Source organism: Sorex fumeus, unplaced genomic scaffold (genome assembly GCF_029834395.1).
Source record: "Sorex fumeus unplaced genomic scaffold, SorFum_2.1 ptg000061l, whole genome shotgun sequence".
NCBI lineage: Eukaryota > Metazoa > Chordata > Mammalia > Eulipotyphla > Soricidae > Sorex > Sorex fumeus.
The window spans coordinates 19980395-21127820 of record NW_026606118.1 but is presented as its reverse complement, the minus strand read 5'-3'; the positions used below and the strand labels follow the sequence as shown (position 1 = coordinate 21127820).

The 1147426-nt window shown below is 40.4% G+C and overlaps 5 protein-coding genes, 1 long non-coding RNA gene, 3 other non-coding genes and 6 pseudogenes across 14 annotated transcripts; 10 read left to right on the top strand and 5 right to left on the bottom strand.

The window, feature by feature from the left end:
- Window positions 1-11953: 11953 nt before the first annotated feature.
- ZC2HC1B (zinc finger C2HC-type containing 1B) lies at window positions 11954-39603 on the top strand. The gene is given in 8 exon segments (XM_056126355.1): window positions 11954-12041; window positions 13079-13140; window positions 15552-15577; window positions 15579-15669; window positions 28388-28412; window positions 32022-32161; window positions 39308-39416; window positions 39530-39603. Coding segments are annotated over 8 exon segments (615 nt in total).
- On the top strand, window positions 26947-27052 carry LOC130034810 (U6 spliceosomal RNA). Its single transcript, XR_008794159.1, has one exon. It is a non-coding gene; the product is annotated as a U6 spliceosomal RNA (small nuclear RNA).
- Window positions 39604-47970: 8367 nt separating the features above from the next.
- Window positions 47971-48386, top strand: LOC130034731 (cytochrome b-c1 complex subunit 7-like; annotated as a pseudogene).
- A 7793-nt stretch (window positions 48387-56179) lies between these two features.
- PLAGL1 (PLAG1 like zinc finger 1) lies at window positions 56180-61568 on the bottom strand. The gene is made up of 2 exons (XM_056126013.1): window positions 61118-61568; window positions 56180-57561 (listed from the first exon to the last, which is right to left on the bottom strand). Exons 1-2 carry the CDS (start codon window positions 61267-61269, stop codon window positions 56331-56333), a joined length of 1383 nt encoding a protein of 460 aa, XP_055981988.1. The 5' UTR covers window positions 61270-61568; the 3' UTR covers window positions 56180-56330.
- Window positions 61569-73584: 12016 nt separating this feature from the next.
- On the bottom strand, window positions 73585-99067 carry LOC130034637 (uncharacterized). 2 transcript variants are annotated; one of them, XR_008794142.1, is made up of 5 exons: window positions 99005-99067; window positions 87389-87430; window positions 78701-78771; window positions 78114-78145; window positions 73585-73646 (listed from the first exon to the last, which is right to left on the bottom strand). It is a non-coding gene; the product is annotated as an uncharacterized LOC130034637 (long non-coding RNA). The 2 variants fall into 2 exon arrangements; XR_008794141.1 differs by having other exon boundaries at window positions 73585-73623.
- Window positions 99068-177210: 78143 nt separating this feature from the next.
- On the bottom strand, window positions 177211-177914 carry SF3B5 (splicing factor 3b subunit 5). Its single transcript, XM_056126249.1, has one exon. The coding sequence runs from the start codon at window positions 177824-177826 to the stop codon at window positions 177566-177568; it is 261 nt and encodes an 86-aa protein (XP_055982224.1). The 5' UTR covers window positions 177827-177914; the 3' UTR covers window positions 177211-177565.
- Window positions 177915-196549: 18635 nt separating this feature from the next.
- Window positions 196550-196707, bottom strand: LOC130034890 (uncharacterized; annotated as a pseudogene).
- A 34247-nt stretch (window positions 196708-230954) lies between these two features.
- LOC130034858 (uncharacterized) lies at window positions 230955-231095 on the top strand (annotated as a pseudogene).
- An 18374-nt stretch (window positions 231096-249469) lies between these two features.
- On the top strand, window positions 249470-284290 carry STX11 (syntaxin 11). Its single transcript, XM_056126234.1, has 2 exons — window positions 249470-249608; window positions 283394-284290. The coding sequence occupies exon 2, from the start codon at window positions 283399-283401 to the stop codon at window positions 284260-284262; it is 864 nt and encodes a 287-aa protein (XP_055982209.1). The 5' UTR covers window positions 249470-249608; window positions 283394-283398; the 3' UTR covers window positions 284263-284290.
- A 19193-nt stretch (window positions 284291-303483) lies between these two features.
- On the top strand, window positions 303484-303566 carry TRNAL-UAA (transfer RNA leucine (anticodon UAA)). Its single transcript has one exon. It is a non-coding gene; the product is annotated as a tRNA-Leu (tRNA).
- Window positions 303567-321064: 17498 nt separating this feature from the next.
- LOC130034730 (ubiquitin-conjugating enzyme E2 L3-like) lies at window positions 321065-327066 on the bottom strand (annotated as a pseudogene).
- Window positions 327067-338532: 11466 nt separating this feature from the next.
- Window positions 338533-339580, top strand: LOC130034644 (ribosome biogenesis protein NSA2 homolog; annotated as a pseudogene).
- A 33952-nt stretch (window positions 339581-373532) lies between these two features.
- UTRN (utrophin) lies at window positions 373533-983854 on the top strand. 5 transcript variants are annotated; one of them, XM_056126431.1, is made up of 74 exons: window positions 373533-373663; window positions 495426-495487; window positions 517427-517519; window positions 520015-520092; window positions 520452-520544; window positions 524111-524283; window positions 527407-527522; window positions 528201-528361; window positions 534021-534221; window positions 539145-539326; window positions 540556-540706; window positions 542049-542168; window positions 544533-544634; window positions 549866-549973; window positions 550236-550415; window positions 551402-551574; window positions 556664-556787; window positions 560462-560549; window positions 564391-564632; window positions 564982-565162; window positions 568054-568199; window positions 569785-569994; window positions 583042-583152; window positions 583816-583971; window positions 590131-590301; window positions 592647-592826; window positions 596911-597045; window positions 599518-599667; window positions 600780-600941; window positions 602120-602248; window positions 603123-603296; window positions 606057-606212; window positions 613074-613244; window positions 619340-619519; window positions 621045-621173; window positions 621463-621633; window positions 625675-625836; window positions 626434-626571; window positions 629344-629535; window positions 630515-630687; window positions 634189-634339; window positions 635527-635702; window positions 642847-642982; window positions 653345-653494; window positions 656956-657031; window positions 659809-660023; window positions 665216-665333; window positions 671868-672073; window positions 673886-674040; window positions 693809-693998; window positions 789478-789650; window positions 801267-801423; window positions 837972-838101; window positions 855323-855591; window positions 862404-862550; window positions 868355-868433; window positions 872363-872423; window positions 895285-895346; window positions 897821-897895; window positions 906503-906704; window positions 911601-911686; window positions 917311-917468; window positions 920604-920770; window positions 924972-925083; window positions 945000-945136; window positions 951915-951953; window positions 952179-952244; window positions 953566-953631; window positions 964820-964978; window positions 965334-965574; window positions 969391-969499; window positions 970666-970764; window positions 976657-976679; window positions 981821-983854. In XM_056126431.1, the coding sequence occupies exons 1-74, from the start codon at window positions 373585-373587 to the stop codon at window positions 981827-981829; spliced, it is 10302 nt and encodes a 3433-aa protein (XP_055982406.1). In that variant the 5' UTR covers window positions 373533-373584; the 3' UTR covers window positions 981830-983854. The 5 variants fall into 5 exon arrangements, with proteins under 5 accessions (XP_055982406.1, XP_055982404.1, XP_055982408.1 ...); XM_056126429.1 differs by lacking the exon at window positions 373533-373663 and adding an exon at window positions 441196-441304; XM_056126433.1 differs by lacking the exons at window positions 373533-373663; window positions 495426-495487; window positions 517427-517519; ... (45 more) ...; window positions 673886-674040; window positions 693809-693998 and adding an exon at window positions 699725-699740.
- LOC130034899 (U6 spliceosomal RNA) lies at window positions 405306-405412 on the top strand. The gene has a single exon (XR_008794195.1). It is a non-coding gene; the product is annotated as a U6 spliceosomal RNA (small nuclear RNA).
- Window positions 983855-1025906: 42052 nt separating the features above from the next.
- LOC130034729 (U1 small nuclear ribonucleoprotein C-like) lies at window positions 1025907-1026454 on the top strand (annotated as a pseudogene).
- The last annotated feature ends 120972 nt before the right edge of the window (window positions 1026455-1147426 follow it).

The window sequence follows — 1147426 nt, the reverse complement described above, 5'->3', positions numbered from 1 at the left end:
TGTCACTAGTGTATGGGGAATGTGCTGAATTCTAAACGATCGCCCCCATTTATTTTCGTAGCTATCTCAATTGGAGGTTCTCAAAATCAGCAAGAATCTTAAAGATGTGGGAACTTCCTTGTTTGTGCTATAGGAATTTCATCTTAAGCCCTTTGGTTTTTTGCACTTGACCCAAAGTGCAACATGATATGATATAGGCTGTTTATCCTGAAATTTAAAGCTCTTGAGTTTATCTGGAGAAAAATTTTTCATGTTTTGCATTATTTTGTGTTATTTTGGAATAGATAAGATTTTTCTAGCTTATGAATTTAACATAAGTTCCATGCTGAATGTTGGGAGTCCAGAGTGATAAAAGTGGTTGGCGTTGCCTACCAAGGCTGTGTCATCTGAGGAGGTTGGATACGTGTGGCCAGTGCTAAATGACTAGGATTAGGACCATCGGAACTGATGATGTCAGTTCTGGCTGATGCCCTGAAGCGCACTGACTGCAAATGAGCCTTCCTCAAGGTTGGTGTGCAGTTGTTGCCTCCCCTAGAAAGCTTTTCCCTCACCATGGATTTAAAAATAGTTCACAATTCCCTCTCCTGGATTCGCTATACCTTCCTCCACTTCATTCTCTGATACCAATTAGCGCATTGATGCTCTGGCAGTATATCTTGTCTAGATAGACTAGAACAAGCAGGGCCTTTGGATTTACTCCCCCACCCTCCCTTCAACCCCTCATTTCTAGAACAGTGCCTGACATTTGGTAATTTTCACTAAAGTAATATGTAAATGAAAGAATAGCTGGAAAAGACATCTCGGGGTGGGGCGGGTGGGGGGGGAATGCTTACATTTGAAGGGAACACTCTAAACCAGTGTTCATCAGCCACCTTCTAACCTTGACTCCCTTTCAACGGTTTCTTTCCCATGAGCACCCCCATCTCATTGGTTGTCTTCCTCATCTCATGCTGTGCACCCTCGTATATGCAGTTTTCACCTGTGATCTCCTTGGAATATCCTGGAGAGCCATATACGCCTCTCCCCCAGTTGAGAAATACTGCTCCAGACCTTGTGTAAGTAGTAAGAAAGGGCTAAGGGATCCTAGCTAGGGGGCACAGTTATCAATACTTTTTTCTGACTCACTTGTTTTCAGATATTAGGTAGTTGAGATAGTGCCTGTCATAAATCAGGAGCTATTATCACTCGTGTCTGTTACCTGTGAGGTGTTGCAGCCACACTACTGTGATGTCATCAAGTCGCTTCAGGTGACAGACAACTAGCCCATGCTCTAACTGCTGTTCCTTCAGCTACCTTTGGATGTGGTTTCTGTCTCTGTATCTTGATGAATCTGATTTAGCCTGTTGTAGGAGAAGGTAAATATTCTAGTGACCTTTCATTTTATTTGTAAAACAACAGATACCTTTAAAAGTTTGTACCCACTGTCCAAATTCAGAAATAGAACATAGGAACCACCAGTGTGGGTCCAGTTTCAGTGCTGTGTGACCCTTCCCCTCTTCTATCCAGCACTGCTGAGTGTTCCCCTAGAAGTCCCCAGCACCACCTGAATAGCACTGAACCAAGCATTGAACCACCCAACCCTGCTGGTCTCTGGGCCCCTGAGCACTGCTTACGATACCCTAGCCCCAAAAGAATCAGCATGGCTCCGAACAGTGTTGGGTTGCCACGCAGTATTGCGAAGTGTGAGAGTGCTGTGATGTGCCGGACGAGGAAATGACATCTGTGCGATAAACTTCATTCAGATGTGAATTATTGATGTGATGAGGAGCTCAGTGTTTACTGAATCAACAACATACATTAAATAAGTTGTGTTTAATCCAACCCCATCCAAAAATGGGGCAATGAAATGAACAGAAACTTTCTCAAAGAAGAAATCCGAATGGCAAAAAAGCACATGAGAAAATGCTCTACATCATTAATCATCAGGGAGATGCAGATCAAAACCACAATGAGATACCATCTCACACCTCAGAGACTGGCCCACATTCAAAAGAACAAAAGTAACCGATGCTGGCGTGGATGTGGCGAGAAAGGGACACTCCTTCACTGTTGGTGGGAATGTCGACTGGTTCAGCCCTTCTGGACAACAGTATGGACGATTCTCAAAAAATTAGAAATTGAGCTCCCATTTGACCCAGCAATACCACTCCTGGGAATATATCCCAGAGAGGCAAAAATGTATAGTCGAAGTGACATCTGCACTTGTTTGTTCATTGCAGCACTCTACAATAGCCAGAAACTGGAAGAAACTTGAATGCCCAAGAACAGATGACTGGTTAAAGAAACTTTGGTACATCTACACAATGGAGTACTATGTAGCTCTTAGAAAAGATGAAGTCATGAAATTTACATACAAGTGGTACAATATGGAAAGTATCATGCTAAGCGAAATGAGTCAGAAAGAGAGGGATAGACATAGAAAGATTGCATTCATCTGGGGGATATAAAGTAACAAAGTATGAGATTAATACCCAAGAATAGCTGAGATCAGCACCAGGAGGATTACTCCATAACTTAGAGGCCAGCCGGGTATCCTAGAGGAAAGGGCAGTTCAGATAGAGAAGGGAGCACCAAATAAAGGATGTTTGGAGGATCCTCCCAGGAGGGGAGATGCATGTTGAAAGTTGACTATGGACTGAATATGTTTGCCACTCAATGCCTCTTTTGCAGACCACAACACCCAAAAGGAGAGAGAGAACACAGGGGATTGCCCTGCCACAGAGACAGGGGGGATGAGGGGATGGGGGTGGGAGGAATATTATCCATGGTGGTGGAAAATGGGCACTGGTGGAGGGATGGGTATCTGATCATTGTATAATTGAAACCAAAGCACAAAAAATTGTAAATTTACAACTGTAAAAAAAAAATAAAATAAAATAAAGGGAAAAAAAAAGTTGTGTTTAAACAGAAGGACATAAAATAAGGTTTTATATACCGAGAGGTGGACAGAATAGGCCAGAGTCCCAACAGGAAATCTGGGGTCCTAACCCCATGTCTCTCCATGGGGCAGTAGTTTGATATTAGCTAATTCAAAACTTATAGCAAGCTCATCACTGTCCTCTGTTCATTGATTTGCTCAAGCGGGCCCAGTAATGTCTCCGGGCTCTCTGGGAGGGGCAGAGGAATCGAACCCTGCTCAGCCGGACTGACTGCAAGGCAAACGCCCTACCACTGTGCTGTAGCAAGCTTATGGAACATGATTACAACAGTGTAACTCAGCTATACTGTGTGTGTGCCTGTGTTTACGCATACCTACAGAGCTCTGTTACCATTTGTGGAGAGGAGAGGTCTGATACAATTGATGAAGAGCTGCAGTCAATCAACTGGGGGAGTAGGTGGAGTCAGGGAAGGGAAATTTTAGCTCGTTTTCACACATTTTTTTTTATTTCTTTACTCCATGCCTTCATCGTTGACTAGTCTTTCTCCTCACCACGTCCAAGTTCCAGAGATGTATGCTGCTCCGGGAGTTTCTAGGCCTTTGAAGAGGTCGGTGCAAATCTGAGTGATTCTCCATTCTCTCTTTGTCAGTTTGGAGAGTGGATTATCTGTGACTTGTGAAAGGTCACAGAACGAGGTCTGTGGCCTTTCCAGATTCCTATGTGTTTATTGCTATCGTCATTCTCTGACCTGTGGGTCTCTGTATCTCTTGTTTACTGGTACCTGGTGAGAAAGCAAGACTACATGGGGTCCTTACTCTGCCTTCCTAAAGTGTTAGCCTTTATTCTTTTTTCTTGTTTTATATAATTCATGATCCTGAGGGAAAATAAAATTAAGGTCAGTATGCTAACTCTGTTGTCATAGCGCCATGGAATATGTTTTTATCACTAATGTTTGCATGTTCTTAACTGCAAAGGACTTAAGAGGTTTTTGACTCTGAGCAATAAATGAGAAAACATCTTCCTTTTCCCTTCTTGACCATGCCCTTATAAGGATTGGTAGGTGTCTTCACAAAGCATGTCTAGCTTCTAGCTCAGAAAGAGAATGTTCAGTCAAAAGTAGATTTTTTTCCAATTCATTTTAGCCTAAATTCTCTCTGGACTGCTTATAAAAATTTTAAATCTAGATCTTTAAAATAACTTTTCATTGTCAATAGGCTAAGCAAAACTGTTGATCTCTTCCAGATCAGTTTTCTCATTTTGAAAATTGCCTAGGATTGTAAAAAAAGTAGAAAGAAAATAGCCACTTTAATAGTCTAGTAAAATTCCAATTAGAATAAGGATAGAAATAGCTGATATGTTGTCTTTAGGATCTATCATGCCGTGTATTTTTTTTTAATGTCACTCTAACTTTTAAAATAGGAAAGCTTAATCTTTGTAGAAAATTGAAAATGCAGAAGACTAAAGAAATAATGATCCTAGTTCTTTGCACTCAAGCAATCACTGTATATGTGTGTATGATTGTGTATGTGATATGTATCCTTTCAGTCTTTACTTGAAAATGTATAAATCATTTTCCATATTCTCCTGCAAATAATCTTTAATTACTCTGGCTTCATTCACTGGTTGGCAGCCTATTTGTATAAAGGCTTGATGGCATTTTTTACAGGCTCAATGGTTTCTGTTAACTACTCAATTCTACTGTTGTTGTATAAGAACAATAATAGATGACCATATGAATTGACATAACTACCGAAAACTGCCTTAGAAAACTGTAGTTCTCAGGCCAGAGAGATAGTATGGTGGATAAGGCTTGAACATGTTGGCCTGAGTTTGATCCTGGTATCCCAGTTGGTCACTAAGTCCTGCCACGAATGATACTCAAGTGCAGAGTCAGCACTGCTAGATGTGGCCTTAAAACCAAAATCAAAACAGAAATTAAACTCTATTGGTCAATAATCTGCTGACCCCTATAAACCTTCCTTTATTTTTGTTTTAGTTTTGGGTTTGGGGGATCATATCCAGCAGTAGTGAGTGAGGGGTTCTACACTTGACTGCTCAGGGAGCCATTTGTGGTGCTTGGGATTAATTGGATTAATTGGAGCCAATTACATGCAAGGGCTGGAGTGATAGCACAGCGGTAGGGCGTTTGCCTTGCGCGCAGCCAGCCCGGCCAAGCAAGGTTCGATTCCTCCACCCCTCTCGGACAGCCTGGCAAGCTACCGAGAGTATTCAATATGCTAAACACAGTAACAAGAAGTCTCATAATGGAGACGTTACTGGGCTGCTCGAGCAAATCGATGGAACAACGGGAGGACAGTGTACATGCAAGGCAAACACATTACCATCTGTATTATTTCTCCAGCCATGGGTAGCTTTTATGCAACTTTAAATTTTTACATAATTATAGTTCACAGAAAGTCACAAATGGTACAGAGATTTACTACACCAGTAAATATCCATTGATGTCATGGGTATTCTGTATGATTTTTTTACACATGTAACCATCACCACAATAAAGATGCACAAGTGTGTCATCACCCAAAGCTTATCTCCATCATTCTGCCCAGTGTAATCCCAACCAACCAGCTTCCTGATCATCTCTCTTCTTGGCATCTGTGTTTTCCATCTCTGCAATTTTCTTATTTTGAGAATGACAGTTGGAATCATAGTTGCCTTCCCTTCACATCCCTTTTCTCCCCTCCCCTTTTTTCCCGTATCTTGTCCCCTCCGCCCCCTTCAGTCAGTTCCTATCTCCTCCCCTCCCTCCCTATTCCCATCTATTCCCTCCCTTACTCTCCCCTCCATGAGTTGATGCTGAGATGACTGGGGGTTGCACACGTGCTTGGCTGGGGTGCTCGTTGGTCAGGTGTGAATATATGCGCTTTCAGGTATGGTTCTCACTTAACTTTTTTAGCTGTGCTGTTCATCAAAAGTCTCACCCTTGTGGTGTGCCAGAAATTGCTCCAATCACCAAAGATTGCTCCAATCTCCTACAGCAGAGTTTTCTGATTGTGCTCAGCACATGTATGAGATCTGGGACTCAGACCCATGGCCTCATATTTGCAAGGCAGCCACTTTCACCTCTTGAGTCATCTCCCAGTCCCAATCTGTGACTTTTTATTTTCTGTTTTTGGTTCAGACCTAATGGTGCTAGAGGCTGTTGCTGGCTATGTTCAAGGGTCTAAGCAGTGCTTGGGATCAAACCCAAGGATCTCGCATGCAAAGCATGTGCTCTAGTTCTTTGAGTCTTGTCCTGAAGTAAATCCTTCTGTGACTTGTTTTTGTTTTGGGGTCACACCTGACTCTGTTCTCAGGGACCCTGGGGAGGCTCATGGGATGTATGGGGTGCTGGAAATTGGAGCTGGATTGGCTGCATGCGGCGCAAGTTCCCTACCCACTGAACTATCTCCCCAGTCCCTCTGTGACCTTTTGACAATGAATTTTCAGGAAACATTGAGATGGATCTAAGGTATTGTGTGTTTCAATAGGTATTCCTTTTCCTTGTTTTTATTTTCACTTTATAGTATTCCAGGCTGTGGCTATAATTCACCTACTGAGGGGCATTCGGATTGTTTTGACAAACACTTTCAAGGTCTGATGGGCTTATGGTCCATGTGATTTGGCATACTGTAACAAACAGGGACTGCTTCATGGTCTGCTCCATGTTTTTTTGGTTGTTGTTTTTATATGTATATTTTAATGAATCACCGTGAGATAGTTATAAACTCACAAACTTTCATGATTACATTTCAGTCACACAGTGATTGAGGGTCCATCCCTCTACCAGTGCCCCATTCTCCACCACCAATGTTCGAAGCATTCCTCCCGCTACTCCCACCCCTTTGGGCCTCCTCCTCTTCCCCCTCCCCCTGCCTCTGTGGCAGGCACATCCCCTTTTACTCTCTCCTTTTGGGTGTTATGGTTTGCAATACAGCATCATGTTTGGTCCATAGTCTACTTTCAGCACGCATCTCCCATCCGAAGCGAGCCCTCCATCTGCTCCATATTTGATTCAAGTAAGTAGGCAGGCCACAGCGAGATAATGGCTGGAGCGATAGCACAGCGGTAGCACATTTGCTTTGCACGAGGCTGGCCCGGCCGACCCAGGTTCAATTCCCCCGCCCCTCTCGAAGAGCCTCGAAGAGAGTACCTCACCCGCACGGCAAAGCCTGGCAAGCTACCCATGACATATTCGATATGCCAAACACAGTAACAACAAAGTCTCACAATGGAGACATTACTGGGCCCGCTCGAGCAAATCAATGAACAGTGGGAGGACAGTGCTACAGGTAGGGAGGCATTCTCTCTCTACATTATATGCAAACTTCCACATTCAATGTGTTTCCGAATGTGTTGATGTAGCTGTTTTCAGCTGTTCGATTGGATCCTGTTGTGTCTTTTACAGGGGAAAGGAAGGATGCCCAGCAGCTGCCCAAATGCTCCTTCCCAACTCAGTGCTTGGGTGGCACTCCCGGCAGCATGTGTCAGAGAGGAATCCTGGCCTCCTGCTTACAGAGCATGCTTTGCAGCCACTCAGTCCATTGAGCTCCCTCTCTGACCTCCTGTATTATTTTAAACTTCGTTGTTTTAAAATGTACTGATTTGAACCCAAAGCCATTCATTTCTCTAGCGATTTCCATTTGCTTTGCAGGTCAGTACAGATGCATCTATTTCTAGTGATTGATGACCCACCCATATTTTTTGTCATAACTGGAAGTTGCAACACAATTGGTCACAGTGCTCACACTCGTGGTTGCAAGTGCTTGCACATAACCCTCGTCCCCATGTGCAACCAAGCATGCCTTCACCAGTGGGTTGTGCCTTGGTTGAAGAGAGCACAGAGACTTGGTTGTCATGCACCAGAGATTGCAGTCTCTTACAACTTCAGGGATCCTCTATGACAGTGCTGCATGACTGGGATTGCCCTGCGCAAGTGTGGTACCAGGAATCAAACTTGTGGCCTTACACATGATGAACTGCAGGTGCACAACCATTGTGCTGTCCTTGGGTGGTCTTTACATTTACAGAGATAGAGATTTGGGTTCCATTCTCCTTGCTACTATTTGTACCTCTGGTCTTCAAGAAGTCACCCAGCCTTTTCCATTTTTACAGATTTCCAGGAAAAAGAACCAACCCTTCCTTACAGGATTGCTGTTAAGAGTAAAAAGATTACAGAACAAGAAGGATTCTGAGGACAGAAAAACACTGTACAAATGTCACAGGAATATTCATTGAAAACAATGCTTCACAGGTCACTAGGAGAAGCAGAAGTTTTAGAATTAGGATTAGTTTTTATTAACAGAGAAGTCAAAGGGTGGGGTATTCTTGCTGAGAAAGGACTTTTAAGATCCAGAGTTGTTCAGAGTTGGGAGAAGAGAGGACAGTGGTGTTTCTGGACGCTGTAATGGATGACCTATGTTGCAAATACAATACCATCTGGCAGATGTGAGCTGAAATTGAAATCAACAGTGTCTGTAATGAGCTACCATCTGATTTGTGTTAATCAAACCTTTTTTCCACACTGTCTTCTCTTGGTTTCCATGACCCTGTTTTGTGTCTCCTGCTTCTCGTTCTGGCTTATCACCATCATCATCTTGGCCCTTTGAATATGGAGTTCTCCAGGGATCATCCCTGTACTTCTCTTTCCATGACCTCTTCCCTGGCAATATCATGCCTTTACATCACTCTCCAAACAAAGCCTACATCTGTGTCTCTTGCCTTGACCTCCCTCATTTCCATCCCGCTGGCTGAATTACTCGATCTCAAGCTCAATATTTCCAAAGCTGAGGTCATTTCTCTTACTAAGATGGCCTTCTTTGCAAACTCTCTTTCCCGTCCATACCACTTTCTCCATCCTTCCACCATTCTCTTCACCACCTCTCAGCTCCTCTCAAACTCAGTCATATTAATTCTAACAGTGCTTATTTCTTCTTTACCTTTCATTTCAGCCTTACACTTTAATTATTTTATTCAATCACCATGGATTACAAAGTTATTCATGACCAGGCTTCAGGCATGCAATATTCCAGCACCAATCCCTTCACCTGTGCCCACTTTCCTCCACCAGTGACCCCTTGTCCCTCCTACCCACCCACCTTCCTCTATGACAAGCACTTTATATAACTTTTGGCACTAGGTTTGCAATCCTTTTATCGATAGGAGTTTCATGCATAACTTGATTACCTCCTCCTTCCAATTGACCATTTCCCTCCACCATTTTTGAAGTGTTCTCTTTCCTGTCTTAGCTACCTACCATCCCCACCCCAACCCCTAATCCCGATACCACCAGGGCATGCTTCCTACTGAAGACCAGTTTTCACTACACTTCAGTTTTTAACTAAAATCCCATCTTTCTCCCCTCTGCCATCTATTCATCTCTCACCTCTGCCATTTTAATCTTCCACAGCTCTATTTAGGGTTTTCTGACTCTGTGTCCAATTGCTCTCCTTCTTTATAGTCGAATGCCCAGCTAGTTTTGTATAGAATCTCTATAATCAGTTAAGTTGCTTTTAAAAAGCTTAATATACTCAACTCCAGATGCACTGAAAGGAAGGAAGAGGAAGTGGAGCTTTTTCAGAACTCCATAATCTTTTTTTTTCCATCATTCAAAGTAACTTATGTGTGTACTCTCTCTCTGTTTTATGCTAAATCCCAGGTATGGTTTCTCTTAATTTTCTTACAGAGCTGCATGTAACAGAGACCTAGTTCTTTATTGAATGAATGATTAGACCAATGATGGAAGCACAATTCTTATTTGGTCCATATTACAATTTATTGAGCAGTTTTCTATGGGTCAGTTTTAGTTTTGCATAATTTTGGCATTTATTTTATGTTTGAGTTTATTCTTGACTTTTTTTTTTTTTTTTTTTTTGCTGAGGGAGGAGTGGGGTAGGTGGTGGTGTTGGGCCACACCTGTGAGTGCTCAGGTCTTCTCTAGCTCTTTGCTCAGGGATCATTCCTGGCTGGAGACCAAACTGGGGTTGGCCACATGCAAGTGTCTCTGTACTCTCTCTCCAGCTCTTCCTTTAACTTTTAATTTTTACTTGGGGAGCGGGGTTGGTTTTTTGGTTATTTTGGTTTTTGTTTCATTTTGAGTCCATGCCCAGTCATGCTCAGGGCTTGTTCCTAGCTCTTCCTCCAGTATCACTCCTGGCAGAACTTGGGGGGGACCATATAGGGTACCAGGGATCGAACCTAGGTCAGATGCATGCAAAACAAGCTTCTTATCTGCTGTACTATCTCTCTGGCACCTCCATTTAGCTTTTAAAACACTGTTGTAACTAAATATTAAAACCAATAGCAGAATTCCTGAGTATATTAAGATTCTAGTCCTGGATCAGAGGTTAAGGCACTTGCATCTGGCAACCCCCTGTTCACTCCCAGACACCAAATATGATCTCCCCAAGCACTTCTAGGAATGATCCCTAAGCACAGAGCCAGGAAGTCCTGAGCACTACTTGGTGTGGCCAAGCTCCATCCCCAGCAAATAACAGTATTGTAGTCCTTCACTCACAAATGCCAGCAATGCTGTTTTTTCAGTCCCCTTAAGAGTTCTGATATTGATACATGTGTCTCTTGACCATTTGTATTTCTTCTTTGAGGGTGTTTCTATTCATTTCTTCTCCCCATTTTTTGATGGAGTTGGATAATTTTTTTCTTGTAAAATTCTACCAGTGCCCTATATATCTTGAATACTAACTCCTTTTCAGGTAATTAATGGGTAAATAATTTTTCCCAATCTGTGGGATATCTTTGTATCTTGGTCACTGTTTCTTTTGAGGTACAGAAGCTTCATCGTTTAATGTAGTTCTATTTGTTTATCTTTGTTTCTATTTGCTTAGTCAGTGATATGTCATCTTGAAGATGCCTTTAACTTCAGTGGTGGGCTCTGCCTATGTTTTTCTCCATGTACCTTATAGATTCAGTTCTGATTTTGAGGTATTTAATCTATTTTGATCTTACTATTGTGCATCACATTAGAAAAGAGGTTTGAGTTCTTTTTTTTTTTTTTGCTTGTAGCTGCCCAATTTTTCAAGCACCACTTGTTGAAGAGGCTTACCTTGCTCCATTTCATATTCCTTGCTCCTTTATCCAAGATTAAGTGATCATATATTTGAGGATTAATATTAGGATATTCAACTCCATTCCATTCCGATGGAACAAAATTCCAACACCATGTTGTTTTAATTACTATCATTTTGTAATACAGTTTGAAGTTGGGGAAGATGATACCTCTTTTCTTCTTTTCCCAAGGATTGCTTTAGCTATTCATGGAGGGGGCGGTATTGTTTCATATGAATTTCAGGATGTTTGATCTATTTCTTTGAAAAATGTCATAGTATCCTTATAGGAACTGCATTGAATCTGTATAATGCTCTGAGGAACATTGCCAAGTGCTAATCATCAGAGAGATGAAAAACAATAATGAGATACCATCTCACATCACAAAGACTGGCACACATCAAAAAGAACAACAGCAACCAGTGCTGGAGTGGATGCGGGGAGAAAGAGACTGCACTTCGCTGTTGGTGGGAATGCCGGCTGGACTAGCCTTTTTTGAAAACAACATGAATATTCTTCAAAAAGCTAGATATTGAGCTCCCAGCAATACCACTTCTGGGAATATACCCCAGGGGCCCAAAAGCATAGCAGAAATGCTATCTGCACTTCTATATTTATGACAGTACTAGTCACAGTAGCTAGAATCTGAAAACAACTTGAATGCCTGAAACAGGTGACTGGTTAAAGAAACTGGTGCATCCAAAGAGTGGAATAGTACTGGAATACTATGCAGCTGTTAGGGAAAATGAAGTAATAAAATTCACTTATAACAGATGTACATGGAGAGTATTATGCTGAGGAAATGAGTCAGAAGGATATATATATTATTTATTATATATGTATGAGTGCAATCATTCTATGTTTATTCATGTGTATATAAAATATGAGACTAATACCCAAGGGCAGTAGAAACAAGGTCAGGAGGATTTGGTCCATGGTTGGGAGCTTGCTTCAAGTGATGGGGGAGAAGGCAATTGGGAGAGAGGGGACCATTATGGCTAAGATAGTTGGAAATGATCACTCTGGCTAAGAACTGTGTCCTGAAAGTAGATAAAGGAACAAACATATCAGCCTCTCAGTATAGAGACAGGCTGTGGGCGTGTAGGTGGCAGGAGGGAAGCTGGGGACACTGATGACAGGAAATGTATACTGGTGGAGAAATGGGTGTTGGAACGTTGTATGACTGAAACCGATCATGAACAGCTTTGTAACTGTGTTTCTCATGGTGATTCAATTAAAAAAAAAAGAGAGTTTTGACATTGAGCACCACCCTAGGATGATGGTCATCATCCTCCTAAGTTCCTTCCTTCTAGTGACACCATCTTACCTGATTTGGATTGATCCAAATCCAACAGTTCTGCTCAGTCCATTATAGCGATCACTTTGATTTAGTAGGAGTTACTCCAGTAAAAAGAATTTATCAGGAGTGGGAAAGCCATTGTGAATATTGACCCTAAATTAAAACTTAAAGTCCTTTTTAAAAAATATATCAGAATACCATCATTTAGCTCACATGTAGACGTAAAGGCCTAAGGTATAAGTCTTAAAGATGTTATTACTGAATTATTTAAGACCTTGCTTTTAGGTGATAACTTTATACTTATATCTAAATAAAAGCTAGTAGACAGTTTAAGACTATTAAGTAGGGTCAGGGAGATAGTACAGGCATGAAGGCACGTGCCTACCATGCACCCTACCCAGTTGTATTCCTGGCAATACACATGGTCTCTCAAGCATTTCCAGGTCTGTCCCTAGGGGACCCCATGAGGATGATGTGGTCAGGACAAGGGGCTTAAACAATGTCATATCTGCAGGCCCTTGCAATGACCCACCAGCACATTTGGCCAAGAACGGCTGGTAGGGCCCCTGGTCCTTCTGAGTATCACTTAGAAGCCCCCTCCCCATTCCAAAGAAGACAATAATTATACTCTGTTTGCCTGAAGCATATAGAATTCAGTGTGAAGTGAAAAGTTAGAAAAACGTGGGTGAGTTTACAAAGGATCTTCCTAAGAAGTAGTTGATGGGGAGGGAAAAAGAGGGTGAACATATCAAGCTAGTGAGGTCTCCTGCAGTTAGTCATTTCTTTCAGGCAGGCAATTCCACGAAACTAACATAATGTGCTCTTGGATCTCATACAGATGGCAATCAGGAATTATTTCCCTGTGAAGTCTGTGGAAGACGCTTTGCAGCAGATGTTCTGGTAAACATAGACATTTTGTAGATGTGTTTCATTGGAGTTAAATGAACTGTCAAGTTAGTGAGGAGGGCTCAGTGGCAAAGATTAAAGACAGATGTGGAGGGGAAGCAAGGGAAGAGAAGTATGTAACCTATGGCTGCTGTGTCCGAGGACCAGAAGTAGATCAATACCGTCCCATTCCAAAGGAAGCTTATTAAAAAACTGTCTTCTTACTCCAAGGATGCCAGATGAAAGGGTCTTGGCACAGCTGATTGTCTCATGAGAGATCTTGGCTCCTTTGCCTTTTCTATAAGCTTCAAAAATTCAGATTTTAAGGCCAAAGCACCAGGGAAATTAGCTAGTAGAGAGGAATGAACATTGAATTCAGAGCATCTGGAAGCTTGGCATTTAGCCGTGTATTTGTCACTAATTCTGACAAGTCCTTTAACCTCCTCTTGCTTCCTGCTTTGCCGTGTAGAAGGATGGAACCCTCCAGTTTCAGTGGGGTTTAGGTACTTGAATAGGTTTACATTCATTACAAAATGAATGTAAGATCTAATTATCAACCAACTTCAAGTTGATTGCATGTCAAGTCTCCTGATGGATGGCTATAAAGGTGCACAAAAGCTTTTTTTCTTTTTTAATTAGGGAACCAAAAGGGGTATTAGGTCCTATTAACAAAAAAGGGATTTCCAGGTAAAGGGGGGTGGTTTTTGTTTTGTTTTGTGTTTAAGATGAAAATGCAATTATTAGTTGGGTCTTTTTAGATCAAGGATTCATGTCAAGCTTAAAGGATTTGGATGATAAGCCTAACTACATCTCAGGCAAATGACTATAAAATCACGCTGGAGATTTTTAGTTCTCTGGGGGAATTTAAAAACTAAAATCTCTGTTCTTCTAATTTGAGATAGTGAGAACTTGGTGAAATTAGAAGGGGAGCTCACAGGTTCTCCCATGACTTAGGAATGGATTTGCAGCCCTTAAGAATAGGTTTAAAACATAGGAAGTTCTGCTGAAGAAGGATCATTAAATGCCAAGTATGTCTTGGGGGCCCCGATGTCACTCCAAGTGATAAGCAGTGCACCAGCCGGAGACTGAGTGCTAGTTAAGGCCTGACCATGTGATGCTGCTTAGACCTTTCAGTGCTAGTGCCCACCAGGCCACCCCAGGGGTGCTCAGGAGTCTCCCTGGTAACACCCTGCAATGCTCAGAGGACCATATGATACCAGGAATCAAACCTGGTGTATGTACATACACCCTAACCTCTGTACTATCTCCTTGGCACTATCTTGGCCCTTTTGAGTTTTACTTCTTAGGCCTATCTCTAGGCTACAGAGAGTAGTTTTCAAGTCATCTGGTCTCTCTGTTTAGAGCAGAGACAGGCCTGTTCAGAGTCTAGCATGCTGCATCTGGATAAGACCTTTGTAAGCGATTGTAATTTGAAGTTCCAAAGGCAAGGCAAAAGACAATGATATAATGCCATAGTGATGAAATAGACTTTAGAAGGATGTACACAAGCAAAGATCTGTGTTAGTTTCCTGAACATTTTATCAGGAAGGTTGAACACATAAAAGACTACACAGACAAAGAACATTTTTTCTATTGTCAATATTGTAATGTTTTTAGATGTAATATTATAAGTTTAGATTTCCTTTGAATGGACTTCATGAATGTGAAATGTTTAGTCAAAAGAATCTTTCTTAAATGGAATTTATATGGTCTTTATTTACTTATTTATTCTAGCTGTTTTCTGCAGATATTCTCAAATTTCTCTCCACTCATTGTCAAGGGTAAAGTAATTTAATATGCTGCAAGTATAAAAGTAGCATAATTAGACTCCACTTTGAGGTTCTGAGGAGTAAGAAGAGATTTCCTGTGGAGGTTTCACTAGTACGAAACTTTCTCCTTGATGTACACAAAGGGTTATTTCAAGAGAATGGTAAAGATGAATATTAAGAATGTTGAAACTCCAATTTCCTGTTACACTGCTGGATGACTTGCTTTTGGGATTTAGGAGCAGAGAAGGCAGGAAACGAGAACAGAAGAAATGATCAAGAAAATTTCACTGGCTTCACTCAGTACCTAACTCAATATCAAAAATATGTATTTCAATTTAAACTAGAAACTTTGTATTTTCAATATTATTTCATTCTTGGAACCGTTCACACAGCCCAAGTGGTGGAGTTCAATATGTAAATCTCTCCTGCCGCAGAGGCCTTTCATTGTCTGTGCCCAAACTCAGTATCTCACTGTGTGTAATCCGGGTGAAGAGGGCCAGATGAATTGGGTCAACTGTGATTTGAGAATTGATGGGAATGAACTTGGCTCTGAAGTTACAAGTCAGTCCCCACACTGGGAGTTGACTATACACCAAGGCATTGCAACTTTTGTGAGAATACATTAAAATATTGTAATCCCCACTCCTTCTTTTCTAGGCTAGGCATGGAAAAATATGTAGAAAACTTCAACAAAAAGCGTAAACCTTTCAATTCTTTAAAACAAAGATTACAAGGCACTGATATCCCCACTGTGAGGAAGACTGATCAGTCCAAGGTACTTTCTCTGTCTTTCTTTAATGTTCTTCATTACATTCTGAAAGTCCATCAAATCCCATTTCTGGCTCTTGGTTTCATTTTTTGCTTGATAGCACAGTGTAATGTCATATAAGCGTAATCCACCTTTACTGTCTTCTTTTTAATCATGCTCTCTAAGATTTCCAAATGTATTTTAGATACTTTCCAGATGTGACCAAAATAAAGAATCTTAGGTTTATATTTTCATTAGAGCAGCATTAAATCTAGCGATTAACTTGGAAGATTAACTTGGAAGAAAGTCACTTTTAATGTTATATTTAAGTTTTCCCTTTGAGTTCTGTAATGGCTTTGCTTTTCTCATTTTGGGGTGTGTTTTCCCCTCACTGTTGTGAGTTGCCAATTTTATTATTGTCTGTTCCAAATCTCACTCGATTCTTTTGAAAAACAAAATGTCTTTAATCTACATTTCATAGTCTTGTAAATTCATATACCATCTTTACATATATATATAAATGTGAGATTTATTATGTATACACACATGTATATACATACATATGTTTATATATGTGGATATATATATATATATATATATATATATATATATATATAGTCCAGCATGTGCTGGTTTTATTATTTATTTAATTTTTAGTAGGGCCTGGCCTAGCCCTGGAGCTACTGGGATGGAAGAGAACATGAGAAGCTAGACCATTTGAGTCATCCTCCCCAGTAATTTGTTGGTTTTATTATCAATCTCATTATCTTTATTATTATTATTTTGGTTTTGAAGTCACATCCAGCAGTGCTCAGGGCTTACTCCTGACTGCATATTTAGGAATCTCTCCTGATGGACTCAGGGGACTTTTTTTTTTCTTTTTGGGTTACACCCGGCGATGCACAGGGGTTACTTCTGGCTCTGCAGTCAGGAATTACCCCTAGTGGTGCTCAGGGTACCATAAGGTATGCTGGGAATTAAACCTGCGTCATCAAGGCAAATGCCCTACCCACTGTGCTCTCTCTCCAGCCGCTCACCCCGAACTTTTTACTTTAAAAAAATTCAAATCTGTAGAAAAGGAGTTGTACAATGATTTTTTATTATCAAAATGTCTGTAATTTGGGGGCCAGAAAGATAGTACAGTGGGTAGAGTCCTTGCTTTGCACGTGTCTGAGTGCCCTACCCAGATTCGATCTCTGGCATCCCATATGATCCCCCTGAACACTGCTGGGAGTAATTCCTGAGTGCAGAGCTACGAATAACCCCTGAGCAGAGCCAGATGTGATCCCACCCCCAAAAAGAATGTCTACAATGTTACAGTAATCATGACAATGTAATATTAGTGTTATCAGTTCAGTAGAAAAGAAACCCCAGATATAGATAGTCTCTCTGCCCACTTGACCCTCATCTGTATCTATTGACTTTTGACAAAAATAAGGCAATGAGATTCCCCTGGAGGAGCAGGATAGTGAGACAAAGGAAGAGATGAGAAAGGGAGGTAATAGGGAAATAGGAATTTGGGGGCCTTGACATTGGTAAATGGGAAAGTGATATAACAATATATCGAAACCATGGGGTCAACAATACCAAAAACACAGAGCTCCAAACTACAACCATAGAACTTTAAATGTGCCAATCAAGATGGCAAGCTGGTTGGGTGGGAGGGAACTTGGGAACACTAGTAGAGGGAAGTTGACACTGGTGATGGGATTGGTGCTACAACATTTTATGTCTAAAACTCAACTTTGTAAATCACTGTTCTTTGAATTGAAAAGTTTTAAAAAATACAAAAGTCAATATGGAAAGGATAGCCTTGCTGAGACAGCTAAATAACAGTATGGGGAAATGAGCCTTGATTCATAACAGATACAAAAATTAGTGTTAATGAATTAATGACCGGGCTGGAGCGATAACACAGTGGGTAGGGCATTTGCCTTGCATGCAGACAACATGGTTGACCTTAGTTCGATTCCTCTGCCCCTCTTGCAGAGCCCAGCAAGCTACCGAGAGTATCTTGCCCGCACAGCAAAGCCTGGCAAATTACCCATGACGTATTCGATATGCCAAACACAGTAACAATTGTCACAATGGAGACGTTACTGGGCCCACTCGAGCAAATCGATGAACAATGGGAGGACAGTGACAGTTACAGTGAATTAATGACCTAACATATGTATCAAAACTGTAAAACTTTTTTTTTTAAAAAGTGAAATATATGCCTGCTTCAGTCAGCTTTATCAGTGACTGAATAAATAGCAGTATTCTTACATTAAAAAAGTACAATCTTTGATCTAGGGGTAAAGAAAGATTTTTAGGACACAAAATAAATTAACAGTTTGGGGTTGAGCAGCCATACAGTGGATAATGTGCTTGCCTTTCATGCAGCCAACCCAGGTTCAATTCATGGTGTCCCATATGGTCCCCCAAGTCCAGCACAGAGCCAGAAGTGATACCTAAGTGCAGAGCCAGGAGTACATCCTGAGCAGTGCTGGGTGTGACATATATATATATATATATATATATATATATATATATATATATACACACACACACATACACATATACCTATATATCTATATCTATAGATATAGATATATAGGTACACACATATGTTTGTATTTGAATAGTTTAAAATGAGGAACTTGGTAGATTTGCCTTCACCAAAACAAAAACATTTCAGTTTTGAGAAATACCACAAAGTACACAAAGACAAAAAAAAAAGACAAATCACAGGTTGGAAGAAATTGCATCTAATTCATATATGTGGCAAAGGACATATTGTGTATATGTATATACATATGCATATGTATATGTATATGTATAACCAGCCACCACCATGCTGAGACCACACTCCACACGCATGAAGGTACCGGCAGAGGAACAAAGGCATGCAGGTCCCAGGCCTGAGATCTCCAAGCCTGCTCAGATCGGGGCTGAGCATCCTCCACCCAGATCCTCCATCGTCAATAGGCAGGGGTCACACCCACCTACTGGCCCCCTGGTGCAGTGTAATCCCATCAACGGCCAAGACCCAGAGACTATAAAACCCAGCTCCCGGAAGCAATGCGGCCGCATTTGTGGCCACGTGACATCTTATTATCTCATTCTTACTTTGGGCAAACTGGCAGGCTACCGAATGTAACCTGCTCAAATGGCAGAGTCTGGCAAACTCCTTGTGGCGTACCCAATATGTCAAATACCAATAACAATGATGGGTCTCATTCTCCTAACCCTGAAAGAGCCTTGAATATGGCACTTTTTTTAAAAATCTCAGGACTAGGATGAAGGAGACGTTACTGGGGCCTGCTCGAGGCAATTGACGAACAACAGGATTGTTGTGATCGTGATCGTGATATGTAAAGGACCTTTAGTTTCAGCAAAAAGACAAACAGTGCAGTAAGAAAAAGGCAAGAGATACATTTGAACAAATATATTGCATAATAATTGCCAATAATGGCAGGAAGAAACACTCAACATTTTCATGAAGGGAATGCAAATGAAAATCACAATATTACTTGATGCCCACATGAGTGACTAAAATTAAAGAAGGACAATACAGCCATTGACTGGGATGTGGGACAAGATTAGAAGTCTTATGTTGATAGAAGTGTAAAATATAGCCACTTTGTACTGTTACTTTATTATTGAATTTGAACATAAAGTTGTTTATGTAACAATTCTGACTGGACCAATAGTACATTTGGCAAGACACTTGCATTGCATATGACTCACCCAGATTTGATTCCCAGGACCCAATATGGTTCCCAAGCAACACCAGGAATGATCCCTGAGCACAGAGCCAAGAGTAAGCCTTGAGCACAACTGGGTGTGCTCCCCCAAAACAAATAAAATATCAAATCTATTTCTAGATATTTATGTGAAAAAAGCAGGGCTGGAGCGATAGCACAGCGGGTAGGGCGTTTGCCTTGCATGCAGCCAACATGGCCGACCCGAGTTCGATTCCTCCGCCCCTCTCGGAGAGCCCGGCAACTACCGAGAGTATTTGATATGCCAGACACAGTAACAACAAAGTCTCCAATGGAGACGTTACTGGGCCCACTCGAGCAAATCGATGATCAATGGGAGGGCCTTTACCTTTACCTTTATGTGAAAAAAGCATGTTCTGACAAATGACATAAGTTAATGTTCATAGAAACTTTATTCTTGGAGCATTAACTGGAAATAATTGAAGGTGTCCATCAAGTGACCAGAGGGGCTGAAGACAAAAGACAGATGTTAATATGTTTACCTTGCATGTCCCCAACTCCAGTTCAATCCTCAAGCACCTCATATGGTCACCTTCAGGAGAGGCCCCTGAGCACAGAACAGAACCTAGAGTAGCCCAGAAGCATTGCCAGATTTAGTTCCAAAACAAAGTTGAAAACAGGCAATAGATAAACAAATTGTGGAGTATTTACAACTTAACAATAAGAAGAATGTGCTGCTACAGATGGAACAGCGTGGCTGTTCTATGAAATTATAGAACAAGTTGAGACAGAAAACCACATTTAAAAAAAAATTTTATTAGTGAAATACCATGAGGTACAGTTGTAGACTTATACATTTTTGTGCTTGGGTTTCAATTATACAATGATTGAGTACCCATCCCTCCACCAGTGCCCATTTCCCACCACCACGGATCCCAGTATTCCTCCCACACCCCACCACCCCCATCCCACCCTGCCTCTGTGGCAGGGCATTCCCTTTTGTTCTCCCTCTCCTTTTGGGTGCTGTAGAAAACCACATTTTAAAAAGTTTTATTGAGTCACCATGAATTATGGGGCTGGAGAAATAGCACAGCAGACAGGGCGTTTGCCGTGCACAAGTCCCACCTGGTCGACCCAAGTTCAATTCCTCCACCCCTCTCAGAGAGCCCGGCAAGCTACTGAGAGTATTTAGCCTGAACGGCAAAGCCTGGCAACCTACCTGTGATGTATTCGATATGCCAAACACAGTAACAACAAGTTTCACAATGTTACTGGGCCCACTCGAGCAAATTGATGAACAACAGGAGGACAATGACAGTGACAATAACCATGAATTTTAAAGTTGTTCATGATTGAGTTTCAGAAATACAATGTTCCAACACCAACCCCTTCATCAGTGCCTGCTTCCCTCCATAGATGCCTCCATTTTTCCTCCTATGCCTTACCTACCTCTGTGGCAGGCACCTTTTTTTTTCCTTTTAGGCTCTGAATAATGTTACTGATACTGATAGGTATCTTGTATAGCAATTTGAAATTGGGTTTCTTTTAGATCAGCCTGAACCTGAATTTGGGACATAGTGATTAAGAGCGACCTGCATTTGGGAGCTTATGACTAAAAAGGATAAGGTAAAGGCCCTCCTGTAGTTCGTCGATTTGCTCGAGTGGGCCCAGTAACGTCTCCATTGGAGACTTTGTTGTTACTGTGTCTGGCATATCGAATACGTCACGGGGAGCTTGCCAGGCTCTGCCGTGCGGGCGAGATACTCTCGGTAGCTTGCCGGGCTCTCCGAGAGGGGCGGAGGAATTGAACTCGGGTTGGCCATGTTGGCTGCATGCAAGGCAAATGCCCTACCTCTGTGCTATCGCTCCTAAAAAGGATATCTGGGAATTTTGGGGGATAATGAAATTATTTTATATTTTTAATTGTAGTGGTTATTTATTACACATATTGGTATATTTGTCAAAATTCATTGAGCTATTCATTTTTGGAGTGTGTGTGTTGCAGGGGGGAGGGGGCACACCTAGCAGTACTCAGGGTTTACTCCTGGATCTGCACCCAGGAATTACTCTTGATAATGGTTGGGGGACCAAATGGGATGCTGGGGATCAAACCTGAGCCAGCCACATGCAAGATAAGCATCCTACATGCTGTACTCTCTTTCAGGCTCTTGTTCAATTGCTTTAAAAGGATGTATTTAATTTCCTCAATGCTAAGTACAATCGCAAAAATAGGGGAACAACCCAAATATCCAACAACAGATGAATGATTAAAGAATTTGTAATATGTATTCAATGGAATTCAGCACAGCTACAAGGAAAGCTGAGAGGCTATATACCAGTGGTATCTTATATATGCTTTGCATGTACAAGTCTAGTTTTTGATCCTTAGAACCCCAGAACTAAAAAGTGACTCTGAGTATACTCTAAGTTCTGCCAGGAGTCACACACACACATACACAAGAGAAGATGGAATGTTTCCTTTTTCTACAATATGGATGAAACTAGAGGATATCATGTTGAGTAAAATAAGTCAAGGAGACAACAATATCATGTGATATCACTCATGTATAAAGAAATAAAGCAATGCAATATACAGTACCTAATGACAACAAACCCCAGGACTTTGTCTGCAGTTTGAAGTTACCAAGAATTGGTGGAGTTTCAGCGTTCAAGAAAAGAAAAAGTGGACTACAAGTGACAAAAGGACAATGGTGTAAAGTCTTTGGAACTTTGGTTGTGGGTGAATGTGCAGAGCCAATGTTATCCTAGGGCAGTATATTTTTACACTAAAAACATAAATATTCACACTATTATAACCATGTCTATTCACTACAATTTAAGAAGAAAAAAAATTCATTAAAATTACATAAAAAATCATAGTAAGAAAAATAAAACAATAAACTCCCACCTGTTAATCTCAGTAGTAGCTTTATAAGTTGCTTTGGAAACTAAATTTAAGTGAGACGACTTTGATTTTTACAGAAGCAAGGTAGTTGTCTTCTAAAAAGATAACTTTTTTAAGTCATTAGTTTAGTTGCAAAACCAATCCCACCACCTTCCCACCACTTTTTCCAATTTTCCCAACCACTCTTGAGCCTGCTCCCATTGCAGACCCTAAATAGTTTATGTTACCTTGCTTTTTACAAATAATTTGCTAAAAAGATGATCAAAGAATGGTTTCTTAGAAGAAAGTTAGTGAAGATTGTTGTATTTCACCATGGAGCCGTTAAGGCTGTGTGTAAGAGATTACTAAAATGTTACAGTTTTTTTATTTATTTATTTTTTATTTTTAGTGAAACACCATGGGGTACAGTTGTAGATTTACAATTTTTTGTGCTTGGGTTTCGATTATACAATGATCAAATACCCATCCCTCCACCAGTGCCCATTTTCCACCACCATGGGTAATATCCCTCCCACCCCCATCCCTCCCATCTCACCCTGCCTCTGTGTCAGGGCAATCCCTTGTGTTTTCTCTCTCCTTTTGAGTGTTGTGGTCTGCAAAAGAGGCTTTGAGTGGCAAACATGTTCAGTCCATAGTCAACTTTCAACATGCATCTCCCCTCCTGGAAGGATCCTCCAAACACCCTTTATTTGGTGCTCCCTTCTCTAACTGAGCTGTCCTTTCCCCTAGAATGCCTGGCTGGCCTCTAAGCTATGGAGTAATCCTCCTGGTGTTGATCTCAGCTATTCTTGGGTATTAATCTCATATTTTGTTTCTTTATATCCCCCAGATGAATGCAATCTTTCTATGTCTATCCCTCTCTTTCTGACTCATTTCGCTTAGCATGATACTTTCCATGTTGTACCACTTGTATATAAATTTCATGACTTCATCTTTTCTAACAGCTACATAGTACTCCATTGTGTAGATGTACCAAAGTTTTTTTAACCAGTCATCTGTTCTTGGGCATTCAGGTTTCTTCCAGGTTCTGGCTATTGTAAAGAGTGCTGCAATGATAAAATGTTACAGTTTTAAGCCTTCAGTGTTTACATCTTCTTAATCAAAATTGGCTGCCTCTTCTACATTGCACTCCATCCAATCTGGTGTACTACACCTGGTTTATCAGTGTTTTAGAGTTTGAAATGTCACGAGGCTGAAATTGCAGCCATGCACTTGAGGGCATCCAAAATTTCTAACAGTGATGCAGTTGTAGCTAAGTTCTTAACTGACTGGTGGCTTTGGGGCATGGGTGAGACTGCTGGGCTTCTGGAAGGACAGGGAGATGTGGGGAGGTAGCCCAACCCCAAACCCATGAAAGCTGGAGATTTCCATCACAAAATCTGTAACCTGAATTTTTCAACAAATTAATTTCTGGGTGAGGCTCATCTGAGCAGTGGTGTCTGGCTGGGAGCATGGCATAAATTGAGGAATGTGGAGGTTTTTGGCTGCTGGGGCTCACCCATCCGATGACCCCCATCCCCACCTCTGGGTTGCCTGTGGGATAACTCAGACTTATACAGGATATAGGGGAAGTTCTGTCACTTACAGACTTCTTTTGAGATTTATTTCTGAGTCTCTGGATCATGGCTGGTGAAAGGGCTCACATGTGCCAAAGGTGGGTTATGGACATTAGTGCCAAGCTTCCAAAGTACAGAAAGAAGGAGGAGGTAGCCCATCCCCTATTCCTAGAACAAGGTATTTTTTTACTGAACAAAGTTTACTTAGAAAAACATGAGGAGATAGAAAATGAGATATAAGTGCTTAAGAGAGAACCGAAGGGAGGGGGCAGAGTGATAGATAGTACATCAGGTGGGCATTTGTCTTGCACAAGGCTGACTTGAGTTCAGTCTCTGGCATCCCATATGGTCCCCCGAGCACTGCCGGAAGTAATTCCTGAGTGTGGAGCTGGAAATATCCCCTGAGCATTGCCAGGTGTGACTCCAAAAGCCAAAATAAAAACAGCATTGTAATTTATAGTACCTAAAATAAATTATAATAATTTTTGAGAGAGAACGAGAGAGAGAGAGAGAAAGAGAGAGAGAAAACACAGCTTCTCCAGAGTGGGGGGGGGGGAGGAAGAACAGGGGCTTGAAAGAACAAGCCAGCAGAGACATAAAGAGACATGTGTTTAAGTCAGAACATGGGCTTGAGAGGGCTAGTCTGAAATGAAATTTTGTAAAGAAACATTAAAAAAGTCACCTTCATTATTAAACACAGTAAACGGAAAAGCACATAAACAAGAGAACATCAGCTACCTAAGAATCAGCTTAACTAAGGAAGAAAAGGACATGTACAAAGAAAATTACAAAACGCTACTTCAGGAAATTGGCTGGAGCGATAGCACAGCGGTAGGGCGTTTGCCTTACAAGCGGCCAACATGGCCGACCCGAGTTCGATTCCTCCGCCCCTCTCAGAGAGCCCGGCAAGCTACCGAGAGTATCTCGCCTGCACGGCAGAGCGTGGTAAGCTACCCGTGCTGTATTCGATATGCCAAACACAGTAACAACAAGTTTCATGATGGAGACGTTACTGGGCCCGCTCGAGCAAATTGATGAACAACGGGAGGACCGTGACCGTGGACCATGACTTCAGGAAATAAAAGAGGATATGAGAAAATGGAAAGATATCCCCTGCTCATGGATTGGGAGAATTAACATGGTCAAAATGGCAATACTTCCCAAAGCATTGTACAAATTCAATGAGATCCCTATAACAATACCCATGACATTCTTCAAAGAAATGGAGCAAACACTTCTGAAATTCATATGGAACAATAAGCCCCCATGAATAGCTAACGCAATTCTTGGGAAAAAGAAAATGGTAGGAATCAACCTCCCTAACTTTAAACTCTCTACAAAGCAGTAATAATTAAAACAGCATGGTTCTGGAACAAAGGCAGAGCTGCAGACCAATGGAACAGGGTTGAATATACTGGCATCTACCCCCAAACATATGATCATCTAATCTTTGATAAGGGAGCAAGAAATGTGAAGTGGAGCAAAGAAAACCTCTTTAACAAATTGTGCAGGCAAAAATGGACAGCTACATGCAAAAAAAAAAAAAATGGGCCCAGATCTCTGCCTAACACCATGTACGAAAGTAAGATCAAAGTGGATTAAAGACCTCAACATCAGACCGGAATCCATAAGGTACATTGAAGATAAAGTTGGCAAAACCCTCCATGACATTGAAGCTAATGGTATCTTCGTAGATGTCACACCATTGGCCAAGCAAGTGAAAACAGAGATAGACAAATGGGACTATCTTAAACTAAGAAACTTCTGCACCTCAAAAGAAACAGTGACGAAAATACAAAGACAATCTACAGAATGGGGAAGGGTATTCGCCCAATAGACATCCGACAAGGGGTTGATATCAAGGATATACAAAGGATATACAAAGTACTGGTTGAACTCCACAAGAAGAAAACACACAACCCCATCAAAAAAACGGGGCGAGGAAATGAACAGAAACTTTCTCAAAGAAGAAATCCAAATGGCATAAAGGCATAAAGGCACATGAGAAAATGCTCTACATCATTAATCATCAGGGAGATGCAGATCAAAACAACAATGAGATATCATTTCACACCACAGAGACTGGCCCACATCCAAAAGAACAAAAGCAACCGGTGGGCGCGGATGTGGCAAGAAAGGGACTCTCCTTCACTACTGGTGGGAATGCCGACTGGTCCAACCCTTTTGGAAAACAGTATGGACGATTCTCAAAAAATTAGAAATTGAGCTCCCATTTGACCTAGCAATACCACTCCTGGGAATATATCCCAGAGAGGCAAAAAAGTATAGTCGAAGTGACATCTGCACTTGTTTGTTCATTGCAGCACTGTTTGCAATAGCCAAACTCTGGAAAAAACCTGAGTGCCCAAGAACAGATGACTGGTTACAGAAACTTTGGTATATCTACACAACGGAGTACTATATAGCTGTTAGAAAAGATGAAGTCATGAAATTTACTACAAGTGGTACTACATGGAAAGTATTATGCTAAGTGAAATGAGTCAGAAAGGGAGGCACAGACATTGAAAGATTGCATTCATCTGGGGAATATAAAGTAACAAAATAGGAGACTAACACCCAAGAATAGCCGAGATAAGTACTAGGAGGTTTACTCCATGGCTTGGAGGCCAGCCACACACACTAGGGGAAAAGGCAGCTCAGATAGAGAAGAGAGAACCAAATAAAGGGTGTCGGGAGGAGCCACCTAAGATGGGAGATGCATGCTGAAAGCAAACTATAGATTGAACATGATTGCCACTCAATTCCTCTTTTGCAAACCACAGCACACAAAAGGAGAGAGAGAACAAAAGGGAATGCCCTGTCATAGAGACAGGGTGGGATTGGGGGGTTGGGGGTGGTAGGGATACTGGGATCAGTGGTGGTGGAGAATGGGCACTGGTGGAGGGATGGGTACTCGATCATTTTATAACTGAAACCCTACCACAAAAATTTGTAAGTCTACATCTGTACCTCATGGTGCTTCACTAATAAATTTTTTTAAAAAAAACAAGAGAACAAGGTAATCAATACTATAAAAATTATTTTTTAAAAAATCAACTGAAGATCTATGCTAGAAAATAATCTTAAAATTGCTTTTCTTTTGGTGAATGCTAATGAGAAGGTAGCTTTGAATAATAGGTTTTCTTAAATTGTTCAGTAAAATATTGGAACAATCCAGAGAAGATTAGCAGGGTCCCTGTGTAAGGATGACACACAAATTTGCAAACACATTCCATAATTTTTTTTCTGTAAATAAAACCTTAACATTAAAAAAGAAAAAGATTTTCAGTAAAAACATGAATGTCTCTAATTTTGATATTTTGGCACTGAAATTCATACAGCAAAATTATCTTTATTAGAAATTACTATTCTCATTTATAAATATCTTCATTAGTAGAAAAATCTACAGGACTGGTGGTGATTTTCTAGTTCTTTCATTAACTAGGTTGAGTACAAAAAACCATATACAATGCCTGGCTGCATGAATTTCTTTCATTTCTATCTTAGATTTGAACTGTGGGGGTTGTTTCTTTAAAATAAATAATCCCACGCATTAGCATTTGTCAAATGTACAACTTTTTTTCCCTTCTATATTTTTATGTTAAAATATGCTTTTGTAATTTAATTCTTTCCGGGCCCTTATTATAACTTTATGAACCAAATAAAATGATTATATACAATAGCACATTCTCATCACTATTCAATTATGTTGATTCTGCAGGGATTTTATATTAGCCCATATATTTTCAGGCTTAAATGCTAGAAGATATTTATACAGATATAAATAGAGTTACATACAAAGGTATGCATGAGTTTGCAAGTAATTTCCTTTTTTCTCCCCTCAGCATAATTTCCTCCTTTATGATTCAGCTTTTGTGACATGCATATATTTATTTTAATTCTTATTGACTTAAGTTCAAGTCTACCAATTCTTCCAGTTTCCAGGATGCTGTGACAGTTGGCGGGGACAGAGATATCAAATATTTACAGCTGGGATTTTCTGTGGGGATTGGAGCTTGTGGTCACTATTTTACAGGCCCTTGTACCCATGGAGACTCAAAAAAGTGCTTGTGTTTGAAAGTGACGCATATTTTCTACTTTAATGTTTTAGGAATCCTGGTTACCTCCTCCATAGTCTAAGGTCATTATCAAAACCAGCAGTGACAAATGCTCTTTGATGTCAATTTTGGAAATGGAAGAGGTGACTTAGATTAAGAGGGGGATAGAGCATGCATTCACCCTGGTTTTGGATTAATATTAAAAAATTTAAAAATAAAATCTGTGACGTTCTCAGAGTAGCTGCAGTTCCCTACTCTCTCCCAGGAAGTCTGGGCCTCATGCATCTCCCCTCTGCATGGTCTGCCCCACCAGAGTGGTGCACAGTTGTCTGTCTACCCCCTTGCCTAGTCCTCTCCTCATCTCTGCAGTTTTATCGGCAGAGACATCCTTCTACACTTCGTTGTCCTTATTATGACCCTTAGGGACCAACACAATGATGTGTGGCAATGAATGCAGGAACACGTAGGATGATGGACGCAGCGCATTCATTGCATGTAAGCATTGTGTTTCCTGATCAGAGTAGATTTAGGGAACACTTTGAAGGTAAGACTTGATTTTTCAGCTGAAGAACAGTCCTCCAAACCCAGGGCCAAGTCCTGGCTGGTTTTCTAAAGAGTTCTATGCCACAATGGCACATTTGAGTTTACCTTTCTAAGCAATTCTCCATTCCTTTTTGGTCACTAGAAAAATACAACCTTGCCTGGCCTGTTTCCTTAGAATGATAGTACATCCTACCCTCCCCACGGGCCAAACCCTCATGTGGATTATCTCTAGTAAACTTTCACAACAGCCCGATGAAATGGGTGATATGTGGGTACTCTGGAAACTGAAGCTTACAGAGGTTGAGAAACTTGCCCAAGTTCACACACATAGAGCTTGGGCTCAAAACCAGTCAGGCAGGCTGTAGAGCCTTCATTGTTTCCCAACACTGTCCTACATTTTTTTTTCCAAGGAATTCATCACCATGGGAAACTTTTGTTTCTATATTAGAATACTCAGTTCTTGACTGCGGAGGCATTATCTAAAATAGTGCCTGGCACAAAGCTGGGGGATCATCAAGTGTTGACAATGTTTAAATTCTGCTTTCTAGGGGATGAATAAAAGAGTGGCCTTATTGTTATTGCTAAGGGTCACAATAACCTCTAAACCTTTCTTCATTCTAATTTCTTATATATTCCAGTTCTTATTTTGTTCAAAAATTTAAAAAAATAACCCAGACTGCTTACAACAATGACCTCCTGGATCCGCATTAGCAAAGGACTAGTGTGTATTCTTTACATGCTGGAGGCCGGGTGTCATCTCTGGCACATGGTCCCCCAAGAACCTCTGAATATGACCTATGAGTCAGATAGCCTCCAAAATTGCTAGGTGCGGTCCCCCCCTCCCAAACCCAATCCTACCCAACTGAATAGAACAATAACAACAACAACAACAAAAAAACCCAAAACACAATTGTTGGAGTACACGGAGCTTAGGTATATCAGATTGTACCCATCACAGTGCTCCCGAGTCACTCCCATTACTTTGTCAGTCTGTAACCACTTCTATGCTCTCTTCCCCAACCAATTTGTAAGGTCTCATCCTTCTTAGACACTGAAGCTGTACTGTAAGTTAATATTGCCTTTCTCCTCTCCTTATGTCTTTTGAGCAGTTTACTTTAAAGCAATGTCCTTTTGTATAGATACAGGAAGACAATTAATTAACATTATGCTTTATAACTTAGGAATTAATTGGCTTTGGACAAATTGGTTGGGGAAGAGAGCATAGAAGTGGTTACAGACTGACAAAGTAATGGGAGTGACTCGGGAGCACTGTGATGGGTACAATCTGATATACCTAAGCTCCGTGTACTCCAACACACAATGACATTGCTGCCATAAATATCCTTATTGAGGGAGGAAGATATCACAATCTTAAATGGACGAGTTAATGTGATTCATGCACCCATGGAGGATTTTATGACTCGGCACTAGCCCGAAATTGCCAGGCATATTGTAAAGTGGGTGCTGTCTGTGGGGGCAAGTTATTGCTCATCTCCATTTGCATCCCTTAAGCAGAATGGTGAGCATCTAGCTACAGCTTTTGAAATCAGGTGATGTGTCCCTGGCGGCAGAATCTCCTTCCCCCGCAGCAGGCTGTCTTCACCGGGGCACCTCAGAAGGGGGCGGGTTGAGTTTCCCTCCCCAACCCAAGCAGAGCCCCAGAAGCCAAAAACCTCCAGAACCCAGACAGCCATGCTCAAGCCCACTCTACATAAGCTCGGATAAGCCTCACGCATGAAGGACAGGAACCCAGGTATGCGGGACCCGTGGCTTAGATCTCTAAACCTGCTTGGATTAGGACTGGGCCTCCTCCACCCAGGTCCCCAGTTTTCCAGTAGCTTGGCAGCTACACCCCCAGTGCCATGTAATCTCATCAATGGTCAAGATCCAGAGACTATAAAACAAAGCTCCTGGAAGAGAGTGATGCAGTATTTCCTGGAGCAATCCCCAACAGAGAGCTTGGCAAGCTACTGAGGGCATCTCACCACATGGCAGAGCTGGCAAGCTACCTGTGGCGTATTTGATATGCCAAAAACAGTAACAATAACAGATGCTCTTCATGTTCCTGGAGTGAGCAGACACCATTGGGCTACACTAGCACACAAAAGGATGAATGGAGGTGTTACTGGTGCCAGGATGAACAACAGGACAAGTGATACAAGTGAAGTGTCTCTGGCAGAGGATGACAGGACAGACACATCTGCTACTCGCCAGCTGTTTGTTTTGTACAAGCAGTGATGCTGTGATCGATATCTAAACAGGTCAGAAAGATAGTATAGGGGTGAAGGTGCTTGCCTTGCATGAGACTGACCCTAGTTCAATCCCTGACATATGATCCCCTAAGCATTACCCAAAGTGACTCCTGAGCAAAAGAGCCAGGAGGAGCCCCTGGACATCACTGGATATGCTTCCACCCCCACCCCCCACATCAACACCAAAGTTCTTTTTTTTATTTAATTTTATTTTTATAAAGTTGTTCACAATAATTCATTACATTTAATATTTAAACACCAATCCCACCACTGTGCACCACCATAAGAGGAAAGTGTGTGAAGATTGTTGTATTTCGTCCTGGAACCATTTAAGCCCTCCAACACCACAGTTCTGAACTCTAAAAGAGAGCAAATAAATATCCAAATGGACCTCAGCATTTAATTTAGATGCCTTTAAGGCTGTAAAGAATACCTGGCATGAAATTTCACAGCACAAAAACACAACTCCACATTCCTGTCAGCTTGAGGAGGTCTCGCTTTGCTGTAAGCATCTCCAGAATTCACAGATCTTGGATCTTGGATCTTTCTCACTTTCTACTTTCATTGTCCAATAACTGCAAGTGAGAACCAGACTGTATCAAATGCATCCTCCATGGAGCCGGAAGTGACTTCATGCCCTGGAAGTGGAAGCTTCTCTCTCTTACTTCCTTCCCCTTTTCTCTTTTTATATTGTTAGAATGTTACCTCCTACCCCACCCAAACCTTGATCCTTTTACTACCTTCTGCCTAAAATACAAGAATGAAACTATTTGGGCACCATATTGGTGACAATCCTGAATTGACCTCTGTTGAAAGAAATGATGCTATTTGAGGACCAGCTTTCATTTGACATCATTTTTTAAAGTAACAGTTACCAAGAACTTATGCCATTCAGTGAGGTGTAACTATTTGTTATGGTGTTCAGTACAAACAATCTAGCTGCAACTGTATTTCTGCCAGTACAATTGGCTTCAGAGCCTATAGTCAAGCCCCTATTTTGAAATTTCCTTTCTCGCTTCATAATCTCCTCACTGCTTTCTAACCCTTTCAGTACCATAATCCAGCATTTGAGTCTTCTGTAGTCTTCAGTATCATGAACACTAATGTTCTATGATGCCAAGCTATATTCTTTATATAAATATGTATTCAATAATGAAATCTACCTTCACCCTCTGAGTCATAGCCTTTATTTGGGGCTTTATGATGACTTTCCCCTCTAGATGAATCTGCCTCTGATCAGAATTTGGGATCATGTTTTTTCATGATGGCGCCAAGTTTATATCCTATTTATTTTATTTCATGTACTCTATTCCAGCATTGTTTTCCAACTGTTTATTGCTTTCTCTTGTTGCATTCAGATTACATTCAATGCCCATATTGTATGAGGAGGTTCAATGAAACTGCAGCCAGTCGACATATCAGTTTCTGCAAGGATCAGTCTTTACGCCGAGTCTTTGATCCAGCCCAGACCGCAGCCAAATTGACATCCAAAACACAGGTACATCTCTTCACCCAGGTATTGCTGCTTGTACTTTTTTGCATGCCTGGGAGTATCCAGTGAAATTTTCCAGACTGATGAAACTTCCAGTGCTTCCTCATCCTTATGGGAATTGGCTTCTTTTAAGTAATGATTTTCAGCAAAAAAAAAAAAAAAACCTATATTAGGTGCTGTACAAAAAATTTTCTAGTGTCTGAAGCTTCTTAGGAGGAAGACCAAAATATATGTCATATTTCTGTAGTACTATAGAAATAGTATAGTAATAGTATATACTTAGTATCATGCTAAGTGAAATGAGTCAGAAAGAGAGGGACAAACATAGAATGACTGCACTCATTTGTGGAATATAAAATAACATAATATGAGCCTGACTCCCAAGGACAGTAGACACAAAGGCCAGGAATATTGTCCCATAGATGGAAGCTTGTCTCATGAGCTGAGAGAGAAGGCAGCTGGAATAGAGAAGGGATCACTAAGACAATGATGGTTGGAGGAATTTTTCGAGATGGGAGATGTGTGCTGAAAGTAGATAAAGGACCAAACATGATAATTTCTCACTATCTGTACTGCAAGCCATAATGCCCCAAAGTAGAGACAGAATATGGGGGAAATTGTCTTCCATGAAAGCAGGGGAAGGTTTGGAAAGGTGGGATATACTGGGGACATTAGTTGTGGAGAATGTGCACTGGTGGAGGGATGGGTGTTTGATCATTGTATGATTGAAACTCAAACATGAAAGCTTGTAACTGTATCTCATGGTGATTCAATAAAAAAATAATAATTTAAATTAAAAAAAGAAATAGAATAGTTCTGCAAACTATACTATTATGGTAAAAATTCTAAAAACTAATACTGTGGTAAAATTAGCGTTTACCCAATGGTGATTAACAGCATGGATGAATGGGTAGGATTAAGCCACCCAGAAAAGCATTGTGAACTGGAAGTGGCCAGCTTGTGGGGGAGGGGAAGTGGTATCAAGGAAGAGGTCCTGAAATTCCTGTGCTTTGCTTTGGAGAAGGTCTTCAACATTTTATTAAAAATCATAAAATCAGCAAATCAAGAGGATGACTGAAAGCAGCTATCACAAATAGGTACAAATGAGTAGCATGACAACCTGACCAAGGAAAAATAAATTTATAAATACAAATGGAATTAGATCCAACAAGGAATTCCTTACACATCAAAGGTTCTAGGATCATGCCTTAGAATCTAGCATAAAAACTGTTTACTTCATAAACATGGCTTAAACGCCAAGAAAAGACTGTATTAGCCTAAACACTAAAGAGCATGTAACACGTTTAGGATGAGTTCCACATTATCAAGAAAGTCATGGGGTGAAATCTCCTCAGTAACAGTGTTTGTAGCACTTCCCCACATCTCTCTGTCTCTCTATCTTTCTCTCTGTCTCTGTCTCTGTCTCTGTCTCTGTCTCTCTCTCTCTCTCTCTCTCACACACACACACACACTCTCTCTTTTCCCCTCCCCCGAGCAACAGAGAAGAAAAATCAAGGGGCTTGACTTGTGTGCAGACAATCCACTGGGGTCTAATCCCCAGCACTTCATATGGTGCTCGAGTCCACCACCAAGAGTCATCCCTGAGTGCAGAGCCAGGAATAAGCCTTGAGCACCACTACGGTAGCTCAACGTCCCCTCCCTCCCTCCCCCTCCTCCACCCGGATAAAAGATCTCTATCTTTGAGAATCGTCCATACTGTTTTCCAGAAGGGCTGAACCAGTCGGCATTCCCACCAACAGTGAAGGAGTGTCCCTTTCTCGCCACAACCCCGCCAGCATCGGTTGCTTTTGTTCTTTTGAATGTGGGCCAGTCTCTGAGGTGTGAGATGGTATCTCATTGTGGTTTTGATCTGCATCTCCCTGATGATTAATGATGTAGAGCATTTTCTCATGTGCTTTTTTGCCATTCGGATTTCTTCTTTGAGAAAGTTTCTGTTCATTTCATTGCCCCATTTTTGGATGGGGTTGGATGTTTTCTTCTTGTGGAGTTTAACCAGTATTTTGTATATCCTGGATATCAACCCCTTGTCAGATGTGTATTCGGTGAATATCCTTTCCCATTCTGTAGACTGTCTTTGTATTTTGGTCACTGTTTCTTTGGAGGTGCAGAAGCTTCTTAGTTTAAGATAGTCCCATTTGTCTATCTCTGTTTTCACTTGCTTGGCCAGTGGCGTGGCATCTTTGAAGATACCATTAGCTTCAATGTCATGGAGGGTTTTGCCAACTTTATCTTCAATGTACCTTATGGTTTCTGGTCTGATGTTGAGGTCTTTAATCCATTTTGATCTTACTTTTGTACATGGTGTTAGACAGAGTTCTGAGCCTATTTTTTTGCATGTAGCCGTCCAGTGATGCCAACACAATTTATTAAAGAGGCTTTCCTTACTCCACTTCACATTACTTGCACCTTTATCAAAGATTAGATGAGCATATGATTGAGGAGAGATGTCAGTGTATTCAACCCTGTTCCATTGGTCTGCAGTTCTGCCTTTGTTCCAGTACCATGCTGTTTTAATTATTACTGCTTTGTAGTACAGTTTGAAGTTCGGGAGGTTGATTCCTCCCATTTTCTTTTTCCCAAGAATTGCTTTAGCTATTCGTGGGGGCTTATTGTTCCATATAAATTTCAAGAGTGTTTGCTCCATTTCTTTGAAGAATGTCATGGGTATCCTTATAGGGATTGCATTGAATTTATACAATGCTTTCGGTAGTATTGCCATTTTGACAATGTTAAGTCTCCCGACCCATGAGCAGGGGATATCTTTCCATTTCCTCATGTCCTCTTTTATTTCCTGAAGTAGCGTTTTGTAGTTTTCTTTGTACAGGTCCTTTACTTCCTTAGTTAAGCTGATTCCTAGGTACTTGATTTTCTGGGGCACAATTGTGAATGGGATTGTTTTTTTCATGTTGCTTTCTTCTCTCTCACTGTTTGCGTATAGGAAAGCCATGGACTTTTGGGCAGCCCTTCTGGAAAACAGTATGGACGATTCTCAAAAAATTAGAAATTGAGCTCCCATTTGACCCAGCAATACCACTCCTGGGAATATATCCCAGAGAGGCAAAAATGTATAGTCGAAGTGACATCTGCACTTGTTTGTGCATTGCAGCCCTCTTTACAATTGCCAGAAACTGGAAGAAACCTGAATGCCCAAGAACAGATGACTGGTTAAAGAAACTTTGGTACATCTACACAATGGAGTACTATGTAGCTGTTAGAAAAGATGAAGTCATGAAATTTACATACAAGTGGTACAATATGGAAAATATCATGCTAAGCGAAATGAGTCAGAAAGAGAGGGATAGACATAGAAAGATTGCATTCATCTGGGGGATATAAAGTAACAAAGTAGGAGATTAATACCCAAGAATAGCTGAGATCAGCACCAGGAGGATTACTCCATAACTTAGAGGCCAGCCGGGTATCCTAGAGGAAAGGGCTATTCAGATAGAGAAGGGAGCACCAAATAAAGGATGTTTGGAGGATCCTCCCAGGAGGGGAGATGCATGTCGAAAGTAGACTATGGACTGAACATGTTTGCCACTCAATGCCTCTTTTGCAGACCACAACACCCAAAAGGAGAGAGAGAACACAGGGGATTGCCCTGCCACAGAGACGGGGGGATGGGGGGATGGGGGTGGGAGTGATATTATCCATGGTGGTGGAAAATGGGCACTGGTGGAGGGATGGGTATCTGATCATTGTATAATTGAAACCAAAGCACAAAAAATTGTAAATCTACAACTTTAAAAAAAATAAAATAAAATAAAGGGAAAAAAAAAAAATAAAATAAAATAATTCAAAAAAAAAAAAAAAAAAAAAAAAAAAAAAAAGATCTCTATCATAACTGGGCTAGGTGCTGATTGAGAGGAGGAAGTGGCACAGTATGAAGTCAGGGTAGTTGACGACATCTGTACAGTGATTCCTGAACAAACGTTTGCCCCAAATAATCAAATGAATTCACTAGCTCAGGCACAAAATGTCCGGCTAAGGAACCCAAACCCAGGGCTGGAACTTCAAGTGTCTGGGGGAGAGTGATTGGGAATGAGGCAGGGAAGAATCTGTCAAATTTGGGCTTGAATTCAACTTACATTTGAAAAGGTTTTCTATATATGACCCTTCCAGTCCTATCTGGAGGGGTTCTAACTTAAGTCTGTTAAGAGGCAAAGAGGAGATAAGTGAGGGGACAGTTGTTCTATACCCAGGGCACAAGAGAATCTGGGTATATTCTTCCTGTTTTCCATCTCTATTTGTCTTTTTTTTTTTCTTTTTGGGTCACACTCGGCGATGCACAGAGGTTCCTCCTGGCTCATGCACTCAGGAAGTACTCCTAGCGGTGCTTGGGGGGACCATATGGGATGCTGGGAATCGAACTCGCTTTGGCCGCGTGCAAGGCAAACATCCTACCCCCTATGCTATCACTCCAGCCCCTTCTCGTCTTTCTACTCTGCACCTGATTTCTCTTCTCTCTGCAGACTGTGCTTTCCTGGCCTTCCTATTGTCTTATCTGTCATCTACTCTTGACTGTGTGTGCTGCTCCATAGGCAGTGTGGACAGCTTGAGCAGTATAGGTGGGCTTAGCATGGAATCAGCCTTTTGGAAAGATCACCCTGACGGTTGGTGGTCGAGACGAATTGGCAGGAAGCTGCTTCAGAGACACAGCAGTAGGTGGAGAAGGGGAGAGCCTGCAAGACAAGGTTCCTGTGGGCTGCTGAGTCTGAATGGGAGGGAGTTGAGAAAGAATGGATAGGACCACCAAGCTGATTGTAGATAATGTGCTCAAAGGCCATGGGGGTGGAGAGCTACCCATACCATACATCTCTGTCAAGGAAGGCAAGAGGGGAAGAGAAGGCTGTGTTGGGGTGGGCAAGAGTGCTGGTGATAAAAATACACATGGAGATAGAACCTCCTTACCTGGAATATTGTTGGAAGCAGCACCATGTGGAAACAACCTGGGTTCTCCAACCCAGTCTGGGGTTGATTATAAATTAAAACTTTGTGAAAAATGATGTAAAATGCAGTATTTTTTTTTCTCTTCTTGTTGATATGGAGCGATAGCACAGTGGTTGGGTATTTGCCTTGTGTGCTGCCGGCCCAGCCGAGCCAGGTTCGATTCCTCCACCCTTCTCAGAGAGCATGGCAAGCTACAGAGAGTATCTCACCCGCACAGCAAAGCCTGGCAAACTACCCGTGATGTATTCAATATACCAAACACAGTAACAACAAGTCTCACAATGGAGACTTTACTGGGCCTGCTTGACCAAATCGATGAATAACGGGAGGACAGTGCTGCAGTTGATATGTAAACTTAGACAAGGGCTTAAGTCTTCTTTGAGGCGGGTAACGTAGCTTGCCAAACGCGAGGGCATCTGGGGAGAAACCATCAAAGATACAAAATCCTGAGCTCAGTGCTTCGCACAGGGCTCGGTCCTTCTGCCTTTCCTCCTTTCGTGGCTCCCCCCTTTTCCTTCCCCTTCCCTCCTTTTCTGTCAGCAAGGCCAGGCAGCACAGTGGGGGTTGGGAGTGGGAGTGGGGGAGAGTCTGTCAACCTGGGGCTGGAATTCAACTTAAACGTGGAAAGGTTCTCTATAGACGACCCTTCCTATGCTTTTAAAGCAGTTGAGGGCGTATTTCATTTCTTCCTGTGGTGGTTCTAAGTGTTCCATGAAGTTAGTTGGCGTGAGCTGGGGCCAGAGGGAGTTAGAGAAGCAGCAAGAGGAAGCGCTTTTTAGTTCTCAAGTCAGCCAGCTGGCTGTCTTGAGTGTAACCGATGACTTGGCCTCATTCCCCCCTGCCTTGTTTTCCAGAGCTAAGTGGTGATTGGGGACACAGAAGAAAAATGGCTTGCTCTCTGAATTACTTGCTTTCTGAGGAAATTCACTGGCGGGTGGAAGTGAAAGGGCAGTTCTTGTTCTGGTTGCGCCTGCATCACCCGGCTGCGGCCTTGCCTCCTAGTGAAGCTTGTTCAAAAATGGGACAAAAAGATTGGGGGGGGGCAGAGCAGGGCCTCCATTTGGGGAGGGCTGTGAACAGCACAGCTGAAATGTGTTTCTATTTTCAACATAATAAATTTTAAAAAACGTGCTATCCCCTTACCCAGAAGAGACCGCTGAGATGGGCCTCTAAAAATAGCCTTGTTCATTGATTGTATAACTGAAATCCAAGCACAAAAATTTGTAAGTCTACAACTGTACTTCATGGTGTTTCACTAATAATTTTTTATTTATTTATTTATTTTTGCTTTTTGGGTCACACCAGCGATGCTCAGGGGTTGTTCCTGGCTCTGCACTCAGGAATTATTCCTGGCGTTGCTTGGGGGACCATATGGGATGCCGGGGATTGAACCCAGGTTGGCTGCATGCAAGGCAAATGCCCTACCTGCTGTGCTATCACTCCGGCCCCATCACTAATAAAAATTTAAAAAAGAAAAAAAAATAGCCTTGTTTGGCTGTGGATGAGCCATCTTGTAATGGCTTGTTACAAGAAAGTCCTCAGAATTGCAGCTTAGCTCTCTGACATAGTTTCTATGGAAGCCGAGGTGGCCAGGTGAAAATAAACTCCTCAGGCATATTTTGGTCCTGATTCTGAATTCATGGAGTCCTTCTGCTACTGCCCCTCGGCAGGAAAGGGTGAGGTGTGGGGATGTTGGGATTCCATGTTTAAAACATATGCTGCCTTGCCAGTGTGTTTTCCTTCTCCGTTTGCATATTTGAAGACAAAAGCATCTTCAAGTGTCATGAAAACCCCAAACATTCCACAACTACCCATCCATGAAGTGGTTTCTTATGTCTCTATAAAACTCAGTTTATGGGGATGAGTACAGCACCCCTCCCAGAAGGGCCTGAATATGGTACAAAAGCTCCAAAACTTAGACATGGCAGAGACCACAGGAACTAGGCTCCCTTAGATACAAAGCATGCTTGTCCCCTTCCCCTGGTCCCCAGCGGGCTGGGGGACAATTTCAGCCTGCTACCATTCAGTGGAAACACTGTTAACTGCTGCCAGGCTCTGTGCTCAGGGGTGCTCCAAGCATTTATATCCTCCTCTTCTCTCTGTCTCTCTCTCTGTCTCTCTCTGTCTCTGTCTCTGTCTCTGTCTCTCTCTCTCTCTCTCTCTCTCTCTCTCTCTCTGTAGGGTAGACCTAAGACGAGTTCCCCCAAAGAGCCAACGGTAACCAGTGCTGTGGGAGCTCTGCTACAGAACAAGGCACTAGAGTCCGAGAATAGGGCCCCGTCCAAACCAGGTGAGTTTCAGTGAGCAGTGCAGCTCTCAGATTAGGGGATGCCGGGATGCTGTTGACTTTGGAAGAGGCCAGCATCTGGAATAACCTCTAACACCCATGCTGCTTGTGAATAGGTTGGGCTTGTTTGAAGTTGGAGCTAACATGCCGAGAGGGAATGTTTCCTAATTTATCAGCCTTACATAACTGACCATCTATAAAGTTATACCTGAGTATGAAAACAGACTCTACAGCCAATAATCTTGTGAGCTTGAATGAGATTAAGAATAGGAGACTATTATATGTCAGGTGTTGTGTGGAAAATAAGAAAATAAAATCTGTCTGCTCAGATATCTTTGAGATATCTGTAATCTTCTATTCCTTCAAGCATTTTTCACAATAACTAAGATATGAAACAAGTTGAGTGTCTCCTGATGGGTGAATGGATAAAGATGTGCATATATACATAATAAAATGTATCATCAATAAAAAGGCACTCCTACCATCTGTGACAATAGGGTTCAACACTGAGGACATTATGTTTACTGAAATAAATTAGAGAAGGGCAAATATCCTATATCTTATATCAGAAAAAGTCAGGCTTATTAAAAAAATGTAGGATATTTGTTGTCAGATTTGGAGATGATGGATAATTAATAAATATGGTGGTCAAAGGGCCCAAACTAGCAATTACAAACAGTAAATCCCGGGAGATGTAATATATAATGTGGTGATTAGAGTTAACAATACTGGATTATATTCAGTTACCAAGAGATGAGATCTCAACACACACACACACACACACACACACACACACACACACACCTCTAACTATGTGAGGTAATTGTATTAATTTTATTATGATTATCATTTTTATATATACATGTATCAAATCATTGCAATATATACCTTAAAGTCACACAATATTTTTTTAAATTTTTTTTTATTAGTGAAACACCATGAGGTACAGTTGTAGATTTACAATTTTTTGTGCTTGGGTTTCGAATATACAATGATCAGATACCATCTCTCCACCAGTGCCCATTTTCCACCACCATGGATAAGATCCCCCCACCCCCTTCCCCCCATCCCCCCCTGCCTCTGTGGCAGGGCAATCCCCTGTGTTCTCTCTCTCCTTTTGGGTGTTGTGGTCTGCAAAAGAGGCTTTGAGTGGCAAACATGTTCAGTCCATAGTCTACTTTCGACATGCATCTCCCCTCCTGGGAGGATCCTCCAAACACCTTTATTTGGTGCTCCCTTCTCTATCTGAGCTGCCCTTTCCTCTAGAATGCCCGGCTGGCCACTAAGCTATGGAGTAATTCTCCTGGTGCTTATCTCAGCTATTCTTGGGTATTAATCTCATATTTTCTTACTTTATATCCCCCAGATGAATGCAATCTTTCTATGTCTATCCCTCTCTTTCTGACTCATTTCGCTTAGCATGATACTCTCCATGTTGTACCACTTGTATGTAAATTTCATGACTTCATCTTTTCTAACAGCTACATAGTACTCCATTGTGTAGATGTACCAAAGTTTCTTTAACCAGTCATCTGTTCTTGGGCATTCAGGTTTCTTCCAGTTTCTGGCTATTGTAAAGAGTGCTGCAATGAACAAACACGTGCAGATGTCACTTCGACTATACATTTTTGCCTCTCTGGGATATATTCCCAGGAGTGGTATTGCTGGGTCAAATGGGAGCTCAATTTCTAATTTTTTGAGAATCGTCCATACTGTTTTCCAGAAGGGCTGAACCAGTCGACATTCCCACCAACAGTGAAGGAGTGTCCCCTTCTCACCACATCCGCGCCAGCATCGGTTGCTTTTATTCTTTTGAATGTGGGCCAGTCTCTGAGGTGTGAGATGGTATCTCATTGTGGTTTTGATCTGCATCTCCCTGATAATTAATGATGTAGAGCATTTTCTCATGAAAGTCACACAATTTTTAAGGTCAACTATAGCTCAATAAATCTAGGGAACGTGCAGTGAGAAGAGAGTTTCCTTCCTATAATGACATAATTGCTTCGAAGTAGCAGAAATCATTATAGATTACTAGATGCCTGAGCCCTTTTATTTAATTGTCTTGATCATCTCACATTATTTTATTTTAATTATATTTATTTATTGGTTCATTGATTTGGAGTCACACCCAGTCGTGCTCAGAACTTACTCTTGGCTTTGTGCTCAGGGATTTCTCCTGGTATTGCTTGGGGGACGTAAGTGGTGCTGCAGATCAAATTGGAGTCAGCTGCATGCAAAGCATATGCCTCACCCCCTGTACTGTCTCTCCAGCCCATCACAACATTTTATTTTTTTAAATTACTTCCCTTATCACTTAATCACTTAACTTCCCGTTAGTCGTCGATTTGCTCGAGCGGGCGCCAGTAACATCTCCATTTGTCCCTGTCGCGTGCTAGTGTAGCCCAATGGCATCTGTTCGCTCCGGGAACATGAAGGGCCTCAAACCAATCGTTCATGATCTTGACGAAGAAGTCTGACCATCTGGTAGGTGGGCGGCCACAGTCTGTTGACATCCCGTGGAATCCAGTCGGTAACAGCTCTAGTCCAGCGGTCGTCTTTAAATCTCATTACGTGACCAGCCCATCTGATTTTCGACACCTTGGCAAATGAGACACCATCCCTGATTCTTGATCGTCGACGGATGTCAGAACTCTGGATTCTTTCTCTCATTTGAGTGAAACGTGATATTCCAAGCATAGCTCTTTCTATTCTTCTTTGGGAGACCTGAATAGCGTTCTCATCTTGTTTGCGTAGGGCCCAGGTCTCTGAGGCATATGTTAATGCAGGAAGAACAGTGGAATCAAAGAGATGTGCCTGGAGCCGGAGGTTCTTCGTCCTCTTAGCTATTTCTTCGACGTTCTTGAAGGCGTTCCAAGCCGCTCTCTTCCTCCTGCGCAGCTCAGGTGCCAGGTCATTTGTCATGTTGACTTCTCGACCTAGGTACACATAGCTGTTGCATTCGGAGATGGTCGTTCCGTTGAGAGCGAATGGGGCATCAGGAACGAGGCTGTTTCTCATAAACATTGTCTTCGTAAGATTCAGCTGTAATCCTACCTTTCCACACTCACGGTCAAAGTCGGCCAGCATTTGTAATTCTACAAAATTACTTAATGAATTAATTTTTCTTTTGGGGTCCCCACTCAGTGATGCTCAGGGGGTTATTCCTGGCTTTGCACTCAGGAATTACTCCTGGCAGTGCTCTGGGGACCATACGGAATGCCGAGAATCAAACCCGGGATGGCTGCATGCAAAGCAAATATTCTACCCACTCTACTATCACTCCAGCGCTTTCTCCCCACCCCTCATCACAACATTTTAAACTAGAGAAAGGGACACAGGCTAAGAGAGGCTGTGATTTGCTTTAGGCACAGCTCCGGCAAACAGCATATGTAAAGATAGTGCTCTTTGCTGAACTGCATTGCAAACATGGCATTTTTCAGTAGAAAGAGCAACATGCAGTAGGAAGTCAGTATGAGTTAGGTACTGACCATACAGGCACTGGATCCATATGGAAGTCTAATTTTCAATGTATTATCATGGCACTGGTTCCAGCAGGAATATAGCACAGCGGGTAGGGCGTTCGCCTTACAAGCGGCCAACATGGCCGACCCGAGTTCGATTCCTCCGCCCCTCTCGGAGAGCCCGGCAAGCTACCGAGAGTATTCGATATGCCAGACACAGTAACAACAAAGTCTCCAATGGAGACGTTACTGGGCCCGCTCGAGCAAATCGACGATCAACGGGAGGGCCTTTTCTTATTTTTTAATATAAATGTATTTATTTATTTTTAAGTTTTTATTAGTGAAACACCATGAGATACAGTTACAGACTTACAAATATTTGTGCTTGGGTTTCAGTTATACAATGATCAAGTATCCATCCCTCCACCAGTGCCCATTTTCCACCACCACTAATCCCAGTATCCCTCCTACCCCCATTCCCGCCCCCCCATCCCACCCTGCCTCTGTGACAGGGCATTCCCTTTTGTTCTCTCTCTCCTTTTGGGTGCTGTGGTTTGCAAAAGAGGCATTGAGTGGCAATCATGTTCGGTCCGTAGTCTACTTTCAGCAGAGCATAATTTTTAATGTGTTATAGGAACTAGAGGAGGAGCTTACAGTTTCAAGGTCCATAAAGTCATATGTGACCTAAAGTCACATAAAGTCAAAGCAGTACCAAAGGTTATTCATTAAAGTTTCTCAGAAGTTGCAAAAAGCCTCTAAGAAACAGCTGGTCACAGGGCCACTCTCAGTAATATCCAGCCTACTCATGAGCCACTGGTGTCACCTCAGTGGGGCTGTAAGATGGGCCGCATATAGCACCAGAGATGCAACTTGAGGCCGAGGAGGTCCATGGCATGAGCTCTGGCCCTTTAAACTTTGAATTGGTACTTTAGAATTTTCTCCGTTGCCTTATAAACCCAAGTCGATTTTTTTTCCTGATTTGTTAAAAGTGCACAATGGGGTAGATTTGAATGTTCACTTAGAAAGCTTAATTAACTTAAATTCTATATTCATTTGTTTCATAAAACTATCAAAACTAGTATGTTTTTTCCTAAAGTATAGTGCTTAGTGGGGCTGGAGTGATAGCACAGCAGATAGGGTGTTTGCCTTGCACGTGGCTAACCCGGGTTCGATTCCCAGCATCCCATGTGGTCCCCCGAGTACTGCCAGGAGTAATTCCTGAGTACATGAGCCAGGAGTAACCCCTGGCTCATTGCCAGGTTACATTGCTGGGTATGACCCAAAAAGAAAAAAGATTAAATAAATAAAAATAAATAAAGTGTCCTCCAGAAGAGATAACCTCTTCCCTTTCTGCTTTCTTTTCTAAGTTTTAAAAATATGCATGTGTCTATATACATCTATAACATTGTACACACACACACACACACACACACACACACACACACACACAAACCATGAAAAGCTCTGTATCTCCTTCCAGTAAAAATCTCCCCTGTTGAATTGTATATGCTGAGATATTTGTATCTCCTTCCAGTAAAAATCTCTATTGAATTGTATTTGCTGGGAGAGACTGTATTAATTCTTGAAGATTACACAAGTTTGACCATGTGAAGTCACATCAAGTACAACAGTGGAGTAGGAGACCTTTGTGCCCTGGACTAGCAAATTTGTAAAGTGCTGGGGATAGGAGAATTCTGCTCCCCAGGTGTACATTAAAATAAAGCAAGAGTTTGCTTTCTTAAACTAAATTATACTCTGCAGTAATGGCAAAGCTTAAAAGAAAGTTCCTGGATTTCAGGATTTGGACGTTCTGTGTCCTATTCTGTGACATTAAAGGGAACATAAAAAAGACCAGTTTGGGGCTGGAGTGATAGTATAGCGTGTAGCTCTCCATGCAGTTGACCCGAATTTAATACCTGGCATCCCATATAGTCCTCCGAGTCTATATGTGATCCCTGAATGCAGAGCCATGAGTTACCCCTGAGCATCTCTGAATGTGATCACTCCAAAAAACAAAACAGACAAGACCAATTTGCTGCCTTAGGGCTTAGATAGGTGTATGGGTCAGCAGAGCTAAGCACAATGGTTTCTATTTGCTCTTGCTTCATGAGGGTCAGTAACCCCATGATATTGCTAAATCTAAGGCGAAGGCAGAAAAAGGCCAAGACAAAACAAGGCTAAGACACACAAAGCTGATGCTGGCTTATCTACCACCTCCTGACCTCACCGGCCCCTTTCCTCCCAATCCAGCTCTCCCTCCAGTGGCCTCTGTGTGAGTTCTGGAACATGACTGTCCTGCACTCTCCTGGCCCAGGGCCTCTGCATCGCTAATCCCTCTGCTGAACACCAAGACACGTCCCCTTTCCTCTGCACTGTCACCCCATGCTCCCCTCAGTTCTCTGTTCTTAGGCTTCTCTGTTTAGAATGAGTCAAGACTTAGAGCAGAGAGAGCACCATGTGGCCTAGAGTGTGTGCTTTGCGTTGCAGGAGGCCAGGTGTGATCCCCAGCACCATATGGTCCCCCACGCACTGCCAGGAGCCACCCCTGAGCTGAACCAGGAGTATCCCACACAATCATTAGGTGTGATACCAAGAACACAAACCATAAGAAGAAGAAAAAAAATGAAAAGAGATCTCCACAATTCCCTTTACAGGTTTTTAAAAATAACATTTATAACCTTATAATTAAAAAAAAATCTCATCTCCACCAAAAGAAATTCAAGTTTCAAGAAAGCAGGGATGGGCCTCCTTTATAGAGATAATAGCTGATGTTGCTTGCACATTGAATCACTTACTGGGCATGTGCTTCATCACATAAGGTATCTCCCTAGCCCCTACATAAATTTTATTGTATTGCCTTTAACCTACTTTTAGAATTGTTCGTGGAATATATGAGATATGCAATTAATACTTATTTGAATAAAATATATGGAGGAGATAGATATCTCAAATCTATAGTTTTTCATTTTTGTCATTAACTTATACATTTTCCTTTAGGAAATAGTTTATTTTAAACCAGAGAAATATCCCAGGAGTTAAGATGCTTACTTTGAATGTAGCCAGTTCTAGCTTGATCTGTGTGCCACCACACGTGGTCCTCCCCAAGCCCCCTCAGGAGTGATCCCTGAGCACCATTGGGTATGGCCCTAGAACAAAGGAAGGAAAGAAAGAAAGAAAGAAAGAAAGAAAGAAAGAAAGAAAGAGAAGAAAGAAAAGAAAAAATTAAAAGAAAAGGAAGATACAGAAATAAAAAAGGAAGGAAAATAAAAAAGGAAAGAAAGAAAGGAAAGAAAAGAGAGGAAGATACAAAAAGGAAGAGAGAAAAAAGAAAGAAAAAAAGAAAGAAAGAAAGAAAGAAAGAAAGAAAGAAAGACAGGAAGAAAGGAAGGAAGGAAGGAAAGAAAAAGAAGAGGAATTTGCTTATTTTATTTCTGGTTTAAGATTTTAAAAAATTATATATATGCACATATATATATATATATCATGATCACGATCATCCTGTTGTTTGTCGATTGCCTCGAGCAAGCCTCAGTAACGTCTCCTTCATCCTAGCCCTGAGATTTTAAAAAGTGCCATATTCAAGGCTCTTTCAGGGTTAGGAGAATGAGACCCAACATTGTTACTGGTATTTGGCATATTGGTATGCCACGGGTAGTTTGCCAGACTCTGCCGTGAGAGCAGGATACATTTGGTAGCCTGCCAGGATGTCCAAAGCAAGAATGAGATAAGATGTCATGTGGCCGCAAATGCGGCCATGCACTTCCAGGAGCTGGGTTTTATAGTCTCTGAGTCTTGGTCGTTGATGGGATTACACAGTGGGGGGCAGTTGGTGGGTGTGACTCCTGCCTACTGGAAGATGGAGGATCTGGGTGGAGGATGCTCAGCCCCCATCTGAACAGGCTTGGAGATCTCAGCCCCGGGACCCGCATGCCTTTGTTCTTCTGCCGGTACCTTCATGTGTGTAGATAGTGGTCTCAGCATGATTGTGGCTGGTTCTGGAGGTCTTTGGAATATTAAATATTAGATAATTTATTGAATATATTTCCCCCTAGACTGTTGAGAATTCACAGCATAAGCTGTGGGCATGCATGGCAGTTTATTATTATATATAATATATATAATATAATATATAATATATACACACATATATATTGCTATTGTGATGAACACACCTGGTGCTTTTGGGGGTGTTGTTGAGGGGTGTGACATGCATCGTGAAAGATAAAACTTAGGCCCTCACACATTCAAGGTCTGTGTGCTACCACTTATACCATATCACTGCCCCTAAAATTTAATTTCTTTTCTTTCTGGTGATCTTGCCTGTTCATATTTAAAAAGGAAACCTTAAGGGTAAGAGTATGCTTTTAAATCAGTCACAGTTCCCCAGAGCCACTCTGGGTAGGAAACAAGAAGCAGAACTGCAGGCCGAGGGGAGTGGAGTTCCTCAAAACATTTAAGTCTCAGGGAAAAGCACTTAGGAGAGTGGAGTGAGAGAATCAGACTCGAATCTGCGTCCGCTATTTTTGTTCTGTTCCATATAAATGGAATTGTGATCAAAGATCTTTCAAAGTCAGTGTTGCTGATGAGTTCAGCTACTTCTAGAGGATCAGCAGTCATGTAGGTCACTGGGTGTTGTGACCTTCCTCATAAATCCCCCGATAGTTCTTCATCAGACGGCAAGCCAATCTAAAGCTCTGGCTTTCATTTTTCAGCTCTTTTGAATAGAATGCGCAGCATCTCTCTTGTTCTACATGCGACTCTGGAGAAATGTGTAAGTCACAATCTTCATCCATGTCAGGACCTTATGAAAAGATATGTCACTCATAGCGGCAGTGTCTCATACAAGAGAGCATGTGGGTGCATAGTATATGAAGCTGACACACGTAGTCACTCTTTGTGAACACTGTGGGTTCATTTATTCAACGGCCAACTGCCATGCATGCCCACAGCTTATGCTGTGAATTCTTAACAGTCTAGGGGGAAAGATATTTAATAAATTATCTAATATTTAATGGTTATTACCAATAATTTCTAACCCTTCATGCGGTTTAAATTCCTAAGGCATATGAGAAAGATGGGGTGGGGGTGGTGTCAACATGGTGGGCAGGAAGATAGTTGTAGCCTAGAGCCAGTGACTGGAGGGTTTTGGGAAATGATATTACAATGCCATGGGGTTCAATAAACTGGGGTTAATGCATGAAGATATGATCTATGAGGATGAAGACTTGAAGGACACCATCAGGAGACTCCCAGAGAACCTTGTAGAATGACATGATGTTTTGTATCAAGAGGGACCTGAACTGGACCATGAGGGTGCAGATCTTGCCCAAGGAACAGTGAGTGGACAATACATGAAGAGGATAAATCCTACCTTGAGCCATAACTGAAAGAGGTTTTTCAGGAAAGAAAAATAAGAGAGAAGAATGAGCAAAGAAACAGTCACACAATCTGGATCAGCTGCGCTCAAAGATATTTTTTCTCAAGTTGGTTAAAGCTAAAAATTTCCAATTGAACTTATTTGAGCTGAAAATGAATACATTAGTTTAAATAAGTATCTATTGTGATTATTGCTTTTTTTTTAAAAAAGGAAAAATGTAAAACATCATCTTCGTCTCCTTGTGAGAAAAGATAATTATCTGAGATCTATGAAGTTTAAAGGAGGTGGAGTCATTTGGGATGAGGTCAATTTTGACCAGGGTAGAAAAGTTGTAAAAGAAAATGTTGTACCAAAAACTAAAAGTGGAATTAGTATGCTTGGAAACAGATGACACACTTGGCCAAAGCATACAGAAAACTTGGAGAGAACAGAAAGTGTAGGCGAGAGAAATAGTATAGGGGTTAGAACAGAGGTGAGAATGGGAGCCTGAAGGCACAGCTCGGAAGGCTGGAAGTGTTCACTGAGGTGCCACAGACCACCTGTGATCAGTGCCAATACTGGGCCACTATCCACAGGCACCTGTGTTTGTGTAAATTAGGCAACTATGATGGTATGGGGGGAGTTTCACTGTTACCCACTTCAATTTATCTTGCAAGAATTTATTTTGCAAAAGCATTAAAAATGTTGTGACAACTCATGTTTACTATAGATGATGCTGGAAAAATGACAAATATAAAGGAAAAAAACTCATAATTTTACACAGTGACCTGGTCACTGATAAAGTTGATGCATTCTCTTAGTATTTTCCTGTTCCTATTGTTTTCCTTTTCCTTTTTATTAAAGTTGGATCACAGTCCCTGAACAGACTCTGATTTTTCTGCTAAATACACTTTGGATATTTTCCTATGGAAAAGAAGTTCTTCAAAAGCACAGTATCATCTCACAAAAATCCAACTTCAGCAGTGTTCCTAATGATGAGCTGGTAGACTATTTCTACTTTGGCTGTTCATGAAAAACTCCTTTCTTCATGAATAATAGTCCAAATGTACATTATACACCCTTCTAAATACCTCCTACATTAGATATTAACTCATTTAGTTTTCCCAGTAACACAAGGGAGTAAACTTAATCATTCACAGCTCTGGTTTACAAATGAGGAAGCACATAGGTCAGCATCTTGACAGTAATTGAATAGGAAAAGAGGGTCAAACAAGCTTTAGGAACACTAGGTAAAAAGCACAAATGTGAGTTAGTTCCATCTAGATAGTTGAACAAGGTGAGGACTGACAAAGGGTCTTCACTTCCCTTCAAGCTGAAAATCTGGGATAATTGATAATTTGCTCTCCCATATCCATGGGTTATACACTGCAGATTCAGCTAACAACAGTGGCTGGTTGGGTTTAAATGAGAAATAGTGTATCAAAACCAATTGTCCCCCCCGCCCCAAAACCCACACGAAACAAAATAAAACTTCGTTCATGTCAATCTGTGCTATTCATATCCATGTTGTTCAAGGGTGAGTTGTATATTGTACATGGGTGTTTAAGAAAATACCTAATAATTACTGTAATGTTTTCTAATTTTTAATTATGAAATTGATTTAGAAAAATATGATTCTTTTCACATTATTACAGAGATTTTAATGTTCAAATGGAAAGTAAGCTTACATCGTAGGCTGAAGACATCTACTAATGTCTAGTTTACTTCTGGATTTTAAGAGAAGTAGCTGATTTACAGGGAGGGAATCACTGGGCATCAGTGTCTTTCAGACTTACTAGAGCATTTTAAATGAAATTTAGTTTCTAGGGCTATGTTGCTTCATAAATTTACTGAGTTGCTTTGCACAACTTTGTTTATGAGAGCTCTGCTTTTTTGTTTTTTCCTGGAACCTATTGATTTAACCAAGGGTTAAAATTCTTACTATCGCTCCAGCCCCCAGCGGTAGGGCGTTCGCCTTACAAGCGACCAACATGGCCGACCCGAGTTCGATTCCTCCGCCCCTCTCGGAGAGCCCGGCAAGCTACCGAGAGTATTTGATATGCCAAACACAGTAACAACAAAGTCTCCAATGGAGACGTTACTGGGCCCACTGGAGCAAATCGACGATCAACGGGAGGGCCTTTAAAATTCTTACCTGCGGTAGTATACCCTTCTTTCCCAATTTAATTGTGTACCAAATAGAATGAGTAGCAAAGGGTCAGTTGTTGATTATTTGGGAGAAATAAAGCTTATAGATCTGGGGGGGAAAAAAACCCTGAAAATCCTTTCCACTCCTGTGTCCTGTGATAGTTTAAGTCACAATTTTCCCGTGTTACTTGATAACCCTTGTCCTTTAATGAAGGAGGGGGTGGGTCAGCAGAGGCCTTATAAAACTCTGGTGAAGACTAATGTCCGCAGGATGTCCTTTTATTCTTTTCTTAAAAAAATAAAATTTTTGTTAGAGAGCTAGTAAAGTCACGTGGACAGCCAGGATTCAGTTCTCAGCATTCCATATGAGTCCCCCCACCAGGACTGATCCCTGAGTGCAGAGCAAGGAGTAATCCCTGAGCCCCGCCGGGTTATGACCAAAAACAATTCTCTGAGCATCCTGCCTGTACCTTGTGGGCCTAGATAAAACATGGAATGGATGCTTGTATTTGTAAACTCCTATACATTTTTATTGCTAACAACAGTGCTGCTGGCATGAAGGAAAAGAAATAATGTCTATGCAATGAGTTCCTTGCTATGAAAATAACCCCTAGATGAAATGACATCTCAGGCTTCCTTGGGCTTAACCTTTGTAGCCTGAGAGCCGGTGGAGTGGTGAAGATGTAAAACATTCAGGATCAGTCTGGAAAGTCGGCACAGCCATGGGGAAAGGAGCAGAGATGCATCTGTGGTGAGCTACTCGATGAGGTGGTTCAAGCATGCATCTTGGGGTCCGTGAGTGAAGGGGAGCAGGAGAGGAAAGAAGACCCCTGGGACAGTCCTGATGTCCTTATTATTGAACCCGGAGAGAGACTGCATATGTGTCTCTAGCTCCAAAACCAGACACAAAGGATGACTAGAAATGTTCAAATCCAGTGTGACGCTTTCGTAATCTTTTCTTCCCCCATTATGTTAATGTTTGCTTTCACATAACAAGTCTGTTTATGTCTGCAAATGATTAGCTGAAGACCCTGCTTCTGGAGCAAAGCTTAAACAAGGATCTACTAAAACTTCAAAAAAGGATTAACTCCTAGAGGCCAGGTAAGGGAACAACAGTTACAACATAGCTAGGCCTGGATAATCCACCAAGGTGCGGAGCTGCCTAGTGAAGTTCTGGCTGGGTGAACTCAAGCAGGAAAGCAGAGAGGCGTGGGGGTGGGGTTGTGGGTGCAACCCTGGGTTGGGGAAATGAAACGCCTGCTCTGGTAGTTTGATTTTAGGCTGAACATGTAGTTTGCAAGTGACATCAGTTTCTGATCTGTAGCTTTACCGGGAACAGAGCAATCTGTTCTTATTTGATCTATTTCTTTTCTCAAATATGTTGTACCAAAGAAGATCAGTTTCTCGAGATTGGAGTTGAATTGGATTGCTGTGATGTTAGAGGCTTTTTGATTCACAATGCTTTGTTAAAAACAATTTAAAATGAAACAGGCACTGGTGGAGGGATGGGTAAACTTGAACATTGTATGACTTGAAACATAATCACAGAAGTTTGTAAGTCTGTAACGGTATCTCACGGTGATGCATTAAAATGCAATTTTTAGAATTTTTTTAAATGAATCAATTAATCAATCAATCCTTTGTAGAGGGGACTGGTGTCTAAAACTAACAGGTTCTGGGTCCCTCCCGTAAGTTCTCAGTCAACGAGTCTGGAGGTTCAATATGAGAATCTGGGACCCTATGGTGCTGCCTACTTCCTGCAGTGTGCAGGGGCCTTTACGGCTGCACCCAGGGATACTCAGGGTTCGTGTAGGGCTAGGAATTGACTCAGGGTCAGCCACGTTCAAGTCACAAGTCTTAAACCCTGTATTATGTCTCTAGCCCACAATTTCAAATCTGAAGAGGACTATGTTATTTAATGCTCTCGCTATAGAAACAACAGTGCTCTAAAATAAATATCTCTTACTTCTACTTTCAGACTGGCTCCCTGAAATTTATCAACCTGGATGGCTGTATACCAGAAATACCATCTAAGAAGAAATGCTAGATTCTGCTTACAATTCTATAGTCCCACTCATCATGACATCATGTACCTTCAAATTTTATTTACCCTCTTCAGAATTCCCCAAAGAAAATCAGTAAAGAACAACTCAACCTATATGACTGTAGCACTGTAGTACTGTCCTTCCATTGTTCGTCGATTTGCTCTAGCAGGCCCAGTGAGACTTGTTGTTACTGTGTTTGGCATATCGAATATGTCATGGGTAGCTTGCCAGGCTTTGCCGTGTGGGTGAGATAATCTTGGTAGCTTGCTGGGCTCTCCGAGAGGGATGGAGGAATCGAACCCGGGTCGGCCAGTCCGGCCGCGTGCAAGGCAAACACCTTACCACTGTGCTATCGCTCCCCATTTCTTTTACCAGTTGGACATTTATTCGATTTTTAAAGAAAATGTCACTTTGATAGTAAACATTTTGAGTGAAAAATCTTTGAAGCATTATTTACTTACTAGGAGCACTCATTTTTTTGAAAATTAGGTTCATTCTACATAAGTTGTGAAATCTCAATTTTTATATCTGTGTCTAATAAATATTAAACTGTAATTAGTAACTACTATTATTTTTAAGTAGGGTAACATTGGTTTCCCACTGTGCAAATGTTAGTAAGTTTTATAGGGATGCGGTGTTATCACATCAAACCTACAACCAGAGTTTCGTTATTCCTCCCCACTATCCATAGGGCCCTTCCATACCCCATCCTTGTCCTTGATAACTTTGGTGCTTGCTCAGGTCTAAGTGTTTTAACTGCACGTAGTCTGTTCCCTTGATTGATCCTCCCCGCCACCCCCACAACCAGTGATGCTCAGGGCTTACTCCTGACTCTGCACTCACGGATCACTCCTTGACGGGATTTGGAGGATCGCATGTGGTATAGGGGATCAAACCTGGGTCCGTCACAAGCAAGGCAAGTGCTCTGCCACTGTACTATAACTTGACTCATTTCTTTATATACCACATAGGAGTGAGATTTTTTACTATTTGTCCTTCTCTTTCTGACATTGTGGTTCACATGACTTTGTCTTCATATTGTTGTAAGACTTCATTTTTGCTTAATGTTGACTACTTCAAATTTATTTATTTTCTCATGGTGTACAGAATTTTTTGACATTTAATTTTATTAAAAACACGTGCTTTATAAAGTTGTTCATTATTTATGAGTTGTTTCAAGTATGTAGTATTCCAACACCACCAGTGTGATGTTCCCTCCACTAATATTTTCATTTTACTCCTATTTTAAATGTTAAAGCATTTGTGTACCATGCAGAATTTCCTCACATAGAATTTTGGAACAGGTTACAATGACTGCACTTTGGGGAGAATTCTTCAAGTGACCTTAGGCCACTTATCATGGTCAAATTGAAACCAACTTTTTATTTCAATGTTGATTGGTTCTTATGACTCTGTTAAGAAGTAGTGTCTCAACATAACTTTGTTTTATAATCTTAATGGCAAATTTTTAGGGTTTTTTTTTTTGCCACACCTGATGGTGCTCAGGGGTTATTCCTGAATCTGCGCTCAGAGACCACTCCTAGCAGGGCTTGAGAGACCATACAGGGATGCCAGGAATTGGACCCACATCAGCAACATGCAAGGTAAGCACCCTACCCACTGTATTATCTCTCTGACTGTGGTTAATAACCTTTTTTTTGTGATGTGGGGTCTCCTGCTTTTCTTAGTCTAAGAAGTTTTGTGTTTTCTTAGAAAACTCGGGGAATTTCAATTCTCAATTAACAAAACCATTCTTTTCCCATCTGAACTAAAGTAGGAAACTCCCAAATTTTTCCCGTGTATAGTGTAGAAGACATAACAGAAACTCTCATGACCTATGTTATGGGACCACACGCTGTGTTTTGTGCACCAGTAAATCAGGTATGTGTTCCGGATCTGACCGTATCCAAGCACCTGTAGAAGTACACCTAAGTGAGACCTGGGAGAACTTTGAGACAAACCCACTAGACCCTCCTTGCTCCCTTTCTGCTTGCTTGGGGAGATGCCTTCCCTGAAGAGGTTGGTTGGAGAGGCATGGGAATTGATTTAGACCTTCCGGAACAGTGAGTTACCTAGTGAGGGGACTCGTCTTTGTAGTTCTACAGGGTAAGGATCCAGCATCTTTGTCTCACCTCAAGAAATCCAGCCCCAGAGTAGCTTGTCTGCAGGACCAGCATCAAGGCCCCCTGCTACTGCAAATGGTCTCCAGCTTCCCAGGGTAGAGCTGTGAGTCAGAGTTTCTACAACTTGCCCAGCAGCGAGATGGACAAAGGAGCTCTAAGCTTTCCTTTCTCAACCCACCACAATTTCCTCAGAGGCAAATCTAAAATAAAAAGGCTCTTGAGATTTGGGGGGAAGAACCACACTTTTGGAAGAATTACCAGTAAGCAACCGGTATATTTCTAATTTTACTAGAAGTCAGTGGTCAAGTGGAATCATAGCTCAGGGGAGAATGAACTTTGGCACTTGGCATTCTGATCTAAGATACCATTCATGCAATGTTAGGCAATCGGTTTTATGTATATCATAAAGTTCTTAATATTGAGAATTAACTGTTTCATGTGTCTACTTTAAATATTATTTTGACTCAAAAACAGAATCTAATAGAACCCCCAGAGGTCAGAAATGTTATTTCTGTGGAGATGAGATGGCCAGGAGGGGGCATAAGGGAGCCAGTTAAGGAGCTGGCAATATTCGATGTCTTGATGTGAAATTCACCGGTGTCGCTGAAATAAAAACATGAATCAAGCCAAATGGAGATTTTGTATTTTATTGTATGTAAGATATATATTGATATTGAAGGCCTCTAAACACAAATGACTAAGAAGCTTAAAAAATGGTTACATTTCATTTTTTCTTACAGCTAACTTACTAGAAACCCACTTCAAAAGAAATTACAGTAATATTGCAAAAAGTTAACATTTTCAAAAAAAAACTAACACTGAAATAAATGATGAATTTTTAAATGCATTTACTTATTGGTGATTAAAAATAATACTCAGCACTTAAGCAGTTTAAGTAATTTAAGCCAGCGCAAAGAAAATTCTTGTTTAAGATATATATTTTTTCAAATTCTAGTAATATTCTTCTAATTCCTACTAAAAATATAATCAGTATTAAAGTCAGCAAAATGCTTTTCGTGGCGAATGCCTGGATTATTTTGCCACTCAATCAGGTTACAGAGGTGTTTTTTTTTTTTCTTTTGTCTTTTTCTTTTTTTTTTTTCTGGTTAACTGACAATCAGTTTAGTCTTTAAGATAAATGAAGTAAATGATAACTCACATTATAGCATCCCGTGGAAAATATTCAAACTACATTTAAGTATTTTTTAAAAGTATTGATGTCAATTATTCCACAAGAAATTGTTTCTTTAACACTAAAGGTTGGCTACGACAAAAGTAACTAAACTACATCCAACACTAAAGGTAGAAAAATCCCTGAAAAGAAATACACAGACTAGTAATAATATGCGATATAAAGGTTACGTTCTTATCTTAAAAATTCCTAAAACTTTGGAGAAGTCCAAAACTTTCTATATTCCCCTTACTGTAGGCATTGCCCACGTAAAGTTAGTCAACGTATAATAATGATGGCTTGTGATTAAATGCAACTTGACGAATACCTAGATATAGCAGCCTGGGTTTGGGGGTTTGGGTGTCGGTTATGACAATACGTATATGTAGTTCCACTAAAGAATACTTGCGTAGTAAAATTTGGTACAAAGCATGAACACTCAAGACAGATTGGCACAAAAACATGCAATTCAAGAAACTCAAACTATCTCAAAGCTAGTCATCACAGAGTAAGCCATTATTTCCGGTCCAGTTTTCCTTTCCGTGTATCCTAAAGGATGTTTTAAGAAAGCATCTTAAAACACCTTCCCGAATCAGTGTGCCTTAAAAGCCATTCATCTGAATGCATGATGGAAATGAGGCAGAATGGCCTGGCCGGTTGCGGCCGAGAACACATGAGGCAGAGGCGGCAGGGCGAGCTGGCCCAGGCTCATGGTGTTCATGGCAAGGGATGGATCTTGCTGCTGCTGCCCCAGACAGCTTAAGCGATGGGGCAGAGCCTCCCCAGGCCCCAGGCCAAGAGTGCCATTCCCAAAAGCATTTTGGGGAGGCGGGGGCAGCTGCCAAAAACCCAGCAGTGGGGAGAGATCAAGAGAGGCAGGCATGGCTAAATTCACAGCATCGGGGGCGAGCTCTTTGGGTAGGTTTATTTTGCCAGCGCTCCCCTTGCCCAGATCAAAACCTGGGTTGAGCTTGTGAGGTGACTGAGGCTCCTGCAGAGACAAATCCTCCAGCAAATTCATGTTGCAGTAGGGTTTTGTCTCGGTTTTGAGGGGCATATTTGCCAACGGAGCATAGGAGGTAGCACCCGTGTTGTATTTGTGATTCTGCAGGGGTGGCGAGTTGGGAGACGCCACCGGGTGCAGAGGCACCAAGGGCTCTGGCAGCGGTATGATAGGCTGCGGGTGCTGCTCTGCAAGATTGTGGGGGTGACCGTGGACCTCACCCTGCAAGCTACCTGCGAGCCCATTCTGGACAGGACCCCCCAAAGGGAAAGGAGCCAAGGCAGCCGCCTTGAGCTGAAACTGGGGGGAGAGAGCATGCAGGGTGCTCAGCAGATCTCCCGGCTGCAGACTCTCCTTCAGCAGCTCCTGCGAATGGGTCTTCTTGGTGTGGCGGGTGAGGTGATCCTTGCGCCCGAATCTCTGGGCACAGAACTGGCACAGGAAGTCCTTGCATCCTGTGTGGACCACCAGGTGGCGCCGAACATCTTTGCGGGTGTAGAAGCATCTCTCGCAGTGGTCGCACTGGTGCTTCTTCTCCTTGGTTCCACCGTGGGGCTTCTCATCAGCGTGGGCTTTGAGGTGGTCGAGCAGCACAGCCGTGCTGGCGAGCTCTAGGGCACAGACCCCGCAGGTGAGGTCGCCGTTGTTGGCCGCGTGGAGGGCCATGTGCCTCTTGTAGCCCAGCATGGTGTGGTACTTCTTGCCACACTGCTCACACACGAAGGACATTTTGTTGGGGTCGTGGGTTTGCAGGTGGTTCTTCAGGTGGTCTTTGCGGTTGAAGGTCTTCTCACAGTGGGCGCACTGGTGAGATTTCTGGGGCGAATGGGTCGCCATGTGCCTAGGGGCAGAGGGAAGACAAATTCAAAGTAGATTTAGTTTGGTTTTTGTCTTTTTTTTTTAAGAGTGGAAGAAAGGTGTCGAAAGCAAATTACAATGTGAGATGTTTCTCTGAGTGTACCAGGGCTTTTGAATTTTCAAAAACGCTTTTATTTTCCATCATCTACAAAGACCTACAGTGTTGGAATCATTAAAAAGACACTCATCAGAGAATAATGTAATTTTTTCTAACCTTTAAGGAATATTGAGCTATCAGCTCTCATCCTAATGTATGTGAGAACCATCTCTCTTTTCTATATCTTAGGCCCGCTTTCTAAAGTCCTTGGTAATATCTTCAGCAAAATTCAGAAAGACCTTTTGTAGAAAGAGGAATAAGCTACAATCCCTAACAAGAGTTTTTAGTATTTTTTTTTCTGTAACTGAGGCTTTAGGGACAATCCTTAGTCATCTTTATATACCTGGAATCTAAGAATAATTATTTTACATTTGTATTTGAGCAACATGAGATGATTTGGAAAAACTATCCCAATTCCATTTCTAGCATAATCCCACTGAGTACCTAAAATCTTAACTGTGGTTTTATAAGAAAAAATACACGGGAACTCAGGGTAGTCATCTTAAAAAGCTTTGTTTTAGTAACTAAGTATATCATGTAAACAACACTAAGTACTATAAACTAGGATATCTTTAAAAAGAGCATTCTTAATCACAACTTGTGACTTAAAGATACAATCCAAGTTGCTTCATGTCCCGTTTAACACAAACTCTTTGAGGTGCTTTGTTAAAACTTGCTCTACTGACAAATATCTTTTGAACTTGTGACTCTGATAGGAAAGTATTTGTAACAACATGGTTAAATCAAAAGTATATTAACTAGACTAGGGATGAAGCTAAGGCAGAACCTTGTATTCAACCCCTAGTACCACACATACACACAATGAGTATCAATTGTTCCTTTCAGCATCCTGTCCTATATTGTCCATTGGGATCCTTTTCTAAATTTAGACCCAGGAAGAGGTGGCATAATAGGGCAACTCCTATTAGGAGCCAGGCAGAAGTCATTTTAATAATATAAATATCTTTTTCAGTTCTTCCCTTAAAAACATAGCTCTCTGTTAAATAGGGAAGGCCCCCACCACTCCCCCAAGACAACAGAGCCTGGCATTGCAAAGGGACACTTAGAGTGTGGTAGGTTCTGGAAGGCAGAAACCAAGTGACAGGTGAGGGCAGGAACCAAACAATAATTATGTTGGAGGTCTAAAATTAATCTTTAAGTTCCAGATGTATTTTTACATCCCTAAGAGGCAGAAAGGGGTTTTAGAGCCCATTAGAGGGAAAATAACCACACTCCTACCCCATCAGCCACAAAGAGAGTATCACCAGGAAGAGATGGGGAGATGCGTTTCAGAGTAGGCCTTTAAATCATTGCCTCTCTGTCCATTCAGTAGTGGTAAACAGGATTCCAATATTGTACTAAATTCTCTCTTCTTCCCTCCCTCTCCTTTTTGCTGCATGGAGAATTCTTAATGGATCAGATTCCCTTTTTTTACCCATGGTTAGAGCAATAATGCTACATGAACGGGTCTAGATCTAGCTCTTCCTACCTCTACTTTCCTATGAAGAAGAAGGGTATAGGTAGGCACCATCAGTAACCTGAGCCATTTCAGACCCTTAATTGAACCAGTTCTTTCCCTCACTCAGCACTATAACCTCCCAAGTATTGCTCAAGACATCTTTGGTGCAGTTTACCCACAATAATCCCACCTAATTCCCATCCCTCCAATAATCTGTTGGCTCTACTGCCCTTTCCAAATATGTATCTCCTTTACGTGTTCTGGGCTCTGCGCAAGTCATTACTATCCTCGTTGTGGCTTAACTGCTGCAAATAGGGCTTTCAAGGCTTGATTGGGATCATTACTATGGACACAGTCACAGCCTGTTGCAAAAGCCTCTGCAACAAAATCGGTACACAAGGTACACAGTAGGTGCTCAATGTTTACACTTACCATAGTCAGAAACTTTCCAGTGTACAGAACACATCTGAACTGGGATACAGCTGAGCATTCATTAGGCTTCATTTTAAAAACTGAGCTAATTATACTGCACCAGAGAAAACAGTGGGATCTGATGATAGCATGGTCTATGTTGACACCACTTGGAGGGAAATTCTCTCATGTGCTTTTGACTCTCACCTATGCTTCTACATGTGAGCAGTCTTGTAGTTGAAACTGTAAAGGCCCTTGTAGTATCCATTAGAGGCAAAACCAGCATGTTTTCCTAAACCAGATATTAAAGTGGTTCACATCAGTGAGAATTGTGTCTGTGTGGTTCTCAAAGAACCAGCGCACCTGGCTTTCGCTGTTAGACTACTGTGCGACTTAACAGCTTTGGGATATGTTGTCTTCTCTATATCACACAGATTCTTTGCTGGCAGAAATTATATCATATATTTTTCCACCGCTCGTGAAAATAAGTGCCTAACACACCCTCAAAAAATAATTTGGGGGGCAGAGATAGTACAAAGGGTAGCGTGCTTGCCTTGCACATGGCCAACCTGGGTTTGATCCCCCATGGAACCATATGGTCCCCCAACCCCAAGCCCTGCTGGGAGGGATCCCTGAGCGCAGAGCCAGGAGTAAGTCCTGAGCACCAGCAGGTGAGGCCCAAAAGTGGGGGCGGGGGGAGTAAATCAAATAATTTAGATAAAGCATACCATTTAGTTTGTTTAAAATAATCTTCTCTCTGAAAATAGAGGTTTTATTTTATCTATCCTTTCGTGTACCATGAATGCCTCTGAAAATCTGATTAAATGCACAGAGACAACATCTGTGTACCCAACTGATTCCACTTGTGAGGGTGGCTACTTAGCCTTACACATCTCAGATGGTCTATCTGCCTCTTCCCTCCTCCAAATGACAACCCGAGTCATTTCCCCAAATCACAAGTTTCATTCACTACTGATACTTGTTTGAGTAAAGCAAAATCTCCGAAGCCTAGGAGCTGCCTCCTACTGGCCTATGTCCTGGGACTCAGGCCTGAGCCTGCGACACTCTGCCGTCTCCTGCAAGGAGAGGCTTTCTGAGGCTTCCCGCTGACCTGGTACTTCCTTCTCATCCTTCTCCAGCTCTCAACTGAAGAGCAGAGCCTCTGAGAAGCCTTCCTTAGCCTCATCTCAAGGGGCTCCAACCTCCTCCCCACACCGGCTCTACTAAAGCATAAAGGGTGTATTTTTCTTGTGTCATAGGATTCTCAGCAGTGTGTGTGTGTGTGTGTGTGTGTGTGTGTGTGTGTGTGTGTAAATATATATATTTAAATCTCTCTGTTCTCAGGCCTGGTGTGTGATAGCAATGTAGGAATATCTGCTACAAGAGCGAACTGGCATGGCCCAGCAAGACTGTCCCCACCCCCTGCTATAATCACTGCGGATGCAGTTTTAGAGGCTAAGATGCATGCACATTTAGCATGCATCTTATATTCCCCTGTAATTCTAGTTCTGAGGGCTTGCCAAGCCATCTGAAGGTACATGCCCACGTACATACCTTTCTAAAGCCTCTCACCTCATTAATTTATATTTGGAGACGAAGGCTTTGCCACATTCTGGGTGCAAGCACTTGAAAGGTCGCTCCCTGGAGTGGGAATAACTGTGGATAGTGAACTTCTCCAGGGTGAGGAACGTCTTGCCACATATCTGGCAGGGGTAGGTAGCCATGGGTTCTGCTTCTGATACCTTCCTTTTCAGATGCGCTGAGCAAGGGCTGTGCCATTTAAGCACAAACGGAAGGACGGCTGGCTGAACGCATGGGCAGAGCCATGGCAGCGGAACCCCAGTGATGCGGCGTGGTCTACCGAAGGTAGGGGTGGGCCTACCCACGCATGGGCCTCTCAGTAATCACTAGCTCGATCTCCTGATTTCCCACATCCCACTTTATATGCAGTCTGAAGTTGGAAGAAGAAAAGCTGAGGCAGAGATGAGATTCCAGGAGCAGAAAGGTAATCTGCATCACTAGAGCGGTCCCAGACTGTCTGTGGAGAGAAGAGGAACAGTGGTCTTGCATTAGCCATTGGAAACTGGTGCTCATCCTCCCCCACCAGTGCAGAAGCAGTTCATGCCAGCCAGCAGTGCTAAAGGCAGTGCCAACCTGACTCCTCCGGCATGTTTCCGGAAGTCCTTCTGCTCGGAAGGAAACACGCCCATCTGTGGACTTTCAAGAGCGGGTGGAAACTTTGGACAAAGACAGCTCGTTCTATAGACCCGGCTCTAACCTGCCATCACAGTGTTGGGGGAGGCACAGTCCAACAGGGTAAAGGCTGAAGGACAAACCACCCTCCTGGCTTCCCCAAGGACATTTGACAGTTTGGCTGCTTCCAAACTAAAATCACACAGACACAGACACACCCAGACACATACCCACACACCAGCTTATTCAAACCCTGGGCTATTCTGCTCGCTCACTGTTAACAGAACTTGTTTACCACACCTGTTTAAATTTCCAGGGGATGAGGCCGAGTCATTTGCATATCTGAATTTGTCTGAGGCCACGGAGGACAGAGGCAAACAGTGAGGAAAGCGCTTCTAGGCACTCGGGATTGGGCAGGGCCACTGGGGACCTGGAGACAAAAACGTTCCCAGGGAAACAAAACTGAGGGTGCACGTGGAGAAAGCTGGGGTGCAGAGCGGGAGGTCATCCTCCAGGAACTTCTGTTCATCTCTTCCCCTTTCATGGCGGGCACCTTAACGCACCCCCCAACTCCACCCTGGAAGACCAACCCAACTCCCTGCTGGCATATCACTGCTAGGATGTGGGCTCACTCTCCCTCACAACCCAACAGTACCTCACACCAGTCTCTCCTGCCCCCGGGCTCTGTTTGAGGGCCTGGGTAAAAGATCTGAGGCCACACCTGGGAACCCTGAGGTAGTTCTAATCATTCTAGAGAATCACTGTCCGTGTGGGTGGGTGCTAATGTGTCAAGTGCCAGTGTTGTTTTTCCAAACTCAAGCACGACCTGCTTTTAGTACCAACCAACCACATACTTCCTGGCAGTCACTCCCTCTCACCCAGCCCCCGAGAGGTACCCATCGTGACCCTTTGGGTTCCTTGAAGATGACAAGGCTGGCGTGTATCTCCGTGAACTTTTATTCTCCTGGCTTTCCAAGCACTGGCCCGGAGCACATGTCCAGGAACCTCCGTTCCTTTCTCATGGACAAAGAGGGCAGCAAACTTTCCGTGTTCCTCATCCAGTAGCTCAGATGTCTGGAATGCTCGGTCATAATTCACGAGGCTCTCCTGCCAGCAGGCAGCCGCGAGCTGCCCTGCCCCACCTGCCAGGGTGTCCTCAAAGCTGACAGGCACACTTTGGCCCTGAAACCTTAGCACTGATCCCAGATGGGCCTTCTCTGCCAGCAGCCTGGCTTCAGCTGCCTTTCTGAGGTGCAGCGTGCACAAGACTTTCTTCCTCCATGGCCACAGGGGTCACCTCTCTCCTGGCTTTGACTATACCCGTTTCCCCGAATCCTTTGTTGCCTACTTCAAGCTCAAGGCCCATCCCAAAGACATCCCTGACAAACCTCACCACAAACAAAATAACTCCTTCGAGGAATTCTACCCAGTGTGGCCGAGTTTTTGCTGCCAGGTCTCATGATGTGCCCTACTTCTCATCCAGCCTGAGTCTGGCGCTAATACCAGTCCAGCTTTTTTTTTCTTAAAAACAAAACCAAAAAAAAAAGGGAGGGGGTTGCCTTAGAATCTATTCCCATCATTAAATATAGCCATTCATTTGCAATTCCCAAGTTCTTTCTAGGTCTGTTAAAATGTAGAGATTTAGATGTACACACAATCTGCAGCCTGGAAAGTATATTTTCCTTGTTCCCGGTATAGCTGAACTCAAAATAGTACTAGTCACATGGGTGGAGGAGCTGTTTGGGAGGTGAGGGTTCTAATTTTTCACTTACTCACACCCATTCTGCATCTATACTGTGGTCAACGTTTCTCCAATCCATTCACCCCAGTCTGCCCAACAGAACTTTCCGTGATGACGGAAATGTCACGTGTGGGTTGGCTCCTGATTGCTTGGAATTGAGAAACTGAATCTATGGAGCTTAAACCCAAACAGCCACGCATGTGGCTCAGGGCTGCTGGAGGAGGCGGTGTAGACTCTAAGGCTGGTCTGCTTCTGCCTCCCTGCAGGCACCACTGTGCAGCTCGCCCACTGGGTTTTCCTGAAGCCTGGGAGGACCCGATGAGCCAGTCGCTGGCTCTAGGAAGGTGGTGGGGAGATTCCCAAGTTCAAACACTGCCTGACTGATTCAGGGGCAAATATCCATCTTCCTATTTCTATTTATGAACTGAGTTTGTTTTCTCATTTGGGATACTTATGCGATGCTGGTAAATGAACAACTCATCAAAATGAGAGATGTGAAAGCATGTTGTCATAAAACACACACACACACACACACACACACACACACACACACACACCACATACACCTGGACAAATAGCCTTGATGAGACACTGAGACTGTAGGGAGAAACCATCAGCTGCACATTAGCATGGGGTTCTAGCCACTCAGCTGTGGATGTAATGGGGAGAAGGCACAGGTTCTCTCCCTGTGGGTTATCCACGATCCATTATTCATATTGGATGGACCCAGTAGTCTGGATATTGCACATACTCTGAGATAGAGGATCCAAGATTGCAAGTAAAAAGCCGGTATTCTCTGTTGCTTGAAAATATTAACCTTGATGGCTGGCTTACTAGCATGCACAGAATGCAATGGAAAAGTTAAGCTTTTTAAATTATTTAAAAAAATGACTGCTCTTTAAGCACTTAGTAAAGTTCTCTCACATTCACTTTCTAATCACTTCTCCAGATATAGTGGTCCAGCCATGGTTATGATTAACCCATATTTCCCTGGATCCCCCAAAGATGGTGGATATAAATGTATGAGACTTAAATGTAGCCATATACATATATATTTTTTTCCAAATGTGAAAGACATTTTCTCCAGCTCTTTGTATATCATCAAACTTTCAAAGACCAAAAAAGTTGTTTTGAACATTTTTCTACTTCAGAAGTAGCCTCTGACTCTGAGCTCTCTGGGTATCTAGTCCAACCCTGAGTGCAAAGTGAGTTCTTCGATGCTGAACTGATTGTGAACATTCTTTAACTTCTTCAGAAGTCTTGTCATAAACTCAACTTCACAGAGAATACTGCATTCATCCTATGAGTCTGTCATTAATATAGACCTCCAAATATAAATATCAGCACTTTCCATGATATAGTTATGAAAGTCATCTTCTCCAACCGGCTATAAATTCATCGTGGCCAAGGATCAAAGCTTAGCTATTTTTAAAAAATCAACCATGTGGAGGACACAACATCTCCCATCACCATGTATGTGACCAGCCCTGGCTGGCTACTGCTGATTCCAATCTTTGGTTGAAACCTGATGCACTTTCTGGCCATATCCTTAAAACAGACTGTGATTAACTTTCTATTATCTGGCCAACTACCAACAACCCTCACATAGAACTGACAAAAGGGTCCTGATGATGAGTTGGTTCTGTGACCTTACATACACTTAAATACGGTAATATTTCAACACCTGTTACCAATGGAAAGATAGTAAGTCTTCCCCCCAAACATCTCAGGACATAATTTCCAATCCCCTTGGTTCTAAAAATACTGAGTGAGTGATACAAATCTGCCAGTATGCCAAAGAAGGCTGTGCCATCTGCTTCATTTTGATCATGCTGATTATTTTGGGGATGAGAGGATCAGATTGGAATAAGAACATATATATATATGGCAACAGCCAGGAAGGACTGTGTTCCCTGAGGGATGGTGTGTACGGTAAAGGGGGAGGTCAGAGCACAAGTGGAGTTCCAGGACGTCCCCACTGCTGTGTAACACAATCATCTAATGAGGGACAAATGTCTTGCAGCATTCTCAAAATAAACCAGGGCTTTTGCCTTCCATTTAATTTGTCTCCAATTATACAGTGTAGGGCCTGTTCCATGTAGCAAATTGAACTCCCAGTTTTAGTCTTCTAACATGAGTGTTCCATGTTCCTTCTTTTGACTCCATCCATTGCCCTTCTCCCACAAATAAGAAGGTTCAGCTGCAAATCTTTCTTTTACATTCTCCCAAAATATGGGTGAGGTTTTTAGTATATATCTATAACTGAGTGGAGGATAATTTTAAAAGGGTGTCTAGTGAGGTTCTGTTATTTATACTTATAAAATGGGGGACAGCCCATCATGGCCAAGGTAAATGGTAATTGATGGCTTATTTAGTTCTCAGAGACTTCTAGAGTTCTTCCCCTGATATTTGTTCTTCAAAGGACTTCGGAAGCAAGTTTTTATCATCAATTTAAAAATTAATCAATTAGAAAAAATATTCCAGAACCTTCAGGCAGCTGCTACTGCTTATTACTATTATTATTTATTATTATTATTATTTACTTTACACAAGTGTTATACAATGTGCTAGGCATCATATAGGAGCACGTGTGAAGTGAAAAGATTTGGAACTCATGTCTCATACATGAAAAGGAGCTTTGGGGATTGGAATGACCTCAACTGATGCGAGAGTTCTTGATGAGCATCAGATTGGTTTTTCCCTTTGAGTCAGGGGTTCATGAGTAGGGCCCCCATTGGATTTTAAAGCCCCTGTGAATTCTATAAAATTTTGTGTGACAACCAGGAGGCATGTGTACTGGAGAGAGGGGGGATAGCAGTTTCCTTCAGCTGTTCCTAAGGGTCTTAATCTCAACCAAGTTGAAGGACACTGACGAATATTCCTTTTTGCGCTATCATCTGACTCTTCATAAAGTCACTGATACTGCACAATCCAGGGGCAATCTACTTTCTGCCTCTATCATTGCATTTTATCAGATTCAAGTTAGATGTTAAAAGTTAGAGGGGCCTGCAACAACAGTACAGCAGGTAGGGCTCTTGCCTTGCATGCAGCTGACCCAGGTTCAATCCCAGCACCTCATATGGTCCCCACTCCCTTGCCCCCAAGCTCAGGACTAAGTCCTGATCACTGCTGGGTGTGGCCAAAACAACAACAACAACTACAAAGCTTTTTCATAACATTGTTGTGAATTTCAAGTAGTAAACCACCAAAACACATTTCAAGAATTGGTACCGATGACAATTATTAAAAAAATCCTGTCCTGAAGGACATGGACATTTGAGAGAAACATTAGAAGTCACAAAACCTGGGCCAACTCCTCACCTGGAAGACGAAATCTAGCTTGAGATAAATGCGTAAGCCACACTGACAAGGCACAGGGGCAGGACCGCACTGCCTGTAGAACAAGACAGAGATCAATTCACTTGCTCTTTTCTTGATGTGCCATGTTCTCTCCTGTGTCTATCCTTCCCACATGACACTCCTTCCCAAGTTGACCTGCAAGTCCTAGTGTTCCCACTAACTCCTACTTGTCCTTATCACTCCCAGGCAGAGGGATGGGTTTTTCACAGGGATAGATGGTGTAATGGGGTCCACAACGGGGTCTATGCTAGTCAACCAAGAGACTCCTCCCCCAGTAGTCTGGACAAAGATGTCCAATGGTGGACAAGGCAACATAACTACAAACCATAGATGATTTGGAAGAAGATAATGGGTTTGGTGAGAACCCATTTTCACAACAGGTTCTCTGGGATTCTCTCTAGAACCCACTCAGCAACTCAATAGATATCACCATCTTCATAAGTTTGAAATGGTATTGTTCCCTTCTGTCCTGGGAGGTAGGACGTACAGACTGGCCCAACTCCTCTCCCCTGCTCAGAGGAAGCCTCTCTCCTCTTTCCCCATAGTCTGGGGAGCATTCAGGTTTGCTACCCATAAAGTATAAAACTCTCACCTTGAGAGACTCGGTTTTGTTTACCCAAATAACTAAGCTCCCATTTTCTTAAAAATGAGACCTAAAATAAGCAGAAAGCCGATGCAATTATCTAATATTCAGATCAATGAGAAACTTACCCAGTTGATCATACCTCATATTTACACATCAAATCTATTCACTTGACTTAAAAAAAGTGAAAAGGACAGAGGACTAACTATGAGTAATGTCTCCGTAAAGGGGACAAACTGAATAAATGTACCTCCAACTCGCTCCTGAAACTCTACCAAAATGGGATTAATGAGATTTTTCATTAGTTAGAGCCTAAGATAAGAAGACAAGGAAAAATGTCACAATTTTGAAAGCTAGAAATTAGTCAAACAAGCAGTAATTGACTTAGCAATCTTCAGAAAATTCAGTTCTAAGCAAGGAGTTGATTTACTCCATACAACCCTCAAACCTCCCACAAATGTGGGGGACAAAGTATTACTGGAAGTGGGATCAGATCAGGCATATAAATAAGAGGGTCTGAAATTGTCAATATAGCTTTTGGACCCCCACACTGGTTAGAGAGTTTGAGAGGGTGTACGGTGCTTAAATGAAGTAGAATAAGTGAAAATTAGCCTACCACCGCTGTTTAGCTATCAGAATATGGAATGCCAGGAGACTGAGCAGTCTTCCCAGGAATTTTTTTCCCAGGAATTTTTTTCCCTGTTGACCAGCTCAACAGGGAAAAAATACAACCAAGGACAAAAATTAAACCCCCATGTTTAATTTTCTACAAAAAAAAATTCTAAGAAAAATCAAGATCTTCCTCATTTTACATGATAATCTCATCAAGAAGATCTTATTTCTTTAGTTACAGTGGAGGGGGATGTAGGTACAGGATTAGAGAGGAAGACAAATGTACATGGGTGAATAGCTGAGAAGGAGTCCCCTGCCCTCCCTGGCTAGAAATGTAAGATGTAAGGCAAGGGCTGACAGTGCAATCATGGCAGAGACAGACTATCTATCCACTGGCTCTCCACATGGGAAATTGGAAATAGGATTCCTGCCATGCTTCCTTCATCAAATCAACTCTATACAGAATTCTAATGTTTAGAAACAAGCTTTAGAACTTCAGGCAAGAACAAAAAAATTAGAAGGCAATTCACAGAAAAGGGACACTCAATAGCCAGTGTGTGTGTGTGTGTGGGGGGGGGGGGGATGAAAACATGTACAGTTTTAGTCAGGTTAGATTTCCTGCTCTATCATTTAAAAAATAAGCACAAGCATCTGTGCCTCAAGGAGGCACAGAAGTCAGACTTCAGGGGCAAGGCCACCAGGATGGGGCACTAGGAACTGAGTAGAAGCCATGCCACTTATCAGGTCACACCTCTGATAATAATCAAGCACATGTATGTCAGAGACATGGATGAAGGGTGGGCACAGGGTAAAGAGCCCCTTTCCCCCACTCAGTTTCTGCCATATCTCTTAAGAGATCATGGTGGCCCAGAGGAGAAGAGAAGAAGGTAAGAGTGACATCCTAAAAGCAGGATACGATGGAGGAAAAAGGATAATGGCGAAAAGGAAGAGTAGAGCAAAGAAGGGATGATGATGGCCGAGGAAAAAGGAAGAATGAGTCCCAGAAGGAAAACCCAGAGGAAAACAGGAGCTGGGAGTTGAGTTTCAGTGTTCAGTCTGTGGACTGGGGGGTGGAGGGAAGTCGGGGGGGGGGGGGGGGGTACAGCAGCAGAGGCAAGCCAGCCACTGAAACCTGAGCCAACAAGACCCTGGGCTTGGGGCAGCAGATGCACTCTGAAGTCAGCTTCTGCAAGGGATGAGATAAATCACTCCTCGCTTTCCACAGGGGCAGCCCTGGGCCCCCGTCAGTCAGCAAGCCTGACACCCCTTGCCCCCCTGAGGAGGCCTGGTGCAGCCGGCTGGCCAGGGGGCTGAGGAGGAATTTGTTTTCTTCATGGCAGGCTGCTTCTAGACTGATCTTCCCTGAGGATATGTGCATGGCCCCCGTGGAACAGGATGGGAGTTGGCGTGTGGGGACCTGCCATTCTCCGATGCCTCAAGGACAGACCTGCCTCTTGGGTCCCCTGCTTCCCTCCCCCCTCCCCTGTGACCTGGTGGAGTCGCAAGTTTAGGGGGACAAAACTGAGCAAAATGATGGACTGGGGGGAATGGTTTGATGCGCAGAAAGCCTGGGCTTGATCTCTGGCATCACCTGGAATGAATCCCGAGCACTGGAGCTGGGGCCATGGCCGGAACATTGCTGGGTGTGGCCCCCAAAGAAGTCTAACATTTTGCTAAGGAGTTCCAAAAGAGGGGGGTGGGGGACAGGAGAGAGAGAGAGAGAGAGAGAGAGAGAGAGAGAGAGAGAGAGAGAGAAAACAGTGAAGAGGGGCACTTTATCTTAATATGGCTAACACAGGTTCGATCCCTGGCACCGCATAGGGTCCTCTGAGCCTTACCTGGTGCGATCCCCATGCACAGAGCCAGGAGCAAGCCCCAAGCACAACTGGGTATGTGCCCCCACCCCAATTAAATGGTGACAGTGCAAAGAAAAGCCCCTTCTTTGCTAGCCGAGAGCCTCTCTCTGCTCTCGGCCACTCGGTGCGTGGAAGAGAACACGCCGAGGTCAAGGCCAGCTACCCTGGCTCTCCACCGAGGCCAAGGGAGGGCAGGGGGAAGAGAAGAGAAGAGACAGGCAGGCAGGAAACCCCAACAAAACTGGCATCTCTGCTGGCAGGAGAGGGAGCCTTGGGGAACCAGGAAGAGGGAGAAAGAAATCCAGGAAAATGAGCCTCCAATAGATGGAGGACCCCCACCCGGCAGGAAAGGCTGACCCCGGCCCAGGAGCTCAACAAATAGAGCGGAAGCGGGGCTGTGTAGCGCTGGGTGGGCGCCCCCCAAGCGGGACCCCTGGCCTTCGCGCTAGCCCCCCCCAGGCAGCAACAGCTCACAAACACTGACCTTTCTACCAGCTCCCCCATCCCACCCCTAACCTGCATTTTAAAATATAAACATTTAGAAAAAGCAAAGGCCCGTGTCTTATTTCCACAAAGCAAGCACAGAGCCCAGGGCTGTTGTTTCTCCTGCAGAAAGTTGGGGGTGGGTGGGATGGGGTTGGTTTTTTTTTTTTAAAGACAATTAATGAACTCTGGGTATCAAGCAGGGCCGAGGGGCTGAGGGGGCTCTGGGGAGGGAGGTGCTGGGGGGAGGGGGGTGGGAAGAGAGGCCCTGAGATCCAAACAAGAGCCTTTGGGTATTAGGAGAAGATTTGCTAGTCATTAGAGTCCGTGCTGGGATGATTCCTTTGTGACAGCTGAAAATATCTCTCCCCCCCTCCCCCCAGATCCGCCACAACTCGCCTTTAGTCTTATTTTTTAGGGGCTGTGTCTATAGCTGTCAGCCTGATGGCTTTTCCTGGGATGCAAAGAGTCCAGGCACAGAGGGAGCAAAACTTAGCTAATTAGCAGCGGGGCCCATTGTCCCCACACAGATACGATTGGAGGGAGAAGAAAAGCAGGTCTTTTCCCTGGAAGTCTGTGAGGCTAAAGGCTGCAAGTGAGAAAAGAAAGCAGCAAATCAGGGCCCCAGTGGCAGGTTTGTAAGTGGAAGTCTCTCGAAGGGACCCCAACTACTGCCCCCAAGACTCGGGTGGGCTAGACGCGCCCAAGACTCTGGGAAGGCCACAAGCTGCCCCCACTCGGCGCTGTAGTCTGCTTAAGGCTCTGGGGGGGTGGCTGGAGAGATGCCTTTTCTTTGTTCTCCCTGTCTGGATCGTGAAATACACATTTCAGTGACAACGCCTGAGATGGAATCTAGGTGTGTAGCAGGCAAGCAAAAAGGAGGGAGACGTTATTGGGGCGGGGGGGGGGGGGGCAGGGGGAGAGGCAGGTGAGAATCCATCCAAACACAGAGGCCTGCCAGAGCCCCGGGGGCAGACTGGGAGCTTGGGCTCAAGTAGATGGACAAATAGAAACTCAGGGGATGCTAAGTAGCCGGATGACCTGGAAGCCTGGAGACACAAACCCCAAGGCACCAGAAAGATCTGGAGACAAAATGTGTATGTGTGTGTGTGTTTTGGGGGGGGTTATTCTAGAGAAAACTAGAAGCCAGAGAAAGTGAGTTCTTTTTTATGAACATTGAATTCATCGAGGCCAAAAGCGACAAGTAATTGCAGTTCCTTCTTGCCCAGGAATATATTTCCTTGCCCTGGGGGAGCGACAGGTTTGCAAGTGTTGCTGAAACTCAAAATGGTTCTGATCCCATAGCTGTGTCCGAGACCCAATCTGTTGACCACCCAAATGGATCACAAAAGTGACAGCGGTTTTAAGTGAAAACACATACTACTCATCCCTCCCCCCCACTCCTTGCTCCTTGGGCCCCCAGGGAAGAGAATTCAGAATTTGAGCAAATGGTATGTGCAATTCCGAGCGGAAAGTAAAATCTTAGCCCTCCCCGAACTTTGCAGAAGCGCATCTGCCCAGGCCGCAGGCTGTAATTTATTAGACAAAACCACTTGTATGAGACTTGAGAAAAAAAAAAAAAGGCACTCTTTACCTTTCTTTGTTACTGTCAACAAATTCAGAAGACCGAAGTCAGTGGTTCACCACAAATCCTGAGATTGAAATGAAAAAAAAAAAATGTGTGTCACTAGGGCTGTCAAAGGACCCTGGGTTTTGTCTTCTTTAAACTGATAACCCCCCCCCCCTTTTTTTTATCGGCTTTCCATTTTGAAAGGAAATGGCCCCAGAGAGACCAGACCACTTCTCCTAGTTACTGCCCTGGCCCCTCTGAATGGAGAAAGGAATGTCAGGGAATGCGGAGAAAGCTTTATAAAAAAAGATTCGGGGGGCACTAGTGGTCGGCCTCTTCTCCTTTTCACCTCCCGTCTTTTCTCTTCCCCATTCACAGCCTCGGCCCCTTTGTTTGTTTAACAAACCATTACAATCTCGCCCCCTTCAATGGGAGGAATGTGAACTCTCTAAGGAGCGGGGCCCTGCAATCCTCATGTGTGGTCTGCCCGGGAGGCCAGCACGTCGCTCACAAAGAGCCCGTTTCCCACAGCCGCATGCCTGCTGCCCCTTCCCAGTAGCCTAGAGCGATGGCTCCATCCTTTCCCACTTGCCCGGTGACCGAGCTGTCCCCTCTGCACGGACTTGTCCGGTGTGGCTCTCCACCCTCACCCACTGCATCCTGGGCACAGCATTCCAGGACCTTGCTTGGGATCCCAGCGCACCCTAAAGTGCAGATATTAAGAGCAAGCTCCTCACCACCCCTCCCACCCCCCATCCAACGCTGTCACATCCTTGCTAGATTCTATCATCCCCCTCCCCACCCGACTTCCAGGGTTTGTGTGAATTTTTTATTTTGGCCAAAAGATGGAGCATGAGTGTTGGAGTTCGAAGGGGACCAAAGTCAGAGAATATATCAGCTCAATTCTTCACAGTCTGGGAAGAAGCCCCAAAGCACTGACAAGCCCATGGAACCGAGGGCTCTGCCCAGGGTCCAGTAATGGAATACCACAGGCCCCAGTGCAGTGTGAAGCCAAATCCCGCACACCCAGTGAGGGCCTCCAAAGCGATTGCTCCCATGAGTCTAAATTACTGATAACAGGAGGGGTGAACACAAGTCAGACACAGGTCTTCTTCTGAGTGAAGGTGAGTGCTGTGTTCACGAATACCAAGGCCATCGGTCCACCTAGCCCAGCCATCTGCACAGGTTGTGGGCATTGGCAATGGCTATGTCTCTAAGCCTTCGCAAAGAATAGCTCTGACCCTGCAGCCGGGCACCCCAGTGCCCCGTCTTAATATCTCCCAAAAAGGGGAACTCAGCAGCAAATTCAACGCATAGGTGGGGCTAAGCATAGGTGGGGTGGGTCACTGGCAGCACCCTGGGATTCTCTGAGGTGCAGAATATGCCTGTCAACCAGCCAATACTCAGAGATGGCTCCCTTCTAAGGTATTGGGCAGTGTTGAAAAGGAAGTGTGTCTATCTTCTACTAGAACCCTTTCAAAGATTCTAGAATTTTCCATATATGTTTGAGTAATTCCCCAGACATCTTTGACTGCTTTTACATGTTTTTTTTTCCTGCACAAGCTGCAATTATTAATAAACATGACAGAAATAAATTGTAGAAGTTATGTCACTTACCTGCTCAGGAGAGAGCGGTAGCAAGATGGACAAGGGGTCTTTCTGGATCTGAAGGACCACAGCCTGCAAGAAAAGAACTTGCATATCTTCAGTGAAAGAAGATAGAAAATGTTACCCCCCAACCTTGCCCCCCAATCAACACCACCACCACTGTATTACAATTTGAATTTTGTGTGTCTGTGTCAAGGGCACACATACTCATGCACACACATACAACTAATGTGTTGAATGTTCCTACCACTTTTTCATGCACCATAATAAATCTGTTTTAGATTTTAAATCCTTAGTCTGTGACCTCAGTAGACCCACTACCTAGATTTTAAAATGCCTTAGATATACCAAGTGTATGATACCAAAGTATTAAGCATTTATAACATCTGGTATATTTTAAGGGTGTGACATAGGTCAAGAGGTTGTAATTGAAAAGATTTTCCAACTCTCAGACAATGTTGCTCAAGAATATCTTTAAATATAACGTATCCTTTTGTCCTACTTGCAAGTGGGTTAGAAAAAAATAAACCTGAAGTTTTCCCCTGTTTCTGCAAGTAGAAAAACAAAAAACACATGTGAAATTGCTTATATGAAATATTCAAAATAGCCTGTAGAGGAAATATCTTTTTACACAGTGTTAGAGTACTATTTAAAAAAAAAAACAGATATGCACAGCTATAAGGTAATAGACCTGAAGCAAAGTACGAATGGAAACAAGTCAGCAATCACTAGGGACATCTGTCTCTAACAAAAGCACTATAGAAACATACAGGTGTTTTTTTTTTAAATCAAAGTTGCAGAATGAGAAAGAGTTGAGATCTTCCATTTGAAGACACAATTTGATGGCCACCAAATCTGTATATGCTTTAGAATGACCAGGGACATCTTCCCGCAGGAGAGTTCCTAGACCACAGCACTGAGACAACTGGGCAACATCACTGCCTCCCCCCCATTTAAAAGCCACCCAGAGTCTTTTGATTTTCACCACCTGCTCCCAGATTTACACCACTGATCCCTAGTTAGCACCTGGCGACCTGTATCTCAGTTCGCCAATCAGTTCTAAAACTTGGCTTCTTCCTCCTAAGACTATTTGGATGGCTAGTCCTCTAACAGGGGCAGGGGAGGGGATTTTTGAGGACTTTCTTAACCAGTACAGAGGTAAATCTATTATGAAACAAAGCCAATTACGCCTCACCTAATCCATGCAATCATTCTGCTGCCTACTTTCTTTTTAAATTTGCTCCCTTCTCCGTCCCCACAAAAGGGGCTATAGCAATTTATTGTGTATAAGAAGATCCTTTTAAGTTAAAAAAAATGGAAAAGAGTAAGGCCATTTTTAGATAAAGTTTAAGAGGGAAAGCAGCAATCATACTTCAGGGGGGAATCCCCCCACACACACAATAGGGTTGTTTTTTTTTTAATCATTCAGAGAATTGGTTTTAAAGGTATCCCACACTTTGCACGTATCAACCCTTTACAAACCATCTTCACGGTCCATCTCTCGTCTCAAACAAAGTACTCTATCTAGGTGGTTAAAAAGGGCCACCTCCAAAGGCCCGCGTTCATTTCTGAAAACAGCTTTCAAAGAAACACTAAAGCAAGAATGTAAAATTCTTCTGGATGATTCTTTTTCTGTTTTGCTCCTACCCATCTCGCTGGAGAACAAAACCAATGTATGAATTCAGAGAGCGGAGGAGGAGGAGGGGGTGGGGGCTGGGGGGGCTCCCTTCAGCTTCCCGAGAAAGGGGGCGCCTGACATGAAGTACGCAAACCCAGCTGTGGAGTAGCTTAGCTTCATTGTCACAATATTCAAATCATCACTAAAAGAAAGCGATTCCTTTCTGAATTCCACAATCCTTCTGGGCCTCCGAGGGCTCACACAGGCGCTTATTCTTAAGCTGTTCAATGTAAGCAGGGCTGGTTGAAAGAGGGGAGCAAGTCCCGCCCTTCCCCACCTGCCATCCCAGCTCCAGCCTCATTCTTAAATAGCGAACAATGCTTGGGAACCTGAAAGCATGCATCCCCCCCCCCACCCCCGCCCCTGGTGGGGTGGTGGTGGTGGTGGTGGTGGTGGCGGTGAGGGAACCCAGTGCAGCACAGGACAATTTAATAAAGCAGAGAAGAGGCAATTAGAAAAAGAACTCATCTAACTTTGACAGGATGCTCCTTGCAGGCGCTATTCAGAATTTCACTTTCAAAATCAGAGAGAAGGGTTTGAATATGTCAATTACCAGGGGCAAAATATATGAAGGATGGGGGGATGGGGGGAGGGGGAAGGGGGGGGGAGAGAGAGAGAGAGAGAGAGAGAGAGAGAGAGAGTCCTGTTAAACATTCCAAAACAGAGAGATATCAGAGCACCAGAGTAGCAAAAAAAAAAAAAAATCACATTTTTCTAGGAACAGAGATTGGCCCCTGGTAAAGAATTTACCGTAACGAATTTTATTAACTTTTTATGTTTGGTTTTGGGCCACACTTGGCAATGCTCAGGATTTACTCCTGGCTCTGCACTCAGGAATCATATGGGATGCTGGGGACTGAACCCTGGTCAGTCGCACGCAAGGCAAATGCCCTACCCACTGCACTATATCTCCAGCTTCTGTTCAGTAAATGGGAAGGTTTTAATAAATGGGAAATTTTCACTGAGGACAAAACCAAAAGTTTGATGCATCTACAGCGTATGGCTTCTTTGCTGTAACTTTGCTGTCACAATCTGTTTTCTGGGCACTTGCTTCTGAGAGGAGAGTTTCGGAACACACGTCTTTTTCTCCATTAATGAACAGGGTTAGCTGCCTGCTGAGCATTCAGAGACCCCGTGGAACAAAGGGATTTCCTTCCAGTTTCAGTTCATTCATTTGGAGCTCCTCCTGATTTTTGCTTAAGTAAATTCTGCAGACTGACTTTTCAAATGCTTTGAGTGGGAAAGAAGTGGGCAAGCTCCCAACCCCTGCACGTCTGCCTTGGTTTTCTGCGAAGGACTCTTCTAGATAGGAGATGACGGGAAATTGGTTTTCTGAAAAAGCCTCTCAAGTCAGTGTTTTTAAGTTTTCTTTTCTAAAGCCTGGAATTCTGTACAGCAAGGAGTCCGCCTAATCTGACAGATTACAGACCACTAATCTCATTTCAGTGATCACAGTCCACACTGAGATTATACGTCTGAAAGTGGACACTCTAAATAGGGTAGTCATATTCATCTCCAACAATGAAGTGGCTTTAAAAATGGCACAGTGGTGGTGGGGAGGGCAGAGAAATAGTACAGCTGGTAGGGTGCTTGTCTTGCACACGGCCGACCCTAGTTCGATCCCCAGCCCCCCTGCGCACTGCCAGGAGTAATTCCTATAATTCCTGAGTGCAGATCCTGGAGTAAGCCCTGAGCATCACCACCAGGTGTTGCCCCCAAACAAGAAAACAAAAAAAGGCACAGTGGGCATGTTGCTAGGAGTTGACTGACATTTGACTAGATGGGGGGTTAGGAGAAAGAGAGGGGGTTGGCAACTTCTGGAATGATCTCTGGAGGAACTCAGGTTTCAACCAGTTGAGGTTAGACAATCTCCAACCATGCCCTTTCAAATTCCAGATGAATTCCTGCCCCTCTCAGTAAGGACATCTGTAGGTGTCCCCAATGGTCACCAGTTAAAAGTCGAGGTTCATGAAGCTGACCTTTCACACATGCTCTTTCTCTACCTCTGTGGTGATTATTTTTGAGCTTTTGGGATCACCATATAACAGCAACAGTATTTACTGAATACCTCCTGTACTCTTCAGGAAGAGTCCCATGGCATGTAGCAGGTGAAGGATGTGTTAATCACTTCACTTAAAGCTTCCAAATAATCAGATGAGTAGTACTAACCCTGTTTTACTTAGGGGTATTATGCTATTAGCTTGGAAGTTATGCTGATTGGGCCACGGTCAGATACTTAACTAGCAGCTGAGCTAGGATTTGCATCCAGAGTCTATCTGAAAGCGATCTGAAACTCCACATTACCAAGAGAGTGGGCTCTTCACTGCCTCATTTCCAGCCTCTCCAAAGTCAGAAATCAGAGTCCTACTAGATACTTCCCACGGACTGGGCCCCAAAGAGCCCAGGCTCACTGTCTCTCACGGTTCCCTCGGTTCAGCTTGGTTTCCATAGCTACCACTGTTTGGGTGCTGTTTTGCCTCCAGATCAGCATGGCAGGGACAGAGGACTCTGGAATTCCACTCTTGTCCCCCCTTTCCTTTCTAGCTCATTCAAAAGCTGTGTCAGACTTTGTGATTCTTTGTATCCCAGAAGACTGCCAAGATCAGCCATTCTCTGCTTCGAGCTAAGCCCGGTGCAGGGACCAGGGAAATCTCTAGGTTCTAGGATGTGTCTGGCAGCAATGGTGCTGGGAATACCTAAGATGACTATAATGGGAGTTCCTTCTAGACTGAAGGGACAGGAGCTGCGTTTCAATTAAGATCATGACAGGGAATAAAGAACTCCAGGGGCAGGGAGGGAAGAGAGGAAGGAAGGAAGAAAGGGAGGAAGGAGGGAGGGAGGGAGGGAGGGAGGGAGGGAGGGCAGAGACTAAGTGTTTACTCACAAGATTAGCTCCTCTGATTCCTATGCAAATGCCTAGAAAGAGAGAGGGAAAGTTATCTTATGGCTTTTATCCAAGTCCTGAATTGCTTAAAAAACAGTGGAGAAAATGGAGATCCCTCAGGTAGAGGAGAGTGTGAGAGAGGGCAGAGCTGCCAGCTCTAAGGCATGGGATCTCCTAAGGAGGAATCAAGTGTGAGACAAATTATACAGCAATTTTTACAATCTGGAATAAAGAAAATGATGGCACATTTTACTAAAGGTCATTTTGCAGAAAAAAAATGCAGAGTACAGTGCGGAATTGTGGAGAAATAGCACTGCTAGCATGACACAGTAACAGGGGAAGGGGTATCTCAGGTACTGGCGGTGACAGATTTCAGCAGAGAACCAGGACATGCTGCATGGGAAACAAACTGTGGGATGCGGAATGCCCGTTTGAGAGGCGTGGAGAAGGTGGTCAACAGGCATCATCTCTGAAGGTCTGGGGGAGGAGGGCTGCAGGCAGCAGGGGGCGCTCTAACAGAGACGTCAGGACATGCATCACTGCCCAAGCAGCGGCTCCAAAGGCAGTTGGAACAGGGACTGACTTACCTTAGTCTGCAAGACAGAGGAATTTTAGATGTGACCAGAAACAGGGGTCACCATCAGAGGTGTAAGCAATCCTAGAAAGAAGGGGAAACAAGCAAACGTTTAAAGAAAAAAAAAAAGGCATGGAGAGAAAGCACAGTGGAACTGTGTAAATGGACATTTATAGACAGAACACACGTTCAGGAATGCTGGGATCGAAACTTCCTCTCCATCGACATGCCAGAGCTCCATAGTCTGACATTTCCACGTCACTTTGAAGATCTTAAAAGGATTTTTCATTTTAAAGGCACAATATGATGGTACGAGCAAGGTGTGGGCTGCCATGTAGAAATACCAAGATAGGCCTCCAGGTCCCTCCATGAGCCATGTGGAAACTCATACATTTGAATCTCTCTCCTCTTCCTTTCCCTGTTAAGCAGACATACCTACAACAGTAGGTTCAGTTACATTAAACATTGTATTAATTCTGTGCTTAAGGCTGTGCTCAGGAAGCAAGGAGCATTTGTGTATTTAAAATTACTTTCCAGAGATGCTAATTCAAGTAAAATAACCTGTAAGCCTGTAAAACAACAAAAAGGTGACGACCAGGATATCTTGATAGCATCAACCCAAAACTCTATCCTTAGGGAAAAGGAAATATATACTTGAGCAAGAATGAGTGAAGTGGAGGGTGGTGGGATTCTAAAGAACAAAGACAGCCACTAGCAGAGAAAGGACCTGAACACCCCTTCACCTCACCCACCACCCCCCAAAAAATTCCAGACAGAAAACGTTACACACTTGGAGGGCAAGTTCTCCAACTGTCATTTAAAATCATTCTGTATTTCAGAATTGTCTTTCCTGTAGCTCATCAAATGGTCAAGGAGGATGTGTCTAGCTCAATGCCTAGATAAGCAAGTTTCTTTAAGGGTTGTTTTATCTGGTCAGTCTGATGACTGGGAAGCCATCTAAGAAGGAAGTATCTGGTATCTTTCTACTAGGAAATTTGCTTATGTAGATAAACAACACCCACAGACCTAATTTATGTCAATCACCAAACCTACTTTGAGGGTTTGACTCTTAAATTATTAGAGACAATCTTGCGATTTTGCTTGGATTTTACAGCTGTCTCCAATCCAGCAGAAATGACTCTTCAAGTAAAGGATCATGAAGGAGCATTATCTGATTCTAAGAACACAACCAGCACAGTTTTGAACGTCAGTCCCTTCTTTGAAAGCTGTTCTATCACAAGATATGCCTCAGTGTGAAAAGCTGAGACATCCCATGGAAAAAAGCATGGCTTAAGTTCCTACTCTTCCTCTTAGCCTCTATTCCTCCCTACTTTCAATGATGTTACACAAAATTACTTACAGAAACGGAGGGAATTAGCAACCCAAGTTATAAAACTAAATGCTGTGTTGACCTCTTTCTTATCTCTAGTTTACTACTGCAGGATAATGGGGGGTGAGGGGATTAGCAGAGAGAGTCCATCAAGAATCAAGGCCCTGGTACTTTTCCTGTTTGGCAAGCAATCTAAAAATCTTAACAGAAGCACAACCTGTTGAATCCACTGTCTCTGTATGACCCTTGCAAACACCCTACATAATTTTCTACCTCAGCTCATCAAGGTGCAAACCTATATTTGAAACTTCACTCATACCGTTCAAGACAGAAGTCCCAATAGAGTTCTTGAACAATAATCTTGGTGAAGATTTTAGACACAACATTTTCCCTTTTACGCTACTCTTTCTCTTTACTCCTCATCTTCCTTGGAGAATAGACTCATAATAGGACATGGTGAAGGGTTTGGTTAGAGAAATTGTCAAGAGATTATTTTGTTTTTTTATTATTTAACATGACTCCATAGAATTCAGCCATGTGAAATGGAGACATTCTCCATCTCAATCTTTACACCTGGAGTAGGAGAAGCCCATACAATTCCAAACAAAAACGTTGTTGAAACTTACAATGTAGGAACTTTTATTAGAGAAGAGCGTTTGGATTTGTGAAAGGCAATGCCACACTTTTTTTTTTTAAATATCTCCAGTTTTGAGGCTGATGGACTGCACAACAAACTTGTCAAATTGACAAAAAAAAAAAGTTTTATAATTCTCCATAAAGGAAAGGTTTTAAAAAGCAGAAGAGCCAATCAGGTGACAATAGACCAGTGAGGTTTCCCTAAAATGTAGTATTTGCAGTTGGAGCCTGGATAAGTAATTACATTCAAAGTAACGTTTGGGGAGCTATCAATACCCATTCATTTAGCAAGCATTCACTGAGCCAAGGGCTTTGCTAGGTTTGGAGATATAAAAATGAATAAGACACAGCTGCTTTACTTCCAACTAAGAGAATACTCGGAAACAAAGAGCTACGGGCAATGTGTAAAGTGCTATAATAGAGGTGTGCACAAAGAGCTGGAGGCCAAGGAAGAGGCCATAAATTCTTCCTGGGAAATGAAGCAAGGGAATGGAGCTGTGAAAGAAGGTATGGAGATGTTTCTTGGGATAAATTCAAGACTTTTTCCTTACTGTGCCCTAAAAGAAAATTAGTGGCAATTTCAGGATTTATGAGTCACTTTGATTGCAAAGGATCTGTTGGCCTATTAGCCAGCTTCATTTCTGTTTGATACACCTCCAGGTACGGATTCTACAAATATGTTTTAAAAAATAAATGTGTTATCCTAAAATTCCCATGCAACACACACACACACACACACACACACACACACACACACACACACACAGGAATAACTAGTCCAAGTGAAGTTTATACACAAAGTTCAAAGATTTTTTTTTTTGAAACATGGGTGAAAAACACATTCTTGAAACTCAGTAATACAATCATGCTGTCAGTTTCAAAATTTTTTCATCTTAAAGATAAAACGATCACCTGATTATATTATGCTTCATTTTTGCCTTGACTTTTGTGTTTTTAAAAAAAGGGATGTTGAATCAATTTCTACGTAATGCCATTTATTATGCATACCATATTCCTACTTATTACATAGTTATGACAGAGCCGCCATTGTTCATTGCACACCAGTCCCCCTGACTAGGGTAATTCTAATGTAAGCATGAGAAATCCCGACTCCTTTGGGGTGAATTTCGAAATTCCTCTGTGTTAAATTGAGGTCTAATTTTCCCTGTGCCTGGTTTTCACAAGAAGGTCCAGTCCAGCCCATGTGCTCCTTTTCAGCTGTCAATAAACAGAGGCAGTGAATTCCCCCACAGCCTCACAAAGCTAGTTAGGCAGGGCCATTCATTCCTTCAGGAAAACAGGGCATTGATTTCAGCAGTTCCCAGGGAGCAGCTGCAACAAAGAGATCAAAGGCCCACCTCTCTTTCCCTCCATTGCTTTCATTAGACCAGGCCCAGACAAACAGCGACAGGTTTCCTTGAGACAAGGAGAGGGCCCCGCAGACCACCTCATGGTTCAATTCAAATTCATCCGTTTCCTACATTCCAGTGACAGTCCAGAATGCTAACCATGACAAACCAGCACAATCACCGGGCATAATATACTGCTCTCTAGTTCATCCAAGGTCAGAAGGGGAGAATGGGCCCCCGAGGGCAGTTCTGAGCCCCAATGGGTCCCTGACATTCCATAAATAAACTTCTCCCGCGCTGTGCTCACTGCTCACTCTCCCTTTCTTTTTCCATTCTGCAACCCCACAAGCCATGGCCTCAGTTAATCTGCAATTTCGCTGGTGTCACAGTGCCCAAACTACTTGGGCACTTTATTCTCAATCTGATCGCTCTGATGACAGTTAGGACTCTGGCTTTGTGTGCACACCCCATAAACTTCCCAAGGGGACGAAGGGAGTGCTGGCTTCCCTCGAGGTGGATCTCCACCTAAGGAAGGCCACACTGAGAGCTGATGTGTGTAAATTCAGTTTGCAAAACAAAACATGAACAGTTAGCTTTTTTTATTTGAGCCAGGCAATCACTGAAACTGGTAATCCAAGCTCCTGAATGAAAGTCTGTGGGTGAAAGAACCGTGTGTGTGTGTGTGTGTGTGTGTGTGTGTGTGTGTGTGTGTGTGTAGCGGGTGAGGAGGCAGGGGTCACCTAAAAGGGACTAGGAAATAAAATGGATAATCCCCACTGGTTATCTGGTTATCTACACTGCACTGAACAGATAGAATAAAATCATTTCCACATCCTCCTTCAAATTCAGAACTGCTTCTTTGATGCCACCATCACAGAAACCTTGTCACCAGATGTGTTGCTATTTCACCCTGAAACCCAAGCAAACCTGAGAATAGATGGCTTAAGTTGCAACATTCCTAAACCCACAAAGAAAACAAACAATATTGGAATGAAAGGAATGGCGAACTCTATCCTGAATGCAGGACACAATCTTCCCACCGTCCATCATCTGCACTTTAGTTCTGAGCTGGGGATCACCCCAGAACTCCAGATCTGGACTTGCAAGTGATTATACCTCTGATTGCCAATGAAGCCATTTTGTATAGACCACTGAGTATGCCCTCAAGGAAGAGGCTTCCACTGATTTTCAAGGTGGGACAGAAATGAACTTGGAAAATACAGAACCTGAAATTGTACTGGCAAGGTAGTTATGGTGTGACAGTTGTGTCAGAAATGTTGAAACAAACAAGCAGTACAGACCCATTTGGGTTTCTGGGTCTTCCCACTCTCTGGGTCACACAAATATGCATCAAGAAGTCCTTTACAAGGCATTGAAAAATGCCTGTTCTCAAAAAATGATGCATCTCATCAAGTCAACTAGGTAATACCTGTATGCTAGATCATGCTCAATAGAGCTATTCTATAAACTCACTGAGTTTCCTGAAATCAAATTATTTTTTATGAAGAGCACTCAAAACATTTTCTACCTTTAAACAGGCTATGGCAAACGATGGATGTACTCATCAATTCATTTTTAAATCTTTTTTAAGCCTTTACAAAGCACTTAGAAACATCCATTTGATCATTACTATAGCCATCTGAGATGAGCAACTTTATTAATTTCTCTTTTGATCAAGGAAAATAGACTCAAGAGAGGGAATAAACCGATTTGCCATCACCACAGAATTAATAAACAGCAGTTGCAAGTTTTTAAGTATTCTAATTCCTGTCCTGATTTCATTGAATCTCGCTACCATGCAAGCATATAATTATTCACTCATGTTCTCTCATAAAAACTATATTAAATAAGACATCATAATGTATTTCAAAGCCCAATGCATTATATACCACTTTCATTCTACAAGTTAGTACATTGGAGTATGGACTCTGAGGTAAGATAGACACATGTTCAATTTTTGTATCACTTTAAAACATTTTTATAAATTAATCAATTAACACTATCTTGAGAACATCCATGTTCTCATCTGTAAAAAAAGTGCTGATTTAAGAAATACCTTTTCTTAGAGCATTTGTAAAATATTTAATTATATAACTTATATTGAGTGTTAAGACAAATGAGAGCATACAATTGAATCTCCTTATGGTAGCCATTATCATTGATGTTGAAAAATGAAGTGATAGCTCAGTGGTAGGGCGTTCGCCTTACACGCGGCCAACATGGCCGACCCAAGTTCGATTCCTCCGCCCCTCTCGGAGAGCCCGGCAAGCTACCGAGAGTATTCGATATGCCAGACACACTAACATATAAAACTTATCAGAAGAGAAAAATGATTCCTTTTAAATAAAGATATATAATTGAACATCAATCTCTGGATGACATGACCCTAACACTAAAAAATTTTTTTTGAGTTTTTCTTCTTTTTTTTTAATGTATCTTGTTTTTATAAAGAAGTTCACAATATTTGATTACATTTAATATTTGAACACCCATCCCACCGCCATGATCTTTTCTACCACCACATTCTGGGTGTCCGAGAGAAGGGTGGGAGAGAGGGGCATGTGCCGGGGGAGGGGCGCTGTCCCCTGTCCCCACCCAGCTGTGCCTGAGTCCTGTCTCTGTCTGGCCTGGACCTCACCCACCTCTCCCGGCCTCTGTGCCCCCAGCCAGGAGCCTGCCCACATGGGGCTCAGAGGAGTTAGATGATAGTCAGGAACCATCACTTAGACGGAGTGTCCTCCCAGATTACTGAAGCAGCCAGAAGTTTAACACTAAAAATTTAACACATTTGAGTCTAGGTTTTGGTAGAAACCAACTAACAAGCCACAACCGGCCAAATTGTCATTAAAAGGAAGTTACAAAAACAAAAACCAAAAAACTAAATAGACTGTCTTTTAAAATAAGTGAGACAAATCCGTGCTACAAAATAGCAATGTGACTTTTCTGTACTATCAGCTTTACTTCTTGCCATTTAAACATTTGAAGTAAAACTGTATTCATGCAAAGCAGAAATTTAGGCTATTGCCCCATAAAGAGGGTGAAAAAAAAAACCAAGCAAAAACACTGGAGATACTTTTGCATGGCATTTAAGAGTTTTCAAAGATCAAACACTTATCTTCCTATATTTGATCTTCATACTACTCACTAGGAGAAAACAAATTAACTTCCTAGCACAAGAAGAGACTTTCAGTAGTAAAGAGAAAATCTTATTTAACAAAAACTATCAATATATTTTTATTATAGTTTAACTGGTAGGGTTACAATAATGTTCAAGTTTTTGTTATTGATACTGGCCATAACCACTTGAAGTGCCCATGATCCACCATCCCATCACTGTGTCCACTCTGGTTCAGTGTTCCTTCCCTACTACTCCTCTTAGGGGGTACAGGGGGAGAGGAATAAAAATAGGCTGGCAACATGAGAAAACAAGTAAATAGGGGAAAATGAGTGGAAGGTTTTGAATATATATGGTGGTGTTATGGGAAGTGTGCACCAAATCTTATTTTGAACTCCCTGTCTCATTTTTCATAACATCCTATCAATAGACACTGGTATGTAGATGCTTCTGTACAGAGGAATACCGTGGGAAGGCAAATACAAGGCTGCTATGTCAGGAAGAGCAAGAAAAAACTTTGGATGTTGGTGACATTTATCCAACCTTTCCCCTAGGTTCTAGGTAGTTCTTAGTGTCTAGAGACTATAGTTTCTATAAGGTAGACACAGGTTATTGAGTTAAAAGTTTTTTCTATGTAATATTCATTAAAAATTTTAAATTTTAGCATACAGCAACTTTTGTAAGTAGTCTAAAGGGACCAATAATTTAGTGTATTCTCTATTTTGAGATTGGAATTTGAATACTGATAGTCTTATTCTATATAACATAGTGTATGCCAGTCTTTCCTTGTGTCATTATAGTATACAGATATATTGGTCTTTTGGCTAGTTAACATCTAATAGATAAGAGGATCTGTGACAAGACATAAATTATATCTTTATTTCCATCCACAGATCAAAACAATAAAAATCCAGGAAAAAAGTTCAGTTGGTTTGGCTTAGATCACACATGCCCCAATGAGACACAGGATGCAAAGACTGGTCTCAGTTTAAGCCACTTACCTGTCTCTTAAATCAGAGTAGAAAGGATGTAGATTATGCAAAGGCAGTAACTTCTAGCAGTTCTGCATTCTGCTTCTCATCTTGGTGAATAAAACACACAATTCCTACCTTTGTGCAGTTTATCTGAATGGAGGGAACATTTATCAGGTGTTCATTAATATAACAAAACAGAGCAGAAGAGCTGGAAAGTTAATGTGGGAGCAACAGTAGCCATCTGAAATAGGCTGGTTAGAAAGACATGGGTGAGCATATGCCAATTTAGTAAATATTTGAAGGCGGTAACGAAGCAATGTGTCACAAGGATATTCATGAAAACAGCAAAACCCCAATTAAGAACATGAACACAAGAATATCAGTACAGCAAAAAATAGTGTTTTTAGAGGAACATGGTATTGGAAATTTTCCCGTTAAGCACTTCTATCATTCCATCCTCTTTATTTAGAAATAAATAAATATTTGTGTGGAGAGTGGGTCAGGGTAGATAAAGCATGAGAATTAAGGAGACCCATATGACAGAGCTGTTAAAATCTCTGTAAAGAGAGGTGGTTGAATTATTAGGAAAAAAAAAGTTCCCTTGATCAAGAATTAGATTTTTAATTTATGTGACTATTGGGAGAATGGCACATCAAGCAGGAAATATAGGGGCAGGTAGAACAGTTCGAAGACAATTTCATGAAGAAAGAAAGAAAGGAAAGAAGGAAGAAAAATGAAGGAAGGAGGAAAGGAAGGAAGAGAGAAAAAAGTAAGAAAGAAAAAAGAAAGAATTAAAGACTTGGCCCAGTGTAGTGCATAAAAAATTCAAGTACCCAAAATCTTGGCTCCATGGGTGGTACTCTGTTTCTGCTAAACATAATCCTTGTACCAAAGAAACAGGTGCACCTACCCCAACAAGTGCAATTAAAATGTAATCAAAATATGTCTGGAGAGATAGTTCAGGAGGTAAGGCATTGCCTTACATTTGTCCAACCCCAATTTAAGTCCCCAACACCATATATGGTCACCCAAGCACTGCCAGGGCTCACTCATAAACACCAAGACAGGAATAGTCCTTGATCACTGCCAAGGTATGGCACCAACCCCTCCCAAATGAATTCAAAATGTTTTATCACTTAAAGACATGCATAAAAAGAGAAGAAGACCACGAGAGTATCAAGTAATTAAAGGTTCTGCTCAAAGTTTTGTTTTAGATTTTCGAGGAAGATGTTTTAATATAAATAGAAAAGACCATTTATGGAGAATGGAGAATAAAATAATTAAAATATCAACTTACAAAAGTCAGGGAGGACAATTCTGTCAATCAGGTAGCAAGGATCTAAAAACAAAAACAAAAATTATCAAGATTTTTATAATGGCCTCACATATATTTTTTCAGTTGTGATTTTGAGATAATTGCAGATTCACATGGGGTTTAAAAAGAAATCTTGAATATCTTTACTCAGTTTCTTCCAACCTGAGGGTTCTATGAAATAATACTGCACAGTACATATATAAATACAGCACCTTGGGGGCTTCAGCTAAGTATCAATGAATGCATGCAAATAACAGAATTATCCAAGGCTGAGGTAAAGAGTCATCTTTTCAAAGTTAAACCGTCTCTTTCTCTAATCAAGATCAACACAAATCTCTATATAAAATTTTCTCTCAGTATCATTTTATTACGGATTCTGCTCCTCAGTGTACAAACATGTTATGGTATTTCCCAATAAAATTTATGAAAATAAAAAAGCTTCATTCACCACAAATCACCCTCCTCCCACTTTATTTCCAGACTAGCTTCTGGTGGAGGGGTGAGTGGGGGGGAATGAAGGGGAGTTATTTCTAGTATTTGCTTTCTGACTTATATCTTGGCTCTTATCTTCTATTCTATCAAAGGACCTTTTTAAACCAATGTCATTATCCTCATTTAAAAAAAATCAGTACATAATAGTTACACTTTCACTTGGAGATAAGCAAGAGTCCAGGGCTGCCCCAAAGCAGCCTCTGTGGCTATACACCCTTGTAGCTGTGTACTTTCTGGAACACTTGGTCTTGATTGCCATGTAGGCAGTGATAATAAAACAAGAGAATAGACATTAATCTGGTACCAGCAACAGATTAAGACACTTGCGAGGCTCTGGAGACTGTTAAAAAGAATCAGCCAGTCAAATTCTTAAAAGGACCCTGTAGTCCCTAACTTGTATATGAAAGAAGCAGCTACAAAAAGGTGCTCAGTTGTCAGGAAAGAGCGAAATCTCTACTCTTCACCTTCATATAGTGCTAAGGAAGTCACAAAGAAAGAACCTCCAGAGGGAAGAGCCAGACCTTTGGGGGGGAAAAAAAAGAAGACAGAACCAGGACCTTTAAAAAAATTTTCTCCCAACAATATCTTTCATGAGAGATTTCGAAGCACAATTCATCTTTAAACATACTTCCTTTCAAGAGTTGAGAATTTGGGAAGAGTGAACAAGTTAGGTAACCCCCAAATGGCAGGACAGATCTCCAAATGGCTGGTGTCCTCATAAAACAATGAAGAGACACAGAGACCCTTTCTGCTACCCTTGCACAGGGTAGCAGAAGAACAATGTGGGGACTGGAAAGAAAACAGTCACAGGCAAATTGAGAAGAGAAACTTCATCTGAAACTGAATTTTCTAGTACCTCTATCTTGGATAAGTTTCTGCTGTGAATCCAGGCAATTTGTAGTATTCTGTTAGGGTAGCTTGAACCAACTAAAACAAATTAGGTATCAAGCAGTGGAAGTTAGACTACAACAGATACCTAAATTTTTTTGAGGTGGAAATGTAACTCACTATAGGTGGAGTTCTGATAGTTATGTCAGCGAAAAGCTTAGATTTCCTTGAATGGCTGGTAAAAATGCTAAAGATGATGTTGGCAAGGAGTCAGGCGTAAATGAAGAACATGTTATTGAAAATTGTGCAAAGTTGATGCTTGTGATAAAATGGCAAAGGGCTCAATGGTGGTCTAGTGTTTGGTGGCAGGTTCTATAAAACCTGCAAGTGATAAAATTGGATATTTAGCCGAACTGACTGCTAATCAAAGTGTTGAAGGTGGGATCTGGCTTCTCCTTTCTGTGTATAGTAAAACTAAGAAGGTGAAAGATATACTTAAAGGTCATTAAGCAAAAGGAATGAGAGCTTAAGATTTAGAAAAAGTCTCAGCCTATGCTGCAAAAACTGAGAAAGCATGTCCTGGAAAGAATACCCAGGGTGTGGCTGGACAACTACTCCATAAAAAAAAAAGATTACCCTTGGAGTTTAAAATAAACCAAGTCAGCAGAAGTCAGGAATAGAGATGACACCAGCTGAGACTCTGCCAGTTGGGACCCAAGTGAGCACAGATGGAATGAAATAAAGGAAGGCTTTAGGATTACTGAGATTCTCTGCGTGATTTGACTATAAGCGTGCAGTACTTCTCAAAAGAAACAAAGAATGGGCCCAAAAGTCATTCCATTTCCACTACAGGCTTGTTTTGACTTAATTTTAAAGGTTGCGGTCCTTAGTTCCAGTGGGCCAGCCTTGTCTATGCCCAGTGCTCTCAGGAGCAAGGCTGCCAAAAAGATCTGGTGCTTTGGGCACTGCCTCGAGTAGTGAGGCCAGAAGGCAGTAATAAATTCAAGAGCATTCGTCTCAGGGCTAAAAATCAAATGGAATTTGCCTTGCTAGAACCTGTACTCGCTGGGGAGTCATTCAATCCCTCTATACTTCGCCAGTCTCCGTGCCATTTGGGGATCTGTCCTGCCATTCGGGGGTCACCAAAAAAAATAGTGGTGAAGATTTTATTTGACATTCAAGTAAGTGAAGATTTTATTTGACATTTAAGTAAGTCAAATTCAGACTATTTAAACAATATAGATTAGTATCAATGAAAATTTGAAAGGAAAATCCAAATAACATAAGAGCATGTCATGGACTAATGTCCATGGTGAGTACTCTGGTCACAGAAGTTAATACTCCAAGTAACACAAGGCAATGAAAGTGAAGCCATTTCAGCACATTTTACTATGAATACAGTTTAATAATTGTACTTGGCTATTTATTTTTAGCACCAAGGCAATATGGAGTAGAATAGCAAGAGCTTTTGCTTGAGACAAACCAGTTTTGCCACTTACTAACTATATGGTGTTGGGCAAGTTTCTTAATCTCTTTGATACTGAGTTTCTTCACAATTTAAAAAAAAACAGAGACAATAATTTTTACTTTGCAAAACTGTAGCACAATTATAGTAGATACTTAAGCATAGTAGTTATTTAGCAAAAGCTCTTTGTATGCAAAGTATCAGGGTAGGTACTGGAACCCTATCTCTAAGAACCTGACCAACTAGAAGTGATAGATATAAAGATTGGTGATGAAAGGTACAAATTTAACAAGAGCTATATAGATTACAAATTATAGGGTTTCTAGCTAGCTAGCAGAATTGTGGAGTGAGAAACCTCTGGACAGGATCTGAAAAAAATTTTAATCCACTTAGGGTAGAGGAAATGGCATGAATAAAAACAATCCTCAGAAAAAGCACAGACTTCATGTTCTGATGAATAGTTAAGACCATTTTTACAATTGGGGTAATTCTGAGCAGTAACACTAAAGACAAGACAGAGAAAAAAAACCAATGCCAGGAAAACCCTCTTTTCTCAAGTCCGGGTGTCACTTAAGAATTATTTTCAGGAAACTGACTACATGAGATCTCTCAGTACAGGGAGATATGGCATTGATTGCTATGGGTGCTTGGAGGAGGTTTTTTTTTTTTTTTTTTTTAAAAAAAAGGTTAACAGAGTTCCATTTTATCAACTGAAACAAATATATAGACACTCTGTTTCTGGGAATGACTCAAATACTCTTGCCTTCAACATGGGGAATAATACAGAGTCTCTAAAGAGCAAAGTATCATCCCCAATCAGCAAAACAAAATAGTACCTGAGCTTGGCACATGAAAAATGGAAAGTGTTTAACTGTTGGTATGGGATCATTTAAAAACATGCCAAATGATAAAATCTCTACAATACAATGTTGAAGGTGAAAAATATAGAGAAGCTGAAAACATGTTTTTGCTCTGCTGAGAGGCCATTTCATCACAGTATACGGCAAGTTCTGAATTTACTTAACTCAATATTTAAAAAGATTCATTTGCAAGAGCTACCTCTAGCTCTATCTCTGTCAAAGCCTCAGATATAAATCGCCCTAGAAAGTTGGGAATGTTGCCACCTCAGCTGCTAAGCTCTTGTGTAATATTTTTTGTTTTGTTTTGTTTAGGAATCTATCATTTATTATGTCCTTCACTGTGAATAGCAACTGAACAATACATGAATAGTACACACACAAAAATAATTGAACAGTAAGGGAAATCCAGGTCATATACATATATAATGCTTACCTCAAAATAAGATATTATTTAATCATTAATTTATAAAATTATCAAACAAATTTGAATTAGGATAATTCAGATTTAGAAAAAAATACCAGTACTTCCAAAGGTTAAAGACAACTTTCATCTCTTTCTTAGTCTTACCTCATTTTATCCTCTGAACAACTTTCTATGGTAGACCCTTGTTATCTATATTTTATAGATGAAAAAACGTCAATATAGAGAATTCCATAATTGGCCAATATTACACTACATGGCAAAGAGGGGGGCAGTTAGGAATTTTAACCCAGGTGGTCTAGCTCCACAATCAAAATTTAATTATTGTATATCACCGCATAATCATTACCATTATAGACATTGCACTCTGAAGTAGTACCAGCAAAATTTTTTTTAAAGCTTCACAAATGGTCACATTACGTATTTTTGCAAGCTTTTCTTTCCATAAAATTTTTGACAATTATGGCAAAATGCAGTAAGAGAAGGAAATGAAAAATAGCTATTAAAATATAATAATTTCTGTAGGTAAGATGGGCTGCATGCTAAAATCAGTGGGCAAAACTTTAATGAGAAATATATTTGTACGATCTCAAAATATCTCCCTCAGAATATTTATTAGTGTGGTAGTTTTCACATGTATCCACAAGTTACTTGATACTTTTCACTGTCTCCTTTGAAAGTAAACTTTCTTCTAACCGACTACAAAATTTAAAAATAATTATTTCAATGGAGAAGCCTGAAAGTTACTATCTAAACTATGCTATTAATGTTAACATATTGATGTGGGTTATTATGTGCCCCCAGATACAATACAGAAACAAGTGCAAGTGTCTGGGGTACTCTTCCCACAAACTCTATTTGTCAAATTATGAAACATATCCATATTGAGTGACACAAGGCAAAATACTAGACCTGTAATCTTCAAAAGTGGCAAAACCACACAAAGCAAGATTTAAAAACGGTCACAGATTAAACCAGGGAGACAATGCCTAGATGCATGAAATTGAGCCAGAAAGGACGAAAAAAGCTTTGTTGGGAAAACTGGGAAATTTGTATAAAGGCTACCATTATTGTACAAATGTTAATTTCTAAACGTTTGGTTTAGAAATAATAAGATTTACTGTTCTTGGGACATTGGTGGGCAGAAAGGGTCACCCTGATGGTCAGTGTGGTATTGTAACAATATAACAATGTATGCATTAAAAGTATAATTGACACTATTGTAAATGAGAGTGCCTCAATAAAAATTGTAAGAGAAAATATTTGCTATAAACTATAATAATTATGAAAATAAGGTACAAATGGAAGAATTAATAGTTCAGCTGGACTCTAAACTTTATAGTCTACAAAAAGATCCCAAGGTATGATCATTTCAACAGAGGCAACTACAAATAAAGGGGAGAGAGGCCATTTTAATAAATGGGTAAGCCATGAAGCTCATTCCCAATTCAATCAGCTTAATCAATGGCTGAATAAATAGCAGTACTCTTACATTTTAAAAAAATAAATGTGTAAGCCAACTGGATGTTCATATAGAAAATAAATCTTGATCCCCCACCTTAATACCACACCTCAAAATTAACTGAAGATAAGTCAAATACCCAACGTAAGGACTTAGGTGATAAAAATTGCTGTAGAAATTCAAAGAAATTTATTGGTATACAAAAACAAAGAGGGGAGAAAATTTTCTGGGCAAGGTGCGAAAAAGTCTAAATTTTGCCCACACTTGTAAAATAATGATAAACAGGACTTTATAAAAACACATCTGTTCATTCAATAAGACCAATAAGCACAGACAGACTTCAGACATGCAGGAAATAATTGCACGTATGTCTAAAAGTTTCTGGTCCAGGTATATAAAGTAACTAAAAATTTATTGTTTTTCCTTTTTTTTTTCTCATAGCAACCATACACAGTGGTGCTGGTGGTACCAGGAGTTCAAACTCAGGGGTCTCACACATGCCAGTCAAAGTGTGCTATCTTTTGAGCTACGTTCTTGGTCCAAATGAAAAAATTATTAACAAAAGGATAACTTAATCAAAAGAAATGGGCAAAAGATTTAGAGGCATTTTTAAATATAAATGGTCAACAAGTAATAAAAACATCTTTAACATTATTCATATCATGTAAACAGATCAAACTTACTCAAAGGCAATCATTTCAGTTTCTAGATAAATAATCAAGAGATATGAGCATAGGTGCAATTTCAAGAGGATTTGTAGAAATTTTATTTACAGTGATCAAAGCCTAAAAACAACTTGAATGGATAAATTAATAAATTTGGTATAACTATCTAATGTAATACTCCAAAAAGCAGTATCACCATTTTCTGTAAAAGATAAAAGTGTATATTTTGTGTTTCACTGATGTCTACTTTAACTACAAATTATCCTGAATGGGTACAGTGAAAGTTTTTAAAAGTTGTGAGTTACAATTGGCCCATAAACTCTAGTTTGCCACACTTTGTGTTAAAGTGGTAACAAGACCAATTTATACAGTATAGATGATTCTTAAAAATACCCTATGGGAAAAAACCAATAAAGAATAAACAATTTCATTTATATGAAGTTTGAGACCACTTAAAAATGATCCATGGTGATAGAAGTTAGGAGGAAGCTGACTATGATTGGGAGTAGCTGTATTGACAGGCATGGATAGGGAACTTTGGTAGAGATTAAATTATCTTATTCATTTGTCTTGCTGGTTATTCCACACGCATATACATTTAAAATTTTCATCAAAGCATACATTTCTTTTTGTGTATTTATCATATGCAAATTATCACTCAATTTGGAGAGAAAAATTAGACAAAGGTCAGCACACAGATCTGAAGAAATCTAGAATTCAACATGGACCAAATGAATAAAATATATAAATACTTGATTAAGAGGTGTGGCTAGAATGGAAAAGACTAAAGAAAATCAATTTGAGTTCTTGAATAGAAAAGGTGAAAGAAAAGCAATATTGAAAGAGGTAAAGGAAAAACCTTTTAAGAATTGATGAAAGACAAACCTTAAGAGACAAGAAACATTAAATGCAGGATAAATTAGAGGTCCACACCCAGATAAACTCTGTTGTATAACTGTAGAAGACAAGAAAATAGTAAAGACCTTAAAAGCAAGCAAAACAAAAAAGACAGATTAGCAACAATCAACTGTAATCTTAACCAAGTATAATACTGAAAGTATTAGTCAATGGAATAACTCTAAAGAGCTAAGAAAATGTCAATATGGAATTATATACAGAGCAAAACTGTCAAGAATAAGAGCAAAATAAGTTCATTTTCAGACAGTCTGCCATCAATAGTCCTTTATTAAATAAGTTTCTAAATGTGCATTTCAGGAAGCGGAGAAGGAAGATAGACAAGTCAAGGATCTACATGAAAAAAAAAATTAGTGTTAAATTTACTGGGGTGAGGGGATATCAAGATAGAATTAAAACTCTGGCTGATAAGTAAATAACTTTCAGAGTAAGTCAGAAAGTTAACTGGTATCAAAGTAACCTTCAAATATTGAGAAAATGTAAAATTCAATAAACTTTAGCTTAATTTTATATGTTAATTTTTAAATAAAGTACTAAAAGTAACTAATAAATTAAATTTTCACATTAGTCAGAAGGGGAAAAAATGGAATAATAAAAACACTACCACCCCAAACATCAAAAGGTGGCAATGAGAAAAGAAATTACAAGATAGGATGAAAACAACTATAAATAGGATGGTAACTTAAGTCTGAAATAAATCTGCAATTATATTAAACTTAATTGAATTGAGAGTTCCAGCTAAAGGTTAAAGACTCTCCTGGTGGATTAGATAGGACAATTAGGTCTTACCTATTTGAAAGGGATATTATAAGCAAATGTGAACTAAAGAAAGGTGTGCCCATAACATTACAAAAAAATGATCTTAAGATTTTGGGCATTTGTGGGTGGATGTACAAACCATCCCTAGAATGTGAGAAACAATGCAAATTCATAGAGAAGACAGAGCAATTGCCAACTTGTATTTACTTTCACCTCTTAATAAAAAGTTGACAGAATTACAGGGAGAAGTGCAGAAGAGTTGCTCTTTTATTGTGATATTTTTATTAGACCAATTTCAGCAGTTGGTAGAGCAAGCAATCCCAAAAGTTTGTAAGATCTGGAAAGATCCAAATGCCATAATTCTTATGTTTGATCAAAGACATACGTGTATGGATATAAGCTCATGCACATTTACACTTATAATGACCTTGTGATTGCATATTCTGCGCAATCATTCGAGGAGCAGTGGAAAAGCTAACCAAGGGGCCACAAAGCAATTCTCAAATTTCAAAGAATTGTTGGTAGAGTGCCCCCATTTTCTGGCTGCAGTGTGAGCTAGCAATCAGTAACCAAAGATTAACTTACAGAAACTTCTGTGTTTCAAACTAGAAAATATTCCAAAAATCTCATAGGTAAAGAAAAGAATTATCATTAAAAAAATTAACTTTTAGCACAAAAAAACTACTACTACAAATAAAGCAAGAATAAATAAAAATCTGTTGTATTTGGAAAGAGAGATGAAGAGCTCTAAAATAAATTTAGGCATAGATGAGAGTATGTCTTATAAACAATATAAGTCAGGGTCTTTTATACATTATCTCTGGTCCTGAGATAATGAGCTTTCCACATGGGAAAATGAAGATGAATTTAAAAAACATAAAAAATATAAATACATATATTCATACATATCAGGCAAATAAAATATCTACACTTGTGTAGATCTATATTCATAGATCTGTCAAATTAAACAATCATATGTGTACAAAATACAAATGTGAAAACTTTTATTAAAAAATTGCCAAGTGCATTTCCTTAATGGTTGAGAAAAGTTATCTCAGACCTCTCCCCACAAATCCCAACACAAAGAAAGATTGGCTGTTGTTTCCAACAAAGGATTTGTATCTTGCACAATGTTTTCCAACAAAAATTTCTGCAGTGATGGAAACATTTAGGGCTATTATATGTCATATTAAAAAATTTACCATAATAAAAAATAATAGCCCATGCCACAGGTGGCTATTATGCAGCGGGAATACAGCCATAGAGTCAAGAACTCAAATTGCTTAATAGGATATGTTAGCATTTAAAAATTCTTGGTGATGATCCAGGCAGTTGTTGCTCTTTAAAATATACTTCTTCAGAATTTAATTTTTTCATCTAAAGTTTTATTTACCTTTAATTATGATAAATCTAATTCTGATTATGTTGGAATAAAATTAACTTTTGTGAAAGTTAATGATTTTATCTAAATGACTTAAATTTTCCTTTAAATATTTTAAGTAGTACAATTAAGAGTCAAAAAAACTTAATGAATACTGATGTGTTCACCATAGAATCTGTGAAATAAGACATTTTTGATATTGATTCAATTCCTAGGTGACTAATCCTATGCACAAATTTTCTTTTTTTATTTTTCTTCTTAAAGAGCTGTTGGAAAAATCTGATCAACAGATAAGAGTACTTGGCTCTTTGGGTCAGAACATCATTTAGCGATGTCTGTATCTTCATCTAGCATACATATACGTGCATCTATTTAAATTTAACACACAAACTTTGTATCATTTAACAAATTTGTAAAGCAAATACCCAATAACTTGATCAGGAGAAAAAGTATCCTCAGCACCTCAAAACCCTTAGGGTAACCCTTAACAACCAGCACAAAGGTCATCACTGAAGAATTTAATGGCTTTTAAGGCCATTTTACAAATTTTCTTTACTACTTATAGCGCCTATGTTATGCACTCTTGTATCAGATTGGCTTTATTTCATCAGGTTCTAAATTTCACATAGAAGATATTTTCTGGAATTCTTTGGCAATTCGCCTTCCCTCCCCCCAAGATAAGAAATAAATTTGCATGAGCCCCCCGTGCCCCGCTGCAAACCACTCTCTTTACCAGCGTTCAAGGTGGGTTCCGTTTTCTGAGTGGTGCATCTAGAGCGGGACGCGAGGAAGGCGCACAGCTTTGGACGCTTACAAACCCCACTTACCGCACAGCGCCGTGGCCACGTCTGCGCGCGCCTTTCTGCACACTGATCTAGGGCAGCGCTTTCAAACTTTTTGGACCAATGACTCATACCGAGGAATGACGTTTTACATCATGACACACATCTGTGTGCGTGTGTTTGTGTGTGCATAAAATCGAGGAGTGGGGGGTGGGTGGGCTTGGGTGGGGGGGAAGAAAAGACATTTCATGAAGCACCCCTTGGTCCCTGAGAACCCATTCTGATGTTTCCTTAGTCTCCGAGTGCGTGTTTTACAAGTTGTGTTCCTTCTCCACTCTGCAGGCTCCCACCGCCCACGGAAACGGGCTTTGGACTTAGAAAACATCACTCAAGAGGATTCAGAGTGAGGAGGAGGAGGAGGACCGGGAGCTGCCAGCGCGCGCGCAACACTGGCCTCCGACGGTGGCAACTCCCACGGTCTCAACTTCCCAATCAGTGTCAATACCTCGGATGGGACTGTACCACGCCACACTTTGCAGAGCCAAACACCAGGCGCCGGCACAGCGCTTTATCTTTTCCTTCGGTCGTTAACCTGTGTTAATCACTTACCGTGCGCCGCCAGCGGGTCCGCGGGGCTCAGAGTGAGACCGTTGAGCAGGGGTACGGGGTAGGAATGGGATGGGAGGGGTCAGGGCGACAGGGATAGGGACCTGGTGAAACCCCAGGGAGCATTCAGCCTCAGCCTGGGGAGGGAGGGGTTAGGGAAGGATTCCTGGAAGAAGGACCTAAGCTGCAGGTGGCTATTTTTAAATTTTATTGGTTTCCTAAAACATAAAAGTCACACACAGGTCGAGAATAAAAAGTCAGGATTACGGGCGTAGATGATTTATTGAGCAGAGTCCCCGCCGCCGTCCGTCCGTTCCTGCAACTTCGCTGCCACGGAGCCTCAAAACCAAAGTTGCATTATCAGTTATCCTAATCGAGGACATTTTTCGGTGCCCGCATCCTAAAACAGTTTTTTTTTAATTATTATTATTATTTCGCAGTCGAGCTAGCAGAGTCCCTAATAGTACAGTGTAAAATAGACCACATTTTCCAGAATAAGGACAATTGCAAAGAAAAAAAACCAACACATATACACACACACAGCATGTCACGATTAACAACAGCATTACTTTCAAGACTTTTTTCTTTCTTTCTTTCTTTTTTTTCGGCGAGATCCCAACAGTGCTAGGTTCCCAACGGCCCGAATTCGTGGACCGCATACCAAAATCGCCACTAACGCTTCTCCCCCCCACCACCCCCAAGTGGCGTTCCCGAGTGACCCGTGCCCGAAAGCGAGGTGGGATGATAGGGGTTTGGTGCTACCCCGGCTGATGGTGCGACGCTGTGTTGGACTTTCCCCCCGGCCCCGCTCGGACCCGGGCCACCCAGCACGTATACCCCGCGCGCCCGCAGCGGCGCATCCTCCCCACGGCTCGGAGCGGGCACGGCGCGCCCACGCCGCGCAGCAGCCCGCCACCCTCACCGCATCCCCGGCCGGCTGCCCGATGCCCACCACCACCTACCCTGCGGGCGCGGAAGACCCCCGGAATCAGGCGCGGCGGCTGGGGTGGGGGGGTGGCGCCGCGTCCGAGGCCAGGCCGGCAACCCGGGGAAGCGCCCGGTGCTCCGGTGCTCGGAGGCCCGCGGTCCACTGGGCAGCCAGGAGAGCCGCCCCGTCTGTCCAGCGGCGCGTCCTCCTGCAGAGTGAGGCCGGAGTCTGCCCCAGACGTGCTTAAATGAGGGCTCGGGGCGGTGCCGACGGGCTGAATGACAAATGGCAGATGCCGTGGGCTTTGCGCGGGGATGGCTGCGCCAAGGAGGCCGCGCGCGGGCGGGGCCCAGGAGCTGGAACGGCGCGTCCGAGAGGAGGGCGCGGGGCCCCTGGCGGGGGCGTCACGTGGCAGAAGGAGGCCCCGCTGGGGAGCCGAGGGGCGGTGAGGGGGGGGTCGACCCCGGGCGGAGGAAGAAGACAGACGCCTGGCCGATTGAGTCATCCGTGGGGGGCTCAGCCAAGGTCGCCCAGGTGCAGAGCTGGCACAGGTAGCCCCGACCCTCACTCTACCCCCCCCACCACCCACCCTTGCAGCCCCCCTCAATCCCCCCACCGAGAGCTGGTTGGAGCCTGAAGTCACCAGCAGATGCACCGCCCCAAGCTCCAGCTTAACTGAGAGAAACACGAGAAACACACAACCGATGCTAGGAGACTGACATAGGCCAAACTTCTTTATCTACGCTCAGCTCAGCGCAGGGGAGAAATCCATCCAGGCAGCCCGAATTGGAGACCATTCAGGGCGAGCCGACCCTGCAGCTTGGGACCCTCGCCTCCCACCCCCAACCCACCCCCACCCGGGCTTGAGAATAAGTACGTGTGTCCTGCAGCTGACAAGACCAAGGCACAGATTTGGTGGAAGTCATCTTGTTGGAAATCATCATACAGTTATAGAATCCTACACATTGTATGCTTCAAGTAATGTATTTTTTTTAAGCGGGGGTGGGGGTGGGGAGGAATATAAACATTATCTGGATTTAAGAAAAAAAATACTGAAGCCCATCACTAATGATTATGGTTTTGTTTCCCCGCTCCCTTCCCCCCCTCCCCCCCCAAGATACACATTCCTGAAAGAGGTCTATATACATTAAGAAAGGAAGGAAAAAGACTAAGGGACTTGTAAGGAATTGACTGCGTATATCTCAGCCTTGGAGCTCTGAAAGACGAAGTTGTTAGCGTTTTTACACTCCCACCCACTTCACGGAAAACTCCCAATTTCCATTGCTTATGTTACTTTTGGCTTACTAGCGCTCAGAACATTTACAATTGCTCTTCACTCCTATTCTCCCAGATGTTCAGTCTTAATTCTCGATTGAAATGAATTCGAAGTTCATCATAGTGTATCCTTCCCCAACTTCTTTATTTTTTGTTAGTTTCCTGGTATACTGCTGGGTCTTCATGCTCTCCCCTGCCTTACCCCCCTCCCACACCCCTCAGTTTTCTGAAGAAGGACTTATAGAAAAGCTTAATGTTTTCTTGGCTTTTCAGTCTATACATATTTTATTTTCCTTACTGGGCAGGGTAAATATTTTGAATTCACACCTTCCTTCAAAAACTAATAGAACAAGAAGCCGTTGATTCTGGACCTCACTGATTTCTTTGGAGAGGACTGAACTCTGTGTGTGTGTGTGTGTGTGTGTGCGCGCGCGCGCGCTTCCCCTGGGAGGCGATTTGCCTTTTCTGTCTGGACATTTGAAGACACTGAAGCACTCTGTATATGCTTATCTGAGCTGTGCCATAGAGAGAGTCATTCTGTATGAGACCCCACCCTCCAGGCACTAGATAGTGATGGTATTTCAAAGTATAGATTCATAATCTTGTTTTCTTGGCATAATGCCCCCATTCATATATTTCTGAGTAACTTTGCCTTACCTTGGTTGAATTTTTTATTTCATACTCATCAGTCCTTAGATTTTTTTTTCATCTTTGCCTTGCACATACATCTTTTGCTTTGTACTCACTCCAAGTCTTTTGAAATAGTTTATTCATTGCTTTTTCTACTTTATTGGATTTTTCAATCATGTTCAGACTCAGTTTTCTTAGGTACAAGGTTTTCCTTTCCTTCATGTCCTCCTCTTTTACTGTCTTTGCACTGTTTTGAGGAATCTCTAGTCTTAATTTTTTTTCCATAGCCTAAAGCATATGCAAGGAATGTAAATATCTGTTTCTTGGTTGTATTTTCTTCCAAACTTAGTTCTTTGGCTATCTTCCACATGCAATTTCCTTGTTTCTCACTCCTTTCTTCCATGCAATAGTATGAGTATAGTTGCCTAATAAAAAAATGTCCTATCTTGCTTATCCTTAAAAGTCAGAAACACGGAATGCTGGATGTGAATTACTGTTTCCTCTTCACATGAGGAGAATCTGTCTTCCCTATTCCAAGCTTTAGTTTTAGAGTTGAGTTTTGTTCCTTTCTCTTTCCTTGTGTGTATGCTGGAGAGGAAGGGGGGCATTTGACACACTTGGCAATGCCTAGTAGCTATTACTGCAGTTCTCAGACAGACAGAAGGTGGGTCAGGTATCAAACCCAGGGCTCCTACATTCGAAGCACATTCCCCAGCCGTTAAGCCATTAAGTCCAGAATGTAGTTTCTATTTTTCTGTGACTTGAGGGTTTTGGCATGAAGAGGGGTTTGTAGAACTCAATTTGAGATTGAGTTGAGTAATCTCACTTCTGTCTCCTTTTGAGTCCTTCGCACATTACCTTCAAGCCAGCCAAGAGAGTATCTCATGGCCTCTGCTTTTCAGGGAATTCCCTAAAAGATGGCACACTTTTTGACTTCTGGTAAGATCCAATAGAGGGATATGAAGCTTCCTTGAATTGTCTTAAGGATACAGCTCACTTCTTTCCCAACTTTTGAGAAATCTCTGAATTAGACTGACTGTGATTTGTCTCAGTATGCCATGTCTTCTGCCAGAGTGGGATGAAATGCGGTTAGGGACCACACCAACATCAGCAGAATCTCTGCTATCTTTGCTTTGTCTCCTACCTTGTCTTCCATTTTACATAAAATGGTTAGGTTTCTTTCTTTGGCTACAACAGTTTTTGTTTGTTTATTCCTTTTCTTCCTTCCTTCCTTCCTTCCTTCCTTCCTTCCTTCCTTCCTTCCTTCCTTCCCTTTCCTTTCCTTTCCTTTCCTTTCTTTTTGGTTCTGCACGCTCATGGATCAGTAAGGGTAGGAGCCTAGGGGACCTTATGTAAAGCCAAGGATTTGGACCTGGGTTGGTTGCCTGCAAAGCAAGTGCCCTATCCATTTTACTATCTCCTTGCCACTTAAAGAATCCTTTGTTCATTTTTTGGGGGGAGTGGCTTAGAGGGGCTCCAGGATGACTCCTGATAATGCCCAAGGAGCCACCTGCTGTGCTGGAGATCAAACCAGGGTCTGTCAAGTGCAAGGGTCTTAACCCATGTACCATCTCTTCAGCTCCTTGTGCCCTTTGTTGTTGGGTTTGAAGCCATACCCTGCACAAGGGGGATTCCTGACTCAGAAATGCTCTCTCCTAGTGTTGATGGACTATAGACAGTGCTTGGGATTCAAACTGGTCCCCTTTGGGCAACTTGGTAACAAGACACCCTTTCTTACCCTAAGAAAACTTCAGGACAGACTTCAAGGACAAACTTCAGGACAAACTGAAGAAAACTTCAGTTCCCTCAGGACATACACTTTAGCATTACAATATGCCATTATAATAGGCTCTAGAGTGGGGAGGGATTAGGGGTGGGGGAAGATTTGGGCCACACCCAGTGGTGTTTAAGGATTACTCCTGGCTCAGAGCTCAGGTATCACTCCTGTTGGCCTAGGGGACCACAAGGAGTGCTAGGCTTGAACCTAGGTCAACCATTAGCAAAGCAAGTGCTTTAGCCTCTCATTAGCACCGGAGCTGCAATTTTTGGAGAAATTTAGAGCTTTAAGAAGTGAGGAATAGGATGTGGCAATGTGGAAAGAACATTCTTTGCATGAGGGACATATGTGGCACAGCTCAGGCTGTCATATTCGTGCTGGCACTCAGGGCAACGTGGCTGGATACATATAGGTTTCAGTACACGTGTGATATCTGTTGTTTCGATCAAACTTTCCTAATTTTGGTACCAGAATGGAAGCCACGTGAAGTATTTCCCCAGGACCAACCCTGTTGTGTAGCCCTTGTTGTAGAAAAACACTCAGAATCAATTCTGTTTTTTCTTTTTTTCTTTTCTTAACATCCTAAAATGCAACTCTGTTCTACACTGCACTCTTCAAAGCCTTCTTAAAACTTCCTGAGCAAAGGTAAAACAATAAATCAGTAAATGAATAAACAAAAGACTCATGCAGACACAGTTATCATTTGTAATATGTCAGGATGGAAAATTTCATAAAAAGGTGTTACTAAAGGTAACAGCTAGATAGGAGCTAAAACTAAATAACATGGGAGCAATCTATATACACAGTGGTCACATTGATAAAATAGTAGGGGAAAAAAGGTCTGAATTGATGCAGAAAAGGCATTTTATAAAATTTAACACCTAATGTGTGTGGGGTGATGGTGACAAGAACTGGAGAAAGAAGGGAACTTTTCCAACCTGGTAATGGGTGTACTTGTGGTCTACTATCGCTGTAACAAATTCTCACAAAGTTGAGGTTAAAACAAGAAATGTTTTCTCTGCTGTCCAAGAGGCCAAAAGTCTGAAATTGAGGCATTTAGAAGGACTTCACTCCCTCTAGTGGCCCCACGGAGAACTCTTCCTGACCTTCTGCTGTTTTCAGTGGCTGTTGGTTTTCTTCGACTTCCTCGGATTCCTTGGCTTCTGGCCACATCCCTTCAATCTCTGCCTCTATTCATTTTCACCCTACCTTCTCCTCTGTGTGATTTCCCCCCCGCCCCGTGTCTATCTCATAAGGATGCTTGTCTTTGAATATAAGACACACCTGAATAACTCGGGAGATTCCTGTATCAAGATTATTAATAATTACTCCTTTGTCGGGAAGAGAAGGAAAGGACAACTGAGTGAAGGGGAGAAGAGATAGAGGAGAAGCAGAAAGGGTAAGAATCAAGGGTGTTCAGGTTTGTCGGGTATGATAAAGAATGACAGAACAAAATATATAAACCACAAAGTCAACAACACTGAAATCGCGAGATCTAGATTTTAATAAATGAATTTAAAAGATGCCTGTCAAGATGGCATGCTGGACATGGATAGGAGGGGTAGGAGAGGGAATCTGGTAATTCTGGTGGAGGAAATTTGACATTGGTGGCAGAATGGTGATGGAACATTGTATGTCAAAATCCCAACTATAAATAACTTTATAATTCACACTGCTTTAATAAAATAATATTTTTTGGGAAAAAATTAAAAATTATTTCTATCTCAAAGTTCTCTTCCCAAATAAGGCAACAGTTACAGTTTCAGATCAGCCTATAAATGTCCTGTGGGTGTGTGGGGGGGATACTTTTCTGACTTCTACAATGGGTAAAATCATTGTGGAAACTGAAATGACCATCCTACTTTTTTTTTAAATATAGAAATGAAAAGAATCTCAAAGAGAAAAATAACAAGCTATCAACATGGAGAAAGCAAGTAAAACTTGTTGTTTTTTACACCATGTACAAAACTTAAATTAGATGAGAAATCTAAATAAAAGCACAATCAAACAGAATCTCCAGAACTGCCTTGCCTAAATATGGTCACCATTCACCTTGGTTTTTAGTACTTAAAATATGAATAGTTCAAACCAAAACATCTGAAATGTTGAAAGTTAGATTTCCAGAAGGGACACTGATGAATTTTTTTTTTTCAGATCGAAAAGAGGGCTGTAGGCCTAAGAAGTTTGTAAGCTTCTAAAACAGTTTGTTACTTTTTAACTTTTGTGGAGAACGACAAGCTGCCCTTAAATTTATAGAGCAATGAAAAGAACCCATTTCTACAAAAATTCTAGGAGCTGCTAGTAAACTGAATGTTCCTTCTAGAAATCCCATAATGTACCTGTTTGATAGAACTGTTCTAGAATAAAACTTAGGAAGTGGTGTTGGTTGCTTGAGTAGGATATAGAAAATAAGGACCAGAACTGGGGAGATAGCTCAAGTGGTAGGGTACGAGCCGAGCATGTGCAAGGCCCTGAGTTTGATCCCTGATATTAAATTTGATCTGATCCTACCCCACTGCTGAGCATCACCACTACAGTCCTCATGGTCCCCAGTACTGCTGAGGTGGCCCCTATATTTTACCAAAAAAAGCCATGACCATAAAAGAATATATTAGTTACCGGGTTTTTCTTTTCCAAACTCTCTTATTTAAAGGCAAATACTAAGAAATTAAAAAGCTGGGCTAAAGTGACAGTTGTGCAGGGAGTTTGCTTTGCACATGGCCAACCCAGGTTCAATCCCCAGCATCCCATATAGTACCCACTGAGCACCACCAGGAGTAAATCCTAAGTGCAGAAGCCAAACCACGTCTTGTGAGAAAACATTCACAGTACATGTATCTAATGCAGTTTTATTTCCAGATACTTCAAAGAACTCCATAAACTCAATCATATGTCAAAGCATACAATAGAAGTGAGCAGTGCTGAAAGAAGCTTCTCTGAAGAAAATATGTAAGTGGTAAACAAGCACACCAACCACATTCAACAATTCCCCAAGACTAACGCAAATTGAAATCACACATCCAATTCCATCATATTCCCAATGAAATGACTAAAGGTCATTGTCTAGAAGGATGACAATACCAAGTGTTACCAATAATGTGGAAAAGCTGGAACTTTTACACATTGTGGGAACCAAAAGTAGCACAGCCATCTTGGAAAACAATTGGAAGTTTCTTTTCTTTCTTTCGGTTTTTGGGGGCATACCTGGCAGTGCTTAGGGGCTACTCAACTCTGGGGACCGTGCAAAATGGGGTTTCTGGGAGTATAAAACCCAGGTCTATGTGTGCAAAACATATGCTCCAGCCCATTGTGCTATTCCTCTAGCTCTGGAAATTTCTTATATGTCAAATAAACCATTATTATATGGATGAACAATCCCACTCCTAGGAAATTATCAGAGAGAAATTATAACTTGAACTAAAAGACTTAAACACAATATTATCATTAACTCCCAACGGAAGAGAACCCAAATAACAGTAATAAATTGTATCGACTGCAGTCATCTTATAGAGATAGCTAAAGACCAGTGGGCTGATGGAAAAAAAGCTACACAAAACACATACTTCATAATAGATTTATGTGATTTTTTAAAAAGGTAAATCTAATCTATAGCATAAAAGCAGCCTAGTGATTTCCTGGGGTGGGTGAAGTGGGAGCAAGTGGGAAATTTGTAGGGAAGTGAAAATGTTCTGTAGCTTCTGCAGTGAGACAATTATGTGAATCCATTTCTTTAGCATAGTTCTCCATGGGAAGTACTTAAAATAGACGCATATTTTGTTACATGTAAATTAACCTCAATGAAGTTTCTTATAATTTTTCTATTCTTCCTTAATTGAATGAGGAGAAACAAATAATATGAGATTGATCTTACATTTTAGAATGGTATAATTATGATTTACTTTTTGCTTTTTAATTGCTGACTTTTTTGTTTGCCTTCCCTCTATATTATCAGTCCATTTTCTTTCTTGTGAGAATTTAGGTGATAGGGAAGAATATCAAACCCAAGTCCTTTCTCTGACTCCTAATCTAGTTTTCTTCCCAATGACAAACAGCCATAAAGAGCAATTGCATTACATTGTGTACCTTCTGCTTAACAAATTTAAACCCAAACAGCTTTTCATCCATTCCACCTAACCAATATCCAGTAAGTGCTTAGATTTAATTTTCTCTAACAAAAATATTAGCAACCCATTTAAGAACAATACACATAGGATGTTTTTGTGGTTTACCGCCACTGGCCAAATCACCTCTCACTGGCCTTAGTTTGGCCTCTTTCAATCTCGAAGTTTTCTCGTTTGGCAGGAACTGTAATTCTCTGCTCACAGGACTCCTGCTTCCATCCCTCCTTTTGTCACTGTTTGCAATGACTTCTCCATTCAGATATCACTTCCTTAAGTCAGCTTTCCACAAGAACAACTTTTAATTTTCCCCAAAGCAAAAGCAGTGTCCATTTCAATCTTCAATTAGCTGTCAGCCAGGACACCCCTTACCACAAATGGAGTTGGTGGAATTTGGTGTTCATAGTTGCTCTGAATTTTTTTTTAATAAGGTAAACATTTTTTGTTTTGCATGACACATTTTACAAATTGGTAATATTGCTCTGTTACATGTATGCCAGCAAGGTCAATAGAGAAATGATCACGTGGCTTAGACATACACCAAGGATCAAGATAGAATATGAGATGGGAAGAGGCAGCTTGTGGCTCCCTGAGGAGTCAGTGTAGATGGTGCATTGATTCAATCAGCTCCATGTTTTCTATGTTATAATAAAGTACTGACGTGACTCAAATGCTACAACATGCCGATATGAATTTTAAATGTGTACGTGGGCAAATTCTGTGTCTAGCTGGAAAAAAATACTCCATTAAATATGAAAAAGAAACTTATTAATAAGCAGTCAGGACTTATTAATAAGCAGTTAAAAGGGACAAAATGTCAAGGGGATCAATTTTCACTTGTGTTTCTTGTGACATTGAAGGAAAAAAAAAACTTGACTGGCCCAGGGCTGGATTTGGGATGGAAAAAAATAATAATAAAAGGTTGTATACATATGCCAAATATTGTTACTAGTTTTATTTTTCTATCAGAAATTTGACAGCAACAGGCAAGAAGAAACAAACAGTCAACTTTTTATAATTTAGAATTATGGGATGCTCATTTTAAAGCAAAAAATATTTGAGTGGGGCTGGAGATATAGCACAGCAGGTAGGCCGTTTGCCTTGCACGCAGCCAACCCAGGTTCGATTCCCAGCATCCCATATGGTCCCCTGAGCACTGCGAGGAGTAATTCCTGAGTGCATGAGCCAGGAGTAACCCCTGTGCATTGCTGGGTGTGACCCCAAAAAGCAAGCAAAAAGAAAAAAATATTTGAGGGCAGGCAGGGGTCTAACTGTGATTATGTGTCTTCTCTCCTCCTAAGCCTCCGTTGGAGCAAGGACATCAGAGGAATGACATGTCGCAATTGAGCGAGTTCACTAGATTTTGACAGATGCAAAGCTGAGGCAGGAGTGGTAACTGACGTAGGTGACTCCATGGGGCTGGACATTGGGTGCTTCTAAAGGGCAGGAAGTCAGGCGTGGGACTGGCAGCAAAGAGTCCATTTAAAGTCTTCTGCAGACAGAGGAGCTAGGCAAGTCGGTTTCCTCTGAGACCCAAGTCAGGCCACAGTGCCACCCTTCCCAGGAGGAAAACAGAGGCTTTTTATCTGACCAAACTGAATAGAGAAACAAAAGACTCCGACGTCCACACAGTAGGAACAATCCAACAGAATTACTGAACCTCTAGACACAGAACAAGTGAACCATATACTATTAAATCTCTCTCATACATTTCTTATTAAGCATACTTAAAACATGTCAGAAATAAAGATAAAGAGGGGTTGAGATGGCTCAAAATAAAGCATCAAAATAGCTTAAAGGGCCAACGTAGATATGTTGTGCGAGTGTGCAGGTGCTCTGGGTTTGATTGCAAAGCACCGTGTGTCCCTGAGCAGTGCTGGGGGTGATACTCCACTCCCAAACAAACAAGAAACAAGTGAAAGTAAAAATAAACCTCCTTGGCTCATTGCATTATTGATTCAGATACTTTCTTGATCTCACTTAAATTTTTCTGATTTCCAGAGTAATCTGATAGTCTTATTTTCCCACCAATTATCAGAAGATCACTATTTTATTTCCAGCTCCCAATGTCTCTTATTCTTACCTTTCTATCACATATGACACCAAGTGAGGGGCTGAGCAAACTCTGGCTTAGGGATCATACTGGCCTTACTCCTTGTCTACAGCCTGCAGGCTATGAATTCGTTTTACATTTCTTAGATGACTGGGGGAGGAAGAAAATCAAGGATATTTGGTGATGAGGGCATTCTCTTCAGTTAACTTTCAGGGCCTGGAAAAAAAAGGTTTGATCAGAAGGGAACCACTGAGTTCCCTCACGTATTGTACGGTTGCTTTCAGGCTACAATAGTGGGAATCTGTACTGCACACAAAGGCGAAAAGATTTACTATCCAGTCTTTTATTAGAAGAAGAGCTGCCCTGGAGGGTCAGGCACAATTGTGACACCGAAGTGAGCCGCCCTGTCTTTTGCTTCTTTTCAGATTTGGCCTGCGATTATCCTACAGAGAATTCTTTTCCCAGGATTACCCACCCTGACCTTCCCCTCACTCCACTTTCCATTCCTACAGCTGTGCCTGGCCTGCTATCCTTTTTCCCCCCTGTGTCCCTGATCCTCTCCACAGTGACAAGACTCTGCTCTTCCCTTTGTTCAGATGCTCTCTCTGTTCCCGCCTTTTCTACAAAGCCGGGCTCTTCTTAGCATCTGAAATCCTGGTTCAACAGGTGCAATCACCAATATCCAGTCAACATATATTTGCCTGATACCACCCTAAGTCCCCTTCCTGTTTGTTAGGACAATCCAGAAAAGTTGCATCATGTGATTATCATTATAATTGATACATGTCAGACTCATCAATGAATGCGATGGATACCATAAGTGGAGGGGGTACGTGGTTGAGGCCCGGATAGTTAAATACTTTACATGATTTCCAAGTCATATAAATTAGTTATTAAATGGAAAGATCAAGTTGGTGAGGCCTGGAACGCCCAGTTTTCAGAGCACCTATCTGCTCCCCATCACCATCTCACCAGCCAAGTGTGATCCTGGCCCTACTGCTCCCTGGTGCCACAACAAAGTGTGTGATCTCCAGCGCACTATAATGATAAATATGGTAAGCACCACAACTAAAGTGTGCACAAAAACGAACTGTGCAAACAACAAAACCAAGTGTGAGATTCCCCCCGCCCCCCCCCCCCCCATCTCTCTCTGCCTCCTGCCCTCAACACAAAAACAAAAAGGGAAGGAAAGTGAGGGTAGAAGGTGAAAATGGTAGCTTTGCTATGAGGCAGCCTGGCAGAGACAACCTCTTCCACGTACACAAAGTGAGTATCATCAAGTAGGATGAGTTAGGGGCCAGGGGGATAGCTAAGGGGGGTGAGGCACATGCTCTGCCTGTCGAGGCCCTAAATTCAATTCCTGATCCAAGTGACCACCAGAGCACCACCAGACCTGAGCAGCATCACAATATCGGGAGAAGCAGCGAACCACCAAACTGTCAGGCCCACATAGTCAGGAGTGACTCTGGGATGACTATCTGTAACTTAAAGGAATGGAAACAAAATGATAATGGGACAAAATGACATGTGCCTCTTGATGTGATACTCTGATAAAGATACATCTCCTTTTGTAGTCTACTGGAACCGAGTTTTGCAATAAGTATATGACCAGCTAGAATTTATGGACATTCAAAGAAAAAAAAAAAGAAAGAAAAAGAAAAAAAAAGAAGACCAGATTGTATGCTTCAAAGCCAACAATGTTATGAAAGATAAAGAAATGCTGAAAATGTCTTCCAGGTTAAATAACATTAAAGGCACTATCTTGGGGCTCTGGGATGGTTTGGAGATGTAGCACTTTCCTTGTAAGCATAAGATTGCCTCTTGGATCCCAGGCAGTATCCCGCATGCCTGAATGCTTTCCCTTGACTCTGTTTTTTGGGATTCCCCAGTACCACAGCTAAGTTACTCCATCGTATCACTGTATTATTGTATCACTGTAGTTCATCGACTTACTCAAGCGGGCTCCAGTAACATCTCTATTCATTCCAGCCCTGAGATTTTAGTCGTCTTTCCCAATGATTGGAGGTTCTTTCAGGGTCAGGGGAATGAGACCTGTTACAGTTACTGTTTTTGGCACATCGAACATGCCACGGGGAGCTTGCCAGGTATACCAAAAAATAATGGGTAAGAGCCCCCCACACTCATTGCAACCAAATGTGTGACCCTAGTCATTACAGAAACAGCAAACAAAAATGGAAGGGACGAGGGGAACAAAGCAGAATACAATACCTGTTACTAGAAGTTCTGGATTTATTTTAAAGCTCTGCAGGTATTGACTGAGACAATTGGATAATTTGAATTTGGACTATGCATTCAATAACAGTTCTTGCTGATGTTAAATTTTTTGAGAAAATTGGGTTGTATTCTGAACATGCAGAACAATGCCATTGTTCCCAGGAGATAACTACTGGACTATTGAAACTAAACAATCAAAACACCTAAAATTAAATGGCCATAAAGATTAACTTACTCTCAAATATTTCAACACAAATACTATCTGTGTGTGTGTGTGTGTGTGAAATTGGTAATTTAAACATGGCCAAATTTCTACAACTGGTGAATCTGCATGAAAGGTAAAGGGAGTTCATTTCCTCAGTTTTAAGATTTAAAAAGTTTTTCAACGAAAAGCAATGATTTGCTCCAGGCTCTCATGGAGTTGGGGATGGGTGGCCTCCCCACCTCCCTCTGTTATTCCAGGAAGCTGGCAGTCATGTCCACGAACTGCCTCTGGCTCCTCATTAACCGGCCATGATCCAGAGACTCACAAATAAATCTCAGATGAGATCAATAAGCTGCAGAGATGACTCAGTCCCCAAACCTACCATCCTGTTAGAAATTTAACTCCAGCCATATCATCTTATTAAAAACTTTAGAAATCCTGGAGTGACATCTCACACTCCACACCACTGATGAACCAGGAGTAGCACACATTGAATAGGATGTACGGTAGAAGTCAACCGATCTCAATTAACAAAAATATTGGCACACAAGGCTCAACCTGTAACAACATGTTAATAATCTCTTACACAAGGGCTCAATTGCTCCAGGGTAAGATACAACAATCTTCACACACTTGCTTCTAAGGAAGCCTTTTTTGATTATTTTTAGAGAATTATTCATAATAAACAATACAAAACTATTTAGGGCCTTTTATTGGGGCAGGTTTGGGTGGTGGCTGGGAAAATTGAAATAATGGTGGTGGGTAAGGTGTAATGGTGGTGTGATTGATGTTGAAATATTAAATGCAATAAATTATTGTAAATAAACTTATAAAAATAAAATAAAATCTTAAAAAAGAAAAGCTGGGATTTGAAAATGCCAGCTCAAATCCGTTTATCATATCATGAAACTTCCATATTCAGACTGTTGAGGACTTCTGGAAAAATATCCCACAAATGAAGACCAATGTTGCTTAATCAACCCCTGTTCTATTTGTTGGGTAGCTTCTCAAAACTTTTAGCCTTCTCCTCAAACTATCTCCAACACCCTCACCGTCATCCTACTTCCTGGAAAGCTGAAATCATCCAGAACAAACTCTTAACTTCCTCCTCTGACTACCTACAAGCTTATCTGTATCACCCAGACTGCCCCTCCTTGGGTTCAGTGCTAATTCTCACGCCCTCCCAACTCTTCAAATGTGCCCCTTCAATCAACACCCCTGCACCTCCTCCAACATCCATCTGGTAACTCGCCACTGGCTCTTTCCCCTAAAGCACCCACGTGCAGACACACATTCAAGTTTCTCCCATCTTAAAACAAGAATAAAACACCAAACTCCAGAAGTACTCTAGTTACATTTAATAATTTTGCTTCTTAAGCACTGTTTCCAGTGGAGACCTACTTCTTCACTTTTGGGCCTCCTAATACCTGCTCTCCCACACAGTTCCATCCATGTCCATCCTTCCACCTGAAACCCATGGGAAGTCTTTTGTCGAGTATCTCTCCACAGCATGTGGTGCTTTGTCCCTACTCCTTCCTGCTTCATGTGACCCTCTCTTTCAGTCTCAATGGTATTGTCTCTGGGCTTTCCCTTCAGTACACTGATGGTTCATTTTAAGCTTTCTGGAAAGGTAATAAGTCCTTACAATGACTTTTTTTTTCCATTTTTGGAATATACCTGGTGGTATTCAGGACTTACTCCTGGCTCTGCACTCAGGGTGCTCAGGGATTAATCCCGCAGGGCTGGGGGGACCATATGTGGTGCTGGAGATTGAACCATGGAGGGTCACTTGCAAGACAAGCACCCTACCCACTGTACTGTCACCCCAGCTCCTGCAAGGACAATTTTGCTGGGGGGATTTCAACTGCATTCTCTAATGGGGTTTCTGAAATATTCTTGGTCTTCTGGTATTCTCCCTGACAATTCCTTGGTGAACTCATGTACAATAGTAGGAGAGGAGTCACAGTCACTGTCACTGTCCTTCCATTGTTCATGGATTTGCTCGAGTGGGCCCAGTAACACTGTGAGACTTGTTACTGTATTTGGCGTATCAACTACATCATGGGTAGCTTGCCAGGCTTTGCTGTGTGGGCGAGAAACTCTCAGTAGCTCCGCGGGCTCTCCGAGAGGGGTGGAGGAATTGAACTCGGGTTGGCCATGTTGACTGCGTGCAAGGCTAACACCCTATGGTAGTATCAACATATATTTGCCTGACACCATCCTAAGTCCCCTTCACAATTATTAATTTGACCCAGTTATCTAGAGAGGTAGGATTATCTACATTATCTACAGACTGCACTCAAAGAGAGTAAGTTGAAGTTAAAGAAACTTCCCAGAAATCTCACAAGTAGTATGTAATGAAGTTCAAAACCCTCTCTCAGATTGCAGAGCCTGTGCTATGCAACTGCCATAAAATCATTAAGTAAGACAACAGAAGGATAATGTGTAGGGGTAGAAACACACTAACGGGCAACAGGATATGCTGAGTATTAGGTCTGAGGGAGTCAGGAGTGTGTTACACTGAAGTTGAAGAACAGGCGTTTTGCAATCTGCATGTATTGAAGGATATTATGGGATGGTGGGAGAACTCACAAGTTCTGTGTTGGAAAATTTTAGCAACTATTATTGAAGGTTTTTATGTGTTATGTTTCTAAGGTTTCTCAATATTATTTTATCTCTGGGCTGGAGTGATAGCACAGCGGATATGGCGTTCGCCTTACACGCGGCCAACATGGCCGACCCGAGTTCGATTCCTCCGCCCCTCTCGGAGAGCCCGGCAAGCTACCGAGAGTATTCGATATGCCAGACACAGTAACAACAAAGTCTCCAATGGAGACGTTACTGGGCCCGCTCGAGCAAATCGACGATCAACGGGAGGGCCTTTACCTTTTACCTTTTATTTTATCTCTAGATAAACTTCAAGATACTTTGCTCTTAGTCTTGCTAAGTTCAATATCTTCTACTAGTTTTTCTATTCTTTTCTTCAGAGTACTTTATTTTTGTTTTGGGGGCCACACTTGGCAGTAGTTGGGGGTTACTTCAAGCACTGTGCTTGGGGATCAATGAGCCCTGTGGTATGGGTGATCAAACCTGGGTCTCCTGCATGCAAAACAGTGTTCAGTCCATCTAGTTATCTTTCCATCCCCATTAGGGAAATACTTACAGGGAAAGAACTGCTATAGAAAATGGGGACTGTTTTTATAATGATAGAATAACTACACAGAGAAGGTTATGAAGACCATCTAAAACTGTAAAATGGTTTTCTCACCTGCTGACACATGTACAAAGTTTGTAACACCTGGTAAACATGGAGGTCATCTCTGAACAAGGCCTAAGAGAGAGACATCATCTGGTAGATTTTTGTCTGATGGTAATTTTAAAGTTGCTGACAAATCTTTCACTAAGACATACCATCATAACAGTGGAGGTTTTAAGCAGTGGGAGTCATACAGTTCAACAAAGAAAGAAGGTCCAGTTCATGCAATTCTTTTCCCCTGTAGAAGCAAATAGGAAGGTAAGGTACTCTAACTGTCCTGGGAGCATTCCAGCAGGATATCAAAAGGTCAGGTGGTCATGAGATCATAGACCTGAATATTGAAAGATGCCTGCTGGCTGGAAGGTAACTTAATATTCCTCAGTCTACAGATGAGCCCATAGGGACCTGGCGAGATTGCCAGTGAGGAGTGGGAAAAAAGAGGAGAAATTAGTTGGAGCACTTGTGATGCAACTCCCTGACCTGACTCAGATCTAGGGCATTGAACCAGTGATTCAGAATCACCCAAAGAACTATTTAAAAAAAACACATGCCAATAAGTCTGAGATTTAGAGGAAACATTTGCAAATCACATATCTGGCACAAGACTTCAATTCAGATATCCTGAGTACTTGGGCTGGAGCAATAGCACAGTGGGTAAGGCATTTATTTGCCTTGCACATGGCCGACCAAGATTCAATTCCTCTGCCCCTCTCGGAGAGCCCGGCAAGCTACCGAGAGTATCTTGTCCGCACGGCAAAGCCTGGCAAGCTCCCCGTGACATATTCTACATGCCAAAAACAGTATCAAGTCTCACAGTTTGTTGTGAGATGTTACTGATGCCCACTCGAGCAAATCGATGAACAACGGGAGGACAGTGCTACATAGTGCTGACTGAGTACTTGAGACCAAACACCAAGGCAACACATATCCTACTTTAAAAAACACCCCAGGATATAGATCAGTGATAGATCACATGTGTGATAGGTGTAAGGTCCTGAGTTCGATTCCTAGCACCGAAATAAAATTAAAATGGGCAACAGATATACATGGATTACTCATAAGCAAAGACATGCAGATGCCGTATATGAAAACATGCAAAGAAGGAGATGGCCTCTACATATTATTAGAATGGCTAACTGCCTGCCCTCAAATCTGGCAAGGATGCAGAAAGGCAGCTTCTCATTGTGAGAGTAACACAAAGGGGGACAGTCCCTTGTGTGATAGTTTGGCAGCTTCTTAAGAGCTGGCACAGACATGCCAGAGTGCTCACCTTGACAGTTGTCCTGCTGACTGAAAATCTTATTTCTTCATAAAACCTGCATATCAATATTTATGGGGGCTTTACTCATCATCACCTCCAAACTTGGAGCAAATACAATGTTTTTCAATAGAAAAATGGATAAGCAAACTCTAATGTATCCATATAGTGAAATATCATTTAGTGCAAAGGAATGGAGCGCTAGCTCAAGCAAGAACACTGAAGAATCTCTTTGCAGTTAATATTATTTGGGGGGCATCCCCAGTCATACTCAGAAGGCTTAGCTGCCAATCCTAAAAGACTCTTGGCCAACAAGACTGGTCAGATTAATGCTGAAATGTTCATACCTTGAAGGCTTGGGGAGCCTCCAGTTCTATACCTGATGATGCTCCAATGACTATCATGTTGGGGACTGAAACCCAGCTGCTTTTCTCCAGTCCTAACATGAAAGAATCTTTTGTTCTGGTGTGTGTGTGTGTGTGTGTGTGTGTGTGTGTGTGGTGGATGGGTAGGGGGGTTGAAGCGGGTGGGACCAAACCCATGCTCAGGGCTTACTCCTGGCTCTGCACTTAGGGACCACTCCTGGAGTTTGGGGGACCATATGAGGTGAATATTGTGAAGTATGGTGGCTAGTTTTTAAAAACTACTTACTGCATGATTATAATCCTACAATATTTTGGGTAAAGGAAAAACTGTTGAGACAAAAGTCACATTAAACTCAGCAGGAATTTCAGGAGTGAAGAGTTCAAACAAGTGGAAGCACAAAGAGCAAAGTGATTCCGTATGGTAGTGTGGTCATGGAGATATCACACAATGTGTGCCACTTCGAAAGTAAACCGGAATGGATGCAAACTTACCCAAATCCACCGGGCACTTAGAAGATCACAGGATGGACTGAGAAGAAGAATCTAATAGCATCCCTTCAGTATAACATAAACTCATGGAGGGGGAAGGTCAGAGGAAAAGGGTATTGACCGAAGCCATTCTAGAAATGATTAATAGCAAAATGAACTCATAAGCTAGTGAAGCTGAGCTAGTGAAGTTGCTCCCTATGGCAGTTAACAACTCTGAGACTGCTGTACATAGACTAGCAGTGAGAAGTTTGTAAATTTAGAGTAGGAACCAGGTTTTTCTCACTGTTTGTGGGGGGTGGGGGTGGTTACAGATAAGGAAGAAGGAAAAGCTAGAATAAGTGGCACTGGATTGGAGTTGCACATGTCATTATAAATTCATGTATAGTTACATGCAGAAGCAGATGAAAAAAGAAATGTTTACAGATGCATCTGATACACGGGTTCTTATCTGTTGAGAAGACTTAGATGCAATGACAAAACATACCTGATACTCAGAAGTTTGTTTCTAATACCATCTTCCAATAAAAGGAAGCAGCCCCAGTGGAAGGATAGTTGGTTCTAGGATGGGGCATGGAATAGATAAGAAGAACCTGGGATAATTAGGCAGGCAGGCAGGGAGTCCTTAGAAACAAAAAGAGAATGACCATTTGTCAAAGGGATATCACACTCCACCAGAAAAAATTCCCAGTGACCAACACATGAACAATTTGAACAACAAAATTATTCATGTAGTATTGATTTACAATCTGAGCTGTCAAGTAAATGCCCTGTGTATCAGTCTGAGTCTATTCTGACATGAACGACTGAGGGAACAAAGAAATAAATGATGTCGAAGATACAACTAGCATGCAGGCGAGTTCTGAATAATTTGTATAGACAACTCCAACTAACTCCTGGGTCCCTTGGTGTGGGTGCCAAACAGTGATTTGCTTCCAAAAGTAAGGTGAAAAAGTCAGGGGAGGGGGATATCAACTCTGAAGTGGAGACCTTGACTACAGTAGCCTCCATCGGGTCATCAAGGACACAACAGTGAGAAGTCATATTCCTAACATGAACACTTTTTCTTGGCCACCAATAAATCTCTCAAGCCTCAGTTGACCATGAAAATGACGTCAAACAGATCCAAATTGAGGGATTTTACACATACTACCTGACTAGTTCTTCTGAAAACCATTGAGGTCACACACACACATACACACACACACACACACACACACACACACACACACACACATCACTGTTACCTCAAGGGATTCCTAAAGTGATATAAGGACTACCTGCATAGCACGATCTTGAATGGGGGATAAGACATCAGAACAAATTCAAATTAAACAAAATTTGAATCCAGTATGGAGTTTAATTAGTAATCATCTGTTATTAGTGCTTGATTAGCTGTAACAAGTACCATAATCAGATATTAACAATGTCGGGGACAAGTTCCTGGGGAACTGAGAACTCTCTTCACCACCTCTGCAATTTTTTTCAATTATAAGTCTACTGTCGAAATGAAAAATTAATTAAAAAGAAATATACTACTTGTCTAATATCTACATGGAAAGGTCTGGATTCAGTGAGTTGGGGAATACTGCAATAGAAATGAATTTTAAAGAAAGGGCTAAGTCATGGACAAGAAATAAGGGACAAAATCTACCACTAAAGAATTTCTCTAGCTTACCTTAGGTTCTTATTACTCACCCAACTCAATCATTCATGTGTTCAACAAACATTTACAAAAGGTCTAGTATGTGTCAGGAACTCTGCAAGTGTTCTGGTGAGTCAACACTTAATAAGCTGCAGTTTTCTAAATACTGGGTCACAAACCCTTAGTGGGTCATAAAAATCAATCGAAAGCGTCACTACCTGCCATTTTTTCCTAACAAAAGAAAAGGATAATAAAAATACATACATCAGAGTGAATTCCCATACTGAGAGTTTTCTTTGTGAAATTATTTTAATATATGTTTTGCCCTTATCAATAACATAAAATGCATTTCTCAATGCAAATTACAGATACAAGAACTTTAAAGCTGCTGCAATAAAATAAATAATAAAACAAAATAAATAATAAAATAAGATAAAATCCCTGGTCACAAGGAGGTTCGATTTCTTAGGGAAAAGGGAGAACTAAAGCTGGGGGAGAACAATTTTAGATGACAGCATATTTTGAAACTGTTTTCTATGATTCATAACCCCCCCCCCAATAGGACAGTGTTAACTTGGTTTAGCAGCATTATCCCTGTATTCATAATTTTTTAGATATAATTTCTTCTATCTGACGTGTCTGAATTGTATGGCTACCATCACCAAAGTCACTACCAGACCTTACCCTAAGTGTAACGATATTTGGAGGGAGGACTTTTAGGTAGTCAATCAAGACAAAACAAGGTCATAAGGACAGGACCTTAATCACAGTCTGCTGGAACAGTTCAGGATGAGCTCTTGTGAGGACACAGTGAAGTGATTGTCTCTGAGCTACAAGAGAGACCTCATGAGACACCAGCTCTATTGGCACCTTGAGTTGACTTCCAGCAACAAAAACTGTGAGAAAATAAGTTTAGGTATGTGTGTGTATATGTGTTTGTGTATGTGTGTGTTTGTATGTGTATGTGCGTTGTAGTGGAGACTGAACCCAGGGTCTCATACATGTAAGGCAAGTACTCAACCATTGAACTACATCATTCCTAGTCCCAGTTCAGTCATTTAAACCATAAAGTTTTTTTTTTCCTGAGGACCAGCCTGGTCTGTAGACTGGCAGTTGAAAAATCACTAGTTTAAATCAACCAATTTGATGAATTTTATTAGTATTTTATTATCACATTCATAAGTAGCCCTTTGAAAGAAATTTAAAACAGCCAATTAGCAAGGAAAATAATCTGGGTAATGGAATTTAGAACCCTAGCATTCAATTGCTGTATGAATTTTTCTCAAGTATCTTAAAAATTCCCAGTAGCATATTTTTATAGAAATTCCCATCTCATGAGCTTCTAATATTTGTTATACCTGATTTTTTTACTGAACCCTGATTTTTTTACTGAGTTCATTTAGTTGTTGGTTAGAGTTAGCATGAACACATATTTCTAACTTCTAAATCATGTCCATATACAACAGCTACCCTTAAGATCAATTAGTATGGATACCTGTAAACATTTCATTTTCTGTTTGTTTGATAAATGTATTTTACATATATACATACTATATATGTAAAATATACATTTATTATATATAAAATATATATATAACTGAATAAAATTTCACAAGTGGAATCACCTATAATCAATAATAAACTCAGCTCAAGAAATAGAACATAAAGACCTGAGAATCTCTCTGAATCAATGACAAACATCCACTCCCCAAAGTTAAACATTATCTTGACTTCTTAGACAAAAATCCATTGGGTTGTTTGTAGAACTTCCTACACTCTACATTCTCAGAGTGCCTAGAAAAATATTTAATCTGGATAACTACATGTTGAATAGAACCACTTACGATAATCAGAATAATTTAGCCATATTGCCAGTTGCATTGACTTCCTGTATATTTTTTAAACTACTAGCAAGCAGGGGAGAAAAATTTCTATCTTAAAAGTAAAAGAGTAACTTTCCAGTTGAGTATTTTCAAGCTGGATCAAGTCCCCTTAGGCTTCTCAAGTGCAAATTAGAAATCTTACTAAAATTTAAGTACTAGCATCATTTTATCTGAACTTCAACCTTGTAAGAAGCTTTAATCTAAGATTTCAGAAGTAAAAGGAAAATTGCAAGTGAAAGCCTTCATTTGTTATTCCCCTCACAATCTCAAGAAAGAAAAGAAGAAGAAAAAACAGAATCAAAGAATAGTAGGAAGAAAACAGGGATGGGTGGTGGGCGGGTGACAGTTAATGGAAGGGGGAGATTAAGACAGTCTCTTTCCTGGGAAGCACTTTGCTCTGCTGGGGAAAGTTGACAAGTATTTGTCCACACTGCGGACATGCATCTATTCTAATATTTCTCCTGTCTTGTTAACATGAACATATATGTGTATGTACATATTTAGTATCAGATCCTAACGAAAGAACCATGTTGATACTTGTCACCTCGTCTCCATGATCCACTCCTATGGATATGAGAATAATACCCTACCATGTGACATTTTAAGAAAGATAGAGGGTGAGGGAAGTATAGAAATCAAAACCGCAAAACTACATAAGACTGCTCCTTTGAAGTCTCCGCACCTCAAAGATTTCATCTGGTGGCTCGTATGGCTTTTTGTCACGTTTACTTATTACAATATTATGCTATAACCAAAGCTGGGTTCCTTTGTGAAGTTAATTATTTAACTATATACAGTTACTGCATAAGCCATTAACTTTGCAAACATTTATACCTCTTTGAATACCATCTAAAGTTAACTCTTGCGCTTATGAGTATTCTCCAGTAGGATATTATATTTTAAAGTATATATCTTAAAAGTTAGGTCCTCTTGTAGACCACTGATACAAATGTTCTATTTAAACCGCAGTGGCAGTTCCAAGGATAAACACATCATTTAACAAACTGAAAGCTATACATTGAGATTAGTTTCACTTGTTTATAAATAATAATTCAAAGAATTAGGCGATGGGGGGTGGGGAGGGGGAAGGACTCTATCAAATGCTATGAGAAAGCAGAGAGCACAAACAAAACCAAACCCAAAAGCTTTCTTTAGAAAGAAAGTGATACCTTTATTAGGAGGAAGACTTTAAAAGAGAAATAAAAATTCACCCGTATGTGCTGAATTTAGGGTATCATTGTAATTTGAGCTGTACTTTCTCCACAGCGAACCCATAAAGGAGAACAGTCCCTGTGATCCTGATATCCCACAATAGAAGAAAAGAAGAAAATCTGGCCCAACAAGCTTTATTCTGTACAAACAACCATCAGTTTTCTTTGCCCCACTTCTGGGCTGCTGAGGGCGTGGAGAATGTCAAGTAGCTGCAGCCGGTGAATCCTACAAAGTACCTACTACATGATAGGCTCGCAGAACCACAGACCATCCACATTGTACTTTGTCCTTAATGTTCAAAGAGAAATGTTCTGGGCTGGAGGGATAGTACAGCAGATGGGGCATTTACCTTGCATGTGGGCAACCTTAGTTTGTTCCCTGGCACTGCATATGGTCCCCTGAACCCTGCCAGAAGTGATCCTCCAGAATAGAACCAGTACAATGCCCTAAACACTGCCAGATGTGACACAAAAACAAACAAAACAATAACAACAAAGACATGCTTATTTCAGAGACTTAAAAGAACTAGACGACATTTAAAATTATTAAAAAAATAATAATTTCATCACCCAATTATTACTATGCCTTCCAATTTTGTCCTCTATTTTTATCCACTTCATACTTTGTTTATCGAGATGAGCTAGAATAGATACGATGTCAATTTTGGTTCTCAATCTGGACCGAAACATCTTCCTGTGATATTCACTTGTAAATGTCTGAATAACTGCCTGTAAATATTATTTGTATGGGTTGCTGAATAATCCATCATCTAGCTGTAGTATAAATCAGAGCAGTCACTTTCTAATTATTAAACTTGTATTTTCTATCTAATTTTTAAATCTGCAAAGCATGCAATGAACAGTTTCCCAATAAGGCTTTCATCATACTTAAGATTACTTCTTGAAGTAAGAGACCTCCTTAATTTGATACAAGTCCAAATGCCATGAGAGAAAAATGGAAAAATTCAACTCTGTAACCCCCAAAATGTTTTGCATGACAAAACATATAATAAGCACAGTTAAAAAGCAACAAGCTTGAGGGGAGGGATACTTAGACTCATGACAAACATCTAATTTCCTTAATAAAGAGAGAGCTCCTATGGATTAGTAAGGAAAAGAACAATTCAGTAGTAAAATGAGCAAAGGATATGAACAGACACAGTTCATTTAGTGAAGAAAATAGATAGCTCTCAAATCGATTAAAAGATGCTCTTCATCCTAACGCAAATGCAAATTAAAACTATGCTGAGTTTTTTTTCCTTTATGAGATTGGCAAATATTACAATATTTTAACACACACTGTACTGCCAAGGAATTAGGAAAGTCCCTCTCATTCCTTCAGTGCAATGCTGGTGGGAGAATAAATTGGTACAGCACCATGGAAGGCACACAGAGGCCAAAGCTATTTTTCATACAGATGTGGTGTGTGTCTGTACTCTTTGATTTCACAATTGCGCTTTTTTGTTTGTTTTAGGACCACACCTGGCAGTGCTCAAAGCTTACTCCTAGCACCGTGCATAGGTATCATTCATGATAAGACTCAGAGGATTGTATGTGCCTCCAGGGATTGAAGCCCAGGTTGGCTGTGTGCAAAACAAGAGTCCTACCCACTGTGTTATTTCTCCAGTCTCCTCACAAACCTATTTTAAGGATATGTTCAATCACCAAACAAGCATGTTCTATAATTTATTAAGGATGTTAGGTAAAAAAAAGCTTTACTGATAATAGCAAAGTCTAATAATGTAAGATCTAAATTATCATACAACTCTACAGTGACATAGGAGTTTTAATAAATGCATGTCCTGATATGTAACAGTCTATAAGCAATCTGCATATTTGAAAAAAGCAAAATGCTTTTGCATGACATGTCATTGGTGTCAAATTAAAATATAGAGAAAGGCATAGTATAATTTATAGAGCAAGACACACAAGTACATACATATACATGAATGTCAATGTATAAAACTCAATAGTTTCTGAAAAGGAAAAGAATTTTTGTCAGTACTTTGGTGGGGGGGTATGTGTATTAAATGTTTAAAACATCTAAACATTTGCACTCTTCTAAATATGTTACCTCAGTTAAAAAAGTAAACTGAAAGAAATAATAAAGGATAGACCTGAGAGATTGTACAGCAGGTAAGACCCCTGTCTTGCACACAAATGACCCAGGCTTGATCCATGGCATCCCATGTGGTCCCCCAAACCTTTCAGGAGTGACCCGTGAGTATAGAACCAGGGGTAAGCCTTGAGCATAAGCAGGTATAGCCCCAAAACAACAACATACATTTTAAAAAGAAAATGTAAATTATTTCTTTAGGCCAGTCACCCAGAAGCATGATCACCCACAGTATGAATATTATAAGACTTTTGATGGTGGAATTTTTTTCCCAAAGCATTTATCAAATTCTATTTCTGATAGCAATGTGTGAATATCTTTCACAGATTATAGGCAGCACATACAGTCCCTCATGGTAGGGGGTATGCTCTGAAAAAGGTGTCGTTAGGCGGTGTCATGCTGTGCAAACATCATGGAGGGTAATTACACAAATCTCCGTGGCACAGCTTCCCACACACGTGGGGATGCGGACCACCTCTGAACATGCAGGCCATCACTGAAATGTCATTAAGTGACACCTGCCTGCTGAGTAAACTGATTAGGAAAAAAAGGCTTCGTTTTGGTTTGCATGGATTTGGACATTTTTTTACAGGTTTTAAGTATTTTCACTTTTGTGGCTGACTCAGCCATCGCTGTTTCTCCATTATTAAGGGCAATATGCATCTTAAATTTTATTTTATAGTCTATATATCAACCTTCTCCCTGTCATCGACGTCAACTTTAAAGAAAAATAAGTTTTTATCTGCCTTTTGATTTTTATTTTTTAGATGTTTGACAAAAGTTTTAGCTTCTTATGTGACAACTATAGCAATGTCCAGTTCAAGTCACAGCATTGGTTGCTGTGGACCAGGCGATTCCCAAGCCCTGGGACCACTAGAAGCAAGTGATGATTCACCAGGGATGACTAGCAGGTGATAGTCATTCTAGTTGTATGGCTTGAGGGACCACATACTATTAAAGACACACAGGGTTGATCCACAGAGTGCCAAGTTGCTAGAAGAGACTTTTCTACACACTAATTCTAGAAGATAAAGATATCAACCAGTAAACAAAGTAGTAAGAATATGCTTGCTGATACCAAAGGTTTGATCCCCCTCACAATTTGTTTTTGATGTTCTAATCACTAATAGGTGGTACTTGGAGGCAGGGCCTTTGCAAAGGAGGCAATAGGTCTTGTGGGCAGCTGCCATATCAGTTTTCTGCTCTTGGGAGACAATGGTGGGAACAGCATTCTCTCTGCACCTACACACCAAAAAAGACTTGTTGAGGTAGTGGGTTCCAGACTAAGACTCCAGGCCACATGGCAGTGGCAGAGGAGTCAGGCTGTCCCTCCCCAGCTCCCTGCCTGCTCTTGACCCTAGCTTGACAATCTGCCTCCAGGCGCCATCTTAGCGCATCAATGACCCTGGTCCAGGGATTCTCAATTGAATCCCAAAATGGACTATTGCCCCCCCCCCCCCCCCCGGTGGAGGGATGGGTACTTAATCATTGTATAACTGAAACCCAAGCACAAAAATTTGTAAGTCTACAACTGTACCTCATGATGTTTCACTAATAAAAATTTTTTTAAAAATGGACTATTGCCCTAACATATATGTCTCTGGACCCCAACCATCTACAATCTTAGAATTCCAGAAACACAGCGACAATTTTGCGTCCACGTGACCTCTCATCATATTCAAAGTGAGCAATAGAAAACAAATTATCTAGAGTCTGCCTCCGATTGGCAGGCTTGAATGGTGGTGGGAAAATTCAAGCAAACTATAATGCCCAGAAGTGGAGAGAGTGTATTGGGGAAATTGTCTGCCATAGAGGCAGGGTGAGGACTGGGATGCGGGAGCAGTTGGGGGCGGGGGATACTGGGGACATTGGTGGTGGAAAATGTGCACCAGTGGAGGGATGTGTGTTTGATCGTTGTATGACTGAAGCTCAAACATGAAAGCTTTGTAACTGCATCTCATGGTGATGAGAGAGAGAGAGAGAGAGAGAGAGAGAGAGAGAGAGAGAGAGAGAGAGAGAGAGAAATGAGGTAACACACACATAAAGGGAAGGAAGGAAGGAAGGAAGGAAGGAAGGAAGGAAGGAAGGAAGGAAGGAAGGAAGGAAGGAAGGAAGGAAGAAAAAACTTGAGAACACAGTCAGGAAGATCAGGACCTCACCTTGCCCTTGACTACACTGGCACCCCAATCTCCAGTCTCTAAAACTATAAACAAATCAACATCTGTTGTTTAAACCAGAGTTTCTGAGCTGGGGGCCCCTCTGAGGGCCCCCAGGATACTGCAAGGGAACCACGGGGAGAACTGTGTAAATAGGGGGCTATGACTTGAGACTAGGGAGCCACCTGGTAGGGAAAAGACCATAGGTGGGGAAAAGGTTAGAAACAGTGGTTTAAATCACCCAGTCTCTGATATTCTATCTTAGCACTTTGGGTTGAACAATACAGAAACTGATACCAAGATGCAGGGTGGTGCTACAATAGCTAAAAATATGGAAGGAGCTTTGGAACTGCGTAACAGGAGAGGCAGGGAGCATTTGAGATGCATATTAGGAAAGGTAGATATTGTTAAGAAGAGAAACTCTCAGACTTTTTTTTTTAATGTTTGGGCCACACTCAGCAGCTTTTAGGGGTAATTTCTGGCTCTGCACCCATAAATCACTCTTTTTTTTTTACTTTTTAGGTCACACCCAGCGATGCACAGGGGTTACTCCTGGCTCATGCACTCAGGAATTACTCCTGGCAGTGCTCAGGGGACCATATGAGATGCTGGGAATCAAACCTGGGTTGGCCACATGTAAGGCAAAAATGCCCTACCTGCTGTGCTATTGCTCCACTCCCCAGAAAGCACTCTTGGCAGTGTTCTGGGGTTCATATGGGATACTGGGGATAGAACCTACATATGCTGCAAACCAGGCAAGTGCCCTACCAACTGTACTATAGTTCCAGCCCTAGGGACTTTCAGACTTTTAAAGCAGATTCTGGCAAGAGCTCAGGGAGAAAGGAGGAAAGCTATAGGGAAAACAAGTGTCTGGCTTCTTAAAGAATACACCAATAATCCCATACAGAGTTCTCTTAGAAATTTGGACAGCAAAGAAATTCTGTTAAGACGTCAGAGATGAAGAACATGGTACTAGGCCATAGACAAAGGTCATCATTATGAAAAAAGTGACAAAGAACTTGGCCGACATGTTTATGTTCTATGTTCTAGTAATTTGTGGAAGAATGAACTCACAAGCAATGACATTATATATTTAACCAGAGAAATTTTTCAAGCAAAGTTTTGAAGGAGCCACTTGCTTCCCCAAAGGTTTTTAATATCATTGGAAAAGAGTAGAGATAAAATGAAAGAAGGAATATTTGAGCGCGCGCACGCGCACACACACACACACACACACACATGCACACAAGAAACAAGAACTTTAAGATTTAGAAAATTCTCAGCTTACCCATTGCAAAGACATGAGGAAATATGTTCAAAAGAGCATATCAAGGGTGGGGCTAATTGACCATTTGATAAGGAGATTAGGTGGAATTGAACAACGGATCTGATCAGCCACCCCAGCAACAAAGCTGTCAGTTTGTACCATAGAGCATGGAGAAGGGACAAAATTAAAGTCATGGGACTTCTCAGATTCTACAGCATCCAATGATGGAGTTATTCCATTGGAAACATAAGCTCTCTTTAAAGACAGGGTCAGAATGACACTGTGAGATCCAGCGATTTGTCAGGGCTGCCATTCCCATCACAGGCTCCGGATGCATGGACCATCTTTCCCTTGGGAATGGTCTGGCTTATGAATGCGCCACCATTGTTCTCTGGAAGCACATACAGAACTTGTTTAGTTCCATAGGCTCACAGCTGGAGAAGAATTTTGCCTCCAGATGAATCATGCTACAAGTCTTACCCATGGCTGATTTTGATGGCATTTAGAGGAGACTTCGGGGCATTACAGTTGCTGCTCGAATGAGTTAAGACACTTGCAGCTGTTGGGATGGAATGAATGTAATCGACATGTGAGAAGGCCATGCATTTTTCTGGCTTAGGGACAGAGCAGAATGCATACTCCTAAATCCATACTTACAAAGCCTAGACTCCCAATGCGGTGATATTTGATGGTATGGCCTTTGGGAGATCATTACATTTAGCTGAGGCAAACAGGGTGGAGTTTCACAAGGTGATTGTTGCCTTTTCAGAAAGAGGATGATGAGACCAAATCATGCTCTCTTTCTCTCTCCCTCCCAAGCTCTAAGGAAAGGCTCTGTTTTGAAAACAAAACAAAAAATGGGGTCCTCATCCTGTTGGCTCTTTTGAAATTGCAGTCTTCAGAACTATGAAAAATGAACATCATTTCACACTTCTCCCCCCCAACCCCACTCCCACCCCCACCTTCAGTCTAGGGTATTCTGTTAGAACAGCCTGAACTAGGACATGAGGAAAAGCGAACACCAGTGCACAAGTATGTGAGTGGCATGACATCCGATATGTATAGCAAACTACCAGCTGCTTGTAATTAGTCGAACCTCTGGTATACGAAGAATGGTGGGAATAATTCCAAAGAGGGATGAAAGGGCTCAGTCAGCTTTGTGAGTTAGAGAACTGTGAGATAAATAAGTGTCCTAAAGCCACTAAATATACTTCAATTTGTTGGGAAATAATAGAAAACTAATAGAGACATTAGGCCTGAAAGTGGCATACTCTTAAAACAAATACCTAACCATATAGAAAAGCCTTAGAATCAGGCCGTGGGTGGAAGCTGAGGATAATGGTGAGAAAGAGAAAAGAAAAAGCTTAGATTGTCTTAAACAGGTTCTGTAGAAATATGTTCAAAGTGATGCTTATGAACACTCTGATTGAAATGAGGAAAGTATTTACTAGAATTAAAAACAAAAGAGGCATGCCCTCTGGGAATGGGACAGGACTCCCCCCATTTTCTCCCCCACCAGCAGCCCTGGCCCCCAACCACCATTTTGCTGGCTGAGGAAAGGCCCAGTCCCATGAATAATTGTGAAAGAACATGATACCGCCGAATCTTCCCAGGTCAGGTAGACTGGTCTGGACGAACAGCTCTGATGCCTTCTGGGAATGGAAACGGGTGGGTTCATCTATCAATCTATCCATCCATCTGTCCTCCCTTCCTCCCTTCCTCCCTCCCTCCCTCTCTTCCTTCCTTCCTTCCTTCCTTCCTTCCTTCCTTCCTTCCTTCCTTCCTTCCTTCCTTCCTTCCTTCCCTCCCTCCTTCCCTCCTTTGTTCCCTGCTTCCTCCCTCCCTCCCTCCTTTCCTTCTTCCTTCCTTCATCCCTTCCTTTCTCCTTCATCCCTTCCTTCCTCCCTCCCTCCTTCCTTCCCTCCCTCCCTTCTTCCATCCCCTCCCTCCCCCTCCTTTTCTCCCTCCCTCCCTCTCTCCCTCATTCCCTTCTTCCCTCCCTCCCTCCTTCCCTCTCTCCCTCCCTCCCTCCCTCCATCCATCCTTCGCTCCTTTTTTTCCTCCCTCCCTCCCTCCCTCCTTCCCTCCCACCTTCCTTACTTATAACGTTATTGATTGCTGAGTTTTAGGCATATAATATTTCAACACTAATCCCACAACCAGTGTCAACTTCCCTCCACCACTCACCATATTCTGTCCTCACCTGCAACTCTGCCAGTCACCTTGAGAGGCACATTCTGCCTGAAGGCACAGCAGCCAGAAGCCCAGAGAAACACAGCTCCATAAGTGAACCTCACCAAACTGCCAAGTCACCAAAACATTTTGTCTTATGCAACTGCACATCACCTCTAAATTTTAGTACTGTCAGCCTAGGAGGATCACAGAAAATCCAATGGGGAAGTTGCATAGAAGTCCACCAAGCTCAGTGAGCCGAAACAATAACACAGAAGGCTCAACTAGTACTAATCAGCCCAGTAAATCCTCAATGACTTTAGTAACACCATTGTGAGATAGAACAGTAATCACAGATTGACTTTTATGGATATGAATTTTGATAATTCCATTTGCCCTTGTGCTGTAATAAACAACATGAAGCAAATTTGTTTGTGCCTACAAGGGGGCAGGCTGGGTGATAGGTGGGAAATGGGGAAATTTGTGGAGGAAAGATCAAACTGGTGGTCGGATTGGTGTTGGAAAATTGAGTGCTTGAAACAACTATATTATGAACAACCTTGTAAATCATGGTGTTATAATACTAATTTAAAAGTCACACCCGAAATTAATCTATTAGAGCAACATGGTCTCTATCAAAAGTCCATTCAAGTTCTTTGCAGAAATTAAGAAGCCGAAATTCATATAATTCACATATAACTTGTAAAAATTCAAGGAAACCAGAAAATGACATCCAAGTCTAAGTGCTTATCCTTTTCTATTTCAAAATTTACTTGAAAGCTACAGTAACCCAAACACATATCATGTGGTACTGCCACAGACTTAACATAGATCAATGAAAATAACTGAAAATTTAGGGGAAAAGACCAAATCCTTATACACTTATTATTGATTTTCCCCCCACAGAGTGCCTTGTTATGAGAAGAAATCAAAGTCTTTTCAGTAAATAACTAAGATATTACGTATTCATGCAAATAAATAGTACTGGCCATAAAAATAAAGTACTAAAACATACCACTACAACATGAATTAGGAGTGATTCCTGAATGCAAAACCAGGAGTAACCCCTGACCACTGCTGGGTGTGGTTCCCAAACAAAGCAAGCAAACATGAATAATGTTTGAAAACATTGTGTGAAAGAAGTCAGTCGCAAAAAATTCACACAGTGTATGGCTCCATTCATATGAAATGCCCAGAATAGGCAAAAGAGACAGAAAATAAAATTACAGATGCCTGGGAATAGGAAAATAAAGTAGTAATAGGACGAAGTAACAGGGAATTTTCAGTTTTAGGTAATGAAAGTGTTCTAGTGTTATGTTGATAGACATAAAAATATAAAATAACTTAAATCCATAGAACTGTACAATTTAATAATGCATTGAATAGGAGTTATTTCTCAGCAAATTGTTGGTATTGTTGTTTGTTTGTGGGCCTTATCCAGTGCTGGTGATGTTCTCATCAATATGTGGTATCAGGGATTCAAAAACCAGGTAAACTGCATCAAGGCACCCTATACTATCTCTCTGCTCCCAGCAAATTGTTGTATTTTTTTTAAGTAATAAAAGTAAAACACATCAGGGTACATCACAAATTGTTGGAAATATTTGAAAAAAAAAATCAAAGGAGGTGTCATTAATCATCAGGGAGATGCAAATCAAAACCACAATGAGATACCATTTCACACCTCAGAGACTGGCCCACATTCAAAAGAACAAAAGCAACCGATGCTGGCGCGGATGTGCGAGAAAGGGACACTCCTTCACTGTTGGTGGGAATGTCGACTGGTTCAGCCCTTCTGGAAAACAGTGTGGACGATTCTCAAAAAATTAGAAATTGAGCTCCCATTTGACCCAGCAATACCACTCCTGGGAATATATCCCAGAGAGGCAAAAATGTATAGTCGAAGTGACATCTGCACTTGTTTGTTCATTGCAGCACTCTTTACAATAGCCAGAAACTGGAAGAAACCTGAATGCCCAAGAACAGATGACTGGTTAAAGAAACTTTGGTACATGTACACAATGGAGTACTATGTAGCTGTTAGAAAGATGAAGTCATGAAATTTACATACAAGTGGTACAACATGGAAAGTATCATACTAAGCGAAATGAGTCAGAAAGAGAGGGATAGACATAGAAAGATTGCATTCATCTGGGGGATATAAAGTAACAAAATATGAGATTAATACCCAAGAATAGCTGAGATCAGCACCAGGAGGATTACTCCATAGCTTAGTGGCCAGTCGGGCATTCTAGAGGAAAGGGCAGCTCAGACAGAGAAGGGAACACCAAATAAAGGGTGTTTGGAGGACCCTCCCAGGAGGGGAGATGCATGTCGAAAGTGGACTATGGACTGAACATGTTTGCCACTCAATGCCTCTTTTGCAGACCACAACACCCAAAAGGAGAGAGAGAACACAGGGGATTGCCCTGCCACAGAGGCGGGGGGGATGGGGGGGATGGGGGTGGGGGGAATATTATCCATGGTGGTGGAAAATGGGCACTGGTGGAGGGATGGGTATCTGATCATTGTATAATCAAACCCAAGCACAAAAAATAGTAAATCTACAACTGTACCTCATGGTGTTTCACTAATAAAAAAAAATTAAAAAAAAAATAACAATAACCCTGAAAAAAAAATCAAAGGAGGTGTAAGATGTGGAGAGGAAAAAATAAAGGGAAAAGACAAAAACACAAAATTGAAGATAGTCTATTATGTCAAAATAAAGAACTACTGTAAGTAACAGGCAAGAGAGAGAAACAACCCAAAATGAAAATGGACAAGATACACGAACTCATTAAAGAATAAATAAGTATAGTGAAAAATAATTAAACGATGGCTAACCATTAGTAAAAAGGAAGCATCAGTTGAAAATATCATATTGTCAGGAAGAAGGGGTTAAAAGAGAACTCAGTGACCTAAAAAAGCATCCACTGGGGCCAGAGAGATACAGCGGCTTGAACAACTCTTGGATAAGAAAGGAGAAAGAGAACAAAGAATTTGGAAGGAGATTAGGGACAAGAGAAAATTTGGCTTTCTTCTTTTCCAGAATAGGAAGTGGTTCAGCGAAATTATGGGGCAAAGGATAGGAAAACAATAGAAAATCAGGGACTACTGGGAGGTTAATAAGCCAAGTAGCAGGAATGGTAGCAACTCCCACTGAGAGGCTGCACCGAGACTGTTCCTGCCCCAATTCATGGCATACTCAAAGCACTCTGTGGAAAGCTATATCACTTGTCCTGTTTCTAGATGGAAACCCAAGTCCTCCACCCTTAAGAGTCTGAGTCTACAACGGAACCTGGTAATCTCCAGAGTCAGGGTTTTCTCCTTTGTACGTGGCAGTCCCAGCCAACCCGGGTTCAATTCCTCCGTGTCTCTCAGAGAGCCCAGCAAGCTACCGAGAGTATCCCGCCCACATGGCAAAGCCTGGCAAGCTAGTCGTGACGTATTCGATATGCCGAACACAGTAACAAGTCTCACAATGGAGACATTACTGTACCTGCTCGAGCAAATCGATGAACAACAGGAGGATAGTACTACAGTGCTACCAAGAGCCTCTGAGGAGATAAGAGTTATAGCCAAGGAGGCAAAGTGTGGAAGAAAGGATGGATCCTGATCAAGAAAAATCCCACTTGGGCTAGAGAAGAGGAGGTTAAGTAGAAGAGAGTGAGATGCTAAACGGAAAATAAGTCATTCAACCATATATAACTTTGATAGATTTGAAGGAGGCAGAAGACCAGGTTGTTCACTGCAAGTGAGGTGCAAGTTAGATAGTATTAAGAGTACTTGTGAATTAGTGTGAGTTGGGTAGAACTGAGACCAACTAGGAGATCAAGATTCACATTCTTCATAGCATTCTAATTCAAGGACACACACCACATACTGATGAAATGCTAGACATAATCTCCACTGATTTTTCATTTCTCTTGACCTTGACTGGTTGAAATAAAGCAAATGGAATGTGCCCATATGCAATTCAACTTACCATAAGGCCTTTTAATCCCCACCATCAGAACTCACACAGTTTACCTGGCCAGAACCCTTCCTGAGGGCAATTTTATCTTTTGTATATTGTTCTGTCCCCTGAAAGGAAAACATTTCTCTACCGTTTTAAGGCTAGCCTTTCATCTTTGTTCTATCTGGATAATTAGACTATAAACTGACTCTAAAGAATGTAAGTACATGCCTTTCAAAGAAAGAAATATAATATTTGAATGTAACCCAAGTATTGTCATTTCAATAATTGGGACATAACATTTCTGAAATTAAAAAATACCTTTTCTATGTCAGACCTTAACTCAAGGACTTCAAAACTTTATATTACATGGATTTAAAAGTCAAAATCCTTTCACCTGATTCATTTTCTTAGCAATTAGCCTTTTCTTTCCAAGGGATCAGTCTAATCCCTACTCAGATGATCAAAATTGAAAACTAATGATGTTTTCCTATTGTCTATCAAAAATTCCAATTTAGAGCACAGTTTCTGATTACCTTTTAGTACAAATAATATCCTCAGATGAAATCCACTAATACTTAGAGATTCAATTTTTAAAAATCTTAAATAACTTTTAAAGTAGGGTGGTATATAATATTTAACAACTTACATTAGAATCCAAGCAGGTTTAGACATTATTGTAATTAGCTAATGTATGAAGCATTGCCTCAATTAGTAACATTATCTCCCTACATTTTTCTACACACCATGAAATTAAATTACAAAATAAATATATTTTAAAAAAATAACAGGACTACTTAGTTTAGGAACCTGCAATAAGCAAAAGTGTAGAATACAGGGAAACAGAAGATGTAAGTCATGTGCATTTAATTAAAAAAATCTGCCCAGGGTCCTGGAGATGTACATTAGTGATAGAACAGCTGTCTTGCATGCGTGGCGTGAGGCCATTGCTCAATCTCCATCCATGACATTGCAGGTGTGATCCCCAGCAGCACAAAAAAAGGCACCACAATCAAGAGTGTGTGATAAACACAACAAAGTGTGATATCCTAACAACAGCAACAAGTTGGGAGTGGAAGAGGGAGAATTAAATTCAAAAGGAAACTGTTCGAGCACATGTTCTGATGCCAAATGACTTCCCCTAGTATTTTCATCTCAATATTTCTTATTCTTGCTTTATTGCTGTTTTTTTGGGCTACTCAGGCTTTGTGCTTTTTATTCCTGGCTTTGTGCTCAGATCACTCCTGGTGGTTCTTGGGGCAACCATGTGTGGGAACAGAAGACCTTACTCTCTGTTCTCTCTCTCTCTCTCTCTCTCTCTCTCTCTCTCTCTCTCTCTCTCTCTCTCTCTCTTTCTCTCTCTCTCTCTCTGGCCCATAGACAAGATACTTTGTAGAGATTTAATTTTCTTCAATTTTTTGCATGTCATACATATGACGATGGATTGATTTTCAAAAATATAAATAAATCACATAAATCAACAACAAAAAACAAGCAATCAAATCAAGGATGGCAAAATAGATGAATAAATACTTCCCCAAAGGAGACTTACAGATGATACATAGACAATTGAAAAAATATTCAAAATCTCTTATTATTAGGAAAATGCAGAAATTTAATTCTCATATCTGTAATGGATAACTTGGAGCAGGGGCTCGATTTTTTTTGTCCATTGTTCCTTTCTCAGAGCCAACATGCTTGGCTCATAGTAGGCATTCATCAGGTCTTACTAAAAAGGTGAGCTGATGATTAAGTACTAGTTTATTATGGTTACAAGGAGGATACCATCCATAAGTGTGGTTTTGTTTTTAAACTCAGTTTGAAATAATTGGAGGTCTAATATTGCTCACAGTCTCACGACACCTTGTGAATGACTGCTTTCCTCTTTATTAATTTTTTTTTTGTGTGTGTATGGCTTTGGGATCACACCTGGCTCTGTTCAGGCCTTACTCCTGGCTCTGCTTTCAGGCATCACTCCTGGTGGGCTCAGGGGACTTATATAGGATGTCAGGGATCGAACCTAGGTCAGTCTCATTCAAAGCAATAATACTATTCACTGTACTATTGCTCCGCCCCCCCATTCTTTTTTATTTCAGAGGGGGAGAAAAGAAGATTGGGGACCTTTTTGTATTTTTCCTTTTCCAAGAGCTAGTCCAGATCTCTTCTTCTCCAACATATATGCCACCTGGTGTCCTTTTCAGTCGCAAATGTAAGAGCTGAGTGATAGCATCATGCATATAAGCCATTTAACTCTTTCTTGGTACTACAGAAAGCTGTTTGAAGAGGGTTTTAAAAAAAGTACTACATATTTCAGATTACCATCATTACTAATAAATATTTGATAAACAAGGATAAAATTATTTATCTTAATGCTCAATTGTGTTGGATACTCCTTATTATCTGTAATCACATTTCCAAAGTAAATGAGCTAGACAGCCATTTATTCCATGAGTCATTAATTCTTGATTGTTTTGTTCTGGCACATCATCATTCCAGCTTCCATGAGGGATACAAAGCTTCTGATACTTGCAATATTTTTTGTTTGTTTGGGGGCCACACCTGGCGATGATGGGGAGGGGAGTGGGGGATATTTCCATCTATTCACTGGAGGGGGTGGTATTCCCAGCTATTCACTCAGAAATTACTCCTTACAATGCTCAGGGGATCATAAAAGGTCTTGGGGATTTATCCCAGGCCAACCTTGTGCAAGGCAAGCATCCTACCCATTGTATTATTTCTCTAGCTCCAGTACATACAATCTCATCATGATTTATCATGAAACTTTATAGCACTCATTTAAGATGACACCTAATCAAGTATAATATAGAGTTCAGACATTAAGTTCTTAAGATATTTGGATAAAATATTTACCTTGATTTTAATAAAAGACTATCATCTGAAATTCTAGATCCCAACGATGTTAAATAGATATCAAGTAATGATTATTTTCCTTGTCTTTTAGTAACCGTACCAGGCCAGTTATGAGTCACGGAATTCTTTTCTGTTTTGTTTTGTTTTGTTTTTTGGGGGGGCACATCTCATAGTGCTCAAGGCTTCTCCTGATGAGGTTGGAAGACCATATGTGGTGCTGGGGGCTGGAACCCATGTCAGCCACACTCAAGGCAAGCACCCTACCTGCATACTATCTCTCCAGTTCCAAATCATGGAATTTTTTTTTTCGCTTTTTTGGATCACACCTGGCAATGCACAGGGGTTACTTTGGTTCTGCGCTCAGGAATTACCCCTAGCGGTGCTCAGGGGACCATATGGGATGCTGGGAATCGAACCTGTGTTGGCCACATCCAAGGCAAACACCCTTCCTGCTGTGCTATTGCTCCAGCCCCCAAATCATGGAATTCTTGTCCCATGAATGTAGACAGAATCTCATCTTATTCTCTGAGGCATCTACACATTAATGTGCTGAAACTTACTTGCCATCTTTGGGTTCAAGTCTCTTTAGGTGGCTCGAGAAAACTCATCACTTACATCAACTTCCACATGAATTCTGACCAAGTACACAGCAAACAGCTTAATTTAAAAACAGTAAGATAAGGGGGCTGGAGCGATAGCACAGTGGGTAGGGCGTTTGCCTTGCACGCAGTCAACCCGGGTTCAATTTCCAGCATCCCATATGGTCCCCTGAGCACCGCCAGAAGTAATTTCTGAGTGCAGAGCCAGGAGTAACCCCTGTGTATTGCCAAGTGTGACCCAAAAAGCAAAAAAAAAAAAAAAAACAAAAAACAAAAAAAAAACCCAGTAAGATAATAAGTTAAAAACAAACTTTTAAAAATTCAATCAAGAAAGAATTTCCATATGTAGTCTAATAAAACGATACTATTTGCTATTAGGTCTTAAATTACTTGTCAAGGGGCTGGTAGCACAGTGGATAGGGCATTTGCCTTGCATTTAGCCAACCCAGAGTTGGATTCCTAGCGTCCCATATGGTCCCCCGAGCACCACGAGGAATAATTTCTAAATGTAGAGCCAGAAGTTACCCCTGTGCATCGCCATGTGTGACCCCAAAAGCAAATAAATAAATAAATAAATAAATAAATAAATTGTCAAGTGTTGATTGTATGTGCAAATCCAAAAAAGCAAGGTACTTTATGATTATGAAGAAGACTCATTCTGTAACAAATGATACACATTGAACTATGAAAATGCATGTGTTCATCCTATTAAATACAAAAGTATCTAAACTCAGCATTTTACCACCCTTCTAATGTTTCATTCCCCAGAGATAGGCAAAATGAAGTTTAGTATGCTACCTCCCAAACCTTGTTTTTTTTATTTAAGTGTGTAAATATATTTATGGGTTACATCAGAGCTACCATCTTTAAAATTTTTTTCAGACAAAACTTAAATTCATAAGTGATAGGCAGTATTTTTTAAAAATAGGTAAATGACCATGTGAAGTATAACACCATTTGGTATTGAACAGGGCTCAGTGTTTAAAAATAAAACTTGAGGAAATTGTTTTTTCAACATTACTTGTTACTATTAAAAGATTTCACTCAAATTTGGTTGAAGCTCCTCTCCCTGAAAATGAAGCTTTCCATTAGAAAATATACTTTCCCTAAAGTAGCACAGCATCAATTGGAGAAGAAATATCAGATGACTTTTTCTAGATGAGAAAAACGAAATGAGAAATTGGCACTTAGCCGAGTAGCATAGTGACAGGTATTCTTGAAACAGAGAAGGAAGCTCGCCCAGCAGACTGACACTTTGAATTTACATATAAGGAAACCAACGAAGGTCACAAGGTCGGGGCTGCAGCGATAGCACAGTGGGTAGTGTGTTTGCCTATCACATTGCTGACCCGGGTTCGATTCCCAGCGTCCCATATGGTCCCCTGAGCAACACCAGGAGTAATTCCTGAGTGCAGAGCCAGGAGTAAGCCCTGTGCATTGCCAGGTGTTACCCAAAAAGAAAAAAAAAAGGGTCATGAGGCCACAAACAGAGACAGCACCAGAACTACAACCCATAGTCCCTTGCTGTCCCTTGCTGTGCTTGCTACACAAAACTACACCACCTCGGCATTCTTTAACACAGGAAATTGGACCCTACAGATGAAGTTTTAGATGGTTTTAACACACTGGTCTTTGTCCTAGATTTCTTCCTGCCCAAACTGTCACTACTCCAGGTTCCCCGAAACTCCCCAGTTTTCCCTTTCTTCAGCTCCAAGACCCTTTTCCAATTCTTTCTCCTCGTCTACGCTACATTCTCCTGTCTCTCCCATCAGCATGACCATTTTTCTATCCATGCCTCTTGCACTTCCCAGAAACCAGCCCTGGCAATCATTCTTAATCAGGTCCAGGGTATAAGAGCAAACTAGTCCCCTCTGACCAGGAGACACCCACAGTTGTCAGAGAAGGAAACTGGAAGCCCAGTGCCAGAAGTACATTCCAATTATCAATGAGAGAGACTTGGATTCCCCCATAATACAGAATCACATACTCAATGCATTGTTTTGGATGCTCTATTCAGAGTCTTAGATTCAATTTCCAAATACATACATTACCATGTGACATTTGGAGCTAAAATTTAATCTTTGTTTTTTATTTGTTTCCTCCCAAGTGATCCTGAGAGGGCCTGTTGATTCCTCCTGGAAATTCTCAGACAACTAGAGCATGGTTTAGTGTCTTGCTGCATGGGTGCCTCGGGACTAGGGATGACCTGAGGCATCCCAATATTCCAGGGTTCGACCTTCTGCCTAGGGAACCACACAGTGCAGAGACTCAAACCAAGGTTGTCTACAGGCAACTCATGCACCTTAACCCCTGCAATATCTCTTCAGATCAGCCTGAGGGATTGCCCGGCAGGCTGAATGCATGCTATACATACAGGAGATCAGGGTTCAATCCCTGGCACCACAGGTTCTCTTAAGCATTTCCTGGAGTCACCCCAGAGCACAAAGCCAGGAGTAATTCCTGAGCAATAACCAAGTGTGACCACAAAACACAAGAAGAAAGCCCAATAAGCCCTGGTCCAATAAAGTGAGTCAATAATTTGTACCTGGATAAGAGCTATTAAGAGCACTAACATCAACTTTCCCAGATCTTTTGGATATATTTAGTAAATGTATTTGACTACTTAATATAGTCACTCTAAATTCTCTATCATACCTTGCAAATGTCATGGAGTAATGGGCAAAGACGTTGTACTCTTGCCACTAACAGTCTCTCGTTCCCTGCAGGTTGCCAATCATCAAACCTACCTTAGCCTTCCCCCTCCCATTGCCTTTGCTATTGTGCTGACTAGGGGTGTCACACACAAGATTTTGCTTATGATGCTAATTGGGGGAAGCCACATTTGGTTTCAGTGCTCATACACTCTGCCATGGTGCTCACATGGCATCTGTCTTACACCTTTATTGATGGCAGTGATGCTAAAAGGCTTGTACACTTCAGTTGTGGTTCTTCGATACCTTGGCTGTGTACTGAACTTCACACTTAGTGGAGGCACTAGGAGTCCCAAACAGAGCCACTGTGATAGCATTTGACACATATAGATGGTACTTCAGTGACCCTGGCAACCCATAGCACCACTGGGTCCAAACACTGAATTGTCAGACCTACACAGCCCATGGAGTATCACTGAGAATGGTCCCACTGAAGCCCTGAGCTCTGCTTGAGTGCCCTACCCCCAGAGCTAACCTGAGATAGATGAACTTGGGGGCCTTCCGACTCAGAAAGTTGAAAGATGATCTGTGAAGATCAAAGCTGCTCCTTTGGAAGAAAAAAAAATACAAGCATTTCGTGTGTTTCTCTTGATAACATTTTTCCTCTGTGCTCTGTGTCCTTCTTTCACAATGAGGAGGTTCTTGGTCATACTCTCCCATTGCAAATTCCCAATTAATGTTCTAATTAAAATCTGACCCACATCCTTGAGCACTCTGTACAAAGGCACGGTCCCCTCCCCTCTCTCTGGGGACCAGACACATGTGAAAGGGGCTATATGAGGAAATACTATTTCTGCCTCAGTCCCACCAGCTGCAGATGAAAGCAATTAAGTTGCTGAGCAATAAAGCTGACTCTTTGTCCGGTGACATTACAACACATTACTGGGAGTTGAAGAGAGGGGTTCCCTCTTTGGAAACTCTTAAAATCATATATGATTCTTTATGATTTTTCTTCTGCCTCTTCCGACCCTCTAAAGCAGGAACCAACTCCCATCCAAAAGCCTCTGAGAGGAAACTGTAATTTTCAAAGAAGTCCACAATGAGAACTGGAGAATCACTGGCTGATGGTGTGAGAAATAGACACACAGGATTTCAGCCTTTGTTCCTTTCAACTCCAGGATGTCATCCTCAGCTATAAGAGACAGCCACAGCAGAGACTAAGGAGTCGTTTCCCAGAGATAGAGCTATTTCCCAAAGGCAGAGTTTCTCACTTGCGTTTAGCTGCCCAATGCCTCTCAGCAAGTCAATCTAGCCCCCAATGCAAGTTTCTCCAGTTGGAAAAGGAGTGCTATGCCATCTGCCCAAATTCCTAGGACTTCTGTAAGATCAAGGGAACTGAGATGGAACTAGAGTAGAGTTCACTCTCCATGGGGGCCTCCTAACTCTCCCAGCTGCTAATCGTCAGAAGTTTCTAACGATTATACTATTAGCTGCATTTTAAAAATGTGCAGATACATTGAGTCAGGGTCCTTGCTTAAGGTCATCAGCCAGGAATGTTTGTTTTGTTTTAAATACAGACAGGGCAGTGGAAGCTTTAACTCTTTCATGTTCAGAAATAACTCTGACACATTTCATCAAAACGTGTAAGACAATCAAGAGTCAGTGAGATGGCATCCAAGCTTGGGTTACCATCCTTGTTTTTCTGTGTCTTCCTGAACGAGCTTATTTTGCTTTTTTCTACCATCACTTTGAGCAAACTCCTCTTGGTTCCTAATTTCCATCTTCTTATTCTTCTCAGGTTTACTGTTTGTGCTCCTAAGGGTTAAAATGTAACATTAAGGCATGTACATTGCCTTCACAATGGGAACCCTCCCCCCAACCCCCCATCAACCAAACACAATTGTTTTGGGAGGAGGGTTTCATTGACAGTTCATTTCATTGTTTGAGCTCCTCAGACATCCTCAACAATTTTTCTCGAAATTTCTATCAGAGAGTTACATAACTTATTACTAGTTGAGTCTTCTGGGCTACCACCTTCATTCAGCCTGATGGGGTTCTGTGTTGCTTTCCCATTTTTGACTTTTGCAGTCTGGAGTTGTTCCTTGTGTGTTTTTGTTTGTCTAGGTGACTACAGTTAGAATGTCTTTGTATGCTCATGGTGAGTTATTGAGAAGGGAAGAAATGTGCAGTTGCATAGCCCTCTCCCTCCTCTTCCACTTCCGGGTCAGGGGGAATCTTAACCTGGGGTACAAGATTGGTGATTCTAAGTAATGAGCTGACCTTGAGTTTCCTGGGACCTGGACTGGGCCAAAAGGAGAGCTTCAAAGTAGTGCTCAGGAGGCCTGGGATCCTCTCCTTGCAATTCTTGGCCAATTAGGTTATGTCAGAGGATAGGTTGCTGGCTGCCTGGGCCCTTGCAGGGCTGGGAATTACCCTGGTCAAACTGCTGGTGCTCCAGGGCCTCCAGGTCTGTACCTGCTAATACTTGGGGGACATGTTGTGCCAGGGATTGAACCGGAGTCTGTTACATCTGCCTTAATCCTTATAATCTCTCTGCCCCTCACCTGCAAACAATTTTTAAGAAGTGCAAAAAATTAAAAACTTCATCTGAATATTATTTGTATTGTTTTGGTGTTTGGGGCCACATGTGGCTGGGCTCAAGGTTTACTCCTGGCAGTGCTTGGGGGACCATATATGGTGCCTACAATTGAGCCTAGGCAATTGCACACAGGTAAGGGCCTTACCCGCTATGCTATGTCTCTGGCCCTGAATATTATTTTGGGGGGGGGAGGGGTGGTAAATAAGCCACACCCAGTTGTGCTCAGGGCTCACTCCTGGCTCTGTGCTCAGAGATCATTCCTGGGACTCAGAGAACCATATGTGATGCTGGGAATCAAACCCAGGTCAACTGTGTGCAAGGCAATAGCCTTGTCCACTATACTATCTTTCCAGGCCTTTCGATATTTTTTTTCCAGGAATGTTTATTGAGACTCTGTTATTTAAAAAGTTGTTCATAATAGAGTTGCTTTTAGACATACAACATCACAACATCAATCCCACCACCAATTCCCCTTTCTCTCCACCAATATCCCCAGGTTCTAAGCATCTCCCAGCCTACCCCCTTGTCAGGGATATAACAAATTAATTTCCTATTACTTGGTCCAACAAAATTTAAGGGAATGGCAAATAAAATTATTAAATCAATAAAAGTCAATTTGTGATGATAATTCACTATCTGTTTTAAACTTTCTTCTTAATCTAGTGGATAGTAGATGGATATTATTTTTAAACAGAACAAAATATGAAGTAAAAACACACTTAAATTGTGTTTGTGTGCTTACTAAGGTTTATTTTGGATTTGCATTATTACACAGCTGGGATGAAAACAAGACTGGTTATCATTTGACAAAGATACAATAACAAAAAGTCTAGTAAATTTTTGGCAAAGCCATCATAACACCAAAAGTTGTTTTCTACTTTAGATTGCCAACATTTGACTATTGATGTTTAGCAGATTAAAATATAACAACACAGATTTCACTGTGTACAGAATTCTAAGTTCTCAAAGCATTTCCACAGGAATTAGGTGCCCCTGTGAAAAACCTTTGAGAATACATGGTGAGGGGAGAAGAGGAGGAGAGATTTGGACCATGACCAGCGGTGATGGGAATGGAACCAGGGTCAGTCTCATGCAAGGCAAGTGCCTTAGTGCCATCCTATCTCTCCAGTCATGAAGATAAACTTTGCCCAGTTCCACTCTCACTTCTGAGGCATACACTTCCCCTGAGGACTCTCTCCTCTGGACCACAGGATACTTTCTTCAGCCTCCACCTTAGTCACCATTGTAACCAGGTTGTGCTGTGGTCTATTTTTATAACCATTGTCTCCCTCTAGATAGAGCTAGGCAAAACCAAAATGAAACAGCTCAAAACAAAATGCCCAGCGCTTTATTCATCTTTATATTTCAAGAACACCCCATCCATCCATAGCCTCAACAGAAAAAAAGCATGTTCAATAATGGAACAGAAATTCTCCATGAGCAAAAAAGCAAGCAGACAGAGTTTGTGAAGGGGCGCCACAGCTGAATCTTGACTTTTGATTTGCTTAAATGGAAATCATCCACAGCCTTTGGTCTTGGAGAAAATGAGCGGCATCTGATGCATATTGCACACGGTCACCTTGGTTACTTTTCACCAGGGCGAGAGTGAAGTCCTAAGATACAATTTGCATGAGCACTGCTACAGACTGAACCACCTGGAAATAAATCAGCGTTCTCCTTTCCAGGGGACACTGAAACATCAGCAGCTCTCACTTCATCCACACCTCCCTGCTGAACCGAGGAGGTCCTCCTTTGGTTGCCAGGCACCAGACATTTCTATCAACATTCTGACGTCTCCCACACAACATTTCCACGTATCCTATGCTTTCTTATCTCTGCAACAACTTCTCAGGGGCCACTTTAGAAATGAGGAAACACTTGTGCTTCATATGTGTTCAACAATCCCATCAAGTTCAAAACACACACACACACACACACACACACACAATCCTTCTACCTCTGCATTCCTAACCTGGACACTCCAGCAAATTCCAGGAGGACACTTTACAAACATTCCTGCCAATAGGGACCCTTAGATGGCCTCCAGAGGCCAACAGGGAACCAACGCCCACTCCTGGTGCTTTTGGCAGGTGCCATGAGTGAAAAAGGCCAGGCCCAGACCACACACTGGGAGCAGTGCCAGCCTTTCCCAGAACACTTGGGGATTTTTCATTCAAAGTGACCAAACAGACATTCAATACTGCGACTCTCAGTTGTAAGAGTTGTCACTTCACTTTCACGCCACAGAATGGGGGCACCTGAAATTGCAGTCTATAGTGAGGTAGAAGCCAGGCCACAGGACTAGAGCCTGGGTGGCTCTTAGTTAAGGGTGTGGGAAGCGACCAATGCTGGGTTCCACCCCAAGCCCCCAGTTCCTCCGGGTGGGGTCAGCTAAGGTTCTGGGACAGCCATGCCCCCCTCCCATTGCTCCCCAGGTCCCTGGGGACCCGCCACCAGGTGGCCCTTCCTGCCCATTGAGGGTTTCCCAGCAGATGGGTTACACTAGAACTTCCGATGTGGGGTTCAGCCATACTCCAAACTCTTGGGCCACCCCAGTCTCTTTGCACAGGAATCTCGCACGGTGGGCGGTAGGTGGTAGCTCCCCAACTCTAGCATCAAGGTCATCTGCCCCCCCCCCCCCCATCTCCCAGCCGTGCAGAAGAGGAGGGGAATGAGCCTGGAGCTTCCCATAGGCAATACAGGGCGCACTCAGCTGCCCCACCCGAGGGCACCTGCCACGTCCACGCCCCCCCCCCCACCGCCCCAAACCCCCCACAGATCCCAAGTCCCCAGTCCCCTCACCCAGCCTGGCCCCCACTCGTCAGTGCAGGGGTGAGGTGGGGGGAGGGGAATCCAGCAGCTGTCCGCCCCACCCCCCACCTCCTGACCTTTTGGCCCTTGCAACTCACCGCTGAGTTTCTTTTCCTGGGAGAGTTCTCCACCGCCCAGCGTCTGCAGTTGGGGGACATCGGCCTGTCTGTGTGGCCTCAATCCACTTGGCCCAGCAGCCTGGCTGAGATTTGGTGGCAGCAAAAAAAAGGAGACGGGGAAGGGGAGAAAGAGGAGTTCCTGACAGGGAGGGCCCGACCCCTGACTGCTGGCCGTATCTGTATGTGTGTGTGTGTGTGTGTGTGTGTGTGTGTGTGTGTGTGTATTGGTCACTGTTCCCTGGGGACACCATGTTAGCACATCCAGAGGCTGAGTGTGGCATCAGACCGCAGGAGCTGAGTACTTGAAGGTGACTTGCTTTACCTGCGGTAAAGGGCTGAAAGGAATAGGGTTCTTCCTGGGCAAATCATAGGGGCTTGTAGAAGGTTGTTCTCAAAGGAAAATGCACAGTGAGGAGCAGGATTTGAAAGGAGTGGGGACGAAGCAGGAGCTTCCAGGGTTCCGCTGGATTCCGGCATTCTTAATGAGATTATAGCTGGGAGTTCAGAGAATTGAAGGCCATCAGCTTTCAGACCTGGGTCAGGCCCACTTCACAGGTGTCTGGGCTTGGTTTCCCTCCAAACTGCCAGGGGTAACCTGAAAGGGAGGAAATAGCCCCAAGGGTCAGTTGTGTGCCAGGTGTTTTAAATATAGATTTTCTTCATTCAAGCATAGGTGTTGATGCTAATTTAACAGTTGGAAAACCCAAGGCCAAGATAACATTTTCCTGGTGACACATAACCCAATTCTGATACATTGCAAGTTTTTTTTGGGGGGCGTGGGGGGTAGTGTCCCCACAATCTACTTCTCAAATATTAATCCACACCTATATTACTCTAACTAGTTGGAGCTGGAGCAATAGCACAGTGGTAGGGCGTTTGCCTTGCACGCAGCCAGCCCGGCCGACCTTGGTTCGATTCCTCCGCCCCTCTCGGAGAGCCCGGGAAGATACCGAGAGTATCTCGCCCGCCCGGGAAAGCCTGGCAAGTTACCTGTGACGTATTCAATATGCCAAACACAGAAACAACAAGTCTCAAAATGGAGACGTTACTGGACACGCTCGAGCAAATCGGTGAACAGTGGTAGGACAGTGACAGTGACAGTTGGAGCAAAAACAACAAAGAAAAAAATACACCCCCCCCACCCACCCACCCATAGGGGGGAAAAGGTGCCTCAGAACCTGGTTTCTGAATTTTCACTGTGAAATTTTGCAGTTGAGTAAAACTGTAATGATTGCTCTGTAAATGCCACCCCTAGCATGAGAAGTTCGGTGGTAGCATATCAGTAAATGCAGTTTAGATTGTTCTGTTCTGCTAGCACTGTTTACTTTCTCTAACGCTACTGCAGTTCAGATGAATGGGGTTAGAATCAATCCCCCAGGGACTTATAAATGAAGACAAACACTAACCATGAAGGGAGCTCGCCCTGCAGAGACACATTACATACTTTTTCATTGAATTTCTTCTTTTGGCTGTCAGTCTTGTTATCCTTCATCTGCCGATGAAGGCGTATATTCTGTTGTCTCAATGGTTGGCCACAAGTTGAACTCAGTTGCACTTGGAACCTAAACACGGACACTTTCTTCTGCAGCTATGGGAGAAGAGAACTCACAAAAAATTCAGACAGTCATTTATGTTTTGCAAAGTGAGAGGAAAGAAGAGGTCAGATTTGGGGGGCCCTGAGCAATAGTCCGGTGGGTAGGGTACTTCCTTGCGTGTAGCTGGCAAACAGAGGTTCAATCCCCAGCATCCCACATGGTCCCCCAGGTCCCACCAAATGTAATCCCTAAGCACAAAGCCAGAAGGAAGTCCTGAACACCACTTGGTGTGGCCTTTGGGTGTGTTCTTTTGAGAACAGTTCTTTGGTGGCTTCTTTTGAGAACAGATTTTGGTAGCACTGTAGCCCTGTCCTCCCATTATTCATTGATTTGCTCGAGTGGGCCCAGTAAATGTCTCTATCGTGAGGCTTGTTGTTACTGTGTTTGGCATATTGAATACATCACGGTTAGCTTGCCAGGTTTTGGTAGCTTTTTTGTTTTTTTGGTAGTTTTTTTTTTTTTAAATATGATTCCTGTCATTCCCATAGCAGGAGAAATGAGCCTACAACCTGACTTACTGGGGTAAGGAAGAAAGGGTTCCTATTACAGTGGCAGTTCATGATCATATTTTGTGGAATTATTACATTCATTTTTTAAATAATTAGTAAAATGAGTGCTGGTTATGCTTACTCAGATACAAATTTTCAGTAGTCTTGTAAAGTGAGTCTAGCAAAGAGGGTTTCTTCTCTTTGGGTAGCTGTCAAGGGAGTTCAACAGGCTAAAATGCTTGTTTCTTAGGCGGGCAGGCTGGGGTCCATGCCAAGCACTGCATGGTACTCAAAGCACTATAGGGAGTAGCCCCTAAGCACCGCCATTGTGTTCCAGCCCCCCACAAAACTCCCAACAAAATCAGAAACATAAAAATCAAAACATTTTGATATCAGAGATAAAACTGAAAATCATACACTGATTCCACTACATTGTGAAATTGAAGTTATCTGTTTGATAGCAATATTCTGGAACCAAAACGATATTACAGTGGGTAGGACATTTGCCTTGCATGTGACTTACCTGAGTTTGATCGCTGGCACCCCCCAAGCCCCCCAAAAGTGATCCCTGAACAGAGCAAAGAGTAAGCTCTGAACAATGCCAGGTGTGGCCCCCAAACAAAACAAAGCAGTGATACTTGTTCAGACAGAAAATAAAATCTTCCCTTCAGCAATCTGTACCCTCCAATCCTCTCCAGGCCCTCCACATGCTGGTGGGGGAAAGGAGATAACTTAGGTGGGGGTTGGGGAGAGGGAGTTCCAAGTTTAGCTGAAGAAAGCAACTTCCCTACCTTTCTCTCAGACAGGGAAGCCTTCCTACCAGAAGGACTTTCAAAAACCAGTTCAATCAAGGAAGTGAGAGAAAAGGACAGACAAGCAGTTTTCAAGAAACGGGGGATTTTTCAGACGTTCCTTGCAAGAGATAACGTGGTAGTGCTCCTAAAAGGATTGCCTGTGAAGACTTAATGTTTACCCAGGCCAGCTGACTCCAGAGTCCACGCTGTTAGCCCATGCTGTCCAGGGCTTTAGCGGACTATGGCCTATCACCTGATCAACCATGTGGTAAACTGAAGCCTAAGTCGGTGAGGAGAAAAAGCTCTCCAGGTGCCTTCATCTCCAGATGCTTCAAGATTTTGTGGGATTGGGGGTTGCAGGGGAGGTTTGGGGTCACGCCTCTGCCCAAGGCTTACTCCTGGCTCTGTACTTGGGGATCATCCCTGGTGGTGCACAGGGATCATTTGGGATGTCGGGGATCAAACCTGGGTCAGCTGCACTGCCTAGCACTGCCTGCTATGCTAATCTCTCCAGCCCAATCTGTGGAATCTTGATCCAGAAATAAGAAGGCGATTGATCTCCTGGTTTTAGAAGGATGTTACAACTCCCCTGCGTGACTTGCCTGGTCAAGGCAACCCTTGTCTCTACATTTTACTGGTGTCCTGATCTCCTCAACCTGTGGATGTGGAATCTTGGTTGGGACTAGTCTGTAGAGGTGCACTCTACAGTAAGGCCTTGCTCTATTCTATTCTCTTAACTCTGTTTTGGCCATCATCAGCCGGGTGAGGATTCCACCAACGCAGTGTTGACGTGAGCCGTCAGTTGCTCAGCAAAGGTCAGGTTCCTGTGGAATCCTGCGTAGTGCTGGAAGCTTTGAACCCAATATTTACTGCCCCATCCTGAAGTGCTAGTACTTCTCCCTCAAGGGGCACCTGGAAGGAGGCTGACCATGTCCCAGAGGCTGTACCGGGCTCCATCCAGTGGACAATACAGTAATTCCCAGTGGTTTTGGTAAACAGCACCCAGGCTGTTCCCTACTCTTTTCCAACTACACAGGCTGGGGTAACTCTGGGAACCACGTTTAATCTCCCTCCACCGCTTGACCCAGGTCACCTGATGTAGCCACTGTGCCAGGTGGCTTGAATCCTGCTAGAGTTTACAGGGTGTGGGTAAAGGCAGAAACTCTCCCTTGTCTCTGCTCTTCTCCCCCTTCCTCTGCCCAAGCTGCTCAAGCCTGAAGAAGCCAGGGCTTACAGAAACCACAATGAGGAATTTGGCGTCATTTCTTTGTTCTGGTAATGAGAACCATTTTAGAACACCCCCCTCTTTTCTTTCTTTTTTTTTTTTTGCTTTCCTTTGTTGTACATTGCCTTTTGAGCACATTTCCACAAACTCATCAATTTCCAATGTAGGGAGACTGTCTTTGCAAGCATATTGCATCAAGGACATATTACTCCCTCCCCACACCACAACAGTCCTGCCTTGCCCTGCCATGTTTCTATTTTTATTTCTTCATAGCCTTTAGTTCCTAGAGTCCCTTCCAGATTCCTTAGTTCATTACATCCACTAGACTACCCTTATCTCCTTCCCCAGAAGAGATAGGTCAGTGTATGTGTGTATTCTTTTGCCACAATGAAATATCTTCATTATCTTCATTCCTTTGAATTCTCTCCTCCTGGTCAGGTCTCCCTCCCTCCCCCCTTTACTTTCAATATTATTTTCCTGAATTGTTACATGTGATGAAGCATTAGAGCAATGTGTTGTTGTATCCACTGTGAACTTATGTAAGCTCAGAAGAGTTTTTTTTTGTTTGTTTGTTTTTGATTCATACCTGGCATTGCACAGGGGTTACTCCTGGATCATGCACTCAGGAATTACTCCTGGCAGTGCTCGGGGGACCATATGGGATGCTGAGTATTGACCCCAGGTCGGCTGCATGAAAGGCAAACGCCCTACCCACTGTGCTATCTCTCCAGCCCCAGAAAAGCATTTAGATCATTTTAATATCCTTTTCATCTCTCCTTTCTCCACTGTATGTTCAAATAAAATTTTAAACCTTGAAGATTCCTGTCCCAGATCATAATATAGGCAGCAAACCTCTCTATATTCTCAGCAGATAAAACTGCTTTTTCCTTGAGAAACATACACATATACATACACATTTCTGTAGCTTTTCGTCATTTATCTTTCTTCTTTATTTACTCTGAGAAATGATTTCTTCTTATAAAAATTATTACTTATAAAAGTGTGACTTTTAGACACACACACACACACACACACACACACTCCAAGATTGCACTTTATCAGTTGTTAACTGTTTACAGGCATTTTCAAAGTCCCTCACTCTTGTATCTCTATTTTTCACATGAGCTTCCCATTACTTTTTATATGATGATTTTAATAGTAATATAAAAATTTCAGTAAATCTACTACAGACTAGTCTTCAATATCCCCTTAATCACATCCTAATTGCCAAACCACTTCTATATCCTCGATTTTTTTCTAACTATTCACAGGGTTGACCTGTCTGTCCTCCTTTTACACTTCTCTTCCTAAAGGCTATTTTTCACAAAGATTAAAGTAAAAAACGATTTTCTTTCTCACTGCATGGCATCTACACTTATTTAGAAATCTTGATTCTTTCAGAAATCCATCAGTTTAAACACTCCAGTGCAAATTTAATTCCTGGGCATCCCATATCCTACATAATAATTTACAATTATGTAGATTTTAAATATACTCTTTCAATATTTTCAATTTATATACTTTCTGGGAAGGAGAAAAGGGATGCATATAGTCTCTAGGACATATCTAACATTTCTGAGCAGAAACAATTCATTTTCAAGAAACTAAAGGAAATCCTACATGAAACTATCTGCCTGTTCAAAGCTATCATCTTTGAATTGAGAAAATAATACCAGTCTTTTGCATAAAACCAGAAAACAAGCCCTCCCTTTGCTTCTGTTTTTTTTTTTTTTATCTCCTGCTTCTCCAAATACTTTTTATTTTGTTTTCTGTTTTACTTAGTCACACCCAGTGATGCTCAGGAACTACTCCTGGTGGTGCTTGGGATGGGGTGGGGCGTAACCATAAGGGATGCTGGTGATCAAACCTGGGTCCGCTGTACACAAGGCAAGCACCCTATCCACAGTGCTATCTCTCCAGTCCCAGCAAACATTCTTTTAACTCCATCCTTTCCTTTTCCTCTTTCTCAATGACAGTGTCATTCTGGTGTTCTAGCTCCAGAAGCTTTCCTTTCTAAGCCGTTCCTAGCTTTTACTTAATATTCAAGTCCCCTATGAGCTCATTATAAATAAATTCCAGCTCTCTAGCCCAGGTGTTCCCACCAACACTTCTAACTTAATAATAAAAATTTAACAGGACATATCACTCTTAGTAGTATCATACTTCAATTTAAAAATATTTACAGCATCATCATTCTAGATAACCAACTTTGAAATCTGAGTGCCTTTTAGGCTTTATGTCTGTCCCTTCCTTCCTTCCTTCCTTCCTTCCTTCCTTCCTTCCTTCCTTCCTCCCTCCCTCCCTCCCTCCCTCCCTCCCTCCCTCCCTCCCTTCCTTCCTTCCTTCCTTCCTTCCTTCCTTCCTTCCTTCCTTCCTTTCTTCCTATAGCATTCTCTTCCATCAAAAGTGCCAATACCTCAACATCAGACCAGAAACCATAAGGTACATTGAAGACAAAGTTGGCAAAACCCTCCATGACATTGAAGCTAATGGTATCTTCAAAGATGCCACGCCACTGACCGAGCAAGTGAAAACAGAGATAGATAAATGGGATTATCTTAAACTAAGAAGCTTCTGCACCTCCAAAGAAACAGTGACCAAAATACAAAGACAGTCTACAGAATGGGAAAGGATATTCGCCGAATACACATCTGACAAGGGGTTGATATCCAGGATATACAAAATACTGGTTAAAATCCACAAGAAGAAAACATCCAACCCCATCCAAAAATGGGGCAATGAAATGAACAGAAACTTTCTCAAAGAAGAAATCCGAATGGCAAAAAAGCACATGAGAAAATGCTCTAATCATTAATCATCAAGGAGATGCAGATCAAAACCACAATGAGATACCATCTCACACCTCAGAGACTGGCCCACATTCAAAAGAACAAAAGCAACCGATGCTGGCGCAAACGTGGCGAGAAAGGGACACTCCTTCACTGTTGGTGGGAATGTCGACTGGTTCAGCCCTTCTGGAAAACAGTATGGACGATTCTCAAAAAATTAGAAATTGAGCTCCCATTTGACCCAGCAATACCACTCCTGGGAATATATCCCAGAGAGGCAAAAAAGTATAGACGAAGTGACATCTGCACTTGTTTGTTCATTGCAGCACTCTTTACAATAGCCAGAAACTGGAAGAAACCTGAATGCCCAAGAACAGATGACTGGTTAAAGAAACTTTGGTACATCTACACAATGGAGTACTATGTAGCTGTTAGAAAAGATGAAGTCATGAAATTTACATACAAGTGGTACAACATGGAAAGTATCATGCTAAGCAAAATGAGTCAGAAAGAGAGGGATAGACATAGAAAGATTGCATTCATTTGGGGGATATAAAGTAACAAAATATGAGATTAATACCCAAGAATAGCTGAGATCAGCACCAGGAGGATTACTCCATAACTTAGAGGCCAGCCGGGTATTCTAGGGGAAAGGGCAGCTCAGATAGAGAAGGGAGCACCAAATAAAGGGTGTTAGGAGGATCCTCCCAGGAGGGGAGATGCATGTCGAAAGTAGACTATGGACTGAACATGTTTGCCACTCAATGCCTCTTTTGCAGACCACAACACCCAAAAGGAGAGAGAGAACACAGGGGATTGCCCTGTCACAGAGGCAGGGGGGGATGGGAGGATGGGGGTGGGGGGCTGGGGGGCTGGGAGTGGGGGGGATATTATCCATGGTGGTGGAAAATGGGCACTGGTGGAGGGATGGGTATCTGATCATTGTATAATCGAAACCAAAGCACAAAAAATAGTAAATCTACAACTGTACCTCATGGTGTTTCACTAATAAAAAAAAAATTTAAAAAAAAGTGCCAATAAATTAAGTTTAGCTTATATATTCCAGCACTACATATTTTACTTCATCGTAAGTTACAGTGTGTGACAATTGCACATATGCAATTGTTATGATTCATGTAAGATATGTCAAATAAAATTTATGGAGTTTTATTTTGTAATTTACATATTTGGAATAATATTAATATTTCTTCACTCTGAAAAAAAAATAACGCTTTTTAAGGACAGTCCGAGATGTGAAATTCAAGGCAGTGTGGTTCTCCTGGCAGTTCAACCTGTACCCGCAGGGTGAATGCATAGCAGCCTGATGGTAACTTCAGGCTTCCTGATACCCCCAGATTGCTGCTGTGTCTTTGGCCAGACTCGGAAACTGGGGACCAAGTTTCCCAAGAAATTAAACAGCCAAAAGTTAGGTATGTGGAATCCATGCTCACAAACCACCTCCAGCTCAGCTATACAAGTTTATTTATCAGCATTGCTTCAGAGAACCATAAATAAACCTCGAAGAAGATCAAAAGCTGCAGTTAATCTCAGACCTGCATAAGGCTGAACAGACCAGGGTTAATCAGAGGGGGCCAGGTCAGCCGAGCGCCCAACCAAGCAGAGCCCCTGGCAGCCACTTGCTTCCACAATCCAAAATTGCTGCCATGGCCCTGGTCCCAGATTATATATCTATAAAATACATATTATTTATAGTATATATAATTATATAATATATTATACAATTTATTATTATATGCACTGTAGCACTGTCCTCCCATTGTTCATCAATTTGCTTGAGCGGGCACCAGTAAGGTCTCCATTGTGAGACTTGTTACTGTTTTTGGCATATGGAATATGCCACAGGGAGCTTATCAGGCTCTGCCATGGAGACAGGATACTCTCGGTAGCTTGCCGGGCTCTCCGAGAGGGATGGAGGAATCGAACCCAGGTCAGCCGCATGCAAGGCAAACACCTTACCTGCTGTGCTATTGCTCCAGTCCTTATTATTATATATTATTTTATATCATATATGCATATAATCGGCTCAAAATTCAGGTATTCAGATTTTGTGACTGAAATCTCAGGCTTTTTTGGGGTTGGGATGGGCTACCTCCCTGTAATTTCCAGAAGCCTCGGTAGTCACATCCCCACCCCCAAAGCTGCCACCCAGTTAAAAAAGCTGCTCCAGCCTTACCTTCCTGAAAACATTCTGAACATCCTGACAAACATGATGACCTCTTAGTACCTGTATTAAAATCCATAATAAATAAAAGGAGAGAGGAAAAGAAGAAAAGCGCTTGCCATAGAGGTAGGACGTGGGATTTTTTCATTTCTTTTTTTTAAATTTTGTTTTTGGGGCTACTCCTGACTCTGCACTCAGACATCACTCATGGAGGGTTCAAGGGACTGTATGTTGTGCCAGGGATTAAACCCAGGTTGGCCATGTGCAAGACAAGCACCCAAACTACTGTACTATCTCTCCTGACCCAGATATGGTGTTTTCCCAAGAAGCAAAAAACACTGTATCCTATTTAATAGGCGCCCTTCTATCAAACTCATAATCGATGTATTTTCCAACTGAAGCCAGTCCAACTGTGCCCGCAATTGAACAGGAATTGTTGCAAACTCATAGCAGACCGAGTGCAAGCAAAGAAGGAAAGATTCAAAATCAGAAATGAAAGATGAGAAATTACAACTGATGCCACAGACATACGAAAGAATGAGATTACTGTGAATAATTACGTGCTAACAAACTTCACAAGCTTGAATAAATGCACCGATTCCTAGAAACTTAGCAGGAATAAATCATAAAACAATAGAAAATCTTAACGACCAATAATGATAAATGAGATTGAGTCAGTTAAAAAAAATCTTCTGACACATTAGTTACAGCCCAGGACCAGATGATTTCAATTATTTCCCAAAATTAAAAAAAGGGAACCCCTCCCAGTTCATTTATGAGCTCTGCATCAGTCTTATATCAACACCAGATATATATATATATTTATATATATAAATACTGTAAACCAAGAGAATCACAAAAATAGCATACCTGATAATAAAAATCCTCAACAAAATACAAGCAAACCAAATTCGACAGTATGTTAAAATAATAATCCACCATAACCAAGTAGGATTTGTCCCGGAAAAGCAGAAATGATTCAACTTCTGCAAATCAATTAAATATGCCACATTAATAAAATGAATGAGAAATATCATATGATGATCTCAGTATATATATATATATAGCATTAGATAAAATACAACATTTTATTATGATTAAAATATTTGACAAATTAGGTATAAAAGAAATGTTTCTCAGCTAATAAAGGTCATATGTGACATGAATTCTGCTAAATCTTACTCAGTGGTAAAGAACTAAAATTCTTTCCTCTAAGATAAGAATCAGGACAAGGATGCCAATCCTCCTTACTTTCAGTTCTAGCCAAAACAATTAAGCAAGAAAAAGAAGTAAACAAGAAAACAATAGAAAATCTTAACGACCAATAATGATGAATGAGATTGAGTCAGTTAAAAAAAAAGAAGTAGAAGGGAAAATAAAATTTTGTTTGCAGATGAATTTACCCTATATATAGAAACTCTTAAATACAACACTAAAAAACCCAAGTGTTAAAATGAGTAGATGAATTCATTAAGGCTGCAGAATATAAAAATCAATATGCAGGAATAAATTTCATTTCTATGCAGTAACAAAAAATATCTAAAGGAGATCTTAAGGAAGAAATCACATGCATAAGAACATTGAAAACAATAAAATATTTAAAATAAATTTAATGTATACAGGAAAAGATGACATTGGCAAAAGAGAATGAAGAAGACTCAAATCAATTGAAAGCTCCGTCGTGATCTTAAAGTGAAAAAAAAATTAGTACTATGAAAATGCTTATACTTCCCTAAGTGATCTAAAGATTCAATATTATCCTCACCCAAATACCAATAACAATTTTTACAGAAATAGAAAATATTGGAACCACAAAAAACCCTAGTCACAATGGTATTTAGATGGGAAAAAAGCATTCCAATACTTGATTTCAAGCTGTATGACAAAGTTTACAGTAATCAAATTAACACTGAACTTGCGCAGAAATATCACAAAGTGATCAGTAGAACAGAAAAGAAAGGCACAGAAATATGTCAGAGAGAACTCACACAATATGTGGACTAATTTTTGACAAAGGTGCCATGGATGCATAATGGTGAAGCAAAGTTCTCTATAAATGGTTCTGGGAAAACTAGACAGCCAAATTCGAAAGAATGAAATTTGATTCCAACCTAAACTACTAATAGAAATAAACTCAAACTAGATAAAAGATTTAAATGCAAGACTCGAATGCATAAAACTCTTAGAAGAAACCAACTGTTTTTGGATTGTTTTGTTTTACCAAGACCCACATAGTCTACCCCTTGCATTGGGTTGTGATATCTCCTACACCCTTTTTAAAAAATTTTTTATTAGTGAAACACCATGAGGTACAGTTGTAGACTTACAAATTTTTGTGCTTGGGTTTCAATTGTACAATGATCAAATACCCATCCCTCCACCAGTGCCCATTTTCTACTACCACGGATCCCAGTATCCTTCCCACCCTCCATTCCCCCCCATCCCACCCTGCCTCTGTGACAGGGTGTTCCCTTTTGTTCTCTCTCTCCTTTTAGGTGTTGTGGTTCACAAAAGAGGCATTGAGTGGCAATCATGTTTGGTCTATAGTCTACTTTCAGCATGCTTCTCCCATCCTGGGAGGATCCTCCCAACACCCTTTATTTGGTGTTTTTTTCTCTATCTGAGCTTTCTTTTCTCCTAGAATGTGTGGCTGGACTCCAAGCCATGGAGCAAAACTGGTACTAATCTCCGCCACTCTTGGGTGTTAGTCTCCTATTTTGTTACTTTATGTTCCCCAGATGAATGCAATCTTTCTATGTTTATCCCTTTCTGACTCATTTCGCTTAACATGATACTTTTCATGTAGTACCACTTGTATGTAAATTTCATGACTTCATCTTTTCTAACAGCTACATAGTACTCCATTGTGTAGATGTACCAAAGTTTCTTTAACCAGTCAGCTGTTCTCGAGCACTCAGTTTTTTTCCAGATTCTGGCTATTGTAAAGAGTGCTGCAATGAACAAACAAGTGCAGATGTCACTTCGACTATACTTTTTTTGCCTCTCTGGGATATATTCCCAGTAGTGGTATTGCTGGGTCAAATGGAAGCTTGATTTCTAATTTTTTGAGAATCGTCCATACTGTTTTCCAGAAGGGATGAACCAGTCGGCATTCCCACCAGCAGTGAAGGAGGGTCCCTTTCTCGCCACATCCGCACCAGCACCAATTGCTTTTGTTCTTTTGGATGTGGGCCAGTCTCTGTGGTGTGAAATGATATCTCATTGTTGTTTTGATCTGCATCTCCCTGATGATTAATGACCTACACTGTTTTTAAGTCTTTCTTTTCCAAACCATAGATTTGTATCCATGATGTTCCAATACCTGTGGCCAGCATTTCTCTGCCTATTTTTGTGGGAGAATTCAGCTACTCTTTTCGCTACTCAATAATTGTTTTCTTTTCTTTATTTATTTTGAACCACACCTGGCTGTGCTTAGTTAGGTCTTACTCCTAGCTTTGCACTCAGTGATCACTCCTAGCTGGGCTCAATGGACTGTATAGGGTGCCAGGGATGGAACCCAGGTTGGCTGCATACAAGGAAAGTACCTTATCCTCTGTACTATCTTTCTGGATCTATTCATTTACTTTTTAATAAATGTATACATTTTGGTTTACTTTTAACATCTTGAACTTTTTCTCCTAACATATGATTACCCAGGAAACATATATCTTTGAGGAATGCCTTTTTTATTCCTGGATTTCTCTCTTCTGATGATTGGTCTTCCCATAGTTGCCAACTGAGATGAATTAGTCATGGTCCATAAGAGTACTCATAATGTCTTTATGAAGATTTACTTATGGGGTCTCTAAGAGTGGACTGATGTCATAACATGGCCTATAAAGAGATGCAGTTTGATTTTAAAAATGAGGAAAAATGTTTGAGAAGAATTCCAGGAAATGAATACTAGATTTGATGTACTCCTTTGCTAAAATATTCGCTTCTTAAACACTTACCCACTGTAGCACTGTCCTCCCATTGTTCATCCATTTGCTCCAGCGGGCCCAGTAATGTCTCCATTGTGAGACTTGTTGTTACTGTGTTTGGCATATCGGATATGTACGCCACGGGGAGCTTGCCAGGCTTTGCCTTGCGGGCGAGATACCCTCGGTAGCTTGCCAGGCTCTCCGAGAGGGGTGGAGCAATCGAACCTGACTCGGCCAGGCCGGCCTCACTCAAGCAAACACCCTACCGCTGTGCTATCACTTCAGCCCTTAACACTTACCAATTTTAAGAGAAATAAGGAGGGGTTGGAAAGATAGTGCAGTGGGTAATGTGCTTGCCTTGCATGTGGGTTCAATCCCTGACACCCCATATGATCCCCGAAGCCCTTCCAGGACTGATCTCTGAGCACAGAGCCAGGAGTAAGCTGTGAGCACTCCTGGATATGCTCCCAAAACAAAATAAATAAATAAATTGCCTACGCTTAAAAAAAACAAACAGAAAAATAAATAAGGTACTCCTATGTACCAATTAACTTTTTTTGATTGTTCTTGAAGTTTTGGAATATATAGAAACAATTATTTTCTGATAAACAAAGAGATTTATTTAACTTAAGTGCATTCTAAGTAGTATGAGTGCATAATCCCTTATTTTATAGATTAAGAAAAGCCTAAATAAAGTCTATTCTGAGTAATATATGTTTATCATAGATTGTCTATGAACACATATATAAAATTTTAAAATTAAGATAGCATTTCTATATTTTCTCTAGACTTAATGATTTTAATGTTATGGAAATTTTATAATGTGACAAAATTATTATAATTATCTACATTTATTGGGTACCTACATCATAACAAGGCTGTAAAAACGTACTCTAGAATTATTCCCTTTTAATGAATGAGAGGAACAGACTGATTAGGTTTCTTTTCCAAGTTTTTTTCTCACAGCTGGTAAGCAACAGAGCCAGGATTTGAATCTAGGCAGCTTAGCCCCTGGTCCCAGAGACCTGATTCTAAACCTTAGATCCTTCAGCCCCATGCTGTGCAAAGCTAGTATTAAAGTGCTCTTGACTGGGAGGCAAAAGTCACTCATTGTTCTGTCTGTTCAGTCCAGTGGCCTTGTGACAGGGGCATTGTCTCATTTCAGAGGAGTTCCAGGGAATCCCCATCCAAATACAGCAGTGTGAGATGGATCTGAGAACACTGCTGAGCAGTGGAAATTCCCCGCCATTGAGGTAGCAATTTCCCTTCCTGTCTCTTTGTAGAGGACCAAAGGTAATTCACTGCAATTGTAGCAGATCAAAAAGGAGTGCATAGCATGAGTGAAGTTCCATGGAACCCAGGTAATGCGGAACTTTGTGACCTTGGACTCTGGGCTCAACGGAACCTGGAAGCAGAGATCCTCTGCCTGTTTCCCCCAGTCTCTGGTGACCCACGGGTCACTCCCATAAGCCACCTCCTGCTGGCAACAGACAATCTCGTCTTTGGCCACCCTCCAGATCACACGGCTGCTTCTCCCGGAAGGGAGCATAAAATGAGGCCCCCATAACCATGCCACTGGACTCTGCACCAGGCTGTTTTCACTTGGGGCACCCCAGAAGGGGACGGGTGAGAGGCCTTCCCGCCCCAAGAGACCCAGCCCTGGCAGCCAACCTCCACAACCCTAATGTCACCATGCTCCCGGCCACTTCCCACCAACTCAGGGCAAGCCTCACATATGAGTGAACATATTCCTGGACCAGACGGCCACTTTTGCGACACATCATGAGATATTCCCTATTCATTCTCCATAATTACCACACCATATTTGATGGGGTTCAGACAGTAGGCAATAAATCATGCAGGGAAATATATATATATATGCATATTTTCAGATACATATACCAAAGGGCTGGAGCAATAGCACAGTGGGTAGGGCGTTTGCCTTGCATGTGGGCAAGGTTCGATTCCTCTGTCCCTCTCGAAGAGCCCGGCAAGATACCGAGAGTATCCCGCCCACACAGCAGAGTCTGGCAAGCTCCCCATGGTGTATTCAATATGCCAAAAACAGTAGTCCAAAAACAGTCTCTCTCGGAGAGCCCGGCAAGCTTCCTGGAGTATCCTGCCCACACAGCAGAGCTCAGCAAGCTCCCCGTGGTGTATTCAATATGCCAAAAACAGTAACAACAACTCTTACAATGGAGACATTACTGGTGCTCACTCAAGCAAATCGATGAACAACGGGAGGACAGTGCTACAGTGCTATATAGACCAAAGCTCACATCACCCAAACTCTAACAACATGTTAGTGATATCCTATAGAATGTGTTAATGGCTCTTGCCAAAATAGAACAGTCTTCATACTGTTTCCTATATGAACACTTTTTTGTAAGCATGTTCAGCAGTTCTTCACCACAGATATACAAAATACATTCTTTCTGTTGTCTTTTGGGACATGGATTGGGGTTTGGGATGGAAACATCCCAAAATTGGTGGTGGGAAGGTGTAATGGTAATGGGATTGGTGTTTGAATATTAAATGTAATCAAATATTTTGAACTAACTTATAAAATTTAAAAAATTTTAAAAAATGGAGTGCACATAAGGAGAGGAGTTGGGGGACCATGTCTGTTTGGAGATATGTTCTGAGATAATAGACGGGTGAGATGTTCTGCAGGCTACAAAAATGTATACGGTGCTGAAGGGTTGTGCTGAAGAATACGGTTCTGAGGTCTGAGAGACAATCTCTCCCTCTTCATCTCTTTCCCTCCCCCACCCCTCTCTGATTTCCTCTACTTTTCTCCCTTTTATCTCTGTCTTATTATCTCCTTCCTCTCTATCAACTTCTCTCTCTCTCTCTCTCTCTCTCTCTCTCTCTCTCTCTCTCTTTCTCTCTCCTTTTTTCTCCCTCAGCTTCCTGTGGTTTTCAGGTAGTCTTTATTCCATACCTTCATCTTGATTTCTACACTTTAATTTCTGCCTTCATGTTCACAGGGTGTTCTTGCTATGCTGATTTGTATACCAAACATTCACCTTCAAAATTTTTTTAATCAATTTATTTGTTTTGGATTTGGGGCTTACTCCCAGTTCTGAGCTCAGGGGTCACTCCTGGCAGTGCTTTGAGACCATCTGTGGTACTGGGATTATTTCTTATTCCTTATTTATTAATTATTATTTTTAATTATTATGAATTAATCCTCAGGGCAGAACAATAGCACAGTGGGTAGGGCATTTGCCTTGCACATGGCCGACCTGGGTCCAAATCTTCTGTCCCTCTCGGAAACCCAGGCAAGCTACCAAGAGTATCCCGCCTGCACAGCAGAGCCTGGCAAGCTCCCCGTGGTGTATTTGATGTGCCAGAAACAGTAACAACAAGTCTCACAATGGAGATGTTACTGGTGCCCGCTCAAGCAAATCGATGAACAACAGGAGGACAGTGCTACAGTGCTATAGTTTAGGTAACCTGGTTACTAGATTGTTAATATTTATGGTTTTGATGTATAAAGTTACTCCACCTTCACAACCACCAAAGTGCCCATGACTCCTCTCTCTCTCTGTACTTACTGCCGTTCTATGCCCATCTATGTACCACACATGTGTGAAATCATTTGGTATTTCTTTTTCCTCTTACTTATTTCACTCAACATGATACTTTATAGCTTAATCAAGTTTCAGTCAACTGTAAGACCTCATCTTTTCTCATAGTATAGAGAACAGTATTTCTCATTTAGAAGCCATATGATCCTTGGTGGGTCCCCAAGATATTCCACGGAGATCATTGGTGAAAATCATATCAGTGGGGGACTACCAGTAGGACAGGGGCCACAAAAATAAATGTTGTAAAACAGCTGACATTGTTACAGAATATTGCTCTCTTCTTCCTTTTAGCTTATCTGAGTCATATCCTTATTTAAATGCAATGTTAAAGACCATTTCTATCAAAGAAAAGGCCACATTTCTATGAAATTTCAGAGATGTAAAAATTTGAAAAATTATACATCTAAAAATGAATGAAAAAAATAAATGAAAAAAATGCAATATGTAGAATATAGTTGACTGGATGATTAACAGGTTGCATAACTACCTAAAGAATAAATATGACTTAATTCCCCACCCCGAGAAGGGCCCTGGAAGCTGAAGACCTCCGGTTCCAGCCACAGCCATGCTTAAGATCACTCTCCACACGTTTGGACAAGCCTCACACATGAAGGAACTGGCAGAGGAACCAAGGTGTGCGGGACCCAGGGCATAGATCTTCAAGCCTGCTTGGATTGGGACTGGGCCTCCTCCACCCAGATCCCCCATCTTTCAGTATGTAGGCATTAAACCCACCAACTGCACCCGGTGCCGTGTAATCCCATCAAGATCCAGAGACTATAAAACCCATCACCCAGAAGCGTGCAGCTGCATTTGCGGCCGTGTGACATCTTATTATCTAGTTCTTACTCTGGAGAATCTGGCAGGCTACCAAAAGTATCCTGCCCACACGGCAGAGTCTGGCAAACTCCCCGTGGCATATTCAATATGACAAAACCCAGTAACAATGATGGGTCTCATTCTCCTGACCCTGAAAGAGCCTCAAATGTGGCACTTTCTAAAATCTCAGGGCTAGGACGAAGGAGACATTACTGGTGCCTGCTCGAGGAAATCAATGAACAATAGGATGACAGTGATACAGTGATTTTGTTCAGCATTCATTAATTCAGTTGTCTTCTGATAACTGCTCCCTCTTTTCTCTCATTGGGTCCTTCCCTTTATCTATTATAAGCTCAACACTTACTCCAGTATTACACTTTTACTTTACCTGTAGTGAAGTGGGGAGAGTAGAATACATATCCAACCCATATATTGTTGCCCTGGCCAAAATGCTTGGTTAGGTGAAATTCTGGGATTTGAGTCTGGAAGCGCACACAGCCACTACAGTATTTCAGCTTTCTTGAAATGAAGGCAGCTAGTGAAGGATCAGAAATAAGAAATTAATAGATAGAAAAAGAAAGTTCTGGATACATAACTGATTCTTATTTCCGGATGTACTATGACAGAATACTGATCTGGTTAGTAACACAAATCCTTCAATTCCCTTTTGGCTATCACCAATGTGGATCTCTGCATTCTCTTTTGAAACTGAAATAACCTTGGTCATAAAAAAGAATACCAATCCCTTGGCATAGAGAGACGCCAGCAAATATTTATCACAAGTCTGCCGTACACCAACTCTTGAGTATGTATTCCAAGGCATTCCCAGGAAGTCACAGGTGAAGATCTCATAAATTACGGTCCACGGTGTGAGGCTAGGGAGTAAAGTTGTAGAAAATCTCTTCATTCAATCTCCTCTGATAGAGGGGGAAACCCTCCATCTGTCTTGAGCCTCACAGTTTGTCACTCTGCCGGGGACTTTTGGACACCCTACCTAGGATAAATACAAATTTCATGTACATGACCTTGTCATGAGGAATATAGATTTTATAGTGGATAACATTGTTTTTTTTAAAAAACTAACAGCACTGTTTCAAGGAAAATGTTACTAAATATAACCATACAAAATGAGAGGATAGTTTGAGTTACTTTTTATGTGCTATCACTACTGATATTCAAGGTTCAGTTACTAAATGGTACTCTGGAACAGAAAATATTTAGCAGATTAGGTTGAAGATCAAACAAAACTGTGGCACAAGTGAATGTTTGCTTCAATGTCTAACATGGCAGAGATAAACCAATTTACAGGAATTGCTAACAGTGGACATATAAATTTACATTTAAACCTCCCATGAATAGTCTGGTGCCAAAATATATCAGAATTCAGAATGAGTTTGAAGAAATTATAATAATTATTTCAAGCAAATATCAGTTATCATATGCTTGCTTGAAAAAAATGAGCTAATTATTATTGTTAATTGAGATATTTTTAAAGGTTATGTATGTTACATATGTTATAAACTAATAAAAACGTGTTGATAACAAATGGAAGAATAAGTGGAAAACCAGAGCCTGGATAGAAATCCATATGTATATTATGTTATTTGAAACTTTATAATAGATAAGTGCATGCAGTGGGAATCGATTTTTATCTTGGCAATTGCCTTGATCTTGTGTCTAAGGCAAATACAAGTATTAATACAAGAAACCTTATGCTCAAAGAGGAAGGATCACACGGTTGCCTCAAAACAGAACTTCAAAGAAGGCAAGAGGCCAACCTGTTCTGACAAAGAACAGATCTAATGCATCTTTACAGGTGCTACTGAGCAAGAAAATGCCTTTATGAGGATATATACACACATCTTTATATACATACTTATACTTTTGGAAATGCGTACCTTTAAAGTAATTATCCCAGAAATACAAAAACTAGCACCATCAGCCCCCACCTTGGACTCCATTTGGAATACTCCTAAAATGGCACATTGACCTTTCCCTTGCACTGCAATGACACTGGAAAGACGTGCCCTTTTCGGAGCTCACCAGAAACAGAACCCAGACACTTCCACCTACTTCTCATTAGGAACGTTTCCAAGAGCCTGGGGAGGCTTGTAGTCTGTAACTCATAATAGAACTTGTAGTGAGCAACATGACTGACTTTAATAGGGATTATTTAATAGGGATTACCCACAAATTATGGGCTCATTTCAAAACAAAACTTTCATTAGATAAATCTATTAAAAGTTCTTCCAATTATTTGACCTGAAGCATGAATAACCAGATCAAATACCATGAGGAAATTAAAGATATTCAAGTGCCCCTCACACGCACACATACAAATCATCCCTACAAGATTCTGGTATTATATAACACATAAAAGTATATAAATAGTATTTAGGGCTCAGGTTTCTATGAGCAGTATTTATTTGGTCAAAATTAATATATGCTTCAATCAAATATCCTACTTATTTCCTCAATACTTTTTGTATCTCTCTGACACCAACTTCAAGTGTGTGAAGTTTAATTAGCACTACATGTCTTAGTATGTAAATCCTAAAGAAGATCTAGGGCTTAGAGAAAGGTTAAAGGTGTATTGGTTTAACTATACTAATTATCTGTTAAGTTTCTTATCAAAGAACAGCAGGAATCAAGAGGAGATAAATGAAAAGGGAGATAGAACTAAAGCCAGAGAGAATAACAGAGAGAGAAGAAAAGTGAATGTCAAATCAGCTTTCAACCTTATAAATGTAAATATATTGACCTTTCACAATTCACACTTTAATAATTATAGGTCTATTTAAATTAACTGGAAAATGAAGTGCATATTTAGTACTTGCTACCACCTTATAGTCATCTCCAAAGTGTGTTCTTTCTGAGATGAACTTTTATAAGTTTTTATTTTACATTTTTTGATATTTTCCACTGTATAAGTGAGTTTTGTTTTTAGCTAAATATCCTTTTCCCAAGAAATTTAAAGTGAGAATTCCCATGTGACCCTATAACAATGGATATTGTGAAGTTGTTTATTCAAGAACAATGTGAGTGTTTTTTTGAAGGGGGTTTCATTTGGGTGGTCCCATGACAGCAGAGGTTAGGGCTTACCACTCAGAGATCATTCCTGGTGAGCTTGGAGACCATATAGGGTGCTTGGGATCAAACCCAGGTCAGCTGCATGCAAGACAGACTCTTTACGACTATACTAACTTTCTGGCCCCCCCCAAATATGCTTTATACTTACTTACTTTGCTTTTGTTTTGGGTGAAATTGTAAAGTTATTTGGGTATTTGACATTTTTCACATTGCTTAGTCATCTACCAACTGATGGTAAAGTGTGCATTAAAAAAAAGACACACGTATCAGAGCAATAGGACAGCAGGTAGGGCATTTGTCTTCCACACGGTCGACCAGAGTTCAATCCCCGATATCTCATATGGTCTCCCAAGCACCACCAGGTGTAATTCTTGAGTGCAGAGCCAGGAGTAATCCCTGAACATCGCCAAGTGTGACCCCAAAAGCCAAAACAAAAATTTTTAAAGGGCATAAATTGTAATAAACATTGTTTAAAGTTAAGGAAATAATTAATTTAAAATGCACAGAAACTAAATAAAAGTAAAGTCTATTCTCCTTAAGATACTTGATAAGACATGAATGAGGATATTCACTGTAGTACTATTTGAAATAATAGTACTATTCGCTGGGAATAAGAAAGTGCCACTAATTAGGGATGGGCATATAAACATAGTGAATTCCCTTTATGCAGCATTAACAAAAAAAAATTATACCTATACTCATGATAGATGTCAAAACACACATAGAATTATATGTACACTATAGTACTATGTTTATAATATACTATAAATTACATAACATGCATACAATATACTCATTTAAAATGCACAATTCAACGACTGTTATACTATGTGACTAATTTTTAAAGAGTGTGGAAAGGAGCCAGAATGATAGTACAGCAGGTAGGGTGCTCGCCTTGCATGTGGCCAACCCAGATTCAATCTTCACTATGGTCCCCTGAGCCCTGCCAGGTGTGAACCCTGAGCACATATCTAGGAGTAAGTCCTGAAAACTTCTGGGTATGCCTCCCAAATCCAAAAATATGTGTGATAAGATTCACAATTTTAAGGAGTGCTTTTTGGGGGTGGGGGAACATCTAGTATTACTCAAGGCTTACTCCTGGCTCTGTGTTTAGGGATCACTCCTGGGAGACTCAGGGGAGCATATGAGGCATGAAAGACAAGTGCCCTGCCTGCTGTACGATCCCTCTGGCTGCCAATTTTAAGTGTTTCTGTTGTGCATTTCATGGCCTTAATTACATTCACTAACCAGGCCCGACCCTGCATAGCTTCAGAGATCAGGAGCGTTCAGCATGGTTTGGCCATAGGCGGGGCTAGAGCGATAGCACAAGCGGTAGGGCGTTTGCCTTGCACGCAGTCAAAATGGCTGACCCGAGTTCGATTCCTCTGCCCCTCTCGGAGAGCCCGGCAAGCTACTGAGAGTATCTCGCCCGCACGGCAGAGCCTGGCAAGCTCCCCGTGACGTATTCGATATGCCAGACACAGTAACAACAAAGTCTCCAATGGAGACATTACTGGGCCCGCTTGAGCAAATCGATGAACAACGGGAGGGCCTTTACCTTTACCTTAATTACATTCACATATTGCAGCCAATGCCACTATTTTTTCCAAACAAACAACAAACACTGTCCTCCTGTTGTTCATTGATTTTACTGGAGCGGGCCCAGTAACATTTCCATTTTGAGACTTGTTACTGTGTTTGGCATATTGAATAAGTCATGGGTAGCTTGCCAGCTTTGCCGTGCGCGTGAGATACTCTCGATAGCTTGCCGGGCTCTCCGAGAGGGATGGAGGAATCGAACCTGGCTCCGCATGCAAGGCAAACGCCCTACCACTGTGCTATAGCTCCATCCCAAAATGTTTTTATTATCCTAAAGAAAATATTTTAACTATTAAGCATTAATTTTCTGTGTGCGTCCTCAGAACCTCTAGGAAATACTAATCAATTTTTGTCTATAGGGCTGGAGCAGTAGCACAGTGGGTAGGGCATTTGCCTTGCACACGGCCGACCTGGCTGACCCGGCCAAGCCAGGTTCAATTCCTCCTCCCCTCTCAAAGAGCCCGGCTAGCTACCAAGAGTATCTTGCCTACACGGCAAAGCCTGGCAAGCTACCTGTGACATATTTGATATGACAAACACAGTAACAAGTGTCACAATGGAGACATTACTGGGCCCCCTTGAGCAAATCAATGAACAACGAGAGGACAGTGACAGGAGTTTATCTATTCACAGGATTTCATATAAATGGAATTAAACATGCTCAGTCTCTTCTGGGTTTTGCTAATTTTATTTTTGTGCATTGCTTAAACAGTGTCTCCAAGATTCCATGTTGTAGTTTGTATCATGCGACAACTGGAATGGGAAGGAATGGGAGTGAAGATAGATGGTCGGCAACTACACCACCTCCGCTTTGCTGATGACATTGTTTTAATAACCCTAAACATTAGCCAAGCGGCACAAATGCTGGCTGACTTCGACTATGAGTGTGGAAAGGTCGGTCTACAGCTGAATCTTATGAAGACAATGTTTATGAGAAACAGCCTCGTTCCTGACGCCCCATTCGCTCTCAACAGAACCACCATCTCTGAATGCAACAGCTATGTGTACCTAGGTCGAGAAGTCAACATGACAAATGACCTGGCACCTGAGCTGCACAGGAGGAAGAGAGCGGCTTGGAACGCCTTCAAGAGTGTCGAAGAAATAGCTAAGAGGATGAAGAGCCTCCGGCTCCGGGCACATCTCTTTGATTCCACTGTTCTTCCTGCATTAACATATGCCTCAGAGACCTGGGCCCTACGCAAACAGGATGAGAACACTATTCAGGTTTCCCAAAGAGGAATTGAAAGAGCTATGCTTGGAATATCACGTTTCACTCAAATGAGAGAAAGAATCCGGAGTTCTGACATCCGTGGACGATCAAGAATCAGGGACGCTGTCTCATTTGCCAAGGTGTCAAAAAATCAGATGGGCTGGTCACGTAATGAGATTTAAAGACGACCGCTGGACTAGGGCCATTACCGACTGGATTCCATGGGATGTCAAAAGACCGCGTGGCCGCCCACCTACCAGACGGTCAGACTTCTTCATCAAGATCATGAACGATCGGTTTGAGGCTCTTCATGTTCCTAGAGCGAACAGACGCCATTGGGCTACACTAGCACGCGACAGGGACAAATGGAGACGCCTGGCGCCCGCTAGAGCAAATCGATGATTAACAGGAAATCAAGTGATCAAGTGATCAAGTTTGAATCAGAACCTCATTCTGTAGGGTTGGCCCAGCACAGGACACTTTGAAGCCTGTGTTTGCTGTTTATGAGACCTTTCTGCTCCACTAAAATCCCTGGAATCACCACAAAAGACAACCTACCTGACCTTGGTGCTAGCCAGCCAACCCCACCCAGGCCTCCTTTATTTCAGTATAAATCTACCCTGAAACAGGCTGGGGAGATCTTCACTAGCTTGAGAGATTCACTCAGAAATACTCTCTTTCCAATAAACCCCATTTCAGCCTGATGCTTCTCTTGGACCCTTTCTTCCTTTCAGAAACCCTGTTCACAAACTTTTCACATTTCTCTTTCAGGTTCAATAATAGTTAACTGTGTGTGTGTGTGTGTGTGTGTGTGTGTGTGTGTGTGTGCTGGTTGTACGACTTTCTCTCTATACACAAACACATATACACATATGCCATATTTTAAATTTGTTTATGCACTTGGGTAGATTACATTCTGTAGCTATTTTGAAAACATTGAAATTGTGTACAAACATCTGTTTGTACAAACATCTTTTTTTAAAAAAATTCTCTTGGGCCTATACATGCTAATGGAATTACTAGATCATATTAGGTAGAGACAAATGGGAACAGGTTGGGTGAGGTTAGGAACAGACCTTAAAAACAGAATGTCCTGAGGATGTCCTAGGTGGTGCCTAACCACCTGGATAACCTAGATCCAGAAGCTAATCTTCTTAGCACCTGGAAATGCACAAGGGTTACTCCTGGCTCATACACTCAGGAATTACTCCTGACGGTGCTTAGGGGACCATGTGGGATGCTGAGGATCAAATGTGGGAAGAGTGTGTGCAAGGCAAATGAACCTGCTGTACTTTTAGCTCCAGCCCAGGCCCCAATTTTAACATGATAAAGTCATGCTCACTGGCCCACCTTTGTTAAGAAGGTGTTAAGGGAGAAGGGCTTCTGCCTTTCCTGGTGTCCTTCTTTAGGAGAACCCTCCCAAACTCTGGGAACTTCCCTACTTCCTTTTCTGTCCTCTCCCTTCCTTTCCCTTTAATAAAGTCTCTAGATTTGGCCACTGGAGCACCAGTCCCTTTGATGTCCGTGGGCCCCACGGGTGTCTTATGTGAAGCGGGTAGGAGAAAGACAATCACTTTCTCCCCACCTGCCTCTGCCACTCGGGACCCAGGGTTGCTGGGTTCTTGTCTCACCTCGCAGAAAGGAATTTCAGGAGTAGACAAGCTGTGAAGTAAATAGATTTTATTTGGAGGATTTTTAGGTATGGAGGGAGGGAGAGAGAGTGAGAGAGTAAAGTTAGACACAAAAGCATGAAAGTACACATCTCAAGAGGGGAGATGCGGGCGACACATGTGCTCAGGAACCACATGTGCTCGGCCACGTGGGTGCAAGGAGCACATGGGCTCGGGCAGCAAATGCGCACCCTTCCTTTGTTCAAGGTGGCCTTTATAGGGTTTCTCCAACCTGCCCCCATGTGGGGCTTCTTCCCAGGTAAAAGTCCGTTGCTAAGGAGTTTACCAGGGAGGATGGGAGTGGTGATGGTCTTCTTTGAAATTCCTTTCCTGGCCTTTTGTTCCTGCAGGAGCTTCTTTGGGTCTGTTGCTGTGAGGGTCTTATCAAGCCTTAGTTCCTGTTTTGCTATTTTCTGCAGGGCTGACTTTTGTTGGGCCCTCCCTGTCTACCTGTCTACATCACCTTGAGTTAAGTCTCACGACCACTTGAGGACAAGAACTCCAGCATCAGCGCCTGCTATAACATTATGGTAATGACTTGTCTTTGAGAAACTTGAGTTTCATTAAATATATTTTAAAAACACAAAACATAGATACATACACAGATAAACTTGGCTTGATGAAAGAATATTCATAGATGAGACTTGAGGAAAAAAAAAACTAAGACTATACGTGACAAAAAAAAAGTAAGACTATATGTGATCAAAAGAAATATTTTCAGTTTCAGTTTCAGAAGGGCCATTCTTAGCAAAATTAACTTAAAAATAGAAATGAAGCAAATTTGACAAAATAAAGACAATGATTAATTTAAAATAGAGGGAAATTCCACGTTATTTTATTGTTTGTACATGTATATTTTTAATTAGAAATATTTTCTAAACACATATGTCACATATGTCTTGATATTCTTATCAAAATTGATGAGGTGATAAGATGCCTATAGGGTACAATAGGGTGTCAAGATAGGGCACAATTCTGAGATAGTGTCTCAACAGAGATTAGGACTCTGGTGGGCTAGTTGAGACCACTTAGAGAAGGCTGAGGAATGAAAACCCTTTAACTCTTCAATGCTGTATCACAATCCCTAAAATTACCTACTTCATTTGACCTGATTTTTAATAGTATATTTCTGTTTGCAAAGTCACTGCTTCTGTGAGGAGACACGGTGGAAGTTGTATACATTTCAATAAAACCGGAAGAAGAGTGATAAGAGGGAAGGCTGGGGGACAAGATAACAACTCAAGATAACAAGAACAGTGAATAGGAAATGAGGGAAGTGAAACATAGATCAACAAGATAAAGGTTCAAAGGGCCATTTGTAGCAGACCATTTGTGCTCTGGGAGAGATTTGATGGTTTCTAAGTCTTGATTTCCTTCTAGCACACCCTGGCCCTTCCCAGTTTTTGCTATTTACATGCTAAGTAACTGAGAAAGAAAAGTGTGATTGTGTATTGCAGGTAAGGAAAAATGAAAGACTTTGGCATCCTGGAAAGAGTGTGATATGTGAGATTAAAAACTAATTAATTTGAGTGGGATACTGGGATCCCTGGTGGTGGAAAATGGGCTCTGGTGGGGGGATGGGTACTTGATCATTGTATAATCGAAACCCAAGCACAAAAATTTGTAAATCTACAACTGTACCTCATGGTGTTTCTCTAATAAATAAAAAAATAAAGTAAAATAAAATAAAAAGCTAATTAATTTGAGTGTCAATTGTCATCACTCTGAAGCAGACCTATTATTGGCTGTAAAATAATCCTCTACTTTGTTGACATCTATTCTCCAGACACTATTAAAATTAGTGATCAAAACTACGGGAGGACAGTGACAGTGACAGTGATAAAAAAATATCCATATTCTGGTGTTTGCCTTGCACGTGGCCGACCCAGATTTGATTTCCAGCATCCCATATAGTCCCCCAAGCACTGCCAGGAATAATTCCTGAGTGCATGAGTCAGGAGTAACCCCTGTGCATTGCCGGTTGTGACCCAAAAGGAAAAAAAAATCATATTCCTAAATCAGGTAAGATTCCTAAATTAGGTAAGTTTACTTACCTAAGAATGAAACTTAGGTAAGTGACTTATGCAATATGATGACATCCCTTTTCTTTTTATTATCATCAGATGCTAATATCAGAAATAGAAGACCCAGAGCAGAGAACAAAGACCTCCACTCATAAAGATCTTCATTTCCGTTGTTGGAATTAGAATCTAAGGAGGTGCGTATGAATCCCACCTTCCCAGATCTATCAAATCTGTCTTTCTAGCCTCATTTCTCTATTTAAATTCTTTCATTGTCAAGGGTAGTTGCCCCATCCCTTAACTTGCCAAATATTTCTCAAAAATCTCTTAGCATCTATTTCTTGAGAAAAAGAATTCCAAGTGAAAAAAGTTTAGGCAATGGTGAATCAAACAACATATCTTCTGAGATCAAAACTAAACCAAATCTGATGCATGAATCTCCACGGTGTTTGGGGGAGTGGGAGCATTTCTGAATCGGATTTGAGAATCTCCCTTTCCTGTATCTCTGCCCTTCAAAAAGAAAACACAATCTCCTATTCATGTAGCTAGAATTATGGGAAGAACTGTTGGAAACCTTAACCTACCTAAGAAGAACCTGGATACTACACAGACCTTAATGTAAGTAGCTGCTACTTAGGAAAGAACAACGTATTTTCCTCTGTCTTCTGCTTATGGGTAACCTGTAGCCATACTCTACCAAGGATGTTGTGAAGAATGAGATCATTAATGTAGGTTTTTGATGCAGAGCTGTCACTTAACTAATAGCTATATGTGTCTGTTGCTCTATGATTTGGACTTAAACTGGCAGCTCTATGCAGAAAGCAGGAGGTAGAGAGAGGAGGATCATGTTCACCCTAAGAAGTTAAGGGAAGTAGTGAAAGGATTTTTAATAAGGGTGAGGGATCTCCTTTCTCCAGCTCTTTTTAGGTAACATCCCAGAGGCTGCTAATACCCTGCTTTTGTCTGAACAAGTATAAATCCTACTTATGCCTCAAGACCTGCTCAAAAGTCTCTTTCTCACTGGAAGTCACAACAGTCTTTTCTTATAAACTCCTAGTGCCTTTTAGCACTCACCATGTATTACTAAAAAAAAAATTTTTTTTTCTGTACTGCTGTATTTTCCCCAACTGGTATGATTCTAAGGGCAGGGCCCACATCTTGTTAATTCTTGTGACCTGTAATATTCACTATGTGTTTGTCAAATGAAAAAGCATATGGCTTACAGAGTGGCTTTCTACTTACATCACTGTAAATAACTATACAAACAGGTGATTTTCTCCCAAGTTAGCAGGGATGTACAAGTTATAACTTTTTTCAAAGTAATCTCTACCAGAATATCATTTGCTGCCCTCCTATGTTTGATTAAAAATATTATTTATACCCAGATATAGAATGAAATACAGTATATATACAATAATACATTATGTTGTCACAGAATTTCAAAAAGAACTACACTGCACTATCCTCCCGTTGTTTATCAATTTGCTCAAGCGGCCCAGTAACATCTCCATTGTGAGATTTGTTGTTACTGTGTTTGGCATATCTCCATTGTGAGATTTGTTGTTACTGTGTTTGACATATCGAATATGTGACAGGGAGCTTGCCAGGCTTTGCCGTGCAGGCGAGATACATCATGGGTAGCTTGCCAGCTCTCCAAAAGGGGTGGAGGAATTGAACTCAGGTCAGTCTTGTCGACCATGTGCAAGGCAAACGCCATACTGCTGTGCTATCGCTCCAGCCAGCTCAATTAAATTTATTTGGATTGCACTGTCTGAATTATTAAAGTATTTTAACTACTTCCAGATCCTTGAGTGGAAATTTTTTTTCCCACAGAAGAACACACACACAAAAAAATCTCTCCCCACACAAAAATTGCACAGATGTATATGTATTCAATTAACCTGCTGATGGATATCGAGGATCTTTTACCTTTACAAATGATACAGCAATAAACAATCCTATATATGTACAGGAATATTTAACACACACAAACACTATACACACATATGTATATAAAGGTGCATATACGTAAAACGCAACTGCTATCTATGGAGTAATATATGAATATAGCATTCACGATCACAATCATCCTGTTGTTCGTTGATTGCCTCGAGCAGGCACCAGTAACGTCTCCTTCGTCCTAGCCCTGAGATTTTAAAAAGTGCTGTATTCAAGGCTCTTTCAGGGTTAGGAGAACGGTACTTGGCATATTGGGTACACCACGGGGAGTTTGCCCGACTCTGCCGTGTGGGCAGGTTACATTCAGGAGCCTGCCAGGTTGTCATTCTAAAGTAAGAATGATATAATAAGATGTCGCACGGCCCCAATTGTGGCCGCATGCTTCTGGGAACTGTGTTTTATAGTCTCTGGGTCTTGAACGTTGGTGGGATTACACGGCGCTGGGGGTCAGTTGGTGGGTGTGACCCCTGCCTACTGGACAATGGAGGATCTGGGTGGAGGATGCTCAGCCCCGATCTGAGCAGGCTTGGAGATCTCAGCCCCGGGACCAGCATGCCTTTTTCCTCGGCCAGTACCTTCATGCATGTAGAGAGTGGTCTCAGCATGGTTGTGGCTGGTTCTGGAGGTCTTCAACTGCCGAAGCTCTGCTCAGGGCAGGGAGGGAAATTCAATTCGTCCCCTTCCAAGGGCCCCCGGCGAGGACAGCCAGGCGCAGGGGCAGGAGACTCTGTGCTGTTTTCTTCCGGGAGCTGGGTTTTATAGTCTCTGGATCTTGGTTGTTGATGGGAGTTCCCTAACTTGTATGAGCTAACCAGGATTCGATCTTCCGCACATCACATGGTCCTGGAGCCTCTACCAGGAGCGATTCCTGAAAGTATAGCATTATGGAATATGAACTAAATTCCATGAATAAAAAAACTAAATCATAAAAAATGATCTAGAATTACTATACTTCAAATTTTGTTTTGACCCCTTAGCACAATGCCAGTACAATGGTTTTCTACAGAAACTAATTTTTGCTTGAAAGAATAACAGTTATTCAAACCATGGTATTTGCCCGACATTTTCTTGAAAATGAGCCAAGTAGTAGTGTACTGTTGGTAAATAAATAAAACTTAATAAGAGAATGTCCAATCCTGAAGTAGTTCAAAGACATAAAGACCACATCCGTTCGAAGGGGGTGGGAGGTATACTGGGATCATTGGTGGTGGAGAATGGGTACTGGTGGAGGGATGGGTATTCGATCATTGTATAACTGAAACCCAGGCACAAAAAATTGTAAATCTACAACTGTACCTCATGGTAATAAAATCTTAAATAAATAAATAAATAATAAAATTAAAAAAACCTCTTTCCCCTCCAATAAATAAATAAATAAATGACAGACCAATCTGTTCAAGATGTAAATCCTGAGCTCTGCGGAGATGGAGAAACTGAGGCACCATCCAGATGTCTAAATCCAAGGTGCAATACAGAGAAGGGTGGACCCCTTTGAAAAGGAGAAAGTACAGAAGGAACTTAAAGTGACCAGATTATGAAAATCAATAGTGCAAGGCTTTCCCTATGATAATGCTCAGATTCCCATCTTCCTAGGCAGAGAATTCCAGGGGGGAAAAAAAACTGTTATTGAAATTGCAACTTCCTTCGATAGCCATTCTGACTTTCTCTTTCAAGGGCTATTCCTGGCTCTGCTTTGGGGATCATGTGGTGCACGGGATTGAACCCTGGCCTCCTGCAGGTTCAAGCATGTTCTTCAGCCTCTTGGTTGTATTATCTGGCCCCATTCCATCTTTCTAAGTATTATATATTTTCCTATTTTAAACACTCTGGTTTACAAAATTGTTCATGATGCATTTGTTAATGGCATTCAATATTCTAATATTAATCCCTCCAGTGTGACCTACCCGTCATTCTCTCCATTTCCCCAAACCTCCAAGCCTGCCCCTTTGCAGGTGCCAAATAATTTATTTCATACTGCTAATAAAATTATCAAAAAACATTTTTCAGTAAAAAAAAACTTGTGAAAATTGTTACGTCTGACCATGGGGACATTAAGTCTTGTCCAGTGTTTACGAAGCTGCAGTGTAGCTAGTTGAGCTTCTGTGTTAATGTTTTTGCTTATTGAGCTTAGTTGGCTTCTATGCTACTTTCTCATCTAATTTGGTGTGCTCCTACTGGGCTGTATTGTAGTTTGGAGCAAAGTCATGTGGACACAACAAATGTGGCTGTGCACTCCAGAAACTCCTGAATATTTAATTGGGCAGTGAAGCTATCAGAGAGTGGTTGGAGGATGTGGGTGTGCCTTCCAGAAGTATAAGAGTGCTGGGGAGGCCTTGTCTGCCTCCACTCCTAGAAGACCCCTGGCTCTCAGCGAAAAGACTGTTGTACCTTGCTGTTCTGAGTCACTTTCCCGCAGTGAGCTGGGTTCCCTGATGCATTTGGGGACCAACACTGGCTTGTCTACAGAGTTTGTGGCTTCCTTCTACCTCCCCCAGTGTAACAACCCCCCCCCCCCCACCAAAGTCTTATGGGGGAAATTGCGCATAAAACCCAACCTACATCACTGCTGTTCATGGGATTACACGGCACACTGGGGCAGTTGGTGGGTGTAACACCTACATACTGGCTGTCCTCTCCAGGGCCCCTTGGAGGAGGATGGGTTGTGTTTCCCTCCCCACCCCAAGCAGAGCCCCAGCAGCTGAAGATCTCCTGTTCCAGCCACACCCATGCTTAAGACCACTCTCCACACTCATGCATAAAGGAACAGTCAGAGGAACCCAGATGTGCGGGACCCAGGGCTTAGATCTCCAAGCCTGCTTGGACCGGACCGGGCCTCCTCTACCCAGATTCCCCATCTTCCAGTATGTAGGCGTTACACCCACCAACTGCTCCCACCCTGTAATCCCATCAACAGCCAAGACCCAGAGGCTATAAAATGCAGCTCCTGGAAGCATGCAGTCACATTTGCAGCTCCGGCAACATCTTTTACTCTGGAGAACCCTACAGGCTACCAAAAGTATCCTGCCCGCACGGCAGAGTCTGGCAAACTCCCCGTGGCGTATTCAATATGCGAAAACCCAGTAACAATGATGGGTCTCATTCTCCTGACCCTGAAAGAGCCTCGAATGTGGCACTTTCCAAAATCTCAGGGCTAGGATGAAGGAGATGAAGGAGACGTTACTAGTGCCTGCTCGAAGAAATCAATGAACAACAGAATGACAGTGATACAGTGATATATCACTGCTGAAGATAAGACAATCCCAAGAGTGTGAAATTTACAAAGACGATAGCAGATGATTTGAATCAGAAAAGAGACTGAGATGCCATAACCCCAAACCTTAATTCTGAAGGCACCGTGAGTCTGAATAAAAGCTCTGGGGAAGTTAAATGTGGGAAAATTTGTCATAGTTGTGTGGTGGGGTGGGGCAAGGGAGGGCAAAACTGCCCAGACATGAAGGCTGGCCCTAAGCTTCTGCTCCCAGCATGCCCAGCCCAGTTGCCCTTCCCAGAACCGTCTCTGGGATCTCTTTTCCCTTATACAAATAGTGGACACCGAGACATTGCCTTGAAACTTCTGAACTTTATGGAAAAAAGCAACAACAATCAACTTGACCCCCAGGAGTCCCCTGCGCCCCCAGTCCTGTTTCACACCAGCACATCTTTCTAAAGGTTCTCCGAGGTTACAGTTCTCGACAGTCCTGCCGCCTTCCCAGGGCGTTTTCGAAGGGTCCACGGGAAAGCAGGTCAGGCAGGACTCTCCCAGTTTAGCAATGCTGAACTCGGACTGCCTGAGGCAGAAATCATCGAGAATCGGTCCCTGGTGGTGGTGGTGGGGTGGGCAGAACCCCTCGAAGAAGATGCCAAAGCGAAGGTAGGGAGGAAGAGGGGCGCCGGCTGGGTGGCCCCGTGGGCGGCCGGGCTGCTCTCAGTTCTCCTCGGGCTTGTCGGCGGGCGGGCCGCAGGGCTGCAGCATCTTCTCCATGAGGTTGAAGCGAACTCGCGCTTTGCTCTCGTTCTCCGCAATGGCAAAGTAGTTGAGGAGGTCGAAGTGGCCCATGTAGGAGCAGTAGGAGTCGCGGTGCTGGTTCACCAGCCATTCCCACTTGGTCGTGTCGGCGTGGCCCGTGCCGATGTACTTGGACTGCAGGTGCTCCAGCTGGCTGTGGATGGTGTAGCGGTCAGTCATCTTGCCGCTTTCCTCTAGGTGCCCAGGTCAGAAGCCGGGAGACTAGCAGGAAGCGCACTCGAGGCTTTCACGCCGGGGAGCGGACGCCGCGCCAGAGATTCGGAGCCGCGCCGTCGCAAGCGAATGACGTCAGGGCGACGAAGCCCTTAGGATTCGCGGGCCTGGGGACTCCGTGGCGGAAGCGGAAGTGGAGTCGATCCCGGCATTGGGGTTGCCTAGGCGACGCAACAGAAAGCCCGCCCCTCGTCGCCTGCTGGTTCTATTTAGAGCCGTCCTTTTCCCCCTCCCCCTGCCCAGCATGGAGCTTTGCATGCTGGGATTTGTAGTCTTTGAGGGGTCAGAGCCGGTGGGTTCCCCCTTGGAGGATGCTAGTTTAAGAGACCAGGGGGATTCCTGAATCCTGGGGGTGGGGCCGGTGCTGGGAGCACATGAGAAACTCAGGTTGGCCAGGATGATCAGAAACTGTGAAAATAAATTCTTCGGCTTTCCAGGACAGTGTGCAGGCACGGTAGACCCTTCCCAACCAGGGCTGCATCACCCTGAAGTTAAGGGGTGCGGGTTCTGCCCCCAATTAGGTGCCTTATAAATTGTGTGTGAGGGTGAAAGTCGTTTCAAAGCTGGAAAAAACCCTCTGTTTCCCGCCTAGGGAGCATAGTAGGTGCCAGTTCCAGCACGTTCCGCATCCATCTGGAGCTGCTCCCTCCTCTCTCCGACACCAGGCCCAGCCCTGGCCCCAGCATGCTGTACAAGCTGTTCCCTTCATGTGGAATGTCTTTGTTCCCTTGGCAAACACTTCTCCCTATAGGTCACCCCCAAAGCATCTCCTTGAAATCGATTGTGGCTACGCCAGACAGATGTAAACCGTCTTCCCTTTCTTCATTTTGCACATCTCTTTGTGATTATGGCTTTCGACCTCCATTTTTGGCCTAAGAGCCTCCTTAGCAAATAAAACTTGACTAAAATAGTTTAGTTTGGGGGTATCTTTTTTAATCACATGCTTCTTATATGATAGCATATCTTCCTGGCCTGGCAGAGATTGTATTCTCAAAAACATTTGATTAGTCAATAAAGTGTATTAGGGGAAAAAGGGAAATTTTTAAGTAGTTTTAATCTGGCACCAGGCTGCAGTTATTTAGGATGATTAAATCTAGAAATCTGATTTATTTATCTAAATAAATCTAGACATTTGGCAATTTGGTGTCTATTAAGATGAAGTTCATTATGTTTGCCACTCAATGCCTCTTTTGCAGACCACAACACCCAAAAGGAGAGAGAGAACAAAAGGGAATGCCCTGCCACAGAGGCAGGGTGGGATGGGGGGATAGGGGGGTATATTATCCATGGTGGTGGAAAATGGGCACTGGTTGAGGGATGGGTATTTGATCATTGTATGACCGAAACCCAAGCACAAAGATTTATAAATCTACAACTGTACCTCATGGTGCTTCACTAATAAAAAAAAATGAAGTTCATTCTGAACCTGTCAACTGTATCAGCCTTTATGGTTTGTGCCTTTTATTTTGCATTTGTTAAAATTGTCAAACAAAACTTTTCTACATCAAGCAAAGCCTTTACTCAGCCTGCATAGAATGATTAGTTCCTTTCATTTTCTTCTAAAAGTTTTGAAATTTTGCTTTCTCACATTTAGAACCTTAAGTCACCTGGAATTTTTTGTTTTGTTTTAAGGATCTAATTTTTAAATACATTCCTACAATGGTTAACTAATTCCTTGTAATAATTAATTATTCATCAAATAAAACAGACTTCCCAGGCTTGTGTTTTTGTCGTTATGTGCATGGTTCTGTGTCATGGCTTTGTGTGTTCCAAGAATCATGTCTATACCTTCATCACTACCTCAAGCTCTTCATTTTGTATCTTTATAGTACATTTTGATATCTAATAAGGGGTAAAAGCTTGCACAATTTTCTTCTCATGAAAATTTGTAAGTACAGGTTGGAGAGGTAATACAGTTAAACCCTTAACTATTCTGAAAAAAAGTCAGCTTTTCTTGATCCTTTGATCTTCCATATGAATTTAGTAAAATTGTCATAGAAATTGTGATTAAATGGTGAAAACAACAAAGTAGGATTTTTTAAATATAATCATATTTCTGTGTAATTAAGGATGACTCTAAGAATACAGTAGAATTCCTGAAAGACAAAGATATTTGGAATAAGATGAGAAAAAATGTACATGCATTAAGATCCCAGATGTTAGTTTGCTAGTGTTACCCACTGTACTACTGTTACAGACAGTCACTACTGTTCTCAAGAAGTCAACAGGGAAAACAAAGGACCAGAGATGGAATGGTCAAATTCAAAGATTTTATTCAAGAGAAGAGAAAGAAAGGGAAAAGTCAACAGAGAAGCTCTCAGATTATTGATGGGGTCTCCTTAAGCAGAATTCCACCAAAAGGCAGAAATGTTTCCTCTTTTATACTTTTTTAATAAAGTGAGGTGGGTGAGCCTTTTTTATTGAAGTGGGCTGGTAAAACAGGGGTTAACATGTCGAGGTGATTATCTTCTGATGTCCAGTTATCTAAGTAATTCACCTATCAGGCACATCCTGGGCACACTTGTGACATTCCACATTAGTAACTCCATTTCTTAGGGCCTTATTCTCATATCACCCTTCCTACTCCTCTTTGTCCTGATCACTACTATCACAGATTGGGTAACTAAATTATTAAAATGTGGGATTTTATATGCATTTATCTAAAATTCATTTTATACACATATAAAAATTTATATAAATCATATATTTTATGATTCATTCATACAAAAATTTATAATTTTCTACTTTGCCTGGTTTAACTATATTTATTAAACATATTAAATATTAAAATATTAAATAATTGATTTAATATTAACATAAAATGTTGTAATTTATGCATTCATAATATATTATGAATGATCAAGTACGAATCATTGGTCTGACCGAGACAAGAAGACACGAATCTCACCATGCCGTTTTCGACACTGGAGAAGAATTGTTCCTCGGAACATGCGATAAAAGAGGTGTTGGAGGCGTCGGTGTCCTTGTCAACACAAACTTGGCCAAGAGCATTGATTCATTCGAATGCCTAACAACCCGAATCGGACGTTTACATTTGAATAGATGTGGCTCACTGCCTGCAGTTTCTATCTTCGTTGTCTACGCACCAACATCTCATTATGATGAAAGAGAAATCGAGAAGTTCTACATGGAGCTAGAGAAGTTCTATAAAGAAGACCACACCTTCTACAAGATCATTGTGGGTGATTTTAATGCCAAGATAGGACCGAGAAGATCAGCTGAAGAACTTCACATCGGGACCCATGGCCTAGAATGGAACGAACAGGGTGAGAGACTGTCTGAGTTCATCATGTCGACCAAGACCATTCATGGTAACTCACAGTTCCAGAAGGCAGAATCTAAACGATGGACATGGGAGTCTCCCGGTGGACGATTCCACAACGAAATAGACCACATCATATTCAATCGACGGTTTTGCCTGACTGATGTCGCTGTTGTCCCAAAATTTCGAACGGGATCGGACCACCGTCTCCTTCGTGCAAAATTCTACTTCACAGAGCGGGGAGAAAGGGCTGCAAAGTTCAAAAAGAGAACTCCCAGAACGACCACCAACTGGGAACTCTTTGGTACTATTGCGGCAACATGGGAAGATGCCATTGTTGACAACATTGACGAGGAATACGATCGACTGGTTCAGCACCTCCATGAATGTGCGAGGAACGCCAAGAGAGAGATAGCCACAAAAAGTCGCCTATCTTCGAAAACTCTTGAGCTAATTCGCCAGCGTGGTTTGGCGCATGCCTCAGGCAACCGCAAGCTAACGTCCGAGCTTGCAAAGCAGTGCAGAGATGCGATCAAGGAAGACCTCAAAGAGAGAAGAGCAGAAGTACTGGTAGATGCGGCAGAAGCCGGGAAAAGTATTCGTAACGCCCGCCTGTCCTTCGCCAACTATAAGACCAAGATGACTGCCCTCCGACGTCCTGATGGATCCATCACATCCTCCAGAATGGCAATGGAGAAGATTATCCATGACTTCTACTCAAATCTCTTCGATAGCCATGTCCACTTGCCGACATACCAAATTCCACAGGATGGGTATGTCGTTCCCAACGTTCTCCCTTCCGAAATCCGACACGCCATTTCGTCAGTAAAGAAGCAAACAGCACCCGGCCCAGACAAGGTCAGACCTGAACACCTGAAGAACCTGCCGTCAGTACTCATCAATACACTGGCTCGGCTCTTCACTCGCTACCTGTCTGAATGCAAGGTTCCATCTCAATGGAAAACCAGCAGGACCGTACTACTGTTCAAGAAGGGAGACATCCATGACATTGGCAACTATCGCCCGATCTGCCTATTGTCTGTCATCTACAAGTTGTTCACTCGAGTCATCCTGAATAGGATTGGCAGAACACTAGATGAAGGACAACCATGTGAGCAAGCAGGGTTCCGCAAAGGATTCAGCACCATCGACCATATCCACACGATAACCAAACTCATTGAGGTTTCTCGGGAGTTCAAGATGCCGCTCTGCTTAACGTTCATTGATTTAAAGAAGGCCTTTGATTCTGTTGAGACGGAAGCGGTCATTGAAGCCCTAGCCAATCAGGGCATTCAAGCCCAATACATCAGGATCCTCCGTGAGCTGTATTGCGGATTCACTACCAGGATCTCACCATTCTACAAAGAAGTGATCGTTGATGTCAAGAGAGGGGTGCGGCAGGGTGATACCATTTCACCAAAACTCTTCAGTGCCACCCTCGAGAACATCATGCGACGACTGGAATGGGAAGGAATGGGAGTGAAGATAGATGGTCGGCAACTACACCACCTCCGCTTTGCTGATGACATTGTTTTAATAACACCAAACATCAGCCAAGCGGCACAAATGCTGGCCGACTTTGACCGTGAGTGTGGAAAGGTAGGACTACAGCTGAATCTTACGAAGACAATGTTTATGAGAAACAGCCTTGTTCCTGACGCCCCATTCGCTCTCAATGGAACGACCATCTCCGAATGCAACAGCTATGTGTACCTAGGTCGAGAGGTCAACATGACAAATGACCTGGCACCCGAGCTGCGCAGGAGGAAGAGAGCGGCTTGGAACGCCTTCAAGAACGTCGAAGAAATAGCTAAGAGGACGAAGAACCTCCGGCTCCGGGCACATCTCTTTGATTCCACTGTTCTTCCTGCATTAACATATGCCTCAGAGACCTGGGCCCTACGCAAACAAGATGAGAACGCCATTCAGGTCTCCCAAAGAAGAATAGAAAGAGCTATGCTTGGAATATCACGTTTCACTCAAATGAGAGAACGAATCCGGAGTTCTGACATCCGTCGACGATCAAGGATCAGGGACGCTGTCTCATTTGCCAAGGTGTCGAAAACCAGATGGGCTGGTCACGTAATGAGATTTAAAGACGACCGTTGGACTAGAGCTGTTACTGATTGGATTCCACGGGATGTCAAGAGACCGCGTGGCCGCCCACCTACCAGATGGTCAGACTTCTTTGTCAAGGTCATGAACGATCGGTTTGAGGCCCTCCATGTTCCCGGAGCGAAAAGATGCCATTGGGCTACACTAGCACGCGACAGGGACAAATGGAGACGTTACTGGCGCCCGCTCGAGCAAATCGACGACTAACGGGAAGTTAAGTGATTAAGTTAAGTGTGATTCAAATAGTTAATTTAACTATTTAGATTTAATATATTGATTTAAACTAAATTAAATATTGCATTTAAATATTTGACATTACAAATAAATTCATATTTATTTCGAATACATATAATTTTACAAATCCTCTTAGTCTGGAAGCTAGAAACCCAAGGTGAAGGCCACGGGAGGGTTGGTGTCATTCTGAGAACTTTCTTTTTGACTTGTCCTCTTGTCTCTGTGTCTTCATGTGGCTTTTCCGTTGTGTAAGTCCTGCCTTAATCTTGTCTTGTAAATAACAGTCATATTGGACCTGGGTTTGTTCACATGACTTGACTTCACCTGTTCTCTCTTTAAAGATACATTGTCCAAAATGCCATCACATTAGGATTAGGATTTCTGTGCATGAATTGGGGAATAGGGAATCCAATTTCACTGTGACAACTTTATCTAGTGATGTGTTAAAGATATGAGAACTCATTTGTCTTTACATAGTTGTATGTTTTATTATACTGCAAAACAATTTATGTTAGAAGATTTAAACCAGGCAATTACAATGCTTTCAATGAAAGTAAAGTCTATTGCGAAGCATGCTTTAAATGTTTTAAGAGTTAAAATTTGAAATGAAACTAAATTTTATCCAGAGTTCTCTTTAAAATGATCGTGAAAATTTACTAAATTTAGGACTAGTTTGGGAGCTTAGTAGTACTTAAAAGTTTAAGGAGGCCAGAGAAAGAGAGTTCAGTGGGTGAGTAAAAATGGTCCCGTGAGCATTGCAAGGAGAGATTCCAGGGCACAGAGCCAGGAGTAAGCACCAAATAGGTCTCCCAAACTTTAAAAACATAGATAGTTTTATAATTTATTGACCTTAATGCTTTAAACATCAAATTTAAAAACACAAATCTTTATATTTTCTATATTCCCCCAACAACTCTCAAAGGCACCAGCAAAATCAAACAAACCAAAATCCTTTAATGAAATCAGTTTACAAAACCATAAAAATCTTGTTTCATTTAAATTCTTATTATATTTAATCTATAATTTATTTGGGTCAAAATTATTATTGTAACAATATTCTCTTATTTCTGCATAGTGTATGTTTTCATTTACTTAGATCAACGTTTTATTTTAACTTTAAAGCCTGTCTAATTTTCTCCATATGAATCATTGACATCTTCTGTTAGATTTATTCTTAGGCATCTGCAATGCATAAAGGCTGTATTTCTGAGTCTTAAATAATGAGGATCATAATTTTTCACACTTAATGTAGATACAAATTTTGGTTTGGAATCAATAGTAGAAGTTCCCCTAACATGTCTTGCCAATATGGTAAAGACACGTTAGGGGAAATTCGACTATTCCATGCCACAAAGTAGGATTTCAAACAAATCCTTTTAGTTTAATTCTATGTAAGTATTATTAAATAAATGAAACACAATAGCACCCAATTCAGGGAACTGAAGCTAAAGTACAGAGGATAGGACATTTGCCTTGCATGCAGCCCACCCGGGTTTGATCCCCAGCATCCCCTGTGGTTCCCCGAGCACTGCCAGGAATAATTCCTGAGTGCAGAGCCAGGAGTAACACCCGTGCATGGCTGGATGTGACCCCAAAACAGAAAAGAAATAGCACCCAATAAAGCACATTTCTAGATATTGCAAGGACTTACACAACAGCAAGTTTTAATAATAAGAGGGTTTCTTTCTTTCTTGTTTTTAATTTTCTTTTTTATTGAGATGCACAGTTATGAGTTGTTCATGATTGGGTTTCAATTATATAATGTCCCAACATCTGTCCCTTCACCAGTGGCTGGTAGTTTTCTTCTTGCTCTGTCTGTCTGTCTCTGTCTCTGTCTCTGTCTCTGTCTCTCTCTCTCTCTCTCTCTCTCTTTCTCTCTCTCTCTCTCTCGCTCTCTCTCTCTCTCTCTCTCTCAGGTTTCTAGTAAGAGGATTTTATAGAAAGACCAGTCTGACACCCTAGGCAGGCTGACACTCTTATATTAGGTATTAACTGGATAGAGTCCAGCATGGAAGACTCAAATTTTGACTTGTTTTTATTTTGGGTGGGTATTTTTTTCTTTTTTCTGAGGTAGGTGGGGAGGGAACTATATCTGGTAGTTCTTAGGCCTTACTCCTAGCTCTATGCACTGAGCTCTCCTGGCAGTGCTCAGGGGACCATCCAGGGAGTTGGGGATCAAACTGGGTCAGCCATATCCAAGGCAGCTTCTTACCCACAGTACTATCTTTCTGGTCTGTTTTTTTTTGTTTTGAACATTACAAAATATTGTCTTAACACTTGGCATTTGAATAAGATAAAATCTTGAAGAAATGATTCTATTTAAAAATATACAGAATTTAAAATGTATATATGAAAAAGAAAATGTATTTTGGGGAATATATTGTCCGGTTTATCACTGGCAGCTCTTATATTTCTCTTGGTCTTGTGTTTCTGCTTCAATTTTTATTTTATTTTATTTTTGTTTTTATGGAAGAGCCACACCTAGCAACATCTTCTTCAATTTTTTTAAAAAAGTAAGTTAGTATTTTGAATAAAAGTAAAGTAAAGTAAAGGCCCTCCCGTTGATCATCAATTTGCTTGAGCGGGCCCAGTAACGTCTCCATTAGAGACTTTGTTGTTACTGTGTCTGGCATATCGAATACGTCACGGGGAGCTTGCCAGGCTCTGCCGTGGGGGCGAAATACTCTCCGTAGCTTGCCGGGCTCTCCGAGAGGTATTTTGAATAGGTTTGAGTATCTTGAATAGGTTAAGTCATTCAAAAGCAAAAATGTTACAAAGAACTGCAGTTTCAAACATCCCCATTAGTTATCTACATCCTCTCTAAGTCAAGACTCATAGATCTACAAGACAATGGCTGGGGAGAGAGCTCAAAAGACTGGAGTACATTCTTGACTGTGGAAGAGTAATCCCAACCACTGAGTCCCCAAATACTAATATATGTGACCCTCAAACTATAAATAACTATTACTCTGAGTATTTTGTATAACCTTCCAGAGATTCTAAAGGTATACATAGAAGCAAATATGGACAGATAATATTTTAGCGCTTTAAAACACTTAGATGTAATAAAATACATATTACAGTTCTCCTTTGAATTTTTGCTTTACTTTTGATAGTTTACGAAGATTATCCTATGTAATTCCAGAGGTATTTCACTAATTCTTTTCACATCTTGTTTTACAGCTGTATAATATTCCATTTTGGTGGAAATATTATAATTTAAATAAACAGACTCTTATTGTCAAAGGTAGAATAAAAATTATTAAAAATTTTTTACTATTAGAAAAATATAAATTTGAAATTTATTGAACTTACATTTAATTTGGGAAAAAAAATTAGATATTATTTTTATAAGCATGCTTTAAAATATTCGGATTTTCAATGTGTACATATGTTGATACCATAGTTCACACTAGGGGTCGCCAAAACAGTATTAAATACCAATAAAGAGTGATTTTTAAAAAATTGGGTTGTTTGGGTGTTTTGTCACACCTGGCTTACTTCTGTCTCAGTGCTCACCACCACACTCCCAGTGGCGCTTGAGAAATCACATGCAGTGCTGGGGATCAACTAGAGTTGGCCACATACAAGGCAAGCACCTAAACCCCTGTACTATATCTCTGACCCAAACACCAAGTAGTGGTTGAGAACATTTCCTAATTAGACACCTTACATTTCTAAATCGCAATGTACAGGAAAGGTATCTTGTGAATGAGGGGATAAAACAATACTTATGCCCCTTTCCCTTAACATTTTTTCCATTGATTTACAATATTTCAGAATCTCATGAAAATAGCTTGACATCCTTAAAGGTGGGAGTCATTACACCTACGACGGAGTTCCAGGGCCATTCTACCACTAAAAATATCCCACAGCATAGATCTCTACGCCCAACCTTTCCTTTTCTTTCGGACAACAATCATAACTTTCACCATGTCTAGGTTTCCTGCCCCCTGCCCCAAGTTTCTTTGGTTTAGTTATTTATATTACACGATCATGATCACGATCATCCTGTTGTTCGTTGATTGCCTCGAGCAGGCACCAGTAACATCTCCTTCGTCCTAGCCCTGAGATTTTAAAAAGTGCCATATTCAAGGCTCAGGGTTAGGAGAATGAGACCCAACATTGTTACTGGTGTTTGGCATATTGGGTACGCCACGGGGAGTTTGCCAGACTCTACCATGTGGCCAGGTTACATTTGGTAGCCTTCCAGGTTGTCTAAAGTAAGAATGAGATAATAAGATGTTGTGAGGCCGCAAATGCGGCCGCCTGCTTCTGGGACCTGGGTTTTATAGTCTCTGGGTCTTGGCTGTTGATGGGATTACATGGCGCTGGGGGCCAGTTGGTGGGTGTGACCCCTGCCTACTGGAAGATGGAGGATCTGGGTGGAGGATGCTCATCCCCAATTGGAGCAGGTTTGGAGATCTCAGCCCCGGGACTCGCATGCCTTTGTTCCTCTGCCGGTACCTTCATGCCTGTGGAGGGTGGTCTCAGCATGGTTGTGGCTGGTTCTGGAGGTCTTCAGCTGCTGGAGCTCTACTCTGGGCGGGGAGGGAAACTCAACTCACCCCCCTCCAAGGGGCCCTGGCAAGGACAGCCAGGCGCGGGGGCAGGAGACTCTGCACTGTTTTCTTCCAGGAGTGGGCTTTATAGTCTCTGGGTCTTATTACATGTTTTACATTACCTTACTCATATTACACAAATGAGTAAAACATCTATCTTCCATGTCTTTCCATCTATTTTTGTGCTGAAAGGAATGATTTCATCTTCTTTTTAATGACAGATCAATATTCCACTGAATACATATATCACAGTTTCTTTATCCAGATGGACGGTTGATGGACATTTATATTGATTCCATGTTCAGGTTATTATAAATAATGTGCCTATAAACGTGAATGCAAATATTTTTTTCAAATTAGTAGTTTCATATTCTTTCACTAAACGCCTAGGAATGGTATCACTGGATCATATGGCTTTGCCATTTTAATTTTTTAGAAAAGAAGCATCATCCCATTTGGCAAAGGAGCAGCACTAACTTAGATTACCACAAAAGTGTACTTGGGCCCACCTGCCACAGCTGCCACCATGTAGACTCACCCACCTGCCCTGCTCTATGATTCCCAACTAAAACTCCCCAGAGATGAGTGCCAAGCAGTTAAAGTTCTGGAGTCACAATTCCCCATGCTGAAAACTCTGGGGTGCTCTTGGGATAGATCCTCGGGAGGCAGGCGGGTAAAAGGCTCAACTCAACCAGACATGCCAAACTGTGAATAATTTAAGGTACCTGGGTACCCAGGTCGAGAACTCCAGGGTCTTCTCAGAGTCAAGGTGGGCAGCCTCCCCCTTCCCCAACCCCCATTCTTCTAGAAGCCTCAGCAATCATGTCAACTCTCTCACAGCTGCTTGCACGTCAACTCATTGGTCTGTACCTTAGATTCTGAAGTCTCTGTACACCTCCTAATTTCTCAATACTGAAATTTTAGTAGCAAAACACCAAAGTAGGTGGGAAAGTAACCTAGAAGCCAACTAAACTCAAGCACCAAGGACAGTAATAACACAGATGGCTCAACTAGCAACAAACAGCTTAATAAATTCTCAGAGAAGGACTTAACAACAACATCTAACAATTTTCATGTTAAAATTTGATTTTTATATACTTACTGATTTTAATATTGAATTGTTACCTAATCCATTTCAACTCTCGTACTGTATCAACAGTTGCAGCTTTTATCTATAAAGGTAAAGGTAAAGGTAAAGGCCCTCCCGTTGATCGTCGATTTGCTCGAGCGGGCCCAGTAACGTCTCCATTGGAGACTTTGTTGTTACTGTGTCTGGCATATCGAATACTCTCAGTAGCTTGCCGGGCTCTCCGAGAGGGGCAGAGGAATCGAACTCGGGTCGGCCATGTTGGCCGCTTGTAAGGCGAACACCCTACCCGCTGTGCTATCGCTCCAGCCCAAGGTAAAGGCCCTCCCGTTGATTGTCGATGTGCTCGAGCGGGCCCAGTAACGTCTCCATTGGAGACTTTGTTGTTACTGTGTCTGGCATATCGAATACTCTCGGTAGCTTGCCGGGCACAGCGGGTAGGGCGTTCGCCTTACAAGCGGCCAACTATGGCCGACCCGAGTTCAATTCCTCCGCCCCTCTCGGAGAGCCCGGCAAGCTACCGAGAGTATTCGATATGCCAGACACAGTAACAACAAGGTCTCCAATGGAGACGTTACTGGGCCCGCTCGAGCAAATCGACGATCAACGGGAGGGCCTTTACCTTACCTTTATCTATAAAATAAAGAAAATAAACAGTATACCAAAAATACTTTTTTCTCTATTTCCACACCAACATTTGTTGTTTCCAAGCTTTTTAGACAGACCATTTTCACCAATGTGAGGTGGCATCTCATTGTCGTTTTGATTGGCATTTCCCTATAGTAAGCACTGTTCAGCATTCTATTATGTTTCTGGGGCCATTTGTCTATGTACTATTTGGTGAAGTGTTTATGTGGGTATTTTGTCCAAATACCTGCATAAATACTTTTTTTAATGGGTTGCTTGCTTTTTTTTTTTGTTAAGTTGCTTTAGTTCATTAGATATTTTAGAAATCAGTTCATTAGCAGATGTATGATATGCAAATGTCTTGTTTTATTTGTTAGGTTGACTTTTTTTATTTGAACATTTGGGGGTTTTTCTGTTTTGTTTTAGCTTTAGCAGGTTTTTTCCACTTTAAATTTGATATAGTCTCATTTGTTTATTTTTTTCTTTTGTTTCCCTCACGAATGGATTTGACTCTCCAAATACACCTTAGCTACTGAGATCCTGGAGTTTATCACAGATGTTTTCTTCTATATGTTTTTAAGTTTCAGACAATTTTAAGTTAATTTTGAGTTAATTTGTGTGAAGTGTTAAGAAGTGACCTAGTTTCATTTTTCTCCATATGACTGTGAGGACAATACTGTGGTTTGCTATGTTTTCTTTCTTTGCTACTATAGTAACTATGGTTACAATAATGTGTTATAGCTTTAATAGGCAAGTAAGGTGAAGAATCTAGGAAAAAAAGGAAACCACCTTTTGCTCATTATCAAACAAATTTTACTTGGGGTTTTACATTTAGTCACATTAGTGATGTGGTATTGGATGGTATGGAATTCGGGGAATTTTTTAAATGGCTTGTGAGACATAAGCTTACATTTTGTGTGGTTAAAATATCTTTAGCTCCAATTTTTCTTTTCTCAGTCATTATGAAATTTGTATTTTGAGCGGATCTAGAGATACACTTTTGAGAAATTTTGTCCCTAATTTGGCATATACATAAAAAATTAAATATTTTTTGTACTTTTAAAGTAATCTTTTCTAGGGTCCATGTGATTTCCGTGGGCAGACATTTATAATTCTTCCTTTGAGATTTAATTGGCTTGTCCCTCCTGATTATATTTTTAAAATTAAAGCACCATGATTTATAAAATTATTCAGTTACGTTTTTAGACATACAATATTGCAGCACTGGGTCCCTCTCTATTCTTTAATAATAACTTTCGATCACAATTTGGTGTAATTCTTGAACAAAATCACAAGTTGGTATAATTCTTGAACAAAATCTCTCATAGGAGAACTTTCACAAAAGAACTTTGAAACATTACATAGATGTTTTCAATCATTGCAGTGGTATGAAATTTTGCTCCAATAAATTAGGGCATAGGCACTAAATTTCTTTCTTAAGTTAAAGAAAATGACTGGAAGTGAGGCTGGAGCAACAGTACAGCAGGTAGGGTACTTGAGGTGCCTATAGCCCACGTGGGTTTGATGTTTTTTTGGCACTCCATGTGGTTCCCTGAGCCCCTCCAGGAGTGATCCCTCGGTGCAAAGCCAGGAATAAGCCCTGAACACAGACAGTTGTGACCCAAAATCCAAAACCAACACCCCTCCCCCAAAATAGAAAGTAAAAAGTAACAGAAAGAAAAATGGTCTGATACGACCTTATGAAAATATAAAAACACTGCATCTTAGTGCTTTAAAGGTGCTTCAATGAGTTAGTGAAGGACTTTTCCCTTGAAAATTCAGTTCTGCTGATCAGCAATCACATATCAGACATGAAAGCTAAAAAGAAAAAAGAAAAAAAAAACAGAACGATTGGCAGTGACCTGTGCACAGAATTTCAACTACTCAATTAAGCGTGTGATTCAATGTGATCTACCTAAATTAAAAGTCAAGATGAAGCTGTAGGAAAGGAGTTGAGTTTTATTTTAATTTGATCTGCATTTGAGTAAGCAGATTTGTCTAGTTTCTAGAAAATGTTTAAGTCTGTCCAATTTAAATCAGTGCAGGGAAGCTGTTCCATTGTGACTTTTTTATTAAAGAACATTTAAATGTACAGAAGAGAAGTATCAGTCTGATTTTCATTTAACAAGATCAGATTTCAAAGTCTACATGACATTTTAGGATTTGTGTTAGATGTCCCTCCACCCATCCCCAGTATTCCTAAGTTAGAAGTTGCCAAGGATCCATACTAATGTGTTCTGCACCGTGGCTCCCAAAGAAATGACATAGAAGGAAGTCTAATATTTTTTAATGCTCTTAATGTTGTTTGCGGTAGCTAAGGCCAAAAAGGAATTTGGGAGTGGAACAGATTGGCACACACAGCCGTGGCTAAGTACCAACCATTTCCCCACCTGTTCTTTTCACATTTTCTTCAGCTTATGTAAACTACCCCACAAGTGCAGTTTCAAGTCTCCCCACTGCCAACAAGTAGCAGCCTTCAAATCTCTCTTAGAAAGAGATTCTAGTGTTAGGGTGGCTGCCGACCTACGGAATAACCAGTGTCAGCAAGTTAACTCCTTTAGTTTCTTGAGAGACAGGTTTTTATACCGGTTTTATACAGATATAAAAATAATGATAGTTTAATCTGTTTTTTTTGTGGGATCCTCAAGACAACCAAATTCTATATCAGAAGATTTTCTTCCCTTCCCTTCCCTTCCCTTCCCTTCCCTTCCCTTCCCTTCCCTTCCCTTCCCTTTCTCCTTCCCTATTTTAGGGTCATACATGACTGTGCTTAGGATTTACTCCTGTTTTGTGCTCAGGGATCACTCCTGGCAGTGCTCAGGAACCATATATGGTTCCAACACCATTGACTGCAAGCAAGGAGAGCACCTTACCTGCCATATTATCTTTCTGGCCCATGAAAACCTTTTTCACCTTTAATTTTGTGCCCCTTGCTTTTGAAAGAAGGGAAGTTGAACTATGAAGACCTTCTATTTGCCTTCATAGCTTTACTTACAAAGCTACAAATGCACTTGCAGTTCTGTTGGTATCTTACTATAGTTTCTCCCCTTCAAAAAGACAGAGTGGGCTTTGCGCTTGACCCTTCGCTTTATAAATATCTGCTAAGTGCTCAGGAGGTTTGGGGCCCCACCATTGTCTTAGCTCAAGGGCCAGAGGATGCAGCGCTGCTTGGGTCCTGCAGTTCTGTGGATACCTGAGCCACCCCGACAGAGCTGGAGGCATTCAAGGCTGCACCGTGTGGTGTGCGGAGGCGAACTGAGATTACAGTTGCACTAGCTCCAGCCTCCGGGACTCCCATGAAGCTAGACCTTCCTTGGGTTAGAAGGATGCAGCCCTCCTTCAATTCTCCAGTCCCTGGTTCAAGCACACAGAATTGCAGAGCACAAGTCCCAGGAACAAATGGCCTTGCACATGGCCTCAGGGAGGGCCTGACAGGCTGTGTCTTAGGTCGTCCTCAAGGGCAGGTCTGGGATCTGTGTAGGGGCAGCTGTGAAGGGCAGGAACGGAATGGCCAATGCCTGGGAATGCCAACGAGTCAGTAGAAAAATCCCATCCCAAGAGTTTGGGCTTGAAGCCTAATCTTAACTTCCAGAGGACATTTAAAAGGACTCAGGAACGCAGCTTGTGTTTCAGAAAACCCTGTACCTGAACTCACCATAGGTCCACACTATCCCCAGATTTTTTTGTTTGTTTGTTTGCTTTTTTTTTTGATAACCACTGTTCTTCATACCCCATCCCCGCTATATATTTTGAATTGAATCACAATGATATATACATTTTGCAAAGTTGTTCATGATTTGATTTGTCATATAATGTTCCAGCACCCATCCCTTCACCAGTGTACTTTTTTTTTGCTTTTTGGGCGACAACCAGAGATGCTCAAGGGTTACTTCTGGCTCTGCATTCAGGAATTACTCCTGGCGATGCTCAGGGGACCATATGGGATGCTGGGAATTGAACCCGGGTCGGCCACGTGCAAGGCAAATGCCATACCCGCTGTGCTATCACTCCAGCCCCCCACCAGTGTACTTTTCCCACCACCAGTGGTCCCAGTTTTCCTCCCACCCATCCCTCCCATAGCCTGCCACTATGGTACACACTTTTCTTCTCTGTCTCTCTCTATCTCTCTCACCCTCACTCTCTTTCCTTCTCTGTCTCTGTCTCTCTCTGTCTCTGTCTCTGTCTCTGTCTCTCTCTCTCTCTCTTTCCTTTCGGGCTTTGTGGTTAGCCTCAGATTTCTTGCTGGTACGTAGATTTAGGGTACGTAGATTTAGGGTACGTAGATTTATTATCTAGGCATCAGTGACTCCTTTCAGGTGAAAATCTCAGTTTCTCCAAGAGGTAAATGCTCCTTCATGTAGTCAATGAGAGACTTTTCAATCAGAGGAAAATTTACAATTATATATTAAAAATATATATATATTAAATAACACCATTCATATTACTGCTTTCAGGTTAGGTTAAAAGCAATCTGTTCCATGTTTATTTAAAATGCTTCCGATATTTAAAAGATTTTACAAACTAAAATGATTAGTGTGATTCAATTGAAAAGTGTGATTGACTTAAACTTTCAAATGAAATATGAGAAAATTTATAAGTAGCATCCCAATATTTGAGAAATATATTTATCAGTCACTACTGCTGTAAACCAATTTGAAAAAAGTAATGGTATAATTTGGGGGAATTTTTCCTAGGAATGTGCCCCACCACCTGACTTCTCTTCGACCTTTCTTCTATATCTCTACCTGATACATCCTGATCATCTCTTGCCAGAGCTGTCAATGAAAACCAAAAAATTGTTCTTAGGCTTTATGGTAACATTTTGCAATCATGATCCTCTAAAGCACCCCATTTTTTGCCTGCCTTCTAAAATCTTGATGAGATCTTAGAAATGTTTTCCTTTCAAAGGGCTGGTTTTGTTCTCCATACTACTTGATTTTGCTTGTGAATTGCAAAGCTACTTGCAAAACATGTTTGGAACTCTCGGTTGAAGAGATCCTTGCCACATATGAGGAATGTTTCTTAGATGTGTTTTTTTTGCTTTTTTTTTTTCTGTTCCTGAAAATAGTCTTTAAAGCTGTTTTCAATAATTGGTCTGGGAACCAGTTTGGGTATGCAGAAATAAGAGTTTGAGATTCACTGAGCTACCTACCACAGTGTTTTAAAATTTATTTTATTAAAAAAAAATTAAGCAGCATGATTAACAATATTGCTAATGATAGGGTTTTCAACAATGTTTCAACACCACATTCTCTATAAATGTGACCCCCTCCAATTAACCCCAGCCCCCATTCCCCTTTTCTTCCCACTTGCCAAAACCTACATCACAGTGGTGTTTCTCAGAGTACGGATCATAGATCAGCAACATTAACATCACCTGGGAAGTTTTTAAAATACAAATTCTGGACTACAGCAGATCTACTGAACTAGAAATTTTAGAAATGGAGTCCTGGGGCCAGAACCATGACACAGCAGGTAAGGCACTGGTCTTGTACACAGCCAACCCAGGTTCAATTCCCGGCATCCCATACGGTTCCCAGAGCAGCACCCAAGGGTAATTGCTGAGTGTAGAGCCAGGACTAATGGAATAACCCCTGAGCATCACTGGGTATGACCAAAAAAACTGAAAGAGAGAGAGAGAGAGAGAGAGAGAGAGAGAGAGAGAGAGAGAGAGAGAGAGAGAGCAATAGCGAGCAAGTGAGCGAGAGAGAGAGAGAGAGGGAGAGAGAAAGAGAAGGTGCTGGGTATTAGACCCTATCCCCTCTCTGCCTTTCCTTTGTTGCATGATTATGGGTCACTCATGCTTTCTTGTGATGCTCCTGAAAGATCATACGTGTCTTTTTTTCAATTAAAAATGTAGTCACCATGAAATTACAAAATCATTCATGATTGGGTTTCAGACATTCAGTGTTTCAACGCTAATCTCTTCACCAGTGTCCATTTCCCTCCACCAATACTCTCTCACCTCAATTTGCTCACACACCACCAGTCTGCTTCTATGAGAGGTGCTTTTCAAAATAATAGCAATAAAGTTTTGCACTGGGGGCTGGAGCAATAGCACAGCAGGTAGGGTGTTTGCCTTGCACCCAGCCGACCTAGGTTCAATTCCCACCATCCCATATGGTCCCCCGAGCACCGCCAGGAGTAATTCCTGAGTGTATGAACCAGGAGTAACTCCTGTGCATCGCAGGGTGTGACCCAAAAAGCAAAGAAAAGTTTTGCACTGTGGTTGATGGCACTGTTGCTGATAGGATTTCCCACATAACTGTACTGACTTGCACTCCCCGCCTCCTCCCAGTTTAAGGCTTCACTCCACCATAGTCATTGTCCCCTTTTAGTCCCATCACCCAACTCCTCAAGGGGCATGTTTCTTATTGAACACCAGTTCTCATCATCTTTATTTTCATTCCCTTGGGGTATTTGTTATCCCACCACTTATGTTTCTTTATATCCTCGATATGAGAGAGGTCATTTTGTATTAGTCTTTCTCCCTCTGAGTAATTCCACTCAGACTGATAGCATAATACGCTCCAGGTTACTCCATGTAGCAGCAAATTTCACGAGCTTATCTTTTTTGATTGTTTTGGGGACCCACCTGCCAATACTCAGGGGTTACTCCTGACTTTTTGCTCAGGAATTACTCCTGGGGTGCTTGGAGGACCATATGGGATGCCAGGATGGAACCTGGGTCAGCTGCATGCAAGGCAAATGTCCTACCCACTGTACTATCACTTTGGCATTATCTTAAAAAAACAATTCAGTCTCCATAGAGACTGTCAAAAATTGCCAATGGGAAAAAATTGCCAATGCTAACTATATTTCAAGTCGTCAAGGCAGAATATAGAGAAAAGTTTTCAATTAGCAATAATTGCACCTTCAGGAAATTTTACTGGCGACGATACTGCCACTGCACAAGCTACTTATCTTATGGCTGAGTAATATTCCATTTGGGATCACACTTGCTCTGTTGTGCTTTGGTGTTTGTCTCACACTAAGGCTGTGGAGCATGACCAGAGATCAATCTGTGGTCTTGTTCCTGTGGCGCTGGGACTCTACAACTCAGCCAAGCCTGGTCCCTCTTCTCTTGATACTAATGTATTCCTTCTCTTCTCTGTTATTGAGGACCTGCTCAGCAGGTTGTTTCGGGGGAGGGAATTTTCCACATGCAGGTGCAGATTTGATTTGTCGTAGGGAGGGGTGAATCCAAGATCTCTCTTGGTTGCTGTTGTGCCTCAGAGTAGAGTTTTCATTTTTTATAAGTTAGGAACCAGGGTGAGAAGCATGGTAGGTGACTTGAAGAATTAAGAAAATTTGAATGTTTCTGGGGTAGACTGGGTTAAGACGCTGAAGAAGCATGCAAAAGTGTTGAGCAAACTAATTCTAACTATGCATCTGAAACCCATTACAGTGGTCTAGGAATAACAAAATGGCATAATTGGAGTTACTGTTTTAGAAAGAAAGAAAGAAAGAAAGAAAGAAAGAAAGAAAGAAAGAAAGATAGAAAATGAAGAAAATGGCATGGGAGGGCCTTATGAGTGAATTGTTCATGGTACCCTGGTACTTCCTCCTACTCTTCTTTCAATCTTTGTAGACTAGTTATTTCAAACAGTTATCTTCATTGAGGAAGGTAGTCATATCCCAAAAACCCTTAGTATGGTATGACATGCCGTAACTGCAGCTCCATAAAACAATAACGATAGCAGCAACCACTCACCAGTGGTGGAGGATCAGCAAAGGGTGTTGGCCAGCACACCAGAAATTCTTTCAGGCTTTCATTGATTCTTGCTGGGCCTGAGTGTGAATTCAAAGAAGAGGAAAGACTTTCTAGACAGACTTTTAAAAGACAGTAACAGCTGGTCTTCAACTCAATGTTATTTAACCCCAAGAAAAGTGCAGTTCTCAGTTCCGAGTCGAGATGCTAAGGCTGAGATGGGGGTTGTCTCACAAGTGATTTCTCATGGGACGAATTTTAGGAGAAGAAGAAGCAGGTAAAGGCAGATGCATTAAGTCCAGCTTCAGCTGAATTCTCAAGCAGTCTGAAGCAGACACACGATACAGGGTCCCTCACCTTGAGGAAGATTCAGTAACTCCTGTCAGTGAGCTGTTGCAACAAGTGATCTGTCCTTAAGACATGCATGGGATTTCTGTGTGCCCAAGTACAATTCTCCAGGAAAGGAGGTAGCTGTGGGCCTCTAGCTGTCAAAATTCCCAGCGGCTGGGAGCGGGAGCTTACTCAGTACGTCAGGAAAACAGCAACACCCTACAATGCACTACTTGCTCACGTGCAATCTAACTTCTTCCTCACCACGCTTTTTTTAAATTGTATTTTATTTATTTATTTATTTTTTAATTAGTGAAACACCATGAGGTACAGTTATAGACTTACAAATTTTTGTGCTTGGGCCACTCAATGCCTCTCCTACAAACCACAGAACCCAAAAGGAGAGAGAGAGAACAAAAAGGAATGCCCTGCCACAGAGGCAGGGTGGGATGGGGGAGATGGGGGGTGGGAGGGATGCTGGGACTCACCAGGCTTTTGATTGGCTATGAGTTCTTAGTCCTCTTTTGCCCAGTTTAACAATTCTGATTTCTCTACTTGACAATTGTGAGTTATAGCATTCCAGTATTTTCAAAATCCATCTTATTTATGTTTATTTATTTATTAGAATGGGGGGCCAATGCTGAAATTGAATTATGTGCTATGAGAGAAGGCCCACATGTTGCTAAGCAATCCCCTGATGAAGCTGATGTTCTGTCCTCCCTAATGCAGCAACCTCTGATTCCCTTCAGATGGGCCCTAACTGCTCTGGCCGGTACACCCTAGTAGACTCTGCAGTAACTGGTGCATAGGTGCTCTCCATTTTGAGTAGGATCTAGACCTTTTAAAGTCAGGACACGCTCTAGGTTGGTCTTTGGCATCAGTTCGTTGAACTGGAAGCTACTGGGTACACCCTCAAATCTTCTTGGATTTAGTGAAGGCACGTCTGTTAAAATTTGGAATTTTCACTAAATTCTAAATGGCAACCTTTTGTTCAGTGTGGGTGAGAAGTCAATAACTTAGAAAACTAGTGTTCTTGGGAAGAGAATACTGTTTTCTGTTTGTTTATTATGCTTTGTGTGAATGGTCCTTGAGTCACTGCCTGAATGGTTTGTCCTTTCTTTTGTTTTCTCCTGCCCTAGGAAGTGAGCCGACTTTCCTTGTAATACCAAAAACAAACAGAAAAAGACTCGAGGTTATGTATAGGATTGGAAGCTAATAATGTTAGCCCTATAGTTTATTGACATTCTACCCACTTGTTTCCTTCCAGAAACCTTCTTGTAGCTTAAGATTCAGTTGAGCAATAAGCCATCCTGAGCTGTGACTGCCACCCAGCTCTTCCCACACAACCAGGGTTAATTAAAAGTACACAAGATCATCCCAGACTCAAGAACAAATACAAAACCAAATGAAATCAGAAACAAAAACAGAGAGAGGGACAAATGACAAAAAAATTAGAAAATGAAAGCCAATTTTTCAAAATAAGCGTTCCTTAAAAAATCATTGTGAGGTTTATTTTCAAGTACGTTAAATACCTTAATTGGGAATTTATTGTCTACTACAAATTCAAAAGCCACAATTTTCCTGCTTTAATATAATGAAGAGCTAATAAAATGGGTAATCTTGGCAAAAGATTAATATGAAATAGAACGTGTGGACATATTTGAGTACAAAGATAAATCAATATTGAAATTAGTTTCATTTCTACCTTTTTTCATGAGAAAATTAGCATCAATCAAAACTACAGTTGTTTTTCTGGTTTGTGAATCATCTTGACAGGTTAAAATAGAGAATTAAAGTAAAATAAGGGATTATAAATGACTTAGCAAGTGTTCAACTGAGATAAATTATAGTTCTTCTGCCAAAAATCGGAAAACTGTCACTTCCTCGTTAGAGCTGAAAATAGCTCTTAACGAGTTGCTCTGCTTGATGCAAATCCATATTAAACTTCGCATGCTAAGACAAATCACTCAAAACAATTCTAATTGAGAGCATAGAGACATAAAATCATGTAACAAATAATAGTAGATCGTTGATACAGCATTTAAACTGGTTCAAATGAGAGCTTTTATCAAAGAGAGCTAATGATGTGATCATTTTTCCTTCTATAAATTCAGTGTTTATGCACCAATTCTATTTCATAAATATGTGCTGCACAGCTGTTTGGTAAAAACTCAGAGACTAAGTGTTCCCAGGACTACAGAAGTGAATAAAATGTAGTAAATATTAAAATTTTTCAAAGTAATCATGATTATGAAAATGAAAATTTGCAATTTATTGAAATGGGATGCAGAAAATGAACCACAAAAGGACAAAATCAATACAAAACCCTGAATGTTCAGCATACAGGTAAGTGATTTTTAATAGAAATGATGAAAATGAATGAGTTAAAAAAAGAATTATTATTTGTGATAGGTTCAAAAGTCTATGACACATCTTGAAACGTGGTGATGGATGTTTGGGAAAAACTATTTAGAAGGAGGGTCTGTGAGGACAGGAAACTCACGGTATATTCTTTTTTTTTTATTATTAGTGAAACACCATGAGGTACAGTTGTAGATTTACAATTTTTGTGCTTGGGTTTCGATTATACAATGATCAGATACCCATCCCTCCACCAGTGCCCATTTTCCACCACCATGGATAATATCCCCGCCACCCCCATCCCCCCATCCCCCCCTGCCTCTGTGGCAGGGCAATCCCCTGTGTTCTCTCTCTCCTTTTGGGTGTACTCACAGTATATTCTGAGAACTGCCAGGTAACTATGACATTTATCACTGAGCATAACTCTTACTGCATCAAGAGTTCATTTCTTTTCATTACTATGTACTAGTCCATCATATGCATGTGCAGTTTTGTCTATTTATCCATCACAGAGCATATGGGTTGTTTTCACTATATAGATATTATAAATAAAGTTTCTGTGAACATTCATGTATAATTTTCAGTGTAAATATAAGTTTTTACTTCTCTGTAATATATGCCTAAGACTGTAACTCCTAGGTTATAAGATTATATAGTGTTTGCCGTATAACTTAAGTTATTTTTGCTTCATAAAACATTCTGAATAGAGGCTGGAGCAATAGCACAGCGGGTAGGACATTTGCCTTGCATGCGGCCGACCCAGGTTCGATTCGCAGCATCCCATATGGTCCCCCAAGCACCGCCAGGAGTGATTCCTGAGTGCAGAGCCAGGAGTAAACCCTGAGCGTCTGCTGGGTGTGACCCAAAAAAGCAAAAAAAAAAAAAAAAATCAAAATAATTTGGTATTCTACCTTTTCTCATTTCTATAGCTTTTCTCATTCCCACAGCAATGGAAGATCATGTATCCTTGCCAGTATTTAGTATTATTATTATTATATTTTTTTGGTTTTGGGTCACAACCAAAGATGCTCAGGGGTTACTCCTGGCTCTGCACTCAGGAATTACTCCTGGTGGTGCTCAGGGGACCATATGGGATGCAGTGGATCAAACCCAGGTCAGCAGGATGTAAAGCAAGTGCCTTACCCATTGTACTGTCAACTGATCCTTTTTTTTTCTCTCTTTTTTTAAAAATTAAAAAAAAATTTTTTTTTTTTAGATTTTTATTAGTGAAACACCATGAGGTACAGTTGTAGATTTACAAATTTTGTGCTTGGGTTTCAGTTATACAATGATCGAATACCCATCCCTCCACCAGTGCCCATTCTCCACCACCCAGTATCCCTCCCACCCCGGTCTCCCCTATCCCACGCTGCCTCTGTGGCACGGCATTCCCCTTTGTTCTCTCTCTCCTTTTGGGTGCTGTGGTTTGAAAAAGAGGTATGGAGTGGCAAACATGTTCAGTCTAAAGTCTACTCTCAACACTCATCTCCCATCCTGGGAGGATCCTCCCAACACCCTTTATTTGGTCCTCCCTTCTCTATCTGCGCTGCCTTTTCCCCTAGCGTGTGCAGCTGGCCTCCAAACCATGGAGTAAACCTCCTAATCCTTTAGAATTATCTGGTTCTTTCGTATAATTCACATCATAAAACTCATTCTTTTAAATCATCTATTCAATATCTTTAAATATATGCACAATGTCACTACATAATTCCAGAACTCTTTGTAGTTGTTGGCGGTGTTACGCAGTATCCAGAAATACTCAGGACTTTCTCCTGCTCTGTGCTCTGATCACTCAAAGCTTGTTCCTGCTCTTTTCTGATCACTCCTGGCAGTACTCATGAACTGGGACCGGCGACCTGAAATCCAAGCACTTTGATAACTCTGCAATTGTCAGGGAGTTGGATGAAGAATGGGGTAATGGAGAATTACTGCTAATGGATACAGAGGATTCTTTGGGGGTGGGTAAGAAAAAGTACTGGAAGCTGGGACGATTGCACAATTAACTTTTAGTTTAATAGATCAGCCTATTACACAACTTTATAGAAATGGAATCATAATGTCTTCACTGTTCACATTGCTTTTGAAGCCTCCTAAGCAGTGTTTAGTAGATGCCTTCTGACGACTCTGTCAGCTAGACTGGTGGTTCAAAGCTAGGGTCTGATGCTGTTTGTCCCCTGTGATCACATCTAGCATCAAGGACCACCCCGATGATCACATCTAGCATGTGATGCTGGGAATCAAACTGGTTCCCATACATGGAAAGCATGCATCCCTGTCCTCTGTGCAATCTCCCCAGTCCCTTAAAACTATTTTTAGTATTAGTTGTTGTACAGAAGTATAGTGATATCTCATTGTGGTTTTCCTTTGTATTTCTTTCATTTTAAATGAAGCTGAATATTGTTCATGTCTTTATTGGCCATTCCTTTGGCACTTTGGATGAAATATTCATGTATGCTATATGCCCATTTCATAACTGGTTAGCTTACTATTGAGTTTTTAGAGTTCTTTAGATATTCCAAGTAGGAGACCTTTGTTAAAGACATGACTTGAATATATTTACTCCCTGAAGTTTGTCTTTTATCTCTTTTAAATATATTTCATAGCTCAGAAGTTGGAAAATTTATTAATTTCTCCTTTTCTGGGTCATGAATTTGGTGGCATGACTTTGCCTAGTCTTGTCCCAAAGAAAATTTGAGAGAATCTGAAAGAAAAGAGTGTCCATTAAATACAGATATTAAAATGTTCTAAGGAATGATATAAAAGAAATGATAAATATTTAATAGGGATACAGGCACAAATATATGAATTAATGTGCATACAGAAATTGACCTTACACAAAACAGATAGTACTGGTTAAACTGGCTGTGTGTAAGAGGTTCAAGACATTAGAGCTTGAAGTCCAGAAAACAAGCAGACAGAAAGAGGACAGGCACTAATCACATTCGATTTATTGTCTTCATCTTGAAGAATCTGAGAAGTCTCATGATGGAACTCAACATACACACCTGGCTGAAAAAGTGAAGGAGGATATGGGAGCAGGAAGGATGGTGGAGGCCTAGCTAATGCCTGACACCAAGCTCGCACACAGTTTCCTGAACTGTGGGTTCAACTGCGGGGCACATAACTGAACGTGGCGGTAATTTTAAAATAAATTGATGATTTTATCAGCAGAAGATTTGTATGCCTATTTTTATTAATTGGCGGGGGGGCGGGGGTTCAAAGTCCCTGCTGACAATTATTGGCCAACTGGATTGGTGGTTCAACACGAAGTCCTGAGGATATGATACTGCAGGGGCCCTGTGTTGCTGGGAATACTCAGGCCATCCTGGTGGTACTGTGGGCCTCTAGGGTCATACCCAGAAGAGATTAGGGGATCATGTGTTTCTGGAAATAGAACTGGGTCTGGTGCATGCTAAGCATGCGTACTAACTACAGTGCTAACTTCTGGTCTCCATATCCTTCTTTTATTACTAGGGATCATGTAAAAAAATTTTAGGCAAAAAAGGTTATCAATGGAAAAAAGTTTAAGATGCTCTAAACTAACAGACAAATAACAATATGAGTGAGCTATAAAATTTTCCTTTCCTTTAAATATAGCGGTTGGAGAGATAGCAGACAATAGAACACTTGTCTTGAATACAGCCAACCTGGGTTCAATTCCTGGCACTCCAGGGGGTCCTCTTAACCCTCCTAGGAGTGATCTTGGAAGACAGAGCCAGGAGCAATCCCTAGTACAGCCAGCTGTGGCCCTGAGACCAAACAAAAAAGCAAACAGAAAAATCAAATGTCCAACAAACTCTTCTCTGTGGTGCTGCCTCATCAGTTATACACTGGAAAAAGAAATCTGGAAAAAAAGTCCTTTAACTTTGCTATATGTGATCATTTTAGTTTATTTAAGCAAAGATTTAATGAAAAGGAACTGTTGATAAAGATCTGATAGAGATACCTATCCTGAAAAGAGAAATTTGTTTGACAAAAGTAGCAAAACTATTTGTTAGATTGAGGAAATAGCTTAATGTGGGGTCACCTGGAAGGAGCAGAGAAGAAATCCTCTAATCTAGGCTCAGTCAACCGTCAGGTCTTCTGCTGGGGTTCTAAACCTTCTGAGGCTCTGAGCAGCAAATCAAATGGATTCCGGGGGATATAGAGCTAGCCCAGTGAGCCATATTTCATTCAGTCAAACTTCCGGAGATTTCACCCAAAGAGCTCAAAATAGTTGTGGCAATAAATATTCGAGCAGGTCTTACATTCTCTGTGAAACTCTCTCTTCTATGAGTGTGGAAGAAGATTTATAAAGTTTTTTGACAAGTACCACTATTTTTAATTTTTTCTTCAAATGGAGCATTACCCTATGAATTATTCCCATAGGAAAGTGTTAGTCAAAAAAAAAAGTGACTTAGGGAAATCTCCCACATTCTCATGCCACTCCTCGTAAATTACATGTAAGTGTTCTGAATCACACTAACTCATGGTCAGAAACTGAAGTGCAGTCACTTTTATAAAAGTGAAAGTATATCATGAGTTAACACACCACTGAGACAGTAATGTAACAAAGTCAAAGTTCTTAAGGCACTAATTTCAGAAAGTGGTCTTCAACGCATGGCAAAGCACTCCTCAGCAGAACTCTTACCATTGAGTTTACACATTCAGATATAAATCTTTGGCTCTCTGGAATCTATTTGAGGCCTTTCTTTTTATTTTTCTCTTTTTTTTTCTTTTTGGTTCACACCTGGAGATACACAGGGGTTACTCCTCACTTTGCACTCAGGAATTACTCTTGGCGGTGCTCGGGGGACCTTATGGGATTCTGGGAATTAAACCTGTTGGCCGTGTGCAAGGCAAAAGCCCTACCCACTGTGCTATATCGCTCTAGTCCCTTGAGGCCTTTCTTCTCTCTTTCCACTATCCTTCCTTCCTTTACCCCTTCTTTCCATCCTTTCTTTTCACTTTTCATCATTCCTCAAGTTTTTTTATGCACACCATCTAATTTTATCCTCAATAAAGATATGAACCCCACAATGCAGATAAAGTTCCAAGCCACACATTACAAACAACCTGACTTCACACACTTTTTACTGTGATGAAATATTTTATATTCTTGCAAGTCAGTTAGAATATGGACTTTTGGCCTAATCATTCCTGCTTATTAACTCTATAATCTATACTTTCTGTGACCTATTATACTAAAAATTAGTCTTCAGACTAATTTATTCATAGGTATAATGATAATTATACCTTTTATTCATAGGTATAATGATAATGTTTACTGAGTTTATATCACTAGCCAAGCACTCATATCTTTTTTATTTATTTACTTTTATTACATCACCATGAGATAGTTACAAAACTTTCACAATTGAGTTTCAGTCATAAAATGATCCAACATCCATCCCTCCACCAGTGTAGCTTTCCCACCATCAATATCCCCAGTATCCCTCCCATCACTCTCCACCTGACCCCACCACACCTGCCTCTGTGGCAGACAATTTTCCTTAATCTCTACTTTGGGGCACTATGGTTTACAATACAGATCCTGAGAGGCCATCATGTTTGGTCCTTTGTCTACTTTCAGCACACATCTCCCATCCCGAGTGATCCCTCTAACCATCATTGACTTAGTGACCCCTTCTCTATCCCAAATGCCTTCTCCCCCAGCACATGAGGCAGGCTTCCAATTATCCTGGCCCTTGTCTCTAATGTCCTCGGGTGTTAGTCTCATGTTATGCTATTTTATATTCCACAAATGAAGCACTCAAATCATTTCTTTAGTAATCTCACTTAATCCCCACACAAACTCTGTGAGGTTGGTGTCTCTATTATCTTGACTTTGCAAAGGGAAAAAACAAGTAGGGGGAGGTGAAGTAACTTGACTCAACTAATTTGGCAGAACCCAACTCTGAACTCAGGTAGTTTCTTCAATCTTAAGCCCAGGTCTCATCAGATCCCACTTTGATTCCACTTAGATATACTTTCTGTGTCTTCGATCATATTCCAGAGTAGCAGCTGTGAGTGCCAGTAAAGTAATTAATACTGTCAATACTCAACAAAGTTTATTGAATGTTTGAAAGAAGGAGAAAAGAATGGAAGAGTGAGAGAATGAATATATTAACAGGTCTTCTGAGAGGTGAGAAAAAGGACAGATTCTTTGAGTGGAGTAATGAGAAAAAGTTATGTTAAAGAAACTTGGATATTGAAAGAGTTTTAATAAGCAGAGAAAAAAAGGAAATTTCATACGGAAAAATGATATTAAGTGAGAGAAATTGGAAATCCTAGAGGATACAGTCTGAGATGAACAGCCAGCATTGTTTGGTAGGGAGTAGATTCATGTGGTGATACAAGTAGGGAATATAAGAAGAGAAATTTGATCAGAGAAGAGGGGTTAGTTTGATGAATAGTTGGAAGGGCAGGTGGCAGGAAAGGCACAGGGAAAAAAGCTCTCCATCACTAATCATCAGGGAGATGCGAATCCCAACAACAATGAGATATCATCTTACACCAGAGAAACTGGCAAACATCCAAAAGAATAAAAACAGCCAGTGCTGGTGTGGACGTGAGGCATAACAAAATAGAAGATTGGAAGCCACAGGAGGACTTTGAAAGGATGAGTTCCTTATGCCCATGAATGAGCTTTAAAGAGTCAGTGAATCGCTGAAATATACACAAAATTCTATTTGCATTGGTGTTTGGACATATATCTACTGTTACTCTGCATGTTCTCTCAGTGATTTTTCCAATATGTAGACACCCTAAACAGGGCTGCCCAGGGTAGGAGTCCAGAAGAGAAGTTATTTGCAATACAGGTAGTGAGAGGTCATCATGTTTGGTCCTTTGCATATTTTTAGCACACAGTTCTTATTCAGAGTGATAGTTTCTAACTATATTTGTCACAACGATTCCTTCTCTATCCCAAATGCCTTCTTTCCCAGCACTTGAGGCAGGCTTTCATATTTCTTTTTTTTATGTACTTTTTAAATTGAATCACCATGAGGTACAGTTACAAAGCTTTCATGTTTGAGTTTCAGTCATACAATGATCGAACACCCATCCCTCTACTAGTGCACATTTCCCACCACCAATGTCCCCAGTATCCCCCCCACATCCCAATTCTCCTTCTGCCTCTGTGGCAGACAATTTCCCCCATACTCTATCTCTACTTTTGGCCATTATGGTTGAGACAAGTTTTCAACCATAGACCAATCCTCCTGGTCATTGTTTCTACTGTCCTTGTGTATTAGTCTCATATTATGGATATATATATATATCTCCCACAAATGAGTGCAATCATTCTATGCCTGTATCTCTTTTGACTCATTTCACCTAGCATGTTCTCTGCATGTCAATCCAATTATAAGCAAAAAAGGGTGGGGAGACAGACAGACAGACAGACACACACACACACACACACACAGAGAAGGAAAGTACCCACCAAAAAGACATGCTATGAGGGGGTGGTGGGAGGGAAACTGGGGATATTTGTGGTGGGAAATGTGCACTGGTGGAAAGATGGGTGTTGGAACATTATATGACTGATACCCAATCATAGACAGCTTTGTAATTTTATCTCACTTTATCTCACAGTGATTTAATAAAAGAAATATCAGGAAAATATATTTTAAGCATCTATTTAGTTATTGTGCTAATATGGGGAATATACTGGGAAAAAAAGAGAGAAGCTGTTGACATTACATATAGCTTAAGTATTTTCAAATTATAAAGTGAAACACTTAAACAAAGTGGTCTTCAATCTACCTTGGTAGCTATGAACACAAAACTAGAAAATATGACCTAAAGTCAGCAAAGAGATTGAAGAGATAGTACAGAGGGCAGGGAGTTTGCCTTACACATGGCTAACCCAGGTTCAGTCCCGAGCACCCTATATGGTCCCTTGAGGCCCGTGAGGAGTGATCCCTGAGTTCAGAGTGAGGAGTAAACTTGAGCATGCTGGGTGTGATCCAAAAGACAAAGTATAAATAAATGAAAGTCAAATATCACTAAATGACTAAACTTACTATTGACCATATTTGAGTATTGTTACATCATCTATTTTTGATAATCCATATTATTTATAGAGTATTGCACATTTGTTCTATTTAATTTTTGCCTTTATTTTGGTAGTTAACATGTATCATTAGATAATCCACTAACTTAAATTATTTAAAATGCATAGTAATGATATTTTTTTATCTAATTTTTTTGCTCGAGCGGGCCCAGTAACGTCTCCATTGGAGACTTTGTTGTTACTGTGTCTGGCATATCGAATACTCTCGGTAGCTTGCCGGGCTCTCCGTTTAGCTTTTTTTTTTGTTTTTGGGTCACACCCAGCAATGCTTAGGACTTATTGCTGCCTCTCTAACTCAGGAATTATTCCTGGTGGTGCTTGAGGGACCATATGGGTGCTGGATAGATTAGCTGTGTTAAGGCAAAAGCCCTACCTTCTTACTAAGATATTAGCTGTGTTAAGGCAAAAGCCCTACCTTCTTACTCTGAATCCCTAAAATTTAATTTCAATCAATCTAGGTTAAAATGTAAATTAATAAAACTTTAAAAAATTAAATCGTGTATTACATATATTAAAAATCAATTAATATAACAAAAATTTATATCTATTATAATGGCTGAAATTCTGAACACTGACAACACCAAATGTTGACAATGATGTGGAAGAAGAGGAACCCTCATTTATTGTTGCTTATAGGAGTATGAAATCAAACAACCATTTGGACATCAATTTAGTGGTTTCTCACAAATTAAACATACTTTTACAAAATGATCTGGCAGTCATTCCCTTGAATAGGTAAATGTATAAAAAAAAAACTCTGGACATCCATATAGTGGAATATTACTCCTGTCACTGTCACTGTCCTCCCGTTGTTCATCATTTGCTCGAGCAAGCCCAGTAACATCTCCATTTTTGAGACTTGTTGTTATAGTGTTTGGCATATTGAATATGTCACGGGGAGCTTGCCAGGCTTTGCTGTGCAGACAAAATACTCTCGGCAGCTTGCCGGGCTCTCCAAGAGGGGTGGTGGAATCGAACCCGGCTCAGCCGGGTTGGCTGCGCACAAGGCAAACACCCTACCGCTGTGCTATTGCTCTCCAAAGCAACAAAAAGAAATGATCTAGTAAGCCACACAAGATGTATCAATTTTTTTCTGAGTATCAAAATAAAACATGGCAATTTCAAAATCAAAAGGCAAAATATCTTTAATGAGTACATAAACTTTAAGATAAATAAATAAAAAAAGATAAGCACAATGTATTAAATTCATTAAACCATGCACATAACTTTTGAATATTCTTATCTACTTCTGGTTAATTTATCATTATAAAATTATTTTCCTTTATCTTTAATAAAATATTTCTGGGGAATATATTTTGAATGATAATAATATAATTAATCTGGTACTCTTTGGTTGTGTGTTTGCATTTTATGTAATCATTAAATCATTTTGATTAGACCTCTTATATTTAATGTTATTACAAACCATGTGTTAGGTTCAAGTTTATCATTTTGGTATTTGTCTTTATTTATTACGTCTGTTCTTTGTTTCTCCTTTCTCTGCTTTCTTTTTGGACCTGTTTATAATTTAATGATTACATTTCCCCCATTTTCTGGAAACTTATCACTCTGTTATTTTAATTGTTTGGGGTTTTATAGTAATCCTTATTAACTTACCACAATCTAAACTCAAGGCATAAAAGCATATTATACCACTTTACATATCCTATAAGACTTTTATAATAATAATACAGTTTGATTTATCCCCTCTTAGATTTTGTGCTACATTGTCATTATTTTACATAGTATTTTAAATAAAATTCACCCAAGTGATTATTTTGATTTGAATAGAGCTAAGACACTCACCTTGCATGCGTCACCTCAGTCAAACCCTCATTTGATCGTTTGTCCTGAACATAGAACTGGGAATTGCTCCTGAAAATGAAGGGTGTGGTCCCAATCACATACATCCCCACTCTGACAAATAAAAGACTAATGGGGGGGGACGGGGAATACTTGTGTTTTTATATTAGCTTCTAGGTCATACTCTTTACCCTGCACTCAGGAATTACTCATGGCAGTGCTCGGATTAGCCATAGGCAAGTCAATCTCTCCAGCCTTCTTTGTATTGTTACTATTACTTATATACTTTACTGTCACTGTCCTCCTGTTGTTCATCGATTTGCTTGAGCGGGCCCAGTAACTCTCCATTGGAGACTTTGTTGTTACTGTGTTTGGCATATTGAATACGTCACGGGGAGCTTGCCAGGCTCTGCCGTGCTGGCGAGATACTCTCGGTAGCTTGCCGGGCTCTCCGAGAGGGGCGGAGGAATCGAACTCGGGTCGGCCATGTTGGCTGCGTGCAAAGCAAACGCCCTACCGCTGTGCTATTGCTCCAGCCCATATACTTTACTATATATATATATATATTAGCCACACTTCGTATATATACATAATATATATATACACTTCACATAAGTTGGAGCTATAGCACAGCGGTAGAGCTTTTGCCTTGCGCACGGCCGGCCTGGCCAAGCCAGATATGATTCCTCGGCCCCTCTCTGAGAGCCCGGCAAGCTACCAAGAGTATCTCGCCCACACAGCAAAGCCTGACAAGCTACCCATGAAGTATTGGATATGCCAAACACAGTAACAATGAGGCTCACAGTGGAGACATTACTGGGCCCACTCGAGCAAATCGAAGAACAATGGGAGGACAGTGATAGTGATACACTTCACACATAATAGGTAAAGGTAAAGGCCCTCCCGTTGATCGTCGATTTGCTCGAGCGGGCCCAGTAACGTCTCCATTGGAGACTTTGTTGTTACTGTGTCTGGCATATCGAATACTCTCGGTAGCTTGCCGGGCTCTCCGAGAGGGGCGGAGGAATCAAACTCGGGTCGGCCATGTTGGCCGCTTGTAAGGCGAACGCCCTACCCGCTGTGCTATCGCTCCAGCCCACATAATATATAATCACATATAATATATATAATACACATCTGTATATATTAGCCTCACTTCACAACATATACATGTTAGCCACATCCTGTGAGTATGCATATTTATATTAGCATCTAGTATTTTTCTTTTGACTAAAGAACTTTTTTTTTTACATATAGTGTGAGTTCTGCCAGAGCAATATTTTTTAGTACTATTATGTTTGGTTTTTTGTGTGTGTGTGAGGTAGGTCACGGCTTGCTGTGCTCAGGGCTTTACTCCTAGCTCTGCACTCAAGGATCACTCCTAGAGGTGCTCAGGGGACCATGTGGGGTGCTGGGGATCAAACCTATGTTGGCTGCATCCAAGACAAATGCCCTACCCACTATACTGCTTTGGCCCTCTTTGTATATGTGTGTGTGTGTGTGGGCGGGGGGGTGTTATGTTGGAGGAAGTGTTTTACTTATGTTTGTGAAAGATATATTCACAGCTTTTGTTTTTAGAATTCTTTTCATTTCTCCACATTTCTCTGGTGCATTTTTCTCAGTCTGAATTTACTGTCATCCTTATCCCTTTATTTCTTCCCCAAATAAGTTCTCTTTATTTTCTGGCTACTTTTAAGGTGCTCCCCTTATCACTGGTTTTGAGTAATTTTTTGTAATTGTCTTGTACTTCATGTTTCAGATGCATGGGGACAGTGAACTTTTTGGATCTGTGAATTTATAAGTTACATCAATTCTGGAAAAGATATATAGGTAAGGTCATTCAAGGTTTTGTTGAAGCCTATGGACACACTGCTAAGTTCAAATAATTTCTCTTTGAGATTCATTCTGGGCAGTTTAATATTCTGTCATCACATTTACTAATCTTTCTTTTTGAAAGACCTAACTTTGCTTTTTTCCACTAATTTCTTCTAATGTGTTTTTAATCTTAGGTATTACATATTTTTTCTGTGGAAGTTTATTTGAATTTTTAATATTTTCTATGTTTCAATGTCTTAAACTTATGGAATAGATTTATAATTGCTTTGATATCTTTGCTAGGCCTAAATATTTTGCAGTGAGTATTATTTTCTTATAAACGTGGGTTCAGTATTCCTTTCTAAAACTCCTGGCAATTTTTTAGTGAATGATAAATTATGCTTTTATATCTTTTTAGGGTACTATATATATCTTTGTTTTGGGGGAACACCCAGTGGTGCTCAGGACTTATTCCTGGCTCTACGCTCTATGATTAGTCCTGGTAGAGTTTGGGTTTGGGGGACCATAAGGGGTGACCAGAATTGAACCTGGGTTAGTCAAGTGCAAGGCAAGTATCTTTTCCATTGTACTATTTTCCTGGCCCCCAATATATATATCTTTTTCCCCAAAACTATTCTTTAACCTTTTTGTTGTTGTTAAATTACATGGGAAAAGTTTTACTTTACTGAGACAAAACTTTACTGACTACTGCACCAATGAATTATGAGTTTCTATTGTTCTTGATGAAAAAGTCAGTCTCTATTTCTGCCCCTGCCTTAAGCAAAGTTGTTGCCTCCAAACATTTTGGGAATTTTCACCCCCAGCCATAAGTAGTTTTCTCATATACATACACTAACAAACCCTCTGCTGAATACTCCAGGAGAACACTGTGCAGACATTTTTACTTTTTCTCCTAATTTGGCTTTTAGCAAATGGTCACGTTTTTTACACACAAAGATCCATTTGAGGAGTAGGTTTTGTGTTTATTAAATGTCCACAGAAGAAAGATAAATTACTACAGTCCTCATTTTGGATATCAAAGCAAGTTTTATTCATATTAATAGTCATTTGGAAAAGAAAAAATAAATACATTTATTGCAATCACAGCATGAAGCTCCATTTTGAATAAAAAAAAAGTTTTGAGGCTGGAAACATAGTTCAAAGAGCTAAAGCTCATGCTTTGTATGCAGTAGTTCTGGATTTGATCCTTGAATTGGCATCAACCACCAACCAGTACTCTTAGAAGCCAACTCCCAAATGCTGATCTTCGAGGCGACCATGAGTACCACCAGATGTGCCCGCCAAACCAAAAAATGCTTCAACATAGTTCTATCTGAAGGCTAGTGAGGGATACAATATAAGGGTTAATGCTCATAATTTACCCAAGAAAGGTTTGGTCACTGGCACTGTGTGACTCCTGAGCATTGCCAGGTGTAGCTCTAGACACCCCCAAGCATTCCCAGGGATATCCCTGGAGGTGCTGAACATTGCTGGGTATGGCCCTGGGTGCTGTTTGGCCCAAACACCAACATATCCGCAGGCCATAGTGCTGCGCCCTGTGGGCCAGTATCACTGGGAGTGATACTCCTCTGAACTCAGCTTTGGAGACTTTCTAAGAAAGTTTTATTTGAGACTACTCACTTTACTGATGCTATTACTTTAATGAACCTGCTAGCCTCGTGACTCTAGTAATCTAGTTAATGCTACAACCTAGGTGGATCTCTATTAATTTTGTTTTCCTTTAGAGTCTATCCTATACACTTAGTCATCATGGTACCTTGGATATCCAGCTTCCTCCATTCAATTCAGGATATCTTTATAAGTTCTTCCCCGAACTCTGTGCTAGAAACTCTCTCAAAACCTGTCAAAGGGGTCAAGTAGGGCCTATCTTGCTTATGTTCCATATTTTGAGGATAATAATTTTTCATTATCTGATGGCTAATATATTGAAAACTTTGGTTATATGATCCTTGTTTCTGTTGCTGTTGTTAGCTTGTTGTGAAAATAAATATGATGATAAATTTTGCTTGACCCCTGGTGAATGAAGGCAAGCATAAACTACAGGTGTTAGCTAAACAGTAAGCATAAAGGCTCATATTTCTCATTTGGGGAAATAAAAATGACTGTTAAAAGCATACTTAAAACTTGCATGCAGCCAACCTGGGTTCAATCCCTGGCACCACATAAGGTGCCCTGAGCACCACCAGGATCCCTGAAAACACAGCCAGGAGTAATTCTCAAGCAATAAGGATACAATTTCACAAAACAACAACAAAGGCAGGCTAGACGTGGATTTTCTAGTATTTGGGAGATTAAAAGTATATAAAAACTACCAAAATGATATTTTGGAAGAGTCCAGAGTAAGTGGAGTAGTAGCAGGAATATCTTGGCTATATATTAAACCTGTATATTAACCATTTTAGCTTCATGATAAACTAGTCTAAAGACCCTTGCATAGCCTTGACATTTACCATGACTAAGTTCAAAAAATTATCTGGTTCAATGCTTTTATCTGACACATACGAAGAGTTGTTACAAGAGTGTATATGGTTTGGGGCTGGAGCAATAGCACAGAGGGTAGGGCGTTTGCCTTGCATGTGGTCAACCCTGGTTCGATTCCCAGCATCCCATATGGTTCCCTGAGCACCACCAGGGGTAATTCCTTAGTACAGAGCTAGGAGTAACCACTGTGCCCTGTTCATTGCCAGGTGTGACCCAAAAAGCAAACAAACAAACAAGCAAAAAGAGTGTATGTGGTTCTCAGGATGAGTTTAATGCGAAACATAAAAAAATAATTTTCATCATTATTATACTCAGCAAGTTACTGTCTCTTTTCCTTTTTTACAAAGCAAAAAATAATGTATGTTAGGGAGAGGTCAGTAGATATCATTTGTTAATGCATTATGAATACTTGTGTTTACTTGAAATTGCTGAAAAGTGATGAAGATTATGAGGGCAATTATAATAGCTTATTACTTTCGAGGCATCTTTCTAAGCAGTTTGTGTGAGTTATTACCTCAGTGAATTCTCAGAGCTTCCCTGTATGGGATTGCCTGCAATTCACTCTTTCCCCACATTTTGACATTTCTGAAACATTTACATAGTAAAAATCACAATCAATCTAGATAGTCGCTTAGTATTTTCAGAGACTGCCTTTGCTTCCTCCTGTCTCCTGGCTGCACAATCAACCCAAGTACACTGTAAATTTAATTATCTCCTGGAGACTGTCTGAAACAAGTAATTTGAATTTTTTTGCAGCTACCAATTTTATGAATTCTCAAGAGAGAGATTTTCTTCCCCTTAACCCAGAGTTAAGATTGAGACATCCACATTGAGATAAATTGCCAGACTTGTGAGACCAGTTTTCAGGAGATGAAAACAGGTGTCTCTAGAGGTATATTTTAAAGCACATTCTTTCCTTTCTTAAATCTATTATGTGTGTGGAACTTTAGGGTCGTGTGCTGCCTGGAATCAAATCCAGGGCCTTGCACAGGCAAGGCAAATAATCTACCCCTGAGCCCTGGACTCCATACATTTTTCTTTAATTTGTCTTGTACCACTTTATTAGGTAAACAGAGCAGCATCGGTGTAATAGCATCACTGGTTTAGTAAATTCATTGGGTTATTAGACTCACTTAGGTAGCAAAATATGTGACATTAATTGGAGCATTTTTATTCTTGCTACACCTACTAGTGCTCAGGGCTTCATTGTGATTCAGTACATAGGGATCATTCCTGCTGGTGCTCAGAGGACCATATGTGATGCTAGTGATCACACTGTGAACAGCCATGTGCAAAACAAGGGCCTACCAGCTGACTAACTCTCCAGCCCTAGAACTACCTTTATAAAATATTTCTTTTTCATTCACAATAGAGCTCTAAATTATATTCATAAATTCATAAATCTCAATGTTCTACATGTTCTGTTCCAGAGAACTATTAATGTGAAGTAAAGCTTGTTTTGGCAGTTGCGGGACAATTATATAATAGCACCTTTCTGTGAAAATAAAATGTTTAGTAATGAAGAAACACATGACCACGTGCTAAAATTAAGATTACAATAAAAAGGAAACCTCTAGAATAAAAACTCATGAGAAAAAAAACGAAAAAAAATAATTTTTTTATCTCCTATGTAAGTGGACAGTATCAATCATAATTAGCTGATCTTCCAAAGACAGATGATTTTCTGATTTTTCTCACTTTTCATTTGAGAAATGCAATTTGGTGTATTTACTGATATATTACAAATTAAAACGGTTAATACTCTATTAAGTTAAAGATTAAGGCAAAATTCTCTTTTATTTTTAATTGCCCTTGTCTGTAAGGTGGATTTATTTCTTTTTTCACACTCGTATGAGGTTTTTAATGAAGGTCCTCTATTAGACACCCTTCATGTACACTTTATCTTTATTTCACTTAATCACAAACATCTTTGGTAGCCCTTCTATTTCATATGTTATTAAGCAATTTTAAAAAAGGGAGAGAGATATAGTACAGATGGTAGGATGCTTGTTTTTTTTTTTCTTCTTATATTTATTTATTGAATCACTTTGGGAAAAGTTTCAGGTTTAAGTCTCGGTCATACAATGATCAAACACCCTTCCCTTCACTAGTACTCATTTTTCACCACTAAGAACCCCAATATACCCCTTCCCACTCCTCCCAATGCCTGTGAGGCAGATGATTTCTACTTAGCTCTTCTCGACATTGATTATATTAATTGCCTCGACAAAAGATGCACCATTATTGTTTAGAATTTCCCCCCCCCAACAATCAGAATTGCTGAAAAGGCATTGTGAAATACTTTGTTTTCTATAGCTGGTTATGAGAATCATATCATGTCGCGCGGCCACTATAGCCAATTTTGGATTTCTGCAAAAAGCCAGATAATTACAAGATTGGTTTCTGTGTGTCTGGTGTTATGGCTGTGCTGGAGAGCCGCTCCTGGGAGGCAACTCATGACCTCAGTAGGGCTTGAAGGATGAGCTAGTACCGTCCCCCTTCCCATGAGTCTGCAGTTGCCCCGACACCGCTGGCTCATACCTGGCTTTCCAATAAGGTCTGAGGTGGCGGCCACCTTGCTGCTGGGGGCGGGGGGAGGGAAGGCGGAAGAGGATGCTTGTTTTTAAATAAAGATATTTAGCTTCTGTCTGCTGCTCCAGCATTCCAGGTGAGATCAGCTTCTGGTTGATATCACTGGGATTAATCCAGGATGGAAAGCAGACCCCCTCCATTATGGATAGCTCCCAACAGCCTCTACACCTGACCCATGTCATCTAAACAGACCCACACCACAGTTTCTGAAGCATATGTCTCAGAGTTATTCTTCTTGTCATTTGGTGAACACAAGCAGATAATACAGAGACCAAATCTCAACTTAATCCCAGCATCTTTCAGAGAGCCTAATTACAAAGTTTCATCCCTCGGTACAAGATCACTAGGAATACAATAGGGAAAACACATAGAATCCCACCAAGTTCAATGACGAGAAACAATATTACCAAAGACATAAACAGTACCAGTAAATTCTTAGAATATATCTATGATAAGGATGTTCAACAAGTTCAAAGAAATGATGGCACAGGCCAGCAAAGCCCAAGAAAGCATAAGCATCAAAATGAGAAAAAAACTACAATAAAATATAAAAAGATGAAGAACATGGTAGGTGATATTAAAAAGCTGTTATTGAAGCTCTGAATAGCAAATAACAGAAGCTGATTGAAAGATCAATGTGTTCCAAGATGAGAAGAAAGCTACTAGGAAACAGCAGGTGATGGAAAAGTCAGAAAAGAAATGAATATCACACCAGGGAACTTTAAGATGTGTTCAAGAGGAACACTATACGAAGCATCAGAGTCCCCAAAGAACAGGAAGGCAAATGTGATGAAGAAACAATAGTTAAATAAATCATTAATAAGAATTTCAGAGTTGATGATTACAGGCACTAAGATCCAAGAGGCTTAAAGGGTCCCAGTGAAAACAGACTCAAATAGGAAAATTCCAGGACACACTGTACTCAAAATGACATAATACAACTATAGATGCAGAATACTGAGAGTAGCAAGATCAGAAAAGGAACCTGCATACACAGGAAAGCCCATAAGACGTACAGTAGATCTATAAAATGAAACTGCAAGCCTTAAGAGTATGAAGGGATACAGTACGAATACTCACTCACCAAGAATACTCTATCAGTTAGATTGTCATTCAGGTTTGAAGGAATGATATGAAGCTTTATGGACAGGCAACAGTTTAGGAAATTCATAGCCTTGAAACTAATCTTGCAAGATGTGTTAAAAGAGTTTCTCTGAAGGACAAGACAAATTTTCCAACATGTGACATTGAGTATGGCTCTCACTAACGGTGTATATGGTTGTCCTCTACAAGATTAAGAACAAACCAATAGTTTTTTTGCTGCCCACAAGAGACTCACTTTGACTTTGGTTGATGCTATCTGGTTATTCACCTCAGTCAAGATGAAAAGCAGACGACCAAAGGGGAGATTACCAAATTCAGTAGAAACTTTATTTTAAAAAAGGAAAGGCAATAGCCCGGAAGTTGGGATATAAGGTTTGGATAAGGATGCCTGGAAAAGGTGAAAAAAATCTTCTTTTATATCTTCTTAACTAGGGGAATGGAGAAATGAATGAACATCTTTACATTGGGTTAAAGATGTCATCCTAGAAAAAATCACAGAAAAAAATGAAAGGGGGGGGGTGGTTATTGGCAATGAAACAACTGAAGTTGGAAGGATGTCCACCAGCACAGGCTGGTGAACTGTTTCAAAGAGAGGGAGCAGGGAATCTGCTTCTTTGCCCAGCGGAGGTAGAGTGATGTTAGAACTTATACATATTCTAGTAGGTTTTCAAGAAAATCATACATATTTATAAGGGATAAGAGTAAGCACACACAACTGAGGAATAGATAAAGAACATATGTCACATGTACAGAAACATCATCGCAGGGGGTTAGTTCAGCACAAGAAGATTAGCAGTTGAAATGGGTTCTATTGCACAGTCTCCACCGGCAAGCACCGTCTGGCCAGAGGCCTGGCATCCCTATCAGCACAAAGTGTTCTTAAAGTTCCACTTTGGCCCCATCAGAGCCAAACAGAGCCGAAGAATGCAAGGGGGAAGCTTTTCCCAAGAGATATTGTCACACCAAACCACAAGCCTCAGACTAGTCTGTTTTAGCTTTACTAACTCAAAATAGTCTTCCAATTTTGGTGGGGAGAGATAAAGGACAAAGTTGCACAGAAGATTTGAAAAAAATATATAAAAAGTGGTAAAAGGGGTTGGGGAAGAGCAAGATGCTTGACAGACTGAAAGAAAAGATGAAATCATGAAACTTGCTGCTTACATGGATGGATCTGCAGGTTTTGTGCTGAGTTAAGTTAGGAGAGGAACAGACATACACTGATACCTCTCCCATGCAGGAATATTAAAAACATACACTGGTGAAGGGACAGGTGTTGGAACACTGTATGACTAAAATATACAATCGAGAACATTATAATGATTTAATTAAAATTTTTTAAAAAAATCTCCAAATACCTAAAGGCAACAGAAATTGAAAACAGAATGTCTAAAAAAAATCAAATAAATTTACATAGTGTTAGTGTGAATGTGGATTTTCCTGTGTTAGTGGTTCTTGAGAATTTGATGAAAAATTTGCATACAAAACTCAGAAGGTTAATAAACAAGAGTTTATTGTACAGTTCAAATAGAAGGGTTTGAGTCCCACTCCAATGTCCAAGCCTCTTCTTTTACCCATGTACGATGTCACTCATCTGTTTCATGGTGCCCAGTCCCATGTACAGCTCCTGTTCTTGTCCCTTGCCATCTGCTTACCTCCATTGTATGATGATCTTGTCCCTATTCGGTTCTCTGTACAGTGTTCGCTTTTCTAGTGTTTGGCCACAGCCACTGTGCATGTGATCCCTGTGTTCAGTTCATGCCACCGGGCCTCTCTCAAACTGTACCCCAGTGGTTCCTATTGTTCTGGCTTTCCTAGCTTCTGGCTATGATCACAGACGGCTGAGACTCACATGCTCATCACATTGTCACCATCCGGGCATCTAAGCCCTGCCTGATCCCAATGCCTGCCTGGGTGCCCAAGCCCTGCTTGTCATCTGCCTTCTCTCTGGGCACACAAGCCCTCCCTGATCCTGCAGTCCAGAGATTCTGGCTAGAGGCTGCCTTTTCTCTGCTCCTATTTCCCAGCCATCCCATTATTATTTTGATTAGATACTTTTTCAGCGGTGAGATTTAAACTGACCAACTAAATTCACCCATCATTCTACCCTCCACTCCAACTATATCAGTGTTAGCGTGAAAGTAGATTTTTTTCCTTCTGCTCGTGGGTTCTTGAGAATTATATGAAAGATATGCATACCAAACTCAGATGCATCATATGGTCAAGTTTATTATACAGTTCAAATTGATGGGTCCGGGTTCCTTGTATGAACTTACTTGTCTTGTGTGTGTGTGTGTCTCTCTGCTCTGGATTAGCATGTCTCAGTTGCCTACAGTGTATAAGGATCTGGTCTTGTCCTATGTGGTCTTTTCTTTCTTTTTCAATTTTTGGGGGGGGATGGGGCCGCATCACACCTGGCAATGCTCAGGGGTTATGCCTTGGAATTACTCCTGGCAGTACTTGGGAGACCATATGGGATGCCAAGATTTGAACCCCGGTCAGCAGTGTGCAAGGCAAATGCCCTACCAGCTGTACTATCGCTCCAGCCCATATTCTATGTGTTCCTGATCTGGCATCTGGCTAGTTGAGCAGAACCCTGCCTGCTAGCAGGGTCTCTGGGTCTCTCTAGGACTGTTCCTTCACTGTTTGCTATTGTCCCGACTTTCCTGAGTCTATGACCAAGGTCATGTGCATATAGATGAGGTTCCTGTGGCTTTGTACCTTGCCACTGTCTGGGCCTGTTTTGACTCCACTGCATATCTGGGTGTATGAGCCCTATCTGGTTGGCCCTGCCATCTGGTGAGGTGTGGGTGAGTGGGCGAGGAGAGAGAGCTTTTTCTTCCTGTTATTTCTGTGTCTGTGTGCCCTGTTCCTGAATTCCCTTTCCTAGCTAGAACTTTCTTTCTTTCTTTTTTTTAATGAAGTTACTTGTAGTTGAATTTTACTTTTTTCATGATCACGATCACCCTGTTGTTCATCGATTGTCTGGAACAGGCACCAGTAACGTCTCCTTCTTCCTAGCTCTGAGATTTTAAAAGAGCCATATTCAGTGCTCTTTCAGGGCTAGGAGAATGAGACCTATCATTGTCACTGGTATTTGGCATATTGAGTACAAAACGAGAAGTTTGCCAGACTGTGCCATGCGGGCAGGATACTTTCGGTAGCCTGCCGGGTTCTCCAAAGTAAAAATGAGATAATAAGATGTCGCTTCCGGGAGCTGGGTTTTATAGTCTATGGGTCTTGGCCGTTGATGGGAACCACCTGGCACTGACAGCAGCTGGTGGGTGTAATGCCTACCTACTGGAAGATGGACAATCTGGGTGGAGGATGCTCAGCCCCGATCCGAGCAGGCTTGGAGATTTCAGCCCCGGGACCCGCATACCTGGGTTCCTCTGTCGATTCCTTCATACATGAAGCTTGTCCGGATGTGTGGAGAGTTGTCTCAGCATGGCTGTGGCTGGTTCTGGAGGTCCTCGGCTGCTGGGGCTCTGCTCGGGACATGGAGGGAAACTCAACCCACCCCCCTCCAAGGGGTCCGGGTGAGGACAGCCAGGCACAGGGGCAGGAGACTCTTTAATTTTTTACTTTTTAAAAATATGTTTTAATTGAATCACAGTGAGGCACACAGATAAAAAGTGGCGCATGATTGGGTTTTAGTCATACAATGCTCCAACATCATCCCTTCACCAACGTACATTTCTCACCACCAATGTCCCCAGTTTCCCTCCCACCTCAGCACCTCACACCCCACCCCCATGATATACAGATACTGAAAGGTTCTCAGGTATATCCCTTTACCTACTTTCAACACTCAGTTCCTGTCCATAATGCTCACTTCCCATTATTATTTTCATACTGGTCCTTTCACTATCCTAACTGCCCTTTGTCCCCCACACACTCTTGTGAATATTCATTCTTTTATCTGCTGTTTTTTCCCCCACACTCTAGTCACCCTATCGTCTATTCTTGCTGAAATACCTTTTTGGATAGTGAGATTAAAATGACTGGTTTGAGGGGCTGGAGTGATAGCACAGCAGGCAGGGCGTTTGCCTTGCACGCGGCCGACGTGGGTTCAATTCCCAGCATCCCATGTGGTCCCCTGAGCACCGCCAGGAGTAATTCCTGAGTGCATGAGCCAGGAGTAACTCCTGTGCATCGCTGGGTGTGACCCAAAAAGCAAAAATAAAATAAGATAAAATTACTGGCTTGATAGGCTAACTAGATAGAGTAATTAGCTTATCTGGAGCTCCACCCCTTCACCCCCACTGTATCAATAGTAAAGGGAGCTACAAATGGCCAAAGCTAGCAGAACTGGAAAGTTGATCTGCGGAACTGAGCTTGGGGGTGGGGGCAGAGGGAAGGGAGCAAGTCTTGGGGACATTGGTGGAGGGAAATGGATGCTGTGTTGGTGGTTGTGGTATTGGGACAATGTGTGCAGGAAACTATTAATAGCAGTGTTTTAAATCCTAGATATATATATATATATATATATATATATATATATATATGTTGAGTGTTGGTGTTATTTTTAAAGATGTTTGAGAAAATTGTGTTCTGCATGTCCTGAGTCCATTATTCTGACATTTCAGACAGGGAATTTCTTTCATTAGGGCCCTCTGTTTCTACTCTTGCCTACGGATCTTTCTCTGTTCCTGTATCTCTCTATCACTATCAACTAGGAATATCTATGGGCACTCACTTGGGCCTGCACTACTTGTGATTTTCTGACTAGGCCTAATGTGGTGGGCAAGCCTTTGAGGGCTTTTGGGGATGGGGGAGATCAGGGAGATGCTCCCAAGCAGTGCTAGTGGGACTAGTGATACTTAGGTTTACTGGATGGGCCAGATGGTTAAATTCTCATGCCTGGCAATGTATTACTGTTTGTGCTTCACAGTGTGGGGCACAAGTGTCACCCTGGAGATGTTTGGGAGACACCAAGGCCACATGTGGAAATACTCTGGGCATCCTGTGGTGCTGGAGACTAAACTTTAGGCCTTGGCATGCCAGGCATGCACTCCCGGACTTTGAACTGCCTCTTGGCCCCTTATGGTTACTATTATTATAGTAAGGAGCATCTCAGCAACGGCAACAACCATCGTGCAAGCGAGACTGAGAGAAAACACCTAAGGTCCTGCCTTCATTGGTGCAGAGTGTCTAGAGTTTCAAAGATTCTACTTTTATTGGTGATTTTAAAACCTAGGAGTGAGAAATGAAGTGCGGAATGGGAGAAGCAGAGTTCCTGAGTTACTTATCTGGGTGAATGGGGCGGTCTTTCTAAAAGAGGAACTCCACGGGTGGGGCAGCCTGGCTCTTTTATCTAGTCCTGTAGCTGGCAAAGTGTTTATGTCTTTGAAATGGATAGCTTAGAAATCAAAGGCTTAACATCAGGCACTTACATTGCAATAAGAAAAAAATATATAGCTGCCAGGGACTTAAAGCACAGACATAAGGGAATGAAACTAGAAAAATATACTCCATGCGAACGAGGGGGGAGGGTGGGGGAGGAAGTAGGAATAGCTATGTGTAATTAGATTAAATCCAAAGATTGTTACAAGAGAAAAGGAAGGTCATTATGCCACAATCAAGATGTAAACCCACTATTGGATATACCATTTATAAATATTTATGCACACAACATAAGCACATAGAAATACATAAAGCTGCTATTAACAGACCTGAAAGAAAAAATAGAAAGCATTACAATAATAAAAGGGAACTTCAATATCCCACTTTCAACAATGAATAGATCACCCAGACAGAAAATCAATACATAAAAATTAGAGTTGAGCTACATGCTGTATCAGAAAGACTTAACAGATATTCATAGAACATTCTACCCAGCAATAGCAGAATACAGATTCCTCTTAAGTGCATAAAACACTCTTTGTGATATACCACATGCTAAGTCACAAAGCAGTCTTGATAAAGTTAAGAACATTAAAGCATACTATCTTTTCCAGCCACAATATTATAAAACTAGGTGTAAACTACAAGAGAAAAATTGGAAAGCATGACATGCATATGAATATTAAACAACATTAAGCTGAACATTCAATGGATCAAAGAAGAAATCAAAAGAGAAACTAAATATATATGTGGATATAGATATAGATATAGATAGATATAGAACTGTCCTCCCATTGTTCATCAATTTGCTCGAGTGGGCACCAGTAACGTCAAGATATATATATACATATATATAGCTATATATATATATGTATGTATATATATATATATATATCTTGAGACAGGTAAAAATGGAAATAAAGCACACCAAAACTGCAGCAAAAGTATATTTAGTGGGTAAGTTTAAAATGTAAATGCTTACATCAAGAAACAAGAAAATTCTCAGGTCAGAGTGATAGTGCAGAGGGTAAAGCACTTATCTTTCATGTGGCCAATCCCAGTTCAATTCCCAGTATGTATATGGTCCCCTGAGCACAAAGCCAGAAATAGACCCTGAGAACTGCCACTGCCAGGTTTGGACACCCTCCCCAAAGCCCCCCCGCCCCCCAAAAAACAAGAAAAATCCCCAAAAAACAGTAAAACTTTCTACAGCAAGGAATGAGAAGAAAAATTAGCAGAAGGAAAGAAAGCACAGAGATCAGAATAGAAATAAACAAAATATAAACTAAAGGGACAATGATACTGAAGAACTTTTTATTTCATTTCATTTTTACTTTATTTCAACATCATGGTTTACAAAGTTGCTCTGACAGGGTATTTTGGAATTCAATGTTCCATCACTGATCCCACCACAGTGGGACCTTCCCTCCACCACGGTCCCGTTTCCCTCCTCCCCCTCCCCCTAGACCTGCCCCCTTGTCAGGAACAAAGTAATTTATTGCATATTGTTTGCTACATGAAAATAATAAGTGGAATTACCAAAAACTAGTTCAGTAAAAGAAAATTTGTGGAAATTGTTATAGCTCACAATGGTGTTATTAAAGTCATTGTCTGAAGATTTATTGAGCTGTTTGTTGCTAGTTGAGCCTTCTGAGTTATTGTTTTCACATATTGAGTTTAATGGGATTCTATGCCCATTCCCATCTAATTCGATGTTCTCCTACTGGGCTGTCAGTAGTGTGGAATTTTGAGGTGTCATGTGGCTGCATATGGGTTTCAGGAGCTCCAGGAACCATAGAACTGAGATGATTGTTGGCCTGCTCCCCTCCCTAGGGGGATCCAGAGTTTTCAACTCCAAAACAGGGTACCCACGCATTTCATCAGTTTGGCATTTTCCCCAAGATTATTGGTGAAGCTGAGAAGCTTCACTATTTATTTATTATAAATGTATTTGTTGAATCACTGTGAGAACAGTTACAAAGCTTTCGGGGATAAGCCTCTGTCATACAATGATGAAACGCCCATCCCTTTACCAGTGCACATTTTCCACCACCAAAAAGTCCCAGTATACCCCCCATCCCACACCCTCCCGCTACATGTGTGTGGCAGATGATTTCCACTTTACTCTCTCTCTACTTTGACTACATTCAACATTTCGTCATCAGACCCACCGTTATTATTTGGGATTTTCCCCCAACACTCAGACCTGCCTAAAAGGCAACATTGGACAATTTATTTTCTATTGCTGATTATGAATACCATGTGATGTCACGCAGCCGCAAGAGCAGCCGCATGGTTTTGGAATTCTGAAATTTTAATAATTAAATCTGGAGGGATTTAAGCCAAAAGCTGCTGGATTCGAGATTCGTTCGTGTGTTTCTGGGATCATTGCCATTAAGCAGCTTAATCAGTAGCCAGAGAGGTGGCAACTGGGGGTCTTATTGGGGTGGGGGAGGACAAGGGCTCACTCCACCCCCATCCCGTGGGGCCCCACGTGTCTTGTCACTGCTGGCCCATACCTGACTATCCAATGGTCTCTGGAAGATGGCAGCCACTGAGCCGCCAGGTGGAATAGGCAGAGGGATGACATCTTTTCCCACTGGGGTGGCCTGGCGCTGGTAACCTAATGTGAAGTCCAGACACATTTCTGCCAAAAGTTGCTGGGTTCCAAGATTTGTTCCTGTCTCTGGGATTGTGGCCATTGAGCAGCTTAATCAGTAGCCCGAACTTGACCATTTACATAGCAGCAGCTGATTGATGTGGTTGTGACTGCCCAGGCATTGGTAGCTGGCCTCCTCCAAAGTCCCCACTCCCACCCCCACTCCCTGGAGTATTTATCTATTGATTAATTTTTGGGTCACACCCCGCGATGCTCAGGGATACCCCTGGCTCAACACTCAGAAATTACTCCTGTTGGTGCTCAGGGGATCATATGGGATGCTGGGGGTCGAACCCAGGTCGGACGCATGCAATGCAAACACCCAACCTGCTGTACTATGACTCTAGCCCCAGAAGTTTTTATTTTAAAGATAAAAAATCAGATAAACCTTCAGACTATCAAGGAAAAGATGGAGATAACTCAAATAAAATCAGAAACAAAAGAAATGTTCCGAAAGATACCAAAGACAAAGGCTTATTGGTGATTACTACAAACAATTATTCACCAAAATTTAACAAACTAGAATAAAACAGGAGGGGTCTGGGTGCATGTCGGTGTTAGAGATCATAGCTTGCATATATGAGACCCTAGGTTTGATCCCTGGTACTTCTTCCTGCCCCCTCCAAAATGAGTAATTTCTAGAAACATACAACTTACCAAAACTGAATCATGAAGAACTAGACAAGCTGAACAGTAAATTATAACTAAGTTGATTAAATCAAATCAAAACACTCCCAATAAACAAAATTCTAGGACCAGATGGCTTAATGCTGAATTCTACCAAACATTTAAAGAATTAATACCAATTTTTCCTAAATTTGTGCAAACAATAAAAAGGGGATATTCTAAACTGATTTTGTGAGGCTAGCATTACTCTAATACAAATAATAAAAAGGAGTCAATAAAATTATAAATATTTTTGAAGGTTGTAGATGTAATATCTCTGAACAAACTATTAGCAGGTTAAAAACAACAATCTAGTTAAAGGATCATACTGTGAGTAAGTGGATTTTATTTCAAGAATACAAGGATGGTCCAATAGCTGCAGATAAGTTTACATAGTATAAATGATATATTAGACCACATTAACAAAATAAAGCATAAAATCATATAATCAGCTCAACAGAAGAAGAAAAAAAGCATTTAGTAATATTTACCTAATCTCAATAGAAATTGGTATATGTTACAAAAAGAATATAGAGTGGATGTACCTTAAAATAATGGAGGCCACATAGGACAAGGCCTAACATCAAACACTTAACTACCATGACCCTTAACAGTGAAAACTGATTTTCCCCCCTAAGATTAGAGCAAGACAGGGATGCTTAATTTTATCAGTTTTACTCAACATTGTACCGGAAGCCCTTGAGAGAGCAAAAAGGCAATACAAAGAAATAAAAGAGGAAGAAATTAAGAGGAAGAAATCAGCTTAACTCTCTATTTCTCTCTCTCTGTGTCCCTCTCTCTATCTATCTATATAAAACTCCACAGTTTTACCAAAACAACTATTAGTACTAATTAACCAAATTCAGTAAGCTATAGTATACAAATATCAGCATACAAATATCAGTTACATTTCCATAAATTATTAACTATTTAAAAATAATTAAGAAAACAGCTCCACTTACAATTATATTTTTCAAGTATAAAATAGGAATAAATTTAACTAGAAGGTGAGCAATCTGTACACTGAAAATAAAACATTTTTAAAAAAACTGAATGTATAAGTAAATAGAAAGTCTCTGCTCATGGACCAAAACTTTTTTCTTTATGTTAAAATTTCCACACTGTGAACTTAGTCCTATATTGAGTTCCTTCCAGAATGTGGAATTTCTTTTTCTTTACCTTCTTCTTGTCAATAAACCTTTCTCTTTAAAGAATTTTTCCAGTACTACATAATGCATTTGATCAAGGCTTACTCCTAAAAACTGTGTTCAGGGGTTCACTCAGGAGAGGCTTGGGGAAGCATGTGGGGTGCTGAGGATCGAATCCAGGTCAGGCTTTGAGGATCAAACCCAGGTTGGCTACATGCAAGGCAAACATTCTACCTGATGTAATATCATTCTGATGCCCCTCCCCCCAACAATCAGAATTATAATCATAGCAAACAAAATAGTACAGAATTGAAATAAAAACATACCCATAGAACAATGGGGAAAAATGCGTTGGGCCAGTCTCCTTGATATTACTCTCAAAAGGAGTTTTTGTTTTGATTTTAACACCAAATGCAAAAGCAATAAAAACATAAATAAGCAAAGAAAATGGGATAGCTATTTCTCCAAAGAGGACATACAAATGGTCAACTGCTTTAATGGGTGATCTTTAATCAAGCACACTGAGACAGTCTATGGTGGAAGAACAAGGAGGTCTTTATTTACACCAGTTGATCAAGCCGGTGGGTCTAGGCTAGGAAAGTACCTACAACCTTTGACAAAGATCGAGGTCTGAGCTCTGATAAAAACATAAGAACTGCAAATATTTATCAGAAGTAAGTTTTATGTGTTATTGTGATTGTTTCATGAATTACCAATAGAGGAAGAGAGAAAGCAATCTTTTGGTAATTTGCCCTTTTGTGTAAATTAGAGCCTTCAGGAACAGTTAAACAAATGTGTCCTAGTAGGTTGATTTCAAGGATACCCAGTGGGTTCCCCACTCTGGAGTTGCTTATTTCCGAGGATCAACCAGAGTGAGCCACAACACCAAATCCAAAATGAATAGACCTTAGGATAGCCAGATGCCAGAGAGGTTCTGGTCCTACTCCGGTCACATTCTGGGAGCTTTCCAGCCCTCAGTGTACAAGCTTGAGGAACAAGCCACGAAAGTGGCGCTCATCTCTGCAGCGCGCTGCCGCTGACTTCTGCTGTTACATTAGCCCTGCTGCTAGCTCACAGGACTGGTGGCCCATGCCCCTGAGAATTGGGACTGGGTAGAAAAGACTTCTTCATGGCCTCATGTCATTAGCCCCCCAATTTCAATTGATGTGGACTGGACGAGCAAGCCCATTAGTTCTTTGACTGCTCGGCTTTCTGGTTAGACCCTATGCCGTCTGTTAAACTGATGTTTATACAGAATCACTACAGCTCCGTTTTGCTGATCAAATATATTGAGGAATCCATGATTTGATATCTACCTGAAAAGAAGGGAATGTTATGATGATATCTTTGGTTTTCATAATTGATTTATAGCGTGTACTCTAAAGACATGGCTTTGCTTGTGGGTGGAGAGTTTTAAAAGATGCCCACCCTGTCTGCACTTGGGATGAACTTCCTGATTTCAAGATTTTAAAAAATGCTGATTGGAGGAAATTCCTGCAACCATATTATAAGGTGCCACGATGTGTGTATGCTCCCAGGATGCTTGAGCAAGAAGCAAAATAATTTTGAATTTGCAGTCACACCCTATAAACACAGCCTCTTGGAACCCTGAACTTTGGCTGAGGTTTCAGGAGCTTGCCTAGCCTAGACCCACTGGTCTGATCAGCTGGTGTAAATAAAGACTTCCTCATTGTTCTCTCGCCAGTAATTGTCTTGGTGTGCTTGATTAAGCAAACATTCATTAAAACACAAGAGATATCTAAAAGGTGTTCAACATCACAACTCATCAGGAAAATTCAAGTCAAAATTACAATGCTTCACATCAGTTAGATTGTTTGTCATACTGTCACACTGTCCTCCTGAGTGAGCCCAGTAACGTCTCCATTTTCTTGAGACTTGCTGTTACTCTGTTTGGCATATCGAATACATCATGGGTAGCTTGCCAGGCTTTGCTGTGCTGGCGAGATACTCTCGGTAGCTTGCCGGGCTCTCCGAGAGGGGCGGAGGAATCGAATGCGGCTTGGCCAGGTTGGCTGCGCACAAGGCAAATGCCCTACCGCTGTGCTATCGCTCCAGTCCTGTTTGTCATAAAACAGCAAAAAAAGTAATTGCAGAAAAGTAATTAGGCTATGACCAAAGATGTGAAGAAAAGAGAAATCTTTTACATTGGGATTGCATTATTTATATAGGCACTATGGAAAACAATATACAGTCCTTCAATAAATAAAAATAGAACAAACACACTATACAGTAATGGTACTTATGGATATTAGCCAAAGGAAATGAAAACAGAATATAGAAGTATTTATAGTCTCATATTCACTGCAGTCTTATTCACCTAGCTAATATACAGAACCAACCTAAATATCCACCAACAGATAAATGAATAAAGAAGATATATATATATATGTGTGTATGTGTGTATATCCAATGATTGTTATTCAGTGATGAGGGAATAGACATTCATACTTGTGGCAACAACAGTGATAGACATAAAGGCATTATGCTAAGTGAGATAAACTACAGAAAAATGCTATGTGGTATCACTAATGTGTGTGTGCACACATTTATATATATATGTATATATATATTCTCATAGGAATAAAGAACTGAAAAGTAACTTTCAGGGGCTGGAGAGTTGGGAAAATAGCTAGAGGTTGGTAAATATGTGAATGTATAGCTATAAGATGAACGTGACCTAAGTGTCTAATGTGGAACTGTTGTAGCATTGTTCTCCCATTGTTCATCGATTTGCTCGAGCGGGCACCAGTAACATCTCCATTGTGAGACTTACCATTACTGTTTTTGGCATATAGAATACGCCACAGGGAACTTGCCAGGCTCTGCCGTGCAGGCGGGATACCCTCGGTAGCTTACCAGGCTCTCTGAGACCGAGGGACGGAGAAATCAAACCCGGGCCGGCTGTGTGCAAGGCAAATGCCCTACCCACTCCAGCCCAATTGTCTAATGTAAATGTGGTAACTCTAGTTACAACATTATATTATAATTGAAATTTTCTATGAGAGTAGAGCTTAAATATTTTCACACAAACACACACACACAAAAAAAACAGTACCCCTGGCAATGGGCAAGGAGACACCTCACTGGTGTTGTTGCTGTTATATCAGTCAGGAGCAAAGCAATCAGTCCTTTGTTCATCCTAGCTTGATGCCCAGGTTGGTAGCTAGAGCTGTTTCATGCTTAGGGCATATAAATAAAAAATTTAAAAAATAAATAAAAATCAGGAAAAATAATAACAAAGAAACAAGCAAACAAAAGAAACAAAAATAAATACGCATTAACTAGGTGAAAGAAAATTCAGAATGTATACATTTATAAAACTGCCACAAAGGGACAGAGAGATGGCTCAATGATTTAATCTGTTTTGCAAAGGAGAGGCCCAGGTTTGGTCCCCAGAAACACATTGTCCCGTTGCACACTGCCAAGACCAACCTTTCCTGTCCACCAGCACAAAGCTAGGAGTGGACCCTGAATACCATAAGGTAAGGCCCCAAACAAAATCAAACAAAAAAATGCCCCCAAATTATATAGTTTTAATAGCTCAATATTTTTACATATCAATTATATCCCAGTAAGTTTAAAAAATAATCATGGATTGATAATTCATGATGAATGAGCAGGTTCAGAAAAAAAATAGAAACATTGACAATGAAGATTATTCCAATGAATGCCACTGGTCGTCAAAGTGAAGAGAATCATAAAGATAACGAATAATTAAAAAGCAATCTCAGCAAAGCTTTCCATTTTTCAAATGAAGATCGGTGGCTTTGTTTCATCAAAATAACATTAAGGCAGTGCTATAACTTTTATCATTTTATTCCTTTAATGTGTAGATTGTAGCACGGCAGTAGGGCTTTTGCCTTGTGCGTGGCCAGCCCAACCAAGCTGGGTTCGATTTCTCCACCCCTCTCGGAGAGCCCGGCAAGCTACTGAGAGTGTCTCACCTGCCCTACAAACCTGGCAAGCTACCCGTGACGTATTTGATATGCCAAAATCAGTAACAAATGTCACAATGGAGACGTTACTGGTGCCGACTTGAGAAAATCGATGAACAACGGGAGGACAGTGCTACAGTGCTACCACCTTCATAAAATTTACCATATTTTGTTGGGAGGATCCTCCCAGGATGGGAGATGCATGCTGAAAGTAGACTATAGACCCAACATGATTGCCACTCAATGCCTCTTTTGCAAACCACAGCACCCAAAAGGAGAGAGAGAACAAAAGGGAATACCCTGCCACAGAGGCAGGGTGGGATGGGGGGCTGGAGGGTGGGAGGGATACTGGGATCCGTGGTGGTGGAGAATGGGCACTGGTGGAGGGATGGATATTTGATCATTGTATAACTGAAACCCAAACACAAAAATCTGTAAGTCTACAACTGTACCTCATGGTGTTTTACTAACAAAAATTAAAAAATAAAAAAAATAAAATCATGATGAAAATTTTTCCACAAAAAATTTTAAAAATAAAATAAATTTACCATATTTAATATGTATGTGTATGTATAAACGGGCTGGAACTATAGCATAGCAGTAGGGCATTTGCCTTGCACGCAGCCAATATGTCCAACCCGAGTTCGATTTCTCCGCCCTTCTTGGAGAGCCTGGCAAGCTCCCGAGAGTATCTCGCCCCCACAGCAGAGCCTGGCAAGCTACCTGTGATGTATTCAATATGCCAAACACAGTAACAACAAGTCTCACGATGGAGATGTTACTGGGCCCGCTCGAGCAAATTGATGAACAATGGGAGGACTGTGTATGTATACATATATATATATATATATATATATATATATATATATATATATATGGGGGTGGTTGGGCCACACCTGGCTGTGCTTGGGGCTTATTCCTGGCTCTGTGCTCAGAGATCACTCCTTGTGCTGCTCAGGGGACATATATGAAGCTAGGGATTGAATCCAAGTTGGCTACATGCAAAAGTGCCTTAACCCCTATACTATCTCTCTAGCCCAAACATAAATCAGGAAACATTATATTTTCCTTATATTCAGATAACCTGTTAGCACTGGTGCCTTTTATTCTTTTTCCTTAAAGATAAGTCCACTCATTTCTTAAATTGGTAAGATATTGTGCTAGGACAATGAAATAAATATCTGCATCTGTGTTTCGCACTGTAATCCATTATAAATTTCAATTTGCATGAGAGCATTTGGATTGTAAATAGTTGTGACTAGGGATGTAGGATTGTGGCAAAAGTTCCTGTTTCATAATTCACCTTCACCCATTACCAATTTGTAGAAAATAAGGTTTAAAGAAGTCAGGTGGAGTGGCCTGCTTTCCACACAGAGAGCTAGTGAGGCAAGGTCATACGAGCTTCAACAAGAGATTCCTCCTCACTCTGGAGCAATCAAGGCCAGGAGCTACGGACCGAGAGCAACATCTGTCAGCTTGGACAAGGTCTCCTCAACAGTAAGATCGTCTTTCCCAGAAACGACTGGGTCCCCTGGCTCTCTGACATCCTGGCCCAGACTTCAATGTTTTCACTGTAAGTTCATGAAAAAAAAGATTTCATCATTTAAGAGGCATCTGTCTTTTGAGGTATCAACACGGTACTTACCAATTGTTATTATTATTATTATTTTTAGAATCACAGAAACATGCTGGCCATGATCTCAAAGACGTTTTGAAGCATCTATAGGAAAGCCATCAGCCTGTGTGAAGAGTACGTGAAGGGAAAGTGAGACCAACACAGGAAACTGGAGCAAAGGCAATAACATGGATGAAGAGGAGGAAAAGGAGAATATTCAAATCAGCTCTCAACTCCAAAGTAAGGAAACATTTTGGATGTGAAATGTGATCATGCATGGTTTCTAAATAGATGACACAAAAATGAACAAACTATGGATGTAAAACAATTTAGTTCATGACTAAACTATTGTCTGTCTTTGTTACAATCTGCTTGTGTTTTTCTGCTTCACTTTGATCAGTTCCTCAGAACAGATAATGGTGCAAAAGTCCTTAACCAGAAGTGACTATGGAGTAATTGTATTTATTTTAAAATACTTTTGCAACTTGTTATGTGAAATCACAGTTGCATAAAAGTTGCATAAAAGTCCATTGAAAGCTATTAAAGAGATCAAGTATACTATCTTTAGATTGGAGTTTTTTAGACCCTTTTACTCTTGCAGAGAATATTCTGTTTATATGCCTTAGAGTGACCAGTACATGATAAACTCCAGGTCTCTTAACAGCAATTATGCCAATATGTCAGAGAAAAGTTTCCACTTAATTAAAATGTGGGCTTAAATAAAAATGCAACTGAGTCATCTCATGAATTGGACAGAGGGGAAATTTTAGCTAATACAAAACAGTACAATTTTCACAACTCATTTTCTATACCTGTGAAGTGTACATGGAAAAAATCAGCTTATAAGAAACCTACTATACTCTGAGTTATTTGTTACATTCTTCTGTTATTTTTTTCTTTTTATTTATTTATTTTTCATTTTACTTTTTTATTGAATCACTGTGAGATAGACATTACAAAGTTGTTCATGATTAGATTTCAGTCATACAGTCTTCCAACACCCATCCCTCCACCAGTGTCCCCAGGTTCCCTCCCATCAACTCTACCCCTACCCCAGTGTGCCTCCATGGCAGGTACTTTTCTTCTGTCTCTCTGTCTCTATCTCTCTCTCTTTCTGTCTCTCTCTCTCTCTCTCCTTTTGGGCATTGTGGTTTGCAAATTGATACTGAAAAGTTATCAAGAATATTCCTTTACCTACTTTTAACATCCAGTTCTTGTCCAGCGTGATCATTCCCAGCTATTATTGTCTCTTCTCTATCTTACTTACCCTCTGTGCCATACACAATTGTGGTTGATTCCAACCATTGACCAGTCCTCCTATCTCCTGTTTTCTCTGGTCATGGATCTTAGTTTTTTACTATGTATTTTTTCATATGCCAAATGAATGCAGTCATTCTACAGCTGTCCTTTTCCTCCTGACTCATTTCACTCAGCCTGATACTCTTTGTATCCATCCATTTATAGGAAAACTTCATTGATTTCAGTTTTCCAAACAGCTGTATAGTATTCCATTGTGTAGATGTGCCATAATTATTTATTTATTTATTTATTTATCTATTCTTGGGCACTCAGGTTGTTTTCAGATTCTGGCTATTGTGAATAGTGCTGCAATAAACATAGGAGTGCAGATGGTGTTTCTGCTGTGTGCTTTTGGGCCCCCAGGGTATATTTCCAGAAGTGGTATTGCTGGGTCACATGGGAGCTTAATTTCTAGTTTTTTGAGGAATATCCATATTGTTTTCCAAAAAGGCTGGATCAGTCTGCATTCCATCAACAATGAAAGAGAATTCTTTTCTCCCCCACATCCCATTAGCCTTGGTTGCTCTTGTTCTTTCGAATGTGTGCTAGTCTCTGTGGTGTGAGATGATAGCTCATTGTTGTTTTGATCTGCATCTCCTTGATTATCAGTGATGGAGAGCATTTTTTCATGCACCTTTTGGCCATTCAAATTTATTCTCTGGTCATGGATCTTAGTCTTTTACTATGTATTTTTTCATATATCAAAAGAATGCAGTCATTCTACAGCTGTCCTTTTCCTCCTGACTCATTTCACAGAATGTTTCTGTTCATCACCCCATTTTCTGATGGGATTGGATGTTTTTTCTTGTAGAGTTCTACCAGTACCTTGTCTATCTTTGATATTAACCCCTTATCAGAAGGGTATTGTGTGAATAATCTTTCCCATTCTGTAGGCTGTTTTTGTATCTTGGTCACTGCTTTTTTTGAAGTGCAGAAGCTTTTTAGTTTAAGGTAGTCCCATTTGTTTATCTTTGCTTCCAGTTGCTTGGTCAGTGGTGTTTCATCTTTAAAGATATCTCAAGCTTCAATATCATGGAGGGTTTTGCCTACCTGTTCTTTAATGTACCTTATGTATTCTGGTCTGCTGTTGAGGTCTTTCATCCATTTTGTTTTGACTTTTACACATGGTGTTAGATAGAGGTCTGAGCCATTATTTTTTTGCATGTAGCTGTCCAGTTTTGCCAACACCACTAGTTAAAGAGGCTTTCCTTGCTCCACTTTATATTTCTTGTTCCCTTATCAAAGACTAAATGATCATATATTTGAGTGTGTGTGTCAGGATATTCAAACCTATTCCATTGGTCTGCAGATCTGTCCTTATTCCAAATACATACTGTTTTAATTATTACTGCTTTGTAGTATAGTTTGAAATTGGGGAAGGTGATGTCTTCCATGTATTTTCTGTCAAGAATTTCTTTAGCTATTCATGGGAACTTAATGTTCCATTGCATTCCTTTTATTAATTTATTTTGAGTATATCTTTCGAATCAATTCCCAAGGCCTACACTTTCTAATACCACCAAATAAAGGAATTTTAACATAACTTTCGTGGAACACAAACTTTTGGTCTATTGCAAAGGGTTAGAAACTGAATTCACTGGTAATCTCTATGGAGTAATCATAAAGAAGTTGCATTATCTTTTAAATTTTACTTTATTTAAATACCATTGTTGACCAAGTTGTTCATAACACAGTTGTTACAGGCATTCAAAATTCCAGCACTAATCCCACCACCACTGTGACCTTCCTTCTACCATTGTTGCCATTTTCCCAACCATTCCGCCAAGTCCACCCTTTTAACAGGCACAAAACAATTTATTTTATATTGCTTATTACAACTAAATGGCTAATGGAGTTATCAAAAGGAAATTTTGCTTCAGTAAAAGAAACTTTGTAAAAATTGTTATACCTCACTCTTAGGTCATTAAGTCTTGCCAAGGGTTTACAAAGCTGTTTCTTGCTTGTTGAAAATTTCATGCTACTCTTTGTGTTTACTGAGCTTAGTTGGTTTCTATGTTACTTCTAATCTGAGGTGGTTCCTACTGGGATAAGAATTTGCATTACTGAAGCACATATTTTCTACCTGAAGTAATTTAAATATTACTATATTAAAATATTAAAAACTTTAAATTAATATATTTTACTTTGAAAAGTCATACACCTCCATAAATTATATATACATACATATATTTGGTTTTGGGGCCACATCCATCTGTGTTCAGGGATCACCCCTGGTTCTGTGCTCAGTGGACACATTTGTGTGCTAGGCAACCAAAGACAGTATCAGGGAATAAGCCTGGATAAGCTGTATGCAAGAGAAATACCTTCACCCAAATACTCTCTCTCCAGACCTATAACTTATATTTTATGCAGAGAAGTCTTTTGCAAAAGTGTTTGCTTATCATCCTGAAAATATTTTTCTCCTTTATAAACTGGTTAATCCGTTTATAACATTATAGAATTTCAGCGGTATAATTTAAGGTTTCTGTATGTATATAACATGTACCACACCTATTACCAAAATTCTATCGGGCACCTCACCAAAAAGACCCCTCTCAGTTTCTTTCTCCCACACTCCTTTCTGGCTGTTAACCAACCACCACAGAGGAGTTAGAAGTTAGTTTACAAGTTAGTTTTGTTGTTTCTCACAAACTTGGCTTGCTTTGGTCCTTTATATTCTACATATGAGTAAAACCTTCCTGTAAGTTGTCTTTTACCTTATTATCTAACTTGGGATAATTTCTTCAGGTTCTATCTATTTTGTCCCAGATGTCACAATTTTATCTTTCTTTGTAGCAGAATAATAATCCACTGAGTACCTTATTCAATAAGGGATCTGATACAGCCCCCTTACTGAGTTGATAAATATTTAGGTTAATTTATTTTGGGGTTATTTTGAACAATGCTGCGAGAAGCAACAGAATGACATGACTTCTGCAAGTCCTGATATAATATTGAAACAGAAGAGAGCTTCCAAGAGAGAACATTTATGTATTAAAGAGTTACATGCTTTTTAAGAAAACATTTTATTCCTTTGTAAAGGAATCTTTATCTTAAATTTTAAGTTCTCCAGTTCTGTGAAAGCTTATCCCAACAATTTAATAGATAAAGCAGAGTCTAGAATATGGAAAATTATATACACTATAATAATCAAAGAATTATTTGCAAAGATGGAAGAGTTCTATTTTGCACACTGTCCAATATACTGCAGACCAAGAAATATCAGTTGCAGTAGCTAACAGGCATTTGAGATGAACTCATAAAATCAAGGAACAGAATTTTAAAATTTTATCTAATTAACTAATATTTTGCTTTGGGAGACACAAAAATCCTGCTCAAGGCTTACTTCTGGCTCTGCAACTGAAAATCACTGCTGGAGATCGAATGTGGGTCAGTTGTGTGCAAGGCAAATGTTCTACGCATTGTGCTATATCTTGCATGAGAAACTGTATTTAAATTTTTGTTTAGCTTAAAGTAATTTTAGTTTAACTAGCTATATGTGCTACCATGATTGACAGTGCAGATCTAGATGATGTGTCAGGTGTGGTGTGCTGAGCACCATTCACTTAACCCCATTTCTCTTTCAACAGGGTTAATAACAGCTATTCCTTAATTTATGCAACATCATTTACCCAGCAGCATTTCAGATAGCTACAAATAATGATTACATATTGTAAAATCTTAGCATGCTGAAGGTTGTGTGTTCGCGGGCTCTCTGGACGGCTCTATCTCACCGCTCGCATTCGGTGCTCTTGAGCTGCTGTGTGTGGCCTGGATCAGGATGGCTGTTGGCCAAGGGCATATGAAGGAAGAAACAAAGGCTAGACTGGTTGATATCAGTTGTAGTTTATTCCAATCCTCTTCACTCCTGTTTCTCCTCCGCCTCCTTCTCTCCTGGGCCCCAATCTGGAACCCTTTCTCCTTCTGGCTCTGACTCGATCTCTGGAGCCCGATCCCTCTCACTTCTGACTCTCTCCTCCAAGCTTACAGTCTTAATTTATATAGCAATCACACAAGGCTGTGACACAAAGGTGGGTTGAACATTAACAAATCAACAAAGAGAGGTCAGATCACTCCTCCAGGAGATTAACTCAAGGATAAAATATCATCTAAAGAGATTACTCCAGATTACTAGGAGATCCCAACAAGGGTATGTTCTTTCCTCATCTAGTGATCTACTTAAATAGTTGTAGTAAATCTACTTCTAATTTTTCTAGCAATGTCATTCTGTGTGAGCACAGTGAGAGATATAAACAACTCACTATACATTCCGCAGTCCTCAGGCCAGGTTAGTCTTCCTAGACCCAGTAGGGTCCTAGTCCCGTCGTTACTTGCTTTTGGATCATGACAGCATTTGTCCATGATCATGCCCTCAACTTATAGTTTAGAATATGGTTCTTTGACCTGGCCCATTTTAATGCCAGGGTATCTCACAACTTTCCCTGGGTCCATTCAGTTTCTCATTGGGACCCTGCTTTTGGGGTGCTAGGAACTAAGGGCAACTGAGTCAAGAAAGCAGATGCCCAGGAGTAAATACTATTCAGAGTCAATCAACTCCCAAGTAACAAAGCATATTATTAACTGTCTTCCTGTGTCCATATAGAAAGGACATTGCTTACAATACAAGTTCAGTGTCCTTAGAAGGATCTGATCTTAGAAGCTAACAGAATCTGATTAGGGAGAAAAGGTGATTAACTAGCTGGGGAGGAGAGCACAGAGAAGAGTTTATAGATAAACAGAGAAGTGGGAGTGACTTGGGAGCACTGGGGTGGGTGTGACCGATAAACCTAAGCTACCTGAGGAAGGCCGAGACAGTGTTAGCTTACAACATATAACTATCCTATCCATAAAACTATGCTTTTAACATTTCTACTTTGAATATGCAACTCCCCCAACCAGGCACACAAAAAGAAAGATGAAAAGAGGAATACTATTTAGTCTTTACAAAAAAAAAAAAGGAATTTTGACATATGGGTACACATGATAATAAACCTTTGAGCCATTTGACTAAGTGAAATGAGCCAATCACTAAAGCAAAAATCCCATTTTACTACTTATATGAGGCATATAGAATAGACAAATTCACATAAATAGAAGGATCTTGATGGCTCCCCTGGGTTACAGGGAAAGAAAATGAGAAGCTAATGTTTAATGGGTTCACAGGTTTTCCCTACTGTATAAAGGTAAAAGGTAAAGGCCCTCCCGTTGATCGTCGATTTGCTCGAGCGGGCCCAGTAACGTCTCCACTGGAGACTTTGTTGTTACTGTGTCTGGCATATCGAATACTCTCGGTAGCTTGCCGGGCTCTCCGAGAGGGGCGGAGGAATCGAACTCGGGTCGGCTTGTAAGGCCGCTTGTAAGGCGAACGCCCTACCGCTGTGCTATCGCTCCAGCCCTTCTCGAGCAGGCCCAGTAACGTCTCCATTGGAGACTTTGTTGTTACTGTGTTTGGCATATCGAATACTCTCGGTAGCTTGCCGGGCTCTCCGAGAGGGGCGGAGGAATCGAACTCGGGTAGGCCATGTTGGCCGCTTGTAAGGCGAACGCCCTACCCGCTGTGCTATCGCTCCGGCCCTCCCTACTGTATGGAAATGAAAATTTGGTATCACTTGGTATCACTTGGTATTATTACAATTGATTGATAGGGATATTTTAGCATTCCCAGAGCCACAAATTAACCTTATCAAAAAAGATTGTTCTATTTTTAGATAATGAGGAAAATATAATTTTAGTTGGGTAAAATGAAACAGCTCTGGAGATACTGATAATTGCATAACAATATGAATAATAAGGTGACTCATTATTTGCATTAAACTTTACACTCTAATTTACACTTCAAGATGTGTATTTGTTTTATTTATTTATTTATTTATTTATTTATTTGGGGGGCACCACACCTGGAGCTGCTCAGAGGTTACTCTTGGTTTTGCACTCAGGAATTACTCTTGATGGTGCTCAGAGGCCATTTGGGATGCTGGGGATTGGACCCAGACCAGCCGCATGCAAGGCAAATGCCCTACCCTCTGTACTATTCATACACTTCAAGATGTTTAAAGTGGCAAAAATTTTCAGGGGGAATTGGTTTGGATAACACTCTGCTATGCTCAATGCTTATTCCTGACTCTTTACTCAGGGATCATTCCTGGCTGGTGTTCAGTGGATCAAACGCAGAACCAGGGATCAAATTGGTGTCTACTACATGCAAGACAAGCTCCTTAAACTCTGTACTATCTCTCCAAAACCACCATACGTATTTTATCATATTACAAAGAGATAGCTTCAAAACAAGTCAAGCAAGGGGTCCATGAACCAAGCATTGACAAGAAATAGCTCTAGGTGATTAACACTTGGAAGAAACATATAAAAAGATGATTTAGAGAGGAAAATGACTACGAAGGAATTTCCCCCGAAGGAGTGGCTGTGTTTAGACAGCCTTCCAGTCCTGAGAGTTGATACAAACCACAGATTAGGTAGGGGAGACAAGATGATTCATACAAGGGACAAGCCCTTACAAGGCAGTCATGCCCCTCTGCAGGGGCTTAAGTAACTAATTCATTTGGGCTTTTCTATAGCCTAAGATCCTCATTGGTTCTCTGCTAAAAATTCCAAACTGAAGTCAAGTGCCAATCCCTCCGGAAAAAAACTACAGAAACAAAATGAAGATATATCTGATATTCTAGTTGGTGTTGTTCAGATCAAAAAATCTCAGGTCGATCAACACCAGGAGGATTACTCCATAGCGTAGAGGCCAGCCAGGCATTCTAGGGGAAAGGGCAGCTCAGATAGAGAAGGGAGCACCAAATAAAGGGTGTTTGGAGGATCCTCCCAGGAGGGGAGATGCATGTTGAAAGTAGACTATGGACTGAACATGACAGCCACTCAAAGCCTCTTTTGCAGACCACAACACCCAAAAGGAGAGAGAGAACACAAGAGATTGCCCTGCCACAGAGGCAGGGTGAGATGGGAGGGATGGGGGTGGGAGGGATATTACCCATGGTGGTGGAAAATGGGCACTGGTGGAGGTATGGGTATTTGATCATTGTATAATCGAAACCCAAGCACAAAAAATTGTAAATCTACAACTGTACCTCATGGTGTTTCACTAAAAAAAAAAATAATAAAATTAAAAAAATAAAAAAAGAAATCTCAGGTCAAGTCTGGGGCTGGTGTGATAGTACAAGAGTAGGGCATTTGCCTTGCTCAAAGCTGACCAGGTAACCTGGCACCTCACATGGTCCCCCAAGTTTGCCAGTAGTAATTCCTGTGCACTAGGTGCGCAGAGCCAGGAATAATCCCTGAACACTGCAGGGTGTGTCCCAAAAACCAAAGGGGGGAAAAAAAAACCCTCAGGTCAGGGCTGGCACAATAGTACAGAGGGTGGGTGTTTGTCTTATACTTTGACCCAGATTTGATCCCCTTTGACCCTCTTGATGAGTAACATGAGTTCCAAACAAAACAAAACAAAACAAAACAAATCTAAGCCTGAATTATCTTACTCTCTTATAACTGACATATATATTACAGACAATTGAATGTCTGTAACCCTAAAACTGCAACAATTTCTTGATGTTCAATTTACTAAAATAATGCTTGTAAACTGCTTCAAAACCGTCATTCATATTCTCTTTCCTCTGCTTTCTCTTTTTAGATGCCAGGGCCCGTCACTATGTTTCTTTTGCATAGATCCTCAAACCTCTTGTCTGTTCTCCTCTGTTATATTTACCTGGGAACTCAAAACACTGGTTATATCTGAACTTTTCTCTAGTTCTTGAATGTTTCCTAAAATATTAATTGAGTTTTTTGTTTGGGCTTGGGGACCACACCTAGCGGTGCCCAGAGCTTATTTTTGGCTCTGCACTCAGGCATGACTCCAAATGGTACTGGGGACCGAACCCAGGACCTGCATGTAAAGCATATGTCTTACTTGCTGTATTATTATCTGTCTGACTCTTTAATATGAATAAACTCCATAGTCAATATCATAAACAAAATAAGTCAGTAACCAAAAGGTATAGATTATACAATTTCATTTATGTGAGGGATCTGGAAAAGTCAAATTGGAAGAGACAGAAAGTAGACCCGTGGTTGCCAGTTCTAGGGGGCAGAGGGGATGGGAAATTAGTGTATTTCATGGGTCTTCCAGGCACACAAGTGGGTAAGTGAAATTGGTGTGAACACACCACTATTCTGACTTCCCTTTATAACCATGATCCTAGTCTTTAAATTCTACCCAACATTTCGACCATATATTATTTTTCATTTTATTAGTGAAACACCATGAGTTACAGTTGTAGACTTACAAATTTTTGTGCTTCGGTTTCAGTTATACAATGATCCAGTACCCATCCCTCCACCAGTGCCCATTCTCCATCATTTACATTTTTTTAAAAATTTTTGTTAGTGAAACACAAAGAGGTACAGTTGTAGATTTACAAATTTTTGTGCTTGGGTTTCAATTGTACAATGATCAAACACCCATCCCTCCACCAGTGCCCATTTTCCACCACCACGGGTCCCAGTATCCCTCCCACCCCCCCATCCCCCCATCCCACCCTGCCTCTGTGGCAGGGCATTCCCTTTTGTTCTCTCTCTCCTTTTGGGTCCTGTGGTTTGCAAAAGAAGCATTGAGTGACAATCATGTTTGGTCTGTAGTCTACTTTCAGCATGCTTCTCCCATCCTGGGACGACCATATTTTTAAGGTCCATTTATTCTCTCCCTAAGTTACTTCAAAATGTTTCCTCTTTCCCACAAATCTTTTCAGCGAGGCCTTTGTTTCTTTGCTGCTTAAACATATTCCCGCCTCCATACTCAGCAACATCTGTGCTCAGACACGCTCCTAGCCTCCTGTTTGTTCTCAGGAAAAAAAAAATCTACCTCCTACCTAATCCCATACCCACTTGTTTACTGAGGACCAGAAATTTTCCCTTTTCTCTCTTGCATTAACACTTCATTTATTTTGTTTTTTTTTTTTTTGGCCACACCCAGCTCTGTGCAGGGATTATCCCTGGCTCTGAGTTCAGGGAACACTCTTTGCTGGCATAAGGGACCATGCGGGATACAGGAATGGAACTCAGGTCCGCTGTGTGCAAGGGAAGTCCCCAACCCACTGTACCATCTCTCCAGCCTCAACACTATTTTTAATTTTCCTTCTGGTTCATGCCCCTGAATATACAAATAAAGATATCCTCAGATTAAAGAAAAAAATCAATAACTGTTCATTAACCATTACCCCGTTTCTTTGTCTCCATTATCTTTTAACATTTTCTTTGGGCCTAGTGCAAATAGGTTTCAATCGCTGTACACTAACCAAACCCTCCTTATTTTTTTTCCTTTTATTTTTGTATTTATTTTTTATTGAATCACCATGAGATACATAGTTGCAAAGCTGTTCATGATCAGGTTTCAGTCATATAATGTTCCAAACCCCATCCCTCCACCAGTGTACATTTTTCACCACCAATGTCCCCAGATTCCCTTCCTCTCTCCCCCTCCCCCAGGCAGGCAATTTTCTTCTTTCTCTCTCTCTCTCTATCCCTCTGGGCATGAGAGTTTGCAACACAGATACTAAGATGTTATCATGTTTGTACCCTTAACCTACTTTCAGCAGTTCTTATCCAGAATGATCATTTCCAACTATCATTGTCATAGTGGTTCTTTCTCTATTCCAACTGCCTTCTCCCCCAGCACCTGAGGCAGGTGTCCAACCGTGGACCAATCCTCCTGGCTTCTACAGTCCGTGGGTGTTAGTCTCATTCTACCAAACTCTCCTTATCAAGTTTGCTTTTGACCATCATCTGGTCAAGGCCATTGCTCAGTTTCCAGTCCTAATTCTACCCACATTCACAGTATTTGATAGAGTGGATCCTGAAACTTTTTTTTTTTCATTTGGCTTTGGCACCACTATTGTTACTTTTCTTTCTCCTTATTGTACTCTAACAAATTTTCACCATCTTGATGTCTGAATTTTAGAGTAACTGTCCTGAATTCAAACTTTACACATCAAAAATTTTAATTCCAGGCAGGAGAGCTAGTATAGGGCTTATGGCATTTGTCTTGCCTGAGACCCACTCGGGCTGGAACGATAGCACAGCGGGTAAGGCATTTGCCTTGCACGCAGCCAACAGTTTGGCTGACCCGAATTCGATTCCTCCGCCCCTCTCAGAGAGCCTGGCAAACTACCTAGAGTATCTCGCCTGCACGGCAAAGCCTGGCAAGCTACCCGTGATGTATTCAATATGCCAAACACAGTAACAATTAAGTCTCACAATGGAGACGTTACTGGGCCCGCTCGAGCAAATCGATGAACAACGGGAGAACCATGACCGTGACCATGAGACCCACTCAAGTTACATCCCATCTCCATATGGTCCCCTCAGCATCACCAGCTGCAGTGTTGAAGGCTCCTAAGTATCACTGAAGTGGTTTTAGCAATCCCTGTATCCTCAGGATCCTGCACTGAACCCCCAGATCACTAGGTCACTGGGAGGGACCCCCAGGTTTCCTAAGCATCACTTGAGAGTTACTGAACAAAACAACCCCCACAAAATTCCATCTGACTAGCAATTATAGACAGAGGACTTCCAACTTGAGGTGCTTATCCTAGATTCACCTAGCCAACCACTTCCTGACAGTGACCAAAATAGAACCCTTAATCCACAATAATCCTTTTGTTCCTTTCCTCACCCCCTACAAATTGCTTCTCAGTCCAGATTCCGAATCTCAGAAGAAGCCACTTTTCTTCTCAGTTGCTCTAAGTAAAACATGTTCATCCTTAACTCTTTTTGCTTTCCCAAGCCCTGACCACAATTCATTTGCCAAGTCCTGTTAGGCCCTCTCTTCCTGCGGACGTATCCAGAACCTGCCTAGTTCTTTGCAGTTCTGTGGCTTAGCTTCCAGCAGTCAGAGCTCTCCAGAAAACAAAACATTTTCTCTTGCATGTATAATATGATGTGTATATTTCATTACGGAGCGGGATTATACAGGATTGACTCACGAGATTGTGAAGAAGTCCCCAAACCTGGAGTTGGTGAGTTGGCAAATTGAAGAAAGCTGGTAAGAGAACTCCTGTCTGAGTTTCAGGACCTGAGATTCAGGAGAACAAGTGGTGTCCATCCAGTTTGATAGCAAGTGCAAAGACAAGAGGCAAGTGAGGTCCCAGCTTGAAGACAGGGAGAAAAATTCTCCCCTACTCTGGCTTTCGCTCTGTCTAGGTTTTCAACATCTTGGGTGAGACTCACCCATAGAAAGAGAGCAACAGCCTCTACTCATTCTCCAGCTTTAAATGTTTGTTAATCTCCTCCACAGACACACCCAGAAGAATGTTTAACCAAATACCTGGGCACCAGTGGCCCAGTCAAGCTCACACCTAATATTAACCACCATAATAGCTTCCTAACTGGTTGGTCTGCTCCCATCCTCATCACTTAATCCACCCCCAATATGACAATGCATTGCAAACAACAACTTAAGAAAAGAAGCAGCTCACTTTATCACCCTCTGCTAAAAATTCTCCAGTGCCTTCCTTTCTCGATCAAAGAAAAATGTAAAAAACCCTCGTGACCACAGAGCATGATGTCTTCTGTGCTCAGGAGCCTCAGTCCCCACCACACTTCTCCCCTCATTCTGTTCCACCCACAGCAAGGCGACAGCAAGCAGCCAGGCCTGCTCTTGTCTCGAAAGATCTCTCAGCCTGAAATAGGCTTACTACAAAATCCACATTGGTTTCTCCCTCATCTACTTAAAAAAAAAATTAATAATCTTTGTAACTCTCCCCTCTTTTTTTTTTTTAGAAAAAAGAAGAGTTTATTATCTAGCATCTTTTACTTTGTTTTACCTCTAAAATTAGCTTTTTGAAAAGGATTTACAGAAAAACAAAAGTGAAGATCATAGAGAGCATTCCCATAAAACCTGTTTCTACTTCCCCTGTCATGACTGCTTTATAATTGCATTGTCCACCATCACAGCTCATCCAACAGTCTTGACACTCTGCTAGCAGCGAGTCCATCCTTGGTTCAGCAGTCATTAGGGACTTGACTCAGCAGTCCTTAGCAATCTCTTTGGGTTTGTTTGCTCGTTTCATTATTATTTTTTTTTTTGCCACACCCAGCTGAGCTCAGGGATCACTATTTTGTTTTGTCTTGTTTTGCTTTTTGGGTCACACTCGGGGATGCTCAGGGGTTACTCTTGGCTTTGCACTCAGGAATTACTCCTGGCGGTGCTCAGGGGACGATACGGGACGCTGGGAATCAAACCGGGGTCGGCTGCATGTAAGGCAAATGCTCTACCCGCTGTACTATCGCTCTAGCCCCTCAGGGATCACGCTTGGTGGTACTCTGGGATCTTATATGGTACTAGGAATTGAACAGGGTCAGTCAACTGGACGACAGGTGCCTTACCCTTTGTACGATTTTGCCAGCCTTGCATTCGTAGTTTTAACTGAACACTTCTCTGTCCCAGGAATCCCATACCAGACACCCCATTACGTTTTTTTTAGTAGTAGTTCTCCTTAGATCATTCATGGATGTAACACTTTTTCAGATTCTGATTGGTTTGAATATTTTATTGACAAGTCAGAAGAATATTGGTTAGAAATTTTGTAGGATGTCCCACCACTGGTGTTTGTTTTCTTAGAATACTGCAGCTTTGGGGGTTAGAGAGATAATAGCTCCTAGGGCATTTTCCTTATACAAGGCTGACTAGAACTTGATCCCAGGCACCCCATATGGTCCTCCAGGTGCCACCTGCACTGATTCCTGAGGTCCCAGCCAGGAGTAAACCCTAAGCACCACTGGGTGTGGACCCAAAACAAACAAACAAAAGACAGGAACTATGACTGTCCTTGGGGAACACCACAGAGGTAAAGGGCCATTTTCATGTCAGGAGCTCATACCATTTTTATGATTTATGACTGTTAATGTAAACCTCGGTCATCTGGTCCGGCAAGTGTTCATTAAGTGTCCCCAGTGAAAAGGCACGCCTGCACGTTCGGAGAGAAAATCAATTTGAGCTGCGTATACTTTTTTCGACCTGCTCCGTTTCCGACCGTTTTTTGGGGGCTGGGGCGATAGCACAGCGGTAGGGTGTTTGCCTTGCACGCAGCCAACATGGCTGACCCGAGTTCGATTCCTCCACCCCTCTCAGAGAGCCCGGCAAGCTACCGAGAGTATCTCACCCACACGGCAGAGCCTGTCAAGCTCCCTGTGACGTATTCGATATGCCAAACACAGTAACAACAAAGTCTCCAATGGAGACGTTACTGGGCCCGCTCGAGCAAATCGATGATCAACGGGAGGGCCTTTACCTTTTTTACCTTACCTTTATACTTTTTTTAAAAAGTTTTTTGAGCCATACTCTGCTTGCTGAGGGGTGCGTGGCTCTGCACTCAGAAATCACTCCTGGCGGTGCTCAGGGGACCACATGATCAAACCGGGTCTGCCGAGAGCAAGGCAGATGCTTCCCTCTGTGCTACACCTGGCCCAGAGCAGCACATACTTAAGGAGTGGGAAGTTAAGGGTTCTCCTTGAGAGAGTATCCTCATAAAGATTTGAATTTCTACACTGGAGGCCTAGCTCTTCGCCACCATTTATTCAATTATTTATTTATATTGTTGAGAATTTAGCGAACCCTCCCCTGCCCCACACACACTCCCTACAGTTTGTAATTTAATCCTATTTTATTTTGTTCCTTCAAATTGTTCATCGTTGAGATTGGGAAGATTTTTTACTTATCTCCCTTGAGTCTTGGGCAATAAATATCCCCGCCTTTTTTTGGGGGGGTGAGGCACACCTAAATGTACTCAGGGATTACTCCTGGCTCTGCACTCAAGAATCACTCCTGGCGGTGCCCGGGAACCATATGCGATGGGAGTGCAGAAAAATCCAAGTGGTCAGCCGGCAAGTTTCTACCCTCTATACTATCACACGGGCCCCTAGTTACCCCACCTCTCCCACCTTCTTTTTTGGGGTGGAGGGTGGTGGGTTGGAGGTGCCATACTTGGTGATGCTGAAGGTAATGCCAAGCTTGGAACTTTCCCTGGGGGTGGGGGGAAGGGGATTTCATGGTTCTCACCTGCAAAGCTTTGTCAGATCTCTAAGCTCTCTCTCCTGCCCTTTTGGGGGGATCATTTTCTTATTTTTAAGCTCAGCCTTATTTTCCCAGGTAGCATACAATTCACAGAGTAGACTGTTTCCCTTCTAATCTCGCTTCTTTAGAATGCCAGCAGGCCTTGGAGGGGAAGTGCTGGGGGTTTTGGTGGGGGGTGAAGTTACTTTTGACCACCAGAGTGGTCTTGGCTCTTGACCACACACTCAACAGGTGTTGTTACCAGAATGATTGAATAAATAATGAATGAATGAATGACGCGCAGGTGTGGATGCCCAGGAGCGCGGTGCATCTGTTCCCGTCGTCGTCGGTGCTCAGCCTCGTGGAGCCGCTTTGTCCATCCAGGGCCGCCTGCCTCACCCGTGCAAGACCACGTTCACGCAGCCCCACGACGTCATCAGCGCCGCGGGGATTCCCAGGGAAAGTCCCACGCCGCGGTGGAGGGGGTGGAGGGGGGACGTCGACGACGGTGCTGCGCCCGCGTGGGAAGGCCCCGGAGGCGGCGGGCGCAGGTCCGGGGCGCTCGGCGGGCCGGCCGGCCGGCGGGGCGGGGACGGGTGCGGCCGTCCCGGGGCGGGGCCTGTCCCAGCTGCGGGCGCTTCCGACGCGGAGGCCGGGGGTGGCCCGGCGCGTCCAGATGCGGCGGCGGCGGCGCGGAGCTCGGGCGGGCGGCGGCGGCGGCGGGAGGCGCCGGGAGACGCGCGACAGGTGTCCCACCCCTCCCGGCGCCGGAGCGGGGACTCGCCGGCTCTCACGGTTGGTCTGGGGATGGGGGGCGTTTCTCTCCCTGTAGCGCCCGGGGGGGGGGGGGGGGGGAAGAGGTGCGGGGATAGGGGGTGGGGAGCGCGTTGGGTAGGTGTGGGAGGGGGAGACACTGCAGGTGTGCGGGGAGCGAGCACGTCGGGGATGAGCGCATCGTCGGCCTCACACCTCCGCCTGGCATCCCCGGGAGCACATGCTGGATGGCTCAGAGCAGAGTGATTTTTTTTTTGTTTGTTTCTCTCTCTTCCTTTCCCACCTAGTGGGCGAGATGCTAAGGGGCCTCCTAGGAATTATTTCATAGAAACTTCGTGGACAGGCGTCTGGTACCAAGTACCTTCCTTGCATTTCAAGTCGAAAAGCTGGAGAATTTAGAATTTATCTTTTTTTCTTAAATTAGTGTGAACACTTCTCGCGCTTGATCACCCCTTCACTTCCTATGAGGTTGCACTTTTCAAAAAAAAATAAACCACCCAAATTTACCCCTTTTGATTCGAACTTGTCATTATGACTCAGGAGTCAGGAAATACAGAGCACTTGATAGCGCCTGCAACAACGGTTCCTCACCAACCCACATAAGAAAGTTTCTTCGCTCTTTTTTCTGCTCTTCTTAGAAGAGCGGAGACTAGAGGTGATGGCAAGTGTCTCTGAGAACCTCACCGGGGCCTGCTAGGGAATTCTTGCCTCCTTCGCTCTCGCTGAGGACAGACTGACTTCCTGTGGTGCTCAGGCCCTTGTCTAAGCTGTTTCTCAGCAAAGGGAGGAGTTGTTATTTCCACACCGGTCTCCAGAAGTGAGTCACAGGGTTCCACTCTTAATTGAGTGATTCGGTTAATGAACTTTCTGAAAGGTGAGGTTGGCGTTTTTGTCTGTAAGGCGGTGGGAAAGTGATGGGAAAGGCGTGTCTGCCAAGCTGAGGTGTGCGGAAGTAACACTTCAACTTTTTCAGTTTCCACAGCGCCTGATGGTTCCACATACCAGCAGGGTCACTAGGCTGATGGACGATAACCAATGCAATCACGTGCTTTGCCACAAAGGCCCAGAAAAATCAACTTCATGAGTCAATAACCAGTTCTTTATTACTTGCACTGGTATGGTAGAAAGATGTCATTTTACTTCACAGTTGCCGCTTTATAAGCAGATGTTCAGTTGGAGCTTATCTTTAGTAAATTAGTGCTAAAAAAAGACTTAAAATTTTTTTTGAAAAGGTGGATACCAGTTGAAACTGGAAAGTGAAAATGTTTAAGGGGCGTGCATTGGTGCTCTACAGAAGCTCTTAGGAAATGATGACTGTTAGCTCAACCCCCAGAGGACTCACAGCGAGCCTGTTGGAGCTAAGGTGAACTGAGTTCATCCCAACAGACATTTGTCTGGCACCGTCTCTTAACTCTCCAGTGAATTCTGGGTAAATAATAGTGAATAAATCAGGATCCTGCCAACCTGGGTCCATACACCTTTGTGATTGATTGCCCATTGGAAAATTCAATAGAAGAGAGAGCATTTCTGTCTGGAGGGGCCCTCTAGCTCAGTTGAACAGATGTTTCTGCAGATCTAGATGGTTTTTAATTATTTTTCTCTTCCTTATTATCACTAGTTTATGATATTAAAGAATTTCCAGGAAAAGTAGGCTTAACACCATTCTGGGTAGAGGATTGATGACTCACCACCAAGTTGAGGGTCATCTTATCCCTCAAAAATCCCCTCTCCTCAATGCTCCACCACATCTATGCCTACTGCTAATCACTGTAATTTTCATTCAGTCTAGGAGGAAAATTTGTTGGGTTTTTCTGGGTCAGTTGCTCTATTTATTCATATTCCATATGTGAATGAAGCCAGTAGTAATTGTCTTGTTAGGTTTTTACTTATTTCACTTAGCATCATCAAGTATATACTGAAATATACACTCATCATCCTAAATTTTGTTTTTAAAAGGCACAATCTCATCTTTTGACTTATTCATTTTGTGGTGCTGGGACTCAAACCTGGAGCCTCATATAAGATGTGTGGTCTGCCACTAAGCCACATCCCCAGCCCGTTAAATGGGAAAGGAGTATTACACTGATTATGTATGCCTCACCTTGTCTATAGGCACTTATGTGAATTCCATGTTTTGGCTATTGTGAACAATGCCTCTATGAATGGAGGCATGCAACTGCCAGGGAAGTATGATTTTTAATTTGATTTTGGGCCACACCCAACCATGCTAAGTTTTAATTCCTGACTCTGCACTCAGGAAACACTCCTGTTGGGTTTGGGGGAACTTATGGGATACTGGAGACCATATGGGATGCCAGGGATAGAACCCAGGTTGGCCATGTACAAGACAAAGGCCCTACCCTTTGTACTATATCTCCAGTCCCAAAAGAAGTATGATTTTTATAGCACATTTTATACTGTGTAACAGTCATAAAATAAGATAAAGCCAGCCGGTTATTACCCTGAGACAATTACAGACACTTTTAGTGGTGCCCTTTAAAACTGGTGGGTAATAGGTGGCTTATAGCTTTATGCTTTCATATTGAACAAACACCTTTCTTATTGTTCTTATAGTTCAGATCAATATTTTCTTCATTCTAGCATATGAATCAAAACAATACGACCATAGTGTCACAGTGAACTGTTGGGATGGAAATCTGTTGAATTGCTTTTGAATTACATTCTCCAGTAGGTTTAATTTCTCTGATTCTATTGGCAACTCGTATGGAAACCATCCCCAACCTTGAGATTTCATCTCCATTCCATTTTGTTTTCTCCCTCAATAGTGTCAAGTTTTCTGTGAGAAAGAAAGCTTCGAGTGTGTTCTTTCTTCTTGAACACCCAGAACTTGGCACCAGCATTTCTCTCAAGTGTGAGGAAATATTTTGATAAAATAACGCGCCTTAGAGGAAGAGGTGGAGTTGTCAGGCAGCTGGAGGGTGAGGCAGACTCCAACAAGGCTTGCCCATATGATTGGGTCAGAGATCTAGTCTAGTAAGTGTGAGCACAGGAAAAATGCTGGAGTGAGGCTGGGAGGCATGATCACCGGGACCCAGTGCCTTCGAGGTTTACCCCCCCCCCCCCCCCCAGCACACACACCAGCTCTGTCCCAGGACTTGAAGCAAATGGATGATATTGTTAGATACATGTTTTTTAAAAATCATTTGTTTGTTTTTGGGTTACACCCTGCGATGCTCAAGGCTTCCTCTTGGGTCTCTACTCAGGGATCACTCTTGTGGGGTGCCAGAGATGGAACCCAGTGTGCAAAGAAAGTACCCTACTATCACTCTGTGACCCCAGATGCATGTTTGTAAAAGACAACTTAGGATCATCCCTCAGGATGGGAGATGTGTGCTGGAAGTAGATAAAGGACCAAACATGATGCCTCTCAGTATCTGTATTACAAAACTATAGTATAGACAGAGTAAGAAGGAAATTGTCATAGATGCAGGGCATGGGGTGGAGTGGGGGTGGTGGGAAAGATACTGGGTATATTGGTGGTGTAAAATGTACACTGGTGAAGGGATGGGTGTTCAGTCATTGTATGACTGAAACTCAATCATGAAAGTTTTGTAACTATACTTCACAGTGATTCATTTTTAAAAAATAAAATAATAATAACTTTTAAAAAGACAACTTAGGATCCAGATGGAAAATAGAGTGAAAGGTAATGCCACAGGTCCTAGGGAGGAATGGAGAATATTGTTGTCACATTGGAGCTGAGAAATTAAGACTTGAGTCTGGTAATGACAATGAGTGATATGAAAAGAGGAAGGGAGCTGGCCAGTGTTTAATAGGTGGAACTAGGTAACATCTTTAGAGATGGGTATTAAGGGAGAGGGAGGGATTTAATATGATTTACACATTCCTCTTTAATGATAGGATAGAAGAGTAATTGGAAGGGTGGGTTTGGGTCAAAGGATGATGTGTTTTTGCAGTATTTGACACACAGTCAGTGTTCAATAAAGGCTAAATTAAAAATTTTTTTTTTGTTTTTTTTGGGGGGGATCACTAAGGAATTACTCCTGGTGGTGCTCAGGGAACCATATGGGCTGCTGGGAATTGAACCTGAGTCAGCTGCGTGCAAGGCAAATGCCCTACCTGCTGTACTATCGCTCCAGCCATTGATTGTTTATTATATGATTTAATTTTTTAAATTATTTTATTTTTCTTGGTGCAATGTTTGAAGCCATGCCTGGTGGTGCTCAGGGGCTACTACTGACTCCCTCTCAGGGGACCATCTGTCAGAGGACCCCATGTGGTGCTGGGATTCAAAGCAGAGTTGTTCTCCTGCATTAAATGCACCTTATCCTTTGTACTATTTTTCTGGCCCCTCCAGGCTCTGTTATTCACTTCACTATGTGAATTGTCTTTTATTTCCCATTGCAACCCTATGAGAGAAGTGCTAGCATCAAGACTTTGGCCAGGTGAAGAAAATTCAGGGTTCGTACTGGACAGGGTCTGAAATTGACCCCAAGCAACTGGTTGCAGGGTTCGCATTCTGAATTATTCATCTCCAATATGATGGATGGATGGATGGATGGATGGATGGATGGAAGGATGGATGAATGGAAGGAAGGAAGGAAGGAAGGAAGGAAGGAAGGAAGGAAGGAAAGAAGGAAGGAAGGAAGGAAGGATGATGTCTTAGGCATTGTCTAAAATTTACATTGGAGTCACTCTCTTATCATCTACTCTCTCATCTAAGAATAGCCCAGTACAGTTACCATGCCCCACCCTTATGGCTCTATATGTTCCCTGTACTCCTCTCTCCTCCTCCACCCTTAGAACTACGTAGGGTTTTGTTTTATTTTAATTTTTTAATTGAATCACTTTGGACAAACTTGCAGGCTGTCGAATGTAGCCTGCCCACAGGGCAGAGTCTGACAAACTCCCCGTGGCCTACCAAATATGCCAAATACCAGTAACAATGATGGGTCTCATTCTCCTAAAGAGCCTTGAATATAATCTCAGGGCTAGGATGAAAGAGACGTTACTGGGGCCTGCTCGAGGCAATCGACGATTAACAGGATGATGAAATGAAAAAAATGAAAAATTGAATCACAGTGAAATAGACAATTATTCATGTTTGAGTTTCAGTCATACAGTGTTTCAACACCCATCCCTTCACTGGTGTACATTTCCCACCACCAAAGTTTTCAATTTCCCTCCCACCCCACCCCTGCCTGGCCCTCCTGTCTCTATCCCACCTCACCCCTGCCCCACCTGCCTCTATGACAAGCGCTTTTCTTCTCTCTCTCTCTCTCTCTCTCTCTCTCTCTCTCTCTCTCTCTCTCTCTCTCTCTCTCTCTCTCCTTTTGCACCTTATGATTTGCAATGCAGATACTGAAAGATTATCAGGTATATCCCTTTACCTTCTTTACTACTTAGTTAATCTAGAAACAAACCTCAGCTAATAAGAACATTTCTCTTGGAAATTTAAAAAAAAAATTTTTTTTGGGGTCACACCCAGCAATGCTCAGGGGTTACTCCTGGCTCTGCACTGAGGAATTACTCCTGGCAGTGCTCATAGGACCAGATGAGATACTGGGGATTGCACCCAGGTCAACCGCATGCAAGGCAAATGCCCTACCCCTTGTACTATTGCTGCAGCCCCAAATGTCAGCCACATACATGTTTTTGCTTTTGTTTATGAGCCATGGCTGCCTCTGCACTCAGAAACCACTCCTGGAAGGCTCAGGGGACTATATGGGATGCCAGGGATAGAACTTTGGTTGGCTGCATCAAGGCAAATGCCCTACCCACTGTACTGTCTCTCTGGACCCTGGAAATTTAAAACTTTTCAATAGTGATGAAGGTACCAGGAGCTACATTAACTATGTCCTTAGCTTGGTACCACCCTTTCCAACTACTACCTGTACCATCTTTGATTCTAAAATGCACACAGTACTTTATTGGCAGGATCTAGAGCCACCCACTGAAGGGAAGAAGAAAAACTGGCTGGGGAGAGAAGGTGAAAGAATCAATTTTTTAAAACGTACTGCAGGTATATAGCAACTCCAAGCCCGGTCTTCATGGTTTATGATCTGTAAACTGAGATCAGCTTTGGTCTGGTTTCCCCAGAACCAGGTCCCTCAGATCTTGAACTTCCAGAAGCAGAGTGTACTGTGTCATTTTTTGGTTTTTGATTTGAGCTGAATGAAATGATTGAGGTTTCCTGGGTTCAGAGCCTCCTTTCTGTTTGTGGCTTGCAGGTAGATTCCCTTGTTCTGATAAATATTTTTCAATGAAAAAGAATTTTTTTGCACTCTTCCCTCTATTGCTGTAGTGATGTCCGGTGCCCACATGCCTGCTTGGTTGTGGTGCTCTCTGGGGCTTGCACCCCTTTATTTGTGCTTCTTCTTCCCCCCCCCATCCACCCACTCACCAGGGATCTCATTGTTCCACTTTGGTGCTCACATACATGGTCACTGGAGTTTGGACTCATTTGTTTATATACACTTGGATGTGCTGTGGCCAGAATCACTTGATTCACACACATACAAGTGATTCTGGCATGAGTTGGGCAGCACCGGATTTCAAACTCACAGCCTGACAGTTTTAAGTTAGTGCCATAGCCACTGAATTATCTATTTTTTTGTGTTTTGCTTAGTTTATTAATTACCCCCACTCCCAACCCCGCTCCTCCATATGACCTCAAATTTTCACTGTTTTCAGTGTTTCTCTGTTCAGCCTGCTCTGATCAGGTTAATAAACTGATTTTTTCCCCCCAGCAAGTCAAGCTTTGTCTTTTTTCTTGGAATCATCTAAAGTTTAGACACACCAAATTAATGTCATAACTAAATTAAATCAGCAAGCCTCACTTGAAGTTTTAAAATGTTGAAACAGTCCCAGGGAGTTTTAGAATGTCTTCTCAACTCATGAAGGAAGTGTCCTATTCAGCCTTTCTTCAGATTTACCAAGAGATCAAGATATTTATAGTTGCCCATTATATGAAACACACACACACACAGTCTTCTGGGATTATATGCCAACCTGTATTTCTCCCTTGGTATGTATTCCTAAATTTCTGCCTGTCGTATATTCACTGCTCAAGGAACAAGAAGAGAAAGGGTTTTGGGTTAATATTTCACATGGGTTTGCCTCGTCTTTTCATTTGACTGCGGTTTGCAGTAAATTGATAGATTGGGGCCTCTCACCCCCTTCCTGGTTTTAACTAGTTGAATTCTGCTGCTAATGGAAGCAGCTGTTAGGGTGAGTTATTCGCCTGGCCTCTCCTTATGAGGCTGTGAATACCACGCATTATTTGTGAATCCGCACTCAAGTTTTTTGTAAGACTCACTAATTGGCCACTTCTTAGTGGAAAGCAGCTTTAGAATTGGTAATTTCCATTTATCCTTTTTGACCTAATTGGATGTTTTTGATTCAATGAATGCATATTTGGCTGTTGTTACCAAAAGCTGGAGGTGGGGGTTAGGGGACGCAGGAGGAATGTGGAATTAGTGCTTTTGTTGTGTGGCGCCAGGGAGGGAACCCTGAGCATCGTTCCCTGCCCCTGCTTTGTGGCCTTGGTTCCCAGTCGCTGCCATATCAAGACTATAATTAGCTGCGTAGAAAAACAACAACAACAAAAAAAATACCGCCCGTTTTGTCTACCCACTTGTTTCTGTTTGAGTATGTAAAATGACATTCCATTACTCATTGCATGACCTGGTGGGTAATAATGTGAATTCTGACTTTCCGGAGCAGTAGAAGTTGCTCCACTTCATCTTCCTATGGAAACAAAGCAAACAGACCCGGCTCTGTCTTCTGTTTCAGTTTCAGGATTGCGGCCGAGCACGTCGCACCTCACGAGGCTTTTCTAACTTCCTACTATTGTATTGGGCGTATTGTTTAGTGACACTAGTCTGTGGGTTTGAGATAAAGTACGACATAGTGTCTAAGCTGAATTGTATAATATTAATAGATCTCCGACTTCCTCCTCTCCTCTTCCCTGCTTTATGATAAACTGTGCAGTGTGGAAAAGGACATAAATCATAGGCATTGGGACCTCAACAGTATGTAAACCTTAGGAACTGAGAAGCAAGAGAGCTAGACATAGCACCTCTCGCATCCAGCAGCCCTTGACTGTAGGCTGATGGGTTGGATCCGGGTGAAGGGTGTCGCTTGGGGTGAGGCAGTGCCCTTCAGTCAAAGGTAGTTATGGAGCTGTGAGCCCAGGGTGGCCAGAGTAACTGGCAGTGGGGGGTCGCGGGCTTTGGTCTTAGAAGCCCAGCAGGCAGGCAGTTTGTATGAAGGAGAGCCTGCTCTTCTGTAACAACTTTGCATCTGTCCCAGACCAACCCTAATGAGCAACCCTCAATCCAAAAAATCTGAAGGATGTAAAATAGCTGATGGTCAGCAAGAACACACAGTAATCTTCCTCTTGGGAAAGCTGAGAGCAGAAGGCGGCCTGGGCCAGGAAGGATGGGCTGTCAGGGACACGATGGAGGTGCTGAGCCAAGTCTATCACCACCCACACTCAGAATGGAACTATAACACTTGCTGGTCTTAGCTATGATTCCAAATTTTAACATTGTCAAAATGATCAATAAATAAGCTACTTTTTCTCCCCTCTTTTTGTTGTTGTTGTTGTTGCTGTTGTCTGTAACCCCTTGAAAGTTAATCTCACTGTGTAACTGGTAGACTATAATCAATCGGAGTTACCATTTAAAGATTTTTCCTCTCCACCCCAGCAACCCAAACAACAACAACAAAGAAAACAGAGACAAAAGTCTAGGGCCATGCTGGGAATCTCCTGGAGCAGAATCTTTAGGGGTTGAGAAACCCTGGACTGACATCTTCAGTCAGTTTTCCCGGAGTGATCATGATAGATGCTAAATTGGACAGCTGTTGCCCCATCAGGCCCGGGATGGTAACTGAGCCTGCAGAGATTTCTCACATTCTCAAGAGGTCATGGGAACAGGAGATGAAAGAAGAGTGTCCAAGTCTTAGTCCTAGAAAACTTGATATCATATCATCCATCCTTCATCCTTCATAGCAGATTCCTCCTGTGACCAACATAGAACCTGGCCCAGATTCCTTAACTGTCTTCAGACCAAGTTTGGTGAAGAGAGACACACGGGTATCTCTGACTTGGTGTTTTACTAGTTGGGTGGGAGATGTCAAACTCCTTGAAGCCATCATAGATGGAAGTGGAGGGTGTAGAGAGTTAATGATCATATAGAAAATCATCAACTTTTTTTTTGCTCTGGTGGTATTAGGGGGATATTCCTGGCTCTGTGCTCAGGGTTCATTCCTGGCCATGCTTGAGGGATTATATGTGGTGCCAGGAATCAAATCAGACTTGGTCACATGCAAGGCACGCACCTTAATCCCTATACTATCTCTCTGAAAACTAGCCAAGTCTTTAGGAGAATAAGACAGTTCCAGGAAATCTCATACCACCAGATATAGCTTGGAAGTGCTACCATAAAACTGGAACAAACAAAAAGATGAGAGAAAAATATGGAAGGAAAAAAATCAACATTCATAAATGTACGAAAATACATACTCCAATGAGATAGGAAATAATTCTTTTTTCCACTCCCCCACAAAGGAAAGGAACTTTTCAGCCTACTGTTTTTTTAGTTTGGTCCTTGAGAAACATTGAGGAAGCCTGAAGACTAATCTGATAAATTTCTATGGTGTTTTGTTCTGTTTACTCGTGCAGCAACACATTGCTATAGTTGTTTACTTTCAGTGTTTCCTCCCTTCATTCAGGTTCTCTCTGCTTTCATGACCTTCTCCTTGCCCACAAACTCCTATGAAGCCATTTAGAATCAGCTCAGACACATTTGAGGAGGCAATCTCTTTTCTAGAGCTGCGCCAAGTTTGGTATCTTCCCTGAAACTCAGAAAGTACTTCCACATATCTCTGTTATTGTCTGTGGTAGCATCTTTATCCCCACTAGCCTACGGGCAGTCTGCATGCAAGGACTATCTTATCTTTGAGCATAAGAGATCTAGTTTCATCAAAAATGAGCCCAAGAAATAACCATTCTCATGAGCTGAGATAGTCAAAAAATCCTGATTGAGAAGCTTCTCCAGAGTTGGACGCCCTGGAGTGCATGGCAAACACACCAGTGTGGCAGAGTTTATGGCAGGCAAAGAAGTGAGGTAATAAAACACTTAATGCCTGTTAGGAGAGAGGAAGAGCCAGCTTGAGCTCATGGAGCTCGCAGCCAGTTTAGTCAAAGGTCAGAGAATGTTCCCCATTGTCATGAAGCAAAATTGATATAAAAGTGGAAGTGATAAGACTGACTTTGGTTCTAAGAAAAGGGTCTTTTATTATTATTATTTATAATATTACAGGGGGAAAGGGTTAGGCCACAGATGGTGGTTCTTAAGGCTTACTTTTGGTTCTGTGCTCAGGCATCACACCTACTGATACTCAGAGCACCATACTTAGTACCAGGGAAATATGAGATTTCCTGGAACTGTCTTATTCTCCTAAAAGCCAACTGGGGTGGCTGTTTACAATGAAAGCACTTTAACTAATATACTAGTTCTTAGCTTTAACAGAGAAAGATCTTTTGGTCTTTTCAGTTACAAAAATGACCGATTTCCATTGATCCAGCACTTCCACTTTTGGAATATACCCCAAGGACCCAAAGACATAATGCTGAAAAAACATCTTCACTCCTATGTTCATTGCAGCACTATTCACAATAGTCAACCTGAAAACAATCCAAGTGCCCAAGAATAGATGACTGGATAAAGAAACTATGGTACATATACATAATGGAATACTACCCAGCCATAAGAAAAGATGAAGTCCTGTAATTAGCTAATAATGGAGAGGTCTGGAGAGTATCACGCTGAGTGAATGAGTCATAGGGAGAGGGATAGACACAGAATGATCTTACTCACATGTGGAATATAAAGAAACATAGGAAAGGGAACACTGGGACAGTGAGAGAAGGAAGTGGTCACTCTGGACAATGACTGGTTGCTGAAAGGAAGTAAAGGGATTATGCATGATACCTTATCAGTGACAGGATTGTAAACCACAGTGCCTAAAATTTTTTCAAAGTGGCGGGAAAGAAAGAAAGAAAAAAAACACCTGCCTCTGACAGGTTGGGAAGGTGGGAGGGGAAAATGGGGACATTGGTGGACATTGGTGAAGGGATATGTGTTGGAACATTGTATGTCTAAAACTCAATCATGAATAGTTTTGTAACTTTATAATTCATAATGATTCCATTTTTTTAAGAAAAAGACCAATTTTCTGTATGTGTAGATATAGCACATGAATATGTATGTTCAAAGAACAAAGTCCTCCCGTTGTTTATTGATTTGCTCGAGCAGGCCCAGTAACGTCTCCATCATGAGACTTCATGTTACTGTGTTTGGCATATCGAATACATCACGGGGAGCTTGCCAGGCTCTGTCATGCAGGCGAGATACTCTCAGTAGCTTGCCGGGCTCTCTGAGAGGGCCGGATGAATCGAACTTGGGTCGGCCATGTTGGCTGTGTGCAAGGCAAACGCCCTACCACTGTGCTATCGCTCCAATATGCATGTTGACAAAGAGAAAGAAAGAAAAGGACTCTTTCATTTAGATTATTTAAAGGGGAGGATTAACAACTAGTGATACTCTGGGGCTACTCCTGCTCTGTGCTTGGGGCAGGGCATCACTCCTGGTGGTGCTAGGGGACCAGAAGGTAGCAGGAATGGAACCTGAAACTTCCTATGCAAAGCACACATGTCAGTCCTTTGAGCCATCCATCTCCTTCTACTGTGACTTCTTCATTTAAGAAATAAAATAGAGACAAAGAACAGAGAAGAACATTTTTCATCCATGGCTTGGAGTTCACTTGTTAATTTCATGTCAGGTACGGTTAAAGAAATTAGCTTAAAGCTCTGAAAATCATTCTTAAGATCACAACTTTGTTTAAAATCTAAGTTGAGGAATCTGAGGATATTGGCACAGGAGAATGCTGGCTGGACTTGTGTTTTGAGATTTTTATTAGAGGCCTGTGTCTTTCTGCTTTCTTGACATTTACTCCAGCTCATTTCTTTTTGCCACAGATAATGGATGCATTTCTGATATCATAAGCTATTGCATCTTCTTGGCTGAGCAGGTCCCACCAGGTTCTTTTTCTCCTTTTCTGGGCAAGTTCTGACATTATTACCATACTCCATATTCCTGCAAATGGTAAATGTTTAGCTGAGGACAGAGATTGTGAACCTGTGATTTGTGAATCTAATTCTCATGGGGCTTTTTTTAAAAACTGCATTTTATGCTCATTTCTTATCTCCATTAATTAATAATTTAAAAACTGGTATCTGAATTGAGAAACAATTCTCGAGCTGAGAAAGTAACCAGGTTGGTTCTTTATTAAGGATTTGTTTCTGGAGCCAGAGAATTGATACATATATAGTATGCGGGTGACCTCTGTTCAACCTCTGGCACCATTATGACTCACCAGCATCTCTGAGTAAGGGCCGTAGGATCTCCTGAGCACTTTCTGGGAGATGTCCCCCTTCCCCCCAAAAAGAAAAAAAAAGGATCTATTTCTTGTTTAGCTTGACATTACACAGCAAATATACCCTAAGGGGAATACTTAACTGATGAATGTCAAATAATCAAGAAATACCACCCATTGGGTTGATGGTTGGAAAGGAAAGATTGATCAAGTCTTCAAGGAGAAACATTTGTTGGAAGTAGATAGAGGTGTTGAACAGAGTTCGTCAACCTTTTTATCCCTGTAGACCTGCACTTGTCCTGCACAGCAGTCCACAGATCAACAGTTATAACCAAGGGGTTAGACCAGTAGTTTTCAAGTTTTCTAGACCTATAGACAGCCCAATCCATAGACCAGTGGTTGAAGAACACTGGTGTAAAAGCCTTTGTGGTGCTTCATTTAGGTCATTAAGTGGCATCCAGCATCTTAGAACAACTTTGATTCAAAAACGCAGAATTAAAAACTACTGTGCAAGTAGAAATGGCATCTGTACCTATATGTTCATTGCAGCACTGTTCACAATAGCCAAAAGCTGGAAACAACCCAAGCTCGAGAACAGATGACTGGTTAAAGAAACTTTGGTGCATCTACACAATGGAATACTACGCAGCTATTAGGAGAGATGAAGTCATGAAATTTGCTTATAAGTGGATATACATGGAGAGTAACATGCTAAATGAAATGAGTCAGAAAGAGAGGGACAGATATAGAAGGATTGCACTCATTTTTAGAGGATAAAATAACATGAGACTGACACCCAAGGACAGTAGATACAAGAGCCAGGAAGATTGCTCCATAGTTGGAAGCCTGCCCCGTGAGGTGGTGGGGTGGGAGGGGAGAAGGCAGCTGGAATTGAGAAGGGATCACTAAGAAAACATGGGTTGGAGGAATCGATCGGGATAGTAGATGTGTGCTGAAAGTAGATAAAAGAGCAAGCATGAAGCATGATAACCTCTCATTATCTGCATTACAAACCATAATTCCCAAAAGTAGAGAGAGTATGGGGAATGTTGTCTGCCATGGAAGAAGTGGGAAGGTGGGAAAGTTGGGGTATACTGGGGATATTGGTGGTGGGGAATGTATACTGGTGGAGGGATGGGTGTTTGATCATTGTGTGATTGTAACTCAAACATGAAAGCTTGTAACTATAAAGAAAAACTACTGTGCAAATGAAAATGTGACTCGGGCTTAAGTGGATGGAGATAAAATGTCTTGTGATGAGTCTTTGCCATGTTCTTGCATAACTTTCTTCTTAGGTTTTGAGTAATAGAATAGTCTTTGATACATTTCAAATATAACTTCATTTGTGTGCTTATTTTTGTCTATAAGCATTGTATAAGAAATAAATGAAGGGTGAGGAAATAAATTAGACATTTGTTTTTGTTTTTTGTTTGTTTGCTTATTTATTTATTTTGCTTTTTGGGTCACACCTGGTGATGCAAAGGGGATACTCCTGGCTCTGCACTCAGGAATTACTTCTGGTAGTGCTTGGGGGACCATATGGTGTAGGATAACACTGTCTTGTCCTTTCTCAGGTAGCTTAGATTTATCGGTCACACCCATTCCAGTGCTCCCGAGTCACTCCCATTCCTCTGTTTATCTGTAAACTCTTCTCTGTGCTCTCCTCCCCAGCCAGTTAATCACCTTTTCTCCCTAATCAGATTCCGTTAGCTTGCAAAATCAGATCCTTCTAAGGACACTGAACTTGCATTGTCATAACTTGCATAAGTTATGTCTTTTGCATAGTTTACCTTAAAGCAATGTCCTTTCTGTATGGACACAGGAAGACTGTTAATATTATGCTTTGTAACTTGCAAGTTGATTGACTCTGAATAGTATTTACTCCTGGTCATCTGCTTTCTTGACTCAGTTGCCCTTGATTCCTAGCACCCCAAAAGCAGGGTCTCAATGAGGGACTGAATGGACCCAGGGCAAACTGTGAGCTACCCTGGCATCGAAATGGGCCAGGCCAAAGCGCCACGATACTCAACTATAAGTTGAGAGCATGATCTTGGACAAATGCTGTCATGATCCAAAAGTAAGTAACGACGAGACTAGGACCCTGCTAGGGCTAGGATGCTGGGAATCGAACCTGGGTTGGCTCCATGCAAGGCAGACACCCTACCTGCTATAGCTCCAGCCCCATCTTTTTGGCATAATTGGAACTTTGTTGCTCAAGTGTAACTAATAACTTCAGCCAGGATCTGTCTAGTTGGATACCTTGGTACTTATACCAAGCTCTCAGCTGTGCTTGGGACCTATTCCTGGCTTGGTGCTCAAGGGTCTTACCCAGCCATGCTCAGGGGAACATGCAGCACTGGGACTTGAACCCAGGGCCTTTCACATGCATGGCAAGTGTTCTACCATGGAGCCTCATCCTCAGCCCCTAATTCTTGTATTTTAATTAAGAATTAGAATTTTAAATTTTTTTCTGTGAGCTCAAGAAGGTCAGCCAACTGAGCACATGCTTTGTAGACAGGAGGCATGGGTTCAAATTCTGCACTCTATGGTTCCCCCAGCACTACCAGGAACATCCTCTGAGCATGGAAATAGAAGTAGCCCCTGAGCACTTCAGGGTGTTGCCCAAAATTAAACACACAAAAATAGTGTGTAGTAAATATTAACATGGTAATGATTTTCCTCTCTTTTTAAAATAAAAATCTTATTGTTTGACCACTGGTTTTCAATAATGCTTAGATTTTAGGAGTAGAGCTTTAACACCTCTACATATGTATAATACCCTACTCACTATACAATACTGTGTGGCTAAAAAAACATGACTATCAATAACTTTGTAAGCCACAGTGCTTTAATTAATTTTTTTTTTTTTTTTTTTTTTTTTTTTTGCTTTTTGGATCACACCCAGCGATGCTCAGGGGATATTCCTCACTCATGCACTTAGGAATTACTCCTGGCGGTGCTCGGGGGACCATATGGGTTGCTGGGAATAGACCCCAGGTCGGCCATATGCAAGGCAAACACCCTACCTGTTGTGCTATCACTCCAGCCCCTTAAAATTTTTTTTAAATAAAAAGTTTCTAGTGTTATTTTTGTTTAAAAGAAATAATTAAAAATAAAAGGTTTTGATGGTTAAATGAAATGATTCCTCCATTTGGAAATTCTCTTTAGAGAATCAAGAATGTTCCTTAAAGAATCAAAATTATAGTAGTGTAGTACCATTAACTTATCTAAAGATGAATAGTTGCTAGAGGAAAATCCCATTTAGTCAGCATACACTTGTCACCATTTAATTGGAAAATATGTCATTATTCTTTGCCCTTTGCTGAAATTGGGAAGGCGATGGATATTTTTGTCTTTTCTGATATCTGGATAGTATACCTCCTGTTCAGCAGTATAAAGACGAATATTTCATCCTTTTCATCTAGTCCTAGTAACTAAGACAGAAATAAATCTTAAATACAGATTTCCCCCTCACTTTTGGTTAAATGAATGAGTGCAAATGAGAAACTTATTTTATATTTGTATATTTTTTTCTGAATAGCTGTAATTAATATGATTTTATTTGAGACTATCTCCTGTGGTATTTTTATGTATATTTTGCTCAATATTTTATCACAGGACCTTGAGAGGGAGTACGGCGGATAGGGCACTTGCCTTGCACACAGCTGAACTAGGGTAGATTCCTGGAACCCAGTAGAGTTTCCCTGAGTCCCACCAAGAGGGCTCTTTGAGCTCAGAGCCAGGAGATAGCCCTGAGCACCACTGGGATGTGGCCACTATGGTAAACCAAAACAAACAAAACAAAGCACCACATTTTACCATCATATTATTTTCTTATAACTTGGCATTTTCTCTTCACGCAGTATTGAGTAATTCTAGGCTGTTTATTATGTTTATGCAACTATTTTTTTCCGGTTCTAATTCTTCAATTTTTTGTTGTTATTGTTGTTGTGCAGATTTCAAATTTGATTACATTTTACTTTGAAATTCTCCCACAGTCTCCAATTTCACATTAAGTTATTTTAGAGTACCATAAATATTAGGCTTTCCTTCTTTTGGGCTCCTATTACTGTTTTTGCATCTTTAATTCTTTGAGGTCCCTGAGATGTTGCTATCAAGGGGTCCGCAGTCATAGTCTTACAAGTCATTTTACCGGCCCGGTTGCTTACATTTTTTTCCTCCAGGATCATTTTTGCTATTTTTATTTCTCATCGTTCCCATCATTGTGGTCTCTGTGGTGCTCTCACACTTGGTTTTCAGGGCTCACTGGGGCTCATGCAGTGCTCTCCAGGGTTTGCGGTGTGTTAATTGTGGTGGTCACACACCGCTGGCTGTGGTGAGCCCGGCAGTCACTACAACACCAGGGATCACAGAACCATGCTGTCAGCATCAAGGTCAGTGAACGTGGCTGAACTGTTCTAATTCATCAGAATATACTGCGCTCCCCTCCTTATTTTTTTGATGACTTAAACATAAATTACCATTATTTATATAATCTGTCTATTCTCAACGTCCATGTCCATTTACCTAGAATTTATCTTTGTACAAGTAGCATGCTTTTAATTATTATGATATTCAGCAGAGCCTGTTCTTTTCAAATTATAAACAATTTTTATAATTGATTATTTGAATTTAATTTTAGGCTTATTTTCCTCTTTCAGATTTTTCTGAAGCCCCAGTGGGAATTTTGCTTTTCAGTTCAGATAAAAATTAATTTCAGTTGGGAATAATCTCAGATCCTGTGTGTCAGTCTATATAGAAGTGTTAATTCTGTAGTGGAATTTGAAAAGGGTGTTTGGTGTGTGTGAGAGTGGTTGGGACAGTAGATTGTCATATAGACAGATAGACAAATAAGATGGAGAGTTTCTGGTTATCTCCAAACCAAAACTCACACCATGTTATTTGGTCAGTGTTTGGGACTTCTAGAAAGTGTGTGTGTGTGTGTGTGTGTGTGTGTTGTGTGTGTGTATGTGCGTGCATGTGCATTGCACACATGCACATACATACGTGCATGTGGCTGTTTTCTTCCCTTTTTTAATTTTCAGATTTGTTAAAATTGTGCATATGTGATTAAAGAAAACTAGTTCGCCAAGAAATTTAATGAAAAATTAAAATTAATTTTTAAAAAAGCCTTCTTCTATTCCATTTGCTTCATTCCCAAGACCACTTCCAATAATTTTAGCCCGTGTTTTTGTATTTACAGTCTTACTTCTAAATACCATGCTTCTAGTTACCTTTCCTTCTTTCTTTCTTTCTTTTCTTCCTTTCTTCCTTTCTTTCTTTTTTAAATTTTAGAATTACCTGTTTACTTCTCTGAGAAGTTTGATGATTTGGCTCATTCCACCCTCTTCTCCACAGTCATTTATCTACCCTTCCTGCCCTACCACCTTTTTTCTGCTTCCAACGTAGTGATATCTTAACTTGAATTAAGTATTCAGTGACTCTGTATTTATGGTTACGAATATACCAATCACATCTGAGTCATGTATTATATCATGATTACTTTCCCATAATATCCCATAGTATTTGTTTGTTTCCTTGAAATTGGTTGTTTTTTTTTATTTGTTTGATTCATTTCATTTGTATTTATGATCTCCAGTTGACTGAATCTTTCCTTAGGAAATACCAGTCTATCAGGAATTCCACCATTTTCATCTTTCGGAAGAAATCTCTTTTGTAACCTTATCACCTAACCAAGACAGATGGTCTTTACAGTCAAGTTCGCAGCTGCCCCTCCTATGAATCTCCTGTTGGGATTCTTTATTCTGTGCCTCTTTTTTTTCTTCATTTCCTTGTTTTGTTGGCATGTATTCCCAGTCTCTTCGTTAGGAAGTGGTCATAGGAAATAAAAGCCCTAGGGACTTTGTATATCTGGAAATGTGTTCATTCTGTCTTCAAATTTTGATTGAGGATTGGGCTAAGTATAGAAGTCAGCGTTGAAAATACATTTTCCTCAAAAGTTGAAAGGCATTGTTCTATTATGTTTAAGTTTCCAGTATTGCTGTTTAGATATCCAAGTGTTTTGACTTTTGACTTTATTGTGTAAAATAAATATACACAGTATTCATTTTAGCTAAAGGAATTGATATATTTTTGTTGTAGTTTTAAAGCATAACTAATGAATGGATACTGAACAATAAGTAAAGATAAAACTTCATTTCAGCTTAAGGAATTAATATATTTTTGTTGTAGTTTCAAAACATGACTAATGAATGTACACTGAACAATAAGTAAAGATAAAACTTCAGGTATTTAAAAATGTTTGATTCATGTTTGCTGGGAATTATTTTATAAAGGGCATTAGTAGTTAGGTCACAGAAAATATTTTGTCATTAGTTATTGAATTTTCAATTTTGGATGGGTTGAAAGTTATCTTTTAAATATTAACAATACCACTGCAATAACACAGCATCCCTGTTATCTAAAACAGAAGCTGCTGGGGCTAGAGCGATAGCACAGCAAGTAGGGCATTTGCCTTGAACATGGCAGACCCAGGTTCGATTCCCAGCATCCCATATGATCCCCTGAGCAACGCCAGGCGTAATTCCTGAGTGCAGAGCCAGGAGTAACCTCTATGCATGGCCAGGTGTGACCCAAACAGAAAAAAAATTAGAAGATGCTGTATAAAGGGAATTTAAATTTCAGTTAATATTAACATGTTTATAAGATTTTTTTTGCTACTCATACATTCATACATATCAGTTCTACATAAAGCCCCAAACAATACATCTACTATGTGGAATATATAGGAGGTAGAGTAAATGTATAAAAACGTGGTCAGCTTCTGCTCTTCAGTTTGTTGACTTGAAGGAGTTGGGTTGTGGTTTTGGGGGGTATTAAATCTATTATAGTTTATTTGCCTGAAAATTCACCACTGAACTTCTATTCCTCAAACATTGATATTACCTTATTTTTCTACTTTCAATCTGTTCTGTTATGATAAAATGATAACCCAATTAGCCAATATCCTCAACTAAGCTTTCGAGATATTTTCATTTTTTGAAGGAACAAAACTAGAAGAAAACAGGTTCATTTGAAGGATCCTGAAGATGTGATTCCAAGTTACATCCTGTAGTTAGAATATCATTTACCCATTTAAAAATGGTTAAAGTTACATGAAGAGCATTGAGCATGGAAAGATGCTCTGAGTAATAGCCCTCAGACCTGTAATAGCCCCATTCTTCCAAGATAAAATGAAGTACATTATATTGCATTTAGTAATATAGAATTAATGACTAATACAATTTAGAAAGATTTGTCACTAAAAGATACTTTCTCCCTTTGTCAATCTTGATGAGAAAAAAAATTCAGTTAGAATACTCACATGCTCCTGAGTGGTCTATTTAATTGAAACTTTAGGGTACTTTACTTGAAATACAGAAATTTATTTTTCATTTCTTGCTATTAAACATTGCTTTTTTCATGTTACCATCAAGGCCATAGAGGAATTAATTATATTAAAGGCCTACTTCCTGCTTTTTTTCCTTCAGTCCATCATAGGTCATAACTGTTTTTAAATATAATATATTTTGTCATAATAAAGTATATATACAGTTTATCTATACCTATATTTGACTAATAATTTAGCAGCATAAAAAGCTGTGTTCAATTTCTAGTCCTTTCCAGTAGCAATTGATGTTGAATTTATTACATATATATTGCCAGAGCTTTTAACTTTTAGCTAAAAAATTTGTGTTATGTAACTATTTTAATTAATAAAAAATTATTATAGTTGAGATAACATCGCAATAGTGTGTTTATTTGTCTTTTTCATAGATATGTGACATTTGATATAAAATTTATTACTATGAGTGATTTTGGTCTTTTGACTCATTCTCACTCAGTGAATGGAAGGCATCTGATTCATACTTTCCTGAGGTTCTGATTGACTATTGGGCATTTACATCTTGTCTTTGGAGCTACTGGAATAGTAGAGAAACTGATTAGAAGATAATTGGTTTTATCGGATCATTTTAGAAACATGTGGTCTGCACATCCTGACAGCACTGCAAAGCCTGGCAAGCTACCCCGATATGCCAAACACAGTAACAACAAGTCTCACAATGGAGACGTTACTGGGCCCACTCGAGCACATCGATGAACAATGGATGGACAGTGACAGTAGTCTGCACATGTTTCTTTTTCTTTTTTTTAAAAATTTTATTAGTGAAAAACCATGAGGTACAGTTGTAGACTTACAAATTTTTGTGCTTGGGTTTGAGTTATACAATGATCGAATACCCGTCCCTCTACCAGTGCCCATTCTCCACCACCAGTAATCCCAGTGTCTCTCCCACTCCCCCCATCCCCCCCTCCTACCTTGCCTCTGTGTCAGGGCATTCCCATTTGTTCTCTCTCTCCATTTGGGTGTTGTGGTTTGCAAAGGAGGCATTGAGTGGCAGTCATGTTCGGTCTATAGTCTACTCTCAGCACGCATCTTCCATCCTGGGAGGATCCTCCCAACACCCTTTATTTGGTGCTCCCTTTTCTATCTGAGCTGCCTTTTCCCCTAGCGTGTGCGCCTCCAAGCCATGGAGTAAACCTCCTGGTATTTATCTCGCCTATTCTTGAGTGTTAGTCTCCTATTTTGTTACTTTAAGCACATGTTTCTTAAGAGGAGATCAGGCGTGTTCTGGGTAGTAGGGTCGTAGACTGCAAATGTTTTTTATGGAGTGGCACTTGTTTCCTTTGAATAAAATTCTTGGTAAAATTTTCTCATTATGGATGGCAGTTGTACAAAATATTGATTCCTAAAATTAGGCTTGTAAGTATATGTAAGATTTTCAGTGTGCTTTTATATCCCTTATATTATTTAATGATTAAAGCAGACAAACCACCCAAACTTTATGAGATAAGTAGTGTCATTACCATTTTACAGATGAGGAAATGTCTTGTTCTCCTATACACAGCCCAAGAATGAAATAGCAAAAATACCAATGACATTTGCTTTCTGGACATAGGTCAGATGAAGATCAAGACTTCTTCCCTCCAGTCTCCTGAATCCAACTGGCAAACAAAACTCACTGGCACCAACCTCTAGGTCTTACAACTGGGGTCGGATGCAGCACGGGGCTGACCTTGCCAGGACTTCTGAGGGGATTTCAGAGGATGTTTACCGAATTAAAATGGTGATATTTGTTTCTTTAGACCCTCCCCTTCACTTCCCCCTTTTGCTGCGGTTGTTTTTGTGATGACCAGGGGTCATTTGGTCTTGCTGCTCACCACAAAGAGCACAGGTTGCTTTAAAACTCATAAAAGTGACCTTTTTTCACAATGAGAATGGGGGGAGGGGAGGGAATTATTTCAACACTACGCCCATTGGTAACATTGGGTAACCCACTGAAATTAATGTTCACTTAGGATTCTGGATGGAATGGGACACAAACTGTTAGTGGTATATTAGCAGGGATGCCACTTATATATTATTATTGCTACTGAATACATTAATTGCTAGTTTTTTGAGTCAATGAAAATTACAGAGTGGACAGGAACAGGTAACGTATAGAGTGGTGTCCACCAGGCTCGATTTTAAGAGCACTGCATGTACTATCTCCTTTGATTTTCCCCTCCAACCTATGTGTAAGGGAAAGGAAGGTACAGGCTTGGCAGGGTAAGGTAGAGGGAGTTACTCTAAGGACACATGACAGTTGCTGAGTTGAAACACTCTCCATTGTTATGAACTGACCTCTCTCTCTCTCCTGCGACCAGTAGGGTCAGCCAGGTTGATTCTAGTGCTGGCTGAGTGGGATTTGGATATGGTTCCACAGGCCTCCACAGCCCAGATAGTCTTACCTTCCTTGGTAGATGTAGAATCCTAAGAGTCTATAATCTGAAAAAGGAGTATCCTAATTGTCTCTAACACTATGAAAGATTACTAGGACCATCATTATCCTCCGATGTTCTCTAGAAAATGTATTCTCACTCCACTAATATTTAAAAAATTGTTTTTTGCTTTCATAGCGAGAAGCATTCTTGATCCAGTCTTTGGTGATGAACAGTTTGGAATATGGCTCATAGAATCATGCTGGGAAGTTGCAGTCTGTCTCTCCACTGTTCTTTATTTAGGTCACCTGAAGGATCAACATAAGATGCAGTGAAAACTGTTTACCTCTGGGGCTGGGGATGTAGCTCAGTGGTAGAGCACATGCTTTGCATATATGAGGTTTAGTCCCCTGAACCAAAAACAAAACACAGAAGCCTAAGTACCTGCATTTTAAAACTGGCTCTTCAGGTTCTCAAAAACACTTGTCAAACCGAAACTCAGCCAAGGTTCAAACTGCACAGTATCTCTCCTTTCTGTCCTGCCCCTACTCACTGTGCAAGAAGTCCCAGTTAGCACCCAGCCTAACCAGCTGCTCTCACCCAGCCCATCTTGGGGATGCTGATTGTGTTCGAGGTATTCTTATTTTAGTGTCAGTTCTTTTTTTTCCTCACCATGATTATAACCACAATCCTCAAAAGGAAAAGAAGACCGACCTCAGCCACATGTGCATGTTATATCAGTGTTTGCATACAATCTGAATAGCACAGTAGAACTTTATGTTACATTAGCATCAAAGTGGATATAATTCAGCCACAATCCCCAACTACATTGCATAAATTATTGGGCCAATGAATTGCAATACACGCTGCTTCTGTGTATGGTTTTAAATTGTAGCAGTACGCTTTTGTTTTACATGCGTGAGGATTTCCATTCCTCCCCCAAATTTGATGTATCAGTTATTCCCATCATTCCCCTAAGATATTCTTTAAAGAAAAGAATACAGTAGGGGGTAGAGGGTGTCCTGAGGCATACTGGTTTGCAATACAGACGCTGAGAGGTTATCATGTTTGGTTCTTCATCTACTTTCTGCACACATCTCCCATCCTGACTGATTCCTCCAGCAAACTTTTTCTTCATGATCCCTTCTCTATTCCAGCTGCCTTCTCCCCTTTGCTCATGAGGTAGGCTTCCTGCTATGGAGCAATCTATCTGTCCTGTGTATCTACAGTCCTTAGGTGTCAGCCTCAGGTTAAGTTGTTTTATATTCCACAAATGAGTGCAGTCTTTCTATGTCTGTCCCTCTCTTTCTGACTCATTTCACTTAGCATGATACTCTCCATGTCTATCCATTTATAAGCAAAGTTCATGACTTCATCTCTCCTGACAGCTGCATAGTATTCCATTGTGTAGATGTACCAAAGTTTCTTTAACCAATTCTGGGGCACTTGGGTTGTTTCCAGATTTTGGCAATTGTGAACAGTGCTGCAATGAACATATAGGTACAGATGTCGTTTCTACTGTGCTTTTTTGCATCCTCGGGATATTTTTTTATGGTTGTGAGGATTAACTGAAATAATCCCTATAAGGTTTTTAGTAACAGTTTCTGGCAGAAAGTGAGCAGGGGGGTGGATCTCCCTCTCCAATCACCTGGACTCAGCCATACACATGCAGGGCTGAGTCACCTGGGCCTGACTTCTCTCTTCCTCTGTAGTCTTCCTGCAGGACCCTAACCTGAGTTCCTCAGGGAGTGGCTGCAGTGTTCACATTAGTAACAGAAAGCAAAACCCCATGTGCTGATGTTATTTAAACCTCTGCCTGCAAACTTTCAGGCTCTCATGCGTCACCAACAACAATTTTGTCAGTTGTTTTGCTATTCCACAATATGGGTTGCCTTTATCCCGGGTTCTTCTATGACTATTTGCTGTCATTTTCCTGGTTTGTTCTTATTGCTTCCTCACAGCTTTTCACTAACTGCCTGCTCCTAGAGGAATGCTGAATGTTTTTGATGATTTTTTTTTTCTGGTAGCAGACTATTCCTAGGTTTATCGCATGCATGTACACACACACACACATACACACACACACACACAAACACACACGCTTTTTTTTTTTAATTGAAACTCACAAATTTCAGTGGCATGAACAACAGTGATTTGTTGTTCCCATGATTCTCTTGATTGAACACTTTCTGTTGGTGTTTCTCCAGCCTATAGACCTGGCTGCTTCCTGCTGGTAGATTAACTGGGGGCTGGTTCTGCAGGGCTCACTGATCTGACCCGGCCTCAACCCCATAGCTGCTGGCCTAGGCTTCTTCATGTATATTGTACTGGGGTTCTTAGCAGGAAGTTCCTTTGCACAAAGGGCTTTTAAAGGATAGTGCTTTAAAAAACTTTGTTTGCATTGTATTTACTAATAACCTGTGGCCAAAGTCGGTCCCAAGATGTAGCTAATCCTCTAATTCAGGGAGTTGAGAGATAGTCTTTATTTTTCAGTTGTAGGAGCATGTATCATAAATATTTTCTCCTTTTTTAAGGATTTTAGACAAAATTGAGGGCAAAGCATAGGGCATTTGTGTTCATGATCAGAATAGATATAAATTAATGATTATCACATCATAGACATAGTTGATCTGATGTTTGCACTGTTCAGATAATTTTCAATACTGTAGTAGTAAAATTGGTAGCTCTGTTGATTGAGGTTCCAGTAGGAAAGTGCCCGCATATATTAGAATTTCATATGCTTTATTTACATGTGTTAGGAACATCTCATTTATTCTGTGAGGTTTCTTTTTTCCTTCTTACAAATAATCTTTCTTCCCTCATTTGTACATCTCATTTATTCCGTGAGGTTTCTTTTTTCCTTCTTACAAATAATCTTTCTTCCCTCATTTGTAGACTGCTTAAACACAACAAACTTCTCTCTTCTTGCCTTTAAGGCAGTATGCAAGGTAATCATTAGAGTCTTTTTCCACTCTCACCTTCTTTGCTTTTACTTAGTATGGTTTGGGGATTCATTACGGAGTCACAGAGAGTAACTTCCCTTTGCCTGCCTGGTTTCCACACCAGTTGAAGAAGAAGAAAGAATAAAAAATTGGCAGCCAAAGTATCATCTTTGTTACTGATGATGGTAAGGTTGGAAGTTGGTATTTCTTCTGTGGGGAATTGTGCTTTATATTCCCAACAATCACCATGAGATGAGCTTCCCAGCTTCTGATCTCTCCCATGCCCACCCAGCCACAGAGCAGAGCATGTAAACCTCTCAGGGTCTAACCACTTTCAAAAAAGAGAGAACCCCCAAAAGGGCACCAGCCTACTATGCTCAGTTTCTCCTTCTCCCACCCAAACCACCAACTAGGTAAGCGCTGGTAAGCCCCTCGGCAGAAAGAGGTCCAGAAAAGGTGCCTGCTGGAAGGAAATTTCAAGAGGTGGGGTGGGAGGTGTGAGTGTTTCTTCCTCACAGTGGTGGCCCTATGTACGTCCATTCTGCACACTCCACTTCACTGCTGGACTTTGTGAAGAGACTGAACCATGGATTTGCATCTGTGTGGGCTTCAATCATAACCATCCCACTCACTAACAGAATGAACTGGATGAAGAGCCTCACTTTCTGGGCTCTAATGGTCGGTCACTGGAAAATGGTTTCCCTCCTCACAGAATTATTGTGAAGATTATTGCAGAAGCAACACAAAAATCGCCACAGAGTATATACTGTATTCCCCTCACCTGACTTTTTCCTTGCTTTACAAAGTAGGCTGCTGACCTTGTAATACATGTGGGGGTTTTAATCTCTTTTCTTAGGGATTGAGAGAACTCTGAGCCCTGTACATAGAGTTCGTTGATGTAAGGCTTGGTGTTTTAACCCAGAGGGAAGAAGATCATTTTAAAGCAAACAAAACTGCGTCAGAATAGCAGTTGGAACTGCATCACATAATGACAATCTGAGTCATCAGCCAATTATGTCCAGCAGCCTCAAGGAAGCAATGAAGCCGATCATTGATTTCCGAAGAGAATTTCCAACAAAACTGAATGAAGGCTCATTTTCACATGTGAGGGGAGAGATTTCAGTTACGTAAAAGTCACTTCCGTGAAACAATTCATGCTTCAGTGATACTGGGTAATTGACATTTTTCTGCCCTCATGAAAAAAAAAATATCAGTCCCAAATAATCATGAGTTTCTTTGAGAATGGGAAAGCATAACTGGTCAACAAGATTAGAATCAGTGACTCAACGAACATTGTTGAAAGAGAGAAAGATAAAGAAATTTAAGCATTTAAACAATATCTGTGACTGGCATTATGAGTTGGAAAAGAAAAGGCCACTGATTCTTCTGGAAGTTCTATTGATTTCTCTTTTTATTTATTGTTTTGTATTTGCAGTGCAAGGGATGTAACAGAGCCTTGCCGCTGCAAGCAAAGCACGTACTCTATACTGAGTACACTGGCCCTAGTTTTTTTTTTTTTTTTAAACTATTCCAGGGCTTGACATGTGGCTCAATGGTAGCACATGTCTTGAATGTGTGAGACCCTGGCATGAGATCCCTGGCACTACACACACACACACACACACACACACACACACACACACACACAGGCCCTATGGATTATCTATAAAAATAGAACTTTTAATCACAGGTGTTCACCTTTTCAAATTTGGATCTAAAAGTCAAATCAGATGCGTGTTGGGATAGTTGGTATCCAACAAGACTGTTTTGGTTGGAAAACTCATGCAGGTGAACCTTGACCCTGTTAACTAGCATATTTAACTCTCTTCCCTTCTCACTTAGCAATGATTCAGCTGGAATTTCCTCACTTCTCTGTCCCTGAGTCTAAAGCTTGTATCAGCACTTTGTTATCCCATAGGTTATACTGTAATCCTACCTACAATGAATCTTGTAAGACAATTATTTGTGAATGGTTTTTGTGGGGTTTTGGAAATGGGGGAGGAACTATTGGGACTGATTAAATGCTCCAACAATGAAAACTTGGTGATGTTGGGAAAACCCAAGTGTGGAGAAATTATCATGGGAAAAAAGACTTTAGTAATGCTAAAAATATTTTTTGTGTGTTCATCCAGATCTAGGTTTAAAGGAAATTAAAAAATTTTAAAAAGCTGGGGCTGGAGCAATAGCACAGCAGTGTTTGCCTTGCACACGGCCTACCAGGGTTCGACTCCCAGCATCCCTTATGGTCCCCTGAGCACCGCCAGGGGTAATTCCTGAGTGCAGAGCCAGGAGTAACCCCTGTGCATCACCAAGTGCAACCCAAAAAGCAAAAAATAAAAAAAAATTTTGTAAAAGCTTCTATCTATAAAAGCTTTAGGAGGGAAAGCAGTGGTCTGAATGTTTGTGTGCACTTCAGTTCTTACATTGAGATAATAACCCTGAGTAATGGTGCCAGGAGGTGAGCTACTTGAGGAGGTATTTTTGGTACTTGATCCGCATCTCCTGCTGGCCCAACTTTATAAAACCTGAAAGTTGAAAGAAACATAAAAGCTAAGTTTTTCTTTTAGCTGCCTTGTTTTCAAAGTCAAGAGTTGGAATAGAATGCTGAGTATTACTCAGCTAAGCGAAAGTATGATTTATGGTTGTGAATCCACCTGAGAAAACGTACGCATTGCCCTTTAAGGTTGAATTACCCAGTGTGTCCTAGTAAGCCACTGCTAGATTCTGTGACACTACCCCTGGGGGACTCTCTGGCTCCTGCCAGATGTTTGTGTTGGTGGTTGGGCAGGGAAGAAATGGTGATAAAGGTGAGTTTGGGGTGACCACATGGAGCGGTGCCAACGACAAGACTGCCTGACCACCAGGATGGAAGGGGCTAGATTCCACCCATGCTCAGTTCATCAGTCACAGTGCCTGGTTGTGGGGCTGCCACCACCCAGAAAAAGGCGCTTTCTGATCTTCACAAAGATGCTGTATGTTCCCTACATAAAGGCTCATTCACACACTGTGTGCACCCGTGGCAAACATAGGTATAAAGTCCCACTGTGATTTGTAACCGTCATTTTCTTTTAGCCATCTTTAAACGTTGTTATAACATCTGAAGTTAGCATATAATATATTGAAAAATCGGGACATGGATACTTTGTGATTTAAGATAAGGGAGTCACTGTTTGAAAATTTTTATTTGGAAGATATACCATTTTGATTGCACCGGTCTCTGAATATCTATGCATAGTGTGTATGTGTATGTGTGTGTGTGTGTGTGTGTGTGTGTGTGTGTGATTCCTTGTAAAAAAAATGCCTTCAGATAATTTAGTTTCTTCTGAAGCAAGAATACTAAACTTGCCGAACCCACAATTTTAGAGGAATAGTCTCTAGAATATTTCTATGCTATGAATGCTGAAAATCAGGTTCTCCCATGGTCTGGCTATGTGTTCTCCTGTAATCTACACACTGATCTCCATAAGAGACTCAGTTGCTTATACACCTGTCCATCGTATAGCCCATGACTGAACCTTTTCACTCCTTGTAAAAATGCCTGAGCATACATAGGTGAGACAGGAAAGTGTTTATTTCCTGGTGGAAGACAAAATTGAGTTTAAAGTTTAATCACATAGGTATTCTATAAAGACCCTCTTTGATTTAGTTGTCTGGAAAAAAAACTGATCCCCAAATATAATTATGTTCTGAGATACTGAGTTAACAATTATGAACCTTTTTTTTTCATGTTTCCCTTCGAGCAAATAGGTACAAAGTCTCTTTAGTGATCAGAGATATGACTGCATTGTGTTGATAACTAGTTCCCTTAGGATCAAGGAGTGAACAGCGCCTCTAACGGAGGCTCTTTGTAGTACTCACTGAATGGATTATTTCTCTCATTCATCTTATGCAGTAGGTTCAGACTTGTTTCCTGAATCTTTCTTTTCTGATCTGACAGAAAATGTCAAGTTTTCAGGTGCCAAATATATGAGGTTCTTGACAGCAGGATCCAGTTCTGTTACAGCATATCTAATTACTAGAGTATCTCCAGCCTTAATTTTTCAAATTAATTCAGGTACCAGAAGATGTCTCAGAATAATTAATCTAATCCATTTTCCTCATATTTCCCTTTGGTAAAAGCCTGCAACAATTTCTCATATCCACCCTAAATCGAAGCAGCTGGACTAAATTCTGTCTAAAATTCTTAGTTACCCTGCCTTCTAGATTTCATTATTTTTATGCCTCATTAGACTGAGAATGAGGTCTCTGCGGATCTTGATTATTTTTTTTTGGCTTTTTGGGGTCACACCCAGCAATGCTCAGGGGTTATTCCTGACTCTGAATCCAGTAATTACTCCTGGTGGTGCTCAGGGAACCATATGGGATGCTGGGAATCGAACCCGGGTTGGCCACATGCAAGGCAAACACGGCTTACCCACCGTGCTATCGGTTCATCCCCGGATCTTGATTTCTTATCCAGGCTCCATGCCAACCTGTCCAGAGGTGGTAGTCTTAGAGACCAGTAGTGCTCCATGCTGGTAGCTATAATTTTCTTCTATCAAACATGACTTATCAAAGTTGGGTCCATCCTGAGGAATACTATCAGTTGTCCAGAATTGCAGGATATTTATGAGTAAAAATCTACTACATGGAATGAGCAACAATATGTGTGTACTAGAACAACCTGACGATCATCCCAGACCTCCTGAATCAGAATACCAAGCATCCATAATGTTTGCAGCTCTCCAGAAGATTCTCAAGTTGGGGAGCCACTGAACTGCCCAGTATCTCTTTGCTTTTGTCTTTTGTGTAAAATATTATTGCCCAACAAAAGAAGCGTTATATAAATTCCTCTTCCTTCTGTGTGAGTTCTCAGTGGAGATGGTTTATATACCTAAAGAGAAAACTAAAAAGCAGAAATTTCTGGTAGTTGGTTGTACAACATTTTTGGGTTTTTGTCCACACCCAGTGGTACTCAGGTCTAACTCCTGCCTCTGTGCTCAGGCATCACTCCTGATGGGGTTGAGGGGACTATATAGGGTACTGGGGATTGAACCTGGGTCAACTGCATGCAAATCACCCTAACTGCTGTACTATCACTCCAGCCTTTATGTACAATTTTTTAAATGCTTTATGTTCCTATGAATCAAGTCAGAATTTAGACCACTTTATGAATATAATTTACTAAGGAAAATATATTTATTGAAGTTTTTATTACATTTTAAATCACAATATGTCAAAAAGGCCAATAGATTTATTTGATTTTTATTACACATTTACTACAGTGTCTTCTTTAGCATATCATAATGCAAGTTATTTTGAGTTCTTCCAGTACTTATACTTTGATATAAATACAGCAGGAAGGGTGCTTACCTTGCATGTGGCTGACCTGGGTTCCATCCTCACCATCCCATATGGTCCCATGAGCCTACCAGGAGTGATCCCAGAGCACTGAGCCAGGAATCAGTTCTAGCACCACCTGGTGTGATCCAAAAAAACAAACAAAATAGAAAAAAATTAACTACTACAAATGATTTACATAAATTGTCATGGTAAATTACCAGTATTGTAGAATTTCAGAGATATAATTTGGTGCCTGTTTATGTGTATGGGTTTCATAGCACCACCAGAATTCCAGTGCCATTGTACTATACCAGAGATAGAACAGTGGCTAGGGCACTTGCCTTGAATGCAGATCCCCAGCCGATTTGATCCCCTGCACCCCACCTGATCCACTAAGCCCTGCCAAGAGTGATCCCTGAGCACAGAGCCAGGAGTAAGCCCTGAGCACAGCTGGGCATGGCCCCCAAATAAAAACCAAAAGACCCCTCTCCTCATCCTTTCTTTCACCCCCCTGCTTTCTGTCTGTTAGCTTTAGTTTTCTTCTGATCTAGCTTTCAGTTTGCTTGCGTTACTCTTTCATATTCTATGTATCAGAGAACTATCCAGCAATTACCTTTCACTTCCTTTTTTTATTTCACATAGAACACTTCAGGTTTTATTATTTTGTCCCAAAAGCAACAATTTCATCTTTCCTGGCAGTCATATTCCATTTAGTATATACACCTCAGATTCCTTATCTATTGATTAGCATTCAGGTTGATTTCATGGTTTTGCTATTGTGAATAATTCAGTTTGAACAAAGAGATTGAATATCTGTTCAAATTAGTTTTTCCCCATATGCGTTGGATAAATATCTAGTTCTCATACTGTTGGATTATCTGGAATTTCTAGAGGATTTTTTTTCTTTTGTTTGTTTGGTTTTCTTTCTTTTCTTTTCCTTTAGGGCTCTCCATAGTGGTTGTGCCCAATTTTCATTCACACCAACAATGTACCCAGATTCTAGGATTTATAAATATTCTTCACAAAATTGTACCTTAGTCACTGTGATTTATGTACCGCTAATAATAGGGCTTCATGCATACAACGTTCCAACATCATATCTTCCACCTGTGTTGGCTGATTTTCTCCACCACCATCTTAGGGTCCCCTTCAAACTCCTTCACTAGCATTTATAAAACTTTTGGAGGGGATAGCTTGGGCCAGACCTGCCAGTGACCAGGGCTTACTGCTGGTTCTGTGCTTAATTCCTGACAGGACTTGATGAATATATGTGGTGATCCAGGTCAAATCTAGGTCTGCTGTGCCAATGCAATGCAAGCCCCCTACCCTCTGTTCCCTCTCTGGCCTCTGTAAATCTCACGTGACTTACCTTGTCATTGTCTCTGCTTCAGCAAATTTGGTGGGGCAGAGGCTGGGGGGACATCCGATCTTACTATTTTAAGCATGCTAATCCCTTACCTGCCCTACATTGTTGTTTTCCTCTAAGTTTTGTTTTTAAATTTTGAATGAAAGTGAAGATATGATGGGATAGTAGGGAATTCAGGCCAGGGAAGGCTTAGTTTTTGTACAGACAAGGTACTTTTTTCCTACCTCTTGATCCTGCGTTTAGGAAAATCACCTTCCTCGATGTGTACAAAACCTAGTATTGATTTTTGTTACCAGATAGCAGAAATGGCATTTTAAGCAGGATAACTTGTATTAAAAATCTCCATAATGGAAGAAAACTTTTGCTTAATTTATGCAAATAATGATCAGGGAGATGAAAGGCCATAGTTAATATTTCACTGTTTTCCATTTATCACTAAATTCAGCTTGTCAGTATTCCATTAGTGGTTGCTATAAAATTAATTACTTCAACATGAGAAAAGCTTTTAATTTGAGATTAAGATCCCTGATAGATGGAGTAGCCATTAAGTGCCTCTGTTTTCCTCTGCTTTTCTGAAAATTATATAGCAGAAAGAAAACCTTTCTAGCTCAACAGCTTGTGTATAAAGAGCAAAATGTACATTAGTTTCACATATATACATGCCAATAAAAATGAAAGTTTTTCATTTCATTGGAAAAAAATATGACAGAGAGAACATTAATTTGCCTTGCTGAGGAGAGACAGGATCAGAACCACCCTTATAAAAACATGGAATTTCTGTTGGAGCTGCCAGTGTGTTTCAAAAAGCCATTAAAAATAGGCAAATAGTGCTGCTGTGTGAGGGATAAATAGGAGAGTGTTATATTTTTTGTGTGTCTATACTAGCCTTGTGTAGGGTTGAAATTTTCCATGTTAAATTATTTTTTTAAAGCAGCTTTACTAACGTTCCAGACCTTGAGAAAAACTATAAATCTTTAATTCCAATTTTCCATCTGCCTACAATTCCTACCTAGATGCATGATCTTTTTATGCTTGTTTCCCTTATTTATTCAAAGCACATTAAATATGCAACTTATTGCATACTTAATTTCCATATAACTGTCACTTTTAATATCTCTCACATAAAAATATTATATATTGTCCCCACACACACACACACACTCAAAAAGAAAAGAAAAAAAAGTTTTAAGCCCTGAGAATTCAATTCAAATTAAAGGATCAAATTCTGCATTAGTGAGATGAATCAGACAGGCTAGGAAATTTCCACTTTCAAATTTCATACTTCTTTAACTTAGATTTTGGCCTTTATCTTGTTGTTGTGCTTCAAGCACAGTTTGCTTTTTTATAATATTTTAAGAAAAAGCTTTTAAACCATGATGTATCTGGAAGCGATTTGAAGACCCGTTATGCTGTACTAGGTGAGGAAGCTCCCGGTGCTGTAACAGACACAAAACAGCTAATGCACAGTTAGCGCCGGAGCCTTGTAAATTTGTAAATTTCCTTATTTTTACGATCTTTATCATTGTCTTTTCTTTCTTTACATTCCTCCTCCCGCCCCTCTCCTCCCCCCCCCCCCCCCCCACACACACATCACCACCACCACCACCACCACCACAACCACCGTGTCTTTTGATTTGTGGTTACTGGAAAACACAAAGGCAGGGGGGAAAAAAAGGAGACTGGTTCCTAATGCGCTCAAAAAACATAAAATTGCTGGTTGCGTTTTGACGTCTGAAAAATTGAACTGCAGAATCCGGCAGGCTATAAAAATACGGCTGCAGCCGTGACTGTCATTCACCTTAGCCCAGCATGCCCTAAACTTGAGGCGCATTCGCTAAGGATTCCTTCCCTGCAGGAATAAAGAATTGCAGCGGGGTGGGGGTGGGGGTGGGGGGTCTGTATTGTAGGCAAAAGTTTGAAGCCTTGAGGTTAAGCCTGACCCTCCCCGGAGGAATTTCATTAACTCGAGTCCCCCTCTGTCCCGGCAGGCAAAATGAAGGACCGGCTGCCCGAGCTCCTGGAGCTGAGCCGGCACTATGACCTGCAGTATCCAGACGAGGACGATGCTTTCGACTCGGCCCACGAGGACATCGTGTTCGAGACCGACCACCTCCTGGAGTCCCTGTACCGCGACATCCAGGAACTGCAGGTGGAAAACCAGCAGCTGCTGGCCGACGTGAAGCGCCTGGGCAAGCAGAACGTCCGCTTCCTCACGTCCATGCGGCGCCTGAGCAGCATCAAGCGGGACACCAACTCCATCGCCAAGGACATCAAGGCCCGCGGCGAGGGCATCCACCGCAAGCTGCGGGCCATGAAGGCGCTGAGCGAGACGGCCGAGGCCCAGCACGGCGCGCACTCGGCGGTGGCGCGCATCGCCAGCGCGCAGTACAGCGCGCTCACCCGCGCCTTCCAGCGCGCTATGCACGAGTACAACCAGGCCGAGATGAAGCAGCGCCACAATTGCAAGCTCCGCATCCAGCGCCAGCTGGAGATCATGGGCCGGGACGTGTCCGGGGAGCAGATCGAGGACATGTTCGAGCAGGGCAAGTGGGACGTGTTCTCCGAGAACCTGCTGGCCGACGTCAAGGGCGCACGCGCGGCGCTCAGCGAGCTCGAGAGCCGCCACCGGGAGCTCGTGCGCCTGGAGAGTCGCATCCGCGACGTGCACGAGCTCTTCCTGCAGATGGCCGTGCTCGTGGAGGAGCAGGCCGACACCCTCAACGTCATCGAGCTCAACGTGGAGAAGACCCTGGACTACACGGGCCAGGCCAAGGCGCACGTGCGCAAGGCCGTGCAGTACAAGAAGAAGAACCCTTGCCGGACCATCTGTTGCTTCTGCTGCCCCTGTGTCAACTAGCTGGAGGCGTCGGGGGTCTACCCGCGCATCCCCCAAACAGGAAAGGGATAGATAGGGGCATGTTAGGAAAGATGGGAGGTAGGGATGGGGGGGTGCTGTTTCTGTACGGGGTACCATGAATGTGTCTTAAGCCCTGATGGAACTCGGCCTCCAAGAAGCGTTGTGGTCGAGAATCGCAGCCCTCCTCGCTGAGGTCCAAGAATTCTAACCCTCCTCATCCTAAAAGTTTCTTCCAACTGAGAGCCACTGAAATTTTGGAGGAATTCTGGTGTCGCACGTGGCCCACCATCCGCCAATGCCAAATTAAATAGCGGCCTTGGTTGCTAGCCGTCAGGTCAAAAGGGTCAAAGCAGATTTCCTAAAGAAAATTCTACTAGGAGCCAGTCATTTCTGCGTGAGCGAATGAAATGAACTCACAGTGAAAGCCTCATTTCCTCTTATCACCGACGTGCCTTAGTTCTGTGTAAGGTCGAATGAAACTGACCTTGGGCAAGAGCCGTTTTTTGGTCTCTGAGTCTTCATCTCATTTGGGTTGCACCTGTCCGCTCACCTCCCTGACTTACTCGAATCACAGCCAGCACTTTTCCTTATTTCTTTCAATTTTCATATCTCCCGTCAAAATTTATTTTGGCTTTCCCCTCCCTGATATTTTAAAGCACTGAGTATTGAACAAGCACTCAAATGGAAGTTTCAGTCACATTCCATGAATTGTTATTAAAATAATTTAAAATTCATCTTCTACTTGATAATTATAGATACCTATATAAATATAAAATACTAATTTTTACTAACATATACATAATGACCAACTGGTTTAACTTCTGTAAATATGGTATAGAAGAGTCAAGGGAAATACTTTTACTGGTGTTTTGAGTTTTTCAGTCCAATCTGCCTCTCCATAATGCAGCTCAAATTGAAATTTTTTTTTGAACAACTATTTATTGGTTGTGGTGACAAAGACAGATGTCAAAGGAAGCTGAAAATTCAAACAGAATTGCATAATAAAATAACATTCTTGCAATATTTTGTTGTACAGCAGATCATCTTTTAATGCACTGAAATGGAACCATTTCAATTAGTCCTATTTTCCAAGTTTGTTTAATAAATGCATCATAAACATCTTCATTTATTTCTTTGTGCCCTTTTGTTTTGTTTTGGGGCCAATAGTCAGTGGTGCTCAGGGATTACTCCTGGTTCTGTGCTCAGGGATCACTCTAGATGATGCTCAGAGGGTCATATATGGTACCTGGAAATCCAACCTGGGTCAGCTGTGCGAAGGGGAACACCTTCCCCACTATCCCTCCGGACCTCTCTTTGTGTCTTGACTGTATCTTAGTCGACCTTTTCAACTGTTGTTTTAAAGCTTTCTACTTGTTGCTTGAGACTGCAGCATCTGGGTCAAACTCTGCATTGAGGAAGAAAATGAAAATTCAGAGAGTAGTTGGGAGTGTCTTGCTTTTGATTTTAAGTTACAATAGTTCAGTAAAATCACCAGATTTTAGAGATTTGTTTTCATCTGTGAACTTTGTGATGCCCTTACCTATATTCACCATGTTTCCTGTCTTTCTTCGGAGTCATTTTTTTTTACCCTTTTATATTTTTTATTTAATAACAGGTTAAGTTTACTCAGCGGTCATAACTCTCAGGTCCTTCAGACAGTGAAATTTTTAAAGGAATACAAAGACAAGTATGTGCACTCCTTGGAATTCCCTGACTAACCTGTTTATGACCATGAAAATCTAGCTGTGCACCTAATTTTAATTTCATGGTTAAATATGAGAATTGTGGAAACCAAGGCCCATCACCCTCTTCTCAGATTTCTCCCCATGCCTTTCTCAGCTAACTCTAGGGATTTCTCACTTTTGAACTAATGCCTTTTTTCTGAAAAAAAAAAAAAAAAGTCTTCAAACAAGTCCACTGCTATAGCTTTTATACAGAAGAGACATTATAAATATGGATCACAAAGGGTCAGGAATTCGACTAGTTTTAACCCAGGAAGCATTTTCTGTGCTTGGAACTATTTCTAAAAGTAAACAAAATCTCAGTTGGTGTAATCTTTAATTCTGCGTACACGGGAGAATTAGTTAAAAATTGTGGTTTGATATACCAAGAGATGAGAAAACTGTGAAAAGGCAAGCATTTTTCTCCATGTTTTTCAGTGAGTATTATGTGGCAGAGTGACTTTTGGCACAATTCAGGAATCATTTACTCTGGTTGTGCCACCCACCAACTTTAGAACTAGGACACAGGATTAACCTTGCTGTGACTCAGTTTCTTCGTGTGAGGGGCCAGAGTGATAGTACAGTGGGTAGGGTGCCTGCCTGTCATGTAGTCAACCCAGGTACGATCCCTGACATCCCATATGGTTGCCCCTAGCACTTCTAAGAGTGATTCCTGGGTGCAGAGCTAGGAATAACTCTTGAGTACTGCTGGGTGTGGCCCCCAAACCATTTTTCTTATGAGTAAATTAGAAATAATAGAATCTACCTCCTAGAGTTGTGAAAGTGAAAGACTAACAATACTAAAGCACTTAGTGCCAGTGTATGTTAAATGCTTTGTTTATTATTTTTATTATATAACTTTCTCCTGGACTGTTACTGACAAGTTGGCTAAGTTTGGAAAGGGAAAAGCACTGCTTTTTCTGGTGTGAACAACCTTTAACACAAATGAAAGAAATCCAGATACCCTGTTGTTAGGATATTTTTTCCCCCATACAATAATAATAAAAAAAAACTGTTGTCACAATGGTTTATTTCTATGCCTTCTTATATCCAAACACATTCTGAAAAATAAATGAGCTCTTCCATCAGAAAACAGTTAGGCAGGAAGCAGCTGTTCTGCTCAATTTGGCAAGGGTTTTCCCCTGATTCTTCCCAAGCTCTGAGTCAGAAAGTCCTAGAAAGAGTCCAGTTGTGGAGCCAGATTACAATAGATTAAAGGCAAGGATCATTTGGCTTTCTCCACATCCTGCCTTATTTCCCTAAAGCCCTTGCCGGTGCTGACTGCCAAGTAATGGGTGAGAGGAGAGCTTTTTCCCAGGAAAGGTGCGCCAGTGCCACCCAGAGGTGCTGTAGAGTTGCTTCTGCAGGATGCTTACTTGCCAAGGGGCAAAGGATGATGTTGGGCAGAAGGAAGATTTTGAGGGGCAAAGCAGCAAATTCATACAACCAGACGCCAAGAACAATGGATGAGGGTAGAAATGTTTTAGCTTATGCGGTGCTTTCTTTCAATTAGCATCATGCCAGGCCTTCGGATCCCAAGAATAGCAGAAATTGGAAAGGTACGTGTCAGCCAGTTACCCAGCATAATAAGAGAAGCTTTAAAAAAGCTAACCAATAATTTTAAAATGTTGGAGTTGTGCCATCACAGGAGGAAGTTTACTGCTCTTAAAGATAAAAAAAAAAAAAAGGAAAAGAGAACAGTGTTCTTTTTGTACTGGTGCTTTATATTTATTGAAAAACAGTTTCGATGCTTTATCGTTAAACATGAATTAAATGTTGCATGCAAATGTTTCTCAGGCCATCTTGATAGGAAACCTCTAAAGATAATATATAGCTAAAAATCTTTGTTTTGCTTGGGTTTTGTTTTAAAAAAAAAAAAACCAACTCCCCCCTAGCCCCCCAGAGGCCATTCAGATCACAGGCCATTCAGGTTACCTGTGATCTTGGAGATTATGGAAATTTTCTGCCATCTTAGATTCTACCCCACTTACATTTTTAAACTTTTATTCAGAGCCAGAGTGATATTCCAGTGGACAGGGTTCTTGCCTTGCACATGGCTGACCCGGGCTTGATCCCTGACACCTCATATGGTCCTCTTGAGCATGGTCAAGTGTGATTCCTGAGTGCAGAGCTAGAAGTAAGCCCTGAGCATTGTCAGTTGTGGCTTAAAAATAAAATAAAAAATAAATAAACTCCCCTTCCAAATATGCAAGGATTGGAGAAGTAATACAGAAAGGGAGATATTCTCTCTCACACACACCCCAACAATAAAATTAAATATACAATAAAGTTATCTCCAACTGCATCTAACATTCCACTAATTTGTAACCAAGAAGATGGTTTAAAAGATTCAGCGTATTAAGAGTAACAGTGTACTTGCTTTTGATGGAATTAGAAAGCATTGTAATTCATTGAAATGGTACTGTGGGAAATAGAAAATAGTTTCTAGGAGGAAATTCCACATCAATTAATAAAAAAAAAAGATTTTTTTCAAATAGAAAATATTTCAACTCTTGTGTTTCTGTGTTCATGTCTTACCTAAAGAAACGGTCTTAAGTAATCTTCCCCTTTTATCTGCTTGCAGATCCTGGGGTATCCACACTTGAGGATGTAGCTCAAAAAGGGGAAAAAAAGAGAAAGAGAAAAGGAAAAAAGAGAAAGAGAAAAGGAAACACCCCTCACCCAAGATACATGACGAGAATGTGCATTTTGACTTGATTATTAGTGAACATGATTAAAACATTGATATGACTTGCTGCTTCATTTTTTTTCTTCCTGCCTTTGACTCCTTCTCATTCTCTTCTGCAAACTCTCCTTCTTCCCAGCCTTCATGGCTGACATTGCAAATAAGACCCTTTCTCTTCTCTGTCTAATCTCTTTCAGCTATTTCTTTCACTCTCGGAATTTCAAATACCTTTCAAATAAACCTTTCTCCATCCAATCAATTCTAGATCTGCCTCTCCAGACTGATATTGATTCTCCACTCTTTGTATCGGTGCTGGGAATGGGACCCCGGTGTGGATAAGTATCCTGGATAAGCCATGTGTTGGGTTTAGGGGAAAGAGCTGGAATTAGCATTAGACAACTTCTTGGGGAGAAGCAAATCATGTGAAAGGATGATCAATCTGAAAAATCTGGAAGTTTGAGTCACAGAAATTGAAGCGTTGGGTCAGAGCATGTCCAGAGAAAGAGCCTTTGTGTCTTATTTTAAAAGTAGGTGCAAGTTGGAAATGAAATCGTAAAATTTACTGTTATCTATAAGGCATCCCCTCCTTTTATTTCTCTAGCCATATAAAAAGAGGACTAAAATAATATTTTTGAATAACGTGTCTGCTTATATTTCAGTTCTATATATTTATTCCTCTCTAACACATCATCTATGGGATGATTTTTACACAGTATTTTTATGAGTAGATTCCTTTCCCCTATGCATAAAAGAAGATTTCCAGTTGTAGCTTTGACCTTGAACTCTAAAAGGTCCTCACTCAATGCAATTATGCTGCATGAGGATATCTTAGCATACCTCATTCCATTCCTCCAAGTATGTTGCTAACCTTCTGCCCCCAGATACCTACTCCACTCCTTAGGGATCCAGAATGTTTATTCAAAACAAAAACACACTCACTTATGTGTGTCCCATGCAAAGAAATAACTGCAAAGCTCTTCTTCACCTATAAGATTTGCAGTCCAAGGGGAGATTGGAGGTTCCCAAACTAACCTTTTTCTGAGGTGTGTGCTTTGCTGGAAGGTACCAGCTCCCCGGAGGCTGAAAGCCATCTGGCAGAATTACCCTCCCTTGGCCCTGAGCCGAGTACCTCCCAGCTGCCAGCAGCTGGTGCTGAAATTCTTTCAATACATACTTTGGACCCAGTCGAGAAGAGAATCCCCAGAAGTGGGTGGAGTTGGGGGGGGATATACAAGGAATGTCACCCCTGGATAAAAAGAAATTATTCAGCTTCCGCGTGACAAAGACAGGAATTTCTCTAGTGCTAGGAATGTTGAGAACTAGTCCATTCTTTGGCCCTGTCCTCTGCTTTACCCTGAACTAGTGCACCCTTAAAAGGGCAAAATGAAGTAATATGGTTTCTCTTCATAATCCTCATCCTTACTTTGTCATCCGGTGCATGGAAGAAACCTGTCAAACAAGAAATATTACCAACTGGCAAGATGTGAAAGCCTGCACTTACCCAGGAGAAAGTAAAACAGAGAAATGAAAGAAACTGCATCTTCTTTTAATGCTGCAACTCAGCAGTGGAGCAGTTTGTACCCAGCACCCTGGTCAGGCCATTATCAATTCTCATGTCCAAAGGGAATCCACCATTTTATTAGCAAAAATTGCATTATATCTCACTGATGAGGTCAGATGAAGATGGTGAAGATCAATTCTTTCCTTCTTGATAGGAGACAAGAACTTCAAAATAGCTGTTCGTTGGGAAGGAATGACCTGGTGGTGTGAATGAATGTGAGGTTTGAAATAGAAAAGAAGAAAGAAGAAAAAAATAGTCATCTGGAGATAGAGTGGGATTGTGGCACATGACTGAAGTTGACTAAAATTAGAAAAGCGAAGCTGAGAAATCCCAAAAAGGAGACTTTCCTATGAACTAACACAATTCAATTTCCCCCCTGTCATAACAGAGTTTGGGAGCAAACACTTGACTGATAGATAATGTCAGTTGTAACATTGGTTACAGCTAGAAACTGGGAGTTTCCTCTTCTCTACCTCTGGGTATCCCAGCATATACAGTTTGTTGAAGTCACATACTATCGCCTGTGTTATAATTTTGTTTGGGCTTGAATTCGATGTGGTAAGAGGAATGGAAAGTTTGGAAACTTCTCATACCTGGTAGTCTTTAGAGATTTCTTATACCTTCAATCCTTCATAAGCAAGGGCATATGAATGAAACTTTCTTTTACATTAAAAATAATTTTATTCATTTGCCATGGGTTTATGATATTTAAAGTATTAGAAATATATCACCACACCTTTTGTTTGTTTATTTTTTGGACCACACCCAGCAATGCTCTGGAAGGGCACAGGGGACCAAATGAAGTTCTAGGGATCAAACCCGTGTCATCTGCATGCAAGACAAGTGTCCTACCTACTGTACTATTGCTCTGGTCCCATAGCCCTGCACCTTGACATATGCATGAGTTCTACTGTATCCACCATCCAGTTTCCAATGTCATCACACTATCATCTGAATGAACCTTCTATACCTTCTTCCCAGCTTGACTACGTTTTCACAGTAGAAGGGTTATTTTTGTTGTGTTTTGACAGCTTGTTTGCTTTTGGTTATTTATGTACTGCATATAAGAGAAAAAAAAATCCAGTAGTTGTCTTACACTTCCTAATTTTGCTTCACACGATCACTTCAAATTCTGATCATGCCCTGTTGAAAAGCACAACTTCATCTTTTGAAGTGTTGAGTACTATTCCATTTCATAGATGTATACATGAGTTCAGGGAGTAGGATGAACTCCATCTAGAAGTGCTTGATGTTATTCATGCACTCCATCTAGAAGTGCTTGAGTTACTCATGGTTGAATGCTCAGAGGTTGTTCCTGGTGGTGCTCCAGGGATTATATAGCGCCAGGGATTGAACCTGGTCCTCTTGTATGCAAAGTATGCCCCCATCTCATTGAGTTGTCTCCGTGGTTCCTATACCATGAGCTCTTTAGACAATATAGCAGCTCCTGCCTTTTTATGTTACTGACTTGAAAATCTTTACTCCAGTCTTTTACTAAGAACCTATGTTTGTCTTTTGATCTGATATAAATTTCTTATATCTATGATATAAATGGATCCTGCTTTTTTGAAATAGAGGCCACAATCAGTGATGCTCAGCCTATAGTAGACTTGATGATTCAATGCTTGGACCCGAGGTGTGGTGCTTGGGCCTATTGGTTCTTAGGGACCAACCAGGTCCCCTGAGTGTGCTTTAGGTAAGGTGGTTTAGAGGGCCATCTGGTGTTAGGGACCAATCGTAAGGTATTTTCTGTACAAAACATTGTATTTACCACTTATTTCCTTGGCCCAGATCCTGCATTTTAAAAACAAATAAAGTCACTCTGTGTCTTTTTGATTGGTGAGTTAAACTCATTATAGTGATTATTGACACATGGAACTTAAAAATTGTTACCCTAGTTTTTGTTTTCTGTTGTTTTTGTGTTATTAGTGCTTTTTTTCCCCATGAGTTTACATCTGTATTTTCTTTGGCTGGTGATTTTTCTCATTTCCTTCCATTTTTCTTCTAAGATTCTTGTTTTGCAATCATCATGAGATTTGAGTTAATCTATCTGTTAGTCTTTTTTGGTACTAGAATCAACCCATCATCATTTTTTGGCAGGGGCAGAGGGGCTACACCCAGTAGTGCTCAAGGTTATACCTGAAGCTGCTTCAGAGATCTCTCCTGTCAGGCTAAGGGCCTAGGACTTGATCCTGGGTCCGCCACATGCAAGGCAAACATCTGACCTGCTATACTATTGCTCTGGCCCCTCAACTCATTGTCTTTAGGATACATAAATTCTGTCCTTTTTTCTTTCCCTTTGATGTCCTGTTGTCTCAACGTTTCTGATTTCCATATTACTAAGTATTGCTACTTATCACTGCACTCAGTGTTTTATGTTCTATTGTTTGTTTACCATAAAAGATGACTTCTCAACATTTCTTGATGTGACAGTCTGGTGGATTCCATTAGCTCTGCTTTATCTCTGAGAGTGTTTCTTTCTCCTTTTATTTAAATAATTAATAGTGATTTTGATGAGAATTTTTTATCTTTTAGAATTGTGAATATACCACTCCTAATTTTCAGAGCATTTACTGAGAAATTTGATAATATTCACCACAATCTAGTGCCTTTTTATTTGTACTTTTTTCCTGGAAGCTTTTAATATTTTCTTTAATCACTAACTTTTGACAATTTACCAATGATGTGTCTTGGTGCATTTTTTTGCATTTCAGAAGTAAGATATTTTAAGCACTTTCTGAATTCCTATATTTCCTTAGATTTGGGAAAGTTTAGCAATTATTTCTTCAAATAGATACTTTGTCCCCTCTCTTTTTTTTTTTTTTCACATTTTGGGATACTCATTCTCCTTTGGCAACTTCATTAATACCGTTTGATAGTTCTCAAAGGGTTTCTTAATTCTTCCTAAATTTTTGTTTTTAGTTTCATTTGAATCACTATTAGAATTTTAGCATCAATTTCACTTTTAGTTTTCTTTTTTAGTTTATTTATTGATTGAATCACAGTGAGATACATAGTTACAAAGCTGTTCATGATTGGGTTTCAGTCATAAATGTTCCAACATCCATCCCTTCACCAGTGTATATTTTCCACCACCAATGTCCCCAATTTCCCTCTTGTGCCATCCTGCTCTATGGCAGGTACTCTCTCTCTGTCTCTGTCTGTCTGTCTGTCTGTCTGTCTGTCTCTGTCTCTGTCTCTGTCTCTGTCTCTGTCTCTGTCTCTCTCTCTCTCTCTCACACACACACACACACACACACACACACACACACACACACACCTTTGCTTTCTGGTTTGCAATAGAGATGAACGGTTATTAGGTATATCCCTTTACCTACTCTCCGCTTTCAGTTTTCTCCAAAAGTTTGATTCTGTTTCTTTTACTTTATACAGAGGTTTTTATTTCACTCATGATTTTTACATCTAGTTTCTCTGTTTGGAATTTTTTGTTTTATTTGGTGGCCACAATGGGTGGGCTTAGGGCTTACTCCTGACTCTGTGCGCAGGAATGACTCCTGACAGAGTTCAGTGGGCCATATGGGGTGCCAAACTTCGTTGTCTCATAGTCCTGAGCATGGAAGAACAGTCTGATTATGAAATTCTTCACTGTTTCTTATCTTCTGACCAGACCTATTCCCTAAATTTACTGAGCCATTCTCTAAGCAGCTGAGCATTTACTGGTTGATAGTTTATTCTTGTGACAGTTTTGCCTGGATTTCCATGGATACGGGAGGGCTTAGCCTTCTGCACTATGCTGGTTCTCCCTCTGCTGACAGATTCAGGGCAGGAGTTTGTGGCCTGGAGCTCTAGCAGCTGTGGAACCTTGGTACTGATGGCATCAGTGGAATATAGCAGCTCTGCCTAGCGTGCAATGTCTGCTGAAAGCAATGAAATTTTTGACGAATCATAGCCCTTCACTTTGAGCGGAGCTGTGGGTCTTTTTCCCTATAAAGGAGCTTGCTGGCTCTCAGAGACTTACACGTTCTCAGTTCAGGCAATTTCTCTGCTTGTATCTCAGCCTATGGAACTGTGACCACCCCTACACACACACACACACACACACACACACACACACACACACACACACACACATACCCCTGTACTGGGAGAGTTTCACAGCCCATGTTTCTGGCAGCTGGGATGGCTTCATGTTGTAGGTTTAGTTAGCTATCAGGCTCTGTTCAGAGGGCTCAGTACTGTGGACTTAGCTCTGTATAGGGAAGAGGACTCATCCTATCACTTTGTCTGCAAAATTAGCCAGAGTTCAGTGTCCATTTGCCTCACCCCATTTCTGGGAACCAAATCTTCGGCTCTTTCCTCCCACAGTAGAGGAACAGGATGGAGATCTGGAGAACCGAGTATTCCAAAAAGCACAGTTTGGTTAATAATTTGTGCTGCACAGCTCTGTAGTTCTGTATTTCACCTGGGCAGAAGCTGGAGTGATAAGAGCCTTCTCCACATTTCAAAAAGGCAAACACCAGACTGGAGAGTTAATCCAGGGATTAAGGTGTTTTCGTAACTTGTGAGTGACTCATGGCTGACCCCAGCACTGATCTGATCCATGAGCACCATCAGTAGTAAGAACTTGAATACCACTGGGGTGGCCCCAATAATATACCTTTTGCCCCCAAATGCAGAGGCTTGACTGATAAGAGTCCTCTGATAAAAAGTTTTCCAGCTTGATGAGAGAAATAGTAAGTTTCCAGTTGTATTTTAAGGGACTCTTTCACCACTATGGTTTATTTCTCCCTGTTTTATGACCCATGTCTTTCTTTTACCTGTTTGTACAAAAAAAAATGAAAAGGATTTTCCCCTTCTCACAGCTTGATTAAAGTATAATGGCTACGTCTTTCTTTACCCTCGTATTGCATTATTTTTCATAAGAAATAAAACTGGGGAGAGTGATAATATTCACTCACATTAGGCTGGTGTTTCTTTACCTGGTATCTTGGTTTATTCAGAATAAAGTTTTTAATATCTATATCCAGTTTCAGGCTTTCCACAAAGTCTTTTTTAGAAAAAAACGAGATACTGCAATTTACACTTCAAATAAAAATCCAATGAATTAAAGGCATGCCATGGAGCACCTAGCAGTTGAATTACCTTAAACTATTTTGCAAAAACAAAACAAAAGAAAACCCTCAGGCATTCAGAGTTATATTATGAGTTCCTCTGACTTATTTGACAGGAGAAAAAGGCTATAATTTGTCACAGGCCACATGGAGGCTTGGTTGACAACATTTGCCTTTTTCCAGAGCTGTATCTGCACACCGCATTGCTACCATGAATTATCAGATGTGCTTGAGACAACTAAGAAAAGAGGAGGTGGGAGATTAGTGCTCAGTGGGGTCTGGTAGCACAAAAAATACTACTTAACTCATGTTTTACCACCTATCAGGTAAGGAGTTAGCTCACACAGTGACATGTGGAAAAACAAACAATCTGCCCTTAATTTTTCCCTCTCTCTCAATTCCTTTTAAATGGTCTCCTCCATTTCATGCCTTTACTACCTAGAGGCCGTATCGCCAAACTTTTCTGGAAGACTGACTGCAGAAGAACCCAGAAACTCTTTTTTTTCCTTTTTTTTTATAATTTTATTTATTGAATCACCATAAGGGCTGTTACAAACCTGTTGGGGTTAAGTCTCGATCATACAATGAAACACCCGTACCTTCACCAGTGCCCATTCTCCACCACCAAAAACCCCAGTATACCCCCATCCCAGACCCTCTCCCTACCTGTGAGGCAGGTGATTTCCACATTACTCTCTCTCTACTTTAATTGCATTCAATATTTTGACACCAGACCCACTATTATTATTTGTGGGCTTCTCTGTGGTTAATATAACTCAGAAGGCACCAGAGCTGTGAGGGTAGCTATAATTTTTGGTTGGAACTGTTCTGATTGACCCAATAAGCAAGTGGATTCACACATTAGAAATCATGTTTAGATTTACCTTTAAATTTATATAATCTCTTGTATTTATGTGGGTATTTATTCAATAAATGGCTATGAGGCACATAACTAATCATTCATTGGGGTCCAAACTTGCTGACATATTTTTTTAAAATATATTTACTCTGGTTGGGATTAATTTTTTTTAATAGCATAATTTTTAATAAGTCCCATTTTCACTTTCAAAAGTGCTTGGGTATTTGATTATAAATTTTCCGGTCACCCAGCTTTTAGATGCTAGATCATCTGCTGGTTCTTGTTGATATCTTCTAAGTTTGCAGTGCCCTTTAGTATCTAGCCTGTTTATTCTGAACCGCCATCCTGAGCAATTGCAGGAAGACCAGCCTTTGATAAATTGCCTCTTTCCTTGTGAAGCTCATGGGATTGGGAGGATGTGGCCTTCCTTTCTTCATTGCCACTTCCCGAAATATGTTTCTCAAGAGCCCAAAGCATGAAGTAAAATGAACATTCCTAAGGGGGTGGGGGGGGTGAAAAAAATGTAAAGTAAAATAACACAGGCAAGAGAGAAAAGGAAAATGTAAAACTACTGAGAATGAAATGCAAGGAATAATAAAAACAGGTAAGGAAAAGTAACTCATGATGAGGAGAGAAAAAGTCTTGACTAAATTAGGAGGTAAAAAAAACACAATATATAAAGACTGACCATATTATTAGGAAAAAGGTCTAGGCCAATCTCAAATCAAATATAGTGTCAAAAGGAAGTTCTGGGGGCTGAAGCAATAGCACAGCAGGTAGGGCATTTTCCTTGCACGTGGCTGACCCCGGGGTTCGATTCCCAGCATTCCCTATGGTCCCCCGAGCACCGCCAGGAGTAATTCCAGAGTGCAGAGCCAGGAGTAACCCCTGAGCATCACCGGGTGTGATCCAAAAAGCAAAAAAAAAAAAAAAAAAAAAAAATAGATAAATAAATTTCTATGCTCAGGAATCACTTGGGCAGGGCTGGAAGCTAAGTCAGCCACATGCAAGCAAGTGTTCTCCCTCTGGACTATCTCTACATTCCCAAAAGTCCTAATATTTTTCATGGAAACACAAATAACGACAAAGTTAGGAAAGCCAGATGGAAGCCGTATACTTAAAGAAAAATAAAACTGAAATTGAACTGGGGAAATTAGAGCAAATGAACTAAATGAAATAAAACCTGGATAAAGAACTAAAAATGAGACAGTGTTCCATAGAAACAAAGTCGCTTAATAAAGTGGAAAAACCAAAGATGAGGTTGGAAAGAAGAGATAAAACAGAGAACAGCTGTGCTGAAAGCAGAGAGTTTGGCAACACTTTTCACTTATCCTTTAACAACGTCCTGGATAGCTGAGTGACAGAGAGGAGACACTGGACAATAGAAACCTCCCACCCCACTGCCCCTTGTCCTGTGTTCTCGGTAAACTGGTGCCTCTTTATGGTACTCCATGACTCAGAGCTATCTGTAAAAGTCTTACCACAAACAATTTTGACAGAAAGTCCGGGGCGGTTGACCTTATGTGCGCTCAACCACCAGCCCTGTTCTTTGAAATCCAGAAGCAGAGCAGTCAAAGATAACTCAGAGTTCCTTGACAGCATTTGGTATTCTCTGTGTCAAATACAAGCAAACAGACATATTCCCACACTCCTCTTGAGTTGAGAAACTTTGTGCTACATTTGATGGGGTTGGGTGATAAACTCTGAAAATCTGTATTTCTTGATAATATAACTGAGATCAAGAGTGTATTTAAAAACAAGCTGGAGGTTGAAAGATTTAAAGTTGAAATAAGACGGTGTTAGGTCAAGGCAAGGAAGTGAGAGATTTCTGGGAGAATGCAAAGTGGAGATTCTATCAAGAGTAAGACACACTTCAAAAAAGGTAGCTTAGGATTCCAGACAACAAATGATTAATTACCTACAGTTAGGTAAAAAAAAAAAAAAAAAAAAAAAAAAGAATTGCATCTAGGTCTACTGACTCTCCAGTTTAAAAATTATCTGTGCTTTGAGACTCACCTGGCTGCTCCTTAAATTTGATTTAGAAAGAAGAATCATTTTAACAACCTTGAATTATGAACAAAAGGCTAATTTTCATTCTGCTTGCTATCTAGAATATGTGCATGTACCCTTTTTATAATTGGAAAAAAATGTTGAATTTTTAAGCTCTTTTAAAGAATTTCTGTCACCAAGAATGTATTCCAAACGATATATTCTTTTATAGAATTTATTCTTTTAGATGTTATACCTTTTGAAACCATAAATAAGACCAGGCAGAGGATGAAGACACTTCTGAAATCTAATTTGGAATTTCCCAAGTTTTGTGCGCGCACATTTTCAGGTTATTTATTTGTTTCACTTTACAGTGATATCTGTGGTGGGAAGGTAAGGTTTATACTGCTCCCTAGAGGAGAGTTAGGTAGTGAAGGGCAGCATGGATAGAGAAAGAAAAATAGCTAAAAATCTTCTAGGAACATAGGCTCCCACTTTAGTATGAGGAAGTCAGGGGCTGTGGATAAGAGATTTTTCCATTCTACTTCTCCTCAATATTTGAAATATGCGCCCTTTAAGAACTAATCTGCTTGAGTAATGGAATTATATTTTTGAAAGAATAAAAAGAAAAAATAAAAACAAAAGATAGAAACTTTACTTCAGAGCATCCTGGGGTGGAAACTGCAAGTACATGGGTAGACTCAGAAAGCACAAGAAATTCTCTTGCGAATTTGGAAACAAATGGAAGGAAATTTGGAAGAAGGAGAGGGTGAAAAGATTTTTTTAAAAAATTAATGTGTGTGATCAAAAGAGTTGTCTGAGTACATCATTGAAGTTAGGGAAGAGAACTTTAGCTCATTTGAGGTTTTACTAACTATGGCTACATTGAAAATAATATAAACTCAGAGATTCAAGGCAACATATACTTAAGATCTTCAGCACTTTCTGAAGTGGGCAGGAAATCAGGTCTTAGCTTGTGTGGTTCTGGTTCCGGCTCTCTGGGGGCTACAACCAAGATATTGGCAGGAGCATCGTCTTCCGAAGACTTGACTGGGTTAGGAGAAGTGTTTTCAAGCTCTTTTACCAGAGACTCAAATCTCTTTTGATTGTTCTTGGCTCCAAAGCTCTCTCCAAGGATTGCTTATGACATACCCCTAGTTTCCTTCTGAGTGAATGATCCCAGAGCCAGGTCCCCACCCCCTCAACCCTCCTACCAAAAAAAAAAAACTGGGTGAGGCATTAAGGATCGGGTCTGACACCTCTCTCTTTCAGTTTACTCCATTCATTAGAAATGAGTCTCTGCATTTAAGCCCCACTCAAGGAGAAGAGAACTGGGTTCCCTCTCTTGAACTACAGCATTTCAAAGATTTATGGCCGTATTTTCTAAACCACCACAGAACTCAAAAAAACACATGATGGCTTAAATACACACACATATGCGAGCGCACGCGCGGCACACACACACACACACACACACACACACACACACACACACACCCCATTAAAATAGAGAAAGCTTTCCCTGTTCAAAGTTTGCCAAAGGTAAATTTCCAAATGGCAAGTCATTTTGATATTACAAAACCTGTCTTAATAACGTCATTTGCTCTCTCATACTGTCAGTTTGAACAAAAATCATGGCATGATACTTTTTACATCTTGTTGGATACACTCAAGTGGGACCTGGAATGCCTTGCTCTTACTAGCATCTTGTGAACACCAGCTCTAAGTCGGGGCAATCTTCATTTTCTTAAGAAGCAGAACTTGACTTCTTAACCTCCTGGGCCACTAGGCCCTAGGGCAGGGACTTGTCTTCCTCCACCTCCACAGTCCCAGTTCAATACCATTTGTGGCTGCAAATTCAGTAAGAATGGAGGGAAGATTTACAAATTTTTGTGCTTGGGTTTCAATTATACAATGATCAAACACCAATCCCTCCACCAGTGCCCATTTTCCAGAATGGGCACTGGTGGAGGGATGGGTACTGGATCATTGTATAACTGAAAACCAGGCACAAAAATTTTAAGTCTACAACTGTACCCCATGGTGTTTCACTAATAAAAATTAAAAAAAAAAAAAGAATGGAGGGAAGGACTCGAGTGTCCGGAGCAGATTCTTTCTCTCTGCCTTTCCTCCCGTGGAACCCCAATGAAGAATCTGTTTCCCTAACCCTAGATTTTGATCTAAGCGCTTTTTCATTAAGGACAGATGCCAGTAGATGGCACTTCTCTGTGGAGTGTAGAGATAAAACAAGAGAACAATGACCAACACTTGGCCTGGGATTACAAAACCAATTGCCAAATGGTGCGGGGAAGTGAAGGGGAAGAAGAAGCCCCAAGTAGAGGTGACAGGAGGACTGAGACAGAAAGTCATGGGCACTTTGGTGGTGGTTGGGTGCGAAATCCTCCAGGGTGGGTCCTGGCATGGAACTGCCATCTCGTTTTGGCTGAGAATCGCTGAGAACTTCCTCCCCAGTCACCCTAACCCTCTGCCTCCTGAGCACTGTTTGTGAGGTTCCCCATCCCTTCCATTAAAATAAATGAGATACTATGTGAAGAATTTAAGAGGATTGTCACAGTGTTTCTATCACACAGGCTACGATGACTTGAAATTGGAATCTTCTGGATGGAGGCCCCTGAAACTGGGTGCAGTAAGATGGAGTTGGGGGTAACCCTGTGTAGGAAACTCATGCAGTCTCCAGAGGTTGTTAGAGTCCAGCCGCCCTTCTTCTCTCAGCAAGGCGGGCAGAACAAAGCCCTGGGTTCTGTGGGCCTCAGGGGCGCGAGTGATGCAAGAAGAGGCCACCGACACTTCAGTGTCAGGAGATTCCCAGGTAAGGGTGATGTCGGTCGACCCCATGGGTGACTCACGCGAGTCAGGAGGAGAGAAAGACGGTCACTCTCTCTTACTCCACCTCTGCCACCCAAGAGTCCCTGGGTAGGCTAGGACCGGTAAAGTCTACAGTGAGCACCTGCTCGGCACAGGCCTAAGCCCCGCCAGCCCCACAAGGTGGCCATCAAGCCACACCTGATGTCCATTTGGTCTTCTCAGCACGGGAGTTAATCCCCACCATCCGATTTCTCGGGGAGCCACGGACTCAAGTTGGGGCAAGAATTTGCTCTTTGCAGGAAAGGGGAGACCAGTCCCAAGCTTTACCCAGGGCTTCTAGGGTTCTTGTCTCGCTCGCAGAAAAGAATTTCAGGAGTAGACAAGCAATGAAGTAACAGATTTTATTTGGAGGCTTTTGGAGAGGGAAAGAAAGGGATAAGCAGATAAGCAGGGGGGAATGGAGAGAAAGAGAGAGAGTAACACATCCAGAGAGAACGCGGGCTTCTCCGAGGGTGGAGAGAGCCCCAAATGGGCTCTTGAGCTGGCTCCTATAGATCCTTCTGACTCAGAATGTTCTGGAGTCTCCTTGGGGCTGGGTCGCTGGAGTTAACCGGATTGAAAGGGAGGTTCGAAGATTTTCGAAAAAGAGGAATTTCATGGGGAGGAGGCCCATATCTTCAGGGTCTGGGGATGGTTTTATCAGGTCTTTGTTTTCTGTATCCACAAGGTGGATCAGTCCTAGAATTCTTCTTCCATGAAACTTTGTTAATTCAAGTTTCATCACCAAGGGCCTTTCCCTATCTACCTGCCTACATCAAGGGGACATCACAGCAGTCATTATCCCGAGAGCCCTCACTGGCCCTGGGGCTCTGAGAGGACTCGAGGCCCTAAGGCAACACAACAAGAAACCTGGACTCCTGCCTTGTAAGGATAACCATGCACCACACAACACCACGGGAAACCAATGAAAACCAGGTACAATCACCGGGGTGTGTAACGCATCACAGAAAACATTAAAATGGGCAGAAACCCCATCAGGGGAAAAAAAAGTTGGGGGCTATTTTCTAGGCCAATTGAAAGTTAAAGTGAAAGTTAATCACAATGCAAATGAGATGAAAGTGTGGCTAAACCGAACTTGGCAAAAGAACATTTGAAAGTATTCAACCCAGAGGCTCCATCGCCTGGGATTCAGCTTATAGCTATTCTCCACCCAAATAAGACACCGAAAAAAGAAACATCATGGGAGGGCGGATAAAAAATACCCAGAGTCCATGCAAAGAGCAGGAGAATTGGATCCAGTAGGAGACATGCCACTTGAGGGGGGCTGCGGATAGGACAAGAACTGTAGTGGAGGGAAGGGGGTCAACTGAAAGGAGGAAGGGGGTGCTGAAAGGTGCTAAAGTGTTAAGTATGGAACCCTATCAGCAATAGTACTGTAAAATACACACACACACACACACACACACACACACATAAGAATCAGGCTGATAAGAAACAAATGTGGTGGTGGTTGGGGGGGGGGGGCTATTGGTGAACAACAGAAGTGGACACACTGGTGAAAATATTGCTATGCCTGAAACCCAATCATGAATAATTTTGTAATATCACGGTGACTAAATAAAAATCGCTAATTTTTTAAGACACAGAAGCAGAAGGGAAACTGAACTTAGTTCTTCAACCCGTCAAGCCCACCCCGTGAAAAAGCCAAGGCCAGCATCCGCAGGCCGCGACCACCTTCCCGGGTACCAAGGATGCGGCAGGATGCCGCGCACGCGTGGATCTTATAGGACGTGGGGGGCGAGGGCCCGACCACCCCCGAATAGTCACTGGAGCGGTCAGGCGTCTGGGGGCCTGGACTAGGAGGGTGGAGCTGCAGCGTGTCCCCCTGTAATCTGGGGGAGGGGGCAAGAACCGGGGGGGGGGGGGGGGGGGGGGGCCGGAGGCAAGTTGGGTGCAGACAAAGAGGGTGCCCAGAAGGGGGCGCCCGGTGCACCCCGAGTGTCCAGACAGCGGCGCGGCGCCGGTTCCTCCCCCAAATGGAAATGCTCCCCTCGCAGGTCTGAGGTCGAGTTAGCAATTCATTCCTCCACGTCTAGGTTTCAGGCAAACCCAAACATCACGCTCGAGCCCGCAGCGCCCCTTCCCCGCGCCCGCCGCCGAGGCGCCCACCCGAAAGCGACGGAGATGTTTGTTTCTCGCGCCCGCGCACCTCAAAACTGAAACACCGAACCCGCCCGCCCGAGCGCAGCCGCCGCCGCCGCGACACAGAGGCTCAACTGCAATTGCCTCCGCAGCCGCCCGAGGCTGGGGGGCAACAGCGAGCCGCGGCCGCGGGAGGGAGACGCGGGCGGCGGCGGCGGCGGCGGCGGCGGGGAAGGCGGCCCGGCCGGGCTGCGAGCTGGGAGCGAGCCGCGGCCGAGGCTGCTCGGCGTTCCTGGGGGCGGGAGCGCGGGGCCGGCCGCTCACGACGACTTGTAGGAAGAGCGGAGGAAACAACGTGCGCCTGCACCAGGATGGCCGAGTGGTTAAGGCGTTGGACTTAAGATCCAATGGACATATGTCCGCGTGGGTTCGAACCCCACTCCTGGTAATTGCCTTTTGCTTTTGGTTTTTTCAACGAATCCCCGGATTTGTTTCTTTTTAAGCACTAAGGACACCGAGAGCACATCCCTAGGTGCACTGGAGAAAATTCTGGGGCTATAGTTAGGGAGAAGTGAACCCCCTCCAGCAACGCTGTGCTCCCCGCACTCCCGCCCGGTGGGCTTCTCTCTCTCCCCCCTCGCCAGTCCCGACCGCGCCGAGTCCCGGCTCCTGGGACCCTGCGGGACCCCCGTCAGCTCCCGGCAGCCGGGCTCGGGTGGCGCTCGGACCCAAAGGCGCAGGTACGAAACCGCGTCCGCAGCAAAGGCAGAAACACTCACCCACCGATTCCCCCGTTTTCTTTTCTTTTCTTTTTTTTTTCACCCCTAAATTCGTATAAACACAATTCTTCCTTGAAGACGGAGATATTTACATAATAGTTTTAAAAATAAACTCTAGCTTGTGTTGGGCTCATAATTTTAGAGTAGTACTAGCACGGCCTAGTGGTTGTGTGTGTATATATAATATTTTAGTTATATATATTTTTAATATTTTTTTTAAATGAAAGTAATCTAGGAGGATGTGGGTTGAGATGAAGGTTTGGGGGACTCAAGCAATTTCCGTTATTTCTTAACTTGGGTGGTGATTGCAAAGTATTAATATGTATCCGAGTTTCATGCCCCTTTATATACGTGTGTGTGTGTAACCTTGCTTGCAATAAACGCAGGTTCGGGAAAAAGAACGAAGTGGTTAAAACCTAGAGGAAGGAAAGGTGCAAGTTGAGTGCCAGGAACCTTTTACAAAGTAAGAGAGAGGCAAAGTGTTTGAGTGCAAACACCTAGGTCAGGAAATTAACAATTAACATGGATAATTGACTACCTTTTAATCCCCAGACTCCAATTAAGCGCTAAATGTTCTTCATGACAGAAGAATAATCAGAGCATTTATTTGTCACATTTCCTTGGGCCTCTGGATGAGGAATGATTCTTACTCCCTCCTGACTTCCAGTTCTTGATCCTTCCGAATCTTACAGGCCAGTCATTTTATCCAATGTCAGTTTGGGTTCATCTGCTGTTTCTTCTGGTGTCATTCGGGGTACACATCTTTCACAGGATTATGTGTCCAGTTACTGATATTAATTCACTAAATTTAGCGTCTCTACCAGGTTTCTTTATAATGTTACTTTTTGTGTGTGATTAATAAGTATTTTGAGATGAAGTGCTTTGAAGTGTACAAATATCTCGTAGCTCATCGAACTTTCCATTTAAGTTTATTATTCATGAAATCAAGAGTTATCCAAGTATGTGCTCATGGTATTCTGTTTTAATTAATGGGGACAATCCAGTCTATAGTTTTGTTGATGCTTAAGGCGGCCCAGATTTGGGTGACAAGTGTCCATTCAAGGACATTTTTAACTTGCCTCTGTCATTCTTAGGTCCTTCCTTACTTTCAAGTCCAAGATACATCACATTCACCTCCTATTTTCCCTGATCCACCCATGATAAGCGCCACCACCACCCCTGCTCCCTTTCCAGTTTCTTTTAGCTGGAAACCCACCTTTCTGTATGATTGTGTGTTCATTAATTTTGATGTGTTACTATACCCATGACCTCACAATAGACAGAAATACTGTGTGTGTAAGTACACCTATTTTTATTTAGATGTCTCCATTTGTATCCAGAAGTTTATACCAATAATATTTCCATTTCTGATCCAGCCCTATAGATCCAGCACGTAAAAATCTGGGGTCCATCTGTCTATGCTTGGGAGAGGGAAGTCTGTTGAACTGGCAGAAAATGTTGGCGGGGAGGAATTATTTAATTCAGTCAATACCAGTTTGACTAAGCTCAGTCTATTTCTTTCTCCTGATTTGAAACCCTTCCTTCCAGTTTGAACACAAGGCACTTGTCCATTTGAACACGAAGGCTCACAAACATTTGTGTGGCTATAGCCTAGGGCAGATCACTTGATCACTTGATCACTTGACAACCCTTATTCATCGATTTGCTTGAGTGAGCACCAGTAACATCTCCATTCTTCCCTGTCTCGTGCTGCTAGTGCAGATATGGAGTAATAATGCCAAGAACAGGCCCAGAGTCCTTTGAACTTTTTACTCTGTTTTAAAACCATTTTGTAGATCAAGCTTCATGTCAAAGCAAACGTCTAATATTCTTGAGATTGCTGAAGTTCAACAAAAAGATCACTAAAATCTCTCTCTCTCTCTCTCTCTCTCTCTCTCTCTCTCTCTCTCTCTCTCTCTCACACACACACACACACACACACACACACGTTGAAATAATATCTAGAAGTAAGTTGCTGGAATAGAAACAAGAAAATCTATTAGAAGGATCCTAGTTTACTGAACCCATGTTTTCTATGGATCAGTATGTTTGATCCCTTGAATGACACTTGTTACCAAGCCAACTTTGATGGAAACGTTCGCTTTCTTTATGCTCTTTGCCACTGTTTTATTACCAGTTTCCTCTATCAGCAGCATTTTAATTTAATGTAAATAGGTATTAAAATATAATTCAGTAAATTAAAAGTTAAAATCATAAGCTTACTTAGTAATGAAGAACCCAGTGTTGGGATCAGACACTCTCCATCTCTCCCACACTGCATTCATTGCCTTTTGCTTCTTCTTTGCAAAAAGGAAAATAATATTTAATCACCACGAGGGAGTTGTGAGGAAGAATGATCTCCAACATTCTTCTTTTAACTTTAGGTGTTTTGTAACTCAAGTCAAGTTTCCTCCCTTTTCTGGAATCATCATTTATGGGAACTATAGTTGAATTTCATATATACTGTGCAATTAGACCAAAAAAAAAACCCCTCACTATCAATATTTAGAAAATTTTTCATTTTTAAAATTCACTGTTAATAATCTCCTCTTGTGACAATATCATACACCCTTACCCGTACAAAGACACAGAATCTGTCTTAATGAATTTTAAAATGATGCTTTTTATAAAACATAAAGACAAAATATAAATGGTTCTTAAAAATTGAAGCATTTTTCTAAAAGGTATGAGAGTCTTTATATTTACATGAAAAGCAGACTTGATATTTAGTAATTTTTAATTTTTTAAATACTTCTAGTTTAATCACTTGTTGGTTTACCACCACTTAGAACAGTTTTCCAGTAATTATTTTAACAGCAGTAAGCTAAGTTGCTACCTTGAATTACAAGTTAAAAGTGTGGATTTATTAGCATTCTTTTTCTGTCTTTGAACTAGTTTAAAAGCATTCAGAACTGACTTTTTAACTGGGTTTCTTTACAAAGAACTGCAGGAAGAGTTGCCAACGCATCTAAATACTGACACCTACTGGCAACTTTGAGGCAAATTTCTTTGTGAAATTCTGTCTGCTTTTTCATACTATGCATCCTGATAAATTGATATGGTACAGTTCTACTCTGCTCAGGAGCACATGAAGGTATGTCTATCCCAGCCTATACATCTGACTTTTTTTTCCTCTTTCAGTCATTAGTGATAAATGTGCCACTGTATTAAGAATCATTGATATATTTGTACAAGTTATCACTTTAATGCAGTATTTCTCAACCTTTTTCAGACTAGAATCTTCTTCCGACCTAGTTTCCTTCCTGGGGTCCCTATCTTAGAAATAGGCCCTAAAGTCCTGCACCAAGGTCCCTCATTTATGCTATTTTCACCTTGGCCTTTATGGAATATCCTGAGTCACCCACAGGGGGCAATATGAACCCCAGTTGAAAAATGCTGTTTTAGTGAATGAACAAGATCATTATCTCATCGTTTATGTTTGTTCAATAAGAAATCTATTTTCCAGGGCTGGAGAGATAGCACAGCAGGTAGGACGTTTGCCTTGCACGCGGCCAACCCGGGTTCGATTCCCAGCATCCCATATCCCTGAGCACTGCCAGGAGTAACTCCTGAGTGCAGAGCCAGGAGTAACCCCTCTGCATCGCCAGCTGTGACCCAAAAAGCAAAAAAAAAAAAAGAAATCTATTTTCCAAATCCAAAACTGACTGAAGTCAAAAAAGAATAGAGATTTGGGCAAGCTACCGACTTTAAAACCCAGAAACCGTGCCCAAATTGAGAAATCCCAAACAAGAAGCTGTCTTTGTCTTTAGTAGCAAGTTGCAGTTTAGAAATCTTACTTATTTCCTTTGTTTTAAATTTTATTTTTAGATATGATTGAAGTTAAGCCATGAACCTCTTGAATGCATGTCACACCTTTGTTAATTGTTCCAAAGAGATGAGAAGGTAATAGCAATACTTCAAGTTCTAATGAGTCTACACTGTTTCAAAGATGTCATGTGAAAGCCAGGAATCATAGTTCCCGGTGCCTACATATTTTCATTAGTTTGTGGTGGGAAATTGCCCCCTAATAAAAACCCAACCCCAAAGCTGGACAGTCCCTTGGGCAAAAACAGCATAGGTCTTACAACATAAATGGGCAGCAAAAATGCACCCAGGAGAGAATAGATTACAGAGCAAGCTAAAAAAGTTCCAGGAAAGGAGGAATGGGAGGGAGGGAGAGGAGGAAGTGTTTGTGTGTGTGTGTGTGTGTGTGTGTGAGAGAGAGAGAGAGAGAGAGAGAGAGAGAGAGAGAGAGAGAGAGACAGAGACAGAGAGAGACAGAGAGAGACAGAGAGAGACAGAGAGAGAGAGAGACAGAGAGAGACAGAGACACAGAGACAGAGACAGAGACACAGACACAGACAGACAGGCAGGCAGGCAGACAGACAGACGGACAGACAGAAAAAAGTGTCTACCATAGAATAAGGCTGGGGTGGGGGAAGAGTTGGGGGTAGTGGGAAGGAAACTGGGGACATTAGTGTTGAGAAATGTACACTGGTGGAGGGATGGGTGTTGGAACATTGTGTGACTGAAACCCAATCATGAACAGCTTTGTAATGGTCTATCTCAGAGTTATTCAATTAAAAAAATTTTTTTAAAAAAGATTTTTAAAAAATCCAGAAAGGAATAAAATTAAACAATTTAGGATCTTCTATATGTAAAGGGCAACACAAGAAAAATAGAATAGGAGGCGTCATGACTTTATATTTTAAGGGTACCTGCTTAGACCATGTGAAATATCCCAGAATATTCCTGTCTCTGCTTTTAACGTACTCATTGAATTCTGGTACGTTTATTAACTGTTTCTAGGGTCTTTGTCAACTTAATAACACCCATATCAAAAACCAGAGAGGCACAGCAATGTTATATTGAATAAATGGCCAGTCTGGGAGCTCAATGAGTATTGTCCAGGGAATTCTAAAGCTTGGACAGTCCATGTGTGTTTATCTCCATATGTGGGTTTTTTTAAATTGAATTACGGTGAATTACAGAGGTACAAAGTGATTTGATATTAAATTTCAGGAGTACAATGTTCCAACACCAATCCTATCACCAGTGGCTATTTCCCTCTACCAATGTCCTCAGTTTCCCTCTTACCCCAGCGTCCTCTTTTTATATCTCATTTACTGTGACTGACTCCACTGAACAGCGGTTGAAGGTTCCAAGCCCTTGGCTTTGAGAGCCAGCTGTTGGAGAGAGGGCCATTGGCCTAAAAGGACATTCTCACACTTCTTTTTTGGGAGATGGGGGGTGCTCACACGCAGCGATGCTCAGAGGTTGTTCCTGACTCTGCACTCAGGAATTACTCCTAGCGGTGCTTGGGGGGACCATATGAGATGCCAGGGATCGGACCCGGGTCAGCCACATGCACGACAAACACCCTACCCACTGTACTATTGCTCCTGGCCTCTCCTCACAATTCTTATTCTTCTCCTTTTTCAGTTAAGATAGACCTTACATTATTTGAAGAATCAAGGTTCAAATATCCAAAGAGGAAAACTTAAATAATTTTGAGTCTTGTTGCTGTTGTTTGTTTACTTGGGGGTCACACCTGACGGTGCTCAGGGCTTATTCTGTGCTCAGGAATCTTTCCTGGCGGACTCAGAAAACCGTATGGAGTGCTGGATATCAAACCCTGGTCAGCCACATGCAAAGTAAGCACCTTCCCCACTTTGCTATCTCTCCAGCCCCAAGTTTGAGTAATATTTAAATATAATGTGTTTGTAAAATTCAAGTTTATAAGTTTTTTTTAATTTTGGTTGTGTTTTTAGCTATTTTGTTCATTATTAATATTGTATACTGGGCTAGTAGTTACTAAATAAAATGTATTTTTAAAACTTGCATTGGGAAAATGGATTACTAGAAACAGTGCCGAATTTTTGTCTCAGTTCCATGAACTTTATATGTCACGGGAGTATACATCTTTGTGAGACACATAGCCTAGGTCCTCGGACACAATCCAGAATTGTGATTTCAAGACTACCAGACCAAGTGTTAGTCCTAGCTCCCATTTCATAGTAGGTATCTGGCTTTGAGCTGCTTAGTTGGTTTTTCTAAGTTTTTTTTTCCTGCTGTCAAATGAGTGACCATATAAGTGCCTTTCAGGCAATCGATTGTGAGAATTAAGTATGATGCCAAGAAAGTGCTTAGACTGTGCCTGGAATATAGCATGCTCAATTGATTGATCTAGTATCATACTTAGTGAATTTTTATGGATTAACTCTGAGACCAAAGACAGAAGTTGTTCATGAAATTGATTCTGCTCTTAGAGATACATTGTACTTGCCAGAGCAATTGCAAGTGTGTGGTGCTGGGGATTAAACCAAGGGCCTCACTCATGCAAAATATACACTTCACCACTGAACCATACCTCCAGTAAGGTAAAAATTTTTTTTGTTGTGGGGAGACCACAACCAACTGTGCTCAAGTTTACTCCTGACTCTGCATCCAGGGACCACACCTGACAGTGCTCAAGGATGACATGAGTTTCTGGGGATCAAACCCAGGTTGGCCACATGCAAGGCAAGCACCCTACTTGCTGTTCTATCTATTTGGCCCCATAAGGTATAATTTTTTATTTTAAAGTTTTATTAGTGGGACACCATGAGGTACAGTTGTAGACTTACAAATTTTGTGCTTGGGTTTCAATTATACAATGATCAATACCCATCCCTCCACCAGTGCCCATTTCTCACCACCATGGATCCCAGTATCCCTCCCACCTCCCTTCCCCCCCATCCCACCCTGCTTCATGGCAGGGCATTCCCCTTTGTTCTCTCTCTCCTTTTGGGTATTGTGGTTTGCAAAAGAGTCAAGCCTGATTTTCAGGGAGAAAGGTTGGATGATTTACTTTCCATTGATCACTTTTCATCTAAGAAAATGTCGTGTGGCCGCGTAAGTGGCTGAGTGGTTTGGAAAAAATATCCTGGTACCCGTATGCCAGAGCCATGCTTATAGAAGCTCATGGCCACTGGGATTCCATCGGGAGAAGGCGGGATGGCAGCACCTACCCCATCTGGGACCTCCCCGTGATATTGGCTCTGTTTGGGGCCCGGAGCATTCTCTGGGAGCTTTGGGGGCCTCCAGCCAGTTTTCTTCTTTGTTCCCATAAGGTACAATTTTAAAAGACATGAAATTTGGAAGAGAGATATAGACTACATTCTGATTTCTTTATTAAGGTGTGTGTGTTTTTTTTTAATTTACAAGTCTTCAAGTGAAATGTTTCCCATCATTAGCCTTCTCTTCTTAAACAAAACTCTGGATATTTCCTTGAGTACTTTTTATGTTAAAAATAATGGTGCACCATTCTAAATTCAAACTTTTAAAATAAGAGAGCTTATTGTTTTCCCCTGGGTATCACGCCCACTGAGTTAGTCACAAATAGCTATATTAAGGATGTTGTTCACATTTTTTAAACACTAGCAATCCTGACCCACCCAGTTCAGCTTCAGTTTTAAATGTGACTTGACTTAATTGTTTTTTATTCCACAATTTTTTTTAAAAAAGAACCCTCCATCATTTGGAATATGTATGCAATAATATAGAAAGTTGAACTTTCAAATGTGGCAAAGAGCTTTCCACAGAGCAAATGGGCAGTGACATCTGTAATTATGCAGAAACGCTCTCTTTGTGTGACTTAGTGGTATGCCCAATTCTATTAATGCATTGCAAAAAAATAACATGTAAAATGCACATGGAATTGATGCACATTTTTCTCATTACTAGCCTAATGATTTGAATTGACCCATATTCTAAGAGTCCTGTGAGTAATCCTGAGACCAAGTAGAATAGGAATGGTCTTGGATAATTCGGAGTTGAGAAGTACCCTGGATAGATCTGGAGTGCCACATTTTCAAAACATTTGTCAAGATGTACTAGCATCCCAAACTAGGCAACTTCTAGTTCCATGTGAACGAGTCATTCTTTCATTTGTTGTTTTTGTTTGTTTGCTTTTTGCCACACCTGGCAATGCTTAGGGGTTATTCCCGGCTATGCATTCATAATTACTCCTGGCAGTGCTCTGGGGAACATATGGTATGTCAGGGACCGAACCCAGGTTGGTCTTTTGTGAGCCATTCCGTATTTTTTACATGACTAGAAAAGACAATGATTTGCTGGTTGCTGGGATATAGCAATGAGTAAGAGACACAAGTTTGTCTTCTTTTGGGTTTGGGACTACTCCTGATGATGCTCTCAGCTTATTCCTGGCTCTGCACTCAGGGATCACTCCTGTCAGTACTCAGGACATCAGATAGGGGACTGTATGGGGTTCTGAGGATGGAATCCAGGTCGGCAGTTACAGAGAAGCACCCTGCTTACTGTACTGTCTCTTGGGCAGAGTCTTGGCCAGCTGGCCCAGCAGTTCAATTCAAAGCCTGAAGCAATGACACTCCAGTCCTGTGGTGCAGAATTAGCCAGGTCACCCTGGCAGTGCTGGGGGCCTCTAGGCGACCACATGGTGCAGGGGATCAAACAGGATCAGTTCCATAACTTTTGTACTAACTTCCACTCCCTTCTCCACACATTTAACTCATTAACTTTTCTATCAACCCAGTCTTATGGATTCTTATTATATTCAATAAGTTTAAACATAGTATTACAGTCATGAACTGAAATTGGGCTTTCAGTGATTCCCAAATTTGGCTAATAGGAACGAGCTAATGTCTGAGTCGAGGGCATGGTGGTGGGTGCTGATGACTGAACTCAGGGCCTCATATAGGTATGCATACAGGTGTTCTACCGTCAACATACAAAGCAATCCCCAGGCCTTAATTCCTGATTCCTTTTGATAGTTTTTAATCATTCCTCAAACATTTTTTGGTTTCTTGATATAAGTTATTCTGTGTTAATTTATGATTCTTCTCTAGTTGATCTCGAATTTAAGGAGATAATTGTTCTTTCAGTTGAAAGTAGACTGGACTGAACATGTTCGCCACTCAATGCCTCTTTGGCTGATCACAGCGCCCAGGAGGAGAGAGAGAACAGGGGGGAATGCCCTGCCACAGTGGCAGGGGGGGATGGGGGGATGGGAGGATGGGGGGGAGGGATATTATCCTGGTGGTGGAAAATGGGCACTGGTGGAGGGATGGGTATTTGATCGGGGTATGACCGAGATCCAAGCACAAAAATTTGTAAATCTACAACTGTACCTCATGTCGTTTCACTAATAAAGGTAAAGGTAAAGGTAAAGGCCCTCCTGTTGATCGTCGATTTGCTCGAGCGGGCCCAGTAACGTCTCCATTGGAGACTTTGTTGTTACTGTGTCTGGCATATCGAATACTCTCGGTAGCTTGCCGGGCTCTCCGAGAGGGGCGGAGGAATCGAACTCGGGTCGGCCATGTTGGCCGCGTGTAAGGCGAACGCCCTACCTGCTGTGCTATCGCTCCAGCCCCGTTTCACTAATAAAAAAGAAAAAAAAAAAAGTAAAATTTTCCAATCAAGATTTGGGCATAAGGGATGTACATTATTACTGCAGTGTCATGGCATCTAGGCTCTTCAGCAGATAAGCTATGAAATCAATGGTTGTGTGTGTGTGTGTATGTACATATATAATGTGTGTATATATGCACATTATGCCGTTTTCAACACTGGAGAAGAATTGATCCTCGGAAATGCGATAAAAGAGGTGTCGGTGGCGTCGGTGTCCTTGTCAACACAAACTTGGCCATGAGCATTGATTCATTCGAATGCCTAACAACCCAAATCGGACATTTACATTTGAATAGATGTGGATCACTGCCAGCAGTTTCTATCTTCGTTGTCTACGCACCAACATCTCATTATGATGGAGGAGAAATTGAGAAGTTCTACATGGAGCTAGAGAAGTTCTATAAAGAAGACCACACCTTCTACAAGATCATTGTGGGTGATTCTAATGCCAAGATAGGACCGAGAAGATCAGCTGAAGAACTTCACATCAGGACCCCATGGCCTAGAATGGAACAAACAGGGTGAGAGACTGTCTGAGTTCCTCATGTCGACCAAGACCATCCATGGTAACTCACAGTTCCAGAAGGCAGAATCTAAACGTTGGACATGAGAGTCTCCCGGTGGACGATTCCACAACGAAATAGACCACATCCTATTCAATCGACAGTTTTGCCTGACCGATGTCGCTGTTGTCCCAAAATTCCAAACGGGATCGAACCACCGTCTCCTTAGTGCAAAATTCTATTTCACAGAGCGGGGAGAAAGGGCTGCAAAGTTTAAAAAGAGAACTCCCAGAACGACCACCAACTGGGAGCTCTTTGGCACTATTGCAGCAACATGGGAAGATGCCATTGTTGACAACATTGACGAGGAATATGATTGGCTGGTTCAGCACTTCCATGATTGTGTGAGGAACGCAAAGAGAGAGATAGCCACAAAAAAAAACGCCTGTCTTTGAAAACTCTTGAGCTTATTCGCCAACGTGGTTTGGCACATGCCTCAGGCATCCGCAAGCGAACGTCCGAGCTCGCAAAGCAGTGCAGAGATGCGATCAAGGAAGACCTCAAAGAGAGAAGAGCAGAAGTGCTGGTAGATGCGGCAGAAGCTGGGAAAAGTATTCGTAACGCCCGCCTGTCCTTTGCCAACTACAAGACCAAGATGACTGCCCTCCGATGTCCTGATGAATCTATCACATCCTCCAGAACAGCAGTGGAGAAGATTATCCATGACTTCTACTCAAATCTCTTCTATAGCCATATCCACTTGCCGACATACCAAATTCTACAGGATGGATATGTCGTTCCCAATGTTCTCCCTTCCGAAATCCGACACGCCATTTCGTCAGTAAAGAAATGAACAGCACCCGGCCCTGACAAGGTCAGACCTGAACACCTGAAGAACCTGCCGTCAGTACTCATCAATACGCTGGCTTGTCTCTTCCCACGCTACCTGTCTAAATGCAAGGTTCCACCCCAATGGAAAATCAGCAGGACCGTACTACTGTTCAAGAAGGGAGACATCCATGACATTGGCAACTATCGCCCAATCTGCCTATTGCCTGTCATCTACAAGTTGTTCACTCGAGTAATCCTAAATAGGATTGGCAGAACACTAGATGAAGGACAACCATGTGAGCAAGCCGGGTTCCGCAAAGGATTCAGCACCATCGACCATATCCACACAATAACCAAGCTCATTGAGGTTTCTCGGGAGTTCAAGATGCTGCTCTGTTTAACGTTCATTGATTTAAAGCAGGCCTTTGTTTCTGTTGAGACAGAAGCAGTCATTGAAGCCCTAGCCAATCAGGGCATTCAAGCCCAATACATCAAGATCCTCCGTGAGCTGTATTGCGGATTCACTACCAGGATCTCACCATTCTACAAAGAAGTGATTGTTGATGTCAAGAGAGGGGTCCGGCAGGGTGATACCATTTCACCGAAACTCTTCAGTGCCACCCTCGAGAACATCATGCGACGGTTGGAATGGGAAGGAATGGGAGTGAAGATAGATGGTCGGCAACTACACCACCTCCGCTTTGCTGAGGACATTGTTTTAATAACACCAAACATCAGCCAAACGGCACAAATGCTGACCGACTTTGACCGTGAGTGTGGAAAGGTAGGACTACAGCTGAATCTTACGAAGACAATGTTTATGAGAAACAGCCTTGTTCCTGACGCCCCATTTGCTCTCAACAGAACGACCATCTCCGAATGCAACAGCTATGTGTACCTAGGTCGAGAAGTCAACATGACAAATGACCTGGCACCCGAGCTGAGCAGGAGGAAGAGAGCAGCTTGGAACGCCTTCAAGAGTGTCGAAGAAATAGCTAAGAGGACGAAGAACCTCCAGCTCCAGGACACATCTCTTTGATTCCACTGTTCTTCCTGCATTAACTTATGCCTCAGAGACCTGGGCCCTACACAAACAGGATGAGAACATTATTCCGGTCTCCCAAAGAGGAATTTAAAGAGCTATGCTTGGAATATCACGTTTCACTCAAATGAGAGAAAGAATCCGGAGTTCCGACATCTGTAGATGATCAAGAATCAGGAACGCTGTCTCATTTGCCAAGGTGTCAAAAATCAGATGGGCTGGTCACGTAATGAGATTTAAAGACGACCACTGGACTAGAGCTGTTACTGACAGGATTCCACGAGATGTCAAAAGACCGCGTGGCCGCCCACCTACCAGATGGTCAGACTTCTTCATCAAGATCATGAACGATTGGTTTGAGGCTCTTCATGTTCCTAGAGCAAACAGACGCCATTGGGCTACACTAGCACGTGACAGGGACAAATGGAGACGTTACTGGTGCCTGTTCGAGCAAATCGACAATTAACGGGAAATCAAGTGATCAAGTGATCAAGAGCGATAGCACAGAGGTAGGGCGTTTGCCTTACAAGCGGCCAACATGGCCGACCCGAGTTCGATTCCTCCGTCCCTCGGTAGCCCGGCAAGCTACCGAGAGTATTCAATATGCCAAACACAGTAACAACAAAGTCTCCAATGGAGACGTTACTGGGCCTGCTCGAGCAAATCGACGATCAACGGGAGGGCCCTTACCTTTACCTTTTACCTTTACCTTATTTATTTATAAATGTGTATTTATAAATGTGTATACATATTTATAGTGCCTGCTCGAGCAAATCGATGAACAATGGGAGGATAGTGCTACAGTGCTACCATATTATTTATTTATTTGGGCTGGAGCAATAGCAGTGGGTAGAACGTTTGCCTTGCATGCTCTCTGTCCCTCTCAGAGAGCCCGGCAGGCTACTGAGAGTATCTCAAGCCTGGCAAAGTTACCCGTGATGAATTTGATATGCCAAAAAGAGTAACAACAAGTCTCACAATGGTGACATTACTGGTGCCCACTCGAGCAAATCAACGAACAACAGGAGGACAGTGCTACAGTGCTATTTATTTATTTATAAATAAATTTATTTATTTATAAATTAATGCATGACATGTTATAAGACACTTCCTACCCATTTTCCACAATTACTACACCATATCTGATGGGGTTCAGACAATAGGCAGCAAATTATAGAGAAAAATATATAAATATATGCCTCTTGGAGAGCCCAGCAAGCTACCGAGAGTGTCCCGCCCGCACAGGCAGAGCCTGGAAAGCTCCTGAAAGTGTATTCGATATGCCAAATACAGTAACTACAACAGGTCTCATCCCCTGACCCTGAAAGAGCCTTCAATCGTTGGGAAAAGACTAGTTAGAAGAGGCTGCTAAAATCTCAGGGCTGGGAGGAATAGAGATGTCACTGGCGCCTGCTCGAGTAAATTGACCATCAATGGGATGACAGTGATGACGGTGATGATGATTCATTTATAAATATATATATTTATAAATGTGTATATAAATATATAAATAAATGTGTATATATAAATGTGTATATAGATGTATATCTATATACACATTAGTACAAGTTTCATTCTTTATTTTGGTTTGGTTTGGTTTTGGGGTCACAGTAAGCAGTTCCCAGGACTTACTCCTGACTCTGCACTCAGTAATTGTTCCTGGCAGGGCTCAAGGGACCATATAGGATGCCCAGGCTCAAACTTGGGTCAGCCACGTGCAAGGCAAGCACCTTACCCCTGGACTATTGCTCCTGCCCCCACAAGGTTCACTCTTACTCATCTATGATAGCTCCATTTATCACGTACTCTGTATCTATAAATAAGATGCTTCTAGTTCCATAAAAAACCCACAGGGTTAATTCTAACTTTCTCCTTTTCCAAATTATATCAGCATTCTTCAACAAGAAGAAAATTGCTTTCTATTTTTCAGCCTATTCACTTATTTTCAGAGCTCCCAATATATAACCAATTTCTGATCACATAGGCCATCTCTTTTCCTGAATTCCCTCCACATATGCCAATTAACTGGGTCCAATCCACTTAATTTGGTTGTACTAATCTGACACTGTTCGTGACTCTGACCCACGTTCATATTCTAGTTGCTGAGCAGCTCTTTTTAGTGGGGAGGCGGGGGAGGCCTGAGCTGCACCCAGCGGTGTTCGGAGGCTACTCGCAGCTCTTGCTTGAGGTCACTCCCATTATCATCCAGGAACCACGTGGTGTCAAGAATTAAACTGAGATCAGCCGCCAAGGCCCTTAGCTCCTGTGCTATTCACCAACAAACAAGTTTTCCCTAATTTTTTTTTTTTAAGTACGGGTCATACCAATGGTTCTAATAAGCTTCTCCTGTCTCACCTGTCTCAGTGCTTGGGATTGGTTCTTTTTTTTTTTTTGATTCACCATGAGGTACAGTAACAAAACTTTCGTGTTTGAGTTTTGATTCTACAGTCATCAAACATCCATCCCTTCACCAGTGCACGTTTTCCACCGCCAAAATCCTCAGTATCCCTCCCACCCATTCCACATCTCCCCCTGCCTGTGTGGTAGACAATTTGCATAATACTCTCTTTCTCTACTTTAGTTACCTTCGATATTTTGAGACCAGTCCCACCACCATTCATCGCACTGTCTGCACTGTCTTCCTGACAACAAGTTGCTCGAGCAGGCACCAGTAACATCTCCATTTGTGAGACTTGTTGTTATTGTTTCTGGCATATCAAATACGCCATGGGGAGCTTGCCAGGCTCTGCTGTGTGGGTAGGGTACTCTCGGTAGCTTGCTGGGCTTTCTGAGAGGGACGGAGGAATCGAACCCGCGTCTGCCACATGCAAGACAAATGCCCTACCCGCTGTGCTATCACTCCGAAAATGCAATGCTAGACAATGTGTTTTGTATTGCTTGTTATGGATACAATATAATGTCGTACGGCTGTGAGAGCAGATACCCGCTCTAGGAATTATAAAATTTTAATAATTAGGGTCTGAAAAGATCGCTGCAGCAAGTTGCTTGGGTCCGAAATTCATTTGTGTGTCTCTGGATCATGGCCATATGGGAGCTTAAGTACACGGTGGCCAGATGCGGTGTCATCTTGGAATCCCATCAAGCAGGGGGAAGGAGAAGGGCCCACTCCTTCCCTGTCCCATGAGACTTGGCATTTGCTGCCACCACCACTTGTACCTGAAGCTTGTTACTGACTTCTAGAAAATGGCAACTTCTGGGGCTCCCAGAGGGCAGATGGAGGGATGGCACCTGCCCCCGTCTGGAGCAGCCCAGTGGAAACAGCATATTGCAAAGTCCGGAGCCAGCTCTGAAGCAAGTTTCTTGGGTCTGAGATTCGTTTTTGTGTCTTGGGATTGGTTCTGTGGAGCTAGGGGACCAAGCTTGGGCCTCTGTCATGCAAAGCATGTGCTCTGTCCATCAATCTCTCTAGCACTGAACAGTTTTTTTTTTTAAATTTTCAATCCTATCTCTACAGTTACCTAGATCACTTTTGATTAAGAAACTGTAGATGGGGGTATGGTGCCACCAAAAGGTCAATCTGTACCTGTGAGGCAAGTGCATCAGTAGCCTGATACACTAAAATTGTTACTGTGCCTTTGGCCAGACCCCAAAAGCTTGGGCAAAGTTTATCAAGAAAGTAAATGCCAGAAATTAGGTATGTGGGAGACACACCTACAAACCACCTCTGGCTCAGCTATATAATTGGAGCCATGGCCTCTCTGGTTCCTGATCGAACTACTTAATGGCCATGATCCCAGAGACTCGGAAACAAATCTCAAAACCCAAAGGCTTTTGGCAGAAATGCGTCTGGTCTCCGCAGTAGGTTACTGTCACCAGGACACCCCAGGAGGAAAAGGGTGCTGTCCCTCCGCCTGCTCCCCCTAGGTGGCTCGGTGGCCGCCATCCTCCAGAGGCCATTGGACAGTCCAGGCCTGCAGTGATGAGACACACGGGGCCTCACAGGATGGGGGTGGAGTCGGCCCTTTCCTCCCTGTCTGAAAGAGACCCCGAGTTGCCACCCACAAATGGCCTCTCTGGCTCCTGATCAAGCTGCTTAATGGCCATGATCCCAGAGACTCAGAAACAAATCTCGAAACCCAGCGGCTTTTGGCAGAAATGCATCCGGACCCCACAGTAGGTTATTGTCGCCGGGCCACCCCAGGGGGGAAAGGGTGTTGTCCCTCCGCCTACTCCCCCTTGGTGGCTCAGTGGCCGTCATCCGTCAAAGGCCATTGGATTGTCAGGTTTGGGCCCACAGTGATGAGACACGTGGGGCCTCACAGGATGGGGGTAGAGCCGGCCCTTTCCTCTCCACCCCAACGAGACCACGAGTCGACACCCACGAACAGCCTCTCTGACTCCTGATCAAGCTGCTTAACAGCCATGATCCCAGAAACTCAGAAACAAATCTCAGAACCTAGTGGCTTTTGGCAGAAATGTGTCCAGACCCCGTGGTAGGTTACTGTCACAGGGCCATTCCAGGGGGAAAGGGTGCTGTCCCTCCACCGGCTTCCCCTAGGTGCCTCAGCGGCCGCCATTCTCTAGGGGCCATTGGACAGTCAGGTTTGGGCCCTCAGTGAAGAGACACGCGGGGCCTCACAGCGTGGGGTTGGAGCCGGTCCTTTCCTCCCCGTCCCAACGAGACCCTGAGTCGCCATCCACAAATGGCCTTTCTGGCTCCTGATAAAGCTGCTTAACGGCCATGATCCAAGAGATTCAGAAACAAATCTCGGAACCCAGCAGGTTTTGGCAGAAATTCCTCCAGATATAATTGTTAAAATTTTGGAATTTCAAAATCACGCAGCCACTACTGCAGTCATGTGACATCATATATTATTCATAACCAGCAATAGAAAACAAATCGTCTAGTGTTGCCTTTTCAGCAGATCTGAGTGTTGGGGTAAAATCCTAAATAATAATGGTGGGTCTGGTGTGAAAATATTGAATGTGATCAAAGTAGAGAGAGAGTAATGTGGAAATCATCTGCCCCCACAGGTAGGGGGAGGGTGTGGGATGGGGGTATACTGGGGTTTTTGGTGGTGGAGAATAGGCACTGGTGAAGGTACAGGTGTTTCATTGTATGACCAAGACTTAAACCCGAAAACTTTGTAACTGCTCTCATGGTGATTCTATAAATAAAATTATAAAAAATGAAAAAAAATTAAGGTGGAGTTCATGTCCAATTCAATCAGCAAATCAGTGGCTGAATAAATAGCAGTACTCCTACATAAAAAAAGAAACTGTAGACAGTAACTACCACTAGTGAAGAATAGGGCACAAGTCAATTTTTCACATTTTGTGGGTGTTTGAATGTACTGCTCCAGGTCTCTGTTCACACTTGCTGGAATCAGTTATGACAGATTTAGTCCACAGGTTGCTTTCCCCCATATTTCTTTGTAAACTCTGCAGCATTTTTAGAAAGTTTTTTATGGTCCTTAGAATCCTTTTCAGTTAGGTCAGCCAAAAGTGGGTCCTCAGACTGGGGGGTCATTCACCAGTGCAATGAGGAACTTGGTTACTGGGTCAATTTTTGGTTGCTGGCTTCCAGTTTTCAGCACTATTTTTTGGCAGACTTACTTGCTCCCTTTCATCAATGTTTGGATGACAGACCTTTGTCTTAAATGTGTTCTTCTGTGGTTTGATTGGTACCCTGCTGGAAAGTTTATTTCAATTCTGAAGACCCCTTTTCATATGGAGAATTGTCAAAAACAATAAGCCTATCCAAGTCAATAGATTAGCTTCATCAACCTGGATGTTGCAGAATCTTTTCATTCTACATTTGCAGATTTCTTCAGCCTCCTGCTGGCCACCATCTTGGATCTGGTGCTCCTGATCTTTTAATAGATTTTATTGAAGAAATTATTTTAGGTTCTTGAGATGATTTTTTAATATTAATTCACCATTCAGTGCATAGTTGTTCTTCCTAGTTTGGGGCCACTAAAGTATTTAATGCATTTCTATTCATGTTGTTGAGAAAACGTTGACCACAGAAGGGATAAAACTTTCCTGCTGTTAGAGATATGTGCCCCACATTGAAAGGAGACATGAATGCAGTATCTCCAAACATATTTTAATTATCATTGTTTCATTTATTCATCGTAGTTACAAGAAAATCTTGAGATATGTTTCTAAGAGTGTGCCAGAATTAAAAGCTGTTCTACCTGTACATGTAATGATTTTATCAAAATAAAAAAAATCAGTTTGGCCTAAGATGTTATTATCGAACCCAGGCTGACCTCCACCATTCACTGGTTTCTCATCAAAGGTCTTGTACAAGAATTGAAGATCTAGAATATGAACCCAGACTGGCAGATCTCTAACACCTTGCACATTCCATAATGCATCCATCAGTTTACATGGGAACTTTGGGAAAGGAATTCCTGTTTCTATTTTATTGTTTATTTGTTTGGTGCCACACCCAACAATGCTCAGGACTTACTCCTGTCTTTGTGCTCAAAGATCATTCCTGGCATGGTTTTGGGATCGTTAATGGTACTGTGGGTCAAACCTGGGTCAAGTGCTTGTAAGATAAACACTTTAACCACTGTACTATCTTTCTAACCCCTTCCTTCAAGTTTTAATAGCAGGTTTATAGTTCAAATTTTGGCCCACAGGAATGTACAAGGGGAAGACAGGGTTAATTGAGTAAGGTCTAAGAATTACCACTGCTTCAGATTCTCCTGTAAACAGGCAGTCATAGTGTGTAGATTGAAACACAACTTAGAAAAATAGGTATCACTGTATCACTGTCATTCTATTGTTCATCGATTTACTCAAGCAGGCACCAGTAATGTCCCTATTCCTTCCAACCCTGAGATCTTAGCAGCCTCTCCTTACTCATCTTTCCCAATGATTGGAGGCTCTTTCAGGGTCAGAGGAATAAGACTTGTTGTTACTGTATTTAGCATATCGAATACGCCATGGGGAGCTTGCCAGGCTCTGCCTATGGGGGGAGATACTCTCAGTAGCCTGCCAGGCTCTCCGAGAGGCATATATTTCTATATTTCTCTCTATGGTTTGTTGCCTGCTGTCTGAACCCCATCAAATATGGTGTGGTAATTATGGAAAATGGGTAGGAAGTGTCTTATGATGAGTCCAGAAAGCAGCCTGGAGCGTAGCGGTGTTTGGGTAGTGGAGGTGGGCTTCTGGGGCTGGGTTCCTTGGGGCAGGGAGGGCTCCCACCCACCCCACTCTGGGGCTCCCCGAGTGAAAATAGCCTGGCACGTAGTCTGGTGGCATGGTTATGGGGGTCTCATTTTATACTCCCGTCTGGGAAGAGCAGCCCTGAGTTCTGGAGGGTAGCCAATGAGGAGATTATCTGATGCTGGTAAGGTGTGGCTTATGGGCATGATCCCTGGGTCTCCAGAGACTGGGGAAAGCAGGCAGAGAATCTCTGCTCCCAGGTTCTGTTGAGTCCAGACCCCAAGGTCACAAAGTTCCGCATTATCTGGGTTCCTTAGGACTTCATTCATGCAAGTGGTTTGTCCCGAGTGTCCGGATGGCGGTCTGGAGCATGGCACCTGCTGGGTACTAGAGGTCGGCTTCCAGGGCTGGGTCTCTTGGGGTGGGGAGGGTTCTTACGCACCCCACTCTGGGGCACCCTGAGTGAAAACAGCCTGGCATGGAGTCAGAAAAATAGGTACGAGTCTTTATTTTACACACACGTATACACACAGAGCTATCTAAGATCAAAATTATAAAATATAATGATTTATTTTGTGAAATATTGTATTCTTTTCCAAAACATAAATACTGCAAATGTTAGGATTTTATTTGTAGTTTTCTCTCACCTAAGGCTCTTTGTAGCTTAGAAAGGCAGAAAAAGTCACTACCAAAAAAGTAAGTCAATTAATTACTAGATAAAGAAGGTTTTGCTAGATGACACACACACGGAAGGAGGGAGAGAGAGAGAGAGAGAGAGAGAGAGAGAGATTGAGAGAGAGAGAGAGAGAGAGGAAGAAGAAAGAAAACCTCTCTCCTAAAAGTTGCTTTATTGGACTTGATAGAACGGAGGGTGCAAAGAGCACATTCTTGAGTTTGTGGTTATGTGCAGAATAGAGAAAGAGGCGAGATTGTGAACAAAGGAGGATTTAAATTGATTCGCAGGGAGAAAAATCCCCACAGAGAAGCCTGTAAGCTCCGTAGCAGAGCGGGAGCCCACACTGGAATAGTTGGAGAGGAAGCGAGGCCCGTCTGTGGGAGGGGAGCAATCCCAGGCTGGCCACCGCGCAGACTATTCCGCCCACAAGACGCGGCCACTGCAGACGCCGGGGCGCACTGGGCTTCTGGGGAGAAGCCTCTGCCTCTTGTCTCTCAGATCCTCCATCTTCGTGGTCCTGGGATGCTCATCCTACTCAGGTCACAAGGCAGAGCGGCGCTCGACCTTGGGAAGAAGACTGAGCTTGCGGATGCCCTCCCTACTGCACCTTTATTCTCTACAAAATACTTAGGCGAAGGTAACAGTTTCACTCCACCTCGGACTGCGGTCAAAGAATCTAGGTATCTTCTCACTGTTCAAATTACAGTGTTGCAGAGACAGCAGGTGCCTCCTCCTCTCTCCCACCCGCCTTGCCTTGTTTTTTCTATTCCATTCACAGTAACTAAAGTGCACTGTTGAAAGGATACAGGATGCTCACAGTAAGGACAACCACTAGTCCAGATTTTCTCTTGAAGAACTTTCTCTTTGGGACAGGGAATGGAGGAGGGGAGCCTCCCAGCCATTCTCAGCCTCCAGGCTGGCAGTTCAAGGCAAGGGCCCAGTTGCTCTGCCCTCAGTGGCAGGGATCACCCTGGGACCATGAGGTGATGGACACTGTCCCATCTCTCCAGCCCCCAGAAGTTCTGCTCTTGGCTATGAGCAGCCGTGTAAGTAGGATTTGGCCTGTGATTTCTAAGTCGGTGTTATCAGACGGCTTCTCAGAGAACTGTGCCTCTTGCTTGCTCCTGGGAAGATGGATATGGTGAATGTGTTTTCCAGTGATCATACTGGATTGGGAGGATGGCGTTCACCACCCAGAGTTGGAAGAGAAGTGAGCTAGAAAGAACTCTGTTTCTAAGAACAAGGTCGGAGAAAAGCAACGCCACCACCCGAACTCTGAACTACCAACCTCAAATTTCCATGAAGATGGGCCTGAACATTAGAAAGACTTTCTTTTTATCTACAGTCAACAGATAAAAAGAACAGATACTGTTACTTTACTTTTTTTATGTAGGAGTACTGCTATTTATTCAGCCACTGATTAGGCTGATTGAATTGTGCATGAACTCCACAACTTGACTTTTTTTTAAGTGAAAGTATCAGTATTGGTAGGAACAATATGGGAACGAGGTTATTGATTATTATACCATACTAAGACTTTTTAGCTTTATCTTTTATCCCATCTCCTCTCAATTCTTCCCTGAAATACAGACATACCATTTAAAGAAAATGTCAGCTCTTTAAACTGTCTGTTCTACTTACAGGTTGACCTAGAAAAAAATGCTTGCATGCTTAATCTTTTTTTTTTTTTTCCTAAAAAACATCTCAGTCAGTAAAACTAGTATTAAGGTCCAGGCAGAGAATCACCTGTACATTTTTATAAATAATTTTTTTAGGGCACTAAAGCAGTGATTCTAAAATCTAAGCCCACCCTCTGGACCCTTGAATAGTTCATCTTCTCTAAGTCCCCTATTCTCTGCTTCCCTGTGGGTTCTCGGATAGACAGGATGAAAATCTAGGAGAAAGCCTGGAACTCTAGACAGGAGTCATCTAGCTAGAGGTGACAAGTATGCAAAGACTGACCCAGGCATGAGGAGATGAGAGAGAACGAGATCCCTGCAGAAAGATCCCTCACATAGCTAAGTGACCGGGGGAGAAGAGAAAGAACCCTGTCATGAAAAAAGTGAAGAGGGCTCAGAGATACTGAAGGCAAAAAGTGAAATGTAAACAATGTCTTTCTGACAAAAGTGGCAAACTGTCAACTTCTTTCTTGTGCTCTGGGATATAAAACCTGAATGGATAAACGGCGAGTTGGATCTAGCAACTAGAAGGCCGTCCATGAGGACCAATGCAAGAGTGGTTTCCCGTGGCAGGAGTGGGGAGTGGTGAACATCAAAATTCACAGTAGCCTTGAAAGGCATTAAAAAATCTAAGCAACTGCTCTACTGCATCTAAACCTGAGCACTTACCACTCAGAGGGAGACTGAAAGCTTGGAGAGAAGAAACCCAGGCAAAGAGCTTGAGAAACTATTCTGTCCATTAGGAGGCTAAAATTAGCATAGAGCTTTGGTAGGGCTCTGACTCCCCCCATCCCCCCCCACTAATTCTATTTTCTGCAATTATTTCCTTTTTTGCAAAAGCTTGGTATTTTGTAAAGTTCTCTGTTCATGTAAAGATAATTTCTTCTTTTCACTCGTTCCCCCATCTTGCATTATCATTTGCTAAATATATTTCCCCATTTTATTTACTTTGGGCTGATGCTCTGACACCATTATGTGACTTCTCCACATCCAACTGCAAGCTGCACATTTCAAAGATAAATCACTGTAATTATTTATTCTCTTGAAAAGGAGCAGGAGGTATACAAGTCAAACTAATATGCACCTTTAGCCCACCCAAATGACACTTTGGAAACTGATTGCTCTGAATCTTTAACTTTGGCTTCGATTTTCAGATCCCCTAATAGTTTGAGATCATTGAGGTTTGCAGAATGTGTTGAAAAATTTTACTTGTTATTCCAAGACTACAAACTTAAGAGATTATAAAAATTGTTTTAATTTAGGCACTGTGATTAAGAATAAAAACCTGAGGACTTTTGACATCTTTTAATGTCAGTACTTAGATGGGTTAACCAACAATAAGCTCAAAAATAAACTGAAAGATAGAAGTTTGGAATTCAGAGTGAATTTTTCAAAGCCAGGGCTTAATAAGTTTTTATTCCTCAGCTTGATTTATTTTTAGAAGGCAATATTTTTCTCAATAGATATTTTCTTAGATAACAAAATGCAATCACAATCACAAATTCAAATATTTTCCACTTCATAATGGTAGGACAAGAAGTTTGCTAAAACCATTTACTATTCTAGATTGAAGGAGTCTTCTGACAAAATTTCCCCCTCAAGTGGGGGAAATATGACAAAAAATGAACCCAAAGAAAACTCACCTAAGTACCTTAAACTGATTCTGTATGGATAATATGCATAAAGGGATTTCTGTTCTCATTCAGAAATTCTACTAGCATCAGAGCCTTCATGCAAAATATAACTTTTCACCTTAACATAAATCAAGTTCAATAAAAAAAATTGTTTTTACTTATTTGAGTCATCCTCATCTATCAGGTCCTCCTCTAGCAGGGTCTCTAGGGCTCCAGTGAAGCCTTCAGGCATCCTGGCATGGGCCATTAGGGCTGTGCGGTCACCAGCTGCACTTTCCAGAGCCAGTTCTCGGGAAGTAGCTGCACACTATAACCTCGACTTGGGTCAGGGCTGGAGCGATAGCACAGTGGGTAGGGCGTTTGCCTTGCACATGGCCGGCTCCAGCCGATTGGGGTTTGATTCCTCTGCCCCTCTCGGAGAGCCCGGCAAGCTACCTAGAGTATCTCGCCCGCATGGCAAGGCCTGGCAAGCTACCCATGATGTATTCGATATGCCAACCACAGTAACAACAAGTCTCACATTGGAGAGACGTTACTGGGGCCGCTCGAGCAAATTGATTAACAACGGGAGGACAGTGCTACAGTGCTATTTAGATCACACCTGAAAATGCTCAGGGGTTACTCCTGGTTCTGTGCTCAGGAATCACTCCTGGCAAGTTCTGGGAACCACATGGGATGCCAGGGATTAGATCCAGGTTGGCCATGTGCAAGGCAAATTACCTACCCACTGTACTATTGCTCCAGCCCCAGGTGAAAAAATATTTATTTGCTACAAAAGTGTCTTAGTTCATCTTTAGAGAGTATCTCTTGGCCCTTGGAAAAGCCTCCACCGGTCAGAGCTTCCTTCTTTCCTCTTCATTGCTCTTTTTATTTTTATTTTTTTGTCTTATTATTTTTAAACACTTGCAAAATACCATCTTCTAGTAGTATTTTCACATTAGCAAAGATAACATAAGCACAAGGCAAAACAAATAATTTGCAGAATTCAGATTCTTTGAAGCCCATTTTTCAAAAAACTATTTTATAGAATTATCTGATATATCCAATTTATATGAACATACAAAATCCAAATTTTCCTTTTCAAAATGTTCGATTTCTCAAAAAATGCTAGTGTTTTATATGGGTATTTTTCAGTAAGGTCTTCTTTTTTTTCTTACTATTTAAACAGATGGTTTCAGCTAAGTTTTGAAATCTTTTAGATAATTTTTCATTTGAAATCAAATTCTTATGTTTCTGGGATGTGAAAATAAATATTCCTGTTAAGCCTTATAAATATGTTAGTAAAGATCAATTAAGCTAGGTTGCTCATTTGCAAAATGTGCTTAATATACATTGATGTGATGACTAGATTAAGTCAATGGCCACCCTGTACTATATAGAGCACACTGCAAAAACCCAAGAGTGTCATTCACGGGGGAATTCTTGGATTTGGACAACATAGAAATCCTAGACTGGACCTGGGTTTTAGGTTATCTGTCCAGTATCATGATCCATAACTCTATTAACTAGGCTAGCAATTGCAGTCTAGAAATTACAGTCTGGAGGAGCACAAAAGTCCTAGAAGTTTACAAGAAGGGCATAAAATTGGTCAACAGCACAGCTTGCAGGGTGTGTCAGAATCATCTGGAAGAGATTATTAAAATTCTTATACTCAGACTCCACCCTAAACCATCTGAATGAGCATCTCTTTGTGGAGTCCATGCACAAATATTCATTTCTAAAGCTCCCTAGATGATTGTAATGATTGTAATATGCACCTGTTGTATAACAAGGAATTTGGCTAGCAATCCTAGTTCTTGCAGAGACTTCAAATTCTTGGGATTACTCAGGTGACAGGAGTGTCTTTTTTGCTCACAGTGAATCCTTGAATCACACTTGTATTATATTACATATTCTGCTGTTCAGAACATGAAAAGATCATACTTAACTGACCTTATACATGACCAGACTTGGGATTGTGAGAACCAGTGATATCAGTATAATTTCTCTATATCCAGGAGGGAATGGGAGCTTGATACTAAACTCAATTCCATGGCTAATGAATTGCCTATAAAAATAAATCACATTAAAAACTGTTATCCGCTATGGAGAAGTTTATGTTCTCTCTTGAACCTCCATTCCTTTCTTTCCCTACAATCACATCTCTCCAAATTTCTTTCAACAAAGACTTTTTTGCTTAAAGGTAACCCAACAACTCTGGATTCTGAAATTTGGCGAAAGAGGTTTCCTGGGTGTTGAACATCAATTGATCTTCTTAAAAATATGCTGAATATGCAATCATGTCCATGTATCTTTGTGTCTAAACTGTCTTGATATTAACGATTAAATGGAAAACGCTTGTCAGGGTTGGATTGTCACTGAGAAAGGTTCATTCCAAGAGGCCTCACAAGGTCTCACGAGGTAGAACTTATCCTGATCAATTTGCCAAACATCAACTTTGAGCTTTCCAGTTGTGCAGTCTCCATCTCGACGTGTTTTAGGATTAATTCTATGTGCACAAGCAGACTCACAGGGTAAATCTCAGGAGTCACAAATTTGGAAACCAGAATAGGAGTTAATTTATAATAGATACACCGCATGACTAGATTTTCTCAGCATACCAGGTAATTTGGGAATTCGTAAAAAACTAAAGCCTGTTATATGGTGAACATACAGTTGAATCAAACAAGGCCATGCTCTTACACCACGCTAAGCATACAGAACACTGAAAGGTCTAGAAAATGCTTGCATCCTTCTCTGCTTTTGGACCCAGGGTGCCTGCTCTGTGACCGGCATTGATTAGGCACTGCAGTGACTGCTTATGCAACTGTCCCTTTTTTGTGCTTTCTTTATTGATCAACGTTGCCTGCTGACGGATTCTTCTTTCTTTAGATGGGTTATTAACTTTCATCAGCTTCCTGCCAAGTCTTGTGGGCCTGAGAGCTATTCTGTCTCTTTGTCAAGGTGACTTCACAGAGCGCTCACCTCTGGCCCTTCATGAAAGGATTTCATGTTTGACTCTTAGATGATAATTTTTGGTAACTTCTTTGTTGCTTCCTTTTGACTTAAAAATTACAATTTTAAGGGCTAGGATTCCTCCCATTAGTAGCACATGTCTGGCCTGTGTGAGACCCTGAATTTGATTTCACCATGCACAAACAGTGGGGTTTTAATCGGAAAATACAAACAAATGTAGGAACCATTCATAAATCTATAACCATCTTGGAGTGTGATTGATCATATTTTTTTAAACTTTTGTTTCTGGGTTACTATATTTTAAAAGTTTTATTGAGATATACTAAACATATAAAATAAACACCTTAAAATGTATAATTCAGGGATTATTGGTGAACGTATGGCATTATCCAATTTCAGAACATTCAAGTCAGTTCAAGTTGATTCCTCATAAACATTTTCTCTCAGTCTTCATTTTTGCCTCCAGCTCTAAAAACCACCAATCACCTTTCTTTCTCTAAAGATTAATATATCTGCACATTTCATAGAAATGTAATCAGACAGTATTCGGCCGTTTTCTTCCTGGCTTCTTTCATTTATTATAATGTTTTAAAGTTCATCCATGTTGAAGCATGGATTAGTAATTTATTATTTATTAAAAATAGTCTTCCATTTATGTGTGTACCACATTTAATTTATTCATTCACTGCTTGATAGTGCTTTGGACGGTTTCAAATTGGGGCTGCTATGAATAATCCTGTGGACATTTATGTCTTGAGTAGATAACTAAAAGTGAAGTTATTGTACTATATAGTAAATTTATGTTTGAGATATCAACAAACTTCTCTCCTAAAGTGGTTAGGTTCCTACTAACAGTGTGTAAGGGTTCTAGTTTGTTCCACATCACTGCAACATTTGGCATAGACTATAATTTTATCCAAATCAATGACTTCTTTTGATCTAGTCAGAAGGAATAAAAGAGAATTTTAATAGGAATTATTTTCTTCCCAAGCAATTTAATGTTTCAAGTACTGTACCTATTTTACAGCTAAAATCATCAATCTTGTCACGCATTTGGAAAACCTACAATATGAACATAATCAACGCCAGTGCTTCACGAGCTTTTTACAACTTGTTTCACTCAGAGAATGATATTGTGGGGCACATTGGGGTAAACAAAGGCAGAAGCTCATCACTGATACAAAGAAGTTAATTTAGAACCCCAGCCCTCAGCTCAACCTGGGCCAAAGAAGAGGAATATATACTAGCACACAAGCAACTAATCTAGTTAGCACTCTATTAGGAGTTGTTTCTATGAGGGCCTGCACCAGTAGCACAGCAGGTAAGATGTTTGCCTTGCATGCTCAATCCCCAGCATCCCATATGGCCCCTGAGTCTGCCAGAAATAATTCCTAAGTGCAGAGCCAGGAGTCAGCTCTGAGCACTGCTGAGTGTGCCATCCTCCAAAAGAGTTATTTCTGTTTATTTATAATTTTATTATTTTTTACGGGTCCTTAATATAAACGTCCTGATAAGTAATTACACACTTTTTGTATGTATGTATGGGTGCACATAGTTGGATAAGAACCATCTCTGCACCTACTAGAAAATTCCCCATATTTGACATCTTCCTCTACACATATCATAAAAGAACAGCACAGAAATCTAGTTGTTATGCTACAATGTGAAAGCAAATGCCCTCACTACATGACCACTGAAAGAAATCAATGTCAGCTTCTCTTATTTGTCTCAGGATACCCTCTTCTGTGGTGGTTCCACTGGAAATTCTAACTCAGTAAACTTTGGGGAAGAGGATGTGGGTGACATGGACATGTGTGTGCTTAAAGAAACATTCACAAATCCTTCAAATTTTACTTGAATAAATGCACTTTAGTTCTGAAAACATCCAGTTCCTTCTAAGTCAGAAGACGTTATCAGGTAACAGGAATTTGTCTTCCAGAGTGGTTATTTTGCTGTATTTTGAAGAATATGAAGTGTTGCCAGGGGTCTCTGTGACCCAAATATCGGATACCAGTTTAGAGATTACATGGTTCATGAAAGGATTTTGGTCTGTTCCTACTCCTTTACTGCTATATCTTTAGTCTAAAGGTTTCTCCACAAACCAGTGTCTTCCAAACTAGACAGTGAGTTCTTTTGTTCTTCTTTTTTATTTTTTCTAATAGTGGTGATTTGCTGTCCCTGGTGTTGGTCTTTTGAGTTCCTTTCTTGGGTGGGAGATCATTTTTGGCTTCGAATTGGAATGTCCCAGAATAACTGCTGTCTTAAAGACTCTTGTGTGTTGCAATTTTAAGGAACTCCCATGGTTGAAGCCGAGATCTATCTATAGGCACCAAACAGAGTTGGAATATTTATATCTCTGATTTCTACTCAAGGACTCTCTTTACTTCAAAGTGCATTAAGCTGAATTTTCCACTCATGGCTGAGAGAAGCAAAATAGTAGGTGGACATCTAAGGCGGGCGGTAGAGTGAATGCTTGTGTCTTCCCCAAGTTAGTGGAAATCGAATCTCCAACCTGACGGTATTTGAAAGTGGGGGTGTTGGGAGGTAATTAGACCATAAGGTAAGAGACTGCATGAATGGAATTAGTGTTCTTATTAAAGATAAGTCCCAGAGAGCTTCCTCCTGCTTGTGTCTTTGAGGATACAGTGAGAAAACAGCTGCCTAAGGGACTCAGAAGTCTCTCACTAAGCTTTGAAACTGCTAGCATGCATACTTAAGTTTCCTGACTATAAGAACGGGTAAATGTTTGTCATCTAATCACATAGCTTATGGTATTTTTGCTATAACTACCCTAATCAATTCCATCAGGATGCTATAGTAAGAAGCAGGATCTTGCTTCTAAGCGCTTTTTGGGCATCTGGGGACCTTGTCAAGATGTATATTCTGGATCCATAGTTCTAGAACAGGGCCTGAGAGGTTTCTTTCTAACAAATTTCTGAATATGCAGCTGATCCAGATGTTCTGATCCCAAGGTTTCCACTGACAGTGTTAGCTTGGCATTTCGTGCTCTAGTCCCAGACTATCTTCTCCCGGCTTACTGGCACTAGTCTACTACCCCATTTATTGAGCTGCCTCCTCTCACCACCACACCTTTCTCTCTTCCTGCCTCACTTCCAACTGAGAGATATTTATCGAATATCTCCTTGGGATAATGATATGAATAAGGAAAATAGGTCCTGCCTCTATAAATAATAGACAAGTAAATAGGTAAGTAAACAGGAGAATTTCCTCTTAACTGCACTCAGGGATCGCTCTTAACAGTGCTCCTAATAGCACAGAACCATATGTGGTGCTGGGGATCCAACCTACATCAGTCACATGCAGAGCAAGAACCTTACCCGCTGTTCTATCTCTCCACCCAGGAATCACAATGACATTAAAGGAACAAATATGCTGATGGGATGCAGAATGCTGAAGCAGAGGTGGGAAAGTGTTTGAATAAGATTAGTAGGGTTACTCACTAAAAAAGTTAATGAAACTAAAATTTCTATTCAATGGCCCAATTTAAGCCACATTCCACAAATAACATGATGTTGTTTGGGGACTAATTGTCTTTGTTCATCCTACTCAATTGTCAGGGCCTTCTCATCAACCCCATCTACCAATCTAAAGACTGATCTACAAACTACGGCCATCTTTCTAGTTGCCCAGCCATATGTGGGGCTTCATTCCTTTGAGGCCTGCTCAGAAAAATACCTGCTAGACCTCTGGTTTTGTGTAGTTCTTTCTGCCTTAAACTGTAGTGATTTTGTACTAGTAATAATATCTATATTTTGTGAACCTGCACTACCAGTTTTCATGCCTTATCACAAATAATTCCTCAACATAGGCAATACTATCTCTGTATTATAAAGAAACAAAGTGAAATTTGGGAAAGTTAAGTAACTTGCCCCAATCACAACACAAACAAGTGAAAATCTTCCTAATTTGATCTGTTAAGCAGATATTAAGCAACACAAGGAAAAGATATTTATCCTTGTATTTATTGTTACATTTTTTTCTTCTCTTAGGAGGAACCTCCCAAGTAGTGCGTAGGGGGCCAAGGGCCAATACTGTGATTCCCAGCCAACAGGACCAAATGGGTCAAAGGTAAGTTTTAGGATGATAGCTTTTAAATCACAAAAAAAAAACCAGGTTGTAGAAAAGTCCTGGAATTCAGAAAACATTAAGCATAAAACAAAATGAAAACAGAATTCTCTCCCTATGTTGTATTAATTTGCTAGGTTTGCTGTAGCAACATACCACAAATTGAGTGGCTTGAATACTAGATTTTTTTTTAAGTGCTGGAGGGTGGAAGGCTGAGAATAGTTTATCTCTGCACCTTCTAGAGATGTCAGCAAAATATCTGTTCTGCGTCTGCCTACTAATTTCTGGGAATATCCTTGATAAATTGCCATCTGACTCCCATTTTCACATAGTGTCCTTTCCCAGGTGTCAATCTGTATGCGCAAGTCCCTCTTTTTATAAGGATACCAAACATATGAGGTATTTATGACCTCAGCATCACTAATTATTTGTGCAATGATTCTCTTTCCAAGTAAGGTCACATTCTGACTTCAGCAAATGAATGGAAAGACATTAAGAGTTTAGCCTAAGAATTTAGGGGACGTGATTGGTCCTCCAACATATTCCTCCTATGTGGCTTCTGTCACCATGATCCTGAACCACAGGGAGCAGAGGTGGCTTTCCTATTTGCTATTTTCTAAAATAAGCTCTGGAGAAGGGTCACAAGTTCTTGTTTGCCAAAACAAAGCCTCAATTTTGCTTCAATGTTCAGTAGATTCTGTCAGTTTGTTATGAGTTAGTTAGGTTTTTATATAACCAGATGAAGTTCCCTACACAGCAACATACTTTAAGTTGCTACTAATGGTGATTCAATTTACTTTTCCATACAGAAGAAAGTGGCCACCATTTAAGATTCTAATACCTGGCTGGAGTGATAGTGCAGCGGGTAAGTTAGGACACTTGTCTTGCATGTGACTGATGCAAGTTTAATTCCTGTCACCTCATATGGTCCCTGAAGCCCCACCAGGAGTGATCCATGAACACAGAAAGAATAAACCCTGAGCACAGGTGTGACCACAAAACAAACCAAATGAACAAACAAGACTATACTACCTAGACATTGCATTTAATGATACTTGAAATACTTAATTTAATTTTATCTTAAGGTGGATTTCCTTAGTAAGTTTTCCTTTAGTAGTTTTAAAACTTTTTTGCCAGGAGGGGATGTTTAATAAGACACTGTGATTTAAAAAGTTGTTCGTAATAGTGTTGTTTCATCATACAATGTTCCAACATCAATCCTACCAACAATGTCCCCTTTCTTCCACCAGTGTCTCTAGATCCCTTCCAACCGCCCCGCCACCCCACCCCCAGCCTACCTCCTTGGCAGGCATATACTAATTTTTCCCATATTACTTTGTCCAAAAAAAGTTAAAGAAATGGCAAATAAAATTATCAGAAAATAAATTCAATAAAAATTTGTGGTGATTAACTGCTATATTGCTTTAACATTTTTTAATCTAGTAGTAGAGGGCAAACGTATGTACCATTAGTGGTTACCATGCTCAATGTCACATGATGTGAAGTTTCTCCTGTTCTTTTTTTTCTTCCTTTCTTTTTTTTCCTTAAATTTTTATTAGTGAAACACCATGAGGTACAGTTGTAGACTTACAAATTTTTGTGCTTGGGTTTCAGTTATACAATGATCGAATACCCATCCCTCCACCAGTGCCCATTCTCCACCATCACCCGTCCCAGTATCCCTCTCACCTCCCTTCCCCCCATCCCCCATCCCATCCTACCACTGTGGCAGGGCATTCCCTTTTGTTATCTCTCTCCTTTTGAGTGTTGTGGTTTGCAAAAGAGATATTGAGTGGCAATCTTGTTCGGACTATAGTCTACTCTCATCACGCATTTCCCATCCTGAGAGGAACCTCCCAACACCCTTTATTTGGTGCTCCCTTCTCTGTCTGAGCTACCTTTTCCCCTAGCGTGTGCGGTTGTCCTTAAAGCCATGGAGTAATCCTCCTGGTACTTATCTCAGCTATTCTTGGGTGTTAGTCTCCTATTTTGTTACTTTATGTTTCCCAGATGAATGCAATCTTTCTATGTCTGTCCCTCTCTTTCTGACTCATTTCACTTAGCATGATACTTTCCATGTAGTACCACTTGTATGTAAATTTCATGACTTCATCCTTTCTGACAGCTACATAGTATTCCATTGTGTAGATGTATCAAAGCTTCTTTAACCAGTCATCTGTTCTTGGGCACTCAGGTTTTTTCCAGATTCTAGCTATTGTAAACAGTGCTGCAATGAACAGACAACTGCAGATGTCGCTTTGACTATGCTTTTTTGCCTCTCCGGGGTAGATTCCCAGAGTGGAATTGCTGGGTCAAATGGGAGCTCAATTTCTAGTTTTTTGAGAATCATCCATAGTGTTTTCCAGAAGGGCTGGACCAGTCGGCATTCCCACCAGCAGTGAAGGAGGGTCCCTTTCTCACCACATCCACGCCAGCACTGGTTGCTTTTGTTCCTTTGGATGTGGGCCAGTCTCTGTGGTGTATGTAATGGTATCTCATTGCTGTTTTGATCTGCATCTCCCTGATGATTAATGATGTAGAGCATTTTCTCATGTGTCTTTTAGCCATTCGAATTTCATCTTTGATGAAGTTTCTGTTCATTTCGTCGCCCCATTTTCTGATAGGGTTGGATGTTTTCTTCTTGTGGAGTTCAACCAGTACTTTGTATATCCTTGATATCAGCCCCTTGTCAGATGTGTATTTGGCGAATATTCTTTCCCATTCTGTGGGCTGTCTTTGTATTTTGGTCACTGTTTCTTTTGAGGTGCAGAAGCTTCTTAGTTTAATATATCCCATTTTCTATCTCTGTTTTCACTTGCTTAGCCAGTGGCGTGACATCTTTGAAGACACCATTAGCTTCTCCTGTTCTTTTAATGCTTCTTGCAGAACTGGTTTCAAGGCTAAATATTCCCTAAGCTACCTGTCCATGAAAATTTGTATAGTCCTTCAAATATAAATAATAATAATTTAGCTGGATAGAGGATTTTTGGTAAGTTGTTAATTTCATTGAGTTTTTATAGTGTATGCTTCCTTATTATTACTACTACTACTGCTGCTTCTACTACTACTAATTTTAGGGTCACACCTAGCAATGCTCAGGGGTTACCCCTGACTCTCTACTCAGGAATTACTCATAGTGTTGATCAGGGGACTATATGGGATGCCCAGGATCAAACCAAGGTCAGATGCATGCAAGGCAAGTACTCTATCTGCTGTATATTCTTCTGACGTATAGAGTCTAATTTGATAGAGAGGCTTTATATATTATGGACTTCCCTTCATATGTAAGTTCTTTTTTTAAATTTTACTGTTTTCAATATTCTATATCTATCCTTGGATTTTTGTCATTTTGAGTTTGGTGTCTTGAAGTTTTCATAATTGAGTTTATATTCACTGGGGCCCTTCAGGGATCTTGGTGCCTATAATCCTCAACTCTGAGAAGTTTTTGTCGGTGATTTTATTAACTATTGTTTCTTCATCACATTTGCCTTCCTATTCTTCAGGGTCTTTGATGATACTTTTATTCTTCTTCTTGAACTCATTCCATAGTTCTCTGGTATGCTGTTCATTTATTTTCAGATTATATTTTTTTGCCTTCTGTTTCCTTGTGGCTTCTTCCTCATCTTGAAGTTCCTCAATCTTTTTCTCTGCTTCTGTTATTCTACTATTCAAAGCTCCTACTGACTTTTTAATATTGCCTACCATGATCTTCATTTCCGTCATTTCTGACTGTATTAGTTTTTTTTTTATTGCAACTCTCATACTTCCTTGTGCTTTGCTGACTACCTATCATTTCTTTGAACTCATTGAATATTCTCACCATAGTGTCACTAACGACACTGTCTGAGGATTTACTGGTGTTGTTTACATCTTTAGAGATATTGTTTTGCTCATTGAGCTTGGTGGGCTTCTGTGTGTTTCCCCAGTAGTTGTCTAGTGTTCTTGCTTGTGCTGTGGATGAGATTTTGTAGTTAACACTGCTGGAAGATGCTGGAGAATTAAACTTGGAGGTTACTTTCCATTTTCTTTGCCCATCTTCTTGGAATGACAGAAAAAAAATAACTGTAGCTGCATGTGATGTGTTGATCTGTAGCTTTAGGAGCTGTGGTGTGGGTCCTTAATATAGCACAGGTGTGGAAGTGGTGCGTGGAAGCTGCTGAGACCCACCTGGTAGGGAGGGGCTCTGCCTCCAGCTGGAGCTCTGCCTCCAATTCAGAATAGGTATGGTGATGTCAGCCAAAGGCAAACCTCAACTGGAATGGTGAAGTAGCAAGCAAATGGTCAGAGTAAATGTTATTTTTTCAATGGATTTCCTTTACTAAGTTTTACTAATTTTCAGCGGTAAAAAGATATTATTATGATGATGATTATTTATCAAGTCAATATCTGGCAGTATTCTGGATCTACTCTTGGCTACATGCTCAGGGAATGCTTCAAATGATGCATGGGAACCATGCGGTGACAAGAATGAACCCCTGGCCTCCTGCATGCAATGCCTGTGTTCCAGCCTATGGAGCTATTTCTCCAGTCCAAAGATACAAAGTGTTATTATCAAGAAATATTTCTCGCTTTTCCTGCAGGCCTCTGTGTACATGTTGTTGGTGAGTCTCCTGAGAGCCAACAAGTCCCAAGCTTCTTGACTTCTGGGTGACTGTGCGAGGCGGCCCTGATGCCGCCACCATGCCACAGAATGAATATATTGAGTTACACTATAAGCGCTATGGATATCGTTTGGATTACCATGAGAAGAAGAGAAAGAAAGAAGGTCGAGAGGCTCACGAACGTTCAAAGGAAGCAAAAGAGATGATTGGTTTGAAGGCTAAGCTCTACCATAAACAGCGCCATGCTGAGAAAATACAAATGAAAAAGACAGCGGTAGGGTGTTTGCCTTGCACGCAGCCAACATGGCCAGCCTGAGTTCGATTCCTCCGCCCCTCTCGGAGAGCCCGGCAAGCTACCAAGAGTATCTCACCTGCACAGCAGAGCCTGGCAAGCTCCCCATGATGTATTCGATATGCCAGACACAGTAACAACAAAGTCTCCAATGGAGCCATTACTGGGCCCGCTCGAGCAAATTGATGATCAACGGGAGGGCCTTTATATTTATATATTTTATGTAAGATGCATGAAAAGAGAAACACCGAGCAAAAGAATGATGAAAAGACTCCACAAGGAGCAATGCCTGAGTATCTGCTGGACAGAGAGAGACAATCTCGAGCTAAAGTACTTTCCAATATGATTAAACAGAAACAAAAAGAGAAAGCAGGAAAATTGGAAGTTCCTCTGCCCAAAGTTCATGCCCAGGAAGAAACAGAAGTACTAAAAGTTATTAGAACAGGAAAGAGAAAGAAGAAAGCATGGAAGAGGATGGTTACTAAAGTCTGCTTTGTTGGAGATGGCTTTACACGAAAACCACCTAAAGATGAAAGATTCATTAGACCAATGGGTTTATGTTTCAAAAAAGCCCATGTAACACATCCTGACCTGAAAGCCAGTTTTTACTTGTCAATACTTGGTGTAAAGAAGAATCCCTCATCTCCACTCTACTACTCTGGGTGTTATCACCAAAGGCACTGTCATCAAGGTGAACATCAGTGAGTTGGGCCTTGTCACACAGAGAGGCAAAGTTATTTAGGGGAAAATATGCCCAGGTTACCAATAATCCTGAAAATGATGGATGCACCAATGCAGTCTTACTGGTTTGACAGCTGCTTATACAAGTAACTCCTTATACTCATGGAGACTATATCTCAGTCAGGGAATCCACCGGTGACTACGGCCAAGCTGATATCTTCAGTCATCAAGGAAAAAAAAGCATATGATAACTGCACAAAACATTAAAGTGGCCTAGGCCTATTTGTCTTTAAAAAAAAGAAATATTTATCTTGAAAAAGAATATGGAGCAACAATTTCTGAAGTCTTAAATAGGAAATGGCCTATATACAATAGAATGCAAAATTGACTAAGATACTGCAAGATGAAAATTCTAAATATTGGGGCCAGAGAGATTTGCTTTGCATGTGGCTAGCTTGGGTTCAATTCTGATACCACATGTGGTCCCCCAATCTCCTCAGGAGTGATCTCTAAGTACAAAGCCAGGAGCAAGGCCTGCCACAGTTGGGTGTGGCCCCACACAAACAGAAAAATCAAAATATTAAGCTCAACATCACAAAACACAGGGCTTGTAAATATTAGGATCATTGAACAGGCTAAGTATAGATTTTGCTGAATAGATTGCAGAATTCCCAAGGAGAGAGGTTCTTTCATCTGACCCAGCTTTGATGACAAGAATGTCTAACCCAGGGCTTTGCACAGAATAGACCTGAATACGTTAAACTGAAGAAAGTTTTCACAAAGTAGCTTATGTCTCTTAACAGAGACAGGAAGAATTAAAAGATAAATTTAAGAAGGTGAGTAAAGAGAGTGTTGTACTATATGCCAGGAACTGTTCTAACTACAATTAGGGAATGAGGTAAATTCTATTATCTCCATCTTAAAGATAAAGAAACCAAGAGATCAAATAGCTCACTCAACCAGCAAATGGTACCCATGGGGTTTTACACTTAGGCTACTAACATTTACAGTCCACATTCACAACTTCTGTGCTTTGATGTCAAAGTCTCCTTTGCCAGTGAATGCTTACCTTTTAAAAGAAGTTTCCTATTGAGATGCCTATTATCAGCCTATCAGTGTGTTGCTCCTATTGGTTTAAGAAACAGCACAGTGGTTAAGCATTCATCTTTAGCATTATTGTCAACTTAAATTTAAGTCCTGGCTTTGCCATAGTTTGGTTGCACAACCTTGTATGTGTTACTCAATTTCTCTAAAACTCAGTTCCATCATCTATAAAATAAGGATAATTATTCTCCCTCATAAAGTTGTTGTTACATGTCTAAAGCATTTGGCACAGTGCTTGATACATAATAAAAAATAACAAAAGATATATAAAAGGTACACGTTTTATAAGTGATATTTTATTGTATGAGTATATATAATTTGTTTTTTCTTTATTGAAGCATGTTTTAGCTATTAATTTTTGTGAATTATAAGTTCAGTCAGTGCACATGAACACCTGTATTCTTTGTAGAGATTTCCACTTTGATTTCTCTTGAGTAAATACCTAATGTTTGTGTGTATGTATATATATATGTATATGTCCTTTTATATTTTAAGAAACAGTATTTTCCAAAGTGTTTGTACCACTTAACATTTCCACTAGCAATGTATACACTTTCCATTTCCTGCATATCCATGTCAACACTTGGTTTGGTGAGCTTTTTACTTTTTACTTGTGTAAAAATAAATCAAGTTCACTATTATAACTATTTTTAAGTTGTTGTTCAGTAGCTTTTATGAATATTTATATTGTTGTGAAATAAATTTGAGAAGCATTTTCATCTTCAGGACTTAAACACAATTTCCATTAAAAGAACAATTTCCACTTGCTCCTGAAGTTCCTCTTTTCCCTTGAACACATATCTCACTTGCTTAACTCTCTCTTTGCTTGCTTCTGGAGAAGCCTTTGTTCTCTCTCGAATATGTACTTCTCCCTTTCTCTCCCTTCACATGTTTATTTCTAAATGAGTTTCAATAAAAACCTCATTGCTTCAAAAAAAAAAAAAAGGACAATTTCCTTTCCTCTATCTCTCCCTGCCTCTGGCAACACCCAGAGAATACTTCCTATCTTTCTGAACTCGACTACTTTATATGTAAGCACAGTATTTGTCCATTTGTGACTGGATAATTTTACATAACACGATATCTCCTAGATTCACTTATGTTGCAGCAGCATATGATAAAATTTCTTTCCCTTTTAAGACAGAATAGTGCTCCATATTTGTGTCTAACATATTTTGTTTATCTGTTCATCTCTTGGTGAACATTCGTTTTGCTTCCATCTCTTATCAATTGTGAATAGTATTGCTATGAGCATGGCAAATATTTCTTTGAAATGTTTGTTTTAATTCCTTTAGATATGTCCAAAAATGACTTGACAAAATTCAATCAGCCTAATCAGTGGCTGAATAAATAGCAGTACTCCTACATTAAAAAAATGACTTGACAGATCATCTGTACTATTCTTATTTTTTGAGAAACTGTTTTACTATTTATGAAGTAGTATCATAATTTTTCAATCCCACCTTAGTGGGAAAGGGTTTCAAATTTTCCATCTTTGCCAATAGTTATTTTCCCTTTTTGATTGTTATTCATTCTTGTTGATAATAGATATTCTGATTGTGAAGTAATATATCCCTGTGGTTTTATCTTCTCTGATGAGCACCTTTTGATATGTGTATTGGTCATTTGTATATCATTTTCAAGGAAGTATCTGTTGAAAAATTTTTTTTCAATTTTTATTAGTGAAACACCATGAGGTACAGTTGTAGACTTACAGATTTTTGTGCTTGGGTTTCAGTTATACAATGATCGAGTACCCATCCCTCCACCAGTGCTCATTCTCCACCACCACTGATCCCAGTATCACTCCCATCCCCCAGCCCCCATTCCACCCTGCCACTGTGGCAGGGAATTCCCTTTTGTGCTCTCTTTCCTTTTGGGTGCTGTGGCTTGCAAAAGAGGCATTGAGTGGTAATCATGACCTATCTATAGTCTACTTTCTGCATGCATCTCCCATCCTTGGAGGATCTTCTCAACACCCTTTGTTTGGTGCTCCATTCTCTATCTGAGCTGCCTTTTCCCAGCCGCACATGCTAGGGGAAAAGGCAGCTCAGTTAGAGAATGAAGTTTTTTTTTTAATCTAACTTTCAGTTGAGCTTAATCTTCTAATTTTGGCTGTTGTTGATGTTAAATTGTAGAACTTTATATATTCTGTATTGTTCTTGCTAGTTTAAATATTTGCAAATATCTCCTTTTATTCCATAGGTCATTTTTAAAATTTGCTCACTGCCTTTTGATTAATGAATATCTTCAGGTGATAGTCTCATGAAGTCCTTTTATTCTATTTTTGTTTGACATGAAAAAATACTCAGCATCACTTATCATTAGGAAAATTCAGATCAAGATGACAACGAGATATCATCACACCAATGAAAATAGCACATATCAAAAATAGTAGGAAAAAAAATCTGTGCTGGTGAGGATGTGGTGAAAAATGAATTTCAATCCATTGCTGGTGAAAATGTTGCCTGGCTCATTTTCTTTGGAAAACAGTATGAGAGTCCTCAGTAAACTTAGAATTGAGCTGTCATATGACCCAGCAATTCCACTTTGGGGCATCTACACTCAGGACATAAAATCATTCATTCAAAAGGATATATGCACATCATTATTCACTGATGCACTAAGTACAATAGCTAAGATATGGAATCAACCTAGGTGTTCAATGACAGATGAATGGATTATGAATATGTGTCATATATACACAATGGAATATTATGCAATTGCAAGGAAAGATGAAGTCATGTAATTTGTTGTAACTTGGTTGTAACGGAAAGATATCATGTTGAGTGAAGTAAGACAGAAGAAAAAAGGCAAATCCAGGATGATCTCACTTATCTCTGGCAGGTACAATAACTGGATGAGAAAATATAACAAAATAAGGGGGAATGCCTAGATCACCCTTGACTCCAGAGTTTAGGGAAAAGTAGGACAGAGAAGGAAAGAAGGCAAGTTGGGGAAGGAAAATGAGAAAGGGAAGTAATGGGAGGAACGAGGGTCAGGGCTGTGTGATGTGGGAGAGTGGTATAGTCATATATCCAAAGCACAGACTCAACGCCACTGAAAATATGAGATCTAAGTTGCAACCACTGAACTTTGTAATCTGCCACAAAGTAATGGTGGTGGGGGGTGGGGGAGGTGGGGCGGGCAAGGGAGAATGGAAACACTTGGTGGACACTGGTGGTGAGAATGGTGTAGAAATAGTATATGCCAAAAACTCAACTATCAACAAAACTCACATTCTTTAACTATATACAATTATTTTTAAATCAATTTTTGCTGTACAAGATCTACTTTTACAAGAAATCATTGCCAAATTTAAGTCATGAAGCGTTCCTCCTGGACAACTTCATGAGCTATTATTTCAGATCTTTTGTTTAGAACTTTTTTCATTCATATTAAAAGCCTTTATTGTACATAGCATAAGAGAAGGGCATAATTTCATTATTTAGCATGCTTATATCCATTTTCCTATCTTCATTTATTTAATAAACTGTCCTTTCTCCATTGAGTGGTCTTGGTGTTCCTGTTAAGTATCAAGTCAATTATGTGCAAGAGCTTACTTATGGAGTCTTTATTCCCTTTTTTTTTTCCATGTCTGTTGACAAGCAAATATTAGTTTTGGTCACTATAGCTTTATAATGCGTTTTTAAGTTATAAGGGTGAATACTCCATATTTTTTATTTTGAATTATTTTGCCCATTCAGGGTGTTTTGTGATTTCATATTAGTTTCAGTTAAATGTCTTCCCAAGAAATTCCATTGAAGTGTTTTGTTTTATTTTATTCTTGGTGAGCAGTTCACACCCAAGCAATGCTCAGGGCTCTATGTTCAGAGGTCACTACTCCTGGTGCTTGGGGGAACCATATGCAGTGCCAAGGATTGAAGTTTGCCCCTGCATGTATGAACTGGAAGGTACCATTCTGAGTAAAGTCAGAAAGAAGGAGAGGGGCATATACTGAATTATCTCTCTCATATATGGTAACAAAAGCTGAAGAACTTAACATCGGGACCCATGGCCTAGAATGGAACGAACAGGGTGAGAGACTGTCTGAGTTCATCATGTTGACCAAGACCATTCATGGTAACTCACAGTTCCAGAAGGCCAAATCTAGACGTTGGACATGGGAGTCTCCCGGAGGACGATTCCACAACGAAATAGACCACATCATATTCAATCAATGGTTTTGCCTGACCGATGTCGCTGTTGTCCCAAAATTCCAAACAGGATCGGACCACGGTCTCCTTCGTGCAAAATTCTACTTCACAGAGCGGGGAGAAAGGGCTGCAAAGTTTAAAAAGAGAACTCCCAGAACGACCACCAACTGGGAGCTCTTTGGCACTATTGCGGCAACATGGGAAGATGCCATTGTTGACAACATTGAAGAGGAATATGATTGACTGGTTCAGCACCTCCATGATTGTGCGAGGAACGCCAAGAGGGAGATAGCCACAAAAAAACGTCTGTTTTCGAAAACTCTTGAGCTTATTCGCCAACGTGGTTTGGCTCATGCCTCAGGCAACCGCAAGCAAACGTCCGAGCTCGCAAAGCAGTGCAGAGATGCGATCAAGGAAGACCTCAAAGAGAGAAGAGCAGAAGTGCTGGTAGATGTGGCAGAAGCCGGGAAAAGTATTCGTAACGCACACCTGTCCTTTGCCAACTGCAAGACCAAGATGACTGCCCTCTGACGTCCTGATGGATCCATCACATCCTCCAGAACGGCAATGGAGAAGATTATCCAAGACTTCTACTCAAATGTCTTCGATAGCCATGATAGCCATATCCACTTGCCTACATACCAAATTCCACAGGATGGATATGTCGTTCCCAATGTTCTCCCTTCTGAAATCCGACACGCCATTTCGTCAGTAAAGAAACAACAGCACCCGGCCCAGACAAGGTCAGACCTGAACACCTGAAGAACGTGCCGTCAGTACTCATCAATACACTGGCTCAGCTCTTCACATGCTACCTGTCTGAATGCAAGGTTCCGTCCCAGTGGAAAACCAGCAGGACTGTACTACTGTTCAAGAAGGGAGACATCAATGACATTGGCAACTATCGCCCAATCTGCCTATTGTCTGTCATCTACAAGTTGTTCACTCGAGTCATCCTAAATAGGATTGGCAGAACACTAGATGAAGGACAACCATGCAAGCAAGCCGGGTTCCGCAAAGGATTCAGCACCATCGACCATATCCATACGATAACCAAGCTCATTGAGGTTTCTCGGGAGTTCAAGATGCTGCTCTGTTTAACGTTCATTGATTTAAAGAAGGCCTTTGATTCTGTTGAGAGGGAAGCGGTCATTGAAGCCCTAGCCAATCAGGGCATTCAAGCCCAATACATCAGGATCCTCCGTGAGCTGTATTGCGGATTCACTACCAGGATCTCACCATTCTACAAAGAAGTGATCGTTGATGTCAAGAGAGGGGTGCGGCAGGGTGATACCATTTCACCGAAACTCTTCAGTGCCACCCTCGAGAACATCATGCGACGACTGGAATGGGAAGGAATGGGAGTGAAGATAGATGGTCGGCAACTACATCACCTCCGCTTTGCTGATGACATTGTTTTAATAACACCAAACATAAGCCAAGTGGCACAAATGCTGACCGACTTTGACCGTGAGTGTGGAAAGGTAGGACTACAGCTGAATCTTACGAAGACAATGTTTATGAGAAACAGCCTCATTCCTGATGCCCCATTCGCTCTCAACAGAACGACCATCTCCGAATGCAACAGCTATGTGTACCTAGGTCGAGAAGTCAACATGACAAATGACCTGGCACCCGAGCTGCTCAGGAGGAAGAGAGCAGCTTGGAACGCCTTCAAGAGTGTCGAAGAAATAGCTAAGAGGACGAAGAACCTCCAGCTCCGGGCACATCTCTTTGATTCCACTGTTCTTCCTGCATTAACATATGCCTCAGAGACCTGGGCCCTACATAAACAGGATGAGAATGCTATTCGGGTCTCCCAAAGAGGAACTGGAAGAGCTATACTTGGAATATCACGTTTCACTCAAATGAGAGAAAGAATCCGGAGTTCCGACATCCGTCAACTATCAAGAATCAGGGACACTGTCTCGTTTGCCAAGGTGTCAAAAATCAGATGGGCTGGTCACGTAATGAGATTTAAAGACGACTGCTGGACTAGCGCTGTTACTGACTGGATCCCACGGGATGTCAAAGACCACGTGGCTGCCCACCTACCAGATGGTCAGACTTCTTCATCAAGATCATGAACGATCAGTTTGAGGCTCTTCATGTTCTCAGAGCGAACAGATGCCATTGGGCTGCACTGGCACGCGACAGGGACGAATGGAGACGTTACTGGCGCCCGCTGGAGCAACTTGACGACTAATGGGAAGTTAAGTGATTAAGTGATATATGGGTTATGAAGAAGCACACTAAGAGAATAACAAATGGCCAAGGGCAACAGAGCCTGAGAATTGGTCTATAGAACTGAGTTTCCCAAGAGTGGGGGATGATGTGGGGGAACCCTGCATTAATTGAGGGAAGCAGACACTCTAGTGGAGGGGGTGGTGTTGGAGTATTGTATGCCTGGAGCTGTATCATTAGCAATTTGTAGATCATTATATAAATATATATGTCCATGTATATAGTCATTTATATATAAATCACTGGTGAATCTGCTAAACTGTGAGCAAATGAGGGAATGAATGATTGGGTTATCTTCTAAAGGAGTGTGGATTCAACCTCAACTCTAGTGTTGCAGCCAAAACAATAGAAAGAAAGGGTTACATCTGGTTAAAAATACAAAAAAGAGATAAGAGACTTTTGAAAAGATTAATCTAGGATTATCTCACAGCCAGGGCTAAACCAAACAGAAGATGGAATTCATGTTTACATGCAGAATCCTATAGTATTTAGGAATCCAAATCCTCTTAACTGAGTAATTTTTTTCCCTCCATGTTTGTCAGCTTAAATCACAGAAGAGGGCCAAAGATCTTTATGAATCTACTATTCAAGATTTCTCCCAAACTTCAACTTCTATCATCCCTGGAACATGTGGATTAAATTCTTGAGATCATTTCAGCTTTTCTGCTGCCTGTAATTCTTTAGGCTGGCAAGGACGCAACACTGTCAAGACAATGAGAGTTTGGGGGTGATGAGGCAGCTCTTCAACATGAGAGGAAAAGGCAAAGCTCATCTCCAGCTCTTGTATTTTTCTTGTAAAATGGACTGTATTGGAAGGCTGCCCTCTGAAGCACTTAGGACATTTCTGCCCTCCTCCTGCATATATCGAACAGTGGTCTGGAATGAGGATGAGAGTGGAGGAGGGGAGAGTTGTCTTGGGATGGGGATGTGGTTGTGATGTTTTCTTGAAGTTCTGTGGTGCTCCTGCTCTCAAACTCTGCACTGAAAGTCTAGCAATGATTTTAAGAAATCACAAAATTAACATTCCATGAGCCATACACAAGTATTGTTAGAATGCACTCTGCGTGTATATCGTGCATATCTGTCTGTACTGAAAATATAATATCTGTTGCTCTTTCTTTTCATGTCCTAAAGACAACTCTGGGCTGAACCCAATATAGTAATAGTGGTAGTAGTAGCAATAGTAGTAGTAGTAGTAGAAGAAGAAGAAGAAGAAGAAGAAGAAGAAGAAGAAGAAGAAGAAGAAGAAGAAGAAGAAGAAGAAGCAGCAGCAATATAATAAATCAAACACTGTCCTCCCGTTGTTCATTGATTTGCTCAAGCAGGCCCAGTAACGGCTCCATTTTGAGACTTGTTGTTACTGTGTTTGGCACAGTGAATATGTCACGGGTAGCTTGCCAGGCTTTGCCATGCGGGCAAGATACTCTCAGTAGCTTGCCGGGCTCTCTGAGAGGGGCGGAGGAATCGAACCCGGCTCGGCCGGGCTGGCTGCACGCAAGGCAAATGTCCTACCACTGTGCTATCGCTCCAGTCCAATAATACAAATATTTCTTTCAGTCGGCATTGTTCTAAATACTTTATACATTCTTTCACAATTCCTTCCACAAGCCTGTGAGATAAAGCGATACTCTTTCCCCATTTCACAGGGGAGGAACCCAGGCAGAGAGAAGTCAAATAACTTACATATGGTATCACAGGCAGCAGTGTGTTAACAAGCCTGATTCAGGCTTGTTCAATGAAACTTTCTATCTGGAAAACCCAAAGCAACCTCTCTTTCTTATTTAGTGTCAGTGTGGTTTCATAGTAAAAAAAATGACCTTTCTCACCAAATACTCAAATTCTGGCACATGTACTGTGTGATTTTAGGTGACCTTACTTGGTCTTTCTGAGTCATAGTCAGGCTGGACTGTGATTACAAAATCCATACACTTGGTAAGGTCAATGACAAATTTATTTCTCTCAGAGGAGAAGTATAAAAGTCTGAGAGTCTGAGATCAAGGAGGTGACACAAATCGCTTCCTGGGGAGAGTTCTGGTTGGTGGTTGGGTGCCATCTTCTTTCTATGCCCTCATTATGTCAGTGAAAGTCACCAGAGACTCCTTTTGGGTTTTGCCCCCCCTCATCTCTCTCTCTCTCTCTCTCTCTCTCCCTCTCTCTCTCTCTTTTCAGTTTTTCGGCCACATTCAGCAGTTACTCCTTGCTCAGCACTGAGGAATAATTCCTGGTGATGCTGGAGGGTTGAACCGGAAATATCCCTACCCACTGTACTAACATTCCGACCTCTTACTTCCCACTGTACTATGCTATAACTCTGACTCTTGTTTCTTTATCTTTGGTGGGAGGATGGGGGGCAGGCAGCATTATACCTGGCAATGTTCAGGGTGTTCAGGGGCTACTCCTGGTTCTGCACTCAGGAATTACTTCGTAGGAACTCGGGAGACCTTATGGGATGCCAGAAATAGAATCCAGATCAGCTGCATACAAGGAGGGTAGAAGAGAAGATGGGTTTACTGGCGTCCTTGATAACCATCTTGCCTGCATGGTCACAAGAAGCAGCTCACATAGGAAACAAGAACCAGGGGTCTATTTTTAGCAAGAGCCAACTGGTGGATTCTAAATTGCTCAGTAAATTCTCTCCTGGGTTGGTCCTCTGAGGCTTAAGTGTCCAGCCTACAGGTTATCTTCTTGGGAGCTTTGGGGGAAAGGGCAAGATAAGGGAAATCTTCAGTACATCTTCAAAAGCCCCTGGAGAGCATGTTGGTTTTATTTTTGAATTTAGCTCTTAATTTTTTCGAGATGGTCCATTGTGAATGCCTCCTCTATTTAGACGAGTGTACCTAAAATTCATGATTTGAAATTTCTACAAAACCACTGCAAGAGAAGTGTATTTTCACCTAAAAGCTCTGAGGTTACAGGAAATATTTCCTAAGATCCTCAGAAGGAGATACTTTAGCTCTTTTATCTTTATGCTGACATTTGTTGATGAAAAGTTGGCATTCAAGGGCAAGGGAAGTAAGGAAATATAGATCAAAGTATACAACATTTCAGTTCCACAAAATGATAGTGGTGCTAAGCTCCACTGTAGAAGATAGTTCCTGTGAAGAAATGTACTGTATTTCTAAACACTTATGAATAGGCTAGAGCTCATGTACAATATTCTTATAAAAGGGAAAAATTAGAGGGAAGGACGGAAGTTTCGGAGGCCATAGTACTGTTTATGTTCACAGTTATGGATGCACAGCAGTCTATTTTATCTCCAAATTTGTATCACTGTCACTGTTCTTCCGTTGTTCATCGATTTGCTACATCACAGGATTTGCTCAAGCGGGCACCAGTAATGTCTCACAGCAAACTGTGAGACTTGTTATTAGTGTTTTTGGCATATTGAATACATCATGGGTAGCTTGCCAGGCTTTGCCGTGCGGGCGAGATACTCTTGGTAGCTTGCTGGACTCTCCGAGAGGGGCAGAGGAATCAAACCCTGGTCGGCCATGTGCAAGGCAGACGCCCTATACTTTTTATTTGTGCATTTCTCTTTAATCTGTATTTAAATATGAATAGTTTCAGTGTGTCTGCTTGTGCTGGGGATCAAAGTCAGGAGCTCACACATGCTAGGCACTTGGTCCAGCACAGAGCTACATGTGAGGGATGTATGGTATTATTGTCAATCACTCCTTCCCCTCCAAATGAACATACATAATCTATCAATGGGGCAAAATGGCCAATAGAAAACCTAAGAGCCATATGTTTTTTGGTTTTTGTTTCTCTCTCCCTGCCTCCATTTTGCTTTTGTTTTTGTTTTCATGCTCAGGGACAGTCACATCTATCGCCCAAGGCCAACTTCGAAGGAAGAAATATAGCTCTGAAATCATTAGCCTGAGGGTGACATTCTTTCCCAGTTCTAGAATTCTTCAGTGTATGAGCTGTTGCCCCACCCCTCATTTTCTGTCTCTGATTCATCAAAGGGGAGTAGGAACATTTGCACTCTCCCCTCTGGAAGATTTTTTTCTGTGACCTTTTCTACTTCCAGTTCAGCCTGTGGGCTGAACATTTCGGCAAAGAGAGGAAAATTCAGTATTTGGGGGAACTTAATCAACAAACTGGGATCAAGCTTTGTTTTTAGGAAAATTTTCTGGATGAAAAAAAGTATCACTGTTAATTTTTAAAAACTGTTGTATATGAGATTCTTGGCAACAAAATATGAAGCAGTATTGAAATTTTCTGAAGAAGTTGGTAACCACTTAGAAAGTGGTAATTACTAGACCACATAATCACAAAACCACCCACCTGGTGTTAGAAGCAAAAGCAATGACAGAAGTCTCTTTTCTAAAGCAACCAGAAAGATAAATGTCATCGCTGAATCTGTATTTGGCAGGATCCAAATACTTGGCTACTCAAGGTAACCACCAGGGATGGTGGAGGTCAGGTCTGGAGATGTGCCACAGAGAAACCAGAGGATTCATCCAGCCAACTCCAGGCAGTTAATCAATCACAAAGACAGGAAAGTGAACAATGAGACTTCAACGTTTTACAATTTTTTTCTTTCTCCCTTTTAAAAAAATTTTATTTTGGAGTGGGTGGCAATCCAGGTATGCTCAGGACTTAGTCCTTGCTCTGTGTTCAGGGATCACTCCTGGCAAACTTGGGAGACCATATCAGACATTAGGGATCTAACCTAGGTTGGCTGCATGCAAGGCAAGCTCCCTACCCGCTGTACTATTGTACCAGCCCCCAAGATTCCAAGATTGTAAAGATATTACCCTGGGGGCTAGAGTGATAGTACAGCAGGTAGGGCATTTGCCTTGAACGCGGTCGACCGGAGTTCGATTCCCAGCATCCCATGTGGTCCCCTGAGCACCACCAGGAGTAATTTCTAAGTGCAAAGCCAGGAGTAGCCCCTGTGCATCACCAGGTGTGACCCCAAAGAGCCAAAAACAAAACAAAACAAAAAAGTTTACCTGGCAATTAAGCTCTGCTCCCCCTGCAGCTCCTCAAGTTAATATTGGACAAACCACACCCTTAGCAGTAGGAAGGTAAGATGGGGATTATGGCTCAGCTGTATTCATGAGCTAGCTCTTGGAGAAGTTTTTGCCAGCAATAGACCGGCAACAAATAATCACTTGATCACTTGACATCTCGTTACTCATCCATTTGCTCAAGTGGGCACCAGTAACATCTCCATTCATCCTTGTCACATGCTAGTGTAGCCCAATGGCTTCTGCTCGTTCTAGGAATACGAAGAGCCTCAAACCGATCGTTCAGGGTCTTGACGAAGTAGTCTGACCATCGCGTAGGTGGGCAGCCTTGCAATCTTTTGACATCCCGTGCAATCCAGTCGGTAACAGCTCTAGTCCAGCGGTCATCTTCAAATCTCATTACGTGTCCAGCCCGTCTGATTTTCGATGCCTTGGCATCGTATAGTGGCAACAAATAATATTTTGTGATAATTAAATGAGAATTGCTGTCCACAATACCAATGGCACCATACGAAGTAGTGCCCAAAATTCATTCTTTTTGTGTGTCTAAGCCTTCTTACGGAGCTCACCTTGTCTTGCAGTGTTAAATTGGTTGAGATTTCCCTTATCCACTTAGTTTCAATTTTATTTACCAGCTTTATAAATAATCTTAAATTCCATAGAGAAATCAGCCAGTCACTAAATAATTAAACACTTTGTAAAGCCATGAGGCAAGCAATTCTCCCTCTTTCTCTCTCTCCCCCTCACCCTCCTTTTTAAACAAAGATTGGTTGACAGTCGGTGATCTCAGGCCTAAAGTATTTGGTAGCTTTTACCCTTTGTTCAGAACTCCTAATAAGCCTTGATGGGCAAGAGATCTACAATTAAGATGACAATCCCCTTCCTTCCTTCCTTGTTTTCCCCAAGCTCTGAATATATAAATTGAGCCTTTGGAGTTTTACATGTTAGCACTCTTTAAAGATTATTAACATTATTACCATTTTGATAGATGGATTTCTAGTTACTGTAACTAATCTAAACCAAAAGATGAAGCCAAGATTTTGTCAAATTCAAACAAAACTTACTGTTAGTGTGAAAAGCAACTCCCCCCCCATAAAAAAATCCTCAGCTTCCATAATGAATGCCAAAGGACAATCATCAGAGCAGTATTCTTTCCTCCAAAGTGGAGGTTTGAAAAATGTATATAGAGTTTAAAAGATTTTGTAGCTGCAAAACAGACAAAAGTTCTCTCATTATAAATCTGGTTAATACATTGTTCAAAATTGGTAAACTAATGAACCAGGCCACTTTCCCAAACAATCCCAAGGAAATGTTAAAAGGTCCTGGAATAAAAGGCTCCTTCCCTCCCCCGCTCCCACACACACCCAGTCAAGTAGGAAAAACTGGAGCCAGAGGCTTGGTTAGAACTGCAATCCAAGGGATTTATCCCGTGCCAGCTAGCAGGCGGGGTTCAGTGAGTGCAGCTCCTGGTCCGACAAAGAAACACAACAGCATGGGGTGACTGCACCTCACTCCACATTCACAGCTGCTCCCACTTTCCCAGGCTGTTGTTAGAATCTGCGGGCTGGCAATGGCATAGAGGATGTGCACTTGCTTTTCAAATCTGTTCTATAGAATTTTGGAGAAAATGTATGTTTTCCAGAAGGATGTGCAGTTACATAGAAGGATGTGAAGTTACATTCTGTGCCTTGAAGATTCCCTAGTGAACTGAAACCAATCACTCGTTTTACAGACCAGGTAATGGAGGTTCAAAATTTAAGTAACTTGGGACAAAGCTACAGAGTTGGTGTCTAATAGACCTAGGATCTGAACTGAGTATATTTTTCCAACTCACTCATAGGTAATAAAAAAAAGCTGTCAGTGCACTAAAATTTTCAGGTATAAAATTGAAGATATATAAAACATACACATATATACATATATGTTTGATTGTAGGAATACATATAGCAAAAATCTACATCTTGTTTAATATATAGTTTAATTTAGGCAATTAAACTACATTGAATACATTTTTATTACAGTCAGTCCAAAATATCGTTTTCCCCTCAACTGTCAATTATTAAGTAGATACACGCTGTGCAACCAATACCATGATAGGATCAGACAGTTGGTAAATCCTCAAGAAGCTTATAATTCATTCAGGTTATGAGTCATGCAAATAAAAAGCTTTAATAAGCAATGTAGCACTGTAGTACTGTCCTCTGGTTGTTCATCAATTTGCTTGAGTGGGCACCAGTGACAGCTCTACTGTGAGACTTGTAACTGTGTTTGGCATATCAAATACGCCACCGGGAGCTTGCCAGGCTCTACCATGGGGGTGGCATACTCTCGGTAGGTAGCTTGCCGGGCTCTCCGAGAGGGAAATAAATAATCTCAGGTGGTATATAATGTTTTAAATGCATGATACTGACAGTAGATGTTAGAATGTAAAAAATAGTAATTGTGGAACAAGTGTGAGTACTTAGAAAAAACTTTTAAAAGAAAGTAGGTTTGAGACACATTACCAAAAGGGGAAAAGTCAGGAAAGACATTAAAGAATAAAATACAATGTGCAAGGAAATGGGGGGAGTGGGCCCTGATTTTTTAATTTTAATTAAGTGAATAGAAAAGTTTGAGAGATACAGAAATGTAGTTTCTAGACTCAAATGACTATTGTTATAGGCAATTGGAAGTTATTAACAACTCTTAGGAGAGAGGAAAAGCTAAAGGAGACCCTGGGCCAGATAGAACAGCCGACAGGATGCTTGCCTTGCACTCTCCTGACCGGGGTTCAGTCCCCAGCCTCTCTTACCAAGCCATCAGGAGTAATTCCTAGTGCAGAGCCAAGAGTAGCCTCTGAGCATTGCCAGGTGTGGACCAAACCACAAAACAAAACAAAAAAGGGAGTAAGGCCAATTAGGATGTCAAGAGGAAAAAAAATCAGTGAAGATTATTGGCTAGCTAGCTACTGAGGGTGGGGAGGAAAGGCAAGAATCTTCTATTCAATCTATTGTGACCAGAATTGCGATCTCAATGAAATGTTAAGGAAAGTGAGGAGAAAGCTTTAAAGAAAGGATAAAAAAGGAAGTACAGTTTTAGATACTCTGAAGTGGAAATAATAGGAAGACGGCCCAGTAGAAATAGAAGGTGCTCAGAAAAGTGAGCTAAAATTGCACATGCAAGGTATTATTATTTTTAAAATTAAAAAAATTACTTTCAGTTCTCCTCTGTGTCTGTAGGCATAGTTTCAATCTCACAGCTGACCCAGTTGAAATGGGAATAATTAGACTGATGACAATATGTGGCAAATTCTTCACACAGATGCATGTAAGACTAACTCAAAGGCAAAATGTCAGGTTCACTTTATTTAGGAGGAACTGGGGTCATAAAAGCGTTTTAATATTATCTTCAGTTCAGAACCATCCTATAGAAAGCTAAAAATACATCCAAAGTTTAACATTGCTGTACATTAAGCTGCAAGAGTCAAGCCTTTTAACATATGTTATATGTTAAATTCAAAATAACAAAAAGGAACCATTGTGTAACATGTTTTACACTAAGAAAGTTGGGGCCCGAGCAAATAAAACTTTATTGTGCATAAACTCACTAACTTCCCCATCATCTTGAACTCGAAATGTTGAATCCCAGCAAAGAGAGCTTTCTTAACTATAAAATGAATAGGAAAGGGCTGGAGAGATAGTGCAGTGGGTAGGGTGCTTACCTCACATGCAGCTGGCCCGGGTTCAATGCACAGCTCGCTACATGGTGTCCAGAACCCCATTGTGTGTGATCTCTGAGTGCAGAACCAGGAGTAAACCTGGAGCACCACCAGTGTGGACCCTAAAAGAAAAACAATAAAATGAACAGAAATAGTTATGTCTCTTCCTAGCTTTGTCCTGTAGGGGGAACTGTCTTGCAGTACAGCATTCTAATAACAAACTGAGTGAGAACTTTCCATGCGTAGGGACTTCCTTCTTCTTCTGTGATTTGACTGACCTGTGTCAGTTGCTTGTCTTGGAACCTTGGTGTCTAATCTTGAGTGTTCCTTATTGGGTCGAACAGACTGCCCATAGAATCGCTTTCCCGCGTCCCACGTGACAATGATGTGGCTGCTTGTATTCTGGGAGTCATACTGGGAAAGGAAACTGGAGATGTCAGCTTTCAGGACGATCCCCCTTATTATAAATATATATTTTTCCTTCTCTTTGATGTGGTTTTTTTCATGCAGAGTCGCTGGTATCTCTAATCCGGAGAATACTTTTCTGAGCTTCTGTTGGGATGAAGTACAGGAATTTTCAGCTGACTAGGGGAAGTCAAGGAATTGAGGGAGCTAATAACAGCTTCCAATTGTTATTTTTATTTGTGGAAAATTATCTCCCTAACAAGAACCCCAAGGTTTGGAGAGTTCCTGGGCAAAAGGTTAGGTCTTTTAAAAATATAATTGGGCAAACAAAACTGTGGCCAGGAATGAATGGAATATATTACAAGGGAAACAAAAAAGCACCTAGGAATGAAGATAATAAAATAGTTTACAGGGTCTTTTAGATGTAGAGGGAAATATAGGCAAGAATAGAACACAAAATTGTCAGGACTTTATGTTTTAAAGCTGCCTGCTGTTTGGCTATGTGAACTAGCCCGGCTTTTGCTCTCAATGTACTTATTGAATTTTGATGTGCTTACTAGCTGTCTCTGTCAACCTAAACAATGGCTCACATTTTGGGGGCTAGGGTGGCAAAGTCATATTTTATTGAATAAATAGCCAATCTGGAGTTCCTATGGGGCTGTCCAGGTGACCCTAAAGCTTGGACAGTCCTTGTATGTTTGTCTTTCATGTGTTTGTTCGGCTTATTCTTGGCTACTGACCCCAGTTGGACAGAGGTCGAAGGTGCCAATCAGATTGGCGTTAGACAATTGTTTTGTTTTGTGGCCACACTCAGGCTCAGTTCTTGGGGGTCACTCCCAGCAGTACTAGGAGACCACACAGTACTGGGACTTGAGTCGGACCCTCCCACATGCTAAACACACACTCAGCCCTTTGAACTTTCTCTCCAGTTCTGTGACCAATCTCTCTTATCTTCTCTCCCTCACCCTCCTCTTTCAGGTCTCTGGTGTGATTAAATTCCCGGGGTGGGGTTGATAGGTAGGACTCTTGAGTGGAAATTAGATGTATTCTCAGCTTTTCCTGCTAATAATTTAGGGTTAAAACTTATCTGACCTTCCTTCTATCCTTCCTTCCTTCCTTCCTTTCTGCCTTCCTGCCTTCCTGCCTGCCTGCCTGCCTGCCTGCCTGCCTTCCTTCCTTCCTTCCTTCCTTCCTTCCTTCCTTCCTTCCTTCCTTCCTTCCTTCCCTCCTTCATTCCTTCCCTCCCTCCCTCCCTCCCTTCCTCCCTCCCTCCCTCCCTCCCTCCCTCCCTCCCTCCCTCCCTCCTCCCTTCCCCTCCCTCCCTCCCTCCCTCCTTTCCCCTTCCTCACTCTCCTTCCTTCCTTCCTTCCTTCCTTCCTTCCTTCCTTCCTTCCTTCCTTCCTTTCTCTCTTTCTCTCTTTTTTTCTCTTTCTCTTTGCTCTTGGGTGATAGCAGTTGCGTTCAGGATCACTCCTAATGGAAAGTCTATTTTTATTTAAACATCTGTTCTCCTATAAGTATGATCATGGTCATCCTTTCCTCAGAGACATATGCCTTAACAGAAATCCTTGGGTACAGTTTCAGTAGGATTTTGGAAGAAGAAAAATTAGGTGGCCTATACAACATCTGTCTATCAGGACGGAACTGTAATAGTATTGTTTGTTTGGGGCCACACCCAGCGGTGCTCAGGGGTTACTCCTGGCTCTGTCCTCGGGGATCAAGTTTCACTCCTGGTGGTGCTCAGGGAACCATATGTAGATTCATGCCAGGAATCAAACTCAGACTGGCCACTTGCAAGGCAAACACTCTAGTTCTGTGTACTAGCTCTGTGACCCCTGATGTAGTGTTTTTGACTCTATGGAGTTTTGAAGCATTTAGCTTTGTTTTTTTTTATTTTAGTTTTCTATTTACTTATTTTGGGGAGGTCACACTGTGCCCAGGGCCTACTCCTGACTCTCTGCTCAGAGACCACTCCTGGCAGTACTTGGGGAGTGATATGTGATAGTGGGAATCAGTGCCGGGTCAACCATATGCAATTCAAGTACTTTACCTGCTGTGCTTTCTCTGACTCTCTATACAAATATCTGCCTTTTATGCAAATAAAGTGACATGGAACATTTGAATTTCTGATAATAAATTTAGGCTTGGGGGACTATCTCAGGCTTGGGGGACTATCTGGGGAGCTGGAACTCAAACCCAGTTGTTTGTATGCAAGGCACCCTACCCAATGTACTAGTGCTTTGGCCCCATTGATAATGTCTTAAAAAAAAGAACTATGAACCATGATTGTACTAACCAGTCTTAACCCATTTGCGTTAAGCCAGTATTTTACAAACTTGAATAGTATTTCCAATTTATGTAAGGAGAGCTAAAATCTCTGGACTCGGACACTTGTATTATTACATCACAACATTTCTTAAATGCGTGTGAATGTGGACATAGTCCATATTTATCATGTTAGTGAATTTATGTAAGCAAAGTCAAGAAAAGACCTTAATATAACAGAATAACTTACTTCATTCCTAAATGTAGGGTGACGGTTCTTAAATGGGATTAAGTTGCTACACTAAATATATATATACAATACTTACTGCTGTGTCATGGGTTCTTTTAAGTCTGCCATCCATCTGTTACCATGTGTGGCATAAGAAGCAAACTCACTCATCTCTGAAATAGAAGAAGAGGGAAGCCTCTCACATGGCAAGATTAGTTATCGTAGGGGCATCCTTTAGCTAAAACATAGGCATCTTCAATCAACTCATACTGCCTGAATCTCTTCTTTTTATATTAGTCTTTAGCTAACTAAAATAAATAGCAGTTCACAATGCCAAAGAGATCCTAAATGCAAACAGCCGTTGATCCTTACTGAAAGTTTTTATTTCCAGGGCTGAGGAAAGCTCTGAACTGATGAAAGACCCCTTAAGTCCTTTCGTCCCTGGAGGACCCTTCCTTGTCTGAGGAGCTCCTGTGTCAAAGCAGGAGCCAAGGGTGTACCTGTGTGTTACGGGAGAAACGAAAGCCCCGAAAGCCCCATTTCCTTGTTTTTCTTTGCAAGAAGTTGATGAATAAAGTTGCTTTCTGGAGGAAAGGTGCACTTGATGTGGTGATAAGATTTCAGTCTAGTTCAGGCAGTGGCATTGTAACCCCCACTGATAGGCAGTTTGCTCCTAATTTTATAAGATACAATAACTGAGCAACTGGAAAGATAGTACAATGAGCAAGATGCTTGCCTTGTATGTGATTGCCCCAGGTTCAATCCTTAGCATCCCAAATTGTCCCTTGAACTCATCCAGAAGTGAACCCTGAGTGAAGAACCAAGAGTAAGTCCTGAGCATTACCTGGTATTGATGTAGGCAGGTAGATAGGGAAAGGCTCTCTGCAATGAAACAAAGTCTCATAGAAGAAGAATTCTAGGACCAACCCACCCTGTGGAGACAGAGAATAAGGACTTGATAAGACCATCCCCAGACCCTGAAGATATGGGCCTCCTCCCCATGAAATTCCTCCTTTCCGAGAACCCCCCTTTCAATCCGGTTGACTCCAGCGACCCAGCCCCAAGGAGATTCCAGGACATTCCAAGTCAGATGATTCTCGAACCCCTTTTCAATCCGGTTAACTCCAGCGACCCAGCCCCAAGGAGATTCCAGAACATTCCGATTCAGAAGGATCTATAAGAACCAGCTCGAGAGCCCACTTGGCGCTCTCTCCACCCTCGGAGAAGCCCGCGTTCCCTCTGGATGCGTTACTCTCTCTCTCTTACTCTCCATTCCCCCGCTTATCTGCTTATCCCTTCCTCTCCCTCTCCAAAAGCCTCCAAATAAAACCTGTTACTTCACTGCTCGTCTACTCCTGAAATTCTTTTCTGCGAGCGAGACAAGAACCCCAGAGACCTCGGGTAAGGCTTGGGACTGGTCTCTCCTTTCCTGCAAAGAGCAAATTCTCGCCCCAGCTTGAGTCCGTGGCTCCCCGAGCAATCGGGTGGCGGGGATTAACTCCCGTGCCGAGAAGATCAAGCGGACTTCAGGTGTGGCTTGACGGCCACCTTGTGGGGCTGGCGGGGCTTAGGCCTGTGCCGAGCAGGTGCTCACTGCAGACTTTACCGGTCCTAGCCTACCCAGGGTCCCGGGAGACAGAGGCAGGTGGGGAGAAAGTGACTGTCTTTCTCCTCCCCACTTCACATAAGTCACCCATGGGGCCCACCGATATCAGTATGGCCCTATTTCAAACAAACAAAATAAGATACAATAGATGAATTTGTTTAAATATCCAAGTTCAAATTTGGGTATATAATACCGGCAAACTGCCCCAATATTTTACCCTTTTACAGTGATTAGACCCTTTGGCTATTTCTATTTTCCATGTGTCTGGAAATGCCCAGCAAGGGCCAATGAGGCACTGATCATTGTCAACAACTAAACCTCTTACACCCACAGCAACCGTCCAGAACTGGAAAAAATCCAGGACCCTGCAGTACATGGAATATGGGACAGAGAAACTGAGGCAAAGAACCATCTATGTGCTGATTGTTCTCATTTGTCCAGTTTTTTGAAGACATCCATAGTTTGGACGCCCAATTGCTCAGTGAGGCATGAATTTCGGGAATGTCTTCAATGAAGTAAGAAATGGAAATGACGCAAAAATGGATATAAACTGTCCTTTATTAAGAGAAAGGGGAAAGGGGGTAAGAAACATAGAAGAGCAGGTGGGGTGCTTGCCCTACACACAACTGATCTGGGTTTGATCCCTGGCAGAACCCCAGGAGTAAGCCTTGAATACCGCTACAGAGAGAGAGAGAGAGAGAGAGAGAGAACATAATACTAATGTTAAAAAGGATGAGTTGCTGTGATAAATGGTTTGTTTTCAATTTACTTTTCATGCATTTTTTTATTGATTAAGATTCTGTGGTTTACAACACCGCGGGGCCCTCAGGGGGAGGGATATGGCTACAGTGGTGATGGGTGTGGTGTTGAAATTATGTGCATGATAAATTGTTCATTTTAACTGCCCCATTTGACTCTGACAACACTTGAGAGAGGCATCCTTTTTATTCCACAGACAGGAAGCTGAAGGTTAAATAGATTCCAAGGGCTCTTCTAGCTAATGACTGTCAATATAATAATTAGCATCTGTGGAACTTAAATGCAACCGTCTAAACTATTTTCTGTCCTCTCCTTCCACCTTTTTCAAGTTACCAATAAAGTTTTAGAACATGGAATGTTGCTCCCCTTTCAGTTGGTTTTCTACTGAAAGATTTTCCCCAAGACATTATGATAATTGGTGGTGGTGGGGGGCCCAACCTGGCTATGCTCAGGTGTTAACTCCTATATCCAGCCTCAGGGAATCACTCCTGGCTGACTCATGTGCCTGGGATGGAGCCCAGTTCAGCTGTGTGCAAGTCAAATGCCTACACTGGACTATCTCTTCGGCCCCTGGATATTGTTTTACCTAAGAGCACCCCTTAGCCTAATTTGTTTCTTTCATTCTTTTTCTTCGGGCTGGAGTGATAGCACAGGCAGAGCCTGGCAAGATACCCGTGATGTATTCGATATGCCAAACACAGTAACAACGAAGTCTCCAATGGAGATGTTACTGGGCCCGCTCGAGCAAATCGATGAACAACAGGAGGACAGTGACAGTGACAGTGATTCTTTTTCTTTATTCACCCAAGTAGAGGTTGAAGGACAGACTGCACAATCCCTCCCAGTCCCAACATGAACAAGTTACACAAGGTCAAAGAAGCCAAGTAAAGGCAAAAAGCAAGATAGACCTTACAGGAAGCTTACATTCCATGCCAGGCTTACTGTTTTCAGTGGGCAGAGATGGTCTCGGTTTACAGCTCCCCTTCCCTGTATCTGCGCCATCCTTCCTCATCATCTCTTCCTTTTCTTTTGGAGACTTTATTCTCTCCTTCCTGTGCTCCCAGTTGTTGTTATTTTCTTCCCAACATCTTAGTCTTTTAATTTTGTCTTTGGCGTCTTGAATCCTGCATTTTAGTTCTCATATCTGTTTTCTTGCCAGAGAACTTCCCTTCAGAGTGTCGGATCAGAATGCAGACATGTGTTGTAGCATCATTATAGCAATATTGCTAGTGAAATTGTGGGGAGTGAATTGTTAAGGAGACTCAGAGACCTCATCATTACACGTGAGTCAAAGAAATGAGGATAACTATGGGTCGTTCAGAAGTGTGATCCATCCAGAAAGGGCTTTTATTTCTCGTTAATTTCTAGACCCTTCTCATAATTCCAAGTGGCGGATTGAGACTAGTGTGCAAATTTCCATCCATTCTGATCCAATTTTATGGGTTGTTTGCCAAAATTGCTGCTCCCTGGGTACCACTAGACCTAATAGACCTGAGTTTTGGTGGGTGGGCAGGTATTGGAATCTAAAATATGCTCCCCAGTAATTTATTTTATTACTTTTTTTATTTTTGGCCACCCTTAACACACCAGAATGCTCAGGGGTGATTCCTAGGGACCCTATGAATATTGAATGCAGGCCACCTGCATGCAAAGCATGCACTCTGTCCTGGGGAGCTATTTCTTTGGCATCCTCAGTGATTCTTAAATTCATTAAATTGTGTGAGACTCTGCCTTTGAGTTAATTCTCTGAAAGTTTTCTGCACCATTATCATCACCACTCATCATTATTATTACTTCCTTAATTATACCACAAGAATTTTACTTATATCTGTCTTTAACTTGCACATTATTAGATGCTTGAAGAATTCAGTAATAACATTCAGGAAATATTCCATTATCTATTATATGCCACCCACATATCTATACTTTCTTTCTTTTTCTTTTCTTTTTTTTGGGGGGTCATTCTCTAGTGGTGCTCAGAACCTTGTCCTAGCTGTGTGCTCCAAGGTTGCTCTGGCCACTGCTCTTGGAACCATGTGGTCCAAGGGGCCCAACCAGGCCCTTTGAGGCATCTTCCCTGCCCAAGATCTTTACTTTCTTGATCAGAAAACTGAAAAGAAAAATAAAATTAGTTATCATTTTCTTAAATGCTTCCACATAGGCCCTTTACTCAGAGTTTTTTTAAATCAAGTGTTAAGCTGAAAGAATGACTTGCACTTATAGTGCATGGTATATTTCCCTGCATTTTTCTGTTTTCATTCAAACTACATTTATAATTTCTCTCATACACAATTTTGTTGTTGCTTTTGTTTGGTTTTGGGGCCCTATCTGACTATGCTGAAGGATCACTCCTGGGGCTGCTCAGGGAACTGTATATTATTTCCAGGAACAAACCCGGATTGGCCTCAATGCAAGGCAAGCATCTTACCCCTAGATTATCCATCAGCCTCCCTTATAAATATATATATATATTATTGTAGCATCATTATAGCAATATTGTGGGGAATGAATTGTTTAAGGAGACTCAGAGACCTCAACAGAACACGTGAGTCAAAGAAATGAGGATAACTGTGAGTAGTTCAGAAGTGTGATCCATCCAGAAAGGACTTTTATTTCTTGTCAACAACGCAGAGTCTCCTGCCCCCACTCCTGGCTTTCTTCACTGGGGCCCTTTGGAGGAGGGCGGGTTGAGTTTCCCTCTCCGCCCTGAGCAGAACCCTGATAGCTGAAGATCTCTGGGACCCAGCCACAGCCATGCTGAGACCACCCTCCACACACTCGGACTAGCCTCATGTATGAAGCAACCAGCAGAGGAACCCAGGTGTGCGGGACCCGGGGCTAAGATCTCCAAGCGTGCTCGGTTCGGGAATGAGCCTCCTCCACACAGATCCCCCATCTTCCAGTAGCTAGACAGTTACACCCACCAATTGCCACGTAACCCCATCAACGGCCAAGATCCAGATACTATAAAACCAAACTCCTGGGGTGCTCGGTGATCATATCTGGTATTGGTGATTGAACCGAGGTTGGCTATGTGCTACCCACTGTACAGTCTCTCGGGTCCCAGTCTTCTTAAATGTACAGTCTGTGGTGACTATGAGGGCAAACTAGTTTATGTTAATGGTAGACCAAGACCACAGTCCTTTTGTCAGTGTAAAAGTGGATTTATTCCTGAGGGAATGGACTGTTGAGGATTGTATGGAAGATTTGCAGACAAAACGCAGGAAGTTAAAGTTTATTGTACAGTTTTAGGCGGTGGGTCCCTGGTTCCTCCACATAGTCCAGGTCTCCCCTTTCACCTGGGGAGGACATCACTCTTGTCCTCGATGCTCCTCGTCCCATCTCACAGTTTGCACACCACAGTGTATGATGGCCTGATTCTGTCTCTATGCCCTTGCCTGTCCAATGTTTGTGATCCTATGATGTATGCGATCCTATTTGCAATGTTTGAAATCTGCAGCTGGAACCTGTCACTTGTGTCCCCTTGAGGAGACCTTAGGCCTTTCCAGGTGGTACCTCAGACAGACACTGTCCCCTTGGCTTTCTGAGTCTTCAGTCACTTGCCAGGGGGTGAAAATCTCTGCTGTCTTGCTGCCTGGGCAGAGGTGAGGGGCCAGAGAGAGAACTCAAAGCATTCCCCAAACAGGTGGCTTCTTTTTAAAAAAAAATCTCCTACTATTTCCTATTCTTACCCATCCCATTACCTAATTTGACTGAATGCCTTCAAGGTGGGAGAGATTTTAAAGAGCAGCTCAATTATAGGACGCCCCTCACTTCCACTCCCATAATGGCTCTTGTCTGAATTCTCTAATCTTTCTGGTGGGCAGAGAGATTTGAAATTCTCTACGGCCAGATCTCCATCAGATTTATTTTGTATTATTCACAGTGCCAGGACACTTGACAGATCCCAATTAGACTCTGTTAAATCAAGGAATCAATGGAAGTGAATGAAGTAATTATCGCCATGTCAAGTGAATCTTCGAGGAGATTTCAATGGACTTATCTGTGAAATATGTCCTACAGGTAGGAAGTTGAAGTGGAGGCTGTGGAATGATACCACCTTTCAAGACCCCTGTATCCTCTACCCCCAAGCGCAGAGGAAACAAGGGACTTTCATGTCACAAGTAGAGGCTAGTGAGTTCTTTCTGGAAATTTTGCTTAAGTCCCTAGTGGTTTATTTTTACTACTTTGGACACTGTCACCCCCCCCCCCCCCAAATAAAACTATTAATAAGCCAGGTAGCCATTAGCCATCATTCCTGCCTCTTGGTTGAACCGAACCAGGCATTTTTGGCTTGCCTTTTCCTTTCGATCCTGTAAAAGAATCCCAGGGGCATCAAACAGGGAACTCTGGACAGGCACTCAACGGCAGCGAGCGCCAACTCACTTCTTCTCCCTCCCATGGGTCTGCCCCACCCCTTAGCTTGGAAACTGGCTCGGTCAAAAGCAATGCCTCTGCGTGCCGGGAAAACCCACCCCAAAGACTAGCGCCGGTGCCGCACGAAAGGTGACACGCGATTGCCAGTTTTTCTAAATATTCAGAAACGCCAGGGATGAAAGTCTAATAAAAAAAAAAAAACAGAAAAAAAAACCAAAAAAAAAAAACCCCAAAAAACTAAAACCACATCTTCTCGGGACGAGGACCACTATTTCTGCAAAACGAGCACCCGGAGAGGGGACGGAGCGGGGCGGGCGGGGTCCAGTCGGGACGCGCGGGGCGGCGGGCGCGGCCCCGACGGTCAGGTGACCCGGGGCCGCCACGTTCCCCGGGCCGGGCCGGACCCGCGCCGAGCGGGCTGAGCTCCCGGAACAAAGTTGCCGCGCCGGTCGCGGCGGGCGGGGCGGGGTGCGCGGGGCGGTCCCGGGGCCTCCCCTGCGGCCCGAGCGTGCAGCTTGGGGGGCGCCGCCGCAGGCCCGCTCGGCAACAAAGGGAGGACCGGGAGGAGCACCGGCGGCGGCTGGAGGAGGAGAAGGGGGAGGGGGAAGGGGAAGAAGAGGAGGAGGAGGGGGAGGAGCCTGGGGCGGCCGGCGAGTGGCTGGAGCACAAAGTTGTGGAGTGGCCGTTTCCTCGGCGGAGGGCAGCGCGCATCGCCCCGGGTGACCATCCCGGGGAGCGCCGACCCTCCAGCTCTGGGGGGGCCCATTTCTGCGCCAGGAAAACTCTTTTAGGGTTGGGCCCACTTTGGTGCCCGGCGGCACCCCCCCGCCTCCCCCCGATCGATCCATCCAGTTTTTGGACGTTCCTTTCTTTCTTTCTTTTTCTTTCTTTTTTTTTTTTTTGGTTGTTGTTGTTGGCGGCGGAACTACCAGGCAGCAGGAAGATTTCACAAGTTAGGGGTGTCTCCCCCCTCTCCCCTATATTTTCCCTCCCTTCGCCTAGGATCTGGTCTGGTTCGGCACATTTCATTAAAAAAAAAAGCTCCCAACGAAGCAAGCGCCCTCCGTCCCACCCCTGATCACCCCCACCCCGACAAAGCAACGCCTCCCCAAAACTCACGCTCGCCGACCCCGCGGCGACTGCCACCCACCCGGGCCGGAGGAGTGTTTGCAGAGCGCGCTGGGACGCGGCGCGCCGGGCAGGTAAGCCCCGTGCATTATTAAAGCCCCTGCTGGGTAACGTGACCCGGCGCCCCCGGGACGTGGTTCTGCGGGGAGGCTGGGCGGGGTGGCTCCCGGGCTCCGAGGCACCCAACTTTAGCTTGCACTTTCCCTCCGAGCCTCTAGTTCCGCTCCCCGCCTCCCCGCGGGAGGAGACGCTCGGACCCGCGCTACCGGCTGGCAGCCTCACCTCCTCCCATTGGCTGCTGCCCGCACGCCCCCCCCCCCCCCCTTGAGCCCCCATCATCGTCCTGGCCGGGGTGTGGAGGGGGGGCGCTGAGCGGGTCGCGGGTGGGTGCTCGGCGTGGCGAGGGGCGCAGTGCCAGCCAGCGCTCTCGGAGAGGGGACGTGGCCACACACACACACACACACACACACACACACACACACACGCATACACGCATACATACACACTCGCACACATACACACGCACGCACGCACCCCAGCCCTGGGGGAGGCGGGGCCCGGGAGTGTCCCCTGGGAGAGGCGGCGAGGGCGACGGTGTGGCCGGCTGGCCGGCCAGCGCGTCCCAGGCGTGTGGCGGGCAGGAAATGTGCTGGATCTCCAGGCGGCTGCTGCTCCCGAAGGTGGGACTCCGGAAAGCGGGCCGAGGGGCACCCAGTGGGTGCGTGATCCCACGGGGGCTCGCCTCTTGCTCTCCGTTCGCTTGGCATCCCGGGGTCCAAAGGATAAGGTAAATGCGTGTCCCGGCAGCCCCCACTTGGGCCTCGGATCAGAGGATCTGGTTGCCCAAGACCGAATCCAAAACTTACATAGTCCTTTGGCTGGACCAGGGAGTGAGGTGAGGCGGGTGGTGGTGGTGGTGGTGGAATGGGGTGGGGTGGGAGCAGGGTGCAGGAGGAGGGGGAGCCGTGTGCAACTTTCACGGCCCGGGCCCGGGTTACGAAAGGGAAATTGCTCCGGGGTTGTTTCCAGGCTGTGCAGAAAACGTGCTCAGGCCCCGGGGTGGGGGTGGGGGTGGGGTCTTGCCCAGTGATTTTGCTTAAACGAGACCGTCCCCGGGTCTGACTTGGGACTGTTGGCCCCAGTCTCGCGGATCTCCGGGGGAGATCTTTCCCTTTCCCGGTCTCCAGGTCACCTGGACCTCGGGGGTCAGTTCCTGGTGCGCGCTCGGCTCGGGCGCGCCAGTGCTCGGGTTGGCAGTGGTGCGAGTAAGCCAAATCTGGGAGAACCCGGATCCCCAGGTGCGGACGGAACTTGGGGCTTCTGCAGACCCATCCATTCCTTTGCAAAGTGCAGGACCCTCGGCAAGGACTGGGTGGGTTGACCCACCCCCCCTCCCGGCTGGTGGTGGCGAGGCGGGGGGGGGGCGGGCAGTGGGGAACTGGAGGAATGCAAAGCTCGTGGGTGCCGAGTACCAGGTGGCGAGGGCCCGGGGCTGCCCGGAATCCTCCTGCTCCTCCTTGACCCTCCTGTAAGACACCGGAGGACGCAGCTCTTTAAATCCCCTCTAGGTGCTTTTTCCTAACCTTTATTGCCCTGTTGAACAGTCTTCATCACAGAAGAATTAATCTTGCCTCGGAGCGCTTCTGGGAGTGAGTGGCAGTTCTTGGCACTTGGAGCGGTTTCTTGTACTGTGTCTCACTCAGAGCGGGAAAGTTTTTTTTTTTTTTTTTTTGCCCTTTGCCTTCCCTTTCCACGATCCCCAGCATTTCAAGGTTGGGGCTGTCAGTGTAAAGGAGAGTTGCTTTTTTTGCTCTAGAATCTTCACGGAGTTTCCATCCCAACTGTGTATCTGTGTATTGCAGAACGTGGTTGGACACCGCCCCCCCCTCCGGCCCCCGTGCAATTTCCCCCAATGAAAAACACTGACAACTTCGAAGTTTTTGCCTTTCAGGTAATTCCCCAGCCTTTTTACCATGGGGTTATTGCCACACACTCATGGTTTCTGCTTCCTACCGAAACAGAAATGTTCTGAAGAAGGAGTAGACGAGTAGAGTATTGGTTTCAGTGACGCTTCTGGCTAAACTTGGCAGAACCCACTTGGAGCAGGGAGCAATAGCGTTGAGTGGTAAAGGACTTATAAAGCAACCCCTCATTTGCCTACCCCCCCCCCCCCCCCCCCACACACACACACACACACACACCCTTCCCATCTAGTGCTATGGGGAAGCTTGCCTTTTTGCGCTTTCCTAGGTGTGAAAGAGGAAGTTCTTTCAGGGGCATGTTGTTGTTGTTAGGTTGTTAGTGATGAAACTTTGATTCTGCCCCTGACAACCAATGGCATATTTCTGCAGCCTTGAGTGAGTTAGGAGGAGGAGGCATCTTTTGACATATGTTACTCAGCTTGGAGTCCCCTGTTCGTTCCTTCCTCCAAGTCATAGTTAACGTGAGTCTGTTAAATGTGATTCCCGTTTCTGTTGCGTCCTTGTCCTTTGTACCCCTGTTCTGCTGTATCTTTGTAGAAGGCATGTGATTTGGGTTCTCAAGATGAGAACATTTAAGAAGTGATTTTATAGAGCATGGCAAAACAGAATGTTAGAATGAAGAAACCATTTGTGGACAGATGAATTAAAGGCCGGTGTAAGCAGCTGGATTTTTTGTTTCATGGGGTGGAATGTTTGGGAAGGGCTGAGATGAGATCCTTGGCTGACAACAGTTGTAAAGGAGAATTGCAGACACGTCTCTTAAAGGGAATATGCTAGTTTCTGTCCAGAAAGTGCATTTCTGTCAGGCAAATTTGACTTTCCATAATAAAATTTTATATGCATTCTTCTGAACAAAGTTTTTGATTCTTTAATAAAATGCACTTAAAAGAATTTGGCGTGGCTATTTTATTATCTGCTATTGGTGGACCTTAATATGTATTTTAATATTCATTTATTGAATATTTAAGCTGGTGATTTACGGTATTTTGGTCCATATCTGTGATACTATATGACGCATCCCTTACCAGTGCCTGATTAAATTGTATCAAATGATATGCTAATTATGTGTAGGATTTATTATAAAATAAATAGTAACAAATAAAAAAAATTTGGCATGGGGTTGGAGAAATAGTGCAGAAGGCAGGGAACTTGCCTTGCATGTGGTCCACTCAGGTGTGACTTTTAGCAGTCCCTTATGGTCCCCTGAACACTGACTGGAGTGGTCCCTGAGTACAGGTCAGGAGTTAGCCCTGAGCACCTATGGGTGTGGCCCCCAAATATTATAAAACAAAGTATAGTTCAGCAAGTTTTTTATAGGTCTGTATCTCTTGCCTTCCTCACCAAAGGAACTTAATTATCTTTAAAGTATTAACAAGAATTGACCAATATAAAACATGAAAGTGTTTTACATTTCTTAAATTCTGTGGAGAGTTGATGTAGTTGTCATATTCCACGGTCTGGAGAGGAAAGTGTTTCTAAAGCTTAGGCAATCTACTGCAGTTTTCATCAGCCTCAGTTTCTGTGGTACAAAACTTTTTTCGAAGGCAATTTTATTTTATTCATTTTTGTTTTTTGTCTTTTGGGGCCACACCTAGCAATGCTCAGGGATGCCTCACTCTAACTCTGCACTCAGGAATTACTCCTGGCGGTGCTTGGGAGATCATATAGGATGCTGGGGACCAACCTGGGTTGGCCCTGTGTACAGATGCTCTACCCACTGTACTATCCTTCCAGCCCTCTAAAATAGGCAATTTTAACCTGTTATTCAAATATGTCCTTTTTCTAACTGGCAAGGAAAAAATGATCATATGGTGCACATATTTACATCTCCCTTTGAATATAATCCAGGGCTGGGGTGATAGCACAGTGGTAGGGCGTTTGCCTTGCGCGCAGCCAGCCGAACCGAGCCAGGTTCGATTCCTCTGCCCCCCTCGGACAGCCTGGCAAGCTACCGAGAGTATTCAATATGCCAAACACAGTAACAAGAAGTCTCATAATGGAGACGTTACTGGGCCTGCAAATCGATGAACATATGAACTATTAAATATCACATGATATGTAAAATAAAATGTATTATGAAATGAAAAGACCACATGGCATGTCCTTATATCAAGGAATTGGATTTTTTTAAAAATTTTTATTCATGAGACATCATGAGGTACAGTTGTAGACTTACAAATTTTTGTGCTTGGGTTTCAATTATACAATGATCAAATACCCATCCCTCCACCAGTGCCCATTTCCCATCACTACGGATCGGATCCCAGTATCCCTCCCACCTCCCATCCCCCCCATCCCACCCTGCCTCTGTGGCAGGGCAAGGAATCGGATTTTTAATTTTTAATTTTTAGTAATAAACTCTGGTTCTACTTCCTGTTCTAACCTATGGATGACTTATTAGTCACAATAATGTCCATTATTAAATCTGTTGTTTTGGAAATGTATAATGTGTATTGAATATCAAATATTTATTTAATTAGCATTTAAGGTGCTTGTAAACACTGTTAGTATAGAGCTGCACTGTCAAAACAAGACTTGAATTTGGGTTCTGTTGGGGTCGGAGCAGTGTGCCCCTACAAATATGAAGGCAGTGTGACTCTAATTACTGGCAATCCTGAAATAATGTGGCGCTGCAGGATAGATTGTTGTTGTCTTTTTAAATTATAAAGATGATTTTTAGCTTGACTAATTGGTTAAGAATCAAATCGTTGCTTTTGATAGCAATCCTCAGAATTTATACGATGTCCTTCCCAGACATTCCAGACATCTGTACATAAAACATAAAATTATCCAGGCTTATGTTTAACATAAGACTATCCAGGTTTGCATATAATCCAGATCATCCCTGAAACTGGACTTTTTGAAATATCTTCGTATGTATCTGGGATGCACCTTGATCTCTGCGGTCCAAACCGCTTTCTTATTTCTTTCTCTAACAGCTTTTCCTCTGGTGTTTGCTGGCTCAGTGAATGACTCACTCAGCCTCGACTCAATTGCCCAAGCCAAAATTGGGCAGTCATTTTGCTCTTCAGATTCCTAAACCTTTCATATTCAATCAGCTCTCAAATCCTATTGACCTTCTTTAGCATCTACTATCCCACACATCCACCCACTTCTTTCTACCCTTATTTAGCTCACAGTCATTTCCTGCCTATAATATCACCCTAGAAAAAAATAGAATCGAGGTCGACCAGTATGTTCTTTACCTTGATTCCCCACTGTCATTTTCCAAAGTGTGCTTCATCGTTGTCATTAAACCTTTGTCTTGTATCTGCTGGGGTATGTGTGTGTGAATATGGTATACATACCTACATTTATAGACATACACACTTCCATCTATACATAACTGTTTAAATTTACATGTGTTAATTTTAACCAAAGTTGAAAATAGCATCATAGTTCTTTTGCTACTCACCGTTAACTTTAATCCTTAACAAGTCATTAAAGAACTTTATTATGATTATGATCATCAAATATTTGATATGCCAAAAATAGTAGCAGCAAGTCTCACAATGGAAATGTTACTGGTGCCCGCTCGAGCAAATTGATGAACAACAGGAGGACAGTGCTACAGTGCTACAGTAGATTTTCGGGCTACATCTTGTATGTTCAGGGTCTGCGTTCAGAAGTCATACCTGTTGGGGTCTGAGGACCGTATGGGATGATGGGGATTGAATCTGGGCCTGTGTCAGTCTAGGTAACCACCCTATCTGCTGTATTATCACTGTGATGATGGCCTTTATTTTTCTTTTAAACCCTGGCAGTGCTCAGGGCTTAAGCCCCTCATGAAAGAACTTTCATGCAGATAGAGTAATATTGTCTATTACCCCACAGTTTATTGTGAATTATGGAGTCAGTCAAAGCTCACGCTTGATTGTCATGTCTATTTAGGCTCCCCTTAATCCGGAAAGCTCTCCTGCCCTCAGGTGTTTTTGTTTTCCGTGACATCGACAAGTTTGAAGAGTTCAGCTCATTTCTTTTGATGACTTTTCCACGGTCTGAAATGTGTCTGTTCACGATCAGTTTCATAGTGAACACTCTGGCAAGGATACTGCATAGCTGATGTAATATATTTTCCATTGTATCATACGACACTTCATTATTGCTGAGGTGATAATTTGGTTAAGATTAGGAATTCCTCCCTTACCACACTGTATTATAATAAAAACTTTTCAAACATAACTGGAGGACTGAATGATGTGTTCATTCAACATCACTCCTGGCTTTTAGGATCTTCAATGAACATTTGCTGTATTGAGCCTGGTCTTTCTGACTCCTCACTCTGCACCATCTTCCAGCTAGTAGAATCTTTAAAAAAAAATCAGGCCCATCATGTTATTTTCTGGTTTCTGAACTGTTGGATTTTCATTGCTTTTGAGAGGAAGATCAAAAGGCTACTGGTGGCATTCAGGTCCCTGCTACCCCTTCCAGGTCCTGTCTACCTCACCTCTCCTCATTGATCTCATCTCTCTCCTGTTGAATTCCTTTTCTCCAAAATTACTCAGCTGATTGGAGACCCATGATTTTTGCTGCTGCCTCCCATGGGAGGACTCTTAGCTGCTTCTCTTTCCACCTCTCTTTGTTTAGAAGTTAAGTTCTTCTCTTCTTTGACGTCTTGATTCAGATTTCAGCTGTCAAGACAACCATCTCATTGTCCAAGACAGGTCGAACTTCTCTGCTGTATGTTCCTATTACATTCTGTTTCTGTTTTGTACACTTATAACATATCATGATTATTATGATGCACAGCGGGTAGGGCGTCTGCCTTGCACGCAGCCAACATGGCCGACCCGAGTTCGATTCCTCCGCCCCTCTCGGAGAGCCCGGCAAGCTACCGAGAGTATTCGATATGCCAGACACAGTAACAACAAAGTCTCCAATGGAGACGTTACTGGGCCCGCTCGAGCAAATTATATAACTAAATGTTTAGTGCTTCCAAGCTCCATAATGGAACAGGCTGTCTCTCTTTTTTCTAGCCATATCCCCTTCGCCTTACAACGTATTGACCATTGAATAAATATTTGCTGAATGGTTGATATTTAATTATATGTAACTTCATATGACTGTATATATATTTACATATTTTTATATTTCAAGTTACCACCTTCTCTTGTTTCAGGTATTGATGCTGGCCATTGCAGAAGACTGAAAAAATTTTAAAAGAAGACTTAGAAAAGTCTTTGGATTGTATTGAAACTCCACAGAAATGGCCAAGTATGGAGACCAGGAGACCAGGCCTGATGATGGGCAGAACGAATTCAGCGACATCATTAAGTCCAGATCGGGTAGGCAATAAGACATGAAAATGATTTTTATGCATAAATTAACTACCAGAGTTGTTTTGTTTTGCTTTGTTCTTGGGAGATAAGCTTTCAAGAAGCATAATTCTGACTGTTTTATGGTAAAAGGCAATGTAACATAGTTAAGACTCATAATTTCTCGGTCCACTTTGGTCTCATTTTATGTTGACTGGTTTTGCTCAGTGAAAACCTCTTACTGAAGGCTGTTCATTTCCAAGACTACCTCTTTAAGACAAGAATACAGCAGAGTGTGTTTTCCCTTGGAACTTGGGTTCCGAAGGTTAGAAGCGAGTGTACTTATGGAAGGAATGCAATGTTTCTGGCTGGAGGACTCTTCTGAAGTCTTGTGTCTGTTACTGTACAGCTTTACCCACCGCCCTGTTGGTAGCCATTTAATGTCCTATCTTTGCTTCTTGTTTTTGAAACTTCTTATGCACTTTCTCAAGGTGCAGGTTTGACCTAAGTAATCTAATCAAATAGACAAAGATGAATGATTCTCATGTAAGCGTTTTTTTAAGTTAAAAAATGTATTGAATCATTCTGAAATACAGTGTTACTAGGTTGTTCATGACTGAGTTTCGGTCCTACAAAGTTCTAATACCCATCCCTGCACCAGGGTCCTGCTCTCCTCCAATTCACATAAGCTTTTTATTTTTTTAATTTTTATTTATTTATTTTTTTGCTTTTTTGGGTCACACCCGGCATTGCACCGGGGTTTCTCCTGGCTCATGCACCCAGGAATTACTACTGGCAGTGCTCAGGGGACCATATGGGATGTTGGGCATCGAACCCGGTTGGCCGCGTGCAAGTCAAATGCCCCACCCGCTGTGCTATCGCTCCAGCCCCTATATAAGTGTTTTAAAAGATAACTTAGGGAGATCACTTGCTTTTTTGACTTACCCTGAGCAAATTACCTGGGGGAGTTAAAAATTGCAATACATCAAGTCCACTCAAGGCTAGTTGTGGGGCTGGAGAGATAGTACAGAGGATAAGGCACTTGCTTTGTATGCAGAACCACATGTGGTCCCCCGAGCACCTCCAAGAGTGACCCTCGAGCACAGAGCCAGGAGTAAGCCCTGAGCACAACCTAGTGTGGCCCAACTCCTCTACTCCCTCCTCCGCCCAAAGACTAGTTGAATAAAAATATATTTTAACAAAGGTTTTAGCTAGAAATATAGTATAGAGATTCAGGCACTGGCCTTGCATGCAGGCCCACCTAGCTTTAATACTTAGTACCATGTATTGTCCCTTCAGTGTAGCCAGGAGTAACCCCTGAGCACTGCTGGTTTACTTCCCCTGCAAAAGTTTGAAATGGCTGCATAGGCTTCATCAGAATGTTTTTTGAACTTGCAGGGCATTTCTGAGCTTTGAAAAGTACACAGCGCTCCACCCTGGGTGTGAACACTGTAGTTAAGTAGCATTGAGAGTGACATTGAATATAAAATTACATCCAGGGTTATTTTAAAAACAAAAAGGAACCCAGAATATATGTGTGTGTGTGTGTGTGTGTGTGTGTGTGTGTGTGTGCTATGAGAACTGTCTTTATATTATGTTAGGAAACTGTTTCTTATTATTTGAAACTACAGAAATATACACTGAAAGTAAGATCTCATTTAATACATAAATCAAATTCCTCCCCAATACTGGTGTTGGTTAATGGATAAGATTTTGGTTGGTTAATTAAGTAGATTTGGCAAACTACTGCTGTGAAGCTGGAAAGATCTATACATGGTGCAACTTATTATACATTTTAAAAGGATGTTTTGAGGATATTCATTCCTCCAAACTACTTTTTCTTTTCAATGTTTTAATAGAGTAAAGTACTACATAGATGCAAGCTATTTATGGTTTTGTAGGAGTATGGTATAAATAGACATAAATTTAATGCCAAAAACAAAGACATTACATCATAAACAAATGTCATCATGAACAAATAGGCATCATAAACAAATGTCAAAGCCAGACATAAACAAAGAGGGAAATGAGAGACCATTTAATATAGCCGTGCTTGCCATGTTTTGGAAATGTGAGGAGGTATATTCTTAGATAGTTTTGAGTGTATGTCCATTATAGTATGGTCTTTGATATTTATAACTATGTACGTTAGCCACATCTTTAAAAAATTATTGGGTATAGATGAGGAATACAAAGAACTTTTTAAGAATTCTTTACATAAAAAATTGTCTTGTAAGTGCAGTCAGAAGTAAGCCCTAATCACCGCAGGGTGTGGCCCCCAAATTAAGAAACAAACAAACCACAGCAATAACAAATATAATAACCGAATGCAAAATGCACCAATGTTTTTATATGCCAGGCATGTAGACTATCCAAACTCAAGAATTTGGAGGGGGAAAGAAGTATCTTCATACATGAAGAAATTAAGTGTATCAATATGCTTTTGAGGTTGCATTTTTATAATCCCAAACTCTGGCCCCACCCTCATATCCTATCTGTCCAGAAGGAAGCAGATTCAAATAAAAATTCTCCTGGAGAAAAAAAAAACTTAAGAAAATTAAAAAGGAAGGTCTAGAAAGATAATTTAGGGGTTAAAATGGTTTGCATGCAGCCAAGTCTGGTTCAATTCCTGGCACTATAGAGAGTCCCCCAAACATGGATGGCCGGGAATGACCTTTGAACACAGAGCCAGGAGTTGTCCGTTAGCACTGCCAAGTGTGCCTCTCTGAAAAATGAAACAAAATTTTAAAAGCAACAAATTTTGTGTGAATATATATTCAAGAATAATGATGATGGTGATGATTATGCATTATATGTAGATGATTTTCTTGACTTACTCTGGGCTAAAAATCCTCCTTCAACTTTTATTTATTTATTTTATTATTTTTTTAGATTTTTATTAGTGAAACATCATGAGGTACAGTTGTAGATTTACAAATTTTTGTGTTTGGATGGAGTACTATGCAGCTCTTAGAAAAGTCATGAAATTCATATATAAATGGTACTACACGGAAAGTATCATGCTAAGCGAAATGAGTCAGAAAGAAAGAGACAGACATAGAAAGATTGCATTCATCTGGGGAACATAATGTAACAAAATAGGAGACTACACCCAAGAATAGCCGAGGTAAGTACCAGGAGGATTACTCCATGGCTTTGAGGACAGCCGCACACGCTAGGGGAAAAGGCAGCTCAGATAGAGAAGGGAGCATCAAATAAAGGGTGTTGGGAGGATCCTCTCAGGATGGGAAATTCGTGATGAGAGTAGACTATAGACCAAACAAGATTGCCACTCATTGTCTCTTTTGCAAACCACAGCACTCAAAAGGAGAGAGATAACAAAAGGGAATGCCCTGCCACAGAGGTAGGGTGGGATGGGGGGATGGAGGGTGGGAGGGATACTGGGACTGGTGGTGGTGGAGAATGGGCACTGGTGGAGGTATGGGTATTTGATCCTTTTATAACTGAAACCCAAACACAAAAATTTGTTTTTTCTTTCTTAAATTTTTATTAGTGAAACACCATGAGGTACAGTTGTAGACTTACAAATTTTTGTGTTTGGGTTTCAGTTATACAATGATCGAACACCCATCCCTCCACCAGTGCCCATTCTCCACCACCACTGATCCCAGTATCCCTCCCACCCCCTCCTTCAACTTTTAAATTATGGTTTTAATTAAACCATAAAATGGTTAATTAACCATTTAAACATTATTACTGAATATTAATAGTGATAGTGAAAAAGAGTAAAATATGCGCTATTCAGAAAAAAAGACTGGGACGAAAAGGCCCATTCAGATCCAAGTTTATCTGCTGGTTTTTGCAACATAATCTACCCAAAAAAATGTGATTCATAGCTCAAGTATGCAGCAACTAGCTTTCGATATGTTTTGAAGTAGGTGCCATAAAAAAATGAAGTAACAGTCATAACCTTGGCATTATAACACTTTTAGTAATTTAATTTGAGGGTCTTCAAAAGTACAAGAGCTTAGTAATACATGCTTGTTGAAGAATTAAAAATATGTATGAATAAAAAGGGAAAACAATAAACTCAAAATGCCAAGATGACCACTATTAACATTTTGTCTACACCCTGACAATTTCAGGTTTTTTTTCACGTGGCTTCCAATTGCACATTTCTGAGCTTATGCACACAAACATTTGTAACATTTTTATGAACGCATAATCGTCTAGGGATATACTCCAATTGACTTAGCTCCACAGAGAGTCTGTATGATCTGTTCAGATGCCCAACACTAAAGAAATATAGTAAATTTAAACCACTATCTTCTAAAATTACTTGTCCACAGCATCCTTTAAAAATAAATAAAAAAGATTTTAAAATTTATTTTCATTAGATCTTGTGCTCCTTTCAAAATATTTGGAAAATAATGGCTTAACCATTTTTCAACATTGAATCTATATGGTGTTTCCAGTATTTTTTTTCTGTTGCAAAAATGCTGTTGTCAACTTCTTGCATAAGCATTTCTGTATATTCTCGAGGAGAGGAAAAAAAGCCTAAAAATAGAGTTACCAGGCCAGATGGAATATAGAAGGTAAAGATGTGACCATTTTCACCCAACTCTTCCTAAATGTTTGAATTGTTAGTCTTTTTAAAGTACAACTTTTTGGGGATTTGGGGGTAGGGGAGAACATTCATCCGTGCTCAGGGCTTACTTCCAGCTCTGCACTTAGGGATCACTCGTGACGGTCTTGGGGACCATATGGGGTGCTGGGTATGGAAACTGGGTTGACAATGTGCAATGCAAGTACCCGACCAGCTGGACTTATAGCTCCAGCCCAGGTTTGTAGATCTTACTCTCATTAACTATTAGTTTGCTTCATGCTGTACGAGGATTTTAACACTTTAGAAAGTTATTTTAAAGGTCTCAGCAGAAAACTAAAATTATCAGTTAGGTGATGAAATTATTTATGACTATGAAAGTCATGCATTTCTACCTGGCTTATACAATGACTTCAAATGACTGAACTTTAAGGAAAAAAACTTGGAAGAGTTTGACCTGTAATGGTTAAGGGCCTGGGATTAGCTAAAAGTAGCACATCCTTTCCCTTACTTAAGGACATGTAAATAGTTTGCCATCAATCTCTGCATCTTTGACAGATGGAATTAATGAGCTGCAGAAAGCTTAACAAGTTAGTAAATATTTTGAAAAAGTAGGCCAAGATTGAAAAAAAAATAAAAGTGTAAGATGTTGCTAATCTGGCCTTGTAAAAAGGATAAGTTTCTGTTTGTAACATTTTAAACAGGAAAGAACAAAATGGTTTGAGATCCATGTAATAGCCAAGAATATCCTCACAGTGATTTCATGCTGTCCTTAACTAACACACTTTAAAGCCAGGAAGGTGGAGGAAGCCCCCCTTTTTTTTTTTCTGTTCTCAGCGCTCATGAGGTTAAGTTCCAGCCCAGCGCCTTCTCCAGAGGCTAGACCTGAGGCCTGATCCAGAGAACAGGGACCTGTGTGGAAGTTATGACGATTCAGGGACAGGAATCAGACTCACAGAAGGGAAAGGGCATTGCTAAATGTTAGGTGAAACACATTGTCATATGATTCCAGGCGTTCTTTGAAAGAGGGAAGGAAGGAAGCCCGAGAGCCCTGGTTTCAGTTCACCTTTTCTTTCTTTTTGGGCCATACCTGGCAGTGCTCGGGGCTTACTCCTGACTCTGTGCTCAGGAATTACTTGTGGCAGAGGTCCGGGGATCCTATGGGGTGCCAGACAAGGAAACTGGGTTGGTTGGATGCGAGGCAGTCACCTCACCTGCTGTATTATCTTTCCAGCCCAATCATCATTTTACCATTTTTTTTTCTTTTTGGGTCACACCCGGCGATGCACAGGGGTTACTCCTGGCTTTGCACTCAGGAATCACTCCTGGTGGTGCTTGGGGGACCGTATGGGATGCTGGGAATCGAACCCGGGTCGGCTGTGTGCAAGGTAAACGCCCTACCCTTTGTGCTATTGCTCCAGTCCCTCATTTCACCTTTTCATTTCTACTCCTGGGGTCTCTATTAAAGAAAATGTCACGGCCCTATTATGGACCATACCTGAAAGGTGAAATATGCTTGCATACAGTAAGCCATGGAATCTAACACGTGGTTATGAGAATTCTTTTAGCTGCCTACATTTCCTGAACACAGACTTGTTAGAAAGAGTTTGCTAAGAATTTTAAACTCCGAATTGCGGTTTCACCTCTGACATGGAAGTAATCAGCCACCTGGTCTTCAAACACTTTCAAACACCAAGTTGCGTCTACTCCAGGATCCTTGCCCGCCTCTCTTCTGTCTTGGCGTGACAGTCCCTTCCTTGTGGTCTCTGTTGAGGTTAAAATTTCATCCTCTTCACTGGTTTCAGAAAAGTGTCACCCCAGAATGCCCTCAACTGCATCATTATATTTAAGTCCCCGTCTTTTCTTTCCTTGACCTCATGCTGCTCTTCTTGTTTGCTTGTTTTTCTATGGGAGCAGGGAGCCCGTGTGTCCGTCCTTGGCACCTGGTCCAGAGGCTACTTCACCTCCTAGGTGAACAGTGAGTGCTTATTTAATGGGAAAGGCTGCAGAATTAGAAAGTGCCAGAACTGGGATTATAACTCAGGTCATCTGCTCCCGAAGCATCTGATCTGACCTGTAATCGGCATGCCCAGGTTCCTAATTGGCCAGGCAGCTAATTCTGCAGCTTTTCTGTGAGGAATCTTCGTTGTATGCTGTTGCTTCTGAGTTTCCCCGGGAAATGACATTGATGAGGTCTTCGGGAATGACATTGATGAGGTCTTCAATTTCTACCTTCATAGTTGTGCAGTGAGGAATCAGCTTCTCCGGCCCCCTATCAAGAGTCACCGATGGTGACACTCCCCCCTCCCCCCCCCCCCAACCCTGCTGCTAGGCTGGCATTAGCCATCCCTGGCTCCAGCTTCTGTCGTTCTCTGTAGAGAGTAAAGAAAGGCAGCCATTTGGGTGGAAGGTAGAGGAATTGATCATCTGTTTCTGACATGAATTCCCTTGTTGCCTTTCCTGCAACTGCTGCTCAAGGCTTTTGACTGACTGGTCTAAAAAAGGGAGTGGATTTCAGAGGCGCTGCGATTTGGCACGGTTTAAGAACTGGTCTGATGCCCAGATGGGTATCTGTGTGACTGAAAAACTTGGTGGGGGAGGGGAGGGAAGAAAATCGGAGGCCAAAGACAAAAAATATAACAAATGATTTCACATGGAATTCGATACCTGGCCACATTCAGCGCAAACCTCCTCAGAGGTACCCCGGGATAAAGGAAACTTCCTGCATCAGGTTTGGTATTGTGCACAGTCTGAAGAAGATTCTTTGTCTGACTTCTGGAGACTTTTCTTCAGGGAAGACTGGTTAAATTGTACAGAGCGGGTCACCGGCCTGCTTGCTTCTTTGTCATTTTAAAGAAATATTCTCAGGAAATTTTCTTAAGCACTTAAGGGACTGTGGGAAGGAGTCCCCTCGCACCCCCTCACACCACACCCAAGCTTTCCTTGACTGGAATACCTGTGCTCTGAAGGCAGGTGTTTGAGCAGGTTTTGGTTTTTTTCCATGAGCCCTGGGGATTTGTGAGGAGGGACAGAAACCCTGAAGGAAATTCAACTCTGGCAGTAGAGAGCAGCCATTCTTGTAAGGCAGGTTAAAATATTCTCCCCGTTATTTCCTCATTATCCTGTAGAGTAGTGCAATCATTAGTTCATTCTCAACTAATATGATGCCCATAGTCTCTTAGTATGGCTGCGAAAACTTTGCCAGTCATCTGTTTGCCACGGAAAAGCAAGAACGGTTGCATGTGTTCTAGAGACTATATAGATAAATAGGAAAACCTGGTTTTTATTGAACCTTGTCCGAGCCCAGAGATAGACGCTGATATGATGGTTTTCTGGGAACATGCACTATCATTGAAGCCGTTGTAAATATTAGTTAAAATTTAATTGGGAAAGCATACTTGGGGACTTTAGACGTATTGGCTAGATATTTGCACTCAGCAGTGTTTGGAGGCTAAAAGTTTTCTGTATTCGTGTTATTTTGTATGCCTTAACTGCTTAATAATAATAATGATAATGACACTTCTATCTGAAATGTGAGTCTGTGAGTTTTTTAAATATGTTTTTACAGGAATCATGGCTTGTGCTCAGAGAGATCCAAGCTACAGCTTGTTACACCCCCCCGCTTTTTTTTTGGCATCTTCTGCTCCAGAACTTGCTCTTATAGATTCCAGTAGCTTTCTGCTTTCTGTAGTTTTTATATTTTATAGCCTTGGTCCTGGTGCCTTTGAGCTACTTATACCTGTGAAGCTTTTCTCTTCTATGCTTGTTCTCTAGCAGAGTTAGGGAAATTGTGTGCATGCGCCTGTGTGTGTGCACACACACATACACTCATTTGGCAACTATTACCCAGTCGCTCAGGGCTTACTCATGGCTCTGTACTCAGGGATCCTGCCTCAGGGTGCTCAGAGGACCAACCACAGGTGGTGTTGGGGTCTGAACTAGGTTGGCTTGTATGCAAGGCAAGCATCTTACCCCTTAGGCGATCTCTCTTGCTCCAAAAAATGCAGCTTCTTTAAAAATAAAAGTTTTCACCATAGCTGTTGAGTTCAAAATGTAAAAATAGGAGAATGAGATTTCATAAGTGAATATTTTCAAATGAGGTTTGTTGGGGTTGGTGGCAGCATGACTACTAATTACGAGTCCAGTTACATAGTTTTTATGTTTAATTATGTAACTACTTTTTAAAAAGGAGGAGAAACAATGCTGTTTCTGACGGAGCAGAGACACCTAACAAAAATGACTGTGTGTTTCCCAAGTTGTATATGTCTCTCAATGAAATAAATATATCTACTATGGCTTAACAAGTATTAAGGGGCCAGAGAGATAGTATACAGAGGGTTGGGCACTTGCCTTACAGTGACATATTTGGATTTGATCTCCAGCTCCACACAGAGCACAGAGTCATGAGTAAGCAGCCCTGAGCATAGCTGGCTGTGGCCCAAACAAACAAATGAACAAATGTTGTATCAAGATATTACATAGCTTTAATTTTAATATTTAGAAGATTTTAGTCCAGTGTTCTGAGCTGAATGTGAATTTTTGGTTCAGTGTTCTGATGAAGATTTACCTGTGGGGGTAGAGGGCAGTATGATTGAAGGGTTGATACTAATTGGATATATATATATATATATGTTTATATATTATTAAAGAAACCTGTGGACAGTTATATATATATATGTGTATATATATATATATATATATATATCACTGTAGCACTGTCCCATTGTTCATCGATTTGCTCGAGCGGGCACCACTAACATCTCCATTGTGAGACTTGTTACTGATTTGGCATGTTGAATATGCCACAGGAAGCTTGCCAAGCTTTTCCATGTGGGCCGGATCTTCTCGGTAGCTTGCCGGGCTCTCGGGTGGGGCAGAGCCGCCAATAATACAGATGGGAAAAAAAATGAACAGGGGTCAGAAAGATAGTGTAGTGGGTAGGGTGTTTGCCTTTTTTTGTGGCCAACCAGGGTTTGATCCCTGGCACCACATCTGGTTCCCCCCAGCACCACCATGCAGAGTCAGGAGTGTGCCCTGAGTACTGCTGGGTGTGGCCCCTAAATAAACAAGCACACAAAAGGAATTGGGGTTGAGGTGCTTGCCTTGCACGTGGCTGATCCCTGGCATTGCATCTGATCCTTGAACAGTGCCAGGAGCCCCGAGTGCAGGATCAGGAGGGAGCACTGAACTTCAACAGGCATATGCAAAAGAGTAAATACGGGGGCTAGAGCCATAGCACAGCGGGCAGGGCGCTTGCCGTGCACGCGGCTGACCCAGGCTTGATTCCCACATGGTCCCCGAGCACCTCTAGGAGTACTTCCTGAGCTCATGAGCCAGGAGTAATTTCTGTGCATCACAGGGTGAGACGCAAAAAAAAAAAAAAAAAAGTAAATACTTCGGGGGGAGGGGGGGCGAGGCACAGGAGAGCTATACCCAGCAATGTTCTAGGGCTCAGTGCTCATTCCTCCTTGTGCCAGGGGTATGTAATCCTGCGATATTTCAGAGTGAACTTGGGGCCCCCCACATTCTAACCATGCACACCAGCCTTGTGAGATCTTTCTCTGTTCTCTACCCTGAATGCTTCCTCAGTTGCTGCTGAGCTGTAATAAGAATCATTGCAGTTTGGGGCCGGAGAGATAGCACAGTGGGGAGGGCATTCGCCTTGTATGCGGCCGATCCAGGTTTGATCCCTCTAGTATCTCAGAGGGTCCCCTGAGCACCGCCAAGAGTGATTCATGGGTGCAGAGCCAGGAGTTACCCCTGAGCATTGCCGGGTGTGACCCCAAAAGCCAAAAAGCTAAAAATGTTGCAACCTGTCTATGGTGAAGAATGGGCCAAGTCTGAAGGACCTGAATCTGTCAACTCATGTAGTGAACCCCATGATATTAACACTCAGTACATGCGCAACAGCACCTGGGCCACCAGGATGCCCATGACAGTACCCAGCTGGTTGAGGGTGCTGAAGGCCCCCCCACTGGGCAATCGAATATATATATATATACATATATATATATAATTCATGTGTACATGTACCTCATTTGGTATGGGAATCCGAACTTGGACTGCAAGCCAGAGACACTTTTGGATGGCTGATTGATCAGTCATAAGCCTGATTCTAGGGATCCAGCAGGTGCAGAATTTTTGGTTTCTTTTGCTTTTTGGGTCACACCCAGTGATGCTCAGGAGTTACTCTTGGCTCTGCTCTCAGGAATTACTCCTGGTGGTGCTTGGTGGACCATATGGGATGCCAGGGATCGAACCTGGGTCGGCTGTGTGCCAGGCAAATGCCTTACCCTCTGTACTATCGCTCCAGCCTGAGCAGGTGGAAATTTTAATAAGCTCTTGGGTGCCATTGATTGATGGACTTCTTCCACTTCCGGATCTAAGGTGAAATGTTCTGTGATTATGAGGGGAGAGTTGTAGCCAAATGTTAAAGATAATTTCTGCTTAAGAACTATCTTTTCTAAAATGACCTTTTCATCGCTTTTGTGATTCAAAGAGGGAATGGACTTCTGGGTCTCGGAAAAGTTTTTCTTTTTCTTTGTGTCAGTGAATAGTTTGGATCATGTTGAGCAAAGGTAACACCATGAATCTGAGGCAGGAGAGAGATGAAACTGATAGGTGCAATTCTTACTGTGGCCCCACTGAACCTGAAGTCATGCTCAAGGAGTACCAGGGAACATCTGCAGTGACTTTCTTGATATTAAGGCTCAGAGTTTTTCATCTCTTCTGTTTGGAGCCGAGTATCAGATGCTCTTTCATGAGCTCTGACCAGTTCACCTTAAAAGTCATTATGGATATTTTCCAAGTAATTATATCTAAGACAGATGTGTCAGTAACTTACGGAGAGGAAAAATAATCCTACATCCATTCTCTATGTTGATTATTTCTTTTATTAAGTCATGGTACATTCATATGAATGGAGTGATTTTTTATTTTTCTAAATTTTTATTTATTTATTTATTTTTGCTTTTTTGGTCATACCTGGCGATGCACAGGGGTTACTCCTGGCTTATGCACTCAGGAATAACACCTGGCGGTGCTCAGGGAACCATATGGGATGCTGGGAATTGAATCCGGGTCGGCCGCATGCAAGGCGAATGCCTTACCCACTGTGCTATTGCTCCAGACCCATGGAGTGATTTTTTAAAAATAAATAGGAGTGATTTATGAGATGTGAAAATGTAAAGCACAAAAACCTAGTTTTTAAAAAAACTTTTTTGATATTTTTAGATACTTGAAGTTACAAATGACTGGGTTACAAATGAAGTTAAAAATGACTGGGTTTCAGGCATACAATGTTTTACCACCATGCCCTTTGCTGGTGTCCACTTTGCTGGTGTCCTCTTCCTTCCACAAATTCCCCCTCCCCCACCATTTGCCCCCCACAAGCAGAGAACAGTTAGTCCTTGTACACTGCAGTTTTACTTTACATTTATTTAAAATCATTTGGCTATTTCTTTGAAAATGAATGGGTTTTAACATGTAAATAGTAATTTTTATGTCAAAGCTGAATTCGGAGTGAAGTGAGTTGACATACCAACCACTCTAGGAAGTTTCACAGGGATCTATTAATACCCCCCCCCCCCCCCATAGGTTTGGGGATCTCCTTGGATTCATTTGGCTAATTCAAGCTGAGCACCAAGCCTCCTCTCTCTCTCTCTCGAAGCCTTAGTGTTATTTGCAGTGATGTCTTTGAGCTCTAATCTTTGGCGGCTTTGGAGTTCTGTGAAGAGATCTTCATTTCTTCATTGACTAAACCACCTTCAGGATGGGTTAAGTGATGTCATTGCTTCTCTACATGTCATTGTGTGGAATTGAAGATCATGCCTCAGCATTTGATGGGAACCTGAGGTAGGTTTGAAGATTCGAGGCTTAAAAAGGGAGCAGCTGTAAGGCCTGAGAGGGTGGTAATTTCTGCTTGAACAGATTTTTAATGCAGAGGTTGGCCATGTGACAGTATGGGGTAGGTTTTAACGAACCGCTCAGGAGGAAGCCTTTTCAGATTTATTTGAAACAAATAGACCACAAAATAATACCAGAAAAATCTGCCCCACGGCAGATTCAGAAATTTAAAGCCAAAAATCGGGTTCTGAGTGGTGAATCATCTGTTTTTCAGAGAATTGTTATATCATCAGTCTTAAAGTGGTATTATAACTTTAGCTTGATAAATGCTAGTATGAATTCAGAGCTGGAGAAAGGAAGTGGAATCTTATTTGGTGTTAAATGCTCCTGGCCTTCACCAAAAGCTACCTTTTGGGGGAATGCATCTATACAATTTCATATGTGTCTGAATTCCTCTTACTCTCATTACGGTGTTAAGAAAAGGTCAGGGTGCAGAATGTATTTTGTCTTTTATTTTGTATATGGTAGCTGTGATTTGCCATTTTTTCGCTTTTTTTTTTTGCTTTTAGGGTCACACCCGGCATTGCACAGGGGTTACTTCTGGCTCATGCACTCAGGAATTACTCCTGGCAGTGCTTGGGAGACCTTATGGGATGCTGGGTCGGCCATGTGCAAGGCAAACGCCCTACCTGCTGTGCTATCGCTCCAGCCCCTGTGATCTGTTCTAGAACACATAGCTTAGCCTTCCCTAACCAGTAGGCCGAATCTCATCTTTGTACAACTTGGGTAGGAAACCCAGAGTTGACTTGAATTATTTTAACCTCCACGTGCTCTTTCAAGAGCAGTGGCCTGCTGTAGGTGAAAGGCGGAGTGGCATTTGGAGAATGTGGGCATATTCTTGCTTTCTGTCTGTCTGGGGCTGCCTTGCTGAGCACTGGGGATTTTGTTCTGAAGGGAAGAGCATCTGCATGGAGCTTTAAAGGAAAGCTTTAGGGGAGTCTGGTATGTTTACCTTTCCTGCAGTGCTGTCCACCCCACCCCCAGTTGCTTGCAAATGAGGCGAATGGTCCTCCTCTTCCCCTCTCCCCCCCCCCCCCCCCCCGACTGACTTTCTCTGTCCTTTTCTTGCTCAGTGGAAATATGATTTGCTTTGTTTTCTGTGCTGGATTGTGTGTGTGTGTGTGTGTGTGTGTGTGTGTGTGTGTGTGCACGCGTGTGTGTCTAATTGTCTCTGTGTCTCCCCCCTGTCACTCCCCAACTCCATCCCATCCCCAGTTTGGAAACCCCACTTCAAATCTCAGCATTTATTTCTGCATAAACAAAACATTCTTCTCTCTGACCACCCAGTTAGGCAGCCTCTCCCTCTTATTCAATCCTTATTTCTATTTTTGGCCTTTCTTTTTGTGTCTGCTTGTATGCCTCCATCATTTGATTGTCTTCTTCTTCTTCTTCTTCTTCTTCTTATTATTATTATTATTATTACCACTCCCAATTATGCTAAGGCCCAGAGGTGATCTTAAGTGCTCATCTGGCTTGGCGATGGTCAAGGACCACCTGCACTTTGTGACAGGAGACACGATGGCAGGGAGAAGACTGCTTGCAGGGATCCAACTCAGGGCCTTTCATGTGCTAGACATGGGCGCTAACACTGAAGCAGTCTCCCTGGCTTCCTGATTTGATTTGCTACACTGTGTACCTCAGTGGTTTCAAATGATTGTGGTTCAGTCAGTGTGGTCCGGTGATGGACACATTGCTGAGCAAGACACACTCTGTTCTTGCAGTGGTCTCAGGCTAGAAATGACAGGTGTGGGGATATGGAAGGAAGAGGGACCCGCTCTGGACTTGGAAATGAAGAGTGAGCAGGAGAGAACCTTAAGAGGGGATATTTGAGGCGGGTGTGTCTTGCAGGATGCGTAAGAGGCAGCCAAATGGACACCAGAGGAAGCACATTCTGGTACGGGGACAAAAACAAACACTGGCAGTTTGTAGCTGGTCGTTGTGTCTGGAGCTGGTCATTGAGTGGTTGGCATATTGTGGGTAATGGGAGAGGTTGGGGTCTCATTTACAAAGCTCTTTTGGAGCAGACTAATGGGTTGATCTTTTTTTCCTGTAGGCAACCACTACCGGATTTTAAGTGGGTTAATGACTGGCTCAGAACTGCCACTCAGAAAGATAACATGGTCCTCAGTCTAAAAGATAAATTTAGAAGGGAGCAGAATTGGAGGGAGGTAGAGAACAAGTTGGAATTACAAAAATAATTGAGGTTAGAGATTATGGGACTTGGACCGAAGTGGTACGGGGTGGAGATAGAGAAGGGGAATTTAACCCCCTCACATGCCATAATATTTTGAACCAGTGATAAATCAGTGAAAACAGAAAAGCAGTTTTACTAAAAAAAAAAAGCCTTGAAAGATGAAAGATGGTTAGCAGGCATGCGTAAAGCTGTACTGTAATTTTTACTATCATGGTACTTGCTCTATATTTCTGAATTGAATCTGTAGTTTTTCGAATACTGTTTTAGTGCAAATTTGCAGCACGTGGGTCAAATAGCCTTCTCTAGGACCACCCCACCCCTATTAATTATATTTATTTTTAGCAAGAAAATGAGTTGGAGTGATAGCACAGTGGGTAGGGCATTTGCCTTGCATGAGGCTGACCCGGGTTCGATTCCTCTGCCCCTCTTGGAGAGCCTGGCAAGCTACCGAGAGTATCCCGCCCGCATGGCAGAGCTTGGCAAGCTCCCTGTGGCGTATTCAATATGCCAAAAACAGTAACAACGAGTCTTACAATGGAGATGTTACTGGTGCTCGTTCGAGCAAATCGATGAACAACGGGAGGACAGTGCTACAGTGCTACAGCATGAAAATGAAGTGACGTGGATGGGAGGGGTCCATGGGCCATTGGTGGAGGGATGTGGATAGTGTGGAGGAGGGTGGGGGATGGAATGCTGTACCCATCTCTAACAGGATGATAATGTCACTTCTGCCATTAACAGTATTGTAAATGGTGGTGCCTCAGTAACAATGGGGGGATAAAGAGAATATAAGCTTCAGTTCTCTTTGTTTTTTATTTTTAGTGAAGGAAAATAGTCTTTAGTGAATGAAACTTAGAAAGACGTGAGGGGTGAGAAGGAAAGAAATAGAACATGAACTTGAAAGAGCAAGCAAAGAGAGAAAAATACATTTTCAAGTAAGCCTCGTCCTCTTGATATTTCAACACAGTTGTCGCCATAATTAATTTTTTAAGGCTCAATTCATTTCTTAATTTATTCATTTATTTATGCCCTTAAGTTAGGCTGACTACTATTAGCTCTTGGTCAGTTTATTGAGATAACTAAGTTATATCAGGTTCCTGCAGCATTTGAGCAAATACAGCTCTATCTTGAACAAAAGGTCATGTTTCAGACAAGTTACACTAATTAAAATGATAAAGGTTCATGTTTATTCAGTCAGTATAAACGTTCTTTGAACACGTAGCAAGGAAAGGTAAATTAATTTCATTAAAAAAATAGACACAGAAAAAGAAAATCTATGTGTAATAAGGGCCCAGAAAACTATTTCTGAGGAACTTTATTAAGGAATAAATTGTTTCAGTGAGATTCTGTGATGATAATGTCATTTTATATTACTTATGTCAACTTCAACAGATAAGGTATAGTCATTGCAAATTAAATATAAATTAAGTGCAGATGCTGAGAAATGTCTTTCGCTTAGGGGATATGTGGTAGAAAGGTCATTGGAGTTTAGTCAGAGATAAGGGGCTCAGAAATCATTACTCGGGTAACAGATGCTGTTCTTAATGTGATGCTGGGCAGGTTTTTAGAAGTAGAAGAAAGGAGTGGCTGTTATCACATTGGCTTCTTCTGAGTCCCACCGTGTATTCCTTTATTTAGAAGGCTAGCTTCAAATTCAGGACGTGAAGTCAGTATTTCAGAAAAGTGACTCTCTTGGAGTCTGGGCAGCACAAAAGCTCTCATTCAGAAACTGCATTGTTGGATTGTGTGCTGGTGGTGCCCAAGTTTTTTATTTGGCTGGTTTAATTGACTCTCTTGATAATTAATTCAGCTTTCTTTCCTATTTTTTTCCATCGGGTGGGGGGATTGAGGAGAGGTGTGCATATCTGGCAATGCTCAGGGCTTACTCCTGGCTCTGTCCTCAGGGATCACTCCTTCAGTCCTGGCAGTGCTCGGGGGACCCTGTGGGTACTGGGGATTAAACTGGGTCAGATGCATGTGAGGCAAGTCCCTTCCCTGTTGTATTATCACACCAGCACCTCAGCTCTCTCTCTCTCTCTCTCTCTCTCTCTCTCTTTGATTTTTATTAGTGAAACACCATGAAGTACAGTTGTAGACTTACAAATTTCTGTGCTTGGGTTTCAGTTATACAATAGTCAAGTACCCATCCCTCCACCAGTGCCCATTCTCCTCCACCACCAATGATCCCAGTATCCCTCCCCCCCGCCAATCCCATCCTGCCTCTGTGGCAGGCATTCTCTTTTGTTCTCTCTCTTCTTTTGGGTGCTGAGGTTTGCAAAAGAGGCACTGAGTGGTAATCGTGTTCAGTCTATAGTCTACTTTCAGCATGTATTTCCCATCCTGGGAGGATCTTCCCAACACCCTGTACTTGATGTTCCCGTCTCTATCTGAGCTGCCTTTTCCCCTAGCATATGCGACTGACCTTCAAGCCATGGGGTGAACCTCCCGGTACAAAGATGACATGCCACTGGCCAAGCAAGTGAAAACAGGGATAGACAAATGGGACTATCTTAAACTAAGAAGCTTCTGCACCTCAAAAGAAACAGTGACCAAAATACAAAGACAGTCTACAGAATGGGAAAGCATATTCGCCCAATCCCCATCCCATGGAGGGTTGATATTAAGGATATACCAAGCACTGCGTGAACTCCACAAGGAGAAAACATCCAACCCCATCAAAAAATGGAGCGATGAAATGAACAGAAACTTTCTCAAAGAATAAATCCGAATGGCAAAAAGTCACATGAAAAAATGCTCTCCATCACTAATCATCAGGGAGATGCAGATCAAAACAACAATGAAATACCATCTCACACCACAGAGACTGGCCCACATACAAAAGAACAAAAGCAACTGGTGTTGGCACGGATGTGGCAAGAAAGGGAGCCTCGGCTCTCTTTAAGCTTTAGCTTTATCTGATGTGATGGTGGTTCATGCCAGAGCTCTGTTGCCTACATCTCTGTCCAGTTCTGGCACTCTGTCTGACCTCTCAGCTTGTCTGCCAGCCTGCTTCATCGATCATCCATAGGATCTGTGTATCAGTTAATCTCTCATCTATCTGATTGATCATTTTACCTAGCTATCAGGTATCGAGCATGTATCTGGTCTATCACCTGTCTGTCAGTTATTTGATCAGTCTGTCTGTTTCTTTGCTTCATAGGTGCTTGGACGACAGTGTGAGTGATTGAGTCGCAGTTGTCCAGAGTTTTTCACCCCAAGGGCCATTGCACAGGGCTATCAGGAAACAGGCTGAAAGGTCACTTCTGCTGCTGTGCTTTCTGAGCTCAGGGCATGGGTACATCATGTCTTGTGGCCTTCTGAAGGGTCCCTTGGAATAAGTTTCCAAACTGAGAGTTGCAAAGGGAATACAAGTTAGTGCAAATGTTGTGAGGATGGGGGTGACCCCTCCCCCGCAAACCCCAACTTAGTGGGAGGGAATCATGGTGCATCACCAATTGGAGGTGAGAACTGGGAATCTGAGAGTAAAGTACAATGGTTGGATGGAAACTATGCTGAGAACACTTAGCGAGTAGGGTTGTGACTCGTGTTTGGATTGCATTCTAAGGGAAACACAGAAAAGATGGACTTCTTAAACAAATGGTGGGGGGATGGTTCAGCCACACCTGACTATGCTCAAGGCCTAATCCTGGCTCTGTGACCAGGGATCACTCCTGGCAATGTTCAGGATTTAGTTCTGGCTCTGTGCTCAGGGATCACTCCTGAGCTCAGGGGAGTGGTGCTCAGGGGACCATATGTGGTGACAGGGATCAAACTGGGGTTGGCATCATGCAAGGCAAGCACCAGAACCCCTGTATTATCTCTCTGACCCCTTTTAAATTTTTTTTTTTTTTGCTTTTTGGGTCACACTTGGCGATGCTCAGGGATTATTCCTGGCTCATGCACTCAGGAATTACTCCTGGTGGTGCTCGGGGGACCATATGGGATGCTGGGAATCGAACCTGGCTCGGCCATTTTGGCTGCGTGCTACCTAATAACGCCCTACCCGCTGTGCTATCGCTCCAGCCCCCCCTCTTTAAATTTTTAGAATTTCTTCATTTATTACTTTCTGTATCACAGAGTTGTTCAATGTAAATTTACATTTTGGAAATACATCCAACGTGTCTGTGCTTTCATTAGAAATATATCAGTGATTTGGTATTTTCATATTTTAAAGAACTAATTCATATTTTAAAGAGCTAATCATATCCTCACATGTAAATCTTAAAAACAATTTTGAGTATGAACAAAAAGCTGTGAATGTATTGAATACACCTTATATAAGGTCCAGGTTTCTATGAGAAATGCTATGTAAAATGTATGTACTCAGAAATATATACTACAAAACAAAAGTATTTATTAAAATTACAAAACCTGAATTAAGGTTTATAGATTTCTTCAGAGATAATGAGACAGTTAGGTTTTGAATTGTGTCCAAAATTCTTCTATAAAAATAAAAACAACACCCGAGAAAAACATGTAGTAATTCTGATTTTGTAAAACTGGGGATCTTTTTATTAAGATTTTGGGATGGGGAATACTGGAATGGTTAGGGCACTGGGTTGGACACTTGCCTTGCACATAGCGGACCCAAGTTCAATCCCAGGCATCACATCTGATCCTTTCTGATCCATATGAACTGTAAAACTTAGTTCTAGTACCTTGGAAATAGAATTGGAAAAAGAGATTGTGAGCCCTTGAGAAAAATCTGTAGAGAGGGGAAAAAAGGACTGGATAGAAGGAAAAGACAAGGGTGATTTAGCTTCAGCGGGGGGCATCTCATTCCAAAGCCCTTCGATCTTGGTAACAAGACAATGACGTTCAGTTTTGGGAGCCGGGTGGTGGCCCTGCCTTTAGGCTGACCCAGGAAGGAGTTTCGGGGACCCTGTGTGGCTGTGCACTTCAGCCAGGGACTATTCCTGTAGCCCCGTGCCGCTCTGAGCCCTCAGCTGCTCACAGCCTCTGTCTTGCTGGTCAGGATTGTGTGGTGACCGCCACCACCCACGGCGTGTTGGGAGCATTTTATATTTTTTCAAATCCCAGCCTTCCAGAAAAGAACCTGCCAATTTCTAGGAAAAGGTTTTTTCCCCAAGGACTCTCCTTCGACACTCTCATACACACGTAACTGCCACCTAAAATAGGAATTCTGGTATTAGGTCACTTCCCACTTCCTGTCGGTGTTTCTCTAGCAACCCAGGGTGCCTTCCTTTGCTTCTGAAGGATCTGAAGCCAAGTGCTGATCCACAGTGACCCAGGCAGGAAGATGGACCATGAGTGGTTTGCTCAGGACAGGGGAGTAGACGGGGAAACGGGTTGGTGGTGACTGCAGAAGGGGAAGCTGTGTGGCTGGTTTGACTAAGGCCCAGGGGTTGGCAAAGAGGAGAGGGGAGAGCCGTGAGGAGATGGAGCTGGGGGAGATTGTGCTGGAGATGGAATCGCTCTACTTTTTGCTAAAAAAAAAAAAAAGGGCTTCTCTTTACCTGCCCATTCCCGTGGTTATGAGCTGAGATTGAGTCCCACACTTGGGTTGTGCTCGGGTGCGTTGTAGTTGCTGTGGTCTGTGGGGGTGGGCGGGCGCATGGATCACACACTCTGAGTGCATGGCTCCTACACACTGGAGATTGCAGACTGCGGTGAACCAGACAGCAGTTTTGCCTGGCTTGTACTTGACCTTGGAGGATGTGTGGGGGATTGAATCCGGGGGGTGGCCAGCTGGGGGCCTGACTCCTGGCCTGTAACTGTGACTCCGGATTCTGCTTTCTGGTGCCAATTGCTGAACAGGTGGGACGTTATTTATCATTAAGATTTTGGGACAGGGGCCCTGGAATGGGTAGGGCTATGAGTTGGGCGATTGCCTTGCATGCAGTGGACCCAGGTTCAATCCTCTGCATCCCAGATGATCCCCCGAGGACCACGAGGAGTCGTTCCTGAGTACGGAACCAGGAGAAACCCCTGAGCATCGCAGGTGTGGAGCATTATATGACTGAAACCGAATCATGAACAACTTTGTAACTGTGTATTTCACTAAGATTCAAAAAAAAAAAGACAAAAGAAAGATCATCTTAAGCTGTAGCACTGTAGCACTGTAGCACTGTAGCACTGTCCTCCCGTTGTTCATCGATTTGCTGGAGCGGGCACCAGTAACGTCTCCATTGTGAGACTTGTTACTGTTTTTGGCATATTGAATATGGCACGGGGAGCTTCCCAGGCTCTGCCGTGCGGGTGGGATACTCTCGGTAGCTTGACGGGCTCTCTGAGAGGAGTGGAGGAATTGAACCCCGGTTGACCTTGTGCAAGGCAAACGCCCTACCCACTGTGCTATCACTCCAGCCCATCTTAAGGTATAAAAATATAAAAAGATTTTGGGAGGTAGTGGGCTAAGATCTCTCTCTCTCTCTCTCTCTCTCTCTCTCTCTCTCTCTCTCTCTCTCTCTCTCTCCCCCTTCCTTTTTCTCATTTTACCTTTGAAAGTAGAAACTGGACTTTGACCATTTTCCTCACTCATCTCTCTGTACAGCTTCTTTAAAATACATTCTCAAATTTACAAAATTTCCTCAAGAACTGTTTTACTTCCTTTCATATTTTCTGAGATTTTTGACTGAGCAGCTGGAGAAAGCGGCTTGGAAAAATGTTAGAGTACGGTGGTAGATGAAAAATTCAAAAGACGGTCTTTAAAAAATCATTTATTTTAATGTACACAAACCACAACTGTTGGTACAGTTCTGGAATTAAAATTGATTAGATAACAAAGCTCCAATATTAAAATCAATAAGTACATAATAATCAAATCTTATGTGAAAATTGTATCTTTTTTTGGGAAAACAGTCTATATTTTTAGAAGGGTTTACAAAATTCAATCACATTAAATTTAATTAATCAAAATTTAATTTAATTAATACATACAAATCTGTTCATGGTTGGATTTCAGTCACACAGTGTTCCAACATCCATCCCTCCACCAGTGTCATTTCCCACCACCAATGTTCCCAGTTTTCCCTCCCATCACCCACCTTCTACCCCTAGTCTGCCTCTATGGCAGACACTTTTCTTCTTTCTCTCTCGCTCTCTCTCTCTCTTTCTCTCTCTCTCTCTCTCTCTCTTTCTCTCTCTCCTTTTGGGCTTTATGGTTTGCATTACAGGTACTATGAAGTTATCATATTTGTTCCTTTCCATACTTATAGCATGCAGTTCTTATCCAGAGAAAAATTGTTATTTCTGATCACCGGGTTATTAAGTCCTTGTCTAAGAATTTACTAAGCAGTTTGTTGCTAGTTGAGCCATCTGTGTTACTGTGCTTTTTGTTGGTTGAGTTTAGTTGGCTTCGATGTTACTTTCCCATCTAATTTTGTGTGCTCCCACTTGGAATTTCAGTCCTGAGGAATCAAGAGGTGTCCAGAGACTTCGGATTGAAGGTCTGGGCCAATGAGTTGACATGGTGGTGACTGTGGGAGAAAAAAACAGAGTTTGGCGAGAGCGATACAGGAGGTACAAGAGGTAGGGCATTTATCTTGCACGTGGCCAACCTAGGTTCGATCCCTGGCATCCCATCTGTTCCCCTGAGCACTGCCAGGAGTAACCCCTGAGCATAGTCGGGTGTGAACGCCCCCCAAACCTTCCAAATTTTATGAATTTTAGCCGCTTGGCTTGCATTTCCTCAGAGGTTTAGTCAGAATTAGTAGAGCAGGGCTGATGGGTGAGTCTTAACAGCATGAGACAGCTGTTAAGACAGTCTTGATTTCCATATTTCCTGCAGCTATTGTTTGTATTGTATATATCCCTGCACATTTTCTAGAAAGAATGAAAAGAAGTGTCTACAGTTTTCAATATATCGTTATTAATATTTTTCCTTTGGGTGCGCCATACCTGACTGTGCTCAAGGTTTTCTCCTGGCTCTGTGCTCTGTGCCTCTGGGTGAGGCTTGGAGGAATATATGGGCTGCTGGGAATCGAACTTGGTGACCCACATGCAAGGCAAACTCCCTACCTGCTGGACTCTATCTCCCACCCTGCATTATATTCTCAAAGGAGGCCTAAAATGCAGCAGACAGTGATACCTTATTAATAAGGTTGTTCCTCTCATGGCATTCCTGCCTTTCCAGATGGAAATCTGGTTGGCAGCAGCTACCTTCGCGTGCATAAGGGGCCCCACCCCTCAGCTCAAGCTCCTGTTTGGGGCCTTGTTGGGCGTCTGTTGGCACAGAACCCTTCAGACCAGGGGCCTGATTGCTCGAGTTAGGGTGAGCAAAGTTTGAAGGGCAAAATTTCTGATAATGTTTGACCCAGTTTTGCATATAATGAATTTTTATTTGTTGATGAATCTTTCCCTTTTGTTGCTAAAAGTGGCAAATAATCAGACATAAATTACTAATTAACAGTCTGGTTCAGACCTTTTTTTAATAAACTAATGGATCGCGTGCTTCATCAAGTTCATGTGGGGTGCGTCTCGCAAGGCTGGTTTCTAGCACCAGAGGCGATTTCATCATTAAAATATGGGTGTGGCGTTTTTATAGTCAGTTTTTCCCTTGAAAAGTGTTCTAAAATCTCTTCACTCTTACTGAATTTTACATTCGTAGGGTTTACTTATTTCTTTTGTATGTTAGTTCCACTTTTGAGCTTGCTGCTTTGAATATTCTGTTTCTGTCTTTAGTTTTTGTCATTCTGAGTCCAACGTGTCTCGGAGTTTCCCTGATTGAGTTTGTTTTTTGCTGGGATGCTTTGGGCCTCTTGATCTGGGTGCCAGTATTCTTCAGCTGTGGGAAATTCTCTTAAAAAATTTTGTTTATTTTTATTTTGGAACACACCCAGCAGTGCTCAGGACTTACTCCTGGCTCTGTCCTTAGGGATCACTCCTAGCAGGCTTGTAGTCGGGATGTCGGGTTGAACTCGGATTGGCTTCATGCAAGGCAAGCACCCTACCTGCTATATTGCTATACTATTGCTTCGACCCCTATGGGAAGTTCTTGTCAGTTATTTTTTTAACTATTGGTTCTTCATCAAATTTGTCTTTCTGTTCTCCAAAGACTCTGATGATTCTTATATTCTTCCTCTTGATCTTATTCCATAATTCCCTGGTACGTTGTTTATCTTTTCACACTTATTTTCATCACCTGTTGTTTTCTAGAGGCTTCTTCCACCTCACCTTGAAGGACCTTAATCCTTTCTTCAGCTACTGGTACTTGCCTGCTCAGATCTGCTTTTCATCTGCAGCTCATGCTTTTCATTTCTGGGATTTACTTCATGTAAATTTTAAAACGTATTAGCACAGAATTAGCCAACTGGTCATTTTCAAAATTTATATACCTCTAAAAAAAAAGTTTTGAAAAAAATTTCTTTGACCAACCTACCATTGATTTACAATTTTGTGGAATTTTAAGGATTTAGTTCTGTGTAGATGTCACCTCCCTGTGTAGATGTCATCATCTCCGTATAGATGTCACACACACACACACACACACACACACACACACACACACACACACACCCTCTCTTTAATATAGAATAGAAAGGAAACATAGGGAACAACAAATGGTTAAAGTCATCAGAACTGAAGATTTTTGTCTATAGAACTGAGACGTGGGGTGACAGGCTTTTGGGAGGGACCCTGGGGACACTGTGGAGGGAAGCGGGCTCTCTAGTGATGAGTATGGTGTTGACACAATGTTATCCATGAAAAGTGGGATTCAGTGTATTGTACATAAGTAGCACTGCACTGTAGCGCTGTCCTCCTGTTGTTCATCGATTTGCTCGAGCGGGCACCAGTAACATCTCACAGCAAATTGTGAGATCTGTTGTTACTGTTTTTGGCATATTGAATACATCATGGGTAGCTTGCCAGGCTGTGCTGTGCAGGTGAGATACTCTTGGTAGCTTGCTGGGCTCTCCTAGAGGGGCGGAGGAATCAAACCTGGGTCGGCCACGTGGAAGACAAATGCTCTACCCGCTGTGCTATCGCTCCAGTCCCTGTACATAAGTAAAAATGGCTTTTCAAAAGGTGGTGAATTTGACCTTTGGACATCATCTACCTTTCACACCTGTGGAGTCACTGGGAACTCTGCTCTCTCAAGACCTGAAAGTTCTATGGCTTTTTTTCCCCCTCCTGTCTTTTCTTTCCTTTGGGAGGCAGAATAGTGACCTATGTGGCTCTTAATTTCACATCTGGACCCAGCTTAAAACTCGGGTTGCTCATTTACATCACCCACTAAACCCTGTTGCTGAGATGTCCCTTTGTGTCCCTTTATCCCTGTCTCTCCCTCTCATTTCCAGGTGATTTCAGCTGCTGACTGTCACTCAGAATGTCACTCCTGTTTTAGTGTCACATATGTTCTTTCCAACACCCCCCCCACCCCCCAGCTTCCCCCACACACCCTGCTTTCTTTTTTTCATTCCATAACATCCTATAAAATAGGATTTGGGTGGCAGAGTGTCCTGTGAAACAAAGTTTATGCTACTGAGAGTCTCACGATTTGGGGGTTGTCATTTAAAATCACTGCTTTAGCTAGTGCATTTGAGAACACTCAGGTGCCCGATGAAAATGAAAACGCATCCTTTAGTCTCAGAGCGGAGCTCAGTTTTCATTTTGACTCTCAGTAAACTGAAATTGATTGGTTTGCAAGGTAAGGAGAAGAGATACCCTGACACGGACCGCTTCCTCCGCTCCAGAGAGCTAAGTTGTTCATGCTTAATTGTCAAAGTTCTGCCCGTGAAAGGTTGTGTTCTGTGACCTTCTTTCTCATTGCTCTAAGTTTAGATTTGTCTGCATTGATCTTGTGACCTTCCCAAACATCTACTACACTTGGATGCTTGCAAGCAATATTGTTGTTGGGATTATGGAAGGATTAGATGATGGTATTTGGGATAGGCATTTTATCTGTAAATTGGGATAGGTGTCAAGTATTTCATGATAATATTATTTTAGACAGTATTTGAAAAGAAGAATAAGAAGGTCCTGCAGGAATAATTTTTTTTTTTAGCACTTTCTAGCTTTACTGAACTGGATCAGCTGATGTGGTTTGGAGCCTAAAATGATTACCTGTTGGCTGAGTGAACCTGGGAGAATTGCTAAACTGCTCTGTATCTCAGTTTCCTTATCTATAGAGTGGGAAGAGAAAGCAGTGCCTATTTTCTCACATTAAAAGTAATATACGAATGTGCTTGGTACATAGAAGTACTCAATAAATGTTAGTCACAACTACCACACAAATACTTCATATAATTCTGGTTGTAGTCTTTACATTTTTATAAATGTTGGGCCATACCCAGAATTGCTCAGGGCTCACACCTGGCATGGCTCAGGTGATGTTTTGGGGTTCCTGGGAGCCAACCAGGGTTGGCTGCCTGCAAGGTAAGTGCCTTAACCCTGGTGCTGTTTCTCTGGCCCCTCTGGTGGTATTCTTTGCAGTCTCTTCCTTTGTGTGGTGCAAGGGTTTGGATTTAGGACTTTATATGTGCATGGTATGTGCTCTTCTCTTCTACCTCCTGACTCTTTTAAAACCAGCATGTAAAATACAGTGTTGGGTCTTCCCTGAGGCCAATACTATTTGAATTTCCAGCACCACATCTGGACCCCTGAGCATCACCAGGGAGCTGGGAGGAAACCCTGAACACTTCCAGGTGTCGCCCAACATTCCCAACCCTCCTTGAGCCCTCCCCCCCAACACACCTTTTAGAGTTCTGGTCATAACACACCAGCAAACTTTGTATTTTGTCCCCCCGAGTATATTCACACTTTGGCTTTTTAATTTTCACATCGACTAGCAAGTTCTTTTAGGATTGACCGAGCATTTTCAGGTCCTTTTGTGGGAACTCTGTATTCTGTGATTAAGTCTCATATGGGATTCTTACTTAAATTTTGATGGTGTGCTCAACTATATGTTACATTTCGGGGATAGGACTTTTGGAAAAAAATGTCTACCATCTATACAACCCCCCATACCTTTTCCATTTTTGCCCCCACTGGATTCCTTTGACTGCAATTGCCATTGGTGACACATTTTACTATATACAGTAGAGGTCATCCTTTCAAATCTAATTTACAGCCAGTTAATTTAGCTCGTTTGTCTAGAGTTAGTTAAAGGCTAAACAGGTGAGCTAACTGGAAGTCCAAATTCAGTGGTTGAGACAAAGTTAAAGTTTGCTGCTCCCATTTTAGCATACAGAATCAGTGAGTGCATTGGTGGTTCAGTTCCACATGCTCTCTTGGAAGTGACTGGTGACTTCTTTCTCTTGGGAAGAATCCTGCAGGGCATCTTATCTTTATGGTTCAGGTGCATCTCAAAACCGTGTTCCAAGTTCTAGCTCCAGCAAAGGGAGGAGAGAAACAGCAAGCAATTCCCTTTGTCAAGGGTAGAACCCCGAGTTGTATTCATAATTTCTTTTCCTATTTTGGGCTGGAGCAATAGCACAGCGGGTAGGGCATTTGCCTTGCATGCGGCCAACCCGGGTTTGATTCCTCCACCCCTCTTGGAGAGCGTGGCGAGCTATTGAGAGTATCCAGCCCGCACGGCAAAGCCTGGCAAGGTCTCCGTGGCATATTCAAGATGCCAAAAACAGAAACAACAAGTCTCACATTGGAGATGTTACTGGTGCTTGCTCCAGCAAATCGATGAACAATGGGAGGACAGTGTTACATTGCGACAGTGCTATTTTTTATTTTTGACATTCATTGGCTGCACCTTATCCATCCAGGACTCCATTTATTTGCAAAGTTTTGCAGGTTGTTTATCGTGAGGTGGCCAGGCATGAAGCTAAGAAGCGACAGATAAGGAGTGGAATGGGGAAGGGCTTAAGAATACTGATACCAGAGAGGAGAGAATGGATCGTGATAACTCTGCTTTTGAACAATGGGACGGGCCAGGTTTGAGTGGAGCATTCCCTAACCAGGATTTGGTAGCCAGGGAAGAGCTGGCTGAGACTCTCCCCATGGTTTTCTCTTTGCCAGCCCTCCCACTCTGAGGGCTGGGTGCAGAAGTCAAAGGAGGTCATCTTGGCCAAACATCCTGCTTCCCGCCCCATCCCATTTGCACAAATGTATGATACACCCTTGCAGAGGGCGCTCAGGGCTCATTGAAGCAGGGATTACTGGCATCCTGTGTCCCTAGGCTGTGCCTCTCCAGAGTGCTTATGGGCTCTAGAGACACATGTCACCTTGGCCTGATGGTTACGCTGTCCCTTGGGGAGGGCAAGGCTGAATGAAGAGAGTTTAGTTCATTTTAAAGCAGGGTCCTTCTTGATTAGGTCCAAAAGAGTGCTCTAAAGAGAAATATTCATTTGATTCATTTCTTAAGGTTTTCTCCTTTTTCCATGTGATGGCTGGATTAATACTCATTTATTCTTAGAGTATACACGTTATTTAATTAATCTACTCGAAGTCGGCTATCTGTAGAATGAATGGAGTGTCATTTTAATGGAAGGCACGGCTGGGAAGGGCACAGACAGGGAAGCTGGAGAATATTCACTTATTTAGTTTAAGGTTTTTAACAGCTTTTTTTTTTTTAAAGAAACTCTTTGAGTGGCCCTTGTGATTCCATGGCACTTTGCCCAGTCTGGAGGGAACCAGTGTTGGGAATGAAAACTAGATGCACTTTGAAAATCTAGGAAAAAATGAATCAACCTGTTCTAAGAATGAGCTTGGTGGCTCGGATCGTCCGTGAGCTCGCGAAATAGTGCGGGAGGCTTGGTTTTTCCCTTCTGGGGCTGCTCAGTCTTTCAGCCTTTCTTCTATTCCTGCACCTGGCCAGTTTATGCCCAGGGAGACTGGTTCCACCCCTGCCAGGGTGGAGCCTGGCTCTGCTGAGACATGACCACAGCTAGCCTACGAGAAATGGCATTGACGGCAAGAATGTCAAATGTTTTGGGGTTGGTCCAGCAAACCACCACCACCTCTTTCACTTTAGGGGTTATTACTCTCTCTCTCTCTCTCTCTCTCTCTCTCTCTCAATTCCTTATCCCAGGCCCGTGGCACTGTCTTTGTTTAGAATTTATAGATTTTTGCTTTCTTTTGGCTTCAGGATGTTTGGTTCATATGCTCTACATTATTGTAGTATCGCTCAGACAGTTTGGCATGGTACCCTGTCATTAAACATACTAATATTTCTGCAGAAAAATGGATCAATCTTCACACTACATGGGATACAAACAAGGCTATAAATATTCTCAGATCAGTTCAGGTCAATTTTGTTGCCAAATGGGTTATAAAAAAACCCTAAAATCTTTTGTTTTTCAAAACTTTCCAGATGTTGAAGTTGTGCTTGAGGGAGTTGTGCACCTGTATTAGTGAACATTTATTATTATTATTATTATTATTAATTATTATTAACATGTATTAGTGAACATGAGTTGTGCACCTGTATTAGTGAACATTTTCTCAGTATTTACACTGTGCCAGATAGAACTGGGAGCAGTACACCATTCCTGGAAATAGAGACTCCTTCCTTCCTTCCTTCCTTCCTTCCTTCCTTCCTTCCTTCCTTCCTTCCTCCTTCCTCCTTCCTCCCTTCCTTCCTTCTTTCCTTCTATTTTTCTTTATCCCCTCTCTCCATCCTTTTCTATGTCCTTTAACTTTTTCCCTCTCCTCTCCTCCCCATCCTTCTGTTTCACCCCCTTTTTCTCTTTCTTCTTTACACTTAAAATTTTATTTATTTATTATTGAATCACAGCGAGATAGAGCATTACAATATTGTTTATGATTGCATTTCAGTCATACAGTGTTCCAACACCCATCCCTACACCAGTATAATTTCCCAGCACCAGTGTCCTCAGTTTCCCTTCCACCCCTTCAAGCCAACCTCCATCCCAGCATGCCTCTATGGCAGGCACCTCTCTCTTCTCTCTGTCTCTCTCATTTTATGCATTATGATTTCTGATGCAGATGCTGAAATGTTATCATGTATATCCCTTTACCTGCTTTCAATACTTATTCTTGCCCAGAGTGATCATTTCCAACTAATATTGTCATAATGGACCCTCTATCTTAACTACCATCCATATCCCACACCATTGACCAGTCCTCCTGATCTGTTCTCCCTTTCAATTGATATTAGTGTCATACCAGGTTTTTTGTATCCCACACAAAAATGCAGTCATTCTATACCTGTCCCTCTCCTTCTGACTCATTTCACCTAGCATGATAGTCTCCAAATCAATAAATATCCATTTATTGGCAAATTTCATTACCTCATTCTTCCTAACAGCTATGTAGTATTCCATTGTGTAGATGTACCATAGTGTCTTTATCCATTCATCTGTTCTTAGGCACTTAGGTTGTTTCCAGATTCTGGCTAGTGCTGCAATGAATATAGAAGTGCAGTTGGTATTTCTGCTGTGTATCTTTGGGCCCTCAGGGTTTATTCCCAGAAGTGGTATTGCTGGGTCAAATGGGAGCTCAATTTCAGTTTTTTTGAGGAGTGTCCATTTTGTTTTTGGGCCACTCGGCATTCTTACCAGCAATGAATGAGGGTTCCTTTCTCCCCACGCCCATGCCAACACTAGTGGTTCTTGTTCATTTTTATGTGTGCCATTCTCTGCATCATGAGATGAGATCTCATTGTTGTTTTGATTTGTATCTTCCTGATGATTAGTGATGTAAAGCATTTTTTCATGTGTGTTTTGGCCATTCGAATTTCTTCTCTGAGGAAGTTTCTGTTCATTTCTTCTCCCCATTTTTTTGATGGAGTTGGTATCTTTTTCTTGTGGAGTTCTACTAGTGCCTTGTATATATTTGATATTAACCCCTTAGCAGATGAATATTGGGTAAATTTTTTTTCAATTCCATGTGCTGTCTTTGTATCTTGGTCAGTGTTTCTTTTGAGGTACAGAAGCTTTCTAACATAAGTTTTAACATAGTTATGTTAAAAGTTTAATGTAGTCCCACTTGTTAATCTTTGCTTCCACTTGCTTGGCCATCGGTGCTTCATCTCTGAAGATGCCTTGAGCTCCAGTGTTGTGGAGGGTCTTGTGTATGCTTTCTTTCATGTATCTTATGGATTCAGGTCTGACATTGCCTCTCTTTCTTTCTTGATAAGGAAACTGAGGTTTAATGAGATGAGTGACTTGCTTGAGATCAAGAGAAGGAAGCCAGGATCCCAGCCTGTATTCACTGTACTCTAAAGTGTGTCTCTTTGCTTGTCGGAGTGCTCAGAACCTACACTGTGTAGAATGCTATTTCACATTTCATGGTAGTTGAAGGAACACACCACAGTGGAGGTAATCATCCTTACAACATTGTTTCTTGAGAAAATGCTTCTATAGTGCATCTAAGACAGTGGTAAACTTGCCCTATGTATAGATTATTCTTTCTGCTGCTTTATGGCTCCTTCTTCACAGGTCTGCCAGGTGCAGTGAGTCAGAGTACTGTTTAAGACCCATGGCAGGATATAGGATTGAGAAGGCAAGGTTTGGTCTTTGTGATGGAGGGACCTGACGAAGAGGAAACTGAGGTTCTGATATGTCAGGAGGGCCCAGTTCCAGACTCCTGTGCATATTCTTGTGCTGGTTGTTCCAGAAGACACAGACTAGAGGAAGATGGTGAGTTGAGAATATTCAATGGAGCCACTACTGCTATTGCTTTTTTGAGTACTGGGCCAAAGCACCCTTTCTGGATGGACAGTTGGCCATTGCCTTCGGAGTCACTGGACAGGCTGGACAGAAGCCCTCTTGGCTGTGGTGGCCCAGAGTTTTTACTGACAGACTTCATACCCGAATGTGGCAACTTGACCCTGCAGAGAGGTGTTGCAAAGCACTTTATCCTCTTTTGAATCCTTGGAATTTTGGATGACTCTGTGGAATAGTTGTGATTAGTGTCTGGTGGATGAATTGGTCCCCTGCCCCTGGCCCGTGGGAACTGCTGCAACTCACATCCCAACTCCCTTAGTGTCCTGGGTCAGGACTGTTCTCTGTTCTCTGTTACCCCCTGCTCAACGCAAGAGTCACTTGAGGGGTTTCAGAATCTGTTTTACCCAAAGTGTTTTATTCTCCACTCCCTTCTCTTTTCATGGTTATATTTAAAAAATAAATGAAGTGCTCACTTCGGCAGCACATATACTAAAATTGGAACGATACAGAGAAGATTAGCATGGCCCCTGCGCAAGGATGACACGCAAATTCGTGAAGCGTTCCATATTTTTTTCATGGTAAAAAATAAGTTTTGGTAAAGGGAAATGTGTTTGATATTTGCATGACTGAGACCTAAACCTGAAAACTCTGTAACCTTTCCCACGGTGATTCAATAAATAAATAAATTAAAAAAAAATAAATGAAATAGAACATATGGACTGATGTTCACACATATTTGGTCCTAAGTGGCATTTGGTAATTCTGCATTACCCCTTTGTGACTGTCATTCCTTGAGTTGTGTCACTGTGGGCACCCTTGACTTGGGAAATTTAGTTATGTTAAAAGAAATCCTGGAAATGAGACCTGTAAAAATGTTAGAACATCAGACCATTTGTTAGCAGTATCTTCCATTACATGACTCGCTCTTAAAATTCAACATAATTTGTTAAACTTTTACTCCATGTAATGTGTGGGTCCAGGAGTCTTAGACAAAGCCAGTGTTTTTCATGGGAGGTATCTGGATATACATTAACCTTTAAAAATTGTAACAAGTTAGTTATATCTTAAAAGTTAGCAGTGTGTGAACTAATTGATTGCTTGCTAAATCCAGAGTACAAGAGGGAAATTAATTTTAGGTTGAGTAGAGAGAAGGAAGCAAAGAGTGAAGTTTATGTGCTGGACGTTGCAAATACTTTTTTATATTTTCTCTAGAAAGTATTTTTTAATTCACTCCCTACAGTAATTCTATAGGGAAGAGACAATTATTTCTGTTTTGTAGAGGATGAAATGTGAAGTCAGATCTTTGAGTACACATTTTGTATTATTGTAAAGACACACACCTCACTTTATTTTAGATTCTTTAGAAAACCACAACGTCAGGATTTGAAAAAAAAATCAACAAGAGTGTGCAGTGAGAGTAAAGAAATGAGATGATCCATAGAATAGGACAAGAGAAGTTAGTACACAGAAATTTTGCTGACTTTTTTTGAAGTACCTAACTGGTTGTTAAACCGCGGATACATATTTGTCTGAGTATTGTATTCATTTAGACAATGCAGAAAAGAAGGGGACTTGGTAGTTATGAGATTAATACTGATCTAAATTTTCAAACATATTTTCTAATTTTAAAAACTTCTTTTCCCTCTCCTCTCCTGGACCCTGAGACCCTCTCAAGACCCTTCACCTCATGTCTCACAGAGGAACAGTGACTGGAGGGATATCTTTTGAAATCTGTATGTTACCTAGAATTTTCCATGTCACACTATTGTAAGCTGGGGGCAATGGTGTAATACTGGAATTATATGCATGCGAAACTTATAGTATTGTCAACCATAGAATTGCAATAAAAACTGTAGAACAGAAACCACTTTTTTTTTCAGTGACATGGGGGCAAGTTCTTTGGTGATTTGCCTTAAATCAGCGACAATCTTAAGTAATTCTGCTATCTTGGAAAGTTATCAATTATTGTAACATGAAGCTACTGCCTATTCTTACCTTTCTTGTCATGTTTTTTTAAAATGTATTCCTGAGACTTTCCTGTCAGGAAGCTCTTTGATATTTGATCATATCTCACGGTACTTTTTCCATCATGGCATATAAATTTCTTCTCTCATAGGTAGTAATTTTTTATTTTTTGCTTTTTGGTTCGCACCCGGCAATGCACAGGGGTCACTCCTGGCTCTGCGCTCAGGAATTACTCCTGGCGGTGCTCAGGGGACCATATGGGATGCTGGGAATCGAACCCGGGTCAACCGCGTGCAAGGCAAACGCCCTACCCGCTGTGCTATCGCTCCAGCCCCCAGGCAGTAATTTTTAACATGAGCTCTTTTTCTTGGTTTTGTTCTTTTTCTCTTTTCTCTTTTTGGAAATCACTTCCAGATGGGGGTCGTTTACTTTTGATGAACTTCAAGTTTATGTTTTGCCACTTTTTGGACCCATTATCTCTTTCCTGAGTTTTGTTTCTGACTTGACTTTCAATGCTTTTCTCTTATTTATATGTATGTGTGTATGTGTGTGTGTGTGTGTATGTACATATACATACACACACACACACACACACACATATATATATTGAGGGGGTATCAGGTAACACTTAGGCTTGACAGTGATTCTGGTAAAGATGCAAACTCTGGAATTCTCTTGTCAGTTCCAGCTCTTTATGGAAAAATATTCTTTCAGTATATTACTTCTTTCTTTCTCCTGTAGAGTTATTTAGAGAGCAAGAAATATGATCGTGTTCAGTTAAATTCCTTTACTCGGTCTGGAAAATGGAAGAAAAAGACAAACTTGGAGCAAACATTTTTTAAATTACCTTATAGTATTTAGTTAGCTCTTCCCCCTGCATTCATCTTTTATACTTTTCTAACTTAAGCCAAATGCCATTTGCCCTTACAATATTGTGCCAAGGTAGCATCTCAACAGATACTCAGTTGAACTGATTTCAGCCACCTATCTTTATGTAATAGGTCTTATGTAGTAGGTATTGGAAATGAAAGACATGAATTCAGAAATGCTTTCTTTGTAGGATGACATTAAATGAGACTGATGTCTCCGTGGGCAGACTGTTGGAGACGTGAAAGGATTTCACGGGCCATTTTCTGTCATAAATGCTTATTTCAGGCTCGTTTTCCTGGGGGGCGCTGTTTGGCTGCCAGTATTTCTGTACATGCGTGCTCTTTTGCAGGAGACTGTTGCTCTGAGGATTTGCTGATAAAATACTTTAAATTCCTTGTTTTGTGAGACAAATAATTTTGTGTTATGATCCTCAGTAGTACCTTGGCTTGCTGATAGCTTTTGGAGTATTTTCTTGTCATTATTTCTGTCCATAAGAGTTCCTGTCCAATTTTATATGAGACATTCCTTGAGATGTTGTGTCTATCTTTATTTCAAACTTTGGTCTCAAGTTTCTTAAAGTAAGTTAAAAAATAAACTTAGGGAACTGAGTAGAAGGAAGAGAATGATTTGATTGCTTTTTATTGCATCTGTGGTGTTGCAGTGAAGTTGCTTTGGCTAAATGGATTGAGTGTTCCCTAATATTGCGAGAGGACCTTGGCTTGGTGGTTGCCATCATTACTGTTATTTCCTGCCTCTTCCCCTTGCACATTCTGTTATTTATATTTAGCAGGCTGTGTTGGGAGAGCAAGGGCACGTTTCTTGGCCCAACTGATGAACTTTGTCTGAATAGCCTCCAACCGATGTTTCATGAACCCATATTCATGACTCTCAGCTAGTTGGCATAAGTCTGACATTGGCCATTCTGGTTGGCCATTCAACCTCAGCTGTGAGGGAAGCCATAGGACAGTGAGGGAGTGGACAGTCTCCAAGGGCATTGGGGAACAAATGTTTCTCGTGCATACAGGTAAAAACATTCATCAGATTAAAGTAGTGTAAAGGCAGTGACACTCTCTCTGTCTTTCATGCCTTCATTTCAGTCATGGTGGGAAAACTTAGGCCTTTGGGTGGATGAGAGACTTACAGGAGCCTCATTTAACACAGGCAACATGAACGCAGCTTTTGGAAGTCTGTTACCACTCTGAGATTCGGGCTTGGGCTATATTTATCAGATTTTCTGTTGGCCCTTTTTTGGCTTGTAAGGATGGAGAGGGCTGGGTGAAAAGCACCCAGATATGTGGACAGGGCCCCAAGAGGACAGATGTTTAGAATCAGCTGATCACTAACAATCATATCTGTCTCCTCACTGCAACACATCTGCAGATGGTTAGTGTTTGCTTGACTTTAGCCCCAAGCTCTGCATGCCACGAGGTCGTGTCGAAGAAGTGTGGTAGCAGCAAGAAGAGTAGATTCATGACTTCCGCTTGCTCCTGAAGCTGTCCACTGTTCTGTCTTCTTCTGCTTTCCTTATAGCCTTCATCTTTTTTTGTATTAGTGTCTGTACACATGTATCTGCACACATGTATATTACACATTCATCAAAACACTCCAATGTATGCCTTTCTCACATTAACCCTAGACAAGAGGCATTTCTGTGATCACTTCCTTTTTGATAACGTGGAAGCTGAGGCCTGGAGCGGCTGAGGACCAACACAGCCGGGAGCCTCAGAGTTCACTCTGCGCTCAGACCACTGCTCCCCACTCACAATCACTGGCCCGCAGTGTCTCTCAGTCTTTAGGCCCCACTGTGAAGCATATGATAGTGACAGTCAATTCAAGTGTCATATATATATGTATTATATATATATATGTAAAACCAAATATTATTTTATATATATATATAATCTTCTGTCCCTGCGCCAGGCCATCTTCACTGGGGTGACTTGGAGGGAGGTGGGTTGAGTTTCCCTCCCTGCCCTGAGCATAGCCCCAGCAGCCGAAAGCCTCCAGAACCCAGCCACAGCCATGCTCAAGGTCACTCTCCACATGCTTGAATAAGCCTCAGGCATGAAGGAACCGACAGAGGAACCCAGGTATGCAGGATCCTGGCTGAGATCTCCAAGCCTGCTCAGATTGGGACTGGGCCTCCTCCACCCAATTCCCGTTTTTCAGTAGCTTGGCAGTCACACCCACAAACTGCCCTCAGCACCGTGTAATCTCATCAACGGCCAAGACCAGAGACTATAAAACAAAGCTCCCAGAAGAGAGCGATGCAGTTTTTCCTGGAGCTTTCAATCCCCTCGGAGAGCCCAGCAAGCTACTGAGGGTATTGTGCCCACACTGCAGAGCCTGGCAGGCTACCCGTGGCATATTCGATATGCCAAAAACAGTAACAATAACGGGTTTAATGCCCCTGCCCCTGAAAGAGCCTCTAATATGGCAGCATTGGGAAGGACGAGTAAGGAGAGGCTGCTAAAATCTCAGGGCTGGGACAAATGAAGACGTTACTGGCACCCACTTGAGCAAATCGATGAACAAAGGGACGACAGTGATACAGTGATATAAGGTCTGAGAAACTGGGTAGTTTTTAGTTTTCATTTATTTATTTTTTGGGGGCGGTCACACCCAGCAGTGCACAGGGGTTACTCCTGGCACTGTACTTAGGAATTACTCTTGGCGGTGCTTGGGGGACCATATGGGATGCTGGGAATCGAACCTGAGTCAGCTGTGTGCAAGGTGCAACGCCCTGTTACACGCTGTGCCATTGCTTCAGCCCCCAAGCTGGACTGCTTTAAAAATGGAAGCTCATTTCTGTTTCCCTGCCTATCTGGGTCTTGGGGATGAGGCTGTTTGTGTTTGTTCTCTAAAGGGCTTTCTCTGTCTGGAGTTTGTGTGATCGATGATCCTCGGGGCTGGCTGCCGTGTGCCCTGCATTAGTGGGCGCCCACTGAGAGACTCCACTGGGAATCTGTGTCAGCTAATCCAGACAGCCTCTATGTGTCCTGGAGGTGACCTTGTGGGGCTGGAATGTGTTTCAGTCTCATACTCGGAGGTGAGTCATCACCTGGGCTCCTGTCTTTCCTTCCTGGCTATTGGAAACAAAAGAAACTGACTCAGCAATATTGTCCACACAGGAGCTCATTAAGTGAGACTTGGTGGGCAGAGTGTTGGAAAACGCCAAATGGTTCCGTGCACCGTTTGACGTCAGAAGCACAGTTTGACACATTGGGATATATGGATGCAGGATACTTGTGGCTTAAGAAGTAGGAGAATAGATAAGATGCATTATATATATATATTTAGAATATAAGTTGTGTTTAAATCTAGAGTGCCTCACTTAGTCTAGCCTAGCAATTCAAAATCTGTTTCCTATATTTAAGTGACAAAGATGTCTTAATTAAGAAGGAATTGTGGTAATTGTTAATTTTGGTAATTGGATAGATATATTTCCTTCAGTAGGTTAACCATTAAGTTAGGTAAATTCTGGATTAAGTTCTATAGTTATCACCTCTGTAAATATTTTAATATGACTTAGCTCCATTCTACTTACCCAAGTCCAGTGGATCATTGATCAAATTTTTCATTAAATGTAAAGAGTAATCCTCCCACTCAATGATGTGATGGAAAAGAGTGGGGAAATAAAAACTTGAGATTACACTGTTTTGAATGTTAGGAGGTATTAAATATTCTTAGATCAGAATTCAAGGAATGAAGTCTTAATACTTATGTTGCTTTAAAGTTTGAAGTTTCTTGGTAGCAACCACCTTTATCACTTCAGCTGTGTCTCAGAAACAGGGCTTAAAGAAAGTGAAGGAAAGATACATGATTGAATGTCTTATTTTATTTGCATTGGTTAGGATTTCTTTTTTTTTTTTGTGATGTACTAGAGGTATATCACCATGTGGCCAATAAGCTTTGAACAAGTTTCTATGACTTAATCAGACTGACTCTATGTGAACTTCTCAATCAAGAAATTTGGACCAAGGTTGGCCATCTTATAAATATTCTGGAAAGCCATACCTTTATTCACTTGAGACATTTCAACCCTTCCTAATAGCCAGTCAATTCCACCAGGACTTGATGAGTACTAACCTTTAGCACTGCTGTTCTTCTGGTCCAAAAGAAGGTCCTGGGAAATTATTTTCCTTTTTAGCACTCTATTGTCAGAAAAATACATGTTCCCTTTCCACCAAGATGGGTATTGCTGTCTGTGCTTTGAAATTGTATCAGCAGTCTTTTCTATGGCTGATGAGATACTGGGCATTTGAATCAGAGGAACATTTGCGTTAGATTTTAAAAATCTTTCCTTGTTAATACACTTGGTTAAGTTGGAAATGTTCTCTTTAGTAAATATGGACAACTTTGGAATTCTTTGTTTATTTTAGCATCTATTTTTCAGAGATTTTTTTTGATCAAAAGATAAAAGCAAAAGAACCAAGAGGGCAATAAACGGGGTGAAGGAGTGAGGCTGAGCAGAGCATCATGTGGGAGGATGATGCAGAGGGGTGGTTATAGAGAGGCTGTTGGCCAGTGACATCTGAGGCGGTTCCCAAACTATGCAGTGCCCACCCCTCCCCTCACCACATCCCATCACCAGTACTGCCTGAGGCTGAATCATGAGCGAGTTGGGAGAAGTTCGGCTTGAAAACCTGAGAGTTTGGTGGAGATTGGTAAACAGTGCCCCTTCAACCTTTCAAATCCTTCCCACCTGCACAGGAGACCCTGGATTTATATAGTCTCTGGAAAAACTAAACTCTGCATTGGGATCCCAGAGATGATGGGAGGCTCTGGTTTGGCATCAGGAAGATTAAGGAATGCCAGGGCAGTGAATCCTTCAACTTTTCTGAAATTTCTCTAGCAGCCATCAGTGGGAGAAGTTGGGACCACACCCACCAGAGCTCACAGGCTTCTTCTGGCTCTGCTCAGGGATCACTCCTGGCATTGGTCAAGGGAGGCCAGTGATCCATGGGATAGAACTGGAGTGGACTATGTTCAGTTCTCCTCAGGACTGTTCCCCTGGTCCCGAGTACTTGGTTTTTTTTTTTTTTTTTTTTTTTTTTTTTTTGCATTTTAAAGATTGTGTGGTTAACAGTTTGGAATTGGATCCCCAGAGATGTCACACAGATTCCCTCCATTGAGCCCAGGGTGATGGACAGCGGATTCCCAAACTCATTGAACTTGTGTTCATCTCATTTTGAAATGTGGGTGTCTTCTTGGGGTCAGATGTTTGAGGAAACCTCAATCGTGAAAGTCCTATCCAAACAACAGGAAAAATGAAGCGAAAGAAACAGGAAAATAATGTATAATATCAGAGGTAGCCTGGAGAGGTAGGAAAATGCTTTGAAGCAGAATAGAATGCTATTTTTTTAAAAATTGTTGAAACAAGAGCTGAATACTATTAACAACAACAACAAAGTCAGACTCAAGCCCTGGAGATGTGACTCAGGAGACGGAGCACGTGCCTTGCATATGTGAGGCCTGAGGTTTGATCCCAGCTACTGAATGGCCACCTGAGCACCCCAGGAGCACACCCCTGGGCATGACCCCCACTATGAACAACTAAATCAGAGTAACAGGGTCAAAGAAAAAGAGATGGTGGAGGGACTGGAGAGATAGTACAACATGTAGAGTGCTTGCCTTAAGCATGACTGACCCAGGTTTAATCTTTGGCATTTCATATAGTTTTCCAAGCACTGCTATGAGTAAGTATTGCTGGGTGTGGAACCTCCCCACCAAAAAGAAATGTTGGAAATTAAAAGTATGGCATCAGAAAAACAAAAAGATACTGAAAGAGTACATATGAAAGAGGCATGTAATTATTCTATCCAAATTTGCTAAGATATGTCAGACTTATCGAGATAGTATAAAGCAGTATGAAAAAAATATGCATTTAGAAATGCATAAATGAATGTCAGAACAAATGTAAAGGGATAATCTTTGAAATAAGTTGGGGCAGGACCATACTATATTATCGTCTTATTTATTATATAAAAAAGCTGTGCAGTCGTTATTTTGAGAAACATTGAGGAATATGCAATTAGAGCTTTATTTTGAAAATCAATTTGTTGAAAAGTTTTATTAATAGTCTAAAATATATAGCTGCATGCATTTATTTGGAAGTTGGGTTAATTTCTATGAGTGATACAGTTTTTAATTTTGTTTTTAATAGCTATCTTTTTCAGCATGGATTTCTTTTCATTTTATAAAAATTTTTGGTTTTGGGGCCACTTTTGATAGTGCTCAGGACTTACTAGCTCTGCACAAATGGTCTCCTGAACTCTTCATTTGAGGTGCTGGGGATTGAATGTGAGTCAGCTGTATGCAAGTGCTCTACCCACTATACTGTCTCTCCAGCCTCTCATTATTTCTTCCAACATTTTCATTTTCCCATTTAAATCAAGACTGGGGGCATGGGGGTTGGGAGGAATACTGGGATCGGTGGTGGAGGAGAAAGAGCACTGGTGGAGGGATGGGTACTTAATCATTGTATAACTGAAACCCAAGCACAAAAATTTGTAAGAATACAACTGCACCTCATGGTGCTTCACTAATAAAAATTAAAAAAGAAATAAAAAAGACTGCTATTTAATAAAAGAACTAACTCATGAGATGCAAAGTACTTGAAATTCACTGGTTTTTACATACACTCTTAAAAAAGTTTTTGGCATATAGATCTATAAAATTTGATTACAAGTGTAGAATCAAGCAATCACCATCCCATCCAGGATACAGAACTGTTAATCGGGCATTTTATTCATTTTTTAAAATTTTATATTTTTAAATTTTATTTGAAGCACGGTGATTTACAATACTGTTTATTTAATAGGCTTTCACGCTTACAACATTCCAACACCACACCCTTCCTCTGAGCATCGGGCTTCCCTCCACCGACATCGGCTCACCATCCCACCCCCCATTTCCCTGCTGTGTTACATGAGCTCAGTTTTATAGACCAGATCTTATCTTCTAACATTTCCAGCACATTCTACGAGGTCAGGTAAGCTTTGTAGTGTAGAAATCATTTTTGTGCAGGTGGATTATAAATCCCTAAATTATAGCGACAAATTATTATGAGCTATCACTACCGCATGCCTTTCATATTGCTCATGAACACACGAAGATTCTGTTAGATATTTTATATCTTGTGGTATCTTTAGTTCCCTAGTAATGAAACTCAAATGAAGCACAGTTGTAATTAAGCTGATTATTCGGGATGAGCACTGGTAGTGAGCACCCTACCTAGCTGCCATGGTCTCTAGCATTTCCTGATGTGGAATGTGGCTTCAGGCCAAGAGGTCTCTTTCCGTCCTTCCCTCTCTTACAGCCATAGGTGACTGTGCTGTGCTTGTGTAGACTTGCAAAGAATTTCGGGGCCAGGCGATCTTTAAGGAGGCCATCTAGCCCATTTCCTCTGTCTTAGTGTTGCTCTAACTCAGTCATGAGGGGAGGAAATGGCTTTCCCAGGAATTATCACTGGCCCCAAACTTGAGTCTTTCAACCTCCCTGTGCAGGATGCATTTGAAATCTCATTGACTTGTTGCTGGTTGCTGCTGATTTAGTACCTGAGAAGTCACGTTCTCACCAATCACCAGGGAACTTTCTGGTGGGATTGTTGGACTGTGTGCACTTCTTGAGGAGTTTTGGTTTTATGTTTGCGTTGTAAGTTGAAGGGTTTTTGTTAATGTGGGTTGCCCTCTTAACGTTAAATATGGGTAGAGCCTTCCTAGGAAAGCTTTGGTAAGCTGGAAATGGTATAAGATAAAGAAAGCTGTATGCTATTGTCAGTTTTCACTGTGAAAATGAAAATCTTCCTCTGACTTCTGTTTTGGTAGTAAAAACAGGGACTCATGTCTACCTTTCACAAAGATGAAGTCATGCAAATTTTGAAAACTGGGGGAGAACTGTCATCCGAGTCATGTAACATGGGCTTGTGGATCATGTCTGTCTGACCTTGGGCTTGAAATCTTAGGTTTTAGAGTAAACAGAGTGAGGGAACAGGAGAGAGAAAAGTGGGGAAGGAAGAGAGAAGTGGGCAAGGACCATTGCTTTCCTGTTATTTTCCTTTGAGTGGGAGAGTGAGAAAGCTCCTGAATATAATTGCAGCTGCCAAACTGAGTTGCCAGAAATCATTTACATTTGTGTGTGAGAAGAGCTGTGGTATTTAGCTTTCTAGAAAATTCCTAACCCAGTGGGGGGTCCACTAGCTACCATTGCACTTCTGTGTAAATCTGATTTCTGAGCTTTAGAACTTTTTCCTGTGAACACAGACCCTGAAGGATTGTCTCTGGCTTCTCCCTGTTTGGTCTGAGCGCCTGTTCTATTGGAGTGTTCAGTTAGTTACAAATGGTTGGCTGATCAAAGTATGGACACAGATATGCAGAGGTTTTGCAGAAATAGATGGGGTGCATCTTTACTTAGCAGATGTTATCTTGAAAATAACTGTAGAAATTGGATGGCCATAGAATGTAATTTTACCTGCCTTATATCCTCGCTTGGCAAAACCCAGGGGCTTAGTGGTCCAAGGTCTAGTGGATAAATTTTTTTGTTCAAAGAAAACGTGGGAGAAGTATCATCATCATTATCATCATCATTGAGAAAGTAGTCATCAGATTGTACGGTTATCATTCAACTTGTGAATGTCCCTTGAGAATTTCTCTCTCTGAAAGTTGTTTTGTGTTAAGGTGAATGAAATAGATATTTGTAATGTATTGCAAGCATAGGTTAAATTTATCATTGTGGTTATTCTGAATGTGCTTTCTTTAATAAATTTTCTTTCTTTCCCAGTCAAGTAAACATGTTTAAATCAGGAGACTGGAGTGATAGCACAGTGGAGAGGGCATTTGCCTTGCACACAGCCAACCTGGGTTCGATTCCCAGCATCCCATATGGTGCACCACCAGGAGTCATTCCTGAGTGCAGAGCCAGGAGTAACCCCTGAGAATTGCTGGGTGTTACTGAAAAAGCAAAAAAAAGTTTAAATCATAGAAAATGATATATCTTATCTGTCAGATGTTTATAGCTCATGAAATGATACAAACTGTTTTTTTTTATGTTCTATCCTTATCACCCCCTTCTTTTTGAAAAACCCAGGGACTCCTCAAACAGATTGATTAATCCAAATACTCAGACATACACACATACACACAAACACACACACAGCCATGGTGCTCACATCCTGGATTGTAGTGCTCCTATGTGCTGCACATTTCCCTTATGGTGGATGTTGGGAGTTGCCTGTTCTTTCACTGTGGTTGCTTCTGCACATTCTGACAATTGTGCTCAGCAGGGGGCACTGTGGGACTCACTGCTGAGGGCGGGGAGTGGGTCACACTCCCTGCCGAGTGCTCACACATCTTTAGCGGCAGTGCATGCACTGTGTGCTGCAGATCCCATGCTCTGGGGTGGGTCCTGTGACAGCGGAGCCCCCTAGGACTGTGCTCAGTGCACATGAGCAGCAATGGGTAGTCCACTCAGGGCCTTTGCTTCTGCTAACCACATGCCACTCCCGGATTGCCAGACAGACTTTCAGTGCTCAAAATAAAATCGATGGCAAGGCAAAGGAAAACCAAATCATGCTTGTTTTTCATGTACTGGAAGATAAGACTATTAATATAACTTTTCAACAAATTGATTTTTAAAGTAAAGCTCTAGTTGCATATTTCTCAGTGTTTCTCAAAATAACGAGTGAACACAGCTTTTTTATATATCAAAACAAACAAACACTGTCCTCCCTTTGTTCATCGATTTTGCTCGAGCGGGCCCAGTAACGTTTCCATTTTGAGACTTGTTACTGTGTTTGGCATATCGAATATGTCACGGGTAGCTTGCCAGGCTTTTCTGCATAGGTGAAATACTCTCGGTAGCTTGCTGGGCTCTCTGAGAGGGGTGGAGGAATCGAACCTGGCTCGGCTGGGCTGGCTGTGTGCAAGGCAAACACCCTACCTCTGTGGCTATTGCTCCAGCCCTATACATCAAATAAGACATTAATATAGTATGGTCCTGCCCCAACCTATTCCAAGGGGTATGCCTTTCTCTTACATTTGTTCTGACATTCATTTATGCATTTCTAAATGTGATTTTTTCATACTGTTTTATACTATCTCCGATAAGTCTGACCTATCTTAGAAAATGTGGTTCGAATAATTACATGCCTCTTTCATATATGCTTTTTCAGGATCTGTCATTTTGTTTCTGATACCATACTTTTAATTTCCAACATCCCTTTGGAGGGGGTAGTCGGTCCCACACCCAGCAATACTCATAGCCAGGAGCCAGCCCCTAAATTGGCAGACAGACTTTTTAGTGCTTAAAATAAAATAGATGGCAATACAAAAGAAAACCAAATCATGTTTTTCATACACTGAGAGATAAGACCCACTAGTGAATAGAAGAATGACTGTTATTTTTGCTTCTTTGGGTTTGAACCACACCGGGTTTACTTAGGGCTTACTTTGGGCTCTTCGCTTTACTTTGGGGATGTCTCCTGGCAGGGCTCAAGGGAACTTATATGTTGCCAGGGTTTGAACCCAGGTCAGCCACAGGCAAGAAAAGCCTCCTATCCGCTGTACTGTCTCTCCGGATCAACCCTACTTTGAAAGTGAGGGGGAATCAAAAAAAATTTTTTTTATCTGTAATGTGATGTGATGGGCTGGAGCGATAGCACAGAGGTAGGGCATTTGCCTTGCACGCAGCCAGCCTGACAGAGCTGGATTTGATTCCTTCGCCCCTCTCGGAGAGCCCAGCCAGCTACGGAGAGTATCTCACCCACACAGCAAAGCCTGGCAAGCTACCCATGATGTATTTGATAATGCCAAACACAGTAACAGTAAGTCTCACAATGGAGATGTTACTGGGCCTGCTAGAGCAAATTGAAGAACAATGGGAGGACAGTGACAGTGACAGTGAATGTGATGTGATATGGGTATGAGTTTCATTGGCGATACGGTTGAAGGTACTACCAATAGTCTGTTTTGTGTGTTTTGTGATCTATCTTTGTAGTATCACTGTATCACTATCATCACTGTTATCCTGTTGATGGTCAAATTACTTGAGTGGGCACCAGTAACGTCTCTATTCCTCCCAGCATTGAGACTTTAGAAGCCTCTTATAACTCGTCTTTTCCCAATGATTGGAGGCTCTTTCAGGGCCAGGGGAATGAGACCGGTTGTCATTACTGTATTTGGCATATCGAATATGCCACGCGGAGCTTGCCAGGCTCTGCCCATGTGGGCCGGATACTCTCGGTAGCTTGCCGGGCTCTCTGAGAGGCATATATTTATATATTTCTCTCTTATGATTTGTTGCCTACTGTATGAACCCCATAAGATATGGTGTAGTAATTGTGGAAAATGGGCAGGAAGCTCCACTGGAGAGTATACAAAAAGTAATATAGTTTCCTAGACCAGTGGTCTTCTATGGTTAGTCCATTCAGTGATTCTGGTCAACAAGTGTAGATCAGGTTGAAAATAACTGGTCTGCCACCTTGGTTTTAACAGCTGGTCTGTGTATGGTGTGCAGACTGAAGAACACTGGCCAAGTCACCATGGACATGATTGCTAGGCTCTGAGAATATATCTTGAGGGGGCTTCATCAGCAGTCTGTCTTCTTTTGCAAAAAATATGTTGTTTATGTTTTTAATTTTATTTGAGGAACTATGATTTACAGTGTTTTTAATGGTAGGTTTTCAGACATACAAGCATACAGCATTCCAACATCCAACATCCCTTTTCCATTGTTTGCCTCTGTTTACCATTATTGTCTCAATGAGCCCCTACCCCCAACTCCACTTCTCCCCCCATGGTAAGCTCAGTTCTGTAGATCAGTTCACCTTTTGCCTTTAGCCATTTGTAATAAACCATTTGTTATCTCCTTACTTTGTTTCTTGATATCCCAGATGGGAGAGAGATCACTCTTTAAATTTTTTTTTTCAAATTGGATCAGTCACCCTAAGATAGACCATTACAAAGTTGTTCCTCATTGGGTTTCAGTTAAATGGTGTTCCAATATTCTAATACCCATCCCTCCACCAGTGTACTTTTCCCTTCACCAGTATTCCCAGTTTCCCTCCCACCACCCTCAACTCCACCCCTCCCATGCCCCAGCCTGCCTCTATGACAGGCAGTTTTCTTCTTGCTCTCTCTCTCCCTCCCTCCCCCCCTTTCTCTTTCTCTCTCTCTCCCTCTCTCCCTCTCTCCCTCTGTTACCCCCCTCCCCATTCTTGATGGTTTTTTTGAGCTGGAATTAGTGGTCGTGCTGAGGGAAGGTACATTGAGGTCAACACTCAGGAAAGCAGAGAACCGGGGATGAGGGCAGAAGTTGGCCCCGTGGGAAACCAGAGTGAGGATAACTGGTGGGAATGAAGTGAGCAGAGGACTGTGCTGAGACTGGCCGGAAGATGCAGTGTGCCTTTCCCTCCACACGGTGTCTGATCTCTGTGGAGAAGGCATGGTGTACCTCAGCCTGACAGTCATTTTATTTTTATTTATTTATTTATTTATTTATTGGGTCACACCCGGCGATGCACAGGGGTCACTGCTGGCTTTGCACGCAGGAACTACCCCTGACGGGGCTCAGGGGACCATATGGGATGCTGGGAATCGAACCTGGGTCGACCGCGTGCAAGGCAAATGCCCTACCCGCTGTGCTATCGCTCCAGCCCCAGCCCATTTTATTTAATACATTAATTAATAGATCCTGAAGAGCTTTAGAGATTAGCCTGGCGTATGTAGCTTGAACACAGATTGTTGAGAATGTGTGAGAACAAGCTCTCGCACAAGAGAAACTTAAGAATGTTTTAAAAATATTCAATGCCTGAACTCCCCCCCTCCCCCAACTCAATATTTATTTTTTTCATTGGACTTGAATGTAAGGATAAAAGCAACAAGTGATGACACACTCAGCTTCTGTGTTCTAAGCCATTGGAAGTGGTGCTGGTAGAAATGCATACCTTCCTTTGCCTTCCTGAGCAGATAAGAGTTGTCACATGTCCAGATTTTTAAGGCGACAGGCTCAGCACCTGGCAGAGGCTCCAGGCCTGGGCTGTGCACAGAGGCAGGAATGTAGATATTCTGGTCAGGGCGGTTGGAGGGCCTCTTCCCTCCACCTTTCCCATACCACTGAGCCCTGTTGTTTCAATCTGACTCCATCCAAGCACGTTCTCCGGCCGAGGGGTGCACATGTCTTTGTGACCAGGAAACATGCGTGGCTGGTTTGGGACTCTTAACTACCACCGTCAGAGAAGAGGCTAAGCTCATGAGAAATGGAAATGATTTTCGATTCCACCCCTGGAGATGGCCCTGCGCCCCAGACAGGTAAAGAAGACTGGCTTAGATGTGGTGGGAACTTGCTTGTGTGTGTGTGTGTGTGTGTGTGTGTGTGTGTGTGTGTGTAGTGTGAGTGTGTGTGTGTGTGTGTGTGTGTGTGTGTGTCTGTCGGTTGTAAAAAGAAAACCCCGGCTTGACCCAGAAAGCCAAGACTTAATGTGGTGATGACCAAGGCTTGGATTTGAACTAACTTCGTCCTTTCAGTAACTTGGGACATAAAAAGACCCCTCCCCCCATTTATTTAAATAATAAGGAAGACTTCTTTACAGGAAAGAAACGGGATGAGAGAAATCACTCACATTAGTTTCGCATTCCGATTTACTCTGTCTTCTAGGAGAGAGCCCGTAGGGTCTGAGGAGAGCCCAGTGGCTGGCCTGGCTTGTCCACTGTAAGTGAGTGACAAAGGCTAATGAGCCTATGTGAAAACTGTCACGCTCTGTGGTGTGCAAGGGTTTGCCCGAATATAGAGGTTATGTAAAACCAGACGGGGTTGGCTATCATCGCTCACTCTCCCCAACCCAGAATGACAAAAGCCTATAAATGGGCTATTGAGCAGTAACCAGAGTGTAAGTCGACATCTCCAACTGCTGAGTAATGGACACACATTGGTGGCACTCCAAATCCATGTAAGTGGTCCCATCTTCCTAGGGGTTTGCTCACTCATTCCCTTGTCATTTATTTTCTATGTACTGCTTGCCAAGTCTCATGATAAACGGCTGGAAAACAAAGACATATAAGGCAAGATCCCTGCCTAGAGGCTTTGGAGCTCAGCGGTTTGGTGTAGTGTTGAAGGATGGTTCAAGACACGCGGGCTTGGCACGGCAGTAGAGAATAGGAGGGAATCTAGACTCCAGGAGCTTTGTTCTTCCGTGGATGCACAGGGAACATTTCCCGGATGAGGGACTCAGGAATGGCAGAGGAGGGGCTGGAAAGGAAAGGTTCTAAGCTGATGGCAGTGTGTGTGAGAAGGCAGAGCACAGTGAATGGATCATTCCTTTGGGAGACGCCCCATTCACCTCTACTAGGTGCCGGCCTTCTCTTGCTCGGCCTTTTCCAGGGCCTTCTTGCAGCCCTGAAGGAACCTTCATAGGCTCTTGCTTCTGCCTGGAACACCAACTTTCAATGCTTGGCCACTGCCTTCTGCTCTTTTTGCGACTGGGCGTCAGATTAACTGCACCTCTTCTGAGATGTCTGAGCTGACTACCCAGCGGAAGTCAGTCTGTTCTGTTATCTCCTACCTCTGGTGCAGTGGCACGCTTTTGCATGCTGTCACAATGCTAATTGCTCCATTTACTTTGTTGTTGTTAGGTTTAGTATCTGATCTCTTTAAGGGTAGGGGGTGAACCAGTCTCCCTCTCTCCCTTCCTTCCTTGACCACTAGGCCAGGGGTTTAGTGTGAAGGCCTGAGGACTCTGTGGTACCCAGCATTACCTGGGCCACCCTGATGGTAATTGGGGAATGTTGGGGTGGGGGTGGGTTCTCCAGAACCACACCTGGTGGTCCTGAGGTGGAGGGGGGTTGCCTCAGTATTATGGTGATGCTTGAGGAATCGTGTGGTTCTAGGGATTGAACTGGGATTAAGCCAACACCTCAACTGTGCCCCAGAGTTTTCTCTCTTTTATTTTATCGAAGTGGTCTTGATTTGTACTATTATGTAGTTGTCCTGCATGCAGCTATTAAAAATGACATCTGTATGTTATGTTATGGTTAACTCCAAAAGTCTGCATCCAATCTAATACTGCACAGTGCGACCCTTTTGACTGATTTGCCAACAATCCTTCTTCTTCCCTTCTGGTAACCACTGTTTTCTTCTTAGATTCGAAGAGTTTCGTTTTGTTTTTTTTTCATCAATTTTTTTCATTATCTTCCTCCTATGGGCTCGAGCGATAACACAGCGGGTAGGGCGTTTGCCTTGCACAAGGCCAACATGGCCTACCAGAGTTCGATTCCTTCGCCCCTCTCGGAGAGCCCGGCAAGCTACCGAGAGTATCTCACCTGCACGGCAAAACCTGGCAAGCTACCCACGTTGTATTCGATATGCCAAACACAGTGACAAGTCTCACATTGTTACTGGGCCCACTCAAACAAATCAGTGAACAACAGGAGGACAGTGATATGGTTCCTCCTATGAGTAAAATCATAGAGCATTTGTCTTTCTCTAACTTATTTTACAAAGCACAGTGCCCATTAAATTCACACATATTCTTGTAAATAACAGGATATCATCTTGTTTTTTTTCCTTCTCAGTAACTGGTAAGAATTTCATGGTACACATCTTAATCTATGAAACAACTTGTTAGGTCATTTCTAACTCTTGGCTTCTGTTGGTGAACATGGGATGCATACGTTATCTCTTTGAATCAGTGATTCCTTAGTCTTTGGATAAATTCCCTGTGGTGGGCTAACTATCTCATGTGGTGGTTTGTGTATTCTCCGTGCGATTAGGAAATCCTGCGCCAACCCATGGGCGGATGAAGGAGGAAACAAGGGCCAGGCTAGTTGTTGATCAGTTGCTGTTTATTCCATTGTTCCCACACTCCTGTTCCAGTCTCTCTAAGGTCCCCATTCCAGTCTCCTCCTGTTCCCCTCACTAGTCTCTTCGTGCTCCAACTCTGTGCTGACTTTTCTCCTTCATCTGCCCATGGCATTGGCGCAGGATTTCATAGTCGCTTGGGGAATACACAAAGTACCACGTGAGATAGTTAACCCACCACAGGGAACTTATCCAAAGACTAACAACTAGGGTCCTAACTTATTAATCTAGTTGTTACTTTTTGGATCATTACAGAATTTGTCCATGACCATGCTCTTAACTTGAGTGTTATGGCGCTTTGGCCTGGCCCATTTCGATGCCAGGGTGGCTCACAACTTGCCCTGGGTCCATCCAGTCCCTTGTCAGGACCCTGATTTTGGGGTGCTTAGGAAGTAAGGGTAACTGAGGCTTAATTTGAAAGAACAGATGCCCAGGAGTGAATATCATTTGGAGTCAATTAACACTCAAGTTACAAAAGCATAGCATTAACTGTCTTCTTGTGTCTATACAAAGAGGACATTGCTCTGAATTAACTATGCAAAGGATATTAAGGATAAGAGAAGAGCGATATTTACAAGTTAACAGAATTCTGATTAGGAGATAAAGGTGATTGATTGGTTGGAGAAGCAGAGCACAAAGAAAGAGGTTAAAAGTAAACACAGAGGAATGGGAGCACTGTGATGGGAGTAACCCAGTAAACCCAAGCTCCCAGTGGCAAGGCAGAAAGGACAAACCAATGTTATCCTACAGTAGTTGTTTATAATTGTTTTTGTTTTGGGGCCACACCTGGTGGTACTTGGGGCTTATTTCTGGCCCTATGCTCAGGGCCTCAGGGGACCATATTGGGGTGCCAGGGACTGAACCCGGGTTTGCCACAGTCAAGGCAAGTGCACTACCTTGCACTACTATACTATTGCTCCTCTACTTCCAATTTTTGAGGACTCTCTATGCCATTTTCCCTAAAACTCTCTTTCCTGGTGGTCTACTATGAGGATCACTAGCAATGTCTAAGGGTTCCCTTCATTACCAGAGTCTCCTACACTTATTATTTCTTTCCTTCTGGATAAAAGTCATTCTTATAGGTTGAGACGATACATTATTGTGTTTAGGATGGGGTTTGGACTACATCTGGTGTTGCTCAGGGCTTATTCCAGACTCTCTGCTCAGAGCAGTGGTTGGGGTTGGGTCCAAAATTACAAAGTATAAAAATAATTGTAACTACATAAATGTAAAAATATAATTATAAATAATAAATAAAGACCTGGCTGGCCTTGTGCTCAGGAATGACTCCTGGTGGAGTTCAGGGCCACTGCTGGATGTGTCCCTGGTGGCCCCCAGCTGCCACTGGGCCTGAATAGCACCAGATCAGTAGGCCATTGAACTGGCTGGCCTGCTGGGCCAAGTGTCTCTGGGATTGAACCTAAGGCCCTCTGAGTAGTATGCTTGGGACCCTCCCTCCGCACTTATCTTTCGACCCTGCCCACCCCCAAACAAACAAAATCCAAAGATACTCTTAATCACACTTCACTTAAGAGCGGGCGCCAGTAACGTCTCCATTTGTCCCTGTTGCTTGCTAGTGTAGCCCAATGGCATCTGTTCGCTCCGGGAACATGAAGGGCCTCAAACCGATCGTTCATGATCTTGACGAAGAAGTCTGACTATCTGGCAGGTGGGCGGCCACGCGGTCTTTTGACATCCCTTGGAATCCAGTCGGTAATAGCTCTAGTCCAGGGGTCGTCTTTAAATCTCATTATGTGACCAGCCCATCTGATTTTCGACACCTTGGCAAATGAGACAGCGTCCCTGATCCTTGATCGTCGATGGATGTCAGAACTCCGGATTCTTTCTCTCATTTGAGTGAAACGTGATATTCCAAGCATAGCTCTTTCTATTCTTCTTTGGGAGACCTGAATAGCGTTCTCATCTTGTTTGCGTAGGGCCCAGGTCTCTGAGGCATATGTTAATGCAAGAAGAACAGTGGAATCAAAGAGATGTGCCCGGAGCCGGAGATTCTTCGTCCTCTTAGCTATTTCTTCGACGTTCTTGAAGGCGTTCCAAGCCGCTCTCTTCCTCCTGCGCAGCTCAGGTGCCAGGTCATTTGTCATGTTGACCTCTCGACCTAGGTACACATAGCTGTTGCATTCGGAGATGGTCTCTTAATAGATTTGTTATTTCATGAAGTGAGGAAATTTTTAACTAGAAACTTAGGATCTCAGCTAAGAATTTTGTCCAAGATATTTGTAGCATTACCTTGAGGTAAAAGAAAGTAGAAGTAAGTTATGGTGACTTTGTTTTGGCCACATGCAGTGGTGCTCCTGTCTTACTTTTGCCTGGCTTTGTGCTCAGGGATCACTCCTGGAGGAGTTCAGCGGACCATATGTGTTGCCTGAATGGGACCCAGGTTGGCCGCATGCAAGACACACTCCTTCCCCACTGTACTCTCTCTGGCCCTGTCTTTGACTCTTAAAGGAATTACACAAAAAGATGATAGGAATTATTTATAGGATTGTGAAAAATCCTACTTGAAATTCTTAAGGAAAAAGATGTCATAGTATAAACTAAATGATAAACTGGAGAGAAATGGATAAATTGAAAGAAAATGGAATTAAGAGTATTGTAGTGTAGTATTCTTGATAATGACTTTTTGAAAATTATTACATTTTGCTTGCACGATTCAGGTCTCTGACATCTACTGATAGGTATTTTTAGTTTTGCTTTGTTTTATTTGGTCTTCCCAGACCTGGCCATTTTTCATGATTTCAGGCTAACTGGAAGGCTGAATGCCACAGGCCAGGCCTTCAGTGAAGCCTTCAGGATTCAGTATTGGTCCAGCTCTGCAGTGTTTGGGATTCCAGGGGCCACGCTGGTGATGCTCAGGGCTGTTCACAGCCTCATTCGATGATGCTTGGGGGACCACCTAGTGCTGAGGATCAAACCAAGATCTGGCCCACCTCAGCACTATCGCCTTGGCCCCTCTGGAGATGCGTTTGATGATTTATACTTATCTGTGATCTTAAGTGTTACTTGTGTAATTAATATAATTATTTAAGCCTTTATCTCATATAAAGGAGTGATGTTCTCACACTGATATTATTCTTTTTGTTTAATACAGTACTTCTGTAACAGACACTCTCTATGGGCTCAACTTTAGTGATATTTTCCTCCACTCCTGTCACTTTTTATAGCTTCAAAAATAGTATCATTTCTCCTCCATCCTTTCCACATTCATATTTCCTTCTACTTGACATTTTCCCATAACATATCATCAGCGCATTATTTTGATCATGTCAGAAAGATCATCCAGCGAAATTTATTTTGAACATTCTATAGTAATGGTGGGTAGAAAATGTTCTGTGGGTAGAAAATGGCATATTGAAAGAAAACCTAAAATGGATTTCCTTGGAAAGAAATCTAAAGGTGGATGACTTCAGTAATTGTGATTGCTTTCCCCTTTGCCTTCTCCAAATGGAATTCTCACGTTTTTTTCTTCATTTCAGGGGGATTCAGCTAGGGTATGGGCTTCTGGTAGCTCCTACTTGTTCATTAGTATTAACTCTTGTTCTTGGCTTCTGTTCAAACTCTTTGTTCTCTTCTTGGAATAAAGGAGAAAAATACACTTATGTTACTATGAAGCGGAGATTTTGGTTACCTTTGAAAGGACATATTTTTACTTACCTAATTTTTGTTTAATTCATTCATTTAGTCTTATAGTCATTCATTTAGTATATATATCGTACTGTGTGTCAGGCACTGTGTTGTTGATAATGAAAATGTGTTCTTATGACTGGCATGTAAATTACTGTCATGTAAACTGTTTTGAGGTGAGGACTTTGTGAGAGGAGTCAAACTCGCAGAGAATGATTTGTGTTTAACTTGAAAAAAAAATTTCCCCCCACAAAATTGCTTCTGGTGGGAAAATGACGAGGATTTGTATTTCTGACATCATTGCCAATGTCAGGTCTCTGTACTTGGGCACTTGTGCTGTGGAGGCGAGAGGCGTTTTGAGAGTCTTAGCTCACCGGATGCTGCACCTGTTGCTGGCTATTTTTTGCAGAGGAAATCCAGAACCTAGAGTTACTTGCTTTCATTTCTGCTTCCTCCCCGTTCCATCCGTTGTGGGCGGGGATCTGGTTAGTAAATCCTGTCAAAGGGTCTTCATCTTTCAGGGCTGTGCCTTCCTTCAGGGTTTTCACGCACGCATGAATCAAAAGCAGTGAATTTGCTTACCCTTCTGTTGCTGAAAGACACACTGAAGTGGCCCAAAGTTTCTGGAAGATTGTGTTTTTGCCAGAGTTTGAGACGAAGGTGGAAGAGGGACCGACTTTCAACAGCTGCTATAGCGACCTGGTACCTGAAGGCATATTGCTGTTGAGGAACATACATTTCCTCTTGATTTCATATGCGTTCTGGCAATGAAGCAAGCATTGTATCTTATTTTCAGCAAAAAACCCCCCAAAAAACCAAAAAAACAAAACAACAACAACAAAAAAAACTTGGAAGCCTTGGGCTTCATATTCAAGAATTGCTGTCAAAAATTAGGCAAATATTATGATGACCATGTAAGTATAAATATTTAAAAAAATAAAGCTTGTATGCGGTTTTAAAAGGAGAGACTATTGGGAGGGTGGCTGGGAGCATCTAGAGCATAAATTTGGTCTGTGGTATAAGATATGTTACACGATTTTCCAGATGAGAGTTGAGCTACCGACACCGCTTACTTAACTCGTAAGCATTTTGCGGGCACTGGCGAAAGTAGATGGGAAAGAATTTTGAAGTTCATAGATACCTCATGTTGGTCAGTTTTCATCACCCAAATTACATACCAATGTTCCAGTAGGAAGTGGATAGTTCCAGCACTCCACTGGATGGTCAGCCTCCAGGAAGTTATTTCCACCACCAAGCTTGTTATATATTGGTATTATTTGCATTTTTAAAGAGAGATTTATTCATGGGCCTTTATCTGGAGAAATGGAATTTGGAGCCTCATGTGAAAGTGGTACCTATAGCGGGTAGGGTGTTTGCCTTGCACGCGGCCGACCAGGGTTTGATTCCTCCGCCCCTCTCAGAGAGCCTGGCAAGCTACTGAGAGTATCCCACACGCACGGCAGAGCCTGGCAAGCTCCCCATGGTGTATTCGATATGCCAAAAACAGTAACAACAAGTCTCACACTGGAGATGTTACTGGTGCCCGCTTGAGCAAATTGATGAACAACGGGAGGATCGTGCTACAGTGCTACTTGGTCACAACTTGCAAGCTTACCATTGGGGACCACCTCGTAACTGAGGGCCTGACTTTTTTTTTGCCTTTTTTATGGGACACTATTTTATCTTCTGTACCTTCTGGTACCGTTTCCAAGTCCCACCCTCTCATCTGCCTCTCTGTTCTTTGTGACTTCTTAGAATACTTTCATGATGGGCCATTTGTGCATTTCTTGTCCTCTGTCCTGTTTACTTCTACATTGGTCCCCCTCCTTATTTTTTATTTTATTTTATTTTTTTTTTGCCAAACTCAGTGGTACTCAGGGCTTTCTCTGGCTGAGCACACAGGAATTACTCCTGGTGAGGCTCAGGGGATCATACGGGATGTTGGGGACCAAACTCAGTCAGCCACGTGCAAGGCTAATGGCCTACTCACTCTCCTATCTCCCCAGCTCCAACATCTGTCACCCTTTTATAGGCTCTGGCCTATGTCAGTGCTCCAGCCTGGCTCTCCAGACAGTGCTCGCCAGTGCCACAACACTTATCCAGCATTTAGCATCACATCCCTTTGCCTGGGCTGGGAACCAGAAGTCTTTACTTTCTGGTGTAGAGTCGGTGCTCGGTAAGCAAATCAGGGAGCTGAATGGTTGCTAGGCCCAAGCATGGCTCATGGGCGCTTGGATAGCAATCATATTTACTCTCTCTGCTCCTTAACAGGTTCTCACTGGCATCTCTTTCTATCATCACAAACCCCCCCGGGGCTGATTTATAATGTCCCCAGTCAGTACCTCGATATCAATGCTGCCTGTTTACTTCTCGGCTCCCTCATGTTGCTTCTCCCCACTTAAGCCCTGAGTTGTTAACGAGAATTTGACGAGGTCTCATTCCCAAATTGAGAGATATCACACACGGGAGCTTGGGTGTTGTGTGCCGGTGATTAGACAGGCCTCCTTCTGTGTGGTATCAGCTGCAGGCTAAATATACAGATGACTCACACAGGCGGATGGCCCCGTCTTCTGAGTAGCCAGCATCCTTGGATTTGCCTCAGGGCCCTTGTGCTTCAGAGGAAAGAATCCAAATGGAAACAGTCACTGCAGGTGACCACAGGAGAAAGTGTTAGAAGTGACTGCATCTGAATGCATAGGCTGGAGTGCCCTGTGAGATGTGAGGATCTCCATGCATCTCTGTCATACTGCCCTTGAAGCTGGAGGGATCTGGAACCATCTAGCATGAAGATTTCCTTCCAGTGCTGACAGATAAATCTGTAGCACTGTAGCACTGTCATCCCCTTGTTCATCGATTTGCTCGAGCGGGCACCAGTCATGTCTCCATTGTGAGACTTGTTGTTACTGTTTTTGGGCATATCGAATACACCACGGGGAGCTTGCCAGGCTCTGCCCTGCAGGCGGGATACTCTTGGTAGCTTGCTAGGCTCTCCAAGAGGGATGGCGGAATAGAACCTGGGTTGGCCGCATGCAAAGCAAATGCCCTACGCGCTGTGCAGATAAATCTACCCAGAGAAAACTCACTGCCATTCATCTCAGCAGGTTGCCAATTTCTCTATATCGACTGTATTTTTCTTTACAAATGAGTCCTTTCCGAGACCTGAAAGGACCCCACTCACAGGGCCATAGCTATCTAGTGCCCCATGGTGTCCCTTTCTGCAGCGTCAGGGCTGCTGCTTTTGATCCTGCTTCTCTTGGGCTTCAGTACCCGGGCCTCGGGGCTTTGCCGTTGTGTTTGCTCTGTACGTGCTTTGTGCTGTGCGCATGCCCGAGGGCCTGCGGGCCTCGTCACTCCTGTTCTGCTGTGCACTTCTGCTTGATGTCACCCACATCATCTCTCTCTTTCCAGAAAATGTTCATTTATTGAGTCCTGGGCTCTGTGTTGTGTGGGATGTCAGTCCTAATAAAAAATGAGGAAGGGCAAATGTTTCTTTTTCACTTGGTTTAGAAAAAAAGGACGTGTAGAAGAGTCGGAAATGTCACGCCTCATGTCTTTTAAGTAACATTCGAAAAAAATCCTTCTTTTGGCTCAGGGATGCTGACAAGTAGTCAAGCAGGTCTGGGGCTGAGAATTCCATCTGCTCCACGTACTCATCCCTCTCCCAGTTATGCCGTTGTTGGGATCCCTGGTGTCACAAATATGCTGTCTCAAATCCACTGCAGCCAAGGGTGTGGGCAATGCAACAAAATTGAGTAAGCATAGGAACTGAAAATGCTACCCTGGGGAGTCTTTTTTTTTTTTTTGGTTGTTTTCAATTTTTTTTAGTTTATAAAGTAGTTTTCTATCTTTGATTACATTTAATATTCAGACACCAATCCCACCACCATGAGACCTTCCCACCACCATATTTCAGGTGTTTCTATTCAGAAACCCAAAACCCTGCCCCAAAGCAGAACTGAAATAATACAATATTTCCCTCTAAGGTTGGTTGCCTCTTACTTTGAATCCCATCAGATGTGGTGCGGTACTCTTAGACTATGGGTAGCTTGTGTCCTATGACGCGTCACTCAGAAAGTTCACTCGTAGGTGAGGCTCAGCCTGAGCAGGTAGAGAGTGGCCTTGAGCAGAGTGGTGGTTGGGTTCTAGAGGTTTTCGGCTTCTGGGGCTGAGTCCCTTGGGGGGTGGACTGAGTCTCAACTGCCCACCTTGGGAGTCTTATAGCCAGAGTGCATGTGCCCCGTTGAGCGCCTGAACCATGGCCAAGGGTGAGATGTGAGGTAACTCTCACAAAGATCACAAAGGGAAGAGGCAACACACTTTTCTATTATTTATTTACATATTTGGTTTTTGAGACTTAGTCCTGGCTCTGAGCTCAGGGATCACTTCCGGAAGTGCCCTAGGGGACCGTGTGGGCTGATGTGGTTGAAACCGGTTTGGCCGCGTGTAAGGCAAACTCCATCTCTCCCCCATAACACTCCCATCTCTCGGTGCCTCCTGGAGTAACTGTTCTTGTGCGGAAGCCTGGCTGTGACCGTCATCCTTGCAGACGAGAGTGCGATGTTTACATCTGGTGTGACTGACTTCAGACTTGCCTTCTGTACCCAGCTCTCCCACACTTTGGCAGGCCGGATCCTGGCATCTCCATGGTGGCAGCATCACCTGGCAGCCTTGCCCTGTTCCTGCATGGAGAGCTGGCAGCTCCCTTGGCAACGGGCTCTCAGCCTGCACTTGCTTGTGTATACTACTGCTGGGTCACGCGCACACCTGTGCACACACATACTCTTCTGTGGGAGCACAATGCGGGAGGGGCTACAATTCCCTGCTCAGAATCCTTGTCATTTTCCTTTGTGTTGGGAGAGAACCAACTCACTCCACCCGCTCTTTAAGGGATTTGATGGGTTTATTCTTTGCCTTTTATTATTTTTATTTTATTTTATTTTTTAATTTTTTTTGCTTTTTGGGCCATACCCAGCAATGCACAGGGCTTACTCCTGGCTCTGCGCTCAGGAATAACCCCTGGTGGTGCTCAGGGGACCATATGGGATGCTGGGAATTGAACCCGGGTCAGCCGCGTGCAAGGCAAATGTGAAACCGGCTGTGCTATTGCTCCAGCCAGCCCCTATTCTTTGCCTTTTAATTTCGCCACTTTTCTGCACCATTTCTGATTGAGATACTTTTAAGAAAGGTTATGATTCTATCCTGAAATACAACTTCTAGGAATTTCTAAAATTTTATTTATCATCACAGGTAGGTGTCCAAGAACCTTTGCCCATTGGAAAGTAAAAACTTTATGATAGTTAAAATCTGACTTCTTTCTTCTCTCTTGAGCCCCTCTTTTCCAGAAAGTCATCATCTGAGTTTAGCCTCTGTGTTTTGGTAAGTCAATTTTAAAGTCTTTGATGATCAGGATTTTTGTTCAACTCTCCCTAATGTAAGTTTGTGGATGGTAATGCCATTTGAATCCATTTGTTCCCATAATAGGATGGAAACAAAGAAATGGTTTCAGTCTTTATTTATATCTTTGTGATTTGGACAAACAGTCTCATGAGAAGTCACTCAGGCCATTAAGTGCTGTCCTCAATGTTACTTTTTTGGGTTTACTTGTTTCCTGAAATGTTTTCTTGACTTTTGCTTTTGGTAATTGTCTTAACCATGTCAACAGTAGTGTAGTATTTTTAGATATGCGTTGTTCAGGTCACGTGAAGAATTTTCTCATGTAAACATGGGATTTTATTTGTGATATTCAGTGTGATTCAAGAAGTAAGGTGGAATTTCCCAGGTGGAAAAAAGTAGAGTAAACTCTCAACATACTCTTTGATGGCAAAAGTTGTATTCTAAATCAGGCCTTCTTAAACTTTTCCCACTCACAATCTCTGAGAAATGTATCATGGGGTAAATGATGCCAGAATCATCTCCGATTCATTCTATTTTATGTTGCCTCAAGTCCTGGTCTTTGTACATTCAGAAACATTTTACAGTTGCAAATTTTTCATGATGTGCACATTCAATTATGCTACCCCATTTTATTCAGTTTGTGTAGTTAGGCTGTAAACAGCAGCTGAGGTGAAAATATTACAGGGATTCAGTTAGATTGTATGAATCTTGAGAATAAACTCTATTCTCGTGGTTCCTTTGTTCTATTTGGGTCTAATGCTAGGTGATGGTCTCTGTACCTCAGACAGGTGGCTTTGATGGGCAAAGGCTTTGTGAAGCTCACGAAAACTAGACTCCATATTTGCCATAGGAAGCCTTTAGGAAATTTTAAACTAGGATTTGCAGGTATTTTAGAGAATGTAAACAGGGGTTCTGTTGGAGGGAACCTAGAGGCAATCGGAGAAACAATGTGGTCAGTTTTTCCCAAAGACTCCACGTGACCAAAGTGAGCTGGATAAGGAGAGGCTCGGGATTTCAGGCACATGTTCATGGCTCCCCACTTGTCATAAAATATGCCAGAAAGAACATGGAAAACTATGAGATATGTTCTTTGTAATTCAATTGATGTGAGCATCATCCGAATACATTTGTGGTAAAAATCTAACCTGAACTGTTGGGATGTTAAAATATTTCTCTTTCACGTAGACATTCATTAAGTACACATATTTGTTAAAGAAATTAATATGCTTGTGTAGGGAAAAATTGTTTTAGTTCTTGCTATGTTTTTTTTTAAAGTTAAATATGTGACCAGTGATTGATTTATGTGCTGTATAACTTTTCTGAAATGGGAGAAGTTCTGATTTGGCAACCCAACTGACCCAAGGGATTTGGAAAAGGATTATGAAAGTCTGTTTTAAGTGCGGTTATAGGACAAGATTGGTAAGATGGACAGGTTAGATACGGATTTCTAGCTTGGAAGCTTGAGTAGTTAATGCTGTGTGAGGTGGCTAGGGCGGACACACCAGACAGGTTTCATAGATAGTGCACGACTTCACTGAAAAGGATGTTTCTTAGATTTTTTTTTTGGGTCACACCCAGCGATGCTCAGGGATTACTCCTGGCTCTGCACTCAGGAATTACTCCTGGCAGTGCTTGGGGGACCATATGGGATGCCGGAGATCGAACCCAGGTCGGCTGCGTGCAAGGCAAACACCCTACCCGCTGAGCTATCACTCCAGCCCTGTTTCTTAGATTTTTGAAATACTTCATGCATATATAATCTTGGGTAGAAATACGAAACAAAAACTAGAAACAACTAGATTAATTTGAATGGGCTTTGTAGAGTACTGCACAGTATTACATCGGTGACAGGGCTCTGTTTTCTATCATTGCATGATACTTATGTAAGATCGTAACCTTTGGAGGAGTCTGGGTTAAATTACTATGAGAACTCTGTGTACTATTTTTACAACATTTTTGGGGCGGGCAAATCTAAAATTATTTTGAATTAAAAAAAAAAGAGAAATATTTTTTCCATACCAGAAAATGACATCATCCACGCTGCCTTTGGTAGAGAATATTTGATAGCAAGTATGTGATTTTCTTGGAGAAGTCTAAAATTGCAAGTCAAGTAAAATTTCAAAGTCAGGTCTTTAACCCCCTTCCCAGTCTGTTTGTCTGCCTTTCTTTCTTTCTTTCTTTCTTTCTTTCTTTCTTTCTTTCTTTCTTTCCTTCTGTCTGTCTTTCTTTCTTTCTTTCTTTCTTTCTTTCTTTCTTTCTTTCTTTCTTTCTTAAGCTAATCTTGTTTTTCTCATAAGATTATTTTAACATTTATTTTCTTTTCATGAGAGAAAAAAAAGATTTGTTTCTAACTTACGGGCATACATCAGAGTTACAAAATGAAGCCAGTACTTTGGTAGAGTTCTGGAGAGGTGAACTGAAAGTCCAATGTCCATGTGAGGAGTCTTGATTTATTATTTATTTATTTTGGCTTTTTGGGACACACCTGGCGATGCACAAGGGTTACTCCTGGCTTTGCACTCAGGAATTACTCCTGGCGGTGCTCAGAGGACCATATGGGATGCTGGGAGCCGAACCCGGGTCAGCCGCGTGCAAGGAAAATGCCCTACCTGCTGTACTATTGCATCAGCCCCAAGAGTGTTGATTTTTCTCTAATTTTTTTGTCTTCCTGGTTTTAGTTAGGGCTGACAGTTGCACAAGTTGTTCAAAACCAGGAGGGTCAGTATATCCCAGAAAGAATGAAGAAAATGTGTGCCTTCAGTGGGGGAGATTGTCTGCTGTTGGACCTAGACCCTGTCTTCTAAATCGAGAGAAGATGCAGTTCCAGTGCCTTTGCTTCCCTCTCATTTGCGTGCCACCTCCTGTAATTTCAGTGGATTTGTTCTGTAAATCTTTCTCCAGCCCAATCCTTGCTTTCCTTTTGACAAGAGACCTAGGCTGGCAGCCAGTCGCAGTAGAGCTCTAATGGAGTGAGTGGTATGTACAAAATTTGATTACTGCTGTCAACACCAGATTGAATAAGAAAGTGCAGAGCCTAGACTGAGACGTGCGGTATAAATGGTCTATTGATTTCAAGTGAACCCGAAATGAGGCCACTGTGTAATTTAGAAGGGGGCTGTGGAGAGAGAGTGGGATTTGACGGGATAGCGCAGTTTTGAGGAATCCGCTCCTAGTCGCTCTTTTTAGAAGGACCTTCAGATAACTTTTGATAAACTGGTAGTTGTTCCTCGTTTTCTTCACTGTCAAATATTTATAGAAACTCCAAAGAAGTCTTTGCACTTGTGTGTTTGTTCAAGGGTTTCTCTTTCCTGCCTCAAATCTAATTTAGAATTTGTACTGGTTGATACAGACCGTATTTGCTCCTGAGCTATGCTGACATTTCCACTTAGCTGAATATGAATGTGTTAGAAATTTCTCACAATGGAAAGTTCTGTTTGACATAGGAAAGTTCAGCGGTCAGTTTGATAATCAGCTGCCTGCCAAAAAAATAACTAAAACAATGGATTACATAGTATGGCCTTGGGACTTGGAAATTTTATTATAAGATGGCTGAATCAAATTATTACTACATTGCAGGGCCTGAGGCCTTTTGTTAGAAAAGAAACACTTGAAAACAAGTTTATTGCCTGTTTGTTTTTTTTTTGTCAAGTTTTATGTAGGTTTTATTTTGTTTAGTGTTTCTTGAGGGATTGAAAAATTAAAACTCTAAAATGTTTTGGGGAAGAAAATAGCAACATTGTATGTGTATTTCATTGAAGACCATAAGGTCTGAAAAAATAATGATGTCTCTGAATTGGATTAAATAATCCTTTTGAAATATAAAAACTGGTCACTGTCACTGGCCTCCCGTTGTTCATTGATTTGCTCGAGCAGGCCCAGTAACGTCTCCATCGTGAGACTTTGTTGTTAATGTGTTTGGCATATCGAATACACCACGGGTAGCTTGTCAGGCTCTGCCGTGCGGGCGAGATACTCTCAGTAGCTTGCCGGGCTCTCCGAGAGGGGCGGAGGACTCGAATTCAGGTCGGCCATGTTGGCTGCATGCAAGGCAAACGCCCTACTGCTGTGCTATTGCCCTAGCCCATAAAAACTGGTGATCCTTTGAATTAGATTAGATTTTCGAACTAGATAAACCCTTAGAATTATATTAGGTAATCCCTTTGTATTGGAACAGTAATCCCTCCAATATCACATCTTTTGGGGGCAGGCAAAATCATTACTAGTATCTAGCTCCAGACATGCTGTCTCCCTTGACTCATTTCAGATTTGAGATTCTCAATTGAGAATTGAGAATTGAGATTCTTAATCTTAAAATCACATTTGGTCTAGTTACTATAAGGAATTAAGTAATTATAAAAGGTGTTTTTTATTGAACCTGTTTCTATTTAAGAGGAAGACACATAGAGACAGGTGGAAAGAACTGACCTGTAAATGATTGAAACGTCATATTGACATCCAAGATTTTATCTTCTTGCTAGTTTTCTTAGTAACTCTTTGATAAAGGGAGAAGGACCAGTTATTCTTACAGATATATCAGCCACCAATATGTGATCATTAGAGACCTGTAAAACATACTGAATTCTTTATACCTGTTGTAGAATAGATACTGTTACAGCCTGAAAGAGTCTATTTCTTTATTATCATAATCATGTAATTATATATCATGTAATATAATCTGTTTCCATGATATTCGGTCTTAGTGGTGGTTTTGAATTTTGATATTAATCATACTTATAAAATTGAGGAACATTGTTGGGGAAATGTTTTTGAAGCTGAGGATGTAGCTTAGTAATAGAGCATTTGGCTTGCATGTGTGACATCCTGAGTTTGGTCCAGTGCCCCCACACATACACCAAGAAATAAATTCCTGACTACCGATACACCAAATATCACCAAGTACTGATGATACACCAAGTATCACCAAATACTGGTGACACACCAAGTATCACCAAGTACTGATATTGATACTAATTACTGACTTCACATACACCAAGAAATAAATTACTGGCTACTGAATTTTGCATCGACAAGCATTAGGAAAATGCGAATTATACCACAGTGACATATCTTTTCATATCTACTAGGAGAGGTTCAACCTAATAAAAAATATAACAATCTCTAAGTGAGTTTTGGTGAGAATGTGGATAAATTGGAGTTCTCATTTTCTACTAGAAGGAATGTGGTGAAGCGACTTTGGAAAAAAGTTTTACCAAGTTCTTCCAAAGTTGAACCGGAGAATTAACCATATAACCTAGCAATTCTAATGTGGGTATAGATGCTCAGAGATATGAAAATATGTTAACATGAAAATGTGTACACCAGTGCTCATAAGTGCTCATGTTATCCAGAGGTAGAAGTTTTCCAAATGTCCGTTCAAATTGATAGATGAATACCTGTAAGTAAAAAGTGTGTTGTCAGGGTAAAAGAGATAGAACAGCAGGTAGCGCTTTAGCCTTGCTTGAGGACAAACCAAATTATTTTTTAAACATTTTTTTTATTGAATCACTGTGAGATACATTTACAGAGCTTTCATGTTTGAGTTTTAGTCTTACAATGATCGAACACCCCTCCCTCCACCAGTGTACATTCTCCACCATCAATGTCCCCAGTATACCTCCCCCGTCCATACCAACCTTCCCCCTGCCTCTATGAGAGACAATTTTCCCCCATACTCTCTCTCTACTTTTGGGCATTATAGTTTGCAATGTAGGTACTGAGAGGCTATCACGTTTGGTCCCTTATCTACATTCAGCACACATCTCCCATCCCGAATGATCCCTCCAACCATCATTAACTTAATGATCCCGTCTCTATTATAGCTGCCTTCTCCCCCAGTTTATGAGGCAGGCTTCCAACTAAGGAGCAATATTCCTGGCCTTGTGTCTACTGTCCTTTGGTGTCACTCTCATATTATGTTATTTTATATTCCACAAATGAGTGCAGTCATTCTATGTCTGTCCCTGTCTTTCTGACTCATTTCACTTAGCATGATATTCTCCATGACCATCCACTTATAAACAAATTTTATGACTTTATCTTTCATAACAGCTACATGGTATTCCATTGTGTACATGTACCAAAGTTTCTTTAGCCAGTCGTCTGTTCTTGGGCACTTGGGTTGTTTCCAGATTCTGGCTATTGTGAACATGCTGCAGTGACCAATATGAATTGAATCCCTGGCACCACCTTGAGCCTGCCAGGAGTAATCCCTAAGTGCATAGCCAGGAGTAAATCCTGAGCATATCCATGTGTGGCCCCAACACCACCAATCCCATCCCATTCCCTCCAAAGAAAATATAGTACCATATTATTTAGCTCAAAAAAGGAATAGACATTCAAAAAATATCGAAACTTCTAATAACATGGATGAACCTTCATCATTTTATGCTAAGTGAAAGAACTTAGTCACCAACAACCACACAATTTATATTTTACTTGTGTCAGAAACTAGAGGATTTAAATCTATAGAGACAAGTGTTTTCTGGTTGCCTTGACCCGGAGTTTGGGGAACGAAAATGACTTCCTTTGGTGGGGATGGAAATATTCGAAAACTTGTTGTGAAGATGGAGGCCCAGTTCTCTGAATGTATTGAGCGTCATTGAATCATGCATCTACTTTAAATAGATTTGTTTGCGTACTAAGGGAATTATAGCTCAACCAAACTTTTCAAATAGAGGGGCTATAATGATAGTATGCTGGGTGGGCCACTAGCCTTGCCCATGGTTGACTTGGGTTCAGTCCCTCCCCCACCCCCCAAGCACTGCCTGGAGTGATTCCTGAGTGCAGAGCCAGGAGTGATCTCTGAGTGGTAGCGGAAGATGTGGTTTAAGTGGCAGAGTGCTTTCCTTGTAGGCATACAGCCCCAGATTTAGTACCTGGCACTGCATGGCCTCAGTATGCCCAACTCTGCAAGTAAACAGCAAGGTCGACTCAGTGGCAGAATCTGTGTAGCTGCCCTCTTCACTTCACTCCCGACAATCTGGGAAGAGAAATGAAATTACTGCTCCCATTCCACTGACCTGGAGATAGAAACTTGAATAGCATGTTCAGTCTTTTGCCTTCTCATTTAGGAAAAAGGCTAAGAAAGGAGGAAAATGGAGCAAATATTGGCAGTTTTTTTTCTAACCCTATAGGGCTGGAGCGATAGCACAGCGGTAGGGCGTTTGCCTTACACGCAGCCAACATGGCCGACCTGAGTTCGATTCCTCCGCCCCTCTCGGAGAGCCCGGCAAGCTACCGAGAGTATCTCGCCCGCACGGCAGAGCCTGGCAAGCTCCCCGTGACGTATTCGATATGCCAGACACAGTAACAACAAAGTCTCCAATGGAGACGTTACTGGGCCCGCTCGAGCAAATCGATGATCAACGGGAAGGCCTTTACCTTTACCTATTTACCTATAGGGAAGATGAGGGATTTTCATTTATTCCCCTATGTATCTTGATTAAGAGTATATTGTGTATGGAAGTTTTTAAGAAATAAATTTATGATTACTATTGTCATCATGAAATCACAAAGTTATTCATGATTAGGTTCCAGGCATACAATGGTACCATCCCTTCACCAGTGTCCACTTGTATCTTCCAACACCCCCCACCACCCCATTTGCCTCCCTCCCACACGTCTGCTTCTATGGAAATTCTTTTTTTCCATATATAAGTTTTTATACTATGGCTTACAGTACTGTTACTGATAGGGTTTCGTGCATAACATCAGAAAAGAAGTTTTTTCAGATACATCGAATATTTCTGTTTCAAAAACAGGCAGAAAAGAATAGGAAACGCAAAGCAGGGTAGGTAATTAATATGGGTACTGAGGTGTGAATAGCATACGCATCAGTGGTAGTAGCAAGAGAACAGGGCGAATGGGACTTGGGAGGTAGTACGACAGGTAGGGTGCTTTTCTTGCAGGTGGTTGACCCAGGTTCCATAACTAGCACCCCCTAGGGTCCCCTGATTGCCTCCAAGAGTGATCCCTGAGTGTAGAACTAGGAATAAGCCTTGAGTACAGCACAATGTCCTCTCCATCCTCACTCCCCCGCCAAAATAAATAAAAGAACAGGGAAAATACAGAAAAAGGAGTAGACTGGAAATAGGAGTTAGAACCATTACTTTTAATTTTGTGTAGCTCTTTTTTCCCTCAATCACAGCGATTTATAAGGAATTCAGAAGAAATCTTTTTGAATTTTAACTCCCCAGGGTATGTATAGACATAACAGAGAAATAACCAGTCCGATGTGTTCTTTTGAAACCTCTCTTACGTGACCAACCCCTTCAGGCCAGCTGTATAGCAAATGCCTCTCTCATACACCTAGTGGGCCTGGATGTGGGTGGAAGTGACCTTTGCCAGCTGACGCTGTGAAAACAGGAAGCACAGTGTAATCTCTTTGTAGGAGATCAGAGACAAGTGAAGGCCCTTGGTTGTAACAATGAAAAACAAAACAAAAAGGACCCAAGGAGTTTTCACTAACTGCAAAGTGTAACTTCCGGTCTGCTTTTCAGAAGAGATTGGGTTAGATTTAGTCAGCTCGTCTCATGGGAAAAAGAACAGGCGCTCCAAACAGGACATCCCAGTGTGCAGTTCGGAGGTGGCTTTTGTTGTCTGCTTCCTCTGCATCTTGTCGCTGTCGCCTTAGCCAGCTTAGGTGATGAGTGGCCGGGGAGCCACCCCACTGCGTTGGACAAAGTGCCGGTTTGATCCACGCGGGCAAGTAGCTCTCCGGTCTGGCAAGCAGTTACCTGGTAAGTGTATCAGCCCACGGGACTCCTGGCCGTGAGGTTCTGAAGAGGGTGTCAGCTGAGACAGGGGTGTCTCTCTCTATCTCTCTCTCTGTCTCTATCTTTGTCTGTCTCTCTGTCTCTCTGTCTCTCTCTGTGTGTGTGGTCTCTGTCTCTGTAACTATTTGTGTATGTGTGAGTGTGTGTCTTGTCTGTCTCTGTTTCTCTGTGTATCTTTGTCTCTGTCTCTTGGTTGCTGTCGCTCTGTGTGTGTATGTGTGTGTGTGTGTGTGTGTGTGTGTGTGTGTGTGTCTGTCTGTCTCTGTCTCTCCCTGTATTTGTCTCTGTCTCTGTTGCGGTCGCTGTGTGTGTGTTTGTCTGCCTCTCTTTCTCTCTCTGTATCTTTGTCTCTGTCTCTCTGACTTTCTGTTGCTGTCGCTGTGTGTGTGTGTGTGTGTGTCTGTCTGTCCCTGTCTCTGTCTCTGTCTCTGTCTTTCTCTGTGTCTTTGTTTCAGTCTCTCTTTGTCTCTCTGTCTCTGTTACTGTTTTTCTGTCTCTCTGAGGCTGAACTTGGTGCACCCTGTCCGCTGCCGCCGCCTTCCTTGGGTGAGACTTGGCTGGAGTGAGCGAGAGAGGAAGCTTTGCTCACTTTGCTGTGGGGCCTCAGGTCTTCACTTTCTCTTGCTGTGTTTCAGAATAGCTGGGTTTCAGAGTAGCAAGCGTTTCTTCCGTGCTGTGAAATGGGGAGAGCGCGTCCTATATGGGATCGAATCACTTCTTGTTGGTAAAAGGTGAAAGCACATAGATCATGGGACTGGAGTGATAGTGCAGTAGGTAGGGTGTTTGTCTTGCATGAAGCCAACCCGGGTTTGATCCCCGGCATCCCATATGGTCGTCTGAGAGCCTCCAGGAGTAATGCTTGTGCACAGAGCCAAGAGCCTGAGCCCTGTTGGGTGTGTCCCTCCCCAAACAATAAAACCAAAAGCACATAGGTCTGTAGCTGACCGAACAGCAAGTAGGATATTTGTGTTGTCTGGGGGACTGAGGTGAGCAGGGGGATGAAGTACTATCTTGGCTGGGTGGAATATAGATGCCAAACAGGACAAAGAATGTCAACCTGCTCTTGTTGTTCCTGGAGCAAAGTTCCAAGGAGATCTTGTGTTTCTGTTCGTTCTGACGTTTGCATCTTGGGTGGTATGCACGTTTATTGATGATGACTGGCCAGGCAAGCCTTCTGCGAAAAAGAAAACAAACCCAGGCCATGGGTTTCAGCTCATCTTACACAGCACGCAGGGATCTCGGTGCCGTGGAGAAACTCAGCGGCTGCTTAGAACTTTTCTGAAACCCTTTTGATTTTCTTTGGAATGACTTTGTTTCAGTGACTGTGTTCGTAGCTTCATGGGAAGGTCTGTGTGTGCAGGCTTGGTCCCCTGGAAACACACTTAAAGCCCACGGTTGGAGCAGACCATGCTTTCTTGGTCATTTTGGGTTTTCTGGTTTCATAGACCCGAGCACTGGAATTCTCTGGGGATGAATTTTCTCTCTTAAAGAATCTTTTGTTTAGCACCAATGAAAACCCCTTTCAGGAGTTTGCGTGGGTCCCCGTGGTAGCGGCAGTGCTGGCAGTCCCTGCGCTGCAGGGGTCTCTATCACACAGCCTTCTGTTTTCTTTCCCGGTCACCCTGCCTGTCTGCACCCTCCTTTCTTGTCATACATGGTCTTCAGGTGGAAATCAGAAGATAATTCAGAAGAAAAATAGGAAGTTTCATATAGTCACCAGAGTTGGCTGGGAAGCGTGTTCCGCAGAAAAGGATTTCTGGGGGGGCAGAAGATCGCTGAATGGACTGGGTGGATGCAGTGCATGCAGGAAGCCAGGGTTGGAACCCCGAGCACTGTGGTGAGTTCCCCCCTCCCGAGCACCTAATTGGAAGTAGCTTTTGAGCACTGTAGATCTGGCTCCCAAATTAAAAAAAAAAAGTAATTAAAAGCAGTTCTGGTCCATTTGGATAGCATTCTTTCCTGTCCTCTGAGCTGTCTCAAGACTTTAGGGAAATAGAAAGCATTTTTAAACCCAACAGACATTTTGGGGCATGTTATTTTAATAAAAATAGAAAGCCACTGTGTACATGATTTCAAATTCCACAAGATCCTCGACTCTCTTCTCATTGCTTGTTATTGAATGGAAACTTTCCTCATATCCGCTGGCTGGTGTCTTTCGTGACCATGCTAGAAATAAAGATACAGGGGAGAAAAAAAACGTTTTTATGGATGGGCTATTCCTAGCAACAGTTGACCTGTTTCTGTCTTTCAAAGGAGTCCTGATAATAGATTAAACTTTAGGGATGAATCCTTTATTTACAGACCTCAAGGAAGGTGGAAAGAAGGAAATCTTAAGTGGTTTGCATTAAACTTTTGAGAAGTTCCTATTTCAGAGGACTGGGCAGAAGGGAACGGCAATAAGAAATCCAGTAACGAAATGGAGTTAGATAGTACATACCTATAGGCTCGAAATCGGTCTTCCAGGCTTCAGTTTTGGAATTGCTGGTCTGTGCTCTGTGTTCTCACTAGAGTGTGGCACTCTGTTTTAGTGGCTTTTCTTCTCAGCTATTTTTTGAGATAAAACAGGAAAAATGGAGTCTCATGATGCTATCTGGATGTGGAGGTCTTGGATAGAAAATTTTTGTTTGTTTATTTTTGGACTTTCCCAGCAGTGATCAGAGGTCTGGGCCCCACCAGCAAATCTCACTCCGCCAGGCTGATGGTTGAGCACTAGGACCTGAGCGTGTGACGCTGCTTGCTTGGTGTGTAGTGCTGGGGACTTCCAGGGTCATGCCTTTTGTTTGCTGGAAAGGCTCCAGGGCTGCATACCCTGGGGTACTCAGGTCAGTGCATGGTGTCGGGAATTGAACTTGAACTTAGACATGGCCCCTCGCCATTGTACCTTGTGATAATAGACTTTCTAAATCTTAAAATATTTATCTGGTGCTGGAGAGATATAGGGCAGCAGATAGGGTGCTTGCTTTGCATATGGCCATCCTGGGTTCGAGTCCCGGAATCCCATATGGCCCCCTAATCCCTTCCAGGAGTAATTCCTGAGTGCTGGGCCAGGAGAAAGCCCTGAATAGTGCTGGATATGGCCTTCAAAACAAAAACAAACAACTAAACTATTCTTAACATAGTGCTAAATATTTTCTTTCCTTTTTCAAATCTTGGATGTCTGAGTATACTAATGAACGAATGTTAAAAGTAATGCATTTGGGGCTGGAGAGATAATCCTTGCATGCAGCTGATCCAGGTTTAATCCCCTTTGTAGTGCCAGAAGTAATTCCTGAGTGCAGTCAGGAGTAACCCCTGAGCACTGCTGGGTGTGACCCCAAAAAGCCAAACAAAAAAGTAATGTATTTGAGGGACACCAAAGTTTGAGCGCACAAAAGCTCGAGAACATGAAATAAAAGAATATTTTGGAGGAATCATAGGAGTCGGAGGTATCCGGTGATGCACAGATGATTTATGTCTAGAAAGGGCCTCACTCAGGAAGCCACGTCCGGAAGGCCTTGCTTTTCTTGTCATTCTTCCTGCTTTGTCAGTTGGCAGGACTTGATGTTTAAGAGATTTCCTTTTTTTCTGAAGCCAGAGTTTAAATACCCTCCACCCTGACTTCACAGTAGAATTTCTACACTCCTGGGGTGCCACACCCCAAGACCTGATTTAAAGGGACCGAGGTTTTGGTAGCTTATAAAAAAAAATAACTCTCTTAAGTGCTTGTCATGTCTATTTGACATGAGAAAGACAGAGGAATGTCCCTGTCCGTGGGTCTGAACTCTTCCTGAGCAGGACAAAAAGGAAGCTCTGTCACCTTTGCACCCAGCACTCACTGTGCCTGGCATGCAGGATGACTCAGTATCTGCTTGTGGAATGAATGAATCCATTCCTGTGGGCAACAGGAAGGCTGGGCAAGGGTTGGCTCTCGTAGTTTCCGGCCCGTACTGACACATTAGACTGGAGCATTCTGAAGACCAGCTGTCATCTGGCAGGACGATCACAGGGACAATCTCAGGTACCCTGAGAGGCCCTCTCACGAGAGACTTGGCTCCTGTTGGCAAGCTTTCATGAAGCCAGGCAAGTCAAGAGCTTGGGAATACAAATTTTATTTGGGGGTGGTGTGCGTGTGTGTGTGTGTGTGTGTGTGTGTGTGTGTGTGTTTGTGTGTGTGTGTGTGTCTGCGTGTGTGTTTGTGTCTGTGTGAAGTTTAGGATTGACTGGTGACACTGCCAGGAGCTTCTCCTGATGGATGAGTCTGTGAGTTGGAAAGGAAAGAGTGTAGTTATTTTTGCCAGATCATAGAAGCTGCCTGATCCACCTGTTGATTACATTAAAATAACGGAACAGAAAATTTAGAGTGATAGAGTACTGTGAGACATGGCTGGGAAAAAGTTATTACCATTGGTGGCTTTTGATCCTGCTCATGAGGTGTAGAAAGAAAACGAGTTAGTGAATCACAGGACGAGGCGGAATAGAATTTGCAGAGGCTTGAGGGAGAATGTTGTCTTGATGGTAGAAGGGTAGAGACTGTTTGAGACAAAAACATTTGGAGGGCAGGGGACATGGGAGGGATCCTGGGTCCAGCGTCTTTGCCATGCACTGTATAAACCACTGAACCCTAACCTGGGACTTGTGGTCAGAATTCACATTTTTTTTCATATTTTTAATGCCTGGGGAGTGATATTGACATTTCCAGGTAAATACAAGGAATTACTTGTTTGTTACAAAATAAAAATCTAGTTAATTAATAAAGGAGCTCAGCCTGCAGCGTTCTAGTCTAGGAATAGGAAGTCAAATGTCATGCTTGTTATTCGAAATAGGTTGAAGTAGGAAGTGTGCCACCTCTTGTCTTTCTTCCTTGGAGGTGTACTGAGGATGTGGATTCTGAACATAATTCATGTTTCCTTGGTTCCCCGATTGCTTACGTCCAGGGCACCTAAGGTGCTTGCTGTCCTAACCCTTTCCAAATACAAGATTTGGTTGGAGGGCCATGGAAAATCCTGGAGCAAGAATCAGATAGCATCTGGCCTCGGCCATTCCCCTCTCCTGTCCTAGTGTTTTGACCCTGAATGGAGGAGTTCAGTGTACTGGCAACTCAAGTAGCTTTTTCCCAGGGAGCTAGAACTTTCATTGTTTTGCAGAGGAAGATGAGTCATAGCCCAGTTCACCCTGTGCCAAAGTGAAATTTTAGTCTGGGATTAAAGGCATACAGGTTAAACTTTCTGTCTCCACTAATGGGGTTGAGCACTGGGATAGAGACTCAGGAGGCAGGAGTTGAGTATGACCCCTTTCATGGGGTTTGCTCTTGTATTAAAAAAAATATTATTGAAATACATTTTCAGTCGCCCAATTGTTAGCGGTGTATTTTAAATATCTTGTTAAAATGCCGTAAGAAATCAGGTATCTTCTTAAAAAAAAACACTCAATGCAGGGGTGCAGAGAGATAGTACAGGGTTAAGGTGCTTGCCTTGCACACGGTAGATTCAGGTTCAGAACCAGCACTGTCTCTGCTTATAGGCTCCATCGAACTGGGTCAAGAGTGGTCCGAGAGCACCTGACTGACGTAAGCTCCGAGCAGAGCCAGTATGACCCCAAGAACTATAAATAAGTAAATAAATAAAAAACCCTCAATGCAGAATTAAAATGATACAAGTGGAACATTGTTATTTCCTCTCATTCTCCATAACCATAGTGAATGGTTTTATGTGTCCTGTCCTACAGTTTCCTGTGAGTGAACAAATGTACAATTTCCTAATTCCTCAAGCCCTCTTTGTATTAAGAACCAAAGTTGAAACAGTTCTACACAGTATGGAATCCCACTTAAAATCACTAAAAAGAATGTGGACACAACATAGTTCATTTGGGGTAATTGTTAGGGGAAATATATTTGACTGTTAAATTGCTATTAAGGGTGGAGAGGGCAAAGGCAGCTCATAGATATTTAAACTTTATATGAAATTGAACCTCTCTTTCTCTCCAATCATCTTTGGACACATTTTCCAAAGAAATCCCTTTTTAAAAAAATATCGCACGCACCCCCCCACTCCTCCATACCCCATCTCTTTCTCTGGTTGTTCGAGTCTCTAACTTTTGAGCTCAGGGATTTTAAAGGACCTTCCTACAAAATGACAGCTTTTGTGTAACTTTTTTTGGTTTCTTCTGAATTTTAAGCAGGCTCATTTCAAACTTAAAAGACAGACATGGTTTCCGGATCTCTGGGTTTGCGTCTTTGGATAGAGAGTCCGTGTTTCTCTTTCCTCCCAGCTTGCGTCATAGTTGCCAGCGGTGCTGAGCCCGATAATTGCTTAAGTGTCCTCACTATTTTATTAGATTTCCTGTACTGATCGATGATTTTCAGACGAGAGATGAATCCCAGAGTTACTGACAGAAAAACTTGTTTCCCATGTGATTGGTGAAACGTGGGCAAGTCAGCAGAAAGCAGGCTCCGAGTTAGATTTGCCACCGATTTCCAGCTCAGCCCAGGCTTCTGTGTGTTTCCCCACTTGCAAATAGAGATAATGGGACTATTCAGAGACTTTAAAGGGAGAAATCTCTTGCACACCCTTTGGCAGATTTCAGGAAGGATTATAATAAATTGTGGCCATTTCAGGTAGGGGAATCTTTCAAGTTACAACAGAGGGGGACAAAAAGAGCATTTAGATGTTCATTCAAGATAAGACATTGGTTTCAAATGAGGTGTTAGGTGTGCCATCACACTGAAAGCTTGTCCATATCCTTCCATCTGCATCTGTTAGCAATTTTCACATCAAAGCATGAAGGCTTTCATTCTAGCAGGGACCCAGTTAACCACAGATCTTGTACAGGGCCACAAACCTATGGTTGCTGGAAGGCTAGCTGGGTGGCAAGGTACCCGAAACATGTTGCTGATTTCAAAGCTCACTTTCATTTGTTCTGAGAGATTTTTTTCTTTTATTAATTATTGTTTGCAAGCGAGCAAGGTAAGTGCAGGCAAGGAGCACACAGCCTCCCTATAATTACTGCTGTCCGATCTATGTGTCTTTTTTTTTGTTTTGTTTTTTGGGTCACACCCGGCGATACACAGGGGTTACTCCTGGTTCTTCACTCAGGAATCACTCCTGGCAGTGCTTGGGGGACCATATGGGATGCTCGGAATCGAACCCGCGTCAGCCGCATGCAAGGCAAACACCCTGCCTGCAGTGCTATCACTATTTGTCTTTGGGTGCCATATAGAAACTCTTTATTTGGTCAGCAGAGAGGATGATTTCTCCAAAAACTCCTAAAAGTTGGGGAACATAGTAGGTTTTGTCTCAACGCCACTCATCCAGATGCCCCGAGAAGTTACGCTGCATAGTAGTTGTAAGGTTGACATCTGCACAAATTCTTTCAGGTCACTCCCTTGGCATCAGCGGAAATGTGTCTTCAGAGAGCGCCCTCTTGGCCCTCTGAGAAAGTGTTTCATCTGCTGTTGCAGTTCCCGCCCTCTTCTCTAGCCCCTTGCCAGGAAGTTGCTGCCTGATGTCCTGGCTTTTGACCTGGCCCACTTTCTTGCTGGCCTCCTGCAATCTAAGCCGTTAGCTGTTGCTTTGCCTCCCAAGCGACAGTTCCTACCTGATGTTTTAGTAGCTCTTGGTTTGTGTTTGGCAGGAGAAATTTATTTCCCCAGCACATTCACTTTCTCCCTAGATAACTGTAGCCTTCCTGTGCAATCTGGTATTTGACAGTACTCTGAGAACTATTTAGTTAGTGGTTAATAAATATTTATTGCCTAACTCTGGGCAGTCAGAGTTACAGCAGAAAGGGGAAACAAACAGTCTAGCGCATGTGTATGTGTGTGTGTGTGTGTGTGTGTGTGTGTGTGTGTGTGCGTGCGCGCCTGCGTGTAAGCACTGTGTGACTGTTCTGGCACAGTGTGTCTGGCAGTGATGTATGGTGTGCAGTTCTGAACAGAGGAGAGAAGAGATCCTGAAGTGAAAATACTTCCTGTGTTTCATTTCTGCCTGTGTGAATCCTTTAAAAATAATTAATAGATCCTATCTTTGCTCACATGCACTTAAAAATCACGACACATTTCGTAGGGGGAATAGGGATCATTTGCAAAGAGATGGAGGACACAGTTTCCTTTCTTCCCCACCCTCCAGGTTCCTGGGCCCTTCTAATCTATCCACCTCCTTACTGCCCATTTCATTTGCTATTACAAGAAGAATATTATATTTTACGATGATAATTCATCTTGTGGCTAAATGAGCTATGCCTTATTTTTGAGAAAGTGCCTGAGATTGCATCCTGCATATTTGCTGAATTTGTTGCAGGACCTGATACTGCAAAATTTCTTTGAGTAATAAAATGTCAATAGAAATAATGGTGTTGGAGGTAAATTTACCCCTTGATTACTGTAATAAAGAACTGACATTTATTTCTCATAATTTGGAAGTCATTCAGTAAGCACTATTTGCCTGGTGTTTTATGATGAACAATTCAGATCATATTAGGTTTGTATTTGGAAGAAAGTAAGCATTGATTTAACTGTAGTTTTCAAAAATTGCCCATCTATGTATGCTTTTTAAGTCGAGTTGTGCTCAGTTTTTTGTTCAGTCACAACTTAGCCAACCACACGTGGTTAAAATTTTAGGAAAAAAAAAAGTTAAAAGTAAGTGATTTAGAGAACTTCTTTTGAGGTCGTCTGTTTTCTGGGGTGTTTTCAATCATGAAAGTTAATGATTTCCACTCACAACCCAGAACTGCTGTGTGTGTGTTGCACACTAGACATTGATTACAGTGGACATTTGTCCCTTGAAGTATGCAGTGAGGGGACAGGATCCAGGAGTCTTTGGTCCTCATGGAGAGGCTGTTTCCTTGCATACAGGCATTCTGTTTCTAACTCTTGAGCACTAAATTAGAAGGGTAGAGAGTGGGCTTAAGTGCTGTTCAGAATGAGCCTCTAACAATAATGAGATATGCCTGTTGGCTAGCTGATGGTGAAGGAGACCCACAATTAACAACTGTGCATTCAAGTCTCAGAGTCAAGCAGTTAAAATATAGGAGACTGTATTTTGAGATGCAGACAGGCTAGCCTGGAAAACAAAACAAACAAAGCAAAACCAAAAAATCCCCAGAACCCATGACCAAGTTCTTCGAGTACAATGCCTAGGAATGGTGGGGAGCAGTATGCTTGTGTAGGCTTCAGATTGCATTCAAACCTTGGGCTCCTATTGGCATCTTGGTCACTCACATTTAGGTTCAGTTAACAAAATCCACTCCCACCCCTGTTTTTGCTGTAGAGCAAACTGCATAAGACTCACCTCCCTTGGTCTCTGTCATCCAAGTTCAGGGGCTTTTCCAATGGCCTGGTTTCTGAGCATGCCTGGCCTTAAGCAGGGTGTGCCCCCCTCAGTTATTCAGTGATGAGATCATCAACAATTCCCTCCACTGGTAGGTCAAGCACACCTTTTCCAGGAATTCTTTCCTGACTTCCAAGTGTGGGTTGGGCATTTCTCTTCTCTGCTCCCCAGCTTCCCTGCCAGAATCAAATTCCAAGATTCCAAAGAGATGGTCGCCTGTCACAGCTTTTCAGACAGAGATTTGAGACCAGAGGTTTTGGAAAGTATGTGCGTTGTCTGCAGGGCAAGGCCTGGAAGCCTGCATTTCAGTAATCTGCCCAAGTGGACACTCTGCATCTTTGAGAAACTTGGCTGTAGACCATGAGCTTGCACACAGACAGTCTCTTTTCATTTGTCTTTTTTTTTTTACTTTTAATGTATTTATTCACATGCTTGTTGAACATGCACAAAACGTTTCATGGGGGGGGGGGGGAAGGGGCTGGAGCGATAGCACAGTGGGTAGGGTGTTTGCTGACCCGGGTTTGAGTACCAGCATCCCATAAGGGCCCCTGAGCACCGCCAGGAGTAATTACTGAGTGTAGAGCCAGGAGTAACCCCTGTACATTGCTGGGTGTGACCCCAAAAGAAAAAAAAGAAACAAAACCAAAAAACCTTTTCATTTTTTATTACGTATAAGCTCCTTAAGTAATTCATCTCTATTGCTTAATATATAAATGGAATATAATGCATAATAAAAATAAGGCATTTTTTTCAGGTGGATTTTTTTTATTGAATCACTGTGAGATACAGTTACAAAGCTTTCATTTTGAGTTTCAGTCATTTAATGATAGAACCCTCCTTCCACCAGTGTGCATTTTCCACCCTGAATGCACCTGATGTCATCTTTTTATTTGTCTTTGAAGCCTCACACTGGTCCCAGCATCGGGTACCTTTCAGTTGTTCTCTGGTGGTGTTGGTTTTGGTGGCTGAGATAGTAGTGTATGTGTCCATCAGACATGGATGGCAAGCAAGTTTGCAGGTGGGATCCAGATGCACAAGTCAAATGCTGCTCGGATGATGCTCAGCCTTTTCTCCTTATGGCTTTGAAAGTCAGTAGCACAAGGAGTGAAAAATGTCTGTGGTTGTACCAGAATTAGCTTTCCTTATTTCCTTCCCCGACAAAGTACACTGCATGAATTGCCTGTTTTTTGAAATAAATCCTTATTTTGGGGTAGTTTCACAGTAATAGAAAAGTCACAAAGATGGTACAGAGTTCTGTCTCTCCTCACCTGTTTTTCTTTTTCCTTCATTAATGACATCATAGGTTGTTACATTAGTTGCAATGAAAATATGGGTACACTGCTGTATCATTATGATAATATTAATAACATAGGTCTTCTAAAAACATTTGAAGTTTTTACTGGATTGCACAAAATTGTTTAACTTTATAAGGTTAATGAGAAAATGACATATATCAAGAGCTTTTTCTTTAACTTAAGGTTTTTGAATTGATATTTTTCCCAATCCTTCCCCACCTCCACCTCCCCTGAGTACTCACATAAGCTCAGCAAGTGCTCTATTGCCAAGCATTATCCCTGATGTCTTGTATTTGATTGGTACCTGCACTCATGGTTACAAATATACTCACCAATAGTGTGGGCTGATTCCTGTAGATTATTAGATTAAATAAATTTTTAAAACAAGCATGTCATTGGCCTCCTGGGACTGGAAGATTGGTAAAAGAGTACATTTGGGTGACTGTAGCTGACGTACTCCTTATTCATGAAAACAGTTATTACCATCTCAGACTTTGTTAGCTAGCATCTTTGTTTGTCTCCATACTTGGTCTGTTCAGATGGAGATGCTACTCAGGTTGTGTCACAGTTGGTTGTCCCCAACTATTCAGATGGACGTCAAAATAGTCAGAAGGGAAGATGACTGGTAATTGTGTCTGTCAGTGATAATAATGTCCAAAATGTCTTAAAAACGCCTCTGGGTATCCCAAGTGTCACCTAGGGTGCCACATTGTCTTCAGTTAAAAACAGACAGAAAGAAAGTCCAGAGAAAGGTCTCCCAGTGACGTCCCAAGTGCTATGTAAATCTTTGCTTTATTATTACCAGTCATGCTATCTTCCTTCATTCCAGTCATTATTTTCTGAGAAGATTGTCCCTTGGAGTGTGCAAACCTTCTTTTATTTATTTACTTATTTTTATTTTTATTAGGGTAGCACAGCGGTAGGGCGTTCGCCTTACATGCGGCCAACATGGCCGACCCGAGTTCGAGTCCTCCGCCCCTCTCGGAGAGCCCGGCAAGCTACCGAGAGTATTCGATATGCCAGACACAGTAACAACAAAGTCTCCAATGGAGACGTTACTGGGCCCGCTCGAGCAAATCGACGATCAACGGGAGGGCCTTTACCTTTACCTTTACCTTAGGGAGACACCATGAGGCACAGTTGTAGACTTACAAATTTTTGTGCTTGGGTTTCAATTATACAATGATCAAGTACCCATCCCTCCACCAGTGCCCATTTCCCACCACCACGGATCCCAATATCCTTCCCATCCCCCATCCCCCTCATCCCACCCAACCTCTGTGGCAGGGCAGTCCCTTTTGCTCTCTCTCTCTTATTGGGTGTTGTGGTTTGCAAAAGAGGCAATGGGTGACAATCATATTTGGTCTATAGTCTACTTTCAGCATGCTTCTGCCATCCTGGGAGGATCCTCCCAACACCTTTATTTGGTGCTCCCTTCTCTATCTGAGTTCCCTTTTCCCCTAGCATGTGTGGTTGGCCTCCAAGCCATGGAGCAAAATTCCTGGTACTAATCTCGGCCGTTCTTGGGTATTAATCTCATATTTTGTTACTTTATGTCCCCCAGATGAATGCAATCTTTCTATGTCTGTCCCTCTCTTTCTGACTCATTTCGCTTAGCATGATACTTTCCATGTAGTACCACTTGTATGTAAATTTCATGACTTCATCTTTTCTAACAGCTACATAGTACTCCATTGTGTAGATGTACCAAAGTTTCTTTAACCAGTCATCTGTTCTCGGGCACTCAGGTTTTTTACAGATTCTGGCTACTAGAGTGGGAAGAAATGTTGGCTTTTGCAATCAAGGTTTTCCACTTTCATCTTTTTTGTTGTTGGTGTTGATGTTGTTGTTACCGCACCTGCCATCTTCATCTTTGACACGGTAACATATCACTGTCCTCCTGTTGTTCATCGATTTTCTCAAGCGGGCCCAGTAACGTCTCCATTTTGAGACTTTGTTGTTACTGTTTTGGGCATATCGAATAGGTCACGGGTAGCTTGCCAGGCTCTGCCGTGCAGGCGAGATACTCTCGATAGCTTGCCGGGCTCTCCAAGAGGGGCGGAGGAATCGAACTCGGGTCGGCCGTGTTGGCTGCGTGCAAGGCAAACACCCTACCCGCTGTGCTATCGCTCCAGCCCTTTGACATGGTAGCTTCTTAAAAGTGGCAGCGACTGAGCCAGTTTGGAAGTGTGGAATCTAGAGACCAGTTGCTTTCCCAGGCCCCTCTCACCAGCCGGTTGCTGGCTTTGAGTTGATGAATAGCTCAGCCAAGGCAGGAGCCTGTACTTTGGTTCCTGCCAAATTCCACTTATTTCCCATGATGATAGGTTATTAGGACCCTGATCCCAGTTATTTGTTAAGTTAATCTCTGCTTCGGGGATCTCAGAAGATCACAGCATTTTGTTTTCAGTGACTTCATTTTGTAATAAACACTCTAGGTAGAGGAGACTAACTGGAGACATTTAAGCCCCACAATTTAACATCTACAAATAGTGTTTTATATTTAACCTTCCTCATCCATTCAAGCTTCAGAGTTCTTGAAACGGATCTTTAAATAGTTTCAACACAGTTCCCTCTTACCTTTTCTTTTTCTTTCTTTTCCTTTTTTCCCCCCCACCCCTCTTGGAGAGCCTGACAAGCTATCGAGAGTATCTTGCCTGCACGGCAAAGCCTGGCAAGCTACCCATGACATATTCAATAAGCCAAACACAGTAACAAGTCTCACAATTTGTTGTGAGACTTTACTGGTGTCCGCTCAAGCAAATTGATGAACAGTGGGAGGACAGTACTACAGTGCTATAGTGCTGGTCTACACCTTGCAGTGTTTAGGGATTACTCCTGGTTTTGTGCTCAGGGTTTACTCCTGGCTCTGTACTCAGTGATCTCTCTTCATGGTGCTCAGGGATTGTATGCAATGTTTAGAATTGAACCCACATTGTCTGTGAGCAAAGCAACCTCACTCTACCCACTGTTATCTCTCTTTGGTCCCCCTCTTACTTTTTCTAAGGTGTCCATTTTCCTTCTTACAGGATTTAAACTAATTTTTCTTTTTAAATCATCAAATGTACTAGAACTAGTCTGTGGAACGTGAAAATTGAATGAAAATCTCCCACGAGGATCATAGATTATATAACTTCTTGTAGAAACTCTGACTACCTTATATCTTTTTCTCCCTTGAATCCGCTTATCTGTTTTTAGAAAGAAGTTTTTGGGTTAATATTGCTTGATTATAAAATTCTTTTTCTTTTTTCCCCTCTTTTGCCGCATACCTGGTAGTGTCCAGGGCTTATTCCTGGCTCTAAACTCAGAGGTCATTGTTTGGAGTCAGAGCAAGGCTCATTGACTCTGTGTAAGGCAAGAGCCTCACCCTCTGTACTAGCTCTTTGGCCCTATAAATTTAATATTTATTTATTTATTTACTTATTTATTGCTTTTTGGATCACACCCGGCAATGCACAGGGGTTACTGCTGATTCTGCACTCAGGAATTACTCCTGGCTGTGCTCAGGGGACCATATGGGATGCTGGGAATCGAACCTGGGTCGACCACGTGCAAGGCCCTACCCACTGTGCTATCTCTCCAGCTCCCATAAATTTAGTTTTTAAAATATGTGGTATTGGTCAGTTTCAGTCATTAAAAATTATTGAAAATAATTGATATTGGTGGCATCATTATTAAGTCTAATCAGACAAATTAATACATGTTCTTCAAAACAGTGCATATATTGCAAATGTGTAGTAGATATAATTGGCTCGTGGAGAGGGGGAGGAGTTGAGACTTTTACTCATCTTGTCTCCAGACACAGTTAAAATAATACTTGAGTGCTTAGATTTTTTGAGTTGAGAGCCTGGATTAGTTTAGGTATTTCCATTTACTCCCTGGATACAACCTAAGCAAATTGTTTCTTTTTAATTGTCTGTGACCATCTTTGGAAGTGGAGTTCATGCAAGCATATAATTCTTAAGAATGCGGTGGGATTAGATGATCTAAAATTCCACATAAAAATTCAATGAATATTGCTAACACCTTGTGTACTACTGCTAATATTACTACTATGAAAATACACTTAAGATAATAGTTACCTTGTTTAATAAGGCTGTTAATATAATGCCTACATGAATTGAAATTTGATCCTTTTTTTATCCATTCTCTTTAACTTCTAGTGAGCCATGAAATGACTGAAAGATAGAAAAAGAACTAGATGTGAAATATAGTAATTTGTTTTCATACGATCAAGTGGACTGGCCTCAGAATGTAACTCATGAACATTTGTTGTAGTTCCATGGGAATACTGTTAATATTTTTGATATTAACCACCCAGTTAGCTTCTTAATGCTCATGTTGTTAAAATAAGATCTTCTTTATTTCATCAAATTTGTCTTTCTCTCTTTCTTTAAAGAATATTCCAGATTTCTTTTTTGCCCCTTTCACTTCTCTTTGGGCTGGAGCCATAGCACAGCTGTAGGGTATTTGCCTTGTGTGCAGCCAGCCTGGCTGAGCTGGGTTTGATTCCTCCACTCCTCTTGGAGAGCCCGGCAAGCTACCGAGAGTATCTCGCCTGCATGGCAAAGCCTGGCAAGCTACCTGTGATGTATTCAATATGCCAAACTCAGTAACAACAAGTCTCGAAGATGTTACTGGGCCTGTTTGAGCAAATTGATGAACAACGGGAGGACAGTGCTACAGTGCTACATGTTGTTGTTGCTGTGATGACTAGGGGTGGTGCTTTGGCTGTGGTGCATTATGGCACACAGTAGTTGGTTTCACACACACTTGGTTCTGTGTTGCTTGGAGATTCTCTATGTTCTGTGCCAGCAAGGAGCAGCTTGCCATATGAGCCATTTCCAGGGATCAAACTTGTGACCTCATGCCTGCAAGGCAGTTCTTCTAACAGTCATCTCTGGACACTGAATTTTGTATTTTCATTGTTGAGTGTTCCTTTGTTTAGAAGTCATATAGGACCAAGGCTGGAGAGATAATACAGTGGGTAGAGCGTTTGCCCTAATGTGGCCGACCCATGGTCAGTGCCTGGCATCCATATGATCCCCTGAGCCCAGTAGGAGTGATCCCTGACACTGCTGGGTGTGCCAGCCCCCACCAAAACAAAGTTTAAAATATTTATATAAAATCAGGGCTAGAGACATAGGCCAGCGGTAAGGTGCTTGCCTTGCATGCTGCTGACCCTGGTCTGCTCCTTACCACCACATAGGGTCATTTGAACAGCACCAGGATTAATTCCTGAGCACAGAGCCAGGAATAAGCCTTGAGTACCACTAGATGTGTCCTCCAAACGAAAATCAGACATACGGAAAAGCAATGAACACCCCCCCATGAAAAATTGCAATCAAGTCAAAAGATATTAGAAAAAAATCTATTGTTTCTTCCATTTTTTCATACACATAATTTTTATGTAATGAAAATGCATACATACAAAAGAAAAATGCAACTATGCATATGACTAAAGGGAAATCTTTACATAATAAATTCACTAGAATTTTAGCAGTGTTTCTTGTTTGTGAAAGAATATTATGGAAAAAGGCAAAAAAGGGTTGTAATTTTGAACACTATTCACTTCATTTCTTTTTTTAAAATTTTTATTAGTGAAACACCATGAGGTACAGTTGTAGACTTACAAATTTTGTGCTTGGGTTTCAGTTATACAATGATCAAGTATCCATCCCTCCACCTCTTCCATCTTAATAGTAAAATTTATGTCTCATTTTCCTATTTTGTCTCTAATACTTTAAGATAATTAATGCAAAATTTCTAAGTTTCTGGTTTTGTACTTTAGTTTTATATTGTCTGTGACTCATTTTTTTTTGCTTTTTGGGTCATATCCGGTGATGCTCAGGGGTTACTCCTGGCTCATCTACTCAGGAATTACTCCTGGCGGTGCTCGGGGGACGATATGGGATGCTGGGAATCGAACCAGGGTCGGCCATGTTGGCTGCGTGCAAGGCCGACGCCCCACCTGCTGTGCTATCACTCCAGCCCCTCATTGTTTCTTTTGTATAGTTACATTAAAATATATTTAATTCTTTCCAGCTTTTTCTGGTATTTAGTTTATTCCTAATATCCAACATTATGAATAGAGAGATATTATCTTACATTTATCATCCAGATTGTATTTTAATTACTAAGGTTTAATTTAATTAAAAAATTTTGGCCCTTAGGGTCACACCCAGTGATGCTGAGGGGTTACTCCTAGCTCTGTATTCAGGAATCACTCTTGGCAGTGTTCAGGGGGCCATATGGGATGCCAGGGATTCAACCTGGGTTGGCCGCATGCAAGGTAAATGCCCTACCCACTGTACTATCACTCTGCCCCCAAAGGCTTAATTTTAGTCTCTAAAATTGAGATAGTAAAATACTTCTTATAGCATTATATAAAGTAAATAGACAGAAACAAAGATGTCTCATCCATTATCTTTCTTGTTGTTATTTGTTGTTTTGGGGTGGGGGGCACAGTTGGCATTAGGGCTTACTCCTGGCTGTAGGCCCAGGGATCACTCACGGTGGGGCTTGAGTGGGGGGAACCATATGCAGTTCTGGGGATCCAACTGGGTCGGCCACTTGCACGGCAAATGCCTTACCTGTTGTACTGTCTCTCCAGCTGACCCCAGCCACTTGGTGCCAGAGAATCTGCTGTAGGAGCAGCTTTGGGGACATTGTAGATATTTAGTAATCTTTTTGTCTTCAGCCACAAGTTTTTTTTTTCTTTTTGGGTCACACCCGGCTTTGCACAGGGGTTACTCCTGGCTCATGCACTCAGGAATTATTCCTGGCAGTGCTTGGGGACCATATGGGATGCTGGGAATTGGACCCGGGTCAGACGCGTGCAAGGCAAATGCCCTACTCGCTGTGCTATCGCTCCAGCCCCATTCAGCCACAAGTTTTGATGGACAGAAAGGTTTCGAGACAATTTTCAGTGTCTCTTGTAGGACAGAATCACCCACAGCTGAGAACCCTGACACAATGCCTTTAGAATAGCTTGTAGCACTCTGATAAGTGCCTTGAAAGTATTTGCTTCTGTAATTATTGTTGTTGGAATCAGCCCTCATTTCACTTTTTTAAAAAAATTTGTGTTAAGTTCCTAGAAAGAACTTGAGAAAAGAGGTGTAGGGTTTCTGACTATGTGTTACTAAATGCTTTCTGGAAAGACTGTTAAATTCAGTGTGTATAAATACATTAGTACTTCTGAGGTCCAGCCGGTTGTGAGTACAAACTGTTATTTTCAACATCTGTAATTAGTAGTCGAGGCTAGCAGTTTTTAAAATGTTTTGCTATACCCCTTTAAAGTTGAAACGTTGGAATCAATCCTGTATTGAATTTCTTTGTTTGACTTGGATGGAATTGAAGGGCATCATGTGGAGCAAAATAAGCCAGAGGAAGAAGGACAAACAGGATGATCTCACTCATCTGTGGCTTACTGAAGAACAAGTTAAGAGTATGGACCATCTCAGTCGGTCACAAACCTTGGATCCTGGAATGCGGACCAGAGGGAGTGAAGGCTTAGGGGACGAGAGGGAGATGGAGTAGACTGCTGGGAAGTAACATGGGAATGCAAGTGAAGGCTCTCAATCGTATGGATGGCGTATAAAGGAGGGAACAGGATGTACCTGAACCATAACTGTCAGTCAACAGATAATGGGGTAAGGGTGAGAGGGAAGGAGTGTTGACCCAGAGTGGACATAGGGATGGGGCAGAGGGTCCTGGGCATTTCATGATGGGGGAACGAAGTCATTTTGTACATCAACCTTGTGCAGTACAGAAACCTGGAACACTATTATAACCCTATCACCTAGATTATAATAAAAAAAATTAAAAACATTGGAAGCATTGTGGAATGTTTAGAATCTTATTAGAGAAGTTCTGGGGACCATATGCTTGAATTTCTGATGACAGATAACAACTGGTTGGGTAATAAAATGTTTTTTTGGAAGCAACCCCCAAGCTGAGGTCTGATGTAGGTTGTTGATGCCTTACCCTTAGACCTGAAACCTACCCCCCTAATTCCTTTGTGAGTGGGGGATAGTTCTCTGGTTGGAAAGGCTCCTGTTTAGCCTGCAGGAAGTGGACTCTAGGTCACTGGCTGCTGTTGTGTTAGTCTCCCAGGCATCTTCACTTCAGACGAGATACTTTGGGACTGAGTTTTACACATGATTCTGCAAATCGTCAGTTGGAGTATGAGTCACTGTTGTCTTGCTTAAAAATGGCCCCTTTAATTGTGTGTCCTTTCCTCTTGTACTTCTCCCCAATGTGTCCTGGGATCCCCTTTACAATACGTGCTTATTCTGGGCTCTTTGTCTCAGCGACTGCTTCTGGGGGCTGACAGGGAGGTGGGCGTGGGGGTGAGAACCAAACCAATGTTTTATTCAACTTTTCCTTGACCTTATCCTTTTCCTTGAACCCCGATGCCATGGAAGGAGGATGGAAGGAAGACAGGTCTTTTGAGGACCTGTCTGTAAAGGATGTACATCGATAACGTTTGGTTTCACTCATTCGAAAGACAGTTTGGACAAGTCAGCATTCCTGTTGTGTTGCTGCTGAGGGTGTTGTCTCTGTGACGGAATAAGAGCCAGGCAGGGTGACTTTTAGTGTCCCTGCCAAATGCGACTTTCCACCTGCTTCCTCCACATCTTGGACTGACCCAGGGCCTGTGGGATTTCAGAAATAGTAGCTTTCAGTTGGTCTCTACATGGAGACTGATGCTTGTCTGTTATTTGCCTAATTTTGCCCTTGCTCCTTAGCCTTGGAGAAGAAATGATTAACTCTCGACTCTGCCAGCTTGTCACACAGGACTTAGTCTGGAAGGCTGCACTGAAGTGATCTTGGAGTGGGCTGGAGTGATAATAGTACAGTGGACAGGGCGCTTGCCGTGTTTGCATGGTCTCCGAGCTGCTCAGGAATGACCCCTGAGTGCAGAGTCAGGAGTAAACCCTGAACACCACTGTGTGTGCACCCCCAAAGGAAACAGATAGGCCCTGCCCTCCCCCTCCCCCAATCAAACAGACAAACAAAAATGTTTGTGGAGTGAAAGGGAAGGTCGACTTGACCAGTTTCTGGACACAAAAAGGGACTTTACAGGACTGATAAGGGAAGAATAAATAAAATAAAGGTACAGGTTGATTATTTTCATTCTACATCTTCCCTCAAGTTCAAAGGATAAAGACAAAGGCTGGATTAATAGTAGTAGTAGTAGTAGTAGTAGTAGTAGTAGTAGCAGTAGTAGTAGTGGTGGTGGTGGTGGTGGTGGTAGTGATGAAAATCAGTAAAATAGAGTTGTAGTTCCTTTATTTAAATAAAAATTGTTTCATTGTAGGTGATTCCTAAAGAGTCAAGTGGACTCACATATAGAGTTAAACTTCTTTATAGGGGTGGGGACAGAATGCGGAGGCCCTAACAAGGTCCCAGAGAAATTCCTCACCTGGGCATTTGCTAACAGCACCCAGAGAGGGTAGGTGGCGTCATATACTCGCCTGGTACCTGCTCCCTACCCCACTGCCCTGCTAGCTGCTTATCACTCTGCTCAGTCTTTGGGCTGCAGACTTTTAGAAACATTTGTCTTTAAATATATATACATATACATATATATACATACATGTCTAAATATATATATCAAATATATATAGATATATATATTTTTTATTTGCCATTTGTCCTCTCCAGCAAAATGTTGAATGTAGTTGTGAAAGAGCCGGGGTCATTACGCAGGGTTCAATCGCCTGAGCTGTGAACGAGTGTGACCCAGAATGAACCAAAGTATATGTTGGCCCGTCAGCCGAGCTCCACATTTTCCGTGTGAAAGTTCTTCCTTTGTTGTTTGTGATTAATAACTGAATAGGTCATAAAGCCAAATGATTTCATTGTTGAACAGAGACTTGAAGGTCATGAGAAGCAGTCTGTTTAAAGGAAATGCTGCCAAGATGTGATTAAAAGGTCTGCAGTAACACCTGGAGAGGTTTGAAACAAGGCTGAGGTAGATGGGGGGGGGGGAGGAGGGCATATTATATGGGCTGTGGATATCAGTTTTGCATGCAATTGATTTTAACTAGATTTCCAGGGGTTGAATCCTTAAGGTAGACGGTGTATGAGACTATTAGCACTGTGGATAACCACGGCTGGGCTGAAGACCTCTTGTGTGTCTGGTTATTCGAATGATTTAGTTGTGCTAAGAATGCATTTGAGGGGCTGGAGCAATAGCACAGCAGGTAGGGCATTTGCCTTGCACGCAGCCAACCTAGGTTCGAATCCCAGCATCCCATATGGTCCCCCAAGCACCGCCAGGAGTAATTCCTGAGTGCATAAACCAGGAGTAACTCCTGTGCATTGCTGGGTGTGACCCAAAAAGCAAAAAAAAAAAAAAAAAAAAAAAAAAAAAAGAATGCATTTGAAGATGTCAGAGAATTAGTTGTTGCTACAAGAGTTAGTAACTTGATTTTAAAGTTTTGCGTTGTGTTGACTTGCTGTTTGAAATAAGATTGCGAATCTAATTTCATAGTATTTAGTGCTTTTATTTTTAGCCACTCAAACAAAATTTAAGAGCCACACATAGCAGTGTTGGAAAAGCCAGAATACTTTTGTTTACATGTATAGACAAAATATTGCGGTCTGGGGATGTGGAGAGATAGTATAGTGAATAAGGTGCTTGCCTCGCATGCGGCCAACCTGGGTTCAATCCTTGGCATCCCGTACAGTCTCTAAGCACCTCCATTAGTAATTCCTGAGTGCAGAACGAGGAGTCACCTCTGAGAATTCCTGGATATGACTCCCAAAAAACTTAAAAGAAAACAAAATTAATAAATTGTGGTCTAGAACTGCATCTTGCAGAATCCTGTTCAGTACCTGTCTTTTCCACGTGCTTACTAGGCACATTAAGAGTGACAGAAAATTGTCTTCTGCTTTGTCCATTTTCACTTTTTTTATCTTGGAGACGAAAATATCCCGGTTCTTAGTTACGTTTATTTATTTACTTTTTTGCTTTCTGGGTCACACCCGGCGATGCTCAGGGGTTACTCCTGGCTCTGCACTCAGGAATTACTCCTGGCGGTGCTTGGGGGACCATAGGGGATGCTGGGAATAGAACCTGGGTCGGCTGTGTGCAAGGCAAACGCCCTACCCTCTGTGCTATCGCTTTGACCCCCTTAGTTATGTTTTTCTACCATAACTAGCAGCGAGAACTCTGAAATCAGAGAGTAGGTTCATTTTAACTGACGGAGAGTCTGATCTTCCTGGGAGTCTGGGGACAGCAGCTGGCTGAGGAGTGACTAACTTGCTTGGGATCTCTTCCCTCCTGTGCTAGTACCTTCTTTTCTAGCTGGATCTCAAGTTTCCTTTCCCAGGATAGCTTCTAGACCTTAAGACAGCTGGTAGGAATTGGATTTTGTAGCAGGAATTACCACAGCAAGACAGAGATAGAAACTACCCACTCAACAGTTCCATGGGCATTTCTCTCTGCTTAAGGCAAACAGCCCCCCAAACATGATTTTAATTGGAGATGATTACTGCGTTAAAGGAGACCTTTCTTTTTTTTTTATTATTAATGAAACACCATGAGGTACAGTTGTAGATTTACAATTTTTTGTGCTTGGGTTTCGATTATACAATGATCAAATACCCATCCCTCCACCAGTGCCCATTTTCCACCACCATGGATAATATCCCCCCCAGCCCCATCCCCCCATCCCCCACTGCCTCTGTGGCAGGGCAATCCCTTGTGTTCTCTCTCTTCTTTTGGGTGTTGTGGTCTGCAAAAGAGGCATTGAGTGGCAAACATGTTCAGTCCATAGTCTACTTTCGACATGCATCTCCCCTCCTGGGAGGATCCTAAAGGAGACCTTTCTTACACTCCTAACTTAATTCTTTCAAATAGTCAGGACTTTTCTTCCCTCTCCATCCCCACCCCCTGCTGAGTTTCATTCTTTGGTAATTTAGTAGATATTTATTGTCTATTTGAAATATATAAGGAACTATGTGAGAAGGATCGGAGAATAAGACAGTTTCTTCCTTCTGGGAATGAAGCATCTCATTAGGAGACCAGTGTGGGCAAAGTAATAATTTCCAAAGCTCATTCATTTTTTTTTTGTTATAAGAAAGGATTAAAATAGTATGTGAATTCCAAGACTGGGGGCAGGGTGCTTGCAGGGGCAGGGTGAGGGCCTGCAGGAAGAGGTCCAGGTTCGCCCAGGACCAACTGTTTGCGATAGAATATAAACCTGGGTGATGTGAGATGTTGCATGTGCAATGTTTATAATTGCAAAGAGTTCATTTTTCAGAGGTGCTTGGGATGTGAACTGGAGCATGGGGGCCTGGAAGGTAGTTCTTGGGGGAATGGTAATTGGGCATTCGGACACTGATGTTGGCAATTTGGAACTCTTGTGGTTTTGTTGAAGAATTAACCTGAGTGAGGCTGGAGCGATAGTACTGGTGACTAGGGCATTTGCCTTGCAATGGCCAGCCCAGGTTCGATCCCCAGCATTCTATATGGTCCCCCAGGTATCGTGAGGAATAATTCCTGAGTGAGAGCTAGCAGTAACCCCTTAGAACTGCCGGATGTGGCCACCCCAAAAGCAAACAAAAAAAAGAACCTGAGGTGTGAGCAAAGCTTAACTTGTGACTTTTAAAATTAAAAACAAACAAACAAACAAACAAAAACCCAAAACACCCAACCAGCTTTTAGTTTTAAAAGTTGATTGAGGTTTTGAATTGTACTATATTGCTACTGATGGTTTCCTGTGTACATAATTCTAATTCAACACCCATCCCCAGTGTACCTACCTCATTCCCCGAAGACCACAACCCCCCTCTTTTCAAGCCACTCAGGTGTGGGAATCAGTTCTGTTATTGTGTTGCATGTAACCCTTTGTTGTTGCCTTGCTGTGTAGCTTTTAAGTCCCACATATGAGAGGTAGCATTCTGTTTCTTCTCTTTCCCTCTAACTGACTTCATGCAGCTTAATATCCCCTAGTTCCATCACCTTGCAACAAATTGCATGATTTTTTTTTGATACCAAAGTTAGAACCCAAGGCTTAGTACATGAGAGGGTGCTGTACTATTCGGCTGCATACCTGTCCTGCCCCCACACCCTGCCCATCACTTTCTTTTTTATTTTATTTATTTAAAGTTCTTCTTCTTGAATCACCGTGAGATAGAATATCACAAAATTGTTCATGGTTGTGTTTCAGCCATACAATTTTCTAACACCCATCTCTCCACCAGTGTCCCCAGTTTCCCTCCCACCCATTAAAGCCACCCCCGACCCCAGCCTGCCTCTATGGCAGGCACCTTTCTTCTCTCTCTTTCTCCTTGTCTCTCTCATTTTAGGCATTATGGTTTGAGATACAGATTCTGAAAGGTTTTCATGTCTATCCCTTTACTAGCTTTTGCTTCTTGTCCAGAATGATCATTTTCAACAAGTATTGTCATATTGGATCCTCCTCTATCTCAACTATCCCCATCTCCCACACCATTGACCAAGTGTTGACTGAATATCCTCCTGACCCATTTTCCCTGGCTTTGGATATTAGTTTCATACTGTTTTTTTAAAAATATGTTTATTTGTATATATATATATATCCCACAAATAAATGCAGTCATTCTATATCTGTCCCTCTCCTGACTCATTTCACTCAGCATGATACTCTCCCAGTCTATCCATTTATAGGCAAATTTCATGACCTCATTTTTCCTAACAGCTGTGTAGTATTCCATTGCCATCACTTTCTTTTGGCAGCTGGCTGTCTTTGAAGGATAAAGTTAGCCTCTTTTTTGGGTCAATGCTTGTTTACAAACATGTTCTGTATTTACGTTTGTGCGTCTGTGTTTATCTGATGATGGGAGAGAGGGAAGACAAGGCTCCGCTTCTTTCGCTGATTGCAGAATGGATGGTGAAGGAGGTTTCTCCTGATTATGACAGCAACTCTACCCACTCAGGAGTCTCCATGTTCTCCACATCATTCTCAAGTCGTATACTTCAGCTAGTGTGATTTAGTGGTTTTCTCTCATTGTTATTTGGCAGAATGCAACGAAGGAGACTTATGCAACATGGATGTCGAAATGTGCTTGAGAATAAAACGAGGCACCAAACTAAGAGTAAAATTGAAATAAGGCATTTCTATGTATAAATGAAGTCAGAGTTTATTTATCCCTTTATTCTTGGATTCAAGGTATTTGGCCCATGAAATCTTTATTTGAGGTTAGTCAAATACGATGATAGTAGATGCTAGAAATTTCATGTTCATCCTGTTGCTGATGAATCAACCTAGACAATGTACCTATCAGCTGGATATAAATATGATTTGTTATGAAAGTAAAGTTTATGTTAATTTATTTAGAACAAGGGTTTATGTTGAAGGGACTGAGCCCTTCTAAGAAACCTCCACTACATTTTAAAAAGACTTCTGAGTCAATGATTTACTTAAGAACATTCTTCTAAGATAAGAACATGTAAGTCACTGAGATTCTTTCTTTTTACTTTTATGGCTGTGATTTTGATTTTAGAGGTTTTTTTTTCTGACCCTTACATATCATTATTGTATACATGACAACATTTTTACTGAATTTTTTTAATATTAAGAATAACATAGGTTTAGACTATTTGGACTAACATGTAGTTTTTAGAAAATACATTTTTCAGAAATACTCAAGTTATTGAAATTAAGGTACAGTTTTGTCACTGACAACTAGATGTCAGCAAAATAGCCTACTTAGGTACTGCCTTATGTTTTATTTTCCTGTGATATGTTTGATTAGTTTTCTTTTCAAGGAGAAACTTATTTTCAAGGTGACAATTATTTGTTGGTTGAGGGCCAAGAGGTAAAGATGTAGGTAGAAGTCCTTATAGAAGAGGACGTTTGTGATTCTTTTATTACTGGTAATCTTTAGTGATGCCAAGACTGAGGTTTTAAAACTTTATTGCTATTATTCTTTTTCATTTCTCATAAACATCATCATATAAGAAACTGAGTGATCACATGGACATTTAATGACTTTATGCGTGACTGTCAGTCCTTCATTTTCTTTATGCTGTAGCATACAGACGAGAAAAAGAAAAATCCTGGAATGTGACTAACAGGGAGGGCATTAACTAAAGGTACAACAAATCTTGTGTGTGTTAGATACTCAATTTTTAATTAATTAACAAATTTGTATTTATGCTTAAAGTTAGGGTTTTGTTGTTGTTTTTGTTTTGTCCCAAAGAATTATTCTGTGCTTGGAGGCCATTTAGTGGATGTTCTTCTCAATCCCTCTCCTTCCTCTTACTTTCTCACCGACCTTTTGAAGAGATGTTTATTTTGTATCCTAAGAGGATATCTTCAACAGTGTTGTAAATATTCATAGATCCTGGAAGTAAAATCTGTCTAGTATCAGCATAAAAATTGCAGGGGAGGACCCAAAGGAGATCTAATTACTACTGTTTTTTCTTTTTTAAAAAATAATTTTTAATTTTAATTAATTGGCTTTTTTTAGAACTTTATCTTTTATGTTCTTAAACAAAATAGTATTGTATATACATTTTAAAAAATAAATTGTTTTATGACATAAGTGTACTCTACCCCCCGGGGGAAAATCCTACACATTGGGTTATTTGTGTGCGTATATGTGTGTGTGTATGCTAGTATGTGAATTATAGTATTCCAATTGCTTATATGTAGTAAATATATTTCTACATTGCTTTGCATTTATTTTTTGCCATAGCTGTATGTATTAAATCTTTTTCCATGCCAATATTGGTAGATGTAACATTTTTTTCAGTGTTATTTCACCTATTATTTAGTGTGAATACCAGTCTACAAATAAACTACTGATATAAAAATTGATTTTTGCATTTTCTTTTTTGAGGCCATACCTGGCTGTGTTCAGAGATTTTACTCTTGGTCACTTGCTCACTTGGTTCTATTGGTGCTCAGGGACCTTAGATGGTGTCATGGATAGAATCTGGGCAGGCTGCGTGGAAAGCAAGCACATTACCTCTGTACCATTTCTCTAGCTGCATAGATTGAGTTTTATATATAAAATGGCTGGTAGAAGTAAGAGAAGAAAGAGCAAGTGGTTGGAGTGATTTAACAGCTAAAACTCCGCTTTGTTCATCTTTCCAGAGCGTGGTTGGCAGGGCTGGGGGAGGCATGCAATTGGAACAGAGAAGGTCGTGGGCCAAGAAGAAGGCCTCCACCTAACAAAACAACCAGTGTGACGGTTTGCAATGCTTGAACGTCAGCAAAAATACTGCTTGTATTCTGAATTCTTTTGTTTTAAGTACATAAGTCAATGAGAAGGAAAGTTTCCTACAATTGTAAAGAATAGACACTGTGTAAAGGCCAAAGTTTTGCCTTTTAAGGCTGAATGTGCTTTATTTTAAACTACTCTTTTATTTTTTTTTCTCATGAAAACTGGTACAAACAGGAGGAAGTACCCTCTGGTATTTCTATGCAAAGCATCAGTAAGACTGTTTCTTTTTAAGTTAATGATTTTTAATCCTGCTTACTTATTTAGGACCTGTTGCTATAGCAACCAACAAGTCAGGGCTTCTGATAGGGCATCCACTCTAGAGCAGAGCTTTGAATGCATGGTTTGGAATCCTACTCCAACTCTTACTAGCTCAGTGGTTTATTAATTCTGTCTCCTCGAATGCAAAATAGGGGAGGGGGAGAGTACTCATGGTCCTATCTCATGGTTGTTGTGAGGATAAAAATAAAAGAATGCAAGTGAAAAGATTGGGAAAATACTTGAAATGGTGTATCTTTTAAGAATCTACTATTCCGAATACTAAAAATGTACAACTTCAAAAGACCAATAACATACTAGAAAAATGAATAAAGGATTTTAACGTGATCTCCTTCCAAAGCAGATCCATCAGTGACCAAAACCTGCAACGGTGCCTTCAATGTCTTTTGTCTGTAAGGGAAATTCAAATCCAAACCAAGTTACATTTCTCTTCACACCCACTAGGATTGGTATGTTCAAAAGAAATGTCTAAGAACAGGACTAAGAACATGTGTTGATGAGGATGTGGAGAAATGAGATCTCCCCTAAGTTTTGATGGAAATAAAGAATAAGTGTAGAGCTTGGGGAGATAGGATGGAGGCACTGAGTGACTCTACCCCAGCAGTTCCTCTCTAGACTGTCCAGGAGACCAAAAACATGTTTTCACAGAAGAATGTGTACAAGGACATCCATAGAGACATTGCTCACAGTAGAAAATTAGAAATGCTGAACATGTCCATCAAGTGATGAGTGAAATCACAAATGTGGTATAGTCATATAATGGACCATTATTCACCCATGAAAAGGTGTGTTGTGTTGTTTCAAGCTGCCACTTGCTTGAGTCTTGAAAATATAACACAAAGTCAGAAGACTATGTTTCATGACTCCATTTATGAGTAATGCCTAAAATACGACAGTCTACAGAATGAAGACTAAGGATTTCCTAAGACTGATGGGAGGGTGGGAATGGGGAATGTCTGTTTAGGGAGCAGGGTTTGGCAAGTGACAAAAAATGTTCAAAAATTAGAGTGTGCTCATAACACAATTTTACGAATATACTGAGATATGCTGAAATTTGCATTTCAAATGGATAGATTTCCTGAAATGTGAATTTTATCTGGGTTGACAAAAATATGAGAAAATATATGAAAAGTGCAGTACCAGGCCAACATATTTCAAAAACTTTGTACATATTAGTTACTTCTGCTACAGCTCTTTGGAGTAGCATAATTGATGTAAAAGATAATTGCTTGTAATGTGGTATATTATTTTGGCTTCTGTTCTTCAGTTGCATAAACACTAGCAATGTAGTGCTTGCAAATGTCATTAGCAGTTTCTATTTTGAACAGCTTCTGTGATGGAAAGCCTTCAACTTTTTGTGGGTGTTTGAGTTTTTCCTCTTTGCTTGCACTGCATCTTTTTAATATAAAATAAAGTGCTTCTTGGCAGGTCATATGATATTTATAGATTTTTTTCTTTTAGCTCTTTTTCATTTGATTTATCTCTTTGGACACTCTCAAGTACTGTGATGGAGAGGAAACACAGATATCAAGAATTGGATAGTGTAGAGGAACTTTCAACCTTGATGAAATTTCCTTTCAGTTTCCTACAATTAAAAAAGTAGGTTTTATTCCCCCCCCCTTTTGTGCTATAACTCACAAGATGAGAATTATATCAATATAAGATACTGACATAATAACACTTGAATTTAAAATATAAAGTTTGTATGTAACATTTGTGTAGAAATAGTTTCAATCAGTTATCTGGAATAGCATTTTGTTTGTTTGTTTGTTTAAGCCACATCTAATGGTACTAAGGACTTATTCTTGTTCTCTCTGTGCTCAGGAATCACTTTTGATGGTGTTTGGGGACCGTTCGCGGTGCCAGGGAGCAAATCTATTTTGACTGTGTTCAAAGCAAGCACCCTACTCGCTCTCCTCTTTCTTTAGTCTTGGAATAACATTTGGGCTAGGTTTGGTCGATAAGTTGACCATGTCCTACCCACTGTGATTCGTTTATAACTATTAGCAGATGAGACTTTCGGGGTCATTTTCATGATTTTGAAGTTTTTAGTCATATGCACAAACTTTAGAAGTTTAGTAATTTAGATGGTTGAAATATTTTATGGTGTCAAAGAAAAAGCACGTTTTCTGCCTATTATAGGATCTAAAGGTGATCTAAGCTGGTAAGTTTTATTTTCGCATTTACTATCTCACATTTAAAGATTACCCCCCCGCCCCTCCCGGCCCCAACCACCACTACCAATTTCATAATTATCAAGATCATGTCATAGTTACCTTGTACCTGGGTGTCATGGTGACTTATTATTCCCCTGGTCATTGTTTGGATGTGTCACCTTGTTTGCCTTGTCTTTGATTACTGTGCTCTCTGCACGTGTCTGATTTGCCTGGCTCCTTTGATTTCCTATTTCCCTTTGACCTCTGCTAAGGTGTTTGCTTGCACTCACTTTCTGAGTGGGGAACCCACCTGGTCGTCCTGCCTGTTGCATACTTTGATCTTGCCTGCTGGTGGGAGTGTGTCTCATGATGGCCTTAAACACTGGTACCCTTGTTTTCTGCTTCTTTCCTTTGTCTGGGAGCTTCCTGGGGGTGCCTCTTTTCTGTTTTAGCACATAGACTTGTCTCCGAGTGTGATCACCTTCTACATGGCAGTTTAACCACATGCAATATTTTCTCCCATGGAGGGTAGCAGCTATTTAAAACATTACAAAATGTTTGACTTAGTTTAATTATTAAAAGTTTAATTGTTCATATAGGATTTAAAGTTGATTTATTTAATATTACTTTAATCTATTTTATAGTGAATATTAAAGTTAAATTGGCTGTGTGTTTCAATATTCATTATTGATCTGATTTTAATTTTTGTAGCACATTTGCTCGAGCGGGCCCAGTAACGTCTCCATTGGAGACTTTGTTGTTACTGTGTCTGGCATATCAAATACTCTCGGTAGCTTGCCGGGCTCTCCGAGAGGGGCGGAGGAATCAAACTCGGGTCGGCCATGTTGGCCGCGTGTAAGGCGAACGCCCTACCCGCTGTGCTATCGCTCCAGCCCAAAGGTAAAGGCCCTCCCGTTGATCATCGATTTGCTCGAGCGGGCCCAGTAACGTCTCCATTGGAGACTTTGTTGTTAATGTGTCTGGCATATCGAATACTCTCGTTAGCTTGCCGGGCTCTCCGAGAGGGGCGGAGGAATCGAACTCGGGTCGGCCATGTTGGCCGCTTGTAAGGCGAACGCCCTACCCACTGTGCTATAGCTCCAGCCCATTAATGCATCTTAAACATTTATATCCTTCATTTTCTTATATAATAACAAAATTAGTCTATGACTTTTGTAATTTACACATTGAAGAAGTATGAATGCAACTGTCATAGATGGAGATCTGTGGTTAAAATCTTATGTCAAAATTTCACTTTCAGTGAAACACAAAGTTTACTTTAGTTAAAGTGGTCTGACTTTTGTGGTTTATAAAATAAATGTCATCATTATAACTTCACTCTGCACTGCAGGAAATAAAAATATGAACAGCTTAATTGTGACAAGAAGTAGAAAGAACAATATGACATAGTTCTTCAAGTTCAGTGAATGTTAGATCTTTTTCTCTACCAAGTGCCCCTTGTCTATGTTTAACATCTGATCCAAGGATAACACATACATGTATGTATGGTACATGATAAAATGTTTACATGCATAATTGAGTCAATCACATTCTATCACTGTGTATTCATATAAACATATTGTTAAAATGTGAGGCTTTTATCAAAGTTAGGCATGATTTATGTATTTGTAGGCAAACCTATGTGGTCTTGGGGTTTTGTTTTTGTGCTTGGCTGATGATCTGTTGTATGGCTGTGGTCAGGCAGATTGATGCAGGGTTTATGTTTCTTTCCAACGTGAGGGCAATGTACCATTTCTTTTCTGGTGAGTTGCTGCCAGTGTGACTGTGGCTGCTCCCTGTGTGTGGCTAACCCACATTCACTACTCCTAGAGCCACTTCTTCTTTGGTTGCAAGTCATCTTAGTATTTACTGGAAGGGAGTGGCTGGCATTGGGGTTTTATGCTACGTTTATCCATGCCCTTATTAGCTCTTCTTGGTTCTTCTTTCTGCAGGTCTCTGATTTCTTCACTAAAACATACTCTTGTGCAGTCGTGATCTTGCCTTTGCAAATCACTGAGCTTTGGGAAGAGAAATGATAATTCATAAAATCTCTACAAATACCAGTATAAAATGTTCCTGTTTAGATGAATCAGAGGTCAATTTAGTTTTCTAATGAGTTTTAGAATTGCTTTTCTTGCCTGCCTTGAGGGATGATTTTTATGCTTTCCTTCTTTTTAATGTTTCTGAAAGTTGAATTTCCATTTTTTCGGGCCATAATAAAAGGAGTTTCAAACATGTGAGAAAGAAGAAATAAAATCAATGGATCATCTTGGAGGCCATGATTTTAAAATTTTGCATGGGGGTGAAAAAACATAGTTATTACAGATTTGTCTTACTTTTACTGACGTGGACAAGTTAGAAGTCTAGATTGAATTATGATCTACACACATTTAAGCTTAATGAACACATTAAGTTATCTCATTTAGCATTCAAAAAAAATGACAGCCTGTCTTGGGAATAGCATGCACTATGACTTTTGCCCTCATGGACTTATACAAATCAAAATGCAATCAAATTGAGATAAATAGTAGGATGTGAAAGAAGAAGAAAAGGGATGCTTATTGGAAAACATGGGAAGTCTAGAAAGCCTGCTTTTTAAAAATCCTTTAAAATCATACCTAAAATAGAAATACTAAATGACCTATTGAGAGTGGGTCTGGATCCTGGGGTAAGAAATGTTGGGGTGTATCCGAGTTATACCACAGTCATTGTGACTCCAACTAATTTAGAGGAAAGAACACATTGTAAGGTGAGACTTGAACATATATGCATGAGATTATTGATGGTTTGGAGCTTCGTAAACCATGTAATTTAACTGTTCCAAAGTTCATGATCGAGCTGGCTACTGTTTAGATTAGGATTAGAGAGGAATAAAAACAGAAGTTAGATGATAACGTGAGGTCATTGGCTTTAGACTAGTGGACTTCAAGTCAGAGATGACAGTGGCTCAGCTCAGTCTGGGGAATGACTGGGAGTTGAAGACTTGTGGGTGGAGTATAGATATAGTTAGGAATTAGAACCAAGAGGAGTTGGTGATTGATTGAGATACTAGTAGGATCTCATGCATTGTTTTAGGAATCCTGACGTGAGCAAGTATTGAATGCATTGTGTTCTCAGCTGGGGAAAGACAGGAGACAGATAGATAGCAGACAAGACCAGCAGTTTGGCTTTCTTTGTTATAAGTTTAAATTGAGTTTGTGAAACAGCTTGTAAGTTTGCCATGTAAGTAGTTGGTTATATGCTGTGTTACTTCTTGGTGACCAGCAAGTTATTTAGAAATTTAGCAAGAAAACTACCATAATAATCTATTCCAGCACATCAAATTATCTCAATATTTAGCATCTAATACAGGGGTTTAAAATTGCAAATATAGAGGCTTTAAAATTGTTAGTTTAATTGTTTTTTGGGGTTTGGGTTTTCAGGACTTGTCCTGGCTCTGTGCTCAGGAGTGATCCCTGCAGTGCTCATGGGACCTATCTGGTGCCTGGGGTCAAACGAGATTGACTCTGCAAGTGAACACTTTTGGGGGGCTTGTTTTTGGACTTAGGGATTACTCTTGGCTCTGTGCTTAGGGATGATATCTGCCAAAACAGGGATCCCCATGTGCAGGGAAAACATCTTAACCCTCGTACTATTTCTCTGACACAGAAGGTTATTAGAGGTCATCTGTCCACTTAGGTGATTCCCTGAGTGTCAGCTATCCTCAAAACATTAGTTTGACAATATACTATTGGCGTATTGAGACTGACAGAGTCTTCGATGTAAATATTCCACAATTCCAATAATCTTTAAATATTAAGTCCTAGATGGGCAAGATGGCATGGAGGCTGTTACATTTCAGTCTTATCAATCTCTCCTTTACAGAGGCAATGCCCAACTACATCTTTTAGGCAAGATATATACCTAATTATCTTCCCTCGTACTTGCCTTTGTATTACTAGCTTGGGTTTACCTGCAAAGAATAGAAACCCTGCTAATCTTGTTGAAGAACTATAGCACTGTCCTTCTGTTATTTATCAATTTGCTCGAGCAGGCACCAGTAATGTCTCCATTGTGAGGCTTGTTACTGTTTTTGGCATATTGATACGTCATGGTTGGCTTTCCAGGCTTTGCCGTGTGGGCGCAATACTCTCTGTAGCTTGCCGGGCTCTCCAAGAGGGGCGGAGGAATCAAATTGGGTTGGCCAGGGTTGACTGCGTGCAAGGCAAGTACCTTACCAACTGTGCTATCGCTCCAGCCCAATCTTGATGAAATGATAAAATAATTTTTTTCTTCCTCTGGCAGTCCTCTGTGGTAGATGGCAGAACCCAGGGTTGGTTATTTACTCAGGGATATTGATGGCTTACATCTTTGTTGAAAAAGAAAGGCTAAGGGCAAGACTGCCAACCAAGTTTTAAACTTTTGTTCTGTTATGGGGCCACACCTGGTGATGCTCAGGGATTACTCCTGACTCTGAACTTGGAGATTACTCCTGGCAGGGCTTGGGGAACCAGAGGGTATGCCAGGGATCGAACCCAGGTCGGCAGTGTATAAGAAAAATGCCTTGCCCACTGTACTATCTCTCTGGTCATTCATTTTAAAAAGTTTTTCTTGGGAAAATAATTGGTTTACCCAGAAGTTCCCCCAAACACACTCTTCCATCAGAAGTTGAGCTGTATGTTTATACCTATTTGCAAAAAGTGAATGTTTTGACTGGCTATCTTGCTTTGAGGAAAAAAGTAGATTAACTTTGTAAGCAAGGAGGGGAGAGAGAGTGGCTGAGGAGTGTGAACTACCACAGTGAATTGGAGCATTATTCCCCTCTTGAGTAAAATGTCTGGAAGCATGGGCATAGTGAAAACAATTCTGAATACCTCCACTTCTATTCCCAATAGATTGATATGCTGAACATAAGAGCTTTGAAAAATGGAAGGGAACCATGTGAAATTTCCTAGTTTGACTTGCTGGGAAACATATGAATTGATGCGTGCTAAATGTCTCTTCTTTAAAAGTCAAGTGCAAGTGCAGGGCTGGAGAAATTACAGTGAAGAAGGTGCTTGCCTTGCATGCAGCTGACCCTGATATGATACCTGGTTCCACCCTTGGTCCTCTGAGCGAGTGATCCTGAGTACAGAGTCCAGAGTAAACTCTGAGCACAGCCACTTGTGTCCCCCAAATAAAAAAATAACAACACACACACAAGAGTGGTAAAGGAAATAAAACTTTTATTGATTGTGTTTTCATACCCCCATTTAAAGAATTGTGAAAAGGTACAGATGACATAACTTACCACCTCTTCGCACTCTTCATCTGCTTTCTCATGGGAGGTGATAATCACATTTACGTGCTAGTAGCACCCTCCCCGCTACGCTGGTCTCCAAAACTCTCATCTTATGAAACTGAAGCTCTGTGTTTATTGAACAATAGTGCTCTATCTCTCTCTCCCACCAGCCTCCCAGAACGAGCATTCTGCTTCTGTTTCTACCGATGTGACTGCATCGGCCCTTGGGCTGTGGAATCATGCCTGTTCGACTTTTTGTGTCTGGCTCATTTCACTTAGCAGGATGACCTCAAAGTTCATCCCTGTCATCGTGGGCATCCATTTCCTTCCTTTTCTAAAGGCTGAGTAATACACCACATTTTGTTTATCCCTGCCTCTGTGGATGGACACTTGGGTTGTGTCCCAGCTGTTAGCGGTTGCGAATGACGCTGCAGTGAATATGGGCGTGCAGCTGCCCTATGGAATCTTGCTTACAGTTTGGGTATTTTACAAGTGCATTTAACTCAGACTCAGTCCTGAGGGAGGTGCTGGAGCATGGAGGACAGATGATCTGTTCGACTCTTTTTGCTTGACTCATTCTAGCTAACTGTCAAGATAAATTTGTCATCATGAATCATATCGCATAGAGTCTAGGATCATGGCAGAGGGGAATAATTGTAGTATACTCAGAAGACACTGGCTATTTGTGGCTAAAGTGTAAAAGAACACTAGTTTTTAGTGTTATTAGGAAGGGAAAAGGAAGCAAAACAGAACGTTCTCCTTTTTTGTTTTTGCAAAGCTGTGTTATCTGAAAACACAGATTACTTGTTGAGATGATGTTCCTCAACTTAAGAGGTGATTTAACAACGAAAGAAGTCTGTCTAGCCAAGGAAACCCAAGTTCTAGAGTAAATGCATCGAGTAAGTTTATAAAACAGACTCAAATATTGAGTCTTCAGTGGAGAGAAGATACAATTGCTGGCTATGTTATTAATTTCAAAAGAACAAACATGAATTTTAAATGGAAGACAGCTGACTATGCTCCCAGAGGTGCATACGGTTTTCAAAACAGGAAAATCAGTTACATACCCATAAAGTAGAATTACACCCAGATAGTGCTTTTAAGTTGGGGCCACACCTGGCAGAACTTGGGAGTTAGTCCTGACACGTTGCTTGGGGGCCACTCCCAGTGGTACTTGAGACCATGGAATGTAAGGAACTGAACCTGGGCTTCTTCAGAGCATGAGTTTTTCTTCTGACTCAAGAACCCGAATTTTCCTGGAACACAGCCACTCACTGGAGATCTCTCCAGACCCCGTACCAAGCCACTTCAGCGGGGTACCTCAGATAGAGCAGGTGTCCCAGCTCTACCAGCTCTAGATGAAGTCCCGGTGACCATGAGCTTTCAGAAGCAAAACCTTGGTACATGGATTCAGGGACAAAGACATCAGTCTACATGGCAGCAGTGGAGATGGCCATCCCTTCCTGTCTCCCTGCCCACTTGGGATCCTGGCTGTCAAGCTGCCTCCGGGCGCCATCTCAGTACACCTTGATCCAGAGACTCCCCAGTGAAATGAATTAGCAAATGTAGGGAGCAAAATGAATTAGCTCCCTACAGAGATGTCTCTGGACCCTAACCATTTACAATTTTAGAATTCCAGAAACATGTGGCCGCTTCTGTGGCCGTGTGACCTCGCTGATATCCATAATAAGCAATAGAAAAAAATTTATCTAGCATCTGCTCCTGGCAGGCAGACTTGAATGGTGGTGGGAAAATTCGAAATAATGGTGGTGGGAAGGTGTAGTGGTGGTGGGATTGGTGTTGAAATATTGAATGTAATTAATGAATGTGAACAACTTTATGAAAATGGAATTAAAAAAAAGAACCCGAATTATTTTTTGGGGGGTGTCTATACCTGGCTGTACTCATGTCATACTCGGGGTTTTGGTCTTTGAACTCACATTTGACCCTACTCAAGGGACCATATGTGATGCTTTGAACCAGGCTTGGCTGTGTGTAAAGCAAATGTCTTACCCTCTATTCGTGCTCTTCAGCCACTGTAAGAGCCTAATTAAAAATGTTATTAGTTAAAGAACCATGATTTACAAAGCCATTGATAGTTGAGTTTTAGGCCTGTTGTATTCTATAATATTGATGGTATAGTATTCTAGCATCAGCCCTACCAATAGCATCAGTTGTCCTCTACAAGTGTTCCCAAGTCCTTCATGTCCCCATCCCACGCCCTGCCCTCCATTCTCCTTTCCCCCCAACCCCACTTTAACAGGTACATTTTGAAGTTTGGTGGTTGTAGAGTTCGGGTCTCATGTTTTCAGTGTTGCTGAGTCTATTCTATGGCATGAAGCTACCCGACAACTCCCCCCTCCCCCCGGATCTGATGTAACCGAGACCCATGACCCCTGATCCTCTGTTGCTTCCATTCCTTATCTTCTTTCTCCCCACTCACCATTTTTTTTTCCTTCTCTGTCCTTTCTATACTTTAGGGTCAAAAGCAATCTAGGCTTCCCACCCCTTTATTGCATTTGCATTCCCTTGCCCAGGGCCTTCATTTAAAAAAATATTTTATTATTTAAGTTAGCTCACCATATTTGATTACATTTAATATTCAAACACCAATCCCACCACTATTACACCTTCCCACCACCAAATTCCGGATGTTTACATCCCAAGCCCCAAGCCCTGTCCCAAAAGACAACTGAAATAATATATTTTGTATCGTTTGTTATGAAGATCTGCTGAACATGGTTACAAAACAAGTGTTCATGTAGGAAACAGTGAGAAGATTGTTCTATTTTGGCAGGAGCCATTAAGACATTCTATAGGATATCACTAACATGTTGTTAAAGTTTGGGTGATATGAGCTTTGATATATATCGGAAAATATGTATATATGCACATATATATATATTTCCCTCTATGATTTGTTGCCTACTATCTGAACCCCATCAAGTATGGTGTGGTAAATATGGAGAATGGGTAGGGAGTGTCTTATGATGTGTCACGTGGCCACAAAGGTGGCCACACCATTCAAGAATATGTTCACTCATATGTGAGGCTTGGCCGGAGCGTGTGGGGAGCAGAGGGACCTTAATTTTTAACAGCAGCATATAGGATAACATGGTCGTAAAGACTAACATCAACTTATCTGGGGAGAGTATGGTTGGATATAAGGTTTTTTTCATTTTTACTCATGTAATAAAATTTATCATTTCTTCCCCTGCCCAGTCACATAATAAAAAAGTACTACTAATTGCAGTCATCTGAATTATTATTTTTAGGGCCACACCCAGCCATTCTTGGGCCCTGGAGTCACTCCCGGCAGAGCTTCAGTCTGGTGCAGCCAGTGATGTGCAAGCAGTGATACTTGTGGGTTACCAGGCCCTTCCCAGTGGTGCTCAGGGGCTACCGGGACCAAACCTGGTAATGCCCAGGGGCCCATGAAGTGCCAGGAGTTACACTCAATCCTTGCACACAGCAAGCATGGAGTTATCTCCTCAGCTCCCTTATGCAAACTTTCACATGTTAGGTAAATTAAAATGAGAAACCATGCATTTTTTTCCAGTGTGATCCCAAGTTACTATTTTATTTATTGCAGTTCGGATATTTTAAGTAAAGGGTACTATGTTTTATGGACTGATTTTTTTTTTAATTTAACCTCTGAAGTCTGTGGGAAGAAAGTTTTACCCGTGGATTTTTAAAAGTCTCGTGTTCCTTCCTGGTATGCTCTTTTTGCTTATGATAAATATTTATCTTGGACTAAAGAACATATATTAATAGGCTCGTAGTTTGGAAAATATAATTATTAAAATAACTCTTCCTCTTTTTTATGATCTTCACTTGTTTTTTTTAACTTGCCATGACTCAACATTTAAACAATCCAAAATGAGGAAGGAATTTTAAAAAACAAAAGATTCTACTTTCTTATTTCTTTAAAAAAACTATTGGGTCATAGTTCATGAAAGTATATGGACAAAGGACAGATGATTCTCATTTTTTTCCCTTCCTATGTATGTTCTCTTTCTGAAAGCAGTAGACATCAGGCCCAGTAGCATGGTATGTTTTGCTAGTAACATTTGATTTTGCATTTATCTTCTCTTTTTATTTTCCCATCCTAGGAATGTATCAGTACTCTGCTCCTCAAGCTTGAACTACCTGACTGTAGTGCGAAGATGTCTTGTAAATGATGAACTTTCTTTTCAGCAGCGTTTCTGGGGGTGAATTAACTGTCATAGTTCCTGTGCAAGTCTTGTACATTTGGCATGTCATCTTTTCAGGATGATGTGGGTTACTCACTGGAATAATATATCCAAGTAAAAGCAGATTAACCTGGAGAGTTCCTTTGCAGAATTAGGTTACTCTAATTGTGCCTGGTTTTGGCGCCTGACTCCTGGTATCTTTCTGTCATCCTCTGGTTTGACTCCACAAAGAAGCCCACACAGACCCTTTTTGGGTGTGATGTGTTGGCACCTAAAATATCTCCTTTCCTGCAGATCCTTCCTAACTGCATGTGACTGGGGAGGAAAGAAGTCTCCCTTATTCTCAACCTGCCCTCCAAAGCAGATAAGCACATAGACAGAACTTCTTTCAGCTAAGTTTATTTTAGATGTCAAATTATTGTCCGTTCCTACTTATCCCTTCCTGTTGTCCCTTCCTACTTGTGTTAAATTGGAGTAAATAAAAGAACTGGTAATAGGCATTACCTCTTTATTTCACAAATCAGAAAATATAACTAATTATAAAATGTAATAGATACTAACTTTTTTTTAAAAAGACAATATTGAGTTATGTTTTTGCTTTTCTGGTTATATAGGTGCACCATATGCAATTGTATGAGCATGAGTGTGTGTGTGTGTGTGTGTGTGTGTGTGTGTGTGTGTGTGCACGTGCATGCGCCATACACAGTTGTGCTCAGAGCTTACTCATGGTTCTTCACTCAGGGATCACTTCTGGCATTGCTTAGGGGGCCACACTGAATCCAGATTAGTCGTGTGTATTTGAGGCAAGTGACCTACCCAATGTATTATCATTCTGGCTTGTACACAATATATAAATGAATAAGTAACTACCTATGTAGTAGGTAGACATAAGCATCCAATGTACAAAGGTATGAGTAACTACCTGTTTTTATTTCTTAATAGATTGTGAAAATTCTTCCGTCTCCATAGTTTCTTAATACCATTAAAAATGGTCGTATTTGTGCGTGAAAATATGTTTTAAACAATCCCCGTGGTGGGATCACTTATAGTGTTTTGTAACTAGTGAAGAATATCTTTTAAAGTATAATAACTACGTGTCTAATGATTTCTTTAGAATAACTTTTCAGTATTTTTGCATCAGGGGTTATATAATTTAAAATATTTTGATACAGTTATTGTTGTATTGCCCAGGAAATGTAGTAACTTCTATGTTTGGCAGCGAGCATCCCAGCTCCCTCTCACTTCCATATTCCCGCTGGTTCTTCATTGTCAGTTGCACTTAGCTTCTTTCAGACCTCATTTTCCTCGGCAGTCTCAGTAACTTGCTCTAACACTTGATTATTTGATTGCGCCTTCCTGCTAAAACCTGAGCTCTGGGACAGTGTCTTCTATGCGAAGGCCCATAGACTTGGTATCATCAGTGAAGAATTCTGCTAACCTCTAACTATTACAGGCAAAGAACTTCTTTCCTCTCTTATCTTAATTGATTTTGCTTTCAGTGCTTTTTTTTCAAGTCTAATGCCAGAGAGATAGTACAGGAGTAAGGCACTTGCCTTGCACATGGCCAACCCAAGATCTGTACCTACCACATAGGTTCTCTCTCCTGAGCACCATTTGGAGTGATCTCTGAGCAAAGAGCCAGGCAAATCCTGAGCACAGCCAGGTATGGCCACAAAATCTTTAAAAATAAATAGAAGTTAAATGCATTATCCATTGCATAAAAACCTTGTTTTTCTTTGTTAAGGGAGAACACAGCCTGGAGCGATAGCACAGTGGGTAGGGCATTTACCTTATACGCGGCTGATCCAGGTTCAGTTCCTCCGTCCCTCTCAGAGAGCCCGGCAAATTACTGAGAGTATCCCACCCGCATGGCAGAGCCTGGCAAGCTCTCCGTGGTGTGTTCAATATGCCAAACACAGTAACAACAAGTCTCACAATGCAGATGTTACTGGTGCCCACTTGAGCAAATCGATGAATAATGGAAGGACAGTGCTACAGTACTAAGGGAGAACAAAAATTAGTCATGATCATCCTTTATGTTAACCAGGAGTCTCCTTCTAATATGTCTCTTTAAGTTATTTGGTGGCCCAGCCCTGGCAGTCTGGCTTCAATAATGGAGTGTCTCACTTCCATCTCATCCTTTCTGTCTTCCTCCTTGCTATTTCACTGCTTGTGGATTTCAAAGGCATAGCATAGGCGATTATAAGACACAACTGAGTTTCTTTCTTCCAGTTTCTCCCTACTCCATCCATTTTCCATATTATAGCATAGTTCTGATCCTCTCTTGTGCCCAGAAAAATATCCTTATCCACATTGCTTGTGCACTGAAATCCTTACGTATTCAGAATTCTTCCCAACCTAGGTGCAGCCTATGTCCCAAGTTCCACAGCATTGTAGCTCTGATTAAAAAAAAAAAACATGATTGCCACTCAATGCCTCTTTTGCAAACCACAACACCCCAAAGGAGAGAGAGAAGAAAAGGGAATGCCCTGCCACAGAGGCAGGGTGGGATGGGGGTATGGGGGGGTGGGAGGGATACTGGGACCCGTGGTGGTGGAAAATGGGCACTGGTGGAGGGATGGGTATTTGATCATCAGTAATTCCTGAGTGCATGAACCAAGCACAAAAATTTGTAAGTCTACAACTGTACCTCATGGTGTTTCACTAATAAAAATAAATAAATAAATAAATAAAAAGAATAAAAAAAGAAAAAAGTAAAAAAAAATCATTCAAAGTTACCACACACAGGTTGATCTGTGTGCCCTATTCTTTCATTCCTTTGGGACTTTGATTCAGTTGTTTTCTTTTTTGAATGTGGGGGAAGGGTGGTGGTGGAGGGGATTTGGGTCACACCTGGCAATGCTCAGGGGTTATTCCTGGTTCTGCACCCAAGAATTATTCCTGGCAATGCTTGGGGAACCATATGGGATGCTGGGAATCAAACCTGGGTCTGCTGTTCACATGGCAAAGGCCCTACCTTCTGTACTATCGCTCAAGCCCCAATTCAGCTTTTTTCTTTAAAAAAAAATTAAATTATTGTAAAGAGTGCTGCAATGAACAAACAATTGCAGATGTCACTTCGACTATACTTTTTTGCTTCTCTGGGATATATTCCCAGGAGTGGTATTGCTGGGTCAAATGGGAGCTCAATTTCTAATTTTTTAGAATCGTCCATACTCTTTTCCAAAAGGGCCTAACCAGTCATCATTCCCACCAACAGTGAAGGAATGTCCCTTTCTCGCCACATCCGCGCCAGCACCGATTGCTTTTGTTCTTGTGGATATGGGCCAGTCTGTGTGGTGTGAAATGATATCTCATTGTGGTTTTGATCTGCATCTCTCTGATGATTAATGATGTGGAGCATTTTGCAGCACTCTTTACAATAGCCAGAATCTGGAAAAAACCTGAGTGCCCAAGAACAGATGACTGGTTAAAGAAACTTTGGTACATTTACACAATGGAGTACTATGTAGCTGTTCGAAAAGACAAAGTCAAGATGGAAAGTATCATGATAGACATAGAAAGATTGCATTCATCTGGGGAACATAAAGTAACAAAATAGGAGATGAACACCCAAGAATGGCCGAGATTAGTGCCAGGAAGTTTACTCCATGGCTTGGAGGCCAACCACACATACTAGGGGAAAAGGGAGCTCAGATAGAGAAGGGAACACCAAATAAAGTTGTTGGGAGGATCCTCCCAGGATGGGAGAAGCATGCTGAAAGTAGACTATAGACTAAACATGATTGTCACCCATTGCCTCTTTTGCAAACTACAACACCCAATAAGAGAGAGAGAACAAAAGGGAATGCCCTGCCACAGAGGCAGGGTGGGATGAGGGGATGGGGGGATGGGGGGATGGGGGGTGGGAGGGATACTGGGATCCGTGGTGGTGGGAAATGGACACCATTGGAGGGATGGGTATTTGATCATTGTATAATTGAAACCCAAGCACAAAAATGTGTAAGTCTGCAACTTGTACCTCATGATGTCTCACTATTAAAAATAAAAAAAAAAAAGATTCCGAAAAAAATTAAATTAAAAATAATTGAACCACAGCAAATTACAAAGTCACAAAGACATTTGTGATTGAGTTTCAGGCATACTGGTGAAGTTCCTTCACCAGTGCCCACTACCTTACTCCAGTGTCCTGTTTCCCTCCCTCCCAGCCTGCCTCTGTGGCAGCACTTTCCTCCTCCTCTCATTGTCTTAATGTTCTCTTCCCTAACTTAATTCCCCCACCCCCAAACCCTCCCCTATGTCAGGGCTGAGTAAAGGTCTCTGTCTGCTTCTCTGCACAGTGCTCTCCATCAAATAGATGAAAGTGTAGGTTTTGTTGAGATTATTAAAAATTAAGATTACGGGGTTGGAGTGATAGCACAGCAAGTAGGGTGTTTGCCTTGCACACGGCCCGACCTGGGTTCGATTCCCAGCATCCCGTATGTTCCCCTGAGCACGGCCAAGAATAATTCCTGAGTGCATGAACTAGGAGTAACCCCTGTGCATCCCTGGGTGTGACCCAAAAAGCAAAAAACAAAAACAAAAAAAAAATTAAATTAAAATGAAAGAAAATTAAAACCTCAACTGATGAGTTCAACAAACAGTTGTGAAGGCTTCCATTTCTCCTGATGACTATGTATTGAAGATGTTACCTTACAAAATAAAGCCAGCCAATGTGATTGTACCCAAATGTTAATTTTTGCTTTAGTTTTGTGTAGGAATGTTAGTTTCCAAAGCTGAAAAGTAGGGCATGAGGGATCTACATTCTCCACTCTCAGGGTTATAACGAAAGTAAAACTTCAGCCCAAACCTTCAGCCCAAACACTGACTCTCATTAAACAGTCATAATTAGCAAGCGGGCTCTGGAACAGTTTACAGAACCTGTTTCATAAGCTTGGCAACAACTCTCTACTCTTGGAGGACATGAGGATTTTAGAGAAAGTAAATGCAGCAGTATTCTAGAACTGTGTAGTGTGGAGCCTGATGAGCGCCTGAACTTTGACTTGTCTGAGTTGAGATGTGCTATAAATGCAAAATACACACTCGATTTCAAGTAAGTAAAAAATATAAAATATCTTATTCATCATTTTTAGAATATTGAGTATATGTTGAAATGACAGTATTTGGGATATGGTATGTTAAATAAATGTGCTGATATGTCAGCTTGTTTATGTATGTTATATGCGTTTATTAATTTATGATGCATTATAAAGGGACATAATAGTAATTAGCATTCTTTTTATTTTATTTATTTTTTTGCTTTGGGGCCACATCCAACTGTGTTCTGGGATCACTCCTAGCTACACTTGGGGAACCATATGTAGTGCCGGAGATCCAATTGGGGTTGACTGCATACAGCGATACCTCTTTTTTTTTAATGTAGCTACTAGAAATTTCAAATTGATATGAATGGTTTATATTACATTTCCATTGGATAGTACTGTTTTAAGGGAGCAGTTAATGAAATTCTGCTTAGAATCCAGTAATGAGTCCTTCCAGTCAAAGACTGAAAATAGTCTTTTAGACTTGGGAGGTTTTTATTCTTTTAACCATTTGTGAGGTATGTTTTATAAAATATTTTGATCAATCCAACATTTATTAAATTGTACAAAATTCACAAGTGGGAGAATGTTTCTAATCTCCTAATTAAGCCAATTATTAAACCACAGTCAAAAATATTTCTCACATTAAATTAATTAGCAAAAATATCTGGTGTTAATGGGGACAGAGATAACCACTGCCTTTGTAGTGAGCACCTCTGGAATTTGGTCTTTTTCATTAAACCACAACTTATCTTCTCTGAAGTAGAATTTTGGGTTGTAACAATAGCATTCTCTTAGAGTACTTTATACTTTGGAATATGTGTGTATTCCCGTGATTAGATATTTCTAGTGATTAACCTAAAATCTGAGGCGGTATCTTCAGTACCTTCCTTATTCTTTGCAGTATTTCAGGATTTCTCCCCTTTACAAATGAAAGTCATACGTGTTACCTTGGCCAACGTTCATTCTATTTTGTTACTATGAGACATAAAGGGGTAATGAAATAATTCAAAGCAAAAAACACTCTTCTAAGAATTATGAAAATGGTCAGTGGTTTATCTTCCCTCCTTTTCCCTACCTCTGTCCATTAATATAACCATCCATCCATCTATCCATCCATCCATTATTCATCTTTCCATTCATTGACCCAGCCAAGTAGATAATAAAGGAGACATTTTCTATTAGTTGAATATGCTAAATTTGGAACTTCTTAACAATGTGCTGGAAAAATACATCTTTTGTTGGAGAGAGCTGGACCATACCTGGTGATACTCAGGATTATATCTACTTCTGTGCTTGTTATCACTCCTGATGGTACTCTGGGAACCGTATGTAGTACTGGGCATCAACCCAGGGTCAGCCATATTTAAGATAAGTGCCTTAACTCCTGTAATATCTCTCTGGTCCCAAAGAAATCTTCTTCACTATTTAAATATACAGCAAATATTAGTTACTAATGAAATGTAATGGATATTTTTATTATAGGCTTATCATCACAAATTGTTTAAAGCCCCTGATTTTGAAACAAACGTAGCATTATCCTTTCTATATGAACTCATTTAAAGCTTATCATAGACATTGTATAGCATATTTTATGATAGAATGCAAAGATGGGGTGGGTGGTGTGAATAAACACTTTAGAAGAGAAAAGATAGAAAGAGTCTAAGATAACATTTGTATTGCTGCAGGCCAACACCATTGAACTCAGGCAGTCTACATAGCAAGAATCCTAAAATGGTGACTGATATCAAGACAAGTCTAGGGTGGTATGTTTTACAAAATCATTCAGGAGTACAGGTTTGAATGTTCTCAACAACAGTGTGGGCAGAGAAAGAGAGTACAGAAAATGATGAGAGAAGGAAGAACAGACCCTAGCCCCAGTGACTCTTCAAATGATGGGGTGTGGTTGAGGTTGTTGGTAGTTTTGTTTGAGGGAATGTGCATTGTGGCCTCTTAAGATTGTTGAGCATTTTTCAAACATCTCATCTTGATGAACTGAAGATGTATTTCCTCTGGTCTTTGTGTTGCCTGAGGTTCCATTGCCCCTTGAAACTATCTGGAGATGTCCTCTCCTGCTTACATTTGAAAGATAGCACTTGAGCTTGGTTGTAATGTTGTCATTTGGTCTTCATCTGTCTCAAGGTATTTATATGGGACTTGAGGACTAGAAGTAGTTCCAAGGAGAGAGGCCAAATTGTATTGATCCACCTTTTAAGTCAGTGGAGTTGGATATTATCATTAGTATTTACATTGATCATTTACTGTTCCTTACTTATTGCTTTTTAAGATATATATTTTATGTATTATATATCTGTCTTATCTATGTATAATATATATATGACCTCAGTGTAATGAACCAGTTATGCTTCCTCACAACACAGAGAAAATATAATAATTAAGATCAGAAAAAATACTTTTATGATTTAAAATGTGCATATTTTAGCACCTTGAAGGGAAATGATTTTGCTCCTGTTCTGAAATCTCATGAACTTGTCATGACAGAGTTGGAAGTCAGATCGCTGGATTGTTTTTTCACATTAAAAATTTTTCCTCAATTTCTTAAAACTGTGAAGTAATTTTCATCTTTTAAATATAGACAAGTTTATAAAACAGTTGCTCCCTTCTTGAGATCTCTGTAGACACATTATAGATTATAAACAAGTTTTGTTTAATATAGAGTCAAATTTTATGGAATTTTTTTCTCTAAGTCGAATTTTTGTCAATCAGTAAAAAAATTACTTTTCTATTGGTTTTCATGATAGTGACTCATCGTTTTTGTGACTCATTCAGCTCTTCCCAAATATAGCCTCTCCTTGTTCTATGACATATCGAGTAATTTTAACCCAGCTCTTTTACTCCAAGATAATAGTCCAAAGCGAACTGTTTGTATATGAGGTTTACATCTTCTTTACCATAAATTGAATCTTCTTCGTTTGTATTTACCATATGTATAATAAAGTAAAAAAATGTTTGATATTTATAAGGTTATAAATTTTCCAGAAAAAAATTTCCTGAGAGACAAGTTTCAGAAATGCCAGATGCATGTAAATCTTATAAGCATTGTACAGGGAAGTTTAGCAGCTATAGAAAGTGAGAGTAGAAAACCATTATCTCCTGTATGCTCATGCATTACTTCCAAAGAGTTGAGTGGCTCATCAAGAGAAAATTGGTAAAAGGTAAATGGATTCTAAAAATAGATGGGGCTGGAATTAATGATTATAACTAATTCTGAAAATAATTCTATGGGGAACAAATTCATTATTTCTCAGTATTGTGTGAATTAAGTGCAAAAAAATCACCTCTGGACTAAAGGTAAGTTCAGTGTGGAATGTTGTGGAAGTTGGTTACTTAAAAACATCTTGATGATGTCTGAAAGTTTTGGCGTTTTAGATTGGTGTCTTTGCATTTGCAAACTACAGTCTCATAGTCAGCATCATTAGTCAGAAGGAAATACGTATTAAAATCATAACAGAATGCTTAGGCATATTAGCATGATTATGTTAATAAAAAAGTAGAAAAAAAATCCTAGTGAGGATGTGAAGAAATTGAAACTGGTGTATGTTGCTGGTGCATGTAAGCCCTATAGAAAAGAGATTGGGGGGGCTGGAGCGATAATACAGTGGGTAGGGTGTTTGCCTTGCACGCAGCTGACCCAGGTTTGATCCCTGGCATCTCATGTTATTCCCTGAGCACCACCAGGAGTGATTCCTTAGTGCAGAGCCAGGAGTAACCCCTGATCTTTGCCAGGTGTGACCCCAAAAGCCCGCCCCTCCCCCCCAAAATAGATACAGATTGGCAGTCTCTCAAACTCAAAACATGTGATTTAGTAATTTTGCTCCTAAAAATGATTAGTTTGGGGAGAGGGGTTGCTTGGGGACACGCGTGCTCATGGCTTATTCCTGACTCTGTGCTCAAGAATCACTCAGGGCAGCGCATCGGGACCTACGTGTGATGCTGGGGGATCAAACTAGGGTCAGGCACATGTGAGGCAAGCACCTTACCCCCCTATTTTCTCTCAGTCCCCCACCTCTAAATATTGTACCTAAACGAATGAAAAGCAGGGATTCTAGGAGATAATTTATACCAGCTTTCACCGCAGCATAGTTTCCAGAAGACAGTAACAACCCAGATTTTCACTACTCGGTGAATGAATAACTAAAATGAAATATACACATATAATTCAGTCCTAAAAAGGATTAAATTTTTGCTATAACATGAACCTTGCAAACATTATGCTAACTGAAATAATCTAGACATAAAGTAATGAGAATTGTATGGCCCCAGTTAGACAAACTATCTGGAAGAAGCAAATTCATATAGAAAGTAGATTGGAGGTTATTTGGACCAGGGAGAGATGTTGCTTAATAGTTTCAGAATTTCTGTTTGGGGAGATGCAGAAATTCTGGAAATAGATAATGGTGGTTATGCAATATTTAAACTTAGAGCTATTCATTTGTAGACTTAGTATGGCTAAAGGACAGTTTCATTTCATTAAAATGACATCAATTACAATTTAAAGAATAATGGAATTTTTTAAAATGTAGTGCTGCAAACTGTAAGTAGGTGAATTGTATGGCTCTTGAACTTTATCTGAATAAAGTCATTAAAAATGAAAGAGAAAAGGTAGTTTTTTGGCCAGAAAGTATCTAGGTAAGAGAGCTGTGTCCTGGACCCAAAAGAAGAGAGAGATAACAAGGGGGAATGTCCTGCCACAGAGGCAGGGTAGGATGGGGGGAGACGGGGGGTGGGAGGGATGCTGGGACCCATGGTGGTGGAGGATGGGCACTGGTGGAGGGATAGGTACTTGATCATTGTATAACTGAAACCCAAGCACAAAAATTGGTAAGTCTATAACTGTACCTCATGGTGTTTCACTAATTAAAAAAAAAAAAGAGAAAGAGCTGTGTCCTGACTTGATTAAGTTAACTCCATGTCCTGGGATAAGCTCCTAACAGTTTTGAACTCAGGATGATCTTTGGTCAGATGTCCTTTTTTGTATCTCCTGCTCTGACACTCTCTGATTCTGTGACAGGTGGGTGGGTATTTCTGGTTCAATAGGTTGACTGACAGGGAGATGAGGCATTTTCCTCCAATGCTGAAAATGATGAGAATTCTTAATACCGTCCAGGAAAAGTATGGACTCCCAGGAAACCAAGGGCTTCAGAATAACTGTGAGTTTGGGAGTCAAGTCAATTGGGGTCATACTGGCAGAGCTTATATTTACTTAAAAACATGGATTTTTCAAATATTCCTCACAAGAACATATCGTGAGCATCTATTTCTAAGTCCATGCTTTTCTTTTTTGTGGGTGTGAACCGTTTTCGGGATAGAAAACTTTGTGATGTTTAAATTACTTCAGAAACATTGTTTGAACTTCATCGTGAATTATAGCTATCTGTATCTTCCTGACAATGCGCAATTATGGTTTTGATTTAATATTCTCTTTTCTGTCTAATATTCAGTGTGATCTTGAAATAAAGAAAGCACTGTTGTATCTGTTCTTTTGTATTCTGTTTAGGATGTCCTATGTCTTCATTTGCCCTTCAGGATACTTTTTGTTTTATCACCAGTGTGTTTTTGCTGAATAATATTCATTGACTTACATTGTGTAGGCCTCACGGGCTGGAGTGATAGTACAGCAGGGTGGGCATTTGCCCTGCTTGTGGCTCACCAGTGTTCAATCCCTGGCACTCATATGGTCTCCTAAGTCTGTAAGGAATAATTCCTGAGTGCAGAGCCAGGAATAACTCCTGAGCACGGCCTGCTGTATCCCTCAAACAAAAAAAAAAACCCAAAAACCAAAAAACATAAACACACACACACACCCCTGCCCCCTGCAAAACAAACAAACAAACAAAAACCCAAACAAAAAAAAAAACCTACCTCAGGTGTACCTCATTGTAACTAGGCACTTGTCTGTCACTCATCTTGTTGCCATATATCACCGTAAACTTCTCTCCAATTGCCCATTTTCCCCCTTCCCCAACTCCTATTCCTCTGGTAACCTCCAATCTATTCTTTTTGTGGGAGAATCTGTATTTGTCTTGTTTCATTAGTTCACTTGCTTTGCTTCTTTATAATCAACTATTTGGAAAGTCAATTTTCTTATATCTGAGTAAGTATTCCATTTGTGTGTATAGCACTATTTCACTGAATGCTCCTCTCTTCCTGGATCTTGGGTTGTTTCCAGATCTTGGTTATTATGGAACACACTGCAATGAACATAGAAATGTTTGGGGGGGCTTGGGGTAGATGCTGAGAAGTGGGATTTCCAAAAATTATGGAAGTGCAGTTTTTAGGATTTTTTGTTTTTTGAGAAGTGTCTATTGTTTTCAAAAGAAGTTGAACCAGTTCAGATTCCTACCAGCAGTAGACAAGGGTTCCTTTTCCCTACATCTATGCCAAATACTGGTTGTTTTTTTTTTCTTCTTCTTTTTGTAAAAAAAATGTGCGCTAGCCTTACAGGTGTGAGGTGATAATGTCATTATTATCATGCAGTTTGGCGCTTTGTAGGTGGAACTGTAGGGTTCATGCTGAGTGAAGTCTAGAAGATGAGGGACAGATACAGATTGATCCCTCTCATATGTGGGATATGAAGAAACAGCAAGGGAATAACAAATGGACAAAGACAGTAGGACCTAAGAACTGGGTCACAGAACTGAGCGTACCGAGGGGAGGGTATGGAGTGGGAGTGAGCTAGAGGGGACTTTGAGATTGTAGTGGAGGGAAGTAGACACGGTGCTGGAACTCTGTACTCCTGAAACCCTACCATCAGCAGTATTGTAAATCACAGTGCTTATAAAGACTTTATGAAATTTTTTAAGCCCATTTTCTGAAACCTTCTCACTTCCTCTTCCCATGAAGTGTGTTGGGCTCAGGTTCAGGAGTTGATCAGAACTGCCTGGTCAGAACAGAGTGGAGACTCATGAGAACTCATTTTACTTTTGACATTGAGACTGAGTTTTCTCACTTGAAAAAAGCCTGATGGGCCACAGTAGTAGCACAGTGGTTAGAGCACTTGCCTTGCATGCACATGACCTGGGTTTGGTCTCTGGAACTGCATATGGTCCCCTAAGCCTCACTAAGAGTAGCCCCTGAGCAAAGAACCCTGAACACAGAGCCCTGAGCATAGAGCCCTGAAGCACAGTTGGGTATGGTCCCAATACCACATATATGCATGTGCGTGTGTGTGTGTACATACATCACATATATTTTTATAAAAAAGGAAGCAGAGTTATTTTTCTTCTCTTCCTCCTCTCTCCATCACCATTTCTCCCACAGAGACTGTCAACTTGGTTTTTGATTTTTAAGGAGTGGAGTGAAAGTCAGTTTTAATTGCACTTTTTAGCTTGAATAACTTCAAAATAAAAATATAGTGGACTTAGAGACACATCATTTGAAATGTAATTATCTGAACTTGTACCCTTAAGTAGTTTTGAGAGTTTTGTATAGCACGTTTTTAATTATAATGATTTTTTTTTCAGGTCCTCTCAGGACATCTGAGTTTTTCAACAGCAATTTGTTTAAGAGCAGCCTGTCTCCTCTTGTCTCTGTTTCCTTGTTGAAATATTTATTGTATTTAACAATTATTACATAATATTTATGTTTCCCTATCACCTATAAAAGTACATGCTGTTTGAATAAACAAATTGCGGAGACAAGCAAATTGGGGATTAGAGAAGTAAAAGCAGAGAATGACATAACTAAGACTCAATAGTAGATTTATTTTGGTACGGATTTCACAGTGAGAAGAGCGAGAGTATGGTCGGAAATGCTTTCTTTGCTTTTGAAATCTCATTAGTGAGGAACTGGCTTTCTAGGGGAGCTATGTTTTGTGATAAAGGCTTTATAAGAGTTAAGGCAAGTTTTAATTCATTCAACAAGTTTTTCCTCCCTTCTTCTCTCCCTTCCCCCTCCTCTTCCTACCCTGCCCCTCCCCTCCCTTCCCTCCCCTCTCCTCCTTTCTCTCCCCTTCCCTCCCCTCCCTGCTTTCCTCTCCTCTCCTCTCCTTTCTTTCTTTTATTTTCATTCTTCTGTACATTCTTTTCTGGATAGCTGTACTCAGTGGAACTTTGATTATGGTCAGCCAGTTGAACACTCTTTCATTGTTTTGAAATTTGTGCTAGAGGGGTAATGCTCTCTCTCTAACAGTCGACTGTGAATGGGGGCCTACACATTCCTAAGACTTGTGTACTTCTGTAAGGGAGACAACTCTTTGATTTCACCACCACATTTCCAGTTTAGGATTTAAAATGAGATTTGTTGCTGTTTTCTTTCTCAGGCAGTTTGGTTGCTCCCTTTGGCTTTGCTTTTCTTACCCACTGCAGAAATAAAATTCCAGGCTAGGCAGAGGCGAAGGTCCTTGGATCTGTGTGAGCATGTCAGAAGCATTTTAAGAAGAGCAAAATATTTAGAGGAAGAATTTGGAAAATCAGCCTCAAGGGATTTAACACATTTTTCTCCTCCCAATTCAGTCCCGTGTTTGTCCTCCAAAGAGAGAAAGGTCATTAATGGGTAGGATTTGCTAAACTAGGAAAGGTTCTCAGAAACTCACTGGTTTTCTAAATCCCAAATCTCAAGCAACCCCTTGTGCGGAAATCTCAAAGAAGATATTTAGAATAGAAAATATATTCACTCATGTAATACAGGTGCCATCTAATTTGTTTATAAAGTAGTTATAAATCAAAATGTAAATTTGCATCTTTCACCTGCACATTTATATTTTGATTAAAGAAAAAGAACCAACTTTTTAGTGGTGAGTTGAAAGAACTAGAGACTTTCCAAAGTCCACCGAAATTTCTAGAAAAAACCAAAATGATTGATCCGGAATAGCATGCTTCCACTCGTCGTTGTCCTCCTTCCACATTGCTGGCATATTTTCACCTTCTTCAAACAGAGACCCAGAAGAAGGTTGTTTATATTAATTGTTGTGGTATGAAAGGCAGTTCTATACTAGAGAGTCTGCCAGATTTGTTACACTTTAAAATTTCATAGTTGAGATGTGGAAGGATGATTCTTTTGCTGCATTCCTGTCTGATAGAAAGCAAGAGTGTGTGTGTGTGTGTGTGTGTGTGTGTGTGTGTGTGTGTGTGTGTGTGTCTGAAAATGGTGAATGCAAGACCCTCCCCCTTTGAGCTCCAGCAGGAAAATAAAAATTATGGAGGAGTGTTTATACATTTTGGAGTATTTTTGAAATAATTGGTGCGTGAGACAGTTTATCTTTTACAATCCAATACTTCATTTCACATCAAATACTGAGACTCATCGTTATATTACACACCTTCAGGAGTTTCTTCTTTTGCTTTGTGAGGGCAATTTTCACTTGAGGCTTTGCTTTCAAAATCAAAATGCATCACTTTTAAAAACCTGACTGATTTCTTGAATTAAAAATGAATGCATAGATCAGCTTTTTAGATTCTTAAAACCTTGTTATATCAGTCTTATTTCAGTAGTTGGACTTTTGGAATTGTTTGGAAATCATATCCTACTTTTTTTTTTTTCTGGAGAGTATTGGATTTGTTAAAAATGGAGGGCAGTCTGCTCCAGTGGGCCCAGTAACGTATCCATTGTGAGACTTTGTTGTTACTGTGTTTGGCATACTGAATACATCACGGGGAGCTTGGTGGCGGGTGAGATACTTTCAGTAGTTTGCTGGGCTCTCCGAGAGGGGCGGAGGAATTGAACTCCGGTCAGCTGGGTCAGCCGCATGCAAGGCCAGCGCCCTACTTGCTGTGCTCTCGCTCCAGCACAAGTATCTCGCCCCAGCACAAGTATCTCGCCGACATGGCAAAGCTTGGCAAGCTCTCTGTGACATATTTGATATGCCAAACACAGTAACAACAAGTTTCATAATGAAGATGTTACTGGGCCCGCTGGAGCAAATTGATGAACAACAGGAGGACAGTGCTACAGTGCTACGGTGGAGGGCAGTTGTGAGTGTGAATTGTAAAGGAGGACTCTAGTTTTTGCCTGAAACAGGCTAACAGTTTCATCATGCTAACATCTTAAACAAGATTCAACAGAGTCTTGCATGTAACCATATGGAAGTAAGGTCCTGACTCTGTCCCATACTATGGACTGAATGACTGACAGCTCTAGCCAAGCCATAGGGGCAGAACTTCCTGTGTTTCCTTCTGTCGAGGCAGGGTTAGCCAGCTCCAGAGCTCACAAACTCATCAGCCATCACATTCTTTATTAGCTATGGATCATTATGCCTCTAGAACTCTGCTAATAGGACTATTTAAAACTCTCCAGGATAGGGATAATCTTATTTGGTAAGATCGTATCTTAGCAAAGATACACTCACTCATACTTTTTTCTTCTTTCTCCTACAGATGAACACAATGACGTACAGAAGAAAACTTTTACCAAATGGATAAATGCTCGATTTTCAAAGGTAATGTTGATTTCCATCCCACTGATTATTCAGATTCATTCTGGGTGAATGAATTTGATTGGCAGCACAGTGAATTTCCCGGTCAGTTTGTACCCAACAGGAATGTTCTGAGTGTGCTGATATTTGATTATTTGAGGTTTTTTTTTTGTTTGTTTTCTGTTCTAAGATTATTTTTGAATTGAAGTTCTGATGCACATAGTTCATGGTGTTGGAAGTAGTTATGGTGCAAATAATTACTTATTTTGGCCTAGTATGCTCTCTGCACTAAATCAGCTATTTGCTGATTTTCATTATGAATCCTGAACACATTTTTGAAATGAATCTATTATTGGGGAAATTTTGGTTATGCTTTGCTAAGTGGAAGGTGGTTTAATTTTGCTTCATTAATGTCATATTGTTATCATTCATGCAGCCTCTCCACCCTTGGGGAAATCCTAGGGTAAAAAATCCCTCTTTTGGGATTTTAGACATGTGAATGCTTTTTATAATGTTTATCTGCCACACAGTTCTTCGGTTGGAAAGATCTTTCCTTCTCAGCACTCCTAACCACTTGAAACACAAGCAGTTTTCATCAATATTTTCTTTATGATCAGAGCGTACACAAAAGAGGAATTGGTGTTGCTGTTTTCAAGCTTATTTTAGTACAGTTATTTATTCCTTGTTGACATTGAAATTTTTATCTTCTAAAATGTGAGGAGGAATGACAATTTGAAGATTACTGGATTATAGGACAATGTTATAGCAAGATGAAAAAATAAAATTTTCTTTTAGAAACACTCATCACTGTCCTTTATATAATATGAAAGTTACTTTAATGGAGCTATTTAAAAATGATTTGAGAAGGTTGCAAAGGTCAGGAAAATAAACACTGGTGTTGCTTTGAGACCAAATGAGAATGTTTTAGTATTACTGTGAGTGCCAGAGCAGTTTAAAATTTGTTCTGTGTCCCAATATTTACAGTGAATTATTTGACTGTACTCTTTTTCTAGGTCTTGAAAATTCTTGGGGGATTTTTTTTAATCTAGCCTCTAAGAATGTAAGGAATGTAAAAACTTATTTTTCAGAAGGGTTAGCAATACAGATACACTCGCATGATTGATGGTTTTATGTATAAGATTATTTCAAAGCAGACATGGGTACTGAAGACTAAATTTTATTTGATTTTATATTTTATTTTTTAGGTTTTGGGGTCATTCCCCAGTAGCGGTCAGGACTTATCTTGGTTCAGTACTCAGGCATCTTGCCTGGCTGTGTGTGGAAAAACCAGATGATTTAACTAGGGTTGGCTACATGCAAGTGTTACCCTTGTAACATCTCTACCCTTGGAGGCTAAATTTTAATTTCTTTTATTCTAGAGATACAGTTAACAACTAGAAGTTCTGAATTAAACATTTCCAAAACTTTTTGAAGAAAGCATGCATGGGACCATCTTCAGGGCCACATAATTTTAGGAACCGAGAAGAGTCCACATTTAAGATGTCTTATCCCTAGCGTCTCACAAATGCTCAAATGTGTGAGGTTATATTCACTGGTTATTATTGAGGATAATGTCGCCAATTTTCTGGACAAAAAATATTTTTTTGTTTGCTTTTGTGGGTCACACCCAGTGGTGTACAGGGTTGATTCTTGGCTCTGTATTCAGGGATCACTCCTGGCAGTGCTTGGGGGACCATACGGGGTGACAGGAATTAAATCTGGGTCTGTTGTATGCAAAGTAAACAACTTATCCACTGTTCTATCTCTCCACCCCGATAATATTTTTTTCTAAAATAATCTTGTCATTTAGGTAATATGATTACAATAGTGTTAATGTTTTGTGCAAATAGATGTACAAAGTGACTGTATCTCACCACCTCCAAAGTTCCTAATTAGTGTCTGTCACTAGCCCTTTGTCAACTCTTGTTTGATCTTCATTCTCCCATTTGCTTCCCCACTATTAAGTGTAATCAATCAGTTTTATAATCCAAGGCCAAAGGTTTGCCAAGGCTCAATATGGTCTCTTCCCTAGTTTTGTTTCTCTCCGTATCACAAATGAATGAGACCAGCTGGTATTTGTTCTTTTCCATCTGATTTATTTCACTTAATATGGTACTCTTCACCCCGATAATATTTTTTTTCCACTGAAGTTGCAGTGAAATGCACGATTTCATCTTTTCTTAAGCTGCAGAGCTTTTCATTGGGTACATGTACGACAATGTCTTGATTCAGTCTTCTCGACAGAGAACATTAAGCAGGCTCAAAGTTTTAGGAGCTACCTTGCTTTAGAAACAATTTTGATTATCACTGTAACTTTGATAAGCCTATATTTGGGAACATTTGAAAGTTGGTGAATTACAGTTACTTCTTTTTATGAGAAAGGAGATAAATAGTATAACAGGACACAAAGAGATTGTTGTAGGGTTCTCTTGCCTAAGAGGGGAAAAGAGATAATAATGAAGGAAAATAATTGACAACATTTAACTCTTTCAGTATTGCTATGAATTTGCCTCTGGTCCAATAACACCCTGAGAGAGAATGAGAGGTAGATGGAGTTGTGCCATGTTCTGCTTCACGTTGGTTGGTTCTAGACATCTTACCAATATGTGAAAGGTTAGGAGCCGAACAAAGCATTATTATTATTTTTTTAATTCAATAATTGTGAGATCCATAGTTACAAAGTTGTTCATGATTGAATTCCAGTCATAGGAAGTTCCAACACCCATCCCTTTACCTGTGCACATTTCCTGCCACCCAGAATACAGCTTTGAACTCATTACTGTCAAACACTTCATCTCTTTGGTCTTTAAACGTGTCCTTATGCCTCTCTAGTCCTTCACTTCTTTTTCACCACAAAATTCTCAGTATCTGGTCACAGACTCACATTCTCTCAAGAATCAGGAGCCAGCAACATCTGTAAAAGGTCTTCAGGTATTTCAACATCTCACAGTCCTAGAATAATTTATTCATTACTTTTGATGTTTAAATGTATTTAATTTAATGTATATAAACGGGCTGGAGCAGTATCACAGCGGGTAGGGCGTTTACCTTGCACGCAGCCAACATAGCTGACCCGAGTTCGATTCCTCTGCCCCTCTTGAAGAGCCCAGCAAGCTACTGACAGTATCTCTCTCGCACACCCAATGGACAATCTAAAGGCTAGCACTGTGAGAGAAATCCTTTGGAAGGGCGATGGGGCACACCTAATAGTACAGTGGGCACCACCACCTATAATAAGGGTGGGATAGGGCGGGGGTGGGGGGAAAATCCTGGCAAGCTCCCTGTGATGTATTCAATATGCCAAACACAGTAGCAAGTCTCACAATGTTACTGGGCCTGCTCGAGCAAATCGATAAACAATGGGAAGACAGTGACAGTATATAAATGTAATAAATGTATTTAATGTATTTAAATGTTGGGGAAAGTTTATACTTGGACATATGCCTATAGACAATCCAAAGGCTAACACAATGATTTATACGTAGATATATCATTTTATAGTGCTCAGTGGGGAACTTTAAGTCTCGTGAACTTATTCGCTTCATCAAACTTGTCTTTATTGACCAAAGAAAGAAAAACAGGCAGTGTTGCCATTTTTAGTCACAGTTTCAATTATGGAAACTGACCAAGAAATCCAAAGTTTGTTTTGTTCCAGGAAGAATTATCAGAAGTCACACTGACCTTGGGAATGTCTTTCATTTCAGACTACTTCTAAGACATTGAAGTCTAGTAGGAACTCTGGATATTTCAAGCACAGATTTATCAAAGAAAATGAGATGACAGGTCCAGGGCAGTGACAATCAACTCGATCCACCTTTTTTGTCATTCCTGTTTGTCTTAGGTCCATAAGTCATGCTGTAAGTCAGTGATCAGGAAGTAAGGGAGCAACCGTTTCCTTGACTGGGAGATTTCCATAGATTTTTCTACATGACTGACACTTGCTGAGCTGGGGAAAGCTTATACTTGGACATGGTGCCAATAGACAATCCAAAGGCTAGTACTGTGAGAGCAATCCATTGGAAGGGTGATGTGGCACACCTAATAGTACAGTGGACACCATCACCTGTAATAAGGGTGGGGTAGGGCGGGGGTGGGGGGGAAGGCCTGTTGAAGGAAATGAACTTCATTTCTGTTTCTATTTTTTGTTTTGTTTCGGTTTTGGGGATCACACCTGGCTGCGCTCAGGACTTAATCCTGGCACAGCCTTCAGGAATTATTCCTTCAGTGCTCTTGAGACCATATGGTATGCTGGGGATCAAACCCAGGTCGGTTGCGTGGAAGGCAAGCGCTCTACCCTCTGTGCTATCATTCTGGATCTATTTCTGTTTCTGAATTGGTGGTTTTGGCTGTTCTGTGGTGAGCTTTAGGACCACTGAGTCCACTCTCTCCCTCTCTATAGAGCTTGAGTTCCCTTATGACAAGACATTCAAATAGGCCCACTCTTCAAGCCCCTGTTCTCCCCAGAACACATCACTCGCTTGTTAGTCTCGATGGTTCTTTGCTTGCCTATTTCTACTCTGGAGAAAGAAGCCTGTGGTCTCTCTTGAAAATGCACGTCTTCCTCTGTCTCTCCTCACATTTTTCTAAATAAGTTTCAATAAAAATTACCTTGTTCTACCAAGGAAAAAAAATCAAGCCAACAACAACAAAAATTCAGTGATTGATGACACCTGCCATTTTAGAATTTGTTTCAAACTCCTTCCCTGAATTTTTTCTTCTCATTCCCTCCACATCTAAAGTCTCCATCATATACTAAGCCGGAGTGATTTCAGAACTACATTTTATATCCAAAACAGTTCCTTTCTCTCTCTATTTTCTGGCATCCCTCTTCCCAAGTTCTGATGATCCGAGTGGGGGAAATTTATGAAAGTGTTTCCCTGGCAGAGATTAAAGAGATCCTGTTAGCTCAGTCACAAGATTATCTGCTGTCCATGATCTTGGAGCTTCTGTCTGATTATGAGTTGGAAAGAAGACGGTACTGAAAATGATTATTGTTTGTCAAATTTCAAAGTAGGAATGCATTTAGTTATTGTCCCTTTAGAAATACTTGGTTTTGCATATATTATAAATTTAGCTTTACACTTTCCTTTATTTCATATGAAGATGTGGCTTTCATGCCCCCATTTTATTTTATTAAAGCACCCCGAGTTACAAAGTTACTCATAGTTGGGTTTTTCACAGTCAATGTTCCATCACCCATACTGCCACCAGTGTCAACTTCCCTCTACCAGATTCCGTCTCCTCCAGCCCCCCCCCCCCCACACACACACCTGCCATCTTGACAGCATCTTTTACACTTGGTTACTAAAGTTTGAGTCTTTTGATTTAAGTATTGTTGACACTGTGGTTTGGCTATTTAGGTCTATCATTAATTAATTAATTAATTTATTTTGCCTTTTGGGTCACACCCAGTGATGCTCAGGGATCACTACTGGCTCTGCACTCAGGAATTACTCCTGGCGGTGCTTGGGGGACCATATGGGATGCTGGGGATGGAATCCGGGTCGGCCGTGTGCAAGGCAAACGCCCTACCCTGCTGTGCTATCGCTCGGGCCCCTCTGTCATTTCTTAACACCACTGCTGTACCTGAATTTCCTTGACAAACCTGTCCCTGTTGATTTTCATCTGTCTATTCTCCCCTTCCCCTTCACTCATTTTCTTTCCTTCTCCTCCCTATACTTTGGGTGATCTAGGCATCCTCCCTATAAAACATTGCATTTCTTCATGCTGTTACTCTGAATACCACAGATAAATGATATCTGCCGGTGTTTGTCCTTCTGGCTCACTTCACTTAACATGGTTATCTTCCATTTCCATCCACTCTGTGACAAATGTCATGATTTTATTATTCCTTACTACTGTTACTCTGTAGTATTCCACTGTGTGTGTGTGTGTGTGTGTGTGTGTGTGTGTGTGTGTGTGTGTGTGTAGTATTCCACTCTGTGTGTGCGTATCACATTTTCATGTTGTTGGACACTGAGGTTGATTCCAAATCTTAGCTATTGTACTGAGCGCTGCAGTGAATAATGATGAGCATATACCCTTCTGAATGAATATTTTTCAGTCCTGTGGGTAGATATCCAAAAGTGGATTTTCTAGGTTGTATGGTAGCTTGATTTAAATTTGCTGAGAACCTTCCTTACTGTTTTCCGCAGAGGTTGAACCAGACAACATTCCCACCAGCGGTGGATGAAAGTTCCTTTTTCACCACATCCCTGCCAACACAGATTGTTCCCAGTATTTTTGATATGTGGCATTCTCACTGTTTCTTTAAATCCTTTAATCTGGATATAATCTTACTGGGTACCCTCATTAACTAATGAGTTAAATTCTTTGACACAAATTAGTGTTACACATGTATAATTCATAACTTTACCTGTTTTTCAAATTTTTTCTGAACTCATAGGCCACGTGATAGTCTGCCAGCTTATCTGTCCTTTGACATTTCACCTTCTCATCCATTTCCTTTCATTGTTTTAAGAATAGCTGGAACAAATCTAAATTCCCTTTTTCTCCAGTTGAAACTTTTGTTGGCTGGCAGTTGCTCACACCCTCAATCCCCCACTGCTTCTAAATTAATTTTCCTTCACTAATACCTGCTCTCTCATTCTTCTCTATCTGCTCCATGGACCTTTGTAGGGCTTTTCTATGGATTCGTACCCCCATTTCTCCTTGTGCAACTGCTATTCCTTCTTCTTTTTGACACTTCCCCCCAAGATAAATCTTCTGAGCTACTATTTGGGTACAAATGGCCTCTTAAAATATCATCCTTTAAAGGACTGAAAAATTATAATTTAAATAACTGCATTGGAGAGCGAGAGAGAGAGAGAGAGAGAGAGAGAGAGAGAGAGAGAGTTACACCCAGTGGTACTCAGGGCTTACTGTTGGCTCTGCTCTCAAGGATCACTCCTGATGGGCTCTGGGACCATATGTTATGCTGAGGATTGAACCTGAGTCAGCTGTATGCAATGCAAACACTCTACCCTTTGTACTATCACTCTGGCCTTGCATCGGAAAATATTTGTCTCTCGTTTCCTAGACATTGTTCCGTGGACATAGATTTTGATGAATTTTGTTTGTGACTTAATGACATTTAGTAAACACCAGTGCGTATACATAGACTCAGTAAGTTAATGACACTTGGAAAATCATACATTTATGTGTCTATTGCTATATATCTATGATCCAGTTAGAGGTAGCCAGATTGAAAAGATAAAATAGTGTATAAATGTAGATAAAATGATGTAAGTTGTGATATTTTATGGCCACAAACATAGCAAGGTTGTTGCTGTTTTCTTTCCCAAAAATAAATACACAAATTCAGTTAAGCAAAAATTTTCTTTCTACCTTGTTTCTTAGTGTTATTCTGGAAATGATTATCTATAAGAGTTAAGAGCTAGGGAATTAAAACATTTATCCCTAAATCTGCTACTCATTAATGTATGACCTCAAGCAAATTATTAGTCATTTTTTTTCTGGTCACTTGGTTTTTATTTCTTTAACTGTAAACCGCACTTGATCATAATTATCAGTCTCATATTGCCAAGAAATATGGAGACATTATTGTGAAACATTATAGAAGGCTAGAATTACTTAGTAATACTAAATTAAAACCCAGTTAGGTATCCCCAACTTTTGTGGTATCCCTTTTCTGTTCTTGTATATACTTTAAAGCAGAAAAGGCTCATTAAGCCCATTTAAATCTATTGTCTGTTCGATCAACCTGGAATATTTGGTTCCTTCTATTTGGGAGGCTCTTGGTGTATTAATGAGCTGGTGTCCCAAGGGAGGTAGACAAGGTCTTTGCTTCATTGCCAAGAAGTGAGTTTTGACTTTAAAACTTGCATTTTCCTTGGCTGTCTTTAGAAGCTGCTCTTCTCACAGAGCTCATACAAATTGCAAAAGTGCTTTTAAAAAATATGTATATATAGAGAGAGTAGAAGACTAATGTCCATGGCCACAGAAAACAGGGGTTAGGAGGACTGGTCAATGGTTGGAACTAACCACAAGTGTGTATGTGGGTAAGGATAAGTAAGATAGAGAAGAGACCAGAAGAGACAATAATAGTTGGGAAAGATCACACTTTGGAATGGTGGAATCGAAGTGATGTGCCCGGAGTCGGAGGTTCTTCATCCTCTTAGCTGTTTCTTGTAGATAGGCATCCATGCGATCTTTTGACGTCCCATGGAATCCAGTCGGTAATGGCTCTAGTCCAGCGGTCATCTCCAAATCTCATTATGTGTCCAGCCCGTCTGATTTTTGACGCCTTGGCAAACGAGACAGCGTCCCTGATTCTTGATCGTCGACGGAGGTCGGAACTCCAGATTTTTTTTCTCTCACTTGAGTGAAGGATGATACTCCAAGCATAGCTCAATTCCTCTTTGGGAGACCCAAATAGTGTTCTCATCCTGTTTTTGTAGGGCCCAGGTCTCCGAGGCTTATGTTAATGCAGGAAGAATGGTGGAATCGAAGTGATGTGCCCGGAGTCGGAGGTTCTTCATCCTCTTAGCTATTTCTTCGATGCTCTTGAAGGCGTTCCTAGCCACTCTCTTCCTCCTGTGCAACTCAGGTGCCAAGTCATTCGTCATGTTGACTTCTCGACCTAGATAAATTAACTGTTGCATTCGGAGGTGTTCGTTCTGTTGAGAGTGAATGGAATGTCAGGAACGAGACTGTTTCTCATGAACATTGTCTTCGTGAGATTCAGCTGTAGTCCAACCTTTCCACACTCACGGTCGAAATCGGCCAGCATTTGTGCTGCCTGGCTAATGTTTGGTGTTATTAGAACGATGTCATCAGCAAAGTGGAGGTGAAGTCGTTGCCGACCATCTATCTTCACTCCCATTCCTTCCCATTTCAATCGTCTCATGGGGTTCTCGAGGATGACACTGAAGAGTTTCGGTGAAATGGTATCACCCTGCCAAACCCCTCTCTTGACATGGATGATCAATTCCCTGTAGAATGGTGAGATCCTGGTAGTGAATCCATAATACAGCTCACAGAGGATCCTCATGTATTGAGTTTGAATGCCCTGTTTCACTAGGGCTTCGATGACAGCTTCAGTCTCAACAGAATCAAAGGCCTTCTTTAATCAATGAACATTAGAGCATTAGAGTGGCATCTTGATTCAATAAAAAAGTTTTTTAAAAGGTGTTTTTCTTGGTTTTTGTTTTTTTTAAAATCAGTCTTGTGCAAGTAATTCTCAAAAGCAATTTATCAAATAGAGAAGGTACACAGAGTTAAGCAGAACTATAATTTGGAAAGGTATCTGCTTTCCCTTTTCCAAAGACAAGGGGAGTTTTCATGAAAGGTAAAGTTCCAGGCCTGAAAGTAAATGAGTTGAACACAAGAAGGAAAATCTGTGAATCTGAGAAGAATATATTTTAGTACAAAGATCCATTTAAAATATATTCCCTGAATATAGTGAGTCTTGTTAGATTTTTGTTGGTTTTGTTATTTTCTGGCTTTTTTTTTTTTAAAAAAAAGTTGATTCCCTGAAAATGAAATGATGAGTTGTTTGATCGGTGAAGAAAATGACAATGGTCTGTAGATGTCCAAACATCTTGCAGTATTCTGGAGGAGACAGAATGGGTTTTCATGTTTGATGATAAACAGGATTCACGGAGGTTATTTGAGATTTGCAAGTAGCACATGAGATCTGGTGGCTTCATTTTCACATCCATATATATGACACTGCACTCATTGTTCTAGATGCCAAAAGCATTCTGGCAGTTCCCTCACAGGAGCTTCAGTTTACAGTTGTTCACCAATACCTGTAAAAAGTCAACAATAAAAGACTAAACAACTTCTAGCTTCCAGAGACATTTGGGCTACATATACATATGCATATGTACTATATATAAATAAACTTATTTATCACTGTCACTGGGCTGGAGCAATAGCACAGCAGTAGGGCGTTTGCCTTGCACGCAGCCAACATGGCCGACCCGAGTTTGATTCCTCCATCCCTCTTGGAGAGCCCGGCAAGCAACTGAAAGTATCTCGCCAGCACGGCAAAGCCTGGCAAGCTTCCTGTGACGTATTTGATATGCCAAACACAGTAACAAGAAGTCTCACGATGGAGACCTTACTGGGCCCACTCAAGCAAATTGATGAACAATGGGAGGACCATGATCTGTGATCACTGTCACTGTCCTCCTGTTGTTCATCGATTTTCTCGAGTGGGCCCAGTAACGTCTCCATTGTGAGAATTTGAAACATATATATATATATATATATATATATTATTGTCTGTCCTCCCGTTGTTCATCAATTTGCTTGAGCGGGCCCAGTAATGTCTCCATCGTGAGACTTGTTGTTACTGTGTTTGGCATATTGAATACGTCATGGGTAGCTTGCCAGGCTTTGCCGTGCGGGCGAGATACTCTTGGTAGCTTGCCGGGCTCTGCGAGAGGGGCGGAGGAATTGAACTCAGGTCGGCCATGTTGTCTGCATGTAAGGCAAATGCCCTATATACACACACACATATATATATATATATATATATATATATATAAAAACTTAGTTTTGTTTTTCTTTTTTTCTGCCCCTTTGATTTTGGTACCATATGTTCCAATCTGATGAAACTGAATAGAAAATGACTTTCACAGATTGCTGTAATTAAAATTAAATATTATTTGGTACCTATGTAATGCTTAAATGATTTTGATTAAAACTATTAATATTGATAATTATTAAGCAGATTTGGTGGTATCTTGCTGAGTCTTTGTAGTTGACGACAGTTTGGGATCTGCCAAGAGGAGATGACTGGTCTCTGCCTGCCTTGTTCGTTTCCATTCAGCTCTTGTGAAACTACTGTCTCCATCTTCAAATATGGACTTCGATTGGTACAGAAATGAGTAGCCAGTATGAGTCAGAGCTATGAAGAGAGGTTGTTGAAATGGTAGTTGCTTGGGTGGTGGTTGGGGAGGGGAGAGGAAACTCTTAATACTGAATGGAGTTAGGAGACAGGGAACCCATTTTCAGCTTTTCTAGGCCAAGGTAGATCGCAGCTTTCATTATTCCAGGTAGCTGTTCACCAGCCATGAAAGGAGCCAGATCTGGGGAGGTGTGGACAAATGTTTAACTCATTTATTTTCATTAATATCATCTTTTGGGGCAACAACAATAAAAATAACCTGCCAAGAAAGACCTGTATTCACTCTAAATGTAAAAAAGGAAAAGTACTATTTATAATTGAGCATGCCTATTAGATTAAGTTCATTCAGGCCATTAGTGAAGGGCTAAAATATCTGGGCAGACTCAACCCCCCCCCCCCATACACACAAAAGAAAGCAGAAGAAAGGATGCCGCATCCCCATGATGAGTTCCAATCTCCTAGAGAGACAAATCAATGCTCCGTGTGTGGGTTTGCCATCTACTCCCAGAGTTAAATTTGAGACTTTCACTAATTTGCACAGAAAACTGGAGCCTGGGTCTATCTAATTGCTAGCCAAAAGTTGGTCCATTTTTATTTTTTAAGGACTTGCCCTTAAAAGGGCTTTGCAGTTGCCTCTCCTTTTTTTTTCTTCAATACAATGTTGAAAAGACCTTTACATCTTTGTGATCAATGCTGTTACCAATGCCTTGTCTTGATGAGAAATGACATTCTTTAAACATTTTAGCTGGCTTGCTTGGACACATATTTGGAATGACCTGTGCTTATTGAATCTTCTTGCAGTGCTCACCTGGTTGTTTGTCCAGGAGTATGCAGATGACCTTGCATCGGCTGCCAGGTGTGTGACCCCACACATGGTGGCTGACCCCAGTCCCCTCTTCCCTTCTGCTGCAGCAGCCCTTATGCGTTGTCAGTGACTTTGCTTATCAGAAGTGAGGTGAAAATTCAATTGCTTGCCATATGACTCTGAGTCTTTGGAGGAAATTTGATTTAGCATGTGTCTTCTAGTATTTTAATTTTTTTAAAGTATGTGTGCATGCGCTGATTTGATTCCAGGGTGAAGGCTGTGTAAATCACGGCTCTGCAGTTAATGTGATGCTGTCTGTTGCTCCAGCCATCTGCTTCTCTTTCCTTCTCACCCTCCTTCCTTCCAAGGAAGCTTCTAAATGAAATCTTTCTCACTTCTGGGGAGCTTATGCTCACAGTACTGAATAATATTCCATTATGTGTATGTCACAACTTCTTTATCTATGGAGACAATCTCTGACAACAGAGTCGAGGTGTTAACCTAAGGGATGTCTGGAACAGAATGGACTCTATGGAAAGTGCTGGAAAGTTATTGACACTTCAGTGGCGGGCCTCTTTGGCAATGCCATGCCCCTACACCTTGTGAGCACTTCAGCTATTTCAAACCAGTGTTCCTTCAATTATTAATAGTTGAAACACATCTTAGGCTCCAATGAAAGGAACCAAGAGGGCCATGTACTGACCATTCATTCCTGAGGAGAAGGCCATGCACTCATGAATTCTATAAGTGACCATCACACACTTTGCTACTTTCCTCTGTGCAGAGTTCAGAGACTTCTTTATGCATTTCAGGGCATCAGTGGACTTTTATTCTTTAGCCCAAAGCATCCATTCAGCCCTTATGAAACTACTGTCTCCATCTTCAAATATGGACTTTGATTGGTACAGAAATGGGTAGCCAGTGTGAGTCAGAGCTATAAAGAGAGGTTGTTGAAATGTTTGGGTTGTTTGGGTTGTTTAGGTGGTGGTCGGGGTGGGGAGAGGAAACTCTTAATGCTGAATAGAGTTAGGAGACAGGGAACCCATTTTCAGCTTTTCAAGGCCAAGGTAGATCGCAGCTTTCATTATTCCAGGTAGCTGTTCACCAGCCATGAAGGGAGCCAGATCTGGGGAGGTGTTTTCATCACCTCACCCCCGAGAGGATTCAATGGAGAAAATGTAATTCAGTCCATAATCAACATGGTTTGAAGTAGTCCACCACATGCGATTTTTTCCCTTATTTTCTTACTTAATAATAGTAATTGAATCATAATTTCACTGCTCCATTTTATCATTGTTCAGTCATCTTTAAAACAATCTTGTTTGGGGTTGGAGTGATAGCACAGTGGGCAGGGCATTTGCCCTGAATGCTGTCAACTCGGGTTCGATTCCCAGCATCCTATATGGTCCTCTGAGCATGCTAGGAGTAATTCCTGAATGCAGACCCAGGAGTAACCCTAGTGCATCACCAGGTGTGACCCAAAAAGCAGACAATCTTTTTTGTATTTTGTACAATACAAAAATGAGGTCCCTCCAGTGATTTCTTCAACCAGTTTGAGTTCTATTTTAGGGGGAAAGCATAACATTTTTGGTGTAGATATTCTATTTTTATTTGTTTGTTTTTGAATTACAACTGGCGATACTCAGGGGTTAGGCCTGGCTTTGCACTCAGGAATTGCTCCTGGTGGTGCTCAGGGGACCATATAGGATGCCAGGGTTTGAACCTGGGTTGGCCATGTGCAAGACAGATGGCCTGTCCACTTTTTTTAAAAATTGCTCTGGCCCCTGTGGCATAAATACTGTAAATATTCTCTCTCTCACTTTTTCTCCTGTTCTTTGTCTCTCTCTCTTTCTCTTTCTCTCTCTCCCTTTCTCTCTGCCTCTCTCACACAGAATAAACAGTGGGGATTGTAACTAAACTGAATAGATTCCCTCAAATCCTGTTTTGAAAACAAATCCTGTTTTGGGGATTGTTTATTCCAACAGTTTGGGAATAAAATTCTTGTCAGAGGGCTCACATCTATTTGTTTGTAATATATAATTGTCAGTTGTGATTTAGCATTTTAAAACTGCTACCTTTCACCCCTCTTATTATCCACAGTTGTAATTTGATTCTTTATGACAGGATTAGGTTAAGTCATTGCACAGATTTTTTCTCTGTTGTGTTGCCTGGTAAAAATTTGGCAGGATCAGGCTATTTCCTCGTTCTTAATGTGCTCACCATGTGCTGTAGGTCCCTGCTCTGTTTACATCAGTTTAGATCTGAGTGCCTTGAAGGCAAGGGCTGCATTTATCAGCTCCAGACTCTCCTTGTCAGCAGAACACACTGTGGAGAGGAGGTGCCGCCTGGTCTTCTGAACCGAAAATCCAAGCCCCAGTTTGACCTCTGATTGATTTGTTGTCGGCAGAAAGAATTAGTGTTTGATTTTTTTTTTTAATTTTTTATTAGTGAAACACCATGAGGTACAGTTGTAGACTTACAAATTTTTGTGCTTGGGTTTCTGTTGTACAATGATGGAGTCCCCATCCTTCCATCAGTGCCCATTAATCCTAGTATCCCTCCCACCCTCCTTCTCCCCCATTCCACCCTGCCTCTGTGGCAGAGCATTCCCTTTTGTTCTCTCTCTCCTTTTGGGTGCTGTGGCCTGCAAAAGAGGCATCGAATGGCAATCATAGAATTAGTTTTTGATCTTTTTAGTGGCAGTTTCTAATTCTGTTGCTACTCTGGGTGCTGGTGGAAAACTTGACCTCTGATGGAAGGGGCTGTGTTTGGGAATACTGACGAATTGTATGTGATTCATTTGTGCATATCAAATTAGAGAAGGTGGTTGTTCTCCACTTGGGAGTTTGAGCAATCTCTGCCTGTAATGGGAAATCATTAGGGTAAAGTAGGGGCATAGCATAATGTCCATCACATAGTTAGTTATTCTAGAACTCTTTGGTGGGAGGGCACATATAATGCTTGGGCTACCATGTGAGGCCAAGGATTGAACCCAGGCCTTCAGCATGTAAACCACAGACTCTCGCCCTTTGAGCTATCTCCCTGGGCCCTATCATATGATATCATAGATCATATGCAGAAGCAAAGAGGTCCACAAGCCTGGCGCTGACAACTGTGAACTGGAGCCAAGATGAGCAGGAGAATAGTATCCTTTGCATTGTGTTTTCGACAGTAGAAATGACAGCGCTTATGATGGATTAGAGGTAGGGAAATAAGTGAAATAATTTGGCCTGAGATAGGGAAGTATCACTGTCACCTTGTTCTTCATCAGTTTACTCATGCAGGTGCCAGTAACGTCTCCACTTGTCCCAGCCCTGAGATTTTAGCAACCTCTCCTTACTCATCTTTCCCAACGCTGTAGTATTGGAGACTCTTTCAGGGTCAGGGGAGTGAGACCTGTTATTGTTACTGTTTCTGGAATATCGAATATGCCACGGGTAGCTTGCCAGGCTCTGCCATGCAGGCGGAACACTCTTGGTAGCTTTCTGGGCTCTCCGAGAGGCAGAGGTAGGGAAGTAAGTGAAAAAAATTGGCTTGTGGTCTTTGCTTTTTTTGGTCTGACTGAGTGTATTGACTGTTGACATTTTGCAGTCATCTCTCTCTCTTTCTTTCCCCGTCTCTACTTTTCGCAGTTTATCCGTTCCTCAGATGAGTCACTGTTGCCTAATCTTACATTTTACCCGTATGTGCTATGCCCTATGCAGATTGCTAATTGGTTATCCTGAGCTCTGGTGATAGGCCTGTGGGCAGATTTGTTTATCCGGCACACAGTTTTTTAGGAAATTGCAAGCATCAGGAGATGACACATGTAAATTCAGATTTCCATCTTCCTTTGGAAAAGCCAGAAGTCGGGCCAGGATTTCCATGTGGCCACCTTGGGCAGCAACCCAGCACTCTCACTCACTGGGCGCCTGGCAAGCTGGTACTTCTCCAATGTGATGGTGCTTCACTGCATCAGGTCTGCTTCATTCCGTGTGTGCGTGTCTGGAGGTGCTGCTCCTGCCCTTTCACAAACCCTGGCTTGTCCTCATGGATCACCATGACTTATGTTTACTGCTGGCCTCTGCTGCTTTTAAATCCCCCAGATTCAGTGTTCTTGCTCCAAGTATTAATCTAGGCCTTCTCCTGTGGACATGGAGGACTTGGAGCTGTTTTTAGGACTGTGTACACAAGTACAGGGGAGCAGGGGATGGGAGGGAGCGGCCATGCACACCCAGGTGGAGCTGTCATACCTAGCACCATAGGCTTGGAGCATCTTGGCTCCTATCATATTAGCCTTTTTAAAAAAATTTTTATTAGTAAGACACCATGAGGTACAGTTATAGACTTACAGATCTTCGTGCTTGGGTTTCAGTTATACAATGATCAAATACCCATCCCTCCACCAGTGCCCATTTTCCACCACCACGGATCCCAGTATCCCCTCCTCCTATCCCACCCACCCCGCCCCCCCACGCCATCCCACCTTGCTTCTGTGGCAGGGCATTCCCTTTTGTTCTCTCTCTCCTTTTGGATGCTGAGGTTTGCAAAAGAGGAATTGAGTGACATTTGAGTGTTTGGTCTATAGTCTACTTTCAGCATGCATCTCCCATCCTGGGAGGATCCTCCCAACACCCTTTACTTGCTGCTCTCTTCTCCATCTGAGCTGTCTTTCCCCCCCAGCATGTGCGGCTAGCCTTCAAGCCATGGAGTAAACCTCCTGGCACTTATCTCGACCATTCTTGGGTGTTAGTCTTCTATTTTGTTACTTTATATTCCACAGATGAATGCAATCTTTCTATGTCTGTCCTTCTCTTTCTGACTCATTTCATTTGGCACAGTACTTTCCATGTAGAACCACTTGTATGTAAATTTCATGACTTCATCTTTTCTAACAGCTGCATAATACTCCATTGTGTAGATATACCAAAGTTTCTTTAACCAGTCATCTGTTCTCAGGCACTTGGGTTTTTTCCAGATTTTGGCTATTGTGAACAGTGTAGCAATCCTATCATATTAGTCTTTTCAGAGTTTTTAACTTTTAGTTTTGGGGCCAAACTCAGTGCTGCTTAGGGCTTATTCATAGCTCTGCACTTGGGGATCACTCCTGGTGGGGCACAGGGGATCATATGGGATGCTGGGCACTGAACTCAGGTTAGCCACGTACAAGGCTGGCAACTTAGACAGTTGTACTTTCTCTTCAGTCCTATTTTGGATCTTTGAAAGGTTAAATGACCCAAAACTTTTCTTATTTCTGGGGCTGGAGTGATAGCACAGTGGGTAGGGCATTTGCCCTGAATGCTGTCAACTTGGGTTCGATTCCCAGCATCCGATATGGTCCCCTGAGAACCACCAGGAGTAATTTCTGAGCGCAAAGCCTGGAGTAAACCTTGTGCAGCATGGAGTGTGACCCAAAAGCCTTTCTTTCTCTAAGTTGAAAACTTCATTTGTCCTGTTTTGTAATTTTTTGAAAACTATGGGAACAATCTCTTGTGAATAGAGAAAGTAGCTTGAAAGTGGCCTTTCTGCAGGGCAAAGCACAAAGGAGGCATTCACCCAATAGTTGCCAAAATGAATTATTAAACTGCGTTCTCCACAGATACATCTATGCAAAGAGTTAAAAGCTCTAGGTACGCGCTTCACTGGCAGGCAGAAACAGTTTGTCTTATTATTAAACAACGACTTCTGACAGTTCCAAACTTTCCCAGAGTGGATTCGGCGGTCAGAGCCGGTGATTCAAAAGCCTGTGACTCAGATTGGCTTTAAAACCCTACACTACACGGGGACACAGTCTTCATTTGAGTTTACTTTAATCTGTTCTGTGTCTTGTTGCCTTCTTTGGAAAGTAATTAAATATGACTCCTCCAGCCTTTACTCTTCCCCACAGATGAAATACCTCTCCCAGATATAATAGTCCTGGGTTCTTGTAAAACTTCATTAGCAGTTCAGCACAGATTTTTGAGTTTGTGGGTTTGGAGTCAGCTGCTGTTGTATCAGATCAGATCCCGGTTTCCACCTGCCACCTGCCATTTCACTTCTATGCTTTAGATTCCAAATATCAGAATGAAAAACAAGCAGTATGGGCCAGAAATTTTAAAGTTTAAGGCATTTTCCCTACATGCAGCTGATCTGGGTTCAATTCCTAGCATTATGTATGATCTTCTGAGCACTGCTAGAAGTGGTGACTTAGCACAGAATCCAGAGTAAGCCTTGAGCACCATGAGGTGTGACCCCCAAACAAAAGCAAAAGAACCAAATAATGTACATGAAATAGGCATCTAAATTTCTTTATTTTTTCTGGGGGCAGTGGAATCCATACTCAGCGGTGCACAGAGCTTATTCCTAATGAAGCTTTGTGATTTTACTGGCTGCAAAACTCAAAATAACCCTAATAGTCTCTGCCATGTGGAAATACATGGTGCTGTGGACCAATCCTTGGTCAGCTGCATACAAGGCATTGTAGGACTGAAATCCAGTCATGAACAACTTTGGAACTGTGCATCTCACTGTGATTCAATTAAAAACTAAGTTAATTAAAAAAAAAAGGGCAAGTACCCTACTTGTACTGTGTCTCTACTCCGTAAGAATCTCTAAGCACCTTAAAACATACCTCACCATAAGTGAGTTATTATTATTATGGCTAAGAATATTTTTCATTTCTGTTGTTTGGTGTGGCCCATGTGTCAAGGATGGTTTTGCACTGTCGGTGGTTGCAAAACTCAAAATAAACATAATATTTCATGACATGTGGAAATTAAATTCAAATTTTAGTGTCTACAAATAAAGTTTTTTTGTTATAGTTGTCATTCCAATTGGCTCATTTCTGTGTTTGAACACATGAATGTCTCCAGCTATGTTTTTCTCTGGCTGATTTCATATTATAGCAGCAGGGTTGTGTTTTGATAGAGACCACCTGGCCAGTTAATTTTGTGAAGTCCCTGGATCTGTAACCAAAGGAATACTGTGATCTTACTTATTACATACAGAGCAGTAAGTCACCATGCTGAGGAGTGTTATTCTCCTGGACTGGTACTTGCTCTTTGGCATAAGCTGGTTCTTTTCCTCTATACATGGGATATTCCTCGGTTGTATTTTCAGGGAGATGTAGCAATGTGTTGAGAGTGGATGTGAGTTTTATATGTGTGTGTTTGAACCACAATTTGGGATTTGAATGAGCCTAAGTAGTAGTAGATGATGAAGGTCATTTCTGGCCTTTACTTTTTCCGATGGGTTAGGAAGTTTCTAATGTGCAACAAACTTCTCTTTGCTCTGCCCTCTGAAGTACTGCCCATGCTCTTGCATTGCATTGTGCACTTCAGTTCATTATTGAGTGGCACAGAGATTATCTGTGTGTGGTGAAGGAATAGTTACTTTCTATAATCACCTAATCTGTAATACAAACTAAAAAAATAAATCCATCCACCTTTAAAAAAAAAGCAAGCCCAAACAAAACAACCAAAGAACGGCAGAATGCAAGAAAAACAATTTTGTTATATTTTATATATTTTTGATAGTTATTGTTCTTTTTTTTTTACCAGCCACACCTGGCAGGAATAAGTTCAAGGCTTATTATTCCTGGCTCTGTTGTGTGCCCAAGGATCACTCCTATCGATGCTCAGGGGATCATGTGTGGTACCAGGGATCTAACACAAGTTAGACCCCTGGTACCGTAACCTAGATACTATCTCTTCAGCCCTAAGCGTTTTAGTTTCAGATATGAAAGATTCAGTTTATTCTAAACTGATTCTACAGTGAATGCTTTTCCAGTTTTTCCACCTGGTATGTAGTATATGAGCTTTTTCTAGTTTTGATTCCTGTTTGTGTGGTTCTGGGATTTGAATTCAGAAACTCAGAGTTGTGAGGCATATGCTTTACCTTTGAGCTGCATCCTTGGCTCGATGGTGTGAACTACAAACAGTCACATATTAAAAACTGTTAGTGTTGCACACTATTTACAATTATTTGACTATGAATTATACTTATTTAAAAATTAAGGGGAAAAGGAAGAGCAAAATTTAGGAAATTTCAGAGTGATTTCTTTCTCCCTTTATTTGAAGGTTAAAGCAAAATTTTGCTTTATATGATTAATATGAGTTTGTTTCTTAAAATTAGAAGTGAGGTGGTAAATTGTTATAAAATATCTTAAATTTTCCCCACTAAAGCCTTTTTAAATTTTGTGTAGTTTCATTTATTTATTTTTGTTTTTTTCTGTCTTTGACAAAGAAGAAAATATGTTCACTGTCATTTATTGTCAGGGAGATGCAAATAAAAACACCAGTGAGATGCTATCTTATACAAGTGAGACTAGCACATATGTAAAAACAGCAGTGACCAGTGTTGGCAGGGATGTGGTAAAACAGAATGTTGTCTGTTTCAGTCTCTATGGAAAACAGTATGGAGATTCCTCAAAAATAGTGAGAATGGAACTCCCGTATGACTCAGTGATTTTTCTTCTTGGCATCTGTCTTCCAAATCTAGAACATAAATTGGAAAAGATATATGTCCACCTATGTTTATTGTGCTAATCTCATAGCCATAATATGAAAGAACCCAAATGCCTGACAGCCGATGAATGGACAATGAGTTGTGATTTATGTGTGCATGCAAGCATGCGCGCAACGCGCACACACGTACACACGCACACGTACACACATACTCACTCATAGTATGGAATACTATGCCACTGTAAGAAGATATGAAATCTTGCAGTTCACTACATTATAGATGGAACCGAAACTGTTTAGCACAATAAGTTTTAGTGAGAAGGACAAATACTGGATGATCTCATTTGTCTGAGGTATAAAAGGAGATAAAATAAGAGAAACGACAGTGTTGAATGATGACAAATTCTTGACTTGGAATGACAAAACTGACTACCAAGTAGGGGTGAGAGTGAGGAGAAAAATGAAGATTGGACCAGGGGTCAAATAGGGACTGTAGTGGGGGTCTGGGATACTTTGATGGTGGTGGGGTGCAATAACTTTGTAATCAACACCATGAACATTAACGCTGTTGTCACTGTGTTGCCTAAACTCTAATAAATAATGAATTATAAAATGTTTCTGACATGAACTAGGACTGTTAATCTCTATGGAGATTTTAAAAGACAATCACTTAGTAGGATATAATGATACTTATGCCATTTAATATATTGTGCTCTCTATATATTCTGGACAGTGGTAGATAGATAATTCAATGATTTTAAGCTTTGTAGTAATACACAATTTAGAAAGAGGTTAAGAAGCTGAGTTAGACTTACAAGTCAAACAGGGCTCAAATGAGAGCTTCCCAATTATCTGTGTGACAAATCAGTTATAAACAACCAGCATATCACAGACAGACAGGAAATGTTGTGTCTATTTGGGGGGGTGAGGGGCTCCTCTGGTATCAGACACTGGGTTACGTGAATCAGTAGAAATTGCTGCTGTTTTGCAATCAGGAATGAGAATTTAGGAATTTTATAAACATTATCATTCAACATACTTAAGTGACACTAGACTTTGACCCAGAGCCAAAAGTGTCTCAACATTCAGAAATTAATAGCTGTAAAGATAGATTTGGCCCTGAGAGCTGAAATGGATGATGGAGTCACCTCTCATAATGGAAATGCTGCGAGACACCATCAAAAGGTGCATGTGAAGAAGTACAGTGAGGGGTAAAGGTCTGTGTACTTGTCATCTGCCTCTTCACCCATGTGTCATATATACAATTTAATTTGAGTTTTTGGGCTCTCCCAAGGGTTACTCTGGGGGTCCAAGGCCCCACTCATGGTTCTTGGGCAATTTCTGCTGGAGCAAGGGCTTGAGGATGCAGAGTTGATGGGCCCTTTGGTTCTGGGCGTCTCTAGGGCCACACGATGGTGATCAGGGGTCCCAGAGCTGCACCCAGCAATACTTGAGAGTATTGTGGAGTATTCCAGCAAGTGGAGCTGGAAATTAAACCCACATTGGGTACATGCCAGGGTACATGTGCCCTAACTGCCGTAACTATCTCTCAGTGCCGTGCATTTATATTTTTATTGCATCTCTTTATCATTTCTTCTCAGGACTATATGCCATAGCCTGGGCATATTTATGGACACTAATCACAGCTCTATTTGCTCGCTTAGAAATAATGTGATTTAAATGGTCATGCTTCAGACATTTCTTAGGAGATGTGAAGGTTCTCTGTTCTCAGACTTGAAAAAGTCTGCTAATCTCGCCGAATGGTTAATTAAAAAGCCGAAGCCCTTCACTGATGTGCTCTGCCTGTGCGGAATGCCGGCTGCTGTGCTCACTCTGACTTCCTTTTCCTCCTGTAGAGCGGAAAGCCACCCATCCATGACATGTTCACAGACCTCAAAGATGGAAGGAAACTACTGGATCTGCTCGAAGGCCTTACAGGAACATCCCTGGTGAGTAGCATCACCCCTTCAACCAGGCTTCCCACTCCCCTTGCATCCTCACTGATGCTTGAACCCCCTCTGGGTTACTTACAGTGTAAAGACTGGAGGTAGGCACGTTTACTGCTGAGAAATGTGGTGCCTCTTAAATATTAGACAGCTTTTACTTCTTAATTTTGTTGTAAGTGGTTTTATCCAAAGAGTTTCAGTAAAATATTTTAAGGCAAAAACCAAATAAACAAGCAAAAAAAAAAACCCCAACAAAACCAACACCTGTCTTTAGGACAGTGACAGTGACAACACAGTGGAGAATTAAAAAAGTGGCCATGTGGGGCTGGAGCAATAGTACAGTGGGGAGGGCGTTTGCCTTGCTCTGTGGTCAACCCAGGTTCAATCCCTGGCATCCCATATGGTCGCCTGAGCACTGTCAGGAGTAATTACTGGGTGCAGAACCAGGAGTAGCCTGTGAGCATTGCTAGGTATGACCCAAAAAGAAAAAAAAATAGAATGGTTATGTAAATTGGAATTATTTATATAACATATATAACATATGCATAACATATTATATATAGGGGATTCTTGTAGAGTGCTCAGGAGGCCCAGGGATGCCACTGGTGGTCCTTGGTCAAGCAGGCTGGTAGTTTAGTGCAGGGGCCTGTGATATGCTGCTGCTCAGCCCTGCAGTGCCGGGGATACCCAGGCGACTGGGACCTCCAAAACCACACCTGGATGTCCAAGGCTGTTTCCATGATGCTTGGGGGACCAGGTGATACTGGGAACAGAATCTGGGTCACGCATCAAACCAGTGTACTATCTTCCATCCCCAGAGGAAAAATATATACCTTGCAACTAGGGAGCATAGATGCATCCATTTAAATTCTATTTAATAATTCTTTTTGTGTATGTGTTTGGGTTTTGGGGGTCACACACACCTTACTAAATTCAGGTCTTACTCCTGGTTCTCCGCTCAAGGATCACTCCTTGCAAAGCTTGGGCATTCGAATGTAGTGTCAGGGATTGAACCTGGGTTGGCTGTGTACCAGGCAGGTATTTTTACCAGCTGTCTCTCCACCCCCTACTTAAGAACTGGTTTTTGAAAATTGTTACAATTTTGGAGCTGGAGCAATAGTACAGCGGGTAGGGCGTTTGCCTTGCACGTAGCTGACCTGGGTTCGATTCCCAGCATCCCATATGGTCCCCCAAGCACTGCCAGGAGTGATTCTTGAGTGCAGAGCCAGGAGTAACCCCTGAGCTTTGGCTGGGTGTGACCCAGAAAGCAAAAACAAAATTGTTAGAATTTTGACTTTACTCCCCAGATATTGAGTATAATCTGTGGGCTGTTTCCCTTCATCAAAATTGTGCTCTCTCACTTTGTGTGAAAGATGTTCAATCTATGCTCACACGCTGATCTTTGTGTTCATGAAGGCTCAAACACACTTTAGCATGAGGTAGAATCGTTCTAGCAGGCACAGTGAGACACACTCCTGCAGATTAATTATTTTCATGCCAAATGCAGGATGTCATGCGCTTCCTTTTGCCCTCCAGGTGGTGGGTGGGTGGGAACTTGTTAGAAAAACTGATCCTTCTCTGAGATAAGATTCTCTGGCCAGTGAGGCAGAAGGAAGCCACCCAGGTCAGCTTTCCCCAGGCGGCAATTCCTGCCATTCCCGTGGACTCTGGGTTAGCACTTGACAGTCCTCTGTTGTGTCCATATGTGATGTCAAGAGTTCTCCATCCCCCTGTATCCAGACTCATTTAGATCAAAGAGACTTTGTCCTTGGGGGCATTGGCATCCTAACTTGTTTACGCATGAGAATCATCAAGAAAAGTCTTTACAAAATTCCAGCCCCAGGGAGGCTGGAGAGATGTTGCTGGGAGTTAAGGCAGTTGTCTTGCATGCGGCCAGCCTAGGTCCCATCTCGAGCACCATGGGGTCCCCAGAGCACATCATGAGTGACCCCCGAGCATTGCTGAGTGTGACTCAGCCCTTGCAGCCCATTCTAAACCCAACCTGTTCTCAGTCATCAGCTCAGAGTTCTTATTTACTTATTTTTATTGTTTGTTATTTATTGTTTATTACTTATTTTTCATGGAGGGGGGCTTGTGAGTTGGGCCATACTTGACTGGGGGCTCAAGGGACCATATTTAGTGGTAAGGTTCAAACTGGAGTTGGCTGCGTACAGGGCAAGAGCTGTAACTTCCGTACTATCTCTCCTTCTCGAGTCAACAGAATTTTAGGGTGGAAGCAGACACAGGCTTTGGTACTTTTCCAAGCTCTCTAGGAGATGCCAATGTAAAAGGAAAGTCGGGAATCATTATCTTCAGATGCTGTTAGTGGGGGTATTTGCATAATGTCAACATTAGCCTCCAAGACGGCCGGAGAAGTTGGCCAGAGCTCCTGGCACAGAGCGGTCCTGTTCACTGAGCTGCTGTTGCTGTCATCAGGGAGCCTTGGCTGCCAGCACGGAGGGACTGTGTCTCATGCGATGTTGCATTTTGTTTTCTAGCCAAAGGAACGCGGGTCCACACGGGTCCACGCTTTGAATAATGTCAACAGAGTACTCCAGGTCTTACATCAGAATAATGTAAGTTTGGAGTGTGATTTCTGCTGTTGTTGTTGTTGTTTTTGTGACCATCAGGATTATTTATTGTGGATCCAGTCACTGCTCTCTGCAGTGTCATCATGTGATTTGGAAAAAAAAATTTTTTTTCTTCTTCTGGGAAGCCCTTTTCTAGGGGCAGGGGAATAATCATGCTTCTTCTAGTGAATGGTTTAACCTGTAATGTTTACGCTGCACTGGAAACAGTGACGTTTTGAGATGGTGCTTGACTTGATTTGTTCAAATGCAGTTTCTCTTATCATTCTATTATAATGCTGAACCAAATAAATTCAGATGTGTTTCTGTGGAGAAATTGTCTCAGAGTTCATTTTCCTTTTCGCTAGGTGGATTTAGTGAACATCGGCGGGACAGACATCGTCGATGGAAATCACAAACTGACTTTGGGGTTACTTTGGAGCATCATTTTGCACTGGCAGGTGAGGCTCGTCTCCGTCAGGTCTTCGAAATGGGAAATGAACATCATGGATGCCTCTGTTTCTTAGGACGGCCATCCCAGTTTCCCACAAGCTGTGAGGCTTCAGCTACAGAAATTAATTCACAGTTTCAGAGGCTGTGACGTCAGAGGATTGGCTTCCTCTGAGGTCTGTCTCCCTGGTTTCTGGATGGGCATCCTCTGCCTGAGACCACATGGTCCTGCCTAGGTGGTCGTCTGTGCCTTGAGATTCCTTCTTTTTTTCCCTTTTATTTTTAGGTCATACCTGGTGATGCTCAGGGCTTACTCCTGACTCTGCACTCAGGAAGTACTCCTGGCATGCTCGGGGGATCATCTGGGATGCCAGGGATTGAAGCTGGGTTGGTCACATGCAAGGCAAATGCCCTACTCACTGTACTGTCGCTCTGGTTCCCACCTACTTTACTTTTTTTAGCACCTCTGACTCCAAGGTATTTTCTCCCAGGATCTCTTACAAACTCTCAAAAACACTTGCCAATCCACTAATACTGTTTTCATCGATCCCCCAGGTCTTGATGTTTGCCAGGGATGAGAGAATTCCCTTACAGTCCTCAGGCGTCTGAGGGCTGCTGCAGGAATGCTTGCCAGTGGGGCAGGCAATTCAGTGCAATAAGCTGAACCGGACCCTGTAGTTCTGGGGACAACCAGGGTCATGCCAACGTTACTCAGGAACCACCAGGGCTACATTCAGTGGCGTTCAGGGCGCCTTATGGTGCCAGGATTTGAACCAGTCCTGCTGCCGTCAGAGCTGAGCTATTTCCCTTTGCTTGCCTCTTTAGACGGCCTGTCTTCAAATACATTCACTTAATTTTTGTTTTTATTTTATTTTTATTTTGGCTTTTTGGGGCCACATCTGGCGATGCACAGGGGTTACTCCTGGCTCTGCACTCAGGAATTACTCCTGGCAGTGCTCAGGGGACCATATGGGATGCTGGGATTTGAACCCGGGTTGACTGCGTGCAAGGCAAACACCCAACCTGCTGTGCTATTGCTCCCGCTCCAAATACACTCACTTTAAATGGTGGAGGGAGGGTAGAACTTCAGCATAGAGTCTTAGGGTATTGCATATTTCAGCTATTAACAACTTGGAATTGGAGAAACTGCCAGTTCTTAAAAATATTGTATTAAAAATTGACATATGGGGCCAGGACATAGCATAGCGGGCAGGTGGCTGTGTTGCTTGCAGCCTTTCTTTTTGCCTGAATATTGGTGTGTGTATGTTCTAAAGAGAAATTAATTAACAGGGAATCTCTTAAAAAAACTCTAATAATAATTTTAATGCTAGTGTGCTAGTTATTAAAATTATTATTAATTTTACACTACACTAGCACGCGACAGGGACAAATGGAGACATTACTGGCGCCCGCTCGAGCAAATCGACGATTAACGGGAAGTCAAGTGATCAAGTGATCAATAATTTTAATATATAAAATATAGTTTGAGTACTGGTACTAATAATTAAAATACAATATGATAATTATATGCTGACAAACCATGAAAATAAGACATATAAGTGTTGAAACCATCAAAACTATGCAGTTCAGGAATCTCTAGGCATTTGGGGAGATTTTATCAGTTGCCCCAATTATATATTGTGCAGACAAAGGAAATACTAGATCATGTACCTACTTGTCAATGTCTCTTTAGTTTTCTTTATATGCAATTAGGTTTTTCTTTGTAACTTATAATATCGACATTAAAAAAATTAAATGTCAGTTATTTTGTAGAATTTTTGGTGTTGTTGTTGATGTTAGGGCCACAATGCAATGCTCAGGGCTTATTCTTTTCTCTGTACTCGGAGATCACTCTGGTAGTGCTCAGGGGACCATATGGGATCCTAGGATAGAACCCGGGTCAAATGTGTGCAAGGCCAAGTGCCTTTCCTGCTATATTTTCTCTCTGGCCCCTAGAATATCTTTCCATGTGAACTTTGGCTGGTGATTCTTCATAATTAGATTCAAGGCATTCATTTTGGCAGGAAAACCACAAAACCCATGCTGAGTTCTTGAAGAACTGTATCAGGAGCCATGTGCTATGCATTAAGATTTTCTTGGCATCTCTGGTGGAGGGATTGGTGTTGAAATATTATAAGCCTAAAACTCATCTATCAACGACTTTGTAAATCACAGTCCTTTAATAAAAAATAAAAAGTTTTTGGCAGCATTAACTTTAGTGTGGATAGATACACAGTACTACACAGTAGTGAGACTACCCTTTGTTACTAAAATGTATCTTATGAAGATGTACTTTGAGATAGTGTAATATTGTTAATATACCAACATTTTTTTCTATTTATTCATAGTCTTCCCTGATCGGTTATTTTATGCTTGCTATTCTTACTTTATTATTTTACATATATTAATTAGTTGTTTTTTATTTAATATTCATAAATTTTAAACTTATTTTTGCATTAGAAATTGATGTATGGGGCCAGAAATAGTTTAATGGGTCAATGCTTGCTTTGCCTGCTGCTGACCTAGGTTCGATCCCTGGCATCTCATAGGATCACCCCAGGACTGCCAGCAGTGACCGTTGAGTACAGAGCCAGGAGTAAGCCCTGAGCTCTGCCAGGTCTGGTCCTAAAAAGAAATAAATTAAAATGGACATAAGACACATAAAAATGCAAATAATAAGCAATTCTTGAATCTTGAGCTCAGATCCTACAAATTTTAACAGTTGTGTATGTTCCTCCTTCTTTCCTTCTTTTTGCTTGAATATTTTATGTTCCTAGGCTATAATCTTACCTTATTGTTATTTATTTTAATGCTCAGATTGTCTTTGATTTGTATAAGGATCCTCTGTTTATATGTTTATATGGAGAAGAGGATTTGAGTGCATTCCAAGGATCAAGATCAGGGGTTTAGGCATGCAAAGAATGAGCTCTACTCCTCACCCTCCTGCCTAGCCTTCTGTGTCCTTTTGTTGTTAATAATTCTTGATCATTTTTTGAATGTTCTTTACGGACCAGAATGCTGGTTGTGTCCCACAAATTTGAAAAGAAAAAAAAATACGTTTTTAGAGTAATAGTATATAAAATGGTAGATTGCAGTTTTAGATTACAGTTTTCTATATTAAAATTTTTGTTACCTACAAAAACCTACTTATTCTTTGATCTTGTAATTAGGACTTTCCCCTCATATTCGTAGAAGATAAATATAAAGTTTTTTTCCCACTACAGTTAAGTCTTTGTAAATACATGGTGCTACCTCTTTTTTTTTTGTGACTATGAAAGTAACAATGTCATGTTCATTGTGATCAAACCTTGTATGAGTGTTGCTTAAGATATGAAAAAATACTATAATATAGAAAGATGAGATAAAAATTACCTCTCAATCATAATACCCCCAAATCACAACTGTTAAAAATTCATGTTTTCCAAGTGTTTAAAATAAACACTTGACATAAAATAAAAACCAGAAACCTGAAGTGTAAGAGGTAATTAGTGGCTTTTTTTTTTTTTTTTTTGGTATCTAAGCATTCAATTCCAGGTACTATTTGTAGTTAAGGGCCAGTATGGTTTCTCTTGCACAGGTGAAAGATGTAATGAAGGATATCATGTCAGACCTGCAGCAGACAAACAGCGAGAAGATTCTGCTGAGTTGGGTGCGCCAGTCTACCAGGCCGTACAGTGAGGTCAACGTTCTCAACTTCACTACCAGCTGGACAGATGGACTCGCCTTTAATGCATTGCTTCATAGACATAAGTGAGACATGTTTCTGCGAGATATGGGTCTTACCAGTTTGTGTATTTTCTTTATCCTTCCCTTTCTACTTGTCCCTAAAGACCCTTCCCAGCTACCACTACTCTCCTCTCAGCATATACTTAACCAAAACCTTAAGGATTATCACAGAAGAAAACTACCCACCTGATCTTTAGTTCCAAAACTACTTAAGTGCTACAGTAAAAATTTTTTTAACAACTCTGTAAAATGGTTCAAATAATTCAGTCCCACTCACACAGCACTCATCAGTAATGTCCACAAGTAGACTGCTATATACGATGTTTTCGATAGCACAGCGGGTAGGGCGTTTGCCTTGCATGCAGCCAACATGGCCGACCCGAGTTCGATTCCTCTGCCCCTCTCGGAGAGCCTGGCAAGCTACCGAGAGTATTTGATATGCCAGACACAGTAACAACAAAGTCTCCAATGGAGATGTTACTGGGCCCGCTCGAGCAAATCGATGATGTATATGCCCAGAAATATTTGTGGCAACCAGAGCTACCCCCAAATAGATATATAAAGGATATATATAGACCTATATATAGATATATATCTATATGTCATGTTCATTGTGATCAATATTTTATATATATAGAATATGTATAGCTATATAGCACTGTAGCACTGTCCTCTCATTGTTCATCGATTTGCTTGAGCAGGCACCAGTAACGTCTCACAACAAATTGTGAGACTTTGTTGTTACTGCTTTTTGCATATTGAATACGTCATGGGTGGCTTGCCAGGCTTTGCTGTGTGGGTGAGATACTCTCAGTAGCTTGCCGGGCTTTTCGAGAGGGGCAGAAAAATCGAACCCAGGTTGGCCATATATATATTCCAGATATATAAAAGACCAAAGATGAAGAAGAGTCAATACAATGAGAGAGAGAGACAGAGAGAGAGAGAGAGAGAGAGAACACCAAGTTTAAGTATTTCCCAAACAAAAACTAGAATTATTCATCAGACTATATTAATTAAGGCTATAATATACATATAAATATATTTAAAATATATAAAATATTAATTATAAGCAGAATCATATGAAATGACTAATATTTGATGAATTTTGAGATTTAAAAATGACAGTTTTGGGCCAGAGAGACAGTGTTGCAGGTAAGGCAGTTGCATTTCTCTGACTGACCCAGATTTGATCCCTGCCACCACTTATGGTCCCCTGAGAATCTCTAGGAGTGATCTCTAAGCATAGAGCCGAAAATAAGCCTGGTACACTACTGGGTATGGACCCAATATGAAAAAATGTGAGTTTTATATATTTTTTGTTGTTGAACCTAACATAATAACACACTCAGAAATAGCTATAATTTAGGAAATTATAGTATACAACTGAGCTGATTTACAGATTAATAGATGGGTCAACTAGTAGCTCATATGTAAAAGGTTGGTTAAATTATTCCTCACCATTCCCCAACAAAAATTCAGATGTGTCATAGATTTAAGTATGGAATTAAAATTTTATAATGTATCTTACTGCTTTTGTATATTCCATTGCTTTGGGTTTTGTTTCTTGCATATTTGTTGCTTACATGAAAAAATGGAGTTGACTTTTCTACATCTTATATCTGGAACCTTCCAGGGTTTTACAAATTTTAATTTTATATCTGAAGATTTGGGGGAGGTTTGAAGTCCATGAATTACAACAGCTATATTGTAATCTTATCTTCTCCCCCCACCAAATCCATTGGAATTGGTGATAGTGAGAGAAGAATGCTTAGTTCTTGATGGTGGAGGGGTTTTAATGTTCTACCATAAGATAGATGTTTGTAGTAGCCTTTTCTGTAAGCTTTTTATCTGGTTAAAGGAACACTTTCCTCCCATCCCCTTTTATTAGTTTAAGAAGGCCTTTGTTTTTATTAGATTATATGTTTTGTCAGAAAATTGTAATTTTAGCCAGTATTTTTCAGACTGTTGCTTAATGGTTTCAGCAAGTATGTGGGGCATGCCTTCTAAATGTGAGGTGCAATGTATGCATGCATCAGGGAACAAAATGGAGGCAAGACTCCACTCCTTGGGGTTTTTGTTTATACAAAAAAGGAAGGAAAAATCAGAATATAAGTAATGAAGCATGTGGAAAAGCAAGTAGGCTGAAGCAAAATACATCAAGCAAGAGAGAAAGGGAATCAGTGGATGCAATGGTGAGTTTGGGAAATGGCAATCACTATTATAGTTAACAGGACGGTTAAATCTCAGAGGTGTTTGGATCAGAGAAGCAAGAACGTTATAGGAATGACCAAATAACACAGTAAATTATCAAATTTTGGTTAAGTCAAAGCAAAATAATATACATTTTTTTTGTTTGGGGGCCACATCTGGTGATACCTAAGGGTTAGTCCTGGCTCTGTGTTTAGGAAGTACTCCTGAGAGGGTTCAAGGCACCATACGGGGTTTTGAGGATTGAATCTGAGTTGGCTTCAAGCAAGGAAAGTACCATACCCACTATACTCTCTGTCCAACCCCAATAACATATGATTTGTGGAATTAGATAAAAATCAAAATAAAATGTATTGGCTGATGTTACTATGGAAAGGGGAAGTGATTGGAGAGAAATTCTCTTGAACCCTTGTTTTAGGATTATCCTGTGAATTAGATTAGAACTAATTTAATCCACAGGATATTAAATTAGTTTAATTTAAACTAATTTAAACAAAACACTCGGGTAAGAAAAATTTTTTCTTGCCTGAGTGTTTTGATGGAAGAATTTAGTCCATTAACATTAATTGTGATGCTTAGATTAACTTTCACACTTTATCTTTTTATTTTATATTCTTTATTTTTATCTGATATTGAAAGATTCCCCTTCTCCCTTTTTCTCTTTTACTATTTAAAATTATTATATATAATTTATGTCATGTAACTCATTATCCAGAAATATATTGCGCACATTTAATCCAAAATAATAACCTTATACTGTAGCATTAGCTTTTGTTTTCACACTTATTATTAAAAATGTATATACTGACATGCCTTTGGAATATATAACAAATTGTTTTATACTAAAAATGAACATATAAATGGAAAGGCATTGGGTTATAGAAATGAATATTTGCTTCCTGTGTTTCGTAATTACTGTTTTTTGTTTGGTTATTTCAGACCTGATCTCTTCAGCTGGGATAAAGTTATCAGGATGTCTGCAGTTGAAAGACTGGAACATGCCTTCAGCAAAGCTCAGACCTACCTGGGAATTGAAAAGCTGTTAGATCCTGAAGGTATTATTCAGTATTTAATTTCAATGTTGATTTTGCCTTGCAACACAAGGAATATGTTTTTTCTCCTCTGTAGACAGAATTATGAGAATTGAGGAATATTTTTTCTTTTAAGTAATTTTTCTTATTTCAGACAAGTTAGTATTAATAACTTGTATTAATTGCCTAACAATAGATGGATTCCATTAGATGGAAATGTAATGTCATCATCAGCAAGTATCACAATAAGGTGTAAAGTTTTGAGCAGATATTTAGAGTGACAATTCATTATTTGTTTTCATTAAGATGCATTTTTCACATGAATTTCTTATATAGAATGTGAGAACTTTAGCTATAATTGTCACAGGGTTGAATTCTAGAGTTCTTTCACAATATAAATGAAAGTCATCTTTGTCTTTAATGGTTGCTTATTTGAGAGGATTTTTTTAGAGTCAGTTTTTAAGAAATGGATACTGAACCAAAATAATAATCATCTTTGCTTTAGTTTTATATGAATTAAAATTTTAATGAGTTTTGATATTACAAAGATTATGTATTGTATTGTTTTGGGGTACTAAAATTTAGTACGTAAACAGTGGGGCATACATGAGGCTCTATTAGATATGGTTATTTTATGTCTAGTACTGAGAAGCTCATACATTTTCAGCAACTAATTTGAGTTTCATTTTCTTCCACTTTCAGATGTTGCCGTTCAGCTTCCTGACAAGAAATCCATAATTATGTATCTGACATCTTTGTTTGAAGTGCTACCTCAGCAAGTCACTCTGGATGCCATTCGTGAGGTCGAGACACTCCCCAGAAAATACAAGAAGGAATGTGAAGAAGGAGAAATCAACATTCAGGTAAATGTTTATTTAAATGCTGGGGTTGCCACATTCATGTTTTCTGAGACACTCGAGGTGAACTTTTTGAGAGAATTTTCCCTCACAGGAACCTCTTGGTTTATAAGGCGACTCGGGCAGAGGCTCAATCTGTCAGTGTCCCGTAGCAGGGTTACAACGCAAGGAAACAGCACCAGTGGTTTCATTGACATAGAAAATAGTTTCCACACAAAACTATGGTTAGGGGTGTGATCTCACAGTCTGACTTGCTTACAAACCTTCATTTTTCCTACCCCCTGGTCACCAGCTTTTACCATTGTGGGCATGTTCTAGAGGTTGCTTGTTTCTTACCAGCCTCATTTCACTCTAAGAATAAATTTTCTGTCTTTTTTTTGCAATCTCAAAAGGCTTTTTACTATTATATTACTACTTCAGGCTATCAGACTACAAGCTTTATTTCTTCATTTGGGAAGGGTAATTGACAATGGACTACTTGGTGGGTAAGGACTTAAAATGATTTTATTCTTTAGGGAGTAAGTGAGCTTTTATTAAGGAGATATAAATAAAGTCATGCATTATTCTCCCAGAATTATCTTGCCTGGGTCAAATAAGATTTTATCCTATCCTGTTTTTGTCTGACTAGTCCTCCCAATTCATAAATGAAATACTCCTCCTAATAGTTCGACAAAGCCACTAGAGTTGTTTGACCCAAATGATAGCAACTAAGAGATACATATGGATTTTAAAATGAGAAGAAATACATTATATAATAGAGAAGTATAGGAGAAAGTACAGGTTTTTGTTGTGGGTTGGTTACTTATTCTTTCAATTAGTTTTATTGCAAAATTTGGTAAAACTACTCACATCATAGACACAGTGAATTCAGTCTGACTAAAATGATATTAGTAGCCACTCCTTGGCTGTCAATTAACTTTATCATGAATTTTCTTCTTAATTTGTCTTGGCATTCTCATTCAATATTATTTCACAGTTTGTTTTAGAAATACTACTGTCTCAGTATAATGGTCTGGAATTGGCATAGAATTTTTTTATTTTTTCCAAGATTTAAAGAGTTTACTGTTTCACATTTTCTTTTGAGTAGTAGACAAAATTTTATTTTAAAAATGGCATAATTTAGGGACCAGATTGGTTCCTGCTTGCCTTGCACATAGCCAGTCCAGGTTGGAGCCCACGCATCATCCCTCAAACCCCACCAGAAGTGATTCCTTTGCACAAAATTAGGAGTAAGCTCTGAGAACTGTGAGGTATAGTCCCCAAAAAGCAAAAAAAAAAAGCATAATTTAAGGCCAGGGATATGGCTTAATGGTGAAGTGCCTGCCACCCCAATATCAGAATACACAAACAGAACCCCCCACCAGAAAAAAATACACCTTGAAACAATATGATGTATGCGAGAAAAAAAAAGAAAAAAAAGGAAGAAAGGAAAGGAAAGAGAGAGAGAGAGAGAGAAAGAAAGAAAGAAAGAAAGAAAGAAAGAAAGAAAGAAGGAAAGAGGAAAAAATAACTTACTGAGGTAAAGAGGGCCAGTGATGGGACCAGATTTTGTATGCTTTTCAAAATCAAGTTAATAATCATGGCTATTTCTGGGTTGTTTTTTTAATTGTCTTGATAAAGGCCAAGAAAGTTATTTGTCTGGCAATAGTTATTAGTCTCTCTTACTGATAACTGCAGGCAGTTTTTCTAGTTTGTTCATTGGTGTAGAATCATTTCTTTATTGCTATTTCTTTTGTTAGAATGATGGGCTCCTTTACTTCTTACAGTTCTTCCTTTAAAAAGATTTCTTTTTTTTAAAGGAATATTTTATTTGATTTTATGATGCATAGCCCAAATAATCGCTTCTGTTTAGGTCTTCATATGCATGGTAAAAATCTCTTTGAGAAGAAGCCATTTGCTGTTTGATTAAGAGCAAATGTATTAACAGTAGTCTCTTCATTTGCATGCTTTTCATTAGTGCCCAAGAGGTTGAATTCAGTTAACTGAAGAAAGAAAATGTGATTGGGTTCTAATCATTTCTTCTTTGACATAGCTTGTAATCTACTATTTACTAATTAATGTCAGTGGCTAGCTTTCCTGTTCTCTCCTGTCTATTGCCATCTGCTGTATAGCATTAGGTGTTCATTAAATTAATCTCATACTGCAGGTTGCCTTGTGTGTTTTAATCAATCCCCTTTGAACATTCACATTTAGATAATGCCTTCCATCTTCCATCTCAAAGCTCCTCGTGCCTATTTCAATGCCTTATGGCTGGCCACTAACTTACCTAAACACAAACACTGCCCTCCCATTGTTCATCGGTTTGCTCAGTGGGCCCAGTAACATCTCCATTTTGAAACTTGTTGTTACTGTGTTTGGCATATTGGATACATCTCGGGTAGCTTGCCAGGCTTTGTTGTGTGGATGAGACTCTTGGCAGCTTGCTGGGCTCTCCGAGAGGAGTAAAGGAATTGAACCTGGCTCTGCAGGGCTGGCTGAGTGCAAGGCAAATGCACTACCCTTGTGCTATCTCTCCAGCGATAAATTTCAGATATTGTCATTAGAATGTACACAGGTAGTACTCTGTGCAATCCAGGGTTATTTTGACAACATTTTAAGGAAGTTATCTCTATGGCATTCTTTATTTTCCCTTCTCTCTCTTTTGAATCCTCCACCCCCAGTTACTTAGAGTTTCATCTCTGCGTTCAATGATTTATTTATTTAATTTATTTGACTATTGTAGCACTGTGGCACTGTCCTCCCATTGTTCATTGATTTGCTCGAGTGGGCACCAGTAACATCTCCATTGTGAGACTATTTAGCTATTGTGTAATTTATTAATTTAATTTATTTAACCTATTTGTTTTAGGCACTGTGATTTATAATCCTGGTCAGTTGACTTTTTCTTTTAGATTCTTATTACCACATTTTTTTTTTGTGCACATTTTCCATCACTTCCTTCAGTCATCTTGATTAAAGATCTCATCTTCTGTGATTTCTAAGATCATCCTCTTCCACAAGGCACCTCATAGCCCTGCAGACCTTTGTCCTTTCCTTAAGATGCTTATGTATGTACATAGTTCTTTATGAAATCCCCCACCTACTGCTTGCATGGCAAATTTTTCATCTTTCCTTTAACTTTTAATGGAACTTTTAGTGAAATCTTCCTTCCCTTATTAACTTATGGAGGGTGAACTACACACAGACAGACAGATAGACACACACACACACACACACACACACACACACACACACCTTTTCTCACCATGTTATTTGCTCTCACAGTAGTTTTATAAACTAGATTAAGAATTTTTAATTTTATGTTAAAAGCGAAAGACCTTAGGCAGGGACGTTTTATGATATGGATATGTTTCCCAAACAGCATTCCAGCTACTGAATGAGAAGTGGATTGTAGACCTAAGAATGGGGAAGCAAAGACTCTGGTAGCGGGTTCTTAACAATTCTGAGGACAGGTACTGTGGTTGTGGAAATAGAGGCATTTAAATGGATCTGGGGCCAATTTTAATGGCAGGAATTATTCACACACTGTATCTGAGCTATGAATGAAAGAAATGAATATTGGTGGGCTTCCTAGGATTTAGCTGGGGTAGTGATGTCCCCTGCGGTGCTGTTTCTGAGACTGGGAAGGCTGGAGAAGATGGTTTTGGTGAGGAAAATGAAGGGCTTGGACATAGATAGAACCGATATGTCAGTGAAACATTGAAGTTGAACATGAACAGGTAGATGAACAGAACGGTTGAAATTTGGGAGTAGAAACACAGAGGTAGCTTTGCAGATTATAAATGGTTCTTAAAAGCTAACCGGAATGGATGAAATCATTTGATAAAAATATACAGAGAGAAGACACAATGGCCCAGGATTTAATGTTGTGTAGGCTCATTACTTGCCAGTTGGAAGATGCTGTTGAACTGACAGGAAAACCCTGTTAGTGAAGTGGGCAGGGAGTACTTAGAGAGAGTAGGGAATGGTTAACCACAAGGAATGCTGCTGAGAGCTTAAGCAGCAGAGGACGGCCCAGAACTCAGACCTGATTGGGTCACTTCTTGTTTAGGAGTGTTGGCTACCATCACCACCGCCACCACCACTACCACAGAAAAACAGAAAGTTCTGGTTAGTGCATTGCACAATCTAAAGATGATGCTTGAAATTTGTTTTCTTTATTGAGAACGTTGTTGGTGACACTGCCAAAAGAATTTTCAGTTGAGCGGTGGAGACAGATGCCAGGTCAAAGTGAAAGAGGTGAAAGAGAATGGTAACATGTTGTGGCACGCAAGTGCATGAAAGTTTTTTCCTTTTTTTTTTTTTTTTTGGTGCCAGACTGGACTCAGGGCTTACTCCTGGCTCTGTGCTTAAAGATCACTCCTCGCCAGCCTTGGGGGAATATGTCTGGTACCAGGGATTGAACCTGGGTGAGCCACATATAAGGCAAGCACCCTACCCACTGTACTATCTCTCTGGCCCCAATATGAATATTTCTGCCTTTTTTTAAACACATTTTTGGTATATTTGAGAGACAAAAATTGTGGAGAAAAGATAACTAAGAGAAGAGATCATACAGGTAGATTTTAAGCAAGTTTTGCTCTAAAAGAACAAAAGAATAAGATGTTGATTTGGTTGTAAGATTCTAAAATAGCACAGCGGGTAGGGCGTCTGCCTTGCATGCAGCCAACATGGCCGACCTGAGTTCGATTCCTCCGCCCCTCTCGGAGAGCCCAGCAAACTACCGAGAGTATTCGATATGCCAGACACAGTAACAACAAAGTCTCCGATGGAGACGTTACTGGGCCCGCTCGAGCAAATCGATGATCAACGGGAGGGCCTTTACTTTACTTTACTTTATTAGAAAACAGATGGGAATAACAGTGTTCTGTTTATTTGTAAAAAAATAGAATGTATTCAGTTCCCAGAGGACTATCAAGTAAACTAGAGGTCAGCTACCCCAAAGAAGAAATATCATATGTACAACACTCAATTTTCATGGTTGTCTTTCTGTCTCTAGAATAAAGTGCTCAGTGAAGTTTAGTTGAAGCAATCAGCAGAATTCTAACAAGTGTCCCTTTTTGTTGGAAGTCTGTCTACCCTTCATGGCTCAGGCTCAATCTATGTCAAAAACATGAAGCTTGCCTGTCTGAGCCCGTGGTAAAGTCAAATAACATCCCTTGTTGAAACCACAGAATTTTGAATATCATTAATAGCCGTTTTATGTTTGTTTGGAAGTGACTCATGTGGGTTATTTCTCTTCCCGACTAGATTAGAATCTCCTTGAGAACAGAATGCTTGAGTGTAAACCCCGTTCGTCCTCTTTGCCAACTTAACATACTTAATAGATATTTCCTGGCTAGTTTACAGATTTCTCACTAGCCTCCTGAGAACTGGTTGAAGGCTTCAGACACAGTGGCACCTACCATAAAGGCTTCTCTTTATGGCGTGTCTTCACTTCCTTTTTAAATTTTTTTTTATTATTTTATTGAATCACAGTGAGATAGAGCATTACACAGCAGTTCATGGTTAGGTTTCAGTCTACAATGTTCCAACACCCATCCCTCCACCAGCGTAATTTCCCAGCACTGATGTCCCCCAGTTTCTCTCCCCCTCAAACCACCCCCAACCTTCACCTGCCACTTCTTCATGACACGAGTGAGTTTTGTTGATGTCTGTTTTATAGAGTTCAGCATCAGAGGGGCATGCGAGTCCCCGAGCTGAAACCCCCAGCACCGTGGCTGAGGTTGATATGGATCTGGACAGCTATCAGATAGCCCTGGAGGAAGTGCTGACCTGGTTGCTTTCAGCGGAGGACACATTCCAGGAGCAGGATGACATTTCTGATGATGTCGAAGAAGTCAAAGACCAGTTTGCCACCCATGAAGTAAATATTCTCTAACAGATGAGTAAGCTCTGTCCACTGTGTGGCCCTTGCCTCGGTCGGAGGCTCCATTCTGAATTGTACTTACTGAGTTCTGTGCATGAAAAGGTCATGGCGCATTTTAGGACTTGAAGCATTTAAAGAGGCCTTTGTTAGACAATGGGCGTGGGTGATTAACTGCATTTTGATTAGATTTGAATTTTAATCTTATCATCACTTGTGTATTCTGTGGCACTATAGATAGAGACCAAAGCCGTTGGTCTCTATCTAGCCATTGGTCCTTGCCGAAGTATATTTTTTTTTTTTTTTTTATTTTTTTTTTATTTATTTTTTTTTTTTATTTATTTATTGAATCACTGTGGGAAAAGTTACAGAGCTTTCGGGTTTAGGTCTCAGTCATGTAGATACCGAACACATTTCCCTTTACCAATACTCATTTTTAACCCCGAACCCCAATAGACCCCCACCTCCCACCCCTCCCAATTCTTATGAGGCAGATGAGTTCTAGTTAATACTCTATCTACTTTGACTAGATAGATTATTTCGATAGAAGATGCACAATTATTGTTTAGAGTTTACGACCCACCCCCCCCCCAATCAGACATGCTGAAACAGCGTTGTGAAATGATTTGCTTTCTAGAACTTGGTTTAAGAATAAAATGATGTCGCGCGGCCGCTATCGCGGCCGCGCGGTTTTGAATTTCTGCTATTTTACTTATTGACCCTGGAAGAATTTCTATTAAAAGTTAGCTAGTTAAGAGATTGATTTCTGTGCCCTGGAGTCGTGGCCGTGCCGGAGAGCCGCTCGTGGGGGGCAGCCGGCGACCTCGGTGGGGCGTGGGGGACGGCCCACAAAGCCCCCCTTCCCATGAGGTCCCCGCCGCTTCCCCGAGCCCGGCTCAAACCCGCTTTCCACAAGGCTCCCGTGCGGCCGCCATCTTTCTTTCCAGAGAGGAGCGGGCGGGCCGGTCAACGCCCTTCCCCCTCCGGGCAGGCTTGGTGGCGCGCATCAACACAAGTCCATTTGCTTTTCTGCTCCAAGCGGCTGGTTCTCTGTGCTAAGTCCTTGTGCCTCCGGGGCCGTGGCCGTGCCGGAGAGCCGCTCGTGGGGAGCAGCCGGCGACCTCGGTGGGGCGTGGGGGACGGCCCACAAAGCCCCCCTTCCCATGAGGTCCCCGCCGCTTCCCCGAGCCCGGCTCAAACCCGCTTTCCACAAGGCTCCCGTGCGGCCGCCATCTTTCTTTCCAGAGAGGAGCGGGCGGGCCGGTCAACGCCCTTCCCCCTCCGGGCAGGCTTGGTGGCGCGCATCAACACAAGTCCATTTGCTTTTCTGCTCCAAGAGGCTGGTTCTCTGTGCTAAGTCCTTGTGCCTCCGGGGCCGTGGCCGTGCCGGAGAGCCGCTCGTGGGGAGCAGCCGGCGACCTCGGTGGGGCGTGGGGGACGGCCCACAAAGCCCCCCTTCCCATGAGGTCCCCGCCGCTTCCCCGAGCCCGGCTCAAACCCGCTTTCCACAAGGCTCCCGTGCGGCCGCCATCTTTCTTTCCAGAGAGGAGCGGGCGGGCCGGTCAACGCCCTTCCCCCTCCGGGCAGGCTTGGTGGCGCGCATCAACACAAGTCCATTTGCTTTTCTGCTCCAAGCGGCTGGTTCTCTGTGCTAAGTCCTTGTGCCTCCGGGGCCGTGGCCGTGCCGGAGAGCCGCTCGTGGGGGGCAGCCGGCGACCTCGGTGGGGCGTGGGGGACGGCCCACAAAGCCCCCCTTCCCATGAGGTCCCCGCCGCTTCCCCGAGCCCGGCTCAAACCCGCTTTCCACAAGGCTCCCGTGCGGCCGCCATCTTTCTTTCCAGAGAGGAGCGGGCGGGCCGGTCAACGCCCTTCCCCCTCCGGGCAGGCTTGGTGGCGCGCATCAACACAAGTCCATTTGCTTTTCTGCTCCAAGCGGCTGGTTCTCTGTGCTAAGTCCTTGTGCCTCCGGGGCCATGGCCGTGCCGGAGAGCCGCTCGTGGGGAGCAGCCGGCGACCTCGGTGGGGCGTGGGGGACGGCCCACAAAGCCCCCCTTCCCATGAGGTCCCCGCCGCTTCCCCGAGCCCGGCTCAAACCCGCTTTCCACAAGGCTCCCGTGCGGCCGCCATCTTTCTTTCCAGAGAGGAGCGGGCGGGCCGGTCAACGCCCTTCCCCCTCCGGGCAGGCTTGGTGGCGCGCATCAACACAAGTCCATTTGCTTTTCTGCTCCAAGCGGCTGGTTCTCTGTGCTAAGTCCTTGTGCCTCCGGGGCCATGGCCGTGCCGGAGAGCCGCTCGTGGGGAGCAGCCGGCGACCTCGGTGGGGCGTGGGGGACGGCCCACAAAGCCCCCCTTCCCATGAGGTCCCCGCCGCTTCCCCGAGCCCGGCTCAAACCCGCTTTCCACAAGGCTCCCGTGCGGCCGCCATCTTTCTTTCCAGAGAGGAGCGGGCGGGCCGGTCAACGCCCTTCCCCCTCCGGGCAGGCTTGGTGGCGCGCATCAACACAAGTCCATTTGCTTTTCTGCTCCAAGCGGCTGGTTCTCTGTGCTAAGTCCTTGTGCCTCCGGGGCCGTGGCCGTTCCGGAGAGCCGCTCGTGGGGGGCAGCCGGCGACCTCGGTGGGGCGTGGGGGACGGCCCACAAAGCCCCCCTTCCCATGAGGTCCCCGCCGCTTCCCCGAGCCCGGCTCAAACCCGCTTTCCACAAGGCTCCCGTGCGGCCGCCATCTTTCTTTCCAGAGAGGAGCGGGCGGGCCGGTCAACGCCCTTCCCCCTCCGGGCAGGCTTGGTGGCGCGCATCAACACAAGTCCATTTGCTTTTCTGCTCCAAGCGGCTGGTTCTCTGTGCTAAGTCCTTGTGCCTCCGGGGCCGTGGCCGTGCCGGAGAGCCGCTCGTGGGGGGCAGCCGGCGACCTCGGTGGGGCGTGGGGGACGGCCCACAAAGCCCCCCTTCCCATGAGGTCCCCGCCGCTTCCCCGAGCCCGGCTCAAACCCGCTTTCCACAAGGCTCCCGTGCGGCCGCCATCTTTCTTTCCAGAGAGGAGCGGGCGGGCCGGTCAACGCCCTTCCCCCTCCGGGCAGGCTTGGTGGCGCGCATCAACACAAGTCCATTTGCTTTTCTGCTCCAAGCGGCTGGTTCTCTGTGCTAAGTCCTTGTGCCTCCAGGGCCGTGGCCGTGCCGGAGAGCCGCTCGTGGGGAGCAGCCGGCGACCTCGGTGGGGCGTGGGGGACGGCCCACAAAGCCCCCCTTCCCATGAGGTCCCCGCCGCTTCCCCGAGCCCGGCTCAAACCCGCTTTCCACAAGGCTCCCGTGCGGCCGCCATCTTTCTTTCCAGAGAGGAGCGGGCGGGCCGGTCAACGCCCTTCCCCCTCCGGGCAGGCTTGGTGGTGCGCATCAACACAAGTCCATTTGCTTTTCTGCTCCAAGCGGCTGGTTCTCTGTGCTAAGTCCTTGTGCCTCCGGGGCCGTGGCCGTGCCGGAGAGCCGCTCGTGGGGGGCAGCCGGCGACCTCGGTGGGGCGTGGGGGACGGCCCACAAAGCCCCCCTTCCCATGAGGTCCCCGCCGCTTCCCCGAGCCCGGCTCAAACCCGCTTTCCACAAGGCTCCCGTGCGGCCGCCATCTTTCTTTCCAGAGAGGAGCGGGCGGGCTGGTCAACGCCCTTCCCCCTCCGGGCAGGCTTGGTGGCGCGCATCAACACAAGTCCATTTACTTTTCTGCTCCAAGCGGCTGGTTCTCTGTGCTAAGTCCTTGTGCCTCCGGGGCCGTGGCCGTGCCGGAGAGCCGCTCGTGGGGGGCAGCCGGCGACCTCGGTGGGGCGTGGGGGACGGCCCACAAAGCCCCCCTTCCCATGAGGTCCCCGCCGCTTCCCCGAGCCCGGCTCAAACCCGCTTTCCACAAGGCTCCCGTGCGGCCGCCATCTTTCTTTCCAGAGAGGAGCGGGCGGGCCGGTCAACGCCCTTCCCCCTCCGGGCAGGCTTGGTGGCGCGCATCAACACAAGTCCATTTGCTTTTCTGCTCCAAGCGGCTGGTTCTCTGTGCTAAGTCCTTGTGCCTCCGGGGCCGTGGCCGTGCCGGAGAGCCGCTCGTGGGGAGCAGCCGGCGACCTCGGTGGGGCGTGGGGGACGGCCCACAAAGCCCCCCTTCCCATGAGGTCCCCGCCGCTTCCCCGAGCCCGGCTCAAACCCGCTTTCCACAAGGCTCCCGTGCGGCCGCCATCTTTCTTTCCAGAGCCGAAGTATATTTTATAGTTAAGACACAAACTGCCTGAACAGTACGTCGAATCTTTAGGTTTTGAATGTTCCCTCAGAAGTGATTGCTTTCATTTATTGGATGATTAAGCAAATGTCAGATCCCATGTTCCTGCATAATTTTATGTAATGAAACTTTTCTCCTTTTTTGAGAATATGCTGTTTTGTACAAAAGAACACTTTCTTTTTGATGTGTGTGTGTGTGTGTGTGTGTAAGAGAGAGAGACAGTCAGACAGAGAGAGATAGAGACAGACAGACAGAGAGTGTGTGTAATATCGAGAGACAGAGAGACATAATGTTGACAGATCTCATGGCACTGTTTTGGTTTGAAAATAATAGAAATGACAATAGTCCTTAAGTCCTGAGGCAGTTTCTCTTGGATGAGAATGGTGATTCATTTTGTTTTCTCCTAATTCTTTGTTCTCAAATCTGTCAGTAGAATTATCAGCACTTACTAAAATATAGCTGGTGCTCTCAAATGTAAACTTGTCCGATTTGATCTATTTTTCTTAGGTAAATGTATTTCCTCTATTCAGTGCTTAAAACCTGGATCAAAGTCTGCTTATTTGCACTTTGCAGGGCTGCCCTTTCCTGCAGCATTGATATTTTGGCATTAACAATTTATGAAGATACTTTTGAACCAAGTGGCTGAGGATCCTCATGCCTTATCTTTCCAGGCTTTTATGATGGAACTGACCGCTCACCAGAGCAGTGTGGGGAGTGTCCTACAGGCAGGAAACCAGCTGATAACCCAAGGCACTCTGACAGATGAAGAAGAATTTGAGATTCAGGAACAAATGACGCTGCTGAATGCCAGATGGGAGGCGCTGAGGGTGGAGAGCATGGGGAGACAGTCCCGGTGAGTGAAGCGAAGGAACGGACACTTTATCCCGCGGAGAGCAGGGCCGCGTTTCGTACCAGGAAGAGTCGGCGTGGCTCTGAAGATGGGAGAGTTCAGATCTTAATTTATTTTTATTTATTTATAAAATGGTTGAAATGTTCTGTGATCTTAGTTTCTGATGTGACATCTCAGCCGAACCAAAGGGAATACAGAAATGGACAATAAAAAGAAAAAAAACATATTTCATAGGAACATATACTTGGCCTCACGTGTATTTGCCTTATTAAACGAGTAAGCAAGAACTTGATATGAGAAGGAGGCATTGCAAGTGTCCGCCTACAGTTCTGTTCTGTAACATTTATCACAAGGTTCCTTCCATCCCCATTATTCATTTCCTTTCATAAATTGTGAATGAAGGCTCAGCCTGCAGTCCTTAGCAAGGCACCCTGGTTGAAGAAAAATTGGTTCTGATACAGATTTAGATGCATTATTTGATTGCTTTCAAGTCCACTCCATTTAGGTAGAGAATACAACTTCTTTTCCCCCTGATTTATTTTTATTTATTTATTTATTTATTTATTTTCTTTTTGGATCACACCCAGCAATGCTCAGGGGTTACTCCTAGCTCTGCACTCACAAATTACTCCTGGCGGTTCTGGAGGAACATGTGGTGTGCCGGGAATCGAACCCGAGTGGCCACGTGCAAAGGCAAATGCCTCCCCACTGTACTATATCTCTAGCCGCATTCCTGATTTTTATATTTCCAAAATAACACAGGCCTGGGGAGGTAGCTTCATGGGTAAAGCACATACCTGGCAAGGGTGAAGCCCTGGGTTTTGTCCCCAACCCTGTGTGTGTGTGTGTGTGTGTGTCCCCTGATTATTGCCAGAAGTATCCCTGGTGCCTGTTGAACACCGTCAGCCTGAAGGCGGAAACATCATGCCCCCAACACGTGACCAGGCATCCCAGAAAGTGGCCTTAGGGTCCCCAGCTCTGCCCAGGAGACCTCTATTTTTTTTTGTTTTGGGGCTACACCCAGCGGTGCTCCGGGCTTATATTCCTAGTGGGCTCTGAGGACCACACGGGATGCCAGGGAGGCAAGGCAAGCCCCGAGACCCCCTCTTTTTGAAAAGGATAAGTGCTTCTTGAAATAAACTAGATGCGCGTGTGTACCCTCGCCTCATTTCCTGGACGCCGCTGGAGAGCGTCCGAGCAGACGCGAATGATGCTGTGCTCATCCCCGACAGGCTACACGATGTGCTCATGGAGCTGCAGAAGCAGCAGCTGCAGCAGCTCTCCGCCTGGTTAACGCTCACCGAAGAGCGGATTCAGAAGCTGGAAACCTGCCCCCTGGACGACGAGTTAACATCCCTGCAGAAGCTGCTAGAAGATCATAAAGTAGGTCTGGCTCATGTATCTTTCCTAGCTTATCAAATCGGACAGAGCAGCACTTAGTATTCCCTGGGGGCTGCATCATTAGTGCAGAGGTGAAACCCTTTCGTGTTCTCATCATTCAACAGCGATTTGTGGGCAGGTGGCCTTTCTGAGCCAGGGTGAACGTATGGGGAGCATTCTCTGGGGTGTGGAAGTTTCCTTGTGAGGGTGCGCAGCGATTATAAGATTTTCAAGGATATATTTGAACCCTGAAGGTGGTTAAGTGCTCTAATGTGTGGCTTAATGTATTGGTGGGAGTTAAGCAAATGGGATGATGCCTCTGTTCTTTGGCCCTTTAAAAATTTGTACTGTAATTTAGGTAGAATGATGACAGTGGTTTTTTCCTTATAGTTTTGATGTACAAAGTTACTGAATCTCACAACCATCAAAGTACCCCAGGCCCTCCACCACCGTACTTGTTATTTCTAGTTTACTTCTTCATCCCCTTCTTCCTCCTCTTTGCTGGAGAGGGATTACATCTTCTTTGGCTTTAACACTGAATGAGGAGCCAGAAGTGATGGACGGTTTAATTTGATTACAAATTTAGGAGGCAACTTTTCAGTCAAATAAGAAAAGGAGTCTTCTTGTAGATTGTTTGGAGATACTTTATTGAGTAGTGAAATATCTAGGTAACTGATTCGACTTTAGAGTTGTGCTCAGCACAGCTCAAGAAGCAGTTGGTAACTCTGTTGTAGTATTTACAAAAATTATATATTAGCCTACATCAGTGAACTACCTTGCTCTTTCATGGAAGAGAGGAGGGAAGGCATCTGTATAGATCCTTAATTACTTTTCTTGGTAGCTAATTAGAACAACTTCTGATAATCGAAGCTGTCTTTGTCTTACTACATATACCATGATGTCCTTAAGAAATTATCTATTAAAAAATATTAGATATTTAAAGTTTGGATTTTTTGACTGACCATTTCTACATTTGACTACCAATTCTACAATTCCAGTAGCATTCCAATAGCATTTTTTTGATTTACCAATTCCTAATTTCCACTACAAACTCTCTACTTATTTATTCTGTGTTTTAAGGGGGCCAATACTTAGGATACAAAGGTGCTAATGTCCCATATACAATCTGTTATGACACTGCATCTTTTAAATTACTTTCATTCATAATGAAATGTAAAGGTGTGTAATGGGCTGATTTCATTAGTAGAACACTTAGTGTAATGATTGGAAATGTAAACACGATGCCTCATTAAGTGTCCTTAATTGCCATTGACAACCGAGTGGATTTTAAGTAGGTAAATGGGAAAGAGTAGGAATAATGGTTTTATCTTCATTTTACCTCCAGAGTTTGCAAAGTGATCTTGAGGCTGAACAAGTGAAGGTAAATTCATTAACTCACATGGTGGTGATCGTCGATGAGAACAGTGGCGAGAGTGCCACAGCTGTACTGGAAGATCAGTTGCAGGTAAACACCCCATCCACTGGGATGATGCAAGCATCCTGGGGTCTGCAACCCATCTGCACCATACCACTCTTCTTCATGTTTTGTATGTGGCTTTCCAAGATTAACATAAATGAGTGTAGTTTGTACTTTCCATTTGGGTTTCCACAGTTTAGGGGTACCTGGAGTACCTGGATATGTATTCCTTCTTTTCAGAGCTTGGGGTGAATGAGAGGGAGTGCTAATGGGATCCAGATTTCTTGTGGATATTAATAACCATGCTGAGACCACTCTCCGCACACATGAAGGTACCGGCAGAGAAACAAAGGCATGCGGGTCCCGGGACTGAGATCTCCAAGCCTACTCAGATCAGGGCTGAGCATCCTCCACCCAGATTCTCCAAATTCCAGTAGGCGGAGGTCACACCCACCAACTGACCCCCTGGTGCTGTGTAATCCCATCAACGGCCAAGACTCAGAGACTATAAAACCCAGCTCCCGGAAGCGCATGGCCGCATTCGCAGCCGCACGACATCTTATTATCTCATTCCTATTTTGGACAAACTGGCAGGCTACCGAATGTAACCTGCCCACACGGCAGAGTCTGGCAAATTCCCCGTGGCGTACCCAATATGCCAAATACCAGTAACAATTATGGGTCTCATTCTCCTAATTCTGAAAGAGCCTTGAATATGGCACTTTTCTAAAAATCTCAGGGCTAGGACGAAGGAGACGTTACTGCGGCCTGTTCAAGGCAATCGACGAATAACAGCATGGTCGTGATCATTGTGATTAATAACCAGATTTAGAAGGACAGGAGTAGAACTCATGCTGTCTCAAGGATTTCTTTCTCAGAGCACATCAGAAGGTGGAAAATTGCACTCTCCCACCCCCCCGGATCACGAGTTAAAATCCCTACAGAAGCTGGGGATTTTAACTCTATTTTGCTCTATTTTGAAGATATATTTAAAATATCTCAAATTTGTATATTAAAATCAGAATGCAGTGAAAAGAGCAGGAGTTTGGAGATAACTCACATGTGAGGCATTTGCTCCAATGTAGTTGCTGGACTCTAGGCAGATCTGAATTTTGAGATGGGGGTCTTTGAAAATTGAATATATATGTGTTAGAATTTGGAGATTTGGCTATGGTGGATGTAGTGCTCCTGTTTCTTTGTAAATCAAAATGTGAATGTCCCCAACAGTTTTGGAAATCCCAACAAATTTAGGCTACTTTATAACTTTTTTCCCCACACAAAATTATAGTGTTTCTTTACTTGTCTATATAAAGAAATTTTTTGGTAGTTCATAGGAACAGTAATTATATTAGCTGATAGAATATCCCAGTCTATGTCTTTTAGTAGCTTTCAGAATAAAAATGAGACACATGACATTCTTTTTGCTTCTGTAACATTGATGTTGGCCTATGGCTGTTTGACTTTGGTGCAGGAATATCTGCTCACACTAATCTGAGAGGTAGGCATTCCTGAAATGCCTTTTTCACAGTGAGGAAACTCAAGTTCAGAGAGGTTAAATATTTCCCCCAAGATTTAAATAGACTTTGAGTTAGAGTCCTCAGGTAGGGGCCCCACCTCTAAACTCTTACTTCTCTGCCTTTTGTATTTTATAAAGCATACTTTGGTATGAGAGAACAGAAGAGTAAACTATGATCTAAGTAATTCTTTCTCTATTATGTCGTTAAAAATAAGATTTAACATTGAGGAAAATTGGTTGGGTCAACCCAAAGAATGATTATTTAAAAATTAGTAAATTGATCTACCTTTACAAACACTTACAAGGTTTCTTCACTGGAGCACTCAGTGTGAACAGGTGAAATCAAATAAGTGTTTATAAATTTTATAGCCATTCAAAACACAGTTTATACAAGATTAATTGTTTTATAATGTTTCTAATTGTTTTATAATGTTTTACAAATGAAAACTCTCTTGGCTCATAAGAGATGAGTGAGAAATGATTGGTTATTGGAAAAAATTTTAAGTAAATGATAGCCTGAAAAATGTAAACTCAATGAAGATTTGTTTGCTCTATTTTGAAGATATATTTAAAATATTTCAAATTTATATGTTAACATCAGAATGCAGTGAAAAGAGCAGGAGTTTGGAGATAAAAGACACAAGTTAGAATTCTACTCATACCTCTTTCTTCCTCTGAAGTGGGAAGTAATTAAATTGTATGGAAATTAGTTTTTATCATCTGGAAAGTTTCAGGATTCATCTATTATTTTAAATGAGCTTTAATAAAATGCTTTGCACACACTGCTATTCTGAATAAAAAATTGAGCTCTGGATAAAAAGTTGAGCCTTGAGTTTGAGGGTGCTGATAATTGTATGTATTGTAGGACTGTTGACGAAGCTTTCTTGCTTTCCTAGAAACTCGGTGAACGGTGGACAGCTGTGTGCCGCTGGACAGAGGAGCGCTGGAATAGGTTACAGGAACTCAATCTATTGTGGCAGGAGTTACTGGAAGAACAGGTAAGACATGGACCCTTCATGGGCCAAGTAGATAGTGAAATCTAACGCCGCATTTAATGATGAGGTTGAAAACATCTTATTTCCTTTCTTTGCAAGTAGACAAATTTTTTATTTGTAAACAATCCATTTTCTGTCTGTTCATAAGCTTATTCATGGTGACCATATTGTATGACCCCATTGATAATAACGTCACTAGTGTTCGTAGCTTTAAATGTTAGTTTATTTGACATAATAATTTGTGTTGAATTTGGCTTGAGCTTTTATCAACAAAGTGCCTGTCATGTAGATGATGCTTGGTAATTAATGATAAATGGATTTATTCAGCACTTCCTGAACTTCAAATAACAAGAACTTGTCTAGATTTTTTCTGTTTTTTTTTCTTTTTGGGCCATATGTGGCTGTGTTCAGGGCTTGCTCCTGGTTCTATGCTTAGGGGGCTTAGGGGTCCAGGGATCAAACTTGGATTGGCCATATGTGAGGCAGACTGTACTATCGCTCTAGCACTTGTTACTGTTTAGCAGCATCACTGTTTTAACACTAAAATTAAAAAATTAATATATTTTTTTCTGCATGGATTGCTATAGCAAGATAATGGATAACCACTGACACAAAACTGCCTACCCTCCATGCTTCTGTAAAGTACTTATTAATAGTATTAATAAGTAAAGCATTTCTCCTAGATGCCAATATATTGTAGCTTTTTGAATATGAGTGATACTTTAATTCCACATCTCAGACTCTATTTAACGAATTCATTTATTTCTTTTGTTTTGAGCCATACCCAGTGGTTTTCAGGTCTTATTCCTGACTCTGTGTTCAAGTATCACTCTTGGTGGGTCGCTAGGGGCTTTTGGGGGTACCAGGTCCAGCACTTCAATCTTCCTGCATGCTGTCATATCTCTTTAGTCCTCTGGCTCTATTTTACATTCTTTAAATGTACTTTTTTAATTTCTCTCCACAAAAAGAAGCCATATTCTTTTTACGTGATAAAATAAGTGTATGCTTTATGGTTTATTAAAACATAAATGTAGTACATGTACATGTAGTAGTAGTAGTAGTAGTAGTAGTAGTAGTAGTAGTAGTAGTATTAATACTAGTGGTCGTAGTAGTCATCATAGCAGCAGCAGTAGCAGTAGTAGCAGTAGTGGAGAGACCATCTTAAAAAGTAGGTGGTGGGTGGCCTCAAAGCCATGGAGTAATCCTCCTGGTACTTATCTTGGCTATTCTTGGGTGTTAGTCTCCTATTTTATTACTTTATGTTCCCCAGATCAATGCAATCTTTCTATGTCTGTCCCTCTCTTTTTGACCCATTTCACTTAGCATGATACTTTCCATGTAGTACCACTTGTATATGAGTTTCATGACTTCATCTCTTCTAACAGCTGCATAGTACTCCATTATGCACGCTAGGGGATAAGGCAGCTCAGATAGAGAAGAGAGCACCAAATAAAGGGTGTTGGGAGGTTCAGGATGGGAGATGTGTGATGAGAGTAGACTATAGACCGAACATGATTGCTACTCAATGTCTCTTTTGCAAACCACAACACTCAAAAGGAGAGAGAGAACAAAAGGGAATGCCCTGCCACAGAGGTAGAGTGGGATGGGGGTGGGGTGGGGGGTGTGAGGGATACTGGGATCAGTGGTGGTGGAGAATGGGCAATGGTGGATGGATGGGTATTTGATCATTGTATAACTGAAACCCAAGCACAAAAATTTGTAAGTCTACAACTGTACCTCATGGTGTTTTCACTAATAAAAATTTAAGGAAAAAAGAAGTAGGTAGTGGGGAAATAGCTCAAACTGTTAGAGCTCATGCCTTGCATGCACAAAGCTCCAAGCCCCAGGCACTGTGTGATCCACCTTCAGTACCTCTGGATGTGTTCCTGACGGCCTCCAAGCATCTGGTCTGCACTGCATCACTGCATTTAAATCCCTGTCAGATCAGCACTATGGGGCCAAAGGTGGCTGGAAGGGGCCCCAGCCACTGTAGTGAAGTGGTCTGTATGATGAGGACAGGGATTGGGGCTGAGCATATGGCTCTAAGAGAACTCAGGTTCCATCCTTGATATGGCGTGGCATCAGAGCACCACCCAGAATGATCCTGCCCCCTGAGCACTGCTGAGTGTGCACCTTCCACCACCACAATAACAATTTAAAAAAAGGTTGTAGTAAAATTAGTATAAATCACTACTCCCATTATTTGGTCGGACTTTTCCCTAATCTCATAAGAAACCTACCTGGCTTTAATTTACGAAAAAGCATATTTTACTTTATAAAATTTAAATTTACTTGAATCCTTGTATTTAGGCCAAAAAATAACAGAGAATACTTAAAATAATTGGAAGAAGTTGGGCTGGAGGTAAGGCACTTGCCTTATGTGTAGCTGACCCAGATTAGGTTCTGGCCCCACATGTTTCCCTGAGAACTTCCAGGAGTGATCCTTGAGCGAAGAGCCCAGAGTAAGCCCTGTGCACTGTATTGTACCCCCTCCCCCACAAATAAAACCAAAACCAAAACCAAAACAGGAAACCAAAAACAGTAATCGGAAGACCTCAGGGTTCTAGCTTAGTAGTAGATCAACTTTGCATGTGTAAAACCCTGGGTTTGATTCCTGGCACCACCATAAGTGAAATAAAATTTATGGTTTGATTCCCGGCACCACCATAAATGAACTAAAATTTATGGTTTGATTCGTGGCACTACCATAAATGAAATAAAATAAGCCAACATAAATAGTGGGAGACACTGACTGCTACAAAAAAGCCTGGTATTACTCTTCTACTAATAAAATAAAGAAGAACTTGGAAGTACTTTTAATTCGCTAATTTAAAGCATAGATTTTAAAAAATAGATCCTGTCTACTCTCCTTGTCATTCCACTGACCTTTAACGACTTTCTTATGGAAGCAGTTAATATGGAGGCGGGGAATTAGCACAAGTGTAGAGTAGAAACGAACCTTCATCCTTAATATTTAGATAATTTGTGGTTGTGTGGTCTGAGACCAAGTACAGTGCCTGAACTTAAGCAACCTTTCAAGGGATTTCTTATCCACTCAGTAACAGAGGCATTAAGATGATTTGGCAAATGAGTTGGAGCCTATGGCAAGTTCGAGTGTGGCTCTGAGTAATATCTCACTCTCCCTTTGCAATATTTTTTTTAAAATTTTATTTTATTGAATCACCATGAGATATAGTTACAAGCTTTCATGTTTGAGTTACAATCACACAGTGATCAAAAACCCATCCCTCCACTAGTGCACATTCTCCACCACCAATGTCCCCAGTATACTTCCCCCTTTCCCACCCTCCCACTGCCTCCATGGCAGACAATTTCCCCCTTACTCTCATTGGGTATGACAGTTTGCAATACAGATACTGAGAGGTTATCATGTTTGGTTCTTTATCTACTTTCAGCACACATCTCCCACCCCGATCAATCCCTCCAACCTTCATTTTCTTATTGATCCCTTCTCTATTCCAGCTGCCTTCTCCCCCCTTGCTCATGAGGCAGGCTTCCAAATACGGGGCCGTCTTCCTTGTGTCTACTGTCCCTTTGGAGTCTCAACCTCCTTCCATGCACCCCATGCTCGTGCCTGGAGTTACTTGCTGTTCCCTTTCCTTCAGTTATTGGTGTTACAGATCTCTCTTCTGCATCCTCTCAGCTCTTCCCAGCGCTTGGCACACCATGACGTGACTGCCTCATAGTGATTGTCTTGTTTGCCAGAAAAGGGTCTGCGTATTTTGTTTTCTCATCCCTGTGTTTTGCCTCAGGCGCGGATGCCATTTGCCCTGGCATCCCTCATCACTGATCATTTCCTTTCTCTCTTTACATTATCAGCTCCCTTCTGCACCCCCAGTGTCCTGAAGCTGGAAGCAGTCTCTTCTTCTTTGGAACTGCCACATATTAAACTTTTAAATATTATATATACACAGGCATATGTCTCTCTAGTGTGGATTTCTGGTGTCTTCTGTTCAGAGGTTTTTTTTTATGCATAGCTTATTACCTATTCCTCTGATAAAGTAGTCATATTTGTCTCGTGTTTTGCATGTGTTTTTTTTTCTTGGCTTGCGAATAAAGAAGCAGGATCAGTTGCTAAATAAAATGACCACTGTAAAATTAGGGAAGGAATTGATAACATACAAAACCAAGAGTTTCCTTCTCCCAACTCTGTAGAAAGGGGTTTCTGTGATAGACTTTGCTTTTTGAAAAGAATGAATCCAGTGCAGTTGTTCATTCTCCCTTCAAGTTTTTCTTTCTTGCTTAAATAAGTGGCTTGTGCGTAAACACTGTGTTCTTGGCCAAGTACGTTTGAACATCTTATGTTGACTTTGGACCATCTTCAGACATCTCCCTCTGATCATAACTACAGTTGAACCTGGAGCATCCATATCGTTTTTCTGCACAACACCCTGGAAAAGCCTCTGACTAAAATATTGGTACTTTATCTGCCTCTGCTCTTACTTGCCAAGAGATTGATTTTGAATTTGTTGCTTGACTTTTCTCTCCACCCTCCCTTAAATGAACAGGACAAAACAGTCTCTTAAGATTCTGTTGGATGATTTCTTTTCCCCCCGCCCCCTTCTTCAAAAATCTTCACATACCGGAGCTGCCGGCGTCAAATCCATACATGTGGCAGTACTGGGTTTGAACTCTTGACCATGCACTTGCTGGACAGGGGTTTTAGTTGCTGAACCTCTCTTAGAGGTTCTGAACTTCATTTTGCCTCTGTTGAGTTATGATTCTTTTGGAGACTTGGAGAATTGGACATGACTTTTTAGATTCACCTTGCTCCTTGAAATTTGGTTGCTACCCAGGTGTAAGGTTAATGTCAAGGTTCTCTTTTGCAAATTTGAGAGGAATATTTTCAAGAGAGGTGTCTTTCCGACCCACTTAATCTTAAGAGCTTGTTGATTTTGGCCACTCTTGATTCCTGACTCTGTATTCAGGGATCACTCTGGTCAGTACTCGGAAGACCATATGGGGGTCTGGATATTGAACCTTGGATATTGAACCTTGACTGTGTAGTACAAGCACCTTTCCCTCTGTACTATCTCTTTGGCCCCAGGCTTAGGAGTTTCAAGATTAGTGGGTCTTATGATAAGAAATTGCCCTTATTTTAGGGAAGGGTGAAACCTTTAGTAAAATTAAATATCTGGGTATGGCAACTTGACTGGCTGAAATACTAAAGATTTCTTGATTACAGTTCTAACATTAAAAAAATTTTCTTGTAGTGTTTGTTAAAGGCTTGGCTAACAGAAAAAGAAGAGGCCTTAAATAAAATCCAGACAAGCAGCTTCAAAGACCAGAAGGAATTAAGTGTCAGTGTTCGGCGACTGGCAGTAAGTGATGTTGTTATCTGCATCTGTCTGTAAGGCTGTGATATTTCAGTGTTTCGCATCAATGGTTAATGCTGTTTGTTGACTCTACATTATATTCATCACTCAGTGATAAAATGCTAGAACCCGAATGTTTATGTTTTAACGTTAGTAAATTGTATAGTAAGTACATCATACTATAAAACACGTGTTTACAATTTGAGACTGGGGGAGAGAAATATAAAGTCATATCAAGAGATTATCTAATATATACTTGAACTATTAGATTTTAAAAGAAGACATGGAAATGAAGCGTCAAGCCCTGGATCAGTTGAGTGAGATTGGGCAGGATGTGAGTCAATTAATTGATAATCCCCGAGCATCTGAGAAGATCAACAGCGACTCAGAGGAACTGACTCAGAGATGGGATTCTCTGGTTCAGAGACTAGAAGATTCTTCTAACCAGGTATCTTTTTCTTTGGACAGTACGTGGTTCCATTAAGTAGAAATTAAATGTTGTCAGGTTAGTTTAAGTTTTTATGAAACAAAGTTACTTGCTTACACTGAAAAGTCTGTTTCTTTACCCAGTTTACTGTAAAATTGAAATATTGGTGTGTGAAAATATTTAGTTTTCAAAGTAAACCTTAATCTTTAAAAAAACATACTAATGTCCAGTATTTTAACTGGTAATAGAAAAAATAGTAACTGGTCATAGAAAAAATCTGTTTCATGTCATGAAAGATGAATTAATCTAAAGAATGCTTTTGTGAGAGTTGATTAAATATATAATGTGTTTAGGGGTCAGAAAGATAGTACAGTGGTTAGGGCACTCGTCTTACATGCAGCAGACCTGGGTTTAATCCCTGGAGCCCCTGTGTTACTCTGATCCCCACTCCTGAATGCAAAGCCAGGATTCCTCCTTCCGCCTTGAGAACCACCAGGTGTGACCCCAAAACAAAACAATGTGTTTACATAAATGTTTATCGAAACATTCATAATAGCCGAAAAGTGAAACAGCTCAAGCGTCTATCAACAGAGGGATGCTGAAGCAAATTACAGTTTCACTATATATTGGGTTATTATTTGGCAATAAAAAATGAAGTATTGATATATACTCTAACATGGACATATCCTGAAACTGTTATCATACTAAGTAAATGGAACCAGTCACAAGATTGCATCATGATTCTATCCAGAGAAAGTGCCTGAGGCTGGCAAATTCATAGAGACAGAAAGTAGATTAGTGTTTGCCGAAATTCTAAAGGGGCACTGGGGATTCTTTCCTGAGTGATAAAATTGTTCCAGAGTTAGAGAGTGGGATGGTTGTGCAACTCTGTGCATATACTGATAACCATAGACTGTACATTTTCAAGGGCAAAATTTATGACGGGTGAATTATAAATCAATCAGGTGGTTATAAAACATGAAAACTGTGGCCGATCTTTATTTCAGGTGACTCAGGCTGTAACCAAGCTGGGTATGTCCCAGATTCCTCAAAAGGAGCTTTTGGAAACCGTTCGAATAAGAGAACAAGTAACGACAACGAAAAGAACAAAGCAAGAGCTGCCTCCCCCTCCCCCACCCAAGAAGAGACAGATTCCTGTGGATATGGACATTAAGAAAAAGTGAGAAAGATAGAAAAAGTTTCATATCTGTACCTAAGACTGCATGTAACATACAGTATGCTGCTATGTCATATAATGTGTATTATATTTGGCACTTGGCTAATCATTAGACATATGCAAGTTAGACCCAACGGTTTTAAAAGGTCAATGACTGAACCACTTACTACTCCCTTAATTGCTGGCATATCTGCTTCACACCTGTTGAACATCTGAACCTCTCTGAACATCTGAGCATATGAACAGCTCTTGGATGATCCAATTTTCTCCTGGGTACAGTTTGGAAGATGCTAGGGCATACTGTTTTTTCTTCATATCCCATCCTTTACTTGGAAGGTTATGAGTGTCCAGTATTCCTCCTTTTTTCCTTCTTTCACTATTTCATCTCCAGTAATTCTTCTTTAGATAGATTCTTTGTGATTTTTCCTTCCTCTTCATGCCATTAAAAAAATTTAATTCAGGAAAGTAGTTCCTTTTGAGTCTCCCTTTCCCCCTCATTCACCATGTTTTCTTTCTTCCTTGGTTAGATTAACAGATCTTTTATATTTAGCTTCAAGATTCATCATGGGGATAAAGTGTCTTTTTCTTACTGATTAAAAAAAAAAGACCCTCAGAATTTTTAGAAGAAGAAAAATCACAGGGAGTGATAGCACAGTGGTAGGGCGTTTGCCTTGTGCGCAGCCAGCCCGGCCGAGCCGGGTTCGATTCCTCCGTCCCTCTTGGAGAGCTTGGCAAGCTACCGAGAGTATTCAGTATGCCATACACAGTAACAAGAAGTCTCACAATGGAGACGTTACTGGGCCCGCTCGAGCAAATCGATGACCAATGGGAGGGAAGTATATATCATTTACCTAATATCATGTACCACTTTAAGCTGCACTGAGTCTCAGGTGTTGTATCTCATTTGCATTGTATTAGTTGGACCTTAAGATAACCCTGGAGTTGAGACATCTTTTTCAAATGGATCACACTGCCTGGGTAAATGGGAATCTCTTTGGGTTGGGAATAAAAATGCTATGGTTTCCCCAACTGAGACTTTATTAGATACAACAGTCTTACCATTTTACCACTGGTTTTCGTTTGGATGATAAGAAGGCTTTGTTTCTGTCTCTTCAGGGCAGAACCAACCTACCTCCAAAATGCCAGTGTAGCATGTGGGGTAGAGGATTCTGATATTGATAGGACCCACTCCCCCACGCCCCCCATCATTCCTTTCCTAAGTGTTTACATTCAGCTGGGTATTTTTGGCATGCATCTCTCCATGCTGAGCCAGCATATTTGGAAGCAGGGAAGGTTGTAAGAGACTAGAGGGTGTAACTCTAGAAATCTTTATTTGAATCAAACTCTGTTGGAGAGGGCTCATTCTGCAGCTGGAAATAGAATACTGTCCCCAAAGTGACTTTAGCACTGAGGTCATTGATTCTGTCATGTTGCAGCAAGTCCAGAGGGAGGCCAATTTTTTTTTTTTTGCTTTTTTTGGGTCACACCCGGTGATGCTCAGGGGTTACTCCTGGCTCTGCACTCAGGAATTACTCCTGGCAGTGCTCAGGGGACAATATGGGATGCTGGGATTTGAACCCAGGTCGACCATGTGCAAAGCAAATGCCCTACTTGCTGTGCTATCACTTCAGCTCCAGGGAGGTCACTCTTAATGAGATGTGGGGCTCAGCACTCTGCTTCCATATGTCTCTGCTTTCCTCAGCACCTTGGCCTTCACCCCAAGCCTGGTCTACTCTGGTCCCAAGAGTGTGCTAGAGGACCAGAGTAGCTTCCTGGTCTGCTCTACTCTGCTTTGTAGGCAGGAAGGAACGACAGTTCTTGTCTCTCTCTCTCTCTCTCTCTCTCTCTTTCTCTCTCTCTCTCCCCCCCCTCTCTGAATCAACCAGGAAAAGTGACATTTTTTGCCAGAGGGAAAGGGACAGCAAGATCTCAGTCAATGACCCTGGTTTCACCGAGCTTGCCCATGCCTTGGTGTTTTGGTGGTTGGAACTTTCTAGTCATTTTTTTTTTGTTTGTTTGTTCTTTGTAGTTGTGTTCTATGAGATCTAGAGACTCAAGAAGAAGTAAGAAACAGGCAACCAGATTAAATACCTGTCTTTTGGTCCAATGTTGATTGATACAGTTAATTCCTAGATAAATAGGGACTTGACATGTTCTAATTCATTGTAATAGAAGATAATGACATTTCTTTAAACCAAAATTATTATTATTATTATTATTATTATTATTATTGGGCTGTGCTATCGCAGGTAGGGTGTTTGCCTTGCACATGGCCAACCTGGCCAACTTGAGTTTGGTTCCTCCAACTTCGATTCCTCTGCCCCTCTCTGAGAGCCCAGCAAGCTACCAAGAATATCTTGTCCACATGGCAAAGCCTGGCAAGCTACCCATGACGTATTTGATATGTCAAACACGGTAACAACAAGTCTCAGAATGTTACTAGGCCCACTTGAGCAAATTGATGAACAACCGGAGGACAGTGACAATGATGATGTTGATGATGACGATAATGATGATGATGATGATGATGATGATTATGATTACTATTATTTTGTGAGGGGTGGTATAGTTGGGCCAAACCTGGCAGTATGTGGGGTACTCGGAATCTCTGTGCTCAGGAATGACTGCTCAGGGACCCATGCGGTTCTGGGACTCAAATCTGGGCCTCCTACTTGCAATGCGTATGCTTAGTTTTTTCAGTGATCTGTCTGACCATGAAACTATTATTTTTGAAGGTGTTGCTCAGGAGCTATTCCTGGAGATTGAGTCTGGACCTCCCATTTATAAACTCACACTCACCCTACTGCGCTATCTCTTTAGTTCCCCCAAATTATTCTTATACCCAGTCATCATATGTCACTTCCAAGTAACCCATGTGTGCTAGCCTTACTTTCTGCATGATGTAGAATGGTGTCACTCCTTTTCAGTATAGAACCCATTTAGTATTTAGGTTTCTTATTCCCATTTCCATATTCCAGAATGTCCTAAATCCTAGTATGACATGCTTTCCAGACCCTTCTAGTCTGCTATGGAAACCTCTGGGAACTTTTGTTAAAAAAAGACTGTCTGAGCAGATGTGTGAGCCTCACAAAAGGCCTTAGCACAGTTGATAATTCACGCTTCTTTCTAACCGGGCAGTGCGTTGTCCCATCCTTTTCCTTGGAGGGAAGAAAGATACTCATTTTTCTATCTTCTGGGTATCTGGTGAGGGGCCTAGAGCTCATTGCTTCTTTGTGGCGTTTGAGTCCTTAGGGCTCTTTGCATGTGTTGCATTTAATCTCCTTGAAGGATTCAATAGTGCTAAGATAACAGAAGGGGGTTACTGCTTCAGTGACACCCAGAGCCCTGGTTATTTGTTTAGAATTTGAAAAAATCCCATACAAAACATAGGAAATTTATTGTAATGAAAACCCAAATATTCAGATCTCTATTGGAATGCTTTAAGTCAAGTCCCTCACCTCCCAGAGTTGGCACTAGCAATATGTGCTTACTGGAAAATACCAAAACATGCCCAAAATTGTTTGGAAAGCCCTGTGACAGAAGGTCACTCTCAAAGGACAGAGAACCTCTATTTGGAGCCCAAATTTACCTGTGAATAACATTGCAAGCCCAGGCATTTACTCAAGACCTCCTTGCACAATCCCAGGATATACCTCCTGGGTTTTGTGAAACTCCTCCCTTGATTTGGCATCAGTCAGTGACCATTCCTCCATTCGTCCCTTCTCACCAGGGTTTCGAGCAGCCTTCTCCACCTTTCTCCAGGCTATCTCATCTTTCACAGGTCACTATCCGTTCTCACTCTCACGACTGCCACAGCCCTGTCTCTCTCATCTTCTCTCTTTTCCCTCAGTGAACACTGAAGAATAAGTATAGTCACGTTACCCTGTGCTGAAATCCCTTCACCAACTCTCAGTTGCCCTTTTGTTAAATCCAAATGACTTAATCCATCCCTCAGGGCCTTCCGGTAACTGGTCCTGATGTGCTTTGTGAGCTGTCCCTTTCTGACTGGTACTCGCTATTCTTGTCACACCAAACTCTGTGCAGGGTATAAAGTGTGGTCTCTTCTTTCTATTGTTTTTCCTTTGTAAGAAGAACTCTTGGTCAAAAATACACCTTTTTTCCCAGATAGAGTATTCTTGGTGAAGCATTCATTTCAGTGAGTTTTTTTTTTCACTCTATCCCATGATCATTGTATAACTGAAACCCAAGCACAAAAATTTGTAAATCTACAACTGTACCTCATGGTGTTTCACTAATAAAAAAAAAAGATGCTGAGTGCTAAAGTGGCATAAAAAAATACACCTTTTTCACTCAAGCCATTTACTCTCCTTCCTCTTCAAATTGTGAACTCCTGGGAATTAGCATCTGATCCATTCTTTGTTGCTACATAGTGCTTTTCTTTCACCTAATTAAGACTGGGTGAGGCCTGAGACTGTATGTGTACACCTTCATATCACGGGCCCTTGTGGGTGCCTCACCTATAAGAGCATCAGTCACTACGTATTGAGTCAGAGAAGGTGTTACTTCGGGAATATCTGTACTTATTTTTTGTTATTCTCCAACCAAATCTGTTTTTCACCATCTCCATATATTTAAGAAAGTAATTTCTTCTTTGTTGTTTTTTGGCTTTAGTTTCTTGGGTCACACATGGTGGTGCTCAGGACTTACTCCTGGTTCTGTAATCAGGGATCACTCCTGGTGGGGTTTGAGAACCATACTGGGGGCTGGGATCAAACTCAGGTTGGCCCTCTGCAAGGCAAGTACCTCCCTCACCTGCTGTACTATTGCTCTGGCCCAAATGTGATTTCTTATAAAGCTGAAAAACCAAAACCGAAACCAAAATTTTCATACTTAATGATTGTCTTTAAGTATTTGCTGACATTGCAGTTTTTTTTCCTCTTTTACACCCCGTAAATGTAAATGTGTCATCTTATTTTGCATGGTTACTATTCTGAGGGGTTGTCAGGGTTTTATTTAGAAGGAGGATTTAGAAACTCATGTTCGTTGAATGTTTTTCTGGTTCTTTTTCTTGAGCTGTGGGAAACCAGAGAAGAAAATGAATGATAATAGTAACATGTGCATCTCAAATCAGGTTTGATGCTGTAAGTGCAGAGCTATTGGACTGGATTTTGAAGTCAAAGACTGCCATTCAGGCTGCAGAGATAAAAGAGTTTAAGAAGATGCAAGAGACTTCAGAAGTGAAAAAGAAATTGAAGGTAAAATATAGAACAAGAATACTCAAGTGAATAAAATATTTTACCAGGTTATATTTGCTGTTGGCAGAAGGATGTGATCTGATCCAAGAGTTTCATCTGAAGTAAATACAAGCCATAAGGTCGTCTTAGAAGATTATAGTAAATTCTGATATATTCCATCTGCCTGGGATCAGAGCCTGTGGGGAATGATTCTCCCCTCCTTTCTTAACCATTCAAATGTGCAGGGAGGAACACACACCAAGATAATTCACTTATTACTTCAATTTTATAACTTAATGGATCTTAATCCCATACCAAATAATTTATGAATTTATGATGAGGAGGTTTTACTTTCTTACAAGAAACCATTACAGATCTTAAGTTGTCTTCAATATAGTCTTTTTAGAGAAGAGATAACAGTTAAATCAAACAAACAAACAAACCCTGCAAAAACAGATGGGAGTTTTGTTCTGCTACTCTAGACTTCTGTGTGTTTTGGAAACCGTGGCATGAGACTGGAGTAATGTGTGTGGCTGATAGTCCTTGGGTCTCTCTACATTTATCCAAGAGCGATTGGCCATCCAGAGCAAGCTAGGCTGTTATCACCATTAACATTGGTGTTTATAAAGGGTTTTGAGAATATTCACAAGATGTGTATAGGTGTGACAATGAAACTTAGAAAGTAGAAGTAGCTAGAGGCACACACATATATATCACATATGTATATATCATGTGTGTATATCTATCTATCTATCTATCTATCTATCTATCTATCTATCTATCAACACATATATGAAATCAGGGCTGGAGTGATAGCACAGCGGGTAGGGTGTTCGCCTTACACGCGGCCAACATGGCCGACCCGAGTTTGATTCCTCCGCCCCTCTCGGAGAGCCCAGCAAGCTACCGAGAGTATTCGATATGCCAGACACAGTAACAACAAAGTCTCCAATGGAGACGTTACTGGGCCCGCCCGAGCAAATCGACGATCAACGGGAGGGCCTTTACCTTACCTTTACCTTATATAAAATCAAGTAGCTCTCATGTAACAATAGCTTTCTGTAGGGATCAATGTAGATGTTATAGTGCTCCAGCAAGCAAGGACCTTTCAAAGGCACTATTGCTAACAAATCATTCAATTTATAGCAACATGGATGGAACTAGAGGATCATTATGCTGAGTGCAGTCAGTTAAAAAGAAAGGGAAAGATGCAGAGTGATGTCTCTCCTGTGTGGGACTTAAAGATACACAACACAGCAGCAGCAAACAATGAAAGGCAGCATAGTGGGAGAACTGAACCATACAATAGGGCTGGGTGGGAGGCTTGGGGGCCCTGGGAGAGGGAGGTGGGTACACTGGTGATGCCTGTGGTGTTGGAATTAAGTGCATAAGAAAAATAAACCACAGAATTTCAATACATTTTTCTTTTTTTTTAAGACCATGGTCCTTTCTACCTCATCATTCCTCAGCTTGTGTCCTGAGTGTCTTCTGATTTCTGCTCTTTGCTTTGTCAGTCATCATAGGCTGTTGTCTGTGCTCAGAATGGCTCTTTGTTAAGCACCTGGGCTGTGTGGCCAAAATGCCTGCTTCTTGAATAAGCCCTCTTCACCTCATTAGGGAGAATTAAGTGATTCATCTCCAGACTCCCGTGTTGCTCCAGGCAGACCTCTGTGAAAGCCTTTATTGAACTAATGCCATTATTTGTTTACGTGCCTTCTGTGCATGCTTAGACGGTGGAGATAATTTTCCACTGGACCTTGTTTGAGCAGGACTCAGTACGGTTCTTGGATTTGGGAAGGAGAGCATGCTGATGAGGCAGGGGGTGATGTGATAACCTAGGAGCACTGTTCTCTACTCAGGAGTTCAGAGAGGCAGAGATCACAGCCGTGTTCCATCATTTCATAAGCTTCTTACAGTTCTGAAAGACTAATCCAAGATGCCAGTGTCATTTGACAGTCCGATTCTCAAAAACATTAGAGTGGCAGAGAGTTGGACAATTACACTGATCTTTAGGGAACAAGTCCTGCAAAATATCGATAAGTTAAATTCTCTGTTTTGTGATCTATGAGCAATTTTATTTCTGCAAATTTTTACTATAATCTTTGAATAAAAATGACAGTTGTGTGTATTTATATGCCATGGTTGTCAGTTCTTCTGCTTATCACTTATTTTATTTTATTGAATTTTATTCACTTATTTATAAAATAAGTGAATAAAATTCACTTATTTTATTTAAGACAAATCTAGCAATAGGTACCAAAGGAGTAGACAAATGTAGAAGAGAAATATGTAACCATTGCCATAATCTATAATTTTTTTTTACAAGTTAGGAAAAGTTCAGTTCATTTTGTTTTTGTGAAAGAATAGCTTATTTTTACCCACTCAATATCAGGGTAGTAAATTTCTAGTGTACCATGAGAAGTAACAAAAATAAATTTGTGTAAAGCAGGCTTTTTCTCCAGTTTGAGGATGACTTTTTGTATTGATAATCAGGTTAGCAGAAAGAGGAGATCTGTCTTAGACTCTCATTAATATTTCCTGTTCTCTGACTAGAAAAATGCTATTTTACTTAGTCTTATTAAGGTTTATATGAAGCAAAATAGGGTTCCTGAAATTTTTTAAAATTGGCTTCTATGGAAGTTAGAATGAAATTTTTCTTTGGGTTGTCTAGCTGAAATATATAGATTATTTAGAAGCTATGGTTGCCTTATTATGAGCCTTATTTAAGTAGTTATTTAATAGTTATTATTAGTTGGGAATTGAGGAATGGGAGACATTTCAAATACACACACACACACACACACACACACACTCTGTCATCTCAGATGGTTCCCCCAAGCACTGCCAGGAGAAACCCCTAAGTACAGAGGCAGGAGTTAATTAAAAATTAATCTAAAAATTATAGATTAAGGCACATATGCTGCCCGAACCCATGTGCTGCTTGCGCCCATGTGGCCGAGCACATGTGGTGCCTGAGCATATGTGTCGCCCGCATCTTCCGTCTTGAGATGTGTACTTTCATGCTTTCGTGTCTAATGCTGGGATGTGTGTAGGGGCTCTCTCCGCCTGTGGACAAGCCCAGGTTCTCTCTTGAGCATGTTGTTCTCTACTTTCTCTCACTTTCTCTGCCTTCTTCCCTTTAAAGCCTCCAAATAAAATCTGTTTTACTTCAAAAATAAATTATAGATTAAGGCAATGGTTACATATTTCTCTCCTACAGATTCCTGATACCACAAAGTTACATAAAAGCCAAAATGACAATAATAATAATTATAATAATAATAACAACAACAACATGGCAGCTCACAATTTTCTTTTTTCATATTAAATTATCATCATTTACACATTCAGTTTATTGGACTTAATTTATGGTGTAGCATATCTTGAGGCTATATAGGTAAATTGATATAGTCGGTCAAAAATAGTAATTTAAATTTTACTCTGTTGATATGAACTCATAATTATAGTGTGCCTATTTTGCTTAGAAAAGAAAGCAAACTCTTATATTGCATCGTTGAATTTACCTTTTAAAACATAAATCATCTCCAGAGATACAAGCAGTGGCATGGATTAGGTAAACTTTGACTTTACTCCCTCAAGTGGGGTACTCATTATATATTCAAACTTAAAACAATGTTAATACTGTATTGAGGAGAGGATTTTACAGTGTTCTGATATTGGAACTTTACTTCCAGGTCTTAGAAAAAGAACAATCAGAAAGAAGCCCCAGACTGGAAGAATTAAACCTCACCGGACAGACTCTTTTGGAGCAAATGAGAAAAGGTAAGACTTAATTATTTTTCTTATTTCTTTAGATGGTGATATTGAATAATATTTGTAGTTTGACAAATTAAAAATATTAGTTTTAATACTGTAGCACCTATGTTGCTGAAAAAAACAGTTAAAATTATATTTTTCGGCCGCAGAATCTTTTATCTTATGGTAAAACTGATTATATAAAACACATAAAAGCAAATTTGTTCTGACTTTATACACGGCCAGGGAACTTAAATAAAACAGTGATGCCTCAGCAGGACAGTTGAAATCCACTAGTGTACAGAAATTTTTTTCCAACAGAGGCTATTCTTATTGATATTGGTGTGCAGAAGCTACCAGAATCACTCCTTTTTCTTTTTTTTTTTTCCTTTTTGGGTCACACCAGGCGATGATCAGGGGTTACTCCTGGCTTTGCACTCAGGAATTACTCCTGGTGGTGCGCTGGGGACCATATGGGATGCTGGGAATTGAACCCAAGTCGGCTGTGTGCAAGGCAAATGCCCTACCACTGTACTATCGCTCCAGCCCATCAGAATCACTTTTTATGGTACCTGGGATATAGCATGCAAAACATCTGGTCTACCACTTTTTGATCTCCCTAGTGCTGGTGTAGAAGATTTTAAAATTCTTTCCTCTAGGGATTACATATTGAGAATTTTTTTCAAGGAAAGTAGTGGAAGAGTTTTTTTTTTTTGTGATAATGTTTGGTAAATGAAATTACATTAAGCTAAATTCATTAGGATAAAGTCCACTCAGGGGACTGGAGAGATGGCATAGTGGGTAAGTTGCTTGGCTTGCATGCGAATGACCTGCCTACAACCCCCAGAATCTTTTATGGTTCCCTAAGAGCAGTACCAGCAGTAATTCCTGAGTGCAAAGCCAGGAGCAACTCCTGAGCATTCCTGAGTGTGGTTAAAAACAAACAAACAAACAAACAAACAAACAAGCAAAAAGAATCCAGTGAGCTCAGAAGATAATAGACATGAGTATTTTTGCTGTTATTTTTGCTGTACAACTTTGCGTATACTTACTTATTTCATATAACTTTAATGACTTGTTGTAAACCTAATTCTTTATTCCTCTGATGGTAAATGCTTTTGACAAAAATCACAGACATCCAAGGGATAATTAGGAATAATCAGCAAGGGAGTAGTTTTCTGTGATTTGATATTTTTGTCTTCTTCTGGAAAATGTAAATATATACAGAGAAAATAGTGTAATCAACCTCCTTAAACCTTGTTATTATCTAGCTTCAATAATTATAACTATATTTTGCCATTCTTGAATGATGTATACATATATTTGCTCTTTACCTCATTGATTATTCTTATTTTTTTGCAGTGTTAAAACATTTTCTGAGCAGATATTTTTCTGGTTAATGTTCTTTTTTTTCTGCTTAACGTTTTATGTCTCATTGAGCGTGAAGGAATTTGAAAAATGAAATCTGTTTTATTTGATTTCACAGATGCTTTATCAGACCTAGTTCTCTTGCTTTAGTTTATCTTGTCTGAACAGATCAATAAATAATACTTGTATGTAGAGTCATCGTGAATTGAAGTGCATTTTGGTGTCCAGTTGACAATAGTTCGAAGTTTTATAAACATTTTCTTTGGTTCCAGTAATGGTAGATTGAAAAGTGTGAAGTCAAGGGAAAGATATAGGGAACATGTTCTTATTTTTTAAATCTTCTGGATGGTTAACAGAATGATTAATGATAGATTTGCGCTTTTGATGAGTGACCTAAGAATTGGGTATTGAACAAAAATGCAAAAATTGTATTGTCCCTCTGGGGGCATAAAAGCATCAGCATACCGCACAATTGTCCTTTTCTTTCTTTTCTTTTCTTTCTTTCTTTCTTTTTTTTTTTTTTGCTTTTTGGGTTATACCCTGCGATGCACAGGGGTTACTCTTGGCTCATGCACTCAGGAATTATTGAATTATTCCTGGCGGTGCTCAGGGGACTGTATGGGATGCTGGGAATCGAACCCAGGTCGACCACATGAAAAGCAAATGCCCTACCCGCTGTACTATTGCTCCAGCCCCACAATTGTCCTTTAAGCAATAAATTATGCTTTGTTTGCAAGTTTACATTGGTCCGCTTCACAGTTTGCAGTATTACAGTATTACAGACTGCATGGAGGGCCGGTTTAAGCTTTTTGAACAGGTTTTGAGGAGCAAAATGAGTGATTTGTGAAATAATGTCAGTGGGTGAAAAACCAATTGAAGGATTAGTTTCTGCTTCCCTGGTATCATGCAAGGACCTCTTATCTCCATTCTAGATTATTGTGGATCATTTCGCCTCTCCAAATTTTTATTTGCCCACTTAATTTTCTCATTTAACATTTCCCTGATACAAAAATGAAATCACTTTATTCTTTTGCGTACTTCAAATAGAAATGACTTTACACGTGCAGCCTTAGTCTTCATTGCTCTGATAATTTGTCGGGAAAATTGGCATTTGTTTTGTTTATGATCCCTATTAACAGGGATAATTGAACCTGGACTGTGGTGTGATTGTTTTGTCTGTTACTTTACTATCTGCATGGTGGTAAACTGTGAACCTCAGCAGCTGACCTGGGTGAAATATTCATATTATGCTATAGCATGCTTGCATTTTTAATTTGTAGAGGATGTGGTGTGTTATAGAGAGTTTTTAAATTGCTCCATCTGAGGATCATAAGTGAACTTTTGTTTTTATATAGAATTTATTTTCTTTGCATCCTTATTACCCGAATTTTGATTACATGTTTAGGAAGTCCAGTGGTATCATCGCTTTCTTACTCAATAAAGATGTTCGAGTTCAGCCTTTTGATACATATGCCATCCTTAGAAGATGGACACTCTTCTGCAGAATCCCCATGCTTGAAATTTTAAAGGATTCATAATTTTATTTATTAATTTTGATTTCATAGTCCTATACACATACTCCATATTTCTCTTAGCACTTGGCATTGGCATTCTTGACAGTTCTTTTGCAATTTACATGACACTGGGTTCCTGTCACCTGTTCAAGCTGCCTTCTGCAGTTTCTACATAGTAATTCTTCCCTCTCCTTAAGACAGAGAGAGTCACTTCTGATGTAACAACCTAGAGGAATCCAGACATTTTGTTTCTCAGGTTCTGACTCACTAGAATATGGGATGCCAAGGACGGAAAGATGCATTCAGCAGAAATAGCTGAGACTGACTGTATTGAGTGCCTTTGTCTTGCAATCGGGCTATTGACAGTTTGGGAATTAAAAAGTTATTTAATTTATTTTGTCGGAGGTGGAGGAGAGGGATTTCCAAGGGTGCTCAGGACTTACTCCTGGGTCTGTGTTCAGGGATAACTCTTTGGTGATGCTCACAGGATCACATGCAGTCTAGGCATTTGAACCCGGGTCCTCCATGTGCAAGGTAAGCACATGGATGACCCGGATTTTATCTACTCTTCTATCTTTCCAGGTTTTAAAAATTATTTATTTAATTTTATTAAAGTAAGGTAGTTATTATTATTATTATTAATTGTGGCATTCTTAGAAAGAAGTATATGTTCAAGAGAGTGTATGGGCTTCTCCAGAGTGGAAAAAAGGCAGAGACAGTGAGACAAGCAAGTGAGATAGTGTTCAAGGGAGAACACAGGCTTAAAGAGAAAGCCAGCAGTTATTTTTTTTAAAGGTCTCATTATATTGTGTTGTGGAATTGAAAGGGACTCAGGTGGTAGTGAGATTGCCTCAGATTATTTCAAATGCATAGAATCTGAAAGAGCGAAGCCAAACCAAGTGTCCTAGTAATGTGTGAAGTAATGAAGTATCTTTTTGTTTGTTTGTTTTTGTTTTGTTTTGTTTTGTTTTTAAATGCCTGTGTAGAAGATCTTCCTACTGAAGAAATAACAGATATTCTGGAGAAGGTCTTGTCAGAATGGAAGAGTGTATCTCGGCGTTTGGAAGATATGGCAAGAGAGATCCAGCTACAGGAAGATATAAACACTTACTTTAAGCAACTTGATGAGCTTGACAAAATCGTGAGGTCAAAGGAGGAGTGGGTCAAACAAGCTCCTTTTGCAAAATCCTCCCAGAAGTCCTTGCCAGGGGTGAAGGATGCCTGTCAGGTAAACCATTCGGATGCTCTAAAAATTTTCTGTCTGGTTCTGCTTTGAAAGTAGCTTGGCAGGGGCTGGAATGATAGCACAGCGGGTAGGGCATTTACCTTGCACACGGGTGACCTGGGGTTCAATTCCCAGCATCCCATATGGTTCCCTGAGTACCTCCAGAAATAATTCCTGAGTTCAGAGCCAGGAGTAACCCCCGTGCATTGCTGGGTGTGACAGAAAAAGCAAAAAACCAACAAATAAATAAATAAAGGTTGCATGGCAGCGTGTACCTTGACCTGGTGGTTAATTCTCTGATGAGCCCCTTCAGGGAATGTCTGTGACCATGCTTTTCTTTTTTCCTCCATAGCGAGAATTGACACATCTCCTTGACCTTCACCCCCAAATTGAGCTGGTGCGTGCAAACTGCTCTGCCCTGAAGTCTCAGGCCTCTGCTCCTGATTTTGTTCAGCAGGCTTTCGAGAGCTCGCTGGCCCGCTACCAAGCTGTGCTGCACGATTTAGAGGCTCAGCAGGAACAATTCGAGAATGGTACACACGTTCATTTGGTTTTTTTCTTATGTGATGTTAATATCTGCTCTTTGCCATAATTTAAATACCACTCAGGATAGATAGTTAGACCTAGTATGCTTAACCAATTTTGCAAGTGACAGTTTTGCAGGTGACACTGTGTTTCAAGGTTGCAAAAGAATTAACGTCTATTCACACTATTTTCTAGATTCCCACTCCTTTGTAAAGTTGCAGACAGCTTTCACATGCTGTAAAATCATGTCTGTAATGATGTCTTTGACTTTTTTTTTAAATTGAAGGATTACGGGGGAGATTCGAACCGTACCCCACTGGGCTTAGGGCTTATTTCTGTCTCTGCATGCAGGGATCACTCTTGGTGGTGCTTGGGAAAACATAGGAAGTGCCAGGATTAAAGCTGAGTGCCTCAACTCTTCTGTCCTGGAAGATAACGATTTTTAAGACATTTTTTAGGGTTCTGTTTCTCCATATATTAGAAAAGGTCAGCTAATAACAATCCTAGCAGGTCTAAAAGGAAGGCTCATTGAATTGTTTTTTTCCAGAATGGTTTTATTTATTTTTATTTATTTTTTTTATTAGTGAGACACCATGAGGTACAGTTATAGACTTACAAATTTTTGTGCTTTGGTTTCAGTTATACAATGATCAAGTACCCATCCCTCCACTAGCGCCCATCCTCTACCACCACAGGTCCCAGCATCCCTCCCACCCCCCATCCCCCCATCCCACCCTGCCTCTGTTGCAGGGCATTCCCTATTGTTCTCTCTCTCTCTCCTTTTGGGTCCTATGGTTTGCAAGAGAGGCATTGAGTGGCAGTCATGTTTGGTCTATAGTCTACTTTCAGCATGCTTCTCCCATCCTGGGAGGATCCTCCCAACACCCTTTATTTGGTGCTCCCTTCTCTATCTGGCCTTCCCTTTCCCCCAGCACCTGTGGCTGGCCTCCAAGTCATGGAGCAAAATTCCTGCTAATCTCAGCCACCCCTGGGTGTTACTCTCCCATTTTGTTGATGCAAAAAGATGAATGCAATCTTTCTGTGTCTACTAAATTTTATTATTTAAATTAAGTATTATCATCACCTTAAAAAAAAACTCATGGGGCTGGAGCAATAGCACAGCGGGTAGGGCATTTGCCTTGCACGCGGCCAACCCGGGTTCGATTCCCAGCATCCCATATGGTCCCCTGAGCACCGCCAGGGGAAATTCCTGAGTGCAGAGCCAGGAATAACCCCTGTGCATCACCAGGTGTGACCCCCCCAAAAAACTCATAATCTTCTTTGAACGTTTGAAAAATATTTCTTGATGTTTTTCCTTTAGAAGTGAACCTGATTATAAAAAATTAACTGCCAAAGATTTTGAGAGTTTATCTCTCATATATTCTGTTCTTTTTCCTCCTTAGTCATTGCTTACATTAGAATTTGTGTTGTATAATGTAATGTGGGTGTGCATGCTGACAAACTCCATTTACCCAACCCCTTGTGAGCTGCCATTATAGATTGTGCAGTGACTTGTTGGAATTGGAGTGTGTGCCTGGAAAGCAAAGGTGTCAGCATTTCTTTCCTTAGAAAAGTCATTTGGGCATCAGGCTCTGCACAAAATCCATCTACTATGCAAACGATCCGGGTACCACCTTTTCAATGTGTGGTTACAAAGATACTTTCAATTTTGACCAACAATCAATGTGCAGTTGACACATATAGGTTTTTAAATTAAAACAAAATTAGGTTGCTGTTTTGTTTTTTTTTATTGTGGTAAAGCACACAAAACAATAAATTGGTCAGTTTTAAGTCATTTTAAATAGAAAATTTAACGGTTGTATGGTCAATCTCCAGAACTTTATCTTCTGAAACTGGAAGTCCATGCCCAGTTAAACAGCAACACTTCCCATTTCCTGCTGTCTCCAGCATCTGCAGCCACCATACAGCTTTCTCTGAACTTGATTCAGTACCTCATTGAAGTGGAATTATAGAGTCTATATTGTTATTTTTACTCACTGAGTAAACTTCACTGAGCATAGCATCTTTAAAGTTCATGCACATGCTTGCGTATGTCAGAATTTCCTTCCTTGTTTAATGCTGAAAACAATCCATGGAGCGCATATACTACATTCTGTTTATCTGTTCGCTCACAGTCGAGCATTTGGACTATTTCCATCTTTCAGCTGTTTTGAAGAATGCAGTTAATTTCTTAATTTTTGCTGCTAATTGGTTTCACCTCTCTCTGGTTCCGTCAGTTGAGCTGTTCCATCACGCTGCTGCTTGTGTGCAAGTGTTGTTTATTTGCTTGTTAATTCCTGAATGATTTTGCTTACGTTTTGTGGTGCTGGGTATAGAGGGTCGGATCCAGGATCTCCAGGATGCAATCTAGGCAGGCACTCTACCACTGAGCCACATGCTCAGCCTGTGTCTGTGATTTCTGCATTCCTGAATGAAGTCGATGTGGTCCCTCTTTGCATTTTTATTTCTCTGCATACCTGCAGTAGCCTGACTGGGGTGTTCCTGTACCATGGCCGCTAATCTGTGATGGCAATTCATCTACAAGTTTGTGCTTATAGGAAGGCTGCTGAAAGGGATCTCTTTTTTTCTGTATTCTTTGTGTAGTTATTGGGAGAATAGAGATTATGTGAGACAAAAGGAACTTTGTGGTACCATCTTTAGAGAGACACTTAATCACAGTGAAATGAAGGAATTCGATGGTGGGTTGATTAATATTTGACATATCAACATCTGCTGATAGAAAGTCGCCATTTGCCTCAGAATTGCGTATGCAACAACTTAGGAGCCAGCAAAGACCCTTTTAACACTTAATGACGGAGTTTAAAATCCCCCAGATGATTAATGTCGTGTTAGGTTCCTAAGATGATTTTTCTCAAAGTAAGTGTTTTTTGATAAACAGAAAAGGAGGGCCGGCCCAGGCACACCTACATGGAAACACTGAAAAAACTGAAAGAGGTGCTGAAAGACTCAGAAAAGCAGGCCCAGGCATCTTTGAGTATCTTGAATGATCCTACAAAGGCAGAGAAGGCCCTGCAAGAAACCAAGGTAATGTCCATGTGGGTCTTAGAATTGAGAGTCATATTGGCTGTTTCACAGACTTTGAAGTATGTTGCAGCAGTATTACTCATTTGTGTCAAAATGAGTCAGAATTCCTTACAATATGAAGGGTAGTTATTTAATCCAAGATCCCTGGCTAAATGAAAATCTCTTAAATACTTTGAAATGGCATAAAATGCCATTTTACCCATCTCTTGTAATTAGCATAAAATTCTCAACTTTATATATTTTCCCCCAAAATAGCACAATAAAATTAAGAAAATTTGTTGAATTAATGTGCCCTTCATTTTGTACATTGAAGGAAAATTCTTCTCTGGTCTTAGGATATGTATTGTTCCTCATCAGTTCATCAAATAAAAGAGATCAATCATTGGGCACTTCACACTTGACCTTTCCTGTGTACATTCTTCAGTGGTTTTTTTTTTACAGTTGAAAGCATATTACATCTGTTCCACAAATAACATATAAAGAGAAACCTTTAACTTTTTTTTCTTTTTTTTTTTTTATTTGAGGAGGGCCATGCCTGGTGGTGCTCAGGGCTTACTCCTGCCTCTATACTCAGGAATGAATCCTGGTGGGCTTAGAAGGCCATAAATTGTTCTGGGAAAGAATCCTGGGTCTTCTGTGTGAAATCAAGCACCCTACTTGCTGTGTAGTTCCAGAAACCTTTAACTTTTTTGATTATGCTGTGTTTTCAAGGTTTTTGTAGTTTTTCTTAGAATAAAATAGTTTCATTATTTTTTAATTCAAGTATTATTGCACTATGGCATTATAAAAGTTTCTGGTGTATGTTATTATAAATCAAGTATGTATAAGCTATGTTAGGTTAAAAAGGTTCAACTCTGTTATATGATTTTAAAAGTGACTTGACAGTTTATACCGAAAATTCATTGTGCATGATTTAATTTTATTTATTATTTTTATTGGGCTGGAGTGATAGCACAGTGGTAGGGCATTTGCCTTACACACAGCCAACATAGCCGACCCGAGTTCGATTCCTCCGCCCCTCTCGGAGAGCCCAGCAAGCTACCGAGAGGATTTCACCTGCACGGCAAAGCCTGGCAAGCTACCTGTGACATATTCAATATGCCAAACACAGTAACAACAAATCTCACAATGGAGATGTTACTGGGCCTGCTCAAGCAAATCAATGAACAACGGGAGGACAGTGCTCAGTGCTCTATTATTTTTATTATTTTTGCTTTTTCGGTCACATCTGGCAATGCTCAGGGTTACTCCTGGGTTTAGCACTCAGGAATTACTCCTGGTGGTGCTCAGGGGACCATATGGGATGCTGAGGGTTGAACCTGAGTGCGATAATGTGTAAGGTAAATTCCCAACTCCTTATAGTATTGCTCTGGTTTCTGTGCATGATTTTATTTTTTATTTTTAAAATTAATTCTTATTTATTTTTATTCAATCTCTATGAGATAAATGGTTACAAAGTTACTCATGACACCAGTGTACATTTCTTCCACCAATGTCTCCAGTTTCCCTCCTGTCTTACCACCCCCATTCCCCCCATTCCCAGCATGCCTCTCTGTGCATGATTTTAATATTTAATTTTTTTCAGGCCCTTGATGAAATCCTTGAGAGCCAAAAACCTATGCTACATAAACTTGCAGAGGAAATGAAGACTTTGGAGAAAAATGTTTCTCCAGATATAGAAAGAATAAAGCAAGAATGTGATGATGTCCAAGGAAAGTGGAACAAATTAAAGATGAAGGTTTCCAAAGATTTGCTTTTGCTTGAAGAAATTATTCCAAAACTCAAGACTTTTGAGGTAAGTCCAGAGGACATTAGGAGTTTAACTGTGTTTCAGGTTAAGCAATAAGTATCATGTAAGACTCAAGTATCTATTATTTGAGTATTTTGCATTCTTTCTCCTTCCACATTTTAATGCACTTAGTTGGGGCCTCTCACTTGCTTACCAAAGATATACTTTTCAATGGGAAACACATTTATTGCCTTTTTCATTCATAAAGGCTTCCTTTTAGATGTATGTTGAATCTTCAGGATGAGATAACAGTGCTTAAATGTCCAATGTACTACTGGAGTGAGGAGACTTCTTGAAATACAGCCTGGGACCACGTAGCAGATGAGTTGCTCAGAGGGGAGAAATTGCCCAGGAAGTAGCACATAGCTCAGCTAAGTTTTTGCTGCTTCTTTCTAAGGTTTTTTTTTTTTTTTAGATATTGGGAGTTAAATTCTGGAACTTAGACCATTGACAAACATTTTCTGATTAGGGAAGTAAGTGATTCAAGGAACACAAAAGTTCAGAAACAGAGTCCTCTACTAATCTGAAAATGTCAACAGATAAAGCAGTGATAAAAGTTCTCGAAGAAAGGATAAATATGAGGTCTTAAACAGGGAGCAGTGAAAAATCAATGACAAATGAGATAGTTCCAGCTTTAAACACTTAGCCTTTGAGAAAGTTGGTGAAGTGGATATTCCAAATCATCTGCTTTTTCTAAACAAAAATTGTGGATGGAGATTTTGGATGAACCCTGCTCTCCTCATTGCACTCCATCTTCCCCATGCCTTCTTAAGTTTTTTTTTTTTTAATCCTTCACAGTTACAGAGTTGTTCATGATTGGTTTTCAGTCATACACATATAGTGGTCCAACATCCATTCCTTCACCAGTGTACATTTTCTATTACCAGTAGAAATATTCAGTGTTGTATTTTCTTTCTCACTCATCCCTGCTGCCTGCCTCTACGGCAGGCACTTTTCCTCTCTCTGTCTCTGTCTCTGTCTCTGTCTCTATCTCTGTCTCTGTCTCTCTGTCTCTCTCTCTGTCTCAAACTCAGTCTCTCTCTCTCTCTCTCTCTCTCTCTCTCTCGGCATAGCAATTTGCAATACAGGTATGGAAAGGTTATCATGTGTATTCCTTTACCTCCTTTCAAGACTCAGTTCTTGTTCAGAGCAGTCGTTTCCAACTATTATTGTCATAGTGGTCCCTTCTCTATCTTAACTGCCCTTTGCCCTACACACCCTTGTGGTAAGCTTCCAACCATGGACCAGTCCTCCTGGCCCCTGTTTCTTTTGTCCTTGGATAATAGTTTCATACTATGTTTTAATTTTTTATATCCCACAAATGAGTGCAATCATTCCATGTCTGTGTTTGTTTTTCCACTGATATATGCCAAGATATATTTCTGGAACAGTGTCTGGTTTAGGAAAGGCATCCACCAATAGATTTTGATGAATGAAAATGAGATTAATAATAGGATTTAGATGTGGAGATTTTATATTTAGTTTTATATCATCTCTGTATCTTCAATATCTCTCTCTAATGTCAGGCTTTTTATGTATAAAATGGATTTGAATTTAGACCTCAAGAGCATTTGTGTAAAGGATCTTGCTAAAAACATGTCCAATTAAAAATGAAGATTATCATGTGTAAAAATGGCCCTTAGGATCAAAGCTAAAAGAATGTGCAGAAGAAAAGGATCTGGTAGACTTTAGACACTTTTGTCAAGGGTTCCAACTAAGTGAGGCCATAATAGTGAACTTGAAAGGAAGCTCTAGGCATCAGCAGAGTTTCATTGAATTACCAGCAGGAAGCTAAAGACAGAGGGCGTGTTAGCAGTAGTAGGATGAGGTAATTTCGGCTTGTGTTATTGGTAGTGCCAGAGAGATCTCATTGGAGTAGGACATTCACTTTGTAGTTTAGGATTTCTGATCCCTTTAACTTAGTGAATGGATCTACTTCCTCTAGTCTGTTTTCAGTGGTAATTCTTTCCAACTTTTAAAAGTAGAATTACCCATATATTAAAGTCTTAAAATTTTTTAAAAAATTATGATCCCGAGGGCTGGAGTGATAGCACAGCAGGTAGGGCATTTGTGTTGCACATGGCTGACCTGAGTTCGATTCCCAGCATTCCATATGGTCCCCTGAGAACCCCCAGGAATAATTCCTGTGTGCAGAGTAAGGAGTAACCCTTGAGCATTGCTGGGTGTGACCGAAAAAGAAAAAAAAATTATGATCCCAGTATTGGATCATGATTTGTTTTCTCCTGGGATGATTTTGACACCCACCTCCTACTCCATAATTTTGGATACCTTTTGGTTTTCAAAAGGTCCTGGGGCTGAGATCTCCAAGCCTGCTCTGATCCTCTACCCAGATCCCCCATCTTCCAGTAGGTAGGCATCACACCCACCAATTGCCCCTGGCGCCAGGTAATCCCATCTATGGCCAAGACCCAGAGACTATAAAACCCAGCTCCCAGAAGCGTGTGGCTGCAAATGCAGCCGCGTGACATCTTATTATCTAGTTCTTACTCTGGAGAACCCCGCAGGCTACCAAAAGTATCCTGCCCGCACAGCAGAGTCTGGCAAACTCCCCGTGGCATACTCAGTATGCCAAAAACCAGAAACAGTGATGGGTCTCATTCTCCTGACCTTGAAAGAGCCTTGAATATGGCACTTTCTAAAATCTCAGGGCTAGGACGAAGGTGATGTTACTGGTGCCTTCTCGAGAAAATTGATGAACAACAGGATGACTGTGGTACTGTGATTTGATTTTCACAGTTGTGGTAGATGGGAGGTTATTGTATCCCAGCTGCAACCAGCTATCTGGTGCATGGGCCAGCCCCTGCCATGGAAGTTACCTGACCCCAGCAGTGCCAAGACCCAGTCGAGCTGCCTCTGATATTTTCTGTCTTTTCAAAGGAGCATGACTTTTGTTTCACATCGACATCTTAGGTGAAGTTAGTGAAATGTACAGGATTAAACCTCCAGGTTATTCTCCTTTTCATTGTTAAAATTGTATTTTAGGGTTAGCTACACAAGTGCCAGTATTTTCAGATAGAATTTAGAAAGAATAAATATTCTTCCCAAGCATGGAAAGAGATGCCTGTGGTTACAGTAATCCAGATTTAGACTTTAGTTGGTGGTTGTTATTAATTCAGTGAAACCAGGTAGCAGAAGTGGCTTGGTGGAGTGCATGCCAAATTCATTTCAGTGAAATATCCCACTTAAAAGGACTGGGGAGATAACTCAGTGCATGGCAGTTTCCAGCTCAGGTGCCACATGGTCCCCGAGGTGCCAACCATCACCCTTGGAGGGCCAAGTAGCTTTGTATCCTTGAGCATCAAACCGCTTTGCCAGATCAGCCATATCCCTGGAATTAACCCCACATCCCCCTGAGCACTGCTGAAGAGGACCTCTTCTGAAAGAAAATCCCAATTGAAGATGTTTGTCTGAATATTTAGTTTGTTGTTATTATTGTTAATAAAGTGCAGATTTGTAATTTCCAGTGACTTTCATTCTCTTTTCACTGCTAATGACAGAACTATTGACATTGCCTGTATTTTCTAATTGCAGACTTTGCTGCAATGTATATTTAATTCTAAAGAGTTATCATTACTTCTGTTTTTGCTTTCAAGGAATTACTTGACAATTAGTAAGTGACATTCACTGAGGAAAAATTTTCATCTCCCCAAGATAAAAATTATAATAAATACTCATTTTTGATTAGAACTTTCCCCCATTTCTCAGGGACACAGTACACAGGATTTTAGGCATTGAAATTCAGTTTGTATTTTTTTTGGCTTGTTTTTGGGCCACACCCAATAGTGCTCAGGGGTTACTCCTGACTTCCCACTTAGGAATCACTTCTAGCAGGCTCAGGGTCCAAATGGAATGCTGGGAATCAAACTCCAGTAGATCATATGCAAAGCAAATCCCTTACTCACAGTACTATCCCTCCAGCCCTTCAGTTTGTCTTTAAAGCACCAGAACCAGTAGATTTCTGAAGTCAAGAGCAAAATTGGAAAATGTAGAGGGATGGGTGTTGGAATACCGTATGATTGAAATCCAATCATGAACAGCTTTGTAAGGGTCTATCTAACAGTGATTCAATAAAAAAGTTTAAGAAGAAACACATAAAGGTATCACCATTACTCAACGTGTACAAAAAAGAAAAGAACAAAATCTATGATGCTCTGAGAAACACAGCGGTAGATTTGCTTATTCATTTGTTAATTTTTTTGTTCTTTTTTTTTGGCGAGGGGTGGTGGTCACACACAGAGTGCTCAAGGCTGCTGCTATCTTTGTGCCTAGAGACCACTCCCATCAGTGCGCAGGGGGGGTGACATATTAAAATGCCGTTCAGTTATATAAATAACATGTAAAGACTGCACATTGTGACTAAATTGGATAATAGAGAAGTATTGAGAGAGAATACTGACACTTCTCTTTCATCTCTAATACCATTTCCTTTCCTGGAGACAGTTGATATTAACAGTGATCCTTGCTGCAGGAAAACATACTTGATGTTCAGAAGGAAAATCTTATGAATACTATTAATTCTAATAAATGTTCTTCTAGGAGTGAGAAAGATCCTGGAACTTTATGAGGAATATTTAAATAGATCGTAGACAAATACATGGATTTGGAGTTTGAGTCTCACTCCACACAACAGGACACAGCCCATTTATTTATTTATTTATTTATTTATGCCATTTTTAGGTCACACCCAGCAATGCACAGGTGTGACTCCTGGCTCTGCACTCAGGAATTACTCCTGGCAGTGATCAGGGGATGGAATGCTGGGGATCGAACCCAGGTTGGCTGCATGCAAGGAAAACGCCCTACCCGCCATACTATAGCTCCAGCCCTGGACATAGCCCATTTAAACTAGGAAAATATTTTCATGGTTATGAGTTTACTTTTTTGGGTGTGTGGGGTGTTATCCCCACCTAACTTTGTGCAGGGATCAGCCTTGATTCCTGGAGGTTCTTGGGGGACCTTATAAGGTGCCAGGGATTGAACTTGGATTGACCACATGAGGAGAAAGAGCTCTTTCTCTCTGGTCCCGGACCTTTTTTTTCTGCTAAATTTTATTTTTATAAATTTGCTCACAATAACTGATTACTTTCAGTATTCCAACACCAATCCCACCACCATTACACCTTCTCACCACCATTATTTTGAATTTTCCCACCACCACCCAAGCCTGCCCCAAAGGCAGATACTAAATAATTTATTTTGTATTGTTTGTTATGAATGTTTTGATCAAGATCAGTTGGCTTCTACCTTGTACCCAAGGAAATGTGGTGCGCTACTCTTGGTATATCAGTGGCATAACATATGAGATGCCATGGGACCATGTACTCCAGGAATTCTAAAATTTTAATTAGGGTGTGAGAACTGGAGTTAAATTTCTAACTGGATGTTGATTTTGGGGTCCGGAGACTCCAGGGCTTTTTATATTTTGTTTTTGTGTTATGTGTGGTACCAAGGAATGGGCCCATGGTCTTATCCATAGACGTCAAGTGCTCCACTCTTTTTTTTTTTTTTTGGCTTTTTCTGGTCATACCTGGCAATGCTCAGGGGTTACTCTTGGCTCTGCCCTCGGGAATTACTCCTGGTGGTGCTCAGGGGACCACATGGGATGCTGGGAATTAAACCTGGGTTGGCTGCGTGCAAGGCAAATGCCCTACCTGTTGTACTATCGCTCCAGCTACAAGTGCTCCACTCTTGAACTCAATCTTGGCTATGTGCTTTTTTTACCCCCTACCAACTTACAAAGCTTGTAAAGCAATCTTGTTACTTGTTTGTGCGCTGTTTGACTTCTGGGTTATTATCCTTGTTTGTCTCCATTTCCTTTGTCTTCTAAGCTGTTTCCTTTGCCCAGATAGGCATTGGCCTTGCAAATTCTATCCAGAGAGTCAAGCTCAATGCATTCTTACGTTCCAGGCTAAAATGATGTCCTCACTTTCTGGACTCTGGAAGGAAAATTTTCAGGGACTGGAGTGATAGTACTGTGGGTCGTGTGCTTGCCTTGCATTCTGCTGACTTGGGCTTGATGCCCAGTCCATGGTCTTCTGAGCCCATCAGGGGTGATCCCTGAGTGCAGAACAAGAAGTAATCCCTGAGCACTGCGGATGTGGCCCAAGAACAAAACTGAAAAGAATTAAAATGTGGGCTGGAATGATAGCACAGCAGGTAGGGTATTTGCCTTGCATCCAGCTGATCATAGTTCGATTCCTCCTCCCTTCTAGGAGAGCCCGGCAAACTACCCAGAGTATCTAGCAAGCACGGGAAAGCCTGGCAAGCTACCCGTGAGGTATTTGATATGCCAAAAACAGTAACAAGAAGTCTCACAATGTGTTGTGAGACATTACTGGTGCCCGCTCGAGCAAATCGATGAACAACAGGAGGGCAGTGCTACATCAGTATCTCTAAGAAAACCTGGAGAGGCCTCTCATCTCTCCCAGGTAGCAAAATATGTAGAAAACATCACGTGTGAAAACGTATTTTTTTCCATGACTGATTTCACCAACAAGATTTTCCAAGGAACAGTAGGGTTAAATGTTTTAAAATCTTGAGAAGCTGCTTCTGCATCTCATACACAGCAGTAATATCTTTGAATTCAGGGGCTGCTGGCTATTTTGCATTATCTCCTTTTGTTCAAGATCTCCTGCCGGGTGGGCTATGAAGTCAGGAAGCTGTCCCCAAGGCCTTTGTCCTGTATTCACCAGAATAGAGCCCTTTTCTCTGGATTCCCCTCTAGTGCCTTCCTGCTGGGTTCAGACTTTCTTGTTAACTCTGTCCTGCCAGTCCCATTACCCTTTATTTTTTTTTAATTAAAAAAATGTTTTTATTAGTGAATCACTGTGAGGTATAGTTACACACTTACGAATCGTCGTGTTTGCGTTATAGTCATACAATGATCGTTTACCCATCCCTCCACCAGTGCCCATTCTTCTCCACCAGTGTTCCCAGTATTCCTCCCACCACTCCACCCCACCCCACCTCAGGGGCATGGCATTCCCTTTTGTTCTCTCTCCTTTTGGATGCTGTGGTTTGTAATAGAGGTATTGAGCGGCCATCCTGTTCTCAGTCTATAGTCTACCTAAACCAGACTCCAGCATTCGGTCTCTTCTGAATAATCAGCCATTCCGAGGGCAGAGTTGTCACTGTCACTGTCCTCCCATTGTTCATCGATTTGCTCAAGCGGGCCCAGTAACGTCTCCATTGGAGACTTTATTGTTACTGTGTTTGGCATATCAAATACGTCACGGGTAGTTTGCCAGGCTTTGCTGTGCAGGCGAAATACTCTTGGTAGCTTGCCAGGCTCTCCGAGAGGGGTGGAGGAATCGAACTTGGGTCGGCCATGTTGGCTGCATGCAAGGCAAATGCCCTACCCGCTGTGCTATGGCTCCAGCCCAAGGGCAGAGTTAGACTCCTGGAAAGGCCCGTGGCCTTTGCCTTGCTGCTCTGTGCTGCTGTCACCTCTGTCTTCAGGCTATTTTCTTTTCTTTTTTCTTTTCTTTTCTTTAAATATTTTTTATTGGTGAATCACCATGAGGTACAGTTACAGACTTACAAACTTTTGTGCTTGTGTTTCAGTCATACAATGTTTGAGTACCCATCCTTCCACCAGTGCCCATTCTCCACCACTGATAATCCCAGTATCCCTCCCACCTCTCACCCCCACCTCTGTGGCAGGGTATTCCCTTTTGTTCTCTCTCTCCTTTTGGGTATTGTGGTTTGCAGCAGAGGTATTGAGTGGCCATTGTGTTTGATCTATAGTCTACTTTCAGTGCACATCTCCCATCCCAAGTGGGTCCTCCAACCACATTTTACCTGGTGTTCCCTTCTCTATCTCAGCTGCCTTTTCCTCCATTATGTGAGACCAGCTTCCAAGCCATGGAGCAAATCTCCTGGTACTTATCTCTGTTATTCTTAGGTGCTAGTCTCCCATTCTGTTACTTTATATTCCACAGATGAGTGCAGTCTTTCTATGTCCTTCTCTCTCTTTTTGACTCATTTCACTTAGCATGGTACTTTCCATGTTGATTCACTTATATTTCCTTCCCAGCACCTGCGTTCCCTCCTGTGACCTGAGTCTGGTAGGGTGTGATTGTTTCCAAAGATCACCCCAGGGGCCGCCTTTCCAGAATGTTCACTTTACTTGTTTGGGTTTCACAGCCTCCTCTTCTTTATGCATCCTACAAGAGTAAATTCCTTTTTAACTTTTTAAATTTGGAAGAATAAAAACCCTTTTCTCCACCCAGTCTCCAGGTTTGCTTATCCCCATACACATGAGCAGATACTGTTCCCTTCTCTGCGATTCTGTCATTCTTGTTCATGCTTCACAATAACCCCATCTTCGACCACTTTTAACTGAATGAAATGAGTTTTGTGTGTGTGTGTGTGTGTGTGTGTGTGTGTGTGTGTGTGGGATGGGAGGACATGCCCCAAAGGAGCTACTCCTGGCTCTGTGCTCAGGAAGTGCTAAGGGAATCATACAGTGCTCAGGACTCAACCTGAACCTTCTGCATGCAAACCCTGCTCTCAGCCCCTGGGTTGAACTATCACCCAGGCTCTTTGACCATTTTTCAGTTTGGTCAGAATCCATCAGGGCATAAGTTCTTGGGCACTGGAGCCATGTTTAGCCTTCAACAAGTAAGTAGGCATGAATGTCATTGCTTTGAAGTGCCTTCGGATAGCTCATCCTTCGGACCCGTTACAAGGCTGACTGATGGGCTCCTTTGTGTAAAATCACCTTCCTTCCTTCCTTTCACTGCTGATGGGTTAGAAGCATGAATTGAACAGATATACCTTGAGCTCAGAGACATACTGGACCAGGTGTTAAAGGGATGTTAGGTAGCATTTTAGGGCAAAATGTAATGATACATGCTACCTAAGAGTGATGAGGCAGAATGATAAAATTAACAATAAGATAAATGATATAATTATAGCAGGAGTTTTTTTTCCATTGAATATTTTTTTTTATTAAAAGAGGCATAAGATATTTTTAAAGTCTTAATTTTAAGAATTAAGGGCTAAGAGGAGAGAAAGCAAGAGAGAGAGAAGAAGAGCACCTGCTAAAGAGGCAGGCAGGGGATGGGAAGTGGGGAGTGATAGGAGGGAGCCTGGGGACACTGGTGCTGGGAAATGTACTCTGGTGGAGGGATGAGTGGTGGAACAGTGTATGACTGAAATCCAATCATGAACAGCTCTGTAATGCTCTAAAATAATTTAGCATTGTAGCACTGTCCTCCCGTTGTTCATCGATTTGCCCAAGCGGGCCCAGTAATGTCTCCATTGTGAGACTTGTTACTGTGTTTGGCATATTGAATACATCACGGGTAGCTTGCCAGGCTTTGCCATGCGGGCGAGATACTCCTGGTAGCTTGCCGGGCTCTCCGAGAGGGGCAGAGGAATGGAATTCAGGTTGGCCAGGTAGGCCGCGTGCAAGGCAAATGCCCTATCCTGAACATGCCCAATCACTAAAATAATAATAAGTAAAGGCCCTCCCATTGATCATCGATTTGCTCGAGCGGGCCCAGTAACGTCTCCATTGGAGACTTTGTTGTTACTGTGTCTGGCATATCGAATACTCTCGGTAGCTTGCCGGAAAATAATATTACGGCTGAAAAAACGAAGAAAGAAGTAAAATTCATCACTGTCATCACTGTCATTTCATTGTTTATCGATTTACTCGAGCAGATGCCAGTAATGTCCCTATTCATCTCAACCCTGAGATTTTAGCAGCCTCTCCTTAATTGTCTTTCCCAACACTGCTATATTGGAAGGCTTAAGTAAAATTAGCACTGTAGCACTGTGCTCCCATTGTTCATCGATTTGCTCGAGCGGGCACCAGTAACGTCTCCATTGTGATACTTGTTGTTACTGTTTTTTGGCATATTGAATACACCACAGGGAGCTTGCCAGGCTCTGCCGTGCGGGCAGGATACTCTTGGTAGCTTGCCGGGTTCTCCGAGAGGGACGGAGGAATCAAACCCGGGTCGGCTGCGTACAAAGCAAATGCCCTACCTGCTGTGCTATTGCTCCAGCCCAAGTAAAATTAAGAAATGAAAAAGAATTGAAGGTTTGGGGGTACAATTCGAGGCTCTGGATTCAATCCTCTATATTATCCCACTCCTCTCCCCCATCATGGTGGGTGGGGTGTGGACCTGGAGGCCCTCTAGTTCCACTGGCTGTGATTCCCACAATAGTGAAAGAAAGTGTTATAGATCAAAGAAATGTAGTACCAAGGTTGCTATTGGTCTTTCTTAGTAAGTGCCCTTTCAAACAATTCTTTTTCAGGTTAGTGAGTGTTACAGAACTAACGACAATAGAAAACTTTAGTGCCTTACATTTCTGTCTTAATTTGGGTTCCAAAATTCTTCCTGCCTATGTCTTAGGATAGAAATTGCTGCTTTAAAACTGTGGGCATTCCAACCGATGGGGGAGGAGTGAAATAAAAATGCCAAGAATTTAGCTGTAAACACAGTCTTGGAGGTAGTTGTATAAAAGTTGGAATCTTACTGAGTTTAAATACAGAGTCACTAAACTTCTCATTACCTGTGTCCCAGCTGAGGGGCTGGGCTGAGGATGGATGTATAAAGTTATACGACTTATTTTAGTGACCTCACTTTCTGTTTTCATGACCCATTGGCTGAGTGTTGCCTATCCCAAATGCTTACAAATCGTTGCTATTGAACACTTAGTCAATGTAGAATTTTCTTTCTCCTGTAATAAATAACTGAAACTTTAAGCAGAAGTAGGAGTAAGAGATGGCAGCTCTAGAATAAAATTTATGATTTATGATTATTATTACATCTGAAATAGTAATAGACCTTTGTTTTAGAAACTCATGAGTATTAAAAATTTTTAATATTATCATTTTTTAAATTAGTATCATTTTAAAGAATCAGAATCCCCTCCAGGAAGACTCTGAAAATTAGAAATTACCCAGTCAGAATATAATCAGACATTCATTTGCAGTCAGAGGTAGATAGAAAAAAAATTGCTCATTATTGTCCATTAGAAATTTTGGATACATACATTGACTGTTTCCTGAAGTGCTCAGACAAACTTTTCTTTCTAGCTCTCTGTAATCTTTTTCCTGCACACTTAGCTTAAAGATAAGATATTTTGGTTATTTTTAAAATGTACAGGAAACATCTGCAAGAAATAGATTGAGGAGGTATTTTTTCCCCCAGTGAAAGAGTAAATATCAAAGGATGGAATCAAGCTCCTGATTTCTCATGTCATAGCATGCAAGTTGTTATTGATATAAACCTGTTTGTGTGATCTAACACCGCTTTTCCTATGGCGTGCAAGAGACTGAGTATTCCCCTAGTATTCCCCTATTCCATTGCTCAGTGTTTCTCAAGCGTGGGTCTCCTTGCACTTGTGTCGCTTCTTTCTGCTGAACTGTTTGGCCAGGTCAAGTTAGATATACCAGAAACAGTAGATCTTCCAAAGATTTTTGAAAACAAAGACTTTTAAACAATCCTTTATAGAGCAAGATGCATGTTGGCAGCATTTAGATCAGAGACACTGATGCAAACCTGAATTCACCCTCACTCTTCAATTAGAAAGAATGAACACCAGAACTTGGAAGTGATGGTTCTTTAGAGGGTTAACGTAGGCTACAAAGCTCTTGGGTTTGTTGCTCTTAGGAACTACAGTTATTATGTATTTTTTTTTCTGTACCAGATCCCGTTCATTATCCCTGGGTTTTCAGAGCAACTGATCAATGTGATTATAAGGGATATTTGGTAGAGGAAGTACTGGGTCTCAATGAGGAAAAAGTGGTTTCTCAAGGTCTTATGGCTGGTATGGTGCTGAACTTCAATGACAAATCACAGTCTTTCTCATAGAGGGCACAATGGCTATGTCAGGACTGCATAAGTGGATTTTTAGTAATGAATATAGATTTTCCAATTTTTCTCTATTCCTTTGGTTACTCTTGGTGTGATCAGTTGGTCTATGTGGATTTTCTGTATCTCTTACTTTTCTTGTTCTTTTTTTATATTGAAGTGGCAATGTTTAACCAGTAGAAGATGAAGGGAAGACATAGAGGTTGCATTCAAATATGGAAGCATTTTGAGCTGAATAGGAAATTTATTACTAACAATGAATGAGAGGCAAATAGAAGAGGGTAGAATTCAGTCCCGATAAGCTGGATATATTAATAATGGAATGGGAGGCAAAGGAAAGAAATGACCATCACTTCACTTTTGCATTTGAGCTTGAGTTTGAATTACTTCTTTGCATTCTTTAATACCTAGTTCCTTTGTCATTTCTTCTTTAAAATCTTTGAAATCTTTGGGGGGGTCACACCCAGCAATGCACAGGGGTTACTCCTGGCTCATTCACTTAGGAATTAATTACTCTTGGCAGTGCTTGGGGGACCATATGGGATGCTGGGAATGGAACCTGGATCAGCCACATGCAAGGCAAATGCCCTACCCACTATGTTATCACTTCAGCCCCTCTGAAGTCTTTTTTTTATCTTTGCAGAATTTTTCCTTTCTGATTTCTTTATATTTCCAGGACCATTCACAGTAACTGGATCACAATGGGGCACAAAGTTTAAGTTGCTGAACAGTGAGCTGTCCTGGGTTGTCATATAATAAGGCATCTCAGAGTAGAGTAGACCTAAGGAAAAAAATATCCTGCCAACCATTCAATTTATTCTTGATTTGAGTAACTGAGAGAGATTTCATTCTAAATTACTTGAAAACAAAATATTTTTCAGTTCTACCTAGAACTGTATAATTTGATTTTTAAATCATATCATCGCTCACACTTAAGCAGCATATCTAGGTTCATTGGAGAATGTTTTAAAATATTTGAAATGATCCCCAAGCTGCTGTCTCTGAAGGATTTTAGTCAAGAATGAAGAAAGTCACCATTCTCACATGTGGAATATGTTTTAAAAAGAAATAAATGAAAATGATGATAACAACATTTTGGAAAGTTGCTTTCGCTTTCTTCCCCCAGTAGCAATAGATCTTGAGATAGAGTAGGTTGAATGTCACTGAGTAATATCCCCCTTTGTTATTGTGTTCGATTTAGGCTGATTCGAAAGTCATTGAGAAGTGGATGGATGGTGTGAAGGATGTAATGAAAGAGCCGGCTGTCCATGGGGACGATGAAGGGCTGCAAAGACAGCTTGACCAGTGCTCTGTGAGTTTGCTGACCTCGAGAACTTGCTGTCATAAAGAACATTTTCTTCTTCTTTATTATTTGCTGCCGTTATTAAAATTGTTAGACGATGGCATGATAATAAACCTAGATAAAATATCTTTTATCACAAGCCTTTTTTGACTTCAGAGTTAATAAAAGAATGACTGATTGCAGTATTTATATTTTAATTTTCCACCATGGCTGTAGGATTTTGGATAGAGAGAACAAGAACAATTTTAGTTGATTAGGAGCTGCTATTTTCTACCACGATGACAATCTTTGTGTCATAATTACCAATTGTATATTGCTCTTAACGTGCCACACAGTGAGGCTTTAAGAAAAACATGTTTAACAAATGAAATTTGCCAGTAAGACGGAATGCAATTTCTATTTGGTGAAATCATTAGGCTTCTTAAAAGTAATTAAAGTGTTATTCCCTACCGAGAGTCAAGTATTTTGAATCTAATTTGGCAGATGGCTCCATGAAGCACCTAGGTGAAATGAATTTCTGAAGGCAACATATTTCTTAAGTAGTTAAAAGTCCTGACTTCTATGGAATCTGTTCTCAGTAATGTATGTGGAGGTTCAAGCGAACTGTAATCATGGTATGTGTGAGTGTTAACGTAGGAATGAATTCATCATGGATTTATTTTATATGTCCAGGCATTTGTTGATGAAATAGAAGCAGTTGAGTCATCTCTGAAAGACATGAAGGAAATTGAAGCAGGACTTCGAAGCTGTCCTATTTCTGGAGTGAGAACATGGATGCAAGAAAAGCTAGCAGACTACCAAACCCAGCTGGAGAGATTTAGCAGGGAGGTGAGTTTTTCGTCTTCACTTTCTGTGGTCATCAAAAGGTAGAGAGTCATTTCTCTTGACCTATTAAATTGATTTTATGGTCCATTTAGTTTGAAAAGAAGTTATCTAAAATAATAACAGTGTGGGTTGCATGCAAAGCCAAACTTCAGTTTGCTCCTCATTCTACCAGAATGCCAAATACTGTCACACTGATTTTTGTTTGTTTGTTTGTTTTTTATTTTTGGGTCACACCTGGCGGGGTTACTCCTTGCTCTGCATTCAGCAATTACCCCTGGCGGTGCTCAGGGGACCATATGGGTTGCTGGGAATCGAACCCGGGTCGGCTTCGTGCAAGTCAAACGCCCTACCTGCTGTGCTATTGCTCCAGCCCCCTGTCACACGGATTTTTGAAAGAAGGGAAAGGTTTTGTTGTAGTCCAGAGTGCAAGGGAGATAGGAGCAACATTTAAATCTATTGCTTCTCCCTTTGCATGGGAGAATATGTTTACGAGAAGGAGGGGCTGAGGTCTCTTGTCTGTTACTTGAAAAATAGGACACGATTGATTCTTTAGATAAAAAGAATGGGGATTGGAGTCAGAAATTCTTTTGATTTTTCTGGAGGGTGTTAGCTTTTCTTGTTTGTATGTTTATGAATTTCCTCCTTATACAGAGAGGAATTTGCCCTTGTTGGATGCTATTGTTTAATTTTTTTTTAAGAATTTTTTTGGTTGGGTTTTTTTTAAGAATTTAAATGTGTTTATGCTTGTTATTTCCTGCAAAACAGTAGTAACGTGTTTAGCGCTTCTGTAAAGCAGTTCCTGCAAAACAGAGTGTAAGAGAGCTATGGCTTTTTATCTCAATCAGTTTGTCTGGCTTAGGTAGATTGTCCCTGGTGGTTCATGATTTCAGAGGCTAGGCCAAGAAATTGGTCACTTGTAAAAATAAGAGCCTGTTATATTTGACCCCAATGGTGGCTCTGCCGATTCAGTACACAGGTCTAGCTGTGCGACATTGGAGCCTGATTGATCGTAGTGGGGACTCTTTGGGCCACAGCTGGTGAGAACTCTTGGGGATGCATTGAGTATGTACTTGGCTCCTGCATCATTTTTTAAGTTCAGGTGTGGTATTAATTGTCCAGTATGGCTTCTTATGTTCAATAAACAATGAAAAAGGCAGTGAAGCAGAAATAGACTGGAACAAAAAGGAATTAGCCTGTTGGAGAGTGGGTGGAAAGATTTGAGATGAGAAAACAGGTTGGGTTGAATTGTATATGACTTTTCAAATGACTTTTGGTTTTAGCTCATTTATTCACACTGGAAATAAAGGGTTTTGCATAGAGAATTGAATCTGTGTTGATATTTTAAGATTACATGAACTTCTATGTGGATAATTCTTGCTAGATAAGACAAAAAATGGAGACAGACAACTTATCTAAAAGATTTTTGCATTTTGGGAGAGAGAGATTGTCCTGTTGGACTAGAGAGATAGTAGTGACATTGAGCACTGCTAGGTTTCGACTGACTTTTGAAAACAGGAGTCTATTAATGTATTGGATAGGATAAAGGTGAATATTTAAGACAACTTTAAAACAAGGTTTTCAAAATTTCTGCTTTGTGTGACTTGTGATATCTTTTTTTGAAATGAAGAATCAAGGAGGAGGAACTTTTTTGGGCACAGGGGAAATGATTTCCATTTTAGAAATGTAAAGTTTGAGATTATTTTTATTATTACTATTACTGTTGGGCAACACCCAGCCATGCTCAGGGGTTACTCATGACTCTGCTCTCAGGAATTACTCCTAGCAGTGCTCTGGTATGTTGGGATTGAAACCGGGTGGGCAGTATGCAAAGCAAATGCCCACCTAAGCTTTCCATGGTGCCCAAATGCTAAAGATTGCTTAGCCCAATTAGAACTAAAGGAACTGAAAAATAAGTGTTAAGATCTGAGGAAAAAGAGACTTGTAAAGATCTGGTGAAAAGTGATTTTCTTGTAGTGGTGAGGGAGGAAGTCACAATGGAGATTTTGAAGGAATGAGTTTCTCCATAAGGAAGAGTAGGCATGTGATTTAGTTAGCTTCTGATTGCTTCTGTTTTGATAGAGAAACAGTAGTGAAGTTGAGTAATGCTGTAGCAAGTGGGAAAGGATTAAAAAAAATGAGAAGGGAAGTTACGAAATAGAGAAATATGCAAACAGTTCCATAGATACTACTTACCTCTTAATGCAACTTTTTTTGGTAAATTGTTATACAGGAAGCATTTATATTTATATCTCTAAATATTTTCTTTGGTTTACATGCCTTAATTTGAATGTTTAAACTCAGAAAAGAGTTGAAATAATGGTACAAGGGCCAACAATATAGCAAACTCTTCAGCTTGGTAACAGTTAATGTTTTATCAGATTTGTCTTATTTCTTCTTCGTTCTCTTCACATACATATATACACATTTCCCTTTATGTATGTTAAAATAGTATCTTTGACAGGCTTTTTTTTAATACTCATTTTAGTGCTAAATCTTTAGCATGCTTCTTCCATGAATATCCACAGTTTTTTGCAAAAGTGTAAATCACTATCACAAGTAAGAAAGTAATTTTATAATGCTATGCACCATTCCTGCCAAATTAGGATTTTTTTTTCAAGTGTGTAATTATCTAAGTCGCTTTTACTCAAAGGAGCTTACAGGACTCTTGGGAAATAAATAAGGAAAAGGTTTAAAATCAGCAGTGAGGAGTAACAAAAGGAGAGAAAAAAAGGTAGCTATTGGTACACATGTCTACATAGATATTTGGATCTAGCTATCTGTGACCTACAATACACACTCATGTGCACAGAACTATGTCGGATTAATTGTGAATATTTTTCATTTTCATTTAGGTAACCATAACTAATGCTGTAGTTAATAGTTTCAGGCACACCACCACACCCAGTATCACTGCCAGCATCTTTCCATCAATGTTCCAAGGTCCCCTAAATTTTGAATTATTAAGTATTTAATGCTTGAGAATAAAAGTATGGGAAATCTTAATGTTCCTCAGCAAGGAGGCAACCATATGTTATGTATTCATCTAAAGCAATTCTATGCTGTTTGTTTCTCTGGGTAATTAAAGGTCAGTGTAATTGACAAGCTAAATACTGCCAAATAATAACTGTTCTAAGAAAAATCAGACATATAAAACTAATTAATGAACCAAAATAGTCTTTTTTATCTACTATACTGAAAATATCATGAAAGGAAAAACATTTTAAGGTTCCAATTAGAAAGTATAGAGTATAGAGATAATTATAATTTTGAGTTTAAAAAATTGTTATTTCTTTTATTTTTCTATGGACCCATGAAAATGTCAAAATTGATTAGTGTCCAGAAATGGATGGTAGGTAAGGAGCAGTTGTGTTTCTGGAAGTCGGGTCCAGGAATAATATATATTCTAATTATTATTGTATTTTGTAGGGTGTACTAGTTGTTTGGGCTACCAGACCCATACCCACTGGAGTGAGGGTTCAAGTCTAGGACCTCACACGTATCTCTCTGTACAGAACATCTATCCCTTCCCTCTCTGTCATTCAAGCAATGTTTTTAGCCCTCATATAATTTTTAAAAGCTCAGGTGAAACTGTTCATCAGTCAGTGTTGAGAAACAGGACTGTGAACACTGCTATCAGGAAGCCCCTACAGTATATTTTTGGTCCTCATCTGTTCTCGTGATTTCATTCTTGTCACCGACTCTTCTTTCATACTGTCGTGAGACCCATCCCGTTCCCTGTCGGGTCTGCTGTCAAGATCACCTTCATAGTCCAACCAGCCCAACCAGGGGATCGCCCGTAAGAAGACTGAGTTAGTGTGGAAGTTGGTTAGTGAAATGACTTCAACCATCTCAGTGAGTTGGTATAAGCTCCTACAACACTCAGTGGCAAGAGGGAAGATGGCTCAGAAAAGAGCTTTGGGATTATGATCTATAATAGGACCAGAACCATAATACTTATCTTGCACAGGGTTGACTTGGTTCCATTCCTGGCACCTCATATGGTCCCCCAAGACCATCAGCAGTGATCCAAGTGTGCAGAGCCTGGAGTAAGCCCTGAGCACAGCCCAGGGTGGCCCCCAAACCAATATATATTGAACGGGATTTAGACAAATCTTTTTATTTTTTTGACATTTAATGACAATTCAGAAGCAGAAGCCTAAGGTTTTGTTTGTTTGTTTGTTTTTGTTTTTTTGCCATTCTTCAAGCCTGTGTATCTTGCTTGCTTCTCTCTCTGTTTCTTTGCGTGCCTGTTTCCACTCTGAAGTCTGTGATTGCTTTTGAACACAAATTTTTTTTTCTCTCCCTCGCCTCACATCTCTCTATGTAAGTTTAAGTAAAAGCAAACAAACAAACCCAAACAGAAGGAACAATCGCCTTGAAAGGATTGTTTTGTTCACCAGCCACAAATACAATATCTAGCACATCTGTTCAGCCATCCTAAGTGGCAGTGAAAACAGATGATGGTGAGTGGCGATTCTCTAACGTGGTATTCCATGTGGAGGAGGTAGAACTGAGTGATTAGTCCCTGATAATTGTGCCCTCATCCGTCTCCCAGCCCTGAGGAGAGAGATTGTTCATGTTTGGTTCACTTCGTCAGAGGCCATCATTTTACCTAAGATTGAGTTGAGGTGGAATTTTTTTTGTCTTTTATTTATCTTTCTTGGCTTTCTTGTAAGAAAATTAAATTACTGGAGATGAGAGGAATTGTTTCTGTACTTGAAATATACTAACCATACTATTGCCATTCTTTTTATATTCTTATTGTGTTTAAAGTTTTAGAGTTACATAAAAGGCAAGAAAAGAATGTCTTAATTTCAAGGACTTCACTCATCTTTATTTAAGATATTTCGTGTCCAAATATTCAAATTTTCATCCAGCCACACCCGATTCCTTTTAATTTTCAAAAGTGCTAATAAGATTTTTGGCAGTAAAGCATATAGTGGGTTTTATAAGTAGTTTATTAGTGTCAGGGGAAAATGTGGCTAGGTCATTCTTGAAGCTCAGTAACTGACGTCCATTTACATGTATATATATGTATTTATTAAGGGCCATTGTAGAGACATGACAGAGGGCTTGCAGAATTTAAATACATATGTATCATAACTATTTTATGCCTATTTTTCACCCTAGTTTTATCATTGAATCAAGTTCAAACAAATTCCAAATTTTCTAATACAACATTTTTACATCTGTTTGAAATATATAGCTACATTCCAAAATCAAAATTTTGAGGAGCAATATTTTATGAACATGCTTTATGTTAATCTCTTTCTCTCTGTCTTTTAAAAGTAAAGTTTAAATGAGTATCTTCTCATAATGGAAAATGGACCCTTTGGTTGCTTTATGGGTTTTTTTTCCATGATAAACTTTGCTGTAATAAGTTTCTTTAAGATACATTTTATTTTGTTGTATATTTGAGATGCTCTGTTCAAAAGTTATACATTTTTAATAGGTAATTCCAGATTAGGCCAATATTCAAAATTTCATATAGATGCATACTAATAAAATTTATTCATTATATTTTATGATATTACTACAGATCTAAAAGGGATTTTATATGAATACTAGAACATCACAATCTTGAAATTAAATTTTATTTTAATTTTTAACATAGTACTGATATTATAGATTTTATACTTGCAGTGTTGCTGTACCATGCCAGCCACCAGAGTGTCAATACCCTTCCACTTTTATTCCAGCATTCTCCAATCCCCACTCTTAGCATTCTTAATTTTTGGGGGGGGGTGGTGGTGAGGGAGAGTATACCCTGCAATGCTCAGGACTTACTCCTGACTCTGCATTCAAAAATTACTACTGGAAGAAATGTGGGGAATATAAGGGATGCCAGGGTTCGAACTCTGGTCATCCGCATACAAGGCAAGTGCCCTGCCTGCTGTACTATCCCCTCTGGCCTCAGCATCCTTAGTCTTTAATGGTTTTTTTTATTGTAGTTTGGGTAACATAATTGCAATAGTCTTGATGTTTATGCTACTGATGTGCAAAGTTACTATACCGTACGTACTACCACCAAAATGCCCAAGAACATCACAATCTTCATGGAAATTTGTTGATGTCTTTAGATATTTGAAATGAGAATTTAATGTATTGAATTTATTTAATGTATTAACGTGGATATTTGGGTGACTGGCTTTTCTTTTCTAGGTGGCTATTCAAAAAAGTAGGTTGTCTGAAAGTCAGGAAAAGACATCGAACTTGAAGAAAGACTTGGCAGAAATGCAGGAATGGATGAGCCAGGCTGAAGAGGAGTACCTGGAGAGGGATTTTGAATACAAGTCTCCGGAAGAACTTGAGAATGCTGTGGAGGAGATGAAGGTGAGACGAGCCAGCATCCTTGGCGTCACTCTTCCTCCCTTAGAAGCGATTAGTAGTAATCAGGAAGCCAGGACCTCACCCGCCAATGAAAAGGCATGATGATATATATGTTCAAATAATGCTCTACAGCAGGGTGTCAGAGGAAAAGGAGAGGGAGCCGCTGACAGGATGTTGGTAGGAAAAGAAGTTGTGACTTTTCTGTTTAACTTCCTCCATGAACTGAATTCTTCGAGAACCTTCACTGTCACTGTCACTGTCCTCCCATTGTTCATCGATTTGCTTGAGTGGACCCAGTAACGTCTCCATTGTGACACTTGTTGTTACTGTGTTTGGCATATCGAATACGTCACGGGTAGCTTGCCAGGCTTTGCCGTGCAGGAGAGATACTCTCGGTAGCTTCCCGGGCTCTCTGTGAGGGGCAGAGGAATGGAAACTGGGTCTGTCAGGTCGGCCACTTGCAAGGCAAATGCCCTACCCGCTGTGCTAGCACTCCAGCCCCTTAGAAAATCTTAAAGACTGCCTTAGAAAGTCTCTTCCGTTTAAACCCTGAGGAGTCAGAGAAAATGCTGCAGAAATTCACCAGCTTCAGGGACAATCACAGTGAGGCTAAACCATCACAACTCTGACATTTCCAAAATTTATGAAGACTTTTTTTTAAATAAGGAGCAAAGAGAGGTTTTCCAATTCAATTGGCATTTATTCTTATTTTTTCAGGTGTAAGTCTTCCAGTTAACACACAGGCACACATGTGTACCAGAATTTTGTGTGAGCAGTAAGAAAACCCATAGTATTTGATATCAATGGGAACCACGGGATATATTTCCTGTAAACTTAGAATCCAGTGTCAATAGTCTTTAACACCCTCCTTTTATGTAATGAAAGAACTGGGCAGTATTCCCATCTTTCCAACACTGTTTCAAGTGTCCTTCATTGCTCAAGCAGGAGGAGATAGTGCCTTAAAGGGTGTTTTGTTTTATAATATGAAGCAACACATTGAATGCTTTACTCAAAGTCAACTTTCCTAGAAGTAAAACTAAAGCAAGTCTTTGTGCAGATACCAGAAATGGATTCTGTTTCATCAACGCATTGTTGTATACAAGTCAAAATAAATATGAAGAGGAACTTTTAAGCTAGTGCAGTATTTATACTGAAAACTCACTGATGTTAAGCTTCTTGGGAAAGATTTAAAATTATTCACTTTGTATGATATTTTAAAGGTAGCCTACTCTGTTTCGAACTATTTTATTACATTTATTCTCTGTACTGTTGGCATTGTAGTTCTGTGATTTTGTAAAGCCACGGTATGAATGAGATTTTAGAAAAACGAGCTTAAAACTCTCGATTTGGTAGCATTCTATTTATTTTTATTCTTCTAAACAATCCTTAGAATTAGAAAAAAACTATACTTAATTTTCCCTGAACTAAAGGAAGTCTAAATCAAGACAACAATAAAAAAAAAACTAAAATGGAAAACAAAGTGCTGTTTAAGGTTGATTTTCTTGAATATTGAAGCTATATCTTAAATATAGAGTCATGAAAAATTATTTCTAGATCAAATCTTCCCCAGTATGATACCTTCATGTCTGTAATACTTTTTATTTACTTATTCACTTTTTTAATTGAATCACCTTGAGGTACAGTTACAAAGCTTTCATGATTTAGTTTCAGTCATACAATAATCGAACACCTATCTCTCCTCCAGTGTACATGTCCCAACATCATTGTCCCCAGTTTCCCTCCTGCCACCCCCACTCCCTTTGCTCTATGTCAGGCACTTTCCTTTTTAATCTCTTTCTACTTTGGGGCATTATGGTTTGCAATACAGATACTGAGAGGCCATTATGTTTGGTCCTCTGTCTACTTTCAGCACACATCTCCTTCCCGAGCGATTATTTGGAATAATTTTAATTATTAGGGTCTACCTGTGTTCTAGGGAAAAATAAGCCAACAGATTAAAAAGCTACCACTTTCATGGTACACTTGAGTTTTTGTAAATATTTATTTTAGTCTAACATGATCAGACCTCTAGTGGTGATTTGAAATGAATTCAGTTAGATTTTTGTCATGACCCAGGCTTTGAAATATGCTTAATTTTAGTAAGACCAATTTAGATATTTAGTTTAGACATTGTTATAAAATAAAATGTGTGGGGCTGTGTACATTAGGATGTTTAATAAATGTTACTTTGTATTCAGCAGTGTTATTTCAAAAGCACTGCATAGTGGTTATGTAATGTTTCAAGCTAGAAAGAATGGTGTAGGGGTTTTGATTTGTTTACCTATATAAAAGAAATTGGTTGGTAAGACAGAGGAGATGATCTTCAAATGTGTCCTATCTTGGAACAGAGGGCGAAAGAGGATGTATTGCAAAAGGAAGTGAGAGTGAAGATTCTCAAGGACAACATCAAGTTATTAGCTGCAAAAGCGCCCTCTGGTGGCCAGGAATTGACTTCTGAACTGAATGTTGTGCTGGAGAATTACCAACTTCTTTGCTACAGAATCCGAGGAAAGTGCCACACTCTCGAGGTATGTGATTGTTTCAGTATTTCTGAAATCTAAACGCTCTATACTGATGGTGTTCACATATTGGTAAAAAGGTTAATTTCTTTCAAATACTGAGTGCCAAGGAAAAGTGATTCTTGTATGATCGATTTTCAAAGAAAAAAAAGAAAAAAAATAGACCAAGATCAGCCCCCAGTTAGTCAAAGGTTCTTGGGAAAGTCATTTTGTAACCTCCAGCTCTAATTTTTTTAAATGTCAAATGATGGTTTTTATATCACAGATGATTTGCAGCATCTGTTTCAGTTCTAAAATCCAAAAATCACATCATATGAGCATCATTTTTCTTTTTTTTTTCCCCTGGTTGAGATCACAGAGACTAATTGAAGTTTCTTTTTTTATTTTAAATTTAAATCCAAGTTTAAAATTAGTGATTTGAAGGAAAGAGTAACCAGGGTCCACTTCTGTTTTGCTCTACCATTAACCCCACCCCAGTTGGGTTTAAAGTACAGATGACATGATGATTTAAAACTTACTGTTAACATTTTGATGTTTTGTTCTGTGTTAATGTGCTTTTTTATCTTGTGGGCTTAGGGCTACACCCAGAAGTTTTCAGGTCTTACTGAGGCATCACTCTTTTTTGTTTTTGCTTTTAAACACGGTGAGGTACAGTTACAAACTTTCGTGATAAAGTTTCAGTCATACAATGATCCAGTACCCATCCCTCCACCAGTGTGTATTTTCCACCAACAATGTTTCCAGTATCCCTCCTGCCACCTCCACCCCATCCCACCCCTTACCTCTGTGACAGGCACCTTCCTTCTTAATTTCTCTCTACTTTGAGCATTATGGTTTGCAATGCAGATACTATGAGGTCAACATGTTTGGTTCTTAGTCTACTTTCAGCATGCATCTCCCATCCGGAGCGAGCCCTCCAACCACCATTGACTTAGTGGTCCCTTCTCCATCCCAACTGATAGGGATCACTCTTGACAGTGTTCTGGAATAGTAGATGATGCTGGGCATCATGCCTGGGTCAGCTTGCTGCCACGCAAGTGCCAAAGCCTCTATAGCCCCTTTATTATGTCTGTGGCACAAAGTGATTTTTTTCAGTTGCACATTTCTGTTTCACTTAACAAACTGCACCAGCATGTAGTGGCTTTCAAAAATTACCACATTTTATTTCTCTTTCTGTTGGGGGTTGATGTGGACTCACCTGGGGTCTTCACTGCTCCACAAGTTCTGTGGAGGACTCTTATGGGATTGCCTTCAACTCAGAGCCCGTCCAGCTGGTCTTTGCACAGGGATGCTCAGCTTCCCAGCATCTCTGTAGCATAGCAGCTGCCTTTTCCTAGCGGGAGAGAGAAGCAGCCTGTCCTTGTGAAGGTTAGATCTGCGGTGTGTCCCAGTGTCTCCTCTATGGCAGTCTTGTGCCAGTCACAAAACCAGTCCATATTCTGGAAGAAGAGAAATCAAGCTCTTTTTTCAGCATACATCTCCCATCCCGACCGGTTCCTCCAGCCATCATTCTCTTAGTGATCCCTTCTCTGTTCCAGCTGCCTTCTCCCCTTTGCTCATGAGACAGGTTACCAGCTATGGAGCAATCCGCCTGGCCCATGTGTCTACTGTCCTTAGGTGTCAGCCTCATGTTATGTTGTTTTATACTCAACAAATGAGTCAGTACTTCTGTGTCTGTCTCCCTCTTTCTGACTCATTTCACTTAGCATGATACTCTCCATGAAAGTAGATAGTGGACCAAACACAATAGCCTCTCAGTATCTGTATTGCAAACCACAATGCCCTAAAGTAGAGAGAGAGAGAGAGTATGGGGAATATTGTCTTCCATGGAGGTAGGGGGAGTGTGGAAAAGGGGGGGTATACCGGGGATATTGGTGGTGGGAATGTGCACTGGTGAAGGGATTGGTGTTTGAGCATTGTGTGATTGTAACCCAAATATGAAAGCTTGTAACTATCTCATGGTGATTCAATAAAATTAAAAAAAAATAAATCAATCTCTCCAGTGAATGGTGGTAGTAGTAGCTTGTGACCATCGTAAACTCCCGTCATTCTCTCTCTGCTCTGCACTAGTTACGTTCTCTCTCCTCCCCCATGCAAAATAGCATTTGCTCTCCCAGGGATGTCTGGGGTTCCAGCCCGAATAGTATCAAGCTGGGAATCCAGGATTCTGTGATTGGAATCAGGTCCAAATATAAATTTGGCTCCCGGGAGTGATTTCTTTTTTTCTTCTTTTTTTTTTTTTTTTTTTTTTTTTGCTTTTTGGGTCACACCCAGCGATACTCAGGGGTTACTCCTGGCTCATGCACCCAGGAATTACTCCTGGCGGTGCTCGGGAGACCATATGGGATGCTGGGACTCGAACCAGGGTTGGCCATGTTGGCTACGTGCAAGGCAAATGCCCTACCCGCTGTGCTATCGCTCCAGCCCCCGGGGAGTGATTTCTTCACATGCAGATATTTGATTGTAGCACCTCTCAATCTGGTGACTTGGGGATTACTAATTCATCTAAATCCCATTAGCCTAATTTATAATGGTGAGGCAGATATGCAGAAAACCTCAGAGGATATTGGCGTTCAGAGAAGTTGGCACAAGAGATCAGTGACATCACTGTTACACCACCTCTGAAATCTGATGGTTATCCTGAAATCCAGGGGCCAGAATGTTGCTTGTGCAGAGACCATTTCTTCTTCTTGAATGTGAGCTTTCCCTGTCAATTTCTTCCTTTGGATTCTGCCTGTAGAAATGAGTGGTGGGGTAGGAATGGGGATGTCCTGAGTCCTTCCTTCCTTCCTTCCTTCCTTCCTTCCTTCCTTCCTTCCTTCCTTCCTTCCTTCCCTCCCTCCCTCCCTCCCTCCCTCCCTCCCTCCCTCCCTCCCTCCCTCCCTCCCTCTCTCTCTCTCTTTCTTTCTTTCTTTCTTTCTTTCTTTCTTTCTTTCTTTCTTTCTTTCTTTCTTATCCAGAAGTTACCAAATTACAGCTTTAAGGTCAAATTTGGTTTTTGCCCTACTTTTGTTTGGCCTTTGAACTAAAAATGGTTACTATTTTCTTAAAGAATGTTAAAAAAAACAAACGCATACAATAACCAGAGAAGTATCTGTGACAAAGGCCACGTATTGCCTTTAGCACCAAAAATATTTACTTGTACTGAAAAAAAAATGACAGATATCTGATCTGATAAACATGCCTCACACCGAGCAGCTGGCTGACTCTTCTCTTCTTAGTCATCAGATGAGAAAGAGCCAATTTGACGGGCTCCTCCTTTTTGTAATTATTTATTTCTTTGGTTTTTAGGACTACATTCAGCAGTGCTCAGGGCTTACTCCTGGCTCTTCGGCTCAAGGATCTCTCCTGGCAGTGCTGGGGGACCCTATGGCTTGCTGGGGATCGAACCCAGGTTGGCCTGTGCAAGGCCAGCATCCTAGCCACTGGACTAGGTCCAAGAGTGCCTTCATTTGGGGGGAAGGCCAGGAGCTGTTCCTGGAAGTAGACTATGACTGTATGTCACCTTCCCCCAAATTCCATAAGAATGAGGATAAGTGACAGCAGCTGAATAGTAAGAATAGCCCAACTTTGTCTGGAGTGAAGTGTGATCCTCTCGCATGCATGAGATGGAGAGGGAAAGACAGCGCATGGGGCTAGTTAGTTGTAGTGACAACAACACTGAGTTAGGTGGACCCCAATTCCAATTTCCTGTATAATTTCTAGAAGGATTATGAATTATAAAGAACTACGAGTCTTTTTTACCTTGGATTAAAAAAGATGAATGGTTCTCTCAGGTTCTTTACTAATTATGTAGTGTTTTACTTTTGACACTTCAACATGAATTACTTTCACGTGAGGAAAATGAGACAGCCCTTTCCTCATTGGCTCCCAGCCTACATCAGTGGATCTCACAGGAATTATTCAAGAATCCCATTTTGTTTCACTTATTTGAGATTTTGACTTGATCAGTTTGGATATCCCCACTGAGCAGCCTCCTGTTTGCTCAGATCTAAATAAAAATAGAATCGATCGGTGTGTGAATGTCAGGCAGTCAAGATGTAGAGCATGAGATGGCTTGTCTAATTGGACTTTTCCTCTTGGTCTCTACTAGGAGGTTTGGTCTTGTTGGATTGAACTGTTGCACTATTTGGATCTCGAGACCACCTGGCTCAATACTCTGGAAGAGCGAACAAAGGGCACAGACACCCTCCCTGAGAAGACAGAGGCTGTCAGCGAAGCTCTAGAGGTGGGAGCCTGTGTGATCGGGGGCATGTGTTTGTTTGTTTGTTTATTTGTTTCACGGAGACCACAAAAGCATTAAAATGAGGCATGTGATGCCTCACACCAATCAGCACATTTGCTTCTTCAGTAATTTTCAGTGTAACTTGGTTTTCGCTCTAGTGCTTGAAAGATGTATACAATTATGTATCTTTAGATTATTGGTGACCCACCAAGGCAGCTTTATGAGGCATTAGCTTTTGATAATTCATCTCTTTTATTTTTTCATTTTTATTTATTTATTTATTTTTTTTGGCCACACCCAGTGATGCTCAGGGGTTACTTCTGGCTCTGCACTCAGAAATTACTCCTGGCGGTACTTGGGGGATCATATGGGATGCTGGGGATCGAACCTGGGTTGGCCACATGCAAGACAAACGCCCTACCTGCTGTACTATTGCTCCAGCCCCTTTTAGACATCACAAAGCACTCTCTTGGTTTTCCAGTCTGTTTCTAACCAGTCCCTGGATGAAACCTGCTTTATATTATTAGGACAATTGCTCTCTTGTTCCTTCTTAGTTAGTTCTGCTCATTGGCCTCAGTGGAGGCTGTGTTGATAATGACCCCTGCTCTGTCATTTTCCACTGGGAATGGTGGGAGCGAGTGCAGATTGTTGGGCAGCGTTAGGGACCTGGGGTTTTGTCTTAGGAGCTTGTTGTCAGGCTCATTTAAAACTCCCTGAGGCCAAATCTATGCCTGACTTCTTCATGTTCTTTGGTTCCCAGCACAGAGTGTGTGGCGGATGATAACAATGTTTTTAGTGGATTAAAATGAGAGAGAGGAGATTTGCTTTGAAGAATAAGAAGGGAGACATGCTTTTACACATATAGGATGACAATGCAGTGACTGGGAAGTCAAGGTTTCTTTAGTTTGTTTTTGGATGCTCAGGGCTTACTTCTGAGCTAAAGGATCACTCCTGGAGGTACTTGGGGAAATGTATGGGGTGTTGGGAATTGGACTCTGGCCCGATATGAGCGAGGAAAGTGCCCATGTACTATCTCTGACCCTCAAGTAGGACTTCTTATACCTTTTCCACTCAGATTCCCTTTCTTCTGAGAAATGCAGCTTGAACTAGTGTTGCTGTAAATGCCTTAGATTCATTATACTGTTGATTTTGAATTAGTTTTCAGGTGTTTTATGTTCATAAATCTTTGATTGTTGCTACATTTTTTGTGAGCCATGCAATCAATTATATCCCCCCTGTATGGGGTTGCAACCCACAGCTTAAGAAGCTGGGCAGTAGGTGACTTGGAGGAAGATCAGGAAGACTTCAAATGTGGTACCTAGATCCCAGATGCTCTCATGGAGGAAGATGCTCTTTCTCCAGAAAAATAGAGTGGGAGATAGAGAAAATTTTAAAAAATGTAAAAGATTACTTTAAAGTATGCCTGACTTCCTAAGAGAGCATGTGCAGTCTATATTTGGAAAATGGAGAAAAGTTTAAGGCAAACTCTAAAATCTACTATAAGTGTTATTCCTATTTACTAATATGTTAGTGTTCCTTTTTCCTACTTACTTCTTACATACACATTATATATATATGTATATATATATATTTCTTTTTAAGTGGATCCCCATTGGAAGGTGGTATGCTATCAGAAACTTTGAATTCAGAGATTTCAGAGCTAAGTTACAACCTTGATTTTGCTTTTGACTGTGTGTATATTGCCGAATTACTTAACCTTTCTGATCTTCAGTTTCCAGTCATTAAATAGTAATAATATTAAATGGTAATAATATTATTACCATTTAATATTTAACTGATACAATTAGTTTGATATTTTATATATTTAAAGTATATAAACAAGATAATACTTTGTGGTTTGTATATGCTGTAGAAAAATGTGTATCTAATTTTAATGATCTGTAGCACTGCACTGTCTTCCCATTGTTCATTGATTTGCTTGAGCAGGCATCAGTAATGTCTTCATTGTGATCCTTGTTGTTACTGTTTTTGGCGTATAAAATATGCCACAGGGAGCTTATCAGGTTCTGCCATGTGGATGGGATACTCTCGGTAGATTGCCGGGCTCTCTGAGAGGGGTGGAGGAATCAAACCTGGATCGGTCACACACAAAGCAAATGCCCTACCCACTGTGCTATCACTCCAGCCCATTATTAATGATATTTTGGAATAGTTTTGCTTGTATAGTGTTCTTTTTCACTTCTGAATTTTATATAATTTTAGGAACATTTGTCCTTGTAACTAATAAATATTAAAATCACTACTATGGAATTACATTATCATTTCATTATACATGCCTAATTTTCAATTTTATGTATTTATCATACCATGGTGGATTTTATTAGAAGTCATTATTTGCTTAATTTCTGGTCTTATTCCTTAAATAGAAAATAAAATTATTAAAGAAATGTACTTTCAGACTGCTTGATATTTTTCCTCAGTAAATGCATTGTGTTTTTTTATTCTTCCATCCAGTCTCTAGAATCTGTTTTGCGACACCCAGCAGATAACCGAACCCAGATTCGAGAACTAGGCCAAACTCTGATCGACGGAGGGATCCTTGATGATATAATCAGTGAGAAACTGGAGATGTTCAATAGTCGGTATGAAGAACTGAGTCGCCTGGTAAGAGTTGGGATGTGCCATTGGGTGGGTGTTATTGAACCTCAAGAACTTTCACTACACGGAAAGCCGGTGTTGGGTGTGGAGGGCATTGAAGTAGTAGGTAGGAAAGAATAAGCCTAACAATTATAAGATATGCTAACTTGATTATTTTTTTAAATCTATTTTTGGTATTATTTATACATGTGATTAAAGTAATATTGCTCTGGTATTAAGGTCATCAGAATGTGAATCCAATAATAATCTGCTATTATAAGATACCATGATCTCTAGATACACATCCAGAAAGCATCTGTTATTTCTTGCATGTTCATTATAGTTATTATAAGGCTCCATTTTTATGACAATTGAAAAGATGTATAGACTTCCAAAATCTTATTAGCTAGTTACTGTGAATCATGAATAGCATCAAAGATTAAACTCCTAGAGCAGCAGATAGTGCTTCAGCACATCTGTAGAACTTGTTTAGGAAATCATCAGATGATATTTTTTAAAGAAAATGTTAGATGTTTGGGCCAAGGGTCCCAAACCACTACTTTGAAAAGGCATTTGTGTTCTGATGTTAGTTACATCACTAGTCTCAATAGCCAAGGATATGAAAATAAGCCAAATGCTCAAGAATAGATAACTGATTAAATAAATTGGTGTGTGCGTGTGTGTGTGTGTGTGTGTGTGTGTGTGTGTGTGTGTGTGTGTGCGCGTGTGTGTGTCTGTCTTTCTGTCTGTCTGCCTGCCTATCTACTGGTAGATTTTCTAGTTATGGCTTATATAAATTCTTATTGGTAGTTTTATGACTGATTCCTACAAACACCTGAAATTTATAGTAACTGACACGTTTTTATTCGGTTTAATGTGTATGAAGGAAATCTTAAAATTTTTTTTGTCGTTGAATATATAGAGGAATAAAATGAGTTATTCATTGCAGTATACATAAGATACTGGAAAGATCTCACTACCATTGCCAGCTATTATCATTTATAATAAAGGCCAAAATTGTGAACTAGTGTATTTATAATTTATTTCTTTCTCTGGTGGAAAGAACATAAAGGTTTTCTGATACCAAGCTTGTTATATTTGTGCTGAGTGACTAATGATCAACTTTCCCCCCTATGTAGGCAGAGAGCAAGCAGATTTCTTTGGAAAAGCAACTACAGGTCCTAAGGGAAAATGACCACATGCTTCAAGTCTTACAGGAGAGTTTAGGGGAACTAGACAAGCAACTCACAACTTACTTGACGGATCGAATAGATGCCTTCCAGCTTCCACAGGAAGCACAGGTATGCCATAGATTTGGGGCTTGTTAATTGTAAAACGGACACAAGGAATTATGCTCTTCCTGCCATCCTTACAGAGAGTAACAGTTGATTAACCTTGCTATAGATAGATTGGTTGTTGTTTTTTTTATTAATCACCTTGAGATACAGTTACAAAGATTTCATGTTTGAGTTTTAGTCATACAATGATCAAACACCCATCCCTCCACCAGTGCACATTCTCTACCACCAGTGTCCCTAGTATACCTCCCCTCCCCTTTTCCAACTCTTCCCCCTACTGCTATGGCAGACAATTTCCCCTGTACTCTTTTTCTACTTTTGGGCATTAATGGTTTGCAATATAGATAGTGAGACACTATCACATTTGTTCCTTTATCTACTTTCAGCACACATCTCCCATCCCAAATGATTCTTCCAACCATCATTGACTTAGTGATCCCTTCTCTATTCCAGCTGCCTTCTCCCCCAGCTCATGAGACAGGCTTCCAACTATGGAGCAATATTCCTGGCCCTTGTCTCTACTGTCCTTGGGTGTCAATCTCATATTATGTTATTTTATATTCCACAATGAGTGCAGTCCTTCTTCTATCCCTCTCTTTCTGACTCATTCATTTAACATGATACTCTCCGTAGCATCCACTTATAAGCAAACTTCATATGTCTTTCCTAACAACTGCATGGTATTCCATTGTGTAGATGTAACAACATTTCTTTAACTAGTCCTCTTTTCTCTGGTGCTTGGGCTGTTTCCAGATTCTGGTTATTGTGAACAATGCTACAATGAACTAGCTTGCTTGTTATAGAGTTCTCTTTGATAAATAGATAACCCTTACAGTTTTTGTTATTTGGTGGAAAAATGAACAATATTGTGTGTGTGTTTGTGTGTGCACATGCTTGTGTGTTTGAACCACACCTGGAAATTGTTAGAGGACCACATCTGCCTTGGAACTTAGAAGATCATGAGGTACTTAGGGGACCATGCAATGCTGGAAGTAAACCTGGGGCTCTCCCACATGTACATGTACATGTAGATCCATATACTTGTGCATGCTGATTTTCAATGTTGTACATACTTGAGTCATAACATTATCACAAGCTGTTACTTCATTAAAAAATTATAAAATGAAATCAATCCTACATTCGAAAAATCCGTTCTTTTCTTTTTCCTAAACTCTCTGTAGAGAATCCAAGCAGAGATCACAGCCCATGAGCTAACTCTCGAGGAGTTGAGAAGAAATACCCGCTCTCCGCCCCCATCCTCCCCCGAAAGTAGGAGTGCACGAGGAGGAGGACAAGTTGACGTGCTGCAGGTGAGTAGCGGGGAGCAGCACCCTTTACTTCTCAGGGGTTTGGGCATAAAATGGACATGAGAAAGAGCTGGCGACTTGGATGCTTTAGGTCTTTTGGTGATGTAGACAGTGAGTGGGAGTGATGGATTGAAATGTCATTGTGCGTCACGACAGCAGAACTACATAGCTGTAATTGAATTACATAGCTGTAATGGATAAATGAGAAGATTGTATCTAAACCCAGTGGTGCTTAGGTCTTATTCTTGACTCTGTGCTCACTCGTATAGCAGTGCTCAGGGGATCATATGTGGTGCCGGGGATTGAACCTAAGACAGATGCATGCAAGGCAGGTGCTTTTGTCTCTATGTTGTTTCTCTGCCCCCTTGAATGTGATGCTCATAGTTGGGAGGGGGAGAGAGAGAGAGAGAGAGAGAGAGAGAGAGAGAGAGAGAGAGAGAGAGAGAGAGAGAGAGAGAGAAAAAGAGAGAGACTTAGAGATGGTTTCATGAAGATTTGTCCATTAGTTGTGGAGCACTTATCAAGACTGGTGTGGAAAACACACTGGGTAAGCTGAGCCCATGTAGGCAGCACCACTTAGTTCCATGAGTGAGCTTGACCTTCACTCTGAGCTGGCTAGATGGGCATTTGGAAAGTTCTATGCTCCTGAACTGTGTTTTCAAACAGGAGAGGAGAAAATTAAGGGAGGGTTTAGTATTTTGTTTATTTGTTTTTTTTTCCAGTGATGTCAGACTAGCCTTTCTTTTAATCTTGAAGACTCAGATACTGATTGTCAGGAAATTTGTGAGATGGCTGTGCCTTCCAGTTTTGTGACCAGGTAGAGGAGTAAGTTGTTATACTGCTGTGAATTTCTTACTGTTTTAATTTCTGCAAACAGAGGAAGCTTCGAGAGGTGTCCACCAAGTTCCAGCTCTTCCAGAAGCCTGCTAACTTTGAGCAGCGCATGCTGGACTGCAAGCGTGTGTTGGATGGCGTGAAAGCAGAACTTCCGGTTATGGTTGTGAAGGATGTGGACCCTGATGTCATACAGACCCACCTGGACAAGTGTATGGTGAGTCTGTTGGGTGTTTCGATTATGGAGTGGGTCTTGCAGAGACAAATATAGCTCCGTATAACATTTTATTTATGGCTTAGTCTATGGTTATTAGTCCAGAGTGTGCTAAGAATAGGGATGCTTGTTAAAAAATCCAGTTAATGAGTGGGAAGTGTTGTCTTTTATTTTAACGAAGTTTGAAGACATTGAAGACATAGGAGATGGTAGAGAGTAAACTCAGTCATTTCTGTGTAATGAGGAAAGGTAACTGGCATAGACATATAAGCAGTTAGATTAAGATAAGATCTTAAATTCAGAAGACTGTCTCAGAATGTGACTAACAAGCCAAGTTTTTAAGAACGTTTAAGTTAGTTAAAAGAACAATTATAAGAATGAATGTTAGGGATATTACTGTACACAAAGTTTCCTCAAGGAAAGTTAAATTATATATAAATTATATATCAAGCACTGCCCTTGACTTCATGTAACTTAGTGTAGTAAAGTTTTATATGTGACTGGTTTCAGGGTAACAAGAGTGAGAAAAGCTCTTAATTTTGCTTGTACAATTTCAATTTCTTACTATAAGTAAGACTATACACAAGCATTTATATACATCTTGATATAGTTTGTTTATATTTATTTTTATGCAAATAATTAAACTCGTTGTGGGATACTTATAAGAGTTACAAAGAGAAAATAACTTTAATATTCTAAATTCTAATATCAGAAATAGCCCTACCGGTTCCTTTTTCTTTACTAAGTTGTTCATAATGATTTGTTACAGGGTTTCAATATTCCAACACCAATCCCAATACCATTACACTTTCCCAATACCATTCTCTCCAATTTTCCCAACAACCCCTTAAGCCTGCCTTCATAGCAAGCTCTCAATAATTTATTTTATATTGCATGTTACCAATAAATTGCTAACAGAACAGAATGATCAAAAACTGTTTCCTTAGAAAAAAGTTAGTGAAGATTGTTTTATCTCACCATGGAGCCATAAAGTCCTTGTATAAGGAATTACTAAGATATTGTAACAGGCTAAATCTTCTTTGTTTATATTTTGTTATTTGAGATTGGTTGCTTTCTTCATTACATTACACCCAATCTGGTCTGCTACTCCTGGTTTATCAGTGTTGTTGAGTTTGAGATATTGCTCCAGGAAGTTCAAAATTTTTAATGGGTGATACAGTTGGGGGCTGGAGCGATAGCACAGTGGGTTGGGCATTTGCCCTGCATACAGCCGACCCCAGTTTGATTTCTCTGCCCCTCTCGGAGAGCCTGACAAGCTACTGAGAGTATCTCGCCCGCATGGCAAATCCTGGTAAGCTCCCCGTGACATATTCAATATGCCAAAAACAGTAACAACAAGTCTCACAACTTGTTGTGAGATGTTACTGGTGCTCACTCAAGCAAATCGATGAAGAACAGGAGGACAGCACTACAGTGCAACAGTTGGAGTTAAATTTTAAACTGGCTTGCAGTTTTGGGGAGTTTGTGTTACTGCTGGGGCTTCTGGAATTACAAGGAGATGGGGCGAGGTAGTTCATATCTGACTCCATGAAAGCCTGGAGATTTCAGTCACAAAACCTGCATACTTGAGTTTTTCAACAGATTAATTTCTGGGTAAAGCTCATCCTGGACTCTGACTGGGGGCATCTAATATTGGGTTTATTTTAGCAATAGCATTTGAGATTTTTAAAAATTGAATTAAAAAATGATAGGCCTTCAAGTTGGAGTCCTAATATTTTCCTCCTTTATGTAAGAAATACACTCATATTATCGAATGTTTCCATAAAACCTTTAAAAATGTCCATCTGAGTTTCTAAAGGTGGAAGATGTGGAAGGACGAGGGGGTCAGAAGGAGCACCCCAACATGCTGTCATGGCATATGTTTCAAGAGCTCCCCTTCTGCCTAGGCCAGGACACAGGGCCCCTGTCTGGCTATACTCCCACAGCTACATCCAGAGACTGTGCCCGCTCACTGCCCTGTGTCTGGGTCCCAGCATCCTCTGTGCCCTCTCACTGCCATGAGAAATATACTCCTGCTTTTGCTCATGAAAGCTGGGGAGAATCTTGAGATGTTTGGGGGAATGTCTGGAGACTGTTTTTCAAGATTTAGCATTCACTTCTGGTTGTCTCTCCAACTTGACAAGATGCTTTAGGCACTTGTGTATTTGGGGGAATTCCTGGGGCCACACTTGGTGATTCTCCACCAAACAGTTTAGTCCTCAGGTCTTGTGCTACCAGCGATGCTTGGGGGATCATGTGGTGCCAGAGAGCAAACCAGGGTTCCACACGTGCAGAAAATGTGCTCTCACCACACATTGTTTTCCTGGCCCTATATATCTGTTTTATATAGGGGCCTCCATCCCTCTCGGAGAGCCTGGCAAGCTACCGAGAGTATCCTGCAAGCATGGCAGGGCCTGGCAAGCTCCCCGTGGCATATTTGATATGCCAAAAACAGTAACAACAAGTCTCACAATGGAGACGTTACTGGTGCCTGCTCGAGAAAATGGATGAACAATGGGAGGGCAGTGCTACAGTGCTACAGTGAGTTTCTAAAAATACAATTTGTGCTAGTTCATTTTTGTATCTGAATATAATGTTATTAAAACTTTGGTCTTACTTTAATTCATCCTTTGAACCAAATCTGAGAAAGATCAAGACCGTGGATCAGATGTTAGTTGATGTAGACTGTGATCAGGAAAGAGTCTACTAAATAGATTTTCACTCCAAGGTGGAAAATTCATCTTGCTTAATTTTTTTTTAAAGAAACTTTACAAAACATTGAGTGAAGTCAAACTTGAAGTGGAGACTGTAATCAAAACCGGAAGGCACATTGTGCAAAAGCAGCAAACTGACAACCCCAGGGACATGGATGAGCAGCTGACTTCCCTGAAGGTCCTCTACAATGACCTGGGTGCCCAGGTAAGCACGCGGCCCCACTGCTCATACCATCCTCCGATTCATGCATTAGAAACATTCACTGCTGGGAGAAAACTTCTTTCAATTTTACAACATAAATAATTCATGTCTTCAATTATGCCAATGACGGTTATTATATTTATTTGAATGTATGTGTTAATATTGTCCTGATGAATTGTGATCTCACATTTATTTTAATCTTCCATCCACATTAATTTTTATAGTCAAGGCTCATGACATTTTATGCTATTATGAGGAATCTACAAATAATAGTCCTCATCCATATAAACTCCAGTTATTGGTCACTGATTTCTAAATCAAATTGCCAGTCTACTGAGAAATGGTAGAACAGCAGGACTCTGATAAATCGTAACGGCCGTTAGTTCACATTAATCGCGCGGGATTAAGAATTCTTTTGAGAAGCATCTATAATTTGGGCAATTTAGCAAATTTGCGTGGCAGTTGTTAGATGTTTACCGTGAGTGATGGACTGAAATCAATGGGCTTAATGTCTTTTCTCACCGAGAATCTCTGCCCTAAAACCAGGCAAGCAGAAAAAATGTATGGAAGTAAAAACTTCTCAGCAGTATTGAAAGCCTGTGTTGGATAATATTTCCCATTTTTCTTGGGTTATTAATTATTAACTACGTTTCTCCCCAAGCCCTCAGAAAGCTAACAAATTTTGCTATCGTTTTTCAAATCAGCAAAAATTTTCCAAGCAGTTTTGACCTCTCCTGTAAGATTTTATTATTGATGTGATATTTTTCTATCTTTTTGATACATTGCACATCTGGAACATAGACTTTTTAAGAGTTCCTTTGTGGCATTAGACAGCTGATGTTCTTTATTAAACGTGTATTTATTTATTGGCTGGATATTTTATAGATGATGGGAGTGCTATTGCTGATTTGTACACCAGTTCTCTAATTGTGAGTTTGGTTTTATAGCTGTCATTTTCTCATTCAGCACCATTGAAACTTTACTAGTAGTTGTACTAGTTTTAATAGTTGTACTAGCAGTAGAAATGCAGGAATAAGCAAGAACTTAAGTGTTCTATGTCCTGTGGGATTTGGGATGATGAAAGAAGAAATCGTTCATCCCCTAATCATAGAAAGTGATGTCAAATTGTTAGTCTGATGTGTTATGAATGAATGTACTTAGCACTTAAAAATATGTGTTACTGGGGAGTTTGACTCAGAATAGAAGGAGAAAGCTTTCCTGAAAAAGTGGTGCAGATACTGACAGTATGAAGGCTGAGGGAGAAGGCAAGAAGGAAAACACCTGTTGATGGTACTTTCATGTAATTAAAGCAGAAAGTATGAGTGTGAGTGTGAGGAACATGGGGCTGGAGAAATGGGATGTGACCAGAGCTGTTTAGTATATTAGAGTTTAGAATAAGGATTTTCACCTCTGACTTAATGTCGGGCTGGAGCCATAGCACAACGGTAGGACGTTTGCCTTGCGCGCAACCAGGTTCAATTCCTCCACACCTCTTGGAGAGCCCGGCAAGCTACCAAGAGTATCATGCCCGTATGGTAAAACCTGGCAAGCTACCTGTGACGTATTCAATATGCCAACACAATAACAACAAATCTCAAAATGGAGATGTTACTGGGCCCGCTTGAGCAAATTGATGAACAACGGGAGGACAGTGGACAGTGGACTTAATGTCAGTATACTACCACAGGATTTGAACTGGAACTGTCATGCTCAGGTGTGTGTGTGTATGAGTATGCTTGTTCGTTTTACTCAGCTCTTTAGAGGGTGAATTGGAGAGAGGCGGGAATGGATGTAAAGAGGTTAACAGGAAATCCTCTTCTGCTCAGTAGATGTGATGTTCTCTTGAATTCAGGTAGATCAGTGGAGATAGTGTGGACAGATTGGCTTCAGATAATCAGGAAGTGAACTGAGCATGACTTGTTGAAAGAGTAGATGTGGGAATATAGGACAAAAAGGATGAAGGTAATCCTGGGGTTTCTGGAGCTAGAGCAATAGCATTGTGGGTAGGGTGTTTGCCTTGCATGCGGCTGACCCGGGTTCGATTCCCAGCATTCCATATGGTCACCCTGAGTACTGCCAGGAGTAATTCCTGAGTGCATGAGTCAGAAGTAACCCCTGTGCATTGCCGGGTGTGACCCAAAAAGCAAAAAAAGAAATCCTGGGGTTTCTGGTTTCGGTAAGTGAAAGATCCTGTGGCCATCGTTGAGAAGAAAAAGAGATAGGAAGAAATCATAAGCATGCATTTGATAAGACATTTTAATTGAATGTGAGTGTTTATTGGTTGTGTCACCTTTCAACAAAGTTATTCAAGTCTGGAGCATCTTTATGAACTGAGGATAAGAGTTTTTTAGGTCATCTGCCCAGTGGTAGTAATGTTGAAGGGGTGATAAAGATTATCTGTTGACCATCTGCGTGTATTCTTTGAGGAAATGTCTGTTGATATGTCCTTTATCCCTCCTTTTTAGTTTTTGGTTTTTGGGCACACGTGGAAGTGCTCAGGGCTTACTTCTGGCTGTGTGCTCCGAGATCACTTCTGGAGGACTCTGGGGACCGCATATGGTGTTGGGGGTTGGATATGGATTAACCTCATGCAAGGCAAGAGCCCTCCATGCTATTTTTTATGGGGTTGGATGGAGTCATTTGTTTTCTAGTTGTTAATTTTTTATAGGTGCTTTATGTATTTTGGATATTAATCCTTTGTTACATGAGTATTGAGTACGAATATCTTTTTTCCATAATGTATGGCGTATTTTTATTTTAGTGATCAGGTTTTATTTTTTCATTTTTAAATATTTTTTACAACACAGAAGCTTGTTAGTCTACTATAATCCCACTTATTTTTCTTCGACTTGCTTGACCAATGGCAATGAATCATTGAAATTGCCTTTAGATTCAGTGCCGTGAATCGTTCTGCCTATGTTTTACTCAATATAATTTATGGATTCAGGTCTCATATAGAGGTCCCTGATCCATTTTAAATTTACTTTCTTAGAAGGTATAAAATAGGACACAATGTTCAGGTTTTTTGCATGTGACTGATCAGGTTAATCAACATCCTTTATTGTATAGGCTTTTCCTCATTCTACTTTACATATGTAAGTACTTTTTTGAAGATGAGCTAGCTGTCTGTGTACCTGAGGGTCTATGTCTGTGTTCCCAGTTCTATTCCATTGGTCTGAGAGTCTGTCATTATTCCACTACCATGCTGTCTTTATTACTATAGATTATAGTTTAATTTTAAAGTTAGAGAAATGAAATTCTTCCAGATTCATTTTTCCTAGGATTGCTTTACTCAGGGTGAGTGGGTTAAAAGCACGTTTCCTTTATCATTTAGCCACTAAAATTTTTTTATTGCTATATCTTGTTCATTATGAACACCACTGAAATGAACATTGGAATAAAGATATCTCTCTCACATGGGGATTTCCTTTGGGTATTTTCCATAAGTGAGTGGCCAAATCAACTGGTAATTATGTTTTTATTTTTGAGAAAATTTGCTAATGAGTAGAACTTAATTTTTCTGGCCCCCAAATGGTAGCTGTAAGATGATATAATTAATCTGATGGTGGGAATCATTTCATAGTGTATATATAAATAAAGTTATCACACTTTGTGACTTTTTTTTTTTTTTTTGCTTTTTGGTGACCCCAGCGATGCACAGGGGTTACTCCTGGCTCTGTACTCAGGAATTACTTTTGGCAGTGCTCCAGGGACTATATGGGATGCAAATGCCCTATGCCCACTGTGCTATTGCTCCAGCCCCCCCCCCACACCCCACACACACTTTATGACTTTTAATTCCACATGGCACTACCTAAACACATGGCCTGTGGTGGGTATAGTGAATCCTACTCTTGTATATTGGTGTTTAGCTGTATCCTTAAATTCTGTAATATTTTAAACTGATGATAATTTAACGCAAAGGGAGAAGCCTCCCACATATATCTATATTCACACTACAGCAAGTAGCAAAGTTAGTAGCATCAGCAGAGTAGTTGGTATGGGAAGCCAGGGAAAGGGGATTTTGTGAGTGATTATTAGCACCTTATTTGAAAAATTAGATATAATGTCAACTCAAAAATATTAATTATATCTGTTGTCATGGAGACTTAGTGAACTTACAAAACTGATTTTTAGGGATGGCTATGGGGCGATGGTAGTAGAAGCCTTTGTTTGTGACATGCCCAGAAGTTTGTGTGACTGATAGATAGAACCTTTTTTTTTTTTTTTGAAAGGAATTAATGGAAGAATCTTTAGGGTGAGATGGGACCAAAGATAGGTGTGGGTGACTGGAAAAGGAGGGGGGAAAGAGAGAGAGAGAGACAGAGAGAGACAGAGACAGAGACAGAGACAGAGACAGAGAGACAGACAGAGACAGAGATAGAAATAAGAGTTAGAGATAGCCTTACAGGCTGACATGTGTGTGTTTCATGCCTCAATGGAATGATTCTGCTGAGATGGAATTCTTGAATATTCAATAGGGCAAAGGGATAAATGGTTACATAAAAGATTTTCAACTTGATACTACCTATTTTCATATGCACTTCACCTTAAATGTATTGATTAGATTTATTTTTATATAAATTATAGGTTGAATTGTAAATTATTTTCTTCCTGCACAGCGGGTAGGGCGTCCGCCTTACAAGCGGCCAACATGGCCGACCTGAGTTCGATTCCTCCGCCCCTCTCAGAGAGCCTGGCAAGCTACCGAGAGTATTCGATATGCCTTACACAGTAACAACAAAGTCTCCAATGGAGACGTTACTGGGCCCGCTCAAGCAAATCGACGATCAACGGGAGGGCCTTTACTTTTTACTTTATACATGTCTTAGGTAGGAGTAAGTTTTAGGATCATTTACTGCCTAGACATGTTGAACCAGATAATTGTCACTTAAATACACTTAATTTTTTTTTTTAATTTTTATTAGTGAAACACCATGAGGTACAGTTGTAAACTTACAGATTTTTGTGCTTGGGTTTCGATTATACAATGATCAAAAACCCATCCCTCCACCAGTGCCCATTTCCCACCACCACGGATCGGATCCCAGTATCCCTCCCACCCCTTATCCCCCCATCCCGCCCTGCCTCTGTGGCAGGGCATTCCCTTTTGTTCTCTCTCTCCTTTTGGGTGTTGTGGTCTGCAAAAGAGGCATTGAGTGGCAATCATGTTCGGTCCATAGTCTTCTTTCATCATGCATGTCCCATCCTGGGAGGACCCTCCAAACACCCTTTATTTGGTGTTTCCTTCTCTATCTGAGCTGCCCTTTTCTCTAGAATGCCCGACTGGCCTCTAAGCCATGGAGTAATCCTCCTGGTACTGATCTCAGCTATTCTTGTGAAATACACTTAAATATTTTTGATGTAAGCATTTGTCTCCTAAAAATCTGTGTTGAAGTGCAGGTTAATCATGTATTTAATTAAACTCTAGAGGAAAAAAATTCTACTTTTAAGGAGAACACAAATACTAATGTATTCTTGATAAATGAAAGAGGTAAAATTTAGCCTTGGGAGTTAGAATAAGGAAATGGAAACTTGTATTACTCATTAAAAAAATCAGTCTTTGTAATTTTCTGTTATTAAAAATATTTCATCCTGTGCATGACTTATCACTCTACTTAGGTAATGTTATTATTTGTACATTTGTGTACATAAAAGAAGGAACATGCTTTGTTTACGAATTGTATAGTGTTTTCCTTAGGAGGTTTTCTAAGCGGCAGATTACGAATGATTGCTTAGTTGGAGAGAACCAGCATGTGATATAAAGGTCAAACCAGGTTCATTCAAATTACCCCAATGTCCTGGTTATGGCCTGGGTCTCTTTAACTTTGCTTCCCAAATCTGTGAAAACAGAGAGGATACCCCCTACAAAGGAAGATGCTATGTTTTCTTACTTATTATGTAGGATTTTGTAGTGTGATGTGGGAGCTAATTAAGTCTACTAAATGTTATGTCGGTTCATGTTCTTCATTCTTACTCAATGGAGAGTAAGAGTAAGAAAAAAATGAAAAATAAGAATAAAATATAATGATGCAGGTTTATGTTGCATAGTCATTTACCTTGTTTTAGTAGATTTAGTGTAGAATAAAGAAAAGTATAGTACGTCCCCCTCAAATTGCTAGATAATAATATGTATTGTGTCATTTTTATACATCCTTCAAAGAGAATATAAGGCATCTTTTATTCAATCTGATAAAAGATACTGCTTTTTGATACCTTGATTTTGTTACCTCTTATGTATGTATTTTATTCACTGAATACCTATAGTACCCTTTTGAGGACTATACCTGTAGGATTTTCACTTAGCTAGTAACTGGTAAACGCAAAATGAAAACCCAGGATTGTCTGATATGAACAATTTCAGCGTATCATCTTTTTGTAGGAATTAAGGAATATAAGTAGCCTAGGTACCAGAGATAATGGTTTTATATATATATATATATATATATATATATATATATATATGGGTTAAATATGAACTGCTTAGAATCCTTAGTTGTAGTTTGTTTTTTTTTAATTTTTGGACCAAACTTGTCAGTACTCAGAGCTTACTCCTGGCTCTGTGCTCAGAAATCACTCCTGGTGAACTTGGGGGACCATATGGGATGCCAGAGATCAAACTCAGGTCTTCTGTATGCAAGACAAGACCCCTACCCACTCTCCTCTTTCTCTGATCCTTTTATTATTATTTATTGACTACCGTGAGCTATAGTTACAAGATTTTCGTGTTTAAGTTTCAGTCATACAGTGATCGAGCAGTCGTTTCTTCCACCAGTGCAATATTTTGCTTTACTTTCATTCATGTCCATTCACCACACGCTTCTTCCCTCACCTTCTCTCTTTGCTCCCCATTTCTGTTTTCAGGTGACTGAGAGCAAACAAGATCTGGAAAGAGCATCACAATTGGCCCGGAAGTTGAAGAAAGAGGCTGGTATTCTCTCTGACTGGCTTTCTGTCACTGAGACAGAGTTGGTGCAGAAATCTACATCAGAAGGTTTGTTCGGTGACTTGGATACAGAAATTTCCTGGGCAAAAGTAAGTTGAAATTCCATTGAACTACCAGTTTTATGCCAGTGTAGCTCGTGGCATTTTGTTCAGGGCATTTTGGATTGATATCATTTCTCTCCACTTCATTTTTGATAAAACCTTCTCTTTTCTGATTGTTTTTCAAATTCTCTGTTCTAAGGAAGAAGAATAAGTCTTTTGAAAACAACTCTCTTAGCAATATATTTTTACCTTGATTCCAAAAAATAAAAATAAAAACAATCAAACAAAAAAATAAACCACTGAAGTCATGTGGATCACTAACCAGGCCTTTGTAAGCATCATGCTTATGTGGTACTTGAAAACATTATAATTATCATTATCACTTCCAAAGTGGGTGACATTTTCTGGTGTTTATTCTTTACAAAGTACTGTCCTGGATTTATTAAACCTTGGATAACTTTTGTACCTGTAACTGATCTTTCTATTATAAACTACAGATGGACAGAGTCTAGAAAAATTTAAAAAAATAAAGAGATGGAACACATTAAAAAAGAATGTGGTTCTGCTTAGCAGGGATTACCCGGGATACCGAGCAATGCTCTGGGACCTTCAGGGTTCACTAGCAGTGTTGGGGTGGGGGGTGTTTTAGGACTGCACCCAAAATGCTTGGGGAACCATTGGGGATCTTGGACACATCAGGTTCCAAGGATGAAATTGGGATTAGTTGCGTGGAAGGCATATACCATAACCCCTGTGCTGTCTCTCCAGCCATTATCTTCTTATTAAAAGAGGACTTTCAAGCAGAGACCTCTGGGTCCCTTCCATGTTGTCTTGACCAGCCAGGCCAGCAGTTTAATGAAAGGGCCCAAGGATGTGATAGTGCTTTGGATCTCCACGGCCAACTCGGTGGTGTTGGGGGGACCTGATATGGCAAGAATCAAATTTGGGTTGGGTGGTCCATGTTAGACATACACTCTGGCCTGGTTTCAGTTTCAGTTTCTACAAATACAGACAGACATGCACTGAACACCAGCATATATTCGGGAATCACTTAATCACTTAATCCCCGTTATTCATCGATTTATTCGAGCGGGTGCCAGTAACGTCTCCATTCATCCCGGTTGCGTGCTAGCGTAGCCCAATGGTATCTGTTCGTTCTAGGAACATGCAGAGCCTCAAACCGATCATTTAGGGTCTTGACGAAGAAGTCTGACCATCTTATAGGTGGGCGTCCACGTGATCTTTTGATGTCCCGTGGAATCCAATCAGTAATGGCTCTAGTCCAGCGGTTGTCTGTAAACCTCATTACGTGTCCAGCCCATCTGATTTTTGATGTCTTGGCAAATGAGACAGCGTCCCTGATTCTTGAGCGTTGACGAAGATCAGAACTCCGGATTCTATCTCTCATTTGAGTGAATCGTGATATTCCAAGCATAGTTCTTTCGATTCCTCTTTGAGTGACCCGAATAGCGTTCTCATCCTGTTTTCGTAGGGTCCAGGTCTCTGAGGCATATGTTAATGCAGGAAGAATAGTGGAATCAAAGAGATGTGCTCGTAGCTGGAGGTTCTTTGTCCTTTTAGTTATTTCTTCAATGCTCTTGAAGGCATTCCAAGCCGCTCTCTTCCTCCTGCGCAACTCAGGTGTCAGGTCATTCATCATGTTGATTTCTCGACCTAGGTATATATAACTGTTGCATTCGGAGATGGTGGTTCCGTTGAGAGCGAATGGAGCGTCAGGAACAAGGCTGTTTCTCATAAACATTGTCTTCGTAAGATTCAGCTGTAGTCCGACCTTTCCACATTCACGGTCAAAGTCGTTCAGCATTTGTGCCGCTTGGCTGATGTTTGGTGTTATTAAAACGATTTCATCAGCAAAGCGGAGGTGGTGTAGTTGCTGACCATCTACTATCTTCATTACCATGCTTTCCCATTCCAGTCGTCGCATGATGTTCTCGAGGGTGGCACTGAAGAGTTTTGGTGAAATGGTATCACCCTGCCGAACCCCTCTCTTGATATGGATGATTACTTCTTTGTAGAATGGTGAGATCTTGGTAGTGAATCCGCAATAGAGCTCACAAAGGATCCTGATGTATTGAGTTTGAATGCCCTGCCTAGCTAGGGCTTCAATGACTGCTTCAATCTCAACAGAATCAAAGGCCTTCTTTAAATCAATGAATGTTAGACAGAGCGGTATCTTGAACTCTCGAGATACCTCAATGAGCTTGGTTATTGTGTGGATATGGTCGATGGTACTGAATCCTTTTCGGAATCCGGCTTGTTCACATGGTTGTCCTTCATCTAGTGTTCTGCTAATCCTATTCAGGATGACTCGAGTGAATAGTTTGTAGATGACAGACAATAGGCAGATTGGGCGATAGTTGCCAATATTCGGGAATAATGATCATAATTTAAAATAGATATTGGTTAAAATTCATGACCTTTTGAAGACTAGTGTTTTAACATTTTCTTTCTCTCCGAAGGAATTTATCACATACTAGAGAAGACAGTGTTACATCACATTTTGTTTTTTATTGTTCCATTATTCCACTCACGTCATTTAAATGACTGAGTTTTATTACTGTAACACATGCTATGGTGGATATACTTGTAGCTAAATCATAGTATACTTCATAATATTTCCTTTAGATCATTCTAGCCCTGAAATTGTTGGGTCAAGAGATATAGCCATTTAAAAATCTTATGATTTTATGACAGCGATAGCACAGCGGTAGGGCGTTTGCCTTGCACGCAGCCAACATGGCCGACCGAGTTCGATTCCTCCGCCCCTCTCAGAGAGCCCGGCAAGCTACCGAGAGTATCTCGCCCGCACGGTAGAGCCTGGCAAGCTCCCCGTGACGTATTCGATATGCCAAACACAGTACCAACAAAGTCTCCAATGGAGACGTTACTGGGCCCGCTCGAGCAAATCGATGATCAATGGGAGGGCCTTTACTTTACTTTTACTTTATGATTTTATGACATTATCCTCAGAAATATTCCCACCAGTTGCGAGTGAGAATTCCTACTTACTTGTTTTAACTATATCTTTGACAATGGTAGGCAAATAGCATGTTTTGGCTATTCAATCAGACCATTTTTCATAAATTTGCAGGCCAATTGTTACTCTTATGAACTTTATTTTTCCTCTTATAATTCTGATCATTCTCTCTCAGGTTTGATTTTTAGATTTAGAACTCTTTAACTATTATCATTACTATTGCTTTGTTCTGAATTGCTGCAAAACTTTTATTTGCCACAATAATTTTCTTTCTGTTCTGAATTTTTTAAAACTTAGCCTTATTATATATTTTTAAGCAATAATTCATTATTCATCTTCAGTATTTCTTCATTTAGAGCTTAGAGAGTCCAAGTTTATATTCTTTAATTATATTCTTATACATTCTTTTATATATTTTTCTTTTTAACTTTAATGCTTTAAATTCTTCTAGAATTTATTTTACTGTATGTCATGAGGTAAGGCTCTTTCTTTTTCCAAAATAGTAACCAGTAGTACCAGAACCATTTATTAAGTAATTATCCATTTCTTACTTACTGGACATTCTAAGTCATATATAAGTTCATATATTCTTTTTTGCCTATTGATTTTATTTGTCTTCTGCCTTACTTATGTGGCCTTTTTAGTTTTTCAGCTATTTAACTGTATGGTTTTATAATATATTTTAATGAGTCGTTAATTCCTGTCTTTGTGCATATATTTTAGCATAAACTCATGAACTTCAGATTTAAATTTTTCAAATTTTGAAACAAATTCTTGTAGGGATTTTTATTTTAATTATCTTAAATTTGTAGGTTTTTCTTTTGTTCCTTTTTTTTTCTGTAGTGCCAGAAGTTGAACCTAGGATTTCATGCATACTTGACATGTTATTTAATACTGAGCTATATCCCCTAATCTTAGATTTGTTTTGAGAGGATTTTATAACTTGTTATATTGACTTTTTTGTTTGTTTTCAGTGGCCATATCTGGTGTTGCTCAGGGCTTATCCCCAGTGCTGTGCTCATGGTCACTTTTGGTGGTGCTCGGGGGCCATTTGGGGTGAGTGGGAATCATACCCAGGTCAGCTTTATGTAAGGCAAGCACCTGGCCTGTGCTATTGCTCCAGCCCCTGTTTTGACTTTTAAATAACATATAAGTTATTCTCCTAAGACTTCCTTTTTTTTTCCCCCACACTATCCTGTGCTTAGGGCTTACTCCTGGCTTTGTGCTCAGGGCTTATTTCTGGCTCTGTGCTCAGAGGACCATGTGTGTGGTACCAGGGCTAGAACTGGGGCCATTGCATGCAAGGCAAGTAACTTTACATAAAATAAAGAAGTCTCTTCTGACAGATTTATTTTAGTTTTATTGGAATATAAAAGCCAGCTTTTACTCTTTTTTATAAACCAATTGCTGTAGCTATGTTTAGATAACATAGATTTTTGTATACCTAATTTTTAATCAGCCATCTTTGTGTGACCAAATTTAAGAGTTTTTAAATTGACTCATCATTTTTTGGGTAACTTAAATTATGATGTTTATCTCATGGAACTGTTCATTTGTAAATTCTTACTTAATCTTGATTCATACTTGAGATAATAAAGATGGTGTATAATAATCATGAATTTCCAGCATATTCTTTTCACTGAACCTAAATCAAGTGGAACATCAGTACATAATCACTGTTTTTTTAAATTTTATATATTTTAATTTAGGAAATATACATATTTTACATCTTAATGAATTTTCATTCAATAATTACATAAAATAATCTTGTGCATAATCTAAACAGCATTTCTAATTTCTTTTTTTTGGGGGGGTCACACCCAGCAATGCACAGGGGTTACTCCTGCCTCATGCACTCAGGAACTACTCCCCGAGGTGCTCTGGGGACGATATGGGATGCTGGGAATCGAACTTGGGTCGGCTGTGTGCAAGGCAGATGTCCTACCCACTGTGTTATCGCTCCAGCCCAGCATTTTTAATAGATGATATTTTTATTTCATAGCTTAAGTATCATCATTTTAATGGCCTTTTCTTTACAATAAAATTACTTATAGTAATTTCTTATAGTTTTTAAAAATTATTCTAGTACATTGATACATACCCGCTTAAAAAATATTGTGTTTTAACAACTCAGAGAACATAGCTATGGATATTTATTTTTGTAAAGCCCTATGGGTGAAGAACACATAAGAGAAATATCTTAGTGCCCTTATAAATATGCAGACAACAGATATAGCCAAGTAAATGCTTAAAGTTTGAGTCACTTGTTAATTTGCTGTTTTTATACCTCCCAAAATGTAATTTAGGAATGTGAAATTAAAAATAGACTTAAGCTTTTTGAAATTAAATTTAAGTGGTTTTTAAAAATACAACAGCAGTAAGAGAGAAATGAATTTTATGTTTTGATGGGAAGAATTTTGTAGTTTCAATTTTGAAATCTAACATTCTCTAAAGGTAGCATAGATCCTGTACCTCATTGCCTGGAATGTGAGCAAGGAATTAAGCAAGGAATGTGAGAATCAGGTTATCATCTCATCTTCTATAGAATTTGTGTATTATCACAACTTTAAGACCAAAGTTTATCTGTGCTAGTTTCATTTGATTGACTTAAGATGAAATACTTTTGGTCCTGCCTGCCTTTTCAATAGGTTATATGTCAGTTTACCTAATTAGAGGATTCTAATTCTAATTCTAATTCTTGGAAGTAAATATGGTGAACACTAGTAATTTTCTATAAGAGATAAAAAGCTATATTTGTTAAGAACCTTTTAAAATTTTGAGTTCTGGGAGAATTCTGTTTTACCAACTTGTCATTGCTGAATATGAAATCAGTACTTGCAGGATGGAGAGAATAGGTGTTTGCATATAATTAATGGAATTTACACTCAAATGAAATAGCTCTGGTTTCCATATCTGGATCTGTTAAATTCTTTGGTATTTGAAATAATAAATGTTCAATTTAATTAGGATCTTAATCTCTCCTGGTTAATAATGCAGGTTGTTTGTTTTTTAAAAGCCTTTGACATATATATTATCTAGGGCATCATAGACTACAGTGCATTCATGTTTGAGAGAAAGTTTAAAAAAATAAAATTGTGTAAGCTGTTATAAGGTTTTGAAAGATCTTGGTACTTTCATTTTCTAGAATATTCTGAAGGATCTGGAAAAGAGAAAAGCTGATCTGAATACCATCACAGAGAATAGTGCTGCCCTCCAGAGTTTGATCGAGGGCAGTGAGCCTGTTTTGGAAGAGAGACTCTGCGTGCTCAATGCCGGCTGGAGCCGAGTCCGTACCTGGACCGAGGACTGGTGCAATACCTTGCTGGTACGTTTCGAGAAAATTTAATGAGGAAACTTCCCTCCATGAAATGAAAAGGCTCTGATTAAAATTTCAACTCTTGGGGCCAGAGAAATAGTACAGGGCTTAAGGTGCTTGCTTTGCATGCAACCAACCCTGGTTTAATCCCTAGCACCATACATGGTCCTCCAAGTACTGCCAGTCCTTAAAGCTGAGCACAGAGCCAGGAGTCAGCCTGGAGTACCACTGGGTTTGGTCCGAAACATCCAATCCCTTGCCCCCCCCCCCCCAAAAAAAATAAAAGAAACAACAGTATAATTAAAAAAAAAGTTAGATTTTTCAGCTCATTTTTTATGTTTCACATCAAGGTTTTGCTCATGAATTAATTTCTTTGGGTTACATTTTATTCTTTTCTTTTAAAAAGAAATAGCTGAAGGAATTTCACATTTATTTATCAAGTTTTCAATAATTTGTAATAGTCATAGACTTCTGTGGTGTTAGTAACTGTGTTCCATTTGTTTCCTTTTCAAGAGTTAATATTTTATTTGACTTTCATCCTATACAAAATATGTGAGCTATATAAAGTTCAAATAGTGATGAGGAAGTTAAGGAAATAAGTTGCAGCATCTGATGGGTTTATAAACATTTCGAAGACTAGCTGGGTGATATTGATCAAATTCAGGTTCTCTGAGTTTCAGCTTTTCTTATAAAATGGACATTAGTATAATTTCTACTTCACATATTTTTTAGGTGATTGTGATTTTAAAATATGGAATTACTTTTACTATTACTACTTAAATTTCCAGTTTTACATATTCTTCTGATGATTATGATTATGATTAATATTAAATATTACATATTGTTAAACAGGTTATTAATGACATTGTTTATTATTTCTGTTATATTTCTTATTGGTTTCTGTCTCTCTTATCCAAGTAATGAATATAAAGCCTAACTCTTTCCTTTTTTGAGGTAGAGTCACCTCTTTTAAGTTATTATTTTGTTTTGACATATTTGAGATAGAACTTTTCCAAGGCTATAAGCTTACTGGGTAATGGATTGAGCAGAGAAAAATAAATTGCACTGTACTTGAATGTTTATTGAATCAATCAGAATGTATAGGGCATAGAAATTTAGGGCTTTTTATTGTGACATGAAGAGATATAGGCCCTCATCTCTGAGTAGTTATTGTTTATTGAATGGGTAAAATCTTAGTTAATGCAAATTTAGTATTTTAAAATACTGTTACTATCTTAATGAGTGTTTTTACAACTACGACTGTAGGAGAAAGTGAGATTTTGAGATAAGAGTAAGGAAGACTAACAGAATGAGAGTAAGTAAAAGAAGTGTTCACTTTTTATGATCTTTAGCTTTTTATTTCATTGAGGTCAAAAAACAAATGATTTTTAAATGGGAAAGAACTTGGCAAGAATATGGACATCCTTACAATTCAGCTACAATTAACACTTTGAAGACCTTTAAAGCTTTGCCAGGATTATTTTTTATATATATTTCATATTATTATATCAGCATTTTATTAATTTCCTTCCAGAATCATCAGAACCAGTTGGAAATATTTGATGGGAATGTTGCTCACATAAGTACCTGGCTTTATCAGGCTGAAGCCCTGTTGGATGAAATTGAGAAAAAAACAGCAAGTAAACAGGAAGAAATTGTGAAGGTATCAGATGCAGAGTCTTGTGGAAGTGTGTGTGTGTGGGGGGGGGGGGGGGCGGGGATTCTGCATCATCTTTCTCTCAGGGGTGCTCTGAGTAATGGTACACACATTCTTTCTGTGCAGAAACAGAACCTCTTGAACACATCTTACATGTGAACTCGAAATAATTATTCTCAAATCTTTATGAATCTCAGACAATTATTTCAACTGCTTTTATTGTTTGAATGAATGTAGCTCTCATGTTTGATCTTGATTTTTCCCATGTGATCATTTTGTGCTTGCTTATCATTAGCGTTTATTATCGGAGCTGGATGATGCTACGCTTCAAGTTGAAAGTGTCCGAGATGAAGCCAACATTCTGATGAGTGCTCGTGGAGGCTCAAGCAGGGAGCTGGTAGAACCCAAATTAGAAGAACTCAACAGAAACTTTGAAAAGGTGTCTCAACATATCAAAAATTCCAAGGCAAGTTTTTTTTTTTTAAAAAAACTTATATTAAGCCATTTTTCTGTTGGCATACAACTAAATGGTAGTTTAACTTTTAACATTAAAGTGATTTTTAAGCACTTTTAATATTCTTTTTAGGGGGGTGGACATCCATTCCAGGTAATACTAAGTCTGGGGGATACTCCCAGTGATGTTATATATTCATTTTTAATATCCAAAACTGGACAACTGGGATGTACAGTTCAATTCTAGGACCTGAGGGTGCAGTGCTGTTCAGGCCCTGTGGCACCAGGGACCGTCACTCGTAAGTGGTCCTCTAGGACCTTCAGGCCATCAACCAATGCTGGATGAGACATGTGGTACCGGAAAATGACCAGGTTTCATACATGCAAAGGATACACCCCTAACATTTGTGCTAGTTTCTTGGGTTCTCGCTGTGTCTTTGAGTGGAGCATTTGCCCTTGTTTATTTTAGATTGTATGCATGTCACTGTCACTGTCACTGTCCTCCCATTGTTTATCGATTTGCTCAAGTCGGCCCAGTAACATTGTGAGACTTGTTACTGTGTTTGGCATATCGAATACATCACAGGTAGCTTGCCAGGCGTTGCCGTGCAGGTGAGATACTCTCGGTAGCTTGCCGGGCTCTCTCAGAGGGGTGGAGGAATCGAACTCGGGTCGGCCATGTTGGCTACGTGCAAGGCAAACGCTCTACCCGCTGTGCTATCGCTCCAGCCCAGATTGTGTGCATGAAGGAAAGTAATCAATAAATTAGTATTATGCTAAGGCTGGAGAGATAGTGCAGAGGGCAGGGCACTTTCTTTGCATGTGGCTGACCTGGTTTGAAATACAGCACCCCAAAAGTCCCCAAGCACTGCCAGGAGTGATCCCTGAGCACAGAACCAGGAGTAAGTCCCGAGCGCAGCTGGATAGGAACCCCAAACCAAAAAATTAAAGTAAAATAAAAATAACCTCTCTGAAAAAGGACATCTTTCAACATCTTAAACACATATTAAATAGTAAGACTCAATATTGAGCTATGGATGCTAAAGTCATTTTTATAGCCAGGTCTTATAAAATTGCTCATAATATAAACTCATGACCCGTTTTTTGTTCTCATTATTAGTACGTCTAATAGTTGAAAGTAATTTTACATTGTATATCTACCACACAAAATTGCAGTTTGTATTTTATAAACGTTCTTATAAATGTTAAAAGGAGCTATATAAATTTATTTATTTTATTTTAAATTCATTAAATTAATTAACTTTTAATTGAATCACCATGAGATACACAGTTACAAAGTTGTTCATGATTGGGTTTAAGTCATAAAATGTTTCAATACCCATCCCTTCACTAGTGTACATTTCCCACCACCGATGCCCTCAGTTTCCCTCCCACCACCACCACCAACAGCATCCACCTCTGCCCCAGTCTGCCTCTATGGCAGGTACTTCTCTCTCTCTCTCTCTCTCTCTCTCTCTCTCTCTCTCTCTCTCTCTCTCTCCTCTTTCTTTCCTCTGGGCATTATGGTTAGCAATACAGGTACTGACAGCTTATCATGTGTATCCCTTTACTTACGTTCAGCACTCAGTATTTGTTCGACTCTCATTGTCACTGTCATTCTCTATCCTAACTGTTCTCCACCATTCCACTTGTGGCAAATTTCTATCCTGGCTCTTGTTTCTACTGTCTGTAGATATTAGTCTCATATTACGTTATTTTTGTTATATCTCACAGATTGAGTGCAATCTCTCTATGTCTGTCTCATCTTTTGATTCATTTCACTCAACATGATACTCTCGGTGTCCATCCATTCATGAGCAAATTTCATGACTTCATTTTTCCTAGCAGCTGCGTAGTATTCCATTGTGTAGATGTACCATAGTCTCTTTATCCAGTTGTCTGTTCTCGGGCACTCAGGTTGTTTCCAGATTCTGGCTATTATGAACAGTGCTGCAATGAACATAGAAGTTTATATGTTTCTGCTGTGTGTTTTTGGGCTCCCAAGGTGTGTTTGCAGAAGTGGTATCACTGGGTCATGTGAAATCTCAATTTCTAGTTCTTTTTAGGAATTCCCATGTTGTTTTCAAAAAGGCTGGACCAGTTGGCATTCCTACCAACAATGAATCAGAGTCTCTTTCTCCCCGCATCCATGCCCGTACTGGTTGCTCTTGTTCTTTTTGATATGTGCCAGTCTTTGTGGTATGAGATGATACCTCATTGTGGTTTTTGTTCGCATCTCCCTGATCATAAGTGATGTAGGATATCTTTTCAAGTGCCTTTTAGCCATTTATATTTCTTTTTTGAGAAAGTTTCTGTTCATTCCTTTTCCTCATTTTTTGATGGAGTTGTATACTTTTTCTTGTAAGATTCTATCAGTGCTTTATATATCTTTAATATTAACCCCTTATCAGAAGGGTATTGGGTAAATAATTTTTCCCCTTTAGTGGGCTTGGTCACCATTTTCTTTGCAATTCAGAAGCTTCTTAGTTTAGTGTAATCCCATTTGTTTATCTTTGCTTCCATTTGCTTAGTCAGTAGTGTTTCATCTTTGAAGTTGTCATTGGCTTCAATGTCATGGAGCATTCTGCCTATGTTTTCTTTCATTGTACAATATGGATTCAGGTCTGATATTGAGATACTTAATCCATTTTTATCTGAATTTTGTGCCTGGTGTTAGAAAGAGGTTTGAGTTTTATTTTCTTACATGCAGTTGCCCAGATTTCCCAGTACCACTTGTTGAAGAGACTTTTCCGGCTCTACTTCATATTTCTTGCTCCTTTATCAAAGATTATGTGATCATATATTGGAGAGTCTGTGTCAGGATATTTAGCTTTACTCCATTGATCTTCAGGTCAATCTTGATTTCAATACCAGGCTCTTTAATCATTACTGCTTTGTAGTACAGTTTGAAGTTTGGGAAGGTCACGCCTCCCATCTTTTTCCCCAAGGATTGCTTTGGCTATTCCTGGAGGTTTATTGTGCCATATGAATTTCAGGAGTGTTTGATCTATTTGTGTGAAAAATGTCATGGGTATCTTTATAGATACTGCATTGAATCTTTATAATGCTCTGGGGGAGTTTTGCCATTTTGACAATGTTAATTTTCCTAGTCCATGAACATGGCACGCATCTCTCTATTTCCTCTATCCTCATTTATTTGAGCTATTTAAATTTAAACAAAATAATAATGAATGAATGATAAATAGTTTTTCTAAAATAGTAATGAAAGGTGTTTTGTGACAATAGTAAATCTTTCTGTGTATGTATTATTTTCATTCTCTGTTTTTACCCTTCTGTTCTGAGGTTAGTAAATGAGACATTTTTATTATTGCTTTCTTATGACTGATATGTTAGTAGAGATATGCTTTCATTTGATGATATTATGACCAAAAAGGGGCAGAGTGATAGCACAGCGGGTAGGGCATTTGCCTTGCATGCGGCCAACCCGAGTTCGATTCCTCCGCCCCTCTCGGAGAGCCCAGCCAGCTACTGAGAGTATCTCACTTGCATGGCAAAGCCTGGCAAGCTACCCGTGATGTATTTGATATGCCGAACACAGTAACAAGTCTTACAATATTACTGAGTCCGCTTGAGCAAATCAATGAACGATGGGAGGACAGTGCTACAGTGCAGTGATATGACAAAAAATATAGTTAGTTCCCAGGCATATTAAGTACAGGGCATATTAACGCATGAACTCTGGAGAGCACTGTGGTGGAACTATCTACTTTCTTGCTAGAAGTAAATTTTATCTAACTTCGCTTTAGTTTATTTAGTTATAATAGGTTAAACTTATTTTTATAGGTATGGACACATTTTGGTTATTCACACCTTAAAGAAAATCTAACAAAAATCTTGCATTAATTTTATTTTCCTGTGCTTTGACTTTCTTCCTTTGCGATAGTAGTTATTTTTCAGTTCTAATCATTTTTTCTTTGAATGAAATAACAATTTAGATACATTTCAGTTCATCACTTGACACTGCTTCTCTTTGATTTAATGATGGAAGGTCAAGTAAGAATATTCTTTTCAAAGAATTCTTTCCTTTCCGTAGTTGCTGATTGGCCAGGAACCATTATCATACCAACGTCTGACCAGAGTGGAAAACTTTGAAGCAGGAGTACCTTTCTATGACTTGGAAAAATTAGAAATGGACATAGAAAGTATGTTGAAAGTTGTGGAAAAGTGCGTGGAACCCAGTGACGAAGAGGAAAAGGTTGGTTCGAAATTTTCAAAACCATGATCCTCGTCACAGTGTTCTTTTCTTCTCTGTTATGTTTTAACATTGATATTTGCCTAAGATAATAGAACATGATAGATTTTAGATCTATGTGGTTTTCTATTGACTACAAGATAAAACTTGACAAAAAATATATGTAATGCCTGAAAAAGAAAAATACACACTTTTTTTTTTATATGTTGTTGTTATTTGACCACATAAGGTGGTGCTTTGGGCTTACTTGGGGTCTGAGATCAGGGACCATTCCTGGCGGGGCTTGGGAGATCATATAGGGTTGGTCCAGGAACCAAATCCGGGTTGACTGCATGCAAAGAAAGAGCCTTCCATGCTGTACTCTCAATCCAATCCCAAAACACGCTTTTTGATTAAAGTTATTCTCTTAGAGCTATCCAAGGTGTGCTAAGCTAGCATTCTTAGTGAGATATTTTAACTTCAAATGTGAAATATTTTTTTAAGCCCAGAAATGAACTTTTTGACTGTATACCATAAGAGTAATACAAATAGCAACTGTTCGTAAGTGATCTTATGGATTTTTTTTTCCTTTCAAATAATTATTTTCTTTTCAAACTTCAGATGGATGCGGAGAGAGCCCAGATTGAGGAAGTTCTTCAGAGAGGAGAGCAAATGTTACACCAACCAATGGAGGATAGTAAAAAAGAGAAGATCCGTTTGCAGTTATTACTTTTGCACACAAGATATAATAAAACTAAGGTAGTTGTCTCCTAGATAACTGAGTTGTTGATATTCAGATATTTTACATTACATTCATGGACAAAGCAAATTGATGGAAATATCCTCTCTCTTCTCTCTGTGTGTTTCTAGATAGATTTATGTTTGGGGATGGGGCAGGACTCAAAAACAACAGAAGCAGAAACAGAAATATTAGTGGGAAACATCTCAGGATTTCTGATAACGTATTTAACTTTAGGCTGAAAAGGACCTGAGCCATTCAAAAGTCACTTCCTCCTTCACGTCTGCATTTGATATCTGAAGGTTCTGGCCATGTTTTTTAAAAAATGTCTATCAGTTCCTAAATTTGTAAAAAAAATTTTTCAGTTTTTTTTTTGGAATCCAAAAATCCTTATTTTTTTGGGATTTGTTGAACATTCAATTATTTTCAGTTCTACTTTTCCCTCCAGCTGGATCGATAGTACAGCAGGTAGGGCATTTGCCTTGCACGAGGCCAACCTGGGCTGGATTCCTCTGCCCCTCTTGGAGAGCCCGGCAAGCTACCAAGAGTATCTCGCCTGCACTGCAGGGACTGGCAAGCTCCCCATGTGGTATTTGATATGCCAAACACAGTAACAAGTCTCACAATGGAGATGTTACTGGTTCCTACTCGAGCAAATCGATGAACAATGGGAGATAGTGCTACTTATTAAATCATAAGTTTAATAAAACGTAGAAAATGTTTATAAAGTATTTAATATGTTTTTTTACTCTTCCTGAAATTTAGTTTGCTGGGGCCATGACTGTGTCCCATAACATTATCTTAATTTTAGTATAATTTCATAATATATCTGTTTTTCTGTGTTCTTGAAGAATTCTTTAAAGAAATAAACGTAAGCATAAAGAAAGTCTGGGTCAGATCTTAAGGACACTTGTTTTTCTCCCAAGACATTTTGATTGATCACTCTTGGGGTAAAATCTATTCTGGGAACATGGAAAGCATACATTTGAATCTTGAACTACGCTGCTGTTTCCACGGAGTATGAGGCTTCAGGAAATATTGCATTATTTTTTAGCAGAGATAGTGGAAGAAAGAATTAATGAACATGATTTTAAAAAGAAAACTTGGAACTTTTTTTTACATTATCTGCTGACCTGCCCCGTTTTCTCTGAAAGTCTCCAGGTTCACGCAGCTTTGCAGAATGTCCATCTCTGATGGAATTGATTTCTAAAGGATTCCTGGCCTGGAAATTCTTGCTAAGGCTTAAGAGTGACTCTAAGTATTCATGAATGCAAATTTTTAAAAAATGTGGCATAATAGTGATGCTGATGAGCAAAGTCTTCACAATGTCAAGGTTCCTACAAATACGTACCAAGTAGTTGGATGTCTATAGCCTTTATTTTTTTCCTCTTTCTTGAAGAAACAGATTTCTTACCAAGACCGTGTTTAATAGATTGGAGCTTCTAAATTCTTATTTTATGGTTGATTTTTTAAATTTTGTTGGGGGGAGGTCAGGGGGACACACCTAGCAGTGCTCAGAGATTATTCCTGGCATTGAGCTCCTGATGCTGCTTGGTGAACCATATATGTTGCCAGGGACCACATCTGGGTCAGCCAGGTGCAAGGCAAAGGCGTAGGTGCAAGACAAATATATGTATAGTATCGCTCTAGCCCCACGTATTTTAGTTGTTTGACATAATAGTTAACCTGTGAATATTCAGTGGCTTCTTTTTCTTTTGTCTCTTAAAAGAAATGAATTACTTTTGAAATCATCCGAAATATTGGCTTATTTAAACTTAGAATCTGAAAAGAAGAACAATTAATTAATTATTTTTTTTATTAGTGAAACACCATGAGGTACAGTTGTAGACTTACAAACTTTCGTGCTCACCACCACTGTTCCCAGTATCCCTCCCACCCCGCCCCGCCTCTGTGGCAGGGCATTTCCTTTTGCTCACTCTTTTCTTTGGGTGTTGTAGTTTGCAATAGAGGTATTGAGTGGCCATCATGTTTGGATTATAGTCTACAAAAAAGAAGAATATTTATTTTAAAAGAATAATTTGCCTCTTTATACATGAGGGTGAATATCTAGAAATACTTTCTGACTAAATTTGGAACAAGTGGTATTAGGATGATGAAGTTAATGTCAGTGCCAAGCATGATTGACTCTTTGGATCACTTATGATTATTAACTTAAATTTTAATATAATTATTACCTGCGACTAAAATTAAGGAATCTGTAGCTTTTAATCCGACTATCCAGAACTCTCATCAGTTGGTGAATGTTATAGTTTATTGAATTTTAGGAGACAAATGCATATCGATCTCTAATTTAAATATCATGGTTTTTGTTTGGTGATTTTTAGTCTTGAGTCCTGGTTTCATTTAGAAATTTTCAGGATTACTAACTCGATAAAGATGGATTTATAAATTTATGTCATCTGTGAATTTACAGAGTGATATAATTTTTTAGGTAGAAACTCTAATGAAATCACAGACAATTGCATAATTTTTTCATTAATTCACATTGGCATTTGGCAAGTGGTAGAAAGCATTTATTAAATTGTAGCTATTCTGGAGTCAAATACTTGAACTTCTAAAGGAATAGTGATCTATTTTGTGGTTTAACAGCAGGTTAAAATAAAAAATTGGAATCGAGATTGTTTAGGATCTCAATAGCACTGCAGACCTAAAGTGTAAAGCTTTCAAAACTTTAAAAAAATTTGTTTCATGGTACTGAATTTCCTTGCTGTTATTTGTTGTGTGAATGTTTATAGAGAAGTGCTTTATTATTATTTTTAATGTTTTGATAGGTAATTCCTATTCAGCTGAGGAAAACAGTTCAGCTTGGTTCTGGAATGAGATCATCACTTCTCCCTGCAGATTATCTGGTAGAAATTAACAAAGTTTTATTTTCTGTGGATGATGTGGAATTATCACTTAATACTCCAGAGTTAAGCACTGTTGTCTATGAAGATTTCTCTTTTCAGGAAGATTCTTTGAAGGTAAATCTCCAGGCATTGCATTTGAACAGTTCCATTGAATGTAGAACTCAGGTTAGGAAAATTTGTTATCATGCATTTTAGATTATTTAACTTTGTGATCCCCAAATTCCTTAAAATGTAAAAACCCCAACATTTGCAAGATGGATTTTTAATCATGCATACATATTCACTCTTTGTGATATCAGACACCTTTAATATTTGTCACAGGCACGAGGCGTCTTCATTTCATATAAACCTGATAATCATAAACCTGATAGAACCTGATGGAAAATGTTACTTTTTTAAATGCCTCTGTAATAGCCTAAGATTAGCCAATTGCTGCCTTATAGAATGGCAGGTGGACTGTAATTTATATCGATCTGAAAGTGTTTAGTTCATCTAAAGAACTACTGAATACCATCAAGACTTTTTCATATAATTTTATTTCATTTCTTTAAAGAGTCATAATAAAATTTCTGATACTTTGGTAGCTCATTTTTGCTGTTTATATTAGCATTATTAACTATTTAAAAAATAGCTCCACTTCAGGTACCTTATACTTTCACAGAATGTTATTTAAGCTTTTCATTTGTCCTGTACAAAAGCCATGTTGAATATCTGAAAATTATTTTGTTTGCCACTTGGCTATTATGTTGCATTTATCATGCTTAGGCCAGTACAGAGTATTTTTTTCTAGAGATTTTTTTTTCACTTGTTTTTTTCACCATACCTTTCTGTGCTCAGGCTTACTCCTAGCTCTGCAGGGTTCCAGGGACAATAATTGGTGCCAGGGATTGAACCCACATCCACTACACACAAGGCGAATGCCCTACCTGCTGTATAATCTTTCTGACCCATAAAATTTCCAGTTTTGATTAGTGGTAATTATTGTCTCATTATAGTGAAATAAGTTATATACAGTATAAACATTTGGTCAACTGTAGTTTCTTTTATTCAATTCTTTGCTGGCTTTTGTTAATGTATGATATTGTATTTGTAGACTATCAAAGACCAACTGGACAAACTTGGAGAGCAGATTGCAGTCATTCATGAAAAACAACCAGATGTTATCCTTGAAGCTTCTGGGCCAGAAGCTATCCAGATCCGAGATTCACTTACACAATTGAATGCAAAATGGGATAGAGTTAATAGATTGTTTGATGATCATAAAAGGTATGTAGAAATTGAACTAATTATTTTTAATAAGGCCTATAAAATCATAAGCTGTGAGGAAGATCCGATGCACATTATGATTAATGGGAACATATTTCATATGTTCATATAGACTCTGTTCATTTAATTTTGTTGAGGTGTATTTCTTTAGAGAAAGGGGAATCCAATGACTTATAGATGACCACAACAACATAATATTCTAATAGCTTACTAACGAAATGAAGTACCTTTTATATTTAATAGTGTATATGTTCCTTTAAAATATTAAAGAAGGTTTCATGAATGATCAAGTTTTCTATATTCTTGATTAACATGAATAAAGAACAGAGACAGCACTATTTAATTGAAATTTGTATTATAATATACCCCCCCTTTTTAATAACTCTTATTTAACAAAATATATTGGTGGCTCTCTTCCCCTAGATTTTCACAAGTTTTTTTACTAGGTAGAAAAAAAGCTAATAAGATTTTGCCTCTAGCTGTGTGTATACTGGAAAAAGATCTAAGATGATAAATAAAACCCTATAAGAAGAAAGTTAACACAGACTCATTGGAAAATCTCACAGACCTAGATGCAAAAACTGGGCACCATATTCTTCATCTTTCTTTTTAACCCTTGTTTTTTCATTCTTTTCCTCTCTTTCTCCTTACTGACATTGTGGCACCTGGGCTTGCCTCCCTGGTGGTGGGGGTCACCAGGGATCACAGTCTGAAGGTGGTGTTTGCTGAAGTCATCTTTGGCTGCAGTACCCCTGTGGTAGTCTCCTCAGTAGCTGCAGTGTACAGGGCTCACACTTGATTCAAAGCTGACAGATACAATGGCAGTGCCAGAGATGGCATTTGATGATGTAGAACACGGCCAGGCATGCGGGGATCTCACCAAAGGCTTCAGGTGCAAGCAGGGGTTCTCTGTGGCTGAACTATGTCTCCAGTTCACTGCTTGTGGTTTTCTTGTCTGTTTGTTCTTGGGCCACATTCAGTGGAACCCAGGGCCTGCTCCTGGCTCTGGACCAAGGAAATCTCTCCTGGTGGGTCCGGGAACCACTTGGGGTGCCATGGATTGAACCCAGGTCAACCTGATGCAAGGCAAGCGCCCTACCTGCTGTACTGTTGCTCCAACCCACTGCATGTGTTTCCAACATGATGAAATAGTCCTTAAGAGAGTAATAGTTCATGTTTGGGGGTTCTTTTCTATATCTGAGTTTTTGAAATTGTCCATTTAGAGAGTATTCCTTTATGTACATCTTTATGCATACTTTCTTTTTTATGCATACTTTCAATTACAGTAACAACAGAGTCTCCAATGGAGACGTTACTGGGCCCGCTCGAGCAAATCGACGATCAACGGGAGGGCCTTTACCTTTACCTTTACCTTCAATTACTTAATTGGACTTGATGATAGGGTGAAAACTAAATTTAACAAGTAACGTTAAAAAATAACACTTATAGACTGCGGTTTACATCACAAAATTGATTATTAAGTACCTATTACAATATAGGAAAGATTCTTATTGAAAGGATTCAATATATTTCAGTCTTGACCAGTTTAAACTTTTTTGGTGCAATGGGTATTGATTGCCGCTGATTGATTGATTGATTTTGGGCCATCCTCAGTGGTGCTCAGGACATACTACTTGCTCTGTGCTCAGGGGTCACTCTGGTTAAGTCTCAGGAGCCCTGTATGAAGCCAGGGATCGAACCTGGGTCAGCTGCATCCAAGGCGATCACCTTCCCAGCTTTATTATCTGTCTAGCCCTTGACCCGTTTTATACTGATGGATTAGGTCCTAATTTTATTTTGATTTATTTGATCACTAATGAGATGTGGATATTTAAATGCACTTGTTGGTTTCAGTGTTGTTTCTTCTATCAATTTTTATGCTTTTTTATTTTTTCTGTTGCACTATTTATTAACATAAAAAAGTTTTTTGTATACTTAGCATATTAACAGTTCATATTTTATTCCTTAATTTTGACAACTTTTTGTCAATGTTTTTTCACCCATCAAATTTTAATTTGATTTAATTTTATTGTATCATCTTTTCTTTTTTCCTCCATATGTGTTTAAATCAACCTTTCATTGAGATTAAGCAGGTAAATTTTGTATCTCTTAGAAATAATTTTGTCTGAATTTCAAATCAAATTTTATAATCATTTCTGCCTTCCTGCCTTCCTGCCTTCCTCCCTGCCATTCTGCCTTCTTTTTCTGTCACACCTAACTGTTCTCAGGGATAATCCAACAACTTTGTGCTCAAGGATCACTATTGCCAGTTCTCAGAGATCTATCTGTCATGCCAGGGAATGGACCAGGTTGACTGTATGCAAGTCAGGCTCCTTATATGCTGTACTGTCTTTCTGGCTCTAAGAGATTAGTTTCTGAAAGAGGCATATCACTGCCTGCTGAAGAGGCAGAGCAGCTGCCTTCTTGGCTTTAAATGACTTTCCTTCTGTATTCTTGCATATATATAAGATATGTACACAGAGTGAGAGAGAGAAAGAGAAGGGGAGGAGAGAGAGAAAGAGAGAGAGAATCTGGTATGCATTCTTTTCTTTTACGACACTAATTCTGTGTCATATGAATGTGGACCCAACTCTTATTATCTTACTTTTACCATCATAATTTCTTCAGTGGCTTATTTCTACATACCCTCACATGAAGAGTTTAGGATCTTACGGGCCTGGGGAGATAGTACCCCAGGTAGGGTTCTTGCCTTTCACACAGTCAACCCCAGTTCAATCTCTGGCACTCTCTATGGTCCCCAAGCCCACCGGGAAAAATCCCTAAGCGCAGACACAGGAATAAGCTCTGAGCACTGTTGGGCATGGCCCCAAAACAGAAACAAAAAAAGGGTTTGGAGTTTTTGTCTAGAGTACAGTGGGTAAGTCACTTGCCTTGCACAACCACCATACCATTAATCCCTGGAACTCTGTAGGGTTTCCTGAGCACAAAACTTAGAGTAAGCCCTGAGCACTGAGGGTTTTGATATTTGAATATGGGGTATGTGGGGGACACAGAGATAATAGAGTACAAATAAATTGTGAAATGTTTCAGCCTTTGAAGTTTTGCTCTAACTGGAACCAAGTATTTTCAAAGTCAAGCACCATGGTTTTCTTCCTAAGAGAATACAGTAATTAATTACATTTTTAGCTTTTATGCAGTTAGAAATGCTCAGAGTTGATTTGGGTAATGTGCCTCCAACTAATCAAATCAAAGACACTTTTCTTCGTGCAAATGAAGCCCGGTGTGTACATGGACATGTGTGAGTTCGAGATGGCGGGATGTTTGGAGATGCAGAGAGCTCTAGCCTGGGTGTGCATTGTTCCTTAAAAGGAATCATTAGCCATGATCCATTGTGCAGACAGGTGATTCGGAGCTGCGAGATGTGGACTCATTTGTTTGGAACCTTTAGTTTGATGAGATTTGAATTGCCCTTCCCAGAAGAATTGCTTCTAGACTGTCCCTGCAACTTTGGAAAAGCTGTTTTATTTTTCTGTCTTCTAGTCATTTTGAGAGAGCAGTGGAAGACTGCAAACAGTTCCATTGTGACCTTAATGACCTTGTGCAGTGGGTCACAGAAGCTGAGGAGTTACTGGCTGAGTCCTCTGCTCCAGATGGGGGCCTCGACTTAGAGAAGGCCAGGAGACATCAGCAGGTGAGCGCTGTGGCAAAGCAGGAAGCATCTGCTGAAAAGGGGATCTACAACTGTACCTCATGGTGTTTCACCAATAATAAAAAAGAAAAGGAAAAAAAAAGAAAAGGGGGTATTGCAAGGACACTTCAGATAGAGGGTCCCAATATACACATTTTTTTCAGGAATGTAGACAATCTGTAAATTTCTGATCCAAGCTGAGGTTTTAGTTTTCAAAGATTTAAGAAAAAAATATTATTTAGAATTTAACATCAGGGTTTTCAAAAATAGTAAACAAAAAATACCTGTCAATGAACATTGTGATAAGCATACTTATTTAAAAAATTTCATAAGGACAGAATTATATATATATATATATATATATACATACATGCCTCCCTTCTGATTTCTGTACCGTAACACTCTGAGACATTTGATTTTCTTTGTAGCATTGATAATTATCATAAACGAAAATTATTCTTGAGTTACGTCAGGGCAGCTGCTCATGTAAGTCTAATTTGGTCTTAGAAATCTCTCACAGTATCTAAATCAGTTCTCATAATGATAGGTCTTTAAAATCATTATCAGAAGCAACTAAAATTTCTACTTACCACTTATTAAATTTTCAAAATATATTTTATATAAACAATTTATGCTTTTATTATGTTGTTAATGCCTTTTATTATTTCTAGTGTTATAGTTGGTGCTTCAGTTTTACTTACTGATATGCTGTTTTAATCAGTTGGTTAAAATTGTGCAGAGCAGAGAAACATTAACTCAGTAAAATGTACATTGAGGTTTACTAATAATTTAATAGGGTGTAGGGTGTACAGAGTCAATAGTTTCCTTAAGAGAGACCCTTTCAGGCATATGTTTGAAAGAAGCTGAACTTAACAGTGCACCTAAATCAAATGTGATGGATACTCATGCTTCAATGTAAATAGAAGTTATTTATTTTTCATTATTAGTCTGTCCTCTTTAACTGTGTTTTGTTTGATGACATTGATGAAAGGGGGTTAGACTTCAAAATAGATTCCGTTTCGTGAGTTCATAGAAATACCATCGAGGTGTCTCAAAATGCCTTTTGTGCAAACATGGAATATCCTTGCAGGGCTTTGATTTTCTGACATTTCAGACTGACGCTGTGGTTCCTGGGTGGGTTGGCTGCATCTGAACAGTTTAATTTAGGGGTGGAATTAATCTCTTAACAGGAGCTGGAAGAGGGAATCAGCAGCCACCAGCCCAGTTTTGCAGCACTGAACAGAACGGGAGACAGTATTGTACAGAAGCTCTCCCCCACAGATGGAAGCTTCTTGAAGGACAAGCTGGCAGGTTTAAACCTGCGCTGGACGGCCGTCGTTGCAGACGTGAAGGATCGGAGGCCCAGGTGATTTAGTCGGTATAATGTGAGGGTGTGGGGAAAGACGTTTTAGGCAGGGACTTTTAATATGCAGTTGGATGAAAGCAAAGTTCTTTTATCATGTGATTTTACAATTGGGGTTTTACTCACGTTTAAGAACTCTGCTTCGTATTTTTATTTTTTAATTTACTTTGGATGGTTTGAAGGGTCACCCTTGCCTATGCTCAAGGCTTATTCCTGGCTCTAAGCTCAGGGATCACTCCTAGGGATGCTCAGTGGACCATGTATGTACTGGGAATTGAATCCAGGTCAGCCCTGCGCAAAGCATTTGACCTCCCCACTGTACTATAACTGTCCCCCAGCTCTATTTTCAGAGAACTGGCCCTTCACTTTTTTTTCCTGCTCAAATATTGATCACACATGTGAAAAAGGCCTTTATTCCTCTTTTTTTTTCCTCTTGGGTTATATCCATTGGTGCTCAAAAGCTACTCACAGCTCAGAGCTGGGGTCTGCCCAGTCATCCTCAGGCAGCTCTGCCCTGCCTAGCATCTAATCCAGGCTTCATCAAAGCAGATACTCAGTCCTTTGACCCAGCCCCAGATTCCTCTTACTTCTATCTGTTATGATATGATCATCATGCTAATCATGTGGCAGTGGCAGGAACTTGAAAGAATTGACCCTCATCCTTACTGTCAAATAGTCAAAGGGTATATTCTCTCTCTCTCTCTCTCTCTCTCTCTCTCGCTCTCGCTCTCACTCTCTTTCTCTCTCGTATATAATATAGATGTATATCAGTGTATATTGGTGCCTTGCAAGTAGGAACATTTTTTTCATCTAAGCAATGTAAAAAATAGAATGTTGCATTGTTGGTTTTTGTGCCAGATTATCTTACAGTGCCCCCAGATATTATTAGGGCATCTCTGGGTGGGGATACTTGATTACCAATGAATAGAATGGTCAGTGTTACACAGATTACTTTGTATAGTGTGATGTAGTTTTATAATGTGATGTCATTTTGCTGGGGGGAAGAGACGCTTTGGGCCACACCTAGTGAGGCTCAGGGCTCAGTCCTGATTCTGCCTTGAGGTAAATCCTGGCTGTGCTTTAGGGACTGACTGCAGTGCTGGAGCCTGATGCTGAGCAGTGGTGAGCAGCATGCAAGGACCTTAACCCTGTACTATCTCTCTGGCCTCTATGATGTCATTTGTAAATGATTTGTGGTTGTTTTTTTTTTTTTTTGCTCATTTGTTGTTTTTATTTCTGGGCTATAACTGGCAGTGCTCAGGGCTTTTTTCTGTCTCCTTGCTCAGGCATCACTAGTAGTGGTGTTCAGAGGACCATGTGTGGTACTAGGTGTTAACATTCTTTTTAGGGGGGTTTGCAACACATCTGGTGTGCTCAGGTTCTATACTCAGGGATCTCTCCTCGTGGGGCTTAGGGGACCAGATGTGGTACTAGGGATCAAATTGGGGTTGGTTGCATGCAAGGCAAACATCTTAACCCCTGTACTATATCTCTGGCCCTTAAAATGATTTGAAGTTAATTTTTGCGACAATTAAGATTTTGTGCATGATTAATGGATTCTAATTTGCTTAAAACATCTGCCTCAGTAATAATCTTTTTAGCAGAGGTTAATATTAGCTTTGGGTTAAGAAGTCCTGTTTATTTTTTTCCACTGATTTCAACTCTGTAGATGATATTTTGTTTTGTTAAAAGCCAATCTGATGCTTTTGTCAAGTTTAGTATTATAACATTCAGCATTTAAATATGTCTATTTGACCTATGAATTTTTTTTTTTTGCTTTTTGGGTCACACTTGGTGATGCACAAAGGTTACTCCTGGCTCTTCACTCAGGAATTACTCCTAGCGGTGCTCGGGATATGGGATGCTGGGAATCGAACCTGGGTTGGCTGTGTGCAAGGCAAACACTCTACCCGCTGTGCTACTGCTCCAGCCCCAACTTATGATTTTCTTTTAATAGAACAATATCATCTGATATTGTCTGTTCTGGCAAGAGAGAAATAAAAGTTTGGGTGTTTTGATTGAGATATCATATGACAGAGACCATGTATGACATCCTGTACACTTTGGTCATTTAATACTTTTTAGGATGACCTTCCCAGAGGTATCCTATACTGATTTCGACCTTTGTCACTGAGACCCAAAGAAGGGAAGTTAAGTCACTCTTTGTGCTTATTGGTTAGAGGTACTTCTTTCTCAGTCTCCCAGGTGCTGTGCTGGGTAAACTGAGGAAGACCATGATGCTCCTGGCCAGTTGTCCATCTCTCCTTCCTCCCCCATAGAAAGAACTGGGATGTATTCTCAAGGGCATGGCGTGAGGATTTGAGAATGTTTGTGAAATACACATGCCCTGTCCATCAGTAAACCCTCAGAATATCTAGTTCTTTTAGTTAATCAAGAATTTATTCCCCATACATGTTCTTGCCAAAGTTTTCCATTTAAAAATTTTTGTCACTCAAAAATTTGATTGGTTTGGTACTTATGGGGTTTTGTTATTAGCAGTGAGGATATAGCTATACTAAGAATCTCTGAGACTAGAATAAATGTGTTTGGGGAAAAAACAATATACTTTGGTTAAAGTAGACACTTTATATTTTTGCTGTATGTATGGTAGTTTCAGAAGCCAGATGGACTATAGGTGGGAGGGATCCTGAAACTAAATTTTGAAAATTATAGCAATTTCCCTTGAGATCATTCTCGTTAGGTCCTTTCAGGCAAAAGAGGCAGAACAACAGGCTTGGTGAACGGCATGGAATGGTTCAGCCAGGTGAAAGGTTTGTAAAAGTTAGATGGAGAAGAAGGTTGGGAGGCCCAGGGTCAACCTTGGGATATGAGGCCCCCTGGATCTTAGGTATATGTTATGGTGGTTGGCCAGAGCAATAGTTCTAATACAGTGAGTAGGGCACTTACCTTGCACATGGCTGACCTGGGTTCAATTCCTGGCATCCCATCTGATCCCCTGAACCCTCCAGGAGTGACTCCTGAGCACAGAGCCAGGAGTTAGTGCTGAAAGTTGCTGGTTTTGATCCAAAAACTAATTTAAAAAAGTTATTCAGCATGAAAATAAATACACTCCTCAATCTTCTGATGAAAAATGATGTATCTACTGGCATGGTATTAACAATAAATTCAGAATTTCTCTAAATATTTGCAAATGGATCTCCATGGGATATGGTGATGCTCCTTCCTAGAATAAACTTAGTGAAGCAATCCATATTTTATTCCATTTTTTGAATGAGAAAAGAAATCTGAATTTCTCTTCCTATATCTTGGTAATGTAAATTTTTTTTCATGAATTTCTGTTTAAGTTTACTTCAGATTGTGAATTCTCTTAAATTGGGTAACCTTGTAAACTTAAGTGTTTGGATATGTACTGTTATCAAAGTGATTGAGCACTAGCACACAGATCCAGTGTCTTGTATTGAATACCGTTAGTTAAATATTCATACAGTTCAGCAACACATAGTGTCATTCTATAATGAGCAATTGTTAGCTACTGTTTAAATATAAATTCATAGCTATGTTTTACTCTTAGAAATAACATTTAAAATGTAGATTATATTTAGCATTTTGAAATGAAAATTTTGTGACTCAAATATGTCTTGTTGGAAATTGTTGATAATGTGATTTTTCACTTTAGATGTATTTTCAAAATATCAAATTAGTCACGATTAAGAAACCTTGAAAAATTTGAATTGCAAGTTGCCTTTTGGATAACAAATAATTTCAGAGTAAAAAAGGTGATTCCAAAGTTGTTATTTAAGTCAAATGTAGTTTAAGCTATCAGTACTATTGTTGTCTTGATTTACTGTTTCACCTTGAAGCAGCAATCTTTCTTATTAGATGGTTAATAGTAAAAACATGATTTTATGTTATTTTTTAACTTTAACATTTTTCAAATATTAAATCATTTAGCATTGCACATGCATACACCCATACACATATGGCATCAGGTTGAGTTTCTTTGTGATAAAAATACAGTCACAAACATAGATAGAAATTACTATTAGGTATTGCAATAAAATTTTAAAAAATGCATTCTGGTTTTTTTTTTAAATTTTTTTTTTATTAGTGAAACACCATGAGGTACAGTTGTAGATTTACAATTTTTTGTGCTTGGGTTTGATTATACAATGATCAGATACCCATCCCTCCACCACTGCCCATTTTCCACCATCATGGATAATATCCCCCCCACCCCCATCCCCCATCCCCCCCTGCCTCTGTGGCAGGGCAATCCCCTGTGTTCTCTCTCTCCTTTTGGGTGTTGTGGTCTGCAAAAGAGGCATTGAGTGGCAAACATGTTCAGTCCATAGTCCACTTTCGACATGCATCTCCCCTCCTGGGAGGATCCTCCAAACACCCTTTATTTGGTGTTCCCTTCTCTATCTGAGCTGCCCTTTCCTCTAGAATGCCCGACTGGCCACTAAGCTATGGAGTAATCCTCCTGGTGCTGATCTCAGCTATTCTTGGGTATTAATCTCATATTTTGTTACTTTATATCCCCCAGATGAATGCAATCTTTCTATGTCTATCCCTCTCTTTCTGACTCATTTCGCTTAGCATAATACTTTCCATGTTGTACCACTTGTATGTAAATTTCATGACTTCATCTTTTCTAACAGCTACATAGTACTCCATTGTGTAGATGTACCAAAGTTTCTTTAACCAGTCATCTGTTCTTGGGCATTCAGGTTTCTTCCAGTTTCTGGCTATTGTAAAGAGTGCTGCAATGAACAAACAAGTGCAGATGTCACTTTGACTATACATTTTTGCCTCTCTGGGATATATTCCCAGGAGTGGTATTGCTGGGTCAAATGGGAGCTCAATTTCTAATTTTTTGAGAATCGTCCATACTGTTTTCCTGAAGGGCTGAACCAGTGGACATTCCCACCAACAGTGAAGGAGTGTCCCTTTCTTGCCACATCCACGCCAGCATCGGTTGCTTTTGTTCTTTTGAATGTGGGCCAGTCTCTGAGGTGTGAGATGGTATCTCATTGTGGTTTTGATCTGCATCTCCCTGATGATTAATGATGTAGAGCATTTTCTCACGTGTTTTTTTGCCATTCGGATTTCTTCTTTGAGAAAGTTTCTGTTCATTTCATTGCCCCATTTTTGGATGGGGTTGGATGTTTTCTTCTTGTGGAGTTTAACCAGTATTTTGTATATCCTGGATATCAACCCCTTGCCAGATGTGTATTCGGCGAATATCCTTTCCCATTCTGTAGACTGTCTTTGTATTTTGGTCACTGTTTCTTTGGAGGTGCAGAAGCTTCTTAGTTTAAGATAGTTCCATTTATCTATCTCTGTTTTCACTTGCTCAGACAGTGGCGTGGCATCTTTGAAGATACCATTAGCTTCAATGTCATGGAGGGTTTTGCCAGCTTTGTCTTCAATGTATCTTATGATTTCTGGTCTGATGTTGAGGTCTTTAATCCATTTTGATCTTACTTTTGTACATGGTGTTAGGCAGAGTTCTGAGCCCATTTTTTTGCATGTAGCCATCCAGTGATGCCAGCATAATTTGTTAAAGAGGCTTTCCTTACTCCACTTCACATTACTTGCACCTTTATCAAAAATTAGATGATCATATGATTGAGGGGAGATGTCAGTGTATTCAACCCTGTTCCATTGGTCTGCAGTTCTGCCTTTGTTCCAGTACCATGCTGTTTTAATTATTACTGCTTTGTAGTACAGTTTGAAGTTCGGGAGGTTGATTCCTCCCATTTTCTTTTTCCCAAGAATTGCTTTAGCTATTCGTGGGGGCTTATTGTTCCATATAAATTTCAGGAGTGTTTGCTCCATTTCTTTGAAGAATGTCATGGGTATCCTTGCAGGGATTGCATTGAATTTATACAATGCTTTCAGTAGTATTGCCATTTTGACAATGTTAAGTCTCCCGACCCATGAGCAGGGGATATCTTTCCATTTCCTCATGTCCTCTTTTATTTCCTGAAGTAGCGTTTTGTAGTTTTCTTTGTACAGGTCCTTTACTTCCTTAGTTAAGCTGATTCCTAAGTACTTGATTTTCTGGGGCACAATTGTGAACAGGATTGTTTTTTTTCATGTTGCTTTCTTCTCTCTCACTGTTTGCATATAGGAAAGCCATGGACTTTTGGGTATTGAAAAATGCATTCTGTTTTTAAATCAGCAAATAATAGCTGCATCTCTAAAAATAATGATATCATCACCAAGCTCTAAATAACTTCCAAACCCCATTTTTAAAAATACATGATCTCCAGATGAAGAGATATTTATTTAGTTAGTAGGGCACTTGCTTTGACCACGGCCAACTGGATATTATCTCTGGAATCATTTGATCCCTTAGCTCACAAGTTGTAGTTCCTATGGACAGATCCAGGAGTAACCCCTGAACATTGCAGGGTGTGGCCTACAACCTAAAAACCAAAACAAAACATGATCTGGTTTCTTATATAAGATGTAACTATACACTTCTGACATATGGTTTATATTGTTCTTATAATATTATAAATATAATTATGACAATTATTTTGTATTCAGATGAATATTTGTTTTCTTAAAATTATATAGACTTTTATCTTTCTCCAGATCTCTTTTCATAACTCAGAGCTCTTTCAAATTTAACACTATTAATGAGCTAACCAAATTCATATTTTTCTCTTGTTTTTCCTGATACTTATAATAATGTCCAATCCTCAGTATCTTGCCTTGTTCATACTCTTTTCTATGAATAAGGAAAGTAATAGCTGCCATCTACTGTGAATAATATGTCACATAATGATGGCTTTCTGTCTCCATGGAGTGCTCAGAGAGAATGATGCCTTTTTCCTTTTTATTTTAGATAAAGACATTTCCATGGTTTAGTTTTAAGTCCATTATACTGGACTGTGGTGAAGAGCTTGAAGCAATATACGCATTTCTATATAAGTTCTCATTATGAAAGAAGGTCACATTCTTTAGTAGCAATATTTTGAATCTAATGAGGCAAGGATTCAAGTAATTTTTGATATTTTAGAATGCATAAAATACTACTAATCCACTTTGAAAGTAATAAAATTAATAAGAATCATTTATTTTTGATGAATTTAGTCAGGATATTAAAAACAAGTGTACAGTATACCTAGCTGAATATTCCTTCTCAGTAATTTTCAATAATGTACTCCTCTAGGTTAAAAGGTGAGAGTAAACAGGTGATGGAATACAGAAGAAGACTAAGTGAGGTCATCTGTTGGTTAACAAAGGCTGAGAATGCTGTGCAAACAAAATCATCCACTGATCTGGAAAAAAACCTTCAAGAGTTAACAGTGAGTAGTTTATTTATCTCTGTATTTGCCAATGGTTATTGATGCATGAACATTTACACTGAGAATAAGACATTGCATGACTGGGAAAGAAAAGGGAAGGAAACTTTCTGCTTTGTTGTAAATGTGGTGAACTGGAAAGAGGTTTTTTTTTTTTTAAAAAAAAGAAGTGACTATAATTTTGGTCTTGTAAAATTAAGGCTTTTCTTATATAAAAGTGATGGATAACTATCATGTGAGATGAATTGTTTTGGCTGGGGGCACATCTAGGGATGTTCAATGTTACTCCTTGAGCTTTGCACTCAGGAATTACTCCTGGCGGTGTTTGGTGAGCCAGATGGGATGCCAAGTATCAAACACGGGTCAGCCGCGTGCAAGGCAAGTGCCTTATTTGCTGTACTAACTCTCCAGTTCCCTAGATAAATTTTAAAGGATATTTTAAGCTGATTTTTTAAAATTCATTTAGGCTATAATGGTGATGTGAAACATATTTTTGCTTTAAATTTGGAAGATGATCTTTTTATTTTATCTCTAAGACTGGGTTTTACAAAAAACTCAGTGGCTTGCATAGTAAGTCATCACTGTTTACTATGTGTGAGGTTAATATCATAGTTGTATTAATAGTCTTCTCTGTTGATCTAAAATCAACACAAAGTATTGTTTGTGTTGGTATAAAAATACATAAATATTTACTTAGGGAGATAGTGTCCATTAATACTTCTATTTTCTAGTTACAAATACTTATTACAGAACAATAATATCATACTCACATTTTATTGCAAAATATGTTCATGCAGATAAGAATATCCACTAATTTGTTTACATTTTTTTTTTTTATTTTTTTTTTATTTTTTTCCCCTTTATTTTATTTTATTTTTTTTTAAAGTTGTAGATTTACAATTTTTTGTGCTTTGGTTTCAATTATACAATGATCAGATACCCATCCCTCCACCAGTGCCCATTTTCCACCACCATGGATAATATCCCTCCCACCCCCATCCCCCCATCCCCCCGTCTCTGTGGCAGGGCAATCCCCTGTGTTCTCTCTCTCCTTTTGGGTGTTGTGGTCTGCAAAAGAGGCATTGAGTGGCAAACATGTTCAGTCCATAGTCTACTTTCGACATGCATCTCCCCTCCTGGGAGGATCCTCCAAACATCCTTTATTTGGTGCTCCCTTCTCTATCTGAATAGCCCTTTTCTCTAGGATACCCGGCTGGCCTCTAAGTTATGGAGTAATCCTCCTGGTGCTGATCTCAGCTATTCTTGGGTATTAATCTCATACTTTGTTACTTTATATCCCCCAGATGAATGCAATCTTTCTATGTCTATCCCTCTCTTTCTGACTCATTTCGCTTAGCATGATACTTTCCATATTGTACCACTTGTATGTAAATTTCATGACTTCATCTTTTCTAAGAGCTACATAGTACTCCATTGTGTAGATGTACCAAAGTTTCTTTAACCAGTCATCTGTTCTTGGGCATTCAGGTTTCTTCCAGTTTCTGGCTATTGTAAAGAGGGCTGCAATGAACAAACAAGTGCAGATGTCACTTCGACTATACATTTTTGCCTCTCTGGGATATATTCCCAGGAGTGGTATTGCTGGGTCAAATGGGAGCTCAATTTCTAATTTTTTGAGAATCGTCCATACTGTTTTCCAGAAGGGCTGAACCAGTGGACATTCCCACCAACAGTGAAGGAGTGTCCCTTTCTCGCCACATCCACGCCAGCATCGGTTGCTTTTGTTCTTTTGAATGTGGGCCAGTCTCTGAGGTGTGAGATGGTATCTCATTGTGGTTTTGATCTGCATCTCCCTGATGATTAATGATGTAGAGCATTTTCTCATGTGCTTTTTTGCCATTCGGATTTCTTCTTTGAGAAAGTTTCTGTTCATTTCATTGCCCCATTTTTGGATGGGGTTGGATGTTTTCTTCTTGTGGAGTTTAACCAGTATTTTGTATATCCTGGATATCAACCCCTTGTCAGATGTGTATTCGGCGAATATCCTTTCCCATTCTGTAGACTGTCTTTGTATTTTGGTCACTGTTTCTTTGGAGGTGCAGAAGCTTCTTAGTTTAAGATAGTCCCATTTATCTATCTCTGTTTTCACTTGCTCGGCCAGTGGCGTGGCATCTTTGAAGATACCATTAGCTTCAATGTCATGGAGGGTTTTGCCAACTTTATCTTCAATGTACCTTATGGTTTCTGGTCTGATGTTGAGGTCTTTAATCCATTTTGATCTTACTTTTGTACATGGTGTTAGGCAGAGTTCTGAGCCTATTTTTTTGCATGTAGCCGTCCAGTGATGCCAACACAATTTATTAAAGAGGCTTTCCTTACTCCACTTCACATTACTTGCACCTTTATCAAAGATTAGATGAGCATATGATTGAGGAGAAATGTCAGTGTATTCAACCCTGTTCCATTGGTCTGCAGTTCTGCCTTTGTTCCAGTACCATGCTGTTTTAATTATTACTGCTTTGTAGTACAGTTTGAAGTTCGGGAGGTTGATTCCTCCCATTTTCTTTTTCCCAAGAATTGCTTTAGCTATTCGTGGGGGCTTATTGTTCCATATAAATTTCAAGAGTGTTTGCTCCATTTCTTTGAAGAATGTCATGGGTATCCTTATAGGGATTGCATTGAATTTATACAATGCTTTCGGTAGTATTGCCATTTTGACAATGTTAAGTCTCCCGACCCATGAGCAGGGGATATCTTTCCATTTCCTCATGTCCTCTTTTATTTCCTGAAGTAGCGTTTTGTAGTTTTCTTTGTACAGGTCCTTTACTTCCTTAGTTAAGCTGATTCCTAGGTACTTGATTTTCTGGGGCACAATTGTGAATGGGATTGTTTTTTTCATGTTGCTTTCTTCTCTCTCACTGTTTGCGTATAGGAAAGCCATGGACTTTTGGGTATTGATTTTATAACCTGCAACTTTACTATACGAGTCTATTGTTTCTAAGAGTTTTTTGGTGGAAGTTATTGGGTTCTCTAAGTAGAGTATCATATCATCTGCGAATAGTGAGAGCTTGATTTCTTCCTTTCCTACCTGAATGCCCTTAATATCTTTTTCCTGCCTAATCGCTATTGCAAGTACTTCCAGTACTATATTGAACAGCAGTGGAGAGAGTGGGCATCCCTGTCTCGTCCCTGATCTTAGAGGGAAGGCTCTCAGTTTTTCCCCATTGAGGATGATGCTTGCTGTAGGCTTGTGGTAGATGGCTTTAATTATGTTGAGGAAGGTCCCCTCTATACCCATTTTGGCTAGGGTTTTCATCATAAAGGGGTGCTGGATCTTATCAAATGCTTTCTCTGCATCTATTGATATGATCATATGCTTTTTATCTTTTCTTTTGTTGATATGGTGGATTATGTTGATTGATTTCCGAATGTTGAACCATCCTTGCATCCCTGGGATGAATCCTACTTGGTCATGGTGTATGATCTTTTTGATGAGTAGTTGGATTCTATTTGCTAGTAGTTTGTTGAGGATCTTTGCATCTGTGTTCATCAGGGATATCGGCCTGTAATTCTCTTTCTTTGTGGTATCTCTGTCTGCTTTTGGTATCAGTGTGATATTTGCTTCGTAGAAACTGTTTGGAAGTGTTTTTGATATTTCAATTTCGTGGAAAAGCTTAAAGAGTATTGGGAGTAAGTCCTCTTTAAAGATTTGGAAGAATTCACTAGTGAATCCATCCGGGCCAGGACTTTTGTGCTTGGGGAGACTTTTTATTACCATTTCAATTTCCTTGATGGTGATAGGTCTGTTCAGGTATTCCAGGTCTTCTTGGTTCAGCCTTGGGAGTCTGTAGGAGTCTAGGAATTTATCCATTTCCTCGAGGTTTTGATGTTCCGTGGCATAAAGCTTCTCAAAGTACTCCCTGAGGATCCTCTGAATTTCTGTGGTTTCTGTTGTAATGACCCCCTTTTCATTTCTGATTCGGTTTATTAGGGTTTTCTCTCTCCCTTTCTTTGTGAGTTTTGCTAGAGGCTTATCGATCTTGTTAATTTTCTCAAAGAACCAGCTCTTGGTTTCATTGATCTTTCGGATTGTTTTTTGGGTTTCCATCTCATTAATCTCTGCTCTGAGTTTTATTATTTCCTTTCTCCTGTTCGGGTTGTGCTCCTTTTTTTGGTCCTTCTCCAAGCTCTTAAGCTGTGAGGTTAGGTTACTTATGTGTGCTCGCTCCTCCTTCCTGAGGAATGCTTGTAGAGCTATAAACTTTCCTCTTAACACAGCCTTTGCTGTGTCCCATAAGTTTTGGTAACTCGTGTTCTCATTTTCATTCGTTTCTAGGAATCTTTTGATTTCCTCTTTGATTTCCTGTCTAATCCACTCGTTGTTCAATAGTGCACTGTTTAATTTCCAGGTGTTTGATTTAGTTTTCTGTTTTTGTGTGTGATTTACTTCTAATTTCAGCGCATTATGGTCTGAGAAGATTGTTGATACAATCTCTACCTTCTTAATTTTATGGAGGCATGTTTTGTGGCTCAGCATGTGGTCTATCTTGGAGAATGTTCCATGTACGCTTGAGAAGAATGTGTATTCAGCTTTTTGTGGATGAAGTGTCCTGTATATATCTACTAAGTCCCTTTCTTCCATTGTTTCCCTCAAATGAAGTATGTCCTTGCTAAGCTTGAGTCTGGTTGATCTATCAAGAGGTGACAAAGCAGTGTTGAAGTCTCCCACTAGTATTGTGTTGCTATTGATGTCTTTTTCCAAATCTATGAGTAGTTGTTTTAAGTACTTTGCTGGTCTCTCATTAGGTGCATATACATTTATTATTGTAAGTTCTTCCTGTTGTACAGATCCTCTGATCAATAAGTAATGGCCTTCACTGTCTCTTATGACCTTCCTCACTCTGAAATCAATGTGGTCTGATATAAGGATGGCTACCCCAGCTTTTTTATGGGAGCTGTTTGCCTGTAGGATTGTTTTCCAGCCTTTGACTCTGAGTCTGTGTTTGCTTTGACTATTGAGATGCGTTTCTTGCAGGCAGCAGAATGTTGGGTTCAATTTTCTAATCCATCCTGCCACTCTATGTCTTTTAATTGGTGCGTTTAGCCCATTGACATTGAGAGAGATTATTGTTATGGGATTTTGTCCCATTGTTATGTTAAAATTGGGTGTATTTGAGGGGCCTTTCTTGCCTTAAAGTAGCCCATTTAGTTGTTCTTGTAACCATGGTTTTGAGTCTATGAAGTTCCTGAGCTGTTGTTTGTCTGTGAAACTGTGTGTTGTTCCTTCTATTATGAATGAGAGTCTTGCTGGGAAAAGTATTTTGGGGGAGGCATTTATTTCATTGAGTTTTTTTACTATGTCCCACCACTGTTTTCGGGCCATGAGGGTTTCATCAGAAAAATCAGCTGTGAATTTTAAGGATGCTCCTTTGTAAGAGATTTCTTTCTTCGATCTTGCTGCTTTCAGAATTTTGTCTCTGTCTAAGGTTTTGGTCATTTTGATCAGAATGTGTCTTGGGGTATTTTTATTCGGATTTCTTCTAGCTGGTACCCTTCGGGCCTCCTGAATGTGGTCACAAGTTTTCTTCAGCTCTGGAAATGTTGTAGCAATGATGTCTTTGACAGTTTCTTCTTCATCGAGGTTTTCTTCCTGTCCCTCTGGGACTCCAATAATTCTTATGTTACCCCTCTTGGCTTCATCACGATCTTCTCTTGCCATCTGTTCCCGAATTGTGAGTCTCTTTTCCATTTTCTGCTCTTTTCGGGAGAGTCTCTGAACTTCATCTTCGAGCTCACTGATTCTGTTCTCAGCCGCTGTTACTCTGCTGCTGAGGCCTTCCACTGAGCTTTTCAATTCACCTACGAGATTTTTCAGGTCTGACATTTCTGATTGCATTTTCCTCATTTCTGCCTTCAGATCCTCTTGTCTTCTATTGGCATTGCTTTCCATTGTTTCTTTTAATTCCCTAAGCATCCTAAGTAGCTCCCTTCTGAATTCCTTGTCAGAGAGGTTGTCTAACACTACAGTACTGTTGGTGTCATCTGGGCTAGACTCTTCAATATGAATGTTTGGTGGGCTTTTGCGTTGCTTTACCATTGTGAGAGGTGTGGTTTAGTCCTTCACGTTCAGTGTTACTATTCTGCTTGATATGCAGTGTGAGTTAAGATAGGCTTATGAGTTATTGGCAACTGTATTTCTAGTGGCTGAGCTAAAATAGAGAAGTTTCCATCTAAGAAGTTAGCTTATGGTTCCTATGGCATATGTAGTGGGAAAATATTTCGCGGCCGCGTTAGCGGCCGCGGCTCCGGAAAGAGTCCCTGGCACTGGGCGAGGAGTTGGGAATGTCTCCTGTTTGGAATTGGAGCCGTTCAGCTTTGTTGCCCAGAGCTGGGCCTCTGTGCCCGTCCCACGCGGCTCAGGGGTTGAAAACCGGCTGTCTCGGGGCTGTTTCTAGCTGCGCGTGCCCAGAGAGGAACCCAGGCCCTTGGGGGCAGGCTGTACCTGTTGGAATTGGAGCCGTTCAGCTTTGTTGCCCAGAGCTGGGCCTCTGTGCCCGTCCCACGCGGCTCAGGGGTTGAAAACCGGCTGTCTCGGGGCTGTTTCTAGCTGCGCGTGCCCAGAGAGGAACCCAGGCCCTTGGGGGCAGGCTGTACCTGTTGGAATTGGAGCCGTTCAGCTTTGTTGCCCAGAGCTGGGCCTCTGTGCCCGTCCCACGCGGCTCAGGGGTTGAAAACCGGCTGTCTCGGGGCTGTTTCTAGCTGCGCGTGCCCAGAGAGGAACCCAGGCCCTTGGGGGCAGGCTGTACCTGTTGGAATTGGAGCCGTTCAGCTTTGTTGCCCAGAGCTGGGCCTCTGTGCCCGTCCCACGCGGCTCAGGGGTTGAAAACCGGCTGTCTCGGGGCTGTTTCTAGCTGCGCGTGCCCAGAGAGGAACCCAGGCCCTTGGGGGCAGGCTGTACCTGTTGGAATTGGAGCCGTTCAGCTTTGTTGCCCAGAGCTGGGCCTCTGTGCCCGTCCCACGCGGCTCAGGGGTTGAAAACCGGCTGTCTCGGGGCTGTTTCTAGCTGCGCGTGCCCAGAGAGGAACCCAGGCCCTTGGGGGCAGGCTGTACCTGTTGGAATTGGAGCCGTTCAGCTTTGTTGCCCAGAGCTGGGCCTCTGTGCCCGTCCCACGCGGCTCAGGGGTTGAAAACCGGCTGTCTCGGGGCTGTTTCTAGCTGCGCGTGCCCAGAGAGGAACCCAGGCCCTTGGGGGCAGGCTGTACCTGTTGGAATTGGAGCCGTTCAGCTTTGTTGCCCAGAGCTGGGCCTCTGTGCCCGTCCCACGCGGCTCAGGGGTTGAAAACCGGCTGTCTCGGGGCTGTTTCTAGCTGCGCGTGCCCAGAGAGGAACCCAGGCCCTTGGGGGCAGGCTGTACCTGTTGGAATTGGAGCCGTTCAGCTTTGTTGCCCAGAGCTGGGCCTCTGTGCCCGTCCCACGCGGCTCAGGGGTTGAAAACCGGCTGTCTCGGGGCTGTTTCTAGCTGCGCGTGCCCAGAGAGGAACCCAGGCCCTTGGGGGCAGGCTGTACCTGTTGGAATTGGAGCCGTTCAGCTTTGTTGCCCAGAGCTGGGCCTCTGTGCCCGTCCCACGCGGCTCAGGGGTTGAAAACCGGCTGTCTCGGGGCTGTTTCTAGCTGCGCGTGCCCAGAGAGGAACCCAGGCCCTTGGGGGCAGGCTGTACCTGTTGGAATTGGAGCCGTTCAGCTTTGTTGCCCAGAGCTGGGCCTCTGTGCCCGTCCCACGCGGCTCAGGGGTTGAAAACCGGCTGTCTCGGGGCTGTTTCTAGCTGCGCGTGCCCAGAGAGGAACCCAGGCCCTTGGGGGCAGGCTGTACCTGTTGGAATTGGAGCCGTTCAGCTTTGTTGCCCAGAGCTGGGCCTCTGTGCCCGTCCCACGCGGCTCAGGGGTTGAAAACCGGCTGTCTCGGGGCTGTTTCTAGCTGCGCGTGCCCAGAGAGGAACCCAGGCCCTTGGGGGCGGGCTGTACCTGTTGGAATTGGAGCCGTTCAGCTTTGTTGCCCAGAGCTGGGCCTCTGTGCCCGTCCCACGCGGCTCAGGGGTTGAAAACCGGCTGTCTCGGGGCTGTTTCTAGCTGCGCGTGCCCAGAGAGGAACCCAGGCCCTTGGGGGCAGGCTGTACCTGTTGGAATTGGAGCCGTTCAGCTTTGTTGCCCAGAGCTGGGCCTCTGTGCCCGTCCCACGCGGCTCAGGGGTTGAAAACCGGCTGTCTCGGGGCTGTTTCTAGCTGCGCGTGCCCAGAGAGGAACCCAGGCCCTTGGGGGCAGGCTGTACCTGTTGGAATTGGAGCCGTTCAGCTTTGTTGCCCAGAGCTGGGCCTCTGTGCCCGTCCCACGCGGCTCAGGGGTTGAAAACCGGCTGTCTCGGGGCTGTTTCTAGCTGCGCGTGCCCAGAGAGGAACCCAGGCCCTTGGGGGCGGGCTGTACCTGTTGGAATTGGAGCCGTTCAGCTTTGTTGCCCAGAGCTGGGCCTCTGTGCCCGTCCCACGCGGCTCAGGGGTTGAAAACCGGCTGTCTCGGGGCTGTTTCTAGCTGCGCGTGCCCAGAGAGGAACCCAGGCCCTTGGGGGCAGGCTGTACCTGTTGGAATTGGAGCCGTTCAGCTTTGTTGCCCAGAGCTGGGCCTCTGTGCCCGTCCCACGCGGCTCAGGGGTTGAAAACCGGCTGTCTCGGGGCTGTTTCTAGCTGCGCGTGCCCAGAGAGGAACCCAGGCCCTTGGGGGCGGGCTGTACCTGTTGGAATTGGAGCCGTTCAGCTTTGTTGCCCAGAGCTGGGCCTCTGTGCCCGTCCCACGCGGCTCAGGGGTTGAAAACCGGCTGTCTCGGGGCTGTTTCTAGCTGCGCGTGCCCAGAGAGGAACCCAGGCCCTTGGGGGCAGGCTGTACCTGTTGGAATTGGAGCCGTTCAGCTTTGTTGCCCAGAGCTGGGCCTCTGTGCCCGTCCCACGCGGCTCAGGGGTTGAAAACCGGCTGTCTCGGGGCTGTTTCTAGCTGCGCGTGCCCAGAGAGGAACCCAGGCCCTTGGGGGCAGGCTGTACCTGTTGGAATTGGAGCCGTTCAGCTTTGTTGCCCAGAGCTGGGCCTCTGTGCCCGTCCCACGCGGCTCAGGGGTTGAAAACCGGCTGTCTCGGGGCTGTTTCTAGCTGCGCGTGCCCAGAGAGGAGTTTACATTTTTTTAAGGCATATATAGTCAAGGTGTTTTGGAAAATAAACTTTTCATGATTATGAAAAATAAGATAGGGAAAGCAGATCATTAAATCTTATTTTCAAAATATGACAAATAATAATTTGCTTCTGTTTAAAGATTGCAGTTTTCTTCATATCCTTTTATGAATAAGTTTGGAGCAGTCACAAATGGATGAGGCCATATATTTGTCTAGGACAGCAGATTAAGATGTGCAAAATGCTCCTGTTCTTTTGGAAATTGAAATAACATTGGGAGGTCAAGCAATATGTGTATAGATAGAGTTTTTTTGTGTGTGTTGATAGGTATACCAACATCTGTAGATAATAGATTTGCTCAATAGTCTTGTACCCGTCACCCTACAGTTCACCCCTGTGCCCTGTTCACTGTCATTTTTTTAACTTTCTTGCCCTTTTTAAATAGACTTCATGCCCATTTTTTAAGAATAGGATGTTTAATCTGTAATGTGCTATTTATGTCCCTGCTAAGAGAAAGGCATGGAAAGGGTAGGGGAAGGCAGAGGAGAACACAAACATACACTGTGGGTTTGTACATTTATATAGCAGTCAATTTGTTAACATAAGTTCAGGCTTTCCACAGAGACAGGGCATGGGATGGGGTGGAGGTGGCGGGAGGGATAGTAGGGACATTGGTGGTGGAAAATGTACACTGGTGAAAGGGTGGGTGTTCGATCATTGTATGCCTGAAACTCAATCATGAAAGCTTTGTAATTGTACCTCACGGTGATTCAATAAAAAAAAATAAGTTCAGGCTTTCTTTTAGCTTTTTTTTTTTTGGAGGGGGGTTCACACTAGCTGTGCTCAGGGTCTACTCCCAACTCTTTCTGTGTCAAACTGACTGCTATATAAGTGTACAAACACACTCTTTCTAGTGTTCAGTGGTCTATATGCAGTACTAGGGATTGAATCCAGTTTGGCTATGTGCAAGGCAAGCACCTCACTCACTGTACTGTCTTTCTGGCCCCAGGTTCAGGCTTCATAGATGTGTATTTCTATTTAAGAAATTGAGAATCACATGTACGAGAATACTTTTCTAATCTATATTACTTTCTTTTGGAAACATATGTATTTTTATGTCTGTGTGGAACAGGTGAAAATTGATAAAATTCTTGAAGTTTCAACTCTAATCACACTCCTCTCTGACTCGTGTAGGACTTAAACCAGCAGATGAGCATACAAGATGAGAAGCTCAAATGGTTGAATAGAACTGATTTGGAAATGCTTTCGGATAAAAGTCTAAGTTTACATGAAAAAGAGAAAATTTCAGAAAGCTTAAGAACTGTAAATGCAACATGGAATAAGGTATGCTTTGGGAATTACAGTGGTAAATTTTTCGTGTTTATTGATTTTGCTTTCAGAAGTGAGATCACATAACTGCTTTACTTTTCCTATTGTACTAGCATTGCATTGTAACTTTATATAATTTTTAGGTGAACATCATTGAAAATCAACAAGTGCGTATATGACATTAAGTGTCCAGTTCTATTCTTCACCATATATTTGTTCTCTTTGCCCTGATTTGCTGTCCTCACACCTTTATCCTTTCTTTCTGGAAACTGCCTAGGTAACAGATTATTTCTTAAATTTGGTTCATATTTTTGTTTGGTTTCTCTATCATATAGAACAAAATCATATAATGTTTCTCTTTCTCTGTTTTTTTTTCACTAAGCATAATATGCTCTAGGTATTTTGCTTTTGGAAATATCCATCTGTGGTCATTTTAACTAATGCTCTTAAAGGTTATTTTATTTTGTGTCATAGAAACATTTTCAAGAATGCCTTTACAGTTGAAATTTCTATGAGAAGATCAAGCCATGCAACCCTGTTTTGGCTTGGTGCTTATAGCATAACAGAGTATTACATCTGTCTTGGACACTTAATGGCATTTTCCTGGCCTTTGTTTGAGCAGATCCTATGTCAGTCATTTTCCCTCCTCTTCCCCCTCTGAAATGGCAACACTCATCCCATATCGAGAGATACAGGTAGTTTATTGATCCAATCTTTCATCGTTTGCCTTTATGATCCATGGTGACTAATCATTCACCCACAGCCTCTCTGACAAGGCTCTCTCCATGCTCTAACATACACATGTAATTGCCTTTCTACTCAAAGGAACTCGTATTCACCTTCTTCTGTTACTTATAATTGCAAACATATTATTAAGACCCAAAATCTTGAAGATAAGCATGATAAGTGAATTATATTTTGGTTAACAAAACATTTTTTTCTCATTGCTATTATAAGTTCCTTATTTAAAAATATCAGCTCAATTGAAGGAGACTAGGTGGCGTAGGGGACTGGGAAGATACTACACTGGGTGGGTCATTTGCCTTGCACACTGCTGACCCGGGTTCCATCTTTAGCACCCCATGTAGTTCCCTGAGCCTGCCAGGAGTGTTCCTGAGCACAGAGCCAGGAGTAAATCCTGAGCACTTTTTTTTTTTTTTTTTTTGCTTTTTGGTCACACCTGGCAATGCACAGGGGTTACTCCTGGCTCTGCACTCAGGAGTTACTCCTGGCGGTGCTCAGGGAACCACATGGGATGCTGGGAATCGAATCCGGGTCGGCCGTGTACAAGGCAAATGCCCTACCCGCTGTGCTATCTCTCCAGCCCCAAGTCCTGAGCACTTCTAGTTGTGACTCAAAAACAAACAAACAAACAAAACGAAAAAAAGTTGAATGATGAGTGTCCAAGATCAAGAAATGCTTATTATAGTGCTAAACTTGGATATTTCATTCATGCATGTCTTTATTCATTCACTCAGTAGTTTTCAGTGTACACTCATATTTTTTTCAATACTTTTTTTTTTGAGTCACTGTGAGACAGACTATTACAAATAGTCTGTCTACATAAAAGCTGTTCATGATTGGATTTCATATAGTGTTCCAAAACCCATTCCTCTACCAGTGTACATTTCTCTGCACCAGTGTCCCCAGGATCCCTCCCATCACTCCCCACCCCCTACCCCTTATCTGACTCTATGGCAGGCACTTTTCTTCTCTCTCTCTCTCTCTCTCTCTCTCTCTCTCTCTCTCTCTCTCTCTCTCTCGGCATTGTGGTTTGCAATATTGATACTGAAAGGTTATCAAGAATATCCCTTACCTATTTTTAACCCTCAGCTATTGTTTGGCATGATCATTTCCAGCTATTATTGCCCTACTGGTCTCTTCTCTATTTTACCTACCCTTAGCCTCACACATACTTATGGCTAGTTCCATCCATTGACCAGTCATCCTAACCCGTTTTCCCTGACCCTGGATATTCTTCTTCTACTCTATCTATCTATCTATCTATCTATCTATCTATCTATCTATCTATCACAAATGAATGTAATCATTCCCTTTCCTTCTGACTTATTTTACTCAGCATTATACTCTCCACGTCCTCATCATTTTTCATTTTCATATGACAGCTGCATAGTATTCCGTTATGTAGATGTGCCATAGTTTCTTTATTCACTTGTCTGTTCTTGGTGTGCCCTCATTTTATACCAGGTACTATTTTAAGTACAAGGATTAAAGAGTTTGAGAATGCTTCTAACCCAAAGAGCTTTTCATGAATGCGACAGATAATTATAACATAGAAGTATTTCTGGGCACCCTACAGCTAGGGCACGTTTATGTCTTTAAGGGGCAACCCAGGAAAGTTTTCTGGAGTAGATTATTGCATCCTAGCTAATTTGTAAGGCTATATAAGATATTGGTTAGATAGAAAACGGGGAAGAAGGCATTGCAGAGAGAAGCAGCCAGTCAAAAGTACTTAAATGAGATGAACAATGTATCTGATTCTGGTAGTAGCTTGAACACCAAAGATGAGTTGGAGCAGGAACAATAGTAAAGCTGGCAAGGCACTTGCCTTGCAGGTAGCTGACCTGGGTTTGATCCCCGACATCCCATATATTCCCCCAAGCACTTCCAGGAGTGATTCCTGAGTGCAGAGCCAGGATTACATGTGCACTGTCCTCATTCCCAGTCTCCCCACAAAAAAGATGAGAGTGGTTTGCACAGAGCAGATCCTAGGAGCATTACCAGGTTTCATAAAAAAATTTAAGGTCTTTCTTGACAGCGGTTTACTTCCCCTGAAGTCAATGGGGAATATTAGTAGATCTCAAATAGAAGAAATTTATATTTTGAAAGATCACTGTATTCGTACCATTGAGGTGGATAGATTGATCCTAAAGATGAATATAGAAAAAGGAGTTCGAGGTATCAGAAAAAACTGTGAAGGGGATATGAGACAGAAAATAAATTCAGGTTTGGATTTGTCTCCTTGAGTTTATTCAGAGAGCTGGATTGAAAAATAGGTTTCTGGGGGATTCTTCAGCCTCTAAAACCTTCTTATGATGAATGAATCGGCTAAAAACCAAAACCTAGGGAGAGACCAGGGTCAAGGGGAAGACAAGCAGAGGATTTCTCTGTCTCATGCTGGGATTTGATGGATGTGCAAAGGATAATGAGCTGATGAAGGGCACTTGACGCCCAGTTAGAGTAAAGTCAAGTTTGCTACCAAGTGACAGTGCAGAGGAAGAAAACGAAAGCATCAAATTATGCAAGGGGCTAGGGCAGCTAAATATTAGATGCTTTCTTGATGGTATTGTTAGTAGAGGGGTTCCTTAAGCAAGAGCAGTGATGGTTGAACTAGAAGCTTGGGTACTAAGGGTAAGAAATGGCACAGCTGTTACCTACCATGAAGCCTCTGTAGGGTTATACTCATATTTACTTATGCATTATTCTTTATTTTTTTAACCTGGCCTGGTTTGTAGATATCCAGAGAAGTGCCTATTGTACTGAAGGAACATATCCAAGCACTCTCTTCCGTTTCTCAGACAAGAGCTGTTGGTAAGACATGCTTTCTCCCTTACCAAAAATGTCACTGATAAACTAAGAAAAAAATTATGTTTGTGAGCATCATCTATGGCTTAGAAGAATGTACTTTAAACACCATGGAATTGTGGATTATATTCAGTTATTTGTAAAGTACATCATTAAATGTAAAAACAGTAGGAGTGGGACTGGCATGATAGCACAGTGGGTAGGGTATTTGCCTTGCACAAGGCCGACCTGTGTTCAATTCCCAGCATCCTATATGGTCCCCCAAGAACCAACAGGAGTAATTCCTGAGTGAAGAGCCAGGAGTAACCATATGCATTGCTAGGTGTGACCCCAAAAACAAACAACAACAACAAACAACAATAAAAAAACAGTACAGCCTGGAGAGATGGTGTAGGGTCTTGTATTCAGCCAACCTGGGTTCAACTTCCGGCACTCAGTATTGTCCCAGGCTCTGCCAGGAGGGCTCCCTGAGCACCACCAGGTATAACTCCCAAACTAAGAACAAAACAAACAAAATAGTACAATATTATATGTGAGGTCTTCCCTCTTTTTAGGCTTTCCTCAGTTGATTCTACTGAAGGAAAGGGGGAGGCCCAGGTAGGGATTTGTTTTCGGGGGACAGTGTTTGAGGAGATCAACTGTAACCATTTTTACATATTCTGGGGAATGTGTGATTAGTTACTTGATGATGGCAAAAAATGAAAAATGTCTATATAGCCTTGGAGTCAGGTGGAGCCGGGCATTTAGAAGTTCTCTGTGTCTGAGGGAAATTACATTGCTGAAAGATGCCCCCCACTTCCACCTGGAGGGTGTGGCGCCCAGACTCACTTTGTTCTCTCCTTGCTGAGTCAGCACACCGCTCTTCCCAGAGCCCAGAGCACTCTCGGAACCACCTGGCCCTGCTCTCCTGGGCCACCTCTAGAGAAGACAAGCAGCTCTAGAGATCCTGGGAAGAAAGTGCTCCATGATAGATTTAGGAGTTAAATCACCCCAATTTTGAGAACACCTGTATATATATATATATATATGTATATTTAAAGCATTATAAAATCCTGGAGTCACAGAGCTAGTAGAGTGGGCAAGACACTTGCTTTGCATGCATCTGACCCAGATTCAGTCCCTGGCACTCCAGCACTGTCAGGAGTGATCCCTGAACACAAAGCCAGGGGTAATCCCTGAGCACTGCTTGGGAGTGACCCCTCAAAAACTAAATCAAATCAAATCAAACCAAAACAAACAAAAACAAAACAAAAACATAGAGTCCTAAAAGAAAATGGCTCTTTTCAACAATATTTCAAGGGTTTACTTTTTTACATAAAAAAAATTTATCCATGTTCACACATAAAGAATTCACTTTTATTTTATTTAATTTTATTGAATCACTGTGAGAAAGTTACAAGCTTTCATGTTTGAGTTACAATCACACAGTGATCAAACACTCATCCCTCCACCAGCGCACATTCCCACCACCAATATCCCCGGTATACTCCCTCTTTCCTACCCTCCCCCTGCCTCCATGAAGAATTCACTTTTAAGTGATATCATATTTGGTTCATAAACACAAGTGCATATACTCTCACCAGTCATCAGAAAGCTATTCAGGAAGAGACGGTGAAATGAGGGATGTTCATCCGCTGAAATAGAATATTTGCAGTGTGGTATTAATGAGTTCCACATACTTTCTTTTTAGGGGGGGTATACTCAGGGGTTATTCCTGACTCTGTACTGAGGAATTACTCTTGGCGGTGCTTGGGGGAACATATGGGAAGCTGAGGATTGAACCTGGGTTGGCTGCTTACAAGGCAAACGACCTACTCACTGTGCTCTCACTCTGGTTCTGAGTTCCACATGCTTTCTGCTGTGAGTCTCAGTGTTTCACATTTAAAAACAACTGGGGATAACTGATCCAGTGATTGTACTTTGGGAGACTTATACTTGGTAATGATAAGGTATATGAAAAATACCTTAACAAAAAAAAGATATTCCTTGCAAATTCTTTTGTCAAGTAAGATTTTATGAGCAATCTAAGTATCAGTCTGCAGGAAAGAATGAGCTAGAACTTTGTGACTATATGTATATTATATAGGAATTTTATTGTCTTACTTATTAAGAATGAAAAATGCACACAAGGTTCAATTTAAAAAATAGTAAAAGAAATGTGAATGAATTGTATTTATAGTTAAGGTAAAAATGTCCTGAAAAAATTAACTCCAAATTTTCTCATGGTTGATTTTGAGAAAAAAATTAATTTTCTCTTGCTGTCAGTTTGAGTTACTTCTGAGTTACTATGGCCCTCAAATATTGTGGACTGTGTTTAATTGACTTTATGGCTACCAAGGACTTCACATGACAGTAAATGTTGGAGAGAGTTGGAGAAGCAGCAAAGCCGGTATGGTCCTTGCCTTGCATGTGGCTGACCTGGGTTCTATCCCGTCACTTCATATGGCTTTTTCTGTGAGCTTCTCCAGGAGTGATCCTTGAGCATAGAGCCAGGAGTGAGCCCTAAGTCCTGCAGGGTACAGCCATAAAATGAAACTAAACAAAGGAACAAAAACTACCACTGCAGGATACAAAAAAAACCAAGAACATTTTTTTTCCCCTAAATTCAGTGCTCATGGTGCATAGCCCCTGTGATTCACACTTGGATGAGACTTACTGGACACCAATTGCAATGCCCGCGTTGCGGGTTAAGCTAACTGACACGCACATTTCACCACCACAGTCAGGCTGGCTTGTGGATTTACTCATATATTCATATTTATTCATAAACAATTCTATTTCAGCTCTTCCTAACGTCCAAAAGGTGGTGCTAGCCTCCTCTGCATCAGAGATGCCTGTTCTGTCTCACCGTACCTCGGACAGTTCCATTCCCACTGACCTGGATAAGATGATAACAGAGCTGGCTGACTGGCTGGTGTTGATCGACCAGATGCTGAAGTCCAACATTGTCACTGTCGGGGACGTTCAGGAGATCAACCAGACGGTTTCCCGTATGAAGGTCGGTGCATAGACAAATGGGCAAACCTGGAGTCTTCATGATAGGCAAACGATGCTAGCTTCCTTTTAAGCTAGCTTTAAAACATTGAAATAAAAATTGAAAAGGTACTTGAAGAAATCATTGCACATCTCCATAGGCCTAAGTGTCACCCTAGTTTACAATGACATGTATAAAAAGTTTACAAATTTTTATTTCAATTTTTATTTCATACATACAGAGAGAGAGAAAGAGAGAGAGAGAGAGATACAGAGACAAAGACAGACAGAAACAGAGACAGAGAGATCGAGGCAGAGACAGAGACAGACAGACAGACAGACGAAAACAGAGACAGAAAGCACCTGCCTTATGGGCAGGCTGGGGGTTTGAGAGGTGATGGGAAGGAACCTGGGAACACTTGGTGCTGAGAAATTACACTGCTGGAAGGATGGGTATTGGAACATGGTATGACTGAAACCTAATCATGAACAGCTTTGTAGGGGACTGTCTCACAGTGATTTAAAAAAAAAAAGTAAAGATCAACATCAAAAACAACAAAAACTATTCTTCTAACCGCCCTCCCAGGTGAGTTAAGTTTTGGTAAGATCAGGTGTTTAGACCTGAGTTGTAGACTTGATGTATTCTCAAAATCTAAAAGTGATCTCAGCCTGTCAAGTCCACATCATTGTAAACTAGGGTGACACTTAGGCCTCCAGTGAAGTGCGATGATTTCTTCAAGTACCTTTTCAATTTTTATTTCCCTGGGAGCTGATTTATTTGCTGGCTAAAACAGGGTATTTCCCAACTCGCAGTTGATGAGTAGACATATACATCTAATAGAAGTTTTTAAAGATCTTTGTTCCTATTCAGTGTGCAATAGTTCTAAGCTGTGCATTATCAAAGGATGCTGAAGTTAATGTCCGATAGGAATTGGGACCATACAACAGTGACAGTGCTGGCTAACTGTTCTTAACTATTTATATGCTGAATTTTAAGCATATTCCATGTATTTTCTCATTCACTACTGTAGCAATTATTGTGACGGGGCTCTTGTTTCTTTTATTACACCAAACCAAGGCAGAGGTAGGAAATGCCTGTAGATCAATAAGTCACTAGTACAGACAAGGTCAAGATGCTCAGAGGCTGGCCCTGCTGATCTGCCAGTGAGTGATGATGAGGAAGATTCTTACTTCTATTTGATGGATGGTACCCTATTTGGGATTTTGACATTTGGTCACATTCCTGGTGAAGTGAGGTGACTATAGACACGCCTGGGAATGTAAGGGATGTGAAGTGAATTAACATTTGTTCCATAAAGTAATATAGTGGGCAGTAAAATAGCAGAGACAACTCCAATTTGTTCAGTGAACAAATTTACTAAATTACAGGCCATGCAAAGCCCTGTGGACCTGCAGTCTATAACTGTTGTCCATTATCTAGTTCCCTTTAATTTTTCTCTTTTTAGTGTGATTAGAGATGAATGAGAGTGAGGTTCCATTTTAGTCAGCTGACAGGGAACAAGCGAGTTGGATTAAATGGTGAAAAGAGATGCTTAAAGCATGGAAAAATCCTTTGGAGTGGCCAGGAGGCTGCTTTTGCCATCCAGGAAAACTGGGAATAGAGAAGACAGAATTCAGGTGAGGGTTTGATTGGTTTCATTTCGAATATGCTGCGTTGAGAGGTTCTTACACCCCTAGAAGAAAATGGTCAACATTTGTAGAAATACTGCTCTGGGATTCAGGATTAAATACTGTGAGCAAGCCATTTAGGAATCATTCTGACACCAGAGAAGTCGTGTAAATCTTCAGAATCAGTGAATTCATAAGGAGGAAGAGCTGGGTGAGCATCTTTAATACCTTGTACTGAGTATAGATTTTCTGATCTCTGTAGCTATTTTTAAATTCTATACTTGAAGCATACTATTTTCCTGATGTCGACTTTTCTCCCAAGTTTGTTAAGAAACACAAGCTTTCTACATCTGTTGTTCTTATGTAAAAAGAGTATTGGGTTTGAAGTTGTTCCAGTTAGCATTTTTCTAATTGCTCACCCCCTTCCTGAGGTGACATGAGTTTGTGTGAAACTCTGATGCACAACAGATGTGCGAGCAACAGAAGTAATCGCTGCTCATGTTTTCAGAGTATTATTTGTTTTCAAAGCGATTTTCTTCACTGGAATTACTTGGGTTCGGTAGTTGTAATTTTAAGCATTTTATTATTTTTTTTGTGTGAAAAAAAAGCCAAAAGGAAGTGAAATCACTGTGAGATACATAGTTACGAAGTTGTTCATAATTGGGTTTCAGTCATACAGTGTTCCAACACCTGTCCCTTCATAGGTGTACATTTTTTTCCACCACCAATGTCCCCAGTTTCTCTCCCACCACTCCCTGACACCAGACTGCCTCTATGGCAGGCAATTTTCTTCTCTCTCTCTCTTTCTCTCTCTCTCTCTCTCTCACTCACTCTCTCTCTCCCCCCTCTCTATGTCTTTCTCTCTCTCTTTCTCTTCTTTCCTTTTGGACCTTATGGTTTGCAATACAGACAATGAAAGGTTATCAGGTATATCTCTTTACCTACTTTCAACAGTCAGTTCCCATCCAAAATGATTATTTCCAACTCTTATTGTCATGCTGATCCCTTATCTAACCTAACTACCCTTTGCTTCTCCGCTCCCTCCACCTCCCCTCCACACTTTTGTGGTACGCTTCCAACCATTTACCAATCTTCTTGGCCCCTGTTTACCCTGACCTTGGATATCAGTCTCATTATATATATATATATATATATATATATATATATATACTTTTTATATCCCACAAATAAATGCAGTCATTCTGTAACTGTCCCTCTCCTTCTGACTCATTTCATTCAGTATGATACTCTCCATGTCCACTCATTTATAAGCAATGTCATTACTTCAGTCTTCCTAATGCTGTGTAGTATTCCATTGTGTATTTGTACCATAGTTTCTTCCTCCAGTCATCTATTTTTGTCTATTCCTATCTTTTTATGCTCCACAATCACGTTTATTTATTTATTTATTTTTAATTTTTACTAGTGAAACACCATGAGGTACAGTTGTATATTTACAAATTTTTGTGCTTGGGTTTCAGTTACACAATGATCCAGTACCCATCCCTCCACCAGTGCCCGTTCTCCATCATTTACATTTTTTTTAAAAAAAATTTGTTAGTGAAACACTATGAGGTACAGTTGTAGATTTACAAATTTTTGTGCTTGGGTTTCAATTGTACAATGATCAAACACCCATCCCTCCACCAGTGCCCATTGTTTTTGGTTAGATTTCTATAATGCTTTCTATAGAGGTTGAACTGGACAACATTCCCACCAACAGGAATTGAGGGTTCTATTCTCACCACACACTTGCCAACATTGTTTGTTTCCAGACTTTTTGATAAATGCTCATTTTCACTGATGTGAGATGATATCCCAGTGATGTTTTAATTTGCATTTCCCTAATCATAAATGATGATGAGCACCTTTTCATATGCCTATTGGCCATCTGGATGTCTTCATTGAAGAAGTTTCTGTTCACTCTCTCATCCCCATGTTTGGTTGGGGATGTAGGATTTGTTGTTGTTGTTGTTGTTGTTGAACTTTGTAAATTCTTTGTTTATGGTTATCATCTTTATCTGATGCATTGTATACAAATATTTTCTCCTTTTCAGTTGGTAATCTTTTTATTATGGTTTGAGGTGTGTTTTTTTTGGATGTGTAGAGGTTTTTAACTTTATTTATTTATAAATTGTTCCCGTTGATTTCTTTTTCTTTTTTTTTTTTTGTGCCTCTGTAGTCATCTTATTGATACACATGTTTGAGTTCAAAATAGTTCATGGAGAGTTTTGGTTGTTTTCTTCAATGTATTTTATGGTTTCTGATCTTATCTCAAGGTCCTTGATATATTTGTGAGAAGTGTGAGACATAGTTCCAATTTTTTTTTTACATGTGACTGTACAGTTTTCCCAATACTATTTATGGAAGAGATTTTTTGCCCCACTTTATGCACTTAACTCCTTTGTCATAGATTAACTGCCCATAAATTTGGGGGTTCAACTTCACTCTCAGTTCTGTTTTACTGTTCTATGTGTCTATCCAATACCATGCAGTTTTGATTATAACAACTTCGTAGTTTAGTTTAAAGTTAGTTTACAGTTAGAACGGAAAATGCCTCCATCTCCTTATATTTTCTTAGGATTACTTTAGCTGTTCAGGGAGTTTTAGGTTTTATATACGTTTTAGTGGCATTTGTTCTTAGTATTTTTTTTCTTTTTGAGTCACACCCAGTGATGTACAGGAGTTACTCCTGGCTCATGCACTCAAGAATTACCCCTGGTGGTGCTCAGGGGACCATATGGGATGCTGGGAATTGAACCCAGGTCGGCTGTGTGCAAGGCAAATGCCCTACCTGCTGTGTTATCCTTCCAGCCCCTGTTCTAAGTCTTTAAAGAACATCATGAAATTTTATTGTGTTGCATGAAGCACTTTAGGTATTTCATTTTAATGGGCATTGCATTAAGTACTGTAAAATACTTTTGATAAGAAGAAGTCATTTTGAGAAAGTTAATTCTTCCTATCCATGATTAGGTACCATCTTTCCATTTTTGGTGTCCTCTTCCATTTGTTTTTAGCAGTGATTTATGGTTTTTATTGTATATGTCTTTCATCTCCCTTGTTAAATTGATGATTAGGTATTGATGTTTGGGGGCACTGTTTTAATTTTTTGGGGAGAGGATGGAGGGGTCACACCTGGCAATGCTCTGGGGTTACTCCTGGCTCTGAACTTAGGTATTTCTGCTGGCAGTGCTCATGGGACCATATGCGATGCCAGGATCTAACCTGGGTCAACTGTGTGCAGGGCAACTGTCTTACCTGTTATAGTATCTCTTGGGCCTCCAAGGGGCAATGTTTTGAACAAGATTGCCTTTTTTTTTTTAAAATTTTCTTTTAATTCTAGTTAATTGCATACAGGAATGCCACAGGTATTGTGTGTTAATTTTGTAACCTGCTGCCTTATCTTACTGTATTGTGAACTCAGAACTTTTGACTTCAGGCCCTGTACTTTTTCTGCTGCATTGCTGATGCCTCATTGCCAGCATAAGAGTAAAAAACAACTGAGATGTCAGCACAGCAGTTTTGCTTCCTTCATGTTCTTCTTACATGATTATTCAAACCATCTGAGTAATTATTTCTTCCTAACAGATCACAAAGGCTGATTTGGAACAACGCCATCCTCAACTCGACTATGTTTTTACATTGGCACAGAATTTGAAAAATAAAGCTTCCAGTTCTGATGTGAGAACAGCAATCACAGAAAAATGTAAGTTAAAAATTGTAACATTCATTATAAATGATTAGCCACTTTTTCCCCAAATACACACATACATGTACAAATATTATACAGTTGAAAATGAATATTATTTGGTTTCCTTATATATTAATAAACTTAACCTTATCTAATTAGCTTTATCATTTTTGTTAACATTAACATGATCCCCTTATAATTCTTTAAATTATTAACATTACTTATAACTAATGACTGAAGAGCCGATACCTTAGATATTTTTCTCTTGTAAATGTCATAATTATTTTAAGAGAAACTGAGAAAAACATCTAAACCTCCAGAGTTAGAGAAACCCATGGAAATGCAAGTCCCTCTCCTATTTTATTCTCTCAACGAAGATCTTGTCATTTTGATTTTAACTCATCTCCTCAATATGTATTCCCCAAGTATTTATTGAACAATAACTTATACCATTGTGCCTGCCACTAAAAAGGGAATATTTTATTTAACACAAAGTAAAACCAAAAAAAAAGAAGACCATACACAATAATAAAAGCATTGATTGCTATTTTGAATTTGCTTTCTGGCATAAAAAAAACTCCTTTCAACAGAAGCTTGTCACTGGGGCAGGGGTGGGAATAAATTAAGGAGTGGAACACTCGGACATTGGGGGAAGGGAAAAGTACCTGCCACAGAGTCAGACTGGGGCTCCTCGGGGGAAATTGAGGATAATGGTGGAAGGTAGTGAGCACTGGGGAAGGGATTAGTGCTGGGACAATATACGCCCGAAACCCAATCATAAATATCTCAGTAATGTTGTAATTTATGATGACTCAGTTAAAATTTTCTCCACATTTTTATTTATTTATTTATTAAATTTTTATTAGTGAGACACCATGAGGTACAGTTGTAGACTTACAAATTGTTGTGCTTGGATTTCAATTATACAGTGATCAAATCCCCATCGCTCCACCAGTGCCCATTTCCCACCACATTTTTAAATTAAAGCACTGCGATTTACAAAGTTATTCATGATCGAGTTTTAGACATACACTATTGCAACATCATTCCCACCACCAGTGTCAACTTCCCTCCATCAAGTGTTCCCAGGTTCCCTCCCATATCCTTGCCCTCCTGACAAGCACCTTTCTAAGTACCGTTGTGAAAGAATTCATCTGTTGATTTTAGTGTTGTTGACTTCATGGTTTGGATATTTAGCTCGATCATTCCTTAACCACCTTTGTACCTGACTCCTCTGACCTGGCCTCAGTTGTTTCTCATCCGTTTCTTCTCCCCCATCCCATCCCTTCCCTCCCCACGTTGTTTCCATCTCCCTACTATTTTTTTAAATCTCCCGTTAAGTTTCTGTGGTGGGTGAAGCCCAGTCCTCAGAACCGTCATGGGGCTGGTCAGTCTGGCTTCATCATCCTTTCCCTAGAGCCTTAGCCTTGTCTGTGGCCCTTCTGTACTACATATGTTCTTAAAAATATTCTGACATTTTTTGATCTCCTTCCCTTTAACCCCATTAATAATTTTTTTCTCTTGGCCTTCTTGTCTCCGGGTGAAATTCTACTCGGTAGCTAAAATGTCACCCTCTCTGTGAAGTCTTTCCCACCTTCTCTCATCCCTACCTTCTCTCATCCCTGGTGAACTATATTTTCTATCTTTAGTTCCTGCCGTGACCTTTTCCCTCATCATTTCACTGTAGAGCTCACAAGTACTTTAATTCTCACTCCCTCCCATGGATGGGGAGTGCTCACCTTCCTCCCGCAGGACCTCCCGTAGAGCCCAGCATAGATCAGGCACTTAACAAATATTTGTGGCAGAATATGAAAGATTTTTTTTTTGGCTTTGCCTAATGTTTCTAAAGAGAAAAAAGTCCAGTCTTCCCTTCAGAAAAAAAAATATTTCTATTTCAAAATCAATGAGGCAGCAACAAAGCTATGAAAAGTGATGGTCAGCAGAGAATAATATTTACTAGAAATTAGGCATTCTCTCTTTTTACCCTCACTATTAATTGCCTGTGTGGAACTCTGGAATGTTCCTATTTTCTACCAGATGACAGTTAAACTATTTACAAAGCCATTTCTCTTTTGTCTTCCTCCCCCCTAATATTTGTTCTTTCCATGATATTTCTATCCAGAATTTCTAAAATTTTAAAAATAAGCTCTTCTTCTTCCAAATGTTTCCTTTCCAATTTTTAATTTATTACTCTCTTCCGTAAGTGTCTCTTTCTTTGTTTATTCTTTGGTGTGAATTCTTCATGGTCTTCCTCACTGTTCACTATATTAGAAACCAGTTTCAGGGGACTGAGCAATAGTACAGCTGAGAAGGGGTGTTTGTCTTACCCACATCAGACCCAGGTTCGATCCCCAGCACCCAACTTGTTCCCCCAAGCACCGCCAGGAGCAATCCCTGAGTGCGGAACCAGGAGAAATCCCTGAGCACCCTCCGGTGTGACCCCAAAACAAAGTACTAGTTTAAGCTGTAATTTACTAACAGTAATGGAATGTTAGCATCATCCACACGAACTATGTTAATTTGTTTATTTTTATGATGAGTCTGTTGATTTTTACTGTCTCCTGACATATTTAGTTATATTAGACAGTTATATTAACTAAAGTCATATTAACTAAGTAACATAATACTAAGTGATTCAATTACTGATGAAACTGGTCACAAGTACTTTCAATTTGTTCTCAAGCTGAAAACCCTAAAAATTAATATAAAGTACAAACCAAGAGGGATAAAACATTAGACAATTGAGAAATTCTAATAATTAATTACATGTAATTTCATTTTTCTAAACATACTTAAATTGATAAATTTGATCATTACTAAATACCATATATTCATACATATATGTGTACATTTATATATATATACATTTCTTTTTACTTTGGGGGAAATATTTAAAATAATTGTGTTATCATATTGTTGGATTATAGTTCTAGGAATTTTAGGCTTAACATTGGTTCATCCTTTCTCCTCTGTTGCAAGGAGCGTAGGTTTATTGAGTAACACCCAATATAGTGCTCCTGAAGCACTCCCATGTCCTCGGTGTTTAGTTTCTCCTTTGTGCTCCTGTTCCCCTGTTAATTGTTATATCCCCAAATCAGACCCTATGACTTGTAAATCTAGATTCTTCAGAGGATTCTGGATTTTGTATTTGTAAGTGAAATATTGCCTTTCTCTGTCCTTTATGTCCTGCATATTTTATTTTAGAGCACTGTCCTTTTTGTATAGGCACAGGAAGACTATTAATGCTATGCTTTTGTAACTTGCGAGTTAATTGACTCCAAATAATATTTACACCTGTCATATTTAATCAATTTAAGCCTCAGTTGACCTTAGTTTCTATTATCCCAAAAAGAGGGTCCCAGCAAGGGACTTGGATATACCCAGGGCAAGCCGTAAGTTATCCAAGCATTGAAAAGGGACAATCTGTAAGCTACCCTGACATCAAAAAGGGACAGGCCAAGTGCCATAAAACATATAATAAGTTAAGAGCATGGTGACTGACAAACTGACCATGATCCAAAAGGATGTAACTGGGTTATGAAAGACTAACCTGGCCTGAGGATTGTAGTCTAGGATATATAGTGAGATGTCCCCAGGAAGAGCCACCCTTTAAGCTCAGTGATTAGAAATATTAGTCACTGTCACTGTCCTCCCGTTGTTCATCTATTTGCTCGAGCGGACCCAGTAACATAGTGAGACTTGTTGTTACTGTGTTTGGCATATCGAATACGTCATGGGTAGCTTGCCAGGTTTTGCAGTGCAGGCAAGATACTCTCGGTAGCTTGCTGGGCTCTCTGAGAGGGGCGGAGGAACCAAAGGTGAAGGAATTGAACTTGGATTAGCCAGGTCGACTGTGTGCAAGGCAAACGCCCTCCCTGCTGTGCTATCGCTCCAGCCCAGAAATATTAATAAGAAGTAAATTTAAGATGACTTTGTAAATGAATGCTGGGTAAGGAAAGAGAAAGTAATACACCTTAGATGGAATTCTACCCTTGGGTGGATCTCCTAGCAGGATGAGATTTTGTCCTAGAAGCTTCCTGGAAGGGATTTACGTATCTTGATTGTGCTACCACATCTATGTGTATTTGCTATGCCCAACCCTTGAGCTTTTCCCCTCTTAACTAACCTTGGGAGAAGGGGGGAGGGCAGAGTGTGAGGCTAGAATGGGGGACAGAATGAGACTGAAAGAAGCTCACAGGGAGAATGGAATAAACAGCAGGACGGGCATTGGAATAAATGACAACTGATCAGCAACAGGTTGTCATCCTGTTCCCTTCTTCAGGTCCATCTCTTCTCAGCCATGGGGGATGGGGAAGCTGCTCTTGACCACGGAACACACATTATGCGTACTCACACTTTTTGAACACACAATGTATGATTCTTTAAAAACAATATATTGAATATTCACTTATAACTTAGAGAACTGATATATACAGCATTACATTTACATAGATTCCGCTATATTAACCATGATGAGTTCAGTTTCTACCCTACTGCTGGTCTCTTTCACTCAATTTGCCTACTCTATTTCCCTCTTCCCCTTAGGTAACTACTGTTTTGTTTTAGTTGTCTAAGGTTTTTTTTTGTTTGTTTGTTTTCTTGTTTGTTTATTAGTTTTTCTCTTTCTTCCACTCATGAGTGAAGCCATGTAGTATTTGGCTTTGACTTACTTTACTCAACCTTATGCTTACCAGATCTGTCCATGTTGTTATAAAGAACTGGTTTCCAGTTTCCAAAATAGCCTAGGTGTATTTCAGTATCTATAGACATTGCATCTTCTGCATCCTGTTGTCTCTGATGGGTGCTTTCATTTAATTAATACTGAAATTAATTAATATATTAAATAATTTTATTTTTCCAAGAATTTTACCAATAAGTCCCATCATAGCTGAGTTGGAATGTTAACTTGTAGCTGTTTTTCTTGCATCTGGTATTTAACTACCTGCTATAGTCTATGTGGCATCCAGAGCATTCTCTAGATGATTGTTTTCCTTTTCACTTATGTTTGATCAATAGTTTTTTTGAGAATATTCAAAGCTATTGATTACAAACCCTGTAGTCAGTGTTAAGGGTTGCTCCCAAACCTATTAATCAAAAGTTTGTTTCCTTAGAGCTCTCTTTTCTTAACTCATTTGCTAAGTCAGAGGAGAGACAGAAAGGGAAGGCACAGGAAAAAAAAAAAGACAAAAAGGGTGGAGTAAAAAAAAAATAAAAATGACAAAGAAAAATAACAATAGGGAAGGGAAGCATTTACATAGCTATTTTTTATAATGATGAAGAGCTGCTATATATATATATAATATGTGTATATATGTATGTATATATATATATATATATAGCACTCGAATCCAACACCTTGTGAACCTGAGTACTTAAAAAATATTGCTTTTAGAGAAATTTAATCACAGAGTAAAATAATTGAATCACATAGTAAAATAAATATGTAAGCTATTTTCAATAGTTTGGTTTGTTTTATAATAAGAACTCAGTTCTCCTTTTGAGGATGTTATTATGCCTTAAAAATTTATCACAAAGTTCTCTTAAACTCTACCTTTGTCAAACCAGACATGAAATTTATTTTCTCTATATTTTTTGTTAAGTTTTTAGAAATAGATATTTTCATTGTAAATGGATTGTTTTTACTTTTGCTTTGGGGCCACACCCAGCTGTGCTCAGGGCTTACTCCTGATCTTTTGCTCAGGGATTACTCCTGGTGGGGCTCAGGTGTTCGTATGGGATGCACAGGATTGAACATGCGTCAGCCTCGTGCAAGGCCAGTGCCCTATTCATGTACTCTCTCACTAGTTCCTTCCTTGTAAAATATCTTTCGTGCATTTGCAATAGAATTTAATACAAGATTTTTCTTAAATAGTAGTTTCAGCACGGCAGATATGTATTAAAATTCTATAAAATTATAGTATCAACTTGCCCTCTTTCTCTTTCTGATTCCAGCTTTATTATTATTTTTTTTTATTAGTGAAATACCATGAGGTACAGTTATAGACTTACAAATTTTGTGCTTGGGTTTCAATTATACAATGATCAGATACCCATCCCTCCACCAGTGCCCATTTCCCACCACCATGAATCCCAGTATCCCTCCCACCCCCATCCCTCCCAGCCCACCCTGCCTCTGTGGCAGGGCATTCCCTTTTGTTCTCTCTCTCTCTCTTATTGGGTGTTGTGGTTTGCAAAAGAGACAATGGGTGACAATCAGGTTTGGTCTATGGTCTAGTTTCAGCATGCTTCTCCCATCCTGGGAGGATCCTCCCAACACCCTTTATTTGGTGTTCCCTTCTCTATCTGAGCTGCCTTTTCCCCTAGCATGTGTGGCTGGCCTCCAAGACAGGGAGCAAAATTCTTGGTACTAATGTCAGCCATTCTTGGGTGTTAGTCTCCTATTTTGTTACTTTATGTTCCCCTGATGAACATGGAAAGTATCATGTTAAGCGAAATGATCCAGCTTTATTTAAGATCCTTTTGTATTAGATATGTTTCCCTTTCCTAATAGTGACATTGGGGGATCCTATTTTTCAATTCCTCCCCTAGTGGAAAAGGTCAAGAACCAATGGGATGGTACTCAGCATGGTGTTGAGCTAAGACAGCAGCAACTGGAGGACATGATCATCGACAGTATTCAGTGGGAAGACCACAAGGAGGAAACTGAGGAACTTCTGAGAAAACACGAGGCTCAGCTCTATGTTCTTCAGCAGGCCCGAAGGGAGCCGCTAATCAAACAGATCGCTGAGAACCAAGTAAGACTCATTAGAGACCTTTTAGGAACTCAATTTGTCACTTATTTTTCTCTTCATCACTAATTATTATTAGTGTGTGTGTGTGTGTGTGTGTGTGTATGTGTGTGTTTGTGTGTGTGTGTTTTTTGGGTTACACCCGGTGATGATGCACAGGGGTTACTCCTGGCTCTGCACTCAGGAAAGTGCCATTCCTGCCATTGCTCGGAGGATCATATGAGATGCTGGGAATCGAACCCGAGTCTACTGTGTGCAAGGCAAACACTCTACCTACTGTGCTATCACTCCAGCCCCCTAATTGTATTTTTAGATTCCTTGACTTGACTTGATGTTTTTCCAAGTTTATAGGCTAACTGAAATGTATATAAAATTTTGACTAGATTCTGTTTATGGAAGTTCTGGGGTGAAATAAATAAAAACATATATGTTATATGCTCACTGATCATAAGCAATTAGAACACATGTGTGAACCAGCATCTAGGAAGAATAGTTTTAGGATCCCAAGACCTATGCTTCAGATTCCATCTCTGCCTTCAAGGGTTTTTTTCATTTATGGGATTTTTCTGAAACTTTCATTTGAAGGCTTGTAGTGAAGGCATTGTGTAGTAAGTAAGTTTAGTTTCTTTTGATATCTGTATAACCATGTTGACAGGATGATTTATCAATATCATCATTACATGTTTCTTTTCTTGTGTTAGTTTGATAACACAGATGATGAAATTGCACATTTTAAGTATTTTTTAAGTGCTGTTTTCAATTCCCATTATAATCATAGAAAATATTTTTGAATTAGACTTTTGATTGTTAGGTTATATTTTAGTATAACATTTTTATTTGCCCTTCAGATAGCCTAGGAGGAAGGTATGAAAGTATGAATTTGTAAAGAATATAATAAAGAATGTATGGGAAAAAATTTAAACCATGAGAATGCGCTTTTATTCATCATGTATTTAGATATCCCATGGTTGTAATTTAGAAAGCAAGTGGCCATGTACTCTGGTTTCCTAGATCATTTTTTGCATTTAATACATTTCTAGATTTTTTTCACTGAATGACTCCAGTGCAGCAACCCCCCCTGGATTCCTAACTAGGAAAATGCAATTAAAAGTACTATCAGTGTTTCATTCATCCTATTTGGAATTCTCTTTGCTTCTCAGCATTATGGATTCTTTATTCTGAAACTTTAGAGCAAAATGTAATGCTAGTGGCTATAAAATAATCACAGCATAATTCATCACAGATTTTGTTAAAGGGAAATCACTTGACCTCGGAGCTCTTATAGATGAAGGAATGTATCAAGAAACTAAGTAAGGCTCACTGACATACTCAATATCAGTGTAGTTATTCAGAGACCTCTCAGCACACCTTGCTTGACTGATTGAATTGTCCAAGTAGTTAATTTTGTAAAATGTGATCATCCGGGTTGAGAGACTTCAAAATCGTCACCCTTTCCATTTCTCCACGTAAATAAAGAAGTTCTCTGCTCTAAGTCCACTGCTGTATGTTGATTGTTCCCATAATGCCCAGGTTTATAGCAGAAGGACTGAAAAGATTAATGGCTCAGGCATATAAAGGATTGCAAATGCAACAAGATGGTAATCATTGAATATCATCTGCTATGTACTTGATCACTTTCTTAAACATTTTTATATTTACTTCTAAGATTATTTCAGTTTAAGCTTATATGAAATAGTTTATCTAGTCACTTTCTTTCTTTGAGCTGTGTCTAATATATGTTAAAACATACAGGGGTGTTTTGTAATATGAGGTACTGGGTAATTAAGTCTAACAATTATACCTGAAATTATACCTTAGATGCTGCTTCAAGAACTGGGGCCTGGGGATAGTGTTGTAATGGCCTTTGAGAATGTTCTTCAGAAATTGCTAGAAGATTATGGCAATGATGACACTCGGAATGTGAAGGAAACCACTGACTACTTGAAAACCTCATGGCTCAATCTGAAACAAAGGTAATGCATAGGTCCTCTGGTTAAGTGCTGTTGTCAACAAAGAATTGTTTGCTATGAACTTCTTGTGAAAATGTGCCAAAAATTGGACTACTAGAAGTACATTTTATTTTCATCTAATTTTTAGACTGTGCTGAGTATTATCACAGTGCAGAATGTATATTTTTACAATACAATAGCAACTTATGGTGCCTTCCTTTGAGTAAGTCTAAACATTGGCAGTGACTGTTTCATGAGTCCTGATTTTTCTTATTCACCTTGTTATTCCCAAGAATATATCTTCTAGTTGTCTGGAAGTACAACAGAAGTTCACAGATGTTGAGGGTTATATTATTCCTAATTATAATCGAAATAATGTGTCATTTGTCTAAATCATCCTTAGTTGAGGATCCAGCATGGACCCTCTGAAATATGTGTATTTTAGGCTTTAATATTTATTATATTTCCTTCCCATTTTTTCACTAGTGTATCCAAACCAAAATAAAATAGGCAGTATTGATCAGAGGCTTTTCTGTCGCATGAGAACCCAGGATTTAAGGGACTATAAATAATGGTTGGCATCTCTTTGAAGAAGCATATTTATATTTAGCATGAAGTGTTTCTTTTGCATTATATTGGGAATGCCTATGTCTAAGTGAAATTGTAATTTCACATTTCTTTATGTGTCTCCAAATGCAACTTCCCAAAGGCTAACTGATATCAAAATTTAGTTTGCAGTGAATAAAATGGTAATATTAAAAAACTTTATTATATATATATTACTGGTAGTAAAGATGACTGGGTATTTGTTAACACATTTACATTGAGGCATTTTATACATTTTAAGTATGTCATTTTTAGTTAGACTCTGCAGGTTTTTTTTAAGTTCAAAAAAGAGACTGATGAGAAAAGTATGTGAACATGAATATTTTGCTAGAAATACCTAGGATTCTGGAGGAAATGAGAGAAAGTAGGCAAATTAAAGCCTCACAATTATGTAAAGCAGTATAGATTTAGAATACTGATCTCTCTAGCGCCTTTTGCAGCTTTTTTGTTTATTATAGCTGGTTATTTTATATAGTATGGATACTTAAACTCTTCCCAAGATAGGGAGGATACATTATAAACAGCTTTAAGACACTACTTCAAGAAATAAAAGAGGACGCAGGAAATGGAAACACAACCCCTGCTCATGCACTGGGAGGATTAATATCATAAAAATGACAATATTCCCCAAAGCAATGTACAGATTCAGTGCAGTTTCTACAACAGTACTCACATCATTTTTATATTTATTTATCTTTTAATTTTTTATTTTTTTTTAAATTTTATTGAATCACAATGAGAAATTTACAAGTTTTCATGTTTGGGTTACAGTCACACAATGATCAAACACCCATCCCTCTACCAGTGCACATTCCCCCCACCACCAATCTTCCCAGTATAAACCCCCTTCTCCACCCTCCCCCACCTCTATGGCAGACAATATTCCCCAGACTCTCTCTTTCTATTTTTGGGCATTATGGTTTGCAATACAGACATTGAGAGGTCATCATGTTTGGTCCATTATCTACTTTTGGCACGCATCTCCCATCCTGACTGATTCCTCCAGCCACCATTCTCTTAGGGATCCCTTCTCTATTCCATATTCCTTCTCCCCTCCACTCATGAGGCAGGCTTCCAGCCATGGGGCAATCCTCCTGGCCCTTGTATCTACTGTCCTTGGATGTCAGCCTCATGTTATATTATTCTGTACTCCACAATGAGTGCAGTCCTTCTATGCCTGTCCCTCTCTTTCTGACTCATTTCACTTAGCGTGATACTCTCCACTCATATCATTTTTAAAGAAATAGATCAAACATTACAGAAATTCATATGGATCAGTAACCCCACCCCCAAGTAGCTAATGCAATCCTTGAGAAAAAGAAAACGACAGGCATCATTTTCCTCAACTTCAAACTGTACTACAAAGTGGTAGTAATCAAAATAGCATCATATCGGATTGAAGACAAACCCTCAGATAAATAGAATAGAGTTGAATATCCTGAGCCAAATCCTCAGGTATATGATTAATCTTTGATAATGGAGCAAATATGAAATAGAGCAGTGACATTGTGTTGTAAAACTGGTCAGCTACATGTAAAAGAAAGAGAGAACTTAGACCTCATTCTAAAGCCATGCATGCACAAAAGTCAAATCAGAATGGATTAAAGACCATGATATCAGACCTGAATCCATAAGGTATATAGAGGAAAACATAGGCAGAACTCTCCATGACATTGAAGTGAAAGGCCTTTTCAAGGATGAAACACCACTGGCCAAGCAAGTGGAAGCAAAGATAAACAAATGGAACTGCATTAAACCAAGAAGCTTCTTCACCTCAAAGGAAATGATGACCAGGATACAAAGACAGCCCATAGAATGGGACCAGTTATTTACTGAACACCTATTTGATAAAGGATTAATATCAAAGATATATAAGGCACGAGTAGAACTTTACAAGAAAAAAATTCCAATCCCATGAAAATATGGGAGTGGGGGTATGAAATCAACAGAAACTTCATCAGAGAAGTAATACAAATGGCCAAAACACATAAATAAATCATTAATCATCAGGGAGATGCTAATCAAACAAAAATTAGATATCTCACACCACAGAGACTGGCACACATCAAAAAGAACATGAACAACTAGTGATAACACAGACACAGGGAGGAAGAGACTCTCATTAATTGCTTGTTGGAATGCTGACTGGTTCAGCCTTTTTGGAAAACAATGTGCATATTCATTAAAAAATTAGAAACTGAGCCTCCATATAACCTAGCAGTGCCACTCCTGGGAATATACCTCTGTGTTCATTGCAGCAATATTCACAATCACCAATATCTGTAAACAACTCAAGTGTCCAAGAACAGATGACTGGTAAAGAAACTATGGTACATCTACACAATTGGAATACTATGCAGCTGCTAAGTAAAATGAAGTCATGAAATTTGCTTCTACCTGAACACACAGAGTATCATGCTGAATGAAATGAGTCGGAGAGGGACAGACATAGAATGATTGCACTCATTTGTAGGGTAAAGACAAAACATAACATGAGAATAATAACCAGTGATGGTAGAAGGAGATGGGCGAGGAGGACTGGTCCATGGTTGTACAAGTGGATCGAGGTGTGGGAGTTAAGTTAGGACAGAGAAGGAACCACTATGACAATGATAGTTGAAAATGATCACTCTGGACAGGAACCTAGTGCTGATACCTTTTTAGTAATAGCATTGCAAATCTTACTGCCTAAAGGGGGGGGAGGAGGGAAGGAGCGAGGAGGGGGAGAGAGAGAGAGAGGAGAGAGACTGTGGATTGGAGAGGTGTAGTGCAGGGGACTGGTGGGGGAGGGGGAGGGACAAAGAGGGGGGGAATGAAGGAAGGAAAATTGCTTCCTGCAGAGGCAGGCTGAAGGGGGATGAAGGGAGAGAAACTGGGGACATTGGTTCTGGGAAATGTACACAGGTGAACGGATGGGTGTTGGAACATTGTATGACTGAAACCCAATGGTGAACAACTTTGTAACTGAGTGTCTCACAGTGATGTTGTAAAAAAGAAGGGGGGGAGAAACCTGGGTAATAGTGTTAGAAAGTGAACAAAAAGAAAATACAGGGTTTTTTTTTTGTTTTTTGGGTCATAGTGATATACAGGGGTTACTTTTGGCTCTGCACTCAGGAATTATTCCTGGTGGGATGCTGGGAATCAAACCCAGGTTGGGCGTGTGCAAGGAAAGTGCCCTACCCGCTGTGATATTGCTCCACCCCCAAAAATACAGTTTTAAGGTAAAAGCTCTAAGATGAGTCTTGAGATATAATGTCCAACATGGAACTGTAGTTAGTAATACTCTCAGTGTCCATCCATGGGAGTTGTTCGGAAAAAAGTTATTAAAAGTTCTTATAACAGGATAAATATAAAACCATGGATCTTGGTAGATGCTTATAAATAAATTTTGTATAGTCATCTTTTTGCTCTATGTACATGTAGCAACTGATCAGATTTTGCACATGAAGCAGACACACTCTTAAATAGCAATTAAATATCTATTAAACAGGCAGGTTTAACACTCAGAAAGATATTCTTCAAATATACATTTTTTGCATATGCTTCCCGAAATTCCTTCTATGAGTTATGACCTGGTTCCTGTTGTAAACAATGCCAGAAAAATTGATCACTTAGGAATGTGTGGTCCGCTTCATTTAGTATCTCCAATTCTTTTTTTTTGCTTTTACTTTGTAAATATTTTAAGACAGCCTACAGCGGTAGTTAGATTAGATGGAGGAGGCAATTAAAAATGAATTATATTCCAAGGTGATCTTTCATTTATCATAGTTGGGACAACCTGTGCTCTAGTTTTATGTTAGGTACAAGCAGTTGTCCTTCTTCTCTTTTCTACATTTTATGGAAATAAATAAATATATTTATATTTAGGCAGGATTTGGAATTAATGTCATCAGTAAAGCAGGAAAGTGCAACCAAACTGTGGTTTACAGATTGTATCAGAAGTGACCAGAGAGGTATTGTAGTATTGAGTGCATTTCTTCTTTTAAAACCAATCATATTTCCCATTTTAATTATAAAACGTCATACATTATATAAAATTATATACTTTAAAATTCAATTTAATGGAGATCTTTCTAGAATATACAGGTCTTTCCTCATATATATTTTTTTTATTCTTTTTTGGTATGGGGGCAACACCTGGCGGTACTCAGGGATTTCTCCTGACTCTATGTGTAGGGATCATCTTGGAGGCTCAGGGGACCATAGGGAGATGCCAGGGATTGAACCCTGGTTGGCTGCATGCAAGGCAAGCACCCTACCTGCTATCTTCTTCTGTTTATCTGTGTTAAACATCTTTTCAATTCTTGGCATCATTGTTGTGAAGATAGAACTAAAGAAATTTAATAGCCATTGGCAATCTTGAAGTTTGTCTTAATCAGCACTTTTTCTATATGGAGTTGGGCCGCATTTGGCTGTGTTCCAGGCTCTGTGCTCAGTTACAGCTGGCTGGTTGGGGGGACCAGATTCAGTGCCAAAACTGAATGAGATTAATCCCATGTAAGGCAAGCACCCTTCCCCATTCTAAATCTCCTGCCCCTAAATCAATATTGTTTAATCTTGATTTTATCAGCTACTCCCTAAGGAACTTTGAAAGCACCTCACCTCCCAATCTTTTAATACCATAGACAAACTATATACTTTATAGCTGTGCTTTTAGAAAAAAAAGTGTGATTTTTTTTCTATATTCCCAGCATAGCGGGCAGGGCGTTTGCCTTGCATGTAGCTGACCCGAGTTCAATTCCTCCGTCCCTCTCAGGGAGCCCAGCAAGCTACCAAGAGTATCCCACCCGCATGGCAGAGCCTGGCAAGCTCCCCGTGACATATTCAATATGCCAAACACAGTAACAACAAGTCTCACAATGGAGACGTTACTGACGCCTGCTCGAGCAAATTGATGAACAACGGGAGGACAGTGCTACAGTGCTGTTCCCAACCACCGAAGAACCACCTGTAACCTCTATTGAGGACTCCTGGTCTAATCTAATGGCACCAGAAACAGGGAAGTTAAATGACATGTTCAGAGCCACACAGAGTTACCAAGATGATGTTTTTCTGTACTGAATAACTGTAATGTCCTCTGTGCTCTGAGTTCTGGAGATGTGCTAGTCAAATTTATTTTTGTTTTATGCTTTGTGAGGGTTTGTGCTTTATTTTAAGGCATATATGTTCTCGAGGAGTTTCTTGGTGCCAAAATGCTGTGTGAGCTGTGCTAAGCATTTCTCATAATATTCTTTCTTTAATCACACAATCAGAATAGAAGCCAGGCAGCATTTTCTTTTTTTGTTTTGGGGTATTTTTTTGTTTGTTTGTTTGGTTTGGTTTGGTTTTGGCCACACCCAGCTGTTCTCACCACTTACTCCTGACTGTGCTCAAGGATCACTCCTCGTGCTGTCAAGGAGACCGTAGATGATGCAGGGAGCAAATCTGGGTCAATTGCTTGCAAGGCAAGCACTGTACTGGCTGTACAATCTATCTTTCTGGCCCAAGACAGCACTTTCCTCTGAGCTCTGTGGATAAATAAGCTAACATGCAGAAAGGTTTAGAAGGAAGTGTCCACATCACCGATGGACAGAACTGGGAACAGACTCCCCACAATTAGAAATGTGCAATTTGGCTGTTATCTTCTTTAAAATGAGTTTTCTTTGGCTTCTTTGTCTATTATTGCTGATGTCCGCTTCCGCCTCCTGGAACTCTCCATGATTCTGCTTTCTGTTTCTTATCTTGGTTGAGTTTGGAAGCCAGGGCTTCTAAAATAGGGGCTGCTCAGCTAGGAATGATGCAACAGTTTCTAGAATGTGGCCATTGTGCCTGCTGCCAGGGCTCTGAGGGGTCTCCTCTCAGGGCTCTGCTCTTATCTCTCCCTCCACTCCGTTCATTGTATATATCACTGTCAGCCAAATTTGGGAAGGGTGAAGGGGTTTTTGTACTCACGCATGGAACACCCTGATTATGGTATAAAGTGTAAGCTTAAATATCAGTTTTCAAAGCAAATGTTTTATATGAATTGCAGTTGGTCTGAGTAATTTGATCGTTCACAGTTACAAGTCCACAATCCCTTATCTGCAATACTCAAAATCCAATACACTGTGATAACAAAAAGCTTTGAATTGACAAGAAACTATTATAGTTTTTTTTTTAATCCTGCTTAGTGTGAATAGCTTTGAGTTAGCTGCAGAAATTTTAATGTGTTTGATAGCTAGACCCTTGGGGATGGGACATCATCATCATATAGATACTTTCATAGTAATAGCTTCTGATTCACAGAAAGTTCTTAAGTCTTTTTTTTTTTTTTTTTGGTTTGTTTGGGTCCATACCTGGCAGTGCTCAGGGATCATTCCTGATAGCTTAGGACAGATGGAGAGCCAGGGATCAAACTCAGGTTGGCATGTCCTGCCTGCTGTACTACCTCTCCAGCCTGCAAAGTTCTTAATTTTAAAAACTAAGTTGTTACCTATTATTTTGAATTCTGTCAGCAAGTCTGTTTCTAAGGTGTAAGGCTAAAATAAATACCTTGACCACAACTCTTTTTAACTGTGACATTTTTTCCCCCGCCTCTCTCAAGGTCAATGAATAGTTTTTGTTTTGGGGCCACATCTGGCGGTGCTCAGGGCTTGCTCCTGTGTATACTGTAAGGAATCACTCCTGGCAGGGATCAGGGACCATATGTGTTGCCAGAGATTGAACCAAGGTTGGCCATATGTGGGCCAAGCTCCCTACCCACTGTACTATCACTCTGGCCCTGAACAATTTCTTTCATGCAAATTAAGATAATTGGAAAGACAGAACAGCACCTTGCACACAGCTGAACTGTATTTGATCCCCAGCACTGCATATGGTTCCCCAATTTCCCACCGGAAGTGATCCCTGAGCAGCTTAACAGAAGTTTATGCAAAGAGCAGAGTGAGGAGTAAACCATAAGGAATAAGCCCTAAGCACTGCCAGATATGTCCCCACCCCCCTGACAAAAAAAAGAACCTGATATTTGAGTAATTTTTGGAGTATAAGTACTTTATTTATGTCTGAATAACTATTTTTGCCCTGAAGTATCTATGTACATATTTTTATGTTTGTTTATGTACATATAGACTTGCATATATGTATATACATCCATGCACATGCATCTTATATACTGAAATATAAAACTGAGCATTGCATTATTTTAAAGACAAATTTATTGATTATTACATATTTTTCTGGGCTGGAGCGATAGCACAGTGGATAGGGCGTTTGCCTTGCACGCAGCCAACTAGACCAACCTGAGTTCAATTCCTCCACCCCTCTCGGAGAGCCCGGCAAGCTAGCAAGAGTATCTCACCTGCACGGCAAAGCCTGCAAGCTCCCCGTGACGTATTCGATATGCCAAACACAGTAACAGTTGTCACAATGGAGACGTTATTGGCCCGCTCGAGCAAATCGATGAACAATGGGAGGACAGTGACATATTTTTCTATACTTTATCTTTCAGAAACTAAGCTTGTCTTACCTATTTCTTGGTCTTTAAAGACAGAACAGTAGGTATACTAACTATGGTTTTCTGGCCATTCTTTATTACAGTTTATTCACTTGCCATCTGTGTGAACCTTGAGCAAGAGCTATTTCAACTCACCAAGTCCCAGTTTCCTTCGTTCTAAAGAACATATAGAATATTTAAGATTATTGTGAGGAGCAAAAATTATGTAAACTATTACTCATACATGACATGTGCTCAACAAAAGTTTATGCAAATTACTCTCAGTTGCTTCTTCATGCTATGCCTTCATTAAGACTACATTGCCCTTCTGTCTGTTAAATAGCACTGTCTGCGGATAAATTAGCAGAAGGTAGAGTCATTAATAGTTGTCCAAGTTGAGCAATCTCTACTTACATTCATGATATATAATTGATTAGCAACATTAACAAAGGAACTATAGCTCTTCTAAATACTTATTACCAGGTGAAACTTATTACAAAATGCAATTTTCTTGGCCCGTGTCTTAGTTTGTTCAGGTTCCTCCCAATTCTGTAGACTTAGGTAACAAGTACTGGTAGCCTCTCCTTTCAGTCTAATCGCAATATATGAATTAGGAATTTGGGTCAGTCAACTTGACTTACCCTCTTAGCGGGTTTCTTATTCCCTGAAAGTTTTGTTTTTCAACATGTTTCTTTTATTTCATTGCTATCACTTCATTTATAGTTTGCCCTCCTGGACCAGGAATCATGCTGGCAAAGAAGAAAGGTAGAAGATTATTTTCTTATGTAGTTTCCTCTTCTGTTGCATTGTTTTAATATTTCAGGCACTATTGCCTTGAAACGTATTTACCAGCAATATCTTTGTGGCATATGGCTAAGGATGGCAGTGTTTTATTTTGGAAATATTAAACTCAAGTGTGTAGCTATTTTCTAATATATATCAGTGCATATCAAACAAATGAAAGGGCTGTTGCCAATAGTCTTATTTTGCTTTCATTTGTTCTTTTTCTTATTAATTAAATATCTATTTAGTATTTTTATCAAGCTATGTGATAAGCTTTAAATATAAATATGTTCCCTATTGTTGTTTTTCATGGGGAAAGTCATGCCATAAATTAGAAAATAATAACTATAAGTGGTTATTTTAGAGGAAAAGGAAATAAAGAGAGGTGTGTGTGTGTATGTGTATGTGTGTGTATGTGTGTTGGGGTTGGAGTCCTTATATATCTAGAATAAATTTAGAAAGCCTGATTTAAAGGTAGTGCTTGAGATAATTCAGGTTAAAAGGAACCATTTAAAAAAAAGTCCAGAGTGAGCAGCAAATGTAAAAATAATGAGGTAGAAAGAGCATAGAATGGGGTTTAAATAGTCTGACTAAGGTGGTATGATTCTACGTAGGGCAAAAGAGTGGGAAAGATGCCAGATCATGATGAAATTTTTAAGAGACAGAAAGTAATTTGTTTATATTAAGTACAGTGATAAGTCAGTCTCTCTTTGTGGAGGCTGGGAAGGGTGGGAGCTCACCTCGAAGTACTCAGTCAGGCCTTGCTTGTGGCTCTTCTGCTCTCTGGCATCACACCGGCAGGGCTGGGGGACCATATGTGGTTTTGGGCAAAGTAGGAAGATGTGTTGAAAAGTAGAAGAGAAAAGAAAAGGAGCTCCCCAAGTGGGGAGGAACTTAGCATAGGACTAAATGATCAACTCTGGACAAGATCTGAGTGCCGAGAGTAGGTAGAAGGATATACATGATAACCTTCAGTACCTGTATTGCAAACTGCAATGCCCAGAAGGAAAGAGAGAGAAAGAAGAAAACTGCCTTCCATAGATGCAGACTGAGATGGGATTAGGCAGGGTGGGGTAGAAGGAGAAGGGAGTAGTAGCGGAAGAAAACTGGGGACATTGGTGGTGGCAAGTGTACACTGGTGAAGGGACAGGTATTGGAACATTGTATGACTGAAACCCAATCATGAACCACTTTGTAACTGTGTATCTCATGGTGATCCAATTAAAAAAAAGTAAATGAATAAATTGGATTTCAGACCTCACTTGCCTTCTAAGGCAAGTGAAACACCACTAAATTTATAGCTGTGACTATGAACTCAAGGGTCAGTTTGAACATAATGGGTAAATATCTTTTTATGTGATTTTGTCTGGAATATAGAAGAATAATATCTTGGAAATAGTACTGAAAATCATGATCACGATCACAATCATCCTGTTGTTCGTCGATTGCCTCGAACAGGCACCAGTAACGTCTCCTTTGTCCTAGCCCTGAGATTCTAAAAAGTGCCACATTTAAGGCTCTTTCAGGGTTAAGAGAATGAGACCATCATTGTTACTGGTATTTGGCATATTGGGTACACCATGGGGAGTTTGCCAGACTCTGCCATGTGGGCAGGTTACATTCAGTAGCCTGCCAGGTTGTCCAAAGCAAGAATGAGATAATAAGATAATATAATTATATAAACACATGTAATTCATACAAACTGTAGCACTGTATCACTGTCCTCCCGTTGTTCATCGATTTGCTCGAGCAGGCCCAGTAACATCTCCACTGTGAGACTTGTTACTGTGTTTGGCATATCGAATACGTCACGGGTAGCTTGCCAGGCTTTGCCATGCGGGTGAGATAACTCTCGGTAGCTTGCCGGGCTCTTCGAGAGGGGTGGAGAAATCAAGGGAAAGAATTCTTTTCCCAACTCCTTACCTTTAGACTAAAAAGGAAACAGGAAGTTATTAAATATTTGCAGGGGGAATGGATCACTTTGAGGAAACCAATTTGATGTAAAAGAAGGTGAAGGGGTTGGTTAGAGGAATTTTCTGATTGAAATGTGACATTCTGGGCATAATAAGAAGTGCTCAGAGGGTGAATTGGCAGCAGATGGGAAGGGTGCAGAGTAGAATTGGAGTTATGATCCAATAATGGTTGACTAATGAAGATTGAATGTCTGGTAGTGATTCAACCAAAAGAGAAATAGGATGTGGTGACATAAATCCTCCCATGGAAATAGCTCTGTGGTCTTGAATATTTACTTCCTGGCACTAACACTCCTGCAGCTAGTGCTTGTCTGTGTTATGTAAGGTTGTGGATAGACTTTATGAAATGGCCATGGGGTTGGGATTCACACTAGAACCCTGGTGTGGCATTAGTAAATTAGAGTAGTCCCCTTAAGTTCCGGTTGGGTTAAGTCTTAAGTCCTTGTTGATGACCCAATGACTGTGTAACAAGGATTAGTCACCAAAATACCACACTCTGTTGAGGTATCTGCAGGGACTAAATTTTCATTAAATAGACTGCTTTTTTTCCAAGTGCACTATAGTAAGTTTCTAGGTAGAAGAGTAACCATTGTGAAAAGTTACTTTGTGAAAGGTAACCTTTGAGAAGCTTAAAGAATTACTTCATTGAAGTTTACCGCATGCCACTCAAAGTACAGATACTACCGTTTTTTTCTGCTCTAAGTAAGACAAATATATTTAAATCCCACTTAACTGTAAAGGTCATTTTTTAAAAGTATATAAAATTTAGTATCACATATTTGTGTCTTTGAGGATGCATTTTCCTCAGTTAACTCTGGAGAGAAAAAAGATGAAAGGCCTGTTTGTGTTCAAACATTTTGACCGACTGTAAGTACATGTGCACCTGATTTAACAATATCTCTCTGTATATATCTATAGCTTAAATATTAAGCATTATTTGACATCTTTAAAATAACATTTTAAAAAGTCAGGTAGCTGGGTAGTTATGTTATGCTGAAAAATATCTATTAGTGATTTTGGAGCTTCTCAGTGTTGCTTTTTTAACAGAAATCTGTTATAAAACAGTTAAGCATTTACATAGAAAAAAAATCCCAATTCCTTTTAACATAAACTATTATAAACCTGTCACCCTTGCATTTCTTAAATATTTTATGAGAAGCTGTTTATATTTTAAAGTCTGAACTATTTCTGCTCAGCTGAATTATATAGTCTTCATATACTTCTTCTGTGTGAAGTAAAACACACACACATTATTTCCGTTACAGTTACCCATATCAACTTCAGATGTTGTATCTTTTAGCTTTTCCGCCTCGCCTCTATTTTGAGTGATTTATTGTTTAAAATAAACTTTCGCAAAAACAGTTTCTGCTTTGGTCTAGTGGCTACATTTTCTAGTCTCAGAGTCACTTCATTTTCTGTAATAGCGCTTCGTTCCTTATTTTCTCCCATTACATTCCTCAGAATTTCCTCTAGCTTGGTTCTGATTTTTCTTAGGATGTAGTTAGGGAGATGCAAGATATAAACTCTGCATCAAGAATCACTGTGAATTCAGTGCTGGGGGAGATTGTAGGAATCTTCCACATTATTGCTTCCCCTTTTTTTGCTGATGTGCGCATGCATCTGTTCTCTTAAGTGTCCTCTCACATAGATGCAGTGATTTTGAATGAAGCCAAACTGAACAAAGGGATGAGAATGGAGAAACTCTTTCTTCTTATAGATTTTATATTTGATGTGATATTTAAAATATAGTATTAAACAGCTCCCAGAAATTCTGAAATGGGCCCTTTTCTCACTAATCCACATTCTTTATGGTCAAGATGGGGGAAAATAGAGATTTGAAGGGATTAACCTATATAATGCTATCCAACGGCAGTGATGGTAGAAATAGGTCATTTCTCTCAGAGAGTGGTATACAAATGACATTGAATATAGTTATTGGTTTGATGATTTATTATGTTCAAGTGTATATTCTTGAGCCTCTAACCTTAGCAATTATTTTGGCCTTCTGTTATAATAAAGTCTGTAAAATTCCTTGAGAATGAATTGGTTCAAATGTTCGTGTAATATTCCATGCTCTAGCCTTGGAACTAATATTCTTAAAAAGTAAAATGAGTGGTATGGTGGATTGATACTTATGCTTATATTTGACTAAATTTTTTATTTGTGGAGCGAAGTGATAGAACGGCAGGTAGGGTGTTTGCCTTGCACACAACTGATCCTGGTTCCATCCCCGGACCCCATATGGTCCCCCTGGCCCTTCTAGGAGTGATCTCTGAGCAAGTAGCCAGGAGAGCCTTGAGAACTTGGTGTGACTCCCAAGCAAAAAATAGACAAAAAATTTATTTGAAATTATATAATTTTCAAAATTTTCTGGCTATAAGATTCCTGACTATATGTATACTAAGTATAAAGTGTGTTCTTATACATTTTAAGCATATATTTATTATAACAACAGTCCTTACTGTGTATTCATATTTTAAACCTAGATTATTCATTTCCTTTTTAAAGTATTGCTAGATGGCAGGGATCGTTCTCAATTTTGTATTTATTTATTCATCAAGTTCTCATTGAATTGCTACTATGTATAGCAATGGAGGGTACCAAATACACTGGTGATTCTGGAGCTTTATACAGTGATTTAGTCTTTATGGCTCATTTAATGAGGAGTTTCAGAATAGTAGCCATATAGATGAAGAGTTACACTTGGATTACTTCAGTAATTCTATCACACATGTCCTTCAAAGTAGAGGAGAGAGAGGCAAGAGAAATAATATAGGAGTTCAGGTGCTTGTCTTGCATGTGATTAACATATGGTCCCTTGAGCAATGCCAGGAGTGATCTCTAAGCACAGAGCCAGAGTCATCCCTGAGCACCTCCAAATGTGGTCTAGAAATGTTTCTCACTCCATCTAACCCCCACAAAAAAAATGAAGAAAAGACAAAGAAAAATGGCAGTCAGAGAGATAGTACAGTGGGTAGAGCGCTTGTCTTGAACATGACCAACCCGGGTTCAATCCCCGCATTCTATCATATTTCCCTGAGCTCTCCAGAAGTGATTCCTGAGGGCAGATTTAGGAATAATCCTTGAGCAACACTGAGTATGGCCCCAAATCAAACAAAACAAACAAAAAATTGTGTAGGAGGAGCCAGGAGTGTAGAACAGAGAGGTATGAGGTGAGAACTCCGTTTGTTACTTAAAGATGGAACAAGAGGTCTGAGTGATAGCACAGCAGGTAGGGCATTTGCCTTGTACGCAGCCAACCCGGGTTCGATTCCCAGCATTCCATATGGTCCCCTGAGCACCACAAGGAGTAATTCCTGAGAGCATGAGCCAGGAGTAAATCCTGGGCCGAGTATGACCCAAAAAGCAGAAGAAAAAAAAAGAGAGATGAGTCAAGGAATGCAGGCAGCCCCTATTAGGTATAGTAAAGACAAGGCAAGGTATTCACTCCTGGACCCTGAAGAAAGAAAATGTGGCAGCAGAGACTGATTGAAACTAATCATCAGGGCTGTGCACAACAAACTGGTGTTGCTTTAAACCTCTGCGCCTGTGGTTATTTGTAAGAGCAACAGTGGCATGTTGGAAGGCACGTAAGGGAATCATGAAACTCTCTGGGATGAGGAGCCACAAGTTTGGAAGACGTCTGCGGGCAATTTCTGGAGGGAAACTCTAATGAAATTAGCCAGATCAGAAGGGAAGTTTAGGGTAGGTGGGAAGAGAGGAAGGTTAGTTAAGGTAAAAGGAGTAAAACAAATGTGAAATTCTAGATGAGATGAGACTACCAGTGATTACTATGGGGATGACCTTGAATGATTTTTTTTAGATCAGCATAGCCTAAGACTTGGACTGGTGAGGTGGTTCCTGGGGAATATGCAAGACTCACTAAGGACACCCCTGTATTCTGAGCAGAGTTGTGCAATGAGGACAATTATGCTTGAGTTGATAGGAAGCCTGCCAGGCTCTTGGAGCTAGTCACAGGGAATTTCATCTGCCTTGATCCAAAACCATGTGTTGTGGGTTTCTGATCAAAAGATGACAGACACCTTTTGTCATCTAGAAGCTGTTGTTTGCTACTTCTCTGTAAGTAGGTTTTTCTGTTTGTTTGGGGGCCACACCTGGTGCTGCTGGGAGCTTACTGCTGGCTCTGTGCTCAGTAGATCACTCCTGGCAGTGCTCAGGGGACCCTTTGTGGTGCCAGAGATGGAACAAAGTTCAGCTGTGCAGCTGTGCACAGGCAAGCACCTTAAGTACTGTACTATACTATCTCTCTATATGTACAGAGCAGAATTTCTGTTCCCACTGATAACTGGTCCCTACTGGACAGTTTTTTTTTGTCTTCTTTTTGGGTCACACCCAGCGATGCTCAGGGGTTACTCCTGGTTCTGCACTCAGGAAATACTCATAATAGTGCTTGGGGGACCATATGGTATGTTGGGAATCGAACTGGGTTGGCCACATGCAAGGTAAACACCCTACCTGCTGTGGTTTCTCTCCAGCCCCCTTTCTGGATTTAGAATGTTCCTCTGGTCACCAATGTGTGTTGCTCATATTCATTACTCATGTGAGGGTCATGTATAGAGCCAATTGCTCATGGTCTTCTTAGTTCATTTTTTGGAAACATCTCTAAATTCTCACCTCCGCTTCTAGCCCGGTACTTTATGCTTGCTGGGCATAGTAAATGTCTCCCATGTTTAGGAAATCCTCTGACTTCACCCACTGGGTTTTTGAAAGAACAAAATTGGGGGGAGGGAGGGGGGAGGTTCTGAGCCATAGCTAGGAGTGCTCAGGAGCTATTCCTGGTCTCTGCTCATGATGACTCCTGGCAGTGCTCAGGTGCCAACCATTTAACCGGGATCTCAGCTGCTGCAGCCTCGTGCAAGGGAAATGTCCTCCCTCTTGTTCTATTTCTCTCACCCACCCATTGTGTGCTCGGACACTTACATATGTTTCTTATCCTGGGCATTTTTAGGATTTAATGAGCAGTTTTTGTTGATATATTTTTACATTGGCTGCCAGTTGCAGAGCATATTATGTACATATTAATAGTCTTAAAAATAAGATACTGATTATGTTAAATAAGTGTTTGACTTTATTAAATTTCATAATTACTAAATTTTGTATGAGTGTTCTTAAAATAGGAACCACCTGTTCTTGCCTAATTAATTGCAGTCTTTTAATCTTTTGCTTTCTAGTATATTTTGGGAGAGCCTTTATTTGGCTATTTTAAAGGTATTTTTTTCTGTTACTGTTCTAAAATAGAAAGTATGATTAGGGTCTGCTTGAAAGTAAACTATTTCCAACCCGAACCACCCAAATTATGGTAGGAAGTACTGGATTTTAAACATTAAAGCAGTATATATTTATGACTATAAAAATTTGAGAGTACCGAAATTTGATGGTTATTTTACTTTTCTCTCTAATGTAGTTTTCTAGGGGTCCAGTTATTTCTTTTCTTTTTAGTTTTTCCCTATGCTGTTCATAAGTTCTTTTTTCTAATAAAATAATCATAAAAAATTCGAAATTGTCTGTTGGCAGATTATTTTGCATATATGTATTGTGTAGCTTTCTTATATCACAAATATTTTCCTTTCATCTTAAAGTTCTCATTTTTTATTATGGTAAAATGCATGCATATATCTATCTCTATCTCTGTCTCTATCTATCTCTGTTACTATCTCTGTCTATCCTCACCTGTCTCTAGGTCATCTTTTTGCTTCTTCAGCTGTGGAAATGACCATGTTCTCTCTTGAACTTGTATTCCTCTTTTTCTCTCACTCGCGTATTTTTAAATAGGTCTCAGTAAAACTATCTTGCCTCACAAAAAAATGCATGTATGTTTATAATTGAGCATATTAGCCATTTTAAGTTTATAGTTCAGAGGTAATAGATGTATTAAACACATTTACAGGTCAGCAGTTACTAACATCCATCCCCATAACTGGTTTTCTCATGTAAAACTGGACCTCTTTAGCCATGGAACAATAACTCCTCATTTTTCACTCTCCCAAGCCCTGGGTACTGCCGTTTTTACTTTCATTCTTTATGATTTTAATATCGGGTCAGTGGAATCATACTATTACTGTCTTTTAGTGATTATCCCATTTCACTTGGCATCATGTCCTTCAGGGCTCATCCATTTTTTGCTTATTATAGAAGTTCTTTTTTAAGGATAATATTCCATTGTGAGGATCCATCACATTTGTCTTATCAGTTCATCTTTGTGGTTAGGCACCGGACTGCTTTTTCACTTTAGTTATTATCTATATTATTGCTATGAAAATGGGTGTACAGATATCTCCCCTAACCATGCTTCTAATTCTTTTGAATATATATATATACCCAGAAAAATGAATTGCTGGGTCGCATTTTATTCATATTTTTAGGAACTTCTGTATCATATTCCACAGCAGCCTTTCCATCTCTCCGTGGCTTTCTCAGATAAGTTGATCTTCAGTGTCGACATCCTAGTGCCTGTCTAAACAGCATTCATTTATGAAACCTACTGTGGTTTTCTTCCTTTCTGTTTTTCCTAAAATTAAAATGGTCTTATTTTTATATGCTTATGTTTCTTTGCACCACTTGATTTTTTTCTGACAAGATAATTTTCTCAGTGTCAATCACATGAAGTAGGCTTTCACTTCTAATATTTTCCTCCTTTCATTCATTGTTTCTGGAGAGACTTTTCTAGATCTGCTGTGTGGCCATCATCCTGGGATTTTCTGTGTTTTCCTTTTAACTTAATATCTTTGTTTCCTGAATCTTATTTTTTTTTTGGTCCTCCTTGGTGCTATTTACTTGTTTTATCCTGGTGTATATTTCACTACATTTGTTAAGGTAAACATGAAATTGTGATCTCAGTCTTCCTCTAATTGGGTTTTTGATTCTTTGCCCTGTTTTCTGGAATGCTCCTTTTACTATAAGCTTGAAAATTTATTTCCTTTCTTGTTTGTTAGTTTTTATTTTTATGCTGCTCATATCATCTTTTTGACTTAAAAACTGAGTTCTGTGTTGAATGTCTCAATAGCTTCTTGAAATATTGGTCTTTGAGAGATCCTTAATGATAGGATATCATCAGTAGTTTGTATTTATCTCTATTACTTATAATGCTGTTACAAAGACCCAGAAATATCAAGGTACAAAAAGAATGGTTCATTCGTAGTTTATAGAATAGAGTAACGAGAGATCTTTGTGATAATAAATTTGAGTGAAATAAAATCACAATCCAAGGTCCTCTCTAGGAGACATGTGATTCATTTCTGTGTGACTCAAAACAGAAAAACTTAATGGAGCGGATGGATAGATAATCCCATGAATAGAGCACCTGTCTTGCATGTGGCCAACCCAGGCTCAACCCCTGGTACCTCATATGATTCCCTGAGCCATGCTGTAGTGATCCCTGAGCACAGAGTCAGGAGGAAGCCCTGAGCAGCAGCAAGTATGCCCTATCCCCTTTTAATCTACTGGATCCGAAATGTGCCAGAAGAGATAATCCTTAAATCTTAAAGGATTAGCAGGATTTTGGTAAAGGGAGTGATTGGACAGTCATTTTTATGTGAATATAAAATTTTTATGTGCTAATAGTATTAGCATTTTTAGCTAGTGGAGTATTTAAGAAAACAAAGAGATAAAAGAAAGGGGATGTAAAATTGTAAAATACTATAGAGAACCTTAAATTTCAGACAAAGGAGTTTCATTTATTCTCTATATAGCTGTACACTGTTTTTTTTTAGGGCTGGAGCGATAGCACAGCGGGTAGGGCGTTTGCCTTGCACGCAGCCAACATGGCCGACCCGAGTTCGATTCCTCTGCCCCTCTCGGAGAGCCCGGCAAGCAACTGAGAGTATTCGATATGCCAGACACAGTAACAACAAAGTCTCCAATGGAGACGTTACTGGGCCCGCTCGAGCAAATCGATGATCAACGGGAGGGCCTTTACTTTACTTTACTTTTAAATAAGTGTTAAGATAAAGTTGTTGACACCCCAGAATATAATTTAAATGAAATCATATTACATAGCTTTTGAATATGGCTGAAAACTTTTGAAATTCTCTCCATTTCTTTGCATCTATCTGTAATCCATTTACATTGGTGAGTAGTATTCCACTATATGCATGTACCACAATTTATCTCTTTACTGGTAGATGACATTTCAGTTATTTCCTGTTTGAAGCCACTATAATTAAAGTTGTCTTAAACATTTCCATATGGATTTTCATTTCTCTTGGGTAAATGCTTAGAAATAAAATTGTTCAAGTATATCCTAGGTACTTTTTTTTTTAAAGTTTTTTGGGTCAGGGCTGGAGTGATAGCACAGCGGTAGGGCATTTGCCTTGTACGCAGCCATAGGCCGACCAGGGTTCAATTTCCCCGCCCCTCTTGAAGAGCCCAGCAGGCTACCGAGAGTATTTCGCCCACACGGCAAAGCCTGACAAGCTACCTGTGATGTCTTCGGTATGCCAAACACAGTAACATCAAGTCTCACAATGGAGACTTGACTGGGCCCGCTCGAGCAAATTAATGAACAATTGGAGGACAATGCTACAATGCTAGCTTTTTGGGTCACACCTGGTGATGCGTAGGGGTTACTCCTGGCTCTGCACTCAGGAATTACCCCAGGTGGTGCTCAGGTGACCATATGGGATGCTGGGGATCCAACCCTGATTGGCCGCATACAAGGCGAATGCTCTACCTGCTGTGCTATTGCTCCAGCCCAAATCATTTTTTATGAATAATAATTATTTTATGGTAGGGGTATGATTCCCTTAATGTTGATATATCACGGTGCGTTACAGTTCACGTCATCCTTTTCCCTTTATTCCCTAGTGTTAAAAGTCGTTTAAGGTACTGACATCTATGATGTTAAATTCATAAATACACAGAGGTTCCTTTGCAGCTGCCTGCTCACTTTTTGCTTCAAGTGCGTGTGATGTGGACTGTCACACTGAGTCACAGAATATGTCTATCTTGGTTTTCCCTGTAGCATCACTGACAGACAGAATGCCCTGGAGGCTGAGCTGAGGACAGTACAGGCCAGTCGCAGAGACCTGGAAAACTTTTTAAAGTGGATCCAAGAAGCAGAAACCACTGTCAATGTGCTTGCAGATGCGTCTCAGAGGGAGAATGCTCTTCAGGATACGCTCCTGGCCAGGGAACTCACCCAGCAGATGCAGGCAAGTGCATGTATGAGAAATGAATGACAAGCAGGGTTTGCATTCGTGCTCTTTTGATCTACTTCCCTGCAAAGGTATTACCATTAAGAGGTGAAGGATTCTCTCTTATAGAAGCCGTGTCCACATGTGAGTAATTGGTTTCTGGAAATAAGATCTGTGAGATGCTTATTTAATGGTAGATGACCAGCTTGTGTATGGAAGTAAGAATCAGTTGTTTAGACTTTGCAGGCTCAGAGGTTTTCTGGGTTTTCAATTTTCATTTAATTTATATTTTGCTTGGGCTGGAGCGATAGCATAGTGGTAGGGCATTTGCCTTGCGCACAGCCGGCCCAGCTGAGCCGGGTTCGATTCCTCTGCGCCTATTGGAGAGCCCTGCAAGATACCGAGAGTATCTCGCCCCATGGAAAAGCCTGGCGAGCTACCCGTGACGTATTCAATATGCCAAACACAGTAATAACAAGTCTCACGATGGACCCGCACGAGCAAATTGATGAATAATGGGAGGACCGTGGCCGTGACCATATATTTTGCTCATTTTAGGCCCTATTTCAGTTAGCCTTATTGACTCCTAAATAATTTTCCATTCATATAAAATCCCTTCTGTTACTATTTGTTATAAAGCCACTATGAAGATGGTGAGGGCGTTAAGACTTAGAGAACTCTGAACTTTAAGGTTGAAGGTACTACTGTAATGCTTTAAACTTTACAGATATCACTGTATCTACCACTCAAGACATTTTTTTACATTTGGCACTTTTTCTTTAAAAAACTTATGAGGACACACATGAAGAATGTTTGAGCCTACCCCATGTACAATGCTTCAGTGCCCTTGACCTTTCTCTTCTGTTTGTCAGAACAGTGAGAGGCTCTCTCACCTAAAGCAGGTTTCAAACCTCTTTCCTTAGAGAAGTCTTGTTTACCATCCTTCTATATTTGTCATTTCTTTAAGCCCTGCCATTCTAATGTGGCATTAGAATAAGAATTTTTGACAGTTACGATGTGCTTGTATACACATGATCTTGTAAGCACATGACTAGTGATGTGTGTCTTCTTTCCCATGATGGTTTAAGGGAAGAGATGCCATTCATCTACCTAGTTGTCAGTGTGCAAACTCTGCTCCATGTGCAAAAATGCAAGATGAAAACAGATTCATACTTGGATCTTAAATTGCCACATTATGACATCCAGTCTGATGGTCTTTTCTGAATTCTCTTGGAACTCTCTTCCCTTGAAACACTCAAAGGACTGTTTATAAAATACTGGCAAGTATGTGGTTCTGAATAAAGGGAACCAAAGCTTTCTTGGAAGTATTTTCAATTTTACACGTTTTTCTCTAATTTTGAAAAACTGTTGTCATTGAAAAAGTATACAAAAATGTTTAAAAATCTTTTTGGAATATGTATTTAAATGGTTTGTTACCATGTATAATGGCTATTCGTGAATTTTCTGGTTCTCAGAAATAATTTAAAGAAAGTCTGTGTTTACTCACATGGCTTATTTCTGATTCATCAGATATTACACTTGTGACTTACTAATAAGGGTGTCCAGAGAAGCATCTAATTTAAAGCTGTTTATTTATCTCACCTCCTGGAGTCTCATGAGGTCACCCAATGTGTTATTTGGTACAATATTTAGTTACCATCACATTTTTCAGAGGGTTATAGTGAACTCTAATTGTGTCTATAGACTCAAAAAGATGCCAGTTTTAAATGATTTTAATGATTTAAATAGCTGTAAGTCTGCCCATGGATACTTTGTGTAATGTTGTTTAACTTTTGGGCTGTGCTTTTGAGCAGGTGAGATTTTGTGGACAGATCTGTCCTGGAACACAGAACTACTCCAGAGTTTAGTAATGTCTCTGGACATGTTTTATCTTGGACATGTGGTTACCCCAGCCAAACTTTCTCCCAGTATTTAATGAGTTCTCATACTATACTGTAGAACAAATAGATGCAGAGATTTTAAATCATTTCTAAATAAAATATTTTAGCGAAGGATTACTTGTCTGTGGCAGTCAGCTTCAAGAAAGAAAAGTTGCTGATGAATGTACTAAAATATGCTATAGCTTGTATGGTAAGTACTTCTCCAAGCTAATTTTATGTTGCTAAATTTGTTTTGCTTCATTATAAATAGTTAATAGGACTTTTATTAAGGGCCTGTTAAGTTCCTTTATCTAAAAATAAACATGTCTCTCTGTTTAGGATGTTTTACATTATGGTTATCTGCATAATTTTGCATTCCATGTTCCTTTATCAGATGTTCTTACTTTTGAAATCTTCACAGCGGGTAGGGCGTTTGCCTTGCACGCGGCCAACATGGCCGACCCGAGTTCGATTCCTCCGCCCCTCTCCGAGAGCCCAGCAAGCTACCGAGAGTATCTCGCCCGCACAGCAGAGCCTGGCAAGCTCCCCGTGATGTATTCGATATGCCAAACACAGTAACAACAAAGTCTCCAATGGAGACGTTACTGGGCCGCTCGAGCATATTATTAAAAAAAAACTCTATATTTTCAATTTTTCTAGTTCATAGATTGCTGCTTGTTAGGACTCAACTATTTTTTGCTAAGGCAAGGGATTAATTCTCCTTGGACTTTTGTATTAATGACTCTTCTTTTGTGTCTGTGAGTGGGTAGTTTGAATGAAAACTCGTGTGGAAATTAAGATGTCCCTTGAAGAACAAGGATGTCTAAATATCACCTTGAAATTATGGAATAAATATTCTGGTGACAGTGTGTGTATGCAACTATCTCTAAATGTCCATGTCCTGCATGGATGTGGTCTGAATACAGGAATGTGTAGAATGACCCCTGGATGGTCACTAATTGTCCTTGCTTCATGTCTTTTGACAAATGAGTTTTGGGCCTCGGGATTTTTTAGCGAAGCTCAGAAGTTTTTTGGGTACATTTTGGCTGATGATCATTTGGAGGCACAGTGATGAATTTCTGAGTGTATTGTGAAATATTATCTCTTAAGGGTTGGATGATCATTTGGATTTATATATCTCTGTATCCTTTATTGCCTGCCTAGAAAGTTAGGTCTTACTAGTCAGCAGAGAACATGAGATAACCCACGGTTCTGGAGAAAGGAGCATTGGGATACTGAGCCGACCAGATCTTAGCGGATCTATTACGGTTTGTTGTGTGTTTTTTAGTCGATGCTGGTGGCAATGGGTAATGTCATTAAGGATATTAAGGGATTTGTAATTTATAGGAATCTAAGCTGATGACATTTGAAAAATGCACCGGATAGGGCAACACCAGTCACAGAAAATTCTGTTGGGATCCTCTTGTAGGCATCTGGTCAAAGGTGATAATAACTAAATGGGAGCTGATAACAGTGGGTCAGATTTAATGATTTCCTAGTGTGAGTGAACTAAGAGAAAGAAGGGATAGAAATGAATATGATTGCCAGGTGTATTTTAAAACCTGAGATTGAAACTGCAGGGGGAAAAATCATCAGGTCTGCTGCTTACAAGGGAGAGTGATATGATGATACATTTCATTTTAACTAAATTGAAATGAGAAATTTGAGTAATAACCAGGAGGGAGATATTGGCTATGCAGATTTTCACTATGACTCTACATTCAGTGAGAGAATTTTCCTAAAGATGAAGATGCTTATTACTTATTTTTACTTCTGAATGGAACTTTTGACATCCTGGTCATTTTATCTGTTATGTGCATCTATTTTTAATTTTTATGCTTAGTAAAAGTAAAGGAAAGGCCCTCCCGTTGATCATCGATTTGTTCGAGCGGGCCCAGTAACGTCTCCATTGGAGAGTTTGTTGTTACTGTGTCTGGCATATCGAATACTCTCAATAGCTTGCTGGGCTCTCCGAGAGGGGCGGAGGAATCAAACTCGGGTCGGCCATGTTGGCTGCGTGCAAGGCAGACGCCCTACCTGCTGTGCTATCGCTCCAGCCCGATTATTATTATTTTATGCTTACATGCTTTTATCATTTGGATTGTATTTTTAAAATGTCAGCTTTACATTTTAGCAGTACCATTAATTTGAAATGCTCTGGCTCTTTCCTGGGTAAAATTCTTCTGCCCAGTTACCTAGCTGGAATGGTTTGCATATAAACTATCTATTCTTGCTTCCTAACAGTACCTATTTGGGTATTATTTGGGGTATTATTGTATTTTCACCTTCTGTGTTCTCTTTTCTCAGTTCTTGGTTTTGAGGCCACTCCTGGTTGTGCTTAAGGCTTACTCCTGGCTCTGTGCTCTGGGATCACTTCCGTTAGTACTTGGGGAATCATATAGGATGTCAGGGATTAAACCCGGGTAGCCCGTGTGCAAGACAAGCACCTTCCTTAACCTTAATTTAATGGTCTTCTTGCTTAAGTGGAGATGGTTTCAAATCTGTCCCCGGTCCTCAGCTCCTGTCCAATTACTGGGTATTGTGGGAGGCAGGGGTTCGGAGGGGTGGAAGGTGGTGGTATTAAATACCTGAGTCATGAACAGTTTAGCTGCTGGTTCAGGGTCAGGAATTACACTTTATATTTTTTTGGAGAGCTTTTTTTGACATATAATTCACATTCCTTAAAAATCAGTATGTTAGTGTGTACAATTCAATGATTTTAGTGTATATCTGTAGCATAGAATACATTGCCATCATCAACTTAGAATATTTTTCTCACCTTAAAAACAAGCCCTGTACTTCTTAATCAAATTGCCAGTACCTCCGGAACGTGAATTTTCTTTTCATTTCTGTGTAGTTCCAGATGTAAAGTAAAAGTAAGTAAAGGCCCTCCCGTTGATCATCGATTTGCTCGAGCGGGCCCAGTAACGTCTCCATTGGAGACTTTGTTGTTACTGTGTCTGGCATATCGAATACTCTCGGTAGCATCATCAGCTCAGTTCCAGATGAGCTTAATAATTTTTATTATTAACTACCTCCTTCCAGTTTGCTGTTGTGATGTTTTGACTTCATGAGTTTGTCCAGAGGGAGGCAGTATAGACCTGCAAGGGACAAAATTCAAGCCTTCAACCCCTCCCCACCTCTCCAATACTGCCTGTTCAACACAACTCTGTAAGACACGATAGAAAGCTTTACATCATGTGAAGATGAAGGGCTGAGAGGGCAGGTGAAACAGAAAAGAAACACTCTAAACTGTACGTTTCTTTAAAGAGTCATGGCAATTGCAGAGAAAGATGAAAACGCGGCATTGCCTGGTTTGGGGTTAGAGCTGAATGCTGATAATGAGAAACATCTGGGTTTGATTTCTGTCTGTGCTCTTTGACCCAGTCATTTAATCATTTTTCGTTATTATGTTCATTTCCTAACACTACTTTACCCCCTACAATACTGGTAATGGCATTCAAGCTGCAGTAAAAAAAAATGCATTTTAAATATGTACACACGCATATACATCCGTCCAATTCTGTGCTAGCTTTTTTATATCATATAATTATGGCTTATGTTTCTTACTCATAAAATTTAAACAGCTTTATGGCAAATAAAATGAGATCATGAAGATGCCTTCTAAGAGAAAATGTGGTAATTTGGAATGTTCTGTAGTCAATTACAGACTTTTTTTTTATTTGGGGCATTTTATTAACTTGGCTGTTTAATTAGAGGAGTCTTAACCTCACATTAGAAATTCGATTTCTAATGGTTTTTTCTCCCAGGCAGGCATCTGAGAGAGAGAGAGAGAGAGAGAGAGAGAGAGAGAGAGAGAGAGAGAGAGAGAGAGAGAGAGAGAGAGCCCTTGCACTACTCTGCTATTAGGATCTTTTAGGTAAAGCCACACACTCCTTTAGGCATTTTTGTGTTTGTGTTTGTTTTGTGTCGTCTTAGAGGATCTTATTCTGATACTTGTCTGTGGGGTGATTTATTAGCACTCAGCGTTGGGGGCTGATATCATTAGCGTCAGGTACCCTTGTGCTCTTCTCAAGATTTACAGCAGGTTCTCTTCTCTCATCCCACGGAGCCCAGGCTGCGCTGCATTTAGCCGAGTAGTGAGTAGAGAATGCATCTCTCTTCAGAGAGAGTGAATGCCACTCCATCTCTTAATATACACCCGCTACAAGCATGCACCATGGTGATGTGCTGAATCTCTTTTCCCAGGGGATGTCTGCTTTGTATCTGCAGCTTTAATGTTTCACTTAATATCCTTTTTGGCTACTGAGCGCACTCTTCAGCGGCAGGCAGCGTCTGGCTGCTCTACAACTTGCTTCATTTTCTGACCATGCCGGGCTGAGCTAGTACTGGCTGTGAGCATCTGTCCAGGGGGCTTTCTGCCTGGCGTTTGTAAATATAAATATGTCTTTGGTGATTTGAGAAGTTGAAGGCATAGGAGCCTCCTTTTCCCTAGCACCTAAGTCCTTGTATCTTTCAAATGCATTCCTGGAAACGAGCATGCTCAGAGAACTGGCAAATCATTGTCCAGTGACCGGGAGGAAATGATCATTGCTCTTCATTTATAATGCAAATTCTGAGGTGTCTCCAGAAGTGTGGTAAACTTAAAATGATGGCTGTGGTGAGAACATCTCTGCAGAAAGTTGTGGTTTTGTTGCATCGTTTACAAAGGATGGCAGTTTCTTCTCCTCGGTATCAGAAGCTCTGTAAGGTAACTGAGTGTTTCAAAATAAGGATCTTGGGTATCTGATAATTCTCCTGTTTCTCGGGCTCTAAAAACTATCTTTTCAGGGTGCTTATCAAGGAAAGAACCTTTTTTTCTTAGTGATTGATTGTAAATAGCTACTACAGTGATTTGCTTAAATATTATTTAAGAATCTGACACAATTACTGTTTTAGTGCATATTTTATTTTGCAATTAAAATCTTGTCTTCTGAGAAGGGCTCAGAAAATTGGAGAAAATATGACAAAACTATTGGAGAAAATATAACAAATTGGAGAAAATATGACAAAAACTATATTCAGATGGACCTGTTACCTCTGTGATCCTCTGTAGTGTCTTAGAGTTGAATGGCTCATTAATCTTATGAAAAATTTTAGTAAATTACTTAATAAAAGTCTATAATAACCCATAAATAATTTTTCTTAAACTGTTAATTTCTTTATAGCTAATTGTTTTTTAAATTAAAAAACACACAATTTAGAAATTATCAGACTTAATCTCGTCATAAAATAACCCGTATATCTTTGAATCTTTACATACTATAGTTAAACTTGGAGAACTTAATTTTATTTGGACAGGTGAGTTAAGTGCACTTTCAGGAGACAACTTGTTTGACAGTTGTAAATTTCATAACTATGTCATACTAATAAAGAATTGAGGGAGTTTCTGTATTTTTTTTAAAGCTAGCTATTTTCTTTTTGATTATAGTTTTGTTTTATTAGAACTGTTCAGACAGTTGCATTACTTTTGTCAAAAATGGAGACAATTTAATAGGAAAGAGAGGCATGAGTCGTACAAGGATTGCTCAAGCAAGTTATTTAGCACCTATATGATATACCTATATAACATAAGAGTGGTTTAGTTCTTCCTTTATATCATATAGGTAGTGTTACTCGAGACTGTCTTGTCTTGTTAGCTGTTCAAACTCATTTGTAGTTGCAGTGGTTGTTTTTAGTATAAATATTATTTTTGATGATGTATGACATCTCAATGGAACTAAATTGGCCATATTTTGTAACTGCCAGGAGGAAAAGTAACACTCTGTTAACTTTATGGCATATTTCTATTTTTACATTGTGATCAATTAAATACATTTTTCTCAAAAATCTTGTTTTAAGAATATAGAAGATAATAATAGATTCTTTGTAGATACACTTAAGAGTATTTTCACTTGTAATAGAATTGAAAATTAATAAAACTTAATTCAAGTGCAAAGATTAGTAAAGGAATTGTTTTAATATGTTATTCTGGCACTCTGAAATTTAATCTGATAAGATAAATGTTTCATCAGAGGCAGTTTTGCTAATCAAAAAAATCTTATTCTGTAATGTATATTATTTTATCTTTCTAGAGAGAGACAAGTAGGAATATAAAAGACATACTGTTTCATTATCTGGGTCATTTTTCTGATCCATTTATATGCATACTTTCAAAGTCAAGCATTTTTATCAAGTCATGTGACCAAATTATTAAGTAAGTCTGAGTTAGAAAGCAGTAGAAGTTCAAACATTAGCAAAAGTTGCTTGATTAGTTTTATAATTATACTCAATAAAACATATATTCAGTTATAGAAGTCATTGATAAGTTAATTTTCCTCAGACGTACTCTTTGGGCAAATTTCCTTAGATTTATAATTTTCTAAATGAATCATTAAAATTTAAATGTTTAGAGTAAACATTACTTTTTTGAAAATTAAAAATTATATTACTTGCAGTTGAAGTGTTATCTTTCACATTTTCTCAGATTCAAAATTACCAACTGCCTAAATAATGAAATGAGAAATACACAATTCCAGTACTTTCCAGCAGGTGTCAATATAAGGCAGTAGAATTTAAGATTTTGGCTAAGGAACTAGATCGCCAGGGTAGGACTTGAAAAATTACTATAAATCAACTAGTAACAGGGATAATTTATTTGCATGTTTATATTTTTAAAATCTTATATTTTTTACTGATATGTATTAACTTTTATGATGTAAATATAAGGTTCAGAATTAAGTATTAATAATTGTAAATTCAAAAACTGACTAAATATCAAATGAAAATATTAAATTATATTTTTAATGATAGTCTGTGCACGTTATTTAAAGATTTGACTGTTTGATATTTATTTGCTTTGTGATACTATAACTCATCTTTCCTTTAAATATAAATGATATAGTGATATTATTTCCCCCATACTTCCTACATTATCTAGATTTCGTTTCTTGGAAAAAAATGCATTAAATATCAGTGTTTCTTCGTAAAAATATAAAGTCTGTTGTAAATGTATTTTCAAGCAGAAATGAATGAGAATAAATGTCGCATAATCTAAGGGAGACTAGTCTATTTTAAATTCCTATTGGCATGTAGACTGAAACCCAGTGACTGTTAATATTTTTGTTCACTTTTTTCTTCCTCTTTAGGATTTCCCTTTTTACACAAACTAATATATGGAAATTCAGTCTTTATCAGACTTTTTCATTTGTGGCATTTCATTTTTTTTGCTTATTTTCATACTTCTCTTAAGTGTCATAAAATCATTCATATGTTATGATTTATTGTAACAATTGTGTAGAAATTTGTCTTGAATATTTTCATTTCGTATTTTTTTCCCCTGCAAATTTTCAAGAGGGCGTAGAAATAAAAAGAGACACTTGGATTCACAGCTCTTCGAGTTTAAATATGCTTCCCTCCCTCAATCTGTTTATATAGACACTTGTGTTTCCTGCCTTTAAAAAAAAATCATTCTTTCTGTTCATATATTCCATCAAATTTGAGCCAGAATGTGAAACATAAGTACTGCTTACTTGGAGATATAATTAGCAGCATTGAAATTGCCCTTTTGACCTAAAATCACCTTTTGCTGGATGCTGAATTTTCCAGATTGGCTTTTGATTGCTTAGCTCTTTTAATATACTTATAATAACTAATAATATCTGTAAGAAAATTTTTTTCTTTCAAAGCACAGTTTAAGGAAAGCTGAATACAGGTGAAATAAAAAATAAAATTGGTATTATAGATATCTGATTAATTGAGGGCTATTTCACCATTAAATCTTTTCTTTAAGAGTTGACTGCCAATTTTCATACAATAATAATTGAACAGGTGACAAAATCAGGGTTTTTGTTTTATTTAAAGAAGTCAATATATGAACCAGAATAGAAAAATTTTGAAGTATAAAATTGGTATTTTCATTATTTCAACATCAAGTGTTTTTATTTTATAAATTTAATTTATATTTATTGATGTATTATATGTTTAAATTATTTTATCTTGCATGAACTTAATCATTTTTGAACTTTTCTGGATCATGTGGTCGTAGAAGTTAAAATAATTTTATGCATATGTTTATAAGTTAAGCACATATGTCATTGTAAAAACATATATTCAATATTAGTAATGTGTAGTTTTCTTCCTGCTCTCTGTTTTCCTTGCCCCCTACTTGGTTGTCTTTTCCTGTCTCTGAAGGAAGCACATACCATTTTGGTAACCACTGATTTGGTAACCAGTGACCGTGTCTTCTAAGCTGGCCTTCTCTAGAGCCCTTAGACTTTCAAGACAGTGCTGCTGTCAGAGTAATTCCAGAAAAGTCATGTCTTTTCTGGTAACCAGGAAACTGCCTTTGAGTGTTTCGTGAAAAATCAAGACCCGAGGAACCCAACCCGCAAGTCTGTGTTGACCCATAACACAAAGCTCGCTGATGTGTGTTCACACGTTCACAGCAGGAAGGCTGTGGAGGCAATAGCGTGAAGGATGTGTGTGAGGACCAAAGTAGGCAGTCCTGCACGGATGTTCAGAATCACTGATCAAGTCGGTTCACATACCATTTTTAAGGTCCCTTTTTACTTAAAGGTGGTGATATTAGCATCTTTGTTTTTAAAATGAGATATAAGAGGTTGGAAAGATAGGCTAGTGGGTAAGGCGTTTACTAATACACAGCAAACCTGGGTTTCATCCCTAGCACTGCATATGATCCCCTGAGCTCTGCCAGGAGTGATTCCTGGGCAGAGAGCTAGGAGTATATCCTGTGCATAGCTGGGTGTGAAGCAAAGAACAAAAACAACAGCAACAACAGCCAAAAGAGATAGTGAAAGGGAAAGGCGTGAGAGGGGTGTGTGTGTGTGTGTGTGTGTGTGTGTGTGTGTGTGTGTGTGTGTTACACACTGATTTAGAATACTGTTAGTGGTAGAGTTTCTGTGGTCCAATACCATACCCTCCACTATCCAATCTACCTGTCTTCTCTCCCTATCCCGTTCCATTTAAGAATGGTTTATACCCCGTATGGTTAAATTGCATGTATTTTATTCCCAGTTATTCTCCCCACTTACTTTTTCCTCAGGGGACAACTGTCTTTGGCTAATTGAATCCTCAAGTGTTCTAGGGTTAGAGATCTTTGCTTTGTCGTGATCTAAATGTTAAGCCAATTGATCTGAATGTTTAGTTGAACTCCATTGATTTATAAAAGACTTTTCTCTTCCGGAATTGATAAGAAATTCTGGGCTTTGTGAGTTTCAGAAACTTTGTGCTGTTGAGGTTTAATGGAGAACAGTGCTTAGATATGAAGGACAGGTTGCGTCTGATCCACTTCATTGATGCTTTCAGTATGTTGAATCCCGAATCCCAGCTGTATGGATGCCTGTGCTGATTCTTCCCCTCCTCTCCCTCTGTTCCTGCACCTCCTTGGAGGATCCTGATGACAGCTAAAAGTGACGGTGCTTTTATCCCTATGTGTCATCAGATATATATCTACGGTTTCCAGAAACAGCAGCACCAGTGTAAACATCAAAATTATTGTATCTCATTACACTCTGTTAACTTGAAAACTCCTGCTCCGGTTGATGCTTGGCTAAAAGTAGTCTCATTCAATGTGATGTTAATGCTTCGCCAATTGTCAAAGGAATAATTGATACCATTCGATTAAGATTGCATTTTAAATAGTTCTTTAATTGCCAAGACACCATTTTCATTTGTGGAAGTCTAGATCTGTGCTCTTCCAAATCAGGGACAAACTGGTCAAAGTATGATAAATGTATACTTTGTTTTTATTTGGGGGGTGTGGGGCTTCCCAGGTGGCTCTCAGGGACACTGAGAGGACACTGCTCTTCAGTGCTGGGGTGTGAGGATAGATGCTGACGCCCTGCTTCTCCAATGCGGTGGGTTACCAGCTCATCCCAGAGGCACATGGGGGTCTTCAGGGCCGAACCTGACCATGGTCAGAGGACATGTGGCATTTGGAATGCACAGCAACGACCTCATAGTCTCCCATCCATATGGGTTCTGTGTGTTTGTTTTGTTTGGGGGCCACATCAGGTGGTTAACAGAGTTTACTTCTGGCTCTATGTTCAGAGATCATTCCTGGTGGGACTTAGGGGATGGAGAGGTGGTACTGAGACCGAACTTGAGTCAGCCCGACCCACAGCACTCGCTCTCTAAATCCCAACCCTATTTTGAAATTGTTATTTGATCATTGGCAGTACCACACTGGTGACTTGTTTATTAGGCTGTGAAATTTGTGAAAGTTCACGGGGAAATTTCCAAGCTGAATGTCAGCTGGATTCCGGTATGAATGTCTGTGTCTGCTCTCCCCTTCCTTCCCCTGCGGGACAGGAACTCACACTCACATTTGTTGGTGGTGCCAGCACTTGAAGTTGTGCTCCATGGCTGGGGTCTCCAGCAGCTTTGCAGTGCTTGAGCTCTGGGCCCTGATGGTTACTGAACTAGAATTCCTTTATTGGTAGTGCCAGCGAGTGTGCTCTGTGGAGATGGCAGGGTGCAAACATCTTTTTAGTTGTGGCACTTGCTCTCACCTGGCTTCTGCAGAGCAGCCTGAAATCTCCTGTAGTCCTGGAGTCACTAACAGAGCTGTCATGGTCATGCTGGATGCTTGGAATCTGTATAGCAGAACTGGGGACCAAACTCTTGTCCTTACTTCTGCAAGCCAAGTACTTTTGGCCACCAAGCTATCTCTTGGTCCTTTAACTCTATTTAACATGTATAGACATTCTCTTTTTTCTCTTTACTAATGACCATGAGTGCTGCTATTTTATCTTAATGTATTTAGTAGTGTGTTCTTCATTCTCTAAAATAAAATTAGCAATTAGTACAACTCTTAACCATAGAGAAAGAAGAATACAAAGAATATAGAAAATTTCATGCTATGATAGCTTTCTTAGTTTTGCCAAGTTTATTCATTCTGCACAAGGTAAATGAGTCCTCATAATTGAAACTGGAAAGGATATGAAGTGTATCCAAGAATTTCTCTTCATTTTCTTCTACTTTGTTCAGTTTTATGGCATTCTAGAAGATTAATTTATAACAAAGTTTACTTATAAAAGCAGTTTCTTTCAGTGCTTAAAAATAGTCTGATGTATAAGTATGGCTTGATAAAGCTTAAGCAAGAATTTTGGAAAAAAACATCAAAAGAAGAAAAGCAGTGAACTGTTTTCACAGTAGATGATTATTTTTCTATAAAATATAGAATAGTGGCCAGAAACAGCAAAAAATATATATAGCTGCTAGTTCTCCTGATGAATAAAGTCATTTTCATTGCTGCTGATACAGTTTCTTGTAACTTTTAGAGTATTTAAAGGTTCACAGTATATTTTCTTATGCATTTCATATTATCATTTTGTATGTATATGACTGTAGACATACTCATCCATGAAAGATAGCAAAGAAATACTCATTCCCCAGTCTCATTGGAGGTGTGGTGAAAAAGGAACCCTAAGTCACTGCTGGTGGGAATGCTGTCTGGTTCAACCCCTATAAAAAACATTATAGAGGGTATGCAGTAAGTTCAGAATTGAATTCCCATATGAGCCAATAATTTCACTTTTGGGTATCTATTCCCAGGACAGAAAAAAATTCATTCAAAAGAGAATATGCACACCATTACTCATTGCAGCACTCAGTACAACAGCTAAGATTGGACTCAACCTAGATATCCAATGGAAAATCAGTGGATCATGAATATGGGGTATATATACACACATTAAAATACTATACAGCAGTAAAGAATGATGAAATTATACAATTTGCTGCAACATAGGTGGAACTCGAAGATATTGGGTTATATGAAGTAAGCCAGAAGAAGAAGCAAAAGCACAGGATAAAATCACTTATTTATGGTATTTAGAATAAATACAGCAGGGAATGCAATGTTTTAAAGGGGGATGCCTGGATCAAACTTGACCCCATAGTATCGGGAGGAGAAGGAAATTAAGAGTGGAGGGGAGAGGTGGGGGAATAGAGAGAGATGAGAAGCAACAGGGGCCAGATCAGGGAATTAAAGTACAAAGATGGTGTGAATGATAGAAAGCCAGATATCCAAGCCACATGATCAACAACACTGAAATCGAGAGATACAAACTTTAACAACTAAATTTAGAAAGGTATCTGTCAGGAGGGCAGGATGGAAAAGGGAAGAGTTGGAGGTAACCGGGGAACACTGGTAAAGGGTAGTTGACGCTGGTGGTATGATCGGTGCTGCAATAGTGTATGTCTAAAACTCAGCTACGAATAACATTGTAAATCATGGTGCTTTAATTAAACATATATACATATATAGTATGTTTATATATTAAATTCATATTATACATTACGTATACATTAATATACTATATACATATACTATATATAATATATATATATAAAAAAAATACTCATTCCCATTTGACCAGTGGAGAAGCAGTTTCGGAAAATTGGCAGGTGAAAGAACATACCAGCAGCTGCTCAGCTACTATGTGGCACAAGTTGAACTAAACACAATTTTTTTCTGATTCCAGAGCCCGCATCTCTCTGCACTTCATTTCATATAGCTTTAGGGATTTTACCGGGCAGAAATGGGTTAGGTGTAGCCTAAAAAAAAAAGTATAGAAAGTATAGAAAAGAAAGTATAGAAAGAAAACTCACAGTATTTTAGAAGTAGATATTAATCTATACTAAATTATCTCTATGTGCTTTTCATTTGCGGGAGGGGATTGGGGTGGGGAGGGATGGTTTGGCAGGATCTGCTCTGTAGCTCTCTCTGGCTCTGTGCTCAGGGTTATTTTTAAATTTTTTTTAGGTTTAAATAGTTTTTGTTTTATTCAATCTTGCTTTCAAACTCTACCTTGCTTTTTTTTCTTTTTTATAAATTTATTTATTGAATAACTATGAGAGCAGTTACAAGCTTTTGGGTTTAGGTCTCAGTCATACAATGATAAAACACCTGTTCCTTCACCAGTGCCCATTCTCTGCCATCAAAAACCCAGTATAACCCCCATTCCACACCCTCCCCCTACCTGTGGGGCAGATGATTTCCATATTACTCTCTCTCTCTCCACTTTGATTTCATTCAAAATTTTGACCCCAGACTCACCATTAAATTTGGGACTTTAACCCCCAAAACACAGATCTGCTGAAAAGGCAACCGTAAACAATTTGTTTTCTATTGCTGGTTATGACTAACATATGATGTCATGTGGCTGCAGTAGTGGCCGCGCAATTTTGGAATTCCGAAATTTTAACAAATCTGCAGGGATTTCTGAGAAAACCTGCTGGGTTCCAAGATATGTTCCTGAGTCTCTGGGATCATGGTCGTTAAGCAGTTTGATCAGGAGCCAGGAGCCAGAGAGGCTGTTTGTGGGTGGTGACCTGGGGTTTCATTGGGGTGGGGAGGAAAGGGCTGGCTCCACCCCCGTCCAGTGAGGTCCCGCGTGTCTCTTCATTGTGGGTCCAAACCTAACTGTCCAATGGCCTCTGGAGGATGGAGGCCACCGAGCCACCAGGGGGAACTGGTCAAGGAACGAAACCTATTCCCACCTGGGGTGCCCCGGCGCTGGTAACCTACTGCGGGAACCAGACACATCTCTGCCAAAAACTGCTGGGTTCTCAGATTTGTCTCTGAGTCTCTGAGATCATTGCCATTAAGCAGCTTGATCAGGTGCCAGATAGAATGCTTTTCATTTTCAAGGAAATCTAACCTGTACTATCCTTTAAGACATGAGCTATATAGAATCCTGGTTGATTAGAAACCATCTGATTCAGCCATTTTATTTTACAGAGGAGGAAACAGATCACCCACAATGGATTTTGTATTGCATCTAAGTTGTGGGATGAGATATATTTGTTTTCTTGCAGAAGTTTAAGCATAATGAAATATGTTCTTTTATAAAAACAACACTGATATTTGAGTTCAGCCATATTATTTTGAGAACAAAAATTTTACTCTAGTTTAAATTTGTACACCAGATGCTTTTTTAATTGGCTCATTTAGTGGTTTTACAGAAAAAGAGGGATTGGTTCATTTTAATTAAAATTAATATAGTTGGTTCTGGGTTTTGATTCATAATTTAGCTTGGTTTCAGTCCTGATACCTCAAGTATTGAATAATGTATTTACTGAACCTAATTCTCTATACCAAAATATCATTTGTTTTTAATTTTATTTGAAAGGGCATAAAGAGCTTTTCTGGAACCAGAGAGAAAATACAGTGGATAGGGCACTTGCCTTGCATGTGGCTGACCTGGGTTCGATCCTCAACATACTGTATGGTCCCCCAAGCAGAGCCAGAAGCAAGCCCTGAGAATTGCCAGGGTGACCCAAAAATTAAGAAGAGGAGGAGGAGGAGGAGGAGAGGAGGAGGAAGAAGAATAGGATAAGGAGGAAAAAGAAAGGGCAATTTAAAGGCCTTTTAAAATAATTTTTAAAAATTAAAATAATTTTCTAAACTGGTTCTTTTTTGATTAAGTATTTTATCTTCCTTCCTCTCCACTAGTCTCCTCCCATCTCTTTTCTTCCTCTTTTTATTCTTCACAATTCAATTCAAGGAATGTGCATTCATTGGCTGTCATATTCCAAAGTACATGTTAAGTTCGACAAACATAAAAATGCTGGGTTTCAATTTTAGCATAAGTCAAAGAAGTTCAAATAACATGTTCTGAAAAAATTTCAGTGCTTAAGAGATTTCAGGTTAGTTTACAGTTAGACTGAATTCAAACAATCTTGTCACTTAATTCAACTTAATTGAGTCTGGTGACTTCATTCAGTCTTGCCACTTAACTTGTTTGTGACTTTGTACAGGTCAGTTTTCTCTGTGTCTCAACTTCTGTTCCGATAATAGAGTTGAAGTTAGTCTTCCTTTCCTTCTTCCTCACTAAGAGTTGTTGTAACAGTTTTAGCATTCAATGTTTATAATATTGTAAAATAAAGGGTGGCATATTATGGGCTGGAGCGATAGCACAGCAGTAGGGCGTTTGCCTTGCACGCAGCCAACATGGCCGACCCGAGTTCGATTCCTCCGCCCTTCTCGGAGAGCCTGGCAAGCTACCAAGAGTATCTCGCCCGCACGCAGAGCCTGGCAAGCTCCCCGTGACGTATTCGATATGCCAGACACAGTAACAACAAAGTCTCCAATGGAGACATTACTGGGCCCGCTCGAGCAAATCGATGATCAACGGGAGGGCCTTTACTTTACTTTACTTTTATTATGAGCTCCAACAGTGTTGATTACTCTGTACAAGAATTGATTTTTATCACTACTGCCATGATTATCCTTGTCCAAGGGTTTGTGTGGATAAAACATGAAGATCCATACACTGTGTCCTGCATGATGCTTGTAGAATAGAAGTTCTGTGATGTCTCATGGGTGTTCAGTGTTAGTTACCATCTTTCTCATTCTCATTAACCCTGAATATCAGAGCAAGGAGGCTTGTTAGTATTGGCCAGGGAACCTCTCAGAACAATTTATGCTCATAGTCTATAAATTACTAAGTCTGGGATGAAATTTGGGCTGTTCCCAATTTTAGCAAAGGTGTTCAGAAAAAAAACTTTGAAGTTACTATGTAGTTGTTATTTTCATACCCTGTTTGAAGAAATATTAGAAAAAGCTTCCTTTGGCTATTTATTGAGCATATGACAGAGAGAATCTTATAGAATGACTAACTCCTTAATTATTAGATTTCTTCTAAATTGTTGACCAGGCTTCTTGATAGCACCTGAAAATCTTAGTTAACCCATGGTGAAACTGATGTAATCCTGAATTACACAAAATATCATATAAAGAAGTTCTGTCTCATTATCAGAAATGAAATAGAACAAAGGGATACTTTTGTTTTTACTGAGACAAGTAAAGGAGCCTGCTTGCTGTTCTAAGAGATTAAAACAAAGTATAATTTGAAATGTTCTTCTCAAGAATTATTTGAAGAATGAGTAAAGAGAGGCTGCTAAAATCTCAGGGCTAGGATGAATGGTTACGTTACTGGTGCCCACTCGAGCAAACTGATGAACAATGGGATGACAGTGATACAATGATGTTTTTAAGCTTCAGTCTAAAATCAGCCCCCCCCCAAAAAAAAAACTGAACTTAATGTTCTTGTTAGAGAACTTTAATTCCCAATTAAAGAGTCTTGGAAAAAGGTATTGAAATATTTGGCCCAAATCCATAGAGAATGAGTTTCATTTGCTTCAGACACCTTGGAAGTGTTGAAAGAAAGCAATAAAGGGGAACCCATTTTTTTTGTTTATTTTGTCTTGAAAACATAATTTGGGAGATTTGGGTGTTCAAAATTTAAAAAAGAAACTCAAGATGTTTGTATATGTACCAATATTGGTTCCCAAGAACTAGGTTTCCTTCTCTCAAGGTGGTTGTGATATGGAAACAGGGAAGTGTTTGTGATTTAGCTTTTTCGAGATTTTTTTAAGCTTACCTTTAAATATTACACATCATGAATATTCATCCATGACCATGAACATTTCTTATATTTTGATGTTTTAATGGGGTGGAGCGATAGCACAGGGGTACGGTGTTTGCCTTGCATGTAGCCAGCCTGGCCAAGCTGTGTTTGATTCCTCCGCCCTTCTCGGAGAGCCTCACCGGCATGGCAGTCTATCTATGATGTATTCAATATGCCAAACATAGTAACAACAAGTCTCAAAAAGGAGATGTTACTGGGCCTGCTCAAGCAAATCAATGAACAACAGGAGGACATTGTTTGTTTTTGATGTTTCAATATTGTTAAAATTCTACTGAATTGTTACAGCATAATTTATTAATCCACTATGGGTAGTTGACTAAGTTATTTGCAGTGTTCTCACAAAAGTTCATTCTGTGATAAAAATTCTTCCAAATCATTGGTTGCATCTTGGTTGGTTCTAGGATAAGTTTTAAGAAAAAGTAACTGGATTAAATACACATTTAAGAAACATTTGGTATATATTGCCTAATTTCCCTTTTGCTAGGTAATATTCTCAGCTGTCTGACAGTTTGAGTGCCTAATGTTCCCTCCCCTCCCAGAAAATAGGTGAAATCAAGGAGAACTACTTTATTAGGCTCTTAGATAAAATATATAACCATTCTATGTAATATAAACTAAAAACTGATGAGGATTGATGATTTTTTTGTGTGAGATTGAAATGTTCTGAACCCTAGCTACTAAACTAGAAACCTAAACAGTAATGTCTAAAATAGGATATGACAAATACCATCTACTAAAGCTAGAAGTTATTGGAACGCAGAAGTAAAGATAGTGAAGTGTAACTTGAAAAAGCTTTGAGAAGAACACTGTATCTGATGTGGATTGGAGTTGTATAAGCTTTAGGAGGGTTGAGGGTTATGAACAGAGACAAGTGAGTGAGCAAAGACAAGCACAAAGATTTGCTCATTGTATTCAGAGAACATTTGGTCCTTGTTTATCAAAAATGGCAGTGAAATTCACTCATTAACATTTTCATCTTATAAAAACATTACTCTTCTGATTGCCAGCTCTGTACGTCAGATTATTGACTTCTGATTGCTTCCAAAATTTAGTCTGTGTTAAGGAAAAATGTGAGTTTTGAAGATATTCAAACATGAAGACTATTCCGAAAGAAAATTCTAGAACGAAAAATTGCAGGATATTCTTATCTTTGAAATAAGAGCATAGTTGTTTTTTTTCTTGAATGTTTCCTTTAAAGGGAATAGTATCCCTTTGAATGTAAAGCATTTTGGCATAAAAATGACAAAAACAAAGTTGTGCATTTATGGCATGTCTCAGTTGAGGAGGGAATGACATTGTATTTCAAAGAAAAAAGTGAATTCACATTTGAAATTACTTTTAAATTTTAGACATATAAAACTTTTTGGTTTATAAAATATATAGAATTTATTTGATGATTTTTTTCTATTTTATTTTTTTATTAGTGAAACACCATGAGGTACAGTTATAAACTTACAAATTTCTGTGCTTGGGTTTCAGTTATACAATGGTCAAGTACCCATCCCTCCACCAGCGCCCATCCTCCACCACCATGGGTCCCAGCATCCCTCCCACCCCTCATCCCCCCGAGTTTTTTGTTTTATAAATGAGGAAATAATGCCGTAATATTTAGTGGAACTTTGTCCCTATATACTTTAATATATTATTTTCTGCTATTCAAGGCTACACAGCCAAGTGAAACTTAATTACTTATTGAAGGTTCTTGGATACTGCTCCAGGGTTCATTATATTTTATGATTTTTCATTTTTATAGAATTTATATTTAACTTTCCCAAGTATTATAATTCAATATTTACTTCTCAGTATTGGCTTCTGAATGGTCAATATCTGATTTGGAGGCTGTATCTTACTTCAGAAGAGATTTTAAAGGCCAAATGCTTGTAAATATTGAACAAATAGCCCCCAAAATCTTTTACTGTAAACAATTTAGTCACCTTTTTGCATATTTACAAGGTTGTGCAGTAATTACCACAATTATATTTTAAAACGTGTACTACCCCCATTCCCCAGCCCCTCACTTCCACCAGGTAGAGGTCTTCCTGCTCCAAGAGAAATTCCATACCCTGTTAAACATAAACAGTTACCTCCTGTTCCCTCCCTTTCCACTCTCCAGCAGTAAGAACCTCTACTCTGTTTTCTGTCTTTTCTTTTGACCATTAGAATGTGAGGTCATGAGTGTTTGCTGAAAGAGGTAGAAAAAGAATTCTAGTTTATAGTGATAGTCTTTCTATCTTACAGAATTGCTTTCAAATTTTAATTATTAATTAATTATGAATAGTCACTGTCCTCCTGTTGTTCATCGATTTGCCCAAGCGGGCACCAGTAATGTCTCCATTGTGAGAATTGTTGTTACTGTTTTTGGCATATCGAATATACCATGGGGAGCTTGCCAGGCTCTACCATACGGGCGGGATACTCTCGGTAGCTGGCTGAGCTCTCTGAGAGGGATGGAGGAATTGAACCCAGGTCATTCGCCTGCAAGGCAAATAAATGCCCTACCCTCTGTGCTATCATTCCAGCCCAATTATGAATAGTACTTAGGATAATTATGAATAGAACTTAGGATAATTTGTAAGCCATATGACATTATAATAAACATAGTTTTTTCATGTTAATTCTGGGGAATCTCCTGAAAATAAAGTACAATGAGAAAAATACTGAATTTCAATCTGAAGTCTTATGTTTGAATGTCTTACTTGCTCTTTGATCTTTTGGAATGTTCAAGCAACAGAGCAACATAGACTGTTTCTTCATCTAGATAATAGTGATAATAGTCATTCCATATGCTTCAGAAGAAGATCATAGAACTAGTAATTGGTACAACTAGATACTAAATTTCCTGCATTTTTTTGTTCTGTAAACAAACCAAGATACTATGTATAGCATATGTGTGTACTGTGATTCATTGCTAGAGCACTTTTTGAAATAGTCAAAGAGCACACTAAGTAAAAGCTTCCTTCAGTTTCCTTCAGTTCCACTCAGGAAGGATAATGTTTAATGCTAAGAATCTCTTGTTTTCCTGTAGTAAGGGTCCTCTCATCTTTCCATTTTGTTAGGACTCCAAGCCAGGAAATTAAGGTACATTCAGTGCCAGTGAAACCACAGTATTTCAGACCCTCAGTAGAAAATCATGAAAGAGACACTGCTTTTGAGTAGGACTAAAGGCCCAGGAACTGCACCATCTAGTCAAAAGAAACATTCTAATTTTTTTCTTTAATCCAGTGCTAGGACAGACATATTTGATAATTTACACAATAATTTTCTCCAAGACTGTGGTAATACCTAAAAGGCCTGTGGAAGATCCTTCTTGGATTTTAATAATCGTTGTATGTTCTCATGATCCTTAGCTTGTTTTATATAATCTTCATTTTGAGAATGAGTTTTTTTTAATTGTATGACTGGGAGACACAGTTACAAAGTTGTTCATGATTGGATATCAGTGATACAATGTTCCAACACCCATCCTTCACCAAAGCACATTTCCTACCACTAGTGTCCTCAATTCCTCCCCCCACCCCCACACCACCTGCCTCTATGGCAGACACTTTTTTTCTGTTCCTTTATCTTTTTTTTTTCCTTTTTGGCACTGAATTTTGCAATAATGTTACCAAAATGGTATCATGTCTATCACTTTACCTCCTCTCAGCACTCAGTTCTTGTTCAGAGTGATCATTTCCAACTATCATTGCCATAGCGCTTCCTTCTCTGTAGCCTCCTTCTTAACTTGTAGCAAACTTCCTACCCTAGACCAGTTCTCCTTTGATAGTTAATAAATAACCTGAATTAATGTTAATTTAAAGTTATAGAGCACTGTTGCATTAATCCTTGAAGGAAATGCTAAATTGCTTCTCCCCCCCCCCCGAATAAATTTATTGAAAATATTTTTATTCTTGCGGTTGTAGCAGAGTTGTAAGAGTATTGGCATTTATGCTTTTATGCTTTATTGCAACTTTACCACCACTAAGTGCCACAGACTAAATCTCTAATACTGTAATGTCACCTCCAGTTCGCTTCTTCCTTCCTCCTCCACTTGGTTTCCTCTGTTTATGTTATTGTCTACGTTCCATCCCTTGCTTTGTTTCTTTATCTGCTAGTATGAGTGAGAGTCCTCTGTAATTTGTTCTGTCCCTTGGACTTATTTTGTTTAACATGACACCTCTAGCTTCACCCATGTTGTAGAAAAAAAGGAATATTTTATTTTTTTTCTTTTTGGACCACATCTGGTGGTGCTCCAACATAGTCCTGGCTCTGTACTCAGAGATTGCTTCTGGCCCTGCTTACGGGATCACATGTGGTGCCAGGGATTGAACCCGAGTCAGCTGTGGGGAAGCAAGTGCTACTATCTCTTCGACTTGGCAATAATTTATCTTTTCTTGCAGTTGAGATGGATTGTGACTGTGGTTGTATGTGTGTGTGTGCACGTGCACACACACACGTGCATGTTTGCTTTCGAACATTTGAGTTACTTCCAAAATGAGTGAGTGTGTATGTACCAGATTTCATTGTATAATTGTTATTGTGGAAGATCTTCATATGATCTTTCATATGAAGAAAGGTAAACATTTTCTAGTTTTGAAGTATTTGCTTCTTCTGGAAACCCAGTAACTTATTGTAATTATTCTCAGCGTTGAGAAATAATGCTTCAGAAGAAAGCATTATTTACTGGAAACTCAGTAACTTACTGTAATTATTCTCAAAGTTGAGAAATAATGCTTCATAAGAAAGCATCATAAGAAACTGATGAAAGATTTGAGAAAGTGTGATGTAAGTTGTGATCAAAATAATCCATTTAGTGATCAGAGCAATAGTATAGCTGGTAGAGTGTTTACCTTGCCCGTTGCCAACCTGTATTCTATGTCTGGCATCCCAAATGGTCCCCTGAGTACCATGGGAGTAATTCCTGAGTGTAGAGCCAGAAGTAACCCCTGAGCATCACTGGGTGTGGTGCCCCCCAATCAAATTTTTTAAAAAATCCATTTAGTGGAGATAAATGATAAATCGTGATAATTGGGCCAGAGCTATAGTACAGCAGGTAGGGTGTTTGCCTTAATTGAGGCTTACCTGTTTTTGATCCCCAGCACCTTTGAGCCCCATCAGCAGTGAGCCCTGAGTCAGAAGTAAGCCTTGAGCACAGTTGGATGTGCCCCCTACCAAATAAATAAATAAATAAATAATACTTTGTGATAATCAAATAACTCAGAAATTCACTTTTGCCAAATCTCATTCTTCCTTTAAAATCTAGCAATTCCTTGTGAAGGGATGGGTGATGGAAGACTGCATGACTGAAACTCAATCAATCATGAACAACTTTGTAACTGTATTTTACAGAAATTCAATGCACTGTAGCACTGTCCTCCCGTTGTTCATCAATTTGCTCAAGCGGGCCCATTAGCATCTCGGTTGTGAGACTTGTTACTGTGTTTGGCATATTGAATACGTCACAGGTAGCTTGCCAGGCTTTACTGTGTGGGCGAAATACTCTCAGTAGCTTGCTGGGCTCTCTGAGAGGGGTGGAGGAATCGAACCTGGCTAGGCCAGACTGGCAGCTGGCAAAGCAAACACCCTACCACTGTGCTGTCACTACAGAAATTCAATAAGAAAATCAAATCAAATATCATGATTCTAGAAATGCATCGACATTTCTGAGATTTGCTACAGAGGACTGCATCTAGCCAGGTGTCTTAAACCTTTATTGCTATCACACAGTGTCTCTGGATTTCTCTGAAGGTAGATTGTACAATAAAGTGGGAATAGTTTTCTTGTGGGTAGTAGTGTAATGTTGAAACAAAATAATGATGATTTGGCAGTTTCCAAGTTTAACTTCTTCCTTTTAAATACTAGAAGACAGATGCTTAGAGGAGTTGAGTGTTCTGTGCTAGCTTATTTGTAACTATCATCATTGACTGAATTTTTTAAAAAAATATTTACTTATTGAAGCACCATGAGATACACAGTTAGAAAGTTGTTCACAACTAGTTTCAGTCATACAATTTTTCAACACCTGCCTCTTCACCAGTGAACATTTCGTGCCACTTTTCCTCCCTAACCCCATGTCTGCCTCTATGGCAGGTACTTTTAATCTCTCCCTCCCTCCTTCCTTTCCTCCCTCCATCCCTCCTTCCCTCGCTCGGTCTCTGTCTCTGTCACTCCTCTCTCTTCCTTTAGACACTGACTGAACTGTTTCTATAAAAATAAATCCTATTTTCAGATGTTTTGGGATTCAGTTATCAAGTTCATTTTATAGGTTTCTGAGATGAACTATTGATTCCCAAATAAATCTAATAGTTGGCACAGATGATCGACCTGGAGATGGTTTTCTCCCAAATAAATAAAAATTGGATTGTCAGTATAGGAATGTTTGTTTTACTATTCTTTCAACTCTTTTATATACTTAAAAGATTTCCTGATGCTAGTTTCTAAAGTAGCAGATGTTGCTATGATTCTGGTTGATCCGATTAAAGTTTTATAAAATATTGAGACTCCTCTCTTTGTATATTCACCTTTTCTTAATTCATTTCTGTGGCACATGTAAAACAGGTTTAAGGGTCTCACTATTCTTAATGACAGTTATTTGCTATATGGGTACTTTACATTTATTTGAATTGAAGAAGAGGCGTTTATGAACTCACTTTTCTTTTTACAAAAATCAGAAGCCTACTTCAAGTTTGATTTCACAAAGCACAGAATATATAGTATTGATGTCATCATGAATTTTAGTTTACCAATCCCTATAGAGAGTAGAAGGGAAATTATTTCTATGAAAGACTCCATTCTTGATAGAATTCAGTATAATAGGAAAGTGTGGTTTGAACCTTTATTTAACAAGGTTTTACAGCTCTGTTTTGGAATAGATTACTTTTGTTGAGACTGGTTTGGGGGCTGTTGCATTTGGGGTAATTACATAAAGTCTTTGCCTTTTACAAGAGAAAGGTTAGTAGAGGTTGATCAGAGCAGGTTGATCAGTCCATATTGGGGCAAAGGTTCCCTTTAGTGCTCAGGCCTAGAGACTCACTGACAATTCTTCAGCCAACCTTGGCCAGCAGCGCTTCAGTGGCCTGAGGATGTGATGCTTCTCAGCTCCTGAGATGCTGGCGATCACCCAGGCTATCTTGAGGATGTCAGAGGTCTCCAGAGAAACCCTCAAGACTACATGGTATTAGGAATAGACTTTGAGGGAGAACTTGGCTGCATTGCATCGTTCAGCCCCAAGAAACCATTCTTTGTGATTGTCCTTGTCCTTATTTTGTCAAGATTCTTAAGTGTTGTCAAAGGAACAGTTTACTCACATTAGGATAATTGCAGAAGTCCTTTATATTTTTATCTTTTTGTTTTGCTTTTCTTATTTCTCCTGAATGGCTACTAAAAACTCTTCTCCTGTAATTTGTCTTAATCACCCGAGTGAGGTTCTTTTAGTATCTTTAAGTTTTTCTTTTCTTCTGTACATTAGCATATTCATATCACAATGATAGGCAAAATATTCTGAAAAATGTGTCGGGCAATTTTGGCCTTGTATTCTTTTCACAGGATACAAGTCAACATACTTAGATGGTGAACCTCAAAACACAATTAGGCTGGGTATAGCCTACTGGATGTATGTGAGTTCATCACTGATGGAAGTTACACATTTTGCATTGCTAAATACATTAAATTTTTTCATCCGGTGAATAAATAATAGAAATTCTAATGTATGAGTGCTGGAGAGAGAAAAAGTGGTGAAGTGCTTGCCTAGTACTCAGCTGACTTGGGTTCAAATTCTGGTACTGAATAGGGTCCCTCGGCACATCTGTGAGTGAATTCAGTTACAGAGCCAGAATTGAGCATTGCTGGGTGTGCCCCCCACCCTCCCAAAAAAAAGAAGAAAAGAAAGAAATTCTAATACTTGAGACAAAAGTTGTTCCTTATTTGCTAAAATTTTTGTGGGTCACATTTTATACTGTATTTGAAGAATGAGTTGGAATGCTGTGTTGCTGAGACTATGTAATATGTAATAGAGTTGTTGAAAGATTTCAGAACATTTATTTATTTATGCTCTTCATTAATTGCTCTTGATTAGTTCCTGCTCCTTAAATTACAATTAGCAAATATTTATTGCTGTCTGGGAGAAGTTGCTTTTAAGACTGAAAGTACTGTATAGAGCAGTAACATGTTTAATAAACACAGACACACAGACACAGACACACACACACACACACACACACACGCACGCACGCATGCACGCACACAAAACTAGCAATCTACCCTGCCACAAGATTCCTGTTTTATTTCTGTTTAGGGTAAGGAAAGAAGTAGTTATTCAGAGTTGGATTATTTATAGAGTTTTTCACAATTGCATTGAAGAAAACCTTTGGTGAGATTAAAATTTAAGATAATAAAATGCTTAGGAATTCATGGGTACCTGAGATAGGGCTGAGATAAGTGATCAAGCATATGCCCTGCCCTGTCCCCCCCCCAGGGTGTGACTATGATGGTACCCAGCCCCACCTAGAGTGGCCCTTACTTATTTTTTTCTTTTTTTAAAAAAAGAAAGGCTGGAGCTATAGTATAGCAGATAGGACATTGCCTTCTCTAGTACCCCGTAAGTTCCCTGAGCGTTGCCAGGAGTGATCCTTTAATGCAGAGCCAGGGATAAGCCTTGAGCATCGCTGGGTGTGACCCAACCTAATTAATTAAGAAAGAAAAAGGGGACCAGAGGGATAGTGCAGTGAGCATGAGTAGGAAGCTCATCTTGTACTTGGCTGACCCAAGTTTGATCGGGGCACCACTTATGAACCCCTCAGCAACACCAGGAATGACCTCTGAGCACAGAGCCAAGAATGAGCCCTGAGTACTGCTGGGTGTGTCTCTGAGATAGTGGAAGGAGAATGAGAGGTAGAACTTGGAGATGATCTTTCCAATGCCCTTTTTTTCTTTATCAAGTGAAATGATTATTCATTAACTTTAGCTTTGCTGAGCCTTTATTTTTTTTCTCAAAAAATGGTGCAGAGGTATAAAAATTTGTTTTTTTATAGAAAAATCTGTGAATTATAATGTCAAAAGAAGTAAAGTGACAGTTTTGAATATGCATAGCAACATACCTTTAATTCAGTGTGGCAAATGAAAACAGATTTCATTAGTTTTAAATATAGCATTTATGGTTTCACTCCTGGATATATTAAAAAGAAAAGGCACATAAAGAAAGAAGGGAATAAAAATAAAACATACCATATTTTAATTTTGCTTCACAGAATGGAATGTTAACTACTTTTACTAGTTCATTTCTCTCTTCTTTGGGTATATATTTATAAAGCATATTTATACACATTTTGAATCATTTTATATGATGATTTTTGATTGATTTGTCTGCTCCTATCCCAACTTTGGTATTTTAATATTGTCTAAACTTTTTTTAGATCACATATTTGATTTCTTTTGCTTTTTTGGGACCACACCCAGTGGTACTCTGGAGTTACTCCTGGCTCGGCATGCAGAAATTTCTTCTGGAGGAGCTCGGGATGCCTCTAGGGGATTGAACCTGGGTTGGTTACATGGAAGGCAAGCACTCTAACTGCTATACTATTTTTCTGACCCCTAAAAAAATCACATTTTTAATGTAGGTGTGAGATATTTAGTTGTATATTGTGAGCTAACTAACTTTAAAAAATATTGATCTTGGGGCTGGAGTGATAGCACAGCGGGTAGAGCATTTGCCTTGCACAGCAGCCAACCCAGGTTCGATTCCGGCATCCCACATGGTCCCCCAAGCACCACCAGGAGTGATTCCTGAGTGCAGAGCCAAGAGTAACTCCTGTGCATTGCTGAGAGTGACCCAAAAATAAAAAAAAAAGTTGATCTTATAATGCTTCAAAATATTTTTTGATATATACATTTTTGAGTAGATCATGATTTAAAAAGTTATTTGCAGTGGGGTGTTAGTTATAAATAGCTTTAGTTATTAATAGATTATAAATAGATTTCAGTTATAAATATAAAGCTCTCCACCTCCGGTTCCACCAACTTGTTACCTCATTCCCCACTCAGGACCTTAGTTTTCTTCCCAACTCCAAACCTTGGCTGATACATTTTACAATTTAATTCTTGTGGTTTGATTTCAGTAGTGATTGTTGCATTTCTATAGGATATTTTCCAGTTAATGGCTCTGCTGGAACAATAGGATTTTCTCAGAAACCTTGATTTCTCAGAAACGTCATCACCCGAATCTTCCTAGTGCCCGAGTTTACCGTCCTCTTGGTGGCCTTGCATTTTATGAGTTTAAAAGCTTTGAGAAGTTCATCATCTCACATAACAGCCCCTGATTACCTGTTTGATTTTTTTTATATTTATTGACCCTTTACTTATGAAACCGGCAAGCTACTGAGAGTATCTTGCCCACACATTAAAACCTGGCAAGCTACCTATGACGTATTCGATATGCCAAACACAACAGCAACAAGTCTCACAATGGAGATGTTAGTGGGCCCGCTAGAGCAAATCGATGAACAACGGGAGGACAGTGCTACAGTGCTACAGTGTCTGTCTATATTTTTCTGATGTTTTAGCACTGGTTCAGCCTCTATTTCACATTAGGAAATTTATATTATTTAATCGATTTGCTCGAGCGGGCCCAGTAACGTCTCCATTGGAGACTTTTTTGTTGTTACTGTGGGCTGGAGCGATAACACAGCGGGTAGGGCGTTCGTCTTACAAGCAGCCAACATGGCTGACCCGAGTTCGATTCCTCCGCCCCTCTCGGAGAGCCCGGCAAGCTACCGAGAGTATTTGATATGCCAGACACAGTAACAACAAAGTCTCCAATGGAGATGTTACTGGGCCCGCTCGAGCAAATTGACGATCAACGGGAGGGCCTTTACCTTTTTACCTTTATATTATTTAATAAGTGATTCTGTTCTAGAAGTTACCAAGTAAATTCTTTTCCAAATATTTTATATAGCAGTTATGAAAAGAATCAGTCCACTGATATACCCTCATGCACCCCCCAAAAGTCATAAAACATACCCATAGTTCTACAAATGTTTTACTATGGGTAAAACATACCCATAGTTCTACAAATAAACTATAAAAGCAGAAATGACAAACATATTTAAAATTGTGTCACTGGGCACTTTGGGGGGAATTCTTCATACATAGTTATGGAGGTTTGGTGTTTTATTTATTTATTTATTTATTTATTTTGCATTTTGTATCACATCCATCCATGCTTTGGGGTTACTCCTGGCTCTGCACTCAGGAATTACTCCTGGCAGTGCTCAGGGTCCATAAGGAGATGCCAGGATCAAACCCTGGACAGCTGCCTGCAAGGCAAACGCCCAACCTGCTGCACTATCGCTATTTTTTAATTAAGATAATATAGGTGTGCACAGCTACATATTTTTGGAGAATATATTTTCACTGCCCTTGAAAATATGACATAGCACACATGTCACCAAAGTGCCTGTCAGCACTCTGCCCCTTTCCTGCCCCCGCCCACTTCCATCCATTATACTTCTTCCCTACATGGGTCCTCTTTCTCCCTTCCTTGTCTGGTTACCATAATACCGTCATAGGATCTGGGGCTAAGTGTTAAGTGATTGCTATTGTTTGGTTTTGTCTGTACCCTTGCTTTGCTTCTTTCTACATCTCGCATGAAGGAGATCATTTCATATTTATTTTGCCCGGCAAGCTACCGAGAGTATCTCGCCCGCACGGCAGAGCCTGGCAAGCTCCCCGTGACGTATTCGATATGCCAGACACAGTAACAACAAAGTCTCCAATGGAGACGTTACTGGGCCCCTCGAGCAAATCGACAATCAACAGGAGGGCCTTTACCTTTTTACCTTTACCTTTCTTCTTTTGACTTGTTTTGCTTAGCATCTCCCTCCAGTTCCCTGTCAGTTCCCTGTTCTTTCAGAGGGCAAATTGCCTCTTTATTCTTATAGCTGAATAGTTTTCCCCCTGTGTATTTATACCACATCTTCTTTATTCATTCACCTGTTACTGGCTTCCAGATCTTGCTACGGTGAGTAATGCTATGGTGAACTGAGGTGTGTGTGTATCTTCTTGAATTAGTGTATTTTAATTCTTTGGGTAGATACCTAGAAGTGAAATTGATGGGCAATGCATTAGACCTGTGTTTGAGCAGCTTCCATACTATTGCTTTCTTTTTTAAATATAAATTTATTTTCTTTTTCTTTTTGGGTCTTACCCAGCTATTCTCAGGACTTACTCCTGGCTCTACACTCAGGAATTACCCCTGGCAGTGCTTGGGGGACCATATGGGATGATGGGGATTGAACCCGGGTAAGCTGCATGTAAGGTATACGCACTACCCACTGTACTAGCGCTCTGCGCCCCCCCCTCCTTTTTTTAAATAGAGGCTGAAATATTTTATGTTCCTACCAACCATGGATGAAGATTCCTCTTTCTCTGTCTCACCACCAATACTTGTTTCCAATCTTTTTGAAATAGGCCATTCTCATATATAGGGGTAAGAGCTCACTATTAAGTGACATGGAGTATTTTTTCATGTCCTTGTTGCCTACCTCTATGTCTTCTTTGGAGAAATTTCATTTTCTGTTGGGGTTATTTATTCCCTTGTTGTTGATATTTTAATATTTAATATTATAAGTTAATTCTACATCTAGTATGCCTCTTAACATGACAGTTACTATTGATACTGTTTATTACCAATATTCATAACTTTTGGATTTAAATAAATAAAATACATTTAAATTAAACTAGTAGGGGAGTGGTTGAAAAATATCTGGGATATGACTTTTGTCTCCCTCTTGATCCTTATTTCCACTTCTGTTTCTATATAATTCCAGAATGTTTGGTCTTTGAAGTAAATACTTTCACACTTTGAAGCGGTGTGAACTCTGTATTCCACATCTGTTTAGTAAAAAAGCAGCGATTCCTATCTTTGAGAGTTGTTCAGAAAGTAGACTGGGAACCAGTGTGATCTCATAACTATTGTAGTTAGACCTTCAAATAGTTTTTAGAAATTCCAGACAGGAATATGAAAAAAAAAGGTTAACATTGGAAAATGCAATCAACGAATGCTGTCATCTGAGGGTGGTGACTTCACATAACTTCAAATCATATGGAGTTTATACATGCACAGGTGCAATTGCTAATACAAGCTGAAAGCAAAAGAGACCAACACACAGAGCTAGCTGGTGACTCGGGCACCTAATAATTAGCATTCTCAGTAAAAACATCTGTTGCTAGCAATATTGGCAGTATTGCAAGAGACAGAAATCATTAAATTAGCTAGTGCACATTTAAGAGTTCTGAAATTTACTGACATTTTTGAAGTCGGTGCCCGCCCCACTCTCCCCGAGGGTGGCATATGTGAAGTGGAGAGGAGAGTTAGGGCCACTTTCTTCTAACCCACCTCTGCCATTCCAGGACTGACTGGGAAGGCTCAGACGGAGTAGCCAGTCCTAGGTCTTACCCAGGCCTTACTCAGGCCTTTGGGGTATCTTCTTTTCTTTCTAACAGAAAAGAATTTCAGGAGTAGAGCACTGAAGTTAAAGCAGATTTTATTTGGAGGTTTTTGAGAAAGGGGAGGGGTAGAGGGGAGAGGGGGGAGGGGGAAGCGGAAGGGGATGGGGAGGGGGAGGGGGAGAGGGGGACAGGGAGGGGAAGGGGAGGTGGAAGGAGAGAGGAGGAGAGAGGATAAGAGGGAGAGAGGGGGAGAGGGAGGGGAAGGGGAGGGGGAGGGGGAGAGAGAGCATCTTCAAAGGCAGAGAGAGAGCCCCAGTATACATCTCAAAAGGGGACATGAAAGTGACACGTGTGTTCAGGTACTTGTGTTTGGCCACATGGGCATGTGTGCGTCCTTTGTTCAGGTTGGCTTTTATAAGGTTTTTCCAAAGCTGTCCCACTGGGGCTTTCTAGCTGGTAGAGTTCTTTGCTAGGGTGGTTGTCATGGGGTTAGAGTGAGGAGTGGTTGATGGTCTTCTTCAATAGTCCTTTCCTTGGCCTTTGTTCCTGTTGGAGCTTCTCTTAGAGGGTGGGTCCAGCCTTCTTTGATCTGCACTAGTTCGAGGTAAAGTCTTATCAGGCCTTAGTTCCTGAGTTGCCAAGGTGGGTCCTGATAGCCTTAGGGCTAGCCTTAGACGGTTATTACTTCCCAGGAATTCCATTGCCCTGGGGTCGTCTCTAATCTACCTATCTATATCATTTTCAATATTTTTACTGCACTATAACACTGTAGCACTGTCCTCCCATTGCTCATCAGTTTGCTCGAGCAGGCACCAGTAACATCTCCACTGTGAGACTTGTTGTTACTGTTTTTGGCATATTTGGATATGCTACAGGGAACTTGTCAGGCTCTGCCGTGCAGGTGGGATACTCTTGGTAGCTTGTTGGGCTTTTGGAAAGCTCTTGGAAAGCACGGCAAGCTACCCAGAGGGACGGAGGAATCAAACCTGGGTCAGCCGCATGCAAGGCAAATGCCCTACCCGCTGTGCCATCGCTCCAGCCCATATTTTTACTAGCCTTACATTTTCTCATTCCAATACATATGTGTTTGGGGGTTTGCATGAATATCTTTTATATATTGATAATATTCTCCAGACCTTTTCATGTTGATTTGGGGCTAAAGTTTGTATTTATCATGGGTCATAGTAGCATTGATCCAAGTTCTGAACATATTATCCAACCTCTCTTAAATGGATCTTGATGAAACTGGTTGTATTTGAGTTAGAAATTTTCCCTAACCTGCAAATACATTTCCCTCTTACCTTTTATCTTACTTGATTTTTTTTTTAATCTTGGAAGTGGACAAAGGAGATGGCTCAGGGGTCAAAGGAATTTGCTTTGCATCTGCATAGACCTGGGTTTGAACTCCAGCACCTCATGTCCAGGAGTACCATAGCCTGAGATCTGCCTGCCCCCAGCATTGAACTGCCTGGGCTGGTTGACTCTTATCACAGGGAGTGGTCCCCAGGCCTATTTACCAGTGCTTGGGAAGACACCGCCACTAAGTTTTTGGTGAAGTTCAGTTTGATTAATTTGGCAGAGAACTCATGGACTCCTGACTTGTGATTCCTTAGAGAGGAATTTGTTACCTGCCAGACCCCTGAAAGGAGAAAATTAAGAGGCATCTGCCTTACCACCCAGTGTCCAATCTCCGTGTACTGACTTTGCTCTACACTGACGGACTCATGTAAAAGTGAAAAAAGAAACCACACTACCTTCTCTTTAGCGGTGAAACCCCCGCTAAAGTGAGTCAACATTTAAAACATATATGAAGGTAAAAGGTAAAGGTAAAGGTAAAGGCCCTCCCGTTGATCGTCGATTTGCTCGAGCGGGCCCAGTAACGTCTCCATTGGAGACTTTGTTGTTACTGTGTCTGGCATATCAAATACTCTCGGTAGCTTGCCGGGCTCTCCGAGAGGGGCGGAGGAATCGAACTCGGGTCGGCCATGTTGGCCGCTTGTAAGGCGAACGCCCTACCCGCTGTGCTATCGTTCCAGCTGGAACGATATATGAAGGTACAAACTAATATTGGACTGTGCACAATTGCTTATGAAAATATACAGAGACAAATTTTGTGAAACTATGTGATGAATGAAAATAGTCTTTTATATCTAGTTAGTCTGTGTTTAACAAAGTAGGTATCTGTTAAAATTCTTTCTGGTATTATTATAACGTGTCTGGTGAAAGTGAGTTTTAAGACCCAAGTAGTATGTAAAATACTGTATGTTTTATATGTCCATTTGGTCCTCTGTGAAGAACATTATATATTCAAGGTTACCCTCCAGATTTTTGGACTTAATCAAATTTCTACAGTCATGCAGATGAATTACTCTGTGTGTCTGTATGTCTGTCTGTAATACTAGAGAGAGAGAGAGAGACAGACAGACAGACAGACAGACAGAGATATTCACTTGTATAAACACATTCTATGTAGGAATATAGAGATGCAATGATAGATAGTGGTAAGTATAAACATCCTGCCGTTCAGTTTTTCTGAGAACCCTAACACTGATAACATTTTTTTCTTGCCAGACTTTGTTCTGCTCTGTACGTTTCTATATTGTTCACTCTGTTTTCTAAGATTTCTTCCTAAACACATCAATAACCTTGATTAAACTATGTTCCCTTCCATTAGACCCAAAATATAGGAATTCACTTTCTTCTTATGGTACAAACTAAATGTATTTGAGGGCAATTTTTTCTTTCACTACCACTATGTACTGGTTTTTTGAATGTCTGTGGTAGTGGAAGTTAATCAGTAGACTTCGCCTACAGAGAAAGGTATGTATTATTTAATGGCTATTACCCATTGTACTGAATAACATTATTAGACACTCTAGACTCTTCCAAGGTCATAATCTTGCAAAGAAAGAAGACAATACACTTTTCTTTCTCAAACAGTGTTAAGGAAAAATGGTTCTGCAGTTCTGTTTGGTTGTCTGTTTTGGTATTTAATTATGCTTGTCCTCCAGTATCTTTTACATGTCAGAATTCAAGTGACCTTATAATTAATACATTATTTTTTTCTCCTAATGACCCCTTTTTCCCTTATAACTAATAAACCCAAATAGTCACATACTATAGTTATTAAGGCCATGAAGCTGAAAAGGGCAATTGCGTTGCTTGCCAACGCAATGAGAGAGAGAGAGAGAGAGAGAGAGAGAGAGAGAGAGAGAGAGAGAGAGAGCAGTCGTCTGGTAGATTTCTGAACCATATTCAATTCCAAGGAGGTTGAATTGATCAAAGATTTTTTTTCTAGGGGGCCTCCCAAATAGTACTTAGGGAGTCCAAGGGCTACACCCAGGCTGACATCAATGGGAGGGCCTAAGGATTCTGTGCTGCCTAGACCCAGTGGATTCAGGGATCATCAAGGCTACCAATTATAGAATAAAGGAAAGCCATTAATATTTGCTCATTTAAATGAAGAGAAGTCATACAACATTGTGTGAAAGGGAAGTTTTGAGCAAATATTTATCATTTTGCTTTTGGAATTAATGGGAGAAAAACGAAGTATATGTCACATTTTTAGTGATGACTCACCACTTTCGCTTCCCTCAACTCTGAGGAGAGGTATATTGTTGTGTTTCTGAAACTCAGAATGTGACTTCTTTATCTCCTAGAAAGAAAGAAACACAAGCACACAAGCACAGACAGCGCACAAACACTGATTCTTGAGGAAGATGTGGAGAACACTTTATTACTAACATCTACCTAGACATGGCTTTGGGGAGGACTTTGTTCCCTAGCAACAGTGCAGCACAACAGGGCATGTAGACTGGATTATTTACAAGAAAATAAAATTAAAATAGCATGGCACTCTATCATGGACAGTACTTTAAATCCCAGTGTCTCAATAAAATTGAAAACAAAAGTGGCTTTGAGAAGCTAATATTGGAAACTAACCATCCTTGTAATGATGCTTCTGCTTATATCAACACCAGTATGCCAGATGCATTCATTCATTCATTCATTCATTAGTTTCACTAGTTCACTCTCAAAATATCTTCAGAGCACTTGGGGCTGGAGCAATAGTACACAGGGTAGGGCATTTGCCTTGCACATGGACGACCCGGGTTCAATCCTCAGCATCTCATATGGTCCCCTGAGCACTGCCAGGAGTTATTCCTGAGTGCAGAGCTAGGAGTAACCCCTGAGTATTACTGGGTGTCACCCCCAAAAAACCCCATATATATACACATATATGCATATATATGTATATATATGTGTGTGTGTGTGTGTGTATATATATATATTTATATATATATATATATATCTTCAGAGCACCTGCTGTTGAAAGGGTGTATGTTTAGGGCTGAGGTTAAAGCAAGAGACAAATTTAGCCCACAAAGCCCTGTCCTGGGCCAGTGAGATGTACAGTGGGTCCGTTGCTCACCTTACACATGGCTGACGTGGGTTCGATTCTCAGCATCCCATATAGTTCTCTGAACCTGTCAGGAATCATTCCAGAGTACAGAGCTAGGAGTAACCCTTGAGCATTGCAGGGTGTGAACCCCAAACAAACAAACAAACAAAAACAAACAAAAAATAAAGACAATTTCTTGTCCTTCTGAGACTCACATTTGGGGTAGGAAGGTAGGGGCAAGTGTCTGGGTGTAGGCGAGTGCTGGTCCTTAAATCCTGGAGATTCAGACCTTTCCTCTTGCATCATCAGTGGGTTCTAATTACCCTCTACCCTGTTTGGGAAATTACTAAAAGCTGCTTTCAGGAACAAGGACTCTAGTACAAATTGCAATTGTGAGTTAGTTTATGTTTGTCTTTCAGTCATGAATCAGTCACTTTGAAAATCTGGGTTTTTTTTTCCTTTCTGATATTTTCAAACAGCATAAAAATTAACCACATTGTTAGACTTTGACATTTTGACTTTCGATCAGATTACTACTGTTATTTAGTATACTCTCAAATTATTCAGAATGTTCTCTTATGTTTGAAAAGAATCCTTTGGTTTCCCCAGATTATATGCCCATGGCTCATTGGACAGTCTTTTGAAATCCTTGCCAGTTCTTCTCTTGTAAGCCACGAGCCTGCATTTCTTGTGCCAGGTTCTACTCCAGGCACAGGTGGCCTCAGCACAGCCAACCCTCCTGGTACTCTACCACCTGCTGGAGAAATCTGTCAGGAATGTGATAAGAGAATCTGTGGCTTTAATGGGCTATTCTTTGCCTCTGACTTGGCTTACTGCAATCCATGATTGAGTCAACTACCATGGATTCAGTTCAAACCTTGCCTTACTGATTTTCTAGCACAACTCAAAACAAAAGACTCTTACAGAGTGGTTATATTCAGGATCAATAAAAGTGACAATGTGAGAAATCAGAGGATAATTTTCTTTGTTATTAGATAGGAATTGCTACATCTTCCATCTATTTACACATTTTAAGCTCTCATGGATAAATACCATTGTAGGATGAATTAGATCAACCACAAACTACAGTAAGAGAAACATTCTCTACTATGTATTATGTTCTCTATATTATGTTTAGTAACAGAAGCTTGGATTTTTTGTGTGTAGAGGTCCAGGGCTTACTCCAGCCACTTAAGGATCACTCCTGGTAGTGCCCTGGAGACCAGATGGGGTGCCTGGAAGTGAACCTGGGTTGTCTGCATACAAGCACCCTACCGGTGTGCTCTCATTTCATCCCCAGAAGCTCAAATATGTTTAATCAATCACCAACCCAGAATTCTAGTCTCTGCCATCAATTAATTATTCAACTATTCTCATGACTAGACTAAATGTTCTTTGTCTTCTTACTTGGAGAACTGGAAGTCTGGAGTAGAAAGTTGCCTCAGATTGTCATTCAGTTTCTCTTGGCATTATCAGAAAGGTCTCTTTATTCCAGCTAGACCTTGAGTTATGGTTATGAAGGTTAAGACCTTCCTTAAGTGTCGTTTTAACTTGATTTTGACGCTCTCCAATCTAACACCATTGTGATCATTCCTTGTGGATGAACTGTAGGAATTTGATCATTCTTTTATCTGTGTCAGATATACTTTAACCTCTGTACTTATTCAGGTCCTCCTAGGAGAGCTGAGGTAGAATTCACTTTCGGCTCATGTTCTTCTTTATTGAGAAATGTCCATCATTCCTGCACTTTCTGGACAGGTTGTTCGAGCCTATTCATTATCCACGTAGCAAACTGCATTTTCTGCTGGGAATACACTTGCAGGGGATCCTATTCTCAAATTGATTGCCACCTACTTAGCACATTTAGAGCTTGCCAGAGAATTTAAGGAGGCTTGTCTAAAATAAGCCGTACAACCTTTTCTGCAGTTAATCAAAATAGAGCCCTGGATTTAGCAGATCACTGAAAAATCCTTGATTTTGATGTTCTCATATTGGTTCCTTAAGTGCTTGCTTTGCTTTGCACTGCATTTTGCTGTTTTATTTTTAATTTTTTAAAACCATGTTTATTGAGGTTCCAGGATTAACAATACTGTTAATCACACTTTTCATGTATATATTATTCCAACAGCAGACCCATCATCAGAGAGTTTGCTTCTTTCCACCTGTGTCCCAAGGACTTTTCCAAAGTCCTCCCTCGTCCCCCATGGAAGCTTAGTTCCATAGATGGAAATTTTAGCTCTCATGACTTTGACCATGTGTATTCTCTTACTATGTTTCTATTTTTTTTTAAGAAAGAAAATGCTTATGGGTGTTAATACATTTACTTTGTAATTCAGAAGATGCCATCATTTTTGCATACTAAAATGAAAAAATCTGATGGCCATTTGGAGGAACCATCTGTTATTTATTTGAAAACTATAATTAGGGTCATAATTTTTATTTTATTTTATTTTATTTTATTTTATCTGGCTCTTTTGGGGTCACACCCAGGGATGCTCAGGGATTAGTCCTGACTCTAAAATCAGGAATTAGTCCTGGTGGTGCTTGGGGGGGTCTTATGGAATGCCAGGGATCCAACCTGGGTTGGTCACGTGCAAGGCAAACACCCTATCTGCCGTACTATCACTCTGTCCCCTAATTTTTAATATTGTGTTTGTATGTTGGAAAGGGAAGTGAAATATTAATTGGGAATGCCTGCTTAGCTCTAATAAAGCAGGTTAACATGAAGAAATTTAATCTCCAAACATTGAATAATTATGAAAGATAAAGAATTGAGCATAGGTTATCATAATACATTGGGATATAGCAGAAACAGAGCTTCAAAATTTGGAAATTATCTGCCTGAATATTCTTCTTTAATTTTTATATTTTATTACATATTATTTGTAGGTTTTCTTACAGATGATACTAATTATTAAATAGTTCTTTATGGGAATACTTTGTTATAGCCACTCAAAAAAGAGTCCTTCAATTGATATTTTAATTTATCTTTTTGTGTTTTAACATGATCAGGACAAATCACAATAGTTATTAACTGCTGAACCAGAGAGATAGTCCAGGGATCATGTGCTTGTGTTGCGCATAGCCGACCTGGGTTCTGTCTTCAGCATCTCATTTGGTTCCCCCAGTCCCACCAGGAGTGATTCCTGAACACAGGGCCAGGAGTAAGTCACAGTAGGTAGGGATGAAATTAAAAAACTAGCCACTCAGGCATTTGACAAATATTTATTCTTATGTCTGCTGTGATAACCTATGCTCAGTTTTTTTCTTTCATCATTATTTAATATTTGAAGATTAAAATTTCTTATGTTTACCTGCATTATTAGAGCTAACCAGGATGCTTTATCTCTAAACACAGTAATAATAGCTTCCAAAGCCAAGATGTACCAGATGTTTTACGAATATTCAAAATTTAATCTGACATGTATAGAGAAATATTTAACACATTTTATGTTTCTTCGAGATATTCTTTCAAGAAGAAACATTTTTGCAGTGAGAATTAAATTGGCCATGTATAAATTTTGACAAAACTAAGGTAATCTCTTAAAATTACATCACTTAACTTTGACATTTATCCTGTACACTATTAAATTCAATATAATTGCTTTATAGTCAATAAAATTGCATTATATTTAATAAAAATACTAAGTTTAAAGTTACAAATGGTTCCCTTGAGTCCTACTGGTGTATTATAAATTTGCTGTGAAATTAAATAAGCATAGCAAAGTCATACCAAATTGATCTCTATACATATTTTATCATTGTGTCAATAGAATAGTCAGATTTAAGTTATTATAAAATTTTAAGTCAATAAGTACAAGAATGACCACATTTTATATTTATTTGCAAAGTATAACTGCTTTTCATTAGTCATTAGGGTTATTTGGCATTTAAGCAGTGCTTTCTACTTGAAATGATGCTGTTGTCAGTTGGAAACTCTGCCCATTAATTTGGTCAGTCAAGAAATGCAACCCTTCGTAGGATAAAGTAGAATAATTACTTAATGAAGCAGAGCATAACTTAGGACCATTTAATCTCAAATAAGTGAGAAGTCCAATATGCCCTTCAAACTGGTCTCTGCATGGAAAAAGGTTATCTATGTATGCTTTATGTGATTTCCCAAGAACTACGCCAAGATGATTGCATTTCTTGTTCTATTTTATTTCTTTCTGAAGAGTTTCTTTTTTTCTCTGTAAAAAACAATTTAAAAAAATTTGGGTACAACACCCTGTGATTCTGAGGAGTTACTCCTGGCTGGAGTGATAGCACAGTAGGTAGGGCGTTTGCCCTGCACGTGGCTGACCAGGGTTCTATTCCTCCATCCCTCTCAGAGCCCGGCAAGCTACCGAGAGTACCCTGCCCGTATGGCAGAGCCTGACAAGCTCCCTGTGGCATATTCAGTATGCCAAAAACAGTAACAACAACTCTCACAAAGGAGACGTTACTGGTGCCCACTCGAGCAAATCAATGAACTATGGGAGGATAGTGCTACAATACTACTCCTGGCTCTACACTCAGGAATTACTCTTGATGATGCTGCCGGGACCATAGGAAATGCCAGGGATCAAATGAAGGTCAGCTGTGTAAGGCAAGCACCTACCCCACTGTACTGTCACTCTGGCCTCACGAGAGTCCCTTAAGTCTGTGTGAAATTGCATTGTTGAAATTTGATTGTACGTCAAAACATGCCAAAAATACTCCAACTCTATGACACATAAACTAGCTAGAGAAGATCAAAAGTTAGATAGACTCCAAAGAAACAAAGTTAAATTCTCAGTATCTGAATGTGATTTCATGAATTAATGTTTTTATGACAATTTCGTTGGAAATACACATTTTACAACCAAGTTGGCCCATTAAACCCTGTGCCACCCAGAAAGGGTAATTGGTATCTGAATTGTTCTGTAAACCTGAGTTGCTCTCCACCTATATTAAATGTTAACTTTCTTTCAGTCAGCATTATGCCTGCATCTTGAGTCCCTATATGAATACATCTCTCTGTCTCTCTCTCTTTTTAAAAAATGGTGCAAAAGAAATCTAATATATTGGATTTCTCTTTTATCATTGGCTTAGTTTTGTTGCCTTCTGCAGATATTGAGCCTGGCTTATTTTGGTTTAGTGTGCAAATTTAATGAGATCATAACACATCGTGATGACAATGATTGCAGAATGGAAAATGTCACTACTACATGCCAGTTCATTTAAATCATTTTTAAGTACCCACCTGTGCTGCTAAATTCTCCATTTGGATTTTATTGCTTAATAAGTTTTTCCACCAATTTGGGTTCCTTTCACTCTTATGTGAAGGTAAATTAATCTGGATTTGGGTGCTGTTGCCCTTTTTGCTTCTGTTCTTGTTCCATTAAATGCACCATCTGCTTAATTGAAGACATACGGGTTTTCTTCTTTTAAAAATCAATTTGAGAAAGCATCAGTTCTAAAGGGAAGGAAGGAACCATATCACTTTAAACCATATTATTTGGGAGGGGTTCAATTTCTGCTGTCATTGGGCTGGACTGTAGTGAATGAAAAATAGTCCCCACAAAACCCGCTTTTTCTTCTTTTTGTTGTTATTTGGGGGCCACACCTGGCAGTGCTCAGGGATAACTCCTGGCTCTGTGCTCAGGGACCATTTTCTGGGGTCCAGGAATAGAACCTGTGTGCAGGGCAAGTTCACCCTCCCTGTTCTACTATTTCTCTAGCCCCTAGAACTTCTTTTCTGTAGTGAGCGAGCTCTTGGGTGGACAGCTTTCGCAAGACATTGCCTATAGAATATTTACAGGGTTAAGAAAGGCATTTTGTGAGAAAAGGATGGTTGGCCAACAGGAACTAGAACATTCTTGATGTCAGCCTGTGGCTTAAAGAGTAGCCTTCTGAAGTGCTCTTGATAACCCGTTATCTCTCCCATCTGTCCCAGGACTACCCTTTTTTTTGCCTCTGCCCCTAAACAATGAGGGACAAAGCTTAAGCTCAACGTATATAAGTGCTATTGAATTTACAATAAAGCAGCTTCAGCTTTTGGCTTACTATGCTCTACTCTGGCTGTCTTTCTCTTTCACTCTCTCACCCTCTCCCTGTTACCCATATTGACTAGTCCCGCGGGACAGAACACTTTTCTTCTCTTGTGCATCTATCTTCGTTTCTGTATTTATGAGAATCCGTTTTTCTCTAGGTAAGGCTTTGTGAGCTGGAGGCAAGGTAACTCTAGGTATTTATCTGGCTCCTAAACACAATTCTTTCCCCACTTCCCTGTTGGTGCATTAATATTAAAATGAGGAGAGAGGAAGGGATTAGTTAGAGTGAAAAGAGTATTAAACAATGAGAGGCATGGAAAAGAAGTAGACTGACAAAGGATTCAGAGTAGAAGGGAACTAGAAATCAAGGTACCTCAGGAAAAAATAAATAGGATGATAAATAGGGTAAGATTAGAAAGAGAATGACTGCAAAGAAAATTCCTAGTATGGACTGTCACTGTCATTGTCCTCCTGTTGTTCATCAATTTGCTTGAGTGGGCCCAGTAATGTCTCCATTGTAAGACTTGTTACTGTTTTTTGCATATCGAATAGGTCACATGTAGCTTGCCAGACTTTGCCTTGAGGGCGAGATACTCTTGGTAGCTTGCTGGGCTCTCCAAGAGGAGCAGAGGAATCAAACCTGGGTCAGCCACATGCAAGGAAAACGCCCTACCCGCCGTGCTATGTCTCCAGCCCTGGTATGGACAGTCAAGAGAATGGGCCCAGGATCTGGACCTGGATATGCAGAAATTAATCCTCTCTTCCCCCTGCTCTTCCCAACCTCCTTTTCTTGCTACCTCTCATGTTTTATGCCTTAAACCACACACATTGGGCTCACCCATCCTCCTAGTTAAGAAGCTATAAAAGAAGGTTTTTAAAAAATCTTTTCTGGGCATCCTACTTAAAGATTCCTCTACCAGAGCTCCATATCTTTTCCTTTCCTTTCATTACTCTCTTTAAATAAAATTTCTACTGAATTTGACATTCTGGTCTTTGTCTTCTGTCCTGACTTAACTGCCTGGGGACAGGAACCTGAGCACCAGGCTATAACAGAAGAAGGTGATGAGTTTGAAGTCTGATCATCCCGTTAGTGACCTTAGATTGGTCAGGCTTGAGGTGGTCCTGATGCAGTACAATAACACGGGTTGATGTGTCAGTACACAGAGGAGAATATAGGTGTCTGGTCATTCTGAAGTCACATTGTCTCACCTTGGATTTGTATCCCTTAACATTTTTTAGACCTTTTTATTTTTCCTCCATGTCAAATAGGGAGAGTAATAGAAATGTCAGTTGTTCCAAAGATCAATTGCAGGTAAAGCCATCAGTCGATAAATAGTGAAGTGCTTGTTTCATTATAATATTTGTATTACAATATTGTATTAGAATCAGGAGTGCTACTAGACCTTGGGAGAGTTCAAAGTCATGAATTACAAAGCCATTTAGATGAAACCTTGTTGTCCTTTACTGTGAATATACCTTACTGTCCATACAGCTTTGTATGTCTTGTTAAAGTCCAGCTGCATCGACCATCACTCAAGGACAGAGAACAAAGTCAACAATGCAAATCACATAGTGAGGTTTATTGTCCCAGCTAGCTGAGGTCCAAATATCCACCGTCTGCAGTGGGTTTCAACAAGGACCCCGAGCACTAGGTTCAGCAAGTTCTTATACTTTCATTTTGGCAAGTAAGCATAACTCAGCAAATTTCTATTACCTATAGAGTACACATATTTTTGTTGTTGTTATTTTGGCCCCCAAGATCCATCCCACTCCCTGACAGTTACATTCCGGGGCATCTAATCTCATTCTGGGGATGTAATCTTTGACAAAAGCATCTGTTTTTTTTTTCTGCTTTTCTTGTTCCTGGTGCGATAGCACAGCGGGTAGGGCATTTGCCTTTCACGTGGTCAACAAGGCCGACATGAGTTCGATTCCTTAGTCCCTCTCGGAGAGCCCGGCAAGCTACCGAGAGTATCTTGCCCACACAGCAAAGTCTGGCAAGCTCCCTGTGATGTATTCAATATGCCAAACACAGTAACAAAGTCTCACAATGTTACTGGGCCCGCTTGAGCAAATTGATGATCAACGGGAGGACAGGGACAGTGATAGTGACTTGTTCCTGAAAGAGGCCTAAGTCACTCAGAGCTGTCGTAGCAGTTCTCCAGCTGAGTGGGTCTTAACATTCTCATCAGAGAAAGCAATGTCTTCTGTCCACTGGCATCTCAGAGAGTGCCTCTCTAGAGACCTGCCGTTGATCCACAGCATCACCCCTACTGCACCCTTCTCTGGGAATTCTTCCTGAAAGTCTCTAGGCAAACCAGTTGGTCCCCTCCCTGTGGTTCCCTGCCCACTTAGCTAATGTCTATACTATGCTCTTATCTCATTATAATGAGATTATCCTCTTATTTTTGTGTATTCCTTTCTTGCTGGCAAATTTGGGTTTTGATAATTTTTTTTTTTTTTTTTTTTTTTTAGAAATCAACAAGTGCAGCCACTTAGATAAAGTAGGTGGAGGTCTTAATGTTTGATTAGGGAAGGTGGCGTGTTCTCCTAGTATGCAGAGATAAGATTTTTATTATCTGAGTCACTGCCATGCCTTTTACACTGCAAATGAAATCCCATTTTCAGAGCATAATAAATATCTGCTTTATTTCCTGGGAAATGCTCAAGGGAACTGGTAAGCTGATCTGGATGGTTTTAGAAGACAAATGTTTTTGATTTTTCTTCCTCCTTCTTTCTCTCCTCTTTCCCACTTCCTCTTCCTCTTCTGTTTCCTTCAGTTGTTTCTCCTTTCCCTCTCTTCCTTATGTGGTGTGAGTGTGTGTAGTTTATATAAAGCTATAACTACTATTTTTTGGTTTATCCACTTAGAGATTTACTTTATCTTGGGGTCGGTAGATTTTCAGTATAAAGAATTTTTTCAATTATTTTTATAAAAATTTAATAACAATGTGAATATATTTGCTTTTAATATCATATGTTCCCACATGTACTATTGAATCAGGGTTTTATTTCACAACATATGGCACCCTATAATTAACAGTTTTTATTTTAGAATGGATTAATAGTATGTATTTATTCTGGTATCTTTTAGGCATGTTAAAAATCAGAATCAGGATGCTGTGTCATCTAATTCACGTGAGAATAAAGACAAGGTTTTATAAGCATTAATTTGTAAATGGATCTTTTAGCTATATTTCCTAGGAAAGAGGAAATTTAGCTCTAGAAAGTAGGGAAAAATTATAGACTCCTACCAGCTTTAGAAAATGGCTTTTGCTCTCAATAGGGCCGCATTATTGTTGCAGATTTTACCTAACTCATTCTGAATCATCTCTACTTACAAATGAAATAAAACTAATTGAATCAAGAGTGACATTGTTATCTGTCCCATAAATATCAAGATGTTACTGTGAGATATTTGGAGTGTTAGTTGTGGAGACAATACCAAGAAATGCTACAGCAGAGCCCCAATCAACCAGCTTCCTTTGAAAAAATGTCTAAAGGCCTCTTTCTTATAAGCTTATTTAAAAAAAATCTCTAATCAGGCAAACTTGTGGCTGTGTTGAAGAGAGCTAAGGACACAACGGCTGGGCATCCTAACTTTACAGCTTTACTGGGGAATGAGTTCTTGGGACAAGTAATTTCTATTCTGTGAGCATTTGTTTCTTCATATATAAAATGAAAAGTTTAAAATAATTGATTCAAAATAGGAGACTAACACCCAAGAGTGGACGAGATTAGTACCAGGAATTTTGCTCCATGGCTTGGAGGTCAGCCACACATGCTAGGGGAAAAGGGAGCTCAGATAGAGAAGGGAGCACCAAATAAAGGGTGTTGGGAGGATCCTCCCAGGATGGGAGAAGCATGCTGAAAGTAGACTATAGACCAAACATGACTGCCACTCAATGCCTCTCTTGCAAACCACAACACCCAAAAGGAGAGCGAGAACAAAAGGGAATGCCCTGCCACAGAGGCAGGGTGGGATGGGGGGGTAGGGGGTGGGAGGGATACTGGGACCAGTGGTAGTGAAAAATGGGCACTGGTGGAGGGATGGGTACTTGATCATGAAACCCAAGCACAAAAATTTGTATGTCTACAACTGTACCTCATGCTGTTTCACTAATAATTTTTTTTTAAAAAAGTAATTGATTCAGAGCTATATTTTATCAATTCTAATAGAAACATTAGTACTACCAGTAAAACTTGAGACTGACAAAGTCTCTCTTTCATTTCAGGAACTGACCTCTGAAGTGTACCATTACTGTTCTTCAGAGGTAGACACAACAGGGAAGTGACAGTACAGTGGGTCAGGCACTGACTGGCCTTGCATGCTGCCTACCAGGGTTCAATCCTCCCATATGATCCCCCAAGCACTGTCAGGGGTGATTCCTGACTGCAGAACTAGGAGTAACCCCTGAGCATCGCCTGATGTGGCCCCTAAATGAAATCAAAAAGGCATTTTATTTATAAATAATAGTGAGAGTCAGCTTAAGTGTTTAAGTTGGAAATGGCATTCAGTGACTCTAAGTACCTATTACTCTAACTATTTTATTCTTAGACGGAGCTCCTATAGGACATAAGGGAAGGTTTCTTTTAATTTCATTATGACACACAAAATTCAGTGAGGAGAAGCAATAATAATCCTGTTTGAGGCACATGTTTGAAATTTTTTATGTGAAAAGTACCAAGACCTTACATGCTGTAAAAATTAGAAATGTATACACTTTTAATACCCCCAGTTTGTTTTTCTCTTTGTCAGTATTCACAGATTTCAAAACGTTTTAAAATTACGTGCGTAGAGTATGTACCCTTCATTCAATAGTAGGCAATGGTATGCATCTTGGGAAATAATCCCGGCATCTGTCAGAGAGAAATATATAAATTTTAAAATATCTTATGCCTTCAACAATATTTGGAAATTTGGGTGGTGGGTGAATCTGTGCCACTATGGCAATAAAAGAAACAGGTAAAAATAAAATTGTTATTGAAACAGGGAAATAAGTCAGTCAGTAATTCAAACTCAAGGAGACAATACTTATTTATAGTTGAGGAAATTGTTGAATGTAGCTTAAGGTAAGAATGTTGGGAAGGAAGGAAAAGAGCACTGGAAATAGAAGGGACTGTTTGACTGATAATTCTGGAATGGAATGTGACCAGTATGACCGAATAGTATTTATTTAAAGGAGCACATAGGGGTAGGGTTAGAGAGAGAGTAACACTGTAGCACTGTCCTCCCGTTCATCGATTTACTTGAGCGGGCACCAGTAACGTCTCCATTGTGAGACTTGTTGTTCCTGTTTTTGGCATATTGAATATGCCACGGGGAGCTTGCCAGGCTCTGCTGTGTGGCAGGATAATCTCTGTAGCTTGCCGGGCTCTCTAAGGGGGCGGAGGAATTAAACACCGGTCAACTACTTGCAGGACAAACGCCTTACCCGCTGTGCTATCGCTCCAGCCTATCATTGCTACACATCGAGTTCAAATTCCTGGTATTACATATGGGCTTATGAGCACTGGAAGGTTTGGTCAAAACAGTCAAAACAAAGAAAGAGAATAGTGCAAAAATAGGAAAAGAAGGGTAGGATTGTGTCAGAACAAAGAGTATTTAGGTTCAAAGTTTCAGGGACATTATTAAAATTTTTAGAGCATGGGAATGAATCACCATGCACCAACCCCCCGTCCTGTCTCTCCTCCCCCCTTCCTCCACACACACTCTGGACACCAAAGAGGCTTAATCTGAGCACTATGTATAATATACACAGAAGAATGTAATAGAAGAAAGAAGGGAAGCAAGTATGTTGACTTTTGTTTCTGGTCCACACCCAGCTATGCACAGGGCTTACTCCTGGCTCTGTGCTTAGGGATCAAGCCTGGCAGTGCTTGGAGGAACCATGTGCAGTGCGGGATTGGAACCTGGACGGACTGTGTACTAGGCAAGTACCTTAAACAAGTAGGAATGAATTTTGGAAGCTTGAACGGGTAGAAATAGGTAATGCAGTGTTGTCATTCAAGGTATCCAAGAGAGGGAGCAGGAGGAGATGGCAATGCTTAAAGTTTCTCTGCTCAGTTGTTCTCAAGAAGCAAGGAGGACCATTGCCAAAGTAGAATGGAGCGAGGGCTGGTTGGAGTCGGGCAGCATGAGGAAATAGGAAGAGGTAAGGAGTTTTCAATTCATTGAGATGCTGGCCTCTCAGTCGGCTAGCAGTGTGTCTCTCAGCCAAAATCAAAGTCAGACCTTTAGAAGCACATCTGAGTCAATAGCCTTAGAAACTTAGATTAAAAAGTCAGTGCTTGATGAGGCAGTGACTCTAGGTATTTTTTTGACAGTGAAAGTAAACTGAGTATGTTGAAGGGACTGAGCGATTTCATTTTCAGAAAGTTAAAGAACTGAACATGTTTGTGCTCTGAGGGACACGGACCCGGCTGAGAGGTGATACAAGATATGTGAGGAAAAGAAAGCTTCTGAAATTTCATTTTCTATCATGATTGCATTGGTTAAAATTGAAATTAAGGTGCTCTTAATGGCTTCCAAGACTGAATTACTGGGCCAGTAGCAAGGGCGTAATGGAAATGCTGGGCTTTGTACCCAGTTAGACAATATATGTAGAATATATATAAGTAAGGTGCTAATGGAAAGATACCCAGTGAACAACTGAGATTGAGTAGATAAGCAAGCTGAGTTCCAAATACAATGTGACAGAGTAAACGTTCATAATATTAGGTCACCAGTGAATTAATAGTGGTAGATTTATTATAAAATTTTTTTCTTTCGTGTTTATAGTTCAGATACGCATACAGACTACCTGGCATGTGCAAAGCTGAATAATTAATGTAATTCTTAATTGTGTATTTATAGTTTCTATAGAATATGTGTTTTATAGTTTTTAATTATACAGAATTTCTATGGAAATGTGATAGATACTATGACTTTCTGGTGACGTTTGTCTATTTGATTCATTAGCTAATCTGTGACTGAGCAGCTTTGTTGCTTTTCAGAATTAAAAACTTGACTTTGGGGCTGGAGTGATAGCACAGCGGGTAGGGCGTTTTCCTTGCACGTGGCCGACCTGGGTTTGATTTCCAGCATCCTATATGGTCCCCTGAGGACTGCCAGGAGTAATTCCTGAGTGAATGATCCAGGATTAACCCCTATGCTTTGCCAGGTGTGACCCAAAAAAGCAAAAAACAAAACAAAACAAAACAAAGAGCCTTGACTTAAAAAAAAAACACACACAAAAATGACTTTCCTTAAAATGTTTTATTTTGGGTTTACAAGAAATATTTGATGTAAAATTATTAATATTCACTGAGATTTTTTAAAAATAGGTGCTTGGAAAGCTCAAGGATTTGGGTTAAAAAAAAACGATATACTCGGTTCAGTGAAAGCTGCCAAATTCATGGAGTGTAATAATAAAAATGGCTCTGCATTGATTTAATACGCATATTTTCCCCTTGTTTGCTGTAGTCCTCTATTGTTAAGATCAGCACTATGTAGTATGGAAACAGAACTTAAATGTGTGCCTGGACTATAGTTCCTTGGCTTTTTTTCCTGAGTCAGTATTGTATATTGTATTTCATATTCCTTTTATGCCTACATGTAGAACAAAAGTGATCAAATAGCATTAAATGATGCTGATTATTTTGAAAATAAAGACAAAATTGGAAGACTTTAGCCAGGTCCTGAAACTGAAATTTAAAAAAAAAATCAATTTCTGGCTGAAAACCTTTCTGTTGACACTGGGCCAAATAAACAGTTTTCTTTTCTGACAATATTAACTGTAGCTGGATCACAGAGATTAGAGTTTGACAGTTGCCAGTAAGCAGTTTATTCACATTGCCTCAAGCTTTTAAAGAAAATAAATATGGTCCTAGAAAGTTATTGACTGAAATATATACCAAGTGATGGACATTTATTCAAAAAATTAATAAGAACTCTCACTAATGGGGTTCATCAAAATTGATATACATTTAAAAATGTCTTCTCCCAAATTTTCAATCCGTTTTCTAAAAATTATGTCACTAAATCTGAAAACCTGTTCATCATATAGCAGCAGGAATGCAAGGTCCCTAATTCCCAACATCCCTTCAGATTTAGCTACAGGTTTTCTCCACATCTTTCTAATCTCCTCTTCCTATAGATCTCTCTTTCAGTTAAGTACCAGACTATAAATAGAACAAATGGTGGTCCCACTCCAATCATGTTATTTATCTACTGCTCACCCCATTTTTTTGGTAACACTATCTTCATACTCAGTACAAGAATTGCTATGTACTAGGAAAGCTTTGTCTCCATTAGTCCAGAATTATTTCTCTTGGGTAACTGAGAGTAGCAGAAGTAGTAACAGTGGACTTGTATATGGCAAAACCTAGAAATGAGCAGATGGTTCTTATGCTCCGCTGCACCCCAAGATTCCTTCCAGCTGCTGTGTCTTCCCCAAACTGCAGTTGTTACCTGTGTAAACTCAAGTTTGTGTTTTCCATATAGACAGATTTACATATACATCTGCAGTATCTGTGTTTTAATTTGCAGCCTCTAGTTGTTTGGATTATGCCTTAGCAGCCCGCTGAGGAGTGGCTGTTGATTTAGGGGAATGAAACTCTGACCTAGTTACGGGCCCTTTTTAGTACTCTTTGTCACTTTGTGTGTGTGTGTGTGTGTGTGTGTGTGTGTGTGCATGTATGTATGTGTGCACATGTGTATGTGTGAGAGAGACAGAGAGAGGATGAGACAGAGAGAATGAATGTGTATGCATGCATATACTGCACAGTAGGACAAGGAGAGTTGCAGGAGGTAGGGTGGGGTCAGGGTGGGGGAAATGGGGTGGTGAGGTTGGTTGTCTCTACGAAAAAGCTATTGGGTACATTTGTGTATTGCATAATAACCTCACATATAAATGGTATTATTAAGTATAAAACACAGAATATATTGTTTATCTTGTCCATGGTGGCCAGAAGAAATGAGGCTATTTTGAGTATTTGAACCATTATAGACTTATGTACATTATAAGTTTTTAAAACAGATCTTCATAAAATAATTGCTTTGGGCACCATTTTGATTGATTCTCTTTTTTAAAAAAACTGGCATAATGCACATAATGTAAAATTACCATTTAGCCCTTTTTAGAGTGTGCTGTTCCATGGCATTAAGTACAACTATCAAAACCATTTATCTCCGGAACTCATTTCGTTTTGCAGAACTGAAACTATATTTAATAGTAAATCCACTTTCATTTCTTTCCAACTATGACAACCAACATTCTATATGCTATGTCTATAATTTTGAATATGTGTCTTATGTAAGTGACATGGTACAGTGTTTGTGGAGTTTCTTAATTTAAAAAACTTTTAATTAAAAAAAAATCTTTTTTAAATGTGAGGGCCTGGAGCTGGAGCAGTGGTACAATGGGTAGGGGATTTACCCCATGCAGCTGACCCAGGTTCCATCTCTGGCATCTCATACGGCCTCCTAAGCAATTCTGGATATAATTCCTGTGTGCAAAGCTAGGAGTAACCCCTGAGAATTGCCAGACTTGGCCCCCAAACAAAAACAAACAAAAATGTAATGCCCAAGGATGTATTAGTGCTCAGACTCTACAGTGCTCGGGAACCCCAGGGCACCTGATATTGGTGCTCAGGGGCCACTAGGATTCTACCCTGTGGTGCTTGCCGGGTTCTAGTTAAGTTGGTGCATGCAAAGCACTGACCCCTGTGCTAACTCCCTCGCCTCATGTTTGTGACCTGATTGCTTCTGATTTTAATTAGCACAAACCCTTCAACATTAGTTTATGTTGTAGCATGGATCCTAGCTTCCTTCTTCCATCTAAGGATGAATAATCCATCATACGTTACAGACCTAACACATTTTACTTTCCATTGTTTGACATTACATATTTGATATGCCAAACACAGTAACAACAAGTCTCACAATGGAGACGTTACTGAGTCTGCTCGAGCAAATCGATGAACAACGGAAGGACAGTGCTACAGTGCACTGTTTGACATTTGGGTGTCTACTACCTTTGGGTGTTTTTTGAATAATGCTATGTGAACATGAGGTTGCTTCACCTGTCTGGTTTCTTGCTTTCAACTCATCACTTTCAACTCACATATATAAATGTGACTTTTCAGTCAAATATTTTATTCACTCTATTACTCTCATCCTAATTTCTTTTGAAATGAACATGTCTGTAGTATTCATTAACCATTGGACTCTAGGAAGAGTCAGGTAGCCTTTTCTTCAAAATGTGTACAGAAATCTAGTGCTTGAAATTTCCGCCTGAAACCACTGGTTCCTATCCATCAAGAATTTCACTCACACACTCTGTGTAGAAGCTCTGTTGAACCATGGCAGTTCACAACTTGCCACATTTGTAGTTTTCCTTTGTTTTTTTTTCTCTAATTGATGTACTGTAGGTAAATCCCCTACTGTTCTCTGAAATACATTTTCTCACATTCTAATGTATTATCTAAATTGAGTAATAGAAATAGAGGGCTTGGAGACATTGTGAATTTTATTTGGGTTGGTGTGTTGAGATTATGGGTTTCTTGCTCCAGAATGAATTCCCATGTTAAGTGCCCTAATGTTGATAGTTAAAGATGGGATAACTCAATTATCATCTCATTGGATAAATTAGTAATCACTGCAGAGCAACCTACTGAGGGTGAGGGAAGATGTGGGGGTAGATTAGGCTGCACCAAGCACTGCAGTTACCCTGTTTAGAAGTGGGCCTGTATTTCACAGCTGGCTCTCAAGTACTGTCATGTTGTTTAGTGCTGAACAAAGGGACATTCTTCCAGGACCAGTAATTATTGCAGGTAGTTTTGCTGAAATTCAATTTCTAAGAACCTATTGATGACAGTAAGTGAGATCTTACAATGCCATAAATTTGGGTTATAGAAACAGGACAGTTGCTGTTAATTGTGTTCAGCTTCTCATGCATTAAGAAGGTTGGTTATTACAATAGCATCTTTCCATTTGAAAAGAAATTATGCTGAACATGGGCACTAATGACAATTATTATTTTTGGGTCATACCTGGCAATGCACAGGGGTTACTCTTGGTTCTGCGCTCAGGAATTACCCCTGGCGGTGCTCAGGGGACCATATGGGATACTGGGAATCGAACTCGGGTCGGCCTCATGCAAGGCAAACCCCCACCCACTGTGCTATTGCTCCAGCCTCACTAATGACAATTATTTTTACTTTTGTGTATACCTTTCATTTTCAATATACTGTTGGAGCAAGTTTTTAATGTATTTATTTATTCTTGCTTATTTTTTCAAAAGGTGCTCTTGTTAAAAAATTGAAAGTATCTGTAGTGAAACATTATTACTCATAAAATAACCACTGATAACAGTTTTTCATGTGTTCTGTGTTATAGAGATGCCTTTTATTGTAAAGTACAATATACAAACATATGGTATTTAAAACATATTTGCAAGGTAAGCAATCATAATTAATCAAACCACTCAGGAAAGTTAGGGCAGTCCTTGGAAACTACATTTTGCTTCCTGGGGGAAATACCCTCTCTAATCTCAAGAAGCAACTTCCTTTCCAGCCTTTTTAAAAAAAATTATTTATTTATTTTGAATACCCATCCCTCCACCAGTGCCCATTTCCCACCACCACGAATCCCAGTATCCCTCCCACCCCCCATCCCCCTCACCCCACCTTGCCTCTGTGGCAGGGCATTCCCTTTTGTCCTCTCTCTCCTATTGGATGTTGTGGTTTGTAAAAGAGTTAAGACTGATTTTTAGGGAGAAACGTTGGATGATTTACTTTCCATTGATCACTTTGTATATAAGGAGATGTGCGGCTTATGCGGCCGCATGGTTTGGAGTAAAAGTCCTGGTTCCCCCATGCCCGAGCTATGCTTGTAGAGGCTCATGGTTACCGGGGTTCCATCTGGAGGAGGCGGGATGCGGCACCTACCCCATCTGGGACTTCCCGGTGATCTCGGCTCTATTTGGGACCTGGAGGATTCTCCGGAAGCTCTGGAGCCTCCCAGTGGCCTTTCTTCTCTGTCAGCCTTTTTTTTTAATTAAAAAAAATTTGGGGTGGATTGGGGACCACACCTGGCAGTGCTCAGTGCTTATTCCTGACCCCTGCTCTCAGTGATCATTCCTGGTGTACTCAGGCATTCATATGGGGCTTGAACACAGGTAAGGCATGTGCAATGCAAGATCCATATTTACTGTGTTATCTCTCCATCCCTACTTTCCCACTTTTATGATAAGATTTCTCAGAGTACACATGGAAGAAGAAATACTTAATCATAACCGCCATGAGTCATTTCAGCACTTAACAATTGTTCATTGTGTTTTAACCACTTTCAAGACATTTTCCTGTAATCTCAGGGCCCCTCCTTATGCGGAGGCTTTGCTTCTTTGGCCCTGACATGCTTTTGACATTTAAAAGATAATTCCAGGTATAACAGTCCTTTAAAATTTAATATATTCATTTTTTTAGGTATATTGCACACCTGTTCAGATTCAGTGACAATTTGGAAAATGTAAAACAATTTGTTTAGGATGTTCAGGAAAGGTGTTCTGATTAGGATTGACTGAATTTATATATTATGGGAAAGACTGACATTTGGAAAGAGTGCAGCCTAGTTAATTTTCATTACTTGTAGCACCGTTAATTAATGTTTATGCAATAGTATTGAACTCAACTCTTCATCCTTTGCCTATGTGAGTTTCTGCATGCCACTGTGTGGTCGTTAAGCATTTGACTTGAGTGCACCTGAGTCTATCCTGGGCTTTAAGTTGTCATTGTCCTTGTTCCTTGCTCAGCTTCCCATGTTTCACAATAAGCATCCTAAGAAGACTCTTTAGATTTTTAATTTTTTGATACATGTGAAAAAAGTATTTCACATCATTTTGGTGCTGATTTATCTCTTCCCTTTATTCCTCTTGTATTAGGGGTGATGTGCCTCAGCTCTGGTTAACTTGAGCAAAGACTGTCAGATCAGCTACAGTAGAGAAACCTTTAGTGTCTGCTATTAAACCTGAAGATGAATACTTCCTCCTTGGAGGAGAAGAAATGACAAGATTTTGAGATGATGTTAGTGGAAATAAGAAGTGTGTCTGGTCATATAGTTTTTAAGAGGTCTTGGGGCTATTTTTGAACAGTGGCCAATTTGGAAAGCACCAACTGTGCCGAGCCTGGAGTATCTTACTACACAAATCACATCACAAGTGTGGGTGCGTAATCACAAAATAAGTAAATGTGTGGCATGGGCTCTCCCGCACATATGTGTTTGATGGCTAGGAGCTGCTTTCCCACCCTGCCTGTCACAGCCACCAACAGACACATGAGGGAGGGAACAGGGCCACCAAGCTGATTGGTGATCAGTCGCAGTTTATTTACTTTTTTTTTCTTTTTGGGTCACACCTGGCGATGCACAGGGGTTACTCCTGGCTCATGCACTCAGGAATTACTCCTGGTGGTGCTCAGGGGTCATATGGGATGCTGGGAATCGAACCCGGGCCGGCCGTGTGCAAGGAAAACACCCTACCTGCTGTGCTATCGTTCCAGCCCCATCAGTCGCAGTTTATTCCAATTTTGTCTCCCTCTGCTTCCTTCCAGACTCACCCACTCCCATATTCTTCCTGTTTCCCATGCTATTCTCCCTGCTCCCTTCCCGCCCCCCACCACCACCTTAGTCTAGAGCCCAACCTCCTGGGGTAGAGGGAGCTACTACACCTAGATCAGATAGCATAATCAACATTATCAAAATCCTTTCTTCTGGGGGAAACTCTTCTAAGACAAAGATCTCCTCCTACTAGGTGATCAAGTGCATGTTTTTTCTAAGGACATGCTTCTCCTTTCCTTAGTCTATAAACAATCATCTTAGACTGACTTACTTCCAATAATCTTTCTAGTCATTTTGCATGGACATAGTAAGAGCTATATTAATCTTATAAGATGGTTCTCCTATGGGAGCATCTGGCTATAGATCCCAGACTACAGTGCTCAGGCCAGATAGTCCTTCCTAACCCTAGCAGGGTCCTTATCCAGTTGTTTCTGTGTGGGTCATAACAGAATTTATCCATGACCGTGCTCTTAACTTATAGGTAAGTATTAAGGTATTTGGCCTGTCCCTTTTTGATGCCAGGATAGCTTATAGCTTGCCCTTAATTCATCCAGTCCCTTTGTTAGGACCCTGCTTTTGTGGTGCGAACAACTAAGGACCACTGAGGCTTAAGTTGACTAAATATGAATATAGCAGATGCCCAGGAGTGAGTATCATTCTGAGTCAATTAACTCCCAAGTCACAAAATCATAGCATTAACTGTCTTCCTGTGTCTATACAAAAAGGACATTGCTCTAAACTATGCAAAGGACATAAAGGAAAGAGAAAGACAATATTTCACTTACAAATACAAAATCTAGAGTCCTTAGAAGGATGTGACCTTACAAGTAAGGGTCTGATTTGAGAATATAGGTGATTAACCAATAGGGGAAGCAGAGCACAGAGAAGAGGTTAACCAATAAACACAGAGGAATGGGAGTGCTTTGGGAACTCTGCGATGGGTGTAACCCTTGCTGCAGGGAGCTTAGGTTCAGGTATTTGGCCTGTCCCTTTTTGATGTCAGGATAGCTTATAGCTTGCCAATAAGAACAAACCAATGTTATCCTACATTTTGGAGTCTGTGCTAGAGAGACAGTACAGCACTTAGGGTGCTTACCTTGTACGTGGCCTACGTAGGTTCGATCCCTGGTGTCCCTCAAGCCTGCTAGGAATGATTTCGGAGTGCAGAGTCAGGAGTAACCCTGAATAACCACTGGGTGTGGTCCTGGAGCAACAACTTAAAAATTCAAAATATTGGGGCCAGTCAAGGAAGCATATCAAGAAATTTCATTTGCCAACATTTCTGAAATTTTCATGGTTCCTTCCCTCTTTAAATTCTAGAGAGAACAAACTAAGTAATTTTGAAAAACACATGTTTGAAAGAAAAAAAGGGTTTTGTGGACAAAAGGAGAAGGCAGAACAGAGTTTGCTATCTATCTTGGAAAATCATGGTAATTTGCTGTTAAAGAAAAATGTTGAAAGTAGTGGTTGTCAGGATTTTAGGAAAGGATAGAATATTTTCTTGCATTTCATCTAGGAGAGATTTTTTTCTCCCATTATCTCTCTCTATTTCTTTTCTATGAGGACTGTTGATTCTATGTTTTTCAACTTTTATGAAAGTCCTTTTAAAAATCATATTTGATTGGCACTGGGAAGTCAATAAAGTCTACACCATGGCACTAGTGGCCTGAGGAGAGAGCAAAAACCTTTGAAGGCCTAGAAGCCAAGTTTTAATGGTGTTAAGCTAAGTTTTAATGGCTAGGAACATGGAAAGTGTTTCTGAACTTTTTGCTGCTGCAATCCTAGAAGACTGATAATTAGGAGTATTATTGCTAAGAAACTTGTACTTAATGGTTTTCAATGGACCTAAAAGACTCCTGGATACGACAAAATGTAATGAAATTATTAGAACACACATCTCAGGAAGCATTCTGAATTCCCTGGGGATTACTTAGACTTTAGTATTATATTGAGAGACAAAGTTGTGGTGAGAAAACTCAGTTTCCTCTTAACTCAGTCTGTTTGAAACTGCTTTAAACCTGTTATCTAAAGACTATGAAAAGGAATCATCTTTTAAAACTTAAGACTTGGGGACCTGGGGCTATAGTACAACAGGTAAGGTAAGTCTTAGCACCTGTTCCATCTCTGTAACCCACAGTACTTGTCTAAATAGTCTTTTCACTCTTATCACTTATCACTCATAGTTTTATTTTTCCAAATTACTAAAACACTTAAGCCAAATTCTCAATTTGTTTGGCAATTATTTCATTCCTTAAAAAAAATTGTCTTTGACACTGCTGGTGGGTATTTGCTTATGATTTATACCTGTAACTTTTAAGTACTTTGAAATTGTTAATCTCCTCCTATTTTTTTTAAGTAGACAATTCTGCACTGTTTGTAGCACTGTCCTCCTGTTGTTCATGGATTTGCTCAAGCGGGCACCAGTAATGTCTCCATTGTGAGACTTGTTGTTACTGTGTTTGACATATTGAACACGCCATGAAAAGCTTGCCAGGCTCTGCCGTGCAGGCGGGATAGTCTTGGTAGCTTGCTGGGCACGTCGAGAGGGGCAGAGGAATCGAACCCGGTCGGTGGCGTGCAAGGCAAACACCCTACCCCCTGTGCTATCACTCCAGCCCAGACAATTCTATAAATAATAAATATTTCTAATACATGTTTCTCTTCCATTGAAATGCAAAGTCATGATTAGGTTGGTGATTTTATTATGCTTGCAATAAAATCAGTAGTTGTTAACTGGATTCTCCAAGAAAGTTTTCCTTTAGTAGTGATGATAATAAAGAAGATAGACCTCAGCACTAAAATTATTCTTTTGCTATGTTTCCAGACATATTCTTCATCATCTTTATGGTTAACTCTAGTGCTATAACTTGGGATTTTTGTTGTGTGCAGTATAAAATTTTATATGCTGAGACTTTTATTTGCTTTTGTTGAGTTCATTCTAAAAATAACTCTTTCTTGTTCCTTTTCCCTTATTCTCTTTTCTCTCTGTTTATCTCTTACTGGTCTGGTGAGAGAACATGATTAAATTTCTGCTTTAAGCTATCTTAATGTTTGATTCTAAACTAAGACCGAGCAACACTGAGGGTCTTTATTTTTATGATTCCTGTTTTACCCGTGATGTATTCAATATGCCAAACACAGTAACAACAAGTCTCATGATGGAGACATTACTGGGCCCGCTCGAGCAAATCGATGAACAACGGGAGGACCATGATCTCCGTGATCTCCGTTTTGTAAAAGCATGGCTAAAGTAATGTTTTTTTTTTTTTTAGTTTCAACGTAGTTATTTAACCTTTAGTTTATACTGCCACCCACTAACTTTATTATTTTTTATTTATGTTACTACATGTGACCCAAACAAGTTTCTAACTTGTTTCCCAGTTAGAAATTCATGAGATAGACAATATTCATTCAAAAAACTGTCATAATTTTTTTTTGTCATGTTGGGTCACATCTGGCGATGCACAGGGGTTACTCCTGGCTTTGCACTCAGGAATTATCCCTGGCAGTACTCAGGGGACCATATGGGATGCTGGGAATTGAACCCCAGTCGGCCACATGCAAGGCAAACACCCTACCTGCTGTACTGTCGCTCCAGTCCGTCTTAATTTTTAAATGCTAAAAAAATATAATGATTCTGGTAAGAAAAATGCTAATAGCATGGTGTATAAATATTACTAAGCAGAACTTATCCTGCACTGTGATTCTTTGCTTCTCAAGTACTAGCTCCCAAAGCAACCTTTTTAATTGAAAAAAAAAAGTGTGTGTGTGTGCACGTGCACATGTGTGTAAGTGCTTATCGTCACATCTGTGTTATTTAATAATAGAAGTTTTATTCTATACATATGCTTCAACATCTGCCCTTCCACCACCTATAATTGATATTGGATCATCACATAACTAATTTTTTTTTCTGTTTGCTTTGGCAGCTAGGGACTTCTGAACTCATTTACAGTTGTCATGAGTCTTGTGCTCAGTTACAGATGACTATTATACCACTATTTGAGTTCTGTTTCTACTTACAATTTTTTAAATTAGCTTGATCACGATTATTTTACATGAAACATTTAAATAATTTTAGTACTAGAAGAATAGTTATTATTAACAGGACTGGTATATTTTTCCAGGCATATTGAGTATTGTTAGATACTACATTATTTTAGTCCTTTGAAAACTTTAAATATCAAGATAATTGTTTAGGAATTCGCTTTTTAACATGGTAGTTGATATTCAGATCCTTCATATGGTTAATATAATTTCTAAACACAGGAAAGCTTTTTATCTTATGAGAACACTATTTAAAAAGAAAACATTGATATCTTTAGAGTGGAAACATTTCAGACCATTTTGAAATGCAGGTTTTTTTTTTAAAAAAGATAGAGATTTCAGTCTTAAGATAAGCTTTTATATATCTGTCATCTTCTTGTTGATGTAATTAGACTGTTTTTATTCTTTGGAACCATGTTTAAATAGAAAAAAATGGTTTTTGTTGTTGTGAATCTCTTTGTCTGTTCTGTTTTATTTTGGATGTGCAAAATATTGATTTTATTATCTTTGGTTTGCTTATCTCTAGACCATAGATGTTTCCCTAAAATATTGATTCACAGATGGTAAATCATTGTAACTTTTATTTCTGATTTAAGACCCTTAACCTAGATATTTGTTTATTAGCAATTGTATGTAGCATTCAGTAGTATCATTTTCTTACGGAGGACATTAGATCTAGAAATTATTTTGAAAAGGTAGATTAGAATTAAGTTTCAATTAATCAAAGTTACTAATTAGTGCTCTAGATTTACAATCATATTTTAAATTTACTTTTGAAGGTGTGTGGTGTTTGTGTGTATATGTGTGTTTTCTTTGTTAGAAGCCATGTACTGAATTGTGTTAGTTGTGATTTTTTTTGGAAGTCATTGATGCAGTCTCATCGATGCCTATATCTTTAGTTACTTTGAATTATTTAATTAAAGGAGTTAAAACTAGAATTGGTTTTTACTTTCTTGTGTTTGTTAATGTTTTATGCAATAGGTTATATTCTACACAGAACCAACTTTAGTTTTTAGTGCTTTATGTAGTGGTCAAGAATAATGCTGGTTTGTAACATTTATTCATTCATTGCTTCTTTCAGTGTCACTTTGTTAAAATGTTCCTTCTCACAGTGTATCTTCTTCCATCTACCCCAAGTATAATGTAACTTCACTTTTGCTTCAGCCTAAACACCATTTCCAGGATCATTATTGACTTATCTCTTACCTTTTCACAAGTCTTGCCTCACTTATCCTTCGGTACCATGTCACATGGACGTTACTATTGTTCAAGTGTTTCCTTCTCTTGTCGTATATGTACTCTTCATTGATCACTATAGTTGACTCTTTCCTCTCTTCATTTTCTTATAGTCTTCCATTCATTTGTTTATTACTTAACCAAACTTTCAGAGCACTGTCCTCTAACCTCTTTACCACTAATTCACTCTTCCATGACCTCTGAAACTATTTGTTGATGACTCCCAAGTCTATCTCCAGCCCTTATCATTGTTATGCTCCAAATTCTTATGTTTCACTGCTTACTGGACATATGTGTTGGTGATTTTACAGGCTCTTCTAAAAAACCTCATCTGTTTTTCTTACCAAAGTTTTATCTTTGCTAATTGGCTCAGGTACCTTGGTGAACACTTTGCTTTCATAACTCCCTCTTTTCGACAGTCAAATTCTGAGTACTCCAAGCTTTTGACTTTTTTTTAATTTCCTCTCTGGTTTCTTTTTAAGTTAATATTTCTTAAATCAACTAGGTGACAATTGTTTTAGGACTGTTTCTACATTATTTCTGTGAGGAAAAGAAGACTGGCTATCTAACTGGGCTTTTGAATATCAAAGCAGATTTACCAGAGTATGAGTATATGCAATTCTGAAGGATGAGTTGGCATAGTTTTGCCAAAGAAACTATAGGTATTTACAGAGAAGGAAGTAGTTCTTCACAGAAAAGGCTACAGGACCATGCAAGTGACTTTCAGCTGTAAGGAATGGAGAGGAAGCCAGAACACAAGCCCTTGACTTGTATTCTGCTGACCCTGGTTTGATCCTCAGCACCACATGGTCACTAACCCACTCTCAGGAGTGATCACAAAGCACTGAGCAAGGAGTAAAGCACAGCCTAGTATGAGCCCCCCCCCCAAAAAAAAAACAACAAAAAGATTAAGCTATAAAAAAATCTAACACTAACACTTGGAAAATTGATTTATGGAATCAAAGTATCTTAGACTGGAAAAAAAATAGAAAACTGGGCAGTTGAGGAAATCGTGATAATTACATTCAAAAATAGGAAGCAGGTTGATTCCAACCATTGATCAGTCCTCCTAGCCTCTGTTTTCCTTGGCCATGGATATAGTCTTCTACCATATATTTTTTTATATATCACAAATGAATGTAGTCATTCTATATCTTTCCCTCTCCTTCTGACTCATTTTACTCAACTTGATACTCTCCATGTTCATCCATTTATAGGAAAATTTCATGACTTTATTTTTCCTAACAGCTTCATAGTATTCCATTGTGTAGATATGCCACAAGTGTGTGTGTGTGGGTGGAGGGTATATAAGATAGAGAATAGACAACTATGACCAATAACTGGGAATGATCACAATGGACGAAATTTGAATATTAAAAGTAGGAAAAGGGATAGTCTTGATAACCTTTCAGTGTCAGTATTCCAAACCATAATGCCCAATGTGACAAAAGGAGAGAGAGAGGGAAGGAAAGTACCTGCTATAGAGGCAGGCAGGGGGTCGGGGGGGGGGGGGAGTGATGGGAGGGAACCTGGGGACACTGGTATTGAGAAATGTACACTGGTGGAGGTATGGGTGTTAGAATACTTTGTGACTGAAACCTAATCATGAACAGCTTCGTAAGGGTCTATCTCACAGTGATTCAATTAAAAAAAATTAGAAAAAAAAGGGAAGCAGGGGTGCAGAGCCATAGTCTAATAGGTAGGGTGTTTGCCTTGCATGTGGCCTGCCAGGTTCAATCCCTGGCATCCTATATGATCTCTAAAGCAACACCAGGAGTAATTCCTGAGTGCAGAGCCAAGGGTAACTTCTGAGCATCATCGGTGTGACCCCCCCCAAAAAAATAGAAGAAAGATTATATCTGAAAAAGGTGAGTTATTCTGTTATATAAGCAGAGGGGAATGACAGAAGACATACCAGTGAGCCACCATTTTTCCTGCCTTAACAGAGAGAAAATATTTTAGAATCTGATTATGTAGAGAAGCAGTTCTTCATTGTGTCAAATATTCACAGAGAAATGAAAAGACCCATGACATGTATTTTAGAGATATCTTTATCTTGATTATTAGAATCAGCATACTTAAAATGATATGGAATCATTATATCAGTTGAACTATTATATAAATAGTCTCTAAAGTCCATGCTCAACGTAGTATATTGAGAATATCCTTTAGAATTACAAGACTAAAAAAGGTTTGTAGTTTACAGTTTGGTATTAACATATTTGTACAAATGTACTAAGCAGAAAAACCCAAGCTCTCTTCACATCTATTTTCTGAACAGGTATCATATATAAGAATTTTATGTTTGTTATCTACTTAGGTTTTTTGCTTACAAATTCCTGAGAGGTTATCAGAAGAGAAAAAGCTTTCCTAGGTTTTATATTTCTTAACATGTATCTGTCCATATGCACATTTGAGGCGAGGCAGAGGGGTGTGGTGTAGTATTCTCAGTACAGTTTGTATTTGTTTGTTCAGAGTTTTGGTCTCATGAAAATTGCTATCTAAATGCTTGTTAAAATGACTGTTTTTATTAGGGGTTTGTATGAAAGCCTGCCAACCTAGTCCCAATATTTATATCGCAGATAAAAATGTTTTGAAAAGAGCTGCGTCTCAACTGTGGTCTTTGTTTTTGAAATCCAAAATGTCCTAGAGTTATTTTCATTTAATGCAGCTGAAGTGCTTTCTAATGTCAGTCTTATTTTTTCCTCTTTAATTTAAAGACTAGAAATTCTTAAATAATATCTATTTTAGAATAAAAGCTAACTAAATATGATTTTTTCCCTTAAGCCAAGAAAGTTGAATTAACATAAGTTTTGCCACAGTTAAAAATGTTAGTATCCGAATGATCCTAATATCTCACCCATGACAATAACTCATTATTAACCTCTGAGATGCAGAAGCTGTACATACTGTATAAAGCTTCTGTGTTATTCCCTGTTCTTAGATAATTATAGATTTTGTATACCATATGTAGATTAATTGATATAATAAAATTCTAATTTTAGAGTACTTGTTTGTCTTATGTATTTAGTAAATTCAATTAATCAGAATTATTAAAAATATTCAAGACAATTTGATATCCAATAATTTATAATTATCTTACATAATTATAAATTTTTGAAAGCTATGTGTATGTTAGTTGATATAACAAACTGCTAATTCTAGAGTGTGAGTGTGTCTTATGCTTTTATTAAATTCAGTTGAGCAAAATTTAATTTAAAAAAATACTCAAGATCTGAGTATTTCCAGGAGTAAGGTAATTCATGTTCGACTTGTTGATTTTATGCTTTTAGGTTTACAGAAATCTTATGACTCAGAAGTCTTGAAAGAAGCCATGCAGGTGGTTTACATGAATATAAAATTAGCAACTATATTTAGCTATAATTAAAATCTAGTATGGTATATAAAACCCATTTGACTTTGAGTGGAACCCATTCCAAGTTAATGAGACCTCAAGCAAGACATAAAGTGTTTGTTCCTTTTTGAAAAGATATTTTCTTAATGCTGTCTGTGTATAGCCAATTTTGACTGAGTTAAAAAATTGCAAGTACATGTGCAATTTTTTCCTTTGAATATGTCTAATCTTCCTTTAAATTTATATTGCTTGTACAAATACCTTGTATTATGGGCCAAGAAAATTAATAGGTGAGGTTTTAATTTCTAGCTTGGGTATACAGAGGTAGAGCATATTGTATAAAGCTTTTGTGTTTGATTTAATTGTCTGCATTGTGCTTAGGTCTTTACCACCCCACCCCAGGCATTCTGTTTAGTTTCATGCTAATTCCACATCATAGTCACATAATCAGTTTATTTTTATGCAATTCTTTCACTGTGTAACCCAGTCTTAAAAGTCATGATTGCTGTATTTTGATGTTTATTTCTGATGGGTTTTTTTGCTCTCTTCCCTGGTGGACAAGTAGCATTATTTGTCTCAATTTCAGCTCTTTTGTGAACTAGTGACAAAAAGTTAGTTTGCTGACAAGGTGTCAGAAATCTTCCTGTTTCCTCTGTTGTCTCAGAGAAATGTACTATACTTTATATACTTGTTTTTTTTAACCGAAAATTCTTTGTTAGGAAAAGTAAATATCATGGACAAAGATACTAGCCCATCAGTGCAGAAGGTGGAAATCTATTTCCAGTAGAGATGTTTTTGGTTGTTTGTTTGTTTGTTTTATGTGTCTCTGTGTGTGTATGTGCTCTTGTGTGTGTGTGTGTGTGTATCTAAATATAAAGTGTTGTAATCGTTTTCATAACTAGGGACATAATTATTGGTATGATTTAATACACTGATTTTTTTTTGAAACTCAATCACGAAAGGCTTCTAATTGAGTGTCTCATGGTGATTCAATTAAAAAAATAGTTCAATGGTTTTAAGCACTTGGTCTATAAGAGCATCCCCGTGCTATCACATGCACCAATTATAATCCTGACATCTCTGCTCTGTGATCAATGCCTGGCACCAAAAAACAAAAACAAAATGTATTTACTTACTTTTGCTTTGTTTTTGATGTTGTTTCTGCCTTTTGGGTGCTCAGGGGTTACTCTTGACTCTGCACTCAGGAATTACTCCTGTCGATGCTTGAGGGACCATATGAGATGCTGGAAATCGAACCCAGGTCAGCCATGTGCAAGGCAAAAGCTCTACCCTCTGTGCTATCGCTCCAGCCCCAAGTTTTGCAATTGTTTTATATTTTATTTTCATAAAGTCGTTCACAATAGTTCATTGCAGATAATATTCAAACACCAGCCCCACCACCAAGCACCTTTCCACCACAATAAGAGGGAAGTGTGTGAAGGTTGTTGTGGGTTGTTATATTTCATTCTGGAGCCATTTAAGCCCGTATATGAGAATACAAGCAAGGATGTTAAAACCAAACAAATGTGCGCTACTTTTGGTACGTAAGTGGGCCAGAGTTTAAGAGGAAATTCTGCATCACTCACTTCCAGATGCTTTAGTTTATATAGTCTCTGGGTCTTGGTCATTGATGAAATTACATGGCCCTGGGGGCAGTTTGTAGGTGTGATTGCCAAGTTACTAGAAAACTGGGGATCTGGGGGGATAAGGCACAGTCTCCATTCAAGTGTGCTTGGAGAGCTCAGTCATGGGTCCCGCATACCTACGTTTTTTCGCCAGATCCCACTTGGGTGAAGTTGTCCGAGTGTTTGGAAAATGGCCTTGAGCATGATGGGGGTTGGATTCTGGAGGTTTTCGGCTGCTGGGGGTCTGCTTAGAGCCGGAAGGGAAAATCAACCCGCCCCCCTCCGAGGTGCCCCTGAAGACAGCCTGGAGTGAGGTCAAGAAATTCTGCCCAAAATCAAAGTTTAAAGCCAAAGATACCTCACATATACAAGTTCTGTGCTCTACTTCCAAGCTAATATCCCTAGCCCCAGTTAACTATTTTAGGCAAACAAAATTATTGACTTCCCTACATAGGTGATACTAGAAATGTATATTGTATGAAGTGTAATGATATACTTTTTTTGTTTGTTTGTTTTGAGGTCATATCCAGTGATGCTCTAGGATTACTCCTGGCTCTTCACTCATGAATCATTTCTGTCAATGCTCATGAAACCATATGGGATGTCAGGGATAGAACTATGATGAGCAGCATGCAAGGCAAACACCCTACCTACTGTGTTTTCTCTCCAGCCCCTGGATATACTTCTTAAATAGATGTCTTATACCAGTAAAGATTTGACCTGAATCTAATTTATGCTTTGTTTTGCTCTTGGAGTTAGAGTATCTTTTCACTTCCCCATGGCGTTTATCAGAAGTCAGAGCACTCCGCTTTATGCCTCCTGCCCCTTTAGCCAATGATCATAAAGATTTAGCAGAAAAAAATATTATATTTTACTGGAAAATTGACTGATGTGTGGAGGTAAAGTAGAAGGCATAGTGAAAGGTACTATGTTCTCAATGGCCTTTACTCTAACAGAGGACGATGGGATCTGGACTGTACAATGCATGGATGATCACCACCATGTCAGAATTAAAATCAATTTCCTAGAAGCAGAGAAGAGGCTCTCACAATGGCAGCTTCAAATTTGATACAGCAGAGAGAACTGGAAAATAATGAATTTTAAGGGAACCTCCCAAATTATTCAGCTTTGGGTGAACTGTATCATCCTTTTAGTTGATTTTTATGGAACTCCCAAGTTGGAATTGAAAAAGTCTCCCTGGTCAGTCCGAATAGCTGATGTTTTACAGGTCATTTTGGATTTAGAGATTCAAAGTAAAGAGATTGAAAGATGTAGTACAATAATTTTCTGAATTGGGCAGACTTTTGTTTTTTGTTGATTGATTCCTTGGTTTGGGAGCCACACCTGGGATTTTTCCTGGCAGAGCTTGGGGGATGGTCTGTAGTGCTGGGGATCCAACCCAGGGCAGCTGTGTGCCAGGCGGTATCCTACCCTCTGTACCATTGTTTTGGCCCCTGAGGCAGGCATTGGAAATCAAATATAAGGGTATTTAAAATTAATTCTCTCTCTGGTGAATGATTAAGAACTTTAAACATTACAGTACATGTGACATTTAACAATTATCTAATGAGCTGTAAGAAATAAAGAGAAATGTTCATACCGAGGTACATGCAATTTTCTATTTGGTAATCTATTGCTTGCATATTTATTTATTTATTTTTGTTTTTTGGGAACCACGTCTCACTGTGGTCAGAGTTTACTTTTGGCTCTGTGCTCAGAGATCAGTCCAGGCAGTGCTGGGAATTGAACCCTTATCAGCCACATGCAAGGCAAGCACCCTACCTCTTGTACTTTCTTTCTGGCCCACTCTATTTTGTTTTAGATGTTCAATTTGTGTTTTTTTTTCCCTAATAGTGGTCATTTGCATTTTTGGAATTTATTTGTTTAAAAATTAGCTCATTTCACATTTCATAGTTTATTATATAAACCAACTTAATTTTAGTAAACAGTGATAATAAAATTAATTTAGTTGGCATGGAGTTCTCCAGTCTTGAAAATTTATCTATGCCCGAGATTAAAAGAGTTCTTATGTAATTATCTTTTTGAGGATACTATAATTTGTTTTGGATCTGAGGCCATACCCAGCTGTGCTCAGGGATTACTCCTTGCTCTGTGCTCGGGGGTCATTCTTGGTGGAGTTCACAGGGGACTATTTAGGGTAGAAGGATGGGGGGAGTGTTGAACACAGGTCAGCTGCATGCAAGGCAAACTCTTTACCCAATGCGCTATTTTCTCTGACCCAGAGGATGCTATAGTTCAGTTATTTTGTCTCTAAAATATTTTCCTAATTATTATGCATAATTAAAAATACTCAGTCTAATGGAATTGTACTTTACCTGTTTTAAGTAGTCACAGAACTTAAATACTGTTTTGATATACGGTATTTTGTTACAAACATGTATTTGAGCTTAATGTCTCCAGAGATACATTTTTAATTCCTCATTTGGCCTTCTTTCTAGTTTAATTGGAAAATAATGGAGAGAAAAGAGAGAGATCTCAAAGGACTGAGTGCATGTGATATATGTAGACATCCCAGTGGTTCTATTCCTGGGACCACATGGTTTCCTGAGCACAAAGCCATGAGTATTCCTTGAGCACCGCAGTTGCAGCCCAATCCCTCCACTTCCCTTACAAAATAATAAAGAAAGTACAAGAATTTGGGTCAGTATTGAAAATCTGGCACAAACAATAGAATGGTGCTTTGCAATATTAACAAAATTGTTTATATAGTTCAACTAGGTAGGTTGACCCCATTTCAACCATAAGTGTGTGTGGGACAGAGGGTAGGTAAGATAGAGAAAGGACCCGTGTAATAATAGCAGTTGAAAATGATCATGTTGGTCAAGAACTGAGTGTTAAACATATACACGGTTACACGGTAACCTAACAGTATCTGTGCTGCAAACCACAATGCCCAAAGGGAAGGAGAGAATGACAGAGGGGGGAGGGGAGAGAGAGAGAGAGAGAGAGAGAGAGAGAGAGAGAGAGAGAGAGAGAGAGAGAGAGAGAGAGAGAGAGAGAGACTGCCATTGGGGCAAGTGGAGTAGTGGGATTGGGGTATGATGAGAGGAACACTGGTGCTGGGAAAGGTACACTGATGGAAGGATGGGTGTTGGAACACTGTATGACTGAAACCTAATCATGAACAGCTTTGCAAGGGTATATCTCACTGTAATTCAATTTTAAAAATAGGAGGTAAACAGGAGATGTATAAAATGGGTAGAAAGGGTCACAAACACTTCCAGCTATAGAACATGTAAGTGATGGGGTATAGTGCTTAACATGGTAAATATAGTTAATATATTGAATTGGCTACTTTACAGTTGCTAAGGGAGTTGATCCTTAGAGTCTTTGGCAGAAAAATTGTTATGATGACAGATGGAAAGTAGACTTAATGTAATGATCATTCCTCAATATATACTAATAACAGAACATTATCTTATATGTGTGATCTAATATAATGTTATATGCCAGTGACACCTCACTAAAAAATAATAGCAGGAGACAGATTTTTAAGGATTAGAGGAAGTAAGGGTCTAGAAAGATATGAAAATAAAGCAGAGAAAGCCTTCTTAATCAAGAAATCTGTGCTATTCTTAAGAGTGATTCTTAAAAGACTTTATAGAGCAAAATCCTTTTGGTAACAATGTCTGCAGACGGTTTTAAAACAGTAGACTTACTGTGGGGATCACCTCAAATCTATACAAACATCAAGTCATTATATTGTACACCTGAAAGCAATATAGTTTCACATTGTCGGTATAGCTCAACTGAAAAAATGTCAGTGCTGAACAGAGGTGCTCTTTAGATTTTAGAAAAGCAAAGCAAAAAAAAAAAAAAAAAGAAAAAGTAGGAGGCAATGAAAGGAGACACAGTGGATTCTGCTAGTGGCTTGCACATCCTGGTCTGATTTGGCAGGAGTTGGGAAGTGCCCGGGTGGAGCTGATGGCTTCTTATGGGAAAAGAGAGAAAGCACCTATTTAAACAAATTTATGTCAAAATGGTGTTCAGTGGTCCATCCTGTCAAATCAACACACCTTTGTTGAAAATGTAACCATGGACTATGAGGGCACATTTCTCTCGTTCTATGAACTTGAAAACATTTTCTTACTGATCTTTAGTATGGGTCATTGACCAGATTCTGTTGTACCTGATTAAATAAATGGTAAAAGACAGAGGCTGAATTCTTCTGTTTTACTATACTTACTTAACAGTTGACTTTGTCAAACGCCCACCGCCTCCACAAGATTAGGAAATAAGTGCTTACGATGTAATGCATTTCTCTTCCATTTGAAAGGTTATTGAGGCATGTATTTTCCTACCATTTAACCTTGTTATTTTTTTCATAGAAGCGTTCCTTTTGATGTACATTGACTTGCCATTCCTTTCACCTAAGTTCACTGAAGTCAAAGCATAATTTAATTTGAAATGTTAAAAGTCATGCATGTTAATTTTCTTTTCTTATCATATAATTGTAGACATTTTTTTCAATTCACTCACCAAAATGTTACCAGATTCCTTTGTGACTGCCTCCTATGTGAACAGCTATGCTACTAATTAAAATAATAGAATAATGTGATTTTCGTTCCTGCATATTTTTAAAGAGAAGTTTTGTTTAAAGGAAGCTGTTACAAAAGTATATTATCCTCTATTATGCCACAAATAGGAATTGGGATACTCTTCCAAGTTAAGAAAATCTCTCATGCATTAACACTCAAACCACTAAAACAAATATATAAAAGATCTTTGGTATCACAAAAGAATTTCTTGAAGATTACTTTAAATAGACACTCCCTTAGTGTGCTGAGAATGAAATCAAAGAATGTTCCAAGTTTTAAACACTTTCTTTTATGAGCACACCTGTTTCTAATATTCTTATATAAATGCAGTTATTTACAAGGGAGTCCCAATGTGATGGGTAAATGAAAACTGGTTTGCAGATTACTGGTGTTTGCTGATGTTGGGAAAATAGTGAAAATGATACAGTCTTCTCTTCCTCTGCTGTTTCCTCCAGCCAGTCTCCCCTCCATCTATTTTGCTCCCGAAGGGGAGGGTCAAGAGCAAAATGTAAGAATCATGAGCAAATCGATGTTATAGATGGTAAAAGAAAACCCAAAAGAAAACACTTCCTCCTATTCTAGTTCTGAGAACTCTTAGAATTGGTAACATAACTTGTATTTGTCAGTCAGGATAGGTTGTGTGTGTGTGTGTGTGTGTGTGTGTGTGTGTGTTTTGGTTGGGGGCCACACTGGCAGTGTTCAGGGCTTACCTCTGGCTCTGTTCTTAGGGTTCTCTTCAGGTAGGGCTCAGCGGGCCATATATGATGCTTTGGTGCCTAGAGATCAAACCTGGGTTCGCCATATGCAACAAAAGGACTGTCTTTAACTATTTTTCTAGCCCCAGGGTAGTTTTTAGTAGTTAGATCTTTAAAGATGTGACCTTTTAAGTCCAGAGCAGTGAGTTCTATGAATTTTGAATGTGCTGACATTCATTTGTCCTTTATGATATTATGGAATGGTATTCCATGTGATTTTACCCAAATACAAGCTACTTCAGAGTAATTGCGTAAATTTCTTGGTGCCAATAAACTTTCCTTCGTAGTACTTAGTTACCCAAGCAACATAGTAAATGCTATCATTTATGAACAGTTCACCCCAATGATCCATTTTTTCATTTGATTAAAAGCAGAAAGAAGAGGTCTCATTTAAACCCCATACAACTTTGAGATAAACTCTATCTTATTAGTATTAAAATTTAATTGCAATCTTTTTTGCAGTATTTTCCAACTGTCAGTAAACTGATAAATCCTCTACCTCATTTCACAAGAGGGCAGCACTTTCTTTTCAAATTTAAAGCTGACTCTTAAAATTATAGTCATATTAACTTTTTATGTCATGAAATTAAGGTCGAGTGATTTGATAGGAAATCTTTGGAGAAATTTCTAAGTAAAAAATAGCAAATCTTCAGATTAACTTGAGGTATTTTTCAGAACATGTTAACGTGTATTAAAACAACCCCTAGAATTTTTCATTTTGAAGGTGAATTGGTTGAATTATTTTGGTAACTGTAAATACTGATTAAATCTTATTAAGGACACATTATTGTAGTGAATCCTGATTGTTTTGGCTTGTCAGTTTAAAATATTTCTTAAAAATGGTTATATGTTTTGTATTCTACAGGTCACTTGAGGGAAAATACAATATTTTCACCACTCCTCTCTCTTTATTGAAGTTAGAAGGAAATTTAAACAAGTTGACAAAATAGCTATAGAAAGGCAAAGCAGTATGTAAGAAAGCACAGGATTAGAGTCAGCATAGAGAGATGTTTGAGTGGAATTGATGTTGGAGCATCTTATGTCTGAAATTATTATGAACAACTTAGTAAGTTATCATGCCTTAATCAATTAGCTCGAGTGGGCCCAGTAACATCTCCATTGTAATACTTGTTGTTACTGTTTTGTCATATTGACTACGTCACGGGTAGCTTGCCAGGCTTTATCATTCAGGTGAGAAACTCTCCATAGCTTGCCGGGCTCTCCGAGAGGGGCGGAGGAATCAAACCCGGCTCGGCTAGGCTGGCTGCCTTAATTAAAAAAAGGTAAAGGAAAAAGAGAGATATCTTCAATATAGGTTGGATATTATTAATCTAAAGCTCTATTTCAGTTCAAGGTTTTGACTAAAGGGTGGAAGCTGAGAAAGACCTCAATGGTTGTATAAAATTTGAATTGAGAGGATAATACAGGTGTGACTCCAAAGAAAAGAATTCTCTTAACACAGCCATATTACTAAGTACAGCAGGCATAGTAGTTTATGAGACATAAAGATTCAGGACATTTAAATCATCGTAGAAAATTCTATTGGATGGTGTTACTTTGGTTGCACATTTTGAGGTTAGAATGTGGAGAACCATTAAACAAATACGGGCTGGAGCGATAGCACAGCGGTAGGGCATTTGCCTTGCACGCAGCCAACATGGCCGACCCGAGTTCGATTCCTCTGCCCCTCTCGGAGAGCCCCGCAAGCTACCGAGAGTATCTCGCCCGCACGGCAGAGCCTGGCAAGCTCCCCGTTACGTATTCGATATGCCAGACACAGTAACAACAAAGTCTCCAATGGAGACGTTACTGGGCCCGCTCGAGCAAATCGATGATCAACGGGAGGGCCATTACTTTACTTACTTTAGATTGGTATAATAGTATCAAGAACTTCTGAACTTTAAGACTGTTTGCAGGAAATGCACTTTTCAAAAAAAAAAATTTGTTTTGTTTGGAGCCACACCTTGAAATGCTCAGGGGTTACCGCTGGCTCTGCACTCAGGAATTACTCTTGGAGGTGCTGGGGCACCATCTGGGCTATTGGGAATCAAACACGGATCAGCTGTATGCAAGGCAAATGCTTTACCCACTGTACTATCTCTTCAGCCCTATAAAACTAACTTTTAAAAGAATACTATTAATGCTCACTCTTTACAGAAAAAGACCAGGTTGCCAAATAGAAATACATTGTATTGGCAGAAAAGTTTATAGTTAATTGGCATTTCAAATGAATATTAGCTTCATAGCTGAGGAGATGGGGGTAAGATAAAATGAGTTACAAGTTAACATTTTAATTTTTATTAAAGCAGTTTCTGAAGAGACTTAGTTTGGTTTGCCAGGCTAAAAGAATATAGAAGATAACTTGAAGTAGAGTTAAAAAATGGGTTGAAGATATAATCTAGGAGAGTGGGAGAATGAAGCAAAAGAGCATACAAAAATAGAGATTTTAATGTTTGAGTAGTTGGTGACTTGGGTTTTTTTATTGTTGGAACAAATTATATGAAGTTCAGTGTTCTAGGAGCTTATTATGTAGTGAAGGTTGTAGGGCACAGATTTATAAAACCAATTACTATTTTTTGGTTTTCTCCAGTGTTGGGATTATTAATGTCCTGGGAATAGCTCAGTGATCAAAATAGAAAGAGTACTGCTATTTTAGAAATAAATTTATTCATGTGATAAACAGTTTATATTTTATTGTCTTTATATTGCTTTTTATAGTTAATGATCAGTGATGAATTTTTTAAATAACCTACATTTGTTTTTAAAACGTTGATTCAGAATTTTCAGAATTAGCAGTTGTTATGAACAATTGTGAAGGAAATCTGCAGGCATAAAGAAAAAATAAGTATTTTAAAAAATAATATGCCATAGTATGACACTTCTTAGAGTTTTATTAGTTTTTCAGTAAGTTGCCAAACATTTGGCAGAAGCCTCACTCTCATCTTTAGGAAACCTAATCAATAAAGAAAATGCTGAAATTATTTACAATGGTAGGGAATTTATTAATGTTATCCTATAAAGAAACTTTTTTTGTCCCAAGTCCAGCCCTGGTGATGCTCAGGGGTTACTCCTGGCTCTGCGCTGGGTTCCACATGGGTTGTTGGGGATTAAATCTGGGTTGATTGCATGCAAGGCAAGCATCCTACCCACATCATGTCGGGCCCTGTAAATAAAGTAAATATCTGTATTAATAACTTTTTTTTAGCTGTAGTGGCCACACTTATTGGTACTCTGGGACATCAATACTCTTCTAGGTGGTTGTCTGGGTCATACAGTGCCTGGGATTGTGCCCAGGGCTTGCACATGCTAGGTGAATGCACCTTTAGCTTTCTCAGTGAATTTTTGCTCCAGCAAGTGACTGACCCAGTATAGAATTCTAGTGAATACCTTTTTTTGCTTTTGCTTTTGAGCCACATCTGACAGTGCTCAGAACTTAGTCCTAGCTCTGTGCTCAGGGACGATTCCCAGCAGGCTCAGGGAACAATATGGAGTGTAGGGATGGAACTCAGGTCAGCTGCTTTCAAGATAAGCACCCTACCCACTTGCAGTATCTCTTCCCCTTGTCTTCTCCCCAGTCACGTGTGTGTCTTTTTTGATACAAATATTTGAGAGTATGTCGATGTGTCCAAGGATCAGTTTACTAAGAAAAATATTTTGAGACTGTCATAGTGGAGATATGGCCTGATTAATGATTTCTACTGGGCTGGAGCGATAGCACAGTGGTAGGGCATTTGCCTTGCACGCAGCCGACGTGGCCGACCCGAGTTCAATTCCTCCGCCCCTCTCGGAGAGCCCGGCAAGCTACCGAGAGTATTCGATATGCCAGACACAGTAACAACAAAGTCTCCAATGGAGACGTTACTGGGCCCGCTCAAGCAAATCGACGAACAACGGGAGGGCCTTTGCTTTTTACTTTACTAATAATTTCTAAGAGAAAGGTTTGTTTTAATAATGAAAAGTCTTCATTCTGGTCTGTTTCCATTCATGTGTGTTGAGAGTAGGTATTTAAGAAGCATTTAACAAATAGCAAATATATCACAGCCTCAAAGGAACAGCCAGTGGCATGAGGAGTAGGAGCTGAAGGGGGATGCAGTGAGTGAGAGCACTGATAGGCATCAAAGTAAATTATGGCAATACTTAGGTTGCAAGTAAATTGCTTAAGTTATTTTCATGTTTTTAAGTATAAAGCAATCTTTGCAGTATCCTTAATAGCAAGCATTGTGACTTGTATTTGTTTGTTAATGTTAGACCTGAGCGTTAAGAGCATGCATTTAAACTTCACATACCACCAACACTCATTCAACAGCCTAATGACTAAAGTGGATGTTGTAATTTAGCAAAAGTGGCCGTATAATTGAAATAATGAGATCGATTTTCCTATATTGATCACTCCTTAATTAAAAAGACATCTCTGATACAGTGTTCTAAGCATGTTATGTACAATAATACTGACACCACTTGGGTATAGGTTTAGCTTTCCAAGTTTATGGTTTTTATATAAGTACTTACCTTTTTTTTAACTTTAATTTTTTAATTGACTCACAGTGAGATATTCAGTTACAAAGTTGTTCATGATTGGATTTCAGTCATAGAACGTTCTGATACCCGTCCCTTCAACTGGTGTACATTTCCCACCACCAATGTTCCCTTGTTTACTTTCATAATACCGTGTTATGGCTTAAAGAGAATATTACTATAATTCACGCTATGATTTTATTTTAAAACTTATCACACCAACTCAGATTTTGTATTTAATTTATGCTTTAAGTTCTTGGGTTTGATGATTGCCACTCAATGCCTCTTTTGCAAACCACAACACCCAAAAGGAGAGAGAGAACAGAGGGGAATGCCCTGCCACAGAGGCAGGATGGGATGGGGGATAAGGGGGGTGGGAGGGATACTGAGATTCGTGGTGGTGGGAAATGGGAACTGGTGGAGGGTTGGGTATTCGATCATTGTATAATTGAAACCCAAACACAAAATTTGTAAGTCTACAACTGTACCTCATGGTGTCTCACTAATAACAAAAAAAAGTTCTTGGGTTTGGCACTAGTATTATCACCCCTCTCATACTTGATCTAAATGAAAATGTGTCAAGGGGCTGTGTAACCTGTAGTGACATATTTCCTCCAGAGTTTGTTAGACTAGACTTCACAGTACATCAGCATACTTCCCTAGACAAGACAAGCAGGGCACATCCAGGATACTTAATCTTCTTTCTCACTGATATAACTTAGATGTGTGAACAAAATTGCTGTTGGCACTGCTATTGATTTTGCTGGTTACTCATTAAATAAGGATCAAATACTAATTGAGTAGCCTAACCAAACTGAGCTGATCTTTCTTTTATTGGAACATATATATATATATATCTTGTTATTATAAACATATTAGAAATGTTTAGACTTTAGATGGTTATAAAATACATGACAATGGGTGTACTGGTTTCCTTGAGAAGAGCTGGAATTTGATAATGCCTGTTTAGACAGAAAAGTTATTACTAAAATATACTGCAGTTACTGGTTATAGAGTAACTCACAAGAACAAAAAGGCTTTGTTCTGGCCTCCTTTAGAGAAGTTTACCATCGACCAGCCCACCGCTGCTGAAAGTTCTTTCCATTGAGACTGATTCGCCTAGGATGTCAGACCATCTGGCACCTCAAAACTTCTGAAGCTTCCAAAACTAGAAATGATTGTTTCTGGTGTCATTTACCCTCCACTGGAATGAGACCACTTTTTTTTTAAAGATACCTACTTAGAGAGACAAATGTTTTACTTAGGAATTTTCCATCAATTTGATTTAATTTTCTTGTAAAGCTTTTAAAGTTTAAAAGACTTGAAGTATATCATTCTGAAATCCAGATTTCTAATCCCTCAGTGCTGAGTTCTTATATATCATTCTAGAAAAGTATCTAACTTTCATAAATCAATCTAAGTATAGTTATAAGTCTCTTTTTTCACATATATCCTACATATACAAATACATATTAGAGATGATTTATTTCCAGTCTATAGAAATCATCTCATTCTTTTACACAGAAGCACAACATCCACTTTTGTGAATCTGCCATAATTTATTTACATAATAACCTCGTGGAGAGCATTTAGATTGTTTCCAGCTTTTGACTTTGTTAAATAGGATTTATTGAGCGTCCTAATATGCATGTTTGTACCTGTGATTACAAATTAACTCCTAGCTACAGAATCTCTGTCTCAAAGGTTACACAGATTTGGGGGGGGGGTATTTTGGGTGTCACACTCTACTGTACTTAGGGTTTACTCCTAACTCTGTGCTCAGGAATCACTTCTAATAAAGCTCTGGGCAGTATATGTGGTACTGGGGATTGAACTCAGGTCAGCCTCGTGCAAGGCAAGTAAGTGCCTTACCTGCTGTACTGTCTCTCTCTCTCTCTCTCTCTCTCTCTCTCTCTCTCTGGTCTGCATATGTGACATATATTTTTATATTTGGTGAATATTGCTAAATTATTCCTCCCCCCCCCCCCATACCTGCAGACTTTAGAAGTCTTCTCTGCTGCCCCAAAGAATGTCGGGGAAATGGAATGGTTTAACTTAATTCTCCCACACATTATAGAATTGCTCATTCTATAATTAGCCTACTAATTTTCTATTGGAGGGCTGGAGCGGCGATAGCACAGCGGGTAAGGCATTTATTTACCTTGCACGCAGCTAACCCAGGTTCAATTCCTCCATCCCTCTCAGAGAGTCCAGCAAGCTACCAAGAGTATCCTGTCTGCAGGGCAGAGCCTAACAAGCTCCCCATGGCATATTCAATATGCCAAAAACAGTAACAAGTCTCACAATGGAGATGTTACTGGTGCCCGCTCAAGCAAATCGATGAACAATGGGAGGACAGTGCTACAGTGCTACAATTTTCTATTGAGTGGCATGGTTCACTGTCTGGGTTCACTGAGCACTAAATCCTTTCATTGGAAACTCATTGGGAAGAAACAACATCACAACAAAGAACTCCTTCCTTAAATTTAAGAGGGGAGTAAGATGCCTGTCAAGGAAAGAGGAAACTGAGGAAATGCCTATCACAATAGAGGATCATCATCTCTGATGCAGAGAGCCATTTCTCTATGTGTGTTTCAAATAATGAGCATTATGACGGGCTACTAGGAAGACTAGTGAAGGCAAAAGGTAGGAAGGGTGAATGGAGGTTTGGTGTGTGCCTCTGGCTGAGGATTCCATACATGATGCTAAGAATGAAGATGGCTAAAGCGGCTATGGGAAAAGATGCAGTTTCTCCTGTTGAATGGATTGACTGGAATGAGAAGATGCAGTTCCTCCTGTTGAATGGCATCAGAAAAGCCTGGTTGCTTAGTATTAGACGCAGAAACATAGCTGGTCTCACATGATCATTTTAAATGTTTTCGGGACTTGTTCAACGTCCACTTCCTTAGGTACACATTCAGATTCTAGTAACCAGGCTCTCTGGGAAGAGTATCAGTTTTCTAGTTGCGGGTCAGAACAGTGTATTCAATTTTGATTTATCTTGGCATATTTGTTATTATTATTAATTTTTTAAAAATTTGCCTTTAGTTTTCTAAGTCTGGGTTGGCTGAGAAAAGGTAGAAAAGCATTAGAAAACCTTGAAAAACATTCTCCAAAGCCTCACGCGTGTCTGGAGCCACGTGTCCCAGAGGCTCGGGCTGTTGGGAGACATCTGGAATTGTGAGGCTTGGCTGCCTGAGATAGTTTTACTCTCGTCTCACGCGCCTGTTTTTTCGGGAAGGATATGGTTTTGAAACATTAACTTGTCTTGGCATTATTTTCCATCACCTAATAAAGTGCTCTCTGAATCATTAAATATTGAGAAGTTTACTGAAGAAGGTTGTAACCCCTGCACCTGGTTGGTTAATTCAAAAGCGGCATTTCTCTTCCTCAGCTGCTACCCCACCCAACTCCTCCCCTGAAGAAGGAGAAGAAGAAGAAAAAGCTCTTTGTGCCTTTGTGATGTCTAGCAGGATTTTCTGATGGTAGTTTCTGGATGTGTATAGAGTCCTGCCTCTTTTTTTCCCTCAGGAATTGTGATCTCCCAACAGCTACTGCATAATTATCCAAATAGATGGCATTATTGAAGAGATAAACACTGAAAATAATTCTTTGTGTACAAAGCATATTGCTTGAACTTCCTGGGATAAAAGGAAAGTTCCGCCTTTCATCAGGGGCCTGGGGCCTCCGTTTTATATTGAACTTTCTGCCCTTTGGGGCCGTATATTACTTTAAATAGCTACCAGCTGACAGACTTGGTTGCTGGCTGATGTTAACTAGAAAGCTGCAATCTATTGAGGAGAGGCCCCTTGCAGAAGTACAGTGGCAGTAGACAATGAATGGAAATCTCACATCACTACAAGGGTCTTGAAGCTCCTTAATACTTGAATTTTAAGCCCAGGCTTAGAAGGGATGTGGAAAGGAGAATTGTGTCCATCTCTTCCAAAGGCGTTAGGACCTGAATACTTCCTTGCCACAGAATGCTTTTGGCATGTACCATTTTTTTCCTTCCCACCCAATGTCAAAGCTCTTTTTGAATAAAGCTTTCATGTACATATTTATTGCTAATCACCTGTGACCTCCATGGACTTCCCTATAGAAGTGCCCACTAACCCACAAACCTTCTTTCTTCCCTTTATATTGTCCAATATAAAGAGACATGTTGAACTTTGCATTAAACAAATGAATAAAGAAAGCACACTTTATAGCTTTAAAATTTTCTACTGGTTTAACAGAGGGGAACCGTAAAGATACGAAGAAGACATACATGTTTTTCAGCAAAGCATGTGTGTTTGACAAAACCCTAAGGAAGAGCTTATTGCTTTATAAGCCACCTCATAACAAATCAAATCAGACACACTTTTAAGTACAGCACTGTCCACTGTCCTCCCGTTGTTCATCGATTTGCTCGAGTGAGCACCAGCAACGTCTCCATTGTGAGACATCTTGTTACTGTTTTTTTTTTTGGAGGGGGGGCATATCAAATATGTCACAGGTAGCTTGCCAGGCTTTGCCATGCGGGCAGGATACTCTCGGTAGCTTGTTGGGCTCTCTGAGAGGGGTGGAGGAGTTGAACCCAGGTCGGCCCAGGTCAGCCGCATGCAAGGCAAACTCCCTACCCACCGTGCTATCGCTCCAGCACAATTTTAAGTATACAAAATTTAAATTAGCCTAACCTTTGAACTTTTTTGCCAAAGTCATATATATGATTACATGTGTATGTGTTATTGAGTTCTTCCTGTAACATTTGTTTGTCTTTATGTTTGAGAGGACTTATTTCATGAGAGAATTCTTAGACTATGCAGTGTTGATCTTTGTTACAGGAATGGGTAGTACATTTATTCCATCGCTTGAGGATGAGTGTACAATTTATTTGCACACTAGTTTAGACTGGCAAAGTGTCAATTACTTCAAATTTCATCATCCAATTTATTAAGTCTTTCTGGTGATGTGTTATTCACTCTGGAGGCCTCTTTTTTTTATTTGATGATTATAGGATTATAGAAGATAATGTATCAAAGAAGTTCATGATTAAAAAATGGGGGCTAGGGAGATGTAAGGCATATAACTGTGATATTCTGCACACAGAATTTATGCTGAGAAAGTAGTCTTATTTATAGATGTATTTACGCAGATCAAGGGTACAATGTGCTCACTTTATAAAAGTAATCCACATTTTTAAGTCTTCTAGTGTGCTACCTATCAAAGAGCACATTAGTTATGAATATACCTTAAATACATAGGTTTTTGATTTTCATACTGAGCACAGCGGTAGGGCGTTTGCCTTGCACGCAGCCAACATGGCCGACCCGAGTTCGATTCCTCCGCCCCTCTCGGAGAGCCCGGCAAGCTACCGAGAGTATCTCGCCCACACGGCAGAGCATGGCAAGCTTCCTGTGACGTATTCGATATGCCAGACACAGTAACAACAAAGTCTCCGATGGAGACGCTACTGGGCCTGCTCGAGCAAATCGATGATCAACGAGAGGGCCTTTATTTTATTATTATTATTTACTGAATGTTTGAATTTTTACATAAAACAGCAATCACTTTTCAATACTTTAAAATGATATTTTAGTTGCTATCCCACATTTTAGTGAGAGTGTAGCTACCTTGTCATTCAAATGAGACAAGAAATTAACATGTTTTTCTTTTGAGGGGTTTATATGGATCCACTGAATGTTATTCCTCCACTTTTTTTTTAAATTTTCTTTTTCCATAAGTGTGTCATGTCAGTAGAGACAGGGCCAAGAATATTGCTTCATGGTTGGAAGCCTGCCTCATGAGCTGGGGGAGAAGGCAGCTGGAGTAGAGAAGGGATCACTAAGTCAGTGATCATTGGAGGGGGGATAGTTCAGGATGGGAGATGTGTGCTGAAAGTAGATAAAAGACCAAACGTGATAGACTCTCAGTATCTGTACTGCAAACCCTAATGTTCAAAAGTAGAGAGAGTATGGTGAAACTTGTCTGCCATAGCGATGGGGGGAGGGGTGCGGTGGGTGGGGATACTGGGGACATTGATGGTAGAAAAATGTGCACTGGTGGAGCGATGGATGTTCAATCATTGTGTGACTGAAACTCAAACATGAAAGCTTTGTAACTGTATCCCACAGTGATTAAAAAAATACTATAAAAATAAAAAGAAGTTCATGAGTAAAAATTTTAGAAAGGGTTATCATGCATGGTTCATCAATCTCTTAGTTTTTGATACTTTATAACTGTAATGAGAGAGTTTCAAGTCTTCTTTTTGTCCTCTCAAAAGATATTAGTTCTGAATAATTGGCATTTGTAGGAAATATCTATAAAGCTGGTAGTTGGTCCAGAGTTTCTCACTTTCGGACACTATCCTAGCAAGCCATGTGAGAAGGAACATATCATACTCTGTCTTGTTACTTCTACCCCATAGATACCTGTCATGATGATATGGTTTCCTTGTTCTTTGGAGAACGCTCCTTAATACACAAGATGCTTTTCCTTTTGCCTCAAGACTGACCTAGTAGTATAAGAAGACAAGATGCTTATTACTGAGCTCTAATATTAGCACACTTTTCATGTCCGGGCATAAGAAAAGAACACTTTAAGCTGAAGAGACTTTTGGAGAGAAAGATGATGGTATTCTCTGCTGTTTTAGAGTTTTTATTTAATTCCCTCCTCTGATATGTGCATGGGATGGCGTGTTTGCACAAGTCTGTGATCACAGTGCCTCCTGCACCCTGGGTGGTACTTGGAAGTTTGCCCAGCTGAGAAAGAGTATTCTTTTTCTTTCTATTTATTTATTTGCTAGTGGTGGTGCTGGTGATAGTGGCAGTCCTGGTGGTTCCTTTTGTTTTGTATTTATGCAAAAAAAGTTTATTTGTTGGGGCAGAAAGATCCCAGCATGTGGCTCTAGAGCCTTCACCAATGGCCAATCACAGTGTAGCCCTTTGTGACATTTCAGAGGATTGGTCTTCACTGATGCCAGTGCTGAAAAATAAAATAAAAATTTAGACAGGAGATTTTTTTTTATAAATTTCTGGATAATCACTACCTTATCACCATAGTCTGTGTATAAATTGGAATTAGGGGCTTGGAGGTGAAACACATTCCACGCCAAAGCTCATAAAACCATTTTGCCCTTGGGGACAGGTTGGATTTTATGAATCAATGATGAAAATATTTTAAAAGCTTGTTAAATTTCGTACAGATCCGCATATGTAAAACACATGCCATTTAAATACAGATATGAAAATAAGTTGAGAATGAAAAGGAAAGAAAAAGGGTTTGCAAATCCCAAAAATAATAACCACATTGCATAGTATTCTCTGATCATTTTTTTTCTCCTCCTAATGGAAACTTTTTCCTATATATAATTAAATGAGTGGTAACAACTTTGATATTTACGGAATTCAAATAGCTCTTTAGTTAGGATGATCGTGTTTTATTTTTGCTCTCCCTCCTTTTTTCTGCCCTGCTCAAGAAAGTACATTTAATTATATTAAGATCAACATCATTCCATTTGTGGTAGTGTCACCTTTAAAAGCATTGTATATTTATGATGAAATTCTTCGTATAAGTAGAGAAATGGGTTTCATATGGACACATGTGGCACACTTCACTTTTATTAGCCTGCTCACTAGCTAAGTAATGCAAAAGCAAAAAATCACTTTTTCGCCTTGAAATCATGTCTGAAATAGCGGTGCAAAGAATCTACTATTTGGAGTGAACTTTTTCTTTTCAAGCCATTACCCTGAAAACGTTGTAGAAGATAGTATTTTCCTGAGTGCCAGTAAAATTTAACATCCAAATGGGAGACATATTAAAAAGTAACTGGCTCTTAACTCCCATTCTGAATAGTTTTACTTAAGTTTTATTTTGGAATCAAGTAAATTCCCCCACAGGGAACACAGAGAAACAGTTTGACTGACTTGTAACAGAATCAGTGAGATCAAAGAACTTTCCTGGGAAAGTATTTTCACCCTCCTATTTTATGCTAAAAACGCCCCCCCCCCATTTTCTTTTTCCTTCCTTCCTTTCTCCCTCCCTCCCTCCTTCCCTCCTTTCCTCTTTCTTTCTTTCTTTCTTTCTTTCTTTCTTTCTTTCTTTCTTTCTTTCTTTCTTTCTTTCTCTCTCTCTTTCTCTCTTTCTTTTAAGCAATCACACAATTGATCAGACATATTTTCTTTTGTGGCTCGTGTGGTTCTGTCTTTCTGGTCTCCCTTATTTTCCTGGGTGGGTTCCAGATGGGGAGGTGCGTTCCTGAGATGCGTTCGGGATGCGTTGGAGAGCTGATGCTGACTGACTAGGGGAGGCGTCCAGGAAGTGGGAGTGAGCTTGGATGCGAACCGTAGGAGGGGTGGCGGCAGGGAGGATGCCGATTAAAATAATAAACAACGCTGGAAACAGACGTGGATTACTATACGACGGTCAGGTCGGCGTCGGGGAACGGCCGACACCGTCGGGGGTGCTGCTCTGCCTTGCATCAGACTCTGCAGAGGGGGCCCGACATCTGCAGCTGGAACTTTGCTCCGGACACGAAGAACTTTGGAAATCACTGGGTTCTGGGGCACTCCGGGACAGCATCCCGCCGCAGAGCCTGACCTAGGGAAGGGGACTGCAACTCGCTTGGTGGTTACCATAGCAACGGCAGCGGCTGGTGTCTGGGAGAGTGGGAACCAGTGGCCTCTTGTCCCGTGCCGGGTTGTTTCAGCAGATCAGAGCGCGCTGATTTCTGGCTGTGCAGCTCTGTCGAAGTCACGCTCTTTGAAAACTGGCTGTGAACCAAACAACTTTTTTTTTCTTTTTCTTTCTTTTTTTTTTTCTTTCTGAAACCAGTCTGAATGGAGGAAGTGGGTAATACTTGAGTGTTTTTTTTTCTTTTCCCCTCCCTTGACTTCTTTCATGCAAGTTTCCAGGACCTAACTTCTTTTTTCACTGTGTGTAATTGAGACCAAGCCCGAAAGCTTGGGGCCCAGGAGAGAAGCGCTGTGGGCTTGCAGGTCATTAGTGAGGTGAGCTGAAGGGAATCCCAGGCTTCCCAGAGCCAAAGGGGACCATGCCAGACTCATGGATCGCTGCTAACAGAAAACCTCAGAGCAGGTCTCTGCCTTGCGTGCTTCAAAGCCCATGAAGAAGCGAACTCACAGGGGGGCTGGCTGCAATGCCCCCCAGCACGCTGCTGCTACTCATGGACCACAGCACCAGGGCCAGGCTTGTAAAGGATTTTACAAAGGGTTTTAAAGTATAGCCAGAAAAGATACGGGTTGGTGAAGTTCAGCGCCGTTGTCCAAAGGAAGTTTGCTGGCAAGATGTAGGTCCAAGGGCTACTGGAGGATGATTGGTCTGAACTTCAGCTTAAGGGAGCTGCTGTCAAAATTTGAAAAGGTATGCGGAAAACGGACTTTTTCTTCTTCCTTGTCTGTTTCTTTCTTGGGGGCTGGGGGGGGGGGGCTGTATTGAGATCACACATTCCTTTTTGTGTGTGTGTGTGAAATTTTGGATCATTTTATGTGATGTCAAAAGTTTATTTGCTGTGATAATCTCCCCCCTTCCAAAAAAATTTTTTTTCTTTTTCAACTAAGGAAAGGAGCAGATCTTTCCTTGGGTCAGGAGGGTTCTCGTGATGCCTGTCAGGGTGAGAATTGCACATCAGAAGTAAGCCTGTGTATTCAAGTCGGCTGGTAATTGAACTGAAAGTTATTTTGGAAAAAAAAAATCAGCACCATCACCTGGTTTTCATGCCAGCAACTGACTTCATGAGGCATGGGGTGCGTTTTCCATTGCCCTCGGGTTTATCTTTCTGCACTGACCAAAGACTGTCTTCCCCAGCCCTTCTTTACACAGTTGTAGTTCTGCAAGTCGGGGGAAGGTGTCTCACTCATCTGATCTCAAACTATCTGTCCTGAGGGTGTCTGTTGGACATGTCTGCTTGGAGCATTACGTTTACATTGAGTTCTTTTTTCCATAGGAAAGTTCTTGGCACTCTGTTGCCCTGAGGCTAGCCTGCCAAGTGGTACTTTACATTTGGTGTTAAACAAAACAGAAAAGACCTCCCCCCCCCCCCCATGCTGGTCATGGGCTCCTGCTCCCCTTGGCCTGTGCAGAGTGCGCACCTACCTTCATTCAAACTTTGATCTTTAAAGAAAGAGGGGAAACACTCTTTCTGCACAGAAATCAATGATTTATCTCTTAACATTGCATTCAGTGGCTTTTGCCTGGAATTTCATGGTTTATTGCAGGGACAAATACAAGCAAGCATGTATTGCGTTGTAACAAGAATCATGGGCTTTTTTTTTTTTCTTACACAATCACAGTTACCAGAAGGCAAAGGACTAGAGCCACATCATTTGGGAAGTCTGAAAGCGTTTCCCAAACAATTGCAGTCATTGCTTGCCTCCTAATGGTGGAAGCAGTGTAGTAGGGGAGAGAGAAGAGAAAGAAGAACTCAACTTCTGCTTCTGGAATGCTCTTCTCTCTCTCTCTCTCTCTCTCTCTCTCTCTCTCTCTCTCTCTCTCTCTCTCTCTCTCTCTCTCCTCTCCCCCAGCACCCCTACTGTAGGAGAAAGGATCAGAGGCCAGGGACACTTTAACCTCCCTCCTGAAGACAGTGTTAAGCACCTAAATTCCTGAAACTAAGGGATAGTTCCCAGTAAACTGACTGGTCACTTAGAAGGAGCAGAGGAGGGCATGAATCTCTTCCTTAAGGCAGCTGGTAACAGCAGGTGACAAACTTTATGACCATCATGAGGTCTGTTAGCTTGGTTTGTATAGGTTTGCCTGTTTCTTCCTTAAAAGGTATAGGGCATATGCCACATGCATTATTCATTACCTGGCCCCCCTGAGAGGCAGTAATTGTGGGCAAGAGCTAGAATTTTGTGTTATAATTGCCGCTATTAGTTTTAAAGACCTAGTTCAGATACCAGGGGTTAGCAGCCGGATTCAACCCTCTGGTCATTTTATTGACAAATCTACATGTTTTGCTCATAGTCATATGATGTTTTTCTGAACTCTCAAACCTTATTATCTGCATAGTTCAGTACTAAAATACTACTTATTTTAGTAGTTGAATGGACAGTAAAAGTCATTTATTGGCGCATTCTTGTCAAAGATCTGATTTAAGATTTTTTTAAGGCACTGGGCAAGTTGAAAGAAAAGTCTAGGGGCAATTCTCAATCTGGCATTTTCCGTATGTGTTTATTTTCATGTTAGAGGCTTTTGTAAAAACTTTTGTTGAAGGTTATCACGCATGAATAGGTTGGGTGTCCCTCCCTCCACACTCCTCCCTCCCTCAACCCCCCTACCCTCCCCTGCGACTAGTCTTTTAGAAAAAAATCCTCTGTGGATTTTTACAAAAGCTGTTTCATATATTCAACCTTTGCTATGTTGATTCCTTGCCAGGAAAACTGGTACTATGGAAAGGTATCACTATTCTACATCACCCAACGAGAACTAACTACTCCCCCTAACTCTGAAAGCAATAAAGACATTTCAAGGGAAATGCCAAGACCTGTTGCAGTAAAGCAGAGGCTGTGTGAGAGCTTCAGAAACTGAATAACCGTCTCTCCCTGATCCATTTCTTCTCATTTCTCTCAGACCTCTTGCTCCCTCAACAATAGTGATCAACCTTTAGAGAAGAAACTCATCTGAGTCGTAGAACACCTTTCTCTTCATTCCAGTGGGTCCAGTGATTCAGTCTGACATTTAGGTTTTTATAGCATAAATGATAATTTTTGCTGTGTTATTGAATCCATTGTAGATTTAGAGAAAACTAGTTTCCGACCTGGGGAAAATATTGGATCTTCTGATCATAGTTAATCTGGAAAGTTTTAGGCTGGGCTGTTGATTGCGGTTTCTTATTGACAGCAGACCTTTAGCATAACTTTGTCAGCAGTCTATGAGGTAAAATGAAAGAGGATCTATTACAGTTTTTATACATGCACATGCATATAGATGTATAACTATTTTATATAAAATATATTTGTATATTTGCCTTTTGAGCTTCACTTAGCTGTGCTCAGGGCTTACTCCTGCCTCGTCACTCAGGGTTCACTCCTTGCTGGACTTGAAGTCTGGACAGCTGCATGCAAGGCAAGAGCCCTACCCACCATACTATCTCTCCTGCCCTGAACTTTTTCTTTTTTCATTTAGAGAAAAATCAGTGGTTGATATATATTAGATGACCTATTCATATATGAAGGTTTAGCATGCATGTGAGAAGGGTTTTCTGATAATCTAGTCCCTGAATAGAAGATTTCAGGATTGTGATTTTCCAAGGTGGGTATATAGCCCTTGAACTCACTGCCTTGGAGGCAAGAAGGATTCCTTGCTGTACCTTCCAAGTGACAGCTCATCAGAGATGGGGAAACCACAACTGAAGGCCTCTGCATGCTTTCTAGAGTTCTCCAGAAGAAGAGGTTAAACTAGAGTTTGCCACGAGGCTGGTAAATGCCAGCCAGGGGTCTTGCTCACCGAACACTGAGGACTGAACACATACGAGTCTAGTGCAGGGTCGCCAGATGGAGACTTAGAACTCACATTTGGCTTGGTACACAAAATTGTGCACCAGAACACATCTTCAATCCAGCCTATGAGCTGAGTTATTTTTAACTTCCATGACTTTAATGAATTCACTTTCTCCTTGAAATTACTTCACAAAGGAAGCACTTGATGGCATCAGTGGCGGTTAGTGGATGGCGGTACTCAAGCCTTTTGCCTTGTGTATTGTCTGTGCCAGTTATTTAGTTGTCACAGATAATTTTAGCTCAGTGACATTTTGAGTCACTTTTGCCTTTTATTAATTTATGCAGTTCTGCTAAATGATTAATGATCACTGAAGTTCTCAAAGGCTGGCCTGTGTGTATCATTTTCTCATAGTGTGTGTGTGTGTGTGTACACTTTGCCAAATTCTAACAACATAGGGAAACTTCATTTTGAACATCTGCCTCTTTCAGGGTGACTAGTTTTGAAAGTTATTATTGAGGCTGTATTTTGCTGCTTTGCTTTTTAATATCATTTTTTAAAACAAATGTGCCCTAGAAGAGACCTTAGGCATTACTTTTCAAGGTCTACTCATTGATTCCTTGATTTATTCCAATATTTATGAAGTGAGGGGTGCATACAAGCACTGGGCTGATTTTCAGGCCGGAGTAGATCTCCCCCTTGGCCTTGTGGGAGGATGCAGACCTCGAACCAGAAAGGTTTTCACTGCTAGTGGGTTTGCAGCAGTGGAGGTAGCTCACATAGGTAAACCCAACTCAATCCGGGTACTGCAGAATCTCTCCCGGAGAAACTGCATTTAACCTGGAACTTGAAAAATGACTTAGTTTAAGGAAGGGATGAGGTTATCTGCTGGTGTTGGCGCCTCTGTATGGATATGTGGTGATGTATTTTAGGGGAAAAGCAGACAGGAACTGCTTTGGTGCAGGTCAGGAGCTGAGTTGTGTATCTTGGGACCAGAGTTTTAAATACTTAAAATACACTGAGTCTTGGTTGGGATTTAAACATGCTCAATTTCAATTTTACTTTCTGATTTAGGAAGTTAAGGTGGGACTGTAGTTCATCCATATGAAATATCTAATGATGCTCTTGTTCATATACAGATTAACCCTCCTCATATAAAGTGTTCCTCAGAAGTCGATGCCTTCTGAATTTTTTTGTTTATGGTCTGGGGCCTAGTCTGTGCTCAGGGATTACTCCTGTTTGGGTTTAGGAAAACCATATTTGTTGTCAGGGATAACCACTGTGCTATCTCTTTGGCCCAAATCTTCTAAATTTTAATTCGCTAGGATTTTATTGTGCTTTAGTAGTAATTTGGTATAAGTCAAGGGCATGAAATACTTTATTGGGTGCAAGAAGCATTTGTGTTATTGTCAGTGCTGCTGTGCTGGAATTTAAGATGTAATTTATAGATTCTTTATCATTACAAGTTGCTTGTTCAAATTGTCTTGAAAGTACAGTTAACTGTGAACTTGTTCCACTTAGTAATTTAACTTTCTGTTCTCTGTTCTCAGACTTATAATCACAGAAAATTGGAAGCAAACATTATAGGACACAGCACTGAGTTCTTTCTTTTGAAAATGCTGCTGTAGATACAATCACTTTTTGACACCTTTTCTATTGTGTGTCAAAATGTGATTATATAATCCAGAGTGGCTTAAATCTATTGTTGAAAGAAAATGCAGTTTATATTCAAGAGATGAAGTGATTTGTTGAAATCAAAGTAATAATTAGTCGACCCCACGAATTGTAACTACTATCCCAGATTCCTTCTTAACTATCTCAAAACATAATTTCATATCACATAGCAGCTTTTGATGTTTTGGGGTATTATCTATAGGTAATATACCGCTATTAAAACGAAGCAACAGTCCCTCATTTTCCAAACCCAAGGTTCTGGCTGTGACCCCGCAGGGCTCCTGATCATCAATCCTAAACTGTCTCTGGATTCCGGTCTTAATTTGAAAGGAACAATGGATTTCTTTGCCCCTAATGGTTAATTATGTTGACTTAGCTTGAGCCTTGGGAGAGAGTAGGGAAGTTGTCACTGATCCCATTTCTTCACCTTCAGGGAAAAAGGTTAGGACTCCTTTAGAGAAAACACTGCTATGGCCATGTAGGGTTATGTAAATATGCCATGCAAAATAAACCAAAATTATGTCAGCCAAGCCCACAGAGGAGGAAATGTTTGAGCACTGGTTTAGTTGTTGAAGACTTCCTCATGGTGCTGTTATAAATCCCTCTTTCTTAAGAGATGATCTAAACAATTCCATTTATTATTACCTAAAGACATATTTTTGCCTACATAATTTACACTGCTATTTATTTATTTATTTAAAATTCTTTTTAGTGAAACACCATGAGGTACAGTTATAGACTTACAAATTTTTGTACTTGGGTTTCAATTATACAATGATCCAGTACCCATCCCTCCACCAGTGCCCATTCTCCATCATTTACATTTTTTAAAAAATTTTTGTTAGTGAAATACCATGAGGTACAGTTGTAGATTTATAAAGTGCTATTTAAATGTAGAAAATTAGAAATAAATAAAATGTGAACACAACTAGGAGTGACCCCTGAGCACAGCGCTAGGAATCAGCCTTGAACATAGCTGAGTATGGTTATGACCCAACACCCCCCCCAATCCCCAAAGAAATAAAATGTACATAGTATTATTATGTGTTTATACATATTGTCTATTAAGAGTAAATTGATATCAATATAGATTAAATTTGTAAATATATTATGTTTTCCATAATTTGCAAGGTTTATTATCACCTGGGCAGTGGATACAAACAAAAAGTCTGATTTTTATCAATGAATCTCTGAGGTTTTTCTGGGGAGTGGGCATGGGAGTAAAGCAAGTTTATTGGGCAAATGAAAGGATGGAAGGAGTGAAGTAGGTAAAGATATAGATATGTGTTCAAGAGAGAACATGGACTTCTCTAGAATGAAAAGAGCCTCTATGGGTTTTTTCATTTCTGTTGTTGTTCTTCTTTGTTTTTTGGGTGATACTGTGGGTGAGTTTTTAACAGAAATTTACTGGAAGACTTTTCTAGTGTACGACTTATGATTTTGGTAGTGGTGTCCTTAATGAAAAAATGAAAAAAAGGTTTCTTATTTGATCCCCTTTTCTTCTAACATCCTATATATGTTTAAAGGGATATTTTGAGACTCAGGGGGAATCCATAAAACTTTTTTTTTCAAATATTAGCAGTGGTTGCTTTTCACAGACTGATAAAGTGTGTGTCTTCCCCCCCCCCCCCCACCCACCACCATGATTATTGCATTCTGTTCAAATGTTTTAATTTGTGATTTTCTTTGGACTATAGTGCTGTGTCAGTCAGGATAAACTCATTCATTCATGCTTTCATGCATCAATTTATATGTGTCTCAGTATCTTTTATCTGAGATCTACCTACCATCTCTTTAAGTCTGTTTCACATTAGACTCATTCTTTGTAATGGAGATTATAAAGGACACAGAAAAAAATAAAATGATTTTATTATTTTCTGTATTGAGTCTTTGTTATTTGGGACAAATGAGCCACTAAATGTAAAATAAAACTAAATAATGTATGCTGATTTTCTTTTCTTTGATCCCTTTCTCCTTGATTTTCTTACTGACTTTTGATGAAATTCATGCAAGTAATAATTCCAACATGAATATATGATCACTAGTATTCTAGTATTGCTCTTAGTCAAGATTTTATAAAGGTACTTATACCCACTGATTGGGTAGGGGCTTTGGTTCTCTTTTTTCTCTTTTTTTCTCCTTTTTCATCTTTGTACCTGGGTCAGACTAGGCATTCACACTGAGCCAAGTTTCCTTTATGTTCCTAATATCCAGATTTTCTGATGTTGTTGAAAACTCCAGAAACTTAGGAAATATGTTTATGAAATTCCTTGCCCTCTATCTTTTCATATCTCTTTAATACAAAAAGTAGATAAGGCTACTTGAGGAAGATGTGGTCAGAAAAGACCTTGTATTTTAGGTGTATTTCACTGTCAGTGAATTTAGGGAACCAATACAGGAAATTTGAGACCATATTTTTCTGGGCAGTCAAGACAGATGCTTTATCCATGGCAATGAATTTCTTAAAATGTTAATTATATATACATAGAATAAGCATGAAACTACTGATCTTTTAATTTATTTCTCTAGGCAAAAAATAAAAAATAAAAAGGACCCATTCCATCTAGAGAAAATTAGTATGTTTGTGGTTTACAAGGTTGCCCTAAAGAATCTTTCAGCAGAGCTTCCCATTTTTCCTTTTCACTGGGAACATCTATTGGAAACGTTGCAAACTCACTGTAATGCAGTTGCCATCTTCTTGCATAAATATGCTGACTAAGCTGAGAATCTTAAATGAATAAGTACAGATGCTACAAAAAAAACTTCACAAAAATTACACAAATCATATGTTGTATGATCTTGCTTCCCTACACATTCTGCTCTGAACTCTCCAGAATGGCACCTTAAGAGTGTTTGAAATCTCAGAAATTTCAAAATTTTGGTCTAGTGGTGAACCCTGATTCTGGGTGAACCGTTTTTGAACTTTGCAGGTGGACCTTGTTTGACTTTGTCCCTGTGGTCATCTCAAAAACTTGAACATTTGGGGGATATACTTTGTAGAAGTGTTCCTTTCACCTGTATTTTTTCTTCCATTTATCAGATCTGAGCCACATCAAATAACCTAAATCTCTTCATGCGTCATAGGTGTTTTTTCCCTTCATTTCATATTAGTGGATCTAGTACTATACTGATTAATGTGATAGCATCAAAAGCATTTTTATGGGTCCCCCTGATTAACATAGGCATGTAGAAAGTTGAGAAACTATTCCTTCGATAATGGCCCCTAAACCTTGATTCTTGACAGGATACACAAATCCTTTATCAATAGTGAGTACTAAGTGAAGAAATGAAGACTCAGCACTTGGAGGTTCTGTTAAAATTGCCACTGCTTATTTAGAATTGGAGAATATTAAGAAGTTTGAGTTTTAAGAAGGAAAACTGAAGCTGAAAAAAGTAGTAAAGCTATAATCATTATGAGTATCCTATATTTTTACTAATTCACTAATTAGTAAATTACTAATTAGCATTGCCTAATATAAAAACTTTTCATTTTCCGCAACAAAGTCTCTTTTTTTCTTTCCTACGGGTGGTGAGCCTCAAATCTGGGGTCTCAGACAGATAAGGAATGTGCCCTATCACAGAGCTACATTCCCAGCATTATAATAAGGTGTCTTCAGTAACTATCACTGAGCAATGGAGGGTCTCCCCTTCCTTAGTGGTGCTCTGTATAAAACTCCACACTCATTTGATGTATATTCGTGGCTGGCACACTAGAATTAATAAGTTTATTTTTATTTCATTCAGAAATGAAATATGATTGATAATATTGATGACTTGATAATTTTATGCTAGGAGAGTCTTAAAAGACTATATGTCTAAATATTGATATTCTATACAGCATCTAATTACAAATTACTGTTTTTGTCAAAACAGAAGTTTAGAGAAGTATAAAGAAAACTGAAATCACATTTAAGCCTTCTCTCTAGAAATTAGAATATTTTGATTTATTGTTTTTTGTTTTAATGTATCTGTATGCAGGGATGCACAGGCTAATTTCAGCAGCAACCTTTAATATCAAAAATTAAGTAGCATGAAATATAATTTCACCTTATATTAACATTAATATATTAAGATCATTTCCAATTTTTATTTTAAAGACAATCAATGAGATATTTGTGATTATTCACAAATTATATCTAGACTATACCTAGAATAGGTAACTCGGCTTTTGTGCTTTGGGCCACAATCAGTGGTGCTCAGAGATTACTCCTAACTCTGTGCTCAGGGTCAATGCTGTTAGGGCTCTGAGAACCGTATAGGAAGCAAACCTAGGTTGGCTTTGAGCAATGACAGTGCTGTAGGGTCTGTACTATGTTGCTCTGGCTTCCTAATTTAGCATTTTTAATATGTATAATCGAGATGGCCAAAAATGCTACCTCAGAGTCTAACCAATTTCTATTCTTGATTTATAATAACTCTTATTATTTATACTGCACTCAGATTTACCATATAAAATATTTTCTACTTAATAAAGTCAATACTTTCATCGTAAATATAAATTTCTATAGAAATAAAGTTTTTATAAACCATCTTTAAAAATATTAGAAATAAGTTTTATTAAACTGAAAGAAAAAACTATAGAAATGAAAAATAAATCAATTAAAATTATGTGATATTGAGCACAGCTGTAATATTATGTCTTTCTGCAATAAAAATATGTAATATCATGGTGAGCTCTCAAAAACCATATTTTGAGATAAGTTTTGTCTTTATGTAAAATAGAGAAAGAACCTGTTTATTTTGTTTGTTTGTTTTGGGGTCACACTTGTCGGTGCTCAGGGTTTACCCCTGATTGCACTCAGGAATTACTCCTGGCAGTGATTGGGGGACCACATGGGGAGCTGAGTTTTGAACTTGGGTTGGCTGCATACCAGACTATGGGTTTTAAACAAAATTTGTAATCGATAACTATAATAGCACTGTAGCACTGTCCTCCCATTGTTCATTTATTTGCTCGAGCGGGCCCAGTAACGTCTCCATTGTGAGACTTGTTACTGTGTTTGGCATTTCTAATACGTCACGGGGAGCTTGCCAGGCTTTGCCATGTGGGCAAGATACTCTAGGTAGCTTGCCGGGCTCTCTACATGGGAGTAGAGGAATCGAACCTGGGCGACCAAGGTCAGCTTCGTGCAAGGCAAACACCCTATCTGCTGTGCTATGTAACCATTGTATAGCATTTAAAAATGCCAATTAATTTAAAGTAGCTACTTTTTCTTGAAAGCACCTGGTCTTTGGGATATAAAAAATAAAGCTCTGGAGCCAAAGTTATAACGCAGTGGGTAGGGTGCTCTTCTTGAACACAGCTGACTGAGGTTCAATCCCCAGAACCACAGTGTTGTCCTATATCTGGCAGGAGTGATCCCTGAGCACAGAGCCAGGACTAAGTCCCGAGCATAGCTGGGTGTGCTCCTCAAACCAAAATAATAATTATAATCATAATAAAGAAAATAAAATTTAAAAAAATACTCTGTGTAAATGTCACAAGCAATGTTGAGTCCTGTACTTAACACTGGCATTCTCTGTTTGCTTTTTCCCTATTTAGGATATCCAGGCAGAAATTGATGCCCATAATGACATATTCAAAAGTATTGATGGGAACAGACAGAAGATGGTGAAAGCTTTGGGAAATTCTGAAGAGGCAACTATGCTTCAACATCGGCTGGATGATATGAACCAAAGATGGAATGACTTGAAAGCAAAGTCAGCGAGCATCAGGTGAGAATGATCGAGATTAAAATAAAGATAACAGGAGAAGGAGTCTTGAAGTTGTTGTATAATAGAAAGTGAACATTATACGTCAACGTCCTTTGTCTTTCTCTGATATAAGTTAAGGAGTGGGGCCAGAGAAATAGTACTACAAGTAGGATGTTTGCCTTGCGCATGGCTGACCCAAGATTAGTTCCCTGTATGGTCTCCGGAGTACCACCAGGAGTGATTCCTATTAATGGGATTGCCAGAAGTCACATTGCCAGAAGTAATCCATGACCACCACTGTATGTGATACAAAAACAAAAAACAACACCCCAAAAAAGGTTCAGATAATGACAACTTAAATGGTTCCCAGATCACTGCCAGGAGTGACCTTTGAGCATCACTGTTGTGGCCAAAAAAAAAAAAAGATTTAAATTATTTCCTTATTTGTGTTTTGTTATTTTTTTGAGGGGATCAGAGTTTGATCCTTTCAAACCAATAATTAGGGGCCCATAGAGTTACTCTTTTTTTTTTTGGCTTTTTGGGTCACACCTGGCGATGCACAGGGGTTACTCCTGGCTTTGCACTCAGGAATTACTCCTGACGGTGTTCAGGGGACCATATGGGATGCTGGGAATCAAACCGGGTCAGCAGTATGCAAGGCAAACACCCTTGCACTACCCAGTGTACTATCACTTCAGCCCTGATGGAGTTACTCTTGCTGATAATAAGCCACCCAGAACAGAGAGATGACTCAGTGCTCAAACCCAGCAATTATGGGGGCCACCAAGGTGACACCTTGGAGTGTTTTGAGGACCAAACAGTGCTGGTGCCAAGAGGCTATTACATACATCCACACGCAGCTGATCCTGAGCTATCTCCCAGCCCCATGAATTTATATTTTAGCTCCATTAATGCCCAGTGTCCTCTGCCAGTTGTTTCAAACAGCTTACAGATTTACAAATTCTTTTTAAAACCAGCAAATACTGTTAACAATAATTTTTCCAACACCTACTAATTACAGTTTACTTGAACCAAATAGTGTTTAGGCCTATTACAAATATCTCTTTATTATTTGGTATTTAAAAACATCTCAATAAGACAAATGGTACAAGCCTTTATAAGAATGATTAAAAAAAACACCTCAAACTTAATGATATAAAGATCTTGCCAAAATTTTGAGCTAGCAAGTGCCAAGCTAGGATTTGAATCTAGGTCTTTTTGACTCTTGGCATTGAATATGTTTTGCTTCATCATGCTTGGTAGGTGTAATTTGAAGATGTTTTTGCAGAAATCAAGTATCTCTTATGAACTCTAAGGCAGAAAACTTGATGATTCATGCCTGCATTTAGAGAGATAAAATTAAATAAGGGTGAATCTGAGGACCTATAGGGAAGGACAACCAGTGGCTTGGAAGGACCTCTTGTTGGGGCTGAAGGGATAGTGTAACAAGTAGGTCTTGCACATAGCCAACACGGGTTCGATCATCAGCACCCGTTATGGTCCCTTACATGCTATTGGGAGTGATCCCTGAGCTCAGAGCTATAGTGACAAGAAAGGAAAGGAGAGAAGAGTTGAGGGCAAGGGAAGGGAGGGGAGGGAAAGGTTGGAAGGGAAGAGAAGAGTGGGGAGAAGAAAGGAAGAGAGGAGGGAAGGGAGGGGAGGGAGTGGAGAAGGGAGGAAAGGGGAAAGGGAGGAAGGGGAGGAAGAGTGGAAGGAAAGAAGGAAGGGAGGGGACTGGAGTGATAGTACAGCGGTTCAGGCATTTGTCTTGCACTCAGCCAACCCGAGTTTGATTCCCAACATCCCATATGGCCAGGAGTTATTCCTGAGTGCAAAGCCAGGACTAACCCCTGTGCATTATTGGGTGTGACCCAAAAAGAAAAAAAAGAGGGAGGGATGGAGACAGGCTACCTCTATGGCCAATAAGATGTTACTGGAGGGGCTGGAGCGATAGTAGAGCAGGTAGAGCATTTGCCTTGCATGTGGCCGACCTGGGTTCGATTCCCAGCATCTCATATGGCCCCCTGAGCACCGCCAGGAGTAATTCCTCAGTGAAGAGCCAGGATTAATCCTTGAGCATCTCTGGGTGTACCCAAAAAGAAAACAAAAAGATGTTACTGGAAGTCAGTAATGTTGAGCATCTTATTAATCAATTAATGATAGAAAATTTACAGGAAACTTGCTGAGAACAGGGATGCCAAGGATCGAACCCAGGTCAGCCACATGCAGGTCAAGAACCCTACAAGCAACTGATCTGCTATACTATCGCTCCAGCCCCTGAACAAAGATTCTTTTTTTTTTCTTTTTGGGTCACATCTGGCAGTGTTCAGGGATCATTCCTGGCTATTGCACTCAGGAATTACTCCTCATGGTACTCGGGGAGACCATATGGGATGCTGGAGATTGAACCAGGTTGTCTGTGTGCAGTGCAAATGCCCTACATGCTGCACCATCATTCCAGGCCCTGAACAAAGATTCTTAAAAAAATGTTCGGGGTTTGGAGGGTAGAAAGATAATAATGTATGAGGTGCTTATCTTGAATGCAGTGACCCGGGTTCTGTTCCTAGCACTGTATACTATCTCTGGAGTGATCACTGAGTACAGAGCAAGGAATAAGTCCTAAGCCTGACGTATCCTGAATAACAAAAAGAAAAATGTTAGAAAGATTGAGATTTTATTTCTGCATCAGTTTCTTTCTACTTTCAGAAATTCTATGATGTAGTGAGAAAAGTAGAACGTTTCAGCATGATCTTGAATTTGACTCTTTGACCTATTTATGTTCTCATCTCAGACAAGACACTTAGTCTCTCTGAGCCTTACTTTTCTCAGTAAACTATTTAACCCATGATTGCTGTGGATTGAATGTGAGGATATGCTGGGACCTTATCTATGTAAAAGCAGTCTCACAGGCTGTGATGTGTATTTGTTCACATAAAAGGGCTCAATGGATCTGCCTCAAAGTGTTTCTGGATTTCATAGAACTGATTCATAGTGTATAGACGTCTTCCATGGTTATTCATTGTGGATGCATTCTTTTAAAATAATTTCTTTCCACAAAGAAGCTCTGAAAGGTTTTTATTCTTTCAAGGCATAGAGGGGGATTCACACTTCTTTTTTCTCTTCAAGTGGAGAGTTATATAGCAGGACTATGGAAGCCTCTGTGTAGAGATCTTGTTGGAAATTATGTCAGAATCTGCCAATTTCTCATTTTTAAGAAGAGAGAGACATTAGCAAGCATTATACAGTGAGGGAACATACTTGTACTTGTTTAAGATTGAATTTCCAGTTGGCCAGATTCCACTGGTCTGCAACTTTCTGTTGCTCATAAATAAAAGCAATTAAGATATTTCGAATATGAGCACACAGAGAAACATTCACAGAGATTCTAACACAACTGACGGCTAAGCTAATCAGCTAAAAGCCACAAGGCTGGTGTGGTAAAGATCATGCAAATCACTTAGAATTTTGAGAGTCGGGAATGCATCTTTTTCGGTTGGAAAATTTAATGACTGCCTACATCATAAACACATTATTCCAAATGGAAAACTTCAGACAAAAATAGTTTGACTTTTTATGGGTATTATTATCTAAGACTATCAAATCACATTGTTTTTTAACCCAGAAAGAATTAAGTCATAAACTAAAGATGTGATACCAATAAATAAATTGTTATTTTTAGAAGAGGGAAGAATAAGCTTTTGCTAGTGTGTTTCTGCATCAAGATAGATGTACATTCCAGTAAAATATGCTACTAATGTAGCAGTGTTTTTTAAAAAGACTCAGTTTAATTTCCAATTGCTGGAGATTTTGGCTGTTGTTCAAGCATATTTTGCTGTTGATATAAAGGGGATATACTGTGGCTCAGAAAATATCCATCAGTATAGGTGAGACACAAGTTATGGAACTCCTATGATACCATTTTCTGTTCCACTCTCAGTGGAATTTGAAGTTGTTCTGGCAACATAATTATATTTGAGCACTGAGAAAATTCTCTTCCATCCAGTTCTGGGGGTTGTATTAGATGAGAACAATTCTGGAGCCTGGATGAGCTGCTAAGGGTCCCTTTCTATGTCTTGAATAAAAGAGATTGGATTGATGATTTTTGTTGTGGAGGCACGGATCCGGTTCTACACACAGTAACAATAAGCCATTGGATAGAAATCTGCTCTTTGCTAGGTAGTTATAGATCAGGGAGATCAATAATGGAAAGTGGAGCATTCAGATAGAGTGACAGGTAAACCTTGTGCAGAGGCAAGAGGATGAGAGATTAGAAAGATCACAGCAAAGAATTCCAGGAAACCCTAACAATAGGGAATAGATGACAGTAAAAGTAAGTCAGCCAAGGAAGGTGGGAATTGACAGTCCTTGAAGAGAGGGTTGTAAGGAATCAGGAGAGGAAGGAATTTCTAAATGAGGGCAGAGTTAGTAGTGTTGATCCTTTGAAGAGGCAGAGTAAGAGGTCAGGGTTACAGAGTTCAAGAACCAAGTCCACTAGAACAACTTTTTTGCTGGGGCCAGTTTGGGGTTTCAAGTAAAAGCATGATTGCAGAGGACTCAAGAATCAGAAAGGAAAGTGAAATGGAAATAGAACTCAATCTGTGGTTTTTATTTTCTGAAGTAACTGTTAAGAGGGCGATGAGGAGAGAGAACACATCACTGTAAATATGCTGTTATACATAAAAGTATCACAGGGCGAGATCACTATCTATATAGAGCTGTCCACATTTTCACATGGGTTAGATATATTTAAAGCAGATAATGAGACAGTCATCATTTTTATCTTCAAGGGGCAAAATAAACTATGTTAATATTTTCATTACTACTTGGATGTTTATACACATCAGATGGCTTATTATTCTCAATAATGAGCCCATTCATAGAAAGCACACCTCAGAGAGAAGTAGTATAGAATGGTGTTACTAGAATTCCTGGAGTTAGGCCTCTGTGTTTACCACTGGCTTTGCCACTGAGCAACTGTACCTTCCCAGAAAGGTTATTAGTCCTTTCAGTATTTCCTCTTCATAAAAATGGGAATCCCAAGAGTAATTTCTCTACTGGGGTGTTAGAATATGGAATTAACCTTTTACAAATTGCCTTTAACAGTTATACCAGGTCAGCACTCCGTTATCATTAACTATACTTCTCATTGATAATTATAATTCTCTTTGACACTGAATTGTTCGAAAGATAAAGAAATTCCTTTGCTTCTCTTTCTTTCTCTTAGTCACTTGACGTGGAGAATTTTGAGGAAAATCCCTAAAAACGGCACCCCCTCCCATTTTTCCTAGCTTTTTGAAAGATAAAACCAGATAATAAGTGTTCTGTGAGTTTGAAAAATGTTTCTGTGAGTTGTCTTAAATTGTACTTTAATTGTACTAAAGTTTAATTGTACTGGAGTTTAATTGCCATGGCAGTCAGTGTTTGATCTGATTTATCATCATTTTTGCAAAATTAAAAGAATGTCTGAGACCATGATAGCAGTTCATGTCCATATAGCGTTCGTGTGCCAGAACCGTACTGAATGCTTCACAGACATTACTTCCCTTGACCTTAGTTTGGTTGTTAAAACTGTAATAATATATGGTTCAATACTTTGAGTTATTATCTTAATTATCATTTTGTAGTCTTTCTAGATAACTATGCTCGAATGTCTCAAATACTGAAATCCAATATGCCAAGGATTATTCTGCAATTTGAAAACTATCTATACAATTGCATCTCATCTAAATCAATGGGAGAGAAGATAGACATTTTTTAAAACTTCAGTTGAAAGACCGACTCTTACAAAATTTGACAATATTTCCTTAGAAAACAGTGAATTGGAAGTGCACTAATAAACTCATGATGTGGCTTAAATTTTTATGGTAAATGTAATTAGGGATTATGTTAATTAACTATCTACTTAACAGCTTAATGATGTTTAATATAGATTCGTATTAACATATGATTTCAAAGGCCAGTGAAATTTTCAAGTCTAATATAATCCGAGTATAAGAAGATTCTATCTTCCCATTTACGACCCTCTTAAAATTTCCAAGTATCCTTTTAAAAGTCTTTAGAGAAGATTAACCTTTAACATCATCATTATGTGTAATGTTATCACATTTTACAGTACCATTGACACCACTTTTAACCTTAGCTTAGTTGATTTTGCTAATCATATTGTAAATCCACTAAAATTCTTCTTCCAATATATATATATATGTTATATATATACACACACACACATATATATATATATATATTCTGCTGCTTAAATGTTTCACTACCAGTGCTTTCCTTGCTACCTTCTCCACCTGCTAGAAAATTCAGCATTTTCCAACAGAGCTTTTTGTGATGCTAGAAATGTTCTAAGTTGACACTGTTCAGCATGCTAGCAACCAGCTGTGTGTGATGTGTTGAACACCCAAACTGTGACTACTACAGCTGATGAACTGAATTTCAAGTTTAATTTATTTTAATTGATGAAAATTGAAATAGCCCTGGTTGCTGGTGGCTTCCATATTGGAATTATATGAAGAAAGAAGGTTTGATGTTTTCCTGGGATCAGCAGACTGATCCTCTTTAAGGACTTCGTATTTTTCTGCTAGAAAAGTGTAATTCTTTTTCTAATAGCAGGAATAATCCCCTCTAATGTGCCTCTAATAATTCCCATTATTCTTGCATTAAGAAGGTATTTTCTTCCATTATAACTCATTTTATTATCTGTGAGGTTTTACCATAAACTTCTATTTTATTTGCAGTAAAAATGCCAGATCGCATATCCAATTCTGTGCAGCTGTTACACACAGGATGGCATAATTTTGTCCCTCTTAATTTGGATTATTTTATGTAATTTGTAGACCTGCTTCCTAAATACATCTTTTACATTTTCTAGAAGCACATCTGGGCAATTTCTTTTTGCCTTCTCTAGTGCTCTTTGCCATTAAATTAGTGTCTAGAAAAAAAACTTGCACATCAGTTTGGATCCTAAATTTTCACCCTGACTTCCTGAGCAAGTTTCTTGTTTCTCTGAGCCATAGTTTCTTCATAATTTCTGAGCTACGAGACTCTTCTATCACAGAGTATATTTGGTTACTTATTTTGCTCCTAACTTAACCCTAGAACTTCCTCTTTTGGAAACACTAGTGACTTCTGTCTGAGCTCCTAAACCATTGCTAGCTTTTAGCAAATGTAAAAATTGCATTTTAGTTTAACAAATGTTCCTCAGGACTCACTTGTACTCTCTGTAACCTAGAGGAAAGGCTGAAAACTCATCTGAAGAAACATTGTTGAAAGGTAGAGGTTTTTGCTCCTTTATTTAAATTTGATTTCCTCTGTAGGTCTTTTTATACTATATTTCAATATTGTCATATTTGTGGCTCTTTACCTTATTACAAGTCCATTTTGGGGAAGGGGGCATATCCAGCAGTATTCAGGAATTATTTTTGGCTCTCTCTTTAGGAGTGATGCCTGGCCTCTTTTGGGGGATCCTATGTGTTGCCAACAATTCAAACTACTCACCACCATGTTAAGGAAAGCTCCTCACACCCTGAACGATCTCTCTTGCCATTAACAAGATTTTGCTTCATATTTAAAAAATAATTGGTCTTTTAAAAATGTTTATGATATTAAACAACTGATTGAATATAAATAAACCTTTCTCTATAATAATAATCATTTTGTGCTTACAATGTATTCTCAGTGTATATTGTACAGCACTTGGCAGGTTTCCAATTGGAAAAAGTTGAGAGCTAAGATAGTTAAGTTCTACAAAATGTGAAGGCACATGGAAATGTCTTAGATACAGATTTGAAAATATGAATGATGACTGGTTATGTTTCTTGGGGGAAAACATAAGCTTTAAAATATTTATATTAACATGTAAATTCACAGAACCCAAATAAATACTTAAGGATAAAGTAAAAAGAAAATGTTTAGTATAAAAGTGAGAAAGTATTGCTTACTAAACCCAAATTCAAGGTTTTGTTTTGCAAGGCATTCAATCCATAGCTCAGGAAAATAGGTTGTATCCTGAAAGATGAAAGCAGTAAATTGAAACTAGAACCCTGAAGGCGACTACGGAAGCATGCATTTATTTGACCATCTGGTAGTAATCTACTAAATACATAGAAATAATCTGTTGGAAAATAATCGGAACATTTTTTCTGAGCAAAGTTTCTGTAGATTAAGGTGTGGTAACTTTGTGCATCAAAAATCATAAAGGCTAACCCTTGTCACCATGTTATCTAAACTCAACAATTTTTTTAAAAAGAGTAAAGAATAACAAAGTCAGACTCCTCAAGCAAAGGTGCTGTAGTTTAGCTTTTTTATTCTTTTTTATTGACTATGGAAGCAGCTGCAGAGAATTATTTATTTTTATTTTACAAAGATACCTTTTAAAATGTAAAAGTCAGTTCAGTATTTTTTATTATTACTCCCATCTTTATAGATGATTCTTGACTACAAAATGCCATAAATTCAATGGTCACGTTTATTATTTTTGTGTAGTCAACAGGCACATAAAAAAAGACATTTGCATGCTTTCAGTATGAAATGTGTTTAACTACAAAGGAATGTAACAACTAATTTATTTAATAACTCAAAAAGGTCAACATATGTACATTAGTGTTTTACAGACAGAAACACATAGACATTTTAAAATTAACTGAAAACCTCTGATTTCTAGTTATAATTTTTTATATTGAAAATGCTAAATGATATGTTAGAGATCAGTAAAATATACTTAGACTAAAGTAGTAACTATGGAGAGTTTTAAATTAACAAAATTGAAATTATTTAGTTTTACTCTTTGACAGTAAAACTTTTTGCTTATCAGGGATTCTTAATTGCATATTTGCTCTGTAATTAATTGATGTGATCACAGAACAGCTAGCACTCAGGCAGAATTAGGATCCTGTTAAAAGCACAGTTTTATAAAGTGAGGTCATTCACCAACACCTGCAGAATGAAGAGAAAATACATAAATACAATCTAAAATAAATGTGATCATACCATTCTCAGAGAATCATAAAATACCTCAAACTTCTTTCTTTACAGATTGTTTAAATTTTATTAAATGATTGCATTATCATAGCTTTCTTGAATGAAACTGAAATTTTAGTTTGAATGGTGTGTTTTATATTAGCTGGGTGACAGTGGTGCTATTAATAAATTGCAGACTAATTGGCGTTTTGTATGTGACTGAATGCCAGTTCACGGTATTTAAAAGTGATACACAATTAAGTTTTTTTTCCTCCTAGTCAAAAATATTGGCTGATGGATTGTGGTCATTATTTAATGAGTTAGATTTAACTAGATGAATTAGAATCAGAAACTTACATTCTTTTGGAAACATGAACTTTTCAACAAAGATGCCATTTTTTAATATCTATCACTGGGCACTGCCTAAATGTAATCTGGAAATGTTTATTTAAATTATCTATTGCATAGGCATCAGCTTTAAGATGTCAGCTGATGTAGATCAGCTGTCCATAGAGACAGTCACTTGGGTGTGGAGGGTGTAGTCGGAATGGTTGTGCCTAGTTGATTGGCCTGGAAGACTCAGTAATAAGGCAGAGTTGTGGAAGTGAGAATCCTAATGCCAATGTCAAAGGTCGAGTTGTGTGAAAGAATATGAAACCCGAGCAGCAGGGGATTCTTAACCTGGACTTGCGACAAATGGGTCACCTCTTGCCACACAAGTGCTCAGTGTTTGGAAGCTGCGATAGAACTTGTCTCATCCCTTGTGTTTTTTACCTTTTGCCTTCTCAATCTGAAATAGATCCTAGGCAGTGAAGATAACTTCATAATTCCAGATATTCTCCCATTTAAGTTCACGTTCATTCTACTCACTGGGGTGTCAGCAAATTGAGGAAATACTGATTAATTCTTAGACTCTGGAGTGCTTTTGATTGATCCATCTTTTCAAATCCAGATCACATGGCGTGGGCTTAAGTAAGGGGCTTTTGCTACCACCTTAATAAGAGCCTCCAGCAAATGTGGGCTTTTTACATTTCTGTTTCCAGGGACCTATGAGTTATTGTAAACCTAGTTATAGAACAGAATGTATTGCCCAAATGTGGCTTCTTGATTATGAACTTCACAACTTAAAAATCAGATGTTATTTTTCTTAAAGTCAGGAATTATGGAAACAAAGGCCTCACCTTACAATGGATAATAAAGTACAAAATCAGTAATCCCCATCCCCATAAATTTCTATTCAATCATTTTTTTTATTCATCATGAACATTTGTTATTAGACATCTATCAGCCTTAAGTCAAAGAGTGTTCTGTCCAAGCACTGGTTTATTGTTTATATATGTCTATATATATATATATATATATATATATATATATATATATATATGGCTCAGAGACTTATATTGGATGGGATGCTGGAGATCTAACACAGGTTGATTACATGATAGGCAAGCACCCTATCCCTGTACTATCAGTCTCTTGTCCCTGTTCTAGTTTTAGAAATTTATTTACAAGAGAAAAGAGGATATCAATAGTTCAGCTTTTTAAAAAAATTAATTGTTTAGGATAATAAAATAATATGATCTCATGTAAATATTCACGTGTTATAAAATTAAATAAAATTCTATTTGTACAGTATATTCAGTGATAAAACAAATCTGGTGCATATTATTCCAGCATTCGGAGGTGATGGCAGTTGTCTTGGGGAACTCTCCTGGTCAGCTTGATCAGTCGATTAATGTCAATGGAATGGCCTCAGGATGTGATGCTGTTTGTACCCTGTGCTGTTGGTTACCCAGGCAACTCCACTGGTGCATGCAAGCCTCGAGTGACCCTGTGAGAACTGCTCAGGGTCCTCAAGAGCCCCATATGACTGTGAGACTCCCTGGGCTATACCCAGTGATGCTCAGGGGACCTGTGAGTTGAGGCCACGGATTGAATGGGCTTCATGCAAGGCACACACTTAAGCCCTGTACTAGCTCTCCAGCATCTCTTAAACATTTACATGCATGTTGTTTTTTTTTTATTTTCCTCTCTCTCTCTCTCTATTCCTCTACATATAGTTGGATGTACATTTATTTATGTCTAGACTCGTTTATGTAACATACAGTCAATGAGAAAAATTAAGTTTTGGACTCTGGAGCAATAGTACATCAGGTAGGGCATTTGCCTTGCACACGGCTGACCCAGGTTCAATCCCCGGCATCCCATATGGTCCCCCAAGCAATGTCAGGAATAATTCCTGAATGCAGAGCCAGGAGTACCCCTGAGCGTCACTGGGTATGACCCCAAAAGCCAAAATAAAATTATATTTTACATGCATATTTCATATGAACTACTGGAACTTTTAAATAATTCTACATTGTATTGTGAACATTTTTCTTGAAAGCCTCAATTTACGCTTTGGTGGCTTGGCGGTCAAGGACATTTTTTTAAATTTTGTTAATTATTTAGCAGTAGATCTCCTGAACATCCATTTTATTCATATAACTGCATATGATTTAGTTTATTCAAATGATTCCACATGACTGCTATAATTTTCTCATAGGAGATTTTCTTTAACAAAGGGTCAGCCTTTTTCATTAGTGGCTTTTGCAAAATGATTAGGCTAAGGGAACGAAATTATTTTTAATGGAATTCAAATTTCTAAATTTACTTCATGTTTTCTCTCCACAGGGCCCATTTGGAGGCCAGTGCTGAGAAGTGGAACAGGTTACTGACGTCTTTGGAAGAACTGATCAAATGGCTGAATCTGAAAGATGAAGAGCTGAAAAAACAAATGCCTATCGGAGGGGATGTTCCTGCCTTACAGCTCCAATACGATCACTGTAAAGTAAGTTGACTGCGTTTGGTGGATGCCATTTATCATTCATTTTGAATTTTGTGAAATAAATTTAGTAAAGTTCAAGATGATATCAAAATCCAATGAGTTATCACATACTTTTTTTTTTCCTTCCCTACATCTGGATTATCTGTATTTGGTGAATTTAATTCATCAATATCTTTCTGTTGTTCTTTTATTGTTGATTTATCATTAATTTACAATATTACAGATTTTATGGAGGTTAGCTTTAAACTTCCATATGTGTATATTCTACTATTACAAAGTCATGTTAGACAACTGAAGATATATATACATATATACATGTATATATATATATTGCTTTCATTTGTTTCAAACTACTTATCTCTTTGCATTTCAACTTTTTTTCAATCATTATAGGTAACTTATCTATAGAATAGCACTGCTTTTTATATTTTCATGAAATTTATCTAATTTTCCAATACATTTTAAATATATACTGGAAAAAATTCGGAACATAAATTAATCTTAAATATAAAAATTAGTCACTATAAACAGCATGTTTTACAGTAAATTAAAGTATCTTTTACAATAAATTAAATTTATTTACAATAAATTCATATAATAAAAACTTGTTATAGTAAAAAAGGTAGAATAAATATATCATAAATTAGAATCAATATATTTAACATCATTTTATGTATTTTACATTTCTGAACTCGCATTTACTTTTGAATCACATTATTTGTTTAAATTTTATCTCTATGCAAATTTGTATCTTATGCTGATAGATATGCTAAAATTTTATCAGCTGACACATTAAATTCTTAGATCCTGTATTATTTAATAATTTCCCCTAATTTTTATTAGCTTAATATACTTAATAGACATTTATTATATATTACATATAAGATCATTTAGCTATAATTTTTTATATTTAAAGAGCAATTCAACGTTTCATTTAAAATTAATGCATTTTAATGTCATGTTACATAAAGTGACATACACTAATGCAAGCATTATCTAAAGAAAGATACCATCTATAACAAGTTCCTTCAATTCAAAATAATAATATCTAAAAATTCCTTTTGTTAGTTTTTTTGTTTTGTTTTGTTTGGGACTTTCTCTAGATTCTTCATTAGGGATCACTGCTGAAGAGGTTTGGGGGACTGTATGGGAAGCCAAGGATCGAACCTAGGTTGGTCACATGCACGACCAAGAGGTCAACTAACTTTACTAATAAAATTGTTTTCATCTTGAACCTTTCTGAATAGGTGACTTAAATTATCATTTAGGTTTTTGTTTTCTATTTGAAAAGAAACTGATAGACAAATGGCTCTAAGAAAAGGAAAAGGAAGACATTACACATATGATACAGAAAGTAGTAATTATAATAGTGTTAGAATATTTAAATTGCTGATCTAAGAATATCATATTTTCCCTTTTTGAAACTTGCTTTCTTTTATTAATCGTTCAGATATTAGTGATGAAATTAACATAAATCTGTCTGATTACCCTGTGGGAATAAAATCTGTTTGTGCTACTAGTTTTGAGTAAAATCCAAATTTGGTGACATGAAAATGTTCCTCTGCCGCTTTAGCAAGTGAAGTGGGTAGTGAGTTTCCAGTCTGTTTTGGCTTTGTTCCGTTTCCTCCTCCTAACACACTTACCCTGTTTTAGGCTGTGCTTATTTCTATCACTGAGCACGATCTGCAGTTGCTCCACTTCAACACTTTAGATCCAGACATTTGAATAAGAAAGCTAATACTGTTAATGATGCTGAAAATAATATTACCTTATTCATTCAGCAGGTATATTTTGAGTGCTTAGAGGTGTTGGATCTAGCACTGGCAAACGGACAATTTAAAAAAAATTCATGCCTGATTCTGTGCTGAGACAGACACTTGAGAAATAAGCAATAACATAAAATATGTCCTTTAGTAAAAAGAACCATGTGAAAAAGCAAGGAAAAGAAGTAAGGAGATAATGATGGAAATGTATAGAGAGCAGAGATGCTATCATGTTTGACAAAGGTCAGGAAGCAATCATTACTGAGGTAATTAACTTCTTTTCCTTTTTAGTTTTTGGGCCACAGCTGGCAATGCTCAGGGGTTAACCCTTGCTCTTTGCTCAAGAATTACTCCTGGCTGTGCCCTGGGGACCATATGGATTGCTGGGGATGAACCCGGGTAGGCAGTGTGCAAGACAAGTGTCCTGTTCACTGTATTGTCTCTCCAGCCCCACCCCCCAAAAGAAGGGACTTTAAAAGGAAATTTGAAGTAAGCAAGACAATAAAAAAGTGCTACTCTCTGGGAAAAGTGGGACAGAAAGACACAGCTCACAGAGGCTAATGTGTTCCAGTGTATTTAAGGAAGAGATGGGTATAAGTCAAACAGAGTCTTAGCACGTGAGTTTGGCTGGGAGTGTGAAGATGGTGTGGAGGCCAAATAGGTCCTTTGAACATTCTTTATAGACTTTCAAGACTGTTTCTTTTACTCTGAGTGAAATGGAAAGCACAGAAATGTTAATTTTGGTGCTCTCTGCTTTGACTTCCACTCGATAATAATTAACTCCTTAAATTATGAAGAACCGAAAACAGAGGAGGTGGTCAGAAATGTAGTTTAGAAACACAAAGTGAGGAAACAACTGTTGTCTCAGACAAGGACATTATAGTAGAGATAGTTTTGGTTTCTGCGTATTTAGGGGAAAAAACTCAATATGATTTGATCATAGATTACATATGTGGAAAATGAGAAAGATAAAAGAATTGGTTTCAAAGATCAAAGGTTTGAGAGCAAAGATGTAACTATAGCTTACAGTATGGAGAAGACTGCTAGGTAAGTCATCAAGAAAAGAAATAATTTTAGCTTGCTTGTTGACATTTTGAATGTAAATGTAAAGTAGTTTTAGGCAACTTGCTCTACATATTAGATATTGCGGTGAAATCAGAACCAGCTCAAATTATCAGCGAATATATTAGCCATGAGAGTAGATTTTATTCCCTAAAGAAGACAAGAATTCTAAGTAATGAGGTCTGAGACAACTTGGCTTTTTAGAGATAAGAAATATAAGGAGACAAAGAAGGCAAAACTAAAGAATATAACTAAGAGAGAACAAGTCATACTGGAGGAAGCAAGAAGGAGCAAATATTGTTAAAAGATTTAAGAAGAAAGTCAGAAATTGACCACCCTCAGTTTTCAGATTGGTCCTGGAAAATTATTTCATTGGTGCAGTGAAATTGTAAGCTAATTCAAGAACATGAACAGAAGGCTAGAGAATTCTTCCAGGAATTTTTCTTTTTAAATACTAAAGTAAACAGGAATGAGACTGTAGGTGGGAGAGAAACTGGAATCAAGTAATAGTTTTATAAAGTGGAGACTAATTTCTCTGTTGATAGGAATGATCCTGTAAAGTGAGAAAAGTCAACCTTGCAGGAGAGATGGGACCATCATAGTGATGGTGACTACAGTGAACCAGTGAAAGAGCTGATCTGTAGTAAGAGGGCAACGCATTCATCCATTTTAGTAGGAAGGATGGAATATCGGGGCACAGACTAATGGAGGTTGTTAGATGTGGGTATGAAACATAGACAATCTTTTTTTATTGCCTCTATTTTCTCAATGAAGTAAGACACAAAATCATCAACTGAAAATGAGAAGAGGGAAAATGTGTAAGCAGACATTAGGTAGAAAATGTAGTCTGTAAGTGGGTATTAGTAAACTAGGGATGTATGACAAGACCACTAGTAGACATATTTGAAGTTTGTATTTGATGAACTTACCAGTGAGGACAACTCAGGTCATTGATTTTTTCATCTATGTTTAGTTGCTTTAGCGACAATGAGGAATTAATGGAAGAACTGAATTTAGTCAAGCAAATGTGCCAGGGGAAGAGAGAGATAAGGAAGCTACAGAAATACAAGGAATTTGAGCAACAATTGACTGCACATGAACTTGAAGCTAGGTTGGGGAGATGTGAGATTAGGAGAGAGATGATGCACAGAAAATGTGTTCAAAGCCAATGTTTTAGTAACTTCATTAATTGAGGACTGAGAATTTGTCCAAGTTGCAAAACTGTAAGAGACCATGTTCTGTAAAGAAGGAAGGTGACGATCAGAGAATGGATTCTAGAAATTGAGCATATGGTGGGAACTTTTATTGTTAATGATAATTTTTAGTGTCTGTGGAAAGGGTTTGCACAAGGAGTGTGAATAAGTCCTTAGAAGAGAGCAGTCCAAGGAATGGAAATACTATGATAGTATTTCCCTTGTAGAAAGATTCATCTCCATGTTAGAAGACTACTATGATCAAAGTAAGAACCTGATGTCCAAGTGATGACTATGAGATGGAAGGGTAATGAAGACATAATTTGGGATTCTAACATAAACACACTTTTGTTTTCATTCCTTATATCCTTTGAGTCTTCAAACAACACAAGATACCCCTGGTGGGAGATAGTGGGATGGGGGAAATTTCTGTTAAATTGAATGTGGATTATTTCATGATAAACAGCTGTTGAAGTTGTAAATCAGGAGTTTCTAATTAATGTCCACTGATACTTAAAGTTTCTCATTTATCTGTTAGATAGTATACGTGAAAAGTGCTGATTTAATTTCTGAGCCTAAGGACAAGTAGTTTCTCTATCATGGTTATAACCTCAGTGAAATAATCCTTTTGTAGAGGTTTGTGTTGGCTCGAGATTGTAGAATATGGCATGCTTTTGTGTTCTGACATTTTATGCCTTTCTATGCATCAGTGATCCAGAATTACATGTTTTTCTAAATTATTACCATTTTGCCCATTTTTTATTTTATTTATAAATAAGTAGTCTTAACATGTAAGATATGGAGTCAGTTTAAAAGTATGTGTCAGTCCACAACACCCAAAAGGAGAGAGAGAACACAGGGGATTGCCCTGCCACAGAGGCAGGGGGGATGGGGGAATGGGGGTGGGGGGGATATTATCCATGGTGGTAGAAAATGGGCACTGGTGGAGGGATGGGTATCTGATCATTGTATAATCGAAACCCAAGCACAAAAAATTGTAAATCTACAACAGTACCTCATGGTGTTTCACTAATAAAAAAAAATAAAATAAAATCTTATGCAAGTCACTTATGCAGATATTAGCAAGGAATCTGAAAAAAAAAGTATGTGTCAGAATATTTTAGCTTTTCAGGCTACCATAATGAATCGCATAAAAATTGGGGGCATTAAGCAACTGAAACTAATTTTGTCCCACTTTCTAGGACCTGGATATCAGATGAAAGTGTTGGCAGGGTTGTTTTTTTCTGTAATCTCCCTCCTCATTTGGCTATTTTCTTTCTGTATCTCCACATGGTCTTCCATGTGAAATGTTTAGGTTTTAAAACTGCTCAAAGTCCTCTAAGTATCTTTCATTTTAGAGACAATTGTTTTATTTGATTGGAACCATCCTCATTTAACCTAATTATTTCTTTGCAAACTCTCCTCCCCAAATAGAGTAAAATTCTATTCATTGCACATCATCACAATTAGGGCAGCTTTTTATGTACAGGAAAATTTATAGATGGGATATCTCTAGTTGTTTACCTTTATTACTGAGTTTTTCCAGGTATTAATCATTGAATGGTCTAATGATCTGATAGTCTGATGAGTTGAGTCTGGACTTTTCCAATGTTCTGAACTATAACATCTTTCTCTCATCTTTGATTTCTTAAAAATCCAAATCCTTTTGTGTGCTCACTGCATTGTTCTGCTTCAGAGCAGCCTTTCCTTTTCGGTGTCCTTGAAGGGCCAATTGCTCCCTGCCTTCCAGTTCTTTTCTTTGGGCGGATCTTCAGTATTGCCTGTACTTGAGTGATCAGTTATTAGAAGGATGAAGAAGAGCCCCAAGAATTAATTTAGTCCAATTCCTTTATTTATACTGTGGAAAGAAATGAGAGGAACACAGTGTGATTTAATGAAATTTGAATTTTCATTTCTTTTATCACTTTTTTTTTGGGGGGGGGGAGTGAATCCACACCAGACAGTTCTTAAGGGCTGCCCTTGGGTCTGTGCTCAGGGATCACGTTTAGCAGTTCTGGGGATTGAACTGGGGTTGGCCACTTACAAAGCAATCCCTAACTTTCAAATCAGAATTTTCATCCCTCCCTTGTCTCTCACTTTGGACAAATACATTAATCTTCTCTGTGTTATCTGAGGTACCCTGTCCAGGAAATGGACACAGTACCAATGTGTTTCCAGTAGCTCGGCATCTTTTAGCTTGCTTTCTAAAATTTCATTTTTGTTTCTTCTCTGTATTAGGTGAAATTGCCTTTCATTAAGGTCAGTGGCTGAGTTGGGACCTGTTTAAGGCTATTCCCAAATTTTTCTAATCTTCAACTTTGGTCCTCTAATCATAAGTCAGACATGAACTTCTGGCTCATGTCCTCATTAATTAGTTTCAGTATCTTTTATTTAACAGGTTATATAACCTTTTTCAATTATAATGTAGAATATAGCTTTTATCTTATTTATTTATTTTTGTTTGTTGAGCCAAATGCAGCAGTCCTTGGGGGCTTACTTCTGACTCGAAACTCAGATCACTGCTGACAGTGGTCGTAGGACTGTATGGGGTGCCTGGGATCAAATCCAGGTGAGCCACTTGCAAGATAATTGCCCTACCTGTTGTACCATCTCTCTAGTCCCAGAATAAAGCTTTAAGTAAAATAAAATAATCTTTAAATGTTCTTTCACACATAGGTTTAGCACTAAATTTAGCCTTTTCTTTTAGAGTTGTCTGTTAAAAACCAATTCTGTGTTACTGCTATTTTAAGTATTTAATTGTGATAATAAAGTTTAAAATATTTTTAACTTCAAAAATCTTCTCAACTTAAAAAAATAATTAGAATCTATCAAAATTATCTTTTTTTCTTTTTCTTTTCTTTTTTTTTCAAAATTATCTTTTAATAGCTGAACCCATTCTTAGGCAAGTTTTTAAAAATTTTATTCCCCAAAATTTATATGTAGAAAGAGAATGTTTGCATGTGATTTCTAACTTATTCTTTCATTTTATAGGTAACTATATTAGTTACTTTATTTTGGACCATGTACTTAGGGGAGTTAAGTTAATTTAGCAAGGTTTTTCATTGCAAAATTGAAATATCTAGAGCTTACCAAATGAAGTTGTATCTCTTATGGGAGACAAAAAAATTATGTTGATTTGTATGTTATTCCAGAGGATGCAATTTCATAAATATTCATCTTACAGATCATTAAGTACAAGTTTTTTAAAGATTAATTTAGAAAGAGATATTGTATGTCCTCTATAAGCATATAACGAAAGCCTATACTAACCAGTCAAATTTTACATTAGAATTTCCAGAAACATCATTATATGAATTGAAAAAGAGTTATGTACTTCAGAAGGATATAGGTTTACTACAGTGTTAAAACTGTTAGGTTACTGGGAAGTTGCCTCCAGGGATATAAGAATCTAAGGTTTAATAAAATTATATAAGTAGATAACTGAATATTTAACAATTTATATATGCAAATTGAAACCTTTTCTATGATTCTTGCATAATGCTACCTTATGATTTTTCTCTACTTGAAGCACCTGATATTGGACCCTGCCATACAGAGTTATTAAACTCCTCCCATAGACTTAGCTTGGCCTAATTGCAGTTTCTATTAGTCATATTAGGTTTTAGGGCATATTATCCAGTTTCTCCCATCCAAGTACTAACCAGGCTCAACCCTGATTAGCTTCAGAGATCAGACAAGATCAGAGGAATTCAATATATTATGGCTGTAGACAAATATTATCCATTTTTTAACCGTTTTTCTCCCCATCAATTTTCATAAACCATTTAGGACAGCACAGAAGAAAAGTGTGGAATAGCCAATAGTTGTTGAATCTATATTTTAAATAAGAACTTTTCCAGTGTCTTTTTTATTTCATTTGTTCCATATACATTTTAAGTATTTCCTTAATTCATCATATTTGGACATCATATGTTTTGATAATTGCAATTTAATAGTTTAACCTATTGATGACTTAAAAAGACAACTTAGGCTACTTAGAAAATGATATGAAATCATTAAAACAATGTATTTGAGAATTTCTGTAAGCTCAAATAGGTGTCTAGCTTATAGAAGATCATTTATTTCTCATTCATGTCTCTTTTGCAAACCAGAGCACTCAAAATGAGAAAGATAACAAAAGGGAATGCCCTGCCACAGAGGTAGGGTGGGGTGGGGGATGGGGGTAGGGAGGGATACCGGGACTGGTGGTGGTGGAGAATGGGCACTGGTGGAGGGATGGGTATTCGATCATTGTATAACTGAAGCTCAAGCACAAAAATTTGTAAGTCTACAACTGTACCTCATGGTGTTTCACTAATAAAAATTTAAGAAAAAATTTAAAAAATAAAAAATGGAAGCATTAAAGATGTTGACCCATGGGTCTTTGACTTGACAAAAAAAAATAATAAAATAAAGAAATAAGAGAGACAGGCCCATAAGACTTACCTGCATGGGTAGCCTTTATTAGAGGTTAATGTATCAAAGGTTAATAGGCAAATTATAAATGTTTAAGGCAGTATTTGGGGCGGGGGGGCTCACAGCAGTGAGTGCCCTGGTAGGTGCTGGGATTCAACTCTTGGCCTCACCCCTACCACAGAGCTACATCCCAGGACCCTGGGACAGTTTGTTTTTAGTTTTGCTTTTTTGGGCCACCTCTGGATCTGCACTCAGGAATCATGCCTAGAGGTGCTCAGGGAACCCTATGGGATGACAGGGATCAAACCCAGATCGGCTGTGTGCAAGGCAAGTGCCCTCCCGACTGTGCTATCACTCTTGCCCCAAAGGCAGCATTAGAATGAGACCATATTAATGAAAAAAGGAGAAAGGCTGAAATCATTTTGTTATATTATAAAAAATGGCCTGGATTAGACATGTTGGGTCCAATCTGCTTTCGTGGTTACAGACAACTACATTAAGAGATGTTATATAGTTTGATATCTCAGTTTATGCATGCATACACCATCTATCCTTAAGGATTGGGTTCTGGAAACTAATATATCCTCAAAGTTGTTAGAGTCCCACTGTATTTTAGCATCCTAGTCCTTTATTAGATGTCGACAATTTAGTGACACTTTTTCATAATTATTGCTCGGGTTTTTTTGGCTAGCACCCAGTTGTGCTCACTGCTTAACCTGGCTCTGCACCCAGAGATCACTCCTGGCACGCTTGGGGACCATCTGGGGTGCCTGGGATCAAATCCAGGTCAGCTGCGTGCAAGGCAAGAGCCCTATCTACTGTGCTTTTTCTCCACACCTCATAATTTTTTACAATGTAATGTCTGTCACTTTATCATTATATACAATCATAAATCCATCCACTTATCCAACATTTCACCCATCCATTTACTGACCCTATTCACTGAATTTCTTGTGAGTTGAAATTAGTACTGAACAGCAGTACCATAAGACATATCCTGTGCACTTTCGTGAAGTATTTGTACAATTTCTATCCCTAACCGTTCTGTGCATATGGCTGTATTCTGAAGGACTATTATTTATTTCCATCTTTCAGTGATGTTTCTTAAACTTCCATTTAGACTAATATACTGTAAGGAAATGCTTCAGAGCACTTCATCTACAGAACACTTAGCTATTATAGATAAAATGTAAAAACAAAGAATACGAAATGTGGCCAAGTTAGGTTCCAAAACACAACACTACAGACCAGAAACAAGGGAGAACAGCGTGGTAATTAATAAGGTTGATGCGATTGGAAAGATACAACAGTTCTGGATGTTGAGCAAGCATAAAGTCCTGTAGCAAAATTTCTGTTCAAGATATCGCTTTACATATTAAAATGAGTGACTCATGGATTGATTTCATTTCCTTGTGCAATGTAAATGCCTTGGGAACGAATGCTATTAAATATTAATGCATTGGAGCCATTAATTAAATGCCTATACTTTCTTGGATGTTTTAAACAGTGACTCAGAACATTGTCAGTTTTCTATGGCAATAGCAATAAATACTCTGTTCAACACTGTAAAAGCCCATACATAGAGGCAGATTCATTAAATCAGCTGGGACCATGTGCCCCTCTTTGGGCCCCTAGGGTATTCCAAGGGAGCCACAGGTGAAAATTATGTAAATGGGGTCCACAGTTTAAGATGATGGGGACAGTTGGTTCTGAAAAATGGGCCATATTGGGAAAAAGATTTAGAAACATTACATTAAATAGTAATGGTAATCACTTGTATCACTTGTCATCCCATTGATCATCGATTTGCTCAAGCGGTACCAGTAACGTCTCCATTTGTCCCTGCCGCGTGCTAGTGTAGCCCAGTAATAGTAATACAAATTTTTAAACGATGATGCTGGTGAGGGCTGGAGCGATAGCACAGCGGATAGGGCGTTCGCCTTACAAGCGGCCAACATGGCCGACCCGAGTTTGATTCCTCCACCCCTCTCAGAGAGCCCAGCAAGCTACCGAGAGTATTGGATATGCCAGACACAGTAACAACAAAGTCTCCAATGGAGACGTTACTGGGCCCGCTCGAGCAAATCGACGATGCTGGTGATGATGATGCTGGAGGAGAATCAGAGAGAGGAGGTTAAGGAAGAAGAGCTGGAGAGGAACATCAAAGCCTCTGACAGTTACATGTTTGTCCTGGGACTGGCACCTAGTAAATAGTAAATGGCAACTTTCTCTCATCTCATGATTGCTGAGTATGTTTTGTTAGTTTGGACTATTTTTCATTTGTTTAAAAGTGTCTGAGTCATAGGAGTTGTTTAATGAGATAAAACTATATTAAAACTTGGGGCCGGAGCAATAGTGCAGCGAGTAGGGAGGATTTCTAGTACACGGCTAACCCGTGTTGTTCTCTAGCACCCCACGTAAGCTACCGAGTTCACAGGAGTGATCCCTGAGTGCAGAGCCAGACGTCAGCTCTAAGCATTGCACAGTATGACCCAAAAAATCTGAAACAAAACAATATGAAACCTGTTGTTATTATCTAGTACATTCCAGCAGAGCTAAGCCCCTGTTTCTGTCTCAGATTAGCCTTTTAATTAACAGAGCTCACTACCAACCTCTGTATTAGTTTGTAAGCACCACAATCATAGTTTCCCATGTACATAATTAATTAGATCAGATAGCTTTAAATAGTATTTCAGTGACTTTTAGAGAAATGGATGAAGCTAAAGTTTTCCAACCAGTAACAAATTTTCTTATCATTTTAAAAGTTGTATAGGGAATGAATTATTTTAACTGCAGTTTTATTTTCTTTTTGGGTCACGCCCTGCAATGCACAGGGGTTACTCCTAGCTCTGCACTCAGGAGTTACTCCTGGAAGTGCTCAGGGGACTATATGGGATGCTGGGAATCGAACCCGGGTTGGCCACGTGCAAGGCAAATGCCCTACCCACTGTGCTATCTCTCCAGCCTCTTAACTGTGGTTTTATTTTCAAAAGTACAAGATTATTATTCAATCAGTTTCTTAGAAAATACCTACAACATAGGTGAAATTCATATGTGATGTTGAAATTTTCTTCAAATACTTTAAAATTGGATGCAGTTGCAAATACAGGTTTAATTCTACAATTTTGACTTCATTTTCATAAATGTAAATATTAAATTATGTAAAAAAAGTAATCAGAACTGTAAGACCCTTTTTTGATAAGATGTGTATTTGTTTTTTAGGAAAGAAAATCACCAAGAACGATGGAAAGTCTTGAATCAGTTATAATTTCTTACAGTATTTTCTGTATCCTCAGGGCCACCTCTGTTTAACACCATTTAATCCCTGTGCTCAAACCTTATAACATGAGTTAAGAAATTTAGGTCTTAAGCTAGATTGCCAAGAGTCATTAGCAAACTTACTAAAAAATAAATTCAACCATTCATAACAATGGTTTTCAAATAACAAAACACACCGTTAAATTAGTATTTCTGTATATATGTATGGTTCTTTTCTTCCTTTACGTAGTCTGGAACTAGTATGGAAATTTCCCTGCCAACCAGTAATTTCAAGGTCATGCAGTGTTATTACGTTACCTAAGGTGGGAAATTGATTCACTAGATTAAGTTGCTAAAATAGATTAAAATTTAATGTTCAGGTAGTCCTCCTACCTTTGCCATCTATATTGACTTCTTGTCAAATGCAGTCCTTTGAGCTGGGTTGTATGCAGGAGTTGAGCCATGATTCTCTAAGAAAACCCATTCATATCTGCATCACTTTGTTTGGTTGTCTCCAGTTAAACCTGTCTGATGGGTATTATTGAAACTTCACCGTAAACAGCCACAGAAGATCCCAGTTTAGAGGACGTTAACTAACAGATATCACTCCAACAGTTATCACTCTAGCGGTCAAATTTTAAGTGAATACCAAAGGTAGACAAGAAATAAAGGTCTACGTAAACACATGATACTGACTACCCTTTTACGCAAGGCTTATTATTAGCTCATTTCTAATGAGCTACCTCTAGACATTGTTGTCCCAAAGACAGTTTAATATATCTAATGTCACTTATTCATTCAGGAAGCATCGGTATTACTCCTAACATTTGCTCCAGTCTTTGCTGTGGTATGGACATGCATCAATTCAAATTATGTTGATGCTGTTATAGGTTCTTCTATCTAGATACAGAAATTTGTTTTCAAAAACAAGTAACTAGAGTGAGAGCAGAAGTGGTAAAGTGAGTGCGAACACACAGTCCGAGAGGCACAGGTGAATGATGACTGAGAAGAGTGGGAAAAACTTCAGAAAATAAGTAGTCTGAGCTAGAGTGAGACCTTGGGGCAAGAATTAAGAATTTTATAACACATAAGTGTTATAAAGACCCCTAGAGGGCAGTTTCTCCAAATTAGCCATGGCAAAATTTGGCATACATAATAATCAGAGATATTAATTATGTAGAATAAGAATGAAAGAGAAAGAAATGACAATTCAGCATTTTAATACAATGCCTGTTAATAGCAAATATGGAATAGAGTTGAATGAGGGAGTGCACTTATATATGAGTATACATTTTTAAAAGTGGAGGAGTATTGTTCTAGAACTACGAGAAACTTGTTTATTTTTAGCATCCATACTACAAATTCTTATTTAGGCATCATTTTTCTAACCAATGGATAAAGGTAAAGGCCCTCCCGTTGATAGTCGATTTGCTCGAGCGGGCCCAGTAACGTCTCCCTTGGAGACTTTGTTGTTACTGTGTCTGGCATATCGAATACTCTCGGTAGCTTGCTGGGCTCTCCGAGAGGGGCGGAGGAATCGAACTCGGGTCGGCCATGTTGGCCGCTTGTAAGGCGAACGCCCTACCCGCTGTGCTATCGCTCCAGCCCAATGGATAAAACAAAAATAAATCTGTATATTTAATGTTCGTTTAGGGACATTAATATGAAAACTTTAACGCATTGGGAGAATTTTTTTTTAATGCTGTCCACGTATGTGGCATTGCCCTCCTGTTGTTCATTGGTTTGCTCAAGCAAGCCACAGTAACATCTCCACTGTGAGACTTGTTGTATTGTTTTTGGCATATCGAATACACCACAGGGAGCTTGCCAAGCTCTGCCATGCAGGCGGGATACTCTTGGTAGCTTTCTGGGCTCTCCGAGAGGGACAGAGAAATCGAACCTGGGTTGGCTGCGTGCCAGGCAAACTCGCTACCCGCTGTGCTATCGCTCCAACCCCCAGCCCACATATCCACATATAAAACAAGTATTCATATATAAACCAAGTAAAGAAAGCCTGTTTTTTATATAGCTTTATCACTGCTATCAAATTTAATGACTCCTCTGCCCTTTTTTGCTGTCTTTCTGTAATGACTTCAGATCCATGTATGCTGAGTTTTCTTTGAAAACAAAAGAGCAATTTGCATTTTTGCAGATTTTTGTGTTCATATCATTTTTTCCTTGCTAGTTTTATTCAATAAAAGTTAAGTGCTTATTTGAAGCCATAAGCTACAGAAGCCTGCTGTACCATTTATTTTGTTTGTTTATGGTTCAGAGTCCTTGTCACTAGGAATAGCTCATAGATTTGCATTGAGGCGACTGCATAGGGATTTCTGCTTAGAGGGGCCCTGCTCTGCTGGTGCCAACTTGAATTATATCTGGACAGTGGGACCTGCATTTTCACTTTCACAACATTCTTCAAATTATACAGCCATTCCAGCTTACATCAAGAAGAAAGCCACTAATGTATGGTTAATCCATACGAATCGACTCCTTTACAATAATAAAAAGCCTCTTCAAACTTCCTTCAAATACCTATTGTTCCTTGAATAAGACATCCCGTGAACCCTACTCTGAGTTATATGTCCTTACTGTTATTTCTCATGTTTCTATGTATTTTTGTTGGTTGGAAGGTGGCTAGTCACTATTCTTCTCTCATTGTAAATAGTGATCATCTTTTCTTAACCTCTACCAAACCTCTCTATACTGACTTTTTTCTCATTCCTTTTATTCTTGACCTAAAATCAGGATGCACCTGATCAGACCACGCCAACTTTTCTGCATATTTTTTCTTGAATTCATCGCTCTCCTGTTATTAGTCTGCCACTTATATGCCAACCTGTCCCAAATTTCTTACTGCTTTTCTTGTCATCAGTTGGCATGTAAACTAGATATCTCTTTTGTAATATGTCCAAATTTAATTCATAAATTTTCTTCCCAATCTTGTTGTACCCAGTCTTCTTCGGTAGAATTCTTTTTTGTAACTTAGGTAAAATAATAACAAAAAACTTCTTCAACATTGCCTTTTTTATATTCAATTAATAGGAAGTCTTGTTACATCTGTTACATCCATCATAACACTCCAGAACTTTACTCCCTTTACCATCTTTTTTGGAGTTTGGAGCTGTAGTTATCAGTCTGATATTCATAGCATAGTAACTACAATTCTAATAATTCTAATAGTGCTTAGTATAGAAGTTAGTAGTCTAATGATTCAGAAATTTGTAGTGACTTTCTGTCAAATCCACAATAAAATCCATTTTGCTGAAAATGGTCTATAAAACCCTATGTGTGGGGTCAACGTCCATCTTCAGCTTGCTTGCCTTATTCCTACTATGTCATCTCTTATTCACAGATTTCGGCCATTCTGTATCTTTGCTGTGTGTTTGCTCATGGTAACATGCTCTCTTCTCTGTATACAAGGTTCTTTCCATAATATGCGTATCATTAGCTTCAATGTTTTCAAATATTTGCTTCATGGTACCTTCTCATTGCAACCTACCTGTGGTCCCCTTCTTGAATTATGACCTCATCCCACATATCTATGTTCCTCACTCTGCTTTATTTCCCCTCTCCCCTTTCCCATAACATTTTTCATTTTCTAATCCAGTTCTGTGATGATTTTCCATTTTATTTTTGCCTTTGCCTGGCACTCTACATGCTCAACAAATATTTTGGGGCTATTGAATTAGTAAAATTCTACCTAAGGCAGAATTCTTTTGGCATGAATGTTAATTTCTCTCTTTTTATCTCCCTATAATTCCCTTTTCACTTACTAATGTTTAATAAAATAAGACATTTTGAAACTATTTTTACTTTTACTGAATTTATAATAAAGATAATAGCTGACAGAAATAGAAGAAACAATCTTTTCTCAAAAGCTAGAAATGATTTTCATTATAATGCACACTTGAAGCTGTAAGAAATTTCACCAACATCATTATATTTTATGGTTTAATGTTGTAGTCTGTTAAAAGGGTTACCTTTCTCCTGTTTTAATATAATACCACTTAAGTTATTCAAATCCAGGGTTGAAAAGAATTTTGTGTGCAGCAAAAATAATTGACTTATCTGATTGTTGAGATAACTTACAAAAAATATAATTCGTTATTTTAGCTTGTGTGTTGACTACTGTCAAATTACTAGTATTATTAGTTTTATTTATTTGTTTGTTTTTTTGTTTGGGCTGGAGTGCTAGCACAGCGGTAGGGCGTTTGCCTTGCACACAGCCAGCCTGGCCGAGCCGGGTTTGATTCCTCCGCCCCTCTCTGAGAGCCCAGCAAGCTACCGAGAGTATCTTACCCCATGGCAAAGCCTGGCAAGCTACCCATGATATATTCAGTATGCTAAACACAGTAACAACAAGTCTCAAAATGGAGATGTTACTGGGCGCAAATGAGCAAATGAATGAACAACTGGAGGACAGTGACAGTGACAGTTTGTTTAGGGGTGGGCAGCCATACCCAGTGGTCCTCAGATCTTACTCGAGGTCGTGCACTCAGGGATCAAGACTTGAGGGTGGAGTGACAGGGTACTAGGGATGGAACCCAGGTAGACCTCATGCAAGGTGAGCACTTTACATGTTGTTGCTCCAGCCTTGGTTCTTTCTTCTTGTTACAACAAGTATCTTAAAAACTGAATGAGTAAAGATCAGTAAAAATATTGGAGGACCTGGAAAATGTCTCAGGGCCACATGTCTTGCTTGTACAGGGTTCTGACTTTGGTTCCAAGTAATTTCCCTCCCAGGATCACCAGGTAAATTTTCTTGACTCCTAGCACACTAGACACGAGTAACATTGCATAGTGGTCCCTAGCATTGAGCCACCTGAGTACCAATGTTGTTGTGCAATATATTTTACAAGTAAGTGTAGCTTCGGGGGTTCATGAAAGTAAAATACAGTTCCAAAACCAAGTGTGATTGTTGTAGATGTTAAAGATGTACTTATAAAACACATTTGTAATTCTTAATAATGCTGTTCCTAGGCCCCTTGAACCCTGCTCCTCCATTACTTCCTTTACTGGGGTACTTCAGTAATAAATGGGAGGGGGGCAGTATAGCTATATAAATGAACCACTGTGTCAACAACACTGGTATCAGGAGATCCAAACTACAACAATCAGTGTCTGTCAAGTGGTAGGAGGTAACTTGAGAACACTGGTGGAGGGAAATTGACACTGATGGAGGGATTGGTTCTAGAAGATTCTATGTCTAAAGCTTAACTAAAGCTTAACTACCAGTAACTTTGTAATCATAATTTCAAATATTTTTAAATGCTGTTTTTTAAAAGTTGTGATTTGTTCAATGGTATACCAATATGGTTCCATTTTTAATTTTTTAAATGGAACTTTAAATAATGAAAATATTATCATGTTTGACTTTGTAAGAACCAAGACTTACTGTAATTTTGCCACAGTAATGCAATCCTTTTCACTTTACATTATTTCTCCTTTGCATGTTCATTATTCGTGCAGTTTTAATAGGGCGCATAGTTTTTATCCTGTCTTTTCCACTTAGACAAATGTCATGCCTGTTTATTCACATTATTGTGTAGTTATTATCATAATAACTTTCAAGGTTACACAATGGTCCCTCATGTCTCCATATCATAGTGAACCAAATATTTTCCAGGTGTTAGATATTTAAGTTGCTTTCAGTTTTTTAAAATAATCACACTGTTGCAATGAAAACTTTTTTGTGTGTAGTTTTTTCCTAGATTGTTTTCATAGATTATGTTCCTGAAGGCAAAATTCTTGTTTCACACAATTTGAACATGGTAATGACTCTTGATATATTGCCAACCTACTTTCCTAAATAGTTGAACCAATTTTCTGCTGCTAGCAATGTTGAAAGCAGTTTCACTATGCCCTTGCCTGGGATTTCTCATTTTTGTCCCGCTTTTCTGTGAGCCTTGTACTGTTAGCATCAAACTGCTGATCTTCCACATTAGTGTGGGAATTTAGAAAGCAATTTTAGGGTGTCAGATGCCTCACTCAAGATTCTCTCCCAAATGAAAGGAAAAGGAGAGCTATAGAAACAGTACAGAGATTAAGGTACTTGCCTTGCATGCAGCTAACCCTGGTTTGGTCCATAGTACTGCAGAGGGTCACCGAACACTCCTGGGAATGGCCTCCATAACAGGCAGTTGTGAATTCCAAATCCTCCACCACAGGGAAAAAAAGAAAAGGAACAGGAGAACTTGGTAGATATGTTTTTTTCAGCAATGTCAAGAAAGAGAAGTTTTCTGTTGTTGAACTAATCAGTTGAAGAGATGCTGTTTGTGCTTAATTAGTGTGTGTGATTGGTCTGGAAAGCTATTTTTACCACCATACAGCTTTACTTGCTATTTATTCTAAAATAAATTGTTTCACCAAGATACTACACAATCCATGAGTGTATGTGTGTGTGTCTTGTTTTAACCAATACCTCATGCATACAAAGTATACACTTGACCACTGATATATCCCTTACCTTATTAGTAATTGGTTTGTAACACAGTTTTACACTTAGCCCAATATTTTCACCCTATGTGGGAGTATCATGTAATTTAATTATTCTCGTGATTAAGAAATGTTTATTTTAAAAAACTTGAATTCAGTTTGTTCTTGCAAATGGAGGACTGAATACTGGCATTGGTCACCCAATGTTGTAGATCAACAACTAGAAACTTTTGTCCATGAGTAATAGTTAATAGGGTCTGCAGAGAGGTTTGGTTTTGAAGTGAAGCTGAGGTTAGCTGTTAAATTTAGCATTACCTTATGGAAAACCAGTTATTCTACAGCACTGAGTAGTATCAGATTGTCTTCACCTTTACTGTTTCAATGAGGTTAGAAGAACAAGAGATTTTTGTTATTCATGCTCAGACAAGTTAGGAAAAAACTGTGGTTTTATGAAGAGAAAGTCTGTGTATATATGGTGGATACTGGACACCTTTATATATAGTTCAGGCAACATACCCAGTCCAGCTCAGGGATTACTCCTTGCTCTGTGCTCAAGGTTCACTCATAGCCATGCTTGGTGGACTTATACTCAAGGCCAGGAATCAAACCAAGGTCATGGCTAAAATAATCACATGGAAGGTAAGTACCTTATCTCCTTGTACTGTATCTCACTGGCCCACATAACAGTTTTTTAGCATCTAAACTTTTCAAGTACCCGTTCACTGAGTTTCACTTTAGGAAGTGTGTGGGTTTAGCATGATCTTGGAGTCTGGTCTGCAGGGAGGTTATGAGGATGCCAGTCAGGCCAGTGCCAAGCGCTGAGGCTGTCCAGAGGAAGGAACTGTCTTGCAGAGACAACCTCTAATCCGAGCACTGATGGTGTTGGTGGGATCACAGCTGGAGGGTGGAAGGAACTGATGCTGCACGGGAATGCTTCTCATTCTTACCTGTGCTAACCAGTGAGTTGTTTGGAAAATCTATAGGTACTGTCTGGAGAAATAACTTTTGAAATGGTGAGATTTGAGACCACACCTGGCAGTACTTAGAGGCTACTCCTGGCTCTGTGCTCAGGGTCACTCCTGGATGTGCTCATGGGACTGAACTGGGATCAGCCACGGGGATGCCAAGTGCCTTAATCCCTGTGCTGTCTCTCCAGCCACAAGAAAGAACTGAGGGGGTATTTTTATATTGGGGGGGTGCACTGGGCAGTGCTCAGGGCTAATTCCTGTCTCTGTGCTCAGGGGTCACAGTTGGTGGTGCTCACGGAACCTTATGAGGTTCCTGGAATCGAATCCTGGTTGGCCATGTGCAAGGCAAGCACCCAGTCCAATGGATTTTTCTCAGGCAAGTTAGGTCCCACTAGGGTAAAGGCCCTCCCATTGATCATGGATTTGCTCGAGCAGGCCCAGTAATGTCTCCATTGGAGACTTTGTTGTTACTGTGTCTGGCATATCGAATACTCTCAGTAGCTTGCCGGGCTCTCCGAGAGGGGCGGAGGAATCGAACTCGGGTCGGCCATGTTGGGTGCGTGCAAGGCAAACGCCCTACCCACTGTGCTATTGCTCCAGCACTAACTTTTAAATAATTTTTTCCCCTTTATTTTATTTTATTTTTTTTTACAGTTGTAAATTTACAAATTTTTGTGCTTTGGTTTCAATTATACAATGATCAGATACCCATCCCTCCACCAGTGCCCATTTTCCACCACCATGGATAAAATCCCTCCCACCCCCATCCCCCCATTCCCCCTGTCTCTGTGGCAGGGCAATCCTCTGTGTTCTCTCTCTCCTTTTGGGTGTTGTGGTCTGCAAAAGAGGCATTGAGTGGCAAACATGTTAAGTCCATAGTCTACTTTCGACATGCATCTCCCCTCCTGGGAGGATCCTCCAAACATCCTTTATTTGGTGCTCCCTTCTCTATCTGAACTGCCCTTTCCTCTAGGATACCCGGCTGGCCTCTAAGTTATGGAGGAATCCTCCTGGTGCTGATCTCAGCTATTCTTGGGTATTAATCTCATACTTTGTTACTTTATATCCCCCAGATGAATGCAATCTTTCTATGTCTGTCCCTCTCTTTCTGACTCATTTCGCTTAGCATGATACTTTCCATATTGTACCACTTGTATGTAAATTTCATGACTTCATCTTTTCTAAGAGCTACATAGTACTCCATTGTGTAGATGTACCAAAGTTTCTTTAACCAGTCATCTGTTCTTGGGCATTCAGGTTTCTTCCAGTTTCTGGCTATTGTAAAGAGTGCTGCAATGAACAAACAAGTGCAGATGTCACTTTGACTATACGTTTTTGCCTCTCTGGGATATATTCCCAGGAGTGGTATTGCTGGGTCAAATGGGAGCTCAATTTCTAATTTTTTGAGAATCGTCCATACTGTTTTCCAGAAGGGCTGAACCAGTGGACATTCCCACCAACAGTGAAGGAGTGTCCCTTTCTCGCCACATCCACGCCAGCATCGGTTGCTTTTGTTCTTTTGAATATGGGCCAGTCTCTGAGGTGTGAGATGGTATCTCATTGTGGTTTTGATCTGCATCTCCCTGATGATTAATGATGTAGAGCATTTTCTCATGTGCTTTTTTGCCATTCGGATTTCTTCTTTGAGAAAGTTTCTGTTCATTTCATTGCCCCATTTTTGGATGGGGTTGGATGTTTTCTTCTTGTGGAGTTTAACCAGTATTTTGTATATCCTGGATATCAACCCCTTGTCAGATGTGTATTTGGCGAATATCCTTTCCCATTCTGTAGACTGTCTTTGTATTTTGGTCACTGTTTCTTTGGAGGTGCAGAAGCTTCTTAGTTTAAGATAGTCCCATTTATCTATCTCTGTTTTCACTTGCTCGGCCAGTGGCGTGGCATCTTTGAAGATACCATTAGCTTCAATGTCATGGAGGGTTTTGCTAACTTTATCTTCAATGTACCTTATGGTTTCTGGTCTGATGTTGAGGTCTTTAATCCATTTTGATCTTACTTTTGTACATGGTGTTAGGCAGAGTTCTGAGCCTATTTTTTTGCATGTAGCTGTCCAGTGATGCCAACACAATTTATTAAAGAGGCTTTCCTTACTCCACTTCACATTACTTGCACCTTTATCAAAGATTAGATGATCATATGATTGAGGGGAAATGTCAGTGTATTCAACCCTGTTCCATTGGTCTGCAGTTCTGCCTTTGTTCCAGTACCATGCTGTTTTAATTATTACTGCTTTGTAGTACAGTTTGAAGTTCAGGAGGTTGATTCCTCCCATTTTCTTTTTCCCAAGAATTGCTTTAGCTATTCGTGGGGGCTTATTGTTCCATATAAATTTCAGGAGTGTTTGCTCCATTTCTTTGAAGAATGTCATGGGTATCCTTATAGGGATTGCATTGAATTTATACAATGCTTTCGGTAGTATTGCCATTTTGACAATGTTAAGTCTCCCGACCCATGAGCAGGGGATATCTTTCCATTTCCTCATGTCCTCTTTTATTTCCTGAAGTAGCGTTTTGTAGTTTTCTTTATACAGGTCCTTTACTTCCTTAGTTAAGCTGATTCCTAGGTACTTGATTTTCTGGGGCACAATTGTGAATGGGATTGTTTTTTTCATGTTGCTTTCTTCTCTCTCACTGTTTGCGTATAGGAAAGCCATGGACTTTTGGGTATTAATTTTATAACCTGCAACTTTACTATATGAATCTATTGTTTCTAGGAGTTTTTTGGTGGAAGTTATTGGGTTCTCTAAGTAGAGTATCATATCATCTGCGAATAGTGAGAGCTTGATTTCTTCCTTTCCTACCTGGATGCCCTTAATATCTTTTTCCTGCCTAATCGCTATTGCAAGTACTTCCAGTATTATATTGAACAGCAGTGGAGAGAGTGGGCATCCCTGTCTCGTCCCTGATCTTAGAGGGAAGGCTCTCAGTTTTTCCCCATTGAGGATGATGCTTGCTGTAGGCTTGTGGTAGATGGCTTTAATTATGTTGAGGAAGGTCCCCTCTATACCCATTTTGGCAAGGGTTTTCATCATAAAGGGGTGCTGGATCTTATCAAATGCTTTCTCTGCATCTATTGATATGATCATATGCTTTTTATCTTTTCTTTTGTTGATATGGTGGATTATGTTGATTGATTTCCGAATGTTAAACCATCCTTGCATCCCTGGGATGAATCCTACTTGGTCATGGTGTATGATCTTTTTGATGAGTAGTTGGATTCTATTTGCTAGTAGTTTGTTGAGGATCTTTGCATCTGTGTTCATCAGGGATATCGGCCTGTAATTCTCTTTCTTTGTGGTATCTCTGTCTGCTTTTGGTATCAGTGTGATATTTGCTTTGTAGAAACTGTTCGGAAGTGTTTTTGATATTTCAATTTCGTGGAAAAGCTTAAAGAGCATTGGGAGTAAGTCCTCTTTAAAGATTTGGAAGAATTCACTAGTGAATCCATCCGGGCCAGGACTTTTGTGCTTGGGGAGACTTTTTATTACCATTTCAATTTCCTTGGTGGTGATAGGTCTGTTCAGGTATTCCAGGTCTTCTTGGTTCAGCCTTGGGAGTCTGTAGGAGTCTAGGAATTTATCCATTTCCTTGAGGTTTTGATGTTCCGTGGCATAAAGCTTCTCAAAGTACTCCCTGAGGATCCTCTGAATTTCTGTGGTTTCTGTTTTAATGACCCCCTTTTCAGTTCTGATTCGGTTTATTAGGGTTTTCTCTCTCCCTTTCTTTGTGAGTTTTGCTAGAGGCTTATCGATCTTGTTAATTTTCTCAAAGAACCAGCTTTTGGTTTCATTGATCTTTCGGATTGTTTTTTGGGTTTCCATCTCGTTAATCTCTGCTCTGAGTTTTATTATTTCCTTTCTCCTGTTCGGGTTGTGCTCCTTTTATTGGTCCTTCTCCAAGCTCTTAAGCTGTGAGGTTAGGTTACGTATGTGTGCTCGCTCCTCCTTCCTGAGGAATGCTTGTAGAGCTATAAACTTTCCTCTTAACACAGCCTTTTCTGTGTCCCATAAGTTTTGGTAACTCGTGTTCTCATTTTCATTCGTTTCTAGGAATCTTTTGATTTCCTCTTTGATTTCCTGTCTAATCCACTCGTTGTTCAATAGCGCACTGTTTAATTTCCAGGTGTTTGATTTAGTTTTCTGTTTTTGTGTGTGATTTACTTCTAATTTCAGCGCATTATGGTCTGAGAAGATTGTTGATACAATCTCTACCTTCTTAATTTTATGGAGGCATGTTTTGTGGCTCAGCATGTGGTCTATCTTGGAGAATGTTCCATGTACGCTTGAGAAGAATGTTTATTCAGCTTTTTGTGGATGAAGTGTCCTGTATATATCTACTAAGTCCCTTTCTTCCATTGTTTCCCTCAAATGAAGTATGTCCTTGCTAAGCTTGAGTCTGGTTGATCTATCAAGAGGTGACAAAGCAGTGTTGAAGTCTCCCACTAGTATTGTGTTGCTATTGATGTCTTTTTCCAAATCTATGAGTAGTTGTTTTAAGTACTTTGCTGGTCTCTCATTAGGTGCATATACATTTATTATTGTAAGTTCTTCCTGTTGTACAGATCCTTTGATCAATAAGAAATGGCCTTCACTGTCTCTTATGACCTTCCTCACTCTGAAATCGATGTGGTCTGATATAAGGATGGCTACCCCAGCTTTTTTATGGGAGCTGTTTGCCTGTAGGATTGTTTTCCAGCCTTTGACTCTGAGTCTGTGTTTGCTTTGACTATTGAGATGCGTTTCTTGCAGGCAGCAGAATGTTGGGTTCAATTTTCTAATCCATCCTGCCACTCTATGTCTCTTAATTGGTGCGTTTAGCCCATTGACATTGAGAGAGATTATTGTTATAGGATTTTGTCCCATTGTTCTGTTAAAATTTGGTGTATTTGAGGGGCCTTTCTTACCTTAAAGTAGCCCATTTAGTTGTTCTTGTAACCATGGTTTTGAGTCTATGAAGTTCCTGAGCTGTTGTTTGTCTGTGAAACTGTGTGTTGTTCCTTCTATTATGAATGAAAGTCTTGCTGGGAAAAGTATTTTTGGGGAGGCATTTATTTCATTGAGTTTTTTCCTATGTCCCATCACTGTTTTCGGGCCATGAGGGTTTCATCAGAAAAATCAGCTGTGAATTTTAAGGATGCTCCTTTGTAAGAAATTTCTTTCTTCGATCTTGCTGCTTTCAGAATTTTTTCTCTGTCTAGGTTTTGGTCATTTTGATCAGAATGTGTCTTGGGGTATTTTTATTCGGATTTCTTCTAGCTGGTACCCTTCGGGCCTCCTGAATGTGGTCACAAGTTTTCTTCAGCTCTGGAAACGTTGTAGCAATGATGTCTTTGACAGTTTCTTCTTCAATAAAGTTTTCTTCCTGTCCCTCTGGGACTCCAATAATTCTTATGTTACCCCTCTTGGCTTCATCACGATCTTCTCTTGCCATCTGTTCCCGAATTGTGAGTCTCTTTTCCATTTTCTGCTTTTTTCTGGAGAGTCTCTGAACTTCATCTTCGAGCTCACTGATTCTGTTCTCAGCAGCTGTTACTCTGCTGCTGAGGCCTTCCACTGAGCTTTTCAATTCGCCTACGAGATTTTTCAGGTCTGACATTTTTGATTGCATTTTCCTCATTTCTGCCTTCAGATCTTCTTGTCTTCTATTGGCATTGGTTTCCATTGTTTCTTTTAATTCCCTAAGCATCCTAAGTAGCTCCCTTCTGAATTCCTTGTCAGAGAGGTTGTCTAACACTACAGTACTGTTGGTGTCATCTGGGCTAGACTCTTCAATATGAAAGTTTGGTGGGCTTTTTGCGTTGCTTTACCATTGTGAGAGGTATGGTTTAGTCCTTCACGTTCACTGTTACTATTCTGCTTGATATGCAGTGTGAGTTAAGATAGGCTTATGAGTTATTGGCTACTGTGTTTCTAGTGGCAGAGCTAAAATAGAGAAGTTTCCATCTAAGAAGGTAGCTTATGGTTCCTATGGCATACGCAGTGGGAAAATATTTTGCGGCCGCGTGAGCGGCCGCGGCTCCGGAAAGAGTCCCTGGCACTGGGCGAGGAGTTGGGAAGGCCTCCTGTTTGGAATTGGAGCCGTTCAGCTTTGTTGCCCAGAGCTGGGCCTCTGTGCCCGTCCCACGCAAATCAGGGGTTGAAAACCGGCTTTCTAGGGGCTGGTTCTAGCTGCGCATGCCCAGAGAGGGACCCAGGCCCTTGGGGGCGGGCTGTACCTGTTGGAATTGGAGCCGTTCAGCTTTGTTGCCCAGAGCTGGGCCTCTGTGCCCGTCCCACCAACTTTTAAAAAAATTTTATGAAAGAGCCATGATTTACAACGTTCCTGATAGTTGAGTTTAAGGCATACAGTAATTTCACACAAACCCTCCACTACTGTTAGTTTCCCTCCGCCAGTGTTCCCAGACTCAACCCCCTATTCTACTATACTCATCAACTTGACAGGCTTATTACAAAGTTTCGGTTATTGCCGCTTAGATCTCATGTTTCATTCTGTACTTGGGATCTATGGATGTCCCCCTCATGTCACTGGTATCAAGAAGCCCTCATGCCTGGTACCCAGGCCTTTTTGTGCTCTTCTTCCAATAACTGTTTTCAAATGAAGGGTGACTCTTTTCAGCTGCTCTGGTCTCTTCCAGGCGGCTTCCATCTCCGGGCCAGCTCTGCATGAGCTGCACCCATTACCCAGGAGCTTGCCTTTCTTGCTTTCTTTTGAAAACTGCCTGAAATCCTCCCTTGTCCTTTTAGTTAGTTCTAAGCTCTAAGTAATGAGACGCATCCAGCTATGGAAGAGTAGAAGGATGCCGGCCAACAGGCGTATTCAGGGAACAGAGATAAAGACTTTGCAGCTCAGCAGTGGTGTGTGTTAGTCGAGGGGGTTGGACAGCAGTGGTGGAAGGTGGTTGGGTAGTGTTCACATATTGGTAGGAAGTGTAGATTTTATTTTGAACACAACAGAAAGCTTTGCAATCACAAAGCAAATAGATAGGTCTTTAAATTTAATGTGGTCTAGCCATTTTTTTAAATGTGTGTTCCTGTGAATTTGGGAGCTGATGTACGAAGAATTTGGATGATGACTTAAGATGACAGAAATGAGAGGCTCCAGCTACTGAAGGGGAAAAAGATGATAGTGTATTAAAATATGAGCATAGAATCAGAATATACTATATCTCAGATATACTATATACTAATATACTACCAGAATCTCATATAGACCCTGGTGCTTGTTTCTCTTCCTCTAACCTCAGCCGAGCAGTACCGGGTACCAGTTTAGGACAGAAGAGGATGTCAGGATTCCTCTCCTCATCTTGTTTCTCTCAGACCTTGTTTTCCTCCAGAGATTGGCAGGATCCAGCCCACCCCACGCCCAGTGCTCCCAGGAATAACTTCTGGTGGGGCTGTTGATCTGACAGCAACTCAGCCAAGCTGGAGGACCTGAGTCCAGGACAATAAAGGGAACCTCAGTGAGGCATACTAGTCATTTCTTTCTACCTTCTTGCATTTGGATTCCCCACTTCCCATGATAGCAGAAGGAGGAAAATATGTCCGACCATCATGCAGGAACATTGGGAGGCTCTCCTTAGGCAGGAAAAGTTGAGGAAGGAGCAATTTATTCACCGTGGCTCTCAGAGGAACTGCCGAAGCACAGCTGGAGTTAGAGGGGGGTAAGAAGTGGGAGCAGAGAGTGTATCTGTTTGCCAGAGGGTGCTGAGTTTCTAGAAATTCCATTGAGAGTGAAAACTTGACAATATTAGTAGCTAAGTTCCGGGACTTGGCTCAGGTCTTCTTTAACCTGCCATTCCGGAGCTTCATTTAGGTTAAATGAACTATAGACGCTAATTAAGAAGGGGAAGGGGGACAATTAGAGACTAGATTACCTTACTTTTGTTTATTCTTTTTTTTTCTTGAATTGCTTTCCTCTAATTGCCCTTAATCTAATTCCAATTTCTTTTTTCAGTGAATGGCTAACATACTTTTGAGAAGGCTGTTTGCAATCTCCTTCTACTTGTTTTATATTTCCTGTTTGGATGTCTTGAAATGATTTATGACCCTCACCACATGCATTTCCAGTGGCATTATTCTCTCCTCTTCTGTAGACTGGAAGGTTCAGAAGAGTTGAAATCATGACTTATTAAGTATACTCTTCTTATTCTTAACTATTTCTTTATAGATAATATGGGTATAATATATGCTGTGAATTTTTATTTGGGTGAAAAATCTTCACTGAAAAATTATATCTTGTACTTTCATTGCACCTTGGATGGATGAGAAGTTGGACATTTTTTATGGCCATGGAACAGTCACAGAGATCAGCAATTTCTACTCATGCAGAGTATTTGAGACTCTGTCCCTTTTTGTTCAATACTTCTGAGTCTGCAATTTTTTGAATACTATTTTAATTTACAGCCAAACCTGGTCGACTACTATGAGACTGAAACTTCATTGTGTGTGTGTGTGTGTGTTTGTCTGGAAGTCAACCCATCTGTCTACTAGAATGGAAAATGCAGGTGTATTGTAATAAAGTTACCGCACCGGGCACTTTGAGGTGAATGGCCAACCCTTGAGTCATGAGGTAGCCAGATGTCTGCTGTATGAAGGAAATCCTTGCCTCTTGTGTCAAGAACAGACTCGTTTCCACACCAACTGTCATGGTACAGAAGCAGACTCTCTCCTGCTCCATTCAGTTGGCACTGACATCAGCTTTCTAAGCTGGCAGGCACTTCCTCAGGACCTTTGCACTAACTGCTCCCTCTGCCCTGCATTGTTCTTTGTGTACCTTCCATGCTTCTTTCAGATCTTTTATTTCTCCAAGTATTGCTATCTTTGATATGCCTTTTGTGACTACTTATATGTATTTCTATATAACTACTAACCCCTATTCATTTCCCAATGTCTCCCTTATCCCTGATTCTGTGTGGTAGATTGTTGTAACGTGATGTTTTGTTCTTTGTATACAGGAACCTATGCAGAGAGATATTGTTACCCTAATCAAAAGATGATGCATATTAGCCCATCACTTGAATCTGTGATGGCCTCATGACTTACTTCAAACTAAAGAATGTGGTCAAGTAATATTAAATTCTAGAACAGCACTGTGTAATATGTAACACATGTCCCTATATGACTATCTTTCTGTTTGTTTTCCCCCCTCTGCCCCCTGCAGTACTCAGAGCTTATTCCTAGCTCTGTGCTCAGGGATCCCATATGAGGTCTAAACCAGGTCTAACCCAGGTGAGCTGTGTGCAGAGCAAGCACTGTACTACCCTCTTTACTATCACTCTGGCTCCAATAGCTGATCATTTTTTATAATGTACATCAATTTCACTTAGATAAGATTTAGGCTCTATTCCTTAGTTGGTACTCATATTTCAAGTAATAAATAGTCATGCTGTTTGGTGCTTACCAGGTATCATATTGGACAGCATACCAACCAAATTATTCTGCAGGAAAGTTCTATGAGCGAGGCATTTTAGAGCTCATGTCTTAAGAGATTTTGCAACTTTGACTGGGCTGAGCTTCTCCCAAGCAAAATGACGGTTACATTCTCACCATCAAACAATGCAGAGGTAAAGTAAGATGCTCCAGGAAATACCCTGGTAATATTCAGGCCTGCCAGAAAGCCCATCTTGAATTTCCAACCCCACTGAGCCACAGAGGGCTATAGCCTAAGAGTAATTCCTGGTGATACCAAGCAGACGGTCTGGTCAAACTCAGAAAACAATGCATTACTTTGTATTAAGTTAGTAAATTATAGCTAAGTTTGGTACAACATAGTGATAATGGACGTAACCTTCAACTCAACTACAATAGTTTTGATTTTAAACTAGGCTGTATGTAGTTAAGTTATGAATTAGGATGTGAAAAATGTGAGAAGATGGATTGAACCAATACCACCTCTTTCAGTAGACTCTATTCCTTATCTATAAAGAAAGGATTTTTATTCTTTATAAAATACTTGCAAGTAGCAAACTAATGTATGTGCTTGTTGATAAATGATGGAAAGTGACTTACATAGCCTTTAAAAATACATACTGATAATTTTCAGAGTAGATGGTTCAAATAATCCAAAGCACATTTGAATATAATAGATATTTCAATTTAGAATAACAAGATTTGAAATGGTTTTTTTATATTTTTTCTACCATATTTTAGAATTCTACATATTTATAATTCTAGTGTGTAGTTCTGAAAGTATTCCTTCTCTGATGGATTATTCTACAAGCATTTTTTGAGTTCTTCATATGTGATATACTATATGTGTGTGTTGCTAATGACTAACAAATGAGGAAGAACTGATAGTATATTGGGAAAATTGATAGTAAATGAAAGGGACTCAGGGGGGCAGACTATTATAAAAACACTGCCCCCACAAGGTCCCTTCCAGTTTTCTGTTCTCATGGGTAGAAAGACCTCTAACCCCTCATCCTAGACAAACATAGAAAATGAAGCACCAGCCAACAGTAGAATGCAGGTAAGGATTTATCAGTTGAACTGTGTTAAGAGAAATTCTGCAGTTGGAACATCCCAAATATACATAATGAGCTATTCCTTTGCAGATGAGTATAGGTACAGGTTAGAAAATAAATAATTACCTAGGGACTTTTAGTGGGAGAAAGACATTATTTTATTATGATGGCAGATTTATTAAGATACTCCTTCACTTAAAATGCATTGCATTAATGTATTTGCTTTAGTGACTTTTGATAAACTCACTATTCTACAGCCATCCCTATAATTTTCTAGTTTTAGAACATTTTTTATTATCCCCAAAAAGAGAACCTGTACTCATGAGCCATCTCTTCCACGTGCCCAATCTCCCACCCCTAAGCAACCATCAGCCGGCTTTCTTGTTTCTATATGTTTACCTATTTGAACTTTTGTTTCTACCTTATTTTATTTTGCAAATATTCAAATATTCAATCTGTGTTGTGGCATGTATAAGTATTTCATTCATTTTTATTACTGAATAAGAGTCTATTGTATGGAAGCATACCTTTTTCTTTTTCCAATTACTTGTCGAGAGCTAATTGGATCGTGTCCATATTTTGACTGCTATACACAGTATTGCCATGACCATTTATGTACAGGTTTTTATGTGGACATAGTTTTCAGCTGCCTTGGCTACATAGATATATAAATACACACACGTATATATGTGTATATATATACACCTATATGTATATATATTATGTATAATAATATATATGTATTCCAACTAGGAATGAGATTGCTGGATCATGTGGCAAACTCTATGTTTAACATTTTAAAGAGCTGCCAAATTCGTTTTTCAGGGTTGCTATAGCACTTTAATACATGTTAAATTTTCCACCATCAGTTTTATGAGAATTCCAACTTTTCCACCAGCACTGTATGAGAGATCCAACTTTTTCACATTCTCAACAACACTTGTTAGTACCTGAGAATAGAATTGTTTTGAATGAAAATATAAAGTCATTAAAACAGAAAAAAAATTTCAATTAGATTATGCTATGCTCATTTATGGTAGCCCATATGTAAGTCACATGGTACTAGAACCTAAAACTGAATGCTACTTTGTAGCTCTGTATACAAAACAACTTTGTTGGAGACTAATTATCTTATCATTAATGTTCACCAGGTGGTTAGGAAATGCCAGAATTCCTTTATTGAGAGATAAAGGGTGGTGAAATGATTATATACATAATGCTGTTGAAAGTTAAGCCCATTTCTGACATGCAATTAAATGTAATTGAAATAGGACAAATTGAATAACAAAATGAAATTTGCAAAGTAGCATTATGGGCAGATGTTGTTAAATGTGTGCTCTTCTCTGGGACATTTGGGTAGTGAGTTGACGTTGGGTTCAAACCTTAACATTTTTTAGCCTGAGTGGTTCCCACTTGCCTAAACTTGCTTCTACTCCTTCTTACCTGGGCATATCAAAGGAGTTCACTAGGCAGTCTCCCCGCCAACACACTCTGTGCAAAGAGGATTGTGTTTGAGCAGACCTGGAGTTTAATGTGGTCAGGAAAGAAAATAGATTCTTTAGTTCTGGAGGGCTTTGTCAAACTCAGACTTGTTTTTCACAAATCTGAGAAACCTGAGAATGGTATTATAAAATATTTCCCCCCACCTCGTCCAGCTATTCAGTGGTTTCTCATCGCCCACCACCAGGCAGTACTCGGATGCCCCAGACACCGGCCTGCTGTCTGTGTGCTGCTTCCTGGACTTATACTGCTCTTTGTTTTGAATGTTTCCATTTTCCCATTGTTCATCCTGCCCAGAAGGTTTAGGAAATAGACAAATGATTCTCAACAGAGTAATGGCGAGGGGAAAGTTGGGATGCCTCATTAAGTAGAGTCCATTAAGAGGGTGGGCCTCCCTTCCCGGAAGAAGAGAATCTGCTATGCAGTTATCTGGGGAAAGAGCTCTCTGGAAAACTCAAAGTGCTAGTCTGAGAAATTGGCCTCTATGATTGCATCCATCTTAAAATGAAAAATTGTCAACCACCGTGTATCTATTCTTTTCCAGTAATGTCCCAAAGACGCTCTCATCCACCTTCTACTCCTTTCCACTAATGTCCCAAGGACCTCTCCTATCCACCCTCTTCCTTTTGTCCCCAGATAGGCTTAGTGTTGTAGATCAAGGCTCCATTCTGTTGCCTTTGTCCCTTTGTTGCTCCCTTACCTTATACCTAAGGCCCTCCCTCCCATCATCTTTTCACAAGATTGCTTCACCTATTTGTATTGTATCACTGTATCACTGTATACAGTGTATCACTGTCATCCCTTTTATTACCAAATTACTCAAGCGGGTGCCAGTAATGTCTCTATTCCTCCCACCCCTGAGATTTTAGCAACCTCTTCTTACTCGTCTTTTCCCAACGATTGGAGGCTCTTTCAGGGTCAGGGGAACGAGACCTGTTGTCTTACTCTATTTGGCATATCGAATATGCCATGGGGAGCTGGCCAAGTTCTGCCCTTGTGAGCGGGATACTCTCGGTAGACTGCCGGCTCTCTGAGAGGCATATGTTTATATATTTTTCTATATAATTTGTTGCCCACTGTCTGAACCTCATCAGATATGGTGTAGTAATTGTGAAAAATGGGTAGGAAGTGTCTTATAATGTGTTGCGACCATGCGGTCCGGAAAGCGGCCTGGAGCATGACGGTGGTTGGGGAGTGGAGGTCGGCTGCCAGGGCTGGGTCTCTTGGGGTGGGGAGGGCTCTCACCCACCCCACAGCCTGGCGCGGAGTCCCTCCATATATACATATCCACAGCATTTGGTGTATGTTATTTTTTAAATATGTGATGGCTATTTTTACAGGAATTGGAGTGAATCTATATAGTACATTGGAAGGATGACATTTTGATAATTTGAATCTTTTCTACCTATGAATAGGGAATCTGTTTCTTTTAGTTTTTTTCTTCAGTGTCTTCTATTTGTTTTAGTAGTGCCTTATAATCCTTGTATATGTATTTAACATATTCTTTTTGGAGGAGGAGAGATGCCACACCTGGCTATGCTCAGGGCTTTCCCTTGCTCTGTGCTTAGGGGTCACTCCTGGCAGGGCTTGAGGAGCACGTGTGGTACTAGGGGCTAATCCGAGTCAGCTGCATACAAGGCAAGAATGTTACCCACGCTGCTATCTCTTGGCACCCGTCTTTCAACTTTCACATTCTGACTTCCTTCCATAGCATCTTTTGGTGTGTCCTGGTTTCTCCTTTGTAGGGCAAGTCTCTAAACAGTCTCTTAGTTCTTATCTGATTTGATAAACTAAAACAAGGAGGTTTTTTCTTTCATCTTCTCTTCCCTTAAGTAGGTACATTCCTGCTGTTTCTCCTTTAAAAAGAAGAAACCTAGCACAGGTCTCACACGCTATTTTAGGAATCTTTATGCCCTCTTCTATTTTCTGGTAAGATACAGGCTTTAGTGATAAGAACTCTTGGCCTCAAAATTTTTTAGAATTCTGTTATACTTCCCTCTTATTTTCACGGCCATCTTTTATGCAATTTTATTTTCTTAAATATATACACATATATATACATCTATATGTGCACATACACATAGGTGTATATAATATATAATTATATAGCATGTAATTATGATATATTATAATATATTTGTATATATTTGCATATATAATTATAATATAAAATATACCATATTTGTATAATTATAATATAAGTATATATTATATAATATATAAATATATAATTATATGTCACTGTGACTGTCAATGTCCTCCCGTTGTTCATCAATTTGCTTGAGTTGGCCCAGTAACGTCTCCATTGTGACACTTGTTACTGTGTTTGGCATATTGAATACGTCACAGGTAGCTTGTCAGGCTTTGCCATGTGGGCGAGATACTCTCGGTAGCTTGCCAGGCTCTCTGACAGGGGCAGAGGAATCAAACCTGGCTCAGCCGGGCTGGCTGCATGCAAGGAAAATGCCTTACCGCTGTACATATATAATATATATATATAATCAACCATTATTTTATATTTCAGGTGGTTTAGAAAGTAAATACTAGGAGTATTTTTATTCATTCATCTGAAGCATCTTTGTTTTCATAACACAATAATCTAGGTTAAAAGAAAAATTGATTCTGCAGGAAGGACAGAACAGTGATAATAGATTCATAGCCTATAAATGTGTTTAATTGTTGGATTAAATATATATATTTTTGCAGTTTCACTATTGACTCTCTTGTTTCATGTATCAGAATCTTCAAATGCTAAAAGGTCACCTTGTTTTTCTAGAATCACTCTTAAGGGCATTAAGAGAATTGGGGGTATTGAGCATCTAACCAGAGTCAGCCACTTGCATGGCAATGACTTAACCCTGTATTATCTCTTGCGCCCCATCCCCAGCTACATTTCTTAAAAGAAGGTTATTACTTTTCTTGCCATTGTTCTCATTATATGTTCATTGGATACTTGATCTCACTCGAGTTTGGGTTTTTTTAGACTTCATAGTCTATAGATGCCAAAAGTAATAATTGTATACAGCTTGTCAAATATATTTGAACTTAACTAACTGAATTTTCTGCTACTTCATTCACTGTTTTCTTACTTTTCCCCAACCTGATGTTTCTACTTTAAGAATAGCAATTTTTCTGGTGTTTAGTTTGGGATTTTTTTTACAGAAGATGATTATATTGATAATTACAGATTTTTATTTTTTTTACTGCAGAAGATGAAGAGTTAGCTTACAAATACCTTGTCATTCCAACATAGTTTATATCAGCTATTGTCAGAAAGAAAGAGTTTGTTGATTCCGAAATACTATTAAGAGAGAAATACTTTAGAAGATTAAAAGTTGTTCACTGGAGTCATTCTGAATAGAATAGGCAGAACACTAAACAAACCATGCGAGCAAGCCAGATTCCAAAAAGGATTCAGCATGATCGATGAAGCTCATTGAGGTTTTGCGAGAGTTCAAGACACCACTTTGTCTAACATTCATCAATTTAAAGAAGGCCTTTGATTCTTTTGAGACTGAAGTGGTCATCGAAGCCCTTGCCAATCAGAGTGTTGAAACTCATTAGGATCCTCTGCGAGCTGTATTATGGATTCACCACCAGGATCTCACCATTCTACAAGGAAGTGATCATCCATGTCAAGAGAGGAGTTCGGCAGGGTGATACCATTTCACGAAACTCTGAAGTGCCACCCTCGAGAACATCATGCAACAATTGGAATGGCAAGGAATGGGAGTGAAGTTAGACTGTCAGCAACTACGCCACCTCTACTTCACTGATGACATCGTCCTAATAACACCAAACATTAGCCAAGGAGCACAAATGCTGGCCGACTTTGACCGTGAGTGTAGAAAAATCGGACTGCAGCTGAATCTCACAAAGACAGTGTTTATGAAAAATGAACTAGTCCCTGATGTTCTATTTGCTCTCAACAGAACGAACATCTCCACAGGAAGGAGCTATCTGGGTCAAGAACCTGAGGAACAACTTGGCGCCAGAACTGTGCATGAGAAAGAGAGCGGTGTGAAACGCCTTCAAGAGTGTCAAAGAAGTTGTTAAGAGGATGAAGAACCTCTGGCTCTGGGCACCTCTTTTTGACTCCACCATTCTTCCTGCACTAACATATGCCTCAGAGACCTGGGCCCTACGAAAACAAGATCAGAACACTATTCGGGTATCCCAAAGAGGGATCAAAAAAGCTATGCTTGCAATATCACATTTCACTCAAGTGAGAGAAGGATTCAGGAGTTCCAGTCTCCGTCAATGATCAAGAATCAGGGATGCTGTCTCATTTGCCAAGGCTCAAAAATCAGATGGGCCAGACACGTAATGTGATTTAGAGACAACCGCTGGACTAGAGCTGTTTCCAACTGGATTCCATGGGACATCAAAAGGACGCATGGCCACCCACCTACGAGATTGTCAGACTTCTTCATCAAAACCCTTAACAAACGGTTTGAGGCTCTTCGTGTTCCTGTAACAAGCAGATGCCATTGGGCTACACTAGCATGCGACACAGACAAATGGAGACATTACTGGTGCCTGCTTGAGCAAATCTATGATCAATGGGATGATAAGTGTTACAAGTGAAAAAACACATTTTCACTATGTGTTGCCATGGGACTAAAACGCACTAAGAGCAAAACATTAGAGCCAGTAGATGTTTCTACCTATAATTAAAAAAAATAATAGCATTAGCAATTTTGATTTAGCATAAGCATTAAAAACACATGAGATGTTTTTAAAGCCTTATTGTAGTCGCTGAATTAGTTTCATCTTTAAAATCTAGTCAATTTGAATCTTAATCAAGAAATATTTTATAGGGTGAAAGTTTAACCCTACTTAACAGAACAAAAGTACTAAAGAAACACTGAACTAAGAATCATAGATTTGCATGACAAACCTCACAAGGGAAAATTAGTAATTGCCTCAGCATGAGAGATGGAACATATTTTTAGATAATTGGAGACTGTCTTTTATGTGTTCTCTTTGGTTTAGTTTTGATTTCGTGTACTTTAATTTGTTTCTCTCTTAATTTCTTTTCTTAATGTACTCTAAAGAATGTAAAACACTTCTGAGAATCTCATTACCACTTGTGAAATTGCCTTCTTCTGTACCATTGGATGTAATATTTTTTTGTCAGTTAGTATTCAAAGAGGAAAAAAGTTTATTTGAGCAAGCTATTGTATTTTAGCAATCTGGTAGTGATAACCCGCTAAAGTGTGTCAACTGAAATATATTGTAACAATTGTCCTTTGGTGCATATTATAGGAAAATAATTGTTCTACTGAGATCATCTCTTTGCTTTTACTTGTTTATCTTCATTATTAATAAAATGTATGCTTTCTTCTTCTAAACTGGTTTAGATAATGGCTGTCATTCACTTGCTCAGTGTGGTCAAAGGTGATCTAATTGAGGCGGATCTGTCGCTTGATGAGCACATTCAGTTACCATCTTCACTTTTGCTTCTCTTTGCAAAGGCTCTGAGACGCGAGTTGAAGGAGAAAGAATATTCTGTCCTGAACGCTATAGACCAGGCTCGGGTGTTCCTGGCTGATCAGCCAATTGAGGCCCCAGAAGAGCCACGACGAAACCCACAATCAAAAGCAGGTGAGACCGATTTCTTTCATACATCATAAAAATATTCAAGTAGAAAAACCTAAAAAAAAAATCCAGTTAGGAAAAAAAAAACTTTCTTAGAACTTTTCAGGATCTGATAGTAAACATTTCTTCTTGACTCCAAGAAGTCAATATTTAATGGATATCTGAATTCTAAATTAAAAACTCAAATGGCTGTATATATTCAGTATCTTTTTTGTAATGGAAATTGCCTTAAGTGTGATTGTTTAAAAACATTGTAACTAAAAATTTCTTTAAGCATAAAATATATCCTACTTTACATTTAAACAAACTACATGGTAAGCATTTGCACAAATGACATTTAAGACATAATAGTGAATTCACAAACTCCTAGATAAGCTAATATTTTTAAAATTTGTCTTTCAATATTAATTTTGCAAGCAGCACACTCAAGTACCTTTTTAAAAATTTATTTTGTTTTTTGCATTGCTGATGATAAAATCCAGGACCTCACACAAGCAAAGAAAGTGCTTTACCCCTAAGCTATGTCTTTAATACCAAAGCATTTTGCTTTTATTCACAGACAGCAGAATTAATTTAATAATAATAACCAATACTATTTATGTAGTTTTGCTGAAAATGGAAAGAGTCATGTAGTGAATTTAAGAGGGAAGTTAGAGGTCACTGTATCTATTATAATTGCTCACTATTGGCAATAAAAACATTCAAATACATTTTTTTTGGCTTTTGGGGTCACACCTGGCTATGCACAGGGGTTACTCTTGGCGCTGCACTCAGGAGTTACTCCTGGCGGTGCTCAGGGGACCATATAGGATGCTAGGAATCGAACCTGGGTTGGCCGCGTGCAAGGCAAACGCCCTCCCCGCTGTGTTATCTCTCCAGCCCCCAAATACAGCTTTTTTTAAAAAAAACATTCCATTCAAAATATTTTAGTTCTAATGGAGACCATTAGAACTGAGCTACACAACTGAAATGGCTGGGGGCGGGTGGAGGGTTGGATAAGAGGGAGGGTGTTGGTCTTTGTGGTAGGGAGATGGTTATACTAGTGATGGATGTTGTGTTATTATGTGCATGAGAAAATATTATTAGTAATATGGTTAGCCATATGATCTCAATTTAAAGCATAAAAATATTTAAAACATAAAGAAATAAAAAAATGCCTCAATCATATTACATAGTAAAAGTATATGCAGAAGGCATCCTTTTGCTATGTCCAGGTGTGTAGTAAGTACACATGCATTCATTACTTGTGAAAGAAGTCAAGTTGAAAAATGCTTTCCTTGGTAATAGTTGGACATGTTTCAGACATTTGGACAGATACTCATTTCCTACTCACCCTGTTCGGGGAAGCTCCATTTCAGTCTCAGTAAATTTCTCATCAAGATCTTTATTTTCTTGATTGCTTAAACCTAGTGTTCTGTGTTTGCATGCACACATACAAACAGACTCTCTTTCCTAGTGTTGGGTTTATTTTTCCCTCATCGTCCCACTGTCTTTGCTGTCAGATACATTGGCAGGCCTCCATCGTTCCACAAAGTCAACAATTTGCAATCACAGTGATAACCAATTTCTTTATTTTTTTTATTTTTTAATTTTTATTAGTGAAGCACCATAGGTCTGTACCTATGTAGACCTACAAATTTGTATTTGTAGACCTACAAATTTTTGTGCTTGGGTTTCAGTTATACAATGACCGAATACCCATCTCTCCACCAGTGCCCATTTTCCACCACCACGGGTGCCAGTATCCCTCCCACCCCCTCATCCCCCCCATCCCACCTTGCCTCTGTGGCAGGGCATTCCCTTTTGTTCTCTCTCTCCTTTTGGGTGTTGTGGTTTGCAAAAGAGGCATTGAGTGGCAATCATGTTTGGTCTATAGTCTACTTTTAACATATTTCTCCCATCCTGGGAGGATCCTCCCAACACCCTTTATTTGGTGCTCCCTTCGCTCCCTTCTCTGTCTGAGCTCCCTTTTCCCCTAGCATGTATGGCTGGCCTCCAAGCCATGGAGCAAACCTCCTGGTACTAATCTCGGCCACTCTTGGGTGTTAGTCTCCTATTTTGTTACTTTATGTTCTCCAGATGAATGCAATAATCATTACCAATTTCTTTAGAAGGAGTATTTTCCACAATTTCTTCTTTTTTAAAAACAATTTTATTAGTGAAACATCATAGGTATAGTTGTAGACTTACAAATTTTTGTGCTTTGGGTTTCAGTTATACAATGATCGAATACCCATCCCTCCACCAGTGCCCATTCTCCACCACCACGGATCCCAGTATCCATCCCACCCCCCAACCCCCTATCCCACCCTGCTTCTGTGGCAGGGCATTCCTTTTTGTTCTCTCTCTCCTTTTGGGTGCTGTAGTTTGCAGAAGAGGCATCAACATTTTCTTCTAAGTACTCTATATAGATTATGTGCTCACATATGCACACAATGTTCACACGGTTAGGAAAGTGCTTACTTCATAGTTGTTGAGTGTATGCTGAGTGTCCTGACTATAGGCAGGATGAGATTAGGCTCAGGGTAGGTGGGACAAGAACACAAGCGGCTGCAACAGAAGCTGCATAGCTTTGTATGAAAAGTCAGTCGAGGGCCAGAGAGATAGTACTGGGCTTAAGAGACTTGCCTTGCGTGAAGTCAATCTGATTCAATATCCACCATGACATATGGTCTCCCAAGCACTACCTGGATTGATTCCTGAGCACAGAGCAAGGAGTAAGCCTTGAGCACTACCAAATGTGGCCCAAAACAAAACCAAACCCACCCATTAGAGCTGCTTGGCCTGAGCATCAGGGATTGTGCGTCAACAAGATTCAAGAAGGAAATATTTGTGGCAGTTCTCTGGTTCTGATTACATAGGGGCTTAAGACAGGCCAAACATTCCAACTTTATACAAAGAGAAAGAAAGGGCTGCTATAGTTGTTCTTTCTTTATCATTTTTCCTTAAGTTTGAAAGAAAAATCAGTTTACTTGCCTCGTCTTATCTAATTTGAAGTCTGTCTTAAATCTGCTGTTCTCATCTTCTTGCTTCTCCAGAACTTTACTGAAAATGGAGGGAGCATTTTTATACAAGCTATTAACAAAAGGGGGGGTTATTGCATTACAAAAGCTTGACTTTGACTTGAATTCTTCTACTCAGGGAGCAGTCAGTTTAAGAGGTTAAAAAATACTGCTTTCCCATTTCTTAGTTTGCCATTCTATTCAAGATATGTCTAAGCCCAATTTTTAAATTCTCACTGAAGGCAGCAAAAAAAAAAAAGAAAGAAGGAAAAAGCTAATAAAGACATGTCAGTTTTATTCTAACTTTTGCCACTTAAATTTTTGTTTTAAAGCAGTTTTTTGTTTTTAAGATGATGAGCACCTTTCATGCCTTCTCCTTTTCTGATAGTATTTTATGCAAGTCTGACAGCTTTTACTTGTTGTTAAAGTAAAATGCCTTGCATGCAGCTGACCCTCAGATGATCTCTGCTACGTCATGGCCCTGAAAGCAATCCCTATGCAGAGAGACAGGGGTGATCCCAAGCATTGCAGGGGATGACCCAAGAATTATCCCCCAAAATAAAATTAAAATGATCCACGTTAGGGTTTATTTTTGGTTTTGTTTCTTTTTGAGTGGCCATACATGGTGGTGTTCAGGGCTTACTCCTGACTCTGGTATTCATGGATCACCACTAGAAATGTGATTTGAGGGACCTTATGCAATGCTGAGGATCAAACCCAAGTTGGTCACATGCAAAACAAGTGTCCTACATGCTGTCAATTTCCCTGACTCATTCATATTACTTTTTAACTGTGATTTAACTTTGGAACTACTGCTACTAGAAATGGGTGTTTGAATGTTAGTTACTGTGTGTGGTGCTACAAAGACTCCTCAGAACTGGACAGAATAAAACAAAGAGAAATCATAAGGACTTTCCTTATCCAATATAATGTATATTTTTAAGTTTGGAGGTTGGGAGTTGCACCCACATGCTTGGGGGACCAAGTGCCATGAGTATAATTCAAGGCTCCCGTATACAAAACATGGGCTCCAACCCTTAATCCACATCAGTTTACTTTCTGGACAGTGTCACTGGGGCATACCAAGATGGATCCTTTTCTTTGAACTATTTTGGAAAATATTTTGCAATTTTTCTCTCATGCCTTGTTCTTCCCACTACTTCTTATCACTTCCTTTCAGTGTCATATGTACATATAGATAAATAGATCAATAGAGGAGATTGATTAGTATTAATTTAAGGTAGAAAACTTAATGATTTGGTAAATATAAATAGAAACATTATATATGTATATATACCATATATAGTTATGAAATGATTTTCAGCAAGTTTAGTTAGCACCTGTCAACTCACATAGAGCTACGCTTTTGTCCTCCTTCCGCAGCCTTTTTTAGTAGCTTTCAACTATAAATATTTAAAATACTTAGCACTGTAGTACTGTCCTCCCATTGTTCATCGATTTGCTCGAGCAGGCACAGTAACGTCTCCATTGTGAGACTTGTTGTTACTGTGTTTGGCATATCAAATACGCCATGGGGAGCTTGCCAGGCTCTGCTGTGAAGGCGAGATACTCTCGGTAGCTTACCGGGCTCTCTGAGAGGGTTGGAGGAATCGAACCTATCTTGGCCCAATAACATTATAGCCCTATTTCAGGTCTTCCTATTTTCTTCTAGGACTCTTGCATTTCTTTCTGACTCTCTGCATCAATGTCAACACTTCACTATGCCTAAAACACAAACCTGCAATGTGCTCGCCTGGTGACATATGCCCCGCCTGGTTTAAAAACCATCAGGATCCTCAGAATGGGAATCCTGTTTCTCTCACCAGCTCACAAGGCTGTCCAGTGATTTGACCCTTATTTTTACTGCGTAGCAGCATCTTGTGTTTCTCTCTGTTCTTATTCACACAACACCAAAGTTCTCATGATCTTCACAGGTAATTGTCTTCCTCATCTTGGTCCTATTACCTATTCTATTTTTTTTTTTTTTGCTTTTTTGGGTCACACCCAGCGATGCACAGGAGTTACACCTGGTTCATGCACTCAGGAATTACTCTTGGTGGTGCTCGGGGGACCATATGGGATGCTGGGAATCGAACCTAGGTCGGCTGCGTGCAAGGCAAATGCCCTACCCGCTGTGCTATTGCTCCAGCCACCTATTGCCTATTCTTGAGATCCTTCTCACCTGATGTTCAGATATTTTGTCATTGTCCCACCTGGCTGACCTCTGCTCATCTGTCCCATTCAGCTCCGACTTTATGGCTTTTCAGATATTTTCCTCTCCTAACTCCTCTGTATTCTCTGGGAATATGTTATTTCTTTGTCTCTATAGTGCCTATAAGTATGTCTAAAACTTGGTCCTGCCCTTGCCTAATGTGTCTCTCATTTATTGAGAATCTGAAAGGATGAGAAAAATTATCAGAGCAGCCAAGAGAGTTATCTCATCAAATTGATATCTTTGAACAAGCAAGACTGCTCTCAGAGAGATTACCTCTTACCTGATAGTGGTTAAATTAGCTTAACTTGTTTTCTAGTGAATTATTGGTATATGGCAAAATGGAAGTGAGAAGACAGAGAAAGTAGCTGGCTGTAAGAAATGATTTCTGGCAGTCTGATTGCTAAGAGGAAAAAGAAAATTACAAAAAGGTTATATGAGAATTATAAAACAAAACAAACACCATCGTGTTGGTATTTGTACAATAAATACTGCTGAAGCTATGAATTAAAAGCTGCTCATTTTTGAAGACAGAATATAAATCAGTTGAAAGGCATGAGGAATTTATATGGCATCTTAGTAAATTTCCTTCCAAAATGGCAACTATAAAAAATAGGACAAAATGGAGGAAATGTAGCTGTTTGGAACACTCTGCTTCCAGAATAATTCATTCTGCTTGTAAATGACTTTTAAGAAAGTGTCGTTTTTTAATTGAACTAAACTGATCTGAAAATTATCAAGAGTTTACAAAGTTTGCAAGTTTTTCAATAATCTTCTTGTCTTGATGAGTATATAATAACTTAATTTGATTTACTATGTATCATTAAACATAAAATTGCTTTTTTTAAAATGCAGTTGAATTGTTTTTAATATGATTTAAATCACCTGACTGCAGCTGATAAAAAGTAGAAAGAATAAAACTTGTAGTGGTTTTACTGAATAATACACATGTTGATATATAATGACATACACCTGGACTCTATGTAGTCATAGACCAGTAGTCAATAAAAAACACAAAATATATTTTTAAAAATAATGAATCTCTTATCCTTGAGAGTTTTCTTTGTCCTTTTTTTTAAAGACTTTTCATATTATCTCAACTATGCCAGTGAGGTTATTGCTTTTTTTGTTGTTTTTCTGTTTTTAACACAATGATAAAGGCTGAGAAAATAATGCTGACCACAGTCATAAACTAATACTGGGCAGATCCAGGAATAGGCACTAAGCTTCTCTATTTCTTTTATTTTTTTAATATGTCATATTTTTTGATGATTGAAATTTTAAAGACTGTGATTTACAAAGTTATTCATAACAGAGTTGTTTCAAGTATTCAAGGATTCAACCCCAGACACATCACTAGTGTGACCTTCTCCCCACCCCATGTCTCCAATCCCAACCTCGCCCATGCCGGCTCCCTTAGCAGACACAGAATAATTTACTTTATATTGCTTGATACAACATCTATCTTACAAGGGTGTCACTGATGTCATTGTCTGAGGATTTACTGAGCTGTTGCGTGCTCGTTGATCCTTCTGTGTTACTGTTTTCACTCGCAGAGCTTAGTGTGCTTCGATGCAACTTTCCCATCTAATCTAAGGGCACTGTGAATCTGGAGCTATCCAGTGGCTATCTAGGTGTCTCTCCAAGATTAGTGGTGGAGCTGGGCCATCTATATGCAGAGCAAGTTGGGGGTGGTGGAGGACTGGGCTTTCTGGAAGGACCGGGACTCAATTCCCCCCTGTCCCAAGGAAGCCTCAGAGATCTCGGCACAGAGACTCAGCCTACCTGTGGCTACTCAGCCGTGGCATCTCTCCAAGCTTAATCATGGAGCTGGCTAAATTTATCTGTTTCTTATTTTTCTTAGCCTCTAGTTCGGTGCTTCTTTTAAATCCGTTCTTTATTTTAATCTCTTTTCCCTGTGCTCATTGACCATCAGCCTCATGGCTTCTTTAATCCTAAACAAATGCTCCTTGACGTCTCCCCCTTGCTCCATCCTCCCGTAGCTGGTCTCAGCTCCAGATTCGAGTTTCTTGTAACCATACAGTTGTGTAACAAAGACGTGTGTAGACATCAGTAACCTACAGTTCAATGTGTGGATTCAAGTATTCAGTGCTGCTTGCCTAGGGTACTGGGAATTCCCCAGGCCACCCTGGTCATGCTCAGGGGTTTCCAGGTCTGCACCCCATCCATAACTTGGGACACCATATGGGGCACCATATGGTGCTAGAGATGGAATATCCCAAACTGTGCCTTAACCCTTATACATAATTCTCTGCCCCTTGAACATTTATGTTTTTTTGTTTTTTTGTGTTTTGGGCCACAACTAGCATTGCTAAAGAATTATTCAGGGATCACCCCTAGAAGTATTTGAGGGACCATATACAGTGCTGGGATTAAACCAGGGCCAGCAACATGTAAGACAAGAGCCTTAACCCCATAATAAATCTCCATTCCTAAACATTGAAAATATATATTTTAGCAAATGTATTTGAAGCAACTATCCTTATGTGAGATCTCATATTTTATAAAAAGTATTAATATTTTTAGTCTGCTTTTTCAGCCCATATATATCAGCCCTTCTATCTGTGTTAGCAAACGTATGCAAATATAATTATCGTTAAATGAGTAAAAATTTGAAATGATCATATAGTTTGGTAGAAATTATTTTTTTTTCTAATTCTCAGTACAACTCAAGGAACAAAATTGACAGTTATAATAGCATCTCATTAAATAAGACCACATTTTTACATATCTTAATAGATATAATTAGACTAATAAAACAGATAAGTGTTGTTTCTGAAAACGTTCCTTCTTGGTGGTGGGATTGGTGTTGAAATAATTCATGCTTAAAACTCAACTATAGATAACTTTGTAAATCGTAATTCTTTAATAGAAAATTTAAAATGCTTAAAAGAAAACAAAAAATACCCCCCCACTACTAATAGCTTTATTAATTAGAATTCCATTTATAGTAAATGACAGATACCCAACTTCCATAATTGTGAGCATGAAGGGCAATGTGTTACTCCCCGTAATGAAATTGTGTGAGCCAGACACAGTTGGTTACAGGGATGGAATGCCAACGCCTTTCCTTCTGCCTCTCGGAGCCAGATTTTATTTTCCCCTAACCTCAAAGCAGGGATGGATAGCTCTTCAGCAGATTCAGTACTTGCCCGGAGAGAGGCCGCCATTGGACAGCTTTAATACGTGGAGCTTTTAGTTTGTGGGGCTGAGCTACAACCTTATGAACATAATGTTTGATAGAGGAAGAGTTGGTACCCACAAAGGAAAACAAGAATGTTATTTACCGGAGATGTTTATAGTGAGCCAACATTTAGCATCCACTTACAGTATGCCAGATTCAGTACCAAGCTCTTTACAGGCTTTGTTGGAGATGTGAGTCTGGTAAGCATCATTGACATATGGAAAACTGAGACTTTGAGAGTTGGTGTAAAACTGACACACCAAGCCAGGTGTATGTCATTCAGCCTGATGCTCTTACAATAATCTGTCCTAAGAACCCCATTCATCATAAGACTGCTAGATAATCTGTAGAAATCAGAATTTATTCTATCATCTACTTTTAAAAAAATCATACAATCATTAAATTAGTTCAGAATATTTGACTTTCTCTTTTACTGTTCTCTTTGCATGCTGAAATGTTTGGCTTCTTAATGGAATGACCTGTCAGTTCACTGATTTTCTAACACAGAGTGAAAGGTGCTGAAGTGATATTAGACTCTGTGTTAAATTTTCATATGAAAACTTGAAGGATAAATGATAGCTTTCAGACCTGTAGACCAAGGAAATAATTTAATTAGCTTCTTAAGTCCAAATTAGATTAAGTTGTAATTTGTAAAAAGCAGTGTGTGTGCATGTGTGCATGTGTGTGTGCATGTGGGCGTGTGGGTGTGGGTGGGTGGGTGTGTGGTACTTTGTTTTCTAATGGTATTAACTACAAGGCAGCTATGTATATGGTCCTTCTCAAATTACATTATGTCTGTATGGATATAATGAATCTAGTTTTACACTTTCCTAAAATATAACTGAGTAAACCCATTGACTGGGCAAAAGTTTTAAAACCATGTTTTGGTGCTAATGTGTACCAGATACTAATGAAGTCAGATTCAGATAAATGACTGAATATTCTTGATGAAAAATTATATTGTAACAAAGGTTAATTTGGTGGACAAAACGTTTTAAATTAATTGGTCACCATCTGTTAGGTTCTACAGACTTTCTTATTATCCACCCACAAATCACATTTACCTCATAAAAAAAGATGGCAATATTTCACATGGTGTATTTTATTGTACACACAACATCTGGAATGTTGCTTTCTGATTTAAAAATAAAAATAAATTGTGTATGTAGTGCAGTACTTTTTAATTTTGTTTGTTGTCCCTTTTGGAAAAACTGGAATCATTAAGAATGAATTCCAATGCTTGCTGTAATTTAAAAAGTGTAATCTTGGCCATGGGCATAAAATCTCCTCGCATGTAAACGCATCGCTAATTTGGGCTGTACATAAGCATAAGACACACTTGTTTTAAAAGAATGGCCGGGCTTGGGGAGAAAGCCCATGACTTCTTTGGTTTCTTGATTAATCATTAACTGCTCTATTCAGCAAGGAACAGCCTGGGGAGAGAGCCTTGCAGGAGTGTGGCAAGAAATGGAAGACTTTTAATCTAGGGCCCCTGTCCTTTGATTGTTGAAGGAGAAAGGGGAATATATTCCTCAGTTTAAAGATATCATGTGGAGATCTATTCATTCCTAAACAAGGGTTTACCATGTGCATGGTGGCAGTCTAGATGCTAAGAGGACAAACAAAATGTACCTGCAAAATGTACCTGCAACTTCCCGTAACTACCAACAGTATGTACTCTCCTAATACCAGAGATCTCTCTGCTGTTGTCCAACACACATCAGTAACTTGAATGAATTATAAAACCGCCCTTAGTGTGAGGACATTTAGACATCAAATTTTGGATCGCAAGTCTCTTTGCTTGTTTTCTTCCAGGGCCTTTCTGCTACATCTGACAGTTTCCCTAGCGATGTTACTGGCCTCTCTTTAACCCATCCTCAACTCAGTTTATTTAGTTTTTCTCACTTTATAAGAAGTGGAAAGCTTAAAATGTTGGGACTCAGTTGACTTATGGTTAGAGGTGCCCTTTATCTTTCTCCCCGAGAAGGTCTATTACGACAATTTCCTCTCTATTTTTCCTCTTATTCTTATTGGTGTTTGTGGAAAATATTCTTAAAGCATTTTACTATGGGCTTCTTTATTTTCTCTATTTGTATCTGTTCACTGATTTTTTTCTTTAACATTTTTGAGAATACTTTGACATTGTGGATGGGTCTGTATTATTACCACATCTCTTAAGAAAGTTAGGTTAGGCGTTAGATGATTAATCTGCTCTGAGTAGCTGTTACTGTTGTCATGCTTATAATTTATTAGATGAACATAATTAGAAATATTACAGCAATCAGCTGATGGCACTTGATGATGTACTTATAATCTGGTTCATAATAAATTGCCATTAGTCATTATAGAGAACAGGATGTGAGAAGGGTCCTACTAAAACTCATCATTACAGAGAACGTATGTTGATTTTACCAATTTAATCAAAAAATTTTTGAAGAATATGTTTTACATCACTTTAAGCAGAAGCAACTTTTTTCTATAGGCAAAGAGGAAGGAGTAGAGACAATGTGGGAAGGTGAGAGAGAAAAAAGTAAGTGGAGTCTGTAAGAAAATGGCAATGCCTTGTCATTTTGAATTTTATTGGTCAATCAACTTGCTTTGCTTATAGAAAGAAAAATTCTAGAGACATCTAAACCTCCTAAATTTACTAATTAAAATTATAGAAAATATCAAATAATTAACCTTAGTTGAGTTCTTTCTGTGAATCTAGCAGGTGTCCATAATTTTCTTAAAAGATGCTTGTTGAGGTTCAAAAAGATAAGGGACAGATTTATGACCGTATAACTAGTTAGTTTTACAAGCGGTACAGTATCTCCTTTTTTGTTGTTTTGGGGCCATACCTGGCAGTGCTCAGGGGTTACTCCTGTACTCCTGGCTTGGCACTCAGGAATCACTCCAGGGGACCTTATGGGATGCCAAGGATTCAACCTGGGTTCAAGGCAAATAACCTAACCATTGTACTCTCTCTCTCTCTCTCTCTCTCTCTCTCTCTCTCTCTCTCTCTCTCTCTCTCTGGCCCGTCTACATTTTCTTACTCCAAAGTACCTAAGAGTGAAAATGGCATTTGGATAGTATCTATTCTACATTTTTGTCTTAATGTTTCCTTTTCCTCTCAGGGGAATACAATGATGAGATTACAGATACATACAAAACGACAAATAAGATATTTGAAAACTTGAATTTGTAAGGTTTTTCTCTTTTTTCTTTTGGTTTATTCATTTTAAAAAATAATAGATACCTTTAATTAGATAACTATTGGATTGGAAGGAGGGAGAAAAGCTAAGTTAAAGATTTCTACTTAAAATGATAAAGTTGAAAATTCTCAATGAAGAATATAGCCAAATATCCATTCAGACCAACTCAGTTCAGTAATATATATCTTGAGGGCATACCAATCTCTGGAGCAGTAATTCACAAACACTTTTCACCAGACTCTGTGGAATAATCTATAAACCAGCAGTCAGTAACCACTGTCAGTGGTTTCAACACCCATTTGCCTGCACAGGATCTATGGATAAAACAAATCCACTATCCTGTCTTTCCAATCTTAAATAAAAGAGATGAAATCTGCATGATATAAGCTTTTAGCATCTAAAAATAGAAAAATCAGTACCATACTTGAAAAATAAATTATAATACACAGGAAATATGCCTTGCAAATAATACTCAGCTGATTCTAATAGATTTTTATCATTACTTAATGGAAGAAATAGTTTTATTATTTTTTTTTATTTGAAAAGTTTTTTTGCATAAGCTCACCAAGGGAGATTTTTGTTCTACTGTAGAGATTTCTTTGGGATCTATGGAGGCTTTGTTTTCTTATAAAAATTGACATTTAGAGATAAAGCAGCTCATATTGAAATGTTTTCCGCACCTGAGAAAAAAACAGCTTCTCTCTTGTTAAAAGTGGGATGAAGGTCATTGAACTATCCATGAACATGAGCAAGATAGAAGCAGCAAGAGTTATTTAATCTTCAATTCTGGCCCAGTTCAGGCCTGTTTTCCAGTGAACCAGGTGGAAGTCTCCTTCCCAAGGGAGCATAGCATGCATTCCATTTGATTTTGAACATTTTTTAAGACTGAATAAAAATTAGAGAAGAGAGTAAGCTTCTGGGTTAATTGGTCATTCCTTGCTCTTTCTTTCTGTTTCTCTTTGATCTTTTTCAAATAGAAGTTTTCTAGTCTTCCTTAAATATGCTTTAATACAGTAAGGAAATTATATTTGAGCCTGCAAAATAGTATAGAAATAAGTTAAGGTGCTTGCTTTGATCAACATTGACCGGTGCAATTCCTGGCACTACTTATAGAACCCTGAGCACTCCCCGAGTGATTCCTGGCCACAGAGCCAGTAGTAAGCCCTGAGCTCAGGAAGGCTGGATGTGGCCTAATCCTAGAACTCCCCGCCCCCAAATAAGAGGAAAGGAGAAATGGGGATTAATATATAAGGAAGGGGGGGGGAGTGGGAGGAATTGATAGATTCAATTGCTCCATTCCCTACCCACACTTTTTTTTTTAAGCTTTTTGGGTCACACCTGGTGATGCACAGGAGTTACTCCTGGCTCTATTCTCAGGACTTACTCCTGGCGGTGCTCAGGGGACCATATGGGATGCTGGGAATTAAACCCAGGTTGGCCGCGTGCAGGGCAAAGCCCTATCTGCTGTGCTACTGCTCCAGCTCCCCTACCCACATTTTTAAATTGGAAGGACTGAAGGAAAGAAAGGCGGAGAGTGGAGGGTGAAAGAGCGATTGTTCCTGCAGAGAAAAAAAATCATTCACAGGCCCACTGACACACTCAGCCCTCCAAAGCACACTTGCCTGAATTTGCACACAATAAGGAGTGGTACTGTTACTGTGTTTGGCATACTGGGCCCGCTCAAGCAAGGAGTGGTAGAAAAGTGGTAGTTGAAGCACTTCTAGTTGATAATTGTCTCTTAAATTTATAGGGTTTTATCCTGCTGTTTCCTCTGTCTTTCAGTTGATCCTTCTTTAGTCTCCCTCTTCAGATGCAAATTAAAATACCTTCTTGAGCTTCTGATACTCAGGTCTTCATTTACTCTCTAGTCTTCTGCAATGAGTAAGAATGAACAACGCACAGGAGTGGAAAAGAGTTGTACTTAAGCAGTAGTGACCAGAGAAATCAGCTTGTAAACCCGTAAGTCTACCAGTGCTCAATTCACCTCACACTTAGGAAGCTTTTCCCTCACCTCTACCAAAAAATTCAGAATTGGGCATAGGTTCCTTGGGATCAGCATCTCAAAGCCAACAACCATCCAAAAAGAGTATATAGATATTTTTTTCTTTCATTATACTTCCATTCATTTTTATCCTTTTTTTTTTCTGTTTTAGTTTAGTTTAGTTTGGGCTGGAATGATAGCACAGTGGGTAGGGTGTTTTCTTTGCCCGTGGCCCAGCTGGGTTCAATTCCTTCACCCCTCTCGGAGAGCCCAGCAAGCTACCTAGAGTATCTCGCCCTCAAGGCAAAGCCTGGAAAGCTCCCTGTGAGGTATTCGATATGCCAAACACAGTAACAATAAGTCTCACATGAAGACATTACTGGGCCCGCTGGAGCAAAGTCGATGAACAAAAGGAGGACAGTGCAATGCAGTTTGTCTTCTTATTTGCTTATCCCCAAAGTATCATAGCTCAGTATTTCAACATTGTTTGTTTTTACCTGTTTTTGCAAACTTCCTGAAGATTTTGTTTGCTTTGGCACTTCCTTCTGCTCTTGGTTTGGAGTCTGTATCAAATTGAGATTGTTGGCGCTATAGGATTTACCTTAATTCTGACTGTGATAATGAATGTTCCCCTTCCTTGCAAAGGGAAGGTGACTTGAATCAGGGAAAGCTTTGCTTTCCTTCTGAGTGGCTGCTTGAGTGGGGATTTAATAAATACTACAAAAGGACTGTTCAAAATGGGAATGTCCTGCCACAGAGGCAGGGTGGGATGGGGGGATGGGGGTGGGAGGGATGCTGGGACCCGTGGTGGTGGAGGATGGGTGCTGGTGGAGGGATGGGTACTTGATCATTGTATAACTGAAACCCAAGCACAAAAATTTGTAAGTCTATAACTGTACCTCGTGGTGTTTCATTAATAATATATATATATATACATATATATATGGACTGTTCAGTAAAAAGATTTTGCATTCAATAAAGATAAAAAGATGGAGCCAATGTGGATTGTTTTGCCCATCTTCTTCAAAGAACTTGGTGTTTCCCTGCCAGATTATTTACCAATCATCTCAGAAATAGCTTTATATACCATGCAAGGAAAACCATCATAGAATATGTGTTTCTTTTGTAACAAATGGACTTACCTGTTCTGAAATTGAAATTTTTCTTTTACAAAAGTCAGTGAAGCATGAATACCTAATTTATCTCTTTGAAAGAGTTCAGGTGACTTATTAACAAACACAAGTGTTATTGTAAAATGATCCATTTCCTTTTTTGTCATCATACTATTGAGGTTGATTTTTTTAATCTTAAACATAGCCTTATAGAGTTATATGAAAATACATTAATATTCACATTATAAAATGAAATTTTCATAGTATCTTGAAATGACAAAGATTTAAATTAAATTTGCTTTTCTAATAATATACCTTACTTTCCACTGTTATTTTTTATGTCCCAAAGAATCCTGACAACTTGGCTTGTTTTAAGACTTTTCCCTTGAGTCTTTCCCCCGACCATTGAGCTGGACTATATCCAAGCTTAAGCATTCCTTGAATCTGGGTTTTTAATTCACTTATTTTCCTTATTTATGTTCGACTGGTATATTCAGTCTCCATCTACCAAGCATAATATTTCTTTTGCAATCATTTCATTTGCCAAGGGGTTGTTAAAGTCTCATTGGAACTTCAGCTGGTCACCAGCCTGACCCAGAAGTATTCTGTGATCACTAAAATTTTTATATTCCATTTGGTTCACAAACCTTCTGGACTTTTTTTTTCTTTTTGTGTCACACCTGGTTATGCACAGGGGTCACTCCTGGCTCTGCACTCAGGAATTACCCCTGGCAGTTCTCAGGGGACCATATGGGATGCTGGGAATCGAACCCGGGTTGGCCACGTGTAAGGCAAACTCCCTACCTGCTATGCTATTGCTCCAGCCCTGAACATGTTCTTTTTTAACAAAAATATGTGCTTTGTCCCTTTTGACTGCTTAATAGCTCTTTGTGTGTGTATGAGGGGCGGCACACTCAGTTATATTCAGAGTTTACTGACTCTGCTCAGGGATCACTCCTTGTAGAACTCAAGGGACTGTATTGGGGGTGGGGGGCTGTTGATTGAATGCAGGTCAGCTGCACGCAAGGCAAACAGCCTTCCCACTATACTGATGCTCTGGCCCTTTATACAATTTAAATAAAGACAGCTAGACAGAAAAATTTACATGAAGTATGGAAGTAATAGCTTAGTAAAGCTGCCTTCATCTTAATAGGAAGTATAATGAACTTCAGTTCGTTTTGCATAATTTAAGAAGTGTTGAGGCTAGGTAGATATTGCTAATATAAATGAAATTCCGTGGTGGGATTTAATCACGGAGAATATGTGTTTCTTTTGTAACAAATGTATTAAAGCACCACGATTTACAAAGCTATTCTAGACATACACCATTGCAGCACTGATTCCAACACCAGTGTCAGCCTCAGTGTCAACCCATGTTCCCGGGTTCTCTTCACACTCCCTCCCTCTAGCCTGCCCTCCTGACAGCCATACTAAGTGAGAATAGACATTGCTCTCAAAATTTATGTGCGGCAAAACTTGATTATGTTTATGAACTGCCTCATTCCATAGACACATGGCACAATTATCTAAGCAGTTAAAGGAAAAAGGACATGCTCAGATATGTAGGGTAGTGAGATCCAGTTTAGTTGGAGATCTGTGTAACTTGCTTTCAAAGGATCTGCTCTGTCTGTAGATTATTTTACCCTCCTCAGCTTCTCATTTTTCTGTTTCTGACCCTTAGCATTTAACTTGACTTAGTGTCTTTCTATATCTTTTGTCTTCCTGATGGAATCTTTCTTCCTACCTCTGGAATTGTAGCAGAGTCTGGTATGTAATCCCATTTTTGTCTCTTTTTTATCTGAAAAAATTAAACCTTATTTCAGACACTCTACAACAATCCCCCCCTCCACCCTGCCATATGCTATTAAGTATTTAGGAATTCTTGCTAAAATGTAATTCTTGAAATCTTACTATCTTATTGTTGACATGTTTCTGAACATGCTGAAATTCCCAGCTATAAAAGACACCCTGTATTAAAGATGCTAAAATTTCCAGCTAAGAAAAAACCCTGTGTTAAAGATGAACTGCCAAGCAGATTTAGCCATGATGAAGTATCTACGACATGGTATTTGTCTTCAGTTACATACTTTAAGACCACAATAAATTAATCACATTTTCTCAGAATTTTTCTTCATGACTTAAAACTTTTTTTCTCCTAATTAAATTCAGCATTTATCTTGGGGGCAATGAAATAAAAAAAAACCCTCTGGAATTTGTATAACCAAGTTTATGTTAAAGGAAAATTTTTTCATTCTAGAGTTTTTCTGCACTAGTTCAGGGTTTGAAAAGACATTAAAATTAAAAAGTCACCAAATCTACCCATTAAACCAAATCACTGTTTTCTTATTTAAAAACAATAGTAGAGAATTTAGCAACAGAATTAGAGATTTCTTTTTCTTATCCTGACTTGTATAAAACTCTCTCTCCTAGATAAAAACCCCTCAAAAGTTGGAACTCACACTTGGTTTGAAAAACATCGAGTGGATCACACTTCTAAATATAGCTCTATTTTTAATTTCAGAATTGACTCCTGAGGAGAGAGCCCAAAAGATTGCCAAAACCATGCGCAAACAGTCTTCTGAAGTCAAAGAGAAATGGGAAAGTCTCAATGCAGTGACGAACAGTTGGCAAAAGCAAGTGGACAAGGCGTTGGAGAAGCTCAGAGACCTACAGGGAGCCATGGATGACCTGGACGCTGACTTGAAGGAGGCCGAGGCTGTGAGGAATGGATGGAAGCCCGTGGGAGATTTGCTCATTGACTCACTGCAGGATCACATCGAGAAAACCATGGTCAGCATCACTGCCATCGATTTGGTGCTTGAGGAAAGGATTTGTGTGGGCATGGGGAGGGAACTAACTCAGGAGTCAGGCTATTTCTGTGCATACAATGGGATATGAATTTGATACCCAGCACCACATACCTTGGCCACCAGATCCCTGATTGAGCCAGATCTTGTGACCTGGTGGCCCCTAGTGGTCCCACACGGTAGTGCATCAGTTGGGCCCAAGTTCTGAACCTTCCAGGGGTAGGTATGGAGCAGTTTGGAAGATCCTCCCTAACACACACACACACACACACACACACACGCACGCACGCACGCACGCAGGCATGCACACACACATGTTTTATAGTTAAATTAACCCAGATAGAGAAAGCCACATGTATAAGTTACAAGTTGGGAATGTTATAATATCCTTCATACTCTCATCAATTTGGACTGGAGCGATAGCACAGCAGTACGGCGTTTGCATTGTGTGTAGCCCGCTGGCCAAGCCAGGTTCCATGCCTCTGAGATTCCTCCGCCCCTCTAGGAGAGCCCGGCAAACTACTGAGAGTATCTCGCTCACACGGCAAAGCCTGGCAAGCTCCCCGTGACGTATTCGATATGCCAAACCCCATAACAATGAGTCTCACAATGGAGACGTTACTGGGCCCGCTCAAGCAAATCGATGAACAACGGGAAGACCGTGACCGTGACTTAGAATTCCCCATCCTCACCCCCAAATTACCATGGATGTGACTTTTATATTTGTCACTTTTATTTTGCTTCATATCTTTTACACCCAACTGTGATCCCTGAAAATTAGAGATATTTTGTAAGTACTATCATGAAGTGTCTTTTAATCTCCAGGCTTTCCTTCTTTCCTGTCTTCCCATTTTTTGTTTTGCTTTGTTTGTGTTCTGTTTGTGGAAGATACAGAATTGTCTAATAGTGTTTTTTACAACCTGGATTGAACCGCACCCACTGGTTGCAATCTGTGATTTCTCCCTACTCTAGATGTTCTATATATTAGTAGTTACATTTAGAAGATTAATCTAAAGCACACTGATCTATGTGGAAATGGTATATACAGATCTTTATTGTCTGAGCAGAGTATTGCAGGATTAGGTAAGATATACAATGTACCTATAGTCAGAAATAGCCCTGTATCAAAATCAGTAACTCCTTTTGGCTCTCATGGTCTAGAACACATCCAAAAAACATGAAATACAGGTAATGAAAGATATAAATAACAATATTCATGTATAATATGATCTATAGTCACACAGTAAAGTATATACTACGTGAGTCACATCCAAAAAAAATCAATAAAGAGTGATAAGATGTTACACTAACAATATCTATCATAATATTTTACTTTTATTACTGTATTTTTTATGAGTTTTTTTTTTTTTTGGTTTTGGTGCTAAACCCAGCAGTGCTCAGGGACCATTTGATGGGGCTCAGGGTAACATAAGGTATGCCAGGGAATGAACTCAGGACTGTAACATGCAAGGCAAAGACCAGCTGTTACCTTTCTGGCCCCTATTTTATTTTTATTAAAAACTATATATGTCTTTGTGTGCAGACATTACGCTTATATGCTCAGGGTTGAATTGGAAGAGAATACTTGTGAAGTAATGAAATAGTTGAGCAAATTATGAGTTTAATATAGTCATAATATATGAGTTAATATAGTCATCAGAATATAAGTTGTATCAAGACATACAATTCTAAGAACTGTTTTTAGTCAGTTCACATGTTTCTTTTCATCTTTTTACCAATCCTAGAAAAGAGGTATTATTCTGCTCATTTTACCAGTGATAAAACTGCAGATATGACTCAAGCCCAAGCGGTCAGTGGTAGAATTGCTATTCTCTTGCTTTTCTTTTTATTTATTCACACACTAATGTAATTCAACACAGCTTTGCAGCAGAATCCAACACTTTGAAAAATAAGTATTATTTTAATGTAAATTTTATCTTTGGCATTGGTAATTACAATGCTGTTAATGGCCTGTTTTCCTGAATAATGCATTCTGACAACACAACCCCCCCACCCCCGCGCGCGCAGTGTGTCCATTTTCCTAAACTGTTTTCATTCCAGCATCCCTCTTTCTGTGCTATCTCCCTCTTCCTCTTTCTGTGGTTTGTTTCCTACAGGAAACTTGTCAGCAGTTTTTTGCTGCCTTTGGCATTAGTTTTCCCCCTACTATGTTTCTTTCTATCTCATATGTGTGAGAGAGAGATCATTCTGTGTCTGAAGTATTACACTTTGAAACAAAATGCTTAAGTAAAAAGTACTGATAACTGTCTGATTGCATTGGAAACAATCATCTTTCCAGCAATCCAGTGAATTAAATAGGCTTTGCTACAGCTTATACTCTTAAAACCATATCAGTGGAAGGATTTGAGTATGAAACAACCAATTAAAAATATAGCCTTTAAGTACGGACTCTTTAGAAGGTATATACTTCTTATATTTTAAAATATGGTTTTTAAGCACAAAAAATTTAAATGAGTGGTTTACACTTCTTTTTGTCCACAAAAAATGCCTTTTGGAACAAGAATTTATGCATATGAATTTGAAAATATTCATTTTCAACATAGGAATGGTTCCAGTTTGAGCACAGATGAAAACTTTATCTAGGGATTCTAAACGTTTAAAAGTTTAGAGTTGTTAATCCTGTTTGATTAAGGAAATTATGTACCTCCACATCCCAGTCTTTTCGTTTAAAATTTCTGTTTAAGAGGAACACTAAAAAAATACAATTATTAATTATGAGAAAAAAATAAACTGTGGACTAAAACACTTTAACGCCTTGTCAGGAAAAATGAAACAAGTCTCATTAAGCCAAATGAGGTGTATACAATGTGTGGACTATTTTGCATGTGCTTTGAAGTGCACACCAATCCTACTGAAGCCAGAGGTAAAGGAAAATAAGCACTGATTCTTGGTAAATATTATTAAATATGCCAGAACAACTGGAAACAAATCTTTGGAGTGATGAAATAATTTTAGCTCCCTAAAATTATCCTTAATCATTATTTACAGAGCACACACCTTCTGGCAGGAGATGGGTATCAGATTCACATCTGCCAACGGGCTGCCAATCATCACCATTAATACTAGCAGATGTTTCTGTTTTTAGGGCAAGGGAGACTACATAGACTTTTATTCTCCTATAGGAAGGCGCAGCCAAAACGTGATAAATTGGTTCTTTGTGCTTGAACACACGCAGGCATGACAGGCCTGAAATCATTTTAAAACGCCCCCCCCCCCCCCCAATCTTAAGCCCCTTCATTCAAACGCTCTTAAGAAACTTTCTTAATAGAAAGGTTGTTCATTGTCGGAAAACACCTGTCCGCCAAAAAACAACATCACCCGAAGAATCTTGTTTGTGAAAGATCTTTTCATATTTTCACCTGTGGCTTATAAGAGAGAAATAGTCTTTTTACAGAGGATAATTAAGGCTCTTTCACTGTATACAATTTCAAAATCTGCCATAAAGTTAGAGTTTATTTTTGGGGGACTGGGAGGGGACCTCCCACGCAGTGCTCAGGAGGCTTGGAGGTCCAATGGAGACACTGGATCAAGGCAAGGGCTAAACATTATGATGCTGCTTGGGTTCCATGCTGGTGTGGCTACCCAGACAGCCTCAGGGTCATACCATGCCCAGGGGACCGCGTGTTGTCAGGAATCAACCCAGGTGGGGTGTAGGCTAAGCATGTTCCCTAACTGCTATACCCCGTCTCTCTGGAAGTTAAAACATTTTGCTTTGTTTTGTGCTTGAACACAGGGCAGGCCTGAAATCATTTTAAGATGCCCCCTTTCCCAATTCTTAGGCCCTGTATTCAGACACTTTCGAGTTGTTTGTGTTGTCTTAGAAACCTTGACCTTTTCCACCCTCTTTTGAAGTAAAACTTGCCATTTCAAAATGATGTAAATCTGAGGACGTTTTCTAATGTTCTATTTTTTTTCTTTTAGTGTCTTTCAAATACAGAGATGTTGATTGTAAAAGCTGATTAAAATTCCGAAACCTCCAAGGTCCTCTGGGAGAAAATATTAATGTATAGTGTGAAATCACAACCAAAGACACTTTGAAAGGTTTCAATTCTACAATTATTTTTAATTTGTCTCCAAGGAGACCCAGGTCTTGTCAAAGTTCCGACTAAAAAAAAAAACTCTTTTTTCCCCACCCTAATTATCACTTCTCTGTGTTCCTTGCTTCTATTTTATTCATTTATTGTTACTGCTGGGCTGGAGCACAGCGGGTAGGGTGTTTGCCGTGCACACGGCCGACCCAAGCTCGATTCCTCCGTCCCTCTTAGAGATCCCGGCAAGCTACGGAGAGTATTCCACCCGCACAGGTAGAGCCTCAAGCCTCGAAAGCTCCCTGTGGCATATTTGATATGCCAAAAACAGTAACAAGTCTCACAATGGAGACGTTACTGGTGCCCATTGTAGCAAATTGTTCAACAACAGGAGGACAGAGCTACAGTGCTATTATTACTATTAAGGGGGGGGGGGGCTGTTGCTTAGAACTTACTCCTGCCTCTGTGCTCAGGGATTACTCCCAGCTGTTCTTAGGGTACCAGAGGGGTGCCAGAGATGGAACCTGCAAGGCAAACACCCTACTCATGGAACTTTCTCTTCAACCTTCTTCTGTTTTCTTCTTTCAAACTGTATCTTAAGAGACCCAGGTCTCTTAAAAGTCCGGATTGAAAAAAATTCTCCTTCCCCGCCCCAACTATCATTCTTTGTGTCCCTTGGATCTGTTTTATATTATATTATTATTATGGCTTGAATTAGCTCTGGGCTGGAGCGGTAGCACAGCGGTAGGGCATTTGCCTTGCACGCAGCCAGCCCGGCTGAGCCGGGTTCGATTCCTCCGCCCCTCTCGGAGAGCCTGGCAAGCTACTGAGAGTATCTCGCCCGCACGGCAGAGCCTGGCAAGCTACCCGTGATGTATTTGATATGCCAAACACAGTAACAACAAGTCTCATGATGGAGACGTTACTGGGCCCGCTCGAGCAAATCGAAGAACAACAGGAGGACGGTGTTTGATGGACGGTGAATTAGCTCTGGGGCCACACCCGGACAGCACTGGTGGGAGAGAGAGGACAGTTAGAGCTGGGAATTGAACCCAGGGCTTCAAATATGCAAAGCATGTGCTCAGTCACTGGAAGACAGGTCCCAGACCTCTTGTTTGCATTTGAAATGTGAATTCCTTAGTCCTATTGTGCCTCTGTTATTAAATATCTGCTTATTCCCATTGAGCTGCATTTTTATGTATGTGTCTCTCTGGGAAAGCCATAAACCACCCGACATCAGTAGCCATAGAAGAAATTTCACCACAACTCCAAATTCCTTCTCCCATTTTGCAACGATCCCCATGTCTTTGGGAGCGTCCTTTCTACGTGATTTCAAAGTACTAATATCTTCAGGGTTCTGATGACTAATTCTTCCTGTTTTATAGTTAACTTCCAGGCTCATAGTTTCATGTCCACACCTTTCAGCCCACCCTGGACTCCAGATTTGTTCTGATTCTCCACCCTGAATTACTTTGTGTAACTTCGGGACATTCTCAAAAATTACAAAATCCCAAAGCATAATCTTTTGATTTACCTAAACTTAACAGCTTTTACTTTAAGTTATTCATCAATGTATTTACTTCTGGTTTGAGGGCCACACCTAGCAATGCTCATGGCTTACTCCTAACTCTGTGCTCAGGGATCACTCCTGGAAGGGCTTAGGGGATCATATGAGATGCTGGGGATCGAACCTGAGGTCAGCTGCATGCAAGCCAAGAGCCCTTCCTGCTATACTATCTCTCTGCCTCCACCTCCCTTAAAAATATTAAGCCTCATTTTTTTACTCCATTGTGCTCTCATAGAATATATTACTGACTTTGGCTAAAAAGATTTATTTTTTTGTCTTGGCTTTCCTGTGGCACGGCTCCCCAGTCCCATCCACTGTCCTCACAGGTGGTATATATTCTGAACCCCATTTACCTGTTACCTATGTAGCACTGTCCTCCCGTTGTCCGATTTGCTTGAGCGGGGCCAGTAACATCCAGCGTGTGGGCGAGATACTCTCAGTAGCTTGCTGGGCTCTCTGAGAGGGGCGGAGGAATCGAGTGGGCGAGATACTCTCAGTAGCTTGCTGGGCTCTCTTTGAGGGGCGAAGGAATCGAACCTGGCTCGGCCGGGCCAGCTGCGCACAAGGCGAACGCCCTACCGCTGTGCTATTGCTCCAGCCCTGTTTTCTATGTACACTTCTATTTCTTCCCCACCTGTAACCACAGGCAGTGATTGTAACTGATGTTGAAAGAAACAAACCTTACCTCCACTGTGTGTAACAGACATAAGTTTTGAGGTTAGGCAGGTTGTTTTGCATGGCCACTAACTTCATTTTTAAGTGGAGACATGCTCAAATCAAATTGTTGCTTCAGGTGAACAAATGCAAGTAGCCCTCTCAGGAAAGAGAAAACAAAAATTATGAAAAAAATGAGAGCCTCAAGACTTGAAATTATTAGTAAGCGGTTATTGTAGCAAATGCTTTCCAGACAACACTGTACATATTGGCAAATTTGAAGGCAAGGCATAATGATCTCAATGAAAATAGATTCAAAATAACCTATTTCGATTCTCTGAATTGCAAAGACCAGCTCTTTAGCCCACAGATCCAGTTGCTAGATACTTGTATTAAATCAGCTGCTTCTGTTGGATGAGTAACTGTGGTGGGCGAACTGTTCACTGATCTTGCCATTTTCTTTGAAGAAAAACTTGAAAGTTTTTGTTATACTCCAGTGACCTCATGTTTGTTCTTTTCTTTCAGGCATTTAGGGAAGAAATCGCACCAATCAACTTAAAAGTTAAGACCATGAATGACTTATCCAGTCAACTCTCTCCTCTTGACCTGCACCCATCTCTAAAAATGTCTCGCCAGCTGGATGACCTTAATATGCGATGGAAACTTTTGCAGGTATTTACTCATGCCTCATCAGATTTCTTTCTTTCTTTTGTTTTTAAGTTTTTATTAGTGAGTTACAGTTGTAGACTTACAAGTTTTTGTGCTTAGGTTTCAGTAACACAATGATCGAGTACCCATCCCTCCACCAGTGCCCATTCTCCACCACCAATGATTTCAGTATCCCTCCCACACCCCCCCCCCCCCATCCCACTCCACCTCTATTGCCGGGCATTCCCTTTTTTTTTTCTCTCTCTCTCCTTTTGGGTTCTGAGGTTTGCAAAAGAGGTATTGAGTGGCAATCATGTTCCGTCTATAGTTTACTTTCAGCATGCATCTCCCATCCTGGGAGGATCCTCCCAACACCCTTTACTTGGTATTCCCTTCTCTGTCTGAGCTGCCTTTTCCCCTAGCATGTGTGGCCGACCTTCAAGCCATGGAGTGAACCTCCTGGTACTAATCTCGGCCACTCTTGGGCGTTAGTCTCCTATTGTGTTACTTTATATTCCCCAGATGAATGCAGTCTTTCTATGTCTGTCCCTCTCTTTCTGACTCATTTCACTCAGTATGATACTTTCCATGTAGTACCACTTGTATATAAATTTCATGATTTCATCTTTTCTAACAGCTGCGTAGTATTATACTGTGTACATGTACCAAAGTTTCTTTAACCGGTCATCTGTTCTCAGGCACTTGGGTTTTTTTTTTTTCCAAATTTTGGCTATTGTGAACAGTGCAGCAATGAACATAGAAGTGCAAATGTCATTTCGACTATACTCTTTTGCCTCTCCGGGATATATTCCCAGGAGTAGTATTGCTGGGTCAAATGGGAGCTCAATTTCTAATTTTTTGAGAATCGTCCATATTGTTTTCCAAAACGGCTGAACCAGTCGGCATTCCCACCAGCAGTGAAGAAAGGTCCCTTTTTCACCACATCCACACCAGCACTGGTTGCTTTTGTTCTTTTGGATGTGGGCCAGTGTCTGTGGTGTGAGATGGTATCTCGTTATTGTTTTGATGATTAGTGACGTAGAACATTTTCTCATGTGCCTTTTTGCCATTCGGATTTCTTCTTTGAGAAAGTTTCTGTTCATTTCATTGCCCCATTTTTTGATGGGATTGGATGTTTTCTTCTTGTGGAGTTCAACCAGTGCTTTGTATATCCTTGATATCAACCTCTTGTCAGATGTGTATTGGGCGAATATCCTTTCCCATTCTAAAGACTGTCTTTGTATTCTGGTCACTGTTTCTTTTGAGGTGCAGAAGCTTCTTAGCTTAATATAGTCCCATTTGTCTATCTCTGTTTTCACGTGCTTATTCCTTGTTAGATTTCACATATATTCCTTGGTTGGCATTTCAACTCTATTTTCCACATTATCACTTTATTTTTAAGTTGCATTTGATGAAGAGTGTATACTAAGTGACATCATGTCATATTTGCTTCTTAGTATGTTGAACCCAAAAGCCTCCCTTTTTTATTTCATTTTTGTTTATTTTATTTTTTTGCCATAACCAGCAATGTTCAGGGATTTCTCCTGACTCTATGCTAAAGTATTACTCCTGGTAAGCTCAGGGGGACCATATGAGTGCTGGAGATAGAACCTGAGTTTGTCACATGCAAGGCAAACATCTTACCCACTGTTACCCTTTATAAAAGAATCTGTATTGAGCCTCTTTTATTTATGAGTATAGATTTTGATGTCATTTTTGATATACTAATAATAGTTGGGGCTGGAGCGATAGCACAGCGGTAGGGCGTTTGTCTTACACGCCCTACAACATGGCCGACCCGAGTTCGATTCCTCTGCCCCTCTCGGAAAGCCCGGCAAGCTACCGAGAGTATCTCGCCCACACGGCAGAGCCTGCAAGCTCTCCGTGACGTGTTTGATATGCCAGACACAGTAACAACAAAGTCTCCAATGGAGACGTTACTGGGCCCGCTCGAGCAAATCGATGATCAACAGGAGGGCCTTTACTTACTTTACTTACTAATAATAAAGTTGAAAGAAATATCAAGAGGTTACAATTAATCATCGTAATTGAAACCTATGGTAGCTATATGTACTGATTAGGAACAGTTTGGTTGTGTGTGTGTGTGTGTGTGTGTGTGTGTGTGTGTGTGTGTGTAGACTGCCTTGTCAATGCCTTTAGTAGCAGGCTGTTGCTAGCTATATGTACTGATAAGGAACAGTTTGGTTGGTTGTGTGTGTGTGTGTGTGTGTGTGTGTGTGTGTGTGTAGACTGTCTTGTCAATGCCTTTAGTAGCAGGCTGTTGCCCTGTCTGACTTGGCAGAGGTGGCTCTGCATGGCTGTTGACCTGGCTACTGCAGATCCACACAAGACCCCTTCTGTGCTGTATCCTCTCCCCACTGCAGATATGAGAGCTGCCTTACTCTTTTTTTTTGTCTAACATTTTACCATGCATGGATCGGCAGAGAGACTGCTGAAAGGCTTTCCACAGAGAGAAAACATTGAGGGAGATAACTCAATGGGTTGGAGCACTGGTGGAGTTTTTTCACCTTTGAAGATTCAAATATGCTCCATCTTCTTCCATCTATTAAAGTGTTTTGCTCATATTTTCCAGTTATAATATTTATACAATTGCAGAGTTTGCCTTGATTTCTTTGATCTTAGCTTCTCTAATGCAGTTGTATTTTCTCTGGATCTTACTTGCTAATTCTAATAAAGCCATTTAATAAAATCAAGCCCAGAAGAACCCTCCGAAATATTACTAATATCAACATTTGGAAGCTGCCATGTATGCCACTGAGTAATTTTTGGCTTATCTTTATGAGTTCTTTGTCACATTCACTGGCTAATTCCTAGGAGTATTAATCTTATTTTTTTCTTGAAAGCTAGCAAGATAATTTGAATACAAGAGTATAAAATAATTCCTAAAAATTTTTTGTATAGTTTAAGACTGAACTGTGATGATTCATAATATAAGTATGAATTCGGAGGTGTATGTGAGTTTTACTATAAGCCTTAGTTTTCCTGAATTCATCCAAATATTAAGGCAGAAAATTTCATATTTTATTCATGAAAATGAAGAGGCTAGGAATAGGACATAGTATTAGGCATTTTTTTTCCGTCTTTGAAAGTGTAAATAATCTGGGATTAGTAAGGGAGAATCTGTTCAACTCCAATAAGCTTTTCTACTAAGTGGAACATAGAGTATTTGATCTTTGCTTCTTTTTCTCCTGCTGCTTCATTTCTTTAATTCATTATCTTCCTGTGTGTCTTCCCATGTTCCATTTTGATTTGCTTCCCATTCTGTTTCCATTATCACCATCTAAAAAGATTAGATGTCAAGGACTGCATTATGCTTGAGAGGGGTTATGAGTTCCATTATCCTTATCACTGAGCCTGGTAGCCAGAGTTCAGATATTAGTTGCTGGTTAAGTAACAGTGAAGCAGAAACAAAACACAATCAGTGCTGCCTGCAACCATGTTGTGTTTCAGGAGAAGCATCTTCTTTTCTCATTCCAAATGAAAACTACTACATTTTAACACTTTTTGGATCTTAACCAACCGAGTCCCACCAGCTAATGCGTTTTAACTAGGTTGCTGGCAGAACTAGGAGCTACGACTCTGAGCCGGAGATAAACACATTTCATTAAAGGCGAGTGAGGTTGGCAGTCTAAGCAGAATCCACAGCACTGGCCAGGAAAGGAAGTGTCAGCAGACCGTGTGCAGTTATTACTGAGTAGCACCTATTTTCTCAGGGTTACCACCTTTTTAATATTTTCCAAATGGAGAGCACCAACCAAAGCCTGTATGCAATAAACATATCGAACATATTAATCTGATGGTATACAACTTGAAGGTCCAAATGAGGTGATGGTGATTAACTCTGAAGAAGAGCAAACATTATATACACGTTTGTCTTTTCACTTTCTCTCATCTACCTAAATAACTTCTGTCCTTTTATCACCTGTCTCTCTCCATCCGGGGCCAGAGCCATAGCATAGCAGATAGGAAGTTTGCCTTGCACGCAGCTGACCCAGGTTCTATTCCTCCACCCCTCTCGGAGAACCCAGCAAGTTATGGAGAGTATCCTGCCCGCAGGGCAAAACCTGGCAAACTACCTGTGATGTATTCGATATGCCAAAAACAGTAACAAGTCTCACCATGGAGATATTACTGGTGCCCACCCGAGCAAATCGATGAACAAGGGGAAGACAGTGCTATAGTGCTACGGCGCTCTCTCCATCCGCCCATCCATCCATTCATTATTCATACATCCATCTTTTCCCTAGGACTAGTCTAGATTTCTTTTTGCCCCCAAATTTTATTTTATTAAAGCACCGTGAGTTATGAAGTTTCATAGTTGGGTTTTTGACATACAATTTTCCAGTACTGATCCCACCACCAGTATCAACTTACCTCCATCAATTTCCCAAGTTCCCTCTCCTACATGCTACCTCACTAATTCCCCAGAACCTTCCCCCCCATCCCAGCATGCCTTCTTTATAGGCACCTTTTAAGCTCAGTTAATCGAACTTTGGGTCTTGTGATTTAAGTATTGTTGATTCTGTGGTTTAGATATGTAGCTCTATCATTTCTCAACACGACCAATGTACCTGAGTCCTCTTGTCCACTGCTCTCTGTGCTTCTTATGTATCTCTTCTCCCCTTCCCCATTCACTCTATTTTGTTCCCTCTCCTCCCAAAACTCTGGTCAGCCGTGTGGGCTGCATGCAAGGCAAATGCCCTACCCACTGTGCTATCGCTCTGTTACTGGACCCACTCGAGCAAATCTTGATGAACAACGGGAGGACAGTGCTAGTCCCTACCTAATAGCACAGGACGATAGCAATTATACTTAAAGTAACTGGATGAGGAAATGCAGTGGTTTAAAGGAGAGATGCTTAGGTCACCCTTGGTCCAGAGTTTAGACTTCTTTGTTATTTGCTCTCTTCAGTGCTTTTGGGCAGATTTTCTTATAAAAGAAAGATAGATGAGGAGCCACTGGCCCCAGGGCCATATCTTGACTTTCAATGCTAGACAGATTTACTGCTCCTGAGTCAGGACAGAGCTCTGAAAATGCATATTATCAACTAGATGAACTGGGCACGAATATTAGTGCTGTCACTTTCTGAATCAAGTTTTTTTTTTCCTGAATATACCCTGTAAAATACAAATAATAAATAATACGTATATTACTTAAAATCCAATTTAGTAATATCCAATATAGTTCATTGTGAGAATATAAAGTACATTCATTTAAATTGTTTAGAATGAGTGGCGCAGTTTTGTTTCTTCATGCTAAAAAGAGCCTACTTTCAGACCCATACTTCGATTGGATTGATGAGATAAAGGCTGATTATGTAGGGATCAGAGAGATAGTACAGCAGGTAAAGCACTTGCCTTGTACATAACCAGCCAGTGTTGCTTTTAATCCCTGGAACACATATGGTCTCCCAAACCCTGCCGGATTGATCTCTGAGCACAGACCACAAGTATATCCCTAGCATAGCTGGTTACCCAGAAATAAAAATAATAATAATGATAATAATAATAATAAAAGATCAGTGATGTGCATGAATCATATCTTTGGTAGTAGCATCCTTTGTTATTATACTTATATCGGGGGATTATTTTTATTTTTGTGAGTATCACACTGAGAAGTGCTGATTGGAAGTATTAGAGGCACCTCCAAATCATACTGTTGGGGGAATCACACTTATTTGCACCCAGGGCCTTGCAAATATATTTACGCTAACACTTGGACCACATCATTGCCCCAGGGTGTCATCAAATTTAATTTTGAAATTTAATGGTTTGAAATCTAATTATTTGTCATGTACATTTGTGCAGGTTTCTGTTGATGATCGCCTTAAACAGCTTCAGGAAGCCCATAGAGATTTTGGACCATCTTCTCAGCATTTTCTCTCTAGTAAGTACTAAGAAAGATGGCTGATCTCATTAACTGAATGAATCTCAGGATATTAGTTTTCACTCAACACATCTTATTATTTTCTATAAACATACTTAGAAAAAATAAAAATATATATTAATGTGAATGGCTGTGTTGCTTATTGGTGATTTGCAATGGTATACTTGCAATTTATGTTTTTAAGCATAAGCACATCTTGAGTTATTCTCTTTTACATGGAATCATCTGTCAAGATGACTAATGTCACTGCTATGTCAGGCAAAGGTTATGAACTTCACAGCAAAGAGATTAGTTTTTGTATTTTAAGATTTTCAATTAATTTTTCCACTGAAAATATGCTTATTAGTTTCAAGTGCACCTGCAGACTTTCAAGTGATTAAAGAAGACCCTCTCCCACACATTTCTTTATGTGAAAAGATTTTTTTATCTTTAGACTTATTGTCATCGTACTCTGTCTTTCTTCTGGATAAGTGTTACGGATTTATCCAAACCTCACACGTAGATTTTTATATAATATTTTCTAATTGAAATTAGTTGTTGAGTGGATTACTACTCATAGTCCCCGAATAAATTAAGTTCCTGCATTATTTGTCATCACATTGCTCAGAAAACTAAAGAATGTGTGGTTTTAGACTCCCACAGATTGAGATTAAAATATCAGTTTTGTCCTCCAAGCATTGCTGAGTGTGTCCCCCTTCCCCCCACACACACCAATACATAATTTACCAATTTGCCTTTTATCAGACATATGATCTTTGAAAGTTAATTTCTTTATTTATCATAAAACTACTATAAGGGAATTATCTCCTGATTGCCTTCAAAATTAAAACAAGTTTGGAATAGGAATGCAGTAAGCACAAATGCTTTCCAAAAAGCATTAATTCCTTTCATTTTTTTTTTCGTGGAAAACACAAACAAAAACAACGAAACAAACACTGTCTTCCCTTCGTTCATCGATTTGCTTGATAGGACCCGTAATGTCTCCATTTTGAGACTTGTTGTTACTGTGTTTGGCATATTGAATACACTCGGTAGCTTGCCGGGCTCACCGAGAGGGGCAGAGGAATAGAACCCGGCTCGGCTGGGCTGACTGCGTGTCAGGCAAACGCCCTACCGCTGTGCCCTGGAAAACACACGTAAGAAAAAAATCTTATTTCAATTTACATGAAGTTTGAAACTTAAGGCAAACTTTATTTTCTATTTATGCAAACATTTTTTGGTATCTACAACCGTAGAGAGACCACCTCTTCTATCTAAGTGCATTACATTTTTTTATTTACCTCTAATATTTTGTTGGTGATGCATTTTTGCATTTTGCCTTAGCTCAGGTTTTTCTTACCTGCATAATTTCAAACTTTTTTTAACCCATGCTTATTTTCTCTCTTAATCAAACTTTTTTAACCCATGCTTATTTTCTCTCTCTCTCTCTCTCTCTCTCTCTCTCTCTCTCTCTCTCTCTCTCTCTCATTTGATAACATATTGATGGAGTAGGTATACTGATTAACTGATTAGGTATGAATGACTGCAATTCTTTAGATTTTTTAGAATGTAATTCTATGTAATAAAATAAAATTAAGAAATTGAAAGATAATTGGGACTATTTATAGTTCTTGTAAGAATTATTACAAAGGATTATTTGTTTATTAATATGGATGAAACTCTACACCCATGCCTTGCAACCATTCTTTTTTAATGGGGGTTGGGGCCACAGCCTGCATTGCTCAGAGGTTACTCCTGGCGATGCTCAGGGATCCATATGGGTGCAGGGAACTGAACTGTGCTAGGCAAACACCCTACTGGCTTTACTATCACTCAGTCCCCTAGCAACTATTCTTTTTTTTAATTTTTATTAGTGAGATACCATGAGGTACAGCTGTAGACTTACAAATTTTTGTGCTTGGGTTTCAATTCTTTCAGGAAAAATAATCTAACCCTTTTGGAAATGAATATTGTGGAATTCATATACACTCTGTAAAGAAGCATATAGCCTTTTCTTGACCAGTATTGTTGGTCTAAGGTGGCCAACCCGAGTTCGATTCCTCCGCCCCTCTCGGAGAGCCCGGCAAGCTACGAGAGTATTCGATATGCCAGACACAGTAACAACAAAGTCTCCAATGGAGACGTTACTGGGCCTGCTCGAGCAAATCGACGATCAACGGGAGGGCCTTACCTAAGGAGGTTATAGCTATTAAAATCAAAAGTTTCCAAAATGAATGGAGAAGTGTCAACAGAATTCCAATTAGACTGATTAGTTATTATCCCTTGCAACTTAGAATCTTGTCTTTGTTATATTTCTTGGACTTCAGCCATCGTTTCAAAATCAGCCTGCTTAGTTAGGCACAAAAATAAAAAATGTCCTGTTAACCTCGTGTCAATATCTCAATGGGGCTGGCTCTAATGAAAAATTATATATAGGTATTGTTTTTCATTTTTGTCCATGTTTTCGTTTACTGGATGTAACTGAGAAGGTAATGCTTACTCCCTCTCTTCAGAGAGGGAGATTTATTGTAATTTCTTCTATCAGAAATGTCAGAGTTACTTTTGAGCTTGGCAATTTATTTACTTCTGTTTACTGACCATCATGATTTAGGTGACTTATTTTACCTTTATGTACTTATTTCCTCATCTATCAAATGACATTTCATTTGAGATGTATCATCTTTCTAGCTTCCTTTTCTCTGATAAATTTGAAAATGTTTTGTAAAGTTTAGAATGCAATTATTTGTAGGATATCATACAACTTAAAATTCAGAAAAAAATCATTTGTGACAGCTAATTATATGAAACTCTAGGTTGACTGCAAAATTTTATTTAAATTTATATGTTATTAGTTTCTTTAGCAAAACTCTAATAGTTCTGTATTCGCACGCATGATTTTCCTAAGTAAGTTTTTAAAAAATTTGTTGATTGTAGGAATAATATCACAACAATCACAACCATCCTGTTATTCGTCGATTGCCTCGAGCAGGCCCCAGTAACGTCTCCCTCGTCCTAGCCCTGAGATTTTTTTAAAAAGTGCCATATTCAAGGCTCTTTCAGAGTTAGGAGAATGAGACCCTTCATTGTTACTGGTATTTGGCATATTGGGTATACCACGGGGAGTTTGCCAGACTCTGCCGTGTGGGCCGGTTACATTTGGTAGCCTGCCAGTTTGTCCAAAGTAGAAATGAGATGATAAGATGTCACGCGCGCACTTCCGGGAGCACACGGCGGGGAGTCTCAGAGACTATAAAACTCAGCTAGAGGAATAATATATTTTATAAAAAAAAGAATAACTAGAACTGTAATCACTAATAAGTGCCACTGTAAACAAAATATAAAATCTCAGTCTTAGTAATGTCTGAGTCTAAAAGTAGGAATCTGCATTTTCTGTGCATTAAAAATAAAAGCATTTGGAAATATTCTGTGCAGATAATTGCCTTAGTTTGTTTTAATCCTTTGCCTGTGTTTATTTTCATTTTCTCTATAACTTAAGTTTCAGCTCTACTGAAATGTTATTCCTGTGAATATGAAGCATTGAAAACTCTTCATGTGCTAAATAAATTCATTCTTGAGAAACTAATTTAGAATCTAGATATAGCAGGTAAAATTCACTCTGGTTTTAGACTTAATCAAAAGTAGAGACACAGGACAGTTTCCAGATCACCATGGAGCACTTAACTGGGGTTAAACATTACTTTTTTTTCAAGATGTTTATCCACAGGGTCAGTAGGAGTTGAGTTTAGAACTTGACCTATCCTGTGTCTGTCTTTGCGTCGCATGAACCTGTGAAGTCACTCTTTGTTTGACCTAGCAGATTTCATAATTACAGGAACCCAACTTAAACTAAGAGAATTTAATTTGCTATGAAATGTATGCAGTTGTTTTACATTAGGGTGTGCGGCTCTGGGGTTAACGATGTTTCTAATAACCTCCCTTTGTTTCCCCAGCTTCAGTCCAGCTGCCCTGGCAAAGATCCATTTCACACAACAAAGTGCCCTATTACATCAAGTAAGTCGATTTTAATTCTTTATGATACAAAGAAAATAAATGTATATAATGATGACTTAAAGGCATGTGCCCCACACCGTTGAACATTGGAATCCATTCTTGTTAGCCAAAGGAAACTCTATATATTAATATTTGAAAGTAAGTCAATTAAAAAAAATCAAGGTGAGATTTGTGGTTTACAGAGTAAGTATGATAGGTGTGCTTAACTGTTTTTTTTTAAAGCATAGATTAAGTTTTTGGGGAAATTAGAAGATTTCTAAATACTTTTTGCATAAGGATGATTCTTAAATAGTACTGATATGAAGCAAGTTTTATTCTTTTCAGAAAATCCATATGGGAAGTACTCACACTCTTCTCATCTTAATATACCCAAAATAATTTAGCCATGCAAAGTTAAATATTTTCAAGTTTTGCCCGGTTTGATTTCTCCACCCCTCTCAGAGAGCCCGGCAAACTACCAAGAGTATCTTGCCTGCACAGCAAAGCCTGACAAGCTCCCTGTGACATATTCGATATGCCAAACACAGTAACAACAAAGTCTCAAAAATGGAGATGTTACTGCGCCCACTCAAGCACAATCGATAACAATGGGAGGACAGTGTTTATTTGTTCATTTGTTTCTTTGATTTATGGAAATTACAATATTCATGTAGGTGCCCTGTCACTTATTTTGTTGTTGAATTGCTAGCTTTTCCTTTCATTTAATATTTTCCTTGTCATGAAACATTTCACAGATTTGATATAGTTTACACTGGGTCTGAGGAGTATTTAATTTTGACTTGGTATAAGTGTTGCCATATGTAGGACTCAAAGATAAAAAAAACTATTTATACAACCCATTGAGATGCACATAATGTGATAAGGTGGTGAAAGTCATGTTTGCCCTTTTTAACATGGTGAATAGAGTCATAATTGTGAGATGGTTCACCAGGCTTCTCTCTCTGATTTGCCATGTGAAAATTGGGTAAAGAGTTCTAGGCTGAATTTCTTTTAGATCCTTAACTAAAGCTGCACGTGGATCCAAAAATCCATGCCAACCATAACAATCTGTTTCTTCAGTGTCTATCTTCATGGAAAACTTTTTGTGGTCAGTATTTGTGAAATAGTATTTCATTATGACATTTTTCCGTAAATCAGATTTGTATCCTCAGGGCAAATATTAAAGAAATAATTTTTCCATGAATACTTGGCACACAATAAGCAATATACTATATGTTACTTGGTCTTAAAGAAATTTAATATGGCCATAATTTGATGCACTGATTTGATCAGTCAGTGTATCATCTATAGTATAATAACCTATATAAGTTTAAGAATAAAGTAACAAGCAGTCAAATCTGTGCAAGTATAATTAGAAAGAAATTAGTGGCTGGGCAATTAAATGTATCTTTATTGAGAGAAGATGGGAATCATCTCTCTGACCCAAGTTTAAAAAGTATATTTTCAGTTTTATTTTTTCAAGTAAGTTATTAATAGTTTTTATTTTATTACTATACTAGCCTGTAAAACTCAGATGAATTTTTATCATTTGATTTTGCAATATTAATTAATCTTTGCTGAGTGAATATAGACTTTAACTAAATACTGAACTTAATGTATAGACCAGATGTGTTGCACTCTGGTTGTTAGATGTCATATGCCTGTTTACTTGAAAATGGGTAAAGGGATCATAAGCCAGGAATGCAGGCAACCTCTTTTATTTTGTTCTGTTTGGGGGCCACACCCAGGCCAGTGTTTAGAGCTTATTCTTGACTCTGTGCTCTGAGGTTACTCCTGGCAGTGCTCAACGGTCATTATGTGGTGCTGGGGATTGAACCCAGGGCAGCGGTATACAAAGCAAGTTCCCCACCCACTGTACTGTCTTTCTGGCCCTACAGGATTGAATCTTCTGGAAAAGGCTAGGGGTCTCCATAGAGGATTGGAGCCCTATCAGCTTGAATTTTAGGTTGGGAAGACATATATTTAGCACAACAGTCAAAATTCAAAATTTTTATAATGTTGGTAGGACCAGCAGGATTGTATCTTTGCTCTAGGAGTTCTTATGGAATAGGCTGGAAGAATAAAAGCTATTTTCTACGGTTAGGATATTTATAAACAGCATTCCCAAATAAATACAATATCATGATGGCCAATATTTTTAATGATAACTGTAGCATCTTCAGATATTTTTGGCCTTATTTGTAAAAACTATATTATATAGTTTTAGTTTTAATGTTACGTCTTTAGAGCTTTAAATATTTAAAATATTTTACGTGTATATAGAATAAATTCTCTTATTAGAAAACTGTTTAATCAAGTTCTTTCATTACTTGCTCTCTTGTGTAACTTGAATGTTTATTCTCTCATAAAGAAGGAACGCAAGTCTCTAAAGATAGCTTTATATAAGCCAGCAATCGTTATGAAAATTAAATTTAATTCCCAAATAAATTAATAAGCAAGTAAACGGTGAATGGAAGTTTTTAATATACACTTCTCTTTGTATTGCTGCACAATAAGTAGAAGAAATAATGTTAAAAATAAATTTGGCAATATTGTCACACAACTAGAGTTTCCTGGAACATTTAAGAATGTATTAGTTTTAGGGGCTGGAGTGATAGCACAGCGGGTAGGGCATTTGCCTTGCACATGGTCGACACAGGTTTGATTCCCAGCATCCTATGTGGTTCTCCAAATACCACCTCAGGAATTCCTGAGGGCATGAGCCAGGAGTAACCCCTGTGCATTGTTAAGGTGTGACCCGAAAAGCCTATATATACAGATATATATATATATTATATATATCTGTATATATATATTAGTTTGAATAAGATGTTTTCAATATATGAGTATATAATTTTGTATAGTTGAATGTAGGGGCTGGAGCGATAGCACAGCAGTAGGGTGTTCGCCCTGCAAGCCACCAGCCTGGCTGAGCTGGGTTCGATTCCTCCACCCCTCTTGGAGAGCTCGGCAAGCTACCAAGAGTATCTTGCCTGCACAGCAAAGCCTGGCAAGCTGCCTGTGACGTATTCGATGTGCCAAACACAGTAACAAGAAGTCTCACAATGGAGACGTTACTGGGCCCGCTCTAACATATCAATGAACAACGGGAGGACAGTGCTAGTTGAATGTCAGAATATACCAAGAAAGCTTAAAAAAAAAAGATGGGAGCACATTGTTTTTATTTTGTATTTTTACTTAAGAAATTAATTAAAACATATGTGATCTTTCGGTGTGTTTCTCTCTCTAGATAATCTTTTGTTAATATTTAAAATAGTCTGCAGTAGTTTCATAATTTCTTTCTAAAAAATAATAAACTGTACATCAGTCTAAACATCAAGTCTATATAATAGTATAAATCTCTCTATGTTAATATCTTGTTAAGTTAAAATTTGAATTATATTTTGCTGCTTTGCCGAACTGATTTACTACCCATTCTCTGCCTTATCCTAAGTCCCCCTGATGTGTAAGTATAAATCAGATTTCTTTATATATTACCTTTCCTTTATATTTTCCTTCTATTTCTTGTGCCCGTTGTGCATAATTCTGTACTGCTCTTTGCTTTCTTCTTTTCTCCTCCGGAGGGACTCTCAGCTGCCCTAATTCATCAATTGCTAGGGGAAAAAAAAAACAAAACACCTCTCAAATCTATAGTTGTTAATGAACTTTTGGAGAACTAATAGTTATTCTTCATAACATCAGATAATTCATTTGCATAAAATGTATATACTTCTTGGCAAAACTCGACATACCACTCGAGAGGAGAAAATGAACGATGAGTTCTGTGGAGGAATTGTGCACTCAGCTTAGGTCATACAGGTGGAAGATTTCTTTCCTAAATAAGAACAGAGAAAGAGCCATGGGATATACCAGCTTATCGGGAAAGTCAAAGCCAAGAAATATTGTATCCATAGCAGCAAACGGTATTAACATGAAGCAGTTTTTGTTTTTGTTTTGTGGCAACAAACCGGAGGTGCACAGGGTTTACTCCTGGCTCTGCACTTATGAATCACTCCTGGCAGGATTTTTGGGAGGAAATATGGGGTGCCAGGGATTGAACCCGAGTTGGCCATGTGCAGGGCAAATGCTTTACCTTCTGTAATATCATATTGGCCCCAACATGAATTAATTTAACTGTAAAGGTTACTTACTGTCACTGTCACTGCCCTCCCGTTGTTCATATATTTGCTTGAGGGGGTCCAGTAACATTGTGAGACTTGTTGTTACAGTGTTTGGCAGATTGAATGCATCATGAGGAGCTTGCCGGGCTTTTGCGTGTGGGCAAGATACTCTCAGTAGCCGGGCTCTCCAAGGGGGTGGAGGAATCGAACTTGGGTTGGCCATGTAGGCCGCGTGCAAGGCAAACGCCCTGCCCGCTGTGTGATCACTCCAGCCCAGAAAACTCAAATCAGAAGGAATTAAAATTGTAACAGGTATATAGACCACGATGGATAAAAAATTACAGTTGTCTCCCAAAGGCTTTCCACAGCGACCTTCATCTTAATTGGGATGAGGAATGACATCCTTTTAGATCCAGACTTCCAAGTCAGTAACTCTTGGTGTACACTTCTTTCCAGAAGTGGCGCCTGGGTTTGGGATTGCAGTGATCAAGTAATAAAAGAAATCGGTGCATAAGACAATATACTAGAAAGGTCAGTCTTTCCAAGAAATGGCCTGTGACTTTATCTTTTATTGAAAATAAATATTTAAAACTCAGTGGGACAGCTCTGCAGAGGAGGAGGTTAAGAACAAAATTGCTTTGTGAGAGAATGTAAGTGCCATGGGATCACTAAACTGCGGGGGCTTGGAGACAGCTTCAGAAAAAATGAGCAGATCTTGCTGAACCAGAAGGCAAGCAGCGAGAACCTACCCAGCTGCCATCAAAAAGGTGGCAAACCCTAACAGGTGCCTTCTATTGAAGTGTAGTTACCACCATGCCAGGTTATTGATTGTTTAAACAGAGTGGCATTGTCTTCAAAAGACATTGACTAGTTTAGAACTTAAGAAGAAATCAGGTGAGGCCCAGTGATAATACAGCGGGTAGGGTGTTTGCCTTGCACACGACTGACCTAGATCCAATCCCTGGCACCACATATGGTCCCCTGGGCACCGCCAGGAGTAATTCCTGAGTACAAAGCCAGAAGTAAACCCTGAGCATTGCTGGGTGTGACCCAAAAGGCAAATAAGAAGAGAAAAGTAAGAGAAAAGAAAAGAAGGTATCAGGGTTAGTACTTCGCTCAGTGGAGACCAAGTACGTGCTTTGCTTCTTTGGACCCTGGCTCTTCATGGTTCCTTAAGTACTGTTGCAGGAGATCCCTGGAGCCAAAGTAATCCCTGACCTCTACCAGGTGTGGCCTCAAAAAAAAAAAAGAGAGGAAGAAGAAGAGGAGGAGGAGGAGGAAGAGAGAAAGAAAGAAGATGGAATTTTGGTTCAAAATCTTTTAAGATTACTCTGCTCCATCACATGATCTGCCTTTCTGGATGGTTTTGGTTTTGGTTTTTGTGCCGCACCTGGCAGTGCTCAGTGTTTACTCCTATCAGGGATCTCTCCTGGTGGGCTTGGGGGACTATTTGGGGTGCCAGGGATTGAACCAGGGTCAACTCATGCAAGGGAACCCATCTACTTGCTGTACTATCTCTATGGCGCCTGAACATTTCAGGTTTTAGCATCAGAGATACAGGTTATAAAAGGTACAAGTGAGTAGAGGAAGCATAGTTATGAGAGGAAAAGAAATATATCTGTACTTTAACTTGAAAGATTTTTTTAATATCCATTAATGTTTGCAAAAGAACTAAGTCATCATGAGCAAGTGAAATTTGAAATTAGTGGAATATATGTTTCTGTACTGATCATAAAGTAAAATCATGCACTAATAGAATCAACACAACTCTACAGAAAAGTGAGAATTAATTTCTCTTTTAAAACATATATATGGGGCTTAAGAGGGAGAGTATAGTAGGAAAAGCTCTTGCCTTGCATGCAGCTGACCCAGCTTCAATTTCTGGGTCCCCTGAGCACTGCCAAGGTTAAAATAGGACAGTTTGGGGTGACGGGGTAGCACAGGACCCACTAGTAGCACTACTCCACCCAGTTGTATGGGTCTGAGCATTCTGTGCTTGGACCCAGTTGTGCTGGGGGCCACCAGGGTTAATTTATGGCAGTTCTGGGGGCTTGGAATGGGATATATGATTCCAGGGATCATAGAGTATGCTCCAGACTTTGGCCATGTCCCTGGCTCACTAAAATGTTTTAACTGAATAAAGCAAGTTTGGCTTTAAAACACATATGAAAAGAACTAAATGACAAGTCCAGTTCTCATGGCAAAATAATTATCTGGTTTATACACAGGCAGGGACATCAGGGCTTCTGGACCAGTATGCAGCAGGCAGCCTGTGTGAATTCTGACTGAGAGTCAGTTTTCCCTGGATTGAGGGGGAGAGTTGGAAGAGTACTAAGTTCCAGACACAAACAGAGTTAGAGCAGTAACTATTCCCCTAGGTTTGTTAAATGTGACCATTCTTATTTTTCAGAAAAAAATTTAGAGCTTTCAAAACAAGATCTGTCTATTTTTCTCCTCAGGTTCATTTTGGTTATTAATTCTAGTACTTTCCTTGGAAAACACACACACACACATATCTGGTTAATACACAGTCAGGGATGTCAGGGTTTCTAGACCGGCATCCAGCAGGCAGCCTATGTGAACTCTGACTGAGAGTCAGTTTTCTCTGGCTTGAGGGAGAGAGTTGGAAGATTACTAAATTCCATCCACAAACAGAGATAGGGCAGTAACTACTCTCCTAGGTTTGTTAAGTGTGACCGTTCTTATTTTTCAGAAAAAATTTAGAGTTTTCAAAATAAGATTTGTGTGTTTTTCTGCTCAGGTTCATTTTGGGTATTCTAGTACTTTCCTTGGAAAACATACACATAGACACACACTCCCCTTGTATTGCTTTATAATAAACATAACATTCTCTCAGCCATAGCTACACTATTGTCTTTTCTCTTTGGGGGGTCTCTGTAACTTATGTTTCATTACAGCTCTTTACATGCTTGTGACGTTGAGCCCACTCCCTAGTATGGAATTATTTTAAGTGTACTTCACTGTCAGATCTAACAGGGTTGAATGTTACATAGTTTTCAATTTCATCTTCCTGTCTTGTGTCTTCATTATCATGACAAGCCAAAGGCATGTTTTAGGAGAATGCTGTGCTTTTACAATCTCTTTTCTCAAGTAGGATTATATGTCTTCTTTGAATTTTAACAGAAACGTTTTCTTCTTGAAATGTTGACATTCACATTTTATGAAGTTTTCCTTATTTATTCGTCTGTTTTCCAGTGTAATGCCTTGACTTTCTTGCCTGGATAGCCTAGAGGGTGCTAGGAAGTGTTTTTGAGCATTCAAGGAGTTTAGTTACAATTCAGAGAATGTACAGAATTATTTTCCTCAGAGTTCCTGCACTACTAACTCCATCCCCTACTCAGGGTTTCCTTAACACACACACTCTCTTTCTCTCTCTCTCTCTCTCTCTCTCTCTCTCTCTCTCTCTCTCTCTCTTTCTCTCTCTCTCTCTCTCTCTCTCTCTCTCTCTCTCTCTAATATCACCTCTGGCTAAACCTTATTGTCTTCATACATCTTGCTCATAGGGTGAAGGAGTTTACAAGTTCCAAAATGAAAATGTCACCTCGTAGATCTTTCAGAAAATACTGATCAGATCAATTACATGCCACTAGATTGCCAGAACTTATTTTCATTCTTTATACTTGAGTTATCTGAATGTAAATTGGATTACTGGGAAGCTGCTTTTAATTCTTGCAGATGAGTTTTATAAGCACGTGGTAATGGTGTGTGCAGGGTATATTGGGCCTGTCATCTTCTTTCTAGTGACTCTTTTTACTTACCACCCCAAACTTCACCTACACTATACTTTTGTCTTAGGAGGGTTGCTTTCTTTCCCTATCTCTTTCCCGATCCCCACCCCAAGAAGGAGGTCTAGTGTGATAGATTAAAAAAAAAAAACTATTCCATTTGGCAGCCTGCTGTCAACAGTAATTTCGGTAGGTTGAGCCTGGGCGGAGAAATGAGCTTTGGAAGCAATGTGAGTGAGTTGAGTAGCGTGGGACGTGAAGATGAGTACAGCTCATCTCAGAGTTTTATCTGACAACGGGAAATGAGACTCATGGCGGTGAAATATAAATGTGTGTGCGCGTGCAGCTTGCATGTGTACACTTATAAAGAGGGCAGATCTTTCAGCATCTGTATTCTTAGAGAGCCTTAGCGTTTGATAATATAGCTCAAGGGACTTTAGAAGCTACAGGACTTGGGGAAGAATTGCTCTTTGGTGGAAGGACCAACAATTCCCCAACTGAAACAAGAAAGAAGGCGGTTGGTCACATGAAGAGAGGTTTATTGATTTGGTGATAGGAAGATAAAAGACTTCTAATCCAGGGGAGATTTTTTTCTTTTCTTTCCTCTCCCAGTTAAGTAAACTCAAGTTAAATGATACCCAGGCAGAAAGAAAAACTTAAGTTGGGTTTGGAGAAAGGGAAAGAGAGAAAGCTGTAGTAAATTGTCTAAGGTCTGGGAAAGCAGGTTTATACATAGAGAAGTTGCCAAAGTTGGACTTTGGGGGCTTGAAGTCAAATATTTAAAGTTAAATCAGTCTGTTGAGTGATTTTCTCCAGCTGCATTCATGCGCAGCTGCTAAGGTCCAGAGGAGGCAAGTGATTGAGCTGATCCAGGCTTAGATTTTGCCAGGAGTTAGAGGAAAAACAAGGGCGCTGAGGTTGTTTGTAATGATTATAATGATGGACTGTACGCTCAAATTTAGATTAGTCAGAAATATCTTAAAACCTCAATTATGCAAGTGTATTTCCATCGTAAAGAAGTCAGGGTTAAAATCAGACTCTCTGGGTTCAAACTTCATTTCTCTTACTTACTATGTGTCCTTGAACAGATATTAGAGCCCCTTGCTCCTTTTAACTGCAAAAGTGGGGACAAAACTGACGCCTCTCTCATAAACTTGTTATACAGACTGAGTATGCACATAGGATTTAGATGAGTTACCTGGTACAAGTTGAGCTTCCTACTGTTGGGCTCTGTCTTTCATTTATATATACATCCTGACCTAGAGTATTATTTTTCACCATACAGGGCAACAAAGAAATATTTCCCTTTTTGCATTTATCCCGGAGCAATGTAATATTTTCCCTACATATTTTTATGTTTTTTTATTTCTTTTTAATTTAATTTATTTATTTTGCTTTTTTGGGTTACACCCAGCAATGCTCAGGGTTACTCCTGGCTCGCCACTCAGTAATTACTTCTAGCGGTAATGAGAGGACTATAAGGGATGCTGGGAATTGAACCCGGGTTGGCCATGTACAAGATAAACACTTTACCTCCTGTACTATCACTCCAGCCCCATATTTTTATGTTTTTTAATGAAGTCACTCATCTTTTTTTTTCTCTTACATGCCTTGGGCTGGAGCAATAGCACAGCGGGTAGGGCATTTGCCTTGTACACAGCCGACCCTGGGTTTGATTTCTTCGCCCCTCTTGGAGAGCCCAGCAAGCTACTGAGAGTATCCCGCCCGCATGGCAAAGCCTGGCAAGCTACCCGTGATGTATTCAATATGCCAAACGCAGTAACAACAAGTCTCACAATTTGTTGTGAGACGTTACTGGGCCCGCACATGCAAATCGATGAACAATGGAAGCACAGTGCTACAGTGCTACAGTGCTCACATGCCTTTATATTTACAATGGGTGTTAAGTCACAAAATCCAGTTTTCAAATTAAAGTTGAACAGACAAGTGGCATATTGGTACATTGGGTTGTCAGTTTTTTAACAAGTAGACTGCCTTCTGTCATCCTGTAAAGTTTTGTGAAGGAAAGAAGGCTACTCTAATGAGCACAGTGGATTTCAAATGTTTCTTCCTCAGACATCAGTATGTTATTAATCTGTCAAATTTACATGTATTTCGTGACTAACCAGTCACAGCTTCATCTATTGGGCACTGTTGTCACATATTTTGTGTTCTGTTCACTGGTACGCCGATCTATTTGCCTTTTATTTTCTGTGACTACCAGAATATATTATTAATAGTAACAGGTAGATGGATGATCACCTTGTTAGTTTAGTAGTTTATCGAAGCTCATAATCTAGAAAGAGCAGCTCTTTTCAACCTTTTCCTGACAATGGCCTCTTGCAAACTTGATTCCAACCCTGTTTTACTGGTTGGGCCCCTAGTTTCATGCTGTGACTCACCCAATTATGCATTCTTTTTTGTTTTGTTTAAATTAAATTTTTGCAGTATTTTTCTGGAGTGATAGCCCAGCGGTAGGGCATTTGCCTTGTGCGCAGCCAGCCCGGCCAAGCCGGGTTCGATTCCTCCACCCCTCTCGCAGAGTCTGGCAAGCTACCAACAGTATTCAATATGCCAAACACAGTAACAAGAAGTCTCACAATGGAGACGTTACTGGGCCTGCTCGAGCAAATTGATGAACAATGGGAGGACAGTGTGTTTTCTATATTTTTGTATTAAAGCACTGTGATTTATCAAGTTAATCATAATTGAGTTTTACAAATAATATTGCAGTACCGATCCCACCAGCCTACTTCCCTACAACACAGTTATGCGATTCTTACCCGTTGCTCCCTTGGAGTATCCTGGGAGCTACCAGGGGGCCATGATCCCTTATTTAGAGGCGTCCATGTGACACACACCCAATTAGTCACAAACTGTTGGGATCGGGAGTTCCCTGACCCTGGGAGGCGCGGAGAGACCAGATAGACACAATTCCTGCAGGAGTAAAAACGGGGTTTATTTAGACCAGCATGCTGGGGCTCCGCAGCATACCCCAAAAACGGGCAGTGGCTGAGAGCCCCGAACTTCTTCAAAGGGGATCTTATATAGGCCTTCACTGGCCGTTACAGCAAAGCCCGCGCATTTCATAGCCAATAGATTTGTAACAACATATACTTTCTTAACCAATCCATTTAAAAGTACCTCACTCCTTAGCCTATAGATTCAAAGATCAGCATTTACGTACATCGATTGTCAGCACAAGCAAGGTTATAGCTGGAATCATTAAGCCTTAGGTAATCTCCCTTGACCATCCTCCTTTTGTGTTACCCAAGTCTGCAGGGTGCTTTAGTGAGACAATACATTCCAGGAAAGGGCAATTTCCCCCAACCACCAGCATCCTGAGTTAGCCTTTACCCAAATCTGCAGGGTGCTTTACTGAGACAATACATTTCAGGGACAGTAAATACACCTGAATCTTGTAGAAAGAAGTTATGCCCTGTTCACTTTGCAAGTCCCCTCTCCCCCAGGTGCAAAGCAGCCAAGCAGTTTTACAGAAAGCAATGTTGCAAGTTAGCTAAAGTACACAAAAATTTGATGCCCTAATATGGATTCTTTCATTCCCCACTTCTTTTCATGAGCATCTCTAATCCTAGAGATCGTGGGGGGGGGGGTCGGGGCCTAATTCAAGGACCCGTGGTTAAGAGTAGCTTCCCTCAGTGGGTAGAGTCCGGTATTGTTGCCCCGAATTAGGAGGATCTTCAAGACTCAAACCAATTCTCCCAGGCTTCTCCGACGTCGTTCAAGGCCTTCCCGTAGCTTGGCTATAGAGTCTCTGACAACCTCAGTGTGGTCTGCGTAGAAACAGCATCCCTCCACCAGATCAGAGCAAAGCCCTCTGTTCTTGAGGAACAACAGGTCGAAGGTCGAGTCCTCTCAGGTTTTGGGAGACTATCTCGAACAGGGATGTGAGAGATTTCTCGATGAGGTCTTAAAAAGAGTTAAAGCAACAGAAACCAAAGCAACATAATGCCATACCCATCTCTATCATTAAAACAATGAAAAGGATTAACTCTACAAACAGGTTTGGTTGATAATATAACTTCCTGTGTTCAGATTTTTCTAATGGTCACAGAAACACCAAGCCATTCTCTGGCTTTCTCAGTACAGACTGGAAAAGCTTCTGCCCATATACTGAAGCTATCAATGAGAACCAACATATATTTATACCTTGAACATATGAACATTTGATCATTTGTATAAGGTCAAGCTGCCGATTCACCTCTAAGTTCCTTGATGCTGAACAGGTGTTAGGAGAGAAGGCTCAGGATTTCCACTAGGTTCATTAATGGCACAGAAAGCACAGTTCTGAATTACTTCTATCTTACTTGCTGTTCAGTTCCTCCCCATGGAAGATGGTTCTCACTAGTGTTAAAACATAACCCTTTAATAATATTCCATTGCATTGGTTCAGGAGTTGTTAATCCCATGATGCAACAGAAATTAAGAGCTGATAATATTCTTGTTCTCTCCAAATGACTGTTCACAGAAAATGAGATGCAATAAAGTATAGAAAGAAAATTCACAGCATTTTAGAACTAGATATTAATCTACTCTAATTTAACCAGTTTAGATGCCTTTCTCGACACTTTGGCCAATTCAGACCGGGGGAAAGCAATTCTGCACTTTGAGATGAGCTTCACCCTAGTAAAGCTCTGGCTTTCAATGCTCGTATCAGACTAGTGACAGCATGTATAATATTGAGTTCCCTTTACAGATTAGGCTGCTTTACCTACAGACAGTAAACTAAGTTTTATCTAAATTTCCCCAAAGGGGGTACCTTTTAGATCAAGATTAGAATACATTTATTCAATCACCTCTGTAGAATTAGAATCTGATTCTTACAAAAAGCAAGTTACAGAAACATGGTTTTCTCTCCACCTTCATTTTAAAACGTTGCAAGATAGTTTAACAAACCTGGCTTGTTCTTTTGCATAAACACAGTAAGATTAGAGAACTCTCCATTTGGGATACCCAATTATTTACTGAGAAGTCCTGGGGATCAGCTAAAGACAGGAGACACAACAATAGTGGCATTAATCTTCATTAATCTTATCTGGCACGTCAGAGCTACCCAGGCCTGGCCAGAAGATGTCCCGCGATGTCTCGAGCCCTTGGGTTGTGGCTTTGGTCCTCGTTTTCCAGAGATGTCCTGGCAGAAAGGAATCCATCCCATCCCTTCTTCAGGGCTGGGAGAAATCCTGGTTTCCAGGTTTTTCCTTGACGCTGAGAGTAGGCCCAGACTGAGTTAGTCATTGCAGAGTCCTAGATTCCTCATTCTCCATAGCAGTGATGGTTTCCAGTCTTTTCTCGAGCCAGCCTGCCTCTAGGGTCGCTCTGAGGTTTGTAGGGTTCTTGAAACAGTACCTGTTAAATCCCTGCTCCTGTCATTTAGACAGATCCCCTGACTGTTTCCCTGGAAGAGGGCTTTGGGGTCCCATGGCCGGTTTTTCCTGTCTGCATGAGGGGTAGACCCTATTACAGAGAGGAAAGACTTATCTGGATTTATGCAAACCAACATAGTGCCATGAAACATCAAAAAACATACTGAAGGTACAAAAGAAGAGAAAAGCAAGTATTTCACTTTACTCACAGAGATGTAATACACCTGTTTGCTGTGGGTCCTAGTCAGAGAAGCTAAAATCTGTAGAGATAAAGCATACCGTTTAACATGTTTTTAATCCCATGTCAAAACCCTTGATTTCTGCAACTTTTGAAAAATTCAATGATCTTAAGAGCACTGTAACAGGAGTCCAGATAATCCATCAATCATCTTTACCATAGATCTTACCACAAAGGTGCTAGAAGAATTCTGCATGTGATTTAAAGCGTTTCTTATAACAGTTTGACCAGTTCCTTTTCTTTAGAACAACCTCAAACCTTCTACACATTCCTTTACATACATTCTGTAACTTTCATTCATTTAAAAATCAATTTCACTTTAACAGAATTCCTTTCCTTTCTTCCCACTGACCATATCTCCATCCATTATCTTTCTGACTTATGGCATACATCTATAGTAGTACAATGTACAATGTGATCTCCCAAATTTAGACACAAGTTACCAACCATCTCACTTAACATGACAAAACTGTACTCTGCAGTACTATTTCAAAAGCATTAGATCAGTTCCATAGATATTCAAAATGCTTAAAAATGCTCACAATTAAAGCTTTTACAAGGTATATCCACTGGGCAAAAGATCACTTTACATTAGAAACTAACCAGGAGACATCTTAAAATTCTGATTTAGAGGAAAACACAAATACAAAAAGATTAAAACACTCATATATTACCATGAAACAGAAAGCATCTCAGGTCAGGGCTAGGTTGATACCTGGAGACAAACCTTGGCATAAAATAAAATTATCAAAATAATAGCATGCACTTTCAAGCACTAGACAAGCAATGCTATGGCTTCAAATTGTCAGGCTGACATCTGAGACTAATTCAATACAACTTATTACTAAGTAGCCCTAGAAATTTTAGTTACCAAGAGTCTCAGAGATCAGATAGAGCACTGGTAGGACAAACTTTGTAACCAATTTTATAACTCTAGAAACTCATGATTAAACTAAACCATTACTTTTAAACCAGTTTTAATGTGTCATAGTTATTTTAACTCTTTCTAGGTCAAATATTCTAATCCAATGCAGATACAAATATGTACATTAACATAACAGCATAAGACCTATAAACAATCAATTTTTATAAAACATGATAAAACCTTCTTTGGCTTAATTTCAATAGTTCTTGTACCTTAATTATTTAAAATCATGAGCTTTCTACACCAGATACTTTTTAACAATTCCACAGAAATACAAACATGCTTTCAGACACAGAAAAAGCCCTTTGGATTTTTTTTTTTAACCAAACTTTGATATCAGCATAAGAAAATATTTGAATTGTTGTGTGAGCACAAAAAGGATGGCAACAATCTATCTTTCCCACCGCCAGTATTCTGTAGTTTCCCCCACTCCAGGGAGGTAAATGGAGATGGGCAGGAAAAAGGAAGGAAACCTTATGGCCAGGCTGCTTGATCTTAGTTGCAGTTTATTCCAATCCTCTCTCCACTCTCGTACCAAAGACTAGCCTGCCTAGAGCTGGGAATCTGCAACCCAAAGATCAGGCCTGGCTAGCACCTGAGATCTCCGTATCTAAGACCTGCTAGGTTCTGTGAGAAAAGGGAAACTGCCTCTTACAGATTTTTCATAAAAGTTAGCTGAGGCTTGTAAGACAAGTTCTTGCTTTCTCTGAACTCTTATTTCACTTTAGTTTCAGGCTCTAGTTCCATAGCTCTTCTAGACAGTACAAGATTCTTAAGTTCAAAAAGGATTTCAACTGTTAATAATATAATCAATGTTCTTCTAACAAGAAATTTAGATTGAGAATTCTGCTTTCTCTGTAGGCTCAACCTTCTGATAAGGATTAACCCTTGTCTAACAGGTTCCTAAAACAACTGCATTTCTTAAATCACTGGGTTGCATGTCACTAACTTCTCTAAAATTTCTACTTCTGATTTCAGCCTGGTTCCAACACTCAAGTGTTCCACACAGACACACAGACAGACAGACAGTCAGACACAGACAGACGGACACAGACAGACAGACAGTGAACTGACGAAAACACCACACGTACATGTGCACATATCTGTAGTTGATCGATCAATCTGACCCTTCAAAAAAATGGCAGGGAGAAACTGATGGACTGAGAAAGGAAGGGACAGCTCCCAGGGCGGCTGATTGGGAACTCTGCTCCTCATTTCCCAGCCTAACTAGTCAGTCTCCCACTTGTTAAAAATGGGTCAAGAAAGCGCTTTTGTTGATATAAGCCGGCAAAATAAACTATGACAAAGATGTTACCATATTTTCGCCAAGGCTAATTCTGAGGCAGGGAACTAGTACCTTCCTATCAGACATGGGGATAGGCTTCTTTGTTTCTGATGTCAAACAGTTAATCATAAGATCTCGCATTTTCCTGCCTCCTCTGCTTTGATACTCTCCTATTTCTTTTGTTACCTGCAAAGATCTGACTGCAAAATGATCTGGTAATGCAAACTGCCATTCACTGGCTATCTTTCCCCAATATACTCAGGCCACATGGTGTTACAGAGGTCAATAAGATCTCCTTATCTAAAACTACCTAGTTAGAAGCTCCTCAGATGATTTCCTAATTGCAAGCAAGAATCTATGAAAAGGAATGGTTCCTTGGCAAAACTTTTCTCCAGGTCTATCACTTTTGCCTCTCCTAAGGGGACTCTAACCTCCCTTAAATTGGCCTTTATTCAGAGGCTCATCTCCACCTGGGTGGGCCTGGCTTTGGGCAGACCCACAGCTGTGTGCCTGAGCCGAAGTTAGTGCTGTGGTCTTAAAAACTCTGCTCCTTAAAAAAAAAAAACAGTTCTGCCTTCTCTCAGCTTGCTACATCTTCCCTGCTTTTGCTGGCTTGCTGCTTTTCTTAGGCTTCTTACCTGCCTTTTACCCCCTTTTTTTTTCTTTCTGCCTTACATCTGGACTGCCTTCATTAGCATTTGAATTGACCTCTAGCTGAGACTGGGTGGGGAAAAGGATTTTCTGCCTGTAAATTGATCTGCCTTAGTTTCCCAGAATCTTCTCACTAGTGGGCTTTCCTCCCATCCCCCCAATAGTGGATGGTGACGCAAGACAGACAAAGGAGGGGTGCCTCTTTGCAGAGACTATTCAGATGCTTGCCTGGAGGAGAACTTCACAGCAGATCTTCCACAGATTACCTCCTTTATCTGAGCCACAAGGTTTGGAGAGAAGGAACCTCGTGGGGGCCAATCCACACCGAAGGAAGGTCATTCTGATGAACAATAAGTGTCAAATTTACCTTTCTTGATCATCAAGCCCAGATCCTGAGCTTTCCTGTGGATCTCAGAGAAGTGATCAATTCTGACCCGTATTAAACAATCTTAATAAACAGAATTAGGAGAAAGATAATAAATACACACACTATGGATACACGCACAGATCACACTTAGGCACTCGCTCGGACCGGTCCACTCTTTCACACGGGTGTGCACCACACTCACCAGTCACCCTGGGACTCCCAAATATGCCCAAAGGGCATGCACATGATTTTTCACCTCCAGAGGGTTTAGTTCTTCCAAGTGAAGAGATCAGAAGTAGGGAAAGGCCAGTGCTGGCCCGGGAGTGGCAATAGAGAGTTCGGGGTTCAGGGGCAGAGGAGGAGCAGAGTAAGTGGGGGCCCCTTCTCCCCCCGGCCTGGCACTCCTGCCTAAGGCTCCTGGTCCGGGTACCCCCGGGGAGCAGGCTGGTAGATGACTCCCTTGACCTGGAAGATAAGCGGCGAGTGGAACGATCCCTCGGGGGGGGGGCCAACCAATCTGGAACGTCGGCCATCCTGCAGAGCAAAAGGTCTGCCATTTAGGCTTTTTAACAATCAGAAAAGGATTCTGAGCACGAGAGCAGACCTCTGACCAGTGGGAGAGAGTGAGTGAGAGGAGTGGACGGAGATTGTCCCATGGTTCCAAAGACGGTGTCTCGGTAGAGAAAAAGGACGAGCGTGATCCAACCTACAAAAAAGAATGACGCAAGCGCAAGGCCTTTTGGAGAGGAAAGAAGAATAGAGAAGTAATAGAGCGGCCGATTGACACACCAGATGTAGCCTCTCCGAGGCTACCACAAAAGAGGCCTCCAGGCGTCCCTGGCCCTCATCCACCTCCGGGGCGTCCCCCAGGGCTGCGGCCCGTGTCTATTCCCGACACGTCTGTCAGACACAAGGCTCGCACACACAACAGTGTGCTGCACACCACTGTCACTGTGCTTGCACACCACTGTGCTTGTGTCACCGATCGGTAACTAGAGTAAAACGGTACCGGAGAAACAAAGAGAGAGAAAGAGGCGCCTTAACTTACCCCGCGGCTCAATCCTGCGTCCCTGGGGCAGGGTCCTCGGTGATCTCGGTGGGACCTCCAAATGTTGGGATCGGGAGTTCCCTGACCCTGGGAGGCGCGGAGAGACCAGATAGACACAATTCCTGCAGGAGTAAAAACGGGGTTTATTTAGACCAGCATGCTGGGGCTCCGCAGCATACCCCAAAAACGGGCAGTGGCTGAGAGCCCCGAACTTCTTCAAAGGGGATCTTATATAGGCCTTCACTGGCCGTTACAGCAAAGCCCGCGCATTTCATAGCCAATAGATTTGTAACAACATATACTTTCTTAACCAATCCATTTAAAAGTACCTCACTCCTTAGCCTATAGATTCAAAGATCAGCATTTACGTACATCGATTGTCAGCACAAGCAAGGTTATAGCTGGAATCATTAAGCCTTAGGTAATCTCCCTTGACCATCCTCGTTTTGTGTTACCCAAGTCTGCAGGGTGCTTTAGTGAGACAATACATTCCAGGAAAGGGCAATTTCCCCCAACCACCAGCATCCTGAGTTAGCCTTTACCCAAATCTGCAGGGTGCTTTACTGAGACAATACATTTCAGGGACAGTAAATACACCTGAATCTTGTAGAAAGAAGTTATGCCCTGTTCACTTTGCAAGTCCCCTCTCCCCCAGGTGCAAAGCAGCCAAGCAGTTTTACAGAAAGCAATGTTGCAAGTTAGCTAAAGTACACAAAAATTTGATGCCCTAATATGGATTCTTTCAAAACAAGTAAAGAAAAACTTTGCATCATTATACTGGACATAGGTAGAAGCTGAGACTAGCCCAGCTGTTGAAGGATTTTTAAAAAACAATGGTTAATGTAACTCTAATGCCAAGCATTGTGTTTATAGGCAGCAGTGCTGTGTTATGGACTCAAGTTTGCTAAGGGACTTGATCTTAAATGTTCTCACTACCACATCAACACCCCTCCCCCTGCTTATACACACACAAATTATATTTCCACAGAGGCATCAGCTCATAGTGCTGTGGTATCATATATTGCAGTACATATACATATATATACATATATATATATATATATGAAATCAGCAGCACTTTGTGTACTTCACAAACCAATTAAATAGCTATTAAAAATAAAAATGGCGGTGGGTGGGTGCTGGGAAGTCACTGTCAACCTGAGTTCAGTCTCTGGCACCCCACATGGTCCGCTGAGCCCCGCCAGATGTCATCCCTGAGTGCAAAGTGAGGAGTCAGCCCTAGGCATAGCTGGGTGTGGTTCTCCCTCACAAACCCTCACACCTACACACACAAAAGGGAAGATGTAAGGAAACACAACAAAAAAGCTAAAAACTAACTTACTTACAAATATAAAATGGGCATGTCTTGATCAAAGATATTATTTAGCCCACTAACTAGATAAAGAGAGCAGGTAAGGCATTATAACTGGCTCTAAGGAAAATGCAAAGTACCCATCTTTATAGTCAGATAATGGATGCTAAAATAGACTTGCCAATAGATACAAAGCTGACAAATCGGTCATTATCCACAGGACAATAATTGATTACATTCCAGTGGGCACAATTTGCATTTCTGTGGACAAAAAATCATTTGCATTACTATTAGTTTTCTTCAGTTTACAGAGCTTGAAATAGCTCAAAGACAATTCAGGCTTCACAGGACACCCATGAAATTTATGCCCACATTGCAGGCATAATTTTCCCTAAACAAGCAAAATTAGCATGGATGGATCCCCTCCTTATATCACATAATCTGACTTTTGTTTGATATGGGGCTCAACTGCTAATTACTGCTTTATTAGATTTTTGTATTTTATTCTTGGACAGAGTCCTATGTCTTGTTCCTTTAGAATGAGTCTATTTAGTAACAATCAGACTTTTGTTTTATAGTCTATCGAGCAGAAAAATATTTACTCCTACTCATCTTTCATAGTTGAGGTTGACTAATCCATTGTGTGTTTTTTTTCTCCCCCCTGGTTGTCGGGGGTGGGGAGGAAGCTACTGTTACTCTGTTTTGCTGCTCTGGAAGGACTGAAAAACGGTTTGGCTGGTGGAAGCTGAGTACTCTGCAGCTGTTCAAATACTTTGAGCCTTGGGGTTGATTGTGGATTTTGCTTTAAAACCTTTCCCAACTTGATAAAAAAAAAGAAGGAAACTTCAACAGCCGATGTCTGCTACTTTTTATTTTTTCTTTTCTTTTTTTTTTTTGCACTGTTGTTTGGTAAGCTGCAGTTATACTTTTGTAACCAGAGGCTGTGTTTATTTTCAGCGTTGGCAGTTCTGCCTAATGAATCAACTGGTATTGAATTCACAAAGGGAGATGCCGGCTCCCTCTCTCCATCTGTTTGCCAAATGTGTGTGTTCTCTGAGCTCCTCGAAGTGGTTTCACTAAAAAAGAGCCATTAGCAAGTGGGTGTTCTCAGTGATTCTCAGGCCCTTGTCTGACTGCTTAGTGCTAGGTCCCACTCATTGGTCCATGGGCTTGTTTATTTTTTGGGGGGTGGAAGTGGGGAGTACTTTGATTCTAGAGAAACTGTTGGCTCTGTCTTCACTCATAGCTTATTTCTTGAACCTTGCTTTAGTCGCTCTGAAAGATGTCTATGTCTGTTTCCAGACAGTCATGTTGCCATGGGGATGCAATTACTCAAGAGAGGGTAAGAAATTGACTGAATCTTGGTAGGCTAGAACTGGGCACTCTGATGAGTTTATGTGAGTAACAGTGTAATTATAGCAGAGCTTTATTCTAGTTTCCATTGAAAGTAAGAGAAAGATTTTTAGCAAAATATGGAGATGTGTTTTTTTTAATGATTTTTAGTTTCCAGTCATGCATTGGGGAGGCTTTTTGATGAGATTTTGCTGTTATTTGCTGCTTCTTGTTCAAGTACAATTGAACTTGGTGCCATCCATATATGAGTGATGTGCCTTACCACCCGACTACATCCCCACCCTGATGAATGTGCCTTAAAAACCATGTATGTTCGATTAATCAACTAAAAGTTTGCTAAGGTTAAGACTGATATAGTAGAGAGGGCAATGGTCTGAGATTCTAAATGTCTGTCAAATTGTGGACCAGGTAGTCTTTGGAGCAATTTGAACAGTAAAAGGGTTTATCAGTTGGAAAATAAGATCAGTGTCCTGGGTCAGACACTCATACCAACTCCTCTTGCAATACACCTTTGCATTATAGGCAAAATATTTCCATTGAGGTTAGAATTCTGAGGACATCTTTGTAAACTGAGGTGACATTTGATTTTATAAATTTCCTTTGACATGTTATCGTTCCATCACCAAAGGACTAATGTTCATCCGCTGCCGTCCAATTGATTCCCTCTACCATCCCATTGAAACCATTTTCAAATGCAATTTCAAAAGCAATTTATGAGTTACTTGGGTTTTCTAATACCTGTGTACATACAGCAGTGGTTATGATCTTTCCGAGTAACTAGCCCCACTTCCTTATATATTACATAAAGAAAAATAATTTCTCTTAAATTTGATTGCCCGAATATTTTAAATCAGTCTCGTATACTGTGCCATTTCACTTAGCTTACTAAACAGTTTTGAAAGCACTGAGTGTCATCCATGGAGTCTTTTGAGTGCGATTAAATGTTATTACTCTTTACTGACCTAGATAAGGGACAGTATTTTTACTGTCCTTTGAGTGTCCACTGACCCCTTTGCACTGTTTAGCCCCTCTTCCTTCCCTATCACACACAGAAGACACCCCATTTAAGCACTCCGCTCATCTGCATCACCCTCATCGTAGTTTCCGACATAATTTCTAATTAGATTTCTAGTTGTTAATTAATTTTAGAATTTACAAGAGAATTTGAATTCTCAGAAAAACTAACTGATGCCAACAACAATAAAACAGTATTCACTGGGGCAAGCAGAGAGGGAAGGACATGGAGTCAGAATGGTAAGGGAAAGGCATCCCCAGTGGATGCAGGAGACTTGGAATGTGCCAGTAGTGAGAAGTTCTTTCAGAAAGGTGTTTAGAATTTCACACTTTTTGACTTAGCAGAGGAAAGGATCAAGGAGGGAGAAGTTTTCTATGAGGAAAACCAATAGGTTTCTTTAAGAAAAGAGAAAAAAAGATAAGAATGCTGGTGATCGTTTGCTCAGCAGGTGTTGCTGGGCAGATGGCATCCTCACAGTCTTGAATCTTTCTGTCTCAGAGCACTTCATTTCCCAGAAGTCGCTGTTTGCAGCCTGATAGAGGAGGCTGTGAGAAGACTTTTTCCTGCATTTGGGGAATCTGAGATGTTTTCCCTTTAATATACCAACTGCAGGGTTTTGGGACTTGAGGTGAGGGAGTCATCCACCAAGCAAATGGGAGGAACTCAGGTTCTGTGTGTTCAGTGCATTGTGTGGAAAAGTTATTTTGCATTAAAATCTTTGTTTCCCTCTTTTTTTGAAATATGAATGGGACTTCTAAACTCCTCATAGGACTTCTCTTTTTCAAGCATTTGTTGTGAGTGGGAATCTACATTGGCTGAACCCAAATAAATTTACTCTGGGGCTCATGTTCATCTGGCCATGTCAACCCTAAGGCCCCAGGGCCCATGAAAGACACACTTTATATCCAATTTTAATTTGTATTCATTGTTTTTTGAAGGACTTGAAGGTCTGGAGTGATAGTACAGTGGGTAGGGTGTTTGCCTTGCACACGGTTGACCCGAGTTCGATTCCTCCATCCTTCTCAGAGAGCTCAGCAAGCTACCGAGAGTATCCCACCTGCATGGTGGAGCCTCGCAAGCTCCCAGTGGTGTATTCGATATACCAAAAACAATTACAACAAGTCTCACAATGGAGGCATTACTGGTGCCTGGTAGAGCAAATCGATAAAACAATGCAAAGACAGTGCTGATATGCTACAATGTGTTTTTTTGAAAGCAGGATTATTTATTTATATTTTTACTATGTAGAAGATCAAAAAAAAGTGTATTATTGATATTTTTAAATATGATCATAGTTGAATGTCAGGTGTTTGATCGATGCTGAAGATAATTTGAGTGTTTAAAAATGGAATAAAAATTCTAAAAATTATGATTTTTGATGACATAATATTATTTGTGTAATTCCCTTTATTAAGTGTGTTACTTTTTCATCCTCAGCCATCAAACACAGACAACTTGCTGGGATCATCCAAAAATGACTGAACTCTTTCAGTCTCTTGGTAAGTGTCTCATTAATGGTAGTAAATTCACCTGAACAGCTGAGAACTATGATATTTTTACATGGAAAACATTTTTTTTGTACATGGTGTGTTAAAAGGATCATTTATTTGATACATAAAAGGAGTTGTATTTCTAAGGGCAAAGCAAACACCTTTTGTTTTCTTCTTAGGAGAATGCGTGGTTTGAAGTAGCCTCAGTCATAAAAGGTTGATTTTTAAAAGGATGAATGCTATTAGAAGGTGATTTTCTTCCATCATGTTGAATCATCTTAACCATCAGTTTTGTGTAAAAACTGCTATTGAATAACCTCTAATTCTCTGCCTTAAATGTGCTGTTTTAGGACCATACCTGGCAGTGCTAAGGGCTCTACGTTTAATGTTCATTTTATTTTAGGAGGGGTCACACTGGCCAATGCTCAGGGGTTACTCCTGGTTCTGCACTCAGGAATTACTCCTATTGGTGCTCAGGGGATCATATGGGGTGCTGCAGATTAAAACCGGGTCAATCACGTCCAAAGCTAATGCCCCACCCCTGTGCTTTCACTCTGGCCCCTTAAGTTTCACTCTTTTTTTTTTTTTTTTTTTTTTTTGCTTTTGAGTTACACCAGGCAATACACAGGGGTTACTCCTGGCTCATGCAATCAGAAGTACTCCTGGCAGTGCTCAGGGGACCATATGGGATGCTGGGAATCGAACCAGGGTCAGCTAGGTACAAGGCAAATGCCCTACCTGCTGTGCTATCGTTCTTGCTCCAAGATTCACTCTTTACGGTACTCAAGGACTATATCTAATGCTAGAATTTGAACAAGGGTCAATCAAGTGCAAAGCAAGTGTTATATTTCCTGGACTATCTCTCAAGCCCTAAACTTGCTAACTTTTAATTCTGTATGTTCATCTTAGAATGAATTTAGCTTTTTTTTATGACCACTGAGACAAAATAAAATCAGGCCACTTAATTTAATATGAATTTTATTAACTTCACTAATTTTTTTTTGTCTCAGCATAAAAAGTTAAATTCATTTTAAGAGACAAAGTGATAGTCCAGCAGGTATGGCTTTTGCCTTGTACGTGGCTGACCTGGTTTCAGTTCCTGGCATTGCATATGGATGGTGCCCTGAGTCCTGCCAAGAATGATCCCCGAGTGCAGAGCCAGAAGTAAACTCTAAGCTCAGCTGGGTGTGGACCCCAAACAAACAAAGAAGTCTGTTTGATTTTATTTATTTTAACATGAACATGCAAGAAAGCATGTAAAATGAAGCTCCTATTTTGTGGATTTTGGGGGGAAAGTGTTCTAGATTTCCATCCTTCCTTTAGTCTACTCCAGTGGTTTGGGGAGTAAAGATGCTGCTTCAGGCGGCTATCAGCCCTCTGGTATGCTTCTGTCTATTTCTGAATCAACAAAACAGCCACCGCATTTGTCTCTATTAAACATGGGGCGTCTGCTTGAGCTTACAGTTAGGTCAGTGAGGGAGAACAAGCAGGGAAAAATATGCCGGCTTATCAAATGAGAAGGAGGAAAATTTGGATGACTTGAATCTTCTCTTCTCGCTCTGCTAGTCTCTAATCTGGGGCCTGACCGCAAATCCAACTTAAAATATTTGGCATTATTCAATGAACTTTTCCTCCAGAAAAGTCCTCTGAGCGGTATTATGTGATGGCCATTTTACTGTTACTCGCAAGAATCTGAAGGGGCTGAAGCGATAGCACAGCGGCTAGGGCGTTTGCCTTGCATGCGGCTAACCCGGGTTCGATCACCAGCATTCCATATGGTCCCCCGAGCACCACCAAGAGTAATTCCTGAGTGCAGAGCCAGGAATAACCTCTGAGCATCACCAGGTATGACCCAAAAAGAAAAAAAAATCTGACTCCAGTTCAGTTCCCCCAAGTGTTGTCAACAAGTGACTCCAGCACTGAACAAGTAGTAGCCCCTGACCACCTTCAGGTGTTCCCCGCCCCAAAAGAAGTTCGACTATTGGGTATAGAAAACTTTTAGTCAGATATGTTAAAGAGCAGAAACAACACACAAATCAGGACGAAAGGAACCTAGCCCTGAGGCTGGCTTTAGGAGGAGGTGATATCCTGGTGGATAGGTCCGGAGTTGTCCTTGGGAGAGAGAGATGCCCTAGAGGGAATTCCTGTTAGCCACAGAGAGTGAGCAGGGCCCTCAGCCTACTGAAGTGCATCTATTAAGCATGGAAAGTTAACTGGCGGCTTTCCACACCCCTCCCTCCCCAATTCCCTCCTTTTCCTCTCTTGAAATATTCTGTCTAGCATGAGGCTAATGAAGACTTCTTTGGAATGCATCTCCCCATGAGGCTAATGAACACTTCATTATTTTCTTAAATAAATGCTGGGGGCACTTCGAAGACTTCTTTATGCAGTCGGACTGGATACTGGCCCTCAGCTAGAGGAAGCAGATCAGTGCTTGCCACTGAATAGACGTTAAATGCCATGTGTTGTCTTTTGCATTGCAGCTGACCTGAACAACGTGCGTTTCTCGGCCTACCGTACAGCCATCAAAATCCGAAGACTGCAGAAAGCATTATGTTGTGAGTTACTCGATCAAATTCATCACTTTTTGAAGTGTCTGTTTTGTTTTGTGAAGACAAAGATAAATGAAGGGCCAAGTGTTTGTGAAGTTCATCTGATTTCCATATACCTCATTCAAGGAGTTGGCTGTGTTTCTCCAAATGTGCTGCCGTTTGCCCCCTTTTGCCTGCCTGCAGTAGTTTAACAAATGAATATACGCCAGTCTCAGCGGGAGCCCCAAACTAACCAGAATACAAGAGTAACATCAAAGGCTTTTTCAAAACTGGAGCGTTAGCACAGCGGGTAGGGCGTTTGCCTTGCACGCGGCCAACATGGCCGACCCGAGTTCAATTCCTCCGCCCCTCTCGGAGAGCCCGGCAAGCTACCGAGAGTATCTCGCCAGCACGGCAGGGCCTGGCAAGCTCCCCGTGACGTATTCGATATGCCAGACACAGTAACAACAAAGTCTCCAATGGAGACGTTACTGGGCCCGCTCGAGCAAATCGATGATCAACGGGAGGGTCTTTTACCTTTTTACCTTACCTATGCTGCCACCAGATTTGAAAGGAGGATAACAAGGCATCAAAGTACAAAATCTTCATTTCCTAATACTTTTTGTCCAGGTAGAAGTGTAGGGTTCCAAACAGTGTGACTTGATACTATCATATAATAAACACTATAGAGTCTCGTTTGTAACCAAATGTGAACCAGCAACTTAAAATTTAGATAAAAGGCTTTCTGTATGATTTAGAATGTCTTGAGATATTTGGCATTATTCATATGAACTTTTCCTACAGAAATGTTCAGAGTGGCATTCTATGCTGATCATTTTACTGTGATTATCTCCCTTCACACACACACACACACAACACATACACACACACACACACACACTTGAGAGTGGTGAGGTAGCTTAACGGTCTGGAGCACAAGTTTCACATTTGGGAGCACTCGGTTCACTTCTAGGAACTACAAGGACCCTGAGCACGAGTTTTTGCCAATAAATAAATAAATAAAACTCTATGATCCAAATATCCCAATCTACTCCTTTATTAACAGTCATTCGGGGCAGTTCCCCACTCAGTGGTGCTGAGGGGTCACTTTCCGGGGACCATGCAGTGCCCACCTCCACAGCCAAAGCTTGTCCTCAGCCCTTTGAGCCAGCTCCTCGGCCCAGCCATTGAAGCTTCTCTGTTGAGGCTTCTTAGAAAATATTTAGGCCTGTCAGATTATTAACTTGGAAAGTGACATTCGCCTATTTAAGACAGGGTAATTTAAATAATTCCAAGTACTCTTGTTTCCCCTCTTTTGTTAACAGTTCTCAGACACAGTGAGGCTTTAAATGTACCCTTGGCAAAATGACAGATTCAGGTGAAAAATCTGCTCTTTAAAACTCAGTAAAAAAATTAGCCATGACTTTGATGACTGAAGAGGGTTAAGGAAAGAGAAGCATAGAATCATTCGAGAAAATGGAGCAAGGCACAGCTCTAGAATAAGACCAAGCTAAGCTCTGTGTGGAAGAGAAATCACCCGTGCTGCAAACCCCTTCAGGTGAGGCAGTGGAGGAGCAGAGAACCTTACCTGGCATCGTCTTCAGGGCCCTGGAGCTGATTGGCCAGTGGCGACATTAGCAGAATTTCCAGTGCTAAAACAATTGAGCCCGCACCCTCTGGTTGGTGCTGTGCTGGCAGAGCCAAAAGGAAAGAGGAAGTGATTTAGGAACACAAATGTAAGGCCAGGGGACAGCAGTTTTGAAAAAGACCCATCTGTGTGTCCAGTGTCCAGCTACCAGATCTGGAAGGTCTTCTCAGGCCCCATGAGTTCTAAAATGAGGACAAAGGAGTCAGCCACAAAACCCCCGTGGACGGGAAACCATTTAGTGTTCTCGGCAATGCTTTGGCTGCTGAAACCTATGCATATGTTTGGTGCTTCCTTCTCTTGGCTGTGTTGACTCAGAATACTTCCTCAGCTCATTCCTTCAACCCTGAGAGGGGCAGACAAGAAGGACCTCCTTCACTTTTGGAGTAAGTGGCAGGATATGCCAGGGTGCCCATAAGGGATATCCTTAGAGACACTTGACCACTCCTTTTTTTTCTGCCTCCCCAGTCCTCTAGAAGGAGTGTCTTTGCCCAACTTGTGGGAACACATCTGTTCAGGATTACTTGCTCCTGCCTCTCTGCCTCTCCCTTCTTTCCTGTTTACTTGAAATGCCCTGATCACTGCTCAGCCAAGGAGTGTTAATCCTTTGTTCCTCCCCCAATAGTCTTAGAAATGAACTGGGTTTGGAAACATTTATGAGTGAATCCCATCTGCCTCCAATTTTGATTGAAGTGCCTCCCTTTTATGATCACCTGGAAAGTCTGTTTCTTACACTGCACATTCTGTCGGGTGATGGATCCTGCTTGGGGTTGGGGAATGGTTTCTCCTTTTGTGTAAATCCCTGTCCAGCATATCTGTCTTAAGGGACGGGATAATGTCTACTGATTGCCTCATTGACTGGGCTCCAAGGCTGGTTCCAGTCAAGAAACTAGGTTCCCATGCTCAAGAAGTTTGGGTTCAGAAGGGACATTTTACACACGGGCACAGCTCCCAGCTTCCAGTAGATAATTATGGTCCTCGGGGCAGAATGGTATGTGCTTGGTCCATCAGTCTCTGTGAGTTTGTCCTGCAAACTGTTCTCTTAGCAGTTCAGGTGGATGGACCAGATGGGAAGTCTTAGCCTTAGTTGTTCCCGTGGCCAATATTCTTCCTTCTATTCTTCCCAGTTGAACTGTCATCTGTTTTGGGATTAGTTAAAAAATGTAGATCTCCCATATTATTCCACTTCATCAACTCAGTCTTTCTAGGACATGTGTCATTTTTTTCTAAGCTTTCAGGAGAGGGACTGGTCTTCTTGTGTGTTGGTTTCTCTTCTTCAGGCTTCCCATAGTTTCAGGCTCAGAGATGGAAGGATTTGACTTTGGAATGACAGGGGTACACCAGAAAAATATATGTAATAAGATTTATAGCTTTTCTTTTGACAGTAAAATTTGTTGAAATTTGGCACATTTACAAGTTGATATAATACAGTAACAAAACTAAAAGGACTGGGGGCTGGAGCAATAGCACAGTGGGTAGGGCGTTTGCCTTGCACACGGCCGACCCAGGTTCGATTCCCAGCATCCCATATGGTCCCCCGAGCAACGCCAGGACTGATTCCTGAGTGCAAAGCCAGGAGTAACCCCTGAGCATCGCCGGGTGTGACCCAAAAAACAAAACAAAAACAAACAAAAAAACTAAAAGGACTGGTAATCAGCACCCATGTGCTTGAATCTTAGCACTATACCTTTGAATGCAAAAAATTAAGTGGTGGGTATTTGATTCAACTCATATGTAGTTCAAAACTCTATAGAACTGAATGCATTATTGACTAAGTAAATATATACACTGCTAAAACTGAAAGATAAAGGCCAGGGATTTCCCTTGTGATTGTACAGAGGATGTAATTAAGGTTGTCAAAGCTTTCATTTTCTATTTTTAGCTGTACTTAATGAATATATGTACTTACTATTGAGGGTGCTTTTCATTTCGGTTTTGAGTGTTTTTTGTTTTTGTTTTGTTTTGTTTTTGTTTTGTTTTGTTTTGTGTTTTTTGCCACACAAGTGATGTTCAAGTTTTACTCCTGGCTCTGTATTTGGGGACCTCTGGCTCTGAGAATCAAATCTGGGTTGGCCGCATGCAAGACAAGTACCCTATCTGCTGTACTATTGTTCCAGCCCATTTTGTGTTATTTTGGTCATTATCTGTATTATGACAGGAGATCATATATATGTTTTTACACAGTTGGTTTTTTGAGGGTGAAGATGGAAGGGTTGGGCCATACTCAGTGGTGCTCACGACCTACCACTGGCTCTTCCCTGGGTTCACTCCTGGTTCTGAATACCATCTGATGCTGGGGATTGAACCAGGGCCTGCTGCATATGAGGCTCACACCTTAACTCCTGTACTAACTCTCTGGCCCCATGTTCTAGCATGAAACCTTTAGGTGATAGACACAAAAGGGAAGTTCTCTCAGAAGAGATAAAATGTCCATCATCATGAAGAGCATGTCACGGCTCCTTGAATAGGAAGCAGATTGTCCTTGACCCCAGCCTAAGATGAAAGAGAGTTGCCCTCTGAGAATCCAAGACACAAATACATTCACTTGCAAGTTAGTGTAGGCCAAATTTTTATTCCTCCTTAGGCCACCCAGTGATCTCTTGTTGCCTGAATGTAGCCAGATTGATGCCAGACTTAATGGGACGCCCAATCAGCACAGCACACTCTACCCACCTGGCCTTCTGAGTTGCTGGACAACAACACACAATGCGCTGACCCACAGCTTCGTAGGATGTCAATGGAAAGGCTTCCGAACTGCATGTCCAGTAGTCAGAAACTTTAAAATGAGCCGTGTTCCAATTAAAGGCTTTTTTTTCCGTGACCCCTTTAGGTTTTTGTTCTATAAGCTCAAGAAATACTATTGATAATACATAGATAATGTCTTTATTTATTTATTTATTGGGTTTTGAGCCTCCCTCAGTGGTGCTCAGAGTTTAGTCCTGACTCTGCACAGGTATCCCTTCTGGTGATAGTCAGTAGCTCATATCAGATGTCAGGGATCGAACCCTCATCAACTGGGTATAAGGCAACACCTTACCCACTGCACCATCTGTCCAGCCACGTAGATAATGTCTTTTAGAGTGAAGTTCTATGGAACTGTTTTCTGCTTGGTGGGAGCCTAAAAGCGGGGCCAGAAACAGCTGTATGATACAGGCCATGTGTAAGACACATAAGGACCTAGGGAACAGGGGACAAGTAAATTGTGTGAAAGAGGATGAATGCCAATCCAGCCAGTGGAACAAGGGAAGAACAGGATATGGATTTATAAGGAGGCCGAACTGAGAGCTGGGGAATTTGGTAGCTGAAAAATTCCAGAAGGAAGAAGGAGACTGAGGAGACCTCGTGATTTGCAGAAGGCTGGACTATAGAAGGATAATAATGTTCTTATATATTTCGTTATATGACAAGGACAGAACTTTGTTTGGAACAAGTTAAGGTGAGATTCTCAAAAGAGCTCAGTTGAGAGCAGAGCAGCAGGAAAGTTAAGTCAGTCTTCAGAAAGGAGCATAGGGTTCGAAACAGTGGCGTCTTCCAATGAGAAGAATAACCAAAGTGATGAAAGAGAGAGCCCCAAGGCTGCGAGAGTAAAAAGGCAGGTGTCTTTCTGAGGGCTCTGGGAAAGAGGAGCTGTGGAACGTTCTAAGAGGGAATGGTCCCATTCAATCAGGTGAGCACCAGAGATGAGCCCAGACGTCCTAGGTGCTGAGCACTGTGTATTTCTTTAGAATAGGAAACTGATGACCTATTTCCTTTTCATCACTTCAGTGCCTCATGTGGGAATAAAGGAAAACGTACGAAATTTTGTTCGAAAATGTTTCTACTGTTTCTTTCCCTTTTCATGTGACTGAGCTGTCATTTTTCTCCCATCAGAAGTAGAAAATCATAATGTTCTGGCGTTCGGTGTAGTCAGTTCTTTAAAGGCACCTAAATGTGGCACTTAAGAAAGATGTATGCTTGGCTTTGGCATTAAGGCAGAGTGTCAGAGTAAATCGCTAAAAATTGAAGACATGATGGTCTTGTGATAAAGCAAATTGCTATCACAGCTACAAAGTATAATACAGAGGGGATTTTGCCCTCCCCTGGAAGAAATGCAAGGACACCCTGATCCAGGAAATAGTCTTTGGAATTTGGTCTATTGTCATTTTATGCCATGTGGGGGCAGACAATAGGGATGCTGTGTTGCTGGCATAATTAGTGTTGGGATGCAGAGCAATCTGGCAGTATTTGAATATGCTTCTTTGTATCTGTGTGAAATTGTGTCTGTGTGGAATGTAACTGCTGTCGCTATTAAGTACTTCCCTTTGCCAGACACTGTGAAGAATTTGAATTTTCTGTCTGCCCTCTGGAAGTTTATCATTGGAAGGAATGGTCTGTGCCATGAAGTAGGGTAAAAATGACAATGTTAATTCTAGACGGTACTTACTCTTTTACTGACACATCAGTAACTCATGTGAAAATTATACAAGTTATTTCTGTTACTATCTGAAATTTTATCAGTGATGTATCTTCCTTATGTCTGATGGATATAAATTGACCCATTTTTCAGGCTTCTGTATTTTATATTGTGTCTCTCCTTTTTAAATGTTTTTCCTGTTGAGTTGTTTTAGAAAGAATTTGTTTGCAAGTATCATTTGAAGGCAGTTTTTGTCCATGGTGCACGCTTGAAAAATGATTGTGTACTAGGTCAGAGTCACATGAGCAGCTAGCTAAAGTAGACACAGTCAAATATTAAAAAATAATTGTTATGTCATGATAAATAAATACAAATTCATTTTATTTAACTTAAAACATGCCATCATATTTTTTGGAAAATAATTTTGCATCAGGCAAGAGAAATTATTTGTATTTATGTAGCATTGTCTGTCCTTTAGCACTGTCCTCCCATTGCTTATCGATTTGCTCAAGTGGGCACCAGTAATGTCTCACAACAAATTGTGAGACTTCTTGTTACTGTTTTTAGCATATCGAATATGTCACAGGTAGCTTGCCAGGCTTTGCCATGCAGGCGAGATATTCTCGATAGCTTGCCAGGCTCTCCGAGAGGGGCGGAGAAATCGAACCTGAGTCAGCCACATGCAAGGCAAACATCCTACCTGCTCTGCTGCCTCTCTAGCCCTTGTATTTATGTATTATAGTTATATATGATATATAATGACATATTAGGGCTACATATTATAATAAGTTCCGTGGATATTTATTTTTTAATGTTTCTCCAGTTCAGAAGCCCTAAGCACCACTGGGTGTGTCCTCTCCCCCCCAAAATAAAGTATGAAGCACTCATTTCCATAAATGGACCTTAAATTCTTGTGGGTCCCACAATTTTCTGAACCCTTATGCTTAGATTTAGACAAGTTATCGTTGTCAACAAATGTGAATGTGTACAGTAATCTGAAAATCTGTAATGGTTCTTGTTTTCAGTGAATGACTGAGAACTGTTTTGTTTTGTTTTGAAGCCCTTCTAGTCTATTATTTAAGTTATTTATTTTTAATGACCACCATAAGGTACAATTATAGACTTAACACACTTTTGTGATTCCATTTCAGTCATACAATTGTTGAGTATCTGTCCCTCCACCAGTACCCATTCTACCACCAATGTTCCTATTTTTTTAAAAATATCATTATATATTTTCAATAGCACAGCGGGTAGGGCGTTTGCCTTACAAGCGGCCAACATGGCCGACCCGAGTTCGATTCCTCCGCCCTTCTCGGAGAGCCCGGCAAGCTACCGAGAGTGTTCGATATGCCAGACACAGTAACAACAAAGTCTCCAATGGAGGCGTTACTGGGCCCGCTCGAGCAAATCGACGATCAACGGGAGGGCCTTTACCTTTACCTTTATTATTTCTAGTTTGGCTGAATTCTATCTCTGGACGTAGAGGGTCTTCAGCAGGGCTTTGAGTTCGGAGACTTCGGGGCACCCACCCTCCCCACTACCCCAAACTGTTGGCCGAGGCCTCCTCATAGCCTTCCTTGTCTCTTTACCTCCCTGTCAGTAGTTCTGTTCTGAAATACTCTTCTTGTGCTACATGGATTTCTTGTATATTAGCTCTTCCCTATGGTCCATTTCAAATTTGCCTTCAGAAGGAGCCTTTTCTCACTGCACTTCTCAAATAGAAGTAGTTCTCAGAGATATTTGTACTGTTCTTTTAGGGAATTTTCACTCCTTTTAGAAATGTGATCAGCATGCTTCTCCTCCTCATCTTTGAGAACAGGGTTCCACCTTATCGATATGTGTCCACTGTGCATGTAAGAATCTGGACACTCCTACATGTAGGCCCGTGGATGCAGGCCTTGTTTTATGAACACCTCTTATTCCAATCTACAATTTGCCTGTATGCTATGACATCAAGCTAGGTTCGGTCCAATTTGAAAGGGCTACATAGACCAGGTTTGATTTGCTAGACAGTGCAGAAATATTTTCCACAGAACCCATTACTACTCATACTTGGTGAACATTATATTATGTTATTATTCTATTATATTATTGTAACATTACATTATATTATTATTTCCCAATGTACATGTTGAGAAGCTGGCTAAGAATTATTTGCTTGGCAATGATATAAAGGATGAATAGGAGGTGAGGGAGAAGACTGCTATCTGAATTTAAGAGGAGGAAAATGATGCATTTGGGATGGTCTACCATTTGAAGTAGGGGTAAAGATTTGTGCCTCTCTGTTTTAAAAGCAGAAAGAGCCCACAAAGAGGAAAACCAGAAAAGTATGGTAAAAAAAAATCAATATTTCGAAGATCAGGAAATGAGATCACATTGAAAGGTGGAAAATTCAGGTTCAAAAACACAGAATGTGGACAAAGGAAAAGGCTAGAATAGAAATACTTTGTGTTTCTTCAAAAGCTGAAATTAGCTGGAAAGTAGAGATTCTTAAATCAAAAAATCAGGCTGAATACTTGAGAGAAGGGATGTTTTTACTTCGATGTTACGTACTGTGTTGACTACTCATACTCCCTTTTTCTTCCCCAATTAGTGGATCTTTTAGAGTTGAGCACCACAAATGAAGTTTTCAAGCAGCACAAACTGAACCAAAACGATCAGCTTCTTAGCGTTCCTGATGTCATCAACTGTCTGACAACAACCTATGATGGCCTGGAACAGATGCATAAGGACCTGGTCAATGTTCCGCTCTGTGTGGACATGTGTCTCAACTGGTTGCTCAACGTCTACGATACGTAAGTTTTCGTATTTATTCCCATTAAAATATAATCATTTATATTTGGGGGCAGAGCCATAGTACAGCTCGGCGGGCGTTTGCCTTAAACGTGGCCAACCCCATTTTAATCCATGGCATCCCAAATGGTCCTCCAGGGGTAATTCCTGAGTGCAGAGCCAGATTAACCCCCAAGTATTTCCAGGTGTGGCTCCAAAACCAGAATGTAATTTTGGGGAGTTAGAGCACACAGGACCACACCTGGTGGTTCTCAGGAGATATGCCTGACTCTGTGCTCAGGGGTCACTTCCAACAATATTCAGAAGACCATATGTGTTGCCAGGGATCTAACCAGGGTCAGCTGTGTGTGAGGCAAGTACCATAACCCTTGTACTATCTCTCTAGTTTAAAAATGTCAAAAATTTTAAGTACCTTCAAGGGTACCTTTTTGATTGGAAAAATTTATTTAATGGTCACCAGATACAGATAACTCTCATACTGAGATCTTAAACACAGAATAACAACAAAAAAAGATTTTCATGTAATATTCTAAGATTTTGCTCTGATTTATAAAAATGTTAAATATATAGTTATTTTTTTATTTCCATGCTAGGAAAATAGTATGAATAATTCAAATAAATCAAACTTTTTCCTCTTTCATAATGCTTTTTTGAAAGACAATATTTTTTCTGTAACATTATAAATTAAGCTGCTAGGCCTTCTCATAATAATCCACTCTGCAATTTTTGTATGAGAGCCTAAGAGCAATTTGAATGGCAATAAAAGGGATTTAATTTGTCATTTCATATTAGTGTTATTTATTGCAGTGGTGATTATGTGTTATATGGTGTTTAAATAATTTATGTTATAAGACTAATATCTGTAATTAATTAAGGACTCATTGTTACATCAGAAGCAAACTGAGCTTCCATGAGACTCATTTTTCCATTACTTTGACTTTTTGGAATGTGAAGATGCATTTTTGAAGTAATCAATTCTAGAGATACCTGCTGTGGGCTGACATTTCTAAAACATTAGGAATTATTCATTCTTCTGGTAGGGGGTTAAAGTATGCAAAGATGAAATAAGAAAAGTTGAACTGTTGTTCTTCTCTTAGACGCTAAAATTTATTTTCTATTAATTAGCCATATGAAAATTTTTGTTTATCAGCCTTTTATTTCATCTAGAGAGAAAGAAGATAAATGGTAGTTCAAAAATGTGCACACGTCTAGCAGCTGATTGATTCTGTACAAGTAAATGATGACAATGGCTTTAGAGAAGATTTAATTAAAATTTTTCTGCTTCTTTTGATTAGAAAAATCTTTCATTTTTCAGCATAATACAGACAAGTCCCCTTTTAACAATCAAATAGGACTCTTAAGATTTGAGGACTCTTAAGATGAACTCACTGAAGAATGGATCTCAGTTACCATAATGAATATGGGATTTACCATCACTTGCTTGATATCTTTGAATTCATTTTATTTTTAAGAAAACCTTTGTCCTCTCAGGATAAAATATGACTGAGCAATTACACATTATCAAATTGATCTTCATGTTTTTAAACCATTAAAAGACACATGTAGCATTAGTAAATTTGACAAACCTTCCTTCTAAATTTAATGGAATCAAGAATAGTTAAATTCTGGTTCAAGCAGTAGTTTGCAATATTTGGCTTAGATATTCTTGGACTGGAGATAGAGTACAGACATAAATCCCTTGCTTGTGTGAGGCCATTCTCTGTTTGATCCCCGTCTCTTCCTCTGGTCCCCTGAGCACTTCTAGGGATTGATCAAGTACCAAGAACTGAGCTAGGAGTAGTCCCTGTGTATTGCTGGGTGTTGCTCAAAGATAACACACACACACACACGCACGCACAAAGAGAGAGAAAGAGAGATAGGGCTGGAGAGAGAGAGTGTGTGTCCAGAGTACAATTGTAGGCAGCGGAGAGATAGTATAAAGTATAGGCTCTTCCTTTGCATACATCTAGCCCACATTTGATCCCTGGCACCACAGAAGTCCCTGAGACCCACCAAGAGTGATCCCTGACCATAGCTGAGAGTGTCCTCCAAACCGAACAATCCAGAACCAAAAAGACTACTGTTACCATGTTACCTTAACTAACTATTCACTTCACTTTTTTTTAAAAGGAAAAAAATTGTCCCTTTATTAAATATTAACTAATTTTCTGCAGTTTTTTTTGCCATTGTTCAAGATAGATATAATTTTATAAAGTAAAACTTATTTCACGAGTTACTTATGTAAATTGTTCAGGAAACCAAATATCTAAATACTGGATTATGTAACTTATTAGTAAATTCCATTGGCTTTTTTTTATTTTTAAGTTTTGATATTTATAGAAATTCCTCTGTCGCCTAGTCCAGTTTTATCATCCAGTTAGTCTGAATTAGTCACTTTCCGAGTGTTCATTCCCTTCCCTCTGTCCCTTCACCCAGATGTTTTCTGTGAATATTTACTTTTCTCTCATTGGGACAGTTTGGCTATATCATGACTTCATTGTCTGATACCTGGACCTAACCTTCGCTACCAAATGTTGTGTAGCTAATTACTACTTTGACTAATTGACATTATTTAGTGACCATTCAGTTACAAAGTTCCTTAAACTTTTCTATGTGTCCTTATAATGCATCAAATAGTGTATTTATCACATTCTTTTGTGTGGTGCGGAAAGTTCATGACAGATCGTGATGCTCAGAATTTATTCCTGGCTCTGTGCTCAAGAATCACTCCTAACAGTGCTCATAGAACCAGATGCGATACCAGGGATTCAAACCAGCACTGGCTGCTCAAGAGGCAAGACCCTTAAGTCCCTATTTCTCTAGACACCTTCAAACGCCCCCAACTCCTGTCCACATTAGACCTGTATAAAGAGGCTAAAGAGACAGTACAGCCAGTAGGGAATGGCCTTGCACACAGCTGTCCCCAGTGCAGTGCTCAGCATCCCATGTAATTTCTGAGAGCAAAGCCAGGATTAACTCCTTGAGTGAGTATGGTGTAGCCCCAAAAACCAACAAACACAAAACTCTTTATAACTGTTGATGATGCAGTGAATTGGGTGATTGGCATATTCAATAATCTTTCTGATGATGTTTGCTCTGTGTTCTCCCCGTAGACTAGAGGTCACTGTCATTGTTCAATGTGTACCTTTTAAATCTTTTTCAAGAAATTGCTTTATCCTAAACCATGTTTTATTTATCAGCCTTTCCCATAGCCTTTTGTTATCTTGTCCAGATCTGTTTTCTGTATTCAAAGAATGAGAGCTGCTGATTTGTGGTGGACGGAAAGCATACTTTGTTTTTTATATGACAACTAGAAAATACCTCAAACTACAAAGCAGAAATACTGTTTGTAGCACAGTTTAAAAGTTAGGAAACTGTATTGGGTATATTAATTTAAGATTATTGTTGAGGTTATCTATTTTCTTTTTAAAATTTAAGTATTAGTTATTTTATAAATATTCTGAATGTTGCTTATATGCAGGGCTGGAGCGATAGCATAGCGGGTAGGGCATTTGCCTTGTGCGCAGCCAGCGCACAATATTATAATTGTGAAAATAAAACTAAGTTTTAAATTTGTTTTCTGAATAGCATGAATTACTACATTTTGTTTTAGTTTACTAAATTTTGTTTTATGTATAGTCTTAATGTTGATATTTTCAGTATGTGATATTTGCTGTACTTGTACATCAAATGTCATTAACATTATTGAAAAAAACTAAATTGACTAATTTCAAATAACAAAGGTAGCAATTAATATTTTTTGTGGACTGTTGATTAGCTTTAGGATATAATAAATTTCAAAGATGAGAAATGACTCAGTAATTTTTTGATAAATGATGGAATAAAAACTATACTCCTTTAAAAAGAAAATTTCTTCTGCTCAAGTTAAATTAAAATTGTCATTCACATAGTTTGAATTTCCAAGTGCTGATTAGTTAACTTTATGTTTAATTATAATTTTATACTTACCAAAGTAAAGATTATACACCTGCTTAAGATTGACTTATAATTTGATGGTAAATTTATAAAAAAAAATCATTGACACAGATCAAAATCAGAGAAGAGCATAAGTTTTTAAGTATTCAGGTAGTTATATGTTCTCAGTGTATAATTTTCCAGTTTTCTTACATATGCCTTGAAATGCATAATTATACAACTTCCGTGCTTTATCATATGCATATTCCACAGATATAGCTATCATTTTGACTCTTGAATTTTAGCGGATAGATTTTCATGACTATTATTTATAAAATTGATATTCTTTTAGCTTTGCAGTTGTCATTTTCAGTTGTCTTCATTTGTTATTCCTGTTCATGTGTTGTATGTAAAATTTCTTAGGCTATATATTCTTTTAGACTACATTAAAACAATGATTAAAATATACCCTGAGGGCCAGCTATATAGTTGGGTACACACTTGCCTTACATGTAGCTGATCCTGGTTCAGTTCTTGGCACAGCTTTTGTGCCCAAAGCCTGCCAGGCATAACAGGCATAAGACCCAAGTTCCACCAGGTGTGACCCAAAATGATATACACATAACAGGGGCTGGAGTGATAGTACATTGGGTAGGGCATTTGCCTTGCACGAAGCCAACCCAGATTCGATCCCCAGTATCCCATATGGTCCCCCAAGCAACGCTAGGAGTAATTCCTGAGTACGAGCCAGGAATAACCCCTGAGTAATGCTGGGTGTGACCCAAAAAGGCAAAAAAAATAAAATATACATAAATATGTATGTCATAAAATTATATGTGAATTTGGCACCAATTGTTAACAATGAATTTTAAAATAGCATCTTTTCTGTGTACTAATTTTAAGGATTTACCTTCAATAAATTTGTGTTTACACTGTACATATTTTTAAATGATTGAATCTCATTGTGATTCTTACCATTTCAGGGGTCGGACTGGAAAAATACGAGTGCAAAGTCTGAAGATTGGGTTAATCTCTCTCTCCAAAGGTCTCCTAGAAGAAAAGTACAGATGTATGTAAAACCTTTCTTGTGTAATATAATAGGACTTTGAGTTAGAATTGTGATAATAACTGGAGATTTTCTTCATAGATTCTCCAGTATCTACAATTCCCTTAAAAAACAAAAAATTTTACTCTGCATCAGGTTATACAAATATATTAATGTAGAGAACTGGGGATTCAGATGAAATGAAAGGTGAATACTGGATCAAAAGTAAGGTGCCTTGATTTAGGGAAAACTGACCACAAATTAATCCTCATCTGGAAGAAAGAATAATTGTTTCATTCTATAGACATTATGATGTATGTTTTCCAGCTTCAAAAAAAAGGCTTAAATCAGTTAAAATCCAGTTAAAAACTTCAGAATCAGAATATTGCTGGGCTACAATTGGATAATATCTTTTTCTTACCCTATCACTATCACTATCAGTTTCACTATCACTATCACCCCGTTGTTCTTCAGTTCGCTAGAGCAGGCTCAGTAATGCTCCATTCATCCCTGTCAAGTGCAAGTGTAGTCCGATGACATATTGGGGGCTCCTTCAGGGTCAGGGGAATGAAGACCGTTCATCGTTACTGTATTTGACATATCAAGTACTCCACAGGTAGCTTGTCAGGCTCTGCCATGCAGGTGGGATACTCTTGGTAGCTTGCAAGGCTCTCCAAGACGGATGGAGGCTTTTGGGGCAGCCTCTAATCACCTTTACAGGTGTTCCTAGTCAGGCATATAGGCAGGTATGATATTCTCAGTAGCCTGCCGGGTTCCCTAAGAGTGAGAACTAGAGAATAAGAGGTCGCACGGCCGCAAATGCAGCTGTGTGCTTCCAGGAACTTGGTTTTATAGTCTCTGGCTGGCCATTGATGGGGTTACATGGCAGTTGGTGGGTGTAACTGTCTAGCTACTGGAAGGTGGGGGAGCTGGGTGGAGGAGGCCCAGTCCCGAACCAAGCAGGCTTGGAGATCTTAGCCTCGGGTCCCGCACACCTGGGTTCCTCTGCTGTTCCTTGTCCAGGCATGTGGAGAGTGATCTCAGCATGGCCTTGGCTGGGTCCCGGAGGTCTTCAGCTGTTGGGGAATACTGTTTCTTACCCTAAAGACCAAGATTTTTTCTATTTCTGTAACTTCTAATGCTGAAAAACATAAAGATAGACTGAAACCTTTTTTTTTATTACTCTTTATCTAGAATTTTGAATATTTTCAGTGCTGAAATCAGTGATCTAGAATGACTAGATATATTTAAATAATGATATTCCATTGTGTGAGAAAATAAACAATGAAGCATTTTTCTTTTGCTATTTTATTTGATGCACCAGAGAGTATCATAACATTTGAAAGGAGTCAGCCTTGGGAGCCAAGATCACCTGCCTGCTTTCAAGTCCCTGCTCTACCCTCAGTGGCTGAATGTCTTTGGGTCCCATAACAGGCTCTCAACCAAGAGAATAAACAATATAAACAATAATGTTACTCATCTCTCACAGTTCAGGAAGCTGGAATGTAACAAATTTTTCATAGCTAACAAATGAGGCTAATAAAACTTGCTTTGAAAGCAGATGGGAATCATATGTGCAAAACTCCTAAAATTTTTTTTTTTGCTTTTTGGGTCATACCCAGCGATGCACAGGGCTTACTTCTAGGTCTGCACTCAGGAGTTACTCCTGGAGGTGCTCAGGGGACCATATGGGATGCCGGGGATCAAACCTGGGTTGGTCGCGTGCAGGGCAAATGTCCTGCCCACTGTACTATCACTCCAGCACCTAAAAATATCAGTTTGGGAGGAAAATGTTAGCAGTTGCTCTATCTCCACATTCTTAATGATTCTAAAATTGTTAAATTTTGTCTCTGAAATGTAAGTAACTCAGTCCTGCGTCTTTATTCGCAGATGGTGCTTTACACATATAGCCTTATATTTGAGGAGGAGGTATTTCAGGAATGTGGAGATACCCAAAAGAGGGGATATTTTATTTCAGGTCCTGCACACTTAGTTAAGTTTGTATTTTATGTGACCAGACACGTGGATACATTTAAAAACATAGTTTATTCTCTGGGATGGCTGTGGGATTCTTTGATTTTTAATTTTAGGTCTAGATGATGATGGCTTGTTTTTTTATACAGTTTAACACAGTGAAAAGGGATTTGTAATGAATGAAAAGATGATTATAGACCAGGAGATAAGGTTTCTCTATAGAGTGAGAACATAATAAACCATGTAGAAAAAGGCTTTTGTTTGGGGACACTTGATTTATCAAGAAATAAAATCACCTTTAGCATCTTAGTTGGCAAAAGATGTAATTTTCAGAGCTAAAAATATTATTTCTGGATTGAAAATAAAGAGAAGGTATTAATGAAGCCTTGATTGTATTAAAGTTTAAAGGACATGTTTTATCATTTGTGGGTATTTTTGTTTGTTTTGTTTTGTTTAATGTTTTGGGGCCACACCCAGCAGTACTCAGGGCTTACTCCTGGCTCTGCACTCAGGGATCACTCTTGACCATAGAGTGATCTCAGACCATATGAGATGGTGGAGATGGAACCCAGCTCAGCTGTGTGCAAGGCAAATGCCCTACCTGTGTACTGTGACTCTGGCCCTTTCATTTGTTCTTTAAAAGTTGTAGGACTTTGAAAGTACTAAGTAAAGTTTAGCTCTTAATTTAATCTGAAATGAATGCAAATGCTTCCTCAGAGTTTATCACACATCTTTAAAATGGTGATCCATTTTCTCAGGTCAGTGGCTCATTCTTCTCTTTATTTTTTTCCAAGTTATTATCAGAGAGCTACCCATTATCAACAGAACGAATCATGACATCCTGATTGTAGGCATAGTGCTAGGTTTCCAAACTTATTTGGCCTACCACCTCCCCTGTTTTAAAATTACTCAGCGCCCTCTGGAAATCTGCTTTCTTTAAGTGAACAAGCAGGAACTGCCTCCCACAATTGTATCCAAGGCTACAACCCTCCACTCCCCGCTCCCCCCATTGCTTAATTAATTATCCAGCAATCCCCAGGAGGTAGACAATATCCAATATCACCCTCTTTGAACAACATTGGTATAGAGGGAAAAAAGCAAATGCAACAGAGAGTTATAAAAACAATGTCCTTTATGTAGGCGCATACTTTCTGACGTTTATGAAATGTAGAATCTTTCAAATAAAGATGTTTCAGTACATGTGTGCATACGTGCTTGAGACGATGCACTTTCTAGAGAAATCTGGAAACAATGCTCTAATTCAGCATGGGACTTTCAAATGATAGAAACGGACAGACAGAGAAGCCCCTCCAATGAAAACTTTATCATCAATAGGACAGGGGGGAGAGCACTTGCATTTATGGGGCCAACTGGAGATCAAACTGGGGTTTGATCTCCAACACCCCATGTGGTACCCTGAAGCCCTCCAGGAGTGATGCCTGAGCTCAGAGTCAAAACTAAGCCCTGGGCACTACTGGGTGTGGCCCCAAAACTAAGGGGGTAAAATGTGATATTTATTTTAATCCATGAGAAAATGACATTTTAGGGACTAATTAAAAAAGAAATCTCTTGGGCTGAAATCTTTTCTCTGAATGTTTCCTGTATATATTGAACTCTAGTTAATGTTCTGGGGGTTGTTTTTCACTTTGAGGTTGTTAGCAACCCTGATTCCAGTCTTGATTTCCCCAGTGAAATGCCTCAGAAAACATCCTCATGATTATTTCCTTTGTTAGAATTAATATTCAAGACAATTTGCTCGTCAAACTCAGGGGCAGATGTGCTGTGCGGGGTCAGTTGATGTCAGCTGAACATTGATTTTTGTAAAGACTAGGGTCAGTATCCCAGCCTGCTGATTGATTCCTTAGAGTTCTTTTTTTCTCTCATGATAACATCCCTTGATTAGGTTGTAGCAATATCCTGCCTTCCTGTTGTGTCTGGGTGAATCTTCCTCATTAAACGCACGTTTCTTTTATGTCCCTTTCCATCTCTTGTATGCTGATTTATGGGAATTAGGGTTTTAGATTATGTGTTTCCTCTCACCCATGCCCACATCTGCCTGACACTCCCAGTTTTATCTGATTACACTCTGGAAATATGGACTTGCAGAAGAATTCAAAAAATTCAGAATATTTAATTTGTTTTGATTGTAATTTTACCTTAATTGTGGCTTAATTAGGTCTTCCTCCAGAGAGGAAAATTGGCCATGGATGATCTCATTGAAAATTTGTGCTTCTCTATAAACATATTGTACACATACATAGAAATTGTTTATCTACCTAAATGGTCTCTTCCCAGCACTGGGGTTTAACTGGACACTTTATAAGAATCCTGAATAAATATTTGGCTATGATCATTTAATTTGAAAATATGAAAAGAAACCAGAAGAACCATAATCAATTTTTTTAGGTCAGCAAATTATAAATAAGAATTACATTTATCTTAGTTGAATTTGCTTTCCCTGTGTATGGTTAAATTACAGTCATAGCTTGTTATTATCACTGTGTCAGTATCAATGAGTTTATCTAGTATTGTAAAACTCACTGTTCTTAGTGATGAGTCTATCCATATTCCCTAAAAGAATATCCCAGGGAATGATATGTTTCAAACTGATGTTCATGTATTGCTACTGTTTGGAAATGAGGGTTTTTTTTAATTCCATAAATATTTGCTTTGCTTCCTTCTGGCTTCAGAAAAATTCACATGAAAAACATTCAGAATTTGCATAATTCAGAGTTTTTAAACTTGTAAATTTCTTTCCAGTAAGTATTCATTTTTGTAAGGGAGTGGATTGATTTTTATGTAGAATTTCAAGTTCCACTTATTTAAGTATATTATCCTTATTGCTGGAAATATTATAATAATATTAAACTCCAAGTTATTGCAGATGATGAATAAAAGATAAGATGGTTCTGGAAAGGAGAGGTTTTGGTTTGTCTAGATCAAGAAAATTATAAAACAAAAGACTTTCTTCTAATAAAGGAAGTGAAAAGACCTAAGAACTGTGAATACATAAAGATAGTTTTTGTTAATAAGTCCCTTAAATTTGTATAAGTGCGTTTTGTTACTGAAACTGAAATAATACAAGAATAAGTTAAAAGCTAATAATGGGACACTAGTTGAGCTGACAAAAAGCTGACAAAAATATGTATATACACATACATATGTGTATATATGTATATATATGTGTATATATGTATATATATGTATATATACAGAGAGAGAGAGAGAGAATATTTGAGAGTCAACCCAAAAAGTTGGTAAACAAAACTGTTAAAATTTAAAGATTTTCTACCAATGCTACATTTATTCCTTTAATTACTTTACTTTTTTTACTCAGAGGAAGACCGTATTGAGACCATGAACACATGCATTTATTGCACGTTTATAAAAAGGAAATTTGTGTTAATTGGCCTATTTATATCTGTTGACATATAAAAATAAGATAATTGCTCCAAATCCCAAAATAAATAAAAGTAGGTTATCTTTAAGAAGCATGTGGCTAATCGCTTTCTAATTGCAAACACGAAGAATGTTAAGTTTGGTGGGGTTCAGGAGACAGCTAGTCAGAATGATATTTGTTTCTTATCTGCATTGTGCAATCTACCCAACTAATTAATCTTACCAAAGAGAACACTGCAAGCAGGTAGAAATTAACCTCACTGCTCTTCCTGCAGATCTCTTCAATGAAGTGGCAGGACCCACAGAAATGTGTGACCAGAGGCAGCTGGGCCTGTTACTTCATGATGCCATCCAGATTCCTCGACAGCTGGGGGAAGTGGCCGCCTTTGGAGGCAGTAACATCGAACCCAGTGTCCGAAGCTGCTTCCAACAGGTAAACTGCATCAGGGGCAGAAAGGGGGCGGGAGGGACTATATGGAGTCAGCTCTAAAAAATGGAACTTGGGCTGGAACCTGTGGTGAAGAAAATTGGGTTTGTGTATAAAGTTTGTGTGTGTGTGTGTGTGTGTGCGCATGTGTGTGTGTGTGTGTGTGTGTGTGTGTGTGTGTTTCTTTTTGGGTCACACCGAGCAATACACAGGAGGTACTCCTGGCTCTGCACTCAGGAATTACTCCTTGCGGTGCTCAGGGGACCATATGGGATGCTGGGAATTGAACCCGGGTTGGCCATGTGCAAGGCAAACGCCCTACCCAGTGTGCTATTGCTCCAGTCCCCTGTGTGTTATTTCTTTTTTAAAAAATTTTTATTAGTGAAACACCATGAGGTACAGTTGTAGACTTAAAAATTTTTGTGCTTGGGTTTCAGTTATACAATGATCGAGTACCCATGTGTGTTATTTCTTAAAGCACATTTGGTTTGAGGGACAGCAGCTTCCTCTAAGAGCCTCTACATGCTTCAAATGAAACGACTTTAGTACGTGTTATTCGGTTGTTGTGTTTTGGCCCTACCCTTGTCAATTCTCATTGTTTTTGCCACTTGTCCCCTGGCTGTCTGCTTTTCAACCACAGTTTCACATCCTTTATTCCCACCTCAGTGCCATGGAAACTGTGTCTTCTGTTCAGAACATCCTCTCTCATTCTCCAACCACCAACCTTCTTACTACTAAGCTTTGTTCGTTCTTGAGATCTTTCCTTAACACTGATCTCCTCTGAAAAATCCTTCTCTGCCCACCCTTCAGAGAAGTCTATGTGAACTTACTGTATTCACCTGAAACAGCTCTGTCTTCACACCATTCATTATCAATATTATTCCATGCAGAAACCAATCAATAATTGGTTGTTGAATGTATTTTTCTTTCTAGATCATGAACAAGGTTTGATTGTGTTTTTCTTGTTTATCCCTATGTGCATTGCCTTGGATATTATAACTACTTAACAAATATTTGTTATATGAACAAAACTACCCACACTTACTTGTAGGCATGATTTTTAATAGAAATTAAAGAAACCAGGGCTGGAGTTATAGCACAATGGGTAGGGCTTTTGCCTTGCACGTGGCCGACCTGGGTTTGATTCCCAGCATCCCATATGATCCCTCAAGCACAGCCAGTAGTAATTCCTGAGTGCAGAGCCAGGAGAAGCCCCTGCATATCACTGGGTATGACCCAAAAAGCAGGAAAAAACCCAGAAATTAAATAAACCATTAAAATAATTTATTTATCTACCTATATGTAAATGGAGAATGATATACAAAAGTTTGTACCAATGTAGGCTAGATATATAAAATTGAAAAATCAGTTTATTTTCTAATTCTTAGTATATATAGAAACTATTTTAAAACATTACTATTGATGTTACACATACACATAAAAAACAAGCGGGCAGATATTTTGCCAAAGCTTATCCAGTGATTTATCACGCAGAGGAAAAATAAACAAATTACTCACACAATGTTAGTATGGAGAATTGATGTTATGGGTTATTACATTTTGTAATGGCCCTTTTCTTATTTTAGAAATACAAAAAGTATCAAAAGAAAATTCTGAATATGATTCTCACATGTACTAGATCATAGGATGACCTTGACAGCAGCAGGCAAGGAATATTGGTTCAAATTTAACTTTGCCAGTGTGAAAATTTTCAGTATTAGCATTGAAGAGGCACCAGAAGTTTCATAAAACTTGTCGTGATAAATTTGAAAATCCTGCAAAGCACATGCCGTGTGATCACTCTCAGTCTGATATTTAATAGAACTGGAGTAAGACACAGTTACTAGAGTTTTATTTAGCATTTGTAATTGCCTTCCAGTTGTGATGTCAGTGTGTCTTTTTTTTTAATGATTATTACTACTTTTTTTTTAATCACTGTGAGACACAGTTACAAAGTTTTTCTATCTGAGTTTCAGTCATACATTGATAGATCATCTAACCGTCCACCAGTGCACATATTCCACCTCCAAGGTTCCCAGTATCCCCCACATATCCCACCCCTCCCCCTGCCTCTGTGGCAGACAAGCTCCCCCATACTCTCTTTTGTATTGCTTGTTATGAATAGCATAAGATGTCACGTGGCCACAAGAGAGGCTGTGTGCTCCTGGAATTCTAAAATTTTAGATAATAGGATCTGCAGCAAGTTGCTTGGTTCGGAGATTCTTTTGTGTGTCTCTGGATCATGGCCCTTCCATCTTTTCCAGAGAGCTATGCCCTGCAGGTCGCACTCGCTTGCCCATAGCACACTGAGCCAACCTTAACTGTGGCTTTTGATGTCTTCTGAGGTTTATAAGTTTCTGAAATAAGGCCAATCAATGAGCTTGTATAGCTGAGCCAGAGGTGGTTTGTGGGTGTGGCTACCACATTCCTAATTTTTGGTCATTTAATTTCTTGGTAAACTTGGCTCCAAATTGTTGGGGTCCGGCCAAAGGCATAGCAGCAATTTTGGGTTATCAGGAAGTTTGAAGGCTGCTGATGAAAGTCAGGATGTCCTATAAAAAAGTGTTTGCAGTCCTCCGTGAATGGATTTTATGGGATTACAGTATTTACGTGAAACAGAAGAGTTCTTTGAATTATAAGGGTTTGGGTTTTATCTTACTCTTTCCCCTCCTATTTCCTTTTTTGTTGCTGTTTTTGCCATGACCAGGTTCACACATGGTTTGTTTTGGTATTCACAAGCTTTTTCAGTTTGTTGGTCACCTGGTAGCCCTGGTTGAGGTGCTTTCTTGAAGAATGTTCTCCTCTGATTTAACTGACTTAGAGTTCTATAATACCCCTTTGAATTCTATATAGTTTTTCAAGGATGAAGCTACATTTGCCCCATTCGGTGGAGGCGGAAACTCTTAAGTGGTACTCACATACACCTCCCAGTCCAGTGCCTTATCATGCCAGAAATTATGCAGGCCACCCTGACAGTGACCATGTCTGTAGTACCCTGTGATGCTCAGGGGACCATAGAGTACCAGGAATAACTGGGGTCAGCTTCATGCAAGGCACACAACATAACCCTGGATTATCCCTTTGACCTTCCATTTAATGAAGGAATTTTACTCACATTTAATATGTTTGTTTCTTCACCAGAATAACAACAAGCCAGAGATAAGTGTGAAAGAGTTTATAGATTGGATGCGTCTGGAACCACAGTCTATGGTTTGGTTGCCAGTTTTACACAGAGTGGCAGCAGCTGAGACTGCAAAACATCAGGCAAAATGCAACATCTGTAAAGAATGTCCAATTGTTGGATTCAGGTAAGAACTATGATCACTGGGAGCTGGGGCAATAGTACAGTATGTAGGGCATTTGCTTTGCAAACTGCCACCCTGCGTTCAATCACCATCATCTCGGAGTGCAGAGCCAGGAGTAATCTCTGAGCATTGCTGGTTGTGACTCAGACTCAGACAAACAAACAAACAAGCAAACAAACAAACAAACAAAAAAACTATGACCAGTGGTGGCAGCCAACTGTTTTCTGTTCTGTTTTCATAATATCTGTGTATGGCCATCATCCTTTTCCCTGCATCCCCATCCGGGTGGGTTGCTTCTTAAACAAAGGAGATGGTCATGATAATCTACTCTCTGAAAAATGTCATGTCCTTCTATAGCCATGTCCTGAAGTTCATTCTATTATTGTTATTTTGTCTACACTTTGCTAGAGAGTTAAGAGATTTTTCTGAATTTCTCCTTACATGGATTGTAGAAATTTTCATTGCATGTCTCTTAATACACAAATGACCCTGACAGGACAAAATTGGTAGGAGTGTGAAGACTTTCAGATAAAATTCTATATGCAGGAAATAATACTTTGAGAAGTAATCAACTTACTTTGCATTATTTCTGTCAAGTTTAGCAAGATGATCAAGCTCATGGTTCGCCTTCATTTAAGAAGCTGTGCTTACTACTATACAGTCATATAAACAGAATCAAATTTGTAACTTTTGGACTGTGCTAAAATACATGGCATTTTCAGCCCTGCTACTTATAAAATACACCGTTGTTGACAGAAAACCATGATCATAAGCAAAGCAGTGTTGACAAAATATTACATAAGGACATGGCTATAGTCTTTATATGTAAAATAACTAAGACTTAAATATTAGGCAATTTTCCCATAGCTAGATACCCAACACAGAGACAAAGTTGGGATGTAAATCAAGTTCTTTTGACTCTGGATTTCATATTCTTAATCAATATCTATAAGAAAGGAGATTAGGTTTTTAGAAGAGATATTTGCCATTCAGGAGAAATTATATTGTACTGTGTAGAACAATTGATTGGGGATATTGATAAAACAAAAATACTATACTAATAAAATTTATTGTGGCACCATGGGAAATATCAAGTTTAACTAATTGCAGAAGAGGTCAGTTTATATAAAACCTGTCATGTGTGAACATTGCAATTCCTAAAGATATGATGAGGGGCCAGATTTATGAAGCCATGAAGTAAAGGATTAGACCATATGCCATAAAGAATAAAAGTGTGTGACAGCTTTAGTATCCCATAAAGTCTTCTTCCTTAAATAGAAAATAACTGATACCAGCTGTAGGACAGTATTAACACTTAACAAAGCTGAGATGTGGATCCTTGAATATTTATTATCTTACTCTCTTTGCCTTTTAATGAACATGAAATATTTCATGGAAATAAGAAAGAATAGTTAGAAAGGGAGAACAGAGTTGGTGGTGAGTTTGGAAGATTGAAGTAAAATGCCTGTGTAGATGTTCCTTATACAAAGAGGTTATTAGACATCAAGTCTGTAGTAGGAAGAGTTGTAGGCATAGATTGAGAACCAACTCTGGTGTCAGACTGCTGAAGTTAGTATCCTTGGTTTACTATTTGACTGTGTCTTTGGTTAAGTTGTTTCTGGAACCTGAGTTTCTTCAACTTAAATTTCTATGAGGGTTTTCTCACAAAAGCAGTTAGAGTACATACATGTAAAATGACAAGGGCAGTTCTTGTCAAAAGAGCAGACATTCAATAAAATGTAGTTATCTTCATGATTACTAACCAGTTCACTGGTAGGCTAGTAGCTAAGCCTAATTGCACTAGTGAACTGTTTATTGAGCAGTCATTGAACTGTTCTTTTAAGTGGAAATACCTGTATAATGCATGCAGATTAATACTTGGTAGAAGTCTGGACTGAAAAGAGAAGAGGAAGAGGAAAGAAGTATGGGAGAATTCTTAAGGAGCACAAAGTCATGGAAATGAAAGGGCTTTAGAAAGATGGTAGTGGCATTAACAATGGTGACTCAGCAGTCAGGTCCTAGGAATTAGCTTAACAGAACAGGCGAAAGATGTATACAAAGAAAAACTATACAATATACTATTCAAGAAGGAGTGGTTAATGGCGTTGATTTTTAAAATTCTCTTCTTTATTTTATCATTTTCATATAGAAAACCATGGATTTCTGTGTGTTAATTTTGTAACCTGCCACTTTATTATACAAGTCTATCATTTCTTTTTTTATTTTTAATTTTAAATTTATGTTATTGAATCGCCATTACAAAGCTGTTCATGACTAGGTTTCAGTCATATCAGTTCCAACACTCATCCCTCCACCAGTGTACATTGCCCAGCACGAATGTCCCCAGTTTCCCTCCCACCCACCCACCCACCCACAATTTCCCCTCCCAGCCTGCATCTTTCTTCTCTCTCTCTCTCTCACTCACTCACTCACTCTCTTTCTCTCTCTCTCTATTCCCCTATCATTTCTAGGAGTTTATCTTTGTGCAGTCATTAGGATTTTTTAAGTATAATATATTAATATATATCATCCACAAATACTGAGTTTAGCTTCTTTTCCAATCTGCATGCCCTTAATCTCTCTCCTCTCTCTCTCTATCTCTCTATCTCCTTCTCTCTCACTAATTGCTCTTGAAAATTGAATGGTAATCAGAAGCTTCCCAAAACAAAAATTCCAGGTGTAGATGGTTTCACTAGTTAGTTATTTCACACTTTTAAGGAAGATCTATTCCTATTTTCAGGTTCTTTAAGAAAGCTGAAGAAGCAGTAATTCTCCCCATTACTATATGGCAAACATTACCCTGATACCAAAAGTGGACAGACATCATTGAAAAGAAGAATTATGTGCCTATATTTTTGATAAAATAGATGCAAATATCCTCAAGAAAATATTAGCAACTAAATCTAGGAATACATCCAAAGTATCATACACCATGACCAAATAGGATTCATCCTAGGGCTGCAAAAATGGTTTAATATACACAAGTCAGTTGACATAATACACCATACAAGAGAGAATAAAAATCATATGATCAGATCAGTAGACACAGAGAAAATATCCAAGATCGAAAACTTATTCATGGTAAAAAAAAATCCTCAATAAAATGGAAGTGGAAGGAATTTTCCTCAACACAGCTAAAGTCATCTACCAAAGTCCACAGCAAACTGTGGTTTTTACTCAGTTGTGAAAAACTGAAAGCCATCACTCCTTAGATCAGGCACAACACAGGTTGACCACTCTCACCCCTCATATCCAATACAGTTTTCAAATTTTAAATCATTTCTGTAGGCTGGATTATATTTATGTTCTTCACTATGACCAGTTCAGTAGAAGAAGATGCATCTAGGTGGTGATTTCCAATCAGAACCAGAGAAACTTGAAATCTAGACTTTTTTCTCCCCTAAGTAAGATTTGGTGATTGAAAACAGATGCTTGTCCTCATTACTTTAATTGATTAGTATATTAAATAATTTTTCTTACTGTCTTGCAGTGGGGCGGGCTATTCCCTATGGTGCTCAGGGACTATTCTCAGCTCTGTGCTTGGAAATTGTTCGCAATGGTGCTCAGAAAACCACATGGGGCCAGGAATTAAAATAGAGTCTTCTGTGTACACAGCATGTGCCTTACCTCCTGGAGTAACTCCCCAGCCCTGTGTCATCTCATTTTAATATGAACTTGAAAGTTGTTTCCATTGCAGAATGTGTTCTGGTCAGTGTTTTTATTTTTTATTAAATTTTTACTCATTTTATAATGATCAATATAAAACTTATCACTAAAAAATAATTTCTTCATGTCATAAATTTGAGATTCGTTTCTTATCAATGGCATAATTAATATTTTAGTATTTGATGTGTTAAGTTAATAATCAGGACCTTTTTACTTCTGTACTACTTGTATGCATATATACACATTACGGGAAATATTATGAAACAAATCTTTGTCTTGACATGCCAAACAGTTCTCAGAATCTGTTTGTTTTTTTCATTTGTTTGTTTTTTACTTGGAGGTATTTTTATTAGTTTCCTTTGTTAACTTCAGAATTCCCTTGTTCTAATAGAGAGCTAAGATGCTAAACAGATTCCACACAGGTAGCCAATCTACCTTTTATTTCCACAGTGATTTGGATGAATGAAATTCCTTGTTACAAATGATTGATTTAGACTAAATAACAGTCATGCATGCCACCATTTTTTCTTTTCTCTAGGTATAGAAGCTTAAAGCACTTTAACTATGATGTCTGCCAGAGCTGCTTTTTTTCTGGTCGAACAGCAAAAGGCCACAAATTACATTATCCAATGGTGGAATATTGTATACCTGTAAGTACTAAGCCACAGTTTGGGGTCTTTGTTTGTAATTTGTTGTTGTCGAATTAAGTAGTCTATTATTATTATTCAGCAAAATGAAATAACATTTTTTTCTGAAAAAAGTCCTTTTGTTATTCCTTTTTTAGCAAATAAATCAATGTTAAATTTATTAAAACTAATCATACTTTTTATAAAATAATTTTTATGTATTGTTTATACCTGTATTAAATTTTAAACTTTTGTTAAGAGTAGCACTGTAGCATTGTCCTCCTTCTATTCATTGATTTGCTCGAGCAGGCCCACTAACGTCTCCATTGTGAGACTTGTTGTTACTGTGTTTGGCATATGGAGTAAACCTTGTTATATTAAAGGAGCATAATGCTTTCATTTATTAATTATTTTTAATTGAATCACTGTGAGATAACAGTTACAAAGCTTTTGTGTTTGATCGAATACAATGATCGAATACCTATCCCTCCACCAAAGCTCATCTTCCACCACCAATGTCTCCAGTGTCCCCCTCCTACTCCACCCCTCCCCCTACCTCTATGGCAGACAATTTTCCCCATACTCTCTCTCCCTCTCCACTTTTGGACATTATGGTCTGCAATACAGATACTGAGACGCTATCACATTTGGTCCTTTATCTACTTTCAGCACACGTTCCTGTCCTAAATGATCCTGCCAACCATTCATTGACTTAGTGATTCCTTTTCTATTCTAGGCAACTTCTCCCCCCAGTTCATGAGTCAGTCTTCCAACCATAGCGCTTCCAACCAATCTTCCTGGCCCTTGTCTCTGCAGTCCTTGGGTGTCAGTCTCATATTATCCTACTTTATATTCCACAAATGAGTGCAGTCATTCTATGTCACTCTCTTTCTGACTCATTTCACTTAGCATGAGACTCTCCATGGGCTTGAGCAATAGCACAGTGGTAGGGCGTTTGCCTTGCGTGCAACTGACTGGGCCGAGCCGGGTTTGATTCCTCTGCCCCACTCAGAGAGTCCGGCAAGCTACCAAGAGTATTTCGCCCACAGGGCAAAGCCTGTCAAGCTACCCATTACGTATTTGATATGCCAAAAACAGTAACAACAAGTCTCAAAATGGAGACATTACTGGGCCCACTCGAGCAAATCAATGAACAACGGGAGGACAGTGCTTTTGTTTGATACTCTCCATGACCATCCACTTACAAGCAAATTTCATGACTTCATCTCTCCTACAGCTGCATAATATTCCATTGAACCAAAGTTTCTTTAACCAGTCATTTATTCTCCAGCCCTTGGGTTGTTTTCAGATTTTAGCTATTGTGAACAATGCTTTAGTGAACATACAGGTGCAAATGTCATTTCTATTGTGCTTTTTTGCACCTCGGGATATATTCCCAGAAGTGGTATTGCGGTGTCATATGGAAGCTCAATTTCTAGTTTTTGAAGGAATGCCCATATTGTTTTCCAAAGAGGCTGAACCAGTCAGCATTCCCACCAGCAGTGAAGGAGAGTCCCCTTCTCCCCACATCCACCCCAACACTGGTTGCTTTTGTTTTTTGATGTGTGCCAGTCTCTGTGATGTGAGGTGATATCTCATTGTTGTTTTGATTTGCATCTTCTGCTGATTAGTGATATAAAGCATTTTTTCATGTATCTTTTGGCCATTTGTCACTTAATCACTTAATCACTTAACTTCCCGTTAGTCATCGATTTGCTCGAGCGGGCGCCAGTAACGTCTCCATTTGTCCCTGTCGCGTGCTAGTGTAGCCCAATGGCATCTCTTCGCTCCGGGAACATGGAGGGCCTCAAACCGATCGTTCATGACCTTGACAAAGAAGTCTGACCATCTGATAGGTGGGCGGCCACGCGGTCTCTTGACATCCCGTGGAATCCAATCAGTAACAGCTCTAGTCCAACGGTCGTCTTTAAATCTCATTACGTGACCAGCCCATCTGATTTTCGACACCTTGGCAAATGAGACAGCGTCCCTGATCCTTGATCGTCCATGGATGTCAGAACTCCGGATTCGTTCTCTCATTTGAGTGAAACGTGATATTCCAAGCATAGCTCTTTCTATTCTTCTTTGGGAGACCTGAATGGCGTTCTCATCTTGTTTGCGTAGGGCCCAGGTCTCTGAGGCATATGTTAATGCAGGAAGAACAGTGGAATCAAAGAGATGTGCCCGGAGCCGGAGGTTCTTCGTCCTCTTAGCTATTTCTTCGACGTTCTTGAAGGCGTTCCAAGCCGCTCTCTTCCTCCTGCGCAGCTCGGGTGCCAGGTCATTTGTCATGTTGACCTCTCGACCTAGGTACACATAGCTGTTGCATTCGGAGATGGTCATTCCATTGAGAGCGAATGGGGCGTCAGGAACAAGGCTGTTTCTCATAAACATTGTCTTCGTAAGATTCAGCTGTAGTCCTACCTTTCCACACTCACGGTCAAAGTCGGCCAGCATTTGTGCCGCTTGGCTGATGTTTGGTGTTATTAAAACAATGTCATCAGCAAAGCGGAGGTGGTGTAGTTGCCGACCATCTATCTTCACTCCCATTCCTTCCCATTCCAGTCGTCGCATGATGTTCTCGAGGGTGGCACTGAAGAGTTTTGGTGAAATGGTATCACCCTGCCGCACCCCTCTCTTGACATCAACGATCACTTCTTTGTAGAATGGTGAGATCCTGGTAGTGAATCCGCAATACAGCTCACGGAGGATCCTGATGTATTGGGCTTGAATGCCCTGATTGGCTAGGGCTTCAATGACCGCTTCCGTCTCAACAGAATCAAAGGCCTTCTTTAAATCAATGAACGTTAAGCAGAGCGGCATCTTGAACTCCCGAGAAATCTCAATGAGTTTGGTTATCGTGTGGATATGGTCGATGGTGCTGAATCCTTTGCGGAACCCTGCTTGCTCACATGGTTGTCCTTCATCTAGTGTTCTGCCAATCCTATTCAGGATGACTCGAGTGAACAACTTGTAGATGACAGACAATAGGCAGATCGGGCGATAGTTGCCAATGTCATGGATGTCTCCCTTCTTGAACAGTAGTACGGTCCTGCTGGTTTTCCATTGAGATGGAACCTTGCATTCAGACAGGTAGCGAGTGAAGAGCCGAGCCAGTGTATTGATGAGTACTGACGGCAGGTTCTTTAGGTGTTCAGGTCTGACCTTGTCTGGGCCGGGTGCTGTTTGCTTCTTTACTGACGAAATGGCGTGTCGGATTTCGGAAGGGAGAACGTTGGGAACGACATACCCATCCTGTGGAATTTGGTATGTCGGCAAGTGGACATGGCTATCGAAGAGATTTGAGTAGAAGTCATGGATAATCTTCTCCATTGCCGTTCTGGAGGATGTGATGGATCCATCAGGACGTCGGAGGGCAGTCATCTTGGTCTTATAGTTGGCGAAGGACAGGCGGGCGTTACGAATACTTTTCCCGGCTTCTGCCGCATCTACCAGTACTTCTGCTCTTCTCTCTTTGAGGTCTTCCTTGATCGCATCTCTGCACTGCTTTGCAAGCTCGGACGTTAGCTTGCGGCCATTTGTATTTCTTTTTTTTTAGGAAGCTTTTGTTCATTTCTTCTCCCCATTTTTTGATGGGGTTGGAGGTTTTTTCTTGTACAATTCTACTAATGTCTTATATATCCTGGATTTTAACCCCTTATCTGTTGGGTAGTAGGCACATAATTCTTTCCCATTTAGTGGGCTCTCCCTGTATTTTGATCACTATTTCTTTTGAGGTGTAGATGCTTCTTTGTTTAATGTAGTCCCATTTGTTTATGTTTGTTTCTACTTGTTTGGTCAGTGCTGTTTCAATCTTAAAGATGCCTTTAGCTTCAATGTTATGAAGGGTTCTGCCTACATTTTCCTCCATGTACCTTATAGATTCAGGTCTGATATTAAGGTTTTTAATCCACTTGGATCTGAGTTTTGTGCCTGGTGTTAGACAGAGGTCAGAATTCAGTTTTGCAGGTAGCTCTGTCCAGTTTTCCCAGCACCACTTGTTGAAGAGGCTTTCCTTGTTCCACTTCACATTTCTTGCTCCTTTGTCAAAGATTAAGTGATCAAATATTTGAGAGTCTGTGATAGAATATACAGTTCTGTTCCACTGGTCTACGGGTCTGTTTCTAGTCCAATACCATGCTGATCAAAATGCAGCAATATTTTACATATATAAATCCCACATTCCTTGATATCACTGTCACTGTTCTCCCATTGTTCATCGATTTGCTCAAGCGGGCCCAGTAACATCTCCATTGTGACACTTGTTACTGTGTTTGGCATATCGAATACGTCACGGGGAGCTTGCCAGGCTTTGCTGTGTGGATGAGATACTCCCAGTAGCTTGCCGGGCTTTATTATCTCAAATAAATATGCATCTAATAGTTGGAGAGAAATGCTCCAGAAAATATTGCTGAATTATACTTGATGGAAAATCAATATTGCTTCATTAACGAGGAAAAAAATCTGAGAAAATTTGTGAAGCTCCGTGTATTACTGATCATTCATTCAACACATAGTATTGAGTACCTAAGCATGTGTCAGAAGCTCTTCTTGGTTCTAACATTTCATCAGTGTCCTTCCAGGTAAACAAGATTACTGCCTCTCCTGCTACTTCCATTTAAGAGGAGCGGATGTGTGGCAGTGAATAAATGAGATCATTACAGATTGCAGTCAAAGCCTTAAGAAAAATAAATGGATAAAAGATTAGAGGAGACACTCGAGATAAAGAGATCAGGAAAGGTGCTTCTGAGAAGTTAATATTTGTCTTGAGATTGAAGGATGAGAAGGAATCAGAGTTATAAAGGACTAGTGGAAGAGTACATTAGAAAAAAAAAAGAACCATGGTCTAGAGGTAGAAAGAGTTTAGCATGATTTAGACACAGAAGAAAGAAGAACATGTCCAGAGAGAGAAGATGCGTAGGTAGCACTATGTAACTTGGAATGCACAGAGAAAAACAAAACTGTAGATTTCCTTTTCGGAAATCACTAAGATATTCAAGGTGCCACTAGTGGAGCATTTAAATCAAATTCAGGACGTGTCTAAATGTGGGACTCTCACCCACACTGGCCACACATTTTCGAGGCTCTACCTATAAATGGAAAAGTTATAGTGACTCAGAATAAAGAAACTACTGGTAATCTCCTGAAGAGTGACATTTTCCATTCACAAAATGAAGAATAGCAAGAGATGAAATTTAAGAGAAAGACTAGGAGAAGATTGTGTAGAACTCTTTGAATGGGTCCTGGTGAGGAAGGAATTAGATTGGAGAGAAATATAATGTTAAAATGTATGTAGTTCTAGCTAGAAATTTAGTTAGCGGATTATATTGAGACTATAAACAGAAAGGGGAAATCACAAATATAAATTACAGATGCGTAAAAATTACTTATTTAAAGATATATAAAGGAATTTTAAAAATCTAATACATTATCATAAATTTTCTTAGTTTAGAATACAATAATAATTCCTAGTGATTTTGCTAAATACCCATATAAATTTTTAATCTACCATTCTTCAACATCAGTCACTGGGTCAGTGAGGACGTGCTCAAGAATCATTTATATGCTGACTATTGAAGTCTCTAGTTACATTAATGTTCTTGTTATTTTAAGGGGGTTGGCCAAGTAGGACTCAGGGCTTACTCTTGGCTCTGTGCTCAGGGATCACTCTTGGTGGAGCTTGGGGACCATATGGGGTATTGGGTATCAAATCGATGTTAAGCATCAAACCTGTGTCAACCACACACAAGGCAAGTGACGTACCCACTTTACTATCATTCCAGTCTTTGGTAATATTTTTAACTGGGATCTATACAATACCAAAGCTGCTTCCTATTTCCAGTCTTCAAAAAGTCATTTTCTTATTTCTAGAATTGCAGTTTACTCTGTCTTATACAGGCTGACTTTTTCTTTTTCTATTTTTTTTTTCTCTGGAAGTTGATTTGACCTTTCTTAAAATTTGCTTACCGATTTTAATAACCAAGCAATTTTAATAACTTCCTCTGAAATCATCTCTTAAAATAGATTGTGTCTGCATTTGACACCACAGTTTGGATAAAGTGACTCAAAATATGTGTATATGGATATTTGGAAAGTCATGCATTTGAATATTTTTAATTTATCTATTTGGATTTTTTAACATTAATGCCAATATTGTTTGTGTGTGTAGTACATATACTTGACTTTAATCATAGTGAATAATTTTAGGAGATTTTCAAATTTTCCTTCACAGTCACATTCTTTGAATTTTTTCTTTCTTCTCTTAAGTATTCATGGTTCATCTTTTTACCTAACATTCCCTAAGTCTATATGATGCCTGTTGTCTTGAAGAATAAACTCGAATAAACTCAAATAAACTCACAATGATAATAATCACCTCTTAAGTGTTAAATGTTCAGGCATTTCTAGACAAACCTTGAAGTTTTCATTCCTCACATACTGTTTCTTCACTTGTGATTATGAAATTTTTCTAGTCCCATGACTGACTTGATTTCTTTCCCTTTCTAATTCTCCCCTCCTCCTGCCAACAGGATTGGAATGTTCCAGTGTCAAAAGCTTTCTGAAGTTTATATACCTCATATTAAATCGTCAGAGCTCTAGTATTTCAACAAACATATTAGTGTGCTATCTATGACAATGTTTGTCTTTAAGTGTAGGAGAGCTTATATGTATGGATTAGCTATTATAATTTACAAAGATATTTTTGAAGCTAATAGTAAGGAACTGACATACAGAAATGGAGCAGAAGTTTTTTCTAGGAAATTATTTTTTTATTTCCCACATCATATTTTTTGGTCAAAATTCTACATGTAAGGCTTTTTTTTTTACCTTATGATCAATAAGAGCTCATCTAAAACATCCAGTATGGAAAAATCCATACTGTCATCCATTCTGTCTTCATTTCTCCAAATCCTGCCTTCTCACAAAAATAGTCCAACTCTTACTTTCTCTGTAAAATCTTCCAAATTTCCCTATCTTCCGCCACAAAGCAAAATATTCAGCTTGTGTAGTTTTTTTGTTTGCTTATTCAGTTATCTTTTTTAACTTCAGGGCAAGACTAATTGTTATTTTTTTGTATTAAGATTAATTCTAGGCCAAGAAAGCCAAATGAACTCATAGGTGACATTATAAGTACAAGTAATAGAATATTAAAGCGGAAAAGAATCTAAGAGATCATATAACTCATCCTTATTTAAAGGAAAACCTAATCTTAGAAGACACAAGTGATTTTTGTAGTTTAGTGGCATGAATTTAGTGATTTAATGCCACAGTGTAGCATAGTAGCAAGAAGTGTTATATGTATGCTAGGTGAAATATTGTATTGTTAGGTGTGGTTCAAACTCCAGATAATTTTTTTCTTCTGGTGACTGAAGAAACAACAGGAAAAAAAGGATAAAGGAAACTGTGTAGCAGATGTATATATATTTACACTTATTAAGTATATAGATCAAGTTAATGATCAAAATTTTTCCTTAGCCATGGACAAATTTGAATTTGAGGTTATTATTTACTTTGAGATAGTTACATTTTGTATAAGTTTCCATATTAAGTTTCTTACGTACTTGGGGGGAGTCATTTTATTTACTTTCTAGTTAAAAATTACATGAATTCAATCTTTAAATTATCTGGGTTTTTTTTGTTGTTGTTGCAAATAACCAAAATTTAATTCAAATTAGAAAACTTTCTGGGTAACACTTAAGAGACAGATTGTTTCATCCCAGTTTTGATCCCTCACACCATGAAAAATAAAAGATCCTCTAAATAAAATAAAACATCCTTTAAATGGGAGAGCATGGTGAATTTTGTGTGTGATCTATAAGAGCTCATGTAATTGTTGGCAGTGGAAGAGAGTCGAATGGGGTTAATATGAAGCAGAATGGAAAGCATTTGGAATTGCTTCGAGGGGCAAGCATGAGTCACGAAGAGATGAGTAAATTGATTAGTGCGCTGAAACAGAAGTGCAGCTGAGGTTAATTGGCAAGGATTTGCAGGTTCTGACTCCAGCCTTGCTCAGCAGCTTTGAAATTAACAGAGGTGTAGTTGAAGTCCAAGTGTGAGTGATTCAGAGGTGTTAGTGATTTAGGCTATCTCTTTGCTGAAGAAATTCCCAAATGGCCTGAGAGACTAGAGATCAAGAACATGGAGGAAAGAATAGATTTTTTTTTCCACATCTAAGAAGTAGGAACAAGGATGAGTAGTTTTGAATCTGACGCAGATTTGTCCAAGGTAGAGATCTGGGAACCAAAAGATGTTTTGAGGAATAATGAGGACTGAGATACGGCCATTCCTCAGTGTGTGGCGGAAGTGGGACATAGTAGGTTTGAATGGTGGAATGAAGATCATCTGTCTTTAGAGCTGACCGTGGTAGTTGTGTCTGATCAAATAACAGTCAAGGCCAGGGGACAATGGGTAAATTCATGTTTGCAAGCAAGAAAGTTTTGAGACTAAGGGGAAAAAACAGAAACCTTTTTCTTGAATTTTGTGGGGAAGAGTTGATACAACCTATAATATCATTATTAGAAGATGACATTAATCAGAATTCAGTAGGGGAAAGGTCGGAAGTACAGCGAGAACACTATGTAGGAGAATGTATAAAGAACTCAAAATCTGCAAAAATGGAGAGAAAGGGGGTACACAGAAGAAGCTGTGTATCTGGTAGAGGGATGGGAAAGAAATCCATGTATAGAAAATGAAGAAGAAGGAAAAGCAGTAGAAATGAGAAATGACAGCTGTTGATAAATAGAAATACCAGGAAACTGAGTAGGTGACTAGGATCAGATAGTGGCTTGAGAGAGATGGGGAAAAAGAAATGGGATAGTTCTAAAATTGTGTTGCTAGATAAGGAGAAAGAGAGTGCAGGGCTTAAGGCACTTGCCTTCAATGTAGTCAACTCCAGTTTTATCTCTGGCATCACTTGACCCCACAAGGCCCACAAGGTGTAGGCTAATCCTTCCACCCTCAAAGAAATAATACTAATAAATTAGCAATGCCATCCACTATGAACATTCAGCTTATCAGTATAGAATCATTGTGAAATAACCTGCTTATTTTCTACCTTTGGATGGGACTAGTTTATCCTGATTGTTTGAGATGCTGGTGGGAAGGAGTCAGAGGAAAATAATATCTTCCTAGGAAACAGTTTACTGAAGTCCTGGCAAAATAGATTTGTATGACATTTTAAAAGCAAGAACAAGTTACTTTCCAAGCAACAGGTCAAATATGTTCTTGCTATTTGGAGAAATAATGAAGTATTCTATAATTGTAGTGTTTTTAGAGACGGTAGAAGAATCAGTGCTGAAAAGATTCTCTTTTTAAAATTAAAAGTGAAATCACATGATTCTTACAAATTACATGCTGTTGGCAAGAAATAAGCAAAACCAAAAGGAAAATAGAAATAGTCATTCTGTCCACTCCTCTTCACTTACCCTGCCAGCATTCATAAAATCATCAGACTATATGAGTCAAATACAAGAAACTGCCGATTCATCCTTTGGATAGCACTACCATTGTGTGCAAGCTGGTTTCAGTCGTCTCCCCTCTTCAGATGTTTGCCAATCTGCTAACAATGCAGCATCATTGCTTTGCCTGACCTCAGCATCCTGACGAGGGTTTGGTCTTTTTCTTTCCGTTCGGCCCCTTTTACACTGTTTTCCCAGTAAGTTGACTGCATTTAGATTGTCTCATTAACTTTTAAGGTGAGGTTTGGACAAAATCCATTTCACTTTGCATGACTTATTACTCCAGTTATCCTGGACCCCTTCGTGATTCTGTTAATGCTGAGGTTTTACCCTCCACTTTTTTTCCCATTAGAATTTGAGAGCATCTGAGTGTATCCCCTGATGTTATTCTGTGTGTGAAATGCAGTGTGTTGTCTGAATTTCGGCTCTTTGAAATGATTGAAATTTAAATCACAATGGACAAGTCATTTCGAGGTTTTTAAACAATACAGAGGGGCTGGGAGATGGTACAGCATGTTCTCGACCCATGTCCCAGCTGTGGTACCACGTGCCTTCCCAGACACTTCTGGATATACAAGTGTCCCTTGAGCACCACTGGGGTTGCCCTGGTGGTCTCCAGCACTGTGGGACTTGAGTAGCACTGTCTGAGAAGTATTAAACCTGTATTGCCAAGTACGGCCACTATTACCTGGGCCTCCTGAGCACTGTAGGAGGCAGTCCCAGCAGATGAAACAAGTAAATAAATAAAATATTAGAAAGGTCTTTTTGATGAATTCAAGAACAAGTGAAGATGATGCACAAAGCATTAGGGGCTATTGACATATATACCAAACGTTGCAACTGGTTGATAATGGAGCAAGGGCTTTGGCATTTGCGCATGTTCCAGTTGAGATGTTGAATTATTTTCTGGGCTGGACAGATGGTACCGTATAGGGGATAAGGTATTTACCCTACACAAAGGCAACCCAGGTTTAGTCCCCAGCACTGCATATGGTTCCCCTTCCCTTGCATCATACCATCACACCAAGGAGTAAGCCTGCACACTCAGGGTGTGGTTCAAAATAAAACAAAAATCATATTCCCCTTTATCTACTCATGTGCCAAATGACTGTTTTGTTTATGTGACTTGATTTTCTTCTTAGTACTTCCCTTTCTCATATGTATATAACATTCATCTCAGTAGTTAATGGTTGGAAATCTAATGTAAAAATATTTGTCAGCGAATCCAGTTACACTGTGATCTCAAGTTACAAATAGGCAAAAAGCAAAATTGTGGAAGGAGATTTAAAATGAATATTTAAAAATTATTTTCTGTTCCTTTCGCTGCTTTGTCTAAATTGTTGAGTAATTTGAAGTTGTAATTGTGTCTTCAGACTACAAGGTATCATTGTTAATAACTCCATTTTTTGCACGTTTGGGGGAATCTGAGGTTTTAAAAGTTTTTGAACTATGTAGTTCAAAAATTTAAAACTTTAAAAGTTTTTGAACTATATTATTCAAAGACCTGCTTGAATATTATATTCGAAAGGTCTATATTTCTGACTTCTGGATGATTTTGCACCTCAGTCTTACTGTTCTTGTAATTGACCTTATGAGAAGAAAAAAACTTTGAGTCCTTTATTCATCACTTGGGAGTTTGGTAATTTATCAGCTCCAACATTTGCAAGAAAATTACAATTTGAATATTTTTATTAAAATGTTTGTATAGAGTAACACACATTTATTATAATGTGAATAATAACACACATTAGATGTGCAAATACAAGCAAAGCAAATGTTGATTCTAAATCCCCCTCTCTATATAATTTCCATTTTCTCATTTAAGTGGGATTTTTTTAATACTAACTTTTGGAGGGAGGTATCAAAACAAAATTTGTGAGCAAAAATCACAAATCCAATTTACAAAGGAGTTTTTAGGGTTTTGATAGAATCTTATGGATAAACTTCGTCTGGGGTAGTTTATAATCCTGCAATACTTTTATATACTGTAGATATTCTTTTGTGTTTTTGAAAGCAAGTCAGGAACTAATTATTACTTAATGATATTTTACTTCTCATTGTACTGATTCTTAAAAACAGTACAGGAGAAAGGAGTCTAAGTGTGAGTATTTACATGCCCACTTTCCTAAGTAGGTTCAGATGGTACTAAAATGACCTAGAGCCAGAGAGAACAGTGGATTGGGCACATTCCCTTGTATAAGACTGACTGATCTGTTACCATACTACATTCCCCCAGCATTGTCAGGAATGATCCCAGCTGAGCCTTGATGTACCCTTCAAGAACAAACCAACAATACCTAGTCAATTAGTTCCAAAATGTCTTTCACAATGACTTGCCTGCTCTAGCTTTTAAAAACAATGATTTGAAGGCAGGCCCTCATTTTGATAATGTGAATTCTCATATTTTAAAATCTATTAGAGAAGGAATTGAGGAAGGTGGAGGCAACAGTGGCTTTCAGAGCTTTTTGATCTCTTTTGCCTTTACTATTCTCCTCATTTGTGAAGTCATTACTAAAAGGGAATGCCCTGCCACAGAGGCAGGGTGAGATGGGAGGGATGGGGAGTGGGAGGGATACTGGGACCCGTGGTGGTGGAAAATGGGCACTAGTGGAGAGATGGGTATTTGATCATTGTATAATTGAAATCCAAGCACAAAAATTTGTAAGTCTACAACTGTACCTCATGGTGTTTCACTAATAAAAATTTTTTTAAAAATGCAAATAAAAAAAAGAAATGGGGCACCTTGTTAACAAAAATAAGCCTCTGAGATAACACTGGAAGCAAAACTAGTTAAGGAAGTTGTCCCCCCATAAATCTGGGTGGTGATTAGCCACCACCAGCAAAAAAAAAAAAAAAAACAAAAAAAAACTGTAAAATCTTGTTGTCTATGGGGAAAAAAGATTCAAAGGGAAAGAGGAAAGGTGCCTCAGATCTGGAAAATCCTAATTTAGGCAACAGGTATTTAGTGGGAAAAGGAAAGATTGGTTTGAGCATAGAAATCTGAACCTGGCAGGAATCCAGAAAAGAGATTATGAAGGGATCTCTGGAATGTTCTGAGAGTCTGAAGCCTACTCAGCAAGTGCTAGGAACGGAACCAACACCCAGCCATGGTTGGAACTGAAATGAGGATCAAAAAATGAAAGAATTAACTAGTCCAAAGTGGGGGAATGAAGTCCCTAAACTGAAGTGCTGTATTTATGCTTCACAAAGAAGGAGAGAAGAGCACTGTAAAAGTAGAAAATCTTGCTTCATCCTAGAAGTTGATAAAATGTCACAACACAAAATACAATCCCACATAAAGCAATAACCTAAACGTTATGTAAGAACAAAAAATTACATTGCAAATAAAGCACGCTCGAAGTAGGTAATCATTGAAAAGGTCAAAATTGTAGTCTGCTATATCAAAATTAGTTCTGAGAAAGTAATATAATGCATGGAATAAAGTTAAAAATCGGTATTGTAAAATTTCAGAAATTATGGGACAGAACTCTGGGGAGAATTAGAAATCAAAGACAAAATCATGTAAGAATTTATCAACCACAGGAAGACAAAAGTGAATAAATTCATAGTTGAGTGTCTTAAAATAGAATAATCAAAAAAAACTTTAATCTCAAAAAATGCAGAATACAATATTAAAGAGTTAAAAGAAAATTACAAATACTAAAGCTAGGCAAGCAGAAAAGATTGAATGTATAAATTTGAGTCCTTAAATAGAAACTCAAGAGGAAAAACACTAAAAATGAAAATCCAAAGAAAATTCCCTCCCACCATCACCAAAAAATATATAAATAAAAAAGATGAAGTGATAGAAAAAATGAAAAATATTTACTGAAAGAATATGAGAAGAAGAAGCAAGTAATAGAAAAATTGAAAATTATTTACTGGAAGAATATGACATAGACCTGAGAACTTTATCTCAGAATGACCAACACTATGATATTCAGGTAAAATTACTTAACTTTAAAATTACTTAACTTTAAAAGATCAAAAAGGAAAACAGGATTTAAGAGGGGAAAAAATACTAGATATTATCTGACTTTTTAATAGTCATGCTTTATAGCAAACGAAAGTGAAAGGGATCATACTTAACTAACTCAGGGACAAAATATGTAAGCCATGGATTTTTGTATTTAGAAAAATGAGCCTTCTATTATTTAGTGAAAGACTCAGAAAAACTCACCAGCATCAAGAATTCAGGTAATTCTGATTCCAAGAGCACTTCCTTCTGATTTTAATAGAAAACAGACTTCAGACCACCAGTGTAACTAGAGACAGCATCCTGGGGTCGGTAGAATTAAGTCTAAGGCTCAATGATAATGTGGCTAAAATGGAGAGTCTCCTTCTGGCCGAAGAATGGACAGTTTGCCCTTCAGGAATGAGAAGAATGGCAATAGGTTAAAATCCAAATCTCTCTATATGTATGAATTTATAATACACATAATACAAGAGGGACCAGAGAGATAGTACAGAGTTTAAGGCTTTGCTTGTGGCCTGACCCATTAGCTCCCAGGCAACACATGAACCCCTGGACATCACCAGTATAGCCCTGAGGGACCCTCTCCCCGGGACTGCCCAGAGTGAACCTTGAGGCTTTCTAGCATCACTGGGATGTGGTGGGCAATTCATGGCTAAAGGACCCAAAGGACGCTGCCTCTAAATCCCTCACATTCACTCTGAGGGACCCAGACCTCTCCTGAGCAATGCTTGGGAGATCCCTCAACGTAGCTCCTTAGAAAAAGAATGTGGTATCTTTAAAGAATTTAAGAAACCAATTTTTATAGGGGAAGAAAAAGAAGGCAGTTAGAAAGTGGGCGGGGGGGGCGGGGAAAGTCCAGCATGCCAAGTGCCTTTTCTGATGAACTGTATCCCTGAGTGCAGAAACAGTAGTTGGGAAATTATGTCTTTATAGTGTTTCAAATAATAGGTGAAAGTGATTGATAACATTATAACATAATTTGGCACCCCTTATCAGAGATTTATAGGCATTTGTCTTGAAAGCTGCTGAGAGGTGAGCAAATATCATTGTCATTTTCCTGGAGGTTCCTCACAATCATTTCTATTGGTCGTGCCAGAAGTTGAGACCTGAGTTGAGGCATTTTCTGGATGCAGCTGCTGATTTGCAGCAGCCCTGGGGGCTTCTAGAGGAGCAGGCTGCTGACCTGCAGCAGAATGTGGAAGTCAGCAAAATTCAGACTGAGAAACCCTACAGGTCAAATTGCAATAGGTAATTACAAGAAAATAGCAAGTATGGCAGGGAGCCCTATAGATTAAAAAGTGACGTTTGGTAAGACTTTCAGTCAAATTGTTTGACTTTTAGTAAGGGCAGAAGGTGGAAGAGTGAGGGAGCTGGAGCAATAGCACAGCGGGTAGGGCGTTTGTATTGAACGCAGCCGACCCGGGTTCAATTCCCGGCATATCCCTTGTGGTCCCCAGAGCACCACAAGGAGTAATTCCTGAGTGCAGAGCCAGGAGTAACCCCTGAGCATTGCCAGGTGTGTGGTGTGATCTTCGTTCTAATACAGAGTTGTAATATACTTGGTGGTAAGGTGGTGTTGCTACCTCAATTAAAAAGAAGCAAATTGATTTAATTCATATAAGATTTGTTTATATAAAAAGACTAAATCAGGGACCAAAGAATTATTACAGGGATTAAGGCACTTTCCTTTCTTGCAGCTTAACCCAGTATGATCTGTATACGTTCCCCGCAACTGCCAGGAATGATCCCTGACCACAGTGCCAAGAAGAAGTGCTGAGTATTTCCAGTGTGGCCCCAAAGCCAAAAAATTAAAATTTAAAAAATGAAGAAGACTAAGCCAGAGTCTAGGGATAGATATTGCTGTCCTGAAACTCTTTGATGCAAAGAATTTTTCTTGACTGGGACACACCTCACATGCTCGTGGCGTATCCTTGGCTCTGTGTTCATCTGTCATCCCCGGCAATACTCAGTGGGCTGTATGTGGTGCTGGAGACCAGCGTCAGTTAAAAGAAGTGCTTTAACCCTGGACTACCTCTCTAGCCCCTTTAAATGTAATTGCACTGAGCATGTCTTGTGCATGCCATTAAAAACAGCCGGTAAGGCGTTTGCCTTGCGCGCAGCCAACCCAACCGAGAGGGGTTCTATTCCTCCGCCCCTCTCGGAGAGCCCAGCAAGCTACCGAGAGTATCTTGCCCGCCTGTCAAAGCCTGGCAAGCTACCCATGGCGTATTTAATATGCCAAACACAGTAACAACAAGTCTCACGATGGAGATGTTACTGGGCCCACTCGAGCAAATCGATGAACAACAGGAAGACCTGTTATAAATTTTGTAAGAATCAGCCACGGGGTGTTTAAAAAGGGATTTATTTTAAATAAAAGAGAAATTCGGAATGTACTAAGGGATGTCCATGGTAATGGATTTTTTTCTCTTTCAAGTGTATCAATTTTTTTTTCTAGGAGGAACAGAGTACTGTGTGGTGAAAAGAGCCAATTTGCAATTGTAACTTTGTCCTTATTGCCTCTTCAGGTCTAAGTCCTAAAATTACATTCCTAGGGATCAAAAAGTTGTCATAATTACTTGACAGTCCTTAAATGAGATTGAAGGAAAGAGTTACTAGACATAGAGAGATCTATTTATTTATATTATATATAAGTATATCCTTATTTCATCTCATTTGATTTATAAAATCTTTGTTCACCTTTTCCCAACTTTTGTGTATGTGTGCAGGGAGTGTTTGATTTATACCCAGTGGTGCTCATGATTACTCCTAGTTTATGCTCAGGGATAATTCTTGGTAATGTCCAGGGAACCATACTGGGTGTCAGGGATTGAATGGGACTTGGCCACATGCAAAACAAGTGCCTTAACCCTTGTACCATCCCTCTTGCCCCTTTCCTTCCCTCCCTCCCTCCCTACTACCTTTCTTCTCTCCCTCCTACCCTTCTTGCCTCCCTCTTTCTTTCTTTCTTTCTTTCTTTCTTTCTTTCTTTCTTTCTTTCTTTCTTTCTTTCTTTCTTTCTTTTTTCGCTTTCTCTCTCTTTTTCCTTCTTTCTTTCTTTCTCTTTCTCTCTCCTCTTTTTCTTTCTCTTTCTTTCTCTCTCTTTCTTTTCTTCTTTCTTTCTCTTTCTCTCTCTCTCTCTCTGTCTGTCTGTCTCTCTCTCTCTCTCTCTTTCCAGCAATTCAGGCCTGATGATTGGGTTATGTAGGAGATCAAACTCAGGGCCTTAAGCATGCTAGAGATATGCACTGCTATTTAAGCTCTCCTCCAGCCCTTCTTAATTCTTACTGTAATAAATGAAAACCTTAATCTTTGAAGAAATGCAAAACTTTAAACCTTGGATAATTTGTGTAGTAATGATTCATTCTTTCAATTTTGTGGTAAAATCTTAATGTCTGGGATTTTTTTTTTGCTTTAAAAAAAAGAATTATACTTACAGTGAAGATAAAATTGAGTCTGAATAGCATTTTAAAATCTGGAAAATTACATACTGTTGTTCAGTAGCACTGTAGCACTGTCCTCCCGTTCTTCATCGAGTTGTTCAGTAGCAAATTAGATAAAATATGTACATGTATTTTTAACTTTTTCATTGAGAAAATGGGCTTAATTCATTTCTTGGCTCTATCCCAATTGAAGAATTACATTATGCTTGCCTAAATTTAATATCAGTTTTTTGTAGGATTAACTGCCTTTCATTTGATGTTACATAATGTTTGTCTCTAGTGAAATTAACGATTGAATTATAACTGTTTTTACAAAAATATTAAAATTGCCTTAGAGATTAAAATGTTATATTTGTGTATGAAAAGTCACTCATTTAAAAATATATGTCAGCTTTAACTGAAAACTCAGCATTAACTTCCACTTTTGTTATAACTTCTGGAAAAGAAGATAAGTATTTTCTGCTTGTGAAAGAAAAAGATTGTACACTTTGTTTATTGGTTGATTTTGCTCTACCCTTCAATCTCTTACATTTGTTTAGCTAAAGAATAATTTGAAATTGGATTCCCACTCTCCAATGGTGTATTATTTTTTTATCTGAGAGTTTATATTGAAACCTAAATATTGACAAGATAGTGTAGCATTATGCTAAGTGAAAGAAATCCATTAGAAATGACCATGTTGTATAATTCCTTTTATAAGAAATGTTCAAAAGAGTTAACTAGAAGCAGGAAATGTCAGGGGCTGAGGGAAGAAAAGAGAGCAGTTTTGATGCTGAATGGATACGGAACTCTTTTCTGATGTAATGCAATATTCTGGAAGTGGATGGTTGGTGAGAGTCCCATAGCTTTCAATATATTGAGAACCACTGTACGGCTCACTTTCCTGGTGGGACAGACTTATGGGTGGATGGGGTCTATTCCTTGGATCCACCTGGCTTTTCCTCCTACCCACCTCTCAGGGCTGCTTAAGTTGAAGACTTCAATACAATTTGAAAACCACTAGTGTAAGAGATGAAGACCTTTATATTGCTAGATGGAGATGAGCCAAGTGAGAGCTAGTGCCAATGGCAAACCAAGAAATGGAACTTTAAGTGCTTCTTCTTGCTTAGTGGCCTTGTCTTTTACATTTTTGTTATGGAAAATATCTCCTGTTCCTTCTCTTTACTAAAAATGTAGGATACATCTCTATATAAACTTAATGATCTGCAGTTGTGATACCAATTACAGAAGTTCCAAATAACCTCCATGATAAGTGCTGTGTCCCAAGCCTTCGTTCTTTTAAAATGTCCTTTGCTCTCAGCTGTATTCTATTTATTTTACCTCTTGTGCCCGGGTACAATCCAATACTTCTAAATGATCATCTCTTACTGTAGCTTTTTCCTCCACAAAATGCCTTCGATTTTTTTCCTTTCACTTATAGCTTCTTTTTCACATTACTTTACATTGGTGAGATCTGTATCCATACAAGTGCATGTCTTATGTGCTTTATTGTCAGTTATATTTTAAAGGAAAATTGATATCACAGGTCATATGACAAGATCTGGCAATAATGTGGACCATCCTTGCTATATTTTTATAAATTAAAGGGAAAATTGGTGAACTTAAAATTATAAATAGCTTGATCTTATTTTGCTCTCTGTTCTTCCAGCCTTTATAATCAAGCTTTTCCCCAGTAGTTTCCTAAAATTAGGTAACTACTAATAGTCACCAAAGATAGGTGAAATTTATATTAGCTAATAATTGGTGAATGACATACTTCGGTAAAATAGAGGCAGATGGGAAACAACAAAATTATCTATGTCTTGATTTAGAGTTCTTTTACAACTTTGGGTATAGTTAATCTTTTGTTTGTGAAACTTGTTTGAATATGTCCTTGATCTCCAGTAATGAAGGAAGCAATGGATAGCAGACAATGAAGATGGCAGGCAACAGATAGGCTGTTATTTTTAGCACTCAATTTGTTTTTTATAGGAAAGGTCTCTGGTTCTGTAGACATTAGAGGAAGGTCTATGTAGATGCAGATCGGGCAACCACACTAAGTGTTAGACCTGAGTTTTGATTCAGTTCCCCAGTACTAATGTAAATATCTAAAATTTAGCTTCAGAAAAATAAAAAATGATGTCTGTCAAACTTCTGTCAAAGATATAAAAAAAGAAGAATGGGTGCTAGAGAGCTTCTGGGTTGAAATGAGATGGTGAGAGTTACATGCATGGATCTCAGCCCATCTCTTAAAAAACAATAATATTGTATACTATTGTGAACATATTATTCCAAATAAAATATATGTTTGCATGGTTGGGAAATGACAAAGAAACTCCCATTGTCCTTATAAAGTAGAGTATAGCATGGGTCTACCTTTTAATTCTTCATTCTGCTTTACCTCTTTCCACACTACAGTTTAATGCTGGCTTATAAAAAAAGTTCAAAGAAGTCATGTAGCTAGTCCTCATTATCTACCTTAGTTAAAACTATATAATATTTAAGAATAGTTTATCACCACTAGTATTTAATAGAACATTGCAAGTACTTTAGTGATAGAAATTGACCAAGAGCATTGCCACAGTTAATTTCACTTTGTTCCATTTATTTCAATACTGAGGGAAAAAATGAGATCTTATTTATTTTTAACAGAAAAAAATCATTGCCTAATTCCTGGTTATATTTAATTGTAAGCCGTGATTGCCATGTTTTTATAAAATTTAATGTTATTTCAAAAATGCATGGAACAATTGCAACTGATGTCTTTGCCTTGCACGCGGCCAACCTGGCTGATCCGAGTTCGATTCCTCCGTCCTCTCGGAGAGCCCAGCAAGCTACCGAGAATATCTTGCCCGCACAGCAAAGCCTGGCAAGCTACCCGTGATGCATTCGATATGCCAAACACAGTAACAACAAGTCTCACAATGGAGACGTTACTGGGCCCACTTGAGCAAATCGATGAACAATAAGAGGACAGTGCTACAGTGCTACAGTCTCTGATTGTAATGATATACATTCAGTTGGATTTAATGCAAAGTTATCTCCTTCCATTATGAGATAAGTCTTTCCCTTCCCATCTCACAGACAACATCGGGGGAAGATGTCCGGGACTTCACAAAGGTGCTGAAGAACAAGTTCAGATCCAAGAAATACTTTGCCAAACATCCTCGGCTTGGCTACTTGCCTGTCCAGACAGTCCTTGAAGGTGACAACTTAGAAACGTAAGTTTGATTTGAATATTTTAAATGAGTATTTCTCTTTATATCTGATACTGTCTCATTAAGTTAGTGAGTCTACTATAAAAAAAATTGTAGTTTGGCAAGGTGTTCAGTCTTAGAGGAAAGTCAAACTTGGAACTGTCTTTACAGCAGATTGACCATTTGCAATTTTGTGACAGAAATTTCAAATTCAATCTTGCAGGGATTCCTAACTTTTTAAAATATTAATGTGCCCCCTTTTTATTGGTCCTGCTTTCCCTAAAAATACTTTTAAAAAATTTGTGTTGTTATGTGGTCTTTTTTTTCTTTTTTTCCCATTGAGGGACTGTTTTATTAAATTTTACATTGTGTTTCTACTAACTGCACATATTTTTGTTTGTTTCTCTACTTTTTGGACCACACCAGGTTGTGCTTGGGGCTTATTCCTGGGTCTGTGCTCAGGAATCACTCCTGGTGGTGCTCAGGGGACCATATCTAGTGCCAGCGAGCTAACCTCGGTTGAGTGCGTGCAAGGCAAGTGCCTTACACTCTGTAGTATCTCTGTTCCCAAGTTCATAGATTTTAATGTACTTTTATAATAAAATATCTCACTACATATGCATGCAATGTTAAATCTCATTAAAATATCATATTATATTCCTGTTTCTTTTTTCTTGTTCATAAAAATAACGAAATATTCAAAATATTGTAGAGTCCATGAAATTGACAAAAATTCTTCTAGGTATATATTTTGAAGGTTCAGAGAGATAGTACAAGGGTTAAGAAACTTTTCTTGTGCAGCCAACCCAGACTCAATCCCCAATACCGAATTTAGTCTCCCAAACCTGACCAGGAGTGCTTCTTGTGCATCAAGTGATTTTTGAGCATCAAGGGTTGTTGTCTGAGAACAACAACAACCAAAAAAGTATGTATTTCTTATTCATAAGCCTAAATGAAACAAAGTTTCAAAATAACTAAATTGTTAGATTATGAAGCAAAATAAGAATTTAAACCTGAAATGAAACAAAAATTATTGTTTAAAAGAGGCTAAAAGCAATATAGGGAATGACATTAAATTGCTGAACAACTGTGAGTAAAGATTTATTCACTTTTAAAATACCAGCATTGGCTAGAGTCAGTGCATAAGATTCTCGCTAGTGTCTGATCCAGTTTCTATCCCCAGCGTCACTGATGGTCCCCTAAACCCTGCCAGGGGTACGGAATCCAAACTCAGCCCTCTATTTAGAGGAGTGTGACTCAAAGATCTCCCCTCAAATTAAAATAAAATGCCAGCATAAATATTCCTACAAAGGCAGCTTTCTTGTGCATAAATCTTGAGAATGAACTAATTTTATTGCTAATAACTCCCAAAGTGCCTAGTCAAAACAAGTAGTGAAGTTCTAGATACATATAAACACCTTTCAGGCTTTAATTATTTATTTGTGGGGCAAATGTTGTATTTAAAAAAACAACTTATGCAGAGAAACATAAAGACAAGCAAGCCAGATATATGTTCAGGGACAAACACAGGCTTGAAGTGCAAGCCTCATCCAGAATTTAGAAAAAAAATTCCAAGTAGGACGTGTGGAATGCTCTGAAGTATAGAAGAGAAAAATTATTGTAAGAAATATAGTGAAATGTATTAAGTGTAATTTTTGTAAAGTCAAACCAACTTCAATCATAATTTACTTTATTGTGTAGATGAAAAGTAATCAGAGAGCAGTAGTAGGGTAGGATGACAGTCCATATCTCAAAGATGTAGAAATAAAGAGGCAAAATGATAAAACTTTTCTTCCATATAAGGCTCCGTAGACCATGATCTTTACTAAATTTATATACAAATACATCTGTGTTACTTGTGGAACAGCTAAGAAGTAGATCACAGTCCAAGTATGGTGATGATCTTTATCCCTCCCTAGATAGAGTCATGTGGGTAAATATAGAAAGAAATATAATCCTGCTGTACATAGGCAACTAGGTCCAAAAACCTGCTAGGTATGTATTTAAGTTATATGAAAAAATGAAAAATTTTGATAACTACTGAATACTGAATACTCATGGCAGAGCCTGGCAAGCTCCCCGTGACATATTTGATATGCCAAAAACAGTAACAACAAGTCTCAAAATTTGTTGTGACATGGTACTGGTGCCCGCTCGAGGAAATTGATGAACAATGGGAGGACAGTGCTACAGTGCAGTGCTACTGAATACTAAATTATAGACAAATAATACATACATCATTTTTCCTGTAGTACATTTTGGAATGCAATTTTATTAAAACTGTTTAAATTTAGAGAGCTGTTTGAGGTCAGAGAGATAGAACAGGTCTTAAGGCTAGTGCTTGCAGTATACAATGCCAGTTTGATTCCTGGAACTGCATATGGACCCCTAAGTAGTGCTAGTAGTGATCCATGAGCAAGGAGTAAGTCCTTAGCACCACCAGGCATGGCCCCCAAAGCAAATAAACACATGAATGCATACATAAAAAAATAAAGAGCTAATCCTAGTAGTTCCTTTGCAAAGATAGGTTTTTGGTCTATTGTTTTTGTTTTTGTGTTTTGAGTGGGTATAATTTTTCTTTGAGATCCTATATAATAATAAATTTTCATTTGATTTTTATGTCTAATGCATAGCTTCTCTGTGCTGAATACCTCATGATAAAAATTATCTTTCATTTATTGGCATCATATCTCCTTAACCTTCAGTAACTGCCCGAAGCATAGAATCATCACACGGTGCAGTTATTTATAGGATGATTTAATTGGCTTGAACCAGTGATATACCTTTTACTGTTTCAACAAGCCATTGGCATTCTATGTCCCAAATATCAGTGTTCTCTGTATGAATTATGTAGTTCAGTATATTATACATCTTTAAGGAATTTTTGCTCACTTGCCTTTAATTGTCAATAACATTAGTCATTCTATTCTGAGTGACTCAGAGTGAAAAAGAAAAACAAAGTATGCTAATTAATTTTGTGCCATTATTTTTGGTTCTGACTTTGAAAATGCTTCATCTTACAGAATTTACTAGCATTTTTGATGAGAGGAAAACAAGAAAAAGAAAGGAGTATAAGATTAAACCAAGTATCTTAAGACTCTGTTTGAAAAAGATTTATGAGCTATTGGATAGAGTGGGCAGTTTTCTTGCTTTTCTTAATCCTAGAATGAGTTCTTGGATTCAGCAGGACTCATTTTTTTTGTAGTACCCTATCACAAGGCCACTTAATCTTCTGGTGTAACAATTTATGTGAGTGGGTAGTAAAAAGTTGATTTCGCCTCTCCTATTTGTGGGAGGAGAGAACATTGGAGAAAAACCAGTGAGGTGGTAAATATGTTGAAGTTATTTATGAAGCTGATTAGAATTATTTTCTCTTCTCTTTCATCCTTGCAAAATGTAATGTTTTATCCCCATCCAGTAATTATCGTGCATGCATGGAAGGGATTTGCAGAAAAAAATGGGTTATTATTAACAGGAGGTAAACAATCCCAATGTTAAGTTTTATTCAATTAATTTTATAACTATTTATGCAAGCTTTTTTTCAAAAATAATGAGCAGAGCTTGATTAAAATGCTCCCACTGAAAATATACCTAACCAGCAAGCTAAAATGGTGACATGATAATTTGAGAGCATATTCATTGATTTCCCTACTGATTAGAAAAGATAAATAAGTACCTCTCCCTAATATTGGTTAAAGTGGAATAGATGTGTTTCTTGGTTTTTAAAGGGTTTTCATAGCAAGACTCAGGTCAGAGGAAGTAGGCACACTGGAGGAAATGTCATTAAGACCTCAGAGATGAATGGGCAGAATGTTTGGCATTTGGTGTGAGGTGTGGGGACAAGAGAAATATTTACAAAGCCTGGACAGAGGGTAGATTTTGCAAATGGAGAAGCTGGAAATAATGGCCAGAAATGAAATGGAAAGATGGTAGAAACCAGGTATCAAAGAGCCTCCAGCGGCGTACTGGGGTGTTTGGATTTTTTTCTGGAAGGGTTAGGGGAACCATTGAGGGTTATTTAGTTCAGATTCTGCTAGGGCCTCACTTTACTTAAGGGCAAATGAATTGAAGAAAGCTATAAGAATTGGAACTGAGAACTTAAGGGCCACTAAATTCTTTTCGGAAACTCTGGGATACATTTGATGGGTTAAGTATTGATTCCTTCCACATTAATGGGCTGTTGATCATAACACCATATTTAGCCACCATTCCAGAAAGAAGAGATTGTCTGAATTTTCCAGTCTGCCCTAACACACAAATTTTGGGTCTTATTTTTAACCACCTTTAATCAGAGATTAGACTTATTATGGGGATATGCCTTGTTTTGTTCTTTCCAGAATTAATTGAGAAGGCTAATCACGTCTTCTTAACCCCCTGCTCCATATCAAAATTCTTTAAAATCAATGGAGCCTAAAGTTTGTTTCTTATCTTTATTGCTTTTTCATAGAAACTTCTTTCATATAATAAAAAAAATTTCTTTTGAGAACCTCTTCAGTTCAGCTTTTTTCCTCTGCCATTCTTATCTTACTTCAATGAATCACTTTTGTACTAACTGAATTAACTTCACAAGAACCAGTCAAGCAGTTCTTGAAGCTTCTCTGAGTTCAATTATGATCCCCAATACATATTTTCTTATGCTTAAAGCTCATGGTAAACTTTATGGTACCATTGAGTTTTCAAAATGAGCTTCAGAACAGTTATTATTTTTAGGAAATGTATTGCACATGGCCTGGAGAGAAACTGCAGTGGGCTGGAGCACATGCAGTGCATGCAAGAGGTCAGGACTCTCCCTTGGCACTGCATAATCCACCGAATACTGTCAGTAGTGAACCTCTGGCCCCCGAAAACAGAGCTGGGAGTATTTCTGAGCAACACTTGGGGCTCAGGGAGGGAGGGAGGGAGAAGGTGGGAGGGAGGAAGGAGGGAGGGAGGAGAAAGAAAGAGAGAGAGAGAGAAAGAGAGAGGAAGAAAGAGAGAAAGAAAGAAAGAAAGAAAGAAAGAAAGAAAGAAAGAAAGAAAGAAAGAAAGAACACTTGGAGCTCAAGGAGGGAGAAAGGAAGAAAGGAAAAAAGGAAGGAAGGAAGGAAGGAAGGAAGGAAGGAAGGAAGGAAGGAAGGAAATAACAGATCAATTACCTGCATTTAACATCTATCAGAGTTAATGAAAAGTAGAGTTATAATAGGCAACTTAATAGTACTCTGTTGTTTTATCTGTTTTACTTATGGACGATTAGGTTTATTTACAGTATAGGTATTCTGGCAAATACTAAGTGAGTAAATGTTTGTTTTGAAAGTAGATCCAAAGAATCTTAGTGTTTTATTCCAATAACATGATTTTTCATATCCAGGTATCAATTTTTGCTTCCAGTGAAGATGTGTGAGATTATTGATTTTTCTTTTGTGTGTGTATAGAATAAGTACATAAGAAATAGAAGTATCAAGCAGGGCTACATAATCTTTGTTTTCCTCTTTGTTTTCATCAGCCTTAGCTTTGCAGGAGACTGTCATTAAATCAAGATCTGAATTTAAATATTCATCTTCATTGTTACAGTTCCTTACCAATGAAAAGACTATAATTTGAAGTAGGATCAAATTAGATCCTAATTTTAATTAGGATCAGTTTTTCTCAGGCCATGTATCCCAGACACTTGAGGATTTTAGGCAGTGCTGTGATATTGGGGTTGCCCCCAGAAGTTGCAATGAAACTGCTCAAACCCCAGATTGCCAAGCAGACTCAAATGCATAAAAGCATTTTCTTTTATACATAACAGAGTTTGAACTGGTGGTTAAAATTCTGCTTGAAGTATACCATGGTCTAAAACCCAAAATGATCTCTCTCTCTCTCTCTTATGTGGAACTTCATAAGAGAATCACAAAGGCCCAAGACAATAGAAAAGATGAGCAGAACTAGTTCAAGTGGAAGCTGCCACTAAGATTGGGGATTGGGGAGGGGGCATAAACTAGGGATGGGAACCTCTGAACAATGGTCAGTGCAGAGAGGAGGGATGCCTCCTCTAGGCAGACTGGGGGGAGGGGGGGAATGGACATTGGTGGAGGAAAGTGGGCGCTGGTAATGGGATTGGTTTGGGAACATCATGAACCTGAAAATAATAAATAATAACTTTGCAACTCTGCAATTCATAGTGATTCAATTAACAAAAATTACGTTCTAGAGAATTGCTTTCAGTTTTATCAGTAATCCTAAATTTTTCGTGGGATATGGGAAAATATGTAGAGGATATCTTTTTCAGTGTGTCTGTTGAGAGATTTGTGTACACTGGATTCGAATCTTTATGTATAAAATTGGACAAAGAATCCCCAGCCAAAATCTCATTTTGCTGCAACTCTGCCATCAATATATCATAGAACCTTTGGTATTTAACTTTGTCTTTCTGATCAGATTTCTTCTTCAGGAAAAGCACAAATAAGATTTGTATCTCTGCTCTGTTTATTATGGAGCATTATTATCTATAAAAAGATTCCATGATTTTGTGCTATTTTCAAGCCGTCTGCTTCTTTTCTTCAATACAACTATTTAAAGATGTGTTTGCTGTCCTGTAACAAATATCCTGTTAATATCTGCAGAAAGGCCCCTGCAGGCACTGGAATATATAACATTTTCCTTCGAATAAACAGTAACTCCCATTGCTTTTGATTTCCCCTTGGTGAGCTTCAAGCAAATCGGTACATGAAGGGAAAACAAACACCCGTGTTCTTACGCAGGCCCCACTGTTTTTGTCTGACATTGCGTTGCACTGAAGTGTTGCTCTTGTGACTTTTGTTTCCCTGTTCCCTCTCTGCAGTCCTATCACTCTCATCAGTATGTGGCCAGAACACTACGAGTGAGTATCCATCGCTCTCAAAGCAAAAGACGATATTCTGATCCATTTTCCTAGCATGGGGGTGTTTACTAATCTCTGTTCTGAAATAATAATTCTGCCTCCTGGGTGATAATCCAAGTCGTTTATTTGCATGACAAAATTATTATTTAACCAAGCTAACACCCGTAAAGTAACGTCTGTCAGTATTTGGACATAACATTCTTTCTGTTTTTTTTTTCTTTATAGCCCCTCACAGTCTCCTCAGCTGTTTCATGATGACACCCATTCAAGAATAGAACAGTATGCCACACGGTAAGAGTTGATAGTTCCCTGCACGGCCATCCAGAATGGATTTAATTCTCTTATCAGTCCTACACCATCAGCATGCCTTGATTTAAGGGATGTTGATTTAAAGGAGTTCTGGTTTTCTCATACTTGAAATTTGGACTCCCATCTTCCCATATTATTATTTGCATTTTTCCACATATCTGCAGTTTATTTTGTGGCAAGTAATCCTCAGTAAGATCTGATTATTGAGATCATGAGAACTCTGGCATCTTCTAGGCAAGATTGAGATAATGTAACTCAGTTTCAGTGAATAAAGTAATTTTAAAGTGTTCTCAAGTTTTGTGTTTATGAGTTGCAACATTTAATTACATTTATGCCAATGTTTTATTATCGTACTTTATTAAGGGCTGGAGTGGTAGCACAGCGGGTAGTGTGTTTGCCTTGCACACAGCCAACCCAGGTTCGATTCCTCCATCCCTTTTAAAGAGCCCAACAAGCTACCGAGAGTATCCTGCCCGCACTGCAGAGCCTGGAAAGCTCTCTGTGGCGTATTCATATGCCAAGAACAGTAACAACAAGTCTCACAATGGAGATATTACTGGTACCCGCTCAAGCAAATCGATGAGCAATGGGAGGACAGTGCTAAAGTACTACATTTTATTTTAAACTCCCCAAATGACATTATATATAGGCTGGTCTTGATGCTGTGTACAAATTTCCAGAAGCGTGAGTGTGTGTGTGTGTGTGTGTGTGTGTGTGTGTGTGTGTATTGTCTGTCTATGGTAAATTGTAACTAACTATGCCTAAAAGAAGTTATTTGAACATCACAGAAATAGTGGCATTGGAACTGGGTTTTGGTCAAATAGGATCTGTGGGGAAGGAAAGGCTTGGATTAATTTTAAAAATATACTGAAAAGCATTGAGCTAGAAAAGAACATGACTCACTAAAAAAAAAAAACTGCAAATAGAGGAAGGAGTAAGCATGATAGGACAAACAGAAGCCGAAGCTCAGTAATGAAAGGTCTGCTCACTAATGAACTGGATTACATCCGTAGGAGAAGGGAGTTTTTGAACATGAGGCACTTAATCAGATTGGTGTGAGGAGGAAGATTCTCCAAGATCTGGAAGATCAATTAGGAGACTGGATTTCATAGTGTCAGATAATGCCTTAAGGTAGTGATGATAAAAATGTAACTCAACATTACCTTTTCTATTTACAACCTTGTTAAGAAATTTGATTCTTTCTGTATTTTGTCAGAATTATGAGCTTCATACTGACTGAGGATCAACTGCCACTGGACTTTGTCCCTGTGACCATCTTACTAATCTTATTTTTTTTTTTCAGACTGGCCCAAATGGAAAGGACTAATGGCTCTTTCCTTACTGATAGCAGCTCTACCACAGGAAGTGTGTAAGTACATCCTGAAATTAGCACTGCCTTGAAAGGCTCATTCTTATATTATGGTTGTCGAATATAATATTCATTGATTGTGGCTCTGAATTTTGATCCCAATCAAAATTGATAAGTGTGGCTATAAAAACGTCTACATAGATTTTATGCTTCTAAGTCATGCTAGTATAAATTGAGTATGTTTATTCATTAGTTTCATGTAAGTTAATAAAAATCACACATTTGTCATCTGATATGCCTCAGGAAAATCGCATTGTTTTATTTATGAAGACCATTATATATATATATATATATATATTCATTCCATTTGTCTGATATTTCCTGTTACTGTAGCAAATAAAATGCTACAGAATATGTGCAAGACCATAAAATGCTATTCCTTCTGCCTCCTCACATTTTCTTCATATTCCTTGACATTTAACAATTATGGCTCTTCCATGCAGACATATATTCCTGACCCTTCCCTGAAAAGTGTTAACTTGTCTGCAGAATTTTATTTTATTACCAATGAGGAAAAGGCCCATTGACTTCGGAGTGCTTTTTAAAAACCCTTCTAGGCAGATAATTCATCTCTGATGATCCCACTGTTACATGTAGACTTTCCTTCAGAACTTTTTCTTCCCAGGACTTGGAATTAATGTTTTAAATCTGAATGATGGCTGAAAGATTTCAATAATGTCAATTTTACTTGACTTAATACAGGTTCGCTGTGGTGTGGACCTGGTGGGAATTTGTATAATAATAAGAAAAGTTGTAGAATACATACCTAATTACCTTCAACTATAAGACCATGGAGAGGAACAAACTGGAATACCCTCAGCACTATGTCTTCTTGCCAATGGAAAAAAAAGGGTTGTTCTGCTATCATCAAACTTATAACAAAAGTTTTTAAAATTTCAAAGATTAACATGATAGTCCTTCATATACTATGAGAATGGAAAAAAATCACAAATCAAGATAACAGCATATTCCTAATGCTTATTTTATTTTTAAGATACAACTTGTATTTTATATAAAGTACTTACATATTTTCAATATTTTCTATATCAACTTAACTCCCACTCAAGCTGACACTAGCTGAAGGATTAAACAAAATAATAATAAAGAGAACCAAACAAAAGTAAATCTGAACTTTTTAAAAATGTCTTTTTTGTGCCCTTTAACAGAGAGATTGGTAATGTTCAAAATCTTTTTATCCCAGGTTTGAATCTCAATAAAAAGTACTTAGAGGCAGGGAGAAGAGGGAATATTGATAAATCCTACACACTCTTATTTTATAACTAAAGTTGAGTGAAGAAAAACCAAGGAAATAACTGACAGCTAATGCACTTCAATAAACCATCAGTGAATATATTGTTTTTCACATAGACAAGTATTATATATCTACCATACAGTTGTGTTCAGGAATCAGTATTAAGAGCAAACTCTTAAAGTTTGATATACTTGTTTTATTACTAACTTATATATTCATATAACTAACATATATTCATATAAATTTCTTAGATTAAGATAAAAACTTAAAAAATAAAATAATGATCAAGGCTTATTATGCCCTAATTAGTTTATCTTCAGTTCATTTTGGTTTTGTTTTTTCTAGGTTCTGTGGTAATTTATTATAGTGTTTAGGTTGGTGTGCATCTGGCTCCATTCAGAGAAACCAATAGCTTGAAATTGGCTTTGCTGCAAGTCTTTAAACCATACAAATTGCAAATGCTACAGCTCAAAACCTTTTATTTATTTGATTTCTGGTTTTGGAGAATCTGTTGTTAGACATTTATCAGCACATCAATTTAGAGTCTTCGGGAGTCCACAGGCCTGAGTGGAGATGTGGTCTCACAAGGAAAAGAAACATCTTGATGAGGATTTGGGGTAGAAAAAGACTCTTAGGGCCAATGGCAAAAGAATTTATAAATGTTCCAGTCAAATCTTCGAACGCCAAGTGAATCTATTGAAAGAAGGAGGAAACAGCAGCACACCATAGCGACAGGTGTGAGCAGCGGGAGAGCAGACTGCTCTATGGCCCTTGGGTGCTAGCTTTTATGCCATTCTGCAAGGAAGAGGGAAGAATAGTCGAGTCAAGGGGTGGGATATAAGTGGCCTTTCCTAGAATGTTCAGCCTCTTTACTTGGAATGGGTTTCTATTCCTTTCCAGCTAGTGATCAGCTCAGAACTGTCATGGTGATTTTTAGGGCAGTGTGGGTTAGGGAGAACGCCTACCCACTCTCAGCTTTGTTGTCAGCTTTGTTCTGAATTACCAGTGTTTTACACATTAAGAGAGGTGGGGCTGGCAGTTTTGTAAAAAATACAAAAGGCCAGGGCCTTTCAGGTTATAGTCCTCTGGGTTGGCAAGGTTTTTTTTTGAGCCGTAAGAAGTTGAAGCTTTACCATGCTTACATGTTGGCTACCTTTATTCAAGAGGACAAAGCTTCTCTGTCCAGGGGAATGTTTTCCACCCTTTCAAGGGCATTTTTAGACAGAATAATGGCTCCCAAAGAAGTCCACATCCAAATCCCTGAACCTTGTGGCTGTATTACTTTCTTATTAAAAGGAACTTAGCATGCATAATACAAAGAATCTTGAAATGGAAGGTTTCTCCTGGATAATGTCTTAGAATTAAATGTGTTTTTGAGAGTCCTTATTAGAGGAGGTGAAATCAGAGTTGGGGGAATTGTAATGATAGAAATGGAAATCAAAAATGGGAGATTTGCAGATGTTCTGATGCTGGCTTTAAAATGGGAGAATTTCAGGTGACCTCTAGATGTCAGGAAAGACCAGGAAAAATTCTCCCTTATGTATAAGGTTGATTCAATAGTGTAAGAATATACAAAATACTTAGGAGAAACTTTTTTTAATTAGTAGTTTCTGAATGCATTATTTTTCATAGGAGCTATTCTAAAATTTCTCTCTTTTTTGTATTTCATTTATTTACTGATTTTTAAAATATTGAACTTTTTAATTGAATCACCATGAGATACAGTTACAAAGCCATTCATGATCAGGTTTCAGTCATACAATGATCCAACACCCATCCCTCCACCAGTGCCCATTTCCCAAAACCAATGACTCAGTTTCCCTCCTACTACCACCCCTCCCGCCTGCCTCTATGGCTCTATGGCAGGCACTTTCCTTCTTTCCCCCTCTGTATCCCTCTCTCTACCCTTACTGCTTCCCCCCTCTCTCTGGGGGCCCCAAAACACAGTGCAGAAATAACATCTGCACTTATATGTTTACTGTAATACTAGCCAGAATTTGGAAACAACCCACATACCCAAGAACAGACGACTGCTTATAGTAACTATGGTACGTCTACACATTGGAATACTATGCGGCAGTTAAGAAAAACGAAGTTATGAAATTCGCTTATACATAAATGGACATGAGGAGTATCATGCTGAGTGAAATGAGTCAGAAGAAGGACAGTCATAAAATTATTACACTCATTTGTGGAATATTAAAAAAAAACATAATATGAGACTAATGCCCAAAGACAGTAGAAAAAAGGGCAAGAATGATTAGCCTACAATTGGAAGCCTGCCTCAAGTACGAGGGTGCGGAGGAGGCAATTGGGATAGAGAAGAGACCATTATCACAAAGATAGTTGGAAATGACCACTGTGGATAGGAACTGTGTGCTGAAAGTAGGTAAAGAAACAAGCACAATATCCTCTCAGTATCTATGATGCAGACTATAGTGCCTAATATTTCATTTTTGAGAAGTCCGATTCCAGAAATTCTTTTTCCCTTTATATGATTTGCATTTCTGAACATACTGGAGCACTTACCTTGTGAAACAGTTAGGTGTGCTCCCCTTTCAGTGAGACTACTAACAGAAACTCTGCAAGTCTGAACCCTTCATTTCCTTTAACTATATACATCAAGATGCATGGAGATGCATTTATCAAATTGTTTCCATTCTAATCAGTTGACTTGACTAGGCAAATAAATATGACTTTGATACTTTTCCCTCCAGTGGATATAAATTTACCATCAGGATGACCGGTTCCTCTTTAGGGTTGCTGGTGCTCCATGGGATTTGTGAGGGAAGAGTGAGGAAGTGAATCCCATTCTTCCTTTGGTTTTCCTGCCTGCTTCCTAGTGAATGATTTAGCATCTTAGACCATAAAATATTTGCTTCTCTTAACAAGACCATGTGTTCTTCTTTCTTTCAACTTGAATCAAAGCTTATTTGTTTCTTATAGGACTTGATTGTAATAGCAGAACTGAAGTACCCATACTCTATTAACTTAGCTTCTCCCTATGAGTTTCAAGAGCTCCAATATTGGTGGGATCCAGATGCAGTCCCAAAACGAAACAGACAACAGCTTCCAGGACCGCTTTTCTGTATCAGTAGCACCTGAGTGTAGAGTTGGTAGCTTCTCAAAGGGATCTTGCCTCTTTGTCCATCTTGAAAGTAACCAACAGATGGTATTGTCAATTTTTGACTGGTATTTTCAGAAAAGATTAAAATCAACACACAAAAAAGGATTCATTTTAGAGAATTTAAAAATCATAGTGAGTCATAAAGAAGAAATAAATGCCCAAGGAAAAAATAAAATAAAATCAACACAAAGTGTCTTAAGCAAAAAAACAAAAAACAATTTATTCAATACTTTCAGAATTTTTTCTCCTTAATTCTTTGTCTAAGCCCCTTGGAATAGTGACTTTTTTTCCTAGTCTGAGCTGGGTCATGAACAACATTGGTAGGTTTCTCTTGAAATAATGACAATGAAGCAAAAATTACCTCTTCCTTAATTGATCCGAATAAAACTAAAGTCAAAGCACTGTTCTAACCACCCTCCCCAGTTTTACTATCTGATCCTTATGGAGCCCCCATGATGATGCTCTTGCCTTTGTTACCAGAATTTTACAGATAAATCCATGGAGGCTGTAGAAGGTTAAAGAGGTTTCCTGGGTCTCAGAGTCAATAAATGGTGAATTTCAAACCCAGGCAGCCCCCTTCATGCCTTCTGGCAACTCCTGACCACCTCACTGTTCCATCAGAGCTGCTGTGGCAACTTCCCAGGTGGGAATGATCCAAGGAGGATGGGATGATCTGGGCCTAGAGCATCTCTGTGTTCACCCAGTCCTCATGGAGATCATCACTGACCAGTCTTAATCCTGCCCTATCCTTGCCAGCACCAGCCTCACAATGCAGGTGTAATAAAAAATACTATAACGCAACTTCTATGTTTAGTTTGGGGGTAATCTCATAGGCAAAAAAAGGGAGCCTTTAGTTGGAGGAATGAATTTTAAACTTGTCTGAATTAGTCAAAGCTCTTTTTATCATTGGTGTTTTGAAGCAGCCTTCTTTTGTACTGGGAAGCTTGCGGTTTCCTACTTATTGATCCATGGAACCATTCCCTGACTTCCAGAGCTTTCTTCCTCAGTGAAGCCACTTACATAACTGGGTTCCTCCTCTTGCTTCCTAGGCTACTCCCTGCCAGCCACGACAGGGATGTCTTGCAGCTGGTTTCACTGTATTGGCCTAATTCCCATACTCTCTTGGCTTCTGAAATTCTAACTCTGAATAGTTCTCTAGGACCCGAGTTTTAAGTAATATAAGGGTTTTGTTTGTTTGTTTGCTTTCTTTTTGGGTCACACTCAGCGATGCACAAGGTTGCATGCATAGTCCCAGCTCTGCACTCAGGAATTACTCCTGGCGGTGTTCAGGGTAATGGGGATCGAACCTGGGTCAGCTGTATGCAAGGCAAAAGCCCTGCCCGCTGTACTGTAGCTCCAGCCCCATAATATAAGTATTTTTGATGAAGGATTTAAACCACCATATCTCAAAAACAGGAAGAACCCAGGACAATCTTGGAAAACTTCATAGCAGGAACTCAAGGACAGTTCCTTAGGCCATTGCCATCAGGACATCTCACACCATCTGTCATCTGCACTCAGTGACACTGTTTACATACAGTGGCTCAAATTGGGAGACAAGCATGGTTTGCACCAGCTCTGAAGCCTGGGACAGGACAGTCCTTTAAAGGGAGGATATTTTTGTTATTTTGTTTATTCATTGCCAACTTTCTAAAGGTCACAAATGACTCACAGCTGTTTTTTCTTCTGATATGTACTGCTTTGTAATTTAGATAATATTTACTATGTGTCTTAAATATAGCATAATTATATCCCATAGAATGGTATTTCATTGTGCAGACCTATATCATTGAAGTGTTTTCTATTTTAACTCTGTTGATGTTTAATGACCCTAATCATGTACTTCATGAATATCTGCAATTAAAGTGTTCATTCTTGATTTTCCATAGACATAATTAAAAGTTGATGTATCTATTTTTATGTTGAACCTGTGAACCTAACAGTCTATGAAAGCATTTAAAACTAAAGTGACCTTAAATGAGTATAAGTGAGCTTTTAATTGTCATTTAAAAAAATAGCTTTCATTCCTTTGTAGGTGCCTTTTTAAAAAAAAATGCACTAACAATAATGATGATGATAATTATAACAACATTGTTGAGTCCCATCTTTTCCACAAGAAAGTAATCCATGTAAATATTAAGAAAGTACATCTAAAGTCTGTTTATTACCATCATATGTCTCATTTGTTTTACTATGGCTTGTCCTATCTTTAAAACAAAGCAAAGCAAGTAGGTTAGTGTCTGCATTGAGCATGAGGTTTAGTCCCAGGACAAATTGTCTAATATTGTCTGGGATAAAGGAGAGTATTGTGTCAATTTATGGCCTTCAGACTACCAAGTAACTTACAGAACCTAAATTTTCTTTCAGTTCTTGTCCTTATATTCCTTTTAAAAATACTTTCACTTTTATTCTGGAGCGATAGCTGGAGCGATAGCACAGCGGGTAGGGCGTTCGCCTTACAAGCGGCCAACATGGCCGACCCGAGTTCGATTCCTCCACCCCTCTCGGAGAGCCCGGCAAGCTACCAAGAGTATTCGATATGCCAAACACAGTAACAACAAAGTCTCCAATGGAGACGTTACTGGGCCTGCTCGAGCAAATCGACGATCAACGGGAGGGCCTTTACCTTTACCTTTACCTTTTATTCTTTATCATTTTATTTGGGGCATATTATAGGTATTATATTAATGTTTCTTTAATGTAAGAAGCAGTTGCTATCTTAATTTTACAACACCTGAACCTATATACTGTGTTCTCCCTGCTTAACTCTATCCCTCATTCTGTCTTTCCTTCACACTGTGGAAAGAAAATGCATGACTTTACACTTGTGCATTGCATGACTGTCCCTAGGATTACCTTTGGATTCTCCACCTAGAATATTAGATGTGCCATTGTCTTTGGAATTGAATACGATGAATAGTTGTGGGCTTAACTGTCTTCATTTGAAAGGATTTATTGCTTTGTTTTTATTTACAGCTATTTGTAATGCTTTCTCTTTAAAATTCACACATTTCAAGGCTGGAAAAATAGCACAGGCGGTCAGCACGTGCCTTGCAAGCCACACAACTTTCATGTGGGCAACCCTGGTTCAGTCCCCAGCACCAGCTGGTCTCCCAAGCATCACTGGGTGCAGCCAACACTGCAAGAGCAGAGGAATGCTACATCCTTGGCCCTCACATAGAACTGCTGGCTCAGTCAGGTTGCCAGGAGGCAGTCCAGGCCCTGAGCACCTTGTGTGAGGCTCCCCAGGGGAGGTGTTTTTTTATTTTTGTTTTTATTTTTGTTTTTTAATTTTAATGAATCACTATGAGATACATTTACTGACTTAGAAACGTTCACGATTGCGTTTCAGTCAAACAGTGTTAAAGTACCCATCCCTCCACCATTGCCCATCCTCCACCACCAATGTTCCCAGTATCCCTCCCCTCATCCCCACCCCTTTCCACCCCCTGCCTTTGTGGCAGGCACATTTCCTCTTTCTCTCTCCTTTTGGATGTTATGGTTTGCAATACAGATATCAAGCGTCCATCATGTTTGGTCCATAGTCTACTTTCAGCACGCATCTACTATCCCGAGTGATCCTCCAACCATCATTTACTTAGTGCTCCTCTCTCCATCCCAGCTACCTTTCCCCCCAGTGTATGAGATAGGCTTCCAAGCTGTGGGGCAGTCCTCCTGACTCTTATTTCAAATGTCCTTAGGTGTTAGTCTCCTAGTGTTACTTTATATTCCACAAATGAGTGCAGTTCTTCTATGTATATCCCCTCTTTTTCTGACTCATTTCACTTAACAGGATACTCTCCATGTTAATCCACTTATATGAAAATTTCGTGATTTAATTTTTTCTAAGAGCTGCATAGTATTCCATTGTCTATATACTAAAGTTCCTTTAACCAGTCATCTGTTCTCGGGCACTCAGGTTGTTTCCAGATTTTGGCTATTGTAAATAGTGCTGCATTAAACATAAAAATGCAGATATCATTTCTACTGTACGTTTTTGCATCTCTGGGATATATTTCCAGAAGCGGTATTTCTGGGAAAAATAGGAAATGTTTTCTCAGACATTCCACTAGGATGTGAATGTTTGTCTCTTAGTAGTTTTGGGATAGAAAATCAGTCATTTTAGTTTCTATATTTTTTCCAACATAAGAAAAGTTTATGAAGGCTTTTTCTGTATTTATTTTGCTCTATTGTATTTAACACCCAGTGAATCTTTAGCCTTTTGTCTGTTGTTCTTCATTTAGATCTTAATGTTTTGTTAGGAATAAAAAAAAAGGTTCTGTATCCAAACTAGCTATGCTCAGGGCTTACTCCCAACTCTGAATCAGGAATTACTCCTGGGAGGACCAGTGGACTGTGTGTGGTGCTAGGGATTGAACCCCAGTTGTCTGTGTACAAGGCAGGTGTCCGACCCACCTTACCACCTCTTTAGCCACTAAGTCTGTATTTTTTAAAAACCAGATTGCTTTTTGCATACAAGTTCTTTAGCAGACTTCTACCCCTGCTTTCCTTCTCTTGTTATTATTGTTGTAATGACCAAGAATTGCACAAACTTGGTTGTGAATATCCCAATTGTGATGCTAACTGCCCCCCCCACACACACACACACAAACGTACACACACTTGGTTGCAGTGCTCACACTCTTTAGTTGTGTGCATATGGACACTTTAGTTTCAGTGCTTACTCAGGGGCATGTATCTAATTGTGGTGCTTGCACAATATTTGGGGGACTGAGGTCGTTGTACGCATGTGAGTGGCAGATTACAGACTTTTTTGTGTCACAGAAAGTCACAAATGGTAGTGGTACAAGAATCATATATGGCATGTGAGAAGGAGGTGAGGATCAAACTTGCAGCCTCTTGCCCACAGGGAAGGTGCTCTCAATTCTCTCTTGCTATGGCCTTGAACCCTGGGAAGTGCATCCAGTCAGCCCTGGATGGAATCCTGTCTTCAGTTCTTATTAACTCATCAATATCTGGGTGGTGTTAGCACAGCAGCTTCAGAGTCTGCTCTGCTCTTCCCTAATACAGCTAGGTATTGACCAAGCTGTAATGACCAAGAATTGCACAAACTTGGTTGTGAATATCCCATCTGTGATGCCTTTTGTTTCCAGCTGGAAGAATACCCCCAACACCTGTCAGAATGCTCATCATCCCAGATCCCTGTATTATTGAGCAACTCTGGAGGCATCCTTAGAGTTTCTGGTTCTACATCCAAACTCAGCAGTTCCATAATAGAGCAATAATCATTCTTTGCCTTTCTCTCTTTTAAATTTAGGACTGAATTCTTGAAGATCATTTATTTCCCAGCAATGCTGCATTTTTGTTGGAGAGGGGCCTCAAAGAGGGTGTCATAGTTTATCTCAATCTTTGTCCCACCCATGTTCCTTATTTCCAGTTCCAAATTGGTAGGAAGGGTCTTCCTACTCTCCCCTTTTTTTATTCATCTCATTATAGCAAGAAGGTGAGATTAGGGATCTTGTTTGCTTGATAGCCTTAACTATGTTCTCTGGCCTTGATTATTTTTATTTTTACATCAGTGTTTGCTATTTCAAAAACACAATTGTATTTACTACTGTTTTTCTTAAAAGGTTTCCAATAATGTTGGTACTTCTAGTATACAAGGTCTTGATACTACTACATGCACCAAGTGTATGATTCTCCTCCCTTATGTCTCCTCTCACACAACCTTTCCCACCCCACCTCTCAACCCTGTCCAGAAAACGTCTGATCCCCCACCTCATTTTGCTAATATCACATATGAGTAAGAACACTCAGCCTTTGTCCTTCTGCCCCTGACTTACTTCTATTAACCTGGCTCCTTCTAGCTCCAACCAAGTTGTAGCAAAAGGGAATCTTTCATTTTTTTTTTTTTGGCAACTGAATAACATTTTGTTCTTTATATTTACAGCAGTTTGTTTATACAGTCTTAATCGTCAGGCATTTGGGTTGCTTCCAGATCTTGACTATTGTAAATAGCACTGCAGTGAACATAGGGGTACATGTATCTTTTTGTATATAAGAATGATTTTATATTCTTAAAATGAACATCAAGAAGGAGAATCAGTGATCTTGAATTTTAAACAATATGCGCTTCTATGTACACATATCTACCATCATATAAATATGCATATTGTTGATATTTATAAAGAGAGAGGAAAAGAATATTTATAAAGAAAGAGGGAAGGTTATTTGATAAGGAAACCAAAGAAAGCGACAGGTCATTTGAACCTTTGCTTTAACAGTTTTGTGATTATTTTTCTCATGTTCTCCTCTTTGCCACATGATTTTGATCTCAGTGCTTAGGCACATCTCTAAGAATTCATTAACTCTCAAATGCAATTTTAGCTCCCATTTTGTCAGTCAAATGAATACCACAGGAATGATAATCAGGATTTTCTCTGATGTCAAGCATTAATTATGAGCTCCATGGGACAAAAGATTTGAGACTAACATAAGAACATCTTATGTGGACAAACTTTATGTAGGCCATTTTTTTTAGTATTCCCCATACCACAAATAACCTACCGAATGATATCAAATATCCTATGTTTACATATAGCTTATATTCTCTGCTGAGTGAACTATTTGTGAGACGTGTACATAAAACCATAGCAGAACATGAAATTTGCAATGTATTGTACACAAATGCTGTTAATTGCCTATCATACTAGAGTTTTCATGGGAGGTCATAGGAACATGTCTCTCTAACACAAGCTTTTCCATCCTGATGACCATCACTGTGCCTTCTTTAGAGCCAGAATCATCAACATTCTGACTTCAGCCTCTGATTTCTCTCCTTCCCCTAGGGAGGATGAACATGCGCTCATCCAGCAGTACTGCCAGACTCTTGGAGGCGAGTCCCCTGTGAGCCAGCCCCAGAGCCCAGCTCAGATCTTGAAGTCAGTAGAAAGGGAAGAACGCGGAGAACTGGAGCGGATCATTGCAGACCTGGAGGAAGAGCAAAGGTGTGTGAGACCTGGGGAAGGAATGCCATCCTCCTGGGGCAAAATTCCAATGGCAAATCCTTTCATGGGAATGTCAAAGAGGCTCCCACTCCTTGGCTTTCTAGACTATATCTAAGGAGTCATGAAGTCAAAGCTGTAGAGAATGCTAATGTGTGGGAGAGAAGGGCTCAGAAGAGGCCTGTTTGAATGCTTGCTTAAAGTCATTGCCTCATTCATGATGGCTTTTCTCATTGTTAATTTATTTATAATACCTAAAAGAAAATCAGAGGCTAGGGCTACATTTAGACCGCGCAGTTTGGGAAGGAGAGAAGAGCATGTCCGTGAGAGGCATCCAGTGTTTCCTTCTTGCTCTTAGAAATCTGCAGGTGGAGTATGAGCAGCTCAAAGAACAGCACCTGAGAAAGGGGCTTCCTGTGGGTTCGCCCCCAGACTCCATCGTCTCTCCACATCACACGTCTGAGGATTCGGAACTCATAGCTGAGGCAAAGCTCCTCAGGCAGCACAAGGGTCGGCTGGAGGCGAGGATGCAGATTTTAGAAGACCACAATAAGCAGCTGGAATCTCAGCTTCACCGACTCCGTCAGCTGCTGGAGCAGGTGGGGCGTTCGCAACCCAGGGTCACCCCTTCCCACGCCATGCCTTGGGACCCATCTCCCAGGGGTTGGTCTTGGTGTTGGTAGAGAGATCCACTTCCAATATCTCACTGTCATGGGTAAACAGGCTTAGCAGTTTAACCTTTTCAAACCTGAGGGTTGAGCCATCATTCGTATCCAAAAATGTGTTTGTCCCGCGTAAGGTGAAATTTTCCATTCGTCTTAGACACAGAAAAATCTATATTGGTTCTGGAGAGTTGAGGGGAAAATTCTCTAACATAGATCTGCATCAATTACATGGGGGATGCGGCAAGCATCTCTGAAGATTAAGGAACAGGAAATGACCTGAACTCTTCATGCCAACACCCTTTCTTCCAATAAACTTTTCAAGAAATGAGTAATAGATGGTTGATGATTTGATACTATTACATCCTAGCAGGCTGGAGCGATAGCACAGCAGGTAGGGCATTTGCCTTGCAAGCGGCCAGCATGGCCGACCTGAGTTCAATTCTCAGCAAGCTACCTAGAGTATCTCGTCCACACAGCAAAGCCTGGCAAGCTACCTGTGATGTATTCAATGTGCCAAACACAGTAACAACACGTCTCACGATGGAGACATTACTGGGCCCGCTCGAGCAAATAGATGAACAAGGGAGGACAGTGACAATGACAGTGACATCCTAGCATCGGTGCATGTTTTATGGCAGTGGCTTACAACTTTCCCGACAATAAGAAAAACAATTTACACTAGGACTGCATATATGTGTAATAAAGAGCAATGCTTGTTATAGAGAAGTGGTATCTTGTATTTTCTCCTTCTGTCCCTAATTTTTTCTTTTCTTCCTTTTATTCTCTTCTTCCTTGCTTTGATCATTATTCCCCTCATTTCCTATCTTCCATTTTTATCTCTTTCTTTCCTCATACTGATTAAGACCTGCTAGATCCTTTTCATAACCATCACTGTGCAATTACCAATTTTGAAACACATCTTGGAATATAAAAGGAGCAGGCAAATTCTTCCTTTTTGATGCCTGCAATCTTATTAGGATCCATAACACAATTTTATGATATCTAACATAAAAACATAGCACTGTCATGAATGAAATACTTTTTTTCCACTTAGCAATTAAATAAGAACCATATCCCAGCAATAGTAATGATTAAACCTTTGCAATTAAAGCAATTGTCTGTTGTGTGGAATCCCAAAAAATAGGTCTGGAACTTGTCCTTCTGAAAGAACCCTCAGCATCAACTTCCACAGCATCTTTTTTCTCTTTTCTTTGACCTTTGACAATGAAGAGAAGTCCCTTCCCTTCTTCAGAAACAAATTATTAAATCAAAGGCAGAAGCAACTTTTTCCCTGGTGATTTTCTCAAATTTAGAAAACTCATCTTCTCACAATTGCAACCACTGTCTTTGAACTAGCCATAATCTTGCAAAGCAGGATAATGTCTGCAGTTACCTACACAGCGGGCCATAGATTCTCCCTTTTAGTTTGATTATACACATTTCTGCATGTCTGCCAACGTCTCAGAAGCTAGTGAAACATCACAGCCTCCAAACTGGGCATCATTAGAAAAGTAGTGGTTTCCCCAGAGCGACCCAAGGTCTGGCTTTCTATAAGCCCACCACTGTGTACAGTCCCCTACAATGAAAAAGTTATATTGTGCTGTGAATGGGAAGTTTCTGGAAGGTACCACCTAAAGGGTGAATTTTCCCGTGAAGTGTCTTCTTTAGATTATGACACGTTAGCGCTAACCACCTAACACATGTGTAGAATCAGTGCTGAATAAAGTCGCAGTTGAAGCCTGGGGATGCTCTTAGGAGATCTAAAAACTCCTCTGCTTCCCCCCTCTCCGCTCTCCCCATATCATTAGACAGAGCTGCCTAATGGCTCATGTGCCTTCGGATCGCACTGTAATGCGTTCGGAGATAACTGATATCTGAAATGGCTCTGTATCTCCGGGACTGTAGAGCTCTTATCTCTTCTTAATGATTTAGCACAAATGCCAGAAGTAGATGGAAAATTTAACTCTGAGAGAGGAAAAAAGAAAAGAAAAAAAAACTGGCAAAACTGCTAGACTTCAACTAATACCGATTTAATGTGAAATGACATCAAAACCCACTGACTTTTGCATTCCCCATAATTGGGCAGCCCCTGACAAAAATTCTTTGGCTTGGACACATTTTACCAGCCCCTAGTGTATACATAAAGAACCCCAGGCCCAGAGCCAGAAGGATAGAGATGGAGATAAAGGGCTTGCCTTGTATGCAGCTGACTCTGACTTGATCCAGGCATCACGTATGGTCCCCTGAGTACTACCAGCAGGAACTCCGACATGACACAGTTGTTTAGGATGAGACAACTTTTTTATTTTTTCAAACCTATTTGTACGAAGCTGCTAGGATTTACCATACGGTTAGTCACACTTTTCATGCGTGCATCATTTTTTTTTTCTTTTTGGGTCACACCCAGCGATGCACAGGGTTACTCCTGGTTCATGCACTCAGGAATTACTCCTGGCCATGCTCAGGGGGCCACATGGGATGCTGGGAATCAAACCTGGGTCGGGTTGTGTGCAAGGCAAACACCCTACCTGCTTTGCTGTCACTCCAGCCCCCAATGTATGCATCATTTAACCCCACACACATCACCAAACAGCTCGTCTCGCTACCCTCTACCCATGTCTTCTCAAGGACCTCTCCCAACCCAACCCCCCAGTGTAAACTCAGTTCAGTGAACAAAATCTTCAGTTCAATGGCTCTGTTTATTTGTTGTTCTCTTACTAGGTTTCTCTTCCCTCCCTACACCATCTATAGGAGAGATACTTGGCAGCAGTTTGGTGGGGAGAGGGGGTAGGAGGAAGGGCAACATCTCAGTGATGGAGCACAAATCCAAACATCTGAATTCAAAGCAGACTCTTAACCACTCTCCAGTATTGCCCTTTAATGTTGATTTGAATGTTTTTCTGTTGATGAAAATATTATTTATTTAAATTTTGGTTTACAATACTGTTAATACTGGGTTGTTATGAACTCAGCACATCCATCAGTGAGCAGATTCTGAAATGGGATTAGTTTACTCTGAGAAGCAATGCTAGAATTTTTAAAGAGAAATGAAACAGGTTTCTAAGAAATTCATTCAGTTGATATAAAAAGAAGAGACCAAATGAGTCCCTCAAGGTGGCAGACTGAGGGGGAAGACCATTTGGGGATTAAGTGAAGAAAGAAAGAGAGAGGGCAGAGCTATAATAAAGTGGGTTGGGAGTTTGCCTTGGAGTGACTGGCCCGGGTTTGATCCCCGGCATCCCATATGGTCCCCTAGCACTGCCAGGAGTGATTTCTGAGTGCAGAGCCAGGAGTAACCCCTGAACATCACTGGGTGTGACCAAAAAAATGCAAAAAAAGAAAAGAGAGATGGAAGGCAGGAAGGCAGGAAGGCAGGCAGACAGGCAGGCAGGAAGGCAGGAAGGCAGGAAGGCAGGAAGGCAGGAAGGCAGGAAGGAGGGAGGGAGGGAGGGAGAGAGGGAGGGAGGGAGGGAGGGAGGGAGGAGGAAGGAAGGAAGGAAGGAAGGAAGGAAGGAAGGAAGGAAGGAAGGAAGGAAGGAAGGAAGGAAGGAAGGAAGGAAAAATGAGGATCCCATACTCCCATACATCCCATACCCCCATACTTCTCATGCTAACCTATATTTGCAAAGGGCAAGGGCAAACAATACTGCAGGATTGAGTTGTCCGTGGAGGGGACTGGGGATGGTAGAAATGTTCTCTTAAGAGTTATTTGAACCCGTGCTCCATTCTCATGTCTGACTGTAATTTCAGCCTGAATCTGACTCTCGAATCAACGGCGTCTCCCCCTGGACTTCACCCCAACAATCTGCACTGAGTTATTCGCTTGACCAAGACTCAGGCCCACAGTTCCACTCAACAGGTCTGTGACCCTCCTCCCACACCCCTTCTCTGTTGCTTTGCCATTTATTCTTTTGCTTTTTTCCACTTTAAATGGCATCTTTGCATATATTTGCTGTAGGGCACAAAGGAACTTGGTATTTTCTTGGGTCTTGACTGAGTTACACAGCCCTTTTAATAAAACCCAAAAGGCAAATGTTTTCAAATAATAAGCTACAATGCACTGGTTTCTAAAACATGTAGTCGTAGTAAATTGCATTTTGGTAAAAGATGGGCATAATTACACTTTCCTTTCTTTGCCCTAGGAATCAATCGTTGTATGTTCATTTGTTTTAGTAAAGTTTCTGTCTTGAATTTTGTGTGTGCGTATATGAATATAACGCAGAGGAATGATGATGATCTTGGATCATGGTGATCTTGGATCAACCCTGGCAGCTCAAGGATTCTGCTTTTTCTGCCCCAGTGTTTACAGATGTTGCCACTCGCCCCCCCCCCCACAACTTGGGTTCAGAACCCCCCAGCCTGTTGTTGGGCATAAGGGGTCCTATCCTTTTCCCAAGAAGGACTGTGTCAACCAGACACCAGGAATGACATTTTCCTGTCAGTAAAATTCAAATTCTAAAATCTGATTAAGGAACATAGCCTTCCCCTTCAATCAAATTTACTTTATCCTTTGCCCCATTATTAAAAACAAAACCTGAAATATTAATGTTGTTTTTCATTTGATTTAAATAAAAAACAAGCTTTGCTATTGATTAGAGAACCAACAACATCAAAGTAGAACGTTTATGCTGAAATTCCCCCAAAAGTTTGATAGATGGGAAGGAAAAATAACACAAGGTAGGACTTTTTTTTTCTCAAAAGAATAAAGAAATGCTTGTCATGTGAAATGACAGAATCCTAGCTAATACATTGAAATAATACAGCTACATTCTTTTTTGCTCATGTATTTCCCCCTGACAGATGAATTCTGTCGACAGCAGAATCTAGAGCATTTTATTTGGGTGAAGTTATATTGCTAATGAATTTTCTGTAAAAAATGGTTTTGGCATTTTCCCCTAAACTTGCCCTTTTCAAGGAGAGTGGCTTTCATGTTGATATTTATTTCGATGCTAATATTTTTCTCTTGAAGTTGGGATTCCGTGGAAGCTAATTAATTTTAGAACCTGTTGTTCCTTTCATCCCCAGCGACAGCCTCTGAGGACCTGCTGGCGCCCCCGCAGGACACCAGCACCGACCTCACAGAGGTGATGGAACAAATCAACAGCACCTTCCCTTCTTGCTGCCGTGAGTACCAGCCACCCCCACCCCGCGCTCCCCCTCTGTTTCTTTTTACCTCAGTGAGTCTCTTTGTGGGTCTCTGTGAGCTAACGAAGACTAATATTAGAAATAGGATTGAAAATGATTTGAAAATCAGTCAAACGTTCTCCAAGGCCATAAAAGAGAAATTGAAGCTTGACCTGAGGCTTTATCTCTGTGGGCACAGGCCAATGCCAACCCTTGCTTTAGGAGAGATAACAAGAAGGCAGATCAGATAAGTCTATTTGTAAAAAGAACTTAACCTCTTCCAGGCAAGCTTGAGTAAGACACATGTATTCCTTCTCAAAGTTGCTTTGAAGTGGCATGCCAAACAAGGCCAGGAAATGCCCTTTCTAATGGGCACAGCCCCTTGTCTTTAGACTTTGTTCTCTCCTGTCAACAGATGAAGGCGAGGGGAAGGACCACCTTTAGATTTTACTTTTTCCTCCTTTTTTTCCCCCAATTTGATTTCTTTTTTCATCAATTAAGGCAGCCACAGAACAAGGGCCAGACAATTTAAAGCATAAAAAATTATGGGTCTGTGAATGTTCCAGTGAGCAGACAGAAGCCAGAAAACATGCACACACACACACACACACACACACACACACACACACACACAAATAGTCTAAATCATAAATGAAATTATCTCATGATTATTGTTTATTGATTTCCCTCAGAATTTTGTCTTTTACATCCTGGCACCTTGCAATTTCTGCTGAGTTCTGACCCAGATCTTTTCTGTAAGCACCCTGCCTGCTGTACTGTCTTTCCAACCCTGAACTCTTTTTTACTCTCACAAACGCTCAGGAGGGACAGTTAAAAGAGCTTTACAAATACTCAAGAGGGTCACATATGCTCTCCGATAGTTAAGAAATGACTATTTAGTAATTATTAGTAGTATTCTAATTAATATTTTCAGTTTAAAATTTGGTTGGCAGTGAGACCTAAAATGGAAAATATATGTGCTTTCTGGTGGATAGAATCTGTATAATTTTCAGATTAACATTATGTGAGATTTTATTATCTTAAAATTTTTGGCCGAAGTAAGTACCAGGAGGTTTACTCCATGGCTTGGAGGCCAGCCACACATACTAGGGGAAAAGGCAGCTCAGATAGAGAAGGGAGCACCAAATAAATGGTGCTGGGAGGATCCTCCCAGGATGGGAGAAACATGCTGAAAGTAGACTATAGACAGAACATGATTGACACTCAGTGCCCCTTTTGCAAACCATAGCACCCAAAAGGAGAGAGAGAGAACAAAAGGGAATGCCCTGCCACAGAGGCAGGGTGGGATGGGGGGATGGAGGGTGGGAGGGATACTGGGATCCATGGTGGTGGAAAATGGGCACTGGTGGTGGGATGGGTACTTGATCATTATATAATTGAAACCCAAGCACAAAAATTTATAAGTCTACAACTTTACCTCATGGTGTTTCACTAATAAAAATTTTTAAAAATTTTTAATTGCTAAAGCAGTTACTTAAATATTCACAGTATATTCTTATTTCAGGATACCATAAAAGATTGGATCTATATGATATTTTAGAAGAGAATAAAATGTTTTAATAATAATCATAGAGCAGAATAAATCTTAAGAATATATACATCTTATCTGTGACCTTATGTAAGGGCAAGTACAAAATTTCTAATGATCACAATTTCATTAGCTGTTTATAAATAGCATTGATTTCTTAGTAGATATACATCTTATTTTGGACCCATGTCACAGGATACAACTTATTATTAAATTGCTGTTTTCTCTACTTCTGTCATTCTAGTTTGTGAAGATGGTTTATGGAGTCCCAAGATCTATAATAGGGTGTTGGCCCTACATATATTATCAGAGTGTTCTTTGTTTGTGCACATACATTTGTAGTATGTATAGTTTTCAGTACATGAGTATTACTAGTTACCTGTTAATTTGAAAAGCTTAACTACATCCCATGTGAGAAGTAATAAATATGTATTTTCCAGTTCTTCAGAATTTACATCTCATTAGTTAATGTTTTCTGTTTGCTTGGGTTTGGTTTTCCTCTTGATATTTATGTCTGTCTTTTGCATTAATAATATTAAACTATCCAAGATGGAGATGGCATTCCATAAAATGAAAGATTTAATTAATTAACTTAGTTGATTTATTTTTAATACTGATTCATATTTTCAAAATTCCCCTATGTTTATTAAGTCTTTAAAAATTAATGCAAAATAGAGTACCTAACATAGACTTTGTGCCTAATATACTTTCCTCAGAATACAAAGAGTGAATGAGTTAATGATTATATTTTCTTACTGGGGAGGTTGGATTATTGAAATTTCCCCCAGGTAGTGTTCAAAAGATTCTGTAGGATTCATTCGGTTTATTGTCCCACTGAAGTTTCTCAGCTGCAATCATTTTAATAAGTTTCCACATTCTCAAAGCTTTCTGGACACCTTTGGAGAATTTTTCTACATAAATCCTATTGGCAGTCTCCCAGTGCTGAGAAAAAATCCCTTGAGCCTCTATAACTAATGAGAACTTTAAAGTTGCTTGTCACCAAAATACAATGAATGGATCTGCATGTTAATCTTGACTTTTGATCCTTTGTGAATTAAAAATTAGCATGGTCACACATGAATTTTCACTCTTTGCAATCTTAGGACCAAAATGAAACTGTAATCATAAGTCCTAATTGCATGAATCGTCTACTTAAACATGACACTTTTCTTTTCCCAGAGTGTCATGCATATTGTTGCACATAATACTTCAGAACTCCTCTGTCTTGAGTTAATATCCCAGTTAGTCCCAATAGCATCCTTGATTTACAGTCTTTTAAGTCTTCTTTTAATTATTTACATTGAGTTTCAGAGCAGAGAGGCAAGGCATTAATTTCCATATCTTTCTGGCAAGGTATTAATGAAATAAATTTAATTGTATGACTATTAAGCGACACACATACTAAAATTTCTACTGTCTGTTGTAACTCTCTTATGTCACTTTTGTTCCTTTATGTTATCCAAACATTCAGCATATTTGTAGTGAGCTCAGTAATTTTTTTGCTGACTTTAAATAGCAAATGCTATTTAAGTGACTTATCTACAAACAAGGCATATTTTCACTGTAAACTGCCTATATTTATTAAACTTGAGTGATATTCATTAAGAGCTCAAAACTCAGGACTCAGGATATATATCAAGTGGTAGAGCTCATGCCCTTAGAGGGTGAGACCCTGATGAGACTGTCTTTCTCCATCACCAGCATTATTAGGGATGGCCCTCAAAAAGACAGCAATAACAACAAAATGCAAAACCTACCAAACAGTGGTTGACTTATTTCTCTCAGAAAGTTGTTTGTATGATTTGTTCAAAGGAGTACCCATACGCATTTTATTTGATAAAATGGCTATAGGATTCAAAATATTGATTTGGAACAGATGACTTTAATTATTTGTATTCTGTTTAGCTACTTTTTACCAGAGAGGAAGAGAAAAAATATACTCCCTCTCCTCTGGGTTCTTCTAGGCTGACCAAGCATCCAGATTAACATCTGACAGATTAGTAAGCAAATAGAACAAACTTCACTGTATGTATGCAGGGAATCTGCATGGGGATAGTTTCTAAAATAAATGAGCCACAAATGAGGGTGTAGATCCAAAGGTTCATCATTGTTGGTGGAGCGTTTGCCCAGGGAGGTCAGAATTGGAAACTTCTATCCAAGCTCCTTCTGGGCCTAGACACTGAAGTCCTTCCAGCCTGACTAAGGCAAACCATGAAGCTATGAAACCACCTGAGACCCATTCGTTCATCCATGTGGGAGCTGAGACCTGCCCCTGGGATTGTCAGTGAACCTTGGTTCTCGGGGTGAGGTGAGGTTAAGCCCTGCAGGAAAAGGAGACAGTAGCCCAGTCTCCACAGGGAAGTTAGGTTCCGGTTTTTCATCACTTTTAAAGATTTCAGGGAAAGACAGATAGTGAAGCAGAAGAGTTTTACTAGGGGAAGATGAGACACTTTCAAGGAAGAACAGGGACTGCCCCAGAGGGGAGAGTGTCCCATTAGTGACGGAAATTATGAATCAATTATGAATCCTGAAGAAAGGCCTGAAGTTGTTTTGCGTTGATTATATGAAGAATTTTTTTTCTCCCATACTGACCTTTGCTTGGTGCTGTTTATGCAGATAAGAGCCAACCTAGGCAAATGAGTAAAGGGAAAGGATTTGAACTCTGGTGCTCTCTTGATTTTTCTAAACCATATCAGAACTGGTAAACTGTCTCTGGGGGTGCCCGACCTTTATTTTGAAATAGTGGCAGGAAAACTCCTTTGCATGATCATATCTTGTCTCTCTAAACATTTCTTGGCTGGGAAGGACCTACTGCACCTGAGTGACTGCCTACCTCAGAATGATCTAGATGCCTGCGACATCAAGGAGATGGGGCGAGGGACTCACATGACAGGAAGGGGGTGACTCACGTCACCTAGATCAGATGCACACCAATTGGATATTTCTAAGACAGATAAGAAGTGTTTTTTTTTCTGGAACTTTGTTTTAATAAAGGAAAGCCTCATTCTTTTATTCTAGGTAGTAAAGAGAGTAGTAAACATTTTTGGTCAGAACTATGACTAAGCCTAAAATAATACACACGCCAAAATGACACTTTTTGGAAGGCCTGTTTTGGACCTCTTGGAAGGCCTGTTTGTGGTTGCTTCTATGAACAAATGACTGTCACTGTCACTGTCCTCCCATTGTTCATCAATTTGCTCGAGCAGGCCCAGTAACATTGTGAGACTTGTTACTGTATTTGTCATATTGAATACGTCACAGGTAGCTTGCCAGGCTTTGCTATGGAGGTGAGATACTCTCAGGAGCTTGTCAGGCTCTCCGAGAAGGGGGGAGGAATCAAACTGGGTTGACCATGTCGGCCGTGTACAAGGCCTGTCCGCTGTGCTATCACTCCAGCCAAAGGACTGTAGTACTTATTTATGATTCAACTAAGTTGACTCTTGGCACTGCCAGCTAATGAGTATGCCCATGCATTTCCCAGCTATAACTTAGTCATCTTCTAGCAGTAGGCTGGTTTAAGCCTGACATACCACCCAATCCTAGCAGAGGTCATACTTTTCCTTAGATATCATAGGAAAATTCTGCTTTTCACTTTTAATTTTCTGAGCACAGAAAAATGAGATGAAATGAGATTTAGATGCTAGGTGATTCATGACATTGTTAGCACTGCTGGGATTTGGAGAGCCTATTTTATTTTATTTATTTATTTATTTATTTATTTATTTGCCCCAGTTTGAGGATAAGAAAATTTTTGAGACATTGCAGTGAAAGGGAGAGATGACAAAATCGAAGTGGCTGTAGAGATTTTCTAGTTTCTGGTCTCAGAAAATTCACTAAATCAGCTACTCTCTCCTCTGTAACCAAGAATGAATGGAACCATCCTGGTAGAAAGGTAAATTAGACATCAGAATTAGAACCTCACTCGTGCTTATAACTGGCCTGTGGTAGGTACAATGATTAGTCCAAATGCCTACAAGACAGCAAAGAATAAGACCGTTTTGTTAATGCAAGCTATTATTGTCATCTTCCTCATCTTTGGGGTCTGGGTGGGCTAAGGATGACAGAAATTAGACTCAGGGGGCTGGAGATTCAGTATAGAGGTTAAGGCATTTGTCCTGCATGTGGCCAACTCAGGTCTGAGATATGAGACATTTTCTAGGGAGTTAGACCTTATTAAAACATAGCCCTATAAAATTAATGTAAAACTTTTTTCATTTTCTTATTAGCGTCCTTTTGATACCTAGGAGTGATATAGCACACGCTTTTTGCATGATTGGAAAGGGAACCAGCAATAAAAGGCACAAACAATTCATCTCTGTGTTTTCTCTCTCTCTCTCTTGCAGCAAATCTCCCCAGCAGACCACAGGTAAGAGTTAATGGATTGATGGAGTGGCTGTTGTTGATCACCATTAAACAATTTACTCCCATTGATTTTAGATTTCAGTGCTGCTTTATTCCCCATGTAAATAAATTAACTTGCTTAACATTTAAATGTTAATTGATAAGGTACAGCAGTTTGTCAGTCTGAGGAGAGAGCTTCCTCCCAAGCCAATACTTACAAATGCCAAAAGCACAGCTTTTTAATGTATCCTACTAATGTTATCCTGGATAGATTCAGCTTACCACTGTTCTTCTAGATATCTACCGAAGATTGCTATCAGAAGAGATAGAACAGGATTTCAGCAAATGCCTTACATGCTATTAACCTTAACACTGGCATCACATAATTTCCCAAACTTCACTGTACACACTCCTGCAGGCCCCCAGTTTTGAAACCAAAGGGGTGGCTCAGTTAGCATTGCAGTTCCTGAGCAGCCTGAACTGCTGACCCAGTTGACCGAGAATTATAGGGAGTGGCTCCTGGGCCCCTTGAGCACTCTGTGTGGGAGCACTCCCACTGCTGTTGCCCCAACCAAGAGATGCTATCGTCACCACACATTGACTTAAAGTACAAAGATAGGTTTGTTTCTCGAGGGACAGAACACGTTGATTTTTTTCATTTAAAATATTCTGCTGAGAACTGTTGGCAGCCTCGGGTCTTTTAATTTTCTGTTTGCCAGGTCCTCTTCCTGGTAATCTAGTGCCCCAAGATTACAATCAGTCCTTGGGGAACATTTTCTTTCAGGAACTTTTCGTGAACTTGTCTTATTAATAATTGTTTTGAAACGGTGACTCTTCTGATTGTGTTCAACTCTGACTGCCAGGAGGGACAGGGACTGTAACGAGAATCACAGACTGATGAACTGGAGGGAAGACAAAGGGATATGAAGCAGGTGACTGGATGGGATGTGATGTGAGTGCTGATGAGAAGAGAGAATCATGAAGCGTGGATCCTCTTCTGATTGCTTCCGTGGTCTGGAGAACTGGAAGCTGGGATTTCAGGAGAGCATAAGGGAGTCCAGACAGGAGTATCAGACAGGGGTGATGTGCTGTTCCTGCAATTTCAAAGGCCACTAGCCAAGATGTCTACTCCTGAAGGTGTCCTGAGGCCAATTTGCCTGACCAGCTTATCTTGAGTAGCTGAATGGCTGAGGAGAGGTAGAGTGGTTGTCAGGATATGGGTTGACCGAAAGTGAACTGTGTAGGAAGTAGCAGTGATCCAGATTTGGAACTTCCGGTGAGTAGCTCAGAAGAGTGGAAGATGGAATTGTTGTGGGCTCGGTATATCCCGACTTCCTGGTGAAAGAAATTAGTTCCACCTGGGTTTAAGCTCTTGTCTTTATATCAGCATAGAATGAAGTAGAATATTTTTGTTTATGAAATAGAGAAGAGAGAGTCCAGTATATGCAAAGAAAGGCACTGCCCACTCAAGTGGGGATGCAAATGACCCCAGAAAGGAGTACCACAGGCTGCTTTAGGAAGCTGATTTTATTGAATTTTCTGATTGTTTCTCTTTCGGTTTTTGTCTTCAAACTGCCTCAGCTTGGGATGAAGATTACTGCTAGGGAGCATGAAGGAGAAGGTCTTCTAGCCTAGGCTGAACATCACTTTGTTTCTCAATCTTATCAGAGCATCATTTCTGGCCAGCAATGATCACTAGACAAGGTCTAGAAAATGTGTGTTGTCCCGCCAAACATTTCTTGTTTGATTTCTGGTGATACCCCAAATTTATCACCAAGGAACTCCCTCTCTGTCCAGCTGATTATATTATATTAGAGTCATTAGATATAGGTATAGATACATACAGATATAAATATAGATATGTATATTTAAAATAAATGAGCAGGCATTAAAGTAACATTTATTAAAATACATGTAACTAAATAAATAAATAAAGCACATGTAACGCTGGGAGAAAAAAAGGAAGACAGTAGGAAGAGTAGTTGATGGGGTACTGCAGTCAGCAAGATTTAAGGTTTAAGGTGGTTAATAGCCATTTCTTCTTGAAGAAGTAAGAGGATACACCCTAGTGGGTCAGAAAATGGATATGACAGGATAGGAGTATATTTTTATGGAGGAAAATTCACATTGAGTATTTAGTAAGGGGGGGGGGTAAGAAAATATCCTGAAATGCACAAAGAAGAACTAGGAGTTGCTTAAACTTCTGCGTGTTGAGGATGAGAGAACAAAAGAGTCCTATGCAAGAGGCTTAATTGTGTCTCAGGGAAACTTGTGTCTTCTGGGGAGTTCAAGATAGGGTAAGAATAAACCGGTTCAGCCAGAGCAATATTTCAGCCAGTAGGGCATTTGCCTTACATAAGGCTACCCTTTGATTCCAGATATCCCATATGGTCTCCCAAGCAACGCCAGTGTGGCATTCCCCCCCCCCCCAACAGATAAATAGATAGAATTAGCGGATGAAGAATGCATTCAGAAAAGTGTTTGAAGACTTGACTTTGAATGATGAAGGAGATTATGTGATTTTAAAAAAGCTTAGGAGCTAGAGAGATGGGACACATGGGCAGTGTAAGGGAAGAAAAGATGTCTGTACAGAAGAGAGAAAGGCCATGGAAGTAACCAGGAGTCTGGAGGGAGCCTTGTATAGTAGCTCATTAAAATACTTATGAGGGGAATCCACATGTTCCCAGGAAAGGGCACAGCTGCGAGTGATAGGGATCAGGAAGTGGAGCAAGGAACTTATTTTTTATCTTGTGTGTGTGGGGGGTGTGTGTGTGTGTGTGTGTGTGTGTGTGTGTGTGTGTGGTGCTGGGGATTGAACCAGGCTCTCACACCTGTGTAGTAATGCACTTTACCACTGAACCACATCCCTGACTAAAAAGCTTTATTTCCTTGAGTCTGTGTATTAAGGCACTATCATTTACAACCTTAGTTTCAGGTACATCAATGTTCCAACAGCAATCCCATCACCAGTGTCAACTTCCTTCTACCAATGGCCCTGGTTTCTTTCCCATACACTGCAGTATATATATATATCTATCTGAACCACAGAACCAATAAAACTGAAAGCAAGAAATCCAAAGTACAGCAACCAAACTCTAAAATGAGTGTAAAAAAAATAATAAATAAATAAATAATAAAATGAGTGTCAAAGAAGACAGGGAGTTGGGTGTTGGGGAATAGGAGGGAAACTGACTAGGGGGGTGTTTTGTTTTGTTTTTGTTACCTAGAAATCACTTTTTAAAAAATAATTTTTATTTTATTAAGGAACTATGATTGATAAAGTTATTGATGGTTGAGTTTTAGGCATATATTTCAACAACAGTCCCTCTACCTGTGTTCCCATATTCCATCCTACTCTCCACCCACTCACCCACCAACCATGTCTCCACTTTTATTCAGCATAGTATTAGGAGTTCTGGCTCCAGAATTCAGGCAAGAAAAACAAATGAAAGGGATCCAAATTGGAAAAGAACCAAACTATCACAATTTACAGATAATATGTGATATGCTAAGAAGACCCTAAAAAGTCCACCCAAAAAAAAGTCCTAGAAACAGCGAACCAATACAGCAAAAAGTCCAAGTACAAAGTCAGTACACAACTTCTTACATACAAAGAATGAATCAGAGGAGAGTGCGATCAGTCTGTCCCATTTAAAATGTATCCAAAAACAAGTAGAAATCAACTTAATAAAAGATGAGGGGAATCTACACCATGATGACTTTAAATCACATAGGAAAGATGATTGCGAATGTTTTAAAAGCTCAGAAGTGGAAAAGGATTTCAGAGACCTAATCCACTTAATCCTCATACTTTTTTTTTAAGAATAAGTTAGATTCAGAGGATTAGTTCTGGAGTTGCATATGACCCACCCGAGTTTGAGCTAAGCAGACCCCAAGAATAGAGTTGGGAGTAGTTTCCATGCACCACCAGATGTTACCCAAACACCCTGCACCCCAATTGTCACGGTCACGGTCCTCCCATTATTCATCGATTTGCTCGAGCGGGCCCAGTAACGTCTCCATCATGAGACTTGTTGTTACTGTGTTTGGCATATTGAATACATCACGGGTAGCTTGCCAGGCTTTGCCGTGCGGGCGAGATACTCTCGGTAGCTTACCGGTCTCTTCGAGAGGGGCGGAGGAATCGAACTTGGGTCAGCCATGTTGGCCGCTTGCAAGGCAAACGCCCTACCACTGTGCTGTCGCTCCAGCCCTAAATAATAATCAAAAAGTCTCCAGTTGTTGGTGATAATAGTTTCTAGTTGACTTCTATTAAGAGGTCCCTTTCTCTTTTCTTCTCTTTTATTTTTTTCTTCTCTTTCCTCTCCCTTTCCCCTTATCTTTTTTCTTCTCTTTCCTTTCTTTTCTGTTTTCTTCTTTCCCTATTCCTTTGCTTTTCTCCAATCTTTTGCATTTCATCTTCTTACTTTTCAGAGTTTGGAAATTCATGAACAGTGTGGGCTTTTGCCTTAATAGCAGTTGCTGATAATGATCATGTTGCGTAAACTTAAAATTTTGGAATCCTTACACTTAAGAAATTTACTTTAGTTCCTTATAATGACACTTACGTCACTTTCTTTATGCAGTGCTTAAAAACTAAAAATGATTTCATCTGAAACAAAGAATAAAAAAAAAAAAGGCCCTCCCGTTGATCGTCGATTTGCTCGAGCGGGCCCAGTAACGTCTCCATTGGAGACTTTGTTGTTACTGTGTCTGGCATATCGAATACGTCACGGGGAGCTTGCCAGGCTCTGCCGTGCGAACGAGATACACTCGGTAGCTTGCCGGGCTCTCCGAGAGGGGCGGAGGAATCGAACTCGGGTCGGCCATGTTGGCCGCTTGTAAGGCGAACGCCCTACCGCTGTGCTATCGCTCCAGCCCAAACAAAGAATAATCCTTACATATAAAGTGAGTCTGAGTACAGTCCTATTTCATGTTTAGTTTTCAGACAAAAGAATACCAGAGACAATTCACAAAACCGCTTAGTCTTACTTTTGGCATGACACAGCACTAAAACTTTCATTACTAACATTAATGAAAACAGCCGAACAGGGTTTGACAATTTCTGGAAGAAGCGCTTGTGTTTCCTTGAGGAGTTGACAGGCCTCTGCCACTTGTAAAGCTTTATGTAAATGTTATTCTGACTGCTATTTTTCCTTCCCACAGGCAATGTGAAGTGTTCATCCAGCCAACCAACATTTCCTGACTAACAGTATTGCCCTTTTCAACAAATGCCAATCCTAAGTTCCATTTAATCGGAAGCTTCATGGCTCCTTGAAAATGCTGTTGACCATTGACTGGGTGTTTGACTTAAGGCGTAAAACACTGACTATCCAAAGAGAAAAAGGATATTTTGTTTATATAGTCGTCATATATTATTGTTTTCTTCTTCCCTTTCTATGCAACTGTAAATTAATGGACAGAGTGGTATTTGGAAATGCTAATACATTTGTCACTGATTTGTATACTGTATACAGCATTGGGACAGCGGGTGGGGGCTTTCTAATATAATACCGACTTTTTAATAACCATGACAAAAACTTACATAAGAATTAGGAGGCAATTTTACATTTTTACATTCCTTCGTATTAACCTTGTACATTAACTTTATTTCTTTGAATCTTTCACCATTATGTTTTGGTTATTTATAATTCATCAGACACATGACCAATAGACTTCCTATGTTTGTTTCCTTGATTTGGCCAAATTATGAAGTTCATATATTTTGATTAAATATATGTATATGGATTAGATTTCAACTGTTTATACTATTTAATTTTATTTGACATTATTCACTTATTTTTTTAGCAACCACTTGGATAACCATGATAAAAAAATCCTGTGGGCCTAACTGGCATTTCTATTGGGGTTTCTTTTCCTGCATTTTATTTCCCTGCTTTGTGTAAGTAGGTCTGGATTTCTTTATTTATTTCATGTCCCATCTCTATGTCTGAGGATATTTAAGGCAGGATGATAATAATCAGTGAACATCTAACCAAAGGTGCCCATTTAAACATAATTACATTTTGACACATAAAGAAAAAAAACAAAAACAATTTGGCACAACCTCTCCTCACTCTCAGCTCTTCATTTTTTTTATCATTAAATAAACAGTTTTTCCTTGTTTAATTGTGATACCAGAATATATCAACATCTTTGGTTCCCTTTGGAAAAAAACTCTATTATTGCTTATGTGTATTGAAACCCAGTATAATCATTTAAAAATTCCAAGTTATTTTCTTTCTGAAAGTCGACACAAACTTAATGCATGTCTCATTTTACCTTTTGGGTGAATGAATACATGATTTATTTCCCTTCATTTGTTCAATACATTTAGGAAGGATGCTTATCAGAAGTCTTTATCACTTCTTTTATAGAGAATGAAATTGACGTTTAGATGGTAATACCCCTTCCTATATATTTGAGTGCATTTAATTAAGTACTTTGGTTTAGCTTCTGATTTAACATGAAATGATTTCATGAAAACGTGCTTCGTAATTACCAAAAATAGAAGAGTCTCCAAAAAAGTGAAAATAATATGTTTTGAATCACTAAGCTTAAGTGCTTCTAAACATCAGGGCATTTTAACTTTGGGTTCTCTTGAGCTGGGATCTGTCCGGAAGGAGACTTGAAGTTCAGAATTGCTATTCTTATAGAGTAGATTGGGGGTGGGGGGGAGGTTGGGGGAAAGGGTATCTATTTGCAGCATAGATATTTTGAGAAGAAGAAAATTGTTTTATATAAGAGGAAAGCCATGACCACCTTTCTACCTCAGATCCTTCTTCATCCATTGTGTTGGAAATAGCTTTTTGCCATGCAGTTTGCAAAATCTAGAGCTTTTATCGGGCCACATCATTCCAGAGAAAACACCGAATTAACGAAAAGAAATTCCCCTGAACTCTGAAATACAAGTTGTAGATTTGGTGTCTCCCTTGTTCTTCCTTTGAAACGTTCTGTATTTTTTCTGCCTGTATTTGTGTGTGATATGTCCTTTATCTGCTATTAAAGAAAAACTACAGTAAACACTACATTGTAACCTTCTGAGTAATAATAAATAAAAAGATATATTGCAGTAACAACAAGGGGAAATAAATATGTAGTGCTCTTGAAATATGTGGTAAAGAACTAATCATGGACTATCATCTAATCTGACTCCATGCTGTATTTTTCATCCTGAATAAAAGTAATTTTAACACAAGATGACTTGGATATTCTTTGGCTGTGTTGTCTGATTGAATCTGGACCTTGAACTTACATTTATGAGGATGAACTGTAAACAGAGCTTAGGTCATAAAAAATCCACATATTTTTCCATAGCTTCTCTCATGCATACTATAATTCTCCCCCATTTTTTTTTATTTTTTTTTTTTACAGTTGTAGATTTACAATTTTTTGTGCTTGGGTTTCAATTATACAATGATCAGATACCCATCCCTCCACCAGTGCCCATTTTCCACCACCATGGATAATATCCCTCCCACCCCCATCCCCCCATCCCCCCCTGCCTCTGTGGCAGGGCAATCCCCTGTGTTCTCTCTCTCCATTTGGGTGTTGTGGTCTGCAAAAGAGGCATTGAGTGGCAAACATGTTCAGTCCATAGTCTACTTTCGACATGCATCTCCCCTCCTGGGAGGATCCTCCAAACATCCTTTATTTGGTGCTCCCTTCTCTATCTGAACTGCCCTTTCCTCTAGGATACCCGGCTGGCCTCTAAGTTATGGAGTAATCATCCTGGTGCTGATCTCAGCTATTCTTGGGTATTAATCTCATACTTTGTTACTTTATATCCCCCAGGTGAATGCAATCTTTCTATGTCTATCCCTCTCTTTCTGACTCATTTCGCTTAGCATGATACTTTCCATATTGTACCACTTGTATGTAAATTTCATGACTTCATCTTTTCTAACAGCTACATAGTACTCCATTGTGTAGATGTACCAAAGTTTCTTTAACCAGTCATCTGTTCTTGTCTCCCCCATTTTTTAAATGGCCTATCTCTCATGCTGTTTCTCTGTTTTCTCAAACAAATACATATGAGTTTATAAACATTTTATTTTCAGATAGAATGCTTTTTGATAGGTAAGATGTAAGGTTGGGTGTTTAAAAATGTGCATTAAGCCTATTGAAGCTTTGTTTGAATAACTTAGGGACTATTGGTATTTTTGTTGTAGTTGTTTCTTGGGTCCATACCCATGGTACTCTGGGCTTAGTCTTGGCTTTGTGCTTAGGGATCACTCTTGGTGGGTTCTGTAGACAATATAGAGCACCAGAGATCAAATCCAGCTGGCCACATTACGAAGAGAGCATCCTACACACTACTATCACTTTGGCTCCGGGACTATCGATATTTAGTTGCAGTCTTTCAAGTTCATGGTTAGCTTCATCCTCTTGAATAATATGTGCACCGGATTTAAAGCACTGTGATAATTCAGTGTATTTATGGAACCATTTAAAAACGATGTATTAGAAAAATTTCACTCACGCTCCCTAAAACTTTGCATCTGATTCTCTCCACACTTGAACCCTTGTCAGTGTAATGCTATTGACCCTTCTTTGCACAAAATAAAAGGAATGCTGAACTCTAAAATGTCAATAGCAAATGAGTAAAATGTGCAAGGTTATGAGTGTGTCAACCATGGATGAAAATTCTCCTTCAACTTCAGAGTTCGTGGACATCATTTAATGAAAAACAATATCTACAGGACTTGTGAGAGATACTGTTCAGTTTGTCAAAAAACAGTGATAACAAGTCCCTCTTAGAACATCTAGTATACATTAGACCCCCATGGGCTGTGTCTTCATATATTGGGTACAGATCAGGGAGGAGAGGAAATGTATGGCTTTAACTACCATACAAATGACTTGAGTCATTACCCAGAAACTTGATTCTGATGTTTCAATGTGCCAATAGAGAATGTTGGCATACTAAGAAGACATCAAACTAATCAATGGAAATGTGAGGGATACAGTATTTCCCAGTGAAGATATACCCTAGCTAAATAGTTCAAGAAATCCTTCATGCTCTAATACCCTTGGAGAATCACAGTGCATATAAACATATTAAAAGCTTTGAGAAACCCTGAAGCAAAGAAACCTGCCTGGAATTCACTCTGCATTTCTAAATCTTTCACCAATGCAAAGCATTTTACCTATTAACATCCTTCAGCATACACTCTGAATGCTGAATTAACATTACTGTATGTCATAATCTTGCATCTATATGCATATACATATATGTATATATATATATATATATTCCATGACGTTTAGAATGATAGCAATTGAATAATAAAGCAATTGCCAATATCCCCAGTTTTAAAATGGCAGTAATTTGGTGTGACAACCACCCTATTCCAGTCATTAAAAGGTTATGCTGAAGCATGGGTAGGCCTCGAAGGAAAGTAAACAAAAATGATAGTTTGACCTCAGCTTAACTCTGTCCTCAGTTAAGAACGAGGAAAATGATTCTATTTCTAAAACGCAAGTCTTCTTAGATGAGCCATGCATAGCAAGCACTATTAAACCAGGCATGAATTATAAAAACAACAGGAGTTAGGAAGGCAACAGTATTCTAAAGTCACTTTTAAAGATACATTTTCTATTTCTTTGCTTAACTTATGGCAATTTCTGGTTTCTGGTTTCTGTAAATGCTGAATAAAACATCATGCAGTTAGAATGTGACTGACATGTGATAAAAGGACTTTAAACGCTTATTTCACTCCTCCACAATTCTCTCCCCGCCACACACACACACACACACACACACACACACACACACATACACACACTATTTTTTAAGGTCCGGTTCCTTTTCATACAAGACTCAAATATCTTTTTACACATATTCACAATATTTTTTGTTTCAGAGGGTGGGGTGCAAGGGGGTGGTGATTGGGGCCACACCCAGCAGTGTTCAGGGCTTACTCCTGGCTCTATACTCAATAATCAGATGTTCAGGGGATCATATGTAGTGCCAGGAAATTGAACTGGGTGGGAGTATTTATATGCAAGGTAGACACCTTATCCCCATGTGCTATTTCTCCTGCCCTATATACATATTTTTTTAAAAAAACCAAACTAATGTTATATACTATAACAATCTGTTTTAAATACTTTCAAAATGTATTTCTTTGATGTATCAAACAAGCATGTACTTGCTACTAAATTCATCCCCCACATTTTATCAATAACAAAAATGAATCCCAGCCAGCAATTTTCACACACGTGAACTGTGAATATGAACAGATTATCTTGAGATTAGTTATAACGTATCACTGCTTTGGGGTTTTATCTTCCACAGATGAAATATTTAAACGGAATTTCTGAATCAGAACAGTTTAGGACCAAACCAGCGGAAATGGAGACCAGAGCACACGCCATTGCATATATCTTCAAAGGCTAAATAGTTAATAAAATCAGAATGTTTTTGGAGGGACAATTAGATGTTTGGGTATTGGTTGTGGTCTCTGTGTTGCTTTCCTCAGAACCAGCTAGAGTCTAATGCTTGAGCAGACCTGCTGAATGAAGTTTTTTGTTAGTCATTTTCAGGAATCTCTATTACAAACACCTACACACCAAAACAGGATTCCACACACAGCCAAAATACCCTGTAAATGTAGTTGAGTTTGTTTGTAACAGCACCAAAGCAGAATGTTACTTGAAAGCTTGTGTTGCATCTTTGAGGCAGAAAGATTGCAGGAGAGATACAGTAATAGTTCTGGATTAGTAGGGATAGCAAAGGAAAGGGTTTGAAGGCAAGGGTTTTGAAGAACTTGGCTAACTTTAATTCCTTAATAAATAATGGAACACTTCATTATTTGCTTATTTGGTGTGGGGATCACCCCCAGGAGGGCTCATGTGTTATTGCTGGCTCTGTTCAGGAGTGACCCGTGGCAGTGCTCAGAGAACATATATGGTACCAGGTATTTGAAGTATGGTCACTCACATGCAAGCCAAGTTCTTTTCATCTTGTGCTATCTTTCTGGGCCTAGAACTGAACAGTTTGATGTTCACATAAATAAATTTTTCAGGAAGTTTCTGGAATTAACAGTGAAGTTATAAATAAAGTCATGCTACAGAGCCTAACTTCTTAGATTGTGGACTTTAATATCGGATCTCAAAAATTGTCTAAATTGAATTTCAAAAACATTTCTTTGTGATTTGCTATCAGTAAATTTGCATCTAGGATTTGCTTCCTAGATCTCATTAGCATTATTTTAGTTAGCAAGCAGTCTAGAGGAATGTAATCCCAACAGTCTCCTATAAAAGGAACTATTTCCCTTTAAAAATAAAACAACCAAAGTACCAGAAGTGGTACTGTTGGATCAGATGGGATATCTTGAGGGTACAAAAAAGCATAATAGCATAAAAGCATTGCAACACTGTTCATAATAGCCAGAATCTAGAAACAACCCAAGTGCCTGAGAACAGATGACTGGTTAAAGAAACTTTGGTATGTCTACACATGGAATACTATGCAGCTGTTAGGAAAGATGAAGTCATGAAATTTGCTTATAAGTGGGTGGTCATAAGTGGAGAGTATCATGCCAAGTGAAATGAGTCAGAGAGAGAGGGACAGACGTAGAAGGACTGCACACATTGACTGCACATTGACTGCACACATATCATAATATGAGACAAACACTCAAGGACAGTAGAGACAAGGGCCAGGGAGATTGCTCCACGGTTGGAAGCCTGCCTCATGAGCTGGGGGAGAAGGCAGCTGGGATAGAGAAGGGATCACTAAGTCCATGATGATCTGCTAGGGACGGGAGATGTGTGCTGAAAGTAGATACAAGACCAAACATGATGATCTCTCACTATCTGTGTTGCAAACCATAATACCCATAAGTAGAGAGAGAGAGTAAGAGGGAATTTGTCTGCCATAGAGGCAAGGGGAGGGGTTATTCATGTGGGGAATGATATTGGGGACACTGGTGGAGGGATGGGTGTTCGATAATTGTATGACTGAAACTCAAATCTGAAAGCTTTGTAATTGTATCTCACGGTGATTCAATTAAAAAAAACCCATAGTACATTTAAAGCAGCTCTATGATGAGTCACCGCATGTTTTCCTGCTTGAGTTTTAAGATGTATCTCATCAACAAACAAAACATCTTGATTTTCCACAGGAATTTCTAGCAAATCTATTCAAGGTCTTGACATGTTCTGTAAACAAAAGCTTGACAACCATAAGTGCCTCCTTCTTAAATATAATGAAAGAATAACAGGTTTCAAAGCATTACAACAATGGATAGAAATAGGTGGGGGGAAAATAACCTAAAATATAAGACTACATGCAGAGAGCAACAAAGAATGTGTATCATAGAGCCTATAAGGTTTTATGTGCACGTTTGTTTAGGAGTGGGGACAATGTTTGAGTCACACATGGCAATGCTTTGGGCCTAGTCTCAGCTCTATTCCACCTTGCTGGCTGCATGCAAAGCAAGCACCTTACCCCCTGTAAGTCATTCAGCTGCTGATTGCAGATTTGACTGAGTCATAGGTTGATGAGGAGATTCAGGAAACCTGGGAGCTCTATAACCTTCAAGATCCAGAAATCCTAACGGGGTCTCTGTTAATGGCTGGAACATTTTGAAAAGCTAAGAGAAAGAATTTGCCCCCTGGGGATAGGTCGTATTGTAAGTAATGAACTTTACTTGGACAAAATTATAACTTCTCTTTAGAAACCTTATGCCCTTTCTGAGCTAACACAGTAAACAGACAGATGGAATCAATCTTTGAGCTCACCTCATCCTATGAACGCAACAAAAGGTCATTCTCATATTGGATAAGAATAGATTCACAATGAAAGCTAAGACCTTGAGTTGTGGTTGAAGACTCATGAAACGTAGAGAGGGAGTTGCAATCATACTTCTGTCCCCAACAGTCCAAAAAATATTGTTGATTTTTCAAAAAAACAAACAAACAAGTATTGACTATTTTGACCTACAAGGACACTAAAGCAAGTAGGAGAGAGATTCACTGCTATAAAACTGTAGTGTTTGAAGCAACTCAAAAGAATATTGTAATTGGACATGGTACTAAAGGAAAGCAATACCATGTCCAAATAATCATCCTCAGATCCTGATCTAAAGTGTAAACACCTGTTCCCTTTGGTGTTTTTCTGTTTTCTTTTGGGGTCACACCTGCATGTTCAGAGCTTACTCCTGGTTCTGCGCTCAGGAAAATAGGAGTGTTTAAGGAATATTACAAGGTAAGGTGATTTTTGTTCTCTATAGCTTTTTGCCTGTTGGTTGCAGTAAATATTTAAAAGGCTACTGTTAATAGTTTGGTTAATATTATTTGTTGGCGATTTTTTTTTAGAAACAAGTAGAAAAGTTTAGAAATTTATTAGAAACAAATAAATTTATTTTATTATTTAAATAAAATAAAGCTTATTTAAGAGAATAAAACTTCCTTGCTGGGGTAGAATTTAGCATAGGACCAAGTTAAAGTTTAGGTTAACATTTAGAAAAGGCCATCATATCTTTGATAAACACTTTTCCCCAGCTCCACTTCCCCAATAATGCCACCTATGTCAGTTTTTAAAACTTATTTTTTAATTTTATTTTTATAAAGTTGTTCACAATAATTGATTACATTTAATATTCAAACACCAGTCCCACCATCATTGCATCTTCCCCCCACCATATTTTGAATATTTCCATCCCAAACCTCAAACCCTACCTCCAAAGCAGAACTAAAGTAATTTATTTTGTTTTGCTTGTTATGAATAATCAACTAAAAATTATACAAGAAAAGTTTTCTTAGAGAAAAGTATGTGAAGATTGTTATATTTCATCCAAGATCCACTAAGCCCTTCAATAAGAGATCACTAACATGTTGTTAAAGGTTGAGTCTTGTGAGCTTGTGTGTGTGTGTGTGTGTGTGTGTGTGTGTATTTAAGATTTGTTTTTTCCTACACTTGGTATATCAGTGCTGTGAAGTATAGGATGTCATGCAGCCATGCGGTCCAGGAATTCTAAGATTTAAAATATGGTTATACAACAGATTCACTCATGGGTTAGGTTTGTCTGAGCCTGTGGAGAGTGATCGTGAGCATGGTGGCTATTGAGTTCTGGAGGTTTTCAGTTGCCAGGGCTCATTGGGGCAGGGAGAGGAACTCACAGACGCCATCCGGGTTGCTCCAGATGAGACAGCCTGGTCCGAAGCTTCAGGGCATCTCTATGGAGTATTCTTAATTAATTTTTAAATGTGGACATAAGCCACAACTGCTGATACAATTCTAGAGTTGAAATTTACTAGATGACAATTAAAATCAATAAGTTTACAAAATTAATTTTTATGTGAAATTTATTATATTTGATCATAGGGTTGTTGGGCTAGAGCGATAGCACAGTGGGTAGGGTGTTAGCCTTGCACGCAGCCAACATGGCCAACCCACGTTCAATTCCTCCACCCCTCTCGGAGAACCTGGCAAGCTACCAAGAGTATCTCGCCCTCCTATGCCAAACACAGTAACAATTGTCACAATGGAGATGTTACTGGGCCCACTCGAGCAAATCGATGAACAATGGGAGGACAGTGACAGTGATAATAGGGTTGTTAAGTCTGTCTAAGGATTTATTAAGATGTAGCACTGTAGCACTGTCCTCCCATTGTTCATCGATTTGCTTGAGCTGGCCCAGTAACGTCTCCATTGTGAGACTTTTTGTTACTGTGTATGCAAATTGAATACATCACAAGGAGCTTGCCAGGCTTTGCCGTGCAGGCAAGATACTCTTGGTAGCTTGCCGGGCTCTCCAAGAGGGGCGGAGGAATCGAACTCAGGTTGGCCAGCCATGTGGCCACGTGCAAGGCAAACGTCCTACCCTCTGTGCTGTTATTATATGTAAATATATATATTATTATTATTAAAATCGTTGTTGCTAATTGAGCCTTCATTGTTTTTGTTTGTTGACTTTTGTTGGCTTCCATGTTGCTTTTCATAATACTGGAATTTCACTATTGAGAAATTAGGAGGTGTCATGTGGTCATGAACCTTCTTATAATTTACAATGTAGTCCTTATTTAAACACAAGCCAGTGAACCAGTGTTTGAATCAACTATATTATAATAATGCTGGATATTGTCAGGGATTTCAGGAAAGGAACATTCAGAATATGTAGTCTAACAATTCAACTTGCACAGTACACATTTCCCTATGAAATTAGCAGGGTGTACATGTGTGTGTTGTGAAGGAAAATATTTTTCTTGATTAAAGATAGAAGTGTACCAGCTATGTAGGCGAGTGTCTAAATACTATTAGAGACATAACTGAGTCTCAAACAGTTCTGTGTTCCGTTGGTTTTAATATTTTCTCTTTTTTGACTCCAAATGCAAAGTTGTATAACAAAGGCACTACCAATCAAAATTTCTGAAAGATACATTCCCAAACTCTAGAGTCCCAAAAGTCCCAAGTTTGAAAATTCAAAATCTTGAAAGTCTAAAATCCCAAAACTCACCATCCTCCTCCAAATGAAGTCCTGAAAATGGAATGCTAGAGAAGACAACCCCATGATTCTTTCCAAGACACTGCTTGACCTTTCAAAAGGGTAATGTTGTCCATGAAACATCACAGAACACAAACACTTGCTCTGCTGATATTTGGAGCGCTGACAGTCAGTTTGAAAGGCTAATGATTGCCCAGCCACTGGGATGAAGTGATGTTCACTTCTCAAGAACCACTGATAATCCACTTCTCAGCTCTCCCCTCTCTCCAAGTGTTCATTTAAAACATAAAATTGTTTACAGTCTCTCTGCAAGGGGACAGGTTCACAGATATCTCCCTGATCATGCTGTGACACATCCAGAGAGAAGGAATGAAAGAAGAGCAAGAAAATAAAAATCCCTTCACACAGTATCAGATCTAGACAGACTACCCAGAAAATGAACAACCAATCTCTCTGCTTTTTAAGAACACTTATTCTCACCAAGGGTGATGATGGATTTTGAGGTATTTTGGACTCAGGATCTTGAAATTTTGGGATAGGGTATTTGAGATTTAGGTGTTTGGGGATTCTGACATTTGGAGTTTTGTGTTTCAGGATTAGGACCCATGCTCTACAGTGACGTGATTTCATGTAAATATTGTAAATACCTGGATCAATACATATGTTGCAGGATTATGTTTAAAATTTGAGACATTTTTCACTGTGAATTTGAAGTTAAAGTGGGGCATTCCGTGCTTACTTACTTGCTCATGCTCCTTTTCTGATTATTCTCTTTGTTTTGTTTAGATTTTATTGACTAACACAAGACAATTCTCAAGCCTGAAAGAGTACAGTGGATAGGGTATTTGCCTTGCACATGTCCCACCTGGGTCCAATGCCCAGCACCATATATGATCCCCTGAGCCTGGCTAGGAGTAATTCCTGCACACAGCTCCAGGAGTAAGCCATGAGCAAATGGGTGTGACTCCAAACCCACAAAAGTAAAAAGAAAAATTATTTTTCTAATGCCTTTCTGTTGATAACAACTACTACTCATGACTTAAACAGAAGACTAGCCCTAAGCTCACCAAGAGGGAGATGGGGGGAGGGGAGGAGACTGAATCCGAGACAATGGAGGGAACAGTGTACGCATGAAACTCTATCATTTATTACTATTTGAAATCATGGTGCTTCAAATAAAAATTTTAAAATTAAGTAAGGACAAAACACTTCATTTTCCCTATTTATAGGCTTATTGGGTTGGGACAAGATAGTTTTTTGCTGGTCTTTCAGTTTTCATTTTTGGTTTGCTCGAGCGGGCCCAGTAACGTCTCCATTGGAGATTTTTGTTGTTACTGTGTTTGGCATATCGAATACGTCACGGGGAGCTTGCCAGGCTCTGCCATGCGGGCGAGATACTCTCGGTAGCTTGCAGGGCTCTCCGAGAGGGGCGGAGTAATCGAACTCTGGTCGGCCATGTTGGCTGCGTGCAAGGCAAACGCCCTACCACTGTGCTATCGCTCCATTTTTGGTTAAAGTCATAAATATAATTGAAGTCAATTGCTATTTTGTTCTCAACCTTCTTCAAAATGCTCTGCAAGATTTTGGAAATTTGGTTGCAGGACTGATTTCTTTTGCTTTACTTTCTAGCTTAAAAATATTGATCAGAAGTAGGGCGAGAGATGGAGTCACATCTTCTTCAGGTTCTGCTCTTGAATTCTCTCTAAAGATATGGCTCTGCTTTTAGTATAGCACATGAATTCCTTTCAGGATAGTCTTTCAGGATAGCATATAAATTCCTCCTCACTTTATGTCTAAGACTTTGCCTATGGATCTGGGGCCAACAGACATGCAGAGAGGTCATTGTGACTATTGCTGCAGACTTTTCATCTTTTCTAAACTCTCCAGATCCCTATGCAATACGGACTCTTTCCTATAGCCTTTGGCATCTTTACATTCTGCTTTATCCTCCTAATGGTCTGCACCTGGATTTCCACTTAGTATATCAGTTCATATTAATCAAGAAGTCCTAGATTATGGGCATTTACGACGTCTCTGTTTTCCTCTCAGTAACTTTTGTTGTTGTTGTTTTCCATTTGATATTATTTAGGGTTTAGAAACCATTTTATAGCAATTTGTGCTTACAATGAGATCTTTACTGAAAAACAATTCCAAGAATTTTTTTCCCCTGTTATGGGAGAAGTTAAATCTGAAGAGTTAACTGAGCTGTGAGAGTATCTGGCCTGCCAGGTGGGATGGGGTGTGTGCCAGAGAGGCAGAAAAAAGCAAGGAAACAATGGAGGTGTTAATATTGGGAAATGAATAATATGACAGAGACTATTATACTTATGTTATGACCTGAGGGTACCTAAGAGGTTTTTGTAAAAATCTAAAATCCATTTAAAATATTTTACACTTTATTTTGCTTTTAAAAAGTGTTTTTAAGGAAACAGTTTTGTATCTGACTTAGAGACTTTTAGAGACTTCCTTCACTTGATCACTGACTTCCCATTAATCATCGGTTTGCTCAAGTAGGCGCCAGTAACGTCTCCATTTGTCCCTGTTGCATGCTAGTGTAGCCAGAAACTTCCTCTTATCAATCAAAATCTACAGACAGTTCCATGTTTGAAATTTTGTTGTCATTGGGTTCTGAGGTGTCCCTCAGATGAATGACCTTGATTCTATTCAAAATTGTGGAAATTTGAGGTACAATCAAAATTGTTCACTTTGGGGACCAGGTTACTGTGGTCTTTAAAATAGTGTTTTAGAAAGTTAAGTTTACTGGATCAATAGCACAGGGGGTAGGACGTTTGCCTTGCATGCAGCCAACCCTGGTTCAATCCCTCTGCCCCTCTCAGAGAGTCCAGCAATTACCGAGAGTGTCTCGCCCTCACTACAAAGCCTGGAAAGCTACCCATGATGTACTCAATATGCAAAAACAGTAACAAGAAGTCTCACAATAGAGTCATTACTGGTGCCCACTCGAGCAAATTGATGAACAATAAGAGAACAGTGCTACAGTGCTACAGTTTTACAAATAGACTTCCAGCCAGAAAGAGACACACTAATGCACATGTGTTCAGAGTCAAGCTCGTGGGATATGAAAATGTTCTGAAAGTGGATAGTGTACCTCTTTTCTGTGTCCTTAGCTAACGGCCATTTGTCTCTGATAAATTACTTAAGGTGGAAAAGCTTGGAAAGATCTTTCCCAGAATTGAACTCTCATGGACAAAACATATGAAGACAGAAAATTTTTGCTAAGCTTTTTAAATGATCAAGATATTTTGTTGAAGGACAGGGTCTGATATAAACAAACGGAAGCAACATACATACATACACACACACACACACACACACACACACATGCTTGTGCATGCACACACATCTACACCCATGTGCCTTCCAAACACCTTATTTCCTAAGGTCTCTTTCGTGAAGTTACTTACTTGGTCTTCTGTTCATTGTCTTTTCTATGAATTTTCCTTTTATAAATGAACAACCAAAATAAAACAAAGCAAGACAATGTGCAAATGTACTAAGGCAGCCGACATCATCAAAAAAAAAATTTTATAATTTGAACAGATAATATGCTATTCTCCCAAATGGGTTGTTTTTTCCTTACTAGTCTCAGAATTCTGAGACTTAACTACTAATTTTTTGACCAAGGTTTGGGGAAAGTGGGTTAATAATTTGTATTTCTAACAAGCTCCCTTAGCAAGAAGTCAAGGGAATTCAGAGTAGTAATGTCTATGTCAAAGGTTTTAAGCTACCAGGGCGAAGTAGCACTGAATTAATACAAAGTTTCTGAAGAAGTTAAGTGGAAGGAAGTAAATTTGATTTAGTAGGAATTCCCTTATTGCCAGTGTGCTAACTCCTTGGAATGAAAAGCAACACATCTCTAAATAGCTGACTAATAAGACAAAGACAGATTAGTTCTTTGTGTATGGGAGAGCACTGTTACAAAGCCTAGGGTGGATAGAACAGAGGTAAAGGTAAAGGCCCTCCCGTTGATCGTCGATTTGCTCGAGCGGGCCCAGTAACGTCTCCATTGGAGACTTTGTTGTTACTGTGTTTGGCATATCGAATACTCTCGGTAGCTTGCCGGGCTCTCTGAGAGGGGCGGAGGAATCGAACTTGGGTCGGCCGTGTTGGCCGCTTGTAAGGCGAACACCCTACCGCTGTGCTATTGCTCCTACTATGTATATTTACTAATGGAGGCCCACAGGATAGATATACATATATAATATATATATACACACACACATACCATTAGTTCATTCATTATTCAATATCCACTCCAACGGGGCCATAAATGTGTGGGACAGATGTAGGCCAAGTCTAGGTGACTGGTAGGACATTGCAACCACAGGAAGAAAACAAGTTTAGAAGGGGGCCACAGTCAGTAAGGGGTTGAGAAGTACTGTTCTAATATATTTAAGATAAATCTTAGTAGTAAGGAGCTGGAGCGATAGCACAGCGGGTAGGGCGTTCGCCTTACAAGCGGCCAACATGGCCGACGCGAGTTCGATTCCTCCGCCCCTCTCGGAGAGCCCCGCAAGCTACCGAGAGTATTCGATATGCCAGACACAGTAACAACAAAGTCTCCAATGGAGACATTACTGGGCCCGCTCGAGCAAATCGATGATCAACGGGAGGGCCTTTATCTTACCTTTACCTAAATCTTAGTAATCTTTAATCAAATGAGAAAATGGTTATTACATTTATGAAAGGAAAATGTATTATTAATGAAGTAGAATCTTTAGAACTAATGGAGGCCCACAGGACATATCAAGATGTTAGAAACATGCAGTTGATATTTTCAAACTAAAATTAAAGCAACAAGGTTAAGATTAGGGATTTGCAAATGAAAAATAAATGAATTTTCTGGAGGAAAAAAATAGATAGAAAAGGGGCAGATAGCCAATGCATTTAAGGAAAGTAGACTAAGAAATGATGAAAAACTTGATAAGAACAACATGAGAAAGTTTTAGAGTACATTTTTAGTCAAAAGCTGAGAGTATATGCAAATCATTGGGGACTAATTAAATAAGGCTAATCATGAGAAATGATTGTGCTAATTTATGTGATTACATAGAATTCAAAGTGTAACTACATTGCAATAAAATTGAAAAAGAAGTGTAATTGCAAAAAAAGAAAGAAATAGAAGGTGGAGCAAAAGTAGCTACATAATAATGAGACACACCACAAGTGATTCCATTAAGATGGGTACCTTTCAGAGAGTATGGCCTGTCAAGACGAGGGAAAAGAAGCTAAGTTAAAAGCAAAGGAGACTGTGTCTGGCATCTTAGTGTTTTTGTCTAATCAATCTAAACAATACCAAGAAGAATTTGAGAATTGTTTAGTTCTGGGCTGTTAATTTGCAGTTAATGTAAGGGAAAACATCCTTGAAACTTAACTTTGAGAGACAAGATCCATCCTTCCTTCCTTCCTTCCTTCCTTCTTTCCTTCCTTCCTTCCTTCCTTCCTTCCTTCCTTCCTTCCTTCCTTCTTCCTCCCTCCCTCCCTTCCTCCCTCCCTCCCTTCCTCCCTCCCTCCCTTCCTCCCTCCCTCCCTCCTCAATCATAGTAATGATAGTAACTATAGGATTTCTTGCTTAAATCATCTCAGAACCACACCTTTCACTAGAGTACTTTCTTCCTTCCATCATTGTCCTAATATCTCCTCCAATCTGATCCTCCTGTTACTTGATAAACTTTCTACCAAAGACCAGTTCTTAGTTCTGTTGCTTTGAGGCATTACTTATTCCCCTATTTTCTGTCTTTATATCCCGTGTGTGAGAGAATTAACTCTGTATCTGTCCTCTCCTTCTGATTAACTTCACTCAACCATGGTACTCTCCAAATTCATCTATGTAGCAAGTGGTATTATAGCCAAGAAGTACTCCATTGTGTATATGTACCTTAGCTTCTTTAGTTGATCATTTGTTCTTGGATTCTTGGATTTTGTACGTAAAAACAAATTTTGTCTATTGGGAATGGCTATTTTGGCTATTGGGAATAGTGCTTTATTATGTATTTTTTTTCTTGTAAAGTTCTACCAGTGCTTTATATCTTACATATTAATCCTTTCTTAGGTGATTGATGGGTAAATATTCTCCCCCAGTCTTTATGATGCCTTTTTATTCTGAAAATCATTTGTCTGTGGTATATAAGAGTTCCTTAATCTGAGGTAGTCTCATTTGTTTGCCTTTGCTACTGTTAGCTTGGTTAATCTCATTGAACCATTAAAGATATATCTAGCTTCAGTGTCGTAAAGTGTTCCACTTATGTTTTCCTCAGTGTTAAGTATGGGCTCATTTCTAATGTCATGGTCTAGAATATGTTTTGATCAGATTTTGGGACATTATGTTATAAAGGTCTGTATTCATTATTTTGCATGTGACCTACCAGTTTTCCCAGCACCACTTATTGAAGAGGCTTTGCTTGTGCCACTTCATATTTTTGTTCCTTTATTAGAAATTAATTGTTAATATACCTGAGGATCTTGCTCTGAAGTCACCATTATCTTTCTGATTTACAGAGAATCATGGGATAATTCTCTGACAATATGATTTCTGATATTAAGGAAGAACTTGTTTACAAACACATTTAATTAAGGCAGATAGTAATCACAGAACGTACATATATGATATCTTCAATGTAAAACCTATACATAAGTCTTTTCCGATGTGAATTACCTCCTGGTGTTGACAAAAGGCACTTTCTGTGCCCTTTGGTTTCTGAATCCATTCTTCCCAAGATATTCCTTAGAAGTTAAATTAATAATATCTGGCTTCATTGAAAATGTTTTGTTATTTTTATTTACATATTTATATATTTACACATATATTTATTAATTGCATATTTATATATTTAATTACATATTTTATATATTTATATATATTTATACATATAAGACTGTATACATATAAGACTGTAGAAGTACAGTCTTATATATATATTTATAATACTTCTACAGTCTTCTATGTATACTGGTCATTGAATAGATTGATTCTACAAGGAGAATATTAAAATACCAGGTACAGTTTCCTTTGCCATAGATTCTGACAGATGAGCGATCCTATTTAATAAGGTGGCTTCTTCAGCCAGTTACATTGAGACTTGGACTTTAAACTTAGACATGCCTCACTACAGCATTGTATATTTATATTTACTACAGCATTGTATATGTATATTTACTACAGCATTGTATATTTACTATAGGAACAAATGTTTTAACCCAAAAGAGTGGGAACTCCACAAATCATTCAACACCAATTATGTTAAAACTCCAATAAAGCAATGACCTCACAAAGAAAGGTCTGAGAAGGACAAGGGTTAGTAGTAGAATTGCAAGGTTTCCTTCATGTGCATTCCAAATTGGTGGCTTAGATGAACAGATTTGGGGTGTTTCTAGTGTATTACCAACCAACCCCTGCACACCACATGCATTTTGGGCATTGAGCCACCTCTTTCTTTTGTTTGGCAGATACAGAAGATTGAGGTAATCACAGCCTCTGGTTCGTGTCACACTATAGTCCAGCTTGGTGCCAAAACTTGCTCCCATTTTGACATTACATTATTCCCTTTTATCTATGTGATTCACTCTCCCTTTTCCTTTCTCTATCACCAAGTTATGTGCTTTAGTGTGTTGGATGTTGTCCTTTTATTTCATGTATTCTTAAAAACTCTCATGTTGATTTCTGTGCAGGTGTGTGGGTCTTGATATCCCACTATGAGGCAGAAGTTCTGCATGGAGAATACCCTGAAGTCTCAGAGTACAGACGCTGGTCCCATCTCTGCCTCTCAAAGGCATTTCCCAGATCTTTTCCTAGAATCTGTCCCTCTATTTCTGAGTGAGGACACTCTGCTGCCTTATCTCCTTCTCAGAGTTGTGAGAACCAAATGGTCTAATAATAATAATAATAATACTAGGCCCGCTCGAGCAATGATAATGATATTCATAACTTCTAAAACATTTTAAGTACAATATTTAAAGCTTGAATGTATACGTGGAGTGGTTCTGTTTCACATATTATCTGTGCTTTCAAAAGTGGTGTCAGTTTTGGCAAGGTTATCTTTTTAAGTTTCCCCATGCAAGAGAAATATGATTCTAAGCTCTATTGGACTGAATAGTAGCCCCTCAAAATTCATTATAATTAGAGACTGGGTCTGCAAGGAAGCTCTAAAGGTTAATGAGAGTCTAAGAACTGGTGTCCTTAGGGAAACAGACCAGATTATCCTCTTTCTTGCTCCTCCCCGTAAACTCACAGGTACTTCAGAGGTGAGACCATGTGGGATAGAACAAGAAGGTAACTGGCTACAATCTGGAAAAATACCTCCCTAAAAGTTAATCCTAGCAGTACCCAGTCTTGGATTTTCAGCCTATGAAACTGTGAGAAAAAAAAAACCTGTTGTTTAAGAAATCCAGTTGCAACAACCTGAGCAGACTCTCATACATGCAGTGGATTTGATGTCAAGAACACCTTTAAAAGTATAGACCAAACGTGATTGCCACTCAATGGCTCTTTTGCAAACCACAACACCCAAAAGGAGAGAGAGAGAATAGAGGGGAATGCCCTGCCACAGAGGCAGGGTGGGATGAGGGGGATGGGGGGTGGGAGGGATACTGGGACCCGTGGTGGTGGAAAATGGGCACTGGTGGAGGGATGGGTATTTGATCATTGTATAACTGAAACCCAAGCACAATACTCTGTAAGTCTACAACTGTACCTCATGGTGTTTCACTGATAAAAATTAAATTTTTTTTAAAAAGTATGACTTAGATCTGGAAAAATGGTGCAGTGCTAGAATATTGTACATGCAATCTTGCAAACAGATGGTCATAAGTTTAAATCCCCAGTATCCCTGATGAACTAAGGACCAGCCTGGTAGCTCAGTTGTTTGAACATGGAATTCCTATAAACTCATGCATTCTCTCTATCCCCCCTTTCCCCCTTCTCTCTGTTTCTTTGTATCTGTCTGTTTCTCTCTTCCTCTCTCTTTCCCTCTCTCTCCCTCTCTCTGTCTCTCTCTTTCTCTCTCTCTCCCTCCATCCCTCCCTACCTCCATAACTCTCAGATCTTATAGACCTGAGAATACAAGGAAGTTTCAATAGGAAGTTAATCTGAATTCTGCTTACTTACTGTGCGCTAAAAATAACACTTATTTCATTTCTCTTTTTTAAAAATTAAAATATTTTATATAACCATAATTTACAGAGTTTTAGACATACAGCATAAAACTCAACATAGTTGAGTTTTAGACATACAGCAATTCCAACCAATCCCTCTACCAGTGTCAACTTCCCACCACCCGTGTTCTCAGATTCCCTCCAGGTCCCTCACTCCACCCCCAACTGTCAACTTGACAGGCACATTACAAAGTTCCAATGGTTACCACTTAGATCTCATATTTTCAGTTCTGTTGAATTTGTGTTATAGGTACATGGCCATATCCTTCACTCATATCACCGGTATAACTAAAGCACTGATGCCTGTTAACCCATTACTTCTTGTTCTCTTCTCTCCCCCACCCCCTTGATTTCTTTCCTTCTGTCTCCTCTCTAAACACTGGGGTCAGGGATGATCTATGCATCCACATTTTGCTACCATATATTTCTTTATTAAGTATACTATATTCCAAAGATAATTAAGGTCATCCTGTGTTATCTTTCTTCTTCTGGTTTGCTTCACTCAATATGATATCTTCCAGTCCCAAACATGTTGCAAGAAATTGCATGATTTCATTGTTCCTTGCAGCCACATAGTATTTCACTGTGTATATATACCACATCCTCATAATCCACTCACCTGTCATTGGACATTTAGATTGATTACATATCTTAGTTATTGTACTGAGTGCAGCCATGAATGATGGTGTGCAAATGTCCTTTGAGCGAATATTTTATGTCCTGGGGATAGATGTCCAAAAGTAGAATTGATGGACCATATGGAAGTTCAATTCTAAGTTTACTGAGATTTCTCAATACTGCTGTTAACAGGAGTTGTGCTAGACAACATTTCCACCAGCAGTGGAATGAAAGACCACTAGTAGAAATGAGAGGAAAGATTTGCTGAAGGCCAAGGGTTGTGCAGTAGAGTCTTCCTGTAAGAGTTGTACCATGTCCAGAAAAATTAATGTATCCTTTCTAGTGTGATGGTGTCTATAAAGAGTCAGATAAATGGTGAGAATTAAGCTCCTGTACTGATGAAGGAATCTTACTTGGACACCAAGGCACAGAGGGAGACCCTGAGTAAGGTAACCACTGATGATTTTACCTCCCAGCATTTGCAGATCAGGCTCTTTCCAAGATATATCTCCTTGGAATGTAGAATTGAAGTCAATCAACACCCAGTGGGCTTCAGGAGAAAATAGTACATCACCTTAAATGAAATTCTCCACCACCTAGATACTGAGTCATCTTCAGAAATAATCTTTCATCAGAGAAAATACTCCTATGACAGGACAAGCATTAAAATATTCTGTAAAGTTTCACCTTCTCAGGAGAGTCTACTTGACACTCCAGCCTTTCTTTACCCATTAATTAGCTCAAGAAATAAACCCTTAATCGTCCTCATTTACTCTAGAATTTACAATCATGAAAATTCTCTTTACATATGTAATCAAATTTGTTCACTTCTTCCTGACTGATATTTTTTTCTATTGAATATCTGTCTCATGTTTGATTATCAACCAGTCTGATAAGAATCCATCGAGTGGAAACGTTTTCCCATTGTACCCCTATACCCAAGGAGAAATCAGAGCAGGTGGCCTTGTGGTTCCTATTTGAGCCACCTTAATCCACTGGGACCTTGGTGGATATTGAAATCCCATGTATAATGCCAACCCACCTGAATGTTGGCAATTTTAAACATTGGATGGGCTTTGGAAGAACTTAATCACTTAATCACTTAACTTCCTGTTAGTCGTCGATTTGCTCAAGCAGGCGCCAGTAACATCTCCATTTGTCCCTGTTGCGTGCTAGTGTAGCCCAATGGCATCTGTTCGCTCTGGGAACATGAAGAGCCTCAAACCGATCGTTCATGATCTTCACGAAGAAGTCTGACTATCTGGTAGGTGGGCGGCCACGTGGTCTTTTGACATCCCATGGAATCCAGTAGGTAACAGCTCTAGTCCAGCGGTCGTCTTTAAATCTCATTACGTGACCAGCCCATCTGATTTTTGTCACCTTGGCAAATGAGACAGTGTCCCTGATTCTTGATTGTCGACGAATATCAGAACTCCGGATTCTTTCTCTCATTTGAGTGAAACGTGATATTCCAAGCATAGCTCTTTCTATTCTTCTTTGGGAGACCTGAATAGCGTTCTCATCTTGTTTGTGTAGGTCCCAGGTCTCTGAGGCATATGTTAATACAGGAAGAACAGTAGAATTGAAGAGATGTGCCCGGAGCGGGAGGTTCTTCGTCCTCTTAGCTATTTCTTCGACGTTCTTGAAGGCGTTCCAAGCCGCTCTCTTCCTCCTGCGCAGCTCGGGTGCCAGGTCATTTGTCATGTTGACCTCTCGACATAGGTACACATAGCTGTTGCATTCGGAGATGGTCATTCCATTGAGAGCGAATGGGGCGTCAGGAACGAGGCTGTTTCTCATAAACATTGTCTTCGTAAGATTCAGCTGTAGTCCTACCTTTCCACACTCACGGTCTAAGTCGGCCAGCATTTGTGCCGCTTGGCTGATGTTTGGTGTTATTAAAACAATGTCATCAGCAAAGCGGAGGTGGTGTAGTTGCCGACCATCTATCTTCACTCCAATGCTTTCCCATTCCAGTCGTCGCATGATGTTCTCTAGGGTGGCACTGAAGAGTTTCGGTGAAATGGTATCACCCTGCCGCACCACTCTCTTGACATCAACGATCACTTCTTTGTAGAATGGTGAGATCCTGGTAGTGAATCCGCAATACAGCTCATGGAGGATCCTGATGTATTGGGCTTGAACGCCCTGATTGGCTAGGGCTTCAGTGACCGCTTCCCTCTCAACAGAATCAAAGGCCTTCTTTAAATCAATGAACGTTAAACAGAGAGGCATCTTGAACTCCCGAGAAACCTCAATGAGCTTGGTTATCGTGTGGATATGGTCGATGGTGCTGAATCCTTTGTGGAACCCAGCTTTCTCGCATGGTTGTCCTTCATCTAGTGTTCTGCCAATCCTATTTAGGATGACTCGAGTGAACAACTTGTAGATGACAGACAATAGGCAGATCGGGCAATAGTTGCCAATGTCATGGATGTCTCCCTTCTTGAACAGTAGTACGGTCCTGCTGGTTTTCCATTGGGACGGAACCTTGCTTTCAGACAGTTAGCGAGTGAAGAGCCGAGCCAGTGTATTGATGAGTACTGATGGCAGGTTCTTCAGGTGTTCAGGTCTGACCTTGTCTGGGCCGGGTGCTGTTCATTTCTTTACCAACGAAATGGCGTGTCGGATTTCGGAGGGGAGAACTTTGGGAACGACATATCCATCCTGTGGAATTTGGTATGTCGGCAAGTGGACATGGCTATCGAAGAGATTTGAGTAGAAGTCATGGATAATCTTCTCCATTGCCGTTCTGGAGGATGTGATGGATCCATCAGGACGTCGCAGGGCAGTCATCTTGGTCTTGAAGTTGGCGAAGGACAGGTGGGCGTTACGAATATTTTTCCTGGCTTCTGCCACATCTACCAGTACTTCTGCTCTTCTCTCTTTGAGGTCTTCCTTGATCGCATCTCTGCACTGCTCAAGAGTTTTCGAAGATAGGCGATTTTTTGTGGCTATCTCTCTCTTGGCGTTCCTCGCACATTCATGGAGGTGCTGAACCAGTTGATCGTATTCCTCATCAATGTTGTCAACAATGGCATCTTCCAATGTTGCCACAATAGTACCAAAGATTTCCCAGTTGGTGGTCATTCTGGGAGTTCTCTTTTTGAACTTTGCAGCCCTTTCTCCCCGCTCTGTGAAGTAGAATTTTGCACGAAGGAGACGGTGGTCCGATCCCGTTTGAAATTTTGGGACAACAGCAACATCAGTCAAGCAAAACCGTCGATTGAATATGATGTAGTCTATTTTGTTGTGGAATCGTTCACCGGGAGACTCCCATATCCATCGTTTAGATTCTGCCTTCTGGAACTGTGAGTTACCATGAATGGTCTTGGTCAACATGATGAACTCAGACAGTCTCTCACCCTGTTCGTTCCATTCTAGGCCATGGGTCCCGATGTGAAGTTCTTCAGCTGATCTTCTCGGTCCTATCTTGGCATTAAAATCACCCACAATGAACTTGTAGAAGGTGTGGTCTTCTTTATAGAACTTCTCTAGCTCCATGTAGAACTTCTCCACTACATGGAGACTACTTCTCGACACTTCTTCCACTACCAGCCGTCGCCACACTCCAGGATGTTTTCCGGACCTGCTTGGCCGCAAAGCGGCCGCGCAACACATCGTAAGACACTAAATACCCATCTTCCGGAATTGTCATACTGTATTTGATAGGGTTCAAATATGGTAACACCTACAATGGTGATTAGAGGTCGCCCCAAAAGCCTCTATCCCTCTCGGAAAGACTGGCAAGCTACTGAGAGTATTCTGCCCACACGGAAGAGCCTGGCAAGCTATCCGTTGTGTATTCGATATGCCAAAACCAGTAACTACAACTGGTCTCATTCACCTGACCCTAAAGGCTCCACCAACATGGCAGCACTGAGAAGCATGAGAAAGGAGAGGCCGACAAAATCTCAAGGCTGACCTAGGCTGCCACAACGAAGGAAGACAAAAATGATCGTCTGTACTTTCAATGCACGTACACTAGCATCAGATGCATCCATTGAGGACCTGATGTACAAGCGTGAATGATCGAGTATGACATCATTGGTCTGACCGAGACAAGAAGGCACGAATCTCACCATGCTGCTTTCGACACTGGAGAAGAATTGTTCCTCGGAACATGCGATAAAAGAGGTGTTGGAGATGTCGGTGTCCTTGTCAACACAAACTTGGCCAAGAGCATTGATTCATTCGAATGCCTAACAACCCGAATCGGACGTTTACATTTGAATAGATGTGGCTCACTGCCTGCAGTTTCTATCTTCGTTGTCTACGCACCAACATCTCATTATGATAAAAGAGAAATCGAGAAGTTCTTGGAAGAACATTCCTATCAATATCTCTACACTACAACCTTAGTCCTTCTCTTAACTTCAGCTTCAGATGTTCATTCACCTGATTTTCCCAGAATGTTTGAGTCCATAAAAAATGATGTAAAAAACTGAAACCATATTAGGTTGGAAAAAAATAAAGGAAGGAAGGAAGGTCCTGTACTGTGTGGGATGGCAGCACAGCCTACACTGCAGAGAGAAACTTAAAGTTGGGCAGGGGGCACCATCAACATGCAAGAAAACACAGCCTTGTAGCTTTGACTTGCTCTTGGGTGCCAAAGCAATGAAGTTTCATTTTGTTCCATGATTCTGGAAGCATGGGATTTTGAAATATTTTCAGATGCATTTGGGGTTCAGTGGTAATAGGTGCGATCACTTTTATGGAGTTTTTCACCCTTCATTTTCTTTGCTAGCATCAATTTGTAGAGACTTGAGATAAGTTTTTTTTTGTTTGGAAAGTGAATAAATAATTCATTTAATGCACTTGTCTTGCATGTCACTGACTCTGGTTTGATATATGGCACCATATGTGGTAATCTAAGCATCACCAGGAGTGATTCCTTTCCATAATTCATTTCATTTCATTTCATCATCCTGTTATTCGTCGATTGCCTCGAGCAGGCCCCAGTAACGTCTCTTTCATCCTAGCCCTGAGATTATATTCAAGGCTCTTTAGGAGAATGAGACCCATCATTGTTACTGGTATTTGGCATATTTGGTACGCCACGGGGAGTTTGCCAGACTCTGCCCTGTGGGCAGGCTACATTCGATAGCCTGCAAGTTTGTCCAAAGTAGGAATGAGACAATAAGATGTCATAAAAAAAAGTTCTGATAAGATGTCGCACGGCCGCGAATGCGGCCACGTGGTTCCGGGATCTGGATTTTATAGTCTCTGAGTCTTGGCCGCTGATGGGATTACACGGCGCCAGGGGGCCAGGTGGTGGGTGTGACCCCCGCCTACTGGAATTTGGAGGATCTGGGTGGAAGATGCTCGACTCCAATTCGAGTAGGCTTGGAGGTCTCGGCCCCGGAACCCGCGTGGCTTTGTCCCTCTGCCAGTACCTTCATGTGTGCGGAGAGTGGTCTCAGCATGGTGGTGGCTGGTCCTGGAGGTCTTCGGCTGCCGGAGCCCTGGTCGGGGCGGGGAGGAAAGGAGTAATCTCTAATCACCATTGGGTGGGGACCAACCCTATCCCACAGAGTTGCTTCATTTTCTATTTTGAATAGATAGAATTAGGAAGGATGAAGGGGGATGGAAATTTTGCACTGAGACACCAGCAAGGCTAGAACCCACTGGCCGGACTTATTTCGTGTGTTGTCCCTCTTTGGGTAGATGATGCAGACCAGCTTTTATTCTATCACAGGAAGAGAGAATGTTAGCCAGTATTTCTGTTCAAGTGCTCTCCTGCTAAAATCTTGAAAACCCTCTCCATGAGTAAATGGGTGATTCCAACATAGTTCTCACCTTAATTATGGCCTCTATCAATTTTCCATAAAAAGATAGATGTGAGAAAAAGATGAAAACTTGATGAAGATGGTAAAGGGTGGAATAAGAATGTCACTTTGCCCTCCCCTGTTTCACATTTCTTTTAAATGTAATGAGTACAGTTCCTTGGAGGCAGAAACCCAAGGCTGGTTATGACAGAAATGGATATCAAGCAATTCAGGTTCATAGCACTAGATGTATTATGAATCAGTTTCAGCTGACAAGAGGTACCCAGGGAGCTGTTTCATTTTGCTACATTCTCATCTTCACTCTTTACTAAATTTATTTAATTGGAAGCCAGAATTTATATTAGGGGGGTAAGAATGCTCTTTCTTTTTCTGAAATATCCTTTACACTGTGCCAGCTCAGTGAGAGTTACAGGGTTTGGGGGGTACAAAATAATTTCAGAGGCAAACCATATGTTCAGGCTTTGTCTTTCCTACTGAAATACCTGTAGAAACCTCTAGAGGCTTTCATATGAATCAGTCAGGAAGAAACAGTGTGAAAATGGACTTCTTCCTAATGAGGTTGTGGGCCAGTTAGATAGCGCAGACATTCAAATGTTGCATGCTGATCAAAGAAGATGAAGTGGGGGAGAACTGAGAACTATGTGTGTGGCTCTTAGGATAATTCCAGAAGAGCACACATTCAGATTGTGGTCTACTCTGAGGCTGAGGAACATGATAGAGAGAGAAGAGCAGTATGAAAAACTCATATGTTTGTCCTTTAAACCTGCTCAGCACTACTGTTAACTTGGTCTCTACTTTTCTTTATTATTATTATTATATTATTATTATTATTAAATTTTTATTAGTGAAACACCATGAGGTACAGTTGTAGACTTACAAATTTTTGTGCTTGGATTTCAATTATACAATGATCAAATACCTGTCCCTCCACCAGTGCCCATTTTCCACCACCACGGGTCCCAGTATCCCTCCCACCCCCCATCCCCCCATCCCACCCTCCCTCTGTGGCAGGGCATTCCCTTTTGTTCTCTCTCTCTCCTTTTGGGTGTTGTGGTTTTCAAAAAAGGCATTGAGTGGCAATCATGTTTGTTCTAATGTCTACTTTCAGCATGCTTCTCCCATCCTGGGAGGATCCTCCCAACACCCTTTATTTGGGGCTCCCTTCTCTATCTGAGCTCCCTTTACCCCTAGCATGTGTGGCTGGCCTCCAAGCCATGGAGCAAATCTGCTGCTACTAATCTCTTCACAGCCTAAAATTGAGGGAAGTAGGCTGGAGCGATAGTACAGTAGGTAGGGCATTTGCCTAGCATGTGACCAACTCGGGTTCTATCCCCAACATCCCATATGGCCCCTGAGCACCGTCAGGAATAACTCCTGAGTGCAGAGTCAGGAGTAACCCCTGAGCATCACCAGGTGTGACCCAAAAAGGGAAAAAAATTAAGGAACTGGAGATTTTTTGCATTTGTGAAAGTCCAATCCACTGGTAAGAGGACTGTGTGGCAGAACAAGAGGGCAAATACAGTATCGTAAAAATAAATGGACAAAACAGCATTAAGCATCCAGAAGTGAGATAGTGGTTGCTAGCAACCCAGCACTGCTTCTTCTCTGCTTTCATATCTAACTAATTCATGACTTCTTGCCCCTCAGGCAACTGATACAGAACAATACCAGGGATGTCTGAGCGAGGGACAATGACAATTTTTACAAATGTTTACTCTTACCCAACAGGAAACACCCTGTTGTTTCCCTAAAACTCCTGGAGTTCAAGGTCAGGCCTAGTGCTGGAGAAATCTTTGGTAGAAATCCCCAGCTGTTCACTGACACAAAAGAGAGATTTTCAAATGAGAAGGTGGCATGTGGTTGAACATTGCTTCTCTGCTTTGATCAAAATTTAGAAAACATCACTTCTCAGCAGTAGAGATAGATCCTGTTTGTTTGCCTGTGACTGTGGGAGTTCTCAGAACCTGACATTTTTCAGTGGACTTTAGCATCCTTGCCAGGCAGAGAAGACCTCTGTGGCTTTTATATATATTATATGCACTGTATCACTGTCCTCCCATTGTTCATTGATTTGCTCTAGTGGGCCCAGTAACATCTCCATTGTGAGACTTGTTGTTACTGTGCTTGGCATATAGAATACGTCACGGGGAGCTTGCCAGGCTTTGCCGTGTGGGCGAGATACTGTTGGTAGCTTGCTGGGCTCTCAGAGAGAGGTGAAGGATTTGAACCCAGGACGGTCCAGTCAGCAATGTGTAAGTCAAACATCCTACCTGCTGTGCTATCACTCCAGCTGCAGGGATAGCACAGCAGTAGGGTGTTTGCCTTGCACGAGATGGACTGGTCGACCCAGGTTTGATTCCTCCTGTGATGTACTCGATATGCCAAACACAGAAACAATAGATCTCACAATGGTGACATTACTGGTCCCGCTCAAGCAAATCGATGAACAATGGGAGGACAGTGACAGTATATATTATATATAACTAATATACCACTATATCACTGTAATCACTGTCATCCCGTTATTCATCAATTTACTGGAGTGGGCACCAGTAACGTCTCCCTTTGTCTCAGCCTTGAGATTTTAGCAGCCTCTCCTTACTCATCTTTCCTAACGCTGCCATATTGGAGGCTCTTTCAGGGTCAGGGGAATGAGACCCGTTATTATTACTATTTTGACATATTGAATATGCCACAGGTAACTTGTCAGACTCTGCTGTGTAGGTGGGATACTCTCAGTAACTTGCTGGGCTCTCCCAGGGGCATATATATGTATTTCCCTCATGATTTGTTGTTGTAACAACAAAGCATATATATAATGTTAGACTAATACCCGAGGACAGCAGAAACAAGGGCTAGGAGGATTGGTCCATGGTTAGAAACCTGCTTCAAGTGCTGGGGAAGAAGGCAGTTGGGATAGAGAAGGGACCACTTTGACAATAATTGTTGGAAATGATCACTCTGGGTAACAACTCTGGGCTGAAAGTAAGTAAAGGAAGAAACAGTATAGCCTCTCAGTAGGCAGGCTGGAGGTAGGGTAGGGGGAGAGTAATGGGAGAGATACTGGGGACATTGGTGGTGGGAAGTGTATGCTGATAGAGGAATGGGTGAAAGAACATTGTATGCCTGGAACCTGATCATTAACAGCTTTCTAACTGTGCATCTTTCAGGGTCATTCTATATATATATATATATATATATATATATATATATATATATCACAATGAGTAGGCTGTTTGCCTTGCACGCAGCTGACCCAGGTTCGATTCCTCCATCCCTCTTGGAGAGTCTGACAAGCTACTAAGAGTATCCCACCCACACGGCAGAGCCTGGCAAGCTACCTGTGGTGTATTTGACATGACAAAAACAGTAACAAAAAGTCTCACAATGGAGATGTTACTGGTGCCTGCTCAAGCAAATTGATGAACAATGGGATGACAGTGCTACAGTGCTATATATATATATATATAGCCAGTTGGTTAAAATAAGTTTAAAATAAGTAAGATATATATAAAAAATAAAATAAGTAAGATATAGAATGACTGGGCTGGAGCGATAGCACAGCGGGTAGGGCGTTCGCCTTTACAAGCGGCCAACATGGCCGACCCGAGTTCGATTCCTCCGTCCCTCTCGGAGAGCCCGGCAAGCTACCGAGTGTATTTGATATGCCAGACACAGTAACAACAAAGTCTCCAATGGAGACGTTACTGGGCCCGCTCGAGCAAATCGACGATCAACGGGAGGGCCTTTACCTTTTACCTTATAGAATGACTGCATTCATTTGAGGGATATAAGAAAACAGTATGAGATCAATATCCAAACCAGGGAAAACAAGGGCCAGGAGGACTGGTCAATGATTGGAAGTTACCACAAATGTGTTGAGGGTGGAAGCTAGTTAAGAACGAGGCGGGTCCATTAGGACAACATTATTTGGAAATGATCATTCTGGACAAGAAATGGGTGTTGAAAGTAGATAAAGGGATATACATGATAACCTTTCTTGTCTGTATTGCAAACCATAATGCCCAAAATGAAGGGAGGTGGGGGAGAAAGGAAGAGAGGGAGAATAGGTAGAGGGGGAGGATCAGAGGGAGAGAGAAAGGAGGACAGGGATAGGGAGATGGAGAAGGAGTGGGAGAGGGTGAGGGAGAGCTCCTGCCATAGAAGCAGGCTTCAGGGAGGGTGAAGTTGGAGGCTGGTGAGAGGGTAACTGCGGACAGTGTGGCTGGAAAACATACACTGAAGGACGGATGGGTGTTGGAACATTGTGTGACTGAAACCCAATCATGAACAACTTTATGATGCTTTATCTCATGGTGATTCAACAAAAAAAAGTCAAATGGTCTGGAGTGGGTCAGGTTCATTTTGTAAGGAACAGGGAGGCAGAGTTCCTAGGGAATAGGACAGGTCAAGAAAAAAAATATTAAATTATTAGTTGGGATTAAATATAAATTAAATTTATATTTAAAAATATTATTATTAGTTGGGAACTCAGCCTGAGCAGGACATCCATTCTCAAGTCAGCAGTCCTGACCTCTGCTCTACCAAGGATTCTTGGATTTTATTAAACGTTTCAAGTGACTAATGGTCAGCCTGTGCCCAGGAAGGTTTTTTGTTATGTTTTGTTTTACTATTGCCACAAATTTCTTCTACTGCAGACATAGTCTGAATTGTGTCCCCTTCAACAAATTCATATGCTAAAATTCATGTGCAAATTTCATTCAAACTCAAAGTCTGACTGTGGATGAAAACTGGGACTTCAAAGAGGTAACTAAAATGAAGTCGTTAAAGCAGGTGCTAATCTAATCAAAGAGGTATTCTTGTAGGAAGGAGATCTTTGGGACATAGAGGCCTCTGAGGTCCAAATTCAGAGGAAAGCTCATGTGAGGATGTTGTGTGAGGGAGGAGGAGCTAAAGAAGGAACGAAATAGGGCGTTTTGATCTAGGGCTTCTAGCCTTCAGAATGGAATAAAGTAAATTGATGTTTGCTTAAGTCGTGATATTTAAGTTCATGATATTTTGCAATGGTGGCTCAAAAATTTGCTCTCTTCCTCATGAAATTTCCGAGGGAAAATAGATTTAATAAATTTAATTGAAACTACTAAAATTTAGTTACATTAAGTGTAAATATTGAAGAGACCTTGAATTGTCCCTAACCTCTGGGGTATCATGTCATTTGACTATACTGGGAATGTCTCCATAATTAAAGATATGAGTGAATGGCCAACTGTCAGAAGGATGAGTAGATAGTGGTTCATCTCAAATCGCTATGCACACTGATCTTTTGATTTTGTTGCTAGTCTTGGAGACATATGTCAGAGATCAAAGGGTGGATTAGGAAACGCTTTTTTTTTCTGGTTCTTTGGGGTTGAGAGACTTGGAAGTAAAGTGCTAAGGATCTTGTTTGAAATCTTCCCCATATGCCAGGAAAACCCTAATGGTTCTTCCCAATTCCCCCATCATCTTTACCAAAAGATATCCTTATCTGAAAGGATCAGAAGTGTTAAACTTCAAATAGAAGGTCTATGTAGTAGTAGAAATCTGCACACAATCATGTTCAAACATAAGAAACTTTTAACAATCTTGGGTGGTGTGAGCTCAGGAGTAAAGTTTGCTTCAGGTTGATATAATGTAACCAAAGACCACCCCCTACTCAACCTTTTATTGCTTTCTGTGGTGTTAGCTTCATTTTTTGACATTGACCCAATAAAAATGAGAATGTGCCTTTCTGTAGGAGTTTTATTTTTACTTATAAAACAAGTTATGAGAGCCTTCTAGAGAATTCTCTCTGTATTTCAGGTTGAGATACATAACAGATTACAAGTGGGAATCGATGTCAAATAATAACCGATTTCCACTGTCTTGGACTTTACCGTTATCAGTTTTGAGTGTCAAGCAGCGGTGAAGGATAATTGCATCAATATTATTGGTTTAGGCCTTTAGCTAGTCAGAGGCTTACAGTCAATTCTAGCAAATTTTGATCTGTGGGCTTACAATAAGACCAATGGCATCAATAAAGATGGAACCACAGAGGAACTCACAACAGCCAAGCTTGAAGACTCAGGGGCAGCTCCTTGATATGCCTCAGCATTTCTCAACCAGAGTTCAGATGGCTCCCTGTGGGCTTCCACAATAGTTAAAAGGTACCACTTCTGATAACTGCATTCATGGGAGAGCCACAGCACAAGACAGGGGGTCAACTAGTAGTAAAGGGTGATCACAGGAAGGAAAAGAAGATTGGAAGGGAAGGATGGACTGAAAATAATGTTGAGAAACACTCATCTAGCTAACTGAATGTATGTCACCTCATAAGTGAAGTGTTTATCGTAAGTTGTAACATGCTACAAAGATATGCTATATTTCGTTTTGCTTGATCTTTATCTTTGCACATTTATTTTTATTGCTTCCAGTGACCACCCACTGGCTATTCTCTCTTATTTCCGGTCCAAATGCCATGTGAGCATCCATGATATATTTAATGCTTGACATCACCTTTTGCTCTCAAACACTATAGTGAACATGCCTTTCAGTTATGACTCTCCCAGTTTCCATTAGTCACACTCACTTTCTCTTTCAAAAGGATTTGGCGCAGAGCAGGAATATTGCTATATTCAGTGTAATCATTGTCACTCTCTTGTAAACTCCAGGAGCAAATCTGCATGTGTATTTTTTAAAAATGTTTTTATTGAATCATTGTGGGATAGAATATTCTATATAAAGCCGAACATGATTGGATTACAGTCAGACAGTGTTCCAACATCCATCCTTCCACCAGTGTAAATTTCCTAGCAAGTGTCCCAGATTTCCCTCCCATAACCTCCCACCCCCTGTCTGCCTCTATGGCAGGAGCTTTTCCCCCCCCTCTCTCTCTCTCTCTCTCTCTCTCTCTCTCTCTCTCTCTCTCTCTCTCTCTCTCCCCTCTTCATCTCTCCCCTCACCCCCCCTTTTGGGCACTGTGATTTGCAATATTGATACTGAATGGTTATCAAGAATATTTCTTACCTACTTCTTTTTAATTATTATTAGTGAAACATCATGAGGTACTGTTATAGACTTACAAGTTTTTGTGCTTGTGTTACAGTTATACAATGATCAAGTACCTATCCCTCCACCAGTGCCAATTCTCCAGCACCAAAGAACCCAGTATCACTCCCACCCCCCCATCCCCCCATCCCACCCCACCTCTGTGGCAGAACATTCCCTTTTTGAGGGCATTCCCTTTTGTTTTTATCTCCTTTGGGGTTCTGTGGTTTGCAAAAGAGGCATTGAGTGGCAATCATGCCCGGTCTATAGTCTACTTTCAGCATGTATCTCCCATCCTGGGAAGATCCTCCAAACACCCTTTACTTGGTGCTCCCTTCTATATCTGAACTGCCTTTTCCCCTAGAATGTGCAGCTGGCCTTCAAGCCATGGAGTGAATCTCCTGGTACTTATCTTGACTATTTTGGGATGTTAGTCTCCTATTTTGTTACTTTATGTTCTGCAGATGAAAGCAATCTTTCTATGTCTGTCCCTCTCTTTCTGACTCATTTCAATTAGCATGATACTTTCCATGTAGTACCACATGTATGTAAATTTCAAGACTTTATCTTTTCTTTCTGACTCATTTCAATTAGCATGATACTTTCCATGTAGTACCACATGTATGTAAATTTCAAGACTTTATCTTTTCTAACAGCTGCGTAGTACTCTATTGTGTAGATATACCAAAGTTTCTTTAACCAGTCATCTGTTTTAGGGCACTCGGGATTTTTCCAGATTTTGGCTATTGTGAACAGTGCAGCAATGAACACAGAACTATACTTTTTTGCCTCTCTGGAGTATATTCCCAGGAGTGGTATTGCTGGGTCAAATGGAAGCTCAAGATCTAATTTTTTGAGAATCGTCCAAAAGGGCTGAATCAGGCGGCATTCCCACCAGCAGTGAAGGAGAGTCCCTTTCTCGCCACATCCACGCCAATACCATTTGCTTTTGTTCTTTTGGATGTGGGCCGGTCTCTGTGGTGTGAGATGATATCTCATTGTTATATTGATCTGCATCTCCCTGATGATTAGTGATGTAGAGCATTTTCTCATGTGCCTTTTAGCCATTCAGATTTCTTCCTTGAGAAAGGTTCTGTTCATTTTATCGCCCCATTTTTTGATGGGGTTGGATGTTTTCTTCTTGTGGAGTTCAATCAGTACTTTGTATATCCTTGATATCAACCCTTTATCAGATTGGTATTGGGTGAATATCCTTTCCCATTCTTTAGGTTGTCTTTGTATTCTGGTTATTGTAGTTTTTGAGGTGCAGAAGCTTCTTAATTTAAAATAGTCCCATTTGTTTATCTCTGTTTCAACTTAGTTGGTCAGTGGAGTGTTATCTTCGAAGACACTATTAGCCTCAATATCATGGAGGGTTTTGCCGACCTTGTCTTTAATGCACTTTATGGATTTTGGCCTGATGTTGAGATCCTTAATACATTTTTATCTGACTTTTCTGAATGGTGTTAAGCTGGGGATAGCCCATATTTTCGCATGTGGTTGTCCAGTTATGCCAGCACCATTTGTTGAAGAGGCTTTCCTTGGTCCACTTCACATTTCTTGCTCCCTTATCAAAGATTAGATGTTTATACATTTGGGGTTGTGTGTACAGATATTCCACCCTATTCCATTGGTCTGCGGCCCTATCTTTGTTCCAGTACCATCATGTTTTAATTAATATGGCTTTGTAGTAGAGTTTGAGCTTGGGGAGGCTAATGCCTCCCCACATCTTTTTCCAAAAACTTGCTTTAGCTATTCATGGGCGTTAGTTGTTCCATATGAATTTCAGGAGTGCTTGATCTATTTCTTTGAAGAATTTCATGGGTATTTTTATGAGGATCACATTGAATATAATGTTTTGGGGAATATTGCCATTTTGACAATGTTAATTCTTCCTATCCATGGGAAGGGGATATCTTCCCATTTCCTCATGTCCTCTTTTATTTCATGGAGTAGTGTTTTGTAGTTTTTATTGTAGAGGTCTGTTACCTCTTTAGTTAGGCTGATTCCAAGGTATTTGATTTTGTGGGGCACATTGTGAACTGTATTGTCTTTTCCATGTCACTTTCCTCTCTCTCATTATTTGCATATAGGAAGGCCGTGGATTTGGGGGCATTAATTTTATAGCATGCGACTTTACTGTACAAGTCTATTGTTTCTAGGAATTTCTTTGTAGAGAATTTAGGATTCTCAAGATTCAGTATCATATCATCTGCAAATAGTGAGAGCTTGATTTCTTCCTTTCCTATCTGGATGCCTTTAATGTATTTTTCTTGCCTAATCGCTATTGCAAGTACTTCCAGTACTATATTGAACAGAAGTGGTGATAGTGGGCATCCTTGTCTTGTCCCTTGTTGGAGTACAAGGCGCTTAGGTATATCAGGTTGCACCCATCACAGTGCTCCCAAGTCATTACAATTACTATGTTTGTCTGTAACCACTTCTATGCTCTCTTCCCCAACCAATTTGTAAGGTCTCATCCTTCTAGGACACTGAACTTGTACTGCAAGTTAATATTGCCTTTCTCCTCTCCTTATGTCTTTTGAATAGTTTAATGCAATGTCCTTTTTGTATAGATACAGAAAGACAATTAATATTATGCTTTATAAATTAGGATTTAATTGGCCTTGAATATTATTCACTCCTGGGAATCTGCTTTCTCAACTTAAGCCTCAGTTGCCCTCACTACTTAGAACCTCAAAAGCAGGGTCTCAATGTGGGACTGGATGGAACCAGGGCAAGCTGGTAAGTTATGTGCTACCCTGGCATCGAGATGGGCCAGGCCAAGGTGCCACGATTCTTAACTGTAGGTTAAGAGTTTGATTGTAGGCAAATGCTTTCATGATCCAAAAGTAACGACGAGACTAGGACCCCGCTGCTAAGAATAGGAAAGATAACTGGCCTGAGCACTGCAGTCCGAGATCAAGATGACCCTAGGAGAGCAATTCTATGAACTTAAAGTATTTCTTACTGTGTCCATACAAAATGATTTATATTATGTATGCTTATATGTTGGTCGAACAAGGAGAGGAGAAACACATCCAGGGAAATCTGTTCTAGGGTGGGTTGATCTGCTAAATGAGAATCTGTCCTAGAAGCAGCCTTCCAGTGTGTCCTGACTAGCTTGGATGAGACTGAACATTTCTCCCCTTCACCTGTCTTCAGTAAATAAGGGGCAGCTTCCCTTATCTCACAGTGGTCTTGCTGTGGGAGGCAGCTTCCCTTATCTCACAGGAACCTAGCTGGTCTTAGATATGCAGATCCCAGGTGCTAAACCAGGCCTGATCTTGGGGATGTAGATGCCAGGCTAAAGGCAGGCTGATCTTTGAGATGTAGATTCCAAACTCTAGCAGACTGGTCTTTGATGTGCTAATCCAAGTGCTTGTAGCTTGTGAAAGGTGAGGCCAAGATTACTGGCCTGCAGATGTAAAGAAACAATGTATGTTTTGCTGCCTCAGTGTTCTTTCTGTAACTCCTTTTGATGTTTTGTGGCCAAGCACATGGTCTATTTTGAAAAACTTTCCATGCACACTGGAGAAGAATGTGTATTCTTTCTTTTGGGCGTGTAAAGCCCTGTATAGATCTATTAGCTCTCTCTCTTCTATTTCTTCCTTCAAAGCCAATGTTTCATTGCTGAGTTTTGTTCTTGTTTAGCTATCCAGAAGTGATAAGGTGATGTTGAAGTCTCTGGCTACTATTGTGTTTCTAGGAATGTCCTCCTTAAATTCTGTTAAAGGAAGGAAGTGCTAGGATTTTTTGGGGGGGTAACACCCGGCGATGCTCAGGGGTTACTCCTGGCTCATGCACTCAGGAATCACTCCTGGTGGTGCTCGGGGGACCATATGGGATGCTGGAGTGATAGCACAGCGGCAGGGTGTTTGCCTTGCACACAGCCAACATGGCCGACCCGAGTTCGATTCCTCCACCCCTCTCGGAGATCCCGGCAAGCTACCGAGAGTATCTTGCCCGCATGGCAGAGCCTGGCAAGCTACCCATGATGTATTCGATATCCCAAACACAGTAAAACAAAGTCTCCAATGGAGACGTTACTGGGCCCGCTCGAGCAAATCGATGAACAATGGGAGGACAGTGACAGTGACAGTGACAGTGAAATTCTGTTAACAGTTGTTTGAAGTATTTAGCTGGTCCCTCATTAGGTGTGCATACATTTAAAAGTATGATTTCTTCCTATTGTGCGTATCCCTTGATAAATAGAAAATGGCCTCGCTGTCCCTTCTAATCTTTTTCAACCTGAAATCTATGTTGTCGGGTACCAGTATGGCCACCTCAGCTTTTTTGAGGAAACTGTTTTCTTGCAGGATTGTTTTCCATCCTTTAACTTTGAGTCTGTGTTTGCTCTGACTGTACAGTTGAGTTTTTTGTAGACAGCAGAATGTTGGTTTCAGTTTCTGGATCCATTTTTCCACTCTGTGTCTCTTGATTGGTGCATTTAGACCATTGACATTGAGAGAGGTTATAGTCATGGGGTTGTGCCATCTTTCTATAGGGGTTGGTTGTGCTTATAAGTGTTTTCTTTCTTATCTTGCAGGAGCTCCTTTACTCCTCCTTTTAAATTTGGTTTTGAGTCTCTGAAGTTCCTGGTCTGTTGTTTATCTATAAAATACTGTATCGTTCCATTGAGTTTGAGTGAGAGTTTAGCTGGATAAAGTATTTTTGGTGAGGCATTCATTTCATTGAGTTTTTTCGCTATATACCACCACTGTCTTCGGACTTGGCGGGTTTTCTCTGATAGGTCTGCTGTAAATCTAAGGGGTGCGCCGTTGTATGTGATGTCCTTCTTTACCTTGCTGCTTGCAGTATTGTGTGTCTATCCATGGCATCCATTATTCTGACTGTGATATGCCTTGGAGTGTTTTTATTAGGGTCTCTTTTAACTGGCACTCTTCTGGCTCCTTGGATCTGCATGTCTGCATTCTTTAACTCTGGGAAGTTTTCAGCAATGATTTCTTTGACTCTGGCTTTTTCATTGGGGTTGCCCTTCCCTGTCCTTCTGGTACTCCAATAATTCTAATGTTGTTCCTCTTGGAGTCATCCCCTAGGTCTCTGATTCACCTTACAGCTATTTTGAGGTCTTTTCCCATTGTTTGTTGTTCCCTGTGCAATTTCTGTTGCTCATCTTCAAGTTCACTGATCCTGTCTTTAGCTGGAGTCATTTGACTGCTGAGAGCACTCACTAGTTTTTAATTTCATCTACCGAATCCTTTATTTGTGACACTTCTTTTTGTAGCTTTTTTTTAAATTTCTGCTCTCATTTCTTCCTGTATTTTCTCGTCTATCCATTGCACTGTTTCTTTCATTTCTTTCTTTAATTTTCTGGATGTCTCCTCCATTGATTCTTTGAGTAGTTCCTTGAACATCCCCAGCATTTCATCTTGGAATTCTTTATTGGAGAGTGCATATTTGTGGGTAAACCCTGTTGAGGATTTGAGACTCTTCGTCCTCTCCTCATTGTGGAGATTTGCACTGTTTCTTCATGCTGTTGTGGTTGTCTAGAGGTAAAACCTTGGATTTCACTAGCACCGTTCCCTCTTATCGTGCAAAAGGATTCTGAATAAGGTCGGTTGATGGTGGTCACCCTCTCTCGTTTTAGAATCTGACCTTCCTATCAGGCATTGTTCTGTGGCTTATGAAGCGTTTGGAGGAGATGCTCTTTTATATTGGGCTTGTACAGTTTCTTGTGTACTGGTCTTTAGTTGGAATTGGAGTAGTCAGTGGATTATTGTTGTATTGTGGTTGAGGCGACCAGGACTTTTTCCACAGAATTAGGTGGTAAAGGCTGAGATGTGAGTTGAGAGTGCTGGGAGTGGGGAATATAACTGCAGCCATGTGAGCTGCCGCCTGCCATACAGAAGACCACGCCCACGTTTGAGGATGTCACGCCCTTATGGTGGAGGCCACACCCCCAGGCTGTCCCTCCAAGGTACTGACCTAGAAACCTGCAGAGGAGGGTGGCGCCTCGATGAGGTGGTGGGGGGCATTCCAGCGGAACTCCGGCAGGTGTTCCCCTAGTCTCCTCCAGTCTCCTGGCTGAGGGGGCCCAGAGCCGGGAGAGGGGCGCGCACTCCTAGTGCAGGAAAGGGACATACTCTTTACCTACTTTTAACTCTCAGATCTTGTCCAGCATGATCTTTCCCGGCTATCATTGTCATAGCTGTCTCTTCTCTATCTTACCTACCCTTAGCCCCACACACACTTATGGTAAGGAGGACGGGTCAGTGGTCAGAACTAACCACAAATGTATGTGTATTTTAAAAACAAGTTTATACCCAAAAGAAAAGAATGTAGCAGTCTGAATAATACAAATGTCATGGGTTCAATCTTTGCATGCTCTAGGTCCTAGTTCTATTCTATGTATCTTATGGCCCCCCATGTATCACCAGTTTCAGCCTGGAGGTCACCATAAACCTCCAGTGTGGTGCAGTGGTCACTGCATTCTCACCAGCTCTGAATTCTCATGCCCATTAAACCATCTTGCCCAGTTGACTTAATATCTCTGGCAGTTTCTCCTGGACACCTTGAGCACTGCTTGGGAGTCTTTTCCCACAAAAAAGGAAAGGACTTTTTTGATCCAAACCAAAATTAAACCCTGATGTCATTATTTACTTAAGTTACATAGTATGTTTCCCTCAGTGTATAAGTAAAAGAGTAGAAAATCGTTTTTATCTACATTTTTACTTTTAAGACTTTTATTAGAATTTTAGGTACTTAATATCAGAATGGATTGAGGGTATTCAAGGAAAGTAACTGTGGCCTCGAGGAACCCTTTATGTTTTACTGCTAAGGGATGTTTCTTTAGATGTCCTCCTGGTGCATAGAAGGAATTAACAATAAAAGAACAAAAAAATATATCTTTTCCCACACACTGTTCCCCCAAATCCTCAGTTACTACTCAGGTGAACTTACACTCTGTCCAGAACTAACAGGCGTCATGAGCTCTCCTTTATTGCTCTCAAACCTATTTCATCCTATCATCTAAAGAGAAGGCAAGAGCGGAGAGCATCCTTCACAGTTCTTTATAGTTTTGTCATTCCCAAGGTATTTACTTAGGTTGTGTTATGGAACTATGCTATCAAAGTATCCACTTCGATCTTGTATCTTGTCTGACTGGGTAAAATAAATACAATGGAAAAAGGAAGCACACTCAGAGAAATATGAATATATATGAGAATGGAGCCAAAGGAGGAAAATAATCCATAGGAATTCAGGGACAGATGTGAGTGGCAATGGCATATTTATAAAGAAAATGTTATTTAAACATCAGCACATTTTATTGTGTTATGACTTTCTCGGATTTTTTTCATTCTCACCTTGCTGACTTATGAGCAGAGACAGGTCTGACTGTTGTTACCTACTGTGTCAGATGATATAAATATCCCGTAGATAATAGTAAACATAAACGGCTCGAGGCCACAGTTACTTTCCTTGAATACCCCCCAATCCACTCATATTAAGTATCAGAAATCTAATAAAAGGTGATATGAATAACAATAGGCTAAACCTGTACAGGCAATCAAGAATTCCTTGTCAAATTCATCAGCAAAGGAATAGTTGTGGACCACCATAAACCCAGTTATAAGTTTAATTACCATTATAGTCATTATTTCAACTATAATTACTGGAAGCAACAATATCAAAAGTTACAGTTTTAAGTGAGGTTCATAATCAGTCTGTGAAGGAGTACAAGAAACTCTAAGAAAGAATAAAGTTGAATGGGCTGGAGCACACAGTGGTAGGGTGTTTTCCTTGCGAGTGGCCGGCCTGGTCGAGCTAAGTTCGATTCCTCCGCTTCTCTTGGAGAGGCCGGCAAGCTACCGAGAGTATCTTGCCCGCACAGCAATGCCTGGCAAGCTACCTGTGACATATTCGATATGCCAAACACAGTAACAAGTGTCACAATGGACACATTACTGAGCCCGCTCAAGCAAAATCGATGAACAATGGGAGGACATGACAGGACAGGACAGGGTCCAAAAAAAATGATAAGGAGATCGAGTTCATAAAAATTTAAGGCAAGGAGACTTGCTTTCCTGGAGTTAAAGAAGAAATAAAATAGGATGAAGTAGGAACTTTTCTTTATGGTGTGAACGGGATTATTTACCAAGAGGCTTTGTGTGTGGGACAGTCAGAAAAGGGTTAAGACGCTTTGATGACTCAGGAAAATCACTTAGAAAAGTGCCTTACATAGGAGTAACTTAATAAATGTGAATATCAATATTTGATAAAATTGTCAGTATCTACGTGCCATATTTTTAGAATTTCAGTTTTGAAATGAGCACATACTCATGCGCTTATGCATCTATTTATTTGCCTGTGTGCTACTGCTCAGATCCTGCTAATACTGTAGCATAGAAGAGTATAATTTTCTTATACATAGTCAAACTCTCTTATCCTGGAGATTGTGGACATCCTAAGGAGACTTGACTGATGAAAGGTTTTCCTTTCTCTACATTAATGCATAATTTGTTGCTATAGCTTAAAATCTACTTTTTAACACAGAAAAAGTATTCTCATTAAAATACTTAATATATTTAATAACACGTGGACCGTCACATGCTTTCCTGACCCTTACTTACTCGAGCAAAGGTAAATTTCCTATCTGAGATAATACCTTGCCTCTGGTCAGGTTTATTCTTACAGATGGATGTGTTATATATGGAGACAAACTGGTACAGGTATCTTGGACGTATATTTTATTAAAACATCATAATTTGCAAAGGTATTCATAGCTGAGTTTTAGACATTGAGTGTTCCAACATCGATCCTGCCATCAGTGTCAATTTCTCTCCTCCAGTGTTCCCAGATTCTCCCCCTGACCCTCTTACCCCCCAGCATACACCATGACAGACACCTTTTCAAGTTTGGTTGTTTAAGTTTGGATCTCATGATTTCAGGGTTGTTGACTCTGTGGCTTGGATGTTTAATTATACCACTCCTATACACCACTCATGTTCCTGCATATTCCTGTCCCCTAGCCCCCATTGCTTTGCATCTCTCTTCTCCACTTTCCCCTTGATTTCTTTCCTTCTCTGTCCATTTTCTCCTTGTGCTCTGGGGCCAAGGGTGATCTATGTACCCACAGTGTGAATCATTGAAATTCCCTGTCCAGTTATTATATATGCCAGATATAAGATCATCCTGCATCTGTCCATCCTTCTGCTTACTTTAATTAATTAATTTTGGGTCTCAATTTTATTTATTTATATAATTGAATCACAGTGACTTACACAGTTACAAAATTGTTCGTGGTTGTGTTTCAGTCATTTAATGTTCAAACACCTGTTCCTTCAGCAGTGTACATTTCCTACCACCAATGTCCCATGCCCCACCTGCCTCTATGATAGACACTTCTCTCTCTCTTTCTTTTCCTTCCTTCCTTCCTTTCTTTCCTTTCTTTTTTTATTTCTTCTTTCTTTATCTTTATCCTTTTCTCTTCTTTCTTTCTCTCATTCTTTCTCTCTCACCTTTTGAGCATTATCGTTTGCAATACTGATACTGAAAGGTTATCATGTATATTGCTTTACCTACTTTCAAAACTCAGTTCTTGCCCAGAATGATCATCCCCCCCCGCCCTTTTTATATTGAATCACCATGAAATACAGTTTAAAAACTTTCATGTTTGAGTTTGTCATACAATGATTGAACACCCATCCCTTTCCTCCACCAGTGCACATTTTCCACCACCAATATCCCTCCCCCCACCAACTCTCCCCTGCCTCTATGGCAGAAAATTGTCCTCTTACTTTCTCTCTCTACTTATGGATATTATGGTTTGCAATACAGATTACAAATAATGAGAGGCCATCATGTTTGGTCCTTTATCTACTTTCAGCACAAATCACCCATCCCAAGCGATCCCTCCAATCATCATTGATTTAGTGGGCCCTTCTCTATCCCAGCTTCCTTCTCTCCCAGCTCATAAGGCAGGTTTCCAACCATGAAGCAATCTTCCTGGGCCTTCTACTGTCCTTAGGTGTTAGTCTCATATTATGATATTTTATATTCCACAAATTAGTGCAGTCATTCTATGTCTGTCCCTCTCTTTTTGACTCATTCAGAGTGATCATTTCTAAATATTATTGTTTTAGTGACCCTTCCTCTATCTTTGCCCCCATACACTTTTGGCAAATTTTCAACGGTGGGTCAGTTCCCCTGTAACCTGTTTTCCTTGGTTCTGGCTTACTTTAATATGACATTTCCCAGTTTCATCCAGGTTGCAGCAAATTGAATGTTGAATCTTGGACATTTTTATGAAAAAAAAAAAGAAAATGAAATTTCCTCAAGCTATTATCACAAAATGTGCAAAAATTGTCGAGTGCTTCTCCCTGATTATAGTTGGTCGTGCTGAATGAATTATAGTACCTGTGAGCTACCACACTTCTTTTTTTACTTGATTTTTCCATCATCATAAATTTCAGAAATTTATTTGAAATTTGTGCTGATGCATTAACCCCTGAATTTATTGTTAATATTGTTTTTTCGTGTTTCTCATACAGATTATATTACTTTAAAATACTTCCAAATAGACTTATGGAACAAACAACTATAGTAACAGATTTTCAATTCAAGGTCCAAGTCTTCCCTAATCAAATGAGACGTTACTGGGCCTGCTCGAGCAAACCAATGAACAACAGGAGGACAGGGACAGGGAACCTTTGTAGGATTGAGTTTAACTTGTATTTGGTTTATTTTGCAAGACTCACTTTATCATTGCTTTTTTCTTGTACAGTTTTTTTTTTTGTGACCACATTCAGCAATACCCAGGGCTTCCACCTGGCTTTATGCTCAAGAATCATTCTTGGGGTATGGGGAACCCTATGTGGTGCTGGGAATTGAACACATGTTGGCCACATGCAAGGCAAACACCATACTTATTGTACTATCTCTCTAACCATGCAAGATTCTCTTCAAGTAATAGTAAAGGAATATTATGAATTGTAATCCTACAAAACTGAAAAGAATGGGAAGAAAGAGAGCATGAATAATTGGTACAATGTATGGTACAATACTTAAGTATTACCTAGCAAAAGAGAACCAACTGGACCCATTTATACATATGAGATATGGATGTATTTAAGGAATTGACACATGTGTTGTGAACTCTAGCAATGTTAAAATCTGTAGGGAAGGTTACTTCCGGTAAGCAGGGAAGAAACTTTCAATGCCCTGCAGAGCATCATGCCCAAGTTTTACTGTGACTACTGTAACACGTGACTCTCCATCTGTGAGAAAGACTCACTGCAGTGGCAAGAAACAGAGAATGTGAAAGCCTACTGTCAGAAATGGATGGAGCAAGCCCACAGCCTGACTGACAAGACAGCTGCTGCATTTCAACAAGGCAAGAGTCCTCCAACTCCATTCTCTGCTCCTCTTCCTCCAATGATCCCATCTCTGCCAGTCTCCTGGGTCCTCCTGCTCCTGGGATGATGCCAGTACCCGATATGGTGGGCCTTTCCATGATGCCAGTGATGAGGCTTCGTGTTGTGGGAGGATGCCAATGGGACCTAATCCTGGAATGAGGCCGCCAGTGGGAGTCCATATGCTAATGATACCTGGGGCCTCCAATGATCAGACCACCTGTGTATCCCATGATGGTGCCTGGAATGACTCAAACAGATAAGGAAAGAGGAAGCCGATCTCTCTCCCTCTATTCACTTCCTGTCACTTATTTTACGTCAGCAGGAGATCATGATGCTGTGACTCTGGGTATTCTCCAGCAGCATTAGAGGGAGATTTGCTCTGCTGTCTCATCATAAAAAGGATAGTTTTGGAGGGGATAGTAAGTGGAAAAAAAACCACCAGCAGTTTTTATTTGTATTGTGAATAGCTGGAGCTATAGCACAGCTGGAAGGGCGTTTGCCTTGCATGCGGGAGACCTGGGTTTGATTCCTCCATCCCTCTCAGAGAGCCCGGCAAGCTACTGAGAGTATCTCGCCCCCACGGCAGAGCCTGACAAGCTCCCTGTTGCGTATTCTATAATGCCAAAAACAGTAGCAACAAGTCTCACAATGGAGACGTTACTGATGCGCGCTTGAGCAACTCGATGAACAACAGAAGGACAGTGCTACAGTGCTACATTGTGAAATGTGTAAATAAAGTTGTTGACTCTTAAAAAAAATACTGTAGGGAAGACCAGCAATCTAAAAATCAGGCAGGAGTTGATCTTTCTGATTTATGACAGAATTTCTTCTTTCAGAAATTGGATTTGCCCTTAAGTCCTTTAACTGATTGAATAAAGCCACCCTTATTCTGGAGAGTAACCACATCTATTTAAAGTCAAAGAGTTGCACGTGTTAAACCACATGAACAAAATTCCTTTATATTGTCATCTAAATTTGTGTTTGAATTAATAGTAGCAATAAACCAAGTTGATTCATAAAACTGATCATCATATATGGTGACAGATGAATTAGGGAGAGACACAGAAATGATTACTAGAAGAGACTGTTCTGTGTTAAGAAGCATGCACACATGCGTGCGCACACACACATGCACACACATGCACATACACATCCCAAAATTTCCTAAATAGGAAATAAATCAAGAAATTGGAAATTGGGGGTCATACCCAGCAGTACTCATAGGATACTTCCAGGCTCTGCACTCAGGGTCACTCCTGATGGTTGTCTGAGGAAAACAGAGATTGCACCAGAGTCAGCTACATGTAAGACAAAAACAAATGCCTTAAACCCCTAAGTCTCTCTGTCCCCATTAAATTGTGATAACTTAATAAAAAGGAATGAATTATGATACTCAATCTTGTGGATGAATTTCAAAATGCGATAGCACAGCGGTAGGGCGTTTGCCTTGCATGCAGCCAACATGGCCGACCCGAGTTTGATTCCTCCGCCCCTCTCAGAGAGCCCGGCAAGCTACAGAGAGTATCTCGCCCGCATGGTAGAGCCTGGCAAGCTCCCCGTGACGTATTCGATATGCCAGACACAGTAACAACAAAGTCTCCAATGGAGACATTACTGGGCCTGCTCGAGCAAATCGATGAACAACAGGAGGGCCTTTACTTTACATATTCAAAATAATATGAAGTGAAAATTGTCAGACAAAAAATTTAATTCAAATTTTAATTAGAACCTAGACCCAATTCATAGTCACAGAGAGCTGATTATTTATTATCTAGGGAAAGAGATGAGGCTGAATGGGAAAAGATGGGACAGGATATTCCCAAGGGACAAGAGGAAAGTTTATGAGGAAAAAGCTATGCTCATTAGTTTGTAGGCATGGTTTTACAGCAAATTTCTGCATCAAACATTACTAAGTTTGGTGGGTTTTGATATTTCCTTTGCCTTGATTTTCTATGGTTAAAGTTCTATGTATTGACTCTGTGTAATTCTATTAAATCTGCCAGTCAGAAAGCATCAAGTTCACTGTCAGTTGAGGTTTAATTAAAATACTGAGGTCAAATTTAAGTTTGAACTGAGTTTTTATCACTACAGTTGAAAAGATGATTGACTCCTCCAAAGTAGAATCGAATCTTTGGTCCTATAGGGTTTGGGCTCTGTACCACAACATTGAATAGCCTAATATGTAAAAACGAGTCCAGTGAATTGTCTCCTGAGAAGGTAATACAGAATTAAATCAAGTATGATCGTGTGTATTGAAGACTAGTGTTTTTAATGCAGAAAGATATAGACATAAAATATTTTCAAAATGATTCAGAAATCTGAAGTTGTGCTTCTTTTTGAAGACAAGAGAACATAGAACAGAATGAACCACAGTGAGTGTTGTCAGCTTACCTTTACAGCATAAAATCCCTACCAGATAAATTAATGGTAAAAAGTTTTAGTAAAAGAAAACATCAAATTCTGACCTTCTAGCCTTCTCATTCATTTGTCCTTTGCTGCATCTCCCTTGGAGCCCTCAGCTTTGTCATCTGCAGTATGAGCTTATATCAACATTTGTGCTCTTCAATTTCTTCTATTTTTCAATAGAAGAGGCTGTCTGAGTGATAGGTGGAAAATAAACTCAAGAATGCTTCCACTGGATAGATCTCTCCGGGCCCAATAAAGATTACCTCTAGAGCAGGGTCCCTCAAGTGTAACATGACCAACAATTTTTGATTTTGTTTGGGGGCCACTTTTAGCTGTGTCCAGGGCTTATTCTTGGCTCTGTACTTAGGGATTACACCTGCCAGTGCCTGAGAAACTATAAGTGGTATTGGTGATTCAGTTCTGGTCGGCTTCCTGGAGGGCAAGCGCCCTGTAGTGTCTTCTGGTCTATGATTAGCATTTTGAACTGGAATGATTCTTTGTTGTGCAACTGACCTGAACATTGCAGAGTGTTTGGCATCTCTCCTATTTGCCCACCTAATGCTAGTTGCATTCTTTCTCCTGAGTTGTAACTCTCAAACTAGTTTCCAGACATAGCCAAATGATCCACAAGGTGGGAAATCACTCCTAACTGAGATCTTTTTTAGGGATAATTCCAGGGTCAGGTATATGCAAAAAGGGTCAGCTACATACATTTTTTAGGGTTTGAGAGGGAAACGTGTTCAGCTTGAGAAAGGTTTCATGAAGGATGTGAGCCAGAACTTGCCCACCTCTTAGAAAACAGCGCCTGAGTGTTGGAACTTGGTGGGAGTGGACAGACAGGAAGAGTTGGTGCTTATCTCTGGTCCTAGGAAAATGCAACGTGCCAGTCTGAAGAATGGGACAATCCAGGCTGAGGATGACAGCACAGGGTAAGTGGGTCTGGATGTTAGAGGGGAAAAGATCAATTTGCAAAAGTATGGGCAGCAACAGGGCAAGTTGCAGTTTGGAGTGTGGAAGAAGTAGCTTCTAAAGAAAAACATTCTCCTTGGTTGCAAACTCACTGCACTCAGTTATGAGCCTGCACGGACTCTCTCTTTCATCCCTAAGGATCTGGGGGAAGTGGGTAAAGAATGGTCACAGAGAAGCATCAATAAAAGGGTCTCAGTCTGGATAAGAAGGGGCAGCCTGATTAAAAAAAAAATAACATGGTCCTCCTCTGTGATGGCTTCTGGCTTCCTTTCCACCCAAAATCCTGGGTCAGAAAGCTCTTCTGTTCACCCTCCTCCTCCTGCTCCTCCTCCTCATCATTGTTGAGAACTCACTTTGATCTACTAAGACTTGGTTCCTTTCTCTGGGTCATTTTGCTCACCTCAAGGCCATTCAGCTGCTGTTGAGCCTATGTAGAGACGGCGGATACACTGGACCCTCTGTGCTTAATTTGCTCCACCTCTTTGTTTGGAGCTTTGACTTTTAGTTGTTGAATGTCATGGGCAATTTAGTTAAAGGTCACTAGGAATGTCAAGTAGGAACTATGCTTTTGAATTCCTGCAGAGATCACAAGAGTAACAAGGAAACAATTGCTGAATCTGCCCCTCTTTCCGTTCCTTACTGTTATGCTTTTTTTTTTAATGTAAAGATCCTATGAATCTTTACCTAATAAGGAGATTCAGTAAAGGTTGAGAAATATAAATAAGGACTGGTTATAAAAGAATGTTAGCTCTGTAGAAAATGAAGACTCATGACAGCTTGTCTCATCTCTGGGGAACAAAGGAGGTGGAGAGCGCGCTAAGCTCTAGAAGTGGCTCTAGACATGGCAAATCATATTTATTCCTGCTAAATTGAGACTTCAGGGAAAACACAGCTATTCTTTTCTCTGTATTCTGGGAATTTTAATAGTGGGAGATAGATTGTGCATAAGTTTAAAGGAAGAGAATTGATTCAGCTCATAGAGTAATCTTAATATGATAATTTTTTTCCAATTAAATAATTTAAACTCATCTTAGAAAATCCTAATAGTGCATACAAGTAAAAGAGCAAAAATCACTGGAAATCTGATCTCATTAGTGACATCCTGTAGCTGATTCAAGAACTTATTAGCTACAGGGACTAAAGTGATAGCTCAGAGGGCTGGGGACATGCTCTGTCTGTCAAGACCCAGATTTCATCCCTGGCACTTCACGGTGTCCTGAGCACTGCTGGAGAAGGATTCCTAAGAACAGAGTCATGACTAGCCCCCAGCACCACCAGATCTGGCTCAAAAACAAGCAACAAGGAATTTATTTCCTTCTCTGGGTTGGTCGTTCTTGTCTTCTCTCTTCTCTGCTACTCCAAGCAAGTCTCCATGTACACAGACAACTTCCGGTAACTTCTTACCAGAGAGGTGCCGGGGGCTTCCAATATGGCTGCTCTGCTCTCCCTAAAACTCATTTTCATAGGTCTCTACTCCCATCAATCATTGAAATTGGAGGTGGATCTATTCAAGGTTTTATTTTCCTTGGTTTTCTCAGGGCCATAGGTCTAGCTGGTCTCCTCTCTACCCCTGCTGCCACTCAAGACCCCACTGTGTCTCTGTAGTAGTCTGCTTGATATTAAAATTGATGCTGCTTGATGGCAAACTCACATGCCCCGCTGATCTCTTTCCCAAGAAGACTTGAGGGCAGCAAGATAAATAAGCTCCAAGGATCTAACAGCAGCAGTGATTGTAGTAAATAATGCCATATCACGTCTTTTGAAATTTTGGAGAGTATATCTTAGAGTCTCATTTTTCTCAGTAAGGTATCTCTGTGAGGGAACACAGATGTGCTAATTCGCTGATTGTGGGAATCACTTCATAAAATGCATTGATATCAAGTTATTCCCAGATACTTTAAGTATAAATTAGTTGTCAATTATACCCTATTAAAGAAGTTCTGCTTCTGGCCCAGGAAGTGAGGCGGACTCAAGATGATCTGTTCCAGAATCCAAAGGATCCAATCTCCTAAAACTCATTTTGGCTTAATTGCAATGTCTTCTAGCTTTTTGGTTAAAACCTTGGAGCAGGAGAGCTAGGGAGATGGTATAGGAGATAAGACACTTGCCTTTCATGCAACCACCCTCAGTTCAGTCTCTTACACTGCATATAGTACCCTGAGCACAGTCAGGGTTACTCCTGAGCACAGAACCGGGACAAAGCCTTAGCACTACTAGCCCAAACCCTCCCTCTAGTGGCTTCCCCCACAAAGAAGAGGAGAGGAGAGGAGATGAAACGAGACGAGAGAGAAGAACAGAGAGAGAGAGAGAGAGAGAGAGAGAGAGAGAGAGAGAGAGAGAGAGAGAGAAGAGGGGTGGTTGTTGATGGGGGAAATAGTAACCAGGATATTGGGTCTGATTTATGACGTTCCCTGTGCTGCCCTTCAGGGTTAGAAATGTTCAGCCCTTGCCCAGATCAGCCTGATTTCTAGCCTGTATATCTATCTGCTCCTCATTGCCTACACTCCCTCTCACCAGCTCTCCAGGAAGAGAGAGAAGATAGATGAATTGACTTACCTCTATGGGAAATACAGTACCTGTCCCTTGGTGTCTGTCCCAGTAGGATACTTTGGAATATGAGGATTGTTCTGCTTTGAAAGAATCAAAAAAGGTGGATCACTTCTACTTGCCAATATTTTGGCTTTTGCAATATGCTAAGAGAGTCTAAATACTCTCCTTTTCAGAAAGGTTAGAAAATGGGGTGTGTATGATTAATTAAGCCCATTTAATTGTTTAATTAAACCTGTCCCACTTACCTTCCATACATTCCACAGGAGATGATTCTACTTCGTCACCCAGATCCTGTCATCAACCCTTGTCATCAATTTAGCTGCATAACCATTCACTAACCACTCCTAAGCATCAGGATTGGAGAGTTGGAAATATTTCTGTTTGGATCCTTTGCATCTAAGGCTTAGCACACAGTTGGCTCTCTCCAAAACACTTGTGAAAGAGAAGCACTCTGTGGTCAATGACTGACAAGTCCTGCTCTACATAACTGGACTCAAGCTGATGGTCGAGAAAGTCTAGAGACAAAGAAGATAGCTCTCCAAGGTCATGGGAGTGTCAGTACCCATGGGCATACTCCTGTGGCTAGACAGTGAGATACTGAGATCTGTCTGTTTTTGGGCTGCCCACTGATGGGCTGTTCTGCCAGGCATTGATATCCATGAACAGGTCATTTGTAATCTCCTTAGAAGGAACATTCCTCCCGTTCATAGAAATTAGTTATGACTCAGGCTAGGCAGATGATAGATACATGACTTTTTTACTTGTCCTGCTCAGGTTTTCGAATGCTGTTGATGTGTATGTTTGGAGAAGCAGGGTATGCACAGAATGAGAGCAGCAGAAACAGTTTGTCCTTCATGGGAATAGTCTCAAATGACTGGGGTCTGCCAACTCACTGGGACGATCTGTCACATTATTTCTTCTCTCTATCTTCCCCTGAGAAAACCCAACAATGAGAACTCTTCCAGCCTGCTAGTTCTCTCTCTCAGCAGCATCAGTCTATGCCAAATTACTCCCTGTTTATTTCCAGTCTCTTAAACCCTGTACTTTGAAGCAGAAATAATTCTCTGTTAGGATGTTGCCAACGATCAGCATGAAGTCTATTCACCTTTTCAATGTCCAACCCTCCTGTTTCTTTTGCAAAATAAATGTGGGATGTTTGTTGGATTGTGTTCTTTGGATTCTTTCTTCCGTGCTCTTGGTTCACCAGGTAAGACTCTCATATGCTTTCTCCTCTCCATTAAAGAGGAAAGAAAGCTCAACTTCTTTGTACTACTCCACATCCATCTTTGGGTCAAACTGATTCATAGCCATGGGGGCTACAGAGCAACATGGGAAATTAGTTCAGGTGATTTTTTTTTCAATTGAATCACCTTGAGATAGATCATTACAAAGCTATTCATGGTTGGGTTTCAATCATACAATGTTCCAAAACCCATCCCTTCACTACTGTACATTTTCCACCACCAGTGTTCCCAGTTTCCCTCCTACCACCCCTTACCTACCCCCCATCCCTCCCTCAACCATGCCTGCCTCTATGGCAGGCATCTTTTCTCTTTATCTCTTTCCTTTTGTGTGTTATGGTTTGGAATGCAGGTACTAAGAGATCATCGTGTTTGTTCAGGGCATTCAGTATTTTTATAGGGAAGGTACAGCTGGAGTAGGTTTTTATTTAACTGGATGGTGCTTGGGTTGTCAATGGTACAGGGAGGTGGGGGAAAGTAGCTCATCCTGACCCTGAGAAAGTCCAGAGATTTCAGTCACAAAACCTGCATACCGAGATTTCAGTAGGTTAATATCTCAGTGAACTCTGTCCAGAGACCGTAGAGTCTGGCCAAAGGTATGGAAGCGATTTTGGATTGTGGGAGCAAGATGCTTCCATGGGTTCTGTTTGGGCGAGCACTGGGTCAACCTGCCCCCCCCCCCATGCAATGTGCCTGGAGTTGGTCAGCTTTGCTCAGGTCCAAGATTAATGTCAGCTTTTGATCTCTTTCGAGATTTATTTATGGGTCTCCGAAGCAAGGCTGATAAATAAACGTGTATGACTGAGCCGGAAGTGGTTTGTGGGCATGGCTTCTGTATAATTTACTTTTGGCAATTTTATTTCTCAGTTAAAAGAAAAAAACTTGGTCCTGGAGCTGGAGCAATAATCCAGTGCGGAGGGCATTTGCCTTGCCCATGGTCAACCCGGGTTCAGTCCCCAACATCCCATATGGTTCCTCAGCATCTGCAAGAGTAATTGCTAAGTGCAGAGCCAGGAGTAACCCCTGAGCATCGCCGGGTGTCATCCCCCACAAAATAAAATAAAATGAAAGCTTGGTTCTGAGTGGTTGGAGTGTGGCCAGAGGCATAGTGGCAGTTTTGGGGTGTTAGGAAGTGTGAGGGCACCATCAGATATGGATGTATTTGCCCTGTGGGTCCAGTTTGACCCACTGGTGCCCCCTGAGCCCCAGTGGTAATGGCAGCAACAGCCCTAGCAGGGACCAGAACTGGGGCCAGTGCTGCTACCAGTCCTAGTTTGTGTTGGAGTGAAGCCCCAGTCCAACAGAAACTGACCAAGGGGCACGTGCCTCCATCCTCGGTCTCCAGACAATTGGTACTCATGCTCAGGGAGGACTTCTTGGATAATTTGCTACAAGTGGCACAGACTGGGCCAGGGAAGAAATAGCAGCAGGGCGGCCCTACTGGTGAGATTTCTCCATGCTCCCCAGCCCCCAAAACTCCAGGACCTGCACCCCATGGTGGCACTGAATTAGACCCAAAGAGCTCAATTCAGTCACTTTAAAGTGCTGTCACTGCCTGCAGTGCTGAGAGACTGATAACTGACATATCTCTGCCCACTGGTGGCTGTGCCACAACCATCCTTTCTAGTCCCACTCCAGTCCAGTGCTCCGTGGCGGGCGACCATCCAGTTTCATTTAATGGCACTCTCTCTGAGACAGAATATCCGAGGGGTGCCCACATTCATTCTTACAACCTGGCCAGCTGTTCAGAGCCCGCCACCTCGGCTGCTTGCCACTGTGCCACCACCATCTTCCCCGGCTCTCAGTGTTTTAATTTTCTATTTTTATACCTTGAACTCTTTTAGAGTACCAGGATATTAATAGCATGTCATTAACAAAAAAAAATGAGCTGGAGCGATAGCACAGCAGTAGGGTGTTTGCGTTGCACACAGTCGGCCAGGTCAAGCCAGATTCGATTCCTCCACCCCTCTTGGAGAGCCTGGCAAGGTACTGAGAGTATCTCACCCACACAGCAAAGCCTGGCAAGCTACCCGTGATGTCTTCAATATGCTAAACACAGTAACAACAAGTCTCACAATGGAGACATTACTGGGCCCGCTCAAGCAAATCAATGTACAACAGGAGGACAGTGCTACAGTGCTAACAAAAAAAATCTCAGTTTCACGCTAACTGGGCTAACTGGTATGCCTTATGGTCTAGCTGCTACTCTTTAATTTCTTTTTTTTTATCATTTTTTTTATTAGTGAAACACCATGAGGTACAGTTATAGACTTATAAATTTTTGTGCTTGGGTTTCAGTTATACAATGATCAAGTACCCATCCCTCCACCAGTGCCCATCCTCCCCCACCACGGGTCCTAGCATCCCTCCCACCCCCCATTCCCCCCGTCCCACCCTGCCACTGTGGCAGGGCATTCCCCTTGTTTTCTCTCTCTTCTTTTGGGTACTGTGTTTTGCAAGAGAGGCATTGAGTGGCAATCATGTTTGGTCTATAGACTACTTTTAGCATGTCTCTCCCACCCTGGAAGGGTCTTCACAACACCCTTTATTTGGTGCTCTCTTCTCTATCTGAGCTTCCTTTTCACCTAGCACATGTGGCTGGCCTTCAAGTCATGGAGCAAAATTCCTGGTACTAATCTCAGCCATTCCTGGGTGTTAGTCTCCCGTTTTGTTGCTTTATGTTCCCCAGATGAATGCAGTCTTTCTGTGTCTATCCCGCTCTTTCTGACTCATTTCGCTTAACATGATACTTTCCATGTACTACCACTTGTATGTAAATTTCAAAACTTCATCTTTTCTAACAGCTACATAGTACTCCATTATGTAAATGTACCAAAGTTTCTTTAACCAGTCATCTGTTCTCGGGCACTCAGGTTTTTTCCAGATTCTGGCTATTGTAAAGAGTGCTGCAATGAACAAACAATTGCAGATGTCACTTCGACTATACCTTTTTGCCTCTCTGGGATATATTCCCAGGAGTGTTATAGCTGGGTCAAATGGGAGATCAAATTCTAATTTTTTGAGAATCGTCCATACTGTTTTCCAAAAGGGTTGGACCAGCCGGCATTCCCACCAGCAGTGAAGGAGGGTCCCTTTCTCGCCACATCCGCGCCAGCACCTGTTGCTTTTGTTCTTGTGGATGTGGGCCAGTCTCTGTGGTGTGAAATGATATTTCATTGTTGTTTTGATCTGCATCTCTCTGATGATTAGTGATGTAGAGCATTTTCTCATGTGCCTTTTTGCCATTCAGATTTCTTCTTTGCGAAAGTTTCTGTTCATTTCCTCGCCCCATTTTTTGATGGGGTTGGGTGATTTCTTCTTGTGTAGTTTAACCAGTACCTTGTATATCCTTGATATCAACCCCTTGTCGGATGTGTATTTGGTGAATATTCTTTCCCATTCTGTAGGCTGTCTTTGTATTTTGGTTACTGTTTCTTTTGAGGTGCAGAAGCTTCTTAGTTTAAGATAGTCCCATTTATCTATCTCTGTTTTCACTTGCTCAGCCAGTGGCGTGACATCTTTGAAGATACCATTAACTTCAATATCATGGAGAGTTTTGCCAACTTTGTCTTCAATAAACATTATGGATTCCGGTCTGATGTTCAGGTCATAAATCCATTTCGATCTTACTTTTGTGCATGGCGTTAGGCAGAGATCTGAGCCCACTTTTTTGCATGTAGCCGTCCAGTTTTGCCAGCACAATTTATTAAAGAGGCTTTCCCTGCTTCATTTCACTTTTCTTGCCCCCTTAATCTACTCTTTAATTTCTTTAAAAAAAGTTTTGAATAATACTCAGTGGTTGGGCCAGAGCAATAGCATAGTGGGTATAGCATTTGCCTTGCATGCAGCCTCCCTGGGTTTGATTCCTCCGCCCCTCTCAGAGAACCTGGCTAGCTACTGAGATTATTCTGCTCGCACGACAAATTCTGGCAAGCTGCCCGTGAGGTATTCGATATGCCAAATGCAGTAACAAGAAGTCTCACAATGGAGGTGTTGCTTGTGCCCGCTCTAGAAAATCGATGAACAGTGGGAGGACAGTGCTACAGTGCTACTCAGTGGTTATTTCTCAGTGGTTATTACTCAGGGATTATTTATGGTTCTGCTCAGAAGTCTTCTAACAGTGCTCAGGGAACCATAGGTCATGCTAGTGATTCAAATCAGGCTCTTGGCAAATAGGCCCAGATGCAGGCAAGTGTTTTACTTCCTGTACTATCTCACCAGCTTGGGTCCTAGCTTCTTAAACTGTTGTGTCACAGCCATATGGGGTTGCAAAAATTAGCAATAGTAAAATATTTCTGAATGTGCAAGTACCAAAGATTAGCTCAAGATAAAATGCATAGTGAATTTGAGGTGTTTCTTGTAGCACTTGCCTGTATCACAAAGGCCAAATGGGTTTGTGAATAGTAATAGTTTTAGAATCCCTGCCTTAAACTGCTCCCTAAAAGGCAAACTTTAATGCATTACCTGAAATTTGCCTAAAGGGGTTAGAGACATAGTATAGGAGGTAAGGCACTTTCCTTGTTGTTGGTAACCCTAGTTTAATCTCTGGTATCCTATATGGTCCCCTGAACACCACTAGGAGTGACTCCCTGAGCCCATAGCCAAAAGTAAGTTTGAGTATCACAAAGCATGACCCCCTCCAAATAAAAGAAAAAAGAACATTCTTAGGGAAATGGGTTTTAATATGCCTTCTAGCATATTATTGATAGAGATGTCAGTGAATGTTCTTTCTTGAATGCTGTTACAAAATCCATAACTCAAGAAAAATGATCCTTCTTCCATTTCTGATAATACAAATCCCAGGGCACCAGGAAGACCAAGATTCAAGGTGTAGGTAGGCTTGCATCTTCTGAGAATTCCTTGGCTTACAGTCACATGCCTGGTTGTTGCATCTACATGTGGCCTTTCCTTAGTGTTTCTATGTATCTAACGTTTATTTTTCATATAAAGATATTGTATAAGTCAGATTGAATTAAGACCCACACCAATGGCCCCATTTTAATGTACATACTCTTCAGAGGACCACTTTAGTCCTCTCATGCAGCACTTCCTCTCATGAGGGAGAGACAGTTTAGATTATAACAAATATAGGGTTTTTATCAATATTAACAAACCACTATTAGCTATTCTTTTGTTAATCTTCATCCTGCCCTTGAAGAGTTGTATTGATTATTTACCAGGTCAGATCTGTTAAGCATCCCATGTACAGATCACCCATTGGGTTGTCCCTGTAAATCTTCTGTTAGTTGAGATCTTTTCTCAATAAACCTCTCACTTCACATTTCTAATTACTAGATCTATGGCCTTACCTTCATACTCCCCCTTCTGCATTTTGGCCACCCTGAGGGTAATAGGATCCAGATCCTTCTCTTTGATGCCTAGTCTAGTAAGAGGTGTAAATGAGAGCAAAGGAAGAAAGTCAGGAACTTCTTCTAGGTCACTGTCCCTGCAACTTATGATACATCCATGATTCAAACAACTGACTTAATTCTGACTATGCTTTCTTCATTCCATGTAACCCTCAACCTATTGGAATGAATAATGGCTCTGCCTAGAATTCTTTCTCTCTTTTTTTTTGGCTTTTGGGTCACACCTCACAATACTCAGGGGTTACTTACTCCTGGCTCATGCACTCGGGAATCACTCCTGGCAGTGCTCAGGGGACCATGTGGGATGCTGGGAATCAAACCTGGGTCAGCCACATGTAAGGCAAACACCCTACCTGCTGTGCTATCACTTCAGCCCCCTAACCCCAAATTCTTAAGACTAGTATTAGACCTTTTATAAACATGCAACCTCTATGGAAAACAGCATGAAGATTCCTAAAAAAAAAAATAATAATAGAACTCTCATGACACAAGGATTCCACGGTTGGCATCTATTCTTAGAACACAAAAACAATTTGACAAGATATATGTAGACCTATGTTCATTACAGTGTTTGGTTCAATAGCCAGGATATGGAAATAACTCAAATGTGCAATGACTTATAAATGGGTAAAAAATGTTGTGGTATATATACAAAATAAAATACTACTTAATTTAAAAAAAGGTGAAATCATTCAGTTCCCTTAATGGCGGTGGGACTGGAGGGTCTCTTGTTAAGAGAAATAAGTTAGGCAGAGGACAAATTCTAGATAACTTCACTTATCTGTAAATATAGAGACAGAACAATGGAATAGACAGTATTGAGTAATTACAATCCACTGGACTTGGATTTCAAAATGAAATACCAAGAACTGGCGGGAGGGTGTGGAAGAATGAAGATCAAGCCAGAGGTAGGTAACACAGGGACACTGGTGAAGGATTTTTGACATTTGGACTGTTCAGGTGGGTAGGTGGGGTTGAGAGTATAATAATTTTGTATATTAAAAAACTGTACCACAACTGGCACCATATTACCTATTGGTGGAAGAAATGGAGCAAATATAAAAACACTAAGCACATCATTAGACCCATGTCTTTTCAATGCTAGTTAATTAGACATAGAGTTATTTTTTTTCTGATCATTTTGTGCATAGTTTAATATGTTATCTGAAATTTATTTATTTATTAGTGAGACACCATGAGGTACAGTTGTAGACACGAATTTTTGCGCTTGGGTTTCAATTATACAGCAATCAAATACCCATCCCTCCACCAGTGCCCATTTCCCACCACCACGGATCCCAGTATCCCTCCCATCCCCCCACAGCCGCCATCCCACCCTGCCTCTGTGGCAGGGCATTCCCTTTTGTTCTTTCTCTCTTATTGGGTGTTGTGGTTTGCAAAAGAGGCAATGGGTGACAATCATGTTTGGTCTATATAGACTTACAAATTTTGTGCTTGGGTTTCAATTATACAATGATCAAATACCCATCCCTCCTCCAATGCCCATTTCCCACCACCATGGATCCCAGAGTAATTTCTTTCTTTCTTTCTTTTTTTGTAAGAGTGTTCATCACCTATCTAAGAAGAATCATAGAGGAAGAATTACATTTTCATATTGATACAGTTAGGATTCTATTAGCCTCATTAATGATGGATTTTAAGCCTCTCCAGGTTCAGTCATTGAAGTTCCAGAGCTCAGTGAAGGTCAAAGCTGGTATGGTCAATTATCATCACCCAACTCTTTGATTTGTAACAGTGTAGCACTGTCTTCCTCTTGCTCATCCATTTGCTCAAGCAGGCACCAGTCCGTCTCCATTGTGAGACTTGTTGTTACTGTTTTTGACATATCAAATACTGGGGAGCTTGCCAGGCTTTGCTGAGCAGGCAGAATACTCTCGGTAGCTTGTCGGGCTCTCTGAGAGGGACAGAGAAATTGAACCCAGGGTGGCCTCGTGTAAGGCAAACACCCTACCCTCTGTGCTTGTAAAGTTCAAAAAAGATACCCTGTGGAAACAAAGGAAGAATTTACTCTGATTATCTCATTATTCAAAGGATGATTCCGAAGGAGTGTCATGAACTCATTCTTGTTCACAGCCCAAACTTATTTTCCAAGGCTTTCTTTTATTATCAATTACACGTTTCTCTTAGATATGACTTTGATTTCTGCACTTGAGGATTTCCTGGAAGTTCCTTCCAATTGGTAAGGTAACTGGGAATCAGAAGACGTGAAGCCACATGGCAAAGAAAGCCTCCTTCCTTCTTGCTTCTGTTTGCCAAGAAGAAATGTGCCCTGGCTTCTCTGAAATGGCAAAGGCAACAAGGAACAAGTTCTCTCTGACAGTTTTGTTATGTGCTCACACATTCTTAGGAGGCCTAACGATATAAGTAGCATTAAATATGTATATCCTGCTGTTTTTCTCATTTTAAAAAAACTTTACATAGGTTAAATTTTTACATGTGACAAAATATACAATTTTAGGGGAAGAGTTTAATGAGTTTCAACAAGTATGTAACCTTCACCCAAAACAATTTAGAATCCTTTTAATCACTGAGCAAATTTCTTCTGAACCTTTGCTAATACACCCACAGCCAACACCAGATTCAGGCAAGAATTCATCTTACTTATGCAGACATTGCTTTGCCTTTTTTAGAATTTCATGTAAATTGAATCAAAGTGTTTATATTCTGTATCTGAATTTTTTATTCAGCATTTTTTGTCATTTATCTATAATGCTATGCATGACAAAAATATTTAATTATGGAAGAATATTATATTGTAAGGATGTACATTACACCAAGTTAAAACTCATTTATATATGGACAGACTCAGGTTGTTTTTGCTTGGGGGAATTTTTAATTTAAGATGCAGTAAACAAATCCTTGTGTGCTTTTGCTAAGTTGAGACACTGAATTGCAGAGTAAGAATAGGTTATCATCATAAGATACTGCAAACTATTTTCTAAAGTGATAGTATCATTCTAAATTCACATTAGCAATGAGTTCTAGTTATTTCTTATCTTCACCAAAACTTGATATTGTTGAACATTTTAATTTCAGCCATTGTGGGCTTATTGTGTTGTCTTTAGTTGTCATTTCTATTTTCCCAGTGACTAGGTATATTGAATAAATTTTTATCCTTAATAAATTTACATGCCTATCAATCATGTCCTTCACAGCATATTATTTTGTCAAAATATTTTTGTCAATTAATAGTAGATTGTTTCCTTTTTAAATCCTGGAAGTGATCAAGGGGACATATATAGTGCCAAAAATTGAACTGAGATCAGCCAATGCAAGGCAAGCACCTAACCTCTGTATTATTTCTGCAGCCCCAATATAGACATTTTTCTCCAAAGAAGGAACACAGATGACTAACAGATACATGAAAAAGTACTTAATATCACTAATAATCAGGAAAATACAAATAAATACCTCAATGAAATATCCCATATCTCTTAGAATGAATATTATGAAAAGTATATGTTGGTAAGGATGAGAGGAAAGGGAACTCTTCTGTACTGTTGGTAGAAATACAAATTGGTGTAACCACTATAAAAAAAAACAGTATGGAAACTCCACCAAAAGATTAAAAATAACACTACTCTTTGGTCGGTCCTGCAAAAAAAAAAAAAAAAGGAAGGAAAATTTTAAAAAGAATTCTGAGATAAGTTCTTATTTACATATTTGCATTTAAATTATTTTTTTCCAGGGGTAACTTTTTCTTTAACTTAACTTAAAGTTAAAGTTAAAGAAAAAAAAACTTTTTCTTTACATATCAAAAAAAGTTTGATTTTGGTGATGCTAACTTTTATGTTTCATTCATATTTCCTGTGTTCTAATAAACTTTTCTTTAATCAAAGGTTAGGAACCCAAGTTTTCTATATTCCGTTTTTAAAGCTTTTACTCTAGCAATAATATAAGTTATCATTTATGCTTAGGTTAATACTCTGAGTATATTTTGTATGTGGTATGAGGTAAGGGGTGAATTATTTTGATTTATTTTCACTGTGACTGTTTTTGTGCAAGCAGAATTATTTGAAAGGTTTCTGTTTCAAAAATGGGATTTGAAAAACCTGCTGCACATGTATTTTTTTTTGATTAATACCAATATTGTATTTTTCTGTCTTTGCATTAGGTCTTTAAAACCAAAATGCATGTTTCAGAATTGTTTTATTTATCCAGTCTTTTGCCTTTCCACAAGAAATTTAGAAGATGGTTGTCAATTTCTACAGAAGACGGATTCTGGGGTCTTTTTTGGGGGCGGGGGGTCACACTTGGTGATGCACAGGGGTTACTCCTGGCTCTGCACTCAGGAATTACTCGTGGCAGTGCTCAGGGGACCATCTGGGATGCTGGGAATTGAACCCGGATCAGTCATGTACAAGGCAAATGCCCTACCCATTGAGCTATCGCTCCAGTCCCAGATTCTGGGGTCTTGAATGAGACCATAATGTTCTGCAGATTAACTTGGAAAAAAATGGATATTAATAATATTTTCTAGCTGACAGAAAATGTGTAAAATTTCCTAGCAATAATTTATTTTATTATGTAGTTCTTGCATGTATTTTGCTAAATTTATCCTTAAGTATTTATATTGATACTTTTCTGAAATAAACTTGAATATTACAAAAAATTCTATCTCATATTTAGAGCATCTAAAATGCAATTTGTTTTTGTATATTTATCCTATAGCTTTGGTAAATTGACATTAAAATTTTATAGCTGTAAATTTTAAAGTATTTTCTATATGCAGACTTATGTATCTTCAAATACAGATCATTTTTCCCCAATTTTTTCTCAGTAATTATACTCATAAAATTCCTTAGAACAATGTTGAATTAGAATTGAAAATAATTGCCTTGCTTCATTTCTTCAACTTTTTAGTAACACTGTCCTCCCATTGTTAATCGATGTGCTCTATCGGGCACCATTGTGAGACTTGTTGTTTCTGGTTTTTGGCATATCGAATACGCCACAGGTAACTTGCCAAACTCTGCTGTGTGGGTGGGATACTCTCGGTAGCTTGCCATGCTCTTCGAGAGGGATGAAGGAATTGAACCCAGGTTGGCCGCATGCAAGGCAAACGCCCTACCCACTATACTATTGCTCCAGCCCAATATTTTAGTACTTTCTTTACCATGGTTTACAAAGGAGTCAAAGAACAACTCTTACAGACTTTGTTGTTTCAACACCAATCTCACCACCTGACTGACTTTCCTTCTACCATTGTTCCCAACTCTCCCCAAAACTGGCACCCATAGCAGACACATAATAATTTGCTTTATATTGCTTGTTAGAACCAAGTGGCTAAAGGAATCCTCAAGTACTCAAATACTTCAGAAAACTAAAATTTATGAAAATTGCTATATTTCAACATGGGGTTAAGTCTTTGAAGAGTTACTAAGCTGTTTGTTGCAAGGTGAGCCTTCTATTATAGTTTTGTTTTAAATTTAGTTGGTTTATATGTGACTTCCCCCATGTATTTTGGTGTGCTCATACTGGAACTTCAATACTGTAGAATTTGGAGGTGTTGTGACCACTTGGTCCATAAGCTTCAGGATGAATCTACAGATATTCTTAGTGCTACCCATAGGATTGCACCATTGGCTTGGAGGCAGTGGCGGGGTGTGGGTGCAGCTGCTGGAGCTTTGGCAGGGCTGGGAATCAGCTTACCCCTTCCCAAGGGTGCCCCAGAGTTTTCAGCTAGAGGACTAGCTTGTCCATGAATTTTAGCTGCTTGGTTCGCATCTCTGGAGATTTAGCTTATGAATCTGAAAAGTAGGGCCAGTGGTACTGTCTGTAGGATGTGGGTGTGGCGTTCGTGGCTTCCAGAAGTATGGGACTCGTGTGGGGTAGGTTGCCCCACTCCATCCGAGAAGTGTTCTTAGCTCAACACAGGAGTACCTCAACTTTTCACAACTTGTTGTCTTTGCAGAGATTCTTAGTGAAGCTGGGTGGTTGGGTGTAGGATAACAATTGATTTGTCCTTTCTCCCTTGCCACAAGAAGCTTAGGTTTATCAGGTTACACCCATCACAGTGCTTTGTTTATCTGTAACCACTTCTCTATGCTCTCTTCCCCAACCAGTTAATCAGCTTTTGCCCCTAATCAGACTCTGTTAATTTCTAAGGTCAGATTCTTATAGGACACTGAACTTGTGAGTTAATATTGCCTTTCTCCTCTCCTTCTATCTTTTGAATAGTTTAATTTAAAGCAATGTCCTTTTTGTATAGATACAGGCAGACAGTTAATATTATGCTTTGTAATTTAGGGTTTAATTGGCTTTGAATATTATTCACTCCCAGGCATCTGCTTTCTCGACTTAAGCCTCAGTTGCCCTTAGTTCCTGCAACCCAAAAGAAGGTTCCTGATGAAGGACTGAATGGACCCAGGGCAAGCTGTGAGCTACCCTGGCATCTAAATGGGCCAGGCCAAAGTGCTATGATTCTTAACTATAAGAGCTTGATCATAGATAAATGCTGTCATGATCCAAAAGTAATGACAAGACTAGGACCCTGCTAGGGATCGGAAAGATTATCTGGCCTGAGCACTGTAGTCTGAGATTGAGATGGCCCTAGGAGAGCAATTCTATAAGCTTAATGTATTTCTTACTGTGTTCATACAATGTGATTAATATTATGAATGCTTATATATTTGTTGGACAAGGAGAGGAAAAACACACCCAGGGGATTCTGATCTAGGGTGGATCATCATGCTGAGAGAGTAGCTGTCCTAGAAGAAGTATCCCCTGAGGGAAAGAACTTTACCGCTATTGATTATGACCACACCTTTGTGTAAGCCCCAACCCCTCATGCTTTGGTATTTAACTAGACTGTAAGAGTAGGCTGGGGTCAAGATTCAGACTCCAGAAGGAGAAGGAGAAGGTAGATCCAGATTCCAGAGCCAGAAGAAGAATGAAGAGGGATTGAGGAGGAGAATGAAGTAGCATCGGGGGAGGAAGAAGCAAGAGGAGAATCAGAAGAGAATGGAGATGGGAATGGAATAAACTGCAACCGATACCAACTAGCCTTGCCCTCATTTCCTTCCTTTGCCTTCCCATCGCCCATCCCTGGGATGGAGGAAGCAGCCCGATACTACGGAATGTGGGCAGCGGGAGAGATAGAGCCCCCTCTTCCTCTGCTGTCTTTTTGTGTTTACATAGTTGGGCCATTGGCCTGGGGACAACAATAGGTGTGGCTTCTGGGACTTCAGAAGCTTGGGGACCAAGACCACCCCCTCCTGGGGCTGTCCCAGACTTTAATTTTAGCTGTTTGGCCAGTATCTCCTTGGAGATTTAGTTCATGAATCTGAAGAGCAGGGTTGGAGGATGAGTTAACATGGCAGTGGCTATGGGAGGTCTCTGCTTCATTTCTATTTCCTCCCCCCCCCCCATCCACTTTATTTAAACACCATGGTTTACAAAGTTGTTTATGATAATTTGTTACAGGCGTTCAACATTTCAACACCAATTCCACTACCACTGTCATCTTTCCTCCACCGTATGTCTTCATTTTCCCAAGCTGGTCCCCATATCAGGCACACAACACTTTATTTTATATGGCATATCACTACTAACTTGTTATGGAAATGATTAAAAAAGTTTTTTTTTTTCTGTAGAAGAAAATTTGTGAAAGTTGTTATATCTCACCATGAGGACATTCAGTCCTCGTCTGAGGTTTTACTAAGCTGTTGTTGCAAGTTAAGTCTTCTGTGTTAATGTTTGTTAGTCAAGATTGCTTGGCTTTGGTGTTATATCCCGTCCAATCTGGTACACTACTGCTGGGATGGCAGTGTTGTTAATATGTTGCTACAGAAAACGCAGAATATTTCACTGGGCAGTCTGTGCGGTTCAATCCTGAGGTGGTACAGTCTGGCAGGAGACATGGCTGGAGACAGCATTGGTGTGTGGGATTGGCTACTGAGGCTTTGGTAGTGGTGGAGCTAGCCCACCCCTTCCTGAGTTCTCCGCAGAGGTCTCAACTGGGAATAGTGTCCAAAAAATTTTATTTATAATTTATTGATTTGCTTTTGGGGCCATACCTGGTGATGCTCAGGGATTACTTCTGGTTCTGCACTCAAGAGTTACTCTTGTCAGTCCTCACAAGATCATATGGGATAGAACCTGGGTCATTCACATGCAAGGCAAATGCCCAACACACTGTACTGTGTTCAAGAAATTTTAGTGGCTAGATGATACTTTTTTTTAACTGAGTCAATACTTTTTAATAAATATTGCCAAATTTATCTCCTTTGCTTTGCAATTGTCCAATCCAGTTTTTTTTAGTTTTTTAATTTTTTTAAAAATTTTACTGAATCGCCGTGAGATAGTTACAAGATTTCATATTTAGGTTACAATCACACAATGATCAAACACCCATCCCTCCACCAATGCACATTCCCCACTATCAATATCCCTGGTATACCCCCCCTTTCTCACCCTCCCCCTACCTCCATGGCAGACATGATTCCCTTTAATCTCTGCTTTTGGGCATTATGGTCTGCAATACAGACAGAGAAGTTATCATGTTTGGTCCTTTATCCACTTTCTGCACACATCTCCCATCCCCACCAATTCCTCCAGCCATCTTTTTCTTAGTGATCCCTTCTCTATTCCTGATGCCTTCTCCCCTTTGCTCATGAGGCAGGCTTTCAGCTACGAAGCAATCTATCTTTCCCATCTATCTACTGTCCTTAGGTGTCAGCCTCATGTTATATTGTTTTATACTCCACAAATGAGTGTAGTCCTTCTATGTCTGTCCCTCTCTTTCTGACTCATTTCACTTAGCATGACACTCTCCATGTCTATCCATTTATAAGCAAAGTTCATGACTTCATCTCTCCTGACAGCTGCATAGTATTCCACTGTGTAGATGTACCAAAGTTTCTTTAACCAGTCTAGATGATACTTTTTGAGATTCCATTTCTGATTTTATTTACTTATTTATTTATTTGTTTATTTTGTGTTTGTTTTAATTAAGGTACTGTGATTGACAAAGTGATTTATAGTAAAGTTTCTGGCATACTATGTTACTATCGCCAACCTTACCATCAGTGTCTGCTTTACTCCACAGGGTCCTCTAGGTTTTCTCCTCTTTGACAGGCTCATATTTTAGTGTGGTTAGTGTAGTTTTGGTTTCATGTAAACAGGTTATTCTGGTTTAGATATATACAGCTACCCCACCTGTACTCCAAGGAGGTGCCTGCTGCCCCAACTCTTGACCCTGTTACCTTGCATCTGTCTCTTCTTATACCCCCCCATTTATTTATTTACTTCCATGTCTCTCTTATTTCTATAATATCTGGTTCAAGTTAATCTAGGTATTTCCCCCTTTGATGTCTTGTCCTATTATTCTATATGCCACAGACAAGTAAATATTATAAATAATGTTTTTTTGAAAACTATTATTGAACTGTTTGAAACTGTTTTCATTATTTTGTGTCTATATCCAATTGTGGAATTGCTAAATTATATATTTGTATTTTTTAATTTGTGCTAGGAATCTTCATGCTATTTTTCAGTTTCTGCACCGTTCTGCATTCCCACCAACAGTACACAGAAGTTCTCTTGGTGTACTGCAATGTGTGAGATGACATCTCACAGTGATTTTAATCAGCATATCCCTGGTTATCAATGTCTTATATGTTTCTTAAAATCTTTTATGTCATGTTTTTTTAAAAAGTCATTTCTTTCTGATCACAGGTTCCTTTGTTATGATTCAATCCTTTAAAATTTATTTAGACTTGTTATTTTCTAGCATATGGTCCTTCCTGAAGAAAGACCATGTCCCATGTGTAATTGAGGAGATTTTATTTCTGCTTTTGGATGCAAGAAATGTATGCTTTGTTAGTTGATTTATAGTGTTGTTCAAGTCTCCTATTTCTTTGTCGATTAGCTCAGTGGCTCTAACCTTTATTGAAAGTGGGGAATTAAAACTATCCAGTGATTATTGTTGAGCATATGTTCAGTCCTTCAATTCTGTTGTTGCTTCCTGATTTGGGGGATTCTTGTCTATTAATGCTTATTAACTGATTATATCTTTGGATAGTCACCCTTTTTTTTATCAGTATGGAATGTTCCACTCTTTACCTAGTACTACTTTCTTTAAAATTTCTTCTGCTTGCTATTAAAATAATTATCCCTGGATAGACAGGTGAAGGTCCCGTTGGGTATCAGGTTCCACCCGCAGACCCCAGAGGACTCTGAGCTGTGCCAACCCAGCAGTTTTCTTCCTTCCAGCAGTGGGAGCAGAAAGCCCTGGGGGGCTGGCAGTCTCCTCCAATTGTTTCAGCCCAGCTTTCTCCTTAGGCAAGTCTGTGAATGGGAGGATGTTTGTCTTGGGCTGCCTCCCACCTCCCCTTCCTTCTGGTTTCCCCCTTACAGTAACTTCTCATCCACTGCCCAGGGCACTTAAGACCAGCTCAGAAACAACTGAGGACATTCATGAGTGTCCCCCCACCCCCAGTTCGAGTTGCAGCCCTGCAGGCTTATTTCCTAATGCCCACCAGGCTAGACCTCCACCTCCCCCGTGGCTATTACAGCCGTTTCCTGTTGCTCATCTGCTCCGAGTTCATCCTCCACAGCAGCCTATTCTCTGTGCCAGTGCTGAGCAATCTCCTGATCATCTGGTACATTGCTACTCCACTCTCCTTTCCCAAAGCAGAAAGACCCAACTCCTTGGCCAGGTGTTCAAGTTCCCCCACCTTTCTCATCTCCTCAGCTGTTGCCTCTAAGAAACTCCTTATTCCTCAGAGTGTGATACTAAGGACACAACGTGTGTTGTGTTAAGGACAAAAGTCTTCAACAGGGCAGGTGTCAGCTCTCTACTTCCTGGATGTGATCCCAACACAGATTGCACAGAGAGCACTAGATCTGTAACTTAGAAGAGACCAGAGCAGCTCAGCTAGGGGAGCCCCAGAGCCCTTGTGCTGGTTGCACCCGCCCTCTCCCTAACCTCCTCTCTCTTCAGGGTCTCTCGAGAGACCATGACTCCATCTTGACTGTTGGGTATGGCAGAAGTAGAGATTGGGGAGTCACCCTTCTCAGTTCCACCTTCATCCTTATGGGAGATCACACCAACTCGCCTCAACTTAGTGAACTTGAGCTTGTTCTCTAGAGAAATCACACGGATCTCACAACCACCATGACTCCAACAAATTTCCCATCTCGCAAGCTCAGACCAGTTCCTGCATGGAGTTGAGACTCCCGGAACTGCCTGGCTCCCTCATTCCAGGGGAGATGGGTGTTTTATCTGGATGCTGGAATAAACAGCCTGTCCCATTCATTTTTTCCCTGTGCCTGATATATTCTGGTCCCCTTTGATGTTCCAACTCCTTTCAAGGTGCTGGCAAAACAATGGTAAGCCATAATATCAATTCTCATGGAAGTTCTATCCTCCAGAAGGAGATATATTAATCATGACACAACAGTTAAATGACATTGGTGCCATTAAGGAGAGAAACACACCAAGTTTGCTATTCCCAGGATTTCCAGAGATGGAGCTAGCACACCTTTGGCACAGCTAGCATGGGGGGATGCTGGGCCCTGCTTTCTTATGAACTGGTTTCCCAGAATGTTCAGTTCCCCCAAAGAGACATTTTCAGAACAGGAAACTTGGGAGGAGGAACCTGGAACGCTCCCAGGTCCAATCACGAGTCAGGTTTCTCTGAGCCCACCCCTAGCCCCAAATGAATAAAAACTCTTTGCAGCTGCATTGTCAGTCACACCAAGCAGCACCCTGGAAAGCAGATCCTGCTCCAGCTCCATCATGCGGCTCTTCATCGTCCTGCTGCTGGCCAACCTGGCCTTCTCCTCTCCCATCTCTAAGGATGAGCCACAAAAGCAAATTCATCCGGAGGCTCGTCACGCAGATGCCACCCCAGCTACCCCATTTGCCAGCACCCACCACCCCAGCGAACACCCTGAAAAGAAGCAAGTCTCCAACGAGGACGCTTTGATGAAGTCTCCCATCTCTAATGAAGAGCTTGCTGCCAAAGAAGATGCGGTGATCAAATCCACCAAGAAACCAAAGAATTCTGAGCTGGTTTCCTCCAAGGCTGACCTCCAGAAGGCTGACCTCCAGAAGGCTTCCAGCGAGGCTGACCTCCAGAAGGCTGACCACCTGAAGGCTTCCAAAAAGGCTGACCTCCAGAAGGCTGAAACTCAGAAGGCTTCCAGCGAGGCTGACCTCCAGAAGGCTGAAACTCAGAAGGCTTCCAGCGAGGCTGATCTCCAGAAGGCTAAAACTCAGATGGCTTCCAGCGAGGCTGACCTCCAGAAGGCTGACTACCTGAAGGCTTCCAGAAAGGCTGACCTCCAGAAGGCTTCCAACAAGGCTGATCTCCAGAAGGTTTCCATTGAGGCTGAGCTCCAGAAGTCTTCCAACAAGGCTGACTCTCAGAAGGTTTCCAACAAGGCTGACTCCCAGAAGGCTTCCAACAAGGCTGATCTCCAAAAGGTTTCCATTGAGGCTGACCTCTGGAAAGCTTCCAATGAGGCTGACTCCAAGAAGGCTTCCAACGAGGCTGACTCCCAGAAGGCTTCCAACAAGGCTAATCTCCAGAAGGTTTCTATTGAGGCTGACCTCCAGAAGGCTTCTAAGGAGGCTGACTCTGAGAAGGTTTCCAACAAGGCTGATTCCCAGAAGGCTTCCAAGAACGCTAAACTTCAGGTTTCCAGTGAGGCTGACTCCCAGAAGGCTTCCAACAAGGCTGACCACCAGAAGACTTCCAGCAAGGCTGACTTCCAGAAGGCTCCCAACAAGGCTGATCTACAGAAGGTTTCCATTGAGGCTGACCTCTGGAAAGCATCCAATGAGGCTGACTCCAAGAAGGCTTCTAACGAGGCTGACTCCCAGAAGGCTTCCAACAAGGCTGATCTCCAGAAGGTTTCCATTGAGGCTGACCTGCAGAAGGCTTCCAACGAGGCTGATTCCCAGAAGGTTTCCAGCGAGGCTGAATCCCAGAAGGCTTCCAACAAGGCTGACCACCAGGTTTCCATGAAGGCTGACTTCCAGAAGGCTTCCAACAAGGCTGATCACCAGAAGGCTTCCAGCAAGGTTGACTCCCAGGAGGCTTCCAACCAGGCTGATCTCCAGAAGGTTTCCATTGAGGCTGATCTCTGGAAAGCTTCCAATGAGGCTGACTCCCAGAAGGCTTCCAACGAGGCTGACTCCCAGAAGGCTTCCAACAAGGCTGACTACCAGAAAGCTTCCAGTAAGGCTGACTCCCAGAAGGCTTCCAACAAGGCTGACCAGCAGAAGGTTTCCATTGAGGCTGACCTCCAGAAGGTTTACAACAAGGCTGACTCCCAGAAGGCTTCCAGCGAGGCTGACCTCCAGAAGGCTTCCAACAAGGCTGACTCCCAGAAGGCTTCCAACAAGGCTGACCAGCAGATTTCTAGCAAGGCTGATTCCCAGAAGGTTTCCAGTGAGGCTGATACCCAGGTTTCCAGTGAGGCTGACCTCCAGAAGACTTCCAGCGAGGCTGACTCTCAGAAGGTTTCCAAAAAGGCTGACTTCCAGAAGGCTTCCAGTAAGGCTGTCCACCAGATGGTTTCTAATGAGGCTGACTTCCAGAAGTATTCCAGCGAGGCTGACCTCCAGACAATTTCTAGTGAAGCTGATCTCCAGAAGGTTTCCAGGAAAGCTAACCTCCATCTAGAAGAGAGCGAAGAACATGTTCCAGAGATCACAGCTGCCTCTGAGGGAAAACTGACCCAGTTCGGCCAGAAAATCAAGAAGGATCTGAAGAAAGTGTTGAAAAAGTACATTGACACTGTGAAAAAATTCGTCCCTTCTGCTGCTGTAGTTGCAAAGCCCTGAAAAGAGCCTTCCACAGCCCAGCTAGGGCCAGGGGAGGCATCTACAGAACCGACCCTCTGTCTACCCTACCTACCCTGTCTCAGTCCTTCCCCCCAATTCCTTGTTAAAGTGCTGCATCCTGAAAAAAAAATAATAAAATAAAGTAAAATGAAATAATGATCCCAGATGTTTTATTTGATTTATTTTCAAAAGGAATACTCTAGCCTAAAAGCAATGTAGAAATAAAAGCAATATATGTATGTCAAACAAGTGGTAAAGAAAGAAAAGGCAAAAAGAAATGTACTCTCAGCAAATACAAAGCTTTCAACAAAAAAGAAAATAAAAGAAATGAATATGCTGTAATGATAAAGGAGTCAATGCACCAAGAAGCCATAACATTAACACATATATACAGTCAACAGGGCTGGAGTGATAGAACAGCAGGGAGGGCACTTGCCTTGCACTCGGGTAGGGTGTTTACCTTGCACGCAGTCGACCCGGGTTCAATTCCTCTGTCCCTCTCAGAGAGTTTAGCAAGCTACCGAGAATATCCTGCCCACACGGCAGAGCCTGGCAAGCTCCTCATGGTGGCGTATTCGATATGCCAAATAAAGTAACAACAATTCTCACAATTTGTTGTGAGATGTTACTGGTGCCTGCTCGAGCAAATCAATGAATAAAGGGAGGACAATGCTACAGTGCTACAGTCAACATAGGTATACCAAATAATAAGGCAAATCTTAACATTTCTATTATTTGAGAGGGGAGGGTGGTTTGGCTTACACCCAGTGATGCACAGGGATTACTCCTGACTCTGCACTCAGGAATCACTCCTGGCAGTGCTTGGGGGACCATATGGGATGCTGCGGATCAAACCCTGGTTGACCCTGTGTAAGGAAATCACCCTACCTACGGTACTATGGCTCTGACCTATTACATTAACACTTCTTAAGGGTAGAAAATATAACAATAAAATAATAGGATGTGTGTGTGTGTGTGTGTGTGTATGTGTGTAGTTCCAAGGATTATACCAGGGACACACATATGCAAATCAAGCATTTTCCTACTGAGTTACATCTCAAGTTCAATAGTAGGTGAATTAAACAACTCACAATTAATGGATAATCTAGAAAATTGTGTTTGAAAATGCAATGACTTTAAATGCCATAAATGATAAATTGAATATAATAAACATGTAAAATATCTAACAGGATGTATATACACACACATATACTTGAAAACAGAAGAATAGACACATTATCAAGTGCCATATAATATTCTCAAGGATAGACCATACGTCGGGATGCAAAACAAAGACAGAACTTTTATAAAAATTGAAGTCATAGTATGCATTCTTAAATCACACAAAATTGGAAATGAAAGCTGAAAGAAATGCAAATATTTTTATAGTGTCATATGCCATTAAAAAGGCAGCATACCAATTGTGAAGAGATATTTGTGACTATTATATATAATCAGAAGTTAATATCCAAAGCTTATAAAATAAAACTTATAAAAATCAATCAGAACCAAAAATCTGATTAAAAAGTGCACAGAAAATCCGCTTAGACAATTTTCTGAAGAGATACAGACGTCCAAGAAAAATATGAAAAGGTGTTACAATTTACTCATGAGGAAATATAAGTTAAAACCACAAAGGGACATATTCTAACATATGGTCTGATGGATTTTATTCAAAAGATAAGAAACACTAAATGTTAGTAAGTAAGAAAAGTAAAGGGGAAACTGTACACTTGCTAGGAATGTAAATTAGTGTAGCTATTATGAAAAATAGTATGGAGATTTTTTCCAAAAAATTAGGAATATAATTCCATATGATTCAGCTGTCTGATTGCTGGTATTTATCAGAAGAATATAAAACACCAATTCAAAATGATGTATGCATCCCTTGTTCACTGCAACATTGTTCACACTAGCTAAGGGTTGGAAACAATCTAAGAATCAATGGATGGCTGAATAAGGAAGAGTGCTTTATAAATATTGATATGTATATGTAATGTAAAATTAGTCATCTTGCCTGATATTATGGATGCACCTAGAAAGTATTATGCTAAATGAAATAAGGTAGACAGAGAAAGACATAATACATATGGCATAATTTCATTCAAGTTGGAAGAGAAATGAATCAAGAAGCAAAACAATTTAACAAAAAACTCTTAGACTATAAGCCAAGATAGTGAGAAAATAGTGGGAATAGAAACAAAATGGGAAAGAGGGTGAGTAAATTGTATAAATGGGTTCAATTGGATGGTGAAAAGATAGAAATGATTGTTTGGTAATGAGCATAATGTAATTAGTACAAGTAAGTGCTTAAGTCTGTATACTTGAAGCTTATAAAAGTTATAAGTCAAGGTTACTTTAATAACAAAGTATAAAGCTAACTGTAGAAGTTTATATTCATACACAGAGTGTCTTTATAAATCTGAGGGTTTCTTTGGTTAATAGTTTACAAGAATTATTATAATGATGCCAATTCTCAGCTTTTGTTTGATGAAGATTTCTCACAATTGGATACAATTGGTTTCATTTACTGAGTTTTATTGAGATGAAACTCTCATAACATAAAATTAACCACTTCAGATAGACAAAAGTAGTATTTAGTAAATTCTCAATATTATCTATCAGTCACCTCTATCTAGTTCCAAAATATTTTTATTATCTGCCAAAGAAAACCCAAACCCGTTAAACATCCCTGCTATCCTGGCCCCTGGCAACTACTCATTTGTCTGTGGATTTATACTGAATTCTTAAATGTAACCAAAGTTTTAGAAAAGGTCACATGTCTGACTTTTTTTCACTTAGCATTATGCTTTTGAAGTTTATCCATGTTGTGACACACCTTGACACTTCATTGTATGGATGTACCACAGTTGTTGTTTGCTATCATTCATTGGTGGACACTTGACTTGTTTTCACCTTTTGCCTGTTGTAAATAGTATTTCTGTAAACATTTGCATACAAGTATTTTCTGGCTTCCTTGTTTTCAATTCTGAGTTTATGCTAAGATGTATTTCTAAGTTGTATGGTAAAATTATGTTTAACTTTTTTGAGAAATCACCAAACTATTGTATAGTGGCATGATCAATTTCTCATGAGGACTATATGGGGGTGACAATTTTCCCACATTATTGCCTACTCTTATGATTTCCCTTTTTGATTTGTTTTTGGGGCCCATGTCCAGCTGTGTCCTAGGATTACTCCAGCTCAGTGCTTGGGAATAGCTCCCAGTGTGGCTAGATGACTACATAAGAGTTGAATGTAAGGCTTCTATATACTTTCATAGAACTTCCAGTATAACATTGAATACAAGTTGTGAAAATAGGCTTTCCTGTCTTATTCCCAATCCTAGAAGATATGCTCTCCATTTTTCATTGTTACATGTAATATTACCTGTGTCTTTTCCATGGGTGTCTTTTATTACTTTCAGCTCATTTCTTTCATTCCTTTATATTCCAGTTTTGGTGCTTTTTTTCCTAATTTATTAGGGGGTAGAGGTGGGGGCACACCCAGTGGTGTGCAGGGCTTACTCCTGGCTTTGCACTCAGGAATTACTTCTGGTGGTGCTTGGGGGACCATATGGGATGCTAAGAATAGACCTTGGGACAACAGACAAGGCAAATGCTCTACTCTGGCACCAAGTCTTCGTTTTCTTTGTTTTGTTTCGTTTTTTGTATCAGGTGTCATATGCATTTTGTGCATTTATTGAGGTGATCAGAAGACTTTCACCCTTTCATTCCATTAATGTTATGTATTACATTGATGGGCTGGAGCGATAGCACAGCAGGTAGAGTGTTTGCCTTGCACGCAGCCAACATGGCCGACCTGAGTTCCATTCCTCCGCCCCTCTTGGAGAGCCCGGCAAGGAACCGAGAGTATCTCGCCCACACGGCAAAGGCTGGCAAGCTACCCGTGATGTATTTGATATGCCAGACACAGTAACAACAAAGTCTCCAATGGAGATGTTACTGGGCCTGCTCGAGAAAATTGATGAACAATGGGAGGACAGTGACAGTGATTACATTGATGAATTTTTGTATGTGTAATTACTCTTTCATTCCTTGGCACATAGAACATGACTCACTTTCACTTTTTTGGTTTTGTTTTGTTTGGGGACCACACCCAGTGATGCTCAGGGGTTAATCTGACTCTGTAGTCAGGAATCACTCCTGGGGCCACGGGGTGGAGGGAACCATATGGAATTTCAGGATCAAATCCGAGACAGCAGTGTACATCACCTTACCTGCTTAACCTCACTTTTACTTTTTTTTTTTTCTTTTTGGGTTACACTTGGCAATGCACAGGGTTTACTCTTTGCTCATGTAGTCAGGAATTACTTCTGACAGTTCTCAGGGGATCATATGGGATTCTGGGAATCGAACTTGGGTTGGCCACGTGCAAGGCAACTGCCCCACCAGCTGTTACTTTTCGCTCCACCCCTTACTTTTACTTTTGAGAATATTTTTCTGGGTATAGAATTTTAGACTAATAATATATTATTATGAAAATATTATACATTTATATTCTAATTTGATATTTCTCTTATATGACGTCATTAATCTTTTTTTCTCTCACTGTTTTATACATAGTTATTTTCAGTAAGTTTTAGCCGTTAGATTTTATTTTTTGGTTGTAAGGTCATACCTGGTGATGCTCCTGTCTCACTCCTAGCTCTGTCCTTAGATATCACTCTTGGCAGGCTTGAGGGACCATGTTTGGTACCAGGGATCAAATCTGGGTTGGCTATGTGCAAGGCAAATACCTTATCCGTATACTATCACTCTGGCCAAGTTTTCAGCTATTTTAGGAATGATATATCTGAATGTGATTTGTCTTAGTTTTTTTCTGCTTGAGGTTTGTTAATTTTTTTGAATTTGTGGATTTATAACTTCATTTATAGCTGGAAACTTTCTCCTTAACTTTTCAAATTGTTTTCTTTTTCTACCCATTCCCTTCATCTAGGGACTTAATATCAGTCCATAATAATATTATGAAAATATTATGCCTTTATATTCTAACTTGATTTTTCTCTTATGAAGTCATCAATCCTTTTTCTGTCACTGCTTTATATAATCTTTTTTCACTTGTTTTTAGCTTTATTTATTTTAGAGTCTTTAAGTTTTTATAGTATCAGAAGTTACAAAGCAGTTTTTTTTTTTGCGTTATTTTAAATTTTCCTTTGGTTCACTTTGCATAGATTCTTCTGCTATGTCTTCAAGTGATGATTGTTTTTCTATAGCATTTAATTTTCTCAAAGCAGTGAGATACTGTTTCTGTTTATTTACTCATACTGAGTTTTAGTCCACAAAGTGCTTCCAAGCAGAAATTATAAGGTTGTCTTTGATCCCTTTCTCAGTGATCGCAGTCTGATATTGCCTATTTAGTGATTGAATACCTGAAAATAATTATCTCATGTATTTTATCCACTTTTATGGTGCTTAATAGGTTAGGAATTTTATTGTTAGCTACTGACGTATTCAATATGCCAAACACAGTAACAATGAGTCTCATGGGCCCGCTCGAGCAAATCAATGAACAACGGGAGAACTGTACTACCATGCTACTGTATCATTTTCAGAAATAAGTATTCCCTCCCTCCCTCCCTCCCTCCCTTCCTTCCTTCCTTCCTTCCTTCCTTCCTTCCTTCCTTCCTTCCTTCCTCTTACTTGGCTTTAACATTGTAATATTTGCCTCAATACAGAGATCTCTAATTGATTATTTGACTCTGAAATTTATCAATCAAAAGATCTATGCCAATTACTTACTGTTTCAAGTAGGAAGTACACACCGATAAATCCAAATTAGAGCTCTAAACCAATGCAGAAATCTAATTTCCTGTCTAAAGTGTTTGGCAGAGGTAGAGTGGTGTGACTTAGACACAAAGTACATGTCTCAACTGTGCGATGCCCTTTGTTTGATTTCTGGTGCTGGAGGGAGAGGAGGGGTTAAGGGAAGAGAGAGAGAAGGAGGGATGAAGAGAGGTAGAGGAGAGAGAGAGGGAGAGGAGGAGAGAGAAGGAGAGGAGGAGAGAGGAGAGAAAATAACAGTAAGGGAAGGATGGAGGAAGGAAGAAGAGAGAAAAAGAAAAGCAAGAAAACATAGAATAGATTCATTTAAAAAATATTGTAGGTTCTCCTGACAGCACAGTGATCTGCTTACAAATGGAAGGCAAAGTTCAAACCATTGCTAACAGGAAACTCTCAGTAGCAATTATTGTTCTGTTCCTACTCACACTTCATGTCTCTCTTGGTGGAGCACCACATGTAATTGAATTCAACACAATGCAGAATGAAAGAAGAGCTACAGTATACAGGATTAGAGAGCAGTCTCAACAAAAATTAATTTTCACCACTACAACCCTTATAACCATATTCAAGGGGAAAAAGCCTAATCACCATTTTTTGAGGCATTTTGCTGATGCATAGCAAGATAAAATTCTTCCAAGGTTCCACAACATGTTACAGATGGATTTCATTTTGAGGAGAATAGGGACTCTCAAGCAATAATAGGGTCCTAGGGGGACTTCTAGTGATTCCCAGACAATACTGGTGCAGATTTCAATGCTCAGAATGATAATATGACTCTGGGAGCCACCAGAATCACTCCCATAAGGTTTAAGGCCTATGCAGACATCAGGAAACCATGCAGTGACAGGAATCAAATTTGCATTCATGCAGAACATGCATTTCTGGCCCCTGAGCTATCTCTCCAATTCCTAGGGTCAGAATTTAAACTTCTTTTAGATGTAGCATGAGAAAACTGAAAAAAAAGGACAAAAGCAGAAGTTTTTATTTATTTTGTATTTCACATGCTGCAGAGGAATGAGGCTCACTCTCCTCTCAGCAACAGCATCCCACCGGACAGGTACAACCACTTGATTCTGTTATTAAAGGCTCTGATAGAATCCTTACTCCTGAGATTCTCACAGCAAATTTTAGCAAAATTTCCCTTATGCCTCCTGTAGTGTCAGGAGTTCAGATCCAAAATATGATCCTCAGTAAGAATCCAGGTTCACCAAATCTTTTATTACCTCAGTAATGACAGTATGATTTACAGGAATCTGGAGTCTGATCACAGAGAAACCATGAAGACTTCTGTTTCAACACAAATGTTTAATACAAGTTTTTCCTACAGCTAGACTCGCATTTTTTTAAATCCTCAATTCAGTGATCACACTCACTCAAAAAAGAGCCCAAATACATCCTTTCCTGTCAGATAACACTCCTGCAAAAGCATGGTGAATGTACCAAAAATCCACTGGACCTTTTTTTTTGTAAGAAATGTAGCAAACATCAGTCCTATTAAAGTCACAGAGCACAAAAAAAAAAAAAGGCAAGGATTCCCTGTATGCCTAGGGAAAGCGGCATTATGACAGGAAGCAGAGTGGTTACAGAGGTCCAATCAAGCCAACTTTCTGGAAAGAAGACTCAAACTATACAGATTGTATTGAGACCTGAATGCATCGAGCCCAACTTCAAATCTAAGAGAATGCTGGCCATTAAGAGATGCCAGCACTCTGAACTGGGAGAAGATGAAAAGCGGAAGGATCAAATGATGCAGTTCTGAGCTTCATCTTTTATTTTGAAAACAGAAATCCTGGACTGTGTTAAACTGGGGGAACAATCAGTGTTTTAGGAGGGAAATTAAGTAGCATCATCAATAAACTCCCTGAGAGGATTTTTTCTTGATTAAAAAAAAAGAACCCAAATAAGCAATTTCTGTTAATATAAGAAAATCAATAAGCCTGTATAAACCTACTTCCTTGTAACTATGGTCGGGGGAGACTATAGTTTATTCTCCTTTGCCTTTGAGTTGAAGTATAATGTGTGAATACGAAGACATTATTTAATAGCATTTTTAGTAACCTAAGATGGAAAGCATCCTACTTATAGGAAACAAATTAGGGCTTGTCTATAGTATGGGTTTTGAAGTCTCTGTTCAAAATCTGCATTTTTTTCTTTTTTGGCCCCAATTCACAGAAATATTGTTCTTGGCTTTTGTAAACATATCATCTCCAGTTATCTTAGAAAAGCCTGAAAGAAAAGACATAATATATTCCTTCTTTTAAAAGAGACACTGAATTATTACTAGAAGTCTCTGAATGAAAATGCTTCATTTTTAAAATATATCAGCAATTCATTGGAACTAAAAATTGTACTTTGACCAGATAAAATGAATCAAATTTTGAAATTATTAGCATGTGTACTTATAATAACTTGAAGATGAACAATTAGCAGGTAAAAAAATACTATTTCTTCTGCCACATCTTTTGTTTACTTAATTTTGTCATCAGGCATTTTAAAAATATACTTGCAAAATGATTGGTATATGTGTACTATATTGATTTCTCTTCCATCTTTTAATATCCTTGATGCAAAAGCATGGGATTATTTTGTCTTTCATGTAGTGTCTGAAATCACAGCCTAAGAGTAGTAGACATTTGTAATCTTTATTTAAGTAAATTAAAGGATAATATCTTTCAGTTCCTTGGGACCAGAGTGATAGTAGAGTGGGGAGGGCATACTTGTCTTAAACATGTGGACTCAGATTTGATCCCTGGCACTATATTTGGTTCCCGGAGCATGGCAGTAGTGAATTTAAGTACAGAACCAGGAGTGAGCCCTTAGCAGAGCTAGGCGAGGCCTAGCAACAAAACAACAAAAAAAAATCTTTTAGTTCTTGTCTTTTTCTATTGTCAGAAAAATTAAAAAATACTAATGGAACTTAAGTTATCTTTTCTGGGATTCCAGAGATACAGTATAGGGGCTGATATTTTTTTCAGGGTTCAGTATCTTTTCTGTGGACCAGGGATATAGCACATACTTGTGAAACAGTCAATCCTGCTTTGATTCCCAGAACCACGTATATCCCCAGAGCACCTCCAGAGGTCACTCCCGAACACAGACAGAGCTGAGAAAAGTCCCCAAACACTGCCCACAGACCAGTTTATCATTTCTGAAATGGGTTGTATATGTGTGCACACTTGCGTGTATTGTGTGTTTGTGTATTTGTTCTCCAGAGTATCCTACATATAATAGCATGTATTTTCATTACCCTAAAATCTTGATCTCCAAATCCATTATTTGCAGTAGAGATTTTTTTTATTTCTTTTGTTTCATTTGTTTTGTTTTGGGGCCACACCTGGCAATCTTAGGGCTTACTCCTGCACTTGGGAATTACTCCTGGTGGTGTTTGGGGAACCATGTGTTATGCTGGGGATTGAACTAGTTCAACCATGCCTAGGAATAGCAGGACTAGATCAGTGTTCAGGTAAATTTGTTTAGATCATGATCTTCTGGCTGATTTTTTTATTGTTTACCTCCATTCCATTCTTATTTGGTTAGAAATTATTTAATGATTTGGTTAATTATCTGAATATATTATTCATCTTTCTTTTTATTGACATTGATATATCTGCAGTTGGCTTAATTCATTGTACATCAGCAATAGGTATTTTCTTTTTCAGGCTTTTAGTAGTGCAAATATATGATAAGATAAACATCTTTGTGTTTATCTTGAATAAAAAAATCCAAAACTTTATTCTCACTTTTATATCTTTTATTAATTCTGGAAAATTCCTAGCTTTTCCTAGTCTCTTTATACTACCCCTCTGAAGCAATAGTTCAAACTAAAGTATATTACCATTCTGTATATAATATTCCTTATTCTGTATTTATCTCATATTACTTCTTTTTCATATTTTCAGCTATTCAGATCTTTTAATGTATTTTCTTTTCTTTTTCAATTTTTCAATTTTATTTTCAAAAAGTTGTTCACAATTATTGATTATACTCAGTAATTCAACACTAATCCCACCACCGTTACACCTTCCTACCACCATTATTTTGAATTTTCCCACCACCACCCGTCTCTTCAACAGACAGATATTAAATAATTTATTTTGTACTGCTTGTTATGAATAGTATGAGATGCCAGGAAAGTGACTGTATGCTCCTGAAATTCTAAAATTTGAAATAATTGGTGTCCGGAGGCATTTCTGCAGCATTCTGCTCTCTTCTGAGATTCATTTGTGAGTCTCCGGATCATGTCCATTAATGTGCTTGAATGGCACCCAAGAGGCAGTTCATGGGTGTGACTTCTAGGAAACTGGAAAGGTGGGGAGATGGGAGGAAGCTGCCCATTCCCAACTCCATGAAGCCTGGAGTTTTCAGTAACAGGTCCCGCATACCTGGGTTTTTCAGCGTTTAATCTATTCTCTTAATCCCTCCCCCAACCCCCAGAGGTTGTCCACTACCAGGAATTAAACTCAAAACCTCAACTGTGCCAGGGATAACTTTCATCACTTGAGCTTTCTCCCTGGTCCCTGGATTAATTTTTTGAAGTTAATATTTCACTTTATCCATGATCTCATTCAAGTTGCCAGTGAAGTATTCAACTTGTCCATTGAGGTTTTAATTTTATAAACCAATTTTAATCCCATGTATAAGTATTTACTCATTTTACTACATTTGATCCTTATGTGGTCTCGAGTTCTTAGAGGGTTACATTTGCTTTGGGTTGTGCCTGCTGGCTTCTGCTCTTGATAAACTTGCCATCAGAGTGAGCTCATGTTTGGTGGCAGATGATTTGTCGGACCCTGTGCATTTCAAAGAAGGCAATTTCTTCCAGATACTACATTTATTTTCTTATGTACAGACTTTCACCCTCTTGGGACAACTTTTTCGTTGATTTCTCACCCTAGGCAATCTCAGATGACATAGGCAAGTGTAAATTCAAACTGGAAAGTTGTGTGTACACAGGCATTAGCTCTCTGGGGAGAATTAGTTTTCACCTAGATATTAGCCCTAGGCAGACAAAAGACCATGTCAGCTCCCTGGGCCAGTGGGCATTTTTCTAATTCACTTTTTTTTTTTAATAAAAGGTGTCGAGTTTTGTCTTCACAGAAAAGTCATTATTTCTAATTCCTTGACTCACATGAGCTTCGGGTCTCAATTATTTTTTACCGTGTGGTTATGAGTCCCTAGTCTCTTTCTTGATAATCAAGAGATGTATCTTCACCCCATTCTCTCCATAAGATCAACTTTTGTTTGGTGCTTGATTTAAAGTCTTGTATTCCTTTCAGCCCTTAGGAATTTAAAGTTATTAAGGGATATTTATTATATTTTCTAAATTTCTAGTTTTTTTATAAGTAAGAAAGTAGGTCTAGTTACTGTTAGTACAATATATTACCAGAAACCGATGTGTTGATGTTTTTTATGTAGGTAACAACAGTTTCTGAATTAGATCACAATTTTATTTCTTTGTTTTCAGAATATTTACATTTTCTCTTTCTTTCCCTATTTTTTCCCCTTGCTTAGTTATCCAGGACTTTTAGCTATGAACTTAATAATCACTTTTTCATCAGGTGTGATGATGTCAATAGATTTTACACTGATAATTTTCAGTCAAATGAGAAAAGTTGTCTTCTAATCTCAGTTTACAAAGAGTTTCTTTAAAACTATAAAGAAATAGGTTTGAAATATTACATGCTTTTTCTGCAAGTATTACAAATTGTTATTGTCTTTTCCTTTAACTGTTTTTTGAGTCACATTGATAGCATTTAAAAAACTGAATTATATGTTTTTATTTCTGGAAACAATACAAACTGTTCACAATATAATTTTTCCGCTAACCTTTTTATTTTGAAAAATTTCAAATCTATAGAAAGGAAAAACAGAATAAACAGTAGCTTCATGAGCAGCCATGTTCTTGACTGAGATTTGTCAACTTTTGAGTTTACCTTATTTAAATGTCTATTATTCTCTTTTTGTACCTGCATGTGTACTCCCTATACACATACACACATTCAAATGACGGATGGCAGAAGACATCATCCAAAAATATGCCACTTCTTATAATTATTATTTTGAAATGAGGAAGTCAAAAATTAGCAGATGCAAAAAATAATTCTCTGCCCTTCTCCTTATTTGTTTAAAAGAAAACCATAGACACATGAATGTGCCTCTTTCTCCTCCTTTTATCAGAACTGAGAGAAGTAAACTGCTAGAGACAATTTTAGACTCTTAAACCTAATGTATCAGAGGGATCAAGAGAAAAAGCCATGCTAAAACTAGCCATCAGCACCTCTGGATTTGCTGCTTCTAGAAGTACAAGGTACTTCTGCATTCTTGTCATGTCTCAAAAATTTTCTTTTAAAAAAGTAAGATAACATCAAACTCAAGTTCTTTCTACTCTCTTGTTTTGACTACTGATGAATATTTTCATGTGTATGATATACATGTTGAAAAAAAACCTGTATTTATCTTGTTGATCTGTCATGTTAGTCTAGTTTATAGAGTAGTAGAAAGTCCAAGATAGAAAGAAGAAATCTTTCCATGAAAACACATCTAGTTTGCTTGAATGAGCTTTTTGAAAGTAATTTCTAAATATTTTAACATGCATCTCATAAGAAAAGGATCAGCTTTGAGATAACTAAGAAATTGTTTTATTTAATGGTTTCACTCTATGCACCACCCTTAATAATGAGCATTAAATACATTCCCTAATTTACATTTCAAGATTCAGCCATAAATATGGATGAGTCATTGGTGCTACAACAAGGCCACAATTGACCCAGATCAGAAGAAAAAGTAAATAAAAACATTTTGTTTAAAATAGATTAGCACTTCAGTGGGAACAAAGTGCAGACCTTGCCTTGATTTGGAAAAGATCTGGGTCACTGCTAAACCTAGGAAGGCCTACTCTAGGAGACTGATGGAGACAAAAGCTAAGTGGACTGATGGCGGAGAGAAAAGAATGGGAGAGGTGGGAATAGCTGGATCAGGACCCTGCTTGAGAAATGTGGTCCTGAGAAGCAAAGAGATGGATAGTGGCTGGAGGGGGAGTTGAAGTCACAGAGACTCTATTTTTCTTTTTTAAGTTTCCTTTTCTTGTTTGTGGGGCAGGGATGGGGGTGCTGGAGGAGACATATCCAGAGGTGGTACTCAGGGAATATTTTCATCTTGGTGGTTGGGGGATGCTGCAGATGGTACTTAGGGTACCCATTCCCATGCCAGGATTTAAAGCTGGGGTGCCCACTGGCAAACATGAATTCTAACCCTTTAACCATTCAGCCCAGCCATTTTAAAAAAATGAATTGTATGATATTAAAATATTATTATGTGCCCATTATAGTTATCCAGTATTATTAATATTAGCTAATTGCTTTTTATAGTAAAGGCAGAGAGTTGTTAGCTGCACAGGCGATGCTCTTGAGAAACTGTCTATAGTAGTGATGAAATACATCATGTTGGGAGAAAAGAGTTAGTTCTCTCATTGAAGGATAAAGCTAAGAAATAATAAATAAGAAAATAAATCAGGCCCAGGAAGTTCAGAGGAAAATGAAATGGTTCTAGCCCAGGAGTTAACATGATTTTCCTGTGTGGGCGTAGAGAATAAATATTTTTTCGGCTTTTTTGTCCATCTATCTTCACTCCCATTCCTTCCCAGTCCAGTCGTCGCATGATGTTCTCGAGGGTGGCACTGGAGTTTCGGTGAAATGGTATCACCCTGCCGCACCCCTCTCTTGACATCAACGATCACTTCTTTGTAGAATGGTGAGATCCTGGTAGTGAATCCGCAATACAGCTCACGGAGGATCCTGATGTATTGGGCTTGAATGCCCTGATTGGCTAGGGCTTCAATGACCGCTTCTGTCTCAACAGAATCAAAGGCCTTCTTTAAATCAATGAACGTTAAGCAGAGCGGCATCTTGAACTCCCGAGAAACCTCAATGAGCTTGGTTACCGTGTGGATATGGTCGATGGTGCTGAATCCGTTGCGGAACCCTGCTTGCTCGCATGGTTGTCCTTCATCTAGTGTTCTGCCAATCCTATTCAGGATGACTCGAGTGAACAGCTTGTAGATGACAGACAATAGGCAGATCGGGCGATAGTTGCCAATGTCATGGATGTCTCCCTTCTTGAACAGTAGTACAGTCCTGCTGGTTTTCCATTGGGATGGAACCTTGCATTCAGACAGGTAGCGAGTGAAGAGCCGAGCCAGTGTATTGATGAGTACTGACGGCAGGTTCTTCAGGTGTTCAGGTCTGACCTTGTCTGGGCCGGGTGCTGTTTGCTTCTTTACCAACGAAATGGCGTGTCGGATTTCGGAAGGGAGAACGTTAGGAACGACATACCCATCCTGTGGAATTTGGTATGTCGGCAAGTGGACATGGCTATCGAAGAGATTTGAGTAGAAGTCATGGATAATCTTCTCCATTGTCGGCAACTACACCACCTCCGCTTTGCTGATGACATTGTTTTAATAACACCAAACATCAGCCAAGCGGCACAAATGCTGGCCGACTTTGACCGTGAGTGTGGAAAGGTAGGACTACAGCTGAATCTTACGAAGACAATGTTTATGAGAAACAGCCTTGTTCCTGACGCCCCATTCGCTCTCAATGGAACGACCATCTCCGAATGCAACAGCTATGTGTACCTAGGTCGAGAGGTCAACATGACAAATGACCTGGCACCCGAGCTGCGCAGGAGGAAGAGAGCGGCTTGGAACGCCTTCAAGAACATCGAAGAAATAGCTAAGAGGACGAAGAACCTCCGGCTCCGGGCACATCTCTTTGATTCCACTGTTCTTCCTGCATTAACATATGCCTCAGAGACCTGGGCCCTACGCAAACAAGATGAGAACGCCATTCAGGTCTCCCAAAGAAGAATAGAAAGAGCTATGCTTGGAATATCACGTTTCACTCAAATGAGAGAACGAATCCGTAGTTCTGACATCCGTCGACGATCAAGGATCAGGGACGCTGTCTCATATGCCAAGGTGTCGAAAATCAGATGGGCTGGTCACGTAATGAGATTTAAAGACGACCGTTGGACTAGAGCTGTTACTGATTGGATTCCACGGGATGTCAAAAGACCGCGTGGCCGCCCACCTACCAGATGGTCAGACTTCTTTGTCAAGATCATGAACGTTCGGTTTGAGGCCCTCCATGTTCCCGGAGCGACACTAGCACGCGACAGGGACAAATGGAGACGTTACTGGCGCCCGCTCGAGCAAATCGACGACTAACGGGAAGTTAAGTGATTAAGTGATTTTTGTCCATCTTGCAATGACTCACCTGTGACATTAAATCATGAACAAAAACAAATTAGTGTGACTATGTTCCATATCAAGTTCTTGATGGACCTTGAAATGTTAATACTCATGTGCCATAATGGAATTTTTCTTTAGATTTATTTTAGATTTAGATTTCCCCCAATTTTAATCTTAATTTGATTCTCCCAATGGCTATAAAATGTAAATTCCAAACTTCCAGTTCAGAGACCATATAGGAAGGAAGCTGGAGCCTACATTTGACTTGCAGACTACAGTTTGTAGACTTCTCTTCCATACTGATTGCAGCTATTTTTTTCAATTAAGTTTGAACCAGGGATGTCACCTTCCGAGAACATGGGAAACGTAGGCTGCAATGCTAATTGAGATGGTTTAAAGAAAATCAGAGGCAGATGGTAGTTGAAGTGGTAAAATGGAATTTTAATCAGGAACTAGTACGGTAGGAGAATAGAGGTCTCAGCACAGAACTCGGCCCAATTCCAAATGCAACAAAAGCAAATGGGAATTTAAAAAGTACAGGGTGGGGCTGGAGAGATAGCATAGCAGGTAGGGCGTTTGCCTTGCATGCGGCTGACCCAGGTTCGACTCCCAGCATCCCATATGGGTCCCCTGAGCACCGGCAGGGGTGACTCCTGGGTGCAGAGCCATGAGTAACCGCTATGCATCGCCCGGTGTGACCCAAAAAGCAAAATAAATAAATAAATAAATAAATAAATAAGAGTACATGTCTTTAAAAAAATAAATAAATAAAATAAAAGTACAGGGTTGGGGCAGGGATGGGTATCAGTGAATGCAAAATTACTTCGAGGAGTCATTAAGCTTAGGGAAATTTCTGGTTAAAAATTGCCCAATGGCGGCCACATGGGGGCCTTGTGGACAGCAGGTATGAGCCAGGAGTGTGGGGGCGACTAAAACCTCATGGGAAGGGGGGCGTTCCAGTCCGTCCTTCATGCCCTACCGAGGTCACCAGTTGCCCCCTACGAGCGGCTCTCCAGCACGGCCACAGCCCCAGAAGCACAAGGGCTTAATGCAGAACCCAGCAGCTTGGAGCAGAAAAGTGAAAGGACTATGCGTTAACCCAAGCAATCATTTCTGCCCAGAGGGGAAAGGGTGTTGCTCCCTTCCGCCCTCCTCCCTCTGGAAAGAAAGATGGCGGCCACATGGGAGCCTTGTGGACAGCAGGTATGAGCCGGGAGTGTGGGGGCGACTAAAACCTCATGGGAAGGGGGGCGTTCCAGTCCGTCCTTCACGCCCTACCGAGGTCATCAGTTGCCCCCTACGAGCGGCTCTCCAGCACGGCCACAGCCCCAGAAGCACAAGGGCTTAATGCAGAACCCAGCAGCTTGGAGCAGAAAAGTGAAAGGACTATGCGTTAACCCAGGCAATCATTTCTGCCCAGAGGGGAAAGGGTGTTGCTCCCTTCCGCCCTCCTCCCTCTGGAAAGAAAGATGGTGGCCACATGGGGGCCTTGTGGACAGCAGGTATGAGCCGGGAGTGTGGGGGCGACTAAAACCTCATGGGAAGGGGGGCGTTCCGGTCCGTCCTTCACGCCCTACCGAGGTCACCAGTCACCCCCCACGAGCGGCTCTCCAGCACAGCCACGGCCCCAGAAGCACAAGGACTTAATGCAGAACCCAGCAGCTTGGAGCAGAAAAGTGAATGGACTATGCGTTGATCCAGTCCATCAAGTCTGCCGGAGGGGAAAGGGTGTTGCCCCATTCGCCCTCTCCTCTCTGGAAAGAAAGATGGCGGCCACATGGGAGCCTTGTGGACAGCAGGTATGAGCCAGGAGCGTGGGGATGACTAAAACCTCATGGGAAGGGGGGCGTTCCGGTCCGTCCTTCACGCCCTACCGAGGTCACCAGTTGCCCCCTACGAGCGGCTCTCCAGCATGGCCACAGCCCCAGAAGCACAAGGGCTTAATGCAGAACCCAGCAGCTTGGAGCAGAAAAGTGAAAGGACTATGCGTTAATCCAGGCAAACATTTCTGCCCAGAGGGGAAAGGGTGTTGCTCCCTTCCGCCCTCCTCCCTCTGGAAAGAAAGATGGCGGCCACATGGGAGCCTTGTGGACAGCAGGTATGAGCCGGGAGTGTGGGGGCGACTAAAACCTCATGGGAAGGGGGGCGTTTCGCTCCGCCCTTCACGCCCTACCGAGGCCACCGGTTGCCCCCCGCGAACGGCTCTCCAGCACGGCCACGACCCCAGAACACAGAAACCAATTTCTTAACTATCTGACTTTCAGTAGAAATACTTCCAGGGTCAATAGGTAAAATAGCAGAAATCCAAAACCAACATTTAATTCTTGAACCCAGCTGTAGAAAGCAAATCACTTCACAATGCTTTTTCAGCATGTCTGATTTGGGGGGGGGGGGTAAACTCTAAATAATAGTGGTGAATCTTATTGAAACAATGAATCTAATCAAAGCAGATAGAGTGTTAACTAGAATTCATCTGCCTCACAGGGACGGGGAGGGGTGGGGGGTGGGGTTTTATTGGGGTTCTTCATGGTAAAAAATAAGTATTGGTAAAGGGAAATGTGTTTGATATTTGCATGACTGAGACATAAACCTGAAAGCTTTGTAACCTTTCCCACAGTGATTCAATAAATAAATAAATAAAAAAAAATTGCCCAATGGGATTCTTGCTGAAGACAGGCAGACTCCATAGTAAATTATTAAGAGATAAAAGAAGATAAAAGAAATTGATCAGATATTGAGTTTCCTTGGCTATTAAACTTGGGAGATGTTCACAAAACTGACTTAGCAGCATTCTTACTAAAACTAGCCTAAGCAAGGTGAGCATGAGACCTAGGGAGAGGTCTTGTTGGTAAAATAGCAAGTGGGATCTTTCTTTTTTCTTTTTTTGAAGTCAAACAGGTTTTATTTGGAGTGTCTTAAAGGGAACGCAGAAGAGAAAGTGGGAGAGTGGAGAATAATGTGCTCAAGAGAGACCGTGGGGTTCTCCAGGGGTGGAGAGAGCCCCTACACATATCTCAGCATTAGACAGGAAAGCATGAAAGTACACATCTCAAGAGGGGAAATGTGGGTGACACATGTGCTTGGGTGACACATGTGCTCAGCCACATGGACACAAGAAGCACATGGGCTCTGGCAGCATATGTGCCACAAGTGGGATCTCTCTAAAGATTGATCAGGAGAGGTTCTTTATCGGGAGAAAAGATAGAACATTATCATTTGGAAATTTGGAAGATGAATTTTGCCAGGGAAATACAACTTCATCATTTAAAATTTTTCATTGTCCATTTGAGATTTGTGACTAAAACATGGAGACCACTTGTCTAGAGAAGAAAGTTTACCATAGGGAAGACGTGGAGGGGGCTAATTAAGGAATGCACATGGTGGAGAGAAGTGGACTCTGGTGGAGAGTGGTACTGGGATGTTGGTTCATAGAACTCTACCAGTAACAGAATGGTAAAACCCTATGCCAAAACTAGAAGCAAGGATTGTCTTAAAAATTGAGGTGACTCTGTTCAGCACATGTGTGCATTTTCTCCAGGATCATTCAGTTTCTTCTTGTGGAAAGAGAACAGGAAGTGTGTACACAGGTACTCCCAGACCTGGCTATTGCTGAAGGAATTCAAGGGGATGAGAGAGAAGGGGAAGAACATTAAAATGGCTCCATACTGAATCCCAGATTGCAGCAAGGGGAAGTGAGGGCATCAATGTCAACTGTAGTAAAAATAGAACATTATGGAAGGTCTTCATGGGGGTAGACTGTTGCTGGATAGGAGTTAGTAGAATTGAGAATCAGAAAGCACTGTAGCACTGTCCTCCCGTTGTTCATTGATTTGCTCGAGGCAAGCTACCGAGAGTATCATGCCCGCATGGCAACGCCTGGCAAGCCAAACACAGTAACAAATCTCACAATGGAGACATTACTGGGCCCGCTCGAGAATCAGAAAGAAGTTTAAAATGATGGTCTCAAAATATAGAGTAAGGTATTGTCTGAGGTAGGGCTGAGAGAAAAACAAGAGCTGAAATCATCAAAAACCTGAGAAGTATTGAAAGTGGATGCTGAATCACAATAAACAATGCCGGGGTAAATGGTGGAGAACTAGGTTTGCTGTTGCTGAAGTGGTCTGTGAGTAACGGAGGTGATTAAAGGACCATATATAAAGCAAGCAGTAATAGAATTTTTGAAATAAATGGGCATGTAGTTCAAAGGAGCAGGTGGAATATTTTTGTTTTTTTTTTTCTTTGCTACCAAGAACACAGAGGCTCTGTCCTGACAATCCTGAATCATGTATTTACTATTTATTTTTAGTTGAATGCTCCAAGGAACTTCAGATTTTACATAAGATGTGTTTCTTTGGGTCCAGACTTTTTATTTTTTTGCTGTTTTCTCATCGATCATATTTTCTTTTAGGGTTTCAATTCTTCTTCAATGTGTCATATAAAGCAGTGCTCCTTTTGAGCCCACAAGTAGGTCCTGAAATGTTGCAGAAATGCTCCCTGTTCTTGATATTTGAATTAAAATTAAAAAGATAGTTTATAAAGCACAACATAGCTATGTGTGTTTTTATTGGTCACCTGCTCATGAGATTCATAAGCCACTGCAAATGCAAAACAGAAGTGGAAAGAAATGTTTTGCTCTGGGCTAAGTCATATTTCATCTTTTGGTAATTGGAGACTAAAAATCCCTCTAAAGAAGCTCTCAGCCATAAATCACAGAACATCCATTAGATTATATAATGTTCATTGACAGATTTGAAAGTGTCAGGGTGGCATTAATGACCTTGGTGGGCAGTAAACATAGGCTGGTCAATATTAGAACTGGAAAAGGAGAGTACTGAGCTGATTAGTTTTCATAGTTTGAGATCTTTTGAGAACTTGAGAGCAAAATAATAAGATAGAATCAGATTTGTAATAATCGGGATGAAGAAGATAATACATGAAAAAAATAAAAACAGATGAACATTTTTAAAGGAAAATAATTAGTGCAATTAACTTTGAAAGAATAAACTCAGAAAACTTGAATAATATTCATTGGAGAAATGGTATCCTAATCAATGGATGCCCTACCTATTCACTCTGTTCAAATATTCTATAGATCAAGTTTATAAGCAAATTTTTGTAGAGTTACAAGGAGCAGTTAAATCATATTTTATAGAAAGGTACAGAAGGAGCATGTAAAAAAATGAACTGAAGTATCTGAGTCACTTTTTATTACTTTGGTATAAAAACTGGACTAAGACACTAAAAGAAAATAAAATTGCAGGCCAGGAAATGGAATCTAACTGCATACTAAAAATAATGATCATAATCAAGTTGATCTATTTCAGGATTAAATACTGATTCTGTGTTAGAATATCTATCAATATATTTTCTTAAATCTGGAGATTTAAGAAGAAATATGCAGGACTAGAGTGATAGTACTGCAGGTAGCATGCTTCTCTTGAATGAAGCTGACCCAGGTTTGATCCCCAGCATCCCATATGTTCTCCAGAGCCTGCCAGGAGTGATCCCTGAGTGCAGAGCCGGGAGTAAGCCCTGAGCACCTCCAGGTGTGGCCCCAAAACAAAACAATAAAAAAAGGAATATAGCACTGTTCTCCTGTTGTTCATTGATTTGCTCAAGCGGGCACTAGTAACATCCCCATTTTGTGAGACTTGTTGTTACTGTTTTTGGCATATCGAATACGCCACGGGGAGCTTGCCAGGGTCTGCCATGTGGGCAGGATACTCTTGGTAGCTTGCCGGGCTCTCTGAGAGGAAAGGAGGAATTGAATTCAAGTCAGCCACGTGCAAGGCATACGCCCTACCTGCTGTGCTATCGCTGCAGCCCTTTTCAACATTACCACATGAATTTTGTATTAGATCTGATTGTTTTCAGAAGACCCAGCCAATTTCGTGTGGCTTTTTGTTTTTGTTCTGGGGTCTCACTCAGTGGTGCTAAGAACTTAGTACTGGCAGTGCTTGGGGGGACCACATGCCTTGCTAGGGATCAAATCAGGGTCAGCTGCATGTAAGGAAAGTGCCTAAACACCTATACTCTTTCTATATGGACCCCAATTTGTATCCCAAGACACAAACTGACAGGTGTTCACCAGATGCCTGAGTGTCCTCTACAGATTTTTTTTTTTGTTATTTTGGAGGTTACAGAAGAAAGTTTATTCCCAGCTCAGGACTCTGCAGTCACTCTATGTAGTACTCAGGGAAATCATGTGGTGCAGGAATAAAACTGGACCTTCTTACTCACAAAACATGTGCTCAGTCCATACTTCTGAGTCTCTGGCCAGTATGAGTTTTTTACTAAAATAAAATTCAACATAAACTTCTGGTAAATCTCTTTATCTCTATAAGTAAGCAATGAAATCTTTTAGCAAACTAATGTCAGAATGGAACTGCCTTAGCTTTGAAAGTTATTTCAACTACCATAAGTATATAAAGCATTTAATGGTCAACTGTAAGAATGAATTTCACTATATTCAAAAATAAAACAATGTCCGCTTGTCCAACAATTATTTACCCCCAAAGTGTAGCGTTAGTTTTTTGAATGAGGAAAACAAAACAAAAATATTATGATACTCTGGAAGCAAGCGGTAAAACTGATACTGTCAGGACCACAAAATACTTGCATCCTTTAAACACTTTAAGATAAAGGAGTAAAATTCTACCAATTTGTTCGTTGAAAATATAAAAATTATCAATAAATCACTTTCAAGACTCACAGAGAGTGATAGAGAGGGTACCCTAATAAGCCAAACAGGAAATGACAGGGGCCATCACAATAGATAATACAGAAATTCAAAGACATCATCAGAAATTATTATGAGAAACTTTATGCCATGAAACAAGAGAATCTTGAAGAAATGGGTACATTCCTGGATTTCTATAACCTCCCAAGACTGAACCAAAAAGATTTGGAATACCTGAACACACCTTTAAGTTTCAAAATGGTAATCAAAAGTCTTCCCCAAAACAAAAGCCTTGGCTCAGATGGACTCACTAGTGAATTCTTTCAAACCTTTAAAGAGGATCTACTGCCAATCCTTATCAAGCTTTTCCAGAAATTGAAAAAACATAAACACTCCCAAATAGTTTCTATGAGGCAAATAATCACCCCAATACCAAAAGCAACCAGAAGCAACCAGAGACACCCCCCCCCCCACACACACACATACTGATATTCCTGATGAACACTGATGAAAAGATTCTCAACAAAACACTAGCAAATAGAATCCAACAATTCATCAAAAAGGTCATACACCATGACCAAGTGGGATCCATCCTAGGGATGAAAGGGTGGTTTAACATATGCAAGTCAATCAATGTACAACATATCAATAAAAGAAAAACATATCAATAGTTGGAGAAAAATCATTTGACAAAATACAGCACCTATTTATGATAGAAACTCAACAAAACAGTCATTGAGGAAACTTTTTCAGCATAGCCAAAACCATTTATCTCTAGTCACAGCAAACATATTCAATGGGAAACACTAAAAGTTTTCCCTCTAAGATCAGTCGCAAGACAAGGTTGTAAATTCTTGCTACTTCTAACTCAATATTGTCACACTCTAGCCATTTTTATATAGAACTGGAAGTACTTGCTATAGTAATTAGGCAAAAAAAAATAACATGATGTAAAGGGCATCCTTATAGGAGAGGGAGTTGTCAAGCACTCACTATTTGCGGATGACCTTTTTCTGACGTCATGCACAAAAATCAAACCACACATTATTAACTGTAACACTGTAGCACTGTCTTCCCGTTGTTCATCGATTTGCTCAAGTGGGCACCAGTAACATTTCCATTGTGAGACTTCTTTTTACTGTTTTTGGCATATTGAATACGTCACAGTTAGCTTGCCAGGCTTTGCAGGTGAGATACTCTTGGTAGCTTGCTGGACTCTCCAAGAGGGGAGGAGGAATCAAACCTGGGTCCATCGCTTGCAAGGCAAACGCCCTACCTGCTGTGCTGTCAGTCCAGCCCCAAACATTATTAAAGACCTTGATATCAGACCTGAATTCAAATGTGCATAGAGCAAAGCTTAGGCAGAAATCATCATGACATTGAAACTAAAGGTATTTTCAAGCATGAAACCCCACTGACCAAGCAAGTAGAAACGAATATAAATGAATGGGACTACCTTTATTTAAGAAGTGTTTGCACCTCAAAGGAAATCATGACCAGAATGTAGACAGTCCATGACTGAGAGAAATTATTTACTGAACACTCATCTAAAGGATTAATACAAAAGATATATATGGTACTAGTAGAACTATCACTGTATCACTGTCCTCCCATTGTTCATCGATTTACTCAAGCGGGCACCAGTAACATCTCTATTAGTCCCAGCCTGAGATTTTAGCAGCCTCTCCTTACTCGTCGTTCCCAATGATTGGAGGCTCTTTCAGGGTCGGGGGAATGAGACCAGTTATAGTTACTCTTTTTGGCATATCGAATATTTCAAGGGGAGCTTGCCAGGCTCTGCCCATGCAGGCGGGACACTCTCAGTAGCTTGCCAGGCTCTCCGATATATATATATATATATATATATATATATATATATATATATATATATGATTTGTTGCCTACTGTCTGAACTCCATCAAACATGGTATGTTAATGGTAGAACTATACAAGGCGAAAACATCCAACCTCATAAAAAAATAAGAAGAGATGAATAGAAACTTCCTCAAATAAGAGATACAAATGACCAAAGGCACACAAAATATGCTTGGCATCACTAATTATCAGGGAGATGCAAATCAAAACAATGTTGAGATATCATTTCACACTACAGAGACTGACACACATAAAAAAAGAAAAGAAAAACAAGAACAACCAGCGCTGGTATGGATGCCAAGATTAAGAGACTCTCATTCACTGCTAGTAAGAGTGTTTATTGGCCCAACCTTTCTGAAAAACAATATGAAAATTCCTAAAAAAAATCTATAAATTGAGCTTCTATTTCACCCAGCGACCTCACTTTTTGGAATATACTGCAGAGGTTTAGAAACAAAATGGAAAAAAAGACGTTTTCATCCTTATGCTCCTTGCAACTACTCACAATTGACAAAATCTGGAGAAAAAGTGTACAAGAATAGATGACACTTTATTCAATGATAAAGAAATTATGATACATATGACAATGGAATATTACTTGGCCATAAAAAAGTTTATGTCAGGCAATTTGCTGCTACATGAAGAAGCCTGGAGAGTATCATGCTAAGTGAAGTTGGGAGGGAGAGAGACCAACACGGAACAATCTCTCTCATAGGTCAGATATAAGGAGACAAAATGTGGGATAACAAATGCCCAAAGACACTGAAAAAAAATATGAGAACTGGTATTCAGTAGAAAACATTCCACATGAAGGAGCTGCCTAGGACATGGAGGAGGCAATATCTACAGTTAAGGGAAGCATTAACTGGGAGGAGAAGGTGGCACTGTAAGGTGGTTAAATAATATGTATAAACCTCTTATAGCAACAATTCCTCCCTAAACCACAGTGAAAAGACTTATATATTAAAAAATGTGCCCCTCCCTCAGAGTGGGGTGGGTTGAGTTTCCTTCCCCACCCCAAGCAGCACCCTGGCAGCCAAAAATCTTCAGAACTCAACTGCCGCCGTGCTCAAGGCCACTCTCGACACACTCAGAAGAGCCTCACTCGAGGGAACTGGTAGAAAAATCCAGGTATACAGGAATCTGTGACTGAGATCTCCAAGCCAGCTCGAATTGGGACTGGGCCTCCTCCCACCAGCTCCCTAAATTTCCAGTAGCTTGGCAGTCACACCAACAAACTGCCTGCGGTGCCATGTAATCTTACCAATGGCCAAGACCCAGAGAGTATAAACTAGAGCTCCCAGAAGAGAGAGATGCAGAATTTCCTGGAGCAGGCAACCTCTTATACTCTAGCCCACTTATATACCAAAAGTAGCACACATTTGTTTGGTTTTAACATACGTGCTTGTATTTTCTTATATACAGACTTAAATGGCTCCAAAATGTAATACAATAATCTTCACACACTTCCCTCTTATTGTGGTGGGAAGATGCTTGGTGGTGGGACTGGTGTTTGAATATTATCTGCAATGAACTATTGTGAACTACTTTATGAAAATAAAATATATAAAAATTTCAAAAAAAATGTGCCCCTCAAAGAGGCAGACTGGTGGGTAGAAGATAAATGGAGAGAGAGAGAGGGATGTTGGTGGAAGAAAGCAGGCGCAGGTGAAGGGATTGGTGTTCAAATAGTGTATGCCTGAAACGCAGTCATGAATAACTTTCTAATCTCATGGTGACTAAAGTAAAGAAAAAAAATGAAAAATAAAATATAGGACTCAAGTGGTACTACATGGAAAATATCATGTTAAGCGAAATGACTCAGAAAGAAAGGGATAGACATAGAAAGATTGCATTCATCTGGGGAACATAAAGTACCAAAATAGGAGACTAACACCCAAGAGTAGCCGAGATTAGTACCAGGAATTTTACTCTATGACTTGAAGGCCAACCACACATACTAGGGGAAAAGGGGGCTTAGACAAGAAGGGAACACCAAATAAAGGTGTTGGGAGGATCCTCCCAGGATGGGAGAAGCATGCGGAAAGTAGACTATAGACTAAACATGATTGTCACCCATTGCCTCTTTTGCAAACCACAACACCCAATAAGAGAGAGAGAACAAAAGGGAATGCCCTGCCACAGAGGCAGGGTGGCATGGGGGGGATGGTGGGTGGGAGGGATACTGGCACCCGTGGTGGTTGGAAATGGGCACCGGTGGAGGGATGGGTATTTGATCATTGTATAATTGAAACCAAGCACAAAAATGTGTAAGTCTGCAACTGTACCTCATGATGTCTCACTATTAAAATTTTTTTAAATAAAAATAAAGTTGTTTCCAACCTAAAAAAAAATAGGACTCAAAGAACAGAAGTCTTTGGGAAAAAAGAGAAATCTGTGATGTATAACATTTAATAATGTTTTATCATCACCCAAATAATAGTAAATAAGAGGTAGAAAAATGTGTATTGAAGCCGCAAAGGTATGTACATCAGTCTTAAGAAAAACATAGCTAGGTTGAGGGCTTTAAAAGATGATCCTTACTGCGGAGAAAACTTGGCACTGTTAAGAGAGTTGAATATAACAGTAGTGACAGAAATGTTTTCAAAGATATTTTTTAAAAAATATAGATCTGTGTTATAGACTTATGAATTTTATTTTTTATTTTTATTTGCGGGGGCAGGAGGTTGTGTCACTCCTGGTGGTGCTCAGGGCTTACTTCTGGCTCTGTGCTTATGGTACCATATGGACTGCTGGGAATCAAACCAGCATCTGCACACTCCAAGGAAATGCCCTATTCTCTGGACTATTGCTCTGGCTCCTAGACTCATGTTTTTGGAGAAGATTCATTTTTTTTTTAAATTCTAGTTCTTACCCACAGATCCTTCCATTTCAAACCCCTTTCCTATCATCTGTTACTCTTTCAAAAAGCATATCTGAAAATCAAATCCTTTTGCATCACTCTGAACACTAACACAGAGAAGCATGGATAGTTTTGTATATTTCTGGTGTAGTTGGTAATTTGACAAAATGTTTTATTTTTGGTAATTTGACAAAGTGTTTTATTTTTGTTTAGTTTATTCACTTTTTTCTTTATCACATATGAGTATCTTTATCACATATGAATAAAATCAGACAATGTCTTTCTCTGACTTATTTCACTTAAAATAATACTCTTTAAATACCTTCTTGTTACAAATGGTATGATTTCTTTTTTTAAATAGCCGGGTGAGGCAGTTTTAAGAGGTAGGAAGACCTCTAGGGATAGGCAAAAAGAAAGGTCTGAAGCATAAAAGTGTTAGATTTAAAGTGTTTGGGCCACACATCCACAAGAACAAAAGAAACCTGTGCTGCAGCAGATGTGGCGAGAAAGGGACCCTCCTTCACTGCTGGTGGGAATGCCGACTGGTTCAGCCCTTTTGGAAAACAGTATGGACCATTCTCAAAACATTAGAAATTGAGCTCCCGTTTGACCCAGCAATACCACTCCTGAGAATATATCCCAGAGAGGCATAAAAGTATAGTCGAAGTGACATCTGAACTTGTTTGTTCATTGCAGCACTCTTTACAATAGCCAGAATCTGTAAAAAAACTGAGTGCCCGAGAACAGATGACTGGTTAAAGAAACTTTGGTATATCTACACAATGGAGTACTATGCAGCTGTTAGAAAAGATGAAGTCATGAAATTTACATACAAGTGGTACAACATGGAAAGTTTCATGCTAAGCAAAATGAGTCAGAAAGAGAGGGACAGACATAGAAAGATTGCATTCATCTGGAGAACATAAAGTAACAAAATAGGAGACTAACACCCAAGAATAGCCGAGATAAGTACCAGGAGTTTCACTCCATGGCTTGAAGGCCAGCTGCACATACTAGGGGAAAAGGCAGCTCAGATAGAGAAGGGAGCAGATAGTAAAGGGTGTTGGGAGGATCCTCCCAGGATGGGAGATGCATGCTGAAAGTAGACTATAGACGGAACATGATTGCCACTCAATGCCTCTTTTGCAAACCTCAGCACCCAAAAGGAGAGAGAGAACAGAAGGGAATGCCCTGCCACAGAGGCAGGGTGAGATGGGGGAGGGACGGGGGGAGGGATACTGGGATCCGTGGTGGTGGCAAATGGGCTCTGGTGGAGGGATGGGTATTTGATCATTGTGTAATTGAAACCCAAGTACAAAATTTGTAAGTCTACAACTGTACCTCATGTTGTCTCATTAATAAAAATTTTTTTAAAAAAAGTGTTTGAGCCAGAGCAATAGTACAGTGGGTAGGGTGTTTGCCTTGCATGTGGCGAACCCTGGTTTGTTCCCCCCCAACCCATATGGTCTCCCGAGCACCACCAGGAGTAATTCCTGAACACAGAGCCAGGAGGGACCCCTGAGAATCGCTGGGCATGACCCAAAAAGAAAAAAATAAATAAAAATAGAAAGTGTTTTAATTGGTGATGAACACACAGTAAAGATTTGTAGAATAATATTACATCTGTCAGCTTTGAAATAATCAGGCTATAATCAAGAAATCCTTTATATAAACACGTGACCTATGATTAAATAATGCAAGCATTTTAAAAAATACTTTATTCAAGAATAGGGATTGTGATCAGAACTCACAACCAGTGCCCAGTCCCTAGTGTTCTCCAGGCTTTAAGTTCAGAACCTGTCCAGAGGGTCACACAGGAGATGTTCTTGGCTTAAATCATTTCTTTTGAAACTTTTAGATTCTTTTTGTGGGGGAAGGGTGTGATGCCAAGGGTTACGCCTAGCTCTGCACTCAGAATCATTCCTGGCAGGCTTGGGGAACCATATAGGATACCAGGATTTCCCCCCAGGTTGTTCACATGCAAGGCAAGTAACCTACTGTAAAAAACGCTGAGGGCGGCCAGGGGGTGGCCCCGACGGTTCTTCCCTTGGCCGCCCAGGTTCTGGGGGACCCCGGGTTGACCTCCAGCCGGGGCAGCGCGGACCATGGGGCAGATGGCAGAGGAGAGGAGATCCAAGCTGGTGGATTGATCAAATGCCATTTATTCCATTCTCATCCACGTTCACTCCTGTCTCTCTTTTTCTCCTTCTCTCCCAGCCCCTGATCTGGAACCCCTCTCTCTTGGCTCTTGCTCTGGAACTTGATCCCAATTTCCCCCCACCCAGTCCACTCTTACAGTTTCCTTAAATTCCCACAACCTTTAGGGGCTGGGTTTACACATAGGTGTGGTCACAATCAATAGGGTTAAAGTTCTTCCCTCAGGGGATGTTGCTTCTAGGACAGATTCTCTTTCAGCAGGATCACCCACCCAAGGGTGGAATCCCATGGGTGTGTTTCTCCTCTCCTTGTCCAACAAACATATAAGCATTCATAATATTAATCATTTTGTATGGACTCAGTAAGAGATGCATTAAGCTTATAGAATTGCTCTCCTAGGGTCATCCCGATCTCAGATTACAATGTTAAGGCCAGATTAGTCTTTCCTATCCCTAGCAGGCTCCTAGTCTTATCATTACTTTTGGATCATGACAGCATTTGTCTGTGATCAAATTTCTATAGTTAAAAATTGTGGCACTTTGGCCAGGCCCATCTCGATGCCAGGGTAGCACATAGCTTATCGCTTGCCCTGGTTCCATCCAGTCCCTTGTTGGGACCCTGCTTTTGGGAGCACTTGGAAGTGAGGGCAACTGAGGCTTAAGTTGAGAAAGCAGATTCTCAGGAATGAATAATATTTGAAGCCAATTAAATCCCATGTTACAAAAGCATAATGTTAATTGTCTTCTTGTGTCTATACAAAAGGACATTGCTTTAAACTATTCAAAAGACATAAGGAGAGGAGAAAGGCAATATTAACTTACAAGTTTAGTGTCCTAGAAAGATCTGACCTTACAAATTAACAGAAACTGTTTAGAGGAATAACTGTTTTTGGAAGAGAGCATAGAGAAGTGGGTACAGATAAACAAAAGAAGGGAGTGACTCGGGAGCACTTTGATGGGTGTGACCCGATAAACCTAAGCTTCTTGTGGCAAGGGAGAAAGGATAAAGCAATGTTATCCTACACCCTACCACTGTACTATGACTCTGGTTCTCGACTTGTAGTTTTTAGGATTGGCTGACAAGATTCTTCAGTTTGGGGCTTCTTGTCATAACTAACAGGTCCTCTTGTGTTTCTTTCATCTTACATAGTCAAAGGAAGTCACGGGATTCTTGAGTCAGGGCACACCTGCTCACCCACCCATCACGAGTCACAACATAGCAGTTAGGGCAAGATGGAGTCTGAGGCATAGTAGATTCTCTAGGTTTTCTAGCGTTCAAAGGAAATAACTGCAGAAATTTTAAGGACATCAGGATTGAGTTTGTAACTCACCCTCTTTTGCCTTTTAAAAAGGCAGAATAGGGTGGTACTTAAAAAAGAAATCAGGCCTGTAGGCTAATAAAAACACAACCATTCAGACATTCTGGGTAGGCCCTTAACACTTTGATTGTGAATTACAGACTTATTCATTTGGAGCTTTCTCCTCTCGGGCTTTTATGCTGAAGTAATCAAACCAAGATTGAGTCCCCAATTCCTGATTTCTTCTTAAATGATGTCTTTCAGCTGCTCTGAAGAAAGATTGCTTTTTAGAAGCTGACTCATGTCAGGGAGGGATACAGCAAGGTAGTCGCCTCATGACCTACCCTGCCCCCGTGGCTTTGGTTTTGCTGCGCTCCTGATTGCGGGGTCTGGCAAAGAGGAAAACAGTAATGCTTCTGGAGCACACGCACACACACACACACACACACACAACACACGCACACACGCATGCACGCACAAGCAGTGACCTTCTGACAATGAGTTTAAGAGAAGTATTTAAACCATGATGTGATTAAAGAAATCACTCTGTCACTAATCCCAGAGTAGCCCCCAAAACATGAATCTACTTTTCAGACACAGGAAGTGAAACCTAAAAGATCCTAAATGGCACCATAGCAACCCCAGAGAAGGCTGGACCACCGTGGAGAGGAGACACTGCAGAGGAACAAAGTGCCAAGATAAGAACATGAAGGTAGAGCAGCAGAAGTTCAAAGCTTCCCCTCTTAATCACGCCTCACCAACAGACTCTAACCTACATAGAAAGCCCAATGTGGAGGTAGTTTGGGAGAAAACCACAGAACGAACTTGGCAAAGGCAGGTTAGCACGCTTTTCCATTCTGGGGCTCACCTGTGTCTGGCAATGTGTAATTCATTTCTTTCACCATATGGGGTACTCTCACTTTTTCTCCTCTTTGGAGAAGTCTGTGCTGTCTCTTGAATGTACTGCTCTCTTTCTCTCTTCAGTTTTCAAAATAAAACTGTTTTACTGCATGTTTTAAATTTTCTTCCTGAAATTGTTTCCTGTGAGGAAAAAAGTAACAGACTTGTAAAGAATCTGGACAGATCTTAGGGCTGAGTTTCCTTTTCTGCTGAGAACAATTTCACACTCCTGCCTGATTTTTCAAGCTCCCTGAGAAATCCGGTGATAGGGATTAATTCTTGCACCCTGTTGATCAAGTGGAACTTGGGTGCAATCTGATGATTGCTGAGGGGCTGCTGGGTGCAAGTGCCCTCACTGAGTAGGTGCTTGTCATAGACATTATCGGTCCTGACATTTCTGCACTTCTGTGGATGACTGAAGAGCATAGAAAAAAGTATTGACCTATCTGCTTCCCCCACACTTCATATAAATTACCTGCAACACCTTATATTTAAATATTATTTTGTGATTTATAGTTTTCCAATTTTTCAAGTAAGTTTTTTTTTAAATCTGTCTTCAAATAATATCTTGTTTAGAAACATACAGTGGATAACTGGATTTTGTGCCTGATTTGCTTTGTTTAATATGTGTGTGGTTGATGATGTGTGACAAGTAAATTGCAGAATTATAAGCTCTCTCTCTCTTCTTGGGTCTAACTTCAAAAACCTCTCATATGTATTATCACCTCAACTATTCAAATAAGCTGGAGTGGACATTTTTAATTCAAAAATTTTAGGTAGTGGAATTAAAAAATTTGCCCAAGATATTTAACCAAGGAAGCAATCAATGCAAGGATGGGTTGGTGTCTCTGGAAAGGAGCTCAGTACTCTTTCCAGATAAAAAATTACAACCTGGGCAGAAGTGATTCTCACAATTGAAATGAGCAATTCTGTATGTATTCTAAAGTTATCATATTCACAAATGATTTTCAACCAAAATTTTATCTGACCCACTAAGAAAATTATAGTAAATCCACTTAGTGGACAAATTTAAGGAAATGAAAAAGTATTAAGCTAATGAATCATAATGAAAATGTGCTTATATATTAAATTATTTAAAATAAAACAATTTTATAATTCAAAGAAATAACAGTGCCTTATTTTTAGTGTGCCGCTGTCTGCTACATATGCTATGCTTATGTCCAGAATATAATGGAGTGGAATGATATGCCAGAAACTGTTTATACTAGCTCTTCCCAGGAGAGGTATAAAGTTTCTGGGGATTGGGAGTATGAGAGAGAATTATTGTTCACAGTATATCAATTGGTACACAAGGGGTTTGTACAGCTTACATTCCATCAAGATAAAAATGTACTTATATAAACACCTGCTCTATGAAAACATTTTTATTAAGGGCTGTTTCCTGACCCTCATACAGATTGGTTTCTCTGTGAAATGTTCTTCTTTCACGGGATACCATATCTTCAATTTATTCATTATCTTGAAATTTTTCAAAAGTTTTGTGATAGGTGGGCGTGGCCTGCTTCCGAGCGGGCGCCCGCTTACGCGGCCGCAGGTATATCACTCACTCCAAGCAATTTGGACCTTCATCCTTTCATCCTTTTCATCAACTTGTTACCTAATACCAACCAAAAATTTCTCACCTCGTCTACTACAATTCAACAAAATCCCACTCGCCTACTCCATTTCCAACAAATGTTCTGTTTGAAAATAGCTATACAAGCTCAGTAGTAAATAGCAACTCCTCCGAAAGTTTCACTCAATGTCAGTTATAAAACAAAGAATAATGGCTGATTGAGAAGAAGGTCAGACTCAGAAAGGTAGAAGAGGCGCATCTAGCAGCAACAAAGCTGAACGGCTCCTGGCAGTCTCTCCTCACTCAACCAGAACAGTAGCAGCGAGTGTGAAGGACCAAACCACACTGGTCACAATGGTAAAGCAACGCAAAAGCCCACCAAACTTTCTTATTCACAAGGCTAGCCCAGAAGACACCAACAGTACTATAGCGTTAGACAACCTCTCTGACAAGGAATTCAGAATGGAGCTACTCAGGATGCTTAGGGAACTAAAAGAAACAATGGAAACCAATGCCAATAAAAGACAAGAGGATTTGAAGGCAGAAACGAGGAAAATGCAATCGGAAATGTCGGACCTGAAAAACCTGGTAGCCGAATTGAAAACCTCAGTGGAAGGCCTCAGCAGCAGAGTAACAGCGGCTGAGAACAGAATCAGTGAGCTCAAAGATCAACTTCAGAGTCTTGTCAGAAAAGAGCAGAAAATGGAAAAGAGACTCCGAATACACATCTGACAAGGGGTTGATATCAAGGATATACAAAATACTGGTTGAACTCCACAAGAAGAAAACATCCAACCCCATCAAAAAATGGGGCAATGAAATGAACAGAAACTTTCTCAAAGAAGAAATCCGAATGGCAAAAAAGCACATGAGAAAATGCTCTACATCATTAATCATCAGGGAGATGCAGATCAAAACCACAATGAGATACCATCTCACACCTCAGAGACTGGCCCACATTCAAAAGAACAAAAGCAACCAATGCTGGCGCGGATGTGGCAAGAAAGGGACACTCCTTCACTGTTGGTGGGAATGCTGACTGGTTCAGCCCTTTTGGAAAACAGTATGGACGTTCCTCAAAAAATTAGAAATTGAGCTCCCATTTGACCCAGCGATACCACTCCTGGGAATATATCCCAGAGAGGCAAAAATGTGTAGCCGAAGTGACATCTGCACTTGTTTGTTCATTGCAGCACTCTTTACAGTAGCCAGAAACTGGAAGAGACCTGAGTGCCCAAGAACAGATGACTGGTTAAAGAAACTTTGGTACATCTACACAATGGAGTACTATGTAGCTCTTAGAAAAGATGAAGTCATGAACTTTACATACAAGTGGTACAATATGGAAAGTATCATGCTAAGCGAAATGAGTCAGAAAGAGAGGGATAGACATAGAAAGATTGCATTCATCTGGGGGATATAAAATAACAAAATATGAGATTAATACCCAAGAATAGCTGAGATCAACACCAGGAGGATTACTCCATAGCTTAGAGGCCAGCCGGGTATTCTAGGGGAAAGGACAGTTCAGATAGAAAAGGGAACACCAAATGGAGGGTGTTTGGAGGATCCTCCCAGGAGAGGAGATGCAGGTTGAAAGTAGACTGGACTGAACATGTTCGCCACTCAATGCCTCTTTTGCTGATCACAACACACAAAGGGAGAGAGAGAACAAAAGGGAATGCCCTGCCACAGTGGCAGGGGGGTTGGGGGGGATGGGGGGGGAGGGATATCATCCTGGTGGTGGAAAATGGGCACTGGTGGAGGGATGGGTATTTGATCGTGGTATGACCGAGATCCAAGCACAAAAATTTGTAAATCTACAACTGTACCTCATGGTGTTTCACTAATAATAAAAAAATTTTAAAAAAAAGTTTTGTGATAGGCTGATCAATATTGATATTTTCCCACAATATTGCAAGTTCTAGAAGGTTCAGTCATAACAGTTTTTAGCCTAACCTTCAGGAAAAGTTTTCTAAGACTTAATAATGGGTGAAAGAAGTTAATAGATATAATTGCAGTTGAGCCTTCAAAGATTATCTGACTTTCAAATGTTCTGTATTTTTAGTTACCTTTATATTGATGAAGCTACTTTCGGAATTTGTATGTGTGGAAGTTACTGAAAATGGAGAGTTATGCAAATAACTCATTTATAGGAATACAAGGAATTGTCTAATATCTTTTGTCTTACTAAAAATGAACAACCAATGGGGGCTGGAGCGATTATACTGTGGGTAGGGCATTTGTTTGCCTTGCAGGTGACCCACCAGGGTTTAATACCCAGCATTCCATATGGTCCCCAGAATTCACCAGGTATAATTCCTGAGTGCAGAGCCAGGAGTAACACCTGAGCATCACTGAATGAGTCCCCCAAACAAACAACAAAATAATAATAATAGAGTATAAGAAAGAAAATTAAAATTCAGATATTTACATGATATTTTTATTTGTTTGTTTGGGGGCCACACCCAGCATTGCTCAGGGCTTACTCCTGGCTCTGTGTTCAGGAATCACTCCTGATGGCGCACAGGGGATAGTGTAGGGTACCGGGAATTGTCAGCCAAGTGCAAGGCAAATGCCCGGCCAGCTACATTTAATGATTTTATTATTATATTTTGTTGCCACATAGAATATTAACCAATGTTTCATCCATGAGTCAAGGATAAAACACCATAGAAGAATTAATAAGCAAGGGAGAGTGGTATTTTAGCAGTCAAGAGTGGAAAGTATCTGTAGGAAGAGACTGGTAATAGCAATGCCAATCAAATCTGACAGGTTGATGAGAAATTTGAATTGTATTTGTTAATTAGAAAACATAAATATCCATTTTTAGAGATGGTGAATGGGCTCTGGAGAAGTGAAAATATAAAAGACAGTGATCACATTTTTAAAATATTGGATTATGAAAGGGTGCCCTGATATAAGACTTTAAGTGTCCGAATATAAGGACCTGGCAGAAGGATTCTTCTTCATTCCCGTTTCTAATATACCTTACTACTTTCCATTTAGTGAGAGTTTATGAAGAATCTGAAGTGTTCCCTTACCTGCAGCAACATCCAACTCTGGTTGGAATATCGAACCTGTTATTCATGACCATAGTGTCATGAATAAATAACTGATTTCTCATGGTGGCACCCATGCATGCAGGAGGCTTTATTACAGAAAAGAAACTCCAAGATTATCAACCTCAGAGCTTATTTAGGAGAATTTTCCTTGATCCTTCCTCCCCTCTAGAGAAAGAGAAATTATTTTTCACTCAGAATTTGCTCTGTGAGGAAAAAAACAATTTTATTGATCGTTGAATGGTAACAAAAGATATCTCTACCATACAAAATGCTCTTGTTGGGTGCTCTTAAAATGTGGAGAACAACTGGTTTGGGAATGGAATAAAAAGAGTCATTTCCATTATCTTAGTATGCCAATTCCAATGCTGTGGAAGCCCACACTAGAAATTTAGGGTTATACAGGAAGGATTATCTTCTAACAGTTCCCTCAGTCAAGTCAGAATTGTAGCTCTTTGAAAACCAAGCTTTAGAAAACCAATCCTCAATCACAGTAGCTGGTGCCCAAAAGCCACTCAATAGATATTTATTGCAAAAATAAGTAATATATGAAATGTTTATTTATGTTTTCTATTTAAAATACTGTGGGATTTTAATATAAAAGTTATTTTGCGTAAAATATCTGTCCTGTACTTTCCCTCTTCCAATTTTTTAAAATTAATTTTATTAAATCACCATGAGATAGTTACAAGCTTCCATGCTTGGGTTACAATCACACAATGATCAAACAGCCATCCCTCCACCAGTGCACATTCCCCACCACCAATATCCCTGGTATAACCCCCCTTTCCCACCCTCCCTCTGCCTCCATGGCAGATATGATTCTCCATAATCTCTCTTTACTTTTGGGCATTATGGTTTGCAATACAGACCCTGAGAGGTTATCATGTCTGGTCCTTTATCTACTTTCTGCACACAGCTCCCATCCCCACCAATTCCTCCAACCATCATTTTGTTAGTGATCCCTTCTCTATTCCAGCTGCCTTCTCCCCTTTGCTCATGAGGCAGGCTTCCAGCTATGGAGCAATCTATCTGTCCCATGTATCTACTGTCCTTAGATGTCAGCCTCATGTTATGTTGTTTCATACTCCACAAATAAGTGCAGTCCTTCTATGTCTGTTCCTCTCTTTCTGACTCATTTCACTTAGCATGATACTCTCCATTTCTATTCATTTATAAACAAAGTTCATGACTTCATTTCTCCTGACAGCTGCGTAGTATTCCATTGTGTAGATGTACCAAAGTTTCTTTAACCAGTCATCTGTTCTAGGGCACTTGGTTTGTTTCCAGATTTTGGCTATTGTGAACACTGCTGCAATGAACATAAAGGTAAAGGTAAAGGCCCTCCCATTGATCGTCGATTTCCTCGAGCGGGCCCAGTAACGTCTCCATTGGAGACTTTGTTGTTACTGTGTTTGGCATATCTAATACTCTCGGTAGCTTGCTGGGCTCTCCGAGAGGGGCGGAGGAATCGAACTTGGGTCGGCCATGTTTGCCGCTTGTAAGGTGTACGCCCTACCCGCTGTGCTATCGCTCCAGCCCGCAATGAACATATAGGTACAGATGTCATTTCTACTGTACTTTTTTGCATCCTCGGGATATATTCCCAGAAGTGATATTGCAGGGTCATATGGAAACTCAATTTCTAGTTTTTGAAGGACTGTCCATATTGTTTTCCAGAAAGGCTGGACTAGTGAACATTCACACCAACAGTGAAAGAGTGTCCCTTTTCCTCCACATCCACGACAGCACTGGTTGCTTTTGCTCTTTTGAGTGTGTGCCAGTCTCTGTGGTGTGAGATGATATCTCATTGTTGTGTTGATTTGTATCTCCCTGATGGCTAGTGATATGAAGCATTGTTGTTCTGATTTGCATCTCCCTGATGATTAGTGATGTAGAGCATTTTTTTCATGTGCCTTTTGGCTATTTGTATTTCTTTTTTGAGGAAACTTTTGTTCATTTCTTCTCCCCAGTTTTTGATGGGGTTGGGTTTTTTTTTTCTTATACAGTTCTACTAGTGTCATGTATATCCTGGATATTAATCCCTTATCAGGTGGGTCAAACAAAAACAAACACTGTCCTCCCATTGTTCATCGATTTGCTCAAGCGGGCCCAGTAATGTCTCCATTTTGAGACTTGTTATTGCTGTGTTTGGCATATTGAATACGTCACGGGTAGCTTGCCAGGCTTTGCCGTGCAGGCAAGATACTCTCAGTAGCTTGCCGGGCTCTCTGAGAGGGGTGGAGGAATCGAACCCGGCTTGGCCGGGCTGGCTGCATGCAAGGCAAATGCCCTACCACTGTGCTATTTCTCCAGCTCTCAGATGGGTATTTGGCAAATATTCTTTCCCATTCTGTAGGCTCTTTCTGTATTTTGATCACTGTATCTTTTGAACTGCAGAAGCTTCTTAGTTTGATGTAGTCCCATTTGTTTATGTTTGCTTCCACTTGCATGGTCAGTGCTGTTTCATCCTTAAAGATTTTTATTTTTTTTATTTTTTATTTTTTTATTAGTGAAACACCATGAGGTACAGTTATAGACTTATAAATTTTTTGTGCTTGGGTTTCAGTTATACAATGATCAAGTACCCATCCCTCCACCAGAGCCCATCCTCCACCAGCACGGGTCCCAGCATCCCCCCTCACCCCCCATCCCCCCGTCCCACCTTGCCTCTGTGGCAGGGCATTCTCCCTTGTTCTCTCTCATGGAGAGTTCTGCCTACATTTTCCTCTATGTGCCTTATGGATTCATGTCTGATATTGAGGTCTTTAATCTACTTTGAGCTGACTTTTGTACCTGGCATTAGACAGGGGTTAGAGTTCATTTTTATTTTTTTGCAGGTAGCTATCCAGTTTTCCCAGCACCACTTGTTGAAGAGGCTTTCCTTGTTCCACTTCACATTTCTTGCTCCTTTGTCAAAGATTAAGTGGTCAAATATTTTGGGGTGTGTGACAGAATATCCGACTCTGTTCCATTGGCCTGTAGGACTGTTTGTAGCCCAGTACCATGCTGTCTTAATTACTACTGCTTTGTAATATAGCTTGAAGTTAGGGAGGGTGATGCCACCCATCTTATTTTTCCAAAAATTGTTTTAGCTATTCGTGGGGGTTTATTGTTTCCATATGAATTTCAGGAGTGTTTTGTCTATTTCTTTGAAAAATGTCATGGGTATCCTGATAGGGACTGCATTGAATTTGTATAGTGCTTTGGGCGGTATTGACATTTTGATAATGTTAATCCTCCCTATCCACGAGCAGGGGGATGTGTCTCCATAATTTTCCTTGAATAGGTCCTTCACTTCTTTGGTTAAGCTGATTCCAGGGTACTTAATTTTCTGAGGTACTACTATGAACTGTATTGTTTTTTAATGTCTCTTTCTTCTCTTTCATTATTTGTATATAAGAAAGCCTTGGACTTTTGTGTGTTGATTTTGTAGCCTGCTACTTTACTAAACCGACCTATTGTTTCTAGGAGCTTTTTTGTAGAATCTTTGGGGTTTTCTAAGTGTCACATCATCTTCAAATTGTGATAGTTTGACCTCTTCCTTTCCTCTCTGTATTCCCTTGATACCTTTCTCTTACCTAACTGCAATGGCCAGGATTTCCAGTACTATATTGAATAGGAGTGGCGAAAATGGGTGAAAACCTTGTCTTGTGCCTGATCTTAGAGGGAAGGCTCTTAGTTTTTCCCCATAGAGAATGATACTTGACGTGAGCTTGTGGTAGATGGCTTTGACTATATTGAGGAAAGTTCCTTCAATGCCTATTTTGCTGAGAGTTTTCATCATAAATGGGTGCTTGATCTTGTCAAATGCTTTCTCTGTGTCTTGATATGATCATATGGGTTTTATCTTTTCTTTTGTTGATATGATGGATTATGTTGATCAATTTCTGAATGTTAAATCATCCTTGCATCCCTGGGATGAATCCTACTTGGTCATGGTGTATGATCTTTTTGATGAGTCGTTGTATTCTATTTGCTAATAGTTTGTTGAGGATCTTTGCGTCTGTGTTCATCAGGGATATCAGCCTGTAATTCTCTTTCTTTTTGATATCTCTGTCTGCTTTTGGTATCAGGGTGATATTTGCTTCATAGAAACTGTTTGGAAGTGTTTTTGATATTTTAATTTCGTGGAAAAGCTTAAAGAGGATTGGAAGTAAGTCATCTTTAAAGATTTGGAAGAACTCACTAGTGAATTCATCTGGGCCAGGACTTTTGTGCATGCGGAGACTTTTTATTACCATTTCAATTTCCTTGATGGTGGTAGGTCTGTTCAGGTATTCCAGATCTTCTTGGTTCAGCCTTGGGAGGCTATAGGAATCTAGAAATTTAACCATTTCCTCGAGGTTTTTGTGTTCCATGGCATAAAGCTTCTCAAAGTACTCCCTGAGGATCATTTGAATTTCTGTAGTTTCTGTTGTAATGACCCCTTTTTAATTTCTGATTTGGTTTATTAGGGTTTTCTCTCTCCCTTTCTTTGTGAGTTTTGCTAGAGGCTTATCGATCTTGTTTATTTTCTCAAAGAAACAGCTCATGGTTTCATTGATCTTTCGGATTGTTTTTTGGGTTTCCATCTCGTGAATCTCTGCTCTGAGTTTTATTATTTTCTTCCCCCTGTTTGGATTGGGCTCCTTTTGTTGGTCATTCTCCAAGCTCTTAAGCTGTGAGGTTAGGTTCCTTATGCGGGCTCGCTCCTCTTTCCTGAGGAACGCTTGTAGAGCTATAAACTTTTCTCTTAACACAGCTTTTGCTGTGTCCCATAAGTTTTGGTAACTCGTGTCCTCATTTTAGTTCATTTCCAGAAATCTTTTGATTTCCTTTTTGATTTCCTTTCTAAGCCACTTGTTGTCCAATAGTGAACTGTTTAATTTCCAGGTGTTTGATTTAGTTTTCTGTTCGTGTGTGGGATTTTCTTCTAATTTCAGCACATTGTGGTCTAAGAAGATTGTTGATACAATCTGTATCTTCTTTATTTTATGGAGATATGTTTTGTGGCTCAGCATGTGGTCTATCTTGGAGAATGTTCCATGCACACTTGAGAAGAATGTGTATTCAGTTTTTTGAAGATGAAGTGTCCTGTATATATCTACTAAGTCTCTTTCTTCCATTTTTTCCCTCAGATGAATTATATCCTTGCTAAGCTTGAGTCTGATTGATCTATCAAGAGGTGATAACACGGTGTTGAAGTCTCCCACTAATATGGTGTTGCTATCAATGTCTTTCTCCAAGTCTTTGAGCAGATGCTTTAAGTACTTTGCTGGTCCCTCATTAGGTGCATATTCATTTAGTATTGTAAGTTCTTCCTGTTGTAGAGATCCCTTGATCAATAAGAAATGGCCTTCACTGTCTCTTGTGACCTTCTTCTGTCTGAAATCAATGTGGTCTGATACTACGATGGCTACCCCAGCTTTTTTTATGGGAGTTGTTTGCCTATAGAATTGTTTTCCAGCCTTTGATTCTTAGCCTGTGTTTGTTTTGACTATTGAGCAGTGTTTCTTGGAGGCAGCAGAATGTTGGGTTCAATTTTCTAATCCATCCTGCCACTCTGTATCTTAATTTAAGAGCTCATTGACATTGAGAGAAGTTATTGTTATGGAGTTTTGTCCTATTTTTCTGTTGAAATTTGGTGTATTTGAGGGCCCTGTCTTGTCTTAAAGTAGCCCATTTAGTTGTTATTGTAACCATGGTTTTGAGTCTATGAAGTTCCTGAGCTGTTGTTTGTCTGTGAAACTGTGTTGTTCCTTCTGTTATGAATGAGAGTCTCGCTGGGTAAAGTATTTTTGGTGAGGCATTTATTTCATTGTGTTTTTTCACTATGTCCCACCACTGTTTTCGGGCCATGAAGGTTTCATCAGACAAATCAGCTGTGAATCTTAAGGATGCTCCTTTATAGGGAATTTCTTTGATCTTGCTGCTTTCAGAATTTTGTCTCTATCTAAGGTTTTGGTCATTTTGATCAGGATGTGTCTTGGGGTATTTTTATTTGGATTTCTTCTAGCTGGTACCCTTCGGGCCTCCTGAATGTGGCCACATGTTTTCTTCAGCTCTGGGAATGTCGTAGCAATGATGTCTTTTATGGTTTCTTCTTCATCAGGGTTTTCTTCCTGTCTCTCTAGGACTCCAGTAATTCTTATGTTACCCCTCTTGGCTTTATCATGATTTTCTCTTGCCATCTGTTCCCGAATTTTGAGTCACTTTTTCATTCTCTGCTCTTTCCTGTAGAGTCTCTGGACTTCATCTTTGAGCTCACTGATTCTGTCCTCAGCAGCTGTTACTCTGTTGCTGAGGCCTTCTACTGAGTTTTTCAATTTGCCTACCAGGTTTTTCAAGTCTGACATTTCCAGCTTGTAATTTTATTTGCATTTTCCTCACTTCTACATTTAAATCATCTTGTCTTTTATTGGCATTGCTTTCCATTGTTTCTTTTAGCACACTTAACATCCTCAGTAGCTCCCTTCTAAATTCTTTGTCAGAGAGGTTGTCTGGCTCTTCATTACTGTTGGTGTCTTCTGGGCTAGCCTCTTCAATAAGTAAGGTTCGTGGGCTTCTGTGTTGCTTTACCATTGTGACCTGTGTGGTTTAGGCCTTCACGCTCACTGTTACTATTCTCTTTAAGATGCAGAATTAATTGGGATGGGTTTAATGAATTATTGGTTAATGTGTTTCTGGTGGTTAAGCTAACCTAGTGAAAGTTCCATCTAAGAGGGTAACTTATGGTTCCTATGGAATATGTAGGGGGAGAATAACTCACAGTCGCGGCTCCGGGAAGGGGCCCTGCCGCCGGGTGGGTACCTGGATGAATGAGCAGAGGGTGCCGGTATGGCTCAGCTTTGGGATTGTGCAGTGTGCCTCAATTTCCATTCCTTCCAAGGATGAAAACCAGCCGTTCTCAGGGGATTTAGTAAGACACAAGTATCTGGGAAGGGGCCCTGCTGCGGGGCAGGTACCTGGATGAATCCCTCTTCCAAATTTTAAAGGTAGGACTTTTCTAATAATTATTGTTGGTTGAAGTAATTTATAATAAAAACAGGTTTATTTCACTTTGCATATTATATAATGCACTCCTACATTTTTTTTGGGAAAGATTAGCCATAACACATTGTTGTGGCAGCTAACAGTAAAGGAGGGCTTGATGAATAGGAATGATGTTTTGAGAAATAAAATGCATCTAAATAAGCAAGTTCGAAATTCTCCTGATTATAGCGGATATTGATTAGGACTCTTTTGCTTGCAGATAATAGAAAATAAATTCAAACTTTCCTAAAGAAACAAAGAAAATGTATCGGAAGATTAATGGACTATGTCATTGAATTTGAGGACAATGAAGCTAAACATTAGAAATAAAAGTTAAAGATTTCAGGGATTATAGGGAACCCAAAGAGCTTGTTCTCCATTGCTCATATCCGAATCTCTCTGAGCATCTGCTTAATTACTCCCTCTGACCAATTTGCTTAATTAGCTTAATAGTGTACTGGAAAATGACCAGTACCTCATGCTCCATAAACACTTATTGCCTATGTACAGGTATATAAATTATGATTGTCAGGTTTAACAAATAAAAATTCAGGATATAGTTAAATTTGAATTTCTGGAAACAAATTTCTTTCTGGTATTAAGAATATCCCATGAAATATTGATTCTATTATGCTGAAAGTCGATGCATTATTAACTGAAGATTATATTTAAATTGGCATCTGAAGCACTAATATGGATTCTCTTCCTAATTAGTGATATGTCTCTAGCTTAGCCCCAGTCTTACCAGATTTTATTTATTTAGTATTAATTGTTTAATTTTTTATAGTTTAGATGATATGATTTCAGTAGTGTTAAAGTTTAGACTCTTGATTTACAAAATTTCTGCACCCTGGTTTTATATAAGGTACAATTTTATACAGAAGGTAAGACAGACTCAAAATGTGTCTGGACATCTTACTTACCATGCCTTTCTTTGCTTGATTAAAATAAAAATAAGGTGTTGTAATAACTCACAGATGCATCCCCCTACCACACTCCAAAGTATCTGACTTTTCCATAACCACACTCTTCCTTTCTTTGTTCCCCAGTAGCAACTGCTTTTATATCATTTTGCTTATCTCTACTGAGTTGCTTTCTGAGGATTAACAGAGGAGTGTTGTAAAAATCTCTAGGCTTGCTGTTAAATATATTGCATTCAGGCCCTGGTTCATCATTTCTAACCAGGAAGTCATAATCATGATACATGCCTTATAGAGTTACAGTGAAATAGTAACAATGCAAAAGATGAATATCAAAGCATTTAATAAGGTGAGAACTGTAGTTAAAATATATGTATTTAAGAGTCACATGTCCTCTCCTGGAGGGAAGCATAACATGACACATGCCATAAGCATGACACTGGACCCCGTGCCAGGCTGTTCCATTTGGGGTGTCCTGGAGGGGGACAAGTGAGACCACTCCCTGCCCCAAGGGACCCAGCCTGTGAAGCTGAAAACCTCTAGAACTCAACTACTTCCATGCTCATGGATGCTCTCCACATGCCTGCATACCACACCTACTCCAAGTGTACCACACCACATTTGATGGGGTTTAAAGAAGGAGGCAACCAGTATTAGAGGGTAATATTTTTTACATATATTTATTTATATATATGCACACAAGGCTCAACCATTAACAACATGTTAGTGATCTCTTAAGGAAGGGTTTAATAGCCCCTGGGTGATATACAATAATCTTTCCTCTGAAGAGACTATTTTTGGAGCATTTTCAGTGGTTTTTCTAACAATACAAAACAAATTATTTTAGTTCGGCTTTGGGGCAGGAGTTGGGGTTCAGAATGGAAACATCTGAAATATGGTGGTGGGAAGGTGTAATGGTGGTAAGATTAGTGTTCAAATATTAAATGTAATCAAATATTGTGAACTACTTTATAAAATTTTAGAAGTATGGATTTGTTGGTATTATTCAATTAAAGTTTAGTGTGATGAGTTAATTCCCTAGGGTTGAGCACATAGAAAGTGCACAGAAAGTACTTAATGAATAAAAAATCTTTCTTGAATTAATGAGGCTAGCAAATTTCTGTTCACTCCCCTTCCCTAAATCCCTTGAAGGAAATAAGTGACTGATTGACCTACAAATGAAGCCAGTTTCATCCTTCATTTTCTGAATGGATCTATTCCTGCTTACAAACTAGACTGTCTTGTTCTCAGAGCCATAAAACAGACTATAGCTTAGAGTTATAGAATTATAGGATGTTAAAGTAAAATAAATCCTTAGACATATTTTCCAAGGGCAGCAACATTGCCACTTAAATCACCTCTCTCCAGATATGACCACAGAAGACATTGCTTATTCATCAGAGTCTACTTTTCCACTAACATTTTATATAACATCTAAGTCCTTATGGTACTTCATGTAGCCACTGCTGTTTTATTTTAGTGAGAAAATGCCATTTGCCAGCTGTGATTTAGTTAAATTCTCTCATTACATACATGGAAAGCCAAGGCCTTGAAAATTAACTTGTCTGAGTATATATGATATTTTGCAAAGTGTTGAAAAATAGCTAACAGTTCCAGTCATATATGTATGAAATAATTGTTCTGGTTATGCATGTGCATCATCACATAATCCTTACTAACTCCTGAACACACACTAAAGATAGCTTGTTTGAGATCTTTTTCTTCAGATAGAAGATATCTCAAGAGAAGCTGTAAAAGGCATTCATTAACACATCTTCCTAGAACAAAACTGGCAACATTGAAGGTCTTCCTTTTTAGAGCTATAGCTCGTGTTTATGCCTAAATCATTCATTGTTAATCAAATAATATAGAAGCTAAGACAGAGATGTTCAGTTCTTGTAATCCATTATTTATGTACTGCATTACAACAAAGCTCCTCCTATCTTAAATCTCTTTAAAACTTAAAAAAAAAATGAGTCTGTGCACTCGGCCCTCCCGTCTTCTTCCAGCCATCTTTCCATGCAGTCACTATGGGATGCAGGAATGTCTTGGCTCAGGCCCTCAAGAGTATCAACAATGCCAAAAAGCAAGACAAGTGCCAAGTGCTCATCAGGCCATGCTCCAAGGTCATCGTGGGTCTCCTAATTGCTATGATGAAGCTCAATTTCATTGGTGAGTTTGACATTAGTAATGATCACAGAGTCCGGAAAATTATTGTGAACCTCAAGGGGAGTTGAACACGTGAAGTGAGATCCATCCCTTGGTCTGATGTGCAGTTCAAAAAACTAGGAAAAAATGGAAGGATAACCTGCTCCCTGTTGTTTTGCAACTTGTTGGTTTGGTTTCATTGTACTGTCAATCTCAGCTGGTACCATGGACCATGAAAAAGTAAGACAAAAACACACAGAAGAGAAAATTCAGGGATCCTTTCCCTAGCCTTATAATACCTATGTGCAAATAAAATGCTCAGTGGAAAAAGAATTAAAGAAGATAGGGATGTTTTTTCTTTTGGTCTTCCTAAGGACAATGATGCATTAAGGGATCTTAGCATGTTTCTGTCTGTCAAAACATAACACTAGTAACATAGTTTGTTCTCTGAACATACCATTCTTCCTACCATGTCTTTTCTTGACAAGATAATTACTTAACTTCTCCATAGGGGCCTTTAAATGAACCTTTCCATGTTTGTGCTAACTTTTGTTTCATTTAATTAGCTGTATGCATGAGCAGCACATGAAGGGGATTGCTTTCTTCTACCATCAAAGGATACTGTTAATTTAATTCTAATGCTTGACAAAATTGTTGGTGCCTTATTTATAGGAAGGGACACTTTTATTTTGAGATAAGTAATCTTTTAATATCCAAGACCCCAACCATGTAATCTCAGCCTATAAATTTTCATATTGCCGATCAGATTGCTCTTGTTACAGAATATTAAACAGGAATGCTTTCTATTTCAATTGCAAGTGAGGTCAAATACAATTGATATCTGCTTCTAAATTGAACTGTAAGTCACGTCATCATGATTGAATTCCCTCTTAAACCACATTGAAGAATTCAAAAATGTTCAGTTATTGAGTTTAAGAGCAAAAATATGAAGAGGATAACTTTGGAGAGATCAACTCTAGTGAATTTTTCCTTCTAAAGAGTGTGTATGTGTGTGTGTGTGTGTGTGTGTGTGTCCACGTGTGCATGCATACTTGCACAAACACACACATGCACATGCAAGCTCCCATGTGTATACAGAATGCAATAACCTCCTAATCCTAAGTGTGATAAGATGGATTCTGAGGAAATCACCTTGATAGTCTTGAAAGTTAAGTATGGAATGTCTCCAGGAAGAGAACATAGAAGTAGGACACCATGTTGGAGAATAATAAAGCAGCAATGGTAAGCAAGGAGTCTGTCTCTGTAAAAGCTTCCTTCCCACTGAAGAGGGCATAAGTATTAGGGGTCAGATATGGTAACTACTGTGGTAATGTCAGCCTGAAATAATTTAAAAATTGACTGCCCTAAGAGACCTTCTCATTATGGTAGTATCAAGAAGTTGGTGAATTCTCTCAAAATACTGGAAAATATTTTGGGGGAAAATGTGCCTGAAAATTCTTGACCATAAAGCACAAACTGTACAGATCATCACTTGAGAAGTATATGTACATTAATAAACTGTACTTTTTTCGCATAAGAACCATAGGAATCTATATAGATTTTTCTCAGGCTGCTTTCATTTCTCTCCTACATCAATATGATTGAGAAGAAGTGTATTTTCATCAACTTGGAATTGACTCCGAATTCCAGCAGCTTTATTACTTGAATAGGAAGGAATCAAAGTGAGGAAGGAGGGGAAGATATAGTTTTTAGAGTTATGTTAGTTAAAAGTAGAATTTATTGAGAAAATGTGTAGCTTTTCTTCCGCAATTTTATGGTCCAAGTTACAGGACTCAATGAACTAGCACAAAGCTTATTAATGAGCTCCTGGAAAAGAGAGTAGTAAGATGACAGAGGGCTAAGATAATCTGGCCAGATACTGTTGGTTTATTGAGAGACTACATTTATCCAAGAGTGATTATAACATCAATTTAAGGAAAATGTGGGAACTACTTATTGTTAAGAAATTTGACATGCTCATCCTATTCAATATACAGGTAATAGGCAAAGGTCTCAATCCAAATTACTGGTGGCTCACCAAGCTACACACCCATAAAGGTGGCCCCTAAAATCCCAAGTTAAGGCTGGTTGCTCCATCATTCCAAGTGAAATTGCCTCTGGCTACATAACTGAGTCTACTCTGCAACACGGAGTAGAACCTCTGCCTACTGTCTGGGTCCCAGCAGCCTGCATTCCTGACCAGCATCATAAAAAGAAACCCACACAACAGCTTCTGAGAACAGATCTACTCAACAAATTACACCTTGCTCACACATATTCTTCCAACCTCAGCCTACAGGAGGTCTGATTACAGAGCTATCCCCAGCACAGCAAGATCACTAGAAAACTTTAATAGGGAAAACACTTAGCAACTCACCAAGCTCAAAGAGTGTAAACAATAGCACCAAAGATATAAACAACACCAATAAATCTTCAGTCCTCAGACAACATTTCTAGTAACACTATGATGATGATGTTCAAAGAAATAATAGCACAGGTATCACCAAAGTAAAAGAAAGTAAAAGCATCAAAATAAAAAAAAGCTGCTGCAATCAGAAAGATAGAAATGAACAACATTGTAGATGACATAATAAAAAATCAGTAGAAGACTCCTTACTACTACACTTGAGTTACTGACTCTTAGACAAAATCAACCTACTGAGTTGAGTTCCAGGATCATCAGATTATCTCCTGCCTTAAACAGACCATTTGCACTACTCATCAAGAATTTTGTATGCTTCTGACAGGTTTCTTCTTTTGATCACTTGATCACTTGACATCCCGTTACTCATTGATTTGCTAGAGCAGACTCCAGTAGCATCTCCATTTTGTCCCTGTCATGTGCTAGCGTAGCCCAATGGCATCTGGTCATTATAGGAACATGAAGAGCCTCAGACCGATCATTCAGGGTCTTGAGGAAGAAGTCTTACCATCTCGTAGGTGGGCAGCCATGTGATCTTTTTGACGTCCCATGGAATCCAGTCAGTTATGGCTCTAGTCCAGCTGTCGTCTCCAAATCTCATTATGTGTTCAGCCCATCTAATTTTCGATGCCTTGGCAAATGAGACAGCATCCCTGATTCTTGACTGTCCATGGAGGTCAGAACTCCGGATTCTTTCTCTCATTTGAGTGAAGCATGATACTCCAAGCATAGCTCTTTTGATTCCTCTTTGGGAGACCTGAATAGCGTTCTCATCCTGTTTTCTTAGGGTCCAGGTCTCAGAGGCGTATGTTAATGCAGGAAGAATGGTGGAATCAAAGAGATGTGCCCGGAGCTGGAGGTTCTTCATTCTCTTAGCTATTTCTTTGACGCTCTTGAAGGCATTCCAAGCTGCTATCTTCCTTCTGCTCAACTCAGGTGCCAGGTCATTTGTCATGCTGACTTCTCGACCTAGGTACACATGACTGTTATATTTGGAAATGTTTGTTCCGTTGAGAGCGAATGGAACCTCAGGAACGAGATGGTTTCTCATAAACATTTCTTTGTGAGATTCAGCTGTAGTTCAACCATTCTACAATCACGGTCAAAGTGGGCCAGCATTTGTGCCATTTGGCTAATGTTTGGGGTTATTAGAACGATGTCATCAGCGAAGCAGAGATGGTGTAGTTGACGACCGTCTATCTTCACTCCCATTCCTTTCCATTCCAATCATCATCAAAGGTGGCACTGATGTGTTTCAGTGAAATGGTATCACCGTGCCAAACCCCTCTCTTGACATGGATGATCACTTCCTTGTAGAATGGTGAGATCCTGGTAGTGAATCCGTAATACAGCTCATGGAGGATCCTGATGTACTGAGTTTGAATGACCTGATTGGCTAGGGTTTCAATGACTGCTTCAGTCTCAAAAGAATCAAAGGCCTTCCTTAAATCAATGAACATTAGACAGAGTGGCATCTTGAACTCCTGAGAAACCTCAATGAGCTTGGTTATTGTGTGAATATGGTCTATGGTGCTGAATCCTTTGTGGAACCGGCTTGCTTGCATGGTTGACCTTCATCTAGTGTTCTTCCAATTCTATTCAGGATGACTTGAGTGAATAGATTGTAGAAGACAGACAATAGGCAGATCGGGCAAAAATTACCAATGCCATGGATGTCTTCCTTCTTGTACAGTAGTACAGTACTGCTGGATTTTTTAACTGGTTAATTTTTTAACTGATTAATTTTAACCACTCTTTTGAAGCTATGAATTCAACAAATGCTTTATCCTCTTTTAGCTTCCATCTATATCCCAATGATAATTAAAGTTGAAGTGGGATAAACTTCTTACTCACTCATATCTTCTCTTCTTCCTTTCTAACCTAAGTCAAAGAGACTTCTCTTTCCAGCTGATCTTGAGCGCAATCAGCCTCTCCCTCCTCTTCTATATTTATCCCACTTCCATATTTTTAAACTTCTCCTCTTCACTGTCTTCTCAACACCTTGTGAACACGTTAAAGCTGTTCTCACTTTAAAATTAATCCTTCTGCCAGATCCTTATATTCCTACACTTAAAGTCCTATATCAGGGCACCCTTTCATAATCCAGTATTTTTAAAGTGTGATCGCTGTCTTTTATATTTTCACTTCTCCAGAGCCCATTCACCATCTCTAGAAATGGATATTTATGTTTTCTTATTAACAAATACAATTCTAATTTCTCATCAACCTGTGAGATTTGATTGGCATTGCTATTACCAGTCTCTTCCTGAAGATACTTTCCACCCTTGACTGCTAGAATACCACTCTCCCTTGCTTATTAATTCTTCCATGATCTTTTACCCTCCCACTTCATACCTTATTTTATGATCATTTTCCTTTCATATTTTGATTCTTTTTCTCCAGATTTTCTTTGTTATTCTTAATATACTAACACATAATCAAGGTTTTATTTTAATGAAGTAAAATACCAAAGGGAAAAATCCAAGAGTATACATTTCAGGTTGACCTGTGGATCAAACTCTAAGGTGGATAATGCATTGTAAAAAAATATAATGTCTTGGGTCAAGATGTGCAAATCTCCAAGGGAAGATTGTCTGCATTCTTAAAGTTTTAACTGTGGACTCAAGATTGATTGAATCTTGAATTATAATTTTACATTTTCCATTAACATCCTCACTTGTATTTTTATTCCCCAAGCTCAACAGACTCAGTATATCTAGCACAATTATCACAGTTCACATGTCTTAACTGAGTGAATCATATCACCTATCATTTTGCTCTACAAGACAGTTGCCTCAGATACATTCTTTCCTATTCAATTTACTTCTCTTTTTACCCATACTAATTGATTTCATATCTAACCCATACTTTTTGACCTCTTAGAGTCTCAGACGAGGTCCTCAGATTTCTCATGGACTATTGATATAAAATTTTTAATTCTGTAATTCCAGCAATTAGCTCAGCTGAAGCGATAGCACAGTGGGTAGAACATTTGCCTTTGCATGCTCTTGACCCAGGTTCGATTCCTCTGCCTCTCTTGGAGAGCCCAGCCAGCTACCGAGAGGAACATTTGCCTTTGCATGCTCTTGACCCAGGTTCGATTCCTCTGCCTCTCTTGGAGAGCCTAGCCAGCTACCGAGAGTATCCCGCCTACACGGTACACGGCAAAGGCTGGCAAAATCCCCATGACTATTCAATATGCCAAAAACAGTAACAGCAAATCTCACAATTTGTTGTGAAATGTTACTTGTGCCCGCTCGAGCAAATCGATGAACAACAGTGCTACAGTGCTAATAATTAGTTAAAAATGTATTTTCCTTCTTAAATATTTTTAATCTCTTAAATTTCAAGTTGATATCTAAATTCTTTTCAGACTTACAGGGATTTTATAATATGATCTCTGTCTCATTCTTAACTCCCCAATACTAACTATTTTCATCTTCACTGAACTTATTTTTCATTTCACACTTTTGTCTCTTTGTACCAGTTATCCCTATCACTTTTATGCCTTTATATACTTGCTACTTACTTTTTAGATGTTTTCTTATTTAGTCAAACTTAATCCAGCACTTTTATTTTTTACTCTATTCTATAAAGACACTATTGTGTTAACTTGAATTTCAGTTGAGTTTTCTGTACAATTCTTGTTTATGTACCTAATACTTAAGTCAGAGCATATTGCTTGGTATTTAGAATTTCTTCACTAATTGAACTAATATCAGTAAATTGTTCTGTGACTCAAAAGCTCATTTTTGGTCTTATCAAACTTATTCTTGTAAGTTCTTTGCAGAGGGTCATGACTGATGGACCACACTTAAACAGGCCTATTTGTATTTCTTGAAGAAGCTGAGAAATGATCCAGATTGCAGAAAGACACTTAGTACTGTCTCTGTGTCTTTGTGCCAAGAAACTGCCATAAGCCTCAAGGTCATTAGTTGAAATAGGAAAAGTTGCATCCATGATTAATTTTATTTTTTAACAAATTATTTAATTTAAAATTAATAATTTAAAAATACATGTAATTGCTTTAGTCAACATTCTAATGTTTTGCACAGTACAAATAATCTAAGATTCTTAAACTAATTGGGAAGCATAACCTAATATCCAGTATTGTATCATCAATTTTTTAGGAAAACAAAAGCATGTCAGAGGCCAAGAACTTGCCCAAGGTATTTTTTGGTAAATAGTAAAAGTAGGTTTCCTCTTATATATCCAGTTCTGTGCTCCTCTGTCTTTTTAAAGAAAAGGATTAGAAAATGAAATAGGGTGTGATAGAGATGAATTTCTCAAACTTTTAGTCCTTTATGTTTTACCTTATTTTACTTTATTCGCCTTCTTATCAACTAATCATTCATCTAATCACCTACTACATAAAACCCAGTACTACACCTGATCACAAGAATTGATTGTAGTATCACTCTGTTTAAAATATAGAGAAACTAAACATACAGAGGCCTCAGTTTCTCAACAGTCAGAAAGAATTTGGAGGAAGTATAAAGGAAAAGATAGACTTTGAATCTAAAGATTTATATTTGGGGTGCTGGAGCAATAGCACAACGTGTAGGGCGTTTGCCTTGCACATGCGGACCTGGTTTTGATTCCCAGAATCCCATATGGTCACCCTGAGCACTGCCAGGAATAATTCCTGAGTGCAGAGCCAGGAGTAATTCCTGTGCATAGCCAGGTGTGACCCAAAAAGCAAAAAAAAAAATTGTTTTTCAACTGGACACATGTATGATAATCCATTGAAATTGCTACAGCATAAATTGTATGCCGACTGAAGTTCTACATCCAGCACTGGTAGAATGCAGGAAAGTGGATTAGTAAGTGTGGTGAACACAGATTCAAGCTAGGGTCAAATAAACCCCCCAGGGGGTGTGATTCATGGATTAAGATTATTATTTTTGTTTATTTACTTATTTTTAAAGAACTTTCAGTATCTTATTGACTCAGTGAGTGTGAAAGAAACCGTTCTCTTAATAAACCCTTCTTGTCCCACCCCAGTTTATCTCTAGTATATCTATGGTGACATATACTAATTAAGTAATCCATGCATTTTATCAGGTGCTTATTTTTATGAATCATTAGCAATTCAGACAGGTTTATTTTCTACCTGCTTCTTCTTTAGAAACTAGAGTGCTCACTTAATAAAGAGTTCTAGGATCTAATTCTGATATAGAAAATTCATGACTAACTTAAGGGTAAAAGCCATTGTTATAATACTGTTTAAAGCTAATGTTCATTTAATGTAAGCATATCCTTCAAAAGGGAAATCAGATACAATAGTAGTGATAATACCAGAGCTTTTGTATTTAATACATATTAACCAAACACCAGAGTTTTTGTATTTAATACATATTAACCAAACACTCTACTGAAGATGAAGTTCCTTCCATGTGTTTATTCATTTCTTATTTAGCCAGTCATACTTTTGAAAACTGTCAAGAAATGTAAATTCTAGATGAAATCACCGCAATGCTAATGGGGAGGGCTACTTACAAGTGCACCTGAGCTTCCTTTACTTGTCTGTTTTGTACCCAGTCCTGTCATCTACCTTATCATAAAGAAGCCAAAAGACTTAAGGACTTAAAGCTTGATTATTGAAGCAAATGTTTTTGTTGGAGTATGTTAAAGCCCTGTGCTATTTTTTAACTTGCACTAAAGATAGGAAATCAAAAGAAATTGCCCTAAGAGCTGACTCTCTTCCATGCATAAGTATGGATGGGAAGTTTGTGGCACTTCTGTCTGTTGGGAGACAGGGATTCTAAACAAGTGAAAGAAGGTTTGTTCCCAACTGCTACCACCTTCCCTGTCACTGTCCTCCCGTTGTTCATCGATTTGCTCAAGCGGGCCCAGTAACGTCTCCATTGGAGACTTTTTTGTTACTGTGTTTGGCATATTGAATACATCACGGGTAGCTTGCCAGGCTCTGCCGTGTGGGTGAGATACTCTCGGTAGCTTGCCAGGCTCTCCGAGAGGGGTGGAGGAATCGAACTCGGGTCGCCCATGTTGGCTGCATGCAAGGCAAACACCCTACCGCTGTGCTATCGTTCCAACCTTCCCAAAATAGAAATAAACGAGACAGGAATCCTTAGATAGATGTTGGGAGAAAGTCAATAACCAAACTGTCAACCTTTATGTAAAATTATTTTTGGGGCTTCCAGTCTATAAAAAATATTCTCGGACTCCAGTTGGTGATTGAGTCCGAGACAAACTTCCAGGAATGTTTCTTCAGTTCCCAATAGATTATGTAATTTTGGATCATTCTGTGATCATTGGCTGTAGAGTTCATGATGAGAATTTTGTAATACTTTGTGAAAGGTTTTTATGGTGGGGAATCATGGCATTGTAATCACAGGTACATAGTTTAAAGCAATGCATTGTAGAATTCAAGAACGTAAGAAATAATATGGCAGAAATCACAGAATTGAGAGGGAAAGTGCTGAAGGGATGATAGAATTCTAAATAGATTGTGCAAAATGGGAGAAGACTTTTCTGGAATTCAAGGGCAAATGACCTGATAGGGACAAGGACAAGCAAAAAATAAAAACAAAAATAAAAAGGGAATATTAATTGAAGTCGTTACCAATGAGCAGTGGGACATTTTTCAAACACATTCACTGCTGTGATTCAAGGTCATCACAAATACCAATGACACTGAGATATGTCTGTGAATCATTCATGAAAAGACATTAAAGTGATCCCTTTAATTAGTGATGACAACTGCCTGGCCAGTTTAGGGGCCTCAGTGGAATGGGTTAGATTAAGTCCAGCAGGGGGAGTGTTCAGTGACCCAGCATGTGGACAAAAAGTCCTCCCATCTCGTCAGAGCTTCACTGAGCTTAAAGTCCATTTCTGAGCAAGCTGATAAAATACTCTTTTGACTCACTGAAGAGACTTGAAAAAGTAGGTATGACTGAAGCAATGTATTCTGTAGAAGAATGAGACACAAAGGGAAGTGACTTTACAGGGAGTAAAGGCTTTTGTCATATTAGAGAAAGATATGAAAGCATTATGTCTGGTTCTCATAGGCAGCCAGCAGGTTCTCTTTGCCAGAGAATTGAATAAGATACTGTGTTTTCCAAACCCTATGTTTACTCCCAGGACAACAGGCTTTGTGTGATGAATTTCTAAGCCCAAATTGATAGTACCTGAATTATGTCCTTTATTCTTTGTCCTGTTTCTGCCTGTAGAGCAAGAACTTTACTATGAATGATGAGAGTGGTGACTGCAAGTCAAAAGGACAAACTGTAGAGGGCAAGTGTCACACAGATACTTGACCTGAAACCTTGCAATATCCACAGTAGATATTGTGTGGCCAAACTAAACTTCCGAAATTCTGATCTCTCAGCTGAGGACTCAAAGGAACTGTCACGTGATCACCCAATTGAGTTGGAAACCCTTGGACTGCTTCAGAGTGCATATGACTTCTGTCATCTAGAATGTGTTCATCAGCATGGACACAAAATGTTGTGCTATCAGCAACCTTTTTTTTTTGTTTGTTTTATTATATGCTTGTTAAAGTGAAGCAATATTGATACTGGATTGGCATGCACAGAATGACCCAAAATTCATAAACCATTTCTCAACATCTTCATTTTAGTTCAAGTCATGATCAATTCTCCCTAGGATTATGTGTCATCTCTAATTGGTTCTTGTCTCTGGCTGTTGCTCCCTGTGGTTTCTTTGAGACAGTGACAGATCTTAGCTTTATTCGGATGTTGTCACTTTGTTCATGAGACTTCAATGACTTGTTTTGTCATTATAATGAAAGTCAAAGTTTTGATTAAGGTTTCCAAGGTCCAGATAGAACAGCTACTCACTGAGTTTCTCTTTAGGTTCTATTCCTCTCCTCCATACTCCATGTTCTTCTTTGATCCTTTAGCCATAAGGATCTTTTCTCTTATCCCTACCTGAATACTCTCTCTCTCTCTCTGTTACCCCCATGCTTGGCTCACTCATTTCCTATAAGGCTTTCTTCAAAAATCTTTTTTTTTTTACAGAGTACTTCCTGTCACTCTATCCAAAATGTCACTTAATTCCCAACATATGAAATACCGTCTGTTTTTTCTGCTTATTTTTCTTTTTATCATTTATGACTATCATTTGGGCTGGAGTGGTAGCACCAGTAGGTAGGGTGTTTTTCTTGCACGTGGCTGACCTGGCCGACCTGGGTTAGATTCCTCCACCCCTCTCGGGGAGCCCGGCAAGCTACCAAGAGTATTTTTCCCACACGGCAAAGCCTGGCAAGCTACCCATGACGTATTTAATATGCCAAACACAGTAACAAGTCTCACAATGGAGACGTTACTGGGTCCGCTCGAGCAAATTGATGAACAATGGAAGGACAATGCTACAGTGGTACAGTGCTACTACCATTTGCATTGTCTACTTACCTCTTATACTATCAATTTTATCCACACATTCTAAGTTACAAGAGGATAGAGTATCACCAAAGTATAGAAAGCACAGATTTCAACATATTAGTTGTTGAAATAATGCCTCATCCTGTTGTTATTGTTAAGATGATCACTTCTCTGTTCTTAGGGACTCTCCCATTATTTCTTTTCCCCTGTTTTCTTTCCTTTCCAGTGCATATTAGAAAGCGAAATACTTGGCTTCTTTGAAGCTCTTGTTCTCTCTCTTTTTTGTCATTTTTTTTAAAAAAATTTATTATTATTTTTTTAATGAATCACCATGAGGTACAGTTACAGACTTACAAACTTCCATGCTTACATTTCAGACATACAATGATCGAGTACCAATCTCTCCACCAGTGCCCGTTCTCCACCACCAATGTTCCCAGTATCCTTCCCATCCCCCTATCCACTCCACCCCCCTTCCTGCCCTGCCTTTGTGGCAGGAGTATTCCCTTTTACTCTCTTTTATAGGGTGTTGTGGTTTGCAATACAGGTATTAAGTGGCCATCATGTTCGGTCTATAGTCTACTTTCAGCACACACTTCCCATCCCGAGTGTGCCCTCTAAGCATCCTTTACTTGATAGTGAGCATGTGAACATGTGAGGCCGACTTCCAAGCTGTGGAGTAATCCTCCTAGTCCTTATCTCTACTATCCTTGGGTGTTAGTCTCCCATTCTGCTACTTTATATTCCACAAATGGGTGCAGTATTTCCATGTCTGTCCCTCTCTTTCTGACTCATTTCACTTAGCATGATACTCTCTATGTTGATCTACTTACATGCAAATTTCATATCTTCATCTTTTCTAACAGCTGCATAGTATTCCATTGTGTAGATGTACCAAAGTTTTTTTAACCAGTCATCTGTTCTCAGGCACTCAGGTTTTTTTTTTTTTAACAGATTCTGGCTATTGTAAACAGTGCTAAAATTATATTGTTCTTTCTTTCTTTCTTTCTTTCTTTCTTTCTTTCTTTCTTTCTTTCGTTCTTGTTTTTTTTTTTTGCTTTTTGGGTCACACCTGCCGATGCACAGGGGTTACTCCTGGCTCTGCACTCAGGAATTACTCCTGGCGGTGCTCAGGGGACTATATGGGATGCTGGGAATTGAACCCAGGTCGGCCATGTGCAAGGCAGACACCCTACCTGCTGTGCTATTGCTCCAGCTCCCGATATTGTTCTTTCTTAAACAAATATTTCTCTCATTTTCTCCTGTTCTTTTTCCATTCTGGAGATATCTGTGTTCTGTTTTGAACAAGTATTCTTCTCTTTTTCTCCTCTCATGTGTCTCTAAATTATATCAATAATACTATTCACTTCACTAAAAAATAAAATGCTTGAAGTTACAGGCCCAGTAAAAATTATTGTGCTATAATATTAATTGTGATAAGGGAAAAAGAAGAATGGGCATATAAGAGTAGTGCCTTAAAAAAATAACAAACCTTGCAAATATCTTGAGTGCAATTATTTGGAACTGACAATATATGGGATTAAACTGGATGAAAATTCTTCATAAAGATAGTGGGTTGATTTTTGTTTACTCTGTAAATGAAACAAGTAAGATTAAAAAGGCAAGCAATAAATTGGAGGAGAAAATATGAAAAACACATGTCTGGTACTGAACTGTTCTTTGAAATTTGCATACAACCCTTAGAGCTAAAGCAAACAACTAAATTTAAAATAAAAGTTGGAAAAGTTGGAAAAGAAACATGGGAAAAATGCTCAACTTTATACTGCAAATTAAAATACACACTAGGCAAATACTCACTTATGACATTTATGCTTCTAATTTCACAGCATCAACCTCTGTTGCTTCCTAGATATTTTGAAGAGCGTGATTAATTCTAATTGGAACACAACAGGTTAAAATGTAGGCAATCAGAGGAGAGACACACACTTGAGACTGTTAAATGATTAAGGGCAATTATCCATGGGGAAAATGATCACATACAGAGTGGCCCATAATTCGTTGGTAAGTTATCCAGTAGAAGGAAATGAGAGGACTTGGTGCCAGATGAAGTAGAATGCCATCTCTTTCCACAGATAGCATATTGAAGATTCAACACTATTTCTAGTTATGCTACCTAACTAATACTAAGACCGAATAGTAATCTCTTAAGTAAGAAGTCAGCACTCCCAGATTGGGTTAAATACCTTGTATATGTCAGTTGCATTTTCTTAGTTCAAATACTGAAGGGGGGAAAAAAAGTCTGTTTCATGAAATCATGGTGCCAAATTTTTAATAGAACAATTTTTATAAGAAGAGCTTGGCTTAAGTTATAGAACACATTATTATGTCTCCAAGAATTTTATTCTTTCCACAATACACCATCCATAACAATAAAGGGCGAGTAAGGTCTCCATTCTTGTAAGAAATGGGCCTATGACTCTATATATTCAGAAGAGCACGTGGAAAATTTATTTACCTAACAGAGAGAATGGGTTGCTCTGTAATAAGGACCCACATTTGCCCAGTTTATCCTTGGCATTCCACCAGCATTTTACATTGCCCTGAGAGAAGGCATTTTTACTCTTTAATAAGCATTGAGGACAAACTTCAAACTGAGCACAGAGAAAAACATTTAAAAACATTCCATTTATTTAGCACTCTTGCTTTGTCATAAAGCTTCAAATATTCTTAAAACTAGGTAAGAACAACGTTTTAAAGGAGATGAAGGTCATACACAGTCTGACTCCTGTCCACCATCTTGTTTTCTAATACCACATGTGCTCACACATATCCAGAGTTTCTTAACATGCCTTGAACATTCCAAGCTGATAATCCCCCTGGCTGAAATTTCTTACCCTGAAAACTCCTTCGTTTACACTCAGGTGAATATTTTACAGTATTTCCTCAAGTCTCCTGTTAGATAATTATTTAGAGAAGAAGCTCCTAGGATGTCAATTTCAAAGGCGGGATGACTAAGATTTTGTTATTACTGTATTTTGTAATTGTATAACCATCCTCAATGAGTCAATATTTAATCATTTTCTTCTATATTATGTGACAGGGTCATGAGATTGAGAGGTATTTTTGCTTTAGAATGTGCTCAAACTCTGGGATCTGGAACAAAGTAAGAGTACAGAAATCCTTTCTGAAAATTGATTTGTAACCATAAGCTATAAGTTTTAGTCTCCTACTTAGTTTGTTGTGAAGTTTCACTATTGGAAGATTCTTTTAAAGCAAATATTCCAAGCTTAACAAAGGAATTCACCATTTATTTATTTATTTATTTATTTATTTATTTTTATTAGTGAAACACCATGAGGTACAGTTGTAGACTTACAGATTTTTGTACTTGGGTTTCAGTTATACAATGATCGAGTACCCACCCCTCCACCAGTGCCCATTCTCCACCACCACGGATCCCAGTATCCCTCCCTCCCCCATCCCCCCATCCCACCCTGCCTCTGTGGTAGGGCATTCCCTTTTGTTCTCTCTCTCCTTTTGGGTGCTGCAGTTTGCAAAAGAGGAAATGAGCAGCAACCATGTTCGGTCTATAATCTACTTTTCTGTCTCTGAATCCATTTTGCCACTCTGTGTCTCTTAATTGGTGAATTTAGACCATTGATGTTGAGAGAGATTATTGTTATGAGGTTTTGTGTCATCTTTTTGTAAGGGTCTGTTGTGCTTGTAGGGTTTGTCTTGTCTTATAGTAGCCCCTTTAGCTCTTCTCTTAGGTTTTGTTTTGAGTCTATGAAGTTTCTGAGCTGCTGTTTATCTAGAAAAGAGTGTACTATTCCTTCCAGTTTGCGTGAGAGTTTAGCCGGATAGAGTATTCTTGGTGAAACATTCATTTCAGTGAGTTTTTTTCACTATATCCCACCATTGCCTTTGAACTTGGAGGGTTTCCTCTGATAGGTCTTTTGTGAATCTAAGGGGTGCTCCGTTGTATGAGGAATTCACCTTTTTTAAGGTTAAAAAAAAGTAATAGCAAAACTCTAGCAGAAATAAGATGGCAAGGAGAATTTAGTTTTCATGCTAGAGAAAGCATACCAATCCCTATTTCAGGGTGGTTGAAAGGCACTTCTTTCTCTTCCCTTGGAGTAGTAATGCTGGCCGACGTTATGAATTTGCCGTTCTTCCTCTGAATGATCTTCAGTGTGGCCTGATGTGTTTTTAAGTGACACCACAAAGGAATGAGCACCAGAATATTACAAACCAGGGCAATTCTATTCTCACCACCTGTGTGATAGGAAAACATTCACTTTTCCAAAATAGTTTTGGACCTAGCTAACTTGATAGCTGAAAGATGCTTCTGAAATGATCAGGCTCATGCCGAGCACTGTGGTCACAAAGCCTAGTGTTCTGAGAAGAGGTTTTTATTTTCCCCTCTAAATTAAATAAAAGAAAAAAGTCTTCTAAATGTCAAAATAGAGAGTCCTAGAGATTCCTATAGCCCATTGCTTAGAGATTCAAGGCTCCTTTTCATAAAAAGAGTAAAATTCTTTCACCATTTTAGAACTCAGGACTACAACAAGATTTGTGAAGAGCTTTTTTGAGACTCGAGGTTTAATGACTAGATGATATTTTTAATGTTTTTAGATGTTTTTTATATTAAGTATTTATTAACATAATCAGTAGATATTTTATTATGCATCTTAAATGTTTAATTAAGAAGTGTATGTTTATATGTATATGTATGTTTAATATCTATATTATGCATATGTTTACATGCATATTGCACTGTAACACTGTCCACCCATTGTTCATCGATTTTCTCGAGCGGGCACTAGTAACATCTCCATTGTGCGACTTGTTACTATTTTTGGCATATTGAATATGCCACGGGGAGCTTGCCAGACTCTGCTGTGCAGGCGGGATACCCTTGCTAGCTTGCTGGGTTCTCACAGAGGGATGGAGGAATCGAATCCAGGTTGGCCACATGCAAGGCAAATGCCCTACCCGCTGTGCTATCGCTACATGCATATTAATGGTATTAATGGTATGTTCTCCTTATTTGGTAAATCTAATGCTAAGAAGATAATTCATTTTTCTTAAATATAGGAAATGTTTCCCAACCTCCGTGCTATGGATATTAATTTTTATTTTATAGAACTATGATTTCAAGATAGAGAAACTGAATAAAGGTTAGAATAAATATTTACAGATCAGAGCCAGAGAGGTAGTACAGAAGGTAAGTTACTTGCCTTGCATATAGTCAAAACTCACTTGAAAGATTTAGGATGTCACCACATATGGTCTGTCCCCTTAGCATGAGCACTGCCAGGTGTCTCTCCTGAAGAGAAAGCCAGGGATAGCCCCTGAACATTGCCTGGTGTGGTAAAATATACTCTGGAAAATTTTTGCAGACCTAAGGACTTCTACAAGATCATTGTCGGTGATTTTAATACCAAGATAGGACCAAGAAGATCAGTCGATGAACTCCACATCAGGACCCATGGCCTGGAATGGAACGAAAAGGGTGACAGACTGTCTGAGTTCATCATGTCAACCAAAACCTTCCATGGTAACTCACAGTTCCAAAAGGCTGAATCTAAACGTTGGACATGGGAGTCTCCCGATGGACGGTTCCACAATGAAATAGACCACATCATATTCAATCGGCGGTTTTGCCTAACCGATGTTGCTGTTGTCCCAAAAATTCCAAATGGGATCAGACCACCATCTTCTTCGTGCAAAATTCTACCTCACAGAACGAGGAGAAAAGAATGCAAGGTTTAAGAAGAGGACTCCCAGAACGACCACCAACTGGGAGCTCTGTGGCTCTGTTGCGGCAACATGGGAAGATACCGTCATTGACAACATTGATGAGGAATACAATCGAATGATTCAGCACCTCCATGATTGTGTGAGGAATGCCAAGAGAGAGATAACCACAAAAAACCGGCTTTCTTCGAACACTCTTGAACTTATTCGCCAACGTGGCTTGGCACATGCCTCAGGTAACCACAAGCGAACATCTGAACTGGCAAAGCAGTGCAGAGAAGCCATCAAGGATGACCTCAAAAACAGGAGAGCAGCAGTACTGGTAGATGCAGCAGAAGCTGGGAAAAACATTCGTAATGCCTGCCTGTCCTTCACCAACTACAAAACCAAGATGACTGCCCTCCGACATCATGATGGATCTATCACATCTTCCAGAAGGGCAATGGAGAAGATTATTTATGACTTCTACTCAGATCTCTTTAATAGCCTCGTCCACTTGCCCATATACCACATACCACATGATGGATATGTCATTCCCAATGTTCTCCCTTCCAAAATCCAACATGCCATCTCGTCGGTAAAGAAACAAAGAGCACCTAGCCCAGACAAGATCAGACCTGAACACCTGAAGAACTTACCATCAGTACTCATCAATACACTGGCTCGGCTCTTCACAAGCTACCTGTCTGAATGCAAGGTTCCATCGCAATGGAAAACCAGCAGGACTGTACTACTATACAAGAAAGGAGACATCCACGACATTGGCAACTATCACCCAATCTGCCTATTGTCTGTCATCTACAAACTGTTCACTGAGTCATCCTGAATAGGATTAGCAGAACACTAGATGAAGGACAACCATGTGAACAAGCCAGATTCCGAAAAGGATTCAGTACCATCGACCATATCCACACGATTACTAAGCTCATTGAGGTTTCTCGGGAGTTCAAGATGCCACTCTGTCTAACATTCATTGATTTAATGAAGGCCTTTGATTCTGTTGAGATGGAAGCGGTTATGGAAGCCCTAGCCAATCAGGGCGTACAAACTCAATACATCAGGATCCTTCGTGAGCTCTATTGCGGATTCACTACCAACATCTCACCATTCTACAAAGAAGTAATCATCCATATCAAGAGAGGGGTTCGGCAGGGTGATACCATTTCACCAAAACTCTTCAGTGCCACCCTCGAGAACATCATGCGACGACTGGAATGGGAAAGCATGGTAATGAAGATAGATGGTCAGCAACTACACCACCTCCGCTTTGCTGATGACATCGTTCTAATAACACCAAACAGTAGCCAAGCGGCACAAATGCTGAACAACTTTGACCGTGAATGTGGAAAGGTCGGACTACAGCTGAATCTTACGAAGACAATGTTTATGAAAAACAGCCTTGTTCCTGACGCTCCATTCGCTCTCAACGGAACCACCATCTCCGAATGCAACAGTTATATATACCTAGGTCGAGAAATCAACATGATAAATGACCTGGCACCTGAGTTGCGCAGGAGGAAGAGAGCGGCTTGGAATGCCTTCAAGAGCGTTGAAGAAATAACTAAGAGGACAAAGAACCTCCAGCTACGAGCACATCTCTTTGATTCCACTGTTCTTCCTGCATTAACATATGCCTCAGAGACCTGGACCCTACGAAAACAGGATGAGAACACTATTCGGGTCTCTCAAAGAGGAATCGAAAGAGCTATGCTTGGAATATCACGTTTCACTCAAATGAGAGATAGAATCCGGAGTTCTGATCTTCGTCAACGCTCAAGAATCAGGGATGCTGTCTCATTTGCCAAGACATCAAAAATCAGATGGGCTGGACACGTAATGAGGTTTACAGACAACCACTGGACTAGAGCCATTACTGATTGGAATCCACGGGACATCAAAAGATCACGTGCACGCCCACCTACAAGGTGGTCAGACTTCTTCGTCAAGACCCTGAATGATCGGTTTGAGGCTCTGCATGTTCCTAGACCGAAGAGATACCATTGGGCTAAGCTAGCACGCAACCGGGATGAATGGAGACGTTACTGGCACCTGATCTAGTAAATTGATGAATAATGGGGATTAAGTGATTAAGTGATTAAGGACATAATCCGAAATTTACACATCAAGGTCTCTAAATTGCTAGCATTAGTTTATTTTCTATTATTACTTTTATTTAAAATTAGATGCCAAGAAAATCTCACTGGTCATTTAATTTGAGGAGGCCCAGCCCATTTTGGGGGGGAATACTTGTCAAATTTTAAGACACGAAATAATTACTGAATCTTTGCTTATGTTTCCTTCAGTATTCCTAGTCTTCAGAGATGACAGTTATTTGGAATAAGTGTAGAAGAAAGGAAAATAAAATTCACTAGGCTTTTGAATGTCTAGGAATTAAGAATATTTTTAATATTGTTTAAGAGCAAGTTGGAAATACCCAGGGATAAATCTAGCATGTAGGCATGCTTGAAGGCATTGTATTCTAAAAAACACCCAATTAAAAAGAAGTTATTGCATTAATATTTTATTTTTACTGGATGCATATTTTGATGTAGAAAATACACTCTTAGAACAACATGCACACAGAAAGCAAGTAACAAGAATAAAGATGATATCTACGAAAAAAGAGATGAAGTTGTTTCACTTATTTCCTAACTACAGAGGGATATATGTTGCAGGTGACGTACCATAAGATGTGAGCATCCCATAAGACAATAACTCAACATTGGAGATCTGCTATATGTGTGACATGACACACACACACCTTCATGACCCTTCATGACCCTTCCCCACATACACATACTTTATTCAGTCTTTATGGCAGAGTTGGGAAGTAAATGTTATTGCCGATGGTTCATACATGTTAGATTGCTTGGAACAACACATATATTGAGAAGAAAATTCAGTGCAGGACTTTCTTATTCCTTATTATATTTTTATTATGTTCATTGCATGCACATGAAAATAATACAAGTTTGAGAACCTTTAAAAATGAAGTCACAGAGATAATCTCCTCATCAATCACCCTCTAGAACTCACGGCTGCTTCTCTTGGAAGCTAACATAAAATGAGGCCTCCCATAACCATGCCACTGGACTCTGTGCCAGGCTGTTTTCACTCAAGGTGCCCCAGAGGGGGGTGGGTGAGATCCCTCCCCACCCCAAGGGACCAAGCCCCTGCAGCTGACTTCCACATCCTATCTGCTGCCATGCTCCAGGTAACTTTCCACACATTCCGTCCAAGTCTCACCTATGAGTGAATATATTCCTGGACCATGTGACACATCATAAGACACTCCCTACCCGTTTTCCATAATTACCACATCATACTTGATGGGGTTAAGACAGTAGGTAACAAATCATAGAGGTATATGTATTATATATATGTATATACATATTTTCAGACACATATACCAAAGCTCACATCACCCAAACCATAACATGTTAGTGATATCCTATAGAATGTCTTAACAGCTCTTGCCAAAATAGAAGAATCTTTACACTGTTTTCAATATGAGCACTTTTTTGTAAGCATGTTCAGCAGTTCTTCATAACAGACAATACAAAATATATTCTTTTGTTTGTGTTTTGGGACAGGGCTTGGAGCTTGTGATGGAAATATCCCAAATTTGGTGGTGGGAAGGTGAATATTGTATGTAATCAAATATTGTGAAGTAACTCATAAAATTAAAAAAAAAATTAAAAAAACATAAAGTCACAGGAGAAAATTCTTGCCTTAATTTTGATTCTGGGATAAAAATGTAGTCCCCTCCTGAAAATTCACACCGACAAGGTTACTTATGGTGTTTGAAAACCTTAAATCAAACATTTTGTTTAATATGTTTGATATTTGATCTTTGGACCTAAACAATCAAATGGCTAAAGTGATAATACAGTAAGTAGAGAGTTCACCTTGCACATGGCCTGCCCAGGTTCGATCATGGTACCCCATAAAAGTTCCCTGAGCCGCTCCAGGAGTGATTCCTAGGCATAGACCCATAGAGTGTGGCCCCAAAATGCTAAATTTGATTGTGCCTGTGACAGAGCAGTCTGGAGTGGTGCGTGGGAAACTGGGGGTGTAGGTGGAAGGAAGGTCACACTGGTGATGGGATTGGTGTTGAAACATCTAATGCCTGAAACAACTGAATTATGAGCAGCTTGGCAAATCACGAGGTTATGATAAATTATTTTTAAATATAAAGAAATAGGGAACTGGAAATATTTGAGGAGATGATTGCTGAGCATTTTGATAATTGTTAAAAAACACCAGACTTCAAAGCTGTAATTATCAGCAAGTCAAATCATACCTCACATCACTGTATAGAAATTCAATCCCAAAGTGTAGATTTCAAATATTGAGAGAGAAAAGATTAAAAGATTAATCTGAAACTCTGGGAAGCACTCAGAGGGTTAACAGTTTATTGGCCACAAAAAAAGTGGAATTTCTTTTTGATATGCTGAGGGGAAAAAATTACATGAAATTTTGAAATTCTGAACTCAAAAAAGACACATTTTAGTCATGAGGGAACATGACACTTTGTCAAGTTAAAAATAAAAATAATTTAGCACACTAAATAATTTAGCACTTACTAAAGGTAATTCTAAAGGAAATATACTTCAGGAAGAAAGAAAATAATCTCTGCAGGATGTTCTCAAATCTACACGAGTGATAAGCAGAAGAGTAATAAAATAAGGAATAAATCTAGCAAAATTTTTTCTTATTTGTGACACTATAAAATTTTAAAAATCTAAAATGGCAGACAAAAAATACAGATTAGGAGATTACCAGATTTAAAATATTCACAGGGCCTATATTTTTTAGGGACCTGAAAACAATAGACTGTATGTTTATAAGAATGAATGATAAGGGCCTGGAGCGATAGCATAGCAGGCATGGCAATTTGCTTTGTAGGTGGCTGACCTGGTTCGATTCCCAGCATCCCATATGGTCCCCTGAACACCGCCAGGAGTAATTCCTGAATGCAGAGACAGGAGTAACCCCTGTGCATCGCTGGGTGTAACCCAACCCCCCCCAAAATGATAATGTTAAAATTTCCGTGGTAGAAAATATTATTTGCATAAAAGACCAGAAAAGAAATGTGGAGAAATAGGGAAAATAATTGAAGGAATAAGAGTGAGAAAACACAAAATATAACTGAAATAAATAAATAAATCTGAACTCTGACCATATAGAATTAAATAGCCTAGATTTTTTTTTTAAAAATGGTTTGCTGGGTAAAAAAACAAAGCTAGTTATTGAGCATTTTTAAAGAGAAATGACAAAAGCTCATGGATGCAGCAGTGATTTTCGTCTACAACATCTGAAGGTTTATAAAAAAAATTATCCTGACTATGGTATGAGCAATGCTATTGGTATCTAGTTGTAGAGTTCAGGATGCTTTTAGAGTGTAACTTATAGCAAAGAATAATCCAGTTCCAGTGTTAATAGTGCCAAGCTTAAGAGACTTAAAGAATAAAAGTGAAATAATTTCATTTATTTATTTTTATTGAATCATTGTGAGATATATAGTTACAAAACTGTTCATGATCGGGTTTCAGTCATACAATGTTCCAACAGCCATCTCTCCATCAGTGTACATTTCCCACTACAATGTTCCAAGTTTCCCTACCCCCAGCCTGCCTCTATGGCAGGCACATGTTTTCTCTCTACGTTTTGAAATTATGGTTTTCAATCCAGACATTGAGAGGCCATCATGTTTGTTCCTTTACCCTAAAAGTGAAAGAATTTAAATATGTATCTCAGACATAATCAGTTTGTTGCCTCAGATAATTCTGGTGCCCCAGTGATTTAAAACAAAGTTAAAACAAAGACTGGGGTCACTTGGGACTCTGCTTTATTGTCTCCTGCTTCAAAGCCCAGGGTGTCAAAGTAGCCATTCCTTTAAATAACCATAATGAAGGTAGGTGGTTCCTACACCATCAACTGCATACTCCTTGAAACTAAGCTCTTGTTTCTATCTACAGGTAATTTATTGTGACTTCCCTAACCCTATAAGCCACAAGGATTCCAGAGATCCAGATGCATTTTGTAAACAGAAACAATGACTACCACATAAAACAGGTTTGAGACAAATACATTACTATTATTAAAGAGGTCTTTTCACAATGCGACAATTGTCAATTTGCTAAAAATTCTAACAATTCAAAATTTGTATTCACCTAAGCACACAGATAGAGCACGACATCACAAAACTACAAGAAGGAAAAATAAAAATCTACCTGCAGGGTTTTTGAGAAGGATTTTACATAGTGAAAATAAAAGTTTCAGATACTCTAGCAAAAGCAAATAAAATACAAGTCCACACAGGTTTTGCTCTAGACCACTCAGTTTTGTAGATTTCTAGGGCTTCACACCACAATTAAGTGACCTGCTCATCACTTACAATCAATTTTTAGATGCAAAAACATTGTAATTCTCAGCTCTAACACTCCAATAACTTCCTATATCATTCAATACAGAATGAAATATCTTTAGAATGACCTTTAGGGCAGAACACAATCTGACTTTTCGCCCATTTATCTTTCTGATCTGATCTATTGCTTTGCCTCTAGCTCACTGGGTTCAAACATTCCTGCTCCTACTCTTTTTTAAAAATTTTTATTAGTAAAACACCATGAGGTACAGTCTTAGACTTACAAATTTTTGTGCTTGGGTTTCAGTTATACAATGATTGAGTACCCATCCCTCCACCAGTGCCCATTTTCCACCACCAGAGTTCCCAGTATCCCTCCCACCCCCCATCCCTCCCATCCCACCCTGCCTCTGTGGTGGGGCATTCCATTTTGTTCTCTCTCTCCTTTTGGGTGTTGTGGTTTGCAAAAGAGGCATTGAGTGGCAATGGAATCATGTTCTACCTATAGTCTACTTTCCGCATGCATCTCCCATCCCGGGAGGATCCTCCCAACACCCTTTATTTGGTGCTCCCTTCTCTACCTAAGCTCCTTTTTCCGCTAGCATGTGTGGCTGGCCTCCAAGCCATGGAGCAAAATTCCTGCTCCTACTCTTTGAAAACACAAGAGACTGAATTGTTTCTCCTGTTTTCCAACTCATACATCCTCCACCTAATTTAACGATGTGTTGAAATCTTAGCATCCAATTCTTGGTACCTGACTATATTCAGAGATAGGACTTTCAAAGGGTCAATTAAAGGGTCGATTAAAACACAAAAGAATGGAATCTGACTGAGGTCTTTTTAGTTTATTCATATGATTGGGGACCATTCCAAGCTGTGTTCAGGGACCATCCATGATGCTGGAATTGAATTGTGGTTACTAGCATGCAAGGTGAGTACATTAACCCACGTTCTACTTTGTTGACCCTTAACTGAGATCTAATTAGAGGGTATTAGAACATCGAGAGACACCAGGGGCCTGTGTATATACAGAAACTACTCTGTAAAGAGGCAGCAACAGGGCAACCAGATGTAAGTCCCTGAGAGAGACTCAGAAAATGCTAATCATGCCAACACCTGGATCTTAAAACTCCAGAACTGTAAGAAAAATAATTTTGTTATTCATATCATCCAAACCACATTATTTTGCTATGACAACCCTAGCAAACTCAGACACATAACTCAAACACTTGAATATGTTTTTTCCACCCAGATTACTTTATTTTTTAATATTTCCCCCACTTTAGTTGAACACTGTGGCTTACAAAGTTGTTAATATATGATTGGTTGCATTCAATATTTTAGCACTAATTCCACCACCACTGTCCTCTTCTCTCCAACATTGTCTACATTTTCCCAATCATCCTTCAAGCCTGCCCCTACAGCAGGCCCACAGTAATTTATTTTTTATTGCTTGTTACCTCTAAGTGGCTAATGGAATGATCAAAAAATATTTTCATTGAAGAAAATTTGTGAAAATTGTTGTATCTCACCACGGGGTCATTAAGTCCTTGTGTGACAGTTTATTAAGCTGTTGTTGCAAATGAAGCCTTCTGTGTTAATGTTTTTGTTAGTCAAAATTGGTTGGCTTCTACATAACATTCCTATTCAATCTGGTGTGCTACTACTGGGATGTCAGTGTGGTAGAGTTTGGAGATGTCACTCCAGAAAATCCAGGATATTTAATTGGGTAGATTGGCTGGAGGTGTGGCAGTGAGTTTGGGCATGAGTATGGCTGCAGAGGCTTTGGTAGGGTTGAATATGGCCTGAGCTCTTCCTGAAATCTCCTTGGAGGTTTCAGCTGGGAACAGATATCTGAGAAATTTTTGCAGCTAGTTGATCTTTTTTGAGATTTATTTATGAGTTTCTGGAAAAAGGCTGATATATGAGTTTCCATGAAGGTGGCAGTGGGTCATAGGTCGAGTTACTTTTCTACAAATATTTTTAGAGATCTCCTTCTTTACCAACTTTTAGTAGGTCTTCACTCAAATAATAATATCTCTATAAGGCCTTGTATTCACCCTACAGGAAAAAAACCCCTTCCCAATACTTTCCATTTTTCTTTTCTGCTCTCTTTTCTGTGTTTTGTTATAATTATATATGAATAAGTGCTGGCAGAAGGAGGGCCAAGAGAATTTCAGGTCAACCCAGTCTACACCAAAAGTTCACAATGTAGATTGAGAGACAGCTGGCTACTGGCACGTGTACTGAGTGTGCAGCATGCCGACCATAGGCTTCATGTGCATCTAATCATGAAACAGGTGCAGGCATGCTTCGAAAGATCCTGGGAAAACTCCACCCAGTTCGGAGAAAGGATGAGGCAGAGAAAGAGGATACCAGGGGAATGAGAATGTTCAGTGTAGGATAACATTGGTGTGTCCTTTCTGCCTTGCCAAAGGGAGCTTAGGTTTAGTGTGTTACTCCCATCACAGTGCTCCCATTCCTCTGTGTTTACTTGTAAACTTTTTCTTTGTGCTCTACTTCCCCAACCAGTCAGTCACCTTTATCTCCTAATCAGACCCTGTTAACTTGTAAATTATTGCTTTTGTCTTCTCCTTAAGTCCTTTGCATAGTTAATTCAGAATGTCCTTTTTATATGGACACAGGAGGACAGTTAATGCTATGCTTTTGTAACTTAGGACTTAGTTGACTCTGAATGATATTCACTCCTGGGCATCTGTTCTCTCGACTTAAACCTCGGTTACCCTTACTTCCTAGCACCGCAAAAGAAGGGTCCCGATGAGGGACTCGATGGACCCAGGGTAGGCACTGAGCTACTGTGACATTGAAATGGGTCAGGCAAAATTGCCATAATACTTAACTATAAGTTAAGAGCATGTTCATGGACAAATTCTTTCATAATCCAAAAAGTTAACAACTGGATTAGGACCCCGCTAGGGTTAGGAAAGATTAATCTGGCATGAGCACTGTAGTCTGAGATCTGTAGTGAGATGTCCCCAGGAGAGCCACCTCACAAGCTTAATGTATCTCTTACCATGTCCATGCAAATGGAATTCTCTATAATATTACTAATATTATAATTATATTCACTGTCACTGTCACTGTTCTCCCATTGTTCATCAATTTGCTTTAGCAGGCCCAGTAACATTGTGAGACTTGTAACTGTGACTAGAGTATTGAATACGTCACAGGTAGCTTGCCAGGTTTTGCCGTGCAGGTCGGATACTCTTGGTAGCTTGCCAGGCTCTCCGAGTGGGGCAGAGCAATCGAACTCAGGTCAACTGGGTTGACCATGTGCAAGACAAATGCCCTACCCACTGTGCTATTGCTATTATAATATTATATTATAATTAGTTATAATATAACTAATATTAAGAAGTAGAATTAAGATGTTAATTAAGATATTAATTGTTATTGGTGTAAGGAAAGGAGAAAAACCCCTAAGTGGTATTTTGCCCTTGTGCCTGATGGCAATCAGAAAAGGCTTTGATATGTTGCTACCCCAATCCAAGGGAGTTGGGGAGAGACTAGAGAGAGACCAAGGTGGCAAGTGGGAGCATAGAGAGATGAGCAGAAGAGACAGGAGGATATGGGAATGAGGGGCAGTGTGAGACTGGAATGGGGAGCTTAGTGAGACTGGAACAGGTGCATGGGGAGAACAAAATAAGTGGCAAGTGATCACGAACCAGTTTATCCCTCATTTCCTCCTTTGTCTGCTCATGGCATTGACCATCTTCGGTAGGGGAGCAGCCTGAGAACACCATGTAGGCAGCTAGAGAAAGTCCTGGGGCTGCCTTAGTCGCATAAGGTTTACACAGTGCAGATCACTTAAAAGCAGATGCAGTCCTTCTATATCTGTCCCTCTCTTTCTGACTGATTTCATTTTGCCTGATACTCTCCATGTCTATCAATTTACAAGCAAAGTTCATGACTTCATCTCTCCGTACAGCTGCGTAGTATTCCATTGTATAGATGTACCAAAGTTTCTTTAACCAGTCATCTGTCCTAGGGCACTTGGTTTGTTTCCAGATTTTGGCTATTGTGAACAGTGCTGCAATGAACATATAGGTACTATGTCATTTCTACTGTGCTTTTTTGCATCCTCAGGATATATTCCCAGAAGTGTGATTGCGGGGTCATATGGAAGCTCAATTTTTAGTTTTTGAAGGACTGTCCATATTGTTTTCCAGAAAGGCTAGACTAGTGAGCATTCCTACCAACAGTGGAAGAATTTCCCATTTCCCCCCACATCCATGCCAACACTGGTTGCTTTTATTCTTTTGAATGTGTGCCAGTCTCTATGGTGTGAGATGATATCTCATTGTTGTTTTGATTTGTATCTCCCTGATGGCTTGTGATGTGGAGCACTATTTTATGTGCCTTTGAGGCATTTGTATTTCTTTTTTGTGGAAATTTCTGCTTATTTTCCCCCCATTTTTGATGGGGTTGAAGGTTTTGTTCTTGTACAATTCTACTAGTGTCTTGCATATCCTGGATATTAATCCTTTCCTTATCAGATGGATAGCACTGCAGCACTGTCTTCCCACTGCTTATCGATTTGCTCCAGCAGGCACCAGTAACGTCTTCATTGTGACAGTTGTTACTGTGTTTGGCTATGTTACGGGTAGCTTGCCAGGCTCTGCCATGCGGGCAAAATACTCTCAGTAGCTTGCTGAGCTCTCCAAGAGGGGTAGAGGAATCAAACCCAGCTCAGCTGGGCCGGCTGTGCACAAGGCAAATGCTCTACTGCTGTGTTATTGCTCCACCCATCAGATGGGTATTAGGTAAATATTCTTTCTCATTCTGTGATATCTTTCTGTATTTTGTTCACTGTTTCTTTTGAAGTGCAGAAGTTTCTTAGTTTGATGTAGTCCGATTTGTTTATGTTTGCTTCCACTTGTATGGTCAGTGCTGTTTCATCCTTAAAGATGCTTTTAGCGTCAATGTTGTAGAGCGTTCTGCCTACATTTTCCTCTATATACCTTATGGATTCATCTCTGATATTGAGGGACAGACATAGAAGGACTACACTCATTTGTGGAGTATAAAAGAACATAACATGAGGCTGACACCTAAGGATAGTAGATACACGGGCCAGGGAGATTTCTCCATAGCTGGAAGCCTGCCTCATGAGCAAAGGGAAGAAGGCAGCTGGAATAGAGAAGGGATCAATAACAAAATGATGGCTGGAGGAATCGGTCAGGATGGGAGATGTGTGCAGAAAGTAGATAAAGGACCAAACATGATAACCTCTCAGTATCTGTATTGCAAATCATAATGCCCAACTGTAGAGAGAGAGTATGGGGAACATTTTCTGCCACGGAGTCAGGGGGAGGTTGGGAAAAGGGATTATACCGGGGATATTGGTGGTGGGGAATGTGCACTGGTGGAGGGATGGGTGTTTGATCATTGTGTGATTGTAACTGAAACATGAAAGCTTGTAACTATCTCACAGTGATTCAATAATATTAAAAAATAATAATAATAATGAAAAAAAGCAGATGCAGAATACTTGGTTGGTACTCACCCCAGAGAGTAGGCACTCTACTTTTTACTTTCCTGCTAATTTTAAACTTGAATTTATTTTTTTCTTTCACTGTCCATCAGTAGAATATAATCTCCATGAAAGCAACACTTTTGTCCATTTCTTTCACTTATTTTTATCATGGGTTCAGAAAGTGCTTCTTACAAGGCATTCAATAAATATTTTCCGAATGTATTTAAAAAAATCTCTCACAATCATCAATATATTAATGTCTTAGTTTACTGAGTTGTTAAATGACCTTAGAGAGGAAGAAAATTTTATTGTCATGCAGATTTGAGGGTCTACTGAGTGAGTAGTCTTGGGGGCTGGAGAGAACAGGGCTCACCAGTAATCTCACCAAGAAAGCCAAGCAAACTTGTCATGTGCAGAACTTGCCAGCAATTAAAAAATTTCATGTAATTAATAGTCCTGACAGTGAAACAAAACTTTTGATTTTCCTTGTTGAAAGTGGCATTCATAGCTATAAAATTCTCTTTTAATGAATAGCTTCTTTTCCTTCCTCATATTTTAGTAAATAAATCTTCCATTGTTTACTTATAAAAACAAATTAGATAACAGTCTTTGCTGTGAAGAAGAATCCTGAGTGTGTGTGTGTGTGTGTGTGTGTGTGTGTGTGTGTGTACTGTGATGAATTTTAGGTTGCATTAAAATATCTTAATGTGAAGAAAGCAAGTTTTATTTGCCTTCTTCATTCCCCTAATTTACATTTCATTCTTTAGTAATGGATTTGTTATCCTAGGGCAGTTTCCATTGATTTGAATTTAAAAATATTTTTTCTTTTGTTTTGTGCTCATGCATGACATAGGAATTCAATTGTGCACAAAGCATATTATTTTAAACAAATAATCCAAGCTGAAATTTTCCAGAGGATTTGACTTTTGCCAACAAGATGAAATGTGGTCAGAAGTAATTTGAGCATATTTCATCTCATGGAAATAGAAAATAGTAATTGATCTTGACTTAAGTTAGGATGAGTTGGTTAGAATACTGTGGGACTACTTCCAAGCTACTGTGCTCAAACCATGTAATCTCATTGCATCTTCTTTTTCTGTATTTCTAAAATTCATAACTCAGGAATCTAAAAAATAAGGACATTTACTTCATCTCATCCTTGTAAGTCTAGATGAGATCATTCATTGAAACTAATTTCAGGCAATGACTGACATCACATGTGTGATGAATGTTTCCTGTCATTACTGTCATGTCTCATGTAAATAAAAGTCAGATCTCATTGAATGTCTTTTTCTTCTTCACCAGGAGATATAGAAGGTCAAACTTAAAAATGATTGATTACCTTGTATGCAATAGGCCTGGGTTTGATCCCCGGCATCCCATATGGTCCCTGAGCACAACCATGACCAGAAGTAAATTCAGAGTTCAGAGCCAGGGGTAACACCTGAGCACCACCCGGTGTGACCCAAAAAGTCAAATAAATAAATAAGTAAAGTAAGAGGAATTGATAACACAAAGAATCTTTATCACTAAAAAGAAAAATTTTAATAATTTGAACCCCATAGAATAAACGTTTTCCAAACAAGGGGCTAGAGAGATAGTAAAGTGAGTAGGGTACTTGTCTTGCATGCATTCCACTTGGGTTAAATCCCCAATATCCCATATGGCCCCTGAGTCCTACCATGATTAAGCCCTAAGCCAGGAACAAGCCCTAAACACTATCAGGTGTGGTCCCACCCAAACAAACAAACAAAAAATATATTAAACAAACACAGGCAAATGGAGCCCCTGTCCAGATACTATGTTTGAGTGCCCTGTGCTGTTACCCCTTTGATTGGGCTCCTCCTCATCGAATAAAGAGTTTATGAGACCATGAGAATGTGTGTGCTTACCTACCTAAATCTTTAGTCTTATTTTCTAGCCTACACATGAACTGCCATAGACTTCCAAATTCCTCTACAGTAATCTCAAGTAATACACTGGCTCGGCTCTTCACTCGCTACCTGTCTGAATGCAAGGTTCCGTCTCAATGGAAAACCAGCAGGACCGTACTACTGTTCAAGAAGGGAGACATCCATGACATTGGCAACTATCGCCCGATCTGCCTATTGTCTGTCATCTACAAGTTGTTCACTCGAGTCATCCTGAATAGGATTGGCAGAACACTAGATGAAGGACAACCATGTGAGCAAGCAGGGTTCCGCAAAGGATTCAGCACCATCGACCATATCCACACGATAACCAGCTCATTGAGGTTTCTCAGGAGTTCAAGATGCCGCTCTGTTTAACGTTCATTGATTTAAAGAAGGCCTTTGATTCTGTTGAGACGGAAGTGGTCATTGAAGCCCTAGCCAATCAGGGCATTCAAGCCCAATACATCAGGATCCTCCGTGAGCTGTATTGCGGATTCACTACCAGGATCTCACCATTCTACAAAGAAGTGATCGTTGATGTCAAGAGAGGGGTGCGGCAGGGTGATACCATTTCACCGAAACTCTTCAGTGCCACCCTCGAGAACATCATGTGACGACTGGAATGGGAAGGAATGGGAGTGAAGATAGATGGTCGGCAACTACACCACCTCCGCTTTGCTGATGACATTGTTTTAATAACACCAAACATCAGCCAAGCGGCACAAATGCTGGCCAACTTTGACCGTGAGTGTGGAAATGTAGGACTACAGCTGAATCTTACGAAGACAATGTTTATGAGAAACAGCCTTGTTCCTGACACCCCATTCGCTCTCAATGAAACGACCATCTCCGAATGCAACAGCTATGTGTACCTAGGTCGAGAGGTCAACATGACAAATGACCTGGCACCCGAGCTGCGCAGGAGGAAGAGAGCGGCTTGGAACGCCTTCAAGAACATCGAAGAAATAGCTAAGAGGACGAAGAACCTCCGGCTCCGGGCACATCTCTTTGATTCCACTGTTCTTCCTGCATTAACATATGCCTCAGAGACCTGGGCCCTACTCAAACAAGATGAGAACACCATTCAGGTCTCCCAAAGAAGAATAGAAAGAGCTATGCTTGGAATATCACGTTTCACTCAAATGAGAGAACGAATCCGGAGTTCTGACATCCGTCGACGATCAAGGATCAGGGACGCTGTCTCATTTGCCAAGGTGTCGAAAATCAGATGGGCTGGTCACGTAATGAGATTTAAAGACGACCGTTGGACTAGAGCTGTTACTGATTGGATTCCACGGGATGTCAAGAGACCACGTGGCCGCCCACCTACCAGATGGTCAGACTTCTTTGTCAAGATCATGAACGATCGGTTTGAGGCCCTCCATGTTCCCGGAGCGAAGAGATGCCATTGGGCTACACTATCACGCGACAGGGACAAATGGAGACGTTACTGGCGCCCGCTCGAGCAAATCGACGACTAACGGGAAGTTAAGTGATTAAGTGATTAATCTCAAGTAAACGCTCTAAGTCTCAAGTCAAGCTCTGAGCTTTTGCACACAGCTAGACAGAGGGTCAGCCAAGGAGTAACATGTTGGGGAGAGGGTATGTGAATATGGCATATATGGACTGAATATCGCTCTAGGCACAAAGTACATCATCAAGCCAGATTGAACCTGGGATAAATGAAGAGGAAACAGACTGTTAGAGAGTGACCTGGGTGGAGGGCAGCAGCCCTTCCATGCAGCCACATCCTAGAATTTTATAGAGTTTAAGAATTCTGCATTTCTGGGGGCCTGAGCCATAGTACATACGGTAAGACATTTGCCTTGCATGAAGCCAATCTGGGTTCGATCCCTGGCATTCCATATGGTCCCCGGAGCACTGCAAGGAGTAATTAATGAGTACAGAGCTCAAAGTATCACCAAGTGTGACCCAAAAATCCACAAAAAGAAAAGAAAAGGAAGAGTTTGCCATTCAAATCTAGCACCCCAGGCCTTTCTGATGGGAAGACTGCCTCAAGGGTTGGAGGAGAGGGTAATTGGGACAGAGAAGGGACCTTTATGATAATAACAGTTGGAAGGTGTCTCTCTGGATTGAGGATGTGTGCTGAAAATGGGCAAAGGACCAAACAGGATGGTCTTTCAGTATCTGTATTTCAAATAATGCCTAAGGTGGGGAAGAGAGTGGGGGTGAGAGAGAGAGGAAGAGAGGGAAGAGAGGGGGGAAGAGAGGGAGAGGGAGGGGAGAGGAGAGAGGGGAGGGAAAGGAGGAAGAGAGAGCTAGAGAGAGGGACAGAGAGGAGAGAGCGCATGTGAAAGAGAGATCAAGAGAGACAGAGAGAGAGAGAGAATGAGAGAGAGAAAGTGCTGTAGAGGCAGGCTGGGGTGGGGTGGCAGGAGAGATACGGAAGGTATTGGTGGTGGAAAATGTACTGGTGGAGAGATAGGATGTTGGAAGAATGTATGACTGAATTTCCTGAAAGCTTTATAACTTGTCTTATGGTGACACGGTGATTCAATAAATACATTTAAAATATATTTTACCAAACATTTTTCATATTCGATGTTTTATGAAACGTAGTTTTTTGCTTATTTCCTTGACTACTATGTCCTTTGTGCTATGATAGTATGCACAAGTTATGTTTTAAAATATTTGTTAATGTTATGTTCTGCCTTTTAAATTATGTCTGTTATGTCATATTATGTGGATTTCCACTTTGTATCTATTCTCTAGATCCCACAAAAGTTATATGTAACCATTAGCTCAGGACACACTACAGAGTTATAGATTGCTGAAAGAGAATTGTCAAGATCAATATATTGTAGTCATCTCATTTTACAGAAAAGAAAAATTAGATCCTCTAGAAATAGTAAACATTAATAGCTTTATAGATTTTTTGATGAAGGAAGACACAGGTGATATTAATTCGGAGGATATTAAGGTTGAAGATGGCTTTAGACATGCTAATTAATGTATTTGAGTTTTATCAGAAGACAGTGGTATTGTGTTGCAACAAAATATGCAATAAAGTGTGTGGTTAGCAGTGTGTGGTTAACTTCTCCTGCCAGGTGCCATCTGGAAATATTCTGGATAACTAGAATTAAGCTTCACAACTTTCAGTGACTCTCTTCTAGGAGGTTAAGGCAGAAGGCCCTGAGGGGCCAAACCCAAACCCAAGTGTTTTCTCATACCTGTTGACCTGCTTGGGTTTTTTTTTTTTTTTAACAAAGGTTATAATACCTTTCCTTTATTCAGTGAAGCAAAATAAATGGGTTCTGGTAATAAACATCACCTATGAACATCTACAGTTCTTTTTTTAAATTTTATTTTTATTTATTTATTTTTAATTAATTAATTTTTTTATTAGTGAAACACCACGAGGTACAGTTATAGATTTACAAATTTTTGTGCTTGGGTTTCAGTTATACAGTGATCAAGTACCATCCCTCCACCAGCACCCATCCTCCACCACCACAGGTCCCAGCATCCCTCCCACCCCCCTCACCCCTATCCCACCCTGCCTCTGTGGCAGGGCATTCCCTGATGTTTTCTCTCTTTCCTTTTGGGTTCTGTGGTTTGCAAGAGAGGCATTGAGTGGCAATCATGTTTGTTCTATAGTCTACTTTCAGCAAGCTTCTCCCATCCTGGGAGGATCCTCCCAACACCCTTTGTTTGGTGCTCCCTTCTCTATCTGAGCTTCCTTTCCCCCTAGCATGTGTGGCTGCCCTCCAAGTCATGGAGCAAAATTCCTGGTACTAGTCTCAGCCACTCTTGGGTGTTAGTCTCCCATTATGTTACTTTATGTTCCCCAGATGAATGCAATCTCTCTGTGTCTATACCACTCTTTCTGACTCATTTTGCTTAGCATGATACTTTCCATGTAGTACCACTTGTATGTAAATTTCATAACTTCGTCTTTTCTAACAGCTACATAGTACTCCATTGTGTAAATGTACCAAAGTTTCTTTTACCAGTCATCTGTTCTCAGGCACTCAGGTTTTTTCCAGATTCTGGCTATTGTAAAAAGGGCTGCAATGAACAAACAAGTGCAGATGTCACTTCGACTGTACTTTTTTGCCTCTCTGGGATATATTCCAAGGTTTTAACTAAGGACTCACATGGACTTCTCCTGGCTGTACCGGAGAGATGCTGGATTCAAGGAGGCCTACCTGGTTTAAAGGGCTGAGAGTATTATGATGCTTGACAATGAGTGACTAATCGAATTCTGTAGCAGGAAATGTGATAAAAACTACAAACAAAGAGAGCTGGGAGGGTGTTAATGGGGCAAACTGAAGTGGCTCATGGAGAGCAGAAAGGAGCTAAGGCACTTTCCTAGGCTTAAAAATCAGTGGCAGTAATGTCTTCTCTGTGATGGGTCTGTTCAGCTATTTCTAACTTCATGAGGCCTGCTTGACAGATATTTTTTTCCCCATGAGAAAAGCATGAATTCTCACCATTTAGTTGTTGTTGTTGTTGTTGTTTTCCTGGAGCCTAGAAATGAGTGCTAAGACCAGATCCTACTTACCAAACTCTGACATTTCTGCGAAACTGTTAGGATTCTTCCCCCGCCTCTAGATATTTCCTTTCATCTTCAAAACAACTATTTGAAGCATCTATTTGGATGAACTCCATTTTATGAAAGGTCAGGATCACGACCATCCTGTTGTTCGTGGATTGCCTCGAACAGGCCCCAGTAACGTCTCCTTCATCCCAGCCCTGAGATTTTTTTAAAAAGTGCCATATTCTTTCTTTCAACCTGAATATGGCACTTTTTAAAAAAATCTCAGGGCTGGGATGAAGGAGACGTTACTGGGGCCTGTTCGAGGCTGGGCACTGGTGGAGGGATGGGTATTTGATCGGGGTATGACCGAGATCCAAGCACAAAAATTTGTAAATCTACAACTGTACCTCATGTCGTTTCACTAATAAAAAAGAAAAAAAAAAAAAAAAAAAAAAGGAACACTGCTTTCAGGGGAGCACCCCAATGCCTAACATGTCCACTTTTCTCTGTAAACCCTCAGAAGCTTAATAAACAATACTGAAGTTAATCTAAAAAAAAAAGTGCCATATTCAAGGCTCTTTTTGGGTTAGGAGAATGAGACCCATCATTGTTACTGGTATTTGGCATATTAGGTAAGTACGCCACGGGGAGTTTGCCAGGCTCTGCAATGTGAGCAGATTACATTCGGTAGCCTACCAGTTTGTCCAAAGTAAGAATGAGATAATAAGATGTCATGCGGCTGCGAATGTGTGTGGAGAGTGGTCTCAGCATGGTGGTGGCTGGTTCTGGAGGTCTTAGGTTGCTGGAGCCCTGGTCGCGGTGGGGAGGGAAACTCAACCTGCTCCCCTCCAAGGGGCCCTGGCGAGGACAGCCAGGTGCAGGAGCAGGAGACTCTACGCTGTTCTCTTCCAGGAGCTGGGTTTTATAGTCTCTGGCTCTTGGCCGTTGATGGAATTACATGGCGCCAGGGGGCCAGTTGGTGGGTGTGACCCCTGCCTACTGGAATATGGATGATCTGGGTGGAGGATTCTCAGCCCCAATCTGAGCAGGCCTATGAAAGGAAAATTTAAATAACTTGTGCAAGATCATAGGCTAAGTGGAGTCTAGAGCTTGGAACCCAAATGGAGCAGGAATGATTGGACCCAAACTGTCATCTACAATATGAGAAAATCTTACCCACGTCTTGAATTAGATTTGTTCTTGATATTCCCATGTTTATTATTTTTTACTGCTCACTGCATACCCCCCATATTTTAATGGAGTCTATGTGTCTTTTAGTCCAGATTTCCTAACTTATCTAATCCTTGCCAAGAGCAGATCCTCCCATTTCAATCATGACACAATCTATTTATCCTTTTTCATAGGCATTGAGTCAGAAGTGTTATGCTGACCTCAACAACCACCTCTCAAGCAAACTTGTGGGAATAGAATGTTTTTTGTTGACCTATTTGTAAGAAGAGTGATCTTTTATCATAGCACATCCTGTTCCAATGTCAACTGAATTGTCTTCTGTCTCCTCCCCCAGACTGAAGTCTCCAAAGAGGACATTATTCTTTTCTTTTCTTCTTTTTTGTCTTTGCTACTTCTCATGCTCTCTGAGAGAAAATAAATGCACCAAAACACTGCATGAAAAGATGTCTTCTTTTTTTGTACACTCTGTTCTTTGGAGGTTTATTCAACTCTGTCCTAGTCTCCTTTGGGAATAAGCCAATGGGTCCATAGAGAATTTGTACTTAAACCAAATGACTTTCAACTCAAAATAGTCAGCTGCAGGCATTACAAAAATTGAACATAAAATTAATAGGCATGGAAACATTTTACATGATATAGAAAAATAAAATTTTAAAAAATAATTTGGAAACAGAAATCCAATAAATAACTGTATGAAGTCATATATAGTTGAGTTAATCATAGGCAATTAAAAACAATACCTTGGGGGCAGAGCAATAGGACAGCGGATAGGGCATTTTTATTGCATGTGTTCGACCTGTGTTCAATCTCCGGATCCCATAAGGTCCCTGAGCACCACCAGAAGTTATTCCTGAGAGCAGAGCCAGGCATAAACCCTGACCATTACTGGGTGTGACCCAAAAAGCAATAAATGAATAAATAAATAAATAAAATAAAAAGCAATATCTTATAATAAAGCTCTACAGAGTGAAAGGCATGTGTTTCAAATGGTCTCATTTAATTTCAGAAGATTCTTTGCTCTGATCCTGAAGATTGCTCGTACTCAACACAGATTAGCCGTCATTGGATGAGCTTGGTCAGCCTTGTTACTACAATTGTGGTGTCTCTCAATTCTCTGAGGATTCAGGCCCTGGTTGAAAAACTTCAGGACTGGGGTGCATGGGTAGAATGGAAAAATTCTCCCTTGATTCCATCTGTGATCAATGTTGTTGCCTAGAGGACCCCCATCCATGTCACCACCCTGTCTGTCTTCCCCAGTCCAGCACTGTCAGTCAGGATGAAGGTGGTAGAGGAAGTTCTTTAAAGCTCAGATTTTGGAGGAGAGTGTCTCTTCTTCTTAGGACTTGGACTTCAAAGAAAGGGTGGGAATCTGTGAATTGTTCTGCTGTCTTTCCCTCTTCATCTCCTCCCCTTTCTATACTGCCTTCTGAATAAATATATTTCTCCAGTCCCCATGACTTCCCTGTAAACTTCCTCTTAGTCTTTACAAACTTTCAACATTGCCGAATCACTGTATCACAGTATCACTGTCATCCCATTGTTCACCAATTTACTCGAGCAGGTGCCAGTAACATCTTTATTCGTCTCAGCCCTCAGATTTTAGCAGCCTCTCCCTCCTTACTCGTCTTTCCCAATGAGTGGAGGCTCTTTTAGGGTCAGGGAAATGAGACCTGTTATAGTTACCTGTTATATGGCATGGTGTGGTAATTATGGAAAATGGGTAGGAAGTGTTTTATGATGTGTCCAGGAACATGTTCACTCATATGTAAGGCTCAGTCCGAGCATGTGGAAAGCAGCCTGGATCATGGCAGTGGTTGGGTAGTCGAGATTGGCTGCCAGGCCTGGGTCCCTTGAGATGGGGAGGGCTCTCACCCGCCCTGCTTTGGGACTCCCCAAGTGAAAACTGCTTGGCACTATGCAGAGATTCAACTGGTGGAGTCCGGTGGCATGGTTATGGGATCCTCATTTTATGCTCCCTTTCTGAAGAAGGAGCTGTGAATTCTGAAGGGTGGCTGATGAGGAGATTATCTGGTGCCCAGCAGGGAGTGGCTTATGGGTGTGACCCCTTGGTTGTCAGAGACCGGGGGAAGCAGGCAGAGGATCTCTGCTCCCAGTCACGTTGGGCCCTGAGTCCAAGATCACAAAGTTCTGCATTACCTGGGTTCCATGGTAATGTGCTGGGTTCTGTGCTGAATATGAATTTTAATGATTTTTTCAACAGGCTTTGTCTACTCAGTCTTTAATTATTTAGAAGGGGTACATGGGTCACCATCCTTCAAGAGATAATGGAACTTAGAATCTTCTTTGGTCTCTCTCTGCCTAGTATAAACCAAGTAAATTTCCTCACAAGTTGACTTGGGATGTATATTTTTATAGCATGGGTTATGTTCTTAGTGATGTAGCCACATTTTTCTCTGATGCAGAAAGAGTACTTATACTGCCCTTTAAGGATAATGAATTCTGGTATTCTTTTATGGACCTTTGGATTTTTCTTGTGCTAGCATCAAGTTGTAGGAATCTCTGCATAGTGTGAAATCGTTTCTTGCCATCCAAAGAACAGTGTTGTGATTTTTGAAAAAAATTTAATATTTTTCTTCCATACCACATCTCTTCTTTACTCAGCGGAGTGGGGTCAGTTGATCCCATCATGGTGCCATGTAAATGGAGCCTTTGAGAAAGTGAATTACCAAGTGATGGAGATATAAAACCTACAATGTTTTACTCATAATTATTAGTTGTGCATTTGAAAAAAATTACTAGCAGCTCTGAGGATGCTTCAGTGATAAATTATTGAGTTTTTTTTTATCTCATTTTCTGCATGTTCTTCATTTCCTTGCCAGCTCCTCCATTTTTTGTCTTTTTTAAAAAATGATATTGAAAAGATCTTGATTTGGAACATCAAGAAGTAAAACTTCTATTTCTTAAAATGACAAAATGAAAATTTCTGAAGACTCTCAGGCTAAGCTTTATTTATTGAATCACTGTGGGAAAAGTTACAAAACTTTCAGGTTTAAGTCTCAGTCATGCAATGATCTAACACATTTCCCTTCACCAGTACTTATTTTTCACCACCAAGAACCCCAATATACGCCCCCCCCACCCGTCCCAATGCCTGTGAGGCAGATAAATTCTACTTAACACTCTATCTACTTTGATTACATTCAATATTTTGACAAAGTATGCACTATTATTGTTTAGAGTTTACACCCAACAATAGAACTGCTGAAAAGGCATTGTGAAATAATTTGTTTTCTACAGTTAGTTATGAGAACTATATGATGTTGCGTGGCCAATAGCTGCATTAGTGACCGCATGATTTTGGATTTCTGATATTTTACTTATTAAGCCTGGAGGTCTTTCTGCCAAGAGCCAGATAATTACAAGATTGGTTTCTGTGTCTCTGGAGCCATGGCCATGCCAGAGAGCTGCTCGTGGGGGTCAACTCATGACATTGGTGGGGCGTGAAGGATGAGCCTGGAACGCTCCCCTTCCCATGAGGTTTCAGTTGCCCCGTCACTGCCGACTCACACCTGGCTTTCCAAAAAGCTCTGAGGAGGTCGCCATCTTGCTGCCCAGGGGGAAAAAGGTGGAAGAGGGTGACAGCCCTTCCCTTCCAGGCAGGCAGGGTACTGTGGATTAACGATAGTCCATTCACTTTTCTGCCACAAGCTGCTGGGCTCTGCATTAAGTCTTTGTGCTTCTGGAGCCATGGCCGTGCCAGAGAGCCACTCGTGGGGGGCTCAGGCTAAGTTTTAAGTGTTCCTTATGTAATAACTACTTTACAGATTTCCTAAAGTTAATACTCATAGAGAGACCACTCTCCGCACACATGAAGGTACTGGCAGAGGGACAAAGTCACGCAGGTTCCGGGGCCGACATCTTCAAGCCTATTCGGATTTGGGCCGAGCATCCTCCACCCAGATCCTCCAAATTCCAGTAGGCGGGGGTCACACCCACCAACTGGCCTCCTGGCGCCGTGTAATCCCATCAGCAGCCAAGACTCAGAGACTATAAAAACCAGCTCCTGGAACCGCGCGGCCGCACATCTTAATATCTCATTCCTACTTTGGACAAACTGGCAGGCTACCGAATGTAGCCTGCCCACATGGCAGAGTCTGGCAAACTCCCTGTGGCGTACCCAATATGCCAAATACCAGTAACAATGATGGGTCTCATTCTCCTAAAGAGCCTTGAATATAATCTCAGGGCTAGGATGAAGGAGACGTTACTGGGGCCTGCTCGAGGCAATCGACGATTAACAGGATGATTTGTGATTTGTGAATACTCATAGAAATTACATTCTGGTTAATGATATGAACTCAACAAAGTCTATTATAATTTGATGTTTGCATTCCACGTCAAACAATTCTTCCCCATCAATCAATTATGATCTGTCCCAGAGATTGGCTATTTTTAAACTTTCAATCAAAGTATGCAAAAGATAAAGTTATACCAATCTGAAAATAATTTCCTCTTCCTAGGTGTTTTAGTTCTGACAGAAACAACATTGGCTTATTATTTTCTAATCTGTGTCTGGCCTTAAGAAATGCAACTGGGGCCAGAGCAATAGCATAAGGCATTTGCCTTGCAAGTGGCAGACCTGGGTTCAATTCCCGGCATTCCATATGGTCCCCCAAGCACCACCATTAGGAATTCCTGAATGCAGAGCCAGGAGCAACCCCTGAGCATTGCCAGGTGTGACCCAAAAAGCCTATATATATATATATATATATATATATATATATATAATTAGGGCCAGAATGATAGTACAGACTGGCAGGGGTTCAATCCCTGGCATCCCATATTGTCCCACGAGTTTTTCCAGGAGAGATTCCTGAGTGTAGAGCTGGATTAACTCCTGAATTTAGCTGTGTGTGACCTAAAACAAACACAAATATAATCTTCCTCACTCGGTCTAAAGACTTAGTTTTAAAGGAAGCTCATTTTCATTTTGTCTCCCTCTAGCATCTCCTCTCATGTTCATGTATTTACTCCCTCCACATTTATGTTTATTTTATCCTTCTCTTATTTTCATTTTGGGTTTTTGAAGTACACCTGGAGTTGCTCAGGTCCTATTCCTAGTAGGCTCAGTGGACCACATAAAGTGTCAAGCATTGAATTAGGTCCAATGCATGCAAGGCAAGTGCTTTATCACTCTCTTTCTATTTTTAATATCCACTTAAAGAAATTTGAATTTCCCTTATAGAATTCTTGCTTATTTTGTTTTGAGAACAATTTTAATGTTCCTGGAATTTCTATCTCCACTTCTGTTACATTCAAAGCTCTGTAGGGTATATTTCTAAATTTTCCAGGATAGTGAGTCTGTTGTCTCAAGCTAAGGGTCATCAACACTTTCTTTTTCCCGAGTAGCAGTGTGCCACAGGCTTGCTTTGAGCAGTGTCCCTACTGGACCGATGAAAAAATGGCTACTATGTTGATTGGCATTCCATAGATTTTCCTTTCAAGCTCAGATAAATTGGTGATGATGATGTTCACATGGCAAGAATCTTCTCTAAGAAATTAGGATGAGATGAACAAGGGCAATGTGCTCCATTGAGACCTGGAAAAGTTATGCATTCACAACATGGTGTTAAACGACATCCTCCTTGCTCTTTTACTTCTTATTGCTGAGATCTCAGTGTTAGGAACAGCAGGTTCTAAAGAGGGTTTCACTCACACTCAGCAGATGAGAATTTCCTTGAGCAAGTGAATTGGTACTGTATAATGAGTTGCTCTTTCCTCTAAGGAGAGGAAGGGCTTTCTTCCCAGTACATTAAGAGGCAGGCAGTGAGACTTCACAGACACTCTGGGATATCTTCTGGAAAGGAGATTGCCATTTCAATCCTCTTCTTATTCCATATGTAGTTTAATATAGACACACTTGTCATCCTGTGCTCTAAAATAGACTATCCCAGAATGAAAGAAAGCATGAGAAAAACGTTTTGGAGAACTTGATGTGCCGCCTAGACTTTGGAGTTTCAGAAATTACATCTGGTTCTTACCTGCAAAGTCTGCAAAGGATAAGAAGCTGATGGACATTGCCTCTGATGACAACATTAAGAGACAGGGCCAGCTGCACATCCAGATCTGGAAGACGCAGGTGCCAAGCAGATTTCTGAGAGCCAGAATAAGCACAGAGTAAGACAGAAGCACTGGGGATGTGATCTACGTGCTAAGTAAGAGAAGACATAAGTCAGAAGAGGGAGTATATTTAGAAGCTAACTCTTTGGGGAAAAGGAAACGTGGTATTCAGTAATGCTCCATAACTATTAGACATGAGAAAAAAAAGTAAGCGTCATCAAGGACTTGGGGAAAAGGTAATACCCTATACTGTTGATGGGAAAGTGAATTAGTGCAGCCTCTATGGTAAATGATATGGAGATTTCCTCAAAAATTAAGAATAGAACTAATGTATTATTGGTACATCAATTCCAATTCTGGGTATTCTTGTGAAGACTATTAAAGCACTAATTTAAAAAGGAATACTCATCTATTTGCTATAACATTATAATAACCAGGGATAGGGAATAGGGAATAACTTAAGTGTTTATAAACAGATGAACCAATAAAGTAACATGGTGTATATTGAAATGCAATGGAATTCTACTCACAATGGAATACTACTTGGTGATAAAGAAAAACAAAATTTTGTCTTTTGTGGCCATATTAAAGAAAAGAGAGGGTATTATATTAATCATAAGTAAATATGTAATTAAGTCAGGGGAGGAAAACAAATATCCAAACATCATCTGATTTCAATATTGTATGGAAATAAAAGAACAAAACAAAACCATTGAAAAAACACCCCAAACTCTATTAGTTATATTAGTTGTAGTAACAAAAGGAATGGAATGAAAGGCAATTAAAGGTATTAAAGGTTTTGTACATAAGATTGTGGATAGAAGCTAGACTTCTACTAAGCAGAACACAGTGCATGAAGAGGTAGAATTATACATTGTATAGGGGAAACCTATTACTGTATCAGAAATCTCAGATTTTGTATTTGTAAGTGAAATATTGATTTTATCCTTCCCTCATGTTCTTTGCATAGTTTACTTCAGAGCAATGTCCTTTTTGTATAGACACAGGAATACAGTTAATGCTATGTTTTTGTAACTTGGGAGTTAATTGATTCTGAATAATATTCATTCCTGGGCATCTGTTTTCTCAACTTAAGCCTCAATTGCCCTTACTTCTTAGCACCCCAAAAGCAGGATCCTGACAAGGGACTGGATAGACCCAGGGCAAGTTATGAGCTACCCTGGCATTGAAATGGGCCGGACCAAGAGCCATAATACTTAACTATAGGTTTAGAGCATGGTCGTGGACAAATTCTGTAGCAACAGGATTAGGACCCTGCTAGGGTTAGGAAAGACTAATCTGGCCTGAGCACTGTAGTTTGGGATTTATGGCGAGATGTCCTCAGGAGAGTCACCCTACATGCTTAATGTATCTCTTACTATGTCCATGCAAAATGACTAATATTAAGAAGTAGAATTAAGATGAATGTTTATATGCTTGTTGGACTAAGGAAAGGAGAAACACATTCCAAACAGTATTTGGCCCTTGCATGGATCTCCTGGCTGCAGGAGATCTTTGTCTTAAGAAGAGCTTCTTATCTTAAGAAGGGCTGGAGCAATAGCACAGTGAAGAGGAAGTTTGCCTTGCACGCAGCCAACCTGGGTTCAATCCATGACATCCCATATGGTCCTCCGAGCACTGCCAGAAGTTATTTTTGAGTAAGGAGCCAGCAGTTACTCTGAGCATCGCCGGGTGTGATCCAAAAAGAAAAATAAGTAAATAAAAAATAGAGCTTCCCTGGAAGGGCCTTTACATATGTCGATTGTGCCACCTCACCTGTGTGTAAAAGCTACCCCTAACCCTTGGAGAGGGGGTATAGCTATAGAGTGGGCGGTAGGTTGAGGGAGAGGATAAGGGCAGTGAGTGATACAGAAAATAGAGACTGGAAGGAGGCAGAGGAAGAATAAATGGCAACTGATCACCAACCAGCCTTGCTCCTGTTTTATCCTTCTTTCATACATCACTGTCAATCATCTGCAGTGGGAAAATGGCCTAACCACCCAATGCACGTGGAGAGAGAGTGCATGCTCCCTTTTTATTTTGTAATTACGTACAACCAATTTCTCCTCAGTAAGTTATTGACTCTGATTAGGCTCAGGTAAGAAAAAACCAAAATCTCCAATCAGAGAAACTGATGTTTGATATTTGGTACATTATGTATCTCTGTAAAGAATATTCTGATTTTTACTATCTGAAAGGCACCTGAAAAATTATGAAACCTGTCTCCAACATTGGAAAGAGAGAAAGGGAAAGCTAGCAAGTGAGAGAGCAAGAAAAAAAATGCAAACCTGAGAAATAATAAAGATTTTTTAGTTCTTTCCTAATTCACACTAAACGATGGCCATATTGTTCAGGCAATTAATTTTATCCATGTTGATGCATCAATTTATTTAATTTCTGTGAAGCCCACATGACCAGTTTGTCTTCAGCATTTTACACATTAAATAACTGAATGGAAAACAGAGGTGTGTGGGGAAGAATTATTGTGATTTAGATTATGAAAATTGGAATGCTGTATAGTTTTTTACTATTCACTCAAGATTTCCATGAGGTCCTTTTAGTTAGATAATATTTCAGATAAAAATATTCTAGTGACTACAAATAAACATACTTTGGAGAAATTCAAATAATGACTGATGACCTTGATCTGTACTAGAATCTTACTTTATATACAGTTACAAATTTTTAGAAAATACAAAGAAATAAATTAACTTCCTTTGATTAGGAATGCAGAAGAACTGTTTTTTAAAGTGATACTTAATATCCTGCAATGCAATTTCCTTCTAGACAAATGTTACTTTACCAAATACAAAAAAAAGAAGTAATGAACCTTTTATTTTAAGTTTCTGGGCCACACCCAGTGGTTCTCAGGGCTTAATTCTGGCTCTATTCTTGGGGCCAAATCCTGGCTCTGTACTCCTGGTGGACTCGGGATCATATAGGGTATCAGGGATAAACTGGGTTAGCCATATGCAAGACAAGTGCCTTAGTCACTATACTATATCTCTGGTCCAAATGATAGCCATATTTTAAAAGAAAAATGTAATGTGGTAAGTTAAATAATTTTTGAAGGGATAGGTCTCACCTTCCTAATCACTTAATCACTTAACTTCCCATTAGTCGGCGATTTGCTCGAGCGGGCGCCAGTAAAGTCTCCATCTGTCCCTGTCGCGTGCTAGTGTAGCCCAATGGCATCTGTTCGCTCTGGGAACATGAAGAGCCTCAAACCGATTGTTCATGATCTTGACGAAGAAGTCTGACCATCTGGTAGGTGGGCAGCCACGTGGTCTTTTGACATCCCGTGGAATCCAGTCAGTAACAGCTCTAGTCCAGCGGTCGTCTTTAAATCTCATTACATGACCAGCCCATCTGATTTTTGACACCTTGGCAAATGAGACAGCGTCCTTGATTCTTGATCGTCAACGGATATCGGAACTCCGGATTCTTTCTCTCATTTGAGTGAAATGTGATATTCCAAGCATAGCTCTTTCTATTCTCCTTTGGGAGACCTGAATAGCGTTCTCATCCTGTTTGCATAGGGCCCAGGTCTCTGAGGCATATGTTAATGCAGGAAGAACAGTGGAATCAAAGAGATGTGCCTGGAGCCGGAGGTTCTTCGTCCTCTTTGCTATTTCCTCGACGTTCTTGAAGGCGTTCCAAGCCGCTCTCTTCCTCCTGCGCAGCTCGGGTGCCAGGTCATTTGTCATGTTGACTTCTTGACCTAGGTACACATAGCTGTTGCATTCGGAGATGGTCGTTCCATTGAGAGCGAATGGGGCATCAGGAACGAGGCTGTTTCTCATGAACATTGTCTTCGTAAGATTCAGCTGTAGTCCTACCTTTCCACACTCACAGTCAAAGTCGGCCAGCATTTGTGCCGATTGGCTGATGTTTGGTGTTACTAAAACAATGTCATCAGCAAAGCGGAGGTGGTGTAATTGCCGACCATCTATCTTCACTCCCATTCCTTCCCATTCCAGTCGTCGCATGATGTTCTCGAGGGTGGCACTGAAGAGTTTTGGTGAAATGGTATCACCCTGCCGAACCCCTCTCTTGACATCAACAATCACTTCTTTGTAGAGTGGTGAGATCCTGGTAGTGAATCCGCAATACAGCTCATGGAGGATCTTGATGTATTGGGCTTGAATGCCCTGATTGGCTAGGACTTCAATGACCACTTCCGTCTCAACAGAATCAAACGCCTTCTTTAAATCAATGAACGTTAAACAGAGCGGCATCTTGAACTCCCGAGAAACCTCAATGAGCTTGGTTATCGCGTGGATATGGTCGATGGTGCTGAATCCTTTGTGGAACCCGGCTTGCTCACATGGTTGTCCTTCATCTAGTGTTCTGCTAATCCTATTTAGGATGACTCAAGTGAACAACTTGTAGATGACAGACAATAGGCAGATCGGGCGATAGTTGACAATGTCATGGATGTCTCCATTCTTGAACAGTAGTACGGTCCTGCTGGTTTTCCTTTGGGACGGAACCTTGCATTCAGACAGGTAGCGAGTGAAGAGCCAAGCCAGTGTATTGATGAGTACTGATGGCAGGTTCTTCAGGTGTTCAGGTCAGACCTTGTCTGTGCCGGGTACTGTTTGTTTCTTTACCGACGAAATGGCGTGTCGGATTTCAGAAGGGAGAACATTGGGAACGACATATCCACCCTGTGGAATTTGGTATGTCGGCAAGTGGACATGGTTATCGAAGAGATTCAAGTAGAAATCATGGATAATCTTCTCCATTGCCGTTCTGGAGGATGTGATGGATCCATCAGGATGTTGGAGGGCAGTCATCTTGGTCTTGTAGTTTGCGAAGGACAGGCGGGCGTTACGAATACTTTTCCCAGCTTCTGCTGCATCTACCAGTACTTCTGCTCTTCTCTCTTTGAGGTCTTCCTTGATCGCATCTCTGCACTGCTTTGCGAGCTCGGATGTTAGCTTGCGGTTGCCTGAGGCATCTGCCAAACCACGCTGGCGAATTAGCTCAAGAGTTTTCGAAGACAGGCATTTTTTTTTGTGGCTATTTCTCAAAGAGGAATCGAAAGAGCTATGCTTGGAATATCACGATTCACTCAAATGAGAGATAGAATCCGAGTTCTGATCTTTGTCAACGCTCAAGAATCAGGGACGCTGTCTCATTTGCAAAAACATCAAAAATCAGATGGGCTGGACACGTAATGAGGTTTACAGACAACCGCTGGACTAGAGCCATTACTGATTGGATTCCACGGGACATCAAAAGATCACGTGGACGCCCACCTACAAGATGGTCAGACTTCTTCGTCAAGACCCTGAAAGATCGGTTTGAGGCTCTGCATGTTCCTAGTAAGAACAGATACCATTGGGCTATGCTAGCACGCAACCGGGATGAATGGAGACGTTACTGGCACCCGCTTGAGTAAATCGATGAATAACGGGGATTAAGTGATTAAGTGATTAAGTGATCTCTCTCTTGGCATTCCTCGCACATTCATCCACTACCCAGCAGTCGCCACACTCCAGGACGCTTTCTGGACCCGCGTGGCAGCTCAGGCCAAGACTCACGCATGACTGAAGACCCACAGAACAAGATAAGTGGAACTCTCTGAGACCTTGGACTCCAGCTCGGCGGACCCAGGGACAGAGTTTCTCTGCTTGCTCCCACCAACCACAGGTGACAAAGGGATTCTAATCAGGAGCCCCACCCTACCCTGCCCTGTCTGCTTCCATCAACCACCCAGGGATCGGATTGCGCACAGAATACCCACCCTACCCAGATAAATACCCCACTGGCAGACTTCCACTATCGACAGTACCTCCACTACTCAGCCGTCGCCACACTCCAGGATGCTTTTCGGACCCGTGCGGCCACAAAGCGGCCGCGCGACACATCATAAGACACTAAATACCCATCTTCCGGAATGGTTGTACCATATTTGATAGGGTTCAAATATGGTAACACCTACAAGGATCATTAGAGGTTGCCCCAAAAGCCTCTATCCCTCTTGGAAAGACTGGCAAGCTACCGAGAGTATTCCGCCCACACGGAAGAGCCTGGCAAGCTATCCATTGTGTATTCGATATGCCAAAATCAGTAACTACAACTGATCTCATTCACCTGACCCTGAAGGCTTCACCGACATGGCAGCACTGAGAAGGATGAGAAAGGAGAGGCCGACAAAATCTCAAGGCCGAACTATGCTGCCACAACGAAGGAAGACAAAATGTACTTTCAATGCACGCACACTAGCATCAGATACATCCATCGAGGACCTGATGGTACAAGCGTGAATGATCAAGTAGGACATCATTGGTCTGACCGAGACAAGAAGGCACGAATCTCACCATGCCGTTTTCGACACTGGAGAAGAATTATTCCTCGGAATATGCGATAAAAGAGGTGTCGGAGGCGTCGGTGTCCTTGTCAACACAAACTTGGCCAAGAGCATTGATTCATTCGAATGCCTAACAACCAGAATCGGACGTTTACATTTGAATAGATGTGGCTCACTGCCTGCAGTTTCTATCTTCGTTGTCTACGCACCAACATCTCATTATGATGAAAGAGAAATCGAGAAGTTCTACATGGAGCTGGAGAAGTTCTATAAAGAAGACCACACCTTCTACAAGATCATTGTGGGTGATTTTAATGCCAAGATAGAACCAAGAAGATCAGCTGAAGAACTTCACATCGGGATGCATGGTCTAGAATGGAACGAACAGGGTGAGAGACTGTCTGAGTTCATCATGTCGACCAAGACCATCCATGGTAACTCACAGTTCCAGAAGGCAGAATCTAAACATTGGACATGGGAGTCTCCCGGTGGACGATTCCACAACGAAATGGACCACATCATATTCAATCGACGGTTTTGCCTGACCGATGTCACTGTTGTCCCAAAATTTCAAACGGGTTCGGACCACCGTCTCCTTCGTGCAAAATTCTGCTTCACAGAGCTGGGAGAAAGGGCTGCAAAGTTCAAAAAGAGAACTCCCAGAACGACCACCAACTGGGAACTCTTTGGCACTATTGCGGCAACATGGGAAGATGCCATTGTTGACAACATTGAGGAGGAATATGATCGACTTCCTAAAATGATTAAAAACTTATAGTTGGGGCTTATGTCTGAGAGATCTAAAGTCCCATCTTGAGGTGACATAATGTACCCTAAGTTCGCATGCAATATTCTAAGCTCCTAGGGTATAGCTTTGCGCAGTTTGCAAACTTCATAATCTTAGAATGTTAAATATAACCTATGTCAATGCCAAGAAAAATTTGATGCCTATTCTTTGCAGAAGAGATAGATTGGTTATTTCCAAATATAGGAAGAATGAGTTTCATTTGACAAATATGATATGATTATACCCATTTTTGTAATCTAGAAAAAAAAAA

Excerpts from the sequence above, each read along its gene's own strand:
- PLAGL1 (XM_056126013.1), bottom strand. The coding sequence starts at position 61,269 with ATGGCTACCTACCCCTGCCAGATATGTGGCAAGACGTTCCTCACCCTG. Across the intron at positions 57,562-61,117 it reads TCCAAATATAAATTAATGAG|GCACATGGCGACCCATTCGC; the intron begins GTGAGAGGCTTT and ends CTCTGCCCCTAG.
- SF3B5 (XM_056126249.1), bottom strand. The coding sequence starts at position 177,826 with ATGACTGACCGCTACACCATCCACAGCCAGCTGGAGCACCTGCAGTCC.
- STX11 (XM_056126234.1), top strand. The coding sequence starts at position 283,399 with ATGAAGGACCGGCTGCCCGAGCTCCTGGAGCTGAGCCGGCACTATGAC.
- UTRN (XM_056126429.1), top strand. The coding sequence starts at position 441,211 with ATGAGTGGCCGGGGAGCCACCCCACTGCGTTGGACAAAGTGCCGGTTT. Across the intron at positions 629,536-630,514 it reads TTCAGGAAGATTCTTTGAAG|ACTATCAAAGACCAACTGGA; the intron begins GTAAATCTCCAG and ends TTGTATTTGTAG. Across the intron at positions 969,500-970,665 it reads CCCACAGTTCCACTCAACAG|CGACAGCCTCTGAGGACCTG; the intron begins GTCTGTGACCCT and ends TTTCATCCCCAG.